Source organism: Dermacentor andersoni, chromosome 1 (genome assembly GCF_023375885.2).
Source record: "Dermacentor andersoni chromosome 1, qqDerAnde1_hic_scaffold, whole genome shotgun sequence".
NCBI lineage: Eukaryota > Metazoa > Arthropoda > Arachnida > Ixodida > Ixodidae > Dermacentor > Dermacentor andersoni.
In genome coordinates, this window is record NC_092814.1 from 2,256,556 (window position 1) to 3,409,988 (window position 1,153,433).

Sequence of the window (1,153,433 nt, forward strand, 5' to 3'; positions counted from 1 at the left end):
ATGACCGGCAGGTAGCACCTGAGGTGTTTTCCGACGCTGGCAAGGATCACAGGCAGCAACACAGCGTCGGATGGAGCGAGCGAGACGAGGCCAATAGAAGCGGCGGCGGACGCAGTTGTACGTGCGGGTTACTCCAAGATGTCCTGCAGTGGGTGCGTCATGCATCTCAAAGAGCACAGTCTGTCGTAGATGTTTTGGCACGACAAGAAGAAGAGCCGTCAGGGAGGAAGTTCCTTCGGTACAGAATGCCGCCCTCGAGGACATATCGGCGAATGGATGCGTCGGTAGGTGTAGAGCGCAGACGCTCGATGAGTGCTCGCAGCGATAGGTCTGTACTGCTCATCGGCGATGTTAGCGAAGGCTGACACAGAAAAAATGCCGTTGGCGGTACTACCATTGTAGGAGTTGGACGGACTTTGCGATGAAACACTTGGGAGGTTTATTTTACATTATTTACAGTGAGACGTCAATGAACAGTCGTACAGTCATTACGGGCCGGCAGCAACTCGGACGCTGCGGCCCGCGGCAAGAAGTTCGAGAGAGATGAAACAGGGAATGCTCTGGAATCCTCTTGCTGCTCCCGGTCTCTCTTTTAAGCCCTTCGATGTCTGGAAGACGCGTCATGTTTGGCCAATGGGAGAGCCCGCTCAGATGACGCCATTTTCAGCCAATGGAAGGCGCCCGTGCGATGGTGTCACACCCGGCGGCTCCCTGCGGTCTTGCTTTGCTGACTTGCAATGCTCTCTTCAAAGGCGGCCGGTGAGACGCTGCCAGGCCTTCCCGGTACATCAGAGCCGTCCGGTTGTCACGGCGCATTACAGCCGTCTTGGTTCGGGACCCACTTCCAGCAGTGCCGGGCTATCCCCTCGCTTTCTCAGGAATATGGCATCCGTGTTTCTTCGCTCCTCACTTAGCAGTGGCGCGATTCGATGTGGTCTGGGGAACTCGAAGTAGCCTCAGGAAACGGCCCCATATCTAACACCATAGAGTACTACCAGAGTCCTTCCATGTTTTTCTGATCACGAAACTCCGCCGTCACGCTATGGGAGAGGTTCATATGCTGCCCAAAGGTGCCGCGACGCGGCGCCACTGTGCCACAGAGGGCATCGTGGCATCGTTAGCGTACCGAAACGCGTGCGCAGCGAGAGGCGAGCCGAGTGATCGGGTGTGTTCTCTGCATGTGCTGCGCTATTTTTCGAGTACTCGGCTGTTTAGTTGAAGTGGCGGGGTAGGACAACGATGCCGAACACGTGTTGCAAGTAACAGCTGAAGAAGTATCTCTAACAAGCCATTAAAAAAAAATTGCTGTATTTGTGATTTGGCTACTTGTGTTTTGCCATGTGTTATGAAATGCTTATGCTTTACACTTTCTTGTTTATAGAAACAATCGATTATGCATTCTGTATTTAATGCCATTCGTTTGCTGGTGTTTGTTTCTTGCCTCCCCCCCCCCCCCCCCGATGCATATCTCTCACGTTTGATGTTATTTCTTTATGCTTATTATATCAGTGTCATGCTTTTAACAAATTCCTTGCATTGTGAATGGTGGACCATTCGCGACCGGACGCCTCTGTGCTGTCTGTATTTCGCTCCGCTTATTTTACATGATAAATAAATGATCGTGCTTGTTTGTTGTTTTTGCACCAACACGTTCTATTTCTTTTCTTGATCGAATTATAAAGTTTTTAACATATTGTAAATAGTTGCGCATTAAGAACCAAAATACCTAGCCTCATCGTTTCTGCGTCGAAACCACGAGCAGCGTGAATAAGTGCTTGGCTTACGTACTGACGCTTCTAAACGACTGCTTGCTAAGGCAATTGCCTAATTAAAATACAGCTAGTTTCAACTGTGCAGCTCCTAACACTTCACGTTCGCCTTAATCCGTTGCTAAAAGCTGCACCGAAGACATTTAGTAGCGAAGTTCGTCTTGCATTAATCCTACCTAAATCTCATTCAGAAATGGCATAGCTTTGCAGAGAAATCTTGAGCGCACGGAGCAGCTCAATTTTCTTTTCTTTGTCATTAAGTATTCTACGGTAGCAGCCCTTTGCAATAACAATTTCATTCTTTTGATCTCCTTATAAGATACTGCCCACAGTCAGAGTCCTTCTCTGCCACAGTTTAACAGAAATTTAGTGAACAGCTGTGCGCATGCTCGGCGAACAATCTGGCGCTATGCGCAACGGAGAGTTGGCGCTTACTTAAGGGTAAGCGGGGGTGCAACAGCCCATATGTTTGCATCTGGTAATAAGTGGGACCACTGGTGCTTTGTTGCGAATGCGCGGCGTTTAATTTCAGGCAAATATTAAAAAGCGGAGCCCACCGAAGTGTTGAGGCGAACAGCGATGGTGAAGAAATCTGGACCGAGACCGCCCGGCCGTGTACAGCGGACGCATTTCGACGGGGGCGAAATGCAAAAGACCCGTTTATTTAAATTTAGGTACATTTTAAAGACATTTAGTAGCGAATTTTGTCTTGCATTAATCCTACCTAAATCTAATTCAGAAATGGCATCGCTTTGCAGACCTTTAGGTGCATTTAAAGACATTTAGTAGCGAAGTTTGTCTTGCATTAATCCTACCTGAACCTCATTCAGACATTTATTTACGTTTATTTAAATTTAGGTGCATTTTAAAGGATCCCAGGTGGTCAAAATTAACCCCGAGTCCCCCACTACGGCGTGCCTCATAATCGTATCGCGGTTCTGGCTCTTCAAATCCCAGATTTCTAAAATGTTTATTGGTCTGAGACCGCCGCAAGCTCTATGTTATGAGCGGCTTTTCTTTCGTCCCGGGCGCTCATATCTTGGCAGAAGACGCGCTCAGGCAGTAATTTAGGCATATTCAATGTTAAAGATAATTACTTGAAGCTATAGCGATGGTTGAGGAAGTTGAGAAAGCTAGAATACCGAGGCTGCCCCACACACAACCACAGCGGTAGCGGCGTTCGCATGCCCTCTCATGCACGGTTGCGCCTCTAGCGGCGGGCGCTGGCTCTATATGAAACTGAGGCGGCAGTTTCGTGACCAGAAAAAAAATGGAAGGACTCTGGTACTACTGTCGGCGTCGTCAGGCTCGTCTACCGGGTAACAAGACAGGCAGTCAGCGTCCTTGTGTTGTCGGCCAGATTTGTAGGTTACAGTATACGAATATTCTTGGAGGTGTAAGGCCCAGCGACCAAGTCTTCCTGTAGGATCTTTCAGTGAGCATAACCAGCAAAGCGCGTGATGGTCTGTGACAACGGAAAAGGGTCGGCCATATAAGTATGGGGGGAACTTCGCAACCGCCCAAACTAGGGCCAGACGCTCACGCTCAGTGATGTCTGGTCACGCTCAGTGATGTCAGTGATGCTTATCGCTTACGCCAGCCTGCTGGCGTAAGCGATAACACGGTCGTGGCCGCGCTGGCGTTGTGCCAGTACTGCGCCAATTCCGTGACCGCTGGCATCAGTACGGTAGGCACAGAAGCATCAAAATGGGCCAGAACGGGAGGCGTTGTGAGAAGGTCGATTAGATGCGAGAATGCAGAGGCCTTGTTATCGCCCCACTGGAAAGGGGCGTCTTTATTCAAAAGCTCGGTTAGTGGTCGTGCTATGGCAGCAAAATTTTTCACGCTACGGCGGAAGTACAAACAAAGACCGATGAAGCCTCGCGCATCCTTGACACACTTCGGAACAGGGAAGTGCGTAACGGCATGGATCTTGCCTGGGTCCGGTTGCACTGCGTTCGCGTCAACGAGATGTCCAAGGGACGGTAATCTGGCGACGGCCGAATTGGCACTTCGATGCGTTGAGTTGCAGACCAGGACTGCTGAGAGGCGCTCGAGGTGCGTAGCGTACGTTGGGGAGAATACTATAACGTCGTCCAAATAGCACAGGCACGTGGACCATTTGAAACCGTGAAGAAGGGAGTCCATCATGCGTTCAAAAGTGGCAGGAGCGTTACATAAACCGAGCGGCATCACTTTGAATTGATAAAGACCGTCGGGTGTTACAAAAGCAATCTTCTTGCGGTCGAGATCGTCCACGGCAATCTGCCGGTAGCCGGAGCGAAGGCCAATAGAGGAGATGTAGCGAGCACTGAGGAGGCAGTCAAGGGCGTAATCAATCCGATGTAGGGGATACGCGTCCTTTTTGGTAACCCTGTTAAAGTGCCGATAATCCACGAAAAAGCTCCACGAGCCACCCTTCTTTTTTACCAGTACAACAGGTGACGTCCAACGACTACATGACGGTTCAATAATGTTCTTGGCAAGCTTTTTGCGAACTTCTGCGTGATTAACTTGACGCCCAACCGGTGACACTCGATACGGGCGGCGATGAATAGGAGGGGCATCGCCGCTTTTAATGCGATGTTTAACAGCTGTAGTTTGGGCCAAAGGACGATCGTTAAAATAAAAAAACTGTCGTGGTAGGAAAACAGAATGCGGTAGAGCTCACGAGCGTGCTTGGACGGCATGTCGGGCGCAATCATGTTCTGTAAGTCGGCGATGGTGCAAGTTGCCGACTGCGATGGTAGAGGAGGATCGGCTGAATTGTAGTCTACTACAATAGATGCTACTGATTGATCCTCGAAGGAGCAAAGCTGGCCAAGAGACATCCCGCGTGGCAGCACTTGTGTCGCGAAGCCAAAATTGACCACTGGCAGGCAGACGCAATTCGCCGTAATAGATAAAACGGTATGAGGTACGGTGATCCCGTGTGTAAGTAGGACGTCTTGCATAGGATCCGCGATGTAGTGACCGTCGGGCACTAGTGGGGATGACACTAATTCAACGTAAGTCAGTGCCGAAAGTGGCAAGCGAACGAAGTCGACGGAACTGAGGCGACTGGTGTGTGGTTCAGCAAGATCCATAACAGGCAGGTCAAGGTGGAGAGTGCAATACAGACGTTTCCACGTGTCTGACAATCCAGGAATCCACAGCGCATGTCCAGACGAACCAGGCGGACCAGGTCGGCTGAAGCTTGAAGGCGACGACAAAAGGGAAAGGACCTGCACAGTGATCTAGACATGGTGAAACATGTTGCTTTGATGAGTGCCACCGTGGCGTCATAGGCGATGTAAATAATCCGCGCTATTTTAGCATTTTCCGTAGACGTCACACACCTGTGGGGCCAAAGCGACGTTCCACTTTCGGTATTGATAACACAAACAAAAACTTGTGGCCAAAACAGACCTTACCACGTGCCCGAAAATCCAGGAATCCACAGCGCATGTCCAGGCGGACCAGGTCGGCTGAAGCTTGAAGGCGACGACAAAAGGGAAAATGACCTGCACAGTGATCCAGACATGGTGAAACATGTTGCTTCGATGAGTGCCGCCGTACCGCCTGAGGTGATGTAAATAATCCGCGCCTTTTATACCATTTTCCGTCGACGTTACACAGCTGTGGGGCGAATGCGACGTTCCATTTTCGGTAGTGATAATACCAACAGAACCTTGTGGCCAACGCAGACCTTTCCACGTCGCCGATAATCCAGGAATCCACATCGCATGTCCAGACGAACCAGCCGGACCAGGTCGGCTGAAGCTTGAAGGGGACGACAAAAGGGAAAGGATCTGCACAGTCATCTAGACACAGTGAAACATGTTGCTTCGATGAGTGCCGCCGTGCCGTCGGAGGTGATGTAAATAATCCGCGCCTTTTAGAGCATTTTCCGTCGACATCACACTGCTTTGGGGCCAATGCGACGTTCCATTTTCGGCAGTGATAACGGAAACAGAGTTGTGGCTGGAACAGACGCGTCCGCGTGCCCGAAGATCAAGGAAACCACTGCGCATGTCCAGACGAACCAGGGGGACCAGGTCGGCTGAAGCGTGAAGGGGACGACAAAAAAGAAAGGACATGCACAGTGATCTAGACATGATGAAGCATGTTTCTTTGATGATTGCCGCCGTGCCATCTGAGGTGATGTAAATAATGCGCGCCTTTTAGAGCATTTTCCTCCGACGTCACACAACGTTGGGGCCAATGCGACGTTCCATTTTCGGCAGTGATAACAGAAACAAAGACTTGTGGTCGAAAAGGACGTTTCCACGTGCCCGAAAATCCAGGAATCCAGAGTCCAGGTCTGCTGAGCCTTGAAGGGACGACAAAAGGGAAAGGATCTGCACAGTGATCTCGACATAGTGAAACATGTTGCTTCGATGAGTGCCGCCGTGCCTTCGTGGGTGATGTAAATAATCCGCGCCTTTTATAGCATTTTCCGTCGACATCACACAGCTGTGGGGTCAATGCGACGTTCCATTTTCGGCAGGGATTTCAATTTCAATTCAGTTTATTTTTCATTGATAATAATTTGTACAAATGAACTGTTGGGCCTGTAGCCAAAGGCTAGTGTAGGCCCATAGTCATATATGTAGTAGCAGCTACAATGTCATGCGCATATCTAGTTTTTAATGATACAACCTAATACAGTTAGGTGGATTCATACAATTAAAACTATTAAAAAAGAAAAACAGTGCATATCAATCACTGGTAATAAAACAGAACTGTCAGGAGAATACATGCACATGCACAAAAAAAGAAAACCGAAATAGCATATTATACGTAGAAGTAACATATTTGCAAGGGTCTGTGCTGAAGTGTTTAGGCTTTCTGAATAGATCCATGAGGAATAATCTTGCACAGTATGAAACAAGTGGAGAACCAGACCGACTTAAAATCACGTACTTTTTGATAGGTATAGTTTTTTAACAGCAGACACGAAATTGTTGGCCATTTTTACCTCAAGAAGTACAGTGTTCCAAATTTTAGCACCATGAAACTCAAGTAGTCGTTGGCCATACGTGTTACGAGTGATTGGTAGGTTGAAATTTATATTTGTGGCACGCCTTGTATTGCGATTAGGTGTAATAAACAGGCTTGGTGATAATGAGTGATTCCCACGTAAAATATTGTTAATCAAAATGGCAACTTTCATTTCGCATGCCAGAGATAATGGTAATATACCGAGACGACTGAACAGCATGTCAGTATAGTCATGTGGGCTTGTGTATGTCATAATGCGCAAGGCCCTTTTCTGTACCCGAAAGACGGGATCTATGCATGTTTTATATGTGCTAGACCATGATTTAGAACAGTATGTGATGTGACAGTGAAATATGGAAAAGTAAACAACTTTAAGTACGCTAAGGTCAAGATATTCCCTGCATTTTATTATTAAATAGCAAGCCGAAGCTAATTTCGCGCATATATTAGATATATGTGGTCTTCAGTTCAAGTTGCAGTCCAATAATACCGCTAAATATTTTATGTGGTCGAGCTGTTCTATTGTTCCACCTAGAAGGTGAATTTGCATACCTATTGGGTCACCCCTGGAATAACGGAAGTTGAATGCTATGTATTTTGTCTTATCTCTGTTTAGTGTTAATTTAGTACATGCAAACCAAGTTGATGTGTTGGGTAACTCGCTGTTTATAATGTTCTGCAATACGCCAGGAGATTTACCCGAAAATAATAGCGTGGTATCGTCAGCGTACATGATACATTTTGATGACTTTAGTATTGTTGGGAGGTCATTTACATATAGCGAGAACAGTATGGGCCCCAAAACTGATCCTTGCGGCACTCCTGTAACTATAGTAGTATACTGGGAAACAAAGGAGCCAAATTTTACATATTGTTTTCGACCATTTAGGTAGCTTGAAAAGAGGTCCATTGTAATTTCGCTAAAACCATAAGTTCGTAATTTTTTTAGAAATATGGAATGACAGACCGTGTCAAATGCTTTCTTTAAATCTAAAAATAATCCTACGGCAATCTCCTTTTTGTGTAGTGCTGTGTATATACTCTGGGTTAGTTCTAACACTGCTGATGACGTTGATCGATTGGCTGTAAATCCATGTTGGGAATCTGTTAGAAGCTTGTTTTCGTTTAGGTAGTGCTTCAGTTGAGCCGCGATGACCTTTTCAAATATAGTATTTATTATGCTAAGCAGAGAGATAGGCCGATAGCTTCCAGGGTCATTGACGTCGCCATATTTATATATAGGAGAAACTCTTGCGATCTTTAAGATGTCAGGGTATGTGCCTCGGCTTATACAGTTATTAATTATTTTAGTGAGTACTGCCACAAGAATATCCATATTGTATTTCAATGCTTTTACGGTAATGCCATCGTGGCCAGTAGCTTTGTAGCAAGGCATGCCTGATATTATTGAGGTTATGGTATGCTCGTCCACTTGATCCAAGGAAAAACATGCATGGATGATGGGGCAATCGACATGCTTTCAGTAACTGGAATACGCTCCGCTAGCTTTGGGCCAATGCTAGTAAAGTACGCATTAAAAGTGTCGGCGCACTTGGCATCGACATGTTCAGGAGTGATCGGCTTTTTATTTGTTTTATCAATTACTGCTTTTATAATTTCCCACATTTTTTTGGTATTGTCTTGTGCTTGTTTTATTAAGAATGCGTTGTATTCTTTTTTCCGCCTCCAGATAAGAGCTAATACGTGGTTACGAGATATTCGATAATTTTGCAAATAATAGGTGTTATCTCTCTGTTTTTTCCATTTTTGGTACCACCAGTCCTTTTCTTTTATTGCTGTAAGTATGGTGTTATTCATCCACGGGCACAAAGGTTCCTCGTATTTGTTTTGTTTATATGTGGTACACTGAGATATCATGTGGGCTAATGCATTTGCAAAGTTTGCGCATTCGATATGAGCGTCACTGCTAAATTCATCTTGAAATTCCCTTTCCTGAATTTTTTGCCGCAGTATTTTGTATTTAATCCTGCGATTTGCCAAGATGGTCTTTTTTGCAATGGTATTATTTGCGCTGTGTAATAACACAGATATAGGGCAGTGGTCAGTGAGACTCGTATCGTATACGCCAGAATGTATGTTATCACTGTTACACAATACATGGTCTGTAGTTGTAGATGCACTTGGTGACAATCTAGTAGGTTCTTGGATTGTATTCTTAAAGTTGTATGACTCCAGTAGGTGCGAGTATTCACAATTCGTGTCTTTGCTGATATCAATGTTAAAGTCGCCAACAACAGGATAGATTCCAACGATTGATAAAAAACGGGCAGACTCGAGTTTGGGGGCCGGTATATTGTACCAACAACTATGCGTGAATCTAAAAGAACAAAGAGAGATTCAACCGCACTGTTACTAATCTCAGTATCGGTGATTATCCTAAGGGGTACCGTCTACTTGATTAGTAGAGCCACTCCACCACCGCGCGATACTGCATTCCTGAGATTGCTTGCAAGACTGTATCCCGGAATGGAGATGTGCTCACCTTCTTTGATGTGCTCACATCGAAGCAACATGTTTCACTATGTCTAGATCACTGTGCAGATCCTTTCCTTTTTATCGTCCCCTTCAAGCTTCAGCAGACCTGGTCCGCCTGGACATGCGCTGTGGATTCCTGGATTTTCGGGCACGTGGAAACGTCTGTTACGGCCACAAGTGTTTGTTTCTGTTATCCCTGCCGAAAATGGAACGTCGCATTGACCCCACAGGTGTGTGATGTCGACGGAAAATACTATAAAAATCGCGGATTTTTTACATCACCTCAGACGGCGGTACTCGTCGAAGCAACATGTTTCACTATGTCTAGATCACAGTGCAAGCCCTTTCCCTTTTGTCGTCGCCTCCAAGCTTCAGCCGACCTGGTCCGCCTGGTTCGTCTAGACATGCGCAGTGGTTTCGCTGATCTTCGGGCACGCGGAAGCGTATGTTCCAGCCACAAGACTTTGTTTCTGTTATCACTGCCGAAAATGGAACGTCGCATTGGCCCCACAGCTGTGTGACATCGATGGAAAATGCTATAAAAGGCGCGGATTATTTACATCGCCTCAGACGGCACCGCGGCACTCATCGAAGCAACACGTTTCACCATGTCTATATGACTGTGCAGGTCCTTTCCCTTTTGTCGTCGCCTCCAAGCTTCAGCCGACCTGGTCCGCGTGGTTCGTCTAGACATGTGCAGTGGTTTCGTTGATCTTCGGGCTCGTGGAAACGTCTGTTTCGGCCACAAGCCTTTGTTTCTGTTATCACTGCCGAAAATGGAACCTCGCATTGGCCCCAACGCTGTGTGACGTCGACGTAAAATGTTCTAAAAGGCGCCCATTATTTACATCACCTCAGACGGCACGGCGGCACTCATCGAAGAAACATGTTTCATCATGTCTAGATCACTGTGCAGGTCCTTTCTTTTTTGTCGTCCCCTTCACGCTTCCGCCGACCTGGTCCGCCTGGTTCGTCTGGACATGCGCTGTAGATTCCTGGATTGTCGGGCACGTGGAAACGTGTTTTGGCCGCAAGTCTTTGTTTCTGTTATCACTGCCGAAAATGCAACGTCGCATTGGCCCCAACGCTGTGTGACGTCTACGGAAAATGCTATAAAAGGCGCGGATTATTTACATCGCCTCAGACGGCACGGCGGCACTCATCGAAGCAAGATTACAAAGACGGCGTCGAATAAAACAACACACGAAGAAGGGAGACACGACACAAGCACGTAGGCCCACTAACAACTGAGTGTTTTATTTCTGGACATAGTAATATATAGCTGCTGTCAAGGATCAAAACAACAAGAATAAACAGGGCAGTCATCTGCATCGCGCAAGGAAGCCAAGATACAGAATAACTTCTATGTGTCGCTCTCAAGATACGCCAGTTCCTTTGTCGAAAGAGAAACTGAGGATTCACTGATACAATCAACACCAAGATTCCTGATCTCAAGCGCTTGCAATATCTCCCTTGTCAGTTGATCATCAGCTCTGTTCAAAACACTGGTTCTATCAAAATCTGGGATGCACTTGTGAGCCTTTTGATAGAAGCAGTGTTTTGAACAGAGCTGATGATCAACTGACAAGGGAGATATTGGAAGCGCTTGAGATCAAGAAGCGTGCTGTTGATTGTATCAATGAAGCCTCAGTTTCTCTTTCGACAAAGGAACTGGCTTATCTTGAGAGCGACACTTAGAAGTTATTCTGTATCTTGGCTTCCTTGTGCGATGCAGATGACTGCCCTGTTTATTCTTGTTGTTTTGATCCTTGACAGCAGCTATATATTACTATGTCAAGAAATAAAACACTCAGTTGTTCGTGCGCCTACGTGCTTGTGTCGTGTCTCCCTTCTTCGTGTGTTGTTTTATTCGGCGCCGTCTTTGTAATCAAGCTTAACCAACTAGCCCACCAGCACATGCTCAGTGAAGGAAGATGTTTCACCATGTCTGGATCACTTTGCAGGGCAGGTCCTTTCCGTTTTGCCGTCGCCTTCAAGCTTCAGCCGACCTAGTGCGGCTGGTTCGTCTGGACATGCGCTGTGGATTCCTGGATTTTCGGGCACGTGGAAACGTCTGTTTCGGACACAAGTGTTTGTTTCTGTCATCCCTGCCGAAAATTCAACGTCGCATTGGCCCCACAGCTTTGTGATGTCGACGGAAAATGAGATAAAAGGCGCGGATTATTTACATCATCTCCAACGACACGGCAGCACTCATCGTAGCAACATGTTTCACCATGTCTAGATCACTGTGCAGGTCCTTTCCCTTTTGTTGTCGCCTTCAAGCTACAGCCGACCTGGTCCGCTTGGTTTGTCTGGACATGCGCTGTGGATTCCTGGATTGTCGGGCACGTGGAAATGTCTGTGGCGGCCACAAGTCTTTGTTTCTGTTATCACTGCCGAAAATGGAACGTCGCATTGACCCCAACGCTGTGTGACGTCGACGGAAAAAGCTCTCAAAGGCGCGGATTATTTACATCACCTCAGACGGCACGGCGGCACTCATCGAAGAAACATGCTTCATAATGTCTAGATCACTGTGCAGGTCCTTTCTTTTTTGTCGTTCCCTTCAAGCTTCAGCAGACCTTGTCCGCCTGGACATGCGCTGTGTTCGACGAGTGCCGCCGTGCCGTCTGAGGTGATGTAAATAATCCGCGCCTTTTAGAGCATCTTCAGTCGACGTCACACAGCGTTGGGGCCAATCCGACGTTCCATTTTTGTCAGGGATAACAGAAACAAACACTTTTGTCCGAAACAGCTGTTTCCATGTGCCCGAAAATCAAGGAATGCACAGCGCATGTCCAGACGAACCAGGAGGACCAGGTCGGCTGAAGCTTGAATGGGACGCCAAAAGAGAAAGGACCTGCGCAGTGATCTAGACATGGTGAAACATGTTGCTACGATGAGTGCCGCCGTGCCGTCATAGGCGATGTAAATAATCCGCGCCCTTTATAGCATTTTCCGTAGACGTGACACAGCGTTGGGGCCAATGCAACGTACCATTTTCAGCAGTGATAACAGAACCAAAGACTTGTGGTCGAAATGGACGTTCCACGTGCCCGAAAATCCAGACATCCACAGCGCATGTCCAGGCGGACCAGATCTGCTGAACCTTGAAGGGGACGACAAAAGGGAAAGGATCTGCACAGTGATCTAGACGTCGGAGGTGATGTAAATAATCCGCGACTTTTATAGCATTTTCCTTCGACATCACCCAGCTTTGGCGTCGATGCGACGTTCGGTTTTCGGCAGGGATAACAGAAACAAACACTTGTGGCCGAAACACACGTTTCCACGTCGCCGACAATCCAGGAATCCACATCGTAAATCCAGACGAACCAGTCGGACCAGGTCGGCTGAAGCTTGAAGGCTACGACAAAAGGGAAAGGACCTGCAAAGTGATCCAGACATTGTGAAACATGTTGCTTCGATGAGTGCCGTCGTGTCGTCTGAGGCGATCTAAATAATCCGAACCTTTTACAGTATTTTCCGTCGATGTCACACAACTGTGGGGCCAATGCGACAATCCATTTTCGGCAGTGATAGCAGAAACAAAGACTTGTAGCCGAAGCAGACGTTTCCACGTGCCCGAAAATAAAGGAATCCACAGCGCACGTCCAGGCGAACCAGCCGGACCAGGTCGGCTATGGGACGACAAAAGAGAAAGGACCTGCACAGTGATTTATACATGGTGAAACATGTTGGTTCGATAAGTGCCGCCGTTCCCTCTGAGGCGATGTAATTAAATAATCTGAACCTTCTCCAGCATTTTCGGTCGATCTCCCACAGCTGTGGGGCCAATGCGACGTTCCATTTTCGGCAGTGATAACAGAAACAAAGACTTGTGGCCAAAACAGATGTTTCCACGTCCCCGAAAATCCAGGAATCCACAGCCCATGTCCAGACAAACCATGCGGACCAGGCCGGCTGGATCTTAAGGGGGACGATAAAAGGGAAAAGGTCTACACAGTGATCTAGACATGGTGAAACATGTTGCTTCGATAAGTGCCGCCGTGCCGTCTGAGGTGATGTAAATAATCCGAACCTTTTTGCAGTATTTTCCGTCGATCTGACACAGCTGTGGGGCCAATGCAACGTTCCATTTTCGGCAGTAATAAATGAGACAAAAACTTGTGGCCGAAACAGACGTTTCCACTTGCCCGAAAACCAGGCATCCGCAGCGCATGTCCATACGAACCAGGCGGACCAGGTTTGCTGAAGCTTGAAGGAGACAAGAAAAAAGAAAGGACCCTCACAGTGATCTAGATGACTGCCGTTGTGCCGTCAGAGGCAGTGTAAATAATCCGCGCCTTTTATAGAATTTTCAGTCGATGTCAGACAGCTGTGGGGTCAATGCGACGTTCCATTCTCGGCAGTGTAACAGAAACAAGGACTTGTCGCGAAAGCAGATTTTTCCACGTTCCCGAAAATCTAGGAATCCACAGCGCATGTCCAGACAAACCAGTCGGACCAGGTCGGCTGAAGCTTGAAGGCGACGACAACAGGGAAAGGACCTGCACACTGATCTAGACATGGTGAAACATGTTGCTTCGATGAGTGCCGCCGTGCCGTCTTAGGTGATGTTAATAATCCGCGCCTTTTTTAGCATTTCCAGTCGACGTCACACAGCTTTAAAGCCAATAGAACGTTCCATTTTCGGCAGTGATTACAGAAACAAAGACTTGTGGCCGAAACAGACGTTTGCACGTGCCCGAAAATCTAGGATTCCACAGCGCATGTGCAGACGAACCAGGCGGACCTCGTCGGCTGAAGCTTGAAGGAGATAACAAAACGGAAAGGACCTGCACAGTGATCCAGACATGGTGAAACATGTTGCTTCGATGAGTGCCGCCGTGCCGTCTTAGGTGATGTAAATAATCCGCGCCTTTTATAACCTCTTGCGTCGACTTCACCCAGCTGCGGGGCCACTGCGACGTTCCATTTCGGCAGTGATAACAGAAACAGGCTAGTTGCCGAGACAGACGTTTCCATTTGCCGGAAAAGCCAGGAATCCACAGCGCGTGTCCAGACGAACCACGTGGACCAGGTCTGCTGAAGCTTCAAGGGAATGACAAAAGGGAAAGGACCTGCAAAGTTATCCAGACATGGTGAAACATGTTGCTTCGATAAGTGCCGCCGTGCCGCCTGAGGTGATGTTAATAATCCGTACCTTTTATAGCATTTTCCTTCGATGTCAGACAGCTGTGCGGCGAATGCGACGTTCCATTTTCGGCATTGATAACAGAAACAAAGACTCGTGGCTAGAACAGATGTTTCCACGTTCCCAAAAATCCAGGAATCCAAAGCGCATGTCCAGACGAACCACGTGGACCAGGTCGGCTAAAGCTTGAAGGGGACTCTAAAAGGGAAAAGATCTGCACAGTGATCTAGACATGGTAAAACATGTTGCTTCGATGAGGGCCGCCGTGCCGTCTGAGGCGATGTAAATAATCGGAAAATTTTACATTTTCCGTCGATGTCAGACAGCTGTGGGGCCAATGCGATTTACCATTTTCGGCAGTGATAACAGAAACACAGACTTGTGGCCAAAACAGATGTTTCCACGTTCACGAAAATCCAGGAATCCACAGCCCATGTCCAGACAAACCATGCGGACCAGGCGGGCTGAAGCTTGAATGGGACGGCAAAACGGAAACGACCACCACAGTGACCTAGACATGGTGAAACATGTTTCTTCGATGAGTGCCGTAGTGCCGTCTGAGGTGATGTAAATAATCCGCGCCTTTTATAGCATTTTCCCTCGATGTCAGACTGCTGTGGGGCAAATGCGACGTTCCATTTTCGGCAGTGATGACGAAAACAAAGACTTGTTGCCAAAAGAGATGTTTCCACGTTCCCAAAAATCCAAGAATCCACAGCGCATGTGCTGACGAACCACTTAGACCAGGTCGGTTGGATCTTGAAGGGGACGATAAAAGGGAAAAGGTCTACATAGTGATCTAGACATGGTGAAACATGTTTCTTCGATGAGTGCCGTGGTGCCGTCTTAGGTGATGTAAATAATCCGCGCCTTTTATAGCATTTTGTGTCGACGTCACAGAGTTGTGGGGCCAACGCGACGTTACATTTTCGGCTGTGATTAGAGAAGCAAAGAGTTGTGACCGAAACAGACGTTTCCACGTGCCCGAAAAGCCAGGAATCCACAGTGTATGTCCATACGAACCAGGCGAACGAGGTCTGGTGAAGCTGGAAGGGTACGACATACGAGAAAGGACCTGCACAGTGATCCAAACAAAGTGAAACATGTTGCTTCGATGAGCGTCACCCTGCCCTGAAGTTTTTCATTTACCTCTTGTTAAGCTCTGTTTTATAAAACTCTCGATCCAAGTGTTTCATTACACTCTGTTGCTAGTCCCAGCCTGTGTGGTTGTCTTTTCTCTCTTCTTGTGTACGTGTCTTCGAAGGCTGGGTTTGGTCGCTTATTAAGTTCTAGGTACGGTGACATATGATGACGCTCTCCTCCCTCATCGGACCGCCACTACCCCTCGCCTTGCTGTCACATTCAATCTTTGACTTTCATCCATGTCGCTCTTTCGGAACCCACCTCCTGAAACTTTTTGTTCCGTGGGAAAGGTGTGTGTGTGTATTAGGGGGGGGGGGGGGGGGGTTCGACCTACCAACGCCCCCTCCTGGCTACGCCAATGAACTGAACTGTGTCTAAGAACGTCGGTTGAAGCGGTTGTACATGCGCGTGCCGGGGGGTCGTGTTGCCTGGCGTTTCTCATTTCAACGATGCTGCACACGGGTTCACCAAGTGGTCTTTCGGGGCTCGCGACGTGACCTGAAAGGTGCTTGGCAATTTTATCGCGAAATATATTCCGTCATGACCGTTTGCTGCCCACCTCAGTGCAGTAGGTCAACAGAAAAACTACACCTATATCTTAAGTTATCCCGCGACCCAGAACGCAGCCGAAAGTCGACAAGAACCTTGTTCATCTAAACCGTGACGCTTAGAGTTGTGTCTTCGAGTGAAATGTCTTAATGAAATTCTCTGCTGCACTAGGCGTTTGCCGTTTAAATCATTTAATCGAGATGATGAGAAGCCTGCTCAAGCTCAATGTCTCATTTCCAACAATCCCATGCACTCCGCCTCTTAATGCTAGGAAAATGCTCTTGCCGAGTTTCGTCTTGTTGCAGCTCAGCATTTATACTTCCAGTGATTTTACCAGGCTTGTGTAACCAAGGAGTGCAATATGGAAGTAAAACCGCCACAGATGTAAAGTTGAACTCATCTGTTTTGACGTTTATAAGATGCTTGTACCTTGAAGCTTGCTTTGTCGATGCTGTTCTAGTTTTTGTGCATGCCATCCTGCGGCTTTCGGCAAGTGAAGGTGTTGTTGAGCTGCCTTGAGCTACATTTCGTTGACGGTTATATATTTTAGCAATAAACATTCCCTTTATTTTAGTGATATGTGTCACTATGCTTCTCTTTCTCACATTGCTGTGCTCCTCATGGGTCATTACATAACAGAACGTAAGGCAAATGTGTTTTTCAGCAAAATATTTGGGTACTGTACTTATACAGGCAGAAAATAATGTTGCCACCTGCAGTATGGGGGTAGTGCAAAAGAAGACGCAGGATGGGCAAGAAGGTAGAAGTGCGCGTGCTACGCCCGCCCACTCGATAGCCTGGTCCCACCGCCGTTGTTTTCCAGGAGCCAGCTGTCCTCATTAAACGTCGCCAGTCCTCTTTGAAGACACATTAAAAATTGGTGGAGGTTCTGGGTATTTCTCACTCGTGCCGCAGACCCCTCGTGGAGGCGGAACCACCAACCCAGTGCCAATCGGGACTGCCGTCCATCGGGCCAGCAGAAGGATCATTGCACTCCCTCCGGAAGACAACAGAGCGATTCAAACCACCTCAACTGGTATGGATAGCGCGAATGCGACCCGGTTCACAGCACGGCGTGTCGACGGCGCAGCCAGCGCACGTTGCATTGCAGGATGCGCGGCCGTCGTTTCGCTGTGCGAATAGCCATGGTGATTGGGTCGCTGTTGACATGCGACTGCCTGCAGGCAGATGGCCCGGAGCGGATGGTCAGCTGGCAGCATGGTGCTGACTGCTTGCATGCTGAACAGCAGGTTTTTTACGAGCTGATCCAGAGTAGTGTGGGCAGGTGGGGCAGCAGTATCATGTGTCTGCTGGCGTTAGGAGGCACGAGGGGCTGGTACCGGAGGCCTGGGTGCAGGGCTGTGGCCCTTCAGCGCGCTGGCATAGGACCGCGCTGGTGGCGAGGAGGACTGCTGCAGCTGCTTCTCCCGGACTGCTGCCCTGACAGCACGCCTCCACAATGCCGAGGTGGAGGAACTCTGTGCCCCACCCCCTCCGGCGAATACAAACTTTCTTACGCATCTTACGAGGTGCGTGGATACCGCTACAAAACCGTGCACGGTGCCTGCTGGAACGCCGGCTCCCGACATCAAGCTTCTCAATCTGCGCGCTGTCCGTCGTCGCGCCGAACGCCGTGCCATCAAGAGCGACAAGGTGGGGCATTGGACTTTGTATAACCGCCTTGACGCTGCGTGCCCCCGTCACGCCAGGCAGCGCCGCAACCAGAGCTGGCAAAGTCTCTGCGTATCGTTGGAGTACACTCGCGACAAGTCACGCCCTTGGTGCATTCTCGCTGCCCTCCTTCGTCCCAAGATCCCTCGCCGTCCTGCACTCTCTATCGCGGTGGCCACGGGCTTGAGCACAAAGCAACTGGCCGAACTCTTCGCCGATGCCTTCGCTCCGTCGTCACCGTCTGCGCACCCCGTCAGTGCAACCTGCGAAACTAACGCCTCACAACAAGGCTGAACTCCTCGCTCCCCCTGCGCTACTTTCCTACGAGTGCACTTTTGGAGCACGTTGAGGTGCTGCGCTCGGCCGAGTTTACCCTCAGTGAGTTGCGCATTGCTTTGAACACGCGTAAAGGACGCTCAGCGCCTGGTGCCGACGGACTAACACATCAGGTCCTCAGGAACATCCATTTAGCGCAGCTCCCTTCACTGCTCGAGGTCTTCAACGGTGTCTGGCGCAGTGGCATGATTCCTGCTGACTGGAAAGAGGCGATTGTCGTCCTTATTCCCAAGCGCGGCAAAGCTGCCACGGACATCAGCTCCTATCGCCCAGTGTCGCTTACTTCGGTAGCCGGCAAAACTCTGGAAGCTATGGCTTTGCACCACCTTGAGTGCATTGTCTCCGCCGTTGATGCTTTCGCCCCTGAACAGAGTGGTTTCCGGCGACTGCGCTCAGCAGCAGAGTCGCTCGCGGACATCGTGGCTACGCTCGAGCACGTAGCAAGTCGCCAGGAAGCCGCATATCTCGTGCTGTTCAATGTGCAACGCGCATTTGATGGTCTCCCTCACACCACCATCATTCAAGCCCTTCGTGAGCTACGGGTCACCGGCCGCCTCTTTGACTATGTCGCGGCCTTCCTCAGCGACTGCACGCTCAGAGTGCGAGTTGGCGACGCGCTCAGAGCCCCTCGCAGCGTGACCTCCGGGGTTCCTCAATGTTGCGTGATCAGCCCATTTCTTTGTAACTTGGCTCTGGCAAGACTACCTGACTACATCTCGAAGACCACAGCCCACGAAGTCCGTGTGGCGATCTACGCCGATGACATTGCTCTGTTTGCGTGCGGGCCCACGGACCTCGGCTTTCAAGTGCGAGAATCCTGCAGTCGGCGATCAACGCCGTCGATGAATACCTCGCCAGCATAGGGCTTCAGCTCTCGGCATCAAAAACTGAAGCGCTGTTAGTACACCCCCGGTGCTCGTGCGCGCTTCTAATCGCCTTGTCTCACGCTGCGCGGAAGCCCCCTCGCGTGGCAGGGAAAAGTGCGCTATCTCGGACTCGACATCGACTGCCAGGTCAGCTTTAACGCCGCCGTCTCCCAGCTCTGCAAGAATTCTGAGGTGGCTGGCGCCGCACGCTCCCTGCTCGCCCGTGGTCGTAGTTGTACACCGCAACTTGCACTTCGAGTTTACAACTCGGTCGCAACATCACGAGCACTCTATGCGCTTTCCCTCACCAACGCCAGAGCCGCCAACTGCAAAGACATCGATATGGAGCACCGCACCGTAATCCGCCAACTCTACGGGCTTCCTCTCCGTTCGCAAGGGGGAGCAACTCTCGCCGAAGCGGGAAATTGGCCGCCCTCACTACGCGCACGGAAGCCAGCGCTGCACCACATCGAGCGCCTCCAGCGGTCGCCACAGGGCCAGGGCCTCGTGTGCCGCCTCCACACCCTCGAGGGCTCGGGCATGGGCCAGCGTGCCACAGAGTTCAGCGTACTCATCGCATCACTGCCGCAACTTTTCCCTCTGCCGCTCTCGCCGCACGACTCCGCGCTACTCGACGTCACCACCACTGTGCCAGGTGTCAGGTCAAAGCGCGGAACAGCTGCATGTGCCATGCAGCAGGAGACGGCTGCACTTCTCTACGAGCGCCTAGGGGACCGGCTGCTCTTTTACGTCGACGGCTCTGTGTTCAGTGATGGCTCCGGTGCTGCTGCGTGCACGGCGCCGGACATTTCCGCTACGCGACAGTGCCGCCTTCGGTTTGCTTCGTCGTCGATGGTGCCGAGCTCGCTGCGATCGACCTTGCGGCTGAACTACTTCTACAGCAGCGCAATGTCGTTTCCGCTGCGATCTTATCTGACTCGCGCGCGGCACTGTGCATGCTTGCGAAGGACTATGTTGGTCTTCCGCTTGTGCAGCGGGTCGGTTCTAAACTCCGCCATCTCGTCAGGCGGGGCTGCGATTAGGCCTTGCAGTGGGTCCCGGCGCACATCGGCTTACCAGGCAACGAGGCTTCCCCATCGCCACCTCAGTCACCCCTTTCGACGTCGCCAAGACGATGATTCTGCGCACCCTCCGCGCGCAGCACCCGGACCCGCGCGCTGCGCCAGGTACGCTCCCTCGTCTCCTTTCCCGCGCCGGAGTCTCCCGTGAGGACCGCTCGTTCCTCTTTCGCCTTCGTGTCAGATGCTACGTGACGGCCGCCAGACTACACAGGCTGCAGGGAAGAGGCAGTCCCGTGTGCATCAACTGCGCCGATGTGTAGACGCTCGGGCACCTCCTAAATTTAAATTAAATTATGGGGTTTTATGTGCCAAAACCACTTTCTGATTATGAGGCACGCCGTAGTGGGGGACTCCGGAAATTTCGACCACCTGAGGTTCTTTAACGTGCACCTAAATCAAAGTACACGGGTGTTTCCGCATTTCGCCCCCATCGAAATGCGGCCGCCGTGGCCGGGATTCGATCCCGCGACCTCGTGCTCAGTAGCCCAACACCATAGCCACTGAGCAATCACGGCGGGTGGGCACCTCCTACTTCACTGTCCTGCTTTCAGTGGGGAGCGCACGGACTGGTGTTCCTCATATCGGCATTTGGGACTGCCTTGCGACACGACCAACGCGCTACTTTTTCATGTAGCCCGCTCGTCTATCGTCAAGAGTGCGCTTGCGGCACTACTTGAGTTTTGCAGTGTGACGCAACTAAGAGCGCGGCTCTGAGCCCCGCATTCGCTTATGTTTTTTTTTGCCGCCTTCTCCTTTTCTCTACCTTCATCTTTTTTTTTCCGACATCCGTTTCCCCGTGCAGTGCTGTCGAGGTGTCCGCCTGTGCGAGACAGTTACGGCACTGCACTTATCTTTTCCATTCTCTTTAAAAGTCACTTCACACACACACCCGGTTCACACTTCAGAACCCACGGGTTCCAAAGTCGTTCCATGGCGACATGTTCGAAGACGTCGAAGTCTGAATGGCCTACTTCGAGCGCGTGGCCGAGTACAACAAATGCGACGATGCCAGTAAACTTAGAGATGCCTATTTTTGCCTGGAGGACGGCGCGCGTATCTGGTTTCAAAATCGTGAGGAGCAACTGACCTCGTGGCCTGAGTTCCGCCATCAGGTACTAGACACCTACACAAGCGCTGATCGCCGCGAATGAGCAGAACGAGTGATACAGACCCGCGCCCAGCTTTCCAACGAAAGTGTCACCGCGTTTGTCGAAGACCTGACGCGCCTCTTCAGAGCAGAGCCTGGAATGACCGCAGAAAGGAAGTTGCGTCACCTGATGCGAGGAGTGAAGGAGCAGCTCTTTGCTGGCCTTGTGCAGAGCCCTCCGAAGACTGTCGCCGAATTTTCATTTGAGACTGTAAGTATGGAGAAGGTGCTTCAGCAGCGATCGAACTTCTAGGAGCGGCAAGTGAACGCAGCATCCACTTCTGATATTTTCACGGCGACCAGAAGCAACAATGACAACCTCCGATAACTCATCCGCACCGTTGTGCACGAAGAAATGATTTACGGCGCGTCACAAGCTATAGTGAGCTCCATTGCGAGTGTTGTAAAAGATGAAGTACACCAAGCGCTCCGGTCCACCTTTCCTCTTGCTGCGTACTGAACGCCGCCGGGCGACCTACACAGAAGCCCTGAGACTCCCTACTTCGTCACCCTCACTGTTTGTTTACGCCGCTGATCCGGTTGTACTTTCACCAGCACAACTGGTACAATACATCGCAGAACGACGCACGCCTCCAGCGTTTCCACCAGCCGCTCCTCCTGATGTGCTTCAGCCGGAGCAGCCAGTGCATTACGCCGACGATCGGCGCATGCCCCCTTGAAAGTCGGATGTATTGGCTAACGACCGGACCGCCGTCCTCTGTGCTTCCACTGTGGTGAGGCAGATCATTTGTTCCGCCAGTGCCCATACCGATGTCTCGGGTTGCGGGGCTTTTCCGCTTAGTCGCCGCCACCCCGACCTGGCCGGCGACCCTAGGATATTGAACATTATCTGGCTCAACAGAGCACGCCTCCGCCTACCGGAGGACAGTCACGCTCGCCGACGCCAAGGGGACTTTCGCCACCAACCCAGTGATATTCGAGTGCACGATCACCATGTCCCCGCCGGGAAAACTAACTACAGCGACCTTCGCGGGCGAGGCCACTGGCAGTCGACGCGGTGAAGACCTCCGATCGACGCGAGCAAGGGCGGGCACCGATTCGATGTCAACTGCAGCTGAACGGAATGACCGGCTTTCGCTTGACATACCGGTGGTGATCGACGGTTAGGCGGTTAGCGCTTTAGTGGATACCGGTGCGGACTTTTCAATCTTAAGCGGGAAGATGGCAATATTTCGGAAGAAAGTAATTTCTCCTTTGGATGACTCGCACATTAGGACGGCTGGTGGTCACGTCGTTACTCCACTGGGAATCTGCATGACTAGAGTTCGGATTCGAGGATAGACATTTATGGCCAGCTGCCTGGTCCTACGGGAATGTTCCCGTGCCGTCATTCTCGGGGTTGACGTTCTGCAAGAATACGGCGCTGTTATTGACCTACGGGGAAGTGTAGTCACCTTCTCGGCCGACCAAGCAATGGATGGGTGCGACGACAACCGAAGTGACGACGCGCTTCGTGTTTCCGCCCCAGTGTCTGACATCGAGCCAGTGTCCTCGTCGTAGTTATGGACGGTGGAATGCGCGAGGGCGAAGTGGTCGCAGAAAGTAACCTAGCACATCTACTGACGCAAGGTGCGGCTGGGAGTGTGCTATAGCTTAGTGATGGCCGTTCTCAGTTGTTTGTCGCCAACCTCACTAACGAGCATCGAAACCTTTTCCGCGGTACTTCGATTGCGTTTGCCGATGAAACAGAGAACGTGGCTGAATGTTTTTCCTCTGAAGCAATGGGGAAGGTTGACAAGTCAGTGGGTAACATCGACATTAATTCAGAGCTATCGAAAGACAACCAGGCAGTTCTGCGCGAGCTCTTTCTTGAATTCAGGGAATCTTTCGCAAGTTTGTCTAAGGTACGCCAGACTTCAATTGCAAGGCACAGGATCATCACATGCGACGACGCACGACATTCTTTTCGCTTGCCATGACGAGCCCACATCTGGCCACTTAGGCTCCTCAGGAACGCTTGCCAGAGTACGTGAGATGTATTAGTGGCCCAGGCTTTCGGCAAGCGTCAAACAGTACGTTAAAGGCTGCCGCGAATGTCAGCGTCGAAAGTCACCGCCCATGAAGCCCGCCGGTTTATTGCAATCCATCGATTCACCTAATAAGCCATTCGACCAAGTCGGCTTGGACATTCTTGGGCCTTTTCCTCTGTCAACCAACGGTGAGAAGTGGGTGATTGTCGCGACTGACTATTTAACCCGCTATGCCAAGGCAGAGGTACTCCCATGAAACACGGCTTCTGAGGTAGCGCAGTTCTTCATGCGCCACATTGTATTGCCCCACCCCCCCGTCATGGTGCCCCGTGCACTGTAATCACAGACAGAGGGACGGCGTTCACAGCACAGCTCATGGACGAAGTTTTTCAATTGAGCAACACCAGGCATCGAAAGACTACTGCTTACCATCCGCAGTCCAACGGTCTTACCAAGCACTTAAACAATACCATCACGGACATGATCTCTATGTACATCGACGTCCAGCACAAAACACGGGATCACATATTGCCTTACGTGACCTTCGCGTATAATACCGCTGTACAAGAAACGACACGCTTTACACGATTTCGTCTCCTTTACGGCCGCGAAGTTCATATGATGCTGGACGCTGTGCTGCCGGGTCAAGACGACGAGCATCTAGCAACTGACGCCGAAGAATTTGCTCAGCACAATGAGGAAGCGCGCCATTTTGCGCGGCTGCACATCGGTTTGTAGCAGCTCGCAGATGCACTGGAACATCCCTCACATACAAGTATGCTACAACCCCGGCGACCAAGTGCGGGTGTGGACTCCGGTTTGCCGCCGTGGCATAGTGAAAAGTTGCTCAGCCGTTATTTTGGCCTATAAAAAGGGCTGCGATGCGTTAGTGATGTGAACTACGAAGTCGTTCCGAATAGTGCGGCTCAAACACGGCGTAGACAACAACCTATAGCCCTGACATCGTTCATGTCGCACGTATGAAACCATATGTTGCGCGTTCGTGATTATGTTTTTTTTTTCTCTTCATTTTGCGCTCATATGTGCAGCTAATACGGTTCCCTCTCTGTTTCTTTAGACTCTGCACGTCACACTTCACCTTTGCTGTACTTGTGTCTTTACTGTAGCGGTCACTGTGTTCTTTGCGCGAGCATCTACCTTGACCGCGTTTTTGTTTCCTTTTTTTTTTCTTACACCGCTTTTTAACCATCGAGCCAATTCGCTTTTCGATCAAGGGGGGAAATGCCACCAACACTGCAAAAGAAGAGGCAAGAAGCACAAGAAGAAAGAACTGCGCGTGCTACTTCCGGCCGCTCGATAGCCTGGTCCCACCGCCGTTGTTTTTGAGGATTCAGCTGTCCTCAATAAACCTCGTGTTCTTGCAGAAAATGATCAAAACCTGTGTTTTGACGTTTTCTAGAAAACAGATTTCCTTCAAAATTATTTCTGTAAAAGAGACATCACAGTTAATGAGCTTGAAACCAATAACTAGCAGAAAAAAAATTGCTGACGATTACGTTCCTTCCTAATGCGAAATTTGAGCGCAGCTCTTCTATGTAAATCTTATTTTCGTAAATTTCAGAGCAGTCTACACTCTTCGAAGTGCAGAAGACGCCTCGAAAATCCACAATCGCTACTAATTCCAGGGATTGCGCTTGTCGAGGTGGCCAAATCGAAACGCGCCAAGCGTCTCAAGGCGTCTCATTCCCGCGATAAATTCATAAGGGCGTTTCACATCGCTTGTCGATACGTACGTGCGCGGCTTACTGGTTTCAATATCCGGTTTCTGTCCTAGTCCTGTGTTCAAATCCTGTGGTCGGACAATTTTAATAATGTTTAGTTAATTATCTATTACACAATATTTTGCTGAAAATGCCGAGTTTACAAATCACAAAGCCGTTTGAAGCCAGAAGGACGAAATTTAGGCGAATCCATGTACGTCCCATAATTCCCATGCTGGTACAACCGCTCCCGTAGACACTAGCGCCGTAGTTCTCTCTAGTAATTATGGTATGAAATTCTATAGTGCAAGATTTGCGCCCGCACGCGAAAGATGGCAGCAGGAGCGCGCGCAGCCAGAGCAGCGCGCGGAGGATGGCCTTGGTTACGGCGAGGCCGATGGCGCTGCGAAACGCGGGAACGGATGCCAAAGACCTGCGCTCTGAAGCACGTATTTTAGTTGAAATTGTGGTGAGCTCAGTTTGCATCAGAATCTGAAACAAACAAACATGTTTTTCTAGTTTCAGGGCGGAAGACAGAGGCCATAGCATGGACAGCTTTTGAACAAAAGAGTGGACTGTCCGTGAGTGGTTAGCCTCACTTAACATGAGCTTGTTAAACGAGCCATCAGGTTGATGTGAGTGGCAGTTGTGCTATGGAAATTTAATAACTGAGTGGTAATGCAATGTGGCTGTGTATCGTAGACAGAAATCTCTCTCACACCAACCCAATAGACATACATGCAGGTAGTCACTGCATAAAAGGGAATAGGAAATATCGAGGCTAGTACTACATATGTGTCGAATGAAGCAAAGAAAATATAATAGCAAAGAGTGCCAATATCTATATTCAATATGCAGTGCATAAGAAGCAGTACAACTAGAGGACTGTAGTGGTACCTAATTGCTTCAGTGTCATCGCATTATTTTGATGAAATCGCATATAAACTCTCCACCCTGTTATGCAGAGCAGGCTCATCGTGCACGTTGTTGGATACGGACCCTTTTCCTGGCATCACTCCAGTTCCTCGACCACATCCAATCGCCGTCGCATTCCAATTATGGTGTGCCGGGGTGCGTCTACGACGTTGCCGGACCCGTCAGACAGGTTGCCCACCCCCACCTCACGCGCCGCACGTCGAGTCAAGCAGGGGCGCGTAGCTACGCGCCCCTGCTTGACTCTTCCCGAAAGTGCAACGGTAGGCTCCAGGTAGTTGATTTTGGTCCCGAGCAAAGCTCTTTTGCGGCTCTGGAAGGTCGTTCGAGAACAATCCGTCTCCTCCAGCTGAGCGCTTCCAGGCGAGGAGAAGACGCCGGAGGCAAGTTAACCCTCGGACAATGGAGCCCTTGAAGCGTCCCCATTGGCCGAACGTGACGGCACTTGCACGGGCGCCTACCATTGGAGGAAAATGACGACGCCTGAGCTGGCTCGACGATTGACCGAAAATCACGTGACCCCGAGAGACCGAAGGGGTTAAAAGCGAGAGACAGGGAGAAGAGTTTTTTCGCCCTTAACACGGGCCGCAGCGTCCGATTAGCTGCCGGCCGTCGATGGCTTTATCACTTTTCATTACTTTGTTTTATTACTGTAAATAATGTAAATAAACCTTCAGTTCTCAAAATCCTCCTCAACGTCGGCCAACTCCCGCACTTAACGGCAAGATGTAATAACGTAAAGCAGCCGTGGCTATGCGCCAGCCCAAACGGCCTCTTCAGATCTGACAACGAGACAACACTACTGGAGACAAAGTGCGCATATTCAGGAAAAAATGACGTCATCATTGACCGACAAAATGTCAGTTTTGTGAAGTACATGGCGTACGAAGTGAGTCACTTAAAATTGAGGAAGCGCTACCCATATTACACACAGATTCAATTAGCCATATATGTACCAATCACACACGAGTGCTTCTCCTTTTTATACGCAACAAAGCACAGTGTAACAATAGTTGTTTCTAGAGACGACGAGTTCCTCTCAGATGCTGTTCCGACGATGGAGTGCTTTTGCTTTAACTACATCTAAAGCTTCTCGTAAAGTCATAGCTTGTGACGCACGGTAACAAAGCAACCACCACTTTTGTCTATATGTAAATACCGCCTACATAAATATCTACCGCCTACAAAATATCTACAGAGATTCCACAGCTACCTTAATTCTGCACAAGAAAAGTAGGAAGATACCTATATAGAAAGGGGTCAGACAGGAAGCACAATCTTTCCCATGCTACTCACTGCGGGCTTGGAAGAAGTATTGAAGCTCTTATACTGGGAAGGCTTAGGAGTAAAGATCGACGGCGAATATCTCAGCACGCTGTGGTTTGCCAATGATGTTGTTCTATTCAGCAACAATGCAAAGGAGTTACAACAAACGATTGAGGACCTTAACAGAGAGAGTGTAAGAGTGGGGTCGGAGATTAATATGCAGAAGACAAAGATTATAATGAACAACCGGGCCAGGGAACAAGAGTTCAGGATCGCCAGTCGGCCCCTAGAGTCTGTGAAGGAGTACGTTTATCTAGGTCAACTAATCACAGGGAACCCTGACCATCAGAAGGAAATTCACAGAAGAATAAAAATGGGTTGGATCGCATACGGCAGGCATCGTGAGCTCCTGACTGGAACATTGAAAAAGAATTAAGGTATACAATTAGTGCATTTCACTTGCAGGTGCTGACATATGGGGGCCGAGACTTGAAGACTGACAAAGAAGCTTACGAACAAGTTAAGGACAGGGCAAAGAGCGATAGAACGAATAATGATAGGCATAGCGTTAACAGACAAAAAGATAGCTGTTTGGATGAGAGAGCAAATGGGTGTAGCCGATATTATAATTGATATTAAGAGAAAAAGATGGAGCTGGGCAGGTCATGTGATAACCGTTGGATCGTTAGGGTGGCAGAATCGGCACCAAGAGAAGGGAAGCGCAGTCGAGGACGGCAGAAGACTGGGTAGGCCGATGAAATTAGGAAATTCGCGGGCGCTAGTTGGAATCGGTTGGCGCAGGACATGGGTAATTGGAGATCGCAGAGAGAGGCCTTCGTCCTGCAGTAGACATAAATGGGCTGATGATGATAAAATAAAATTTATTGTTTCCACAGATGTTGCTTTTTCTTTCAGCTCCAATATAGTTCACAGCACCAGTAAATATGGTGCATCTGAAAACTATGGTGGCGTAGCATGCAAAGGCAAAGAACTTCATGCAAAAATGGTAAACAAACATTTTCATTGTTCAAAGAGTGCTTGGCAGCTCATGCATACCTCCTGCTAATAAATTTAATGAAACCTTTATTGCTGCAGCAGAGAAGCTGAAAAAAAAATAACAGAGAGTGATCAACATTTAGAATACGAGCCGAAACGCACACGTGCGCACTCGGCTGATCTTCCAGCGATGACCGAAGTTGATCTTTGGACGATAATTCAAGGCATGGCAAAGTTCAAACCACGGGGGTTGGATAAAATCCGCCGTCGAGATTTGTACTTCAACTTTCACAGACTCAAACAAGTACTTTTAAAGATTCTAAACGGAATTTTCGAAACGGGCATAATACCCAAAGAACTAAAAATTTCAATCGTAAGACTTGTCTACAAAAAGGGAAAGAGAAGTGATTGCGCAAATTACAGACCGATAGCGATATTGTCCGCAATAGCGCATATAATGGAAAAATATGTGGTCTCTGTAATGCAGTTGTTGAGAATTGGTAGCGACCGTCGCGCGTTACCTGCAACCGTGGTTGGGGGCCCGGCGACGCACCAAGAGGGAGCCGGCGAACGGACGAGGGGGCGCCCCGCTGGACTGGTGTCCCGACCGGCGACCCGCAACCTGATCCGTGCCCCGTGTTTTCGGCGGACCGCCTGCTGGGCGCGAATGGCCGGCGCTTCCGAGAAGGACGAAGGCGTCGGTGCGGCCAACGGACAACTCGTGTTTTGTATTTTCTTTTCTCTTCATTTTCTAGTCACTGCGGTGTCTTTTGTAAAATAAACGTTCAGTCTTGAAGCGAACCCCGACGAGTGAGAATCGTTCCTTCGAGGCGTGCGCGGCCGCTGTACGCCGCCGCCCGAGTCTCACGCAGCAGCTTTTGTAGTCGCACTCGCGAAGTGACAGCGTTGGTCGTAGCCTTAATTATTCTACAGCAGTCATTCTGCGAAAAGTATTCTCTGAATAACATGGCGCAGTTTGGTTTCACAAAGAATAAAAACACCCTTAATCTGCTTGAAGAATTCTCTGACTATATTGGTACATCAATATAAAATAATAATGTAGTCTTAGCTCTATTTTTAGACCTATCAAAGGCTTTTGACGCAGTAGTACATAAGATATTACTCAACAAGCTAAATAATCTAGGATTCAGAGGTCACTTCTATAATTTTTTTCTAAATCATTTTACTGATCGACTACAGTGCGTTAAACTAGATGATGGCTACAGCAATTTCAAATTAATAAAGTGTGGTGTGCCCCGAGGAAGCACGCTAGGGCCAATACTCTTTAATATATATGTCTCTGATCTCGGCCTCCTACCACTGAAGTCAAAACTTTTTCAGTACGCTGGTGGCACTGCGATAGCGCTACAAATGAGTGACTAACTCGTAATGTCAAATCTTCCAAAGAGACATATCAGTAATCGTAGACTGCTTCGCACATAATGCAATTTTTATAAATCATCAAAAAACTACACTAATCTGCTTCAGGAATCCACATAAGGTGCTTTCATTTAACATAAATGTATATCTGCGCGCTCCACATTTCAACGCATGTATTTGTCAACCATTACAGTTTCAGCGTGTGGTCAAGTATTTAGGAATTTTTTTTGATCAGCATCTAACCTGGAATAACCATATACACGTTTGTGGAAAGCTAAGAGCTGTCGCGGCCATGATGTACAGTCTGCGCGGGAAAACGCCTATTAACTTAGAAGTTACTATATATAAGGCATTAGCAGAATAGGTAATTACATATGGTATAACGTTATATGGTACATGTTGTGACTATAAAAAGCAAGCGATTGATCGCGTAGTGAAAGGAATTGTCCATAGCATAACTTATGGAATCGGACTAGAACAATCAGACAGAAAAGAAAAGTATAACATTCTAGGAATACTTCCAGTACAGGAGCTATTTAAGTATGTAGTTGTAACACGCTATTATTATTCAAATTCTTGTAAAGTATTGGTAAAAAAAGATGTTGCGTTACGAAAGACAGAAAGGTATTTTAAGCCAAGGGTGTTAACATACTATGGAAAGAAAACAAGAAAGTATTATGTCCCTGATATTTTTAATGAACTTGATGCAACACTGTATGATACCAATTCAAAAGGTAAAATGATGAAAAATGTGAGGAAGTGGTATTCAACTGTTTATTGTATTATGTGATTTTTTTTATTGGGATTCTTACGTGGCTGGAAAACGTAGTATTTATCCTTTGTGTGTTAGAATATTTTACTTTGAAGTTGTATAATTTTGAACGGTAATAGTATGTTTCATATTTCTATTGAAAGCTGTACCACCTGCTGCTTGGTCTTCTAACAAGCACGATGTGCTAAGATTGACCAGCAAAGAAGATCTGTCAAAAAGTGTAGTTGAAATAAAGTCTGATTTGATTTGATTTGCTTCATATGTGAGCTTTTTTTTTCACTGCAAATTAGAGCTGTATAAATGACAGTTGAGCGGTGCTTACAACACTACGGTATCTAGCATTGCTATTAGAAGTGCTACGCCATTGTTTGGCTACTTTAATCACTGTGTAATCATGTTACGGGAAGGAAGAAGGGTACGGCTATTCACAGATAGCATTTAAAGGCGGAGCCAACAAGCATAGAGTAGCGCAAAAACCTAAATTCTTGTTCGTCATCTTCAAGGCCACCATCAGCGTCCTCTTCTTCCCACATTACAGACTGTGACATCACCTCCGTCGGAAAAAGCACCTTACTGGTGCGGCTGATCGGTCCGAGAAAGGTACGGTTTGAGACGGCTGGCATGGATGACGTCAGAGAAAGGCACGGTGCCATCCAGTGGAGGCACTTGATGTGTGAATGATGCGGTAAGGGCCGTAGTATCGCGAAAGGAGTTTCTCGGAAAGACCAGCACGCCGAGTTGGAGACCAAACTAGCACAAGAGCACTTGGTTCATACTCGACGTCGTGATGGCGCTGGTCGTAACCGTGCTTCTGGCGTGCCTGTGAAGCAGAAAGACGAATGCGGGCAATCTGGTGTGTTTGGATCGCTATGACATCCCGAGTGTATTCTGTCGGCGGGTCAAGTATGGTCGAACGGAGAGTCTCGAAAGGCAAAGTGGGCTCATGGCCGAAGAGGAGATAGAAGGGTGAGTAGCCAGCTATGTCGTGACGCGAGGAATTGTAAGCGAATGTGACAAATGGTAGAGCAATGTCTCAGTCGCGATGATCGGAGGAAACATACATTGCTAGCATGTCAGTTAATGTGCGGTTCAGGCGTTCGGTAAGACCGTTAGATTGAGGATGGTAAGCGGTAGTAAGCTTGTGTTTAGTGGCACATGATCCAAGTAAGTCGTCTATAACTTTGGCAAGAAAGTATCTGCCGCGATCGGTGAGAATTTGGCGAGGTGCACTGTGGTGCAAGATAACCTCGTGAAGCAAGAAGCGCTTCGTTTTTTCTGTAACATCATTGGTGGGGTTGCTGGGTAATCACTTGCGCGGAGCTCCGCAGACGACGTAACCTGGCCGTCATGTCATCCGAAGGAGAGTCTTGAGCCCAGTCGTACCCACCGATGGTCATCCTGGCCCAGCCTCGCAACCCTCGCATGATTTCCGGGACTGACAACGTTGACGTTGATGACTGGTTGCAGAATTACGAAAGGGTCAGCGCACACAACAGGTGGGTAACACGCTTTTGCTGGCTAATATTATGTTCTACCTAATAAAAACAGCACGGGTGTGGTTCGAGACCCATGAAGAAGAGATTACAAGTTGGGGGCAGTGAAGACAGAAGCTTAGATATTTGTTCGGCAAGCGCGTCGGCCGCCAACGTGATAAGAATCTTGGGACCCGTGCACCGATGTCCACTGAATCTTACGTGGCGCACATCGAGGACGTCCTCGCTTTTTGCCGCAAGGTGGACAATAATATGGCAGAGGCAGACAAGGTCAGCCACGTTTTCAAAGGCATTGCGGACGACGCGTTCAACTTGCCTGTTTACAAGAATATAACAACAGCCAATGAGATCATTAACGAATGTCCCCGCTTTGAAGACGCCAAGTTCAACAAGGTTCCCGCGTAGTTCAACAGTTTACGCGTCTACCCAATACGGCAGCTCCATCGACGCGCGAAGACATTTACCTACCGCGTGAGCCCACCTCATCCGAGAACGTCGTACCTATTGTCCGGCGAGAAATCGAAGCAGCGTCTCCTGCCAAGCGATTGACGCAGTGCTTTGAAGATTCGCGGCCGCTCGTGTCTCTCATGCAGTCGGTTATTCGCGAAGAACTAGTCAATGTGGGTCTTCCGTCCATCTGCTCCGCCAACCATCCTGAATATATTGTTGCGCCAAAAAAGGAAAATAAAGATTTGGGAGGTAGAGTACGAAACGGCAGATTGAGCGCTGAACTTCAACGGATTTTATTCTTACAGCAGGGCAGGGAGAATGAACAAATGCCCATGCGTACATCAGTGTTGCCTAGAGTGATTACAGCGACGTTTTTAACAGTGCCAACTCGTATCACAGAGGTATCACTAATACAACTCGTGCCTCTCTCTTTTATGTGATATGCCTAAAAAAGTTCTCTGGCTAACGTATCACCACACCTGCCAATTATCTTTATCTCCAGCAGTAGTGGCTGGCATCTGCCTTCCAGGCAAACGGTGCAATGTGCTCTGTTAGGGATTGCATTGACCACAACGGCCCAGTAGATTTTCAGAATCTAGTGTTCATGTCCATTGACATTTTTATGCTTTTATTGGAAGTTTACTTAAAGTCTACTTTTAATTCTTTTAACGACGACTTGTATGTTCGACGGCAAGGGATATGCATTGGGTCCTGCGTCGCTCCTGTGCTGTGTGACATTTTCTTGGCTTCAATTGACCGCGACCTGCACAGTTCCTTTGACGATAGGTTCTACCTTAAGGCTTTTAGATATGTCGATGATTTCTTAATTCTTTTAAAAAGTAACCATGATTTTACCGTTGATCACTGCATTAGCCAGGGGAAGGGCTTGCTATATACACATGAAATATCTTCCCATGGCACTCTTCAGTTTTTAGATCTGTCTTTAGTTTTTGACACAAATTACGTATGTTAGCAGTATAGTCCTCGTGCCCAGAAGGAATTGATATTGTACGATTCGGCACACTCAAAGTTAGTTAAAAGAGGAATAGCCACTCTTTGCCTTGAATCTGTTCTCATAAAGTACTGCCCCCACGCGATGCAGGCTAGCTTTGATAAGCAATTGGCGAGGTTATGAGTGATAAAGGCATATGCCTAGGCCCGACCAAAAACGAGGCAAAACCGCAGTGGTGCTATACGTCCACAAGCTTTCCCCCAACTTCAAGGAAGTCGCTACTAGGTTTGGTGCGCCACGCAAGTTGGATGGACTGCGTCCGCGCATAAGCCGCGTTGACAAAAAGTCAGGATGCCAGAAAAAGCACACTAAACAGTACGTGAAATGTGCGACGGGTGTTATATACGAGATACCGATGAAATGTGGGAAATCTTACGTAGGACAAACGGGGAGATGTGTCCATGACCGGGCCCGGGAGCATGAATTGTCTCTAATCAACAAAGGTAATGCGCATTTACCTGCACATTGCACGGTTTGCCTGGAAGGCAGATGCCAGCCACTACGGCTGGAGATAAAGATACTTGGCAGGAGTGGTGATACGTTAGCAAGAGAACTTTTGGAGGCATATCACATAAAAGAGAGAGGCACGAGTTGTATTAGGGACACGTCGGTTTTTCTGTTTGAAAACGAGTTGCAACTGTTAAAAACGTCACTGTAATCGCTCTAGGCAACACTGATGTACGCATGCGCATTTGTTCATTCTCCCTGCCCTACTGTAAGAATAAAGGCAGTTGAAGTTCAGCGCTCAATCTGTCCTTTCGTACTCTCCCTCCCAAGTCCTTATTTTCCTTTTTTTGGGGCAACAATGTATTCGTTAGATCCCAACCAACTCGCACAGCAACAAGTTCTACTCAACCATCCTGACCGCTTCGTCTGCTGTCTCTGCCCCTGTTCAACGGAGCCAATACGGTCCATATCCGAGCTATCGCAACCAGGCCAAATGGCGCACACATGATGACAGACCCATCTGTTTTCATTGTGGACGTGTGGGCCACATCTCTCACCACTAAAATGTTCCTGGCGAGCCCACTCTCGACCAAGCTTTCCCGCCTACCGCCGCTCGCCAGTGAATCCTCCCCCACCAACACTCTCCACCGAGGGTGAAAACACACCTGACAACGCTCAAGCCAATGCGACTAGCCGCTCGCCATCACCACACAGTCGCCGCTCCCGTTCGCCCCAGCGGCGTCAGTACCCGTCCCCAGCTTACCGTCGCCATTCTCCGACGGGAAACTAACTGGGGCAGCTCCTGGAGGTGACGCTGCTCCAGAACCCCTGCCTGAAATTCCTCTGCCTACCCTGCCTGTTGACCGGAACCTTCTGGGCGTGGACGTGGATGGTTTTCTAGTTGCAGCACTCATCGAGAGTGGAGCGCAAGGAGGAGGAGTAGATTTTAATGAAGAGAAAGGAGGAGAGGTTGGCTTGGACAGCATGTCTCTAGCCTGCTACTCCTCACTAGGGAACGAGGAAGTGGGAAATACAGGGAAAGGTAGGTGGCGGGTAATTATGTTATGATACAATGAGCTACTATAAACACGTTGTCCAACATGCGGATGCGCACTGCAGGCACAATACACGCAAGAGTAATCTTGTCCACACAAAAAGTTATTGCGCAAACACATTTCGCACTGACTGCACGTCTCACAGGATCTAGAGGCGATCGTCTAAACCAGTCTCACTTAGAATGTTCAAAAGGTATTTTATGGCTCGTTGGCCACAGTCACTGGAGCGCAAATTTCCATCATGAGTGCGGAGCTTCGAACGCGCTTGAGAAAAGTACTCACTTCTGCTCCGACTCGACTGCTCCAGGTCGCCAACGGTGGAACTCCGGCTGTTCTTGGAATGTGTACTGCGTCTGTGAGTGTCGCCGGCCGCCACACGTCTGTTTTGTTTAGTGTTCTCGAACGTTGCCCTCACGATCTCATCCTCGGACTCGACTTTCTGACAGCCGATTCTGCTCGGATTGAGTGTTCAGCCGGTGTTGTACAACTTGACCTACCCCTCCGCGTTGACCTTCCTGCCTAAGCTCCAACTCAGCTTTGTTCTGCGGATTTTATTCACCTCCCGTCTCTGGAAGCCACCTGCATCACTGTTTTACCCTGCCCACACGTACCTGAAGGAGACTATGTCCTTACTCCCGCGACTTCAGTCCTGCTTTCTCACAATGTTTCCTTCCCACACACCATCGATTCTGTAGCGGATATTCAGACATGTCTTGCCATCCTAAATTTCGGACAGTGCCCACAAGTACTTCCTGAGTTCTTCAGAGCATGTCCCGTGCCACGTTGTCACCGTCGCACGAGTGCCACATTTCCACTCTATCGGTTGTGCTATCTTCGACTAGTGCTCATTCTGCGCCTTCTGCACCTGCCCCGCCCGACGACTTTACAAAGATGATTGCACCGAACCTTTCAGCCCAACAAGCCGCAGAGCTCCGTGGCCTTCTCGAGTCGTACTCCGACATTTTCGACCTGAACGATCGCCCTTTGGGTCAAACTACGGTCGTGAAGCATCGTATAAATACAGGCGATGCAGCATCTGTTCGCCGACGCCTATACCGGGTGTCTCTCTCTGAGCGACACGTTATCCAGAGTGAGGTTGACAAAACAGCTGGCGATTATGCGTTGACTATCGTCGTCTAAACACGATCACCAAGAAAGATGTATACCCAGCACCTCCACCAATGATGTTACGGCAAGGAAGAAGCGTATGGCTCTTCACAGATGGCTTTTAATGGCGGAGCCAACAAGCGTAGGGCAGCGACAAAAACCTAAACTCTTATTGGCCATCTTCAAGGCCACCATCAGCGTGCTATTTTTCCCACATTACGGACTGTGGCAATGTCAAAGGACTGTGCTGGCCTCCACAATGTAAGGCATCCTCAGCACAGCACCCTTTTACTTGGTACAAAAATCACCTTTGAAAAACAGACTATATGTTGCATTTAGACTATAAGAACCCACCAGTTCTTTCAAAGTAGTCCAAAGTTCAATGTGTCAATCATAGCTTGCATAATTGCAGTTGCTTACAGTATTGATATGGCGCTACATTAAAAGAGACACTCTTTGTTGTCACATTCGGAAAACTAACAGTTTCCTGCATATGATTTGATGTACTATGTAAAATTTTGTAAGAATAATTTAAAGCGTACTACCACTGTTAGACAAAAGCTTGCGGAACATGAAGATTGAAGTTTCACTGAAAAGAATAAACAAGTGGACAAAATGCGCATGAATGTTACTGCTACACCTTCTCCCTTCCTAGCACTTTCGTGATTGTATGTTTTAATTGTGGTTGTGCATCAACTTGCCTTTCACGGCACCTTACTGAATGAACTTCCAGTTCTGAACAGCATGCGGGAACGTTTAACGGGCAACTTCAAATCAAAGAATAAGCGTACTCATCCATGTCTGTGTACATAATAAAGCAACCAATACTGGAGCACAAAATATGCCTCAAAATAATAAACAAAATGGCAAAAGCTAATACACGATATGAAATGACATGGGGGCTGACAATAGTTCATTGCCATTCAACGTGTTTTGTCCTAAATAGATAAGAATTAGAGGACTCCATAACAAAAATTTCTGAAGCATATTCTTGCAAAGCATTAGAAGTGTTATTGTGAGCAAGAAATTGTCATCTGTGCGTCGAGTTGTCCATCGTTCCTAGGAGATAGTGAGTAGATGTGTAGTAGATATCATCATCATCATCATAATCAGCCTGGTCACGCCCACTGCAGGGCAAAGGCCTCTCCCATACTTCTCCAACTACCCCGGTCATGTACTATCTGTGGCCATGTTGTCACTGCAAACTTCTTAATGTCATCCGCCCACCAAACTTTCTGCCGCCCCCTGCTACGATTCCCTTCCCTTGGAATCCAGTCCGTAGCCCTTAATGACCATCAGTTATCTTCCCTCCTCATTACATGTCCTGCCCATGCCCATTTCTTTTTCTTGATTTCAACTAAGATGTCATTAACCCGCGTTTGTTCCCTCACCCAATCTGCTCTTTTCTTATCCCTTAACGTTACACCCATCATTCTTCTTTCCATAGCTCGTTGCGTCGTCTTCAATTTAAGCAGAACCCTTTTCGTTAGCCTCCAGGTTTCTGTCCCATACGTGAGTACAGGTAAGACACAGCAGTTATATACTTTTCTCTTGAGTGATAGTGGCAACCTGCTGTTCATGATTTGAGAATGCCTGCCAAACGCACCCCAGCCCATTCTTATTGTTCTGACTATTTCAGTCTCATGATCCGGATCCGTGGTCACTACCTGCCCTAAGTAGATGTATTCCCTTACCACTTCCAGTGCCTCGCTACCTATCGTAAACTGCTGTTCTCTTCCGAGTCTGTTAAACATTACTTTAGTTTTCTGCCGATTAATTTTTAGACCCACCCTTCTGCTTTGCCTCTCCAGGTCAGTGAACATGCATTGCAATTGGTCCCCTGAGTTAATAAGCAAGGCAATATCATCAGCGAATCGCAAGTTACTAAGGTATTCTCCATTAACTTTTATCCCCAATTCTTCCCAATCCAGGTATCTGAATACCTCCTGTAAACACGCTGTGAATAGCATTGGAGAGATCGTATCTCCCTGCCTGACGCCTTTCTTTATTGGGATTTTGTTGCTTTCTTTATGGAGGACTACGGTGGCTGTGGAGCTGCTATAGATATCTTTCAGTATTTTTGCATACGGCTCGTCTACACCCTGATTCCGTAATGCCTCCATGACTGCTGAGGTTTCGACAGAATCAAACGCTTTCCCGTAATAAATGAAAGCTATATATAAGGGTTGGTTATATTCCGCACATTTCTCTATCACCGGATTGATAGTGTGAATATGGTCTATTGTTGAGTAGCCTTTACGGAATCCTGCCTGGTCCTTTGCTTGACAGAAGTCTAAGGTGTTCCTGATTCTATTTGCAATTATATTAGTGAATACTTTGTAGGCAACGGACAGTAAGCTGATCGGTCTATAATTTTTCAAGTCTTTGGCGTCCCCTTTCTTATGGATTAGGATTATTTTAGCGTTCTTCCAAGATTCCGGTACGCTCGAGGTCATGAGGCACTGTGTATATAGGGTGGCCAGTCTTTCTAGAATAATGTGCCCACCATCCTTCAACAAATCTGCTGTTACCTGATCCTCCCCAGCTGCCGTCCCGCTTTGCATAGCTCCCAAGGTGTTCTTTACTTCTTCCGGCGTTACTTGTGGGATTTCAAATTCCTCTAGACTATTCTCTCTCACATTATCGTCGTGGGTGCTACTGGTACTGTATAAATCTCTGTAGAACTCCTCAGCCACTTGGACTATCTCATCCATACTAGTAATCATATTGCCGGCTTTGTCTCTTAACGCATATATCTGATTCTTGCCTATTCCTAGTTTCTTCTTCACTGCTTTTAGGCTTCCTCCGGTCCTATGAGCATGTTCAATTCTATCCATAATATAGTTCCTTATGTCAGCTGTCTTACACTTGTTGATTAACTTAGAACGTTCTGCCAGTTCTATTCTAGCTGTGGGGTTAGAGGCTTTCATACATTGGCACTTCTTGATCAGATTTTTCGTCTCCTGCGATAGCTTACTGGTATCCTGTCTAACGGAGTTACCACCGACTTCTATTTCACACTCCACAATGATGCCCATAAGATTGTCGTTCATTGTTTCAACACTTAAGGCCCTCTTCCTGAGTTAAAGCCGAATACCTGTTCTGTAGCTTGATCCGGAATTCCTCTAGCTTCCCACTTACCGCTAAGTCATTGATTGGCTTCTTATGTACCAGTTTCTTCCGTTCCCTCCTCAAGTCTAGGCCAATTCAAGTTCTTACCATCCTATGGTCACTGCAGCGCACCTTGCCGAGCACGTCCACCTCTTTTATGATGCCACGGTTAGCGCAGAGTATGAAGTCTCATTTCTAGTCTCGCCATTCGGGCTCCTCTACGTCCACTTTCGGCTAACCCGCTTGCGGAAGAAGGTATTAATTATCCGCATATTATTCTGTTCTGCAAACTCTACTAATAACTCTCCCCTGCTATTCCTAGAGCCTATGCCATATTCCCCCACTGAATTGTCTCCAGCCTGCTTCTTGCCTACCCTGGCATTGAAAGGTATGCTATAGGCTGCATGTGCGAGTAAACGCGTGTGAGGGTGATCCGACGATGGTAGCTGAACCGCGCGCGGCAGGAAAGCGGGGAGGCTACTGGCCACCTTCCGTCATAAAAAATCGGGGAGCTTCGACTTCCTGGTCATCATGACTGGATGTAGGGGTGCAGACCTGTACGACCTTCAATTTGTACCTCTTATTAAGTTTCACAACAAGACCTGCCACCCTCTCGTTAATGCTATAGAATTCCTGTATGTTAGTAGCTATATCCTTATTAATCAGGAATCCGACTCCTAGTTCTCGTCTCTCCGCTAAGCGCCGGTAGCACAGGACGTGCCCGCTTTTTAGCACTGTATATGCTTCTTTTGTCCTCCCAACCTCACTAAGCCCTATTATATCCAATTTACGACCCTCTAATTCCTCCAATAACACTGCTAGACTTGCCTCACTAGATAACGTTCTAACGTTAAACATTGCCAGGTTCAGATACCAATGGCGGCCTGTCTATAAACAGTCTGTATACAGTCTTTAAATGTACATTATTATGATGGCAAAAGATAATAGCATACAACTAATTAGAAGTAGTAATGGTTAATTGGTAATTAATTAATTGTTAAGTAATGTTAATTGGTAATACTGGCATATAGAGAAATTAATGAAGATTTGTGAAAGGTGTCACGTGAAATAAATACGAGTTTTTTATTTAGCAATACTGTAAGCCATTTACAGGCTCATACAGGAGTGGGTCACAATCAAAACAACGAAACATTGTTGGTCAAAACAGAAGAAAGCAATGAAACACGCCAATTATTACAATTCAAAGATAACACGCTAACAAAACGACAGACCAAAGCAATTAGTACTAGGCATATAATACAGGGAAGTGGTAAGAGCTACGAACAATCCAGATGTGGGAAACGGCCAAAACACAGTTGCGCAACGCAACGTTGTAGCAAAGCAGTACATAATCAGAAACAGACCTAATCATAAAAAAGTGCACGTATCTTGGTTGCAAATACTTCGATGGAGTCAACATGTGCAATTGGTTCCGACAGGCGGTTCCAGGCTTCAATTGCAGATGGAAAAAATGAATATTTAAATGTGTTGCAACGCGCAGAAAACTGTCTGATGCACTTACGGTGATTTGTTCTTTCCGAATGTGGAAGGGTGGCCTAATGTACTTTGTTTTATCAATATTTATGTGCCCGTGATAAAGAAGGAAAAGAAACTTCAAGGCAGCGATACGCCGTCCTGATATTAGAGTCGGGATATGTGCTTGTTCACGTAAAGCAGTGACGCTGTCGTACGGAGAGTATCTGGAATAAATGAAACGGAGTGCCATGCGCTGTATTCTATCAAGTTTATCAATGAGGTAAGACTGCTGCGGGGACCGTACAATGCTGGCATACTCAAGTATTGGCTGAACGAGGGTTTTATACGCAGTTAATTTGACATCGGATGGTGCTGTTGCCAATTTCCGACGTAAGAAATTGAGCTGCTTAAATGCCTTTGCACATGTGATGTCAATATGAGTGTCCCATTTGAGCGAGCTCGAGAATGTCACACCCAAATATTTTACAGTATCTGATCTTATTATAGCCGTGCCTCTTATGTTGTAAGTGAACATGTTAGGTACCTTTTTATGTGTAAAAGTGATGCATGCTGTTTTACTGGTGTTGAACTTCATTCCCCACCTATCACACCAGTTGGCAATGCTGTTTAGTGAGGTGTTTAGCTTAATTTGATCATCCACAGACCGAACAGTTGTGTAGACAACACAATCGTCTGCAAAAAAGCGTACGGTTACGTTAGGCTCAACACATGATGGGATGTCGTTGACATACACAAGAAAGAGCAATGGCCCCAGCACGGACCCCTGTGGCACACCGGAAAAGACTTCAAGGCTCTCTGACTCATTATTGTTTACTGATACATATTGTGATCTGTGTGCGAGGTAAGATGCTATCCATGCAACAGTGTTAGATGCAATTCCAATAAGTTTAAGTTTTTCGATCAGTTCACAGTGAGGCACGCGATCGAAGGCTTTGGAGAAATCGACGAATATGGCGTCTCCTTGTAATCCGGAATTAATTATCTCTGCAAAGTCATGCGAAATTTCCAATAGCTGTGTCACTGTAGAAAGGCCCTTCCTGAAGCCATGCTGTTTAGGGTATATCAGGTTATTCTTTTCTAAGTAACTAATAATGGATTTGTTAATAATGTGCTCCATTAATTTGCAACAACAGCTTGTTAAAAAAATTATGGGGTTTTACGTGCCAAAACCACTTTCTAATTATGAGGCACGCCGTAGTGGAGGACTCCAGAAATTTCGACCACCTGGGGATCTTTAACGTGCACCTAAATCTAAGTACACGGGTGTTTTCGCATTTCGCCCCGAGTGTGCGCCGTGGTGCACACTCTTAATCGCAACGAAGGCAATCTGCCGCCCATGTATGCCAGATGCCTTAATCATGTTTTGAGACGCACATAAAAAGGGGCGCCAGCTCTGCCGCTTCTTTCATTGTGAACAAGGCTCCCGTGGGGGAGCCGAAACGTAAATAACTCTTTTAAACCTTTTTTGGTCGGTGTCCAGACCTCTTCCTTTTAAGTAGGCCTGAATTTCAGTAACCACTTTAAGAACTTCGTCAATCTTAGGCCCCGGATTTTCCTCCACATCTCCACTCAGTTGTAATAGCAAACGCACAACATGCAATGATTGACAGCAACAGCGGAAAAGACAGCCGGGGCTTGGCAGCACCACTAACCCAACAGAGCTAATTCTCAAGCATTTAGAAAAGGACCATTTATCACCAACCTGTATGAAGACGAACAAAGGTTTGAGCATTGCGTCTCGGATGGTGCCACCAAGCCCACTGAAGTCGGCGCGCCGTTGGCTCTCAGTTTTATACTGTCTCGACATTGTCGTCGCCGGTGCGCAGAAGGGACGGTCCACCTCCCATGATGCCTCGGGTGGTGGTGAGTCAGTCGACTCGACAACGTGCGGAATCAGCGCAGCGTAGGGCACGTGTAGGCATGGTACTGATGACGTTGTCGAAGGAAGATGTTCAATCAGTATCGGAAGGCCATCGCCGATGCGCACTTGCCCTTGCACGAACACCTGTATGAAGACGAACAAAGGTTTGAGCATTGCGTCTCGGATGGTGCCACCAAGCCCACAGTTGAGAATTATAGTAAATAATAATGATAGTTATACTTAATTTGCAAAATGAGTTAATAAATGTAGGATATGGTTTTAATGTATCAAATGAAAGCAAGGGTGAATGCACTAAGTCTTAGGTGCTAATTCGAAACTGTGCCGACTAATGTAAAAAATGAAAAAAGAAATAGAAGTAAAAAAGTAAGCAATAAAAATATGAAGCTTCCGCAGGATTCAAACACAGGACCTTTAGCACAGAAGGCATTGCGACATGGATGCGCATGTCGACAGTTTTCCAGTGTGCAAGCTAGTTGCCGAGATGCTTCACGGATTTTCATTTCCCAGCAAGTGCATGAGCCCCGCTGGTTCGACACCCCGTGTGTGCCTTGTACCGCAACACTTTGTGCAAATCTTCACATTACGTAGATGTCAAATAAAGTGAAGTCTGCCAATATTCTAAGCAAGCCAACACCTTATGAACTGGTTATAGGGGGCTGTAGGTTTGCCAAAACGCATCACATATGAAAAATGTCTTTCATTGATGGAATGAGGGAAATGGGTGCATGTTTCAGGATGCCATACACCTTAATTCTTAGAATTGTCCTTTCAATGTGGACACATTCAGATGCTATTTTGTGTGTTCCATTTCTTCAGGAGTGAATGGAATGTTGCCTCCAGCTGAGCAAGGAGGCATGATCATGACAACTCCTTTGCTGGCAAGGTGTGTTCGTATACCAGGCTCTACCTGCCAAAATCATGTCGCCTTCAACAATGTTTCGGAAACCAGACTCCAATGTGATGTGGGCGTCAGAACAGCGTCTACAGTATGGCTTTGATGCGAAGACAACCATCCCATTAGGTATAATACCTACTAAAAATTTAAGTGTGTAACACCCTTTGTAAGAAGAAAAAAAGCATGTGCTGCCGCCTGACCTCAGTAGGTGTCTGTTTTGATCTCGGTACAGTCAATTATCAATGTGCATTCAGGGTAATTCTTTCTGAAACAAGCTGGCTGTGCCATCTTTATGTTGGCAATGGGAGACTTACAAATTCAGTCCCTGGTCACTACAGCCAAAGTATTCAAAACAGAAAAAATACACGATTAGCAGTGCTCTTATGTGTACCAAACATAACGGATATAGCACTGAATGACACAGCAGGCTTCATTTTCATCAGAAACGTAAGCAACTTATTCTCACGTGTTACTTCTGTGGTTCTGTCCATAACTGCCGGAAGAAGGCTGAGTAACAAAGCAAACACATTTTCATCCACACCACACAAACTACGCATTGCACCAGAGCTGCCTACAATATTATTGTAGCCGCCAAAAAACATGTCCTCGAGGAAGGCCCAACTGTAATTGTCCACACAAGCTGCTCCACACAAGCTGCTCCTCAGTTTGTGTGGTTGCTTCTAGTATAGGAGTACCTGCAGAAATGACGTCTTCGATGGGTTCAGGACGAGGACTCAGACACTCTTGGTCATCTGTAAGCAAACTGCTTTCTTCTGCACCTAAGGGCTGCAGAGAAAATCAAGGTCACAAAACAAAATTCATTTGGAGAATGAGCATTTTCAATGTATAGAAAAATTTAAAGAGCTAACTGCAAAATATTGAGTAATATATCACAGTAAAAAAAAAAAAAAAAACTGGGACGTACATGTTCAGCTTGTGCGTCCACAATTTACCCAGATGTCAGAACGTCTTGTGCAGCAGTGTCAGCTGCAGGGCCACAACTTGAAGTCTCGCTACTTCATGTTGAAAGACAACAGTTTCAGATTCACTTTTACTTGTCTTGCTTACTGAGCTGTTCTAACTGACTAGCACCTGATGGTCACTTGCTTGGTCATCATTTTAATAAATCGTTTACATTACTTTTTTTCACATTACCTAAAGACTGCAACAACCTATCTACTTGTCTTGCTATTTGAGTCTGTCATAATAAACTATATTTCAGCATTTGTGAATGTCTTCCTCCCGAAAATATACATGTTGTCACGCATTACACTGTTACGTGTTGCTGACATATATCGTAGTAGATTAGCAGTGACCTAATGCGGCATACTTCGATAATTGCATATTTGCACTCGTTTATTTGCATTCACGGCTATTTTACGTGAAGGCAGGAATATCTTGAAAACATGCTTAAATTGTCCTGAAAATGACCTGCAATATTCTTTTAAGAACGTCCTCAATATGTGTTTTGGACGGAGAAATGAATCCGGGTAGGATGAGTTGAGGACGTTTCAGGATGACCCGAGAACGAAGAAACGTCCTGTACTTGGTGTGCGCTGGTCTACCGCAGGATGGCTTCGCGTTGTGTGGGTTGTTGCGTCAATCCACTAACCGTGCAGCCTTAGTCGGCAAGATAACAAGCAGAGGGTGGGTGGACGACGCGGCCTGAATGAACGCATCTTCAGGGGCATTCAATCTTCCTATTGGCTACTGCAAGGAGCTACTTAGAGTATAGTTCAAAGACGTTCGCTTGTAATAAGTCCCAATCATCGTACACAGTTCCCTGAAGATGTCCTGGTAGCAAAGTCGTACAAAAATGTACGCTGGTCGGAAGTGATGGCACCGAACTCAACCCGGTTGTAGCTGGTTGTATACTCAAAGCGATTCTGAATGCGATATAGCGAGCGTGAAGTGAAAAATGTCGCGATCGCTGAATCCGGAAATAAGAAGCATTGGTTACACAGTATAAGGTTACAAAGCTCACTTATCAGTCCACTTATCGCATTAGCTCTGTTAACGTCAGCACCACTTCATCTTACAAGTACCAGGGTCTTATTTTGACGTCATCACTCTCTTGGATAACACATATCGAAGCAATACGTCGCAAAGCTGCGCGCTCTCTCGGGTATCTAGAAAGAAATTTAAAAAGGCATCCCCAGAAGTAAAGAAGTTGGCCTACGTGACATTTGCCCGTCCACAATTCGAATTTGCTTCCGGTGTCTGGCATCCATCTCAAGATTACCTAGCCGCATCATTGGAATTCGTTCAAAACCGAGCCACCCACTTCATCACTTCACATTATTCACGCTACACAAGTGTCACTTCCTTGAAGCAAACAATAGGTCTGCCAACACTGAAGTCAGGCCGCATCATATCACGTCTTTGTTCACTGCACTCCTTTTTACAATCCACGCTTAAGGCACTACCTTCTTATACCACCATTGCGAACTTCCTCTCGCATAAGTCAAAGCTCTCCCATAGCACGTTTACCCGGCCGCTCATCTGCCATGACCACTTCCTTCTTTCCTGATGCAATCGTTTATTGGAATACGCTCCCTGACAACTTCGTCACCTGTACTGACTGCAAAAAATTTCCTGTATACCTAAAAATCACTTTGAATAACTTTCTGTTCCCAGTGAGTTCATGAACCCATCGTAAATCACTCGGGATAGTCTACCCTTGTCAACGCTAGCACCTAGCTTTTTTTTTTTGCGAATGTATGTCCATGTTGCTTCTTCAAATTCGTTTTTTTTATTGGTTAAAGCCATACCAAAACAGGGCTATTTCTTTTTTTGTTGTTTTGTACGTAAACACTCTTACACATGTTTGTATTGCCCCCCCCCCCCCCCCCCCCCTTGTGTAATGGTTTCGGGCCTTTAAGGGGGTAATAAATGACATAAAATGAAAGTTAAAACGAGGTTAAGAACGGATGACATGCTGCTGGAACAAGTGCTGACTGTCTGATATACAAAGAAAACTATAAGACTTAGATAACTCAGAATCAGTGACTAACATCGTAAACATTAAGCAAACGGCGACCGGAAGCATACGCCGAGCTTAAGCTAAAAAAAGCCTTCTGTTATAAGGCACCAAGCCATTTCTACATTTGTGTCAACTGGAATTAACAAACATTTAAGCAGTACACCGTCTTCGCTGCGCTGCTTCCTTTGCGAAATATGTTATACCTTTTAGTGCCACGAAAAGTTCATTTCCATATATATCTTCAGTCAAGTTACTGCTAACATGAGATAATCGGCATCGCTGTAATTTATTAGTGAACATCAATCTCTATTGAGCCGAAGGCTACGTGCGTTTGTAGATAACACAACCAGGTTATGTTGTTTAGTGTAGGAATATTTTCCCTTTAGCGTCCTCGTTCTTTCGCTAAGTGCGCTTGATGTAGCGGTAGGACTTCCAAATACGGTATTTCGCAAACGTGGTCAGAACACTTGCAATAGTCGCACCTTTAACCCTTAGGAATAAGGCACTTCGTACCGAAATTTGTATAAGCGATTCAAGGTTTTGGGAAAACACTTTCTCTCGCGTGGCACATTGCTTTAGCGCGAGTGCCTCGCTCACGGCGATATCGCCATCCTTTAGCATAAAGCGCGTGGACAGAAACGATTGTTTTGTTATGTGCGCCGATATTCCTGCGAAAACTAATTGCGTCCATGAGGCAGCAAATCAACTTATCGTGTGCATGTGCTATGTCCTTGTCACTGTTTAAACATGTTGTTAGTAGCTGCGATGCCTTTTCCCGGTGCGGTTGCAGACATGAGTAAGCTATAATAAAATATCTTGCCGGGAGCGAGCCTGAGCGTCCGGTGAAAAGTGATTGTATTCCAACATGCATCGCTACAGCTGGCAGCGTTCAAGAGTGCACATCTTTTTTTCGGCGATGCCATCTGCTGCGGTTGTTCAAGTTAAACTTGTCCCTCCAGAGTTGCAATAAGTATGACGTATGCAGAGAAATTGTTTCACAACGCCGAAAGTTGATCCCGCTGACGCCAACAGGGTGGCTTCGCGGCGGCCGCGGGACTCTCTGCGCAGGAGGCATCTTTCATGCGGCGCAGGCGAGAGCGCAGGTGCGCGGCTCTGAGGGGGCGCCACCGCGGCAGCGGCGAGAGCAGCGGCGAGAGCAGGCGGCGACGACGTGGCGGCATGACGGCGGGCGACGAAGGCATGGTCAGCGACGCTGACGAAGGTGAGGGCAGACTGTGCGCTTTTGGCTGCGGTTGCGTTAGATGCACAAACTTCCCAACCAAGATCCACTGTGGCTTCTGGGGAAACGCGCGTGATAAATGCTTCTACTTTGTGGCCGACCTTCCTGTCCATGCTCCCCGGCGGGAAATGGAGATAAGTTTGAAGACGGTAAATGACAAGCTGGATAGGAGATGAGTGTTTGGCTGAAATTAGTGGTTCTAATGTGCAAGATCACAGCTGGCACCGAGAATGTACTCACAAAGGAGCACTCGAATGAAACAGGCAGTGCGAGGGAAAGCGACGGGTTGTAGCCATCGCTCCTCTCTTGGCGGCGAAAAGAATGTATGCTATCACTAGAGGCGCCGGGCTCTTGTACAAGAGTTTCTGAAACTGCAATCTGTAAATATATGCTCAGGCCGGGGCTGGTAATTGAGTGCATGATCGGAGAAAGGACGATAACTGACGGCTATTCTATGTGGGCGCCATGAAAGTTGGATTGCACAAACCGTTCGGGCCGCCACAGTTCACATTGATGGCGCATCGCAAGGAAAGGGATTGTGGTGTCGCTTTATAGAAGTGGCCTTCGATGGACGTGCTTCAGCGGTTACACGGTCTGGAGATTCATGGGGAGCTCCTTCTTGTTTGTGGAATAGTTGTGTGTGTATTTCGAGTAAGTGAATCGCAGTTTTGCGTACCTTCTCGGGAATGGCTGCAAATGCTGCGCCCGCCAAATAAACTGGGCCTATTCCAGATTATTTGCGGTTTGTAACGCCAGCCGATCCCCGAGGCAATTAAAGGCGGAGATGCCTCGCCGAGGATGGCGCGCAGAGGGAAATCAGCTGTGACGTTAGCGTGTTTGGAAAGAAAGCATGAAGGTTTATTCTTCACAAATGGTGTTCGTATAGTTCAATGTGTATTCCTGGCTGCACTCTTATTTACAACAATGACTCGAATATTACTGTTGTGGAAGTTTTCCTGACGGCTTTGTTCATTATAAAAAAAATAGTTGGCATGACGCTTCAAACACAGCTTAAGATAGAGCCCGAACTGGTGGGACTATATCGAGACCAGATAAAGTGCCATTGTTGCGCGGCGCCCGACGCCTACAGCGATCAGCGGTGCAACTTCATGACGTCCGAGATAGCGCGCTTCAAAGGCCGGCATCCTCCTTCGACCGCAGGCCTTCTCCGATGCGCGTGTCGCAGAGAGACAAGTTTCGCTGAGCTGCTCTTCACTTGCCCTAGCAGCTCTGAAATAAAAAGCGATATTTCAATTCTGTAAACTGTACCTAATAAGAGAAAAATATTATATAGACCACTGCCAGAGCGACCACTAAATTCTAAGTAGAACGTTTCCAAAGCCCTCCTGATAGCGACCTCACATGAGCTTATGTATCACATTTGTCCGCTTTAGATGCTCCACCAGGTGCAGTTTACACAACTTGGATGTCTGTAGCGCAAAGTTATGGATTTGCTAACTTAATGCTTCTATTTTTCAAGCTTACCAAACGTCGGCAATTAAAAAATGTTTGTCCCAAATAAAAATTTTGCTTGCTGTAATTTCTATACCTGAACTTTGTCTCTTAAATTCAAGAAATGTCGTTCAAATCAGTTCAGTGGTTGTTCTATTAAAGCATTTCCGAGATTTACGTGTAATTGCATGGGGGTTGGGTTCCGCCGAGCTAAAACCATACAGCCGCAATGTTCTGAAATCTGTGCAAGAAGAGCATGCCTGCTACAGGCGTATAAGTACCGTACAGAAAACAGCTTCAAAAGCCAGGATATATCCCATAGAGCAGCACGGAAAGAGCCTTTGATCGAAGAGTCATGTGGCGACAGGGACCTTTATCTTGCAGCCGTGAAACCCGCCCGCTATCCTTGCCTAAAAGTAGTACGTTAGAGAGTGTCTTCAAACAACGTCTTAACATTGGTTACCAAATGGTACAGTGATTGTCAAATGACACTGACTATTAATAAATATATGTCCTTATCCATAACCAACAAGAAACACAGAGTGGTATTCCTGTAGACTATTTGTAACAACTTGGTTAAAGAGTACAATACCTTTGTTTGGGTAACAAACATTTACAGACCTACAAAAAAGAAAAGCAAACAGGTTACTCAGTACTTGGCAACAGAATAACTAGGTAAAGTACTATAATTGTATCTTCAGTCAGTAGCACACATTACAAGATAGAGCTTCATACACCGGTGTTTATTAAGAGACTAGCGAATACACAAGAAAAGCAACAGAAATGCAGCTGGTTTTTACAGCCGTAATAGCCTGACAAGTGACGTCATCTTGCATGCTTTAATAGCAATGACACAACATTCCGTCCCCTATACAGTGTGTCGTTTGTTGCTATAGCCGGGAGCGGTCTGGGGCGCTAGTTTTACGAGTGCTGTGCCGCAGCAGCGGTTGAGGATCAGTGCAGGCACAGTGCCCGACTGGGCAAGGCTGGGGGAAGGGATCTGGTTCGGTACCGAAGTGTTGCCTTCGGTTGCTGCGCCCGGGTCGTCCAACGTGCGTAGTCCGATATCAGCGGGTCGAGTGAAATGAAGTTCTCTGCTCGGATCATACCCGCCTGGGAAGGTATGGTGGTCAGGCGTCTCCATCAGCTGAAACGTTCGAAGGTCGTCAGAGTGAACGTACCGCTCTTCCTCCCTTGTACAAACCAAGTACGTGCCGGTGCTCACCGGCATGCAGATTGTCCCTACTATCCATTGTTCATCAAAAGGCTTCTTACCAAGGCGCGCGCACCTTCTTCGAATTTTTTCAAAGCAGTCGGCAAACCTAACCCACATCCGTGGGTCCGGTTTGCCGACTGCTTTGCGACCCAATCTGGTTCTCATTCTTTGCTCAAAGTCAGGGTGGAGCACGCTCAGTCGCGTTGGAAGCGTCCGCTACAGGAACCGCTGCGCTGATATTTCATCTGTGGTCCCCGTTGCAGTGTTACTGTACTTAAACAAGAACTGATGTATGCGGGGCTGCATGGATATTGTCTCCGCTTTCCGGTGCTTGCCGAGTGTCTGCTTAAACAGGTAAACAGGTCGTTTTTTACCGTCTGCACACAGCGCTTCGCACTACCATTCGAAGCAGGATGGTAAGGAGCAGATTTCGTGTGCCGAACACTATTCCTGCTAAATAAGATACCAAAATGTACAGAAGAGAGCTGCGGGCCCTTGTCAGTCGTAATCCGTACGTGGCAAACACAGCAAGCAATCTTTTCACAGACTTTTCACTTGTCGAGTTCATTACAAACACTTCCACCCACTTAGCATGCGCATCCACAAACACAAGAAACCATTGTTGATCACGGTACGCATAATTAAGATGCACTTGTTCCCACCTTTGCGTGTGCCAGTCACAGGATAACAAGGGAACACTCGATGCCGCGTTTTGCAACAATTGACATGTGGCACACTTTCACCGCTTCTTCTTTGTCTGGAGTTAATGTCGGCCACCACACATGGCTTCTCGACAATATTTTCATTTGGGTCCCCCCCCCCCCCCCCTCCATTCCTAGATGGCCCTCGTGTAACATTGGCAAACCTTTTGCACGCAGTGACACTGACACTGCTACGCGATTTCCTCATGTTACACAATCTTGGTCGACAGACAGTTCGTGGCGGCAAAGCAAATACAGTGTGAGCAGATCATCTGTGATCCTCGAAAGCCAATCAGTTTGTGTATGCAGTATAAAAGCACCATTAAGGAAACTTTGTCCTTGCGTGTTTTCAGTTTGATTTTCTTGGAAGGGAGAGGTACTTCATCAAGCACGGAAGAAAGGCAAGTAATCAGATTATTGAGCTTGGATTGTTAATGGCATGCAGGCGCGACATTGCGTCAGCATTTGCATTCTGGCTAGACTTCCGATAAACCCACCTGTAGTTGTAGGCTGCCAGCAACGATGTCCACCTCTGAGCACGGGCCGCTGACATCGCGGCCCGAATAATTACGTGTGAAATTTCTTCATTCCAAAAATAACGGCGAGTGCCTCTTTTTCGATGTGGGCGTAACCTTGCTCTGCGTTGGTGAGCGTTTTCGACGCGATATCAATTGGCTTTTCAACCGATCCTATTGTGAAACAGAACGGCCACTACGCCGCAAGCCGATCCGTCACATACTAGCCCTATCTGAGTTCCAGGATCATAGTACATTAGTACGAAGTCCTGCGTAAGTCAACTTTGTGTTTTATGAAAAGTCATTTGTGCTTGAGATGTCCATTTCCATCTCGAGTTGTTATTGAGTAGCTCATAACGTGGTTTCAGTTCTGCCGACAGGTTTGGAAGAAACTTCCCACAGAAATTTCTTAGCCCAATGCATGATAGGAGTCCCCATTTGTCCTTGGGGGTTTCTGCTTCGTTGATTGCCTGTACTTTCTCATTTGAAGGGCGTATTCATCATCATCATCATCATCATCATCATCATCATCATCATCATCATCATCGTCCTGGTTACGCCCACTGCAGGGCAAAGGCCTCTTCCATACTTCTCCAACAACCCCGGTCATGTGCTAATTGTGGCCATGTCGTCCCTGCAAACTTCTTAATCTCATCCGCCCACCTAACTTTCTGCCGCCCCCTGCTACGCTTCCCTTCCCTTGGAATCCACTCCGTAACCCTTAATGACCATCGGTTATCTTCCCTCCTCATCACATGTCTTGCCCATGCCCATTTATTTTTCTTGATTTCAACTAAGATGTCATTAACTCGCGTTTGTTCCCTCACCCAATCTGCTCTTTTCTTATCCCTTAACGTTACACCCATCATTCTTCTTTCCATAGCTCGTTGCGTCGTCCTCAATTTAAGCAGAACCCTTTTCGTAAGCCTCCAGGTTTCTGCCCTGTAGGTGAGTACTGGTAAGACGCAACTATTATACACTTTTCTCTTGAGGGATAATGGCAACCTGCTGTTCATGATCTGAGAATGCCTGCGAAACGCACCCCAGCCCATTCTTATTCTTCTGATTATTTCCGTCTCATGATCCGGATCCGCCGTCACTACCTGTCCTAATTAGATTTATTATTCCCTTACCACTTCCAGTGCCTCGCTACCTATTGTAGATTGCTGTTCTCTTCCGAGACTGTTAAACATTACTTTATTTTCTGCAGATTGACTTTTAGACCCACTCTTCTGCTTTGCCTCTCCTGGTCAGTGAGCATACATTGCAATTGGTCCCCTGAGTTAATAATCAAGGCAATATCATCAGCGAATCGCAAGTTATTAAGGTATTCTCCATTAACTTTTATCCCCAATTCTTCCCAGTCCAGGTATCTGAATACCTCTTGTAAACACGCTGTGAATAGCATTGGAGAGATCGTATCTCCCTGCCTGACGCCTTTCTTTATTGGGATTTTGTTGCTTTCTTTATGAAGGACTACGGTGGCTGTGGAGCTGCTATAGATATCTTTCAGTATTTTTACATACGGCTCTACACCCTGATTCCGTAATGCCTCCATGACTGCTGAGGTTTCGACAGAATCAAACGCTTTCTCGTAATCAATGAAAGCTATATATAAGGGTTGGTTATATTCCGCACATTTCTCTATCACCGGATTGATAGTGTGAATATGGTCTATTGTTGAGTAGCCTTTACGGAATCCTGCCTGGTCCTTTGCTTGACAGAAGTCTAAGGTGTTCCTGATTCTATTTGCGATTACCTTAGTAAATAGTTTGTAGGCAACTAACTGACAGTAAACTGATCGGTCTATAATTTTTCAAGACTTTGGGCTTTTTTGAAGGGCGTATTCACTTGCTATCAATCACATGACCCAGGTAAGTGACTGATGTCTGACAGAACTCGCATTTTTCTTCGTTCAATTTAATTCCTCTTTTTTAAAACCTAGTAAGAACCACTTCCCACTTTCTGATAGCACTCCTACAACGTTTTCGCGGCTATCAGAACATCATCAAGATAGCAAGAGACTCCCTGCAAGGCACTCAGCACATTATCCATTACTGCCTGAAAAATGGACGGGGCACTTGTTATCCCGTGCGAATGACGCGTGTATTCAAACAAGCTGACATGCGTCTTCACCGCGACGAGCGCCTGAAAGATCTATCACCATGAAGTACTTGCACCCATGTGATGGTGCAAATATCTCCTCCATTGCAGCAGCGGGTAATGGTTGGTTCTGAGACACGGATTTAGTCACTTTATAATCTCTGCGTATTCTTACTTTCCCGGCGGCTTCAGGAACGACTAGTAAAGGAGTTGCCCCCTCACTCCGTTGGACTAACTAGCACTGCTGTTGGACCAACGTCTGTAATTCGTTTACTACTGCCTCGCGTAGCGCGAAGGCCACAGGTCATCGCTTTCAGAAGACCGGTGTACTTGTGTCGTTCAACAGAAGGCTCACCGGAACGCTGTTTGTTAATCCTAACGAGGGCTCAAATACTTACGAGTATTTTTCTATTAGGGCTGCTACCTTGTCCACACTGATGCTGCACGCGCTCATCCCGTTTAATTTCAAAGCATCCAGCCAATCGCGACCCAACAATAGTCTCGCACATTTGTGAATTACGCACAACGATAAGAGAAAGAGTAACTGTTTGGTCATTACGCTCGATAGGGACATCGAACTTCCCTACAATCTTTAACGGAACGTACCCGTAAGTTTTCAATTTTAGTATACAACTGTATAGCCAGTGCGAGGGAAACTTGGCATAGCACAAACCAAGATGTATGCATTGAAAGTTAAGTCGGGTAATATCATCAGCAATCTCGAAGGTATCATAAAAGCAGCGGAAGAATTCTATACTGACCTGTACAGTACCCAGATGACTCAGGAGTAGTCTTCGAAACAATAATGAACAATATACAGAAACTCCTCCTATAACTGGAGATGAGGTCAGAAGGGCCTTTCAAGGCATGAAACGGGAAAAAGCGGCTGGAGAGGATGGAATAACAGTCAAATTATTCAAAGATGGAGGAGAAATAATGCTAGGAAAACTGGTGGCTCTATATACGTAGTGTCTATCGACTGCAAGGGTCCCAAAAAACTGGAGAAATGCAAACATTATACTAATCCACAAAAAGGGAGACGTTAAGGAATTGAAAAATTACATGCCATTAGGTTACTCCCAGTATTATATAAAATATTTACCAAAATAATCTCCAATAGAATAAGGGCAACACTGGACTTTAGTCAACCAAGGGAACAGGCTAGCTTCAGGAAGGGATACTCTTCGATGGATCACATCCACGTCATTAATCAGGTTATTGAGAAATCCGAAGAGCATAATAAGCCTCTCTATATGGCGTTCATAGATTACGAACAGGCATTTGATTCAGTACATATACCAACAGTCACAGCGGCATTACGTAATCAAGGAGTACAGAACGCTTACGTAAATACCTTGGAAAATATCTACAGAGGTTCTACAGCTACCTTTATTCTACACAAGAAAAGCAGGAAGATACCTACGAACAAAGGGGTCAGAGAGGGAGACACAATCTCTCCCATGCTATTCACTGCGTGCTTAGAAGAAGTATGCAAGCTATTAAACTTGTATCGTATGGACGGAATCCAAGAATGAAAAGAACGTTTATTCAGGAAGCACGCAGGGTATATATCGTCGTCGGCATTCACAGACACGTGTTGCCGTAATCTTCGTGCTGTCAGTCAGTTCAGGCCGATACGTGCGACGCATGCGTAGTCTGCCCGATACATCTTTCTCTGTTTAATAGTTGGATAAAGCCGAGATACACAATGCACTTGATTGAAATTGTAGTCGTACTGCAGCCGTCTTGGCTGACGAGTTATCCGCCTAGACCGTCTTGGGATCGGTGTTGCAAGCTGAGTCGGGTTTGCGGGCACTCTAGTTGGGGATGTTACCGGCTGGTCGTCCTCGCTTTCCGGCTCATCGCTGTCGAGGTCATCGTGTCGAAATGGCTCACGCGTTGTAATCAGGTGTCTCCGATTCCGACGAAGTACTTGGTCACTTTCAGTAACAATGCGATAGAACCTAGGAGCAGCCGTTCCCACGACCTGCGCTTTGCGGGTCCATGCTTTATCTCGGATCCTCACCACATCCCCTTTTCGGTATGCTGGTAGGTCCTTTCTGTGTGCGCCAAGTTGTTTATGCTTAGACACAATATATTTAGGTTGCGAGCTGAAGTGTGGAAGCCTGGTTCGTAGTATCCTGCCTTGCAACAGCTCACCCGGGGAACGACCGTGCTCCAGTAGTGTGGATCGGTAGCTGAGCAGGCCCAGCCAAAAGTCGTCGTGACTTTCTCGTGTTTTTTTTCATGATCTGTTTTACTATCTGGACGCCTTTCTCCGCTAGTTCATTGGACTGTGGAAAGCCACGACTAGATGTCACGTGCTTGAAATCGTACCTGGACGCAAAGGTGGTAAACTTGTGAGACGCGAACTGGGGGCCGTTGTCACTGCATACTTGGACTGGGATCCCATATCGCGCAAAAATGCAGCTCAATTTGGCAATGATCGTGCTCGACGTGGTGTCGCCCAGTTTTTACACTTCCGGGAAGTTTGACTGCGCATCGAACACGCACAAGTACGAGCTTCCCCCGTGCTGAAAGATATCAACGCAGACTCTGTACCAAGCGTGACCCGGCGTTGGCCTGAGCATGAAAGGCTCGCTTGGTTGCCTGTATGCTTACTTTCGGCAGACGGCGCAACTTTTCAACATCGTTTCAATATCTGCATTAATTCCGGGCCAAAACACCAATCGTCGGGCTCGTACTTTGCATTTGTTTATGCCCAAGTGCCCTTCGTGTATACGTTGAAGTATTTCGTCCCTCAAGGACTTTGGAACGCGTACTTTGGTTCCTTTTAGCACCACTCCCTCTATTAGTGACAGCTCAGTAGCAAAAGGTTTCATGCAGCCATCAAGATTGCCGCTGCCGCTGATGTAGCGCATCACTTTTTGTAACTCCGGGTCACTTGCAGTTGCGGCAATTAAGCGGTCAAGAGTTTTTCTGCTTACCAGGTCCGAGACTGCACCAACTGCGTGAACCTCTATTTCTTCTGTCGAGCCACTCGTGTCCGCTGGGTGGTTGATGGGCGTCGACCTTGAGAGCATGTCGGCCAGCAGCAGTTGCTTCCCTAGTACAAATTCAAGCACATAGTCGTAGTTCAGTAAGCGCATGAAGAAACGCTGAAGACGCGGCGGCATGTCACCGATTCCTTTAGATGAAATGGCTAGCAGTGGTCGGTCTCTATGATTATCTTACGCCCGTATGCGAAGTGGTGAAATTTTTCGCACCCGAACGTTATGCCCATTGCCTCTTTTTCGATTTGTGAATATCGTTGCTCAGTCTCATTCATCACGCGTGATGCATACTCAACCGGCTGCCAGCTGTCACCGTGAAGCTGTAGAAGTGCAGCGCCTAGTCCACTTTTAGAAGCGTCAGAAGAAATTTTCGTTTCCCTGGCAGCATCGAAAACAGTCAACACAGGTGCGCTGCTGAGCCATGTGCAGATGGCTGTCCATTCACTTGCGTGGTTGGCCGACCATTCAAACTTGGTGTCCTATTTGATGAGACTGCGCAAAAGTTGCGTCTTTTCTGCCAGATTCGGAATGTATTTCTCAAAGTAATTGGCAACGCCTGACATTCTGTGCACTGCAGCTTTGTCCGTTGGTTGCGAGATTTCTTTAACGGACATGCTCAGTGTGGCATTTGGCCTTATTCCGTCTCGGCTGATCACATCCTCCCAAAAATTCAACTTCCGTAAGCCCGAACTTGCACTTGCTTGCGTTAAAAGTTAAGCCAGCGTTTTTTGCCAGTTGCAATACATTTCGAAGGCGTGTGTCATGTTCTTCTTTAGTGACGCCCCAGACAAGAACGTCATCTACATATACACGCACCCCGGAGCCCTGTCAAAAATTTTGCTCAAGGTTTTTTGAAAGACTTCAGGACCCGAGGCGATACCGAAGGGCAGGCTCAGAAAACGGTAGCGACCAAAGGGCGTGCCGAATGTGCAGATTTTTGATGTGGCGTCATCCAAAGGAATTTGGTGGAAACCTGAATTCGCATCGAGGCGGGAAAAATATTGAGCGCCGGCGAGCTCAGCCTCAATGTCTTCACGCTTAGGCATCTGATAGTGCTCACGTTTCAGGCATTCATTGATATGCCTAGGATCAATGCATACACGCAGTGTGCCGTCCATTTTACGTACAATAACAAGCGGGCTCACCCAGTCCGTTGGTTCTGTCACTTTCGTGATGATGGCGGCCCGTTCCATGCGGTCCAGCTCCTCCCGCAGTGGTTCTTGCAGTGTCAAGGGTACGCGCCGCGCTGGCTGGACTACAGGTATCGAACCAGTGCGTAATGCCATCCGATACTGGCGGGCGACACAGCCTGTTCCTTGGAAGAGTTGAGGAAATTCCTGCAGTATTTCGTCGGCAGCGCTAGCGTTCACTGCATCCACCGACCTCGCGACCAATCCGAGCGCCTCACTTGCACATAGTCCGAGCATTGCCTGGTGGCCTTTTTTTACTATAAAGAAGTCGAAACTCCCAACCCGATTTTTTATGGTGACTGGTAACGACGCAACACCGAAGTGACTGATGGCGTCACCGCTATAGGACCGCAGAATGGAACTGCTCGGCTTCAAACTTTGCATCCCTTTGCACTTCCGATAGACCGAGTAAGGCAGCAAGTTAGCTTGGGAGCCTGTGTCTACTTTCAAGAAGGTATCCTGGCCGGCCACTTTAGCGTTTACGATCCAGTCCGTCGAGCTTCTCACACTGCAAGTTTTTACATCAAGGATGTCGAAAGTGTTCTGCACGTTGACCACTTCGCTTACTGTAGACCCTATCTTGCAACACGCAGCAATATGATTGGCGCCACCACATAGAAAACACGTCTTGCCGAACGCGGGTCACCTACTACGTTCGTGCGAGCGGTTGAATTTAAACGGACGCTTCTTTACCGACGCGACCTGTTTTTCCGCCTGAGTCCATGCCTCGTTCTGCTGGCTGGACAGTTCAGGAGCCTTGCAGATTTGTTCTGTCTTGGCTAGCGTCAGGTCATTTAATTTGAGGAGCTTCTCCCGCAACTTGGGGTTATGTACGCCGAATACAACCTGGTCGCGGATCATTGACTCCGTTAATTCAGCGAAGTTGCAGCTTCAGGACAGCTTTCGCAAGTCGCGCAGGAAATGCTCAAAGGGCTCCGCTTCGTCCTGGGTTCTTGACCGGGAAATGTACCTCTCATAGACTTCGTTTTGCTGTTCTTCACAGTACTCTTTAAACTTCCGCACAACCGTCGTGTAATCATCCTTCCGTTCCGCCTCCAGAAAGGTGAATTTGTTAAACACCTCAAGTGCGTCGTCGCCAGCAACACTCAGCAGCAGCGCAGCCTTGACAGCTTCTGACCTTGGTTCTTTTGTAAATGCTGTCGCTTGTAGGAACAGTTTGAACTTCTGGATGAACAGGTTCCAATTCTTCGCGATGTTGTCGGATGAGCCGAAAAGTTGCAGATGCTCCGGTGGCTTGACTAGCTCCATTGCTCTGAATGGTTACGTTCATCTAGCGGCACCACTTCTGACACCATGTATCGTATGGACGGAATCCAAGAATGAAAAGAACGTTTATTCAGGAAGCACGCAGGGTATATATCGTCGTCGGCATTCACAGACACGTGTTGCCGTAATCTTCGTGCTGTCAGTCAGTTCAGGCCGATACGTGCGACGCATGCGTAGTCTGCACGATACAAAACTGGGAAGGCTTAGGAGTAAAGATCGACGGTGAATATCTCAGCAGCCTTTGGTTTGCCGATGACATTGTTCTATTCAGCAACAATGCAGAAGAGTTACAACAAATGATTGAGGACCTTAACAGAGAGAGTGTAAGAGTGGGGTCGGAGATTAACATGCAGAAGACAAAGATTATGATGAACAACCGGGCAAGAGAACAAGAGTTCTCGATCGCAATTCAGTCTATAGACACTGTGAAGGAGTACATTTATCTAGGTCAACTAATCACAGGGAACTTTGACCATGAGAAGGAAATTCACAGACGAATAAAAAATGGGTTGGATCGCATACGGCAGACATCGTGAGCTCCTGACTGGGTGCTTACCGTGATCATTGAAAAGGAAAGTATACAATCAATGCATTTTACCAGTGCTGTCATATGGGGCAGAGACTTGGAGACTAACAAAGAAGCTTGAGAACAAGTTAAGGACCGCGCAAAGAGCGATGGAACGAAGAATGCTAGGCATAACTTTAAGAGACAGAAAGAGAGTGATTTGGATCACAGAGAAAACGCGTATAGACGATATTCTAATAGAGAAAAAGAATGGTGCTGGGCAGGTCATGTAATGCGCAGACTAGATAACCGTTGGACCACTAGGGTGACAGAATGGGTACCAAGAGAAGGGAAGCGCAGTAGAGGAAGGCAGAAGACTAGGTAGTGCGACGAAATTGGGAAATTTGCTGGTGGTAGTGGGAATAGGTTGGTGCAGGACAGCGGTAATTGGAGATCGTAGGGAGAGGCCTTCACCCTGCCGTGGACATAAAATAGGCTGCAGCTGCTGCTGATGGTGGTACAACTGCTTAGAGTTAGGGCTGGCCAGTACTTCTGATAACATTTTATGGAGCAACGGAAACAGACGCACCTGTATCACTTTGAATTGCAACATTTCTACCGGCCACATGAGCATTCACAGTGTAGCTACGGTAATTATTGTCATAAGAAAATACAATGTGGGGAAGTACAAGGCAGACCTCACCCTTCATCACCGTTTTTTGGTCTGCACTCTCATCCACGGCTCTCACGGATCGCTGCCGTGCTTGATAGACCCCTGCCAAGTGTCCCAGCCACTTGCAGATGCGGCAGCTGTACTTCTGGAACGGGCAGGTTGGTTCAGCGTGGGTGGATTCGGATCGGGGACAAGCACGAGCTTGGCTCCGATGCTGTGCTAGTTTCGCCAGTGCTGCCGCTTTTCGTCGTGCTCCAGGTCCGGGCTTCCATCTTATTGTGCCTCGACGCAGCCTGGTAAACTGGGGAAAGTGCCTTGGCTTCTGGCATGGAGATGGCCTTCCACCCCGGTGACTTTCGCCAACATCAAGTGGCTGACGACACCCGTTAAATACCTAGGCGTCCTGCTGGATTATTAGAAAAATAACGACGAGTATTGGCAAGATCAAACAAGAGAAACAAAGATAAAGCGAACAAGTGGAAAGGTGGACATCTGTCAATGTTTGCAAGAGCTAGAGCTTGCAATCTACTTTTTGTCGCAAAACTCAAGTATGTAATGCAGGTATTTCATTGCTCAAGGGTAAATATACGGAAGCTGCACCGAGCCTTCGCAGTATTTGTGTGGGCTTCGAATTGGGAACGATGCAGATGAGCGAATTTGTTCAGGCGAGAAAACTCTGCACAAAAATGTATGCGATGTAGCTCTCACTGTGCCAATGTACAGGGCCATATACAGTGGAGGCCAGGGGCAAGACGTGCTTAAGCGGCGGAAAAGAATGCAAATAATGCCAGGGACCAAGTCTTTCTTTTTTAAGCTTCACACGGCTACGTTGACTGTCAAAACCTTTTTAGAAGATCGTGTTTTTTTCTGTGCAGCGGTGGCGTAGAGGTAGAACACCCGCCTCGCGTGCAAGAGGTCCGTGGTTCGAATCCCGGTGCCGCGCAATTTTCCACCGGATTAAAAAAAAAAATCCGCGTGTTGATAAAATTGCATAAACAGGCCTGGAGTGTGGCCTGATCCCGGCGACCAGAACCGGTAACGCACTCCCTCACCAGAGCAGGATTGGCCACCCTGGTGCAGTACTTGGCCACAACCTCCTATATGAACACAACAATCAAACCCCGGCCCTCAGTCCCCAGCAGCTGCGAAGCAACTGACCACGGCGGCGGTCAGACCTGCGACGCTGCAGAGGGTGCTAAGAATCCCTGGCTCCGGACAGGCCGCCATTGGAATCTGAACCTGGCAACGTTTAACGCTCGAACGTTATCTAGTGAGGCGAGTCTAGCAGTGCTATTGGAAGAATTAGAGGGCAGTAAATGGGATATAATAGGGCTCAGTGAAGTTAGGAGGCCAAAAGAAGCATATACAGTGCTCAGAAGCGGGCACGTCCTGTGCTACCGGGGCTTAGCGAAGAGACGAGAACTAGGAGTCGGATTCCTGATTAATAAGAATATAGCTGGTAACATACAGGAATTCTATAGCATTAACGAGAGGGTGGCATGTCTTGTTCTGAAACTTAATAAGAGGTACAAAATGAAGATTGTACAGGTCTACGCTCCCACATCCAGTCATGATGACCAGGAAGTCGGAAGCTTCTATGAAGATGTGGAATCGGCGATGGGTAGAGTGAAAACAAAATACACTATACTGATGGGCGATTTCAATGCCAAGGTAGGCAAGAAGCAGGCTGGAGACAAGGCAGTGGGGGAATACGGCATAAGCACTAGGAATAGCAGGGGAGAGTTATTAGTAGAGTTTGCGGAACAGAATAATATGCGGATAATGAATACCTTCTTCCGCAAGCGAGATAGCCGAAAGTGGACGTGGAGGAGCCCGAACGGCGAGACTAGAAATGAAATAGACCTCATACTCTGCGCTAACCCTGGCATCATACAAGACGTGGACGTGCTCGGTAAGGTGCGCTGCAGTGACCACAGGATGGTAAGAACTCGAATTAGCCTAGACTTGAGGAGGGAACGGAAGAAACTGGTACATAAGAAGCCGATCAATGAGTTAGCGGTAAGAGGGAAAATAGAGGAATTCCAGATCAAGCTACAGAACAGGTATTCGGCTTTGACTCAGGAAGATGACCTTAGTGTTGAAGCAATGAACGATAATCTTGTGGGCATCATTAAGGAGTGTGCAATAGAAGTCGGCGGTAACTCTGTTAGACAGGATACCAGTAAGTTATCGCAGGAGACGAAAGATCTGATCAAGAAACGCCAATGTATGAAAGCCTCTAACCCTACAGCTAGAATAGAACTGGCAGAACTTTCGAAGTTAATCAACAAGCGTAAGACAGCTGACATAAGGAAGTATAATATGGATAGAATTGAACAAGCTCTCAGGAACGGAGGAAGCCTAAAAGCAGAGAAGAAGAAACTAGGAATTGGCAAGAATCAGATGTATGCGTTAAGAGACAAAGCCGGCAATATCATTACTAATATGGATGAGATAGTTCAAGTGGCTGAGGAGTTCTATAGAGATTTATACAGTACGAGTGAAACCCACGATGATAATGGAAGAGAGAATAGTCTAGAGGAACTCTAAATCCCACAAGTAACGCCGGAAGAAGTAAGGAAAGCCTTGGGAGCTATGCAAAGGGGGAAGGCAGCTGGGGAGGATCAGGTAACAGCAGATTTGTTGAAGGACGGTGGGCAGATTGTTCTAGAAAAACTGGCCACCCTGTATACACAATGCCTCATGACCTCGAGCGTACCGGAATCTTGGAAGAACGCTAACATAACCCTAATCCATAAGAAAGGGGACGCCAAAGACTTCAAAAATTATAGACCGATCAGCTTACTGTCCGTTGCCTACAAAGTATTTACTAAGGTAATTGCAAATAGAATCAGGAACACCTTAGACTTCTGTCAACCAAAGGACCAGGCAGGATTCCGTAAAGGCTACTCAACAATAGATCATATTCACACTATCAATCAGGTGATAGAGAAATGTGCGGAATATAACCAACCATTATATATAGCTTTCATCGATTATGAGAAAGCGTTTGATTCAGTCGAAACCTCAGCAGTCATGGAGGCATTGCGGAATCAGGGTGTAGACGAGCCGTACGTAAAAATACTGAAAGATATCTATAGCGGCTCCACAGCCACTGTAGTCCTCCATAAAGAAAGCAACAAAATCCCTATAAAGAAAGGCGTCAGGCAGGGAGATACGATCTCTCCAATGCTATTCACAGCATGTTTACAGGAGGTATTCAGAGACCTGGATTGGGAAGAATTGGGGATAAGAGTAAATGGAGAATACCTTAGTAACTTGCGCTTCGCTGATGATATTGCCTTGCTTAGTAACTCAGGGGACCAACTGCAATGCATGCTCACTGACTTGGAGAGGCAGAGCAGAAGGGTGGGACTAAAAATTAATCTGCAAAAAACTAAAGTAATGTTTAACAGTCTCGGAAGGGAACAGCAGTTTACGATAGGTAGCGAGGCACTGGAAATGGTAAGGGAATACATCTACTTAGGACAGGTAGTGACTGCTGATCCGGATCATGAGAGTGAAATAATCAGAAGAATAAGAATGGGCTGGGGTGCGTTTGGCAGGCATTCTGAGATCATGAACAGCAGGTTGCCATTATCCCTCAAGAGAAAAGTTTATAACAGCTGTGTCTTACCAGTACTCACGTACGGGGCAGAAACCTGGAGGCTTACGAAAAGGGTTCTACTTAAATTGAGGACGACGCAACGAGCTATGGAAAGAAGAATGATAGGTGTAACATTAAGGGATAAGAAAAGAGCAGATTGGGTGAGGGAACAAACGTGCGTTAATGACATCTTAGTTGAAATCAAGAAAAAGAAATGGGCATGGGCAGGACATGTAATGAGGAGGGAAGATAACCGATGGTCATTAAGGGTTACGGACTGGATTCCGAGGGAAGGGAAGCGCAGCAGGGGGCGACAGAAAGTTAGGTGGGCAGATGAGATTAGGAAGTTTGGAGGGTCAACATGGCCACAATTAGTACATGACCGGGGCAGTTGGAGAAGTATGGGAGAGGCCTTTGCCCTGCAGTGGGCGTAACCAGGCTGATGATGATGATGATGTTTTTTTCTTACTCTGGGGCTTGCATTGCTTGATCTGTAAGAAATCAGAAACTATAGATCACTTATTTCTAGATTGTTGGGCGGGTGTCTTTGGATGTACTTCAGATGACTATAAAAATACTTTACTTTAGATCCACAGGGTATTAGATATTTATCTATAGAAAATGGTGATGGACTGCCGTTCGACTTTATTATGCTAGTTGGCCTTCACTGTCTATGGCGCGTCCGTATGGCGGGGTATCACTGCGATCCGGATGCTCGGCCTGCACGAATGCTTTTTCGAGAATGCATGTAGAGATTTGTAGAAATTCAGAAAGCACGAGATTGTGTAGCTGCGTTGCTTTCAAGGGTGGAACCCTTGACCGCGCTCAAACAATTATAAAATAGTCAGCCCTGTAAGGTTGACACTTGGTGCTGAAAACTTACTAATTTATCTTGTTTTCTCAAATGTCATTTGTTGTTTGATATAGTAGTACAGAACAGGCAAAAAAAGAAAGCAGAATGTTCACTTCCCTCTGTTTGTTGGAAGTGGGTTTCAATTTTTTGTTTCTATGCAGGATAGTTCGGTCATTCTGGCAAAATTGTAGACACGTCAGCGTGCTTTACTTTAGGAGCTCAGCTTGAGCAACTGAGTCCCTCAGGCAACCTACAAAACGATCCCGCGATGCTTCATCCAGGAATTGCCCAAATTCGCAGGTCGCGGTCACCCTTTTTAGTTCACCAGCAAATGCTGCCACTGTCGTTTATGTGCTGATTTCGGCAGTTAACACAGAACCGCTGTGTTATTACCATCCGCTTTGGACAATAATGCTCCTTGAGAACCTCCACCAGATGATCGTAGTCTTTCTCTTCTGCTTTCAGCGGAGGAAGAAAGTTTTTGAGCGTCCGATAAGTATTGTTTCCCATGTAAGTCACAAAAATAGCTACCTTCAAGTCGTCGCTCACCTTGTTAGCTTGCAGGTAATGTTAAAAGCGCTCGACATAGAACTCGAAGTCGTTGTCCTTGTCCTCGATGAACTGGTCGAACTGGCCGAGCGTAGCCATGTCGCGGCCCTGCGGTACACAACAGTACTATTTCAGTCTCAAGGCGTATCCCATCTTTCTCGCCACTGTTGTATCTTCAGTCAGTAGCACACATGATAAGATAGTGAAGTCTAAGGTTTGAGGAAGACTTGTCTGGCGAGGAAAGAACATGGCTGAATAAACGTACACTCGCCAACTGAAAAAAATTCAAAACCACAGATAGATGTTTCGGCGCCCAATACGGGTGCCTTGTTCACAATGAACGAATGCATGGTGGTCTTTGTTATATATGTGTCGGAAGACGTAATGTGCTTACGTACAACTCAGGGAGGGGTCCCCGTGTCGGGTTTATCGTGTTAGTAGTAGATAGTATGCAGAATGATTCAATGAGCAATCGGGATGATAATTTTTTCTCTCTTTCGTTGATAGATTTTGTATCCCCATGCCGTGTGTTGGGCGTTAAAATCGCCTCCGATCACTACGGCTCGGTTGTCCGCTATGGCTATGTTTTTTAAAGAGGATTCGAAATTTATGGTGTCTGCATTTCGGACTGCTATAAAAAGGCAGGAACTTCTGGCTAGACGCGCAACAGGAAGGCCTGACCCTCGTGACCGACCCATCGGTTCCCACGAGAATAGGTACCAGCGTTCGCGCGGATACTACGCCAGATTTAACGTTCACCAAGAACATACGGGACACGCAGTGAACAAATACGCAACACGACTTTGGGAGTGATGACACTATACTAGAAATAGCAGTAAGGACAGGACCGCGCAAGACGAAGGGTAGACAACTTAAGATTGTCGACTGGGACAAATTCCGTAAAATAAGGGAGGAGGCCGACCACACGACACAAGGTATTGAGGAATGGACCGAAAATCTAAAGGGAGATGTGGCGGCAGCTACGAAAACGGTCCCGGTGGAGGCGCATTTACATAACGTAGACAATAAGCTTCTGCACATGTGGGAAGCTAAGGCAGCGTTGCAACGGAGATGGACATAACAAAGACACAACCGGACGCTTCGTAGAAAGATAGCCAAATTGAACAGGGACATAGAACAGTACGCCCAGCAGCTATGCAGCCAACAGTGGGAAGAAAAATGCAACGACATGGACAGTAAGATAGGAATGGCAAAAACGTGGAACATCCTTCGATATTTGTTAGACCCGGACGGGATCAAGTCGGCACATAGGCAAAATATAAATTGGCTAATACAAGCGTACCCAGGGACAGAGCAGGACTTCCTCAAGGAAATCGAGAAAAGATACATCTCGCAAGCGATGCCCGTCATACACCCTGACTACACAGGGCAGGTAAATGACGAATTAGACAGCAAAATCGGCGAGTCAGAAGTCAGGGCAGCCCTACAGAAACTCAATACCAAGTCGGCACCCGGATTAGACGGGGTAACGAATAAAACGCTAAGGAACTTGGACGATGAATCTTTAACTAAGTTAACAGAATATATTAACGAATGCTGGGAGGTCGGGCATATTCCGCAGCAATGGAAGATGGCACAAATCGTGTTAATACCTAAACCGGGCAAGTGACTGCAGATTGAGAATTTGAGACTCATATCTCTCACTTCTTGCGTGGGGAAACTCATGGAGCACGTGGTCCTAGCGAGGATAACCACCTACCTCGAGGACTGGGACGCGCTCCCACTTACGATGATAGGATTCAGCAGGAATCTCTCAGCCCAGGATGCTGTGTTACAACTAAAGCATCAGATCATAGAAGATTCGGGAAGATCGACAAAGGCAATTCTCGTGTTGGACCTAAAAAAGGCCTTCGATAACGTAACACATGCAACAATACTAGATAGAGTAGAAGAACTAGGACTGGAAAAACGGACGTACGATTATGTACGCAATTTCCTAATGGGCAGAAAGGCAAAGTCAAGATAGCGGACCTAGTTTCGGAGGAGATCGAGATAGGCAGCGCAGGTACGCCACAGGGGTCGGTCTTATCACCGATGCTATTCAATCTGACGCTAATCGGGCTGCCAGCCAAGCTACAAGAAATCGAGGGACTCAACCATACCTTATACGCTGACGATATCACCTTATGGGTGAGAAACGGAAGTGACGGGCAAATAGAACAGACACTTGAAGCAGCGGTCAAAACAATCGAATGATATCTAGAGGGAACAGGGCTAACCTGCTCGGCAGAGAAATCGGAGCTGCTACTGTACAGAACGACTCGCAGAGGTGGCAAACCAGGCAACTACAGGGAAGATCTCACCCATAGAAACCAGATACACTTAAAGACGGCGGATGGGAAACCCATGCCCAAGGTCGACAGGATCAGGGTATTGGGGCTCCTCATCGAAGCCAAGGGCAACAACGGAGAAACCCTCAGAAGACTGGAAGGAACTGTAGCGCAAATCATGATGCTAATCAGAAGGATAGTAAACAAACATAGCGGGATGAGAGAGGAAGACACGATCAGGTTAATACAGGCCTTCGTAATAAGTAGAATAGTATACGTAGCGCCGTACTTGATATCGCTGGTCGCGGAAAAGATCAAACTAGAATGCCTCATTGGGAAAATATACAAACTACCCATAAGGCTACCGATGAGTGCCAGCACGGACAAGTTGCTACAATTAGGCCTCCACAACGCGATAGACGAGCTCATTGAAGCGCAATGTACGGCATAATATGAACGCCTCTCAGACTAGAGCAGGCAGACACATCCTAGAGAGACTAGACATAGGTTACCACACACAGCACGGTGTCAAGGTGGACATACCGAGAGAGACGAAGGAAACAATGGTAATACCCTCAATACCAAAGAACATGCACCCAAACACAATAAGGACAGACGAGAGAACAGAGCGAAGCAGATACAAAAGAAATCAAGCAGTGACAAGGACACAGTCTTCGTAGACGCGGCTCGATGCAGTCGCAGACGAGGGTTTTCGGCAGCCGTAATCGACCGCGAGAAACAGTGTAAGACGTGCTCGACGATAGGCACCACAAGTAACGAGACAGCGGAAGAAGTAGCCATAGCGCTCGCAGTAGCTTAAACTAACGCAACTGTGATAATCGGCGACTCTCAGACGACAATAAGAAACTTTGCCAACGGACGGATCCCCCCGGAGGCACTACGCATTCTCCTTGGAGGAAGTGAAAATTTCAAATGAAAGGTGTACATCACATGGACACCCGCTCAAACCCTCGCGGAGGACGGGAACAACGAGGCGGCACACGACGCGGCTCGAGGGCTTACGGACCGAGCAGCAGTCGCAAGTGACGCCCCTACACCCTCCGGACGTGACGGTGCAGTAAATGAGTGGGAGTGGGAGGACGGAATGACAACATATAATGACATTACCAAAGACTATAGGTTACAGAGGGGCATATTCCCACGACCTCACCCAAAATTGACAAAAAAGCAGTCTGTCGCATGGCGGCAGTTACAAACTAGGACGTATCCGAATCCTGCGCTCTTGCACATCATATATCCGGATATATATCAAACGGACAAATGCAACACATGCGAATCCAGAGCCAATCTGGAGCATATATTGTGGGAATGCCGAGGGATACATAAAAATAACGAGAACGCGGCCTCTAGCAACAGCCTTTGCACGCGCTGGGAAGCCGCGCTGCTCAGCCCCGCCCTCGAGGATCAACTATGGAACGTCCAGTGGGCCAAGGATGCCGCCAGGACCCACGAACTCCTGGCCGTCACCTAGGCGGGGCATTCGGCCCTCCCCGCCAACTCGCAAGACACGCAATAAAGTTATTTCCTCATCCTTTCGATGATAGAAGCCGAATGCCAGTTAATAGTCTCCAGTCTTTTCGTGATGCTCTGCCAGGGCGCTGGAAACCGTGTGTCCTTTGGCTATATCATTGCGGTGCTGCGGTAGCCTTCTCTTAAAGTTCCCCGTCTCGCCTGCGTAGCACGCCTGACAGTCCTGGCAATAAATTTTGTAGATGACGACCGGAAATTTTTCTTTTTCGTAGTGATGTAGCCAAAGGGCACACGGTTTCCAGCGCCCTGGCAGAGCATCACGAAAGGACTGGACACAGTATTCACTGGCATTCGGCTTCCATCATCGAAAGAGAGAAAACATTATCATCCCATTTGCTCCTTGAATCATTCTGCGTGCAATTTACTACTAACACAATAAACCGGACACGGGGACCCCTCCCTGGGTTGTACGCAAGCGCATTACGTCTTCCGACACATATAATAACCACCATCATGCATTCGTTCATTGTGAACAAGGCACCCGTATTGGGCGCTGAAACGTCAGTCTGTGGTTTTGATTTTTTTCAGTTGGCGAATCTACGTTTATTCAGCCATGATAAGATAGGGTAGCGCCCACCGAGGGTTCTACGCGCAGACGCTATATGTCGGCGCTCTCGGTCAGCACTGCGAAGGATGAAAATAAAGTTGGGTGGTGCGTGCTCGCGGCGCTATCACGGCATGCGCTAGTCCGTTCTAAGAGCCCTCGACGTTGGTCCTCTTGTTCGGGTGCTGCGCTGCAACGCCTCGGTTCGTGACATTGTAGACTCTGGACTAAGAGATGACCGACCCCAGCAACCAACCGCCCTCAGGCAACCTTCCGCCTGACACTACCTCAGCCCACAGGACGTTGCAGCTCTACAGCTTCGCCTGCTCACCTTCTGACGCAAGGACTCACATTTCTGGTTCACCCAGTCGACGGCTCCTTCAATCTGCACCACATCACCTCGGGGACTTCTCCGTATAGCCACTTACTTGCCAAGCTGTCTCTTGAGGTTGCTCATGAGGAGCCAGACGTCATCGCTGCCCCTTTGTGGGATGCCCCGTACCAGCAGCTGAATCAGAGTATTTTGGAGCCCATCACGGCATCTGAGAGCGCGCACCTTCATCACCTGGTCACCTCCGAGGAGCTTGGTGATCGCCGCCCTTCACAGTTGCTCAGCAGTAGGCGACGGCTCCCGAGTTCAAGCATTGTCGACCCGACCGGTGCGCTGTGGAAGGAGCTCTTACTGCAGAATTTGCCGCAGTACACCCGCCTTGTCTTGGCCGCTACAGAAGACTTGACCCTCGACCGTCTCGCCCAGCTCGTTGATGGAGTGCATGACATGACTTCTCTTTCTGTCACCGCTCTAAGACCAGTCGTCCATCGTGGCCCGCTTAGAGTCCCGGATCGACCAGTTCGCCGTCTCCATCGATGCCCTTTGGACATCTCTCATAACCAGCGCGGCTCCTCCTCATGCCCCAGCCGCCGTCCCTCTTCCCCGAGCAGTCATCTCTTCCCCGAGCAGTCATTTGCTGGTACCATCGCATTTTTCAGAACCGCGCGCGCCAGGTCAAGTCCCCATGCCAGTGGTCAAAAAATGCACTGCGAGATCACTGACGGGGCATGTGACCTCGCCTTACAACCCGGTGGCCTTTTCATCTCTATGGCTCGCATTTCCGGCCAACGCTTTCTTGTAGACACCGGTGCCGGGGTAAGTGTAGTGCCGTCCTCCAAGCGTGACTGCGCTTCTAGGTTACCTGGACCTACGCTCCGCGCCGCGAACTTTACCTCCATCGCCAAATCTGTTCTGCGGTCCCTCTCTTGACCTTGGCCTGCGCCGCACGTTCCTGTGGATCTTTACCGTTGCTGACGTCAATCAGCCTGTCCTTGGTTATGACTTCCTGACCCGTTTCGACCTCGACGTCAGCATGCGCCGCCATTGCCGGATTCACAGCAAGACGAGACTCTCCATCCCTGAAGTTCTGTCGGCTGTCGCTCCCACTGGCATCTGCGCTGATTCCTGCCCTGTGATTCCTGACCACTGGTATCCGCGCCTGTCCGTGTATTTTATTCTGTTGTGCGTGTCTTATTTTTGCGCCTAAAACCATTTCTAAGAGCTGATCCCACAATGCCCGTATGCTCGCATCCTTGAAGACTTTCCTGAGGTGACGAGATTCTGCAGTTTAAATCAGCCACCCAAGCGCAGCGTAACCCACCACATTGTCAAGCGTGGTCCACCCCTCGCAGCTCGTTCGCGCCGCCTCTTCGGTGAGCGTCTGGCTATTGCTAGACGGGAATTCGAGCACGTGCTCCTGGCTGGTATTGTTTGCCCTTCGGTCAGCAGTTAGTTCCCACTTCATCTGGCGGTCAAGAAAGAATCGGGTGAGTGGCTTCCTTGCAGCGACTACCGGGCGCTCAAAACTCACACAGTCCACGGTAGCTATCCGCTTTCACACATTCAAGAATTCACAGGCCGCTTGGGAGGACGCGAAATCTTTAATAAAGTGGACCTTATCGAGGCTTATCACCAAATCCCCGTTGAGCCTGCCGATATCCCCAAGACTGTCATTACTACACCTTTCAGCCTGCTCGAGTATGTGCGCATGCCCTTTGCGCTACGCAACGCAGCTCAAACGCTGCAACGATGGCCACGGCGCATCGATCAAGAGCATGTTGCTTAACCGGCCATTCTTCTGCCTTTTACATGTTGTTTTGATCAATTTCCCCGGATCTTCAGGCATTTTCGAGCCGTCTGCTGCCGACACGTGGCTTTGGCAACCGTTGTGGGTGATGGTGCAGCGTCAACTGCACGACAATTTCACGTCAGGAACGCCGCCTTTGAAATACCAGCTGACCTCAACAGACCAAGCTATAAAAGACGTCCCACAACAATTGCGCATCAGTGGGCACGGCGCATTGACCAACAGCAGATTGCTTAACAGGCCGTTCTTCTGCCTTGTGCATGTTTGTGGCTATTATTCTACGATAAAGAGTGATTCTTTATGCCTGTTGGTTTTGCCATGCCCACGGAAGTGCTTGAAAATTGCCTCTGACGTACATTGCATGTTCCAATTGTTGCTCAGTGCCGATATTGAACTGAATCCTGGCCCTGACAGAAGCAATCGTGAATTGGTAGATCAGCTGGTCGAAGGTCTGAATAAATTAAGTCCAGTGATAACAGCTCTTAGGGAACAACAGGGTAGTTTCGAAAAGACAGAGGATTTGTGCTGCAGGTTTTCGGAATTGGAAAAACAAACTGTGCGATTAGACACCCTGGAGCAGACAGTTAGTTCCCTTCAGAATAAGATGGCTGACTTAGAAAATAGAAGTAGGCGATCAAATGTGCTTGTGTTCGGAGTAATGGAGGAAGCCAATTAAAGTGAGGGCATTCTTAAGGAAAAAGTTGTTGCCGATATCTTTTCAAAAAAGCTAGGTGTTCCCTGCTCCTCTGTAGGGAAATTTCACAGGCTTGAAAAGTCAAGAAAAACAAGACCAGTCATCTTTTTCCAAGATTATCATGAAAAACAGAGTCGTGGAAAATTCTCATGACCTTCTAGGCGAAGACATATCCCTTCTAAGTGATTACTCGCCCAACACACTCACAAAACGCAAGCTATGTGGGAAAGTGCTGGGCAGCTAAAAAAAGTAATTCCATTGAACGATAAACTACTTGTGGATGGAACACTATATGCATGGGATGATGCCCGACATGGGAGAAGACAACGTCGTCAGACTACTTCAGGCATTTGTGCTATGTCACTTTGCCTACGTAGCAGCTATGCATGAGTGGCAGATATCCGAAAGAGACAAACCCAATGCACTGTTGAGGAAGGTAATCAAGGTAGCTCTTGGGCGATCTATGTACACGGAAACTCAGACTCATTCAACTAGGGCTGCACAATCCTCATCATCATCATCATCATCATCATCAGCCTGTTTTATGTCCACTGCAGGACGAAGGCCTCTCGCTGCGATCTCCAATTACCCCTGTGCTGCGCCAACCGATTCCAACTAGCGCCCGCGAGTTTCCTAATTTCATCAGTCCACCTAGTCTGCTGTCGTCCTCGATTGCGTTTCCCTTCTCTTGGTACACAGTCTGTAATCTTAGTGGTCGAGCGGTTGTCTAACCTGCGCTTTACATGACCTGCCCAGCTCCATTTCTTCTCTTGATGCCAATTAGAATATCTTCTATACCCGTTTGCTCTCTGATACAAACCGCTCTCTTTCTGTCTCTTAATGTTATGCCTAGCAATCTTCGTTCCATCGCTCTTTGCGTGGTGCTTAACTTGTTCTCAAGCTTCTTTGTAAGACTCCAAGTCTCTACCCCATATATGAGCACTGGTGAAATGCACTGATTGTACATCTTCCTTTTCAATGATAATGGTAAGCTTCCAGTCAGGACCTGGAAATGTCTGCCGTATGCGATCCAACCAATTTTTATCCTTCTGTGAATTTCCTTCTTATGATCAGGGTTCCCTGTGATTTGACTTAGGTAAACGTACTGCTTATCCTTACAGACTCTAGAGGCCGACTGGCGATCCTGAACTCTTGTTCCTTTGCCCGGCTATTTATCATTATCTTCGTCTTCTGCATACTAATCTTCAAACCCACTCTTACTCTCTCTCTGTTAAGGTCCTCAATCGTTTGTTGTAACTCGTTTGCATTGTTGCTGAATAGAACAATATCATTGGCAAACCAAAGCGTGCTGAGATATTCGCCGTCGATCTTTACTCCTAAGCCTTCCCAGTATAAGAGCTTGAATACTTCTTCCAAGCAGGCACTGAATAGCATTGGAGAGATTGTGTCTCCCTGTCTGACCCCTTTCTTTATAGGTATCTTCCTGCTTTTCTTGTGTAGAATAAAGGTAGCTGTGGAATCTCTCTAGATATTTTCTAGGGTATTTACGTAAGTGGTTTGTACTCTTTGATTACGCAATGCCGCTATGACTATTCGTATCTGTACTGAATCAAATGCTTTTTCGTAATCTATGAAAGCCATATAGAGAGATTTATTGTACTCTGTGGATTTCTCGATAACCTGGTTAATGACATGGATGTGATCCATTGTAGAGTATCCCTTCCTGAAACGAGCCTGTTTCGTTGTTTGACTAAAGTCCAGTGTTGCCTGTATTCTATTGGAGATTATTTTGGTAAATATTTTATATAATACGGAGAGTAAGCTAATGGGCCTTTCATTTTTCAATTCTTTAACGTCTCCCTTTTTGTGGAATATTATAATGTTTGCAATCTTCCAGTTTTCTGGGACCCTTGCAGTCGTAGACACTTCGTATAAAGAGCCGCCAGTTTTCCAAGCAATATGTCTCCTCCATCTTTGATTAAATCGACTGTTATTCCATCATCTCCTGCCGCTTTTCCTTGTTTCATGTCTTGCAAGGCCCTTCTGACCTCATCGCTAGTTTTAGGAGGAGTTTCTGTATCCTGTTCAGTACTATTTCTAATTGAGGTATCCTGACTCCTCTGCGTACTGTACAGGTCAGTATAGAATTCTTCCACTGCTTTTACTATTTCTTCGAGATTGCTGACGATATTACCCTGGTTATCTTTTAGTGCATACATGTGGGTTTGTCCTATGCCAAGTTTCTTTCTCACTGATTTCAGGCTGCGTCCATTTTTTACGGGCTTCTCCACTCTTTGTCACGTTATAGTTTCGAATATAAATTATTTTCGCCTTGTTGACCAGATCTCTTGAGTTGGACAGTTTCATTTTTTGTCGTTTCTTCCTGCATAATACACTGGAGGAAATAGCCGATGCTCAAGGAAGAGCCCACTTCATTAGTCTCTCCATCACGCGATCAGGAAGGCATCCTCAAATGGATTGGTATACCAATTGCAGCACAACATAATAACCATATAGAAATTCCCAAAGATCTGCGGAAGAATATCACAGTCATGCATGTTCCAAGGAATGTTGACCCCATTCAAATGTGGGCAGAAGGCAAGCCAATGCCAAAGCCCTACTAGAGAAAGCTAAACATCAGGCTGAAGCAAGTTCGTTCGTCGACGCGGCTTTCATGTGAAATAGACGAGCCTTCACACTGGTTCTTCTGAACGGCAAAGGTGAACTCGGCTTCCACGTACACCATACAAGCAGAAATTGCAGAACAGGTAGCCATCGCATTGGCACTTTTAGACCCAAAGAGATCCATGATCCATAGCGATTCTAGGGCAGCCGTCCGAGCATTTGCCAAAGGTGTTATCTCTGGAGAAGCCCTGGCAATTCTCGACGGAAAGGTCGTCTAACCCCACGAGAACATCTGGTCTCCTGCTCATATGGGAGAAATCACCGGTGCTCCCGCGAACCTCAACGAATCTGCCCACAATGCTGCACGAGGACTTGCCAACCGTGCAGCCACAAGGCAAGAAGGTGCTGAGGTTCCAGATTGCAGGGACCACGTCCTCACTTGCAAAGAGCTAACCAAGCACTTCTACATAGGGCGCAGGGTCTTCCACCCTTTGCACAGTAAACTAAACAGAACTCAGGCCATTACGCTAAGTCTCTTGCAAACAAGAACCTATCCGAACCCGCTTCTAATCAACAAGATGTATCCGGAGTTCTTTACACCTACAGCATGCGATAAATGTAACGACAGCATAGATCTTAGTCATATGATCTGGCATTGCTCCGCATTACGCAGCGACAAGGACAACACTGAAGAGCGGTGGGACGCAGCCCTACGCAGTCTCACGTTCGAAGAACAGCTAACCCGCCGTTGTTGCTCAGTGGCTATGGTGTTGGGCTGCTGAGCACGAGGTCGCGGGATCAAATCCCGGCCACGGCGGCCGCATTTCGATGGGGGCGAAATGCGAAAACACCCGTGTACTTAAACTTAGGTGCACGTTAAAGAACCCCAGGTGGTCGAAATTTCCGGAGTCCCCCACTACGGCGTGCCTCATAATCAGAAAGTGATTTTGGCACGTTAAACCCCATAATTTAAAAAAAAAGAACAGCTATATGAAGTCCAACGGGCCTGCGAAGCGGCCGAAAGGCTTGGTCTTTCGGTCCCAAGGTGGGAGCGGCCCGCTTCGGGCTAGGAAACTAGCCCCACCTAATGGACCATAATAAAATTTTTCCACCCATCGTGCTTCGGTTACTCGTTCCTAATTTTTGCCGCTTATCGGCCTCCCGATTCACCAATACTATTCCTAAATGATCTCGCTGCTGATATTTACGAGCGATAAAATCATGCTGGCGGAATTCAACCTGCCAGGAATTGACTGGGATTTTCCGGCTTTGGAACACATACTGATAAATTATGCGATATAATGTTATGTCGGGACCTTCAACAGATTGTCAGAGAGCCAACTCGCGTGCACGGTGATTCCACTTCTGTGCTTGATCTTGTGTTTTTTAATCGTTGCATTGAGAATTTATCAGTATCGGTTGAATGGGCTTTTTCAGATCACAGCATGGTTTACGTTTCATTTCCTATGCGTTATATGAACAAAAAACAACCCACCAGAAAACAGTTACATTCGAATATTTTTCCCATGCAAACAATGAAAGTGTGCTAGATTACTTTGAATACTGCCTTGACTGTTCTGATGTTCAATTATAGGAAAGGTTCAAGGATATTTGCATCCTTGCATAGATAATTTCGTGCCAATAAAAATAAAGAAAACATGTAAAAGAAATCCTTGGATTCCTCAAGGAATCGTAGATCTCACGAGAAAAACAGTTAAAACGATGTTGAGCCAGTCGATGCATGATTCAAACCCACAAATCGAACCTTACTGAAGCAATATGACTGCAAAAAGATACTAGTTTGAGGACACACTGCCAAACTTTATTCAAGACTACAGTATGTTCTTCTCTCTTTCTCTGCTCGGTTCTTCTTTCTTGGTGTTTTAGTTCGTTCTCGGCTCTTGCTAAGCCGCTGCACTGTTCTCTGCTTCGGTATTCCCGGCACTAAAGATGCTGGATGGCAGCAATTTGAACTGTAGTTATTTACAGACAGGCAGACAAGGAAAACGAGTTCACATTAACGAATTAACGAAGAGTGGGCACGGAAAAGCGGCAACCATGCAGTCGCCGCTAAACCCTTTTTGGTTCTACATGCAGTTCATCGCGCTTCTTGGAGCATGGCTGTATCCCTCGACCTGCGCACATGCGGTTTCACCAGTGCTCATCTTTAATGACTCACCGACACCGCTGCCAGTCCTGCTATCTGACGCAAGTCAAGATCTTCGGGGCCAGCAAGTAATCCAGGGCGCCATCTTCATACCTTTGCACACCGGATTCACAGCCGCCAGGAGCGGCATCTCCCTTCTGGCTCTACTTAACCAGCTGCCTTCGTCCGGCCACTTTCAGTGGGCACGGAAAAGCGGCAACCATGCAGTCGCCGCTAAACCCTTTTTGCTTCTACATGCAGTTCATCGCGCTTCTTGGAGCATGGCTGTATCCCTCGACCTGCGCATGTGTGGTTTCACCAGTGCTCATCTTTAATGACTCACCGACACCGCTGCCAGTCCTGCTATCTGACGCAAGTCAAGATCTTCGGGGCCAGCAAGTAATCCAAGGCGCCATCTTCGTACCTTTGCACACGGATTCACAGCCGCCAGGAGCGGCATCTCCCTTCTGGCTCTACTTAACCAGCTGCCTTCGTCCGGCCACTTTCAGTGGGCACGGGAAAGCGGCAACCATGCAGTCGCCGCTAAACCCTTTTTGCTTCTACATGCAGTTCATCGCGCTTCTTGGAGCATGGCTGTATCCCTCGACCTGTGCATGTGTGGTTTCACCAGTGCTCATCTTTAATGACTCACCGACACCGCTGCCACTCCTGCTATCTGACGCAAGTCAAGATCTTCGGGGCCAGCAAGTAATCCAGGGCGCCATCTCCATACCTTTGCACACCGGATTCACAGCCGCCAGGAGCGGCATCTCCCTTCTGGCTCTACTTAACCAGCTGCCTTCGTCCGGCCACTTTCAGTGGGCACGGGAAAGCGGCAACCATGCAGTCGCCGCTAAACCCTTTTTGCTTCTACATGCAGTTCATCGCGCTTCTTGGAGCATGGCTGTATCCCTCGACCTGCGCATGTGTGGTTTCACCAGTGCTCATCTTTAATGACTCACCGACACCGCTGCCAGTCCTGCTATCTGACGCAAGTCAAGATCTTCGGGGCCAGCAAGTAATCCAAGGCGCCATCTTCGTACCTTTGCACACGGATTCACAGCCGCCAGGAGCGGCATCTCCCTTCTGGCTCTACTTAACCAGCTGCCTTCGTCCGGCCACTTTCAGTGGGCACGGGAAAGCGGCAACAATGCAGTCGCCGCTAAACCCTTTTTGCTTCTACATGCCGGTTTATGAAGCTCCGTCTCTTTACTCTAAACGTACGAGTAACGTCTGTCTGCTGCTTTTCCCGTGCCCAAGTGTATTTTTTGCCTCATTGTGTGAATGTGCGTTTGTTGCAAGGCTACTCATCCTGTGTGGTGACGTTGAACTTAATCCAGGACCCGCAACTGACACGCAGTACAAAGAACTTCTTGCAGCCATTTTTGCCCTTTCAGCAAAAATAGATTCACGACACACAGAGGTAATGAGTGGTTTTGCCGAATTAAAAGAAAAGCAAGCTCAATTAACTAATCAAGTGTCCGATTTACCCACTAGATTAAGGACAGTTGCGTCGCTTGTTGAATCACTGGAGCTTAACCCGTCGTCAGTTGACATACCTGCAGTTGTAGCTCACGCCGTTAAAACTGAAAATGCCTCTCTCCTGACACGTCACGATGATCTAGCAGATCGCTCCCGCCGTCATAACTTAATATTTTGTGGTATTTCTGACACTCCTTCAGAAACATGGTCGCAGTCCGAAAAATCGGTATGTGAATTTTCATCTCGTCATCTTAAGTTAGAGGTCCCCGAGAATATGGTATGTAGAGCCCACCGACTTGGCTCGTATACTGCTAATAAGACTCGCCCGATTATAATGAAATTTTCTTGCTCAAAATTAAAGGATAAAATTCTGACACTGAAATCTAATCTGAAATCCACTCTGAAATCCAATCTGTATCTTTGGGCGAAGATTTTTGCCGAACAACGCGCCTGTCTAGGAAAAAGCTACTTGATTTTGCCAAGGCATTGGGTCAGACATACTCAATACGGCTAAATAAGTTATTTTTGAACAAAAAGTGCTACGTTTACTGTTCTACCGCTGACAATGTATGCGAAGTCGACATGCCACGTGCAGGACGCTCTTCAGTTCGGTCGCGTCAAGCTATCGAAGGAAATGGTTCGACATAGCTAGCACATGCGCAATGTAATAACAACATATCAGTTTCTTTCACTAACGTGCACAGTCTACTAAATAAACGTGCTGCAGTGTCCTCACTGATAGATTCATGCGCTGCTGTCATCGTATGTCTCACCGAAACATGAATTTCTGCTCGGATAAAGAATAGCGAAATTTTTCATTGTGAGAAACTGTATTCATGTTATCGCTGCGATCGTGGTGTGCGATCAGGTGGAGGTGTCTTGATTGCAGTTACTGAAACGCTGACTTCGAACGTAGTTTCCATAGAAACATCACTTGTACTTGTTTGCTTGCGTGTTGTACTCGGTAACAGAGATGTCATTTTTTGCACATGCTATGCCCTCCAACTGCTTCGACATCATTTTACGATGACCTTCATGACGCGTTGAACAAATTAGTTGTCAGATACCCTAACGCGCCCCTTTTTCTTCTTGGTGACTTCAACTTTCCCGATATTGTTTGGCATAACGACACCCGGCAACGTCCCAGTCTTCTCAGAGTACCCAGTTTATAAACACTTGTTTGCACTTCCACTTCACCCAGCCGGTACTAAAAACCAACGCGCGTGTCTGCCTCTTCATCTAACATACTAGACCTGATTCTCACTACGAACCCTGACACAGTTTCCCCAATTCTTTACTTAAAAGGCTTAAGTGATCACCTTGCACTCACTTTTCATATCAACAGACGGGCTCCTGTTAAGAAAACTACGAAGGTGATTCGTGACTACAGCAAAGCCGACTTGGCTTCCATTACCGCTGAAATGGAAAATTTCGCAGCTTCTTACATTGCTAATTGCGATCAGCACTGTGTTGCAGAAAACTGGTGCATTTTCAAAAATAAATTGTTGTCACTAATCGAACGTTTCGTACCGCAAAGAACAGTAGCTTGCAAGCGACTGTCCCCTTGGTTCAACCCCTTTTTGAAGCGACTACGTAACAAAAAAAAAAAAAAAGAAAACACGGTTGTTTTGTCGCGCAAAAGCTTCACGCAGTGAGGTTACTTGGTCCGCTTACTACCGCACTGAAAGTGACTACATCGCAGCCGCCGCTAGTGCGAAACAGCATTTTTATTTTGTTACACTTCCGTCTATCTTGCAAACTAATTCTCGTAAATTCTGGACCATGGGTAACGGTACTCCAAGCAAAATAATCCAGTCAACATACCCCAATGATGGACCTGTTGCTCCTGAAGAATGCTGTAATGTATTTAATGATGTGTTTTCTTCCCACGTTACCGCAATGCCACATAGATTACCGCTTGTATCCAATTCTGGTTTTTCGCCCATGGATTCAATCTCTATTGACTGGGTTTGTGTTAGCTGCCTAATTACCAATCAAACAACGTCCTCCACTGCAGGCCCAGACTGCCTGAATTAAAAAATTTTGAAGTGCACTAATGTGTTTTCTGCTGTTATTTTGTCGCACATTTTCACGCAGTCATTACAGCAGTCTGTTCTTCCACGCGACTGGTGCGTGGGAAAGGTGATTCCAGTTCATAAATCTGGTCACACACACTTACCCAGCAATTACAGACATGTCTCACTAACAAGCATTTCATGTAAAATTCTCGAGCATATAATATATTCGCATTTGGCTGAGTTTTTAGAATCAAACTTCTTTTTCAACCTCTGTCAGCATGGTTTCCGTATGTTCTTTTCCTGTGAAACACAGCTCATCATTTACAAACGATGTCTTTGCAACTTCTGATCTAGGTACCGACATTGGCTGCGTATTTCTTGATTTTTCCAAAGCCTTTGACTCTGTGACCCATGATTTACTTCTGTTTAAGCTGACTGAACCTAACTTGGACGTAAATGTACTCGAGTGGATAAAAAAATTTCTTTCTAACGGGACGCAGTTTGTAAACGCTAATAACTGTAATTCTCGGTTTTCTAATGTACCAGGAGGTGTTCCTCAAGACTCAGTTCTGGGTCCACTTCTCTTTCTAATCTATATTAACCATCTTCCGAACTGCGTTCTTTGCTCTTCCATAAAGCTTTTCACGGATGACTGGGTTCTTTACCGTAAAATTACTAATCCTTCAGATTCCCGAGAGCTGCAGGACGACCATAACCGCGTAACTGAGTGGTGTTCTAATTGGTGCATGCAACTAAATTCAAATAAATGCAAGGCCATGCGTATATCTCGTAACACTACCACGCACACGTACTTTATTAATTATGCACCTGTGACGTCACTTACCTCTTACAAGTATGTCGGCCTTCACATATGAAAACACCTTTCCTGGCACTCGCATATTGACTATATTACTAAAAACGCTAACCGCATGCTTGGTTACTTGCGCCGTAATTTTAGCTCTGCCCCTTCTTCCCTGAAGCTAACTCTTTACAAAACTTTAGTTCGCTCCAAATTGGAGTATGCTTCAGCCATTTGGGATCCGACTCAGTCTTCCTTAGTTTCTACTCTTGAAAGTGTTCAAAACCGCGGTGCACGCTTTGTCTTATCCAATTATTCTCGCTATGCAAGTATCCATTCAATGAAAGGACCTCTTAACTTACCTGATCTTTCGTCACGCCGTGCATCTTCCGGTCTCTCCCTTCTTCACAAAGTTTTTCACTTGAACCCTCTTTTAAAAGAAACCCTTCTTGCCCTCCGTCTTATATTTCGGCCCGCACTCACCACAGCCTTAAAATCGGGGTGTCATTGTGCCGTACAAACCGGTACGGTGACTCATTCATCCCTAGGACAAGCACGGACTGGAATCGCCTTCCCGTATCATTCGCACTCATCACCGACTCTACCAACTTCAAGGCTGCTGTTCAGAATGCCTTTTGTTAATATTTCTTGTTCATACTTTTTGTTTGTATTTTTACTGCATTACTTCTTGTTTTGACTCCACTCGTTTCTGTAACGCCTTCGGGCCTTGAAAGTACGTGAAATAAATAATAAATAAATAAATAAATAAATAAATAAATAAATAAATAAATAAATAAATAAATAAGTAAATGCGGCGGAGCAAAGGCCTCGGGGCTCCGATTGTGCACTTGACGAGATCGGTCCGTTGTCCCTCAAGTCTCGGACCACACTGCCCGCTCAACCGCGCACATTCTCACTTCCAGCCGCGGGACCATGTGTCCGGGCTGCGTAACTCACACCGTCGGTGGCCACCGCTCGAACCAGCCGAGCTGCGCGCGCCCCGTCGGCCCGACCAAAACACTCCTCCAAGACTCCCTTCTCCATATGCAGCTATAGCGGCGCGCTGCGCGATTTATGGCGCTCGCCAGCACCAATGCGCGAGAACCCCTCATCATCATCATCATCATCAGCCTGGTTACGCCCACTGCAGGGCAAAGGCCTCTCCCATACTTTTCCAACTACCCCGGTCATGTACTAATTGTGACCATGTCGTCCCTGCAAACTTCTTAATCTCATCCGCCCACCTAACATCCTGCCGCCCCCTGCTACGCTTCCCTTCCCTTGGAATCCAGTGCGCAACCCTAATGACCATCGGTTATCTTCTCTCCTCATTATATGTCCTGCCCATGCCCATTTATTTTTCTTGATTTCAACTAAGATGTCATTAACTCGCGTTTGTTCCCTCACCCAATCTGCTCTTTTCTTATCCCTTAACGTTACACCCATCATTCTTCTTTCCATAGCTCGTTGCGTCGTCCTCAATTTGAGTAGAACCCTTTTCGTAAGCCTCCAGGTTTCTGCCCCGTACGGGAGTACTGGTAAGACACAGCTGTTATACACTTTTCTCTTGAGGGATAATGGCAACCTGCTGTTCATGATCTGAGGATGCCTGCCAAACGCACCCCAGCGGCAGGGGTTCCACGCACCCCAGCGAGAACCCCTGCCGCTCCCTTTTTCGCCGAACCGCGTCCGGCCACCGCCTTCCCAAAGCAGACGTTCTCCGGAAGCGGCCCGGGCGCGAGCCAGCAGCACATTGCAAGGCAACACAAACACAAAGTGCACCTCAGAGAAGACGAGCAAGCACGCGCTTCAACCAAGCAAATAGAATGCATGCATGAGTCAACCAAGGTGAACATTCACAACGACCTTACACCCCGCACCCAATATTGTTATTACAATCTTACTGGTTGAAATGCATGAGTAACTCAAGGTGTCGTCGTGAGTGATACATGCACACAAGTGGAAACAATATTACAAAAGGGAGTGATTAAATTAGAAGTGAGCAATTGGTTGCATGCAAACAGCCTTGGCAGCATGAAAAGTTTCAGTATGAAACACAAAACACGGCAATGAATATGGAGTATATGCGCAACGCTACATTAACAGAAACACACCGTAATGACATAATATGACATAATGACACTGCTAAGTACATTTCATGTCAAAGCACGCGCAATCTGTCCGGGTGACTCCCGGGCGAAGCTCCCAATGACCACGGGGGGAACTACTCTTGCATTTCGTCCCCTGCACACCTTTCCTCAGACGCCCAATCGGCTTTCGTGAGACGCAATAATGCGTCGACATTCGCGTGCTCCGTCCCTTTTCTGTGGCTGACGGTGACGTACCGTTGTAGTGCCAGCGCCCAGAGGACAAGCTTTGCGCCCGCGGCGTACGTCGTAGTTTCAGTTTCAGTTTATTATTCTTTAAATACAATGCATTGGTAAGATACAATATACAGACCAGGGTCCCGAAGTCAAAGACTGCAACGGGACCCTCGGTTAATAATAACAATGTAGAGATGTATTAAAGAAGAGCAAGCTAACTAAAACAAACGAACACAATCGCGAAAATACAACATAGAAAAATAATATAAATGAAAACAAATTGTATTTATATAAGCCTATAGTGCATAAAAAACTGTCAATACATGCAAATGAAAAATATAGTGTAATGAATGACGTAAACTTAGTTATACATATAAAACAGCTTAAGAGGATGACTGAGTGTATGAAAGGATGAAGATTTAATGCTAACGGGTAAACCATTCCACAGTTTTATAGCAGCGAATGATGATATCATTTTCCATAGTTAGAATAAACCATAGGTAGTAGAAAATTAGAGTTACGTGCAAACCTTGTATTATTGTTATTGATGAGGTGCCTCGAATCAATGAATTGGCATGAGAGCTGTTTAGAAAGTAATTTATAAAACATAATTATTAGACGATATTGGAACAAGTTCGTTACAACAAGGATGTTATTTTCACGAAGTAGAGGAGTAGCACTCGTGAAAAACCCACTGTTAGTGATAATGCCTATTGCTTGGTTTTGTAAGTGCTGAATAGATGAGATATGACAGTTATATGTGTTCCCCCAGGAAACAATCCCATAATTAGATGTGACTGTGAATGAAGGCAAAGTATAAGGCTAATAATGCGCCTTTAGAGAAGTATGGTCTTGATTTGATTAATGCTTTAATACCGAAGGTATACTTTTGCTTAATGAAGGCAATGTGTTGAGAAAGCTTAAGGTCAGAATCTAATTTGATGCCCAAAAATGATACACAGTCAAAGACGGGAATGTGGTTACTATCTAGGGTTATCTCAGGTAAGCCAGGTAGTATTCCTTGGCTAGATCGAAAAATCATGAATTGAGTTTTTGAAGGATTGATAATTAATTGATTGGATGGACACCAAGCAGCAATAGGGTCAAGCTCATTGTTTAATTTAGGGATTAAGGTTGTTAAAGAATTGTTACGCAACGAGATAGTGGTATCGTCTGCGTATAGTAGACAATTTGCCGACTTAAGACAAGTTGGTAAATCATTAATATAAATAGATAATAATAAGGGACCTACTATGGAGCCTTGTGGTACACCTTGGTTAATAACTTTAGTATCAGAATAAGCACCTCCAAAAAAAAAACTATTTCTTCTCTATCATGTAAGTAACTTTTTATGAGTTTTAGTACTGGACCGGTAATTCCCAGGGCTTCTAGCTTAGTAAAAAGTATGTTATGACTAATTGTATCAAAAGCTTTAGTGAAGTCCAAGAATACCGAACCAACAAAGTTGCCCGTATCAATCGAGTGACGAATGTAGTCGGTTAGAGATATTGTTACGTGAAGCTGAAGCCGAATACTATTTACAATTTATTTACAGGTAAGCTCACGGAGGCCAAAATGGCGACGCTATATCAAACCGGCACACACGTCGTCTTCGTCCTCCTCAGTGCAGCCACACTGTGGCGGCTGTTCCGTAGCATCACCCCCGGCTGTAGAAGCAAGTGCTTAATCTACACATCCGCGGTGAAAGGTGTGTGGTAGGGTTTTAGTCTTGCCACGTGAACGATGTCACTTGCAGCTGATGATGACGCTGAGAGATCGGCGGGGATGATTTCATACGTGACATCGGTCACTTGGCGTACCACACGGTAAGGGCCTGTGTAGCGCGACAGCAGCTTTTCGGAAAGGCCCGCACGGCGAACGGGTGACCAGAGAAGCACCAGAGAACCCGGAGAAAAGTGCACGTCACGATGGTGGCAATCATAGAGGCATCTCTGATGCTCCTGTGAGGCCTCGAGACGGGAGCGGGCGAGCTGGCGTCGGCGTGTGCGATCGCGTCGCGGGCGTATTCAGTGGCGGAACGTGTGGCCGAGGGCAGCAAAGTGTCCAAGGGCAACACGGGTTCTCGGCCATATAGGAGATAGAATGGTGAATAGCCGGCGGTGTCGTGGCGCGATGAATTATACGCCAACCTCACATATGGTAAGTGAAGATCCCAGTCGTGGTGGTTGGTCGCAACGTACTTGGAAAGCATGTCGGTGATGGTTCGATTGAGGCGCTCCGTGAGGCCGTTGGTCTGGGGGTGGTAGGACGTGCTGAACTTGTGCTTTGTCGAGCAGGAGCGGTGTATGTCCTCGACGACTGCCGACAGAAAGCTGCGGCCACGGTCAGTGAGTGATTGGCGCGGAGCACCGTGCACTAAAATGGTGTCATAGAGCAGAAAGTCAGCAACGTCAGTAGCGCAACTTGTCGGGAGGGCTCTGGTGATTGCGTACCGCGTAGCATAATCGGTAGCGACGGCGACCCATTTATTTCCGGAGCCCGAGAGAGGAAACGGTCCAAGCAGGTCTAGACCAACACGGAAAAAGGGTTCCGGTGGGATGTCGATCGGCTGGAGATATCCAGCTGGAGGTGTGGAGGGCTTCTTCCGGCGCTGACAGGGCTCACAAGCGGCAACGTAGCGCCGCACGGAGCGGGCGAGACCCGGCCAAAAGAATCGACGGCGTACACGGTCGTATGTGCGTGAGACGCCCAAGTATCCAGCTAAGGGAGCATCGTGAAGTTGCTGGAGGACAGTCTAACGCAGGTGCGATGGAATGACGAACAAAGTCAAGGCCGTGTGGATCGAGATTACGGCGGTGTAATGTCCCCTCCTTAAGGAGAAACATCCGGAGAGAGGCGTCGCCAGGAGTTGACTCCAGACGGTCGATGAGGGCGCGTAATGAAGGATCGCGCCGTTGCTCGTGGCCGATTTGAAGCAACTGGGACACAGAGAAAACGCAAGCGATGGCGTCCGCATAAGCCGGTTTGTCGACGGGGTAGCGGGACAAACAATCGGCATCCTGGTGCAAGCGTCCCGTTTTATATACCACGGAGAAGGTATATTCTTGCAGGCGTAACGCCCAGCGAGCGAGTCGTCCCGTGGGGTCCTTGAGCGAGGATAGCCAGCAGAGAGCGTGGTGATCAGTGATGACACAGAAGGGGCGTCCGTAGAAGTATGGACGAAATTTCGCAACAGCCCACACAAGAGCGAGGCACTAGCGCTCTGTGATTGAATAATTGCGCTCGGCGGGTGGTAGAATTCGGCTGGCGTAGGCTATAACGCGATCATGTCCACGCTGGCGCTGTGCTAACACTGCTCCTATGCCGTGACCACTGGCATCAGTTCGAACTTCCGTTGAGGCAGACGGGTCAAAGTGGGCCAAAATTGGAGGCGTGGTAAGGAGAGTAGTCAGCTGCGAGAAAGATGAGGCATGGTCAGGACCCCAAGAAAAAAAGGTGTCTTTCTTCAAGAGGTCGGTAAGGGGACGTGCGATGGTCGCGAAATCCTTCACAAAGCGTCGGAAATAAGAGCACAGCCCTACGAAACTACGAACGTCCTTGGTAGACTTCGGAACAGGAAAATTCGTAACGGCGCGAATTTTGTCCAGATCGGGTCGCACGCCTCTGGCGTCTACGAGCTGTCCAAGGACGGCGATTTGGCGGCGAGCGAAATGACATTTTGACGAGTTCAACTGGAGGCCGGCTCGGCGGAACACGTCAAGAATCGCTGAAAGACGGTCTAGATGCGTGTCGAATGTGGGCGAATAAACTATAACGTCGTCTAGATAGCACAAACAGGTGGACCACTTGAACCCATGAAGCAAAGAGTCCATCATTCGTTCGAAGGTGGCGGGCGCGTTACAGAGACCGAAAGGCATCACCTTGAACTGATAAAGGCCGTCAGGGGTAACAAATGCAGTCTTCTCTCGGTCCATGTCATCGACGGATATCTGCCAGTAGCCGGACCGTAAGTCGATAGAAGAAAAATAGGTGGCACCGTACAGGCAGTCGAGAGCGTCATCAATACGTGGCAAAGGGTACACGTCCTTTTTTGTGATTTTGTTCAGGTGGCGATAATCTACACAAAAGCGCCACGTTCCATTCTTCTTTTTGACAAGTACGACGGGAGATGCCCAGGGAGGACAGGAAGGCTCGATAAGGTCCTTTGCAAGCATCTTGTGACTTCCTGTTGGATAACAGCTCGTTCTGACGCAGAAACACGGTATGGACGTCGGTGAGTAGGGTTCGCATCGCCAGTATTTATGCGATGGGTCACGACGGACGTTTGACCTAAGAGTCTGTTGTCAAAGTAAAAAATGTCGCGATAGCCTTCAAGAACGCGGCAAAGAGCTTCAGCTTGAGCAGGTGTAAGGTCAGAGGAGACCATCTTCTTAATGTCGACATCAGTACCGTGCGATGACGTCACGGTATGGGCTGAGCTGTAACGATCTTCCACTGTGAATGGCTCGACCTCATCATCCTGCAAAGCGCGAATTATAGCCAAGGAGATCCCCTGAGGCAGAACTTACGCGGTTAGCGCGAAATTGACAAGTGGAAGGCAGGTGCGGTTGCCAGTAATTTTCAGCACAGTGTGCGGCACGGTAACACCATATGTAAGCATAACGGCCGGAATTGGTGTGGCCACGTAATTGCCGTCAGGTACAGCTGGAGAGGACAACAAGTCGACGTGGGTCACAGAGTGAGGTGGTAGGCGAATAAAATCTATGCAGCTCAGATGGCTTGAAGGCGGGTCCACAGTGTCGGCAAGGAGAGGCAAGTCAAGGCGAAGTGAGCCGGCGGAACAGTCAATGAGGGCAGAATGATGGGCAAGAAAATCCAGACCGAGAATGAGTTCGTGAGGGCAATGCTCGGTGACGCTGAAGAGAACGACGGTGTGTCTCTCAGCAATGGTGAGTCGGGCAGAACACATGCCAACAATAGCGACAGTCCCTCCGTCGGCGACTTGTACAATTCGGTTCGGGGCAGCCATCAGAACTTTCTTGAGCCGACGGCGAAGAGCAGCACTCATAATGGACACATGCGCCCCGGTGTCAATCAACGCGCACACAGGAACATTGTCGACGAGAACGTCCAAAAGATTCTTGTGCGTGGGTAAGGTGCAGCGAGGATTTTGTGCCAATGTCGTCAATGCAGCTTCACCTCCAGAAGCTGCACTGTCTAGTTTTCCGGTCGGGAGTGCGGCGAGTAGGTCGGAGGAGGAGCACGGCGTGACGGGGGCGAGCGAGATTGGCGGCGGGAGGGAGAAGGCGAGCGGGAGTAGCGGGATCGTGGCAAAGGTGTAGCAGGGTCAGATGATGGAGCGGGCATAGAAGGGGCGAAGGAAAAGGATGCGGTATAGGGGCGAGGGGGGTAATCAGGATAATAGCGCGTCGGAGAAGTCCAGCGGCTGCGGCAGTGGCGAGCGACATGTCCAATGCGTCGGCAGTTAAAAGAAATCGGCTTATCGTCCACGGTTCGCCATTCCGAGGGGTTGCGCTGTCCATAAGAGGAGTAAGAAGAGCGCGGTGGGGACGTGCGTGGAGACAAAGGTTCCGAGCGTACGGGACGAATGGATTGCACGCCGACGTTGGACAACTCTTGAAGGACGACGGTCTGGATCAAGGAGATTGTCACCAGAGAATGTTCAGGTAACGGGAATGAAGGGGCCGCCGGTTGTGCAGCTTCGACCTCACGACGAATTATACGGGTCAAGTTGTCACATCGCGACGGCTGGTGGAAGAGGTCGTCACAGGATGATGTAGCAGCTGTGTTGGGAAGTCGCGTGATGTGCTGTGATACCCGGCGGCTTTTAGCATGCTCGAGACGGCGGCACTCCTTGAGGATGGTATCGATGCTGGTGACGTTCGTAAACACCAGTAAATTGAAGGCGTCATCAGCAATGCCTTTGAGGACGTGATTAGCCTTATCCTCCTCAGTCATGTTCGGGTCAGCCTTGGCACAAAGGGCCAACACGTCGAGAATGTACGACAGGTAGGACTCGGTCGACGTCTGCACACGTGTGGCAAGGGCTTTCTTGGCGTTGACTTGTCGACCAAACGGATTGCCAAAAAGGTCGCGTAGCTTGCCTTTGAAGAGATCCCAGCTCGAGATCTCCTCTTCGTGAGTCTGGAACCACGCCAATGGAGCTCCGTCGAGGTAGAAAAGTACGTTGGCAAGCATAACAGTCGGATCCCACCTGTGACTGGTGCTGACACGTTCGTATAAGCGGAGCCAGTAGTCAACATCAGGACTGCCGACTCCGTTGAAAACACCAGGATCCCGAGGCGGGGAAACGGTGACGTAGGTCGGGGCTGCAGGCGGAGACGCTTGCGCAGATGAAGTGCCGCCAGCAGGAGCCGAAGTTGCATTGTCGCCGCTGCGACCGCTGCGAAGCTCCATGACGGGTACGGGGAACGTCCACCTCCACCAAATTAATGTTACGTGAAGCTGAAGCCGAATGCTATTTACAATTTATTTACAGGTAAGCTCACGGAGGCCAAAATGGCGACGCTATATCAAACTGGCACAAACGTCGTCTTCGTCCTCCTCAGTGCAGCCACACTGTGGCGGCTGATCCGTAGCAATATTAAAGCTGAGTTAGTCGAACTACCAGCGCGATAACCGAATTTAGTGGATTGCATGAAATTAACTATTTTAAGTAATTATTTTGGCTCTTACAAAATAACTTCTCAACCACTTTACTAATCGACGACAGAATGGAAATAGGACGACAGTTAAACACCTCCGTTTTATCACCTTTCTTGTGTACAGGAATAACCTTAGCCCTTTTAAGGGTGGAGGGAAAAATACAACATTTAAATATAATATTAATTATAATACAAAGTGTATCAGAAATAAGCGGTGCAACAAGTTTTAGATGAAATGCAGAAATATTATCTAAGCCAGGGCTAGAATTCTTTAGAGCTAATACCATGAAACATACCTCATCCGCAGTTGCTGGAAAGAGAAAAAAAGAATGATTGCAGCGATAAATCTGATAAGTAGTAGTCATAGGACGACTGCTGTATATATTGTGGAAGTAGTCACTGAACTATTTGCTATGCTAGGAGAATCAGTATGAGTTTTATTGTTGTAGTTTATTTAATCAGCAGTATTACCAGACTTAGGTACGTTCAAGAACGCATTAAGAAGTTGCCATTGTTTTTGGGGATTGTTCTTGTGTTCAGCAAATTCATTACCTTTCATTCATACCTTTTGGAGGCCACGTTGTTCCACAAGGTACGGCACTAGAGTTCGGGCCCATTACGTCCCCTCCTACTTCAATAAATTAACGCAGAGCACCTTCTGTGCAAAAACGAAATATAAGTTAAAGAGACTGCTAAGGCGTATCTGTTCGTAAAGGCGTACTTGTTCCGTTTTTTTACCGTTATTGCTTGTGTTCGTGCATGTGATTGCACAATACCTTTGCACCATGACGGTCAGTCTGGTATATGGTTATCTACTATCTCATGGTCATTTTGTTCACACGCGTTGCTGTACTTCTGTGTTTCATTATGCTCAATTAGAATTCTTTTCATAGACACTGTATAAAGTCTAATAACCTTTTTTGGTGTTCTATACTTGAGTTCGCTGCTTATAACTGGTCTATTAATGTACCGTGTAAGGTTTTGCTGCCTGCCAGGCGCTGCCGCTCAAGCCTTCAAAGGCTTTGGCAGGCCTGCATGAATGTACTGATTTGATTATTGCCAATAAAGGTATTATTATTATTATTTATTATTATTATTATTATCGTATTACTGTCGTTTAGACTTCTTTAGCAAGTTATTCAGAATGTTACAATAACTTTTATAGCGTGCCGCTAAGCGTACATTAAAAGGTTTCTTTTTAGTCTTTTTATATAGGTTTTCTATTTTTCTCATACTAGTCAGTAAACCTCTCGTTACCCAAGGGTTACCGGGAAACTTAAAATGTTTTTTGCATCGGACGGTAGTGGTGTTAGCGCGAACGGCCTGTAGAAAGATGGAAGAAAAATTTTCAAGAGATTGATCGAGATCGTGCAGGGAGTTAATTGCAGACCAATCAGTATTTGTTATAGTGTTAACAAAGCTGTCTCGGTCAAACTTGGAGGAAAAGTAGCAAGGCTTGGACTGAGGTATTTCGGCCTCAAAGGAGACGAATATTGGGAAATGGTCTGTGATCTGGGTATCTATGACACCAGGGTTTGGAGTTGGCGCGATGTTAGAGCATGGTCAAGAAGCGTGTTGGTTCCATGAATAGAACACCTAGTAGGAGAGATAATTAATTATTCCAGTTCGAAACCAGCAAGACGGTCTGTATAAGCTGTTACACTTCCGATGTCGACGTCAAGTAAGTTGATTTCAATATCACCGACAATTAGGACTTGCTTATGCTCAAGAAATTTTTTTTTTCAAAACTATGCAGAGTTCACCCAGAAAATCAGGAATAGATGAAGAAGGGGAGCGGTATACACAACCAAGAATAAAACTGTTACGATTATGACAATTCAGCTGTAAGTCAATTTCAATCCATACCGATTCACAGTGATTTACATTAATAAACAGATCAAGCCTACGCTTATATTTAATATGAGGTGAAACAAATATGGCGGAACCGCCGTATCGATCCGAAATACGATGGCGGTATTCTGCTTGGTGTGGACTAAAACCGTATAAATTCTATCAGCATTGTCAAGCCATGTTTCAGAAGCCCAAATAAATGAAAACGAATGATTAAGTGAGTCAGTAAATGCAGAAATGGTGTCATGGTTCTTGCGCAAGCTTCGCGCATCGATATAAAGAATAGAGATATTAGAAGATGTAAGCAATGGTTTGACTACGGCTGGTGATAGCAAAGACAGGATGAAAAGTATTCAGGGACGTGTGTGCAATCAGTTCGCAGGGCATAAAATGTAGCAATAAGCTACGCCTGCGCAAAGATGCGAAAATCAGAAAATTGCTTCCAGCAACTCATATAGTATAATGTTGCTCATGTGCTCGCAAATAAAATGCGCCAAAATTGGTGCAAACATTGTGACAACTGCCTTCAACTTTGTAATAAACAAGGAGAGAGAAAGTGTTGGTTAAGGGCCCGCTGACCGCGTTATAGGTTTCTAGCTGCCGCATAACAGTAAAAGTATCAGCCGTCCAGAGTATATACAGGGAAATGGTTTATAATAGCCGTAAGAGACCAGCACGCAGCGATGCCTCACATCTTGACTGTGCTCATGGACTGCGTTCATTGCCCTCAGCCTTATTGGAGTGATCTTGCTCATAACTGTACCAGCTCCTGCTAACCATGGAGCGCCGTAATGTGTCGCTGGCCATATCGCTTCCAGAAACTCATAAAGTGCCATGCTGCTCATGTGCATGCAAATAAAATGCACAAAAATAGGCGCAAACATTGTGACAACTGCCTTCTACTTTGTAATAAACAAGTAGAAAGAAAGTGTTTGTTCAAGGCAAAAAGGCCCGCTGACCGCATCATAACTGTGTAGCTCAAGTATAACAGCAACATCAGCCACCCATACTGGGTTCATTGCCTTCGGCATTATTTGAGAGATCCTGGTCATAACTGTAGGAGCTCCTGCTAACCGTGGAGCGCAATAATGTGTCGCTGGACATATCGTTTCCAGCAACTCATAAATTGTCATGCTACTCATGTTCTCCCATATAAAATGCACCAAAATAGGTGCAAACATTATGACAACTGCCTTCAACTTTGGAATAAACAAGGAGAGATAAACTGTTCATTGAAGGCAAGAAGGCCCACTGACTGCGTCATAGGTTTCTAGCTCAAGCACAGCAGTAAACACATTTCACACCCAGAGGAAAGGCAGGAAATTATTTATATTAGCCGCTAAAGACCACCACGCTGCGATACCTCACATCTTTTAGTAGAGTAGTTTGCTGGGCCAGTTGGTGCATGGTGAACATATAACGGTTTCCAGCAAGTAAGGACGCGAGCACAAGAAGTAGAAACGGACAGGACAACGCTGGACTTACAACTGAAGTTTATGGTGAATACATTCCACAAATATCCGCCACGCATGCGTATACACCCATGAATAAAAAGAAAATGCAAAAAAGAGGTGAGGCGTGCAGACAGGAGACAAGAGTAGAGAAGTGGACAACACGAACGCCGACTATAAACTGAAGGGAGCTCTGAGGCGAAAAAGAAAGAAGACACAAAACTCATCTGCGCAAGCTCAGGAATGGTATCACCGCGTGTCAGTCGGGTACATATGCCGGTGTACGCGAGAGACAACTGTTAAGGCAGTTAATCTCTTCCTTATTTAAAGTAATCGAAGGCTGACTCACGCATGCGCTTCCACCATTATAGATATGCCGTGCCTCTACCATAAGACGCGTATCTTCATTCTTATGCCTGTACAATATTGTGCATTCATCTAACTATGGCGTGCAGTTACAATCTTGGCAATGTAGGGAAAGATTAGAAGGCGATCCACCGGTTAACGACCTTTTACGTTCCATTAGCCTCTGATTGATACACCGTCCCGTTTGCCCTACGTAGAACTGGCCACAGCTAAGGGGAATATTATAAACCACACCCATGATGACACTGTGAGTTGCTGGAAGCAATATGGCAGACACATTACGGCGTTCCATGGTTAGCAGGCGCTCGTACAGTTATGAGCAAGATCGCTCCTATAAGGCTGAGGGCAATGAACGCAGTCAATCAGCACAATAAAGATGTGAGGTATCGCTGCGTGGTGGTTTTTAGTGGCTAAGTGAATAAGAGTCCTCACTTGCATCTCCCCCTCACCTTCCAGACTTGAAAATTAAGTACTGTTATGCGTGACATTCGAACGGAAACGGCTATTCGATTTCAATAATTTTTAATGGATAATTCTGAAGTCGAATACGATCAAAACAGCAAACACCATTCGATTGGACTATGTATGTTTCTACTTCATTTCGCCTGCTGGCACGTGCAAGGAGATAGCCAGACAAGCCACGGAGATTACAGTGATAAAGACTACCCGGTCTTCCCGATTGAGCTTGAGAAAATAGGCAATATATTTTCCATAACACTGTTGTTCATATTAACGTCCAATAATTGCCCTGATTCCTTTTCCGGAAAGTCGATTGGTTCACTTGGGGCTGGTGCAGCTTTTAAAAGAAACACGATCATTCCGGTCGGGAGTTCTCACTTTTTCAATCAGGGCATTTTGGAATATGTGATGACGTAACGTCAAGTGCATGTCGTGCCACTTCGTCATCACGTGCACTGATATCAGCAGCGGATAAGCAACCGCTGCCTATAAAAATGGTCACTTCAATAGCGCTGTCTAAGTCACTTCAGGACAGCTGTCTGCCCGCTGAATGGAAGGTAGCAAAAATTGTGCCCATTCACAAATCAGGCGACGTAACGTCCCCGTCCAATTACTGGCCTATATCCCTCACATGTACCTGATGTAAAATTCTTGAGCACATCTTATTAAAATTTCTTAAAGAACATACTGAGACTAAAAACATCATTCACCAAAACCAGCATGGCTTCAGAGCAGGGTTGTCCACTGTTACCCAACTGGCAGAAATCTTTCATGACCTCGCAGAGGGAATCAATCATCAAAGTCAAACTGATATAATTTTCCTTGATTACTCAAAGGCTTTTGATCGCGTGGCACATGCTAAACTGAATTTCAAACTAAACATAATACTTGGCGATGGTCCTGTCACGAGGTGGATAGCCAGCTACTTATCGGAACGCCGACAATATGTGCAACACAATGACCATGCTTCTGATATCGTTCCGGTCATTTCTGGCGTGCCGCAGGGCTCTGTGCTAGCGCCATTTTTGTTCATTTTATACATAAACTACATAACATACCACGTTGATGTGAAGGTGCGTCTTTTTGCGGATGACTGCGTGCTATACCAAAAAATAAACACTCATGCAGACCAAATAAGGTTAAACACAGCTTTGGGCAACGTCATAAAGTGGTGCAATACGTGGAAAATGGCAATCAATATAGAAAAAACTGTAGTGATGTCTGTCACAAATAAGAAAACAAAACTTAATTTCGCTTACGGTACTGGCAACGGCGCTCTCAGAACAGTAACTGAAAAGAAATACCTTGGTGTGATTATCTCTGATAATCTCAGCTCTAAAACCCAAGTACAATACATTACGAAAAAAGCAATGAACAGTTTATACTTCCTTAAGCGCTTGCGCTTTGCGACTTCAGATACCAAGTTACTCGCATATAAAGTCCTCATCCGTCCAATCTTAGAATATGCAAACGTCGTCTGGTTTTCATATATGCAAAAAGATATACACATGCTCGAATCAGTTCAACGAAAAACTGTTCGTTTTATCTACCATAGATACCGGCGCACTGATTCTCCCACAGAGCTGCTTTCCTACGCAAGCCTAGCCACCTTATCAAGCCGCGTCACGCTCCATAGACTCAAGTTTCTTTATCAATTAATTCATAACGCATTTAACATGGATCCGGCTACTTACATTAGTTTTAATCGTTCTAGAGAAACACGTCACAAGCATGACTTTACGATTAATGAATACTCTTGTGCTAACAACACATATTACTTTTCCTTCTTCCCTCGAGCCATAAGAGAATGGAACGGCCTAGATAAATCTATAACTGCGCAGGATTCCTTGAAAAAGTTCGCTGAGCTCGCAGCCTCGTCAGTCTTGTCTACAATCCAGACCTAATGATCATGTTCAGACTGTATTGATTTTGTGTTGTTGCCCACTCGGTGTGTAAGTGGCTTATTACTGTACTGTACTGTATACTGTTTGTATTGTTGCCCGCTTGATGTGTAACTGGCGTATTACTCTACTGTATACTGTATTCCTGTATCTTGCTGATAAACCCACTCCTGTAACAGTCGCAGTGGGACTAACAGTATGTTAAATAAAAAAAAAGTGTGTCAAAAAGAATAAGCGCTGATTCTGAACCGGCCACTGTCGTTTTCTGGAGTACGGCTGCCGCACGCTATACACTGTCGACGAGGATGGGATCAGGGCTGCTTGCCACTTGCTTCTTCGATTGCTGCTGAAGACGACTACCGCGGGGCCGGCGCTACAATGGCGAAGGTGGGAAAAATTGATAACTTTGACAAAGGTAGCGATAGCTTCGAGTCCTACTTGGAAGGATTTGAGCTTTACGTCTCGGCAAATGAGATAGCTGAAGGTAGGAAACTGGCTGTATTCTTGACAGTAGTGGGTCCTTGAGTGTATGAGGTATTGAAGAACCTGCTGATTCGACATTCCCCATCAAGCAAAACGTATAACGAGGTAACGGCGCTGCTGAAAAGTCACTACAGTACCAGAAAGGCCGTGATAGTGGAAAGGTGCCGATTTAACCGAAGAATGCAACTTGAGCAAGAGACTGTAGCCGAATTTGTGGTTCAGCTGAAGCACCTGGCCAGAAGTTGCGAGTTTGGCAAATTTCTAGACGAAGCACTTAGAGACAGGCTAGTTGCCGGACTACAATGCGCCGATACGCTACGTGAGCTGTTTACAGCTGAACAGCTGACGTTCGAAGAGGCGTGCAAAATTGCTTTAAACCGTGAACTAGCATCCACACAGATTCGGCAAATGGCATTAGGAGAGCCTCAAGGCAGTTCACAAAGGCACTCCAGATTAGAACTTGATGTTCTAAGGCAAGCCAGTCAAACTACGGACCGCTATCGAGTCAAGAATGAGTTCCTAGAGCGTTTCCGTTGGGGTAAACGTCACACGGCGGAAAGTTGCCGGTACCGCAAGTATAAGATACATAACTGCGGTGAGCAAGCTCACTTGAGAACAATGTGCAGATAGCGCACAGGCAGAACAAAGGCACTAAATGCAATCGATAGCCCGGCAAACCATTCGGACGAAGAGCAAGAAATACACAGCATGACAAATAATAATTCAGCCTACTATGTCACTGTTCGGATGGAAGGACAAACCCTAAAGATGCAGATAGACACAGGGGCTTCCGTCACCGTCATGCCTAAGTCGGTTTTTCAGCACAAATTTGCAGATCTAACCATCAAGAAAGCGACTTTTCCTTTAAAGACATATACGGGTGAGCTGGTGCCAGTCGTAGGATCAGTGAACGTGTGAGTCGAGCACAGTGATCAAACGGACATTTTACCTGTGCTGATAGTAGATGACGGGGGAAGAAGGCTGCCATGTCTGCTTGGTCGCAACTGGTAGACAAAGCTTATATTAAACTGGCAAGAACTTGGAGCTGTAGAGCAAGGCGGTGCCGTGGATGAACTAAAGAATAAATTTGGGGCAGTGTTTTCACCGCAGATGGGGTTCATAACGGGCTATAAAGCACAAGTTCATTTGAAGCCAAATAGCACGCCAGTGTTTTGCAAGGCCCGTCCTGTGCCTTTTGCATTGAAGCAAGCTGTGTCTGAAGAACTTGATACCTTAGAACAGACTGGGGTACTGAAAAAAAGTCACCAGAAGCGATGGGCGACTCCGTTGGTGGTAGTACCCAAGGATGGGGTGAGCAAACGTGCGGCTCTGGGGCGACTACAAGGTCACGGTGAACCCTGCGCTTCTGACTGAGCATTACCCTCTTCCGTTGCCAGAAGACTTGTTCGGAACGTTAGCAGGTTCAAGGGTATTCTGTGTGCCTGACTTTGCTACCGCTTACCACCAAGTAGAACTTAACGAAGCTGCGAAGGCGATTTTCACTGTGAACACACACCGAGGTCTTTACCAATACTGTCAGGATTGGGGGCTCAATCCCATCGCTCGTGATCCGTTGTCAAGATTAGAGTCCGGCATGAATTCGAAGGTAGCTGGCCCATGCCGTCGTCCAACTTATCCACACTGAGGACGTTGATGAAGGGAAGCACTGTTTCTCATCGAGAACGAGGAATATGGGTTTATTTACAGTATTTATATCAGTCTAACATGACTGTTTGAGAAAGCACATCAGCCTAACATGACTGCTTGAGAGAGAGTCTCAGTCCAACATGACTGCTTAGGAGAAGTGTGTCGAGCATCCGCACAACAGCAGTTTTTAAACACTCGGTCCTCCCGCGATACAAGGTGATGCGAACGTTCGTTTAGTCATCGCAAACTAGCCGCCTCTCCACAGGACGGTTTACACACACACATGCACACACACACACGTGTTTACGGTCCGAAACCGACACCACACGAATTTCATAGAACTCGGAGCCGTTCCGAGTAGCGCGTTGTCTTGTGTCTTGGTCGGTGCGTGGGAAGGAGCGCAAAACGGCGTTCCCGCGGCAACTCGCGCACCCGAAGCAGATCAGGTCCGCGTTGGGGAGTTTGGTAACAATAGTTGGCCCGCCGAACTCATTCCGTCACAACGGCGATGAGGCTAGAGGTTGGAGGCGGTTTCAGCACAAAGCCTGCTTCATCGAACGCATCCTAGCTGAAGCGACGGAGAGTGGAGGATGCGCGTATTGTTCCTCGACACAAAGTCGATTTAGTCACGCTGTGGCTAGAGGTTGGCGGCGACGCTCCCGGAATGTTGCCGCCATAGTCGTAACTGGGTGGCAAACTTGCACTGCAGCTGGCCGTTCTTAACAATAATAACGTCTCCCTTATGGCATCGCAAGTGCTTCTGCCATGTTCCAGTCGCTCATGGACATGATTCTCAAAGGTGTCCCTCAAGTGGAGTGTTACATTGATGATAACATAATTGGGGGTACGAGTGCTGATGACTGTCGGCAAAAGCTGGAAGAGGTGTTAACACGATTACAGCATCACAATGTGACGCTGCGCATGGAAAAATGCAAGCTCTTTTGCAGCAAAGTTCGCTACCTGGGCCACAGAATTTCAGCAGAGGGAATCAAGCCATTGGAATCGAACGTAAGGGCGATAAAGGATGCACCCGAGTCCATGAATGGTACAGAACTGAAGTCTTTTCTTGGAATGGTAACATTCTACGCTAAGTTCCTATCGGACTTGGGAACCGTAGCTGCGTCGCTCTACGAGCTTTTCAAGAAGGGCAAGCGTTGGAATTGGAGAAGTAAATGCGCTCTCGCGCTTCGAGAAACGAAGAACTAGCTCACGACCAGTCCGGTACTTGCTTACTATGATCCAAAGCAACCCTTGACGCTAAGCTCTGATGCGTCGCAGTATGGGCTCGGCGCAGTTATTTTTATATACTTCCAAATGGTATAGCAAAACCCATTGCTTTTGCGTCCAGGACCCTATCGCAAGCTGAGCGTAGCTATGCCCAGATCGAGCGAGAAGCGTTGGCGATCATCTTTGCCCTCATGAAGTTTCATCGCTATTTGTATGGGCGGACATTCACGTTGTTCACGGACCATCAACCGCTGATAGGCATCTTAGGGCCACGGAAGCAGGTTCCATCTTTGGCAGCCGCTCGCATGCAACGATGGCCTTTAATCTTGGCTTCTTATTGCTACAACTAGAGATATAGAAAGGGATGTCAAATGCAAGTTTCAGATGCACTGTCCAGACTGCCTGTTTTAAGTGGAACCAGTATAGAGGAGACAGGTACCCTCGCTGTTTTTGAAACTACGCCACTGACGGCTATGGATGTTTCTAAAGTATGACGGCACGCTAAGCAAGGTTTACCGATATACACTGGAAGGATGGCCAACACAAGTCAAAGACGCTGAACTGGTACCGTACTATAGCAGACGCGCGGAGCTATCATTAGACGCGGGATGCGTCACATGAGGAAGTCGTATTATTGTGCCAACAACGTTGTAAGACGCCGTGCTGGGACTGTTGCACGCAGAACACCCCAGGGCATCACGCATGAACATGCTCACTCGTAGCCTGCTATGGTGTCCAGGGCTAGATGCAGACATAGGAGTGGTAAAAAGGTGCAGCATCTGCCAAGCGATGAAAACAGTGCTCCTCGTTCACCGCTCGAGCCATGGCCATTTCCCGCCCGATGCTGGCAGCGAGTGCATTCGGAATTTTTTGAGTTTGAAAAAACGACATCCCTTTTGTGTGTTGACTCGTTTTCAAGATGGATTGGGGTGTTCCCTATGAGCTCAACTACAGCCGCGAAGACTATCGAGCGTTTGCGGAGTCTATTTGCTTCTTACGGATTCCCCGAACAAATAATTTCTGATAATGGTCCACAGTTTTCATCGCAGGAATTCCAGGACTTCCTCGATGCCTGTGGCATCCGGCGCACGTGCGGCCCGCCATACCATCCGGAATCCAATGGAGCCGCCGAGACGACGGTGAAAAACGTTAAGAGGAGCCTCCGCAAGCAGCTGTTGCACGACAACGAGGGAGGAAACAGCAGACCGCTGCGGGAGAGGCTGGACGAATTTTTGCTGGCATATCGGACAACACCTAGCACAGTAACAGGCAAGTGTCCAGCCGAATTGTTTCTGAGACGAGACTGTCCTTGCTAAGGCCCTCATTTCGAGACGACATGCAGACCAAGCAACAAGCGGTAAAGCGGCAACATGACCAACGAAGATCGATTTTCCGTTCATTTAGGGCAGAGGACTGCGTATACGTGAATACTGTCAGGCAAGAGCAGGTGTCATGGACAGAAGGGTGTGTGGCGCGGCCACTTAGCCCTGTGACCTATCTCGTAAAAACGCAGAACACAGACCGGCACGTTCATGTTGACCATTTACGCGCGCGCAGTTTCCAGCATGCAGGATCAAATGTTGCTGTGGAGGCCCCGAGAAGACATGGGACCGAGGACGTTGTGCGTCATCGGGAGGCCCCAACCATGCCCCAGCAGGCGTATCATGAAGCGGACACGGCAGCACCTCTCTCAGAGGATGAGGATGCAATAATGCCGGACCCGCCACCACTAGACGGGCAGGAATCGCCACTGCCTGCTACCCGCAATGACCATCCTCAGAGGCAAGCCGAAGAGCCTTCCGATCCTCCACCAGTGCTGCGCAGAAGTCAGCGCGCCAGGAAACCACCAGGCCGATATGGGTCTCACGATTTCCGCCACTGAAGATAGTTTATGAAGACGACGATCTTGGGGGGAAGGAATGTGATGACTTAACGTCAAGTGCATGCCGTGCCACTTCGTCATCACGGGCACTGATATCAGCAGCGGATAAGCAACCGCTGCCTATAAAAATCGTGTCAAAAAGAATAAACGCTGATTCCTTGTTCTCCACCGGCTACTGTCGTTTTCTGGTGTACGGCTTCTCGGTTGCCGCACACACAGAATATTTGATCATTTTTCTCTTACATGTATGTCTTTGATATATATGTCTAAGTACCCTTAGATTTACCTAGAAGTTCATTGGTCATCTGCATCTCTTGACGCCATGCATTCAATAAACCGGGTTTATTTCACTATTATATTGTTTATTTTGACCATTGTACCTGACTGATATTCCACCATCAAGTAGAGTGCGTAATATCACATATAAAAAAAAATTTCCTTCGCAGCTTCATGTTGCCGATAGACGGCTTCTGTGGCAGAAGTTGCGTCTTACTTTCAGAAAACACTGTTGCAAGTTGCAGTTCACCTGGATAAAACTACAATTGGTACCGGCCGACAGGAGTCGCAGGCGCACCAAAGCGACTAAAACTATAAAAAAGTTTACTGCACAGATTTTCTGCGAGAAAAACTGGGCCTCCACCTGTGTCCGCGCAACGAACGCGCGCTCGCTGGCAGGCGACGCACTTGACAACGACAGCAAAATTGAAGACGTCATGTTGTATAATCCATGCGTCATATGTGTATACGTATATATGTAAATTAATATAAATTTGCCGTTGAAATAAAGCACCATTATAAGAGCGTACGCGCGCAATCGGTCTCGGCGCTCGCAGCGAAATTACGTTGAATATGCCGCGAAGCGCGTCTCCACCGCAATCCAGGGGCCCTATAACGTAAAACTATTCCAATATGTTTTTATTCCAATCTCCTGACGTCAACTTTGCGTAACCGTCGACGCAAGCATCGGGCGGTCACCCGCAGGGTTGTCTGAACAGACCAATCAACGCTCTCCTCGTTCATAGGAGGTTACTTTTGTTGAGTTGAAAAACGAATAACATTGCCTGCACTGAGCGGCTTGTCTTATCTAATTGGCTGACAAGAGGGGAGGAGCACGCTCAAGTGGAGCGGGATTCGTTGGGCCGAGCCACTGCACTGAAAATCGATAACCGGATGAAGACGGTGGTGCCGGCGCCTGCGATTGGTCCGCTTTCCCTTACTTAGCTTGCGGTGGCTGGTCGAAAATCGCGGCGGCCTGCAACGGAAGCTTAAGAATGACGCTAAAACGGATGCTCAGCAAAGAAGAGTTGGCAGAACGAGGTCGCAAACGTGTCGAAAGTGCTCGAAAACGTGACACGGCCACGCAAAAGGTTTTATTATACACAAAGGAACCCATGCTATTCGGCAGGTGCGAGTAGTCAGTGCCTGAGTGATATGCGGCAGCCACCTTTTATTCCTTTCGGAACGGGGCAGCCTGTGGCTATTCAGAAGAAATGTCAGTTTTGTTCGGCATATTAATGCATCGTTAACGCGTACACGTCACTTTGAAGCAGTTAGTTTTTGCGGTTTTGTGACGTCGTGTGACAGGCACGTTAAGTGGGTGCAGCTCGAAAACTTGACCAATAGCCGAGGGCTAATGGCGAAATGGCGTCGAATCAGAAATAACTGTTTTCTATTGTTCAGTCAAATTATGCATAATCAATGTATACACGTCTTATCAGATGGGGAGCTATCGCGGTTTTCGTGACGTCGCGTGACAGACAGGTGAAGTAGGGGTGGTTTAAAAAAGTTTTCGACCAATCGCGTAGGGCTGATTGCAGAATTGGAATAGAAAAGTTTGGAATAGTTTTACGTTATAGCGCCCCAGTTCGCTCGCAGTGCCTGCGCAAAGTTTTTCTACACGCGGCGCCTCAGCGGGAGAGCGCCGTTCGTTCCACCCGACCATTGTCTAGTGCACTCTACTTTGGAAAAAGCCGGTCGACTCTCCGTTCTCAAGCTTTCAAAACGTGTAGTATTTGCCTCCGCCAAAACGAGCTCCCAGCAATATAGCGCTTCCAAATGCGCATGTTGGATCAATCAATCAATCAATCAATCAATCAATCAATCAATCAATCAATCAATCAATCAATCAATCAATCAATCAATCAATCAATCAATCAATCAATCAATCAATCAATCAATCAATCAATCAATCAATTTTATTTATCAGAAACAAAAGGAACTGGAACGACACCTGGGCAAAAAGCTGTTGCAGCAGCTTGACGGAGGCCCAGGGTCCCTTACATGGCAGTAGCACTCACATGATATGTACACTCAAGTCTTTATACACAACAAACATTACATATTGTACATATGCATAAAAATGACATTTTACACTTGAATGCAATATACTAAAGTGGTCACTATAAAGAAAGAAAGGAGTCACGCAAACTATTTTTATTTAGTGTAGCTGTGTGCTTATATTTGTTTAGTACAGTCGGTATATTATGTGTTAAGGACTGCAGGCTGTAATTGTTTCGAAACCATGGTACCTTCCACACCTCAGGGCTTCGTGTAGTATGTTTCGCGTATGTGTAGAGTTCTAGCTGAGCAAGGGATGTAAAATAATTGTTAATATATTTGGATGAGAAGTAAATCAGTTCTAGTAATCTGTGTTCGTATAACTTATCTACGCGGTTTAGTCTGTATTTGAGAAATACATTATCTGTTGGTGAAAGCCGATTAACGCTCTCTATATACCGAACGATTTTCTTTTGCAGTATTACCAGCTTTTGCAAGTTAGATTTAGATGTTTTAGCCCAGACAAGGTAAGAGTGATTTATATACGATAAGAAGAGACCATAGTATATTTGAAGTTTTGCTCTCGTAAGTAGAAATGAGCGGCAACGTGCCATATGACCGGTAACCGCAGAGAGCTTGCCGCAGAGATGTTTGATATGGGCATCCCAACGTAAATGAGAAGAAAAGTATACTCCGAGAATTTTAAATTCTTCAATTAGTTGAATGCGTTGGCTCTGAAAATAAATAGCATGATTAATGTTAAGTGGTTTATTTTTTGCGCGAAATATTAGAACTTTTGTTTTCTTTGAATTTACTTTAATCTTATTTGTCTGTGTCCGATCGGACAAACTTGCCATAATTTTATTACATTTTTGCACAAGTTCATTCGCATCAGGACCTGAGACACACAATGCGCAATCATCCGCGTACATAATGAATTGAACCTCACTGTTTATGGTTACGATATCATTTATAACAACGTTAAACAAAAGTGGTCCAAGAATACTTCCTTGAGGCACACCACATACAATAATTAAGAGGGACGAGTTATGTTTATTAATGGAAACGTACTGACGTCGATGTTTCAGATATGATTTGAGTAATTCTAGTGGTTTCCCACGAATTACATACAAACAAAGCTTCCGAGTATGGATCTCGTGATTGAGGCTGTCAAATGCTTTACTAAAGTCTACAAAAATGCTCTGTGAAACGTATTCTTTCAGCGTAAGAGCCATTTCTGTGGATCTGTTTTTCCGAAATCCATATTGTGAATCAGTAAGCACACTCTTTTTATTGAAAAATTCCGTCATTCGAGCAAAAATAAGCTTTTCCATTCCTTTTGAAAAAATTGGGAGCACCGATATCGGTCGATAGTTAGACGAAGTATTTCGATCACCACCTTTATAAATAACCGAAACTTTCGCGTGTTTCATTGCATCTGGAAAATCTGCAGTCTCTAAAATTAAGTTGTAAATGTGCACAAGCGGAAGTACAATAAATTGCAAAACATGTTTTATAGGTTTAATCCGCAAATAATTTACATCTAAAGCTTTACTGTATTTCAGCCCCATGTACACACTGTATACTTCACATTCATCAGTAGGCGCAAAGAATGCGCTTTCACGAACAGCATCGCTATGACAAGCCACCCCTATGCTACCATTGCCTTCAGCAATATCGTTTTGTGCAGTTACGAAGTGGTGGTTAAAGTAATCGGAAAGCGCTGTGCCTGTTATCTCACGTGAGCCCAGCTTCATCGATGTCAGGTGCGCATCGTCCTTGCGGCGACCTAGAACAAGATTAATCGTTTGCCACGCAATCTCTGGGCGTTGTTTAGAAACATTTGCAAGTAAGTCCTCATAGTACGCCGCCTTTGCCTTTCTTAGTTGAGCATTTAGCCTGTTTCTACATTTTTTGAATGTTTGTAATGCTAATTCACAGCGCGTGCGCAAGAAGGAATTATGGAGATTATTTTTTGCTTTGATCATTTTTGCAAGCTCATGAGTAACCCAAGGCTTTCTAATTTTTTTGGAATATTTAGCTGTCCTCATTGGAAAATTGCTGGCGTACATATGCGTAAAAGTCAGAATAAATTCGTTATATGCCTCATTTGCATCTGTTTTGTTCAAAACATGTAACGAATCGTGATTCATAGCGTCATTCTTGAACTGCCCTAAACCTGCTTGTGTTATACGCTGATAAGTGAATTGTTGACAAGCATCAGCTGTTTTCTTAGAGTCATCGGTGTAGATTAAAAATATAGGGCAGTGGTCGCTTATGTCAGGCACCAATGTGCCTGTGTTGCATACAGCAGCAGAAATATCAATGATGAGTAAGTCAAGTAAAGAAGATGTATGACTTGTAATGCGTGTTGGTGTGGTGATTGTATGTACAAAACCTGCAGACTGGAGGCACGTGTTCAGTTGGAAGGATGAGTTACTCTGTTTAAGTACACCTATGGCTGCCATCTATGGTACATCTGTGGCTGCCATATCCGTCCCTCAAGCTGGTGCAGGACAAAGCTGGTTCGCACCAAGCAGCACAGCGAGACTTTTGCACATGAGCGCGAGGGCACACTGAAGCCCTGATTGCAAAAAGCAAACGCGGGCTGCAGTTGCTAAGCTTTTATGCGCAGCGTAGACACCGCGTGGTGCCGCAACCAGTCCGCAGGCTGAACGCAGCGCAGCTCGCTGAGGACAGCCGCGTTTCTCACGTCGCAGGCGCCCAAATCAGAAGTGGTGGCACCTGCGTGAACATCCAAGAGAACATTTCAACCGCGCACTGCAGGGACCTTCAGCAGGTGGAGCGTTTTGTAGAGGCTCCGCCTGACCCTTCGTAGTACAAGTAATTGCGGGAGCACCGCCAAGAACCGCATTTGGTTGCCAATAACTCCGCTACTGCTGAACGCATTCAAGTAGTTTTTTCGCAGCAGAGTATTTCTTAATTATTCTGTTTATACTTCAAATTCATTTCTCTACTTCGATGACAAGTGGTACAGGGTTTTAGCTTGATTTAATGTTTATCATTACTGTTCCTTCAATGTGAGAAACGTGCAGCGTGACCAACAATAAAGCAAAGAAAGTACACTGAAACGGAAGGAACACTGCGTTTAGGCATTCTGAGGGTGGTAGCACAATAAGTATTTTTCTTTAGGTGATTATTATTGTCTTCTGTATCTATATACGACAAACCTATTAAGTAAAATACATATCACAGAAATGCTGGTGTAATGGTCACTCCCTTTTGTTGCTTCTACAGACTGCGCACTGCTGGCCTGCTCCACCAGCAAGGTGAGTGTGGCCATCAAGACCACCCAAATGAAGGCATCTGCCTGAAATACAGACCGGCTTACGCCGTTTCAGAGGTGTTTATGGAACAAGCGTTGTTCTTCCGTTGCAAAGAACATTATTGTTGCTACTGTGCAGCGCGCAGCGCTGCAGAATATACCGGCGGTTTGAGCGAGTGCTCTCAACAGAGCAAGCGAGTCTTTACTGCTTCACGATGTGACCAGGTGACAGCAGGTGAAATTAAACATTTCCTGAGATCGATATTGCACTACAACCAAACGAAAAGATAATCTTAAAAGAGCTAACCGTAAAAGCGATAATCTTACAAATGCTGGTAGTTTAAAGGAAAAGGCTATTCTAATTAGGGCAAATCTTCTTCCAAAGGTTCTTTAGGGTCTGTGGGGCTCAATCTCTTTATTTAGGTGATGTCCTTGCGTAGCAGGGAGCTTTCCTCGCCACCGTGACACTGCGCTCGACCTGATCAAACGAGAGGGCTTACTTGCGCAACCATTCTTCTGATGCCTATCCTTCGAGGTTTAGTGCATTGTCTTATTCAAAAGAAAAAAAAAGATAATATTAAAAGTGATGGTAATTTTTGTAAAAATGCTATTCTAATTGGGCGAAGTCTTCCTGCAGAGACGCTTTAGGCTTTGTGGCGCTCAATCGTTTTAATTGCGGGATGTCTCGGTGTAGCGGTGGCTTTTCTTGCCGCCGTGACACTACGCTCGTGCTCATGAAACGAGAGGGTTTACTTACGCAGCCATTCTTCTGATGCCTATCCTTCGAGGTGTAGTGCTTTGTCTTATTCAAAAAAAGAGATAATATTAAAAGTGATGGTAATTTTAGTAAAAATGCTATTCTAATTGGGCGAAATCTTCCTGCAGACACGCTTTAGGGTCCGTGGCGCTCAATCGTTTTAATTACGAGATGTCTCGGTGTAGCGGTGGCTTTTCTTGCCGCCGTGACTCTACGCTCGTGCTCATGAAACGAGAGGGTTTACTTACGCAGCCATTCTTCTGATGCCTATGCTCTGAGGTTTAGTGCTTTGTCTTATTCAAGGAAGAGATAATATTAAAAGTGATAGTAATTTTAGTAAAAATGCTATTCTAGTTGGGCGAAAGCTTCCTGCAGAGACGCTTTAGGGTCCGTGGCGCTCAATCGTTTTAATTACGAGATGTCTCGGTGTAGCGGTGGCTTTTCTTGCCGCCGTGACTCTACGCTCGTGCTCATGAAACGAGAGGGTTTACTTACGCAGCCATTCTTCTGATGCCTATGCTCTGAGGTTTAGTGCTTTGTCTTATTCAAGGAAGAGATAATATTAAAAGTGATAGTAATTTTAGTAAAAATGCTATTCTAGTTGGGCGAAAGCTTCCTGCAGAGACGCTTTAGGGTCCGTGGCGCTCAATCGTTTTAATTACGAGATGTCTCGGTGTAGCGGTGGCTTTTCTTGCCGCCGTGACTCTACGCTCGTGCTCATGAAACGAGAGGGTTTACTTACGCAGCCATTCTTCTGATGCCTATGCTCTGAGGTTTAGTGCTTTGTCTTATTCAAGGAAGAGATAATATTAAAAGTGATAGTAATTTTAGTAAAAATGCTATTCTAGTTGGGCGAAAGCTTCCTGCAGAGACGCTTTAGGGTCCGTGGCGCTCAATCGTTTTAATTGCGGGATGTCTCGGTGTAGCGGTGGCTTTTCTTGCCGCCGTGACACTACGCTCGTGCTCATGAAACGAGAGGGTTTACTTACGCAGCCATTCTTCTGATGCCTATCCTTCGAGGTGTAGTGCTTTGTCTTATTCAAAAAAAGAGATAATATTAAAAGTGATGGTAATTTTAGTAAAAATGCTATTCTAATTGGGCGAAATCTTCCTGCAGACACGCTTTAGGGTCCGTGGCGCTCAATCGTTTTAATTACGAGATGTCTCGGTGTAGCGGTGGCTTTTCTTGCCGCCGTGACTCTACGCTCGTGCTCATGAAACGAGAGGGTTTACTTACGCAGCCATTCTTCTGATGCCTATGCTCTGAGGTTTAGTGCTTTGTCTTATTCAAGGAAGAGATAATATTAAAAGTGATAGTAATTTTAGTAAAAATGCTATTCTAGTTGGGCGAAAGCTTCCTGCAGAGACGCTTTAGGGTCCGTGGCGCTCAATCGTTTTAATTACGAGATGTCTCGGTGTAGCGGTGGCTTTTCTTGCCGCCGTGACTCTACGCTCGTGCTCATGAAACGAGAGGGTTTACTTACGCAGCCATTCTTCTGATGCCTATGCTCTGAGGTTTAGTGCTTTGTCTTATTCAAGGAAGAGATAATATTAAAAGTGATAGTAATTTTAGTAAAAATGCTATTCTAGTTGGGCGAAAGCTTCCTGCAGACACGCTTTAGGGTCCGTGGCGCTCAATCGTTTTAATTACGAGATGTCTCGGTGTAGCGGTGGCTTTTCTTGCCGCCGTGACTCTACGCTCGTGCTCATGAAACGAGAGGGTTTACTTACGCAGCCATTCTTCTGATGCCTATGCTCTGAGGTTTAGTGCTTTGTCTTATTCAAGGAAGAGATAATATTAAAAGTGATAGTAATTTTAGTAAAAATGCTATTCTAGTTGGGCGAAAGCTTCCTGCAGACACGCTTTAGTGTCCATGGCGCTCAATCGTTTTAATTACGAGATGTCTCGGTGTAGCGGTGGCTTTTCTTGCCGCCGTGACTCTACGCTCGTGCTCATGAAACGAGAGGGTTTACTTACGCAGCCATTCTTCTGATGCCTATGCTCTGAGGTTTAGTGCTTTGTCTTATTCAAGGAAGAGATAATATTAAAAGTGATAGTAATTTTAGTAAAAATGCTATTCTAGTTGGGCGAAAGCTTCCTGCAGAGACTCTTTAGGGTCCGTGGCGCTCAATCGTTTTAATTACGGGATGTCTCGGTGTAGCGGTGGCTTTTCTTGCCGCCGTGACTCTACGCTCGTGCTCATGAAACGAGAGGGTTTACTTACGCAGCCATTCTTCTGATGCCTATGCTCTGAGGTTTAGTGCTTTGTCTAATTCAAAGAAGAGATAATATTAATAGTGATAGTAATTTTAGTAAAAATGTTATTCTAGTTGGGCGAAAGCTTCCTGCAGAGACGCTTTAAGGTCCGTGGCGCTCAATCGTTTTAATTAGGGGATGTCTCGGTGTAGCGGTGGCTTTTCTTGCCGCCGTGACTCTACGCTCGTGCTCATGAAACGAGAGGGTTTACTTACGCAGCCATTCTTCTGATGCCTATGCTCTGAGGTTTAGTGCTTTGTCTTATTCAAAGAAGAGATATTAAAAGTGATAGTAATTTTAGTAAAAATGCTATTCTAGTTGGGCGAAAGCTTCCTGCAGAGACGCTTTAGGGTCCGTGGCGCTCAATCGTTTTAATTACGGGATGTCTCGGTGTAGCGGTGGCTTTTCTTGCCGCCGTGACTCTACGCTCGTGCTCATGAAACGAGAGGGTTTACTTACGCAGCCATTCTTCTGATGCCTATCCTCTGAGGTTTAGTGCTTTGTGTTATTCAAAAAAGAGATAATATTAAAAGTGATAGTAATTTTAGTAAAAATGCTGTTCTAATTGGGCGAAAGCTTCCTGCAGAGACGCTTTAGGGTCCGTGGCGCTCAATCGTTTTAATTACGGGAACTCTCGGTGTAGCGGTGGCTTTTCTTGCCGCCGTGACTCTACGCTCGTGCTCATGAAACGAGAGGGTTTACTTACGCAGCCATTCTTCTGATGCCTATGCTCTGAGGTTTAGTGCTTTGTCTTATTCAAAGAAGAGATATTAAAAGTGATAGTAATTTTAAGTAAAAATGCTATTCTAATTGGGCGAAAGCTTCCTGCAGAGACGCTTTAGGGTCCGTGGCGCTCAATCGTTTTAATTACGGGATGTCTCGGTGTAGCGGTGGCTTTTCTTGCCGCCGTGACACTACGCTCGTGCTCATGAAACGAGAGGGTTTACTTACGCAGCCATTCTTCTCATGCCTATGCTCTGAGGTTTAGTCCTTTGTCTTATTCAAAGAAGAGATAATATTAAAAGTGATAGTAATTTTAGTAAAAATGCTATTCTAATTGGGCGAAAGCTTCCTGCAGAGACGCTTTAGGATCCGTGGCGCTTATCGTTTTAATTACGGGATGTCTCGGTGTAGCGGTGGCTTTTCTTGCCGCCGTGACTCTACGCTCGTGCTCATGAAACGAGAGGGTTTACTTACGCAGCTATTCTTCTGATGCCTATGCTCTGAGGTTTAGTGCTTTGTCTTATTCCAAAAAACAAGATAATAATAAAAGTGATGGTAATTTTAGTAAAAATGCTATTCTAATTGGGCGAAAGCTTCCTGCAGAGACGCTTTAGGGTCCGTGGCGCTCAATCGTTTTAATTACGGTATGTCTCGGTGTAGCGGTGGCTTTTGTTGCCGCCGTGACTCTACGCTCGTGCTCATGAAACGAGAGGGTTTACTTACGCAGCCATTCTTCTGATGCCTATGCTCTGAGATTTAGTGCTTTGTCTTATTCCAAAAAACAAGATAATAATAAAAGTGATGGTAATTTTAGTAAAAATGCTATTCTAATTGGGCGAAAGCTTCCTGCAGAGACGCTTTAGGGTCCGTGGCGCTCAATCGTTTTAATTACGGTATGTCTCGGTGTAGCGGTGGCTTTTCTTGCCGCCGTGACTCTACGCTCGTGCTCATGAAACGAGAGGGTTTACTTACGCAGCCATTCTTCTCATGCCTATGCTCTGAGATTTAGTGCTTTGTCTTATTCAAAGAAGAGATAATAATAAAAGTGATGGTAATTTTAGTAAAAATGGTATTCTAATTGGGCGAAAGCTTCCTGCAGAGACGCTTTAGGGTCCGTGGCGCTCAATCGTTTTAATTACGGTATCTCTCGGTGTAGCGGTGGCTTTTGTTGCCGCCGTGACTCTACGCTCGTGCTCATGAAACGAGAGGGTTTACTTACGCAGCCATTCTTCTGATGCCTATGCTCTGAGATTTAGTGCTTTGTCTTATTCCAAAAAACAAGATAATAATAAAAGTGATGGTAATTTTAGTAAAAATGCTATTCTAATTGGGCGAAAGCTTCCTGCAGAGACGCTTTAGGGTCCGTGGCGCTCAATCGTTTTAATTACGGTATGTCTCGATGTAGCGGTGGCTTTTGTTGCCGCCGTGACTCTACGCTCGTGCTCATGAAACGAGAGGGTTTACTTACGCAGCCATTCTTCTCATGCCTATGCTCTGAGATTTATTGCTTTGTCTTATTCAAAGAAGAGATAATAATAAAAGTGATGGTAATTTTAGTAAAAATGGTATTCTAGTTGGGCGAAAGCTTCCTGCAGAGACGCTATAGGGTCCGTGGCGCTCAATCGTTTTAATTACGGTATGTCTCGGTGTAGCGGTGGCTTTTGTTGCTGCCGTGACTCTACGCTCGTGCTCATGAAACGAGAGGGTTTACTTACGCAGCCATTCTTCTGATGCCTATGCTCTGAGATTTAGTGCTTTGTCTTATTCAAAGAAGAGATAATAATAAAAGTGATGGTAATTTTAGTAAAAATGCTATTCTAGTTGGGCGAAAGCTTCCTGCAGAGACGCTTTAGGGTCCGTGGCGCTCAATCGTTTTAATTACGGTATGTCTCGGTGTAGCGGTGGCTTTTGTTGCCGCCGTGACTCTACGCTCGTGCTCATGAAACGAGAGGGTTTACTTACGCAGCCATTCTTCTGATGCCTATGCTCTGAGACTTAGTGCTTTGTCTTATTCAAAGAAGAGATAATAATAAAAGTGATGGTAATTTTAGTAAAAATGCTATTCTAGTTGGGCGAAAGCTTCCTGCAGAGACGCTTTAGCGTCCGTGGCGCTCAATCGTTTTAATTACGGTATGTCTCGGTGTAGCGGTGGCTTTTGTTGCCGCCGTGACTCTACGCTCGTGCTCATGAAACGAGAGGGTTTACTTACGCAGCCATTCTTCTGATGCCTATGCTCTGAGATTTAGTGCTTTGTCATATTCAAAGAAGAGATAATAATAAAAGTGATGGCAATTTTAGTAAAAATGGTATTCTAATTGGGCGAAAGCTTCCTGCAGAGACGCTTTAGGGTCTGTGGCGCTCAATCGTTTTAATTACGGTATGTCTCGGTGTAGTTGTGGCTTTTTTTGCCGCCGTGACTCTACGCTCGTGCTCATGAAACGAGAGGGTTTACTTACGCAGCCATTCTTGTGATGCCTATCCTCTGAGGTTTAGTGCTTTGTCTTATTCCAAAAAACAAGATAATAATAAAAGTGATGGTAATTTTAGTAAAAGGGCTATTCTAATTGGGCGAAATCTTCCTGCAGAGACGCTTTAGGGTCCGTGGCGCTCAATCGTTTTAATTACGGGATGTCTCGGTGTAGCGGTGGTTTTTCTTGCCGCCGTGACACTACGCTCGTGCTCATGAAACGAGAGGGTTTACTTACGCAGCCATTCTTGTGATGCCTATCCTCTGAGGTTTAGTGCTTTGTCTTATTCCAATAAACAAGATAATAATAAAAGTGATGGTAATTTTAGTAAAAGTGCTATTCTAATTGGGCGAAATCTTCCTGCAGAGACGCTTTAGGGTCCGTGGCGCTCAATCGTTTTAATTACTGTATGTCTCGGTGTAGCGGTGGTTTTTCTTGCCGCCGTGACACTACGCTCGTGCTCATGAAACGAGAGGGTTTACTTACGCAGTCATTCTTCTGCTGCCTATCCTCTGAGGTTTAGTGCTTTGTCTTATTCAAAAATAAGATAATTTTATAAATGATGGTCATTTTAATAAAAAACTATTCTAATTGGGCGAAATCTTCTTGCAGAGATGGTTTAGGGTCTGTGGTGCTCAATCGTTTTAATTAGGGGATGTCTCGGTGTAGCGGTGGCTTTTCTTGCCGCCGTGACACTACGCTCGTGCTCATGAAACGAGAGGGTTTACTTACGCAGCCATTCTTCTGATGCCTATCCTCTGTGGTTTAGTGCTTTGTATTATTCAAGAAAGAGATAATCTTAAAAATGATGGTCAATTTAATAAAAAACTATTCTAATTGGGCGAAATCTTCTTGCAGAGATGGTTTATGGTCTGTGTTGCTCAATCGTTTTAATTAGGGGATGTCTCGGTGTAGCGGGGGCTTTTCTTGCCGCCGTGACACTACGCTCGTGCTCATGAAACGAGGGGGTTTACTTACGCAGTCATTCTTCTGATGCCTATCCTCTGTGCTTTAGTGCTTTGTATTATTCAAGAAAGAGATAATCTTAAAAATGATGGTCATTTTAATAAAAAACTATTCTAATTGGGCGAAATCTTCTTGCAGAGATGGTTTAGGGTCCGTGGCGCTCAATCGTTTTAATTACGGGATGTCTCGGTGTAGCGGTGGCTTTTCTTGCCGCCGTGACTCTACGCTCGTGCTCATGAAACGAGAGGGTGTACTTACGCAGCCATTCTTCTGATGCCTATGCTCTGAGGTTTAGTGCTTTGTCTTATTCAAAGAAGAGATAATATTAAAAGTGATAGTAAATTTAGTAAAAATGCTATTCTAGTTGGGCGAAAGCTTCCTGCAGAGACGCTTTAGGGTCCGTGGCGCTCAATCGTTTTAATTACGGGATGTCTCGGTGTAGCGGTGGCTTTTCTTGCCGCCGTGACTCTACGCTCGTGCTCATGAAACGAGAGGGTTTACTTACACAGCCATTCTTCTGATGCCTATGCTCTGAGGTTTAGTGCTTTGTCTTATTCAAAGAAGAGATAATATTAAAAGTGATAGTAATTTTAGTAAAAATGCTATTCTAATTGGGCGAAATCTTCCTGCAGACACGCTTTAGGGTCCGTGGCGCTCAATCGTTTTAATTACGGGATGTCTCGGTGTAGCGGTGGCTTTTCTTGCCGCCGTGACTCTACGCTCGTGCTCATGAAACGAGAGGGTTTACTTACGCAGCCATTCTTCTGATGCCTATGCTCTGAGGTTTAGTGCTTTGTCTTATTCAAAGAAGAGATAATATTAAAAGTGATAGTAAATTTAGTAAAAATGCTATTCTAGTTGGGCGAAAGCTTCCTGCAGAGACGCTTTAGGGTCCGTGGCGCTCAATCGTTTTAATTACGGGATGTCTCGGTGTAGCGGTGGCTTTTCTTGCCGCCGTGACTCTACGCTCGTGCTCATGAAACGAGAGGGTTTACTTACGCAGCCATTCTTCTGATGCCTATGCTCTGAGGTTTAGTGCTTTGTCTTATTCAAAGAAGAGATATTAAAAGTGATAGTAATTTTAGTAAAAATGCTATTCTAGTTGGGCGAAAGCTTCCTGCAGAGACGCTTTAGGGTCCGTGGCGCTCAATCGTTTTAATTACGGGATGTCTCGGTGTAGCGGTGGCTTTTCTTGCCGCCGTGACTCTACGCTCGTGCTCATGAAACGAGAGGGTTTACTTACGCAGCCATTCTTCTGATGCCTATCCTCTGAGGTTTAGTGCTTTGTGTTATTCAAAAAAGAGATAATATTAAAAGTGATAGTAATTTTAGTAAAAATGCTGTTCTAATTGGGCGAAAGCTTCCTGCAGAGACGCTTTAGGGTCCGTGGCGCTCAATCGTTTTAATTACGGGAACTCTCGGTGTAGCGGTGGCTTTTCTTGCCGCCGTGACTCTACGCTCATGCTCATGAAACGAGAGGGTTTACTTACGCAGCCATTCTTCTGATGCCTATGCTCTGAGGTTTAGTGCTTTGTCTTATTCAAAGAAGAGATATTAAAAGTGATAGTAATTTTAGTAAAAATGCTATTCTAATTGGGCGAAAGCTTCCTGCAGAGACGCTTTAGGGTCCGTGGCGCTCAATCGTTTTAATTACGGGATGTCTCGGTGTAGCGGTGGCTTTTCTTGCCGCCGTGACACTACGCTCGTGCTCATGAAACGAGAGGGTTTACTTACGCAGCCATTCTTCTCATGCCTATGCTCTGAGGTTTAGTCCTTTGTCTTATTCAAAGAAGAGATAATATTAAAAGTGATAGTAATTTTAGTAAAAATGCTATTCTATTTGGGCGAAAGCTTCCTGCAGAGACGCTTTAGGGTCCGTGGCGCTCAATCGTTTTAATTACGGTATGTCTCGGTGTAGCGGTGGCTTTTGTTGCCGCCGTGACTCTACGCTCGTGCTCATGAAACGAGAGGGTTTACTTACGCAGCCATTCTTCTGATGCCTATGCTCTGAGATTTAGTGCTTTGTCTTATTCAAAGAAGAGATAATAATAAAAGTGATGGTAATTTTAGTAAAAATGGTATTCTAATTGGGCGAAAGCTTCCTGCAGAGACGCTTTAGGGTCCGTGGCGCTCAATCGTTTTAATTACGGTATGTCTCGGTGTAGCGGTGGCTTTTGTTGCCGCCGTGACTCTACGCTCGTGCTCATGAAACGAGAGGGTTTACTTACGCAGCCATTCTTCTGATGCCTATGCTCTGAGATTTAGTGCTTTGTCTTATTCCAAAAAACAAGATAATAATAAAAGTGATGGTAATTTTAGTAAAAATGCTATTCTAATTGGGCGAAAGCTTCCTGCAGAGACGCTTTAGGGTCCGTGGCGCTCAATCGTTTTAATTACGGTATGTCTCGGTGTAGCGGTGGCTTTTGTTGCCGCCGTGACTCTACGCTCGTGCTCATGAAACGAGAGGGTTTACTTACGCAGCCATTCTTCTGATGCCTATGCTCTGAGATTTAGTGCTTTGTCTTATTCAAAGAAGAGATAATAATAAAAGTGATGGTAATTTTAGTAAAAATGGTATTCTAATTGGGCGAAAGCTTCCTGCAGAGACGCTTTAGGGTCCGTGGCGCTCAATCGTTTTAATTACGGTATGTCTCGATGTACCGGTGGCTTTTGTTGCCGCCGTGACTCTACGCTCGTGCTCATGAAACCAGAGGGTTTACTTACGCAGCCATTCTTCTCATGCCTATGCTCTGAGATTTAGTGCTTTGTCTTATTCAAAGAAGAGATAATAATAAAAGTGATGGTAATTTTAGTAAAAGTGGTATTCTAGTTGGGCGAAAGCTTCCTGCAGAGACGCTTTAGGGTCCGTGGCGCTCAATCGTTTTAATTACGGTATGTCTCGGTGTAGCGGTGGCTTTTGTTGCCGCCGTGACTCTACGCTCGTGCTCATGAAACGAGAGGGTTTACTTACGCAGCCATTCTTCTGATGCCTATGCTCTGAGATTTAGTGCTTTGTCTTATTCAAAGAAGAGATAATAATAAAAGTGATGGTAATTTTAGTAAAAATGCTATTCTAGTTGGGCGAAAGCTTCCTGCAGAGACGCTTTAGGGTCCGTGGCGCTCAATCGTTTTAATTACGGTATGTCTCGGTGTAGCGGTGGCTTTTCTTGCCGCCGTGACTCTACGCTCGTGCTCATGAAACGAGAGGGTTTACTTACGCAGCCATTCTTCTGATGCCTATGCTCTGAGATTTAGTGCTTTGTCTTATTCAAAGAAGAGATAATAATAAAAGTGATGGTAATTTTAGTAAAAATGGTATTCTAATTGGGCGAAAGCTTCCTGCAGAGACGCTTTAGGGTCCGTGGCGCTCAATCGTTTTAATTACGGTATGTCTCGGTGTAGCGGTGGCTTTTGTTGCCGCCGTGACTCTACGCTCGTGCTCATGAAACGAGAGGGTTTACTTACGCAGCCATTCTTCTGATGCCTATGCTCTGAGATTTAGTGCTTTGTCTTATTCCAAAAAACAAGATAATAATAAAAGTGATGGTAATTTTAGTAAAAATGCTATTCTAATTGGGCGAAAGCTTCCTGCAGAGATGCTTTAGGGTCCGTGGCGCTCAATCGTTTTAATTACGGTATGTCTCGGTGTAGCGGTGGCTTTTGTTGCCGCCGTGACTCTACGCTCGTGCTCATGAAACGAGAGGGTTTACTTACGCAGCCATTCTTCTGATGCCTATGCTCTGAGATTTAGTGCTTTGTCTTATTCAAAGAAGAGATAATAATAAAAGTGATATGTAATTTTAGTAAAAATGGTATTCTAATTGGGCGAAAGCTTGCTGCAGAGACGCTTTAGGGTCCGTGGCGCTCAATCGTTTTAATTACGGCATGTCTCGATGTACCGGTGGCTTTTGTTGCCGCCGTGACTCTACGCTCGTGCTCATGAAACGAGAGGGTTTACTTACGCAGCCATTCTTCTCATGCCTATGCTCTGAGATTTAGTGCTTTGTCTTATTCAAAGAAGAGATAATAATAAAAGTGATGGTAATTTTAGTAAAAATGGTATTCTAGTTGGGCGAAAGCTTCCTGCAGAGACGCTTTAGGGTCCGTGGCGCTCAATCGTTTTAATTACGGTATGTCTCGGTGTAGCGGTGGCTTTTGTTGCCGCCGTGACTCTACGCTCATGCTCATGAAACGAGAGGGTTTACTTACGCAGCCATTCTTCTGATGCCTATGCTCTGAGATTTAGTGCTTTGTCTTATTCAAAGAAGAGATAATAATAAAAGTGATGGTAATTTTAGTAAAAATGCTATTCTAGTTGGGCGAAAGCTTCCTGCAGAGACGCTTTAGGGTCCGTGGCGCTCAATCGTTTTAATTACGGTATGTCTCGGTGTAGCGGTGGCTTTTGTTGCCGCCGTGACTCTACGCTCGTGCTCATGAAACGAGAGGGTTTACTTACGCAGCCATTCTTCTGATGCCTATGCTCTGAGACTTAGTGCTTTGTCTTATTCAAAGAAGAGATAATAATAAAAGTGATGGTAATTTTAGTAAAAATGCTATTCTAGTTGGGCGAAAGCTTCCTGCAGAGACGCTTTAGGGTCCGTGGCGCTCAATCGTTTTAATTACGGTATGTCTCGGTTTAGCGGTGGCTTTTGTTGCCGCCGTGACTCTACTCTCGTGCTCATGAAACGAGAGGGTTTACTTACGCAGCCATTCCTCTGATGCCTATGCTCTGAGACTTAGTGCTTTGTCTTATTCAAAGAAGAGATAATAATAAAAGTGATGGTAATTTTAGTAAAAATGCTATTCTAGTTGGGCGAAAGCTTCCTGCAGAGACGCTTTAGCGTCCGTGGCGCTCAATCGTTTTAATTACGGTATGTCTCGGTGTAGCGGTGGCTTTTGTTGCCGCCGTGACTCTACGCTCGTGCTCATGAAACGAGAGGGTTTACTTACGCAGCCATTCTTCTGATGCCTATGCTCTGAGATTTAGTGCTTTGTCATATTCAAAGAAGAGATAATAATAAAAGTGATGGTAATTTTAGTAAAAATGGTATTCTAATTGGGCGAAAGCTTCCTGCAGAGACGCTTTAGGGTCCGTGGCGCTCAATCGTTTTAATTACGGTATGTCTCGGTGTAGTTGTGGCTTTTTTTGCCGCCGTGACTCTACGCTCGTGCTCATGAAACGAGAGGGTTTACTTACGCAGCCATTCTTGTGATGCCTATCCTCTGAGGTTTAGTGCTTTGTCTTATTCCAAAAAACAAGATAATAATAAAAGTGATGGTAATTTTAGTAAAAGGGCTATTCTAATTGGGCGAAATCTTCCTGCAGAGACGCTTTAGGGTCCGTGGCGCTCAATCGTTTTAATTACGGGATGTCTCGGTGTAGCGGTGGTTTTTCTTGCCGCCGTGACACTACGCTCGTGCTCATGAAACGAGAGGGTTTACTTACGCAGCCATTCTTGTGATGCCTATCCTCTGAGGTTTAGTGCTTTGTCTTATTCCAAAAAACAAGATAATAATAAAAGTGATGGTAATTTTAGTAAAAGTGCTATTCTAATTGGGCGAAATCTTCCTGCAGAGACGCTTTAGGGTCCGTGGCGCTCAATCGTTTTAATTACTGTATGTCTCGGTGTAGCGGTGGTTTTTCTTGCCGCCGTGACACTACGCTCGTGCTCATGAAACGAGAGGGTTTACTTACGCAGTCATTCTTCTGCTGCCTATCCTCTGAGGTTTAGTGCTTTGTCTTATTCAAAAATAGGATAATTTTAAAAATGATGGTCATTTTAATAAAAAACTATTCTAATTGGGCGAAATCTTCTTGCAAAGATGGTTTAGGGTCTGTGGTGCTCAATCGTTTTAATTACGGTATGTCTCGGTGTAGCGGTGGCTTTTCTTGCCGCCGTGACACTACGCTCGTGCTCATGAAACGAGAGGGTTTACTTACGCAGTCATTCTTCTGATGCCTATCCTCTGTGCTTTAGTGCTTTGTATTAATCAAGAAAGAGATAATCTTAAAAATGATGGTCATTTTAATATAAAACTATTCTAATTGGGCGAAATCTTCTTGCAGAGATGGTTTAGGGTCTGTGGTGCTCAATCGTTTTAATTAGGGGATGTCTCGGTGTAGCGGTGGCTTTTCTTGCCGCCGTGACACTACGCTCGTGCTCATGAAACGAGAGGGTTTACTTACGCAGCCATTTTTCTGATGCCTATCCTCTGTGGTTTAGTGCTTTGTATTATTCAAGAAAGAGATAATCTTAAAAATGATGGTCATTTTAATAAAAAACTATTCTAATTGGGCGAAATCTTCTTGCAGAGATGGTTATTGTCTGTGTTGCTCAATCGTTTTAATTAGGGGATGTCTCGGTGGAGTGGTGGTTTTTCTTGCCGCCGTGACACTACGCTCGTGCTCATGAAACGAGAGGGTTTACTTACGCAGTCATTCTTCTGATACCTATCCTCTGTGCTTTAGTGCTTTGTATTATTCAAGAAAGAGATAATCTTAAAAATGATGGTTATTTTAATAAAAAACTATTCTAATTGGGCGAAATCTTCTTGCAGAGATGGTTTAGGGTCTGTGGTGCTCAATCGTTTTAATTAGGGGATGTCTCGGTGTAGCGGGGGCTTTTCTTGCCGCCGTGACACTACGCTCGTGCTCATGAAACGAGGGGGTTTACTTACGCAGTCATTCTTCTGATGACTATCCTCTGTGCTTTAGTGCTTTGTATTATTCAAGAAAGAGATAATCTTAAAAATGATGGTCATTTTAATAAAAAACTATTCTAATTGGGCGAAATCTTCTTGCAGAGATGGTTTATGGTCTGTGTTGCTCAATCGTTTTAATTAGGGGATGTCTCGGTGTAGCGGGGGCTTTTCTTGCCGCCGTGACACTACGCTCGTGGTCATGAAACGAGGGGGTTTACTTACGCAGTCATTCTTCTGATGACTATCCTCTGTGCTTTAGTGCTTTGTATTATTCAAGAAAGAGATAATCTTAAAAATGATGGTCATTTTAATAAAAAACTATTCTAATTGGGCGAAATCTTCTTGCAGAGATGGTTTATGGTCTGTGTTGCTCAATCGTTTTAATTAGGGGATGTCTCGGTGTAGCGGGGGCTTTTCTTGCCGCCGTGACACTACGCTCGTGCTCATGAAACGAGGGGGTTTACTTACGCAGTCATTCTTCTGATGACTATCCTCTGTGCTTTAGTGCTTTGTATTATTCAAGAAAGAGATAATCTTAAAAATGATGGTCATTTTAATAAAAAACTATTCTAATTGGGCGAAATCTTCTTGCAGAGATGGTTTAGGGTCCGTGGCGCTCAATCGTTTTAATTACGGGATGTCTCGGTGTAGCGGTGGCTTTTCTTGCCGCCGTGACTCTACGCTCGTGCTCATGAAACGAGAGGGTTTACTTACGCAGCCATTCTTCTGATGCCTATGCTCTGAGGTTTAGTGCTTTGTCTTATTCAAAAAAAGAGATAATATTAAAAGTGATGGTAATTTTAGTAAAAATGCTATTCTAGTGGGGCGAAAGCTTCCTGCAGACACGCTTTAGGGTCCGTGGCGCTCAATCGTTTTAATTACGAGATGTCTCGGTGTAGCGGTGGCTTTTCTTGCCGCCGTGACTCTACGCTCGTGCTCATGAAACGAGAGGGTTTACTTACGCAGCCATTCTTCTGATGCCTATGCTCTGAGGTTTAGTGCTTTGTCTTATTCAAGGAAGAGATAATATTAAAAGTGATAGTAATTTTAGTAAAAATGCTATTCTAGTTGGGCGATAGCTTCCTGCAGAGACGCTTTAGGGTCGGTGGCGCTCAATCGTTTTAATTACGGGATGTCTCGGTGTAGCGGTGGCTTTTCTTGCCGCCGTGACTCTACGCTCGTGCTCATGAAACGAGAGGGTTTACTTACGCAGCCATTCTTCTGATGCCTATGCTCTGAGGTTTAGTGCTTTGTCTTATTCAAAGAAGAGATAATATTAAAAGTGATAGTAATTTTAGTAAAAATGCTATTCTTATTGGGCGAAATCTTCCTGCAGACACGCTTTAGGGTCCGTGGCGCTCAATCGTTTTAATTACGGGATGTCTCGGTGTAGCGGTGGCTTTTCTTGCCGCCGTGACTCTACGCTCGTGCTCATGAAACGAGAGGGTTTACTTACGCAGCCATTCTTCTGATGCCTATGCTCTGAGGTTTAGTGCTTTGTCTAATTCAAAGAAGAGATAATATTAATAGTGATAGTAATTTTAGTAAAAATGTTATTCTAGTTGGGCGAAAGCTTCCTGCAGAGACGCTTTAAGGTCCGTGGCGCTCAATCGTTTTTATTAGGGGATGTCTCGGTGTAGCGGTGGCTTTTCTTGCCGCCGTGACTCTACGCTCGTGCTCATGAAACGAGAGGGTTTACTTACGCAGCCATTCTTCTGATGCCTATGCTCTGAGGTTTAGTGCTTTGTCTTATTCAAAGAAGAGATATTAAAAGTGATAGTAATTTTAGTAAAAATGCTATTCTAGCTTCCTGCAGAGACGCTTTAGGGTCCGTGGCGCTCAATCGTTTTAATTACGGGATGTCTCGGTGTAGCGGTGGCTTTTCTTGCAGCCGTGACACTACGCTCGTGCTCATGAAACGAGAGGGTTTACTTACGCAGCCATTCTTCTCATGCCTATGCTCTGAGGTTTAGTGCTTTGTCTTATTCAAAGAAGAGATATTAAAAGTGATAGTAATTTTAGTAAAAATGCTATTCTAGTTGGGCGAAAGCTTCCTGCAGAGACGCTTTAGGGTCCGTGGCGCTCAATCGTTTTAATTAGGGGATGTCTCGGTGTAGCGGTGGCTTTTCTTGCCGCCGTGACTCTACGCTCGTGCTCATGAAACGAGAGGGTTTACTTACGCAGCCATTCTTCTGATGCCTATGCTCTGAGGTTTAGTGCTTTGTCTTATTCAAAGAAGAGATATTAAAAGTGATAGTAATTTTAGTAAAAATGTTATTCTAGTTGGGCGAAAGCTTCCTGCAGAGACGCTTTAAGGTCCGTGGCGCTCAATCGTTTTAATTAGGGGATGTCTCGGTGTAGCGGTGGCTTTTCTTGCCGCCGTGACTCTACGCTCGTGCTCATGAAACGAGAGGGTTTACTTACGCAGCCATTCTTCTGATGCCTATGCTCTGAGGTTTAGTGCTTTGTCTTATTCAAAGAAGAGATATTAAAAGTGATAGTAATTTTAGTAAAAATGCTATTCTAGCTTCCTGCAGAGACGCTTTAGGGTCCGTGGCGCTCAATCGTTTTAATTACGGGATGTCTCGGTGTAGCGGTGGCTTTTCTTGCAGCCGTGACACTACGCTCGTGCTCATGAAACGAGAGGGTTTACTTACGCAGCCATTCTTCTCATGCCTATGCTCTGAGGTTTAGTGCTTTGTCTTATTCAAAGAAGAGATATTAAAAGTGATAGTAATTTTAGTAAAAATGCTATTCTAGTTGGGCGAAAGCTTCCTGCAGAGACGCTTTAGGGTCCGTGGCGCTCAATCGTTTTAATTACGGGATGTCTCGGTGTAGCGGTGGCTTTTCTTGCCGCCGTGACTCTACGCTCGTGCTCATGAAACGAGAGGGTTTACTTACGCAGCCATTCTTCTCATGCCTATCCTCTGAGGTTTAGTGCTTTGTGTTATTCAAAAAAGAGATAATATTAAAAGTGATAGTAATTTTAGTAAAAATGCTGTTCTAATTGGGCGAAAGCTTTCTGCAGAGACGCTTTAGGGTCCGTGGCGCTCAATCGTTTTAATTAGGGGATGTCTCGGTGTAGCGGTGGCTTTTCTTGCCGCCGTGACTCTACGCTCGTGCTCATGAAACGAGAGGGTTTTCTTACTCAGCCATTCTTCTGATGCCTATGCTCTGAGGTTTAGTGCTTTGTCTTATTCAAAGAAGAGATATTAAAAGTGATAGTAATTTTAGTAAAAATGCTATTCTAATTGGGCGAAAGCTTCCTGCAGAGACGCTTTAGGGTCCGTGGCGCTCAATCGTTTTAATTACGGGATGTCTCGGTGTAGCGGTGGCTTTTCTTGCCGCCGTGACACTACGCTCGTGCTCATGAAACGAGAGGGTTTACTTACGCAGCCATTCTTCTCATGCCTATGCTCTGAGGTTTAGTCCTTTGTCTTATTCAAAGAAGAGATAATATTAAAAGTGATAGTAATTTTAGTAAAAATGCTATTCTAATTGGGCGAAAGCTTCCTGCAGAGACGCTTTAGGGTCCGTGGCGCTTATCGTTTTAATTACGGGATGTCTCGGTGTAGCGGTGGCTTTTCTTGCCGCCGTGACTCTACGCTCGTGCTCATGAAACGAGAGGGTTTACTTACGCAGCTGTTCTTCTGATGCCTATGCTCTGAGGTTTAGTGCTTTGTCTTATTCAAAAAAAGAGATAATATTAAAAGTGATGGTAATTTTAGTAAAAATGCTATTCTAATTGGGCGAAATCTTCCTGCAGACACGCTTTAGGGTCCGTGGCGCTCAATCGTTTTAATTACGAGATGTCTCGGTGTAGCGGTGGCTTTTCTTGCCGCCGTGACTCTACGCTCGTGCTCATGAAACGAGAGGGTTTACTTACGCAGCCATTCTTCTGATGCCTATGCTCTGAGGTTTAGTGCTTTGTCTTATTCAAGGCAGAGATAATATTAAAAGTGATAGTAATTTTAGTAAAAATGCTATTCTAGTTGGGCGAAAGCTTCCTGCAGACACGCTTTAGGGTCCGTGGCGCTCAATCGTTTTAATTACGAGATGTCTCGGTGTAGCGGTGGCTTTTGTTGCCGCCGTGACTCTATGCTCGTGCTCATGAAACGAGAGGGTTTACTTACGCAGCCATTCTTCTGATGCCTATGCTCTGAGATTTAGTGCTTTGTCTTATTCCAAAAAACAAGATAATAATAAAAGTGATGGTAATTTTAGTAAAAATGCTATTCTAATTGGGCGAAAGCTTCCTGCAGAGACGCTTTAGGGTCCGTGGCGCTCAATCGTATTAATTACGGTATGTCTCGGTGTAGCGGTGGCTTTTGTTGCCGCCGTGACTCTACGCTCGTGCTCATGAAACGAGAGGGTTTACTTACGCAGCCATTCTTCTGATGCCTATGCTCTGAGATTTAGTGCTTTGTCTTATACAAAGAAGAGATAATAATAAAAGTGATGGTAATTTTAGTAAAAATGGTATTCTAATTGGGCGAAAGCTTCCTGCAGAGACGCTTTAGGGTCCGTGGCGCTCAATCGTTTTAATTACGGTATGTCTCGATGTAGCGGTGGCCTTTGTTGCCGCCGTGTCTCTACGCTCGTGCTCATGAAACGAGAGGGTTTACTTACGCAGCCATTCTTCTGATGCCTATGCTCTGAGATTTAGTGCTTTGTCTTATTCAAAGAAGAGATAATAATAAAAGTGATGGTAATTTTAGTAAAAATGCTATTCTAGTTGGGCGAAAGCTTCCTGCAGAGACGCTTTAGGGTCCGTGGCGCTCAATCGTTTTAATTACGGTATGTCTCGGTGTAGCGGTGGCTTTTGTTGCCGCCGTGACTCTACGCTCGTGCTCATGAAACGAGAGGGTTTACTTACGCAGCCATTCTTCTGATGCCTATGCTCTGAGACTTAGTGCTTTGTCTTATTCAAAGAAGAGATAATAATAAAAGTGATGGTAATTTTAGTAAAAATGCTATTCTAGTTGGGCGAAAGCTTCCTGCAGAGACGCTTTAGGGTCCGTGGCGCTCAATCGTTTTAATTACGGTATGTCTCGGTGTAGCGGTGGCTTTTGTTGCCGCCGTGACTCTACGCTCGTGCTCATGAAACGAGAGGGTTTACTCACGCAGCCATTCTTCTGATGCCTATGCTCTGAGATTTAGTGCTTTGTTTTATTCAAAGAAGAGATAATAATAAAAGTGATGGTAATTTTAGTAAAAATGGTGTTCTAATTCGGCGAAAGCTTCCTGCAGAGACGCTTTAGGGTCCGTGGCGCTCAATCGTTTTAATTACGGTATGTCTCGGTGTAGCGGTGGCTTTTTTTGCCGCCGTGACTCTACGCTCGTGCTCATGAAACGAGAGGGTTTACTTACGTAGCCATTCTTGTGATGCCTATCCTCTGAGGTTTAGTGCATTGTCTTATTCCAAAAAACAAGATAATAATAAAAGTGATGGTAATTTTAGTAAAAGGGCTATTCTAATTGGGCGAAATCTTCCTGCAGAGACGCTTTAGGGTCCGTGGCGCTCAATCGTTTTAATTACGGGATGTCTCGGTGTAGCGGTGGTTTTTCTTGCCGCCGTGACACTACGCTCGTGCTCATGAAACGAGAGGGTTTACTTACGCAGCCATTCTTGTGATGCCTATCCTCTGAGGTTTAGTGCTTTGTCTTATTCCAAAAAACAAGATAATGATAAAAGTGATGGTAATTTTAGTAAAAGTGCTATTCTAATTGGGCGAAATCTTCCTGCAGAGACGCTTTAGGGTCCGTGGCGCTCAATCGTTTTAATTACTGTATGTCTCGGTGTAGCGGTGGTTTTTCTTGCCGCCGTGACACTACGCTCGTGCTCATGAAACGAGAGGGTTTACTTACGCAGTCATTCTTCTGCTGCCTATCCTCTGAGGTTTAGTGCTTTGTCTTATTCAAAAATAAGATAATTTTAAAAATGATGGTCATTTTAATAAAAAACTATTCTAATTGGGCAAAATCTTCTTGCAAAGATGGTTTAGGGTCTGTGGTGCTCAATCGTTTTAATTACGGTATGTCTCGGTGTAGCGGTGGCTTTTCTTGCCGCCGTGACACTACGCTCGTGCTCATGAAACGAGAGGGTTTACTTACGCAGTCATTCTTCTGATGCCTATCCTCTGTGCTTTAGTGCTTTGTATTAATCAAGAAAGAGATAATCTTAAAAATGATGGTCATTTTAATAAAAAACTATTCTAATTGGGCGAAATCTTCTTGCAGAGATGGTTTAGGGTCTGTGGTGCTCAATCGTTTTAATTAGGGGATGTCTCGGTGTAGCGGTGGCTTTTCTTGCCGCCGTGACACTACGCTCGTGCTCATGAAACGAGAGGGTTTACTTACGCAGCCATTCTTCTGATGCCTATCCTCTGTGGTTTAGTGCTTTGTATTATTCAAGAAAGAGATAATCTTAAAAATGATGGTCATTTTAATAAAAAACTATTCTAATTGGGCGAAATCTTCTTGCAGAGATGGTTTATGGTCTGTGGTGCTCAATCGTTTTAATTAGGGGATGTCTCGGTGTAGTGGTGGTTTTTCTTGCCGCCGTGACACTACGCTCGTGCTCATGAAACGAGAGGGTTTACTTACGCAGTCATTCTTCTGATGCCTATCCTCTGTGCTTTAGTGCTTCGTATTATTCAAGAAAAAGATGATCTTAAAAATGATGGTCATTTTAATAAAAAAATATTCTAATTGGGCGAAATCTTCTTGCAGAGATGGTTTAGGGTCTGTGGTGCTCAATCGTTTTAATTAGGGGATGTCTTGGTGTAGCGGTGGCTTTTCTTGCCGCCGTGACGCTACGCTCGTGGTCATGAAACGAGAGGGTTTACGTACGCATTCTTCTGATGCCTATCCTTCGAGGTTTAGTGCTTTGTCTTATTCAAGAAAGAGATAATCTTAAAAATGATGGTCATTTTAATAAAATACTATTCTATTTGGGCGAAATCTTCTTGCAGAGATGGTTTAGGGTCTGTGGTGCTCAATCGTTTTAATTAGGGGATGTCTCGGTGTAGCGGTGGCTTTTCTTGCCGCCGTGACACTACGCTCGTGCTCATGAAACGAGAGGGTTTACTTACGCAGCCGTTCTTCTGATGCCTATCCTCTGTGCTTTAGTGCTTTGTATTATTCAAGAAAGAGATAATCTTAAAAATGATGGTCATTTTAATAAAAAAATATTCTAATTGGGCGAAATCTTCTTGCAGAGATGGTTTATGGTCTGTGTTGCTCAATCGTTTTAATTAGGGGATGTCTCGGTGTAGCGGGGGCTTTTCTTGCCGCCGTGACACTACGCTCGTGCTCATGAAACGAGGGGGTTTACTTACGCAGTCATTCTTCTGATGCCTATCCTCTGTGCTTTAGTGCTTTGTATTATTCAAGAAAGAGATAATCTTAAAAATGATGGTCATTTTAATAAAAAACTATTCTAATTGGGCGAAATCTTCTTGCAGAGATGGTTTAGGGTCCGTGGCGCTCAATCGTTTTAATTACGGGATGTCTCGGTGTAGCGGTGGCTTTTCTTGCCGCCGTGACTCTACGCTCGTGCTCATGAAACGAGAGGGTTTACTTACGCAGCCATTCTTCTGATGCCTATGCTCTGAGGTTTAGTGCTTTGTCTTATTCAAAGAAGAGATAATATTAAAAGTGATAGTAAATTTAGTAAAAATGCTATTCTAGTTGGGCGAAAGCTTCCTGCAGAGACGCTTTAGGGTCCGTGGCGCTCAATCGTTTTAATTACGGGATGTCTCGGTGTAGCGGTGGCTTTTCTTGCCGCCGTGACTCTACGCTCGTGCTCATGAAACGAGAGGGTTTACTTACACAGCCATTCTTCTGATGCCTATGCTCTGAGGTTTAGTGCTTTGTCTTATTCAAAGAAGAGATAATATTAAAAGTGATAGTAATTTTAGTAAAAATGCTATTCTAATTGGGCGAAATCTTCCTGCAGACACGCTTTAGGGTCCGTGGCGCTCAATCGTTTTAATTACGGGATGTCTCGGTGTAGCGGTGGCTTTTCTTGCCGCCGTGACTCTACGCTCGTGCTCATGAAACGAGAGGGTTTACTTACGCAGCCATTCTTCTGATGCCTATGCTCTGAGGTTTAGTGCTTTGTCTTATTCAAAGAAGAGATAATATTAAAAGTGATAGTAAATTTAGTAAAAATGCTATTCTAGTTGGGCGAAAGCTTCCTGCAGAGACGCTTTAGGGTCCGTGGCGCTCAATCGTTTTAATTACGGGAACTCTCGGTGTAGCGGTGGCTTTTCTTGCCGCCGTGACTCTACGCTCATGCTCATGAAACGAGAGGGTTTACTTACGCAGCCATTCTTCTGATGCCTATGCTCTGAGGTTTAGTGCTTTGTCTTATTCAAAGAAGAGATATTAAAAGTGATAGTAATTTTAGTAAAAATGCTATTCTAATTGGGCGAAAGCTTCCTGCAGAGACGCTTTAGGGTCCGTGGCGCTCAATCGTTTTAATTACGGGATGTCTCGGTGTAGCGGTGGCTTTTCTTGCCGCCGTGACAGTACGCTCGTGCTCATGAAACGAGAGGGTTTACTTACGCAGCCATTCTTCTCATGCCTATGCTCTGAGGTTTAGTCCTTTGTCTTATTCAAAGAAGAGATAATATTAAAAGTGATAGTAATTTTAGTAAAAATGCTATTCTATTTGGGCGAAAGCTTCCTGCAGAGACGCTTTAGGGTCCGTGGCGCTCAATCGTTTTAATTACGGTATGTCTCGGTGTAGCGGTGGCTTTTGTTGCCGCCGTGACTCTACGCTCGTGCTCATGAAACGAGAGGGTTTACTTACGCAGCCATTCTTCTGATGCCTATGCTCTGAGATTTAGTGCTTTGTCTTATTCAAAGAAGAGATAATAATAAAAGTGATGGTAATTTTAGTAAAAATGGTATTCTAATTGGGCGAAAGCTTCCTGCAGAGACGCTTTAGGGTCCGTGGCGCTCAATCGTTTTAATTACGGTATGTCTCGGTGTAGCGGTGGCTTTTGTTGCCGCCGTGACTCTACGCTCGTGCTCATGAAACGAGAGGGTTTACTTACGCAGCCATTCTTCTGATGCCTATGCTCTGAGATTTAGTGCTTTGTCTTATTCCAAAAAACAAGATAATAATAAAAGTGATGGTAATTTTAGTAAAAATGCTATTCTAATTGGGCGAAAGCTTCCTGCAGAGACGCTTTAGGGTCCGTGGCGCTCAATCGTTTTAATTACGGTATGTCTCGGTGTAGCGGTGGCTTTTGTTGCCGCCGTGACTCTACGCTCGTGCTCATGAAACGAGAGGGTTTACTTACGCAGCCATTCTTCTCATGCCTATGCTCTGAGATTTAGTGCTTTGTCTTATTCAAAGAAGAGATAATAATAAAAGTGATGGTAATTTTAGTAAAAATGGTATTCTAATTGGGCGAAAGCTTCCTGCAGAGACGCTTTAGGGTCCGTGGCGCTCAATCGTTTTAATTACGGTATGTCTCGATGTACCGGTGGCTTTTGTTGCCGCCGTGACTCTACGCTCGTGCTCATGAAACCAGAGGGTTTACTTACGCAGCCATTCTTCTCATGCCTATGCTCTGAGATTTAGTGCTTTGTCTTATTCAAAGAAGAGATAATAATAAAAGTGATGGTAATTTTAGTAAAAGTGGTATTCTAGTTGGGCGAAAGCTTCCTGCAGAGACGCTTTAGGGTCCGTGGCGCTCAATCGTTTTAATTACGGTATGTCTCGGTGTAGCGGTGGCTTTTGTTGCCGCCGTGACTCTACGCTCGTGCTCATGAAACGAGAGGGTTTACTTACGCAGCCATTCTTCTGATGCCTATGCTCTGAGATTTAGTGCTTTGTCTTATTCAAAGAAGAGATAATAATAAAAGTGATGGTAATTTTAGTAAAAATGCTATTCTAGTTGGGCGAAAGCTTCCTGCAGAGACGCTTTAGGGTCCGTGGCGCTCAATCGTTTTAATTACGGTATGTCTCGGTGTAGCGGTGGCTTTTCTTGCCGCCGTGACTCTACGCTCGTGCTCATGAAACGAGAGGGTTTACTTACGCAGCCATTCTTCTGATGCCTATGCTCTGAGATTTAGTGCTTTGTCTTATTCAAAGAAGAGATAATAATAAAAGTGATGGTAATTTTAGTAAAAATGGTATTCTAATTGGGCGAAAGCTTCCTGCAGAGACGCTTTAGGGTCCGTGGCGCTCAATCGTTTTAATTACGGTATGTCTCGGTGTAGCGGTGGCTTTTGTTGCCGCCGTGACTCTACGCTCGTGCTCATGAAACGAGAGGGTTTACTTACGCAGCCATTCTTCTGATGCCTATGCTCTGAGATTTAGTGCTTTGTCTTATTCCAAAAAACAAGATAATAATAAAAGTGATGGTAATTTTAGTAAAAATGCTATTCTAATTGGGCGAAAGCTTCCTGCAGAGATGCTTTAGGGTCCGTGGCGCTCAATCGTTTTAATTACGGTATGTCTCGGTGTAGCGGTGGCTTTTGTTGCCGCCGTGACTCTACGCTCGTGCTCATGAAACGAGAGGGTTTACTTACGCAGCCATTCTTCTGATGCCTATGCTCTGAGATTTAGTGCTTTGTCTTATTCAAAGAAGAGATAATAATAAAAGTGATATGTAATTTTAGTAAAAATGGTATTCTAATTGGGCGAAAGCTTGCTGCAGAGACGCTTTAGGGTCCGTGGCGCTCAATCGTTTTAATTACGGCATGTCTCGATGTACCGGTGGCTTTTGTTGCCGCCGTGACTCTACGCTCGTGCTCATGAAACGAGAGGGTTTACTTACGCAGCCATTCTTCTCATGCCTATGCTCTGAGATTTAGTGCTTTGTCTTATTCAAAGAAGAGATAATAATAAAAGTGATGGTAATTTTAGTAAAAATGGTATTCTAGTTGGGCGAAAGCTTCCTGCAGAGACGCTTTAGGGTCCGTGGCGCTCAATCGTTTTAATTACGGTATGTCTCGGTGTAGCGGTGGCTTTTGTTGCCGCCGTGACTCTACGCTCATGCTCATGAAACGAGAGGGTTTACTTACGCAGCCATTCTTCTGATGCCTATGCTCTGAGATTTAGTGCTTTGTCTTATTCAAAGAAGAGATAATAATAAAAGTGATGGTAATTTTAGTAAAAATGCTATTCTAGTTGGGCGAAAGCTTCCTGCAGAGACGCTTTAGGGTCCGTGGCGCTCAATCGTTTTAATTACGGTATGTCTCGGTGTAGCGGTGGCTTTTGTTGCCGCCGTGACTCTACGCTCGTGCTCATGAAACGAGAGGGTTTACTTACGCAGCCATTCTTCTGATGCCTATGCTCTGAGACTTAGTGCTTTGTCTTATTCAAAGAAGAGATAATAATAAAAGTGATGGTAATTTTAGTAAAAATGCTATTCTAGTTGGGTGAAAGCTTCCTGCAGAGACGCTTTAGGGTCCGTGGCGCTCAATCGTTTTAATTACGGTATGTCTCGGTTTAGCGGTGGCTTTTGTTGCCGCCGTGACTCTACGCTCGTGCTCATGAAACGAGAGGGTTTACTTACGCAGCCATTCCTCTGATGCCTATGCTCTGAGACTTAGTGCTTTGTCTTATTCAAAGAAGAGATAATAATAAAAGTGATGGTAATTTTAGTAAAAATGCTATTCTAGTTGGGCGAAAGCTTCCTGCAGAGACGCTTTAGCGTCCGTGGCGCTCAATCGTTTTAATTACGGTATGTCTCGGTGTAGCGGTGGCTTTTGTTGCCGCCGTGACTCTACGCTCGTGCTCATGAAACGAGAGGGTTTACTTACGCAGCCATTCTTCTGATGCCTATGCTCTGAGATTTAGTGCTTTGTCATATTCAAAGAAGAGATAATAATAAAAGTGATGGTAATTTTAGTAAAAATGGTATTCTAATTGGGCGAAAGCTTCCTGCAGAGACGCTTTAGGGTCCGTGGCGCTCAATCGTTTTAATTACGGTATGTCTCGGTGTAGTTGTGGCTTTTTTTGCCGCCGTGACTCTACGCTCGTGCTCATGAAACGAGAGGGTTTACTTACGCAGCCATTCTTGTGATGCCTATCCTCTGAGGTTTAGTGCTTTGTCTTATTCCAAAAAACAAGATAATAATAAAAGTGATGGTAATTTTAGTAAAAGTGCTATTCTAATTGGGCGAAATCTTCCTGCAGAGACGCTTTAGGGTCCGTGGCGCTCAATCGTTTTAATTACTGTATGTCTCGGTGTAGCGGTGGTTTTTCTTGCCGCCGTGACACTACGCTCGTGCTCATGAAACGAGAGGGTTTACTTACGCAGTCATTCTTCTGCTGCCTATCCTCTGAGGTTTAGTGCTTTGTCTTATTCAAAAATAGGATAATTTTAAAAATGATGGTCATTTTAATAAAAAACTATTCTAATTGGGTGAAATCTTCTTGCAAAGATGGTTTAGGGTCTGTGGTGCTCAATCGTTTTAATTACGGTATGTCTCGGTGTAGCGGTGGCTTTTCTTGCCGCCGTGACACTACGCTCGTGCTCATGAAACGAGAGGGTTTACTTACGCAGTCATTCTTCTGATGCCTATCCTCTGTGCTTTAGTGCTTTGTATTAATCAAGAAAGAGATAATCTTAAAAATGATGGTCATTTTAATAAAAAACTATTCTAATTGGGCGAAATCTTCTTGCAGAGATGGTTTAGGGTCTGTGGTGCTCAATCGTTTTAATTAGGGGATGTCTCGGTGTAGCGGTGGCTTTTCTTGCCGCCGTGACACTACGCTCGTGCTCATGAAACGAGAGGGTTTACTTACGCAGCCATTCTTCTGATGCCTATCCTCTGTGGTTTAGTGCTTTGTATTATTCAAGAAAGAGATAATCTTAAAAATGATGGTCATTTTAATAAAAAACTATTCTAATTGGGCGAAATCTTCTTGCAGAGATGGTTATTGTCTGTGTTGCTCAATCGTTTTAATTAGGGGATGTCTCGGTGGAGTGGTGGTTTTTCTTGCCGCCGTGACACTACGCTCGTGCTCATGAAACGAGAGGGTTTACTTACGCAGTCATTCTTCTGATACCTATCCTCTGTGCTTTAGTGCTTTGTATTATTCAAGAAAGAGATAATCTTAAAAATGATGGTTATTTTAATAAAAAACTATTCTAATTGGGCGAAATCTTCTTGCAGAGATGGTTTAGGGTCTGTGGTGCTCAATCGTTTTAATTAGGGGATGTCTCGGTGTAGCGGGGGCTTTTCTTGCCGCCGTGACACTACGCTCGTGCTCATGAAACGAGGGGGTTTACTTACGCAGTCATTCTTCTGATGACTATCCTCTGTGCTTTAGTGCTTTGTATTATTCAAGAAAGAGATAATCTTAAAAATGATGGTCATTTTAATAAAAAACTATTCTAATTGGGCGAAATCTTCTTGCAGAGATGGTTTATGGTCTGTGTTGCTCAATCGTTTTAATTAGGGGATGTCTCGGTGTAGCGGGGGCTTTTCTTGCCGCCGTGACACTACGCTCGTGGTCATGAAACGAGGGGGTTTACTTACGCAGTCATTCTTCTGATGACTATCCTCTGTGCTTTAGTGCTTTGTATTATTCAAGAAAGAGATAATCTTAAAAATGATGGTCATTTTAATAAAAAACTATTCTAATTGGGCGAAATCTTCTTGCAGAGATGGTTTATGGTCTGTGTTGCTCAATCGTTTTAATTAGGGGATGTCTCGGTGTAGCGGGGGCTTTTCTTGCCGCCGTGACACTACGCTCGTGCTCATGAAACGAGGGGGTTTACTTACGCAGTCATTCTTCTGATGACTATCCTCTGTGCTTTAGTGCTTTGTATTATTCAAGAAAGAGATAATCTTAAAAATGATGGTCATTTTAATAAAAAACTATTCTAATTGGGCGAAATCTTCTTGCAGAGATGGTTTAGGGTCCGTGGCGCTCAATCGTTTTAATTACGGGATGTCTCGGTGTAGCGGTGGCTTTTCTTGCCGCCGTGACTCTACGCTCGTGCTCATGAAACGAGAGGGTTTACTTACGCAGCCATTCTTCTGATGCCTATGCTCTGAGGTTTAGTGCTTTGTCTTATTCAAAAAAAGAGATAATATTAAAAGTGATGGTAATTTTAGTAAAAATGCTATTCTAGTGGGGCGAAAGCTTCCTGCAGACACGCTTTAGGGTCCGTGGCGCTCAATCGTTTTAATTACGAGATGTCTCGGTGTAGCGGTGGCTTTTCTTGCCGCCGTGACTCTACGCTCGTGCTCATGAAACGAGAGGGTTTACTTACGCAGCCATTCTTCTGATGCCTATGCTCTGAGGTTTAGTGCTTTGTCTTATTCAAGGAAGAGATAATATTAAAAGTGATAGTAATTTTAGTAAAAATGCTATTCTAGTTGGGCGATAGCTTCCTGCAGAGACGCTTTAGGGTCGGTGGCGCTCAATCGTTTTAATTACGGGATGTCTCGGTGTAGCGGTGGCTTTTCTTGCCGCCGTGACTCTACGCTCGTGCTCATGAAACGAGAGGGTTTACTTACGCAGCCATTCTTCTGATGCCTATGCTCTGAGGTTTAGTGCTTTGTCTTATTCAAAGAAGAGATAATATTAAAAGTGATAGTAATTTTAGTAAAAATGCTATTCTTATTGGGCGAAATCTTCCTGCAGACACGCTTTAGGGTCCGTGGCGCTCAATCGTTTTAATTACGGGATGTCTCGGTGTAGCGGTGGCTTTTCTTGCCGCCGTGACTCTACGCTCGTGCTCATGAAACGAGAGGGTTTACTTACGCAGCCATTCTTCTGATGCCTATGCTCTGAGGTTTAGTGCTTTGTCTAATTCAAAGAAGAGATAATATTAATAGTGATAGTAATTTTAGTAAAAATGTTATTCTAGTTGGGCGAAAGCTTCCTGCAGAGACGCTTTAAGGTCCGTGGCGCTCAATCGTTTTTATTAGGGGATGTCTCGGTGTAGCGGTGGCTTTTCTTGCCGCCGTGACTCTACGCTCGTGCTCATGAAACGAGAGGGTTTACTTACGCAGCCATTCTTCTGATGCCTATGCTCTGAGGTTTAGTGCTTTGTCTTATTCAAAGAAGAGATATTAAAAGTGATAGTAATTTTAGTAAAAATGCTATTCTAGTTGGGCGAAAGCTTCCTGCAGAGACGCTTTAGGGTCCGTGGCGCTCAATCGTTTTAATTACGGGATGTCTCGGTGTAGCGGTGGCTTTTCTTGCAGCCGTGACACTACGCTCGTGCTCATGAAACGAGAGGGTTTACTTACGCAGCCATTCTTCTCATGCCTATGCTCTGAGGTTTAGTGCTTTGTCTTATTCAAAGAAGAGATATTAAAAGTGATAGTAATTTTAGTAAAAATGCTATTCTAGTTGGGCGAAAGCTTCCTGCAGAGACGCTTTAGGGTCCGTGGCGCTCAATCGTTTTAATTACGGGATGTCTCGGTGTAGCGGTGGCTTTTCTTGCCGCCGTGACTCTACGCTCGTGCTCATGAAACGAGAGGGTTTACTTACGCAGCCATTCTTCTCATGCCTATCCTCTGAGGTTTAGTGCTTTGTGTTATTCAAAAAAGAGATAATATTAAAAGTGATAGTAATTTTAGTAAAAATGCTGTTCTAATTGGGCGAAAGCTTTCTGCAGAGACGCTTTAGGGTCCGTGGCGCTCAATCGTTTTAATTAGGGGATGTCTCGGTGTAGCGGTGGCTTTTCTTGCCGCCGTGACTCTACGCTCGTGCTCATGAAACGAGAGGGTTTACTTACTCAGCCATTCTTCTGATGCCTATGCTCTGAGGTTTAGTGCTTTGTCTTATTCAAAGAAGAGATATTAAAAGTGATAGTAATTTTAGTAAAAATGCTATTCTAATTGGGCGAAAGCTTCCTGCAGAGACGCTTTAGGGTCCGTGGCGCTCAATCGTTTTAATTACGGGATGTCTCGGTGTAGCGGTGGCTTTTCTTGCCGCCGTGACACTACGCTCGTGCTCATGAAACGAGAGGGTTTACTTACGCAGCCATTCTTCTCATGCCTATGCTCTGAGGTTTAGTCCTTTGTCTTATTCAAAGAAGAGATAATATTAAAAGTGATAGTAATTTTAGTAAAAATGCTATTCTAATTGGGCGAAAGCTTCCTGCAGAGACGCTTTAGGGTCCGTGGCGCTTATCGTTTTAATTACGGTATGTCTCGGTGTAGCGGTGGCTTTTCTTGCCGCCGTGACTCTACGCTCGTGCTCATGAAACGAGAGGGTTTACTTACGCAGCTGTTCTTCTGATGCCTATGCTCTGAGGTTTAGTGCTTTGTCTTATTCAAAAAAAGAGATAATATTAAAAGTGATGGTAATTTTAGTAAAAATGCTATTCTAATTGGGCGAAATCTTCCTGCAGACACGCTTTAGGGTCCGTGGCGCTCAATCGTTTTAATTACGAGATGTCTCGGTGTAGCGGTGGCTTTTCTTGCCGCCGTGACTCTACGCTCGTGCTCATGAAACGAGAGGGTTTACTTACGCAGCCATTCTTCTGATGCCTATGCTCTGAGGTTTAGTGCTTTGTCTTATTCAAGGCAGAGATAATATTAAAAGTGATAGTAATTTTAGTAAAAATGCTATTCTAGTTGGGCGAAAGCTTCCTGCAGACACGCTTTAGGGTCCGTGGCGCTCAATCGTTTTAATTACGAGATGTCTCGGTGTAGCGGTGGCTTTTGTTGCCGCCGTGACTCTATGCTCGTGCTCATGAAACGAGAGGGTTTACTTACGCAGCCATTCTTCTGATGCCTATGCTCTGAGATTTAGTGCTTTGTCTTATTCCAAAAAACAAGATAATAATAAAAGTGATGGTAATTTTAGTAAAAATGCTATTCTAATTGGGCGAAAGCTTCCTGCAGAGACGCTTTAGGGTCCGTGGCGCTCAATCGTATTAATTACGGTATGTCTCGGTGTAGCGGTGGCTTTTGTTGCCGCCGTGACTCTACGCTCGTGCTCATGAAACGAGAGGGTTTACTTACGCAGCCATTCTTCTGATGCCTATGCTCTGAGATTTAGTGCTTTGTCTTATACAAAGAAGAGATAATAATAAAAGTGATGGTAATTTTAGTAAAAATGGTATTCTAATTGGGCGAAAGCTTCCTGCAGAGACGCTTTAGGGTCCGTGGCGCTCAATCGTTTTAATTACGGTATGTCTCGATGTAGCGGTGGCCTTTGTTGCCGCCGTGTCTCTACGCTCGTGCTCATGAAACGAGAGGGTTTACTTACGCAGCCATTCTTCTGATGCCTATGCTCTGAGATTTAGTGCTTTGTCTTATTCAAAGAAGAGATAATAATAAAAGTGATGGTAATTTTAGTAAAAATGGTATTCTAGTTGGGCGAAAGCTTCCTGCAGAGACGCTTTAGGGTCCGTGGCGCTCAATCGTTTTAATTACGGTATGTCTCGGTGTAGCGGTGGCTTTTGTTGCCGCCGTGACTCTACGCTCGTGCTCATGAAACGAGAGGGTTTACTTACGCAGCCATTCTTCTGATGCCTATGCTCTGAGATTTAGTGCTTTGTCTTATTCAAAGAAGAGATAATAATAAAAGTGATGGTAATTTTAGTAAAAATGCTATTCTAGTTGGGCGAAAGCTTCCTGCAGAGACGCTTTAGGGTCCGTGGCGCTCAATCGTTTTAATTACGGTATGTCTCGGTGTAGCGGTGGCTTTAGTTGCCGCCGTGACTCTACGCTCGTGCTCATGAAACGAGAGGGTTTACTTACGCAGCCATTCTTCTGATGGCTATGCTCTGAGACTTAGTGCTTTGTCTTATTCAAAGAAGAGATAATAATAAAAGTGATGGTAATTTTAGTAAAAATGCTATTCTAGTTGGGCGAAAGCTTCCTGCAGAGACGCTTTAGGGTCCGTGGCGCTCAATCGTTTTAATTACGGTATGTCTCGGTGTAGCGGTGGCTTTTGTTGCCGCCGTGACTCTACGCTCGTGCTCATGAAACGAGAGGGTTTACTTACGCAGCCATTCTTCTGATGCCTATGCTCTGAGACTTAGTGCTTTGTCTTATTCAAAGAAGAGATAATAATAAAAGTGATGGTAATTTTAGTAAAAATGCTATTCTAGTTGGGCGAAAGCTTCCTGCAGAGACGCTTTAGGGTCCGTGGCGCTCAATCGTTTTAATTACGGTATGTCTCGGTGTAGCGGTGGCTTTTGTTGCCGCCGTGACTCTACGCTCGTGCTCATGAAACGAGAGGGTTTACTCACGCAGCCATTCTTCTGATGCCTATGCTCTGAGATTTAGTGCTTTGTTTTATTCAAAGAAGAGATAATAATAAAAGTGATGGTAATTTTAGTAAAAATGGTGTTCTAATTCGGCGAAAGCTTCCTGCAGAGACGCTTTAGGGTCCGTGGCGCTCAATCGTTTTAATTACGGTATGTCTCGGTGTAGCGGTGGCTTTTTTTGCCGCCGTGACTCTACGCTCGTGCTCATGAAACGAGAGGGTTTACTTACGCAGCCATTCTTGTGATGCCTATCCTCTGAGGTTTAGTGCTTTGTCTTATTCCAAAAAACAAGATAATAATAAAAGTGATGGTAATTTTAGTAAAAGGGCTATTCTAATTGGGCGAAATCTTCCTGCAGAGACGCTTTAGGGTCCGTGGCGCTCAATCGTTTTAATTACGGGATGTCTCGGTGTAGCGGTGGTTTTTCTTGCCGCCGTGACACTACGCTCGTGCTCATGAAACGAGAGGGTTTACTTACGCAGCCATTCTTGTGATGCCTATCCTCTGAGGTTTAGTGCTTTGTCTTATTCCAAAAAACAAGATAATGATAAAAGTGATGGTAATTTTAGTAAAAGTGCTATTCTAATTGGGCGAAATCTTCCTGCAGAGACGCTTTAGGGTCCGTGGCGCTCAATCGTTTTAATTACTGTATGTCTCGGTGTAGCGGTGGTTTTTCTTGCCGCCGTGACACTACGCTCGTGCTCATGAAACGAGAGGGTTTACTTACGCAGTCATTCTTCTGCTGCCTATCCTCTGAGGTTTAGTGCTTTGTCTTATTCAAAAATAAGATAATTTTAAAAATGATGGTCATTTTAATAAAAAACTATTCTAATTGGGCAAAATCTTCTTGCAAAGATGGTTTAGGGTCTGTGGTGCTCAATCGTTTTAATTACGGTATGTCTCGGTGTAGCGGTGGCTTTTCTTGCCGCCGTGACACTACGCTCGTGCTCATGAAACGAGAGGGTTTACTTACGCAGTCATTCTTCTGATGCCTATCCTCTGTGCTTTAGTGCTTTGTATTAATCAAGAAAGAGATAATCTTAAAAATGATGGTCATTTTAATAAAAAACTATTCTAATTGGGCGAAATCTTCTTGCAGAGATGGTTTAGGGTCTGTGGTGCTCAATCGTTTTAATTAGGGGATGTCTCGGTGTAGCGGTGGCTTTTCTTGCCGCCGTGACACTACGCTCGTGCTCATGAAACGAGAGGGTTTACTTACGCAGCCATTCTTCTGATGCCTATCCTCTGTGGTTTAGTGCTTTGTATTATTCAAGAAAGAGATAATCTTAAAAATGATGGTCATTTTAATAAAAAACTATTCTAATTGGGCGAAATCTTCTTGCAGAGATGGTTTATGGTCTGTGGTGCTCAATCGTTTTAATTAGGGGATGTCTCGGTGTAGTGGTGGTTTTTCTTGCCGCCGTGACACTACGCTCGTGCTCATGAAACGAGAGGGTTTACTTACGCAGTCATTCTTCTGATGCCTATCCTCTGTGCTTTAGTGCTTCGTATTATTCAAGAAAAAGATGATCTTAAAAATGATGGTCATTTTAATAAAAAAATATTCTAATTGGGCGAAATCTTCTTGCAGAGATGGTTTAGGGTCTGTGGTGCTCAATCATTTTAATTAGGGGATGTCTTGGTGTAGCGTTGGCTTTTCTTGCCGCCGTGACGCTACGCTCGTGGTCATGAAACGAGAGGGTTTACGTACGCATTCTTCTGATGCCTATCCTTCGAGGTTTAGTGCTTTGTCTTATTCAAGAAAGAGATAATCTTAAAAATGATGGTCATTTTAATAAAATACTATTCTATTTGGGCGAAATCTTCTTGCAGAGATGGTTTAGGGTCTGTGGTGCTCAATCGTTTTAATTAGGGGATGTCTCGGTGTAGCGGTGGCTTTTCTTGCCGCCGTGACACTACGCTCGTGCTCATGAAACGAGAGGGTTTACTTACGCAGCCATTCTTCTGATGCCTATGCTCTGAGGTTTAGTGCTTTGTCTTATTCAAAAAAGAGATAATATTAAAAGTGATGGTAATTTTAGTAAAAATGCTATTCTAATTGGGCGAAACCTTCCTGCAGAGACGCTTTAGGGTCCGTGGCGCTCAATCGTTTTAATTAAGGGATGTCTCGGTGTAGCGGTGGCTTTTCTTGCCGCCGTGACACTACGCTCGTGCTCATGAAACGAGAGGGTTTACTTACGCAGCTATTCTTGTGATGCCTATCCTCTGAAGTTTAGTGCTTTGTCTTATTCCAAAAAACAAGATAATAATGAAAGTGATGGTAATTTTAGTAAAAGTGCTATTCTAATTGGGCGAAATCTTCCTGCAGAGACGCTTTAGGGTCCGTGGCGCTCAATCGTTTTAATTACGGGATGTCTCGGTGTAGCAGTGGCTTTTCTTGCCGCCGTGACTCTACGCTCGTGCTCATGAAACGAGAGGGTTTACTTGCGCAGCTATTCTTCTGATGCCTATGCTCTGAGGTTTAGTGCTTTGTCTTATTCCAAAAAACAAGATAATAATAAAAGTGATGGTAATTTTAGTAAAGTGCTATTCCAATTGGGCGAAATCTTCCTGCAGAGACGCTTTAGGGCCCGTTGCGCTCAATCGTTTTAATTAGGGGATGTCTCGGTGTAGCGGTGGCTTTTCTTGCCGCCGTGACTCTACGCTCGTGCTCATGAAACGAGAGGGTTTACTTGCGCAGCTATTCTTCTGATGCCTATGCTCTGAGGTTTAGTGCTTTGTCTTATTCCAAAAAACAAGATAATAATAAAAGTGATGGTAATTTTAGTAAAAGTGCTATTCCAATTGGGCGAAATCTTCCTGCAGAGACGCTTTAGGGCCCGTGGCGCTCAATCGTTTTAATTGCGGGATGTCTCCGTGTAGCGGTGGCTTTTCTTGCCGCCGTGACTCTACGCTCGTGCTCATGAAACGAGAGGGTTTACTTACGCAGCCATTCTTCTGATGGCTATCCTCTGAGGTTCAGTGCTTTGTCTTATTCCAAACACAAGAGAATAATAAATGTGATGGTAATTTTAGTAAAAATGCTATTCCAATTGGGCGAAATCTTCCTGCAGAGACGCTTTAGGGCCCGTGGCGCTCAATCGTTTTAATTGCGGGATGTCTCCGTGTAGCGGTGGCTTTTCTTGCCGCCGTGACTCTACGCTCGTGCTCATGAAACGAGAGGGTTTACTTACGCAGCCATTCTTCTGATGGCTATGCTCTGAGGTTTAGTGCTTTGTCTTATTCCAAAAAACAAGATAATAATAAAAGTGATGGTAATTTTAGTAAAAGTGCTATTATAATTGGGCGAAATCTTCCTGCAGAGACGCTTTAGGGTCCGTGGCGCTCAATCGTTTTAATTACGGGATGTCTCGGTGTAGCGGTGGTTTTTCTTGCCGCCGTGACACTACGCTAGTGCTCATGAAACGAGAGGGTTTACTTACGCAGCCATTCTTGTGATGCCTATCCTCTGAGGTTTAGTGCTTTGTCTTATTCCAAAAAACAAGATAATGATAAAAGTGATGGTAATTTTAGTAAAAGTGGTATTCTAATTGGGCGAAATCTTCCTGTAGAGACGCTTTATGGTCCGTGGCGCTCCATCGTTTTAATTACGGGATGTCTCGGTGTAGCGGTGGCTTTTCTTGCCGCCGTGACACTACGCTCGTGCTCATGAAACGAGAGGGTTTACTTACGCAGCCATTCTTCTGATGCCTATGCTCTGAGGTTTAGTGCTTTGTCTTATTCAAAAAAGAGATAATATTAAAAGTGATGGTAATTTTAGTAAAAATGCTATTCTAATTGGGCGAAACCTTCCTGCAGAGACGCTTTAGGGTCCGTGGCGCTCAATCGTTTTAATTACGGGATGTCTCGGTGTAGCGGTGGCTTTTCTTGCCGCCGTGACACTACGCTCGTGCTCATGAAACGAGAGTGTTTACTTACGCAGCCATTCTTCTGATGCCTATGCTCTGAGGTTTAGTGCTTTGTCTTATTCAAAAAAGAGATAATATTAAAAGTGATGGTAATTTTAGTAAAAATGCTATTCTAATTGGGCGAAACCTTCCTGCAGAGACGCTTTAGGGTCCGTGGCGCTCAATCGTTTTAATTAAGGGATGTCTCGGTGTAGCGGTGGCTTTTCTTGCCGCCGTGACACTACGCTCGTGCTCATGAAACGAGAGGGTTTACTTACGCAGCTATTCTTGTGATGCCTATCCTCTGAAGTTTAGTGCTTTGTCTTATTCCAAAAAACAAGATAATAATAAAAGTGATGGTAATTTTAGTAAAAGTGCTATTCTAATTGGGCGAAATCTTCCTGCAGAGACGCTTTAGGGTCCGTGGCGCTCAATCGTTTTAATTACGGGATGTCTCGGTGTAGCAGTGGCTTTTCTTGCCGCCGTGACTCTACGCTCGTGCTCATGAAACGAGAGGGTTTACTTACGCAGCTATTCTTGTGATGCCTATCCTCTGAGGTTTAGTGCTTCGTCTTATTCCAAAAAACAAGATAATAATAAAAGTGATGGTAATTTTAGTAAAGTGCTATTCCAATTGGGCGAAATCTTCCTGCAGAGACGCTTTAGGGCCCGTGGCGCTCAATCGTTTTAATTACGGGATGTCTCGGTGTAGCGGTGGCTTTTCTTGCCGCCGTGACACTACGCTCGTGCTCATGAAACGAGAGGGTTTACTTACGCAGCTATTCTTGTGATGCCTATCCTCTGAGGTTTAGTGCTTCGTCTTATTCCAAAAAACAAGATAATAATAAAAGTGATGGTAATTTTAGTAAAGTGCTATTCCAATTGGGCGAAATCTTCCTGCAGAGACGCTTTAGGGCCCGTGGCGCTCAATCGTTTTAATTAGGGGATGTCTCGGTGTAGCGGTGGCTTTTCTTGCCGCCGTGACTCTACGCTCGTGCTCATGAAACGAGAGGGTTTACTTGCGCAGCTATTCTTCTGATGCCTATGCTCTGAGGTTTAGTGCTTTGTCTTATTCCAAAAAACAAGATAATAATAAAAGTGATGGTAATTTTAGTAAAAGTGCTATTCCAATTGGGCGAAATCTTCCTGCAGAGACGCTTTAGGGCCCGTGGCGCTCAATCGTTTTAATTGCGGGATGTCTCCGTGTAGCGGTGGCTTTTCTTGCCGCCGTGACTCTACGCTCGTGCTCATGAAACGAGAGGGTTTTCTTACGCAGCCATTCTTCTGATGGCTATCCTCTGAGGTTCAGTGCTTTATCTTATTCCAAAAAACAAGAGAATAATAAATGTGATGGTAATTTTAGTAAAAATGCTATTCCAATTGGGCGAAATCTTCCTGCAGAGACGCTTTAGGGCCCGTGGCGCTCAATCGTTTTAATTGCGGGATGTCTCCGTGTAGCGGTGGCTTTTCTTGCCGCCGTGACTCTACGCTCGTGCTCATGAAACGAGAGGGTTTACTTACGCAGCCATTCTTCTGATGGCTATGCTCTGAGGTTTAGTGCTTTGTCTTATTCAAAAATAAGATAATTTTAAAAATGATGGTAATTTTAGTAAAAGTGCTATTCTAATTGGGTGAAATCTTCCTGCAGAGACGCTTTAGGGTCCGTGGCGCTCAATCGTTTTAATTAGGGGATGTCTCCGTGTAGAGTTGGTTTTTCTTGCCGCCGTGACACTACGCTCTGGCTCATGAAACGAGAGGGTTTACTTACGCAGCCATTCTTCTGATGCCTATCCTTCGAGGTTTAGTGCTTTGTCTTATTTAAAAAAGAGATAATCTTAAAAATGATGGTAATTTTAGTAAAAGTGCTATTCTAATTGGGCGAAATCTTCCTGCAGAGACGCTTTAGGGTCCGTGGCGCTCAATCGTTTTAATTAGGGGATGTTTCCGTGTAGAGTTGGTTTTTCTTGCCGCCGTGACACTACGCTCTGGCTCATGAAACGAGAGGGTTTACTTACGCAGCCATTCTTCTGGTGCCTATCCTCTGAGGTTTAATGCTTTGTCTTATTCAAAAATAAGATAATTTTAAAAATGATGGTCATTTCAATAAAAAACTATTCAATTGGGCGAAATCTTCTTGCAGAGATGGTTTAGGGTTTGTGGTGCTCAATCGTTTAAATTAGGGTATGTCTCCGTGTAGCGGTGGTTTTTCTTGCCGCCGTGACACTACGCTCGTGCTCATGAAACGAGAGGGTTTACTTACGCAGTCATTCTTCTGATGCCTATCCTCTGAGGTTTAGTGCTTTGTCTTAATAAAAAATAAGATAATTTAAAAAATGATGGTCATTTTAATAAAAAACTATTCTAATTGGGCGAAATCTTCTTGCAGACATGGTTTAGGGTCTGTGGTGCTCAATCGTTCTAATTAGGGGATGTCTCGGTGTAGCGGTGGTTTTTCTTGCCGCCTGACACTACGCTCGTGCTCATGAAACGAGAGGGTTTACTTACGCAGCCATTCTTCTGATGCCTATCCTCAGTGGTTTAATGTTTTGTGTTATTCAAGAAAGAGATGATCTTAAAAATGATGGTCATTTTAATAAAAAACTTTTCTAATTGGGCGAAATCTTCTTGCAGAGATGGTTTAGGGTCTGTCGTGCTCAATCTTTGGAATTAGGGGATGTCTCGGTGTAGCGGTGGCTTTTCTTGCCGCCGTGACTCTACGCTCGTGCTCATGAAACGAGAGGGTTTACTTACGCAGTCATTCTTCTGATGCCTATCCTCTGAGGTTTAGTATTTTGTCTTAATCAAAAATACGATAATTTTAAAAATGATGGTCATTTTAATAAAAAAACTATTCTAATTTGGCGAAATCTTCTTGCAGAGATGGTTTAGGGTCTGTGGTGCTCAATCGTTTTAATTAGGGGATGTCTCGGTGTAGCGGTGGTTTTTCTCGCCGCCGTGACACTACGCTCGTCCTCATGAAACGAGAGGGTTTACTTACGCAGCCATTCTGCTGATGCCTATCCTTCGAGGTTTAGTGCTTTGTCTTATTCAAAAAAGAGATAATCTTAAAAATCATGGTAATTTTAGTAAAAGTGCTATTCTAGTTGGGCGAAATCTTCCTGCAGAGGCGCTTTAGGGTCCGTGGCGCTCAATCGTTTTAATTAGGGGATGTCTCCGTGTAGCGTTGGTTTTTCTTGCCGCCGTGATACTACGCTCTGGCTCATGAAACGAGAGGGTTTACTTACACAGTCATTCTTCTGATGCCTATCTTCTGAGGGTTAGTGCTTTGTCCTAATAAAAAATAAGATAATTTTAAAAATGATGGTCATTTTAATAAAAAGCTATTCTAATTGGGCGAAATCTTCTTGCAGAGACGTTTAGGGTCTGTGGTGCTCAATCGTTTTAATTATGGGATGTCTCGGTGTAGCGGTGGCTTTTCTTGCCGCCGTGACACTACGCTCGTGCTCATGAAACGAGAGGGTTTACTTACGCAGCCATTTTTCTGATGCCTATCCTCTGTGGTTTAATGCTTTGTGTTATTCAAGAAAGAGATAATCTTAAAAATGATGGTCATTTTAATAAAAGCTGTTCTAATTTGGCGAAATCTTCTTGCAGAGATGGTTTAGGGTCTGTGGTGCTCAATCGTTTTAATTAGGGGATGTCTTGGTGTAGCGGTGGTTTTTCTTGCCGCCGTGACACTACGCTCGTGCTCATGAAACGAGAGGGTTTACTTACGCAGCCATTCTTCTGATGCCTATCCTTCGAGGTTTAGTGCTTTCTCTTATTCAAAAAGAGATAATATTAAAAGTGATGGTAATTTTAACAAAAAACTATTTTAATTAGGCGAAATCTTCCTGCAGAGACGCTTTAGGGTCCGTGGCGTTCGATCGATTTAATTTGGGGATGTCTCGGTGTAGCGGTGGCTTTTCTTGCCGCCGTGACACTACGCTCGGGCTCATGAATCGAGAGGGTTTACTTACGCAGCCATTCTGCTGATGCCTATCCTTCGAGGTGTAGTGCTTTGTCTTATTCAAAAAAGAGATAATCTTAAAAATGATGGTAATTTTAGTAAAAGTGCTATTCTAATTGGGCGAAATCTTCTTGCAGACATGGTTGAGGGTCTGTGGTGCTCAATCGTTTTAATTAGGGTATGTCTCGGTGTAGCGGTGGTTTTTCTTGCCGCCGTGACACTACGCTCGTGCTCATGAAACGAGAGGGTTTACTTACGCAGCCATTCTTCTGATGCCTATCCTCTGTGGTTTAATGTTTTGTGTTATTCAAGAAAGAGATAATCTTAAAAATGAGGGTCATTTTAATAAAAAACTATTCTAATTGGGCGAAATCTTCTTGCAGAGATGGTTTAGGGTCTGTGGTGGTCAATCGTTTTAATTAGGGGATGTCTCGGTGTAGCGGTGGTTTTTCTTGCCGCCGTGACACTACGCTCGTGCTCATGAAACAAGAGGGTTTACTTACGCAGTCATTCTTGAGATGCCTATCCTCTGAGGTTTAGTGCTTTGTCTTATTCAAAAATAAGATAATTTTAAAAATGATGGTAATTTTAGTAAAAGTGCTATTCTAATTGGGCGAAATCTTCCTGCAGAGACGCTTTAGGGTCCGTGGCGCTCAATCGTTTTAATTAGGGGATGTCTCCGTGTAGAGTTAGTTTTTCTTGCCGCCGTGACACTACGCTCTGGCTCATGAAACGAGAGGGTTTACTTACGCAGCCATTCTTCTGATGCCTATCCTTCGAGGTTTAGTGCTTTGTCTTATTCAAAAAAGAGATAATCTTAAAAATGATGGTAATTTTAGTAAAAGTGCTATTCTAATTGGGCGAAATCTTCCTGCAGAGACGCTTTAGGGTCCGTGGCGCTCAATCGTTTTAATTAGGGGATGTTTCCGTGTAGAGTTGGTTTTTCTTGCCGCCGTGACACTACGCTCTGGCTCATGAAACGAGAGGGTTTACTTACGCAGCCATTCTTCTGGTGCCTATCCTCTGAGGTTTAATGCTTTGTCTTATTCAAAAATAAGATAATTTTAAAAATGATGGTCATTTTAATAAAAAACTATTCAATTGGGCGAAATCTTCTTGCAGAGATGGTTTAGGGTTTGTGGTGCTCAATCGTTTAAATTAGGGTATGCCTCCGTGTAGCGGTGGTTTTTCTTGCCGCCGTGACACTACGCTCGTGCTCATGAAACGAGAGGGTTTACTTACGCAGTCATTCTTCTGATGCCTATCCTCTGAGGTTTAGTGCTTTGTCTTAATAAAAAATAAGATAATTTAAAAAATGATGGTCATTTTAATAAAAAACTATTCTAATTGGGCGAAATCTTCTTGCAGACATGGTTTAGGGTCTGTGGTGCTCAATCGTTCTAATTAGGGGATGTCTCGGTGTAGCGGTGGTTTTTCTTGCCGCCTGACACTACGCTCGTGCTCATGAAACTAGAGGGTTTACTTACGCAGCCATTCTTCTGATGCCTATCCTCAGTGGTTTAATGTTTTGTGTTATTCAAGAAAGAGATAATCTTAAAAATGATGGTCATTTTAATAAAAAACTTTTCTAATTGGGCGAAATCTTCTTGCAGAGATGGTTTAGGGTCTGTCGTGCTCAATCTTTGGAATTAGGGGATGTCTCGGTGTAGCGGTGGCTTTTCTTGCCGCCGTGACTCTACGCTCGTGCTCATGAAACGAGAGGGTTTACTTACGCAGTCATTCTTCTGATGCCTATCCTCTGAGGTTTAGTGCTTTGTCTTAATCAAAAATAAGATAATTTTAAAAATGATGGTCATTTTAATAAAAAAACTATTCTAATTTGGCGAAATCTTCTTGCAGAGATGGTTTAGGGTCTGTGGTGCTCAATCGTTTTAATTAGGGGATGTCTCGGTGTAGCGGTGGTTTTTCTCGCCGCCGTGACACTACGCTCGTCCTCATGAAACGAGAGGGTTTACTTACGCAGCCATTCTGCTGATGCCTATCCTTCGAGGTTTAGTGCTTTGTCTTATTCAAAAAAGAGATAATCTTAAAAATCATGGTAATTTTAGTAAAAGTGCTATTCTAGTTGGGCGAAATCTTCCTGCAGAGGCGCTTTAGGGTCCGTGGCGCTCAATCGTTTTAATTAGGGGATGTCTCCGTGTAGCGTTGGTTTTTCTTGCCGCCGTGATACTACGCTCTGGCTCATGAAACGAGAGGGTTTACTTACGCAGTCATTCTTCTGATGCCTATCTTCTGAGGGTTAGTGCTTTGTCCTAATAAAAAATAAGATAATTTTAAAAATGATGGTCATTTTAATAAAAAGCTATTCTAATTGGGCGAAATCTTCTTGCAGAGACGTTTAGGGTCTGTGGTGCTCAATCGTTTTAATTAGGGGATGTCTCGGTGTAGCGGTGGCTTTTCTTGCCGCCGTGACACTACGCTCGTGCTCATGAAACGAGAGGGTTTACTTACGCAGCCATTTTTCTGATGCCTATCCTCTGTGGTTTAATGCTTTGTGTTATTCAAGAAAGAGATAATATTAAAAATGATGGTCATTTTAATAAAATACTATTCTAATTGGGCGAAAACTTCTTGCAGAGATGGTTTAGGGTCTGTGGTGCTCAATGTTTGGAATTAGGGGATGTCTCGGTGTAGCGGTGGCTTTTCTTGCCGCCGTGACACTACGCTCGTGCTCATGAAACGAGAGGGTTTACTTACGCAGCCATTTTTCTGATGCCTATCCTCTGTGGTTTAATGCTTTGTGTTATTCAAGAAAGCGATAATCTTAAAAATGATGGTCATTTTAATAAAAGCTATTCTAATTTGGCGAAATCTTCTTGCAGAGATGGTTTAGGGTCTGTGGTGCTCAATCGTTTTAATTAGGGGATGTCTCGGTGTAGCGGTGGTTTTTCTTGCCGCCGTGACACTACGCTCGTGCTCATGAAACGAGAGGGTTTACTTACGCAGCCATTCTTCTGATGCCTATCCTTCGAGGTTTAGTGCTTTCTCTTATTCAAAAAGAGATAATATTAAAAGTGATGGTAATTTTAGTAAAAGTGCTATTCTAATTGGGCGAAATCTTCTTGCAGACATGGTTTAGGGTCTGTGGTGCTCAATCGTTTTAATTAGGGTATGTCTCGGTGTAGCGGTGGTTTTTCTTGCCGCCGTGACACTACGCTCGTGCTCATGAAACGAGAGGGTTTACTTACGCAGCCATTCTTCTGATGCCTATCCTCTGTGGTTTATTGTTTTGTGTTATTCAAGAAAGAGATAATCTTAAAAATGAGGGTCATTTTAATAAAAAACTATTCTAATTGGGCGAAATCTTCTTGCAGAGATGGTTTCGGGTCTGTCGTGCTCAATCGTTTTAATTAGGGGATGTCTCGGTGTAGCGGTGGTTTTTCTCGCCGCCGTGACACTACGCTCGTGCTCATGAAACGAGAGGGTTTACTTACGCAGTCATTCTTCTGATGTCTATCCTCTGAGGTTTAGTGCTTTGTCTTAATAAAAAATAAGATAATTTTAAAAATGATGGTCATTTTAATAAAAAACTATTCTAATTGGGCGAAATCTTCTTGCAGAGATGGTTTAGGGTCTGTGGTGCTCAATCGTTTACATAAGGGTATGTCTTGGTGTAGCGGTGGCTTTTCTTGCCGCCGTGACACTACGCTCGTGCTCATGAAACGAGAGGGTTTACTTACGCAGCCATTCTTCTGATGCCTACCCTGTGTGGTTTAATGCTTTGTGTTATTCTAGAAAGAGATAATCCTAAAAATGATGTTCATATTAATAAAAAACTATTCTAATTAGGCGAAATCTTCTTGCAGAGATGGTTTAGGGTCTGTGGTGCTTAATCTTTGGAATTAGGGGATGTCTCGGTGTAGCGGTGGCTTTTCTTGCCGCCGTGACTCTACGCTCGTGCTCATGAAACGAGAGGGTTTACTTACGCCGTCATTCTTCTGATGCCTATCCTCTGAGGTTTAGTGCTTTGTCTTATTTAAAAATGATGGTAATTTTAGTAAAAGTTTTATTCTAATTGGGCGAAATCTTCCTGCAGAGACGCTTTAGGGTCCGTGGCGCTCAATCGTTTTAATTAGGGGATGTCTCGGTGTAGCGGTGGCTTTTCTTGCCGCCGTTACTCTACGCTCGGGCTCATGAAACGAGAGGGTTTACTTACGCAGCCATTCTTCTGATGCCTATCCTTCGAGGTTTCGTGCTTTGTCTTATTCAAAAAGAGATAATTTTAAAAATGATGGTAATTTTAATAAAAAACTATTTTAATTGGGCGAAATCTTCTTGCAGAGACGCTTTAGGGTCCGTGGCTCTCAATCGTTTTAATTAGGGGATGTCTCGGTGTAGCGGAGGCTCTTCTTGCCGCCGTGACTCTACGCTCTGGCTCATGAAACGAGAGGGTTTACTTACGCAGCCATTCTTCTGATGCCTATCCTTCGAGGTTTAGTGCTTTGTCTTATTCAAAAAAGAGATAATCTTAAAAATGATGGTAATTTTAGTAAAAGTGCTATTCTAATTGGGCGAAATCTTCCTGCAGAGGCGCTTTAGGGTCCGTGGCGCTCAATCGTTTTAATTAGGGGATGTCTCCGTGTAGCGTTGGTTTTTCTTGCCGCCGTGACACTACGCTCTGGCTCATGAAACGAGAGGGTTTACTTACGCAGCCATTCTTCTGATGCCTATCCTCTGAGGTTTAGTGCTTTGTCTTATTCAAAAATAAGATAATTTTAAAAATGATGGTCATTTTAATAAAAAACTATTCTAATTGGGCGAAATCTTTTTGCAGAGATGGTTTAGGGTCTGTGGTGCTCAATCGTTTTAATTAGGGGATGTCTGGGTGTAGCGGTGGCTTTTCTTGCCGCCGTGACACTACGCTCGTGCTCATGAAACGAGAGGGTTTACTTACGCAGTCATTCTTCTGATGCCTATCCTCTGAGGTTTAGTGCTCTGTCTTATTCAAAAATAAGATAATTTTAAAAGCGATGGTCATTTTAATAAAAAACTATTCTAATTTGGCGAAACCTTCTTGCAGAGATGGTTTAGGGTCTGTGGTGCTCAATCGTTTTAATTAGGGGATGTCTCGGTGTAGTGGTGGTTTTTCTTGCCGCCGTGACACTACGCTCGTGCTCATGAAACGAGAGGGTTTACTTACGCAGTCGTTCTTCTGATGCCTATCTTCTGAGGGTTAGTGCTTTGTCCTAATAAAAAATAAGATAATTTTAAAAATGATGGTCATTTTAATAAAAAACTATTCTAATTGGGCGAAATCTTCTTGCAGAGATGGTTTAGGGTCTGTGGTGCTCAATCGTTTTAATTAGGGGATGTCTCGGTGTAGCGGTGGCTTTTCTTGCCGCCGTGACACTACGCTCGTGCTCATGAAACGAGAGGGTTTACTTACGCAGCCATTCTTCTGATGCCTATCCTTCGAGGTCTAGTGCTTTGTCTTATTCAAAAAAAAAAGATAATATTAAAAGTGATGGTAATTTTAATAAAAAACCATTCTAATTGGGCGAAACTTCCTGCAGAGATGGTGTAGGGTCTGTGGTGCTCAATGTTTCGGGTTAGGGGATGTCCCGGCGTAGCGGGGCCCTATTCTTGCCGCCGTGACACTACGCTCATGTTTATGAAACGAGAGGGTTTACTTACGCAGCCATTCCTCTGATGCCTATCCTCCTAGCTTTAGTGCTGCGTCTTATTCCACAAATGGTGGTAATTTTACTAAAAATGCTAGTCTAATTGGGCGAAATCATCTTGCAGAAACACTTTAGGGTCCGTGGTTCTTAATGTTTTTAATTAGGGGATGTCCCGGTCTTGCAAGGGGCTTTTCTTTCGCCGTGACACTACGCCCGATCTCAACAAACGAGAGGGTTTACTTCGCAGCCATTCTTCTGATCCCTATCCTCCGAGCGTTAGTGCTGCGTCTTATTCCAAAAGGAGATAATTTTAAAAATGATGGCAATTTTAATAAAAATGCTAGTCTAATTGGGCGAAATCATCTTGCGGAAACGCTTTAGAGCCCGTGGTTCTCAATTTTTTTAATTAGGGGATGTCCCGGTGTAGCAAGGGGCTTTTCTTTCGCCGTGACACTACGCCCGATCTCAACAAACTAGAGGGTTCACTCTCGCAGCCATTCATCTGATGCGTATCCTCCGAGCGTTATTGCTGCGTCTTACTGCAAAAGGAGATAATCTTACAAATGATGCTAATTTTAATAAAAATGCTAGTTTAATTGGGCGAAATCTTCTTGCAGAGACGCTTTAGGGTCCATGGTGCTCAATCTTTTCAATTAGGGGATGTCGCGGTGTAGCAAGGGGCTTTTCTTTCGCCGTGACACTACGTCGCAGCTGAGCAAACGAGAGGATGTATTTGCGCAGCCATTCTTCTGATCCCTATCCTCCGTGCGTTAGTTCTGCGTCTTATTCCAAAAGGAGATTATCTTACGAATGATGGTAATTTTAATAAAAATACTAGTCTAATTGGACGAAATGTTCTTGGAGAGACGCTTTAGGGTCCGTGGTGCTCAATGTGTTTATTTAAGGGATGTCCCGGCGTATCAGGGGGCTTTCCTTGGCGCGGTGACACTTCGCCCGAACTGAACAAACGAGAGGATTTGCTTGCGCAGCCATTCTTCTGATGCCTATCCTGCGCGCAGTAGGGCTGCCTCTTATTCCAAAAAGAGATAATATTACAAGTGATGGTAATTTTAATGAAAATGGCTGTCTAATTGGGGAAAAATTCTTGCAGGGACGTTTTAGCGTCTGTGGGGCTCAATCTTTTTAATTAGGGGATGCCCCGGCGTAGCGGCGTGCTAGAGAAGGACGTCGTGAAGTAGAAAATCGCTGACGTCAGTTGCGCAACTAGTCGGCAATGCTTTTGTTATCGCGCAGCGTGTCGCGTAATCAATAGCGACGGCGATCCACTTATTGCCTCTTGTCGTCCTTGGAAAAGGGCCAAAGAGGTCGAGGGCTACGTGAAAGTACGGTTCGGAGAGAACTTTAGTATGAGTGAGTCGTCCGACATGTGCCAGGGGAGGTTTCATCCGGCGTTGACACAATTCGCAAGTTGTGACATAACGACGCACAGAATGGTAGCGATCCGCCCAGAAGAACCGGCGTCGTACACGGTCGCATGTTACGAACGGCCTGCAAGGCGACCGGCCTACAAAATTTTCCCAGCCAGCCGCAGCTGCGAGCATGGCGAGCTTCCCAGAAGCGACCATGGAAGCTTTCGCCACCTGTCGCGTCGACACGATGGTGTGCAGCATCAAGACACCCTCGGCGCGGCTATGAGCAAACGGGGTCAGGGGACCAAGTATTGTTAGTGAAATCGCCAACACCTTCACGGTTCGATTGCAGCAGGGGGAATTGCTGGAACGAGATATTTTGCGGTGCCTTCTCACGGGCCTTTGAAGACGCCAGACAGTGGACAGCCATGGCGGCCAGTGTGCGAGGTCAGCTCGGGGATTAAGAGGCGCCTGCTCGGGTCAAGCACCGTGTTTCGAGAACCCACTCACCTCGGCGCGGTCAGTGAAACCTGTGCGGAAATGTCTGTGTAAACCCCCTCCCCCTAATGGCGGGTCGGCTACGATGACTTTGAACGCTCCTAACTGGTAGCAGGTTTTAACGGCCGTTTTCCCTCACCTAGGGATCTAGGGAGGACAGCGTTTTTATAAGCAGCTGCTGTTCGGCTGCTGAGTGCGCATTTCTCTTGCAGTCATGTTAGACTGATGATCTGTAACGTTGTCATGTAAATACTGTAAATAAACACATATTCCTCTTTCTTGATGAGAAGCAGTTCTTCCTTTCAACAACCTCCTCAGCGTGGATAAGTTGGACGACGGCATGGGTCAGCTACCATCTATTTCATGCCCGACTGTAAACATTAGAACTGGCTGACAGCGGTGAGCCGGAGGTAGCGACCTGGTGCTTTGTCTACGGTGAGTGCTTGGTTTTTGCTTTGACTCTCTAGGCTTCATTTTGTGGTTGTTCTGCTTTGAAGAGTAGGGAGGCTGGATTGTTGATTGTTAGCTAGATTATGTTTTTCTAGATAGGTTTAGCGAGCAGGATGAAGGCATTAAAGCAGCAATCATGGAGTTAAGGACACCGCTGAGAGACGAATTCTTGATTGTTAATGAGGAACTGGGCCTGGAGGTACACAAGGGAATGCTCAAATGGGAATTATTGAAGATGATTTCCGAACAGGCCAGTGAGCACGACATTGAAATTGGGTTGGAACTTCTTTAAAAAAGAGTGGAACGGGACAGAGAGAGCGAAGAGCGGGACAGAGAGGAATGCGAGAAAGATCGCGAGTTAACAAAAATGCAACTTGAAAGCAAACGTTTAGAGAGGTCTCAAGGGAGTGAAGGGGCTCTGGAACGATCAAGTGGGGCAGGATCATACCGCATGGACAGGCTGTTAAAGCCATTTGATGTCTGCAACGACATAGGCTTGTACCTCGGAAATTTTGAAGGGACTTGCGAGAAATTAACTTCGGTCCGAGTACATGGCCACAGCGGTTGCTGTCTATGTTCCCTTGTGAGGCTGCGGAAGTAATCGCCAGACTCAGTGCGCAGGATGCATATGATTATGTGAAAGTTAAGGCTAGTCTTTGGAAATGTACCGCTTTTCAGCCGAAGCTTTTCGGCAGAGGTTTAGAAGCACAGGCAAGAAGGATAGCGATTGATATGCGGAGTTTGCATATATCTTAAAGGCCAACTTTGTCGAATGGTTGAAAGGGCCGAAGGGTACTAGAGCAGGGAGATGATTATTGAATGCATGTGTCTAGAGCAGTTTTACAAAAGCATCCCACCATCTGTGAAGCTGTGGGTGCAAGACAGAGGAAATGTAAACACCGTGGAAAGGGCGGCTGAATTAGCCGAAGAGTATGCAACGCGTAGAAAGCTGACCGCCGAGGACGGCAATTGGGACGGTTTAAATGGACCGCGGAAACCATTTCCGTTCAAAAAGCGTTCGCTGACTAGACCACCAGAGCCTGTAGACGTGGAGGAAAAGCCCTCACAAAAGAGCGAGGAGACATCAAATGGGGAAACCGCACAAAAAGAGCAGAAAAGAAACTTCGAATCTGTTAGACCGACCCGCTGCTGTAAGCACCTCAAACTCGGACATATAGCTGTAAACTGCAGGACGCCCAGCGTAATCTTCTCCTACGTGGATGAAAAAGATGAGAATATGGAACTTTTAAGCCCATATCTTCACGACCTGCAAGTTAATGGCAAACCATGCAGGGTGCTGCGAGACAGTGCCGCCACGATGGACATTGTCCATCTGTCTTACGTGACTGTAGATGACTTCACTGGAGAAGTAGCATGGACTAAACAGGTTGTAGAAAAACACAGCGTGTGTCTGCCCATGGCCAAAGTCAAGATCAGTGGACCGTTCGGGGAGCTCGTCACCGAGGCTGCAGTTTCACATTTTTTTCGCTGAAGTACCCTTACATTTTTTCGAATCGGTCGGATCAGTTACTGCGTGACAAAGGGCTTAAACTGGGAGAGGGCGTAGTACAGGTGTTGACGCGAGACCAAGCTCTTAAACGCGCGTCGCTTTCGACTCAAAATGCAGAAGCTGCTCCAGAGAAAGTAGCAAAAGAAGTAAATTCAGAAACCGAATCTGAGCTAGGCTCGAAGGACGAAAAAACGGTTGAGGAAAGCATGCCAGCTGACCAGCTCAATGAGAGCGGATCACTAGGGTGTCAAAGTTCACGCCTGCAGGAAGAGCCCGCTGACGCACTCGCAAGCGAGACAGGGTCCTTACTGTCACCGGCCTCTCAGAACTTTGATCAGCTCTTACGTGTGGACAGGGAGTCACTGGCAGCCGAGCAAAAGAAGAATGATAGCTTAGCTAAACTACATCACACAGCTAAAGAAGGCATTGCGAGGCGCAACGGGAGGATACAAGAGAGAGGAGGATTGTTGTATCGGCACTACAGGGACCGAAAGGGCAGAATTCTAGATCAGTAAGTTGTACCTACTAGGTACAGGGAGGACCTTCTGAGTCTCTATCATGGAAATGGGTGGTCTGGCCGCCTAGGCATAAACAAATCAAAGGAAAGATTGCTTATGGAACACTGCGGGCCTGGCTGTTGCAAAAACGTAGAAAACTTTGTAAGATCATGCGAAGCCTGCCAGCGCTCGGGTAAACCAGTTCGCAGGAAGGAGGTGGGGATATACCACTGCAATTTGATGAAGCCGTAGGTAGAGCGGAGCGGAGTCGTTAACTGGTACTATCAAAGAGCAGGATCACATTACTACCAAGTTTAATGAGTATAAGGCGGTCTCCAACTCTGGAATCAGCCTAGAAGAAGTGGTAAAACATTCGGCAAGCTCGCACGCTCTTAGACCCGAGGGGCTAGATGAGCTAAAAGGAATGTTAGGGCAATATCTCGACAGATTCAGCGATCGGCCAGGCAGAACCTAACTAATAACGCATGAAATAGAGCTGACATCAACCGAACCCGTAACATCAAAGCCTCACAGGGTGTCTCCACGACAGAGAGAAATTATGGAGGCAGAGATACTGCGCATGCTAGAGTCGGGAGTTATTGAGCCCGCTGAGAGTGACTACACGTCACCGCTAATACTTGTAGAAACTCCTAATAACGACCCTCGTTCGTGTATTGATTACAGGACGTTAAATGCCATCACTAAGGATCAGCTGTACCCGATACGCAACATTCAGAAACGAATTGAAAGAGGTAGCGCTGCTAAATACATTTCAACTATAGATCTCGTGCGGGGATACTGGCAAGTTCACCTTTCAGAAAGTGCCAGCTGCTATGCCGCATCTATCTCATCAATAGGCACTTTTCGCCCTCTCGCACTCAGCTTCGGGCTGAAGAACGCGCCGTTTAGCTTCTCTAAGTTAATGGATATTGTCCTAAAAGACTTGCAGGAGTTTGCCTTGTTATATCTTGGTGATGTAGCAATTTTTTCGGACAGCTGGGAGCAGCACATATCGCACCTCAAACAGGTGTTCTCATGGTTTATGGAAGCCGGCTTAACGATGAAGGCGGAAAAGTATAGGTTTCGCTGCTCGCAGGTGACTTATCTGGGCCATGTTGTCGGTCAGGGCACGAGATGGCCGGCCGAGCTGAAAATAGCTTCGATTGGAGATTTTTCTCAGCCCCGCACGAAAACATACATTCGTTCATTTTTGGAACTTGTGGGGTACTATCTGCGGTACATTGCGAATTACTCGCTAATGGCAAATCCTTTAACGGGCGCCCTCCGAAAGGGAGCGCCGAGTAACGTGCACTGGGATAAGGACAAAGAGAACGCTTTTCAAGGTTTGAAAATGCTATTGGTTTCTCGTCCTGTGCTTCGCGCACCAGACTACGCTAAGGAATTCATATTTCAGTGTGACGCAAGCGACAGGGGTATGGGCGGTTGTACTTAGTCAGGTCAGCAACGATAATGAGGAACATCCAATCCTCTATGCCAGCCGTAAACTAACTGTAAGAGAGGAAGCCTACAGCGCTTCGGAGAAGGAATGTGCTTGTTTAGTTTGGGCAGCCCAGGAGTTCTTGTGTTACTTGTACGGAGCGAGGTTCATCTTCGAGACCTACCACTGTCCTCTGGCGTGGCTCAGTGAAATGTCACACAAAAATGGCCCCTTGCTCTGATGGAGCCTCACTCTCCAAGGGTACAACTTCTCCGTTAGATATAAGAAGGGAAACTTGCATAGCAATGCGCATGGTTTGAGCAGGCTAATTTGAATTCTGCGGTTAAGGGTCCCGCCTAAATTTTAGCGTTGTTATTGTTAATTTTGTTAAGCCAAGAAGATCCCCTCTCATTTAGCAGGACTCCATCCATGATTGCTCAATTTGTCAGCACAAAATTGCTTCAAAATTTGTAGTAGCGAAATTTTTCTGCACTTCTGTTTTTTTTAGGCCTAGTGGGTCTAAAGTGAGATCCAAGATTCGTCAGCTCGGTGAAGAGCTGTGTTGTGGGGTTCGTTTTGCAGTTGCCTGTCCTTGTTGGATGTTTTGGGGCGGTGTCATTATTTCACAGCTGGTCGCTGCAAGCCAAGGCATCCCCCCTTGAAACCAGCCATTCTCTTCCTGCCCAGCGGTTATCAGCACTGGCCAGTCGAGATTTTCCGGGTCATGGAGGAGCGGTTACGAACGGCCTGCAAGGTTACCGACCTACAAAATTTTCCCAGCCAGCCGCAGCTGCGAGCATGGCGAGCTTCCCAGAAGCGACCATGGAAGCTTTCGCCACCTGTCGCGGCGACACGATGGTGTGCAGCATCAAGACACCCTCGGCGCCGCTATGACTAAACCCGATCAGCGGACCAAGTATTGTTAGTGAAATCGCCAACGCCTTCACGGTTCGATTGAAGCAGGGGGAATTCCTGGAAGGAGATACCTTGCGGTGCCTTCTCACGGGTCCTTGAAAAAGTCAGACAGTGGACAGCCGCGGCGGCCACTGTGCGAGGTCAGCTCGGGGATTATTAAGAGCCGCCTGCTCGGGTCAAGCATCGTGTTTCGAGACCCCACTCACCTCGGCGCGGTCAGTGAAACCTGTGCGGAAGTGTGTGTGTAAACCTCCCCCCCCTCTAAAAGGCAGGTCGGCTACGATGACTTAGAACACTCCGAATTGGTAGCAGGTTTTAACGGCCGTTTTTCCCTCACCTAGGGATCTACGGAGGGCAGAGTGTTTATAAGCAGCTGATGTGCGGCTGCTGAGTGTGCATTCCTCTTGCAGTCATGTTAGACTGATGAACTGTAATGTTCTCATATATATACTGTAAATAAACCCATATTCCTCGTTCTCGATGAGAAGCAGTCATTCCCTTCAACAACGTCCTCAGCGTGGATTAGTTGGACGACGGCATGGGCGAGCTACGATCCCCGACGATGCCCGACTCCAAACTTTACAATGTGCGCAAAACGACAAGGTGGTGCGCCGTCGGTGCATCGTGAAGTTGTTCGAGAGCGACTGATCGTAGATGACGAGGAAGGACTAGGAGCAACTCAGGGCCCTCAGGATTGCTATTGCGGCATGTGCCGTCGGTGCTGCCAGATTGCACCACGGGGATGATGGACTGTAAGGATGCATCTAGTTGTTGTTCAGTGCGCATGTCGGTCATGTCAGTCAAAGCTATCACGCAGGTCACCGGATCATGCGCAACAGGATCGGGAGGATCCACGGTGGGACGCGAGAGGCAGTCAGCGTCTTTGTGGATGCGTCCTGTCTTGTAATGGACTCTAAACGAGAATTCCGGGAGGCGCAAAGCCCAGCGACCAAGCTGTCGAGTCGCATCCCGAAGGGAAGACAGCCAGCAGAGTGCGTGATGGTCTGTGACGACCGAAAATGTGCGGCCGTAGAAATATGGCCGGAACGTGGCGACAGCCGCAACTAAAGCCAAGCACTCCTGCTCGGTATGGTATGGTATGAAGAACTTTATTTAGGTCCTGAGGGATCAGTCTGGAACTGATGCGGGCCGCTCCCACGTCGGTACAGAGAGGCCGAGCACCTCTGCCGTCACACCGGCGCTCTGGACAGCCCTGAGTTGGTCCGCCAGCACTTCACTGTGCAGCATCCACCACTGTTCACCTCGAGAACCATCACCGGTCAACGCCAAGCAGCTCCAAAGCATGTGTTCTTAATCGAGCCAACCCCCACAATTACTACAATAGGCTGAACCCCGCAGTCCGGATCCCTAGGTCCGGAACTCGGTGATGGAGTAATTTCTCTCGGCAGGTAACAGCAGGCGGCTGGCGTAAGCTACCGCGCACTCGGTACCATTCTGTTGTTGGGCGAGAACGGCGCCTTAGCCATGGCCGCTTGCGTCAGTGTGGACTTCGGTCGGTGCAGATAGAACAAAGTGGGCAAGTATGGGAGGAGTGGTCAGAAATCCGATGAGAGCGGCGAATGCGTGAGCTTGCTCAGGGCCCCATGAGAACGGCATGTTCTTCTTTAGAAGATCTGTCAAAGGCCGAGCAACGTCGGCGAAGTTTTTGACCAAACGGTGAAACTAAGAACACAGGCCGGACGAAGCAGCGCACGTCGGAAGCAGAAAGTGGCACAGGGAAACTGCGCACGGCACGAACGTATTCTGGATCGGGTTGGACACCGGATGCGTCAACCAGGGGTCCCAGCACGTTAATCTGACGGCGCCCGAATTGACACTTCGTGGAGTTCATTTGGAGGCCGGCTTTTCAGAAGACCGCAATAATATGTCAGTGAGTCGGGTAAGGTGTCTGCCGAACGTGGGACAAAAAACAACGTCGTCAAGGTAACGGAGACAGGTGGTTCATTTGTAGCCTCGCAGAAGAGAGTCCATCATACGTTCAAATGTCGCAGGAGCATTGCATAGGCCAAAGAGCGTGACTTTGAACTGATATAAGCCATCCGGCGTGATGAAGGCCGTTTCTCGCGGTCTATTTCATCATTCTGCCAGCAGGAGGATCGAACAACGATGGACGAGAAGTATTTAGCTCCGTGCAAGCAGCCCAAGGAGTCATCGATGCCTGGTAGTGAGTAGACGTCTTTTCGGGTGATCTTTCTTAAATGGCGATAATCGACGCAGGAACGCCAGGTACCATCTTTTTTTTTCACAGTGACAACAGACGAAGCTCAAGGGCTGGCTGATGGTTCGATGATCGCCTTGCAGAGCATTTTGGCCACTTCTGAGTGGATGACTCTACGTTCAGCAGGCGATACACGATAGGGACGCCGACGAATAGGATTTGTGTCTCCAGTGTTGATACGGTGGTGAACAACATATATTTGTCCTAAAGGCCTGCCGCCGAAATCAAAGATGTCACGCTACGATTTGAGGAGGAGACGTGTGTCCGTGGCCTGTGCAGAGGTGAGGTCAGGTGCAATGACCTTGGCGAAGTCATCCGTTAGAGAACCAGAGCTGTGAGCCTGAATTGGTGCTAAGATACCACTCTCGGCATCCAGACTTTCAATTTCAAATTCCGAAGTATTAAGAACGCTGGCCAAGAACATGCCAGCTGGAGGCACTTGAAGGCACAGGCTGAAATTCAGAAGAGGAAGAACGACGTTTTCATTAGAAATCGTCACCAGCGTATGCGGAAGAGCAACGTTCCGGTTCAAAAGCACGTGGATGATGGGGTGAAGGACATATTCACCGTCGGGAATCTGTGGCCGTGCAGTCAAAGCGACGTAAGTGGCTGCCTCAGGTGACAGACGGACATATTGAAGCGAACACAAGTGCGGTGGAGCGGTGCTCGGCAGTTGAGGCAGTTCCAACTAAAGAACACCGGTTGCGCAGTCGATGATAGCGGAATGGTGGGATGAAAAGTGCCATCCAAGGATAACGGCGGGAGGGCAGTTGTCGATTACAGCAAAGAGCACAGAATTAAGGCGGCCGGCTATACTTAAACGCGCAGTACACATTTCAAGAACAACCAGCACGGCGCCGTCGGCCACACGAAGCACTCGGGCAGCTGCTGTGGTGAGGACCTTTTTTAAACGTCTACGTAGGCTAGCACTCATCACAGAAGCGTGGGGTCCAGTGTCGACGAGTGCTTGGACAGGTACGCCGTCTCTCGTCAATAACACTTCTGTTTGCGGGCACAGACAGATGATTTGCTGCAGTAGTAGGCAATGCAGCACCACCTCTGAGGGCTGCATTTCTTAGTTTTCTTAACGGGGACGGCCACAAGCCACAGGGGACGAAAGGCGACGTGGCTGCGGTGAACGGAAGATGGTCGACGCGTTTGCGGTGAAGGAGACTGGTGTCCGCGCGGCAATGGTGAGCGTCTGTACCACGTGTTCTTAGCAGAGTTGTCGGCGCTGTTACACCCGGCAGTGGGCGAAACATTGCCGGTATTTCCATTAAAACCGCTGAGGGTGGTCGGCGTGTGACGTGTTGAATGTCACGAGTTGCACCAGTATCGGGCGACATGACCAATGCGGCGACAGGTGAAACATATCCGCTGGTCGTCCGCAGTTCTGCCCTTAGTCGGGTTGCGATAACGCGGAGAGAATCGTCGGGGTGGAACGAAAATAATAGAAGGGCGTTCGTTAGGTGCGGGATGTAATGTAAAGACGGAATGTAAAGGCGAACGATGACTTGTACGAGGGGAACTGATATGTGGTAGCATCAGGGCTCCGCGAACAGAAAGCTGCGAGCGCCATGACATCCCATTCACGTCGAACGATTCCCACCACGTCCTCTGATGGCGACGCATGCATGGTTGATCTGCATACGTCGACGTTGTGGCAGTGTTTGGAAATCTGCCGAATGGTTGCAAGACGTGTCGGTGTTTCGCCTGCTAGAATTGTCGGCACTCTTTAATGATAGCATCAACTGTATAGTAGGTTTGGACATGAGCAGAATAAACGCGTCGTCAGCAATGCCCTTAAGCACGTGCCCGACCTTCTCAGCTTCTGTCATGTCGTGATCGACTTTACCACAAAGTGCCAGCACGTCCTGGATGTACGAGACATAGGACACCGTGGGGGATTGGGCACGGGAGCCCAATTCCTGCTTTGTGGCAATTTTACGGTCGGCTTGTTTGCCAAACAATTCTGTCAGCTTCTCTTTGCATTTGTCCCAGCTGCTTAGTTCCTCTTCGTGGTTCTCGTACCACACTTTTGCCGTGCCTCTTAGGTAGACTAGGTTAGCTAGCATAAGCGTAGGGTCCCATCTGTTGATTGCACTCACGCGTTGGTACATGGCCACCCACTCTTCAACGTCGGCGCTATCGGTCCCGCAGAAAGTTCCAGGATCCATGGGTTGCACAACGACAACCGAAGGGGACAGCGACGTAGCTGGCGACGATGACGTTGGAGGCGGCAACGACGTTGATCCCGCGTGCTCACCGTCATTCATGATGCGGACCAGGAACGTAGACGGGGGGGGGGGGCCCTCCCCCGAAATTAAGCGGCATACAGCCCCTGAAGCGCCGACAAATCAATATATTCGGTGGTCAACATTTTGCTGCCTTTTACAGCGAAAGATGTGTATGACTAACATCCGTAGTTTTTTCGGCGCCCGACAACAGAAAAAAATCATCATGTGAGCCTATCCTGGTGACAGTGCAGACAGGGTCCAAGCTCAATGTCACATACACCTGTGGGCTCGGGAACCTGTAACGCGTCCTTTGGTATGCGCCCACGTATGGGGAGTGTTTAACGCCTGCTTCACTTCCGCCGCCGGTGTGCCCGGTATTGCACTATCTTCGGGATTGGCCCACGTATGGGGAGTGCTCAATGCCTGCTTCACCTCCGGCGGCGGTCGGCCCGGTGGCGTTTTTTACAATTGCTAGTAGGTACAGCAGGTCGTGGCGTTTTTCATGGCGATCGACGTTTCTGCGCAGATGCGAGTAAGAGAGGGTGCGAGAGAAAATCTGGGGGCCTTTGCTCCTTGAATATGTGAGCCTGCCTATAGGTAAAACAGAAGACGTTTCTAACGCGTGTTGGATGTGTTTGTTCACTAGGCATGCCGGCATTGCGGAGTGCGGTCCAGTTTGTTTTACGCTCTGCCGCCGGCTGCCCGTGTGGTGAGGCAGTGGGCACGGATGCGCCATTTGGTGATCGCTGTGTCTGAAGGGGCAAAGTCCTGACTGGTGTTGTATAAGTCGTGGGTCGCTTCTTTTAGTCGCGACAATAGATTGCATTTTTTTCTGGCACTGCTCCAGGAGCGCACATGTAACCGGCCATTAGAGGCCTGTTGGAATCTCAGTGCTGACGCCCGTTATTGCAAATGGGTCGCAAGCCCCGAGGGTAGCGTTGGCCTGGCGGCCTGGGGCACAACTGGAAGCATCCGAAGGTCCCGGCAAAGCATGAGTCGACTGGTAACAGAACAACTTGTTTATTCTAACATGGCAAAAGAGCGGCCGGTCAGGTCGACCGAAGTGGAGAGACGGGAGTGCACGTTACTCAACAGAAGAAATCGGAGCCTCTCTCTTGGCGTCCGGGGGCAGCTGCTCTTATACTCTCGGAGTTGAGGGCAAGAGGAAGGCCTCGTGACGAGACCACGTGACGGCGGGCACGGACACGCTGAGAGACATGTTGAGACGAGTGCAATGACGCATCCGCCAACCCGGCGCCGGTCACACCTCCTCGCTTCACACTTGGGGAGCTCCTCTCCCCGGCTGCCGCGCTTTGACAAGCGTGGGCACACACACACACACGCACACACGAAGACACGTGGCACTGAAACACGCCTGGACGCGCTTGGCGGGGAGGCTTTGCGGCAGCTCCGAACGGGCCAAAATGTCCGCCGCTTTGAACGAAGCCCCGGCGACCGTTGCATCCGCGCCGGCTATACCGCGCGTCGTAGGCGAAACGTAACAGACCGCCCCGCCGGGGGAAGGAGATCCCGATGGTCAGGGGACTGCATCCGCTGTCCGGAGGGATGTCGCTTGATGATGCTCATAACCGAAGTCGGTCGTCCTTCGGCGTTTCTTGAGCGCAGCGCACAGAGAAGGCCTCGTTCTCTCGTTCAGATTCACACAGGACACTGCAAAGTGACTTCGGGAGAGTTGACATTTTTGTTCTCGTTCCCGGCAAGCGTTAGAACTACGCCGAAACTCAACCGCTCAGTCAGCAAGCACAGCACAACCCTCACTAAGCCCTGCCAGGCTCTTTCCCCTTTTATACTACTGCCTAGTTCCTTACAGTAGTTTAGCAGCACTCAGAACGCGTCCACGAATCGGAAAATTGCACTAGAAAGCACATCATCACTTTGAAACACTACACAAAAGCAATATGTTAAAAATCCTGCCTCAGGAAGAAAAACATCAGTAACAAACAATTTTGAGGCTGATTCTTACGTTAGGGGCTTCGACTTAAGCCATCGGCGTTACCGTTGAGACTCCCCTTTTTGTAACGCACCTCAAAGGAATATTGCTGCAAAGCGAGGCTCCAGCGCAGGAGGCGGCCATTTCTGGAAGAGATGGTCTGCAGCCTTTGGAGAGGGCAGTGATCCGTCTCGAAGCATGCGAAGCGGAGAACGCAGCGAGCGACCGTACACTAGCTCAGCTGGCGAAAACGCCGTAGCCGCATGCGGCGCGGTCTTTAATGCCAACGTCACCCCAGGCAGACACAGCTCCCAGTCAGTTTGTTGTTCAAACCACAATGCTCTCAACACGCGCTTCAGGACGGAGTGGAGCTTCTCAACGGAATTCGACTGTGGGTGGTACACTGAGCTGTCTAACAGCTTTACCCCACACCTTTCGAGAAAGGCTGTCGTCAAAGCGCTCGTAAACACCGTGCCCTGATCTGACTGGATTTCCGCAGGAAAACCAACTCGCGCAAATATGGACAGTAGTGCATTGACTATCTCAACTGAGCTGAGTTCTTTAAGCGGTACTGCTTCAGGGAACTTTGTCGCTGGGCAGATCACAGTCAAAATGTGTCTGTACCCCGTGGTTGTTACCGGCAGAGGTCCCACTGTATCAATAACGAGCCGTCTAAAAGGCTCCGTAATGATAGGTACCAACTTCAACGGCACCCTCGATTTGTCCCCTGGTTTGCCCACCCGCTGACAGGTGTCACATGCCTTCACAAAGTGGTCTGCGTCCCGAAAACACCCTGGCCAATAGTACCCTTGCAAGAGACGGTCCTTAGTTTTCTTAACTCCTAGGTGTCTGGACCACGAACCCCCATGCGACAAGCGCAACAGATCCTGACGATAGCATTGAGGCACGATCAGCTGATCGAACTCCACTCCCCTGCGGTCTAGATACTTCCAGTACAGGACCCCACCTCTTTCCACAAAGCGAGCATTTTTCTTGGCGATACCTTCCTTGACAATGCAGCGTATGTTTTCTAGGCTGCCATCCTTCTTTTGCTCGGCTATCAAAGCCGACCGGCTGACTTTTAGCAACCTATTAAGTCCGTCTGACGTAGGCGTGATGAGCAAATCTGCAGATAGCTCTTCTAACTTTCGCGCATCGGGAATTTCCTCTCCAGTATCTGGTGCCTTTAACGCTACAGGCTCAATTTTATTCAGTTCGGGCGTGCTCTGAATATCAGCTTGCTGCACCTCTGACCCTTTCTCATTGTTCGACAACGTCGGTCCCGCAACTACCGCCTTTGCAGCGAGCTCCCGAACCTTCGATCTGGTTAAGGCCTGAACGCTAGCCTCACCAAACAAAAGCCCCTTCTCGCGCAGGAGGTGATCGGACCTGTTCGAAAATAGGTACGGGTACTGGGGGGGGCAGCATAGATGACACTGCGGCCTCCGTCTCAAGCGCTCCGAAAGGTCCTTCAATAAGCACTTTTGCTACGGGCAGACACACGCTATGAGCTTCCACGGCTTGCTTGATCCATGCGCACTCGCCCGTGAACATATCGGGTTCTACGTAAGAGGGGTGAACTACATCCATCGTAGCTGCGGAATCGCGAAGCACTCGGCACTCTTTCCCGTTCACGAGGAGGTCTCGCATGTAAGGCTCGAGAAGCTTCATGTTCTCGTCAGTGCTGCATAATGACAAAAACACGACTTTTGTTTTTGTTTCTGGACACTGCGCCGTAAAGTGACCCGGCTTCTGACACGTATAACACACGCGCACTTGCCTCGTCTCGAACCGCTTTCTGCGTTCGGCTTCGGCTGCCGCCGTCTCCTTACGTTCGGTCGGACTGCTTTCACTCGCATCCGCACTACGTCTGTCCCCCTTTTCTCTCATGGGCGTGAACTTCGGCCTCTCAAACTTGGAGCCAAATTCACCCTTTTGACCGTCCTTAGCTCCACGAGCCCGACGCGTCACAAACTCTTCGGCTAGCTCAGCGGCTCTAGCCACCGTACTAACGTCTGGCCTATCCAAGACCCAGTACCGCACGTTCTCAGGTAACCGACTATAAAACTGTTCCAGCCCGAAACACTGCAGAACTTTCTCGTGGTCACCAAACGCTTTCTCTTCTTTGAGCCACTCCTGCATGTTTGACATAAGCCTGTAGGCAAACTCTGTATATTACTCACTTTTGCCTTTCTCATTTTCCCGAAACTTCCGACGGAACGCCTCCGCTGACAGCCTGTACTTTTTTAGCAGACTCGATTTCACTTTGTCGAAATCCTCTGCCTCTTCTCTATTCAAGCGAGCGACTACGTCGGCCGCCTCGCCGGGTAGCAAAGTTAGCAAGCGCTGTGGCCACGCTTCCCGAGAGAACCCCTGCTTCTCGCACGTTCGCTCAAAGTTAACCAGGAACAAACCAATGTCCTCTCCAAGCTTAAACGGCCGCATCAGGTCAGTCATTTTGAACAATACTCGTTCTCCTGCACCGTGTGCCTGACTTCCATTACGAGCGCGTTCCATCTCTACCTCGAGACGCTTCATTTCCAAAGCGTGTGACGGTCGCGCTCTTTTTCTTGTTGCTCTCGCTCTATCTGTTCTTTACGTTCACGCTCTTCTTTTTCTTTCTGTTCTTTTCGTTCGCGCTCATCTTTCTCTTTCTGTTCTTTAAGTTCGCGCTCCTGTCTTTTTGCCGTCTCCCTCTCCTCAATGGTCTCAAGGCATTCCGACAGCTCGTCATCCTCAGCTTCTAACTCAAGAATAGCCCTTAGCAGTTCTGGTTTTCTGAGTTTGTCTGAGACATCCAGACCCAACTCTCTTGCAAGCTCCAGCAATTTCGGTTTGCGCAACGACTTCAAATCCATGGCTGCTCTGAATGCTGCTCTCTCTACTGCCTACTATTGTCTTGCCGCAAACTAACCCGGCAGCAACGACAACCACAATTACCAGCTCTGTTTCTGACACTAACAAAAGCCTGGCAAAACTCAGAAGAAGAAAGTCCTGCACTCACCAAACCTCGCAGCCAAGAATTCAGCGCAGTCGTTCCGCTGCAGGCAACCAGTCATCACACAGGGCTCGTTGCACTGCTCCCGGATGGTCGTTGTGCTGCTCAGCATACAGTCAACCGCATATCTTCGCTGCTGGCCTCCGTTGTCGCGATCCCACCGCTGCCACCAGCTGTTGGAATCTCAGTGCTGACGCCCGTTATTGCAAATGGGTCGCAAGCCCCGAGGGTAGCGTTGGCCTGGCGGCCTGGGGCACAACTGGAAGCATCCGAAGGTCCCGGCAAAGCATGAGTCGACTGGTAACAGAACAACTTGTTTATTCTAACATCGCAAAAGAGCGGCCGGTCAGGTCGACCGAAGTGGAGAGACGGGAGTGCACGTTACTCAACAGAAGAAATCGGAGCCTCTCTCTTGGCGTCCGGGGGCAGCTGCTCTTATACTCTCGGAGTTGAGGGCAAGAGGAAGGCCTCGTGACGAGACCACGTGACGGCGGGCACGGACACGCTGAGAGACATGTTGAGACGAGTGTAGTGACGCATCCGCCAACCCGGCGCCGGTCAGACCTCCTCGCTTCACACTTGGGGAGCTCCTCTCCCCGGCTGCCGCGCTTTGACAAGCGTGGGCACACACACACGCACGCACACACGAAGACACGTGGCACTGAAACACGCCTGGACGCGCTTGGCGGGGAGGCTTTGCGGCAGCTCCGAACGGGCCAAAATGTCCGCCGCTTTGAACGAAGCCCCGGCGTCCGTTGCATCCGCGCCGGCTATACCGCGCGTAGTAGGCGAAACGTAACAGGCCTTAGCAGAGCACCTGAGGTTAAATTAAAGCAGGAGGCGCAGGATCTCCGGGGCACCCAACCGGTAGCGGGGAGATCAAAGCTGTAAGCAGGGCGGCTCGTGGGTTGGGGCCGCGGAGGCCGAAGCGTGCCAAGGGGTTTTCGCATAAAAAATTGGCTGTTCGCGATAGAGGACAGCCAATCTTATACTCCCCTGGCACGGACCAATCTGGGTTCTCGCTTTGGTGTACCCGTTGCCGCTTTGGTGTCCTGGAGGCGCCGCCAACAATGTGAAATAATGACACGCTGTTTTAATTAATAAACAACACGATTGAATAAATAAAATTGCGCCGAGCCGCCAACTTGCGATGCTAAGTTCAGCTCTACCGCTCCCCGCGACTGCCGGCACGCCTAGCGGCAAGCGCATACAACACGCGCTAAGAAACTCCTGTGTAGTGCCTAGGCGGAGTCGTATATTCACGGAGCAAAGGTCCCCACATTTCCTCTCTCGCACCCGCTCTTACTCGCGCATGCGCGCAAACGTCCGTCGTCTCTGCAAGTGCCACGCCCCGTTAAACCTACTAGCAATTGGAAATACGCAGCTGGGTGTTGCACTATCTTCGGGATCGGCACACGTATGGGGAGTGCTTAACGCCTGATTCACTTTTGCCGCGGGTCGGTCCGGCATCGCACTACCGTCGGGATCGGCCCAGGTATGAGGAGTGCTTAACACCTGCTTCATCTCCGCCGGAGGTCGGCCTGGTATTGCATCCTCGGGCCAACCTCCGGCGGAGGTGGAGCACTTTGCTTTTCACTTGAGAGCATTGACTGTCGTCAGTTTTTGCTGTCATTCTGTTTTCACTTGTCAAATGTTTCACTCCTTTTGGATAGCGGTAGTTATCGGCATCTCCTGGGGTGTGAAGGCCAGTTTTCTCGTCCATTCGGTGTTCGCGCGATTAACTCGAGATGAGTTGAGTTGTCACCATTTATTCAACGATCACGCGCATCGCTGTTGATTCGTTAGTTGAATCTTCTTTGTTTAGACTGATCCAGGGACCAAGAGCCTGGAAAGGGATTCGGTTCGTAGTCAGCCTGTGTGTATGCTCGTGGAACGAGTTGCGGCCGGAGAAAACGCCAGTTGTGTTTAGCTTTGCCTTTTGCTTCATTATTTCCTTGAGTGACGGCTCGCCGTGACGCTGGAACATCCTCGGAACCTTATACGTATGATATGGTTTAGATAAGATGGAAAATAAGATAATGCGAAACAGCGTCCGTGATCAGACGCTGCAATAACCGTTAAACCCATAAGCAATGTGACTGTCCCCCGTTACCTCGTCTGCACTCTAAAAACAAAGAGAGCCCCGGGCACTCTCTTCGAGGGAGTATCTACTTGTCCCATATTTCATTCTGTGTTCGAGAGTAGATCAACTCTCTTTTACAGTAGGTTAACTCCTCCCGACAGAGTTTTGTTACTCCACCGCAAGGGAGTGTTAGTACTCTTCCGCAGAGTGCGAATACTCTCTCCACAGGGGTAATACTACTCCCCCAGACAGAGTGCTTCTACTCCTTCAAACCGAGTACTTCTACTCCTCCAAGCCGAGTGTTTCTACTCCCTCAAAGAGAGTGCTTGTACTCCTTGAGAACAGAGTGATAGTACTCTACCAATAGTGTGAAAGCAAGATGTAAAACCATGATCACGTTAGAAGGGATGCGCAACACTTATATGTGGGGAATATTGGTTTCCTTCGTAAGCAGCTCCTGCACTTATGCTTGGAGAATGGGATGTAATCTGTAGTCGCCGAGTTACTCGAGTGAAACATTTTCTCTCTTAAAATGTCAAAACTTTATTGGTCGGTCACAACACAAACTGAATAATAATTAGAGGAACATACTGAGAAACAAACAAGATCAGATTACAATGATGCCGATGAATTTTAGAACACATATTGTAATAAAACATAAGTATATTCTCTAAAGTTACTGTGTAGAAATGTCCTTTATTTCCAATTGGCACCAGCTTCTCAAAAATAAAGTATACATGGAAAGTTAAACATAGAACAAACATGTACAAGCTCACAAAGTATTGACGCTACGATTGAAGAGAAATATGCGCCACATGGCCAGCAAACGAATTTCTGGCACAAAACGCATGTACTTATATGGCAGAGGTTACCAGATGAGCTGCTAAGCATGCGGCTGGTAATGTAGATAAATTGTGCAAGAAACTGTTTTGTGTGCCATATTCTACGACAGCAGCTCATTTGATAACGTCCTACAGAGCGTATGGATGTTCCTGACTGAGAGTACAGTGCATTTAGAATGTGCTGTACATTCTTATAGGAGACCGCAGGTCTAGCTGGCTTCGCTTATATTTCACATAAAGTTATTCATGTATTGACTGCACCCCATTATTTCTAAGTGTGTCTTGTCGTGGCTTTGCAGCAATATCCTGGCCAGGTCTCAAAGCGGTACAGAGGCGTATCATATTTCCTATTCGGTTGGCCTCCTCATATAAGTAGTTTCCTGGTGCTCTTAGGATTAATCCGTTACACTTTCTCACTAGTAAAATTAAATTTACAATATTATATAGTGTATAGCAAATGGGTATAAAAATGCAAGGAGCATTGGCATGAAAATCTTGCGCATCAGATGTATTGTCATCTATGGTAGCTTTTCATTCCCATTACGGTAAGAATGCTATACTTCTGAGGAGCAGCTTGTATAATTACATGATCAATTATTGTGACTCGATGAAAATGCAATCCAACTAAAATATAGCATGGCTTCAGATGTGAACCAAAAATCAGATGTGATGATTATGATGAATCAAAGGCGACATAAGCATAAGTACAGGCAGGGAAGTGGACGAAAAAGACAAACAACGAAGCAAATCAAAAATTGAGAAAGGTACCATCCTGTTTCACATGTCCCTTCCATGGACGTGGGTTTTGCATTCGACTATGCATATACTTGTACAATGAACCAACTACCTGAAACGAAAGTTTTTTTCCTACTGAAGTGGTTAAGGTGCGCTAAAGTAAGAAAAATTATCGCACTTCACAGAATCTTCGTCTCAAAACAAGTACATGTGTGTCTGGGAAGATAATACATCGCCTCACTGTGCACTCTATCTTAAGGCCAGAAATTTACCATGTGCAAAAATGCTTTAATTTTATTTTGCCTTATAAAAATTATATCTACAGAAGCCATGAAACTAAGGGGATCTTGCTTAACACTATATGTTCACACCGGCCAATTGATGAACGAGTGTTCTACTCAGAGGCTCTCGGTTCTTCGCATTGAATGCATCTCTACCTCCACTAGCATACTTGGTTGGCAAGTAGATTGGGTCAACCTAATCAAAATATCAAATACCTACAAGGAGCTATCATATGACTATTTCACAGAAGGAGAAACCACAATTTTACTTTTAAAATAATTTTCAATTTCAAGTGATTCTCCGGTTTCTAAGACGTAAGGTGTGCACCACGGTGTACACAGATAAAGGCCTTAATTGCTGCTTGCTTTCGCTTCAGGAGGCACGAGCGGTTCTAATGAACTGCTTTCGTGAGCATGCACGTAAATGATAATGACTGAAACATGGCATTCTCTTCCCCCAATGCTTCCACTTTCTGTAACCTAAAAGGAAGCAATAGTTCTAAAATTAGGTGTAAGAAATAGATACAGGTGAAGACATGAAAATCGGTCTGCTTCATGTCAGCATTTAAAATACAGAGTGACAGCGATATGTATTTGCACCCTTGCATTCACGTGCTGTTAAATGTAAGCTATTAAATGTATGTAAGCACCTAACCAAGCATGAGCTGTCGCTTTTTATAGTGAGCAGAGGCACCGTGCTCATTGCAAGTATGTATCATGTCACTAAGCAAATATGGTATTTCATTGTACCACTATTTTTTATCACATGGATATATCTGTTGAGAGGCAAGACAAAAAGCAGTCACTTCTCACAAAACTAATCAGCGTTTTTTAAAATACATTTCTAACTTTTCAATGGCACTTGCTCCTACGTGTTTGTCTCCAGAGAGCACACTTGATTTTCACTTTCCCATCAGAGACATTACATAAATATACCATGTTAAGATGACTGCCTAGAGCACGTGAGAATTTTCATCTTAGTGTGACATACTGTATTTTGAAAGCTTTGTTGACATTTAGTGAAATGGTACACCCAATATACTCACATTCTAGTTTTCTCGTCCAAATTGCATGGCAGTGTATTTTGATTCTTAGGCGTACGCTCCTCTGCACTACGTGGAGCCGCGCTGGGCTGGCTCTTTCACATCCTTGTTTCCTTGCAGCCGCCTTCTTGCGTTATGTAAAGAGGGTGGAAAAGATAACACCAGGACTGGTGTAAAACCATATCAAGACAGTCAAGAAGTAAGGTCACGGCACTAAAAGAAAGTCTTAGCCCTTAGTTTTCCTGCTGAAATGCATGCAAAACCCCTACATGACTGCAACAGTCAACTGCTAAACGAACTTCAATTTTTAGATTGAAAAAACAAAAACAAATAAATGACAGTTCATCCTCGTTCAGCACCAGCGTTAAAATACTCCTACTAATAAATAGAATGTTGGCCACTGTCAGATGTCATGTCTGTCATTAGTCTGGTGTGTCGCAAACACCACTTGTGACACATCTTAAGCACGTTCCCAGTGAGCCCCCCCCCCCCCCCCCCCACACCATCTCTGTTTGTCCTACTGCTCAAGCCATAATTTGAGGATTATATCGGCAAACATGATGTTCAGTAGGGATGAAAATATGGTTCTCCAGTTCAATGGATATGACTGGATGTGCCTATAAGAATGGGCAGCAAGGCTTGTTATGGCACGTTTACTGACATTTCAATATTAACAAGAAAGTTCACTGCGGCCTGCATCTAAGCTTACTAAAAGGCATGAACTTATTTTCATTTATGAGGTGCGCAATCGAGTTAATTTTTGACAGGCTCCACTATTGCTGCAGTTTGAAATTTGGCATTTTACATTCTTGAAAGAATGTAAAAGTTGCAGTCAGACCGCAGTTATTAGTTTATTAGACCAACTCTTTGTTTTGTCTACGACATACGACTGGTAAGACAGAATTAAAACTAGTTTTTATTTTGATACTTTATTCCCCACTAAACATATTAAAGCGATAAACACATTTCGATCGGCCATGCCGTAGCAAGATGCACACATTACGCTTCTAACCCCCAGAGGAAAGGTGATTTAGCTGTTCATATGACATAACTCTGAAACACCAACTCATATTAGCAAATTCACAGGCGTGTCCAAAACAATAAGCGTATACAAAGCGCCCCTGCTATTGTAATTCCACAAAGCAGCCGTCATATTCGCTGCCGATGCATAGCTCGTTGCTTGACAATTCACCGAGTTCGTAGACATAAGCACTCTTTCAGATTCGCACCGCGCTCGAAAACCGCAACAGAAGACATAAAATCAAACATATTGTGACACGCTGACGACGATGTTTTAATCCTGGTCGGAAGAAGACGACGCTGTGGACTTGGCGCGCTGTCTACCATGTTGTCAGCTGCTACAATTATTGTAAATATCTTGTAAATATACGTCTGACTGTTTTTAACCCAGTAACATTTTTGGTAGAGGTTGCGGAATCATTATCAAGACGGATTTACGCAGCGGACGCTCCTTGGCTGCATCTCCAATGCCAACTCAAGGCGAGGATGCTTCGGGCCCGTCGGCACCCATGCCTACCGTCATTCTAGCACTACCCCGCGACCCAGGAACCTTTTCTGGCACCGACGACACTGATGTTGAAGACTGGCTTCAACTATATGAGCGGGTGAGCGCCAGCAACCACTGGGACCTGACCATCATGCTCGCTAATGTGATATTTTACCTCGTGGGCGCGGCACGCGTCTGGTTTCATACCCACGAGGAGGAACTTACCAGCTGGGACATTTGTAAACAGAAGCTCAAATATTTGTTTGGCAAGCCTGTTGGACGTCAGCGCGCCGCCCAAAAAGACCTCGCTTCGCGTGTCCAGACGTGTACTGAATCCTACCTCACGTACATCCAGGACGTGCTCGCTCTGTGCCGCAAAGTGGATCCGAAGATGTCCGAATCTGAGAACGTTGCACATGTCATTAAGGGCATAGCAGATGATACCTTCCATCTCCTTGTGTTAAAGAATTTGTCCAGTGTGCAGCCAATATTACCGAATGCCGGCGGTTTGAAGCAGCCAAAGGTCGCCGCATTGCCCAGCCATTTCCCCGCCTTCCCAACACGGCTGCTACGTCCACCTGCGAAGACCTCCGCAGTCCGCCCACGCCCAGTCGCTCTGATGTCATCCTACATATCATCCAACGTGAAATAGAAGCCGCATCCCCCGTCACGACCCCAACCCACGGCCCCGACAATTGCCAGGCGACTGTTTCATTCATCCAGTCCGTCGTGAGCCCAGAATTGGCCAACGTTGGCTTGACGAACATGTGCTCAGTTAATCGGCCTCACTACACTCCGTCCAGCACTGTCATACGCACCCGCAGCCTGAATGCCCCAACGCGGTATCGCAACCCGGCCGAATGGCGTACTCCAGATGACAGGCCTATATGTTTCACTTGTGGCCGTATCAGCCATATTTCACGTCACTGCCGGTCTTCGTGGAATTCGACCCCCTGGTCCTACTACCCATGCCACGGCCCTCATACTGCTCCTCGGTTCTCCCCGTAAACGCAGCCAGTAAATTCTGGCGACACTTCTCTGCATACCCGCTCTAGCCGCTCTCCTTCGCCACGTCGCCGCTACTCCCGATCGCCCGCATCTCGCCGATCGCCGTCCCCTAGCTCCTTCCGGCGCACCCTTTCGGAAAACGAACTGGTGCAGCACCTGGAGGTGATGCTGCCAAACCGACCCGACGCAAAAATTCTCTTCTGACCTTGCCCACACATCGGAACCTCATTAAAGTGAACGTGGATGGTCCGGGCCGTAATTTAAGAGACGGGCCGTCTCTTAAACAGATCGTTCGGTTCTGGAAATCTATAATTCGTGGCTCGTCGCCCGGAAGTGCTTTGAGCGACTAGCCAATAACGCGAAGCCGGAACTGGATGTACGTCGCTCAGATACTGCCGATTGTCGCATGGAACGAGCAAACGATTGAATTTTTATACGTGCAAGGATCAGAACCTACTGCAAGACCTTCAGAAATATTTTATGGTACTTTTTAGAGTAAAATACGTCAACTTAAATTACTAAAGCACGCGTCACGCTGGTTTAGAGGCGTATTTTCAGCCCTCATACCGGCAACACCGGGGCGACGTCGCTCAAGATCGTCGCTCGCACGGTGTACGACTTGTAGGGGACGCGCGAACGCGACAGCCATCTCTATCGAATCGTTTGTAGCTGTCGCGCGCAAGATCGCTTATGTGGGTTTTATACTTTATTCAGCATAAAACTTGAATTCCTCATGCGTTTTCAGTGAGTTCAATATAACGCGCCCAACTGACCGCTTGCAGCATGCAGCTGAATCCGTGCGGCAAAGTTTCTAACTGGCACTGGCGCTGCACGTAACTTCAGTGGTCGCAGGTCACCTGTGGGTGAGACATCGTCATGCGCGCGGCTTATTCATTTTGCCGCCAGCAAAATGACGCCTTCTGTTATGCGACTCCTTATTTCAAAAGCGTTCCGTACAGAGTAGACTGCCAAAGTGAATAAATTCAAACACACAAAACGCACGCTAAGCACGCTCCGCGTAGGCTCGGAATCATGGGCTGGTGAACAAATTCGTTAAAACGGACGTTTGGGCGACTTGTTAAGCCATATTTGAAACAGAACAGCGCCGTTTCGACGGGGACAAGCAAGGAGAAATGACACGGACGAGCGCAAACCATATTAAGCGTCATCTCGCCTCACGTCTTATTGAACATACCATGGTACTGGCAGCGTTTGCGATTTTCAAATCTCTTACGGACAGCGGCAAGTGACAAAATCACATGCAGTTATCGCGACGACTGGCTTTTTCGATTCACATCGAGGAGACACAGCGCGCTTGCCTAGTCCGTTGCCAATCGCGTCTGCTAAGCGCCGCGACGACTTCCTGGCGATAGCATGTCACATACGCAGAATGTGCACCTGAGTTAGAATTCACTTACCATGGAGGATTTGTTGTTATATCCAACGAATGACGAACGACTGTCGTGTTTTCGCGGAGATGCGAGATGGCTGACACTCGATCTCCCTCGGATGGCCTTCGTTGCTGTTCGCTAGGTGGATCTCCTTTCTCCGGTGCTGTGCTGTTCCGCGATGTGAAGTGCGCGCGCGGTGGAGCAACTCCGAGCGAAAAAGTAGAGCACTCGCTCCGCGTTCCTTTGAACTGTGGCTGCCTGTTAGAAGAAAAACGGTGTGTTCTTTGCTCAGGAGATGAAATGCGAACGCCAGGTGGCGCCGAGGAGTACAGACGTGTTCGCATCGGCTCCGTCATTAATCTTGCCTAGTAGCGGTCAAAATAATGTGACCACCATGTAATTCGCAGGATTTGTGTAGGAAGACACCAGGAACACGCTGATACCCCCTTTTTTGACAAGTGGACCCGGCTTCCAAGAAGATAAGACCATCGCCCGAGCATGCCGGCCCGCGACGCTAAGCCTAACGGCGTAGCGGAGCGCGGACCACCGGCAGTCAGCTCCCGGCCCAAGCGTAGCGCCGCCACGGCCCAACTTCCAACGGACAATGACCCGGAACTAGCCCAGGACACCATGGACACGGATGACCAAGCCATCGAACACCAAGCGGGATCTGCGGCCGACGCTGAAGAGGACTTCCTCTCACCTGACGAGGTGACACAGGGGGAATCAACCAGCGACGCCGACGAGAACGAGGAGAAAGATTCAGCAAGGGAAGACGACGAAGCCAAGAATGGTCAGTGGCAACTTGCACTATCTTTGCGAGCACGAAAAGGTTTAAGAAAACAAGTGCGAGCAGCCTCTGATGACAGCGGAGCTCGAGGAGGCGGTGAGGGCAACCGCAGCTGCAACGCCAAGGCGCCTGCGGGAGAGCGAGCTAAACGCGGCGTAGCGTCTATAAGAGCCCAACGTCGAACGCGCGCGGCGCCGCTGCCCAGAAATGATATGAAAATTATCATGCGTCCCAAGCTAGGGCTAGTTGTAAAAGAACTTCAAATCTACGAAGTTGCGCGAGCGATAGAACGTGCAAGCGGCGACCCGGAGACCTGCAGGAGCGATAAATTTCTGCTTCGCCTCCGCAACGGGTCAAACATAATCATTGTAAGTACCCCATACGAACAAGTGGCGGAGAAGATCGTGAAGATCAAAACGCTGGAGCTCAATGGCACTAAACATCCGATGCACACCTACATAACCACCCCTGAAGGGTACCGTAAAGGAGTGGTACACGGTCTGGAACGCGAAACCCCAGATGAACTTTTAAATCATCTCCGAGTGCGCACTCAAGGAGTGACCATCGTCCAAGCCCGGATGCTCGGCAAGTCTGAAACCGCAATGATAATGTTTGATGGACCGATAGTGCCACGCTTCGTCTACTATTACGGTGGCGAAATGCCATGTGTGCCTTATCAGCCCACGAGACAATACTGCAAACTGTGCAAAAGCAAGGGACATAGAACGGACGTTTGTCCAACGCCCACGGCAAAGACGTGCAGCAATTTTTGGCTAAGGGACCCTCCTGAGGACCACACCTGTGATCCACAGTGTGCCCTGTGCGGGGGGGCTCATCCCCCGGCGGCATCGGAGTGCACCAAGAAACTCAAACGGGTCCCCCAAAGGGGCAGGCCACCACTGTCGCAACGTCTACGCCGACCACAAGCCAACGGAATCCTCAAGAGACGCTGGTTCAGCAACGGACCGTGAGGGCTCTGCATCACCAGACGGGGCCCGTTCCAGGTCCCGATCCAGTTCCCGATCCAGGTCCAGCCCCCGAGACCGCTCCAACTCCAGGGACAGTGGCCAAGAGAGGGGCCAAACAACAAAACAACAGCAGAAGAGCAAGAAGACGCTGAACAAGGAAGGCAAAACCCAGATGAGCTGGGCAGCAATCGCCTCCCAACCCCCACACCAAACAACACAACTCACACGCCTAGAACGCGAACTAGAGCTAATGCGAGTGCGAATAGGAGACATAGAAAGAGAAAATAGGCAATTGAAAAAGTAACAAATGCAGCAACCAGAACAAGAACCTAAACCAGTCCAGACAGGACAGAAAGGACAAAAACTACCGAATTTAGAAGGCGACACCGTAATTACCTTGTCGATATTGAAAGAAACCATAAAAGAAGTTATACCCACAATCATAGAGCAGGTGATGATTCAGGTAGATCGAAAACTATAAGCTATGGACAAGAAAATCCAGGCACAACAAATAGAATTTACGAAAGCATTGAGAGAACATGCCACAGGCAGCAGCATAAGAGAAAAAGCAGAGAAAGTATACAACAGGCCAGGCCTGTCGGCCATGACCCAGGCGACACACAGTGCCTAAACATCAAAAGCACGCTTCCGAGGAGTGCGAAATATGGCAGTGGAACTGCCGCGGGTTCCGGCGTAAAATGGGACAACTGTCGCAGCTGGTGACGACACAAAAAGATCACCAGCTATCATTGCATTGCAAGAAGCCGGAACAAATCCAAAATTACAGGGATACGAAACCTTCAATACCGAAGGTAAAAACTGGAAGGTCGCAACATTGGTGGACAAGAAAGTCACAGCTATATGTCACAAATCCATAGAAGAACGGACATTCCGCATATAATAACAGAAATCACATATAAAGGCACAAGAGGAAAGAGTGCCTTCATAATTAATGTCTACAGCCCGCCGAGTCAGAAAAGAGCAACGTTCGACAAACTATTTCAAAAGACAGCAAAAATGGCGAAGGGGAGACCTCTAGTGATAGTTGGGGATTTTAATGCCAGGCACTCAAGCTGGGAGTATCCAACCCAGAACAATAAAGGCAAAAATATTATGGGACAAAAAGAAGCACTCGGAACGACACTTCTAACAGACCCTGCAATGCCAACAAGAACAGGGAATAGTATCTCCGCAGACACAAGTCCGGACCTAACAATAACCAAAAATTGTCCAAATGCGGAGTGGTGCAACACCCTCGAAAATCTAGGAAGTGACCATTGCATTATAAGCACCACAATCCGCACAGCTCAAATCCGCAAACAAATAGGTACAGCTGAAATAACAGACTGGCGGGCGTACAGAGAATCGCTTGCAGAACAAACCACGGACATAAATGATTTAGATAATTGGTGCGAACGCATACGAAATATAAAGCAGAAACATACCAAAACCATCACCAGGACGGACAAAACACCTGAAGTGGATCCTCACCTATTGCATCTGTGGGATGCAAGACGAAGCCTGACCAAAAGATGGAAGCGACAGAAATGCAACCGCAAACTGAAAATGAAAATCAAAGAAATAACCCAGAAGGCCGAGGAATACGCTAATCAACTTACAACAGCCAACTGGGAACGCTTCTGCGGATCACTTAATGGATCCCTAGGGACGGCAAAAACGTGGAACATCCTCAGAGGAATGATTGACCCGCTCAAAACCAGACGCGAAGGACAAAAGAACTTGGACAGATTGCTACACTCGTACCAAGCCACAAAAGAAGAACTCCTTCAGGCAGTCCATAGAAAATGCTTCGGTAACAAAGCCCCGATACCCCCATACCAAGCTGATTACACCGGACACCCAAACCCAGAAATGGATGAACTCTTCACGGTGGCAGAAGTTAGAGCAGCAATCGCCAGTACAAAACAGAACACAGCAGCAGGGGTGGACCAAATATCAAATACCATGATTAGAAACATGAATGATGAAGCCATAACAGCCCTTACGAACTTTATAGATGAGCATTGGGTCAAAGGAACGGTACCACAGCAATGGAAACACGCTGTGATAATCATGATTCCAAAACCAGGGAAGAAATTTACTTGAGACAACCTTAGGCCCATCTCTCTTACATCATGTCTAGGAAAGGTGTTCGAAAGATTAGTAAACACTAGACTCCAACGTCATCTTGAAGAAAACAACTTAATGCCTGGCACCATGTTTGGCTTCAGACCACATCTGTCAACACAGGACATACTCCTGCTTTTAAAAGGGGAAGTATTGACGAACGTCCCCAAGGCAGGAGAACACATTGTCATGGCTGTCGACATAAAAGGGGCCTTCGACAACGTAAGTCACAAAGGGATACTGGATGGACTTGCAGAGACCAGCTGCGGTCAAAGGACGTACCAGTACATCCGAAGCTTCCTCAACCAGAGAACAGCAGTTATCAAAGTAGGAAACGGTGAATCTGAAGTCATCCATCCTCCTAACAAAGGAACGTCACAGGGTGCGGTGATTTCGCCCACACTCTTCAACATAGCCATGATTGGACTAGCTAAAAAACTCCAAGAAATCCCCGACGTCCGTCATTCCCTATACGCGGATGATATAACTATATGGATAACCAAGGGCAACTTGGGAGAGAAGGAGGAAAAGCTCCAACGGGCAGCCAATATAATAGAAAACTATAGGCAACAAAGAGGACTGCAGTGCTCTGCGGAGAAGTCAGAACTCATTCGCCTCACAAAAACCAAAAAAACAAAGAACTGACCCGAGACTCAAACTCGAGATCAGGCTGGAAGGGAAAATTATTTCTTAGAGGTTAATAGTAAGAGTGTTGGGGATGTGGCTGCAATCTAATGTCAGATGTTTACACATTTTAAACATGATCAGAAAAACAACGCAACAAATTAACCGGATGATAGCCCATGTGGCTCATAATCGGACAGGAATGGGAGAACAAGACACCCTCAGACTGGTGAAAAGCCTGGTCATTAGCAGACTAATGTACTCCCTACCTTACCATACCATGAACAGGGAGGAAGAAGAAAAGGCTGATAAAACAATAAGGATGGCATATAAGACAGCCCTGAGGTTGCCACGCAACACTTCAAATGAGAAGCTTCTAGCCCTCGGCCTCCACAATACATTTCATGAGCTGGCTGAAGCCCAACTCATAGCGCAGAGGACTCGATTGGCGCAAACGACAATCGGCAGAGCTCTTCTTCAAAGAATCGGCCTTGGAGAATGCAAACAAATATACCAAAACGCCAAAAGTCTGCCCTGCCAGATTAGAGCTTTGTATGGGGTATCACCAATACCACAAAACATGGATCCGACATTACACGCAGGAAGGAGAAAAGCTAGAGCAGAATACATAGACAAAACAACAAAATACTTGGACACTGCACGATTCACGGATGCTTCACCATATCGGGCCAACGCAAAAAACATGGTGGCAGTTGTCGTAAACCGTAAAGGGAAAATCACGGCCTGTGCTTCGGTTTCCCGAGCAACCATTTTAGAAGCCGAAGAGATAGCCATCGCCTTAGCTATAAGAGAAGGCATAGAGCGCAATGCTCCACTAACAATAGTCACAGATTCTCAGGCCGCATGTAGGAACTATCAGAGGGGACAAATCGGCGCGAGGGCACGCCGGATACTTACCGAAATCAACAGCGACCTTGACATCAGGTATACCCAAACGATAACATAGGCCCCGGGACACGAGGGTGTTACTGGGAACCTCCATGCAGATGAGGCGGCTCGAGGTTTCACTAATTGCCGAGCTGCCCATGGCAACATGGTGGAGGACCCGACACCCATCGATCCAAGTTATAAAGCGATCTTGCAACACTACAGGGAATTCAGAAGGCTCTACCCAGCCCCGCATAGGAACCTTTCAGCCGCGGACTCAGCGACGTTACGCAGGCTCCAAACGGACACATACATAAACCTACATAAATTGCACATATACTACCCAACAGCATACAAGGACATATGCCCGTGGTGTGGGAGCACACCAACGCTCTACCACATCACATGGGAGTGCACAGCTCACTCAGAAGAACAAGAAGATAATAACACGAGAGCGAGGTGGGAGGCATTGCTATCCAGCTCCGCCCTCGGGGATCAGCTCAGGCTCGTCCGGAGGGCAGAAAGGATGGCGAGGGCCAGCGGTGCCTTGGAATAGGGGCCCGACCACATGACGTTACCCCGTTTTAGGGGCAACGAAGTTCTTTCTACCAATACAGTTTTGTTCTTCTTCTTTGCTCAGCGTGCGTGAGTGATTCATCGCCATGTACGGGGCCAGCCTGCTACAGTGGAAGCAGAAACTTACGCTACGTTTTGTTCTCTACTGCCGCAAGAGTAAAACGGGCATTCTACTCTCCTTGCTTACGGAGTGAACATGCATTTCACTGCACTCGACGTTTTGCAAGAGCAAAACAACGCTTTGAAGAGTAAATCGGCCGCTTCACTCCTGCGACACCCTCCCTATTTCTTAGAGTGTGGCTGTCCCCTAATTGTAAAGCACTTTTTGTGCAAAATTGACAACTCCAAACTAGAGTCGCAAGGAGTTGAAAAATTAAGCGATCCGCTAATGGAGAGAGCCAAGGCAACAGCCAAACAGGAAGGAAAAGCGAAAATTAACAAACTTAACCATTGTTTGTGAAAATATTTACCGATCAACATCTTTTTATTTAAATAGGAAGTAGAGGAAACGTTGCCCGAATTCGAGAATAATTTCGCGTGTTTTGAATGACGTTTCTACAGTTATCAGTCGAGCCTCCTGATGTGGGCACTTCTCTGCTGTGCTAATGTGGGTGCTTATATAACCTTTCGCGGCCGGCGCAGTATGTCTAGAACCGCAGCGTCCTGCGCTCTACGTGGTTGTACAGGACTGCTGACCACGCATCATTACGTAACTTCCCAAATAATAACGCGAGTCAGTTTTGTCACTTGGTAGAGCAGTAAACGAGGGATCGAGACAAACTGCGATTCTTCCACAAATATACATTTTTGTATAATTCTTCTCAGGTAATTAAAAAAAGCGCTACTAGAAATCTTTATTTTACGCTTTCGCTTGTTTACATGTTCTTGGCAGTGTTCTTCCTGCGCTTCTTTCATGCAGGAGTCCATTTGATGTATTTCCTTGTTTACCAAGCAAAGGAGAGGGATAACTCACAGGCGTACCTGTGAGATACACCTCATTTCAATTCTCTTTTGCGGGTTAGGGGTCCTTATGGTGAATGGGTGGGCATTATTCACATTTGTGCTTGTAATAGTACCTCCTACCCCTCCTCCCGCGATCTCCTTCTTCCTCTCTCTTCTTTCATGCTTCGGTAACAATATTATTGGCCAAAAAAGATTTCAGTTTGTTGGCAATTGTCAGGGTGTATGGTGTTGCTGAATTATTGTCTGGCCTGTGTCTGTGGTTGTTTAGTTGTGTGCGAGTATCGCGCTTGTCTAAGGGCCAAACAACTATGCTTCGACCCTTATTTGCTTTCTTAATGTCCTCGAAGACCTAAAGATTCGAGATTATACGGCTCTTGTTTTAGGTTTCATAGTTGTCTTAAAATGCAATTGCATTACTGGTTGTTTTGAATAGAGGTCAAGTTAAATGGCTCGCTATTGTTCAGGAGGCCAAGTAGCTTGTGCTCTCAGAAGCTGTGTCTGGTGCCTCGCTGTCTGCGAGAGCATTTCTAGGCGCATTCGTCGTGAAAATCATACGAAATCATTGTGAAGCTCTAATTGAATCGTTGTTCGCGGCACCAAAAAGAGCCCTTGCTGAGCCCACTTTTTTCTTCGATGCTTGAAGTGCTTAATGCGAAAAGCGTGTTTGGATTAGTGGGATGAGTTTTCTTTCCGACTATCTCGTTATGGGGGGCGATCGCGTGCAGTCAACGAATGTGGGCTGCGTGGGTGCCATTTGGCAGGTGTCGCTGGGTGCGTGCCGATCTTCAGTGAGCCTCTTTGATGCCAACTTGAATCGCAGCACATGTGCCACTTGACGGCAGCGCCGCCAGAAGGCGCAGCATGTCCGAGCCTCGTACGCTGTTCGCATTCACCGGCACAGTCATCGTTAATCGGACCGATTTAAATGGCTACACCATTAGACAGGGTTAATTATGTGCGGATTTCAACTGTGTCTATTGTTTATGCATTAGCTATTGCTAGAGTGCCGTGGCGGCCGGCTTTGATCCGTTTGAGTATAATGGATTGCTTCGAATAAATATTTCTGACTCCGGGATACCTATTGTGTCAGGGCAAACCACAAAGCTTTAAGGGCCGACCATAAGCGCACAAGAAAGTTGCAGAGTTTGAGGAGGACTCATGTTCCGACTATCCGCCTATCGGCCACTGTTAAAGCCTGCTCATGTCAACACATTTCCTGTTTAACAGTGGCGCTGTATTAATGAAGTCTGCACTGGAATGAGGTTTCCTCTTTAGGAACAATTAAGGTGGCCTGAGCAGCATAAAAACAATGGAGATTGGCGTGCTTTTCATAATGGGGCCGTTGGGCGGCGCACCTAACGTCGGCATCCGCCTCAACGCTCAGAATACATTAGTCACGCTACGAACGTCAACCACATTCCCGGAAATGAGTGTCGGGCCCTTTTGATGGCAAAATTTGGCTCTCCACTCCTGCATGCAGGGGCCGCTTGGGTTGAGCGGTCTGGAAAGGGTTTACTGCGATTGGAGTGTTGCAGTTGTACTTTTGTTTTTTATTTTGGGGGGGAGGGGGGGATGTATTTTTGATGGCTGCGAGAAGCTGTAAAATCAAGGTATACCACGTTGAAGCTGGGAGCCACACGTGGGCATTACCCGTGCTCGCACTCACTGTGACGAACTGCGGTCATAATTGAGTATTGGTGACTAAAGGGCGGGAGTGTTTTTGCGGGAGCGAGTATTACGTGTAAATGGACTTGAGTGAGCATGAATGCAGTAACGTGTATGAGTGGACGTGAGGGCGAGTTGATGTTGCTATGGTTGAGGGTGAGTGTATATGCCGGTGAGAGTGATTTTACGCGAATTGGTTCCTGTCGCTTTGAGTAGGAGCGTGAGCATGAGTTGGCGAAAGTATGAATGTGAGTGGTTGACGGTGAATAAGCGCGATTATGAACGTGAGTGTGGGTGGATGTGTGTGGCTGTGAATGGGTGTGCCCGCGTGTATGAACGTAGGCTTCAGTCGAAGTGACGGATTATTAGGAAGATTGCCCATGAGCGCGAGCCAGTGGCTGTGTGGGCACGAGTTTATTCAAGTTAGGCGCTGAACGAACCCATAGAGCAACAGACGAACGATGATCGCGGTTGGCTTTTCTCGTACAGTCTGACGTCTACGCCTCCTTCGGAAGATTCCCTGCCCTTGGCTTACATAACAATGATCAATTTTATCTTAGACTATGCTATGTAATGACGCTTGTACAACAGCCAAACATCTGCAGTGGGGGAGAGCTTGGTGATCCAGAAAGGACGCTAATGTAAGTGGGTCGCGACGCATCCGCGCCCTGGCTTGCACACAGCGTCTGTTCGCGCCTGGTTATCGGGGGAGCAATATTCTACTGGTCAAGTTTAGTGAACTGTTATTGAGCCAGAAAGACGACGAAATACCCTCGCGTATACTTCGGCCAACAAGCTTGCATTTCTCAAGTTATCAATGCATGCGAGCTCCACGTCTGAAAGAAGCTTCGCGCAATAACCGCTTACGTTGAGTCTCACGGTTCTCTAGTTTAGGTGCTTAGAAAGAAAAGCACGATTACAATAAATACAAAGCGCGTAAAACTAGCATGGCAGCAGACAAGCAGTGTAGTAAAAAATATTTGCGCACCTAAACAGCATGCGGCTGAACAGTAGGAGGCAGCGTAGTAAAAAAAAAAAAAAGTCGCGGTTTTGCCCGAAAGGTGAAGCATCGGTTGCAATAATAAATTAGTACACAGCTATACGAAGTAATGATAGTAGTTTTATCGACCGTATAACCTCGTAAACATTCGCTTACTAACGAAATTTGCAAGCATGGTGCCGTGCGCAGAGGCAAACATAAGCACATCTCACTCGATGGGAGCGGGCACTTGATGCAAGAACGCTGGCGTTAGTAAAAGCGGCAGTGAGCCAGTATTACTCTCATAACTCACTCGATTAGCGCGGACATTCGCTGTCACAACACTGGCAAGAGCGGCAGCAACAGCGAGCGAATCGGTGAGAGCACAGCGCACGCATCAGCCCTCTTGGCGCACACCGCTCTCGAAACTGGTCAGCCTCGCGCCCGCGTAGTCGAGCCGACATCCTCACCCTCGCCAGTTTTCACTACCACGTACAGCATACGGCGTTATCGCACTTGGACTTTATACGGAACACCAAAGCGACGACGGCCGAAATGCGCCTGGAATGTCCAAATAATTGCTATCGTAATAAATATTAGAGCGCTGATGACCGGCCGTTACACGTATTAGCGTTCAAACTGCGTGCCTAGAACTGAAAGTGCAAGTTCGGTTCAGTTGCCTCTTCCGGCTGCTTGGTGTGCTAAGTCAATTGGGCTGCTCGACTCTAAATCAGTGAGTGTCCTCTCCTTAACTTTGTTTTTATTTCTCTATGTGAAAATCTTAGAGCGGTGAATCAGGAAACCTCGAGAAGCCGTTGTATGAGGCGCGAGGCTGACTGTGAATGAGGCAGATGGGAGAGTTTCGATACATCGAAGCCTTCACGAAGCATTGTTATAACGTTAGTTGCACTATAGAGACAGCGTGGTTACTAGTGCTTATAACCACTAGTAAGCACGAGTTGCGAAGCACAGTAGGCTCTGGATAGCCCGGCTAAGCTTGAATATTTAACAGCACATACCCAAGCTTGCTTACCGAAGGCTCGACAGATGCTTAGACTGGTACACAGACACACATGGGACAATTTACTAGCGATTATATTGACTTTCAGCATTGCCATTTGTTGGGCGTGTTGGCAAACTGAAAGCACATTCAGCGCCAGCAAACAAGGACGGAAGGGAGGTGTCGTCTCCCTTCCGTGCTTGTTGGCTGGCGCTAAATGTGCTTTCAGATTGTGTTGATACATGTCTGAGGAGCACCCGCGTCAGCTGCGACGATGATGATGATGATGATCATTTAGGGGTATTCTCTTTGGAACGGGGCGGGGGCAAATAGTCACCTAGCCTGCTTGATTTGATCAGGCATGCTATATATTTTTTTAAATTTTTATTTGAAGCTCAAGGCGAGAACACAGGCTTCGCATTACGCGTAATGCGAAGACGTGGGATCGTTCCACCTGCAGCAAGTTTTTTCATCCACTTTCATTTCCATTAATTTATCATTATTTACTTAGTAAGTACAAGTAATTTGCCCTATGTTGCCCGTGGTGTCAATGTTTGTTGGCTTCTTATGATATGCATAATAAAAATCGGGCCCCTCGGTTGACCCCCTTTCTTGAAGTGTTTCGTAAGTAATCTTAAGGAAGAAGGTGCCATGCGCAGGTTAAGGCGAAGGTACCAAATTGTTCGATTACATGAATTTGTTATGTGGTTAATGTGGTAAGACCATGATAAATCACTAGTGATGTAAATGCCAAGGTATTTCGCGGAGCTAGTGGAAATAATGGTGGCATCCTTGATTTTGTAAGTAGGTAGAGTATAATTTAGGCGACGCGAAAAGAAATTAGTACCGTCTTTGCAGTATTCAGGGGCATTAGCCAAGCAGCGCACCATTTCTGCATGTTATTCAGGTCATTTTGAAGGACAGAAGAATCGTGGGTGTTAGTTATAGGGCGGTAGATTACGCAGTCATCAGCGAAAAGGCGGATAGTTGATGAATTACTATGGAAGGCAGGTCGTCTATTAGAAAGGGCAAAGGGCCAAGAACTGTGCCTTGGGGTACTCCTGAAAGAACATGTGAGTAAGAAGACGAGAACCCATTAGCGGGAACAAATTGCATGTGGTCGGTTAAGAAGTTTCGAATCCAGTTAAGGACATGCGGATGAAGTTTTAAAAGAGTCAGTTTGAGTAACAGGCGGGAATGGGGTATTTTGTCGAATGATGTCTCGTAGTCTAGGAAGAGCTAGTGCATCGGTTGGGATATTGCGGTCAAGATTGTAATAAATGTCATGCAGGAACAACGCTAATTGGGTTTCACACGAGGAGCTTTTCGAGAATCCATGATGGTTGGGATGAAAGTAGTTGACGGGTGCTAGAAATGCCGCGTCATTGGAGTAAACGACATGTTCCATGATCTTAGAGCACACAATAGTTAGCGGAGTGGTTCGGTAGTTACTTGGGGATGATCGGTCACCTTTCTTGAAAACTGGGATGACCTTCCCAATTCGGCAGTCATTTGGAATGGAACCAGTATTGCTGAAGAAAGATGGAAAGAACCAGCAGTAGCAATTTAGGCGGCATGTAAGAGCACTCGTGAAAAATAGCCACGGAGCGCCGCGGGCTCGGTAGTACAAATAGACAGCTGGAGTTACAGTTACTGGAGCGATTGTCGGCTATGATTGTTCATTACCTGCGTGAAGCGAAGGCAGTTAGGGCGACCCATTCCTGTCGAACCGCCAAGCCCACTAAGCGCTGCGATGGTTTGGTCGGGCTTCATATAGTCGAATCTAGCGGAGGGCGTGGCGATTGTCCCAGATAGCGATGATGTCTGCCGCGGGCAAAGAATATACTGTGGCAGGGTGTCCACGGCCGTCGAAGCGTTACGTTGCAGCGGATGGTCCGCGTCGGTTGGAGCATGTGTAGTTTGCTGCCAATCAAGTGCACGCAGACAGCACCCTGAGAGCTGCGAGTAGCCGGGGCCAGGAAAGTGTGGTGAACTGCGTGACGAAGAAGCAAAGGCAGTGAGGGCGGCCCTTGCCTGTAGTACCGTCGAGTTCACTAAGCGCTGAGATGGTTTGGTCAGGCTTTTCATCCTAGCATGTTTGTATAGATATAGTCTCATTTCCGCCCCTCAACCTTCTGTGTCTACCTTGTACCGCTACCTATGCCGGTACATTATCCAATCGTATCAATTTCTTCCGTGTTAATTTCCCAGCAATAATGTAAACGTCTCTTACTCATCTCGACTGCTGACCGGTTGATGCTTCCGTCCACTTTATATCATAGCGCTTCTGGAAGGGTTGCGTTGCATACTGGTCTCGTTGGGTGAATCTTTTCGCATTCCATTAGGACGCGCTCAGTTGTCGCCGGATTTTTTCTTCAGCATACACATGTTTAATCTAATTGCGATTATTTACTGCCGTATGTTTATGTCCTTAGGCAACAAGCTCGAGTCTCAAATAACAAGGCCCTTCGTGTTATCGCTCAAATTTTCCTTTCTAATTTCTTTTTTCTCATTCTTGTAAATCTTCACCCTAATTAAAGAAATACGTTAACGAATCTCTAACCAAGGAACCCAAGCGTAAACGAAAAAGTAGTAAAATACGCTCTCACACAGATGACGGTAGCATGCTAACTTCCGACACAGACAGCACAATACCTTCTAAGTCCCATCATGGCCCGTAAACCTCAAATGGAAACCGAAAGCATCACGATCTGGTCTTGGAACTGTAGGTACATTAAAAGCAAGCACGCATCCCTCTCGCTATACGTACAGGCGGCGCTAGTACCCCCGGATATTGTCTGCCTGCAAGAGGCGGGAGAGCAACCGATGCCAATTATGGGGTATAATATACAGTACGACCCCAGCTACCGTAGGGTGGCCACGCTCTTCCGCAAAGATTTGGCAACAACCCTTACAGTGCTCCTCGGTGAGGAAATCCCACATCTCATCACCACGATATGGCCTGTCAAGAAGGGGAGACCTAAACAAGTCGTATGCAACGTATACAGTCCCCCCCGCGACAGGAACGCTTACTTCGCGTCATTGTTCCGGCACCTACAGGGAATGCTGGAACACCGCGATCGCCTAATTATAACCGGAGATTTCAATGCAAAGCACAACACGTGGGGCTACTCGAAAGCAGACACCAAGGGCACCAAGCTCCTAGAAGCCATGGAGCGCCACGAATACACAGTAATTACTGTACCAGGTACGCCTACTCGAATAGGAAACATCGCCAGCAGGGACACGACCCCTGATCTCACCATCACCAACGATACCGTGGGAACAAGCTGGAGGGTCCTTGACGACTCGCTGGGTAGTGATCACTACATTATCGAAATCAACAGCGCCTCGACCAAACTACGCCGACCCCTAGGGAAGGCCAAAATTACAAATTGGCCTAAGTTTAGGGAGAGGCAACAGCTCAATTTGTATACAAGTCCGCCCTTCCCGCAACATCAAGGTCACTTAACCACGATCAAGGAGTTGGCCCAACGCATCAAAGAACTATATGACGCCAACACTAAAGTGTACAATACCGATACCGACACGCCGGCAATCGACAACCATCTAATACACTTATGGGAAGCATGCAGAGGCCTCACAAAAAGACGGCGCAAACAGAAGCTAAATCGCAAACTTAGACTTAGGATATCAAACGTCACTAAACAGGCCAGCAATTATGCCCTGAAGGTTCACAGGGACAATTGGCGCACGTTCTGCGATTCGCTTAAAGGCACTCTATGCACCAAAAAGACGTGGAACATACTCCGCAGCATCATCGATCCTTCAAATACAAAAACAGAAACAAAGACAACGCTACAAAAACTCGTTGGCGAATATCCGGGAACCCAGGATGAACTCTTACAGGAACTACCGCAAACATACACGGGAATCCGGACCGGGCATCCGAAACCATACCCTCAATATCCGGCACCTCCGAACGAGATATTTGATGCACCCATCACGTCTGCGGAGGTATACGCGGCAGCACAGAGCTTCAAGAAAAACACGGCACCGGGTCCCGACGGGATCACCAACGCCATCTTGAGAAACCTAAGTGATGAAACCCTGCGAGCCTTTACAAAGCGGCTGAACGAAGAAATATGGACACCGGGCGGAACATTACCCGAGGAATGGACTGCAGCTCGCACAGTCCTTATACCCAAACCGGGAAAACCGCGCAGGCTCGATCAATTACGACCGATCTCGCTCACGTCTTGCCTGGGCAAGCTTCTTGAACGAATTGTACTCACTCGAATAGAACAACACATGGAAGAACATGGACTACACCCCAATTGCATGTACGGATTTCAGAAAGGCATGTCAGCACAGGATGTCTTCCTCCTGCTCAAGGAAGAGGTCCTCAACCCACAACCGGGCAGCAACAACAACATACTCCTAGCCCTCGACGTGGAAAAAGCATTTGATAATATAGCACACGAAACCATCCTAGATGGCCTCGCCGCCATAGGATGCGGAGAGCGAGTATACCATTATACCGTGGCTTTTCTCAGCCACCGCAAAGCCCGCATCAGCATAGCAGGCCTACAATCAGACATATATGATCTACCGCAGAAGGGTACTCCGCAAGGATCAATAATATCTCCTTTGCTCTTTAACATCGGACTTAGAAAGCTTGCTTTACAACTGAAAAACATCCCAAAACTCGGATATGCCTTCTATGCCGACGATATCACCCTATGGGCAACCAAGGGTTCATACGGCGACAGAGAAAACACGTTACTTACAGCTATCGGACACATCGAGTCATACCTAACCACAGCAGGAATGAGGTGTGCCCCACACAAGTCGGAGTACCTTCAAGTCCGGCCCAAGCAAACTAAGGCGCATCGAGCCCCGCCAATACATCTCGAGATTGCCGGGCAACCTATAAAGCGCGTCCCGACCGCACGCTTACTAGGTATGCACGTCCAGGAGAACAACGGCATAAAGGTAGCCTCAGAGAAATTAAATCACGTAATAAGAAGCAACGCATCACTCATCGCCGGAGTAGCGCGCAGCAAAGATGGTTTCACAGAGGACGATATCTTAAGACTGGTACAAGCCCTCGTCATCAGCCGTGTCACGTACGCACTCCCGTATCAAGTCGAGCGCAAAAGTGAGACAGAGCGCATGGACGCTCTCATAAGAATGGCGTACAAAACGGCTTTACAGCTACCGTCAAGCACAAGCACAAAGAAATTACTAGCACTAGGCGTATACAACACCTTGGAGGAGCTAGCAAGTGCCACGCTCATAGCGCAGAGCGAGCGTCTCAACAAGACTCAACAGGGAAGACACCTTCTTTAACGGCTAGGGTACCCGCTGACACCTGAGTACTGCAAAGAAGAAACACAACTCTTGCCTAACCACATTAGAGAGAACATTGTAGTAGACCCTATCCCCAAGAACATGCACCCCACCCACAATCAAGAGAGGAGAGCAGCGCGTGCCCGCATGTTGCACAAAGGCTGCTTCAGAGACCCAGATACGTACTACACGGACGCTAGCCCGTATCCCTCGTCGCCACGTTGCGGGCCCAAATACACACTCGCCGTTGTCAATCAGGGGAACCTGGTAGCCTCTGCCTCCATCCCCGCCACATGCAGCGCAGCAGCAGAAGCAGCAGCGATCGCTCTCGCACGTCGTGACGCCGAAAGCAGGGGAAGGTCCGCCCGCGTCCTTACGGACTCACAAGCGGCGTGTCGTTTATACATGAATGGAACAATCCCTATACAAGCCATTCGAATCCTGGGTCGCTCACTAGAATGGACCCACGGTATCATTTGGTGCCCCGTGCATGAAGGCCTGTGGGGCAACGAAGAGGCGGACTGCGCAGCTCGAGGTCTCCCTAGCCGAGCGGCAGACCAAACCGTTCTTCAGCCCCCGACAGACCGACGAGCGACCCACGAGTTGTTAACGACAGGTCAACAAATGCTACTGGACCAACGTCTCGAAAGAACGCAATACGCTCCCCCACACAAAGCTCTCAATAAACTCCAGGCAAGGGACTGGCGCCGCCTGTAAACTAGCACATACCCACACTTGTCTCGTCTACACGCAATCTCTCCAGACAGTTATACGTCCCGGACATGTCCCTGGTGTAGCAACCACACAGCGACACTCGCGCACATAACACACGAATGTACCGACCGTCCGGGCGACGAAATTTCGCCACGAGTCACAACATACACACTCACTACGTGGTCTTGGGAGGCGAGACTCTCCGAACTGGGCCTGAGAAGCCAACTGGCGACCCTCGACCAGGCCCGGCGAGCCGCGATCGCCAGTGGAGCCCTGTCAGAGGGAACCACCCAGGAATAAACCGCGCAACGGTTTCTGCAATAATAAAGTTCCTCCTCCTCCTCCTCATCCAATTCGCTGTTTCGGTTTCTCCCACTTTCTGATTCCACCTGGTTGTCTCGATACAATTTCAATTATCCTGTAGTTTGTTGCCAACTTTTTTGACCTGTTCATCCATTCTGTGTCCACGCTCTTTAGGTACAGGTAGTGTGAACTTTAGCCACCAATTTTTTTTATCCATGTTACCGAGTCTTTCTTCTGAGCATCTCCCTATATCCCTATATCTCCCTATATCTCCCTGAGCAGCTCCACGATATCGTTATCTATGCCTTCATGCTCGAGATTATCCCATAACCACTCCCTGTATACGTTGTCGTGGGCCCCCTCAATATCTAGAAGTACTATCCATAAAGGTCTACTCTGAGCTGCTGATATCTCTATGCACTGAGTTAGAACAAACGGCCACGGCGGCCGCATTTCGATAGGGGCGAAATGCGAAAACACCCGTGTACTTAGATTTAGGTGCACGTTAAAGAACCCCAGGTGGTCAAAATTTCCGGAGTCCCCCACTACGGCGTGCCTCATAATCAGGAAGTGGTTTTGGCACGTAAAACCCCATAGTTAAATTAGGACAAAAATATTACCTTCTAAACGTCTGCCTGGTCTCAACCGATTCTGTAGTTCCCCCAGTAAATCATTTGTTTCCGCCCGTTTCATACAGTTCTAATTTTATGGCGTGCACTGCCATTCTATATAGCCCCGACGTTACTATAACTGGCCTGTACGAGCTCGTCCTATCCTCATCAAATTTTCTTTGTAGATAAAGTTAATCTTGTTTTCACGGCATCTAACTGGAATTTTCTTTGCTTTAATCACTTGTTCGATGGCATTAGCTAGCGGAGCCTTGCTATCTTTATCGAGGTTCTTGATTAGCTGTATTGGGAGTTCATCGGATCTTGCGGCGGTATTATTAGAGACGTTTTCTTTTGCTTTTTTTTCCAGTAAACGTTTCCTATGGTAAATTTTGATCTGTCAGGTGTCTATCTCGATGCTGGATCTGTTTGAGTTTGAGCAAGGGTTTTTTTTATATCGAAGCCACCCAAACCGCGTCTTTGATGCACTACAGCGCATGCCTTCTTCGAAGATGTTACCGCCTTCATCCATTATAGCCCTCTGCAAATTTTTAGTTGAAGTTCCGAGGGATCTTACAAGGTTCGAGACCCTTTTTGGTTCGCCTTTGTCTATTTTGCGAATGTTATGCACTCAACGTTCACTTGTGCATTTAACTTTCCCTTGCACTTGCTTACTCGTCACCCTTTTCTTTTCTCTTGTTTGTTTGATCGAAGGAGCATCTGTTCTTCATGTAAGCCCAAATTCCTGGCTTCTCGGCAATCCATAGACGCCTGCTTACGCTCTTCTATAGCTTGCTTTATTTCCTTGCTGTACCACTTGCGTGGTTTCCACTTTCAAATCCAACCGTTCTTTCTCTTGTTTATCTGATCTCCTTCGACATAACGTCTACCCGTTACTTATGTCCCAAGGCAGTTGTAGAAAACAACTCCATTTTCTTCTCTACGGGATTTGTAATCTCTGTTATTTTCGTTTTTTTATTTTTAGAAATTCTGATGCTATTGGTTCGTGTTTTGCGTTTGTAACTCTCCCACATTTCAAAGTTAAAGGTTTGTGATTGCTACCCAGGCTGTCTTTCCGTGTTCTTCTATCATCATTTGGCCTAGTCGTTCGTAAACTGTTTCCGAAACTGAGGCTTAATCGATGAATGACTGTGTATTTCGGCATTGCCACGTTACCTATCCGTGACACTTAGTCTCCCTGTTAGCTGCTGTAAGGTCCTGTTCATTGCACAGATCCAACACTAGCGAAACGTTGTAATCAGTATATCCCTCTAAATCATCCATTTGCGCGTTCATGTATCCGACTAATATCACCTAACCCGATTACTTGAACTCATTAATGTCGCTTTTAATGCAATCAATCAATTCCTTATTTTTATCTCTGCTATCACTGCGTGTCCACAGGTAAGCTACTCTGAGCTACGTCTTTTTGTGTTGCCATGTGCTGCTAATCCATTAAAGCTCCTTACCCTTTTACCCTTTGCCACTTCAGACCTCGCCTAACTAGCACGCCTCCGCCTTTCCTCGACCCAGTCATTCTGTTGTACCCTTGCCATACAAAATTGTCAATAACAGGCGGCTGCTCCAAATCTCGTAGATGCGTTTCGGCCAAGGCCTACACATTAATTGCTTCGTCATTCTGCTACATTTGAATTTACACTCATTTTTCCTGCTTGCGACCACCCTGCATGTTTATGTAACAAATCGTACCTTTTATATTCTTATTCTTTGTGAATATTTTCCTAACTCCTTGTGAACCAAAAACTGCCCTTTGATGGTGTGACGCTACATTCAATACTTTATCTTGCTTCCTGATTGTCTCGGGCCCGCCTAAAAAAGCTGCAGCCTGCGCCTCGAATTGACGTCCAACCGGTGCTGCCGCATACCTTATAAAAAAGACCATGGAAATGTTGTTGGCCCATTGCTTATGAATTGTTGACTCAACAGCCTTTCAACAATACCTCAAGAATTATTAAAAGCACACATCAATACAACAATAATGTTGTTGGGTAGTTCACAAGAATAAAGTCATTGACTAAATGATGTTGCCATATAGTTGATTAGTGTTATTATTTAGCCAATTTTGAGTGTCAATTGACAACAATAAAGTCGTTTACCAAATGCTGTTAACTTATTGTTGAATAACATTGAGACTTGCTCAGCAATATTGAGTTTCAAAATATATGTGAAAACACGCACATGTGTATGTGTGCGTCTTTTTCACATATATATTTTTTATTGATCACTTATTGAGCATTGTATGTGCAGGGTGTTTCACGTTCCTTGAAGCATAGACGTATCTACCGAGTGGGCAGGAGGGGGACAGTGCCCACCATGTAGATGCGCCTATAGTTGAAGTTGGCCCCTCCCCCATTTCTGAGAGTGGGGGAGGGGATATGCTGGCTGTTTCTCGTCACTTGATCCCACACAGGCATCTACTGGGTGGACAGGGGACACCCAACCAGTAAAGTGAAGGGTGCACTATATGTCTTGGTGAAAGAGGCATCTGTGGCTTCTGCAAGGTTTTATTTGAAAAGTTGCTGCACTTCTTGAAACACCCTCTCAGTCACACACATTTTTTTCTTATGCCGGGTGTCCCGGCTAACTTCAGCCAGAGTTTACAGATATGCCACGCAGCTAGATAGAACCAAAGTAACGTTGTTTGACGTCGCTTGGTGATGCTCAAATTGTTTTGTTTTTCATGCCGCCTAATTGAATAATTAATCTCAATTAATTATTCGACTTCTCAAATATTATAATTGGCTGAAAAATGTCAATCAGAAAATTGTTGAGCGACATGAAAAACTCCCGATACAGCTTTCTGTTGACTAGGGTGGTTGCTTGGGCTAGCTGGTAATTCATGACAAAAAAATGACGTACAGCGTGAAGGACAAGGACTGCGAGAGACGACATACACTGCGCTGTGTATCACAGCGCAGTGTATATCGCCTCTCGCAGTCCTTGTCCTTCGCGCTGTACGTCGTCTTTATCATGAGCTTTCTGTTGCTCGATACGTGCTACATAAAATTGTTTTCCGATCGTGAAAGTACCTCGCAAATGCATGCAAAAGTGTCGCGCCACTGGCCGATCGAGGCACTTTAAAAAAATATTATGGGGTTTTGCGTGCCAAAACCACTTTCTGATTATGAGGCACGCCATAGGCGGGGGACTCCGGAAATACCAACCACCTGGGGTTCTTTAACGTGCACCTAAATCTAAGTACACGGGTGTTTTCGCATTTGGCCCACACGGAAATGCGGCCGCCGTGGTCGGGATTCGATCCCGTGACTTCGTGCTTAGCAGCCTAACAGCACAGCCACCAAGCAACCACGGCGGGTGATCGAGATACTTTGTGCGTATTTGCGGGCTTCTTTCACGCTCGGAAAAACACGTTTATGTAGCACATATTCAGCAACAGAAAGCTGTATCGAGAGTTTTTCATGTCGCTCTACAATTTTATCATTGACATGTTAAGTTACGTAAAACACCCTGTGCGCGCGCACGCACGCACACATATTTTCAATTCAATTTCTTTATTCAGCTTGACCCAGTCATTCTGTTGCACCCTTCCCATACAAAATATCCAATAACAGGCGGTTGCTCCAATGTCGGTCAAGGCGTACGCGCTAATCACTGAAGTCATATATATGTGCATGCTTCAGGATAGAGGCATGTATGGTTGCCACAATGTTCTATTTTAAAAGTTGATGCACTTCTTGAAAAAGAACTTTCTCTTTTACACACATTCTTTCTTATACAGGGTGTTTCAGCTAACTTTAGCCAGAGTTTAAAAATATGCCGATGCCCTCTAAGACGACGCGACGAAATGCATGTTGCTCAGTTTTCTATGTAGTGTGTCATGCTATATTTGCATTTTTTCTTAATTGGATAATTAGTTAACATTATTTAACCAACTTCTGAAGCAACAAAGTTAGGCAGAAAATTCCAATTAGAAAGTTGTAGAGCACTAACGTCCGATTAGGCAATTTCTAACTTTCTATCTATTAAGTGTTAGTGTTTTTCAGCTTACTGCGGATGTCTGCGAACTACAAAAAATACCACGTGACATGGCCACTTGCATGCCGTGATTGCAGCGCTCCCAACTATCCGCGTACAAACGAATATGGCCTCTAGTAGGGCGTGCTGCCACTTAAAAGGCGACAGGGCGGTGACGCAGGTGTTGGCTGTGCTATTTACGCCAGCGATGTGCTTCCCTCGCGGCGGTTCATGATAGCGATAAGCAGACGGGTGTCCACACCAGCTAAATGCTATGTTCGTTTGTGCGCGGAAGGCTTGGGAGCAGTGCCATCACGACTCGCAGGCGGGCATGTCACGTGGTGTTTTTTTTTGTATTTCGCGAGCAATCAAATTAAGCTGAAAAGCACTAATACTTAACAGGTAGATATACAGAAACTCTTTATTTGGACGGTTTGCAAACCGCTCTGCAACTTTCTAATTGGAATTTTTTCCGAGCTTCGTTGCTTGAGAAATTGGTTAATTAATCTTGACTAATTATTTAATTAGGCAAAATACAAAAATAGTGCGACACGTACATACAAAAGTGAGCAACATGCATTTGGTCCCGTCGTCTTAAGGGCATCGGCATACTTTTAAACTCTGCCTAAAGTTAGCGGGAACACCCTAAGTGGCCAGTGCCCTGGATGCGTGTTAGAAAACGGCATCGCCTCCATGTTAAATACGGGCAAAATGGCGGAGAAAGAAAACCACGCCTTGATTATAAGCCGTAGGCGTTGATTATGAGACGTAGTAAAGGACTCCAGATTTATTTTCACCACCTGAGATTCTTCACCTGCACCGAATGCACAGTACACTGGCGCTTTTGCATTTCACCCCCACCGAAATGCAGCCGCCGCGGCCGGCATTAGATTGCAAGCACTCGGGTTAGTAGCGCAACACCTCAGCCACTACGCCACCACGGCGGGTGCGGCGGGGAAAGTAGCGGACATCGTTTTTAAAGAGTCCGTTTCGCTTAGATGTCACCCCTTGGCGCAAAGTAGAACGAAACGAAATATTTGCCGATATCTACGACATGGTGATCATATTTTACATGGAGGCAAAAGTATTTTCCGTGACATAGACGGGGTGCTGGCCAATGTGCTGGGAATCTGCTTGGCCACTAAGCACAATCTGCGCTGCGATACTTTTCCTGTGGCAAATTGTATAGGGCAGAAGCATACGCACAAATGTTTAAAGAATGGGACGACAGACCCTCTGCGGTTTGCCATGATGTCGAGCTAACAAACACAAACAGCAACATTCGTGTACTTTTCTGGTCAATAGTTCAGTTCGCGTGGTTGCTGCACACATTAGTTGTTGTTTTTTAAAATCCACACGATGAAAACTGTGCGCGCACATATGGCGCGGCGTTCGCGATGTTTCAATTTTGCGCCATCTCCCGCGCACTGCATTAGATCCCGCCGGGGTGCATTCCGTCACGGCGATAAAGAAAGTAGTTCATTAAAAAAAAAGAAACAAGCAGAAAACTTTTATACACTTGCAAATCGCAGAAATTGTTAAGCAATGACATTATATTAGAAAATATTTTATTAAATATTAGAATTGATGATGTATAAGCGTGTATTTATATACGTGTACTTGTACGATTGCGCGTTTGCGCTGTTTATGCGTATTCCGGTAGTTTGTGCACGCGGTGTGCTTGAGAGCTTCCTGCGTTTTCTGCGTTGCTTTGTGTGCATCGCTGTGACTTCTTTGGAATATTCCTGCGTGTCGCTCGCTTTTTATGGGATTGTTGCCTCGAAGATCACCATGATCGCCTCCGACTCAGCGACATCGAAGGTGAGTAGGTGTTTCGAATTCCCTTTGTTCGTCCATTGCGACGCGGTGAATAAAAGCGCGTAAGTGCGTACAACGCCTGAGCGTGTCCTCCGCGTGCCTCTTTTCTGGTTTTCGTTCTTAGCGTTATCCTTCCGTTGCGATAATTGGTTGTACAGCACTAGATTTGTGGTATTGAACATGGACTTTTGTACTGCTTTAACTTGACAGTCCGCTTGTGGTGACTTAAGGCAGCTATGTGGTGCCAGCTAAAACAGGGCATGTTGTACGGCCGCGATTTCTGGTATGGTGTGTGAGCACCGATTAAGTTAGCCTTATTAATGAGCGTAAAACAATGCGACGTGAGACCATCCGAACTGTACTGTAATCGAAGACATTTGGTTTGCGCCATGCTGTGTCGTACATGACGTGTGAGCTGGCTGGTAGCAACGAGGGGCCGTGGGATCGGCGAAAATGCATTCTGCTGCGCTGTTCGCTTCAGGATCGAGTGACCCCGCATTGCTGCAAGGCCGCTGACACGCCGTGCGGCCGACGTCCGCGCGATCAGAAAACAGAGAGGAGGCTATGGCGCGTTAATAATACAGAATTTCGAGGGTGTTCATGCTATTCTATGTGATATGTTAGATAAAGAAGGGGTGGTGCCGCTGAGTGCTGCGAAATCATCGTGTTATGCGCCTTGCCAACCGCGTGTGTTTTGTTTCCGACCAGTTAACGCGCATTCAACTTTCTTTTTTTCATCTTCTCCGTTCGAAGCCATCGAGTGCTTCGCGCAAACGGCTTCGCGTAGGCGCTCTTTGCATTCACGGAAAAGGCAGATTCCATGACACTCTGGGTCCTACTTTTCTGGGATAGAACATTCAAAATGATGTAATAGCGTGAAATTTCAGCTTTTCGCACTTCAGTAAGTGATTGATTTGACGATGTTTTAAGAGAAGTAAAGGAAAGTGATGCCTGGGCATATCTGCCGTGTCGTCGCACTGTGTTTCCAGGCGGCATGTATACGTTATCGGCAACATAAACGTCAACAATTAGCAAAGTTTCTTGTCACCATAGAAGTAGTTAGTTATGCCAAAAAGCAATTTTTGGTTTGAATTCGAGCACTATAAAGAGAACAGATTGAAAGGGGAGCGCATCCTTGTGAACTAAATGACGCGTGGCCACAAGTTTGGAACAAAGTTTTGTCGTGCAGCAGTTCTGTGAAATACTTGCTTTGAGAGTAAGCAAAACTTCAGTAGCATCAGGTAGACGGGGAGCAAAAAAATGCAACACTGTGGTTTTATAAGAAGGAGCTGCCTTTAAGATGTGGCCATAACAGTTAAGTAGATGAGCGGAAATAATTTTTAAAATAAGGAGAGGAATTAGAAATAAATTATGTGACCAGCTCACGCTGCCATTGGCAAGAGCAGCCACACTTTAGTGTTTTCAATCAGTCATCCATATAGTCCATTTATGTCAGCCTAATGGTCCATGTAGCTATTTTGATCGTTGCTTTTGGTGCATCGTGGCTTCACGTCTGAATACCTACGTCTTTTTTAAGATTAAAAATGACCTGGAAGACACCCCAGGCAGAACGCGAAAGACGAATTCTATGGCCATTCATTCTCTAGCGTCACCATGACCAAATGCAGTGAAAATCTATTGCAGGGAGCAGAACAAACATTGCTGATGCAACTACAAGCATTTCCTCCAGTGATCAATTGGTGCACAGTGCCTTCAGTAGCAGACATGGTTCCTTTAAGCACTCAGCTGAAAGACTTTGCAACTACACCGGGACTAAGAGTGAATTCCAGTGTCACTTGTGAACGTATTAAATGCAGAATGTGCCTTTTTAGTGTATGTGCTCGATATGAGAGGGGCGTTCAGAAGCTTAGTGTGGACATTAGCGGTCTACATGAGTGCACATCTTTCTAGTTTTACCAGAATGAAGGTATTATGACCTATGTCATACAGCAGTGCACTGCTAGGGGCATGAAACCAAAACATGAGCAATCATAAAGAAAGTTCGTTGAGGAACGAGCAGTGATCCGAGCTTTCAGCATTTCAAGGGCCAAATTCCAAAAAAAAGGTTGATGCCGATCCGGACGGTGTGCAGTGCCGGTCGCCACATACTGTAGCCAGTGCGGCATGAATCTCCTTGGTATTGTGTCTCGTTAAGATGCAGAAATCACATCACTGCTCATAAAGCAATTGAAAATTGGGAGGTTGAGGGGAAGTGGCAGGGCTTCCCTCCGGAGCAGCCAGTGCATGCCCTCTGCTATACTGACAATCCTACCTTGATGAGAACCACTGATGTATGTTCTCCTATTACGCAGCCAAGTGCATTCCTTGTTTTGTGTTAAGGGGACACTAGTGACACGCTAAATCAATTTAAAGAAAGCATCGTTTTAAATATCTGCTTCTGTTAATTTCTTCGTAGTTGGTTGATTAGTAGAGAAAATAAAGCTCCAAGTTTAATTTTCTGAGTATCGCCACAAAATCTGCGTGCTGACACCTCATTGTGACATCATGAATTTTAAGTATGTTTACAAACTTGTCATTTTAGTTCAGTAAAAGTCCCTAACGCTTCTTAATTTGGGTTTTTGGCTTTTTTGGAATACAATAAAGAATACTTTTATTTGTAAAAAAATAGCTATACCTGAGCAGACACCATCAAAATCCATGACGTCGCAGCAAGCTGGTGTGGCAACTTCAAAGCAGCACTGCCACCTATCTTTCCTCTTGCTCCTTTTACAGTTTACTCAGCCCCTTGTCACGGTACGAGTGAATCTCTTGAATTGTAGGAAGGTCATTTACAGATACATCTAAAATAATTTTTCTCTTTAGTGCTTTCATGCCGTAGCAGCTTAGTGGCGTTGGCACAGCGCCGCTAAGCACAAGGTCACAGGATGAAACAACCGCATTTTGATGGAGGTGAAATGCAAAACTACACGTGTACCGTGCTACCCGATGTGGTCAAAATTAATCCGGAGTCCGCCACTATGGCATGCCTCAAAATAAGATTGTCGTTCTGGCACGTAAAACCACAGAATTGTATTAATTTCCTTTTTTTTAGGGCTCCTTTAAGCTGTAGCATTCATTATCTCTGCAAAAACTCATGCTCAAAGTATTCTCCATAAAGATTTAATGAACAGTAGATATGAGTGTCTACTTATATTTTAATTAGTGGTGATATGTGACGACTATAATTAGGACGGCAAAACTAACGAGACAGACAGAATTATACAGTGTGTGAGGGCACGATGACTCACGTCGATGAAATGACCGAGTCTCCCTCGAGCCGAGGTCCCTGACGTGGACATCACCTGGCTGTCCAGAAACTTCTGAGTGCACTCGGTGATCTTGTGCAGCCTGTGCTTTGCGAGTCGATTAATTTAATTGATGAGGCAGTGGTTGGCCTACACTGTCTTTGTGGCTTGGGTACATACAGCAGAGTAGAATGTCGCATACTACTTCTTGAGCAGAGCAACCGAACCTGATGTGTAGTGGTAATCTTAGTAACGATCGATCGTCGTGTCCCTCTTCGAGCTCCTAATGCTGCTTGCCAACACAAGCAGCAGCAGTTGCCCAAGATGGCGTGAAAGAGATTCATTGAAAAGTGGCATATGCCCCTGGTCACATACCCAGTCACCTAAGCTGTTCTGATGGTTGATTATGAACCCACTTCCCTCAACATAGCAGCCTAATCTCTTCACATTAGATCATGGACTATCCGTTGACACAAATGGTTGGGAAAATAGATGCAAACAACCGAAAATATAAAGTATCCTAAGAATGCTAATTTGATTAAATAATACTATATGGTTTGGATACCTTGGCTTACTTAATACTTTTCTTGTTTGGGCTGGAAAAATCCTTGTTTTTCGGAAACGCGTCGCGTCCAGAGAGCATAAGAAGCTAGTAAGAAGTCAAGTAAGTTTAGCAATGTAGATCTGCAACAGGCACTATTGTTATTTATTTGCAGTAGGGCTGTTGTGTAAGTGTGCTTGAAAGGTTTAAAACTACTTTGCTAACATTTGCTTAAACATGCAGGTTCACATATGTTGGAGGAGTGCGCATTGAAAAGGTTATCCTGACACAGCTTACCATGCCCTGCCATGGTGGACCAGGAAAGTCTGCAAAGGCCTTGCGTCATCGTATGTTCACAGAGGAGGAGCTCATGGGCCATTTCCTCTTTGGGAATAATACCAAGGGGCAAGAGAGGCTCTTGACCCCACCAGGGTCAACGCTGTTACAGGCAAGTACCATACATCCTTTCCTGTTGCATTTTTACATTCACATTTTGTATCTTAGCAACTTGCATTGGCATAACAAATGACTTTCAAGTAGCCCGTGTGCGCAGTTGTGTGCTACAATAGCCTACTATTTGGAATGATTGTTCATGTGATCTTAAGTACCTAATGCCACCATACTCAGCTGCTTCTAAAATTTAAATGCTGCCTTCACTGTCAGGAGCGTTTGGCGGCTCCCCCAGATGAAATTAGCTGCATTTGCGCATTATCAGCGCTACTTGGCTGTCATTGCAATGAATAGCCTGTTAAGCACGCTCCAAATCTAGTAACATGGAGGACATGCCTAAAGGGCCCCTCACCAGGTCTGGCCATATTGAGCTGACAAGTACAGAGCATCCATTGCGCGATAACGATCGTGTTTGCAAAGAATTACATCGCTACGCGTCGGAAATTTCAATCCGAACGCCGTTTTCCCTTTCCCTCGCGGTGACTGCGCTTCAAGCCGGACGGTGTGTGACGTCGCCCGTGGTGACACGTGACTTCATGAATTATTCAAGGCAACATCTGTTATTTGTGTGATCTGTTGCTTCAATTGACAAATTGAAGTTTAGAAAAATGAAAAACACAGAAACGGATGTCTGAGTGTTGTTTTTTTACTTCGCACCAAAGCAAGAGAGATGTACTTCCGCTTCGTCTGCTTGTTCCCACGGTTGTGCAATCACGTGCGCAGGTACCGAAACTATTCCATTTTTCTACCGTGTTCCAGCGTCTAATCATGCTCTGCGATCCGCTCGTTCTGCCTCAGTATTCGTCTGGCACTGAATTATACCGCTAGTCATGTTTCCTTGTGCACAGCGCGCAAAATCGTGCGCTGCGCGAAAGGGATCACAGCTGGCGCACGGCGCCGTCGTGCGTAACGCCGAAAAAAAAGTGAGGAGAAAAAAAAAATGAAGGCGGCGCCTGCGACGTGTGCGTCACGCGATCCTTGGGTTGTGCAACCCAAGGATCCCGGAGTTTTCTGCGGCACTGATGGCGCCTACGTTGAAGTGAGTTGTGAGTGGAATCAACAGATGGGACCCTACGATTATGCTAGCTAACTTGTGGTTCTACCTGAGAGGCACGGCAAAGGTGTGGTTCGAAAACCATAAACCACGATCTTCTCTTTGCATTGGTCCCAGGTAACCAGCTGGGACCAACGCGAAAAGAAGTCAACAGAGTTGTTTGGCAAACCAGCCGGCCGTAAAATTACCGCAAAGCAGGAACTGGCCTCTCGTGCCCAATCCCCTACAGAGTCCTATGTTTCGTATATCCAGGACGTGCTCGCGCTTTGTCGTAAAGCCGATCACGACATAACAGTAGCTGAGAAGGTAGGGCGTGTGCTCAAGGGAATTGCTGACGACACCTTTAATCTGCTCATGTGCAAAAGCTGCTCTACAGTTTATGGTATCATCAAAGAGTGGCGACAATTCGAGCAGGCCAAAAGCCGACTTGTCCTGCACCCATTCACCAGACTTCCCATAATTGCCGCAACGTCGACGTCTGAAGATCAGCCCGCACAGCAGCATGCGCCGCCATCAGAGGACGTGGTGCCAATCGTTCGACGTGAACTGGACGCGCCCGCAGCTTTCTCTTCGCGGAGCCCTGATGCTACCCATTTTTCAGTTCCCCTCGTGCAAGCCATCGTTCGAGAGGAACTTGAAAACTATGGCCTACATTCTGTCTGTGCTGTCACCAACCCCAGAGCCAACGAACGCCCTTCTACTATTTTCGCTCCGCCCCGACGCTTCTCTCCGCGTTATCGCAACCCGACTGAGTGGAGGACCGTGGACGACCAGCCGATATGTCGCACATGTCGCGCATTGGTCATGTCGCCAGATACTGTCACAACTCGTGGCCCTCAACACCTCGCACGCCGACCAACCTGAGCCGTTTTAATGGAAATGGCCGCAATGTTTCGTCCGCCGCCGACAACTCTGCTAGGAACACGTGGTACAATCGCTCACCATCATCGCGCGGACACCAGTCTCCTTCACCGCAAACACGTCGGCTATTTTCCCGTTCGGCGCAGCCACGTCGCCCTTCGTTCCCTGTGGCTTGTGGCGACCCTTTCGGAAAACTAAGAAATGCAGCCCTCGGAGGTGGTGCTGCATTACCCACTACTGCAGCAAATCCTCTTTCTGTGCCCACAAAGAGAAGTGTAATTGACGTTAAAATAGACGGCTTACCTGTCCAAGCCCTCGTCGACACTGGAGCCCACCTATCTGTGATGACTGCAAGCCTACGTAGACATTTAAAGAAAGTCCTCACCCCAGCAGCTGCCCGAGTGCTTCGTGTGGCCAACGGCGGCGTGCTGGTTGTACTTGGAATGTGTACTGCACGTACAAGTATAGCCGGCCGCCCTACTTCTGTTCTCTTTGCTGTGATCGACAACTGCCCTCACGACATTATCCTTGGATTGGACTTTTTATCCCACCATTCCGCTATCATCGACTGCGCCACCAGTGTTCTTCAGTTGGAACTACCTCAAGTCGCCGATGCTCCGAGCACCGCTCCACCGCACTTGTGTTCGCTTCAAGATGTGCGTCTGTCACCTGAGGCAGCCACTTACGTCGCTTTGACCGCACAGCCACAGATTCCCGACGGTGAATATGTCCTTCGCCCCATCATCGACGTGCTTTTGAATCGGAACGTTGCTCTTCCGCGTATGCTGGTGACGATTTCTAATAACAACGTCGTTCTTCCGCTTCTGAATTTCAGCCTGTGCCTTCAAGTGCTTCCAGCTGGCATGTTCTTGGCCAGCGTTTCTAATACTTCCGAATCTGACATTGAAAGTCTGAATGCCGAGAGCGGTTTCTTAGCGCCAATTGCAGCTCACAGCTTTGGTTCCTTAACGGATGACTTGGCGAAGATGATTGCACGTGACCTCACCTCTGTACTGGCCACGGACACACGTCTCCTCCTCAAATCGTAGCGTGACATCTTTGGTTTTGTTGACAAGGCTTTAAGACAAACATCGGTTGTTCACCACCGTATCACCACTACGGACACGAATCTTATTCGTCGGCGTCCCTATCGCGTATCGCATGCTGAACGTTAAGCTATCCAATCAGAAGTGGACAAAATGCTCCTCAAAGGGGTCATGGAACCATCAGCCAGCCCTTGGGCTTCGTCTGTCGGTCTTGTGAAAAACAATGGTACCTGGAGGTTTTGCGTCGATTATCACCATTTAAGCAAGATCACCCGAAAAGACGTCTACCCCCTACCACCCATCGATGACGCCTTGGACTGCTTGCACGGAGCTAAATACTTCTCGTCCATCGATCTTCTATCCGGCTACTGGAAGATTTCAGCTGATAAAATGGACCGCGAGAAAATGGCCTTCATCACGCCGGATGGCTTATATCAGCTCAAAGTCATGCCCTTTGGCCTATGCAATGCTCCTGCGACATTTGAACGTATGATGGACTCTCTTCTGCAAGGCTACAAATGGACCATCTGTGTCTGTACCTTGACGACGTTATTGTTTTTTCTCGCGCGTTAGGCAGCCACCTTACTTGTCTCGCTGTCATTCTTGCGGTCTTCTGAAAAGCCGGCATCCAAATAAAATCCTCGAAGTGTCAATTCGGGCGCCGTCAGATTAACGTGTTGCGGCACCTCGTTGACGCATCCGGTTTCCAACCAGAACCGGAAAAAGTTCGCGCCGTACGCAGTTTCCCTGTGCCACGTTCTGCTTCTGACGTGCGCTGCTTCGTCGGCCTGTCTTCTTACTTTCGCCGTTTCGTGTAAAACGTCGCCGCCGTTGCTCGGTCTTTAACAGATCTTCTAAAGAACACGCCGTTCTCATAGGGCCCTGAGCCAGCTCACGCGTTCTCCGCTCTCATCGGATTTCTCACTACCCCTTCCATAATTACCCAATTTGATCCATCTGCACCGACCGAAATCCACACCTGCGCAAGCAGCCACGGCATCGGCGCTGTTCTCTCCCAAAAGCAGAATGGTAGCGAGTGCGTGATACCTTACGCCAGCCGCCTGCTGTAACCTGCTGAGAGAAATTACTATATCACCTAGCGGGAGTGCTTGGCTTTAGTTTCGGCTGTCGACAAGTTCCGGCCATATTTGTACGGCCCCATATTTTTGGTCGTTACAGACCATCACGCCCTCTTCTGGCTGTCTTCCCTCCGGGATCCCACAGGATGGCTTGGTCGCTGGGCTTTGCGGCTCCAATAAGTTTCATTTGTTTTCAGCTATAAGTCTGGACATCTGCACAAGGACGCTGACAGCCTCTCGCGCAATATCGTGGATCCTCCCGATCCTGTTGCGCATGATCCGGTGATCTGCCTGATGGCTTTGACTGACATCACCTACATGTGCGCTGAACAACAACGCGACGCATCCTTACAGTCCATTATCGCTAAAATGCAATCTGGCAGCACCGACGGCACGTGCCGCATGTTCGTACAGCATGACGTCATCCTCTACCGCCGCAATATCAACCCTGACGGCCCTGAGTTGCTCCTTGTCCTTCCTCGGCATCTGCGATCCGTCGTTCTGGAACAACTTCACGATGCACCGACTGTGGGACACTTTTGCGTTTTGCGTACATACGACCGCGTATGACGCTGGTTCTTCAGGCCGGTTCTCTACCGCTCCGTGCGTCGTTATTTCGCAGCTTGCGAATTGTGTCAGCGCCGGAAGAAGCCTTTCCTGCCACCTGTACGATGACTCCATCCAATTGAAGTTCCCTCTGAACCGTTCCTTGGCTTAGGCCTTGACTTGCTTCGCCCTTTTCCGACGACGACTAGATTGAATAAGTGGATCGCTGTCGCTACTGATTACGCGACACGCTACGCGATAACAAAGGCGTTGCAGACTAGTTGCGTAACTCACGTCTGCGATTTTCACCTTCACGACGTCATTCTCCAGCACGTTGCACCTCGACAGTTACATACAGACCGCGGCCGCTCGTTCTTGTCTCTAGTGGGGGCGACCTCCTGCGGTCTTGTGCCACTGAGCAAAAGCTGTCCACCGGCTACCACCCGCAAACAAACGGTTTTATTGAACGTCTTAACCGAGCACTCACAGACATGTTGTAGGTGTTCATTTCCAATGATCACCGCAACTGGGACGCCACGCTGGCCTACGTGACATTCGGTTATAACTCGTCCCGACATGACACCGCAGGATATTCACTTTTTATGTTTTTTATCGTCGCGACCCCACTTTGCCGTTTGACACCATCCTACCTTATGGGCCCCGTATTGCCACTGAGTACGCTCGTGAAGTCATCGATCGCGCTCACATGGTGCGTCAAGTCGTCCGATCTCGCTTATTAGCCTCGCAGCATCTGCAAAAAGCGCGTTACGACCGGTGCCATCGCGATGTTCAGTTCGCCCCAGGTGCTTGGGTGCAGCTTTGGTCACCATGTCGTCGGGTCGGCCTCTCCCAGGAGCTTCTCTCTCGCTACACAGGGCCTTATGAAGTCCTACGTCAAGTTAACGACGTCAATTACGATATCGCGCCGTTACAGTTTCATCCACCCTCAAGTCCGCCGCCTGTTTACGTCTTGCACGTTTCGCGGCTGAAGCCATACTTCGCTCGCAGTTCTTCGCCTACCATGCGCCGAGACGGCGCTTCACCACCCGGGGTCCTGTTACGGAAGGATGAAAGTAGAGAGAGAGGAAGAAGATCGCGAGACGCTGGCTGCTGCGTGTGGCTACTAGTGAGCCATTTTAACCCAATTTACACTCCTTTTATATACGTACATTTTAAATACAGTTTTATACTATCAACATCCCCGTAACAATATGAAAAAATGTATGTTTATGGGGCTCTTCCCCATATGTTTAAATAAATTGAGCAGCACTGAATAGGCCCTTGGCGACTATTGTGTAAAACGTCTTACAGACCATTGGACATGTCCACTACACCATTTTGAAATTGTTGGAATTGTCTCCTGCTTCCTTACATCACTCGCCTGTTTAGAGGGTTATTATAAACCATTGCTATGTAGCCTACGGGCTTACATTTATCAAAAAGATGAATGGGCTTTCCCATCACTCTTGCTTAGCCCGTTGAGGATCAAATTTTTGGGAAAAATGTGTCTCCAGTTTAGGAGTAATATATATCATTAGTGGTGTGCAAATACTCGAAACATTCCAATAACAATTTAAATAGTGTCCTATTCGACTCGGTCTTTGAATGTCAGTATATGTAAATGTGAATATTATTTGAATATTTCAAAACATCAACGAAACATGAGCCAAAGTGCTGTAAATTTTCACCTCTAAAAACATAGTATAGACATAAAATATGAGAACTTGTACAAATATCAGACCAGGCTACGTTACTTAAGTAGCTGTACTTTAGAGGCTGTAGAGCAATCATTCATGCTTACTGAAGACTCCTGTGCATGTGAAGAAACTATTTAGCTGCTCCATTCATGTTTTTAATAAACAGCTCTTCATAACATTGTATGTAATGAAAGAAACTTGCTAACTTTTAAGAATACTAGGATGCGAACATCATTTTACATTGGTTGTGATGTCAGCTGTTCATTATTCAGAAGCTATCCAATATTGGATTCGCTTCTGACATTATTTGGTTCGGTCTCAAAAATCACTATTTGCACATCTCTAATATTTTTATGGCAGATTTCAGTTCTTCAGTGCATCTTCGCGAAAAAAAAAACAGTTAAATAATTCTTTAAGAGACAATAAAGTGACAAAACCTTTTTAGTATTTGCAGTTGTACGCATTTTATTTTTTTATGCAGGATAAGGCAGCACAATGTTTTGTGTAATGAAACTTACATAAACTTGTTTTATAGTAAACTACGTAAAGTGGCAACACTGCCAAACTACTGCAATGACAGACACCAAGGAGCCAAGTGAAAAATCAGTTTTGGAGAAACGCATGGGGCGAGAGCACAATACGAATATTTTCCTGAAGTCCCAGAAGGTTGCAGCACCTCCAGTGTGATGCTAGGCAACTTTATTCTCAAAAGGCGCATTCTTTGAAACTGTTCCGTCGCAGCCACAGATGTACGGCGGTGAATCTCAAAGGGTCAAGAAGTCAGTCCGCTGGCGTATGGCTCTTAGGAGACTGAGCATTTCTTCGTATCTGTCACATTCTGCATGTGTCATGGTAACGAGCTTGGTGCACAGCTACAGGTAATCCTCATTATAACAGTCGTTCAGTCGTTGAGGCAGAAAACACACTTCACTCTGAGCGGTATTTTCTTTAAAGTAGAGAGTCTTAAGCCATTGTAAGGCGAGAAGTGCACTCCAATTCCATGGGAACTGGTGAAGCCTAACTTCAAATAAACACACACTCAACTCTAGTGACATGAAACTATTGTATTTTGAGCATGGAAAAGCACAGTGAAGTGCTGCGCGCCGTAATTACGAAAGTTGCAGGAAATAAGTTTAGTTGTCAGTAGTTTAGGTTTCTTCGTGAATGACATGAAGTTTTTTGTCGTCATTTTGTTTCGAAGCATGCAAAGTTCACACCTTCGACATTGAGAGTATTCATTAAGTTATTTTGCTACAGTGTGTTGTACCTCTTTGCCCTTTTCGCATTTGACACTTAGTCGAGTCCTCTGCCATTTTGAATAAATTTAAATGGTCAAGCTGTGAAGCTGTACCCGTGGAAAGTTGAAGTGAAGCAAGACAAATACATAAATCAATTTCATTATAACGAGGGCGTATTGTATGCCACACCCTTTCATGGGGAATTTGATTTTCAAAACTTGTTCTGGTTTTTTGTTGTTTTTGCAGGCTTCACGTGTCGTTGATTTCCTGGCACCAGCATGCCCTATGTAAAGAACACTCTGGCCTCGCTTCTCGCATGGGACCAAAAGCCTCTGAAGAGCCCAAGTTGCACAGCTCAAACCAAAGCCCAAGTGTTGTGCTTTTGCAATTCTCGGGATTTTTATGTTCGTTTATGTTTATGTTAGTCTCCTGAAGAGCCCAATTGGACTTTCTCAAATGAGCCTACAAATGTGCCTTTGTATGCCTGGACATCTTTATGTTAATTTTATATGTGTTAATTATGCTAGTCTCCTGAAAAGCCCACATTCCCTGGCTCAATTGAGCATACAAGTGGTGTGTTTCGTTATATTTCACTACATATTTATGTTAGTTTTTGATACATTTGTAGCAAGTATAGTGTTTCCTTATTATGATGTTTTTAAGTATCTTCACTGATTTCCTGCCAAACCACCCAGTTTTAAAGGAACTGTTCCATTATGGAAAACCGTTTCAAGTTTGCTTGATATGCAAAAGTAGGTACTATGAGAAATTTTTTGAAAAAAATTGCTTTCATACATACACCTGACATTCTATGTCAATAAACTAGCGTTTTATTGACCATCACAGATATAGTTGAAAAAATTTCTATATGTTTGTTGAAGCTCCGAACTCTTTATCCCCATTTATATTTCTTCGCAACACTTTTCTAGACTTTTTCCAAAAATTGATTGTTCTTACCTAGCTCAGCTAGAAGGCACTTATTCACGTTTCTTTTCGAATGGAAATTGTATGATTAAGATATTCAGATGGTGTTCATGTCAAGTGAATGAAGTGGTGTGACTGCTAAAATTGCAAAGCGTGAATTTTTTTGTTCAAAGGTAGGGAAATACAGAAGGCGCAAAGTAAATATAGAATCACACCCTTATTGACTTGCGATCGCTGCAAAATATTTGCAGCCTTGCAGGTTATGTTGATCGCCTAAAAAACTGTAAAGTTCAAATGTTGTGACGAAGAAGCCGACTAGTGCGGATGTGATGATTTCGGCTTCTGTATTTTCAATGATTTCGGTTGGTTTCCTTCCTCGAAACCGAGTAAATTATGCGTTAATCGACGCAGCAAGTTGTGAGGACTTCACCGGTACCGGACGTTTCACGGTGGGTGACTTTTTTTGACGTTTCACGAGTGTGTGAAGTTCCGACTGCGCCACGGCACAGCCAACCCTAGCGCGGTAGCTAGGCCTAACCTCGGCGAGGCAGCGCGGGTAGGCCTGGGCCTAGCCCTGCGACCACGGGCCAAGATGGAGCGCAGGATGGAGATCGTGGAGGGAGAAGACATCTCTCAAGAAGAAGCAAGCAGCCCGGGCTGGATGACGGCATATAGCCGCAAGAACGGCAAGGGGATGAGAGCGGCGACTACTACCCGCGAAGGCAACTCAAGACGTGGCGAGCGAAAGGACGGAGGCCGCACTGCCGCCCCAGAGAGCGCGTACCAGCGCATCGTCGCCAACTCAAGGCTCCCTCGACGGCCGAGGGACACGTATCGCATCATCGCCAGGCCAAGGGACGGCCTGAACGTGACCAAGGTTAGCCAAATACGTTTCGAGCAAGCCCTAGCCATGGCAGCTGCCCTGGCTCCGGCCGAAATTGAAGAGGACACCATTTCCCCCAAGGGTACCCAAAGCATCTATGTGGTGTGTACGCCTTACGAGAAAAATGCGTGCGCCTGCGTAAAGGCAAAGCAAGTCCGGCTAGGCGAAAGCACGTACCGGATCTCTGTGTACCCGGCTCCCCCCGACGACACGTGTAAAGGAGTAATACGGGGTGTCGACGTGGATGTCATCGAGGCTCAACTCCGAGCAAAAATCGTGAACCGCCGCAACCGAGGATCCATCGAGGCCAAAAGAATCAAGAATACCACGGCTGTGGTAGTATTGTTCAAGGGTATGAAGGTGCCCAATTATGTGTCTTGCGGCGCGAGCATGTTTCGCTGCACGCTATACAGGAGACACACGGAGGTTTGTTACGGCTGCGGAGGTTTAGGACATCGTGCCGACGTTTGCCCTAATGCAAACAGCAAGTGGTCCCGCACGTGCGTACAGAAATCACTAGCGGACGAACATCAGTGCATTCCAAAGTGTTCGCTATGCGAAGGCCCACAACCCACTGTGGACAGGGTATGCAAACACAGATTTCAAGTCCCCTACATCGTCATACGGAGAAGACGCCGACGCCACCGGCGTGCTGAGAAGACGCAGGTGGCCCGAGGAATGCAGTCACGCGACTCCAGCGTATGTACTAGCGTCGCCAGCACCCTCGGAAGAGGTCGCTCCAGGATGCCATCTACGCGGTGGCGCGACGCCAAGCGGAGCCGCTCCCGTTCCAGAGGGCGCTCGGCGTCTCGAACAAGATTTCAGGAGGAGCTCACCTGGGCGGATCGAGTGGCGAAGACGCCCAAACCGAGAAAGGTAACGCGGCCGGTATTGCCAGAGCATAGTGCACAGCGTGAAATTCAACTACTACGTCAGGAGATTGCTAGTCTCAAAGAAGAGCTATGCAAGCAGAAAGTTGCGCAGGCCATTCAAAGCAGGGTCGAGGGTTCGAAAGCGGCGGAGCCGTGCAGAAAAGCACGCAGAAACCCAAAGTCGAGGTCAGCAAGGCCAAACGTAAGGCCCCCCCTCCACATGAGGACGACTCGGAGGTGAGCGAGTCGGAGATGGCCGGGGCGGAAAGCTCGCAGAACAAAATGCTCCAAGAGTTACTTAGGATTTCCAAAGAAAATCAGGCAAGCATTAACTAGCTCGCGCAGCGTATGGGAGCACTTGAGAGTAAAGTAGGAGCTATAGAGAATAAAGTACTAGCAGTTGAAAACAAGATGGCAATAAAGGCTAATTCAAAGGTTCGTAGGCAAGCTGCAGCTAATGACGGTACTGGGACGGCACCGAAGGGTCATCAAGATCTAAACTAGCAAAATGGCGGGCACTCAAAAGGATCTAGCAATTTGGCAGTGGAATTGTGCTAGCTTTCAAAGGCGCAAGACTTCGCTGCAACATTACATTACAGCTGAGGCCAAAAGGCCGCAAGTAATTTTGCTACAGGAGACACTGTGTGTTACACCCACCCTCGCAGGCTACAAATCGGTGGCGGCAAAAAGAAAGTCCAAGAGAGGTATAGCTACGCTTGTGAGCAAAAAGCTCGCATACGTTCAACATGACATTCGGCCAGGTCGCGGCAGAATGGAGGCGCTTCTGGTTGAGGTTATCCCCAACAGCCGGCTTAAACAAAGCGTGTTCATCCTCAATGTTTACAGCCCACCATCCGATCATTGACAGTCTTTCCACTCCCTGTTTACGAAGGCGGCTTCGCTCGCTAGAGAGTCACCGTTAGTAATCGCGGGAGACTTCAACGCCCCAAACAACGCATGGGGGGTACATCAGGCATACGGCTAAGGGCACAAATCTAACGCGGGCCGTCGATGACCTAGCGCTAACAGTCATCACCGATCCCCGTTTCCCCATCAGACTGGGCACGTCAGTGGCTAGAGACACAACCCCCGATCTCGCCCTTATCAGAAATGTAGAGCAAACAACATGGGATAACAAGCAAGAAAACCTGGGCAGCGATCACTTCATCATTAGTGTTACCCTTCAGGTCAGAGCCCCCCAGGCCAGGGAATTTAAAGTGACGGACTGGGATGCTTTTCGTAAGCTCAGAAAGGAGAATACGGGCGAATACACCAGCTTCAGCGAACTCGTCAAGACACTCAGAGCAGATGTTGAAAAGGCTACAAAAACTATTCAAACAGAGCTCGAGGATTCCAGGATGGACCCGCACCTCGCACATCTATTGGAAGCTAAAGCCTCTATTTTGAGGTGATGGAAATCACAAAGGCTCAACCGGAGGTTGCGCAAGAGGGTTGCCGCACTTAACAGGGAGATTGAATAGTACTGCACCGAGTTAGGTAGGCTACAATGGGATGAAATCTGTTCAGCAGTCGATGGGCGCATTCGCACAGGATGAAAATGGAATATCCTTAAACACATCCTAGATGACACGCAAACCAAAAGCAATCAAAGACAGACATTGTGCGGCCTCATTCACAGGCACAAACAAGAAGGAGGAACCGAACAAACGCTCTTAGACGAGGTAGCCAATAGATATCTCCCGTTAGGCGCAGCACACTCAGAGGAATATCCCAAAATCGAATGTGACACGGTAAAGGAGCTCGATGACCCCTTCAAGGAGTCCGAAATCAGAGCAGTACTTCACAACTTAAATAGCAGGTCGGCCTCAGGTCCGGACGGCATCTCAAACAGACTGCTAAGGAACCTGGATGATAGATCAGTTCAGCTGCTAACGAAAGAGGTCAACAAGACTTGGGAGAACGGGTGCGTCCCCGACGAGTGGAAAGCGGCCTCGGTTGTGCTTATCCCGAAACCGGGTAAGCCTCTAAACCTTGACAACCTAAGGCCGATATCGCTAACCTCTTGCGTAAGCAAGGTAGCGGAGCATGCGATCCTCCACAGCATATCGGATTACATAGAACGCAACGAACTGTTCCCGCACTACATGGTCGGCTTCAGGCCCGGCCTTTCCACACAGGATGTAATGCTACTCCTTAAGAAGCCCATTTTTGATAACAGCACTAGGGATGTTAGGGGCATCTTAGCCCTTGACCTGACCAAGGCCTTTGACACCGTATCTCATCGGCCAGCCTAGGTCTGGGAGCAAGGTTTCAGGCTTTTGTTAGATCATTCCTCGTGAACAGAACAGCCACCATCAGGATTGCGCAACTCAAGTCAGATGAGTTCGCACTAGGGGCCAGAGGCATTCCCCAAGGAGCTGTCATTTCCCCCTTACTGTTCAACATAGTCATGAAGGGCTTATCGGAAAGGATCAGATGCCTTCCTAATATAAGCCACTCGCTATACGCGGACGATATCACGATTTCGTGGCCGGGAGGATCACTCGCAGAGGCAGAGCACGCGCTACAATCAGCCCTAGACGCAACGGAGTCCTACCTGGAAGACAGAGGCCTCCAGCTATCCCCAAACATATCTGAATTGTTACTGTACAGGCCGACCAGACAAGGTGTTAAGGGGCTCACCCCCCTAAACCAACTTCCCATATCGCTCTTTGCAAGAAACGGGCAGCCCATTCCTCAAGTAGAATCTATCCGAATCCTAGGATTACTGATTGACGCGCGTGGATGTAATGCCAAAACGCTCACGCGCATCACGGCGAAAACCGAGGGCATGCTGAGACTAGTTGCTAGAGTATCCGGACGAAAGAAGGGACTAGGTGAAGACAACCTCCTCAGGATTCATCACGCTTTCCTACTGAGCCACATCAACTGTGTAGCCTCGGCCCTTAACTAGACAAAAACCGAAAAGAATAAGCTTAACATTCTCATGCGTAAGAGCATCAAAAAGGTACTGGGGTAACCAGTAACCACTTGCTCGGACAGGTTAAGCAAACTCGGAATGCACAACGACATTGATGAAGTGATCGAAGCGCAGGTCACCGCTCAGGTAGTCAGGCTCTCGTCAACCAGGGCAGGGAGACGCATCCTAGACGAGGCCTGCATGGCACCAAGAATACTCAATGAACGGAAAATCACCTTATCCAGGGAGGCATGGGCAACCTTTGTGGTCAGCCCATTACCTCGGAATATGCACCCGCTATACAATGTAGGGAGGCGAAAAGCCCGAGCACGGGCGATTTTGCAGAAGGCCAGCGAGAATCAAGATTCGACTGTCTTTGTCGACGCGACTCAGTACGGCAACTCTAGCACGTTCGCGTTGGCAATCATTGACGGCAAAGGGGAATTACACTCCTCGGCCTCGGTTAGCTTAGCTACGAGCGGAGTCGCGGAACAGGTCGCCATAGCTCTGGCCATGACCGACCCCTCGCGCACCAACGTTTTCACCGACTCACGAGCGGCCATCAAAGCTTTCGAATCGGGTAACCTAGCCCAAGAGGCTGCCTCCATTCTGGAAAAAAGAACAAACCCTGGCACTCACTTCATCTCTTGGTTTCCCGCCCATATGGGTGCGGACGTTCATCAGAACATACCTAACCTCAACGAGCTTGCCCATGACCGTGCGCGAGATCTAACGCGCTGCGGCGGCATGGAGGCCTTATGGGGGACAGGATGAAATCCAGCAGAACGATCCGCTTCTTACTTTTCACGAGATAGCATCTCAATATCGGCTTAGTAGAAGGGCCTATCCTCTTCCTCACCCACAGTTAGAAGGGTCTCAGTCAGTTTCACTTACAATGCTCCAGACGGGCTCATTCCTCTCGCTGGGCTTTCACAGCCGTATCTACACAGACGTCGATTCAAGCTGTCCGGACTGTAAGGAGATTTATTGTTCCTTAGCGCACATGCTCTGGCAATGCCCCGCGTTACCTAACGGCCCTCTATCCAGCGAAGCCGACTGGGAAGAGGCACTCCGGAGCCCATCGCTCCAGACAAAACTAGAGGCAATCCAGAGGGCCCGAGAAAGGGCGGAACATCATGGTATTCCTGCCCCGACTTGGACGTGGCCAGTGGCTTCCGCGGGTCCCCGATAGGGGCCCCCGCTGAAGCTCCTCAGGATCAAATAAAGTTCACTGTCTGTCTGTCTGTCTGTCTGTCTGTCTGTCTGTCTGTCTGTCTGTCTGTCTGTCTGTCTGTCTCTGTCTGTCTGTCTGTCTGTCTGTCTGTCTGTCTGTCTGTCTGTCTGTCTGTCTGTCTGTCTGTCTGTCTGTCTGTCTGTCTGTCTGTCAGTCAAATGTTTTGCAAAAAGCTTCGCGTTGCAGGCAATATTTAGCTTTGGGGGTCGGCGCAAAAGAATGTGACCCATCATTACATAGCCCTACATGTTTGCTATGCATGTGGCAAGTTACCAAAAAGTGTCATTCTTAAGGTGCGATAATTTTCCTTTGTGCTGTTCATCTGTGGATCACGCATACAGTATAAATATATGAAGCCTTGTCATCAAGCGAGGAGAGATTGTTAATATAATTAGCCACTAAAACTAGTCAACAAGCTGTGACTGCCTTCTTTTTATCAATACGAAGGCAGGTGGCGTCAGGCGCCGCAGTGTCGACTCATTTTTTTTTAACGTGAATGCGAAATCTGCTCGCCAGGGACATCTGACCACATCAAACTGAACACAGCACATATGGCTTTTATGGATGAGCACGTTCCGGCTCCGAAACAGTGGTAACACGCACCACTACAAGAATTACAACACTACAAAACACTACTCGCGTGGGTTTTCACTTTTAATTATGAAGGTGTTTTCTACTTGCATCGTCATTGGGTTGCCGGGAGCAGGGGACAAAGTGTCCGGCTCCCGGTATGTCGCATTGCATGTTTATATGTCGCATTGCGTTGCAGTGTGACATGTCCTTTAAAATGCTTTGTATGAACAGTATCAGTGCTCTTTCAAAATTTACTGGCTACATAACAGCAAATATTTCTTTTTGTAAACTGTATGAAACGTTTCTTTTAACATTGCAGGTCTCCCTCACGAATTTAACACGTATTGATATTTTATGTGCAATAGCTGTATGGTTCACCGGGCCCACACCAAGCACAAGCCTTGTAGCGTTAGAGCGTGCGTCTCTTGGTAATAAAATGCAGACCCCAACACGGCTTCTCTGTCATCTGTGTTGCAGACAAAGCCAGCTTTGTCGTCTGCAATGTCGGCTGGCAAGCTTGTGCGCACGTCGGAGAAAAGCCAGTGCTGACAAAAATGTTTAAAAAAGAATTTCTTGCCTTTAAATATAATGCCTCCTATTTTAATTTCACACATGCATAGTAGACATGTAGAGCTATCTAATAATGTGTCACATATATTTTTTGGCCAACCACCAAAGCTGTTTTTACCTTTAACATGAAGCTTCTTTAGTTTAGTTTAGTTTAGTTTAATTTTAGTTTCTTTACAGGCGATCGGCTGAACCTTCATAGCTTCAAAAGTTTTTCTGCTATACTATATGTCACCTGGGCTACCATTCTACATTTAATTTCTCTCTCCTGAATTTTTGTTGGAAAAGAAAATTAACGCATTGCAATTTTACTCACTTTTGCCGGTGCCAAAAGCACTCGAAGTATTCAAATGCTTGAAACATTTGCAAGTTTGGCAGTCGCATCACTTACCGTATTTCCATGCACACCACTTGAAGGCTTGAATCCATATAATGTGCGTTTCAACAAAAAGATTTTGATTGAAGTCATCTAGCTCGGCTGAGCAGGAAAAATAAACTGTCACCAAAATGCTATTTTGGGCAAAAATACATAAAAGTAGGGAAGGAGCTTTGGTAAATATGTAGCAATGTTGTCAGCTATATCTGTGGTGTCGAGAAAAGGCTGCTTGATTCGGCATAGAATGACACACCTGCAAGTGCATCTGTGCCACTCTCAGAGTGGTTCTGTTCAGTAAAAACTGCGTTTTACATAACTTCGCAAAAATGGTTTATTTTGCTATCTAAAATACATGAGTAAGAATAAGTTGGCTGAAATTGCAACAAAGTGCAACAAAAGCTATTCGAAAATGGCAATGATGTGCCTTTCATGGGGCGCTATAACGTAAAGCTATTCCAAGCTTTTCTATTCCAATTCTGCAATCAGCCCTACGTGATTGGTCGAAAACTTTTTGGACCACCCACACTTCGCCTGTCTGTCACGCGACGTCATGAAAACCGCGATACTTCTCCATCTGATATGGCGTGTACACACTGATTATGCCTGATTTGACCGAACAAAAGAAAAAATGTTATTTCTGATTCGACGCCTTTTCAACATTAGCCCTCGGCTATTGGTCAAGAGTTTTCGGGCTGCACCCACTTCATCTGCCTGTCACGCGACGTCACAAAACCGCGGAAACTCACCGCGTCAAAGTGACGTGTACGCATTAAAGATACATTAATATGCCGAACAAAACTGAATATTCTTCTGAATAACCGCAGGCTGCCCCGTTCTGAAAGGAATAAAAGATGGCTGCCGCCAATCACTCAGGCACTGGCTACTCGCACCTGCCGGAGAGCATGGGTTTATTTGCGTATAATAAAGCTTTCTGCGTGGTCGTGTAACGTTTTCGAGGACTTTCGGCACGTTTACGACCTCGTTCTACCAACGCTTCTTTGTTGGGGATCCGTTGTAGTGTCATTCTTAAACTTCCGTTGCATGCCTCCGCGATTTTCGACTAGCCACCACAAGCTAAGTGAGGGAAAGCGGACAAATCGCAGACGCCAGCACCGCCCTCTTCATCCGCTTATCGATTTTCAGTGCAGTGGCTCGGCCCCATCGAATCCCTCTCCACTTGAGTGTGCTGCTCGCCTCTTGTCAGCCAATAAGATACGACAAGCCGCTCTATGTAGGCAATGTTATTCGTTTTTCAAGCAAACAAAAGTGACCTCCTATGATCTAGGAGAGCGCTTGATTGGTGTGTTCAGACAACCTTGTGGGTCACCGCCCGATGCTTGCGTCGGCGGTTACGCAAATTTGACGTCAGAAGATTGGAATAAAAACATATTGCAATAGGTTTACGTTATAGGGCCCATGTTTGTATTAAACTAGATTTTTTGAACGAATTATTCCATTTTTTGTGGCACTGAACAAAATTGAAATAGAACTCACACGAGGAATAATTGTTTATGTCGTCCAGCACATCACTAATAGCTGTTTTTTTCATCTAAAAATCTGAAGTAGTCAATGTGAATAAGTCACTTGATCTGGAATGACCTGCGCAGGAACATATCATGGCAGAAAACACAACTGGATCATGCAAAAAGCAAGGCAGCATAATAAACTGCTCCCATGGCATCACTTATTGCAATTGCCGTTTTTCGAAAGCAGATAATGTTTACTGAAACTGACATGCACCATTCAACCAACAAATAAGGATTGTGCAGAGTGATCCTTTTTAAATTGCCTGTGCCATGTAGCATAATTCTTCTTCTTAAGCTGGATTATTCAGAGTTGGACATTACTAGCAGATGAAATGGAAACACATTCAACTGATTATTGACTAATTCACTTATAACATTACGGCACATATTGCAGTTTACAAACTGTAACCAGTGAGTTTGAAAGACGTATTCGCTTGAAATTAATTTCCAGGATGACACCAGTGTCGAGAGTTTTCCATAAATATGAGACGAAATACATGGGCGTTCCAGTTACTTTTGTTCATCCATGCATAACAGTGTGTTGTGTTAAAAAAAAGTAAGCGGAACAACAGTGCATTCTCACGGCCAGTTTGGTGGCATGTGTCTCGTCACTGGTGTCATTCTGGAAATTCATTCTAAGTGCATACACCTTGTAAAATTATCGGCTACAATTCGTAAAAAAATGAATTAGCTGAATATGTGCCTTGATTTCTCATGAAAGTAATGTCTGGCAATCTGTATCTAGAATTACGTTAGCTGCAACAGCTCGTCTTGAATAAATTACATAAAACTTACAGATAACCACCCTGTATATCAGTGTCTCAGTGACTGCTGTGGGCTCAAGCGAATTGTGCCATGGTTATAGTACCGCTGGCTACCTAATAAAGAAAGCAAGAACTATTTTGAGTGTTCTTATTTACTGCCATGTCAGTCTGCTTGTACAGTAACTTATTTAGGTATTTATTTTTTAAGGTTTATTTTTTAGGGTATGTGCTTTACTTGAGCGCCTCAAACTACATCTGTCAGTTCAATTTTGTTACAGTGTCAAGCTGCAGGAAGCTTGTACTTTGCAATAGTTTTTAAGAGGTTTGATGTTCTTAAACTACAAATGGTTGTACATTCACACAGATGTTTCGTTACAAAGAAGCACTTCACCTAGAAAAATGGTTTTTGTATGCATCAGTTCACTTTTGATTTCGTTAAGGACTATTCGCTTTGACAATTCAAAAGCTGGCATAAGAGTACTGCTAGCAGCTTTACAATATGGTTTATTACAGGCAATCTAGGAGCATGCATTTGAGCCCAGGGTGACCAAGGCCTGCAATACCAGAAGCGCCTGTATTTAAATTTGCCCTTATTCTTTCACAGCATACATCAACGTGACATCAAAGATAATTATATGCAACACAACATAGCTCAGCAAAATGTTAAGTGCAGTTTTAAACACTGCTAAATACACACTGGGGCACAAGGGCTTTCTACACAATTTGAGTGTTGACGTTCAACAAAGCTCCAACAATGCTTCAATGGATTTTTAATGGTGACGCTCAACACATCTGCTACAATGATTCAATGTGCTTTCAATTTTAAGACCCAACACATCAACAATGTTTCAATCGGCTTTTAACGTTGAAATACATCATTGTTTCTATAATACACCAATGATCTTTCAACTTGAAAGGCTCCAATAATATTTCAACAAAATGTCGCGGGCCAGTTATCAACACTTGTCAAGAACTTCCTCAATAATGTTGCAAGAATTCCCCAATGTGCTTCCAATGTTATTTGTTGACATTGAACAATGACATTTTAATAACCTTTCAACAATTTTTTGTAAGGGCACTTTCGCTAAAATGTATCCCGTCAAGCAACTTCGTGGCCTGCTTGATGCACTTTTTAGTTGAAGTCAATGACTGTAAAACGCATTGCCTTAGCAGCCAAAATTTTCTGTTTACAGGAAGCACTGCCCTTTCAATTGCGTACCCCTACCTTTCAACCTCTAGCACCGTGCACACTGCAGTTTGTACTTCCTTTGAAACAGTCCGCAGGTCGCTGACCCCTTGCTTCGCGATCGCTGCCCCTCGTCCTTGCAGTGCGTCAATCACTCCGCCCCTTATCACCACTAGGCGAATCTGCTCCATTGGGTCCCACATGCGTTCCTCGGTTTTCGCTGTCACCTCCCTAATCGGTTTTCCGTGAAGCGCACTAATCTGCACTCTTTCGCCTGCTCCTGCCCTCTTATCACCAGTTGTACTTTTTTCATGTTTGAATCGCCAAGAAAAACAAGTCAACGCTTTTCCTCCTCCTCGCCTCCGAAAGCTGGGGCCGCGATTGCCCTTCCCGCTTTCTCATCTTCACCCTTTGTTGTCTTCCGTGGCCGGCACGTCAGGTGTGGTGCCTTCGTGACCATCACTGACCTGTACGCCACTGGTTTCCGGCGGGGTGCTTTCGGCTTCCTTACCTGCGCTCGCTTCGTTGCCAGCCCCGTTGGCCGTGCTTGCATCAAAGCGTTCACCATTGCTTTGCGGGATGGCGCCTCGCAGTTTCATTCTGCATTGGCTAGCTTTTCTTCTATCTCCTTCCTCTGCTTCTGTACGCTCTTGAGTTGCTTTTCTAGCTTTCCAACCCTCGTAGCTAGCTAATCCTTCTCCTGCTCTAGACGGTGTAGCCGCGACGCTAGCACGCACACAGAAAAATGCTTCTCCCTTCACTTGGCGTAATGACTGAAACCGCGTTTCCTCCAACGCATAAGAGGGCTCGCACCCAGAGCAGCGCACGAGTGGGTTCTTCCTAGTACCAACCGTCACCTTGTTCTAACAAGGCACAGTACAAGGTACTCTACTTGTGGAAAAAGCTAAGCAAAAAATTTAGAAACTGAAAAGCATGAAAAATAATTCATAATGATTGCTCGGCTATCCGAACACTCCTAAAAACCAACGTCCGAAAAATCTCAAGCTTATCGCTTTGGCACGCTACTCCTACAGTGCTCAGAAGGCTTGACATAAGAATTGTAACAGCACAAACACATGCAACCACGAAGTATCAAGGGCGAGACACTGTCAGAAGGCTGTCAGAAGGCTGCTCCACTCGGCACGCCTGTTCCCGTCGACGTATTTCCAATTGCTAGTAGGTACAGTGGGGTGTGGCGTTTCTCGCGGCGCTCGACGTTTCTGCGCAGGTGCAAGTAAAAGCGGGTGCGAGAGAGGAAATCCGGGGGCCTTTGCTCCTTGAATATGTGACTGGCTAGGCACAACAAAAGAGGTATCTTAGCGCGTGTTGTATGCGTTTGTCCCCGAGACATGCTGGCATTGCGGAGTGCGGTCGAGTTTGTTTAGACTCCGCCGCTGGCTGCCCGCGCGGTGAGGTAGTGGACACGGACGCCCCCTTAGGTGATCGCTGTGTCTGAAGGTGCAAGGTTCTGACTGAAGTTGTATAAGTCGCGGGTCGCTTTTTTCGTCGCGGCGATATATTGCGTTTTGTTAAAAGCACTGCTCCAGAAGGGCACATGTAACTGGCAAATGGAGGCCTCAGGAGAGCACCTGAGGTTATAAGAAAGCAGGCGGCGCAGGATCTCCAGGGCACCCTAGGGGTAGCGGGGGGATGAAAGCAGGAAGCAGGGCGGCCCGTGGCTTGGGGCCGCGGAGGCCGAAGCGTGCCAGGGGAAGCGTGCCCCAACCCGCGGACCAGTCCGGGTTCCAGCTTTGATGTCCCCATCGCCGCTTTAGTGTCCTGCAGGCGCCACCGATAATGCGAATTAATGACACGTTCTTTGAACTAGTAAAAAACGTGATTGAATAAATATAATTACGCCCAGCCGCCAGCATGCGACGCTAAGTTCAGCACTACCGCGCCACGCGACTTTTGCCGGCACGCCTATGGACAAATGCATACAACACACGCTAACAAACTGCTCCGTAGTGCTTAGGCAAGGCTTTTTAGTATGGCGCGATTTTCAGCCAGCGACACAGGGAATTCCAGCGCTGAGCGACCGCCGCGACGTCGTGGGCTCTCCGCGACTGGATTCCAACAAGTTGGTCGCGCCGTCGCTCAGTCGCACCGATCGGTGCGATGTGGGAGGGGCAGTGTGTGACGAAACAAACCGCCGTCAAAATAGGCTCTTTCCTGTTTTACCGCGCGTTGGTAACTCTGTGGCGGAATATCGCGCGTCAGATTTAGCTATGTTTAGGGCGTACCCACCAGCGCTTGCCGCTTAGGAGCTTCATAAACATTTTTCTTCCGCTTACACAATTCGTTTGAAAAGAGAAGCTGCACGCTAGGTCGGGAGAAGGACGCCGCTTCAACATAAGGCACGTACCCACTTGATCGCCGCCGTCGTCAACCTCTTCATCGCTACGAATTGCGCCAGCTGCTTATACATGCACACTCAATAGTAGCTTGTTCTTCTGCAAAAGCAAATACTCATCCAGGAAAGAAAGTTGTGGCCACCATAGTAAGAACGAAACTAGAGTGTATTAAACGGAAGCACCTCACCGACGCCGCACAAGCCGCAAGCTCATACTCACCGTATCTGCAAGCTGTCGTAAAGTCTCGACGCTTTTAAACGTTAAAAATGGTGTACCTATTCTATTATCGACAAAAAATAGGAAAATTGGAATATTTGACTAGTTTCCATGCTGTTTCAACGATGCAGACACGGATACTTGGTGAGCAGCAGGCAACCTTGCGCATCGCTGCCGCAAACGCATGCGAAAGCTGTCAGCGAAAATCGCTCCGCTACGGGCGCGGCAGAAGTTTCGCCGCAATCGCGCCATGTGAAACAGCCTGCAAGGAGCGCAAATCCGCACATCTCTCGCTCCTGCTGGCGCATGCGCGCAAACGTCCGCCCTCAAGTGCTGCGCCCACTCGCAATGTGTATGTACGCCGGGCGGACACTCACGGCGGAGCGTCCTTTGCGAGGCGGGTATCTGCAGACGGCCTCTGTGCGTTATCTGTTTGCGTCGCAGCGATCGATAGCTGTTGCTGCCGCGCTTGCTCACAGCAGCGTTGTGGCAGCCATCGAGTGTCCATGTTTGCTTGTGCGCGCTGACGGCATGCTTTTTAATTCAGTTTGTAAGCGAATGTTTACACGTTTATACAGCCGATAAGGATACTCCGTATATCTTGTACTAATTTGCTATCGCAACCGATGCTTCGCATTGTGGGCCAAGACTATTTTTATGTTACCCTCAAGGCCAGAGGACATTATAGAGGGGAGTCGCAGAACGTCAAGCATAACATTTAAATACGAAAAATAAACACTGCAGCGTGTTAGCAATTCGCAATTGTAGAATGTTATGTAATGCCTTGTCTAATAGTTCGCAAGTATGGCAATGTAAACAAAAAAGCGTCTTAATTATTCCTGTTAATGCACTGTTTACTAGTGTCGTCCCTAATCGTTGGAAAATACGTCAAGCAGACTAAATAACATGTTAATAATTTCCCTATATACAGTGCTAGTTGACGCCTTACGAAAGAGTGTGTTATCAACAATGGAGACAATTTTACCGGGAACGTGGTTCCACTGCCGGGATGGTCTGGGGAAAAAAAATTTATTGAAAGTGTTAGTGCTCCCTGTTTGAGTTCCCACCTCATGGCGATGATCGATGCGGCTCGACAGGTAATGAGGCTGAAGAAATCAAGTTGCTTTGAACGGAGGAATGCTAATAAAATGTGCGAAACAGGGTCGAGCGTGCTATTGTTCTACGAGATGCAAATAATGGAAGGGATAGATTATCTTTCATTGGTGTTGTGCTAGTGGTACGGTCATCATTTCAAAATATAAATATCAAATATGACTGTATTATGGCGAACAAGCTCGAGCGAAGAAGTAAGGTTTTCATGGTACGGGCAAGTTCGATCCAACCAGGTCGCGAAGCTTCGGGCGACAAACGGTTCAGTACAAATTGTCACCGACATCAGCAAGTGTGGTTATGGGAGCAGCGATTGAAGCGCGACTATGTTTGGAGGGAACAAAAATTGGGAAAGAAAAAAGCGTTTTTTAATTGCAGCGAGACACAGTTTGATTCTTTCAACGAAAATAATATTCCTGGTAAATTTTATATATTCGTGACGAGTTAAGAAAATACAAGTTTATTTAAATTTATTATTACAATAAATACATTTCCGCGCACATCGTTACAGGGGACTATGGCGCCGCTATCACTCGCAATGCAATGTAGCTCATAAGATGTGCAAGAAAGTTCACGTGTTGAAATACGCCCTCCTCACAGGTTGTGCTTTTTTGCTTGTGGACTTTTGTCTGAATTTGGTGATGCGGGTAGCTTCATCGCTTCTTAACCTGTTCAGTGAAAAGTAGTGAGTTACGACCGCCAGTTAATTGTTTAGTTGTTTTCGTGCGGCTGCGCTGGCCGATGGGCTTGGCGTCCGACGATAGGACCTGCACTTTATACTTGAAGCTTTCGTTGACCTCCACAGAAAACACGTTCTGTGCGGGGGTGCGATTTCGACAACTGTACGGCTGGCGTTTTCCTCCATCGCCTTCGAGCTGAGAGCTCGAAACGCCAATCAAGTCGAATGGCGAGGCATTTGAATATATATCTCTAAAGGCAGGCCAACAAAATAAATTTGGCACCTTCGAAAACAAAATCGCGTCACTTCTGTTTTTAACGGATATGGCGTCACATTATTTTTTCTTCCGCCGGAAATGTTCCCTCCACATACAGATGGCGCTAAGCCCCATGAACCGCCGATGAACCGCCATGTTTTGAACCTATGGGCTCCTATGGAAGCTTCGCTACCAGGTATATTTACCTTGGTACGGGTCCCACACAGCTGCAACGTATTCTAAGTCGAGCGAAAACGAAACCTTTCGACCGCTGGCGTCGTTATCAAGGGTAATTTCAATTAGTTCTTTTTTTTTCTAAAAATGGAATAGAACTGAACAAGTAGCATTTTATTTAGCCTTATAATACAATACAAGGACTTTTTTTGCAACGAGTGGTGGAGTGCTAGTGACAGAATTTAACTGAGGAGCGCTTTCGTCATCGGGCAAGTACTTGGTGGAGTCACTAATCATATCCTGCATTTACCTCACTTTCTTCATTATTAAGGCTCTCTTCGCGATAATACTGACGCCTTAGAGATTCTGGAGCCACTAATCTATAACTTTAGCTTGACTTCATATTTGCCTTTAGTGTTCCTTTAAGGTGGCCTTACCGCATAAGGTTTATCTGACGGGGCTATCTCTTGGCTAGCTTTTCTCGGGAGATTCACGTGTTTCTCACGTTAAGGCCTGCCGCCGGGTGGTACTGCTGGTCCGGCCTCCTCAATAGGGAGAGCCCGACTGAAGCGCAGAAACATGGTGCTCAGCTGTCTCGGTTCCTGTAGCCAGAAGTTCAAATCCTCAGGTTTTTTTTAGAACATCGGGTTTCTGATCTGAAGGTTGTAAGCTTGGATCCTCCTTCAGTACACTACATCTACTGGCTTGGAGTGGTGCCTGACACCGGCAAAAAAAATGCCGAGAGCCAGTGGGGCTATGCTAGTCCATCTGCAACCAAATTAGGAAGGGCCATTAAGCTTCAACAAAACACACTCCCTCACCTGGACAGGAATCGGCTTCCCTGATGCAGTATGCGACCACTATCTCCCTCATAACCCCTACATTTAACCCATGGCCCTCAGTAACTAGCGTCTGCGGAACACCTGACCAAGGTGGCGGTCAAACCTGCAACGCGGGAGAGGGCGCTAAGAATCTCTGGATCCTGACAGGCCGCCACTGGAAACTTAACCTGACCATGTTCAACACAAACTCTCTCGAGCGAAGCTAGCTTAGTAGGACTCTTTGAGGAACTATCAGGCATGGTGTGGGATATCATTGGCTTTAGGGAGGCTAGAACTGGGGAGGGTTATACAATCAGTGCTGACTAGACTAAGGACCACCTCCTCTGTTACAGAGGACTTCCAGATAAGATACAAAACGGAGTATTATTTCTAATGCATAAGGACATAGCCGACAACAATTCATATGCAACAGTTATGAGACAAGACAACATCGACCCACATTATCATTGAGAAAACATTCGACTTGGTAATTTTGCTGCCCGTCGGAGGCTCAGAGCCCATGTAACGGAGAGTGAACGAACACAGCTCGACGTTTCTTCGCGGAGCGTTCCGCACTTATCGTCACGACGAGACAAGCGCGTCGGGTGCCGCAGCGCGAGCTTCCACGACAACAAAAAACATGCACTCACACCTTTTGCAAAAGAATTCCGCGCGCTAGGTCACGCAAAATTTCAAGTGAAGCGCACGCCACACTTTGAACAAACACGCAAGGAAATAAAAAAATGTCGGATGAAACCGCCGCGTTGAAGTGAGCAACTGCATTCCGCGCGCCTTGTTTGCACAGTTTTCTTGCGCTGGAATCACGTGTTAGTAGGGGTCACCAAGAACGAACTAATAAATTGTGAAACAAAAAATTAACATTTGTTGTATTAGTACAGCAAAAATCTTTGAAATGGAATATTTACTCGCATGACAGTTTTCTGATAAAAAATTTCCGAACATTTCTTTTCACGTAGGTTTTCTAGTTACAGTGTTTGTGCCCCGCCCACCTGGTGGCGCTTCAATCGTGCACCACCAACTGATATCTTTGGCGACAGGTTTTGCACGGTTTTCGTTCCAAGCTTCGCGATGTATTTAGATGGACCTCTCTACTTGTGCTTCCCTCTCGCCGTGTGCGGCGGCGGAGTGATTGATTTCTTGGCATCCCAAACGGGGCGGTGCTGGTGGTGAAACCAAGCTCTGGTTTTCATATTGCCTAATGTCCTGCCTATGTTAAAGAAGAAAATGAGGGAAGACAAATAAAAAATGGCAGGGGACCGTAATCTTTGATTCAGGTGTCTCTTACTGGCACTCGCACCTCGGCGTTGGTGTTCTTTAGCTAAACTTTAGGTGAATGCACTGCATGAACGCCTGTTAAATATCAGGCTACCTTGCGTGTGACATCATTGGAGACGTCATTGCTTCGGCTTTCTACTTCCTGGTTTTCAGGAATTTCGTCAAAGCTGTGCTCACGTGGCGGGTTCCGAAGTGTACGATTCTGTGCTTTGGTGTGTGGTAATAAGGGATTTCTAATTAATTATAATTATTGCAGACACTTCAGTAACTCAACTTGTATCTAAACTTATGCTCTGATATCATATCTATAATGAAACCAATAAATTTTGTACCGTACTGTTGCTTTTCTATTCTTTTCTGATTTATTTTGAATTTCGTCCCCGGTGGTCTCAGGAGGTGAACCGGAAGTGCTGTGCAAGAAACATGAGGGTCAGTCGATGCTCGTACAACTAAAAAAAAAAAAAACGTTCATCAGCCCTTCCACTCTGTAAAGAAAGACGAGCTGCAAAGCTGTGGCGTGTTTTATCTCAATCTACGCACCTATGTATATACAGGCATTATTAAGATTATTATTATTTATTTATTTATATACCTTCAAGCTCCATTCAGGCATTACATAGGGAGGCAGCCAGTTACAATTACAAACGTGTAAAAAAGAACATTGGTAAGGTACAGTGACATAAATATATACAGAAACAATAACATACGCAAGTAACCACTCAACACAGAAATAGTCGCAGATTTAGGAAAATCTTCAACTTGTTAACAAGATCATCATGGTTTATGGCAGACTCAATGTTCCTCGGTAGTTTATTCCGATGATATATTGCCAGAAGTAATGGTGTATGACGATACGGATTAGTCCGAGCAAAAAGGCTCGCACTTTAAATGGGTGAAGAAAATGGTGAAAAATACTGTGAGCTTAGAACGACAGAAATCTGAGCTAGTTGGTAACCTGAGCTAGCGGAAGGTAATTCCCTATAAGCTGCATTGATGTAAGATTCGCGGAACAGGGATTCAATTCAAAGTGATGCCGTTCGGTCTATGTAACGCCCCTGCCACTTTTGAACGCATGATGGACTCCCTTCTTCACGGTTTCAAATGGTCCACGTGCCTGTGCTACTTGGACGACGTTATCGTATTCTCCCCAACGTTCGCTACGCACCTCCAGCGCCTCTCAGCAGTCCTGCACGTTTTTCGGCGAGCCGGTCTGCAACTCAACGCATCGAAGTGCCAATTCGGCCGTCGCCAGATTACCGTCCTTGGACATCTCGTTGACGCGAACGGAGTGCAACCGGACCCAGGCAAGATCCATGCTGTTACGCACTTCCCTGTTCCGAAGTGTGTCAAGGATGTGCGCAGCTTCATCGGCCTTTGTTCGTACTTCCGCCGTTTCGTGAGAAATTTCGCCGCCATAGCACGACCACTAACCGACCTTTTGAAAAAAGACGCTCCTTTCCAGTGGGGCGATAACGAGGCCTCTGCATTCTCTCATCTAATCGACATTCTCACAACGCCTCCCGTTTTGGCCCATTTCGATCCTTCTGCGCCTACCGAAGTCCGTACTGATGCCAGCGGTCACGGAATTGGAGCAGTACTGGCACAACGCCATCGTGGCCACGACCGTGTTATCGCTTACGCCAGCAGGCTCCTCTCACCCGCGGAGCGCAACTATTCCATCACTGAGCGTGAGTGTCTGGCCCTAGTTTGGGCGGTTGCGAAATTCCGCCCATACTTATATGGCCGATCCTTTTCCGTTGTCACAGACCATCACGCGCTTTGCTGGTTATGCTCACTGAAAGATCCTACAGGAAGACTTGGTCGCTGGGCCTTACGCCTCCAAGAATATTCGTATACTGTCACCTATAAATCTGGCCGACTACACAAGGACGCTGACTGCCTGTCTCGCTACCCGGTCGACGAGCCTGACGACGCCGACAGTAGTAGCGCCAACGGCATTTTCTCTGTCTCTGCCTTCGGTAACATCGCCGATGAGCAGTACCGAGACCTATCGCTGCGAGCACTTATCGAGCGTCTGCGCTCTACACCTACCGACGCATCCGTTCGCCGATATGTCCTCCAGGGTGGCATTCTGTATCGAAGGAACTTCCTCCCTGACGGCTCTGACCTTCTTCTTGTCGTGCCAAAACAGCTACGACAGACTGTGCTCTTTGAGATGCATGACGCACCCACTTCAGGACATCTTGGGGTAACCCGCACGTACGACCGCGTCCGCCGCCGCTTCTATTGGCCTGGTCTCGCTCGCTCCGTTCGACGCTATGTTGCTGCCTGTGATCCCTGCCAGCGTCGGAAGACACCTCAGGTGCTACCTGCCGGTCATCTCCAGCCGATCACCGTCCCTGTGGAACCGTTCTTTCGTGTTGGATTAGACCTGCTCGGTCCCTTTCCCACGTCATCTTCTGGGAACAAATGGGTAGCCGTCGCGACTGATTACGCCACCCGATACGCTATCACTCGGGCTCTCCCTACCAGCTGCGCCACTGACGTCGCGGACTTTCTCTTGCGTGACATTATCTTGCTTCATGGCGCCCCGCGACAGCTGCTTACTGACCGTGGTCGAAACTTCCTCTCGAAAGTTATCGCTGACATTGTGCGTTCCTGCTCCATTCAACACAAACTGACTACTTCATACCATCCTCAAACCAATGGCCTGACAGAGCGGTTAAACCGTACTCTTACCGATATGCTGGCCAAGTACGTTTCCAAGGACCACCACGACTGGGACATTGCCCTTCCTTACGTAACATTTGCGTACAATTCTTCCCGGCACGACACCGCCGGATTTTCTCCCTTTTATCTACTGTACGGTCGCGAACCTACCTTGCCCCTAGACACGGCACTTCCTCCTGCTGCGGTCTCAACAAGCGAGTATGCGCGCGACGCCATCGCCCTCGCTGACCATGCACGCCAGCTTGCCCGTGCTCGACTGACGGCCTCACAGACCACTCAGCAGTGTCAGTACAACGCCCGCCATCGTGACGTACAGTTTTCACCTGGTGCGCTCGTGCTCCTGTGGTCGCCCTCTCGTCACGTCGGACTTTCAGAGAAGCTCCTCTCGCGATACACAGGGCCCTACCGCGTCCTGCGCCAGGTGACGCCTGTGACTTACGAAATTACTCCTGTGGCCTCAACCTCGTCCTCTCCTGTGGCATCTAGTGATGTCGTACACGTCAGTAGGCTCAAGGCCTACTACACTGCTTCCGAGTCCGATCTTTAGTCGCTCCGGGACGGCGCTTTTGCAGCCGGGGGTAGTGCTACGGCACAATATGCGCGATCACGAAAGGCCAGCAGTGTGAAGACGACGACGACGATTAGAAGCTAGCGCGGGCTGTTGCCTCTTGGCCAAGCGCAGCGTATTTTCCTTGTAAATATATTTGTACATAGCTTTTCGTCTGCGTCTTCCTACGTAACACTATGATAAAGTACGTGAAAGTGTGATAACAATGTTATAAATCAGCGGTTTTGAAGAGAGGGCAATGAAAGTGATTCCTTGATATCCGTAACACTGTGGTTTCGCGAGTATTTCCTTGTAATATATCTTGCTGCTTTATTTTGCATTTCGTCGGACCCACGCAAGCGAGAATCAAGACTCCGCCAGGCTACAAGAAGCATTACGGACCTGGCGGAGCAGCTCTGGGCCGTCGAGCGAGCCCACGATGCGGCCAGGGAGGTACAACTCCCGGTCCCAACGAGGGCCCTGCGCCCCGTAGCTCGCAGGAACTTTCATTAAAGTTATTCCATCCACCCATATTGTATTGCTTCGAGTTGATGGATCAGATAGGTTTGATGCGGATTCGAAATAATGGATGCGTACTCTACCTTTGAACGAACAAGCGTGATAATAACTTAGTAGCAGAGTTCGCCAACTATAAGTTACGTTTAATACAGCCGAGTGTTTTGCATGCCTTACTGGTTTTGGTAGTAATGTGCTCATTCCAAGATAAATCAGAGGATAAATGAACTGCGAGGTATTTAAATGTGGATACTTTCGCAACAGGGATTCCCTGAATCGTGTAGTAGCTCAGCTCCGGGTTATGTGCTCTCGTGAACGTCATGGCCTTAGTTTTAGAGATGTTAATTTCCATTTGCCACTGGCAACACCAAAATGCGAGTTTGGCGAGGTCTATCTGTAATAACTTCTCGTCTTCGGCGTTATTAATTCGTCTGTAGATGATACAGTCGTCTGCGAATAACCTGATAGTAGAAGATAAAGTGTTTCCTATGTCGTTAATATAGATCAGAAAGAATATTGGACCCCGGACCGAACCCTGTGGTACACCGGATTTTACATGCGAAAGTGAAGATGAGTACCCGTTCACGTCGACTGATTGACTTCAGTTGGTAAAAAAATGAGCTATCCAATTTATAATCCTACTGTTTAGGTTAAGATTCGTTAGCTTCATTACTAAGCGGATGTGCGGAACTTTGTGAAATGCTTTTAAAAAATCAATAATTATAGCATCTATTTTAGTCCACCATGAACGGCTTCGTGGAGGTCAGTTACCAATTCGAATAGTTTCACAGGAACGACCACGAAGGAAACCGTGCTGATTGCTAGAGAAGAAATTGTGATCTGTTAGAAATTTCATGACGGTGGATGATATGATGTGCTCTAGTAATTTACAACATATGCTTGCTAGTGAAATGGGCCTGTAGTTTGAGGCTAAGGAGGGGTCACCGGATTTAAGAATGGGAATCACGCGTGCACACCTCCAGACGTCAGGCACACATCCTGTACCAACTGACTGTTGAAAAATAGCGACCATGATACGTGATACAGATGGTTTGGTGAGCTTTAGCACTGTTGCGCAGATGTCAACTGGTCCGCGTGCCGAATTAACTGGTAGACGATCTATAGCGGCGTCTACACGTTCGCGAGTGACTATGAGGTCATTCAGTGAAGTATTTAGGCTGAAAAAAGTTCAGATATGGTGGCGCTGGTTCTTCTGATGTGAAAACCGAACAGAAAGAAAGTATTTAATTCTTCCGCAACATCGGAATGCAGAAGAGGCTCACCGTCTTTCGTTATGGACACGATGACGATGACGATGGTATCGGATTTACTACTTCCCCAAATTTTTACAGTTGTTTTTAACATTTGTGATAAGTCGTGGTTGTAAAACTTTCCCTTCGCTGCTTCAATTTCTGCTTTGCAAAGTCTTGCCTGTTCGAGATAGCATTCCCACTTGTCGGCAGAGGTCGAATGCTTTGCCTTTGAGTACATTCTTTTCTTCTTGTTAATGCACCGCTTAACATGTGTTCTAAACCACGTGTTTTTATTCGAAGATGTGATCGTAATTCTTGGAATATATCTTTCTGTTAGTTAAGTGAGCGTCCTTTGAAACATCTGCCAATTTAAGTTTGTATCACGCTCGGAAAAGGTCATTAAAAACTGTACAGATAATGTTAGTAGGTCATTATGTTGTGTTATGGTCATTATGGTTGTGTTATGGTCATTATGTTGTGTTGTGGTCATTATGTTGCTCTTGTGTTGTAGTCGTATATGCTTTCTTTTTGCATTACAAGGTTTTTCATATTTTGTGGTATGCTCGTAGTGGATAACATTGTCTTCACTCATGCAGTCAAGGACGCGTTATATACATACTTTGTGGATCTGTAGTCAGTACAAGATCTAGACCAGAAACACCGCGCGCGGGATGTGATACCATTTGGCTCAAACTAAAAAAGAATGAACATCAAGAAACTACCTACATTCATGCCTTCTTGCGCCCTCAGCGGTTTCGCATGTCGGCCAGTCAATTACGGGATAGTCGGCTGTTTCCGATGACGATGACGGATTATTTCCTACGACGGATAGCTGCGTTGAATATTGCTTAAACAATCACGAAGACACTTAACAAAGTCAACGGAAGGACTAGGTGGTCGATAGCAGACCTCTATAACGCAAGTTGCAGACGGCGATAAATGTAGTGCGATCCACAATATTTCCAGGATGGGAAATGTGTCAACAAGATGCGACTGAACTTCTTATTTACAGCAATTATGATGCCACCCCCTCGAGATGTGATTCTATGTTTTCTAAACAAGGAAAAACTATTCGAAAGCCATAGTTTTCGCTGTGAGCTACATCAGAGCACAGTCAAGTTTCGGTACCAAGGACTATGTCCGCGGAACAGCATTCAGTAAAGGCTTGCAGATGATCTTGTTTGTTTGATAGAATTCGGAAATTTGATACTATGATTGACAAGGTGTTATTCAGATGGGTTCTTTCAGGTTCATTCGTTTGTCCTACGTGTCTGGTGGTCTGAGAGAACTACCACCTTATTGACCGAGAAATCAAACGTGTAGTGCTTATTGGCAAGAATGAGTTTATCAAAGAGAGTGCAGCGGTAGCGTAGAGGTAGAGCATTCGCCTCGCATGCAAGGGGACCGTGGTTCGAATCCCGATGCCGTGCAATTTCCTACCGGATTAAAAATCCGCGTGTTGATAAAATCGCATAAACAGGCCTGGAATGCGGCCTGATCCAGGGGACCAGAACCGGTAACGCACTCTCTCACCAGAGCAGGATTGGCCACCCTGGTGCAGTACTTGGCCGCAACCTCCTATATGAATACAACATTCAAACCCCGGCCCTCAGTCCCCAGCAGCTGCGAAGCAAGTGACCACGGTGGCGGTCAGACCTGTGACGCAGCAGAGGGTGCTAAGAATCTCTGGGTCTGGACAGGTCGCCATTTGAATCTGAACCTGGTAACGTAACGTGTTCCGCTATAACGTTATCTAGTGAGGCGACTCTAGCAGTGCGATAGGGGGAATTAGCGGGCAACAAATGTTATATAATAGGGCTCAGTGAGGTTAGGAGGAGAAAAGAAGCGTATACAGTGCTAAACAGCGGGTATGTCCTGTGCCATTGAGGCTTAGCGGAGAGACGAGAGCTAGGAGTCGGATTCATGATTAATAAGGACATGGCTGGTACCATACAGGAACTCTATAGCATTAACGAGACGGTGGCAGGTCTTGTTGTGAAACTTAATAAAAGGTACAAATTGAAGGTTGTAGAGGCCTACGCCCTTACATCCAGTCATGATGACCAGGAAGTCGAAAGCTGCTATGAAGACGTGGAATCGGCGATGGGTAAAGTCAAAACAAAATGCACTACATTCGTGGGAGACCTCAATGCCAGGGTAGGCAAGAAGCAGGCTGGGGACAAATCAGTGGGGGAATATGGCATAGGCTCTAGGAATAGAAGGGGAAAGTTATTAGTAGAGTTTCCAGAAGGGAATAATATGCGAATCATGAATACCTTCTTCCGCAAGCGGGATAGCCGTAAGTGGACGTGGAGGAGCCCGAATGGCGAGACTAGAAATGAAATAGCCCTCATACTCTGCGCTAAACCTGGCATCACACAAGATATGGACTTGCTCAGCAAGGTTCGCTGCAGTGACCATAGGATGGTAAGAACTCGAATTAGCCTAGACCTGAGGAGGGAACGGAAGAAACTGGTACATAAGAAGCCCATCAATGAATTAGCGGTAAGAGGGAAAATAGAGGAATCCCGGATTAAGCTACATACCAGATATTCGGCTTTAACTCAGGAAGAGGACCTTAGTGTTGAAACAATAAACGGCAATCTTGTGGTCAACATTAAGGAGTGTACAATAGAAGTCGGCGGTAACTTCGTTGGGATACCAGTAAGCTATCGCAGGAGACGAAATATCTGATTAAGAAACGCCAATGTATGAAAGCCTCTAACCCTAGAATAGAACTGGCAGAACTTTCCAAGTTAATCAACAAGCGTAAGACAGCTGACATAAGGAAGTATATTATGGATACAATTGAACTTGCTCTCAGGAACGGAGGAACCGTAAAAGCAGTGACGAAGAAACAAGGAATATGCAAGAATCAGATGTATGCTTAAGAGACAAAGCCAGCAATATCATTACTAATATGGATGAGATAGTTCAAGTGGCTGAGGAGTTCTATAGATATTTAAACAGTACGAGTGGCACCCACGAGGATAATGGAAGAGTGCATAGTCTAGAGTAATTTGACATCCCACAAGTAACGCCGGAAGAAGTAAAGAAAGCCTTGGGAGCTATGCAAAGGGGGAAGGCAGCTGGGGAGGATCAGGTAACAGTAGATTTGTTGAACGATGGTGGTTAGATTGTTCTAGAAAAACTGGCCACCTTGTATACGCAATGCCTCATGACCTCGAGCGTACCGGAATCTTAGAAAAACGCGAACATAATCCTAATCCATAAGAAAGGGGACGCCAAAGACTTGAAAACTTATCGACCAATTAGCTTACTGTCCGTTGCTACAAAGTATTTACTAAGGTAATCGCAAATAGAATCAGGAACCCCTTAGACTTCTGTCAAGCAAAGGACCAGGCAGGATTTCGTAAAGGCTACTCAACAATAGACCACATTCACACTATCATTCAGGTGATAGAGAAATGTGCGGAATATAACCAAACCTTATATACAGCTTTCATTGATTACTAGAAAGCGTTTGATTCAGTGGAACCTCAGCAGTCATGGAGGCATTACGGAATCAGGGTATGGACGAGCCGTATATATATAGCGACTCCACAGTCACCGTAGTCCTGCATAAAGAAAGCATCAAAATCCCAATAAAGAAGGGCGTCAGGCAGGGAAATACGATCTCTCCAATGCTATTGACAGCCTGTTTACAGGAGGTATTCAGAGACCTGGATTGGGAAGAATTGGGGATAAGAGTAAATGGAGAATACCTTAGTAACTTGCGATTCGCTGATGATATTGCCTTGCTTAGTAACTCAGGGGACCAATTGCAATGCCTGCTCACTGACCTGGAGAGGCAAAGCAGAAAAGTGGGTCTAAAATTAATCTGCAGAAAACTGAAGTAATGTTTAACAGTCTCGAAAGAGAACAGCAGTTTACAATAGGTAGTGAGGCACTGGAAGTTGTAAGGGAATACATCTACTTAGGGCAGGTAGTGACTGCGGTTCCGGATCATGAGACTGAAATAAGCAGAAGAATAAGAATGGGCTGGGAGTGCGTTTGGCAGGCATTCTCAGATCATGAACAGCAGGTTGCCACTATCCCTCAAGAGAAAAGTGTATAACAGCTGTGTCTTACCAGTTCTCACCTACGGGGCAGAAACCTGGAGGCTTACGAAAAGGGTTCTACTTAAATTGAGGACGACGCAATGAGTTGATGATGGGTGTAACGTTAAGGGATAAGAAGAAAGCAGATTGGGTTAGGGAACAAACGCGAGTTAATGACGTCTTGGTTGAAATCAAGAAAAAGAAATGGGCATGGGCAGGACATGTAATCAGGAAGGAAGATAAACGATGGCCATTAAAGGTTACGGACTGGATTCCAAGGGAAGGGAAGCGTAGCAGGGGGCGGCAGAAAGTTTGGTGGGCGGATGAGATTAGGAAGTTTGCAGGGACAACATGGCCACAATTAGTACATGACCGGGTAGTTGGAGAATATCGGAGAGGCCTTTGCCCTGCAGTGGGCGTGACCAGGCTGACGATGATGATGATGATGGTGAGTTTATCAAAAACTAGCTTGAATTTTTCGTTGGGGTGGTGGTTAGTCCGAGCAAAATTGCTGAGTTTATTTCTGATCTGCCACGAGCGCGATGAAAAGTCTTCTTCTACCCATACCCGTGCAGATGCAACGTCTTTAAGCTTGAATGCATTCCTTCAGGATATTGTTTTTATCCTTAAAGTTCAAAAACTTCACTATTATAGGACGATTATATCCCGGCTTTCCTGTCCCAATCTGTGAGCCCTTTCAATACTACTAGGCTGAATGTCGAATGTTTTTGTTATAAACTCTGTAATTAGTTTTTCCCTGTCATTTCATTTCTCAGTTCTTTCCTCGAGAGTGCCCTTGAATATAAGGTTGTTCCGCCGCATTCGGTTGTTGATATCATCCACGACAAGATTGGCTTGTTCAATTTGTTTGAATTCAATGGTTCGAACCTGATCCCGAGTTTCCTGCACAAGCGTGCCCACTGTGAATACATCTTTGAGAACGCTTTTTACTAGTTCTAAGCGCTGCTCAATTTGTGGCAACCGTCTTTTGATATCTGTGATATTCGACTGGATGTCCTTGAGTTTGACGTACACGTCTTTCTGAGAGTTTCATTAGCCGCAGAAAGTTATTTGAAAAGATTCATAATTTGATCTACCTTGTCAGGACCTGGGTTTGTTTCGACGTCCCCTGCACAGATAATCAAGTGCGTGACACAGTGTAAAAGTACGAACAATCGTACCCCATCCTTCCATGTGCGGCACACCAATGCTGGCCGTAGCCACACGGGGCGCGGTAGGTACGTAGATCAATGCCCATCTCTGTTCAAAAATCTTTCACAGTTTCAATTGGGGTTCGCAGCCAAACAGTGATCGCGAAATGCGCCAAAGCGCCGCAGGCTCACTTTCAATGAGCGAAAGCAACAGTTTTAGCGCTGTGAAACTGGCCCCGAATCCCGCTTGACGTTTTCATAATCATCATCATAATCATTATTATTATTAGTAGTAGTATTATTATATTATTATTACAACACAAAACGCCCACTGGTGGTAACAGTCTGTATGGGATGCCGTTTACCGAGCCTCGAGCGGAGCGATGATATGCGTTGACGGGGGCTCAGTGCACGAAACACAAGGAGTGCACGAAACACAGCATGTTTGTTTGCAATTTGCTATTGGGCATACTTTCTAGTAATTAGCTGGATGAGACTTGGAAGGACTAGAGTTTTACTCTAGCGGACAAACATCGATCTATCCGTTTCCCTCCCAGAAGCCTATGTATTGACAGCAGACCGGAATTCCACAATATTTACAACTTCATTCTGAACTACGTAATTATAGAAGTAGGTGAAGCTCGGCGTATTGTTAGAGTCAGAGTCTAATTGTCTGATAATTTGTTCTGGGATAGTTTCGATAAAACAAGAGTTACAGCCGTTTTCTGTAACCATACTCTCCGTTGACGGCCATGTATTGACAGCAGGCGGGAATTCTGTAACGTTTACAACTCCACTGTGAACTAACTAAATGTGTCAAGTGAATGAAACTAGGCGTAATGAAAGTGCCGTCTTAGCAGCCGATTTCAGTATGATTTTTTCCAATACACCTACACTAGATTGAGAGCTACAGAGCAGTCGCGAGAAACTGGGGACGAAAATTTTTTCGTGTCAACACGACGCGTAGACAGACGGACATCGACCACCGCCGGAGTATAGCTGTACACAGCTTCGCTGTAGAAACCACGTAGAATTCCCATCACCAATGGGAACTTTGTTTTTTGTACCCCTCCGTTGTTTGTCGTTTTGCCTACTTTTCTTCCACCAATCTTCCAATCGCCTCTTACAGATCTCGTTCATTCGCGTTTGATTCAGCGTTTACTTCTAAGAAAATTAGTTGAAGATACATTTATTTGCATCACAATGGTGGGCGTAATCAGGCAAATATTGAGAGCACTTCATGAGAGGGTGCCTGACAACTCTGTGGAGATTACGTACGACAATGACAACAAAGAACACAGAAAGCTTCGTTTACATCAATTCGCACATACGTGAGATCCGCAAAATTTTTTAGACTATCAATTTATATGCTTAAGAACGGCGCTCATTAATGCAATATTTGCATTCACAGTGAGCAAAAGCGGCTGTCGTCTCCACGGTAGAATTGATTTAAACGGTTTTAATGCCATGGACATTATGTCGTTGCCAACTTCCGTGGGATTGTAGTCGTCAAAGTAGGATACAAGGGACAGGGAAACCCGGAGGTTGATGAACGGCAAGAAGGCAAAAGCTTGCACAAGACCTCAGGGAAATAAAATGACTTTTTGAGCAGCGTGGTCAGGGGGCCATGCAATGGTTTCAACGTCTCTTAAAGATCCTCCAAAATATGAACAGAGGCCGACAAAAATTCGGGCATTTTGGGAAAGGTGAAACGGCTGGAAATCTCAGGACAGCATTAGCCTAAATATAAAAGATGACCTAAAAATAAGAAACCGTTACGGTGACAGGGTGGCCAAATTTTGGCAAAAATAAATGGGCTGTTGAAGCAGTTCAGGTGAAACCCGACTGTGCAAAACAAGGAGAGAATGGTGGCAAGTGTTGAAAAGAGGTCCAGTAGGTGCTGAGGCCGACGCCAGTGCCCGACTACTGTCAGGCGACTGCACCTATAAGCGAGATGCCTGGTCGTCAGTGACAGGGTGATTCGGGTCTGAAATATTGGACTCCGTCACATTAAATACAGTGTATTCTACGGTGTCATTCTTTGACGGCTGGTACCGATTCTCGTGCAATGAGGATGGAAACAAATTGTCTCACGTGCCGACTGTCACCTTCCTCGAACTGCCAACATTGCTTCCCCTTCGTAGTTGCTTAGTTTTTATTGGTTTTGGCTGCTAATCGCGAGGTCTCGGGATCGAATCCCAGCCACGGCAGGCGCATTTCGATGGGTGTGAAATGCGAAAACACCCGTTTACTTAGGTTTAGGCGCAAGTTAAATAACCCCAAGTGGTCTAAATTATTCCCGGATTCCCCACTACGGCGTGGCTCATAATGAGATCGTAGTTTTGGCACGTAAAATCCCATAATGTGTTATGTAACATTCGTTAAGGACGTCCTTGGCAGTCGCACAACTCTTGAATACAAGTAATTGCCAGGAGCCGTGCGCGAGGTCTTTGAGTATGTCGGTAGCCTTGATGGCGTTTGATAAATGCTAGTCGACATTGCGGCAATATTGTAAAGGCGGAACGGCAACATGGTAGACAATATGGAGAGCATACAAATCTCGCATATATTGCTGCACAATAATTTAAATAGTGATCTTCCTTCACGCACGTGGATAACCGTCATAGGAGACTACCTTGGAAACTAACGGCAAGTACTGTATATGTCATACCCATGGGTGTACCTGGCCTGGTGGCCAGTAAATGTGACGCAATATTGCGAGCAGCTTCGGCCATTGTATGCTTACAGACGGCGACACAGGGACAGTTTGCTCAATTCTTGTGTCGTGACTTTTGCGTCAAGGTGCAAATCCAACATATCCATGTATATTTCTTAATACTTAAGCACATCTCGATTTGCAACTTTGGCGGTAGCCCGTGAGAGCAGACAGCAAAGTCGCTAGCGAAATAATTCGGGGCACCTTAACGAAATCGATAGGTCAAAATCAAAAGCCGTCCACGACGCCGTCTCAGGTTGACGTTAAAATACAGGTGCTTCCCGTATTCAGAAAACGGAACTCACTGTATGCTGAGTCAGTACTACGACCGTTCAAATACAGGTGCTTCCCGTATTCAGAAAACGAAAGACTCTGAATTCTGAATCTGTACTATATCCTTTAACACACAGATGCTTCTCGTATTCAGAAAACGGAAGTCACTGTATGCTGAGTCTGTACGACAACCGTTAAAATACAGGTGCTTCCGGTATTCAGAAAACGAAAGACTCTTTATGCTGATCTGTACTATATCTTTTAACATACAGGTGCTTCCCTTATTCAGAAAACGGAGTTCACTGTATTCTGAGTCTGTACTATAACCGTTTAAGTAGAGGTGCTTTGCGTATTCAGAAAACGAAAGACTGTATGCTGAATCTGTACTATATACTTTAACGTACAAGTGCTTCCCGTATTCAAAAAACCGAGCTCACTGTATGCTGAGTCTGGACTACAACCGTTAAAATACAGGTGCTTCCCGTATTCAGAAAACGGAACACACTGTATGCTGCGTCTGTACTGTAACCGTTAAAGTAGTGGTGCTTCCCATATTCACAAAACGAAAAACTATGTATGCTCAATCTGTACTATATCCTTTAACGTACAGGTGATTCCCGTATTTAGAAAACGGAACTCATTGTATGCTGAGTCTGCACTACAACCGTTAAAGTACAGGTGCTTTCCGTATTCAGAAAACGAAAGACTCTGTATGCTCAATCTGTACTATATCCTTTAACGTACAGGTGCTTCCCGTATTCAGAAAACGGAACTCATTGTATGCAGAATCTGTACTACAACCGTTAAAGTAAAGGTGCTTTCTGTATTCAGAAAACGAAAGACTCTGTATGCTGAATCTGTACTATATACTTTAACGTACAGGTGCTTCCTGTATTCAAAAAACCGAGCTCACTGTATGTTGAGTCTGTACTATAACCGTTAAAGTACAGGTGCTTCCCGTATTCAGAAAACGGAACTCACTGTACGCTGAGTCTGTACCAAAACCGTTAAAATACAGGTGCTACCCGTATTCAGAAAACTGAACTCACTGTATGCTGAGTCTGTACCAGAACCGTTAAAATACAGGTGCTTCCCATATTCAGAAAACGAAAGACTGTATGCTGAATCTACGAGAAGAGAGGGGATTAACCGAGGGTCCCGATTTTTTTATTAGTCATATCATGAGAAGCCAACAAACACTGACACCAAGGACAACATAGGGGAAATTACTTGTGTTTAATAAATGAAGTAAAGAAACGATAAATTAATGGAAATTAAAGTGCATGAAAAAAGAACTTGCCGCAGGTGGGAACCGAACCCACAACCTTCGCATTTCGCGTGCGATGCTCTACCAATTGAGCTACCGCGGCGCTGTTTCCCCATCCACTTTCTTGGGTATTTATGTGTCGTAGTAGAACCCTGGGAGTGTTAGCCAGCGCCATCACTCACATACCTTAGCGGCGGACGTGGAACGTCTTTCTTGCCGCAGGCGTCACGAGAACGTGATCTTTTTGGGTGAAGGCAACTGGTCAACAAACCCACACATGCTACCTGAAGGCATCAATGTTGCCGGATTCGAGACCCTCGTTATGTAATAAACGAGAAGAGAGGGGATTAACCGAGGGTCCCGATTTTTTTATTAGTCATATCATGAGAAGCCAACAAACACTGACACCAAGGACAACATAGGGGAAATTACTTGTGTTTAATAAATGAAATAAAGAAACGATAAATTAATGGAAATTAAAGTGCATGAAAAAACAACTTGCCGCAGGTGGGAACCGAACCCACAACCTTCGCATTTCGCGTGCGATGCTCTACCAATTGGGCTACCGCGGCGCTGTTTCCCCATCCACTTTCTTGGGCATTTATGTGTCGTAGTAGAACCCTGGGAGTGTTAGCCAGCGCCATCACTCACATACCTTAGCGGCGGACGTGGAACGTCTTTCTTGCCGCAGGCGTCACGAGAACGTGATCTTTTTGGGTGAAGGCAACTGGTCAACAAACCCACACATGCTACCTGAAGGCATCAATGTTGCCGGATTCGAGACCCTTTATTACATAACGAGGGTCTCGAATCCGGCAACATTGATGCCTTCAGGTAGCATGTGTGGGTTTGTTGACCAGTTGCCTTCACCCAAAAAGATCACGTTCTCGTGACGCCTGCGGCAAGAAAGACGTTCCACGTCCGCCGCTAAGGTATGTGAGTGATGGCGCTGGCTAACACTCCCAGGGTTCTACTACGACACATAAATACCCAAGAAAGTGGATGGGGAAACAGCGCCGCGGTAGCTCAATTGGTAGAGCATCGCACGCGAAATGCGAAGGTTGTGGGTTCGGTTCCCACCTGCGGCAAGTTGTTTTTTCATGCACTTTAATTTCCATTAATTTATCGTTTCTTTATTTAATTTATTAAACACAAGTAATTTCCCCTATGTTGTCCTTGGTGTCAGTGTTTGTTGGCTTCTCATGATATGACTAATAAAAAAATCGGGACCCTCGGTTAATCCCCTCTCTTCTCGTTTATTACATAACGAGGGTCTCGAATCCGGCAACATTGATGCCTTCAGGTAGCATGTGTGGGTTTGTTGACCAGTTGCCGTCACCCAAAAAGATCACGTTCTCGTGACGCCTGCGGCAAGAAAGACGTTCCACGTCCGCCGCTAAGGTATGTGAGTGATGGCGCTGGCTAACACTCCCAGGGTTCTACTACGACACATAAATACCCAAGAAAGTGGATGGGGAAACAGCGCCGCGGTAGCTCAATTGGTAGAGCATCGCACGCGAAATGCGAAGGTTGTGGGTTCGGTTCCCACCTGCGGCAAGTTGTTCTTTCATGCACTTTAATTTCCAGTAATTTATCGTTTCTTTATTTCATTTATTAAACACAAGTAATTTCCCCTATGTTGTCCTTGGTGTCAGTGTTTGTTGGCTTCTCATGATATTCATGGTTATATTGCGCTCAGTTTTACAAACACGATATTAAGGAACGTGGACGGATGTAGCGCAAACTACCAACTGTTTAATACTGGTAAAGAACGCGCTTATATACAAGGAGATATGGAGCGGGGGGGGGGGGAAGGGTTACATATAAGATATGACAAGGTGACGACGTGTGATCATAGTTCGGGTCAGGCATACATTGTTCACATGCACCCGTTCGCCCTGGCAAACTCGACCTCAGCTTTGATAAGCGCGATGGACGGAGTGCTTACGCACATCTCTTTTTCTTTAGCTATCGCAAGCGCCTCCCATATTTCTCGCTCCGTTTTTGTTTTTGATGTTCCAATGACTGTGGTGCTTTCTATTAGCGGGGAGCATTTGCATTGTTTGCAATGTGCAGCCAAGTTGCTAGGTGCTGTCAGAAGCTGACACGTGTATTTGTGCTCCCGTAACCTATCATTTAGACAACGTCCAGTTTGCCCAATGTATACTTTCCCGCAATCTAGTGGGATTTGGTAAACAACTGAAGTAGCGCATTCCACGTACTTTTTCGTGTGCTTAGTCTGACAGACCGTAGCACTAGGGTTGGCCTCTTTGGATCCTGCGTTCACCCTCTTGCACATGCCTTTTAGTTTTTTGCGGGGCGGAGAACAGAACTTGAACATCATGGCGTTGGGCTGTCTTTCTTATCCGATGTGACAAGCCATGGATGTAAGGCAACACCACGCGTTTTTTCAATTTTTGCTGTGTTTTCTACCTTTTCCTGTTGGCTCTCATTTCGGGCAACAAGTTTTCACAGATTTGCACCACCATGAAATCAGAGCCAACAGGAAAAGGCAGAAAACACAGCAAAAATTGAAAAAACGCGTGGTGTTGCCTTACATCCATGGCTTGTCACATCGGATAAGAAAGACAGCCCAACGCCATGATGTTCAAGTTCTGTTCTCCGCCCCTCAAAAACTAAAAGGCATGTGCAAGAGGGTGAACGCAGGATCCAAAGAGGCCAACCCTAGTGCTACGGTCTGTCAGACTAAGCACACGAAAAAGTACGTGGAATGCGCTACTTCAGTTGTTTACCAAATCCCACTAGATTGCGGGAAAGTATACATTGGGCAAACTGGACGTTGTCTAAATGATAGGTTACGGGAGCACAAATACACGTGTCAGCTTCTGACAGCACCTAGCAACTTGGCTGCACATTGCAAACAATGCAAATGCTCCCCGCTAATAGAAAGCACCACAGTCATTGGAACATCAAAAACAAAAACGGAGCGGGAAATATGGGAGGCGCTTGCGATAGCTAAAGAAAAAGAGATGTGCGTAAGCACTCCGTCCATCGCGCTTATCAAAGCTGAGGTCGAGTTTGCCAGGGCGAACGGGTGCATGTGAACAATGTATGCCTGACCCGAACTATGATCACACGTCGTCACCTTGTCATATCTTATATGTAACCCTTCCCCCCCCCGCTCCATATCTCCTTGTATATAAGCGCGTTCTTTACCAGTATTAAACAGTTGGTAGTTTGCGCTACATCCGTCCACGTCCTGTCCTTCCTTAATATCGTGTTTGTAAAACTGAGCGCAATATAACCATGAACGTTCACCAACTAGCCCCCTTCATTGCATTCTCATGATATGTATGCTGAATCTGTATTATATTCATTAAAGTGCAGATGCTTCTCGTATTGCGTCTTACAGAGCATATCCATTGCTTGGAGAATTTACCATCGGGGACAAAATTGCCCAGTACGCACGAGCGTCGACCGAACTTTATTGGTGCGCTATCTGCTGGGATCAGCCGCGCTAACATCTGCGTTTGGAATGTGCATACGTGACCCATTGTTTCCAGCGGTCTTGAACGCAGAGATGCAATTTGAAAAGGACTTCTTCTTGGGCAAGTTTGTGCTTAGATTTCCTAGGTATATTTTGTGGCGCAAAATACATTTCTTGAAAAGGGACAGAAGAAAGGAAGACAGTGAAGCGCCAAACTACCAACTGTTTAATGACAGCCTGAACAAACGTATAGAAGAAAAGGCAACTTCCGCTCATGCGCAGGGAGCCAAGGTGTGACAGAACAACATGGTAATGATAACATACTTTGATAAAGCACACTTCTGTGGAATATAATACGATAGATGTATCGCTGACACAATCAGACCCTTTCTTTTTAATATAAAACGCTTCCAACAACTCTCTTGCAGTTTGGGCCCTACTTTTGCCAAGAATCAATACTTGTTCAAAGCATTGCGTACAATGACAGGCTTTACAGTACGTAGCAAGATGCGCCTTGTCACATTTACCGATACTATTAGCGTGCTCCCTCAGTCTGTCATTAATACAACGTCCCGTTTGTCCGACGTATGACTTGCCGCAATCTAGGGGTATCTCGTAGACCACCCCTTCAACACAGTCCCTGAATTGTTTGGCGTGCTGCTTCTGGCAGCCCCGCGGCCCCTCGCGTGTGATCTGGGGGCACAATTGAGCTAACCTGTTGGAAGCCGAAAAGACAGCCGGAATACCATATCGGGTAGCTACCTTCTTGAGGTTATGGCTCACACGGTGCACATAAGGTACTACTTCTGGTTTTACTCGCTCCCTGTCCTTCGAGTGCGTTTTCCCGCTCGCAGTGCTAGTTTTTAGCATTTGTAGGAGGGATTCGACCATGGCATTTAAGACAGACTGAGGGTCGTCTGCTTTTAGAAGTCTCTCAAGTTGATGGCAAAAACTCGTCTGCATCACATGCACACATGACTTGCGCAGAGCCGATTCCAGGCAAAGTAGGACGATTCCACGCTTCACAGTCTTAGAGGGCGCTGAGTCATATTGTAGCAATTCTTTTTTACCTCGAGGGAGGTACGCACAGCAAACGTGATCACTCTTAAGTATTAGGTTAAGGTCTAAAAACTGCAACGAACTGTCCTTCGGAAGCTCGTTAGTAAAAGTAAGTCCTTTTGCGTTTGCTCTAAAAACATCTAAAAAGTGCTCAACCATTTCATGGCATGGCAAGGGGCATCTATTGTCAATAACAACTAAAAAATAATCAACGTATCTAAACACTTTAAGAACATTAGGATGAGATTAAGTAAAAACACATTGTAGTGCGTGGTCAAAGTAGGATACAAAGATGTCACATAAAATGGGTGCTACGCGTGAACCAATCCAGATGCCCTCTTTCTGCAAAAATATGCCACGTTCAAAAGTTACAAAGGTGCGGTTGAGATAAGCTTCCAAGAGGGAAACAAAATTTGAAACCGACATCTCCATTTTAGACACAAAATTAGCTTCGCCACTTTCATCAATGCACTGTTTAACGGCTTTTAGAAGCTCAGGTTACGGAACCGAGTAAAAAAGGTCATTTACATCAAAGAAGAACACATAGCCTATTTCTTGGCTGCCACGGAAAAGTTCGGGCAAGCGGGTCGTTATAATAATGACAAACTGAGGGAGCACGCGAATAGTATCGGTAAGTGTGACAAGGCGCATCTTCCTGCGCACTGTAAAGTCTGTCATTGTACGCCATGCTTTAAACAAGTATTGTTTCTTGGCAAAAGTAGGGACCAGACTGCAAGAGAGTTGTTGGAAGCGTTTTATATTAAAAAGAAAGGATCTGATTGCGTCAGTGATACATCTATCGTATTATATACCACAGAAGTGTGCTTTATGAAAGCATGTTATCATGACCATGTTGTTCTGTCACACCTTGGCTCCCTGCGCATGAGCGGAAGTTGTCTTTTCTTCTATGCATTTGTTCAGGCTGTCATTAAACAGTTGGTAGTTTGGCGCTTCAATGTCTTCCTTTCTTCTGTCCCTTTTCAAGAAATGTATTTTGCGTCACAAAATATACCTAGGAGATGCAATTTGGTCGACGCTCGCACTTCGAGGGTACTTTTGTCCACGGTAGTAGATACATTTTAATGTAAATGTCATCAAGGCAGCTCATAGCCAAAACAGCAGGTCACCATTTAGAAAATTGTCTTGCCAACATACTGACATAGGTGAAAAAATAAAATACTTTGCACTTTGTGACATGAATGCATTGTATAGCATATATACAAAAAGGTGCAAAATTTCAGTCCTCAAGTTCTTTAGATCAGAAAAGCAACTTTATTTTCTTCAATCACTCGTCTTGCACTTTTTCCTGGTGAAAGTTGTTCTTGACTCCAAATTCCTTGCAACGATAAGCTTGCTGCTGTTTGGAGAAACAAATAGTATTCGTGAATTTCCACCCTAAAGAAAGTCACAAAAAAGGATAATCATAGAACTCAACAAAGCAGTACCTTCTGTGTTAGAAAAACATGTACATAGGCCAACATTCTTGGAACAAGGGATGTTGCTGTAGCCGACATTTCAACAAAGGTGCTTGTCATCAGGGTAGCAAATGTGTTCCTTGGAAGTGTTTCTTCTGCATAGTTCACTGGCCCCTACCCCAATTGAGGGAGAAGCTGCTGCATATAATCGGTCAAGAGAAGCCAAAGTGTTAAAATAAAGGCAGGAAGGGTGTGCTTAGCAGTGGTGATCATGATGGAGCACGTAGGGGCACCGCTGTCAGTTCTTGCAAAGAGTAGAGGTCCAAAAGAGAAAACGATGTACACATATATTAATCCAGTAGACTTAGTCTTCTTAGAAGTAAAAATATAAATTAAGAAAAATGGTTTGCACGTTTGGCATATAGCAACGAATACTTAAGGAAAATAAGTTTTGTATCAATATGCATCGGGTTAAGATCAATGTAAATGGTAAATTAAGGCATATTATGAATACACTTTTTGTTGAAAGGTGACGAAGAAAAAATATAATGACCAAACATTAAAAAATGAGAAATATTAAACTGGGTATGACCATGAAACAGTAACGAACAGCCTGTGAAAAAAAAAATGGGATGGGCAATATGAAAACCAGGTGCGAGATTGCGAAATGTTGAGCGCTGTTTATATTCATGCCACTGTCGGCTTCAAGTTTCTGTCTTCCTGTAGAACCTTTGTCTTACTTGCACACGGAAATCAGCCATTTTTTAAACAAGTCTAAGTCCAAATGCTGCTCGAAGCTTGAGCCTTATTATAATGGAAGAAAATGTTATGGGCAGTTCTCCTGGGCGGGCATTCATTCAGCAGTAATAGCCACAGGTGTAAGCTCAATATTTAATGGTCTAAACGGACCTTAGCTCCTGGCAGCCCATTAGCTGGTCTTTCTTTAAACACAGGTGCATACAGATTATATATCTTGGCAGGACCGCTAGCAAACTACATTATACTTGTTGCCACAACAAAAGGGAAGTTTGGTAACAATAAGTGACAGAAACAAACAGCATTCCACAATACTGATTCAAGTCATCCGGAAAAGTTGCTAAAATCATTGACGTACGACATCAAGCTATCTCAAATACCGGCTGCTGGCATCAGTCCCATCTTTGTGCCCAGCACGTCAAGTCATCCTGCACTCGCCCATGAATTCTACTACAGCCTTCCTAGTGGCGCCACAGTCTCATCGACGGAACCGGCACGAGCATCAGCAACAGCGACACCAGCCAGTATAAAAAAGGCATGCGAAGAAGCACTCGGCAGTGGGCACGGCGCAATGCCAGGATGAGGCCTGCAAACCCATTCATTTTCTTCATACAGGTTATGCTCGGATTGCTGCCCTTACCGGTGGGACAGTCATTGACGTACAACATCAAGCTATCTCAAATACCGGCTGCTGGCATCAGTCCCATCTTTGCGCCCAGCACGTCAAGTCATCCTGCTCTCGCCCATGAATTCTACCACAGCCTTCCTAGTAGCGCCACAGTCTCATCGACGGATCCGGCACGAGCATCAGCAACAGCGACACCAGCCAGTATAAAAAAGGCATGCGAAGAAGCACTCGGCAGTGGGCACGGCGCAATGCCAGGATGAGGCCTGCAAACCCATTCATTTTCTTCATACAGGTTTTGCTCGGATTGCTGCCCTTACCGGTGGGACAGTCATTGACGTACAACATCAAGCTATCTCAAATACCGGCTGCTGGCATCAGTCCCATCTTTGCGCCCAGCACGTCAAGTCATCCTGCTCTCGCCCATGAATTCTACCACAGCCTTCCTAGTAGCGCCACAGTCTCGTCGACGGATCCGGCACGAGCATCAGCAACAGCGACACCAGCCAGTATAAAAAAGGCATGCGAAGAAGCACTCTGCAGTGGGCACGGCGCAATGCCAGGATGAGGCCTGCAAACCCATTCATTTTCTTCATACAGGTTTTGCTCGGATTGCTGCCCTTACCGGTGGGACAGTCATTGACGTACAACATCAAGCTATCTCAAATACCGGCTGCTGGCATCAGTCCCATCTTTGCGCCCAGCACGTCAAGTCATCCTGCACTCGCCCATGAATTCTACCACAGCCTTCCTAGTAGCGCCACAGTCTCATCGACGGATCCGGCACGAGCATCAGCAACAGCGACACCAGCCAGTATCAAAAAGGCATGCGAAGAAGCACTCGGCAGTGGGCACGGCGCAATGCCAGGATGAGGCCTACAAACCCATTCATTTTCTTCATACAGGTTTTGCTCGGATTGCTGCCTTTACCGGTGGGACAGTCATTGACGTACGACATCAAGCTATCTCAAATACCGGCTGCTGGCATCAGTCCCATCTTTGCGCCCAGCACGTCAAGTCATCCTGCACTCGCCCATGAATTCTACCACAGCCTTCCTAGTGGCGCCACAGTCTCATCGACGGAACCGGCACGAGCATCAGAACAGCGACACCAGCCAGTATAAAAAAGGCATGCGAAGAAGCACTCGGCAGTGGGCACGGCGCAATGCCAGGATGAGGCCTAGAAACCCATTCGTTTTCTTCATACAGGTTATCAAACGCTACGGCAAATGCCTGCGTAGTAACAATGTATTCCTCCTTGTGCTGCCGTGCCCACAGCCCGTGTTCGATATGTTGTGTACTCTGAGTGTTTCACTGCGGTTATTGTTGCTAATGGGAGGCGACCTCGAGCCAAATCCTGGACCAGATCCTTGTATTGCGTGTAAGGAAGAAGTGCGCCGTGCAGAGCGCCGCAGCCGTATCGCCAATGCTACTGAAGTGGGGCTCGGGCTAGACGCTGTTCCTGGTGTGACTGACTAAGCCTACGCTGTTGCGTCTTCTTGTCCGCGTCCATCGTGCCGTCCACAGCCGTGTCGCAGTTCTTTGCCATAATTGGTGGAGGTGCTGGGTCTCCTGGAATTGCGCAGCCGGACTCTCCCTGCCATCATGACCACCGCAAGCGCCACGAGCTTACCACCACCTGCTCCCCAGTCCTCCGTATGCCCCGGCACACTCCGTCAGCGGGACCCCCCCATCTTCAGCGGCACTGACGACCACGACGTTGATGACTGGCTCTCATCATACGAACGCGTCAGTCTGAACAACAAATGGGATGACATCACGAAACTGACCACCGTCCCTTTTTACCTCACCGGAATTGCCCACTTGTGGTTTCGGAACCACGAAAGCGAAGTCCCAAGCTGGATGGTGTTCAAAACAAAGTTCAGCGAGGTCTTCGGCCGCCCTGCTGTTCAAAAGCTTCGCGCCGAACAGCGCCTGCAGTCGCGCCCTCAGCAGCCTGGTGAGTCCTTTACTAGCTACATCGAAGATGTCATCGATCTCTGTAAACGCGTCGATGCATCCATGACTGAGGGCAATAAAATCAAGCATATAATGAAGGATATCGACGAGGACGCCTTTCAGATGCTCATTTCAAAGAGACCGTCTACTGTTGCACAAGTTATTGAACCGTGCCAAAGCTATGACGAGCTCCGCCGTCAACGCATCCGCACTCGCCGTCCTGTTCCCCATCACGAATCGTTGTCCGGCTTGACCTCCCCTATTCAAGATTCCACCCTCCTTTCGCAGATCAAGGCTTTCGTCCGGGAAGAAGTAGCTCGCCAGCTCTCCCTTATCTCCAACCCGCCGGATTCAAGTTCGTCCCTTAGTCCGACCCTACGACATGTTATAGAAGAGCAAGTGTCCGAGGTCCTTCCTCTGGAACGGGCGCCTCAACTCACCGCCCCATTGACTTACGCCGACGCCGTCGCACGACCACGACCGCCGACCTTCCGGGCTCCGCCTCCGATGCCTAGCCCTGTTTTTACCCCCACGCCGCCACGACCTCCAGCCCATCAAGTAATTAATCCCTGGCGCACACCGGACAATCGGCCCATCTGCTATTCTTGCGGTATTCCCGGACACGTTGCACGCCTGTGCCGCCGCCGTCCACTTCATCCACGTGACGACCCACGCACCGCCGCGTACGACCATCCTTTGTCTTACGCTCCAGACCGCGATTTACCCCTTCCCCGCCCATGCCTTCGCCCAGTTTCCGACCGCCGTTCTTCTCCTCGTCGTCGCTCGCTCTCCCCGATGCGTCGACGTCCCTCTACCGCTGACACGGAAAACTAAGTGGCGCAGTTCCCGAGGCAAGAACTGCGTCATCGTCACAACGCTCAAGCCATCTTCTTTCGCCGCCCAACGTTATTGATGTCGCTGTTGAAGGTGTCTCTGTGCTTGCCCTCATTGACACAGGTGCGGCCATATCTGTAATTGCCGAAAAACTATGCCGCTCAATACGAAAAGTCACGACGCCTTTCTTCGGTCCTTTACTCCGCACAGCCACAGCACAGCACGTCCAGCCGGTGGCTGCGTGCACCGCCAGACTTGAAATTCAAGGAGTGGTCTACACAGTCGAGTTCGTCGTTCTTCCCCACTGTTCCCACGATATTATTTTAGGTTGGAACTTTCTCTCCCGTCACCAAGCTGTTATTGACTGCTCCCGTGCAGAAGTCGCCTTCTCTTCGCTTGGCAATGCCATATCTGATGACGTTTCGCTTTCCTGCACCAAGTTGTCCCTCACTGACGACATCCATATACCTCCGCACGCATCCGTTCTGGCACCTGTATCCTGTTCCGTTGCCTCCGACTCTACCGTACTCTTCACGCCTTCGACTGCTTTCGTTCACCGCCACCTCCTACCACTCCCAACTGCGCTGCTTAGCCTTCAAGCTGGTGCTACTCACCTTCCTATACACAACCACTTCCCATTCTCGATTGCGTTGCTTCGCGGTGAATCTCTCGGCACTGTGGAGCCTTACGACACCATTACCACGTCGGAACTTCCTGTTAGATCGTCAGAGGTCAACACCCTCTACTGTAGTCCCGCACCTGCCGCATCGCCTGAAGACGTTTTCAGCCATGCCATCGACAACGGCTTAAGCCCCACGCAACGCCATGACCTTCTCCGTCTCCTCGAGAAATTTCGCCCTGCTTTTGACAGTCATAGCACTTCTCTGGGCCGAACGACGACTGTATGTCACCGTATTGACACCGGTTCTCACTCACCGCTACGGCAGCGACCCTACCGCGTCTCGTCGACAGAACGACGCGTCATTGATGAGCAAGTAGGTGACATGCTAAAGCGTGGTGTCATTGAACCGTCCGACAGCCCATGGGCATCGCCACTTGTTTTAGTTAAAAAGAAGGATGGCTCGATCCGCTTTTGCGTGGATTACCGCCGCCTAAACAAAATAACCCGAAAGGATGTTTATCCATTGCCGCGGATCGACGACGCCCTCGACAGCTTACAAGATGCAGAGTTCTTTTCCTCCCTCGATCTACGCTCTGGTTATTGGCAGGTGCCTATGGCTGCAGAAGATAAGCCTAAAACTGCTTTCATCACACCAGATGGCTTATACGAATTTCGTGTAATGCCATTCGGACTTTGCAACGCGCCCGCGACTTTTGAGCGGATGATGGACTCTATTCTTCGAGGCCTCAAATGGAACACGTGCTTGTGTTACTTGGATGATGTAGTAGTGTTCGCACCAGAATTCCCTACTCACCTTCATCACTTGGAGCAGGTTTTACGCTGTCTCAGTGACGCTGACCTCCAACTAAATCTGAAAAATGTCATTTTGGGGCACGCAAGCTGACAATTCTCGGACATGTCGTGTCGAAGGACGGCGTTCTCCCTGATGCCTCTAAGCTCCGTGCTGTTTAAGAATTCCCGAGGCCAACGTCTCTAAAAGACTTGCGCAGTTTCATTGGCCTCTGCTCGTACTTCCGCCGCTTTATTCGAAATTTCGCTTCGATTATGGCACCTCTGACAGAGCTTCTTCGGGGAGACCCCAATATTTCCGCGTGGTCCCCGACTTGCGATGATGCCTTCAACGCTACGTCGCCTGCTCACAACACCACCGATACTGCGCCATTTCGATCCAACTGCTCCCACGGAAATCCATACGGATGCTAGCGGTGTTGGTCTTGGCGCTGTGCTCGCCCAGCGAAAGCCCGGCTGCCAAGAATATGTTGTTGCTTACGCGAGCCGCACTCTGACGAAAGCTGAAGCGAACTATTCCGTCACGGAAAAAGAATGTCTCGCGATCATCTGGGCCATCACAAAATTTAGCCCATACCTGTACGGCCGGTCGTTCGATGTCGTTACCGATCACCACGCACTTTGCTGGTTGTCGTCTCTCAAGGATCCCTGCGGCCGCCTAGCCCGGTGGGCACTGAGGCTCCAAGAGTACGATATCCGGGTTGTCTACCGCTCAGGCAAGAAGCACGCCGATACGATGCTCTTTCGCGCTCGCCTGTCCACGCCGACATTGTCAGTGTGTCCGTCCTAGACGACCCACTTCCATTCACTTCTGTCGACATGGCTTTGGAGCAGCGCAAGGACTCCTGGATTTCATCTTTGATAGATTACATCTCCAATTCACTGACACGCCCACCATCCCGAGCGTTACGCCGACAAGCTTCGCACTTCGCCATCCGCGACGGAATTGTCTATCGCCGTAACTACAGTTCCGACGGCCGCAAATGGCTGCTTGTAATACCCCGGCAGCTCCGCACTGATGTATGCGCCGCTTTCCACGCCGACCCTCAGTGCGCACACGCTGGTTTCTTCAAGACCTACACCAGACTACGTCATAGGTTTTATTGGCGTGGTATGTACACATTTGTGCAAAAGTACATTCGCTCTTGCACAGAATGTCAACGCCGGAAGCCTGATCCTTGCCGCCCTTCTGGACCAATGCAACCTTTGCCGTGCCCTTCGCGACCCTTTGACCGGGTTGGGATAGACCTCTACGGGCCTCTGCCATACACAGCTGCTGGCAATCGCTGGGTCATTGTAGCTGTAGACCACCTCACGAGTTATGCAGAAACGGCCGCTCTGCCAGCCGCGACGGCTCGTGATGTTGCCTCCTTCCTCCTTCAACGCTTCGTTCTACGTCACGGCGCTCCCCGCGAACTCCTGAGCGACCGTGGCCGCGTCTTTCTCGCCGATGTCATTCAAGAACTTCTCGCTGAATGCCGCATTATTCATCGCTGTACCACCGCATATCACCCGCAAACAAACGGACTGACAGAAAGCTTTAGCCGAACTCTCGGTGACATGCTTTCGATATATGTCGCCTCCAACCACACCAACTGGGACCTCATCCTTCCCTATGTCACGTACGCCTACAAAACGGCACCCCAGTCAACGACGGGCTTTTCTCCCTTCTTCTATATAACCGCGAACCATCATTTCCCATTGACACTATTCTTCCTTACCGTCCCGACTTATCAGAAGGTACACCTGTTTCCGAAGCCGCCCGGTATGCAGAAGATTGTCGGCAACTAGCTCGCTCCCTTACAACGCAAGAACAAGCCCTACAGAAATTTTGTCATGACGACGGGCGCCCCCACCACCAGTTTTCGCCTGACGCTCTCGTTTGGTTGTGGGTGCCTCCTACTTCGACACCAGGTGTCTCCTCCAAGTTTGTATCCCGATACCATGGGCCCTACCGGGTTCTACAGCAAACTTCTCCGGTGAACTACGTCATCGAACCTCTAACGCCCCCTACGGACCTGCGTCGCCGAGGCCGTGAAACTGTGCACGTAGATCGGCTCAAGCCGTATCACGAGCCCTTCGTCTTGACGACGCCTTAGGCCTCCTGTGCGGCTCCGTCTTCAGCGAGGGGGGAAGTTGTAAGGAAGAAGAAGTGCGCCGTGCAGAGCTCCGCAGCCGGATCGCCAATGCTGCTGAAGTGGGGCTCGGGCTAGACGCTGTTCCTGGTGCGACTGGCTAAGCCTACGCAGTTGCGTCTTCTTGTCCGCGTCCATCGTGCCGTCCACAGCCGTGTCGTACTTCTTTGCCATATGCGGAACAATTAAAATTAATTGCGACAGAGATTCATGATTTCAAGAAAAACCGTAACAAATCAGAAGCTTAATAGTTTTGAAAAGAAGCTAGAAAAATTAGGACACCTTGAAAAACAAGTCTCCAATTATGTGAAAAAATAACTGCGTTAGAGCAACAGCTTTCGATAATGACGAAAAAAAGTCGATGATTTAGAGAACAGAAGCCGGCGATCCAACCTTATCGTTTTTGGCATAAAGGAACAAGAAAATGAGATCACCGAAACACTTCGCGCAGTAGTAACAAATGATATTCTGAAAGATAAACTAGATTTGAAGATATCGGGGATAGAGCGAATTCATCGACTCGGTCATCGAAAGGCAGATAACGAAGGCAAAGTTCGGCCAGTTATCTTCAAACTGCAAGACTACTGTGATAAAGCAAACGTTCTAAAGAACTGCTCTAAACTTAAAGGATCTGATTACTCAACCAGCGAAGATTTTTTACGATATGTCCGGGACGTGAGGAAAAAGTTATGGAATCGAACTAAAGAAAACCGAGACAGGAAAGAAAAAGTAAGGTTGACGTACGACAAGGTGCGAATAAATGGTCGCCTCTTCGCTTGGGACAATGATAGCGACGACATCATAGAACTGACACCAAAAAACGAAGAAACCAATGCAGAACCACGATCCACCCGGTCGCGACGACAGTTACTTTGATAAATCTGAATGCGCGCAGCATTAGCAACAAAGCTGAAGATCTTGAGGCCATCTTGCTAGCACTTAAACCCGATATCGTCACCTTAACTGAAACATGGTTGCACACAAATATTTCTGATCACGGAATTGTTCCACCCGGTTATGTGATTGAGCGGAAGGACAGATGGTCAAAGGGAGGGGGAGTTGCCATTCTCACCAAAAAAGGCATAACCTATGTTGTAATGCCCGCCGTTCCGGAAGTAGAAGCTGTATGGTATAAAATTTATCTCCGTGAAAGTTTTGTACACGTGGGCTCCGTCTATTGACCACCAAGCGCGGAAGCAACGTATCTTAATCCCCTGTATGACTTCATGCAGAAGCACATGCCTGGAGGCAAAATTATCTTGGCTGGCGACTTCAACCTTCCTGATGTAAAGGAGCTCTCTGGGTCCGAGAATGGCAGAAACTAATCGCATTCTAGATTTTATGTTCACATTTAGCCTTAAACAACTTGTTCTAACGCCTACTCGTATTCAGGGAAGCTCCAGCTCTGTCTTAGATTTGGTTTTTGTCACTGATAATTTCGTGACAACCGATACCCATCTAGAAGTGTTAGACGGCTGGTCGGACCGCAAACTTGTCCTGTGTACTCTGCCCATGGCATGTGTTATTCGGAAGAAGGGCCCTGTCAAATATATATTTGCCTTTAATAGGGCAAATGATGCTGTTATCATGACGTATCTTACCCATGAATACCATGACTTCTATAATTTTTGTACTGACGAGCAGTAGCATATTGACGCTGTCTGGCTGAAATTTCGGGCACATATTATGTACTGCATTAACTGTTTTGTTCCGAAAATACCAAAGGTGACTAGAAAACACAATCCGTGGATTACATGCGATATAATCCATTTAAAGCGTAGAATCAAGAGGCCAAGGAAAACTTAAAAGTTATACAAGTACTCTGATTACAGCTCGCGTTTACAATCTCCTACGACTTTATTAAAAGGCAGAATTCATGGTGCTAAAGAGCATTTCAGTAGCACCACTTTAAACCATTTCATCCAGGACTCGCCCCATGAATTTTGGCGTTACATCCACTCTCAAAACAGCAACCGCGAAGCATTCCCAGTGGAAAATAAAGACGGAGCAAATGCCTTTAATAGCTACTTTCAATCTGTGTTTACGTGTGACGCAGATGACTCAACGTACCCATACCCATTTACCTTTGGTTCTCAGCAGAGCACACTAGCTGGCTCTCCAACTATATCCGAAACTGGTATACTTTGTATGTTACTAAATATCGGCGTAAAAAAATGTAGCGGCCCTGATGGAATTCCGAACGAATTCTTAAAACGGAATGCAGAACCTATCAGCAAGTGCTTGCATCTGATATACTCAAAATCAATACGTGAAAGTAGCCTCCCAGCAGAGTGGAAAATTGCTAAAATTATTCGAGTGCATAAATCGGGAGCAGCTTCATCGTCAGCAAACTACAGGCCTATATCTTTGATTTGTACTTGTTGTAAAATGCTTGAGGATGTTATCTTGAAATTTATTACAGCATTTGTAGAAACTAATCAAATCCTTCATCCAAACCAGCACGGCTTCCGCAGTAGGTTATCCACTGTTACGCAGCTAATAGAAATATCCCATGACCTTGCACAAGCCCTTAACAACCAGTCTCAAATCGATATGCTCTTTCTGGACTTATCAAAAGCCTTTGACCGGGTCTCTCACGCGAAACTAATTTTCAAACTTCAGAACATACTCGGAGATGGGCCAGTGACTTGCTGGGTAAGTGATTATTTGTCCAATAGGATGCAGTTTGTGCATCTTGGAGATCATTAATCTGATTCTGTTCCAGTTGTTTCCGGTGTACCTCGGGGCACTGTTCTGGCTCCCCTCCTATTCTTACTCTACATAAATGATATCGCGAAAGAAGTTAATGTTAAAATCCGGCTTTTCGCAGATGACTGCGTGCTTTACCAAAAAGTCGTGAACATTGATGACCAAATTAAACTCAATAACGCATTAGGTCAAATTGGGCAATGGTGCAAGGATTGGCAGATGTCCATCAATTTAGAGAAAACGGTTTCAATGACGGTTACAAAGAAAAAACGAAAATTAGATTATCCTTATTTCATTAATAATGCCATCATCCCAAGTGTTTCCGAGCATCGTTACTTAGGACTCATTTCTTCTGACTTGACATGGACTGCGTATATCCAACAGGTAACCAAGAAAGCAATGCAGAAACTGTTCTTTCTCAAGGGAGTCTTGTGTCACTCTACATTTGAAACTAAATACCTTGCCTGGGTCACACTTATTCGGCCGATCTTAGAATATGCGAATTTAGTCTGCTTTCCGCACACGAAAAATAACATCCACACACTCGAAATGATTCAAAGGAAAGCCGTCCGTTTTCTTTATAACCGCTATAAGCGTACCGACTCACCAACTGAGCTATCACAATGCAATGGCCTTCACACTCTGGCAAGCGTAGCGAAGCTACAGCGTTTGAAATGTTTGTATATGTTACTCCACTACTCATTTAACCTAGACTACTCGGACTTTATAAACCTTAAATCCACTCGCCAAACTCGACAGATGCACCCACATAGACTAGAACAGTTCTCTTGTAATAATAACGCGTTTTTGTTTGCCTACTTCCCACAAGCTGTGTGAGAATGGAATGAACCCGTGTGTTAGCGCGCAAACAACGCTGTCTAAATTTGTTGAGCTTGCCGAGAAGGCAGTCCTTTCTTTTACTGGTTGGTATTGTTTGCGTCTCTATAGGTGTTCCCACCTATCCTGTATTTCTTAAGCCAGGATTGCAAATGTACATATGTGTCGAAATTGTTTACCCACTCCTGTAATAACCCCCATGGGGTTGACAGTATGTTGAAATAAAATAAATAAATAACACTAGGCATCAATGAGGAGAATTAGGGGACCAGAGGGTACAATTCTTTCTGTTAGAACATCAAATGTGCTTTTCTTTAATGCTACATTGCAAATAACAAAGGAGCAGCCGGTTTGTGAGAAGGTGACCGATGCATACGAAAGCTCATGATATTCTGTGCAGTAGAACGGTACCGATGAGGTGTTATGCGCACAAGTGAACATTTTCATGCAAAAGGACATCCTGCAGTTAAATCTTTTGGAGACCGTGCCAAACTTAAAAAAAACCTCAGTGGAGTTTTTAAAACAACACAGTGGAAGGCAGAGAGTGCTCAATTTGTTGAAAATGCCTAAAAATTATTAGATTATTCATTATGTTTACTGCTCGTTAAAGATTCAAAGACTGTTCTCTACGGGTGCTGTAAACAGGCACCATGCTTTTCCAGTCACAGCAACAATGATCTGTGGCGCAGACAGGGAGAAATGCTTATGAAGTTTATTCAAGAGTATGCCCTACAAATTACACCCCGCTTCACATTCCAATCACAGAGAGATTCAACAAGAGCGTACACTCCCATAGAGCCCAACGGCCGAATTCACTGTAGCGCAACAAGCGGATGGTATTAACACCTTCCGGTTTCGGGCGCGTGCGTTTTGAACGCCAGCTGGTATTGGCCTCGAGCTCCACCACTGGAAAAGCTGGCGCCACCGTCGGCGTGACGTGCTAGGAGGGATCACGTGGACATAGCGGCCGCGTCGGCTGCTTCGGGCGCGCCGAAGCGAGCTGAAAACGAGTTTAAATTCCCTCGTACGCTGCGGTCCTCATTTAGTGGCGAAATTTTCCCGCTTCGATTGTCTCCTTTACAACGCTTCAAAGCACTACAATAGGTAGTGGCTGCCTTTGAAGGCGCGCAACATGGTAGGCTACTGCTCAGTGCCGCAGGGCCAGACGCACGTAACGGAGGCCGGTGTCAGCCTTATTCACACGTAGCCGCAGGACAAGAAGCTGCGTGAAGCTCGGCTCGCGAAACATAAAACCGGCAAACAGTCATCGGCTACAACTAGGGTATGCAGCAAGCACAGACGCGAGGAAGATTTCTGCTACGACGCCGGGTCTGCGATGTTCGGAAAACGTGCGCTGAGACGCTCGCCCGAGTCCGCTGCCCGACTAATGTCATGACGGTTTCGGTCTATGAACTTGTCGATGCTATAGATACTGGCAAGTTCACTGGAGTGGAAAGGCAGCGGCAAGAAGCACATTTAAATAAAGCATGGCATATGGTCATGTTTGTGTTATGAATTAATGCACTGGATTACAAAAAGAGGAGCAGCGGGAAATTGCACGCTGAGAACAGCGATAAACATACAGTGCGACGCAACTCGAGAAATAATATTGAAAGGTTAAAGAATTTAGAAGAAAAAAAGATTGAATCGTCGCGACGGCACATTACAGTCCCCGTAGGCGTGGAAGTCTCTGCAATGAAATATTTTTGAACAGCTCTGATAGCGCCCACGCAACAATGGTTGCTTGTATACTGTCAAATGCTGATATTCTGCGGCCTAAAGCTCATGGCACGGTGAGAAAACGCGCGCGCGGAGAAAGCGAAACAGTGCGCGGACAAGCATGCAGACGCACAGTCGGTCGCTGCGAATCTGCGCGATCGCTGCATTAAGGCTTCGTTCTGTTACGCTCCATTTAGTTATACAAACACTAAGAACATATTTCACATAGTTTGCTCTCGGCGTTTACCTACCTTTCACGCAAGAAGCCGGTTCGGGAGACTCCATCGCGGCGACCGCGCGCAGTAGCGTTCACTGTACGCATTCGGTAAAGAGATAGCGTCTGTAAACGATTCTGTGCTTTCAGTTTGCCTAAGATTATTATTTAGACACTAAGAAACTTCTCTCGTTTCGAAAGTACGTACAGAAATGTCCGGGAGAGGTCGCGCGTGGTGTTTTCAGTGAGCGCTGACAGCAAAACCTATGAGGAGCGCGCCACGTGATCCCTCATACTACGCCAGCGAGGCGCTTCCGATAGATGGCGACTCCGTAACTCCTCGCCGCCAATACGCCAAGCCGGCTCCGCTGATCGGTGCGGCATTTATCTTGATTTTTTTTTTCGCTTCTACTGCTTAACCAAGCGCGGACTTCGCGCAGAATCGTTTGATTGTTTAGTTAAAATGATTGCGAACGATCTTTGCAAGCCTCCACCGAATCTGTGTCAGGTGCAATTTCATAAAGAAAACGCAAGACGTCTTCTGAAATGATGACATGTTCATTTTGCTCTATATAAATGCTCGTTCCGGCCTTCTTGTGCATTCATCCAAAGTTGCGGTACCAGGTAAGCAGCAGTCGTTGCCGTACGAAGCTCCACGGATGCCATCAGCTGAAAACAAAGTAAATTACAAGCATGTATCATTTTGGTATATTGACCTAACAGGAATATTGCGTGTAGAGGAGAAATGTGCGTAAGTGGTGAATGAGCGGCTACAGATAAATTCGCTTTTACATACATTTCGTAGCAAATAGACTCCTCCCAAACGATGCCATAAAATCTGAAAAAAAAAACATCCGATTTTCAAGTATCCCTCCCTTTCCGGGCATTATTTCCCGCACTTCAAGAGCACAAATACAAGGGTGACTGTGCGTTTCCAAAATAACTTGGCCTCAGTCGACGCCATGGTACGCCAAGTTCACACAGGTGGCTACAAGACATGCTCTCACCAGACCAGGGGCCCTATAACGTCAAACTATTCCAATATGTTTTTATTCCATTCTCCTGACGTCAAATTCGCGTAACCGCCGAAGCAAGCATCGGGCGGTCACCCCCAGGGTTGTCTGAACAGACCAATGAAACCTTCTCTTCGTTCATAGGAGGTCACATTTGTTTGCTTGAAAAACGAATAACGTTGCCTACACTGAGCGGCTTGTCTTATCTAATTGGCTGACAAAAGGCGAGGAGAACGCTCAAGTGGAGAGATTCGATGGGGCCGAGCCACTGCAGTGAAAATCAATAACCGGATCAGAGGGTGGTGCCGGCGTCTGGGATGGGTTCGCTTTCGCTTACTTAGCTTGTGGTGGCTGGTCGAAAATCGCGGCGGCATGCAACGGCAGCTTAAGAATGACGGTGAAACGAATCCTCAACAACAAAGAGTTGGCAGAACGAGGTCGTAAACGTCCCGAAAGTGCTCGAAAACGTTACACGGCCATGCACAAAATTTTATTCTAGGCGAATAAACCGATGCTCTCCGGCAGGTGCTACTCGCCACTGCTTGAGTGATCGGCGGCAGCCATCTTTCATTCGAACGGGGCAGCCTGCCGCTATTCAGAAGAAAATTCAGTTTTGTTCGGCATATTGATGCATCTTGAACGCGTACACGTCACTTTGACGCGGTGAGTTTTCGCAGTTTTGTGACGTCGCGTGACAGGCTGGTGAAGTGGGTGCAGTCCGAAAACTTGTGACCAATAGCCGAGGGTTAATGGCGAAAAGGGGTCGAATCAGAAATAACTTTTTGTTTTGGTCGGTAAAATAATGCATAATCAGTGTGTACACGTCATATCAGATGGGGAGCTGTCACGGTTTTGCTGACGTCGCGTGACAGACAGGTGAAGTGGGGGTGGTCCAAAAACGTTTTTGACCAATCGCGGTGGGCTGATTTCAGAAATTGAATAGAAAAGTTTGGAATAGTTTTATGTTGTAGCGCCCCCTGTTACACGCTCGCAGAATGCCTTCTAGTCGCAGTCATGATAAATTTGGGGTTGCAAAGCCTGTTTTCAGTCCCTCAGAAGACAGATATGTCATGTTCTTGAGCTTCTCGGCGTTATCTTTTACGCATCCTGCCGGCGCAAGCAATACACTCCCGTGTTATCACTCTTGGCAATAGCTCGTCGCGTTTTTGACAAGCGTGAGTACCGAAATAAGGTTGACGTTGTTGCAGGGCCATAAAAAGCATCACAAGCTTGTACCACTAAAATTCAGTACACGCAAAACTAACTCGCCACGATTGGCTTGCTTTTTTTGGCTAACAGCTTCACAACCCCAGGCGCGGCGAGCGTGCCTCAAAAGTATTAGAAAATGTTACGAGATCAATTACAATAATTTTCGGGGTCAGAAAATGCGTCACGAACTTCTCCCAGTAAGATTCAGTACAGGCGAAACTAACTGCGGCTCAGCCGAGCTGCTTTTCGCTAACTGCGCCACTATGCCGAGCGCGCCCACTGTGCTTGCAAAGTAACCCAAACTGTAACGAAATCAGTTACAGTAATGTCTATGGTCGGAGAAAGCGCCCAAACTTGTCCCGGTAAGACTCGGTACCCGCGAAACTGCGTCACCCGGCCGAGGTGCTTTTCGTCACAAAGCCAGGTGCTGTGAGCGTGCCCAAAACTACCGAAATAAGTTATAATAATGCTTGGGCTCATAGAAAGCGTCGCAAACATCCCCCAGTATGAGTAATTAACTCACGTTAACTAGGCTTGGACTGCGGGGCTGTTTTTCGATAACTGCGTCACTATATAGGTTCAGTTTTGTGCAGTAAGCCTAAATGTGCCTGAAGTGCGTCGCAGACTGTCAAACAAAATTCCTCACCTTGCTGTCGTCCAGTAGTGCAGTGGTGCCGTGTCGAAATGCGCACGGAACACAAGAGAACGCCAGGAGCCCGACAAACGAGCTACATCCAAAAGAGACGGGTCGCCGAGCTCGCGAGCTTCACATGCGCAGCTGGCCTCGCTCGCTTGGGTGGCATGCCTGGCGAATGACGCATGCATAGTCTGGCGTGCCGCTAGCTTGTTGCTGGGTGACGCAAGAAAAATAAGTCGCTAAGCATAAGTTCATTTACACGCAAAACGTTTTTAGGTTTAGCGGGCAAGAATAAAAAAAAAATAGAACGTTGTCTGCAAGTTAATTTCATTCTTTTTTTCCGATGCTCGCGTCAACTAATGGATGGGGTTGGCACTAGGCGTGACCTGTTTACCGTTGCCACTTTTGATCGGGTGTCCCCTCTTGTTGAATGTCTTTCTCCATGTTCCAATCTCGTAGAGGAGGAGGAGGAAGAAGCTTTATTTTCTGGAAGAGGATCCACACTCCACAGTAAACTAGTGTACCCTAAGCGTTGCTGTTGCCAATCCCTGTGTACTAGTAGTTACATATAATATGGCAGTTATAATTGTTTTTCCACAAGCTGTAGTTACTACAAGCTTAGAACGACAGAAAGCTGAGCTAGTTTGTAAGCGTTCATAATGCAAAAAAGGGGTAAGGTGTGGAGACACGTACGCAAGAGAAGTGGACAACACGAATGTCGACTATCAAATGAAGGAAGCACTGAGGCGAAAAAAGAAAGACGAAACAAAACTCATCTGCGCATGCTCTAGAATCCTAGCACCACGTGTCAATCAGGGTCACGTTCCGGTCTACGTGAGAGATAACTGTTAAGGCACTTGATCTCGTCCTTAAGTAAGATAATCGAAGGCTAACTCACGCACGCAGTTCCACCATTATTCATATACCATGCCTCGACCATAAGACGCGTATCTTCATTCCTATGCCTGTACAATATCGCGCATTCATCTAACTCAGGAGTGCAGTTACAATCTTGGCAATGTAAGGAAGGATTAGATGGCGATCCACCGGTTAACGACCTTTTATGTTCCAATAGCCTCGAGCGATACACCGCCCCGTTGGTCTTACGTAGAAATGGCCATAGGTAAAGGGAACTTTATATACCCCACCCATACGACAGTCAGTAAAATTGTTGTTCCTGATATGCTTCACTGGACAAATTATTCACCTGCTCCTTTTTCTCTGCATGACAGCGCATATCTTTCCTAGCTCATTGGGAGCATTAACACCATATTTACTGCAACTATTTTAAGCCTGTGCTATGCTGAATGAATGTAAGGAATAGCCACTACTCTTTTCTCGCTATTACTGCTTTCTGTAATCACGTCCATCCCCCTCGAAATCGACTTCTTTAGGCCTTGAGCCACAGTGGCCACTGTTATGCTAGGATAACCTGCTTCTAACAGGCGCCGGACCTGTGCATGGCGCCTTGTTTAGCATTTTCGCCTGCTAGACCACCATCCAGTGAGGTCAGTATAATAACATATTACCTAAGAGAACTTAATTTGGCTAATAATGAAGGGGTGCTTGTCCACCAGCACTCCAACGTCACTAACAGTGATCACCTACACAGCTAAGTAGATAGTCATGATTCAGGTAGCAACATGCTGAGAGAGAAAAAATCCACTCACTTTGAGAGCAACAATACTGCGATAACTCCAGAGGGATGGATCCATTTCAGACAGCAGACCTCAGCTCCAGCAGGACAACAGCAACAAGTCTTTCAGTAAAAGAAAATGATTCATTAGTAGTTACCTTCTTCCTGCTGAGTATCAATACCATGGGATTTTCACGCACATTGTTGCGTGTGGAAAGACAGACAGAAGTAGCTATTTACAGGCTATTTACACTGGAGCCAGGCAGCCAGGCCGACACTCGCTCGCGCCAAGCGCACCGACCAACTTCATCGTCGTTCTCGCGGTGGCTCGTCTCTTGAGCATCGCTCGATGATATCGTAATACTACCGCCCCTGGCGGCAAAAGCACCGTCATGGTGCTGTTAAATATCCAAGGTGTGTGGAGAGTTGTAGGGCTTGAGTCGGGTGACGTAGACAATGTCACTGGTTGTCACAGCGGATGACGTAGTGGGCGTAGCTAGAACGATTTCATAGGTGATATCGGTCACTTTGCGGAGCACGCGATATGGGCCTGTGTAACAAGAAAGCAGTTTTTCACAAAGGCCAACTTTACGCGATGGTGTCCAAAGCAACACGAGGCTGCCGGGCACAAAATGGACATCACGGTGACGGAGGTTGTAGCGTTGCTTCTGCTTGGCTTGATACACTTGTAGGCGAGCGCGCGCAAGTTAGCGAGCATGGTCAGCATGGGTGATTGCATCACGGGCATAATCACTAGTTGAAGATGTGGTGGATGGAAGCACAGTGTCCAGTGGTACCATTGGTTCGCGGCCATACAAGAGGTAAAACGGGGAAAAGCCAGCAGTTTCGAGACGGGAAGAGTTGTATGCAAAGGTAATGTAAGGTACAGCCAGGTCCCAGTCACGGTGGTCGTCGGCAACGTATTTGGATAGCATGTATGGAAGGGTGCGGTTCAAGCGCTCAGTGAGGCCGTTCGTTTGGGGGTGGTAGGAGGTGGTAAATTTATGCCGTATTGAGCAGGCACGCATGATGTCGTCGATGACTTTGGCCAAAAACGTACGGCCACGGTCTGTTGGCAATTGACGCGGAGCACCATGCATCAAAATGATGGAGGAAGTCTGCAACATCAGTTGCGCAAGTGGTCGGAAGAGCACGGGTTACTGCGTAGCGGGTCGCGTAGTCCGCCGCGACTGCAACCCACTTGTTTCCTGATGTAGATTCCGGAAATGGGCCGAGGTCTAAGCCGACACGATGAAAGGGCTCGGCAGGGATGTCGAGCGGCTGCAGGTAACCAGCGCGGAGCTGGGAAGGCTTCTTGCGTCGTTGTCAAAGTTCACAAGCGGCGACGTAACGTCGTACGGAACGGGCAAGGCCCGGCCAGAAAAAACGGCGACGTACACGGTCATAGGTTCGAGATACGCCGAGATGACCTGCCGTTGGTGCGTCGTGGAGCTCTTCTAGAACGGTGGAGCGGAGGTGTTTAGGTATTACAAGTAGGAACTCAGAGCCGTCTGGATGAAAGTTACGACGGTGACAGAGTACCGTCGCGGAGGACGAAGAGGCGTAGAGTGGCATCGGCCGGAGAGTGTTCAAAACGGTCGATGAGTGCTCTGATGTAGGCGTCACGACGTTGCTCGTCGGCGAAATGAAGCAGCTGTGATACAGAGAATACGCAAGCAGCACTGGTAATATCGGAGGAGTCAGGATCGTCAACAGGGTAACGCGACAAGCTGTCAGCATCTTGGTGCAGGCGGCCAGACTTGTAGACCACGGAATATGAAAATTCTTGTAGCCTCAAAGCCCATCGACCAAGCCGACCTGTAGGATCTTTTAGCAATGAGAGCCAACAGAGAGCGTGATGGTCAGTGACTACGGAAGAAGGGCGACCGTAAAGGTAAGGACGGAACTTCGCAACCGCCCAGACAACAGCAAGGCACTCTCGTTCCGTAATGGAATAGTTGCGCTCCGATGGTGTGAGGAGGCGGCTCGCATAAGCAACAACGCGATCCTGGCCACGCTGACATGACCACTGGCATCTGTACGCAATTCTGTAGGGGCATCAGGGTCGAAGTGGGCGAGAATGAGTGGTGAGGTTAGGAGAGTGACGAGACGGGAGAAGGCGGTGGCTTCTCCAGTGCCCCACGAGAATTGTACGCCTTTCTTCAGAAGATTAGTTAGGGGTTAGCAATTGTCGCAAAATCTGGAACAAAACGACGAAAGTACGAGCATAGCCCTGCAAAACTTCGAACGTCTGCGGCTGTCTTCGGAACCGGAAACTCTCTGACAGCGCGAGTTTTGTCGGGATAGGGCTGTACTCCGTAAGCGTCAACGAGATGGCCCAAAAGAGTAATTTGCCAGTGGCCAAAACGACATTTGGACGAGTTAAGTTGCAGCTTCGCCTTTCGAAATACATCAACTATAGTTGTGAGACGTTCAAGGTGAGGGTCGAACGTTGGCGAGAAGACGATGACGTCGTCGAGGTAGCAGAGGCATGTAGACCATTTGAAACCTTGGAGCAAGGAGTCCATCATACGCTCAAAGGTGGCAGGGGCGTTGCATAATCCAAACGGCATTACTTTAGATTGGTATAGGCCATCAGGTTTGATGAACGCGGTTTTTCTTTGTCCATATTGTCAACAGCAATCTGCCAGTAGCCGGAGCGAAGGTCAATAGAGGAGAAATAGCGAGCACCGTTGAGGCAGTCAAGGGTGTCATCAATCCGAGGTAGGGGATACACGTACTCTTTGGTAATGTTGTTCAGATGACGGTAGTCTACTCAGAAGCGCCACGTGCCGTCCTTCTTAACCAACACCACAGGTGACACCCAGGGACTCGGAGAAGGCTCAATGATGTTATTATCTAGCAGTTTGTTGACTTTGTCTTGAATTACTCGGCGTTCCGACGCAGAAACTCGATACGGTCGTCGGTGAATAGACGTAGCATCGCCAGTAAGAATCCGATGCTTGACCGCGAGCGTCTGGCCTGAAGGGCGATCGTCGAAGTCGAAAATATCTCGGTAAGACGATAACACTTGGCAAAGCTCTTCAGCCTGCGCAGAGGACAGGTCCGTCGCAACCATTTTCTTTATGTTGGGATCGGCACCCGAGGCTGGCGCGAGGGGCATGCTAAGCTCGCGAGAACCATCGGTCGATAACGCTGCCAAGTATTGGTCGCCGAGACAATCAACGGTGGCAAGGCAAATACCTGGCGGTAGAATTTGCTTTGCCAATCCAAAGTTACAGACAGGCATGCGAGTACGGTTCCCAGTAATATTAAGTATACTGTGAGGCACTGTAATGTCATACCTTATTCGAATGTCGGGCAGAGGAGTGACGAGGTACTCGCCATCAGGAATTGGTGAGAAAGACAACAGTTCAATGTAGGCTATTGACTTTGGCAGCAGGCGAAGAAAGCCGGTGGGACGTAAGCGGCAGTGGCGTGCGTCAGAAGGTTCTCCGAGCATCGGTAACTCAAGGCGAAGGGTACTGGAAGAGCAGTCAATAAGAGCAGAATGTGCGGAGAGAAAATCTAGGCCGAGAATGAGGTCGTGGGGACAATGAGCAATTACGGTGAAGAGGACAGGAGTGTGGCGGCCGGCGATGCTGACACGTGCCGTGCACATGCCGATGATAGACGCAGTACCGCCATCCGCAACGCGTACGACGCGTGCCGACGCTGGGGTGAGGAGCTTGTTCAGTCGTCGTCGGAAGGCAGCACTCATAATATAAAGATGTGCTCCTGTATCGATGAGTGCCGTGACAGGATAGCCGGCGTCAACGTCAACGTCAAGAAGGTTTCGATTCGTGGGTAACGTGAGCAGAGGATTTGAGGGCAGGGTTGACAACGCAGCTTCACCTCCAGAAGCTGCAGTGCCTAGTTTTCCGGCTGGATCCGGGAGGCGACAGGCCGCGAAGAAAAGCGGCGGGGTTGGGGCGAACGAGACTGATGACGTCTAGGTGAGGGCGAGCGGCTGTAGTGAAGGTTCGGAGCAGGAGCATCAGCGGCAGTGGATTCATGGCGGGTGGTAGAGGGAACGGAAGGTCCAAAGGTGCGGGAATAAGAGGCGGCGCATGTCCGAGGGGGTGGTGGCCATCGGTTGCGGCAGTGACGAGCTACGTGGCCGATGCGACAGCAGTGGAAACAGATCGGCCTGTCATCAGGGGAACGCCAATCGGACGGGTTGCGGCGAGGTGTGGCGGAAAAGGACTGCCGAAGACGAGGAGGGCCACTAGGGAACTGGGGAACGCTGGCTTGAGACGTGGAACACACGGAGTTCAGACCCATGTTCTCAAATTCCTGTCGGACGACGGCCTGAATGATCGCAATGGTGGTTGCTGGCAGATCGGGAGGCGTCGTGGGGGAAGCTGGCGAACAGCTTTCGCGAACAGAGCCCTTCGCGCGGCGGCCTTGCGCCCAATGCGGTCGCCGAAGTGTTCCCGTAGCTTCTCTTTCAAACTGTCCCAACTGGTTATCTCGTCGTCATGCGTTTGGTGCCACACGCGTGGGGTGCCGCCGAGATAAAAGATGACATTGGCGAGCATAATCGTTGGGTCCCTCCTGTTGTTAGCACTGGCGTGTTCATAGAACTTGATCCAGTCGACAACATCCTGTCCCTCCAGGCCAGAGAACACACCTGGGTCGCGATGTGGGGCAACCGTGACGATTGGAGCAGTGGGACAAGCCGAAGCCGTTGCAGAGGCGGGCGAGTCACCGGGAGGCATGGTGACAAGCTCGGTGTGTCGACCACTTCGGAGTTCCGTAGTGAGGACGGGGATCGCTGACCTCCACCAGAATGTTGCGTGTGGAAAGACACAGACAGAAGTAGCTATTTACACTGGAGTCAGGCAGCCAGGCGTGCACTCGCTCGCGCCAAGCGCATCGACCAACTTCACCGTCGTTCTCGCGGCCGCTCGTCTCTTGAGGATCGCTCGATGATATCGTGATACTATCTACTCTGCGATTTAGTAATACAACTGAATTGTTCGTAAAATAGAGTCTATGATGATTACATCCGCTTCTCTTGTAGGTCCAATTTTTTTTTTTTTTTTTTGCAGCGGATACAACATTTATAGCTTGTTCAGCCGCTGTGGTTGCTCAGTGGCTATAGTGTTGGGCTGCTGAGCACGAGGTCGCGGGATCGAATCCCGGCCACGGCGGCCGCATTTCGATGGGGGCGAAATGCGAAAACACCCGTATACTTAGATTTAGGTGCACGTCAAAGAACCCCAGGTGGTCCAAATTTCCGCAGTCCTCCACTACGGCGTGCCTCATAATCAGAAAGTGGTTTGGCACGTTAAACCCCATAATAAAAAAAAAAAAACATTACAGCTTGTTGACTAACGCCAATGCCTTGACTGCCCAGACATCACTGGAAGCAAAACGTCTTGCTGCACCGCAAGCAGTTGCACAAAGGAAACACACCGCAGAGCAGCCAGAGGGAAGAACTTTTCTTTTTTTGGTGACTACAATAAAAACGTGCATGCAAGCAAGAAAGTAACGATCACACAAAGTGAGCCACTGCTATTATCTCGAACGTTTAGTTACTTATTCTAACAGAAGTTCTTGCCGTATCGGATACAGTATGCTCTCAAGCCGGTACAAGCGTCAATACAACTGCGCAACTCAATGCAGTTTTATTCTATGCTTCTAACGGAAGTGAGGTGCTAAATGTGACACGAAAGATTGCGATCGAGCAGATCGTGCCACCATTAAAATCGATCTGAAAAGATAGGTGACCCTTTTCCCCATTCATGCGTCATTTGTGCCCTAAGACGCTGCTTAGTGGCCTTCTGAAACAATATTTCTGTTCACGACGCCGGCTTGCCACACATCTTTTTAACACCTACGTTATCCACACCAAATAAAATTAAAATGGGCTTACCTCATGAGGAAGTTACGTGCGCGCGTAGACTGTTGAACATCCGTTGAGAGCAGGGTATCGCCTGTCCAAGCGCATACACGGTACCCGAACGCACGACAACTTCTTCGGTGCGTGCATTTTCGTAGACGAAGTGAAACACATTCAGCGCAAATATGACGGCACATGACGAGCACGCAAGCGTGGACCACACAGCGACAAATCCGGAACTTTGCCAATTCTAACATGTGTAAAACAGTGTAGCCACTGTATTGTTACAGTGAAATGTCCGTAAAAATTAAGACGAGGAGGATTTCCGTATACTAACGGCAACTTTTGCCGTATTTTTGAAATACGATATATGAAACGTGTATCCGATATGGGCTACACGTTTCACCGCCTAACAAATGTTATGGCACAGCGTAGGACGCGCCTGCATGTATCGGAAGTTTCTGGAATGTTATCGATGCTTCCATTCGCTGTCTGTGACCGAACCTTGTCTAATCTGATTGCATGTGTGCGCGACGTGAATAATGTAGAACTTTGTCGAAGGCACGCCGGTCCCAGTGATTAGTCTGGAACATTCGACGATTGATTTATAAAAGCCGACGCGCTTGACCCGCTGATCAGATTTTCGACCATCGCCGACTGTGTTCGCCACTGTCGCCGTTCTTTGAGTGTAGCCTGTTTTTGAGGGCACAAGTTCGCCCAATAAAACGCTAGTTTCGTCTTTCCCAGTTTGGCTGCTTTCTTCACCGTCACTACCACGTGACAATATTTTCCATATTTTTACCAGCAATTTTTTTTTTAATTATAGGGTTTTACGTGCCGAAACCGCTTTCTGATTATGAGGCACGCCGTAGTGGAGGGCTCCGGAAATGTCGACCACCTGGGGTTCTTCAACGTGCACCTAAATCTAAGTACCCGGGTGTTGTCGCATTTCGCCCCCATCAAAATGCGGCCGCCGTGGCCGGGATTCGATCGCGCGACCTCGTGCTCAGCAGCCCAACACCATAGCGACTGAGCAACCACGGCGGGTACCTGCAATTCCTCTGTATAATGCTGTAAATCCTCCCGATAGTGACGGAAATCTTTTACAGTGTAGCCAACGCAGTGAAACGAGGAAATGCCGTTATATTGGTCCTATACATCAGAGTGAACCTATGCAAGCGTTCCTGCGCGAGATGTGATGGCTGTCGCCGACAAGTGGTGCCCCACGGGAACTGCGACTTTGAGCGACGTCTGCCCGGCGTTGCCGGTAGGAGGGCAGCAAACGCGTGCCGTAAGTGTTGCGGCGCGTCCTCTATTAAGTTGACGTGTTTCACAGTAAAATGCCGCATAAAATATTTCTGAAGGTCAGTATCCTTGCACGTATAAATATTCGTTTGCTCGTTCCGTCCGGCAATCGGTAGTACTTGAGTGAAGCACATCCAGTTCCGTCTTCGCGCTATTGGCTAGCCGCTCGTATACTGTAGCATTCCCGGGTGACGAGCGATGAATTCTAGATTTCCAGACCCGAGCGATCAAGCGACATGTAAGAACGAGCGATCTGTTCAAGCGACGGCCTTTTTCGTCGCTCGAAGCCGTCGCTCGTCGCCGTTGCGCTCAAAATCGCTCTCGTGTGGTTTAGCCTTAAATATTCAAAGATGGGGAGTGTTTAGGGTACATGACCTTTTAAAAACCCCCATGTGGGTTTATTTTCATTTACAGCGTAGAGGATGACCATTATACTCCCACCTATGAGTTTTTTCCGTTCCCATAAGCACAATAACCTTCCCATAAGCACAATAACGAGCTGCGCCACTGCACAAACAAGAGGGAGGACTGTGTGCCGTAGCAAATTTCAACGGCCACCTGTGCTAGCAAGGCGCAGAACTCGGCATTCTAACGAAAGAGGTGTTTATAAGGGGCTATGTAGGATACGAGTTTAGAACGCACGCAAATTACACGAGAATGGGCACCGTCCAGATGACAGAATCAACAGAAATAGTGCGGCAAACTCTCTTACCGATTTCGAGGCGGTATTTATTATAAAAACTGGAAAAGCCATCTGGCAAGCTTTAGCGGTGGCACTGAAGTAGCGTGTCTGCCTGTCACGCTGTAGTCTATATGCTTCGATTTCGCGTCGCAACCTACCTTTTTTTGTCTTGCCATGTGTGTTCCAATGTCATACCAGCTAGGCCACCCCTGCCTGTCTTTTTCATAACGCTTTCTCCATTTACACCTGAGAATCGCAAATGAAAGCAAGCAACGCGTCCTCACAGCCGCTCGACAGCCACACTTATAATGCACCGCCGGGTTATAGGCATAAGCACGTTTATGGTGCTGTTTCTGCGAGACATTTATTCCGCTGTTTTTGCATGTGCCCTGTAGCGCCATGTAAGAACGACGTAAGAAGCGTGCGTAAAAGCGCACGACACGACGATGCGTGCAGCGGGCCGGCAGCAGTGATGCACCGTAACCATGCCTTGTCAGATGTAAGTAGCAAAAAGGCTTTTCCCATGTCAGGCAAACAGGCAAAAGAAATGAACAAAACGTTAGAAAAATCTACTGAATTTGTATCCAAACTTGGTACCCAGTGCAGCAATCGAATATTTTACAGCAATGCTACCAAAACAACTACTGGCGAGAGTTTCTGTACTTGTATTATTAACAAGTGACTGCAAACTGTTCAGATTTCTGCCCCATAATTTATGTTCATTACGGCGTTTGTAAAGACTAATTTTTGTGCGATTTACGTACGTTATCTGTAACGTGTTAAACACAAAGAGCCACGTTTCGTTAGAAGAGCGAGCCCTCCGAGACGTTGACACCGATTACCGTCCAGAGAGAGAAGAGAGAAAATAATGCAGAGAAAGGCAGGGAGGTTAACCAGAGATAGTTCCGGTTGGCTACCCTGCGCAGGGGGAAGGGTTAAGGGGGATAGAAAGAGAAGCAGAGTGGAAGGGAGAGATAGAAAGAAAGGGAGACAAGCACGAACAAAGCGCGTACACTACAGAGCGGTAGGGGGCGTCATTCTTAGAGTCTGTCGTGAAGCCCCGTGGACCGCAAGAACCTTAGTAGCGCGAGTAATGCCTTCAACGCGGATGTTCTTTCGGAGCATTGGCCTAAAGCTTTCAGTTCTGAAAGTGGACGATTGTCCAACTGGTCCAGTACTCTGCACATCACTTCTCTCTCAGCACTGTACCGCGGGCAGACACAGATAATGTGTGCTAGCGTCTCGTCGATGTTACATGTGTCGCACGTGGGGCTGTTGGCCATTCCTATGAGGAAAGCATATGAGTTTGTAAAGGCAACGCCTAGCCACAGACGGTAGAGCACCGTCCAAGTTAGTTAACTGTACGTGTATTCTAGATCACGCTGGCTCCCTCCTCTCCGCAGAACTCCGTCTATACAACATTCACTATTTTAAGTAGACAAAGCAACATCAAAGCCTGTGTGTTCTAGTGACATGAGGGAAAATGATTTTAAATGTATGCAACCACGAAATCTTGTACGACGCCGTAACTATACTCGCGAACAATTTTCAATGGAAATGAAGTGAAAGCTACGGAGGCAGAACGTCCACAAGTGAGAGCGCTTCTGAAAAGGGTCCCGTGCTTTCATCCACGTTAGTTTAAGCTAGGGAAGAGATATACATCTTATTAGCAACAGTTAAATAAGATAAAACGCACCACTGAATGTAAAGCTTTACTTTTTTCACGGCTTTTTCCTTCCGCGTCTAGGCAAACGCGTCGCACGTGAAGGTGCGCCGACTAAGCGTCCGAGAAACCAAAAGCACTGTCGAAGGCTGGCCGACTGCTTGGCGCTGTAGCCCTTCATTGCCACAAAGTTGTCCGCGAGTATAGCGACAACATTTTTTTTATTAGTGGTCTGGTATGAATAAAGCGGCCTCCTGAATAGGTGTCTAGAAAGGAGTGCTGTCAGCGATAAAAGCAAACGATGAGCTTAACTCGCGTCTCTTCGCAAGAGCGGTGCGCGGAGCTAACGCACGGAGTTTGGCTCTGCTTTTGTTAGTTAACTACTTCGTTAATTTGTGGACTGCAGTTTGGAAATCTTCGTAATTGTGAAATGTTGCAACACGAACAATCACTTAGCGAATCGATAGCGAAGCGTAGCTGCAGCATTGCTCTACTTGGGATGAGCACACGTTGTCATATCATATTGCTTTGAGGGGCAGCGAATTGAATGCGTTTTATTGCGATTGTCTTGACACTCCAGGCGCATTTCGGCCGTGCTGTTCCGCAGTAAGTCTAAGTGCAATAACACCGGGGCCGCGCGCCGTGTGCTGCAGGTGCGAGTGGAAGCGTGCGCATTTGAGCCGAGGGTGGTGTCTGGCGCGTCAGGGAGGAAGGCGGGGAGCAAGCACGCCGTTTTCTACATGGGGGGGTTCTACTTTCGCGGCCGGGCGGAGCCTATCTTAAGAGCCACCTGCGACGAGTAGCGAATCTAAGTGCGCCGAGGGCTGATAGCTTCGTGTGCGCTGCGCTCTCGCCGCTCAGTTTGCGTTGAAGCAAGAGGCAGCACCAAGGTCGAGTCGATGTTGCAGCCGTTCTTCCTCATGCCAGCGTTTTGACAGCGAGTGTCCGCACTGATCGAGCGAGGCGTGTTTATGGTTGCCTCTGCGCGCGTGGCACCATGCTTTATTGCTAATGTTGCCCACTATTGCGCCTGTAGAAGCTTATGCATTTTCTGCTGAAATATAGGGAAAGCTTGCACTGCTGCACGACGTGCGGAAATATGAACAAAGCTTCAAGTATATGGCCTCGTTGTTCACCGAAACAAGTAATTTTTAGTGATCTTACCGACCTGCTCGCAGATAGTGGCTGAAAGCCAGTACCAAACGAGCATAACTAAATTACCATATTTACTTTGCAACACGGACCTTCGCGCACAAGAAATGAACATGGTTAGTACCACTGTTATACGGGCATCGCGTGATGATCAACAGAACGCTGCTTGGATACCTTAGCTCTTTCAGCGTGTATGTCGAGGTTGTCGATCTGAACACGTGTAAAGGACGCCGGTCTCATATAATGTCTCACTTAACGACGCCACTTGTGTCTCGTCATGTTTATGGTAACATCACCGATTGTTGCAACCCAATGAGGGCAATTTAGCCGAGCAAAGGAACAATACTTCAGGGTCGCCAGTCAACCTCTTTTTGAAGGAGTACGTCTACCTAGGTCAATTAATCACGGGGAATCCTGATCACGAGAAGGAAACTCATAGAAGAATAAAAATGGGTTGGATCACATACGGCAGGCATTGTCAGCTCGTGACTGGAAGCTTACCATTATCATTGAAAATAAAGGTGTACAATCAGTGAATTTTACCAGTGCTGACATATGGGGCAGAGACTTGGAGACTGACAAAGAAGCTTGAGAACAAGTTAAGAACCGCGCAAAGTGCGATGGAACGACCATTGGTAGGCATAACGTTAAGAGAGAGAAAGAGACTGGTTTAGATCAGAAAGCAAACGGGTATAGACAACATTCTAATTGACATCAAGAGAAAAAATGGCTGTGGCTTAGCTAAGGTTAAGCCCAGGATGCTAAGCATACTAGCCTTTATTTTAGTTGTTGAACCACTGTTTAGCCTGGTGAACTGCTGTTGCTTGGCTATATTTGGTTCCGCTAGTAGAAGAAACAACTCATGCGTTACTCTGCTTCGCCTTCAAGAGTGGAACGCGACAGCGTTCCCGTCGACCCGCCAAGGGGTGTAAGACAATGGGCTACGGCGCAGCGACTACGCGCCCCGCATTGGACGCGGTGAGCGTCGAGCAACGCAGCGTTCGGCGCGGCAACGAAATGTGCGCCTGAGCAAGCGACGCACGCCTGAGCCTTAGAAACAGCTCGTTTCTAAGGCAACACCGCATTCACTAGAGGCGCTTTTGTACCGCTTCGAAGCATCGTACTCGTGGCTCAGTGGTAGCGTCTCCGTCTCACACTCCGGAGACCCTGGTTCGATTCCCACCCAGCCCATCTTGCAAGAGTTGAGCCAAAGCAACCTAGAAAAAGCGCAGCTGCTTATATACCGCCGCGACGCCGCGAGCGACGGCGCGAGTTGGAGCCCCGTTTCCCCTCTGTCGTGACGTCACGGTGTCACGTGGTATTGAAGGCGACACCGCCGCGCCTGAGGAGCTGGGTTGAGCTCTAGTAATATGCTTCGCATAAAAAAATGGAGCCGGGCAGGTCATGTAATGCGCCAGTTAGATAACCGTTGGACCATTAGGGTTACAGAATGGGTACCAGGAGAAGGGAAACGCAGTTGAGGACGGCAGAAGACTAGGCGGAGCGATGAAATTAGGTAATTCACGGGCGCTAGTTGGAATCGGTTGGCGCAGGACAGAATTAATTGGAGATTGCAGGGCGAGGCCTTCGTCCTGTAGTGGACATAGAACAGGCTGATGATGATGATGACACTTCGTTGCGGAAATCGCTAGACCTTCCTGCTCTTCCTTCCTAAGGTGATACATTGCCTGTTTGAGTTCCTCACTGGGTTGGCCGTCGTTTTCGAGGCGGACGCTTGCTCATCAAGATGATTTACACGCAGTGCGCTAAATGATCCAGGGCAGACAACACCATCTGCATCCTTGTGGTACGCCACAGAAATGGACCACCCTTTTATAGCCTTAACAAATTACTGTAGCACGAAGGGCAATCGCAAAGAAGACACACAGACTCACGTCACAGGCGCTACTGTTACCATGGTTTGCCAGCGTGAACTCAGAGCCTTGATGCGCGCGAGTGAAAAAAAGGCCTCTAAAGGCACGGCCATTGCTTTGAGGCTTGAAAAAGTGGCGCTGAAAACCGGTTGGCTTTCTTCAACCAGCTTAGCTTGGCGACAGAAAGATTATGCAGGAAGTTCTTTGTTGCCGAATGATGCCGACTAAGTTTGAGAAAGTTTCGGCGGCATAGAGGCAGGTTTCAAGGGATGCAAGGCCCGCTGTGAAGCCGGGGAAAGAAGAGGCGGAACAGGAGGAGGAATCTTCCGCCGAGCGCAGCGCCAACCAACATATATTGAGGACAGCGGAAAGAGGAGGGCGCCGGCCTCCTTTCGCCCTATATAGGGCACGCCGGCACGCGCGACCTCGGCCAAGCAGCCATGGATACCCAGCGCCACATCGCAAAGGTTGGTTCACTTTGCACCTCGCGCCCTGTGCTCAGCCGACGCGTTGGCTGCTGTCGGAACCGTCACGGTAAACAGTTTCGTGTACGCTTTACCAGATGCTGTTGCGTCTTGCATGCACTGGGGGATACGAGAGGTGGCCTGAAAGCTTGCTGCTCATTTTGTGCTAAGCTTTAGCCTCATGCGGAATTGAAATGTCGTCGATTGTCCACTTGATCAATCTCTGCATGACTTCATGATTTGCTCAATCTCTGCGTTTTCTAATTAGAGGATGTAAAAGCGGCAGTAATATCTGATAGTTTGTGATTAGGAATGTTCTTACTGACTCAGCATGATGTGCTGGCATAGAACAAGGGGGCTTTGACTGGTAATTGGGCTGTAAGCACTTGGACAAGGAAATCTTATCAAGCTGTGGAACAATGAAGCAATGGGCGGCTTGTTTATTGCTGGGATATGAAGCGCAGTACTCAGAATGCGTGATTCCAGTATAGAAAATCGGTTTGTCGGGTCTTGCATACAGCAGGCAAGGCGCAAAAATTACCTTGTCTACTTGCGCTATCGTCAGCCTGCTTTGCGTCGAATGACTATGCCACCCACTTTCAATAAATTGTTGGCCTACCCCCGTTTTATTTCTAATTCACAGCGTCTCTATGGCGGAGAATCGGCCATCTTCAGGGCGAATAGAGACTAGAGTACACCACACGTTATCGACTGTCAAGTTTATTAGACGAACACGAGCGATGTGTTCACAAATACACAAATAATCTCAATCACGAAAACTCAAGCTAAAAAGTCAGAACTTTCAAGTTATCCATTGCCTTTAAGTCTGGAAAAAGCAAACGAGCCAGAAAACCTCCTAGTTCTTTTTTTTTTATTAAACATGTAAGAAACTGAAAACCCAACATACAAAAGCAATAAAGAACGAGCGCTGCATGGTCGCTTTGGCTGCCTTTTGTGTCTCTTCATTTGCTTTGTGTTACACGTTTACAATGAATCGTAATCCATCGCCATCTTTATTCAACTTGGAATCCCAAAGAAGAAAGTGCCGTGCAAGTAAAGAAGCCCGCCACATCTAGAGTTGGGCTTGTTGATGTATATAAGGAAAGGTTGACAGGACGCACACGACGCTGTGTCTTGGGCCATATCATGAGGCACGCCAACGGATATCTGGCAGTTAAGGCAAGTTGGCTTTCTTGCAGCGATATGGAAGGCTTACTAATGCAACTATAGCCACTATTGGTTATGTACGCGAGGTTTTTTCTTGTCTCGCAGCGCGAGCGTCAGCTGCGCCGCTTGTCTACTTTCCGGTGAGGGCTTCAGGAGCTGCGAGAGACTGCGGAGAAGGGCGACGCCTGCGTGTTTTCAGACAGCAGCTGGGGTGCGATCGGAGATGGTTGTTCGGCGAGTTCGTTCGGTTACCGGCGCGCGCGATTGGCCTACTCCGCGCCGACGTCGCCAGTCGCGGCCACGTTTTTGGTGACGTCAAAATGACGACACGCTCCTGTCAATCATCCTCCCACCGAGCATTTCGTCTACTAGGCGCCGAAACCGACGGGAGCTGGAAAGTTTGGAGCGATCATACGGCTTCGCATGGTGCGTCTGGTGGATTGGATCCAACCGGTGGCTGCGGCATGGCACGTTTGGATCGAATCCATAGTTTAATTCCAGAAAATGGCGCTTGCGTTGGGAACTTCGGTTGTTGCGCTGGCGTTTCTAGAGGAAGGAGGAGAGCGGGGGGCGGTGCGAAACGCGTTTGAAGAAATGCCAGAAAGTGAATTTCGGCGTCGTTTTCGTTTCTCGAAACAAATAATTCGTAGGTTGTACAGCGGAATCGACCCGATCATCGTTGCCAGCGAGCCACTGGAATGTTATCGCTGCCTCTTGAAAAGTGCTCCACTCTTCCCGTCGTTTCTTTTTCTTTTTTCTTCTCGCTGTGCGCGACACCACCTAGGGACGACGCAAAGAAAATAATAGTTATAAATTGCAGTAGTCACACGTACTACTATTTGAAAACGTGTTTGGGCTTGAGAAGAAAAAATACATTTTTTTAGATAAAGATTTCATTCATTTGGAAGACGAGAAACATTTCGTTTTGTAGTATACTGTCTGCAAGCACACGACAAACGACGGAAGCAAACTTCCGGGGAGGTCACCGCTTCCTGATTGGCTGCTCTCTCCGCCCCGTTCTCAGAAATTTTGCATACTGCCACATTGTGACGCTGTAGCAACCGAACAGAACGCGTATCGAATATCTCCGATCGCGCCCTTGCTGAACGGGATGCACACAGGCCGGCATTCATTGGCTGCACCAACAGCCTGCAAGAGCCCTGCGGCACAAGGAGTATGTTCTCCTGCGGCACCTGAATATTTATATACAAAAGGATATCGTGCCCAGCAAGCTTTCTCGGATGGGTATTCGTTGTCGTAAATTACGCCAACGAGTGCGTCTTGCCTTGCCTGCGATAACAAGACCTGTGGGCGTCTTTATTTTGGATCTGCTCGGATACGACAAGGCACGTAGAAATTGCTTCGGTGAGACTTGCGCAGTGATTGTTCCGTTTCGGGCAAATAGACACGACTGCGTGGACGGTTCTCGCTTCCGGTGATTGTTCATGCCGAGCCGTGACCGCGAAAGGAGCAAGCAGCACAGCGGCGACCAAAGCCGATTGTCACGCGCAATGCGTGCGCATTGCTACAGCTGAGCTGCTCGACAACGAAGCATCCTTCAGATAGGGTGCCTCCGTCAGCGATGTCGTGCATGGATACAGAGATTGTGGTGTGTGTTCTCTATTGACTGCGAGGGAGAAAATATTACAGGGCATGTAGTATGCGGGAAACGTTGTGCCAAGTACAATGGTCGTGCCCACTAATCGGCAATGCTCATACTTGCTTCGTGTCCATCTTGCGTAAAGACGTGTGAGCTTTCTCTGCGACTGCGTGCAGAACAGAAATAACATTGTTGTACGCATATCGATCGTCGTATGATAGGAGCACGCGACTATCGGCACGACAGAGCAAAAATGCACCTCGATGCATGGCGCGCGGGGCAAATATGACACTCGTCTTTAACAAAAAACAACACAAATGTGCTTGATGTCGTCCAGTAGCAGTACTGTAGTAGCGCTACTTAAGACCGGAAGAGATTCGCAGCCAAGACAATGCATGAGAAGTTGCGAATGCGCAAATCTCTTTAATGAACGCTTTCTTAGCCCGGTATCGTTGAGTCCGCCCCAGGCAAAATGAATCTGCATGCATTCACAAGCATCGGAGCTTCCATTGGAGGCCGGCCACGTTTGGGACTTGTGCGAGCAGCCTCCGTGCGACGCGATGCGCTTGACGCGAAGTGCTCCTCGTTCGGCGCGCTCGGTCGTCGGGCTACACGGTGTGCACGCATACTACGTGGCGCTCAACAGAACTCGCTCTGTCAGAACAGAAGCCGTTCATTTTGAATGCTTTTGAGAAGCGACACTTGGCTCTGCGGCTCTATGTAGATATTACCAAAGACTATCTTAATCATAACGTGTTATTTAAGTAACTAGAAAAGTACTGATTTCGCGGCAAAGTCGTGGCCCTTCTCCGCTCTTATTTAAGTTGTAGGCACCAGTTCGTAAATATAAATGCCCACTCATCGGATGTAAAGCCAATCTTATCTTGTGTTGCAAAAGGAAGTATCTTTGGTCCATTTCTCTTCGACTTGCATATAGGTGACACCTAAATACCGATAAATTCTCAATATTCGTAATTTACGTAATTTATCATTTGTAATATGTAATTGTGGCGCGATTGCCCGCTCGAGGCACTTTCCGTGTATTCGCGGGCTTCTTTCACGCTCGGGAAAACACTTTTATGTACCAGGTATTGAGCAACAGAAAGCTGTACCGGGAACTTTTCATGTTGCTTTACCATTTTCTCACTGGCACTTTCCATCTAACTATGACATTCGAAAAGTTGGTTAATTAATTAAGACATTAGGTAGTTAGGTCTAATGCAAAAGATAATCTGAGTATCTCGAAGCGGCGGTAAACATTACCTTGTCTCTGCCCAGCTGCGTGGCATTTGCATACTCTTAACTCTTGGTGCATCATACTTGGGACACCCTGCATAGCGTAGCTTTCGGTCATCCGTCAGCGCCACTTTTTCGTAAGCATGATATTCTACAAATACTTTACGTCTACTCGATGTAACAGTTCGGCGGAACCCCGCAAGGTGGAGAGAAGTAATTATTAAAGACAAAATCAGACATCCACCCGTTCGTAGCGATTGCTACAAAGGAAAGTCATACGGGCTGCTCGAAAGAAAAGCCTCACATTCGAAGAAAAATTCGTCATGGTCCAGGACCCTTTATTTTCCCTTTATTATTTTATTATATTTATTTTTAATATTTTCCCTTGATTATTTATTTTCCTTTTATTATTTACGTATATTCTTATCACCTTTCCACAGCGCACAAATTAGAAATTTAGAACAGTGGACGCTTTCTCGCTAAATTAGCCTGCTTGCATGATCAGGAGAGTTGACAAATATTCCGTTCGTCATGCAGACACTTGGAAAGTACAATTATGTAGAACCAATTACGGGATGAAAATCTTAAGACACAAATTTCTGCAGTTCTTAAAGTCATGTTAAACTCAAACAGCTATTCAATGTGGGTCTAAAACTTACATATAAAAACATAGTAATGTGTTGAATAACCTTCTAAAAACACCAAATGACTTTATTATGAAAAATAATTTCGTAAGACAAAAAATAACCCCAAGAAAAACTGGAAACTTTTCAATTATTTTTGAATAGAACACAGGTTAGTAAAATAATTGATAAAATAAATTATAAGCAACAAATCACCGCGGAGACATCCGGCATTGCTGACTAGTTTCGTGGTCGCTTCTATGCAGTCAGGGCCTGCAGCTTCATCGTATCCTCGTGCACTTTGTGACCATTCATTTCTTTCCTGGCACTCGTGATAACGTGTGTTCTACAATCCTAAATTTAAAGAACTGTAGCGTCGGGCGTGATAATATTTCTGCTTATCACTTAGAGGTGCTTCATACATTGCGGAAGTATTAGGCAATATAATTAATCTAATTTTTAAACATTCTACCTTTCCGAACTCACTTAAGAAGGCCAAGATGGTGCATAGAGAAGGTGGTATTACAGAGGTTCTAAACTATGGCCCCATCTCTATTCTGTCTTCAATTAGCAAAATTATCGAAAAATTCTTTCTGAAGCGTATTAACAAGTAACTTGACAAATTCAATTTGCTAAAGCCTTGTCAATTCGGTTTCCGTGCAAGTAGTTCAACCAATTTAACTTTACTATCATTAACCGATTTCTTAAAGACTTCCATCGACAACTGCGATTTCGTCGGTTATGTATCTCTTGATTTTACGAAAGCATTTGACACCGTTAATCATAATATTTTATTTACTAAACTAGAATTATTGGGTATCACTGGTCCACCGTTAACTTTCTTTAAAATAAAAATTACTTGATCGCGAAGAATCAGTCTGCATAGGTGGCGTTTATTCAAATGTTAAGGTCATTAATCAAGGGGTACCGCAGTTGGGGGTACCGCATACTTGGGCCTTTATTATTTTATATCTTTATTAATGATTTACCTGATTGCATTAATCTTCCTAAAGTTGTCTTTTACGCTTATGATACCAACATTTCCATCTCGCATCAATCGTTCACATTGCTAATCACCAAGCTGAAAAACGAATTGACCAAAGTTCTGTGGTTTTCTTTAAAGAACCTAATTTTTAACCCACTTAAAGCTTAATTCATGATTTTTAAAACATCTCAAAAAGTTATCTACCTCAACTATCCATATGCCAGCGTTTAATCCCAGCGGCTGATTGTGTAACTTTCCTTGGCAAAGAATAATAATCACATTGCTTACGTTAAACAAAACTGCTTTTGGTATAAGAGTGCTTATTAAATCTCGCCTTATTGTCTTTGCCTTCATACATATTCAAATCACATCGTGGGGAAATGTAACGGTCACCTTTCGTCCGCACATTCACATTATTACCAACAGTTTTTTTTTTACTCTAATGCTTCTCCGTGCCTTATGCGAGGTTCATTCTTCCTATATCTCGCTTGCTTAAATTTCATTTACTTATTTAAATTACTTAACAAACAGCTTGCATGTCAATTAGTAGACTCCGGGTTGCTCACAAATACCGATAGCACTGGGTTTGCCCGTAATTACAGATTTCTATCGCCTAAATGCAACACCAACTATGACAAAATGACTTCCTTTTTCTTAGCGATTAAATTGTGGAATGACTTACCCTTAAATCATCGACATCTTTGTACGCATTCAAATATGAACTTAAAAATTTCATTTTCTATAACTAGTTGTCCTGATTAATTTACTTTGTAGATAAAGTGTGTACTTCACTTGTTAAATAGGTTTATACAATTTAGATTGATAATGTGCGAATCTTTTTTATTCTACATGTATGACTCTATGCATAAGAATCGAATGTATTCTTTTTCACGAATGCGTTCGCTTTTTATTTACTTGTAGATTGCATAATTTTACACTGCTGTATCATTGAATCATTTTATATCAATTTTCTTGTTTGCACCGCGCAAAAGACGAGGACTGAAGGAAGAACATTTGGAGACGCGCAGTCTCCAAGCGCACGCCTCCCGCCTGACATATGCTGGCTACCCCGAGCTTCTCTTAGCTTCAGTCACAGAAAAGATATGAAAGAAAGTCAAGCTGGGAGACAAAGCACCAGCTCACAGCGTTGCCAGAGACAATAAGCCAATCGCGGTGCTCTGTTACTTGCACAAGATATCGCACAGCTTCAAGAAGATAGGCAGTAAAGTAGATGTTAAAATTTGTTTTTCTGCCCGGGAAGAATTATCAGTGCTCTGTAGGCGTGTGAATGCTCATGCCACAGGACGAAATATTTGCAATACTAACCGTAGGAAGCGGTTTGGAGCATGCTCTCGGTGCGGTTTACACAATTCCCTTGACTTGTGGAAAGAAATACGTTGGTCAAACAGGCAGATGTTTAAATGAGCGAGTGAAAGAGCTTTTTTACAATGTTTATATCGCCGTGCCAGGTCATCTTGGCATACACTGCAGAGACTGCCATTGTGACCCTGAATTTGGAAACTGCGTCGTAATTTCCAAACACCGAGAACGCGTGAAATCAAAGAGGCTGACAAGACACAGCGGCTGGGAAACCTTTGCATCAGCATGGCGTCTATTTCCCTCACAAAAAAAAAAAAAAAAAACGCGATCAAATATGCGGCTGTGATGCAATAGGGGTTCATGTGGGGCATAATGCAAAAGCTGTTTTTTCATTACTTTTGCTCATGTATATATTTCGCAAATAAAGATCACTTGAAGTAAGCGCCTGTGCTGTGTTCTTCCTTCAGTCCTCGTCTTTCGCGCTGTGCAAACACGTCGATATTGAATCACCAACTGACCCAAGCTTGTTCACCGAGGGTACCGCTGCTGTCGTTTGACTTTGGCACCCTCGCCTGTTTACTGCTAATAACCGACTTTAATGAACAATAACCTGGAACAGTCAAAAAACGCTCCAGCAGGGTCATCCAGAAAATAAGTTCTAGCTTTCTTTTCAAAATATCAAATGTCTTGTTTCATTCATTTCGCAAATTGGTCTCCAATCACGCGCTTTTTTTAAATTCTATTTTTATCAATGCTAAAATATATGAAGCAAATTAAAAATAATAGCTCGGTTTCTTCATAAATATGATACACGTTACTCTGTTTTAACTATCGAAATTAAACACTGCATTGAGTAGTTATGAGTGTTTTTTTTTGTTTCTTTCGTTTTTGTCATAATGTAAGTTGTTTCGGGGTGCTCTTTTTACTTATTCTTTCCAATGAAAATGGTTTGCGTTGCAGTTGATAATGCTGATTTTTGTGTTATTTTTTTGCAGTTTAATGCTGTTTGTCTTATTCGCTGTACATGCCACCTTTCGACCTTAATTGTGCCCACTTCAGTTTGCTGTACAATTGCCAAAGGGTATTTCCGGGATGCCGGAGCTAGTCAAGCTGCTTCTCAGCTTTCTTTCCCAGTCTCCCTCATCTTGATGCAGAAAAATAAACGAACTATCGTTACTATTATCATTAGAACCTCGGATAGCGCAAGAGGTAAGAAAGACCAAAAAATGCATAGCAAAAGTACTAATATCAGCCAAGGTTTATTGGGATGTGTGCAACGATTGTACAAGTGTTGGAGGAATACGGGAATAACGTAGTAGTAATGTAAGACGCACGAAATCGCCAGAGGTGCGTGGGAACGCAAATCGCATACGTAATTACATCGGTGGCCATGCACAGCCTAGAAAGCTCCTTACTTTCCAGCGAAATTTACCGCGCGCTTATTACAAGGTCATCGCTGTTCATCTCAGCGGCCAGTCGTAGTCACGAAGCTATTGGAGAGTTTCAGTTTAGGAAACGCAAGCGGCTTGCGTCCCCTAAACTAAAGCTCTCTATTATCCAAGTATGGTCGGCATCCGCACTTCTGGCAGCTGCCAAGTGACCGTTCGCACCTTCATGAACTTTGCGATCGCGTTCCCTTAGCCGGATATTAATGCATCGGCAGTCTGGTGCACATAAACTCGGCCAAAAGAAATCGAAATTTTATTCACCAGACCCTCTCAGCAGTCAACAAACTTGTTGCGGTGGTTAATGCTACATTCATTTTGTAGATATGGTTACGTTGCGACAAATAATCGGCGCAGTTTCTTTGATCCCACATGACACCGCCTGGTTCACCAATATGTTCCAGGCTTTCTGGGCGCATACGAGATGGCGCCCATTCTGTATTCATGTCCTACCAACATGCCGAAACAGTCACCTTAGTGCCCTGAGAGTAACGTCGGGTGAGCGGCAGCTTATGCTTGGTGCTAGTCGCTGCGGTGCAAGCGTTCACCTGACGCTCGTCTGTGGAAGGGAGTTTTTTACCATGTTTAACATCGCTCAGAAGGGACGTCGCTTGCTAAAGACTCATGTGAGGCAAACATATGTTGTAGCATTATGGCCTCTACCTTCGCAGCGCCGCTTACTTTCGTATCGTTGTGCAGCCGAGAGAAGCCATGTGTCGCCATTACGGTGCCATTGAGTGCAGCTCGGCAGTGCGTCTCTCCATGCAAGCAGGAATGATCGGGTTTCGGAGAGTTCACAGTGAGTGAAATCCATCAGGTGCAACTGCATAAGTGGACGCTTGCTCGGATAAGGCCTGTTCGCCAGGTAGTTTGCCAGAAATGGCGTTAACATACTCAGGCAGCAAAACAGAGGCATATCCAATCCTATTGACTACAGCGAAATGTGTCTCTCTCCATAGGGATTAGTTTTCCGATTTGGCAGCCTGCAATACTTAGGTGCAGCAGCCCGGGCGTAGTTTGTTGTTTTAATTAAATAATTTGATTTATAATGCCCAAGACAATTTTTATGTCTCTATAGGGAACACAATCACAGGGAGACAACACCAGGGGCTTCTCTCTAAGAGTAGTGGACTGTCCATTTCGGCCGCTGCTGATGGGCTAGGACCGCTCGTCTCCTCCTCGCTCGTACAGCTGCGTCTAATCAGCAGCGGCGGAAATGGACAGTCCACCAGGTGAACAGAATGCCCCAGGAACCAGTGTCGCAGGCTGGAGCAACGCAAGGCAGCCACCAGTAGGGCGCTCGTTTCTGTGCGATTGAGCCCAAGCACCTTCTGTGAAACAAGCGAGCCCGCTAGGAATAATGTGCGAGAGCAATTTCAAAATTGCACCGTAGAGCCCAAGTAGTGGCATGCCAGATGTGTAATGCTTGAGTGAACCAGCATGTGGCTGCATGCTGCGCAGCGGCGTCGCCTGCCCCGCTGCTGCTTCTTGCAACGCGTCGCACTTGTGTTGCGAGCTGCTAAAGAACAGGAATTGTTGGGCCTTCGTGGGTCTTTGACATGGGTGGCCATAGGCAGCCATCATGCGCTCACCTTGGCAGGCTGCTCTTCGCAACGGACTCGTTGACCCAGCAATTAATGGATGCTATAAATAGCGCGTTCAGAGCGCCTTCTTGAAATTTCACAAGATACATGTACTACGAGCACCACCTCGAGAGTATGTTATTTCGCGCTCTCATAAATACGCGACAACTAGCTAAAATATAAAATGCCCTAAGATGCAGACATGAGGTGCCTTGATTTTCGTTGGTGCTTTGACAGCTCAAACGCAAACAATGGAACGCTGGTATCGCGCTCAGTTGTCACCATGACAACATTCAGCGCCTGCCCGTTCAGAATTAACTGTTTGATATTGGTACAGTTGTTGGTACAGTTGGTACAGTTGTTGGCGGACCACATTTGCGCAAAGCTGATCGCAGTGCCGCTCATACTGGGATCACGGACGCTATTTTACCAGCAAATATGCACTAAAAAGACTGCACCATTGACGCTTTGTACTGTTGAAGCTTCTAACGCGATATGCGGCAGACCACGATGCAACGAAGTTGGCTTAAACAAAAGAGCTGTGCTTTCCCGCGCGTGTCCAAGGGCGAGCGTGAGCTGGTGCAGACGGTTCTTTTACGGTTCATAAAAAACAATTGCGCTCACCCGCTTTATAAACAGGACCGGCAGGACCAAGTGGCTCGTTCATTGTTTCTATTGTGATTCCGCGCCATAGCTAGTTAAATGAATTAGGTAGCAGTTCTCAGCGAAAGCTAGAGCTTTTCAACCGCAGTCAGCAGTAAAATATTCGAATATGTTTTTTTTTTATTCAGCTATTTACATTTCCTAAACGCAGTTATTCGGCGTGAAAAAAAAGTCATCTACTGAGCGTCCGAAAAGCATTTGCGCAGTAGAAAAAGTGCTTTTTAAAATTTCGGGTTTCACTTACAGCAGTGCCGGGCTCTAGATATGCGTGATGTCTCTACCACCGGCTGAAAGGGAAGCTCAAACGGTTTTCAATTTCCATGAATTGCTGGGATTGGGAAGAACAGACCTAATAATTTAAGGTTCCGAATTTTTTTTCTTCGTTTTGTTAATATAAGGGGCGGAAATCGCTTTCTAAATCACCCCTGCGAACACGCCCCCATCGCTTCCCGGAGCGCCGGGTGAGGTGGTTGCCAGAGGAGAGAACCGGCGAGAGTGACGTAATTCGCGTGGACCGAGCTGCCGGACCGGCGTGCTGGCATGTGCTGGCATGCCTCTTTCCGTCCTGCGCTTTACTGAACGACGCTACGAGAGATCTGCCGCCGGCGCTGCTCACGTTTGTTTTCTTTTGCGGTTTTCGTAAACTGTTCTTTCCTTCTGTGCTGCGTGAGTGCCTACAGCCAAGGGCGCCCAACGTGCCCTCGTTCTGTGCAGCATTCGGCTGCGCGAACACAGGCGGGCGAACCGATGTGGTGTTTCACAGGTTCCCGAAGGACAAGAAGCTTGCAGCGCAGTGGGTCCGTGCGGTGAGGAGAGATAAGTTCGTGCCGACGAAATCAACCGTGCTGTGCTCGGACCATTTCCGCGATAGCGGTATAGCCTTACGACAAATGCGGAAACGCGTTGTTGCTAGCGTTGCTATACTCCGTTTCATACATCAGGTGCAACGCTGTGGAGGCTTGAGATACTTCTTGCAGTGGCTGCGTTCGCACTTAGAAAAAGTTCGGTGTTTCTTGACCCGATTTTTGAGAAAATTTTCCATATATAAGCTCAGTTCTGAATGAAAAAAAAAAATACCCATAGAAACAATCCGTGTACTTATACGGCTGCTAAGACGTTCTTTTAAATCAATTTTCTTTCCGGCATTTTTTAATTGCAGCCCGTCGCGGCAGCTTTACGTGCATGCTCGCGCGAGCAAACGCCGCTGGCACGCTGCGAAGCATAGACGGAAACGCGCGCAGTAATAAATTTTGGTGACCGGACTTCGTGCGCAGCTTCCACAGCGTTGCACCTGAGGTATGAAATGGAGTATAGGCTTGCCTAGTGACGTTCGACGTACGGTTGCAGTTATCGTGTTTACCACAAGGCGGTGCTAAAACTGCCTAATATCTTTATGTCAACACTAGCATTGAGCACGCATACCGATTCTTGATCGAGCCACAATCGCAAAGTCGTCGAACCATAGTATGAATATTGCACATATAATACCTCTGGCCATCTCTGGATTTGTATGATAAGCAACTTCCATGACTGTACCCCGCAGCAATGCATGTGCGTGCTTTGAAACGCGGCACTTATGTTCGCGATCGTGTATCAACACTCAAAAAACCACGGGACTACTTTAGACAAGCAGCGGCAAGGTGCTTGTCATCGCGGAATTGCACCCGTGTTTACAATCTAATGAGAAGTTAGTGCTTCGGCATTCTTCCAGCAGCAAGTTCCCAGTGACAGTTTAGCGCATTTTTTTCCGGGCATTGGAACCTGCAGCTACATGAAAAAAAAAAATAAGTACCAGCTAAGATTTCCAACGCGCGAGAAGGTGCACGCATCGCTCTCGCTGTTGGTACACTCTACATCGTCGTTGCCGCCGCTGCCGCCGTTGCCGCCATCGTTTTCCGTATCGGCTGTCGGTTTGAACATGTAGTACGGCGAAAATACAAGCTGTCCGAGACAGCGAGAACGTTCCATAATGCTTACAACTCAGCTATGAAGCCAGAACAGAACAGCGTGCTACGCTCTGAAACGGCGGCGCCGACCGGAGACTGCCGCGAAAGACGTCACAGCGGCCCCGACCAATCACGTGCAACAGCGGCGTTCGCGCGATGCCCCGAGGCGCTGGTGCGCGTTTTCTTGGAAAAACAGCCGCTTGCCTTTGTTTCCACCCTTTTGAACCAGATATTCGTGTTCAGGGGACTCAAAACTGTAGAATGCCGCAGAGACCTCGTTTTTTTTCGAAAAGTGTTTCCCTTTAAAGAAACGTGAGCGCCCGACGCTGCATAATGTCAAAGGCTCGTTGTAAGGTTGCTGGAGTTACCTGTGCTGTAAGTGATGGCGGTCACCTGCAGTGTGTGAGGATTGTTCTTGTGCACCACAGACCGAACCAGACGAGGATTTGTGCATCGCAGGTGAAACTGCGATGCCGATTGTGTTTTGGTTCATTTTGTCGCTGCACAGCTGGGACACCGCGAGTATTAGCGGAGTGACGTTGATGTCGCCGCACAATGACGACGCGCCATCGGCATGCGCGCACGACGAGCGTGCAGGCGAGGGTTACTTGCGAGGATGTTTGTTTGTTGTAAATAAGTATCTCTTTACTGAAATGTATACCTTGAGGGCTTGTCAGCGCGGGGACAAATGGGGCTTCCAAATGTATGATAGGGATAGAACTGAAAGTAGCAACGCCATACAATAAGCCGAGAATTGGTATTTGTTCTTCAATTCATTACCAAACTATCGCGTCCCAGTTTCAGGCTTATTTTAGAGTGCACAATGGCCGTCACTGAAATTCAGTGCGAGAAGACCGCTCACAGCTGTTCGCACAAATCGGCTGCTGCAGCATTGTTCGATCAGTGCAGTCAGATGCATAACAACAAATGAAATATACAACATATAATAATGCATGTGCAGACGTCGCTAGTTCTACTATATCTAGTAATACATCCTCAAAGGCCGGTGTAAAGGGTACTTTCCTTCGACTATATAATTATTTTTAAATATCGCCTGTGGCAGACAGCAAAATTCTAACCACTGAACTGGATTACTATACTAGGCAGGCATGACTTCTTAAAATATCAAAAAAGCGTAATAGACCGATGAACAATATTTCACAATTGAAGTATTTAACTAAATAATTTACGGCACATAATATGATATACGAATTGTAGCCGGTGAGTTTGGAAGGGATATCAACTTGGAACGAATACTGATAATGACACTGGTGTTCAGATATGCGACGCCAAACCTGCCGTAAAAGTCAGAGTTATTTACTTACTTTTTGAAGGAAATATTGGTTCATGCATTCAAGCACAAAAGTAATTGGGACGCCAATATATATCGTTGCCAACTCCGGAAGTTAATATCGCGAAACTACTGTCATCCTGAGAATTAGTTCCAAGTAGATACGATGCGATCTCACCAGCAACAATTTGCAAATAGCAGCATGCGCCGTAAAGTAATTAGCTAGAAACCGAAGGAATGCAATTTTACTAATTTGTCAATTGCTCATTTTCATTTCTCATGCCACGTGCCTTTGACACAGCAGTACGCCGATATTTCTTCGTAATAGGCATGGCCGCACAAAGTATGCGCTCTTCACCTGCGGCATTTGCGACTAGCGCGTGCGCAACAAGTGATTGCGACGTCATCCTTGGTGACAACTGGCAGGGCTCACGAAGGAACGACATGAGTGGGCAACGTGCGCTTCATTTGCCAGCCGTACGGGAAGGAGGAGCAAACGAGCGAATTCCCTGCGGATGCCTTTGTGCGCATTTGCTGAAAGACGAGCGATATTTCCCAGCCACCGCGATAAACAAAACAAACCGCGAAATTTCCACTCATCTCCCGTTTTTTTTTTGGCTATGTTGGAGGCGAAAATTGCCACGGCCGCTGCGAGTGTTGTGTGTGATTTCTCTGGCATGCGATCAAGATCACACTTCCGGTCGCATCATGTGAAATGGCCTTTAGCCCGTGCATAAGTAGTGCGCGCAGCAAAAAGAAGAAAAAAAAGGTACGAAGAGATGCGCTACTTGGATTCCCTTAAAAGTGAGAAAAGCGGAAGAGATCGGCCACCGAGGTTCATCCCATCGGTCGACGACATTCTCCACATTTAACGACAGACAAGCCTAGATAGTCGCACGCGAGATCTGTCCCTGCTGCTGGCGGCGTTCGAACGGCGGGCGAGCATCTCGAAAAACAAGCGCGATGGCCTTGCGCCCGCGGGAAAGGTCGTTGATCGTGCTTCTCTGTCTTATTCACGTTTTAAGAGCAAGACAAGCAACACCCTGCGCATGTGTGAGGTGCTTCAAGGTATGTCGAAGGACAATTGTTACACGGTGGGGGGTTCAAATACCGGCGAAAACGTGCTGGCAATGCGGCTCTAATCCTTCCCCGCAAGGCCTCATCAGCGGTAGCAAGGGTTGCAATGGATCGCCGCCGTTCGGCGTGAAATTTCGTGCTCTCATCCTTTCCTTTGTTTCATATCATATTAGACGGGTAAGCGATCAAGTTCCGTCTGCAGTGCAGCATGCGGTTAAAGGCAAGTTCTGAATGCCGGTCGCCGCTTCTTTACCGCGTGGCGCTAGCTAGGCAGCTCGACCGCACGAGCGCATTGTGTTGTACGTCAAAGGTACTGAAGCTTGCAAGAACTTATATCCACCTTGTCTGGATACGAGGAGTTAGTTCGCGTGAGTGCCGTGGCGTACTGACCTTAAACATTTCAAACTTCCCGCGGTGACGCGTGATGACGTTAATAAAAGGAAAATAAAATAATTAGAAGCTATCCCTGCGCATTAAATTTTGCCACAATGCCTGTCCCGTCGGTATTATCAGTGTTCTTAATAAAGCGTAGCCGCTCGTCGCCTGGAAATGCATTATCATCCCAAGAGCGTTTAGTCGCGACGAGCGATGATGGATTCTGGGATTTTCATACGGTTCTTTTTTTTCTTCTTTTTGATGCTACGGAGTAAACAAGCTAGGCTAACCGTCAGAAGCACTCCGTGCCAGCCTTTCTTCAGTCGGCACGCATTGTTGACGTCCGAACATCGCACAGCGCCTACGAGAGACGCCGTCGTGGACGGCTGTTGATTTTGGCCTAATTATTGCCCCCAATTATTTCGCTAGCGACTTTGCTATCCGCACTCACGGGCTACCGTCACAGCTGCAAATCGAGATGTGCTTAAATATTAAGACATATGCATGGATATGTTGGTTTTGCACCTTGAAACAAAAGTCACGACACAAGAATTGAGCAAACTGTCCCTGTGTCGCCGTCTGTAAGCATACAATGGCCGAAGCTGCTCGCAATATTGCGTCACATTTACTGGCCACCAGGCCAGGTACACCCATGGGTATGACATATACAGTACTTGCCGTTAGTTTCCAAGGTAGTCTCCTATGACGGTTATCCACGTGCGTGAAGGAAGATCACTATTTAAATTATTGTGCAGCAATATATGCGAGATTTGTATGCTCTCCATATTGTCTACCATGTTGCCGTTCCGCCTTTACAATATTGCCGCAATGTCGACTAGCATTTATCAAACGCCATCAAGGCTACCGACATACTCAAAGACCTCGCGCACGGCTCCTGGCAATTACTTGTATTCAAGAGTTGTGCGACTGCCAAGGACGTCCTTAACGAATGTTACATAACACATTATGGGATTTTACGTGCCAAAACTACGATCTCATTATGAGCCACGCCGTAGTGGGGAATCCGGGAATAATTTAGACCACTTGGGGTTATTTAACTTGCGCCTAAACCTAAGTAAACGGGTGTTTTCGCATTTCACACCCATCGAAATGCGCCTGCCGTGGCTGGGATTCGATCCCGAGACCTCGCGATTAGCAGCCAAAACCAATAAAAACTAAGCAACTACGAAGGGGAAGCAATGTTGGCAGTTCGAGGAAGGTGACAGTCGGCACGTGAGACAATTTGTTTCCATCCTCATTGCACGAGAATCGGTACCAGCCGTCAAAGAATGACACCGTAGAATACACTGTATTTAATGTGACGGAGTCCAATATTTCAGACCCGAATCACCCTGTCACTGACGACCAGGCATCTCGCTTATAGGTGCAGTCGCCTGACAGTAGTCGGGCACTGGCGTCGGCCTCAGCACCTACTGGACCTCTTTTCAACACTTGCCACCATTCTCTCCTTGTTTTGCACAGTCGGGTTTCACCTGAACTGCTTCAACAGCCCATTTATTTTTGCCAAAATTTGGCCACCCTGTCACCGTAACGGTTTCTTATTTTTAGGTCATCTTTTATATTTAGGCTAATGCTGTCCTGAGATTTCCAGCCGTTTCACCTTTCCCAAAATGCCCGAATTTTTGTCGGCCTCTGTTCATATTTTGGAGGATCTTTAAGAGACGTTGAAACCATTGCATGGCCCCCTGACCACGCTGCTCAAAAAGTCATTTTATTTCCCTGAGGTCTTGTGCAAGCTTTTGCCTTCTTGCCGTTCATCAACCTCCGGGTTTCCCTGTCCCTTGTATCCTACTTTGACGACTACAATCCCACGGAAGTTGGCAACGACATAATGTCCATGGCATTAAAACCGTTTAAATCAATTCTACCGTGGAGACGACAGCCGCTTTTGCTCACTGTGGATGCAAATATTGCATTAATGAGCGCCGTTCTTAAGCATATAAATTGATAGTCTAAAAAATTTTGCGGATCTCACGTATGTGCGAATTGATGTAAACGAAGCTTTCTGTGTTCTTTGTTGTCATTGTCGTACGTAATCTCCACAGAGTTGTCAGGCACCCTCTCATGAAGTGCTCTCAATATTTGCCTGATTACGCCCACCATTGTGATGCAAATAAATGTATCTTCAACTAATTTTCTTAGAAGTAAACGCTGAATGAAACGCTGAATGAAACGCTGATTGTAAAGATTGCTTGTAAAGATTGTAAAGTAAAGATTGCTTGAGCCGCCAGCTGACACATGACCTTAACTGTGGCAGGTTACTCTCATTGGAGCGCATGTGCTTGCGGCTAAGTGCAGATCGTGGGTCGCCTCAGCTTAATCGTAAATTTGTTTTCACCGACTCTTTTCGGATAAAGCTCAAACGCCGGACAAAAATGAGACCTACCTTTGTATTTTTTTCTTGCTTTCGAAGTTTAAACCAAAATCACTCATTCGCACAAACAGGGATTTTTTTTAGAAATGGCATAAGGGTGATATATTTCGAAGCCATGTCGCTGCCAATACGGGCGAGCACCACGTATCGACGAAAGGGCATCACACTGCCCATGCATGCGGTAGGTTACTGAATGATGAAAACAGGAAACACGACTGTTTTTCAGTTCACGCAACATATTAGACACAGACGACCAGGCGCCCACCACCATGACATTTTTTTTGACAACAGCGACACACAACGGCGGGCTGATATACTCCTTAAAGGGGTTTAATTTTATTTTTGCTCGCAGAACCGCAAGCACAGGGAGCGCCGCCCCGTATACCGTGGCCACGTACTCTAGCCGCCCTCCTTTTCCTCTAACAATGTGGCCGCCGGCTGCTTCACGCGCTCCCGTAGGCGGCGAATTGGACTGTCACTTCAGAACTTTAAATATATAACCTCTTTGCATAGAAACGACACCATGATTGCTAATATATTATTGGCTTGCATATCTTTGGCACGAGGCCCAAGACAGCACCCTGCCTTCTAACGCGTTCTGATGATTGCGTTCGCGTCTGTGTCTTGAAGGGACGCGCACCGTAACAGGCTGCAATGGTGCTTGTGTTGAGCGTATGTAAGGCGAGAAACGCTGTTCTAAAATGTCTGTTCTCTAACTTGCAATCACATTTTTATAGTATTCCCGCAATAGCAAAAGTCTGGAGTGTAGCAACAGCAAGCGTCAAGTTAGAGTCGTAACTTGAAGCGACAGCGTAGTTGTAATCAACAGACCCTGCCAATAAGGAATGAACGGTGAGGCATGGCTGATGAATAAGTCATTGCCAAGATTGGTTTTCAGTAAACGTTTGTTACCAAGAACGGCGGGAGCTTATGCTACCGCAAAGGACGGATGCTGGGCGGTGACTCCAAGCATTTACCCGCCACATCACACATCTACACTGGAATTCAACTGGTTTCACAAAATTTCGCTTATATTCTCTCGACCCTAAACTCCGACTTCGCCTGCCACCCGAGCTCCAGCTTTTCCTCTCTTTGTGCCTCGCTTCTTTCCCAATGTGCCGAGACGTGCTTTTACTGATGCTTGCTGCTCCTTTTTCTCAATAAATGAAGGCATTCATTCATTCTTAAGTTGCTGCAGAAAATAGCGTGTCTTCATCTCCATAACTACCCTGTCTCTCACCTGGACTCTCCCATCGCAAAACAATGTCGCTGTGTTGCAAATGGCTGGGGGTCACATATACAATTTTCTAGGAATGGCGAACAGCGCGGCGTGCAATTTTCGGTGGGTGTCGAGACAGTATATAAAGCGCCTTCTCTGCCACATCCACACTTAGCACTCTGCTTCGTGAGCTACTATTAGCCGCTAGCAGGCCAGTACGAAATGAAAGAAACCTATCTGGGCTGGTCGGGGGCAGCTCATTTCGGATTCGTGATGCGTCGATTTAAAATATATATTTCTTATCTAAGCCTAAATGACAGCAATATAGGAAATCTGAGTTACGGTAGCTCGTTGGTTTGCACTAACGGCGCCCTTTGTGCAGCACTTTCGTCTTACGCCGGTTTTCGAACGGGAATGAAAGGCAGGAGGGTAACGCGATGGAGGAAATTCGATATGCCGATTTATATCTTACGTGAATTCTTTACGTTGTGTACAAGGGTTCTGCAAAAGCTGTATTTCCACATTACAAATTTTTTTTTTGAGATTCATATGTGCAATATATTAATTTTTTCCGCTTTAGATGTGCTGTAAGATGCAGTGCACAAAATTGTAATATCATTTTTCATTGCCGAAAGACAGAGTTGTAAACTTGATGGTTTCGTTTTCCGGAAATCAGCGATTTGTGCCAATTTTCAGTAAACAAATGATGACCTAAAACAAACGTTCGAAACCAACAGTCACTAGAATTTACATTTTTCTTTAAAGTGCAACAAACCTTGTCAAATTTGGTGCAGTGGTTGCCGAGAAAAACGAATTCCCCTTTTACATATATTTAGATAAAATCACCCGAGCTAAACCTTCCTCTTAAGGGCTACTTTCTCCACTATCGTGTCCGCGTGTAGAACAATATCCCGAAGATAGCGCAATACCGATCCGACCCGCGGCGGCGGTGAAGCAGTGGCTAAGCACTCCCCTTGCGTGGGCCGATCCTGAAGATAGTGCAAAACCGACCAGATTCGTGGCGGCAGTGAAGCAGGCGTTAAGCACTCGCCATACGTGGGCCGATCGCGAAGATAGTGCAATACCCACCCGACCCGCGGCGGTGTTGAAGCAGGGGTTAAGCACTCCCCATGCGTGGGCCGATACCAAAGATAGTGCGAAACCGACCAGATTCGTGGCGGCAGTGAAGCAGGCGTTAAGCAATCCCCGTGCGTGGGCCGATCCCGAAGATAGTGCAAACTCTACCCGACCCGCGGCGGCGGTGAAGCAGGGGCTAAGCACTCCCCTTGCGTGGGCCGATTCCAAAGATAGTGCAAAACCGACCCGACCCGCGGCGGCGGTGAAGCAGGCGGTAAGCACTCGCCATACGTGGGCCGATCCCGAAGATAGCGCAATGGCGGGCCGACCCGCGGCGGAGGTGCAGTTCGCCATTAAGGGGGCCACATAAACAGCTTTGCTGGTCATCCTTCTTCACAGAGTGGAAGGGCACTGACATTTTTTTCTTATCCGCCTTTGTCCTGCATGTGTCTGCGATGAAAAGAAAAAGCAGGTATACATAGAAAATCTAAGGTGGCGGCGGCAGGTGGTAGCGCAGAAGTTAGCATGCCCAGCCGCTGCACGTACTTATGTCTGGATTGACATGGGTTGGTGGTAGTGATAGGGGCCAAAGCTCTCCTTTTTCTGCGCGCTCTAGCGATCGTGAAACTATGGATGTGGTTAGCATGCCCAGCCGCTGAATGCAAATTGCAGCAGGTACGAGTGGTGGAATCCCGCTGGGGCTGATTGTAAAGAATGCTTCCTTTCTCTGTCCGCTCTCGCGATGGTGAAGCTAAAAATGAAGAGGAGGCCTGACGGACACAACGTTGATCGTCACCATAACATAATGGATGGACGGCCTGCCGAAAGGGCAAGGCACACCAAGTTTTTAGCACTTCACTTGTCCTACAGTAAAGCGCTACAATGGCTAGTATGCCCTCGTGGGTATGGTCGACCGAACTTCTTGTCACTGCTAACACAGGGCTGATACTAAGAAAATGCTCCGTTTGCAGACACCTCGCTACACTGAAATTAGCAAAACAATATCAGTTGATAAAAGCGCGTGTGCCAATTATCTGGTGTCCTTCTTGTGTGTGTGGAGGGAATAAAGGTCTTGGCAATGATACGGTAGTATCGACGTTTTTGCTGCAGTTGCACACAAACAAAATTCGTTCAAGTGATTGGACAGCAATCTTGCAGCCAAGAAGACCAACCCGCAAATTAAAAAAAATCGCTGGTTTCAGACCTTCCAATGTACTATGCGCTTAGCTACCAACTGTATTTTTCTCTCTGTGCTCTTCTGAAGAGGAAAACTCCACATTACTACAACATCAACAACAGTAGACGAAATAGACTGGCTTTGAAGCTGTGACCATGCACCGTACTTTTGTACATTTAGCATATGTAGTATTGGGGCAACACGTTTGAGCAAAATTCTTAGGTTTTCGATCAAAGCACTGTGACAGGCGGGAAGAAATTGTTGTCATGCCCGGTCGAAACAATAACATCTGAACTCTTATTTATTTATATATATTTTTTGAAAAGTCACTATAACCGTTGGTACATTTGCTTTGTATCAGATATGTACTAGCTTGCCTCGTCAGTCTCAAAAATGTATTCTCTTTGCGGGAGAAGGCCTTCGTGAAAAACGACGCAGCATAATAGTGAAACATCCAGCAAGGTTCCTGTCCAGATGATTGGCGAAATTGTGCACTGAGGGCGTGTCGACTAGCGTGGGATTGCAAGTTGAATTATGATCGTTGTAAGCTTGTGTTGCGTCTAGTACGAACGAGTTGTGTTAGCGATGACGTTGGTGTTAAAATGGTCAGCTCGGTCTGCGATAAGTTCTTGTGGATCTCCACATTGAACGTGGCAGTCGTCACCATGAGAGCACTCCTGAGACATTATTAGCCCAGTGGGCTGGGAAGGCTCGAGTGGTAGCTCACCTTGAGGGTTTATTGGCTAACAATTCATAATATAGGTATTTTGGGACGATGAACAGGATGCAGAAACACCACCGGTGTTGTCTAGCTATTCGTAAACAGGCCCCCAAATTTCACTTAGCCTATCCCCAAACATCAGTTAGGCCAACCGCCAAATTTCAAGTTGGCACACCCTCAAATTTAAATTAGCCCACCTCCAAATTTAAAGTCGGCCACGCCCGATTTTCATTTCACCCAGCCTTAAACTTCAAGTTGGCCCAATCCCAAATTTCAATTGGGCCACCCCTAATTTTGAAGTTGGTCCACCCACGAATTTCTATAAATAGCCCCCAAACTTCTAGTCGACGCACCCCACAATTCAGGTTGGCCCACCCCCATATCGCCCCCAAATTCAGATTGGCCCACCCCAAAATTGCCCCCCCCCCCATTTAGGTAGGACCTACCCCATATCACCCCCAAATGCAGATTGGCCCACTCCAATACCACCTCCAAATCTAGGTGGGCCCACCCCCATATCAGCACCAAACAAACGCTGGCCCACCCCTCGATAACCTCAAATTTTGGATGGCCCACCGCAAATCACCCCCAATTAAGGTTAGCCCATCCCCATATCACCCACGATTCAGCTTGGCCCAGCCCCATATCAACCCTATGGTTAGGGTGGCCCACCCCCATATCACCCACAAATTTAGATTCTCCCACCCCCATATCATCCCCAAATCCAGGCTGGCCTACCCTCCATAATCCCCGAAACTTAGGCTTGCCCACACCTATATCACCTTAAACTTCGGTTGGGCCACTGCCATATCAGCCTCAAATTCAGCTTCGCTCACTACCATTTGACGCCAAATTTAGGTTGTGTCACACCCATATCACTACCAAATTCAGCTTGGCCCATCACTGTGTCACGCCCAAATTTATGCTGATGCCACTACCAATTTCAAGTTGGCCACCCCAACCCTTTTTATGAAGACCTATGTATTTATATGGGAAATGCATCAAGTTTTTTATCGTTACAGACACGATTTGCACGATTTTGCTACCAAATTGCTGAGGTACTCGCCAAAAAATGCAGCGCATTAAAAGCAAATGCATCGAACGAGGGACACCATATGTTGATCCTAAATGCTGACGGCTAGCCAAGCTAGCTTCTATGTAGAGCGACCGGGGCAGACAAAGCACGGGACATTTATTGAAATGGTTTTTTTTACGGCCACACCTACGGATTCATACTACTTCGCTGTAGGGAACAGACTAACAGTAGCTATTAATCCAGACGCTGCACATCTTTTCCTAGTTGGTGCATTTCTTATTTGGACGAATCTTTAGAAATAATTAACGTTCGGGCAGCGACTCAGCCTAGCAGACCCTTTGTTCCGCGCAAATGTTGCATAGGAATGGCACTGGCCACCGGGTGGCATTGTGGCCCAGGTGGACCTGATTCGCTTGGAGTGTGTGCCATTAAGGACAGCCGAAAGTCGAAGAAAACGGACCTACCAGAGGAACGCAATAAGAAGAGCCATTTTGTTCTCCCAGGTTCCACGCTACGAAGCACAAAAGTTTTTTTTTGCATAACAAAAAGCCATGCACGAGCTTCTAGTCATGTTGTCTCATGAATAAAATCTGCATAAAAGCGATGACTTAACAAATGAACACGACACTGCTATGTTTTAGGAAGGAAAAATAGAAAATACAATATTTCAAGAGTACCTCTGGAAAACCAGAAGCGAAAGCAAATCTTGAGTTTTGTGTTTCTGCCATCTGGTAGGACACTATAAAACTAAGTGCTATGCGGCTTTAAAAAAAACAGCGCTGATGAAAAACCAGAAGCGAAAGCAAATCTTGGGTTTTGTGTTTCTGCCACGTAGTGAGAGACTACAAAACTAGGTCCTATGCGGCTTAAAAGAAAGTGCGAACCGCGGCCACCGTGACGCGGGACTACAGCTGCGCGGCCACTGCTTCCGAGGCTTCGCGACGCGGCAGGCTCGTGTTTTTATATATACCACGTGAATTTTCCCGACAGTGTTGCAAAAATCGCTTTTGGGAACAGTGTTACGCCATATGTGGAGAGTCAAGATAGGCATCGATCGAAAGCTGAGTCTCCGGACTACACACGCTGCACTGAGTATTACGATAGACGCCTCAGTTTTATCACTGGCACCGTTCTTGCCTCGAAAATTGAGTACAAATTATTGCCGTTTCCATAGGCTTCCATTGCTAAATCTTTAACCGCTGTGGGAACAAAATTCTTACGTGGCAAAACGTGATCACTGCATTTGGCTCGTGTGGATTGTCTTCCAGAACACGTCTGTCACCAGCCTTTTTCGATAATCGACCTGCAGCTTTTGTTATTCGTGAAGAACCCGCTCGTTCCATTGAAAACGCGCTAGCTTCGTGCCGGGCCCGCTTGGGGCGCTAGTTGGTACGTGTTCAGAAAAGCTGGATATGCTGAAATTGTTGGTTTTATGCGGCCCGATATGTGCTTGCATATATTTTATTCGTGGCTTCGCGCATGTTGAACTGTTGCTTGTTGCTTCGTGCATAACTGTTAGTGATTTTTTTGAGGCCCAAGGGTTTCACCCTGCCTCGTTTGTTAACGGTCTAAATCACGCTGTGTCTTATCGGAATGATACCAAGCAAGAGCTTCTTTAACAGCTTTGTCCTTTTCGCCCGAGGGCATCTTAAATAATGGGGGGTTTTGGGGAATGTGTTTAGAAAATAGGTAGTTAAGGGCGAGAACTGCTAGTTGTTGCTGCACATGGCATTTTCGTTTCATTTCCGCTAAAAAGTTCGCGTCCCGTTTGGGAAGTCATCACACCTCGATGCTGTCTGAGCAGACTTGCCGCGCCGAGTCATTTGTTTGTTTCACAGGGTAGTCGCTTTTTGCATGCGAATATTGTGCTGAACTGAATTCTTTCTTATTATGCTTACGCCGCAGAGGACTAAGCCCGGCCTTGCCTCCAGCGCTCGTCTACATTGACTGGCGCTGCTGTGCCTTTAAATATATTGTCGCATCGCTCTCTAGTAACATTAAAAAAAGTACTGAAACGTTGGTCAGACTTTAGCTTTGTACTTTTCCAAGCAGCTCGCTTGGGGAAGTTAAAATTGCTAAAACTGCAGCGGGAATGGGAGTTCATCGGCGTATGCAGCAGAATTGCATCGGCGGCACAGCGCTAGCACGCGCTCTTATTAACCCGTGCGTTTGGTGACTTCGTTGGCTGGTGTACGGGCTTCTATCAACAAATTCGCAATTACTCTTCTTGAGGTGACTTTGATAGAACTTATTCGGCGATGTCACTTGTATTAATCGGCAGAAAGATCACAACGGCATGTGCAGACATCGCACCGTGTGGGTTTCTTTGAGATATAAGTCTGCGTTAACGACGGGTGCTTATTATTGAGGTACAGAAGCAGCTTTCTGGCGAGGGCAGAATTGAAAAGAAAACGATCGATACATCGCATCACTCAACGAAATTTAGCGGCTAGTTAACATGATCTCCACTTCATGTAAATGGGGTTCATGGCGTTTGTGTGCGGGACGCACCTGGCACGTATGTGGACCGGGTTGCCCCACACACCTGTAACATGGGTGTTCATGCCCGCTCCCATAGAGGCCAGCGTCTTTCCAACAGCTGTCAACGCAGAAGAAGCAGTCTGGCACCCGAACAATGGAGAAATCGCAGCTGCGAACTTCAGCCATCCTTGATGCAGAGCGTTGTCTGCTACTGCTCCCGCGCGCACTGTTGGAAGCGCCCGCTAGGTGGCCATCAGTGGCACCTCTATAGGCGGTGCACTACGCGAATAGAGCGTGCATGTATTGTTGCTGGCATTTCGCATGACAAGCAAGTTAATGTGGCACCTGACGGCCTCACTGAGAGTATTGTCGCGTGGAGGACGCAGCACTATACTGGGCGTTTTATTTTAACGTTAACATAATTTTTAATATCCCTTTTGAACTTGCAACAAATATACTTATGCAGCAGGAACACTTGAAGAGTTGTACACAACTCACACTGGAAACCAATATGCATAACTTGCTGATTGTCACGATTTACTTAATTACCTTTTCATATAGTTACGTTAGTGAACATATTTCAATTCACGAACTGTACGCGGGGAGAGATAATGTCATATTGACATGGAACTGATTCGGACATTGATACCAATTTCGAGATAAGATCTGTCGAACTTGCTTGCGTAAAAATCAACTGTTGCTACACTTTTCTTACAAAAGCCATTTGTAAGCATTGAAACTCAAAAGTTACTGGAACACCAATGCATTTCATCGCACACTGTGGGAAGGCATATCTCAAAACTAGTATGAACTAGTATGAATTAGCTACAAGTGTATATGACTTTGAATGTGTCTGGCCACAATTCGTAAATTGCAATATCTGGCGTAAAGTAATTAGTTTAAAATCTAATTAGTAAAACTTTGTTGATTAGTCAATTTTTTTATTTTCTGTGCAAATAATGACTGCCTCTGAGTGTAATCTAGAAAATGAACTAGAAGGGAAACTTTGGCTAGTTGGTGGTAATTCATGCTTTCGAAAGTAACAGCACTAAACGGCAAAGAAGAACACGACACTTGTTTGCCTAAATCCGTTTAGCGCTATTACTTTCCTAGTTAGCGAAGTTGAACTTTGCTACATGCCAAGAGTGATTTTAAACAAATTCTCTAAACGATAAAAAAAGATCCCATAAATATATACCAGGAATATTGACAAAGCAATGTGTTGCGCAACATAGTCGGAGCACTGGACGGGCCCTCTAGAAAACCCGCACAAACAGCGAAATATTTTTTGCAGCAACTGGCATGGTTGGCAGGCATCCAGGTGTGCGCCCGTGTTCGCTCCACGGTAGAATTAGTGGCGATACGGCGAAACAGTGAAGCGTTCGACGCTGCAAGGTATGCCATGTATTTAACAAACGCGAAGCAAATCCGGTCAAGCAGCGGTAACCTCAAGTACTGTGTTAAAGCTGACATCGACCACCACCCAGTTGCTTGGCCTTGGTTACTTCGCTGGTGTAGTTCTCGCTGTGTACAACGAAAGATATGGGGGCACCTAAGCAATTCTCACGACGTGTAAATGCGAAAGCATTACTTGTTGCTGAGTTTAGTGCTGCTGCGTTATGTTTCCGAGTGTAACGTTGCTGTTTATGAGGTCGCAAGAACGCAAGACGACAAACGGACCGCATTGCGATTTCTCAGCTGAGTTTAGTTTGCGGAGTTCTCATCAGTGTTCCACGCACATTGCGTTGAGTGTTCTTGATAACACCACTTTTCACCATGATGACACCACTTTTCCGAGCAGCACCGTGGCGTCGACACCACACTTCTTCATCGGGTTCGTAGGTGAACTCCGTACTCCGGGGGCATCAACCCCAGCAATACCGGATATTTCCTTTAGTTCACAGCTGTTACACCACGTGGCGTACGGACCTTCAAGATTCAACATTCGCGCGATGACACACGCAATTTAGTGAACGAAAAAAAGAATGCGTGTAAAAAAAAAGAAAAGAAAGAACAGGACCACGCCAACAGCTTTCACCGCCGAGCCCAAATCGGGAAAGGCTGATCTGATAATCGCCGCGCCTTATACGAGCGGCCGGCTAGTCGACTGTGACTCGGCAGCTTTGTTGCAATTGAGAGGCTTGTAGAGGCTCTTGGAGAAAGCGGGCGCAGAATCTCGAAAAAGCCCCCTCCGTTTATCTGATGCCGCGTCCAACGCTTTTGTCTAATCGGATTATCGTTCGGCTTCACCGGTGTCTTATGAAGAATAGACAGAACAGCGTTTGTCGCCGTAGGTACTTTAAACGTGAGCACCTTTGCGGGTCGTTACTGTGCGCGTCCTTTCAAGTCTTTCAGTTTACCGTACGGAAACGGAAACGTAAAGACGTTATGAAACAGCGCGCCGCCTGGCGCCTTGTGCGAAACGTATCCAAACCCAGACGATCCATTAGCAACCATCCTGCTGTTGCTATGCGGACGCGTCTCGTCAGGCCTACGGGCGCCACAATCGCCGAACGATGGCAGAAAATGTACGTGCTATGCGCTCATAACTAACCTATCAGGTGAGTTAATAGAAAGCTCATTACAATAGTTACTGGCGATCAACCCGAGTGAGAGCGTAGCCATCACGAGAATTCACGCTGAAGCGGGAGCCATGGCTGCCGCCATGTTGGACAACGCTATTTCTTAGCCTCCGTAAACATTACGAACGTTAAACGCGCCGAATAACGTACATTATAATGGCGCACGTAAACCACAGGAACCCAATAACGTTCAGAGCATGCGCATTGATGACGACGCTATTTCTTTATGTACGTAATGCGTTTATGTTCGGTTGCAAACGCTATTCTAAAACTGTCTAGTGTTTGGAAGAGTTCTTTTGCTAGTGCAGTTCTCGTAACCTTAAAGCTTCTTTTCAAAAAACAATGCAAGCTTCCTAAATGGTGGCAATGAGACCATGTTTCAGGATATGCAGACGCAGGATTGACGTCCTTAACTCCGTTGGCCAGAGTTCACAAGTCTGTTGGTGCCTGGCCACGTTATGTTCATAGCCCCAGACATCGATGTTTCTTATAGCTCAGCTGTCCATGGCTAGGGGCTGAAAACAAATGTGCAATGTGTTCCGAAATGTTAAAAAGAAATCATCATGTGATAGCGCAGAAAGGGTCCAAGCTCAAGGGCACATACCCCTGTTGGCTCGGGGACCTGTAACGTGCCCTTGAAGTGAGTGGTGGCGCTGGCTAACACTCCCAGGGTTCTACTAGGACACATAAATACCCAAGAAAGTGGATGGGGAAAGAGCGCCGCGGTAGCTCAACTGGTAGAGCATCGCACGCGAAATGCGAAGGTTGTGGGTTCGGTTCCCACGTGCGGCAAGTTGTTTTTTCATCCACTTTAGCTTCCATTAATTTATCGTTTCATTATTTCGTTTATTAAGCACAAGTAATTTACCCTATGTTGTCCTTGGTGTCAGCATTTGTTGGCTTCTTATGATATGACTTGAACTACCCTTGTCACACGTGGGACCCAAAGAGGTCTCAGGCACAAAGGTAAGATGTTCTGTGAAGAGAAAAAAAAAAAGAAAAACATTTGTACAACTTTTTTCCAAAGCACTGTTAAAAAATGTTCGGCGCCAACCGCGCAAACGCGCTAGTGGCACTGCTCGAGCGTTTGTCGTCTTCATGAACAACTCGTTCCGTTGTGCAAAAAACTATCGTGATCAGCAATAGATCGAGCGTCGTCTTCCACAGATGGCTCCATGACCGCTCATCATTACAGCGTAGAATTTCCCTTCTCTCCTGCGGTACGGAATGGGGAGGCCGCGTTCAGCCATTCACTGTCTTACGGGGCGGACACATTTAATAGCGGAGGTGATAGGCGAATGTGTGTGCGTACCTGTATGGCCACTATGACAACAGATTAGGAGAATAAATGTGTTAGCACCTTCGTTCAATATTCTGGGTCACCTCTGTTGAAAGACGGAAAGAAAAAGACGAAACGAACAACGGAGTTATGCGTTTCTGCTGTTATTCAACGAATGTAGCTTAACTATCATCTAGAACTTAATATAGCTATTGAGCAACACAGCTTTGTTGGTCTTTCAACCTCACATAGGGGAGGGGCTCTGAATTTTTTTTTCTAAATTATTCTTCACAGGGGACGTGTACAAGCCGAGTAACTTTACTGAGGGCTTGGTAAGCAACGGGAATAAATGAAGAAAATTGTCTGTAACTGGTCAATGTTCAAAGACCTGCTTTACTGAAGGGCTTCTAGCAAGGTGCATCAGTTTGATGGTCTGCTGCTTTGCAGAAGGTCGTGGGTTGAAACCCGGCTATTATGGTCGGTTTAAAGACAATCTACAGGGACGTGTATCTTTACGTTGTAATGACGCTGAGAAATCCAAGATCAAAATTATTCCATACCCTCGAATACGGTATCCCCCATTGTCTCCTCTTTATATTCGGGTCGGTAAAATCAGTCAATGAAAAGTACTGATATTTTACGCCAAGCAATCCAAGCACAGCGATCGTTTTTCGTGCTGTTTTTTAAACCGCTTCACAGCCTGCGAAATCCCGCAGCATTATTGGGTGCGGTAAATGTCGGCAGCCATGTCGCGCCGCGGCTAGAATATTCAACCAGCTTGAATGGAAAGTTTTCGAGTTCTCTTTTTTTCAGTAAAATCTATACTAAATCATTAGAATACAAGCTGCATGCATTGGCAATTACACAATAAATTGTTCAAGTGGTGTGGCTAATTTGACCTGAGCTTATGGCCTGAGAGTCTAGGCTACGTGAAATAGAAATAAATAGAAATAAATAGAAATCTATTTCCAGGAGTTCAAGAGCCGCCTCTGTTAACGTCAGAAACAGCAAGGATGCAAAACGGCCTAGCTGAGCTAAAATTTTGAGATATAGAAGCAAGATGATTTTCTTCCTCATCGCCATTGTGCTTCGTTTGCTTTATTTTAAGTTATTCGACACATTCTTTTCTTTTGCCGGGAGCTACCTGTTGGAAATAGTAAATAATTTCTAAAGACACTAAACAGCGCCACACATCCGCAAACGTTTCACTGTGATTTTCAGTAGACTTACATATCTGTGGCATTTTTCGCCTTTGTCAAAATGTCTGTGGAAGCTCTATGAGCAAAGCAACAGCTCCTTGCGTTTTCGGGAGCCTGATGGATAAGAATGAATGAACTGATCGTCGAGTCACATGCGAATCTACTTTCCTAGTTTATAAGATGCATTTAATACTCTTAAAGTAATCAGTAAGTGGCATGCTTGTTACTTCTACAATCTGCACCGCCGCCCTCTAATTTCGTGTTCCATCCGCTGGAAACAGAGGAAGCATCAAAACTTGCAACGCCGCAGCGTTGCACTTCCAGAATGGATGGATACAACTTTCTTGTACGTCCGGCAAGGTTTAACGCGACCCGGGCTCAGGTCTCCCACGGAGGAACGTCAAGGCACTGCCTCAACGCCGCCTCACGGGCTTGCTGGACTGCCCACACTTGGATTCCGAGGTCTGAGCTGCGCAGAGCGGCGGCCCACCTCGACGACAGTGTCTCCGGAGTAACTGCCATCCCTCCTATAACTACATTGCACTCCCACAGCATGTGTTTGAGTGTTGCTGGTCCTTCCTGGCACAATTTGCACGTGTCGTCCTGATGCTTATCTGGGAAGATACGTTTGAGACGGAATGGATTAGGGAACGTGTTTGTCTGGAGTTGTCGCCAGGCGACAGCCTGCCTCCTGTTCAATTTGGGACCCGGCGGTGGGTATATCCTTCTGGCGTTCAAATATGCACTGGTGATGTCGTTGTATCTGGTGAGCCTGTCCCGTTCTGCTCGAGAAGCGTTCGCTATCGTGCGAGAGGCGTTGCCCTGTTCGGCGCGGCGGGTCATGCCTCGCGCCGTCCGGTGCGCCGTCTCGTTTAGGTTCGGGAACGCGTCGCCTTCCGTGGTGACGTGCGCAGGGAACCATATGATCCTCGAGCTCGCGGTTTTGGATCTGCCCGCTTTGGCCAGAATGGACTTCCTTGGAAATTCGACCTTTGGCATAATTCTTTACTGCCGTTTGCGAGTCACTCCCAGAACTGCATTACTTTTTTGCCAGTCATCTGTAAGAGAAGCCGCGGTGCCATGAGAGCCTCGAAATTTATAAGGAGCGAAGGTATAGTCATTGATTTAGGTGCTCCAGTGTCTCCTCCTCAAGTTGGCGTCCGCTTCGTTTCTTCTACTTCATCTATCTCAACTGTGGTCAATCATTTACCCTGAGCAACAACCACTGACTATTTCAGTGACCGTATAAAAGTGAAGATAACAAGGTGACAATCACTACTACTAACGACTAACTACTACTACTACTACTACTACTACTAATTATTATATAGGAAGAAGAAGAACAACAACAAGAATGAATACTTTACGTGAGACCGAACGCAGTGCTTGAGTATAAGTGATGCGAACGTTCCTTTGCGTTAGTAGAAAAGATTTCATGCGTTTAGTATGTGGCATGGCTGTCGATTTGATGCAAATTGACGGTGCAATCGACACCCTGTGGCTTAATTACAGTGATTTGTTTTTCATTTACAATAAACCAAATCTCCAATCTCAAGTTTCCTTGGTGAACTAGAGTGGACTGTGGGCTTGGGCTTCGCTACCCATCGCAACTTGGTCTTGCCTAGTATGCCCATTAATTATCGCAGATCCACTTTGTTTTATTTTCAGTAACGTTTTGGAATAGTTTACACACTCATATGAAATATGTATCTTCCTTGCAAACGTTTAAGAAAAACCCGAAACAATTTCTGTTCTTGAAGTATAAATGGCCACTCTACTGGTGAACGGTACTGATGTTGTAAATGAGAGAACAGAGACAACACCCGTTCGATGGCTGTTCTATTCTTCTCCTCGGTGTCCTCTCTGAACGCCTGCCGTCCGAGCACCCAATGGCGCAGTCTACAACAAACCTACCTTAATGGGCCTCTCACAAAGCCCCATAGCAAATTTCAGTTTTACGCTGGAAGTTGTTACGTGTCCTCTAGGGAGCGTTCTGCCGCAAAAAGTTTTCAAATCGGCTCATTAATAGCCGAGCAAGAAATATTGTGTGTTCCTTCTTTGTCCCTTGTTTTTGTGCGGTTACATGATGCAGTCCAAGAACCTACCGCGTTCTGGAGAAAACGACCGCCGTCAATTACCTTGCGGAGCCCCTCACGCCATCGGCTGACCTAGGCCATCGCGGCCGCGAACTCGTCCACGGCTCTCGCATTGAGCCGTACTATGACCCAATAGTAGTCGTTTCGCCTTAAAAGGCCCCTCGCCAGGTCTGGCCATTTTGAGCTGACAAGGGCCGCGCATACAATGCGCGCTAACGCACTGTTTGCAAAGAATTAGACTGATACGTGCCGCGGAATGGTCTGAAATTTCAATCCGAACGCCGTTTTTCCTTTCCCTCCCGGTGACCGTTCTCCAAGCCAGACTATGACGTACTCGTACCATTGTGCCTACGTACTAGTGTCCGGAGTGTGACGTCGCTTGCGGTGACACGCAACCTCGAGAACTCGCAAACGGAATGTCTGCGGAATGTCTACGCGGCGTAGGTCACGGGGATCTTTAGGAGAATTTCACTCAAAGGCAGGGGCCTCAAAGAGAACAGCCTCCTCAGACTCATGCAAGCCTTCATTACCAGCCGTATAGCGTATGCCACACCGTATCTTGTGTTTAAACGAGAAGAAAAGGAGAAAATAGATGCGATCATTAGGAAGAGCGTTAAGAGAGCCCTAGGGCTCCCAGACTCGACCTCGACAGACCTCCTCCTCAAAATGGGGGTTCACAACACGCTATGTTGAACTCACTGAGGCAGTACGAGTGTCTCAGTTGGAAAGATTAGGCCGGTCTAAAACAGGGAGAAAAATCATGGAATGGGTAGGAATCCAATGCGACAGGGGTGCCCCGACTGACAAGAAAGACATTCCGTTGGACGTGCGTAAACGCTTCCGAATCGCCCCCTACCTAAAAATATGCATCCTATCTACAACAAAGAGAGGAGAGCTCACAGGGCTAAGGCTCTAGTAAATAAACTTAAAAACACACCGGCGCATAACGTAGCGTACGTGGACGCCGCTTCCGGCAGAGACGGGGCTGCGGTATCGACGGTGGTTGATGGCGACGGGTGCGTTAAGATAGCGTGCTCCACGTGCACGAGGGACGCCTGTACAGCCGAGGAGGCTGCAGTAGCGCTCGCTTGTGCCGGTACAAAAGCGGGAGTAATATTATGCGATAACAAATTAGCTATCCGAAATTTTAACAAAGGGAGAATCTCGGAAGAAGCCCTCCACATTCTACTCAAAAACCCTCCCAGGAGGGACATAACATTTATTTGGGTTCCGGCCCATGAAGAATTCCCATGTAACGAAGCCGCTCACGAGCTCGCCCGAGCACTCTACCACCGGGCAACTCTAGAGCAGCCAGTTCTAGGGATAAAAGATAGCATGATCACTTACAGGGAAATTGTCGATCATTACAAAGCCGAAAGAAGAATCTTTCCGCCTCCGCATCGGTCTCTCTGTCTGGAGGACGCTCGCATTTCGCGACGCCTCCAGGGAAACAATTATACATCACCACATTGGATCTACTTAACACAGACGAGGGACTATAACGACGCCCTCTGCAAAATTTGTAAGCAAAAAGGTACGCTAGACCATATAATATAAGAGTGTGCTGGCTCCCCAGGGGCCAAGGAAAACATTGACAGTAGAGAAGCCTGGGAGGCCTTGGTCCAGAGCGAGGCTAAAGACGACCAGCGTCGAGCAATCCGCCTGGCCGTTGAGGCCGTGAAGGCTCACCGTACTCAACGCGCGGGGACTGCTTCCTCCTCCCCCCCTACCTACGTGTAGATTAAGAGGCAGGCACCCTAGCTCGGTGGAATAATAAAGTTTTCAATCAATCAATCAATGTATATATATGTCATCTTTCACCCAATAAAATTCAGTTATGAGTCTGCCCGCGTCCTGTCCTTTTCTACTTCTGTTGTCCGTCAGCCTTAGCGCAGTAACCCCACTTTTAGAAGATGAACTTCCACCAACTAGCCAAACTTGCCGCTGTATGCTACAGCCAGTTGCTGGTAATTCCAGCCACGTGAAAAGCACGGCAGCGCCACATGAGAATCGCTCCAACTGTGATCTCCAGTCATGCCGAACACCACCGTCCGTGGACAGCCTCTCCATGTCTTCCTTTGATAGTCCTTGAAAACCTGAGAAGACGCGGGGAAGACTGGTAACAGTCGCACTACCCACAGTGATCAACGATGTAACCTCTAAGGGAATCTCCTCAACTTCGGCGGAAATTGACAATGCTCAGCGGCGATTCTCTGACAACAGCAAGCGGTATCTTGCTGCAAGACCACCGCTTCCAGACAATCAAAGCCTCGGCTTGGACTCGAGATCTGAGGGCGGCTACGACCAGCCCGGGGACCTGCCAAACATCAAGCACAGCAATGGTGACTCGCCTCCACAAATCCCCGACCATAGGTCCCGGCCAGCAGTGCAGTCGCCCAGGCAGCACACTCCAGCAGTACCAGTGGATCATCGTCGGCTAGACGTGCGACCAGCGTGCAACAGCCAGCGACGGCCACAAGAGGAGCTGGTTGCGCGCTTGATGGTTCGCCAACGGCTTCACACCCTGGTAGCCTGCGTGCTTAGTGGCGTGTTTGCAAGCCCCACGCTACGGCTACAACTGCCATCTAGCCTTCCCCGCGGCGAAGCAACCTTGTTGTGTCGCTTGTGGCTGGGAGTGGCGTTCACGAACGCATACTCCTACCGTATGGGAATGGCCGAGAGCCCGATGTGCGACTCCTGTGGGTGCGAGGAGACCATCGAGCACCTATTGTGTACCTGTCCTCGCTACGATGTCCAACGCCTCTCTCTGCGGGCAACTTTACGGAGACTGGACTCGAGATCTTTCACCGAGTCAAAGATACTCGGACCGTGGCCACACCCGTCACTGGCTCGAAAAGCGATTCGTGCACTAGTGCGGTACTTGAAGTGCACGGGCTTAACAGACCGTTTATAGTGTCCTTGTGTATGGTGTCGCTGCCACACGTACTCAGTGCTTCTTCTCTCCCTTTCTTCCTCTTTCTATTCCCCTTTCCTCCACCCCCAGTGTAGGGTAGCAAACCGGATGCTGTTCTGGTTGACCTCCCTGCCTTTCCTACCCTTGTTTTCTCTCTCTCTCTTGCAAGCCTTGCCGGAAACTTGTGACCGAGTGTGAAGACGAAGAGATGCACTTGGGCGCTCGGACGGCGGGCGTAGAGACAGGATAGGATGGCAAGAAAGAGAACAGCCGGCCCAGTGAACGGCTGTTGTCTCTCTCCTTTACAATGCATTTATATACGTATTTTTTGCTAGATATATGCTCCCTTTTGCTTGCTTTGCTTTTTTATTTTGAAGTTTTACTCGTTTTGCTTCCACAGGAGGTCCCACTAATGGTGATTCAACTTTGGGACATCCTTATGTATATGCACAACTATGTATAATTCCTAATGTATGTAATAAACTTGAATATGCCTATCGCAGGGCCTTTCTTTTACTCGTGCCACCCGCACCGCCGTTGGCAGAGCGTTGTCGCGTCGTGACAAGTGATAACAGTCGTTCTACTCGATACGGAGAAGCCAACCTGGCGGAAACAACACCGCCACACCAATTACTTCAGTTCTTGTGCCATCGGTACCGGCAAAGGCTCCTTGCCTCCGTGGCATCAGTAGCGCATGCTTACTAAGCACGTTTGGCCGCTTCGTCCGGAGCGGCGGTCTACATCTTGTAACTGGGGCGCTATATACGCTCAGCCTCATCGCCGCGCATTCACTTATTTGCATCATCTCTGATCATGACTTGGTGTTGCACACAGGAGCTGCACGAATCGCACTGAAAGCGGGAAAGCTGCTTACTCCGTGGCGTGCGGACGGACCGTTGTTGTCTATAGCAGTTATTGCGTATGGACCGCGACAGGGCTATCAATTGAAAACCCTCTATCCGCCATATTAATATTTGGAGTGAACCTTCGCGTTCATAATTCAACGTTAAAACCTGCCGAATTCGGCTAAGTCGTAGTGCACAGCTCTCGTTTTACAATCAACCATCCTTTAAATCCAATAACCCTCGCATTGCAATGGAAGCCCCCATTGATTATGTGATAAACAAAGATTGTGGGATAAAGCAACACACAGCGCAGGCATAAAAACGATACGGCGTGCGTCCCCCGCCACGTCTTAGTTGCTCCCCCAGGACCCTTACTTCGGCTGGCTGCATGCTGAAGACCGCGCTGCGTAGAGCGCCTTGCTCCGTCACGGCGCAAGTTCTTTGCCCCCTCGCCAGGATCCGGCGTAGACGCTACGTGCGTTAGAAGTGCCTCTTTCCACTTAACCACTGCGATTAGCAACATGTAAGTGTTATTACTAGTAGTAGGAGTGCCTTCACGGCAACTCTTGAAATAGCAGACCCTTGCACAACTCCGCGAATCACATACAGTTGCACTACTGAGGGGGACATTGCAGCGGCACTTGGCTCCCGTATGCAAACTGCAGTGGATTCTGCAAGTGCCCACCTAGTGGACATGTCCATTTCGTCTGCTGCTAAAGTGCTGATTGGCTGGAAGCGTCTGCCTCCTTTTGACGTGTACCACAGCCTAGCCTATCAGAACTACATCAGCAGGCAAAATGGACATGTCCGCTAGGTGGACACTTACAGAATACCCCCCCCCCCCCACCCCCTCGTTTTCCTGATAAAATTAATCCGAACTCCACGGCCGCTATTTTGTAGCGATGCCTTATGCCTTATTCTATGCTATTCTTATCATCCACCACACACGGCCGCCTGATCGCGTTGATAATGTGGGCAGACCGTCGCTCTGACCACTGGCCAAGCGCGAAAAGTCTGAAAAAGCATAGAACCGGAAAAGGCATCGCTACAAAATACCGGCCCAGGTGATTCGTTCCCAGCGCTAGTGACATTAATCCAAGCAGAATGTTCGAATGCCAAAGCAAGGAAAATGTTCATGAAATGGGCGTTTGGAAAGATGGTGAGATCTCAGCCCTCCCAGGAGAAATGAAAACTTCCCACCTGTTTTCACTTAACTGCTTGTTTATCGACACTTTGATCCTACCCAACGGCGACGCGGAAAATGTAGGCAGTCATATTAAAAGTGATTCGTAATTACTAGTAACTCGGACTTCTCGGTTCCCAATTAGTTATTATTATTGATTTATTGATACCTGAAGGGTCGAAATGGGACATTACATGAGGGGTGGGCACGTACAAGGCGGGAACGATGATGATGAAATTAGAGGGATCAGTCGGAACGCTCGATGGCAGATCTAAAGCGCACTGTATCGCGGATTGGTGCACTTTGTCTGGGAAGACCTTTCCAGTGTCGGGCAGTTCGGACGAATAATGACTGCAGGAACGTAGTAGTGCGGGCTTGTGGCGGGATTACCGAGTTCGGATGGCCTGTTCGACGAACACGATGTACCAGCTGGCTGTCATGAGGTATGGAATAAAAACACCTGTGATAGACGCATAGGCGAGAGATGCGATGACGACAGACAAGATGCGATAGGTCTAGTTTAGATTTTAGTGATGAAATGCTAGTGTGATATTGTAGTGGCTGCACGTCGACCGATAACCGACACTGCGACACACCCCTTTGATAAGGACTTATATACCGCGGCGCCGAGCGTAGTCCGCGCACTTCTTCCCAGTTTATCACTGCCGGCGGCCCAGCTGTGCTGGCGCTCGCCAGTCACCTTGTCCATGGAATAAATTCCTTTTGCGTACTTTCCCAGCAACTGCCTGGTTCCTGCCTGCCTGGAAGAACACCACAGATATGAGTATTCTGAAAGAATAAATCTAGCAGCGCGGTTCTGAACAGATTCAAGGGCTTCAGTGAGATTAGTTTGGCAAGCGTCAAAGATAGCACATGTATATTCAAGTTTCGGTCGCACGAGCGTTTTATAGGCAACTGATTTCACGGGTGGTTGTGTCATGAAGAGATTACGGCGAAGATAATCAAGAATTTTAGCTGAATTAATTATGTGGCTTACATGATTTGTCCAAGTCAAATCTTTGGAGAGGTAAATTCCCAAGTACTTAAAGGAGTCGGTGGTAGATATAGTACAGTTGTTAATCTTGTAGGCAGGGGGATGTAGTTAGGTCGACGATGGACTGAAATGTGTACAGTCTTACTAATGTTCAGGGACATGAGCCATATAGCACACCAGTCTTAAATACGAAAGAGATCCTCCTAAAGGGAGGAGACGTCAGTGACGTTATTGATAATGCGCTATAGGACACAATCATCAGCGAAAAGACGTATTACAGTGGTTACAGTGAATGGCAGGTCATTAATGTAGATTAAAAATAAGAGTTGCCCAAGAACAGTACTCTGAGGTAAACCAAATAGAATGGAGGAAATGGAAGACGCAAGGTTTTTATCATATACAAACTGTTTTTAGTTAGTTAAAAAACTGGGTAATGTTTGGTGAATGTTTAGGCGTGGTAATTTTAGCAAAAGTCGAGAATGTGGAACCTTATCGAAAGCCTTTTCGAAATCTAAAAACAGGGCGTCAGTTGGAATGTTACAGCCGAGGTTTAAATCAGTGATCTTTCCTGAAGCCATGTTCATTAGGGTGAACGAACCTCACTGAAGTTAGGAAGTTAGCAACATGAGAGTAGATGATTTGTTCCATAATTTTGGAGCATACGCTGGTGAGTGAAATGGGATGGTAGTTACCTGGGCAAGACCGATCACCTTTCTTGAAGACTGGAATGACCTTCCCTGTTTTCCAGTCTCTTGGAACAGTGCCTGTGTCAAGTGACTGCTGAAAAATGATACAGAGGATCGAACTACAGACATACTTCGTATTTTTAACACTTTGACAGTAACACCGTCGATCTCTGAAGATGATGAGCACTTCAGGCCATCTATAACCTTAACGATGCCTTCTGGCCTAAAATGAATACTTTCCATTTGTGCAAAATCGAAAAATAGTAAATCTGGAAGTTCATTGGCAGGTTCTTTTGTAAACATTGAACAATATGCAAGGTTCAGGGCATGAGGAACATTTGAGTCAGAAATGGGTGAGCCAGAATTATTGCATGGAGAAATAGAGCTATTATTTTCAGGTTTTATAGCTTTCCAAAAACGCCGCGGGTTAGAGAGCAACATGTTTAGGACGGTAGTAGAAAAGAAATTACGTTTCGTGTGTGCATTTAATGAGTTTTCTTTAGTGGCTTCGTTATATTTTTCACATGCAGAAGGATAACCTGAATGTTTGGCTACACGAAATAATCGTTTTTTTCTGATTGTTTAGCGCTTAAGAGAGAGACAGAAGAAAAGGGAAAGGCAGGGAGGTAGATGGGTAGATCCGGTTTGCTACCTTACGCTGGGGAGAGAGGGGAGGTAAAGTGATAGCAAAGTAGAGATAAACACCATAGACATACAATCACAGTCAAATACTCTCACCGCATACCTTCACCACACAGCACAGTAGCATTTGCAGCACAGAAACATCTGTTCAGGCTACAGCCGCTTGTGCAATTATTGTGTGGCCGCTTCGGGCCAGGCGAGTTTCCGGGAAGAAATCTTCACTAATGCCGTATTCGGTGCCCCACAGCTTACCGCTTGAGAAAAGGATGCCTTCTTTATCTTGAGAGTGGGCGAATTTTACTATTATTTGCCTCCGTTTCCCCTCCTGAAAAGTTCCAAGTCTGTAGGCACGTTCTACATCACGACTTTGAATAGTTACGTCCAGGTTTTTGTGGCAGTGCTCAATTATCCATTCCTAAGAAACACGTCATGACTTATTTAGTGCATCGCTGAGCGCGTAAAAAAACCAGGTTACATCTTCGGGATCTGTTTTCCATCTCATTAATGCGGTCAGTCAGCACGCTTACCTGAGCAGCTCTGCTATTAGCGATACTTTTTATGTTATTTATTTGCGACTTTATATTTGAAAGTGACAGTAAGTCGGATTCAATCATCGTCAACCGTGTGCAGAGTTTGTTGAACGTTTCTTCATGATCAGCAAGGGTTGACCTAATTGAATTTAGCTGCTCAAGCATGGCTGACTGCCCGATTTGCGACGCCTTCAGAACACCAAGCATATCAGCAGGAAGTACAGTTGGATCATTTCTAGGTCCAGGATTAGTCTCAATATCTCCTGCAAACAAAAGTACTTTCAATAGCCTGCGAGCACAGTCAAATACTGTAAAAAGAGAGCGCCGTGGGATCGGCAGCACGAGCAATGTTCGGTAATCAGTGCGTTCAGCGAAAAGCCAACAGCAATTTGTTACCTGCGCAGCAAAGAAGTGAAGTCGGTTAGGATGGCTCATCACTGACATACCCACTAAGCGTGGTGATGGTTTGTCTAGGCTTTATATCGGCAATCCGAGGCAAGATGGCGCTGTCAGTCGAAGATAGCGTGCCAGGAAGCCGTCAGTGGATGGCACCGCAGCGACAGAAGTGGCGCAATCTGTGATGCGCACTCCGACAGGTCCGGCGCAGCTCGCCATGGCAATGCTGTGCGTCCTCGTCGGCTGGCAGGCAGTTCAAAGCTCGGTGTTAGCATCAGGGGCCGTATTCTGCAGCAGTTCGCTTTGGAACCGCTTTGGTCTGGCTGTTACGTCAAGGTGATGTCATGGGAGAAAGAGTGGAATGTCGCAGTGCGAGAGAGACCAATGAACGGGCGGCGTTCTGTCGCAAGGTCACTTCATCATTTTAGTTTGTACTTTGGGGACGATATAGTAATTCAAGGATGTTGCTAGTTCGGTAAAAAAGAATAGTGGTATCTGCACAACAATGGCACATGTCATTTACAGTAATAACCGAGCTTTCGACGCAGACAGCTAGTGATTTAATTTTATCTGCATTGGTTTATTTATTTATTTTTGTCGCTAGGTGGTGCGTCATACGTTAAGCAATCAGAGCGGTTCTCTGCGTGTAGGCCGCGGCTCTAATAAGATTTCGTTCGGCCGTGGCTTCTTGGGGTGGACGATTGCGAGGAGAGTTCCGTCCACGCATCCCACAACTTGGAGAATCTTGCCGCGGTCAAGGAAATGTTCTTGACTGCGGCTTTCTCCTGCAGCGTAGAAAGAAATCTGACACTCCTTTTTCTTTTCCCTCAACCGTAATGACCCTAGTGACGGCGGTAATGATGCCACTGACCACGACCTACTGTATAAGAGGCGCCCTGCGCGTGCGGCGCTGATTGGCTTGTGTGGTTTCTTTTTGGTTTTCCAAACCGCCGCCACGAACCGTGGCGCTAGTGCTCACCCCCACCTACCCCGTGGCCGGCCGCACGCACGGGCAGCAAGCATTTTCAGCGAGAGCACGGAAGGACGCACGTGCGCGAAACAGTCGATTAGCTGAGTGCTTGGTGACCTGTTGGTGTGGCTAGATCTTGATTACCAGATTCAGTGACACTGTGATGCTCAGCCCCGTGGGCGCCGGCTTTCGCGGCTTCTTCATGCACGATGGTTTACTGCTGCGTTGTGCAAATCAAGCGGCCGAGCATCAAGAGGAATTTCATGAGTTCCCCGTGACCGATATTAGGAAGCTGTACTACCTTAAATTGTTAAAAACGTATTGTTTATGTGCAACAAAAATCACTGGGAGGCCCATAAATGGAATCTGTGAGACTTGTAGTGAAAAAGTTCATGAGGCCCTTTTTTGCCGAATTTCGCTGGGCTGCTCAGTGAGGGCAAGGCAAAGAGAAAAATCCTGAACAAGAAGTAACTCCAGAAAAGTGCCTAAAGTGTAGTGGCTATCTGTGTGATGGCACAATAAAGCGCCCTTGGAATTTTTCAAGCTGAGACTTTCGTTATCATTTGGTAAAGCGGCGTAGATAAATAGGTCAATGACAGCACATTTTTACGATTGTGGCATGCACTGCAATTAAAACTACTCACGTTCGGCCGCGGTCTCAACGGCACGTCACTTCAGTGAACGTGCCGAATGCAGCAAAGGAACGCGTGGGCCCTGCAAAGAGGTACGTAGTGCGTTCATTGCGTCCGGCTCGGGACTTGCGAAACCTACGGGAGAATGAAGTGCGGGCGCGCTCAGGCCTCGGCTAGCGCGGAAAGTGCGCACCAGACCATATTGGCACCACAGCACTAACCAACATTTTAGCACGAAATGAGGGGAAAAAAGCTCTAAGGAATTACACTATTTCAATCCTAGCAGCCGCGCCTTCAAAGTAGTTTCAAATTTCATTGCACTGCACAGCGAAGATGCCAAATATCTGGGGATTAGTGCCGCTCGCATGTATCGCCGCGCATTTTCGTAGCCGTACCCTGTCTATAATGTGAAATGCCGAGTTTACTGCAGCTCCTGTGCGAATTTTTACCGTCATCGCCGTACTCCTGAAGGCAGGGCCGTTTCGGGCGTTGCTGTGAGGGGTAGCACTGGCGGCCTCTCCGGCACGCTTGGTCCCTACTCAATGATCACGTGGTACTTCTTCGGCCGCGAGCAACCCTAGGCGACCACGGGACGCTCCTTATGCAGTGGGTCGTGCCACTGACTGACGGTTGCGACAACCCAATAGCTTCTACATTCCCGACGCACTGCTGAAAACAACCCGTAGCCAAAAAAGAATAATTATAAAAACGTAGCGCGCACAGCATTTACGTCGCAGTGTCAACGCTATTAAATCTTGTGGTCGGCAATATTCTAGCTTATCGCATATTCTGTTTTTGGGGCGCCTAAACTGCCTTCGCAACTCGCCTTCGCTCATGTCGTACCCGTCGCACCGTTGCCTCTCGTCGCTGTCTTAGGCCAACGCTTGCCAGCTACACAACCAAAGAAGCCACTATGGACGTCAGACTCTGGAGTTTTGCAAGACGCGTAGCGCCACCTGCCGGTGCGAAGAGGCAGTAATTGAGTAGTGCGAAGCGCGGCTCCCTTGCTAAGTTGCCTATGCAGCTAGCGACTGCGAAACAACGATTTAACTAGATTTTGGTCCATATTGCGAGTGTTTTGCGCATTTAACACCCAGACAGAGAGCTATGAATTTCTAGGCTAGTCGGACGCGCCGCCGAACTGCCATAAAGCGCGTGCTGGCTCACTCGTCAGACTGATGGTAGAAGCGACGGCAACTGCGATAGCTCCACGCGCTACGAAGAAACGCCGCAATCGACGCTACTGTTGTGTTGTAAATTGCCATGAACGTGAAGGACGGAATAACAAAGTTCAGTTTTGCCGATTTCCATCGCGATCGTATGAAGGGGAAAGGCGAGAGCGCTGGATACGGGCCGCTCAACCTGTTGGGTAATCGGATTACTAGCATTCCCCACAAAACAGCGGCTCACATGAGAAAGTGCGCAATTTTGTTCTTCTGTAATTGTGTTCCGTAGCCCTGATGGAGGACCGTGGTGACCAAGCGAAAACTCAAGAAACTGGAGCCGCCACTTCGTTGGTAACAGAAAAAACAACGTTGCGAACCACCCTGCTTATGGTTGGTTCGCAACTTTATAATTTATTTCTGAAATCAAGTCTTGATATTTATCTAACTGATGTACGAGTTTTACGTGAACATTTTGTAGAGCGTTTTTCAGGTAATTTATGTTTTTGCGTAAATTTTTTGTGCATATTTGACATGTAGTCAATTGCTCTGTATATATATATCTCCTGTTCAATCGCTGTTTGCCTTGTAAAGGAGGCTGCGGGCTCTAGTCAAGTCGCTAACCTCTAAAGCGACTTTTACCCGCCGTCTCCTCCATCATTGATGGAAATAAAGAAGTTATTATTATTATTATTGTTATTATTATTATTATTATTATTATTATTATGTGCCATTGATATCTCCACCTTTTAACAGATGTCCGCCTCCGCTTGACTCAACAAGGGGAACGCAGAGATTTGGGAGGTCAGCTTAACGAAACATTTTGGTTCGTTTATGAATTCAAAATCCTGTTCTAGAGCATCGTTGTATCGCGAGCTCATTTCTACTTTCGGTATCTTGTATGTCGTGCGCTGATACAACAAGCACGCTTCGCAATGTGCTGAGCCTGCTCGACTGCGTTTTTCAAATGTGAGCAATAAGGTTGCTGTAGGAGCACTGGATGAGTAATTGCGAAGTAACGCACGTGTGTAAAGAAAAAAATGTCGGGTTTATTTACATTTATTTGTGCGCGCTTGTTACTCGAAGCGTCTGCGAAAAGTTAAAATTAAGGTACTGAGCGACGCTGTAGCTCCTGCGAGAAAGAAAGATGCAGCGCGTAGGCACTGTAGGAAGCTTACTTTCGTTAGGATCGCACGCTGTTTGCTGCCTTGGAAAACGTTTTCTGTTTGCTGCCCTTGAAAAGGCTATGAAAGGATTTACTCTCAGTAAATAATTGCGAGACAAAACATTACGATAAAATACACAAAGATATAGGAGATAGTTAAGTCTTGTGTTCAGAACATATTCAATATGACCCAATTTGAAATGCTTAGATTTTTATGCTGATATGCCTATAGACAAACCTGATGATCTCTGTACTTGCGAGTTGCAGCACGCCGAAATAACACTTGAGACTTTATTTTATATTGTACACGTACTTCGCCCTGCTGAGCTTCCTTCCCAAAGCGTGGATGGGCGGAAGAAGCTTTCCAGGTCCTTGATTTTTAGGGAACCGTGCCTCAACATCAACGAAAAAGAAGGGTCCATTGTGGCCTATGCACCTTCGCTTGCGTAGAGCTCTCCTTGCACTACTCAGTTCGCGCCAAGGCTCCGATGGGGGCGCTGGTGACGGGTTTTTCCGTAGCGCCGCCTGGGCAGAGTCTAAGGTCTATCAGCATCTCTCTCGTCGCGCCGGCGAGCGCGAGACTAGCAGACGGCCATGGTTGCCCTAGCAACCCTCAAGATCATGCTCGCTATCGCGCGCGACCCTCAAGCGAACCACTTCTACGCGCTTCCTCTCGTAGCAGATGACGGGTTCCTTTCCAGATGATTGACAACCTGTGTGACGACAACAAAATTTTGTTGTCACGTCCACCAGGGATGACGACATCGAAGCGCTGACCAATGGCGTTCGTGAGAACGAACCGGTTGCAAAGCGAACCGTTACAGCACCAAGAAGTGCGGAGCGAAGAAGTCGGTTAGGATGGTCCACCGCTGTCATGCAGCCAAGCCCACTAAGCGTGGCGATGGTTTGTCTAGGCTTTACGTCGGCAATTCGAGGGAAGACTCAGTCGAAGACAGCGTGCCAGGGCGTCAGTCGGTGACACCGCAGCGACAGAAGTGGCGCAATGTGTGATGCGCACTCCGACGTCGTCTAGAGACAGCTCCGGCGCAGCTCGCCATGACAATGCGGTGCGTCCTCGTCCAGGCAGGCTTTCAAAGCTCGGTGTTTGCGTCAGAATCCAGGACAGCACCAAGAGTAGCCAAGAGGTCGGCTAGGATGGCCCATCACTGGCATGCCGCCAAGCACGCTTTGAATTATCACATTTGAATCGCACTATAAGTGACCTTTTACTTGATATCTAGAAAGTTGAGATTTCTAAATAGTCGAGAACACTGAATTAATCCCTAGGGACGACCAGTATTTTTATCATGCCTGCTATATTAAAAAAGAAGTCGAATGAAACCTATTCATAGATATGACAATGAGTAAATGAAGACTAACACTGTCATACTAAACAAAGTTATTCATGATCACTAGTGACTCACGCCTACCATCTCCTGGTTATAATATTTGAATTGCCATTTTTGTAACTTCATTTGATATACATCGCGATATTCTCCTTAAATGTACGAGCACATAGAACGTGAAAACTCGCTAGTGATCACTATGGCCCCGGCATCATCAATTAATAATAATAAGGAAAAATATTCGCGAAATCACTTTTTGATTGATGCTAATGATGACGTGTATTAATAAAGGCTACCACTGTCATCTAAACAAAGTGATTTGTGACCCTTAGTGGCTCGGTTCTACCATCTGCAAGTTCTTATAATTGAATTAGTGTTTATATGACGTTTCATTTGATATCCATTAAGCTATGCTGTGTAAAATACGAAACGATCAAACTGAACGTATCAGAGGTAATCACCTATAACCTGGCGTAATCAGTCAGCAGCCATAAGCAAAGAACTACGCATTTAATGATTTTGGATTCATATCAGTGACGACGTACCTGAATAAAGGCTACCACGGTCATAATAAGCAACGTGATTTGTTATCTCCATTAACTCAGTCCTGCTACTCCTAGTTATCATAACTGAGTCACTATTTGAATGACTTTTTATTTGATGTCCATGACGCAACGCTGTATGAAAGGTACACTCGGTGTTACCAGTTAGCAATGTTAATCAAAATGCTTTTTTCAGTAAAGTACGAATGACCCCACTGACGACGTGCACGAGTAAAAAAAAAAAAAACTGTTGTACCAGTAAAATAAATTATTCATTGTTACTATTGATTTCATCATACGAATTTCCAGCAGGCCTCATTTTCAATTACTCGTTATATATTTCATTTCGTATCCATGACCTTACACGTGTGTAAAACCGAGAGCGCAGTATGTTAGTAACTAGTGATCCCTAGTGGCTATAGTCCTATTAATTAGCTGTGTTAAGTAATTGCTTAGTTAATTGATCAATAATTCACTGTAATTACTGATTGGCTTTCGCAAGTTAAGCAAGAACGTAATTTGTGTCTTTGTAAATACAAAATAGAACATTTTACCATGCGGCGACATTCGAGAAAGAATAGCGCGCCTGGCCAGGCTTAAAGGGGAGCTGAAGAGTCTGTCGAATTCAATAAGACGCTCATATACGGATGCGGGAACCTTATAAACCATGTAGGTAAAATTTGGGTTTTTTTTCAATTAGGAGCGACGTAATCGTCGGTTGAAATTGCGCTGTAGCTCCGCCTCCTGTCGAATGCCGCGCGCTGCTGCTGACGCTGACGATGCGAGCGGAGACCGGAAAGCGCGGTGTTGTGACGTCAACTCTAGTGTTTCGTTCCTTCGCAGCGTCCGCGATGGTGCCTGACAGCGCTTGTTTCTGCGTGCGTGCCATCGTAATCTGCTTCGATCGACCCTGCATTCCTTTGTTGGTGCGTCTGCGTGTATGTAGAGTGGTAGTCAACGTGAGTGGTAGTCAACGTGAGTGGTAGTCAACGTGAGTGGCAATCAACGTGAGTGGCAATCAACGTGAGTGGCAATCAACGTGAGTGGCAATCAACGTGAGTGGCAATCAACGTGAGTGGCAATCAACGTGAGTGGCAATCAACGTGAGTGGTAGTCAACCTGGTAGTCAACAGATGAAGGTCGCTACACGTACTGCATGAACCGGGACGCTTTTCACCCGTTTAAACCGTCTTTGTAGATTGCCGACAGCTTTGGACAGCGCTGTAAGATTCGTCGGATGATCCTACCGCTGTCAACCAGGTGTAGGAGTCGTCGGACTATCTCGCCGCTGCCACCATTTGAAGGAGATGAAGGTCGTAGACAGGAACTAGGTGAACAGGATTTATTTACATATTAACAGTTTAAGCAAGATACATTGGCAGTCTTGGGCGACTCCCATATGGAGCCCGCAAGACTAACATACAGCGAACAGCTTACGAGCACACAGCTCACTAGTACATTTCTAGTTTGACAGAGCAGTCAGCTCCCGACAACGAGCACGACACGAGCACCCTCTAGCAGCCGGCAAACGCTGCTTATAAGCTCTCCGCTTGACGTCATAGTTCGACGTCATCGTTCGGCGTGGACGGAGCACGAATGGTCGGGAATGTTCGTCCAATCATTGTAAACTTGCCGCCGCCCCGCAGTATGGCTCACACACACAAAGGCACACACGTTCGAGCCTCGTGGACGGAAATGGTCGTGTTGCACACACACACACACAGGTGAAAAGGCCGGACAGTTCTCGGTACCGCCCAGCTTTCAGTGCCGACGTCAGAGGGCTTCGTAGAACTCTGCTTTGTCCCGGATGGCTCGGCCAAGTACCAATTTCCTGAGTTGATCGCGCGCCACGTGGCTGCCGGCTCTTCGCAGTTCTCCGAAGGGCGCCCCGTCTGGTGGGCTTGGAACACGTGCAGCGGGCTGAAAGCTGGCACGTTGCCACCCCGTACGGCCATTCTTAACAGCTCCTCCATGGCCCGGAAAATCTCGCCTGGCCAGTGCTGGCAACCGCTGGGCAGGAAGAGAATGGCTGGCGAGCAAGATGAGGGCTTTGCTCTCTGCAACCCCTGCGTACTTGGAATGCCTTCAACCATCTTACAACAACTGGCACAGAAGAGCCGACCCGGCAACACAATACCGCTCAGCGTTCAAATGCCCGGAATCAGCTGCTAACCCACCAGGCCTCCTATCACAATTCCAATGCAAGTCACTCAACTGGGACTCCCAAATTTTGCCCCAAAATTTCGTGCCGCCAAAGCGAGCGTTCACGTTCCCCTCTCAGTTCGACCAAACCTGACTGTCGTGCTGCACAAGAGTAAAGGTTTACGCAGAATTAAACCGAAGGCTCTCAAACACCAATACCCAAACATAACATAAGCAGCCTAACTTCACGAACAGCCTGTTCTTACCCTATCGCAGTGGCGTACTTATCTCACGTACTGTTGCCACTGAACAGTCTGGCCAACTCCAAAGGTACGCAATCACAATCGCGCTAGCTTTGTGGTCCCTATTCCGAACACATGCTTGCATCCTACAAAGTTTTCATCACGCTGACTCACATTTGTTCCTTTAGTCCACACAGGACACGTTCCTTAAACAAACAACCACACTTGCGTAACTTACGCAACACAGAGGAACCTTTGAACAAATGTGTCTTTTACTAACTAGCTCTTCGCACGCGCACCAGAGAAGTCAGAATACGGCTGCCCTCGACACACACGAGCAATCCAGTCATCAACGTTCTGCTTCCTTCCGTCCATACAGGCCACGTGCTAATGGACCTAAGAGCTCTTCTCAGTGCAAATCACACACTTACTGAAAATATACGCGGTTAACCTTAGAAAATAAAGAAACGCTTATAAAAAAAAAGGTTAACTAAAACACACGCGCGTTACGATAGGCCTCTCAATGATAACCTTGACCTTCAGGTTACTCACACAAAAAAAAGCAAGCCTATATACTTATTAATGAACACCTCGCGAAACTACAGGTTTACTTAAAACGCGTCTTTCAAATCTCGAGCTTTTCAAACAAATCATGAACAGAGCTCATACCTTACATATTGAAAGAAATCCTAGTCTCAAATCGCGAAAATTTGCAAATGTTCAAAAATAAAACAAAACAACACGTTTTCCTACTACGGAAGCTCTCCTGGCCTCCCGTTCCCGATTGCTTACGACTGACTCATACTTTCAGCCGAACCCGAGGTGGTCGCGGTTTAAAAGCTACTCTGGCTACGGAGGAACTACAAAAGGGCTGACTCACTATCAGCTCCCCCAAGACGTTACGGTCTCCTCCCAATTTGCGTCCTCGCGCCCCGCTTTCAACATGACCTCGACTGACCGCGTCGCTACTCCCCACCTGGTCTCGTCTTGCCACCTTGCGCTTCTTTGTACTGCACGCTGAGCTTCGAAGAGAACGATGGAACGACGATGAATTTGACTGCCCCGTGCCCTTTGTCCGCGTCCGTGCAGAACAAGCTTCTCGGTCCCCCTTTGACCGGTGGCTCGAACGTGTTTGATGCGTCAACATCGTCCGTGACGACCGCACCTGTCTTTTCTCCGCGCCCTGCCCTTCTGGGTCTCTCGCAGTCTTTGGCGGCGCTACATTAGTCACCGCATTCCGATTTTTTCGGCGCTTCTTTCTGCGGCGCTTTCTCCTCGAACTCTCTTTCATGCCGTCATCTCGCGCCTCGTGCTGGCCGTTACACATCTCGTCGGCCCGGATCGGTCTCTTACCCGCACAGTCTGATTGATTTTCATTTAAATCAACATTCTCGCTGCCTCGACTGGCGGACAGCTCAACCGACTCTGGCACAATGCAGCAGGCTTTACTCGAGTTATGCAACTCGCACTCTTGCGAACTGCCCTCTACTGCATTGCCCAGCTCACGCTGTGCATCTGCACACAGCCCGTCGGTATCGATCGCTGTCTCACACGCACAGTCCGAATGATTAACAACTGAATCATCCCTATCTAGGCTATTTAGACTGGCGGAGAGCCGCACCGATCCCTGAACAATGCAGTTGTTCTCTCGTGAGCTACGGAGCTCGCCACCCCGAGAACTACTCTCAACTGCATCGTCCAGCTGGCACATTACTTCTGCACGCAGATCTGACTTGACATGGGTGCTCGCGTCTGTCAAGTCCGTAGTATTCTATACCTCGCTAACGACCTCGCTACCATGAGATGCGACGCACACGCGCGGTAACTGTGCCAATTTGTTCGCAGCTGGCCTAGCTGTCTCTACAGCTGGCACAGCACCTCGTCGCTCTCACTCTGGCCTTTAACGGCCTCTGCTGCCACTAAGGCTTCGTTAGCTGCTAGCACTTCGAGTTCACTTGTGAACGTGCTGCTACTCTCACAGGTACTACTACTTTCCTCGGCTTTTGAACAAAATCTGCTATTTACTTCCTGCCACTTTCGCTGCGTCCAGCCTACAGATTTCTCCAGCCGCTGTTGACTTCGCTCAATTGACTGCTCAAAACCTTGAATCTCATTGTTCAATGCATCAATGTACCGCCTCGTTACTTCTGTTGGGCCTTCTTCCTGCGAAACCCCTTTCAGTTTCTGCCTAGCTTCTTCCTGTTCTTGCTCAAATTCTTTCTGTTCTTGCCTAATTGCTTCCTGTTCTCGTTTCTTACTTAGAATTCGTTTGCCTATTTGCTCTATGAATTTCAAATCATTCTCACTTTCGAGAATTGTCTTACGAATATCTGATTCCTTCAAGTTCTCATCTATGTTTACCCCGATCTCCTCACACAACCACAACAGGTCAGCTCTCGTCAAACAGATTAGGACCATGGTCGCTACTTTAAGCTTTGGCCCTGCTGTCACACAATACTTGTTGCGATACCCAAGCAAATCAAAATACAAGTAAAAGATCCCAGCGAATCAAATCCAAAAACACAGAGAAATTGAAGCCTGGTAAATCTTACAGCCAAAACCAAACGCTTACCCACTGAAGCAGCACCATATCACCAGTCCTTCCCTGCCGTATCCAGTCAGTTGCAAGAGGTGGTCAATCTCAAGTCGCCTCCAACTTGATCAGGATGCCGGTCGGTCACCATGTGCCAACGTCCGTCAGCTGCCGTTGCTGTCTCCGAGTCGTAGGCCGATCTAGGAGCCGTAGTCGGATCTCACCGCTGCCATTCAGTTATTAGATTTGGCGGTCGTAGCTGTAGAGATGAACTTGGGACGACAGGGCTAGGCGCGCAGGATTTAATTGCAGGATTTACATTTAAAACAAGACATACATTGGCAGCCTAGCGTGACTCCCATATGGAGCCCGCAAAACTAACATACAGCAAACAGTTTACGAGCACACAGCTCACTACTACATTTCGAGCATGACAGAGCACTCAGCTCCCGACAACGAGCACGACACGAGCACCCTCTAGCAGCCGGCAAACGCTGCTTATAAGCTCTCCGCTTGACGTCATAGTTCGACGTCATCGTTCGGCGTGGACGGAGCACGAATGGTCGGGAATGTTCGTCCAATCATTGTAAACTTGCCGCCGCCCCGCAGTATGGCTCACACACACAAAGGCACACACGTTCGAGCCTCGTGGACGGAAATGGTCGTGTTGCACACACACACACAGGTGAAAAGGCCGGACAGTTCTCGGTACCGCCCAGCTTTCAGTGCCGACGTCAGAGGGCTTCGTAGAACTCTGCTTTGTCCCGGATGGCTCGGCCAAGTACCAATTTCCTGAGTTGATCGCGCGCCACGTGGCTGCCGGCTCTTCGCAGTTCTCCGAAGGGCGCCCCGTCTGGTGGGCTTGGAACACGTGCAGCGGGCTGAAAGCTGGCACGTTGCCACCCCGTACGGCCATTCTTAACAGCGCACAAATGCCGACAATCGCATCCCCGCTTACGTTCCACGAGGAGGCATGCAGGAACACAACCAGGCACGTACGCAGGATTTTTTTTCGGGGGGGGGGCCCAACCCAAGGTAACTTTCCTGTGCAAATGACGGGGGGGGGGGGGGGGGGGCTTTACTAGTACAAATATGAATAGTGCCCAGCATTCGCCATAAAAACGCGCAAACCCACAAAAGAGAAATGAAATAATGTGTATTTTACAGGTACGCCTGTGCGATACGCCTCTCCCTTACTTGGCAAACAAAGAACCACGTCAAATGGACTCGCGCAGGAAAGAAGCGCAGGAATAACACTGCGAAGAAGAAGTACAGAAGCGAACGTGTAACATAAATACTCCTTTAGTAGAATAGAACTTTAACAAACAGCAGCTGACAACAAAGGCACACGGACTGCGCGGAGTTGTGTTACTCCGCCAGCCAATCACAGAAGCAAGCAATATCGTCGTCATGCGGCCTTTTCAAAATGGCGTCGTACTTGATACCTCCGGAGCGTCTGCTGTTCTTCAAGAGTCTTTTCATCGGCGGAAGGAATGAGGTGTGCAACAGACATGTACAAAATGTATGGAATCTGAACATTTCACTCTTCAAAATCTGCTGTGCTGTTCATTTCACTGCTGAACCCGTTTTACTCATGAAACTTCACTGCCAACTGAAGTGAAACTTCACTGCGAATAGTTGTAGCGAAGCGAGCATGTTATTGCAGTTCAATAATGAATTAGGCATTCGCCATTCCACCATAATAGGCGAGGGGAAACGTATAAAATTACGCGCTAATAATTTTATTTTTATAGTTACCGCCTTATTTGGTTAACAGAAAAAGTTTGAAGTACGAATTATTTGCAGCCTCGCGGAGGAGCAGTGGCTGGCGGCTATGAGGGCGTGGGCGGGGCTTCATTGCAGACTTAAGTGGAAGCTTTAGCTCGGGTGCTCCTATCTAAATATATGTAATGTAAAAGGAGAATTCGTTTTTCTCAGCAACCACTGCACCAAATTTGACAAGCTTTGTTGCACTTAAAATAAAAACTTAAACTCCAGTGACCGTAGGCTTCGAATTTTTCCTTTAGATTGTCAATGTTTTATTAAAAATTGGCAGAAATCGAAAATTGTCAGAAAACGAGACTATCAAGTTTGCAACTCTGTCTTTCGGCAACGAGAAATGATATCACAACTCTGTAAATTGCACCTAATAGTAGATCTAAAGCGTACAAAATTGATATTTTACACATGAATGTAAAAAAAAATTTAGTAATATGGAAATACAGCTTTTGCAGAACCCTTGTAAATACTGTAACAAATTCACATAAAATATAATATGACAAAATTTTCCCGCTTTGAATGGTCTAATGGATTCCGTTTACGGAACTGCGATATCTGTTCTTGATGCAGAGCTATGGATTTGTACACTTCTTGCTTCTATTTTTTTCAGACTGTCGAGTATTTGAAAATCTTTTTAACAAAATTCAGGCCCTAAATCGAAATTCCGCTTCCAACAGTCACTATAGTTCAGCTGTCTCTCAAATCCAACAAACTTTATTAAAATCGGTCCAGGGGCTATCTCAGAAAAACGTTTTTGCGTTTTACATGTATTTGAATAGGCCGCGTCGGAGTTGGGCCCGAGCTAAAGCTTCCGACTATAGTAGCGCTTTTTGAATTAGCTCTGGAAGAAATATACAGAAATATATATTTGCGGAACAATCACAGTTGTTTTGGTTCCCTTGTTTACTGCTCTAACAAGTGCCACAACCGACTCGTATTGTTTTGCCCACGAGCCGCGTACAACCGCGTATGGCGCAGGAAGCTGCGATTCTACACGGACTGCGCCCACCGCGGAAGGTTAGAAAAACATCTACATAAGCACAGCAGAGAAATGGCAACGTTAAGCGGCTCGAATGATAACTGTAGAAGCGTCATTCAGAACACACGGAATTGTCCTCCACTTCCGGCGGCGTTTTCTCTACTTTCTTTTTAAATAAAAAGATGTTGATCCATAAATATTTTCATAAAGAACGGTTACAATTGTTAATTTTCGCTTTTCCTTCCTGTTTGGCTGTTGCCTTGGCTCTCTCCCTTAGGAGATCACTTAATTTCTCAAATCCTTGCGACTATTGTTTCCAGTTGGCAATTTTGCCCGAAAAGAGCTGTAGAATTAGGGAAAAACCAGACGAATTAACGGGTGACTGTCATATTGCCCATGAGTTTTTAAGAGTTATTGCAGGGATTGATGATGGATGCTGTCTCGCATCATTTTATTTTCCACCTTATCTAATCCATATCACGGTTATGTTGTTCCGAGGATCTGTCAGCGTCGCGGCGAGCCGTCACTCGAGGAAATAATGGCACAAAAAGAAAAGTTAAAGGCAATTGGTATTTTCTCTGGCCGCAACTCGCTCCACGTGCACACAGACCAGCTGAACACGAACTGAATCCCTTTCCTGGCCTCTGCGTCAGTCTAAACGAGGAAGGTTGAATATACGAAGAACAACGATGGGCGTGACATTTGAATAGACGGTGTGGCAACTAAATACATCTCGACTTAATCGCGCGGGCACCGAATTGATGAGGAAACTGGCCATAACATCCCAGGAGACGCCGATAACTGCCGCCATCCAAAAGGAGTGAGAAAGGCAGCAAAATGTTGACCGCCGAATAGCTGTCAAGCCTCAACATTAATTTGGCGGCGCTTTAAGAATGTGTGTGAGAAATGGTGGCGTGGGCAGGGAGGGGGGGGGGTTGCGTCTTAATTTTGGGGGGGGGGCCCGGGCCCCCCCGGGGCCCCCCCTTGGGTACGTGCCTGAACACAACACTACAGTTGTTTGACCGGAAACGAGCTCAATAGATCGGCGAAAGATCGGCGAGATCACTAGATCGCTTTGTAAAAAAGCACTCACCAAAGAGCATTTCCAACACGAGGAGATCCCAAGACTTTGCTTTCGTTCGCGTCGAAAGCACTGCTCGCACTAGCATCGTTTGCTTCTTCGAGAGGCCGGCTCTTCGCAATCGGCTCGTACATGTAGGGAGTAATGCCGAACTCCTCAGAAAAACGCAGTCTCTTTAAATTTTCCATTACCGTCTCAGAAAAACAGCACCAAACTACCTGGCACCGCGCTTCACGTGTAGCTGCAGCGGTCGGTTACTAGTGTTGACGTCACGAGGCGCCCGACCAATCACAGGCGGAAACGAGACGCGCGAGCTGGGCGTGTCCGCTGCTGCACTTTTCGTCGAAATAAAATATATTTGCGCTTTCTTTCGCTCAATTTCGATACGATATTCGAATTCGGAGGGTTGAAAACCATTGTGTACAGATGTTCACTCATTTTTTTCTGGAAAACCTTTCAGCTTCCCTTTAATGCTTGGATGTCTATCCGTGAAGCTGCAGGACCAGCCAGTGCTTGGCCAAGGGGGTGGACGACTTGCGCGAGCTATCCCCTCAGGTGCAGATCGTGGTGCCGGAGGTGTCAGTAAGTGACAGTCACGTACAAAGAGCCGTAGTGGCTGCTAATGAGGCAATATGGAAAATGAGCCGAGAGAAAGGCTTCGAGGTTGTCGAAGTGAACAGGGAAGTGAGAAGGTGTGGTGGTTTTAAACGAGACGGGATCCAGTTCACTTACAGGCTGGCACGAGAAGTGGGCTGGCACGAGAAGTGGGCTGGCACGAGAAGTGGGCTGGCACGAGAAGTGGGCTGGCACGAGAAGTGGGCTGGCGACTTGGTGGTCGCGCTGTTGCTTTTTTAGGGGGCCCGCGGGCGCTCAGGAGACCAGAGCAGATATTAATAAAGAAGGTCCCCTTAGGGGAACCTCAGAAGAGCATCGCTGTCGATAACAGAAAAAGGAAGAAAGCTAGAAAGACAGCTCGCCATGCAATAGGCTACATAAACATGCAGGGCGGCAGAAGAAAGGAAAAGTGGGCAGAGATTGAGGAGCACTTAAATAGAGAACAAATAAGGGTGTATGCGGTTACAGAAACGCACCTTAGAGAATCAGAAGAGCTTTCCAATGCTATTCACTGTGTGTCGTTCAAGATAGCATGTGACGCAGACAACCGCAGAGCTCTAGGTGCAGAGTAACAGAGCGTTTATTGGGCGCTGGCGCTCTTAATCAGCAACCAGGTTGCCAGGCTTGCACAGCATGGTTGCAAATCTTGAGGACCCTGGTTGCCAGGTCCGAAATGTCTTTCTCCTTCTGAAAAGAAAAAAACAAATGAGCAGAGTGAAACACCACTCGTCGATTTAAGCAATCTGCTTAAAGGCCTTTTGGTGTGCTAGGCGAATAGGCAGCACGCGTCGGAGCACCCGGGTTAGAACCCGGGTGCTCTGACGAGGACCAAGCCCGTCCGGCTACCAGAGGACTTTGTTGCCCTGGCGCAGGGGACCTTTGATGTGTTTGGAGAGCTGGAGCCTTCGACGCCTGTGGTGCTACGCTGACTGGAAGAGAAGCACAGTCGTTAGCAACGTCTTCCGTACAGTCAGGAATGGTTTGCAGTGGCGGGTCGAACTATTCTTTTGTTCAGAGCAGATGTTGCCGGTGGCGAAGAAGCTGACCCCCGTCTTCCGTACGGACCGAGCGAGGGACGTACTTCATAGAGAGCAGAATCCAGAAGGTCACGCGCAGTGAACACCATGTGCAGGAACCACCACAACATCCGATCACCAGAGCACACTCATGCCACAAAATCAAAAAAAACCATATTCAGCGCTGTATAAGGTTAAAGAAGGCACACTAATGCATTGAGAACGCAGTGACTGTATCAAAAAAGCTTTCGATAGTCCCCGGACGATGATAGAGCCGTGATAGCACCGCCCGAGAATTATCGGAAGCTTGTTTGATGCTCACTGGGTAGCAATGCATTAGTGTGCTTTCTTTAACCTTGTACAGAGCTGAATATGGTTTTATGGATTCTGAACATGAGTGCGCTCTGGTGATCGGATGTTGTGGTGGTTCCTGCACGTGGTGCTAACTGCGCGTGCTCTTCTGGATTCTGCTCTCTATGAAGGAGTGACGCAATAAAATGATATCAGTTGAGAGTTGCGCGTTGTCCAGTCTTCTTTCTTGTGTCCGTTGCTTTGCGCTAAACAAAGTAGTTATGGATTTGCACCAACTAGCCCACCAACGCATTCTGCTAAACATCTAGCTTGCTGTATACGTTTGCATTTGACTTCATTTCTTCTTTGGACGGTAGCTGATAGTGATCACGCTTCACGCACTGGTTTACGCGCCTAGGGTCCATACAAATGCGCTAGTGGCTATTTTTCTGTCGGACAGTGACAAGGAGGACTCACCCACTCAGCAGCCTCTTGCACGTTTTTTTTATGATACCTTGACGTTCCATGCGGGCTAGTTCATGGCGGAGTGGCTCACGAAGCGCATGCGCAATTCGGCGCGAGGGCACTGGGCTTGCTCCTGCATTCAGCGCGAGGTTTCCTACAAGCAACCTAGACCTTCGAAAAGCTGCAGAAAATCGTAGAAAACTTGAGTCTTCAAATCATCAGGCTTTGAATTGCTTGGATTCTTGAAACTAGACATAAAGATTCACAAGCCAGAAGGCCTAGTAGCGCTTGCTTTCCTTTCTTGACCACAAAGAAATTGGGTTGGTTCTTCAATTTCGCCGATCCGCAGGGGTAGCGTCACAGTTACAAAGTGCTTTATCACTCCGCCGTCGTAGCTCGTCAGGACCGTTGAAGATGGTGTAAGGTATCTTCCCTCGCTCACTTCCTGAAAAAGGGCGTGAGGAAGCAAGTTGGCTTGTGCCTCCGTGTGAACTTTAATGGACATGGCGCGATTAAACAGCGTTGCCATGATTATCCAGTCTTGGTCCGTCGATACATCGCTTATGCTCCCGTCCAAAATTTGGAATTTGTCGTCAGATTCCGCTTCAGTCTGCGCTGGACAGAAACAGCATGAATGCTTTTTTTGTTCTGCAGCACACCGCAAAGTGGTATATTTTCCGACATATGTCGCACGTTTTGCGCCACACTGGGCATTTTCACGGTTCACGACTTCGGTTGCAGTAGGGGCATTGGCAAATATATTTTTATGGCGTCTTCCTGCTCGGCTTGCTATTACCGCACGGCATTTAGCTTTAGTTCGTCCTTCTCCCAAGCTTTATTTTGGCTGGCAGTTAGCTCTGCAGCTTTGCAGCATTCTATGCCCATTCCAGGGTGAGGTCCTTCTCCCCTAGAAGCCGCGTCCGGAGCTTCTTGTCTGCCGTACGAAACACCATCTGGTCTCGAACCATTGATTCTTTGAGGTATCCGAAGCTACAGCTCTGAGCTTTCAGCTGAATATCGCGTAAGAACTGATAGAACGGCTCATCATCTCGCTGTTGCCGAGTTCTGAAGATGTTGCGCTCGTAGGTCTCCTTACGCTTTGCTGTGCAATACTCTTCAAACTTCTTCACAATAGCGTTGTAATCCTCACGATCTCCGGATGGCAGTTTAAAAGTACTGAATATATTAATTGCTTCCTGACCTGTCACATGGAGGAAGACTGCAGGCTTCTGTGCACTCGTGCACTTTGTCGCAGATGAAGTTGCCTTGAAGTATAGGTCCATCCTCTCCCTGAATTTCTTCCAGTTTTCTCCCAGCGCTTCGGAGAGCACTAGAGGATCAGAAGGATGCAGTTCTACCATGGCGCTAGCTCAGTCGAAGCGGGAATCGGCGTGATAAAAACTTTTGACACCATGTGCCGTTCAAGATAGCATGCGACGCAGACAACCGCCGAGCTCTAGGTGCAGAATAACAGTGCGTTTATTGGGCGTTGGCGCTCTTATATCAGAAACCCGGCTGCCAGGTTTGCACAGAATAGTTGACAATCTTGAGGACCCTGGTTGCCAGGTCCGATACACACTGCATGCTTGTAAGAAGTATTCAAGCTATTAAACAGGGAAGACTTAGGAGTAAGGATTAACGGCGAATATCTTAGGAACCTTCTGTTGCAGGTGATATTGTTCTGTTCAGCAACACTGAGTACGAGTCAACAAATGATTGAGGACCTCAACAGAGAGAACGTAAGAGTTGGGTTGAAGATTAATATGCACTAAACAAAGATAATGGTCAATAGCCTGGCAAGGGAACAAGAGTTCGGGATCGCCAGTCAGCCTCTTGAGTATGCGAAGGAATACGTTGACCAAACTTATAGTGGTCGCGAGATACGACGCTCATAGACAGCCGCGTATATACGAGCGGTGGAACGCACGTCAGCACGCAACGAACGGTAGAATGTCTTTATTTTGCGCGTCTTGCGCAGCGTGGTGCTGGCGTTGAAATCGGGAGCGCGCTTAGGGCGCGCCGCTACATGGCTCCCCCCGTGGTGGCGCGTTTCGGGCCGGTTCAGCCGTTTAACTTTCGGGATGCGGAACCGAAACAGATGAGTCCGGCATTTATGCAGGTTTTACGCGGTAGATCGCTACAACGTCCGTGCGGCCGTTTACTCTCACAGTGAAGGTCTTGTCGGTACGCCTAAGCACCTTGAAAGGACCTTCGTAAGTAAGATGCCGTAAGAGATGGCCGGATGTCTTCGCGTCGCACCAAGACGTGACTTGATCAAGTCTCTGCTTACGTAGACATCGTAGTTGGACGGTTGTCGTGTGGGCGTTGGTCGCAATTGTTGACACAGGTGTCGAATCTGCTCGATGTAGTCAGGCGGTGACAGGTCGGGGGCAGGAGCTGGGGGGAGTATTCGCCGGGCAGGCGAAGGGCGGTGCCATACACCATTTCAGCTGCAGTGCCCCCGAGGTAGTCTTTAATCGCCGAGCGAATTCCCAGCATCACGAGGGGAAACTCGTCAACCCATGAAGTTTGGGCGTTGCGAGCGATGAGTGCAGCCTTCAACTGTCGGCCCGGTCGTTCGACTATGCCATTTGCGAAGGGGTGATATGCCGTTGATATGCGTCCTGTGCTACTGTGGCTTAGCGGGGATACAAGAACTAGGCGTCGGATTCCTGATTAACAAGGATACAGCTGGTAACACAGAGGAATTCTATAGCATTAACGAGAGGGTGGCAGGTCTTGTCGTTCAACTTAATAAGAGGTACAAATTGAAGGTCGTACAGGTCTACGCCCCTACATCCAGTCATGATGGCCAGGAAGTCGAAAACTTCTATGAAGACGTGGAATCGGCAGTGGGTAAAGTTAAAACAAAATACACTATACTGATGGGCGACTTCAATGCCAGGGTAGGCAAGAAGCAGGCTGGAGACAAGTCATTGGGGGAATATGCATAGGCTCTAGGAATAGCAGGGGAGAGTTATTAGTAGAGTTTGCAGAACCGAATAATATGCGGATAATGAATATCTTCTTCCGCTAGCGGGATAGCCGAAAGTGGACGTGGAGGAGCCCGAATGGCGAGACTAGAAATTAAATAGAGTTCATACTCTGCGCTAATCCTGGCATCATACAAGATGTGGACGTGCTCAGCAAGGTAAGCTGCAATGACCATAGGATGGTAAGAACTCGAATTAGCATAGACTTGAGGAGGGAACGGAAGAAACTGGTACATAAGAAGCCGATCAATAAGTTAGCGGTCAGAGGGAAAATAGAGGAATTCCAGATCGAGCTACAGAACAGGTAATGAGCTTTAATTCAGGAAGATGACCGTAGTGTTGAAGCAATAAACGACAATATTATGGGCATCATTAGGGAATGTGCAATAGTAGTCGGTGGTATCTCCGTTAGACAGGATACAAGTAAGCTATCGCAGGAGACAAAAGATCTGATCAAGAAACGCCAATGTATGCAAGCCTCGAACCCTACAACTAGAATAGAACTGGCAGAACTCCCCAAGTTAAACAACAAGCGTAAGACAGCTGACATAAGGAAGTATAATATGGATAGAATTGAACATGCTCTCAGGAACGGAGGAAGCTTAAAAGAAGTGAAGAAGAAACTACGAATAGGCAAGAATCAGATCTGTGCGTTGAGAGACAAAGCCGGCAATATCATTACTAATATGGATGAGATAGTTCAAGTGGCTGAGGAGTTCTATAGAGATTGATACAGTACCAGTGGCACCCACGACGATAACGGAAGAGAGAATAGTCTAGAGAAATTTGAAATCCCAGAAGTAACGCCGGACGAAGTGAAGAAAGCCTTGGGAGCTATGCAAATGGAGAAGGCAGCTGGGGAGGATCAACAGCAGATTTGTTGAAGGATGGTGGGCAGATTGTTCTAGAAAAACTGGCCACCCTGTATACGCAATGACGCTTGACGTCGAGCGTACCGGAATCTTGGAAGAACGCTAACATAATCCTAATCCATAAGAAGGGGGACGCCAACGACTTGTAAAAGTATAGACCGATCAGTTTACTGTCCGTTGCCTACAAAGTATTTACTAAGGTAATCGCAAATAGAATCAGGAACACCTTAGACTTCTGTCAACCAAAGCACCAGGCAGGATTCCGTAAAGGCTACTCAACAATAGACCATATTCACACTATCAATCAGGTGATAGAGAAATGTGCGGTATATAACTAACCCTTATATATAGCTTTCATTGATTACGAGAAAGCATTTGATTCAGTCGAAACCTCAGCAGTCATGGAGGCATTACGAAATCAGGGTGTAGACGAGCCATATGTAAAGGTACTGAAACATATCTATAGCGGCTCCACAGCCACCGTAGTCTTCCATAAAGAAAGCAACAAAATTCCAATAAAGAAAGGAGTCAGTCAGGGAGATACGATCTCTCCAATGCTATTCACAGCGTGTTTACAGGAAATATTCAGAGACCTGGATTGAGAAGAATTTGGGATAAGAGTTAATGGAGAATACCTTAATAACCTGCGATTCGCTGATGATATTGCCTTGCTTAGTAACTCAGGGGACCAATTGCAATGCATGCTCACTGACCTGGAGAGGCAAAGCAGAAGGGTAGGTTTAAAAATTAATCTGCAGACAACTGAAGTAATGTTTAACAGCCTCGGAAGTCAACAGCAGTTTACGATAGATAGCGAGGCACTGGAAATGGTAAGGGAATACATCTACTTAGGGCAGGTAGTGACCGCGGATCCGGATCATGAGACGGAAATAATCAGAAGAATAAGAATGGGCTAGGGTGCGTTTGGCAGGCATTCTCAGATCATGAACAGCAAGTTGCCATTATCCCTTAAGAGAAAAGTATATAACAGCTGTGTCTTACCTGTACTTACGTACGGGGCAGAAACCTGGAGGCTTACGAAAAGGGTTCTACTTAAATTGAGGATGACGCAACGAGCTATGGAATGAACAATGATAGGTGTAACATTATGGGATAAGAAAAGGGCAGATTGGGTGAGGGTACAAACGCGAGTTAATGACATCTTAGTTGAAATCAAGAAAAAGGAATAGACATGGGCAGGACATGTAATGAGGAGGGAAGATAACCGATGGTCATGAAGGGTTACTGACTGGATTCCAAGTGAAGGGAAGCGTAGCAGAGGGCGGCAGAAAGATAGGTGGGCAGATGAGATTAAGAAGTTTGCAAGGATAACATGGACACAATTAGTACATGACCGGGGTAGTTGGAGAAGTATGGGAGAAGCCTTTGCCATGCAGTGGGCTTAACCAGGATGGTGATGGTGATGATGATGATGACGATGATATGCCGTTGTGTGGACGTGCTGTACACCGAGGTTACGTGTCAGTGTTCTGAATATTTGGGACTCAAACTGACGGCCACGGCCCGTAGCAAAAATACTGGGGCAGTCGAAGCGAGAGATCCATCCGGCAACGAAACATGAGGCTACGGTGGATGCCGTGATATCGTGAGGCGGGAATGCCTCGGGCCAGCGTGTATAGCGATCCACAGAAGTATGTAGCGCTTTCCGCGCGATGACGGGAGTGGAACGACGATGTCAATGTGCCCGTGGTCAAAGCGACAGTCTGGCGAGCGGAAGGTTTGAAGGGGAGCCTGGTGTGTCGCGTCGTCTTCGCACGTTGGCACTGCAAGCACTCACGAGCCCAGTGGCGGACGTCTTTGTTGACGCCGGGCCACACAAAACGAGACATGATGAGGCGTTGAGCGGCGCGGATGGCAGGGTGGCTTGCTTCGTGCAGCTTAGTGAAGATTTGACGACAATATTCGGACGGCACAAAAGGGGCGCTTATGGCCAGAAGACACATCACACACTATTGTACCAGAGGAGAAGGGCAGCGGCACATCAGACAATGAGAAATAATTAGAGCTTGAGCGTAAGTCGCGAAGCTCGCTGTCACAACGCTGTGCCTCTGCAATTGCCTCGAAGTCCACAGCATCAAATGTTACGACATTTACGCGCGAAAGGGCGTCGGCAGCAGCGTTGACGGGGCGTTCAGTGTGCCTTACGTATGCGGTGAACTCCGAAATGAAACTTAGATGTCGAATTTGCCGGGATGTATACGCACTGTGGTTCCCACGGAAAGCGAATGTCAGTGGCTTATGGTTGGTCAGCACGTGGAATACGCTACCTTCATGTTGATAGTGAGAATGCCGAGGTAGACGGCGAGAAGTTCGCCGTCAAACGTGCTGTACCGAATTTCGGCAGGCTTTAGTTTCCAGAAGAAAAAGGCTAGCGGGCACTACGAGTCTTGCTGGAACTGCAGAAGGACGGCACCAACGGCGTTGGAGGAAGCATCGGTGATCAGCGGCATTGGTGCGTTGGGTAAGGGATGCACAAGGATTGCTGAGTTGGCCAGAGCATTCTTGGCTTCCTCAAATGCTGTGTCCACTTGTCCACTCGAGAGGGGCTGACGGTGCTTTACTTGGCTTGAGCATGTCGGTCATGGGTAGGAGAATGCGATCCACATTAGGTATAAAGCGACGGTGAAAGTTCAGCAGTCCTAGGAACTCGCGCAGCTTTCCAAGTGAAGTTGGATGAGGAAAATCGCGCAGTGCTTGAACTTCGCCGTACAGAGGCTGGACTCCTTCAGGTGGGACGAGGTAGCCAAGAAATTCGATATTTTTGATGCCGAAAACACACTTTGCTGTGTTAATGGTCAAGCCGTGTTCCTGGAGTCGTGTAAAGCAATCGTAGATGATCGGCATGCTGTTCAGGTGAAGAGCTAGTCACAAGTAAGTCATCGAGGTAGGCGACGACGAAGTGTAGACTGCGGGTCACCTCATTGATGAATCTTTGGAATGTTTCGGTGAAGCTCCTCAACCCTAAATGCATGCGGACGTACTCAGAGAGGTCAAAAGGTGTCGCAGTTGCAGTCTTTCGTATGTCCTATGGCTCAACAGGAAAGTGGTGGTAAGCTCTGACCAAGTCGTTCTTGCTGAATATGGTCGTACCAGCTAGTGTGGCGGCGAAGTCGTAAATAGGGGGAGTGGATACCGATAAGGGAGAGCGCGCGCGTTCAGTGCACGATATTCACTACCGGGGCGCCAATCACCTGGGTCACGCTTCGGAACCATGTGCAGGGCGGATCACCAGCTGCTTGACGATGGGTGAATGAAGCGAAGTTGCAGCATATGTTCAAATTCCCTGCGTGCCGTGGCAAGGCGGTGACCCGCAAGGCGTCGTGGTTTGCTGAACGCGGGAGGCCCGGTTGTGACGATGTGGTGCGCGACTGTGTGTCGCACCGGTAGTTCTAAGTGTTTTCGCCGCTTCGCGTTGAAGAGAGACGCGCGGGCCCACATCTTGAAAGCGATATGTGAAAGGGGTAGGGTACGACGTGCGTCGAGAGTTTCGTGAGCTCTATGCTCTGGCTGGTTCGACCGCGTTGAAGCGACAAGCAGCACCAAGGTAAAGTTGCTCAGTGCCGCGGGCTCAATTACTCAGAGGGGACTCTGATCATCAGAAGGAAATTTACTGTAGAATAAAAATAGATTCGAGCGCATACGGCAGACATTATCAAGACCTGACTGGAAGCTTACCATTATCACTAAAAAGAAAGGTGTACAGTCAGTGTATTATACTGTTGCTAACACATGGGGCAGAAACTTGGAGACTGACAAAGAAGCTCGAAAACAAGTTCAGAACCGCGAAAGAAGCGATGTAACGAAGATGGTGGGCGTAACGTTAGAAGGCAGGAAGAGAGCAGTATTGATCGGAGAGCAAGCGGGGATAGCAGATATTCTGATTGACATTAAGAGAAAAAAATGGGGCTGGGCAGGTCATGTAATGCGTAGGTTAGATAACAGGTGGACCATTAGGGTCACAGAATGGGTACCAAGAGAAGGGAAACGCAGTCGAGGATTGCAGAAGACATGGGGGGGTGATGAAATTAAGAAATTGGTAGGCACAAGTTGGAATCGGTTGCCGCAGGACGGGGGTAATTGGAAATCGCAGGGAGAGGCCTTCGTCCTGCAGTGGACCTAAAATAGACTGATGATGATCGCTCTTTAGTGTCTTAGCCGTCCGTGTCTAGCCATTATGAACCGTGATCAAACGTGGTGCGACAGCGGCTGCCACAGCCGCGCGGAGCGTATCTCAAAAGCTATCTGCGATGCGGACAGAGTACCAACTGCTGATAGCTCCGCGCGTTGTTTTCGCCGCTTCGCGTTGAAGAGAGATGCGCGGGCCCACATCTTGCAGGCGAGATGTGAAAGGGGCAGGGTGTGCCGAGAGCTTCGTGAGCTCTGTGTTCTAGCTGCTTCGTCCGCGTTGAAGCGAAAGGCAGCACAAAGGTAAAGTTGCTCATTGCCGCGGGCTCTATCTTGAAAGCGATCGTCGACGGACGGAAGGTTCTACTCGTTGATTAAGCACAGAAATGCTTACACATTCAAGAAGCGGTTCGAATCGAACCTGGGCATGGCTTCTGCGCTCATGTGGCTACAGCTTGAAGCACGAAAGTCACCCGTGAAACACAGTGACAGCTTCGGTTGCCGAGGGAAAACCCTGCGCACACGTAAGAATGGCGACGGATTTGGCAGGAATCATCTGGTTACTCTGGTTACTATCATGAGGAATGAGGAATCATCTGGTTACTCTGGTTACTATCATGAGGAATGAGGAATCATCTGGTTACTAATCATCTGGAAGCACGAAAACCCACGGCCTCTGAGACCGAGCCCGGAAGCCGTGTAAATGCACTCGCTTTGCGGCACCTTGCTTAAGCAAGAATCGAACGCGCATGAAATAGGCTGTGGAGCTGGACGGCTTCTGCACCGCCTGGCTCGCGTCACCTGCGTGGTTGCGTTAATGAGGCCTAAGACGTAGCTTACGATGCCCGTGTTAAGTGAAGCTTGCTTTGTGGCCTCCGAAAGCTTAGGTCGGCGATGTGTGGGGATCTTGCTTGGCCCGCCGCTGCGTATCAGCACGCTGTTCCTTCGTCGCCAAGATCAGCTCTGTTTATCGTGATTTGCCGTTTCGTGAAGTAACCGCTCGCAGCTTACACGAATGCGCAAAGTGCGTGGAATCTGGATGATTTTAAATGAGTCAGAATTTCTATGCCTACCCAACGACGAAACCCGTCCGTCCGTCACCTAAGACGTTAGCAGTGTGCTCAATGGGGCTGGTTGGTTCATCTTTAGAATAAAAGCACGAACAGCGCAACACGTACAGGACGAGCGAGTAAACAGAACAGAGCGCTGACTTGGAACCAAATGCTTTATTTGTAGAAGCAGGATATAAATACAGCATGAAGGTGACATAAAGAATAGAAAAAAAAGGGTAAGAAGGATAAGTGTCAGCCACAAAGTTAATCAATTTCTTTTATTGAGAGCGAGAGGAACGCAGAGCTGACGCACGCGCCGCCACTTCAGGATATACAAAATGCTTCAAAGATTTCCCGCGCACGCTTTTCACTATATCTGCCGATTATTTCGCACTTGTTAAAGATCGGGGTGCAACCACATGTCTTACACAATTTTGCTCAACTCGCTCAGTTTATTAGGGGCAAAATAGGGAGGATACTGCCGCGCGCAAACGCTGCTATAGGAATCACGTTCAGGGCTTTAATTACTGTACAACTCAGGTCGTCTATAAAATCCCGCTTGATTGTAAACGTTGCTATATTGGGCAAACGGGGAGGTGCATTAATGATCGCCTGCGCGAGCATGCCGCTTCACTAAAATTCAATAATCGGCAGATATAGTGAAAAGCGGGCGCGGGAAATCTTTGAAGCATTTTGTATATCCAGAAGTGGCGACGCCTGCGTCAGCTCTGCGTCCCTCTCAACAAAAGAAATTGATTAACTTCGTGGCTGACACTTATCCTTCTTACCCTTCTTTTTCTATTCTTTATGTCACCTTCATGCTGTATGTATATGCTGCTTCTGCAAATAAAGCATTTGGTTCCTAGTCGGTGCTCTGTCCTGTTTACTCGCTCGTCCTGTGTTGCGCTGTTCCTGTTTTTATTCTAAACCTAAGACGAATTGCTATAAATCAAATAATGCCTAAAATGAAATAGATTCGAAATGAAAAATGTTCGTGGGGAGCTTCGAACCACCGACTCCACACCAGGAGCCCGAGTGTCTTGGCCACTAGTGTAAGCAACCACGCTTAGAGAAAGTGAATATATGTGAACCCTAGGAATGTGTTCTACCGGCGGTGCAAAACAAGCGTCAAAGGAAAACAGTTGCTATGAAGGCTTGGTTGAAAGATTTGGTGATGGTAGAATGACAACCATTTCCAGGACCACATGTCGTGCCGACTTGAAGCATTGTAGACATCCAGAAAATTCTGATTCCGAAGTTGAATACCAGACACGCGACGCCCCCTATGTGTTTCGGCGGTCGCGGGATACGCCTTCTGTTGGGACATTATTTTACCGACCGAAATGCCACCGATCTGTCGGCTCATGCGCTTCTCGTCGCACAACAATGACAGATAAAAAGTCGATAAGGATGATAAAAGGTGATAGGGGTTATATAGGTTTCATCATGGTTGGTGATGGTTCGACGCGGGCTGATAAGGTGCTAATAGCGATAATTATCAGAGAAATTATGATAAGATTCTTAAAGGCCGAAGGGGTTGATAAAAGTGAGATCGAGTCCGATGGTTGATGAGGATCTGATCTAGATCGACAAGGTTGATAACAGCCCTTAAGTTCACGTAAGTCTTTATACTGGTTGGATCAAGTTTGATAAGACTCATAATGACACCGGGTCGCGTGGAGATGAGCAAGTGGCACCCTGCTTACGCATACTTAGACAACTACAGTATAGTTTCTTTGTAATTTCTTCTCTTAATCTGAATAGCATTCTTTGCCTACTTCAGCGGCTTTGAGCTTGTCTGTCTATTTAGCCTTCTACCCTGACCCAGTGGCCCAAGTTTCGTACTAGCTTGGGTCACCAGGTATGTGCTCCAAGTTGTGACACCGTATTGGCCATTCAATCGTTGCCATTTTAGCTTCGTTATTTTACTTTCGCCATGCCGTCGTCGCCACGCCTTCTACCCTGACCCAGTGGCCCAAGTTTCGTACTAGCTTGGCTCACTAGGTATGTGCTCCAAGTTGTGATACCGTATTGGCCATTCAATCGTTGCCATTTTAGCTTCGTTATTTTACTTTCGCCATGCCGTCGTCGCCACGCCTTCTACCATGACCCAGTGGCCCAAGTTTCGTACTAGCTTGGGTCACTAGGTATGTGCTCCAAGTTGTGATACCGTATTGGCCATTCAATCGTTGCCATTTTAGCTTCGTTATTTTACTTTCGCCATGCCGTCGTCGCCACGCCTTCTACCCTGACCCAGTGGCCCAAGTTTCGTACTAGCTTGGGTCACTAGGTATGTGCTCCAAGTTGTGATACCGTATTGGCCATTCAATCGTTGCCATTTTAGCTTCGTTATTTTACTTTCGCCATGCCGTCGTTGCCACGCCTTCTACCCTGACCCAGTGGCCCAAGTTTCGTACTAGCTTGGGTCACTAGGTATGTGCTCCAAGTTGTGATACCGTATTGGCCATTCAATCGTTGCCATTTTAGCTTCGTTATTTTACTTTCGCCATGCCGTCGTTGCCACGCCTTCTACCCTGACCCAGTGGCCCAAGTTTCGTACTAGCTTGGGTCACTAGGTATGTGCTCCAAGTTGTGATACCGTATTGGCCATTCAATCGTTGCCATTTTAGCTTCGTTATTTTACTTTCGCCATGCCGTCGTTGCCACGCCTTCTACCCTGACCCAGTGGCCCAAGTTTCGTACTAGCTTGGGTCACTAGGTATGTGCTCCAAGTTGTGATAACGTATTGGCCATACAATCGTTGTCATTTTAGCTTCGTTATTTTACTTTCGCCATGCCATCGTCGTCACGCCTTCTACCCTGACCCAGTGGCCCAAGTTGTATAATAGCTTGGGCCACTTGGTATGGGCTCTTCATCATGATGCCGTCGTGGTCATTGCATCGCCATAATTCCAGTTTGTCAGTAGATTCTCTTCATGCAGTCGTCGTCACGCTTTCGTCGTTATACACTCGTCGTGCGTTTCTTTTCACACCGCCGTCGTGCTGCCATCATGGTGATGCAATGGTCGTCATCCAAGCTTCATGATCTGACTATCGTCATGCTGTCATCCTCAAATCATCTGCGCTGACTCAGTGGCCTAAGTTTTCCAAGTTTCGGCCACTAAGTTTTTGCTCGTGGCCGTGACGTCGTTGTGACGGTCGTTACATCATCGGTTTAACAGCATTCTCATCCTACTCTCGTCATTCATTCCGTCGTAACGACATCGTCGTCATGCAGTCGTCTTGCATTCAGTGCCACATCACCGTCGTGGTCATTTCATAGTGGTCACTCTAGCTTCTTCATCCAACTCTCGTCATGCCGTGCTCACGCCATCGCCGTCGCACAGGCTTCGTGATACAGTCGTCATTAAGCCATTGTCGCCATAAAATCGGCCTCACCTCATTATCCCTTTGCTGTTGTCACGCCACGTCGTTATTGTGTCGTCGCCTTACAGTAGTCGTCATGAATTCGTTATACCGTCGTCGTAATGCCGTCGGCGTCGTTACATAGTTGTCATTGTAACTTCGCCATCCGGTTATCATCTCATCGTCGTTAGCCATGGTCGCCACACAGTCGCCGTCATATCGTTGTCCTCATGCCATTGTGTTTCAGGCTGTTGTTAAGCCATAGTCATCACTTCGGTAATGTTATCTCATTGTCGTCGTCAATTCCTTGTCATACCGCATTCGTTGATCCATCGACGTCATTCCTTGTTCGTCATACTATTTAAATCATGCTGTCGTCATTCAGTCGTGATTATGCCGCTGTTTTCATGCCATCATCTTGCCATCGTCCTTATGGTCGTGCGTTGTCGTCATTTCAGCCTTGTCATCTGGTTGCCCTTATACCTCGTCGTCCCTCATGTCATCGTCGTCACACTGTTGTCGCTACAACGTTGCATAATTTGAGAATGGGCACCTAATTGTCGTCGTGCCGCCATCGTGTACAGCCTCGGGCATTATATCGATATCATTCCTTGGTCGTCGTTCCATCGTCACAGCGTCACACTGTCGTCGTCTTGCTACCATAATCGTGGCGAAAAAGCGAGTGCCATAGCAAAGTGGCATCCTATTGGTGTATGTGGCATATAGCTGTAACAACGAAACTGCCATAATTCGCACTAAACATAAACCTGCTGGAATATTATTCGCATGACTATCGACAGTCATCGTGAGATGAGCTCTGCCGTAATATTATTGCGATAGCAATTATATGGACATTCAGTCACATTTCTGCCGTCGACGTCACCGGGATGTGCCGTATAAAGTCCAACGACGATAACATCGTGGCGGCGCACCGTAGGCTGTCAGCAGCATCAGCCTGGTTACGCCCACTGCAGGGCAAAGGCCTCTCCCATACTTCTCCAACTACCCCGGTCATGTACTAATTGTGGCCATTTTGTCCTTGCAAATTTCTTAATTTCATCCGCCCACCTAACATTCTGCCCCCCCCCCCCCCCCCTACTACGCTTCCCTTCCCTTGGAATCCAGTCCGTAACCCTTAATGACCATCGGTTATCTTCCTTCCCCATTACATGTCCTGCCCATGCCCATTTATTTTTCTTGATTTCAATTAAGATGCCATTAACTCGCGTTTGTTCCCTCACCCTATCTGCTCTTTCCTTATCCCTTAATGTTACACCTATCATTCTTTCCATAGCTCGTTGCGTCGTCCTCAACTTAAGTAGAACCCTTTTCGTAAGCCTCCAGGTTTCTGCCCCGTACGTGAGTACTGGTAAGTCACAGCTGTTATACACGTTTCTCTTGACGGATAGTGGCAACCCGCTGTTCATGACCTGAGTATGCCTGCCAAACGGAACCCAGCTCATTCTTATTCTTCCGATTATTTCAGTCTCATGATCCGGATCCGCAGTCATTACCTGTCTTAAGTAGAAGTACTCCCTTACCACTTCCAGTACCTCGCTACCTAGCGTAAACTGCTGTTCTCTTCCGGAGACTGTTAAACATTACTTTAGTTATCTCCAGATTAATCTTGAAACCCACCCTTCTGCTTTGCCTCTCCAGGTCAGTGAGCATGCATTGCAGTTGGTCGCAAGTTACTAAGGTATTCTCCATTAACTCTTATCCCCAATTCTTCCCAATCATAGTCTTTGAATACCTCCTCTAAACACACTGAATAGCATTGAGATATCGTATCTCCCTGCCTGACGCCTTTCTTTATTGGGATTTTGTTGCTTTCTTTATGGAGGACTACGGTGACTGTGGAGCCGATATAGATATCTTTCAGTATTTTTACATACGTCTCGTCTACACCCTGATTCCGTAATGCCTCCATGACTGCTGATATTTCGACTGAATCAAACGCTTTCTCGTAATTAATGAAAGCTATATATAAGGGTCGGTTACATTCCGCACATCTCTATCACCTGATTGATAGTGTGAATATGGTCTATTGTTTAGTAGCTTTTACGGAATCCTGCCTGGTCCTTTGGTCTAAGGTGTTCCTGATTCTATTTGCAATTACCTTAATACTTTGTTGGCAACGGACAGTCAGCTAATCGGTCTATAATTTTTCAAGTCTTTGGCGTCCCCTTTCTTATGCATTAGCATTATGTTAGAGTTCTTCCAAGACTCCGGTACGCTCGAAGTCATGAGGCATTGCGTATACAGGGTGGCCAGTTTTTCTAGAACAATCTGCCCACCATCCTTCAACAAATTTGCTGTTACCTGATCCTCCCCAGCTGCCTTCCCGCTTTGCATAGCTCGCAATGCTTTCTTTGCTTCATCCGGCGTTGCTTGTGGGATTTCAAATTCCTCTAGACTATTCTCTCTTCCATTATCGTCGTGGGTGCCACTGGTACTGTACAAATCTCTATAGAACTCCTCAGCCATTTAAAGTATCTCATCCATATTAGTAATGATATTGTCGGCTTTGTCTCTTAACGCATGCATCTGATTCTTGCCTATTCCTAGTTTCTTCTTCACTGCTTTTAGGCTTCCTCCGTTCCTGAGAGCATGTTCAATTCTATCAATATAATACTGCCTTATGCCAGATGTCTTACGCTTATTGATTAACTTGGAAAGTTCTGCCAGTTCTATTCTGGGTGCAGGGTTAGAGGCTTTCATACATTGGCGTTTCTTGATCAGATGTTTCGTCTCCTGCGATAGCTTACTGGCATCGTGTCTAATGGAGTTACCACCGACTTCTATTGCACATTCCTTAATGATGCCCATAATATTGTCGTTCATATCTTCAACACTAAGGTCCTCTTCCTTAGTTGAGGCCGAATACTTGTTCTTTAGCTTGATACGGAATTCTTCTATTTTCCCTCTTAAAGCTAACTCATTGATCGGGTTCTTATGTACCAGTGTCTTCCGTTCCCTCCTCAAGTCTAGGCTAATTCGAGTTCTTACCGTCCTATGGTCATTGCAGCGCACCTTGCCGAGCACGTCCGCATCTTGTATGATGCCAGGGTTAGCGCAGAGTATGAGATCTATTTCATTTGTAATCTCGCCATTCGGGCTCCTCCACGTCCACTTTCGGCTATCCCGCTTGCGGAAGAACGTATTCATTATCCGCATATTATTCTGTTGTGCAAACGCTACTAATAACTCTTTCTGCTATTCCTAGAGCCTATGCCATGTTCCCCCACTGAGTTGTCTCCAGCCTGCTTCTTGCCTACCCTGGCATTGAAGGGTATGCTGTAGGCTGTATGTGCGAGTAAACGCGTGTGAGGGTGAGCTTACGATGGTGGCTCAATATGGCGCGGCAGGAAAGCGGGGAGGCAGCTGGCCACCTTCCTTCAAGCGCAATAAAAAATCGGGGAGAGGGGTTTACAAGCCCGGCGGCGGCCCCTGTCTTGAAGGCGATCTCAGTGAGCGCAGAGTCTCGCTGCACTGAAAGCTACTAGCCTCGTGGGCGCTGTGTTTTCGCCGCTTGGTTGGCGTTGAAGCGGCAGGCAGCACGAAGGTCACTTCGCTCGCTGTGGCTGCCGCCCTTCTTCACTCGAGCATTTTGAATTTCTGGGGTCACCAAGGGAACTGTGCTCATGTTTTCTTGTGCACGCTTGACACTATGCTTGTTAATTTAGTTAGTACGCGAATGTTTATAAGTCTATACGGCCGATAAGACTACTATCCTTACTTCCTATATAGCTGTCTACTAATTTACTATCGCAATCGGTACTGCTGTGATGATCAATCAACTAACTTATTTGTTATGTTTATCGTACCTGTTTCAATCCTATAGGCCAAGGAGAACATGAGAAAAAACCGTCAATTTCACTTGTTTCCGGCGCCGTGTTGTTTTGCGCAGCTCTTTTGTCGACCGGCTTGCCGCATGTGCACACACTGCAGAATAATTCACACCCTCAGAAGAGCCGAAATTATTTTGCAGTGCGGGAGTAGGAAGAAACGCGTTTCATAGTTGCATTGCTTTGGAAGAAGCACATTGGTCTTGATAAGGCCACGAAATTACTGCCGGCGACGAGCCTCGCGACCGTTTGTGACAGCGGCTCGGCCGTCTTATCACAATCGTCGCGCCCACAATGCCGCGTGAGGCCAATGACCCAGACAAGGGGCAGTTTCCTCGGGGCATATCGTCGACCAACGTAAGCTCAAGATTCGCTTTTGAAACCAGACGCAATCTTGATGTCAGAGAGTGCAATGTAAGCAGCGAACCTTATGCGGAAAGCTCAAAGCGCAGCATTTGTTCGTCGTCTTTCGGGCCAGCGTTGTGCGCTGCAAGTGGGGTCTGCTGCACGAGGCCGAACGCGATGCTTTGAAAAAGGGAACGCAGTGCGACCGCAAGATGGCGAGCATATTGTGCGCCTCGCATACGTTGTGACGAAAGTATGCGCCTATCCACCGCTCGTCTCCTGCGCTGTTTAGTCGCCTGAAAGACGCTGCCGGGCGTATGTCTATTGGTGTTCTACCTGCTCAAGGCACGATATGACTCCAGATTAATTTTGACGATCGGGGGTTACTTAACGCGCCCCTCAGCATGAGTACACGAGCGTTTTTCGCATTTCGCTCATCTTAAAATGCGGCCGCGATCGAAGCCGCGGGCTCCGCCGTACAAAGCCGTAGCTTCCGGAATACACTTGGGCAGGCTAGCGTGCATTTCTATAATAAATCGGAACACCGCCGTTGTCATAACTTGTATTGATGTGAAATGTAATTTATCCTAATTACAATACAAAGGCAGTAATCAAAACTGTTTGATGTAACAAGCTTCAGGCGATAGGCCAGTAGTATTCCAGGGAAATGCTTGTGAAAAAAACAAATGATTCCTATATACCACGTATGCCAGCATCTCCTGATAGCTATGCAGACGCTATGAGCATGAATCATCAGCATAAAAAATTCATGCCGCGAAATGCGGCGATACACAGTCCGCTCGGCCGCCATTACACATGGCCGCTAATTAGCATATTCTGCGCGCTCCCAAATTATTGCACCATGGCAGCTCTGCGCAACGACAAATGTCCGTGCCCGCGCCGTATACCCAGGGGCTATTTCTTGAGCCAATCAACAAAGCAGCATCACGGAATGTGTGTTTGCAAAGTGCGCGCCACCGTTCATTACCCCTTTACGCGCAACATCGCTCACGATGAGGACCAGAGAAAAGATTCCCTGGAGGAATGCTTTGCATCATGTGTCGTCTAGTCGATTGGCCCCAATTTAAAAAAGAATAGACGTCGAGTCACGACAGCCAATGAGAGAGCCATAATGGCTGTCCAGAATGGAAAGCGTCACACGCCGAGAAGTGGTGAATCATCACCGATGGAGATGCGCGCGCCACATTGCCAACGCGCCATCTCCGGTGGCTTCTGAGACGCACCACGTGATGTGAATCACATGCGTTTGTTTCTCTGAAGTGGGAAACGCGCCTTTGTTTTCGATAATTTTGATGCCAAAACGTAGGCGTCGTTCACAATGAGAGCAGCAAGGAGGTGCGACGATTCGCGTTGAGGCCTGCCCGTCCGTAGTTTGCAAGGAGCGCTCGACGCACGCTGTGTCGCGGAGAGAAACGTGCCTTTCGAAATGCGACTTGACCACGGGTCGTCTGCTTGGTAATCTCAAGTTATTCGACTCAACGATCGTTTTAAAAAGATCCCAGAGCACGCTTAACAATGGTTGCACCTATGGATGCAACAATGTGCATGAAATGTAGCGCGATATGCAACGCCATGTAAAAACGCGTGCGATAAATACATAAATGCCAACGTCTTCATGCTCGTTCATTGAAGCCTATACCGGTATGCGTGTAATATACCCCGAGTATAAAGTAACTAACACCAGACCTTAAAAATAGATCCGTACACTTTTTCCGAATGAGACAAACGGCGTACTGTTCGTAGTAGTCTTGCGTTTCTCAATTTCTTGCCGTGAAGTTATTTAGCTGGTTCGGGGCATTGTTATGCAAGATTTCAATGTCTGTTTCAAGTGATAAATATTATTGGAAAAGTTGTGCAGCCTCCTCATAAGAACCTAATGTCATTTCCGTAGCGTTATTTCTTACGTACCTTTTTTTCACGGGTTCTGGAGAAAAAAATCGTGCTGGCTGCTTTAGAGACACAGCAGCAGTGGAATACGCGAAAAGCCTTGTGCGTGCTGTGTATGGGCACTAGGTGACAGAAATCACGTACCCAAATGCACAACTTGCGTTTATTCACGCATAGAAAGCCTACATGCTTCACTTACAGGTATAGTCTGCGTATTACGGCCTAGTTTCGCAATCGCTCCCTAATCGTAGTTGGCCTGTTTGTGTTGCAAAGGCCCTTTGCTGGTGGCGCCCGAGCATGTCGCAGACGTGGATGGTTGGGGCTCGGCTCCGACGCTTGTGCTACCTATGGACTGAAGGCAGAAAGCTGGGCTAGTTGGTGGTTATCCGTATAAGGGAACATTGCACTATCGCGTAAAAAAGGGCAGGAACACGGAAAAGGCACACCGAATGCTAGACATCAACTCGCTTTATTGTTAGGTGGACACAAATAGATAGGCAAAACGACGCGTGCTACATGATCAATCCCTGAAGCGCATACATATTTATTTATGCGCCTGAAGCCCATAAATAAATAAATAAAATACGCAATGGCACTCTTATGCAAGAATTTTATTTCTTTTGCCGTAAAAGATAAGTTTGGTTTGCTGACGCAGGCCTGTTTCTCCCGATAAACAAGGAAGGCCTCGAGTATTTCACGCTTTTCCTGATCTGTGCTAGAAGTAATCACTCGAGTCTCATCAATGAGCGGCATGCAATCATTGTCACAGCGCTTGCAATGTGCGGCCAAGTGCCCAGATCCCGATGGTGCCTCGACAAGCAGCGTGTGCTCCTATAGCCGAACGTTGATACACCGGCCAGTTTGGCCGGTGTAACAACTTGCGCATGACAGCGAAATTCTGTAAACCCTGTTTGTCCTGCACTCCACATAAGGCAGTTCATTCCTAATTGGGCAGGGTGTTTTTCTGCGAATGGCGCCACTGACAACTTTGCAAAGTTTCCCGAGTTTATCCAGTGCCGTGAGCACAACTCGGGCATTGCATTTCTCCGCCGCCTTTTTGATGCGGTGTGTCAGCCGGTGAATACAGAGTAGTGCCACGTACCTAGCCCGCTCATGAGTTTGTCGCGCAATCGTCAACGCCTGCTCACCAGCTTTAACCACTTTTGTTAGACCTTCAGCCAGAGACGCCACAAGTTCCCTAGGGAACCCTGCCTTTGTCAGAGGAACTGCCTGTCTATGTACAGGCAGTTCGCTTGTACGTATACACGTACCGGCCTGCATGCACAGGCAGGTACGGTAATGACTTTGTGGTTGTCGCGCACATTGGTCAAGAGGCTGGGAACGAGGCGGTAGTCCAAAGGACGTTAGCTGATTTGAGTGATGCGCTCAACGTCTGACCTTCGTCCATGAGCTTAGCAACGAGGGTAGCCGACAGTTCTTGGATGTTCGGTTTCTCTGCAGCGACACGCGCGTTTATTATATATACCAACCCAGGTCGAAAAAAGAAAATGAAGTATAGTGAATGTTCAATTCACTTTATTTCAACACGAAAATGTTTAGGACAGCGAACAAGAAGCCTTTGTATGGCTGGACGAGGTCCGCAGCCCTTTTTAACAGGCAGTGACAGAGCATAAGGTGAGGTGTTACATATTCAGCTAGAATCACCTAAGTCCCAGTAACATGAGTGACAGACATAATGCACACACACACACACACACATATATATATATATATATATATATATATATATATATATATATATATATATATATATAATGTATGTCAAATGAATTCGAGTGAAAAAATGTATATATTGACACGTGTACTTGTCTTCATCGGGCGACCCGTTTCACCGCCTAACAAATGTTATCGCACAGCGCAGGACGCTTTTGCATGTGTCGAAAGTTTCTGGAATGTTATCGATGGTTGCATCCACTGTCTGTGACCGAACCTTGTGTAATCTGATTGCTTGTTTAGAACGACAAAAAGCTGAGCTAGTTGGTAAGGATTCATTATGCAAAAAAGAAGTGAGGCGTGCAGACAGGACACAAGAGTAGAGAAGTGGACAACACGAACGCCGACTATCAACTGAAGGGAGCACTGAGGCGAAAAAAGAAAGCCAAAACTCATCTGCGCATGCTCAGGAATGGTAACACCACGTGTCAGTCGGGTACACGTGCCGGTCTACATGAGAGATAACTGTTAAGGCACGTAATCTCTTATGTAAAGTAATCGAAGGCTGACTCACGCACGCACTTCTACCATTATAGATATGCCATGCCTCTACCATGAGACGCGTATCTTCTTTCTTATGCCTGTACAATATCGCGTATTCATCTAACTCTGGCGTGCAGTTGCAATCTCGGCAATGTAGCGAAAGATTAGAAGGCGATCCACCGGTTAACGACCTTTTATGTTCCATTAGCCTCTGATTGATACACCGTCCCGTTTGCCCTACGTAGAACTGGCCACAGCTAAGGGGAATTTTATAAACCACACACATACGACAGTCAGTAAAACTGTTGTTCTTATTGTGCTTCACTGGACAAATATCTGTTTGTTTTTTGCCTTTTACCCGCTCCTTTTTATTCTGTACGGCAGCGCATATCTTACCTAGCTTATTGGGAGCAGTGAAAGCAACATTAACATCATATGTACTAGCAACTTTTTTAAGCCTGTGTGACACTGAATAAATATACGGAATAGCCAGTACTCTTTTTTTGCTATTACTGCTTTCTGTAATCACGTCCGTCCCTCTCGAGACAGACTTCTTTAGGCGCTCAGCCACAGTGGCCACCGCTACAATAGGATAACCTGCTTGTAATAGGCGCCGGACCTGCGCATTAAAACTGGCGCTCATTTTGTGCATGCAGGATCTGGTGAGGGAAGACTTAAGGCACGACACGGCAATTCCGTTTTTTATTAATTTAGAATGCTTGGATGGAAAGTTTAGCAACGGCTTCGAAGATCTTGGGGAGTACTGCCAACAAACATGATTTTGTTCGAAGATCAACGAAATGTCAAGAAACTGAATTACGCGTCGCTGAGGAAATTCCTTGGTAAACTTTAATCCTTCGCCATAAAGTTTAAATTGCTCACTTACTGAGGTAGCAGCGTAATCGAATTCTTCCCTATTGCAGAAAATCAGGTAATCGTCAACGTAACGAAATATTTCGATAACGCTATCACCTAAGGCTTTCTCTAAGCAGCTGTCAACCTTACTCAGGTAAATATTGCTAAGAATAGGGGCAACCTTTGAGCCAATACAAATGCCTGATTTCTGCAGAAAAACGCCATCTCTCCACCTAATCAGCGTCGACTTCAAGTACATTGAAAGAATTTTTAGAAAAGCTCCCGTGGAAACACCGCATCTGTCAATAAAAGCCGACTCTTGCACTTGTTCTTTAATGCACTCGTTTACAGAATTTAGCAACCCGTCATGCGGCAAGGAATAATACAGGTCTTCGATATCCATACTAAAAGCTGTACAATCACCAGAATTTTCCTCTCCCAAATACTGAACTAGTGTGAGAATTACGTAAGTAAAAGGGGTCTGAAAAAACTAGTGAAGCTAAGCAGTTCCGAGGTAACTAGCGACACAGACCAGCCACGTCCCTTTCTCTGACACTATAGCACGAAAACGAATTTCTTGTTTATGGGTCTTGGACGAGAAAAACAGTTCTAAGCTGAGGGATTTAGCTTTCTTGACATTACAGACAAGCCTATCAAGATTATGCCTTGACAAGAGGTCAACCGCACGTCGCTTAACTACCGAAGGCTTGAGTTTTACTGGCTGTAAATTCTTTTCTATGGCTGAAATCGCTTTTTCTGAAAACATATCATCTGGCATAATTAGGAAATAACCTTCCTTGTCAGATATTACTGGTCGAAGTTTATGCTTCACAAGGTAACCAACTAACGGTTCGACAGGGTCAAGCGTCTTAAAATGAGAATTTTATTGTTTAATGCTAGCAATGCAATCCGAAATACAGAGCGAGCGTTCTTCTTCCGGGACGAACCTGGTTATGCAGCGCGGTATGCTTAAAACGTCAACGGGTTTTATGTTAGGCTTAAAACAGTGCTTAGGACCTAAAGCAAGGGTTCTTCTATGGTTATCACTTACGATGGCGTCTCCAAGAACCAGTGCGTTATTTGACGGTGAATTATTACAAAGGTGTTTCCTCTTACTTTGTTGAAGCTCCGGAAGTTTCATCCTGCATAGGAAGTCCGCGTGTTGCACGGCTAACTTATTCCACTCGGCGTAGGGGCGGTTCCAATGGCGACCGTCTCCCAGGGCCGCGCAACGAACCCTTAGACAGTCCTGGTAGAACCTAACTTGGCGCCATGATTCAGCGGAAAGAATAGCTCCAATCCTCCTGGCATGCCCAGTTGATGGTTGAAGGAAGCCGCACATCTGCACGCCTCACTTCTTTTTTGCATAATGATTGCATGTGTGTAGCAATGTAGAACTTTGCTGAAGGCACGCCGGTCCCAACGATTACTCGGAACATTCGACGACTGATGTATAAAAGCCGACACGCTTGACCCGTTGATCAAATTTTCGACGATCGCAGACTGTGTTCGTCGCTGTCGCCGTTCTTTTAGTGCAGCCTGTTTTATTGGGTGAACTTGGGCCCTCAAAACAGGCTGCACTCAAAAAACGGCGACAGCGGCGAACACAGTCGGTGATCGTCGAAAATCTGATCAACGGGTCAAGCGCGTCGGCTTTTATACATCAATCGTCGAATGTTCCAGACTAATCGCTGGGACCCGCGCGTCTTCCACAAAGTTCTACATTATTCGCGTTGCGCACACGTGCAATCAGATTACACAAGGTTCGGTCACAGACAGTGGATGGAACCATCGATAACATTCCAGAAACTTCCGACACATGCAAGTGCGTCCTGCCTGTGCGATAACATTTGTTAGGCGGTGAAACGGGTCGCCCGATGAAGACAAGTACACGTGTCAATACCCCCCTCTTAAAAATGCATCTACCCGATGCTGCAAACAAACGCAAGTAATAAAGAAAAGCACTCGTAGCAAAGAGAACAAAATAAGGAAGTTCGTCAGCGTCCGTAAAATGGTTTAAGACGCACCACGTGGACGACTTCAGATCGTGCGCGGCGCCGCTGTGAATGCGAAATGACGTCTGGGACGACCTCATAGTCCAGTGCGCCAATACGTCGGATGGCCTTGTAGGGTCCGAAATATCGTCGCAATAGTTTCTCACTCAGTCCTCGTCGGCGTATCGGGGTCCATACCCAAACATGGTCGCCGGGCTGGTACTCGACGAAGCGTCGTCGGAGGTTGTAGTGTCGGCTGTCGGTATGCTGCTGGTTCTTGATCCGTAGGCGGGCGAGCTGTCGGGCTTTTTTGGCGCGCTGGAGATAGGTAGCGACGTCAAGATTCTCCTCGTCAGTGATGTGCGGCAGCATGGCGTCGAGCGTCGTCGTCGGGTTCCTACCGTAAACAGCTTAAACAGCGTGATCTGTGTTGCTTCTTGCACCGCCGTGTTGTAAGCGAATGGTACGTACGGCAGGACGGCATCCCAGGTCTTGTGTTCGACGTCCACGTACATTGCTAGCATGTCGGCGAGGGTCTTACTCAGGTGCTCCGTAAGACCGTTCGTCTGTGGGTGGCAGGCTGTTGTCCTCCTGTGCCTTGTCTGACCGTATTGCAGAGTGGCTTGGGTGAGCTCCGCTGTAAAGGCCGTTCCTCTGTCGGTGATGAGGACTTCTGAGGCGCCATGTCGCAGCAGGGCGTTTTCGACAAAGAATTTCGCCACTTCGGCTGCGCTACTTTTCGCCACTGCTTTAGTTTCAGCGAAGCGGGTGAGGTAGTCCGTCGCCTCGACGATCCACTTATTTCCGGCTGTTGACGTCGGAAAGTGTCCCAGCAAGCCCATCCCGATCTGCTGGAATGGTCGGCAAGGAGGCTCGATTGGCTGTAGTAATCCGGCTGGCCTTGTCGGTGGTGTCTTGCGTCGCTGACAGTCTCGGTATGTTCTGACATAATGGGCGACGTCGGCGGTCAGGTGCGGCCAATAATAACTTTCTTGTATCCTCGACAGTGTCCGGGAAAATCGGAGTTGTCCAGCGGTCGGATCGTCATGTAGGCGTGCAATACTTCTGGACGCAGTCAGACGGGACAACTAGAAGGTAGTTGGCGCGCACTGGTGAGAAGTTCTTCTTTACGAGTGGGTTGTTTTGAAGCGAGAACGAAGACAATCCTCGCTTAAATGCCCTAGAGACAACGTCGGTGTGCCCTTCCAAATACTCGACGAGGTTTTTCAACTCCGGGTCTGCTCGCTGCTGTTCAGCGAAGTCTTAGGGAAATCGTAGCGACATTACGATATCTCGGTCTGAACTGAACAGCTATTGTTTTCGTAGTACTTATACTAAGTGAATTTGCGGTGGACCACGAGGACAGTTTTGTTAGTGCCTCATTTGCGATACCGAAAGCATCTGTGGAATTCGGTGCGGTAGCCAGTATAGCTGTGACGTCCGCGTACATAATAAGTTTCACATTATTATCAATAGTAACTTTCTTTCTTTCTTTATTGATTTATTTAAGACAATGAACAGATTGCCTTAGGGGACACGGCTAAAGGCAAACATTTGCCTGACTAGGCCGTGCCAACCGTACATTGGCAGCAAAATGGCAGTGGCAGGCTTTAAGGAGGTCACACATGAAATTAAAATGGTACACATTTTCCAACACTTGACTACACAATTCGCGTAAGAAGAAAGAAAAAAAGGTTAAAGTTTACAGTTTTCTTATCAATTGAAGCCCAAGAACAAGAAAAAAAAAACATGTACGAAATTTTCTGTACCTGTACTTGAAAGGTTAAAGTTAACACAGTTTTCTAAGAACAACAACAACAAGAAAAAAACATGTACGAAATTTTATATACCTGTAGTTGAACATTTCTATTAGTCTTCAGATAATAACAATTCTTTTACCGTTTTCTTAAAGATTTGCTTTGAAATTCCAGAATTTAGCAGGTGCAATACCAAGGGGTAGTCGTTTAGAAGGTTAGGAAGTTGAACTGCTACTTTTTGATCTCCGTATTTTGTTCTGCAAGGGGTTTTTTCTATCAGAGCTTTGCTGAGGTTATAGCTTGTCATTCTGCTATGATATTTGCTTTGGAAGGAACATTTTCCTTCCCAGAATTGCCGTGAAATTTCGAGGAATAATTTGTAAGTGTGAAGTTTTGATGCTGTTAATATTTCATATTTGTTCTAGTATGGTTTAGTGGTATCAGTACGTTCTAAGTTATCTATCGCGCGCAGTGCGTGGTTTTGGAGTGTTTGAATTGATCTTAAGTTAGTTTGTGTAGTAGTTGACCAAACTAGAAAACAATAAGGTAATCGAGAATGTATAAGCGCGTTGTAAATATTGCGCTTCACATTTATCGGTAGCGAATATCGCAACCTGTTTAGCACACCGACAGCACGAGCAATATTTTTTCTAAGAACATCTACGTGTGGTGACCAGGACATTTTTTCATGGAATAAATTTCTAAAAATCTGGCTGTTGGTGCCTGTTCGAGGTTGACCTTTTGGAATTGGAGTGTTAGCTGAGGGTGGATTATTGTTCCTTTTGATTTAAACACTAGATACTTAGTTTTAGTTATGTTTAATTGGAGTTTATTGGCATTTAGTCACAAGCTTAGTTGCTGTAACCAGATGTTAGCTTGCTCAAAAAGATTTTCTATTTCCCTTCCTGAGAAGAGCACGTTAGTATCATCCGCGTATAATATAATATTGGAACAGCCTTGAATATTGACAATATCATTAATATAGAGTAAAAATAAAACAGGCCCCAAGACGGATCCTTGCGGCACGCCCTACTTAATGTGCTGAAATTCGGAACTAACTCCATTTATTGTTTTGTACTGCGTTCTAGAGATGGAGATAGCTTTGTATTAAGGATAATGCGACACCACGAATTCCATAAAGAGGTAGCTTTTTCAAAAGGACATCATGTTGCACGCAATCGAAGGCTTTCCTAAAATTCAGAAAGATACCTAGAGTTAGCATTCGGTTTTCTATGTTGTCAAGGATTTGTTCTTTTATTTCAAGTAAAGCGGTTTCTGAAGATTTAGTCTTACAGAAACCATATTGTTCCTGAGCTATTGTTTTATACATGTTTAGAAACTCACAAAGTCTTCTATTAATTACATGCTCAGCAATTTTCGCGAAGATGGAAAGAACGGATATTGGCCTGTAGTTATTCATGTCGTTAACTGGGCCACTTTTATGAATGACAGTCACCCGGGCTAGCTTCATCTTATCTGGAAACACACCGTTAGAAAGAATTAAGTTGCAGATATGTGCAAGAGGCATGCTTACAATTTCACTGACGGCTTTCAACGGCTTCACTTTTATGTCATCTTCACCTGAAGCACAACTGTCTTTCAACGATAAGATTATGGTCTGTATCTCGTTCTGCTCAGTAGGCACCAAGAACACCAGAGAAGAACATCGAGTTAATATATATTCCGTGCAAGAGACCGGTGTATCATTTTGTCACGACGCGCCAGCATCAATAAAATGAGAATTGAAAATATGTGAAACCTCAATATCTGACAATTCACTATGCTGAGTCATTAACTAAGTCATTAATATAAATACAAAAAAGCAGGGACCCCAGGATACTTCCTTTTGACGCTCCCGCGTCAACTGGCTTTAAATTCGACACATATCGTTCTATGATTACTTGTTGCGTACAGTGTTGAAGATACGACTCCATTAATTCAAGAAATATGCCACGAAAACCATAATGTTCTAGTTCGTTGAGTAGTGTAGCATGATTTATACAATCGAACGCCTTCAAATAATGAACAAAGATACCCAGAGCATATAATTGCTGTTCAAACGACTGCAATATAATTTCCTTTTGAGTAACTAAGGCAGTTTCTGTCAACTGCCCTTTCACAAAGCCATATTGCATACTTGTGTTAAAGTCGTGCTTCATTAAAAACGATGTCATGCGGTCATGTACTAGTTTTTCTATACCTTTAGAAAAACGGGGCAAGACCGATATTGGTCGGTAGTTCGTTAACTCGCCTATATCACCACCTTTGTACAAAACTACTACCTTCGCAACCTGAAGTCTTTTCGGGAACGAGCCCCTGGAAAATATCAAGTTGAATATAAGTACTAATGCACGTAGAATCAAGTCCAGGACATGCTTAATTGGCATGACCTCGAATCCGTCGACGTCACAACATCTGCTGTTTTTGATAGACATAAAAGTAGCAAATACCTCATTTTGCATAGTAGGCGCTAAATATTCAGATTGTCTAGTCCTGCAGCCAAGATAATTCACAGAATTAGGATCATGAGTATTCTTTACTAAGGTTATCAACTAGCTATTAAATATATTGGCGAGCGTCTCATTTGATAAAGCTTTATCATTTAATGTGATTTCTGTTATATTCGTGTTCATATCTTCTCGCCCAAGAAAACCATTATTACGCTTCCAGACCCCCCCCTCCCCCAAACATCAGATTTCTTTATTACGTCATTATTGATCAAATTATCCAAATACTGTCTCTTGGCTGTACGCAAAAAACAATTTGCTTTGTTCCTTTGTACCTTAAATTCATGCAAACCTTTTTCAGTCCCGGTGTCAACAAATGTTTTGTAGAGGCGGTTTTTGGCACGAATTTCACGGATGCAGTTTTTGTTTATCCATGGTTTTTCGCATTTACGTGCCGGTTTAACTACTTTCTATTTGAAGCATTTATCATAGGTATCCTTAAAACTAGCGCAACAGTATTCATAAGCAGTTTCTGGATCACTGGTACCCATCAGTTCTGACCAATCTATTAGCGATATTGCTTCGCGAAAAGACTTCAGGCTTTGCATATTGACATCACGAACCATTTCTGGGAAACGGTGTTAGCGTGTTGAAGATGAACACTGGGTCATGAAAAGAAATATTGGAAGGTGATCACTTATATGAGCACTCACAACACCACTTAAATGTTAGAATGGTGTATGTTGGTTATGAAGACGTCAATCAATGTCGATGTTTCTGTTGAAGCACGAGTCGGACTATTTATAACATTTTCAAAACCATTTGATTCGATTGCCTTGCTAAGTTCTTCTCGAAGAGTAGAAGTCTTTAAAAAATCAATGTTTAGGTTGCCTTCCAGAATTAACTTGTAACCGTTATCAGACAGCCAGCGCAAGCATTTTTCCACAAAAGAGAGAAAGTTCTGCGTGTTCGATCCTGGTGGTCGATAGAGGACGCAGAAAACATTATCATTGCACTGAACAGTAAGTGCTTCATAATCTAACGTAACAAGGGAAAAGGATGCAACAATGTTGCGACAGAGTGTGCTTTTTGCCATTAACATAACGCCACCTCCTCTTCGACAAGACCGATTCATAAACAATGTTGCGTAGCCGGGGAACTTAAAAACTTCTTATTCACATTGAAACCATGTTTGTGTCACCATCAGTATGTCAGGAGAAAAGCCAAACGTAGCGATGAGCGCAAGAATCTGTTCCTCTTTATTTCGGCCCACTGATTCGGCCGACTCCAAATTAGTAAAGACCGGAATTGCTAAGACATGCTTACGTGCTGGCCTGGACAAGTCCTTTTCGCACAAGGTTCATGAAAGTGTACATATTATTAAGATATTATCGGGAGATACTCAAAAGACGAGCACCTGCGAGAACGACGATGAAGTCGGTCTGTGCCTTGGCGCGGGCGAGTGTCGGCCTGGCTGTCTGGCACCAGTGTAGATAGCCTGTGCCTCTGTAAATAGCCTGCTTGTAGATACAGGCATTTCCCCTGAAAAAGGCAGGGTTCTCTAGCGAAGTTGTTGCGTCCGTGGCTGAAGGCCTGGCAAAAGTGGTTAAAGCTGGTGATCAGGCGTTGACGATTGAGCGACAAGCTCATGAGCGGGCTAGGTGCGTGGCATTACCCTGTATTCACCAGCTGACACACCGCCTTAAAAAAGTGGCGGAGAGAGGCAGTGTCCGAGTCGGGCTCACGGCACCCAATAAACTCGGGAAACTTTGCAAAGTTCTCAGTGGCGCCACTCGCAGAAAACAACCCTGCCCAATTAAGCATGAACTGCCTTATGTAGAGTGCAGTACAAATGGGGTCTACAGAATTCCGCTGACATGCGGAAGTTGCTACATCGGTCAAACTGGCCGAACGTTCGTCTATTGGAGCACACGCTGCTTGTCAAGGCACCATCGGGATCTGGGCACTTGGTGGCACATTGCAAGCACTGTGAAAATGGTTGCGTGCCGCTCCTTGAAAAGACTAAAGTGATTACTTCTAGCACAGATCAGAAAGAGCGTGAAATACTCGAGGCCTTCCTTATTAATCGGGAAAAACAGGCCTGCGTCAGCAAACCAAGCTCATCTTTGACGGCAAAGGAAATACAATTCTTGCACAATAGGGTGCCAATGTGCATGCGCTGCAGGGATTGATCATGTAGCACGCGTCTTTTTGACTATATTTGTGTCCACCTACGTATAAAGCCAGTTGCTGTCTAGCGTTCGGTGTGTCTTTTTCGTGTCCTTTTTTACCCGCTAGTGCAATGTCCCCTTATATTTCCTATGAAGACGAGCCGCCGAGGTTGCCGATTATCGCGACAGAGGAGTGTCCATCTTCAAGACTACTCTTAGAATCTTGACGTATCGAAACGACTAAAAACGCGATTAAACGGACACGGGGTAACCTCCCCGAGGTATACTCTGCGCCACCTAACACATAAATAATCGCCCCTTCTTGCGCTAAGATCAAGGGACGCGTAGCCGTCTCGAAATGTCGCTCAGTATGTTTGATTTCCTTTTGAACATTGGGCGAGTGCCGGTTTGTTTGACAATGTATCATGCTCACCTGACGAATTTTCGGCGAACTTTACACTATCGGGGTATGTTGTAACAACTTCTAGAAAAACACCCCGATGTGCCTCCAAGGCATCGTGGCGAATCGCAGAAGGCATCGAAATGTGGGCCTCAGCGAGACGTGAGAATTAGTTGCAGAAATGGGCAAACATGAACGACACTGCCTTGATTAGCGCAGACCTTGACGAAAATTAAACACATTGCACCGCAGACTCCAGAATTTGTGGTATCAGTTCACCTCGCATCTTGCCAAAACTAAAAAAAATCATGGCTCAACCAAGTGTAGGCGCTACAGAATACGAGATCGACGTAAACGCGCGTCAAATGCGGTTCGAATAAGGCACGAAATCAGTGAATAATGCACACGAAGAAGATATGAGAAGAGACAGAATGCAGATATAAGCAACATTTAGCCATGGAATTCCATGAACCATCGTGTACGTCGGCTTTGTCTTCTTTAACGTCAGCACTTGGTTGGCTCTTTCTTTCTTCGCTACACAACGATACCAAATCAAGGCCCGTGGTTTGTGCAGTGGCAAATAAATCAGAAATATTTGTGTTACGTGTATTTCTTCAATGCGCTTTTAGCAAGCGACGCTGTATGCTGACCAAAGTGAAAAACTTGTCACGTCAAAATGACGTCAGTGCACGCTTGCGCGTCTAGATTGCAGCGCTGTTTAAAATCCCGCATTCCTCCGACGAGTGGGTTTGCATCCAGCTGTGCCTATCATTCCGTGGATCTCGACCTTCAGCGCGGTGTTGGCAATCGCTTGCTTTCTTGCGCTCTTTCGAAAGGCGATCGAAAGCACTGCAATTCAGATGCGCAAGTACGCAGTGACTTCATGTTCTCACATTTTGCTGCTTTCTGCAAGCCCGGAAAAATGGCTTCTTGGAAGAAACTTTACTTCGTGTTCCTCAGCACGCGTTATACTTTTTTCTTTTTGATCCGACTTGCGCTCTAAACGAAATATTGGAAATTTTGCTTAAATAAATGTAAATTGTTAGCCAACTAATCTCACTTGAAAAAATACCATACCTCAAGAAGACTAAGAAAAACGCACAGTTGATCTCATTTCTCCAGAGGTTTCTAATCTTAAAGTTAGGTTCTAGTTACGTGGTACACCCATAGGAGCCCTGCCTGGAGAAACTTTTTTTTCTCTTGTTGCTGTCGTCCAGACTGAAAGACTTGATGGATAGGAACGTAGCCTCTCCTGGCTGCAACACTTGCTGCGAACTGTAAAAAACTAAGCATTTCTGGCCCCACTGACACCCTTCGCAGCCGTCTTGCAGGTAGCCTCGTGACGCGTGGTTGTCGCTGCTGATCCAGTTAGGTGCCATCCATGCAGTGTGCGGCCCCCTAGTGGCAGTGTCGAGTGTACAAAACTGCTGGCACGTGCCCTTGAAAAGGCTGAAAGCGGCGGCGTGCTCATCACCGGAAGCCCGCGTTGGGCAACCTTGGCTTCCCCAAGGCAGCGTAAACACAGTCGCGTCGGCACACCTGTCGCTGGCGCCGTACGAGCCGGACCGAGCGAGAGCGACGATGCAGGTCGGTGAACCGGTTTTCCTCCTCGTTCGCTAGCGGAAATGTGAGTCTGGGCACCAGCAGCTGAACGCGCATTGTGGCAGCCGAGCGTGTCGTGCACTGCTCGCGCTGTGATTGCCGGTGTGTAATATGGGATCGTCACGACCGGTTTGTTTTATAACTCGCTCAGCGGCATTGAAATTCAAGTGGAAATACCGCGATGCTTATGTAGACAAAGCCACCGGTAAACACAATCGCCTGTCGGCATAGCTGCTAGCAGCCGTGTCCTACTGCTGCTGAACGGATGGTTCTTGGGAAACGTGTCCCTGATACAGGCCAATTACGACAACAGCTCCGCGCTGTTATTAGACGAAAGAGGCAGGCATAACTTCTCAACACGGTAAATATTTTACCCTCGACACGTACGAAGCCAAATGGGACTGGTCTGCACCCTATCGCTGAAGGTTGCTTGCACACTGTTCCGTCAGTGTTTGTTCATGCGCAAATAATGGTGATGCAATCTCTGTGGTTTCAAGCAAATTCGTCATGCTACTTGAGGGCAACAATAAAATAAGTGTAGTGGCAAAAACAATATCCAGGTGGTGGCAAGGAACAGCCAACGAGGGAGACGAGATGTCGTTCCGATGGCGGTGATTACATGATCAAGGAGACCAATGAGTAGCAAAGCGACGCACTGCACGGCATAATCGATCTCCTCGTTGAGTTCCGTGAACCCATGAAACCGCTAACGAACGGCTTTTCCTCTAGCCTCCTTTCACTTTGTAATGTGATAAACAGAAATATAGAAAATCATGATTTCACTGTGAGGCCCGCCGGGAGACTCCCGATTAATTTCGAACACTCGGGGGACGCCTCTGTTGGAGGGCATTTGTGGCAGCGCCGCCACGCTCGGGCTGTGCAGTCGACGCTCGGTGGCCGGAGTGAGCGCTCATTGCCGGCAATTTGACCCCTGTAAGCTAACGGACAGCTGGGCTCTAGTGAACGCAGTTCTGCGCAGCAATAAAAGAAGTCTTGCTTAAAATCCCAACGTGTAATGTTTGCCCACAAGAATGCCAAAAGCGCACCGACTTTATCACGCAATATCACATTATATTAAACGCATTATTTAATTTATTTGAGGCGTCTACGCACCGATGTCACGAGGAATACCCAGCCGCACTCGCCATTGGGCCATGCTTTGCCAATCCTCCAAAAGGGCCGATGTGACAGAGTCCTTAAATGTAGCGTCGTGCTGCCTCGACGTTCTCGTATTCCCAATCCGCATGATCGAGTATTTTTTATTTGGGAATGCATTGTGACTGGTGTAGTGCATAAACATATAAACTGCATGAAATTAAAGTTGTGACCATTGTGGCGGATAAACGTAAATATCTCATGACGTTGCACGCTGCATAAACATAAAAGCAAACACAGTCGTACGCATCGCCTTTGGTGGTACATTACAGCGAAGCTGTATATGGCTAGCCGATTCGCCCGTCCATCTGTCGGTTCCCTCCCCCCCCCCCCCCCCGGTGCAACTCCATGCGCACGGCCGAAAAAGGAGAGGCGCGCGATTAGCCAACACCCCCTAAATAGCACAAGGCCTGGTTACTCCTATCCATGACGTCACGCTACCTGGCCAGAAATTTCCATTGACAAGGCTACCGTGATGAAATCGGTGATGTCCAAACCACTGTTGCCTACTCGGGAGCATCCCCATTAGATTCTATGCCAGTGGGGCCAGGTAACATGACATCATGGATCGGAGGGCTATCTAGGTGGTGCTGGGTTAGCTGCGCCTGCAGTGACGCCGTTGCTCTCCGTCGCAGCCGAACGCGCGCGCAGCAGTGTCTCTCCGGCTCCGAAGTGGCTAGGCCACGCGTCATATGTACTCCTGCGGAGCCGGCAGCTTTCGACCAGCAACGCCGCGAGCAAAACGGGGAACGAGCTCCTCTACGCCGTCCCGATGCTGCAGCCCGGGCACAAGAACAGGCTCGTGCAGCCGAGCGCAAGCAGGAACGGGATACCGAGGATCCGGCAGCCTATCAAGCCGTCGTTTAATGAACCGTCGTGATTAACTCACTGATAAACACCGGGGCCGCACGGTTCAGCTTCGCTGGGTCACCATCTGTACGGAGTGCTTGGGTGGTAATATTTGAGTTATTGCACATTGCTTTACTAAAACTTGGCGTCACAGAGGTTCGAGCGTGTGCGTTAGAACTGCATATATTTCTTTCTTGGTTTTAGCTCAAACCCACTGGCACGCAATAGCACAATCAGATATTCGGTGCTAGAGGTGGTATTCCAGCCCGACCGCGCATTTACAAATAGCATTTTATTTATTGGAGGAGAAAGGGTAAGTGTGGTTGAGTGGAGACGAGAAAAGGCTTGCGGCGCGCACAGAAATGAAGAAAAATAAGCTGCAGGGAACCTGTAATTATGCTAATTACGTAAAGAAAATAAAAGGTCTAGACATCTGTACAACGTAAGGAAGCTTAGTACGTTGAAAATTCTTGGCAGTTTCACCCGAACATTGAAAACGATAGCAAATCTGTCAGTTGTGGTGGATTTCCTCCGACGTTGTTCTATCAATACGAGGTGGCGACATGTTGGAACGATGACGCGCAAGACGAGGTCTTGCGGAGCAGCTCCTCGTGATCCTGGCGTGATTAGAGCGGCTCCGAGTTTGCTGTCACTCAGATGCATGGGCATTAAACTTGGCACAGCAGTGCCAGAGCAATATAGTGAAAGTTGCACATGGCGCTATTTTGCGTTGATCCCGAGGCGCACAGCTTCTGAGCTGAGGCCACTGGAGCGGGCGACCGTTGTGGATGTCATTCGGTGTATCGTAGTTGTACGCTCCTCAAGCCCCGTGTCATGCGGTGTAGCTGTCGTGCGAGCAGAGCACTTTCGTTTCGCCCACACGATGGCCGCGCGTGCGCCGTGGTACGGCTCTGCAATTGCTTTCGCAATAGTACTGCAATAACACTTGGGGACACATGTACGAAACAAGCTGACTAAAAGTTTACAATCATGCGCTCGCCGCGCCATTCAGTCTCGAAATTGATCAATATTCTCTCTCCTTCTTTTCAGTGTTGTTTTCTGAATACGGGCTATTATCAAGCAGCCAGCTGTTTTCGTCTAGCTTTTACACTGGACGCCTGGTCATCGCCAGAAGCGATCAAGAACGTTTTATAAAAAAATAAATCAGCGTTTGAGTTTGCAAATGCCCAGCAGGGCCATAAGAAAAATATTAGCAAGCGGCTTATCATTGCCGTGATGGTGTACGTTCTAGCTTACGCAAAACCCGAGAATCACAATGTGTCATAGCGCACGTGACTCCAGTGTGGCGCTACAATTGTACTACGGTCGATCTGTATACCCGGAAAGCGGGCCTCGTCTTCACTGCCAGTGCTCCCAACCACGGCGTGCTGTCGAACCCCGTTCGTGTCCCGTGATTCCATATGTGTTCCGCAGTCGTCCCCGCAAGCAATATCCGCAAGAAACCGTAGGGCGTGCGACCTTTGTCTAAGTAAACACACCACAAACTCGCCGCCCTCGGTGAGCGTTATCTTGATGTCGGCCAAGCTTTTGTGTCCTAACATAATGTAGGTACTAATGTGTGTATACACCTTCACTGCGGTGTCACTAAAACAACCGGGGCCCACTGTTAGCACGGCATCTTGATTGGTATGTGCCATGGCTCTTCATTTTTGCTGACAATCAACTTTGCTGACAAAGAAACGCTTTGTTCACAGTAGATTGAGCGTGAGGTGCGTCAAATCCTCCAAGCGAATACTTGGTTAAAACATGTTGGTGGGCTAGTTGGTTAGAATTCATGATAGTGTATAAGCGTGACTGAGCTGCTTGTTCTCCGCAAGACCTCGTCTTGCGCGTGATCGTGCCAACGTGTCGCCACCTAGAGCTCGTATTGATTGAACAACGTCGGAGGAAATCCGCCACAACTGAAAGCTTTGCTATCATTTGCAATCTTCCGGTGAAACTGCCAATAATTTTCAACGTACTAAGGTTCCTTATGTTGTACCGGTGTCTAGGTATTTTTATTTTCTTTACTTAATTAGCATAATTACAGGTTCCCAGGCGCTTATTTTTGTTCACTTGTGTACTCGCCGCAAGCTTTTTCTAGTTTCCACTCAACGAAACTCATCCTTCCTCCTCCTGTGGATAAATTGCTAGAAAGCACTGTCTCTGTGTATCTCTTTGTTTCTACGTCCTCGTTCAGCCGCACTTAAACACTCTATCATGGAAGCGAATACTTGATTGAATTAGGGTCACAATGTGTCGAGAATCGAAATCTACTAACTTGCTTTCAGTGTTTTGCAAAATATTCACTGAGGTAATTTCAAATAGTTTTCAAATATTGAACAGTATAAACAATCATTTCTTTAATGAGTCAATTGGGAAGTCTGCAGAATGTAAACGACCTTTTGATATGTGATTCGCAGATTATCCAAGGAGCCGAGAAAGCAAGCATACGTAACAATATTAGGCTATATAATGTGCGTAGACTCTGCACCTCAAATGATTCAAAAGTGGAGAAATACTGATTCAGAGAGGGGTCAACAAACAAACAAGCCCTTTATTGTTGCTAATTTCATGTGTCCTCCTATAAGTATCCCAGACGCTAGATGGGGAATGATACTGTTACCCTGCTAATAACAGCGCAAAATGTAGACAAGGGACGAGACAAGAAGACACCACAAGCGCTTGTGGTGTCTTCTTGTCTCGTCCCTTGTCTACATTTTGCGCTGTTATTAGCAGGATGGAAAACCAACAAGCCCAAGCTGCTATTCTAGCATGATACTGTTACGATGGGCTGCGTTTATTTGAAGATGATGATGATGGGGAGAAGGCTTGGCGCGACGACTCGAAGCCGCTCCTAAGACGAGCGCAGTTCGTCCAGCTCTTCTTCCGTCCTTTCTGTCTTTGTAGAGTAGCTCTCCTTTCACAGAAGAAGCCTGCTGGATGAGTAACTGTTGCGTGCACAGAGCCACGGGGGTGACGCAGCTGGCGACGTGAACAAGCTGCGGTTTCTACGGTAACCATGAGACATCACACGAGTAGTCGCATAAGTCACATCACTTAGCCGATCGGTGATGACGAAAGGTGTAACGAGCCAGCAACTTGTGGCACAGGCCGCGCTTGCGAAGTGGTGTCAAAAGCCATACCATGTCCCCTTTGTCGCTCGACACATTCTTAATTGGCGAGTCGCGGCTGTTCTTGGAGCGGCCTTGGGACGCCATCGTACGTAGCTGAACTGTGCGATGGGCTTCCTCAGCTCGGCGTAGTGTCTGTACCATAGAAGAGTCTGCAAAATGAGTAAAATGTTAGGATGCGTAGCTGGGCGTGTTGGTTGAGCATCATCTGACGTTAAAGGCGCGATACACAAGCGCCGTTTGTTTGTTTCTCTCTTTGTCCGTCGTCGTCTTCGCGCTTTCACATCCGAGGAGTAAAATGCAGAATGGCGTCACGGAAACTGCGGGGTGGTCTAAGATAAGAAAGATAGAAGGGAGTGTAGCCGGTGGTTTCATGCTTTGCACTTTTGTATATGTGATAAGAGGCAAGATGTCATCCCAATTTTTGGGCCTAGAGTTGACGAACATCGAAATCATGTTGGTCATAGTTCTGCTGGTGCGCTCGACCATACCATTTGTCTGATACGGGATCGAGTAGCGAAACTGGCAAGCACAGCTCTTTAACTACGTCGGGACTGGCCACCCCGATCGCTTACACGAGGGGCTCCATGACGCAGTGTAACGGAGGAAGCTCGAAACATTCATAGCCATGGCCGTTGGCATTGCGGCGGTTTCGGCATAACGCGTCAGAGAGTCGGCGCGAACTGTAATCGACAGGCTGTTGAACTCGGGAATGGGCCCGGAAGATCCGCTCCAACCATTTCGAAATGAGATGATGGTGGTGCCACAAGGTGAAGGGAATCCGACCGGAGTAGCATTAAGGTGCTTGAGTTGTTGCCATCGTTAAAACTGGCCAGATATTTTTGTATATTCCGTCACATACTAGGCCAGTAGAATCGGCCCTGAATGCGGTGGTATGCTCTGGTGAAAACCATGCGCCAAGCGGTCGTGTGGTTGTGCATAGCACAGAGCAGGTGTGTTCGCAAACTCTTAGATACCACTAAGAGGAGACTGGCATCATGAGCCGCGTAATTCTTTTTGTACAGCAGGTCATCTTGGATAACAAAGCCATTGGTAGCTGTAGCTGAGCAGCTGAGGCTACGAGAACATTCAGAATGTGGTCAGTGCACTGCTCTTCACGGAAGGTCGGGGAAAAGAACGTCGTTGATGGTAGCCAGAAACTCATCGAACTTTTTGGCGTCATGTGCTGTTGTTGGCGATGGAGCCTCGAAAGGCAGTGGGCGTCAAAATGATGGCGGCCACTCTTGTAAGGAACTGCAAAGTTAAATTCCTGGAAATGTAGCACCCATCGAGCAAGACGGCCAGACGGGTTGCGGAGACTAACCAACCAATACAGTGAATCACCACCACCTTCATCATCGTCATAGCCTATTTTATGCCCACTGCGGGACGAAGGTATCTCCCTGTTATCTCCAATTACCCCTGTCCTGCGCCAACCGATTCCAACGAGCGCCCGCGAATTCCTAATTTCATCGTTCCACCTAGTCTTCTGCCGTCCTCGACTGCGCTTCCCTTGGCAGCCATTCTGTAACCCTAATGGTCCCACCGGTTATCGCATTACCACCTGCTCAGCTCCATTTTCCGCTCTTAATGTCAATTTGAATATCGGCGATACGGGTTTGCTCTCTGATGCAAACCGCTCTCTTTCAGTCTTTTAACGTTATGCCTAGCATTCTTCGTTCCGTCGATCTTTGTGGGGTCCTTAACTTTTTCTCAAGCTTCTTTCTCGGTCTCCAAGTTTCTGCCCAATATTTCAGCATCGGAAAATGCACTGATTGTGCGCCTTCCTTTTCAATGAAAATGGTATGTTTCCAGTCAGGAGTTAACAATGTCTGCCGTATGCGCCTCAACCCAATTTTATTCTGCTGTAAATTTCCTTCATGATTAGGGTTCCCTGTGGTTAATCCTTCACAAACTCTAGAAGCTGACTGGCGATCCTGAACTCTTGTTCCCTTGCCCGGCTATTGATAATTATTTTTGTCTTTTGCGCGTCAATCTTCAACCCCATTCTTACTGTGTCTATTAAGGCCATCAATCATTTGTTGTACCTCGTCTCCAGTGTAGCTGAGCAGGACAATGTCACCTGAAAATCGAAGGTTGCTGAGCTACTCGCCGTTTATCCTTACTGCTAAGTCTTCGCAGTTTAAGAGCTTGAATACTTCTTCCAAGCACGCAGTGAATAGCATTGGAGAGATTGTGTCTCCTTGTCTGACCCCTCTCTTTATAGGTATCTTCCTACTTGTGTAGAATTAAGGCAGCTGTGGAACCTCTGTAGATATTTTCCAAGATATCTACGTAAGCGATCTGTACTCCTTGATTACGTAATGCATCTGACTGCGGGTATCTCTACTGAATCAAATGCCTTTTCGTAATCTTTGAAAGCCATATAGAGAGGCTGGTTGTACTCTGCGAATTTCTTGATTACTTGATTAATGAGGTGGGTGTGGTCCATTGTAATGTATCTCTTCCTGAAGCCAGCCTGTTCCCTTTGTTGACTAAGGTCCAGTGTTGCCCTGGTTGTGTTGCGAATTATCTTGGTGAATATGTTATATAATATTTGAATTAAGCTAATGGGCCTATAATTTTTCAATTCTTTAACGTCTCACTTTTTGTTTATTACGACACCATGTACCCGAGCACACGAGGGTTGGATCCTCCCGCGTGCAGCGGTGCGCGGCTTAGCTGTGTCCGGGGAAAGGGGGATCCTGGGGGTTGAGCCGATGCCGCGTTTTCTTAAGGCTCCCCGGCAAAGGCAACACACCTCTTTGGCCTCTGCTTTACATAGACGGCATCCCCGGTCTGACCCAACCGGGGCAAATCGGCCGTTGCCTTTGTTAACTTTCTCCCTCCAACCTTCGTCTTTTGCTCACTTTACAGTTTTCCTGTCTTCTCCTGGCTTCCCCTGGCTTCCCTTCCAATTTTTCCGCGGAGCAAGAGTTAAACTTGTGTGAATAGCCAACCTACGGCGTCTGTTCTGAAAGTAGTAGGACTCATTTAAAAAAAAATTATTCATGAGAATAGTACAAACGATCAGAATTTTTCAAAGTAGCACCCTTCCGTATTTACACACTGCTGCCAACGAGTTTTCCAGTTTTCGTACGCCTCCAGGAACGCCTAGACCGGTATGCTGTTTAGCTCCTTCGTCATCGCCTATTGATCCGTGATGCTTCCCCTTGGGCGTCGATTTTATTCTCGGGAATAGAAAAGTGTCTGGTGGGGCCAAGTCGGGGTTGCAGGGGGGCTGAGGCAGCGTCGCCACCTTGTGCTGGGCAAGATCCTCCACTACGCGGAACGCCGTGTGTCTCGGCGCGTTGTCATGGTGCAGCCGCCAATTGACAGCGATGGCTGGGGGACATGAGCAATGCATTTTCGCAGTCTTTTGAGCACTTCCATGTAAAAACTGCATTAACTGATTGTCAGGGTGGTACGAACTCTTTGTGGATGACTCCACGTCGATCAAAAAAGCAAATGAGCATGGACGTTTGCTTGGATTTGCGCATTCGGGCTTTTTTGGGGCTTGGGGAATAAGGTGTGGGTCATTCTGAGCTCTGCCGCTTGCTCTCCGGGTCGCTATCCAACACCCACGTCTCGTCACCGCTCACTACATTGTCCAACAAGTCGGGGTTCTCATTGACATGATGAAGATCCTGGCAGATCGCTTTCCGGTTGGCTTTTTGCTCCTCTGACAACCACTCGCAGCACGAACTTCGCGCACACTTTACTGAGGGATAAGTTTTCTTTCACGATCTCAAAAACTTGGGTTTGAGGAATGCTCAAGTCATCAGCAATCATTCTCATACTCATTCTACGATCACTGTTCAGTAAATTTTTCACTTGCGACACATTTTTGTTGGTCTTGCTGGTCGAAGGGCGTCAGGAGCGGTTGTCGCCTTCCACTCTTTCACTACCTTCTCGCAACAGCTTGTGCCACTCAAAAACACCTGATCTACCCATGGCAACATCACCGTAGGCCTCCTGAATCATGTCGTCAGTCTCATTGCCCGTTTTACCAAGCGTTACAAAACGTTTTATCGCGCATCGCTGATCCAGTAAGCGATCCATGATTCTCCGTGATGAGGCCTTTCGACAGGGGTTCACAGTTCAAATGACCTGCTCTCTTCAATGGCCGAGAGACGACTGGCGATCTTTCCCAGCGTTCCCAACATCCATCTTCACCGATCCTGCGCGCGCAAACTGTCTCTCGTCCGCACGTTCGCCCAGCAAAAAACCAGCCCTACTATTTTCAGAACAGACCCTGTATTATTTCATATTTGGTTATAGAGACAACATAGAGCTGGTGTTTGCAGGACCTGTTTTTCAGTCCTTGCAGCGTCCCCTTGTAAGGCTCCATGGTGGGTGGCTGGCGTTACTGCCGAAAACTACACATTCACCTATGGCGAGTTCCTTCCCCCTACTTCTTGATCGCGAACATTGTTTAACTGCGCGAACAAACGGACCACAGAGACAGCATGGGATAAGGACGGGTGCAGATTACTACAGTGACACAAATACTACAGTGGAATGTCAGAGGGCTTCTTCATAACCTTGACGATATTAGACAACTCCTACACAAACATAATCCAGAGCTGCTGTGTGGTCAAGAGACACATATGAAACACACAAACACGTTCTTTTTAACTGCACCATCTTCCGAAAAGACCGCGACGAGGCTAATGCCTCCGGCGGTGTAGCAATAGTTGGTGACATGTCTGTAGCTTGTCAACACGTCGCCATTGAGAAGCCCCTTGAAGCAGTGTCAGTTCGGGCAATTCATTTTATTAAACTGATGACTGTGTGTTCTGAATACATACCCCATACTATCTCAGAAAAAGTGATTTCTATAACCTCATTGATCAGCTTCCGGACCCTTATATACTCGTGGGTGATTTTAATGCCTACAACACGATGTGGGGATTCTGGCGATGCAACGCGAGAGGTAGATTCATTAAAAATTTTCTTCTCACCTCTAGTGGCTGCCTGTTTAATAAGGTGGAGCCGACCTATTACAGCGTCCAACACAACAGTTATTCATCGATAGATATAGCAATTGGCTCTTTTTCTCTTCTGCCTCACTTGGAATGGAACGTCGTCAATAAACTTTATGGAAGTGACCACTTTGCTGTAACTTTAAATTTGATGACTCTGCATGAACTCCCTCCCCATATTCCTCAATGGAAATTAGCATCGGCGGACTGCGCGCATTTTAAAGAATCAGCCTGTCTACCACGAGATTTTATCAATGATTTCAATGTAAGTTGTGCTGTTGTACATTTAACCGCTTTTGTTATTGATGCAGCCGAAAAGTTTATCCCGCAAACGAATCGTGAACGAACGAAGACTGTAGAGAGACGTGAAAGAGGCGGAATAAGGCATGGGACGTATTACGCAGATTACCAAATCTAGAAAATGTAATTCAATTTAAAATAAGTACGTCATGCGGAAGGTGGACACGGCGTCCGGCAAGAGAGAAAGCTGGATGAGGTTCCTCTCGGGTATTAATTCAGACCCGCAGGAGGCGAAAGTGTGGAATGACTTGAGAAAGCTAAAATGGCGACAAATCCATTCGTTGCCTCAAGACCAGGCAAACTCTGTTGGGGAGCACTTTGAGCGTGTGCCGAGCTCAATAGATTATGCTCAATCTTTCCTTAAATACAAACAAATAGAAGAACGCAAGCCAGTCGCACGTAAATGCAGACAGAACGAACTGTATAACCGGCCTTTCAATATGCCGAGTTGAGAGCTACTTTGATTGCATCTAAGAGCTCTGCACCAGGACCTGACAGAATCATGTATGATATGATCAAAAACTTCTACACTGACACACAAGTTACACTACTCGCACTTTTCAACACTAGTTGGGCTGCCGGATACTTTCCATCCCCATGGAAAAAAGCGATTGTGGTCCCTGTTTTGAAGCCAGGTAAAGACCCTTCCTTGGGGGCAAGTTATTGCCCACGAGCTCTTAGAAGTTGCCTGTGTAAGCTTTTTCAATAAATGATTAATCGTAGACTCAGATTTCCTTGAACTTAACAATATGCTTGATCGCTATCATTGTGGCTTCAGAGAAAGGCGGTCCACAATTGATCATCTTGTGCGCATTGAAGAAAATATCCGCGATGCATTTGTACATAAACAGTTTTTCTTATCGATATTCCTCGATATGGAGAAGACGTATGACACAACATGGTGTTACGGGATCTTGCGAGACTTGTCGGAAATGGGCATCCGTGTAAATATGCTAGACATAATAGAAAGCTATTAGTCGTATCGTACCTTCCGCGTGAAAATTGGCAACGTATTATCGCGACCTTATATAGAAGAAACTGATGTACCCTAGGGAGGCGTGCCCGCTCTTTATCGTGAACATGAGTACGCCTCATTACCACCGGCCATTTCTTATTCCGTCTACGCGGACAACATTCAAATAGGCTTCAAATCCTGTAACCTGTAACCTGAGTGCGAGAGACAGCTACAGCAGAGCGTGAACAAGGGGTCCAAGTCGGCAGACAAAAAGGGATTTAAAATCAACCGCCACGAAAGTTCTTGTGTTGTTTTCACAAGAAAAGCCTGGTTTCAGATCCTTTTCTAGAACTGTGTGGACAACAAATACTTCTCAACAGATAGTACAAATATCTAGGTATTATCATGACTGGAGGCTTACTTTCAATCCGCACATTCAATATTATAAAGCAAAATGTCTAAAAACAATGAACTTACTGAAAATCCTATCCCACACAACCTGTGGTAGCGACAGGAAGTGTTTGATGAATCTTTATAAGAGCCTAATTCGATCACGATTGGACTATGGTGTTGTCGTATATCTCTGCCGCCCCTAACGTGCTAAAGCTCCTAGATCCCGTGCACCATCTAGGTATCCTCTTAGCCACTGGCGCTTTCAGAACAAGCCCTATTAAAAGCTGATACGTCGAATGAAATGAGCGGTCACTCCTTCTGCAGAGAACATGCATCAGCCTCACATATTTTCTCAAAATACACTCTAATTATGACCATCCATGCTCTAATACCGTTAACAATATGACGTGTGCTACACGTTTCCGTGATCGTCCCTCTCGTAGACAGCCTTTCTCGCTGCGTGTGAGGGAGCTTAGCGATAAAATGCATGTCCCACTCCTCGAATATCGCTTGATGCATCCAGCCAAGCTGCGACCTCTTTGGGAGTGGTAGGTGGTAGAATGTGACATATCCATTCTAGAAGTTACAAAGCATGCTCCAGAGCTCCAAATCCGAATGCATTTTCTAGAACTACAGTACAAGCACTCTTCCACAGAGTTCTACCCAGACGCAACGAAGTCACATGCCAGGGTGTCCTATGCAGCCGTTGGCCCACCCTTATCAGAATCCGATGTACTGCACCCGGAAACAAGTATCTTTACGGCTGAGGCCTCTGCACTATTGTCGGCTTTGAAGCAAATAAGGAAATCAAAACTCCAAAAACTAATTATATATACAGATTCCCCAAGCGTCGTGAAGGCCTTGATGCCACTCTGTAAGCAGAAAAATCCTGTTCTTAATGAGCTTTATTCCGTCTTGTGTAAAGCGTGCATATCTAATCAGCATGCCATTATATGCTGGGTGCCTGGCTATAGGGGCATATAAGGTAATATTCTGGCGGATCAGATGGCCGCGTCAATTGCATCGGAAGCTGTTAATCCTACCGCTGCTGTCCCTGTCACAGATCTCAAGCCTTTCTTACGAAAGAAACTGCGAAACCACTGGCAACGCATGTGTGACGCAGAAACAAATAATAACCTGCACGTGATAAAGCCACAATTAGGCTTTGGGCCTTCCGCAACAAAATCACGACGAACAGATGCCCTATTCTGTAGTCTCACAATAAGACACACATTTGGCACCCATAATTTTATACTTACTGGAAATGAACCTCCAACCTGTGGAAGATGTGGTGAGAGGCTGACAGTCTACCACATTCTCCTGATGTGTCCGAAAGCCGAAGCTGGGAGAAAGGAACATTTTCCTCTTTAATACCGATATTGTCCCTCTTCACCTGGCTCTGTTTCTTAGTAAAGAACCGCTTTTTAATGCCAAAGCGGTCCTCGGTTTCTTGAACGATGTTGTCCTACATGTTATAAATATATTAAAGTCATAGCGCATTCCAGAGGACGCCGTGTTAGTTGTTTTGTATAGCACATGCCTTCAGGCCCTTGTGTTTCAAGGGCTCTAATGAGGCAGCAGTGCTCTAGCAATTTTAGCATCTGACATATTTTGTACACCGTATAATTCTTTCGCAATGACATAATAGTTCTGCGGTAGCCCGGAAGGTGGAGAGAAGTAATTAAGGGGAAATGAGACGTCCACCCAAGCGTAGCAATTGCTACAAAGGCCTTTGTAGCAATTGCTACGCTTAGGTGGATGTCTCATCTCCCTTAATTACTTTTCTCCACCTTGCCGGCTTCCGCAGAACTATTACGTCAAACACTTACCTTTGCTTCGAGTTATTGAGAAAGTCCACTTCGCCCTGCCATCTACTAGCCACCTGGTTAGCACAGATGGTAGAGCGGCTGCCCCGGAAAGGCGGCGGTACCGGCTTTGAGTCCCGGACCAGGACGAAATTTCCTTCACTTGCGAGGCTTTTCTTTCGAGCAACCCGTATGGGTTTCCTTTGTAGCAATTGCTAGGCTTTGGTGGATGTCTCATTTTCTCTTAATTCTTTCACAACGCATTTTAATGCTCATAGTACACGTCATTAGTCATTGCCCTAACGACACATTTGCACAGCGCAAAAGACGAGGACTGAAGGAAGAACACAACACAGCCGCTGACTTCAACTGATGTTTATTTGCGAAATTGCCAGAACTATATAGATGAGATATAGTAAATGTTGTTTTTTCTGCCCCGGAAAAATTATCAGTGCTATGTAGGCGTGTGAATGCTCATGCCACACGACGAAATATTTGCACTAACAACTATGGGAAGCGGTTTAGAGCATGCACCCTGGGTGGTTTACATTATGCACTTGACTTGCGGAAAGAAATATGTTGGTCAAACAGGCAGATGTTTAAATGAGCGATGGAAAGAGCATTTTTACAATGTTTATACCGCCGTGCAAGGTCATCTTGGCATTCACTGCAGAGACTGCCATTTTAACGCGAGAGCGTTAAGGAGCTCGTGTCGCAGAAAATCTGGTACGTCGGTGCCGGCGTCAGCCGTGAGTGATAAATCCCAGAAAGCACTTCATAAATAAAAATATCTTGCAGGATCGGCTGGTGGGAATCGACCCAGGGTCTCCGGAGTGTGAGACGGAGACGCTACCACTCAGCTACGAGTTCCATCGTTCAAAACTGGACAAAATCGCCTCTAGTGAATGCGGTGCTGCCTTAGAAACGTGCTGTAGAAAGTTATACTGCGGTGTATATCGGTAATTATGACCATGTAAATTACAGAAGTCGCAGTTTCACGAGTAGCGAAGTACGTTTCCGCTACATTTCGTCTGCGCTCTGCGCACACGCAGAGCCATCTTGCGGCAAACACAGAAGACCCCCTCCACGCAATGTACGGCGATGCCCCGACACGTGGCGCGCCACTCGCCCCATGATCGCGTCCGCCATCATGGCTCGTCGCGGCCGGCCCGTCGCGTGCCGATCTCGACGTTTGGCTTGCGTAGATCGTTTGACTGGGCGGTGCGAACGGGGTGCGATAACGCTATCGCGTTCCACTCTTGAAAGTGAAGCTTAAGCGTCCTCCAATTTTCGACCCTGAATTTGAAAACTGCGTCGTAATTTCCAAACACCGAGAACAGTTTACGCGTGAAATCATAAAGGCTGACATGATACAGCAGCTTGGCGACCTTTGCAACAGCATGCCGTCTATTTCCGTCACAAACAAACGAGATCAAGTATCTGGCTGTGATGCAATAGGGGCTCATTTGTGACATAATGCAAAAGTTGTTTTTTTCATTACTTTTGCTCATGTATATATTATGGCGCTGTGCAAATACGTCGATATTGAATCAACAACTCGCCCAAGTTTACAACTTATACTTGCCAAAAGCCTATTACACGTAGATTTGACGCATTTTACAGCGAATATTTTTAGGCCTCTTTACAGCCACGTCGTATCAACTTCCAGAACTCATCACTCCACTACGCACTCTTTAGCACTGGCGTGACCCTCTTTGACCATACCTGGCCCTTGCGACTCTAATCACCACACATTCCTTCTTTTTGTGGATCGGTATAGTGTTTGCATTGTTCCAGTTTTCTGGGACCCTTGAACTTGATACACACTTCGTATAAAGAGCCGCCAGTTTTTCAAGCATTATGTCTGCTCCATTGTTGATTCAATTGACTGTTACTACATCTTCGATCTCCTGCGCCGCTTTTCCCCGTTTTCATGTCTTGCAAGGTCCTTCTGACCTCATCGCTTGTTATAGGAGGAGTCTCTGCAACTTGTTCATTATTGCTTCGAATGGAGGTATCGTGGCTCCTCTGGGTTCTGTACAGGTCAGCATAGAGTTCTTGCGCTGCTTTTGTTATACCTTCGAGATTGCTGATGATATTACCCTGCTAATCTTTCAGTGCATACATCTTGGTTTGTCCTATGCCAAGTTTCCTTCTCAAGGCTTTCAAGCTGCGTTCATTTTTTATAGGTTCAGTCTTTCTCACGTTATATTTTCGAATATCCTTTGTTTTTGCCTTTATCAGTTTGACAGCTCCGCGAATGCTATCTTATCTCTTGAGTTGGACACTTTCATTCTTTGTCGTTTATTTATTAGGTCCTTTGTTATTTGGGAGAGCTTGCCCACTGGTTGCCTTGGTGCCTGCCCTTTCACTTCAACTGCTGCCTCTGAAGCCAACCTAGTTACAGTTTCATTCATTAGCTCTACGTCATCGTCATCTCTCTGTTCTAAGGCTGCATATTTGTTTGCAAGTACCAGCCTGAATTTGTCTACTCTTACCCATACTGCATATATAGGTTGGCCTGTTTCTTCTTGCTCAATTTTACTCTTTCTCTCTTCAAATTGATGTGAATGCTAGCCCTCACTAACCTGTGACGACTGCACTTTACCCTACTTAACACTTTTACATCCTCCACTATGCTGGGGTCGGCAGAAAATATTACACCAATTTCATTTCTTGTTTCACAATTAAGGCGTTTCCAGGTCCACTTTCTGTTGCTACGCTTCTGAAGGTGTTCATTATTCGCAGCTTATTCCTTTCTGCGAATTCTACCAGTATCTATCCTCTAGCGTCCATAGAATCGACACCGTAGTTGTCAATTGCTCGGTCACCAGCCTGCTTTTCCCCACGTTTTGCATTAAAGTCTCCCATTACTACAGTATACTGAGATTTCACTTTTCTCATCACTAATTCAACATCTTCATAAAGCTGATCTACTTCATCATCATCGTGACTGGAAGTTGGAGTCTAGGCTTGTACTACATTTTATCTATATCTCTTATTAAGTTACGACTACTGCTACCCTCTCATTAATGCTGTAGAACTCGTCAATGTTGCCGGCTATGTCCTTATGGATTAGGAATCCTACCCGGTCTTCCTTCTTATCTGGGAGACCTCTATAGCAGAGGACATGGTCGTTAGTCAGCACTGTATAAGCCTCACCAGTTCTTCTAATCTCACTAAGGCCCATGATGTCCCATACAATGAGCAATGGTTCCTCAGAGTCCTGCTAAGCTAGCCCACTCGACAGAGTTCGGGCGTTACAGGTCGAAAGGGTTAATTTCCATTGGCGGCCTGTCCGGATCCTGAGATTCTTAGAACCCTTTGGTGCGTTACAGCTCTGACCGCCGCCTTGGCCGGGTGCTACGCAGCTGCTGTGGACTGACAGCCATGGGTTAATTGTAGGGATCATGAGGGAGGTAGTGGCTGAATGCTGCAGCAGGGAGACCAATTCCTGTTGTGGTGAGGGAGTGTCTTTCTTGAAGCTTGGTGGGCCTTCCTAATTTGGTTGTACCGGGATTAGTATAGCCGGCGCCACTCGAAGCCTCTGGATGTAGTGCACTTGAGAGGTGAAATTCGAGCTCACGGTCCTCAGAGAAAGAACATTTTTCACACCAAGATTCGCATAGTGAATATGGTGAATGCTGATCAGTAAAGATCGTAGGCTCCCGTAGGGATATGGGCGTGACCTATGGTCAGCGAAAACGGCAGCGAGGCACTCTTGCGGAATTGCTGTGTAATTCTGTTTGGCCTTGCTCAATAAAGGGCTGGTGTCACTAAAAGGCTCGCCCAAGACTGCGCGGACGTCGATTTTATTTAATAAAACGAGGAATCGCAATACGCTGTCCAGGTGAAAGGCCTATCCTTGCGCAGCATCAAGTCAGAGGGTAGGTAGTATCCGCAATGTTGGGCACGAAACGTCGGAAGTACGAGCAAGCACCCAAGGAACTTCTCAGCTCTCGTTGTGACGGCAGTTGTTTAAAGTCGCTAACTGCAATTTTTTGTGTGTCTGGTCCCTTTCCGTGCTTATCCACTACATATCCCGAGTACTAGCGCCACCCGTTGGCCACAGTGGCATTTCTTTGAGTTGAGGGTAAGGGCGTCAATTCGATGATCGTGCTGTCCAAAAGTGTGGCCCAAATTGCAGCAGCCCAATTGCAGCAGCCCAAACAAATGTCCCATTTCAGGCCGTGCCCTAGCGTTTCCACAAACCTTTGAAATGTCGCAGGCGCGTTGCACAAACCAAACGGCATGACGTTGAATTCAAGCAAGTCGTCTGAGGTCCCAAAAGCGGTTTTCTCTTTGTCAGCTGAATGCATGAGTATCTGCCAGTAGCCCGATTGGAGGCCCACAAATGTAAATAGGATGCGGAATGAAGGCAGCCGATAGTGTCATCGATGCGTGGAAGTTGATAAACGTTCTCTTTCGTCACTGAATTGAAACGACGGTAGTCGAAGCATTATGACCAGGACCCGTCTTTCTTTTTCACGAGGATGACCAGCACAGCCCAAGTGCTAGAGGAATCTTAGATGACGACGCCCTCGGCTAGCATGTCGTTGACCTATTGAGCGATGATCTTGTCCGACACGGACACGCGGTAAGGCCTTATGGGATGCGCGGACCCTGTGTCAATCCTGTAGCGAGCCTGCATACATCGAACGCGAACTTTGTTAGCATTCTGGGTGAAATAAAAAAAATGAAGTATGCTTGCACGCTGACCAGGGCTTGACGATTCCCTGCAGACATTCACTTTTTGTTCATTTTTGGAAACGAGTTTCAGGGACACCGGGGCCTGCCCCGTGCGCTCGGGCCACGTGCGACATGTCATCAGTTAAAGCGCCTATGTTGAGACAACTACCCGCTTCAACCCCCGGCTCATCATCATCATACATACTTTATACTAAGACTGAGGAGTTTGGGGCACGCAGGCTCCCGGGCCCCCGCACGACCCCACTGCACTCAAGCGTTTATGTTGCTTCGCTCCATAACGCAGGCAGCCCGATCAGTAGCCATGGCCTGCACGACCGGGTCTCCAGAGTGCAGCAGGGTCACCCAGTCCTCCCAGGTCTTCAGGTGCTCGAGACCCCGCGGGGGAGGATCCGCCGGGCAATGACAAAGGAGGTAGAGAGCAGAAGCACGAGGTCCGGGACAGAGATTACAGGCTGATGTGAGGAAAAGTGGGTGATAGGGAGAAAGAGTCAGAGGAGATGGGAGAGTGTGTGTTTGTAATCGGCGCCAAAGGGTTGCTTGGCGATTGCTAAGGGATTTGTACGGTGCAGGGTACAGCTGACGCGCCACCTTGGAGGCATTCGTCAGCTCGTTGAAAGTGTGCGCACGCTCCTTTGTGAATCTCGGATCGGAGGCCGCAAGAGCCCGGTTTAAAGAACCTCGGGCTAAGAGGTTGGCGGCCCCGTTTCCAGGATTCCCGCAGTGCGCGGGCACCCAAGTCAGCTCCACATGACGGGGCGGGGGTGCAACGGGCGAGTCCAGTATGCAAAAAGCAGGGACGTGGACTCGGCCTCGTGCGAAATTTAGGATTGCAGTTTTGGAGTCTTATAAAACATACCGTGCTTCTGTGTTGATGATAGCTAGGGCAATGGCGGCTTCCTCTGCAGCTTCGGGAGAGGTGTCTGGGGGGAGTGTGGGCGTTCCTATCGGAGAGAGAGTGTGATCCATCACGGCAGCGACCGCTTCATCACCCTTGCAGGCTGCGTCTAGCCATACGACGTCCGGTTCCGAGCCGTATTAACGGTGGAGTGCTGTAGCTCGAGCTCTGCGGCGCTTATCGTGGTGGTCGGGGTGCATGTTACGGGGGAGTGGCTTAATGAGCAGTTCGCGGTGTAAGGGTTTTGATATAGGGCGGAATGTCGGATAGCTGGCTGGTATCCGGATTCCAAGGGAGCGCAGTATGTACCGGCCAGTGTTGGTGTGTTTGAGACGAAGGTATTCTGCTTGGCGGTGCGCGTCTACAGGTTCCCCGATTGTGTTGTGGAGGCCTAATTGTAAGAGTCGGTCGGTAGCTGTATTTATGGGAAGGTGGAGGGCGACTTTGTATGCCCGGCGAATAAGAGTGTCCGTCGCGTTAGTTAGAGAGCTTGAGATAGGGGGTGGAGTAGAGTACACGGCTGAGTAGGAAGGCGTGAACCAGTCGGCATATATCACGCTGTAGTGTAGTCGCGTGCCTCCCATCACTCTGGATATGCATACCAAGTATCCTGAGGGTTTCGACCCCTGGTATCTGTCTACCGTCCAGCTCGATGAGGATGGGGGAGCAGGGCGAGTTGCGGTTCTTGGGAGGAACGTACAGTAGCTCGGACTTCTCTGGGGAAAGTCCTACGCTAACTGCATAGTTTTGGGCCAGATTGGTGGCTCTTGGATGGTGCCCTGTATGGCGCCATCACTGCCATGGGTAGTCTATAGCGTAATGTCGTCAGCGTAGAGAGTATGTTTCAGGTGAGGATCGGTTGCCAATTATCGTGCTAGGGGGATGAGAGTGATATTAAATAAGAAAGGTGAGAGGACGGAGCCTTGCGGGGTGCCTACACTTTTTAGTGAGTATGTGGGGCAGGTGAGCGGGCCGAAGTGAAGCTCAGCCGTGCGTGCTGTGAGGAATGCCTGAATGTACGTACGTGCGCCCACATTCAGCGGGGAGAGTTCGCATCTCCAGTCGCACCGGTCACCCGCAACAAGTCGCGCGCCCGCGTCACTTTTTCATCTTCATTCTTTTTTCGTGCACGACAGACTGAAACGGCCTTTCTAACGAAATCAGTCATAACATGTCCTAGCACATTTTAAACACCGTAACAAATTACCTTACTTTGTAATAAAAATATGGCCTTCAATTTTTTCTGTATGTACCCACCCCTTATGTAATACCCATTTAGTGGGGTCTATGTAATCGCGGCGCATTCGGGTGCACAGAGCGCGATGTCACGTGGTACTTTTTAAACTCCGCGGGCTTTCGTTCTTCCCAAACAAAAACGGCCACGCTAAGTCTATCTCGTTTGAAGTGCCTGGGTTGGGCAATATTTGTGGAGCTCCCCAACTTTCCTATTGACGCCTGAACGTTTCAAGCTTTATTTAAAAAGTTAAGTAATTTATCTTGGCTAATTACTCAAAAAAAGAGGAGCAGAAATGGTACTGTAAGTTTAGATAAACGCTAACAACACGCACGCGATTTCTGTTCTGAAGAACGCATAGGTTTTTTTCAAAATCTTGGTCCAAGTTAGCGGGGACACCCTGTATATTTCTTGCACTTTAAGAAACTTGTTGTGACATTGAAGAATTGTTCATTGAAGTGACGGCCTTATATGAGAATTTACAAGACCTCATAGTAGGAGACAGTTCAATTTCACAGCCTGAGTCCTCTGCCAACACCAAGAATCTGGCGTTTCTCGGTGGTGTAATCTACCTTATAACTGTTGTATACTTCGCCAGCAACAATACTCCATAGAATTTGCGGCGAAACTGCAGCCTCGCTCTGTCTTTTTTTTTTCTTTTTCTCTGAGTCCGAGTAGAAGCGCTCCTGCGCATGACTGCTGTTGATTCTGATTTCGAGTGAATCAGGCTTGGCCTAATTTCAGTTACTGAGTGAATTGTGTAGGGTGCCCCAACTATCATTCACCAAGACTTAAATTAAGTGCAGTTCCGTTAGTCGAAGAAAACCTAGTGCATAAGTGCACATTGTTCCCAGTGCAGTGGAGTAGCCGCCGGTAGATATTTCGTTCCTGAAATTTAATTCCACGATTGCAAATAATTATCTAATTCGAGAAGTACTGTCCTAATGATCAATGTGTCAATGGGCCATTTGTAGGTGCCTCCAGGCACCCCTGAATAATATCTAACTGCTGTGTTTCTGGCGACGTACTAATTGCGTGTAATTTTTTCCGACTGGCAAACAAACTCCCATGAAATATGAAAAGTACCACGTGACTGCTCTCCCACTCGCAACATAAAGCAGCGCCATCAAATAAGCTTATTGAAAGCACCTTACTAATGGTACGGAAGGAGTACCAACAGCAAGTTTCGCGGCTTTGCAGCTATTCCTTCCTCTCTACGTTACACTTATTATCCGTCTCTCAAGGCCGACATTGATAACAAAATCCCCTTGATAACGCGGCCGAAGCGGCACTGTGACAAAGCACGAAACGTGAAAACCAATGTAATAGGCATGGCATGTTTCAAAATGCCGGCTTTGCTCGCACCGCGTCGACAGAGTGCGCACGCAGCTATATTTCGAGCCACAGATTTGCCTCAGACCAAATTATAGTGACGGTTTTATTTTTCATGAGTGTATACGGGCTGCAAAAACAGGGTCGTGTGAAAAAATAAAAGCGAAATAAACAGACTGGGAAGCGACCGACGTGTAGAGAAAAGGCAAAACCGATGCGTTCAAGAAAGTAAATATAGGACTTCTAAATGAGCCGAATTGGCAATCGAGTCGCCTGCGCAAAAAACTCACTAAAAACTACATTAGATTTCAGTGTGCCCTTATTATCTATGATTACGTAAGCGCCGTTGAACACCAGCTGCTGCCTAGAGGACACGTTAGAATAGGCATCCTTCTGCAGCTACGCAGTACTGAGTTCGCCTTATGACATTTTCACTGGCCTTGATGAATGACGCGGGAATTCGACGGCAGACATCCGTCATCCTTGCCTTGAACTAATCTGACGTCCGTCTCGATCACGTAGGCACAATCTTTCAAATAACCTCAAAGAAATCGAGTGGAGGGAGGTGACCTGGCCGGCCAATTGACAGGCCTTCCAATCTGTTGCGCATGAAAAGTCGCATCCAGCCAGTTTAGTGTTCGGCTGCTGCTGTGTGCGGGTGCCCCAACTTGCTGGTACCACAGAAGTGGAAGATGTGAAGGCGGGACTTGGATGAGATGCACCACTACTTGAAGGATTTCGTCCGCCTAATACTGGCCGGTGAGCGTGTGATCGAAGCAGATGAGCACCGGCGGGAATTTAGAGAAAGACATGGGGACGAAACAAAGCGCACCTTTAAACATTTATATTGACTTTGTCAATTCGCTTTTGCGGGGATATTCTTGTGGAAGAAAAGGAGCTATTGCATTTTATACACGCTAAGACAACAGCTATCACAACTTGTTTCTAACACCAAACGTGACATGTTACTTCGGCTGAGGTGCGCCAGATAAGGCTCGATCACCATGTTTTACAGCCAAGGTGTATATGGCTAGCCGATTCGCCTGTCTCTCCGTCTGTCGCCTATACGCCGGAAACTCCTCCGGCGCAGCCCCATGCAAATGCGCGAAAAAGAAAAATTCGAAAGAGAGGCACGCAATTGGCTGCGCTAGTAGTGACGTCGTTGCTCTCTGTGGAAACCGAGAGTTTCTCTCCAGCGCCGACACGGGTAGGCGACGCGCAATACGCACTCTTGCGGAGCCAGCAGCTTTCGATCAGCAACTCCGCGAGCAGAACCGGGAACGAGCTCGTCTACTCAGCCCCGATGCTGCAGCCCGGACACAAGAACAGGCTCGTGCAGCCGAGCGCAAGCAGCAACTGCGTACCGAGGTTCCTGCCGCCTACCAAGCCGTCATTTAATGAATCGGTGGGAATAACCCACTGACAAACGCCAGGGCTGCACGTTTCAGCTTGACTGGTTAACCATCTGTACGGAGTGCTTGGGCGGTGATTTTTTTTCGTTATTTCCTTCATTTCGGTCTGCCTAACTCTGATAGAGCCTTTTGCTGCTTTTCATGCGGGTGGGAGCGCGGTCACGTGATATTCGCCATATTTCACAGGGTTTATTTATCATTCGGACAAAAAAAAATAGTACGCAATCAGTATGTTGCTGAAAATACCGTAGTTAGAGGTCCCTTGGCTGTGCCTACAAATGCCTCATTGACACTTTGATAATTGCGATAGTACGTCGAGCTAGTTAATTAATTACACTTACTTAATTAAATCGGTGACGAAGAAAATACCGGCAACAACTCCACTGTACTGAAAACAATGTGCACTAGGTTTTCTTCGAGTAACGCATTGCTTTTTTAAATCATTGTGAATGATAGGTAATTGGAACATCCTGCATATATTTATGACCTCTGCATGCAAGTGACGTTGTTTTCATCAAAGTCAAAGTCGAGTTTATATACATCGGCAAAAAATTACTGATGCGGGTAGGCCCGGGCAAAAAGTGAGCGCAATCACTTGTGGGACGCCCGAGCCCCCCTGTACAAGGCATACAGCGAAAACGCAAAGTGTAACAGACATAGTAATGCTCTGGCTATTTAACAAGGACAAAAACATCTCGTATATACATGAGTTTGTGAACAAAGCATAAGAACAGAAAAACACAGAATAACAGTAAAAAAAAAAGAAACACAGAAAATCATCGCAGCAAAATAAAATTATACAGGATACATCGCTGCAAGATAAGAAAAAAAGTACATAAACGCGGCTTTCAAAAAGAAGCTATTAGTGAATTAATGCACTTCTCATGTCAAGTAGTGAACGTGTTTCCGGAATTATACCCCTTGACAATAATTTATTCAAAACAGTGGGCAGGCTGTGTCGGAGCATCTCTTGCCCGTACATTGTACGGGAGAAGGGAATGTGCCAGATTTATTTCTTGCGAAAGGAGTACTCTGAAAGATTGTGTCTGAGGCCGGGTAATTCAAGAAAACTAAGCTGGTTATTTGGGATACGTCGCTTATATTTTAATGCTAAGTAATATTCGTGCACGGTATTAATCGGCAAAATTTGGTAACGAGCAAACAGTTCCTGAGTGTGAGCAAGGTAGTCTACGTTTGCAATGTAGCGTATAGCTTTCTTTTGAAGCATATATATTTTATTAATGTTTGTTTTAGTGGTAGTACCCCAAACCAAGAAACAATAATTTAGGTGGGATACAAAAAGCGCATTGTAAATAATTAATTTTATATGCTCGGGCCGAAAATGCCGAAATTTTGCAAGAATTCCGGTGCACTTTGCCAGTTTACTCAGAATTAACGGAACTTCAGTGTCCCAGCTCATGTTCTTGCTAAAAATTACTCCTAAAACCTTGACAGTGTCTACAAACTGTACATGTGAATTGCCTATGTATATACGTATATCGGGTTGAGTGGGAAACTGTCTTGTACTGAATAGAACCGCTTTAGTTTTTTTTGTGTTTATGAGTAATTAGTTTGCTTCAGACCAATTCTTAAATATATCAAGCGCATTGTTAATAACAGAAACCAGAGATTGTATGGAACTACCTGTGAAAAATAAACGTGCATCGTCAGCATAAATTACAAATTTCGGCTGGCTAACAGCCAAAGCAAGGACATTTATATATAAAATGAAAAGTAGAGGTCCTAAAATACTACCCTGTGGGACACCAGCAGTAATAGTTTGAAATGAAGATATATGTGGCCCTATTTTAACGCATTGTACACGATGACGTAGGTACGATTTCAGTAGTTAAAGTGGAGTGCCTCGTATGCCATAAAGGTATAATTTTTTCACTAAGGTATTATGATTAAGGTGATCGAAAGCCTTCGAGAAATGTATGAAGATGCCGATGCACAATTCTTTATTTTCAAAAACGTTAAGAATAATTTCTTTTTGAGACAATAAAGCTGATTCGGTAGATTTACCTCGCAAAAAGCCATGTTGTGCTGTTGATAACAATTTAAACCTTTTGCAAAATTTCATTAACCGTTTTTCAATAACTTTCTCCAACCCTTTCGAAAAAAATGGTAAAATGGAAATAGGTCAGTAACTTGACATGCTATTTTTATCGCCGCTTTTATATAATACTATTACCTTAGATTTCTGCATCTGCTTTGGAAAGGACCCGCTTAATAAGGTAAGGTTATAAATATAAGTTAATACTGGTGCTATTAGAATGAGGACAAATTTTACAGGTCAGATTTGAACGCCATCTATATCACAAGACCTGTTGTTCTTAAAGGAAGTGAAAATACTGCACACTTCAGTGTCGTCCGCAGGTTCCAAAAATATACTATTGCTATTCCGTCGTATAGGGTTGCAAGCAAAATCTGAACTCAGACCGGTATTTATAATATCTTTGAAAAACATATTAAATTTCTCTGCAAGTGCGACACGCTCAATACGTTCACCTTCAAACCAAAGCTCTGTAACTCCTGACGTAGACTGTGCTTGGTTTAATAATTTATTAACTTTTTTCCAAACTTGTGCGCTACCATCACAGAACTTTCTGTCAAACTCATTGTGCAGGAAGTTTCTTTGTTCGTTTTTGAGATAAGACGTTACTTTATTGCGGTATTGTTTAAACTTGCCTAGATCAGCAAGGGACTTGGTCCTCATAAACTTCTTGTAAAACTTGTTTTTCTTTTTATTAATTCTAAGGCAGTCTCGATTTATCCATGGCTTACGACTTCTAGTGGACTTTTTTACAGTTTTCTCAGGGAAATTATCATGGTATACGCGTTTAAAACAGGTGATGAATGCCTCATACGCCGCATCTACAGTCTTACAAGAAAAGACGTCATCCCAGTTTTGATTTCAAAGAACAGAAAAGGACGCGAGGGTGTCCGGAGTAATATTTTGGACAGTATTCTGCGCTGATAAGTCGTTGTTTATTTGTGGCACATTTCAGGAGCAAATAAATGGGATAATGGTCACTGATAGAACTGTGTAATACGCCTGAAAGCAGGCTACTAGTATTTACGTTAGAGATAAATACATCAATAAGTGTGGCTGTCTGCATCGTAGCGCGTGTAGCCGTCTGAGTCAGTATGCAATTACCACTCGAAGCTCGTAAAAGCGCTTCCTGCGCAGGAGATCGTTTCAGGAACTCAATGTTAAAATCGCCCCCAAGATATAAATTGAACTTGTTGTCGCTTACGTAGCTGAAGAGGCGGTCTAGAAATTCAATAAAGGTATTTATGTCAGCATTAGGGGGTCGGTACACTACGGAATAAATATAATTGTGTGATAACAAAGTTAAACGTTCAACTTCGTTGCATATAAACGAAAATTTCGAAAGAACTTCACAGTCGAACATATTTTTGACCAACATAGCAAGCCCACCCCCCATCCTACGGGATCGATTTACAAAGAAGCTCCGATATCCGTCCGGCTTGTAAATTTCTTCGCCACATGTATACCATGTTTCAGTCAACATGATAGCGTCGAACTGGAAACTAAATTCGTCTAGAAATACTGATAACTCATCTTCCTTGTGTCTAGCTGAACGAATGTTAAGGTGTAGGCAAGAAAAGCATGCAATTATGTTGCTGACATCTCGCGGTGACTCGTTCATCATTCAAGATAGACTGCTCACGCTCGCGAAAACCGGAGCAGTTTGTACAATCTTTTCTACGTCATGCGCACTACGGATGTGCAAGACAGGAGATTTTTCCTCTTTTCGCGCATAGACCTTGCCACCACGTGTCCAAGCAAAGCGCCAGTTTTTCGCCTTTTTTTGCGCGATTGCCATTCCGAGCAACTGTTTCATAGCAGGGCAAAGGTGCTCGTTGATGTACACAGGTTCGCTAGACTTGTGGCCAAAGTCGAAAGTTTCAGCTTTCTTGCCTTCTCGAGCACAGTGTCACGCTTAGAACGACATTTGAACTGCACAACAATGTTAGGAGCAACATTCGAGTTTTTCGCTGGAACACGGTGGCAGACGTCAATATCTGACTCCGAAATTGGCATAGATCCCTAATCTATGTTTTAAATTATTTGAAGTGTTTCTTCAAGTGGTCGTTAGTGTTGCTTACTGGAAAGAGAAGCGAGACTGAGACATATATTATTCACGTGCATTTCACGCGCGTTGATAAAAGGGTCACTAAAGGGGTCACTAAAGGCTACAGGTTTTTTTTTCAGTGTCAAAAAATCACGCAAAGCATTTTGAAGCGAGGTGAACATACAGAAACATATTCATTCTCTAGGCATAAGCTATCAATTCCTTCAGAAATAATTAATTCGCTACTTCCTTTTCTTTAAAAATTAATAAACTTCGTCCTGTGTGTATATTTAAATATATTGTGTATGTGCATGGTGTTTAGAGTGGAAATTTAAAACAATGTTGAAGAGAAAAAATACGCACGACGCAGCCGCTACTGGAAGTTGTGATGCGCGTGTTCTCCTGTTGTCAGCATTAGCAGAAATAAAGCGAAGCATGAATTAAAATCAGCGCCCGTTCGGGCCAACAATGGTGCATTAAGCAATTGGGCACAATAAAACTCTAAGTGAAAACGTCGAGGCAAGTGAAAAGAAACCTGAATTGAGGTGGTTGACAAAACTCTGGCAATGACACGTTAGACGGGGGTTGGCTACGGCATAGCCGGGGGGGGGGGGGGGGGGGGGGTTAGCCTCCTCCGGAAAAGTCCGCAGGGAGCTCGAGCCCTGGAAGGCCCCCCCCCCCCCGTAGTCTCGGCGCCTATGTATAATCTTCCTCTATTTATTCCACTGGTGAGGGGAGTAACACGATAGTTGCAAGTAATGTTTTGTGGTGTGGTGTGGTGTGTGCTTCTCTTCTGCATGTCTCGTCAAATTGTTGCGCAATCCAACCTCCAATATGCTATATCAACACGCCCAGTCTTGAACCTTGGGAAGTTTAGGATCTATTCGGTATGTTAAATTTCAAGGTATAGGCAACAACACTTAGTTTGCTTGCTTAGTGCTTTTTTTTTCTTCCCTTTCTTTCTTTTCTCTTCTTTTATATATATTTCAGCATTGCCATTTCTTGGGCGTGTTGGTAAACTGACTTGGAAAGCATATCTAGCGCGAGCGAACAAGGACAGAAGGGAGACGGCACCACAATGCGCTAAATATATGTATATATATATATATATATATATATATATATATATATATATATATATATATATATATATATTTTTATTTATTCCATTTGAGTATTTTTAATTTTTTTCACGAGCACCGTTTTGTAATAGGTGCTAGAGGGCACGCCTTTAACACGGCCGCTGACGCGTGATGGACAGACGGCCACTGGTCTTGTGCACTCCTTTGTTCTCAATTGGACACCGCTAACACACCTTCGCTCGTCGCCGCAACCACTTACCTTATTCCCTCTCCCCTTCAGTAGAACCCCACCTATATATATATATATATATATATATATATATATGTATACTGTGGCGAGGAAAGCATACGTCGCCTTGAAGAAGACAGGTCCTCTTGTCGAAACGTTGGCTACTGCTTTCACCGTGTTCTCATTTTGCTCATGGTCTTCCATCTCCCGCCTTTCCTCTGTTTTCCAACAATTGCTTTTGTCGCATATCCTTTCATTCGAAGCTTGTTTGCGGAGACACGGAACCATGGCAAAATCGTGCTTGGAATGCTGACTGCAGATAAGCTCGAGAAACGCCCGCGGGAAAGTCACGAGACCGGTCTGGGCGAGTTGTGCAATCGGTTGACTCAGCACATGCCTGCCCTGCGTAGACAGCAAGAAAACGCTCGTGTAGGCGCGCTCCATCGCACACTCCTTAATTTGCTCTGAGGCTAAAACCGTAAACAGGTGACCACAGAATCAGCGAGAGCTTATATGAGAACCGATTCGCATGGACGGTGCACTTAATTCATGATATTTGACAAACTTTTTAGCGCGCATCATTTTCCTGAAAGAATGCGCCTCATCGTTGACTTGTTCAGAACGTTGAGAAAGTCCATGCCATACAGCCGACCAAATCTTTCACTAGAGTGCGCGAGCAGCGATTTTCTTGTGCGTCAGAGGACGGAGCCAAGTTGCAAACAGGGCGAGAATCAATGAATGCCCTCAACGAGCGCTGGGCCCACCTTGGCTATTCCTTCGACGCCGCGCCATATTAGCGCGCTTCAGTTCAGCGCCGTACGATGTGCTGATGTGTGTTATGTATATTCTAGTCTCACTATGTGTTATTCCCAGCAATGACCCACCACTATCATTGATCTCGAGGCTATATGAATGCAGATTTCATTTTCTCTATCTGAGTACCACATAATATGCTGCCGTAACCAAACGCCCCAATGTGGCGCTTGCACAAGATTTGCGGCCCGAAGGACCACGGCCGGCAAACATCGTCACTGGCCCTTTGTCTTTTGCCTGCGACCACCGCGAAGAGCCTTGCAGCAAATCTGACGAATAATTTTAAAGCATGGCTTTTGTATTGTCGCAAGTTGGTGCATTTTGGCAATTTTGTCCCTATACCGGCACCAGTAATGGTGAACACCTGTAAAAAAGTTTGCCGTATTCGAGCCAAAAAGACAGATGGCTGCTAATATTTCCGAAAGATAGGTATAGCTGCCCAAATCTTTAACTAGCCTGCGCGAGCGGCTAATATTCTGTGCGTCACTGCCAAAGGACGGAGCCATGTTGCAAAGAGGGCGAGAGTGAGCGCAAGTCCCCAAAGCGCGCTCAGTGGGGCCCATCGTCTGTTAGGCTATTCCTTCATCAGGACGTCACCCTTTCTTAGCGCACTTCAGATGAACAGGCAGCGTGAGTAGGCAAATGGTTCTGCTCGTGTTTTATGTTTGGAAAATCAGAAAGCAATCTAGGAGATAAAATTTATAGATACGTCACGCGCCCCCAGTCATGAGCTAAGCCTAAGAATATGGAGCGTTCATTCGTTACTTGCTGACGCAAACGCCTTCTTTTTCATCTGTAGAAAGGGCCGTTACGGGAACCGTGCGTGCTTTATAGCTTCAGACATACTGAAATATTATCGCTAAGGTAAGCTGCTAAAAGATTCCGTCGGGCTCACGCATCAATTGTCAGGATCATAAGGAATAATCTTCATTACCGTCATACATATTACAGCACTGTGGCTGCATCTGAACAAAACAAAAGAAAACATGTTTGTAAAGCATAAAAATTGTAAAGAAATGAGGGTGTGCACGGTGAGCGCTGGCCGTTGAGTAGTGTGAGGGGGGTGATATCACCGCAAAGCTCGGCAGACATGCGATGTGGAAGGGAGTCGGTGCAAGGTTTGGCGTCCTCTCACGACTCCTCGGCAGTTGCTGTACGGAGGCCCATTTTTGAGAAATTTCGAAGTGCCCCAGACGTCTTCTGTGGTGGCCATGTCCGCGCCCTTGCGCGGCCAATCTGGCGTCATCACGCCTAGGTTTTCAAGACGCCGTGTGGATTGAGGAAAGATCACGCTGCAGCAGAAACTGCCCATCGCTGTACAGTGCATCCAGCACGTGAAGAAGGAGCTGATGATCAACCATTTTTAGGTAGTCTTCGGAGCACACCCAACCAACAATGTGGTGGAGACGACCGAGGCCATCTTTCGTGATAACCCCACACGCTCACAGATTTTCTGTCCTTTGACATCCTGGGCGTTGGAAAAGGACACAGCGCAAAAAAGACAAACCACCCGAAAATAGCTGTTTAAGGTATTTGGACGTCAGGCTGTGCATGTCGAGTAGACATTTGTGCTGGTCATTCGAACCAAGGAGCGGGAAACCGTTTCTCTCTTTCCAGTCAGCACATTCGAAATTAGCCAAAAGAGGAATCGTTAATGTGTGCCTTGCCAGTGCCCTCAGAAGGTCATGTGCGCGTTCTTTGCAAAAAAGTTTTGATCCTCAGGTTGGCCACTTCTTGTCTGCCATATACATAAGGGCTGTAGCTGTCGCGCAAAATCTTTTTAAGCAAATCTAGCATGGCGAACCTGATCGAGCGCCACGTCCGCCAGTGGAAAAGAAAAAGAACTTGCAGTACTTCCGTATATACATTGTGTCCCACAAACTCAAGAGGGTAGGGCAATGCGCTGGTGTTGCGGTGGTTCTTTCCGCTCGAGAAAAACTAGCAAAGCTTTGCAAATTTGCTTCACAAGCCAGGCGTGGCCATCGTACTGTGAAACACAGGAAGGGTTTAGTGCCCCGGATCACTGGCGTGGTGTAGGTGATTCCTCTCTCTTGTGGAAAACAGTACGTGGGACGGACAGGAAAGGGCTTAAATGATCGTCTCAGGAAGCACCATGACAATGTGTACAACAGGGTACAGGGCCATCTGGGCATTCATCACAATGCGTTGGCGGGTTAGTTGGTGCGAATCCATAACGACTTTGTTTAGCGCAAAACAACGGACACAAGAAAGACGACGCCTTGTGTCCGTTGTTTTGCGCTAAACAAAGTAATTATGGGTATTCATTGCTGTGACCACGGGTGTAAGCCCTACTTTGAAAAAATAAAAAACGAAGTAGGCAGATTTCATAAGGAAGTTTGATAGCTCGTGCGTCAGTTCTCCGAACGTGTATGGTGCCCCAAGAGACAGGGTGCAGAGATTCAAGCTGCTTCTGCAGAAGGCTTCTAAGCTTGCCGGGGACGGTCCGCTGATCATGGCTGGGGACTTTAATGCTCCGTATCACGTGTGCAGTTACAAACGTGACACAGTAAAAGGGAGAGACCTTTGGCAGAAGGCTGCGGAGTTTGACCTTACGCTGGTCACTGACCCTGCCTTTCCGACACGTATAGGGGCGTCGACGTGTAGGGATACTACCCCTGACCTCTGCTTTGTAAAGAACGCAGCCAAGCCTAGTTGGTGCAATCTTGCCGAAGACCTAGGTAGTGATCATTATGTTAACCAAGTCGTTTTTGAGGTTGAGGGTAGGCGCCCTAGGGCGTTAACGTTTATAGACTGGGATAAGTTTCGGATGATCCGGGAGGAGAGAGGATAAAGGGGGAAGGGATTCGAAGACCTGTACCGGCCGTCCCTGGAGGATTGGGTCACCCAGGTGAGGGACGATGTAAAGGAGGCTACGAAGGAGATCGATACGGATTTGGAGGTGGATAGTGTTGATAGCAGGCTGGCCCATCTGATTGAAGCCAAGCGGTCTATGCTGTCTAGGTGGAAGGGGCAGAGGCTTAATCGCAGGCTGCGTAAAAAGATTTCCGAGCTGAATAAGCTGATTGAGGAGCACTGTAAGCTTTTGTCTAAGCAACAGTGGGTTGAGGTATTCAACTCGGTGGACGAGCAGGTGCGCAACAGGAGGTCGTGGGGCTTGCTTAAGCATTTGCTGAACGACTCCAACACGAGGGTTAGTCAGGGGCACGTCCTTGCTAGAGCTGTACACGAAGCAGTGGGGTCGGAGGAAGAGCTCGTTGAAAGGCTGGCCAACAAATACCTTACTGTTGCGGACCCGGATGCTTTTCTGACGGAGCAGGCCTACACGGGAGAGGACAACTTTTCCCTAGATGAGGACTTTTCTGTGGAAGAGGTACGCACGGTTTTGCATAACCTTAATAGCAAGTTGGCTCCCGGACCGGACGGGATTTCGAACAAGCTTTTGAAGAATCTGGACGATAGGTCAATCAAGTGCCTTACCGGGGAGGTTAACGCTATGTGGAGAGACGGGGTGGTTCCGGAGCAGTGGAAGACAGCTTTCACGGTGCTGATTACCAAGGCTGGCAAAGTCCCGAGCATTGATAACTTAAAGCCTATTTCGCTCACTTCGTATGTGAGCAAAGTAGCCGAGCATGCGGTGCTTAATCGGCTTACAAGGTACCTTGAGGAGAACCAGGTCTGCCCCCACACTATGATTGGTTTTCGGGCCGGGCTGTCGGCTCAAGACGCAATGAAGCTCATCAAGCATCAGGTCATTGATGGAGATGGAAGGGGCGTTAAGGCCATTCTAGGGCTTGACCTGGAGAAGGCTTTTGACAACGTTCGGCGCTCTTATATTCTTAAGTCCATTTCGGATCTTGGCCTCGGCGCGCGCTTTCATGACTATGTCAGGTCCTTCCTGTCAGGCAGGAAGGCTACCTTGAAGGTTGCAGAGCTGGAGTCAAAGGCGTTAAATCTTGGAGACAGGGGCACTCCTCAAGGGCCCGTCATCTCGCCCACATGGTTCAATGAGGCCATGGTCGGATTGACCAAGAAGCTCTTGGAGATTGAGGGGATTAGGCGCACCATGTATGCAGATGACGTGACCATATGGTGTCCCGGTGGTAGTGAGGGCTATATCGAAAGTGTTCTGCAGGAGGCTGTAGATGTAATTGAGAATTATTTGGACCCGACGGGGTTAAGGTGCTCCCCCTCTAAGTCGGGGCTGTTGCTGTACAGTCCCACTAGAAGGGGACGCAAGCCAAGGGGATGGATCCCCGTGGACCAGCTGAGCATTCAGCTTCGTACAAGAAATGGCGATCTCATACCTAGGGTTGATAAGATCAGGGTTATGGGGATGATTATTGAGTCGAACGGCGCCAACCCGCTGACGATCCAGAAGATCATTGCCAAGACAGAAAATGCGGTACGCCTAGTGAAGAGGGTGGCCAACAGGCAGACGGGGTTCAAGGAGGATAGTCTGATTAGACTTATGCACACATTTGTATTGTGTCACTTTACTTATATGGCGGCCATGCACAAGTGGAAACCATCGGAGAAGGAGAAGCTTGACACGCAGATTTGGAAGATTACAAAGAAAGTGTTGGGAGTGCCAATGTGCACCAGCACCGACCGACTTCTCCAGCTGGGAATTCATAATACCTTGGATAAGATAGCTGAGGCTCAGGAGAGGACGCAGATTGTGCGTCTCTCTACGACTAGCACGGGTCGGCAGATTCTGAAAGAGTTAGGTGTTCCTCAGGAGAAGATTTTGCAGCTTGATGTCGGTATTCCCCTTGAAGGTCCGTAATCGGTATCACGTCAAGCCTGTTCCCAGGAACATGCATCCGGAGCGAAATATTGGTAGAAGAAAGGCCAGGGGAGCTTGCCTGCTGAGACTCATTCGTGATGAGAATCAGAAGGTTAGCTTCGTCGATGCTTCTTTTAACGAGGAGAGAAAGGTGTTTACCATAGTTGTCGTGGACAATGAGGGCAGTGTCGTTAACGCTGCTGCCGTTCGGACTGATAGGCCAGAGGTCGCGGAGAAAGCGGCTATTGCGCTCGCCCTGGTTGACAGGCGCAGGCCTTTTGTATATAGCGATTCAAAGTCGGCCGTTAGGGCCTTTGAGAAGGGCTCGGTGGCTAAGGTTGCTTTTAAAATTATGCAGACATGTGAGATCGCTCAACACTACTTATATTGGTTCCCTGCTCACCTTGGGATGATCGAGGGAGCCCCTCCGAATCTCAATGAGTCCGCTCATGAGGCAGCGCGAGATCTTTCCCTCCGCTCTGCCCCGCGCAACGGCGTGGCGGTACTCCCCGAGAACAGAGTCTCCCCTTCCACACACAATGAAATCACGAAGTATTACCTTCTTAATCGCAGGGCTTACAGTTTGCCGCATCCTAAACTAAACAGGGCTCAGGCACTTACATTGCGCTTACTACAGACTGGTACTTACCCTTGCCCACGGAGACTGAACAAGTTTTATCCGGAGACGTACACAGAGCCTTATTGCCAAGATTGTGGTGCTTTAGCCACGCTCGAACACATGCTCTGGTCTTGCGAAAGAATTGAAGACTCGGCGATCAAGGATGCGTCCAGGTAGGAGGCTGCACTTCGCAGCCCGGACCTGGATGAACAATTCTGGGCTGTCCAGCAGGCTCAAGACGTGGCCGTGAGGCTTGGCCTTCCGGTCCCGACGTGGGAGCGGCCCGCTTAGTGGTTAAATACCACTACTTGCAGGACCAAATAAAGTTGTCCTTCCTTCCTTCCTTCAGTTCTCCTTCGATTGCACTTTCACCTCGGCAAATGGGGTATCTCGACTGGGCTTGAGTGGCAAACATTTTGTGTGCTCTGTAGGTACGTGGCTATCATTATCAGTATTGCAAATTATATTCCAAGGTTTTCGCCGATCATTCACATATTGCGCACGGGAGCACCCTATATACTTATTCCTTCATTGCTTCGTGAATAAGCTGTTGTAAGTTAGCGTTGTGCGCGTGTTGCTCCCTCGTGGCCTTGCATTTTTTGCGCTGTGTCCTTTTCCAATGAATCACCAATATGCTCATGCTTCCACGCTAAGTCCTGGACGTAGCGGGGATCATACATTAAAACTAATATTTAATGCCAATTAATCACAGTCGCTAACCAAACTAATAGTATGGTATATAAGAAAGCAAGCAACTTGGTCAAAAGTCAAAAGTAAGACGATTTACCTTTTGCCGACTGGCAGGCGTACTTCTTGTTTCTGGTCCCACCGAGTGCAGAAGCTACTTTCATCTGTAAACACGATTAGCCAATCATCGGCTGTCCATTGAAGATGCTCTTGAGCGAAGTCGAGCCTATTTGCTCCTGCACTGTCGGAGAGCAGGGGCTTCTGTGCAGCCGTCCTGTTTCTGATCCCTGCCTCCCTTAGCCGTTGCTTAATAAGACACATTAAGGCCGAGGGCAGCCCTCACCCACTGTTATGAACGGGTTGTCACTAACACAGGCTTCTTCATCGGTTGTTTTTCTAGTGACACAGCGAGCAGCATCTTTGATTCGGTCTGCGTCCCTGTAGGCACGTGTCACTCTGTCCACTGAAACCTCAGCCATTCTTGTTGCTTGAGCGATTTCCTTCTGCGATGAGCCGCTCAATTACATTCCTATAATTCCGAGTGTTTTCGCTTGTGGTATATGGGGTGGAAGTTTGAGAACTGTTGTAAACTGCCATGAGCCCGGCCTGTAGAGCAGGTTCACTCAGTCCAAGTTTCACAGTGGCCTTAACTCTTTCGTAACAGGGAGAATACGGTTGTTTTTTATAGGCCTCGGCAAAGCATTATTTACCTTCACAAATAATATTTCAGCACACATTGCAGCAGGCATATTTTGCATAATGAAATCCTCTTTCCAAAAAAACGTACGTTGCGAAAAAAATTAAGTAAAACATCAAAATTCTAGAAAGCGCCATATTTTGCGGCCAATTGGTAAAGCACAACAATAAAAAAACATGATCTCTGCAACAAACATTATTACCAAAGGAAAATTAGAACATACATTTCAAATATAAATAACCCAGGAATAATGTCTGAAAAAATAAATGCTGAGTACACCGCCGTTCATCGGATACAAAAAGAAATTAAGACCAGTTCATCGCTCGTGCTATGCGGTGAAGCAGTTTCCGGATTTTGTGAAGCATACGTGCACTCCGCACTTTTCCTACAAAGCGTCTGTTTTTTGTTCAACTTGGCGGTCCTCGTAACACATTTGGCAGTTCAGCCTTTTCGGCATCTTCTGAGGATGGTCTCATGAGAAGTCCAAGGAACGTACTTGACCAGTTTGTCTAGAGTCATGCACCTCTTTCAGGGCCGATCGCTGTCAGCGTAGCTGGGCAGCTAAAAGATCATGCATCCAAGCATATCTGTTTGGATTTTTGCAGGTTGTCTTTATCACCTCTGCAGAGAAGAGTAGAAAGAAATCCCACACCGTTGTAAACTGTCTTGCGCTAATCTGTAGTGCTAGGCGGAAATGTGCTACGGGAGGCCTTCTTGGCGTGAGCGGAAGTTTCTTTGCAGCCGATGGCAGCACAACATAACCCAGCGACTATGCGCCCTGAAGTTAATGAATAGAGCTCTCAGGTCGTGCAAAAAGATCGGCAGGGACCGCTCAAGGCCGGAAACTCGCCGGTGAATGGTTGCGGATGTCCCATGCTGACTCAAAACATAGTCGCCGTCAGAGCTTGAATATGCTTTGCTGTTCTCTTCGGAACCTCGTGACCTTATCACTAAGTGCGGGTGCAGCACAGTTTCGAGGCTTTTCTCGCGACGCAGCCGCGCGGGACGACGCCACGGGAGCAACTTTCGATAACTACGCAGTGACACCGGCAGCGCCCCTTGCTCTTGGAAACTGGTTGGAGACGCCAGGTCCACATGTTGGACATGCGTCGGACCTTCATAAATGCACTTTGGCTGTATAAAACGACTCGGACTCCAAACCAAAGCTCACTAGAGAACAGCTGGCGTCATTTTCGGTTAATTATCAGCGCTCCGCCAGGTCGGACGGCAAAGCCGCCGATATAATTAAATTCTTGACTTGCTGGGAGTCATTTGATTACAAAATTTTGATGCTAGTGCAGCGTAATCGTGAGTGGCATGCTTTTTTCTCGAGCGCGGCAGAAGGTGACAGCCACGGCTCTTTATGCGCTACAATATACTGACATTAGTTCGCAAAAAAGGTCCGTCAGAAATCAGAAGCTCGCCGGAGCGCGAAAATCTAAACTGATTCTTAAAGCGTAATGCCTGTATTAACTATTGGATGGCCTTACGTGAATAAGAAACGACTCCAACATGTCGAAATCGGTGATCTAGAGCATCGATCATCGGCGATCGATGTGAATACGCGGGGCAACGAACGAGTCAAAGCTTCGCGGCCACACTGAAGCTTTATAAAGCACGCGAGGTGCAGATAACGGCCCTTTCAACATATAAAAAAAAGCGATTGCGTCAGCAAGCAACAACTGAATGGTCCATATTCTTTGGCTTTGCTCATGACTGGGGGCGCGTGACGTATGCTTAAATTTTATTTCCTAGATTGCTTTCTGATCTTCGAAACATAAAACACGTGCAGAACCATTTGCATACTCACGTTGCCTGTTCGTCTGAAGTGTGCTAAGAAGGGGTGACGTCCTGATGAAGGAATAGCCTAACAGACGATGGGCCCCGCTGAGCGCGCTTTGGGGACATGCGCTCACTCTCGCCCTCTTTGCAACATGGCTCCGTCCTTTGGCACTGACGCACAGGAAATTAGCCGCGCGCGCACGCTAGTTAAAGATTTGGGCAACTATACCTATCTTTCGGAAATATTAACAGCCGTCTGTCTTTTTGGCTTGAATACGGCAAACTTTTTTACAGGTGTTCACCGTTGGTGGTACCGGTATACGGACAAAATTTCCAAAATGCTCCACCTTGCGACAATACAAAAGCCATGCTTTAAAATTAAAGGCTCTTCGCGCTGGTCACAGGCAAAAGACAAAGACGGCAGGGCCAGTGACGATGTTTGCCGGCCGTGGTCCTACGGCAAGTTGCCGCAAATCCTGTGCAAGCGCCACATTGGGGCGTTTGGTTATGGAAGCATAATATGTATATGGGTGTTCACATAGAAAAAATGAAATCTGCATTCAAATAGCCTCGAGATCAATGGTAGTGGTGGGTCATTGCTGGGAATAACACATAGTGAGACTAGAATATACATAACACTTCAGCACATCCTACGGCGCTGAAGTCATTTACTGCGACAGCAGTACTGTGAAGAAGACCAGCCTGCTCTTGCTCGCTTAGATGTTCTTCAAATCATTCAGACCGAGGTTACAGCTTGTTGGTTATGGGTAGCGATTGGAAGCACTGTACTAAATAAATAAGAATAAATAGTTGAATTATATGAATGGTAGTTCACTGATAATTATTGATTATTTCTGATTAACGAAAAATGTTGTATAGACCTTGTCACGGTTTCTTGAAACAGATACGGCGGCCTCTGTGCTCGTATTTCGGTGGCTACAACACAGTAGCGGACGAGGTGGACATTACGTGCATCGCATAGTTGTTCTCATCAAGATGGGAATGCTTTGGCATGAGCTTACTCGTTGTAATGCTCGTTATATAATGTTGTAGGCGACACAAAAGAGGTGCAAGCGAGCTTATTTAAACACTAATCCAACCTAAGGTCAAGTATGCTTCCGCTTTTTGAGATACTGACAGCGTACGTTTGGCCAACTATACTACTGGCTAGATGGCATGAAATATCCATAAACATCATCTTGTCCAAATGTCCAAATAATGATGTCCACTGTACGTTGTGGCCTAATGTTTGTATTTCGGCCATTATATTCAGCCTTGATCTTCTTCGTCTGTATACATTCACCATCATGTTCAGCGCGCGGCCTCCTCAATAAAGCGTCGAGGTATTACAGCTGCCTCGGAATCAGTGGAAATTTTTCTTGATTCCTTGGACGTCAACGTTTTGAAGTTCCCCTGGAGCTTCGTTCAGGTCGCTGCTTGCTTTCGGACGCCATGTCGCGAGAGGAACCTCCGGAGTCACCATCTCAGCCCAACCGGCCGCTCCTTCAGAACCGTCAGCACTTGACAGTGTGACGCAGCCTTGTTCGCTGGCCTTCGTGGTGACGCGGCGTTGAAGACTGGCTGGACCATTACGACCGAGTGGGTGAGTTTAACCGGTGGGATGATTTGCACAAGCTTCGAAACGTTGCCTTCTACCTCACTGACGTTGCCAATACTAGGTTTCTGAACCATGAGAGGAGCTTGCCTGACTGCGTGGCGCTGAAACAGCAGCTTAGGCAGATTTTCGGCACCCAGAACGTCCGCTCTCAGGTCGTCAGGAAAAGCTTGATGGATGCATGCAACTTCCCGGGAAACATACACCTCTTATATCGAAGACCTCATCGCCCTTTGTCGCCGTGTTGACGCCACCATGAGGGGATCCGATCGCGTTCGTCACATCTTAAAGGGCATTGGTACGTCGCGCTCAAGGAACTGGCGATCAATAATCTGAGTACTGTTGACGATATAATCGCGACTTGCCAACACCTGGATCCACTGCACGCCATCCGTTTACAGCTAGTGACGTGCTTCCTCCCTGGGATACGGACGTGCTTATGCTAATTCGGGCTTTTATACGCGAACAGCACCAAGCGCATGGCCTGTTCAGTCCTCGTTCATTCAGCCTCAATCTTCGGTTCCTGGCCTGCGCGGCACCATCAAAGAGCCTCCATCGCCTGTGTTGCGAGCTGTACCCCTCCAACACCGCCGCCCTCGTATGCCCAGGTTAATGGTATGCATCTTGGCTTCGTTCAGACAGCGGCTCCTGTTACTGCTCACACGTATCTGGCGTATCCAGCACCCGGTGCACCTGCCCCTTCATTTTACAGTACCTGTCGTTCGCCCCCCCCCCTCCCCCAATTTTTTGTTATTGCGGTATTCGCGGGTATTTATCGCGGTTTTGTGGAAAACGCCAACAGGACGAACGCCGGGGCTATGATGTTTATGAAAGAGACTCGCTGCTCCCATCGAGCCAGAGCCGGCCTGCGCCACGCTCATTTTCTTTGCCTCCCAATCCCGAAGAGCCTCGCGAGCACCATGCAGGGTGCCGCCGCTCGTCCTTTCTTTTCTCGACGTCGCGCCTGCAACCGGCCACCCGCACTGTTTACTAACTGCACTTAGGTAGAAAGGTGGGCCACTTGTAAAGGATGCATATTTATTAGTCAGCACGAAAACAATGGAAGACAGAGGTAGAACACAGGACGAGCGCTGTCTAACTGAAATTTATTGAACGAAACGCCTGAAAAAAAAAAAACACGGATAAACCAATGGCCTGCGCGTGCAGGAAATCTAAGTCACGTGGAAACAGTTACTGAGCAAGTGCGTTTCACATTCTAGCAGAACGACAGATGGCTCAGATACACAATCATAGCGCAACCTTTCTATATGGAAGGCTTCAGCAAGTTTACGAGCCTTTCTGTCTTTATTCTTCATGATGATGTCAGTTTTTCGCAAGAAAGGTTTACACCTACATGATCTGCAATACGCTTAAAGATGACAGGTTGCCGTTCCTCTTAAGGTATACTTATGCTGGCGCAGGCGCTCATCGATGCAGTTCTCCTCTGCCCAATGTTGGCTTTTCCGCAAGGGAAAGGAATTGATAAACTACGCCTACGTCGCAGGAAACGAGGGGTTTGCGATGATTCACAGGGCAACCAACAGTTGGACCACCTGTCTTTCCCTTAATCGCAGCACAAGCCTTACCTACTTTACGGTTGGTCGGATGAACAACATCCCCATCAAAATCTTTTGCGATCTTCTTAAAACGATGGGACACTCTATGAACATATTGTCGCGTGGTGGTGACGTTGAATAACACAGTAGCAATACTGTGAACGACAAAACAAACTTTTATTGGGTGAACCTTGTGGGGACCCCTTTTGGGACCCCTGTCTCCTGTGCACGCGCGACTTGGGCCATTCGGCCGCGCGATCGCTGGGGACACGCAGTTCCAAGCCTCATTTTGGATAGCGTACATTCCCCGCGGCCGCGGGCGCCGGCGCGACGCGGAGCCTGCTGCTTGCGCGCGCGGCTCACGTTACGCCGTGCGCCGCGCGTAAGAACAGTGCCTGAGGAGCGGGCCCCTCTCGCCCTCTCTTCGGTTTCCCTCTCCTTCAGCATCGGAGGTGCGCGGGCGCTTTCGCCCGGACAGATTGACTTTCGGTGCTCATGGCTGTCGGACGTGCGGACCCCCTTGGTCCCGCGTCCCTCTGAGCAAGGCGGCCCCCTTTTGTGTGGCGAACCTGCTCGGAAGAGCCAGCGTGGCGGAGCAGACTTCCCGGGAGCTTTCACCCGTAGTCTGCGACTGCCACCCCAGTGCCGTATTCCTGTATTGTACTCGCATTTTGTACATAGCAGGAAATAAACCCCCATTCGTTGGTGCCACGGCTGGAGTCGTCTCTACGCCTTGCCGGTGAGTCAGCGAACCCGCCGCGGCGCCCCTTTGCGTGCGCTGCGGAGTGGGGACGAGCTATGTGTCTCCTTAGACCTTAGCTAGCCGGGTCCGAGCACGTTAGCCCGAAGCCCCACATATCTGGCGCCCAACGTGGGGCCCGAACCCACGACCCTGAGATTAAAAGTCTCATGCTCTACCGACTGAGCTAGCCGGGCCCGGGCACGTTAGCCCGAAGCACCACATATCTGGCGCCCAACTAGGTTTCGGCATGGCGTCGGAGCAGACCCCTTTGCGGCCCCCGTCGCAGCCTGAGTCCTTGGTTGCGGACCTTCTGTCGTTTGAGGTAGCGGACAATGCTGTAAGCTTCAGGGATGCTCTTCGTGGCAACCCCATGCTATCAGATGCCAAGTGCGACCCCCTAGGGACGCCCATTGGTCAGTCCGTTCGCCCAGCGGCACCCTACGGTCCAAGCAGCGTGAGCCCTTTAACTGCTCAGCTGCTTCGGCGTTCTGCCGAGCAGGAGCCATTCCGCTCCGCCGGCTACTGCGATCCGCTATCCGGCCTCAGTTGGCCTGGAGGGCAACCTTTTCGCAGCACCGTCGGCCGGCCTCCCATAGGCCCGCACGACATTTCTCCGCCGTTCGCCGGTCCCTTAGGGCCACGAGCGGGCACATCCCGGCAGGCACCCTGTGAGCCTCGCCCGGACCAATTGCCGCTGCACAACGCAGCCGCGCAGTTGCTATCATCGCTGATGGAAATGGCGCAATCTCAGGCTAGCGTCAGGCCTCCCGTGGTGGACCCTAGTCCCCCTAGGCCTGCCCTGCCGAGCAACGTCAAGGTACATATTCCGACATACAGCGGTTACTCAGACCGCATGAGCGCTACGGAATACCTGGAGTCTCTATGCCAATACCAGAAAGCGATGAGGCTGGAAGACAGCGTGATTATAGGCACCATACTGCCTGTCTCGCTGACCGCCCAAGCTGCGCGGTGGTACCGCCTAGTCGGACAGCGCGCTCGTAGCATGGAGGAGTTTAGGACGCTGTTCAGCCATGAATTCCTCCCTCCTGACTATGAGCGACGCATGCGGCGCGAGTTGGAGCTTCGAACCCAACACACGGACGAATCTCTGCTCGAGTACGTGAGAGCCATGCAGGAGCTTTATCTCCTAGCAGAGCACTCGGCGTCGAACTCTGAGAAGGTGGAGCGGGTGATTCGGCAAGCCCATCCAACCTTCGCCGCTTACCCCTCTCGCCCTCTCTTCGGTTTCCCTCTCCTTCAGCATCGGAGGTGCGCGGGCGCTTTCGCCCGGACAGATTGACTTTCGGTGCTCATGGCTGTCGGACGTGCGGACCCCCTTGGTCCCGCGCCCCTCTGAGCAAGGCGGCCCCCTTTTGTGTGGCGAACCTGCTCGGAAGAGCCAGCGTGGCGGAGCAGACTTCCCGGGAGCTTTCACCCGTAGTCTGCGACTGCCACCTTAGTGCCGTATTCCTGTATTGTACTCGCATTTTGTACATAGCAGGAAATAAACCCCCATTCATTGGTGCCACGGCTGGAGTCGTCTCTACGCCTTGCCGGTGACTCAGCGAACCCGCCGCGGCGCCCCTTTGCGTGCGCTGCGGAGTGGGGACGAGCTACGTGTCTCCTTAGACCTTAGCTAGCCGGGTCCGGGCACGTTAGCCCGAAGCCCCACATATCTGGCTCGCAGCCGGGGACGGAGCCAGCTGCCGAGGAGCCCGGGACGGATCCAGCCCCACAGGTGCTGCAGAACACGGACCCGGACGTCAACCCGGCCCTGCGGCGTTCCGTTGTCGGCGCTCTCGCTTCGGACCCTGTGTTCGCGGCGACCATCGCGGCAGCTGTGCAGCAGGCGACGGCGCTGGCGCCCCTCCACAACTCCGTCCTTTCTCCGGAAGCCGGAGGCACCGACCCCGCGACCGAGAGTCTCGACTTCGACATTTTCGCTTGAGAAAATAAAACAGGTCAGACGTCAGCTTTGCCTTTGATTCCGGTCGGCTCCCTCATGGGCCGGCCCGAGTCTTCAGGAGGGGGGGGATGTGGGGACCCCTTTTGGGACCCCTGTCTCCTGTGCACGCGCGACTTGGGCCATTCGGCCGCGCGATCGCTGGGGACACGCAGTTCCAAGCCTCATTTTGGATAGCGTACATTCCCCGCGGGCGCCGGCGCGACGCGGAGCCTGCTGCTTGCGCGCGCGGCTCACGTTACGCCGTGCGCCGCGCGTAAGAACAGTGCCTGAGGAGCGGGCCCCTCTCGCCCTCTCTTCGGTTTCCCTCTCCTTCAGCATCGGAGGTGCGCGGGCGCTTTCGCCCGGACAGATTGACTTTCGGTGCTCATGGCTGTCGGACGTGCGGACCCCCTTGGTCCCGCGCCCCTCTGAGCAAGGCGGCCCCCTTTTGTGTGGCGAACCTGCTCGGAAGAGCCAGCGTGGCGGAGCAGACCTCCCGGGAGCTTTCACCCGTAGTCTGCGACTGCCACCTTAGTGCCGTATTCCTGAATTGTACTCGCATTTTGTACATAGCAGGAAATAAACCCCCATTCGTTGGTGCCACGGCTGGAGTCGTCTCTACGCCTTGCCGGTGAGTCAGCGAACCCGCCGCGGCGCCCCTTTGCGTGCGCTGCGGAGTGGGGACGAGCTACGTGTCTCCTTAGACCTTAGCTAGCCGGGTCCGGGCACGTTAGCCCGAAGCCCCACAACCTGTGCCCACAAAACAGGCTACACTTATAGCACAACGATAGCGGCGAACACGCTCGGCGATCGTCGAAAATCTCATCAGCGGGTCAAGCGCGTCGGCTTTTATACAGCAGTCGTCGAATGTTCCAGACTAATCGTTGGGACCCGCGTGCCTTCCACAAAGTTCTACACCATTCGCGTCAGGCGATGAATTCAGATAACACAAGGTTGGGCGAGAACAAACAGCGGATAGAAGCATCGATAACTTTCCGGAAACTTCGGATACATGCAGACGCGTCCCGCGCTGTGCGATAACATGTGTTAGGCGGCGAAACGTGGTCGCCCGTTAAATATAAGTACACGTGTCAATACCCACCTCTTAAAAAGCATCGACCCGATGCTGCAAACAAACGAAAGTAATAAAAGAAAAGCACTCCTATATCAAAGAAAACAACAACATAAGGAAGTTCGTCAGCGTCCGTAAAAGGGTTTAAGACGCACCACGTGGACCACTTCAGATCGTGCGCGGCGTCGCTGTGAATGCGAAATGCCGTCTGGCACGACCTCATAGTCCAGTGCGCCAATACGTCGGATGACCTTGTAGGGACCGAAATATCGTCGCAGCAGTTTTTCACTGAGTCCTCGTCGGCGTATCGGGGTCCACACCCAAACACGGTCGCCGGGCTGGTACTCGACGAAGCGTCGTCGGAGGTTGTAGTGTCGGCTGTCGGTCCTCTGCTGGTTCTTGATCCGCAGGCGGGCGAGCTGTCGGGCTTCTTCGGCGCGCTGGAGATAGCTAGCGACGTCAACATTCTCTTCGTCAGTTACGTGCGGCAGCATGGCGTCAAGCGTCGTCGTCGGGTTCCTGTCGTAAACCAGCTTAAGCGGCGTGATCTGTGTTGTTTCTTGCACCGCCGTGTTGTACGCAAAGGTTACGTACGGCAGGATCGCGTCCCACGTCTTGTGTTCGACGTCGACGTACATTGCTAGCATGTCGGCGAGGGTCTTGTTCAGGCGCTTCGTGAGACCATTCGTCTGCGGATGGTAGGCAGTTGTCCTCCTATGGCTTGTCTGGCTGTACTGCAGAATGGCTTGGGTGAGCTCTGCTGTAAAAGCCGTTCCTCTGTCGGTGATGAGGACTTCCGGGGCACCATGTCGCAGCAGGATGTTCTCGACGAAAAATTTCACCACTTCGGCTGCGCTGCCTTTTGGTAGAGCTTTAGTTTCAGCAAAGCGGGTGAGATAGTCCGTCGCCACGACGATCCACTTAATCCCGGATGTTGATATTGGAAACGGCCCCAACAAATCCATCCCAATCTGCTGGAATGGTCGGCGAGGAGGTTCGATCGGCTGTAGTAATCCTGCTGGCCTTGTTGGTGGTGTCTTGCGTCGCTGACAGTCTCGACATGTCTTGACGTAACGGGCAACGTCGGCGGTCAGACGCGGCCAGTAATACCTTTCCTGTATTCTCGACAGCGTCCGGGAGAATCCGAGGTGCCCAGCGGTTGGATCGTCGTGTAGGGCGTGCAGTATTTCTGGACGCAGCGCTGACGGTACAACAAGAAGGTAGCTGGCGCGTACTGGTGAGAAGTTCTTCTTCACGAGCAGGTTGTTTTGTAGCGTGAACGACGACAACCCGCGCTTAAATGCCCTAGGGACAACGTCGGTGTTTCCTTCCAAATACTCGACGAGGCCTTTTAGCTCCGGGTCTGCTCGTTGCTGTTTAGTGAAGTCTTCCGCGCTTATTATCCCAAGGAAGGCGTCGTCGTCCTCGTCGTCTTGCGGCGGGGGATCGATGGGGGCGCGCGATAAGCAGTCGGCGTCGGAGTGTTTTCTTCCGGACTTGTACATTACCGTCACGTCATATTCTTGTAGTCTGAGGCTCCACCGCGCCAGCCGTCCTGAAGGGTCCTTTAAGTTAGCTAGCCAACACAATGCATGATGGTCACTGACGACTTTGAATGGCCTGCCATAGAGGTAAGGGCGGAATTTAGCTATAGCCCAAATGATGGCGAGGCATTCCTTTTCAGTCGTAGAATAGTTGCTTTCCGCTTTTGACAGCGACCGGCTAGCATACGATATCACCCTTTCAAGTCCTTCTTTCCTCAGGACTAGGACGGCACCGAGGCCTAGGCTACTGGCGTCAGTGTGGATTTCGGTATCGGCGTCCTCGTCGAAGTGTGCAAGTACCGGCGGCGACTGCATGCGTCGTTTGAGTTCTTGAAATGCTTTGGCCTGCGACGTTTCCCACTTGAACGCGACATCACATTTGGTTAGATGTGTTAGCGGCTCCGCGATGCGTGAGAAGTCCTTGACAAAGCGCCTATAGTAGGCACACATGCCAAGAAATCTGCGCACTGCCTTCTTGTCGGTTGGCTGCGGGAACTTTGCGATGGCAGCTGTCTTCTGTGGGTCGGGGCGTACTCCTGATTTTCTGATCACGTGGCCTAGGAACAAAAGCTCATCGTAAGCGAAGCGGCACTTTTCTGGTTTCAGAGTGAGCCCTGATGACTTGATGGCCTCTAGTACTGTGGCAAGCCGCCTAAGGTGATCGTCGAAATTTCCGGCGAATACAACGACATCATCCAAGTAAACGAGACAGGTCTGCCACTTCAATCCTGCTAAAACCGTGTCCATCACGCGCTGGAACGTTGCAGGCGCCGAGCACAGTCCAAATGGCATGACCTTGAACTCGTAGAGGCCGTCTGGGGTGATGAAGGCAGTCTTTTCGCGATCTCTTTCGTCGACTTCTATTTGCCAATAGCCAGACTTGAGGTCCATCGAAGAAAAGTATTTAGCGTTGCAGAGCCGATCCAATGCGTCGTCTATCCGTGGAAGGGGGTACGCATCCTTCTTCGTGATCTTGTTCAGTCGACGATAATCGACGCAGAAGCGTAGGGTTCCGTCCTTTTTCTTTACCAGGACTACAGGAGAGGCCCACGGGATTTTCGACGGCTGGATGATGTCGTCGCGCAGCATTTCGTCGACTTGTTGCCTAATAGCTTCACGTTCTCGCGTCGAAACTCGGTAAGGGCTCTGGCGGAGTGGTCGAGCGCTCTCTTCGGTTATTATGCGATGCTTTGCAACTGGTGTTTGTCGAATCCTCGATGACGTCGAAAAGCAGTCTTTGTATCGTCGGAGAAGACTTCTGATCTGTTGCTGCTTACTCATAGGAAGACGTGGATTCACGTCGAAGTCTGGTTCGGGGACAATGCTCATCGGGGTAGATGCGGCTGAATCCGAGAGGACAAAGGCATTGCTGGTTTCCACAATTTCCTCGATGTATGCGATTGTCGTGCCCTTGTTGATGTGCTTGAACTCTTGGCTGAAGTTGGTTAGCATAACTTCCACTTGCCCTCCGTGGAGTCGAGCGATCCCTCTTGCGACGCAAATTTCACGGTCGAGCAGTAGATGTTGGTCGCCCTCGATGACGCCTTCTACGTCAGCGGGTGTTTCAGTGCCGACGGAAATAATAATGCTGGCGCGCGGCGGGATGCTCACTTGATCTTCGAGCACACTCAAGGCGTGGTGACTATGACAGCTCTCCGGCGGTATCGCTTGATCTTGTGACAGCGTTATCGATTTCGACTTCAGGTCGATGACTGCGCCATGTTGATTCAGGAAGTCCATGCCGAGAATGACGTCTCGTGAACACTGTTGGAGGACAACGAAGGTGGCAGGCTAAGTCCGGTCATGAACGGTAATTCTTGCCGTGCAGATCCCAGTCGGCGTAATCAGGTGTCCTCCAGCGGTGCAAATTTCAGGGCCTTCCCATGCAGTCTTAACTTTCCTCAACTGGGCGGCGATGGGTCCACTCATGACGGAGTAATCGGCTCCTGTGTCCACTAAGGCGGTGACTGCGTGGCCGTCGAGAAGCACGTCGAGGTCGGTGGTTCTTTGTCTTGCGTTACAGTTAGGTCTCGGCGTCGGATCACGGCTGCGTCGTGTTGAACTGAAGCTGGAACGTCGCGTCGTCAAGTCGTCTTTCGTCGGTGTAGTCTTGGCTTCCTGACTTCGTCGGGACGGCGGCGTGTCGTCATTAGGTCGTCGAGATGGTTTCTTCGTCGGCGGCGGAGGATCTTCGTCAGTTCGACGAACAGCAACCGCACCTCCATCGGTTGCTGCTTTTAGTTTTCCGGATACGGGCTCGCTGACCGGCCCCGGGCTGGGCCAGTGTATGGTCAGCGCTGCGGCGACAGGTAGCGGCCTGGTGATGGCGAACGCGACGGTCGTCGAGAGCTCCACTGAGTAGCGGCGAGGTAGTCGGCGATATCGCGGGGGCGTTCACCTCGCTGCGGGCGCGGAGCATTGACGGCGAAACCTCGCAGTCCCATCTCCCGGTATGGGCATCGGCGATACACATGGCCGGCTTCTCCGCAGTGATAGCAGAGCGGGCGGTGGTCGGGGGCTCGCCAGATGTCCGTCTTCCTCGCGTAGGTGTGCTGGGCGACGGGTGGGCGTGCTGGCGGCGGCGGCGGCGGACGACGAAATTGCGTCGTTGCAGGGCCCTGGCGTGGTCGCGGAGGGGGACCTTGACGGCGTGCGACGGCGGCGTAGGTCATCGCTTCTGGCTGGGGCTGCGGTAATTGAGGTTGCACCTCAGGAACCCCAAGCGATCGCTGAACCTCATCTTTCACGATGTCAGCGATCGAAGCTACGTGAGGCTGCGACGAAGGTTCTTCGCGCACAATGGCCCTGATGGTCTCTTGAAGGTCGTCCGAACCCAGTCCTTGGATGGCATACTGCGGCGTGTGCCCCTGGCGGTTATATTGCCGGGTGCGCATCTCCAGAGTTTTCTCGATCGTCGATACCTCTGCAGAAAACTCAGCCAAAGTCTCCGGTGGGTTACGAATAAGTCCGGCGAAAAGGTCTTGCTTGACGCCGCGCATCAGGAAGCGAACTTTTTTCTCCTCCGACATTTCCGGGTCGGCGTGCCGGAAAAGACGGGCCATCTCCTCCGTGAAGATCGCGATCGTCTCGTCTGGCAGCTGCACTCTGGGGCGCGAACGGAGATATTTTGTTCGATACGCGTTCTGTTCAGTTGCTGCAACGTCACAAAGTTGCAGTATGCAAAATTTGTGACAGTGGGGCGGAGAGAGCAGCCAATCAGGAAGCGGTGACCTCCCCGGAAGTTTACTTCCGTCGTTTGTCGTCTGCTTGCAAACAGTATACTACAAAACCAAATGTTTCTCGTCTTCCAAATGAATTAAATCTTTATCTAAAAAAATGTATTTTTTCTTCTCAAGCCCAAACACGTTTTCAAATAGTAGTACGTGTGACTACTGCAATTTATATCTATTAGGTTCTTTGCGTCGTCCCTAGGTGGTGTCGCGCACAGCGAGAAGGAAAAAGAAAAAAAAAACGACGGGAAGAGTGGCGCACTTTTCAAGAGGCAGCGACATCCCAGTGGCTCGCTGGCACCGATGATGTTGTCGATTTCTCTGTACAACCAACGAATTATTTCTTTCGAGGAACAAAAACGACGCCGGAGTTCACTTTCTGCCATTTCTTCAAACGCGTTTCGCACCGCCACCCGCTCGCCTCCTTCCTCTAGAAACGCCAGCGCAACAACCTAAGTTTCCAACGGAAGCGCCATTTTCTAGAAATAAACTATGGATTGGATTCAAACCTGCCATTCCGCAGCCGAAAAGGCCGCCTGTTGGATCCAATCCAATCCACCAGACGCGCCATGCGAAGCCGTATGATCGCTCCAAACTTCTCAACTCCCGTCGCGTTCGGACGAAATGCTCGGTGGGCGGATGATTGGCAGGAGCGTATCGTCATTTTGACGTCACCAAAACGGGGCGGCGCCCCGCGGCTGGCGACGTCGGCGCGGAGTAGGCCAATCGCGCGCGCCGGTAACCGAACGAACGCGCCGAACAACCATCTCCGATCGCACCCCTGGTTTCTAGTAGAGCTTGGGCTCGCTCTTTTCGCACGACGCTTGTAAACGTGTGCAAGAAGCCGCTTCGGAAAAGGTCCCACGTCGTTAAGGTGGCTTCCCGATTCTCGAACCACGTCCTGGCGGCGTCTTCCAATGCGAAATAGACATGCCGCAGCTTGTCGTCGCTGTCCCAACTGTTAAACTTAGCGACCCTCTCATATGTTTCGAGCCAGGTTTCCGGGTCCTCGAATGTTGGTCCGCGGAACGTCGGAGGTTCCCTGGGCTGCTGCAGCACGATGGGGGACGCTGGGGCTGCCATTGGGGTTGCCTTGTCCACAATCTTCTTGGTCTTCTCAGGTAGAAGTCCGTGCTCCGGGGGCAGCTGTTGAAGACGGCGGCTTGCTCGATGCTCCGGGTCTACGTTGGTGTTCTCTTTGCGTTCCGGGCTTGGATCACGGCTTGTCGGGGGCGTCCGGTACATGAACGAAAAGCACCTCCACCAGATGTCACGTGGTGGTGACGTTGAATAACACAGTAGCAATACTGTGAACGACAAAACAAACTTTTATTGGGTGAACCTGTGCCCACAAAACAGGCTACACTTATAGCACAACGATAGCGGCGAACACGCTCGGCGATCGTCGAAAATCTCATCAGCGGGTCAAGCGCGTCGGCTTTTATACAGCAGTCGTCGAATGTTCCAGACTAATCGTTGGGACCCGCGTGCCTTCCACAAAGTTCTACACCATTCGCGTCAGGCGATGAATTCAGATAACACAAGGTTGGGCGAGAACAAACAGCGGATAGAAGCATCGATAACTTTCCGGAAACTTCGGATACATGCAGACGCGTCCCGCGCTGTGCGATAACATGTGTTAGGCGGCGAAACGTGGTCGGCCGTTAAATATAAGTACACGTGTCAATATGGCCTGAGAGCAAATTTACTGCTCCTTTTAATGCCCATGTCCCCAGTTTTGATAGGAAGAGATTAACACTTATCGATGAGTCTCTCGGACGCCGACAAAAGCACTAGATGTTGAAACGCACTTGGTCAGAAACTATTTCCACGTGACTTAGATTTCCTTCGCCAGCAGGAAGTTAGTTTCTTCATGTTTTCTTTTTCTAGCGTTTTGTTTCAGTTCTTAGCGCTCGTCACGTGGCCTATCTTTGTGCCTTCAGCTGTTTTCGCGCTGATGAATAAGTATACATCCTTTAGAACTCGCCCATGTTTCTACCTTACTGCAATTTCTTTCTCGTTTAACGGACTGCGTGTTGTGTCAGCCACTCGACGCTGTCCTGCTTTCATCTGCCATCGCAATTTGTGTCTGCCGGGAACGTACCGCTTCGTAGTGCGCAAAAGCTTCGGTGTGCCCTCTTGACCTTGAGAGAATGCTTGGTTTCTTGCAACCTTCACCAGGTCACGAGCGGCGTTTTTGTCACCTGTTCCAGTTCTAATGGTGGCGTCAAGCCAGGCGCTTTAGCGGCTGTCTACGGGAAGAGTGTTTGACAAACGCCCCAGCGCTTACGCTGAGTGGCACTTGACAACTTATCGTGTCACGGGTACCGTTGGAACTGTGTTTGCCTCAATTTGCCGACCAGAAAGAAGCAGAACCCCCAAAAGGTGGATGTGCAGATCCTCAATGACGTGGCCGTTCCTGACAAACTACGTAGTGTCCTGAAACTCGGCTGAAAATTTTGTTTTTCGCCCAAGTTTTCTGTGCTTGACCGTAACCTTGGCCGTGACTCGCTCCATCTCGCACTGCCTCCCTGAAGCTGAGCAAAGTTTGTACTAAAGGTCACCCGTCTCCGCCGCTTCTCAACTAAAAGGTGTGCCTAGACCTTCTGGAAGTTTGAGTCCGCTTGTGAACTTTTTTGTCGACAACCAATTAAGACTGATGGTGTTGGACAAAGAGGGACGTTTTGTTGTTCTTCAGGAGAATGCCTTTTCAGCGAACGCTATGCGCTGTATTTCGAAGAACTTCAAGATCGTTTACTCAAAGTCTAGCCGTATGAAGGAGCAAGCTATGACGTTTTTGCTTGAGTGTGGCCTTCAACACATCGCCTCAGCTGGTAATAGGGCTCAAGAGGACACCTTCCAGGTTTTCTTTGCATCCAAAACACACGAAGTGTATGTCCCGTTTCGGTCTATTGTCTCTGAACGGCACACGTGGTAATGCAAAGTATTTTGCTACCTGGGGAACCACCCATCTGCCCTAGATGTAAAAGACCCTTTTAGGGTTTCTGAATGATGTGATATTTATTTCTCGCTGAAAGATAACCCATATTCTTGTAACGCCGTTAGTCTAGACATAAAACATTTATTCTTTTCTCTAGCACGAGGTCGCGGGATCGAATCCCGGCCTCGGCGGCCGCATTTCGATGGGGGCGAAATGCGAAAACACCCGTGTACTTAGATTTAGGTGCACGTTAAAGAACCCCAGGTGGTCGAAATTTCCGGAGTCCTCCACTACGGCGTGCCTCATAATCAGAAAATGGTTTTGGCACGTAAAACCCCATAATTTTAATTTTAATTCTTTTCTCTCCCATGTGACCAACTGATGAAGTCTGTCAAAGATTGTATAATCGCACACGATGAAATCACACTTTTTAAGAGCAGCTTGGTAACTGTCGAAGCATTTCTAGAGCTCCTGACCTTCTATTTGAAGTACACGTTTGTAACATGGCAAGGCGATCGTACTGTGCATTGGCTCGAGGGTGGCACCGATGTTAAGCGACATCTTTTTGAGTCTCGTATATCGGCTGGTAGAATGTGATGTACGTAATCTAGTAGTGAAGATCGTTCGCTACGTCGATGATTTTATCATTCTTCTTAGGAGGAATTGTTCCCCTTCTCAGCATATCAACCTGTTGAAGATTTTCAAGGAAAGAGCTTTTGGGTTAAATTTCACTTGCAAATTGCCAGAAGATAACTCATTGCAGTTTCTCGTCCTACGCTTGTTTTTGAACAAAACCACCTCGGCTGGTCTTCCGCCCCACGTTCCAAAAAGCACTTAATCATTCGTAGGGTCATACAAAGAATATGACGAACTCTATTGCTCGAAATTCTCTGCAGCTCGTCCTTAGAAAGTCTTGCCTATGAAAATGTTGCGATAGTTTTCAGCAACAGGTTGTCTGTTTATCAAATGCAGGGTACCTTGTGCATGTGCTTGTTGTGTCGGCGTCCGAGACAAATCAAAAATTAATTCTTGTCCTGTCCAAACTAAGGACATGGGTATTAAAAGGAGTAGTAAGTGTGCTACCATGTCATATGTTCATAGATTGCCCCATTGTTGAAAGAAGATAGCAAAATGTTTTGACGTGAATGTTTTTTCAGCCAACCGTAAAATATATGAGGCTTGTGCTGCGATTGAGAGAAAGGCACGTGGTTGAAATGTTGTTTGCCGTGTGAATCATCGCAAACCCCTAGTTTCCTGAGCCGTAGGCGCAGTTTATCGAATTCATCTCCCTTGGAGAAAAGTCTACATTGGGCAGACGGGCAACTGCATCAACGAGCGCCTAAGCTACCATAAGAATACCTTAAAAGGGACGCAGACTTCTCATCTTTCAGCGCATTGCAGATCATGTAGATCATCAAGCACAAAAACAGAATGACTCGTGAACTTGCTGAAGCCTTCCACATAAAAAGGTTGGGCGGCGATTATGTATCTGAGCCATCCGTCGTTTTAGAGCGCAGCTCTTTGGCGTCCGTTCCTGGGCTTCGCGTCGTCGTCGGCGTTGTCGTTGGCCTCGTAACCAGCTCCGCCCCCCTTTCATCCCCCCAGCGCTAGCAGCGACCGACTGATACCGCTGGATGCCGCTGACGCCGCTAGAGAGTCAAGATAACGTGACTGCATAGAACACCGTCGCCGCCATGCAGAAAGAGGAGGAAAGGGTCCCCCCCCCCCTGTTCTTGTGTGGCGGATAGGGTGCTCTTCAGTTGCCGACGCGCCGGTTATTTCACGTAGGCCCCGGCACGTCGACGAATACGTGACCACCTTCCCACGGCTAGACCTGGTTCTTAGCGCTGCGGAAGCGAGGGTATCATATTGTTTGTGTCGGCATCGGCGGCGTTGTCCCTGAAACCAACTCCGCAGCTGGGGTTGACTCACTATCGGCGTCAGCGGCATCAGTCAGTCGCTGCTATCTCTTCCCTCCTCCCTTTATCGTGTTGTCCGCTTGCTGCGCGCGCTTCTGCCCCCATCGTTTGCCGCTGGGTGTACACGCCGCCCCCCTCCCCCCTCTTCCTGCGAGTCTCCGGTTGTCAAAGCGCCGGCTCGAACTTAATTCCTTTCTTCGCTCCTCCTCCAATGCAACCCCTGTGCGGTGGCAATCAGAGAGCCAGATCGGTGGCGGCGGATCTGTATATGTGCACCGCCCGAGCCGAAATTGCCGCTGCCGTTCGCCCTGTGCGGTGGCAATCAGAGAGCCAGATCGGTGGCGGCGGATCTGTATATGTGCACCGCCCGAGCCGAAATTGCCGCTGCCGTTCGCCACTGCGAAATTATCTGCCAGTTCTTTCTGAGCCATGAGCGAGACGACCGATGGAAGTCCTCCGTCTGCTGCTGCTGCTGCTGCTGCTAAACGAGCTGCCAGAGCAGAGGCCCAGCGCCGTCGCCGTCAGAATCCAGAGGTGCGTGCCGCCGAAGCAGAAGCTTACCGTCGCCGCCGTCGAGATGATCCAGGAGTACGCGTCGCCGAAGCAGAGGCTAAGCGCCGCCGCCGAGAAGACCCTGCCGTTCGCGCCGCCGAAGCGGAGGCTCATCGCCGCCGTCGAGAGCAACCAGCAGTAAGCGAGGCTGAAGCAGAAGCTACAGCCTCGCTACAACCTCGCGAGGCACTTGTATAGATCTCGTCTTTGAGAATCAAGCATTGGTGTACCAAGTCGAACATATATCAGTCTATTTCTCCGACCACAAAGCTTCCTTCATGACTGTCAAGAACTGTTAGTGGAGTCTTTGTTAAAGGAATACGTGTGAAAAATAAAAAAAAAATTCTGTGATAGCGCATACATGTGTTGCTCGATTTCTTTGCCTCAATCTATCGAAAAGGTGAAACAGCTTATTTGCTGCACTCAAATTTCGCATTAGGAAGTAACGTAATCGTCGGTAATTTTTTTCTAGATTGTGATGCGCACTTGCTGAGTAACTATTTCCACGTGACTGAGATTTCCTGCGCACACAGGCAGTTGGTTTATTCGTCTTTTGTTTTTCAAGCGTTTTGTTCTATAAAGTTCAGTTGTTAGACAGCGCCCGTCCTGTGTCCTTCTACCTCTTTGTATACCGTTGTTTTCGTGCTGATTAATAAGTATGGATCCTGATTACTGGTCGGAAAACTAGATGGTGCAGTTTTTGATGATGGCTCGCACAGACTACAATTCATCCAGAGTGTCCGGGCAATACTTTAATAGTGTGTGGCGAAGGCGTGCCAGTTACAGCGTTGATTGATAGGGGAGCTGCTATTTCCATTATTCATTCTGACTTGTGCTATCGTCTACGCAAGGTTACTGTCTTTACAACGGAGCTCTTATACGTGGGGCAAATAATGTTGTGGTTCGGCCATCGGCGCAGTGCACCGTTCGAGTTTTGATTGACGGAATGTGACATCATATTGAGTTCGTCGTGCTGACTTGCTGTCCTCACATGCTTATTCTTGGGTGGGAATCTCTCTTCCGCGTCAGCTTTTATTTCGTGCTGACAACTTCCGTTAACTTGGCAGAGACCGACAACTTAGACGACGTGTACCAACCGCGTCTTCGCGTACTGGGTGCTGACGATTGTATGGTGCCTCCTGGCAGCGAGAAACTTCTTGTGGTTAACTCTGACATCACCGTGTGCGACGTTCTAGTTGTACCGATAGCCTATTGCCTATCCAAAGGGATTGCACAAGCACCCAGCCTTGTTCGCTTCACCAATGGCACGGGCACTTTGGCTGTACTCAACGTTTACCACTGAACCACTACTGCTTCCTAAAGGCGCTCTTGTCATTTACGCCGTGGTCACTCAGCCGGTCTGTATGATTAGCTTGAATACTGCTGGTGCACAACCACCCACAGCTCTAGATGCCGTCCCTACTTCCGTTCTCGCTAGTGCAATCAGCACCGATCTAACCCGACAGCAAGCGAAGGAGTTAAAGTGGTTGTTATCGAAGCATAAAGCCTCCTTCGACATGCATTCTCATCTTCTGGGACAGACATCTTCGGCGGTCATCGCATATACACAACACAGGTGAAACTTCCATCGTGCCCCGTCGGCCATATCGCATTTCTTCCGGCGAAAGCCAGATCATAGATACCTACGTTGCTGACGTGCTGAAACGGAGCATAAACTCGCTATCATTCATCCCACCGTGTCGTTTCCTTCCACCCTGGAGACGAAGTGCCTTCCACCCTGGAGACGAAGTGTTGCTGTGGAACCCAATTCGAGCTAATAGGTTATGCGAAAAGTTTGTCCTGTTTTATCTGGCCCTACACTGTGCGGGAACAAACTTCGCCAGTGAACTGTCGCGTCACTCCTGTTTTCGCACCTTTCGACGGCCGCTGCCGTGCCGCAGAGATTGTTTCGCGTGTAAAGCGTTTCGTACGGTGTTCTTCGCCACCTCCGGCCAGGTTGGCCGCGTGCGGGGGAAATAGTGGGGGCATCGTATTCACCCTTCGTATTCTTCATCTGCATATATTCAGCGCGTGGCCGGCTGAATAAAGCGTCGAGCTATAGCAGCTACCTCGCAGTATCTATAATTGCGACTGCTTACGGCTTGCCACAAATGTTCAGCACCTTGGTGGACAGGTAGTGCAGTCTGACTGTAGATTGCATACCGTGCGTTCTGAACTTCTAACGGGAAAAGTAATATTGTATCCAAGAAATGCTTATGCCGCGGCTAAGGTTTATTGCACTTGTACAAGATGGAGTGCACGATAACACAACCATAAGTACCGTCGACTGTAAAGGCGTGTTTCGCACTTTGCCCCGGTGTGCGGCTGAAGCCCGCCGGAGCAGTTCTTTTCTGTGTTCTATTTACTTCGTCATGTATTTCCCAATGAAAGCTATGTTTATTGATGCTGTAGACACCTTTGAAGACGACTCTGTTGGAGATTTCCTCACTGCAAGAGTGTCGTCGTGACTGCAAAAGTTGCATTGTTCCACTAAGTGCTATTTTATAACCAGAAAGATGAAAATGTAGCATCGGTCTTAAAAAGCTTGCAAACACACCATAATCCGAAATTGTGCATGTGGCCAGTTAAAGGATGTCGGCTTCTTTCGTGTAAGCGAAGAATGAATAAGGCTAGGTAAAGAGCTTGACACAAGCATAAGTTTAGTGGTTTAGCAGAACATCCTGCACTTAATGTATGTACAGAGTCTGTTAGGTGATATGTACCAAACTTTATGTATGAAATGGTACACCTTGGATAAACTAGTCTATTAGCATATTCTTCGTAGTCTTTCTTTTAAGCTTTAAATATTTTGGGGATGGTTGAGTGTTGGTAATAAGAAGCGGGGACATGGAAAGATCTTTTTCCCTGGTGATCTTGCGCGGAATAAGAAACATCGTATGAACTTGAATTGGGTATATATCAGAATACCCAAACATGAACTTGTCGGAACGTCGGCTCCGGCTTTCAGCTTGTTCTCGTTTTGCTCATCGTCTTGGATTTACATCTGCAGCTTTGCCCGTATTTTCTGTATTGATATTCAGTAGCATAATTACCAGCGTTTGTGATTGATCCTACACCAGTCTGTGTCCCCAGACAAACGAATCGCCTTCACAACGACACATTCTCTCGTGAAATGAAGAATGCGAGGAGGCACGTAGGAAGCAAACCAAGGCGTGGTGTCTTCTTCGTGACTCTCTAACGGCAGATAACCTGATATACATCAAACATATAAAGTCACAAGCCAGACAAACAGCACGTTTGCTAGCAGAGAAAGCTGGTAAAAGTACATGTCGGATATAAATTGAAATCAAAACGAAAGAATCAGAAGTGTGGAATGGTTCAGCAAAGTTATTCGTTCGGCAGTCTTTCCTTTTCACTGTTCTTTGTTATCGGCCTTGGAGACTAGGCCGTGCCCTTGGAGAACATTTCGGGCGTGGGTGGGGCTCAATACCTTAATATGAAGCTTTCCTGAAGCACAAGAATAGACTAAGGGTAACTTTCAGGTGATATGAGACCATTGTTTAAAGCAGTTTGTACCGCACATTACTGAACTTGTCGAGAACGATGATGCCCTTAAAGGGGAACAATTGTGCCCGCGCCTCTGCTGTGCCGACTCCAGCCGTGCGCACGGCCGAGCAGCATTGCCCTCAACATATGCTTTCCTTCATACCGCACTTAATAAGTTTTGGAATCTCTCATCTGAAACAAAAAGAAATATATTAACGAAGTGGCACACGACGTCGTAGGGCTCGCTGACAAGCAAGATATTGCTAATCATTTCAAGAGCTACTTTCAGTGTTTTTGTTAACGTTGAACGCGCCACACGTTATTATAGCTTGACATCTTCTATTGACTTTGTGTCAGCACCTGGTGTACTTTCAATGTTGCTGAATCTGAAAACTTCACCCGATGACATCACAAATGTTTTCCTTCGTCATTACTCAGAGAATATGTCTCAGAATTGCTAGTCATCATTTTTCGCACATCTCTGCGATTTCCAAACTACCATCTGACTCATGAATGGTTTTAAAAAAAGGGATTATTTCTCACTTTTATTTACAGACCCATTTCACTTACTTCACCCGGTTGCAATATGCTCGAGCCCATCATTGCATGCTTTTATAAATTTTTTATCCATAAATGCATACTTTACCGTATGCACCATGCCTTAAAGAAAGGCTTTCCGCAGTCACAATTAGCAATGATTGTTCATTCTTTTTGCTTATCCTGGATAAAGTAGTGCAGGTTGAATAACCCCATTAGGCCCAATAAAAATCTACCAGCCAGATTTTATTGATTTTTGGTGCGCAATGTTTATTTCCAGCTGTAACTGCACTGTGAATGGTTTATGTTTTGCGCTCGATTGTTTCAAACAGTACAATGGGGCACTTCATATAGTATGGTCGACCTTTATAGGGGCAAAACAGGATGCAAGTCGTCAAAGGCATGCTGTGTTTTTAACTTCCTGAAGCGAATAGGCTTCATTTGAATGGTCAAATTCAACTTTGTACAGAATTTTTCAGCCTTCTCCTGGCAAAATTGGCATCTTAGTGACCATTATTTTTATGTGGAATGGGTTTTGCAATTCAAGTGTGTGATAGTGATTTAGGCCGATAACAGGGATGCGTTTTGGCATTACTTTCCCAGAAGCACGAGGTGCTAATTTAATAATTGATACAGGTCATCACGTGATATCTTACGATGGATGCAGGCATACAAGAGTAGAGCCTTCAGCACATGATTCAGTGGAGGTTGAAACAGTCAACATAGCGATGACCTCCCTTGCAATAATAGTCGATTTTTTTGCATTTTAATGGTGCTGCATGATATGCGCAGGGATAGGTTTGTTACCAGCTTCTGTCCTATCATGATATAGGGCCTCCCTCTGCTTCCCGAATGCGACTTGCCCCATATTTATTGCGGAGCTCATCTCGTATGTCAGTGGAATATACGATATACAAAATCTTGGTCGTTTTCTGTTTGCTCCCACTTTCCAATTTGCAATGAACTCGCGCGATAAACAATCTGGATTTATATAGCTCTTGATAAAATATCTAACTAGTTTTTCATTTACCTGCATTTACCGTAAGACTGTTCGATATTCATTTAATGTTATGACAGCATCCTTGTCATTTTTGTCGGTGGCAAGGAAGGCAACGGGAGAGAAAATATTAACGTTGATTGAATTGTTAGTTTTTATACCGTCAACCGTGTGCGACACGTTTTAGTAAAGATTGAAATGTTCTGTCGAAGTAAGGTAGAAAAAAGTTGGCAGTCACTTTAGCATACGCTAACGAGGATCAAGGCGAAAGCCTGCGCGCTCACGAAACATTCATCAAATGACTAGCATTGTCGTTCGAATGTGTTGCTTGCTATTACGTGTATTATCCCACAAAAGGTCATAGGTTCGAGTGCCCATTTAACTCTTTCGTAATTAACTGTGCCTTAATTAACTTCGCCTTATTTAACAGCAAAGGTGGGTTCGACTCCCACATGGTCGTGCGTTCGACAATCAGCAGTGGCACCATAAATTTTGGCCCCAGCAAATGTAGAAGGTTCCACTCCCACCAAAGCTCGGGGTTTGGAGTGCCCATTTAACTCTATCGTAATTAAATGTGCCTTAAGTAGCACCAAAGCTCATGCATTCAACTCTCACCAACAGCCGTGGTTTCGACCATCAATGGTGGCACCATAAATATTAGTCCCACCAAATGAAGAGGGTTTGACTCCAACCAGAGCTCGTGGGTTCGAGGGCCCCTTTAACTCTTTCGTAATTAACTGTGCCTTACTTAACTTCGCCTTGATCAACACCAAATGTGGATTTGACCATCAATGATGGCACCTAAATTTTGGTCCAACGAAATGTCGAGGGTTCAACTCCCGGCAAAGCTCATGGGTTCTAGTGCGCATTTAACTCCATCGTAATTAAGTGTACCTTCATTAACTTCCCCTTAATTAACCCCGAAGGTCTTGCGTTCGACTCCCACCAATGGGGGTGGGTTCGACGATCAGTTGTGGCACCATAAATTTTGGCCCCAGCAAATGTCGAGTGTTCAACTCTCACCAAAGCTCGTGGGTTCGAGTGTCCATTTAACTGTGCCTTACTTAACTTCGCCATAATTAACACCAAAGGTCGTGGGTTCGACTCCCACCAAAGGTCGTGAATTCGAGTCCCACAAGTGGTCAGGTGGCTCGATTTTGGTACTATTGAATTTTGGTGCCATAGCACCGGACGGTCAATTTTGCGATAGCGCCGGGCAGCGGATTTTCGACCCATGAGCCACGTAATGCTTTAGCCCTTAAATGATCATAGGTGCTCTAAGAACAAGTATTTCTTACCAGCACACTCATACGTATAGGGTATTTTGAAAAGTACAGCTGCATTCATCTTCGTAAGTTGCTAGAAAGATGCATTGTGTCTACAATGTTATGCATTACTAATTTACGGCATTGTTTTTCCGAAACTTACGTACAATAATCAAATTCGGCTAGCAAACACAAACATAATAAAATTAAGTAAGCTGCGCGCAGCAGTTCTTGCAATGTCCAGCGTTCCTCCAATACTGGTAATGAATGGATCAAAAACATCATGCTGCTGAAGAAAAAAACTCAAATGTGTTCGACTTCTCAACCCGCTTTTTAGCAAAATGCCATACCAAGAAGGATGGTATATTTTTTCTTTAATCAATTACGAATGAAATGGTGCTGTACTTTTATTAGTAAAGGGATGGCGCTTGGTTAATATTCTTGAATTTTGGCAAAGTGCTAGCCTTGTTTCACATACTGTAGACCGTGGTTGTATCAAGCCCCCTTTGTGCGATAGGCAATTATTCTTGACGGCCCAACTTCCTACTCCTCGTCGGCAGGGTTTCGGCGGTACAAGGACAAGCAGAAACATGAAAACGCGCTGTTGAATAACAAGTACAACAAAGTTTATTGCTACTAGAGGGTTTGGTGGGAAGCAGGCTAGTTACGACTGTTTGCTGGGTCATGACCCGGAATTAGGTTGATGATAGTGATAATCTTTTGGCATCCCCTTTGAAAGGAGGAGACAAATCGTACCTTGGGTTACTCAGGTAGACGAATGCTTTTCCTTATAGCATTCTTGTATACCACTATCTACCTTGTACCGCTGCCTGTGCCTGTACTGCATTCCGCCGTAGGTTTCTTCTGTTTTTTTCCACCATAAACTCTAAACGTGTCTTGCTTATCTCTACTGCTTAGCGGTTGATACTTTCGTCTATATAAATCCAAGTGCTTCTGGTACCTTACGTGCTGGTCTCGGCGGTTGAATTCCTTCGCATTCCATCAGGGCGTGCTCAAAGCATGCACAGATGCCTCATCTATTTGCGAATATTTTCTGCGGTATGTTTTTGCCCTTAGGCAACCAGCTCGAGCCTCAAATAGCAAGGCACTGCCCTTTGTCTTAGCGTAGAGATTTTCTCTTCTCACTTATTTTTTCTCGTGATGGTAAATCTCCGTGATCCTTTTTGTTTCCATTCTTTGCATCCAATCAACTGTCTCTGCTTCTCTCACTTTTTTCCTGATGACACCTGGTTGTCTATTTGCAGTTTCAACTACCCTGTACTTGGTGGCCAGATTTCTTCATCTTCCTTCATTCTGTGTCCACGCTTTTCAAGTACAGATAATTGCTTACTCTACCTCCCTGTTAATTTTCATCCATGTTCCTGAGTCTTTGGTCAAAACTAATTTTGCTCAATGTTTCTCTCATTTCAAAAGAGGCCCAACCCAACCCTACACTACCTCATTCGTGATTTTACTGTGAGATCCCAAAGCCAACCGGTGTACCAATCTTAGATTAACATCCAACCCAGACGAGATATGCGATTTTATGCGTAGAATGTCACTTGCGAACGTTAGTGCCATATTTCACGCACCACCTTATACTTCTTGTGGCCTCACAGTGCTCTGCGTTTCATCATTGCAGCATTCCGCTTCCCCCTTATTTTCAGCTTCTCTTGATGGGTGCTTCTTTGCTTCGTTTAAGCAACCGTTGAGGTACTTATATTGCTTGACAATAAGTATCACTTGCTGTTGTATTAAAACCACGGAATTACTCGTCTCTTCATTAAAGATAATAATTACCGATTTCTCGGTGCGAAACATGAGGCCTATATTTGTCGCTGCGTTGCCACAGACATTCGCAAGCGTCTGTAAATCTCTCTCCCTTCCCGCTATGTCGTCCGCATACATCAGTCCAGGGAGCTTCTGTTGCACCATTTGTCAATTACGCATGTAGGATCAATCAAACCCTAATTCGCTTTTTCCAGTCGTCTTTTTCTGCCCTTAACATAAAGCGTGAACAACAGTGGAGAGAGAGGACATCCTTGCATCAGTCCTTCGTGAATTCCCACCAATTATATACCTCTTCGACCTTCCCATGCAACTTCCACTCGGATGTCTCTATATGTCTTCGACAGCTCCATGAAATCGTCTTCTACGGTTTCGTCCTTAAGAATATCCCATAACATTTCCCTCTTTACGTTGTCATAGGCTGTTAATATGTAGAAATTCTATGCATAGATGCATATTTTGAGTTACTGAAATCTCTATGCATGGAGTTTGTACAAACATATTATCCTCCCTGATGATATCTACAATTCACCCACGGCCCTCAGTCCCCAGCAGCTGCGGAGCACCTGATCAAGGCGGTGGTCAGACCTGTAACGCAGAAGAGGGGGCTAAGAATCTTTTGGTCCGGAGGGGCCGCCAATGGAAACTGACCCTGTGAACCTTTAACAGCCGAACTCTGTCGAGTCAGACTAGCTTAGCAGGACTCTTTGAGGAACTATCAGGGGTTGTTTCGGACATTATCGGCCTTAGTGAGATTAGAACTGGTGTAGCTTATATATTGCTAAATAACTGCTATGTCCTCTGGTATAGAGGTCTCCCTGATAAGAAGCAATACGGGGTAGGATTCCTAATCCATAAGGACATAGCGGGCAACATTGACGAATTCTACGGCATTAATGAGAGGGTAGCAGTAGTCGCAATCAAACTCAATAAAAGGTATAGATTAAAGATAGTACAAACCTACGCTCCAACATCCCGTCACGACGATGAGGAAGTAGATCAGTTTCATGAAGTTGTTGAATTAGCGATGAGAAAAGTGTAAACTCGGCATACAGTAGTAATGGGTGACTTCAATGCAAAAGTGGGGAGAAGGCAGGCGGGTGAACAGGCAGTTGGCAACGACGTCATCCATTCTAGAAACGCTAGAGGAGGGATGCTGGTAGAATTCGCAGAAAGGAATAAACCGAGAATAATGAACACCTTTTTTAGGAAACGTAGCGACAGAAAGTGGACCTGGAAAAGCTCTAATGGTGAAACAAGAATCAAAATTGATTTCATACTTTCTGCCGATCCCAGCATAGTACAGGATGTAGAAGTGATAGGTAGGGTGAAGTGCAGGTATCATAGGTTACTGAGGGCTAGAATTCACCTCAATTTGAACAGCGAAAGAGTAAAATTAGTCAAGAAGAAACAGGTCAACTTAGAGACAGTAAGGGTAAAAGCAGACAAATTTAGGCTGGTACTTCCAAACAAATATGCAGCCTTAGAAGGGAGGGACGATGATGATGATGACATACAGGTAATGAATGAAACCGTAACGAGGCTGGCTTCAGAGGAAGCAGTTGAAATCGGAGGCAAGGCAACAAGGCAACCAGTGGGCAAGCTCTCCCAAATAACAAAGGACCTAATAAATAAACGACAAAGAATGAAAGTGTCCAACTCAAGAGATAAGATCCAATTCGCGGAACTGTCAAAAGTGATCAACAAAGCGAAAATAAGCGACATTAAAAATTATGACGTGAGAAGGACTGAAGAAGCCGTAAAATATAGACGCAGCATGAAAGCAGTGAGAAGGAACCTTGGCATAGGACAAAGCAAGATGTATGCACTGAAAGATAAGCAGGGTAATATCATCAGCAATCTCGAAGATATAATAAAAGCAGAGGAAGAATTCTATACTGACCTGTAATGACCCGGACAGTACCTAGGTGACTCGGGAGTACTCCATTCGAAACAGTTATGAACAACATACGGAAACTCCTCCTATAACTAGAAATAAAGTCAGAAGGGCCTTGCAAGACATGAAACGGAGAAAAGCCGCAGGAGAAGATGGCATAACAGTCGATTTAATCAAAGATGGAGGAGACATAATGGTAGAAAAACTGGCGGCTTTCAATACGAAGTGTCTATCGACTGCAAGGGTCCCAGAAAACAGGAAGAATGCAAACTTCATACTAATCCACAAAAAGGGAGACGTTAAAGAACTGAAAAATTATAGGCCCATTAGCGTACTTGCAGTATTATACTCTATGCTACTATACTCTATGCCAGTATAGAAACTCTATGCCCCCAGGCATAGAGTTTCTAACTAAGTACTCTAGAGGGAAATGGAGCGCTAGTCTCTACGGGGGCTCACCTGAGCGTTGCCTCAACCTACATGGGAATGATGGGAAGTACAGGCTTCGGATTGACTTCGATCTTTAGATTAGCGGCGTTTGCTTGCGACGGTGTGAACGAAGCTATGCTCAAGTATTACCGCGTAAAATTTAATTTTATTTCTGAAGTATCTTATATAATGTACAACACGTTACATAAACTCTATGTGACTTTGAGATTGCAGCACGGTTTACTATGGTTTATCACCAGGGCCCGCCAGGGTATGCATTCTTGTGCGATTCTGTTCCTGATTTAACACCACAGAATAATAATTTATGTATTTCTACAAGAGCAATAACAGCCGTGCATGTACGTATATAAAAATACTCAAGTATTTATGAAAATAAAATTTGTATTGTGAGAAAGTGTTGTACCCTTGAGAGGAATGCTACAGCTGTCGTCTGCTACCGCGCCTGCTCTCTGCGAACGCAACACTTTTCTCGCAGACGACAGGCACTTGCGAACTCTCTCGCTCTTTCGAAAGGTTGCGTGAGCTGTTACGATAGCTGAACGTGTTCAGGTACTTTTAAGCACATCTGCGGCAGTGCTAGCTAGGACGCTTGTGGCTTCCTACGAGTATGCTTCATCGTATTGTATATTGACATGCCGCTTGCGAAGCGTTACGGCGTGGCTTTGCACTTGCTCATTTTACGACACTAGACTACAGCCAGGAAGGAGCAACCTTTCCTACCACAAGTGAGTTTGTGTTCTCAAAGTATTAAAACTCGCATTTCAATGAGCACATAAACGAGCAATGCATATTGAAGCCCTCAATAAAATTTGATTGTCAAGCCACTAGAAGTACAACTGTCTATGTCTTGTATCACTAGTGCGTTCTTTTTCCTATTCTGAAGTTTCATAAAGCACGTAACGCTACAGTGCCAACCTAACACACTTGACAAACCAAGATCCAAACGGTCAAAGCATGTTCTTTTTACGTTTACGATGCCGTCGCTTTCTCGTCTGGGCTTCGACACAACACCGCGACACGAACGTCGTCCCAGCCGCTAGACCAGTGCGCTATCTCCACTTCGAGCGACGAACCAAGGCAGAGAGCTTTGCGTTGCACTGTCCCACTGCAGGCTATAGCAATTGCGCTTCGAGCGAAACCAAAACTGCGAAAGAGTACTTGCAGACTAGTCAGCAGAATGCCAATCCGTAGCCTGTACTTCCCATGATGGATCGCAGCGCCAGATTTCCCTCCAGTTATGCCAATATCTGTGCATTCCAGCTAAACGGAAATTGCGTGACGAGCGCCGATTTCTCCCCTGGGGCTTGGTAGGCCAAAGTCCGGGAGGAACAACGCGAAGAAAAAAATACGCATGCATTTATAATAAAGCAATGAAGAAACTAGGCTTTTTAAGGCGATCAGTAGGAAACGCTTCACCTGGAATAAAACTTTTGGCATGTAAAACATTTATCCAACCCATTCTAGAATACGCTGCGATTGTTTGGGATCCGTACACACAAACCAACATCACTAAAATCGAAGAAGTCCAAAGAAAATTAGCCAGGTTTATTTTCAATTCCTACAGCTGGCGCACATCCCCATCATCTCTTCTAGAAGCTGTAGAACTGGAAAACCTTGCAATAAGGCGTTACCGGGACAAAATGAAAATTTTCTTTTTACTCTATAGCAGTCAATTAGAAATAGATAAAACATTACATATTCTACCGGCTAGCCACCGCTGCACGCGCTCTTATCACAACAAAAAGGTTAGAGATTTTTCCTGCAGGACCAACGCATTTGAAAACGCCTTTTTCCCGCGCACGATTTCCGAAAGGAACGCATTACGTACCCCAAACGTTGACTGTCCAACCGTTTCATCATTTCTTTCTGCACTTTGCGAATAAGCCATAGCGTTGATCCCTCGTTTTTACCCGTCAAATCATGATTGTGAAAAGGTTTCTCTTATGCTGTTTGTTATGCACATTCTTGTTCTGTCTCTGCTATCTTGTTTAAACTCATTTCATACTTGCGTTTTGTTCCAAATGCCCACTCCTGCCTAAGGCTTGGTAACAAGGCTGGCAGTACGTGAAAAATAAGTAAATAAAGCCTGCTGCTATGGCAATGCTTTTGCTTTGATGCGCGAAGGGGAAGCGCCATCTCGTCTGCTACAGCGCTCGACGAGCAGACGACTTTCTCTGCAGGCGCCAACAGAAAACAAGACTACTTGCATGTATTTTTTCAGAGTGATTTCCTCTTTCAGATCCTGTTTTCGACACCCCTCGGCGCCTAATTTTCTTGTAATAACATGTGTGCAACGCACCTCTGTGACAACTTATTTTTCTGTTCGAGATGCGCGAACCAGCACGGCATGGCGCGCAGCTATTTTGTTGCTGCGAAACATAAGTAGGCAGAACAATGTGGTTTTGTCACTGTTTTTATTAGCAACCTATCGCGCAGCAAGGCATTCAATACACAACACAATAATGTAGAGCTGAGTATAGTACAAATGGAAGCATTCTGTACTACGATCATACATGCATAAGACAGCTTGCTACACTTCCTCATATACAGAATATTGGTACAGAGCCAGTGTTTGTTTGCTGTGCACAACACAACTCTACGAAATCAGTTTGTGTCGAAACAGTTATTTGTAAATAATAAAAAGAATAACAAGAGCACGAGATTCACATTTTTTGCATTCCAGTAAAACAACTGCCTTTTTTTATTCCAGACAACACGTATACTTGCTAGTTCAAAAAACATGATATACCTACTAAATTTTCTGCATAGCTCTACTTTAGCGAATGGGCCGATAAATATTTAGCAAATTATATTTAAAACGTCTAAGAGCTTTCTGCATATTTAGTTTTGTTTCGCGCTACAACATGTAAGACTACTAGAGCTTCATTCCGATCTGTAACATTGCGAACAAGGTATCATTGCGAAATTCCTCACGAGCATATTGCAGATGTTTCTGAAAATTTGTAACGCACTTGGTTTGTTTTGTCGTCACCTAGGCATCAATGGCACATTTCTAAGGAAATAACAAATAGCACCAAGGTTGTTTCGTTTTTGTTTTTTGTCGAGAAACAGTAAACGCAAGAGGAGCATTTGTCAAACGGTGGTTGATCGTCAGTTGAGGTATCGCAAGGACGGAGTGATGCACAAATGTATCATTGAATGCGTTGCTTTGGGACATGGATAAATATTTTTAAAAGCAACGCAAGTCGGCTGCATTCAACGCATCAGAGGAACCTGCTCAGAACATTTATTTTTTAATGGTTTTCAAGACGTTCCTGTAATCGGCTGAACGTACATTATGCACTGTTTTTAACAGAGCTCAGAGGCTTTGCCTCATACGGCCTGTTTAAAGCAGAGGACAGGTGTCAGAGCTTATTTTACGAGTTTAATCATTCGCTGGAGGTCATCCGTCATGAGAATTTTGATGTCAACTCACTAAGAAGACGAAAGCATTCCAACTTTTCGAGAACACTGGCTTCTGGCACAGCATGCTTTCTTTGCTTGTTAAAATTATTCATGGCTTTGCCGGAAGGAACCCAGCCGGAAGGAGTGCACTCCTGTTTCAGCGTCTATATCAGTGCAGTGGTCACTCCGCACAAGTGCGCGACCAGGTCAGCGTGCTGCAGGAAACATTTCTTCGTGCCCTTCCTATGGCGGTAATGGAGTGCCAACTGACTCCGCAAGAGTTGGTACAATTCTAGGCTCACATGATACATCAACTTTTCTAGTGTTTGCCCGTGGTAATTTAATTTAGCTCTTTAATTTCGCTGAGCTGCGATACCTTTGTGTATCATTCCTCAGTCGGATGATGACGTCCGCGGTCTCTGGTGAGTATATTTCCCCCTTTTGGCTTGGCTGCGCCGGTGTATCTTGTTGTACTAGTTACACGCAGACACACAGGTGTTCTGTCTATACTTGAGTGTCATGTTCCATTGTAAAGCGAATTCCATTGGTGGCAAATGCGTGCCATATCACATCGCATTTATGGAAACACGACTTGAGCAGCCAGTTCATTATCATATTTCTAGCAAATGTGACAAAAAGCACAACTGTTAAGTAGTACTTTCAATTCACACAGGTCCTTTCTGATTATAGTTTGTTGCGGGATTTCAAGTAGAAAGATGCCTGCAAATTTGAATAAGCAATGTTCCAAGTTTTAATGCTTCTTTATATTGAAGTAACATGTTCAGCATTGCTCGTTTCTCAGTAGCTAGCTGGGAATACCTGGCATCATTCTTTTAGAGCAAGTTTTCTTGATCGATGAAGGTTCTTGATTCATCTTGTATGGATTAGCTAATTGAGCATATTATTTACTTGGGCTTCATTTTTCTGTCAAATACCCATAAGAGGAGAACTAACTACCAATAGTTTAAAACTGCTGGGTAGCTGAGCGTTGCAATTTCTGCTCCGGAAAAATTTCTGTCAAAGTGGCAAACCACACTTGGGGAGGGCAGCGCGCGGAAGGACGTGGTCTTGCCGTGTCGTCTGCTGGAGCGCCGAGCGCGGCGCGTCTTTTTACGAAAGTGAATTCGCTCATGGTCGGCGAAAGCTGTTCCTACTTTCTGGCAGACGACGGGGAAGAGATGGCGCACTCCGTGCTCGTGGCATTTGCGCCGTGCCCTGTCAGTTGGTTTCGGTACGAAAATAATCAACTACAGAAGATTGGCAACCACTGACTTGTTTTCCTTACCTTCATCGGTCAGGGACCGCTCTTCTACTCCAACAGTCGGCGCAGCCGACCACAACAGCGAGGGCCGGCGTAGTTTCTTTCTGGGAAGTGGCTCGAGGAGAAGCTGCAGCCGTTGTGCATCTGCTGCCTTCTCAGCCCTGCCAGGACTCCCAATTTAGCGTCATTTCACCGTATGCTGCATCTGAAAAATGGTCAAAACACCGCGTGGCGATGATTAAAGGACACCTAAAGCAAAGTTCAAAGTTCAAAGAAGCGACCAAAAAATTTTCCTTTAGGCACAGGTTGAAAAGTGAAGCGCACCTCGGTCGTCACGCAAGTAACTACAACTTCTTGTAATTCAAAGCGCGAACGGTGACTGCTACGTAATTGGTTTTTCTTTTTTGGCGCGGGGGAGGGGCGACTTCTGGCGTGTTCATGAACATTAAAAGGCGGTAATTTCGCAGCAAAAAACTGGTCACCGAAATGGTCTCCAGCGTAACCAGTTTGTGCAGTCAGCGTTCAAATGCCTTCGCCAACTAAATGTCGCAAGGCTTTTACTCGTGGAAAAAAAAAAAAAAAGAAGCGCAGCCGCTAGCATATGCCGAAGCGAAATTTCTGTCGGCGCGCCAGCTAGCACCAATTGGCCCTTGTGAAACTTTCAACAAGTAACTTGAGTTTCTTACAATACATCATCGAAATGCGCCGCGGCAAACGGAACATTCACTTGAAAACAGGCGCGGAAGATCTTTCGTGCTGCAGCTGTTTTGATCAGGATAGCCGTTGTGTCTTTCTAACGACTGCACAAGAAGCCACGCCTCGTGCTCCGGAACAATCGCGCCGCTGCTCCTCGAGAGCAGCAGGCCTTTGCCGGGTCATTCGCACATAAACTCTTCACTGCACAGCGTGCGGGAAAACAGGCGCGTGCACAGAAGGCGCCAGCAGAATGGCAGCCGAAGCGATTAGAGCGCCGCCCGTAACAAAATGAAATTTCCACACAAAACTGGATCACCTGATTGCTGTGTAGAGCGACATGTGCGCAAATCCTCTGGGCGACGCTCTGTTGCCGAAACGGGCCTCGTCGCTCTTCAGGCACGGCCTCGAGAGCTCGCGAGATTGAGCCGCTTTCGTTCGCGCATACAACATGCGGCGACGATCTCATTGCCCTTGTACACTACGGAACCTCACGGCCGAAATGCGCCTGGAGTGTCTGTATATTTGCTATCCCAATAGAATGGTCTGTAGTGCGCGCCGTCCAGTGACAGCCGTGCAGATCTAGTTTGACATCGCTGCGCACTGATGCTCCCCTTGTATACTGCGATATTTTCGTTTGGTTTATTTGAAAGCGAGAAAAATCCAGGAAAACAGAAATATCGCAACATTCTCGCGCACATGATGTGGTCGTGCGCGTACAGTTTGCGTCGCCATCGCTTCCGATTAACGGCAACCTGCCAATGTCAATGTCAGCTTGAAGGAAGTTTCGAAATGTGCATCACGTCCAGTGTGCAATTATGCGGTGCTTGCTCCATATCCACCATGCTCTGGTCGCATGGAAGCTTCGCGCTACTGCGTATTCAGAAACGTTTCGTAGGCTGCGCAGCGAGTGAAGGCGCCATATTGCGTTTAGTGCAATTATATTGCTTTAACAGATGTAGTAACCTTCGGACCCTTCTGCATGGCTTGTTTTCCCGGCGGCAAGCCATGGTGACAAATGTCATTTGAAGAATTCGGACCAAAAAATGCTATATTCTAGCGAAATTTGAGCGCCACGAAATCAGCGGCACGAGGGAAATATATTTTTGTTGTCAAAAAATGAAATGACAGGCCACTGTTCGCGTGCCCAGAACGGTTGTGCAGTCAGTGTCGTTGGCGGAGTTGGGAACCCTGCGGCCGAAAGCCTTTGTAAATGCGATCTTTCCAGCATGCCGACTGGAGCGATATTTTTCCCGCATAGAGTGGCCACATGAAAACAATGGCCAATCATTCATAAATTGGTTTTTTTTTGTTATAAAGCACGTGAAGGTGGTCTGTTAATTATGGGACTCCCTCGTGTAAGCATTTCTTTTGTCTTATTGAGGTGCATGCACTTTCGTTTCGCAGGAGTCGGAGTCGAGGCCGTACCCCAAGGCTGTCTTCTTCATCATCGGCAACGAGTTCTGCGAGCGATTTTCCTACTATGGCATGCGAAGTGAGTTCTTCTAGGAAAGCGTGCTTACTACGCGATTTGTGACTGGGATCAGAGCTTCGGACTTTTTTTGTAGTGGAGCACGAGATGGGACCGAGGCTCACATCAGCAGCCCCAAACAAAAAATACTAAAGAAGAGGTAAACCGAGTGTCCAGAGAACACAATGCCGCTGTACATTATGGTTGGAATGGATAGGCGAACTGATTATGCGGCCACCCATTTGGGCGACACAGATTCTACCGACGCAAGCTGGTCGGGCTCAGGCGAATGGACTGGACCGTGCTTGCGCCCACTCGTTTCGGATGGACGAGCCGCACTTGCCGTCTGCTCTGCACATTTCGTGGCTTCTCGCGACGAGGTTGCACAGCTTCTGTGGCGCCATTCCTGCCGCCAGTCGCGACGATTCTGCTGGCCATGACACGAGTAGGAAATATCAACGGCCATAAACGAGACCCTTTTATCGACCTTTTGAACTACGCACCTAGTGTTGGCGGCTGTTTAGCGAACGAAGTAACCTAATTATTCAAGGTCAAGTGTCACTGGAAAGCTCAAAGACACAATCAACGTTACACGTTGCGGATTAAAAAAGGACCCGCGTGTTCTACTGCGCCTGGCATTGCCTGATGCTTGCCGCAGTTTCAAGATTGGATGCAGCGAGAAACTGTGCACAAAGCGAATTGTATGTAATTATTTACTCGTTTATTAGTATATTAGAGTTGCCGCCCAAGCAGACATTGTCATAAATATGAAGAGTGTGATTAAAATGTTAACTATACCGTCCACAAAAATATTTGTCGCCTCCGCTTGCCTCCTTGCGGCATGTATATTTTATTTATTGTAAGAAAATGTATTTATTGATGAATACCTTGCAGTCCTTCAGGATGGGTAAGTGGGAAAACTACGGTTACATCAACGTAAAGCTAGTGTTATTCAACATGCAAAAAAAAAAATGGCTGTGTCTTAGCTAAGGTTAAGCCCAGGATGTGAAGCATACTAGCCTTTATTTTAGTTGTTGAACAACTGTTTAGCCTGGTGAACTGCTGTTGCTGGGCTATATTTGGTTCGGCTAGACGAAGAAACAACTCATGCGTTACTCTGCTTCGCCTTCAAGAGTGGAACGCGACAGCGTTCCCGTCGACCCGCCAAGGGGTGTAAGACAATGGGCTACGGCGCAGCGACTACGCGCCCCGCATTGGACGCGGTGAGCGTCGAGCAACGCAGCGTTCGGCGCGGCAACGAAATGTGCGCCTGAGCAAGCGACGCACGCCTGAGCCTTAGAAACAGCTCGTTTCTAAGGCAACACCGCATTCACTAGAGGCGCTTTTGTACCGCTTTGAAGCATCGTACTCGTGGCTCAGTGGTAGCGTCTCCGTCTCACACTCCGGAGACCCTGGTTCGATTCCCACCGAGCCCATCTTGCAAGAGTTGAGCCAAAGCCACCTAGAAAATCAGTCTCTGTAGCACGCCGCAACCTTCGCTTCTCATTCCAACAAGCAGCTCTGTCTCCAGGAGGCATCTCACCTCGTGAGTGTCTAGCAGAGGCAAGCGCAGCTGCTTATATACCGCCACGACGCCGCGAGCGACGGCGCGAGTTGGAGCCCTGTTTCTCCTCTGTCGTGACGTCATGGTGTCACGTGGTATTGAAGGCGACACCGCCGCGCCTGAGGAGCTGGGGTGAGCTCTCGTAATATGCTTCGCATAAAAACCATCAACGTAGCAAAAGCACCATTCGCACAACGTAATGGCGTGCAAGATTAATACAGTCAATGCAAAAAGTACAATTGAACTGAAAACTAAACGCAGCAAAAGGTGTATGTGGTAAGTGTACTCACAAACATTACACGATGATAATCTTGTAGACAGCGTACAGCGCGGCAATTGCCCCATCAATTGCTCAATCATCATCATCATCGTCAGGCTGGTTACGCCCACTGCAGGGCAAAGGCCTCTCCCATACTTCTCCAACTACCCCGGCCATGTACTAATTGTGGCGATGGTGTCCCTGTAAACTTCTTAATCTCATCTGCCCACCGAACTTTCTGCCGCCCCCTGCTACGCCTCCCTTCCCCTGGAATCCAGTCCGTGACCCTTAATGACCATCGGTTATCTTCCCTCCTCATTACATGTCCTGCCCATGCCCATTTCTGTTTCTTGATTTCAGCTAAGATGTCATTAACTGGTGTTTGTTCCCTCACCCAATCTGCTTTTTACTTATACCGTAACGTTATACCCATCATTCTTTCCAAAGCTCGTTGCGTCGTCCTCAATTGAAGCAGAACCCTTTTCGTAAGCCTCCAGGTTTCTGCCCCATACGTGAGTACTGGTAAGACACAGCTGTTATACACTTTTCTCTTGAGGGATAACGGTAACCTGCTGTTCATGATTTGAGAATGCCTGCCAAACACAACCCAGCCCATACTTATTCTTCTGATTATTTCAGTCTCATGATCCGTATCCGTGGTCACTACCTGCCCTAAGCAGATGTATTCCCTTACCACTTCCAGTGCCTCGCTACTTATCGTAAACTGCTGTTCTCTTCCGAGACTGTTAAACATTACTTTAGTTTTCTGCAGATTAATTTTTAGACCCACCCTTCTACTTTGCCTCTCTAGGTCAGTGAGCATGCATTGCAGTTGGTCCCCTGAGTTACTAAGTAAGGCAATATCATGAGCGAATCGCAAGTTACTAAGGTATTCTCCATGAATGCTATCCCCAATTCTTCCCACTCCGGATCTCTGATTACCTCCTGTAAACACGCTGTGAATAGCATTGGGGAGACCGTATCTCCCTGCCTGACGCCTTTCTTTATCGGGATTTTGTTGCTGTCTTTATGGAGGGCTACGGTGGCTGTGGAGCAGCTATAGATATCTTTCAGTATATTTACATATGGCTCATCTACACCCTGATTCCGTAATGCCTCCATGACTGCTGAGGTTACGACTGAATCAAACGCTTTTTCGTAATCAATGAAAGCTATGTATAAGGGTTGGTTATATTCCACACATTTCTCTATCACCGGATTGATAGTGTGAATATGGTCTATTGTTGAGTAGCCTTTACAGAATCCTGCCTGCTCCTTTGGTTGACAGAAGTCTAAGGTGTTCCTGATTCTATTTGCGATTACCTTAGTAAATACTTTGTAAGCAACGGACGGTAAGCTGATCAGTCTATGCTTTTACAAGTCGTTGGCGTCCCCCTTCTTATGGATTAGGATTATGTTAGCGTTCTTCCAAGATTCCGGTACGCTCGAGGTCATGAGGCATTGTGTATATAGGGTGCCCAGTTTTTCTAGAACAATGTGCCCACCATCCTTCAAGAAATCTGCTGTTACCTGATCCTCCCCAGCTGCCTTCTCCCTTTGCATAGACCCCAAGGCGTTCTTTACTTCTTCCGGCGTTACTTGTGGGATTTCTAATTCCTATAGACTATTCTCTCTCAAATTATCGTCGTGGCTGCTACTGGTACTGTATCAATCTCTATAGAACTCCTCAGCTACTTGAACTATCTCATCCATATTAGTCATGATATTGCCGGCTTTGTCTCTTAACGCATACATCTGATTCTTGCCTATTCCTAGTTTCTTCTTCACTGCTTTTAGGCTTCCTCCGTTCCTGAGAGCATGTTCAATTCTATCCATATTATAGTTCCTTATGTCAGCTGTCTTACGCTTGTTGATTAACTTAGAACCTTCTGCCAGTTCTATTCTAGCTGTAGGGTGAGAGGCTTTCATACATTGGCACTTCTTGATCAGATTTTTCGTCTCCTGCGATACCTTACTGGTTGCCTGTCTAACCGTGTTACCACCGACTTCTATTGCACACTCCACAATGATGCCCATAAGATTGTCGTTCATTGTTTCAACACTAAGGCCCTCTTCCTGAGTTAAAGCCGAATACCTGTTCTGTAGCTTGATCCGGAATTCCTCTTACGGCTAACTCATTGATTGGCTTCTTATGTACCAGTTCCTTCCGTTCCCTCCTCAAGTCTAGGCTAATTCGAGTTCTTACCATCATATGGTCACTGCAGCGCACCTTGCCGAGTACGTCCATATCTTGTATGATGCCACGGTTAGCGCAGAGTATGAAGTCTCATTTCTAGTCTCGCCATTCGGGCTCCTCCACGTCCACTTTCGGCTAACCCGCTTGCGGAAGAGGGTATTCATTATCCGCATATTATTCTGTTCTGCAAACTCTACTAATAACTCTCCCCTGCTATTCGTAGAGCCTATGCTATATTCTCCCACTGACTTGTCTCCAGCCTGCTTCTGTCACCCATCAGTATAGTGTATTTTGTTTTGACTGTTCCTTTAGCCGATTCCAAGCCTTCATAAAAGCTTTCGACTTGCTGTTCATCATGACTGGATGTAGGGGCGTAGACCTCTTCGACCTTCAATTTGTACCTCTTATTAAGTTTCACAAGACCTGCCACGCTCTCGTTAATGCTATAGACTTCCTGTATGTTATCAGCTATATCCTTATTAATCAGGAATCCGACTCATAGTTCTGGTCTCTCCGCTAAGCCCCGGTAGCACAGGACGTGCCCGCTTTTTAGCACTGTATATGCTTCTTTTGTCCTCCTAACCTCACTGAGCCCTATTATATCCCATTTACTACCCTCCAATTCCTCCAATAACACTGCTAGACTCTGCCTCACTAGATAACGCTCTAACGTTAAAAGTTGCCAGGTTCAAATGCCAACGGCGGCCTGTCCCGTACTTGGCCACAGCCTCCTATAGGAATCCGGACAGGCCGCCATTGCTCAATCAGCTCAATGCAAAGAGCAAAAAATGAAGGAAAGAAGTATGAAAAGGCAACAAGTAAGCTCTGCCCTCTACGATAAGCTACATGTTCAGAGACAACGAATAGTGTGTGAGCCACAAATGATTTGCTTAGAAAAAATAAATTATTGGTCGTAACATGAAAACTACAAGATCATTCGATATAAGAATGGTGGAAAAGATCTCGAGAACTAGATGGTTGGCAGAATGTTCGAGGCAGAGCATTGACAACGCAATCGGCGTTGTCGAGGCTGATGAAAGAGCTGGCTTTCTGGGCCATTCGGGGCCGCAGCCTCGGCGCGACTGGTGGGTGCGCGCGTGCAGCTCGGAGGCGACTTTCCCAGCAGCGTGGCCGGTGCTGCGGGCCGACTATGTTCCGGTTAATGTTGAGGTCACTGAGCATGAGAAGAGTTGCGCATTCGCAAAAGGCTCCATTCGTAATAGTACAATTGCACGTGGCTGCTACTTTCGGTGCTCCTCAAGCGCACAGTGTGAGCACCGTCGAAATAGAAGCCAAATAAAGCAGCTGATCCTCCAGTCAGGACATACTGTACCGCAAAGTGACATTGGCCCGTACAGAGGTTGTTGTAGCACCCGCAAAGCTGAGACGCTAAGGTTCTCAGCCGGCGGTGCAAGACGACGAAAATAAAGTGTGGCGGCACGTACTAAATTGCAACAGGAAGTGTTCACTTATCTACTGCTTGTAAATGTATGTAGGCGCCTCAGGGAACACGTCAGTGCGCCTGAAAACCAAAATTGCAAGTGAGACCGAAAGGTGGCCGCCCACCTTGACGCGCGACTGCTGTTCAAATAGCTCACATCAAACACTGTCGCGTGCAGTCCTGACGGTACTGTGGAGCTGTGTGCGTACCAGCAGTGGGTCCTTTTCACTGTGCGAGAACGGCGTGCCTTGCATGCGCAGCGTGTGTGTCGGCAAGAGGGCTTTGCCATGACAAGAGTATTTCTTTCTTTCCAGCCATACTTACCTTATTCCTAATAAATGTGCTCATGTTTGAGGAGCACACGGCCAAGTCGGTGTACCACGGCTTCGTCATGGCGTGCTATTTTACCCCGGTGCTCGGGGCAATGCTTGCCGATTCTTATCTCGGAAAGTTTAGGTAAGTCAGTGCGTTGTCATCGCTTGCTGACGTCTCACCTTGTCAACGTGTCCTTGCAGAACGATCTTCTACATATCCATCGTGTACGCCGTCGGGAACATCACCCTTGCCGTGTCTGCTGTGCCCGCTCTCGTTGGCCACACGTGAGAACTTTTGCGCTTTCTTAGGCATCATTTGGACGCGACCAGGGTGTTGTTGCTCGTTTGTATATTCGCCGCTTCAATTTCCAATGAAAACGACCAGCAGAACCGTGTGGCTAACCCATTTGTTCGCATTAAGCAGCACCTTCCTTGCATTGAAAGATGCTGAAGCGGCGTGCGTCAGGGCACCAGCTGCGTCGCTACATCCACGGCAGTCAAGTGGATCGCTTGGCGAAAGAGCGCACACTGCGGCCGGAAGTGTCTAGCGACCGAATTTTTTTTTCTTCGGAGTCATACAGACACTATATAGGTCAGAGGTCACAAAAGGAACAACCCTATGTATAAGTGACTCGACTGGCCGGCACGGACAACGTGAACAAAAAAAAAAAGAACAACTAATCAAGACGCAGGGCGTACTCAACAACGAAGATAACAGGTGCAAAACTTTAAACAGAAGTACAGCTTAATAAATGCAGTAGACTACTACACAAATGAACACCAAATATTTGTAAAAATGCAAGATGATGAAACTAATAGAATATGCATAAACATGCCAACAAAGGTGCGCCTAATCAAACTTGTAAGAGGAGATACCTAATGTCCTTGTCGATAAAAGCGGAAGATGGTGCTGACGCACGGTAGAGATTGAGGAGCAGTTCAATAGAGAACAAATAGGGGTGTATGTGGTTTCAGAAACACACCTTAGAGACTCAGAAGAGCCGCCATGATTTAGAAATATGTTCGGAACGGTGCAACAGAACTAAATTGGAAAGAAAAGGAGTCGGAATGCTCATTCATCAGGGAGCCAAATGGAAAGGAATAAATTTAAAATGTGATGAGCATCTTTGGTTATCGGGCACAATAAGTGGAAAGAAAACTCGGCTGGGCGTAAAGTATTTGTGGACCGGAAATGATTACGCAGAAAAGAATCAAGAGTTAGTGGAATGCCTAAAGCCTGACAGTAAGGGTTTCGGTAATGACGCCGAAATTATCCTTTTAGGTGACGTGATTGCCCACATGCAGGATCTAGATGGCTACAACGAGAAGTCACTGCTAGATACTTGGGAGCAACATGACCTCGTTATCGTGAGTAGAGGACCTAAGTGTGAAGGGCAGACCACTTGGGAAGAGGGAAACCGGTAATCGACCATTGACTGTCTGATCACAGAAGGAATTCATGATAAGTTGAGAGAAATGGTCATTGATGAGGAAGGGTATACCAGCATAGAGAGTGACCATAAACGCATCATTTCAAAATGGGATATGTACTTAAGAGGAGAGCACGGAGTGCAATATGGCCAGTCCAAATTTGAACCCTGAGCAAATAACAAATATAGTCAGAGTCGAGGAAGAACTTGGCAAATGGCCAAGTAACGAGTGGGAATATAGTGAGCTTATAAGTGTAATAACAACAGAAATACGCAAAGAGAAACATGTTCGAAGGAAAGGAAAAAAGAAACCGGAAAGCTGGTGGAACAGGGACATACGATAAGCGACTGCCGAAAAACAGAAAGCATCACAAGAGCACAGGCAGGGCAAAAAAAAAAAAAAAAAACGCTGTTGGCGCAGGAAGAAGTAATGAGAAAATTGGAAATGTACAGGGAGAAAAAATCTATGGCTCAAATACTGGTTCAAGCAAATATAAAAGGTGAAATTGAACGCTGGTTGTTAGAAATACGGGAGAAAAAGAAGGCCGCACCTAGAATATTTTGGAACCACATAAAATTATTGGGCAGGAAGTCAACAACAATACAACATATCCTAGACGAAGATGCAAACAAACTGGAAGGGGAAGCGGCATTAACTTACATCCAAAAAATAACAGCCGAATCTTTCCAAGGCAGTGAGGAGGTTATACGTGAAGAAAAAACGAGCATGAAAGAGAACCAGATGGAAAAGGATCTGGTGCTGACAAATTTAAACTGGAAGAAAGCGGAAGAGGAAATTCCTAAGCGCACAGCCACAAGGCTAGACGAGGTTCCCGTTAGGCTGAATAATGAACTAGGATCAAAAGGTAAGGAAGCTCTGGTGAAAACAGTGGAAAAAACTTTAAAAGATAGACGAATACCAGACAGTTGGCGATGATGTAGAATGAATTTAATTTATAAAGGTAAGGGGGAGGGGTGGGATATAGAATTCACTCGTATAGACCTTTGACAATTACATTGGTGTTATACAGGTTAGCAATGCAGGCAATCAAATGAAAGCTGAAAGTATGGGTAGAGATTAGTGGCATTTTGGGGAGAACATCACAATGGCTTTAGTGTGGGTAGGCGTTTGGATGATAATTTATCTGTCCTTACTCAGTGTATTGAAATATTAAGAGCAGAAAGTATATGTGGCCTTTTCAGATATTACAGAAGCGCCTGATAACGTAGACTTCAACATTTAGTGGTATATTCTGGAAGGGCAAGGCTAAGGCGTCGATTGCATGCAGCTTTTGTGAGAGATTTACCTACAAAATACCGTTTGCTTTGAATGGGAAGGGATGGGGAGCGAGGCGAAAGTTTATATCAACAAGGGCCGTAGGCAGGGGTGCCCCTTAACGCCCCGTGGCAAGGATCAAAAAGGCGCTAGAGCGAAGTAATATCGGGCTTAATTTGTCACACAAACAGGCGGGTACAGTAGTAGAGCAGCATCTTCCAGCTTTATTTTATGCGAACGACATTGTGTTGCTTGCTAACAAGCTAAGTGATATGCAACGCCTGGATAATATCTGTGGACAGGAAGGTAATAGTTAAGTTCTGAAATTTAGCGGTAAAAAAAATCTGATGTGATAGTATTCAATGAAAACAGTAAAAAGACAGTGTCAATGCAGGGCCAGGAAATAACTCGGGTAAAAGAATATATATACCTTGGTATATGGATAAACGAAGGCATTAGATATATCAAACACAGGAAAAAACAATAACAGCAAGGGGGAAGAGAAATGCGGCCATGCAGTAGGTACGAGGTGTCCCGGGGTATACGGAAAGGCGTAATGGTTCCAGGAGTTAAATTTGTAAATCGTGTTCGCTTGACGTCAGGGGTACAATCAGAACTCGATGGCAACCACTGGTCAATGCGCCTTGCATTGGGCGCTCACAAGAAGTCTAGAAATGAAGCTGTACATGGTGGGCTGGACAAGCTTCGAAGTGAGGGAACCTCACAGTAAATTGATTATGAAGAACGCCTGAGGAATATGGCAGAAAATATACGGGCTGGGAGAGTGTTGAGATATTTTCAAAGGAAATGCATTGATTCGCAGAGGAAAAACTAGGAAGCTTACCAGCAAGTGTGCGACTGATATGGCGAGCAACACGGCAACAAAGAAGCGGAAAGTCACAGAGGCTGAAATAATCTCATGGGTGGCGGCAATGGAAACGAAACCTGCTATGAGTAACTACTTAAGATGAAAAAAACGAAATCAGGAAAGAAACAATTTCTGATAAATCAAAGGCAAGTTCATTACTTTTCGAGGCGAGATGAGCATTCCTTAGAACACTCACTTATAAAGCGGTTTATAAGAATGAAGAAGAAGCATATGCTTGCTGCCATAAAGCTTGCGAAACGATGGAGCACGTTTTGTTAGTATGTGAAGATATCTGCCCAGCGGTCCATTTTGGAATCACTGGCCTCCAGAAGCCCTTGGGTTCACTGAGTGCATGTGAAAAGCAGGCATGTCCGCAATAGAGAGAGGGAAGATTGGTGGCAGTAGGGAAACGCCGAGCAACGGAGGTGCGCTAATGCAAAATTCACAAAAGGGCGTTCAGAGGCTTTGCTTATGGGATCGTTTTTTTCTTCTTTAACTCAAGTTGCACTGCAGGCAGTGAAGAGCAAGCCACTCCAAAGCTCGCGACGTGCGTGCCTTCTTGTGGCCTGCGTCACGCGCGCCCTTGCAGTGTTGTGACCGCCGTGTAGAGCGTTCCTGAATCGAACATTCGAGGTCGCGTGCCGTCAGTGCGACAGAGCACGGTCGACACTCGCGGGAGAACACTGGATAAATTGCGAGGCTGCACATTATCGAACACCGCCGAACACGGGCTGCAATGACTAGCCAGGGGGTTCCTTTTAATAAATTGGCATTGTCGCACAATCTGTCCTCCATACATATTCTGGATTGTCCAATGTAAATTTTTCGCATGCTATGTTTTTAACGAGCGTACTACGTTGGGCTGGTTGGTGCATTCGAATTGCAAGTAGGCGCTCTCTTGTTCTTCTAACGCGTTAGAAGTGGAAAAACTGTCGTGACGGTCGTCTGCCCCGGACCACAGGTGCTTGGGGAAGGGCTGCGGAACAACACTTTCCGATGTGCTTCAATAATGGATCTGGCATCGTGAAGGGGTGTGGCGCAATGCTAACGCATTTACCCGCACGGAATTTGCCCCACGGGTGTTTGTGCGCACTGCGAACACGTTGCCGAAGAAGCCGCTCGCGTGCCTGCACTGCAGCCGCTGGGAGTAGACAGCTCGCGCCTCTTCTGCCTGCCGTCGGTTTGAGCGTACGTGGCAATGGCGGCCGTTTTAATACGAAGGAATTATGTGCCCCACTACGCGAAAATAATTGCCTTGTAGTTGGCGGCCTCACCGAATCATGGTACCAAAAAAGGCCGACGGTGTCAAGCCACATAAAAAAACGCTCCAAGTGACGTTTCTGAGGGAGGTAAACAAAGTAAACCGTCGAACGCAAGTTTTGCTCCGGGCCTGCGTGCACGTTTCTCCGACGCCACGGCCCTGGTTGACCGAATGTGCGCCTACGTCATGGGCGGTGCCTCGTGCCGAGTGAAAAGCAATAATGTCCAATTGAATGCCGCGATTGTTCGAGTTATCAACTCCTCACAGCGAATTAATTTGGCTTTACCGAGGCGCAGTTAAAACGCAGGCGAGACGCCGACAAGGAACGCGCAGAAAAAAATGCGGTCGGCGACTTCGCCCTGCCGTCTGCTGGCCGCCTGGTCAGCTCTGATGGTAGAGCGACTGCCCCGGAAAGCCGGTGCTCCTCGGTTTTCTTCAACGCTTTTCTTTCGAGGAATCCGTATGGGTTTTCTTTGTAGCAATTTCTGCGACAGTGTGGATGTCTCATTTTTCGCCTAATTAATTACTTCTCTCCACCTTGCGGGTTTCCGCACAACTATTACGTCACAAGTAACCTTTGTTAGCTCTTCGAAAACGAGTCAATCCATTACATTACATTTAGCCCAAGAAGATGCGTGACCTATATGAGTACGCTTCTAACGAAGGCCGCCTTCGCTCGGGACGTATATTGGACTTAAGCAAAACAGTCTTTATGAAAATTAAAAAAAAATAAAACATAAGCTATCCTTTCGCCAGAGCCTTGCATCTCCACCACTTACCGAGGTTAGCGAATACCTAGGCGTTACATTAACCAATAAACGTAACTCCCACATTTATGCGCCTCTCAGAAACAAATTAATTGACGCACCCGCTGAAGCTCGATTAATTGCTCCGGGCCCTGGTCCGTCGTAAACTGGAATACCCAGCTACAACATAGGATCGTTGTACTAAAACTACGATTCGTAACATTGATGCCCTTGAAATGATTCAGCGTAAAGCAGTAATGTTCATCTATCTAATTATCGCTTAACTGTTTCCCTAAGCAAACTAATGATTGAACATAATATTCAGACGTTGCAATACGGAAGAAAAATTCGCAATCTTAAATTTCTATTCGCACTTAGTAAATGCTAATTTCCTCTTTCTCCCCAGCCACATACGGCACGTAGAACAAGACATCGTCACTGACACCTTGCAGCGCCAGTGTGGCTTCGTTGGAACAAAAAGAACTTGCTTATCTTAACGGCGCCCAATTTTGCGAAAGCGATAATGTGTACACCGTTGAGATGCGTTCTTGGGTGTGGTACTTGGTATTTAACGGGCTAACCTGCAATTGAACATGTACCTTTTGTTGAGGGCACATGCATATTTGATGATGCCTTTCATGTTACGTCCTTATGTATAAAACCACTCGACTTCTGACCATTAAAAGCAGCTGAAAGTTTGCGCTTGTGTCTGTCGTTTCCGAGTGCTTGTTTCGAGTGGTGCGCAAATCACATTTATCATGAATTGTTGCCAGCTAGCCCAAACCTTCTAACACAATAATGGTTGACGGCATTTCACTTAAATGCGTGTTACAAGCCGCGCTGCGAGCACCGCATTTCTGAAAGCGCTCAGAAACAATGCGGAATACGCAGGCCATGGCCGCGATGTAGGTGCGCCGCTTTTTGCGGGGCGCGATCGAGGCAGCCATCTTGCCGAGCTGTTCTTGCGCTTGGATTAGTGAGCTATGCGATCGTAATGAGATACTCCAACAATAATACGGAATCTAACGAACAAGCGCGCCAAGTAAGCGGGAACTTGCCTTCCGTGATGACAGTATTACCCACCACCCACACCGTTGCAACTGCTCGTCTCCTGCGTGGAGCAATCTCGTACCATTTCCTTGCGTTGAGGTGGGGCACGGTTAACGCACAACGCACGCATCACATATTTGTTTACACCGCGCATAAAACCAATCGCACGTTTAAAATTACTTCGCACAGAGTGAGACGCAAACAAAGACCAAAAAGCATCTGTTGAAGCAAGAGAAGCGAATAAGGCGGCGTTGCCACGACACCTGAAAAAATTGTTGCAGATTTTCTCGCGAGAAATCTCTAGAAATCATTATATTAGTTCAACTTTTGCACTCTGTTTTTGAACCCGCAGATTCAACGCTTATATCCTATTAGTGCTGAATTGGAGTGTCATTATGCCTTCTAAGGAATTGCACAAAAACGAGCTCGACATTCTTGGCGATGCTGCTTTTGGGAAACCCGGGGTTTTCGAAACCCACAATCAAGCACGGATTTAAAACCTCTAAAGACCTGGCCTATTCAAAGGCATGGTAGTTAGTATCTTTTAGCGTTGGTGAGCTCTAAAGGAAGCGCCCACGCCGGTCCGTTTGAGGCTCTCGGTGACCGTCACATGGGGCATGTGCAGCAACTGACTGCACTATTCAGACCCAGAAAGTAAGTGCGGCTGCCGCCACAGGACATTGGTTGTGGTTTCGTGCTTGTGGCAAGAGGCCCTCGCTTCCACCCGTCTCACGCTTTGCCCATCTTTGCTCGTGAAGCGCCAGGTTTGAGAAAGGCCAAAATGTGCTCATCTCTGAGCCGCCTTTTTATTTTTGTTCGCCTGGTGGCACCGTATTAGACTCGGCATTGGAAAAGCAGCAGCTGTTGCCTTCATTTCCGCAGAAGAGACCCAAAAATTTGTACATTCAAACGCCTTACCACTGAATCGGCGCAAAAGTAGCGGTACTGACGAAGCCACTGGAATGAGGCGTCGCACTCTCTAGGCAAGCGTCACTTCCGGTTCATCGAGAAAGGAGCGGCCTCGCGCTGCAATGATCTGCCGCCACCCGTTCATTATGGGGTGCTATTCTCGACACGCATGGCGGCTGCACGGCCGCCATTATCCACCATGTTTACTCTCTGATTGGCTGTGGAGAGCTCACGTGCCTTGAAATTTGTGCCGGGAAACGGAAGTTTTGCGAAATGTCATTTTGCGTTTTCATCAAGATGACGAAACGTGACGTGGAGCTGCAAATTTTATGGGCTAATACATTTATTTGGTCCTTGGGAGATACATTGTAATGTTAGCGCTTCAAAAAGAATGTGAGCGGTAGCGAGCAGAAGCCAGTGCAATGCATCTGTAATTGCGCGAATATGTGGTGGCGATCCAAGATATGCGCCATGCCAGCTTGCTGATCGGCTGAAGGAATATCTCATGAGGAGCGTCACAGGAAGGGCTGTTTCGTAAACGTCATTTTGACGATGCGTGACGTTGCGCTTGGCCGCCATTGCTGAGATTTTCCGCCAGAATTTTTGCTGCGACGAGCCGCACGAATTATGCTAATCTGACTGACTGACTTTGTCTGACTTTGTCGGTTGAAAAGTAAATTAGCCAAATATTTATGCTTGCGTGTGTATAATTACTACCTCAAATCGTTTAAAAAGATATCCCACCATTACGCAATCTCTAGACAGTTGCCTGATCAGGGTATCTTTCAAAATGTTAAAGGTTTTTTCGAAGTCAACGCCACGTACCCTATGTAGGTTTACTGCAGGACGACGGCCTGACCTACCGATCGCTATTTGTGCGAGCCGACGCCATCTCTTGCCTCCACATTTCGCACAGCGCACCCACTTCTCACCGCGTTGTGGAAACAGGCTGCGTTTGTAAGAGCGTAAGCTATGTACCAGCAGTTTTGACAACGCCAACCCTAATATACAGTGTGTATCAGCTAACTATAGCCAGAGTTAAAAAATATGCTGATGCGCTCTAAGACTAGGGTGGTTGCTTGGCTAGTTGGTAATTCATGATAAAAAATGACGTACCGCGCGAACCACAAGGACTGCGAGGGACGACGTACACAGCGCTGCGTACGTCGTCTCTCGCAGTCCTTCGCGCGGTACGTCATTTTTTATCAGACGACGTGACCATGTTGTTCGCTTTTGTGTGTAGTGTGTCGCGCTTTTTCTATTTTGCTTAACTAGATAATTAGTCAAGGCTAATTTACCAACTTCTGAAGCAAAGAAAGCAGGAAGAAACTTCCGATTAGAAAGTTGCAGAGCGGTTTGCAAAAGGTTCGAATAAACATTTTCTGCCTTTCTATTTATTAAGTGCTAGTGTTTTTCAGCTTATTGCGGCTGCCCGCGAGATAAGACACCACATGACATTGTGAAGTTTTTTACATCCACCCGCTTCGCCTTGACCACCGCGGTACTAAAGCCTCTCTTTACGCCGAATCATGACCCCCCTCCTACCTCGCGAAGGTTTACTGATGCGTAGACATTCGTCGCCTCTCGGTGACAGCTGTGTGCACCCCTTTCTGGGAACTGAGGGAGAAATGTACCTCATGGCCGAGCTTGAAAAAGAACCTGACCGCCGGCTAAATTTTGTTGTGCATTTAGGGGCTGTATAGCTTTATCTTTCGAGGCAATTATTGTTCAGAAAACCGACTTTTTTGTCAAAATGTAGTAAAACTAGAAAAATGAAATCATTTAACGTACATTATGTGGTTATACTATTTTGCGCAAAAACATCCTTTGGCACTTGCCGCTTTCAAAGACAAAAATTTGCTTCGTGGCGCCCAGCGCAAAATAAGGCGTCAGTGGAAGTATTTTTATAGTTGATGTCCTGGTGGCTGTGACGTTACCGGTTACGCCCGAAGCACGGCAAAAGCGTGGCTTTTCATGTCCTGGCTATTGGTATCCGGAATGCCGTAATTACGGATGTCGTAAGGGCACCGCAACACCTTGTCGGAGCTCAGAGTTTTGTCGCCGTGTTGTGAAGTGAAAGCACTGAATATTAAGAATGCATGATTATCCCATTTTGATATATTTCCTCACACAGCAAGGTACCATCGTCGTAAAGCAGATCAATTGGCATAGTTACTTTGCCTTCACTTTGATGCAAAATCCTATTAGTTTCCTTGAGTGTACAGAAGCCGTCGGTAGGAGGCAGGGACGAGAACGTGCGAACACGGGCGCGCACAAAGCAACGTTTTCCTATACAATTTCATTCTTTTTTTCACCGAAAGGTGTCGCTTGACTTTTCTTTCTATTCCACCTGTGCGCTTTCTCAGGTCGACACTTGCTCTCACCCAGCAGCAGCTGTATTTTGCAGCCTTCTGGATATTTGAGCGACAACGTTCCAGCGCCGTGTTACCACGAGTTTCGGCTCTTCTTTTTAACAAATATCGTGACGCTACTGTGCTGTCCCAGTTTAGGGCGAACTATTTATATCGCGGAGTGTACTGACCTGATTATCTCGTTGCAATGTTAATTGGTGGCCTTGCAATAGCAGTGCGTGGGCCGATTTACGCTCGAGCCCCACGCCACACCACCCGGCTGCCCGCACGTATGTGGTCGGGTGAAAATTGGCACATTTCGCAGACTGGTACACACATTTCGGTTTACACTGCATGTGCGAGCCCAGTGTATACCAACATTCGTGAACCAGTGTGCGAAGTTTGCACTTTTCCGGCCGCGTGCGGCAAGCGGGCGGTGTCACGGCTCCAGCGCAAATCGGCCCTTAATTGACCAAGGCCGCGATAAAGCTGTGTAACTGGTGCACAGTACTCCACGCCGGTCAGCTGGCTTAGCGCAAGCAAATTTTCTCGGAGTGTGCTGACGTCACCGCACGCTCACGTAGTCCAGTAAAACCTTTAAAAAGGTTAGTTCTAACAGTTAGCGAACATATTTCTTTAAAGATTTTAGTGGCACTCTGTCAACAATCCGCCACCGACTTGGATTGAAACTGTGATTTAAAACAAAGTGCTTGATTACTGAGTATGTCATATGTCATCATTAATGGGTGTTGGAAAAATTTATCGAAAACTCTCATGTTACTTCCCATTCTAAATATTTTTCGGCAAGCAGTACGAGCTGTGGATGTACTGAGGATAAATGTCCTTGAGGACAAAAATATTTTGATGATGCATAGTAAAACATTCTTTACACAAAAGCAATGAGCCTTCTGACGGAGTACTCAAGTTGTTATTTAGACAAAGCTAAGAAGATATGTTAACGGGGCCCTTAAAATATTCTATCTACAAAAGTAAGAAGGAAGTCTTTTAACGGTGTATTTAAAATATTCTTTTTACAAAAGTGAGAAGGAAGTCTTTTAACGGTGCATTTAAAATATTCTTTATACAAAAGTAAAAAGGAAGTCTTTTAAGTGTATTTAAAACATTCTTTACACAAAAGCAAGAAGAAAATCTGTTAACGGTGTATTGAAAATATTCTTTATACAAAAGTAAGAAGGAAGTATTTTGACCGTGTATAAACAAATGTTACTAGAATGTAAACGTAAATAGGCTGTCAGTAAAGTAAGTAGAAAGTTAGGTAGGAGTTGTAAAGAATGTTAATGGGCATTTTTATAAGGGAGGAGCGCTGCAATCACGGCACGCAAGCGGGTTTGTAAGGTGGTATTTTTTTTTTTTTTTTTGCACTGCGCGGTCATTCGTAGTAGGCTGAAAAACACTAATACTTAATAGATAGAAAGACAGAAGCTGTTTATTCGGACGTTTTGCAAACTGCTCTGCAACTTTCTAATTGGAATTTTTTGCCGAACTTAGTTGCTTCAGAAGTTGGTTAACTAATCTTGAGTAGTTATGCAATTGAGCAGCTTACAAAAGCAGTGCGACTTGCTCAATACAATAGTCGGCAACATGCACTTGGAGCACATTTTCAAACTCTCGCTAAAGTCAGTCCGGCCAACGGTATCTGATGAAACGTGCTCGGAAAGCGCCCTACGTGGGCGGGACTTCCGGCGTCACCGCGATACTATCATTGTCTTCCCTATGGCTTCGCGAAGCAAGGTTCATGCAATGGTACATCACGTCCCTGTTTGTTCAGCTATGTATCCAGGGAGGATGTCCACTTTTTGTTGGGCTGGTAAGGGCACCAGAAATTTTCTCGATGATACATCTTGGAGTGGCCGTCATAACAGTATAACATCAGAATCTTAGAAAAAGTGCAGCACACAGACACATTGCTGAATGCGTGGACGTATGCGCCTTCATATACCCAGATTTGGCGTCAATCTGTTCAACACCCTCCAGTCGTCGATTTCACATCCCTTCTTGGAGCAAATTCACACCTTATGTGTGGTATACACCTTTATGATAGCGTTTGTTGAGTAAAATGAGTGTTAAAATGTGTAAACGGGGTATAAATACACCGCCAGGGTGTTAAAATGTTTAGTGTGTAGAACTCCGTCCATGCTGCCTAAAATTATTTGAGCACGTCTCGCAGCAACGTTTCCAATGTTGAAGACGTCGTACTAAATAGACAGCGTGAGCGCCAGAACAACCACGAGAAACTACCGCCGACAGAAACAGAAAACATCTTTACTGATCATCAGGATGGCTTTGGAGGAGTGGTTCCCTCTTGACGGTAATCGGTCTTGGCTACGGCCGCCCTCGCAATCAACACGATCTGGTCCGTAAGGGTGGATGTCTGCTACTGGGGGTGCGGAAAAGCAAGTCTGGATTTTATTGCGCAATTAATGGACACTCCAAGCGTATTTCCGCCGTCGTTATGATGTTATACATAAAGACCAAGTTCTATAACACCGTGGCCGCGCCAGCGTTCGAGGGCGTGCCGATGGTCTCGCGCCGCCTGGCGGCTGCACGTGACGCGGCTGATCCCGGCCGCGCGAGTGCTAAGCGTTCTGCGATGAGCGTGCGCTGAGGGCTCATAGCTTCGCGTGTGCTGCGGTCTCATCGCTCAGTTGGCGTTAAAACGAGGTTGTTTCGAGGCGGTGTTTGGGCCAAGAATCCACCGAGCCCATCGACGAGTGCATCTGAGGAATGAAGGAAAAAAAAGTTTATTTTACATCCAGATACGGAAGCCCACTCCATGCAGGAGCATATTAATTGTCTGTATTCACATCAGGACACGCCAGCCCCCACTGCACCAAAGCTCCGCTTTTAATCCCATCGTCTGCCCTAGGTCACTCGACTAGGGAATCTGATGACTGTATCGCGGTCAATCACAATCGTCAAATTGGTTGCAATATCCCGCCCATGATATCGCACCGTACCGCCTCCGATGTTGCACTTTCGCCCCCGCATATTTACTGAGCACGTGCTGGTGGGCGACTTGGTTATGCATGATTAGAAAGAAGGCGTCAAATAAAACAACAGACGAAGGAAGGAGACACGAGACAACCACGTAGGCGCACTAACAACTGAGTGTTTTATTTCTTGACATAGGAATATATAGCTGCTGTCAAGGATCAAAACAACAAGAAGAAAACAGGGCCGTCATCTGCATCGCACAAGGAAGCCACAAGGAAGCCACGATACAGTATAACTTTAGTAGGAGTGCAAGTTTAGTAGAAGGTATTCTGTATCGTGCCTTCCTTGTGCGATGCAGATGACGGCCCTGTTTTCTTCTTGTTGTTTTGGTCCCTGACAGCAGCTATATATTCCTATGTCAAAAAATAAAACACTCAGTTGTTAGTGCGCCTACGTGGTTGTCTCGTGTCTCCTTCCTTGGTCTGTTGTTTTATTTGGTGCCTTCTTTCTAAACCCACATTTTTAGCAACCGCGTAGCAATCTGGGAATCCGAGGTCGAAGCCGTTCCCACTGTATCATTCCGCGTTAGCACTTTTCATACTTAGCTCAGACTACTAGGTACAGGTAGAGGGCTCTTTTGTTGATCCGTCAGCGGTCAGCCTCAAAGCTGCGTCGACTTCTGATTAAGCGCTGATAAATGAAGGGGGGAAGGGTTTGCCTCGTAGTAAACGTCCAAGTCCCTTGGCCGTGTTGAGACGTAACAGGCCCCTCCGCCGCCAGTAAAGTCGACCTGAGGGTTGCCCGAAGCGTTGATGTGCGGTCGCGACCTCGAGGTTCTAGAAGTGATGGCTGAGGTCACACTGCAGTTCAGGGCTCAGCCCTCGCTTCGTTGTGGCCCTGTGAATAGACAGCACGAACACACTTTGGTAGGCGGCGTGCCCGAGCGACACAGACGCTGTGCTCGCTGCATCGTTTTACAAAGCCTCTCTCTCTTTTTTTGTCGTGGTCAGCTCTCGGAAAGACAGAAATAAGTTGCCTATCTCAATAACATCGCTAGCGATACCTACAAAACACGTTCTCAAAAAATACCCCGAGTTTCTTGCTTAAAAACCCCGGCTGAGAGCGTCTGCATTCTGGCTCCGCTTTCTATACACGACTTCGACGATGTATTCTTGTAACGAGACTCCATCCCAGCACTCTCCCATTATTTTCCCCCGACATTTGTTTCAGCCAGGCAAGAGGACAGTGGTCACTCTCGACCTTGAATTTAGTGCTTTGAATCTAGCATCCTAGCTTTTGAATGACCCATACTATGTACAGACACTCCGAGGTGCCTCTTCTCGCGGTGCCAGTTTTCGAGTGAGGTACAGCACAAGGTATTCTTCATCGCTTTCGTTAATTTAGTAAGGGTGACACCTGGACCGTGGTTGCCGGCGTCATACTGGAGAATGAAATCTCTGTAAGAGCGAGCAAGAGAAAACATTTATTTGTCGTGAGATTGAGCGACTTCCTCGCAGGGTGGAGCCCTTAGTCCAGGGCCCCATTGGCTCGCGCCACTCCGCGTGCCCGCCGGATCAGCAGTCGCTGCTCTTGCGGGTGAGACAAGCACAGGCCGTAAAGACAAGACTGTCCTCTCAATACAATTCACATATTCCGAATATGCTCCGCAAATCTACCGCTTTCGGGCGACTTACGCACTAACATTTTCTTGCTCTTCTCCACAGAGGACCCGCACTAAAGAAATAACTAAGAAATTTTGCCTAAAATACACGCTGCAAACAATACCAGGATTTGACCTCATCTCTAAATACATACCACCGCGCACGCTCCAATAGATAATCAAAACGCTGTAGTCTTATGAATGCGAGACGGGCACCGATGCTTTGCTTCTTTGTGTGCGAGCAAGACGGCTTAAAGAAATGGTACAAACACTTTATAATATTGTGCCAGTAAACAACGGCTGCTCCAAATAGCGCGTCTTACTTTCAAAGAAAAAATCTCGCGAGCACTTCCGAAAAGTGAACTGAAAATCAACAGCACCACTACAGGCTTCTAAGAAATAACCCAGACTTGACTGTACAAGCGCATCTCGCAAAAAAAAAAAAAAAAAAAAATTATCTGTCTAAAAGAAACAACGACGTATCGAAATAACAATGTTTCAAAATATTTTGAGCGCGCAAACCATATCTTTCAGAATATGGATGAGCTTTTAAAACAAACTATCTAAACAAAGATCAAAACGTGCTTATCGATACGAGTTCTAGCCTCGGAGATCTCAAAACGTTCAACGAAATTCTAAAGATAAAGAAACAAAGAAACAGTTTCCACAAAAAAATGTCTAGTGCTTTTCATTCTGAATAGCCTATGGTTGCGCCACATCTTTAAGGCGTACTCGAGGCGGTCGCTGTCTGGAAGCCCTTGCGAAGCAGGGAATACAAAGGGCACGTCGGCCATTCCCCTTGCCCCCGACAATTTACGTACTTCCTTCTAGGCGTTGCACTCACTGCCCAGTATGAGCACTTCGCGTCGCCTTAGCGCCACGCTCACCCGTATCATACAGGTTACACCTCGAAAATTACCCAACGTTGGCGAACACAATTGCCCCCTGGCTTTTGTCCTCCTCCGCGCCAAACGTTTCCTTCTTTTGAATCGCCTCTGCCGTCTCGGACGCGCTCTCGCTGCAAGCGTTCCCAACGACAAACGCGCCTTTCTAACTCTTTGATTAGGCTGTCCAAAGTTTTTAGTAGCTTTCGCTGTATTCTGCCGCTTTGCCTTCTCTGGCGTATTCCTTACTCTACGGCCGTCTCTTAGCACACTTGCGGGAGCTAGTTTCCGAGTGCCTTTTCTCTGTTCCCGTTGGCAGCTCTTGAGCCTGACGAACTTCCTAGTTTCTGTCGGGGGAATCACAAAGATTTCCGCGTCCGGCTTAACTACGTCTCTGAAGCTAGCTGTTTCGTCCTATTTCTTTGCACTGTGTTCATCGTCGTGACTTATCTGCTGAGCTAGTTCGCGTGCTTTGGACCTCGTCAAAGCCATGACGGGGGCCTCAACAAATGTTCACCCACTTTTATTCAATAGCGACTCTGAGCTGTTCGAAAAGGAGGTAAGCGTATCCCTCCGGTATCCCGTTGGAGACTACTGCTACTGTCTCGATATATCCGAAAGGTACCTCAATCTGTACCTTTGCCATTCGAGTCTTCGCTGACGGCCTGCCTAACCCACGCGCATGCGGGCACGTTGTCTTCGCTTTTCACATACTTCAGATGGACAACGTCCATGTTGGCCACGGAGTCCCAGAGTGCCCGATAGTCTTTGCCATTTACCATTACATCCATCTTGTATGGCTTTAGAAGATGAAGGCAAATCGGATATTGCTTATGCAAGCGAATACTGGCATTTTATTTGGCCAGTTTCGGGAGAAGTGACCTTACAGTTATAGCATGCCAGCTGAACTCTCGATTCGAACTCTTGCGATTCATTTCCTGGTTTTTTCTATCGCTTTCCGACGATTTCGCTTTACCTTCGCTTCGCGCCGTACTGCGACTAGTGTCTCGTTCTTTTGTTGTGCTTTGCTGCCCTCGAAGGTAATATTTTGACCATGGGGAAGCCTTTGAATGGTATTGTGCAGCCTGAAGCCACGGCTTGCCTCGTACTCATCGGCCATCTGTGCTGCACTCTTTACAGGCACAGCTGCCCCAAAGGCGCACGTTATCCATCAGGGTCTCGTAGAACATCACTGAGCAGATCTGACAGATTACTGACCCTATCCGCCCCTGCTTTCACCCACTCTGAAAATTATTCTTCAGGCTGCATGCAAATTCCCAAAGCTTCCAGTGGGATCCCTTCTTTCCTGCCGAAATCTCCCCCGAAATTTCCCTGTTGAAAGCTTGTGTTCTGCGAGCAACTTCACTGAACGCGCCGGCCTCGGCTGCGCTCAGTCGGGCGACGCCTTCTCCCGGCAGTAACCGCTCCGGTCTTGGTGAAATGATAGCTTTTCGCAAATCTGTTCAAAATTAATCAGATGTTATCGCTTGTTTTGTACGGCTGAAATGAACTCGTCATTTCCATGCTTTGCGTTTTTGCCGGCGCCGCATCCACCACGCGCACTCATCTCCCTTCCTCTAGTTTTATTTTCCCAAGATCAATTTCTGTCTGTCTTTGTTCCCTTTTTTCCTGCCTCTCCTTCCACTCTTTCTTTCCTCTCGCGCTCCTTCTATTCCTCCCAGTCTTTTCTATCGTGCTGCTTCTCTTCCTTCCTTTCTTTGGTCTCGTGACATACCTTTTCCTAGGCATGCGTGAGCTCGTCTTCATCGAAACCCGCTTCGTAAATCCCAGTACGAATTTCGGGCTTCCTCACCTTACGGTTAATATCCATACCGAGCTCTGCTGCCAAGAGCAACAGCTCCTCTTCCTTTAACACTGTGATATCCATGTTTATCGGAGAGGTGACTACAACTTGCCTTGTATTAACCGCACACCCTGTGGCGATCAATCACAGCCTGATGGAATCCTGTCCTTATTGCCCGGCAAAACGTAGTCGCTCTAGCGCCCAGCCGAGCTTGAGCTTGCGAAGGTCGTGTTTCCCAGAGCCACGTTCCCAGCTCCGCCGGTCCCAGATTGTGGAACTGCCTTCTCTTCCTTTAGATTTCCCTGAGTCGTCGAAGATTGCACGCAGTTACTGTGGCGGTTGTGTCTCCCTGAGCCACGAAGAGGAGATCCACTGATCCTGGATCCACAGAAGTTGCTCTTCCGTCCGTAGTTTACCTCGAGCTTGCTAAGGTTCCCAGGTCCGCCAATCCCAGATCGTGAGGACTGCCTTCTTGACCTCGCTGCTGTCAACCAGTTTGTTCCTGCTCGATGCGGCGTTCGGGCCAGGAATCCACCATCGGCGAGTACGCCTGGTAGTAATAATAATAATAATAATAATAATAATAATAATAATAATATAATAATACCTTTATTTCCAACAATGAAATCAGTACATTCATACAGGCCTGCCAAAGCCTTTGAAGGCTTGAGCGGCAGAGCTTGGCAGGCAGCAAAACCACACACGGTACATAATAGATTATAAGCAGCAAACTGGAGTATAGCATACCAGAAAAAAGTTATTAAATTTTATACAGTGTCTAATAGAAGAATTTTCATGTGGAATAATAAAACAGAAATGCAGCAATGCGGGCGAACGAAATGACCATGAGATATTATAATCATACACCAATCTAACCGTCATGGTGCAAAGGAATTGCACAATCACATGCATGAACACAAGAAATAGGGGTAAACAAAAGCAAGCAATACGCCTTTACACACAGATACGCCTTAGCAGTCTCTTTAACTTGTATTTCGTTTTTGCACAGAGGACGCTGGGGGGTAATTTATTCAAGTAGTTTGGAACCTAATGGGCGCGAGCTCTAGTACCGTACAGTCGCCATCAATTTGAAGGAGATCGCTCGAGCTGCGACCGGTGGGCCTTCCAAGTAGCATAGCGGCCGATTTCGGAACTGCGAAGATAAAAATTGCGCTGCCTTCTTCCCCTTTTATGCTCGTCCAGGCTGCAACCGTCACCCCCAAGACTAACTCGCCACAATTTTTGTGCTTGTTACCCTTTCATGGCAATGATGTGTGTGCGTCCCTGCCTGATGCATGCATTGGTTACCAATGACGCTTCTGGGCAATAGCTGATAAGGCAGTCGAAATGAATTCGCAGGTTATCTCATGAAGGGCGACGAACAGCTGCGAGTTGCCAGACAGGAGTGACAGCTGCTCAGCGAACAGCAAAAGAGAGAGGGCAGCTATCTGATGTTTCCCTCTTGACTAACGGTGATGACGTAACGTGGCGCTGCTCTTATGGTATCTTCGACTGGTCGCCTGTGTGCCCCGAAGCAGAGTCGGGTAGATCGGTCGTTTCCCGAGCTCAAAGGAAGGCGACAAGCGCGCAAGCCGGACGTGCGACTCGCTCTCGGAGGAGGAAATTGCTGATGCGAAACCACGTGACTACTGCCAACGTCCGATGCCTATCCAAAGCTCCCGGCGCTGCCCAAAAAGCCGGCGGGACGAACGTTCGTCGAGACGCCAGCATGCAGTGGCCTAGGTTGCCAAGGTTACGGTGGGCCGTCGCCAACAGCAGCGACGACGTTTCAATCTCGATGACTGCTCCGACGACAGGGCTCGGAGCGCCTCAGAGCGCTCCAAGATAGAGGAGAGCAATCGAGAAGAACCAGCCGAACGCAGGGCGCGCACCCTCTTTCAACCAGTTGAAGACAACGCCGCTCGCGAGAGTGCTCAGAAACGACCAGCCAAAGATAGCATTAGTTTCGGTCGCCGCTCGAGCGATCACCTTCAAATTGATCGCGACTGTACCTTGTAGAACAACGTGGCCTCCAAAAAGGGTCCCTGGGCCTTAAGCAACGGGAAGAGGTGTACGGAACTAGGAATTCACTGGACCAGAAGTGTTTTAAAAAATTAAATCATGGGGTTTTACGTGCCAAAACCACTTTCTGATTATGAGGCACGCCGTAGTGGGGGACTCCGGAAATTTCGACCACCTGGGGTTCTTCAACGTGCACCTATGTACACGGGTGTTTTCGCATTTCGCCCCCATCGAAATGCGGCCGCCGTGGCCGGGATTCGATCCCGCGACCTCGTGCTCAGCAGCCTAACACCATAGCCACTGAGCAACCACGGCGGGTACCAGAAGTGTTTTAAAACAACCGTTCGCATTAAAAGATCGTCGAAATTCGGCATCGAAAGTATTTTGAAGCGGTCTGCGTCAGCATTCAGGCTCAGATCATAAGATATGTTTTTAAGAGGGAGTGCAGTATTGCATTTATTCTGTTGTGCCAGCGAACAGCACAGTGCCCGTAAATTGTTATGCCATACCATAGCAGACTGTAGCCTAAAGCGTGTGTTATTGTTTTCTTTACCGATAAGGGCATGTAATATTGACACGTGTACTTATTTGTCTTTATCGGGCGACATGTTTCACCGCCTAACAAACGTTATCGTACAGCGCAGGACGCGCCTGCATGTATCGGAAGCGTCTGGAATGTTATCGATGCTTCCATCCGCTGTCTGTAACCGAACCTTATGTAACCTTATCGGATGTGTGCGCGACGCGAATAATGTAGAACTTTGTAGAAGGCACGCGGGCCCAAGCGATTACTCTGGAACACTCGACGATTGATGTCGAATATAAGATATTGTCACCACCACGTGACAATATCTTATATTGTACAGTAGACATGACACGGCGCGAAGTTTTTTGCAAACGTAAGCAAGGTGGCTGTCCCAAGAAAGGTCACTGTCAATATATAGACCAAGGTACTTTACAACAGATGAGTAATGTAAAGGTCTACAAGGAACAAGATGAACAATCTGAACAATGCAAAAGAAGAGGATAATCAAGGGCTACCTTCCTCAAAGGATTATGGAAGCAGATTAATTCAGTCTTAGATACATTTATATTAATTAGGTTATCTCGAAACCAGTCCATAGCTTTTGCGGCAGCAGACTGTAAAGAAGCAATCGCATCGTAATAGCTGTGGGCAGAAGTTACGATCATCATGTCATCAGCGTATTGATAAAGAGAAACGGGTATCACGCTATAGAGGTCATTTACAAAAATATTAAATAATAACGGGCTGAGTATAGATCCCTGCGGAACTCCAGCATGAATAATGGAGAATGCGCTATGAACTTGTCCAACTGAGACGACCTGACGCCTACCCTGAAGGAAATTTGCTAACAACGACCAGAAAGCACCCCGAAATCCTAACAAGTAAAGCTTCTTTAACAACAGACCATACTGTCAAAAGCCTTGCTACAATCAAGAAGGAGAGCACAAGCTACTTTATGATTATCGAAAGCTATATTTAACTGATCGGAGAAATCTTTCAGAAGGGTTTGAGTGCTTTTGCCGGGCCGGAAGGCATACAGACTAGGTGATAAAATGCTGTGAGCGTCCAGAAAGCTTGTCATCGTTAACAATAAGTGTTTTTCTAGTATTTGAGCAATAGAAGGTAGAATTGAAATTGGGCGATAATTTTAAATTTTATTACGCGCACCAATTTTGTAAAGTGGTATAACTATTGCCCTTTTCAGCTTTACAGGTATTTCACCACTTGAAATCATGCGATTGAGTAGTGCTAGCAAAACCTCTTGGATATATTCATATGTTCTGCGCAAACCATTAATGGAAATACCGTCCATTCCAGGAGATTTATTACATATTAAATTCAAAATAATCGATCTTAGATCTTCCTGAAAAATTGAAGGCAGATACGCCGATTCACTAATGCTGTGACGCAAAGTGCACAAATCTACCTGTAAGTTTGTGTTTCTAATTACACGAGAGAAGTGGCTGTTAAACTTATCAGAAATATTCTGTGCGTCGGTGGATAAACTGGAAGGAAAATAATTCATTATATTAGCTCGCGTATTAGCGCCTCTAAAGCTGTTAATTAACGACCATGTTTTCTTCTCGTGTAGAAGGAATGAAGGAAAAATGGCTTATTTTACGTTATTTATACTGGCTCCCGATACAGAATCCCACACCGGGCATGATCATATTAAACATCTGAGTTCACGCAAAGACACGTCAGCCCTCACTGCACCAAAGGTCTCCGCTTTTAATCCCACCTTTTTCGATAGTCGTCTCGACGTGGAAATTTGATGACTGTATCGCGGCCAATCACAATCGTCGAATCGTCGTCATCATGATGGCTTTGTCTCTTCTGCCCCGGTATGCGGCTGCATCTGTATATACTACCTCCTGGAGGAACCCACAAGCCTTGCACAGGCTTTTGCGTCGCGCCGCCCTTGGTCATGGGCAGGGTGCATATTTTTCAGTAACAGGTGGAGCGTAATGTCGCGTAGCGACTCTTCTGGGAGTTGTCTGGGTGGTTTAGCATCTGTAGGGGATTTCCACTTGATTTGCTTAAGAACTTTCTGGCCTGTTTTGGTCATGACCAGGCACATTTTCTGATTGGAGAGGTGGTCCTCTATTAGTTCTCCAGCCGTGTTATCGGGACGCTTACGGATAGCTCTGTCTGTAGATGTGCTCATAAGGAGACAAAGAGCTTGCTTTGTGGCTTTTCGAATGAGGGTGTTTAGTTTGACCTTGTCGGTTTTCGTCAATACCGCATACAACACAGCATACGTGAGGATGACTTCTTTACGAGTGGGTGTTTACTTAACATGATACTTTTTAGCGCAAAAACTCGAAAAAGAGAAAACTGAACGAGGCAACAGGAAAGGAAAGACGAGCGCTACACTTACAACTGTTTAGTCTGAAAACAGAGCATCCTACATATGCACGAACATGCACATGCGCAAACGCATAAAACACGCAAACAACGCCAGTCAACCGGAGGCATTGTTATCACTTTTATAATGTTAGCAATCTGAATTCCAAAAACATTAAGCATAACAGTTGTTTGACTCACGCAGTCTAGACCAGTGGTTTGGATATGGTAGGCCTGTAACAGTTCACGTGCAGTTTTGTTCTTGCTTCTGCCTAGGATCCTGACTACAAAAAACAGTGGTTCACAGTCGGAACAAGGCCTGCAATGCACAGACAAGTGCGCAGTCGTATCTTTCTTTAAAATATTTGCGTGCTCTCTCATTGGGTCGTTGACGCAGAGCCCAGTTTGTCCAATGTAGCACTTGCCATAGCTGAAACAAATCAGATACTGATACTGCATACGTCACCATAGAAAGGATGAAGGCCTAAACGAACCGGATTGTGTCGTTATTTTTCATGCCTTGGAGTCAGTTTGCTATTGTTCGAAATGTGTGTAAGTCCTGCTCCGTAGTCCTGGAGAGGTGTCGGAGCATCGGGTCGCATTTTGCATCAGATTTTAATAGGAGTCCCAGGATTCTGAGGGTTTGGCAGTGTATTATAACCTGTCCCTCCAGTGTGACCAACATGCTATCTTGATCCTTCTTGGCGCGGCGCCGCCGGACCACAAGAAGCTCTGAATGTTGAGGTGAGCGAACACCTCCGCTCGGGTTTGCATATTGGTTTACCCCGTCCGCTGCCAATTGCAGGGTGTCTTGCAGGCGCTCGAGCGACTCGGTACTGATCCAGAGGGTCAGATGATCTGCGTATAGTGCAGAACGCTGTTTGGGCAAACTCTGCAGCTGCTCCGAGAGACCCACGAGCGCACTGTTAAAGCGGGGAGAAGACCCAATCTTGGGGAGTGCCTGTGCGTCCCAGTGTGATGTGATAAGGGCCTATATTCCCGATATTGAGTATGGCTGTGCGGTAACAAGGAAATCAATGGTGTAATTGTAAGTTACCCCCCCGAATCCTGTGTTGTTGCTATTTTGAAGGATCTCCTCCTATGCCACCTTGTCAAATTCCCCCTTCAGGTTGAGCACGAGGACGGCTTGTGGTGAGTGGCGTGTGGCAGGGTTCTCCTCCTTCAATTCAATTAGCACGTCCTGGGTCTCGAGATGTCCTTTATAACCAAGCCTATCGTCCCGCATTTGCTGGTGTTTTTTTGTCCACGTGTTGTTGGAGACGTTTGAGTAATACACTTTCGATGGAGTGTGCTGAGTTGGATTGGTTGTTTCATGAAGAGGGGAATAAAACATCCAGAAGGACATGACCTGTCCACTGCGTACGCCGTCTCCGCTTTGGTGCTGTCCTTCACGCTGTTTTTATACCCTACCCTTTCCATCACCTCGCCTATGCATGATGAGAGGAATATCGGCCGCAGGTTCTCAACGTGCGGGGACTTTCCCGGTTAGGAGAGAAAGCGTATTTCGACTCTTTTTCATTGTTGTAGTAGCTTGCTTGATGTCCAAAAGTCATTGGTCTACGAGCGTTTCTCTGGCCCGATCTTCCAGGTTTGCCAATATTTTGTAATTAACCTGGTCGGGCCCGGCAGCACAGCTCCGTCTGCTTTCATCAATGACTGCATGGAGTTCGCATATCTATATCGCCCTGTCGAGTACGGTACGGTTTTCGTGTGTAGGGTGGTGGGAGGAAGTTTTGTTCATTATTATTTATTTTATTATGGGGTTTTACGTGCCAAAACCACTTTCTGATTATGAGGCACGCCGTAGTGGAGGACTCCGGAAATTTTGACCACCTGGGGTTCTTTAACGTGCACCTAAATCTTAGTACACGGCTGTTTTCGCATTTCGCCCCCATCGAAATGCGGCCGCCGTGGCCGGGATTGTATCCCGCGACCTCGTGCTCAGCAGCCCAACACCATAGCCACTGAGCAACCATGGCGGGTGTTTTGTTCATTGTCTAGGTATTTGTTTCCAAGCTTGTGAAGCAGCTGGTCTGGAGATCCTTGATAGCCGTTTAGGGTGCGTACCATATTGCGGTTGCAGTCGCCGCTACTGCTCAACGGGTCATTTAGGTGCCGTAGGAGGAGCCACGCCTTCTGACTGGATAGGGTTCCCTGGAGCCTGTCACATAATTTGAGCCAATTCTCCTTGCAGACTGATGCGGCATAGTCGGCTGCCTGTTTGCTTTGTAGGAACAGAAGGCCCACAAATAATTACCATTTATTAAACAGATGACTACGTTTATGTCGAGGCTACCATCGTCGGTCCTATATGCCTGATGGCACTAGTCCAGCCTCTTCTTCCACCGCGGGGCTTCATGAGTACTGTCCACTACATGCCCCCCCCCCCCCCCCCAGCGATGACGGCACTGCCGTTGAACGGTTTAAATTGTGGAGATGGCACTGCAACACTACAGATGAGCTAGCTTCAAGCGTTCGATGGAAGTTATCTCTTCGTATCCGTTGACAAGAAGTGTGACAAACTTGGCGTCACGCTTGATGACTTTGAAGGGACCGTCGTAAGGAGCTTGTAAAGGAGTGCGAGTAGCGTCGTGACGGATAAATACGTGACTGCTATGAAGTAAAGATGGGCTCATGTAATCATTTCTGCGATCATTACGAAGTGGCGGTGGTACAACAATGGCCATTGTAATGCGATGGCGGTTGGCGTAGTATTGTAGGTCAGCAGATGACGGTTCCGAGGCGATGAACTCGCTGGGTACGCGATGTGCTGAAAACGAATTCCGCTGAGGAACACTGTGCATATGTTTCAGAGGTATGCGAAGACCGAGTAGAACCAAAGGCAGGTGCTCTGTATGTGCAATCATAGAGTCATGGGCACGGAGTGCTGGTTTTAGTTAACGATGGCAGCGTTATACCATGCCATTGGAACTTGGGTGATAAGCTGCCGGTCGTTGTGGCGTGTGGTACGCCGTAACGAAAAATTTAAGATGGCCTCGGCTACGGACTCGTCGGACTAATAATGTGAGAGAGTGGCATTGCTTCAGGCCAGCGGGTAAAGTGGTCGATATAGGTGAGTATGTATCGTTGGTTCGAGGACGGTGGTAACGGACCGACGATATCGATAACGTGGACGAAACAAACGTCTGGTGGTGGAAAATGACCAGACGCGCTCATAGTGTGTCGAGTGACCTTGGCGCGTCGGCACTGTGTGCATTCCTGAGCCCAGTAACGGACATCAGAGTTCATACGCGGCCATAGATAGTGGGAACTGACCAGACGTTGTGTGGCACGTACTCCATGGTGTGATAAAGAGTGTAATGCGTCAAAAACTTGCTGCCGAAGTTGTTGTGGAACGTACAGTCGAGGATGACCCGTAGACATCTCGCATATCACTGTCACGTTGCAGCCAGGCAGTAAGATATATTCAAAGCGCAGTAGCGACTGGGGGTCCGAGGATGTGGAATTCACTTTCATCGTGGGCCCGATGTTCAGGCCGTTTTACAAACATTTTATATTTACATATTTCCAAGAAAAGTCAAAGTAATACAGAAAAAGTTCATGATGAAGTTGTAGCAACCGATCACTCCCGCCGTCCGTTGCTCCTGTTATGCACTGCGTGGTCATTGTTCTGTCACTTCCCCGAATCCGGGGTCAGGATACCGATGACATCAAGTCCCGCCAACCTGAAGGTTGGTTGCCCTTTCCCTCCGAAGGGAGCTTTGTCGCAAACGCACGCACATCACTGGGCACAAACAGGGAAAGGGGGAGGATACGCGGACTCCGATGCTACACTGACTCTGTCCCCGGCGTGGTCATGCAAATTTGGGAGGCTGACAGGTGGTGGCCGTACCATTGAACTGACCGCGTCCCTGGCGTGGACATGCGAATTTGTGTGGCTGACAAGTTTGAAGTTTGAAGTTTATTATAATTTTGACAATACAAGATTGTCATGGCCGTATCCATTCTAATTGCTCAAACCTCCGCTGAACGAGGTACTCCCGCACTAATCATAAATCAACCGTTTTGAGCACCATTTTGACGTGGCCGTCGGCCCGTCAGCCCGTTCCCCATAATCGCGCGAGCCTTGACCGGAGGGTGTTGTGGGATGAACGGCCGATCACAACAGCCCGTCCACTGCCAGGGAGAGGGATCGCAAGGGGGCAGCTCATCGGTGCCCCTTGAAGAGTCCTTGGATGCTCAGCAAACTCAGCTCCGGCTCGAAGTCCCATGCTCGCCGGGAGGATCGAACGGCCGATCACAACAGCCGGTCCACTGCCAGGAAGAGGGCTCGCAAGGGGGCAGATCATTGGTGCCCCTTGAAGAGTCCTTGGACGCTCAGCACACTATGCTCCGGCTTAAAGTCCCAGGCTCGCCGGGAGGATCGAACGGCCGATCACAACAGCCCGTCCACTGCCAGGAAGAGGGCTTGCAATGGGGCAGCTCCTCAGTGCCCCTTGAAGATGCCTTGGGGGCTAGCAAGCTTAGCTTCGGTTCGAAGTCCCGGGCTCGCCGGGAGGATCACCTCCAATGGCCATCCTGGAGGGGATGGTTAGCGGCATGTCGTAAGTTGGGAACTGGCATTTAGTGATCAAATCCGCACAGCGCCCCAGCAGCGTCAAGGCAAGCACAGAAACCCCCTCCGAGATATGCCAGGTAATCATACCTTCTCCCATAATTCATCCCGAGGTTAGAACCACTGACCACCAGAAAGGCAGCCATAGAGGAGCGCCGTGCAAACGACCCTAAACAAATTCAAATGGTAGTGTGACTAACGTTTTGATCAATTTCGTTTCAATCGTGTCTCAAAGAAGGCGCAACTCACGCAGCTCTGAGGCAGACGACAAACAAATGAAGATCGTTTAGAGCATACAACCACAACAAAAAAACTCTTTATGTTCCCCATCGACAGCATATGTCGCCTTGAAGAAGACAAGCCCACTTGTCGAAACGTTGGCTCCTGCTTTCACCTTGTTCTCGTTTTGCTCGTCGTCTTGAATTTCCATCTCCCGCCTTCCCCGTGTTTTCCCTATCAAAGCATACACGTTTACCAAAAGGCATAGCTCATGAAAATGACAAAAAAAGGAAAAGAAAGAATAAATCGAAGGCCTGAATCAAGTGAGTCCTTCCAAACTGAAACGCCTCAGCTCAGGACAACCGCGTTTTGGTTAAGTCATTGCCCTGCTGTGCAGTAAAACTCGAAAATATGCTCGACCGAGTCACCCTATTGCAGTAGGCGACCATCTAGGAGGCATACCTATAACAAAGGGCAATTATTTGAAACGCGTCCAGCCAACGAGCGGGCAAGCGAATAAGTAAGCTACTTTCAGCCACCTTCGTCCCTCCCTCTCGAGACAGCCCCAAGACCGCTGTGAATCGGGTCACGGTACGGTTAGGACGAAATTCGAAGAATTGGGATCCTCGCCCGGCAACGTGTCCCGCGTGTTCAAATCCGCCTTTCCGAACTAAAAACTCCACGTAGCGCGTGATTCACAAGCCACCAAAGCGAAAGAAAAGGCCAACTGGTTGAAGCACGGTATTCTTCACTGCGATTGAAATAGTCAAAGGGATCAGGGCCGCCTGCTGAGTTGCTCGTTCGGTCAGTACCGCCTGCCAGTACCTGCGCCTCTAATGCGAAAGATACTGGGCTCGGCTGACCCCTTTTCTTTAATCTAAATTACTTTAGATTTTAAATGCCACTCCTAAAGTGGCATTTAAAACTTAAAAGCTACACTCTATCTGCGCGTACAAACCAATGTAAAAAATTGCTTCCCTAACGCTGAACTATTTATATGAAAAGTAATCCGTTCCTAATAACTAACAAATAATGCATCTCGTACTAATTACAAAGAGAGAGAGAGAGAGAATCAACTTTTGTACTGAGCCCTCAGTGACGGTTGGTGCGCGCTGGCACCAGATGGAGTGGAACCTTCTCAGGTCCCATATGCGTCCAGCAGTTCCTGGCCCCTAGCCGCCAGCGCGAGCTGGGTCGGTAGGTCGGGGCTGGACAAGGTCTCCCATCGCTCGGGGGGGTTGGGGCTGGGCAGGGTGGGGGTAGGCATGGTGGGGGGTTCTTGAGCTTAGTGCACTCTGCAAGGATGTGTGCTAGAGTGCCTTTTGACCATCTGCAAAAAGGGCATGAAGTGTCATGCTCTGTTAGCAACATCTTGTGCAAGAGCACGGGATGCGCTAGCGACCCCGCTTGCGTGCGTCGCACAATCGTTTGCTGCATTCGGCTGAGTTGCGGATGCGGACGGGGAAGCTTACATCTGCCGCTTCTGTACATTTGCGTGATTTCTTTGCAACTTGTCACGGGGTGCGGTAGCTCTGGCTCGTCCTCAGCCCGGATTGACAGTTCTCGGGCATAGTGGTCGGCGAGTGCGTTGCCTTCCACTTGCGAGTGAGCCGGGACCCACACGAGCTCAACGGCCCGTCCCGGTGATTTGCATTTGGTGAGGATCGCTAGAGCCACGGGAGAGATGTTTCCCTTGCGGTAGCTTGCGCAGGCGGTCTGGGAGTCTGTGACCACGGTCCTCACTCCCGGTTGTGCGAGTGCGAGAGCCACGGCCACTTTGCTTCGGCTGTATTCGTCGTCCGTATCGACGCGCCTGTGGCCAGTTTATCGATGGTGGTGACGACCGCCGTTGCTCTGGTTCCGTGCTTGGGAAGCGAGGCGTCCGCGTAGAGAACCTCGGGGTCCTCTTGCAGCTGTCGAGCCAGTGTCTTGGCCCGCGCAGAGCGTCTCTCGTCGTTCCTCCCCGGCTGCATGTACCGGGGGAGGGGCTTGGTCTTAATAATATCTCTCCAGGTTGTGGGGAGCGGCTCCGTTGTCAGTTGCTGTTCAATTTGCCATCCTATCTTGCGTAGGACCGTGCTCTGTCCGGCTAAGCCTTACTCTCTGGTGGGATAGAAACAACAAGGAAACGTGTGGATGAGCTCAATTCTACAATTACTCTTTCTTAATGCGCCCTCGATTGGACGACACTGATTGGGAGACGACTGACAGCCTTTGCGCCACGCGGAGCACAAGGGGTGCAAGACCTATACTGCCCTCTGCCGTCACCTGCCAGTGCGTGTGCTCGCGGCTTGCTGTTTCGTTCCTGCGGGGGAGGCCGTAAACGCGGGAAGAACACTTATTCTCCCTTCGTCGTCGCTCTCGCAGCGCATTCCACCTCAGTGACTGTTCGACTGACCCGGTTCCGAATCGCATGTCTCAGAGAGAGAGAAGTGGTTCTTGAAGGGGATAAGGAAAGGTTGACGCTATTTTCTGCAGCCCTTGGGGGAGCACAGCTCGGCGTCAACAGGAGTGGGGGGGATAGTGGGAGCAAAGGAGATAGGAGAGTAGGGGGTTAAAGTGTCGCCATGGCAGCGGTTGAGCAGTCCGGCAGGAAGGGCCCAGTGGAATGGTAATCTGGTGAAAGGCCAGGGGCCGGGGGTCCAGCAGGTGCCAGATGATTGGGGCAACTCGAGTACCCTAGAGTGGTTTGGATAGCCGTGAGGCTATCCGTCTTTGCAGAAAATCCTAGAGTCTCGTCGAGAGCCCCGACGAGTCGAGGTACTCGACGACACTTAGGAGGGCTGGTAGCTCGTTGCGACCAGGGAAGAGGATGTCTTCCTGCCGTGCAGAAGGAAGCCCAAGGCGTCGGAACTCCTGCAGGAGGCTGTCACGCTGCTGCAGGTAAGCAGGGTAAGCCAGCAGGAGGTGCTCCAGGGTCTCGGGCTCCCCACAAGAGGCGCAGGCTGGAGAGGCGATGATGCCGTGCCGGTGGCGGCGAGCACCCGTCCAACAGCTGCCAATCCTCAGTCGCAGGAGGGAGGTCTCCCTGCATTCGAGGCCTCACTGTGGAAGTGGTCCCGGAGGGCGGCCCAAGGACATCCGCTTGTCCGGATGGCAGGCCAGCATGTGGCGTCGAAGCCTGTGGCGTGTGAAATCATTGGCTGTCACTGCGAGGCAGGGCGGGACCACGCAGTGGTGGGCACGCTTTGCCAGTGCATCAGCTTCCTCGTTGCCCAGTATCCCTACGTGGGCTGGAAGCCAGTGCAGGGACACTGAGCAGCCGGCCTCCTGGAGCGCCATCAGCCTTGTCGAGAGCAGGGTGACCCCAAGGCTGGCCCTTTCTGGCCTCTGCAGGCTGAGAAGTGCCGCCTTGGAGTCGCAGTAGATGGTCACTGGGGTCGCTGGCAGCTCCTCTGCGAGTATGTCCACAGCCAGGTGGAGGCCTGCTACATCTGCCGCTGTTGACGTCGCATGGTCTGGAGGTGACACTGCCTGCTCTTCCGCAAGGCGGGCACGACGTAGGCCGCAGTTGACGAGTCTGTGTCCGGCATCACAGAGCCGTCAACGTAGTCTGCAGGTTTTCTCCGTGGTCCTCATCCAGGAGGGAGGCAACCGTCTGTTGAAGGGCACAAGTCGGGGAGCGCCGTTTCGAAACGCCGGGCAGCTCTGTGGTGATGGGTATGGGTGGTCTCTGGGAAGGAGGCAGCTGGGCGTTGTTCGCTGGAGGCTTCCAAATCACCTCTTCGTACAGCCCACAGGGTCTGCCCATCTGTGAATGGGGCCGCGAGCGCAGTCGGGAGAGCAGGGCACTTCCGTCTGATCCATGCTGGAGGCGGTCAACATGGCGTAGCCCCTGCTGCAGGAGGAGGAGTGACAGGGGCCATGCTCCCGCCTCGGCCAAGGTTGCAGCGACTTGGGAGCTGCGGGGAGCGCCGAAGCAGAGCCTAATCGCGGCCCGATGCTGCAGCTGCAGCTTCTTGAGACGGGCAGGTGGTAGTGCCACGAGTGGGAGGGCGTACCGCAGGCGTGAGGTGGCTGCTGCATCGTACAGCCGCAGTGCCCATCCAGTGGTACAGCCCTGTCCTCGGGCAAGAAGCTTGGAGACTGCCTTGCGGACCCGGAGGACCTGGACATGCAGGGTCTTGACAGCAGGCACCCAGGACAGCCGGTGATCAATGCGCAGCCCCAGGTACGTCACTGCCGTGCTCTAGGGTAACTGGACGCCTTCCAGGTGCAGCCGGGCAGCTGTGCGGCGGGCGGCTGCTTTTGGGTGAGGCAGCATGACCTCCGTATTCCTTGCCGAGATGGCAAGGCCAATGCTGCTCAGGTAAGCAGCGGCGCTGTCGAGGGCTTTTTGCAGGGTCAAGCGCGCTGCGGTGGCTGTGTGGTGGGCTTCGCACCCACAGGGCGATGTCGTATACGTAGATGGAGGCACTCACCGGGTAGTCGGGGTCGATCGGCAGGGCAACAGGAAGCCGGGCCAGGGCCAGGTTGAACAGGAAAGAGTCAAAGAGTCAAAGAGTCAAAGAGTCAAAGAGTTTATTCAGACAACGTGGTACAGTTGCCTAGGGCGCAGACCAAAAGGCAAGTGGTTGCCTGACAAGGAGTCTGTGCCCTTGCTCCCATTCGAGAGCACAAGACATTCAGCGCATAAAATCAACACTAAACAAGATGGAAATACAGAGTGGTTGGTAACATTGAGACGAGAGTTATTTCATATTGAATATTTATGTACAATTGGGAAAATTGATGTAAGAGATAACAGAAAAAAACAAAACGAAAGGAGGGGTTATGCCTGCAGTGACAATAGATACATAGTGATGTTATTTTTTAAAGCTTTGAATGATTTACTTTCTTGGATAATGTTTACAGCAGGATGGTGATCGTTTAAAAAACTGGAAATTCTGTAGCTAAGTTTCTGGGTGCCGTAGTTTGTACGTATTTTTTCCTTATTGTAACATATGTGCCGGGTGTTGTAGGTGTGTGTTTTCGTTAGATATTGTTGAAAAAAAGCCGTAGGATCGGAATGCATTTGTAGGTAACTAGCTAACGCTATCTTTTTGTTTATAACATTCCACACCACTGACGCTTGAGGGACGCCCGCTGCCACCTGCCGACGGGAGCTCCTCGATCGGCCCACTCGTACCCTGAGGGTGCGTTCCTCCAGGAACGACGATATGAACCGCCGCAGGTTCCCGTTGATGCCAAGTAGGTCCAGGGCCTGCTGAACGACTGGATGGGGCAGGCCGTCGAAGGCCCCTTTGATGTCGATAAGCACCAGGAGCACGGCGTCACCGCAGGCCTTGGCCTCTTCCAGCGTGGAGATCACGTCCGCGATGGAGTCCGCGGTGCATCGGCGCCGCCGGAACCCCGTCTGCTCGTCGGCCAGGAAGCCATGGGCACGGGCCACCCAGTCCATTCGGACCAAAGCAATGGCCTCCATCACCTTGCAAGCGGCGGAAGTGAGGGAGACCTGGCCGGTAGGAGCTCACGTTTCCAGCCGGCTTTGCGGCCTTCAGGATAGGGGCCACGATGGCTGTGCGCCATGACTCCGGCACCTGCCCTGAACGCCAGATGTCGCTGTAGCAGTCGAGCAGGAACTGCTGCTCGCTGGCGGCCAGGTTGCGCAGCATTTGGATCGTCACTCCGTCGGCTCCTGGTGCGCTGCGGCACTTCCCCCTCTTCAGGGCCACTTGGAGCTCGTGCAGCGTCAGCGGGTCCTGGCAAATAGCAGTAACCTGGCTCGATGTCCACCCCGGGTGGTTGTTGTGCAGGCAGCTAGGCAGGCTGAAGGAAGGCTGGCCTACCGGGGTTGGCGGCAGTGCGTGGTACAGCCGGCGCGAACTGGTTGGCGAGGAGCACCGCAAGGGCTTCTTCGCGGACGCCCAGCGTGATGGCAGCGGCAAGGACAGGTTGTAGGATTGTTCTCCTGCCGGTGAGAGATTTGATCAGTCCCCAATCGTGGGGTCCTCTGGACTTGTCCTCGATGGCAGAGCAGAGGCTCCTCCAGCTCTGGCTCCTCCTGCACCGGGTCTCGCGTCTGCAGCGGGCATCCGCGCGTCTGTACTCGGTCCAATGCTCTGCCTTGCCCGTCCAGATTGCTCTGCGCTCCATACGGCGCCTGGCGGCGCGGAGGTTGAGCAGGTGGAGGTCCGGAGCGGGGGTATCTGGCTGGGCAGAGCACTGAACGGTGGCAGCCTGAGCACAATCCGCGATGGCGCAGAGGAAGTCACGGCCATCGCCCAACTTGCTGCAGTGCTTCCGGAACAGGGACCAGTCTGTGACGTGGTAAGTTCTTGACCTAGGCCTTTTCCCAGACCCGGGGCTGATCACGATAGGGAAGTGGTCAGACCCCCATGTGTCCGGAGTTGTGGCCCAGGAGTAGGAGCACTGCTCGGTGGTGAGGGAGAGGTCGATGGCCTGCGAGCTCTGCGGCGGACATAGGTAGGCTCCCCGGTGTTCAAGATCCGCAGGCCAGCTCGGCTGATGGCGTCTGTGAGGCCCTTACCTCGGCGGGGTATGCAGCTGCGGCTTCCCCAATCTGTGTTGTGTGCGTTGAAGTCACCGCACAGCACTGCATGCCCACCGAGGCGAACTGCCAGTTGGACGAGCCTGAAGAGATCCCACGGCTTTCCTGGACGAATGTAGATGCTCGCCACAGCCGTGTCCTGGCTGCCAAGGCGTACCGTGACGGCGCATGACTCCAAGGGGCCACCCGCGATGTCAGCAACTGGTAGAACAGCATGCGCCAGGATGCTGCGGACGTACATTGCCGTGCGTGGCTTCCCTGGCTTATGGGCTCCATGTAGGCAGGGTGCCGCAGTGCAACTGCGTGTGGCACAGCTGGTGGCGCCCGAGTAGCCCGTGTAGCCGGGAGCGGTATGTTCTCGGTCACGGCGTATACCTCTTGCAGTGCGATAACTTCGAAGTCGCACTGCAGGAGGTACTCGCACAGCTCGCCGTGCCGTCGCCGCAGCGAGTTTACATTCCACTGGAGCACCCTCGGGCGGTGGCGGCGGCGGCAGCGGGACCTCGATGGTTTGCTAGCCATGCTGGTGTTGGGTGGATGGCACGCCTCCCTCCTGGACGCAGAGGGCACGGAGTGGGCTATCAGCAGGCAGCATCTCTCCGATGGCCTTCAGTGTCAGCTGCAGGTTCGCGATCAGCTGGTCGCGGGGGTCTGGACAGGCATGCGATGGAGGTGTGGCTGGTGCCTCTGTGGTTGTGGTGGCGGCTTCAGATGGTCCGGCTTGGAGGGTCCGTGGGGTTGCTTTGGGTGGCTGGCCAAGAGGGAGCATCGCCGACTGGTACTTTCGTGAGCAGCCGGTTAGGGCCTGTGCATACGAGACTTGCGTAGAGATCTTCGCCTGCTGTGTCTCATCCCGCACAGAGGCCCGGATGGCACGACGAGAGAGGGGAGTAGGGGCGGTCGCCATGATGGTTGCCACCCTGCGTTCTTCCTGCCACCTGGGGCAGGCAGGAGTATTAGCAGGGTGATTGCCACCACAATTATTGCAGTGGGCGGCACTTGGGCAGCTTTCTCTTCGCTCGTGCGACCTCCCACAGTGCAGGCAGCTGGTAGGTCTGTCGCAGGTTGCAGCCACGTGCCCATAGCGGCCACATTGCTGGCACTGCAGTGGACGCGGTCTTCCAGGCCTCACTCGGAACTGGAACTTTTATATGTACACATGCTCGGGAGCGACCGGGCTGCTAAAGCGGAGCATCGCCTTGTTGCCTGAGCGGGTCGCAGACAGGATAGGGACACTGGACTCGTTCGCCCCAGCCAGCTCTGCGTCGGTAGACTCGCCGTCAATGCGGTGTATAAAGCCCGTGCTGTTTCCACGGACGAGCAGCAACGGGAATGCCTCGGAGTTCGGTGGTGGCGAGCAGCTCCTCCAAGCAGGCCTGCGAGGTCGCGCCGCGGCCACGATGTTTCTTTTTGTGTTAACACGGACCGCGGACACACCTGGTAGCGCAGAGAGCACAGCGACAATAGCAAGGCGGGATCCTCGCTCGACGGCCCCTCCCGGGACAGAAGGGCGGAACAGGGCCGTCCCGACCACTGCTGGGTTAACTGGTATGGTGGCGGCTTGTTGTAGAGCCCTGGCGCGACGCTGGGCGTTCCTAGAGAGGACCGTGGTGAACGTGTCCTCTGCTGGTTCGCCGCGCTCGGGTGCCGGGGAGAGTGCGATTCGGGGACTAGGTGGGAGTGTCATCCAGTGGCGCCTGTTGCTGTGGAGAAACCGCTGGGCCCGATGTGGTAGCAGTCGCTGGAGGCTGCAGGCTACCTGGAGTTGTCCGTCGCTTCCCCTTGCCCTTCTTTTTCGAGGCAAGGCGCTTTGTCGGAGGAGCTGGCGGATCCTTCAGGAAGGCAACTGCGCTCTGTGGCTTGCCGCTTGTCGCCTTCGCAGCTGGTGTCTTTCCGAGACCAGCTAGTAGTGGAGGCTTCTGGGGAACCTCCGAGATTGCCTTGGCCCCTGTGGTAGACTTGGCAGGAGTGTCTACAAGTGATTCCGTTGCCTAGACACTCACAGCATCTCCGGGGGTGCAGTCTCTGTCAGGAATGGCAGGATCGGGCACCACGGTACTGGTTGCAGATGCGGTCGAAGTGCGAGCCCGGTCCTCAGCTGTGGGGCAAGTAGGGACAGGCGCTGACTTCTTGCTCTCTGGGAGGCCAGGGAAACCCATCAACTGCTCTGGGGCGTCACCCTCGTCATCGCTGTCGCGGCCGCGTTTGCGAGAGGTAGACAAATCCATATCTTCCTCATCGGAGCTCACGAAGAGTTCCACGGAAGTTGGTTCGGGAGAACCAGCAGGCCAAGCCGACTGGGGAAGTGAGGAGGGTGAATCTTGCAAGAAGGCCGGGTTGGGCGGCTCCGGCTGGCTAATAGCACCACTGGGAGTGATAGGGGTGTTGCAGGGTGGGGCGACAGCCGCTGCCGCAGCAGCGGCGCGCTTGGCGAGCCATTTGTTCACGATTTCTGCGGACCTCGCCTCTGCGGCTTCGCGTTGCCGAAGACCAAGGCAGTACGTGGACCAGGTTAGCTGTACGTCGATGCTTGCAGCACTCGACGTTCGTCGGTGGCAAGCGCGAGGAGCGCGCTTGTTTGGTTCGGCAAAGTCCGCCATAGTACGGTATAATTCGTGTGCACACGCACACGCACAAAAGAAAGCACGCGGGACCAACACACGCGAGTCGCAGGGTTCACTCGCACCAGTGCGGCGCGCGTGGTAGCGCAGTACACACAAATGTCACGCACGTGGTGAGCGTCACCTCACACACGCAAATACTGCACACACCGCATGTCTCAGCCAAGTGAAACATTTCAGACGCACCCTTACTCGCAGAGACGCGCCCTTTCCTGTCGTTATCAGCCTTTCGGGACGCCTCCGTTTCCTGCATCGCCACAATGAACCCTTTTCGACTCTGCGCGACGGCCTCTTCCTCTGTCTCCCGCGCGGCGATGTGGCGTTTTTTGCATGTCTTCGATGCGCTGAGTACTTCGCTCTTCTGATCCTGCGGCGCCTGCACCAATATATTTCGCTGCCAGGTGGTCACCGAATATGTCACTAGAACCGTCTAGCGTCGGGTTCCTGCCCTGCCTGACCGCCATGGAATATTCTCCACTTGGCGATTCCGGAACGTCGCTCAAGTGCGGTGGTACGAGGAATGTTTTCAGCGCCTCCTTTACACTGTTAGGGCTGCTGAAACAAGCCTCGTCCCCGCAAGGAACGCCTTTCGGAACCGCCACTGTCTCTTTTTCGCTCTCTGTCCTCGGCAATGCCATAGAGTCACTCAAGTGCTGAGGCACGAGGAAGGTATCCAGCCCTACACTGACCCTCATAGGGTCGCTGGAACAAGCCTCGTCTCGGCAAGGAGGGCCCTCTGGAATGGCCGCTGACTTGGTTTCGGCGTACGACTGCATTGCGCAGTCACCAGTGCTGTAACCCTGAGCGATCTCCACTCCGTTCTGCTGCGTCGAGTCCTTTCTTGGCTCGGCCGCCACCGCATCTGGGTCTATCCTAGACGATTCCGGAAAGTCGCCCAAGTGTTCGGGTACGAGGGAGGTCTCCGGCGCCTCTTTAACGTTCCCATGGCTACTGGAACAAGCCTCGTCTTCGCAAGGGACGCCCTCCGCAACGGCCTCTCTTTTTAGACCGGCGACGACCTCGCTTTGCTCACGCACCGTCTCTGAGGGCCTCGCCAACTCGCACGTTCCATGCTGTTCATTCACTGGCGCGCCCTCAGTTTCTTCCAAAGCACAAACTTTGCATTGGTCACTGTGATCTTGTCTCTTGAGCTCAGCAGGCATTCCGAAATGCCGGAGTAAAGCACTCTGGGCCTTATCGTAATTCCTGAAGTTGACATCAGAAAGGCGGCCTAAGCAACAGGACACGCTACACGGAAGTACCCCCAACAACCCTACAGACCAAAAGTCACGGTCCAGCTGTACCTCCACGCAAACATCCTCGAAACAATCAAGAAAACCTTGTATGTGTTCGCCGTCCTCCAATACGTGCAGCCTAGACCATGCCTGCAGCGCCCTGAGTTGCTAGATTTCCCTGTCAATTTCCTCTATTTCCCTTTCGCGTTCTTTTTCCCACCGTATGTCGGCTTCTCTCTCGCGTTCGTGTTCATCCTGCTCTCGCTTTCTCTGGTCCTGAATATCCTCCCAAGCCTCCATGATCTCCTACTCATCTCTGCCGCTTGCCTCTATCGCATTGATAACCTACGCTCTCTTTAGCTGCTTCCCCCAATCAATCCCGAATTCCCCGCATATCCCGTTTAGGTCTGTTCTGCGCAACTTCCTCCAATACATGGCTACCTCTCTTTGGCCAACAAGTTTCTCAAGTAATTAAGTGTAGAAGCTAGGTATCTTTCAACAAGCCTTCCTACAACCATGTTACCAGGAAGAAGCACGTTAAGCCTGGCAATTCAAGGAGAATAGGTCGTGCACTCACCATGCCGAAGCGCTGTTCAGACTATCTCGCCACGGCCATTCAATGTTGCGACTGGCGGTCCAAAGATGTGGAATTCACTTTCATCGTGGAGGAGTAAGGGAACGTGAGGCAGGGCCCGATATTCAGGACGTTTAAATTTGCATATTTAAATTGCATATTATTTGCATATTAAATTTGCATATTTACAAAAGTCAAAGTAATACGGAAAAAGTTCATGATGTTGTTGCAGCCAATCACTCCCGCCGTCCGTTACTCCTTTTATCCCCTGCGTGGTCATTGTTCTGTCATTTCCCCGAATCCGGCGTCAGGATACCGATGACATCAGGTCCCTCTAATCCGGAGGTGGGTTGCCCTTTCCCTCCGGAGGGAGCTTTGTCGCAAACGCACGCACGTCATTGGGCACAAACAGGGAAAGGGGAGCATACGCTGACTCCGATCGGACGCTTACTCCGTCCCCGGTGTAGTCATGCCAATTTGGGTGGCTGACAGGTGATGGCCTCATCCATGCTAATTGCTCAAACCTCTTATGAACGAGGTACTCCCGCGCTGGTCACAAATCATCCGTATCTAGAACCATTTTGACGAGGCCGTCGGCCCGTTCCCCATAATTGCGCGAGCCGTGACCCGAGGGTGTCGCGATGTGAACTCCCGATCACAAGAGCGCAGAGAATCGTTGGCAGTCCGGCGTGTTTGACGTTCACGTTATCTGCGTTGAGCGGTAGCGAGGCAAACGAAGTCAATGCCGGAACGATTTACTTGGCTTGCATTTATAGGAATCCGTGACAGAGCGTCAGGGACGGAATCATCGGTACCACTGATATGCCGAATATCAGTCGTGAATTCATAGATGCAAGCTGGCGAATTTCGCGGGGAGTGTGTGAGGAACTGTAGGAGGTAATAGCATAAATGAGCGGTTTGTGGTCGGTGCGAATAAACAACTGACGCACTTCGAGATTGTGACGGAAGTGGCGGACTGCGAGGTATAGTCCTAGCAATTCACGACCGAAAGTGCTGTAACGGGTTTCTTGCGGTGTTAGGTTCCTTAAAAAGAAAGATATAGGCTGTCTTGTCCTGCCAACCAGTTGTTGAGACACGGCGCCAACAGCTATGTCAGAGGCGTTTACCGTAACGGTCATTGCAGCGTGTGGTTGCGGGTGTGCCAGTAGAGGCCGTAGAGGTAGCAAGGGCGTTCTTGGCAGAGATAAAAGCAGATTCAGCAGGATTAATCCACGATATAGGCGTGCTAGCTCGTGGTGTGCCAGAGAGTAGAATTTGCAGAGACCGTAAAATTGAATCGCAACGAGGAATGAAACAGCGATAGCCCAGAAATGCCCGTAATTACTTTGTGAAAGGCCGACGTGGCAAATCTTTAATAGCTTGGACACGGGACGGAGTGGGTTGGCTGCCATGCTCGTCTACTCATTGGCCCAAGAAATTGAGAGACGACACGCCAAACTCTCTCTTCGAGATGCTTGCAAAGAGATCATATTGACGGAGGCGTTCAAACGTATTAAGACGCGGTAATCGCCACACGGTCGCCAATCACCCGTCTTCTTCGGCACCATGTGTAAAGCAGATGACCGAGGGCTAGCGGAAGGACGAACGAAGCCCAACTCGAACACGTGTTCGAATTGTTGCTTTGCAATCTTGAGACGGTCTGGTGCTAAGCGTCGAGGTTGGGCGTATACGGGTGGTCCTTTAGTCACAATACAGTGCGTGACGTTGTGCACTATTGGACGATTTGGCGAGGGGGTGAGGGCGAGGGCAAAGGGGTGGAGATGTGGTGATACCTTGTACGGACGGGTTTGTCGAGGAGTCAAGAAAGCAGCAGTTGCGAAGGTCGACGAGAAGGTTAAACTTCCACAGAAAATCAGCGCCGATGATCGACCCGCGGACGTCAGCGACGGTGAATAGCCATCGAAAAGGGCGTCGCAGACGAAGGTCAAGAGTGACAGATTTCTGGCCGTACGTTTTAATGTTGGAACCGTTGACGGCAGTGAGAAAAGACGTGTCATGGCGATGTCTTCTTCGGTCTTGAAAAGTAGGGGGAATGACACAAATTTCCGCACCAGTGTCTACAAGATAGCGAGCTTTCGTGAAAAGGTTGGTGACAGAGAAGAGACGGCTTGATGTAAGGCCAGTAGCACTAGCCGTTATCAGTGACTGGCCCGACCGTTTCCCGGAAAGTTGCAAGGCTGGTGGCACTGCCGTGCGCGAGTGCCACATCTGGCATACCAACAAATAAAGGGAGATGGAGAGCGTGACACGTTTTCGTCATGCGACGAATGCCGCTGCTGATGGTTATTCGCCCGAAAGCGTAAGGCAGCCAACTGGTTAGTTAGCTCCTCTACTTGCGTAGCAAGGTACGTGCTTTAACTGTCGGGTTCCTCAAAGTGTAAATGGGGTTGCGTCGCAACGGGTGCTAACAACGGTCAACAGTGGATATCACAGGATGGAAAGAATCCATAATCTGGTCTGCCATCGTCGCTAAGGCCTCGACAGATGTCGTATAAGGTGAGGCACATAAAGTTATGCCTACCTGGTTCGGTAGATGTTGTAGGAAGAGCTCCCGAAAAATTTTCGAGTCTGTTGATGATGGACTGGTTCCCAGGAGTTGTGTCATGCGGCGAAGCAGCTCAGTCGGTTTTCTGTGATCAAGTTCCTCCGATGAGAGAAGCTGTTGAATCCGTCTCGACTCAAAGTCGGTGGTGCGCAGTAGTAACGCCCGCTTAAGGCTATCATCGGACGGAGGAGCTAGCAAAATGTCTCGCACAAAAGCTGCAGTGGTCGGGTTGAGCGCACCCACGACGTTGTCGTACTTGACCGCGTGAGATGTGACTCGGTAACGCCGAAACTGCGTCTCGATGTGGACGAACACCCGACGTGGTTGCTTAGTGGCTATGGTGTTGTGCTGCTAAGCACGAGGTCGCGGAATCGAATCACAGCCGCGGCGGCCGCATTTAGAGGGGGGCGAAATGCGAAAACGGTCGTGTACTTAGATTTAGGTGCACGTTAAAGAACCCCAGGTGATCCAACTTTCCGGAGTCCTCCACTACGGCGTGCCTCATAATGAGATCGTGGTTCTGGCACGTAAAAACCCATAATTTAATTTAATTTTAATGTGGATGAACCAGAGTTCACATTCCGAGGGCCAGAAATCGGGACAGTGCGGCGACGGAAGACGTTCCGTTTTCTTCAAGACATCGTTATTCGGCGGCCGGTTCCATGGCGTTGAGAAGAAACTTGGTAGACGTATACAGTTGCGATGTGGTATCACGTCCGTGCTCACCAAGTGGTAGGAACAGAAGGCCCAGAAACAATTGCCATTTATTATACAGATGACTGCATTGATGTCGTGGCTACCATCTTCGAGCCTATAATCCTGATTATTATTCTTATTATAATGATGATGATGATGGCCTCATATTATTGCTCGTACCCACACTGGGGGATTGGCCAAGAATTGCGAGCTGAAGCGATTGCCTATTCTTTTGAATTGTTGTTCATTCGACGGAAAAAAATAACAAAGAAAGATAAGGAAACATACAAGAACTAATAAATTTCAAGAGAACAATCAAAAAGTTATTCGTTTTGGTGATTGCATGTAACCGCAAACGGTATCAAACACGTCCCTGTGGCTGATCCCTCTAATGGATGCACCGAAAGATAGTATCATTTATAATGATAACATTAACCTTAATTTAGCAAGCGGAAGCTCTAGTTGTCTTTTTCTTAACAATTTGTGTCGCCGACAAACCAAAAAGTAGTGATCTAATGATTCTATTTCTTGGCAGTATGGACACAGAGGCGATAGCGTCAGACCAGTCCGTGTAAATATAGGTTTGATCACTACTTCTGATTGTCTTGATGGGCACCACTGGATTTTGCACGGAAATTTTAGGTGCTGATATTCTGTCCATGTCGCTATTAATTCATTGACATCTCTGTAATTAGCATATTTTCTCTATCTATTTGCTGTTATGTGTGCCGTTACTGGAATAACCGGGATTATAGGTCCACTCAGGGATGTTCGCTCTAATGAGTCTGCCATTTCAGTTGAATGTAAGCCACAGTGGCCAGGTACCCGTAACGGCTTCAGAGAATTCATCTGTGGAGGAACTAATGCTAGAAACACCTTTAGAGTTGCCGAATCGGATGAAGCTGTAAGCGAAGTACAGACCGAAAGGTGATCAGTTGTAATAACCCCACTTAAAGAGTTTGAAGGCAGTTGCCGAAGCGCTAAAATCACTGCTAAATGTTCGGCTTCAAAAACGGGTCTGAAATCTGGCAGTCTCAAGGAGAATGACCAGCCAAGCCGAAACGGACAATGCCTACGCCCGCCCTTTCGTTGTTCACTGAAGCGTCTGTAGCTATTATGCTATTTGTTTGTACGTGTGCTAGGTAATCTTGCAACAGGTTACTTAAAAAAGTGGCTGATTGAAACTTGGATTTTGGGGGGAAAATGTCATCAAAATCTATCCTAATATTCTGATTTCATTCGGTTGATGAAATTACGTCTCGAATGTTCACATTCAGGTTATCTAATTGTTTTTGTACAAATATAATCTGTGGAGTGTGAAAGCGAGGCTAATGAGCAAGGACGAAGGAATTTGGATCATTAATAAAGGCGTATTCAGATCGTCTAAGCGGCAAGCTGTAAAATTTTAGAAATGCTTGAATTGTTAAGATGCGGAATCTGCAGGGCAATGTTGGCAGGCGCGCTTCTTGATAGATAACATTAATAGCCACAAATCTGGGGAGTCCCAGACACAGGCGTAGGGCCTCACGCTCCAAAAGAACCAGAAGCTTTATTTTATAAGCAGGGCCGCTTGAGAACAAGACACACCCAAATTCCAATATGGGGCGCATATACATTTTATAAATCATCAAGAGTGAATCCCTACGTAGTTCATATTGTCGGTTACTCATTCTGCGCAGAATGCCAAAGCACGTTGTGGCTTACCCGCTACACTTTCTATGTGTGGACTCCAGTTGAGTTTTCTATTATATGTGATTCCCAAATATTTTAGAGACTCCACCTGTGGAATGGGTTCTTGCTTATAATATATAGAAATTGAAACGGGATCCATGACCGGGAACACTAAAATTGCGCTTTTGCTTACATATAATGACATAAAGTCTGAAGCCATACCTCTAGCATACTCATGTATCTTTCTAATTTTTGGTATAAAGTGTTAATGTCAGTGTCGGCCGCAAAGAATGCAATGCCATCTGCATACACGTAAACGTGCACGTCCTCACAAGTGGGGATAGAGCTCATTAATATACTAAATAATATTAGGGATAGGACTGCTCCTTGGCGAACACCGCGAGTCTGTCTGAATTTAGAAAAGGAACATCCGTCCTTGAAGCAATAAAATTCTCTTGATCGCAAAACTTCTGCCAACCACGCGGTAATATAATTTGGAAAATTACGACGCTGCAGAATGTCCAGTAAAATTGAATGTTCAACGCTGTCATAAGCTTTAGCTGTGCCTAATTTCACCAAAGCAGAATATTCTCTTCTTTTCCGGGCAAGTTGGATGCAGCTCTCTAAATCAGCATGGGCACACCATATTGAACAGTTAGCTCTGAAGCCTATTTGATTTGGACTTAATATTAAATTATCCGTCATCCAGATAGCAATTCTGCAGTGTAATACCCTCTCTATGTGCTTGACCATATTAGAAGTAAGAGAAATAGGTCTGATGTTTTCTATGTTATAACCTACTCCTTGTTTTGTAGGTATCGGGATTACTTTAGCTACTTACCAATTGTAAGGTATCCAGGTTTTGTGTAAGGAATAGTTTATAACGTTTAGAAGGTCTCTAGGAGATAGATCGAATAAAATGTTTGTCATGTGAATGGTAATTCCATCAGGACCAGGGGCTGACAAGGGTAAGCTTCGAATCACTTTAGCTAATTCGGGCAATATGTAACTTCAGTAAACACTGATGATGGGGCTAATTTTTGCAAATTATAGGATATCGATGACGTCAATCTACTCTCCAAGCCTTTAGCAAGGAGTTCAAGACATTTTCCCAGTTCGTCGGGAGACACATTGACATAATCAATATTAGTTGGCGATGGCAGAATTTTCCGATATCTCATATATTTAAACAACGATTTTTTGTTTTTAGATTTAGAAAGGAAACCACAGTGTTTCCTATCATAATTATCTTTAGCTTTAGGAACTGTACTTTTAAAGACAGCAGCGGGAAACTTGTAATCAGATCGATTTTTGGGGCGCTGGTTGTAGAAGAGCTGCTTCCAAGCTGCCTGTCGGCGTCGGTGCTCTCGCGTGCAGTGTGTATTCCACCAAGGGTTATAAGATGTTTTCTTTGCAGATGTAACACTAAATTCAGCCTTTATGTATGTTCTTATAATTACCGCACAAAGTTTCATAGCCCTGGTGTCTTCATGCTGTTCAGGATAAAAAGCCAAATGTACCTTAAGGGCGGATTTAAATTTATTATAATATAGAAATACGCGTACCTGGGAGCATGATGGTATAATCGCGCGAGCAATTTCAACCATTATTTCAAAGTGGTCACTGTTGGTGGCACAGTCCAAAGCTGTCCAGGATGAGCTAGTGAAGGACGAACTTACGAAACTTAAATGGAATGCGGAGCGGGACTGTTTACAAATATATGTAGGAATTCTAGAGTTCAGACAAGGCAGATTATTATCTAATGTCCAATCCCACAAACGTTTACCACATTGGTCAGTTCGAAAGCCCCAGCACGTGTGATGGGAGTTGAAATCTCCAACAGGAATTTTGCCCTTACACCATGAACTCACTGCTGAATCCAAACATCGAGTGTTCTGCACACCTGCCGCAAAGTATAAATTTACTAACGAGAAAGGTAGACACCCTGGTATGGTTATATCTAATGCAAAAATTTCACTTTCAGGAGACATATGTTTATGTGAAATCTTCGCTTTAAGGCTAATTCTGTTATTGATAAAGAAAGCTAAACCTCCGCCCTTCGATGGACGGTCCAGTCGGAAAGATCGATAGTTATTCAATTGAAAAGATTGATGTACTGAAAGCCATGTTTCTTGCAAAGCAATAATACCCGGGGAGAATTTCGATGATAAATACAGTAATTATGTAGCTGCAGAGTGAATTGATCGGCAATTCCAATGAATAATTTTGAGGAGACCTATGGTTGCGAAAGTATGGACTAAGTACCTGCTTTACTTAAAATGCTTTCCTTTAAGAAATCTTCTTTTGTTAGGCTGTCTTTCAGATATTTTTTGTCTGTGACTGAGTTAGAGTCGTAGCTTTTTATAGAGAAAGGGGATCTACAACTTTTTAACGATCGAGGATCCATGTCCATTTCATCTGCGCCCTGTGTGTTGTCATCGAAGCCTGCGCGTTGGCTCTGGTTGACATCGACGGATGGGCCTACAATTTGGGCATCTTGGGACGTGCAATTGGCGGTTACTTCTTCATTTGAAGGACGCGGACAGTTAGTTTGAGAAGTTATACCAACTGCTGTTGTTGTTCCGAATATCTGCGCCATCTGGCTAGTTAGAATTTGTGTCAATGACTCGCAAAGGTTTCCAGCTAGGCGCTCCATAGCTTTTTCCATTGTCCTTTCGATGGCGTCAGCAATAGAAAGTGAAAGAGACGCATTCGTTGCTGTCGCCTGGCGGGCTGTGACACCGGCGTATCCCTGTGTGCTAGCATGAATTTCAGTTGCGGCTTCTCTACGGGAACAACGTCTTTGTTCAACGATTTACAGAATTTGAATTTCCCGTGCGTTTGCTGAGCAATTAGAATAATCAGCAGAGTGTGCGTCATTGCAGAAGCAGCATCTTTCTTCCTTGCTATTGCACTCGCTAGAATTGTGCTCTTCACCACAAACTCGGCTCCTGGGAGCTGATCTACATTCTTTTAATTTGTGTCCGTAGCGCCAGCATTTCAAACATTGGCGGGGACGAGGGGACAGAGGTTCTACTCTGTAGATTAGAGGCCATGCCTTTATCTCTGATGGCCGAATTGTCCCTGCAAATGTGGCTATGTCCGACTCAGTAGGGATCCTGTTTTTCTCGACCACGCGTCCACACCGATAAACGGAAATTACACCTGCCGGTGAAAGCATCTCTAATACTTCTGCCGGTGTCATGTTCACGTTGACGCCGCGGACAAGCCCTTTCACACATGCCAAATGGGGAGGAATAAATGCGCTCACCGGATTGGCGGCAAACAGCGAACACCTTAAAAGTCTTGTACACATGACTAGTCATCAGAAAAGCAGAGGATACCACCTCTGCCAAACTGGCGGACCTCAGTGACGTTCTGGAAATGGGCCGTCGCCAATCGCAATTCCACCTGAATCGCTTTCGGATTCTTCATCCATATGGCTCCGTCATTGTAGAAACAGATCCGCAGGTAACTCCTGCGGAGAAATAGAAGCGGCTCAGGGGAAGGTCCCTGGCCCTGGTGAAGAAAAGGGCATCTGCGTGGTCTGATTAGCTAAATAATAATGAGACTAGCAAAACAGTTCACAATCGATAAAAGAAAAGAACAGCTACTCAATCCTTGGCCAAAACCCTGGGAGGCACTAGGGTGGTTGCTTGGGCTAGTTGGTAATTCATGATCAAAAATAACGTACAGCGCGAAGGACAAGGACAGCGATAGACGACATACACAGCGCTGTATATACCAGAAGAGGCATGCGCAGAAAATGTACGACAGTCACATGGGGTGTTCTAACAGCAAGTCATTGAACTACGAACTACGAACATCGTAATGCTTAATTTTTTATTTTTATTTTTTCAGATGACCATGTTCGTAGTTCAATGACTTGCTGTTAGAACACCCCATGTGACTGTCTGACTGTCTTACATTTTCTGCGCATGCCTCTTCTGGTATATATACAGCGCTGTGTATGTCGTCTATCGCTGTCCTTGTCCTTCGCGCTGTACGTTATTTTTGACCTGGGATGCAAGAACAGCTCCACTGGAAGCGGTCACGGAACCACCGATTGTAAAAAACGATCGGGCAAAGCTCCTTGGCTCTTCGTTTTCGCCTGATGGCGCTAGTCCAGCCCCTTCTTCCACCGCGGGGCTCTATGAGTACTGTCCACTACGGCTTATTTTAACGCAATAGCGTTAAGGAGCTCGTGTCACAGGAAACCCAGTGTCGTCGGCGTTGGCGGCGTTGGCCGTGAGCGAAAAATTGCGGAAGGCAATTAATAAATAAAGACAACTTGCAGGTGGGCTGGGTGGGAATCGAACCAGGCTCTCCGGAGTGTGAGACGGAGACGCTACAACTCAGCCATGAGTTCGATGCTTCAAAGCGGGACAAAAGCGCCTCTAGTGAATGCGGTGTAGCCTTAGAAATGAGCCGTAGAAAGTTATACTGCGGTTTATATCGGTAATTATGAGCATGTAAATTACAGAAGTCGCAGTTAAACGCGTAGCGAAGTACGTTTCCACTACATTTATTCTGCGCTTGTCGCGCACGCAGAGCCATCTTGCGGCAAACACAGAAGACCCCTTCCTCGCAACGTACGGCGCTGCCCCGACAGCTGGCGCGCCACTCGCCCGCTTATAGAGGACGATCCCATCGAGGCGTCAGCCCCATGATCGCGTCCGCCTTCATGGCGCGTCGCGGCCCGGCTGTTCGTGCCGATAACGACGTTTGGCTCGCGTAGATCGTTTCTCCCTACGAGACACCGAGTTCTTTGGTTCGTTCCGCTTGCTCAGGCGCACGTTTCGTCTGTTTGACTCAAGAGCATGCCGAGCCAATGAATGGGCGGTGTGAACGGGGTGCGATAACGCTATCGCGTTCCACTCTTGAAGGCGAAGCTTAAGCGTCCTCCAATTTTGTCAATCTTTTTGCATCGTTTTCGATTACGACTTTGCTTCTTACACCTTCGAGTGAGTTAGTGGAGGGCCTCCTATGGGTGTAGGAGCCTCGGTTCCAGGTGAGAGGTGTCATATATTGTGGCGATGATCTGATTGTGCGTTTTTAGGTCTTGCATAATTTATTTTGGTCCACTCGTCGTATGAAGTGTCAGGATTCCTCCCGCGGGACTTTCGGGCTTTCCGAAAATGAACCCAGTTGATGACGTGCTTTTAAATGGAACAGCGCGTATTTTGACAGGGACTAGGAGGGAGGCACGACACGTCCTTGGCCTGTCAAAATACGCGCTGTTCTGTTTAAAATGGCTTACCAACTCACCCAAACGTCCGTTTTAATGATGACGTGGGCCGACCCAGCATGTCAGAAGCTGCAATGCTTCTGGCATGGATACTGAGTTGGATGAGGTCGTGGTCGGAGCCGACGTTAGGTGGACGCAAAAGGATAGAAAGTTGGGCGAGTTGCTACGGTAACATGGTCGTGAATTGTAGCCCGAAGTGACATAGACAGAGACTAGAAGCAGACAGGACGAGCGCTGAAAGGACGGATGTTTGTCGACGATGCGTCGAGTGGTCCTGCGATCAGCGAAAGGTCTGGGCAGGTGTCTCGCCACGTGCTAATGCCAAACTTGGTTGACACATACGGTTCGTTGACGATGCTGGTTTTGGTTGATGGCGATAACCATTTCTTTGCTTCTTTGTGTACCGTGCTTCTAGCTTCACATCTGTTGGCGGGAAATACCCGAGGCCGAGTTTGGGAACGTTCCTGGCGAGGACTCTCCAATTGTTGCCTCTATTTTACGCTGCTTGCATGATAGACAGCAGTTAGTCGCGCCGCTGCGGCTAGGCGCGCGCGTCCTATCTTGCAGGTTTTCTGCGGTGAGTAGCCGAGCCGAGATAGGTGGTGGCTTCTTGCGCGCTGTGCTCTCGCACGCCTTGTTCGCGTTGAAGCGAGAGCCATGAGGAAGGGGAATTCACTCGCCACCCCTCGTGCTCACGCCAGCGTTCTGACAGCGAGTGTCGGCAGTAACCGAGTGAGACGTATTCATGTTTGCCTGTGCGCGCGTTAAACCGTGCTTGTTATTTAGTATGTATGCGAAAGTTTACAGCATCTGCTACAGCTAATAAAACCCTGGCTGCGTATAGATGTTTAATAATTGCTTATCGCAATCAATCATTCGCAGCTGAAAATGCGGCAGCTTTTTCTACGACGGAATGTTTTGTCCCAACCTCTGCAATATTCCACCCTGTGAAATGTCGGAAATATACGACAACGGTGGATTTGGCTAGTTCGTTGATTGCAGAGCGAAGGAGGAAAGAAAATTGAAAGTGTTCTTGCCTTTCCTTTTCGTTGTAAGGATATGAAAATGTAAAATGCATTTTTTTTGGTATGATTAGCTAAAAGTGCGAAATGAATTTGAAATACCAGTAGGTATATTTGATAGAGTAAGCTTTAAAAAGCAAGACGTTTTATTAAGCGTGCCATATTTGTTTCAACTGAAATTTTTGAAATTTTTGAAATTTTACTCGGATGTGGAAGCAGGTTTTATTCTCTAGAAAACTACTTACGAGCGAGTATTGACCCGACTTATAGCGAGTATAGACCCGACGATGCGGTGTAGTGACTATGTCCGCATTGTTTCCGATCTAACTAGGTTTTTTGAAGATAATGGAGTATCCAGTGTTTTTCCAGGGAAACTGGAGCTCAGAAATTTCCCCAAGGGAAAGTATTTCCGCGTGAGAGATGTTGGAATATTCGTAAGTGGCATTCTTTTCTGATGATGAGTAAAACGAGAACAAGGTAAAAGTGGGAGCCAACGCTTCGACACATGAATTTGTCTTTTCCTAGGTAAAAGCGGGAGCCAACGTTTCGACAAGGGGGCCTGTCTTTTTCAAGGCCTTGAAAAAGACAAGTCCCCTTGTCGGAACGTTGGCTCCCGCTTTTACCTTCTCGTTTTGCACATCATCTTGAATTTCCCGCCTTCCCCGTGTTTTCCCATTGTTTCCTGACGTATGTTCGAATGTGATTGCAACGTGGCCATTTTTCAGCTGGATTCCCATGATTGGCCTAGCGGTCATCGCTTTTGGAACCGGCGGCATCAAGCCGTGCGTGTCCGCGTTCGGAGGCGACCAGTTTATGCCAGGGCAGGTGAGTCTCTCCTTGTTGTCGCCGGGCAAAACCAACAGGCTGCTGACGAGTATGGTAGTTTGCCGAAAAGACATACCTTCATGAAACACTGGCGATAACGGCCGCTCACGTGAGTCTCCCACTGGTCACCAAGAAAACCAGGAAAAAGAACTGCTGTAGACCTGTGAACGTGTTTCTGTCTGGCTGTTTATTGACACAGCCAATGTACGCGATGTCATGGGGAGCATCTTTGTCTATATCTAAAAAGCTAAAAAGAAGCGGCTTGTCCCGCTCTAGGTACCTAGAGAAAGAAACCTCAAAACTCATTATGGAGCATCACAGAGCGGTGTGCAGACACCAACACCAGTAAGCACATAATTCAGCAACAAGAATCGCCGCGAGTCGTATTGCGCGCCTCGTGGGAGCCGAATGGACTTTTCTGAACACGCGTGCATGTAGTGCATGTTGTTCTCTGTGTACATACATGAAGCGACCAGCGAATGCGCCAATGCAACTCGTGCTAGAGATTCAGTAATGCGGAAAGTTGGGCGAGTCGGTGACTGATCATCATGCCGTGTGGGTGAAACACTGATCAGGACAAAGCGAGTGTAGTGTAGTGTATTGTGTCTCTTCGCTTTGTCCTGGTCAGTGCGCTACTTCACCCACACGGTATGATGATCGTGCTAGAAAAGACGGTGTTTTTTCTTACACAGCACGCTGCTGAATCCACGCTGCGTTCTTCATTTGCACCCTTTGGTGGCATCTGCTCAGGCAGCTGAGTACACAGCATGCGCATATACATACTAACCGATAAAAGCCCGTAGTCAAAGGCGGCCATGGGCCGAGTTTCTCACAGCCTGTACACTTGAGGGATGTCCTTGCGAATCGTCGTGGGCCTAATTTTTACAACGAAGCTGTATACAGCTGCCATCTGGCAGTGGTCGATGTTTGCCGGTCTACGCGTCGCGTGGACAAGAAAAAATTTTAGTCTCCTGTTTCTCGCAAATGCTCTGTAGCTCTCGATCTAATAAAGGTATGTTGCATAAAATTATACCTAAATTCGCCGCTAGGGCAATTCTATCATTACGCGGAGTTTCATTTGCTTGTCAGGATTAGTTAGTTCACAGGGGAGTTGTAAACGCTGCAGAATTCCCGTGGCTGTCAAAACACGGCCGTCTACGGAGGTAGTACGGTTACGGAACACGGCTGTAACTTTCATGTTCTCGAAACTATCCCGAAACAAATTATATCACAATTAGCCGCTAAGACGACTGTAACATTACGCCGAGTTTTATCTACTTTTCTTAATTACGTAGTTCACAGTGAAGTTGTAAATATTGTGGAATTCCTGTCTGCCATGCGGCAAAAGTTGAACAGGTCACTACTCCATAAAAAAAGAATAGATCACTCCACAGTCAAAATATATATTCGTTACCTGTGTCCTTCAATAATAATAATAATAATAATAATAATAATAATAATAATAATTATCAAATCTGCGAGTATAAGTACAGAAATCGGGTTCGCCTAAGCCATCACAGTGGCTTGTCACGCGAAACCCGGCAGTCAATAACAAGACTCAGCCAGAAACTGGCTTTTCTTTCTTTTGCAAGAAATAAAAACAAAAAGACATTGAAAACTAAGGTAGTGAGTGATACAGTACAAGGCAAAAGAAAGAGAATCACGAAAAAACAACAAAGAAAACAAAAAGCGAAGAAACGACCGCAGAGCGATGACATGTTTCAACAATGACAGAAAAAATAAAAATATGACGCCTATAATCATTCTGTGTACAATGCCCTTAAAGTTTTGTGAATGTCGCGTACAGACTTACAGGAAGAAATTTCGGAAGGAAGGGCATTGAATATGTCTGGAACATAAAAGGCTCGAGTATATCTGCCAAATCTGGTACGTGTGTGAGGAACTGAAAAAGCAGGTGCACGCCGTAAAGGACGGCAAGGCACAGTGGGAAGGTATCCGTCCAGAAGTGCTTCAGCACCACTGTTTGCACAAACAGTGAGCGCATGTTCGGCATTTTTAGCATCTGAAAAAGGTTCATCCCTTGTGGTCTGTATACGTCATAAGTAACACTTTTTAACATACACTTTAGCAACCTATTTACACGGTGATGCCAGGTACTAGAACAATGTACAAATGTTGTAGTACCATATCTGAGCACACTGTAGGCTAACGAGTGGACCAAAAGTTTCCTAACAGACAAGGGTAAAAACACTTTGATGCGGTACAGTAAACAGACGATTTTACGAAGTTTGGCACATATGTAAGATAAGTGAGTAGAAAAAAGAAGACTAGAATCAAACCATATGCCTAAATACTTCACAGTGTCCGAAAATTTTATTGGAGGGCAGGAATAATTATTACATCGAGAGCGGTGCAGATAAAGTGAGGAAGAAAGTGAAACACGCTTGAGTGGGCTATGGAAGCAAACCAACTTTGATTTAGAATGATTGATGTCAATTACATTTGCACCAAGATAATCCATCAATTTCCCGACGTCGTTTCGAAGGATTGAGAATGCGTCTGGAAAATTCACATGTGTGGCTAAAATTGCAGTATCGTCCGCATATTGAAATAACTTGCAGACAGATAGCACGTTGCACATGTCCTAAACGTATATATTAAAAAGTAAGGGAGACAGTATGTAACCTTGTGGCACACCGGCCTTCAGAAAAACACGGGAACTGCAAATTTCTGAAATGGAAACAATCTGGGAGCGATCTGTAAGGAAATTGCGTAGCAATCGGAAGAAAGGTCCTCGAAAACCTAAATTGTAGGCTTTCTGTAGCATAATCGAATGGCATACCGTGTTAAAGGCTTTTGCCACATCTAAAAAAAGTGTGCAACATACAAGATTTTTTCAAGTGTAGAAAATAAATGGCCACTCAATTCTTCTAATAAAGCCTGAGTGCCCCTTTTTTCAATAAAACCGTATTGACAGTCGGGGAACCCCCCCGCTTTGTTAATAAAGCTGTTCATTACTAAGTAGACATGTTTTCTAGAACTTTTGCTATACTAGGCAGGATAGAAATGGGGCGATAATTATGCACACACTTAGCATCACCACCTTTTAGAAGTGGTCGAACTACGGCCGTTTTTAACCGCGTAGGAATACTTCCGCTTGTAATTATCCCATTTAGGATTTCTAGCAAGACATCTTTCAGAACGCCGAAGTTCCTGTATAGATCAATCATGCGAATTTTATCGATACCTGATGATTGATGTCTGCCAAAGCTGCCCAATAACGAGTAAAGCTCTTCTTCCGTCATAGTGGGTAGGAAAGGGGATTCAATTACAGGAGTTGCAGTGCTACCAGTGTAGCATGATTGCTTAGACACCCCAGAAAACTGAGAGAAAAATTGGTTAAAATTGTCAACGACTGTTGATAAATCTGAATCAAGATGATTCTGAATATCTTTAGCCAAATTTGAAGGTAGTCCTCTCACCTCGTTTATCAGAGACCACGTTTTCTTAGGATTTCTACGAGATTCATAAAAGTGGTTTCTGTTGTACGAACGCTTGGCTGCACGAATAAGAGCATTTACTTTATTTCGAGAAGTTTTAAATTGTGTACGCAGAATGCAATTACTAGGTGAACGTCTGCACCGTTGCCAAAGCAGGTCTTTTTCTTTGATAGCGGATAATATCGTGCTGTTCAACCAGGGCTGGTTCGGGCGGCGTTGGCGAACGTAAATAGTCCTTTCACTGGATTTATATGTAATGTCCATCGAACGTGAACATTCGTTATATAGCTCGAGCCTGTCGGTATTTTCAGGCAGGCCTGGCCAGTCGAACAAGGTGACCAGTTTATCAAAAGTAGCCGTATCGGTAACAGCGTGGCAAGTGTTGGGGCTAGAACATGATAACGACGGAGAAGGAAAGCGTAACTGACAAGCTATGAAGTAATGGTCGGCAATTTTCTGTTGTAACACTGCACCATGAACTGAAGCAGACTCCGTGCGGATGTTAAAGTGATCAATGCAAGACTTTACTAAATTATTAAGAAGCAATTCTTCCCTAGTTGGAATATCAATAATACTTTCAAGGCCATGTTTTGCAATGATATCTAGGCAATCGCATACAGAGGTTGCAATGGGATTAAGAATATCTATATTGAAATCACCTACTAGGCATATGTTAGGAACTAACGTCGTTCTTTGTAAATGTGCCTCCAGCTCATTGAGAAACAAAGACAGGTTACTTGAGGGTGGTCTATATATTGCCAAGAGTGAAATATGACTAAGTTGGTTTGAAATGTTCTGTGCCAAAGATTCCGCACTAGAAAAATTAGCCGCTACCTGTTCCACACTCCAAGTATCCTGTACGAAAATTGCTATCCCTCCGCCTCTTTGGGTGTCTCGAGTGAACCAAAAGGAAACGAATCCTGGAAGAGTGAAAAGGTTAGTCTCGGCCGAGCATATATTTATTTCAGTAAGAACAAAAACGTCCACTTTATGTAAAATGCTATCAACGTCCCAATGCTTTCGCAAACTGCGGATATTAACGTGAACAGTGGTAACTGTTGATGGAAAGGAAAACTGACGAACAAGTGCTTGAAAGTCAACCAAACTCTCGCACAGAGCCATGAGGTTGTTTTGAAAAAGATCGCTGTAGTGAATGGTAGACCGCTTTGAACCAATTACGTTAGGCGCAACAGATCATTCACGTCGATCACAGGGATTAAAGAGGCACCCTCCTCCTTCTTAGCAAACACGTTTCCGTCCTTTGTCCAAACATACTTATATTTCTTTACCTTTCCCTTTTTCCTGGCAAGCCAGAACAGTTCCCGGTTTGCTGGTGTAAGGCTCTCATTAAAATAAAGATTGTGGTCAATATCACTTTTGCATAAGCTCTGCAGTTTGTGGCGACAAGCCATCCAAGTTTCCTTTCCAGATACCGAAGCAAATTTAATCAGAACGACTGGACTTTTATCTTTCTTTTTGCTCGGCAAACGATGGATGGCAAGAATGCCAGAGCTGTCGAAGTCTATGATGGTCAATTTTTTTGCTAGATTCGCCGCAACAGCGCGCAGGTCCTCATTAGGTGCAGCAGGAAGGCCGTGGATTTCGAGGTTTGAACGGCGACTGTACTGTTCCTGTTTCTTCATTTCGGTTTTCAAAGACTGGATCTCGATCTCTTGCTCCTGCACTTTGAGCGTGAGTGATGAAACCTCCGAGTTGGCTTGCTTGATTTCTTTTTCACTTGCTTCTATTCTAACCAGAAAATCGTCGTATTTTGTTGACCTCAATGCAACTGCACTTTGAATCTGATTTACGGAAGACTGTAGCGTATCGACAGTCGACGTCAGCACCAAAAGCTGATCGATTTTAGCTGGAAGTGATAACAATGAATTGATATCTGGTCTAAGGGAAGAGAGACTGTCCAGTTTTTGATTTATAGGTTCTATTTGGCTTTGCAGAGCATCAAGTTCCTCTGTAACAGATGCATCTGTAGCCGAGGGTCGGTTTTTTCCCTGTCGACAATGACGACATTTCCATGTGTCACGTTTGGACGCACCCATCGAAATGAACGTTGCTTCTGCGATTCCTGAACAAGATGAGCGCAAATGAAAGGTTTTTTTACACTCTTTGCAACACACGAAACGGCCATCATCAGGAAGAGGATCAGAGCAATCTGCACAGGACGACATTGGCATGGCGCTGTCACAGGAGGATACACCAACCCTAATGCACAAAATATCAGGCCCTCTAGAGCAGTCGGCGGCACGCAGAAACTAAACAATTCAATTAGGAGCGTTAGCTCACCTGGGCAAAGACAAACGTCAGTTTGTGGCAAAGAATTGCCGCCGACTGCAGAAGGCTACGGATCAGTCCGTGCTTTTATAGGTGACGGTGAGACGATTAGCGGCCCTCTGGTGCCCTGGCTTGTCGGGGGGGGGGAGGCAATCTTGCTGCGCAGACTTGATACCACGATTATCGCACTTGGGTTCTGGCGGAAGATGGCTGCGTGAACCGGGCTGGACGATGCATGGTCCTTCGGATTTCCTGGGCAAAGACAAACGTCGGTTTGTGGCAAAGAATTGCCGCCGACTGCAGAAGGCTGTGGATCAGTCCGTGCTTTTATATGTGACGGTGAGACGATTAGCGGCCCTCTGGTGCCCTGGCTTGTCGGGGGGGGGGGAGGCAATCTTGCTGCGCAGACTTGATACCACGATTATCGCACTTGGGTTCTGGCGGAAGATGGCTGCGTGAACCGGGCTGGACGACGCATGGTCCTTCGGATTTCCTGGGCAAAGACAAACGTCGGTTTGTGGCAAAGAATTGCCGCCGACTGCAGAAGGCTGTGGATCAGTCCGTGCTTTTATAGGTGACGGTGAGACGATTAGCGGCCCTCTGGTGCCCTGGCTTGTCGGGGAGGAGGCGATCTTCCTGCGCAGACTTGATACCGCGATTATCGCACTTGGGTTCTGTCGGAAGATGGCTGCGTGAACCGGGCTGGACGACGCATGGTCCTTCGGATTTCCTGGGCAAAGACAAACATCGGTTTGTGGCAAAGAATTGCCGCCGACTGCAGAAGCCTGTGGATCAGTCCGTGCTTTTATAGGTGACGGTGAGACGATTAGCGGCCCTCTGGTGCCCTGGCTTGTCGGGGAGGAGGCGATCTTGCTGCGCAGACTTGATACCACGGTTATCGCACTTGGGTTCTGGCGGAAGATGGCTGCGTGAACCGGGCTGGACGACGCATGGTCCTTCGGATTTCCTGGGCAAAGACAAACGTCAGTTTGTGGCAAAGGATTGCCGCCGACTGCAGAAGGCTGTGGATCAGTCCGTGCTTTTATATGTGACGGTGAGACGATTAGCGGCCCTCTGGTGCCCTGGCTTGTCGGGGGGGAGGCAATCTTGCTGCGCAGGCTTGATACCACGATTATCGCACTGGGGTTCTGGCGGAAGATGGCTGCGTGAACCGGGCTGGACGACGCATGGTCCTTCGGATTTCCTGGGCAAAGACAAACGTCAGTTTGTGGCAAAGGATTGCCGCCGACTGCAGAAGGCTGTGGATCAGTCCGTGCTTTTATATGTGACGGTGAGACGATTAGCGGCCCTCTGGTGCCCTGGCTTGTCGGGGGGGGGGGGGGGGGGGGGGCAATCTTGCTGCGCAGGCTTGATACCACGATTATCGCACTTGAGTTCTGGCGGAAGATGGCTGCGTGAACCGGGCTGGACGAGGCATGGTCCTTCGGATTTCCTGGGCAAAGACAAACGTCAGTTTGTGGCAAAGAATTGCCGCCGACTGCAGAAGGCTGTGGATCAGTCCGTGCTTTTATAGGTGACGATGAGACGATTAGCGGCCCTCTGGTGCCCTGGCTTGTCGGGGGGGAGGCAATCTTGCTGCGCAGGCTTGATACCACGATTATCGCACTTGGGTTCTGGCGGAAGATGGCTGCGTGAACCGGGCTGGACGACGCATGGTCCTTCGGATTTCCTGGGCAAAGACAAACGTCGGTTTGTGGCAAAGAATTGCCGCCGACTACAGAAGGCTGTGGATCAGTCCGTGCTTTTATAGGTGACGGTGAGACGATTAGCGGCCTTCTGGTGCCCTGGCTTGTCGGGGGGGGGGGGGGGGAGGCAATCTTGCTGCGCAGACTTGATACCGCGATTATCGCACTTGGGTTCTGGCGGAAGATGGCTGCGTGAACCGGGCTGGACGACGCATGGTCCTTCGGATTTCCTGGGCAAAGACAAACGTCGGTTTGTGGCAAAGAATTGCCGCCGACTGCAGAAGCCTGTGGATCAGTCCGTGCTTTTATAGGTGACGGTGAGACGATTAGCGGCCCTCTGGTGCCCTGGCTTGTCGGGGAGGAGGCGATCTTGCTGCGCAGACTTGATACCACGGTTATCGCACTTGGGTTCTGGCGGAAGATGGCTGCGTGAACCGGGCTGGACGACGCATGGTCCTTCGGATTTCCTGGGCAAAGACAAACGTCAGTTTGTGGCAAAGGATTGCCGCCGACTGCAGAAGGCTGTGGATCAGTCCGTGCTTTTATATGTGACGGTGAGACGATTAGCGGCCCTCTGGTGCCCTGGCTTGTCGGGGGGGAGGCAATCTTGCTGCGCAGGCTTGATACCACGATTATCGCACTGGGGTTCTGGCGGAAGATGGCTGCGTGAACCGGGCTGGACGAGGCATGGTCCTTCGGATTTCCTGGGCAAAGACAAACGTCAGTTTGTGGCAAAGAATTGCCGCCGACTGCAGAAGGCTGTGGATCAGTCCGTACTTTTATATGTGACGGTGAGACGATTAGCGGCCCTCTGGTGCCCTGGCTTGTCGGGGAGGAGGCAATCTTGCTGCGCAGACTTGATACCACGGTTATCGCACTTGGGTTCTGGCGGAAGATGGCTGCGTGAACCGGGCTGGACGACGCATGGTCCTTCGGATTTCCTGGGCAAAGACAAACGTCAGTTTGTGGCAAAGGATTGCCGCCGACTGCAGAAGGCTGTGGATCAGTCCGTGCTTTTATATGTGACGGTGAGACGATTAGCGGCCCTCTGGTGCCCTGGCTTGTCGGGGGGGGGGGGGGGGGGGGGGGCAATCTTGCTGCGCAGGCTTGATACCACGATTATCGCACTTGAGTTCTGGTGGAAGATGGCTGCGTGAACCGGGCTGGACGAGGCATGGTCCTTCGGATTTCCTGGGCAAAGACAAACGTCACTTTGTGGCAAAGAATGGCCGCCGACTGCAGAAGGCTGTGGATCAGTCCGTGCTTTTATAGGTGACGATGAGACGATTAGCGGCCCTCTGGTGCCCTGGCTTGTCGGGGGGGAGGCAATCTTGCTGCGCAGGCTTGATACCACGATTATCGCACTGGGGTTCTGGCGGAAGATGGCTGCGTGAACCGGGCTGGACGAGGCATGGTCCTTCGGATTTCCTGGGCAAAGACAAACGTCAGTTTGTGGCAAAGAATTGCCGCCGACTGCAGAAGGCTGTGGATCAGTCCGTGCTTTTATAGGTGACGATGAGACGATTAGCGGCCCTCTGGTGCCCTGGCTTGTCGGGGGGGAGGCAATCTTGCTGCGCAGGCTTGATACCACGATTATCGCACTGGGGTTCTGGCGGAAGATGGCTGCGTGAACCGGGCTGGACGAGGCATGGTCCTTCGGATTTCCTGGGCAAAGACAAACGTCACTTTGTGGCAAAGAATTGCCGCCGACTGCAGAAGGCTGTGGATCAGTCCGTGCTTTTATATGTGACGGCGAGACGATTAGCGGCCCTCTGGTGCCCTGGCTTGTCGGGGGGGAGGCAATCTTGCTGCACATGTTTGATACCACAATTATCGCACTTGGGTTCTGGCGGAAGATGGCTGCGTGAACCGGGCTGGACGACGCATGGTCCTTCGGATTTCCTGGGCAAAGACAAACGTCAGTTTGTGGCAAAGGATTGCCGCCGACTGCAGAAGGCTGTGGATCAGTCCGTGCTTTTATATGTGACGGTGAGACGATTAGCGGCCCTCTGGTGCCCTGGCTTGTCGGGGGGGGGGGGGGGGGGGGCAATCTTGCTGCGCAGGCTTGATACCACGATTATCGCACTTGAGTTCTGGTGGAAGATGGCTGCGTGAACCGGGCTGGACGAGGCATGGTCCTTCGGATTTCCTGGGCAAAGACAAACGTCACTTTGTGGCAAAGGATTGCCGCCGACTGCAGAAGGCTGTGGATCAGTCCGTGCTTTTATATGTGACGGTGAGACGATTAGCGGCCCTCTGGTGCCCTGGCTTGTCGGGGGGGGGGGGGGGGCAATCTTGCTGCGCAGGCTTGATACCACGATTATCGCACTTGAGTTCTGGTGGAAGATGGCTGCGTGAACCGGGCTGGACGAGGCATGGTCCTTCGGATTTCCTGGGCAAAGACAAACGTCAGTTTGTGGCAAAGAATTGCCGCCGACTGCAGAAGGCTGTGGATCAGTCCGTGCTTTTATAGGTGACGATGAGACGATTAGCGGCCCTCTGGTGCCCTGGCTTGTCGGGGGGGAGGCAATCTTGCTGCGCAGGCTTGATACCACGATTATCGCACTGGGGTTCTGGCGGAAGATGGCTGCGTGAACCGGGCTGGACGAGGCATGGTCCTTCGGATTTCCTGGGCAAAGACAAACGTCACTTTGTGGCAAAGAATTGCCGCCGACTGCAGAAGGCTGTGGATCAGTCCGTGCTTTTATATGTGACGGCGAGACGATTAGCGGCCCTCTGGTGCCCTGGCTTGTCGGGGGGGAGGCAATCTTGCTGCACATGTTTGATACCACAATTATCGCACTTGGGTTCTGGCGGAAGATGGCTGCGTGAACCGGGCTGGACGAGGCATGGTCCTTCGGATTTCCTGGGCAAAGACAAACGTCAGTTTGTGGCAAAGAATTGCCGCCGACTGCAGAAGGCTGTGGATCAGTCCGTGCTTTTATAGGTGACGATGAGACGATTAGCGGCCCTCTGCTGCCCTGGCTTGTCGGGGGGGAGGCAATCTTGCTGCGCAGGCTTGATACCACGATTATCGCACTTGGGTTCTGGCGGAAGATGGCTGCGTGAACCTGGCTGGACGAGGCATGGTCCTTCGTATTTCCTGGGCAAAGACAAACGTCAGTTTGTGGCAAAGAATTGCCGCCGACTGCAGAAGGCTGTGGATCAGTCCGTGCTTTTATAGGTGACGATGAGACGATTAGCGGCCCTCTGGTGCCCTGGCTTGTCGGGGGGGGGGGGGGGGGCAATCTTGCTGCGCAGGCTTGATACCACGATTATCGCACTTGGGTTCTGGCGGAAGATGGCTGCGTGAACCGGGCTGGACGACGCATGGTCCTTCGGATTTCCTGGGCAAAGACAAACGTCAGTTTGTGGCAAAGAATTGCCGCCGACTGCAGAAGGCTGTGGATCAGTCCGTGCTTTTATAGGTGACGATGAGACGATTAGCGGCCCTCTGGTGCCCTGGCTTGTCGGGGGGGGGGGGGGGCAATCTTGCTGCGCAGGCTTGATACCACGATTATCGCACTTGAGTTCTGGTGGAAGATGGCTGCGTGAACCGGGCTGGACGAGGCATGGTCCTTCGGATTTCCTGGGCAAAGACAAACGTCACTTTGTGGCAAGGAATTGCCGCCGACTGCACTAATAATAATAATAATAATAATAATAATAATAATAATAATATTAATAATAATAATAATAATAATAATTATTATTATTATTCTTATTATTATTATTATTATTAAGACCTATTAGAACGACAGAAAGCTGAGCTAGTTCGTTAGGATTCATTATGCAAGAAAAGGTGAGGCGTGCAGACAAGACGCAAGAGAAGTGGAAGAGACAACACGGCGTTCGTGTTGTCCACTTCTCTTGTGTCCTGTCTGCACGCCTCACCTTTTCATGCATAATCAGACCTATATATAAATAGATGCGTCGAATGAGATAAAACACAGCGCAGCTTCGCTGTTTGTCCTTCTTCACAGAGTGGAAGAACTGATGAAATCCAGCCTGCAAGTAAAACTTATGCGAGGCAATCTCAATACTTATTAGGGTCGCGAAGGTGCCCAACGTTGCAGCATTTCAGAAAGAGAGGTGCGCGAGGAGGCCGCCACCCTGATATATTGTATGAGTGCACGGTGCACACAGGAACACGAATAAACGAGACGCATAGAGCTTGCGTTCTTCTCGTAAAAGCTCCCGCGTGCGAAGCACCATACATTCATCGCATTGTGTCCCCGTTCACGCAGTTCTCTCGATGTTCTTTCGAGGGCGCAGCACATGGGGGAAAGGTGATACAGCACCCTACGTAATTATAAGAGAATACATAAAGCGAAGGCACCTACGTACAGTAGTAAAGGGTACAATGAAAACTGGGGTGGTATCACTTTCAGAAACGTGAACCGTTGATCACATTAAAGGCAAACTAAGAACAAACACATAGTTTTACTTCCGACAAGTATTTTGAGTTCAGATCCGTTTTTTTATTGAAAAATCAAGCGTATCTTCTTACGTGCATGTCATTTGATAGCGCAAGGACAACGGCAGGGAGAAAAGAGAGCGCTCACCTTAAAACAAATTAAGCTGTTGCCCATTCAGTGCTCTGTTCTCGCTTATTTTCTCACCGGTGTCCTTGCGCTCTTAGTCAGAACTTTAAAACACGCTTTACCAACAAGTCCAATGTTATACTGTTCTTCATTTGGTAAGCTCCAGGCGTAGTATAAGGTTGATTCACGAAATGCATCAGTTAAATTCGCAAACTTAATATGCAAGGAGTATTTGCTATGCTAACGCATACAGAAACGGCTACGAACTAGAACCACCATTGCATGCCGGGTGCATGCAGCCCCTTTGTTTCTCCCGAGTGACGCCGAGAGGAACCGACGTGCCTTCTCAGCGCAGCAGGAGCAGCGCGCCAGAGGGACACGTTATTTGAATGTTCGCTCATTCGGGTGCTAGAAGTGTTCGGTTAACCGAGCAATCTATATATCTCGGTCTGTTTGGTTAGATATAAGTAGTTGGATAATAATTGTATTTTCTTTTGTCTTCAACTAGAGCTATTTTCGTACTATGCCTTGTTAGTACAAGACGATGGTCTGCGCTAGGAGGAACCCATGCGTGCGTTGTCCTGAGTGTGAGCATTACTACGCCTTTGAAGAAACACGGTGAGTACGCGTAACAAGCGGAGTAGTCTTACAGCGAAGCCTGTTTATGGCTATACTCGCGGACAACTTTATTTGGCAATGAAGGGAACGCTGCTGGGTCCGAGCTTCTGCACATGTTTTACGGTGCCAAGTAGTCCGCCAGCGTTTGACAGCGCTTTTGGTTGCTCGGAACAGACGCTGAATCGACGCACTTTCCACGTGCAAGGGTATCGCGTTTGCCCAGACGTCGAAGGGAAAAGCCGCACAATAAGTTAACGTTTTCATTCAGTAGTCTGTTTTATCTTATTTAATTGTTGCTCGTAGGGTCTTTATGTTTTCTTGTCTCCAGCGTAAACTAAGGCGGATGGAAACACGGCACTATTTTCAGAAGCGCTGTCACTTGTGCGCGCTTTGCCTCCGTAGCTTTCCCTTCATTGCCACAGAAAGTGGTCCGCGAGTATAGGGTCCTGTTCATTTTTGTTCTGCGTGTGCAAACCGATCCCGGAGATAAACCAGGGTGTAAGCACTCCCCGAAATTGCAAACAGTAAGTTTAATACCTTGGGCCAAAACAGAACCCGTATCAGATATTACGGTGATAACAACAGATAGTACACTTTGACCCGCGTCGGCCATGTCTACGTTTGCAACGCCCTCTCTTTGTCGGCGTTCCAAGCGCTTTCGCATCTCCTTCCGCTCTCCCGGGGTGGCCGTCCAGAGGAACGTCACGCGTGTCTGGTTTCCTCCGGCTCCTCGTTGCGGTGCTTCTGTCGCCCACGCGAATAGATATAGGTATAAAAAGCACGATAAAGGAGCTTGCACCTTTCTACAAAATTCTGTGTAACCTCTATGTCGTGTGTTAAACAGCTTCGCTGGTCATCCGTCTTCACATAGTGGAATGGCTCATGATTGTTATCTGTAGGATTTGTGTGCTATGGTCACTAGACCGCCTAGAGCAGAAGAAGGATAAGATAGCCAAGAAGGCTGGAAAGCTAGAAAAGGAACTCAAGAGCGAACAGAAGCAGAAGGAGGAGGTAGAAGAATAGCTATCCAGCGTAGAAATGAAGCTGAGGGGCGGCTTTCCGCAAGGCAATGGTGAACGCTTTGATGCAAGCACGGCCGACGGGGCCAGCAACGAAGAGAGCGCAGGTAAGGAAGCCAAAACCACCATGCCGGAAACCAGTGGCGGACACGTTAGGGATGGTCATGTAGGGCCTACCACTGATGTGCCGGCCACGTAAGACAACAAAGCAAAGGGTGACGATGAGACTGGCAGGAGGGAAATCGCGGCCCAGGTGAAGCTTTCGGCTACAAGGAGGAGGAAAAGCGTCGATACATTTTGGTGCTATTGGAATGACGATTAGACGCTGGCAGCTTTCATGGCAGTAACAAAATTTTGTTACCACCATCAAAGCTGCCAGTGTCTAATCTTCATTTGAAGAGCACCACAATGCATTGCACCAAAGGAGCAGCAACAGTGCAGCATTCCAAGGAAAACCGAGGTTTGGCGCACCCCCGATCACCGCCCGCTCTGCTCCCGTTGCGAAGAAGCTGGCCATGTGTACCGCCGTTGCCCATACCGCGACTTGGGACTGCGAGGTTTCGTCGTCAACGCGCCGCGCCTACAACTAGGGAACCGCCCTCGTGACATCGCTGACTACGTTGCCCCCACTGAGTGGAGTTCCCCACGACAGTCCCATTCGCCGTCATCAGGCCGCTACCTGTCACGGCAGCGCCAACCATACACTGGCTCATCCCGGGGCGGGTCCGCAAGTCCATATCCGGAAAACTAAAAGCAGCAATTGATGGAGGTGCGGTTGGTGTACATCGAAATGACGAATATCCTCCGCCACCGACAATGACGCTTCCTGATCCATTTCGACGATGCAGCAGGGACACGCCGCCATCCCGACGAAGCCTGAGAGCCAAGAACACGCAGACGAAAGAGGACCTGACGATGCCCCGTGCGAGCCACAGGCCAGCGCGACGCAGCCGTGATCTGACGCCTAGACCTAACTGCAACGCAAGGCAGAGAACCACGGAACTCGACGTGCTTCTTGACAGCCACGAAGTCTCCGCGCTTCTAGACACTAGAGGGGACTACTCCATCATCAGTGGATTTATTCACCGCCAAGTTGAAGAAACTCCAGACTGCCCTCAGGACGGCCCTCAGCACGGTCCTGAGCACGTCCTGAGGGCCGTCCAGTCAGGACGGCTCTAGAATTTGAACAGCTGGAGGACACCTCCTAACGCCGACTGAAATTTGCACTGCAAGAATTACAGTTCATGACCGGGCCTACCCTGCCACGTACGTTGTCTTCCAACAGTGCTCGCGAGGTCTAATTCTCGACATGGACTTCCTGAATCAACACGCCTCAATCATCGACCTGAGGTCGAAGTCGTTAACGCTGTCCACAGACCAATTGATACCAAGGAGAGGCCTTCCAGTCAGCGTGCTTTGAGGGTACTTGAGGACCCAGTCAGCACCCTGCCTCGCTCCAGCATTGTCGTTTCCGTCGGCAGCGAAAGAGCCGCGGACATAGAAGGCGTCATCGAGGGCGTCTACTGCTCGAGCGTGAAATTTGCGTCGCAAGAGGGATTGCTCGACGGCACGCAGGAAAAGCGAAAGTGATGCTCCCAAACTTCGTCCAGGAGTTCAAGCACTTCAACAAGCGCATACGATCGCGCACATCAAGGAAATTTTGGAAGCTTGAAATGTGTTTGTCCTCTCGGATTCTGCCGCAACTACCCCGAGGACCATAGTTCCAGAACCAGACTTCGACACATATCCAAGTCTCCCCATGAGTAAGCAGCAACAGCTCAGAAGTCTTCCCCGACGATAGAAAGAATGCTTTTCGACGTCATCAAGGATTCGGCAAACACCAGTTGCAAAGCATCGCACAATAGCCAAAGAGTGCGCTCGACCACTCCTCCAGAGCCCTTACCGAGTTTCGACGCGACAACGTGAAGCAATAAGGCAACCAGTCGAAAAAATTCTGCGTGACGACATCATCTAGCCGTCCAAAAGCCGGTGGGCATCTCCTGTTGTTTTGGTGATAAAGAAGGACGGAACCCTGCATGTCTGCGTCGATTATTGTCGATTGAACAAGGTCACGAAGAAGGGTGTATACCCCCTCCCACGGATAGACAATGCATTAGCTCGACTCTGCAACTCTAAATAGTTCTCATCGATGCCTCTGAAGTCTGCCTACTGGCAAATAGACGTCGATGAGATCGCAAAAACACCGCCTTCATCATGCCAGACGGCCTCTATGAGTTCAAGGTCATGTCATTAGAACTGTGCTCGGCGCCTGTAACGTTCCAGTGCGTGATGGACACGCTGTTAGCAGGATTTAAGTGGCAAACCTGTCTTGTTTACTTGGATGATGTTGTCGCCTTCTCCTCAAATTTGGACCTTAGGCGGCTTGCGACAGTACTAGAGGCCCTCAAGTCGTCAGGGCTCATTCTGAAGCCGACGAAGTGCCGCTTCCCTTACGATGAGCTTCGGTTGCTGGGCTACGTCATCAGCAAATCTGGAGTCTGCCTCGACCCGCAGAAGACAGCTGCCATCGCAAAGTTCCAGCAGCCAATCGACAAGAAGGCAGTACGTAGATTCCTTGGTTTGTGTGCGTGCTACAGACGATTTGTCAAGGACTTTTCGCGCATCGCTGAGCCGCTGAGACATATTATGAAATGTGATGTCGAGTTAAAGTGAGAAACGCCGCAGGTCGACCAATGTCAAGGACTCAAACGATGCATGCAGTCGCCGCCGGTACGTGCGCACTTCGACGAGGACGCCGATAAAGAAATCCACACAGACAGCAGTAGCTTAGGCTTCGGGGCTGTCCTAGTCAAGAGGAAAGACGGACATTAACGGGTGATAGTTTACGCTAGCTTGTCGCTGCCAGTAGCGGAACGCAATTATTCTACGACCGAAAAGGAATGATTTGCCATCATTTGGGCTACAGTGAAATTCCGCCCTTACGTATATGGCAGGCCGTTCCAAATCCTCGGCGACCGTCACGCGGTATGTTGGCTGCGGAACTTAAAGGACCCTTCAGGACGGCTGGCGCGGTGGAGCCTCTGATTGCAAGAATATGACATCACTGTAATTTACAAGTCCGGACCGCCTATGGCGCGCTCCCATTGACGCGCCGCCGCCAGATAATGATGATGACGCCTTCCCTGAAATATTGAACGCGGAAGACTTCACTGAACAGCAATGAACAGAGCCGGAGCTAAAAGCCTCGTCGAGTATTTGGAAGGGAACATCGCCGTTATCCCGAGGGCATTTAAGGGAGGATTGTCTTCGTTTTCGCTTCAAAACAGCCTACTCGTAAAGAATTTCTCACCACTCCGCGCCAACTACCTCCTTTTTGTTCCAGAAGCACTGCGTTCAGAAGTACTGCACGCCCTACATGAAGAACCGACGGCTTGGCACCTCGGATTCTTGCGGACGCTATGGAGGATACAGGATAGGTATTACTGACCGCTCCTGACCGCAGACGTTGCCCGTGATGTCAAGGCGTGCCGGGACTGTCAGCGACGCGAGATGCCACCGATAAGGCCAGCGGGATTACTACAGTCGATCGAGCCTCTTTGCTGACGATTTAAGCAGATCGCGATGGATTCGCTGCCAGCCATTCCGACGTCGATATCCGGAAATAATTGGACCGTCGCGACGGACTACCTCACCCGCTTCGCTGAAAAAAAGAAAAACTCTGCCGAAGGGTAACGCAGCCGAAGGGGCGAAATCTTTCGTCGTGAGCATCCTGCTGCAATATGGTGCCCCAGAAGTACATAGTTAAAATCATTAAAATTTGCGCACAGCATAATTAACAAGTCCTGTCATACTTCAAAGACAGCTTGCATATCTTTTATCAAACCTTCTTGCATGCGTAACTTACACGAGCTTAATCTTAACACTTTCTATGCCCGTGCAAATAGTTTCAAGTACAGCTTCTTTCCCCGCGCAATATAAGTCTGGAATTTTTTACCTGGCTGCCTTCGTTCACTCCCAATAAGCGAATTCAAAAGTGCTCTCGATGAGAACCAGAATGTGTAACTACTTAAATCAGCTTTAGTTTATACTTTATGTGTCTGCATTTCGCTGTTTTGCTGCTTTTAAGAATCGGTGAAAACGATTTTCCAGTTCTTTGGCTGTCGTACAAATATTCTAAAAGTCATTGTATATTTCAGTTTATTTTTTTTCACCACTATTTTAGTCACTGCTGCAATAGCCCTCCTATGGGGCTATTGTATGTACAAATAAATCATCAATAAAATAAGTGCTCATCACCGACAGAGGAACGGTCTTTACAGTGGAGCTCACCCAAGCATTCTGCAATACAGCCAGACAAGCCACAGGAGGACAACTGCCTGCCACCTGTGCACGAATGGTCTTAAGGAGCGCCTGAACAAAAACCTCGCTGACATGCTAGCAATGTACGTTGACATCAAACATAAGACGTGGGATGCGGTCCTGCCGAATGTCGACGTGATCTTCAGCACGCCGAAAAAGCCCGACAGCTCGCCCGCCTGTGCATCAAGAATCAGCAGGGGACCGATAGCCGGATCTACAATCTTCGACAACGATACGTGGAATAAGAGCCTGAATATGAGAAGTTTTTACGCCGCTATTTTGGACCCTACAAGACCATCCGACGCATTGGCGTACTCGACTATGAGGTCGTGTGACACGGCATTTCGCTATCACAGTGACAGAGGAGCGCCGCTCACCACCTGAAATAGTCCATGTTGTGCGACTTAAGCCGTTCTACCAGCGCTAACGAACTTTTGGACTTTGCATAGCTGAACTTTGCACTATCTTTTTTCGGACTGTGTTACTTTTTTTTTTGTTTTGTTGATTTTGTTTATAAGTGTCCTTTTGTTTTTTTCGCTCTCCTGTTTGTAGTAACGGGACGACCCATCGTGGTTGCTCAGTGGCTATGGTGTTGGGATGCTAAGCACGAGGTTGCGGGATCGAACCCCGGCCACGGCAGCCGCATTTCAATGGGGTCGAAATGTGAAAACACCCGTGTACTTAGATTTAGGTGTAGGTTAAAGAACCTCAGGTGGTCGAAATTTGCCGAGTCCTCCACTGCGGCGTGCCTCGTAGTCAGAATGTGGTTTTGGTACGTAAAACCCTATGATTTCATTTTTTTTTTAGCATCGGGACGATGATTTTCGACCGGGGGAGCATCGACACATGTATTTGTTTATATTTTTTGGGGTGACCGCTCCTCACTGTCTAACAAACAATACATGGGGGTGAATTCGCTCAGCGCGGGACCCACCCCCATGCACTCGAATGTTGTTGATGGTTTTATCTGCTGTCTGTTGTCTCGTGTAATCTGACTGCATGTGTGACTCGCATTGTGCGGTGGAAGACACGCTGGCACCAGCGATTACACTAGAACCTTCGATAACTCATGTATAAAAGCCGACGCGCTTGACCGGACGATCAGATTTTCTACAATCGCTGACTGTGTTCGCCGATACCGCTGTTCTTTGTTTGTAGCCTCTTCTTAAGCGCACAGGTTCATCCAATAAAACACTACTTTCGTTATTCGCAGTTTGTTGCTTTCTTCACCGTTACAACTACACGACAATATGAATGAAAATAAAATAACAGAGATCGCAAAAAACATACAGAAGAAAATGGAGGCTTCTCCTACAGTAGTCTGGGGTTATAAGGATCTGGTAGACATTATGCAGCAGTAGATAAGACAGACACAGCAAAAAATTGTTGGATTGGAAAGAAGAAAGAACGTAAGTGATGGAACAAGGAAATGAAGGAAGCTATAGAAGAGCGTAAGCAAGCGTTGAGGGATCATCGGGACGCCCGAAATTTGAGATTCCACGAAGAAGAGGTGCTAGTTAGATGGAACAAATACCTAGAAAAGAAAAGGGTGAAGAGGGAGCTCGTGCAAGAGAAAATTAAAGGCGCATGTGAACGTTGAGCGCATAAAATTCGCAAACGAGACAAAGGCAACCCAAGAAGATTCTGGAACCATATAAGAGCACTCGGAGCTCCAACTAAAAATTTGAAAGGGGCTATAAGGGATGAAGAGGGTAACACCTATGAAGGAGGCGATGCACTGCGGTACGTCACAGACGTTATTACGGATAAATTCGGCATAAAAGAAAGCATAGTTCGTGCCCAAACCTATCCAGCAACAACAAAAAAGCCCAAGAGGTCAAAATTTGGCACACAGGTCTTTTACAGAAAGAAAAACAGAAGAGAATGTCTCTACTAACACCGCCGCAGGGTCCGACGAAATTCCAATACAGGTAACCCAAAATCTTGGTCCAAAAAGCAAGGCACTACTTACTAATGCATTAGGCAATTGATTGAAACAAAAACAAAATTCGCTTGGGTGGCCTGAAAGCAAGGTGAGCCTCATCTACAAAGGTAAATGGGGTAAGGCTAGGAGGAGCTCGTACAAGCCAGTTACAGCAGCGTCGATGCTATATAGAATGGAAATGCAAGCCATAAAATGAGAACTCTCGAAGTCGGTGGAAAAAAAAATGATGTACAGGGAGAACTACACAATTGGTCCAGTCTAGGCAGACGCTTGGAGAGTAATATGTTTGTACTAAGTGCATAGAAATTTCAGTAGTTCAGAATAGACCTTTATCGATAGCATTTTTGGACATTACACGAGCCTACAACAACGTATGTAGGAAATTGTCATGGATATTCTCAAGCGCGAAGGCACAGATGCTGATTTAGTGGAGCTGCTTATAGAGACTACTGAGTACAAATTGTACGGGAAAATAAAAAAAAATGTAATAAAGTGGTGAAAATTTTCAAAGAATTGAAGCAAGGATCTCCTCTGTCACCATTCTTGTTCACGCTTTATGTTAAGGGCATAGAAAATCGACGGGAGCACAGTGAATTAGGGCTCAATTTATGATACATGCGTAATGGACAAATGGTGCAACAGAAGTTCCCCGCACTGATGTATGCGGACGACACAGTGCTACTAGCGGACAATGCAAGAGATCTACAGACACCAGCGAGTATGTGTGGCAACTCGCTGACAGATCTAGCCCTTAAGTATAGCACGTAGACGTCACGAATTATGATCTTCAAGGAAGAGACGGGTAATTACATGGTGTCAATTCAACTAAAGCCATACCTATAGTGAAAACGATGAGCAAAATGAGAACAAGGTAAAAGCAGGAGCCAACGTCTCGACAAGCGGACTTGTCTTCTTCAAGAGGCCTTGAAGAAGACGAGTCCACTAGTGAAAACGTTGGCTCCTGCTTTCACCATGTTGTCGTTTTGTTTATGGTCTTGAATTTCCAACTGCCGCCTTCCCCTTGTTATACCTATAATCAAACAATAGAAATACCTTCGGTTTATATGTAAACGAAGGAAAGACGTAAGAACCCACCAAGATAACCTGAATATAAAGGGGAATGCAGCAACAATGAAACATAGAGCACTGTGTGGCCACAATAAGTATCAGCTGGTGCGCGCAATCTGGAAAGGAGTAGTGGTGCCAGCGCTGGCGTTCGAAAATCTCTGCCTGAAATCTTGTCGCGGTTGGAAGCTAACCAAAGATCGGTAGGTCGATTGGCTTTGGGAGTCCACGGTAAAACCGCAAATGAGGCAGCGAAGGATGAAATGGGTTGGGCCTCTTTTCAAGTCAGAGAAGCGCAGATCAAAGTTAGCTTCGAATAAAGGCTCAGGAACATGGATCAAAATAAATGGGCGGCTAAAGTGCACAAGTATCTGTACCTTAAAAGCGTGGGCACAGAGTTGAGGAAGAGGTCTAGAAAGCTGGCAACGACTACAGCGCAATTGAATCAGGAGTCACTAGATAGAAAGTGGGAGAAACAGAGAGAGTGAATTAGATGCAATGAATGGAAACAAAACAGACAATAGAGATTTACAAAAATATGAAACAGAAATTTGAAGGGAAAATCTGTTCGATAATACGAAGGGAAGTGCCTTGCTAGTCGAGGCTCGAGCTGGTTGCTTAAGGACAAAAACATACTGGGAGAATATATTCACTACTACATGATGCATGTTAATGCTGCAGAGAAAATCCGGAGACCACTCAGTACATCCTAATAGAAGGCGAAGGTATTCACGCAGCAATACCTATACCTTATGTGTACCTTCCAGAAGCGCTGGGTTTCAAATGGATCGAAACACGAACCGGTAAGCAGAAAAGACAAGCGAGTGACGTTGAGTGTATTGGGGAAAAAATAAGCAGGGTAGATATTGACGGGGCAGGATCAGTTACTGGCCCAGGTTGCGGCAAAAAGCGTATGTACAGTTTTAAGGCAGTGAAAGAAGAATAAATTTATTTATACAAAATGCTACAATAAAAAAAGCATGTTCAGCGCAACTGAATAACTCCAGCAGGCTTGGGAGTATTTGTCATCGCCCCGTTTCAAATTAGATGTCAATAAATCGTCATCATCATCATCACCAGGGTCGCTTGGCTTTCGCTATAACTTCTCCGACCGTTTCCTTCGAAGCGCGCGTTTACTCTATCTCTTATCATGCTTTGGAAATTGTTTGAATCCCCGACAAAGACAACTAGACGCTGATCCTCCTCATTGCCGCTTTATGTTGTACCTAAGGCCTTTTCCCCGTCTCATCCTCACATTTCAGTTTGTGGTATCGGCTGCCGGTACTTCAATGGTAGCCCCTTTGTGACCGTCACTCCGGCACTGCTTGTCGGTGTGGCGCTCCAGCGCTCGTCATCATAGGCGCTGGTTTGAGGCCGAAGTTCCAACCTGTAACGTCCGTGAAAAACATATTTTGCTGCCGTTCAACTGTCAGCTCGGCAGCGGCTGCCGAGTGCGTGTGCGACAGTCCAAATGGGCGATGTCCTTTTATAGGCCGCCACGGTAGTTGTAACATACGTGATGGTCCACATGGTCGCCAGTTGATCTAATCATTCTCCTGTCCGCCCGAGCATTCGTCGTCATAGGCGCTGGTTTGAGGCCACAGTTCCAACCTGTAACACCCGTGAAAAACATATTTTGCTGCCGTTCAACTGTCAGCGCCGCTGCGGCTGCCGAGTGCATGTGTGACAGTCCAAAATGAGCGATGTCCTTTTCTTAGCCGGCACGGTAGGTGCACCACACGTGATGGTCCACGTGGTCTCCGGTTGATGTACTTGTTCTCCTGTCCGCTCGAGCATTCGTCGTGACAGGCGCTGGTTTGAGGCCACAGTTCCAAATTGTAACGTCCGTGAAAAACATAGTTTGCTGCCGTTCAACTGTCAGCTCGGCAGCGGCTGCCGAGTGCGTGTGCGACAGTCCAAATGGACGATGTCCTTTTATAGGCCGCCACGGTAGGTGCACCACATGTGATGGTCCACATGGTCGCCAGTTGATCTAATCATTCTCCTGTCCGCCCGAGCATTCGTCGTCATAGGCGCTGGTTTGAGGCCACAGTTCCAACCTGTAACACCCGTGAAAAACATATTTTGCTGCCGTTCAACTGTCAACGCCGCTGCGGCTGCCGAGTGCATGTGTGACAGTCCAAAATGAGCGATGTCCTTTTCTTAGCCGGCACGGTAGGTGCACCACACGTGATGGTCCACGTGGTCTCCGGTTGATGTACTTGTTCTCCTGTCCGCTCGAGCATTCGTCGTGACAGGCGCTGGTTTGAGGCCACAGTTCCAAATTGTAACGTCCGTGAAAAACATAGTTTGCTGCCGTTCAACTGTCAGCTCCGCTGCGGCTGCCGAGTTCGAGTTCAACAGTCCAAAGGGGGCGATGTCCTTTTCTAGGCCGCCACGATAGGTATACCACACGTGATGGTCCACGTCGTCGCCGGTTTATCTTATCGTGGTCCTGTCCGCTCCAGCGTTCGTCGTCATAGGCGCTGGTTTGAGGCCGAAGTTCCAACCTGTAACGTCCGTGAAAAACATATTTTGCTGCCGTTCAACTGTCAGCTCGGCAGCGGCTGCCGAGTGCGTGTGCGACAGTCCAAATGGGCGATGTCCTTTTATAGGCCGCCACGGTAGGTGCACCACATGTGATGGTCCACATGGTCGCCAGTTGATCTAATCATTCTCCTGTCCGCCCGAGCATTCGTCGTCATAGGCGCTGGTTTGAGGCCACAGTTCCAACCTGTAACACCCGTGAAAAACATATTTTGCTGCAGTTCAACTGTCAGCGCCGCTGCGGCTGCCGAGTGCATGTGTGACAGTCCAAAATGAGCGATGTCCTTTTCTTAGCCGGCACGGTAGGTGCACCACACGTGATGGTCCACGTGGTCTCCGGTTGATGTACTTGTTCTCCTGTCCGCTCGAGCATTCGTCGTGACAGTCGCTGGTTTGAGGCCACAGTTCCAAATTGTAACGTCCGTGAAAAACATAGTTTGCTGCCGTTCAACTGTCAGCTCCGCTGCGGCTGCCGAGTTCGAGTTCAACAGTCCAAAGGGGGCGATGTCCTTTTCTAGGCCGCCACGATAGGTGTACCACACGTGATGGTCCACGTGGTCGCCGGTTTATCTTATCTTTGTCCTGTCCGCTCCAGCGTTCGTCGTCATAGGCGCTGGTTTGAGGCACAGTTCCTACCTGTAACATCCGTGAAAAACATAGTTTGCTGCCGTTCATCTGTCAGCTCGGCAGCGGCTGCCGAGTGCTTGTGCGACAGTCGAAATGGGCGATGTCCTTTTATAGGCCGCCACGGAAGGTGCACCACATGTGATGGTCCACATGGTCGCCAGTTGATCTAATCATTCTCCTGTCCGCCCGAGCATTCGTCGTCATAGGCGCTGGTTTGAGGCCACAGTTCCAACCTGTAACACCCGTGAAAAACATATTTTGCTGCCGTTCAACTGTCAGCGCCGCTGCGGCTGCCGAGTGCATGTGTGACAGTCCAAAATGAGCGATGTCCTTTTCTTAGCCGGCACGGTAGGTGCACCACACGTGATGGTCCGCGTGGTCTCCGGTTGATGTAATTGTTCTCCTGTCCGCTCGAGCATTCGTCGCGACAGGCGCTGGTTTGAGGCCACAGTTCCAAATTGCAACGTCCGTGAAAAACATATTTTGCTGCCGTTCAACTGTCAGCTCCGCTGCGGCTGCCGAGTTCGAGTTCAACAGTCTAAAGGGGGTGATGTCCTTTTCTAGGCCGGCACGGTAGTTGTAACACACGTGATGGTCCACTTGGTCGCCGGTTGACCTAATCGTTCTCCTGTCCGCTGGAGCGTTCGTCGTCATAGGCGCTGGTTTCAGGCCACAGTTCCTACCTGTAGCGTCCGTGAAAAACATTTTGCTGCCGTTCAACTGTCAGCTCCGCTGCAGCAGCCGAGTTCGAGTTCAACAGTCCAAGGGGGGCGATGTCCTTTTCTAGGCCGCCACGATAGGTGTACCAACGTGATGGTCCACGTGGTCGCCCGTTTATCTAATCGTTGTCCGTTCCGCTCCAGCGTTCGTCGTCATAGGCGCTGGTTTGAGGCACAGTTCCTACCTGTAACATCCGTGAAAAACATATCTTGCTGCCATTCAACTGTCAGCTCCTCTGCGGCTGCCGAGTGCATGTGCGACAGTCCAAAATGGGCTATGTCCCTTTCTTGGCCGCCATGGTAGGTGTACCACACGTGATGGTCCACGTGGTCGCCGGTTGACTTAATCGTTCTCGTGTCCATTCGAGCGTTCGTCGTCATAGGCGCTGGTTTGAGGCTACAGTTCCAAACTGTAACGTCCGTGAAAAACATATTTTGCTGCCGTTCAACTGTCAGCTCCGCTGCGGCTGCCGAGTTCGAGTTCAACAGTCTAAAGGGGGTGATGTCCTTTTCTAGGCCGCCACGGTAGTTGTAACACACGTGATGGTCCACTTGGTCGCCGGTTGACTTAATCGTTCTCCTGTCCGCTCGAGCGTTCGTCGTCATAGGCGCTGGTTTCAGGCCACAGTTCCTACCTGTAGCGTCCGTGAAAAACATATTTTGCTGCCGTTCAACTGTCAGCTCCGCTGCAGCAGCCGAGTTCGGGTTCAACAGTCCAAGGGGGGCGATGTCCTTTTCTAGGCCGCCACGATAGGTGTACCAACGTGATGGTCCACGTGGTCGCCCGTTTATCTAATCGTTGTCGTGTCCGCTCCAGCGTTCGTCGTCATAGGCGCTGGTTTGAGGCACAGTTCCTACCTGTAACATCCGTGAAAAACATATCTTGCTGCCGTTCAACTGTCAGCTCCTCTGCGGCTGCCGAGTGCATGTGCGACAGTCCAAAGGGGGGACGATGTCTGTAAGGTCGCTCTGATTGTTCGTGTTCTTAAGTGTCACGAATCGGCCACGTGCTGTGTGTATAGAGAGGGGGTGCACTCCCCCCCCCCCCCCATGTCAGCGGGGCAACCGTTTCTGTATTATGTGGGGTCACGGACCGCGCGGTGTTGGTTGACGCGTCGTGGCAGGCGCCAGGAGGGCGAGTGCCGATTCTGGGAAGTCAGTATTGTGCGCAGGGTGTTGGCAGTCCACCGACGCTCACACGAGTCCACACAGACCAGCCTTGAAAGGGACCGCTGTATACGGTATTGTGGGTCTGGCGCCCGAGTGAGTACCTGACTAATTGGAGGCGCCGCCGAGGTTAAGAAGGGCTTAGCAACCTAAACCCCGTGCCGCGCGTCAGGAACGCAATCGCCAGCCTTGTTGTTGGGTGCGACTGCCTGTGTGGTGTCGAAGGCCAGCTTACAGTGCACGCTGTAGGGATGCGGTGCACACGTGAAGAGTGCATTCGGCGGCGGCGTCTTGTAAACACGCACTCGGAGAACTTTGTCTTGTAGACAGTAAGTTTGAAGGACAAGGAGAGCCATCCGTCTCCCACACGGCCAAACTTTGAGTACAGCGGCACTGCGTGGTGTCGATGCCCCTGCTTCCGAGACATTTGCGGCCTAGACGCCGTTGGGATTTGAGGCGGTCTAGCGATAACTTGTTCGGGCCTGGCGTGTTTTGCTGAGCCCGTCACTAACTACGTAGAAACGAGAGGGCAACGGAGTTTTGAGGAAGAAGGAAAAAAGCTTTGTTTTCCAATACGTTTATTTTTAAGAGTAAGCCCATCCCTGTGGGATGTGGCTTAACAAACGGTTGACTCTGATTGGCAGCTGAACCTGTGGGACGGGCCAACGGCCCTACCGCCTTTTTTTCTTTGTATATTTGGGCTATAAAAATCGGGACGACATGCTGTCCCTCAGACTTGGCTGAAATCAGGATTGCTGATAGATCAGTGAGGCTCCGTACTATGTACGTTAAAACGAGTCTGGGCTCTAACAGTCATTGAGACAGTCGAAGAGTGAGACATTGTTTCTCAATTGTTCAAGTTTGTAATGTATTTGTTTTACCTGCCATGTATATAGAAAAGTTCAACTATAAATATTTCTTGTACGTCTGACCTCATCGCTTCCTGGCTGCGTCTGATCAACTGCCGATCATCGTCCGAGAAGCTTCAAGTTCCAACGGTGAAGCGAGGACAACAGAGAACGAACGAAACTTTACTGGCGCAGCACGACAGGATCGGCAAGCCCCACAACGAGCAACGAGCAGCGAGCCAGGCGCAAGGCATCAGAGGGCCACCAGCCAATTCCGCAAGGGTTGCACTTCAGCTGGACGAGGACGTCAGGCGGCGCCCCCAGCAGCAACGGGTGAGCGGGATTCCTTGCGTTTTGTCTAGGTTGGCATGGCTGTTGTTTAGTGAGGTTAATGGTGTTCACGCGCAGAACAGCAAATGCGATTGAGGCTGACGTAAACATTGATACGGCATCTGAACAAAGAGAGGGTCAGAGACGGCAGGAACTACAACGCGTCGGAGAGACCGAGTCTGAGACGTCGGATACTGGAATGGATAGTGAGACGCAAGGCGCTTCGCAGGCTCTGAGCACGACAGATCCAGAGGCCATGGCGGTGAGACACCTGGAGCTGGAGCTGGAAAAGGTGCGCCTACAGCTAGAGTGCGAGCGCATTGCTCTACGGAGAGTGGATATTGAGCAGTCGGGCAAGCCGCCTTCAGTGTCGGAAGGAAGCGATCTCCGCCGGGCCAGCACGGATGGAATATCACAATGTGCTAAAGTGCTTAAGGCATACCGGTTGCCGTGTGACGCTGACGTTCCGATATGGTTTGATGAGGTTGAAAAGCTGTTTTCATCTTTTCAAGTACCAGAACACAGCCGTGTACATTTGATCATGCCTGCGCTGGCCGAGCGGGTCCGTTATCTGTTGCGTGGCCTCAATGACGGGGAATGTACAGATTATTAAACTAAAGAAGGCGGTATTAGATGAACTTAAGCTCACGCCAGCTAAATACTTGGAGAGGTTTGAAAAGGCATCTAAACGAAAGGATGAAACTTGGGCGCAGTTCGCGTCCCGCACTAGAACCTACTTGGCCTATTACCTGCAATCTCGAAATGCAAACGCAAAAGAAGCTATGACGGAGCTTATGGTCGCTGACCGTATGAAAGCCAGTATAGGCTCAGAAGCCCTTGAATATGTTCTTTTGCGGGAGGGCGAAGATTGGTTTAGGCCAGTGGAGGTGGCGAAAGTGCTCGAGACTTTCGAGCAAGCTAAAGGAAAAGGACGAGCAACTAAGCCAGCCGCAACAGCCTTATTGCTGCAGCACGCAAAACTAGCTAGCCCGCAGAGGACAAATTTAAAATGCCACGTGTGTCAGGTACAGGGTCACCTAGCCAGAGACTGCCCAAAAGCTTCAAATAAAGAACAGCAGGGGAAGGCGCCGACTGTGCAAAAACAAAGGGTACAGAAGGTTGCTGTTGTAAGTTAAGAACCTCCACCAGAGCAAGAAAGGGTGCTAAGTGCTAGAGTACAAGTCTTAGCTCAAAATGCTAGTTCAGGGAGATCAAAGCTGGACATTATCCCTATCATGTGCGGGGATATAGCAACGGAAGCTGTGTTGGACACAGGTAGTGAGATAACGGTCGTCCGTAAAAGTATGTTGCCCGTCGTTTTACAGGAGTCATCAGGAACAGTAAGACTCGAGTCGGCATTCGGAAACAGCGTTCGAGCTAACCTAGCTACGCTGCCCGTAGGCATGCATCGCCTGGGGGCTTCGATACAACCGCAGAGGATCGATCTGGTGTGCGCGGTTACAGACGAACTTGCAAAGGGGGTTGACTGCCTGCTGTCAAAGGAAGATTGGGGAACTACTACAGGCGCAGGAAAAAGAGGAGTTTGGACGAGAAATTATTCCGCGGGTAGCAAATTCCGTTGGGGTCCGATCAGTCGAAATTGTCGATAACACTGAGCCAGACTGCGGTCTAAGTTGCGAAGAAACGACAGATGAAATCCCTAAATTGCAAGAGAATAGTTTCATACAAGATGTCACTGGGGTGCCCAGTCAGCGGGAGGAATTTCGAGCTGCTCAGCTTGCCGATGAAAGCCTAAAAAGGGCCTGGAATGATGCGACAAACGACAAAGCTGGCATGTTCGTGTCAGACAGACTTTTGTACCATTGGGATTCTCCATCGGGAGTCAAAGTCAGACAACTGGTCCTACCAGAAGAAAGACGCAGTCAGGTAGTCCCGTTCCGATCCCTGACAGCGAGGGACACATGCGAGGTTTTACTGGAAATTTTGAGTCGTACTGGAGTGCCGGAAACGATCTGTTCAGACCAAGGTACTAACTTTAAATCTCAACTGACACGGTTAATGTTAGAAAAACTGGGCTGTTCACCCAGGTTTTCCACTGCCGAACACCCTGAGAGCAACGGAGTGGTTGAGAGATTGAACAGAGCCCTCAAAATTATGTTGTATCATGTAATGGAGCGGGACCGAAGAAACTGGGACAAGATCATCCCATTTGTTCTGTGGGCTTATCGCGAAGTGCCGCATGATACCACCGGGGTGGCGCCGTTTAGGCTAGTGTACGGTAGAAACCCAAATGGGCCCCTATCAATAGTGCAACAAACTTGGACGGGTGAAATCGCGGTGCCCTCAACTCTGAGAGAGAAACCTGCCAAGTATTTGCAGCAGCGGCGGGAGCAACTAGAACTAGCCGCGAGTGTAGCTGAGTTGACAGGCACCGAGTGCCAGAGCAAATATGCTGAAGTTTACAATAGGAGGGCACGGACTAAAGAATTTAATGTCGGGGACCAAGTACTCCTCTTTGACACAGATCGGGCAACCAAGATAGCTGCCATAGAAGGCCTTGTGCCACCTCACACAAAGAAAGAGTTGCGAAGTCTGTTGGGGCTTCGTGGGTATTATCGGGACTATGTCTCAAACTACGCCGACGTGGTTAGCCCGCTTACAGCTTTGACAAGGCGAGGGGTTCCTAATTCAATTCCATGGTTGGAAGATGCGCAGTGCGCGCTCGAAAGTCAAAAATTAGCTCTCTGTCAGGCTGTCGTCATGAACACTCCTGAGCCTCATCAGCCGTACTGGCTATTCACTGATGCGTCGGCGACGGCGGCCGGTGCCTGTTTAGCTCAAATGTCAGCGGACGGAAAAGAAAAGCCGATCGCTTTTGCTAGCCATCGCTTTAACCCGACACAGGCGCGCTGGTCGACTATAGAGAGAGAAGCCTTTGCTATTATTTGGGCACTCAAAAAATTTGACTACTGGCTTTTCGGAGCAGTGGTGAATGTTGTCTCTGATCATAACCCATTGTCATATTTGACAACCAGCACCCCACAGGGGGCCAAGTTAGCAAGATGGGCGCTTTCGCTACAGCGCTACAATTTAACGGTGCGTCACCGGAAAGGAACATGTAACGCCAATGCTGATGCATTGTCAAGGCTCTCGAATCGTTCATGGGAGCCAATCGAGCAAAGAGCAGGAAAGAAAGGATAGACAGAAACAGCCATGCCAGCTGGGACAGGCGTGAATGTTCCCGTTCACCCGAAGGATGTGTGCGTGGGACAGTTCAGCCTTGATGGAACTTTCGGTGGTTGCTGTCGTCCATGTGTGCGAGGGTTATAAGACTGTGTACATACTATGTATATACCCTGCATATCTCACTTTTCTGCTGTTGTGCAGTGCAGTGCGTTGGAAAGTGTTCCTGTACATACATGTATTTCTTTTGCATGCTCACTGCCATGAATGTGTTGAGCTTTCGCCCTTTTTCTTTATCGCTGTGAGAAAATTGTTTTTTTTTTCGTGGTCCTTTCAGTTCATTTTCCTGTTCATTACGGGCTCCGCAGCACCCGTGTTGGGCAGCGTATGTCAGTTTTCTTTGACGGAACCTTCAGAGCCTAAATTCTAGGATACAGCGCCCTTTGGCTCTTGTAGCATAGCTGGGCATATTGTCAGCCCAGTATACTCTTTAGGAGGGACGTGTAAGGTCGCTCTGATTGTTCGTGTTCTTAAGTGTCACGAATCGGCCACGTGCTGTGTGTATAGAGAGGGGGAGCACTTCCCCCCCCCCCCCCCCCATGTCAGCGGGGCAACCGTTTCTGTGTTATGTGGGGTCACGGACCGCGCGGTGTTGGGTGACGCGTCGTGGCAGGCGCCAGGAGGGCGAGTCCCGATTCCGGGAAGTCAGTATTGTGCGCAGGGTGTTGGCAGTCCACCGACGCTCACACGAGTCCACACAGACCAGCCTTGAAAGGGACCGCTGTATACGGTATTGTGGGTCTGGCGCCCGAGTACCTGACTAATTCGAGGCGCCGCCGAGGTTAAGAAGGGCTTAGCAATCTTGACCCCGTGCCGCGCGTCCGGAACGCAATCGCCAGCCTTGTTGTTGGGTGCGACTGCCTGTGTGGTGTCGAAGGCCAGCTTACAGTGCACGCTGTAGGGATGCGGTGCACACGTGAAGAGTGCATTCGGACGGCGGCGTCTTGTAAACACGCACTCGGAGAACTTTGTCTTGTAGACAATAAGTTTGAAGGACAAGGAGGGCCATCCGTCTCCCACACGGCCAAACTTTGAGTACAGCGGCACTACGTGGTGTCGATGTCCCTGCTTCCGAGACATTTGCGGCCTAGACGTCGTTGGGATTTGAGGCGGTCTAGCGATAACTTGTTCGGGCCTGGCGTGTTTTGCTGAGCCCGTCACTAACTACGTAGAAACGAGAGGGCAACGGAGTTTTGGGGAGGAAGGAAAAGAGCTTTGTTTTCCAATATGTTTATTTTTAAGAGTAAGCCCATCCCTGTGGGTTGTGGCTTAACAAACGGTTGACTTTGATTGGCAACTGAACCTGTGGGACAGGCCAACGGCCCTACCGCCTTTTTTTCTTTGTATATTTGGGCTATAAAAATCGGGACGACATGCTGTCCCTCAGACTTGGCTGAAATCAGGATTGCTGATAGATCAGTGAGGCTCCGTACTATGTACGTTAAAACGAGTCTGGGCTCTAACAGTCATTGAGAAGGTCGAAGACTGAGACTTTGTTCCTCAATTGTTCAAGTTTGTAATGTATTTGTTTTACCTGCCATGCATATAGAAAAGTTCAACTATAAATATTTCTTGTACATCTGACCTCATCGCTTCCTGCCTGCGTTTGCTCAACTGCCGATCATCGTCCGACTTTACTATGTCCTTTTCTAGGCCGCCACGGTAGATGTAACACACTTGATGGTCCACGCGGTCGCCCGTTGATGTAATCGTTCTCCTGTCCGCTCGAGCGTTCGTTGCCATAGGGGCTGGGTTGAGGCCACAATTCCTACCTGTAACGTCCGTGAAAAACATATTTTGCAGCCGATCAACTGTCGGCTCCGCTGCGGCCGCCGAGTGCGTGTGCGACCGTCCAAAGGGTGCGATGTCCGTTTCTTGTTCGCCACAGTACGTGTACCACACGTGATGCTCCTCGTGGTCGCTGGTTGATCTAATCGTTCTTCTGTCCGCTTAGGCGTTCGTCATCATAGGCGCTGATTTGAGGCCACAATTCTTACCTGTAACGAGCGTGAAAAACATATTTTGCTGCAGATCAACTGTCAGCTCCGTTGCGGCTGCCGAGTGCGTGTGCGACTGTCCAAAGGGGCGATGTCCTTGTGTAGGCCGCCACGGTAGGTGTACCACACGTGATCGTCCTCGTGGTCGCCGATTGATCTAATCAATGTCCTGTCCGCTCGAGCGTGCATCGTCACAGGCGCTGGTTTGAGGCCACAGTTCCAACTTGTAACGTCCGTGAAAAACATATTTTGCTGCCGTCAAACTGTCAGCTCCACTGCGGCTGCCGAGTGTGTGTGCGACAGTCCAAAGGGGGCAATGTCCTTTTCTAGGCCGCCACTGTAGGTGTACCATACGTGATTTTCCAGGTGTCGCCGATTGATCTAATGAATGTCCGGTCCGCTCGAGCGTTCGTCGTCATAGGCGCTGGTTTGAGGCCACAGTTCCAACTTGTAACGTCCGTGAAAAACATATTTTGCTGCCGTTCAACTGTCAGCTCCACTGCGGCTGTCGAGTGCATGTGCGACAGTCCAAAGGGGGGACGATGTCCTTTTCTAGGCCGGCACGGTAGGTTTAACACACGTGATGGTCCGCGTGGTCGCCGGTTGACCTAATCGTTCTCTTGTCCGCTCGAGCGTTCGTCGTCATAGGCGCTGGTTTGAGGCCCCAGTTCCTACCTGTAACGTCCGTGAAAAACATATTTTGCTGCCGTTCAATTGTCAGCTCCACTGCGGCTGCCGAGTGCGTGTGCGACAGTCCAAATGGGGCGATGTCCTTTTCTAGGCCGCCACGGTAGGTGTACCACACGTGACACGACATCGCTTCAAGTATGCCTTCCTCACCAATACCATTGTTGCAGATTGCCACGACATGGGCCTATTGCTACATCATCTTCGGAGCCAACCAACAAGGCGAAACTGGACCGCTCCCAACCTGTGATCTGCCTGCGCACGCAAGGCCTAATATGGATCGTGCTCGACTACTCGTCTGGCAACCTGGAACTGATACTACAGTCGTCACAGCCAACGGGGGATTTAAAAGCCAGCCAGCCACTGTCCGCTTCGGGCACGACATCGCTTCAAGTATGCCTTCCTCACCAATGCCATTGTTGCAGATTGCCACGACATGGGCCTATTGCTACATCATCTTCGGAGCCAACCAACAAGGCGAAACTGGACCGCTCCCAACCTGTGATCTGCCTGCGCACGCAAGGCCTAATATGGATCGTGCTCGACTACTCGTCTGGCAACCTGGAACTGATACTACAGTCGTCACAGCCAACGGGGGATTTAAAAGCCAGCCAGCCACTGTCCGCTTCGGGCACGACATCGCTTCAAGTATGCCTTCCTCACCAATGCCATTGTTGCAGATTGCCACGACATGGGCCTATTGCTACATCATCTTCGGAGCCAACCAACAAGGCGAAACTGGACCGCTCCCAACCTGTGATCTGCCTGCGCACGCAAGGCCTAATATGGATCGTGCTCGACTACTCGTCTGGCAACCTGGAACTGATACTACAGTCGTCACAGCCAACGGGGGATTTAAAAGCCAGCCAGCCACCGTCCGCTTCGGGCACGACATCGCTTCAAGTATGCCTTCCTCACCAATGCCATTGTTGCAGTTTAGTTACCTGGCGGGTGCTGCGTCGGTTAAATCTAGCGATTATTGTATCATAGCGATGTCATGCTCGACAGAGTGGAGTGACGTTTAAGCGGTTGGTTACTTTGTTTGCAAAAATGTACTTTACTTTGTTTGAGCTGTTACTTGTCCTCGCGGGTGACGTCGAGCTGCATCCCGGCCCAATGTCGAAGGTTGAGGCAGACGCCTTCGCTGCTGCCTTGGAACGAATAAATAAGCTTGAAGACGCCGTGGCTGCTATGCAAGCCGATTGTAAAAATTTCCAAAAGGGACAGGCAGCTGCTTTGGAAACTGCACGCAAACATGCAGAAAATGAGAAGGCTTTGCGCAGTGACTTGATACGAGCGAACGAGGAACGCGCTGCCGCCGTAAACGAAATCAAAGTGCTAAATACGAAGCTAGTAGCGTTGGAATCATCTGTGCCATCTCAGCCAGCTGGGGATTCTGGAACGTGTTTGGAAACATTGCGTGACGTTTCCAATCAGCTGTATAAAATATCTTCTAGATGTGAAAATGCGGAAAACCGTATGCGACGATCCAACCTGCTCTTCTTTGGAATAGCAGATGAGGCTAAGGAAAACTGGGCAGCTTCCAAAAAAAAAGTGATACAATTTTGCTCCGAAAAATTGGGTACGGAATTCACGACTGCGCAGTTTGAGAGGGTGCACCGATTAGGGAAGTTTGCGGAAGGCAGGGTGAGGCCTATTATTGCGAAAATGACGTTTTTCAAAGACAAAGGCCGTATCTTGTCTTCTGCACGCAAACTGAAAGGGTCTGTTTTTTCAATACGCGAGGATTTTTCGCCAGCTACCCGGCAGGCAAGAAAGCAGCTAATTGCTTTTGCGAAAACTGAAGCAAAGCCATTTACGTTGTCAACCGATCGACTACGAATTGGGGACGCCATTTATATGTTTGATAGCACTCGGAATACAGTTGTTCCTTGTGTTAAATAGCAGCAAACCACACTGCATGATGTGAAGTGCAGGAAGTCAAAGCCACCTGTCATCGCCCCATCATTATCAATATGTTTCACAAATATCCGTAGTCTGTTGCCTAAACGCGACGATATTGCCTCATTTCTTGATGACTGCAGTTCAGATATTCTTGTTCTTACTGAAACATGGCTACACTCTGAAATAACAGATAATGAAATATTTCCACATGATAGCACATATAACATTTTAAGGTGTGATCGGACCGAAAAGAGAGGTGGTGGCGTACTCCTTGGTATCAAAAGAACAGTTACCTCACAAGGTATTAATGTAGATTCCAGTATTGAGATAGTATCGGCTGAATGTCAAACCTACAGAAACAAGCTACTGATAGGATGTTGTTATCGTCCTCCCGATGCAAACCAGTACTTTCTTGTCGAACTGCGCAATAGTATTTCTAAAGCCCTTGAGCTCTGTCAGGCTGATATCGTCTATGTTTTTGGCGACTTTAATTTTCCATTGATCGACTGGAATAACCTATCATCCTCTTGTCATACATCAATGGAGTTCATTTCTTTAATGTTAGATTTCAATTTATTCCAAATAATTACCCAGCCCACCCGTGGCACTAACATTCTAGATTTAGTTTTCACTAACACCCCTGAAACAATTGGTGAAGTTGTTTGCTTAGACGGTTTCAGTGATCACAAGCTACTACAACTTACCTTTAACATTCCCTTGAAATATACAGGCGTCTCAAACAAAACCATCCGTGATTACAACAGGGGAGACTATGGCAATATTAAGAAAGAACTTGATACTTTTCTTTCTGGCACCTTTTTAGCTTCGTTTTCTGCTCGGTCAGTCAACGAAAACTGGCTTCTGTTTAAAGAAAAGCTGTGTGCTTTAGTGGAAACGTATATCCCCCAAATAAGAATAACAGGTGATAGACAGAACCCTTGGTTCACCAAGCACCTTCGACGGCTAAGAAACACGAAGAAAAGGCTATACGCAACTGCAAAGCGTACAAACTCACCCGTGGTATGGGATAAATATAGCTCATTTTTGAAAGTTTACTGTTCATCTTTAAAAGAGGCTAAAGAAAAATACTTCTCTCAAGATCTACCTTCACTACTTAAAAACAACCCCCGAAAATTCTGGCAGGTGATTTCACCCAATAGTGGCTCACATCACATTTCACTAAGTGATGGGAATCAAGCTCCAATCAGTGACAAGGAATGCCCAGTCGTCTTTAATGAATTTTTTTCATCCATATTTACAGTAGAAGACCATTCTAATCTGCCGGAAGTCACTGATCTAGATTACCAGTACATGCAATCCATCGGTATAACAGAGGATGGTATCACAGGTCTCATAAATAACCTTAAGTTGACTACTTCTTCGGGTGTCGATAATATTAACTCAAAAATTTTAAAGAATACAGTCACGTTATCTAGCAAATTTTTATGCAATATTTTCCGCCAGTCGTTGTCATCAGGCCAGCTTCCCTTAGACTGGAAAATTGCAAAAGTGATACCAGTCCACAAAAATGGTAGCAAGAATTCCCCAGAAAACTATCGGCCGATATCATTGACAAGTATTTGCTGCAAAATGCTTGAACATATCATTGCATCTCACATATATCATCATTTGGAATCAAATAATTTTTTCTTTATTAACCAACATGGGTTTAGGAAAGGTTTGTCATGTGAGACACAGTTACTAGAATTCACTACAGACTTGCATTTTAACATGGACCATAATCTTCAAACAGATTGCTTTTTTCTCGACTTCTCCAAAGCCTTCGACCGTGTGGCTCACTGCCGTTTAATTTCCAAGTTATCCGTTCTCAAATTAGACTGCTTAACGCTCTCCTGGATTCGTAACTTCCTAACAAATCGTCAGCAATTTACAGTCGTTAATAATTTTACGTCACCCCTTGCATATGTCAGTTCCGGTGTACCGCAGGGTAGCGTACTAGGACCCTTGCTTTTTCTTATTTACATCAATGATCTGCCCAATAACATCTCATCCTGCATGCATGTTTTCGCCGATGATTGTATATTATATCGACCAATTCGCAGCCTTGATGACCATCACATTCTTCAAGAGGACCTTCATCTCGTTACCAAATGGTGTGAAGACTGGCAAATGAAACTTAACTCATCTAAATGCCAACTAATGACATTCACGCGAAAAACATCAACTCATAGGTTTTCCTATTATATGAACTCAAATATAATATCTCAGGCATCAGCATATAAATATCTAGGCGTAAATCTTACACCGAGCCTTTCCTGGGCCTTTCACATTGCAACCATATGCGCAAACGCTTCCAAATCTCTTTGGTATATTCGCCGCAACTTGCGTAATAGCCCGTCTAACATCCGTAAATTAGCATTCGTATCATTTGTACGCCCTCAGCTCGAGTTCGCGTCCCCTATATGGTCTCCCTACCATGAATACCTAATCCACATGATAGAAGCCATCCAAAACCGAGCTAGTCGATTTATTTCCCGAAATTACAGCTACCAGTCAAGCATAACTCAAATAAAACTCGACCTTTCCCTTCAATCACTGAGTAGCCGACGTGACATAGCACACCTGTCCTTGCTCCATAGATATGTTCACCAAATCAAGCCACCAAACTTGCCACTGGAACGCGCGTCTTGCACATCACGACGACTTTATAATGATTTAAGTCTCACTCGCATTTATGGCAACACTAACGCATTTAACTTCTCGGCTTTACCACGAGCGATTCGGTTATGGAATTCGCTTCCTAATAGCACTGTCGCTCAAATGAGCAATGATAAATTTAGACAACTACTGAACCTACAGTCTTCATCATAACAAATATCTTCATCTGTACATATGTCATGTCATATAATACGTGACTTTCTTTTTCTTGTTATTGTGGTTTCAATTTTGTTTGCTTTATGTACTCGCGCTATGTACGTTATTTTTCGCAAGTGTTACATCGCCTTTTATGTTAGGGTGAAATGTACTTTTCATTCCTTTCCCGATAACTCTTTGTATTGATTTAGCGTTTTTTTAACACTCTTTTGGAAGCATGTGATCATTACAAACATTTTTAGCTCTCACATTTTTTTGCGCTCATATATCTGTTTTCTCTTGTCATTTGTTCAATTACGCCCCCCTTACTCAATGCTCCCCTTGGGGCCTGTAAGGTACTTTGAAATGAAATGAAAATGAATGAATGATGGTCCACGTGGTCGCCGGTTGTCCTAATCGTTCTCCTGGCTGGTCGAGCGTTCGTCGTCATAGGCGCTGGTTTCAGGCCACAGTTCCTACCTGTAGCGTCCGTGAAAAACATATTTTGCTGCCGTTCGACTGTCAGCTCCACTGCGGCTGCCGAGTGCATGTGCGACAGTACAAAGCGGGTGATGTCTTTTTCTAGGCCGCCACTGTAGGTGTACCACACGTGATGGTGCACGTGGTCGCCGGTTGACCTAATTGTTCTCCTATCCGCTTGGCGTTCGTCATCATAGGCGCTGATTTGAGGCCACAATTCTTATCTGTAACGAGCGTGAAAAACATATTTTGCTGCAGATCAACTGTCAGCTCCACTGCGGCTGCCGAGTGCGTGTGCGACAGTCCAAAGGGGGGGACGATGTCCTTTTCTAGGCCGGCACGGTAGGTTTAACACACGTGATGGTCCACGTGGTCGCCGGTTGACCTAATCGTTCTCTTGTCCGCTCGAGCGTTCGTCGTTATAGGCGCTGGTTTGAGGCCACAGTTCCTACCTGTAACTTCCGTGAAAAACATTTTGCTGCCGATCAACTCTCAGCTACGCTGCGGCTGCCGATTGCATGGGCGACAGTCCAAAGGTGGCGATGTCCTTTTCTAGGCCGCCACTCTAGGTGTAACACACGTGATGGTCCACGTGGTCGCCGGTTGACCTAATCGTTCTCCTGTCCGGTCGAGCGTTCGTCGTCATAGCCGCTGGTTTCAGGCCACAGTTCCTACCTGTAACGTCCGTGAAAAACATATTTTGCTGCCGATCAGCTCTCAGCTCCGCTGCGGCTGCCGAGTGCATGTGCGACAGTCCAAAGGGGGCGATGTCCTTTTCTAGGCCGCCACGGTAGGTGTACCACACGTGATGGTCCTCGTGGTCGCCGGTTCATCGAATCGTTCTCCTGTCCGCTTCAGCTTTCGTCATCATAGGCGCTAATTTGAGGCCATGTTTTCTACCTGTAACGTCCGTGAAAAACATATTTTGCTGCCGACCAACTGTCAGCTCCGCTGCGGCTTCCGAGTGCGTGTGCGACTGTCCAATGGGGGCGATGTCCTTTTCAAGGCCGCTACGGTAGGTGTAACAGACGTGATGGTCCAAGTGGTCGCCGCTTGATCTTATCGTTCTCCTGTCCGCGTGAGCGTACGTCGTCATGGGCGCTGATATGAGGCCACAGTTCCTGCCTGTAGCGTCTGCGAAAAACATATTTTGCTGCCGTTCAACTGCCAGCTCCACTGCGGCTGCCGAGTGCGTGTGCGACCATCCAAAGGGTGCGATGTCCGTTTGTTTTTCGCCACGGTAGGTGTACCACACGTGATGATCCACGTGGTCGCTGGTTGGTCTTATAGTTCTCCTGTCCGCTGGAGCGTTCGTCATCGTAGGCGCTGATTTGAGGCCACATTTCCTACCTGTAACGTCCGTGAAAAACATATTTTGCAGCCGATCAACTGTCAGCGCCGCTGCGGCTGCCGAGTGCATGTGCGCCAGTCGAAAGGGGGCGATGTCCTTTTCTAGGCCGCCACGATAGGTGTACCACACGTCACGTGAGGGTCCACGTGGTCGCCAGTTGACCTAATTGTTCTCCTGTCCGCTCGAGCGTTTGTCGTCATAGGCGCTGGTTTGAGGTCGTAGTTCCTACCTTTAACGTCCGCGAAAAACGTATTTTGCTGCCGTTCAACTGTCAGCTCCGCTGCGGGTGCCGAATGCATGTGCGACAGTCCAAAGGGGGTGATGTCGTTTTCTTGGCTGCCACGGTAGGTGTACCACACGTCACGTGTGGTCCACGTGGTCGCCGGTTGATCTAACCTTTAGTTTCTTTAGTTCCTCACAGCACGGTTTTCGCAAAGGTTTATCCTGTGAAACTCAGCTAGCTAACTTTCTTCATGACTTGCATTTCAATTTGGACCATAATCAAAAACTGATGCCATCTTCATAGATTTCTCAAAGGCTTTCGATAAAGTGTCTCATGAACTTCTACTAATTAAACTTTCTGGTCTACGTATCCACCCTCATGTTCTTAACTGGATTGAAGCTTTTCTGATCAATTGTTCCCAATCCGTCTTTGTTAATGAACACATTTCTAACCATCTCCCAGCAACGTCTGGTGTTCTCCAAGGGTCGATACTTGAGCGCCTGTTGTTCCTAATATACCTAAATGACTTGCCTTTACGCGTGACAGGTCAGATTCGTATGTTTGCCGATGGCTGCGGCATTTATCATTCCATCACTAACCCTTCTGAGCAGCAAGCTCTTCAAAATGATTGTAACTGTATTAAGTATGGTGTGACCAGTGGCTCATCACACTTAACCCCACTAAATGTAAATCAGTATCTTTCTCACGTCGTCGTAATTCCTTATCTTTTCCTTACGCAGTCGGTAACGTTACAGTGTAAAGTGTCGAAACATATAATCACTTAGGAGTAAAATTGCCATATGATCTAACATGGTGCCCGCATATTACTAACATAGCGTCTGCTAACAGAACAGTTGGCTTTCTAAAACGTCATTTACACGAGTCACGCGCCTGAGCACTGAAAGTTGCTGACTTACAAATCCATTATCAGGCTTGAGTACGCCGCAGCCAACTGGGGTCTGCATCAGGTGTGCCTGCACTTGAGGCAGTGCAGAATCGAGCAGCCTGATTCATTCATTCGTCCTATTGCTATCATACCAGTGTATCATCCTTAAAAGCAGAATCATTTTTGTTGTCTCCCGCACTTGGTCGCCGCATCGAATCTCTGGCCCTGTTCCATAAGTTTTATCACAGCACCCGTGACCGTCCAAGCTTTATCATTCCACCAGCCCGCACATCTTATCGTACCGGCCTTCAAGACGTCCGGCCACGGAGCTGGACTACTCCTTCATTCCACGCACAGCATCCGATTGGAATGACCTTTCCCGCAGCGTTGCCGCTATCACCTGCCTGACAATATTGCTTCAAAATGTAACAGACTACCTGTCGAGAAATTACTATGTGGTTATCTTTGTAAAAAAAAGTTTATTTTTCTGCATATCCAACCCTTATGTAACACCCCCTAGAGGGGTGTACGGTAGCGCGATTAAAAGACGGGACACACACAGGTGTGTGTCCCTGTGTGTCTTCTTTTGCCCGTCTATTAATCGCCCTACGGTACAAACCTTGAAGGTGCATTACCAACAAGCCCACATTGCAACCCTCGTGACCCCCTAGAGGGGTCACCTCTTAAAGGGACCATAAAGTGAAAAATGATTTCTTCTGGATCAGTAAATTACTGTTCTACAGCACTAAAAATGCCACTGTTACAACGATAAGACGTTTGGTAAGCCAGAAAAAGCGCAAGAACGAAATACGGGTGGTAACGCCTACTTCAGTTCCCGCACCTGGGGGCTGTGACGTCTTGGATTTTGATGGCATCTTCTAGGGCCTACAAATTATATATAGCTGTACAGATTGACTACATTGTGTTCTAAGGGAACCAAATATTAAACGTAGCAAGTTTCGGGAACCTTTATTCAGCCAACACGGCCAAATACGAAAACATACTTTGGAATCCCTGACGCCACGCTGACGTACCGGCTCTGGGGTTACGGCGCGAAGTTCAAGTACTGATACTTGGACCTTCATTTTCTCATCTAATAATCAAACTAGTTGTTTGAAATGACTGCCTGCAGGCTTCTCAAACAATGCTGCGTTAGTCTTAACTGATTTGTTGAGTCGCTTTAGTGTCCCTTTAAGGTAATAGAATAAAATGAAACCATCTGTTCACTAGTCGGACAGAGAAATAGGGTGCCCTCTGGCGTAGATGTTAGCTGTGAAAACTACAAATCAATGTGCGATTTTTTCTTCAGAAATTACGTGCAGATCAAAGCAGTGACATTCCCTGCTCGAATGTTTGCGCCCGTTCAGACCAAGCGATCCCCGGCGCTAGCATGTTTCGTAAGCCCTTGGCAACATCCGTACGTTTCAGGGTAATTTTCGTGAAACTTTTTTTCTAAATCTGCACTACGATATGAACAACGAATGTCAAGAAAACACTTTTATTATTTTTGTCGCTGCACTAATCACCCTGTGCTACGCATAACACGAACCATACGAATGCGCCAAGCGCCCGACTACCCTTTCGAGGCGTACTGGGCAAACGCTCCTTCATAAATTTGACTTCTGCGCGTACATAGACAAAAGAACAGAAAGAACGACGACGACAAGGGCTGATTTCCAACCGAAGTTTTATTTTAAATAAGCGGCCTATATAACCAAGAAACCAAGGCCCCCCTCCAAAACACGAAGCCGGCATGAGTACGTGTACAAAATTCAAACGAACCATAATCGTCTACTTTAGGAGCGCACGTGCAATCTCAAGTAAAGCAAGCTAACTGTTAAAGTAATTGGTGGCTTACTAAAGCCTAGTTAACCTCAGCGATCGCTTCAAGGATAGGCCTAGTGTTTTCATTAGGATGCCTGGTCTTTTCAAAGAACGGAATAGAGCCGCATTCTGCACAGTGGACGTCTAGAAACCCCTGTGCGCACCTTATTGCTATCTTCTTGCAGTCTAACATTTCTGCCTGTCTGCCCTATACAAGACAGACCGTTGGAAGTCAGCGCTTGTCATCGTTGTTCTTTCGGTCCTTTGTCTATTTACACGCCGTAGTCAAATTTGCAATAGAGTACGAACTAGCCCTTACCCAAACCGTGCTCCGTTGTGTAAGGTCCCGCGACTGCGCCAACGGTCCTTCCTGCGTAAGCGCTGTTTAATTGCGGATGAACAAGAGGCCGCAATTTTCAACACATTCTTCCGTGCACTGGGATACGATACGAGAGTACCAGAGGCCGGGAACAAAGGAAGCACGAATGGTTGACCAACAGTGGCGCACCGCACGGCAGCGGCCGACTGGCGTTGCGCAGGAGTTAAGTGACTCAACTATCACATCGGCCATCCGCAATGCAGCGCTCAAGGACTGACAAAATGACGTCAACTCCTCATGATACAGGCACCAAAAACGGTTTCAAGAGCGGGATGAACGTCATGGCTGCCGCTTTGTTTGCATCGCTGCCTTTGGCTCCATTAAGCGTGATCGCATGGATGGTGGCGGCGTAGTATTTTCATGTTATGCGAGTTATGCGGCGTGTTTCAACAACGTTGCTTTCAGCAGTGAGGACAGTAACCTGCGGAGCAGCCGTATCAACCGGTAAGGGCCGTGAAATCGGTTTGAAATTCGCAGCACATGGTCGTTTGGTTTGTGAATATTACAAGGTGTTGGGGTTTTTCAGCAGCGCAATCGACGACGCATTTGGTGTCGAGTGGTGCCGTCGACGCAATTTGTTCTGGCTTGTGTGCCGTTCATGAGCGTCTCTCAATCGGCTGCCACGCCGGCTCTCTTGCGTCAGGCCGCTGTCGCGAGATCTTGCGGAAACTGCTCGCGTTCGGTCGGTGCGCTTTGCAAAAGTGTTTCTCATTTGTTGGCCGCGTGCGCCAGGATGTGCTGCGTGATGTCATTTGAACAGCCCGCTTCAATGTAGGGACATTTTGGTTCGGCGCAAAACGTTGCCTCGCGGGCACACCAATTACTTTGCTATTTCTCCTTTAATTAGAAATTCAGTTTAGACAATGGTCACTAAGTTGTGACGCTAATTAGATTTTTTTGCCACTGTTGCGCAAATATGAGAACATGAAGCTCTCAGCATCCAGTGCACAAGTTGTGAAAGACTTGGGGCAAATAATTTTTCATAGCACCAATTGGGCATTGATCGTATGACAGTTTTAGTGATCGATGGTTATGTAATTTAATTATATTGTATTTATTTATTACAAGTTGCGAAAGGTTTTCACTGCTATTTCGGCTATTTATTCACCGATTTATTTGCACTGTGTTTTGTGCTGCTGCTTTGTTTTTTTTTTTTGCAATTAGCATGCGTAGCCAATTTCACGCCTACCTGCTACGGTTTGACAAAAACAGTCACAACATCCTCTTAACATGGCTAATAAAAAGCGACTAGCATATTAAATGAAAGACTAGCACATCGCATTGATCTAGTGCGCTTCGTAAAAGTCTGCATAGCACATCATACAGTACTTATTTGGGCGAGTTGGTTCATGTTGAAAGACATGGGTAACAGTGCAAACAGACCAACACAAGAAGGGAGAGACGTACACACAAACGCTGACTAACAATCACTTTTATTGGCAAGGATAGCACACCTTATACATGCCAGAGTGAAGCAAGGGAAATGAAGGGGAAAACACGCGAAGGGTGATACCGTGTCAACGACGCAAGAGCAATACAGCCAAGCAAGTGCAACAAAGCGCAAACAATTATTTTCCTTTTTCTTTTTCTTTTCAATCCGAACCCCCCGATAGCCGCATCCAGAATATGAAATTCAGCAGCAAAGAGAGCAAGGGAAAGAGTGCTAAAGCACTTACTACCTAATTTTCTAATGTGGTAGGCTTCTAGACTGATGCGCGCGGTCTTGTCACTCCTCTTTCCTAGAATCGACGTCTCTTTCAATCGGGCCACACAATCCGTGCACTTGCTAACGTGCGCAACTAAGTGTGCGCATTTATCATCTAGTTTTCCCGTTTTTGAGCGTGTTTCCCTAAACCGTCATTGATACCAGTTTTGCCGACGTAAAACAACACACATGACATGGGAATGCAATACATCACTCCAGTGGAACATTTAAAAAACGGCGGTTAGTGGTTCTTCTGGCACCGACGTTTTCTGGCGTTACAGATACGTGAACACAACTTTCCCAGCTTTTCGGGCGGAGCAACAAACTGGCCTGCGCTTGCCTACTTGCCACATTCTTAAGATTGTGGGGAAGTCTATGGATGTAAGGGACCACCTTAGGCTTAGGTGCCTTCCGTTGATCTCCAGCCGGTGTACTTCCCGATTCACGCTAGAATTTCTCGATCCCGACACCATGACTGGGCTACACACTGACGCTAGCGGTGTGGGCGTCGGCGCCGTCCGCGTTCAACTTCATTATGGGCGCCAGCACGTCGTTGCATACGCAAGTGGGACACTGACGAGAGCGGAGCGAAATTACACTGTCACCGAATTGGGATGCCTGGCAGTAGTCTTGGCCATCCAGAAGTTCCGGCCATATCTGTACGGTCGCCATTTCAAGATAATGACGGATCATCATTCCCTTTGATGGCTTGTTGGACTGCGGGATCCTTCTGGACGGCTGGCACTTTGGGGGTTGCGCCTTAAAGAATATGCCTTTTCTGTTGGCTGCAAGAGCGGTCGATGTCATACCGATGCCGACTGCTTTTCTTGTCTCCCGTCGCACACTCCACCGCTAACGATGATGACTTCGACGACTATCTTTCCAGCATTACCGAGTTTCCTGACCTCAGTACCTTTAAATGTGAGCAACGTCGTGATCCTACACCCATACCCCTATTAGAGGTGGCCCGCACGTCAGGTCAGACAACGCCCTTCACGCTGTGTGACGGCCTGCTTTACAAAAACAATTACTCTGCCGAAGGCGCTTTCTTGCTCCTGGTCGTTCCCAAATGCCTGCGTACTGCTATTCTTCGCGTCATGCATGATGACATCACATCGGGTCACCTTGGTTTTTGCTCGCACGCTTCATCGATGACGCCAGCGCTTCTATTGGCCGAAGCTATAGAAAAGCACAAGACCGTACATTGCAAGTTGCCCAGGTTGACAATGTCATAAGGAGCCGGCGACGCCTCCTGTATGCTTTTTGCAACCAGTGAATTCCCCTATCTTACCATTTGAAAAAGTTGGTATTGATTTGCTCGGCCCCCTTCTTAAGAGCTCTACCGGCCGTCGCTGGATTATTGTGTGCGTCGACTACTTGATGCACTATACTGAGACTGGCGCTTACCTCTGGTATCGCCGCCGATGTGTCGTGCTTTCTGCTTCATTTTGTCATCCTGCGTCACGGCACTCCACATGTTCTTATAAGTGACCGTGGACGGCAATTCACCGCCGACGTTGTTGAGGAACTGCTGCGCTTTGGCGGTTCTACGTATCGGCATTCACGGCCGTACCTCACCCACAAACAAATGGCCACACCGAACGCACGAATCGTATAATGGTGGATCCACACTATGGACGGCTCCGCGAAAATCTGTTCCGCGGACGCTTATTCCGCCGCCAGTCCGGCTGCTAAGCGCATCCACACGACGGATGGAGTGAGCAGACGACCGCACCGGATAAATAAAGATGGTGGCACCGCCCGAAGCGACTGCCGTCCGCCTCGATCCTGTCAAGTCGTCGTCGTCGTCCGCTGTGTGACCCGTAACTTTCAAACTGAGGCTTGCATTTGGTTTACATTTGTGTCCAGAAGCTTCGACAGCAAAGTATTCGTGATGAGTGGGCACCGTTTCCGAAATCCATACTCAGATTTTCGGCGTGTAGGCTTAGAGTGGCTGTATTGGCTTAACATGGCCTCGAAGATGTTGAGGTGGCCCGGGCAGATCTCAGTGGTCGTAAGTTCCAAATGTTTGCTTGTTTCTACCCGCTCTAGATGACGCCATTGGTGTAATAAAGACTTTGTCATACGTGTTTTTCACTCTGAATGGAGATCGAAAGGAAACGACGGTTGGCCGCGATGGCTGTTTTGTCCAAATTGGATCATGACGAGTACTTGGTTCATCGAAAGAGGTCTTGTTGGCAAAAGGACTATATCGCCAAAAAGCATCTCGGTATGTAAAACCACTTGTACCCAGAGCTGTTGGTCAGTGACATTGAGGAATACCGGAGGCTGCTTCGAGTGACAAGAGAGCAGATTCTTTAGTTGCTGCCAAATCGTCTCTTTCGCTCTCGTGTCCGCGTAATCAGTGAGAGTCATGTCCCACAACGCGGGAAACTGCTCCACGAGATGCAAGAAAAAGAAAGTTGCCTCGTCGATCAAGTTCAACGCAGTCGCTCTTGTGCGAGTCGCGCGCGCAAACAGGCACGAATGGTGTCAACAGCGATAAAGCTGTTTCAGAAAGATCCCAAAGCCGCGCTTGTTGCGAGACTGTAGAGCGCGCTAGGCTAAGTCGGCAGCATTCGACCCCCACAATCCGGATGCGAAAAATAGCTCGGCATTTTGCGTCCGTGAGGGTCGCAGACGGCACGAATCCGTGACGTGTAGTCACGTGATGCACCGTACGTCGCGGAAAAGACGGATTTAGTCCGTCGTGTGGATCCACCATAAACCAACATGTTCTCACTGTACGTCTCAGCTGATCACAGGAATTGGCATGCCGTGCTGCCCTTTGTCACGTACACATGCAATACAGCGAAGCACGAAGTAACCGGGTATGCGCATTTCTATCTGTTGTACGCTCGCAGTCCCCAAACGTCCTTGGACACGATTTTGCCATTGACACTGAACGAAGGCGCATCCATTCCGCACACACTGTGTCGTACCGAAAAAGCGCGTCAGCTAGCTCGCTTAAGAACGCTCTCTTGGCAAGTTTCAACCAGGGCACGCTATGACGCCCGGCATATACATGTCACTTTCGCTCCTGGCGATCGCGTGTTACTGTGGACACTTCTACAGAAGAAAGGCTTCTATCGCAAGTTGATCTCAACGCACAGCGGTCCATTCGTGATACACAGGCGATTAAGCGACGTCAACTAACGTCATCGCAAAACTGACCTTGAAAATTATAACGGCGCTAACACAAAGGAACAAGGATGAGAGACAAGTGCTGAGTCTGCGCTTGTGTCTCGTCCTTGTTCCTTTGTGGTTGCATGTGTTAGCGCTGTTATAATTTTCGAATCAAGCATGCACCAGTTCGCCCAGAAAATAGTTTTAACGAAACTTACCGCCAATAATTTTTTATGGGGTTTTACGTGCCAAAACCACTTTCTGATTATGAGGCACGCCGTAGTGGAGGACTCCAGAAATTTTGACCACCTGGGGTTCTTTAACGTGCACCTAAGTCTAAGCACACGTGTGTTTTCGTATTTCTCCCCCATCGAAATGCGGCCGCCGTGGCCGGGATTCGATCCCGCGAGCTCGTTTACCGCCAATAATCGCCGGTCGTGGAAGACTCAAGTGGTTCATGTGACCCGCCTGCAACTCTACCACCATAAGGTTCTCGAACCAAGAACTGCCAATTATGTGGTTCGCTAACTCGCTCGACGAGCTTCGTCTGTGGTGGAGGAAAATGTTGCGCTGCGCGGCGGTGCCGAAGAAGAGCAGATTGAAGAACTCCGCGCGGGGAGCGAAAAATGCCCGACTGCCTGCGATCTCGTCTCTACGGCCCTCGATTATCTTGTAAATAAATCCGTCTCATCCGTAACAATATCTTGAAGTTTTTTATCAGTGCCGTAGGGGCAGTTGTTTTAGTGTCAAATTTAAAGGCAGCCATAGTTTCATACATTTTCTGATATTTTGAAAGTGTCACCGAATTCGAGATACTTACCATCAACGGTGAATTCGTGCAATGTCGGCACCGAGCACCGCTATCAGATGAGACGACCACCAAGTTTCAAACAGCGCCTCACCCAGTCGCGGCACTATTTACCTGAAATGGTTCAGCACATGCCATCATCATTCAAACTTTGCCCGGCAGCGGGACGCCCTTGATGCCTCGAGTGGCTTTTGTAATTCGATTACCAGTATTTTCAAGGTTTTGAAAAATCGGATGTGCCTTGAGATGTGACTGCCTCCAAATTAGCCATTTATAAAGTGCCCCTAAAGCACTCGTAAAAAAGTAAATGGATGAATGTTAGGTAATTATAGTCTTCGCAAGGGCACGCTATTAGCGATAAAGTATGTTCGCCTAGCCCAGGAACTCGTCTGCAAAAATGCCACGCTCGCTGCGCTTACCACTTGTTTATGAAAAATCTACATGGTGTAAACGTCAGGTCCATGCGTGAATATGTGCTATATTACTAAAATAAAGGGGGTCACAGAATGCGTTGCTCAGAATGCGGTTACAGCCCTTCAGGAAATGTGACGACGTCCGTCTGCTTTTTCGTCTACATGAGCTCCGGATTTTCCTTTCTCAACTGTCCCAATATTTTTTTTTGACTATGATCGAGCCAGCTTTCCGTACCGTGGCGATTCTTCTTAATTGCGTATGCTTCCTGTGTTATGCAGAGAGTGAGACAAAATTGATAGAAACATTGGGTTATTGCAGGTGGGCCCTTATCGGCCAGGATTCGATCCTCGCAGGATTAGCAGCAGAACGTCGAAGGCACTATGCCACCACCGCGTGACAAATGTGCACTTGTGGAACGTGCATCTGTGCGCTTCGCACGACGTCACCTCTTTGAAAATGCTCGGCCGGCCCTGTTAAACTGCGGGGAAATTTACTACTGCATTGATGCGTATGATTCATACAGCCAAGGCGCATCAAGTGGTCTTTGACGGATTATTTCGTGCAACCACTCTGCATATTGGTACGTTATACTGACGGTGAAGAACGCAGTAGTAAATCTGTGAGTCACGACTGACTTTTTATTGGGCGAACTTGTGCCCAGAAAAAATCCAGTGACACTCTGCGCACAATGATAGCCGCGAGCGCTGTCGGCAATCGTCGCTAACTGATGTGCGGCTCAGACGCCTCGGCACTCGACTCATGGAAGGCTCCAGCCTAAGCTCACGCACGAGTTGTAGAAAGCACGATTCGCATCACGCATGCAATCTGATTACAAAAGGTTCTGCGACAGCACAGATAACAGATCGAATCGGCTACAGGATTGTTGTGATACATGCAGGTGCGTCCTGCGTGCACCTAGCAATAACGATTAACATTTTTAACCGGTAAAAAGCGGCCACCGGAAAAATGACCAACACATGTCAATGTGATCTACTCCCCAGGAAAGGCAACTGGAGCAGTTCTTCTCGCTCTTCTACCTGTCAATCAACGCCGGCAGCCTGCTGTCAACATTCATCACACCAATTCTGCGAGGTATGTGCCAGCGTTCGCAATATTGAAATGTGCTTGCGCCGTGCTCTGATTGAGCAGCACACGATAAAACAGTTTTCCTTACCGTTCGTGCTGATCTGAAAGGTCTCTCACCAGGTTTGGTTATGTTTAACAAGCAAACGTAGCCTACACATGTAACACACTAACGATCGCACCTGCAATGTATGCACCGATGTGCACCCGCAACATTTCAGACGGTGCACTCCTTCCCTTTCAAGGCTCCTACCACTCAAGAGAGAGCCCCGGTTCAATATTGAACGAATGCGAAGGCTCCGCTAGGTGGGACACGGACTTTTGTAGCGGCACAGGGATGGCCATAAGAGTGACGCGTGGCCAGAGTGAGGCGTGGCCATTTTGCTTTCGATCATGAACGAATTGGAAAAATTATTGAGTGAAACCCCTCTTTGACGGCGTTTTACAACTTCCTGTGTACAACAAACATTCCCAATTGGCCCTGGGGAGCTCGATGCATTCATTTAATCTGTTATTTTATCATCATTAATAGCGCCGTCTATAGCAGAAAAGACTTCAGAGTCCACACCGAGATAATTAGGTGATTAGCAGCAGACTCAAGTTTTCCTCTATTGAGGACTGTCCAAGCTGGCCCTAGCGACGCTTGGTTCGAATGTTTGATCTTCGTCCCACTGGATGACCTGTAGTGGGCGGAGTACACCGATAACTGAACACACGAGCCAAGTGGTACTGACAATGGAACTCATGTTCAGCAGCACAACTTCATAGGCACTTTTTCGGCGGTTCAAAAGACGTACGTCACGCTTCATCTTCAATGTGTTTGCATGGTTCAGTGGGACCGTCAATGGGCAAGTGAACATCTCCTATTCATGCTAACGGTTCTACTTGGTCAATTTTGCATGGTAAGAAAAGAACGCTCAGAGAGTGCCTGCTTACGTAGTGCTCGTCTTTCGCTTGGTTGCAACGCTTTCTACATATCTTAGTACCAAGTAAGCATTCATCCTTCAATGTGCATAAACCATAGTGAATGCTCCTAGGCAACATTACGAAAAACATACGAAACATTTGACGCACACAACCTCGGAAACAGGAAAATTCAAGAGGCCTAGCTGAAATTTATTTCTCACTCGCCAAGTAACAATGGTTGATTCATTCGTACCCATTAAAAAAACCTTGGACAGAGCTTTAATGCTCCAAATATGCGATGCCATATGCAGATGTCTCGGAAGATGCGACGCGTGTCACCTTGTACACGCTCGTAAATGAGCCTGATAAATGTGTTAAACTAGCGTCATTTTGATACATTCGTCAAAGTGCAATTTTTGGGGCACAATGTGTGAAGGCGCACGAAGCACAGCTCGAGTTTTCCATGAAGCGGGTCAAGTGCGAGAACAATGCTATAATTGCGCCACTGACGGTGGGTCCAGCACAGCATCTCAATGCTCTAACCGTGAGGACACGATTGGACACATGTTTCCAAGTCACTCTTTGAAACGTCTGAAGCGTGCGTGACATCTCGGGCTTGGGAGACGCCGTGTTAGCCGTAATCGCACAGCCGTCGAACGCACCTTCCCGTCTCGCCACCGTCGTAGGTTTCCTCGGCGCTTTCTTGCTCAAAAACGGTGTCGATGTTAATTGGTGCCGTAACGGGATGGACGACCGGCCTGTGGGATTATTGCTACCACCGAGTAAGCGGCGCAACGAACCTCACAACTCGCCCAGCTCCCTATTGCTGCAGGGTGGAAACGTTCACCGCAGCTTTTCAATTCGGCACTCATACGCCGGCTCATCTGTGGACCATGGCTTTGTCCTTGCACGGTGCGGATTATGCATTTGCCTCTCTGTTTTATGTCGCGCTCTATGTGACCGTGCAAGTGTAGGCCAGGTTAATAATTATGCTGCATAACGTGTCTGAAGTACATTGTAGCGGTGCATTGCCAAGTGTGTATCTCATTGTGATTTGATCATTTTGTAATTGCCACAACTCCCTGTCACTGCCTACGGCGAATTTCATGAAGGGTCCCGGCACTTTTATTCGCGCCACTTCCGTGAATAGTGCATACTCCCATCGATGGGAAATAAATATCACTGATACTAAATTTCACATTTAGTTATCAAATTATGGCATTGCAGAAAATTGCGGTATCTTGATTGTATTGCATTGACCATATCTTCACGGTCAATGACGTAGCACATGAGACTTGCACAAAGGGCTTTGCAGAAAACCCAATCCCGCCTCGCGCAGTACAACGCTGCTTGGGACAGATGTTCTGCTTCCCGCTGGCCTTTGGTGTGCCGGCGGCGCTGATGGTGCTGGCGCTCGGTGAGTAGGAGTGTGTGACAATGCGCAGTGGCGCGCCGGCACTATCTCGTCCTCCCTTTGCGCAGTGCTCTTCATGGTCGGAAAGCCTCTGTACCGCATTGTGCCTCCGGCTGGAAACGTCGTCGTCCGTGTGCTGCAGTGCATATGGGTGAGGAGTCATGCTACATTCCTTGCTGCGTAAGCTAGCATCCCGTCATATGAAACTTTAAACGACTGATTGAAAGGCCATCTGGCACCGCATAACAAAGCGAGGCTTTTGATGCCTCTCATCAACTTTCTAAGCAACATTCTTGCAGAATTTAGCAATAACGCTAATTGGAAAAGTATGCAATAGCGTGATTCTGAGTTGGAGAGGTAAACTTGAGATAGGTGCAATCAAGTCAGATTCAACGCAAATGCTGGAATCTATGTGAAGCAAACCTTTCATGAAGCGCTTATTTCAATGCTATGAAACAGTTCATCTTATACACCACATTTTGTACCATAGCGATGACCAGGCCCATCGTAGTGCGGGAGCAGCGCAGTTTATTAATACACTTTCTACAGGATCGGCCCACTTCTTCCAACGTGTGGTAGACGTTTCTAAGGCGGTGCGTACTTTGCTCATGGCCGACCGTGAACACACTCGTATATCACAGTGACGTTTCTGCACTTGCACACTTGCAATTTCGCGCACACTGTGACACTTAGCACATGTCGAGCGTTCTTAGATAGCTCCTCCTCCTCCTCCTCCTCCTCCTCATCATCATCATCATCAGCCTATTTACGGCCACTGCAGGGCAAAAGCCTCTCCCATACTTCTCTAAATACCCCGGTCATGCACTAATTGTGATGGCCATGTTGTCCCTGCAAACTTCTTAATCTCATCCGCCCACCTAACTTTCTGCCGCCCCCTGCTACGCTTCCCTTCCCTTGGGATCCAGTCCGTAACCCTTAATGACCATCGGTTATCTTCCCTTCTCATTACATGTCCTGCCCATGCCCATTTCTTTTTCTTGATTTCAACTAAGATGTCATTTACTCGCGTTTGTTCCCTCACCCAATCTGCTCTTTTCTTATCCCTTAACGTTACACCTATCATTCTTCTTTCCATAGCTCGTTGCGTCGTCCTCAATTTGAGTAGAACCCTTTTCGTAAGCCTCCAGGTTTCTGCCCCGTAGGTGAGTACTGGTAAGACACAGCTATTATGCACTTTTCTCTTGAGGGATAATGGCAACCTGCTGTTCATGATCTGAGAATGCCTACCAAACGCACCCCAGCCCATACTTATTCTTCTGATTATTTCCATCTCATGATCCGGATCCGCCGTCACTACCTGCCCTAAGTAGATGTATTCCCTTACGACTTCCAGTGCCTCGCTTCCTATTGTAAATGGCTGTTCTCTTCCGAGACTGTTAAACATTACTTTAGTTTTCTGCAGATTAATTTTTAGACCCACCCTTCTACTTTCCCTCTCCAGGTCAGTGAGCATGCATTGCAATCGGTCTCCTGAGTTACTAAGCAAGGCAATATCGTCAGCGAATCGCAAGTTACTAAGGTATTCTCCATTAACTTTTATCCCCAATTCTTCCCACTCCAGGTCTCTGAATACCTCCTGTAAACACGCTGTGAATAGCATTGGAGAAATCGTATCTCCCTGTCTGACGCCTTTCTTTATTGGGATTTTGTTGCTTTCTTTGTGGAGGACTACGGTGGCTGCGGAGCCGCTATAGATATCTTTCAGTATTTTTACATATGGCTTGTCTACATCCTGATTCCGTAATGCCTCCATGAGAGCTGAGGTTTCCACTGAATCAAACGCTTTTTCGTAATCAATGAAAGCTATACATAAGGGTTGGTTATATTCCGCACATTTCTCTATCACCTGATCGATAGTGTGAATATGGTCTATTGTTGAGTAGCCTTTACGGAATCCTGCCTGGTCCTTTGGTTGACAGAAGTCTAAGGTGTTCCTGATTCTATTTGCAATTACCTTAGCAAACACTTTGTAGGCAACGGACAGTAAGCTGATCGGTCTTTAATTTTTCAGGTCTTTGGCGTCCCCTTTGTTATGCATTAGGATTATCTCAGCGTTCTTCCAAGATTCCGGTACGCTCGAAGTCATGAGGCATTGTGTATACAGGGTGGCCAGTTTTTCTAGAACAATCTGCCCACCGTCCTTCAACAAATCTGCTGTTACCTGATCCTCCCCAGCTGCCTTCCCCCTTTGCGTAGCTTCCAAGGCTTTCCTTACTTCTTCCGGCGTTACTTGTGGGATTTCGGATTCCTCTAGACTATTCTCTCTTCCATTATCATCGTGGGTTCCACTCGTACTGCATAAATCTCTATAGAACTCCTCAGCCACTTGAACTATCTCATCCATATTAGTAATGATATAACCAGCTTTGTCTCTTAACGCATACATCTGATCCTTGCCTATTCCTAGTTTCTTCTTCACTGCTTTTAGGCTTCCTCCGTTCCTGAGAGCATGTTCAATTCTATCCATATTATAGTTCCTTATGTCAGCAACCTGCCGCGGTTGCTCAGTAGCTATGGTGTTAGGCTGCTGAGCACGAGGTCGCGGGATCGAATCCCGGTCACGGCGGCCGCATTTCGATGGGCGCGAAATGCGAAAACACCTGCGTACTTAAAATTAGGTGCACGTTAAAGAACTACGGGTGGTCGAAATTTCCGGAGTCCTCCACTACGGCTGCCTCATAATCAGAAAGTGGTTTTGGCACGTAAAACGCCATAAATTAATTTTTTTTATGTCAGCTGTCTTACGCTTGTTGATCAACTTCGAAAGTTCTGCCAGTTCTATTCTTTCGTCTCCTGCGATAGCTTACTGGTATCCTGTCTAACGGAGTTACCACCGACTTCTATTGCACACTCCTTAATGATGCCCACTAGATTGTCGTTCATTGCTTCAACACTAAGGTCCTCTTCCTGAGTTGAAGCCGAGTACCTGTATTGTAGCTTGATCCGGAATTCCTCTAGTTTCCCTCTTACCGCTGACTCATTGATTGGCTTCTTATGTACCAGTTTCTTGCGTGCCCTCCTCAAGTCTAGGCTAATCCGAGTTCTTGCCATCCTAAGGTCACTGCAGCGCACCTTGCCGAGCACGTCCACATCTTGTATGATGCGAGGGTTAGCGCCAAGTATGAAGTCTATTTCATTTCTAGTCTCGCCATTTGGGCTCCTCCACGTGCACATTCGGCTAACCCGCTTGCGGACGAAGGTATTCATTATCCGCATATTATTCTGTTCTGCGAACTCTACTAATAACTCTCCCCTGCTATTCTTAGAGCTTATGCCATATTCCCCCACTGACTTGTCTCAAGCCTGCTTCTTGCCTACCCTGGCATTGAAATCGCCCATCAGTATAGTGTATTTTGTTTTGACTTTACCCATCGCCGATTCCACGTCTTCATAAAAGCTTTCGTCTTCCTGGTCATCATGACTGGATGTAGGGGCGTAGACCTTTTCTACCTTCAATTTGTACCTCTATATTAAGTTTCACAACACCTGCGACCCTCTTGTTAATGCTATAGAATTCCTGTATGTTACCAGCTATATCCTTATTAATCAGGAATCCAACTCCTAGTTCTCGTCTCTCAGCTAAGCCCCGGTAGCGCCGGACGTGCCCGCTTTCTAGCGCTGTATATGCTTCTTTTGTCCTCCTAACTTCACTGAACCCTAGTATATCCCATTTACTACCCTCTAATTCCTCCAATAACACTGCTATACTCGCCTCACTAGATAACGTTCTAACGTTAAGCGTTGCCAGGTTCAGATTCCAATGCGGCCTGTCCGGAACCCGGCATTCTTAGCACCCTCTGCTGCGTCGCAGATCTGGTCGCCGCCATGGTCAATTGCTTCCCGGCTGCTGGGGACTGAGAGCGGGGGTTTCATTGTATTCATATACGAGGTTGTGGCCAAGTACTGCACCAGGGTGGTTAATCCTGCTCTGTTGAGAGAGTGCGTCACCGGTTCTGGTCACCGGGATCAGGCCGCACTCCAGGCGTGCTCCTCCGCCTACAGTGCCATAAAGAAATGCGGGACCGATGGCAAGACGAAAGGCCTGTCTTCCAGCACAGCAGCCCATTGCTCTCAACACTAGGTCGCGTTGGCACTCACGTTTCTCTCGTGCCAAAGCTGCTCTTCGAAACGTCTGTCGCCTGATTCACGTGCCAGCTTCTAGCAGTCTTTACTCGTGGCTGCTAGCGCTTTGAGACGCTGACCGAAGTTGGCGTCGTGCGTCTGTAAAGCTGTCGCAATAAATTTATAAGTGGCGTAAGTAATCATGCGGAGCAGTTCCAGGTGATTGCTCCCACATGTAATTTAGAGGAAAGTATTTATAAAAAAATCACCTACGATTACAATACTCCATAATTCAAAATTTGAGCGCAGCTCTATGCGTGTTTTATTTCGTGATATACTGAGAGAGATTTGAGAGAGACATGTAGCAGAGTCGGCAATCGGTCGAAAATCTGATGCGCGGTTCAAGCTCGTCGGCTTTTATACATGACTCGTCGAAGGTTCTAGTGTAATCGCTGGTGCCCGCGTGGCTTCCAGAAAGTACTGCACAATTCGCGCCGCGCATAAAATCAAATGACAAAACAATCGGAAACCATGACAATCGAAACAAGCGCGAATCAGAACAAGCTAAGCTAACCAAACAAGCGCGAGCAAGAGACGATGCGAGCAGACGATATAGTGCGAAACGAGCTGTCAGGCTGCAACCAGGTACGAGTACGCATCGGCCGGTCGGGCGGGTCCGCACGACACCAGTTTCGCGCGGGCGCGTCACTGAACAGGCCGTCGTCTTTGGTCTCCGCCGCGGGTCGTGTCTCTCCGCGTTTGCTCTTTCGCTGTAGTTGTTCGCTCGGTTACGCTGCCGCCGCAGGAATGGACGTCTAAGACCTGCATAGAAGTCATCGTCGGCGATACGCAAATCCTGTCTTTGCATATGCACCGACTCCATCTCTGAGTGAGTGCAGTGTGCTAAGGGCGCAATGGCCGCTCGCATTCTTAAGAAATCAAAAAGAAGTGGAACGGAAGATACTTTTTTCACACCCCTGTGGGAACCAACGAATGTACAGCCTCCGTTTGCTCTCGAATAAAGGTGCTATGACCTTATCACTACCGGCGTAGCACATCGTTGCACTAATGCACCGTACTCTATCGTCGTCAGGAGAAATGTTGGTATTCGAATAAATAAGAGCCTTAATTAGGGCGCGTACCAAACGGCCTTCTTTAACGTCACTGTGCGTTTTCTGCTATTTGCTTATCGTAAAGGGCCCCTCACCAAGTCTGAGTATCGAGAACTGAATAATTACGCTGTGGCATCTTGCAAGTTGAAACGACATTCCTCGCTGTAATGTAATCGCCAGCAGCGTCTTGCAGTCGACCAACAGTCAAGAAAGCCTCTGTAAATGGCGTCACTGGAGCTCTTGGTGTAGGCTTTGTCTCTCTGCGGCACTTTATTCCTTCTCCGCATAATTACGGCTTGTCATTGTTTTTTAACATGCTGTATGCAACAGCTATAAAGAATGCGCTATCGCAACACTGGTCGCATCCTCCATGCTGTCTACAGCGCATATTTATGGCTGTCTAGTGGTGTGGCAGTGAATTTGTACTGCCTTTGAAGAGCAGTAATACCCCAGTCACACGGGCACTTTCAAAGTCCTTTGAACCAAAAATCCATTACTTCAAGGGAGAATGCGCACTGTCACACAGGCACAGCAAAGGAGCCCTACTGGAAGAGAGCTTTGAGTCAAAGTAGTGCGCGCTCGTCCTTTGAAACCTCAAGGCAATACTCTCGAGCCTAGAGGGCGTCCGACAGCAGAAAAAATAATCTCTAAAAATATGGAAGTTCAATTTTTACCTCTTCAGAACGAGCTTATAAGTACTGAATACTATTACTAAAGTACTAAACACTTTCGGGACACCCGCAATCTCCATCATGAAAGCGCCGGTACAGCAACACCGGCACGGCCTGTCGTCAGCAGCAACATTGACACAACACTTGTGCCATGTGCGATTTGGTTCTTTGGTTAGCGGCTTCTAGGCATCCCAGTGTCCTCGGTTTTTTTTCTGCGCGTCTTCTTCCCTCGTCACTTTTGTTTTGTAGTTCTTTATTTTACCGCGTTTACGCGTACCTACCGCTGCCTAACCACAACGAATGAAACAAAGCAGCTGAAGCTAAGGCAACAACGAAAAATCGACTCCTACGTGCGGTGTACGAAGCGGTACACATGGTGGCCATCATTACTATAAGTACATCTGTATGTGGTAAAGTAATGTGTTTACTACGTGTGCATTTTGTTTTGATGTTTCTATGTATTAGGAAAAATAAATGTTGCTAAAAAAATGTGACACATTTATTATAAGACGCATTTCGGCCATATTTATTACTTTCGAGGCGATGGCAGCGTTAAGGATACGTTGCGGTTTCTGTTAAGAGCTCCAACGGAGACTACATAGAGACCGTGTAGCACCGACATATATCCCTTGAACTAATGTGCCTTTGAAAGCTCAATGCTCCTTAACTTCAAATGACCTTTCACATGTTCGTGTGACTGGGGAATAAGCTGATTGGTGGACCGTGGTGGCGTGAAGCAGAGGCCGAACACCGGGCTCTGAAGGTCGCAGGTTGGAATTGTTGTCTAGTTCGCTAAATTTTAACGCGAGAGCGTTAAGGAGCTCGTGTCGCAGAAAAGCCGGTGTCGTCGGCGTTGGCCGTGAGCGAAAAATGGCGGAAGGCAATTCATAAATAAAAACAATTTGCCAGTGGGCTTGGTGGGAATCGAACCAGGGTCTCCGGAGTGTGAGACGGAGACGCTACCACTCAGCCACGAGTTCGATGGTTCAAAGCTGGCAAAAGCGCCTCTAGTTAATGGAGTGTTGCCTTAGAAACGTTCCGTAGAAAGTTATACTGCAGTGTATATAGGTAATTATAAGCATGTAAATTACAGAAGCAGCAGTTAAACGCGTAGCGAAGTACGTTTGCGCTACATTTCTTCTGCGCTTGGCGCACACGCAGAGCCACTTTGCGGCAAACACCGAAGACCCCCTCCTCGCAATGTATGGCACTGCCCCGACAGCTGGCGCAGCACTCGCCCGCTCCTCCCCTTCGTCTCGTTTGTGCGCATTGGGCCCGTCCGGGGATCGGTGCGAGGATGTCCCAATACCCTTGCGTTTAATAAGTTTTCTCGCTCTCTGCCCTTCCAACTTCCAGCATGCGTCACTCGAAGCCTCGTGTTTAGGCGACGCGGCTCCTCTTTCCGCTCACAGCGCGATTCTAAGGTGCAGCGTCCGATGCGGGACGCCTCTCACGGGATCACGGCGCCGTAGCGCGTCTGGTGGGTAAGCGCCCCCTGCGATGTGTGCCGTGCTGCTGGCGAGGAGTCAGGCGTCTGCGTGGTGCTCCCAAGCGAGATAGAGGACGATCCCATCGAGGCGTCAGCCCCATGATCGCGTCCGCCTTCATGGCGCGTCGCGGCCTGGCTGCCCGTGCCGATCACGACGTTTGGCTCGCGTAGATCGTTTCTCCCTCCGAGACACCGAGTTCTTTTGTTCGTTCCGCTTGCTCAGGCGCACGTTTCATCTTTGTGTGACTCAAGAGCATGCCGAGCGAATGAGTGGGTGGTGCGAACGCTATCGCGTTCCACTCTTGAAGGCGAAGCTTAAGCGTCCTCCAAGTTTTTCATGCTTAGAGTGGCGCCTGACACCGGCAAAAAATTGTCGAGAGCCAGTGGGGCTATAGTAATCTAAGCCAACTAAATGACGAATGCCTCGTAAGCTTCATCAAAGACCTTCCTTCACCAGAACAGGATTTGGCCTTCCTTGCGCAGTCATCATCATCATCATTAGCCTATTTCATGCGCACTGCAGGACAAAGGCCTCTCCCTGCGATCTTCAATCACCGCTGTCCAGCACCAACCGATTCCAGCTAGCGCCTGCGAATTTCTTTATTTCATCACCCCACCTGGTCTTCTGCCGGGAGAACCGGAAGTCAGTACGCACCGTTTCGCTGAGCTTCTCCCCGCGTTGCCGCTCCTCGGTCGGCTTGCACCGCCAGGTGAAAGGGAACGCGGGGTCCCACCCCAATAGACCAATCGGGTGAGCCGTTCGGGGGCGGACGGTCTCGCTTCTGTTCGGCGCCCTCGGAGGATCGAGAGAGAGGGACCGCGTGCGCAAAGTTCGAAAGCGACCTCGTCGCGAGGCGGCTCCTACGCCGCCTGGCGCTGCAACGAAATGGAGTTCCCACAACATACTTGTTCAAGTGATCAATCGCTTCTCCTTCCTGAAACAATGCCTCTTCATCGCGGGTGTCGCTAGGTGAAGACAGGATTAATTTGAGGCGTTAAAGCAGTGCTGGCAGACCTCGTCGGTGTCGCGAATATCCTCAGCCTCTTGCAGTAGCTTCCGCAGGGGCGCAACATCCAAAACGTTTAAGCAACGAAATATGTTTTTCTTAGCAATCTTCTTGTGAACGCGTAAATAATCGGCACGGAATACTCGAACCGAGCTATGAGCTGCATGCATCGCGTGTATACTGAACAGCTAGACCAAATCGAAATGTTTGCACTAAACAGCACCGCACTCTTTCTGTCACTTTTTCTGCGCCGCTGTCGTGACTGAGCCACCAGAATGTCTCACGGTTTTATGTTTTACGAACAAGGCCGTCTAAAGCTTTCCACTATGAAAACGTGAGGGCCCTGCTAGTTATCAAAGGACAGTATCCGTCTGACGCCACCAGTGACCTCTGCTGTTGTGTGCGTGGAAAAACACGTCAGCAAGGTGCTGACAAATTATCATAAATTAGGCAACTTCGGCAGCCTTTGGCTCAGTCATGCCGCACTGCACTTTTTCGTATAGCTGGAACGCACAAGTGAAGGTCGAGGTAAGACATGAAGGCGGTATCCGTGAGCGACGCGTAAAACATGTGATAACGGAAACGGAATAAAGGGCTCGGGAAATGACTCGGGTAAGTATTTTCAAATCGTTACCTGAGTAGAGACACAGGATACAGCTTACGTCGCATTTCAATACTAATATTGATACCAAGGACGAAATATGGCACGCAAGCGATCGAATATAAAATTATGTCTTTATGTAATACGGTACCATAACATTGTTGACGAAGTTATAAATTCTAGAACAATTCGGAATTTTAAACATGCAATACAAAGCATACTATTTTCTGATCACAGCATGTTTAACGAATGTTAATGGAGTTTTAAATTGCTTGATGTCAATAGTGATGTTATAAATGTTATATTCTGAATGTACAACTTTATTAGTAACAGAATGTTCTTATTTTTTGGAGTGCTGCATTAATTTAGTTACTTGCTATTTTGCTAACAATTGATGCTTTTCAATGTGTTTAAAATTTTGTGTAAATAGTGTTGATGTTTTCTGTCTTATTAGTTGTATTTCGTTTTATAAGTAAACTGCTGCTTCTGCTGCTCCAGTGAGGTAAATGCCTTAGTCAGGAGGATTACGCCCTCCTTATGCCTTTCCTTGCGGGCAAACATTGTTTTTGTTTTGCCCAAGTAAATAAATAAATAATATACATAATACAGACCATAGAAAAGTTTTTAGAAAGGCACAGTGTCAGTCGCACGCAGTAGTGCCGAAGAAGGTTTCAGTATCCATTGAATGCTCTGGATCGGGTGCAGGCAGTGAAGTAGCACCTCCATAAAGGCGCATCTGATGGTTATGGAAGCGCACAGTCGCTTATGGATTAGCCTGCCTTGGCGCTGCTTACAGGTGAGTTACTGAGTGCACCAGGCGGGTTTTGGCGAAGTCTGCCACAACATACACTCGCGCTGTCTCGCATGCTGTTGACAAGCGAATAATAGAGGCGTAAGGTGCGATGCCACAGAGGTTGTAAGCTGCAAACTCAGTACGCGTTAGCACTTTCGAGTGCTAACGCGTCCCCCCTCCTCTAATCCTCGCATACATGCTAGACACAAATAAAGTCTGCCAATACATTTTGTTACGTAACTTTTTGCCTTCGCGTAAGCAATTTCCAGTGGTCAACAGCATTTAGTCTAACCTTTGCGACGTCCCGTCTGGTGTGCCCCAAGTCAGTTTGCTAAGTGCATTACTGTTCTTAATATACATCAACGACTTGTCCGCTAACCTTTCATCCTCAGTTAGGTTTTTCGCTGACGACTGCGTCATCTGCCGCAATAATAAATGTTTCGATGATCATTTGACTCTCGAAAATGACCTTGAACCTATATGACTATCTATGACTATCAGCATCTATAAGTGACCTATAGATGGTGCGTATCTTGGCAGATGTCCCTTGAAGCCTCCAAATGCAAGTTAATCTTGTTTAGTCGAAAGCGCACTAACTCAGGGTTTCACTATTGCATTGGTAATACCATAGTTTCGACTGTCCGATCGTACTAATAGCTCGGCGTTTACCTTTCATCGGAGTTATCCTGGACAACGCATGTAGCAGCTGTCTCATCCAAAGCTTCTCAATCTCTCGGCTACCTCCGTAGACACTTGCGCAACGCGCCTTCTAATGTACGAAAATTAGCATATCTTACTTATGTACGCCCACATCTAGAATACGCTTCACGCACATGGTCACTATATCAAGATTATGTAATCCGTATGTTGGAAGCCGTTCAGAACAGGGCAGCCAGATTCAATGAGGATAGCTATAGGGGCTTGTTGGTGCGGCATATGTTGTTTTGTTGTAGTGCAAGCTGAGCAAGGACAACAGGGAGGCACATCTTACACGCACAGCGCTAAAGAGCCCGTTGAACGAGATGTCAAGTCGATGAGGATAGCTATAGGGGCTTGTTGGTACGGCATATCGTATTTTTTTGTAGCGCAAGCTGAACAAGGACAACAGAAAGGCATCTGACACACACAGTGCTAAAGAGCCTTCAACGAGCTCGTAGTTTCATGCGCATTCATGGTCAAACGCAGGCATTTAACTCATCACCACTACCTAGAATTATTGCACATTGGAACGGTCTCGCGGTCCCGCCAAAACATTCGTGGGACCGAGTGGTTGATAATCAGCACCATTACGTAATTAAGCGCACCAGCCCAAGTGCCCTCCAGCAAGTGCGTCTCAGAGACATAGTGGCCATACGAACTAATATTTGAACGAACGAGCGTGCGAACGATAAACGAACGAGCAAACGAACGACGGCTAGGCCAGCTGGCCACAGCACGTTTTCTTTGCGAGTGCTCCACCGTCGCATCCTTCACGCACTTTAAAGCTCACCCGAAGTACCACGTATGTCTCAAAGACCGGCGATGCTGTTGTTCGGCGACGAGCGCGCCCCGTTTCGGAAGAGCGCGCACGCTTTTCATCGGTGCCTTTGTATCGCAAATCCACCGGGCGACCGCCAACGACGACCACGAAAAGAATAGGCAGATAAAGCTACTCTCTCTAAAGAAGGCTAATAACTAACCACAAAAGGCAGAGAGTTGCTTTCCTAAGATGAGTTTTCACGCTCGAACGCTTCTTAAGAGGGCTGTGCTGAATATTGAAAGTTTCGTAATCACGTTTCCGCATGCAGCCTCGCATTCCCGCGAATTCAAGCCTACTGCTCATATAAACAAAGTACACGTTACGTTGGAATCGTGCGGAGAAATAGCAACATTCTTAATGAATGAATTGTAGAAGATCTATTACGCTAGGGTCCGCAACAACTTACGCAAGCTTGACACATACTATACCATCAGAGACTCGCAACTTACCTCGCATAGTCGTGTGGACGATGTTGGTCTCAAGTTGTCTATCCCGATTCGATGAATCCATCTTTTTCTTCTCAGCCCGTAGCGCTTACCAGACGGTATCGAGAAGAGCTTCTAGTATTTGAAACGGTTTAGGCATCCGAATGCGCGAAGGTCAAGGTGATGGAACGTGCTGTGAAGCGACGCCGCACTTGCCACAACCTAATTGAAGGCGTTCGCAAACCAAAACTACACGGAACAGCAACGACAACCGCATGCGTTCCAAGCCATGTAGACGCTTCTCAAGCGAAAATGGCAGTGGAGAGCGATAGTAAAAAAATGAAGCGGGCGCAAAAGCCCACCTGATGCTATTAAGCCAATAGCGACGCGGCGTCGGCCAGGGCGAGCGAGGAGGAGGCGGCACTCTTCAAATTGTGTCCCGAGTTTACGATGTTTGAGGGGTTTGAGACGGGTTTACGATGTTTGAGACGGCCTTCATATGCGCTGAGTTGCCGGCTTCCACGGCACCCGCAGCCAACGTCCATCTAAATAGGTCGCAAAGCTAGGAACGAAGGGCATATCAAAACCTATAGCCAGAAATATCAGTTATTGGTGCGCGAATGAAGCGCGACTAGGTGAGGGGGGAAAACACTGAAATTAGAAAACCTATCTGAAAAAAAAAACAATGCTCGAAAATGGTTTAATTGCAATGCTGTCATACGAGTAAACATTCCGTTTAAAATATTTTTTCCTATACTAAAACAAAAAATTTTCATTTTTTTCTAGTTCACAATTAATTAGTTCGTTCTTGGTGACCCCTGCCAGTCAGTGATTCTGACACAAGACTTCGCAGGACCGTGCAAACCAGCTGTTATGTGGATGCGGAATACGGATGCTCACTTGAACGCAGTGGTTTCGTCCGAGTTTTCTTTTTTTTTTTCGTTATGTTTGCTTAAAGTGGGGCGTGCGCTTCGTTTCAAATTCTGCGTGACCTAGCCCACGGCATTCATTGGCGAAAGGTATAAGTGCAGGTCTTTTTCAAGCGAAGCTTATATTGCCTGACTCGTGTCGGCGACGGCGTTGGTTTTGCCGTACGAAAAAATCCAAGCAACGTCAGAATAAAAATGACTTGTCCGGCGGCGGATTCTAACCACGGACCTCTGGGTTGCGAAACCACAACGATAACCAATTCAGCCATTGTCGGTTCATCATACGCGACCTTTAAAGTGGGGTTTTATATGCATGAAGAAGCCGACGAAGCGAGAGGCACGAGGCAATCACAGGCGTCGCTTCCCCCCGGAGAAATGAAAGGGTGTGATCGCGTGTTCGGTCGCCTCGTATCCGCCGTTTCACAGCGAAGATGTATACCTCTACCATTCAAGGAATTTTTCGTGTCGTTGGAGTGGTAAGCAAAAAACTCCCCGCACATGGGCCGATTCCGGAGATAGTGCTGTGCCGGGCACACCCACGGCGGAGGTGAAGCAGGCGTTAAGCCCTCTCCATATCTGGGCCGATTCCGAAGATAGTGCGATAAAGGGCCAGACCCACGGCTCAGGTGAAGCTGGCATTAAGCACTCTCCATGCGTAATCCGATTCCGAAGATAGAGCAATGCCGGGCCGACCAGAAGCGAAGGTGAACCATGTGTTAAGCACTTCCCCCCGGTGGGCCGAACCCGAAGACAGGGCAATGCCGGGCCGACCAGCAGCGAAGGTGAACCATGTGTTAAGCACTTCCCCCACGTGGGCCGAACCCGAAGATAGCGCAATGCCGGGCCGTCCAGTGGCGGAGGTGAAGCAGGCGCTAAGAACTCCCCATACGTGGGCCGATCCCGAAGGTAGTGCTATGTGAGCCGACCCGCAGTGGAGGTGATGCAGGCGTTAAGCACTTCCCGTAGGGGGGCCGATCCCGAAGATGGGGCAATGGCGGGCTGACCCGTGGCGGAGGTGAAGCAGGCGTTAAGCACTTCCCATACGTCGGCCGAACCCGAAGATGGTGCAATACCGGCCCGACCCGCGGCGGAGGTGAAGCAGGCGTTAAGCTCTCCCCATACGTGGGCCGGACCCGAAGTTGTGCAGTGACGGGCAGACCCACGGTGGAGGTGATGGAAGCATTAAGCACTTCCCGTACATGGGCCGATCCCAAAGATAGGGCGATGCAAGGCCGACGCGCGGCAGAGGTGATGTAGGCATTAAGTACTTCCCGTACGTGGGCTGATCCCAAAAAAGTGCAATAAGGGCCTGACCCGTGGTGGAGGTGATGCAATCATTAAGCCCTTCCCGTACGTGGGCCGATCCAGAAGGTAGTGGAATGGAGGGACGACCCGCGGTGGAGGTGATGCAGGCAATAAGCACTTCCCGCACGTGAGCCGAACCCGAAGATAGTGCAATACGGGCCCGAGGCGCAGGTAATGCAGGCATTAAGCACTTCCCGTAGGTGGGCCGATTCCGAAGATAGGGCAATGCAGGGCCGACCCGCTGCTGAGGTGAACCAGATGTTAAGCACTTGCCATAGGTGGGCCGATTCCGAAGATATTGCAAAAAAGGCCCGTCCCACGGCGGAGGTGAAGCATGCGTTAAGCACTCCCCATAGGTGGGCGGATCCTGAAGGTAGTGCTACGCAAGCCGACTTGCGACGGAGGTGATGCAGGCGTTATGCACTTCCCGCACGTGGGCCGAACCCGAAGATATTCTAATGCCGGGCCGACCTGCGGCGGAGATGAGCAGGCGTTAAGCACTCCCCATCCGTCGGGCCGATCCAAAAGGTAGTGCATACCGGCCCGACCCGCGGCGGAGGTGCAGCAGGTGTTAAGCACTCCCCATACGTGGGCCGAACCCGAAGATAGTGCAATGCCGGGCTGACCCGCGGCGAAGCTGAAGCAGGCGTTATGCACTCTCCTACGTAGGCCGATCCCGAAGCTAGGGCAATGCCGGGCCAACCCGCGGCAGATGTGAAGCAGGCGTTAAGCCCTCTTCATACGTGGGCCGATCCCGAAGGTAGTGCAATACGGGCCCGACCCACGGCGCTGGTGAATCAGGCGTTAAAGCACACTCCATACGTAATCCGATCTCGAAGATTGTGCAATACCGGCACGACCCACGGCGGAGGTGAAGCAGGCGTTAAGCGCTGCCCATACGTGGGCCGATACCGAAGATAGTGCAGTGCCGAGCCGACCCGCGGCGGAGGTGAAGCAGGCGTTAAGGACTCCCCATACGTGAGCCGATCCCGAAGATAGTGCAATGCCGGGTTGACCCGCGGCGGAGGTGCAGTTCGTCATTAAGGGGCCCACATACACAGCTTCGCTGGTCATCCTTCTTCACAGATTGGTAGGGCATTGAGATTTTTTTCGCCAGTTCAGGCCCGGCAGTCAGACGGGGAGGCCGCGTTTGGTTCGTTCTGCCGAAGAGCAGGCTGTGTTGAAGAAACGGCAGCTGGAACGGGCCGTGCGCCACGCGTTCGGCAGAATGCGTTGTTGGGCAAGTTGGTTCATTGTCATGCGTTCGGCCGAAGAACAGGCAGCGTTTTATATACGCCGCTGGGAACTCGCTCGAGAAAGGGCTCGTCGTCGATGTGCCGACTTCCCGCTGAAGGAGCGCGAAGCCGAGGCGTTGCAATGAAGCGGATACCGAGCTTCGCTGCCACCCCGGTTCACAGTAGTGGAAGGGCGGTAAATGTTTTGTCATCGAGCAAGTTCGCGCAGCCGCATCCGACGCGCTGTCTCCTCGTGACGATAAATACAGAACGATCCGCTAATGAACATCGCGCTATGTTCTTTCAGTCCCCATAGCACAAACTCTGAGTGTCCGACGGGCAGCAAAATTAGTAAGTCGAATGTTTTCTAAATTATCATGTGCGGCAATATTGTGCTGTCTGATAACTGTTGGATATGAATACATGGTGTCGCAGGGAATTGCGGATGATTGCGGGAAAAGTTCCGCCTATGTTGCAATATATTACCACTGTTCGCTTGTCGTAGTGCCGTTCATCCATTGAAGCATGTTTCATTTGGTGGATTACATTGGTTGCATTATTCTACATGAATGAAAGTCAGGTTTTTCTTTAGTTGAATATACTGCAGGCCCTTCACGGCCCGTGCAGGAGTGGTACAGAAACGTAATGGCAAATGCGACTACATAGTAAAAAAAATTGATTGTGAGAAGTCAATACACTGAAGGAGGTCCATAAGAATGTCGATGTCATTGTAACATACAATATCATTTGTTAACGTGTTCCACTGGGAAATGGCCGACGGAAAAGGGGAGTGTTCGTGAACGTCAAAACTAATTGGGGGTAGATGGATGGTTTTAGAATGTTTTAGCCTGTTGGAACGTCAAGGAGGGCCATGCAGGCAATGAGAATGTGTAATCTGGAATTGACTATAGCATAACTGATGAATGAATTTCAGTTAAGAAATTATTATTCTCTGCGAGAGGGATTTTAGGTCTGCCCTTGCGATCAGACCTGAGACACTAAATTGCATTTTGTAATCTGACTATACAAACCGGAATGCGAATTTTTGAATGCGCTCTATTTTATTGATAAGGTATTTTTGATGAGGACTCCTGATTATATCGGCGTATTCTAGGTATGGCCTTATCAGTGTTTTGCACGCGTTTTGTTCGCGTTTAGTTCGAGGTGGTGGTGGTGCAGTTCGCAGTTTCCTTTTTAAAAAGGATAGTTTGCCCTCGGCTTCTTGACACATGGCCGAGATATGTGGTTCCCAGTTAAGGTTACGCGTGAGTTTAATGCCTCCGTATTTTACCTGGTCGCTTTTTTTTATTATTGAGCTTCTGATCACACATGTAAAGTTAAGCGGGAGTTTCTTATTTGTGAAAGAAACGTGCTTTTGTAGTGTTGAGTTTCTTGGTTTTGAAACCTCTGAGGATCTGTCGTTTATTTACATCTGTAAAGGGGGCTTATTCGGGTCGCAGAGCAGCAGCGACAAACGCAGCACGAGCAGGTAGGGCGCAGCCGGCGAGCGAACTGGGTACGAGCCGCGCGAGTGGCGACGGGGCTTTTTAAGCGTGCCGATGCTCTCAATGAACCCCCGAATGAAAGAGTAGCAATCCTGGCGGAGAGGTGAGCGAATTGCAATGCGGTTAATGTGCACAGTCTATCGCCCGCGACGACGGCGATCGGAAGATTGCGATACGTAATTAACTGGTGATGGCTGCGCTACCACGCAATAGGGCCAGCGGTTCTTCGAGAGGAGCTTGCGCGAAAGGAGCAGCAATAGGCGTGACCTAAAGAATGAGTCGATGGGGAAGCGGTGAGGGGGTGGGTTGAGGTCATGACGCTCTTTTTGGCGACGCTGTGGAGCAGAGGTCAAAGAACGGGCCAGTTGTCGCCATTTCTCGGCGTGCTGAGCGACCGTAGAAACAGGTGAGCCGTCAGCAGAGTCTGGCCACTACGGGAGTACCGTGTCAATCGTGCTGGAGGTATAGCCGCCGTAAAGCAGAAAGAATGACGAGAATCCGGTAGTGGGGGGCTTGAGAGGCGGTGCTGTATGCGTATGTGACGAAGGCAAGTACAAGATCCTAGTTGGAGTGGTCAGATGCAACGTGCATTGAGAGCATGTCACCAAGTGTTCTGTTGAATGGTTCTGTTAAGCTGGTCAGTGGATGATAAGCAGTAGTGCTGCGGTGAATAATTTGACAATCAGATAAGAGTGACTGCAGGACTTTCCAGAGGAATACGCGACCCCGATCGCTCAGCTGTTCACGAGGTGTGCCATGGCGGAGAACAAACTTGTTTAGAATGAACGAGGCAACGTCTTTTGCTGATGCGGCAGGCAAGGCGGTGGTTTCAGCATATCGTGTCAAATGATCTACGGCGACGACAATCTATTGGTTGCCAGCGCCAGCAGATGTAAGAGGCCGGTATAAATCAATGCCTACACGGTCACATGGGTGAGCTGGGCAGAGTAGCTGGAGAGGTGCGGTGAAGAGATGCGGGACACATTTGCGTCGTTGGCAGGCAGTGCAGGAACGTAGATGTTTGTGGACGAAGTTGTACATCCCGCGCCAATGATATGGTAGGCGATGCCGTGTTTAGGTCTTCGACACTCCGCCGTGATCACACTGCGGGTCAGAGTGAAGAGGGGAGCATAAATCTTTTAAAAGTTGGTGGAACACTGCTAAGAGCGATGTGTGGGCGCCGTTGTGGTAGTTTCGGCGGTAGAAGAGTCAGTCGCGGACGGTGAAATGCTGCGCTTGTCGACACAACGCTCGAGATGCCGAATCTGCCGGAGGATTTGACAAAAGATTGAATATCATGACGATCCATCGGTAATTTCGTTGCTCTGATGCCATGTGCGGGTTGTCAAGTGGTGAGATATTATGACTGTAGGTAGAAGCACTGGCGTGCGAAGTAAATGGGAAGCGTGAGAGGGCATCGGCGACAGTGTGTCTGCGTCCAGAACAATAAACGACACGGATAGCATATTCCTCGATTCGGAGGGCCCACCGAGCGAGGCGGCCCGACGGGTCTTTGGGGTTAGACAACCAGCTAAGAGCATAATTATCCGTCAACACGTCAAAGGGTCAACCGTAGGGATATGGGCGAAATTTCTGAGGGGCCCATGGGATGGCCAAGCACTCTTTTTCGGTTACTGCGTAATCGGCCTCATGTTTTGTGAGGGCACTGCTGGCATAAGCGACCACGTATTCGGCGTTAGTGTTCTTACGTTGTGCGAGCACGGCAACAAGGCCGACACCACTGGCGTTGGTGTGAAGTTCTGTACGTGTGCTCGGATCAAAATGGCGTAAGATTGGCAGGACGGAAATAGGCGGCGAAGAGTCGTAAAGACATCATCAGAGGCTTTCGACAAAGTAGAAAGTTCATTGTCGCCTTGGAGAAGCTGGTTTAGGGGTGCGATCACGCTAGCGAAATTGCGAACGAATCGTCGAAAATAAGAGCATAGGCCAATGAGGCAACATCGTGCTTTGAAGTTAGTGGGCTTCGGGAATCGGGATACGGCGCAAAGTTTAGCAGGATCAGGAAGAATGCCTTCTTTGGAGACAACATGGCCTAATATTGTCAGTTTTCGAGCTTCCAATGGGGACTTTTTCAAGTTAAGCTGGAGACCAGCATTCCGGAGGCAGGTCAAAACTTGATCTAAACGGCGAAGCTGGGTCGTATAATTTGGGTAAAAGACGACATCATCGAGGTAGCAGAGACGAGTATGCCACTTCAGGCCGCGCAGCATGCCGTCCATGATGCGTTCAAACCTGGCGGGCGCGTTGCACAGACCGAACTGAATTTCAGCGAATTATACAAGCCGTCTGGTGTTACAAACGCGGTTTTGGAACTGTCAGCGTTTACCATGGGCACCTGCCAGTAGCCAGAGCGGAGATTTAAGGAGGAAAGAAGAAATTCCGTTCCTTGCAAACAGTCAAGTGCATCGTCGGTACGTGGCAGCGGGCATACATCCTTTCGGGTAATGTTCTTAAGCCTTGAATAATCAACGCAAATTCATATGGTGTCATCTTTTTTTGTTTAACTAGGACAAATGATGATGCCCGAGGGACTACTAGAAGGCCGGATGACACCGAGTTTGAGCATATCGTTCACCTGGTCAGCGATAACGTGTCTTTCGGTCGCCGATACTCGGTATGGACGCTGTCGAAGGGATGCATGGCTCCCACTGTCCATAGTGTGCGAAACAGTCGTTGTGCGATGGAGTGATGTTGCTTGGCAGTCAAAAGAGGAGGAGAAGCCTTGGAGCAAGTGAAGCAGTTCGTTGCGCTGCTTCGTCGTAATGTCACTGGCAATAGCTGGCATAAAACAACGCGGCAGTGACTGAGGAGGTGATGGCTCGAAAGCGGCAAGATTAGTGGAGTCGTTCATCGTGTAAAATATATAAGGTGAGGCCAGTGGCTCTGCTCTGCCAAGGCTTTCATGGCGGTGTAAAGTAATTGATTCGGCCGATGGGTTTCACACGCACATGAGAACGGCGCCAGTTTTGAACTCGAGGACGGCGTGCGGCAATGGTACTGATCGGCGGCGAACTAATACTTCAGACGGTACGAAGAGTACTGTGCTGTCATCTGCAGAGTCACAAGAGATACTGACAAGAGTAAAAGACCAGGCAGGTGTAACGGTGTCTTCTGAAACGATGATTTTGCGACAAGGGTACTTGATGCCAGTGATAGTATCCGTCGAAAAACGGAAACAGCCTGATTTCGGCGTGGCCGCAATCAATGACCGCTTGACGTGTGGAGAGAAAGTCCCAACCTAATATGACGCCGTGATAACATGATGACAACACGATGAATTCGATGACATAAAGAAATAACGAAACAAGCGATGCAGGCGCTGGTTGGCTAGACATATACTGCGTGTTGGCATACCGAAGGGATAGCCTCTAAAGCGGCGTCGTCACTTCTCCAATTTTGCCGCAAATACGAACATATTGCTACGGTGAAGGGAAGGAAGAAGTTGGATTGGACGAGAGGAAGACGAAGTCTGGCAGTTGCCTGAGCGCCATTAACCTCAGTTGTAAATATACATTATTTTACACTCGTGGGCCTGCTTTCTTCCTGCAACATTTTGGTGGAACGTGCGCAGCGGACGTCATCTACCTGCCGCCACAATGGCAAATCAACCGACACAAGCGACAACGCCTAAAGCAGCCCGTGACAACGGTCATCCGCGAGACCCAGGGACATTTTGTGGCACGGACAACGCCGACGTCGAGGACTGGCTTACGATGTACGAGCGAGTGTGCGACAACAACAGGTGGGATCCAACAATGATGCTAGAAAACGTGATATTTTATCTAAGAGGAACTGCGAAGCAATGGTACGACACACACGAAGCTGACCTAACGAGCTGGGATGTCTGCAAAGAAAAAATGCGGGACCTGTTTGGCAGACCTGTCGGTCGTCAGCTGGCAGCAAAAAAAGAACTTGCGTGCCGCGCTCAGACGTCCACAGAATCCTATGTCATGTACATACAGGATGTGCTGGCCCTCTGTCGCAAGGCTCATGACAACATGACCGAGGCAGACAAGATTGGTCACATACTGAAAGGTATTGCAGACGATGCCTTCAGTCTCCTGATGTGTAAGCATTGTGCCACTGTAGATGCAATTGTAAAGGAGTGCCGGCACTCAAACTTTCGACCGATTGCCCAATACCGCCGCGACATCTTGCGAAGACCCGCCGCGGTTCGTTCAACGCGCAGGACCGGAAGGTATCACGCGCATCGTTCGCCGTGAACTTGAGGCCATGGCTCCGGCTCCAGTTCGTCCCGACTGTCGGGAAAGCGTGCCCGCTATCTCCCTTATACAAGCGGTCGTTCGGGAGGAAATAGCAAGTTTGGGCATTCTATCTCTCTGCTCGGTCCGCCATACAAACACCTACCAGATTTCTCCGGCCGCTCGCTCCCAGATGCAAAGCTTTCCACCACCCCGTCGCAACCAAGCTGACTGGCGCACAGCGGATGATAAACCCATCTCCTTTAATTGTTCCGGTATTAGACACATCGCCCGTCATTGCCGCAACCACTGGTCGTCGCCTCCTCGGTGGTCTTCTCCGAGTCACTACCGCCAAGTACCAGACAATCGCACTTTCTGGCCCTATACGCCGACTAGGAACATCAACGCCGACAGTGCTTCATCAAGATCTAGCCGCTCCCCGTCTCCGCAAAGTCGTAGGTCCCGCTCGCCTCTCGTTCACCGCTCTTCGTCCCCTTCTGCAACCGGTCGCTTCGTTTCGGGAAACTAGGCGGTGCAGCTCCCGGAGGTGAAGCTGCAACTACGACCCGGCCCACAAATCCTCTGATGACCCTGCCTACATGTGGAAACCTACTGGACGTTGAAGTTGATGGCGTTCCTGTTAGATCTCTCGTTGATACAGGAGCGCAGCTTTCAGTTATGAGCGCAGCTTTCAGTTATGAGCGCTGCTCTCCGCCGAAGGCTCAAGAAGGTTCTGACACCCGCCGTACTGGGCACTGTGCGAGTCGCCGATGGGAGTAGTTCACCTGTCCTTGGAATGTGCACAGCACGTGTAACAATTGGGCCCCATTATACCGTTGTTCTATTTATCGTCCTTGAACACTGTCCGCACGACCTAATTCTCGGCCTCGACTTCTTTTCGAAACACTCTGCCCAAATTGACTGCTCAGCAGGTGTTGTACAGTTGGTTCTGCCGCTTCCTACCGACACAACAACTTGTGCTTCACACCACTTACGTTGTGCTGAGTTTGCAAGGCTGTCTCCACAAGCGGCTACAAATGTCCTCCTAATGCCCTGTCCTCCCGTACCTGATGGCGAGTACGTCGTGTCACCGCTTACTGACCTGGGTTTGTCGCGCAATATTGCCCTGCCGAGCACCTTAGTCCGGATCCGCGAAAACTACACTCGCATGCCCATCCTCAATTTTGGATTTCCGTCGCATGTGCTGCCACACGGTATCGCCATAGCGCATATCACTCCTTTGGAAGAATTTGAGGTTTCTTCCTCGACCTCTGAATCCTTCCTCAGTACCAACGGACCTTTGTCACCCACTCCTCCGTACTCGACGCCTACGGACGATGTTTCTAAGATGATCGCCCCTGACCTTCCTTCCGAGCAAACAGCACCTCTTCGTCACCTCCTGTCATCTTATCGGGACATCTTTGATTTGGACGACCGTCCACTTGGCCAGACATCTATTGTCACGCATCGCATCAACACCGGTGACGCCAGCCCCATTCATAGGCGGCCATATCGTGTCTCCGCAACAGAAAGGGTCATCATACAAAAAGAGGTAGACAGTATGATGGACAAGCACATCATTGAACCTTCGAGTAGCCCGTGGGCATCACCAGTTGTCTTAGTAAAGAAGAAAGACAACTCGAGGCGCTTCTGCGTTGACTACCGTCACCTCAACAGGATAACAAGAAGGATGTTTATCCCCTGCCTCGCATTGATGACGCTCTTGACTGCCTTCACGGATCCCACTACTTTTCATCAATTGACCTCCGCTCCGGCTATTGGCAGATTAGCGTCGATGAGATGGACCGCGAAAAAACCGCCTTGGTCACACCGGACGGTCTGTACCAATTTAAAGTCATGCCTGTGGATTATGCAATGCGCCAGCTACATTCGAGCGCATGATGGACTCTCTCTTGCGCGGTTTGAAGTGGTCTACATGTCTCTGTTACCTCGACGATGTGATTGTGTTTTCGCCCAACTTTGAGAGCCATCTGCGGCGCCTCACAACCATACTCTCCGTGTTTCCCAGGGCTGGCTTTCAGCTAAACTCCTCCAAGTGCCATTTCGGTCGCCGTGAAATTAACATGCTCGGCCATCTCGTAAACGCCGCCGGAATCCAACCTGATCCACAGAAAGTTGACGCCGTGCGAAATTTTCCTGTACCTTGTTCAACAAACGATGTCTGTAGTTTTCTGGGCTTATGCTCTTATTTCCGGTGATTTGTGAAAAATTTTGACGACATAGCTCACCCTCTCACTGACCTTCTTAAGAAAGACGTCTCTTTCTCTTGGGGACCAATGCTGGAGAAAGCGTTCTCTACCCTGATTGAGCGGCTTACAACTTCCCCAATTTTGTCACGCTTTGACCTTCTGCGCCCACTGAAGTACGAACTGACGCGAGTGGTCATGGCATCGGCGCTGTCCTCGCTCAGCCTCAACAGGGCCAAGACCGTGTCATCGCTTACGCTAGCCGCCTTCTTTCCACGCCCGAGCGAAATTACTCCATTACTGAGAGAGAATGTCTCGCGCTCGTATGGGCGGTCGCGAAATTTCGGGCGTACCTTTTCGGTCGGAGCTTCTGCGTCGTAACCGATCACCACGCCGTCTGCTGGCTCTCCTCTTTGAAGGACCCAACTGGACGACTTGCACGTTGGGCCTTGCATCTACAAGAATATACATTTTCTATTATGTATAAATCAGGGCGCCTGCATAAAGACGCTGACTGCCTGTCCCGCAATCCTGTGGATCAACCGGACGATACCGATGCCGACTCGGACATCAGTGTTCTATCCCTCTCCGGCTTCCTCCATATTGGCGACGAGCAGCGCAAGGATCCTGTTCTTCGAACACTTATGGAACGCCTAAGCTCCTCGCCCAATGACCCGTCCCTCCGGATGTTAACCTTGCGCGATGGAACTTTATACCGTCGTAGCATTCGTCCTGACGGCCCGGAGCTCCTCCTAGTCGTTCCCAAGCACCTTCGACTAGCCGTGCTCCAGCAACTTCACGACGCTCCTACTGCTGGACATCTGGGCATCACTCGTACATACGACCGCCTGCGGCGACGCTTCTTCTGGCCCGGCATTTATCGCTCTGTGCGCCGTTATGTCGCTTCTTGCGAGCTGTGTCAGCGCCGGAAGACGCTTGCTATGCCTCCCGCTGGTTTGCTGCAACTAATTGATATCCCAACAGAGCGCTTCTTCCGGGTGGGCCTAGACCTCCTTGGCCCCTTTCCAATTTCCATCAAAGGAAACAAATGTATTGCTGTAGCAAATGATTATGCCCTGAGATATGCCATCGCACGAGCGCTACTAACCAGCTGCGCTACAGATGTCGCCGACTTCTTACTATACGACGTGATCCTGCACCACGGCGCCCCTCACCAGTTGCTGACGGATCGCGGCCGCTACTTTCTATCGAAGGTCGTCGACGATCTGCTCCGCTCCTGTTCTACAGAACACCAGATTGCTACCGCGTGCCACCCTCAAACGAACGGCCTCACCGAGCGACTCAACCGCACGCTAACTGAAATGCTGGCCATGTACGTTTCCGACGATCACCGCGACTGGGACGTCGCTTAACCATACATCACTTTCGCATACAACTCGTCCCGTCACGACACTGCCGGATTTTCACCATTTTACCTGTTGTATGGCCGCGACCCCACCTTGCCCTTTGACACGTTGCTACCTTCCGCAGTACAATCACCCAGCACTGGTTACGCTCGCGATGCTATTGACTTAGGCGCCCAGGCCCGAGAAGTCGCCCGTCATTGCCTCACAGTCTCGCAAGCTTCTCAGAAGCGACGCTACGACCTTCGGCACCGAGACTCCCATTTTTCACCTGGTTCCCTTGTCCTTCTCTAGACGCCTTCACGTCGCGTCGGCTTGTCGGAAAAACTACTTTGCCGTTATTCTGGTCCGTACCAGATCTTACGCCAACTGTCCGACGTGACATACGAGATCGCCCCAGTCGGTCAGCCTTCAGTGCCTCCCAACGTCACCAGCGATGTTGTTCACGTCGCCAGGCTGAAGCCCTATGTCCCCCCATTAAGTGAGGCTCTATAACTTGCACCGGGACGGAGCTACTCCGCCGGGAGGGTGATGTTACGGTGAAGGGAAGGAAGAAGTTGAATTGGACGAGAGGAAGACGAAGTCTGTCAGTTGCCTGAACGCCAATAACCCCAGTTGTAGATATACATTATTTTACACTCGTGGGCCTGCTTTCTTCCTGCAACAACATATAGCTGAAAGTTCAGCGTCAGCGCAGGTGTTGACGAGTGCTAGCGTCAATAGTTCTTCCATAGCGACCTGAATAACGTTTTTTGTGGAACTGTAAGGCCTCATACATTTCGCTAACACCGCACCTTCTGCCTCCTGAACTGTGATTTTTAGTTTTTCTGGTGCTGAAGATTCCGGCCAATGGTGCGTTGGGGAAAAGGAGCTGCGGCAAGGAGAAAGAATGGCGAGCGGAGAATACGGTCTCGACGGCAGGTGGAGATTCAAAGCTGTCCGAATAGTTGCGGCGTTGCTGGAAACGTGGCGCATATGGACGCACATTGCTGGAGACGTTCGGTGTAAGTAGGCGACAGTGACGCGCCACCTGTCTAGTACAGCCACAATAAAACAAATCGGACGGTTGTCTTCCGTGCGCCAATCGTTCTGAGGTCGTGCATAGTGCACCACTGGGCGGGAGGGAGGGGATAGTGGCGGGCGCAAAGCTGGCGAAGGGAACGTCTGCGGTGTAGGCCTCATAGCGACTTCGGCGTACGTCAGCGGAGGGGCAGTCGGAGCCTGCTGGAGAGAAGGCGAAATGTGGTCGGCTACCTGCTCCTTGATGACATAGTGGAAAGTGGGCGCCAATGTAGAACTCAACTGGCCGTGAATTGTAAGCGGTATCAGAGAGAGCTGATGAGTCACAGACGAACTCCCTGATCTGTAGCAGCAGCGAAGCTCGACATTGTAGTGGCTTGAGGAAGAGATTGGCGGGTGGCTATGCGCTGTTTGCATGTATCATGGAAGTTTTCACAGCGACTGACGAGTTCAGACACTGTTGCCGGATTTTTCGCCAGCAGCACCTGGAAGGCGTCGTCTTTAATGCCTTTTAATACCCCTGTCAAGCGGGCAAGTTAAGTGCACTTACGGGGAGTGCACTTCGGGACCTTGAGTCACACTTTAGGCAACGCGCTTCTTAACGGGAAAACAGAGTTCACTCGCAGTAAAAAAAAAATGGCGACAGACTAAGAGCGCGTTCTTAAAGATGTAAATTAACAAGAGAAAGCTGCTAAAAAGCGATTGTTTTAAGTAGAATTATATATAAAAACAAACTTCATCTATTTGTCTCAACAAAAAACGAAGATGTTTTTATTATAAGTGTGTTGCAAGTCAATGCTGGCCAAGACGAATGCCTAGCCAATCCAAAACAACACGGCGGCGTGCGGCAGTTGATCCTGCTAGAACAGAATATGAGCGGGTATATATGAAGCAAAGACGGCGAGTTCGATATTTAGCTGCACTGCAAAATGCCACGCACACGGCTCAAAGCACGACTAGCGTGGTCAGCACGCTTTCACACCAAAATAAACACGAACTGAGTGAACATGGCGGCGCCGCAGTGCCGCATCGTTCTGGCGCCGTTAGTTGCGTACATGATAAATTCGTTTCTTTATTCTGCTGCTTCGCTTCTCGCTAAACACAAATTATATTGTTAAAAGCTGTTCAATAACTGAAATGAATTTTTGTGTCCTTTTTCTATGCATTACATTTTGCGTCGTTGAAAGCGTTGGTGGCGAGGCTAGGCACTCCTTCAAACAGTTGGCGGCGAGGCTACGCACTCGGCCAGCAAAGTGCGTTCCGTGAACGTATTTCGACTTGAGTGCACTCATCTGAGAGTACACTCCGCTGCGACGTTAAGATTTGGGAAAGTGCACTTAAAAACCGAGTCCACTCGCCGTAAGTGCACTTAACTTGCCCGCTTGACAGGGGTATAAGATATGCGTGATCTTCTCAGCATCAGTCATTGTGACCTCAACGCGGTTACAGAGGTCAACAACATCTTCTATATAACTGGTAAATGTCCACCTGCTCTGTTGCACACGACCGGGCAAACGTTGCTCGGCGCGAATGGCGGGGCGCACGAATACCTCCGTGAGGTTAGTTTTGAAGGCCGCCCACGTCCTGAGATCACGGTCGTGGCTGCGGTGCCGCACGCTGGCGACACACCTCAAATAAAACGACACGTAATTCAGTTTTTTTTGGTGTCGTTCCAGTGGTTGTGGATGATCACCAGGCGTACTCAGTGAACTAGTGTTCTACGTCATGGTCTTCTGTACTGCTGAAGATGGGTGGGCCGCGTTGACGCAACGGGCTAGTGCAAACCAACGGTAGCCACCGGGGCAGTGGGTTGTGGTAGTTTTTCTTCCGGCCTAATGAAGCTGGGATGTAGTGTCCGTTTGCCAAGTTCCAGATTTCCTGTTGTGCGCAGCAGCTCCATCAATTGTAAATTCGGGTCGTGGAGCAGCAGCGACAAACGCAGCACCAGCACGTAGGGTGCAGCCAGCGAGCAAACTGAGCACAAGACACGTGGTCGCAACGGGGCTTTTTAGCGTAATGATCTTCTTCCTCACACATCCTGTTCGCTCAGCTTCCTAAGGAACGTAGAGGTGCGATTTCCGTCAATAACAGCCTAATTATGTTCACATTAAGACATACGCCACTCCTAAAGTTTAATGACACGCTGGCGCTTCAGCTGAGGCGAATCGCGAGCTCGCGCTCTGCCTCAAAAGATAAATAACTGATGGCGCGCAGTAAAAAAAAAAAAAATCCATCATTTTATGGCAAATCTTCTGGTAATGAGTGACCGAACGCTTTTCCAAAAATAAGGAACGACCATTTCCACAGAACGGACAGCCGTAAAAGAGAGACTGTAATAGGCAATACGAGTGCTTTAATATCTAGAAAACGGAAGACTGTATGCTGAATCTGTACTATAAATGTTAAAGTACAGGTGCTTCTCGTATTCCGAAAACTGAACACACTGTATGCTGAGTCTGTACTATAACCGTTAAAATACAGGTGCTTCCCGTATTCAGAAAACGAAAGTCTCTGTATGCTGAATCTGCGCCATATCCGTTAAAGCAAAGTGTAGCAGTTGGAGTCGGGCATGTAGAAATGTAGTAGCCGGCCCATGCCGTCGTCCAACTCATCCACGCTTGGGACGTTGTTGAAGGGAGGAACTTGCTTTCATCGAGAACTAGGAGTACGGTATTTATTTACAATATCTACATGAAGAAAGGAGAACGGTACATTTCACCAGCCTAGCATGACTGAAAACGAAGCACCAAGCACACCGAGCAGCCGAAAAGGACTGCTTGAAAACCCCCTGTCCTCCCTATATCTCTAGGTGCGGGAAAACTACCGTCCAAACTTCGTCCAGTCGGACCGTCCAAAGTCGTTGTAGTTGTAGTCGACCCGCTTTGAGCGCGAGAGGTCACATGCTCCTTCTCGTGCTTTTGTTTCACTGAACACACCGAGCGGAGGGGGTCCTCGTAGAAAGGGGTTCTCAGGCTTGACTCAAGCTGCCGCCTCTTGATTCCAGAGCTGACTCCGCAGTTTGCCGCCGCGTTTGTCAAGCGACTGTGACGATTACTGGGCCCCATGAGAAAGCACCGCAAAACACCCTTTTCCAGGAGTTCTCTTGCTCCAAGTAGACCGTGAAGGCGGCAGCGAAACAACTAAGAATACCCGGTCCGCCAAACGTGGCTAGCCGTGCTGGCGCCGCTGGGCTGTCCGAAGGAGGAGCATTGTTGGCTTTACAAAGCGACTCGTCGCAGCGGGCTGGGAGGGATTCGAAAGTGACTACCCCTGCAGACAGATCGTAACAGCTCCTCCATGGCCCGCAATATCTCGACTGGCCAGTGCTGATAACCGCTGGGCAGAATGAGAATGGCTGGCGAGCAAGAATACGGCTTTCCTGTCTGCAACAACTGCACACCTGGAATGCCTTAAACCATCTCACAACAGCCAGCAGAGAAGAGTGCAGTTCAAATCACCCGCCCTCCGATCTAGGAGTGGTGACGTCATGGTCTCATATTGACGTTGCGCCGTCGGTGAGTAAAACGGCGCCGGCAGACGACGCTACGGCTTTTCTGCGCAAAACCCAAACGCGCGGCCAGAAACAGAGCCAAGGCAGAGCCGACAGCAGCGCGAAAGCGGAACTATGGTGGCTAGCGGAAGGGAAAGCGCGCGACGATAAGCTGGTTCTTTATTTTATGACGCCAACTTTGACGTTCGTTGCAATGGACGACCCTGACAACGACACATTGGCTCGCGATGCTGGGCTCGACTTCATCGATTTAAGCACTGATGAACGTGACCTGGGCCGGTATTTTGTAGCGATGCCTTTTCCGATTCTATGCTTTTTCAGGCTTTTCGCGCTTGGCCACTGGTCAGAGCGATGGTCTACCCACATTATCAACGCGATCAGGTGGCCGTGTGTGGTGGATGATAACAATAGCATAGTATAAGGCATAAGGCATCGCTACAAAATAGCGACCCTGCTGCTGAGGGCTCGCTCTGCCGGTGTCGTTGCGTGCTACAACGACGGCAACTGTATGTCATGGCTGTACATATTCGCACATTTGTAGTTTTTCCTTCGTGAAAACTAAGTGCCGCACTTCGACCTCCAGTTGTTCTTGTGCTTCCGAGAATGCAGGCAAGACCGACGGAACAGCGCTACGGGAAAGCATTGCTTTGAAAGGCACTCCACACAACTTCATTAAGTCGGCGTTAAGCTCGTAATCATCTGGATGAAAGTGCAGCGAGCACACTATGCGATTTTTCGGCTCTTTGCCAACGCGCTGTGGCAGAGGTACGGCACTTAACCACTTCGAACGGAGAGGTTCACTCGTTGGCACACAGTGATAAGTAACGCTGTATTCGCCGCTGCAACTGCCCTTGGGCAATTTCCGCGGACCGTTTTCGCATCCCATGACATCACATGGACGTGGCATTCTCGCTGCTTGAGCCAAATGCAAGTTTCGCGAGCCAGCAGAACCAGCGCAGCATGACACGATAACGAAACAACTGAAACACCAAAGCGCGCGTGGCGCAGAATCGAGCGCGCTGAGTGGAGCGAAAAAGGAAACCTTTCGACCACCCATACTACTAAAGGCTAACGTAAAAATGTTATTTTTTTTTTATAGAATCGAACAGAAGTAGACAAGTAGCATTTTCTTCTGTCTTATAACCTAATGAAATGATCCTTTTAATACCAGTAGCTCAGTACTAGTGACAAATTATGATTAGGATTGCCTTCGTCATCGGGCTAGTGCCGGAATGTCGCTGGGGGGTCTGAAATCGTGTATTGCATTTACCTCAATTTCTCGGTTACTAAAACTGTATTCGTGATTATGTTGACGCCTTAGACGTTCTTGAGCATTGCTTTATCACTTTAACTTGACTTCATAGTAAACTTTAGTGTCCCTTTAACTATCTCTACAGAGTGCTTAGGTGGTTATTTGTTTCGTTGTTTCCTATATTTCGTACTGGCTAACTCATAAGGAGCCTGTTCGAGGGCGCTGCTTTATGATGCTGTTGGAAGCGCAGTCACGTGGTATTCGCCATATTTCGCAGGGTTTATTTATCTGTCGGAAAAAATTAGTACTCAATTAGTACGTCGCTAAAGATACCGCAGTTAGATGTGCCTTGGCTGTGCCTACATATGCCTCATTGACACTGACAATTGACTGATAATTATGATAGTACCTCTTGACTTAGATAAGTAATTACAATTAGCTAATTAAATATCAGTAATGAAGAAATACTGGCAGCTATTCAAGTGTACTGGAAACAATATGCACTAGGTTTTCGTCGAATAACGCATTGCTTTTTTTACATCTTGGTGCATCATGATTAATTGGGACACCCTGTGTATGTTTATGGCCTCTGCATGCAAGTGACGATGATTCCATCGCTAATGAATGTTGTAAATCATTAGGAGCTTTTTTTTTAAATTAATCGTCAGCTTTGCTTACTGGAAAGAGAAGCGTCACTGAGATACATATCATTCATATCATCGACAAAAGACTGGGTCCCTAAAGTCTACAGGTTTTGTTTTTCAGGATTAAAAAGCGCTCAAAGCACATACCGCAACATATTCATTCTCTAGGCATAAGCTATCGATACCTCTAGGCATAAGCTATCCATACGTTTAGAAACAGTGTCTAAGGAGCCCTCGGGCGAAAAGAATAAAGCTGTTAAGCACTTGCCGGGTATCATTCCGATAAGGCACATCGTGATTTAGATGCGTTACAAACGAGGTAGGTTGTAAGCTTGGCACTTCAAAAAAAAAAAAAAAAATCAACAGTCATGCATGAAGCAAGTAGCCATAAAACATATATATATATATGCAAACTACATGCAAAAACATGAAGTGTGTGACAGCTGGTGCGAGGATTTAGCATAGAACACAATGCGCTCGTGCAGTCCTGCTACCTATAGCTAGCGCAACGCGGTAAAGAAGCGGCAAACAGTATAAGCGGCAAACGGCATTCAGAACTTTAGGGAAATGCATTAAATCGCATGCTGCACTGCAGACGAACTTGGTCGCTTACCAGTCTAACTATGATTGAGTCTAAAAAACAATGAAATAACAAAGGAAAGGAGGAGAACAAGAAATTTCCGGCCGAACGGCGCCCATCCATTGCTACCGTTGCTTCCGCTGATTGCGCTTTGCGGGGAAGGATTAGAAACGTATGGCCGGCACGTTTTTGCAGGTATTTGAGCCCACAACCGTGCAACAATGCTTCGACATTTCTTGAACCCCACACATGCTCTGACAACCTGAATAAGACAGATAAGCACGCTCAAGGACGCAACAAACTACAGCTGGCTCCTTTCCCGAGTGCGCAAGGCCGCCTCCAGTGGCGCGTCAATCGGCGCCCACTACGCGCGTGAGTTCGATGCTCCCTTGCGTGTTGTCGCCGCTAACGCTGGTGATTTTGCCGCTCACATAGGGCCGCTTTCGTCGCGGCCACGATGGCTGCGACATGGCGTCCGAGTAGCGCGTGTGTGGAAGCGAAGCTCGGCTGCTGTGAATGGCGCCCGCGCGCTGCCTCCCGCGACGTTCCGATGGGCGAGGCAGTCGCGCCACACTCCCTTTGCAATGTGGCGCAGGAGAATGATTGTCTACGCCATCTACGCTACTCACAGCATTCTCCTCCTAATATAAACGGTTTACTTATACAATCATAATAGGAAATGTTTACACGCGAATTGGAAACATCCATAGAGCTGTGCTCATATTTCTTATTAGGAAGTATGGTAATCGTCAGTGACTTTTTAATCTAACTTTATTACTATTGGTTGATATTTCGCCCATTTTATGCTCATTTCGCAACGTCCCTTTTATTACATGCTAGAATATTCTTTTCATTAAATAAATATGGTGTGGTGTTAGCCGACGAACGAAGGCGGCAAGCGACAAATAAATCACTTCTATTGAGAACCAGAAATGTAAAACGCTTACCAGTGCGTACTGCTTCGCAAGAGGGGAACTCAGCCACAATGGCGCCACGTCCTCCCCGGCATGCGCCGACAAGCGAACGCGTCCGTTGGAGCAACCACTGGACGCACGCCGACGCTCGCTCCTAGGTTGCGGCGCACTGTTGCTGGACTATTTTCTCTTCAACCGTCCAAGTCCGGCTTCAGACAGCCTGCTGTAAACTAAGCTTCACACAATAAGTTACGGATCTGCATGCTCTTTTGGATATGAAAAACACGTTTGATTAATGAATGTACGCCTGCCGCAATAGTTTCGTTTTACCTTGAGAGTAACAATTGTGCACGAAATATCTATGCCAGCGCTCGCGCGTCGTCTATCGACAAGATCGCTTTGCAAACACCTGCACGAGCATGCCATATCAGAAGCTGTCGTATAAAAGCTGTTGTATGGTTTCATTTTTGGAAGCTCATTTCACAACCAACTATGCAAGAATTAGGCGAGCAAAGTATCATTAAAAAATCTGTGTTAGAAATATTGCCACCTAGCAGTGACGGTGAAAAATGATCCCGAGTCAGAGCTGGGAATTACAAATGTAACTCTTTACTGGGCGAACATGTGGCCAGCAAAACAAGTAACACTCAGTCGCAACGATAGCGGCGAGTAAAGTCGGCGACTGTCCAAAATCTCATTTGCGGGTCAAGCACGTCGGCTTTCATATATCAGTCGTCCAGCGCATTCGATGGTGCCCGCGTGGCTTCTAGAAACGACTACACAATGCGTGTCGCATATGCAATCAGAATATACAAGGTTCGTCAACAACAAACAACCGACAGAACCACCGATAACATCCGCGAAACTTCCGATAGGTGCAGGCGCGTCCCGCGCCGAGCGAGAACGTTTAACATTTGTTAGCCGGTGAAATACGGTCACCGGATACAGATAAAAAGTATGCGTGTCAATATAGTTATGCCGGTTGGTGAATCAAAGAAACGTGAAAAAGTACGTTTTGTGAAAATCAGCAAAAAGGAATTGAAGCATCTGTAGCACTCACAAGAAACATCTACAATAGCGACAATTTACGTAATTTATAGCTTGTCTCCACCCGATTCTTGATTATGTGAAATCTTGCGAATGGAGCGCCTCATTTATTATTCTAGGCTATTTTGAAGCATCAGCACCGCATCGGGAGGCCTTCACATTGAGCGTATTGCTAGAAAAATTTTCACCGTGTGATAATGGTGTGTGGTGTTTATTGGCGCAAGGGCCAATTGTGGCCAAAGAGCGCCAGAACAACGTTATTAATGCTGTGAGATGGTGATACATGTTAGATGCTTTAGCAGCATGGCTGTAAATGCGCCTAAAATGACCGTCATTACTTTCATCAGTGCTTTTATTCTTGATGCAATATCTTGCTGTACACAATTGTGTAGACAGCGTCTGAAAGTGTTAAGCTGCCGAAGGAATACCAACAGCACCACAAGAGAGGGAAGGTTCGAGGCGCTTCATACACTTGAAAACAAGGTCTTCATTGACTGATAGTGTACACACCATGCCAGACTGAGAAGGAAGCTTACTTGAAGTATCTTTTACACCATATAAAGAACAGAAATGTGCGAAGCAGTCAACAGTGTTCGAGACATCACCATACTAAACAGGAAGACATACATCTTTGGCGCTCTCTTTAGCAGAGCGAGAGCTCGCAAAGCTCCAGAAATATATTGAATTAGGTGTCACGCTGGCTTCCACACATTCAGTGTAGTCGTCGTGATGATTCTAATAATAATAATAATAATAATAATAATAATAATAATAATAATCCTAGTGGTAAGATGTCACTCTCGACAGCTCGCAATACTAACAACAAAGGCCTGTACGCTAGAGCGCCTAATAGCCAGCCATCTAGAGCAGGAATTTTCAGGGTGGAGAAGGCACCCTCCCCTCCACATGCACATACACACACAGTCGAGGGGTGCACAACACGCAGGAATGCCAATTCAGTCCCGTTGCCAGGAAGGGGAGTCCGAATGGCCAGGGGGGCGGAGAGAAAGCTCTGTATGCCAGATACAAGCATTCAGTTTCGGTGTCGGGCCTTACAGGCATGATGGGGCTCAGGCTGTGCTGACCGCTTGTTCAGATGGACTGAATAAAGATGAATGCTGTCTAGAAAGCCGTAAAGCACACTGCAGAATAGACAGACTAGTGCAATGTTGCGCTGGTATTGCAGGGTGTGCCACTTGAGGATTTTGAGGCAATCCTGGCAGGCTGGCATGAGCTTGCGACTACCGAAAAGACGCGTGTTGCCCAGCGCTGAACAAGCTCAAGTTTGTCAGCGACGTGAGTTTGGTACAGGGACTGTACTGATGAGCAGTACTCAAGCCGTGGCAAAGTGATATAAGTGTAGACTGCTCAGAAAACCTCAGGTCCACATGGAAGAGAGGCATGGGACACAAACCCGAGAATGCGATGATACGTAGGTATAGCGCTGGTGACATATGCGAAAAAGTCGGGAGAAGGGCTGAATGTTACACCAAGAATGGGAAGGACCCGAACAGTCTTCATAGAGGTGCCTCCGAGGAAATAGGTTGAACACGCAGCAGTTTTGTTGTGGCTGATACGGATGGCAGCACTATTTGCAGTGCTACTACAAAGTTTGTTATTGTAGGTCCAGTCGTTCACCTTTACGGAATATATTTATTTGAAGGGCATATGTGTTACATCGGCATAATGTTGCGGTGGAAGTCTTGTGAATGGAACACATTCTGTGGATATGCACTAGGAACTTGGTTTTGAGCTGATCTTTTTCCTGATTACAGGTTGTAGTATCGCAGCGGCAAACATTTCAGTGGAACAGAAGCGTTACGTTTTCGGCGAGTTGATTGTACATGATACTTTAGAGACTTATGGGCGCAGGAAGACAGGACGTCGAACGAAGGGACACACAACATGCGCAAATGAGAGGCTAGCAGAACATTACCGCAAGGTAAAACAAGGCATCGAGGGCCACATGGTAGAACACTGCAAGTCATGCAGTGTTTGCTATCCTATCTTTAACAGATGCATGATACTATTTTCTCACACAAATCTATTAAACAGGAAGATAGTCTAGGCCAGAGGAATTCTTCGGCATGATCAGAGATGCGTGAGTGCACCGTCTGTAGCATTAAGTGATAAGAAAGTGGGCTTTCTGGATGGTTAAACGGTATGATAGTGACAATTTTTGGCTTCTCTGGCACATGTGGCTATGCAGTTTCCGCACGTTTTTTTTTGTTTTTGGTTATTTTCTTGCCTCCCTGTTTTTTCCTGATTGTGGAAACGTATATATATGTCGCCGTCACAATAAAAGCCAGTTGAAGTTTGCGCATGTTGTGTGTCTCTTCTTCGTTTGACGTCCTGTTTGTGCGCGCATAAGTCTTTAAAGAATTTTAGTGGAACCTGAAAAGATTTGGGCAGTTTAAGCATACCGACCGAACGAAGCACTGACGACACCTTTTCACCTTCCTCGCAATGCACTCACACCATCTGCTCTTTCATTTGTTTGTTACCTACTGCCGGCCATCTTCGGAGGCCTTAGGCAGGAGTGGGCCGCGCCCTGGATCCCTACTCGTATGCGTGGCAGACCGCGTAAGCAAGGCAGTCGAGAAGCTTGTCCAGCACGCCCGATCAGACGATCGTAGACCACAGACGCAGTTAAACAGACCTGCTCGAAGCGCGTTCACGGATGTCCGACAACGCAGATCACGGACGTTTTTGTCTTTGGTCAAGCATAGAAACGCTTACACATTTATAATTCATCTTTCTCGGGTCTTTCATCGGGTTGACAGCCGCCGGCCGCTGGCTGGTCGGAAGGTCTTAGTTTGGCGACCTCTGCCCCTCTAAAGACCCTGCGTGCAACGCATTGCACATTCATATTTTGGCCTTCTGAAGATAAAACTTGGCTGAAAGCGAAACTGCGTTTACAGGAGAACCGGGTGGTGCCATCTGCTGGTGTTTCATTCATCTTTTGGCGGCAGGTGGCGTACCTGCTTACAAACAAAAATGAGTATGAGCAACGACTGAGGAATATGGAAGAAAGTAAATTGGCTGGGAGAATGTTGAGGTATCTGTACAGGAAAAACATTGATTCACAGTGGAGGAAAGGAAGTAGGAAGCTTACCAGCAAGTATGCGGCCTGTAGGGTGGGCAACACAGCAACAAAGAACATCAATTGGAATGTCAGAGAGGCTGAAATAATCTCATGGGTGGCGGCAATGGAAAAGAAACCTGCCATGAGTAACTACGTGATAGAATGAGGAAAGAAACAATTTATGATAACTCAAAGGGAAACTCATTACTTATCGAAGTGAGATCGGGATGCCTTAGAACGCGCACCTATAAAGCGAGATATAAGAAGGAAGAAGAAGCATGTTCTTGCTATGGTAAAGCTAGGAAAACTATGGAGCATGTTTTATTAGACTGTGAAGACGCCTACCCAGCGGTCGATTTAGGCACCACTGGCCTCCTTGAAGCCCTTGGGTTCAGCGAGAGCAGTGGAAAAGTAAACATGGGCGCAATAGGGATTAGTAAGAGGTGGCTGGAGGATTGGTGAAAGAAAAGTAGGGAAACGACAAAAAAAAATGGAGACGTACAAAAACACAGTTCGCTATAGGGGTTCAGAATATTTGGTTGTGGGAGTTCATAGGGTTTCTTTTCTTTTTTATTGTTTAACCTCGGTAGGACATTAGGCAGTATAATAGCAAGAGCTTGGTGGCGCAACCCACCGCCCCGTTCCAAAGGCGACGCACATAACATCCATCCATCCATCCATCCATCCATCCATCCATCCATCCCATCCCATCCCATCCCATCCCATCCCATCCCATCCCATCCCATCCCATCCCATCCCATCCCATCCCATCCCATCCCATCCCATCCCATCCCATCCCATCCCATCCCATCCCATCCCATCCCATCCAAAAATGATGTCTTTCACGCCCGAGGATTTCCAAGGGCGCCGCAAATATAAGTAATCTCTTTTTATTCAAAAATGCTATTATGCTGTTGACTATGGTTTTACAAGCTTATGAAAGGCAGGACAATCATTTAACATCGCCGTCTCTGCCTTCATTATTGTTTGTTCTCCATCGCGCTCCTAAATTCGATTTGCAACAGGTTGCACATCAAGACAATGTTGACTCCTTATGACTGCGTTTGGCAGAACTGATATCTTGATCTGCTGATATTTTCCATTGCGTTTAGAAGTTGTTTTATTGTACGTATATCATAAAAACTCTCTTTAGATGCCGCCGACGCCTCGGCCCTCGCAATTCTTGAGGGGATTAATGGGGACGATTCCAATTTGGACAGACTCGCAGGATCCCCGCGTGCTGAAGCGAATGAGCAATGGGACGATGCTCCAGGTGAAATTTCGTGTCGGTAGTTGCATTTGTTAATTTTACTTCACCCTACTTCAGTTCTCTGAGATCGAATGTTGTATTTACGACTGATGAAGAGGACAAGAATTTCCACTATGATTCGGACACCGATTCGGCGGCGGCGTTTCAAATCAAGTGACGCCTCCTCGCGAAAGGCCGCCTCGGAAGCCAGTCTACTCCTTGGTCCTGCCCGACTTGCCTGATTTAGCATCGTCTACAGCCGACGAAAGAGACAGCTGGTATGTAAATGAATACTACATCAGGCACATGGATGAGCAGGCCTTTCACCTTCTCCATGAAATGACACAAGTTTCATACCTCCAGCGCACTGGACGGTCCCTGAACTCGTCTCCTGCGGAAATGGTGGTCTTCCTAGAAGCCACACTACTCATGGGCGGCCTCGGTTATCCTCGAGGGAGCCTGTACTGGAGTAAAGGAACGCACGCCGCTGCCGTCGCTGACAAGATAACCAGGGATAGTCTTTTTCTTCTCCGATCGAACCTGAAGGTCATCAACGACCTCGCAGTTTCTGGCGCAGATAAGGAAAGTGATCGGCTGTGGAAAGTTCGCGCACTTGTTGATGTCACAGAAACGCTTGCCTCACTCTGCTGCATTCATGCAATGATGAGCAAATCAGCCCCTTCGTCGGTAGATGCCCAGTCAAGCAGTTTGTTCGCGGGAAGCCAAATCCAACAGGCCTGAAGAACTTCATTTTGGCAACTCCACATCGCCTTGTTTAAGACTTGGAAGTCTTTCAAGGGAAAGGAAGCCTCGGATTAAACAAACATCATGGAATTGGGGCTGCAGTTGTGCTGAAGCTCCCTGGAAGTTTACCACACGGAAGCTTATTGTATTTCAACCGATATTTCAGAGGCATACGTCTTCTCGAATCATTGACTGAAAGAAATCTGAGGGGGAGAGGCACCATTAGGAAATCGCGGCTTCTAAAAGGCCTGAAACTTAAGAACGACCGAGAAATGCGTGCGGAAGGGCGCGGGTCAATGTCTCAATGTGTCGGCAGTTTGTGGAACGTAGGCACCACAAACTGGTAGGACAACAAACCTATCGTGTTGGCGTGCACTCACGTGGGAATGGTGCCAGTTGATGAGTGCACACGCTTCTCGAAGCAAGAGAGAAAAAAAGTATTAGTCAAGAGACCTGCAGCTGTCGCTCAGTATAACACTTACATGGCGGTGTTGACCTCTGTGACAGAATTCTCAGCCATTACCCTACGACAAAGCGCACAAAGGAATGGACCTTACGAATCATCATCTTGATGATGGATGTAGAAGTTGTCAGCCCTTGGCAGCTCTACAAGGAATACCATAGGGAACTGGGTACACAGGGAACTGGGAACTGAGAGCTTCAACCGGCACCCTTATTTCTTTTGTTTACATTTTGCCATTTTTGTGAAACTGCTTAATTCTTTTCCCCACCCTGCTATAATCCCGATACCGGGATTGCAGTATCAATAAATAAAAGAAGCTGCATAACGTTAAGCTGCAGCTCACCCATTTCCGGTTGCCTCTGACAAGGGGTTCGCCGCATCTGAGAGTGACTACGAAGTTTTGCCATCGCGGAAACCAGCAGTTTTGCCGCTTCCATCACCATACGTACGCACACTGGGTGCCCGTCACATGGCGTAGCTGGTGGTTGTCGGGGTTGCTCGGCAAGGACGAGGTTCCGATGCGCCTTGTGTCAAGCATTCTTATGCCCGACAGCTGGCCGTATTTGCCTTAGGCAGTTTCATCACAAATGAAACCAGAATGGTCAATAAGATGTTGTTCCCGCGACATCATCGGCTATTGTTTTTTGGACAAGTTGGTCCTGGTGTGCAATACATTGCACATTTCACAACTTTTCAACGAAGCATAGAAAATAAAAAATGGCATCGCAACTGTCTGTGTATTCTGATATATTCAATTATTAAAAAAATGAGTGGTTTTTACTATGCCATCTTTCGGGTGTCGGGAGGATAAAGGCTATAGATTCAAACTTTGGGAAATCAAGTTTTAACTTACAACAAAGCCCAACTGATGACTCTCTTGTGTAAGTTCGGATAGAAAGGTTAGAAGGGCGGCTTCTGTCCTTTTTGTCGTAGAACACTCCAGACAGAGGGGAATTGCGTCTTGTCTGCGCGATCGCAGACTGCAGACGGCGAAATGGTGCGTAATAAATATTGAACCCTTCGATAATCCTTCTGCTGGCTGATGAGCCAGAGTTGTTTCCAAACTTTTGTGGCAATATCATTACAAGCGGACTGGATCCACTTGGTATCTCTGATGAAAAATGTTGGTCGAACCGGTGCTTTTAAACGAGCGAACAATGCGAGAAAGCGGCACGTGACACCAGGCGTTTCAAAGGTTGCACGCATGCATGGTCCTGAGAGGCTGCGGCATTTGCCTCACGATACCTGAGTCATTCCAGAAGGTGTGAACGACGGCGCAGCTAGCGCGAAACAAATGCACTTTCGGATCATAAAGCGATAGTGCCAAACGGAACGATTGCAACACCTTTTTACTCACGGCTTTCGCAGCTACAAATTGCATTGCTAAAAATCTCTACTTGCGTTTAGCAGCGACTGAGCTTCCCTCATAAGCTGCCTTCAATTTGCTGCAGCTAAATATATCGATGTTCAAATGGTATATTTTTGTGCTTTGGAAAATGCAGTGTGTCAAATATATTTTCAATTCGCATTTCTTCAAACTAAGCATATGCACAAGGATTCTGGCAGAAGGTGGACTACTGCCTAACTTGAATTCGTCAGTGCCTTCTAAACAAAATAAAAATTTCTAATCGTATTGCCCTTGCTATTCCAATACGTAATGATGCTCCTTTGACGAGTTATGACGATCGCTTTTAATTTTGGAGGACCCCTGATCTTGTTCTTGAAACACACGCTACTTTCTCAAGAAAATTGCTTCGTGCATTGCTCATGTTCCTGGTCGGGTCACGAAATTATGAGTTTGCATACATTTTATTTGCGCCACTTACTAGCCTTCAGTGAACCTGGCTGCCTTCGGAGATTTTCTGATTAGAGTACCTTGTATCTCAAGATATACGATACTTCAACTCATGTATCGCAAATAAAGACTTTCATAGACGTCTTGTCGAAGGTATCATGGTATAGATACAAGATACCTACAGAGATGCGCAGAGCATATAAGATACGTTAATATTCGATACTGCCCAACCCTGTTGTGTATACAGGTGAAATCGGGGACCATGGCATCGTCCCGGGAATTCCGCCGTGTCCATTAAAATGTAAGCGCGGTGAAAATAACACCTTTGCTAATAGCAGGCTGTCTAAGATAACTAGCATCTCTGCCCTGCTGTAAATGGACGACTGGCTTGATGTTAATAAAAATGCTTGCTTCATGGTTAATGACTATAGTGTTTTATAGTGATCTCTGCTGCTCGCCCCATATAACGTTCCTGTAGCGACGCGTCCGTTTTCTCGAATTCTGCACCACAGTGGTTGAGGCCATTTTCTGTGAGGTGCCCACCCAGGCAATAAAACCTTTTCAAACTTGCACCAACAATCGAGATACATAAGCAGAAGCAACGCTAACCGATCTCTGCTCTGGGTCGCAGCACGCGCTCTCACGCAAGGTGCGGACCAAGGAATCCAGGGAGCACTGGCTCGACCATGCGGACGACGTGTACGAGGCAAGTCTCTTCGCCCCATAATTGTCGGGCACATACTATATTATCGATTCTATTTACCCATTTGTCTGCTCTCCCCTCTTTTCGCTTATTGTACCACTTTTTATCTGGTGCATTTGTCTTGCTCTTCCAACGAGTGTTCTCTTATTATTGAGTTCCATCGTTTCCTCCTGTCTCATTTTTTCCTTTCAAATTATATAAAACTGGACTCAAGTCCTGCATAAAATCAGTTAGAGGGCACCCTCGATCCGATAGGGTAATATGGTCGACAACTCGTTAGGTTAGCCTTCCTCCGTTAAGTATCTGTCATTCGATATGCACCGGTCGCTTTTTCTTTTTATCAGGTTTGCCATAGCGTAAATCGTTGGGGTAGTGCCACTGTCCACATGTCTGTACTTCTATGGTGCGACAAAATACATTGGTGTTACAAGGAAAGCGTTACTTTGATGGCATCGTCCTGAGAATTGCTTCGTACAGGTTGAAATGCCGGGAAAACACGGGGAATGCGGGAGATGGAAATTCAAGACGATTAGCAAAACGTGAACAAGGTGAATGCAAGAGCCAACGTTTCGACAAGTGGACTTGTCTTCTTCAAGGCGACGTATGCTTTCCTCGCCACAGTATATATAGGTGAGGTTTTTCTAAAGGGGAGAGGGTATAAGGCGCGAGGGTGCGGCAATGAGAGAAGGTGTATTGGCGTGTCGAATTGAGAGTAAAGGAAGGCTGTGCACAAGGCTAGCCCCCCACCCCGGTCTGTCAACGCACGCGTATGCTAGCACGCGTGCTAACAGCCGGCGTGTCAAGGGTGTCTGACACGCCGGCTGAAAAACAAAAAGAGGAATGGAAAGGGGAAGAAAAAAAAAGGGGGGGATACGCCAAAAGATCAAACTAAGTGTTGTTGCCTATAGCTTGAAATTTAGCATAGCGAATAGATTCTAAAGCTCCCTTGGAAACGTTTATGCCTATTGGTTGCAATTTCTTGAACTTATGGATAAGGTATGATTCTCTGTATTTTCTTTCTCGTTCAGAACGGAAATTTGACTGTGAGATGTAGAGTTTAAGTTCACCAAAGTTATGACCTGGTTGGTTGAAATGCTCGGCGATGGCTTTGGGAAGCTTTTTAGCTGTGTCCGCGCGATTTCCGTTTAATCTGACGTTCATTGATTGCCCTGTTTCACCGATATATTGTTTCTTACAGAAGGAACATTGAAGCATATAAATCACATCCGAACTTGTACAAGTGAAGCTAGATTTCACTTCATGTGTATAGCTATTTGCGGTGCTTTTAATTTTAATGTCACTTTGATAGTGCCTGCAGGTTTTGCACCTAGGGCGACAACATGCTTTTATTATAGGGGAATGCTGTTGGCTAACTTTTGCGTGCACTAAGATGTCTTTAAAGTTCCTGTTTCGGCGATAGGTCCCCCTAGGTACATCCGGGAACGCTTTTCGCAGACGCTCGTTACTTGATAATATTGGGTGGCATTTTCCTAGGATGTTGTTTATGTTTGGGAGTGCATTAGAATATTTTGTTATAAAGTTCCGCGGTCTGTCAGATTCTAGTGTGGGCTGTCTCTTCGCCAATGCCGACTGTCTCTCCAATCTTGACGCGGCATCATAAGCTCTATCGAGAGCAACTTGGGGATAGTTCCTTTCTGCTAGCGTTGTTTTAAAGTCATTTAGGTGGCGGATATGATCGTGGTCTTCGCTGCAGATTCTTTTTATACGTTTCGCTTGTCCGAAAAAAAATCCTTGCTTGCAATGTCGCGGGTGATGACTGTTGTCTAAATATTGCTGGCTATCTGTAGGCTTCGGGTAAAGTGTCGTTCTCAGTTTTCCGTTTTCTATGTAGACTGTCGTGTCCAGGAAGTTGATCTGACTAGGAGAGTGGTGAGCAGTAAATTTAATACTCGGGTGAAAGCGATTGAAATGGCTAATTAAGTCGGTTAAGGCGCTTGAGCGGTGTTCCCATATTATAAATATGTCGTCAATGTAACGAAGATAGGTGTGGGGTTTTAAAGGGTAGGATTTCAGCAGATCTGCTTCAAACTGTCCTATGAAAATCTTCGCATACGTGGGAGCGAATGGCGTACCCATGCTAGTGCCGAAAGTTTGCAGGTAGTGAATAAAATCGAACTCGAAATAGTTGAGCGTGAGAACTAACCTAAGGAGCGATAAGTAAACTTCACGAGCGTGCGCTTGGGGATTGATTACGAGGGATCTAGAAACGGCTTCAATACCTTCACTCTTGGGAATGTTGGTGTAAAGGGCAGAAACATCCAAAGTGACTAGAATAGCGCGGTCGGAAAGGATTTGGTTGGCGTTGATGCCGCCGATAATTCGAAGGAAGTGCGGCGTGTCTTGAACGAAAGATGGGAGGGTGGTGGGTATGTTTGACAGGCGGTGACTTAAGAATTTAGATAGTGACTCAGTAGGTGTGTTGTTATTAGACACAATAGGCCGACCTTGGATTGCTGATGTAAATATTTCTTCGACCGGAACTTTATGTATTTTAGGAAGAATATCAAAGCGGCCTGCTTTTTTGTTCTTGGGCATCATGAAGCGATATTCAGATTGCGTGATTAGTTCCCTGGGCAGGAGCTCCCCTTTTGTGTTTATCACAATATTGCTGTAATCTGAAGTTGGGTTAGAGTCGAGTTTTCTGTAATGGGTGTGGTTGCTCAGTTGTTTAGAGACCTTATTCTTGTACTTTTCTATAGGCCAGATTACGATACTGCCGCCTCTGTCTGCGGGTTTTATTACGATATCATTCCTTTTCGCAAGTTCTTTAAGGATTTGCTGTTGAGCGGGGGTCAAATTTTTGCGTTTCCGGCAATGCCGCGCTGACTCTAGAATTTCCTTTGATATCAGTTTTATGCATAAATCGAGGCCTGCACACTGTTCGGTTTCCGGTGTGCACGTGCTAGGTGGTCTAAGAGTGTCTCTATCTTCTTTTCCTAGACCCGCTCTATCGAAAAAGAACACCTTGATGCGCATGCGTCGTGAAATCTGTTATATTTTTGTGGAGTTTGTATACGTTTACTGCGTTGTTCGTCGGACAAAACGTTAGAGCCTATGATGGCGCGTCAAGATTGGAGAGACAGTCGGAATTGACGAAGAGACAGCCCACACTAGAATCTGACAGACCGCGGGCCTTTTTAACAAAATATTCTAATGCACTCCCAAACATAAACATCCTAAGAAAATACCACCCAATATTATCAAGTAACGAGCGTCTGCGAAAAGCGTTCCCGGATGTACGTAGGATTACCTATCGGCGAAACAGGAACTTTAAAGACATGTTAGTGCACGCAAAAGTCAGCCAACAGCATTCCCCCCTAATAAAAGCATGTTGTCGCCCTAGGTGCAAAACTTGCAGGCACCTTCAAAGTGACATTAAAATTAAAAGCACCAGAAATAGTTATACATATGAAGTCAAATCTAGCTTCACTTGTACAAGTTCGCATGTGATTTATATGCTTCAATGTTCCTTCTGTAAGAAACAATATATCGGTGAAACAGGACAATCAATGAACGTCAGGTTAAACGGACATCGCGCGGACACAGCTTAAAAGCTTCCCAAAGCCGTCGCCGAGCATTTCAACCAACCAGGTTGAAACTCGGCGACGGCTCTACATCTCCACATCTTACAACTCTAAATCTTACAGTCGAATTTCCGTTCTGAACGAGAAAGAAAATACAAAAAATCATACCGTATCCATAAGTTCAAGACATTGCAACCAATAGGCATAAACGTTTCAAAGGGAGCTTTAGAATCTATTCGCTATGCTAAATTTAAAGCTATAGGCGACAACACTTGGTTTGATTTCTTGGCGTATCCCCCCCGCCTTTTTCTCTTCCCCTTTCCGTGCCTCCTTTTTTTTTCAGCCGGCGCGTCAAACGCCCTTGACACGCCGGCTAATGCCCCAACCACTGGCACGCGCCGAAAGCTTCGGCGCGCGCTGGCAAGCGAACGCGTCACTTCGCTTCGGCTGGAGGGAAAGGGCGCGCAACCACTGGAGACAAGCTCCGACGCGCGCCGAAGCTCGCTCCTCGGCTGCGGCGCACTGTTGCTGGACTATTCCGTCTTCATCCGTCAAAGTCCGGCCTAAAACAGCCTGCTGTAAACTAAGCTTGAAAGAATAAATTAGTGATCTGTACGCGCTTTTAGATATAAAAAACACGTTTGAATAATGAATATACACCTGCTGCAACAGTTTTTTTTATTTTTGAAGTAACAATAGTGTACAAAATATCGACATCAGCGCTCGCGCGTCGTCTGTCTGCTAGATCGCTTTGCAAACACCTGCACGACGATGCCATATATCAAAAACTGTTGCACCATTTCATTTTTTGGTAGCTTATTGCACAGCCAACTATGTAAGAATTAGGCGTGCAATGTATAACTGAAAAAAATCTGTGTTGGAAATATTGCCACGTAGTAGCGACGGTAAATAAATAGTGCCGGCTCAATCGCAACGATAGCGGCGTGCAATGTCGGCAATCGTAGAAAATCTCATCTGCGGGTCAAGCGCGTCGGTTTGCATACGTCAGTCGTCGAAAGTTACAGCCTATTCGCTGGTGCCCGCGCGCCTTCCAGAAACTACAACACAATTCGTGTCGCGTATGCAGTCAGATTAGCAAGGTTCGTCGACAACAGACAGAACCATCGATAACATTCGCGAAACTTCCGATACGTTCAAGCGCATCCTGCACCGAGCGATAACGTTTAACATTTTTTAGCCGGTGAAATACGGTAACCGGATACAGATAAAGCATCCGTGTCAATATAATTATGCTTGTTGGTGCATGAGAGAAACGTGAACAAGTGGGTTCTGAGAAAATCAGCAAAACAGAATTGAAACACCTGTAGCACTCAAAAAAAAAAAAAAGAAAAGAAAAACTAGAATAGCTAGAATGTATGCAATTCGTATCTTGTCTCCCCCCAATTCTTGATTCTGCCAAATCTAGCCCATGGAGCACCTCTATTATTCTAGGTCGTTTTGATGCATCAACACCGCATCTGGAGGCCTTCACATTGAGTGTATTGCTACAAAACATTTTCACAGTGTAAGGGCCATGTTCTATTGTAACTGGTTTCCACATATCAAGTTTGCCTTTCTTTACATTAATCAATTGGCATACCTTCAGATAATACAAGCTTGAGAATTAGAGGGTTTTAATAGGAGTCTTTCGTTGCCCTTTGCGAAGTCGTACTATTGAAGCACTTATTAGAATGTATGGGAGCAGCTCATTTCCATAGTATAAGAAATATATAAACAGGTTATTTTCACAATTTATACACTTCGTCACCACAAAAAGAAAAATTGCAGTTTATTGTTTTCAGCCTGCTATGATGTTTTGACTGAGAAAGATATATTCAATTTGTTCTGCGAGGCACGCAATAATTGCTGTGGCATATTATTTTATTGCACAACACTGCATACAGTAGCCAGCCATTAATAAAACTCAGAAGAAATGAATAGCACAATGCATATGATCAGGCACATAGCATATTATTGCACTTTCTTAATTCATGCCAGAACGACGACCACAGGCGTCCTTCTCCAACAAGGTCAGCATCCATCGTGCCTCCTTACCATCGGGCTTCACACCCTCAGCACGTTCAACCTCAGCTTTGTGGTGTTTAAAACAACCTCAAGTGCGTCTTACGGTTCCAGGGATAAGAAAGAAGACCGTCCTGCCTACCTTGGCCTTGAAGCAAGCAGCTCTGGATTGTTTGCACACTTTCTACTTTGATCGAGTCCACATATATACGGATGGTTCTTCCACTCAGACCAGCTCCACCAGCGCAGTGGTTATACCATCACGATCACTAAGCATCCAATACAAGATTTCTCACTTGACAACATCGACCGGTTCGGAGCTTGTTGTCCTCCGAGGTGCCGTTGATTATATTAATAACCAACCGGCTAATCGGTGGGCAATATCCTGCTATTCAAAGGCGGCCTTGCAATGTCTTCTGTCATCTCTCCGTCGCGGGTCATGTGAACAACTCGTGTCGGAGATTCGAGAAATGCACCATCACATGATCATGAAAGGACACGTCGTCGTGTTTCAGTGGCTGCCTGGTCATTGCGGTATCTCCGGCAACGACCTCACTGACGAAGCTGCTAGGAAAGCCCACGAAGGAGCAAACCTTATTTCTGTACCTTTATCGCGGACCGACACAGCCCAACACTTAGGCAAGCTAGCACACTCTTTTGACATTGGAACACTGGCACACACCTGAATTCACTCAACATCGATTGCATTCCCTCGATCCCTCTATGCAACTGCGGCTGTTACCTCTCATTTATCATTTTCTCTCTCTCTTTTTAATTCATGCCCTTTTTTTAATTGCACGAAAGCTACTGCACTAAAATAGTATACTAGTACATACTTAAAAAGCAAAATTTTATACTACGATAATAGTCAATCATTCAAATTTTTATTGTAGTGCCCAGGAACAGCTAGAGAGCCTTTGTACTGGTGCACTTAACGAGCACTATGTGAGACAAAATGTAGAGAAAACATGAATGCAGTAGACAAAAAAATTGAAGATAGAGAAACAAATAGGGAAAAAAGGAAACGCGGAAAAGTAAAAGGGAGTTAATCCTACGTGATTATTTACAGATACACAAAACACAGGAAATGAACTCTGAAGTATGTTTTGGAGTCGAGTCTTATTAGCACAATCTTGTAACAAGCCCAGGCAACGAATGTGGAAAGCTACCTGGTATACTGTTGCGGCACAAACAAATGCATATGATCAAGAAGCTTTAAGGAATGTATAATGTCATGGACCACCTTATACAGGAACAAAAGGTGCAGGAACAAAGGCTCAACTGTGGTCGCCAGAATGGCAAAAGTGGTGCTTGAAGATAGACATCAATTTATTCTGGATGGGTTCAATGAGGTCAGAATTAGATTTGCTCACTGCACCCCCCTCCTACAGAGGCATACTCTAGTAGTTGGAGGCACACAGCAGAATTTCAGAAACACAACAGGAGAGTGGAAATCATGCAATATACGTCATGCAATTCCAAGAGCGTGAAGGGCATCTTGTGTAATTATCTATGTGAAGAGAAGCTTAGCATTTTGTCGAAGTACACACCAAAATCTTTCATTTCATCGATCCTAAGGAGTGGAGCATCACGTAGGGTGTATCAAAATTTCACATGGTGCGTTTTGTGCATATAACTTAATGCCATAGTGTTGGAAGCATTTAAGAGTACTTATTGTTTCTGCACCAGTTCGAGAGTGAAAAAATGTCTTTTTGGAAGTCGATGCAGTAGTGAACACTGTTGACAGTCTGAAATAGTCTGAAAGTCTGAAATGTCGGCACACAAAGTCATGCTGTTCATTTATTAAAATGCTCTTAGCACTAACAGAAAGCGAGGAATCCCATATTGATTCAAACACCTGACGCACTGAAGAGGATAGATATAGGTCGGCAGTTAGTAACTGCACATCTAGCACCTGATTTGTGCATGGGCAATGTTCATGCTACCTTCCGAGTGCTAGAAAAGGTACTAGACTTTAGGGAACTATTGAAGATGCTTGTGAGAACGAGGAACAAGTATGCTTCCATACATCTTAACCCTTTCAGACACCACTTTATCCCGTTGATTGAAAAGTTGCTTTCACCACATCTCTTGCATCCTCAGAATCGTAGAAAGTGTACAGCCGCAGCAAATATTAAGAATTTTCAATAATTTAGCGAGTTTTGTCAAGTTTACAAAATTTCGACTCCACGCGAAAACTCACTACAGGAACACAAAATATGAAAACGTACTATTTCGTGTTTTGAAAAGCTTGAAAAGCACTTATCCAGCCACTTGACAATTATGCCTAGTGCACGACATTGTAAAAAACAATGAAAGAAGTGAACCCGCTACATACAACATACTGACACAGAGTAACAACACCCAGCCGTCTACCTTCCCACTCATTTTGTTAAAACATTCTGCACATTATTCAAAATTGCAGCACAGTTCCAATAATAAGTGTTTCAAGATGTATGAAACACATTTTAAATACCATTACTTTCATCAGTGCTTTTGCTATTGATGCACGCTCCTGCTGTGCCCAATTGTGTAGACAGCGTCTCAAAGGGTTAAGCTCTGTGGAGGAAATACCATCAACACCACAAGAAAGGGAAAGTTTAAGGCACTTCATATACTTGGAAACGAGGTTTTCATTGACTGTTAGCATACACTGCGCCAGACTGAGAAGGAAGGTTACTTGAAGCATATTTCACACCACATAGCAAACAGAAATGTTCTGCAAAGGCATCAGCAGTGTTCGAGACAACACCACTATTTTCATGAAGAAGCCGTACATCTTTGGCACTCCTTTTAGAAGAGAGAGCCCACAAAGCTCCAGAAATATCTTGAATTATGTGTCACGCTGGCTTCGACACAAGCAATGTGGTCAAAGTAATGATTCTAATAATAATAATAATAATAATAATAATAATAATCTTAGTGGTAACTTGGCACACTAGACTAAAAAGAAGGCTGATGCCTGTATGTTAGAGAATCTGATAACCAGCCATCTAAAGCAGGAATTTGCAGGATGCAGAAGACACTTACTTCCCCTCCACGTGCACACACACTTGCTCAATAACACACCACAGCACACACGCACACACTCGACAGGTGCACAACACACAGGAGTGCCAATGAAGTCTGGTTCCAAGGAAGGAGAATCCAAATCGCCAGGGGGGTGGAGAGAAAGCTCTGCATGCCAGATATAATCATGGAGTTGTGGTGTCGGGCCATACAGGCATGGTGAGGGCTCAGGCTGTGCTGACCACTTGTTCAGACGAAGTGAAAAAAGATTAGTGCTGTTTAGAGAGACGTCAAACACCCTGCAGTATAGACTAGTGCAATGTTGCGTTGGTATTGCAGGGTGTGCTACTTGAGGGGTTTGAGGCATTCCTCGAAGGCTGGCATGAGCTTGTGACAACCGAAAAGACGGGAGTAAAGGGTGCGTATTGTCCGGCGCAGAACAAGCTTAAGTTTGTTAGCGTCGCGAGTTTGGTACGGGAACTATACTGATGAGCAGTACTCAAGTCGTGACAGAATGATAGAAGTGTAGAGTGCTCGGAAAACCTTAGGTCATCAGGGAAGGGAGACACGGGACACAAACCCAAGAAAGGGCCGGTGCTTACATACAGTGCTGGTGACATATGTGGAAAAGTTGAGAGAACAGCTAAATGCTACACTCAGAATGAGAAGGGCCCGAACAGAAGTGCCCGAACAGAAGTGCCTCCAAGGAAGAAGATTGGACATGCAGTAGTTTCGTTGTGGCTGATACGCATGGCAGCACTTTTTACGGTGCTACTACAAAGTTTTATATTGTAAGCCCAGTCGTTCGCCTTTACGGAATGTATTTATTGTAAGCACATATGCTGTTCATCGGCATATTGTTGTTGTGGAAGCGTTAACTTGTTAATCAAACACATTCTGGGCAGATGCATTAGTAACTTGGTTTTGAGTACATCTTTGTCCTGACTACAATTTATAGTATCGCAGCAAGAAACATTTTAGTAGAGGCTGAAGGGATTCCAGCAGTTTAAGCATACTGACTGCACAAAACACTGATGACACCTTTTCACCTTCCCCACAATGCACTCACACCATCTACACTTTCCATAAGCAAAAAGTGAGATAAAAATTCAATTACAGTTTCATTGACTCAGTACTTGCTGCTTCTGAAGCGGGCATCGAAGCAATCGTGGTATACGCTGCTACATGCATAGGTCTTGCATGATGCAGGTCCTGCTATGCACTGCACACAGGGCACACATTGCAAACAGATAATTTCTTTTTGCAGTGCTCAACTATAACGACACACTGACTCAAATATGACTGCGTTGCCACGTATGCTTCAGTGCGTCAGTGTTCTTGATTGCTACACGAGCGATTTATCCCCAACTAGCCCAAAAGACGGTCGCACTTGAAAGAAGTGAGTGAATGAGTACAGTGAACTTGTACTAAACTGGATTCACATGCCGAATAAAAGAGCGCAGTGTCATCTGAAACAGGCGACACGGCTGATTATGTAAGTACTTCCAATAGTTCGGCTACTAGTGTAGTTCGCTTTCGGGAGTTATCTTTACCACTGGAAACAGCGCAGAGCTTGCCCGTTAAACTTGAGTCAACCGACACCACACGAAACACGCCGCGGTTGACCAACCCAACTTCCACACGGTTCATTCACCACATCACAGGTCACACGAAGTCAAGAGTGCCATATTTTAAATCACTGCAGCACCAAACGGACCTGAAAATTCATTTCCTTCGACAGATTTCTCAGGTGAGTTCGTTCACTCGCCAGTTACGAACTCGATGGACGCGCTAGGCCTACGCGTAACGTAAACAACATTGGCGATAGGCGAGTGTTGATCATCCAGACTTCAGAGCTCGTAAACGTGTTTCCATTCGTTTTGAGCACAACAAAATGCACATACAACAAGCACAGACGTTGCGGCAATCGTGATTCGGTTGGCTGTTTTAGCAGACGATCGTACCGAGCCCGGCGGAACCCAGTGGGCAGGTTGGATTAGTCGGCGTCGTTCGAAGTCGCTTCGGATCCACGTCGCACTGCCACAACCCACGGTAGTCGGTCGGTCGGTCGTGTCGTTGTCGGCTTACTATTACAACACTGTCTTTCAGGAACACTGTCGCGCGCGTCGTGCGTCCAAAAAACTCGGACGATCGTTGGTGCCGGGCGCCTTCGTACGGTCGGCCATTACAGGCTCCGCAGCCTTCGATTGGTTGACGCCTGCGAGGCGTCGCAGCCTCTCATTGGTGCACGCCGGCGCAGCTTCGCCGCGCGCCGGCAAACTTCTAGCATCGGCAGTAGACATAATCGCTGCGCGACGTTCCGCTTCAGCGAGTTCCCGACCGACGCTTTGACGCATTTGACCCTTCGGCGCGCGCCGAAGCTTTCCAGCGCGTGCCAGTAGTTGGGGCATAACACACGTGCGTTGAAAGACCGGGGGGGGGGGGGGGCGGAGTGGCCCTGGCCTTGGCCTTGTGCACAGCGTTCCTTTACTCTCAATTCGACACGCTAATACACCTTCCCTCGTTGCCGCACCCTCCCGCCTTACACCCTCTCTCCTTTAGAAGAACCCCACCTTTATATACTGTGGCGAGGAAAGCATACGTCGCCTTGAAGAAGACAAGTTTACTTGTCGAAACGTTGGCTCCTGCATTCACGTTGTTCACGTTTTGCTCTTCGTACAGGTTGATAACAAGTAGCCATTTTTTTGCCTTCGCTAGAAGCAACTATGTTTGTCTGATTGCCCTTTGTGCGTAGTGGTATGTTGTTTGCAGTCGTTTCCCGCTTTGCGCTTGCAATTTAGTAATGGCGCAGAACGAAATCCTGGCCCCAATTAACTGAATGAAATATTACAGGCTGTAAATGAAATCCGATCCAGATCATAGAATCTCCGTATGCCTCCTATTGAGCATCGCGTCGCAACTTCCTCGCCTACAATCAGCGCCAATTATTCCCCTGGCTTTGGACACAATCAGAACGCAATCGTAAACAGAACAAAAGCGCGTCTCTTTTCGTTCCTCTGATGGCTCGCCTGCCTCAGTTGTTCCTGGTCACCTGCAAATTCAGATGGCTCCTAAGTGATCCAGGGTTTGCCACCCAGTTGAAGCGTAAATTGTAGCCTTGATGCGAGAATTTGGATTTTGTCAAGCTTTGCCAAATTTGTTTCAGTACACATGTCCCAGCGGTTTTCGCATATTTGATGAACGATGTGATTGTGAATATATAAAGAAGTTATCTATTTGTAAACGTCGCATTACTTAAGTGGCACACGGTGTTTTGCTGGCTTGAGAGCATACGTTATTGATGAGACCATTCGAGCGAGGATAATTCGTGAGTGGAAGACCTAGGTAATTAATGTTCATGAGCCCTGGACAGACAGGAGCCATCAATACAGTATGGACGATTAGTATTTTTCCTACAGACTGACATCAACACTGATTTCTTCGGACTTAATAAATTGGGCAGTCTTTGGGCCAACCCACATTTATCTGCAGATTTGAGTTAAATTTTTCTTGATCGGCGGAAGAAATCACATTTATTGTCAAGTGTACAATCATCTGTTAAAACAATACTAAAGAAGAGAGGTGTATAGGCAAGTCATTTGCGGAAATTAAAAATAAAAGGGGATCTTCTCCGCTTGCTTGTGCTGCTCTGGATCCCACAGAAGACAGGCTAGATTTCTGATCGCCTACGGGTACGTCTGGCTCTTTAGCATTAAGGTATGGGCTAAACTACTGCGTGATTGGCGGATTTCTAAAGTCGCATCAGCTTTAAGGAGTAACTTGGTGTGAGGTACCTTATCGAAGGCTTTTGCAGACTGTTGGAATGAAGTAGCTATTTGGCGACAGACTTTGGAGCTAGGTCAGAGACAACATTCACTAGCGGGGTTACGGTGGCGAATCTTTTGCGGAAACCATGCTAATGGAAACGTATTAAATTGTTGTTGTCGAGGTGTTCTGTCAAGCGCTCAGAAGCTCAAGTAGCTTAGCACAAGTACCAGTGTGTGAGATGGTATTCCCCATCATCCACTTTTGTGTACAGGAGTAATCTCTGCGCACTTCCACGGCAAGCAGCCACTGTCAACAGATGATTTATAAAGGAAAGTCAAGCATCTGGATACCCACAGAACATAACTGTACAACAACCTATATGAAATTTAATACAGCCTAGGGATTTTATATATCTGTATGAAGTAGTACGCTTCCAAAATATTGCTCACTTACATTGTATTTCAAGCGTCAGGAATCTGTCAGGTGAATCAGTGAAAGCCGGCGAGGAGCCATCATCGTAAGTGAAACTGAAGCAAAGAAGGAACTAAATCTCTCATCGCGTCTACCACTACTCCCTTAAGTACCAAGTGGACGAGCTTTGGTTTGCAGGTTTACTTAGGACGAGAATTTATCACTAGCGCCTTTGAAAATGTGCTCTAGCGTAACCTTAAACATTCAAATGCAGATTCCTTGAGAAGATGCCTTAAAAATTAGGCTAAATAAGGAACGTGGCCTTTTTTTTTGGCAATGGGATGTTTATCTTTCTTTCCGGTGGTCATTTTTTACCAGCTAACAACTGTTACAGTCATCGCTCGGCGCAATACGCGATTGCATGTATCGGTCCCTAATGTTGTCAATTCTAATGCGAGAAAAAAAATCCATAATGAGATTTCATGCGTGATGCGGATATTAATTTACATTCTATAGCGCACGCGAGCGCCAGCAATTACGCGGTAATGGCGGTGAGGGATATGTAAATAGCCAACGCGCTGGACCCATGGATCAGATGTTTGACCACCGACGACTGTGCTATCATTGTGCTTGAATGTTTGTCCTCTTCTCGGCACAAATTCGCCTAATAAGAAGTTCAAGTTTAACCTAGTGCATTGGCAGGTCCATTATTCACCCTCATGACAACGTGACGTCTGGTAGGAGTGCTTGACGTTCATGTTCCCGGCACGCTCGTAAAGCCCACAATGTATCCCGAAGCATGAGAACAACGTCAGGCTTCAAGGATTCCCCCGGAGCAGAAGTCCCGACCCGGCAAGTTCAGCAAGACGAATACAAACACAGCAGCCACGATGACAACTCCGGCGTCTTTTGCGTCCACTATGGTGGAACAGTCCAGGGAGCCACCTATTTTTCATAGAGCTGCTTCAGACAACCCTGAAACCTTGCTCCAGACGTTCTAAAAGGTCCCTTCAGGAACTGCAGCTAGTTGTGCCGCGTACACTTCTCTTTCGATGGTTCGAGAATCGGGAGTCCACTCCAACAACGTGGGACTGCATTCGGAGCAGCTTCTCAAAGACGTTCACAATCGTCGCCCGAAGAGAACAGACCGAACTTCTACTCGAAGCTCGACTTGAGCTTCCTAACGGGAACACCGCCATCTTTAATGACGATATTACCCTTCTTTTCCGACACACCGTACCGGATATCTCTGAGGACAAGAAACTTCGTTCCTACAAGCGGCAAGTTGAGGTACTGTGCCGTGGCCCGAAGTTCACCTTTGAACCGAAAGGCAGAGAAAGTTGCTTTGTCAAGGTGTGTCTCCCGCTTTGTTCCCGATGGTGAGCAAGCTAGATGCGTGTCTGAATGCCTTGACGTTTGCGTTTATTCTACTTCGACCCGGAATAACAATGTGTCTGTCAATTCCGTTCTTCAATTCTTGGAGAGGAACAAGCTCAGAATGTGTTTGTCGGATAAAGAAGGAACGTTTGTACTGATGCTGGAATGTGTGCTTGCGGAAAAATCTGAAAAGGCTGTTTTGATGAATTTTTACCGGATTGATGTTAAAGCATCTAAGGTTAAGCAGCAGGCCCTTGCGATGCTATACGCCTTGTGCACCGCCTATAGAGGCGCCACTGAAAGCCACCTAGCGGACGCTTCCAACAGTACACGCGTGAGCAGTAGCAGACGACAACCCTTTGCAGCAAGGGTGGCTGAAGTTCGCGGCTGCGATTTCTCCTTTGTTCGGGTGCCAAGCTGCTTCTTCTGTGGTGACAGCTGTAGGGAAGATGCTGACCTCTGTGCGAGCGGGTATGAACGCGATGTTACCGGTGTTTGAGACAACATGGTCCACATACGTGCAAGGTGTGTCCCGCAGACAAACGCCATGAAGCCCATTTACATGACGTGGAGCTCATGTTCACTAGCCGATAAATGTTGTTGAGTGATGCGATCTCTCGATGGTATTTTTTATTCTACCCTTGCCGCAATGCTGCTTCTGTACCTGAATAATAAGCACCCGTCGTTAGTGCAGCCTTATATCAAACAAATCCGCACGGTGCAATGTCTGCATATGCCGCTGTGATTTTTCTGCCGATGAATACATGTAACATCACCGAATAAGTGCAGTCGAAGTCGCCTCAAGAAGAGTAATTGCCAATTTATTGATGGAAACGCGTACACTAGCCAACAAAGTCACCAAACACACGGGTTAATAAAAGCGCGTGTTAGTGCTGTACCGCCGATGCAATTCTGCAGCATACGCCGACAAACTACCGTTCCCGCTGCAGTTTGTGCAGTTTTAAATTCCCCAAGGGAGCTGCTTGGAAACGTACAAAGATAAAGACTGACTAACTTTTCAGTACTTTTTTATATTGCTAGAGAGAGGTGCCGCATGATATATTTAAAGGCAGAGCAGCGCCAGTCAAAGTAGATGAGCGCTGGTGGCAAGGCCCGGTTTAGTCGTCTGCAGCGTAAGTATAAGAAACAATTCAGTTGAGTACAAAACTCACATGCAAGAAGGGACTACTTTGTGAAACAACCAAATCACCCGGCGTGTTAAGTTTGCTCAGGCAGCATCGAGGTGTGATGATTTCCCAAACGAGACGCGAACTTTTCAGCGAGAAATGGAACAAAAATACCATATGCTGCAGCTATTAGGCATTCTCGCCCTGATCTACCTATTTTCTAAACACATTTCCAAAAACGCAAACAATATCTAAGATCCCCTCGGGCGAAAAGAATAAAGCTGTTAAAGACGCACTTCCTTGGTGTCATTCCGATAAGGCACAGCGTAATTCATACCCTTTACAAACAAGGCAGGGTGAAAACTTCGCGGCTCAAAAGAATCGACAAGAGTTATGCACGGAGCAACTAGCGACAGAGCAACAGTTAAACATGTGCAAAGCCGCGCATAAAATAGATGTAAAAACACGAAGTGCGCGACAGCTGGTGCAAGAATTTACCGCGCCACATGAAACCAACAATTTCAGTTCTTGCAAACTTCAGTAGCTTTAACATACAACGCAATGCGCTCGTGCAGTCGTGCCGCCTAGCTAGCGCAACCCGGTAACGAAGCGGAAAACAATATAAGCGGCAAACAGCATTCCGAACTTTAGCGAAATGCCTTTCAACCTCATGCTGCACTGTAGACGAACTTCGTTGCTCACGCGTCTAACTATGATCGAGTGGAAAAAAACACCGACGAGACAAAGGGAAGGATGAGAACAAGAAATTTCCCTTCGAAGCGACGATCCATTTTTGCTACCGTTGATCCTGCTGATGAGGCTTTGCCGGGAATGATTAGAACCGTATTGCCGGCACGTTTTCACCGGTATTTGAGCCCCCCCACCCTGCAACAATTCTTCTTCGACATTCCCTGAAGCTTTGGCCACCCCACACGTGCGAATGGTGTTGCCTATCTTGCACTGAAAACGTGAATAAGACAGAGAAGCACGATCAACGACACAACAAACTACGGCGCGCGCCAGGCTCCTTTCCCGCGTGTTCTGCGCAACGCCGCCACCAGTGGCGCGTCCGTCGGCGTGCACGGCGCCTATAGGATAAGAATACGGAAGGCCTGATGTCTCGAGTCAAGAAGACTAAAGGTTTAAAACTGCAGGTATTTTTTTTCAGTTAAAACCCATAAACCAGATTTCCCATTCAGGGACATACTTTCGGAAAGGGGACTTGGCAATTTGTAATTTCGTGGTATTTGCAGAAACAGCTTGAGGCCCTTTCTATGTTAATAGCTCATAATCAGAATCAGTTTTATTCATGACAAAATGAGGATAATTACAACATATGTATATACAGAAGGAGGTCCCGTAGTCAGAAACTGAAATGGGACCTCCTGTGCATGATGACTAGAATTAATAATACATACAACAATGGCAACATGAAAAATTTAGGAATAAAGGTTTAAGGAGACAGGGCATAAATGAACAGAAAAGCAGCATATCTACGTATTAAACAAAAACAAGGCTTCGACTTAGTCAACGAAAGGTGAAACTACAAAAATACCTAAGAAGAAAGAAAGTAAAATATATATGCACATATATATACACACATTATATATATATATATATATATATATATCACATACATACATACACACACACACACATGTATATGCGGGAAGGAAATCAAGAGACAAAGAGAAAGTTCAAAATACAACTTATACAATACTCAAATGGGAAAGTCGGAGGAAGCTAAAAGAAAATGCTTAAGTTCAGTACGAAATCTGTGAGCTTTGAACAATTTTAAAGGGAATGGTAATGTATTCCACCGAGATAAAGCTGAAAAGTGTAGTGACTGCTTACCATAGTTGGTGTGAACTAAGGGTAAAATGAAGTTAATATCTTCAGCAAATCTAGTATTATTTGTATTAGTAAGGGATGTCTTCGGTATGATGGTTACTGGAATATCATTGTTTAATGCCCTAAAAATAAATATGGCCAGGTTATATTTCACGAGGCCAGTCACATTCAAAATATTATGTGCATGTAACAGCTGAGTTGCGCTAATACTACGAGGTGAAAATGTTATTAGCCGAATAGCTCGATTCTAAATGACTTGCAACGAAGTTAGGTGACTGATATAAGTGTTTCCCCATGATTCAATGTTATAGTTAATATGAGAATGAACAAAAGCATAATAAAGCGACATGAGAGTAGAAAATGATAAATATGGTCGTGCTTTGATTAAAACGCGTATCCCGTATGCCCTTTTCTTATTAACATTAGCAATGTCAAGGTGAAATTTGAGATGGCGGTCGAATTCCACACCTAAATAGGTGCAATGATCAACTGCATTGATTAGGTGATTGTTGATTGAAATAGACTGAAGGAGCTTAGGGGATCGCTGATGTGAGGTAAAAACGACAAAATTGGTCTTATTATGGTTAATCTGTAGCTTGTTAAGTTCACACCATGTGGAAATTTTCACGAGATCTTCATTGAGCTCGCGTGTTAGCGTTGATATACAATTGTTAGAGCTAAATATAGTAGTATCATCTGCGTACAGAATACACTTCGATGAGGAAAGACAACTGGGCAGATCATTAATATAAATTAGGAAAACTAGAGGACCTAATATGGACCCCTGTGGTACACCAATGTTAGTAGTAGCTTCTTTAGAGTAGTACCCAGAAATATTAACGACTTGTTTTCTATCTTGTAAGTAACTGCGGATTAGAAGTAGAGGCGGACCAGTTATTCCGATGGCGACAGCGTTGTTAGGTTTTTCAAGACACAGAGTCCTGGATCATGTTCAGCTTTTGGTACTGACGTTAAAGATATGTTTTACTCGCTACCGCATAATGAACCTATGAAGAGTGTTAGGTCTTGTGTGTTTAATGATAATGACAAAGCCAAGTCTGTTGGGAATTGCGGGACATCTGTGGGAAGTTTTTTAGTATTGTTGTCGTTTTATTTGCGCTACATATATGTTGACTGGAACGGGAGCACGTTCTTACAGAAGTCGGGAATTTGTATAGGGTAGAGAGTGGCCCCAGCCTTAAACCATATTTTTCTTAGTCGAGTAGATCATTGCTTTGCCAGTAATTTAGGACGTTTGGCCCTTAATGTAGGTACGTTGATGATTTATTCATCACAGAAAGAGAGAGCGTAAATAGTAAATTAGCTGGTATTTTAAAGATTTTTCAGGAATGCGGTAAAGGTTTAAAATTTACTTTTGAGTTGACTGCCAAAGATGAGATTCAATTCCTGGATATTAGAAAGAGGTTTCGGGAGGACCATTTGTATTGGGTTTATAAGCCTCGTTCGGCAAACGCGTTATTAAATGTTTCCCTCAGGACACTCAATAATAGAAAAAACCGGTATTTATTACGCGATGCTCGCGGTGTTACAGAAGACCTGGGAGCATTCGTTCAGGGAGGGCTTGCTTGCTCAGATTCAGAGATTACAGAACGCTGGTTACCTAGAAAGTTAAATCTTGTGGACCTATCATAATCTTATTAGGTCAGTAAAGGGTACTAATAAGGTAAAGGGTAAATCAAGGGGTTCAATGTGCAACGATAAAAGATGCAATATACAATACAATATGCCTTTATTTCCATAAACATAATATTTATGGGGATTTAAGGAAAACGTTGATCGCAGCAACTTGACACAGGCACAGATTCAGGACCGAAAAGAACAATACATCAGCAAGAAATTGAAAAGTTGGCTTAGATATTATGCCAGCAAACAGAAATGCAATGTAAAAAAGAACTGCGGAATCCGCAGTGTACACTAGAGCAACAAAAGCAGTGATAGAATAATTAACCAAGTAATCATTGTAAGGAAGGAATAAGACATGATTGAGCCGTTGACAGAGGCTAATATCAAACGAAGATGTGTAACGACTGTCTACCTCAGAAACAGTCACAAACAACAAATTAATTCGTGTTCAAAAATCACTGAAATGCTCATATAAATGCTATGTAGGACCAAGAAGTTACATCTATATTATTACATTTAAGCGTGTTTAACAGGCGTGGTATGCGATGGTGCAACAGTTGAAGAGCATAGTTAGTGCGAGGATGCGGCACATACCAGTTTTCACAGTGACCGTGTACGGTATTCTGTTCTGTTTCTAATTAATTGCGCTAAGAACGTGATGTATGACTGGCTTTGTTTTATTCTTTACGATAGGCTAGTAACAGGCTGAACTCTAACAGAGAATGCAGTGTGAGTAATTTCAACTGTTTGAATAGAGGTGCAGTGTGAGCGTCTACTGGAGCATTACAGATGCTACGTATTACCTTTTTTTTAAAGCAAGAATAACCGCTTTATGTTTGCAGCAGACGTCGTACTCCACACAAGACAGCAGCAGTGCACATGACTCAGGAAGAGAGCGTTGTACAAAATAAGTTTTACCTTGCGCGGCAGCGGTGTTAAACTGAAAAGCGCCCCAGCGACTTGCGCAAGTTTGCCTCCAAGGAAGTCGATGTGATCAGTCCATAACATATGGCTATCAAAAAAGACACCTAGCGTCTTCGCAGACTGAACAAGCTCAATTCTTGAAGAACATATTATAATGTCGGTCTCTAAGCTCACACTTTTATTTTTTGGTTGAAATAATATAGCCTTTGTTTCGTCAGTGTTAATTTTTAAGCCATTATCCTGTGACCATCTCTGTATTTTTTCAAGAACAGAGTTTGCAGTTGAAACCAGCCTTGCAATGTTGTTCGATGAAAAAAGCACCGTAGTATCATCTGCATTGATGATGTATTTAGGTTCACTATCGGTAAGAACAAGGTCATTTAGGTATATATTGAAAAGAACAGGGCCCAATATGCTCCCTTGGGGAACACCAACTGTTACTTGCTTGAACTGGGCGCAGACGCCATTAATTTCAACAAGTTGATTCCGCTGATTTAAATAAGATTTCACTATATTTAAAGCAATACCACGAATACCGTAGTACTCTAGCTTTTTTAACAAAAGTTCATGGTTAATAGAGTCAAACGCATCACTGAAGTCGATAAGAACTCCGAGCGTGAGCAGCTTGTTTTTAAAATTTCGCAGTATTATTTCCTTTTGTGCTAGTAACGCGAGCTGGGTTGACCGTCCCTTTGGGAAAGCATATTGACAGTCAGTGAACAGGTTATGTTTTTCAAGGAAATCTGAAATACGCCGAAATATTATTTTTCAAGTCCTTTTGAAAATACCGGAAGTATAGAAATGGGTCTGTAATTAGATATCACAGTTTTATTGCCCCTTTTAAACAGTGGAAGTACTTAGCTGTCTGCATTTTGGCAGGAAATACCCCAGATGTCAGGCATAGGTTGTAAATGTATGCTAAAACAGGCGATATAATGTCCAAGACGTGCTTTACAGGTGTAATCTGTATGCCATCAACGTCACACGACGTGGTATTACGTAACTCAGAAAATAAATGGAGTAGCTCAGCTTCACTAGTCGTATATAAGAATATACTCTCGGGGCACCAGACCTGAACATAGCGGACGGCATTTCTATGGACACATAAACCAGCTGCATTACCAACAAGATTATTAAAACAATCAGGAAGCACTTCAACCGGGAGGATAATGCCATCTTTAAAAATCTAAATATTTGCATGTGACGACGACGCTCGATTTAGCATAACATTCAGTTTTTTCCAAGTTTTGCGACTATCATTTTGACAAGACATGAAGTATTCATATTCATAAGAGCTCTCGGCTTTCGGAAACTCATATGTTAGCTTATTGCGGTAGCCTTTAAATATGTGTAGATCGGTTATATTACGCGACTTAACATACTTGTCACAGAGCATGTTTTTAAACTTTATTTTGCGAAAGGGGTCGTCCGTGATCCACGGTTTGCGAATGTACGATGATCGCTTGCGCCTAGTTCGCGGAGGAACGTTTTCCTGGTAACAGTTGCTGAAAATACGCAGAATTTCCTCATATGCTGATTGGGCACATTGTGTGGCATATACATCGCTCCAGTCAAGTAACTGAATCTGTCTGCGAAACGTTTCGAGACGGTTTGATGTAATTACTTGGCTGGGGAAAAGGTGCTGTCCGTTCTTTTCGGTGCATCGTTTGAGACAGAAGAAAAGGGGCGTATGGTCGCTCAGATTACACGAAAGAACGCCGGCTTTCATGATAGCCGTTGAAGCATTGTGATAAACAAATCGAGGCAAGTTGACGCGGCATCGATTACTCGTATTGGGACGGAGATAACGCTTGAGCAATTATGCGTCTGAAGGAAGATATGAAATTCCAGAGTTAAGCACGCGTTAACTAGGAGATCAATGTTAGTCACCACCCCAAAGGACGTCATACTTATACATACAGACATATGCGAAGAAATTTTCGAGAAAACTAAAGAAACGTGGAATATTGCCTCCAGGTGGACGATAAAACACCGAGTAAACGCTTCTCCCGCTGAGAATGGATAGAACTTCGTAGTCATCTGTGACACATGACAATTCTTCGATGTAGTCGACATTAATATTGTCACGAACAAGTAAGCTAACACCACCACTACGAGAGGCAGTCCTAAATTGGTTGAAGCATTGATAGCCAGGTAGATGCCAAACAAGAGAACTGTGGTTGTACCATGTCTCAGATAACATACCGAAATCGAATTTCAAATTAAGACTACCAAAAAACACACCTAGCTCATTAGGTTTGTTTCGAGCAGACTGGCAGTTTAAATGAAAACATTTAGTGGATAGCCAGTGTTCCGAACCGATGAAGTAGAGTAATTCTGTAGGCAATACCCAATCTCCAGTTGACATGGTGAACTGACGATATGCAGATTGACTCGTCATTTCAGACTGTTTAGATCACCTACATTCTTTACCACATGGGCGCTATCTTCTTCTTGCTTTCTAATAAAGATCTTGCCACCAGGGTACCAGGCAAAGCGGAAGTCATTCGCTTTCGCCCATTCCTTAGCCTTCTTAAGTAGAGCCCTGTTATACGTTGTCAAGTTTTCCATCACATGTTGGCCAGATTGAAGAGCCGGGAACGATTTTCTTTTCTCTAAGCACTTATCTCTAACCGACTCATTCGCAAAACGTATCAAGACAGATGGAATTTTATCAGCTCTAGCTGGCAGCCTGTGGATTGCCGAAACAAACTGATCATTCAGCATGGCTAACTTGAATTTGGATGCGATAGCGTTTATTTCTCTAAACAGGCATTCGTCTCGAGCGTGCTTAAGACCATGAACTTCGAGGTTCAGCTTTCTGCTCTGATACTCAATGTCATTTACAGAAGAAGCAACGCGCTGCAGTTCGGCGCTAGAGCCGTCTGTATTTTCGGGCTTTGAAACACTAGCGGTAAGACATTTAATCTCGCATTCATGCCTGGTTACGTCACCAAGAATGGCATCGTATTTGTCAGACATAAGCTTCACCGATGCCTGTAGATCATGAACCATCTTCTTCAAGGGCAGTAGCTCGTCAAGCTTTCTGTTCATCTCAAGAAGCAGGCCACCAACAGAAGTATCTTCAGCATCTTTGGGACCGGAGACATTTGGCTCAGACTTTCGGCACTGTGTACATTTCCACGATTTTTTTTAGTCCTGGCCTTTCGACTTCAAAGATTTCTCTGAAACTCCGGAGCAAGAACCCAAATGAAAAAGGCCGAAGCACTCAGAGCACACCATATGCCGAGTATCAGATGACATATCTCCCATGCAGTTCACACAGGTTGTATCGCTGAGATCGCTCATTGTAATTTAAGAGCACGGCTATCTGGTACAGAGGAAAAACTTCTCGGAAGGCAACTGATAAGAGCCAGGAGCACTTCGAACATAAAAAATGCAGAAGAGCCAGCATGGCAGCAACAGTGCCAGAGTACTTTAACATGAGTGTTTTAAACATATGTCAGCAAGTGTAAACAACCAACATGCAAAAGGTTTTCAGCAGATTTAGACATCGTGCCAGGCCTCTACACTGCCACTGCCATAATGACGGCAGGCTTGTGGGGACGCCTTTTTAGGCCTTAGCCTTGGTTCCCCTGGCACTTCCGTCGCAGCGGCAATGATGTGGCTGTTGACGTCGACGTAAGATCACTTGCGTGTCTTCGGAGACTGCGCAGTAGTTCGGGCTCCAAAACAGTTGATCGACGGATCTGCAAAAAGTTTTCAGCAGATTTAGACATCGTGCCAGGCCTCTCCGCTGCCACGGCCAGAACGACGAAAGGCTTGTGGTGACGCCTTTTTATGCCTTGGCCTCGGTTCCCCTGGCACTTATGTCGCAGCGGCAATGATGTGGCTGTTGACGTCGACGTAAGATCACTTGCGTGTCTTCGGAGACTGCGCAGTAGTTGGGGCTCCAAAACAGCTGATCGACGGATCTGCAAAAAGTTTTCAGCAGATTTAGACATCGTGCCAGGCCTCTCCGCTGCCACGGCCAGAACGACGAAAGGCTTGTGGTGACGCCTTTTTATGCCTTGGCCTCGGTTCCCCTGGCACTTCTGTCGCAGCGGCAATGATGTGGCTGTTGACGTCGACGTAAGATCACTTGCGTGTCTTCGGAGACTGCGCAGTAGTTGGGGCTCCAAAACAGTTGATCGGCGGATCTGCAAAAAGTTTTCAGCAGATTTAGACATCGTGCCAGGCCTCTCCGCTGCCACGGCCAGAACGACGAAAGGCTTGTGGTGACGCCTTTTTATGCCTTGGCCTCGGTTCCCCTGGCACTTCTGTCGCAGCGGCAATGATGTGGCTGTTGACGTCGACGTAAGATCACTTGCGTGTCTTCGGAGACTGCGCAGTAGTTGGGGCTCCAAAACAGTTGATCGACGGATCTGCAAAAAGTTTTCAGCAGATTTAGACATCGTGCCAGGCCTCTCCGCTGCCACGGCCAGAACGACGAAAGGCTTGTGGTGACGCCTTTTTAGGCCTTAGCCTTGGTTCCCCTGGCACTTCCGTCGCAGCGGCAATGATGTGGCTGTTGACGTCGACGTAAGATCACTTGCGTGTCTTCGGAGACTGCGCAGTAGTTCGGGCTCCAAAACAGTTGATCGACGGATCTGCAAAAAGTTTTCAGCAGATTTAGACATCGTGCCAGGCCTCTCCGCTGCCACGGCCAGAACGACGAAAGGATTTTGGTGACGCCTTTTTATGCCTTGGCCTCGGTTCCCCTGGCACTTCTGTCGCAGCGGCAATGATGTGGCTGTTGACGTCGACGTAAGATCACTTGCGTGTCTTCGGAGACTGCGCAGTAGTTGGGGCTCCAAAACAGTTGATCGACGTATCTGCAAAAAGTTTTCAGCAGATTTAGACATCGTGCCAGGCCTCTCCGCTGCCACGGCCAGAACGACGAAAGGCTTGTGGTGACGCCTTTTTATGCCTTGGCTTCGGTTCCCCTGGCACTTCTGTCGCAGCGGCAATGATGTGGCTGTTGACGTCGACGTAAGATCACTTGCGTGTCTTCGGAGACTGCGCAGTAGTTGGGGCTCCAAAACACTTGATCGGCGGATCTGCAAAAAGTTTTCAGCAGACTTAGACATCGTGCCAGGCCTCTCCGCTGCCACGGCCAGAACGACGAAAGGCTTGTGGTGACGCCTTTTTATGCCTTGGCCTTGGTTCCCCTGGTACTTCTGTCGCAGCGGCAATGATGTGGCTGTTGACGTCGACGTAAGATCACTTGCGTGTCTTCGGAGACTGCGCAGTAGTTGGGGCTCCAAAACAGTTGATCGGCGGATCTGCAAAAAGTTTTCAGCAGATTTAGACTTCGTGCCAGGCCTCTCCGCTGCCACGGCCAGAACGACGAAAGGCTTGTGGTGACGCCTTTTTATGCCTTGGCCTCGGTTCCCCTGGCACTTCTGTCGCAGCGGCAATGATGTGGCTGTTGACGTCGACGTAAGATCACTTGCGTGTCTTCGGAGACTGCGCAGTAGTTGGGGCTCCAAAACAGTTGATCGACGGATCTGCAAAAAGTTTTCAGCAGATTTAGACATCGTGCCAGGCCTCTCCGCTGCCACGGCCAGAACGACGAAAGGCTTGTGGTGACGCCTTTTTATGCCTTGGCCTCGGTTCCCCTGGCACTTCTGTCGCAGCGGCAATGATGTGGCTGTTGACGTCGACGTAAGATCATTTGCGTGTCTTCGGAGACTGCGCAGTAATTGGCGCTCCAAAACAGTTGATCGGCGGATCTGCAAAAAGTTTTCAGCAGATTTAGACTTCGTGCCAGGCCTCTCCGCTGCCACGGCCAGAACGACGAAAGGCTTGTGGTGACGCCTTTTTATGCCTTGGCCTCGGTTCCCCTGGCACTTCTGTCGCAGCGGCAATGATGTGGCTGTTGACGCCGACGTAAGATCACTTGCGTGTCTTCGGAGACTGCGCAGTAGTTGGGGCTCCAAAACAGTTGATCGACGGATCTGCAAAAAGTTTTCAGCCGATTTAGACATCGTGCCAGGCCTCTCCGCTGCCACGGCCAGAACGACGAAAGGCTTTTGGTGACGCCTTTTTATGCCTTGGCCTCGGTTCCCCTGGCACTTCTGTCGCAGCGGCAATGGTGTGGCTGTTGACGTCGACGTAAGATCACTTGCGTGTCTTCGGAGACTGCGCAGTAGTTGGGGCTCCAAAACAGTTGATCGACGGATCTGCAAAAAGTTTTCAGCCGATTTAGACATCGTGCCAGGCCTCTCCGCTGCCACGGCCAGAACGACGAAAGGCTTTTGGTGACGCCTTTTTATGCCTTGGCCTCGGTTCCCCTGGCACTTCTGTCGCAGCGGCAATGATGTGGCTGTTGACGTCGACGTAAGATCACTTGCGTGTCTTCGGAGACTGCGCAGTAGTTGGGGCTCCAAAACAGTTGATCGACGGATCTGCAAAAAGTTTTCAGCAGATTTAGACATCATGCCAGGGCTCTCCGCTGCCACGGCCAGAACGACGAAAGGCTTGTGGTGACGCCTTTTTAGGCCTTAGCCTTGGTTCCCCTGGCACTTCCGTCGCAGCGGCAATGATGTGGCTGTTGACGTCGACGTAAGATCACTTGCGTGTCTTCGGAGACTGCGCAGTAGTTCGGGCTCCAAAACAGTTGATCGACGGATCTGCAAAAAGTTTTCAGCAGATTTAGACATCGTGCCAGGCCTCTCCGCTGCCACGGCCAGAACGACGAAAGGATTGTGGTGACGCCTTTTTATGCCTTGGCCTCGGTTCCCCTGGCACTTCTGTCGCAGCGGCAATGATGTGGCTGTTGACGTCGACGTAAGATCACTTGCGTGTCTTCGGAGACTGCGCAGTAGTTGGGGCTCCAAAACAGTTGATCGACGTATCTGCAAAAAGTTTTCAGCAGATTTAGACATCGTGCCAGGCCTCTCCGCTGCCACGGCCAGAACGACGAAAGGCTTGTGGTGACGCCTTTTTATGCCTTGGCCTCGGTTCCCCTGGCACTTCTGTCGCAGCGGCAATGATGTGGCTGTTGACGTCGACGTAAGATCACTTGCGTGTCTTCGGAGACTGCGCAGTAGTTGGGGCTCCAAAACACTTGATCGGCGGATCTGCAAAAAGTTTTCAGCAGACTTAGACTTCGTGCCAGGCCTCTCCGCTGCCACGGCCAGAACGACGAAAGGCTTGTGGTGACGCCTTTTTATGCCTTGGCCTCGGTTCCCCTGGCACTTCTGTCGCAGCGGCAATGATGTGGCTGTTGACGTCGACGTAAGATCACTTGCGTGTCTTCGGAGACTGCGCAGTAGTTGGGGCTCCAAAACAGTTGATCGACGGATCTGCAAAAAGTTTTCAGCAGATTTAGACATCGTGCCAGGCCTCTCCGCTGCCACGGCCAGAACGACGAAATGCTTGTGGTGACGCCTTTTTATGCCTTGGCCTCGGTTCCCCTGGCACTTCTGTCGCAACGGCAATGATGTGGCTGTTGACGCCGACGTAAGATCACTTGCGTGTCTTCGGAGACTGCGCAGTAGTTGGGGCTCCAAAACAGTTGATCGACGGATCTGCAAAAAGTTTTCAGCAGATTTAGACATCGTGCCAGGCCTCTCCGCTGCCACGGCCAGAACGACGAAAGGCTTTTGGTGACGCCTTTTTATGCCTTGGCCTCGGTTCCCCTGGCACTTCTGTCGCAGCGGCAATGGTGTGGCTGTTGACGTCGACGTAAGATCACTTGCGTGTCTTCGGAGACTGCGCAGTAGTTGGGGCTCCAAAACAGTTGATCGACGGATCTGCAAAAAGTTTTCAGCCGATTTAGACATCGTGCCAGGCCTCTCCGCTGCCACGGCCAGAACGACGAAAGGCTTTTGGTGACGCCTTTTTATGCCTTGGCCTCGGTTCCCCTGGCACTTCTGTCGCAGCGGCAATGATGTGGCTGTTGACGTCGACGTAAGATCACTTGCGTGTCTTCGGAGACTGCGCAGTAGTTGGGGCTCCAAAACAGTTGATCGACGGATCTGCAAAAAGTTTTCAGCAGATTTAGACATCGTGCCAGGGCTCTCCGCTGCCACGGCCAGAACGACGAAAGGCTTGTGGTGACGCCTTTTTATGCCTTGGCCTCGGTTCCCCTGGCACTTCTGTCGCAGCGGCAATGATGTGGCTGTTGACGTCGACGTAAGCTCACTTGCGTGTCTTCGGAGACTGCGCAGTAGTTGGGGCTCCAAAACAGTTGATCGGCGGATCTGCAAAAAGTTTTCAGCAGATTTAGACTTCGTGCCAGGCCTCTCCGCTGCCGCGGCCAGAACGACGAAAGGCTTGTGGTGACGCCTTTTTATGCCTTGGCCTCGGTTCCCCTGGCACTTCTGTCGCAGCGGCAATGATGTGGCTGTTGACGTCGACGTAAGATCACTTGCGTGTCTTCGGAGACTCCGCAGTAGTTGGGGCTCCAAAACAGTTGATCGACGGATCTGCAAAAAGTTTTCAGCAGATTTAGACATCGTGCCAGGCCTCTCCGCTGCCACGGCCAGAACGACGAAAGGCTTGTGGTGACGCCTTTTTATGCCTTGGCCTCGGTTCCCCTGGCACTTCTGTCGCAGCGGCAATGATGTGGCTGTTGACGTCGACGTAAGATCACTTGCGTGTCTTCGGAGACCGCGCAGTAGTTGGGGCTCCAAAACAGTTGATCGGCGGATCTGCAAAAAGTTTTCAGCAGACTTAGACATCGTGCCAGGCCTCTCCGCTGCCACGGCCAGAACGACGAAAGGCTTGTGGTGACGCCTTTTTATGCCTTGGCCTTGGTTCCCCTGGTACTTCTGTCGCAGCGGCAATGATGTGGCTGTTGACGTCGACGTAAGATCACTTGCGTGTCTTCGGAGACTGCGCAGTAGTTGGGGCTCCAAAACAGTTGATCGGCGGATCTGCAAAAAGTTTTCAGCAGATTTAGACTTCGTGCCAGGCCTCTCCGCTGCCACGGCCAGAACGACGAAAGGCTTGTGGTGACGCCTTTTTATGCCTTGGCCTCGGTTCCCCTGGCACTTCTGTCGCAGCGGCAATGATGTGGCTGTTGACGTCGACGTAAGATCACTTGCGTGTCTTCGGAGACTGCGCAGTAGTTGGGGCTCCAAAACAGTTGATCGACGGATCTGCAAAAAGTTTTCAGCAGATTTAGACATCGTGCCAGGCCTCTCCGCTGCCACGGCCAGAACGACGAAAGGCTTGTGGTGACGCCTTTTTATGCCTTGGCCTCGGTTCCCCTGGCACTTCTGTCGCAGCGGCAATGATGTGGCTGTTGACGTCGACGTAAGATCACTTGCGTGTCTTCGGAGACTGCGCAGTAGTTGGGGCTCCAAAACAGTTGATCGGCGGATCTGCAAAAAGTTTTCAGCAGATTTAGACTTCGTGCCAGGCCTCTCCGCTGCCACGGCCAGAACGACGAAAGGCTTGTGGTGACGCCTTTTTATGCCTTGGCCTCGGTTCCCCTGGCACTTCTGTCGCAGCGGCAATGATGTGGCTGTTGACGCCGACGTAAGATCACTTGCGTGTCTTCGGAGACTGCGCAGAAGTTGGGGCTCCAAAACAGTTGATCGACGGATCTGCAAAAAGTTTTCAGCAGATTTAGACATCCTGCCAGGCCTCTCCGCTGCCACGGCCAGAACGACGAAAGGCTTTTGGTGACGCCTTTTTATGCCTTGGCCTCGGTTCCCCTGGCACTTCTGTCGCAGCGGCAATGGTGTGGCTGTTGACGTCGACGTAAGATCACTTGCGTGTCTTCGGAGACTGCGCAGTAGTTGGGGCTCCAAAACAGTTGATCGACGGATCTGCAAAAAGTTTTCAGCAGATTTAGACATCGTGCCAGGCCTCTCCGCTGCCACGGCCAGAACGACGAAAGGCTTTTGGTGACGCCTTTTTATGCCTTGGCCTCGGTTCCCCTGGCACTTCTGTCGCAGCGGCAATGATGTGGCTGTTGACGTCGACGTAAGATCACTTGCGTGTCTTCGGAGACTGCGCAGTAGTTGGGGCTCCAGAACAGTTGATGGACGGATCTGCAAAGAGTTTTCAGCAGATTTAGACATCGTGCCAGGCCTCTCCGCTGCCACGGCCAGAACGACGAAAGGCTTGTGGTGACGCCTTTTTATGCCTTGGCCTCGGTTCCCCTGGCACTTCTGTCGCAGCGGCAATGATGTGGCTGTTGACGTCGACGTAAGATCACTTGCGTGTCTTCGGAGACTGCGCAGTAGTTGGGGCTCCAAAACAGTTGATCGACGGATCTGCAAAAAGTTTTCAGCAGATTTAGACAGCGTGCCAGCCCTCTGCACTGCCACTGCCAGAATGTGGGCAGGCTTTTGGGGACGCCTTTTTATGCCTCGGCCTCGGTTGCTTTGGCGCTTCCGTCACAGCGGCAATGATGTCGCTGTTGACGTCGACGAAAGATCACTTGCGTGTCTTCGGAGACTGCGCAGTAGTTGGGGCTCCAGAACAGTTGATGGACGGATCTGCAAAAAGTTTTCAGCAGATTTAGACATCGTGCCAGGCCTCTCCGCTGCCACGGCCAGAACGACGAAAGGCTTGTGGTGACGCCTTTTTATGCCTTGGCCTCGGTTCCCCTGGCACTTCTGTCGCAGCGGCAATGATGTGGCTGTTGACGTCGACGTAAGATCACTTGCGTGTCTTCGGAGACTGCGCAGTAGTTCGGGCTCCAAAACAGTTGATCGACGGATCTGCAAAAAGTTTTCAGCAGATTTAGACATCCTGCCAGGCCTCTCCGCTGCCACGGCCAGAACGACGAAAGGCTTTTGGTGACGCCTTTTTATGCCTTGGCCTCGGTTCCCCTGGCACTTCTGTCGCAGCGGCAATGGTGTGGCTGTTGACGTCGACGTAAGATCACTTGCGTGTCTTCGGAGACTGCGCAGTAGTTGGGGCTCCAAAACAGTTGATCGACGGATCTGCAAAAAGTTTTCAGCAGATTTAGACATCGTGCCAAGCCTCTCCGCTGCCACGGCCAGAACGACGAAAGGCTTTTGGTGACGCCTTTTTATGCCTTGGCCTCGGTTCCCCTGGCACTTCTGTCGCAGCGGCAATCATGTGGCTGTTGACGTCGACGTAAGATCACTTGCGTGTCTTCGGAGACTGCGCAGTAGTTGGGGCTCCAAAACAGTTGATCGACGGATGTGCAAAAAGTTTTCAGCAGATTTAGACATCGTGCCAGGGCTCTCCGCTGCCACGGCCAGAACGACGAAAGGCTTGTGGTGACGGCTTTTTGTGCCTTGGCCTCGGTTCCCCTGGCACTTCTGTCGCAGCGGCAATGATGTGGCTGTTGACGTCGACGAAAGATCACTTGCGTGTCTTCGGAGACTGCGCAGTAGTTGGGGCTCCAGAACAGTTGATGGACGGATCTGCAAAGAGTTTTCAGCAGATTTAGACATCGTGCCAGGCCTCTCCGCTGCCACGGCCAGAACGACGAAAGGCTTGTGGTGACGCCTTTTTATGCCTTGGCCTCGGTTCCCCTGGCACTTCTGTCGCAGCGGCAATGATGTGGCTGTTGACGTCGACGTAAGATCACTTGCGTGTCTTCGGAGACTGCGCAGTAGTTGGGGCTCCAAAACAGTTGATCGACGGATCTGCAAAAAGTTTTCAGCAGATTTAGACAGCGTGCCAGCCCTCTGCGCTGCCACTGCCAGAATGTGGGCAGGCTTTTGGGGACGCCTTTTTATGCCTCGGCCTCGGTTGCTTTGGCGCTTCCGTCACAGCGGCAATGATGTCGCTGTTGACGTCGACGAAAGATCACTTGCGTGTCTTCGGAGACTGCGCAGTAGTTGGGGATCCAGAACAGTTGATGGACGGATCTGCAAAAAGTTTTCAGCAGATTTAGACATCGTGCCAGGCCTCTCCGCTGCCACGGCCAGAACGACGAAAGGCTTGTGGTGACGCCTTTTTATGCCTTGGCCTCGGTTCCCCTGGCACTTCTGTCGCAGCGGCAATGATGTGGCTGTTGACGTCGACGTAAGATCACTTGCGTGTCTTCGGAGACTGCGCAGTAGTTGGGGCTCCAGAACAGTTGATGGACGGATCTGCAAAGAGTTTTCAGCAGATTTAGACAGCGTGCCAGCCCTCTGCGCTGCCACTGCCAGAATGTGGGCAGGCTTTTGGGGACGCCTTTTTATGCCTCGGCCTCGGTTGCCCTGGCGCTTCCGTCACAGCGGCAATGATGTCGCTGTTGACGTCGACGAAAGATCACTTGCGTGTCTTCGGAGACTGCGCAGTAGTTGGGGCTCCAGAACAGTTGATCGGCGCATCTGCAAAAAGTTTTCAGCAGATTTAGACTTCGTGCCAGGCCTCTCCGCTGCCACGGCCAGAATGACGAAAGGCTTGTGGGGACAAGTTTTTATGCCTTGGCCTCGGTTCCCCTAGCACTTCTGTCGCAGCGGCAATGTTGTGGCTGTTGACGTCGACGAAAGATCACTTGCGTGTCTTCGGAGACTGCGCAGTAGTTGGGGCTCCAGAACAGTTGATGGACGGATCTGCAAAGAGTTTTCAGCAGATTTAGACAGCGTGCCAGCCCTCTGCGCTGCCACTGCCAGAATGTAGGCAGGCTTTTGGGGATGCCTTTTTATGCCTCGGCCTCGGTTCCCCTGGCGCTTCCGTCGCAGCGGCAATGATGTGGCTGTTGACGTCGACGAAAGATCACTTGCGTGTCTTCGGAGACTGCGCAGTAGTTGGGGCTCCAGAACAGTTGATGGACGGATCTGCAAAGAGTTTTCAGCAGATTTAGACAGCGTTCCAGCCCTCTGCGCTGCCACTGCCAGAATGTGGGCAGGCTTTTGGGGACGCCTTTTTATGCCTCGGCCTCGGTTGCCCTGGCGCTTCCGTCACAGCGGCAATGATGTTGCTGTTGACGTCGACGAAAGATCACTTGCGTGTCTTCGGAGACTGCGCAGTAGTTGGGGCTCCAAAACAGTTGATCGACGGATCTGCAAAAAGTTTTCAGCAGATTTAGACATCGTGCCAGGGCTCTCCGCTGCCACAGCCAGAACGACGAAAGGCTTGTGGTGACGCCTTTTTATGCCTTGGCCTCGGTTCCCCTGGCACTTCTGTCGCAGCGGCAATGATGTGGCTGTTGACGTCGACGTAAGCTCACTTGCGTGTCTTCGGAGACTGCGCAGTAGTTGGGGCTCCAAAACAGTTGATCGGCGGATCTGCAAAAAGTTTTCAGCAGATTTAGACTTCGTGCCAGGCCTCACCGCTGCCGCGGCCAGAACGACGAAAGGCTTGTGGTGACGCCTTTTTATGCCTTGGCCTCGGTTCCCCTGGCACTTCTGTCGCAGCGGCAATGATGTGGCTGTTGACGTCGACGTAAGATCACTTGCGTGTCTTCGGAGACTGCGCAGTAGTTGGGGCTCCAAAACAGTTGATCGACGGATCTGCAAAAAGTTTTCAGCAGATTTAGACATCGTGCCAGGCCTCTCCGCTGCCACGGCCAGAACGACGAAAGGCTTGTGGTGACGCCTTTTTATGCCTTGGCCTCGGTTCCCCTGGCACTTCTGTCGCAGCGGCAATGATGTGGCTGTTGACGTCGACGTAAGATCACTTGCGTGTCTTCGGAGACCGCGCAGTAGTTGGGGCTCCAAAACAGTTGATCGGCGGATCTGCAAAAAGTTTTCAGCAGACTTAGACATCGTGCCAGGCCTCTCCGCTGCCACGGCCAGAACGACGAAAGGCTTGTGGTGACGCCTTTTTATGCCTTGGCCTTGGTTCCCCTGGTACTTCTGTCGCAGCGGCAATGATGTGGCTGTTGACGTCGACGTAAGATCACTTGCGTGTCTTCGGAGACTGCGCAGTAGTTGGGGCTCCAAAACAGTTGATCAGCGGATCTGCAAAAAGTTTTCAGCAGATTTAGACTTCGTGCCAGGCCTCTCCGCTGCCACGGCCAGAACGACGAAAGGCTTGTGGTGACGCCTTTTTATGCCTTGGCCTCGGTTCCCCTGGCACTTCTGTCGCAGCGGCAATGATGTGGCTGTTGACGTCGACGTAAGATCACTTGCGTGTCTTCGGAGACTGCGCAGTAGTTGGGGCTCCAAAACAGTTGATCGACGGATCTGCAAAAAGTTTTCAGCAGATTTAGACATCGTGCCAGGTCTCTCCGCTGCCACGGCCAGAACGACGAAAGGCTTGTGGTGAGGCCTTTTTATGCCTTGGCCTCGGTTCCCCTGGCACTTCTGTCGCAGCGGCAATGATGTGGCTGTTGACGTCGACGTAAGATCACTTGCGTGTCTTCGGAGACTGCGCAGTAGTTGGGGCTCCAAAACAGTTGATCGGCGGATCTGCAAAAAGTTTTCAGCAGATTTAGACTTCGTGCCAGGCCTCTCCGCTGCCACGGCCAGAACGACGAAAGGCTTGTGGTGACGCCTTTTTATGCCTTGGCCTCGGTTCCCCTGGCACTTCTGTCGCAGCGGCAATGATGTGGCTGTTGACGCCGACGTAAGATCACTTGCGTGTCTTCGGAGACTGCGCAGTAGTTGGGGCTCCAAAACAGTTGATCGACGGATCTGCAAAAAGTTTTCAGCAGATTTAGACATCCTGCCAGGCCTCTCCGCTGCCACGGCCAGAACGACGAAAGGCTTTTGGTGACGCCTTTTTATGCCTTGGCCTCGGTTCCCCTGGCACTTCTGTCGCAGCGGCAATGGTGTGGCTGTTGACGTCGACGTAAGATCACTTGCGTGTCTTCGGAGACTGCGCAGTAGTTGGGGCTCCAAAACAGTTGATCGACGGATCTGCAAAAAGTTTTCAGCAGATTTAGACATCGTGCCAGGCCTCTCCGCTGCCACGGCCAGAACGACGAAAGGCTTTTGGTGACGCCTTTTTATGCCTTGGCCTCGGTTCCCCTGGCACTTCTGTCGCAGCGGCAATGATGTGGCTGTTGACGTCGACGTAAGATCACTTGCGTGTCTTCGGAGACTGCGCAGTAGTTGGGGCTCCAAAACAGTTGATCGACGGATCTGCAAAAAGTTTTCAGCAGATTTAGACATCGTGCCAGGGCTCTCCGCTGCCACGGCCAGAACGACGAAAGGCTTGTGGTGACGGCTTTTTGTGCCTTGGCCTCGGTTCCCCTGGCACTTCTGTCGCAGCGGCAATGATGTGGCTGTTGACGTCGACGAAAGATCACTTGCGTGTCTTCGGAGACTGCGCAGTAGTTGGGGCTCCAGAACAGTTGATGGACGGATCTGCAAAGAGTTTTCAGCAGATTTAGACATCGTGCCAGGCCTCTCCGCTGCCACGGCCAGAACGACGAAAGGCTTGTGGTGACGCCTTTTTATGCCTTGGCCTCGGTTCCCCTGGCACTTCTGTCGCAGCGGCAATGATGTGGCTGTTGACGTCGACGTAAGATCACTTGCGTGTCTTCGGAGACTGCGCAGTAGTTGGGGCTCCAAAACAGTTGATCGACGGATCTGGAAAAAGTTTTCAGCAGATTTAGACAGCGTGCCAGCCCTCTGCGCTGCCACTGCCAGAATGTGGGCAGGCTTTTGGGGACGCCTTTTTATGCCTCGGCCTCGGTTGCCCTGGCGCTTCCGTCACAGCGGCAATGATGTCGCTGTTGACGTCGACGAAAGATCACTTGCGTGTCTTCGGAGACTGCGCAGTAGTTGGGGCTCCAGAACAGTTGATGGACGGATCTGCAAAAAGTTTTCAGCAGATTTAGACATCGTGCCAGGCCTCTCCGCTGCCACGGCCAGAACGACGAAAGGCTTGTGGTGACGCCTTTTTATGCCTTGGCCTCGGTTCCCCTGGCACTTCTGTCGCAGCGGCAATGATGTGGCTGTTGACGTCGACGTAAGATCACTTGCGTGTCTTCGGAGACTGCGCAGTAGTTGGGGCTCCAGAACAGTTGATGGACGGATCTGCAAAGAGTTTTCAGCAGATTTAGACAGCGTGCCAGCCCTCTGCGCTGCCACTGCCAGAATGTGGGCAGGCTTTTGGGGACGCCTTTTTATGCCTCGGCCTCGGTTGCCCTGGCGCTTCCGTCACAGCGGCAATGATGTCGCTGTTGACGTCGACGAAAGATCACTTGCGTGTCTTCGGAGACTGCGCAGTAGTTGGGGCTCCAGAACAGTTGATCGGCGCATCTGCAAAAAGTTTTCAGCAGATTTAGACTTCGTGCCAGGCCTCTCCGCTGCCACGGCCAGAATGACGAAAGGCTTGTGGGGACAAGTTTTTATGCCTTGGCCTCGGTTCCCCTAGCACTTCTGTCGCAGCGGCAATGTTGTGGCTGTTGACGTCGACGAAAGATCACTTGCGTGTCTTCGGAGACTGCGCAGTAGTTGGGGCTCCAGAACAGTTGATGGACGGATCTGCAAAGAGTTTTCAGCAGATTTAGACAGCGTGCCAGCCCTCTGCGCTGCCACTGCCAGAATGTAGGCAGGCTTTTGGGGATGCCTTTTTATGCCTCGGCCTCGGTTCCCCTGGCGCTTCCGTCGCAGCGGCAATGATGTGGCTGTTGACGTCGACGAAAGATCACTTGCGTGTCTTCGGAGACTGCGCAGTAGTTGGGGCTCCAGAACAGTTGATGGACGGATCTGCAAAGAGTTTTCAGCAGATTTAGACAGCGTGCCAGCCCTCTGCGCTGCCACTGCCAGAATGTGGGCAGGCTTTTGGGGACGCCTTTTTATGCCTCGGCCTCGGTTGCCCTGGCGCTTCCGTCACAGCGGCAATGATGTTGCTGTTGACGTCGACGAAAGATCACTTGCGTGTCTTCGGAGACTGCGCAGTAGTTGGGGCTCCAGAACAGTTGATGGACGGATCTGCAAAATTTTTCAGCATGTTTAGACAGCGTGCCAGCCCTCTGCGCTGCCACTGCCAGAATGTGGGCAGGCTTTTGGGGACGCCTTTTTATGCCTCGGCCTCGGTTGCCCTGGCGCTTCCGTCACAGCGGCAATGATGTCGCTGTTGGCGTCGACGAAAGATCACTTGCGTGTCTTCGGAGACTGCGCAGTAGTTGGGGCTCCAGAACAGTTGATGGACGGATCTGCAAAGAGTTTTCAGCGGATTTAGACAGCGTGCCAGCCCTCTGCGCTGCCACTGCCAGAATGTAGCAGGCTTGTGGGGACGCCTTTTTATGCCTCGGCCTCGGTTGCCCTGGCGCTTCCGTCGCAGCGGCAATGATGTCGCTGTTGACGTCGACGAAAGATCACTTGCGTGTCTTCGGAGACTGCGCAGTAGTTGGGGCTCCAGAACAGTTGATGGACGGATCTGCAAAATTTTTCAGCATGTTTAGACAGCGTGCCAGCCCTCTGCGCTGCCACTGCCAGAATGTGGGCAGGCTTTTGGGGACGCCTTTTTATGCCTCGGCCTCGGTTGCCCTGGCGCTTCCGTCACAGCGGCAATGATGTCGCTGTTGGCGTCGACGAAAGATCACTTGCGTGTCTTCGGAGACTGCGCAGTAGTTGGGGCTCCAGAACAGTTGATGGACGGATCTGCAAAGAGTTTTCAGCAGATTTAGACAGCGTGCCAGCCCTCTGCGCTGCCACTGCCAGAATGTAGGCAGGCTTTTGGGGACGCCTTTTTATGCCTTGACCTCGGTTGCCCTGGCGCTTCCGTCGCAGCGCCTATGATGTGGCTGTTGGCGTCGACGAAAGATCACTTGCGTGTCTTCGGAGACTGCGCAGTAGTTGGGGCTCCAAAACAGTTGATGGATGGATCTGCAAAAAGTGTTCAGCAGATTTAGACATCGTGCAAGGCCTCTCCGCTGCCACTGCCAGAATGTAGGCAGGCTTGTGGGGACGCCTTTTTATGCCTCGGCCTCGGTTGCCCTGGCGCTTCCGTCGCAGCGCCTATGATGTGGCTGTTGGCGTCGACGAAAGATCACTTGCGTGTCTTCGGAGACTGCGCAGTAGTTGGGGCTCCAGAACAGTTGATGGACGGATCTGCAAAAAGTGTTCAGCAGATTTAGACATCGCGCAAGGCCTCTCCGCTGCCACTGCCAGAATGTAGGCAGGCTTGTGGGGACGCCTTTTTATGCCTCGGCCTCGGTTGCCCTGGCGCTTCCGTCGCAGCGGCAATGATGTGGCTGTTGGCGTCGACGAAAGATCACTTGCGTGTCTTCGGAGACTGCGCAGTAGTTGGGGCTCCAGAACAGTTGATGGACGGATCTGCAAAAAGTTTTCAGCAGATTTAGACATCGTGCCAGGCCTCTCCGCTGCCACGGCCAGAACGACGAAAGGCTTGTGGTGACGCCTTTTTATGCCTTGGCCTCGGTTCCCCTGGCACTTCTGTCGCAGCGGCAATGATGTGGCTGTTGACGTCGACGTAAGATCACTTGCGTGTCTTCGGAGACTGCGCAGTAGTTGGGGCTCCAAAACAGTTGATCGACGGATCTGCAAAAAGTTTTCAGCAGATTTAGACATCGTGCCAGGGCTCTCCGCTGCCACGGCCAGAACGACGAAAGGCTTGTGGTGACGCCTTTTTATGCCTTGGCCTCGGTTCCCCTGGCACTTCTGTCGCAGCGGCAATGATGTGGCTGTTGACGTCGACGTAAGATCACTTGCGTGTCTTCGGAGACCGCGCAGTAGTTGGGGCTCCAAAACAGTTGATCGGCGGATCTGCAAAAAGTTTTCAGCAGACTTAGACATCGTGCCAGGCCTCTCCGCTGCCACGGCCAGAACGACGAAAGGCTTTTGGTGACGCCTTTTTATGCCTTGGCCTCGGTTCCCCTGGCACTTCTGTCGCAGCGGCAATGATGTGGCTGTTGACGTCGACGTAAGATCACTTGCGTGTCTTCGGAGACTGCGCAGTAGTTGGGGCTCCAAAACAGTTGATCGACGGATCTGCAAAAAGTTTTCAGCAGATTTAGACATCGTGCCAGGCCTCTCCGCTGCCACGGCCAGAACGACGAAAGGCTTGTAGTGACGCCTTTTTATGCCTTGGCCTCGGTTCCCCTGGCACTTCTGTCGCAGCGGCAATGATGTGGGTGTTGACGTCGACGTAAGATCACTTGCGTGTCTTCGGAGACTGCGCAGTAGTTGGGGCTCCAAAAGAGTTGATCGGCGGATCTGCAAAAAGTTTTCAGCAGATTTAGACTTCGTGCCAGGCCTCTCCGCTGCCACGGCCAGAATGACGAAAGGCTTGTGGGGACGCCTTCTTATGCCTTGGCCTCGGTTCCCCTAGCACTTCTGTCGCAGCGGCAATGTTGTGGCTGTTGACGTCGACGAAAGATCACTTGCGTGTCTTCGGAGACTGCGCAGTAGTTGGGGCTCCAAAACAGTTGATCGGCGCATCTGCAAAAAGTTTTCAGCAGATTTAGACTTCGTGCCAGGCCTCTCCGCTGCCACGGCCAGAATGACGAAAGGCTTGTGGGGACGCGTTTTTATGCCTTGGCCTCGGTTCCCCTAGCACTTCTGTCGCAGCGGCAATGTTGTGGCTGTTGACGTCGACGAAAGATCACTTGCGTGTCTTCGGAGACTGCGCAGTAGTTGGGGCTCCAGAACAGTTGATGGACGGATCTGCAAAATTTTTCAGCATGTTTAGACAGCGTGCCAGCCCTCTGCGCTGCCACTGCCAGAATGTGGGCAGGCTTTTGTGGACGCCTTTTTATGCCTCGGCCTCGGTTGCCCTGGCGCTTCCGTCACAGCGGCAATGATGTCGCTGTTGGCGTCGACGAAAGATCACTTGCGTGTCTTCGGAGACTGCGCAGTGGTTGGGGCTCCAGAACAGTTGATGGACGGATCTGCAAAGAGTTTTCAGCAGATTTAGACAGCGTGCCAGCCCTCTGCGCTGCCACTGCCAGAATGTAGCAGGCTTGTTGGGACGCCTTTTTATGCCTCGGCCTCGGTTGCCCTGGCGCTTCCGTCGCAGCGGCAATGATGTCGCTGTTGACGTCGACGAAAGATCACTTGCGTGTCTTCGGAGACTGCGCAGTAGTTGGGGCTCCAGAACAGTTGATGGACGGATCTGCAAAATTTTTCAGCATGTTTAGACAGCGTGCCAGCCCTCTGCGCTGCCACTGCCAGAATGTGGGCAGGCTTTTGGGGACGCCTTTTTATGCCTCGGCCTCGGTTGCCCTGGCGCTTCCGTCACAGCGGCAATGATGTCGCTGTTGGCGTCGACGAAAGATCACTTGCGTGTCTTCGGAGACTGCGCAGTAGTTGGGGCTCCAGAACAGTTGATGGACGGATCTGCAAAGAGTTTTCAGCAGATTTAGACAGCGTGCCAGCCCTCTGCGCTGCCACTGCCAGAATGTAGGCAGGCTTTTGGGGACGCCTTTTTATGCCTTGACCTCGGTTGCCCTGGCGCTTCCGTCGCAGCGCCTATGATGTGGCTGTTGGCGTCGACGAAAGATCACTTGCGTGTCTTCGGAGACTGCGCAGTAGTTGGGGCTCCAGAACAGTTAATGGACGGATCTGCGAAATTTTTCAGCAGATTTAGACAGCGTGCCAGCCCTCTGCGCTGCCACTGCCAGAATGACGGCAGGCTTGTGGGGACGCCTTTTTATGCCTCGGCCTCGGTTGGCCTGGCGCTTCCGTCGCAGCGCCTATGATGTCGCTGTTGGCGTCGACGAAAGATCACTTGCGTGTCTTCGGAGACTGCGCAGTAGTTGGGGCTCCAGAACAGTTGATGGACGGATCTGCAAAAAGTGTTCAGCAGATTTAGACATCGTGCAAGGCCTCTCCGCTGCCACTGCCAGAATGTAGGCAGGCTTGTGGGGACGCCTTTTTATGCCTCGGCCTCGGTTGCCCTGGCGCTTCCGTCGCAGCGCCTATGATGTGGCTGTTGGCGTCGACGAAAGATCACTTGCGTGTCTTCGGAGACTGCGCAGTAGTTGGGGCTCCAGAACAGTTGATGGACGGATCTGCAAAAAGTGTTCAGCAGATTTAGACATCGCGCAAGGCCTCTCCGCTGCCACTGCCAGAATGTAGGCAGGCTTGTGGGGACGCCTTTTTATGCCTCGGCCTCGGTTGCCCTGGCGCTTCCGTCGCAGCGGCAATGATGTGGCTGTTGGCGTCGACGAAAGATCACTTGCGTGTCTTCGGAGACTGCGCAGTAGTTGGGGCTCCAAAACAGTTGATCGGCGGATCTGCAAAAAGTTTTCAGCAGATTTAGACTTCGTGCCAGGCCTCTCCGCTGCCACGGCCAGAATGACGAAAGGCTTGTGGGGACGCCTTCTTATGCCTTGGCCTCGGTTCCCCTAGCACTTCTGTCGCAGCGGCAATGTTGTGGCTGTTGACGTCGACGAAAGATCACTTGCGTGTCTTCGGAGACTGCGCAGTAGTTGGGGCTCCAAAACAGTTGATCGGCGCATCTGCAAAAAGTTTTCAGCAGATTTAGACTTCGTGCCAGGCCTCTCCGCTGCCACGGCCAGAATGACGAAAGGCTTGTGGGGACGCGTTTTTATGCCTTGGCCTCGGTTCCCCTACCACTTCTGTCGCAGCGGCAATGTTGTGGCTGTTGACGTCGACGAAAGATCACTTGCGTGTCTTCGGAGACTGTGCAGTAGTTGGGGCTCCAGAACAGTTGATGGACGGATCTGCAAAATTTTTCAGCATGTTTAGACAGCGTGCCAGCCCTCTGCGCTGCCACTGCCAGAATGTGGGCAGGCTTTTGTGGACGCCTTTTTATGCCTCGGCCTCGGTTGCCCTGGCGCTTCCGTCACAGCGGCAATGATGTCGCTGTTGGCGTCGACGAAAGATCACTTGCGTGTCTTCGGAGACTGCGCAGTAGTTGGGGCTCCAGAACAGTTGATGGACGGATCTGCAAAGAGTTTTCAGCAGATTTAGACAGCGTGCCAGCCCTCTGCGCTGCCACTGCCAGAATGTAGCAGGCTTGTGGGGACGCCTTTTTATGCCTCGGCCTCGGTTGCCCTGGCGCTTCCGTCGCAGCGGCAATGATGTCGCTGTTGACGTCGACGAAAGATCACTTGCGTGTCTTCGGAGACTGCGCAGTAGTTGGGGCTCCAGAACAGTTGATGGACGGATCTGCAAAATTTTTCAGCATGTTTAGACAGCGTGCCAGCCCTCTGCGCTGCCACTGCCAGAATGTGGGCAGGCTTTTGGGGACGCCTTTTTATGCCTCGGCCTCGGTTGCCCTGGCGCTTCCGTCACAGCGGCAATGATGTCGCTGTTGGCGTCGACGAAAGATCACTTGCGTGTCTTCGGAGACTGCGCAGTAGTTGGGGCTCCAGAACAGTTGATGGACGGATCTGCAAAGAGTTTTCAGCAGATTTAGACAGCGTGCCAGCCCTCTGCGCTGCCACTGCCAGAATGTAGGCAGGCTTTTGGGGACGCCTTTTTATGCCTTGACCTCGGTTGCCCTGGCGCTTCCGTCGCAGCGCCTATGATGTGGCTGTTGGCGTCGACGAAAGATCACTTGCGTGTCTTCGGAGACTGCGCAGTAGTTGGGGCTCCAGAACAGTTAATGGACGGATCTGCGAAATTTTTCAGCAGATTTAGACAGCGTGCCAGCCCTCTGCGCTGCCACTGCCAGAATGACGGCAGGCTTGTGGGGACGCCTTTTTATGCCTCGGCCTCGGTTGGCCTGGCGCTTCCGTCGCAGCGCCTATGATGTCGCTGTTGGCGTCGACGAAAGATCACTTGCGTGTCTTCGGAGACTGCGCAGTAGTTGGGGCTCCAGAACAGTTGATGGACGGATCTGCAAAAAGTGTTCAGCAGATTTAGACATCGTGCAAGGCCTCTCCGCTGCCACTGCCAGAATGTAGGCAGGCTTGTGGGGACGCCTTTTTATGCCTCGGCCTCGGTTGCCCTGGCGCTTCCGTCGCAGCGCCTATGATGTGGCTGTTGGCGTCGACGAAAGATCACTTGCGTGTCTTCGGAGACTGCGCAGTAGTTGGGGCTCCAGAACAGTTGATGGACGGATCTGCAAAAAGTGTTCAGCAGATTTAGACATCGCGCAAGGCCTCTCCGCTGCCACTGCCAGAATGTAGGCAGGCTTGTGGGGACGCCTTTTTATGCCTCGGCCTCGGTTGCCCTGGCGCTTCCGTCGCAGCGGCAATGATGTGGCTGTTGGCGTCGACGAAAGATCACTTGCGTGTCTTCGGAGACTGCGCAGTAGTTGGGGCTCCAGAACAGTTGATGGACGGATCTGCAAAAAGTGTTCAGTAGATTTAGACATCGTGCAAGGCCTCTCCGCTGCCACTGCCAGAATGTAGGCAGGCTTGTGGGGACGCCTTTTTATGCCTCGGCCTCGGTTGGCCTGGCGCTTCCGTCGCAGCGGCAATGATGTGGCTGTTGGCGTCGACGAAAGATCACTTGCGTGTCTTCGGAGACTGCGCAGTAATTGGGGCTCCAGAACAGTTGATGGACGGATCTGCAAAAAGTGTTCAGCAGATTTAGACATCGTGCAAGGCCTCTCCGCTGCCACTGCCAGAATGTAGGCAGGCTTGTGGGGACGCCTTTTTATGCCTCGGCCTCGGTTGCCCTGGCGCTTCCGTCGCAGCGGCAATGATGTGGCTGTTGGCGTCGACGAAAGATCACTTGCGTGTCTTCGGAGACTGCGCAGTAGTTGGGGCTCCAGAACAGTTGATGGACGGATCTGCAAAAAGTTTTCAGCAGACTTAGACATCGTGCCAGGCCTCTCCGCTGCCACGGCCAGAACGACGAAAGGCTTTTGGTGACGCCTTTTTATGCCTTGGCCTCGGTTCCCCTGGCACTTCTGTCGCAGCGGCAATGATGTGGCTGTTGACGTCGACGTAAGATCACTTGCGTGTCTTCGGAGACTGCGCAGTAGTTGGGGCTCCGAAACAGTTGATCGACGGATCTGCAAAAAGTTTTCAGCAGATTTAGACATCGTGCCAGGCCTCTCCGCTGCCACGGCCAGAACGACGAAAGGCTTGTAGTGACGCCTTTTTATGCCTTGGCCTCGGTTCCCCTGGCACTTCTGTCGCAGCGGCAATGATGTGGCTGTTGACGTCGACGTAAGATCACTTGCGTGTCTTCGGAGACTGCGCAGTAGTTGGGGCTCCAAAACAGTTGATCGGCGGATCTGCAAAAAGTTTTCAGCAGATTTAGACTTCGTGCCAGGCCTCTCCGCTGCCACGGCCAGAATGACGAAAGGCTTGTGGGGACGCCTTCTTATGCCTTGGCCTCGGTTCCCCTAGCACTTCTGTCGCAGCGGCAATGTTGTGGCTGTTGACGTCGACGAAAGATCACTTGCGTGTCTTCGGAGACTGCGCAGTAGTTGGGGCTCCAAAACAGTTGATCGGCGCATCTGCAAAAAGTTTTCAGCAGATTTAGACTTCGTGCCAGGCCTCTCCGCTACCACGGCCAGAATGACGAAAGGCTTGTGGGGACGCGTTTTTATGCCTTGGCCTCGGTTCCCCTAGCACTTCTGTCGCAGCGGCAATGTTGTGGCTGTTGACGTCGACGAAAGATCACTTGCGTGTCTTCGGAGACTGCGCAGTAGTTGGGGCTCCAGAACAGTTGATGGACGGATCTGCAAAATTTTTCAGCATGTTTAGACAGCGTGCCAGCCCTCTGCGCTGCCACTGCCAGAATGTGGGCAGGCTTTTGGGGACGCCTTTTTATGCCTCGGCCTCGGTTGCCCTGGCGCTTCCGTCACAGCGGCAATGATGTCGCTGTTGGCGTCGACGAAAGATCACTTGCGTGTCTTCGGAGACTGCGCAGTAGTTGGGGCTCCAGAACAGTTGATGGACGGATCTGCAAAGAGTTTTCAGCAGATTTAGACAGCGTGCCAGCCCTCTGCGCTGCCACTGCCAGAATGTAGCAGGCTTGTGGGGACGCCTTTTTATTCCTCGGCCTCGGTTGCCCTGGCGCTTCCGTCGCTGCGGCAATGATGTCGCTGTTGACGTCGACGAAAGATCACTTGCGTGTCTTCGGAGACTGCGCAGTAGTTGGGGCTCCAGAACAGTTGATCGACGGATCTGCAAAATTTTTCAGCATGTTTAGACAGCGTGCCAGCCCTCTGCGCTGCCACTGCCAGAATGTGGGCAGGCTTTTGGGGACGCCTTTTTATGCCTCGGCCTCGGTTGCCCTGGCGCTTCCGTCACAGCGGCAATGATGTCGCTGTTGGCGTCGACGAAAGATCACTTGCGTGTCTTCGGAGACTGCGCAGTAGTTGGGGCTCCAGAACAGTTGATGGACGGATCTGCAAAGAGTTTTCAGCAGATTTAGACAGCGTGCCAGCCCTCTGCGCTGCCACTGCCAGAATGTAGGCAGGCTTTTGGGGACGCCTTTTTATGCCTTGACCTCGGTTGCCCTGGCGCTTCCGTCGCAGCGCCTATGATGTGGCTGTTGGCGTCGACGAAAGATCACTTGCGTGTCTTCGGAGACTGCGCAGTAGTTGGGGCTCCAGAACGGTTGATGGACGGATCTGCAAAATTTTTCAGCAGATTTAGACAGCGTGCCAGCCCTCTGCGCTGCCACTGCCAGAATGACGGCAGGCTTGTGGGGACGCCTTTTTATGCCTCGGCCTCGGTTGCCCTGGCGCTTCCGTCGCAGCGCCTATGATGTGGCTGTTGGCGTCGACGAAAGATCACTTGCGTGTCTTCGGAGACTGCGCAGTAGTTGGGGCTCCAGAACAGTTGATGGACGGATCTGCAAAAAGTGTTCAGCAGATTTAGACATCGCGCAAGGCCTCTCCGCTGCCACTGCCAGAATGTAGGCAGGCTTGTGGGGACGCCTTTTTATGCCTCGGCCTCGGTTGCCCTGGCGCTTCCGTCGCAGCGGCAATGATGTGGCTGTTGGCGTCGACGAAAGATCACTTGCGTGTCTTCGGAGACTGCGCAGTAGTTGGGGCTCCAGAACAGTTGATGGACGGATCTGCAAAAAGTGTTCAGTAGATTTAGACATCGTGCAAGGCCTCTCCGCTGCCACTGCCAGAATGTAGGCAGGCTTGTGGGGACGCCTTTTTATGCCTCGGCCTCGGTTGGCCTGGCGCTTCCGTCGCAGCGGCAATGATGTGGCTGTTGGCGTCGACGAAAGATCACTTGCGTGTCTTCGGAGACTGCGCAGTAGTTGGGGCTCCAGAACAGTTGATGGACGGATCTGCAAAAAGTGTTCAGCAGATTTAGACATCGTGCAAGGCTTCTCCGCTGCCACTGCCAGAATGTAGGCAGGCTTGTGGGGACGCCTTTTTATGCCTCGGCCTCGGTTGCCCTGGCGCTTCCGTCGCAGCGGCAATGATGTGGCTGTTGGCGTCGACGAAAGATCACTTGCGTGTCTTCGGAGACTGCGCAGTAGTTGGGGCTCCAGAACAGTTAATGGACGGATCTGCAAAAAGTGTTCAGCAGATTTAGACATCGTGCAAGGCCTCTCCGCTGCCACTGCCAGAATGTAGGCAGGCTTGTGGGGACGCCTTTTTATGCTTTGGCCTCGGTTCCCCTGGTGCTTCCGCCGCAGCGCCAATGGTGTGGCTGTTGACGTCGACGAAAGATCACTTGCGTGTCTTCAGAGACTGCGCAGTAGTTGGGGCTCCAAAACAGTTGATCGGTGGATCTGCAAAAATGTTTCAGTAGATTTAGACAGCGTGCCAGGCCTCTCTGCGGCCACTGCCAGATCGGTGGTTGTGCCATATTTGCACAAGTTTTTGCATTGCTTGAAGGACGTGGGTAGTAGGTATGGGGTGCGTGTGTTCATGTCCGCGCCCAACAAGCTTGGTACGATCTGTTCTCATTTGCATAAAAATTGTTGGGCCATGGTAAGGAATGCAGGTAATGTTCCGAAAAATGAAAAATAGATACGTGAAATGTAGATCTTCAGTTGTGTACAGGCTGCCCTTATCTTGCGGGAAGGATTATGTGGGCGAGCCTGGTCGTTGCGTGATCATTAGATTGAAGGAGCACTTGTCATCATTAAAAGGTACGTGAGCATTGTATATATAGTACGTGACCGGGGTAGTTGGAGAAGTATGGGAGAGCCCTTTGCCCTGCAGTGGGCATAACCAGGCTGATGATGATGATGATGAGTGTGCGTGCCGACTGTTAGCGGAAAAATTGGTTTGCTTGTTTTGGCATCAATATCAAACCAGAAGGGAGATTATGGATGCTTTTCATATTGATAGGGAAGGGGAAAGATGCGTCAGTTGACCGTCTGTCACTCTTAGTAAAAATGAATTGAGATATCTGGAAGAAAGTGTGTCACGGTAGATTATTATTAGTTTGACAGGGGAATTTTATTGGGGGGTTTATATTTTTGTTATGTTTTGACGGATTGGTTTTATGCACGTTATGACGCACTGAGGGCTTCCACGTGTGTTTCGACAAGTCAGCAGCATGGCTCCTAATGCGCATGCACATCGCTTAGTTGGTGACATGTTGGCCTGTGTTGGCCGGGGTAATTAAATGTGATTTCCCCAAAAATAAATCTTCAGTTTTGAGTCAGCGCCAGTGTCGTATTCTTCTTTCTCTTCGTCCTCGTCTGTTCTGCGCGGTTAATTTCCGTTACGGTTACTCACCTTTTGAATGGTACGACGGGGTGGATAATCGCCCTCCAAGTTGCCGGTGCTCCCAGGTTACTCCCAGCATATATGCCGTTGAGTAGTGGACGAGCTGTGGCACGCCAGTAGTACGCATTATTTCTTTGCGACGTTCACCCAGCTTTCCACAACAACCAGAGACAAAGGGAACGCACTGCACGGCATGCACATCGAAGGTCCATATTTGGCTGGCGTTTCACGTATACGGGGAGTTTGCAGCGAGATACGCCTTTTCCACTCATTCGCACGGGACTGAAATCACTTTTCTTTACAGCAAACAAAAAAACACGTTCGGACAAGCACATCGTTGCAGCTCACACATGAGACCGACTCGTCAACAGCAAAAACATGCTGTATGGATGGATGCTATGAGCGCCGCCTTTGAAACCGGGCGGTGGGTGGCGCCACCAACAGGTCGCATGAGGCCAGCGTCATCTGTGGCCTAAAATATTAACCACTACACCTATTTTTTGTGCCGTGCTGCGCCCGACTGCGTTTAGATGTTGCCAGACAAAAAGTACTACATATAATTTTATATTGAAAGCTATAGTTTAGCGTAGAAAGAAATTCTATGACGCATTTTCAATTCTCAATCGCTTCTGCTGCCTGCAGCCAGCAAAACATGACCTTCGAGATCGAAAAATGTTATCCTTATAGAAAGCCGTCGTTGTGGCGTTATTCGAACGATTTGCGTATCGGTCACCTCTCTTAAAGCCCGTGAATTGCGTCTCCCGCTCCTCCCCGTGCTACCTGCGCCGTCACTTCATTTTAAACAAGTTGCTGCTGTTCAGAATCAGTTCAGACTAATGAAGCATTGTTTGAGAACCTTGCAGGCAGTCATTTAAAAAAATAGTTTGATTATTAGTTGAGAAAATGAAGGTCCAGGTATCAGTTTGAATTTCGCGCCGAAACCCCAGCGGCGGTACGTCAGCGGGACGTCAGGGATTCCAAAGTATGTTTTCGCATTTGGGCCGCGTTGGCTGAATAAAGGTTCCCGAAACTTGCCATGTTTAATATTTGGTTCCTTTAGGACACAATGTAGTCAATCTGTACCGCTATATGTAATTAGCAGGCCCTAGAAGATGCCATTAAAATCCAAGACGTGACAGCCCCCAGGTGCGGGAACTTAAGTAGGCGTCGCCACCCGTATTTCTTTCTTGCGCTTTTTCTGGCTTACCAAACGTCTTATCGTTGTAAGAGTGGTGTTTTTGGTGTTGTAGAACGGTAATTTACTGATGCAGAAGAAATCATTTTTCACTTGAGTGTCCCTTTAACATCAACTGTACATCCTCAGGCATTCTTGACGCGATCTCCGATGCACACAAAGCAGTGTGCGATGTTTCAGTTCGCGTTGCAACAGTGTCAGTCGGAAAGCATCAAATCTGCTGGTGTGGCGTAGGTTACAACCATGTCGTCCGTATCTTGATTTCATGTTAGTGTGTTTAATGCGCGCGGGTTGCACTCCTGTCGTCCGTGTCTTGTGTGATTATCGTGCGACCCATGAAGATTCTACGAAAAACCCACATGTCTGTGCAGCGTGCATGTGTCCTATGTGGTATGTGCCAGAAATGTGCACCGGCGTACGATGTGCTTGCAACGAAGTACTACAGTGCATTCCAGCAAATAGACGCTGCGGCTTACGCGAAGCTTTCTTTGTCATGATCGTGTCAATCTGCACAATTGTCGGTTGCCACTTAAAGACGAGCAACACAGCCAAGAAACCAAACTACGCATAACCAGGAATATGCTGTAGGTTCGTATTGTTTAGCAAAAGTGATAACGGGGCAGCACGAACTCACAGTGCTCTTAAAAAAAATACGTCGGTGTTTTGTGCCTAGCCCGGATAAATCGGTATCATTTCCAGAGCATGCATCACCTCCTTTATTTATTTAAGCAATAGATTCATGGTTGGTGACTGCGAAAGGGACTAAAAACAGTCCTCGGTGCCCACGCTGTGTTACATCGTTTTCTTCATTTTTGTCTCTTGGACTGACTGTCCCCAACCATGAGTCTAAACCACTGCCACGAAAGGCCAAGAGTTCGATTACCACCCAAGGTCATGGGTCCGAGCACCTTAATTAGCTATATCATAATTAACGGTAGCCTAATTAGCATCGCATTTATTAACACCAAAGGTCGTGCGTTCGACTCCCACCAATAATAGTGGGTTCGAGTGCCTTAATTAATTTCATATTAATTAACGGCGCCCTAATTATTATTACCTTCATTAACATCAAACGTCTAGGGTTGGACTCCCGCCAAAGGTCGTGGCTTCGAGTGCATTAATAAACTATATCTTAATTACCTGTGTCTTAATTAGATGTATCTTAAGTAGCATCCATTTCATAAACATCAAGGGTCGTGATCTCGACTCCCACCAAAGGTCGTCGCTTCCCTTTATTAACTCTATCTTAATTAACTATATCCTAATTAACACCATAGGTAGTGGGCTCGACTCCTATGAAAGGTCGAGGGTTTGTAACTTTTTTGGTCCATCGTGTTCTCACGCCGACAATGCAGAATTTTCCGCCTCATGAGCCATTTAATGCTATCGCATTAGCAAGGTTTCTTCGCGACTTCGCATCGTACACGTTATTATACGTTGTGCTTTGACCTTATCAGTAACACAAAAAAGCTGTCTACTCCTCTCATCAAAAATCTTAAGGTGCATTTACATTTGAGTCTATCATGTACTTGTGATGCCAAACAACATTAGACGATGCATCTCATGAATGTCTGATGTCACATTAATGGTAACTTCTTATGATATGATGTCACATTAGGGATACATTATATTTTGCACAGAAACTCATTGTTCATTTTCATAAGTGATCAGCAGCAGCGAGTTATAAGCTGGCCTTTTGATAAGCGATGTGTATAATCTTAGAGGCCACGTTTAGCGAAAGTACAGATGGGCTGATATGTTATCAACAACCATAATTGTATTGATATTTGAGATTACGGGCGCCGGTGTACTTACTTTATTTGAATAGATTTGATTTTGTAATCTGTCACCAGCTGTGTTAATTGTTAATACAGTTTCTTCAGTTATTCCAGGCGAAGGCTAATGGCAGTCGATACTAACGAGATCAAATGAACTACTATTTGGGATCCTCACGAGCGTTTGAATATATGGAGTGTCTCAACTTTTCTAGCGTTTCGGATCTAAGATTTGTCACCTCTATAACCCAACCATGAAAAGGTTCGGCTCCCCTATTTTCTCTTTAACCATGCTATTTTCATGCCACTATCTCTGGGGAACGTGGAAAAAGTGTGTTGTCTTTGATCATGAACATGACTCTTTCCCTTGCCGATCTTTTTTTATCCCATAATTGCAACCTCTACGTATCGTGCACCCTTATGTAGCCATGTCACGGTGTCGCTGTGATGTCTGGATCACGTTCGAGACTTATCCTCTCAATTTTGACATTTATAACCCATCTAGCATTATACTATTGATGTGAAATTTTCATACATCCCTTTCCGCATGAAATTCTGTGACTTCGCCTGCAGATTCCTGACAACAGTACGCACCCTTGGTGACCTCGTTCCAAGCGTAAATTGTACTGCTAATCTTATTCTGTCATCTGTTAGCCTTATTTTAATCTCTTTTTGCCTTTCTAGAATTAATAATAGCATAAAGTGTTCCTGGATTTCTTCAAATCATTTTTAATTGTCCGCACTAATACGGCAACGTTCGCTTAGATTTATGACAGCTACGGAGAACCTTTGTCTTATTTACTTATTTTTACATACTACTGCCTAGTCAGGGCTATTGCACGAGTGGGAGAGGTCACACATGAACAAATAAGTGAAAAGTTGATGCCTAGGAAACCAAACGAGCAAAATACAACAAAAATAAATCACTTAAGAAAGTCGGCGTTTCGCACAAAAGGCGGAGCGTCGATTTTGATAGTACATTAGCAGACAACCACAATAAGTAAGCATAGTGGTTTTATCGGCCGTATAAACTCGTAAACACTCGCTTGCTAACTAAATTAACAAGCAGGTAAACATACACACTCAATGAAAGTGGACACTCGGTTTGAAAACGCGGCAGTGAGGCGGCAGCAGCAACGAGTGATCTTCGTGCTCGCTTCAACGCAAGCTGAGAGCACAGCACACGCACAGCCTCCGTGGCCCGCCGAGACTCGGCTGCGAGATCGCATTTCACGCCCGGCGCTACATGCGCTACATGCGCACGTGCTGCCGGAGTGCAATGCCTTCCCTCCGCCCGGAAGCTGGTATCTTTGTTAAACAACTGTAAAATTACTAGTATGGACCACCTTGGCTTCAACAATTAAACACTTAAGAGTACATCACAATGTATTTCTTCGGTCCTGTCTGTTTTCACAATCATTATTAAACGGGCAAATTCCCAATCACTGGCGCGTAGCCAAGGTAACACCTATGTCACGTGACCGTTCTTCACAACTTAACTATCGACCCGGCTCACTAACCAGCACCATTTTCAAACTTCTTGAGCATGTCATTCATAGCCAAGTAATTAGCTACCTGGAAAATCTATCAGCATGCCTTCCGCAAGGGTTTCTCATGTCACACTCAACTGGCCGGCTTTTTTAACGGCTTACATTTATCACTTTACGCGGGCTTTCAGGTCTACGCATTGTTTCTGGATTTTCCATACGCTTTTGATCGGGCCCTTCACCACAGATTTCTACTGAAATTAGCACAGCTTAAAATCCAACCTAATCTGCTCGCCTGGATTAAAGACTTTCTATCGTCAACTCATCGTCTGCTCATGAGACATCTGGTGTACCCCAATGAAGCGTGCTCGGTCCTCTACTGTTTCTAATCCACATTAATGATTTGCCTGAGTGTGTAGGGTCTAGAGTTCGGCACTTTGCTGATGATTGCGTAATTTACCGTAAGATTACCAGTCACACTGACCGCCAATCCCTACAAACTGACCTCAATGCAGTAAGCACATGGTGCTCATTCTGGTTAATGGCCTTGAAGGTTTCTAAAACAAAATATATGTCTTTCACTCGTCGTACATCTCGTATTCCAACCACTTACTACTTTAATAGCAGCACTGTAGAACTAACAACAACTTATAAGTACTTTGGGGCGCACCTTCAGTGTGACTTAACATGGCTTCACCATATCGACCTCACCCTTGCGTCTGCTAACCGCTCACTTGGTCTTATTGAACGTAACCTCAAACATGCTCCTATCCAAGTTAAAAAGCTTGCTGATGCTACTCTGATACGCCCTAAAATTGAATATGCTTCGTCAATTTGGGACCCCGATCAGGCCTACGTTATCACTAGCATCGAATCCTTGCAGAGCCATGGTGTTCGCTTTATTTTCTCAGACTACTCATCCTATACAAGCGTCTCAGAACTAAAAAAGCGTGCCGAACTGGGAGACCTATCGTATCGCCATAAACTTTCTCGTTTACCACTTTTCTATGAGCTTTATCACCATCCATCTCTTCACAACGATTTCTTTCAGTCGCCCCATGCCGTCTTTCAACGATGTGATCACTCTTCCAAAGTTAAACGCGTAAAGTGTCATTCATCCTCTCATGCCAACTCATTCATTCCTCTTACGATCATTCAATGGAACAATTTGCCATTACACATCGCCACAAAAAGACACAAAAAAATTCCAAGATTTACTTCGCTGTTATCGAAATGTGTAATAATATCTTGTTCATTGTTCTTTAGTTCATCCTTTTCTTTCGTTTTATGCTTTACATTTTATTGCTTTTTTATCAATGCTCTATGTATTATTTTTGCTTTTTGCAAGAAGTCATATTTTTATGACACTGCAACCGATGCTGTCCTAGAATGCGCAAACCCCCCTGCATTAGTGCCTTCCGCACATCAGTCGCGTGACAAGGCTGATACGTACACCGAATGACACTGACTAAACAACAAAGGTCGTTCAAGCAACCGTTCATCTTTGTCAGTAAATGTAAACATTGGTTTCACGAACATCAGAAGTGTAATTCCGAAACGTGAGCAGCTACACGGTTTTATCACAGACATCGACGCTGACCTAATTCTTCTCACCGAGACATGGCTGACTGACAACATCAAAGATTGTGAAGTTTTTCCCTTGAATCAGAATTTCACGCTATACCGTCATGACCGCAAAGAAAGGAGAGGAGGCGGCGTCCTTATAGCAGTGAACAACAACCTATCGTCCTCACTCATCTGCCTAGATTCCAATTTAGAACTAACGTGGGTATGTGTACATAATTCCTCCGTTAAATCAGTATACGGCATTTGCTATAGACCACCAGACAGTCATCCGCTTTTTTGTGATCACCTCCGCAGTTCCCTTACAAACATAAAAGATAAATTCCCCGATGCGCCTATTTTTCTTTTCGGTGATTTTAACTACCCTCACATCAATTGGGCCCTCCTTTCAGTAACTAATCAGTCGCCACTGAATGAATCTGAACAATTCCTCTAGACTTGTCGCTAGACTTCAACCTCCATCAAATAATAACCAGCCCCACTAGAGGCGATAACACAATTGATCTTTTACTCACCAGGTGCCCTGATGAAATATCAAGTGTGACAATACTGCCCGGAATTAGCGACCACAACCTTCTTCATGTATCCCTTTCTATACCACTAAAAAGCTGCGGCTTTTTGCAGACGATTGCGTTCTTTATAACCCCCTTCATACATCTAACAATACAATCGCCATACAACACGACCTTGACACTCTCACTTCTTGGTTCGAAAAATGGCACATGCCTCTTAACCTCACTAAATGCAAGGTAATATCCTTCACACGCAAACACACCACCGTACACCATACTTATCGCATCAACTCTGTTCCTATTGACCACACGTGTACTTACAAATATCTAGGAGTTCATATGACGCCATCACTTTCATGGGTGAAACATATTCAAACAATTCGCTACGAAGCTTCACGCACACTAGGGTATTTACGACGTAACTTAAAATCCGCATCGTCTGAAATAAAAAAAACTAGCATATTTAACGTATGTGCGACCCAAACTTGAGTACGCATCATCCATCTGGCATCCCTCACAAGCTTATCTCGCCGATGACTTAGAAGCCATACAAAACCGCGCTGCTCGCTTGATTACGTCACAATATTCACGACATATCAGCGTAACCACCTTAAAACAAACTTTGTCTCTTCCATTGCTTGCTTCACGGCGCGTAACTTCTCGTTTTTGCCTTCTTCACACTTTCTTTTACTTCACCCAATCAGGACACGTCCTCTTAAAACGCCGTTCAGAACATCATCCCGTTTATCTCATACTCGCCCCTTGGCGGCGATAAAGTGCCGGACGACGGCGATGAGCAGCTCATTCTTCCCCCATGCCGTAACGCTTTGGAACGCACTCCCGGATGATATTGTTTCGTGCAGCGACCGCAAAACATCTCGCGAAAAATTAAACGATTTTGATAAAGCCAACATAACCACATGAATATCACATCTATTTATTTATCGCCGTGTTGGTACTGTGTATATGTTCCGTTTTCTTCTTTTTGAAATTTTCTTTCTTTCTTTCTTTCTTTCTTTCTTTCTTTCTTCTTTCTTTTCTTTTTTGTACCTATTACAACCAATGTGCACTTTATTATGCAACTTTCTTATGAAGCTGTTCGACTTTGCTGCATGCCCCCCCCTTATGTAATGCCTTCGGGCCCTTAAGGTTGAATAAATGAAATGAAATGAAATGTACCGCGTTATTAATGATTGCATCGCCCCCCCCCCCCCCCCTATGTAATACCGTCCCCGTGGGGGCCTTTCGGGGTAACATGAATGAAAATTACACTAACTCTATATAGGAGAAGAAAGGGGGTTAACGGAGGAGCCCGACTTCTACTAATCATATCAGAAGAAGCCAAGAAACAAAGACACCAAGGACAACACAGGGGAAATTACTTGTACTTACGTATTGAAATACAGATACTATAAATTAACGGATCTGAAACTGTGTGAAAAAAGAACGGGCCGCAGGTGGCGAACGATCCCACGTCTTCGGACTAGTGTGCGATGCTCTACGAATTCAGCTACCGCGGTGCCGTGTTCCCATCTACTTTCTGGTGTATTTAAGTGTTACTACTAAACTAGCCGTGGGAGTGTTAGCCAGCGCCACCACTTACAAACTTTGGCGGCTGATGCGGAACATCCTTTCGGGCGCAGGCGTCACAAATGCGGGATCTTCTTGCGTGAAAGCAACTGGTCATTAAAATCGCACGTCCTACCTGAAGGTATTAGTGTTGCCGGATATGAGACCCTCGTTATGTAAGGAACGAGAACAAAGGGGGTTAACCGAGTGGCCCGATTCTTATTAATCATATCATAAGATGCTAACAAACAATGACACCAAGGATGACACAGCGGAAAGTACTTATACATACTAATTGAAATGAAGAAATTACAAATAATCGAATTGAAAATGGGTAAAAATACAACTTGCCGGAGGTGGGAACCGATCGCAACGTATTAGTAGTACGCGCGCCATGCTCTACCATCTGAACTACCGCGGAGCCGTCTTCCCATCTACTTTCCGGGGTGTTTGTGGGTAACTACTAAACTAACCCTGGGAGTGTTCTAACCAACTAACCCTCGGATGCTCTACCAATTGCTAGAGCATCGCACGCGTAATGCGAGGACATGAGATCGTTCCTCACCTGTGGCAAGTTGTTTTTTCATACACTATCAGTTGCATTTATTTCATTATCATCATCATCTTTTATGTCCACTGTAGGACGAAGACCTGCCCCTGCTATCTCCAATCACGCCTGCCTTGCGCCAACCGATTCCAACTAGCGCCCGCGAATGTCCTCATTTCGTCGCCTCACCCAGCCTTCTGCCGTCCTCGACGGCGCTTCCCTTCTCTTGGTACCCATTCAGTAACCCTAACAGTCCAATGGTTATCCAACCTGCGCATTACATGACCTGCCCAGCTCCATTTTTTTCTTTTGATGTCAATTAGAATATCGGCTATACCCGTTTGCTCGCTGATCTAAACCGCTCTCCTTATGTCCCCTAATGTTATATATAGCAGTCTTCGTTCCATCGCGTTTTGCGTCGTCCTTAACTTGTTCTCAAGCTTCTTTGTCAGCCTCCGATTCTCTGCCCCAAATGTCAGCACCGGCAAAATGCACTGTTTGTACACCTGCCTTTTCAATGATAATGAGAAGCTTCCAGTCAGGAGCTGACCATGTCTGGCGTATCCGATCCTAGCCATTTATATTCTTCTATTAATTTTCTTCTCGTGATCAGGGTTCCCTGTGATTAATTGACCTACGTAAGCGGACTCCTTCACAGACTTTAGAGACTGAGTGGCGATCCTGAACTCTTGTTCCCTTGCCCGGCTATTCATCATTATCTCTGTATTTTGCATAATAATCTTCAACCTCAATCTTGCATTCTCTCTGTTAAGGTCCACAATCATTTGTTGTAACCCGTCTGCAGTATTGCTGAATATAACAATGTGATCGGCAAACCGACGGTTTCTGAGATATTCGCCCTCGATCCCTACTCCTAAGCCTTCCCAGTTTAATAGCATCAATATTTCTTCCGTGCACGTAGTGAATAGGATTGGGGAGATTGTGTCTCCTTGTCTGACCCCTTGTTTACGGATATTTTCTTACTTTTCTTCTGCAGAATTAAGGTAGCTCTAGAATCTTTGTAGATATTTTCCACCATATTTTCGTAAACGGTCTGTACTCCTTGATTACGTAATGCATCTATGACTGCTGGTATCTCTACTGAATGAAATGCCTTTTCGTAATTTATGAAAGCCATATAGAGAGTCTGATTGTACTCGGATGATTTATCGATTAACTGATTAATACATTCTATTCCATTGATTGATCCATTGTAAAGTATCTCTACCTGAAGCCAGCCTGTTGCCTTGGTTGGCTAAGGTCGAGTGTCGCCCTTATTCTATTTCGAATTATGTTGGTGAATATTTTATATAATACAGGTAGTAAGCTAATGGGCCTATAATTTTTCAATTCCTTAACGTCTGCCTCTTTGTGGATTGGTATAACGTTTGCATTCTTCCAGTTTGCGCGGTCCCTTGCAGTTGATAGACACTTCGTGTAAAGAGCCGCCAGTTTTCCAAGCATTATGTCTCATCCATCTTTGATTAAATCCACTGTTATTCCATCTTCTCCAGCCGCACTTCCTCGTTTCATGTCTTGCGAGGCCCTTCTGACCTCATCACTAGATATAGGAGGAGTTCCTGTAGCCTGTGCATTACTGTTTGTAATTGAGGTATCCTGACTCCTCTGTATTGTACAGGTCAGTCTAGAATTCTTCCGCTGCTTTTACTATACCTTCGAGATTGTTGATGGTAATACCCTGCTTATCTTTAAGTGCACACATCTTGGTTAGTCCTTGCCAAGCTTCGCCCTCACTGATTTCAGGCTGCGTTCATTTTTTAGAGATTCATCAGTGTTTCTCACGTTATAGTTTCGAACATTCCTTATTTTCGCCTTGTTGATCAGTTTTGACAGTTTCGAGAATCTTACCTCTCTTATCTGTTCAGTGGGACACTTACATTGTTGCTAGTTTCTTTATTAGGTCCTTTGTTACTTGGGAGAGCTTGCCTACTGGCTCCCTTGGTGTCTTGCCTCCCACCTGAATTGCTGCCTCTGAAGCCAGCCTAGTTAGGGTTCCATTCATTAGCTTCTATGTCATCATCATCTCTCTGTTCTAAGGCTGTATATTTGTTTGCAAGTACCAGCCTGAATTTGTCTGCTTCTACCCCTACTGCCTCTAGGTTTGCCTGTTTCTTGACCAATTTGGCTCTTTCACTCTTCAAATTGAGGTGAATCCTAGCCCTCACTAACCTATGATCACTGCACTTTACCCAACCTACCGTTTCTACATCCTGCACTACGCTGAGATCGGAAGAAAGTATGAAATCAATTTCATTTCTTGTTTCACCGTTAGGGCTTATCCAGGTCCACTTTCTGTTGCTACGCTTCCTGATAACGGTGTTCATTATTCGCAGCTTATTCCTGTCTGCTAATTCTACCGTCATCACTCCTCTAGCGTTCTAGAATTGACGCCGTAGTTGCCAATTGCCTGTTCACCCGCCTGCTTTTCTCCCACTTTTGCACTGAAGTCGCCCATTACTACAGTACACTGAATTTCCGCTTCTCTCATCGCTAATTGAACATCTTCATAAAGTGATCTACTTTATGATCATCGTCACTGGATGTTGGAGCGTAGGCTTCTACTACCTTTAATCTATACCTCTTATTAAGTGCGGCTGCGACTACTGCTACCCTCTCATTATTCCTGTCGAATTCGTCAATGTTGCCCGCTATGTCCTTATGGATTAGGAAACCTACCCTGTATTGCTTCTTATCTGGAAGACCTCTATAGCAGAGAACATGGCCGTTAGTCAGCACTGCATAAGCCTCACCAGTTCTTCTAATCTCACTAAGGTCAATTATATCCCAAACTATGCCTGATAGTCCCTCAAAGAGTCCTGCTAAGCTAGCCTCATTCGACAGAGTTCGGGTATTAAAAGTTTCCAGCGTCAGTTTCCTTTGGCGGCCTGTCCGGGTCCAGATTCTTAGCACCCTGCGCTGCGTTACACCTCTGACCGCCGCCTTGGTCAGGTGCTCCGCAGCTGCTGGGGACTGAGAGGCATGGGTGAATTGTACGCATCATGAGGGAGGCAGTGGCGGAATACGGCACCAGGGAGGCCAATTCCTGTTCTGGTGAAGGAGTGACTTCGTTTAAGCTTAGTGGGCTTTCCTAATTTGGTTGTACCTGGAATAGTATGGCCCCACTCGCTCTCGCCATCTTTTGCCGGTGTCAGGCGTCACTCCAAGCTTGCAATTAATTTATAATTTCTTTATTTCACTTAGTAGGTAGAAGTAATTTCTCTTGTGTTATCCTTGGTGTCTTTGTTTGTTGGCTTTTTACGATATGATGAATAAAAATCGGGCGCCTTGGTTAACCCCCTTTCTTCTAGTTCATTACATAACGAGGGTATCGAATCCGACAACATTGATGCCTTCATGTAGTACGTGTGGGTTTATTGACCAGTTGCCTTCACCCAATAAGATCACGTACTCGGATGTTCGATATCCGCTGCCAAGGTTTGGGAGTGGTGGCGCTGGCTAACACTCCCAGGGTTAGTTTAGTAGTAACACATAAGTACCCCAGAAAGTGGATGACGGCGCCGCAGTAGCTCAATTGGTAGAGCATCGCACGCGTCATGCGAAGACGCAAGATCGTTCCCCACCTGCGGCATGTTGTTTTTTCATACACCTTCAATTCAAGCATTTTTTTCTTTATTTCAATTAGTAAGTACAACTAATTTTCCTTGTGTCGTCCTTATGTCTTTGTTTGTTGGCTTTTTATGATATACACTCAATATAAAGATAGAAAAATAAATTACCAATTACAAATAAATTAGAAATTGTCAATATGTAATCCAGGGTGAAATAAATACTAAGTGACATTGTACGAATTTCAAGTCCTTAAACAGCGTGAAGCAGTGATATAAAATATTTATTTTATTTTATTTTTTATTTATTACATACTGCCAGCCTGAACGTCAGGCTTTAGGCAGGAGTGGGGTACATAACAATACAGCATGTAGGAATACAATGTACATTTGGTCTTATAAATATCAACGAACAGTGATTTACAATCTAGTAATTAAGCACACTTTCAATATATAATGGTAAGTGAAAGCAGTCAGTTATATTTGATTTCATTTTTAATTACCAAGAACTGGCAAGATTTTCTAGCAAACATATTGCATTCCATTGTTCCTAGACGATTCAACAATACCGACATTGGATGAGTTGCATGTTGTCTGCCTTAATTGGTTCTTGTTGGGGTAACTCGAATAGCTTTCCTACGTAGTGGATACTGATTTCGTGATTGTGACCCGTATTCATCAAAAAGTTCATTAGGTTTTATGGATTGTAATAATTTATAATTAATTTGGAGGGGGGGGGGGGGCTTTAGCAGTTCATGCTTCATAAACAAAGGCTCTGTGCTCAAGTTTTGCGGCCTTCCGCGATAACTTTTGAAACCTCTCAACACACTATATTGTAATACAATACGTTTCTGTAATGCAATAATTCTGCGTATATGTCGTGCCCCATAATAATATACAATACGAAAGGCTAGATTAAAATAATGAATAAAATAGGGCGCTTTTTAAACAAACTGGTAAAATGTCGCGTAGTTTAAAGAAACAATCTGTAATTTCGCAAAGCTCAGCTGTAAGGATAATAACATGGTTATACCATGATAGGCCCTCTATGAACCACACACGAAGAAACTTGTGAGCTTGTACCTGTTCCAGTTCAGCCCCCAGGAATTGAACTGTAATTCTATAATGACGCGGTTTGCTAATTGACGCAAATAATATGTACTTAATTAGTTTTGTTAACATTTAGCTGTACCTTATTGATGTGTAACCAATTCGATAGCGTATCCAAATATGTATTAATTGAACTTTGCAACTCTGTCATCGATCTGTCTGCAAAAACTCATTAATACCATTAGCGTACATCATTAATCTTTGAGAAAATGGAATTTGAGCAAGATCATTTTGTAAAGGTTAAACAATAGTAGACCTAATATAGACCCTTCGGGGACACCAATTTGAATGTTTAGTTTCAGTGACGTTACCTTATTGATTGGAACATGTTGGTATCTACTTGCAAGGCAGTTTTGTAAAAATTTGAGTGCAGCACTGCGCATACCGTGCTCGTGTGGCTTATCTCAAGGCATGTCTCGAATCGCAGAATCAGAAGCTTTCCCTAAATCTACGAATAGCCCAATAGCTTGCAGCCATTGTTCAAAGTTTTTCACTGATTGCATTCTATGATTTAGCATTCACTACTGCCTGCTCACAAGATCTTCCTTTCCGAAAGCCGCACTGCGCATCACACAATATATTGTATTTTGCCATGAAGGCTTCAATGCAGATATTTATGACTGCTTCAAATACTTTCGATAACAAAGGAACTACCTAGATTGGTCAAAAATGATTCGCACTGTGATCTGTTCCCTCTTTATGAATTGAGCATACTCTAGCTGTTTTATGCGCATCAGCAAGTATACCATATTCAAACATTAAGTTAGCGATGTGAGCTACAGGCATAGAAATCTAAAAAAAAGTTATGGGGTTTTACGTGCCAAAACCACTTTCTGATTATGAGGCACGCCGTAGTGGAGGACTGCGGAAATTTCGACCACCTGGGGTTGTTTAACGTGCACCTAAATCTAAGTACACGGGTGTTTTCGCATTTCGCCCCCATCGAAATGCGGCCGCCGTTGCCGGAATTCGATCCCGCGACCTCGTGCTCAGCAGCCTAACACCATAGTCACTGAGCAACCACGGCGGGTGGAATAGAAATTATGTCTGCTACATGTTTGACTGGAACTGAGAGGATATCATCAATACGAGAAGCAGTATCATTTTTTAGATTTGCGATTATTTTGACCACTTCATGCATTGTTGCAGACCAGAAAACAAGTGAACTCATAAGTCTCTTTTTTCTGTCTTCGTACTGCTTGATAGATTAACAGGTAGTATATATTTCCACTACGCATAAATTGAGCTTGTAGTACTGTAGAAGCAACGTCATCACTTAGAGTACCCTGCGCTGTCGTTACATTTATGGTGTTAATTGTTCTTTCCTATTAATTGTATCATTTACAGCCAGTCAGACCTTCCTAGAATGATCTGAAATCCGAGTAAATAAATTTTAATAATGCTGTAGCTTTGTACGTTTTTAACCGGTATTAAGCTTATTGCGACAGTCTTTAAACTCAGTAAGTGCAATCAGATCTCTACTCTCAACGAAGGTGTGGTATAACTTGTTTTTCGTCTTGATTCTGCTCGAGAGAACAGAAGCAGCCCGTGGTTTTGTATTTTTGTTTTTACGACTCCTACTGTACATAAAAGGAAACGCCAGGTCGTAGCAATGGTTAAAGCTCTCATAAAAATAATTGTATTATTTGTAATTCTAATTGTAATGTTACCGGAATGGAATCTGTGCACATTGCCCAATCTGTAGACAGCAAGTAAGCGCTTGCGCTTCGGTTGTTTTTCGCGGCGAAAACCCACAAACCGGACGCGCCTTTTCGTGTGGTGAAGGCATTTTGGGAAAAGGCACGTGAATCCCTTTCCTGCTGGCTCCAGTTTCACCTTAAGAAGATAGAACTTAATGATCCGTTGCTGGGCAAAGGATCTTCCGTCATTACACACCACCTTTCTCGACATTCTAATGTTTCATTTAAGGCTATGTCCATAGATAATAAAGACTTATTCTATCCCGCATCAGGTACTCTTTGTTGCTATTGAAGAAGCAATTTTCAGCTTGGGGCTGTGACGTTCCAAAATGAGTGAGGTGTGCCTGTTTATTTATTTATTTATTTATTTATTTATTTATTTATTTATTTATTTATTTATTTATTTCAGTACTCTCAAGGCCAGAGGCATTACAGAGAGGAGGGGCATACAAGATCGGCGGCAGTTTTCGTAAATTTGTTGACGTCGGTGATGGCAGCAATGAAGGCAGGGAGGTGGTTTCAGTAATTTCAAGCTCGAGGAATAAATGAATTTATAGAAAGGCTAGTTCGGCATTGCGCTATTCCTACCTTGAAGTTGTGGTCAGTGCGTGAAGATATATAAGATGGAGAGAGGAGCAACTTATCCTTGAGAATAGGGTTGGTATAATAAATTATGTGAAAAAGACATAAGGGAAAATATTTACGGCGCAGAGAAAGAACGCGAAGACCAAGTGCTGATTTCATTGCAGATACGCTTGCTGTTCGGGAATACTTTGAAACAATAAAACGGGCTGCGCGGTTTTGAACAGACTCTAAAGCGTTAATTAAGGTTATCTGATTAGGATCCGAAATTGAGGAAGCATATTCTAGTTTAGGTCTGATTAACGTCCTATATAGATGAAGCTTAACGGTGCTGTTAGAAGCTATCAAATGGCGTCGTAAGAATCCGAGCGTGCGGTTAGCCTGGTTAGATATGTAGTTGACGTGCGTTTTCCAGGACAGATTGTGTGTTAAGTGAATACCCAGATACTTGTACGATGATACATATAACGGAGTGTTATTAAGAAGATAGCGAGGGGTGTATTCAGGAGGACGGCTGGAGATATGCAGGTGTTTGCACTTAGTGGTGATAAGTGTCATGAGCCATTCGCTGCACCATGAAGAATTATGGGGTTTTACGTGCCAAAACCACTTTCTGATTATGAGGCACGCCGTAGTGGAGGACTCCGGAAATTTCGACCACCTGGGGATCTTTAACGTGCACCTAAATCTAAGTACACGGGTGTTTTCGCATTTCGCCTCCATCAAAATTCGGCCGCCATGGCCGGGGTGCACCATGAAGAAATTGCGTTCAAGCCCGATTGCAAACATGCTTCATCAGAGGGATGAGTAATTGAACGATAAAGCACACAGTCATCTGCAAAAAGATTTATATGGGAGATAACATTATCAGGAAGATCATTAATGTAAATTAAAAACAGGACAGGACCTAACACAGAACCTTGAGGTACTCCAGAAGTTACGGAAACAAGAGACGTCATAATCATTAAGTGAGACATATTGACTACGGTTGGAAAGAAAACATTTAATCCAGCCTAATACCTGATTGTTAATATTAGGAGCACCGAGCTTAAATGGTAATAGATCGTAACAGTGTCAAACGCCTAAAAAAACGCAATCCACAATAACGTTAGCATCCAAAGCGCGAACTAAATCATTAGTGAAAGATATAAAAGGATTAGAATTTTAGAAAATTGCTTCAGCTTTCGTCGACCTCCACCGAATGAAATGGAAATTTCTTCGTTCAAGAAAGCGGGCTATGCGTAGGGTCTTGCATCGCCCTTTTGTTGAGCGATTTATTGTGGCCTAGGCATGCAGGAACGTCCAGTCACGGTTGGGCGATACAAAACCTGGAAAAACCTTTCGTTTTGTGGATAAGTTTTTTATTCTGTTTAACTGTGAGGACGCCTGTGTTGCGCCCTCCGTCCGTCAGACGTTGGTTCTGTTTGAGGAATGCCTAGCTCCGCTCACTCACGCATCAACTTCGGGACAATAGATCGCTTATGTTTTTCTATCTGAAACTATCCTGTACCCGGCAACATGTATGCTGGATGTATGAGCCGCGTGCCAATGAGCTTCTGTTATACTATGCATCCGCCCATTCAAAACTGATTAAGAGAGGCATCGTTCATGCTTGCTTGCATAATGCACTAACAAAATCGTGCCATCATTGGATAGAACCTAGTTTCAGTTCGCAGATCGCTTGGTTGAGGGCGGCTAGGTACCCTAGCAAACTTCTTGTCTCAGTCTCGGAGAAAGTGCGTAGTAGGTCAAGCATTGAGCCTCAGAGCATTGAGTCCTAGGTACATGATCCAAGAAACAAACAGCTGTTCTACCGTACATTCATGGGATCTCTCACAAACTTAAAAAAAATATGACGAAGAGCAGGTGTCGATATTGCTTTCTCTGCGCCTAGAAAACTTGCACAGTTTTGCGATAGAAGTAATCCTGTTGCTAAGAAACATAGTTCTTGCAGTATCAACCGCAGGAAAAACTATACAGATTGTTCGAAAGGTGTAGTTTACAAAAGGACAGAAAGTTGGGCGAATTGGTACGGTAACATGATCTTGGGTTGCAGCGCGAAGGGAAACGGACACCGACTAGAAGCAGACAGGACGAGCGCTAACTCTCAACTAAAATTTTATTGAAACGAAGAATATATATATATAGGTGATTGCAGAAAAACCGCAGCATAAGAACAGGACAAGCTATAAAGACATCAGCTAAACATATAAGGAGGTAGGGAAGCCAAAAAAGGAAACAACAAAAAGAGACTACTTCAGATTAACACACGCGCTGTGAAGATACTGAAATTCGTATTCTAACAGAGACAAAGATGCATGGCTAACGCAAGTCTTTCCTAATCTTTTAATGTGGAATGTCTCTATTATTTCCCGTGTGGTTTGGCATTTGTGTCTTGAAAGAATGTTTGTGTCTTCAAACAAAGGTTTACAAGCGCAATTGAAACAATGTGACGCTAGATGTGAAACATTAGGATGGTTAAGTGAATGTTTGTGCTCTTTTAGTCTAATGCACCAATTAATGCACCAGCCGCTCTGTCCAATGTAAGTCTACCCGCACATGAGTGGAATATGATAAACTATACCAGTGTTACAAGGCACAAAAGGGGACACATGTCGAACGCCGCAATCATCTTTTCTTTTTTTGCCACCCTGTTCAAGTTTGCTATTTATCATAGGACACATGATAGAAAACTTGCGGGGGGCCGAGAAACCTGTATTGACGTCATATCTATTGGCCACGTTCCGTAAACCATGGGATAATATATGTACTATCGGCCAAAAAAGTAAACGGACCACGGCTTGGGGAGCGGCTGCGGGGCCACACCGGGGCGCTGCTGTCTCGCTCCGCGCGCTGACGGCGAGAGTGCCCCGCGGGACTCTCGCGCGGTGCCGCTTGATAAATTTCTAGTGCGCCGTTCGGTTGCTCTACTGCTGGCAGTCGCGACGAAGGAAACCGTGCATCGCCGGTAGTCCAGCACATGGCGCTGTCGCGCAGGGGCGGACGGCAGCCGGACAACGAACCGCGCCACTGAGAAGGAACGCAGACCTGTCCCGATTCCTGCTAGTAACAGCGCAAAATGTAGACAAGGGACGAGACAAGAAGACACCACAAGCGCTGCGGTGCAGCGCTTGTGGTGTCTTCTTGTCTCGTCCCTTGTCTACATTTTGCGCTGTTACTAGCAGGATGGAAAACCAACAAGCCCAAGCTGCTATTCTACCGTCCTGATTGTTGTTTTGTTTATATTCACCGTATCTATTATATTAGTGCATGTCGCCGGCGTCCACCGCTGCTCGATCTTAGGCAACATTGCGCAAGTAGCCGCAACGGCGGCTACCGTGACGCGGTCGACGGCAACTTTTCATCGCACTGAGGACCCCTTCAAGCCACGGAATGTTTCCATGAATAAACTTTCATGAATGACTATAGTTATTCCTATTCGTCGTCCCAATTATCTCTTCCTGGTCGTGCTTTTGTAAAGTTTCATTACGGCCTACGCATTGTAGTTTCTAATTAAAGCAGTTTTCAGAGGCGTCGCTGATGTACATATTAAACGTACTACTGGAGACAATGACGGAAAAGTGATCTCGACATATAAGCCGTGCCCGCAGTAAACCTTGCCGCCTGCGACTATCGCGCCGGCGTGAAAGAGCGCGCGTCACCGTAGCCGCCGTTGCTGCTACTTGCGCGACGTTGCCTAAAATCGAGCAGCGGTGGACGCCGGCGACATGCACTAATGTAAAAGATACGGTCAGTATAAACAAAACAACAATCAGGACGGGTCTGCGTTCCTTCTCAGTGTCGCGGTTTGTTGTCCGGCTGCCGTCCGCCCCTGCGCGACAGCGCCATGTGCTGGACTACCGGCGATGCACGGTTTCCTTCGTCGCGACTGCCAGCAGTAGAGCAACCGAACGGTGCACTAGAAATTTATCAACCGTGACAAGGCACCGCGTGAGAGCGAGGGCGAAGTCTGGCATCACCGTGGGCACTCTCGCCGTCAGCGCACGGAGCGAGATAGCAGCGCCCCGGTGTGGCCCCGCAGCCGCTCCGGCCACCTAAGCCGTGGTCCGTTTACTTTTTTGGCCGATAGTACATAGGGCACCACAGCAAACCTTTTTTTCCTTTTTCAGTTTTTTCTTGTTTCTTAGCTGGGCTTTTTACCCATTTTAAAAGCTTTTCGCTGGTTAGTGATATAAATACACAGGATAACTAGCCTTCTCGAGCCTATTTATTTGTTGTGAAAAACTTTGTTGCATATTGTGTGGACATGACTTAGTAATGGCAGACCTAAGAGCTGAGTGAGCCATCCTGTGTTTAACAAGTTTGGAATGACAAGAAGAAAATTCAAGCAGTGGCGTCTTTGCCCTAAGCGAATATTGCCAACAGACGTGCTCCTCCTGGAACGTTCAGCACAGATCTAAAAAGTGTAATTTGTTGTTTTGGATAAGCTCAAGCGTGAAACCTAGACCCCCACCACATTCCCTAAAATCTTTAAAATATCCGTAGCTTGCTTGGTGTAGTTGTCGCGAGAACAAAACACCAGGTAGTCATCTACGTATCTAAAGGCATGCACAGCCAATTCCTTGAGATTGTTTTGTAGCTTTCTATTAACGCGACTTAGATAAATATCACTCAGAACTGGCGCAACTTTTGAACCAATGCAAGCTCCCAATTTTTGTACATACATAGAACTACCCCATTTTACAAAGGTATTCTCTAGATAAAACAACAAAAGTTATAAAAATGATTCCACAGGCATCCCACAGTCCTGAGCAAACCAGAACTCGTCATTGTAGAGTATCGTTGCTTCTTTAACACTACACATAAATAATATAAAGAATAAGTGGGGAGTCAGCGTTTGTCGTTCTTTCGGTACGCACTGTAAGTGATGTTTGCAATACCGAGCAGCCCGTACCCAAACCCTGCTTCGGAAAAGTACACGCTCAACTACGGCTACACTCTTAAACAAATGTACACCTTTTGGGTCGTATCTTGCCACACAACAACAATCGTCATCTGTCTTGCTTGAGTTTCCTTTCGTGAAAACGTTCTCAACTTTCCTGTCGAGAATGCTCTGTCATGCTGATAACGCGCATGCCGTTCGTGGGAGGTATCGGCCTTGCAGCGTTAAAGGAAAGAAATGCGGACAAGACAGATGACGATTATTGTTGTGTGACAAGACACGACCCAAAGGGTTATATTTTGTTTACAATTGTAGATACTTTCCTCACTCCCTGATCGGCCTCACAAAAGAGGACGCATCGGAGTAGCCTTCTAGTTTTTTGGTCGTCAGAAACAAATCTTTCCCCGATTCCATGTCATTCATTATTAAAAACAAGAAAAACAATTACCAACTATCTCCCTTTGTTTCCACACTTCTAACTGGGGCTCTTGGACCAGTTTATAAGGCATCGAAGATGGCTTGCGACAATCCGCTTCCGGAAATTCGAGATAAGAAGGAACACAAAAACTTATGCGTGGCTCCGCTATCGCAAGCACCAGAGACCAGTGGAGCTGGGGGAAGGCCAGTAAAGTAGTGCCAAACCGCACACTTAGTCTAACTTTTGCCCCAGGTCCGCTGGTGTCTGGTGCTTTCGATAGCAGAGCGACGCATAATTTTTTTTCCACTGAGAGAAATAGGACAGTCGAAGCGAGCGCGCGAGTTTTTATCGGAGAGCAATGACGTCACACCACCTGTGTTAAGAAATCAGGACCGTCCTTCAAAACCTGAAAGGCACATCGGCCCCAGGTCCGGACGGTATTAGTAACAAGTCCCTTCGTAACATGGACGAAGACTCCATCCGGTTCCTAGCGGATCGAATCAATCAGGCCTGGGCTTCCGGCAGGGTCCCGCCGGGATGGAAGAACACCACCACGGTTCTCATCCCAAAGCCCAACAAGCCCTCGGGCGTCGAGAACCTCAGACACATATCGCTCACGTCGGGCATGGGTAAGGCGGCGGAACACGCCGTTCAGAACAGAATCTCCAGATTCCTCGAAAACAAGGGACTGTTACCACACACCCTCATCGGATTTAGACCCGGTCTATCAACTAAAGACACCATGATTTTAATCAAGCACCAAATCATTGATGACCCCATTAGAAACGCGAAGGCCATTCTCGGGTTGGATCTCGAGAATGCGTTCGATAATCTCTCTCACCAATACTTTGTGGACACCATTTCGGAACTCAACCTCGGAGCTAGATTCCACGCGTACGTCGAGTCCTTGTTGGATAACTGGACGGCTACGCTCCTGTTTACCGACCTCTGCACGGAGACACTCTCGCTGGGGAGCAGGGGCACCCCCCAAAGCTCGGTTATCTACCTTATGCTTTTCAACCTCGCCATGACGGGACTTGCTGAGGAACTCGGACAGATCAATGTGCTCGAGCACATCATATACGCAGATTACATCACCATGTGGGTCTCCAAAGGAACCCCGGGCATGGTGCAGGACATCTTGCAAGAAGCAGTGAAAACCGTAGAAGAATTTCTAATTCCCACAGGACTCGGATGCTCGCCTACCAAGTCGGAGCTGCTCGTACGCAGACCCACGCAGAAGGGCCGCAGGCCATACTCGTCAGACTTTGATTATAGTCAGGAAATTACCGTACAAACCAATTCGGGACACGCCATCCCGTGCATCGACAAAATCAGTCCTGGGTATGATCTAGACACTAAAGACGTCAATGCCTCTATGGTTCAGAAGCTCATCAAGACCAAGAACGCTATCGGGCTCATCAGAAGAATTGCCAATAGACACAGGGGCCTCAAGGAATAATCTCATCAAACTCATACACGCGTTCGTCACCTGTCACTTCGCATACGTTGCGGCTATGCTGAATTTGTCAAGATCCGATAGAGACAGACTCAATGCGCAAATCAGAAAGGTCACCAAGCAAGCCCTCGGCATACAGACCAGCACCAGCAACAAGAAGCTGTGGCACCTGGGCATGCGCAACAACCTGGAAGAAATTGCCGAAGCCCAGCAGCGCGCCCATCTTGCTAGGCTTTCGATGACGCCTCCTGGGCACACGTTCCAAGGGAAGCTAGGCTTTGCTCAAGGAAACATAGAAAAAGACTTTGCGGACCTCCAACGTGACATCCGCGCCAAGATCACGGTCCGACCTACACCCAGAAACGTACACCCCGAAAACAACAGCGGCAGACGAGAAGCGAGAGGACAATTCCTCCTTAACCAAGCCTTGGCGAACCGCCAACGCTTAGCTTTTGTGGATGCGGCGGCATACGCGGGAAAGAAAGCTTTCGCAGCGGCGGTTGTGGGCGGCCGCGGATCCACAAGACATGTAGCCACGGTAATTTCAAGGAAGCCTGAGCAGGCCGAACAGGTTGCGATCGCCGTTGCGCTCACCGACGGCAATCTTTCTCACATCTACAGCGACTTCATAGGCGCTATCAGAGCTTTTCAAAAAAGCACGGTCTGCGCACAGGCTCTCAGAATTGTCACAAAGTAGGAGGTGAAGAACCACGTCATGTACTGGTGCCCGGCACACTTAAGACCAAAGAACGGCGACGTCCCCAATCTTAACGAGGTGGTACACGAGGCTGAACGCGCGCTTAAAGACCGCGCGGCTTCGCCCGACCACTCGGAGAACAAGGATGCCCCCATTACATACAATGAAATCACTAAACACTACTACCTACAACGTAGAGAGTATAGCACGCCACACCGCACGCTCACCCGAACACAAGCGGTTACACTGAGAATACTACAGACACATACCCCACGCAAAACAGACTACACTACTACATGCCTGAGCTCTACAAGTCTGATTGCACCAATTGCAATACATCCCTTAACGTCTATCATTTACTCTGGCCGAGCTCGCAATCTCACATTAACTCCGAACCCGACAAGCGCAAGTTTGAAGGAGCAATCTGGAGCGAAGACCTCGCTCCACAACTTTGGGCCTTCCAGTAGGTCCACGACGCCGCCAGGAAACTCAACCTCCCGCTTCCGTCGTGGGACACGCCCACTCCATGAGAGCCCCAAAGCTCTCGTGGCCTGCAGGACCTTGAATAAAGTTCATTTCCTTCCTTCCTTCCTTCCCGCCGCGCCGCTCCTTCTCCCCGGCTAGGCTCCATCCACCCTCGTCGTGTTGGTATGTTGCGCAATGCTGTATTTATACTATGCTTTCACTCTCTCTTACCTCTCTCTCCCCCAGCTCGGCGAAGCTGCGAACGTCAAGAGAAACCCAATGAGCTAACAGCTGCCCAGTAAAAACTGTCTAATGTAATGTCATTTGGGGATGTCTCAGCGACAGTGACGCAACACCGTACTACAAACACCACCCGTGGCGTTGTTTCCGATGCTGATCTTGCACGAGCTATCCCCTCAGGTGCAGATCGTGGTGTGCACGGCGCCGGAGGTGCCTGTACGTGACAGTCATGTACAAAGAGCCCTAGTGGCTACTAATGAGGCGATATGGAAAATCAGCCGATAGAAAGGTTTCGAGGTTGTCGAACTAAATAGGGAAGTGAGAAGGTGTGGTGGTTTTGAACGAGACGGGATCCACATCAATTACAGGCTTGGAAGAGAAGTGGGCTGGCGACTTGCTGGTCGCGCTGTTGAATTTTGTTTATTTATTTATTTATTTATATATATATTTATTTATTTATTTACACGCACTGCTGCCTCGGCGAGGCTACTGCAGGAGTGGGCAGGGGGCCCACGGCGCTCAGTAGGCCAGAGTAATTAGTTATGAAGAAGGTCCCGTAGGGGAACCTCATAACAGCATCGCCGTCAATAACAGAAAAAGTAAGAAAACTAGAAAGAGAGCCCGCCATGCAATAGGCTACATCAACATGCAGGGTGGCAGAAGAAAGGAAAAGGGGGCAGAGATTAAGGAGCAGTTAAATAGTGAACAAATAGGGGTGTATGCGGTTACAGAAACGCACCTAAAGAGAGTCGGAAGAGCCGCCAGTGATTGAGAATTATGTTTGGGAAGGGTGCAACAAAACTAAGTGGGAAAGAAAGGGAAGGGGGTCGCGATGCTCGTCCATCAGCAATGGAAAATAGTAAATTCAATATGTCAAGAGCCTCTTTGGTTATTGTTCTGTCGTTGCCAAGGAAAGACGACGACGAAGGAAATCAGGGAAGGAACGAATGCGTTTTCTTCGAGAGCGCCTCTGCTTTTATAGCATTGACGGTTCTACGTCATAGGCATGTGCTGAACTGATAACTGGTACCACATTCTTGCCTTCTTAGTGAACAAAAAGTCATTGTAATTACAACTAGCTCTTCTTCCTGAAGTCTTCTGTAGTGTATCTCCCAGGTGGGTTTCGCACACGGGTGCTTCGTCGCAAGACAACTGGTGATGTCGGGTTGCCTGTAAGGGTAGGTTCCTCCTCTGTTGTGCAGTTAGACGCGGTCTCGCTGCGCTGTGGACACCCTCTCTCTGCAACTGCTGGTGGATCTTGTGGTGGTCTCGGTAACAGGGCCCGGGGGGTCTTCTCGTGGGTGAAGTCCCTTGGCTCTGATGAGATCACCCGAGTAGGATCTCTCCTTGGAGAAAGTTGACTCTGCACAGCGCTTCCACGCTGTGGGGATCTGGAAAAGACCTCTTAAGAAGACAAATCTTGAGAAGAACCACTTGGCTCTTCTAACCATCCTAGACCAATCCTTCCATCATTCTCCTGACCGGTTAGTGCTGTCGCATTATTTGTGGCTTCAGTCAATACACGGGTTTGATTTGGCCGCAGTTGATCAACGTCAGTGAACTGTAGTCGGCCTTGAACCGTAATCGTATACATGACTGGGCTGATAACTTGTTCAACAGTACCTGCTTGCCACGATACAGGCTCACCACGTCTGGTTTTCACGTAGACTTCATCACCCACGGAGAAGGACTCTGTGGATCCTCTTTGATCGTTCCGACGTTCCGTGTCTCGTCTCAAGCGCTCCGCCACGTCGCCTGCAAAACTTGGTTTGAGAAGAGACAGTGCGATTCGCGGCAGGCGCTTGAGAAAAACTTCAGCTGGCGCCCGCAAAGTCATCGAGCGCGGGGTGTTCCTATAGAATAAACGAAATTTGTTCAGGCGGTCTTGTACTGTACTCTTCCCTCCAGCATTTTCATCGCTGAGAACCTGTTTTAGGAGAGCTTCTTTTGTCGTTCGTACGAGTCTTTCTGCGGCTCCATTCGAAGCTGCATGATACGGAGGTGTCTTCTTGTGTTTGATAACCCGGTGCCTGATGAAATCTCCAAATTGGTCCGAAGTGAATTGCGGGCCGCTGTCGGTAACAATTTTTTCGGGGTAGCCGTAGGATGCGAACACTGTGTCCAGTTTTTCCAAGGTTCTAGTGGTTGTCGGCGATGACATGACGAACACTTCAATCCATTTAGAATACGCGTCTACCAGAACAGATTTACACCGTCTTTTACAGCGTAATAAGCGTGAATCCTTTCCCATACTTTTGTTGGATACCTCCATGGTTGCAGAGGCCCTGCCGACTTTGCTGGACGAGTGCTTTGACAAAATTGACACTTGTGAACGGTTTCTTCTACGTCTTTGTCGAGGGAAGGCCACCACACGTATGCGCGTGCGAGCATCTTCATACGCGTCATCCCTGGGTGAGCTTCGTGCAACAACGAGAGCACATGTCGGGTTTTCGGGGTTGTCGAGAGCACATGCAGGGTTTTTGGCACGATCACCCGATTGTTCCAAGTCATGCATCCTTGCTCTGCAGACAGTTCATCTCTGAGTATGAAAAATGGTCGCAGCTCTTCAGTGTATTGCTCTGGCCACCCCAAAAGAACGTAGCTTAAAACGCATTTTAAAACTGGGTCTCGCTTAGGTTCTCGAACAACTTCCTTAGCGGTTAGCGGGGTTGCGTCAAAAACAGCCAAACACTCCGGCTCGTTGTTGTCTGAATCTGTCGAGAGTGGCAGCCGTGACAGTGCATCAGCGACTTCCATCTTCTTGCCGTTCCTGAACTTGAGATCGTGCGGATACGCTGTTAGCGCCAGTGCCCATCTCTGCCTTCGTGCAGCTGCTAAAAATGGCAGCGGTTTATCACGCCCAAGGAGCCCGATAAGCGGCTGGTGGTCGGTGTATAGGCGGAACTTGCGCCCATACAAGTAACGATGAAACCGTCGCAAACCAAACATGAGCGCGAGTGCCTCTTTTTCCCCTCGAGCACAGTTCCGCTTGGTGCTTGTTAAAGTGCGAGACGCGAATGCGATAGGCCGCTCCGTTCCGTCTGGCATTTCGTGGAAAATCACAGCTCCCAAGCTGTAAGCGGAAGAATCGCAGCTAAGTTCGAGTGGCTTTGTGACGTCGTAGAAGGCTAATACTTCACTATTAAAAATCATTTCCTCAGTTGTTTCGAAAGCCTTCTTGCACTGCTGCTTCCATTTCCACTTGTGATCTTTTTGAAGCTCATAAAGAGGGGCCACCACAGTTGCCAAATTCTGCAGAAACTTGCCATAGAAGTTTAGAAGGCCCAAGTAAGCCCTCAGTTCTGTGATGTTGCTGGGCTCTGGGGCATCTCGCACTGCTTTTATCTTTTCAGCGGTGGGATAGATGCCCTCTTTCGAAACCTTGTGGCCTAGGTAGACCACTGAATCACAAAAAAAACTAGCATTTTTCCTCTTTCAGCGTTATGTTGTGATCGCTAAGTCTCTGGAGAACTCTCGTGGTAGTTGTGTAGCAATCTTGTGAACTGTTGCCCGTGATGATGACGTCGTCAATATAGCACCCGACGGTGGGAATTCCTTGTAGAACATTATCCATCATGACCTGAAATATAGCTGGTGCGCTGGCAATTCCAAATGGAAGCCTTTGAAATTCGTACAAGCCTTGATGTGTATTTATCGTGAGCAGTGGCTTAGAATCTTCACTGAGAGGCACTTGCTGGTACGCAGAGGACAAGTCCAGCACACAAAATACCTCACCACCAGCTAGCATCGAGTACAAATCCTCAGGAAGCGGGAGCGGGTAACAATCGGTATTTAGCACTTGATTGATTGTTACTTTGTAGTCACCGCAAATTAGTATTCCGCCACCACGCTTTGGAACCGGTACGATGAGAGTCGCCCACTTGCTGGTGGTAACTGTTCTTAAGATGCCCCGACTTTCCAGTTTCCGAAGTTCTTCGCCGACTGCTTCTTTAGTAGCGAAAGGCATAGACCTGGCTTTGCAAAACACAGGCGTGCGATTTTCTTCCATGGCTATTTTGGCTTCGAAATGACAAACCACTCCCGGTGTTGTGCGGAAAACTTCCGGAAATATTTCGCGCAGAGACTTGACATCAGTGCTTTTTGTGACAGCACTGACGGTTTTCCAGTCAAGTTGCAACCTTTCTAGCCAATCCCGGCCTAGAAGTGCAGGCACAGCCTTACCCTGGTCCTCTACTATATGCAATGGAACTTCGGCCAATGGACAATGGAACGACGGCCTAGCTGTCGTTTCCACTTTCCCTCGAACCACATTTACGTCGGGCGAGCGTTCAGCCTGGCAATGTAGCTCCTTTGTTTGCCTTTCAGCAAGTTCTTTTTCGAGTGCAATCTTGCACGCCTTTTCAAAGGTTAAGTCTTCCGTTGCGAACAAAATCCTTTGAGTCGCTTGGTCACGTAATCCTGCCACTAGTCGATCCCTCCAGGCATCATTCAGAAACTCCTTGAGCTCGCAATTACGCGCCAGATGTTTAAGCTCTGTCATGAAGTCTTTGACGCATTCTCCTTCCAGTTGCGTGCGCTTCTTGAACTTGCAACGCTCGGTTATTACGGAATACTTGGGGCTGAAGTGTTGTTGTAGTAGCCTCTTTATTTCTGAAGTATTGTCAGTAGGACTGTCAGGAACTAAAATTTTGTTCAGCTCCCCGTACACTGTGCTGCCTACTACGTTCAAGAACAACCTCAACTTTGTCTCCGGAACCGCGTTAAGTGCCACAAAGTTTTCAAACCTCTCGAAATACGACTTGATATCTCGCTTCTTGGGTTAAACTCTGGCACGCTTCCTAAACGTTGCGAAGCTATAGGGATTGCCATATTGAAACGCTTGCCTTCTGACGGTGGCCCGGCCGTTCGCCCCGCTGCAACAGCTGCCCCGGTGCTTGGTTCAGAATCGTAGCATAGAGAAAGAAATTTCAACAAGAGCGGACACTCCCATAGAGCCCAACGGCCGAATTGACTGCAGCACACCAAGCGGATGTTATTGACTCCTTCTGGTTTCGGTTCTGGGAGCGCGCGTTTTGAACACCAGTTGGTACACGCCGCGCCGGCTGCGCTGCTCGGCGCGGCATTCATTTTTTTTTCGCTTCTGCTGAACCTCGCGTGGCCTTGGCGTGGAATCGTTTCATTATTAAGTAGAAATGATTGCGATTGACCTTTACAAGACTGCGCCGAATCTGTCATGTGCAATTTCATAAAGAAAACGAAAAACGTCTTCTGAAATGATGAAATGTTTATTTTGCTCTATATAAATGCTCGTTCCGGGCTTCTTCTGCATTCATCCAAAGTTGTGGCACCAGGTAAGCAGCAGTCGTTGCCGTACGATGCTCCACCGGATGCCATCAGCTGAAAGAAAGTAAATTACAAGCATGTATCATTTCGGTACATTGACCTAACAGGAGTATTGCGTGTAGAGGCGAAACGTGCGTAAGTGGTGAATGAGAGGCATTACAGATAAATTCACTTTTACGTACATTTCGCAGCAAAGACTCCTCCCAAACAATGCCATAAAATCTGAACATCAGATTTTCAAGCACCCCTCCTTTCCCGGGCATTATTTCCTGCACTTTAAGTGCACAAATACACGGGTGACTGCTCGTTTCCAAAACAACTTGGGATCAGTCGACACGATGGTACGCCAAGTAAACCAAGGTGGCTACAATACAGGCTCAGCCAGACCATGTTACACGCTCGCAGAATGCCATCTAATCGCACTCAAGTCAGACTGGTGGGTGCAAAGCCTGTTTTCAGTCGCTCAGAATACATAAATGTCATGTTCTTGAGCTCCTCCGTGTTATCTTTTACGCGTCCTGCCGGCGCATGCAACGCTCCCGTGTTATCACTCTCAGCAATCGCTCGTCGCGTTTTCGAGAAGCGTGAGTACCGAAATAAGGTATATGTTGTTGCAGGGCTATAAAATACGTCACAAACTTGTCCCACTAAAATTCAGTACACGCAAAACTAACTCACTATGCCCGGCTTGCTTTTTTGCTAACAGCTTCACAACCCTAGGCGCGGCGAACAAGCCTCAAGATATCCCAAAAAGTTACCAAATAAATTACAATACTTTTTCGGGTCAGAGAATGCGTCACGAACTTCTACCAGTAAGATTCAGTACACGCGAAGCTAACTGCGGCACACAGCCGAGCTGCTTTTCGCTAACTGGGCCACTACGCCGAGCGCGGCCACTGTGCTTAAAAAGTACCCCAAAAAGTAGTAAATTTAGTTACAATAATGTATTGGGTCAGAGAAAGCGCCAAAACTTGTCTCGGTAACATTCAGTACACGCGAAACTGCGTCACACGGCCAAGGTGCTTTTCGTCAGAAAGCCAGGTACGGCGAGCGTGCCCAAAAACTACCGAAATAGGTTATAATTATGCTTGGGCTCATAGAAAGCGTCGCAAACATCTCCCAGTAGGAGTAATTAACTCATATTAACTAGGCTTGGACTGCGGGGCTGTTTTTCGATAACTGCGTCACTATATAGGTTCAGTTTTGTGCAGTAAGCCTAAATGTGCCTGAAGTGCGTCGCAGACTGTCAAACAAAATTCCTCACCTTGCTGTAGTCCAGTAGTGCAGCGGTGCCGTGTCGAAATGCAGATGGAACACAACGGAACGCCGGGAGCCGCAAAAACGGGCTACATCCAAAAGAGACGGGTCGCCGAGCTCGCGAGCTTCACATGCGCAGCCGGCCTCGCTCACTCCTGCGGCTTGTCTGGCGCATGACGTATGCTCGCGCGTCTGGCGTGCCGCTAGCTTGTTGCTAGGCAACGCAACAAAAAGTTGCAAAGTATAAGTTCATTTACACGCAAAACTTTTTCACTTTTAGTGGGAAGGAATAAAATAAATAAAACGTTGTCTGGAAGTTTATTTCACATTCTTCTTTTCTGATGCTCGCGTCAACTAACGGATGGTGTTGGAACTAGGCGTGACGTGTTTCCTGTTGCCAGTTTTTGAAGAGTGTCCCCTCTTGTTGAATTTCTTTCTCTATGATCGTAGCGTCATCCGTCCTCGTTGCCAGTTGTTCTGTCGTGGCCAAGGAAAGACGACGACGCAGGAAACCAGGACAGGAACGAATGTGTTATATTCGAGAGCGCCTCTGCTTTTATAGCATTGACGGTTCTGCGTAATAGGCATATGCTGAACTGATAACTGATACCACAGCTATCAGGTACAATGAGTGGGGAAAAAAATTTGGCTGCGCGTAACGCATTTCTGCACCGGAAATAATTGCACAGAGAAGAACCAAGAGTTAGTGGAATGCATAAATGCTGATCTTAAGGGTTTCGGGAATGATGCCGAAATTATTCTTTTAGGTGACATCAATGCCCACATAAAGGATCTAGATGGCGATACGGACAACAACGGGAAGTCAATGCTAGATGTCAGTGAGCAACATAACCTCGTTATCGCGAATACAGGCCTAAGTGTGAAGAGTAGATCACGTGGGAAGTGGGAAGCCGGCAATCGACCATTGATTACTGCCTGATGACAGAAGGAATTCATTATGAGTTGAGAGAAATGGTCATTTACGAGGAAGGGTATTGCAGCATAGCGAGTGACCGTGAACGCATCATCTTAAAAATGGGATATGTACTCGGGAAAGAGAGCAAGGCGTGCAAAATGGTCAGTCCAAGTTTGAACGCTGAACAAATAACAAATATTATCACAACAGTAGAGGAAGAACTTGGCAAATGGCCAAATAAAGAGTGGGAATATAGTGAGCTTCTAAGTGTAATAACGGCAGAAATACGCAAAAAGAAATAACATGTTCGTTGGAAAGGAAAAAAAAAGAAACGAAAGGCTGGTGGAACAGGGAGATACGAGAAGTGATCGCCGAACGACATTGGATTGGATGGGAGGCAACTTTATTTATGCCTGCAGTTGGGCGCTCGCGCGCCCCGACGAGGGCCTACGTCATCCTCGAAGTCGCTGTTACTCGGCGCGGGTCTCCGTTCGCCGTTGCCGGATCGCTGGGTCCGTGCCTTTCGAGCGCCTCGAGGACCTGCTGGACGGCCCAGAGCTGATCGTCTCGGTCGTAGCTCTTCGCGGCTGCCTCGAGCCGCGGTGGGAGCATTCTTGATTTTGCTTCTTCAGGATATTTAACGCAGTCCCACAAGATGTGCGTGCAGTCTGCGGTCTCCATCCTGCACACTCTGCACATATCTGTCGGATATGTCTCGGGGTACATGCGATTCATCAGTCTCGGGCTCGGTAGCGATCCGGTCTGTAGCTGTCTCAGTACTACCACCTCCGCTCGACTCAGTCTCGGGTGCGGGGCTGGGAGAGTTCTGCGAGCCAGGCGGTAGGCCTTCGTGATTTCATTGTAATCCGTCATGCGGTCCTTGGTTCCGAACCACGTCGGGCGGTCTGTGGCCGGGGCGCGGTTGGTTAGCGCTCGCGCCGCTGCGTGTGTCTCATTATGGTTCTCATTGCGTTCCGACGCGTCGCCCGCGTGCGCCGGGAACCACTTGAGTCGTACTTTTCGTTCTTCTAGTTTGACCGCTCGCAGTACGCGCTCAGCCTCCCTGCAGATATGGGCTTTGGCGAAGTTTCGCACCGCCTGTCTTGAGTCACTCAGCACCGTGTGGCAGTCTGCGTCGGCGATGGCCAGGGCGATGGCTACCTCCTCCGCTTGTTCCGCTCCGGCGCTTCTCACGCTCGCTGCCGTCCTCGTGGCGCCGGTTGACACCTCTATGACGACCGCTGCGAAGGCGTTCCGTTGGTATTCGGCCGCGTCCACGTACCGCGCGTGTTCGTCGTTGGCATGCTGGTCGATGAGAGCCTTGGCCCTCGCCGCTCTTCTTCCCTTGTTGAACTCGGGATTCATGTTCTTCGGTATGGGGTCGATTCTGGTCTGGCGTCGGACCTCTTCGGGGACGGGGAGCTTCATCTCCAGCTCGTTCGAGCGTCTAATTCCCAGATCGTCCAGTATCTTCCTCCCGGCTTTGGTCAAGGACAGCCGCTCCAGTTGAGAGGTCCGTTGCGCTTCGGCTATTTCTTCGAGCGTATTGTGTATCCCGAGTTGTAACAAGCGGGTCGTGCTCGTGGACTCGAACAGACTCAGCGCCGTCTTGTACGCTCTTCTGATGAGCACGTTGATTTTGTTTCGTTCGTGTTGCAGCCATCTGTGGTAGGCTGCAACGTACGCGATGTGGCTGATGACGAAAGATCGGACGAGCCTAATTAGGCTCTCCTCTCTCATGTCAGCCTTTCGGGAAGTGACTCGTTTGAGGAGTCGAATTGCGTTGGCTGCTTTTGCCTTGAGACGGGTGATGGTTTCGCCGTTCCTTCCGTGCTTTTCGATGACCATGCCTAGGATCCTAATTTTGCCGACCTCGGGGATCACGTTGCTGGATTTGGTGACGAATCTTATTTTTTCGTTTTCGCTTTGTCTGGTCTTGCCTCCGCTGTTTTTGGTAGGTGGGAGTATGAGAAGCTCCGATTTGCTCGGCGAACATCTCAGTCTGGTGCCTTCCAGCTGATCTTCTATTGCGTCGACGGCGGCTTGCAGCGCGCCCTCGATGTGGGCGTCGTTGCCACCGGTCACCCATAGCGTGATATCATCCGCGTAGATGGTGTGCCTGACGTCTTCGATGTGCCCGAGCTTTTTGGCCACCCCGCTCATTAGCAGGTTGAACAGCATCGGCGAAATGACCGATCCCTGCGGTGTGCCGGTGCTCCCGAGCTTCTTCTCTTGCGTCTGCAGGTCGCCTGCTCGTAGCTCGACGGTCCTGTCCGCGAGGAAGTCCTCACGACAGAAAGCATCCGGAGAGCACAGGCAGGCAAGCAAGGCGCAGGTGCCGCACGACGAAGCGGCCAGTAAAAGGGAAATATAGCGGGATAAAAAGTCTATGGTTCAAATACTGGTGCAAGCAAAGATAAAAGATGTTAGTGAGCGTTGGTTGTCAGAAACGCGTTAGAAAAACAAGGCCGCCCCTTGAATATTTTGGAACCACATAAAATTATTATGCAAGAAGTCAACAACAATACAACAACATATACTAGATGAAGATGGAAACAAAGTGGAAGGGGAAGCGGCATGAAATTTCATCCGAAAAATAACAACCGAATCTTTCCAAGGCAACGACGAGGTTGTACTTGAAGATAAAAGGAGGTATAAAAAGAACCAGATGGAAAAGGAGCTGCTGATGACAAATTTCAAGTGGAAGAAAGCCAAAGAGAAAATTTCTAACCGCACAGCCACAGGGTTAGACGAGGTTCCCGTTAAGCTGTGTAATGAACTAGGACGAAAAAGTAAGGAAGCTCTGGGGAATGGAGTGGAAAAAACTTTAAAAGATAGAATACTGGACAGAACGTAGAATGAAATTAATTCGTAAAGGTAAAGGGAGAAAGATGGAATTCACTCGTATAGACCGTCGACCATTACATAGGTAATATACAGGTTAGCAGTGCAGGCAATCAAATTAAAGCTGCAAGCAGGGCAGAGAATAGCGGCATTTTGGGAGAAATTCAGAATTGCTTCAGAATATTTGAAGTAGTAGCTTAGCGCGAATAAAACCACGGAAACAAGAAAGACGGACAAGGACAAGTGCTACTCAACTGTTTAATGGAAGGAAGGATAGTACGTATATATATCCTCTTGTCACACATGCGCCTACCAAGCAGAAGAGAAGGCGGTACATGCGCATCAAAGGTGGTTGCGCAAGAAGTTCAATTCGGCATCTAGTGATGTGATAGAAGGCTCACTTACACATCGATCTGAAGAGCGAGCCTGAAGAGCTTACACAGGCCTGAAGAGCGAGCCTCGAAAAGACGTTGCCACTCCTGCCAAGAGTAGTAGTCGCAGAAAATCGAGCGTCACACGCGCTAACATGAGCCACCAAATGTGCGCCCTTATCCTCTTTTTTCTTTAGTTTTTGCGCATGCCGAATTACTAGATACTAGATGCTGAATTTAACTTCTTACGCAACCGCCTTTGATGTGCATGTACCGGCTTCTCTTCTGCTTGGTACGCACATGCAGGACAAGAGTGTATATATATATATATATATATATATATATATATATATATATATATATATATATATATATATATACGTACTATCCTTCCTTCCATTAAACAGTTGTGAGTAGCGCTTGTCCTTGTACGTCTTTCTTGTTTCCGTGGTTTTATTCGCGCTAAGCTACTGCTTCAAATATGGACGACCAACTAGCCCAGCAGTCAACTCTTCTAGGCTTCAAAATAGGTAGGCGTTTGGTTGATAACTTATTTGTTCTTACTCAGGGTATTGAAATATCAAGAGTAGAAAGCAGACCGTTATATGTGTGATGTTATTGGGGCCGGATCACTCCAGAAAAAGGGAGAAGCAGCACGCGAAAGCAAAAACACACATCAGACTTGTATTGACGAACACGACACAGATAACGGCACACACACGTGACAATGTCCCAAAATGCCTCATAGGCGACATGCACGATATCTATGGATCGGTGGATTATGATTAGCCTACAGTTCCGGCGGAAGCGTGTGTCGCCGTGTCCGAGACCTCGTTGAACCGATGCCGGCCAGTGGGGTCGGACAACAGTGTCGGCCGGCGGGTCGGACAGCTGGGTCGCACGGCCGGGACGGTCGGCTGGGTCGGACAGCCGGGTTGGACGGCCCGGTCGGACCGCCTCGCGGGGCTCAGGTAGCCGGCCGCAGTCACCAGGTCGCGTCCACAGCTGGCGGGGTAGCCCTGTGGCCGCTCACCAGAACGCTCGAGCGCCCCGGTTCCGGACCGCCAGCTCTCCTGGACCAGTGCCCAGCGGAAGAGCGGGGCGAGGTAACCTCCCAGCGGGCGACAGTGTTGCTTCAGGTGTGGCGTATTGGCACGGTCGGCGATAGCTCCTATGGGCCAGACGCCCAGCGAGGAAGCTGTTTTTCGTCGACCGCCGAACCTCGCGCACTGCTCACGCCACGGGCCACGGGCCACACTCTCGCGCCACGCTTTTTTTTTTTTTCGAGGCGCCACTGCCGACGCTCCCAAGTCGGCGTCGATGATGATGATGACTCTCTTGCGGGTATTTGCCAAGATTCGTCCTCTTCGCCTCCGCACGGCGCACTCTCTTTGTATGTTTATGTTTCGCACTCCCGCATACCACATATTATAACAATATGTAACCTTTATAGACATTTCAGGAGCGTATGTCAACGTAAATCGCAGAATTTTGTGGGATATTTTGGAAGGGGAAGGCTTAGCTGATCATTGTCTACACCTTTTGAGAGAGATTTACCTAGACAATACCGTTTGCATTGAATGAGAAGGGATGAGGAGCGTTGATATCAACAAGCGACTGAGGCAGGGGTGCCCTTTATCCCCACTGCTGTTCATGATTTACATGGTGAGGATACAGAGGGCGCTAAAGGAAGCAATATCGTGTTTAATCTCACATGCAAACAGGCGGGTACAGTAGAAGACCAGCAGCTTGCAGGTTTATTTTATGCGGACGCCATTGTGCTGCTAGCTAACAACCAAAGCGTTTTGCAGCGTCTGGCTAATATCGGTGGACAGGAAGGCGAGAATTTAGGTTTGAAATGTAGCGTTAGAAAATCAGGTGTTATGGTATTCAATGAAAACAGTGAACAGACAGTGGCAATACAGGGCCAGGAAATACCTCGGGTAAAAGAATATAAATCTTCGTATATGGATAAACGAAGACAATAGATATATGGAAACGCAGGAAGAACAAGAACAGTAAAAGGGAAGACAAATGCTGCCATAATGAAGCACAGAGCTTTATGGGGGTACAATAGGTACGAGGTGCTCCGGGGTATGTGGAAGTTGCAATGGTTCCAGGACTTACTTTTCGAAATGCGGTTGTTTGCTTGAAATCAGGGGTACAATCAGGACTCGATGGCACCCAAAGGTCAGTGGGACGCCTTGCATAGGGCGCTCACAGGAAGACTACAAATGAAGCTGTGTAGCGTGCTATGGGCTGGACAAGCTTCGAAGTGAGGGAACCTCACAGTAAAATTGATTATGAAGAGCGACTGAGGAATATGGCAGAAAGTAAAAGGGCTGGGAGAGTGTTCAGATATTTTCAAAGGAAAGACATTGATTCGCATAGGAAGAGAAGAACTAGGAAGCTTACCAGCAAGTCTGTGGCCTGTAGGATGGGCAGCGCAGCAACAAAGAACGTCAAGCGGAAAGTCACAGAGGCTGAAGTAATCTTATGGATGGCGGCAATGTAAAAGAAACCTGCCATGAGTAACTACTTAAAAGGAAAAACAAAAACAAATCAGGAAACAAATAAATTATGATAACTCAAAGCGAACCTCATTAATTTTCGAAGCCAGATCAGGATGCCTTAGAACACGCACCTATAAAGGGAGATATAAGGAGGAAGAAGAAGCATGTGTTTGCTACGGTAAAGCTAGGTAAACGATGGAGCATCTTTTATTAGATTGCGAAGATATCTGCCCACCGGTCGATTTACGCACCACGGGACTCCTTAAAGCCCTTGTGTTCAGCGAAAGCGGGGTGAAAGCAAACATGTCCACAGTAGAGATTAGTAACAGACGATTGGAAGATTGGTAGAAAAGTAAGGAAACAACAAAAAACGGAGACATACAAAAACAAAGTTCACAATAGGGGGTCAGAAAATTTTGTTATGGGAATTCATCGTGTGTTTTTTTTTTCTTTTTTTTTTCTTTTGTAACCTAGATAGGACATTTGGCCGTATAGTAGCAAGAGCTTGGTGGCGCTACCCATCACCGGTTACAAAGGGGACGCTCGTAACATCCATCCATCCATCCATCCATCCATCCATCCGTCCGTCCGTCCATCCATCCGTCTATCCATCCGTCCGTCTGTCCGTCCGTCCGTCCGTCCGTCCGTCCGTCCGTCCGTCCGTCCGTCCGTCCGCCAGCCCGCCCGCCCGTCCGTCCGTCCGTCCGCCCGTCCGTCCGTCCGTCCGTCCGTCCGTCCGTCCGTCCGTCCGCCAGCCCGCCCGCCCGCCCGCCCGCCCGCCCGCCCGCCCGCCCGCCCGTCCGTCCGTCCGTCCGTCCGTCCGTCCGTCCGTCCGTCCGTCCGTCCGTCCGTCCGTCCGTCCGTCCGTCCGTCCGTCCGTCCGTCCGTCCGTCCGTCCGTCCGTTCGTTCGTTCGTTCGTTCGTTCGTTCGTTCGTTCGTTCGTTCGTTCGTTCGTTCGTTCGTTCGTTCGTTCGTTCGTTCGTTCGTTCGTTCGTTCGTTCGTTCGTTCGTTCGTTCGTTCGTTCGTTCGTTCGTTCGTTCGTTCGTTCGTTCGTTCGTTCGTTCGTTCGTTCGTTCGTTCGTTCGTTCGTTCGTTCGTTCGTTCGTTCGTTCGTTCGTTCGTTCGTTCGTTCGTTCGTTCGTTCGTTCGTTCGTTCGTTCGTTCGTTCGTTCGTTCGTTCGTTCGTTCGTTCGTTCGTTCGTTCGTTCGTTCGTTCGTTCGTTCGTTCGTTCGTTCGTTCGTTCGTTCGTTCGTTCGTTCGTTCGTTCGTTCGTTCGTTCGTTCGTTCGTTCGTTCGTTCGTTCGTTCGTTCGTTCGTTCGTTCGTTCGTTCGTTCGTTCGTTCGTTCGTTCGTTCGTTCGTTCGTTCGTTCGTTCGTTCGTTCGTTCGTTCGTTCGTTCGTTCGTTCGTTCGTTCGTTCGTTCGTTCGTTCGTTCGTTCGTTCGTTCGTTCGTTCGTTCGTTCGTTCGTTCGTTCGTTCGTTCGTTCGTTCGTTCGTTCGTTCGTTCGTTCGTTCGTTCGTTCGTTCGTTCGTTCGTTCGTTCGTTCGTTCGTTCGTTCGTTCGTTCGTTCGTTCGTTCGTTCGTTCGTTCGTTCGTTCGTTCGTTCGTTCGTTCGTTCGTTCGTTCGTTCGTTCGTTCGTTCGTTCGTTCGTTCGTTCGTTCGTTCGTTCGTTCGTTCGTTCGTTCGTTCGTTCGTTCGTTCGTTCGTTCGTTCGTTCGTTCGTTCGTTCGTTCGTTCGTTCGTTCGTTCGTTCGTTCGTTCGTTCGTTCGTTCGTTCGTTCGTTCGTTCGTTCGTTCGTTCGTTCGTTCGTTCGTTCGTTCGTTCGTTCGTTCGTTCGTTCGTTCGTTCGTTCGTTCGTTCGTTCGTTCGTTCGTTCGTTCGTTCGTTCGTTCGTTCGTTCGTTCGTTCGTTCGTTCGTTCGTTCGTTCGTTCGTTCGTTCGTTCGTTCGTTCGTTCGTTCGTTCGTTCGTTCGTTCGTTCGTTCGTTCGTTCGTTCGTTCGTTCGTTCGTTCGTTCGTTCGTTCGTTCGTTCGTTCGTTCGTTCGTTCGTTCGTTCGTTCGTTCGTTCGTTCGTTCGTTCGTTCGTTCGTTCGTTCGTTCGTTCGTTCGTTCGTTCGTTCGTTCGTTCGTTCGTTCGTTCGTTCGTTCGTTCGTTCGTTCGTTCGTTCGTTCGTTCGTTCGTTCGTTCGTTCGTTCGTTCGTTCGTTCGTTCGTTCGTTCGTTCGTTCGTTCGTTCGTTCGTTCGTTCGTTCGTTCGTTCGTTCGTTCGTTCGTTCGTTCGTTCGTTCGTTCGTTCGTTCGTTCGTTCGTTCGTTCGTTCGTTCGTTCGTTCGTTCGTTCGTTCGTTCGTTCGTTCGTTCGTTCGTTCGTTCGTTCGTTCGTTCGTTCGTTCGTTCGTTCGTTCGTTCGTTCGTTCGTTCGTTCGTTCGTTCGTTCGTTCGTTCGTTCGTTCGTTCGTTCGTTCGTTCGTTCGTTCGTTCGTTCGTTCGTTCGTTCGTTCGTTCGTTCGTTCGTTCGTTCGTTCGTTCGTTCGTTCGTTCGTTCGTTCGTTCGTTCGTTCGTTCGTTCGTTCGTTCGTTCGTTCGTTCGTTCGTTCGTTCGTTCGTTCGTTCGTTCGTTCGTTCGTTCGTTCGTTCGTTCGTTCGTTCGTTCGTTCGTTCGTTCGTTCGTTCGTTCGTTCGTTCGTTCGTTCGTTCGTTCGTTCGTTCGTTCGTTCGTTCGTTCGTTCGTTCGTTCGTTCGTTCGTTCGTTCGTTCGTTCGTTCGTTCGTTCGTTCGTTCGTTCGTTCGTTCGTTCGTTCGTTCGTTCGTTCGTTCGTTCGTTCGTTCGTTCGTTCGTTCGTTCGTTCGTTCGTTCGTTCGTTCGTTCGTTCGTTCGTTCGTTCGTTCGTTCGTTCGTTCGTTCGTTCGTTCGTTCGTTCGTTCGTTCGTTCGTTCGTTCGTTCGTTCGTTCGTTCGTTCGTTCGTTCGTTCGTTCGTTCGTTCGTTCGTTCGTTCGTTCGTTCGTTCGTTCGTTCGTTCGTTCGTTCGTTCGTTCGTTCGTTCGTTCGTTCGTTCGTTCGTTCGTTCGTTCGTTCGTTCGTTCGTTCGTTCGTTCGTTCGTTCGTTCGTTCGTTCGTTCGTTCGTTCGTTCGTTCGTTCGTTCGTTCGTTCGTTCGTTCGTTCGTTCGTTCGTTCGTTCGTTCGTTCGTTCGTTCGTTCGTTCGTTCGTTCGTTCGTTCGTTCGTTCGTTCGTTCGTTCGTTCGTTCGTTCGTTCGTTCGTTCGTTCGTTCGTTCGTTCGTTCGTTCGTTCGTTCGTTCGTTCGTTCGTTCGTTCGTTCGTTCGTTCGTTCGTTCGTTCGTTCGTTCGTTCGTTCGTTCGTTCGTTCGTTCGTTCGTTCGTTCGTTCGTTCGTTCGCTCGCTCGCTCGCTCGCTCGCTCGCTCGCTCGCTCGCTCGTTCGCTCGTTCGCTCGTTCGTTCGTTCGTCTTCTGCAATATGGACACACAGACACTACACTTGAACGTCAGAGGGCTTCGTAACCTCAACGACATCACACAACTCATGCATAAATTTAATTCGAAGGTGCTGTGTTTCCGAGAAGCACGCCTAAAGTCTACACTGTCCAACTCTTTGTATGATATGCCATTTTCCGCAAAGACCGCGACAACGCTTTCACCTCATCCGGCGGTGTAGCTATAGCTGTAAATAAGTCTGTTATTTACTGAAATAACTGTGCATACTACAAAAAAATTAATGAAAAGTGTCAACACAATTAGAGACTATTTGAGAGGTGACTACGCATCAATTAACACCGAACGTGCACTCTTCATTGAAAACTGCATGCCTGCCTTCTTCGAGAGAACACTTGATCGAAATTAGACTTCATTTAAGAATACAGCCGCGTGGGCCTAGTTGATAAGTACGTTCCATTAGGCCTAATTGTGAAAAACTCCCGATCACCGTGAAACGACTTTCGAATAAAAACAAACGCTTCTTTCGCCTTGCAGAACGTGTTAACACTTCGGTACGTTGGTGCGCATACAGCGATGTTCTCCGAACTTATTGATTAGCTATCAAAGAAGCCAAACATGTCTTTCCGAATAACATTGCCCTCACTTCCTTCCACAAATCCATCTAAATTCTGGATAAATGTCAAACCCAAAGAACGATATATCATTCAGCTTTCTGATAGCGCTGGGAATACTAGGACAAGTGATCAATGCTGGACTGCCTAAAACGTCACTTTTGCGAAATCACTTTCTGATTGTTCTTTTGATGTGGCCCCAGAAGTGCTTAAGTGTGACGTTTTCCCCATGAACCCCATTGTCATCGATTTCACGGGTATTGTGAAGCTAATGCAGAGCCTGAAGTTATCGTCTAGTTGCGGTGTTGACAAGGTTAATTCCAAGTTTTTGAAGAATACTGCTGTTTGTTCCAGCTTATACTGAGCGCACCTTTTGACCCAGTCTGTTGAACACTCCGCAATGAAATGCCGAGTGATTAGAAGGTAGTGAGGGGTTTCCACTCTTCAAACAAGGTAATCCGAATTCTCCTTTTAATTACAGGCTGTCAGGATTGGGGGCTCAATCCCGTCGCTCGTAATCAGTTGTCAAGATTGGAGTCCGGCATAAATTCAAAGGTAGCTGGCCCATGCCGTCTTCCAACTTATCCACGCTGAGGACGTTGATGAAGGGAAGGACTGCTTCTCATCGAGAACGAGGAATAAGGGTTTATTTACAGTATTTACATGCAGTTCATCAGTCTCGCATGACTGCGAGAGAAAGTACGTCAGTCTAACACGACTGCTTGAGAGAGTACATCAGTCTAAGATGACTGCTTGAGAGAGAGTGTCTCAGTCTAACATGACTGCTTAAGAAAGTGTATCGAGCATCCGCACAACAGCCGTTTATAAACACTCAGTCATCCCCCGATTCCAAGGTGGCGGAAACGTTCGTCCAGTCATCGTAAACACGCCGCCTCTCCGCGGGACGGTTTACACACACACACGCACACAAACACACAGGTTCACGGTCCGAAACCGACATAACACGGATTTCGTAGAACACGGAGTGGACCCTCGCAGTGCGCCCCGGTAGCCATTGTCTTGCGTCTTGGTCGGCGCGTGGGAAGGGTCCTCCGACGGCGTTCCCGCGGCAACTCCCCCACTCATAGCAGATCAGGTCCGCGTTGGTGGGTTCGGTAACAACAGTTGGCCCGCCGAACTCATTCAGTCACAATGGCGATTTAGTGACGCCGTGGCTAGAGGTTTGCGGCGGCAATCTAGGGAACGTTGACGCCCGTTGTCGCAACTGGCTGGCAACACTTGCACTTCAGCTGGGCCGTTCTTGACAAGGCCTATTTCATTACCAAGCATTCCCTGCAAATTTCCAGAGCACATTATATACTCTAATCTCGTTTATTTTCTTGAAGGCAACTCGTTTTTGAGTTCTTGTCAGCACGGTTTTCGAAAGAATTTTTCTTGTGCGACTCAACGCTTGTCTTTCTCTAATATCTTAGCGTCGTCTTTAGATAGTGGGTTGCTAACCGACTGTATTTTCTAGACTTTGCTAAGGCTTTCCATAAGGTGTCACATCAATTACTCTTCCTTAAAGTTAGTTGCATGAATATTGACCCTAATCTTTTCCAATGGATTGAATGTTTCTTGACTAACCGCTCTCGGTTTGTATCGGCTAACGAGTCATTGTCATCACCATGTGCCGTAACATCTGGTGTTCCCCAAGGTTCTGTTTGGGTCCTTTACTTTTTCTAATGAATGACCTTCCGATTGGATTTAACTCCTCCCTTAAGCTTTTTGCTGGTGACTGTGGTCTTTTTCATGCAATAAATGTCCCTAACGATAGTTGCGCCCTTCAGTGTGATCTTGACAACGTATTTAGTTGGTGCGAGCGATGGTGTGTAGTTCTTAACCCGTCTAAATGTAAAGCTATGTCCTTCTCATGCCAATCTAATCCGTCCAAAACGTTCGATTACAAGATTAACAGAGTTTGACTACAGAGTGTCCTAGAATATAAATATCTTGGTGTTCACCGCAAGATCGTCAAACCATGCAACCCGCTCACTCTGGCGGCAAAGAGAATCAAGGAAACTGGCACGGTCATCATTGCCTTCGACGGCTTTCGAGTCCCGAACTATGTCAGACACGACAATGCCCTGATCAAGTGTTCTCTTTACCGCAAGCAGATCGCCATGTGCCATGTGTGCGGCAGACTCGGCCATCGTGCGGACGTATGCCCCTCGCCCGACGACGCAATTTACAAAGGCTGTGGAATAGCTAACCCTAACGCAGATCATGTGTGCACCTCAATCAAGTGTGCGCTCTGCGAGGGAAATCACGCCACGGCAAGCAAGGAATGCACGAACCGCTTCCAACGTCGTCCGAAGAAGACGAGTGGAAAGAAAATCGCAGCAAACGCAAGCAAAAGCACCACGAGATCAGGACCAGTCGCCCTGAGTCAGCACGACTTCCCGCCGCTCAAGAACGCCGAGTGTTGCGCCAGCAACGACAACGTGGCCGCCAACGCAGATGCTCGCTTGTCCGGCGAGCCGGGCTGCTCGCGATCGAGGAACCACGGTCGCCTGTCGCCACGATCGCGAGGATGCTCCAGGAACCCGAGCCAGAGATCCTCGTCAAGGATACGATTCGCCCCCAGCCCACGAGTTGGCGGTGATGACCGGTTGACGTGGGCCCAACGAGTTCAGCAGCAGCACCAGCAGGCCGCCAGCCAGGTGAGTCCGATGGCACGGCCAGAGCAGGCAGAAATAGCAAATACGATTAAAAGACTAGAACACGAAAACAAAGAGTTAAGGCAAACAAACAATCACACAACTCGTCGAGGAAATCAGACAACTCAAAACGCCACCACCCTCCGACTCTAATCAAACCGAAGCCACATCAGAACCCATGGTAGTAGAAGTACCGGTCGCGGAATCCAGGCGCAATCCGCATAAGAGAAAAGCCGTGACAAACACACATCCATCGAGCACGGACAGCGACATTAAGGAAATCAAGGAACTACTCGGCGGGCTTGCAACTACCGTCGCGTCACTGAAGGAAGGGCAAGACGAACTTGCGACGACTGTAGGGACACTCAAGGAAGGTTACGACAGGATAACGCTACGAATCAACCACATGATGGAGACGATCAACATCCATGGGGCAAGGCTCAACGCGCTAGAAATGGCAGACCACCCGTCTGTGACGCCAAAGTCTACTATCACCAAGCTATCTCGGGCGTTGTCGCTCGATAGACAAAGCAACAACGTGGCCTCACAAAGGCCACCCGGCGCCAACAACAAAGATGGCTGTGCAAACTGAAACGTTTCGCCTTTGGCAATGGAATTGTAGGGGCTACGTCCGCAAAAAGGCGCCCCTGCAACAATACATTGGAGCCAAAAAAGACAAACCCCAAGTCATTCTCCTACAAGAGACAAATACCGCTACACCCTCGCTATCCGGCTATGACGTGACCGCAACGACACCGCAACACAAATGTAGAGGTATCGCCACGTTGGTCAGCAACAAGCTAGCCCACACGACACACAAAATTAATCACGACCGCAGCAATTGCGAATTCATTCTCACGGAAGTCTTCCCTAGAGCCAAGAACGCCAAGAGCATATTCATCCGAAACGTTTACAGCAGCCCCAAGCACAGAGCACAAAAATTTAGGCAAATACTCCAGCTCGCCCGCAACCGCGCCAGCGACAACCCCATGATCGTGGCCGGGGACTTCAACGCCCCTAACACGGCCTGGGGATACGTCGCCAGCAGAGCCAAGGGCAAGGACTTATTAAACGACGCCGATGAACTTGACCTACCGCTCATTACGAACGCCGAATACCCCACAAGAACGGGTAACTCGGTCAACCGCGACACAACGCCATATCTCACTTTCGTCCGCAACGTTCCAAACTATCAGTGGAACAACCTCTTCGAGGATCTGGGCAGCGATCATCACATTGTTGAGACAACGATTGACACCCCATCCAGAGAACCCAGAAAAATGACTTACGTCGACTGTGACAAGTTCCGCGAGTTCAGACACGAACGCCGAACAGGTAAAGAATCAAAAGATCAATGGACGTCGCAACTAAAGGCCGACATTAAGGCAGCCACGAAGGAAATAGAGACAGACCTCCCTGTTGAAAGTATGAACAGCCGACTGGCTCACATGCTAGAAGCCAAACAATCGCCCACCAGGAGATGGAAAGAACAAAGACACAATCGACGGCTGAGGAAAAGAATTTCTTCCCTCAACCGGCTGATTGCAGAATATTGCACGCAACTATCTAACCAGCAATGGAACGAGGTGTGCGACGCCGCGGATGGCCGCATCAACAGCGGGACGACGTGGCACCTGCTCAAACACCTTTTAGACAGAACCAGAACCAAAGCGGACCAGGGTCGCACGCTGAACAGGGTCATGCACGAGGAATTCAAGATTACCACGGAAAATGAGCTCATTGGCCGTCTCGTCGACAAGCACCTCCCGCTGGCCAAAAATGCTGGAGGCACGACCGCCGAAGCATATCGCGGCAAAGACAATCCAGAGCTAGATCGGGACTTCTCAACCGAAGAGATACACACGGCACTTCATAACGTAAACAGCAAGTCAGCGCCGGGGTAGGACGGCGTAACTAACAAGGCACTTAGAAACCTCGACGAAACCTCAATCGAAACCCTCACAGAGGAAATTAACAAAATCTGGAGGAACGGAGCACTACCCGAAGACTGGAAAACGGCCCTCATCGTGCTCATCCCAAAGCCTGGCAAGGCGCCCAACATCAATAATCTCAGACCTATCTCGCTGACGTCTTGCGTCGGCAAGGTAGCCGAGAACGCGGTCCTAAACAGGCTCTCTAAACATTTGAAGAAAAAGATATCTACCCCGCAGCAATGATCGGCTTTAGACCCGGGCTATCCACCCAAGACGCCATGAAGCTCCTCAAGCATGAGATCATTGACGCAGACACAAGAGACGCTATAGTAATCCTAGGGCTAGACCTCGAAAAGGCATTCGATAATTTATCACATGACTACATACTCGACACGATATCCAACCTCGACCTCGGCACGAGGCTCCACCCTTATACAATATCGTTCCTGAGCGACAGAACGGCCACCCTCCGTCTAGGGGAAATCAAGTCCCAGAAATACAAACTCGGCGGCAAGTGCACCCCGCAAGGTTCTGTCATCTCTCCGACGCTTTTTAACCTTGCGCTTGCCGGCCTAGGCAAGAAACTGGATCAAATCGAGAACGTCAAATACACGATATACGCAGATAACGTAACGCTCGGGGTCCCCGGAGGTAGCCTGGGATCAATTGAAAGCGCTCTGCAGCAAGCGATCGACGCAATCGAGGAATACCTCGCTCCCACCGACCTGCGATGTTCGCCTGCGAAGTCGGAGCTCCTCGTCTAAAAACCATCGAGAAGTGGTCCCAAGCCAAAGAACGAAATCAAACACACACACTCCATTACTCCCAGAACAAAAGATGGAGGAACCATTCCACACGTAAGCAAAATCAGAGTCTTTGGAATGCTCATTGAGAGCAACGGCTCAAACGCCGCGACAGTGGAGAAGATCGTGACAAAGTCGAATATTGCCTTGAATCTCATACGACGCGTAGCAAACAGACAACATGGCCTTAAGGAAGAAAATCTCCTCAATCTAACACACGTCTTTGCGCTATGCCACTTCACCTACGAGGCGGCCATGCACAGATGGAGGTAGCGGAGAAGGACAAACTCAATGTACAACTGAGAAAGCTAGTCAAACTAGCGCTGGGAATCCACAAGAACACCGAGACAGAGCTCCTGCTGCAACTGGGGGTACGCTTGAAGGAATCGCCAAAGATCAAGAACGGGCTCAATGGACAAGACTCTCTGGAACCAAACCGGGTAGAGAAATCCTAGCCGAACTAGGTCATGACACCACAGTAATGGAGAATCCATATCAAAGCGTTCCGACGGACACACGCAACTCCAAGACGGTTCGCCCACTCCCGCGAAACATGAACCCCGCGCACCATCAACCCAGAAGGCTGGCACGCGGATCGTTCATCCTGCGCGAAACTACGTGATAAGAAGATCCTAGCCTGTTTCGTAGACGCGGCACAGTACCCGACCAGGAAGGCCTTCGTTGCCACCACGATCAATAAGCAAGGTCAAGTCACAAACGCTCTCACAGTCAAGACCCACAAGTCCGAGATAGCAGAGCAGGTCGCCATCGCACTCGCGCTCACAGACCCGACTAGCACCCACGTCTACAGCGATTCACGCTCGGCCGTCAAAGCCTTTCAGAAAGGAGCAGTTGCAAGCCCAGCACTACAAATAATCAATAGACCCGCACCGCTGTAGTATCACACCATCTGCTGGTTCCCGGCACACCTCGGAGAGATTGAGGACGCCCCTCGCAATCTCAATGAGATGGCTCACAGGAGCGCGCGAGACCTAACCCTCCGCGACGTGACCTACTTTGGTTGTGACCATGCCAGCGAGAATCGGGACCCTCCCTCCACATACAACGAGATCACAAAGCACTTCTATCTAGACCGCAGAATATACAGCACACCTCACAATAAGCTCACCAGGCCTCAAGCCCTCACGTTCAGAATGCTTCGAACAAACACGTACCCCACGCTGAACAGACTACATCACTACATGCCTGGCCGATACAAAACATCATATTGCGAAAATTGCCATAGCACACTAGACGTACATCACTTGGTCTGGCCCTGTGGTCGGACCCACGCAAACAAGGATCAAGACTCCGCCAGGCTACAAGAAGCATTGCGCAGCACGGGCCAGGCGGAGCATCTGTGGGCTGTCCAGTGAGCCCACGATGCGGCCAGGGAGTTACAACTCCCGGTCCCAACGTGGGAGTAGCCCGCTCTATGGGTCCTTGCGCACCGTAGCTCGCAGGACCTTTCATTAAAATTATTCCATCCATCCATCCACATTACTAACAATCTATCCTGGTGTATGCACATCGAATATGTCACTAACAATGCGAACCGCGCCCTTGGCTACATGCGCAGAAACTTCTCTCAGGATCCATCCCATTTGAAGTTACTTTTGTATCAAAGACTAATATGAGCTAAGCTAGAATATGCGTCATCCATATAGGACCCCGCACAACTCACTTCAATTGAGGCAGTAGAATATGTCCAGAATCGCTCATCTCGCTTCATCCATTCGAATTATTCTCGCACAGCTAGTGTTCCTTTAATGAAATCAAAACTTGGTCTAAGTAATCCTGCATTTCTTAGAAAAATTGCATGCCTTAGTCTTTTCCACAGCATTTCCTTTCATAACCAGACACCAAACCAGCAATATTTTTTCTTCAATCCCATGATATATATCACGGATGGTCATGGCGTGTTGACCATCCGCATAAAGTTGCCACCCCTAGCTGCAAAACAAATGTGCTTTTTCATTTTTTCTTACCTAAGACTAGCGCAGGGTGGAACCATCTTTCGCCTTTTATCGCCTTCATTTAACGCACGCCATCCTTCAAGACAGCCATCACCAAGCTTATCATTGAACATGCAACTGCGTTATGATTTTGCTTTTTGCTTGTACTTTTTTGTTTGTTTTCTTTTTCCACCCACCCTCTCTGTAACGCCCCTGTTGGCCCTGAAGGTATTGGAATAAATAAATAAATAAATAAATAGTTTGCCAAGATACAGCCTACCTCTGTAGGCTGTATCTGTGCGAGCACTTTTGCCTAACAAGCTAATAACCGTTTGCTCCATTTACATACCGCCCAATGATCAGCTCAGCAAAACGGAATTTTACAGCCGCAGCTTCTTACACTATCACGGGTTAACGCCTAAAACAACCTCTCGAGAGGTCACGAGAGGCAACGAGAGGCCGAATAATTGAACATTTCTTCATGCCTTTTTAAAAAGAAAGTGCCCACTTATTACAACGTCTATCATAATTCATATTCTATAGATTTAGAGATTGGCTTTGCGGTCCTTCTATCTTATTTAGAATGGAGAGTAATAAGGAATCCTTTTAGAAATGACCCGGTAACGATAATCGCAAACGAGCATCACGAATGTTCTCCACGTGGTGCAAACTAGCCTCCGCCGATTGGGACCATTTTAAAGAATCAACTTATCACGAAATTTTCTAAGCGATTGAACTATAGTTGGCGCAATAGCCTAGATTGCAGGTTTCATCATTTACGCAACTTCATCCCTCAAACAAAAGTTGGAGACCCGGTGGAACGACGATTGCGGACAAGGTCGGAAAGAAGAAAACAAAGCATGGGGGCTGTTTGTGCCGGTGCAGAAAATCTTGTTAAATTTAAACAGACTGAACCGCAGGCAACGCGTACACGACGGCACGCTAGGAGAGCAAGCTGGGAGGGGCTTCTGGCGGGAATGAATTCGTATACCCAGGAAACAAAAACATAGATAGCACTCAGAAGGCTAAAGGGGCGAAAACCGCATCCGCTGCCCTTGATAAATAGTCAAGGAAACAGGTTGGGAGACCAGGCAGACGCTCTGGCTAAACATTTTAAGTATGCGTCTAGCTCCGCCCACTATTCACAGACATTCCTTAAATACAAAGAAATAGAACAACATGCTAAAAAGATTTTGCGCCAAAACAACACACACAAGAAAGGCGACGACACCACCACACCTTGTGTGTGTTGTTTTGGCGCAAACTCTTTTTAGTATGCAAGACCACCAACTAGCCCAGCAGTTAACTCTTCTAAAATAAAACAACGCAAAGCACTGGACTGCAGATGCAAAGGAAACGATCCATATAGCCGTTATTTCAACATTGCTCAGCTTAGAGCAGCTTTGAACGGGTGCAAAAGCCCTGCGCTTGGAGCAGACATCATCATGTGGGACATGATGAACATCACGGACGCGGACACACGATTTACATTGTTCGCACTTTTCAACAATACTTGACCAGGCGGACACGTTCCAGCTACATGGAAAGTATCTGTCGTTGTCCCAGTTTTGAAACAGGGTGAAGGCCCATCCTTGGTGACAAGCTACCGTCTGATAGCGCTCACAAGCTATGCAAGCTTTTCGAGAGAATGATGAGTCACCATCTTTTGCATTACCTAGAATCAAACAAAATGCTTCATTCCTGCTAAGATGGCTTTCGCGAATGTCGGTCCGCAAGCGACCATCTTCTGCGTATTGAGGCTAACTTTCGCGACGCCATAAGTAATACTTGCTGCCAGTTTTTCTGGATACGGAAGCCGCCTATGGAACCACTTGGCGCTGCGGTATAATCAGAGATATATCAGGAACACGTATTCGTCACAACATCCTTAGCATAATTGAACGCTATCTCTCACTCTGTACTTTTCGTGTTAGAATTGGTAATGATCTGTCTAGGTAATGGGCAAATTAGGGTACCGCAGAGTGGCGTGCTGAGCTGTACCCTTTTTATTGTTAAAATGTACCCTATAGGTTCCTGTATTCCACAAAGTATGTTTTATTGAGCATATTCAGCCGACTGGATTTAAATCATTGCCGTCTGCGAGGATCACGTTGTTCTGGCTGAACAGTCTCAGCATGGGAAAATGAGAACGACTTTAAACTGAATCCCCAGAAAAGCTCTCGCGTCCTCTTTGCAAGGAAGAGGGGCCTTGTCCTAGGAAGGAGCATCCAGCTTGAAAAGAATTGTGCAGGTGACACCATTTACGAGGTATGTGACGTCAAACTGGCGGTAAAAAATCCATTTTCCTTCCACTTATTTTCTTAACAAAACCTCATTTTATGCATTGACGCACACAAGTAACATGAACGCCAATGCTTTTCCCGCAAAATTTGGGAAATAATATCCTGCAACTGATGTCATCCTAAGAATTCCTTCCAATTGGATCCGCCTTATTAACTACCCTGCTACAATTAGCACATTGCAATATGTACCGTAAGGTAATTAATTAAAACCTAGATTAGTGAAGTTAGGTTGATTATACGATTATGCATATCAGTTTTTTGTGCAACAAATGTTCGCCTCTTCGAGTAGACCAGCTCATGTACTAGAACTGTGCTATCTTCCACAGGCAGTTAAAAAAAATTAATGTGTTCGCTAAAACACCAGGTATCTAGCTGTCAGGGCACAGAGGCAATGTGCTCACAGACAAACTTGCTACATCCACAAGAACCGGAGCCTGTACCATAGCTCTCCTTGCAGCACGCTTGAAGCCTTTCTTGCGCAGAGAGCCGAGAAGGTTTCGCCTATCCATCTAGGATGCGTAAACCTCGCATAAACTTCATTTGGTTAAGCCGCACCTATGAAATTGGCCTTCGGAAACGCAAGCCGGACAAACTGATTTCTTGTTTTCTCGACTCAGAATAGTACACGCACACCGTGCCCATTCTTAGCTGCTCACTGATGGTGAACCTCACCTTTGTGTGTAGATGTGATGAGAGGCTAACCGTCCTCCACGTCTTGGTGCATTGTCGCTAAGCAGAAGCTGAACGAAAAGAAGCACTTTTCTATAGCAGACCGATACAACATTCCCCTTCATGTAGTATTGTTTGTTGAAGTAGAACCATTTTTTTACTACAAATCAGGTTTAAACTTTTTCACAAGATGTTGATTTATTGCGCGTTATACGCCAATGACATTTTTAGCACATCCTCCTATGAAAGGCGGCTGCTGTGATAGTAGCGACGGCGGCATATGCCTCCAGGCTCTTAACGGTGAGGCAGTACGTGCCGCCATGTATTCTATTATACCACCTATTCGTAATACATCCTACCTTCATAGCACATGTCATGTATCATTGTCTGCTTTTATACTTTTATATTTACCCACTTTTCAAATAATGTTCTTAGGCCTCTATGCAGCCGTGTTTCATCCACCTCTCAATATTAAAAATCCATATACCTATGACAAGCTATTATTGCCTTGGCCCTATTTGGCCACATGTGGCCCTTGCGAGAATAAACTCCAATAATCATCATCTTCATTTGATAAAAAACGCTTCAGTACCCCTTTAAGAAGCCTGGCTCATAAGTAAAAAGCGAAAAGGTTCTGAGGGAATCCGTCTTTTTGTGTGTTATTAGCATTTGTGTTTGTGAAAGATAAATGGGATTTATTATATGTCAGTACAATTAGAGAAAGGCTGCAATACTCATGGATTTTCCTACCTGCGCGAGCAGCACAAACGCGTTATGCGTGCGCTGCCAGTGCGGGCCATGAAACTGGCCACTGGGATTCATCAGCTGGTTCCATTAATTGCTATGATTGTCGTCGTTCTACTTACTCGGGTCTGTCTTTAAAAGCCTAATCACGCGTACCTTTCTTTTGCGTAGATATCGATTATGCGGGAGTTTCGTTTCCGCTAGTAGGTTCAAATCCACAGAAAAGAATAATGAGAGTGAAAGGAAGAGAGGTTTTATAAACATGTATTGTCTGCATGCTTGTAAAATCTGTCTTTAGCGCCTGTGCGTGTCTGTTTTCTCGCCTACATCCTTGTGCTATTCGCGCTACAAGAAAAAAACTGTCTTTAGTTCATGTTTCTTAATTTTATTGCGATAGCGATTATATGGACACTCCAGGCACATTTTTGCCGTCGCCGTCATGTTTCGTATAAAGTCTCCAGGCACCGTCGACGTGCCGCGTGTTCTATGTGCGAGTGAAAGAAAGCACGCGAGAGGAGCTGACGATCGCGGCTGAATCTGGCGCGCGTGTAGGAGTGTCACCATTTGCGAACAACGTGCGCGGACGAAACGCTCAGGGGCACTGTATTTTATCAGGGTTTCATTCGTTGTCATGCTTTGCATCTTTCTAATTACTCGAGTGTGTCAATAAATGCCTAATTACACATAACTTTTACCTGCAAGCGTAATTGACCAACTCTGCAATTCAGCGGTGTCTTTCTGAGGCCGCGAAGCAGGCAGACGAGGAAGGCGCCTGGAGGTGAAGAGGATCGTGAGCCGGAGCAAGTACGAAGGAGCGCGCTCATGGATGGATGCATGATTGGATGGATGTTATGAGCGTCCCCTTTGGAACGGGGTGGTGCGTTGCGGCACCAAGCTCTTACTATTATACTGCCTAATGTCCTAGCTAGGTTAAACAATAAAAAAGACGAAAAAAACACTATGAACTACCACACCCAAATTTTCTGATTCCCTATTTCGAACCGTGCTTTTTTACGTACCCGTTTTTTGTCGTTTCCCTACTTTTCTTCCACCAATCCTCCAATCGCCTCCTACTAATGCCTATTGCGGACATGTTTACTTTTCCACTGCTCTCGCTGAACCCAAGGGCTTCAAGGAGGCCAGTGGTGCCTAAATCGACTGCTGCGTAGATGTCTTCACATTCTAATAAAACATGCTCTATAGTTTCCCTAGCTTTACCGCAGGAAGCACATGCATGCTTCGTCTTCCGTCTTATATCTCGCTTTATAGGTGCGTGTTCTAAGGCATCCCGATCTCGCTCCGAAAAGTAATCAGCTTCCCTTTGAGTTATCATAAATTGTTTCTTTCCTGATTTCGTTTTGTCCTCTTAAGTAGTTACTCATGGCAGGTTTCTTTTCCATTGCCGCCAACCGTGAGATTATTTCAGCCTCTCTGACTTTCTGCTTGACCTTCTTTGTTTCTCTGTTGCCAACCCTACAGGCCGCATACTTGCTGGTTAGCTTCCTAGTTCTTTTCCTCCACTGTGAATCAATGTTTTTCCTGTACAGATACCTGAACACAGCATTTGGCAGCCATTGGCAGCGACATGGCCTCAAGATATATTATCCTTATGCTATTTCTTTAAAAAATCACTGTTTGTGCGAATGAGTGTTTTTGGTTTAAACTTCGAAAACAAGAAAAAAATACAATGGCAGGTCTAATTTTTGTCCGGCGTTTCAGTTTTATCCGAAAAGAGTCGGTGAAAGCAAATTTACAATATAGCTAAGGCGACCCACGATCTGCACTTAGCCGCAAGCACATGCGCTCCAATGAGAGTAACCTGCCAAAGTTAAGGCCATGTGTCAGCTGGCGGCTCAAGCAATCTTTACTTTTTTTTCGTTTCTGCGTCCGTTCTGCTTGCGTCTGCGACGAAAACGAGAAGTGGGAAGGTAGATAAACAGAAAATTGTTGAGGGAGGTAGTAGCGTAATGCTTAGCGCGCCCAGCTCCCAAAAGGAGGATGCTGCGAATACATGAGCTCGAATCTCGGTGGTTTGTTTGTGAAAACTACTTTCTGTGCTCTCTGGTGAGGGCAAAGCTCATAATGAGACGGCAGCCTTAAGACAACGGTCGCCGTCAACGTAACAGAATAAGCGGGCATGCAAGGTCACACCTGAAGCCGAAAGTATATTCAGAGGAAAGACAGTATGCTGCTGTCGACAAAAAAAAGTGATGAGTAACGAGCAGTGTTGTTGAGCGAGGCTGTAAACCGATAATGTTCTCATAGACAGGACCACGCTCCAATCCCGGTGCTCAGCAGAAATGTACATCGACAGCATGTCAGCTAGCGTGTAATTGATACTTCGTTGAGGTCGTTGCGTGTTTGTGTTGTGTCTAGCAGGAGGGAGCAGTGTAAGAGATGACACTGGAGAGAAGGCGGTGAGCGAAGTCCGCGAAAAGTACTTGGCGATAGCCATATTGAACGTCGACGCCGGTTGAAGAAAGCCTGCGACTTCAGTTGCCCAGGTCGCCGAAAGGCTTGAGTAATAACATACCGCTGGGCGCATTTGGTAACCACAGCGATAGATGCACACTTTGCGGAAGTAAGCATAGGAAAGAGACCTAGTGAGCTGGCCGGCCTTTTCGAGCTCTGGCATAGTTTGAAAATGAATGTGGCGAAGTATGACGCATAAAATAGTATATGCCAACCAGATGAACCAGCGTGGCCACACGTCATGGTGGCCTGCCACCAGGACATCTTGAATTGCAGCGATGGCTGTTTTCATTTTGCGCTTGAGAATAAAAACGACCACATTAGCTACGTTCGAGGGACGTTTCTACGGGACAAGAGCACATCGCCCCCCCCCCCCAAAAAAAAAAACACAAGAAAATAACCTTGCCAATAGGGCCGTCATAAGATCGAGCATTGCGGCGCTTGATGATCTTGTTCAGGATGACGTCAGCGTTTCATTCAGCATTTATTTCTAAATAAATGAGTTGAAGTTACATTTATTTGCATCAAAATGGCGGGCGTAATCAGGCAAACATTGACAGCAGTTCATTAGAGGGCGCCTGACTACTCAGTGGAGATTACGTACGACAATGACAACAAAGAACAGAGAAAGCTTCGTTTACATCAATTCGCACATATGTGAGATCCGCATGATTTTTTAGACTATCAATTTATATGCTTAAGAATGGCGCTAATTAATGCAATATTTGCATTCACAGTGAGCAAAAGCGGCGGTCGTCTCCACGGTAGAATTGATTTAAACAGCTTTAATGCCATGGACATTACATCGTTGCCAACTTCCGTGGGATTGTAGTCGTCAAAATGGGATACAAGTGACAGGGAAATCCGGAGGTTCATGAAAGGCAAGAAGGCAGAAGCTTGCACAAGACCTCAGGGAGGAAGAGAGAACTAAACTTTTATTTTCCGAGACGGTAAACCGAGTCAGAACCGGTTCACTCTAGGTGGGAGAATTCCTTATTCCAAGAACCCTCTGGCTTGGGCTGCCTCCTTGGCCCGGGCGACGAGGCTGCGTTCGTCGTCCAGGTCATCAGAGGAAAGCTTGGCCTCCCACGTTTCAGTTGTATACATCTGCGGTGAGTTGGGGGGCTCTTCTTGCGCTTCTATGGGGCGGCTTTCTTTGGAGTCGTCTTGTGGAGCTTGTGAGGTAGGGTCTGCGGATGTGTCACGCAGTGGGCAATCCCGGACCATGTGTTGCAGGGTGCCTGCAACGTCACAATAGGGGCATGTGTACGAGTACTGCGTAGGATACAGTCTGTGCATGATTATTCCGTGTACGTAGGTGTTGGTCTCTAGGCGGCGCAGGATGACTTCTTCCTCTTTGCTATGTTTCTTGTGCGGTGAAGCGTACTTTCTTCTGCAGATTCGGCTGGTATGCTCGCGACCAGCGGCGTGTGCCGCCTCATTTCCTGTCATGCCCTGATGGCCTGGAACCCAGTTGATGTGGGTGTCGGGGAGCGGGACGCGTGCGATGTGATTTCTAAGTATTTCGAGTGCGGTTTCTGATATGCGTCCTTTTTGATAGTTGCGACCTGCTGCCTGGGAGTCTTAATATTACTGCTACTTCAGGGCAAGTTGTTATTGCCAGAGCGATTGCCGTTTCCTCTGCAGTCTCGGGGGCGCTTGCTCGGATGATGACAGCTGCAAGTATTTACCTTGGTGATCAGTGACACCTAGGGCAAAGGCGTTTCGTTTAATGTACCGGGCAGCATCGGTGTACCTCGTATCAGGGTCTCTCCCGTATTTCTTGCTGAGTGCGCGGATTCTGCTTTGCCGACCCTGCTTATGGTAAGTTGGATGCATATTGCGCGGTATACTTGCAACGCTGATACAGTCCCGGACTGCAGGTGGGATTCTTGCTTTTTGGTCTGTGTCTGCAATGAAGCTTTCACTGTAGTTGAGGTAGCGCAAAACTGCACGTCCGGTGGGTGTGAGCTTGAGCCGCTCTGGTTGGCTGATCTTATGAGCCTCGACGAGCTCTTCCTAAGTATTGTGGACACCGAGCTTGAGGAGTTTCTCCGTTGATGCCATGGTTGGGAGGGTCAAGGCTACTTTGATTGCCTTTCTAATGACAACATTGAGTTTCTTGATTTCTGCCGGCTTGAGCGTCAAGTAGGGAGTTCCGTAGGTGATACGGCTACTTAGCAGAGCTTGAATTATGCTTAGTGTGCCGTGCTCCTTGAGTCCGCTTCTTTAGTTTGTGATCCTCTTGACGAGGTGCGTGACTTGTGAAAGTGTGCGCTGGAGACGCGGGAGAGTGGCCGCCCCTGATCCGTCCTTGTGGATTTGAAGTGCGAGCGCGCGAAGAGAGTCGACTGCAGGGATGTTGGTTCCGTTGAGCGAAACAGTAGGATCGGGTCGATATAGTTAGGTGGTTTTCCTCGCGTCCGTGCTCTCAGGACGAGAAGCTCCGACTTTTCGGGTGCGCATTGGAGACCGCAGTCTCGGAGGTATCTTTCGATAGTATCGACGGCTTCTTGTAGATTGCGTTCTTTTTGTCCAGTAGTAGGTACTTTGGTCCAGAGCGTGACGTCGTCGGCGTGAAGGCCATGGCATAGGTTTGGGATGGCGTTCAGTTGTTTCGGTAGCTTGATCATTGCGATATTGAAAAGGAGGGGTGAAATAACTGATCCTTGTGGGGTTCCTTTGTCGGGTAGACGAAAAGTATCGCTACGGAGGTTGCAGACGCCTACTGTTGCTGTTCGGTGTGTCAAAAAGCTGCTGATGTAGTTATAGATCCGGGCTCCGCAGCCTGTATCTTCGAGGTTGCGGAGAATGGCTTCGTGGCTCACGTTGTCGAATGCGCCCTTTACGTCGATTGCCAAGATTGATGATTTGCGTCTGTGATCGAGGTAGTCGAGCAAGTCTTCTTTGAGGAGCAGGAGTACGTCCTGCGTGGACAGATGCTGTGGGAGTCCGAACATTGTGTGCGGCAAGTGTCCGTTGTCCTCGAAGTATGTTGTTAACCGGTCGTGCACCATGTGCTCGAGGAGTTTGCCCACGCACGATGTAAGGGGAACGGGACGGAGGTTTTCGATGCGAAGGGGTTTGTTGGGCTTGATGATCATGGTGACCTCCGAATTCTTCCAGGCTGCTGGTAGGTCCCCCTTTTCCCAGCAGTCGTTGTAGAACTATAGCAGTGCTATGGTGGCAGATTACGGGAGGTTGCGTAGGAGCTTATTAGTTATTCTGTCCTTGCCGGGACTGGTGTTTCTAGTGAGTTTGGCTAAGGCTGCGTGGAGCTCTGCCTGGGTGAGTGGTCGATCGAGGTCTGGGTTTGGTGCACCGTCGTACGTCTTTCCGCTTGCTGATGAAATGGGCTTGTCGCTGCTAAGTTTTTGCTGAAGCTCACGAAGGAGGTCATGCTTCGATGCAGCGTGATTGTGGATCAGTCTGCGCAGATCTTGCCTCTGTTGCGTTTTGGTACGATCGGTAGCTAAGAGAGCGCGTAGGAGATGCCAGGTTTTCTTGGTACTGAGTGTCCCTTGTATGCTGTCACAAAAGGTGTGCCAATTTTGCCTGCTAAGTTGCTCCGCGCAATCTTGGGCCTGTATGGTGAGAAGGGCGATTCGTTGCTTAAGTTTTCCATTGAGCTTTTGTCTCTTCCACATTTCCGGAGGCTTCTTTTGGCCTCCCAGAGATAAAGGAGATGCGGGTCGACTGCGGAGATGTTGGTGCTTAGCTGGATGCTCTTTGTGTGGTTTTCTGCGGTGATAAGAAGGCCCTTGAGCTAATGTTCGATGTCGTCGATTGTTCTGTTGCCGCTGAGGTTGTCTCTGAAGGACTTCCAGTCTGTTAGTCGAGCAACACAAGTCTTGGTTAGTTTCCGGTTGTGCGCGATGTCAAGTTGGAAAATGTGGTGATCGCTTCCGAGCGTCTCCGAGAGTCGACTCCACTCGGCCCAGTGAACGTTCGCTGTGCACGTAAGGTCCGGGTTTGTGCCCCTAGAGACACTGTTCCCGACTCTCGTGGCCTGCAATGGGTCGTTTCAGAGGGACAGCCTGTGTTGTTGAGCAGCGTCGTGAACTCGCGCTCCCTTCGTGGTGGTGTTTGGATAAGCCCATGCTGTATGTGGGGCGTCGAAATCTCCCATTATGACAACTTGATGGCATTTCATGCGTTTCGAGAGTTCACGGACAAAGTGGTCGAATTCCGGAAGTTGATCACGAGGAGGGCTGTATATGCTGGCGATAAAGAGGCTTTGCTGCGCTTTTCTGTCTGGTATGATCTCCAGTAGGGTGTGCTCGATGGGGATGTCTTCTATTTCGTGTTCCTGCGTTGTGAGAGTTTTGTTGGTAAGGACGGCTGTGCGTTGAGTTTGTGTATGAGCGGTGTATTTTTGAAGTCGGACGTTGTGGGTATTGGTTTCCTGTAGGGCAGTTACATCAGGGTGGTCCAGTTTGACGAGTTCTTGTAGGTTTGCATACCGGGGACGGAAGGATCGACCGTTCCATTGCCAGATGCGCAGAGTATTTTGCGAGCTCTTTGTTGGGGTTTTAGGTGTCGCCATCATGAGGCTCACCAGCTTCACAGGCAGCTTCATGAATGAATGAGGTTGGAGGTTTTATTATTAACAGACAAGATATAGTACAATGCAGTATTATACAGGAGGAGGTCCCGAGGTCAAAGACTGTAATGGGACCTCCAAAAAAGTATAATAATTATTATTACATGAGACTAATTACAGAACTATAACATCATCTTGAAAGTAAATGGAGAATGAGACCTAACCAAATGAACTTTAAATTGTGTTGCGTAGCCAAATGGACATTTGGAGGGGAAAATATACGTATCTAAGTGGTTGCAGATGATAAAATGTGGTCTTTTAGTTGTCGTTTAAATTGAAATGATTTGCATGACTTGATAGTAGGAGGTAGTGTGTTCCAGAAGGAAACGGACGAAAAATGGACGCTCTGCTTACCATAGTTTGTGCGAACCATGGGAAGAATAAAGTTATTGTTTAGTGCAAATCGCGTAAGATTAGTATTCATTAGACAAGACTGAGGTATCAGACTGTTGCGGTAAGCGTTATTTAGTTGTCGATATAAAAACGTACCAAGACTAAAGTTAATAAGCTCGTCCACAGTAAGAATATTATAGTTGTGTAATAAGTATTTGGAATTGAAATGGTTAGGACTAAATGTAATTATTCTAACAGCCTGGTTTTGTAGTACTTGTAATGATTGATAGTGGGTACGATACGTATTACCCCAGCATGCAATGCAATATTTTATATGTGAATGGATAAAGGGTGAGATCCAGCGGGAGCCATTGGTACTGTTCATGCGAGCCTTCTTTCTACCCTGCTCGGTCGTGTTGAGAAGGCTGTCGGGGTAGGACTTGGTGACATAATTGTTCTTTGCGTGTGCTATGAAATTGTTTACTTGGGCTGTTAGGCAGGTAACCTGGCTTGTGACAGTGGCGACTTGATTTGCGAGGGTGGGTGCTTGGGTGTTAAGGGTCCCAATCTTCTCGACGATAGGCTTGGTGTTGTGTTCAATAAGGGCAAGGATGTTCTTTGTGAAGACGTTCTCGAAAGCCTGGAGGTGCTTTTGAACTCTAGCTTCGATCGCGGAATCAACTGCCTCCGTGGTTAGCGCTGTAAATGGTTGCTTGCCTCCATGCTCGTATTCCTTGCATCTTAGGAATAGTCTGCCTATGAGATTTTGTTGATGTTGTAGCTTGCTCTCGAGGGCTCTTACGCCTACCGCTTCTGCCCATCCGACTCTGGGACTGCCTGAGCTGCTGGCCACTTCAGCGTAATTCATGCGTTTTCAGGTAGGCAATCGCGATTTTGATCGTGATCTTGACGTAGGTCTGCTAGTTCTTGCGGTGCTACTGGAGGCGTCACTTGAGTTGCGGCGCATCCATTGGCAGCGCCTAGTTCACGGAACTCATCGCGGTTGGAGCTCCATCGACTGTGTCGCTCTTGGATCCTGTTTTGTCATTGCTGTCTCACTTGGTAAGGCGGTGGGTTAGGCTTGAGCTTCTTCTTGCATTCTTTCCCAGCCATTTCGTGTCCTTCTCCGGAAACCTTGCACGTGGGATGGCAGTCATGGTTCGGGGGTTGGTTTGTTTTGCCACATTTGTAGCAGAAATTTGGGGTTGGTTTTGCGCAAACGTCTTGACGATGTCCGAGGCTGCCACATGTTCGGCAATACTGAACTGATTTGCGGTAGGGCTTGCATCGGTAGTCGCCGCTTTGATAAATGATATTGTAGGGGACGTGTGGGCCCTCAAAATAGATTACCGCCGCCGTGGACTGTCCGAGCATGCGAGCGTTGAGGACTGTATAGCGTGCTGGCCCTCGAATTCCATCCATTAGCTCCGCACTGCAAGTCCCAGGCGTGATACCGTAGATAACACCTTCGCTGACATCTTCGGGTAGACGTGAGTTGGCTTTTACGTTGTAAATGTTGCCTCCAAGCTGTATGTTAGTGACCTTGGCTAAGTTTTGAGCGTAGTTCTTGCTTGCTGTACTTGCAATGATGAGATTTTCTTCTTTATGCATTTGTACTTGCTTGTTGTCGTGGAATTCTTTTTGCAATATTCGGCTGGATCTTCCGATTGCGTGAGTGACTGCGACGAGTGACCATTTGGCGAGTTCAAGGCCAGCTTGTGGGCGGTAGACAATCTTGACGTCGTCCAAAGGTAGCCGTGGCATTCTGGAATTGCGCGGCGGCATGACTGGCTGTTGTATGGGTTGGGTCACTGCAGGGGCTTTGATGCGCGTGATTTCCTTCTTGCCTTTCCTTTGCCATGTCAGCCATTGGTCCTTGAGGTCTATAGTTCTGCCGCTGTTTTTATCGTAGGTCCAAGATTGCGCGACGTCGGCTTCTTCCGCTGAGTCTGTATGCATTGCGCTTGTTTCTTCGTGTCGTTCGCTTGAGGTCGCGTCCGTCGCGGGTGTTTCTTGGCTCATCTCAGTCTGCTCGTCAGCCGCAGCGCCTGCAAGCGCCGAGCCTCCTCTTCGGCTCGCAGTGCACGCGCAACGCACGTGCGGCAGCGAGCGTTGTCGGCCTCCTCTCACGCGCACCGTGTGCCTGTTGCACGTGCGACGGCGGTTTTCCCCGGCGGGCCGGAGGTGTTTCGCGCTGCGGTAGGCTTAGCAAGCCACGGGATGGTCGGTGAAGATGATGCTCGAAATCTTGACCAAAACGCACTTACTTTTAAAGTAGGAGGTATCCGCTGGTTCCTTGGAGCTTGGCGATTCTGTCGGTGCAAAATGAAAGGGGTGAGTGGCCTTTCTGTAGAAATGAGCGTAAGACGCAGGAGCCCATGCGAGGTACGTCAGTACTACGTCAGTAATACCGGTTTTCCTTCACGCACGTGGATAACCGTCACAGGAGACTACCTTGGAAACTAAGTGCAAGTACTGCATATGTCATACCCAAGGGTGTACCTGGCCTGGTTGCCCGTAAATGTGACGTTATATTACGAGCAGCTTCGGCCATTGCATGCTTACAGACGACGACACAGAGACAATTTGCTCAATTCTTGTGTCGTGACATTTGCGTCAAGGTGCAAAACCAACATATCCATGTATATGTCTTAATACTTAGACACATCTCGATTTCCAGCTGTGGCGGTAGTCCGTGAGTGCGGACAGCAAAGTCGCTAGCGAGATAATTGGGGGCACCTTAACGAAATCGATAGGCCAAAATCAAAAGCCGTCCACGACGGCGTCTCTCGTAGACGCTGTGCGATGTTCGGACGTTAACAATGTGTGCCGACTGAAGAAAGGCTGCGACGGAATGCTTCTGACAGTTAGCCTAGCTTGTTTATTCCGTAGCATCGAAAAGAAAAAAAGGAAAAGAAGAAAAAGAAAAAGAACCGTATCAAAAGCCCAGAATCCGTCATCGCTCGTCGCGACTAAACGCTCTTAGGATGATAAGTCATTTCCAGGCGACGAGCGGCTACGCTTTAGACGGAATACTGATAACGCCGGCGGGGCAAGCATTGTGGCAAAGTTCAATGTGCAGGGATAGCTTTCAATTATTTTATTTTCCATTTGGTGACGTCATCACGCATCACCGCGGGAAGTTTGAAATGTTTAAGTTCAGTACGCCACGTGGTGGCACTCACACGAACTAACCCCTCGTGTCGAGAAAAGCGGGATATGTATTTCCTTCGTTTATCCATATATCAAGGTATTTATATTCTGTTACCCGAGGTATTTCCTGGCCCTGTATCTCCGCTGTCTGTTCACTGTTTTCATTCAATGCCATAACACCTGAGTTTCTAACACTAAATTTCAAACCTAAATTGTTGCCTTCCTGCCCACAGATATTAGCCAGACGTTGCAAATAACTTTGCTTGTTAGCTAGCAACGCAATGTTGTCCGCATAAAATAAGCCTGGGAGCTGCTGCTCTATTACTGTACCCGCCTGTTTGCATGCGAGTTTAAACCCGATATTACTTCCTTCTAGCGCCCTCTCCATCCTCACCATGTACATCATAAACAGCAGCGGGGATAAAGGGCACCCCTGCCTCAGTCGCTTGTTGATATGAACATTCTCCTCGCTCCTCGTCCCTTCTCATTCAACGCAAACGGTATTTTCTAGGTAAATCTTTCTCAGAAGCTGTAGACAATCGTCACCTTAGCCTTCCCCGTCCAGAATATCCCACAAAATGTTGCCGTCTACGTTGTCATAGGCTCCTGTAATGTCTAAAAAGGCCAGGTATAACGGTCTGATTTCTATTTTTGATATTTCAATACACTGAATAAAAACAAATAAGGTATCATCTAAAGGCCGACCTATTCTGAAGCCATTCTGGAGTTCTCCCTAAGTGCCATTGTTCTCTGCCCATGCTTGAAGCTTTAATTTGATTGCCTGCATTGCTACCCTGTATATCAGCGATGTAATGGTCAACGGTCTATACGAGTGCATTCTATCTTTCTCCCCCTTACCTTTATAAATTAAATGCAGTCTTCTTTATCGCCAACTGTCTGGTATTCGTCTATCTTTTAAAGTTTTTTCTACTGCTTACACCAGAGCTTCCTTACTTTTTGGTCCTAGTTCATTAATCAGCCTAACGGGAACCTCGTCTAGCCCCGTGGCTGTGCCCTTAGGAATTTTCTTTTCCGCTTTCTTCCACTTGAAATCTCTCAGCACCAGCTCCTTTTCCACTTGGGTCTCTGTCATGCTCTTTTTTTCTGCAAATACAACCTCGTCATTGGCTTGGAAAGATTGTGATGTTATTTTTCGGATGTAATTTATTGCCGCTTCTCTTTCCAGTCTGTTTTCATTTTCGTCTAGGATATGTTGTATTGTTGTTGACTGTCTGCCTAATAGTTTTATGTGGTTCCAAAATAATCTAGGTGCGGTCTTCTTTTTCTTACGTATTTCTGACAACCAACGTTCACTTTCACCTTTTCATTTTGCTTGCACCAGTATTTGAACCATGGACTTTTTCTCCCGGTATATTTCCCATTTCCTGGTTACTTCATCCTGCGGCAACTGCGCCTGCTTTGCCTGCCTGTGCTCTCGAGATGCTTTCTCTCAATCGGCGATCGCTTCTCGTATCTCCCTGTTCCACCAGCTTTCGGTTTCTTTCTTCGTTTCCAACGAACATGTTGTTTCTCTTTCCATATTTCTGTCGTTATAACACTGAGAAGCTCACCATATTCCCACTCTTTACTTGGCCATTTGCCAAATTCTTCCTCCACTCTAGTGACTATATTTGCTATTTGTTCAGCGTTCAAATTTGGACTGGCCATTTTGCGCTCCTTGCTCTCTTTCCCAACTACATATCCCATTTTCAAAATGATGCGTTTATGGTCACTCCCTATGTCGCTATGCCCTTCCTCATCAATGACCATTTCTCTCAACTTATCATGAATTCCTTCTGTCACCAGACACTAATCAATGGTCGATTGCCGGTTTCCCACTTCCCACGTGGTCTGCCCTTCACACCTAGGCCCTGTGTAAACGATAACGAGGTTATGTTGCTCACAAAGGTCTAGCATTGACTTCGCGTTGTTGTCGGTATAGCCATCTAAATCCTGTACGCGGGTATTCATGTCACCTAATAGGACGATTTCAGCACCTTTCCGAAACCCTGAATATCAGCGCTTATGCATTCCACTAACTCTTTATTCGTCTCTGTGCAATTATTTTCGGTCCACAAATACGTACCGCCCAGCCAAGTTTCTTTTTCCCACTCATTTTACCTGATAACCAAAGATGCTCTTGACATTTTGAATTTACTCTTTTCCATTTGGCTCCTGATGGATCAGCATTCCGACTCCCCCTCCCTTTCTTCCCGACTTAGTTCTGTTGCACCCTTCCCAAACATAATTCTCAATAACTGGCGGCTCTTGTGAGTCTCTAAGGTGCGTTCCTGTTACCGCATACACCCCTATTTGTTCTCTATTTAACTGCTTCTCAATCTCTGCCCACTTTTCCTTTCTTCTGCCACCCTGCATGTTTATGTAGCCTATTGCATGCGAGCTCTCTTTCTTGCTTTCCTCCTTTTTCTGTTATCGACGGCGATGCTCGTCTGAGGTTCCCCTAGGGGACCTTCTTCATTACTATCTACTCTGGCCTCCTGAGCGCGCGTGGGCCCCCTAAAAAGGCCACAGTGCGACCACCAAGTCGCCAGCCCACTTCTCGTGCCAGCCTTTAATCGAAGTGCATCCTGTCTCGTTTAAAACCGCCACACCTTCTCACTTTCCTGTTCACTTCGACAACCTCGAAGCCTTTCTCTCGGCTCATTTCCCATATTGCCTCATTAGCAGCCACTACGACTCTTCGTACGTGACTATCATGTACAGGCAGTTCCGGCACCGTGCACACCACGATCTGCACCTGAGGGGATAGCTCGCGCAAGTCGTCCACCCCCTTCGCCAAGCGCTGGGCTAGTCCAGTCCCTTTTCTGTTTAGGACGTCATTTAGCTCACCTGCTACTATGACAAGGTTGCGCACGTGGGCATTTTCCGCGAGCTTTGCTTTTGCTCGCTCCATGACAGAACCCAGCATCCACCCTGGAAATGTCTATACCGCCACTCTTTTAGTGCCTTTCACCCTCACCACAATTGCTTTTGAGCACCCAGCCAGGTTTGAGTCGCCGGCGATAATAACCCTTTCACTCTCCCCTACCTCTCCCTGTTCCCCTTTGTCCTTTTCCGCGTGATTCGGACTCGACGAGGGGCATGTCCCCTGTACTCCTTTTTCCGCGTGTCGGTCTCAAGATAGGTGCCGCTCTTTCCAGCTAACCCGTCATCACGCTGGGTGCATTCCGCGTACTTTGTTGACACTCCCTCGCCTGTCGCATCGGGGATCTGCGTTCCATTGTCACGCACATTCTCGTTCACAATGACGGCCCTGTTCAGCTTTTCCTCGGCTGCTTCTAGTCTCTTTTCAACTACCTTCCGTGCATCACGCTTCATGTTTAGCTCATTTTTGAGCTCTTGCACCTGTTTGAGAAGCTCTTCCTGGAAAGCCTCCATTTTCTGCAGCCTAGTATCGACATCACATTGTGTGCCGGTTGATTCGATGCCCTCTCCATTCTCATCGTTGCGCATTGTTCCATGCTGCTTCATCTGTTCGAAGGTTACTACTGCTTTGTGGCGACTTCGAAACTAACCCCGGCCCTGACCTCGCACAAATAGCAAAACAACTTAGTGAGATTGCAATCGACATTAGGGAAATTAAAGAAAAACGCCTTACCGATATTGAAAAAAAATTAGATTCCTTGGCCAGTCTTGAAATTATGGTTACGTCGTGCCAGGAGCAAATTACCCACCTTGAAGCAAGAATTGATGACCTGGAGAACCGAAGCAGAAGGTCTAATATCATTGTTTGCGGACTACCTGAAGCTGAAGAAGAGAAAACCGAATCGCTAGAGGGTGCTCTGAACAATGAGATAATAAAATGTATTCTTGAGCTAGAACTAGTGGCTATAGAACGTATTCATAGGTTGGGAGGGCCGTGGCCTAGGAAGGTCAGGCCTGTTATTCTCAAGCTCCTAGATTCAAGAGACAAAATTACAATTCTAAAGCAGGGAAGCAAACTGAAAGGCACGAATTACTCTATTGGCGAGGATTTTTCGGTAAGAGTGCGGGAAATCAGAAGAAAACTATAGCAAAGCTGCAATATGAATCGAGAAAACGGCGACAAAGCCTCGCTGGTATACGATAAGCTATATATCAATAAAAAGGCATACGTTTGGGATGAAAACAAGAATGATAATATAGCTGTTCAAAAAAAACGGAACCAAAAAGCGAAGCACTGCGGCAAGCGAAACCCGACGGCCAAACACTCGAAGCCAAGCGCCATCGCCACAGACATAACTGAGCAATGCGATCAGATCCCTCGTCTACAAACCACACCCAAAGTAAAAATCGCTAGGTCCTCCGAAAAAACCAGAGATGTGACCAAACGGAAAGAACTGAAGCTACTTAACATAAACGCGCGCAGTGTCACTAATAAAATAGATAAGTTAGAAACCATACTTATGCAGCATGATCCTCACATCGCGGTGATAACAGAGACGTGGCTGAGAAAGGAAATTAGTGACGATGAAATCTTTCCCTTATGTTACAACGTATATTGAAAAGATAGAACTACTAGAGGTGGGGGAGTAGCTTTCTTGTTAAGCCCGAAGTAGAAGCTACGATTACAACTGATGTTGGCATTCTTGAATGCTTGTGCGTACAGTTGTCCTGTTGGGGACATAGCTTCATCTTATACGCATGTTACAGGCCTCCGGGCGCGTGCCCGGAGTATTTAACTGTGCTCAAAGAACATATGTCACTGTATCATAATAAGAAAATTTTCGTGGTTGGAGACTTTAATTTGCCAAGTGTGGACTGGGACGGACTGGCCTGTTCTCAGGCCAGTAAAAACGCTAACATTATTTTTGATATCATGCTCGCTCAAAGTACTCAAAGTAATCAAAGTACCCACGCGCGTACAAGGACGTGCAAGCTCGGTTCTAGATGTGGTATTTTTAAAGAGGGCTTTTTCGGAACATACCATTCTAGTGGAACAAGGGTTGTCCGATCGTGAACTTGTAAGCGTGTCAATTCCTCTTCTTAAATGCAGTAGCTACCAAAAATCTCCCATTCGGTATTTTAAGGACTATTCCCGAGCTGACGATGCTCGTGTGCTTGAATACATGAAAACCGTACTTGCAGATTTTGATGACGGCGTCCCAAACACGGGCACTCTTTGGGAGAAATTTGTTGAGACGTGTCATTACTGTATGAACAACTTTATACCCAGCAAACGCAAACAAACGCACAGGCGTACACCATGGATGGCTCGAGAAATCATTAAATTGAAGAGAAAAGTTAAACGGCTAAGAAAGCAGCATGCGCAGTGCAGAGTTATTAGGGATCACTAAAGAATCCTTGCACGAGCGATGCATCACGCAAAGGATTACTACTTTAAAACTGTAATGCCCAATTTTATAAAGGATGATCCTTCCAAGCTCTAGAATCATCTTAGTGAAAGCAAGAAAGCAGTTTCGAAGCTATCAGTTGACGGTAGCATGGTTACGAATTATGAAGATATAACAAATCATTTTAACGCCTATTTTCATGGCGTGTTTTCAGTATCCGCACCATGTACGCCTACTGCAATCTCATTTCAACCATACGAAGTCAGTTTTATTTCATATCCTGGTTTGGTTTCTATACTTTTAAATTTAAACTAGGAAAAATGTAGCGGTCCTGACGATCTTCCAAGTGTGTTTCCTCGACGATATGCCGAATGCGTTGCCAAGTTCCTTTTTATTATTTTTAATAGTTCCTTATCAATAGCAACCTTGCCGTGTGACTGCAAGACGGCCCGAGTACTCCCTGTCTTCAAAAAAGGCGACAGATTATTACTATCTAATTACAGACCGATAGCTTTAACTTCCTCATGTTGTAAACTTATAGAACATATTATAGCCACTCAGATTGCAGAATTCCTTGACAAACAGTCCATATTAACAAGTTTTCAGCATGGCTTTAGAAAGAAGCATCCGACAGTGACGCAACTCGTCACGGTTACGCATGAGTTTGCCAAAGGTCTTGATAATAATATTCAGATAGACACATTTTTTTAAGATTTCTGTAAGGCCTTTGATAAAGTTCCTTATGACAAACTAACCTATAAACTAAACAACATTGTTCTTCCGAAGGTGTTGCTCGCTTGGGTGGCTGATTATTTGAGAAATCAGGTGCAGTTTGTCACAGTCGAGGATCTAAATTCGCGCCTTCTACCAGTCACGTCGGGTGTGCCCCAAGGCAGTGTGCTAGGCCGCTTGCTATTTTTGGGCTATATAAATGATATATTAGATATTATCGATCCAACTGTTCAAATTTGATTGTTCGCAGACGACTGTATATTATTCCGTGAAGGTTTCAGCATACATGATCAACAAGAACTAAACAAAAATCTAGATTACATATACCAATGGTGCAACCAGTGGGGCATGGTCGTAAATGCACAAAAAAACAGTTTCCATCTCTATAACTAAAAAAAAAATCCCCCTTTCAGTATGCTTACTCTCTAGGTTCATCTACAGATAATCGTGTGGATAGCTACAAATATTTAGGTGTAACGTTCACTGCTACCCTCTCCTGGAATTCACACGTTGATAACATTTGTTCTGCTTTCAGAAAGTTGTGTTTCCTAAGACACAAGCTTCGTAATTCACCACCAAATCTAAAACTTCTATGCTATCAATCATACATCAGACCAAAGCTAGAATATGCAAGCATAGTATGGGACCCTTACACAAAACGTAACATTGATAAACTCGAAAGAATTCAAAGAAAGGCTGTTCGCTTTATGTTTTCTAAATTTCGTCGTGTGGACTCTCCGTCGGAACTAATGACAGCCAATAACATACCCCCACTTCAGTACAGAAGAAGGCAATATCGCTTGGGCTTCCTGAATTCTCTCCTTAACCAGCAATTCGGTATTGACCCTTCATTGTCCCCTATCAACAAGACATACACGACATCAACAACCAAGATCTTTAACGCCATATTTCGCAAAAACAGATGCTTATAAATTTTCCTTTTTCCCGCACACAGTGTCTCAGTGCAATTCTATACCAGAGCGCGATCGCCTTGCCATCGTGTAGCATTGTGTACATTTAGCCATTCTGTTCATTTTTGCTATTTATTTGTATCTGGATGTAAAACACAATGTATGTGCACCCATATACTCAATGTGATTTGTTAAAAGATGCCCGCCCTGCTTGGGCCACGTTATGTGGTCTGCAGTATGTATAAATAACAATAATAATCCGTCTTGTCATCTGTATGCGCATTGACGCCATGCTAGGTTATTTAGATAGGAAGCGAATGTTTGCAACCGGACGTTCTACTTCGGCAGCTGCTGCGTACGGCGCGGCGGCGCGAGCCCTGCCTTGAATGCGATCCGCGATGCAGATACGGTAGGCCTCAAGGCGCACCGAGGGCCGATAGCGTCGTGTGCGCTGTAGCACCCATACGCTTGCGCGTCACCAGCGTTCACGAAGTGAAGCGTCATTGTAACTTTTCTTTCGTAGATTTGCGTGAGTTTCACTGCTCTCAACTTTGCTGATGGGTTCACATCCACAGAAAAGAATGCTTCGAGCGAAAGGAAGACGCAGAGAGGTTTTATAATCACGAATTCTCTGCCTGTTTTTAAAACTTGTCTTTATTTTTTGTTTAAGAAGTTTTTTTGTGATTATCAACTGTCACCGTTTGCGAACGCGATGCACAGAGGAAACTCTTGAGGGCAACGTGATTCATGAGTGTGTTCAGTTAATTGCCCTTGTTGTGACGCGAAGCGCCAACTGATAAGACAAGACTATGCATTGACGGGGAACCACGGAACTCCTTTATTCTGATGGCAATCGCTTATATACACTTGATATAATTGACAGCGCCCCCTATACACAACACATTCCCCCTCATTAACAAAAAAAAAGAAAGGAAATAAAGTCAATCCACTTTCGCGCACTCACTTCACATCACATGACACGAGCGATGTTCTTACTGTCAGGTAAGCTCGTAGTCTTGATATCGCGCTGGCACTCTTCTTGTTCGTTCCGGCCTGGTGCGAGATGGTGCTGTGGTTGTGGCCAATTGCGATCGAGAATTGTCTTGCTGATCGGGAACCTCTAGAATAGACTCCGTTACTGTGGGCTGTGCACCGTCAGAATGGCTGGCGCTTCTCTGGATGTCTTCTGATGGCACCATTTCAGATTGATTCTCGACGGTAGTAGGGGTATTTTGCTCCGCCATCTTCCCTATGTGAAGATCCAGGTCACAGGAAAACCCCGAGGCCGCACTGCGTTGCGCTGTGACCGCGTCCGCTAGTGCCTGTCCTGTCCCAACTTTACCAATTACTGTTAGTTTTGATGCGTTCCATTTCGTACCGTTTGCCAGCAAAAACGAATTCGTGCCCACTCGTCTCTTCACCTGGATCGGCAAAGAAAACTTGTGTTTCGTCTTTGGTCCGCCTTGCTTTATTTTTACGAAATCTCCTGGCTCAATGGTAGACGCTCTGGCACCTCGTTTTTCATCGGTGTACTTTTTTGTTCGTTGTTGCTGCTCCTTAATGCGCTGTTTCAACTTTTCCATGGCGGCACGCGGCTCCTCGAAAAATTCCCTTTCTGGGAGGCCAACAACATCTAATCTTGTTCTGGGTCTTCTTCCATGCAGTAGGTAAGCCGGTGACGCTCCTGTAGTTGCATGTGGGGTGGCCCTGTAAACACCCAGGTAGTCCCAGATTGCCTCCTTCAGTGGTCTTCGTTCCAATGCCGCAACCTGAATATATTCCTTGAGAACGCGGTTGAACCTCTCAATCTGACCATTGCATTGCGGGTAATACAATGTTGTAACACAATGCTGGATTCCCCGATCTCGTAAAAACTGCTCAAAACATGTCGACATAAACTGACGCCCATTGTCAGTCACAATGCTTTTCGGGTACCCTTCTCTCGCAAAAAGTTCCAAAAGCACTTTCACTACTGCCTGTGCAGTGATTGTGGACACAAATGCCACCTCGGGCCACTTGCTGTGGTAATCAATAATTGTGATTGCAAACCTGCACTCCGGAGGGGCTCGCTCCATCGGCCCAACGATGTCGATTCCCAGCTTTTCCCACGGCTTCTCGGGCCACTTTACTGGCTCCAATGGGGCCATTACGGCTTTTGCCGATTTATCTGATGCTTTGCAGATAGCACAATTGCTAACCAGCGATTCCACATCCCTGTCCATTCCGGGCCACCAGTACTGTTCCCTTAACCGTTGTTTGGTCCTTACAATGCCTGGATGTGATTCATGTGCCATAATGACCAGCCTGGAAGTGAGTGTCGATGGGGGAACGACCCGTTCCGCGCGAAACAGTAGCCCGTCTATCACCGACAGCTCTTCTTTTATACGAAAAAACAACCTTAACTTTCCAGCTAAACAGCCCTTTTCCGGCCATCTGAACGTAACATGCTGCGCCACCTCATTTAATAATGAATCCTCAGCTGTTTCTGCTTGCAACTCACTCTTAGTGATCATGCTGGAAACCACAGCAACTACTTCCTCCACCGGTTCGTCCTCTGCAGAGGTCAAAGGTAACCTAGAAAGTGCATCCGCAACGACATTGGTGTTCCCCTTTGTGTACTGCACAGTGAAGTTGTATCTCAAAAGTCTAGCACACCAGCGTTCAATACGCAGTGGGCGTCTTCCAACCCCATTTGTGGACAGCAGTGTCACCAAAGCCTGATGATCAGTTCGTAAGACAAACCTGCGGCCCCACAGATAAACGTGCCAATGTTCGCAAGCCCATAAACATGCCAGCGCCTCTCGTTCCCCGGTAGAGTACTTGCGCTCTGTAGGAGTTAGTGTCCTCGAAGCGAATGCCACTGTACGTACTTCTCCGTCGACTACCTGCTGGAGCACAGCTCCCAGTCCATATGCCGAGGCGTCAGTGGTCACTTGTACAGGCAAAGACTCGTTGAACATAGCCACCACCCCGCATGATGACAGCATCTCCTTGATCCTGCAAAAGCTCTCCTCGGTGCTCTGATCCCACACGAACTTCTGTCCTTTACGAAGAAGTCGTCGCAGCGGCTCCACCACCTCTGCATAATTGGGAAGAAAATGGGAGTAATAGCCTACGAGCCCAAGGAAAGACCGCAGCGAGACTACATCGGCAGGCGTTTGTGCTTTAATCACAGCATCCACCTTTGACTTGAGTGGGGCAAGACCACTTGCACTCACACGATGACCCAAAAAGGAGAGTTCCTTGACAGCGAACACGCATTTCTGATTTAGCTGCAGCCCCGCCTCAGCGATCCGATGCAATACCTCGCGAAGGTTACGGTTGTGCTCGTTCTTAGTCTTTCCAAAGACTATGATGTCGTCGATATAAAACAACACGCCCTTGCAGCCCTTCAAGATTTCTTGCATCATTCGCTGAAACGCGGCTGGTGCCGATGCGAGGCCAAAACACACTCTGCGGAACCTAAATAAGCCTTCGTGCGTAATAAACGTCGTTAATTCGCGACTATCTTCGGCTAATTCCACTTGATGGTAGGCTGCAGCAAGATCCAGTTTCGAGAACCATGCTGCTCCGCTCAGCGCATGCAAGAGTTCCTCAGTGTGCGGCAAAGGGAATCCATCAATGACTACTGCTTTGTTCGGCTCGCGTAAATCGACGCATAGACGAATAGTTCCATCCTTCTTCTGCACAACCACTATAGGAGACACCCATTCCGCAGCACTGACCTTTTCTATAATGCCTGCATCCAATAATCTTGCCAGTTCAGCCGCTACCTTCTCTCGCAGCGTCAGGGGCAACCGTCGAACCTTCGCTGCTACTGGTTTTACATCTGTACGCCGCTTCACAGAATGTACGAAGTTTTTCGCTAATCCCAACTTATCAGCGAAAAGAAAGGAAAACTCACATAATTCAGGAGGAAGCGACTGGGGGCTGACCGTGATTTGCAAACACTCCAGTGTAGAACCGATGATGTGCAATTGTAGCTGGTGGACCCCATCCAGTCCTAGTAATGCCATGCCTTGGGGAACAACGTAAAATCGAAGGCAAGCCGAGTTGTTCCCGCGTACAACTCTGGCTGTGAACCATCCCAAGACCGGAATTTTCTTCTGTGAAAAATCCCGCAGCGTCGCTGAAGCCGCAGTCAAAGGAAAGCTGTTGGCGAACTTGGCTCGATAAACGTGGTCTGGCAAAATAGACACCGACGACCCAGTATCTACCAGCAACTGAAGTGGCTCGTTCTCAATAACGACGTCAACGACCAAAGTCCTTCGTTCCACTTGTCTGACCGCCAGTACAGTGAGCACGTCCTCCTCGCTAGCGCCGTCGTTTCGGACCGTCCGCACGTCCCGCTCTGCCGACCTGCCACAGACCGCTCGAAAATGTCCCATTCTGTGGCACTGGGAACAACGTTTCCCCCGTGCTTTGCATTCCTGTGAATTAGCTAGGTGCCTTGTAGAGCCGCACCGGTAACACTTGCGCACCGGCGTCATTGCCGCGTCGCTGTCTGGGCTTTTGCCTTGAGATACATGCTGCACGATGTCCGTTTGTGACGACCCTTGGTCATAGATCGCAGCCCCCTCCGCTGCCTGCTCGTACGTCTGTAGCATTTCCACTGCCTCTGCGAGCGTAAGTTGTGACCCCTTCACGAGCAATTTCTGTCGCAACTCAGTGCTCCGTACTCCGTCAACAACCCTGTCTCGTAGAGCCGCTTCCAAGAATTGCCCGAAGTCGCACGTCTTTGCTAACTGTCGGAGAGCACTGACGTACTCTCGTATCGGCTCGTTCGGCAGTTGCCGACGTAACGTGAATCGACGTCGCTCGACCAGTACGTTGACGGTGCTTGAGAACTGCCGCTCCAATAGGCTCAACGCCTCCGTGTAACTATCCGCTTCACTTGCCTCCGTCCTGTCTTTTCCTGCTGGTTTGCTTGTCTCCTGCCCGGCTTTTGTCGTGTCTGACGTTCGTGCCGGCTCTGGGCCCAATGTGCGAAAAACACGGCGTCCCTCGACCCCAAGACATTGCAGCAGAATGGCCTTTTTCCGTAGTGGCGGTTGCGCGTCCATCCCCGTCGCTTCAAGAAAATTTGTGAAATCGTCGCGCCACTGCTCCCATGGAATTGTCGCATCTCCAGGAGTCTCCAGGAAAGGCGGTAATGACGGTAGTCCGTACGCTGCCATTTCGTAGGTGACGCCCCTTGGAACAGCACGGAGCCAGGTAAGGGAAAACAGTTCGTCGCTAGCTCGCTAGCTTCGCCGACTGCGCCAGATTGTTGTGACGCGAAGCGCCAACTGATAAGACAAGACTATGCATTGACGGGGAACCACGGAACTCCTTTATTCTGATGGCAATCGCTTATATACACTTGATATAATTGACAGCGCCCCCTATACACAACAGCCCTGATTGCCATCTTTGCAATTACCCGAGTGTCCCATTAAAGGCATAATCATGCGCACATTGTCTTTTTTATCGCAGAAATCGCTTATCGCCGACATCAAAGACGTGCTGCACGTGCTTGTCCTATATGCGCCTTTGCCGGTCTTCTGGGCGCTCTTCGACCAACAGGTGAGGCCTCCACAGTATCAGTGATAGGCATGGTAGTTACGTAGGTTCCTATCACACCAAGCCAGAGAGATCCCAACGTCCTTAGGTGGCATGAAGCACTGTATGAGAATGAATATGAATTTTCGGTCTGTCATCCATACATATTTTAAGTGTACGCAAAGTAGTGTGCGCACTATTTGTGTACGTGCAGTCTCAATGAAATATGTTAGTTTGGCACGTTTAGCCCTCTGTCGCCTTTGCGGATTCTCGCACTACTTCCCTCATAGTGCTGCTCAGCAGAGTGGTCGTGGAAAAAGTGTGCTCAAGAAAACGCGCATTAACTCTACGTCGGTGTGCTCTATTCTTTTCACAAATGCGTTACTCTGAACAGCCCACTGCCACGTGTGCTAAGGCAACCAAGTCACTGAACATATGCACCGTTGGGCTGGTGCCCAACCTGTGTGTTTACCTGTGTGTGTTTACCTGGTTACCTGTGTGACAAAGCATAAATTAATTACAGCGCAATGGCAAGAAGGCAATGTATTGCCGATGTATCACAACGTCGCCGGTTGTCACAAGCCTCGGCAACGCGTTCATTTGGTGCCGTGAAGATGGGTACGCAATCAAGCCTGAGTACACCTCCGCTAGCGAGAAGACTGCGCAGAGAGATCGGTGTGTTTGCCCGAAACGAAGGTCCGCGCTGTATAGGTCCTTTGAGTTCCACACGGCGGGATGCCACAGTCATGGTCACTAAGAGTTTTGCAATCGGCAGGCGGACAGAAAGAAACTTGTTGAAATAGTGGTACTCTCGTTTTCGTTGTTTGATCTAAAGGGCAGGAATGAGGCGCCTGAGGGCTTAAACACACACAAAAGCGGTGACTCCGTGCTCTGTGTGAACAGTGGACAATCTGTTAGGTTTGCAGTGTGTAGTTTTTGATCGCTAAGTGTACACATTGCTGTCGTATTATTTCCATACCACATAACTAAATCTGTTGGATGTGGGTACGGTCGCCGCTTGGGTCTGGAACGAGCCCGGACCAGAAAACCGTACGTGGAGCGGAATTTTGGCTAGAACTGAACGCAAACCTGATCCAGAACCAAACCTATACCAAAAAGTAGCAATTTCGCCCAAAGGGCGATACCTGCAGGGTTTGTCCGAAAAGTATCGTCAGTGATTATATTGTGAAGCGCCTATATGTCCTAGCGCGCTAGGAGCGGTTGCGATTCGTGGAGGGGGAAGTTAGGACAAGGAAAGACGTGCACCGACCAAGTAACACTTATTAAAAGACAAGACGTTTCGGCTTCCATACGGTCGCCTTGTTCACAAACGCCTTGTGTTTTAATGAGTTTTACTTGGTTGGTGTACGTCTTTTTTTGTCTTGTCTCATCTCGACTAGACGAGTTTCCGCCGAACTCTCAATTAAAGCGGGAAGTTAGCTTACGCACACGCGGTCAATCAGTCGTCTGCTACCATGTGGACAGCAAGAGCGGGCTTTTCCCCCAAACTTATTTTCATTTCCCGTGCGAGCCGTAGTGCAGATTTTCTCTAATGCAAATTTCTCTATTAGCGCTTGTCCAATCTCATTGTTGTCTCCGTGTTGCCTTTCGGTTCTTCACCTTCAGTATGCATTACCATCTAGCGCAGTCACCTAGAAATGTTACATTTCTGGATCACTGCTCGTGGAATCTGGTTGTTGTCTCAGCGTTGCCCTTGCGTTCTTCACGTTCAGTATGGATTACCGGGTAGCCCGGTAACCTAGATATGTTACATCTCTGTATCAGCGCTCCTAGTATCTCGTTGTTGTCTCCATGTTGCGCTTGCGTTCGTCTCTTTCAGTATGGATTACCACGCCACCCAATCACCTAGATATGCTACATTTCTGAATCAGCGCTTGTCGAATCTCGTTGTGGTCTCCGTCTTGCCTTTGCCTTCTTCACGTTTGTTATGGATTACCATGTAGCCCAGCCACCTAAGTACGTTACATTCCTGCATCAGCGCTCATAAACTCTCGTTGTGGTCTCCATTTTGCCTTTGCGTTCATCACGTTTAGTATGGTTACTACCTAGCCCAGTGACCTAGATATATGAAACTTCTATATTCCGTTATTTCCTCCGTGTTGCCTTTGGATTCTTCACGTTCAGTATGGATTACCATCTAGCCCAGTCAGCTAGATAGGTTACATTTTTGGATCAGCGCTCGTTGAATCTGGTTGTTGTCTGAGTGTTGCCTTTGCGTTCTTCACGTTTAGTATGGATTACCTTGCAGCCGAATCACTTATATCATGTTACATTTCTGGATCAGCCCTCGTCGAATCTCGTTGTTGTCTCCGTGTTTCCTGTGCGTTCTTGACGTTCAGTCTGTAGTACCATCTTGCCCAGTCGCCTAGAAATGTTAGATTTCTGTATCAGTGCTCGTCGGATCTGGTTGTTGTCTCAGTGTTGCCTTTGGGTTCTTCATGCTCAGTATGGATTACCATGTAGCCCAGTCACCTAGATATCTTACTTTTCTGTATCAGCGCTCGTAGAATCTCGTTGTCTCCATGTTGCCTTTGCGTTCGTCACGTTCAGTATGGATTACCACCTCGACCAGTGACCTAGATAAGTTACATTTCTGTATTAGCACTCGTCCAATCTCATTGTTGTGACTGTGTTGCCTTTGAGTTCTTCACATTAAATATGCATTACAATCTAGCCGAGTCACCTAGAAATGTTACATTTCTGGATCAGTGCTCGTCGGATCTGGTTGTTGTCTCAGTGTTGCCTTTGGTTTTTTCACGTTCAGTGTGGATCACCATGCATCCGAGTCACTTGGATATGTTACATATTGCGAGCATTATATTACCCCTTCATCTTCTTCATCTGTATATATTCATCATCATGGCCAGCGTCATCTTCTTCAGCGCGCGAGCTTCGAAATAAACCGTTGAGGCTAAACAGCTGTTTCGCAAGTGGTGGAGGCTGCTTTCGATCCCTTGGTCCTCTACGCCTTCGAGTTTCCCTGGAGCTTTGTTCAGGCAGCCGCTTGCTCCGCCTTTCCGCCAGCATGCCCCAAGAAGATCCTGCAGGAGCCCCCAGCGTCACCGTCTCTGCCCCACCGGCCGTTCCTTCATCGACCGTCAGCACGCGGCAGCGCGATGCTACCATGTTTGCTGGCCTTCGTAGTGACGACGTTCATGACTGGCTGGACAATTATGACCACGTGAGTGAGTCTAACCGGTGGGATGACATGCACACGCTTCGCAACGTCGCATTCTACCTCACTGACGTTGCGAGAACTTGGTTTCTCAACCACGAGAGCACCTTGCCTGACTGGGCGGCATTCAAATACCAGCTTCAGCAGATTTTCGCGCTCCCAACGTTCGCTCTGAGGTAGCCAAGAAAAAGCTTGATGGACCCACGCAACTGCCCGGGGAAACATAATACACCTCTTATATCGAGGACGTCCTCGCCCTTTGTCGCCGCGTTGACGCCGCAATGACGGAATCTGATCGTGTTCGTCACATCCTAAAGGGCATTGCCCACGTCGCGTTCAACGCACTGGCGATCAAGAATCCAAATACCGTCAGCGATGTGATCGCGACTTGCCAACACCTGGACACACCGCAGGCCATCCGTTTACAACCTGTCACCGGTGACGCGCCTTACGGACTCTCATACGGACTCTCATTGTACGGACTCTCATACGCGAAGAGCTGCAAGCGTGTGGCCTGCTCTGTCCTCCCGTTCTACAGCCTCAGCCTTCGGTTCCTGGCCTGCGCGACATCATCAAAGAGGAGCTGTTCTCCATGACCTGCGCTGCGAGCTGTGGCCGTCTTCGCCATCCACCTCGTATGCTCAGGTTGCGGCTATGCAACCAGCGTTCGTTCGGTCAGCGCCTCCTGCTCCTGCTACTGACCCTAACCATCTCGCGACTGTACCACCCCGTCCGCCTGCCACAGGATTTTACGCTACCCGGCCTATGCTTCGCCCCATTTGTTATTATTGCGGTATTCGGGGGCAGATATCGCGTTTTTGCCGAAGACGACAACAGAACGAACGCCGTGGCTACGATATTTATGAGAGAGACCCGTTGCTTCTTCCGAGTCCTTACCAGCGCCGGCTCTCCCCACGCTCACTTTCTCCACCTCCCGAGGCGCCTTGCAACTACCGTCCAGGTCGCCACCGCTCGCCCTCCCCTCTCCGACGCTCGACTTCACCCCTGCAATCGGCCACCCGCACTCCTGACTACCGTTCGGAAAACTATATGGTGCAGTTTTTGGAGGGAAAGCTGCGTGGCTCGCACAGACTACAATTCCTCTAGCGTGCCCGGCCAATACTTTATTCGTCTGTGTAGAAGGTGTACCAGTCCTAGCATTGCTTGATACGGGAGCAGCTATTTCCATTATTCACGCTGGCTTGTGCGCTCGTCTACGCAAAGTTACTACACCTTACAGTGGAGCTCTTCTTCGTGGTGCAAATAATGTTGAGATTCGGCCATCGGCGCAATGCACCATTAGAGTTTCGATCGACGGGATACGCCTCCATATCCAGTTCGCAGTGTTGAATTCCTGTGCTCACGTGCTTATACTAGGGTGGGACTTTCTCTCTTCGGGGTCTGCTTCCATGTCGTGCCGTGAACGCCTCGTTAACTTGACAGAGACCAACCATTCCGATGACGTGCATGAACCACGCCTTCGCTTACGATCTGCTGACGATTGTATGGTGCCCCCTGGTCGCGAGCAACTCCTTGTAGTTAACTCTGACATCGCCGATGGTGACGTTTTAGTTGTACCGTCAGCCCGTTGCTTATCCAGAGGGATTGCTCTGGCACACAGCCTTGTTCGCTTTACCAACGGCACGGCCACTTTGGCTGTACTCAACACAACCCATGAGCCAGTTCTGCTTTCTAAAGGCGCCGCTCTCATGTGCGTCTGAGACACACAGCCTGTCTCTGTGCTTACCTCGACTACTGCTGTTTCACAACTACCCACAGCTATGGATCCGGTCCCTGCTTCTGTTCTCGCTAGTACCATCAGCTCCGATTTAACGCCACAGCAGACGGGGGAGTTACTGGCGTTGTTATCCAAGCATAAAGACTCCTTCGACGTACACTCTGCTCTTCTGGGACAGACTTCTGCGACGGTTCATCGCATACACACAGATGGAACTTCCATCTTGCGCCGGCGGCCATATCGCGTTTCTTCCGCTGAACGCCAGATCATCGATACCCACGGTGCCGACATGCTGAAACGTAGCATAATCCGCCCATCCTCAAGCCCTTGGTCGTCACCTGTCGTGTTGGTGCTTAAGAAAGACGGCTCAGTGCGATTTTGCGTAGGCTACCGTGCCTTAAACAAAATAACCCGCAAAGATCTCTATCCACTGCCCCGAATCGATGATGCGTTAGATTCATTACAAGACGCGGAGTTTTTGTCCAGCCTTGATCTACGCTACGGATACTGGCAGATACCCATGCACGAATCAGACAAGGAGAAAACCGCGTTTGCCACACCCGATGGACTTTATGAATTTAATGTAATGCCCTTCGGCCTGTGTAATGCTCCTGCCACATTTGAGCGGATGATTGACACCGTACTGTGGGGCCCAATGTGGAAGACTTGCTTATGCTACCTTGACGACATCATCATATTTTCGTCGACCTTCCATCAGCACTTGCAGCGCCTCGACGAAGTCCTGACATGCCTCTCAGCTGATGGCCTTCAGCTGAATACAAAAAAGTGCCACTTTGCCAGCAAAACCATTAAAGTGCTCGGACACCTTGTCAGCAAGTAGGGCCTTCGACCCGACCCCGACAAGATTACCGCTGCCCTCCGCTTCTCCAGGCCTCAACGCGCCAAAGACTTGCGTAGCTTCCTTGGCCTAGCCTTCATACGTAACTTTGCCACCATTGCGGCGCCGCTCCACCAACTCCTTCCTTCTGGAGCTCCCTACGTATCGTCGGACGAATGCCAAACTGCTTTTGACGCCTTCCAGCGTGCCCTCACGTCCGAACCTGTGCTTTGTCATTTCGACAACACCGCACCCACTCTTCTACATACTGACGCCAGCGGACACGGTATCGGCGCTGTTCTTCTGCAACGTCAACAAAATTCTGAAGAACGTGTGGTTGCATACGCAAGTCGCACGCTAACAGCTGCAGAGAAAAATTATAACTTTACGGAGCAAAAAAGTCTCGCCGTTGTTTGGTCCGTCCGAAAATTTCGGCCTTATCTGCACGGCCGCCACATTACGGTCGTTACTTACCACCACGCCTTGTGCTGGTTGGCGACGCTAAAGAATTTAACGGGACGTATCGGCCGTTGGATACTTCGCTTACAAGAATACGACTTCGACGTCACCTACAAGTCTGGAAAGGAACACCAGGATGCCGATGTTCTCTCTCGTTCTCCCCTACCACCGTCTTCAAACCCTGCTTGCTTACCACCTTTCGTGAGCAAACCGCAGGGCGCGTCGCCTGCATTCCCTTCGCTCGCTGCTCTCCACCGGCTCCCATCCAGCCATTCTCACACGTTTGCCTCTAGCCAACGTAATGACTCTTACTGCCACTCCGTTATGGAACGTATTCGCGGATCATCTCGCACACCTAACGCTCGGCTCCGTCGGCAGTTGAAGAACAAGATCGAAAATTCGATATTATACCGGCACGTGTTTCATCCCGAAGGACACCGTTGGGTTCCTGTCGTTCTCCGATTACTTCGGGCCCAGATATTGGAGACCTTTCACGACGATCCCACTGCCGGTCACTTTGGTTTCCATAAAACCTATGAGCGAATTCGCAGCCGCTTCTCTTGGCCTGGACTTTGAACCAGCGTAGCGAAATATGTGGCTTCGTGTCCGGTCTGCCAATACCGCAAACGACTGACCTCACCTCCGGCTGGACTGCTCCAACCTGTCCCGTGTCCTGAAGCTCCTTTCGCAGTCGTTGGTATCGACCTCTATGGACCGCTACCCTTAACCACCGGTGGTAAACGATGGATCGTCACAGCTGTAGACCACTTGACACGGCACGCTAAAACAACCGCACTATCTTCGGGATCCACCGAGGAGGTTGCAGCCTTTTTCTTGGAAGCCATATTTTTACCGCACGGAGCCCAACGTGTCTTTTTGAGTGACCGCGGCAGGACCTTTCTCTCTAAACTTCTCGACGATGTTCTCCGTGCGTCCAATACCATCCATAAAACGACTTCCAGCTACCACCCTCAAACTAATGGTCTCACAGAGCGCTTTCATCGCACGCTGTCCGACAAGATATCTATGTACATCAACCCTGACCACACCAATTTGGATGTCATTCTACCATTCGACACTTTCGCATACAACACGGCCGTCCAACGCACTACGGGGTACTCGCCCTTTTTCCTTGTGTATGGTCGCCAACCGCTCACTATCCTCGACGTTTCTTTCTTCGGTGTCCCCGTGCCTTCGTCCACATCAGTGTGTGAGCAGTTCGTTTCGCGCATTGCCTGGTGCCGCGAACGTGCCCGCCTCAACACCGACGCCAGTCAAGAAGACGGAAAAATTCGCTGTTATGCATCTCACCGTGTCGTTTCCTTCCACCCTGCAGACAAAGTGTTACTGTGGACCTCAATTCGCGCTCCTAGATTGTGCGAGAAATTTCCGTCCCGTTTTATCGGGCCCTACATTGTTCAGGAACAGACTTCGCCAGTGAACTATCGTGTCGCTCCAGTTGTTCCGCCTTTGGACGGCCGCTGCCGCGCCACAGCGATTGTGCATGTTTCGCGCTTAAAGCCTTTCATAGGGCGTTTCCCGCCATAACCAGCGGCCAGGTTGGCCGCTTCCGCGCGCGGGGATAATTGTGTGAGCATTATATTACCCCTTCATCTTCTTCATCGGTATATATTCATCATCATGGCCAGCGTCATCTTCTTCAGCGCGCGAGCTGCGAAATAAACCGTTGAGGCTTCACAGCTGTCTCGCAATATATGGATCAGCGCACGTCGAATCTCGTTGCCTCCGCGTTGCCTTTGCGTTCTTCACGTTCAGTATGGATTACCGCGTAGGCCAGTTACCTAGACATGTTACATTTCTGTACCAGCGCTCGTCCAACCTCATTGTTGTCTCCGTGTCGCCTTTTGGTTCTTCACATTCAGTATGCATTGCCATCTAGCCGAGTCACCTAGAAATGTTAAATTTCTGGATCGGTGCTTGTCGAATCTGGTTGTTGTCCAAGTGTTGACTTTGCGTTCTTCACGTTCAGTATGGATCACCATGCAGCCGAGTCACTTAGATATGTTAAATGTATGGATCAACGCTCGTGGAATCTCGTTGCTGTTTCCGTGTTGCCTTTGCGTTGTTCACGTTCCGTATGGATTACCGTGTAGCCCGGTCACCTAAATATGTTATATTTCTGTATCAGCGCTCCTAGAATCTCATTGTTGTCTCCATGTTGCGCTTGCATTCGTCTCATTCAGTATGGATTACCACGCAGCCCAGTCACCTAGATATGTTACATTTTTGGATCAGCGCTCGTCGACTCTCGTTGTTGTCTCCGTCTTGCCTTTGCCTTCTACACGTTCGTTATGGATTACAATGTAGCCCAGTAACCTAGGTACGTTATATTCCAGTATCAGCGCTCGTAAAATCTCACAATTTCTTTTCCGTACATAAATGCACGTGCGAGCTACACAAAGAATGAAAGAGAAACGATATTCAACAGAATACAAAAGATAACTTAAATACGGTATGCAATAGAACACTAAACAACGCAGAATAAAATGAACAACAACCGGGCACATGATAGACAAAGCAGAAACGTGAAATATTTGTGAACAAACAAGCGTATACAATTTTTTTTTCTAAGCACTGTCAGTTTAACATAAGGAAAATAGGTAACAAGCAATTAAAAGTCGTTAATAATCTCTTGTGATTAACTCCAGCTGTGAAACGAACAGGGATAAAGAGTTTGTCGCTGTTAATGACGAGTTATGTTCATTCCATTCTCTGATTACTCGAGGAAAAAAAAAGTAACTGAGAGCGTCATTAGAAATGGAGTAGTCGGTTAGCGTATGCTCGTGTTGATGCCGTGTTATTCTATATTGAGAATATGAAATGCACTGGGTGATTTCAATTTTATACTGACAGTTCAGAATTCGAAACAGGAATTTTAGTCGACCTTGTTTTGCTCTCGTCGATAATGTGTTGCGGCCTGAGGAAGCTAAGAGACGTGAAGGTGAACCCGTAGAACGATATTTGCTATGAATGAACCTTGCGGCTTTTCTTTGTACGGCTTCAAGTTTAGCTATGTTAGGTGCTGTGTAAGGAAACCAAATTGTGTTAGCGTATTCTAAAATTCTCACTGACCTGGAGAGGCAAAGCGGAAGAGTGGGTCTAAAATTAATCTGCAGAAAACTAAAGTAATGTTTAACAGTCTTGGAAGAGAACAGCAATTTACAATAGGTAGCGAGGCACTGGAAGTGGTAAGGGAATACATTTACTTAGGGCAGGTAGTGACAGCGGATCCGGATCATGAGACGGAAATATTCAGAAGAATAAGAATGGACTGGGGTGCGTTTGGCAGGCATTCTCAGATCATGAACAGCAGGTTGCCATTATCCCTCAAGAGAAAAGTGTATAATAGCTGTGTCTTACCAGTACTCACCTACGGGGCAGAAACCTGGAGGCTTACGAAAAGGGTTCTACTCAAATTGAGGACGACGCAACGAGCTATGGAAATAAGAATGATGGGTGTTATGTTAAGGGATAAGAAAAGAGCAGATTGGGTGAGGGAACAAACGCGAGTATTCTAAAATAGGTCTCACAAATGTTTTGTAGCCCAGAAGCTTAATGTTCGTTGGAGCGATCTTTAGGCGTCTTTTCAGATAAAATAGCTTTCACAGTGCAGTAGCTGTAACATTAGTTATGCGTGTTTCCCAATTGAGGTTTGACCTCACCGTTATCCCTAAATATTTCTGTTGCTCAACCATCGAAAGAGCGTGCCATTAACGATATAGGGTAAATGAGATGGTTGCTTTTTTCTTGTTATTGTCATTGCCACTGATTTATTGACGTTAATACACATTTGCCACTCAGAGCACCAATCGGCTAGCGTGTTAAGGGAATCAGAAATATCGAGATGGTCGTTATGGCTGTGAAGTTCTTTATATATCACGCAATCATCCGCGAAGTGTTTGATGTTGCGCGCTGTATTATTGGTGATATCGTTAATAAAGATCAGATACAACAGCGGCCCGAGTACCGAGCCTTGTAATACTCCGGATGTGACAGGAACGGCATCAGATGGCATATGGTCAAACATAAATTGTGAGCGGTGTGTTAGAAAACCTGTTATCCAAGCAGACACTTCTCCCTTCGCGATGGCTTGCTCCACTTTGCAATTAGCTTAGTGTGACTTACGCAATCAAAAGCTTTAGATAAGTCAAGTAAAATCATGTAAATTTGAGAACGATTAATAATACTAAGAGCAAAGTCATGAACTAACTCTGTTAGTTGAGTGATGGTTGATAAGCCAGATCGAAAACCGTGCTGGTGAGGCGATAGGATGTTTTCGCATTCTAGAAACACTGTCATGTGTTTTAGAATGATGTGTTCTAGTATTTTGCATGAAGTGCTGTGGAGAAATATGGGTTTGAAATTGGCAACATTATTTTTGTCTCCTTTCTTGTGGATCGGTATTATTTTAGCCTTTTTCCAGTCGTGTGGTAGATTAGCAGTTGCTAGTGACGTATGAAAAATCTGTCCCAGATATCTACTGCACCACGCAGCATATTTTTTTAGGAATCCGTTTGGAATTTCGTCAGGGCCGTTTGCTTTTTTAGGGTCAATGTTGAGGAGAAGATTGTGGATTCCGGCGTCCGTTATTGTTAAGGGATCAAGCACTGAGGTACAGGATGGTGGAGGAGGGGGAAGTGTACCATTGTCTTCCGTGAAGACTGATTTGAAGAAATTGTTATATTTATTTGCCGCTGCACTTTTTTCTTCGTCTGTTAGTTTGGTTGTTATCTACTCGGTACTGCGCAGATGTTTCCAGAATCTTTGTGGGTTATTTTGTAGGAAGCTAGGAAGAGTGAAACTGTAGTAGTATTGTCTCGAATCTTTTAGTTTCTGCTTAAAATGCATAACTGGAGATTTTAACTTCAAGGTTGTAGATGGTTTTGAGTTATTCTTGTTTGCCTTACGAAGCCGATTTGCGCGCCGTTTAGCATGGATGACTTCGCGGGTGATCCATGGATTATTAAAGAGCGGTTTGTTTTTTGCATTGGAATATAATTAGTTTTACAGTGCAGGACAATGCTCTTAAAATGTAGCCACAATGCATCTACATCAGTAGATTCCCGAGATGCTTTTTCCAAAAAGGAATCGAATTCACGCGACAGATAAGTTAGTATGCTGGAGTCATCTGCTTTATGAAAGTTAAAAAAACGTTTTACTGTAGACAGGGTAGTAATACAATGATCAAGCTGGAATGTGCACATAGGTATACTGTGATCAGATATCCCTTCAATAAGGTCCATTTGTACTTGACTTGTGGAAAAATGGTTGCTAAGAAATATGAGGTCGAGGATATTTTTCGTTGAGCCATGAACGCGAGTAGGACGAGTGACAAGTTGATGTAGGTTAAAATTTAGCATTAAATTTATTAGCACTTCTGAGGCTTCTGTTGTGTGATGCATTGTGGGCCAGTCTATGTCAGCAAGGTTAAAGTCGCCCGCAAGAATAATCCTGGATTGGGGGACATGACGCTGCATATATTCTTGAATTGCTGAAAGGCATGCATTTCCAGAGGAAGCGCTCCGATAAACGCCACCGGTTGACGTCCCGTCTCAGAACAGTTTTTTATCAGTAAGGCCACTCCTCTACCCCGTGAAGGTCGGTCTTTTCGGATGATTCTGTAGTTTGGCGGAGCAATCTCGTGGTCGAATATAGCGGGTGATAGCCATGTTTCCGTGATTGCCACAATATCAGGATCGTAGTCGACTAGAAGGCTTTCCAAGGCTTCTGTTTTATTTAGGATACTGCGGGCGTTTACATTTATCAATGTTAATCTTTTGATTGCGCCGCTTGTGTCGCTTGTGCGGCTCGGCGGGTTATTCGGCGTTTTGTTTCTGTGTCGTTTTTTTGCATCGGTGCTTTGTCCTTCTCTTCGTCCCAAATATATGCGCGTTTGTTAACGTAAAGCTTGTCAAAAGAAAGTGATACTTCCTCCTTTTTTTCAAGGTTTCATTTTGCACAATCCCAAAGTTTCTTCCGTATGTCTCTTATTGTTTATGAGAAGTCTTCACCATTTGAGCAGTCAGTTGTTTTTAGTTTGAAACCTCGGCTTAAGATTGCTACATTTTCTCTGTAGTCAAGCAACTTCATTATTACTGGTCCAGTTTGATCTGTGGCGCGTTTCCCCAACCTATGTATACGCTCGATGGAAACTTTTTCTAGTCCCAGGGTGTCTTCGATAATATCTTTGTTCACAGTTTGCTCTAACGCCTCGCTAGTTTCATCGTTTTTTTCACCTTTAGACCATAGATAATTAGGTTAGATCGCCTACTGCGGTTTTCTAGGTCGTCAATTTTTTGTTAGAGTGTGTCTATAACTTCGCTCATACAGCCCATTTCTTGTTGACAAGATTCAACTCTATCTTCAAGGACTGCAAGGTGGTCAAGCTTGTTTTCTGACTACTAAACGTTTTTCTTCAATATCTTTGATGTTGGATGCAATATCCTTCAGCTGTTTTGAAATTTGCGTTAGATCGGGGCCAGGGTTAGCTTCAATATCACCACCTAATAGCAGCAATTTTCTCAAGGCGAAAGCGACATCTAGAACCATGATACAAAACGGCGGGCACGGCAGCACTAGCAAGAAAGGGTCACTTGAGCGGATGCAATATCCAAAATCCTTTCTCACCTGTACAATGAACGGAAAACGGGTTGTTAGCGTGCCGCATGCTGGCAGTACCACCGCGCCCAGTGGCCGAGCTCATCCCAGGCAGGATATTTAAAGCGGCTGAGAGCAGTGGCGCTGAACGCAGATCGCGTGCCAAGATCTCCGAGCATGCTACCTTCCGGTGTTGACGGTGCAATTCCCACGAAGAGTATGGCGGTGAATCCAGCACGTGGCAATGGTTGCGTAGAGCCCCTGCGCAGCCCTGGTCGCCCCAGCTTGCGCAGTCCCTCCATCCTCGGCATGAAGAAGCAGGCCGAAGGACAGCTGTACAATGAATGCAAACGGGCTCTTATCGTGCCGCATGCTGGCAGTCCCACCGTGCCCAGGTTATGTTACATTTCTCTATCAGCGCTCGTAGAATCTCGTTGTCTCCATGTTGGCTTTGCGTTCGTCACGTTCAGTATGGATTATCACCTAGCCCAGTGACATAGATATGTTAAATTTCTTCTTTAGTGGTCGTCCAATCTCATTGTTGTCTCCGTGTTGCCTTTGCCTTCTTCACGTTCACTATGGATTACCATTTACCCAGGCACATAGGTGGGTTACATTTCTATATCAGCGGTCGTATAATCTCGTTGTTGTCTCCATTTTGTGTTTGCGTTCGTCACGTTCAGTATGGATTACCATGCAGCCGTGTCACCTAGGTATGTTACATTTATGGATATGCGCTCGTCGAATCTGGTTGTTGTCTCCGTGTTGCCTTTGCATTCTTCAGATTCAGTATGGACTACAATTTAGCCAGGCACTTAGGTACGTTACATTTCTGTATCAGTGGTCGTAGAATCTCGTAGAACCGTTTGCTTTCGTCCCGTTCAGTATGGTTTTCCACGAAGCCGAGTCACCTAGATATGTTACATTTCTGGATCAGCACTTGTAGAATCTCGTTGTCACCATGTTGCCTTTGTGTTCGTCACGTTTTTTTATGGATTACCACCTAGCCCAGTGACCTAGATATTATGACCGCATCAAAGAGGGCGCTTCTACTGGCCAGGATTGTCCGCCAGTGTAGCCAGGTATGTCGCTTCCTGCGCTCTATGTCAGCGTCGAAAGCTCCCTACATCAGCTCCGAGCGGACAACTGCAACCGGTTCCTTGTGCGTCGCAACCACTTGACGTCGTTGGCGTTGACCTGTATGGCCCTCTTCCTGTGACTCTCACCGGTAAACGATGGATTGTGACAGCCGTTGATCACTTGACACGGTACGCCAAAACAACTTGTGTGAGTTCTGCCTCAGCCTCTGAAGTTGCTGCATTCATACTTCAATCCTTAATACTGCGTCACGGTGCTCCTTGCGTCCTCCTGAGCGACCGTGGAAAAGCATTCCTCTCGCAACTACTAGACGAAGTACTCAGAGCCTCCGGAACCACCCACAAGACTACCTCCAGTTACCATCCGCAAACCAACGGCCTCAAGAGCGATTTCATCGCACGCTGTCAGACATGTTAGCCATGTACATCGACCCGGATCACAGAAACTGGGACGCAATTTTACCATTAGTGACCTTTGCATATAATACCGCCGTTCAACGCACGACCGGTTACTCGCCATTCTACCTTGTCTATGGTCGTTCGCCCTCTTGCTGTCTTGACGGCTCTTTCTTCGCGCCAACTGTCCATCAATGTCCTTCCTCCTGCGAAGAATATGTGTCCCGCTTTCTGCGTTGGCGCCAGCTCGCCGCATCAACACCGAAGCACGGCAACAGGACCGCAAGCAGCATTACGACGCCTCTCCTCGCGTCGTGTGCTTCCGCCCTGGCGAGGAAGTGCTACTCCGGACACCAGTTCGTACTCCTGGCTTGTGTGACAAGTTTCAGCTTCGGTTCATCGGCCCCTACAAAGTCTTGGAGCAGACTTCTCCAGTGAACTATAGCGTGGAACCAGTTATTGTTCCAAATGACCGCCGCTGCCGCGCCGCTGAGATTGTCCACGTTTCCCGTATGAAGCCTTTCACGAGACGTTCACCGCCCCTTTGAATTGCGGCCAGGATGGCCGCTCTCGCGCGAGGGGACATTAGTGTGGGAATTTATAAGCTATTCTTTGTCATCTGTACATGATCATCATCATATGGGGTTCATATGGGGTTCCTCTTCATCATCGCTTGTGGGGCTGGCTCTCGTGTGTACTCCGTGCTGTGGGCGTGGTCGGTTCCCCTAATCTTTCGGACGCGGAATAAACGCCGTGATAACTGCTGCGTCACAATATGTTATATTTCTGTATTAGCGCTTGTCCAATCTCATTGTTGTCTCGGTATTGCCTTTGGGTTCTTCACATTCAGCATGGATTACGAACTAGCCCAGTCAACTGGAGATGGTACATTTCTGGATCAACGCTCGTCGAATCTCATTGTTGTCTCCGTCTTGCCTTTGCATTCTTCACGTTCACTTTGGAACACCATGTAGCCCAGTTGCCTAGGTACATTACATTTCTGTATAAGCACTCGTAGAATCCGTTGATGTCTCCGTGTTGCCTTTAGATTCTTCACGTTCAGTATGGATTACCATCTAGCCCAGTCAACTAGATATCTTACATTTATGGATCAGCGCTCGTCGAATCTCGTTGTTGTCTCCGTGTTGCTTTTGCGTTCGTCACGTTCAATATGGATTACCACCTAGCCCAGTAACCTAGATATGTTAAATCTCTGTATTAGCGCTCATCCGATCTAGTTGTCTCCGTGTTGCCTTTCCGTTCTTCACGCTCACTATAGATTATCATGCAGCCGAGTCACTTAGATATTTTACATTTCTGTTTCAGCGCTCGTAGAATCTCGTTATATCCATGTTGCCTTTGCCTTCTTAACGTTCAGTATGGATTAAGATGTAGCCCAGTCACCTAGATATCTTAAATTAATGGATGAGTGCTCGTCGAATCTCATTGTTGTCTCCGTGTTGCTTTTGCGTTTTTCACGTTCAGTATGGATCACTACTTAGCCCTGTGACCTAGATATGTTAAATTTCTGTGTCAGCGCTCGTCTAATCTGCTTGTTTTTTCCGTGTTGCCGTTGTGTTCTTCACGTTCAGTATGGATCACTATCTAGCCCAGTCACCTAGATATGTTACATTTCTGGATCAGCGCTCATCTAATCTGGTTTGTATCTCAGTTTTGCCTGTGCGTTCTTCACGTTCAGTATGAATTACCGTGCAGCCGAGTCACCTAGATATGTTACATTTCTGTATCAGCACTCGTAGAATGTAGTTGTCTCCATGTAGCTTTTTGTTTCTTCACGTTCAGTGTGGATTATCATGCAGCCCAGTCACCTCGATATGTAACATTTCTGTATCAGCGCTCGTAGAATATCGTTGTTGTATCCATGTTGCCTTGGCGTCCTTCATGTTCAGTATGGATTACCATGCATTCCAGTCGCCTAGATATGCTACATTGCTGTATCAGCACTCGTAGAATGTAGTGGTCTCCATGTTGCCTTTCGTTTCTTCATGTTCAGCATCGAGAACCATCCCGCCCAGTCACCTAGATATGTAAGATTTCTGTATCATTCCTCGTAGAATCTTGTTGTTATCTCAATGTTGCCTTTGCGTTTTCATCTTCAGTATATATTTACCATGCATCCCAATCAGCTAAACATCATCGCCATCAACATCATCATCTGCCTGTTTTATGTCCACTGCAGGACGAAGGCCTCTCCCTGCGATCTCCAATTACCCCTTTCTGGCGCCAACCTAGTCCAACTAGTGCCCTCGAATTTCCTAATGTCATCGCTCCACCTACTCTTTTGTCGTCCTCCATTGCGTTTTCCTTGTCTTGGTGCCCATTCTGTCACCCTAATGGCCAATGGTTATGTGACCGGCGCATTACATGACCTGCCCAGCTCCATTTTTTCATGTTGATGTCAATTAGGATATCGTCTATACCAGTTTGCCCTCTGATCCAAACTGCTCTCTTTCTGTCTCTTAAAGTTATGCCTAGCAATCTTCTTTCCATCGCTCTTTGCGCAGTCCTGGACTTGTTCTCAAGCTTCTTTGTCAGTCTTCAAGTCTCTGCGACATATGTCAGCACTGGTAAAAGTCTTTGATCGTACACCTTCCTTTTCAAATATACTGTTACGCTTCCTCTCAGAAGCTGGCAATGTCGGCCGTATGCAATCGAAGCCATTTTTATTCTTCTGTGAATTTTCTTCTCGTGAACCGGGTTCCCCGTGATTAGTAGACGTAGATAAATGTATTCCTTCACAGACTCTAGAGGCCGACTGGGGATCTTGAACTCTTGTTGCCTTGCCCGGCTATTTATCATTATCTTTGTCTTCTGCATATTAATCTTCAACCCCACTCTTACACTCTCTGTTTAGGTCCTCGATCAATTGTTGTAACTCGTCTGCATTGTTGCTGAATAGAAAAATGTCATCGGCAAACTGAAGGTTGCTGAGATATTCACCGTCGATCTTTACTCCTAAGGCTTCCCACTTTAATAGCTTGAATACTTCTAAGCACGCAGTGAATAGCATTGGATAGATTGTGTCTCCCTGTCTGGCCCCTTTCTTGATAGCTATCTTCCTGCTTTTCTTATGCAGAATTAATCTAGCTGTAGAACCTCTGTAGATATTTCCGAAGGTATTTACGTAAGCGTTCTGTATTCCTTGGTTATGTAATGACTCTATGACTGCTGGTATCTCTACTGAATCAAATGCCTGTTCGTAATCTATGAACGCCATATAGAGAGGCTTATTATGCTCTTCGGATTTCTCAATAACCTGATTAATGACGTGGATGTGATCCATCGAAGAGTACCCCTTCCTGAAGCCAGCCTGTTCCCTTGGTTGACTGAAGTCCAGTGTTGCCCTTATTCTATTAGAGATTATTTTGGTAAATATGTTATATAACACTGCGATTAAGCTAGTGCGCCTATTTTTTAAATTCTTTAACGTTTCCCTTTTGTGGATTAGTATAATGATTGCATTGTTCCAGTTTTCTTGGACCCTTTCAGTCGATAGACACTTCGTATCAAGAGCCGCCTGTTTTCCAAGCATTATGTCTCCTCCATCTTGGATTAAATCGACTCTAATTCCATCTTCTCCTGCAGGTCTTCCTCGTTTCATGTCTTGCAGGGCCCTTCTAACCTCATCGCTAGTTATAGGAGGAGTTTCTGTATCATGTTCATTACTGTTTTTAATTGAGGTACTGACTCCTCTGGGTACTGTACAGGTCAGTATAAAATTCTTCCGCTGCTTTTACTATATCTTCGAGATTTCTTATGATATTACCCTGCTTGCCTTTTAGTTCATGGATCTTGGTTTGTCCTATGCCAAGTTTCTTTCTCACTTATTTCAGGTTTCGTCATATTTTACGGCTTCTTCAGTGTTTCTCATGTTATAATTTCGAATATCACTTATTTTCGCTTTGTTGATCAGTTTTGACAGTTCCGCAAATTCAATTTTATCTCTTGCGTTGGACACTTTCATTTTTTGTCGTTTCATTATTAGGTCCTTTATTACATGGGAGAGCTTGCCTACTGGCTACCTTGGTGCCTGGCCTCCCACTTCAATTGCGGCCTCTGAAGCCATCTTAGTTCATTAGCTCTATGTCATCATCATCTCTCTGTTCTAAGGCTGCATATTTATTTGCAAGTACCAGTTTGAATTTGTCTGCTTTTACTCTTACTGCCTCAAGATTGATCTGAATCTTCTTTACCAATTTTGCTCTTTCTCTTTTCAAGTTAAAGTGACTTGTAGCCCTCACTAACCTATGATCACTGCACTTTGCCCTACCTATCACTTGTACATCCTGTACTCTGCTGGAATCAGCAGAAAGTATGAAGTCAATTTCATTCCTTGTTTCATTCACCATTAGGACTTCTCCAGGGCCACTTTCTCTTGCTACGATTCTTAAAAAAGGTGTTCATTATTCGAAGCTTATTTCTGTCTGCGAATTCTACCAGCATCTCTCTAGCGTTCGTAGAATCGACGCCGTAGTTGCCAATTGCTTGTTCCCCAGCCTGCCTTTTCCCCACTTTTGCATTGAAGTCGCCCATTACTACAGTATATTGAGTTTGCACTTTTCTCATCGCTAATTCAACATCTTCATAAAACTGATCTACTTTCTTATCGTCGTGACTGGATGCTGGAGCGTAGGCTCGTGCTACTTGTAATCTATACCTCTTTGTAAGCTTAATTACGACTACAGCTACCCTCTCATTAATGGTGCAGAGTTTGTCAATGTTGCGACTATGTCCTTAGGGATTAGGAATTCTACCCCGCATTGCTTCTGATCTACGAGACCTCTACAGCATAGGGCATGTCCGTTATTCAGCAATGCATAAACCTCACCAGTTCTTCTAATCTCACTAAGGCGGATGATATCGCAAACAATGTCTGATAGTTCCTCAAAGAGTCCTGCTAAGCTAGCCTCACTCGAGATGGTTCGGGTGTTAAACGTTTCAAGGGTCACTTTCCATTGGCGGCCGGTCCGGATCTAGAGATTCTTAGCACACTCTGCTGCGTTACAAGTCTGACCACCGGCTTGGTCAGGTTCTGCGCAGCTTCTGGGGACTGAGGGACATTGGTTCATTGAAGATATCATTAGGGAGGTTGTGGCCGAATACTGCCCCAGGGAGGACAATTCCTGTTCTGGTGAGGGAGTGTCTTTGTTCAAGCTTAGTGGGCCTTCCTAATTTGGTTGTACCTGGATTAGTATAGCCCCACTCGCTCTCGGCATCTTTTGCCGGTGACAGGCGTCACTCCAAGCTTGCACATGTTGTGCACTGGAGGTGAATTTCAAGCACACCACCATAAAAAACCCTCTTCTAGTGGGATTCGAACTTCCGACAATGGCAACCGAGTATTCGACATAGCTCAGTCACCTAATCCCACAAGCAGGGCGAGGCTACCTTATGGCCGAAAAATACAGCCCCGAGGACCCAACGCGCCTAAAATGTTACATTTCTGAATAAGCGTTCGTAGAATCTCGTTGTTGTCTCCATCTTGCGTTTGCGTTCGTCTCGTTCAGTAGGGAGAACCATCTAGCCAAGTCACCTAGATATGTTACATTTCTGAATCAGCTCTCATCGAATCTCGTTGTTGTCTCCGTGTTGCGTTTGGGTTCATTACGTTCAGTATGGATTACCATCTAGCACAGTCACCTAGATATCTGACATTTCTGTATCAACGCTCGTAGAATCTCGTTGTTGTCTCCATGTTGGCTTTGCGTTCTTCACGTTCAGTATTGATTACCACCTAGCGCAGTCACCTATCTATGTTACATTTCTGTGTCATTGCTTGATGAATCTAGTTGTTTCCTCCCTGTTGCCTTTGCGTTCTTCACGTTCACTATGGATTACCACCTGGCCCAGTCACCTAGGTATATTAAATTTCTGGATGAGCGCTTGTCGCTTGTAGTTGTTGTCTTCATGTTGCCTTTGTGTTCTGCACGTTCACTATGAGTTACCACCTAGCGCAGTCACCCACCTAAGTTACATTTCTAAAACAGCGCGTGGAATCTACTTGTCTCCGTGTTGCTTTGCGTTCTTCAGGTTCACTATCGATTACCACCTATAGCGCACTCACAAGCCTAAGTTATGTATCTAGAACAGCCCTTGTTGGATCTAGTTGTTGTCTCGATGTTGCCTTTGCGCTGTTCACGTTCAGTATGGATAACCCCCTGGTGCAGTCATCTAGGTATGTTACATTTCTGGATCAGCACTTGTCGAATATAGTTGTTCTCAAAAAAGTAGCGGACTTAGCACACGGCCCTTCGGCTCACCAGAAGAAACGTGAGAAAGGAAGTAGGGAAAGGTATTGACAACGGTGAACTGCTGCCAATCCGTAAGGAAGTTTCTTGCCTATGATAGGGATAGCGAATCTATGTATAAGGAAGATAGTTTAGCATTTAGTCGACAATAAGGAACGCGATCAAAGCTTTTCAAAAATCCCAAGAAAATGCAGTCAATTTGCAGCTTTTGATCTAAGTTATAATATAAGTCTTTTGTGAACTGGAACAGTTGTGTTTCGCATAATAAGCCCTTCCGAAGTGCATGATGGCTTGAAAAAAAGTTATTTTGCTAGAAATTATCATAACTATCGGAGGCGATGATATGCTCAAGCATCTTACCGCAGACGGATGTTAGGGAGATGGGTTTGAAGTATGATATGAATTATGGTTGCCACTTTAAAACACGGGAATCACCTTCGCAACTTTCCAGTCATGTGGAAGTTGTCCTGTGGATAGCGAATGCCCAAAGATATGATATAATATTTTACTGGAGGCTGTTATCGTATATCATGATATTTTTGTGTTAATCTTGTCAACGCATGTTAATGTGGACAGTTCCAGATTAGTTATTATAGATGCGATGCCATTGACAGTGATGTCAATAGGCTGCATAAATGTATAGTCAAGATCAGCTATTTCAGGCACGTCTCAATGGTCTTTTATGAGGCAAATTTATAAAAAATTGCATTGAAGCTGTTAGGACAGTCATGTTTTTAGAATGGGAACGTAATCGTTATCTTGCAAAGTGATGGTCTTATGGTGTTCACTTCTTCCAAAAACTGTTTTGTATTAGCTGTGAACGGTGACGGTAGATCGTCAGAAAAATATGTCGCGAAGCGCGTTTTGCAGAGCACTAGCTTTCTAAAAATATCTGTATTTTCTCCAAGACGTGGTAGTGCGCGCGCGTTCTGTGGCAGCGTACAATCTCTTCTGTTTTGTTTCCCAGTCGGTTTAGTGACTTAGAGAACCACGGATGGCGTTTATCATTTTTTATTTTGATTAATGGAATGTATGAATTTACTAGTGAACCTAAGTTGTTTTTGAATAAGGCCCAGTTATTGTCTACAAACAGATTATGGAAAGAAGGTATTAACACTGTGTCAAGGAATGTACCTAGGTCGTCATTTATAACATTGTAATGTAGTCTATTATAATCAGGAATTGGTTTTGTTCTTGTACCAGCAAGACGAGCTGGGACTTTAAGGATCACTTGCGTTAACCTGTGCTCATTGAAGCCATCTAAATATGTTATAGTTTCTATGTAATTTGGGCCCTTATTGGCACCAGTTCCAGTACATTATAGTCACGAGTGGGCTGGGTGAGCATCTGGAACAGGTTAAAATCCAACAATAAAGCAGTGAATTCAGATGAGAAGTGGCAAGTCGGTGACAACTACGTCCAGTTTAATCAAGGAAAATTAAGGTCACCGAATAAATAAACTATTTTAGTTGGACAAGTTTTGACGGCGTGAGTTATGCTGCTTCGGAAGTCGTTAACAAATGGTGGATTCGAATCTGGAGGACGATAGCATTAACCTAACAATAATTTCTCAAAACGAGTCAAGCACACAACCCATAAAATCTCAAGATTAGTGTAAAACTCAGTTAACTAAGAGGTTATTGTCTTTTTTATTGCCTGTCAGTACGCCTCAGCCTCTCTTGTTAGAACGATCAAATCGGTATATGTTATAGATGTTATGCGTGGGACTAATTTCATTGCCTGATTGAACATCTTGAAGGGGCAGCGCGAGACGATGAAAACAAAAGGCAGTAAATACGCAGGACAGCACTGTCCTGTGTTTTACCTGCCTTTTGTCTTGGTCGTCTACCGTTGCCCGTTCAAGAAGTTCAACCAGTACCAACTCGCCCAAATGTCGATTCTTCTGTATTGTCTATTTGATGACAGGTTCCTCGTGTGTGAGTTGTTAATCTGAGGCAGAGCCTCAGTTCAGGAAAAACGAAGCCATTTCTTCTCAAGAAACAACCTTAATAGTCATTGCAATAAAAAAAAACAAGAGAACACTAAAAAAACACACAGGAAGTACATGAAAAACAAGAGTAAAACTAGCCACGCTAGTCCACACGAGAAGTTCAAATGACTGTCGGTCTAGAACAAATAGAGAAAACTCAATCATCGAAAGGCTTATTTACTGGGGCAGTGCGTTGCGATCATGCACTGGTACTTGCTTTGACGGTGGTAGTGATGTGGCGGGCACACGAGGGACGCGGGAGCATGGTAGAGCTAACTGTGGGTGTCAGAGTCCAAGGCTGTCGGAGTCGAAAGTCGTCCAAGTGCGACCGCTACAGCTGAGCGGCGCACGTATTGGTTCTTTGGCTCGCGGTTCCGCCGTGGCGCCTCTCACCAGCGTTGCTCCGGGCCTCTGGTCACCCCCAGGTGACCTCTGTTCTCCGCACGGCGGCTCAAGATCAGCTCCAGGAGCTCGGGATTAGCACCAGGAGCAGGGACGCCGACAGCAGCAGCTGCGGCAGAAATATCCGAGCCCTACACCCCGCGGATCTCTTCAGGGACAGCCGGGGTCGTCCTTGTTCTGTTGAGGGTCTCGTGTTCGGGTCTGGACCGCGACGACCCCGACATTGGCGACCTTCGAACCCCTGTCTCCGAGTGATCGCTTCCCGAGCGTTCCAGTCTGTCCCCTCGTCTCTGCGCCTTCCTCGTACCCGTTGTTTCGTGCCCACCACTGATTGGCTGATCCTCTGTCTTCCTCGTGCGACCGCTCGTGTTACTGCCCGCCAACATCCCTTGTCAGCCACTCGATGGTGTTTGGAGCTGCTGCTGCTCCGTAGTGTTTTGTCTCTCTCCACTCACTAATGACAGTCTGAGATGACAGGATGAAGCCTCAGTTAAGATGATATTAGCTGAACCTGTATCGTCAAGTAAGGAACAGACCTGACGGAGTTTGCGCATAAGGCTTCGAATATTATGAAATCATATGGATAGTGACTGCGTAATTCGAGGTTCTGGTGCCTGTTTGAATTCACGGGTGCACGTGCTATGCTTCAGCTATTTGCTCAGTTGCACTACCGTGATTGTGACGCGGTCGTACATGTAGGCTGCGTCATCTATGCGTTTTTTATCGACGCTGAGCTGAAAAACGTTTTTCTCGCCTTAGCAAATTCAACGAAGTTTCGTCTAGCCTCTCATGGTGCCTGAAGAGAAGTCTTTTCGTATAGAAAACTGGGGCCCTTTAAGTTTTCCTGCTGCTGATACTATCGATACGCTCTTTATCCTTATAGAAAGTCAATTTGGCAATGATGGGCCTATGTTTGTTATCAGCGTGTTTGCCTAATCTGGGTGCTCTTTCGGAATGCTTGCCTGTTAAGTTTATGTCATGCTTTTCAGAACAGAATTGGACAATTTTCTCCTCTGAAATTGACCAGTTCTCTCTTTTTGTCCTCCGCTATGTTAAAGAGCAGGTGTCAGCATTCTCAATGTCGTCACAGCGTGAAGCAATGGCGGCCAATTGTGTCTTATTCGCGCCGGGATCGACATCAGCTGCAGCACCGCCCGAGCTTCCGGGTCACCTGGCCAGCGCAGCCATCTTTGCGTTCAGTAAATTAATTCCACCTTCAGTGGCGTCCTATTTTTATTTTATCGCGAAATGCTTAGTTTTGCGAGTTTTGTAACCTGCTATTCTTGTAGCTTTTCAATCTTACTCAGAACAGCCATATGACCAGCTTTGACTGCGAAAATGATGGCATAGCGCTAAGGCGATTATTTAACATGATCGCAGGAACTCCACGGGTGTTGTTAAGTATGTGCAAGCATACCCTCTAATTTGAGCTTGACACCGCTAAAATTAAGTTGGCGCACCCCCAAATTTCAGTTGCTCCATCTCCAAATTTCAATTTGGCCGAACCCAAGATTTGAAGTTGACCCATCCCCAAATTTAAGTTGGCCCACCCGCACTTTAAGCTCCCCCATGCATTTTCTAAGGAGCGCTATGTGTCCCTATGGGTATTCTATTTTTAGTATTTCTTTTTTTAAATTGTTCCTTACCGATTATGAAACTACCTATCATATACATTTACACTATTACAGCGATTAACTGTCTTAACTAAACAAATAACCCATTTTTGTTGATACAAGGCATTACATATTTCGAGTGACGGGGCTAAGGTACTCGCCAAAGAATGCTTGCGCATTGAAACATAAACACTAAAAATATACATAAAAAGACACCATACGACACCATAACTGAATCAGGAAATACATATGCGCTAAGATTTAGAATACCAACTTATGTATATTCTGAAGAAAGTTTGGAGGGTCAATCCTGCGTACTATGATCCATACAAAAATATGGATGTAGCCGAGTAGACAGACAGAAAGGAAGAAGCGCTGCTGAGAAAGGGTTCGTTTTAACGGTGTGGAAAAAGAAAGAGAGAACCTTTGCCGCCTTCCTGCAAATGGAAGGCGTATTTCAAGAAGTGATCACATTATTTAGTTAGTCATCCTTAGTTGAGTAAGCTTGCGCATGAGAGAGCAGGCGCACATTATGAGGCTGACGGTACACGATTGGCGATGCATTTTAATGGCGGTATGTTTTAACCACAATTTATGCACGTTTTGCGATTGTTAAAAAAACAACAAAAATCTGGTTTGTTGTCTGCTGCTTGCCGAAGTTCCAGACTGATCGCTGTGTGATAAATATGTAATCTGGACTCATCACTTGGCAGGGCTCACAGTGGACTCTGCAGGCAAATAAGATGGACGGTGAAATTGTGAGTATTTTTCTGCCATATTTTGTTTGGTGTCAATCGTTTGATATCAGAGCGTAGGTTGCACGCAGTGTAGAAAAGTGCTTTGCTCGTCAACGCGATCTTGCACCTGCCGCTTCTTGCAGCATGCGCGCTTTGCAGGTGAACACGGCCAAAGCCCACTTCTCGTTTCAACGTCCCACGTGTTGGAGAAGCTGGATGATCTGCATATAATTACATGACCGTTTTACTCTCAGCCTCTGTAGGAAGCCCGAAAGCAATGCCTGTACCGAGAACAAAGCCTGCTGTCAAGCGCTCATTTGGTCCCACCCTGAGAGCTTAGCATCGTTATTACCGCTAAAACCCTGTGCATAGAGAAAGACATTCTTCAAGAGCGGACACTACCACAGAGCCCAGCAGCCGCATTCGCTGTAGCGCATCAGGCGGCTTGCAGTAAGACCTGAACCACACTGCTGGTACCGGTTCAGGCGTTTTGAACGCCAGTTGGTACGCGTAACGCCGGCTGCGCCGTTCGGCGCGGCATTTGTTTTTGCTTCGACTGCCCAACCGCGGGAGTTCTTTGTGTGGGACCGTTTTATCATTAGTAAAGCCTCCATCGAATCTGTCATCTGTGCAACGTGCAATTTCATAAAACAGACGCAATACGCCTTGTGAAATGAGGAAATGTTTATATTGCGCTACATAAATGCTCTTTCCGAGATTTTGCTGCGTTCATCCAATGTTTTCGCATCAGGTAAGCAACGGTAGTTCTTGTACGAAGCTCCACCGACCGCATCAGCTGAAGTAGTAAATTACAAACATGTCATTTCGGTATTTAGACCTCACAGAAAAACTGCGTGTAGACGCAGTTTTCTGCAGCAAGCACAAACCACGCCAACAAATACTTCTGTTGAGAGATATGTGTAAAAAAAAAAAAAAAAAAACGTCAATAAGCGATATTACAAACAAAAGCAGTTGGCTTTTACAAACATGGCCTATAAAATACTCAACTCATCCCAAACGATACCACACATAAAATATGAGGACAACATGTGGTTTCCAAGCATTCCCCCATTACTAATAAAGGGAAAATCAGATATCCACCCGTTCGTAGCAATTGCTACAAAGGAAACCCATACAGGTTCCTCGAAATAAAAGCCTCGCAATTGCAGAAAAATTCGCCCTGGTCGGGACTTTAACCTGGGACCACCGCCTCCCCGGGCAGCCGCTCTACCATCTGAGCTAACCAGGCCGCTAGCAGATGGCAGGGCGAAGTAGAATTTGTCAAGAACTCGAAGCAAGGGCAAGAGTTTGACGTAATAGTTCTGTGGAAACCCGCAAGGTGGAGAGAAGTAATTAATAAAGGGAAAATCAGACATCCATCCGTTCGTAGCAATTGCTACAAAGGAAACCCATACGTGTTCCTCGTATGGGTTTTAAGATATCCACCCGTTCCAGCAATTTCTACGAACGGGTAGATGTCTGGTTTTCCCTTTATTAATTACTTCTCTCCTCCACCTTGCAGGTTTCCGCAGAACTATTACGTCAAACTCTTGCCTTTGTTTCGAGTTGTTGACAAATTCGACTTCGCCCTACCTTCTGCTAGCCGCCTGGTTATCTCACATGGTAGAGCGGCTGCCCCGGAAAGGCGTTTGCCACGGCTTCGAGTCCCGGACCAGGACGAAATTTTCTGCGACTGCGAGGCTTTTCTTTCGAGAAACCCGTATGGGTTTCCTTTGTAGCAATGCTACGAACGGGTGGATGTCTGATTTTCCCGTTAATAATTACTTCTCTCCAGCTTGCGGGTTTTCATAGAAATATTACGTCCCCCATTACTGGTTCTTATTGTGCACTTTAAGAACACAAATACATAGGTGACAGCACGTTTTTGACACAACTTGCCCTCAGCCGACACGTTGGTAGACCATGTAGAGAGGTGGCCACAACACAGGCTTGCAACCAGAACATGCTAGACGCTCACTGAATGTCTTCTACTCGCACTCAAGACAAAAGCCTGTTTGCACTCGTTCAGAAGATAGAATTTTCCAGTTACATGTTCCGGGTGTTTGAGCTCCTCAGCGTTACCTTTTGCGCATTCTGCGGGCGCAAGCAGCATACTGTCGTTCTGTCACTCTCGGAAATCGCTCGTAGCGTTTTCAACAAGGCGTGAGGATCGACAGAACGTACATGTCAGAGTAAGGGGAGTGACATAAAAAGAATCGCAAACTTTACCCCGTAAGCTCCACTCAAGGCGAAACTAACTGCGTCACAGCGGCCGAGCTGCTTTTCGTTAATTGCGTCATAATGCTGGGTGCGGCCAACGTGCCCCAAACGCAGCTCGAAAAGTACCCAAGTAAGTTGCAACAATGCCGGGGGTCAAAGAAAGCGTCACAAGCATGCCCCAGAAAGATTCAGTACACGCCCAACTAACTGCGCCACAGCGGGCGAGCTGTTTTTCGCTAACTGCGTCACAATGCTCGGTGCTGTGCCGTACGCCTAAATTGCTTGAATAGCAGCGCAGACTCTCAAACTAAATTTATCACTTTGCCGTACAGCAATAGCGCAGTGGTTCCGTGTGAAAGTGCAGAAGGAACGCAAGAATACGGCGAAAGCCCAAGAAACCAGAGCTACAATAAAAAAAGAAAAGACAAGCGGGTCGCCTAAAGCTGGATCCACGCGCGAGGGCAAGATCAGGGTTAATCCATAGAGAAAGAAATTTCAACAAGAGCGGACACTCCCATAGAGCCCAGCGGCCGAATTGACTGTAGGACACCAAGCGGATGTTGTTGACTCTTTCCGGTTTCGGTTTTGGGCGCGCGCGTTTTGAACACCAGTTTGTACACGCCGCGCCGTATTAGATTCGTCGGACGGTCCTACCGCTGTCGACCAGATGTAGGAGTCGTCGGACTATCTCGCCGCTGCCACCATTTGAAGGAGATGAAGTTCGTAGACAGGAACTCGGTGAACAGGATTTATTTACATATTAACAGTTTTAGCAGGATGCATTGGCAGTCTTGGGTGACTCCCATATGGAGCCCGCAAAACTAACATACAGCAAACAGTTTACGAGCACACAGCTCACTAGTTCATTTCTAGTATGACAGAGCACTCAGCTCCCGACAACGATCACAACACGAGCACGCCCTAGCAGCCGGCAAACGCTGCTTATAAGCTCTCCGCTTGACGTCATAGTTCGACGTCATCGTTCGGACGAGGACGGAGCAGGAATGGAGGGTGAGGTGTGCCGGCTTGGAGGATGAGGTGTGCCGACTTGGAGGATGGGGTGTGTCGGAGCAGGAATGGTCGGGAAGGTTCGTCCAAGCATTGTAAACTCGCCGCCGCCCCGCACTATGGCTCATACACACAAAGGCACACACATTCGAACCCATACACACAAAGGCTCCGGAGTCGACGACCGAGGGCTTCGTAGAACTGTGCTCCGTCTCGGGTGGCGCGGCCAAGTACCAATTTCCGGAGTTGATCGCGCGCCACGTGGCTGCCCGCCGTCCGCAGTTCTCGGAAGGCGCCCCGACTGGTGGGCTTGGAACACGTGCAGCGGGCTGAAAGCTGGCACGTTGCCACCCCGTATGGCCATTCTTAACAGCCGGCACCGCTGCTCGGCGCGGCATTCATTTTTTTTTTTCGCTTCTGCTGAACCTCGCGTGGCCTTGGCGTGGAATCGTTCCATTATTAAGTAGAAATGATTGCGATTGGCCTTTACAAGACTGCACCGAATCTGTCAGGTGCAATTTCATAAAGAAAACGAAAGACGTCTTCTGAAATGATGAAATGTTTATTTTGCTCTATATAAATGCTCGTTCCGGGCTTCTTCTGCATTCATCCAAAGTTGTGGCACCAGGTAAGCAGAAGTCGTTGCCGTACGATGCTCCACCGGATGCCATCAGCTTAAAGAAAGTAAATTACAAGCATGTATCATTTTGGTATATTGACCTAACAGGAGTATTTCGTGTAGAGGCGAAACGTGCGTAAGTGGTGAATGAGCGGCATTACAGATAAATTCACTTTTACGTACATTTCGCAGCAAAGACTCCTCCCGAACAATGCAATAAAATCTGAACATCCGATTTTCAAGCACCCTTCCTTTCCCGGGCATTATTTCCTGCACTTTAAGTGCACAAATACACGGGTGACTGCGCGTTTCCAAAACAACTTGGGATCAGTCGACACGATGGTACGCCAAGTACACCAAGGTGACTACAATACAGGCTCAGCCAGACCATGTTACACGCTCGCAGAATGCCTTCTAATCGCACTCAAGTCAGACTCGTGGGTGCAAAGCCTGTTTTCAGTCGCTCAGAATACATAAATGTCATGTTCTTGAGCTCCTCCGTGTTATCTTTTACGCGTCCTGCCGGCGCATGCAACACACCCGTGTTATCAATCTCGGCAATCGCTCGTCGCGTTTTCGAGAAGCATGAGTACCGAAATAAGGTATATGTTGTTGCAGGGCTATAAAATGCGTCACAAACTTGTCCTACTAAAATTCAGTACACGCAAAACTAACTCACTATGGCCGGCTTGCTTTTTTGCTAACACCTTCACAACCCCAGGCGCGGCGAGCAAGCCTCAAGATATCCCAAAAAGTTACCAAATTAATTACAATACTTTTTCGGGTCAGAGAATGCGTCACGAACTTCTACCATAAGATTCAGTACACGCGAAACTAACTGCGGCACAGCCGAGCTGCTTTTCGCTAACTGCGTCAATAAGCCGGGCGCGGCAACCGTGCTTCTAAACTACCTCAAATATAACGACACTAGTTACAATAATGTTGGGGGCCACAGAATGCGCGAACACTTGTCTGTCTTAGGCGCTACAACGTAGTACACGCATGCACACGCGCAAATGCGTCACACGGCCGAGCCGGTTTTCGCTTACTGCGTCAATAAGCCGGGCGCGGCAAGCGTGCCCAAAAACTACCGAAATAAGTTACAGTAATGTTGGGGCTCATAGAAAGCGTCGCAAACATCTCCCAGGACGAGGCATTAACTCAAATTAACTGCGCCAAGACGGCGGAGCTGTTTTTCGCTAACTGCGCCACTCGAACTAAGCCTAAATGTGCTTAAAATGCGCCGCACACTGTCAAATACAATTTCTCACTTTGCCGTAGTCCAGTAGTGCAGTGGTGCCGTGTCGAAATGCAGACGATACGCAAGAGAAGCATGGAGAAGGCCGGGAGCCCAAAAAATGGGCTATATCCAAAACAGACGGGTCGCCGAGCACGCGAGCTTCGCACGTACGACCGGCCTCGCTCACTCCTGCGGCTTGTCTGGCGCATGACGCAAGGTAAATATACCTGGTAGCGAAGCTTCCATAGGAGCCCATACGTTCAAAACATGGCGGTCCATCGGCGGTTCATGGGGCTTAGCGCCATCTGTATGTGGTGGGAACACTTCCGGCGGAAGAAAAAATAATGTGACGCCATGTCCGTTATAAGCAAAAGTGACGTCATCTTGTTTTCGAAGGCGCGAAATTTGTTTTGTTGTCCTTCCTTTGGAGCTATATATTCAAATGCCCCGCCATTCGACTTGATGGGCGTTTCGAGCTTTCAACGTGAAAAGCGATGCAGGAAAAGCCCAGCCGTACGGTTGTCGAAATAGCATCCCTGCAAAGAACATACTTTCTTTGGAGGCCGACGAAAGCTTTAGGTGCAGAGTGCTGATCCTATTGTCGGATGCCAAGCCCGTCGGCCAGCGCAGTCGCGCGAAAACAACTACACATTTATCTGGTGGTCGTAACTCACTATTTTTGACTGAACAGATTAAGAAGCGATGAAGCTACCCGCGTCACCAAATTCAGACAAACTTCGACAAGCAAGAAAGCACAAACTGTGAGGGGGGCGTATTTCAACAGGTGAACTTTACAAGCGCCTTTCTGCCCATTTCAAGACGTGCACTGCATTGCGAGTAATAGTGGCGTCAACGCCCCCTGTAGCGGTGGGCGTGAAAAGAAATTCATTTATTACTAGTAATAAAATTAAACTTGTATTTTCTTAACTCGTCACGAGTATATAAAATTGACTAGGAATATTATTTTCGTTGAATGAATCTAACTGTGTCTCGTTTCAATTAAAAAAACGCTTTTTTCTTTCCCAATGTTTGTTCCCTCCAAACATATTCGCGCTTCAATCGCTGCTCCCATAACCCCCCATGCTGATGTCGGTGACAATCTGTACGGAACCGCTTTTCGCCCGAAGCTTCGCGACCTATTTGAATCGACCTTGCATGACGTATGCATGCGCGTCTGGCGTGCCGCTAGCTTGTTGCTAGGCAACGCATCAAAAAGTGGCAAAGTATAAGTTCATTTACCCGCAAAACTTTTTCACCTTTAGTGGGAAGGAATAAAAAAAATAAAACGTTGTCTGGAAGTTTATTTCACATTCTTTTTTTTCTGATGCTCGCGTCAACTAACGGATGTTGTTGAAACTAGGCGTGACGTGTTTCCTGTTGCCAGTTTTTGAAGAGTGTCCCCTCTTGTTGAATTTCTTTCTCTATGGTTAATCTGTGGGCCAAACAGTCACGTGGTCATTTGACACTGGCCACCACCAGGCAAGGCCGCATTCACACGGTGGGCGCGCGCTCGCGGGATCCACACCTATCCGCATGTTCACTCAGCTTTCGCGCAGCACTGGAGGCGAGGGCGTTCTTCGCTCCAATTATTCCGCTTCTGTTTATTGCCAACAAAATGACAAAGCAAAATTTCGCCTTTTCGGGTTAGAAACGCGATTCCAGAGCCTATATTGACGGCCTTGACGGTGACTAGGCTAGATAGAGGACGAATACTGGGAGTACGCTAATGGGCCCGTAGTTTTTCAATTCTTTAACGTCGTCCTTTTTGTGCATTAGTATAATTTTGGCATTCTTCCAGTTCTCTGGAGCACTTCAAGTCGTGAGACATTGCATATACAGGGCCGCAAGCTGTTCAAGCCTGGTATGTCCTGCATCTTTGATTAAATCGATTGTTATTCCATCTTCTCCTGCCGCTTGTTCCCGGGTAATGTATTGCAAGGCCCTTCTCACTTCATCGTTAGTTATAGAAGGAGCCTCTGTATCCTGTTGATTACTACCTTGAATGAAGGTAGCCTGGCTCCTCTGTGTACTGTACAGGTCGGTATAGAAGTCTTCCGCTGTTTTTACTTTGTCTTCTCAATTGCTAATATTACCCTGCGTTTCTTTCAATGCAAACGTCTTGGATTGTCCTATGCCATGTTTTCTTCTCACTGATTTCATGCTGCGTCCGTTTTTTTACTGCATCCTGAGTCTTTCTTACGTTGTAATTTCGGATATTCCTTACTTTCCTCCTTGTTTATCAGTTATGATAGTTCAGCGAATTCTCTCTGATCTCCTGAGTTGGACACTTTCATGCTTTATCGTTTGTTTAAGTTCTTTGTTACTTGGGAGACCTTACCTACTGGTTACCTTGGTGGCTTACCTCCAGCTTCAAATGCTACTTCTCTAGCCAGCCTAGTTAGGGTTTCATTCATTGCCTCTAGGTCATCTTCATCCTTCTGTTCTAAAGCTGCATATTTATTCGCAAGCACCAGCCTCAATTTCTCTGCTATCACCCTTGCTGCTTGTAGGTTGGCCTGTATCTTCTTGACTAATTTTACTCTTTCTCTCTTCATATTGAGAGAAATCCTAGACCTCATTAACCTATAATCACTGCAATTTACCCTACCTAACTCTTCCACATCCTGCACTATGCTGGGATAGGCAGAACGTATTAAATCTAGTTCATTTCTTGTTTCTACATTAGGGCTGTTCCAGGTTCACTTCCGGTTGCTACGCTTCCTGAATAAAGCATTCATTATTCGGAGCTTATTCCTTTGCGCGAATTGTAGAAACATCTCTCCTCTACTGTTTATAGAAGGATGCTGTTGTTGCCAATTGCTTGTTCACCAGCGTCCTTTTTCCCCCCTTTTGCATCGAAGTGGCCCATCAGTACAGTATACTGAGTTTCCACTTTTGTCGTCGCTAATTCAACATCTTCATAAAACTGTTCTCTATCTTCATCATCGTGAGTGGAGGTTCGAGCGTAGGCTTGTACTACCTTTATTCTATACCGCCTATTCAGATTCATTACCACTACTACGACCCTCTCATTAATGCTTTAGAATTCGTGAATGTTGCCCTCTATGTCCTTGTGGATTAGGACTCCTACCCCGTACTTTCGCTTATCCTGAAGTCCTCTGTAGCAGAGGACGTGGCCCTTAGTCAACACAGTATAAGCCTCACCCGTTTTTCTAGCCTTACCAAGGCCAATAATATCCCAAACTGTTAGTTCCTCAGAGTCCTGCTAAGTTAGCCTCACTCGACAAAGGTCGGGCGTGAAAGGTTGGCAGGGTCAGTTTCCATTGGCGGCCTTTCCGGGTCCAGAGGTTCTCAGCACCCTCTGCTGCGTTACAGGTCTGACCACCGCCTTGGTCACTTGCTCCGCAGCTGCTGGCAACTGAAGGCCATGGGTTGATTGTGGATACATGAAGGCGATAGTGGCCTAATACTGCACGGCGGAGGCTAATTTCTGTTCTGGTGAGGGATATTCTATGCCTTTGTCATGACCATGTCGTCGTTGGGTCGATGTCATCAGTCGTCGTTATGCATGCGTTTCATACCGTCGTCATAATGCCGTCATTGTTTCCATGCCTTCGTCGCGATGCTGTCATCGTCGTCACATCTTCGGTATTCTAGCTTCGTCAGTTGATACTCCTCATAACGCCGGCATCCTTTACTCGTCGTGATTCCAATGTGGTCATGCCCAGGTCATCTTACCGCCTTCGGACACAGTAGTGTATGCTTGGACGGCCGATGAGCACTCGAGTATTCTGCGGGAATGTCGTAGTTTAAACATGATCGATGTAAAACATATTTTACTTTGAACTGTCACGGAGAAGATGGACCTTCAGGCCCCAGAGCGATTCGGCGAATTGGAGATTGGGAGCGAAAACACCTAGCCCGCACGACCGTTACACTTTAACGTTCGTGTTACGCACTTGTAACTGTGCTGTGACGTTTCTAGAACGCAGCTCTTAGGCGCCGGTTCTTACGGCAGCGTCGGTGGCGGCGTAACCGAGCGAACGAGCACAGCGATAAATGACAGCGAACGCGGAGAGCAGCGGGAGATGAAAAACGCGAGAAAGAAAGCGTACAGGAGGGTGCAGCGGAACCATGGGGTGGAAAGCGGAGGAGGACGATGGGGCGAAGAGGAGCGCAGTGCGGCGACAATGGCCACGAGATGGCGCCAGAGTAGCGCGCATTCGTCGGCGGCGGCGATTCCCGCCCGCGTGGCTCTATTTGCAACGTGCTGCACGAGACAGATTGCCCGCGGCCAGCCAATATACCGCGAAAGGAAAATACGTATATAGCTGCGTTCCAATTACAAAATAGGCAGCATCGTAATCGTGGGCGAATTTTTTTTTTCAATTTGAAAATGTAATCAGGACTACAGGTTTATGAAGGGTAGGTTAGAGAATTAGCCTTAGATGCGTACGCGAAGCTACGGCTCTTGCTGTACAGAAAGACGTCGTCGAGCTTCCTAAGGCTCAGCTGCTTTGAAGAAAGGGGCCCATTGGTTCGAAGGGCGAAGCACTGACAGCGATTGTAAGGTTTCCCTCATTTGCTTGGGACCTAGGTACCCTGTGATGCAGTCACGAGCATCGTTTGCCCCGCACTCGAATAGTTCAGTATGGACTCCAACGGAATAGATTGTTGAGTTTGCATATTTTTGTTCTTTTTTGTGCTTTTCAGTTAATGATTATCGATTTGTCCTGACATTATTCCTTCCACTGTAAGATTTAAGTCCACCTTTCAACATCACTTAGTCTATAGCAGTCTGTAGTTATAACTTGGAATAATCCGCTAATTTCTTGGCCACTCCCTCAGTGGCCACGACAACAACAACAACGACTCCTGGATTGTTGCTGAAACTATACGTGACATATTGGCACGACGCACCACGTAACGCAGTTCCTACTCTTTAAAAAGAAAAAGCGCCCTGGAAGCCACAAAAACGCATGCAGGAAATTCTTAAGATTGCTTTGTTATACTTGCCGTGGCCTAACGGTTAGAGTCTCGGGCTTATGTGCTAGAGTTCCTTTGTTCGAATTGAGCCGTCGGACAGCTTTTTTATGCATAGTTATTTATACATCAGGAACCTCACGGCATAGGTGAACAGTTGCTTGGCGTGTTCAGATAATTGCTCTCGCAATAAAATTGGCAAATGTCAAGAACACACGCTGGGTGGGTTAGGTTCCATGTGGTAGACTCCAAGTGAAGCAAGAGAAGCAGGGGATTAGCTGTCGCATTGAAATCCCATAGAAGTATTCGGCTTAAGCGCGTTTAAGGGAAAAATCAAAATGCAGAAGTATTGTCTAGGGACAGTAAACTGTTTAGAACAACGGATAGTTAGTATCGAAAGTGAATAACAAGCCAATCAGGGCCTCTTAGGAGAACGGAAATAGTAAAAATTTACCTATTTTGACAATTCTTGCGCAGTGCGCGAAACGTTGAGTGGCAGAGTCAAGTTTAGTTGTGGTTGTCAAGCGTCCCGAATTTGGAGGGAAAGTATAGACTCTAGCGTAAAAGTCCCCGTTGCCGACTTGACCCAGTGGGAACCGCGAAAATGTACCGCCATTTTTTTCTACTGAGTAACAGTCAATCAAACCATATTTCCTTTTGATAATGCATGAGAACTTGCTCAATTACAAATTATTTTTTTATCCTCTGCTGCATTGCTATAAACATACAGATGGTCTCGTTCTTACCGCCATTATAATTCTGCGGTAGACCGTAAACGTTCACAGTAGCTCTATTTATATCGCTATAGTCGTATTAGCGAAGACACTACGGCACCTTTTCTTGGCAAATTCAGGCATGCTAGTACTAGACATTTAGTTACCGTGTATATATATAACCGCGCGTTTTAAAATGTTAGCGCCGGTCCATCTGTGCATTTTTCCTTTAAGTAATAAGACCGTTCTCCGGCCAGGCTCAGTAATAGTACAAACATGAACCTGTTGTATGGTGCTATATTACCTGTGTTATGATTTCGAATTTTTTTTTTATTGAAATGCCCCCTCATCATTTAATGCCTATGGGAGGAGCTCTATTGACTCAGCCCGCAGGATGGGCCAGTCAGCTTCTTCCTGCTGTGCAATGCTTCGTGCAGTTTTCCTGTGTGCATTAATTGACGACCGCGTTCCTGGCGGCCCAGCAAAACACGCCTTATGGTGGCGACATTGCTTCGTGTGTGTACGCAGCTTGGTTACCAGGTGCTCCCGGACCAAATGCAGCTGGTGAACCCGCTGCTCATACTTGTGCTGGTGCCTGTTTTCAGCTACGGTGTATACCCCATGTTCAACCGTTGCAACCTACTCAACAGGTTCGTATCTCACACATGCGCGTGTCTGTCGCTGCCAATCCCTTGTGCCAATGCAGGCCCCTGCAGAAGATGACTGTAGGGGGTGTGGCGGCCGCTGCGGCGTTCGCCGTTGCCGGTTGCCTCGACATGGCGCTCGAGGTGAGTAGAGCCTGTCGTAGGCGCTGCTTGGCGCTCACCGCTGCGCGCGCAGAGTGGTGCGGAGGCCCCCTCACCGGCCGGCTTCACGAGGCTAGCGTTCGTCAACGCCCTGCCCTGCCCGGTGCAAGTGAGCGGTCCCCAGCTTCAACTGCGACTTGAGCCCGGAATGGTGAGCACTGTCACAGCGAGTGACACAGCGGGGCATGGTTCATTCATTAGCCTGTCTCAAAACAGTATGACATTGCAGTCTCATGGATTTTCACCAAAGTTCAAGGGACGGCAGCGCCGTGCAATGTTTTAGCTCTTAAGCCGGCTCATATGGGTACCCTGCGGGTCACTGCGAGGTCGTATGTAGCACTTGTTGTTTGGAACAGCTCTAATAAAGAAACCGTTGAATAGCGTGCGGTATGATATTAATAGGTCTGCATGCTTTGGAGGTGACAGCCAACTATGTTTATACCGGTATTGCGTCGACCACTTTTGCTTCATTACGAAGAACAGACAGCTGATTGGTCACGCTTCTGAGTGAGTCAATAAGCCGAGCTAGATAAGCCCGTTTTCCAAAGCTAGCACGCGTATGGATGTGGTTGTGCGAGGAGGGCCGGTGACGCGGTACGGAAGCAAGATGACTGTGTGTACTGTTAAAACACAAAACAAACGCGCTTGAATTGGTGTGGCATTGTTTTCTGTCATCCTCTTCTACCAAAGTCTCCTGTGTCAGATAACAAAGATGGTACTTAAGTGGACGCCGTAGATCTCTTACTCTTCAGTAACGGTTCACGTGGCATCGACATCTCCACCAAAACAATTGGGTCGCCAGCTTTGATGAAAAAGGCTGAGTAATATCATTTGTTTAGCTGTCTTGAATCAGTAGCTGCAGATATAAGGAATTATTCATCATGGCGACGTCACAGTCAGAGACTGTTGCAATTAAAATATTTTGTAAGCCGTTCTTTTTTGTGGCTGCTCGTGCATGGAAAGATATGAAAAATAGTACGCGAGGAATTGATAAAGTCTTAGTGCCCCGAAAGTACTCGGGGCTGAAGATTTTCAGCCCCTCTGTTCCAGCAAAGAATAATAATCTTGAAGCTCGCTAAAATGGCGCCGCATTCTGCAGCATGAAATAATTAGCGACAGAATAGGAAAGGTCTCTTCACTTGTACACCCAAGCAGCTTAGACAAGATGTACTTGCATGCACTGTTCTTGCTCGGACTGCTTCGCATTATGGACAAGTGGGCAGAGCCTGCACTGACTGTGCGTTCAGTGGCAGCAGTCAAGCACTGTGGAAGTTGATATGGCAAAAAGCATTGTTTGACATCTTATTTATTTTTAATTAACCATACTGCAGGCCAATCTTTTGGCCCTAGCATGAGGGGCATTTTCGGAATGACAAACAATAAATAACAGCAATAAACTTGAAAACAGCAAAAGGGGCAAAAGTAACCACGCTAATACACTGGAGAAGCAATTTTCAACAAAACAGAAAGAACCAAAACAGACAGAGCAGAACTAAACCAGCAGAAAATACGTACATTTATACAAGTGCAAGTATCTATAGCTCACAAAAGAAACGTGCCTGTTCTGCCGAAAGGTCTTCGGCCTTGATAACACTTGGCGGCAACTCATTCCATTCAATCACTGTTCTAGGGAAAAAAAGCTATTTGTAGAAATTAGTTTTCGCAAAAATAGGCCTCAGTGAATGTTCCGTTGTGTGCCTTGTTTTCCTAGTAGCCGCAGGTTGAGCATAACTTGGTTCAGATAGGGTAATATTTGCGGACATAAAATTGTAAAGTAACAAAAGTCGGTTCATTTTTCTACGTATCTCCAAAGTTGTAATCTTATTACGGTTCATCAGTGATGACGGTGAATCCGTCCTTCTATATGTTCCGTACAGCCTTTCTTTGAACACCCTCAAGTTGTAACATATCTTTCTTAACATATGGGTCCCACAGCGCAGACGCGTACTCTAACTTCGACCTAACACATGCGTTATAAGCTAGAAGCCGAACACTTACAGGAGCGTTTCTAAGTTTCCTCATAAGAAAACATAGCTTTTGAAAAGCTGACGCTCAAATATCTGAAATGTGCACACCCCATGAATGATTACTGCTAAGAGTTGCCCCTAGGTAGGTATATTTATCAGTCTCCTTTATAGTGCTGCCGTTAATGTGGTAAGTGAAGGTACTCGGATATTTTTTGCTTGTTACACGTAGAAGAACAGCTTTTTCCCTATTCAGTTTCATGCTCCAGTTCTCGCACCAGTCGTGAATTTCCATAGCAGTTGTTTGTAAAAAGGCGTGGTAATTTGCATTCGAGATTGTTTTGAAAACCGTACAATCATCAGCAAGTAATCTGATCGAGACATCTTTTGGTATTAGCTCCGTTAAATCATTTATATAAATTGAAAACGACAATGGCCCCAACACACTCCCCTGTGGAACCCCCGAGGTAACTGGGAGCACACTGGAAGAAAAATTCTGCACTTGTACAAACTGTTCCCTATGATTAAGGTACGCGCAAATCCACCTAACAACACTGAGTGGAAGTCCAATGTTCTCCAACTTATATAGTAATTTAACATGCGGTACCTTGTCAAATGCCTTGCAAAACTCCATAAACAGCGCATCTACTTGGCCAGTCATGTCAAGAACACTTTTCTCGTTGTCCAAATCCGTGCTGATGAACCGATTACACTTTATGTTCGGAGAGGAAGTCTTGTATGCGCTTAGCAATCACATGCTCTTACATCTTACAGCATTGAGGGGTCATTGAAATAAGACGGCAGTTAGAAGGCAGAAGACGGCTGCCCTTTTTTATATGGTACTACACGCCCCAGACGTCAATCATCAGGTATTTAGCCCATTTCCAGTGAAAAGTTAAAGAGCTCTGTTAGGTACCAAGAAATTTGTTCGGCATATCTCCACAAAATTAGGTTCGGGAGGCCGCCCGGCTCAGTAGCTTTACGCGTATCAACATTTAAAATCAGCGCCAAAACCCCTTCACCCGTTACCCGAATGTCTGCGGGAGGTCCGATGCGCTGGTTCGTGGCTCATATTCTTCATACTCAGAAAATACACTTTGAAAGTACTCGTTAAAGGTCTCCGCTATGCTAGAAGGATCTGTCTGAATGACACCATCGACATTCAATTTGGACACTTCGACTTTTGTGTTACCTAAGTAGCGCCAGAACTTAGACATGATCGTTTTTAAAGAGCTCCGCAAGGCTCTTGTTGAAAAAAAAATATTTTTAGCTTGCCTAACTTTCGATAAGAAATCGTCTTTAAGGAGTCTGAACTGCTCGGATGCAATTTTACGTTTCTTCCTCCGTCGGTTTATTTTTCTTTTACTCTGAATTATTTCTATGGTGATCCATGGGTTTAATCTACACTGACGGAACGTTTTTAGTCGCACAAAATTTTCGATACAGTGGCGGATAACATTGCGAAATTGCTTCCATGCTCCCTCTATATTACTTATAGGATTGCATAGATGAGTATCCAAATAGTTTATTATGGCCACATCATTCGCCCGAGCAAAGTCCTTGATAACTGTTATCACAGAAGCATTTTTTGCCTATCAGAGTCTTTAATCCATAAGTAGAAAATTAATTTGTGATCTGAAATACCCTCCTCCACTAACACAGTACCTGCACCGAAAATGTCACTGATAAACAAAAGATCTATGACTGCATTTCCTCTTGTGTTTACTTTCATGACTTTGTCGAGGTTAAGGGAAAGCATAATGTCCAATATGGTGTCTCCGGCCGTAGAGCAACCATAATGAAACGCTTGCGAATTAAGAAAGGGAAAATTAAAATCACCAGTTATTATTAGACATTTTCCCTGAAATTGTAGCGCGTGATGGCACAATTGGTTCAACTACCAGTGATCAGTATCGGGAGGGCGATAAACAGCGAGAACAAACCTAATATAAAGAAAACGCCACTCTCAAAAACAGGCTTTCGTGGTTATCAATCTGATCAAGCACTTGTACGTCGACCCACTTTCGAGCAACGCCACCACGTGAGCCTCTATCCCGTCTGTACAACCGATAGGTCGGCGAAACAACTTCATCGTCTCGAATAAACTCATTTAGCCAAGTTTCTGTTATGACGCGTACATGTGAATCATGCAGCAGCAGCAATTCTTCAAGTTTATTCAATTTATTTACAACACTTGGAGAATTCAGAGAAAGCAAGCGTAGCTGGCAAGGCTGTAGTCGCTAGCTAGGTGCAACCGCTGGAAGGTTTCGGCAAACACTTCTCGGTTTTGGTTCTGCTTTGCGTCAATGGGAGCCATCGTCCCACGTGAAAGGGCAGTCGTCAACCCAAAGCCTATCGTGTACTAGAGACACTTTCTTTCCGGCTTCGTTATCAGTCTTGGCACTGGCCCAAAGTAGCTTACGCCTTCTGAGTGTGTCCCCACAGTAGTAATTCTGAATAGAAATTTCCGTTCCTTTTGGTTTTTTTTTTACGTTGTTCCAGACCGCTTGCTTTTCCCTCTAATTTTGGAAATAAAGAATAATCGAATGATTCGGCTTTGGCCGGCCAAGCCTGTGAATACGGGCGACCGACTATCATGTGACGTCCATCTTGAAATAGTTCTTTTATAATGGTAGTTCGCAGGGTTGCCTCCGATTCTGCAAGTGTATCAGGAACGCCGAATACAATCAGGCTTTACCGGCGGCTTCTATCCTCTACTAATTATTCCTGCTGCATGTGAAGCGTCTTTTCTATTCCCGCTACGCCTTCATTCAGGGAAGTCTTGTTCTTTAGTTCTTTTACTTCGTCTTCTAGTCTTGTCAAACGGGCACCAAAGCTATGTATCAGTTTTTCCATAGTCTCCAGGTGGTCTTTCAAGTGGGATATATCAGCTTTAAGCAACTTCTGACCTTCCACAAGCATTGCTAACATCTCCTCTACCGTAGGTCCAGGATTTTCCTGTACATTGCCACAAACTAAGAGTTTGCAAACACAAGAACAGTCGTACGCAATGCATACGCAAGTGTGTGGGCACGGTACAACAACCAGGAATCTGTTATCACTTCTCAAGGAACTGCAACTAACCTGTAAGACGACAACGAAACGCATGATGAGTGACCTGCGCCCAGCGCTTTCGCCGTGCCCACTCAAGTTCATCAGGAACGGTGCAGTCTTTATAGGGTAGCTTGCTGGCAGAGTTGCCAGATGCTGCCGAGCAAATAAGCAAACAACCACCCCAAAACAAGCCCAAAAAAAGCGGCGCGACTTTTGCTAAGAAGCCCAAAAGAAGCGGACGATAACAAATTTTCTGATTCTCGCAAATCGTTTAATTACAGTATCAAAAAATCGCACAAATAACAAGGGAAGGCGAACAAATCACTTTAATTATTTTGAACAGCAACAACATCCGCAAGAATGAGCGAAAACACTCATTTAGTTTTTTAACATTGTCCCCAGGGTAGTCTGCACCCTGGTCATTGCGCGTTGGCCTGTACATGAATGAAGTTACTTGTTGACTCATCCAACCTATGGTTCATTTCACGGCTCAACTACACACAGTCATCGTCGGATGTGTTCGACTCATCAGGAAAATCCTCCGCGGCTACTTCGGAACCATACATATTTTTAGAGTTGAATAGCTGCAACATTTTTAATGTCGGTTGAAAGTCCCGGCAGCAAACACCTCGAAACTTTAGGCCATAACGTACGTGCAGGATGCCGCTCAACATTGGATTCTTCATTCTGTTTCGGTGGCGCGACTTCACCAGGTTCATGTGCGAGAACACGCGCTCGCCATCGGCATTGCTAAGGGGCATGGCCAACAATGACAGAGCGAACTCTGCTATTTCCTTGAAACAACTTTCGCCGCTTGCATCCTTGAAATCTAGCACTTCTACCCAGAAAGAAGCGCCGTCCTTGTCGTTTACATTTTTCCAAGGAAGGAGGCACAGCCGTCTATATTGAGTATCGAGCAGTCCTACATCTCCCTTGAACAGTTTGAGGAGAGGCACGTCCTGAAGGGGCAGTTTTACCTGGCTCAATACGTTCTCGGGCGAGAATGATTTCATGGAATGCCATAGCTGAATGTTGGGAGGAAGCCTAAGCTGCACTTGCTTTGCAGCCTCAAAAATGAAATCCCGGCATCTCAATTTAACGTCTTCTTCTTGCTCAGCGTTAAGTTTCAATGCTGCCACTTCGATGTTGAACAGCACTCCAAAGTCCACAGCAGAAAGTGGAAGGTGGGTCGCACTGTCCTCCAGGTTGACTTCCAGAAGTCTTTCTCCTGCAGCTGGGATGTACAACGGGTTGAGCACTCTGCAAATCAATGATCGGAAAAGGTTCTGAAGGCAATCAACCAGTTTCAGTGAATTTCGAGTTTCAAGTTGGAACAGCTTATTGATTCTTGAGAATTCTTGCAGCAACGGGTTCAGGAACACTAGGTACAGCTTGTTGACAGGATCCCGATACATTTCGGACAGAATCTCAGCGTCATAACAATGGTACTTGTCCTTGCAGATGGTAAAGTGAAGCTTGAGTTCCTCCCGTTGTTCCAGTATACGTTTACAGCAGCCGGAGATTGACAGCCACCGCGTTCCCGACAGCTGAACCAACTTTAATGGTTCTTTGCCGTTGTTCATCAGTCTGTAAATTTTGCCGTACTCCTGAAGCCGCAGCGAACTGTGCGAAAACCAACTGTACGAACGGCCAACCAGGAATTCCAGGCTGCGGGGCAGCACTTCTACTGCCTTGCTTGCACATAGTTGAATCGAGTGACACACGCACTTGACTAGCATGAGGTTCTCATTTTTTCGACGCAAGTGTGTGTACACAGAATTGTTCCTCCCAACCATAACATTGCATCCGTCGGTTCCAATTCCGATACACCTTATGAAATCCAGACCAACACTGGTCAAGAAGTCCAAGAGGCCTTGTGCAATCTGTTGGGCACTTGAACCCTCGAGCGTGAACAGTCCCAGGAACGTGGACACTACTTTTTTTAGTGAGGTGCTGAAATAGCGAACCACGACAGCGACCTGCTTTTCATTTGCTACGTCAGTACTTTCGTCAATCAATAATGAGTACTGCGAGGCACATATATCCTTCACGAGATCCTCAAGCAGGCAACGGGCAAGAACTTTTGTTATTAGTGCCGCACATTTTGTTCGGTGCAGCTTTACCTCGCACGCCGTGGACGACTGTAACAGCTCGCCGAGATGATTCACAGAGTTGATAGTGGCATGACACGCCGAGCAACATGCCAGGTTGAGCTCCAATTCTGGTGTTGTCATTGGAGGCGATGATTTGGTGAAACCCATGGTTGTCAAACGTGCGCTGGAAAGTGGCCGGGAGTACTTCGCGTGTTTTTCTGTTGCCATGTGCTGAACGAGGTCGGCATGATGAGCGCGGATTTCACACTTGCAATACTTGCATGCAGCTTTTTTATCGTCTCCGGTGACTGGACGTAACCAGTCCTTAAGCTGCGCTTCCTTTTCCCACTCTTTACAATATCGTTTGCCATATTTCGATCACTTCGAAGCCATTTCGCACAAAGAACACCGCCAACACACTACGACACAGACGACCACGAGTGCTGGCAGGGCGTCAAAACATTGATTAATGGATAGGGACAGTTTCGTACTTTGTGACTCCTGCTACTATCACGTATATTTAACGACAAACGCGCGTGATGGGCATTAAAATAACAATATTTGCAGGAAAAGCGCGAGTAAGCCCAAAAAAACGCGACAAGCGACTGTAAAAATTTATAAGCGACTCGGTGAAAAAAGAAGCCCACATTCGCTTATAGTAAGCGGAACTGGCAACCCTGCTTGCTGGTGACGTTACAAAGCCACGGATTGAAGTAAAGGGCGGGGCATCCTCGAAGACACCTCAGAGTTCATTGCCCAGCGCGTCGGCGTCTTTAGCTGCACACACGGGTACCGACGAAGCAGAGGCAGGGCGCTGTCTATCGACAGCAAAAACGCCTGTAAGAGGACAACGAAACGCACGAGTGACCTGCGCCCAGCGCTATCGCCGTGCCCGCTCGTGAAACATAGACATCGAAGTTCTCACAGCTAGCTCACACGTCCAGGCTGCGCTCACCAATCAATGGCATCGTTGCCACATTGAGTCTGCGGAGCTACGAGGCAGGAAACAAGCGGCGTTTTGCTTATGTGGCGCCACGCCTGCAGCGACGCAGGCGCCATCTGCCCAACGCGTCAGTCACAAAGAATAGCCACTGCGGAAGAAATCATGGTGAGGAATAAGCTAGGGGTAAATGTACGCATCCTTCACTGCTTCTACGCGTCATGACGGTATGCAGTGGCGCTGTGGTCAGAGGCCTGTCGCAAAGCGGGCGTCGTCTACTTAGCCTGTTGTTCTTTCACGCATGTAATATACCAAATAATTTTTTCGCGCGAAAACATTTTTTATTCTTTATTGGAAGAATTCCCCGTGGGGCCTTAGGCGTTACAGCAGCGGGGATATAGTATCGAATAAAATACATCATAAATTACACAATGCACTTGCTTTTCAGTCAGTCTGTTTCACTGGTTTAGTGTTCAGACAAAAGAAAATTAGCATACATGTTCGTCTTGGCTTTGCATTCAAGGATATTTTTTGTCCTGCGCCTAGAGATAGAGTGAGGTTCCTTTGTGCAAGTTTATTTGTTTATTGCGGTTTCACTATGGTCAAATAAATATAGAAGTTTTCATCTCACTTTTCTGCGACGGGTGCACCGGGATTCGAAACCAAGCTCATCTTTCCTTGCCATGCAACTGTCACCCTTTCGATACCGAAGGAAATTGAAAGGAAATTGTTATCCTATCGCGACAGACTTTATGAAAGCGTAATGGTTGTTTTTTGTTTTTTTATGAGTCATGCTCGACAGCGGTCACTTCTTATATCGTCTGCTAAGGCTTGCAGCCGTTAGATTCCTGTACTGAGACATTTCAGGAGCGAAATGAATAGCGTCAAGCTGGGGGCCGGACCTGCGGCTCCGGCACAGAGTGAAATTGTTCCTGCAACGACGATATTTTATGCGTAACTGGGCAAATGTTGGCTTCACGATGCTCCCACGTTTTCAGGTTGACCTGAACCGCAATTTTTCCTGTACTTTGGGGTCACCTAGGGCTGCGACAGTTAGGAATTCTATGAGCGAGGTCAACAATGTTGATCTCAACCAATATTTTTCGCAGCTGCTTACCTGCTTGTCTGCTCCTCCTGAACAATTAGGCCCATGGTATTGGATTTTCTCCAGCTGCAAATTTTCCCATATTTAGGAGTATGTTTACACAGTAGCGCTGGAATTAGTTCGTTCATACCTTACCGACCGATCTCAATATACTGAAATAGGCAGATACAACTCCTACTATAAAGAGCTGCTGTCAAGGGTGCCACAGGAAGAATTTCGAGGCTTATCTTTCTCCTCTTTTAAAGCGAAAGTGTTAAGAAACTCGTGTCGCAGAAAACACGGCGTCGGCGTCCCGCGTAGTTGTCCAGCGTCAGACATGACATCGGCAAAAGGTTTGCTGACCACGCATACTCAGGCCTTCCATATGACGCAAGCAATCGACTGTACTAATTGAACTTCTCAAGCTAAAATACGTAGAAAAAATTGTAAACTACAACTTGCGCACAACCTACATAAATGGTAGCTCTCGGATTCTAATTTCATTATACGAGAAAACATAATTCTGTTTCGCGGAAACTCAAAGAAACACCTTCACACATACAAATCGGCCTTGGCGTTCACAGTCCGGCCGCGGCGCCCGCGATGGGCGCCTTAAGGCCGATCCACACGACGGACCAAGTCCGCGGGCCGCTCGGTCATGTGATGCGACGTAACGGCCCGGCGCGGTCCGGTCCGGCGCAGAGCACATCCACACGGCGGACCGCCATAGCAGACGGCAGAGCAGACCAACCAGCTACACTCTCGGCCAGAGTGTTATCATTGTTATCATTCCGGCTCGAGCCCCACAAAGCCGGGAACTGCTCAACGAGGTATACAAAATGAAAAAAAAAAAAAAAAAAACTCCTCGTCACTCCAAGCGGACACGGTGTTTAAGAAATATATCTGCTGCACGCACGTGTAGGCGGAACGGCGGACATGAAACGACTGGCTTGACTGGCTTTTGCTGAGCCGAAAACTAGGTTGGATTTGGCTGAAGACAGTCTGTTGCCGACCCGCCGTGGTTGCTCAGCGGCTATGGTGTTAGGCTGCTGAGCACTAGGTCGCGGGATCGAATCCCAGCCATGGCGGCCGCATTTCGATGGTGGCGAAATGCGAAAACACCCGTGTACTTAGATTTAGGTGCACGTTAAAGATCCCCAGGTGGTCGAAATTTCCGGAGTCCTCCACTACGGCGTGCCTCATAATCAGAAAGTGGTTTTGGCACGTTAAACCCCATAATTTAATTTTAAATTAACTCTGTTGCCGGATAACACTCGCTGGCTAAGCCAAAATCGCTGCGGTTTGCATGCGGTCCGCCGCCAAAACGGAAGCGGGAAAAGCCTCGGCGATTTTTTGGACCACGAGGGCCGCGGTCTTGCGCGGGTCAACGGCGGTACGCACGAACTGGTGACGTCCTATCACGTGATGCGCGGACCGCGGTCCAAAAGAGCAATTTGGTCCTTCGTGTGGATCGGCCGTTAGGGGCCACGCAGCGGCGCGGCCGGTGCCTTGCTCGCCTTCGCCGCATCGCGGCGCACGCAAGATGCCGTAGTTCAACCACAAAGCTCGCTTTGGTGCGTTCGCGGCAAGCGTTTCCACGTAAACATTACGGTTAACTGGGGTGGTTGCTTGGGCTAGTTGGTAATTCATGAGAAAAAATGACATACAGCGCGAAGGACAAGGACTGCAAGAGACGACATACACTGCGCTGACTTCCAACAATATTTTATCGCGTTTCCACATCGTGTGTGTATATACAAGAGGGAGCATGCGCAGAAAATGAAAGGCAGTCAGAAAGGGTGTTTTAACAGCAATTCATAGTACTAAGAACGTGGTCACTTGAAAAAAACGAACATTACGATTTCTATCTGTTGAGATACAAGACTTCACTAGGGGTCAGCGTGATAGAGGGGGCACTAACGCACACACTACCCATGTTTCAGATGAAATCAGCTTCTATAATTTCCCGGGTGAGCTGTGAGCTGTGTCTCGCTGAAACTTCCGTATCTTCAAAGAGGGGCATGCAGCCGCAGTCCCGGCATTGAAGGCATTGAACAGCGTTATGGACTTTGTTATAGTGCTCGCTTAAGCGATCGTTTAAGCACGAAGCAAGAAGTTGGTAAACCACATTCGTTGCGCATGTCACAAAACGTTTTCTGTGCCCGACAGAGCAACAACTCTGACGTGATTTAGGAGCGTTTACACGCTTACAGAGCCTTGCCAGCTTTTGCGGGTCCGAGAAAACGACTGTGATTCCTGCATGCTACCGAATCTTTTTTAGCCTATGGGAGACATCATGCACATACGTTAGCACTGCAAACCTGCGTCTTTCAACTGGCGGGCTCCTTGACTGAGCGGGCTCATCACGTTTTGTGCGCCTCAGAAGCTGTTCCGCTATGGCTGAAATTAAGGGCAGAGGGTAGCAAGCCCAAGAAAGGTGGTCAACCTGTGCAGCAAGACTATGTTGCATCTTGTGTAGACAAGATTTATTGAGGCTGTTAACGAGGCATAACATTATAATACCTCGTTTGACAAGCTTTGAGTGTGTCGAGTTAAAGGGCAAGAGTGGATTCTTCTCGGTTGGAAGCACCAGCACGCATGTTTGTTAACAAGGTACAGCCTGAGATCTAGAAAGCGCAAAGAATCATCAATGGGGACCTCATGCGTAAATCCTAGAGGCTGCAGCTCTTTCCTAAAGATTTCCAAGCCTCCAGAAGCAGCAGGCTGGAAAGGGTGATCAGTACAATCAATAAATACCAGGTAGTCGACCACAAACCTGCACACTTTGACAACAGGGGATGCATCTAGGTGACCTTGAATGTTGCGATCATGATGAGCTAGATAAATATCACTTAGTGCCGGCGCCAGGCATCATCCTATACAAACACAATTCCTTTGTATGTAATTTCGTTAATTCTACGAGGTGAATGTTCATTTCAAATAGAAGGTCAGCAATTCAAGAAAGCCGCTAAAGAAAAACCGGCAGCATTGTGCGAGCCAATTGTTGCAATTCATCAATGCATTCTTCAACACACAGTAGCAAATTGTCATGCGGAAGTGAATAGTACAGATGTTTAACGTCGATCGAGAACATCTTGAGTCCCTTTTCATTCTCTCTTAAAAAACTAATAACTTCACCAGAATCTCTAGCAAGGAAAGGATCGTCAATCATTTGAAGATTTAGTTTGTCTCGCAAAAACAAGCCAAGAGCTTTCTGCCAAGTCTCTGCTTCTGTTAAGATAACCCGCAGAGGGCAGTCAATCTTGTGCGTCTTCGCTGAACAGAAAATATCTATGTTTAGCTTTTTATTTTTTTCTATCACTTTTGCTAGTTTGTGAAGGCTAAGGGATTTGCGTAGTTTTTTGGCTTTGAATTTCCCGTTTGCAAGGGAAACGCTGTCATCACGTTTAAAAACTGAATACATGGCAAGGGTGGTCTTCCAATTGAAGTCACCCAACGATAGGACAACGAAACTACCTTCTTTGTCAGAGGGTAAAAGTGATAACGAGTTGGCTTTCAAAACGATCTCGTTATCACTTAAACAATCGTTTAAGAGAGCACTATAACAACGTCCATAACACTGTTCAAAGCCACTTGGGCATCCATTGCCGGCACTGCGGCTGCGTGCCCCTCTCTGAAGATACGGAAGTCTTAGCGAGACACGGCTCACCCGAGAAATTATAGAAGCTGATTTCATCTGAAAACTCGGTAGTATGTGCGTAAGTGCCCCCCTCTATCACGCTGACCCCTAGTGAAGTCTTGTATATCAACAGATAGAAATCGTGATATTCCTTTTATTCGAGGAGCCATGTTCTTAGTACTATGACGCTGTTAGAACACCCCTTGTGACTGCCTTTCATTTTGTATGCATGCCCCCTCTTGTATATATACACATGATGTGGCAACGCAATAAAATATTGTCGGAAGTCAGCGCAGTGTATGTCGTCTCTCGTAGGCCTTGTCCTCTGCGATGTACGTCATTTTTATTACGGTTGAATACGCTCCAGTTGCCGGGAAGCGTGGGAAGCACTCAGGGATCTTTGAATGCTATAGCGTTCCATTCTTAAAGGCGAAGCTCAAGCGTCCTCCAAATTTTTACATGAATGATATAGTACAAATAAATAAAACTTGAAAATTCCTTATCTACACAGATGATTGCTGTGTGTTTTTCGCCGGAAAAGATCTAGTGCACGTTACTATCGAGGCACATGCGTTTTGTGCTAGAGTGAACGAATGGTGCAAGATGCATTGTTTGACACTGAACGAATCGAAAAGAAGGTGTGTGTTGTTGCGGGCGTTAGGAACATTGGCTAAGGTAACCGAATCCATTATGCATGGCCCGTACAGTTTTTCGATTCAAAAAGGCGTAAAAACACTTGGCATTATATTTAATGAACATATGACCTGGAACCAGCTCATTTAGTCATTATTCGTAAAATTAAACAAAGAAGCAGGCGTAATGAATACGTATAGACAAGATCTCGCGGTGGCAATTACAAGATTGCTTTATGATGCCCTGTTCAGCTCTTATTTGTGTTGCTATCTGCTAATTTGTGGTCACACTACAGCTGAGACACAATCCTCTTTAGCACAAAAAAGGATAGTCCGCGCGGTTTTACGTGCTTTTACACCGCGCCTGTTTTTGAAAATCATAAAATCCTTAATGTTTAAGATTTTTGCATTTATAAACTCTACCGTGCTCTTATAAGAAAGCAGTTCAGGGCAAATTAGAGTCGTTAGAGTTAGAGAGAATTAGAGTTGTTATATAACTAGAGTGGTTAGTACGCCTACGTGGTTGCCTCGTGTCTCCTTCCTACGTCCGTTGTTTTATTTGGCGCCTTCGTTGTAATCATGCATAACCAACTCTACCACCAGCACGTGCTCAGCGGCAAATTAGGAGCTATTCTCGATATTGCACGCCTTGAGAAACGCCGACAACATGTCCTTTTCGGTGTCACCCACTATTGGCGAGTTCGTTTGTCGCGCACACAGCACGGCCGACATAGAATTCAGCATACGGTGCCAACGAGATTGAATCACTATGACGCACTGATCATTGACATCACAACGTTAACAAAGACATAAGTTTATTCACGTAATAAAAATAAAGAAAAATTGTATGTCTATCCGGAGCCCCCCCCACGTCGTGCCTCATATTCAGATCGTGGTTTTCGCACGTAGAACCTCATATTTTTTTGCGAGGGGAAGGCTCCTTGGCGTGATTGGTTGACCTGTCCTACTCGAATTTGCAAAACTGTATTGGTATTCGCTGAGATTGAGCGGTGGCCACTTGTCTCGGTGAAGATAAATTTACCGCTGCGAGTTCTCAGACTTGTAGGCAAGGACCAAGTTCGGACAAAACAATGACGCGTAAGCTAATAGTCGCACACACACTTTTAAGTCTTGACACTGCACCTTAACAACATAGGAATTCGAAACGCACTAAATATTAAGTCATAATTTAGTCTGGAAAATACGTAAGGAAACCACCGTAGCTCTCATATCACCATACGGCTTGGTGTGGAGCGTTGGAGGATGGCCGGAATGGTGCAGGCATCAAGTGTACCATGGACAGACGGGGCGGGAACTTGCACCATAGACGAGAGCATGGGACTAAAGAAAACGGAGTCTTTGGAGTGTGAGAGGGAAATAGAAATCGCTCGCCGTAGGGGCTTCAAGCTGAGCGAGCTCGTCATGAAAAGGAGCTGCGTGTCCTCCAAGTGCAAATTGCGGCTCTTGAAGTTCTTACTAGCGACTTTCATCAGCAGGACTTTTTACGGCGTTGACGCTGTAGAGGGGCCTTGTATGAGCCGGCTCCCGCAACCAAGGCTTTGTTTTCTGACACGGGCCATGAGAGAGTTGCTTGATTCGTGAGCAAATATCGCATGTTTTCAATGATCTCGAATCAGGCGACGTTGAAAAATCTAATGCAAGAACCGCCATAAGCCACAAACATAAATCACAAAAGGGATTTTTTACTCATTATCAAAGCAACCCTTAGGTTCTGGCTGTTTGTCTAAATTTTGCACGTCAATCGAAGATGCTGCTGCGCAATCGAGAGTTCATGTCCAGTCCTGTTCTTCATGAAACTAAACAAGACACAGTTTCGTGCTCTGGTATAACCAGCAATAACGACGGCCAGAAAACTTATGCAGGCAATCTTTCTCAATCTAAGAAAGTGGACTCATCCCTGGTTTCTAAGGCAATGTCTAGAATTCAGCCACTGACTCCTGTGGCATATGATTTAGGCGTCAGCAGCCTATCTCGAGAGCTTATGCTAAATTCAAGATGTCAGGTCAACGAGCCGCCTGTAAGACATAATGAAGTGCGTGCTCAGCCACCTTGAAATGTAAGCGAAGACGAACACGCAAATGTCCCGAATCTTCCACTGAATCACGAACAACTGAATTCAGGGGACTCGACAGCTCGTTTCCATTCGAAGAGCCAGAGCCCAGAAGGAGACCGGGTAATCGTTTCGTTCAAGGTGTCATCAGGCACATAGGAGTGACTGATCTTACACGAGGCTGCACCTCTTCTTTGGCGTGAGGGGTTTGTCGCGAGGCTATGTGACCTCGTGCTCAGGTTACTTAGATAAATAAATGACACGATGATAAAAGTAAACGGAAATAGCCAAGTCGCCTGTAAGCCACACAAAAAACAAGAGTATGTTGTGACGGCTCACTTAAGACAAGAGCGGAGAGCGGTATTTAATCGAGAAAATTAGAACAATCGCTTAGTTCAGGCTTCTCTTTCGCTTGCACACCTCGCTTGCACACTCGAGGTCGTCGTCTTCGTCGTCAGCGTGGTTGGGCACAGATGGCGTCGCGGCATTTGCCCCCTTCAAAAAGAAGCATCGTCCCGATGCTCGGCTGGCAGCACCCGGTGTCCAGCGAACCAGAGAGTGTCCATGTCAGTCAGAAAAATATGGTTTCATGCGCACCACGTGCACAGTCTCAGGCAGGTCCTGACGGCGCCTCGAGCAGGTTGGACTGTCAGGAACGACTTCATAGTTGTCGTCGCTAAGGCATCGTAGAACCTTGTGTGGTCCGAAGTATCGGCGCAGAAGTTTCTCCGCGAGGCCTCGGCGGCGTACTGGAGACCACACCCAGACTCTTTGGTCCGGCTGGTAGACAAGGCATCGATGTTCGTTGTAACGTCGGGCATCACGGTCTTGCTGGCTAGTTATGCGAAAGCGCGGGAGCCGTCTTGCTTCTTCGGCGCGCTCTGTAAATCTGCGGCGTCATTCTCGGAATCGCTGGAATCATGAGTGGGGAAGCATAGTATCCAGCATTGTACTCACTTCTGGACCGTGGAGGAGGGCGAATGGCGTCATTCTTGTTGTTTCTTGCCGAGCCGTATTAAAACCAAACGTTACGTATGGAAATATTTAGTCCCAGTTCTTGTGTTCCACATCGACATACATGGACAGCATGTCTGCGAGAGTCTTGTTGAGGCACTAAGTCCATTTGCTTTGCGGGTGATAGGCTGCTATCCTTCTGTGTGCCGTGCCACTGAGCGTGAGTACAGTTCGCAAACGTTCAGCCGTGAATGCGGTTCCCCTGTCGGTTACGATGACCGCTGGAGCACCGTGCCTCAGGACAGGTTTTCGATGAAGAACTGTGTGGCCTCGGCTGCAGTGCTGCTCGGAAGTGTCTTGGTTTCTGCATATCGCGTGAGGTAATCTGTCGCAACTATGATCTACTTATTTCCGGTCGCAGATATTGACACGTGTATTTATATTTATCGGGCGACCACGTTTTGTCGCCTAACAAATCTTATCGCACAGCGCGGGACGCGCCTGCATGTATCTGAAGTTTCTGGAAAGTTATCGACGCTTCTATCCGCTGTCTGTTGTCGCCGAAGCTTGTGTTATCTGATTTCATCGCCTGACGCGAATGGTGTAGAACTTTGTGGAAGGCACGCGGGTCCCAACGATTAATCTGGAACATTCGACGATTGATGTATAAAAGGCGACGCGCTTGACCCGCTGATCAGATTTTCGACGATCGCCGACAGTGTTCGCCGCTATCGTTGTGCTATAAGTGTAGCCTGTTTTTGTGGGCACAGGTTCGCCCAATAAAAGTTAGGTTTGTTCTTCACAGTATTGCCACTGTGTTCTTGAACGTCACCACCACGTGACATCTGGTGGAGGTGCTTTTCGTTAATGTACCGGACGCCCCCGACAAGCCGTGATCCAAGCCCGGACCGCAAAGAGAACACCAACGTAGTCCCGGAGCATTGAGCAAGCCGCCGTCTTCAACAGCTGCCCCTGGAGCACGGACTTCTACCTGAGAAGACCAAGAAGATTGTGGACAAGGCAACCCCAATGGCAGCCCCAGCGTCCCCCATCGTGCTGCAGCAGCCCAGGGAACCTCCGACGTTCCGCGGATCAACATTTGAGGACGCGGAAACCTGGCTCGAGACGTATGAGAGGGTCGCTACGTTTAACAGTTGGGACAGCGACGACAAGCTGCGGCATGTCTATTTCGCACTGGGAGACGCCGCCAGGACCTGGTTCGAGTATCGAGAAGCCACCTTAACGACGTGGGACCTGTTCCGAAGCGGCTTCTTGCAAACGTTTACAAGCGTCGTGCGAAAAGACCGAGCCCAAGCACTACTAGAAACCAGAGTGCAGCTGCCAAACGAGACGATCGCGATCTTCACGGAAGAGATGGCCCGTCTTTTCCGGCACGCCGACCCGGAAATGTCAGAAGAGAAAAAAGTCCGCTTCTTGATGCGGGGCTTCAAGCAAGAACTTTTCGCAGGACTTATTCGTAACCCGCCGAAGACCGTAGCTGAGTTTTCGGCAGAGGCATCGACGATCGAGAAAACTCTGGAGATGCGCACCCGGCAATATAACCGCCAGGGGCTCACGCCGCAGTACGCCATCCAAGGACTGGATTCCGGCGACCTTCAGGAGACCATCAGGGCCATTGTGCGCGAAGAACTGCGCAAGGTCCTGCCTTCGTCGCAGCCCCAAGTGGCTTCGATCGCCGACATCGTCAAAGAAGAGGTGCACCGATCGCTTGGAGTTCCCGAGCTGCAACCATAATTACCGCAGCCCCAGCCAGAAGCGATGACATACGCAGCCGTCGCACGCCGTCAAGGTCCCCCTCCGCGACCACGCCAGGGTCCTGCAACGACGCAATTCCGTCGTCCGCCGCCGCCAGCACACCCACCCGTCGCCCAGCGTGCCTACGCGAGGAATACGGACATTTGGCGAGCCCCCGACCACCGCCCGCTCTGCTATCACTGCGGAGAAGCCGGCCATGTGTATCGCCGATGCCCATACCGGGAGATGGGGCTGCGAGGCTTCGCCATCAACGCACAGCGCCCGAGGGAAAGTGAACGCCCTCGTGACATCGCCGACTACCTCGCCGCTACTAAGTGGAGCCCTCGACGACCGTCCCGTTCGCCGTCACCAGGCCGCTACCTGTCGCCGCAGCGCCGACCATACACTGGCCCAGCCCGAGGCCGGTCCGTCAGCCCATATCCGGAAAACTAAAAGCAGCAACCGATGGAGGTGCGGTTGCTGTTCGTCGAATTGACGAAGATCCTCCGCCGCCGACGAAGACGCCGAAAAGACTATCTCCACGACATAACAACGACGACACACCGCCGTCCCGACAAATTCTGGCAGGAAAGAACACGCTGACGAAAGAACACCTGACGACGCCACGTACCAACCACAGGTCAACGCGACACAGCCGTGATCCGACGCCAAGGCCTAACTGTAACGCAAGACAAAGAACCACCGACCTCGACGTGCTTCTCGACGGCCACGCAGTCACCGCGTTAGTAGACACAGGAGCCGATTACTCCGTCATGAGTGGACCCATCGCAGCCCAATTGAAGAAAGTTAAGACTGCATGGGAAGGCCCGTTAATTGGGACCGCTGGAGGACACCTCATCACGCCGAGTGGAATCTGCACGGCAAGAATTGCCATTCATGACCGGACTTACCCTGCCATCTTCGTTATCCTGCAACAGTGTTCACGAGACGTCATTCTCGGCATGGACTTCCTGAACCAACACGGCGCAATCATCGACCTGAAGTCGAAGTCAATAACGCTGTCGGAAGATCAAGCGATACCGCCGGAGAGCCCTCGTAGTCACCACGCCTTGAGTGTGCTCGAAGATCAAGTGAGCATCCCGCCTCGCTCCAGCATTGTTATTTCGGTCGGCACCGAAACACCCGCTGACGTAGAAGGCGTCATCGAAGGCGACCAACGTCTACTGCTCGACCGTGAAATTTGCGTCGCAAGAGGGATCGCTCGACTGCACGGAGGAAGCACGAAAGTGTTGCTGACAAACTTCAGCCAGGAGTTCAAGCACATCAGCAAGGGCACGACGATCGCGTACATCGAGGAAATTCTGGAAACCAGCAAGGCGTTTGTCCTCAGATTCCGCCGCACCTACCCCGACGACCATGGTTCCCGAACCAGACTACGACATTAACCGAGGTCTCCCCGTGATTAAGCAACAGCAGCTCAGAAGTCTGCTCCGACAATACAAAGGCTGCTTTTCGACGTCATCGAGGATTCGACAAACACCAGTCGCCAAGCATCGCATAATCACCGAGGAGTGCGCTCGACCACTCCGCCAGAGGCCTTACCGAGTTTCGCCACGAGAACGTGAAGCTATAAGAGAACAAGTCGAAGAAATGCTGCGCGACGACATCATCCAGCCGTCGAAAAGCGCGTGGGCATCCCCTGTTGTCCTGGTGAATAAAAAGGACGGCACCCTACGTTTCTGCGTCGATTATCGTCGTCTGAACAAGATCACGAAGAAGGACGTATACCCCCTTCCACGCATAGACGACGCATTGGATCGGCTCTGCAACGCTAAATACTTCTCGTCGATGGACCTCAAGTCAGGCTATTGGCAAATAGAAGTCGACGAAAGAGATCGCGAAAAGACCGCCTTCATCACCCCAGACGGCCTCTACGAGTTCAAGGTTATGCCATTTGGACTGTGCTCGGCGCCTGCAACGTTCCAACGCGTGATGGACACGGTTTTAGCAGGATTGAAGTGGCAGACCTGTCTCGTATACTTGGATGACGTCGTTGTCTTCGCCGGGAATTTCGACGTTCACCTTAGGGGGCTTGCAACAGTACTAGAGGCCATCAGGTCATCAGGACTTACTTTGAAGCCGGAAAAGTGTCGCTTCGCTTATGATGAGCTTCTATTCCTAGGCCACGTCATCAGCAAATCTGGAGTACGCCCCGACCCGCAGAAGACAGCTGCCATCGCAAAGTTCCCGCAGCCAATCGACAAGAAGGCAGTGCGCAGATTCCTTGGCATGTGTGCCTACTATAGGCGCTTTGTCAAGGATTTTTCACGCATCGCGGAGCCGCTAACACATCTAACGAAATGTGATGTCGAGTTCAAGTGGGAAACGCCGCAGGCCGACGCATTTCAAGAACTGAAACGACGCATGCAGTCGCCGCCGGTACTTGCACACTTCGACGAAGACGCCGATACTGAAATCCACACTGACGCCAGTAGCCTAGGCCTCGGTGCCGTCCTAGTCCAGAGGAAAGACGGACTTGAACAGGTGATATCTTATGCTAGCCGGTCGCTGTCAAAAGCGGAAGGCAATTATTCTACGACTGAAAAGGAATGCCTCGCCATCATTTGGGTTACAGCAAAATTCCGCCCTTACCTCTATGGCAGGCCATTCAAAGTCGTCAGCGACCATCACGCGTTGTGTTGGCTAGCTAACTTAAAGGACCCTTCAGGACGGCTGGCGCGGTGGAGCCTCAGACTGCAAGAATATGACGTCACCGTAATATACAAGTCCGGAAGAAAACACTCTGACGCCGACTGCTTATCACGCGCCCCCATCGATCCCCCGCCGCAAGACGACGAGGACGACGACGCCTTCCTTGGAATAATAAGCGCGGAAGACTTCACTAAACAGCAGCGAGCAGACCCGGAGTTAAAAGGCCTCGTCGAGTACTTGGAAGGTAACACCGACGTTGTCCCTAGGGCATTTAAGCGCGGGTTGTCTTCGTTCACGTTACAAAACAACCTGCTCGTGAAGAAGAACTTCTCACCAGTCCGCGCCAGCTACCTTCTTGTTGTACCGTCAGCGCTGCGTCCAGAAGTACTGCACGCCCTACACGACGATCCAACCGCTGGGCACCTTGGATTCTCCCTCACGCTGTCGAGGATACAGGAAAGGTATTACTGGCCGCGTCTGACCGCCGACGTCGCTCGTTACGTCAAGACATGCCGAGACTGTCAGCGACGCAAGACACCACCGACAAGGCCAGCAGGATTACTACAGCCGATCGAACCTCCTCGCCGACCATTCCAGCAGATTGGGATGGATTTGTTGGGGCCGTTTCCGACGTCAACATCCGGGAATAAGTGGATCGTCGTGGCGACGGACTATCTCACCCGCTTCGCTGAAACGAAAGCTCTACCAAAAGGCAGCGCAGCCGAAGTGGCGAAATTTTCCGTCGAGAACATCCTGCTGCGACATGGTGCCCCAAAAGTCCTCATCACCGACAGAGGAACGGCTTTTACAGCAGAGCTCACCCAAGCCATTCTGCAATACTGCCAGACAAGGCACAGGAGGACAACTGCCTACCACCCGCAGACGAATGGTCTCACGGAGCGCCTGAACAAGACCCTCGCCGACATGCTAGCAATGTGCGTCGACGTCGAACACAAGACCTGGGATGCCGTCCTGCCGTACGTAACATTCGCTTACAACACGGCGGTGCAAGAAACAACACAGATCACGCCGTTTAAGCTGGTTTACGGCAGGAAACCGACGACGACGCTCGACGCCATGCTGCCGCACGTCACTGACGAGGAGAATCTAGACGTCGCTACCTATCTCCAGCGCGCCGAAGAAGCCCGACAGCTCGCCCGCCTGCGGATCAAGAACCAGCAGCGTACCGACAGCCGACACTACAACCTCCGACGACGCTTCGTCGAGTACCAACCCGGCGACCGTGTTTGGGTATGGACCCCGATACGCCGACGAGGACTGAGTGAGAAACTATTGCGACGCTATTTCGGACCCTACAAGGTCATCCGACGTATTGGCGCACTGGACTATGAGGTCGTGCCAGACGGCATTTCGCATTCACAGCGGCGCCGCGCACGATCTGAAGTGGTCCACGTGGTGCGCCTTAAACCCTTTTACGGACGCTGACGAAGTTCCTTATTTTGATGTTTTCGTTGCTACGAGTGCTTTTCTTTATTTCGTTTGTTTGCAGCATCGGGTCGATGCTTTTTAAGAGGGGGGTATTGACCCGTGTATCTATATTTATCGGGCGACCACGTTTTGTCGCCTAACAAATCTTATCGCACAGCGCGGGACGCGCCTGCATGTATCTGAAGTTTCTGGAAAGTTATCGACGCTTCTATCCGCTGTCTGTTGTCGCCGAAGCTTGTGTTATCTGATTTCATCGCCTGACGCGAATGGTGTAGAACTTTGTGGAAGGCACGCGGGTCCCAACGATTAATCTGGAACATTCGACGATTGATGTATAAAAGGCGACGCGCTTGACCCGCTGATCAGATTTTCGACGATCGCCGACAGTGTTCGCCGCTATCGTTGTGCTATAAGTGTAGCCTGTTTTTGTGGGCATAGGTTCGCCCAATAAAAGTTAGGTTTGTTCTTCACAGTATTGGTACTGTGTTCTTGAACGTCACCACCACGTGTCAATATTGGGAATGGGGCCCAAAGGTCCATCTCAATTTGTGCAAACGGCGTTTCTGGCACTGGAACGGGATGTAATAGTCCGGCAGGTTTCGTAGGTGGCACTGTTCGTCGCTCACAGTCAAGGCACGTTCGAACGTAGTGCTTCACCTGTGCTGCGAGCCGTGGTCAGTAGTACTTCTCTTTGATCCATGCTAATGTTCTTGTATAGCCTCGGTGGCCCGAGGTAGCTTCATCGTGACAGGCCTACAAGATTTCATTGCGGAGAGTCTTAGGGGCTAGTAGATATCTCTTCCCTGTTGAAGAGAAGTTCCCCCTAAAAAGAACACTGTTGCCTATGCAGAACGATGACACGTCCCTTGAGAACAATCCGGGCTTGTTTGTAGTGCGGCCTTCTAAGTAATAAATTAGTGAAGTGAGCTCTTGGTCCTCTTGCTGTTGTTGTGAGATGGTGGCCGCATCAACAACTTCTAAAAAGCCGGCGGATTCGTCATTATCTCCGCCTGACGACTCGATCGGCCATCTGGACAGGAAGTCAGCGTCTAAGTGCTGCCTTCCGGATTTAGAGGCCATTGTCATGTAGTACTCTTGAAGCCGACGCTCCAGCGTCCCAAACGTGCAGATGGATCTTTCATGTTAATCAAACAACAGAGAGAATGGTGGTCCCTTATGACTTGAAATGGGTGGCCGTATATGTACGGGCGGAACTTGCCAACTGCCCATACTACAGCCAAGCATTCCTCCTCTGTGGTGGAGCATTTCGACTCGGCACGTGACAGTGCTGTACCCGCGTAAGCGATGACTCGCTCAGCGCCGTCTTGCCGCTGAACAAGGACGGCGCCTAGACCCACGTTTCTGGCTGCGGTGTGGATCGTTGTCGGCGCATCCACGTCAAATTGGGCAAGAACAGGCGGAGTTTGTAGCCGGTGCTGCAACTCGTTAAAAGCCGCCTCCTGCTCCTCGCCCCACACAAACGTGACATCTCTGGTTAGGCAGCTGAGCGGTGAGGTGGTGCGTGCAAAACGCGCTATAAATCGAAGGTAATATGCGCATAGGCCCAGGAAGCATCTAACTGCCTTTTTGTCCGTTGGCCTTGAACACTTTGCGACGGCTGCGATTTTCTCAGGATCAGGTCTGACGCCTGCGCGACTTACAACGTGGCCCAAAAATTGTAGTTCTTCATAGGCAAAGTGGCACTTTTCAGGTATTAAGGTAAGCCCAGCGGACCGTATGGCTTGAAGAAATGACCGTATACGTCTTAGATGTTCATCAAATGTGGTAGAATCAACAATCACATCGTCTAGGTACACTAAGCAAGTCTTTCAGTTAAGGTCCAAGCGATTAGTATCCGTTAGCCCTGGGAACGTGGCTGGGGCGGAGCACAACACAAGAGGGAGAATTCATAGATCCCATCAGTCGCCAAAAAAGCAGTTTTTTTTCGCGATACTGCTCATGGACCTCTATTTTCTAGTATCCACTTTTTAAGTCAATCGATGAGAAGTAACGTGCGTGCCGTAGCCTGTCGAGGGAATGGCTGATGCGTGGTAAGGGATACACATCTTTTTTTTTGTCACCCGATGGAGCTTGCGATAATCGATAAAAATTGGAGGACGCTTAAGCTTCGCCTTCAAGAGTGGAACGCGATAGCGCTATCGCACCCCGTTCGCAGCGCCCACTCACTCACTCGGCATGCTCTTGAGTCACACAGAGACGAAACGTGCGCCTGAGCAAGCGGAACGAACCAAAGAACTCGCTGTCTCGGAGGCAGAAACGATCTACGCGAGCCAAACGTCGTGATCGGCACGGACAGCCGGGCCGCGACGCTCCATGAAGGCGGACGCGATCATGGGGCTGACGCCTCGATGGAATCGTCCTCTATCTCGCTTGCGGATGGTTCTTGCTCGGAATGCACGGCCCCATCGAAATGCGGCTGGCATTAGTGCAGCCGCGCGACGCCACCGCGGCTAGTACAAGCCGAAGAAAATGATTAATTCCAGCACAGCCATAGGCGCCGTGCACGAAGGACCCCACTCATCCCCCGCATGTTTGTCTGATCGGCGTCCGTGTGAGAAACAAGGAATACAATTGATTTCATTTTGAGTTTCACGTTTTTTCTTTTCCCCTATATTAGGCAGCGGTCGTAGTTGCCGGGCTGTGCTAACGATACAAGCTATACCGTAATGAAATATGGCGATAACCTCGGCTGAATAGGTACCTAAAATATATGTTTTCACAGCAGTGTCACATTTATTTTGATACAATGAAACTCAGAAGGGTTTTGCGACCAACTAATTTGTCACTCAAGACACTCAACTGAATACAGGCAAATAATGTACGCACCACGGCGTTTCGATCCGTGAAATATTTTTATTCATGCAATACCAGAAGGTGACGTTTGCCGATAGACTGCATGTTTTGTAAGAGTTCATTTGAAAGAAATAGTTACATCATATTCATGCAACCACATTGCATTATTGCTTTGAAAACTGGTAATGGGATTGATTTGCCTCAAGATCTAATGCACGCTTGACGATTGCAAGCATGATATAATTGTACGAAAGTAAACATTCCCACTGAAATTATGAGATTTTTCTCGTCAACATCTTTTATTGTCAAGCTTTGAATGAGTTGATTTATTAGCGAAATGTAAAATTTGAGTTCAGCTGCGGCCTATTCGATGTGCCATTTTGCGATTGAGCCTTACCAGGAACTTTGTCTCAGAGCAAGCTCCGATTTCCCTGTTCAAATACATATAAGCGCTAAAATGCTTTTATGAAAGAGCCATTCAACAGATTTCAGCGTGACAAATTGTAGTCACGATAGTAAGCGAAATTTTTATTTAGGGTATGTGGCTTTTTAAAAAATTGTCGAGTGTAGATAACTTAAAGAAGTATAGCAGCACAGTGTTAACAGATTCGTAACTCTCCACGAAGAGTGTGACAGTTCGGCAATGTGCATTTATTAGACCACGGCTTTTTAAACATACCTACCTTGGGGAGTCTGCCTTGCCATAGTGGCCTACTTCGTTTTTTTTTTTATTTAGCGATAAGCCTGTCCACGGCCTGGCGGTGACTGTAGCGATGAACGGATGTTTCTCTCAAAGAGTATCCGGTTGTGAAAGGGGTGGTTTTAATTTTGAAATTCAAACTATAATGTAAACATCCATCCAGGAGGGTATGAAGTATAATTAAATTTGGCGGCTCGCAGAGTCCTAAAATACCATTTGCACAACCCAGTTTGGGCATTTCTGCGTTAGATCATTTAACGTGGACAAATTTGATATATGTATATACAAGCTATGTAAAATTGTTGTAATGCTTCCAAACGTTTTGCAAAGGTCCTACTGAAAATTAGTGATATATTACAGAGGGGTGCATAATATATCAATTTCCTGTTTTATATTTATTATTAGGTGCAGTTTGTTGTAAATGTGATATCGTGTTTCGCTTCTTATTTACACAGCTAGAAGTTCAGCAGTTGTTTTTGTCCAATTTCTACAATATTTCAACAGCTTCCTGCAGTCAATAGATTGTCCCCCCCCCCCCCATCATATTTATATACAAGCCCAACAAACCTCTTGATACCTGGTGTGGTGGTTGCCGAGCAAAAGAATTCCTCCGTCGCCATGTATTTAGATAACAGCCCCCGAGCTCCTTCTGGAAGGTGTTCTGAACCACCCCTCGAGCTTGGTGAAACACACACACATTTCGCGGATCGAGCGCTCTCTGTTCCAGCTGTGCCGCGGTCAGCCTTCTTGCGTCGCCACTCTACGGGCGCCCCTCCGGAAGGCGTATAGCGCTCAAAGTGTCCACTCTCGCCTTGAATAAGTGTTTCAGCAGTTTATTTCCTGGAGGTACACGCTTTCTCGCGAGGCTTGTACGCACGGCGTTCTAGCGACACGAGGCAGCATTCAAATGGGCATGCGCACGTGCTATCGACGCCACAAGGTCGCCGCGCTGTCGACGCTCGCGCGATGCTATGAAAAAAAAAAAACTGCAAGGGCGTACCGTAGGCGTTCGGAGGCGTTATTGAGGCTCCAGAGAAGTGTGGTTCAGGGCCCCTTTAAGATAGCACTAGTTTCAATGCTGCGTTGACCGTGGTTCGCGACTGAGTCGCCTGTCCGTTGCCACGACGGCTGTGTTTTATGGCAGTGGTTGGAGAGCACCATGCTACGCACAATGAGAGCGGGAGCACTTCGTTCTCCTCTTGAGAGCAACCACACACAGATATTCCAACTGGATGGACCACAAAGGCCATCTGAGCCTTGGCACTCATAATTCGGTGTGATAAAGGCGCTCTTCTCTCGATCCCTCTCGCCGACGTCGATTAGTCAGTAGCCAGTCTTGAGGTGCAGCGACGAAAAGTACCTAGCGTTGGTAAGCCGGCCCAGCGCATTCTTTAACCGTGGAAGGAGGTTACGTAGATCCATATTCATGATTTTGTTCATGCGACCATAATCCGCGGAATACCGTAGTGCTACAGCCTTCTTCCGCACTAAGACTACAGGAGGTGCCCACGGACAAATGAACGTCTGGATGATTTCGTCGCGCAGCATTTCAGCGACTTGTTACTTTATGGCTTCTCGGCCGGGTATGAAAACATGGTACGGGCTCTTACGCAGTCGTCGAGCGCATTGTTTCGTTATTATGCGATGCTTAGGAACTCGCTTTTGTTAAATCTTTGATGACGGGGAAAAACAGTTTTTGTGTCATAGGAGCTAGAAGACCATTGGGCTGTTCCTGTTCTAAGTGCAGCATCGGAGCGATACTTTTTAAGACGGGATCATTGACACTTATAGATTGTTAATGTTTTCGAGCGCAGCTCTTGGCTGACCGTTCCTGCGGCGAGCATCGGCGAGCGAACGAGCACAGCGAAATGTAAAAGCGAACGCATAGCGCAGTGGGGGATGAACGACGCAAGGAGGAAAGCAAAGCGGATGGCGCGAGAGCAGCGTGCGGCGGCTGCCGCGCATCCAGATGAGCGAGGCAGTCGCGCCACACTTCGCTTTGTTTACAACGTGCCGCACAACACAGACGCGCCAGGCAATATATCGTGAAATATTGCAATTGTCGTGAATTTTTCTTCCGTTGATTTTTTCACCGACTGATCACTGTTACAGAGTTATAGCTTGGCGATCTGCTCTCCGTCTTGCTGCGTCAGGTCCCTTCTTGACTCGGCCGCCACCGTGTCCTGGTCTACCCTAGATAATTCCGGAAAGCTGTCCATGTGCTCCGATACGAGGAAGTTCTCCAGCGCCTCCTTAACCCCCTCATAGCTACTGGAACAAGCCTCGTATTCGCAAGGGACGCCTTCCGTAATGGCGCCTGTTTTTACAGCGGCGTCGGCCTCGCATTTCTCACGCTCTATCTTCGAGGGTTTCGCGACCTCGCACTTTTCGTGCTCTCCCTTCACTGGCACAATTTCAGTATGTTTAAAAGGACCAACGTCGCACTCGTCATTCGGGCTTACCCTTTCGCGTTCAATAGCAATACCGCAATGGCGGAGTAAGGCATTCTTAGCTTTATCGTAATTCCTGAATTCTTCATCGGAAAGGCGGGGCAAACAACAGGGCACGCTGCAGGGAAATGCCCCAAGAAACTGAGACGGCAAAAGTCATGGTCGTGCTTTGTCTCTGTGCACATCTGCTCGAACAGAGGACATAAAACATTGGATGCTTTAAACGTCCCTAAAATCGCGCTCACTAAACCGTTCCCGTGGAACCCTGAGGTGCTACTATTGTCTTCGCATTTCTTTCGTTTCCCTTTCGCACTCTTTGCACCGTCTTATGCGTTCATCCTGCTCTTGCTTTCTCTGGTACACTTTGTCCCGCCCTATTTCAGCTTCATTTACGCTTACGCGTTCCCTCTGGCCGTGGATATACTCCCAAGCTTCCACGATCTCCCTGTAATCTCTGCCACTTGCCTCTATCGCATTGATGGCCTCCGCCTTCTTCAGCTGCTTCCCACAAGTTTCTCAGGGGATTAATTGTAGAAGAAAGGAATCTTTCAACGAGGCTTCTAATACTCTTATTACCAGAAGAACGGCGTTAATCCTGGCAACTCGCAAGGAGAAAAGGTCGTGCACTCACAATGCTGAGGTCGAAGCGCTGCGCTGACTATCGCACCGCTGCCGTCCAGTGTTGCTACCGGGGATCCGAAGATGTGTGGTATCCATTCAACCTGGAGGAGTACGTTAATGTGGGGCTGGGCTCGATGCCCAAGACATCTGAACGCACATGTTTGTATTACATTATGTACAAGAGTTTTTGCAAGTACAGAAAAATAAGATCTTCATGATCAAGTTCTAGCCGCCGATGTCTCGTAGCGTCCGTCTCTCTTTTTAACCCCTTCGTTGTGATTGTCCACGCTCCTTCCTCCAATCTGGCGTTAGGAGACAGGTGACGTCATGTTCCACCAATCGGGAGGGTAGTGGCCCTTTCCCTCTGAAGGGAGCTACGCACATCACTGTGCACGAACAGACAAGGAAGGCCACACACTGACCCCGTCTCAGGCGGGGACGCAGCAGTTCGGGCGGAGTACAGGCGATGTCGAGGATGTCCCCTCCTGACAGAGGTACTCCTGGTTGAACCCGTCTTGGCAGATCCGCCCGTCTTCGCAGAAGCTCTCATCGCAGGACCCCACTAGTGGCCATTGATCATCCCACTTGAGGATGGCTTCGATGAGGTCGTCAGCCCGTTCCCCATTATCGCGTTGTCCGTGACCGACGGTTGTCCCGGGGTAAACGGCCGATACCAACGCTATGCCATATAGCGGACGGTATTTTTCTTCAAGCCCGAGCATTGGTTGAGAACCCCTTTAATGGCACCATAAAGAAAACTAACCTAAGAACTGAACCTTTCAGTCTCATTTTCTCACCTAACAAAAATCTGTTACTGTGAAATTGACGAAAATAGGGTTTTTGCGAGAACGTTTTTGATTAGTGAAAGCTGCATTCACTTTAAATATGCTCAATGTAGGCACTGAGCGAGCCGCATGTGCCACAAGCAGCTGGACTGCACGTGTTGGCGTTGGCGCCCTGCGACCTTGCCCCAGCGCAGCTCCAAGCGGTCACCTCAGGACAGGTCATCGTGGTCGAAGATAAGCAGTCTGTGCAGCCGACCCTGGTGAGCTCGATGACGCTCTTTGTTGTTTGTTTGGTGACAGGAAATGCGCCTCTCTGAAGGTACCCACCACAAAGGCTTCCAAAAGTCACAACGGCCATCTTCTGGTTGCGTACACGCTCGAGGAGCCGGTTGAGGCCGTGATGTTCGCGGGCGACTCCGCAGGGAAGACGTACTCGGCGGCGCCTGTGCACAACCATTCCGCATCGTCATTCACTAACCCTACTGGCCTCACCCCGGGCAGGTACGCAAAATAATCATTTTGAGCGTCTCTGTAATGTTAGATGCAGCCGCTCACCGATTCAACACACATTGGTCGTTTAGCTGTCTGCAAGGTGCCTTATACTATCTATAATCAGCTTAAGTCTACAAGATGTCTTGACGTTTTCACAAGGTTTTTAAAACAGCTTGTAGCCGTGTTGAAGAAACTTTGTCGTATGTATAAGACGTCTTGTAGTCGTCATGATCATCTAATGCATCTTTAAGTTAGATATAAGATGTCTTGTGGCCGTTTTTGAAGTGGTTAAAAGAAAAACTATGTGGACCCGCGCACTGCGGGAATCAATCTACGCGAAGCTTTCTCTGCTGTTTGCGTCGTTTGTCGATAACTAGCATGGACGGTTACGGCTAATGTTTCAGCTCTGAGCGTTTAGTGCAATGCGAGAGTGGGGAGTTAATGTTAAAGGTTACTTTGCTTGCACTACTTGCGTTCATATGCGCAGCATACTTAACAAACCGGGAGAAGTGTTCGTTTGAGGTGGTGTCTTGGGCCATTCTTCATGTATTATAACAGATTGATACACACACACAACACACACACACACACACACATATATATATATATATATATATATATATATATATATATATATATATATAGAGAGAGAGAGAGAGAGAAACAGAGACGTAAGATCGAAAAAACGAAGAGAAGAAAATTATGGCACATCTTACTAACGTTTCGGCCGGATGGCCGGCCTTCCTTGGAGTCGACATTCATGGCGCGCGTCCTAGTGGATCACGCCGACGCGCGCCATAATCGTCAACTCCGATGAAGGCCGGTCCTCCGGCCGCAACGTTCGTCTTCTTGTTCTTTTTTTGGGCCTCATATCTTCGGGTCGGGCATCAAACCCTTCGTGTTATATGCACACACACACACACACACACACACACACACACACACACACACACACACACACACACACACACACACACACACACACACACACATATATATACACATATATATATATATATATATATATATATATATATATATATATAGATAGATAGATATATATATATATATACATGTATAACGGGGTTTATTTTTTAAAGTTCGGCACGCAGGACCCGAGGTAACATGTGCAGGAATAAGAAGATGAGCTTTTTGGAAGTAAGACGTGTGTAGTTAACGCTTGCGGCTGGTGGACCAGCCTTCGTCAGAGTACAGCCTTCACTGTACTTTGACGAAGCCTGGTCCAGCAGCCGAAAACGTTAAGTAAACACGTCTTACTCCGAAAAAGTTCATCGTCTATTTCCTCTATTTATTTATTTATTTATTTATTTATTTATTTATTTATCTATTTATTTATTTATTTATTTGTGGCTTTGTCGACTGGTGTTTCTTCTCTCCATTCTCTGCCTCCTCTTCTTACATCCTCTCTACCGTTCAATCTACCTTCCCTCTGGTTTGTTCCGCGTTAGTTCAAAGGTAAGTGCTGTAGTTTCTGCAATACTTTTTCTAGGGCTCCCAATTAATTAGAGCCGTGAAGAGAGTATTGTGGCGACGCTCGGGGAGCTCCAGAGGTCCTTGTGCACATTCTAGGCGGCGCAAAGGTCCAAACGAGTTTATCGCGTCACCTTTCCTCTCCGCCGCGTTCCTGCCGTGTATACACTCACTCTGAGCCACCCGCGACGCTGCGTGCCAGTCAGCAACAACAACAGTAGCAGCAGTGGAAAGCCGAAGGAAGAGGCAAAACAAACTTTGCTTTAAAAAATTTGCCTAACGTCTTGTAGTTTTCTTGTTAAGCACTTTTTATTATTCTATTTTTAATAGAATTTATTGATAGGAAAAACAGAGAGGTCGACTTGAGCTACTGCGCTCTAGTCTGCTACTCTGCACTGGGGAATGACAGTGAAAGTAGTGTGATGGATGATGATGATAAGAGAAGATGTGAGTTCTTATGTATATGAGACAGTTGCCTTCCTAGAACCGCTCGTCGAGCTTGGTGTCATGCAGAAACTTCAACAACACTTTAGTTGCAGGCATTGAAGTTTCAGTGTCAGGCCATGGGCCGAGGATAGCTTCCTCCGGCAGTGGTTGCCTGCCAACGCTGACTAGGAAACTTTCTAACGTCATTCGCTCCAGCATATATGCTGCGCAGTCGCACAGCATGTGTTCCAGTGTTTCAGGCATCTGACAGTGTTCACAATCAGGGCTGTCCGATCGGCCGATGATGTGCGCGTAGCGATGGGTGAAAGCAGCGCCCAGTCGAATCCTGTGTAGCAAAGACGTTTTGCTCCGCGTAACCTTCGGGGGCAAACAGAATTTTGCCTCTGGGTCGATCATATGTAGGCGTATGTGAATGTTGTCGCCGTGGGCTCTGTAAGCCTTTGTAAGGTCCTGCATGAGTGCCTTGATCATGGAGTTGGTGTCAGGTCGCGAGTAGGCAATCCGTACGTCATCAGAAGAAAAGAAGGCCGATCTTGCCTCGCTGTCAAAAACGTTATCGAAGAGCAGGGTATGACAAGTTCTAGTCAGTATTTACGTAACCTAGGGCCCTATAACGTAAAACTGTTCCAATATGTTTTTATTCCAATCTCCTGACGTCAAATTTGCGTAGCCGCTGACGCAAGCATCGGGCGGTCACCTGCAGGGTTATCTGAACAGACCAATCAAACGCTCTCCTCGTTCATAGGAGGTCACTTTTGTTTGCTCGAAAAATGAATAACATCGCCTACACTGAGCGGCTTGTCTTATCTAATCGGCTCACAAGAGGCGAGGCGCACGCTCAAGTGGAGAGGGATTCAATGGGGCCGAGCCACTGCACTGAAAATCGATAACCGAACGAAGAGGGGTGTACCGGCGTCTGCGATTGGTCCGCTTTCTCTTACTTAGCTTGCGGTGGCTCGTCGACAATTGCGGCGGCATGCAACGGAAGCTTAAGAATGACGCTAAAACGGATCCTCAGCAAAGCAGAGTTAGTAGAACGAGGTCTTAACCGTGCCGAAAGTGCTCGAAAACGTTACACGGCCACGCAAAGAGCTTTATTACACGCAAATAAACACATGCCCTCCGACATGTGCGAGTAGCCAGTGACTGAGCGATCGGCGGCAGCCATCTTTTATTCCTGTCAGAACGGGGCAACCTGCGGCTATTCAGAAAAAAATTCTGTTTTTTTTGGCATATTAATGCATCTTTATCGCGTACACGTCACTTTCACGCAGTGAGTTTTTGCGGTTTTTTGACGTCGCGTGAGAGGCAGGTGAGGTGGGCGCAGTCCGAAAACTTTTGACCAATAGCCGAGGGCTAATGGCGAAGAGGCGTCGAATCAGAAATAATTATTTTTCTTTCGTTCTGTCAAATCATACATAATCCGTGTGTACACGTTATATCAGTTGGGGAGCCAGCGCGGTTTTCGTGACGTCGCGTGACAGACAGGTGAAATCGGGGTGGTCCAAAAAAGTTTTTGACCAATCGCGGAGGGCTGATTGCAGAATTTGAATAGAAAAGTTTGGAATAGCTTTACATTATAGCGCCTCTAGTCCTACATTCTGTCAAATGACAAGCCCTTTAGGAGCCCATTGAGACATAAAAGCCATTTGAAAGCTCTGAAGCAAGTCGCAGTTTAGCTCGAAGGCGAAGCATCGATTGCGATAGCAAATTAGTAGACAGTTATGCGATTTATGGATAGTAGTATTATCGGCCATATAAACTTGGAAACATTCTCTTACCGACTGCATTAACAAGCATGGTGTCAGCGCGCATGGGCAAACATACAACACATCACACTCGATGACCGCGGTCACTCGCTGTCAAATCGCTGGCGTGACCAAGCTTGAACGCTGCAGCGAGTGAAGTGACCTTCGTGTTGGCGTTGGCTTCAACGCAATCAATATTTATTTCGAATGTTTGCCTAGCGGCATTGCCTATTAAATATTGACGCGTGTAGTTATCTTTATCGGGCGATCACGTTTCGCCGCCTAACAAATGTAATCGCACAGCGCGGGATGCGCCTGCATGTATCCAAAGTTTCTGGAAAGTTATCGATGCTTCTATCCGGCTGTCTGTTGTCGCCGAACCCTGTGTTATCTGATTTCATCGCGTGATGCGAATGGTGTAGAACTTTGTGGAAGGCACGCGGGTCCGAACGATTAGTCTGGAACATTCGACGACTGCAGTATAAAAGCCGACGCGCTTGACCCGCTGATCAGATTTTCGACGATCGCCGACTGCGTTCGCCGCTATCGTTGCGCTTTAAGTGTAGCCTGTTTTGTGGGCACAGGTTCGCCCAATAAAAGCTAGTTTTGTCTTTCACAGTACTGCTACTGTGTTCTTTAACGTCACTACCACGTGACATCTGGTGGAGGTGCCTTTGGTCCATGTACCGGACGCCCCCGACAAGCCGTGATCCAAGCCCGGACCGTAAACAGAGCACCAACGTAGTCACGGACCATCGAGTAAGCCGTCGTCTACAACAGCTGCCCCCGGAGCACAGACTTCTACCTGAGAAGGCCAAGAAGATTGTGGCCAAGACAACCACAATGGCTGCCCCAGTCTCACCCATCGTACTTCAACAACCCAGAGAGCCCCCTACCTTCCGTGGAGCTACGTCGGAGGATCCCGAAACCTGGCTCGAAACCTTCGAAAGGATCTCGACCTTCAATAACTGGACCTCTGAAGATAAGCTACGACACGTGTACTTCTCCTTGGAAGATGCCGCGAGGACTTGGTTCGAGAACCGGAAGTCCACCCTAGCAACATGGGACCGTTTCCGCAGTAACTTCCTGGGGACGTTCACGAGCGTTGTCCGAAAAGATAAGGCCGAAGTTCTGCTGGAAACCCGAGGCCAACTACCCAATGAGACCATCGCTATCTTCACAGAAGCGACGATCCGTCTTTTCCGGCAGGCCGACCCCGAAATGTCCGAAGAGAAAAAAGTGCGTTTCTTGATGCGAGGCGTAAAGCAAGAACTTTTCGCAGGACTAATCCGAAACCCACCGAAGACCGTAGCTGAGTTCCTGACAGAGGCTACGACGATTGAGAAAACGTTAGAAATGCGCACTAGGCAATATAACCGCCAAGTGCTCACGCCTCAGTGCGCCATCCAAGCGCTCGGCTCCGTTGATCTCCAAGAGACCATAAGGGCCATTGTGCGCGAAGAACTCCGCAAGGTCTTGAATTCATCGCAACCTCAAGTAGCCTCAATTGCAGACATCGTGAAAGATGAGGTTCAGCGATCGCTGGGAGCTCCTGAGGTGCAAGCTCAATTACCGCAGCCCCAGCCAGAAGCGATGACCTACGCCGCCGTCGCACGCCGTCAAGGTCCCCCGCCGCGACCGCGCGAGGGCCCTGTCACGCCGTAGTTCCGTCGTCCGCCACCGCCGCCGCCGCCAGCACGACCACCCGTCGCCCAGCGCACCTACGCGAGGAAGACGAACATTTGGCGCACCCCCGACCACCGCCCGCTCTGCTACCACTGCGGCGAAGCCGGCCACGTCTACCGACGATGCCCATACCGGGAGATGGGACTGCGAGGTTTCGCCGTCAACGCTCTGCGCCCGCAGCAAGGTGAACGCCCTCGCGATATCGCCGACTACCTCGCCGCTACTCAGTGGAGCTCTCGACGACCGTCGCGTTCACCATCACCAGGCCGCTACCTGTCGCCGCAGCGCCGAGGATACACTGGCCCAGCCCGGGGCCGATCCGTGAGTCCATATCCGGAAAACTAAAAGCAGCAACCGATGGAGGTGCGGTTGCTGTTCGTCGAACTGACGAAGATCCTCCGCCGCCGACGAAGACGCCGAAGACGCCGAAGAAACTACCTCGACGACATACCGACACGCCGCCGTCCCGACGAAGTGTGAAAGCAAAGAATACGACGACGAAAGACGACCTGACGACGTCCCATACCAGCCACAGGTCAACGTGACACAGCCGTGATCCGACGCCACGATCTAACTGTAACGCAAGACAAAGAACCACCGACCTCGACGTGCTTCTCAACGGCTACGCAGTTACCGCCTTAGTGGACACAGGGGCTGATTACTCCGTCATGAGTGGACACATCGCCGCCCAGTTGAAGAAGGTTAAGACTGCATGGGAAGGCTCTCAAATTCGGACCGCTGGAGGACACCTGATTACGCCGACTGGAATCTGCACGGCAAGAATTACCGTTCATGACCGGACTTACCCTGCCACCTTCGTTATCCTGCAACAGTGTTCACGCGACGTCATTCTCGGCATGGACTTCCTAAACCAACATGGCGCAGTCATCGACCTGAAGTCGAAGTCTATAACCCTGTCTGAAGACCAAGCGATACCGCCGGAGAGCTCTCGTAGTCATCATGCCTTAAGCGTGCTCGAAAGTCAAGTCAGCATCCCGCTTTGCTCCAGTATTGTCATTTCCGTCGGCACAAAAACACCTGCCGACATAGAAGGCGTCATCGAGGGCGACCAACGTCTACTGCTAGACCGTGAAATTTGCGTCGCAAAAGGGATCGCTCGACTCCACGGAGGGAAAACGGAAGTGATGCTAACCAACTTCAGCCAAGAGTTCAGCACATCAGGAAGGGCACGACAATCGCGTACATCGAGGAAATTGTGGAAACGAGCAATGCCTTATTCCTCTCAGATTCTGCCGCATCTACCCCGCCGACCATAGTCGCCGAACCAGACTTCGACGTAAATCCAAGTCTCCCCATAAGCAAGCAGCAAGAGCTCAGAAGTCTTCTCCGACGATACAAGGACTGCTTTTCGACTTCATCGAAGATTCGACAAACACCAGTTGCAAAGCATCGCATAATAACCGAAGAGTGCGCTCAACCACTCCGCCAGAGCCCTTACCGAGTTTCGACGCGAGAACGTGAAGCTATTATGCAACAAGTCGACGAAATGCTCCGCGACGACATCATCCAGCCGTCGAAAAGCCCGTGGACATCTCCTGTTGTCCTGGTGAAGAAAAAGGACGGAGCCTGACGTTTCTGCGTCGATTATCGTCGTCTGAACAGGATCACGAAGAAGGACGTATACCCCCTCCCACGAATAGACGACGCATTGGATCGGCTCTGGAACGCTAAATACTTCTCGTCGATGGACCTCAAGTCTGGCTACTGGCAAATAGAAGTCGACGAAAGAGATCGCGAAAAGACCGCCTTCATCACCCCAGACGGCCTCTACGAGTTCAAGGTTATGCCATTCGGACTGTGCTCGGCGCCTGCAACGTTCCAGCGCGTCATGGACACGGTTTTAGCAGGATTGAAGTGGCAGACCTGTCTCGTTTACTTGGATGACGTCGTCGTCTTCGCCGGAAATTTCGACGATCACCTTAGGCGGCTTGCAACAGTACTAGAGGCCATCAAATCATCAGGGCTCACTCTGAAGCCAGAAAAGCGCCGCGCCGCTTACGACGAGCTTCTGTTCCTAGGCCACGTCATCAGCGAATCCGGAGTACGCCCTGACCCGCAGAAAACAGCTGCCATCGCAAAGTTCCCGCGGCCCATCGACAAGAAGGCAGTGCGTAGATTCCTCGGCATGTGTGCCTACTACAGGCGCTTTGTCAAGGACTTTTCACGCATCGCTGAGCCGCTAACGCATCTAACCAAATCTGATGTCGAGTTCAAATGGCAAACGCCGCAGGCCGACGCATTTCAAGAACTAAAACGACGCATGCAGTCGCAGCCGGTACTCGCACATTTCGACGAAGACGCCGATACCGAAATCCACACGGACGCCAGTAGCCTAGGCCTCGGTGCTGTCCTAGTCCAGAAGAAAGACGGACATGAACGGGTGATATCTTATGCTAGCCGGTCGCTGTCAAAAGCGGAAGGCAATTATTCTACGACTGAAAAGGAATGCTTTGCCATCATTTGGGCTACAGCAAAATTCCGCCCTTACCTATATGGCAAGCCATTCAATGTCGTCAGCGACCATCACGCGTTGTGTTGGCTAGCTAACTTAAAGGACCCTTCAGGACGGCTGGCGAGGTGGAGCTTCAGACTGCAAGAATATGACGTCACGGTGATCTACAAGTCCGGACGAAAACACTCAGACGCCGACCGCCTATCACGCGCCCCCATCGATCCCCCGCCGGAAGACAACGAGGATGACGACGCCTTCCTCGGAATAATAAGCGCAGAAGACTTCACTAAACATCATAGCGCCGACCCGGAGCTAAAAGGCCTCGTCGAGTATTTGGAAGGGAACAGCGATGTAGTACCTAGGGCATTTAAGCGCGGATTGTCTTCGTTCACATTACAAAACAACCTGCTCGTAAAGAAGAACTTCGCACCAGTCGGCGCCAGCTACCTTCTTGTTGTTCCGTCAGCGCTGCGTCCAGAAGTACTGTACGTTCTACATGATGATCCAACTGCTGGGCACCTCGGATTCTCCCGAACGCTGTCGAGGATACAGGAAAGGTATTACTGGCCGCGTCTGACCGCCGACGTCGCTCGTTACGTCAAGACATGTCGAGACTCAGCGACGCAAGACAGCACCGACAAGGTCAGCAGGATTACTACAGCCGATCAAACCTCCTTACCGACCATTTCAGCAGATCGGGATGGATTTGTTGGGACCGTTTCCGGCGTCAACATCCGGAAATAAGTGGATCGTCGTGGCGACGGACTAACTCACCCGCTTTGCTGAAACTAAAGCTCTACCGAAGGGCAGCGCAGCCGAAGTGGCGAAATATTTCGTCGAGAACATTCTGCTGCGACATGGTGCCCCAGAAGTCCTCATCACCGACAGAGGAACAGCGTTTACAGCAGAGCTCACCCAATCGATTCTGCAGTACAGCCATTCAAGCCACAGGAGGACAACTGCCTATCACCCGCAGACGAATGGTCTCACGGAGCGCCTGAACAAGACCCTAGCCGACATGCTGGCAATGTACGTCGACGTCGAGCACAAGACGTGGGACGCGGTCCTGCCGTACGTAACCTTTGCTTACAACACGGCGGTGCAAGAAAGAACACAGATCACGCCGTTTAAGCTGGTTTACGGCAGGAAACCTACGACGACGCTCGACGCCATGCTGCCGCACGTCACCGACGAAGAGAATCTTGACGTCGCGACCTTTCTCCAGCGCGCCGAAGAAGCCCGACAACTCGCCCGCCTACGGATCAAGAACCAGCAGCGTACCGACAGCCGACACTACAACCTACGACGACGCTTCGTCGAGTACCGGCCCGGTGACCGTGTTTGGGTTTGGACCCCTATACGCCGACGAGGACTGAGCGAGAAGCTTTTGCGTCGCTATTTCGGACCGTACAAGATCATCCGACGTTTTGGGGCACTGGACTATGAGGTCGTGCCAGACGGCATTTCGCTATCACAGCGGCGCCGCTCACGACCTGAAATAGTCCACGTTGTGCGACTCAAGCCGTACTACCAGCGATAATGAACTTTAGGACTTCGCGTAACTGACCTTTGGACTTTGTTTCTTTTCGTTGTTTTGTTACTTATGTTTTAATAATGTCCTTTTGTGTTTCGCTCTCTTATATTTGTATCATCGGGACGATGCTTTTTAGGAGGGGGGTATTGACGCGTGTAGTTATCTTTATCGGGCGACCACGTTTCGCCGCCTAACAAATGTAATCGCACAGCGCGGGATGCGCCTGCAAGTATCCGAAGTTTCTGGAAAGTTATCGGTGCTTCTATCCGGCTGTCTGTTGTCGCCGAACCCTGTGTTATCTGATTTCATCGCGTGATGCGAATGGTGTCGAACTTTGTGGAAGGCACGCGGGTCCGAAAGATTAGTCTGGAACATTCGACGACTGCAGTATAAAAGCCGACGCGCTTGACCCGCTGATCAGATTTTCGACGATCGCCGACTGTGTTCGCCGCTATCGTTTTGCTTTAAGTGTAGCCTGTTTTGTGGGCACAGGTTCGCCCAATAAAAGCTAGTTTTGTCTTTCACAGTAGTGCTACTGTGTTCTTTAACGTCACTACCACGTGAGAATATACAGATGTAGCGGTGAGAAAACAACACCCACAATGGTACGAGCAGTCTGCAGATCGCTTTCATGATACGGTAAAAAGTACGCAGTTCTTGGTGGACTAGAATCCCGCGCTCCCTACACGCGCTGCTTCCCAACTTTGCTCCGTTTCGCGTGCGAGATTGAGCCGCGATCACCAGTTCCCCTTGCACCCGGTCGCGAAACACGCCGGAGCACCACGCCGCCTCCTCCCACGGCCTCTCCGCCACGCGTGCCAGATCGTCGGCTCCCCTCGCGTGCTTTCTTTCGCGCATACGGCGACGGTGTTATCGCCCTTGGACTTTAGACGGGACATCACGACGACGCTGATGGCGACGGCAAAAGTGCGCCTGGAGTGTCGATATAATTGATATAGCAATAAACACACTCTCCGCCCTGCTGATTGGCACCGATATTAACCGCGATGGCGCGGTTATAACACATAGTCGTAATAAAGTAATAATTCTCCTGAAGTCCATTCACCACATTATTCACGGCAGTTTCACATCATGAGAAAATTTGAAACAAGGCTTTATCAAAGATATTATATAAAAAAACTACGTGTATATATATACACATATATATATATATATATATATATATATATATATATATATATATGATCTGTTTATACCTCAGTAAACGTTTTAGAATGTACAGGGGTGGTCAAAAGTTCCCAGGTTGCCCAGCTGCAGCTCACAGCTCGCGCGGCGCTGCCATCGCAATCCCGCCATGGCGCGCTCTGGCTTCGAGCGTATGAGTGGAGAGGGATGCATTCCTCTTCCTTTCTTGCTTGCTCTCCTTGATAACAAACCAAGGGGGAAAAACGTGCGCAGCCTGCGCTAGCGGTTCAAGGCTGGAGTCAATAGCGGAGCTTGTGATCACCTAGCTTGGTGATGACGTGGCTTGCATAAGTTGTTTGTAGGTCTCGCCAGGTTATGGTAGGCTTGGCTAAGTTATTTCTAGCTTTTGCGAGGTTATGCTAAGTTGTTGTATCGGCGGGCTTGACGTTGGAAATTTTCGAGCATTCGGAGGCTGGGATCGTTCTCTCGGCGACTTGGAGCGTTCAGGCGCCGACTCTCGCGTTCCCTGGGCTGAAACTCGGGATCCTCGACTCAGCGTCGCCTCTTCTCAGCCGCAGCTTCGGCGCGGTGTTCTTGATCAGCCCGGCGGCATCGCATCGCTTGTCGCTTAGCAGTACGGCGCTCTTCCTGGGATGCCGCTTCTTTTTGGGCGTCCGGAGTTTCCATGGCAGCTGCACGTACGCACGGAGTAGAGGAGGCGAGAGGTGTGTCGCCGCGCCGGCTATTCCGACATTTTACTCGCCTGTGACGCCACGACTCCACCCTACGTACGCGGGGTGCGTGGTGGTTACCTGACTCAGCGCTTTCGCAAGCGGTAGCATGGCAGCGCGAGGCGGTGCACAGCTGGGTTGTGTTTTCTGGTAACGCTCCACGGCGGAACTGAAGCTTAAACAGCTCCGCTGTTAAAAGATACTGCGGCATGTGCCCTCAGTGTTACGACGCTGTGCCGTTCTCCAAAATGGGCTGCAGGATCAAGCATCCTTTCTCCTCACCTGAAACACCACCACCCTCACTGTTCGCTCCTTGAATTCCACTGCTGTGTAGCGCGTGTCGTAGGAGGCGGCAGTGTTCCTGAAAGTAAGGCGCCATTCTTGCGGCCATATTTAATTAGACACCACATACTCATCCGTGGTTTTCGTCTTCCTGGAAAGCAATATCGTGCGTTTTAACTTTCCATAGGTACTGCTGTGGTTCTCTCAGTCATCTGCGCAAGAAGATTCGTTGCATATGAACATAATCTGAGCCCGAAATGTCTGCTTGTGGGGCCAGAGTCCTCGTTCTCTTCGATGTTGCCAGCACGCTGCCCCCAGCCGGGTGCTACTGAGCGGGTTTACAGGCTCCTCCAATGCAACGCTAATGAACATGCTCGTAGGCTAGAACAAGCACCTAACGCGTGTTACGGTATGTTTGATAGAGTTGTGCGGTGCTATCCTACGCAGTACCTTCCATATATCAATGCTACGTCTTCGACGCTGACGCTCGTCCCTGTGTGCTCAAGAAACGGAGAGCTCATGTGCTATTAGTTCCGAGAGCGAACTACAGGGGCGCTGCGAGCGCAGCTCGCGTGACGTCAGGGCACTGACTCGCGCCTGTCTGCTGCAGTTCGGGCGGTGTCCGGGCGCCTTCTGCACTGTTCCCGTTCCTTTACACTCGTTCCCTCAGCTTGTATACTTATCGCGGTCCTCTCAAATATATTTTTGGGACGTCTTCGTTCGCAAAAACTGATTCAACGAGCTTATTTCTTAGACAACAATACGGTTCTCAAAGGCAACGCTACAGTGCCAGCGAAAGGAGCGCGGACAAGCCAATCGCGGATTTTTCAAGCGGGAATCCACACCCGCGAAAGCACAGCATACAAAAATCCAGTTATGATACCGTACTTGCCGTGGTGCAACAAATGTCACGAACGCTGGCTATATATGGCTTCCACGACAGTTGCCTTGATTTTAATCCGCTAAAACAGGTTTGCTCACGACGAGTACTTCATGGTATAATATCGATTTTTTGCGTTTCTTCACAGAAACGCTCGGCAGTAACACGAGGACTTAATTACCACTACCAGCACGATTTGCTTCTTTAACTGCTTCGCAAAATTAGGCGGTTGTTCACGTATTTGCTTTAAGTGGCGGTAATTTGAAGGAAAGCTAATTGAGGCTTACAACTGTCTGCAGAATACGAAAAGGAATGTACCAATATATATTTGCTTTCCCGTGCTACACGTTCAACTCGCTTGAGCAATTTACTGGCGTTTGTTGCTTGAGGAATATACATGACGAATCTGGTTGTCAAACTGACACAGGCTGCTCGGCTCAAATTTTTTAGTGAAATATACCTTTTGGACCGTATGGCAGGAGCCAGAAAGAAGCCGAAGCATCATTCATTAGTAGTATCAGACATATTGAAGAGATCATATTTCCCCAGCGGAGGGTCGACAATCACGTGAAATATGTAAAGCTTGTGGTGTCTTCCTTAAGAAAGTATGCGAGGTTTCCTTTAATGAACTGATGAAACGAATAGTTATCCGTTTGTATAATTAGACAAGGCTGGATCAAGACATGTTGAGGCAGGAGGGGCTTGAATTTTCATTTTCTAGGCAGCCTAAGCTGCTCTGTAGAACCTCGAGTATACTTTAGGCATTGCAATTGGCGCTGTAAAAAACTGCTTAATGGTTTCAATTCGAGGCTGTAGTGAACTGATGGCTTTCGCGAACAATGCGTGCCTCGCCGTAACGACACTCGGTTGCTACCCTTGCGTGAGGGATGTGCCATATTGCCGATAAAGGCTACCGAGGGCTACCATGAAACATTTCATCACTTCCAATTAAGTGGCTCTCCATCTTAAGCAATAAAATTTTCTTTCAGGTGATTGCTACTATGGTATTTGTGAATTAACTATGTAAATACTCTGCATGATGCGCCGTCTGTTAGCAGCCATCAGGAATTCATTTTCTGGAGTGTTGTTTCAGAGAGCGGTGAAAGTAGCAGGAAACGTTATATACGAAATGCGCGCCTCTTTCTTTTATGCATTAATAAAGCGGTCATATTTGACAAGAACAACTGACCAGAGTAATAAGAATCGTGGTGACAGCTTCGTTGGGCAGTGTCTCTCTAACACTGATAACGTGTTGACACCAAGTACCAACATTTTTCTTCCATGTAAAATGTAATGTCTCTCATAGCTAAGTATAAGTGTTTAGCAAAGCATCGCACACAACGTCTCGTGTTGAATTTGCAGACATTCTTTTTAAGCAAAATTTATGGACAGACACGGCGCATATATGCATTGCAAAATTAGTAGACCCCCTCAACGTTACATAGCTTGCGATATCCAAACCGCAAATTTTCTCGACTGACGCGCTTTTGAAGAAGCAACTGTGGTTCAGGCATGTCAGCAGAACAAAGCCGACATATCCTTCAAAAAGTTCGGCTCGAGCCACCCACGCATATGAGCGCGCTCGGCAGCCGGACGTCACACGCGAGAGGGCGCCACCGTTAATGTCAGAAAACGAACGCCTTACGTATATGAGTTTCACGAAGCGCCGTCATATGTCCAATTAATGCGCTAAGGCCATGCACGATGCTATTGAAACTTCATGTTACCTCGATTTGATTTTATCCGTTGGCCGTGTGAGACACACATAAATTCCTCATCGGAGGGGAGAGAAATAGTTGTTGCGCTGTGGCTACCTTCCTCTTCCTTGCTGTGTTTACGGTTGGTGTTGCTCTCGCTGTATTGAACTCTCGGCGATGAAGCATGTGGCTCTTCGTTGGGGAGAAGGCGCAAATCATTTTGCCTCCCTGCTGCCATTCTTGCGCACATGTAGTATGCGGACAAAAGGCGGTAAACAAACAGGCTGTTTCACAGCAAGAGACTTGCTTTCATTTCGGTGTTGACAAAAGAAAAAAAATGAAAGCTGCGAAATTAAAGCGTCTATAATATTTTACAAACTAAATATGAGGCCGTCCACAGGTGGTGGTGCTCCGCTTCGTGCGTCATAATTACCTTATTCCACATATCTGATTTGTATCCTCATCCTGCCTTACAATTAGAAATGACCCGCCGTGGTTGCTCAGTGGCTATGGTGTTGGGCTGCTGAGCACGAACGAGGTCGCGGGATCGAATCCCGGCCACGGCGGCCGCATTTCGATGGGGGCGTAATGCGAAAACACCCGTGTACTTAGATTTAGGTGCACGTTAAAGAACCCCAGGTGGTCGAAATTTCCGGAGTCCTCCACTACGGCGTGCCTCATAATCAGAAAGTGCTTTTGGCACGTTAAACCCCATAATTTTTTTTTAATTAGAAATGCTTGCGGATTTGCTAAAGCTTTATTTTTTTGCTCGCAACCTACAGACCTTTCTACGTATAGCGGGTTGTAATTCTAGCTCATCCGAAGAATCTATACAACATAAATGCTGCAACCAGTTATGATGCAACCAAAAATTAATTGTCGCATGGAACAACTCGCCTTGCGAGGGGGTGATGCGGCGGCCGAGTGGAGCCGACGCACTCCGCAACGGCTACGTCGGTGATCTTCTTAATCGTCGGAGATTCAACCTGGGCCCCTGAAATTTTCACTATATCGTGTTCAGTATTTCGAACCAGTATTTCAGATTACACAAGGAATCGTGGATGCCATTCATTTCAAGGTGCGCCCATTTTCCGTGCCGTAATCTCGAATTGAAGTAATCGCCGCTCGACGCAGAGCTAAACCTAAACCCAGCTAGACTTACTCCCGACGAGGCCTCCGTCGACTTCGGTCGGCGCCAATTTTCTAACCCCGGCAATGGCGGCTCCGAAAATGGTCACTGGTTACGACCCGGGTTCCTTGCGATTCATCAATATGGAGACCCTGCAACCAAGGGATTTCTCCTCCATGCCAACGGAGGACTACTTAGACGGCATGGTTCGCGTAGGGTGCAGCCGCGAGAACACGACGTCCTCCAAGGTCACAGCTACCGCCCAGAAACAAGGAGTAGACGGAACAATGCTCGTTACCAATGGTTGCGATGCGGGTATGACCTTGAAAAAGGATATGCAGAAACCAAGATGGCATCCCCTCCAAACGCTACGTGTAGCAAAGGATGACTTGATCGTCGTTCTCAAGCTACGTGTAACTCTGGACATCCAACGCATGTTCTCCCCAGGCCAGGCTCGCGCAACTGTGCGGTGACTTGTTGAGGACATTGAGAACAATAGTCTCGCTGTGTAGCCAGTGAGCGAACAAAACGTGCTCCTGTGTACTCTAAAATCTATGCCAGCTGCGGAACGACTACTGCGGGACGTCACACTGACGGTAGGAGATCGTCACTTCCCCTTCCGTGGCCATCCCGAAATTTCTGGAGAATTCCGTAAGGGGTCATTACCATCTTCCCCGAGGAAACTTCCAAAAGCATCCAGCGCAAGCTAAGCGAGGAGCCGAATATTATTTCGGCCAGAAAATTGGGCAACTACCATGTCGCGGTGCTCACCTTTGCCAGACAGAGAGTAGTTAGAACAATTATCGGCAACTCGGTGCGGGTCTTTGTTCGACAAGAAGACATCACCTACCTGTTTCCGCTGTATCACTGTGGGGCATAGGGCGGGCACGCCCCCATAATGACTACTGCGAATGATGCGGTTTCCAAATGGACCCAAGAACATCAATGCCGCCCCAGGTGGTAGCGCCCACCTCACGGGGCCAGCGGGCTGCACTGGCAAGTTCAGACGAGCCCTGGAGCCGGGATTCTCTCCTGCCAACAACGCCAATGGCAAGAACAACACCAACAAGAAGCACAAGTCTCAAAAAAGAAAGGATCAAGCTCAACCCAAAAAATCAAGAACCACGTACCAACACGAACGTCCCGGGCCCCAGGACTAAGCCGCCGCACTTCACGAAAGGTGATTTCGAGCCCTTCGCACCCGCCCAAAATCAGGTGAGTAGTCGGAGGGACGCAGTCTCAGTGCGTTATCTCACCCTCTTCCCTCCAAAGCCTCCCAGCAGGGCAGACGGGTCGGGAGGTCAAACTCTAAATCTAGCTCTAAATCTAGGACAGGCCAGAAAGGTAGATCTTACGCAATGATCCGAGTCCGGGGACGAACCGTTAGGGATCTCCTTCAATACTCCTCCAAGCCAGACCCGAAGCAGCTCGGGCCCAGGACGTCTTGTCTCGACTCACGGCCATAGAATCCCGTGTAGGTCAGCTTACGATTGAATGCGGAAGAATTGAGGAGAAACTCACGGCGCACGTGTCAGTGGCCGTCAAAGAAATAATTCAACACGAAATTGTCAAAATCATTTCCTCCATAGCGGAGAGAATGATGGACCTTGTCCTATCTCTGATGAGGCAGTGAACGGAGAACGAACAATAGCTGCCAGGCTTTCTGCTATCAGACTAACGCAGGCGAAAAGTGGCACCTCAGCCACCGATGGATGAAATAGAAGGCGGACTATCCGGACGTGAACAGTCCCATTCCGGCATTCCCTCCATGCCCGGACCAGGGATGGCGGCAAAACGAAATCGTGCCCCTTAATTTAAATCAAAAACAATCAACAGTCTATCAAATAGGAAAGGCAACTCACCCAAATATTCCAGATCATCCAAAGGAACTTTAGAGGCTTTAGAGCCTGGATAAAACGACCACATCTCCAGCTCTACCTAAAATCTCTAGGATAATTACCGGCAGTTCTTGCACTTCAGGAATCGGGGGCGGAAGCCAAATTATCGAGATGCTGCTCGTACCAGCGGGGCCCAATGGCCAGCATCCTGGTGAATAAGGCGTGCTCCACCACCGAAATAGATCTGGACGTAGACGAACACCACTACACCATGATCCAGCTTCTTCCGCTTATGAAAGACCTTTCCATACATATTCTCAATATCTATAGGCCACCCAGGAGACCGAACGTTACTTTTAACGAGGTCTTCTCCTGGGCCATTAAAACAGCCGCCAGACACCCTCTCGTGATCGTGGGTGATTTCAATGCCTCTAGTGTACACTGGGGATATCCGACAGACAACACTAAAGGCCCAAAATTAGCCGAACTTATCTCCAGTCTTAGACTAACTCTCTCATTATGGAACCGGCTCACTCCACCAGGGTGGGAAGCATGCCTGGATTTAATGCTAGCGAGAAAGATAGGGCACACCATTTGGGAAAATTTGTAGGAAACCTTAGGCATTGACCACTGTATACTGAGAACCACCATCAGAACTCGAGCCATCCACAAACTGTGGGCACAAGCCAAGCTCACGGATTGGCCCCTTTTCAAAAATCAAGAACTCCCAACCATAACTTCTGCTGGGGCTATGCTATGCCAACTGGGCCGAACTACTGAATCAAATCCAGCGACAATACACAAAACGAGTTACCAACACAGAGGAGAACCGCCCCTAGGCCCCCATTTATTATATCTATGTATTACTTATTCATTTATTTATTACATTTCAAAGGTCCCTAAGCGGGACATTACATGAGGGGTTGGCGCATATTGAAAAAAATGGCGTGTCAGGTTAAGTAGTGGGACTTGAAAGATGGTCTTCGATGGCAGCATTAAAACGAGAAATGCCAGTGATGAAGGCGATGGCAGAAGGAAGGGTATTTCATTCACGGGCTGTGTGTAAAAAAAATAACTTTGATACTTAGTGGAATGGGCGCGTGGTAGATACACAGCATTAGGATGCGTGTAGCGTGAGAAGCGACGAGCTGGAATGGTGATTTGGTTACCCTTGGGCTGTGAATGAAAGAACCTAAAAAATTAAAGCAGACGAGCACTTTCGTGGTGGAAGTTGAGAGAGGGAAGACACAACCTGAATTTTAAGGCTGAAACACTTGTATTATAGGAGTAGTCAAAAAGAATGAACCTGGCAGCTCGTGTATGAACAAATTCAATGGTGTTATTCATATTAACCTGATGATTGTCGTAAATAGCAGAAGCATATTGTAGTTTAGTTGGGATTAAGGTTTTATATGCAAGTAGTTGGACTGAGCGAGATGCTCAAGACAAATTACGGCGTAGATAACTTAGTAATCAGTTGCAGGAATTAGCTAACTGGTTGATGTAATTGGGCCAGGATAAGTCACTCGATATATGCATTCCTAGGTATTTAAATGTTTCACACTGTGTTAAAGTACAGTTGTTAAAGGAGTAGGAAGGTGCTACATAATTACGACGTCGATGAAAGCACACGTGAGAACACTTACTGACATTGAGGGACATGCACAATTTAGTGCACCATGCCTGGGTTTGAAGGAGGTCTTCCTGAAGAGTGGAGCAGTCTAAAGCATTTGATATTTGTCGATATAAAACGCAATCATCCGCGAAAAGGCGTATGTTGGATGATATGTTAAGTGGAAGGTCATTAAAAGAGGAGAGGCCCAAGGACACGGCCTTGCGGCACACTAGATAGTACAGAAGATAGGATCGAGTTAGCGGAAACAAACTGAAGGCGATCGGTTAGAAATTTACGGATCCAAATAAAGATGTCTGGTTGAAGATTAAGGTGCGAGAGTTTATGCAGGAGAAGAATATGTTACTCTTTATCGCAGCGTTTTCGAAATCCAGAAAGGAGAGCGTCCGTGGGCACGTTGCGACCGAGATGAAAATGCAAATCGTGTAGGAACAGAGGAAGTTGAGCGTCGCAAGAATGAGTTTTGCGAAATCTGTGCTGGTTAGGATGCAAGAAATGGACATATGACGGGAAAGTGGCAATGTGCAAAAGTATAACGTGCTCCATCAGTTTCGAGCAAACACTGCTGGTGGAAACTGGACGGTAGGTGCAAGGATTTCTACGGTGGCCTTTTTTAAAGATGGGAGTTATTTTGCCAATTTTCCAGTCAGTGGGGACTCATCCAATTGTGCGAGACTGTTGAAGTCTTCGCGTTCTAAAAAGACTGCTGATGTGCCTAGGGCTTTTTAACACCTCGGAGTTAATGCCGTCAGTACCACACGAGGAAGAATTTTTAAGGAATCGATGATTTCAATAATTCCGTTCACATTAAAAGTAATATTTGCGATATAGGGATAACTAGAAAGTGGTAGTGAGGGAAGAATTTCAGGATAGTCATTAGTAAAAGCAGAACAGAATGCAGTGTTTAAAGCGTCAGTGATCTTGGTTTCGGGGACTGGGGAGCCAGAACTGTCACGTAGAAAAACAATGTTGGGCCAATGGGGAATTATACATTGTCTGAAACGTTTTGCGTTATTGTCCAACATAGATGGCAACAGAAGAACTTCACTTTGGCCCACTTCTTATCTTATCTTCAATCTTCTAACTATCTTATCGGCTTGCTGGTCGAAAATGTAGGTATTGTTGCCGGAAACAAGTTTGTAGAAACGCAATTTGAACGAGATATTGTTCGTCTTTCCAAATTTAATGAGGCGCTTACGAGCTAGGCGAAACGTGATGGATAAATCTTCGCAAATGCCGGAAGTTGTTTTTCGGAATTTGGTTACCTAGTGAAAGGATGTCGTCTTTGTCTTTGAAGTGAGTGAATTTAACAATTACTGGTCTCGACCTGCCATGGTGATAAGTTCGGCCCCTATGAGCGCGTTCAATTTCATGTGGTTCGCTGAAAGCGGGGTGGCGCTGTGGAGGCAATATATGTTATCTTGACTGAAAGGATGACGTTGTAGCAAAAGCGTAACATGAACTCGTGTTAACATACCACGACGGAAGGAAGGTCACCGAGGGGAGATGACAGGGCTTGATTGATACCATTGCGCACACGGTAGGCGCAGTGGCGTGAACCAGAGAAAGAAGGCTGTTGCTCAAAGAAAGAGATGAGTCCAGGAGAGCAAGTGAAGTCACCGCTGTTCGCCAGCAAAGTAATCGAATCAGCAGGGCTTCCGAGGGCGAAATCCAGGAGACTGATCGACGCCAGACCAAGGAACTGCATAGCAAAAAGCTGCGGTTGGTAAGCATGAACAATCGTTGACGTGCCGCCAAGGTTTCCACATATATCGGAGGCTCACATCGAGCTCACATCTATGGGAGGCTCGCCGGAGCCTCACAAAACGATGGAAAAAGCGCGAAACCAATAGGCAACTCAAAATTCGTGTCATGAAGCTTACTCAACAAGCGGCCACCTATGCCGCTGAGCGAGCATAATCGAACTGGTTTGCCCAATGCAACTCGGCGGCACAAAATATGAGTTCGGAGGGGATATGGAAACTCTTTTTCAGCCTCACAGAGCAAGCTCGAACCAGGAGGAAACCCAGAGACAACTACAGAGGGCCTATTAATGGCTTTCAATGTACCCCGTAACAACTGGCAGAGTCGTTATATGACAAGTACCTCTGCCTCATAGAGGACCCGGCTTAACAAGGGTGTACATCCGCAGGTACACCTACTGAAACACTAGATGCACCCTTTCAGCTTTACTACATTAAAACTGCGTTAGCAAAAATGAAAAGGAGCACTGCTACAGGTAGTGACCACATAACGGTGAAACTGTTAGCCAACCTATCGGACCAAACCCATATTGGATTCTGCCGCATCTACCCAACGACCGTAGTTTCCGAATCAGACTTCGACATAAATCCAAGTCTACCCGTTAGTAAGCAACAGCAGCTCAAAAGTCATCTCCGACGATACAAAGACTGGTTTTCGACGTCATTGAGGATTCGACAAACACCAGTTGCAAAGCATCGCATAATAACGGAAGAGTGTCCTTGACCACTCTGTCAGAGCCCTTACCGAGTTTCGACGCGAGAACGTGAAGCTATAAGGCAACAAGTCGACGAAATGCTGCGCGACGACATCATCCAGTCGTCGAAATCCCGTGGGCATCTTCTGTTTTCTTGGGGAAGAGAAAAGACGGAACGCTACGTTACTGCGTCGATTATTTTCGACTGAACAAGGTCACTAGAAAGGACGTATACCCCCTGCATTGGATAGACGATGCACTGGATCGGCTCTGCACCGGTAAATACTTCTCGTCGGTGGATCTCAAGTCTAGCTACTGGCAAACAGAGGTCGACGACAGAGATCGCGAAAAGACCGCCTTCAACACGCCAGACGGACTCTACGAGTTCAAGGTGACGTCATTCGGACTGTTCTCGGCAACGTTCCAGCGCGTGATGGACATGGTGTTAGCAGGATTGAAGTTGCAGACCTCTCTTGTTTACTTGGATGGCGTCGTCGTCTTCGCGGGAAACTTCGAGGATCAGCTTAGGCGGCTTGCCACAATAGTAGAGGCCATCAAGTCATCAGTGCTCACTCTGAAGCCAGAGAAGTGCGTTTCACTTAGGATGAGCTTCTTTTCCTGGGCCACGTCATCAGCAAATCTGGAGTCCGCCTCGACCGGCAGAAGATCGCTGCCACCGCATAGTTCTAGCAGCCTATCGACAAGAAGGCAGTGCGTAGATTCCTTATTACAGACGCTTTGTCAAGGACTTTTCACGCAACGCTGAGCCTCTGACACATCTAACTAAATGGGTTGTCCAGTTCAAGTGGGAAACTTGAGGATATACTGGTAGAATACATCAACCAGGTTTGGATGCGCCAGCCACTCCCACATGATGTGGAAAACTTCGTTGGTCACTTTTATCCAAAAGCTGGAAATCCGTTGAATACACTAAATATACGGCCCATCTTACTGACGTCCTCCTGCTTGGGCAAATTGATGGAGACTAAGGTCAGGGATAGATTGTCACCCTTTCGAGAACAGCACGGGGTTTTCGCTGATACCATGTTTGCCTTTCGAGCTCACATGTCTGTCAAAGACATTATACTTAAAATTCACAGAAACATTTTTGAAGTTTGAAGTTTTTTTTATTCTCGGACAGTCCGTCCCTACTAAAATGAGAATAGGTAGGTATGCAGAGCTCTTTTCAATGTGTGGAGAGATGTGCTTTTTTTCGATAATTGACAATGCATTGGGGTGTTTATGTAAGAAATCTGGTGTTAAGTAATCAAGCTTTTGGGTGCCGTAGTTTGTGCGCAGCTTTTGCTTTCTATAAAGCGTATGTCGCAAGTCGTGGCAGTGTTCTCTCCGAAGGTATTTATTTACGAAAAGATGGATCAGATACTCTTTGGTTAGCGTAGCTATTATTGTAGCTATTTTATTATTCAGTATATTACCAATAGTCAGGATTTGTTGCTTTTTGAGCATTGGAGCTGTGTGAGAATGGTATGGTTCACCTTCGATAACACACGTAATACTCTTTTTTCGAGCACAAGTATACTTTCCATGTTAGTCATCGTCGTGGTACCCTACATAAGTAGACAGTAATGCATATGTGAGTTGTACCAAAGTGTAGTACCGCTGTTTCTTTAACCACACTGGAATCAAGCTTCGCAATTCACATATAATACGAATACTTCGCGACACATTTGCACGGACAATATTCGTATGCATAGACCCCCAATCTAGGTATTCGTTAAAAACTATACCAAGAAATATGTATGATATAACTCGGTCGATTACTTGATTACGAACATCAATAAAGTTCTAGTCAGGAGCTGGCTTATTACGCTGTCTAAATATAACGTACTTTGTTTTTTGATGTTTCGTTCTAAACTGTTAATCTTTAGCCATTTTGTTCCTGCAGCGAATCATTAGCCTGCTTATGTAATGGTTTTGATTCCGTGCCGGATAGGAAAGCGCCGGTGTCGTCTGCACACAATGTTAAATGTGGCGTGTGTTGTATATTTATGATATCAATGATATAAATAAGAAAAAGAAGCGTCCCAAGAATTGACCCCTGAGGAACACCACATGTTATATGCCCCATCCTAGATTTCAAGTCATTTGTCGCAATGTATTGAACGCGATTTTTAAAACAGCTTTTAACCAGATCTAAAGCTACTCCTTCAATTCCGTGTTTATACAGTTTGTCTAATAATATGTCATGCATTACCGAGTCAAATGCTTTACGGAAATCAAGGAACATGCTTAAAGTTAACATTTTATGCTCGAAGTTGTCAATAATTTTATCTTTGGTTTCCAATACGTGCGTTTCAGTAGATTTTTGTTTTTGAAAGCCATACTGCTGCTTCGTTAATATGTTGGTTTCTTGAAAAACTTAGAAAACCTGGAATAAATTACCTGTTCAAAAACTTTTGAGAATATCGGCAAGACCGAGAATGGCGGGTAATTGCCAAGGTCGCCTTTGTCGCCTTCTTTGAAAATTGCTGTCACCCTTGAAATCTTTAGTTTATCAGGAAACGTTCCGGTGCAAAGAATTAAGAGTAAAATGCGAGAGACCGGCCGAACAATATGAGAAATCACTGTTATAGGCTGAGGCTTCAATTCGTCTATGCCACATGCACTATTATTATTTATTTTCTGCAGGTGGTCATTAATCTCTAATTCAGTAGCGGGATTGAGGAATACCGACGAAACAGCACAATGCGTAATGTATGACGTGCAATCAGTGTTGCTTGTGTCGGCGTTATCAGATATCCCGGCCTTTAAAAAATGTTCATTAATTTTGTCGACAAGTGCTGTGCCTGAGTAATTAATAGCGTGAGTTCTGAAATATCAGTGGTTGTTCCTGCCGGCATGAGGCTTTTTGTACATCTCGAGATTTTTCTAGAATTATTGCAGACTATTTAAAACTTTTTTCATTATTGATGGCGCGAGCTGGCTTTAGATCTGAAGTTAGGTTATTCCTGAGCTTCTTATATTCCAGTAAATAAGGAATGTTCTTTGTTTGTATGAACAAGGCAAACAGCTTATCACGTTCTTTTATACGCTACAGAAGGGAGGTGTGAATCCACGGTTTTCGGAAATTATGCTTCTTAAATTCAACAAGAAGAAATGCTAAGTCATAAAATCCCTTGACATTTTTTTTATGCTCTACAGAAGGGAGGAGTGAATCCATGGTTTTCAGAACCTATGCTTCTTAAATTCAACAAGAGGAAATGCTAAGTCATAAAATCCTTTGACATTTTCTATAAAGATATCCTATGGCATGACAGGGTCAGTCTTTTGTAGTGCAGTGCTCCAGTTCGCTTCCTCAACAAGCTGCCGAAAAAAATGCAATTTTGCCTCCTGATAGTTTTCTATACAAGATAGGGTAATGGTCTTTGAAGGGGTTATGATGGGAACAGTACGGCAGAAGAAACATAAGAATAGGAAAATGATCACTTATTCCTGTTGTTAATGCACTAACATCTTGTTGAGAGACAGGATAATTTGTAAAGCACAGGTCAAGCAATGTTTCAGATTTGTTGGTCACCCTAGTAGGTATATCAGTGATACTTTAGCAGCTAAAATAATAATATGTGTCAATAAGAGGTTGTTTATTGCTGTCTTCTGAGAGTAACTGTTGATGGTAAAGTCGCCGGTAACAATAACGGGGAGGCAAATACATAGCAGGTGATGCAAAATCTGTTCAAGGTAGGCAAGGAACGTTTTTTAACATTAGATTAACATTACCATTAACATTACCAGAAGCAGGTCTGTAAAGTACAAGTAAGATTGAAGTGGTGCATTTTATTAGTAAGCTTTCATAGTGACGATTGAGAAAGAAGAATTCGACTATAACTTCAAACTGAAGATTATTTTGCACATATATTGCACTGTACCCTCCTCGCTTGCCACTTCGTGACACAGAAGCACACGTATACTCATGAAAATGCGCATTAGCAGATTTATTAGGTGTGCCAACATGGCCCAAAATTATAGAGATTTTGGCTCTTGACCTTAAAGGAGCCTTTAATAATGTCAAACATTCTGACCTGCTTAGGTACCACCAACTGTGGAACAAGACCTTTGCCTTGATGTTCTCACATCAATGCATTCCTGACATATCGTGCAGCCCCCCTTCGGGTGGAGGACGAAGAATATGGACCCTCCCAGATGGTCACTGAGGCACCCCTCAAATACCGGTATTATCCCCGCTCTTTTTTAAAATCGCAATGATGTACCTCCCAAGGAGGCTGGCAGAGGTAGAAGGCGTTTCCCATAGCCTATATGCGGGCATTACAATTTAAAACACAACAGGTAGCATTTGAGAAATCGAAGAACAATTCCAAAAGGCCGCCTCTATAGTCGAGACATATGCCTCGGACTGTGGTATCCAATGTTCTTCAACGAAATCAGAACTCTTACACATTAGGGCCAAAGCAACCTACCCAAGCAACATCAGAACCTTTCTTGGACAAGATCAAATCAGGAAAGTGAGAGAACTCCGAATGTTGGGGCTGCTCATACACCACAAACTCAGTTCTTCTTTCGCCAAAGACAAACTCAAGAAGGGAGCCGAACAAGTGGACCGCATGATATAGCGAATCGCAAACAAACGCGGAGAGTTGCGGGGCAGGTACGCACTTCGTCGATGCCTTCGTGTCGGGTCCTATATGCCGCATTCTACCTCCATACCACAAAGAGAAGGTTGATGTAATTATCAAGAAGGCAACAAAACAGGCTTTAGAGCTTCCCATCACCACCTCCAGCTCTAGACTCCGGCCTCTGGGAGTTTACAACTCCTTTACAGAACATCGCGAGGCACACCTTCCAAACCAATACACCCGACTTGGCTGAACCGAACATGGTGCTCGTCTGTTGGAACGTCTGGCTATCATACAAAAGACGCATGTAGGCACCACAGATTCGGCACCGGAAGCGTGGAGGCGAAAATCTCCGGCCACCACCACGTGACGTGGACGCTCACTCCCACGGAGGCCAACGAAGCGCTCGAGTGAAAGACTTGGCGCATGTCTCAACGAGACGTCTTCTACGTCGACGTGGCTGGACCGTCATGAGAAGCGTGTTACACGGCGGCTGTTATTCAGAAGGATGCACAACACGAGCAGAAGAGGTACCAATATCCCTAGCAGCCTCCGATTCCAGATCCAATACGGTTATCATAGACTCCCGTAAGGCCTGTTCTCAACACATGGTCAATGAGGGGACACCACGGTTTTCGGGGTAATGAGAGCGCAGACGGCATGGCCCGAGCTCTTACCTACCGGGCGTCTCGTTATACCACCCCTCAGGACTTGGAGAATAGGAAACCACTCCTCAACTTTAGAGAAATTCTACTCGATTTTCAAGAGCGGAGTCCACCCTACCCGAACCCTGCCATAGGTCTGAGTGGATCACATGAGCGAACCCTCCGAAGGCTTCAGACCAATACTCTGCTCTTCCCCGCAATAATTTGTTTCTGTGACTCCAAGCCAGATGGGAAGTGCCCGCACTGTGGGGAAACCGTGTTTCACATGCTGTGGGAATGTCCCCAAAACTACTCTCTCTCTCCTTCCCCATACCGCATCCAAGAGGCTCGGGAGACCGCTCTTCGCGACTGCTCTGGGCTGGAAGCCCCAAGGGTCCTAGTTCAAAGCTCGAGACGGGCGGCTGTCCTGCGGTGCCCCGGACTCAGGACACCGACCATCAGGGGCCACCAACACCGGCCCCAAAACAGCTCTTTATTTTAAATTAAATTTATTCGTCCTCCTCCAGTCCGATGTGCGATGACTCGTCAAGATAGAATATTTCACAGCCTTTCACTACACTGATTCCATGTGCTACACTATCTTCAGCTAGATTCGAAGCCACCTGCTGTAGACACACTCGGAGACATTTATCTCAGACAGAAGACGATGTGAAACAGTACATGGTTTACCTTACGAAACAGCGCCCTACGCGCCATGGCACTTCCATTGGGCATGTTCAATTTTCCATGCTGAAGCTATCCACTGACAGGCCGTGGCTGACAGCGACATCCTCATGAGCACGTAGCCTAAATATGAACCTGCTTGCGGGTAAACCCTTGCAACATGGGCCCTCGGGCTGCCACCGCCGTCGTAAAGTTTTCTTTCTGTGCAACACAAAAGGTGCTAACATCGAAGTGCCAGCAATTATGCTGCAGCGACATCGTGTGTATGTTTACAACCTGTTGTCCAGTGCTAGAGATGAGCAAGAATGTCAAAAGGAGGGAGAAATCATTCACTGCTTGCACAGAGCGAAGCATGACATGCTTGATCGCCGAGAGGTCTATAGACTGTTCTTACACCGTGAGTGAGAGCAACACCAACAGCAAATACAGCAACAGAGAGGAAGGTAGCCTCAGCGGAGCAGATATTTTTCTCCCCTCCGAAGACGAATGTATCTGTGCGTCACACGACCAGCAGACAAAATAAAATTAGGGTAATATGCAGTTTCAAGAACATCGTGCGTGGCCTCAACACATTAATTGGACATATGACCACTTCGTGAAACTCATATACGTTAGGCGTTCATTTTCTTACATTAAAGAACATGAGTCCGCTTCTCCGTTTCCTGAGCACAGGGACGAGCGTCAGCGCCGAAAATGTAGCATTGACAGATGGAAGGTACGGTATAGGAGCACACCGAACACTCCTGTAAAACATACCATAACACGTGCTAGCTGCTCAAGTCTGCGAGCGTCTTCATTAGCGTTGCATTCGAGGGGGCTGCAGACCCACTCGGTAGTACACGGCTCAGGGCAGCGTGCTAGCAACATGGAAGCGAACTAGAGCTCTTCGGCCACACAAAGCGATATTTCGGGCTCCGACAACGTTTGTATGCAGCGAATTTCTTTGCGCAGACAGCTGAGTCAGCCACAGTATTGCCCATGGGAAGTTAAACGCATGATATCATTTACTTTAATTAATTCTAACGTCGCAACCAAGTGGCTGACAGCGACATCAGCTGTGCACTGAAGCGCGCACTAGGCACGCCTTCAGTCTGCCAGGGCCGTCCAAACGCTGGGGCAATGGAGAAGCGTGCTCGTCTCGCACCCCGGAGGCGCGGGCTCTGCTCCGACACAGACCCAATCGTACCAATTTTTTCAAAGCCCATAATTTACTTTATTTTACTCTATCGCCGGAACCACGTGGATGGCTGCGACAAGATGTGTGCAATGGAGTGCTCACTAGGCACACCTTGAGTATGTCTGAGGCATGGAGCCGCGGCACGTCGGGAGCGTGCTCCTCTCGCAGCCCGGAGGCCCGGGCTCTACTACCACAGACACAAACGTACCAAACTTTATTTTCAAAGCCTACAATTTACTTTTCTTCACGCTAACGTCGGAACCACATGGCTGGTTCATACATAAGGTGTGCATTGAAGCGCGCAGTAGGCGCGCCTTCAGCCTGCCAGGGCCGTCCAGCCGCTGGGGCAACGGAGAAGCGTTCTCCTCTCGCACCCCAAAGGCCCGGGCTCTACTACCACAGACACAAACGTACCAAACTTTATTTTCAAAGCCTACAATTTACTTTTCTTCACGCTAACGTCGGAACCACATGGCTGGTTCATACATAAGGTGTGCATTGAAGCGCGCAGTAGGCGCGCCTTCAGCCTGCCAGGGCCGTCCAGCCGCTGGGGCAACGGAGAAGCGTGCTCCTCTCGCACCCCAAAGGCCCGGGCTCTACTACCACGGACACAAACGTACCAAACTTTATTTTCGAAGCCTACAATTTACTTTTCTTCACGCTAACGTCGGAACCACATGGCTGGTTCATACATAAGGTGTGCATTGAAGCGCGCAGTAGGCGCGCCTTCAGCCTGCCAGGGCCGTCCAGCCGCTGGGGCAACGGAGAAGCGTGCTCCTCTCGCACCCCAAAGGCCCGGGCTCTACTACCACGGACACAAACGTACCAAACTTTAGTATCAAAGCCTACAATTTACTTTTCTTCACGCTAACGTCGGAACCACATGGCTGGTTCATACATAAGGTGTGCATTGAAGCGCGCAGTAGGCGCGCCTTCAGCCTGCCAGGGCCGTCCAGCCGCTGGGGCAACGGAGAAGCGTGCTCCTCTCGCACCCCAAAGGCCCGGGCTCTACTACCACGGACACAAACGTACCAAACTTTAGTTTCAAAGCCTACAATTTACTTTTCTTCACGCTAACGTCGGAACCACATGGCTGGTGCATACATAAGGTGTGCATTGAAGCGCGCAGTAGGCGCGCCTTCAGCCTGCCAGGGCCGTCCAGCCGCTGGGGCAACGGAGAAGTAAGTAAGTAAGTTTATTTCGACCATCACGTCATACATGATGATGCAGGGGGACCGAAGTAAAAGCAGTCTTTCAACAGCTTGACAGAGCAACGGCCCCCCTTATTTGGCAGTAGCATACAAAGTCAGAAAAAAGAAGATACACAAAAAGAAGCACTGCCCACGGCGTTCACATTACACTACAGAGCAATATATAAACGTATTACATAAAGGCTGCATCTGGTACACAACTTAAAAAAAAAAAGAAGGCTTTTAATGGTTTACACAATGCGATGACATGGCAAAGGCACTTTAACAGAAAAAACAGAAATAACACCGAGTAACACCATACTTCTGTAAAACGATTTGGCTTTAGTTGCATAAAGAAATAACAAGAAAAGGTTTAGGAAAGAAAGTAAGCCAAGAGTGTCTGAAATGTGGCATATTGAAGTGTTATATCCTGTCTCAATAGGTCATTAAGAAGTTGTGGAAGCCGGTGTTCTAACGTTTGTAGCCCATATGTTGTTCGAAATGTTTTAATTTCCCACATATCCTTATTTCTTGTGTTGTAGCTTTGTTCTCGCCTTCTCAGGCCTGAAAGAGCTTGAATAAAAGATGTTTTGTTTAAATGTTCTTGTTTAAGTGTTCGGCTGAGGCGATAGTCGTAGATTTTTGTTACTGGAACTATTTTGTGTTCTAAAAATATTTCTCTTGTATGATGCAACCTCGGTAATCTCTTAACAATCCGCATTGCTTTTTTTTGTAATACAAGTAATTTGTTCAGGTTTGCCTGTGTTGTAGTTCCCCAGATAAGGCTACAATAGTTAAGGCGAGAATTAAATAAAGAGTAATAAACTAACATCATAACACAAGAGGGTAAAATTTCACGGTTGCGATAGAGCAGACCAATTATTTGTGATAATTTGGAAGTAATGTGGGCCACATGATCGTCCCAGGACATCTGCTGGTTAAACACAACGCCCAGAGTTTTAAACTGGGGTACTATTTCTAGCGGACAAGATTTAAAGTATATTTCTTTTGTCAGAGTAACTTGTTTATTCTTGGCCCGAAAAACAACTGCTTTTGTTTTGCTCACATTAATTTGCAATGCATTTTTTTGTGTCCATTTGTCTAGGTGTTTGAGCATGCAGTTTGCTGAATCTATTAGATCATTGGCATTTTCGCCGGATAAGAATATGCTCGTATCATCTGCGTATATGATAAATTTTGCGAGGGGAAATACGTTGACGATGTCATTGATATAAAGATTGAAGAGAAATGGACCGAGTATACTTCCTTGCGGAACACCGCAGCGGACAGTGAGAGTTTGTGAGGTGAAGCCATTTACACTTACAGCTTGTCGGCGATATTCCAGATACGATTTGACTATGGATGCTGCGTGCCCGCGATAACCGTATCGTTCAAGCTTCCGGAGAATTAATTCATGATTTATAAGGTCAAACGCTTTTGTAAAATCAATGAAAATACCCAAGACTATACTGTTATGTTCAAATTGTTTTAGTATGTATTCCTTCTGTTCTAAGAGTGCGAATTCTGTTGAAAGGTGCTTTCTAAACCCATATTGTGATTTGATGAGTATATGATGTTTGGATTCAAATTCTGTAAACTGTTTGTGAAGAGCTTTTTCTAATACCTTTGAGAATATTGGAAGTATGGATATTGGGCGGTAATTGCCTAACTGGTTCCTATCTCCCTTCTTGAAAAGTACAGAACAGCGCGCAACTTGCATTCCATGAGGAAATACAGCATTTGCAATACAGAGATTAATAATGTGAGTAATGTAGGGCAAAATAATATCCAGAATTGATTTTATGGGCCGTATTTGTAGTCCATCTATATCACGTGAGGTACTATTTTTGAGCTCTGTGAAAATTGTCATTACTTCAACTTCAGTCACAGGTTTAAGATATATCGTTTTGTCCAACAGTGGGACGTCATTTAAGTCGTTATCCACGTCTCTGTCACAAGAAAGACCAAGGAAATATTTATTAAACTCGTCCGCTAGATTTTGGTCGGACACATGTGTCCCATTTAATTTCAGTGATGTAATTGCTCTAGGATTTGTATCATTAGTTATGAGGCTGTTTAGTTTTTTCCAAACAAGATCACTACGCCATTTAGTTGATTCGAAATCATTTATAAAATATTCATTCCTAACTTTCTTAAGTATCTTGTTCAGGCGGTTACGATAGGTTTTAAAGATATGCAAGTCGCTCATTTCCTTCGTTCTAATAAACTTACGGTAGAGTTTATTCTTTTTTCCTATCTTAAGCAGAAGATCAGGTGTGAGCCATGGTTTGCGGGTTTTTTTATTTCGCTTAAATGTCTTTATGGGAAAGCAAGCAGCGTAAATTGATTTCAGAATAGCAAGGAAGTCCTGATAAGCCAGGTTTGCGTCACGTTCCGAAAGAACAGTATCCCAGTGAGCTTCAGATGCACGCTGTCTAAAAGCGAGAAGGCTTTCCTCCGTGATCGCTTGATAAGAGAATGATTGTTTGTCTCTATTTTTGAGCTTTCCTTTCAAACACAAGAATATCGACAGATGATCACTGATGTCTGAGATAATTACACCACATTTAGATAACTTATTTCCAACATTTGTTATGAACAGATCTATAAGGGACGATGATCTAGCTGTTATGCGCGTTGGTAGCTGAATCATGTTAGAAAGCCCGCTAGCCTTTAGAAATAAGTCAAAACTTTTCTTCGAACTGTCATGAGCACACATATTTATGTTCATATCTCCACCACAGACCAGTGTAAGGTTTTTGTTGGAGACAAAAGAAAACAACGATTCAAGATAAGCGTGCTCCTCTCCCACCCCAAAGGCCCGGGCTCTACTACCACGGACACAAACGTACCAAACTTTATTTTCAAAGCCTACAATTTACTTTTCTTCACGCTAACGTCGGAACCACATGGCTGGTTCATACATAAGGTGTGCATTGAAGCGCGCAGTAGGCGCGCCTTCAGCCTGCCAGGGCCGTCCAGCCGCTGGGGCAACGGAGAAGCGTGCTCCTCTCGCACCCCAAAGGCCCGGGCTCTACTACCACAGACACAAACGTACCAAACTTTATTTTCAAAGCCTACAATTTACTTTTCTTCACGCTAACGTCGGAACCACATGGCTGGTTCATACATAAGGTGTGCATTGAAGCGCGCAGTAGGCGCGCCTTCAGCCTGCCAGGGCCGTCCAGCCGCTGGGGCAACGGAGAAGCGTGCTCCTCTCGCACCCCAAAGGCCCGGGCTCTACTACCACGGACACAAACGTACCAAACTTTAGTTTCAAAGCCTACAATTTACTTTTCTTCACGCTAACGTCGGAACCACATGGCTGGTTGATACATAAGGTGTGCATTGAAGTTTGCCAAGGTTGACGACTTCGCGTGTTGGTATAGCATATTAGAGGTTGGATTGATCAACATTATTACGAGACACACAGAAGAGACACACACCACAGAGCGCTACTTGCAACTATCGTTTTATTCCCTTATCAGTAGAATAAATACAGGAAGATACTCAGGTGGGAGGGCGGTGGGGACAAAAAATTAAACAAGAAACAAAAATTGTTTTGACGAACATTGCCATCTACCAATGCCAAGCCGGCTTTGTCACGTGATCGTTTTTGATGCACTCGACATCACACAAGAAAAGACCAGGATACGAAATTTAAGATTAGCGCGTGAGGAAATCTAATTCCTTTGCACTAAGGAATACTGAAGGCGTGCTCACGCACAAACTTCCCAAACGCGCAATCTCAGCGGCTTCGATTATCTCCCTTGTGATCTGGCTGACATCTTTGCTCACAATCTTACAACTCTGAAAGAGTGGCCGACATCCGCAATCTCTACAATGTATCCCAAGGTGTCCGGCGACTGTCCTTGAAACGTTATAATCATGTTCCTTTAATCTTTCGTTTAAACATCGTCCAGTCTGTCCGATGTACTTTCTGCCGCACTGTAGTGGAATGGAATATACCACTTCTCAGTGCAGTCGACGAACTTCTTTCTGTGTTGTGTTTCGCAGCCTCGTTTCTGTGTGGCACCTGGGTTAACCTTTTCACAAATGCTCAGCAATTTATCTGGTGCGGAAAACACCACTTTTACCTCGCATCTTTTACCAATTTTCTTTACTGACGTGCATCACGGCTCAGAGTGCATCAAAAACGATCACGTGACAAAGCCGGCTTGGCATTGGTAGATGGCAATGTTCGTCAAAATTATTTTTGTTTCTTGTTTAATTTTTTGTCCCCACCGCCCTCCCGCCTGAGTATCTTCCTGTATTTATTCCACTGACAAGGGAATAAAACGATAGTTGCAAGTAGCGCTCTGTGGTGTGTGTCTCTTCTGTGTGTCTCGTAAAAATGTTGCGCAATCCAACCTCTAATGTGCATTGAAGCGCGCAGTAGGCGCGCCTTCAGCCTACCAGGGCCGTCCAACCGCTGGGGCATCGGAGAAGCGTGCTCCTCTCGCACCCCAAAGGCCCGGGCTCTACTACCACAGACACAAACGTACCAAACTTTATTTTCAAAGCCTACAATTTACTTTTCTTCACGCTAACATCGGAACCACATGGCTGGTTCATACTCAAGGTGTGCATTGAAGCGCGCAGTAGGCGCGCCTTCAGCCTGCCAGGGCCGTCCAGCCGCTGGGGCAACGGAGAAGCGTGCTCCTCTCGCACCCCAAAGGCCCGGGCTCTACTACCACGGACACAAACGTACCAAACTTTATTTTCAAAGCCTACAATTTACTTTTCTTCACGCTAACGTCGGAACCACATGGCTGGTTCATACATAAGGTGTGCATTGAAGCGCGCAGTAGGCGCGCCTTCAGCCTGCCAGGGCCGTCCAGCCGCTGGGGCAACGGAGAAGCGTGCTCCTCTCGCAGCCCAAAGGCCCGGGCTCTACTACCACGGACACAAACGTACCAAACTTTAGTTTCAAAGCCTACAATTTACTTTTCTTCACGCTAACGTCGAAACCACATGGCTGGTTCATACATAAGGTGTGCATTGAAGCGCGCAGTAGGCGGGCCTTTAGCCTGCCAGGGCCGTCCAGCCGCTGGGGCAACGGAGAAGCGTGCTCCTCTCGCACCCCAAAGGCCCGGGCTCTACTACCACAGACACAAACGTACCAAACTTTATTTTCAAAGCCTACAATTTACTTTTCTTCACGCTAACGTAGGAACCACATGGCTGGTTGATACATAAGGTGTGCATTGAAGTTTGCCAAGGTTGACGACTTGGCGTGTTGGTATAGCATATTAGAGGTTGGAATGAGCAACATTAGTACGAGACACACAGAAGAGACACACACCACAGAGCGCTACTTGCAACTATCGTTTTATTCCCTTATCAGTAGAATAAATACTGGAAGATACTCAGGTGGGAGGGCGGTGGGGACAAAAAATTAAACAAGAAACAAAAATTGTTTTGACGAACATTGCCATCTACCAATGCCAAGCCGGCTTTGTCACGTGATCGTTTTTGATGCACTCGACATCACACAAGAAAAGACCAGGACACGAAATTTAAGATTAGCGCGTGAGGAAATCTAATTCCTTTGTACTAAGGGATACTGAAGGCGTGCTCACGCACAAACTTCCCAAACGCGCAATCTCAGCGGCTTCGATTATCTCCCTTGTGATCTGGCTGACATCTTTGCTCACAATCTTACAACTCTGAAAGAGTGGCCGACATCCGCAATCTCTACAATGTATCCCAAGGTGTCCGGCGACTGTCCTTGAAACGTTATAATCATGTTCCTTTAATCTTTCGTTTAAACATCGTCCAGTCTGTCCGATGTACTTTCTGCCGCACTGAAGTCGAATGGAATATGCCACTTCTCAGTGCAGTCGACGAACTTCTTTCTGTGTTGTGTTTCGCAGCCTCATTTCTGTGTGGCACCTGGGTTAACCTTTGCACAAATGCTCAGCAATTTATCTGGTGCGGAAAACACCACTTTTACCTCGCTTCTTTTACCAATTTTCTTTACTCACGTGCATCACGGCTCAGAGTGCATCAAAAACGATCACGTGACAAAGCCGGCTTGGCATTGGTAGATGGCAATGTTCGTCAAAATTATTTTTGTTTCTTGTTTAATTTTTTGTCCCCACCGCCCTCCCCCCTGAGTATCTTCCTGTATTTATTCCACTGAAAAGGGAATAAAACGATAGTTGCAAGTAGCGCTCTGTGGTGTGTGTCTCTTCTGTGTGTCTCGTAAAAATGTTGCGCAATCCAACCTCTAATGTGCATTGAAGCGCGCAGTAGGCGCGCCTTCAGCCTACCAGGGCCGTCCAGCCGCTGGGGCAACGGAGAAGCGTGCTCCTCTCGCACCCCAAAGGTCTGGGCTCTACTACCACAGACACAAACGTACCAAACTTTATTTTCAAAGCCTACAATTTACTTTTCTTCACGCTAACGTCGGAACCACATGGCTGGTTCATACAGAAGGTGTGCATTGAAGCGCGCAGTAGGCGCGCCTTCAGCCTACCAGGGCCGTCCAGCCGCTGGGGCAACGGAGAAGCGTGCTCCTCTCGCACCCCAAAGGCCCGGGCTCTACTACCACAGACACAAACGTACCAAACTTTATTTTCAAAGCCTACAATTTACTTTTCTTCACGCTAACGTCGGAACCACATGGCTGGCTCCGACATAAGGTGTCCATTCACGCGGGTACTAGGCGCACCTGCAGTCTCCCAGGAGCGTGGAGCCTCTGGGACATCGGGGAAGCGTGCATGTCTCGCACGCCCGATGCCCGGGCTCTACTACCACACAGATAAACGTACCAAATTTTATTTTCGAAGCCTATAATTTACTTTTCTTCACGCTAACGTCACAACCACTTGGCTGGCTCCGACATAAGCTCTGCATTCACGCGGGCACTAGGCGCACCTGCCGTCTCCCAGGGCCGTGGAGCCTCTGGGACGTCGGGGAAGCTCGCTCGTCTCGCACCCCGGAGGCCCAGGCTCTACAACCACACAGATAAACGTACCAAATTTTATTTTCGAAGGCTATAGTTTACTTTTCTTCACGGTAACGTCACAACCACTTGGCTGGCTCGGACATAAGCTCTGCATTGACGCAGGCACTAGGCGCACCTGCAGTCTCCCAAGGCCGTGGAGCCTCTGGGGCGTCGGGGAAGCTTCCTTTCCTCGCAAGCCGGAGACCCGGGCTCTGCTACCACACAGACATAAACGTACCAAATTTTATTTTCAAAGCCTATAATTTACTTTTCTTCACGCTAACGTCACAACCACTTGGCTGGCTCAGACATAAGGTGTGCATTGACGCGTGAACTAGGCGCACCTGTAGTCTCCCAGGGCCGTGGAGCCTCTGGGACCTTGGGGAAGCTCGCTCGTCTCGCATCCCGGAGGCCCAGGCTCTACAACCACACATAAACGTACCAAATTTTATTTTCGAAGCTTATAATTTTCTTTTCTTCACGCTAACGTCACAACCATTTGGCTGGCTCCGACATAAGCTGTGCATTGACGCGGGCACTAGGCGCACCTGCACTCTCCCATGCCGTACAGCCTCTGGGGCGTTGGGGAAGCTTGCTCGTCTCGCAGCCCGGAGACCCGGGCTCTACTGCCCGACAGACACAGACGTACCATACTTTATTTTCAAAGCGTATAATTTACTTTATTTCACACTAACGTCCCAACCAGGTGGCTCGCTGCTACATTAGGTGCTACATTAGTCGGCCACGGCCGTGGAGCCGCTTGGATGTCCTGGAGGCGTGCTCGTCTCGCACCCCGGAAGCGTAGGCTCTACTCCAAGAGAGCCGCAAACGTGCCAAATTTGATACTTAAAGCAAATAATCTCCTTCGTTTCACACTAGTATCCCAACCAGATGGCTGGCTGCGACATTAGGTGTGCACAGACTCGCGCACTAGGCGCACCTTCAGTCTGCCAGGGCCGTGGAGCCGCGGGGAGATCGGAGAGGTGTGCACGTCGGGAACCCCGGAAGCGTAGGCTCTACTCCAAGGTAAACCGAAACGTACCAAATTTTATATTTAAAGCAAATCATCTGCTTTATTTCACACTAACGTCCCAACCAGATGGTTGGCTCCGACATTAGGTGTGCACTGACGCGCGCACAAGGCGCACCTTCAGTCTGCCAGGGCCGTGGAGCCGCTGGGATGTCCGGGAGGCGTGCTCGTCTCGCACCCCGGAAGCGTAGGCTCTACTCCAAGAAAGACCCAAACGTACCAAATGTTATATTTAAAGCAAATAATCTGCTTTATTTCACACTAACGTCCCAACTAGATGGCTGGCTGCGACATTAGGTTTCACTGACGCGCGCACAAGGCGCACCTTCAGTCGGCCAGGGCCGTGGAGCCGCTGGGCCGTCGGGGAGGTGTACTCATCTCGCACCCCGGAAGCGTAGGTTCTACTCCAAGAGAGACCCAAACGTACGAAATGTTATATTTAAAGCAAATAATCTGCTTTATTTCACACTAACGTCACAACCAGATGGCTGGCTGGGACATTAGGTGTGCACTGACGCGCGTACTAAGTGCACAATCAGTGTGCCAGGGCCGTGGAGCCGCTGGGATGTCAGGGAGGCGTGCTCGTCTCGCACCCTTGAAGCGCAAGCTCTACTCCAAGAGAGACCCAAATGTACCAAATTTTATTTTCAAAGCCAATAATTTAATTTCTTTAATATAGCCAGGGGGCTGGCATCGTACTTCAGAAGCTGCGCGTGGTCGCGTGGGCTAAATCTTGAAAGGGATCATCTGCTTTGGGGGCATGTGGAGTCTTGGTGTGCGGCGGCTCCTTGCCTGCGCTGTGTTCTCTTTCCGCTCAGTTTGTGTTGAAGCAATCGAAAGCACCAAGGTCACCTCTCTAGCCGCTGCTTCCGCGCTTCATGACGCCAGCGTTTTGACAGCGGTCCGCGGTGATGGAGTGTGATTTGTGCATGTTTGCCTGCGCGGGCAGAAGCCATGCTTGTTGATATATTTATTAAGCGAGCATTTACATGTTTATATGACCGATAAAACTGCTGTGCTCACTTATTATGGCTGTCTACTAATTACTATCGAAATCGATGCTTGAAATTTAGTCGAAACGTTTTTTACCAATTTTTGCTCCTCACCCCCACCTTTTGCCGTCCGCCATATTTTCCTACCATCATATGGTCACGCCGGATTTTCTGCCTCATACGACATATGATTCCTCTGCATTAAGAAAATTCAGTGCCATGCCACTCTGTGAATGTCCATGACCAAAAATGTTGTGTATCTGGGCCTCTGTGCCGAACTGTCCATTGCCGTGCGTGAAACACCGCATGCACATAAGTCCACGGACGACTAGTCGCTCCTGCATAACGCTTAGCCTGGGAACATGACGAGGCACCGGGGGGTATACAGACCCATGTATTGTTGCTAAACGCGGCACTACACCTTTTACTAACGAATTCGGGAACGTACTACAGAGGCGCGCCTCACCGCACTCCGAGAGGACACACTGCTGCACCGTAGCCAAGACGATCGTGCATTGGTTGACGTCCCGCAGTGCAGTAATGGTTGGGAGGTCACTTGAAAACCTCAAGCGGTCACACACAACACCGGCCACAGCAACTTCTTTCCTTACAAACAATTTGTGAGCCCTTTGGTGATATTTACATATGCATTTGGTTATATTTATACATACATTCATGTAGATGAGGGCACCGCCACCCCGAGGAGCCGGTGGAATCTAGACACGTGTGACGTTTCGACGGGGCCGCCTAGAAGCGAGAGCGGAAAGAATGGAAAGGAGATAGGCAAGCGCTTGTAACTCCAACAAAGAGAGGGCCGTGCGAACGTAGACATGGCCGACGCGGGTGAAACTGTAGTATCTGCGCTTATTAACTTCATATCTGATACACGTTGTATATGGACCCAAAGTATTAAACTTATTTTTGCATGTTGGCAGATTGCTTGAAGCCTGCTTCACCTCCGGTGCGGGACGGCCCGGTATGGCACTATCTTCGGGGTCGACCCACGTTTTTGGTCTATGGACATTGGTCCGCTGGAAACTATCCATGCACAGCATTGCCGTAAAACGCACCGACATGATCAGAGCGGCGGGCAACTTGCTCGCCAGCCCCGCACCGGCCTGTCTGCTACGTGACCATGACGTACACGATAGTGGCGCTGTCATTGGCTGCTAGGCGTCGGAACGTGTTGAGAATTTAATAAGTACGGCTGTTGATTAGAATGCTTGTACGATGGATAGCACGCAAAATCGTAGATGTATCTCGCGCTTTAAACCTTCCTCTCAGGTACACAGCTCGGATGCTGGGCTCCGGTGACCGGGAGCTGGCTGCGTGCAATGTGGTCGTGAAAAATGGCGGTCACTACACTCTGGTTGTCACATCTGGGGCGAGCGCGGTAAGTGCCTGCTGGCGTGCAACAATAAATGTCTCAGATCTGCATTTCTAACCGCAGGAGCCCAACTGCAGTCTACACGAGATTGTGCGTCCCAACAGCCTCTCCATGTTCTATCAGATTCCTCAGTACGTGCTCATCACGGCGGGTGAGGTCATGTTCTCGGTGACCGGACTCGAGTTTTCCTACTCTCAGGCAAGTGGCGCCGCAGCGCGTGTGCGATGCGACTCTGCCATACACTACGCGTGGTCAACGGCAAAACATTTCCCACTTCTCCGGACAATGCGACGCGGCAACAAAGAGAATCCGTCAACCTCGTTTTGTGAATGGAGATTCAGCGGGCGACTCGCTGTGACAGCGCATTCGTCAGCAAGGAATCAGGCTCAAGCAAAGCACATTATGACTTGGAGCCTGCTGAGCTGTCATGTGCCCTAATGTCAGTGGTGTATTCCCGCGCACTTCAACTATATTAAGTTCCCCTGATATGTCACTTTGTATCGTCACGATATCTGTGTGGTTCTTACGATATGTGTCTGCCTGCCGCATTACGATGGGGGTGAAATAAGAGAACGCCCGTGTAAGGCGCATTGGGTGAATATCAGAGAACACCAGGTGGCCAGAATTACCCTTAGCATGCCGCAGAGGAAGAAAAATGTGTAGAAAGCTGGGCCTGTTGGTCATACATAAGTTCGGGCAGAGCAGCAAGTAGACAGGGCAGATAGACACACACGGTTCTGTGTGTGTAGGGGGGGGGGGCAAACTGACGGATTTCTTTCTTGACAAACCAGGCAACTGACTGTAATATATGCCTTACACTGAACCATCCGGACTACAAAATGCGACCTTACTGCAAACCTTGACCAATCCTGTTCTTTTTTCCAAACATCTGTGGAGGGGCATTGTTTTGTCGCTTGAAGTCATAGAAAAAGGATTCGTCAACTTTCGCAGCAAAGTGCCGTTACTACAGTTACTCGCCTGGTTTGTCAACTCTGAAACTGTGAATTTCCGTTCTTCTGTGCCCTCTGTAGTGAGTAATAATAATAATAATAATAATAATAGACAAGTAACAACGCCAGGTGTTGTGTTAAATGATCCGGTCCGTAGAATTGAATCTTTCCGAACAATTTGAGCAAGAACGATAAGCGCGAAATCTGTGTTCCACAATTTCGATCAATATAAATTCTGTAGTCCTACGTGCCACAACCGGGATATGATTATAGGGCACGTTGTAACTTGTGTTAAAGCGTGCCTTACAACGTAAGGCACGTTGTCAATTTTGACCACCTGGGCTTATTCCACGCAATGCATTTGGCTGAGCTAGAAAAAAAATCTGATCCTGCGACCTCGTGCTGAACAGCACAACGCGCCTGAGCAGAAATATTGTTTACACATCGTGTACCGCAAGACACTGCAATTCACTCCTTATCCACCAAGTAAGTGGTTGCAATCCGTTGTAGTGTTTTACTATTACGAGGACGTCCAAGTCGAAGCTGCATTGTACAAATTAGCAGAATCGGTGACTAACGAATGCAGAAAAGCGCTTATCCGTAGAGTTAGCTCCGCTGGCCACTCTTGATATGTTGCCCACGGTTTTCTTTCCCGAAGAGGCGCGAGTGACACTTTTCCTGCCATTTGCTTTGTCGCGCAAAGCAGTTATTCCTTGACGCTTCTTCGGGACACTACGTTAGTCGTACTTTTAGGCAAACCAATAACAAAACTTAGAATTGCTAATGCTAGTTGCGGCGAAGTGTATGATGTCGTCGTTCTGCATACGTTTAAAAGCATTTTCGTCTTGTCAGCAGAGTTTATGCACGCTTCTACGTCATCGCTGCTTAATCTATTTAACCCTTAATGAAGACACATATAGATACCTGGAGAAATCTTCATTTGCTATCTGAATGTGCAAAACACATTGAGAATAAGCATAATCAATGAAGAGAAAGACAATTTCGCCACAAATGTTTTAGCAATAGGGGGGAACGCCAGGCAGAAAGCTGGAAGTGAGCTTCGCCCCAAGCCACCTGCTGCTTCGTTTGGAATTTGTACGTAGAGCTCTCGTCGTATCTGAACCATGGGCGTGCATTGCTTTTGATCACGTGTGTTACACCACTGCAGCCGCAGATCGGTTTTCTTGCTTTACCCGCTACGGGCCGAGAAGCCGGCGGCTAGAGAGAAAAGCCCATACGGAAAAGTACATCAGGCTGAAGTCATGAGAATTAGGAAACAGATTTACTTGGCAGATACAGAAAATATTTGTAATTATATGTAAAGAGCAAATTTATTTTGTGCTTTTTTGTATTATAATAATTTCCAATATGCAATCAGCCGTTTAATGAGCTATCCAATTATTGGTTCCGAAAATTAATGAGGTAGCCTTCTTGTGTCGCAGGGGTAGTCGCAAATGGCCACGCAAAGGTTTCTGCGCCTAGAGCCCTATGCCCCGAAAGAAGATATTTTAGGTAGTTAAAGAATACCCAATTTTCGGAATGAAAATTCTAATTTTTTCCTCTGATTATAAACCGACGGCTTGCTAGTAGAAATTGCTCAATGTTTTCGGGTTCCTGGCAGGCAGGACACAGAAGCGATGGTGCCAGACCGGACCTGTATAGGCAAAAAGTTAATGATGGGATTCTGCATTGTAATCTTGTTATGGAGATTTCTAATTTACGTGTGGGACACCATTTATTGTCCGATGAAAAAGTCGAATGATTACTTGGATTCTAGGTTTTGTAGAATCTTGGAAAAAATAAAAGTTTCTAAACCTAGTCGCCGTGACATAAGCCCAAGTAGGCATAACGGACATAGCTGGTTCATCAAGAGATATCCGCACAAGTCTGTCTGCCATTTCATTTAAGAATATCCCGCGATCGCGTCGAACCCATACCAACGGCACCGGGCTTAAGCTTGGAGGGATTGACGATTTAAACGTATTGGCTACAGTAGTGTCTTAAAATGAAGTGAGTGATCTGCATACTGACATTGAATCAGTCACTATAAAAGCTGTTCAATCATTGCAAGGAAATTTTCCAAGAACTATGATAACGGCTGATTGTCCAGGCAGAAACATGAAATCGGGACGGCGTAATGCATATGACCAGCACAGTGACTCGGAGAAAATACCCACACCCGCTTTCTCTTCACTCATTGAGGCATTAGCCGCGATCACATGATCTATTCCCAATTGTATTATATGATCTTGCAGCATGCCATCAAAATATGTACTACCCGCCGTGGTTGCTCAGTGGCTATGGTGTTGAGCTGCTGAACACGAGGTTGCGGGATCGAATCCCGGCCACGGCGGCCGCATTTGGATGGCGGCGAAATGGGAAAACACCCGTGTACTTAGATTTAGGTGCACGTTAAAGAACCCCAGGTGGTCGAAATTTCCGGTGCGCTCCACTACGGCGTGCCTCATAATCAGAAAGTGGTTTTGGCACGTAAAACCCCATAATTTCATTTTTTTTAATATGTAGTGGGCATGAGTTTGGCATTTGATCGAAATATACCACCAAATTCATCTTTATATTAGGCAAAAGCTTGCATGGGCAAATAATCTCGCGCACATTACCTTTTAGTGGATCTAGCACAGCTCGCACCAACAAAACCTGTCGTCTATGTAGCGGAATCAGTGCTCATCTAAACATATTCTAGTTTCACTAATAATTAGAAAGTGTGATCGTCTAAAAGAAGATTCATATATTTTTTCATATGTTTTTTTACCGTTAGAATGCGGAATTGGCAGGGAAGAGTAGGCGGTCGTGCTTCTTGATATAAAACTTCGCTAACACCATATTTTGGTAAACCAATGCAATTCTGAAGAGCCTCCCACTTCAGAACAACCAAGGGGTTAATATTGTATGCTGGCCCACAGGAGAATTGTGCGCACCCAAATTCCAGTATCAGTCGAACGTACATGCGATAAATCATTATTAGAGTTCGCCTGCGTGGCCCAGAGTGGTGTCAGCCAAGTTTGCTTATCATGCCAACAGCGCGCGCTGCCCTACATTTAACATGATCAATGTTGTTTCGCCCGCTCAGTATTGCGTCGTATATTACACCTAGATATTTGACAAAGTCAACTTGCGGAATTATTTGGTGACGGTATTGTAGAGAGATATTAACCGGTACCTTCAAGGGAAATACAATCCAGGAACTTTTGTTAACATTAAGCGACATTCGAATATCTGCAAACCAAGCTTGAAGCGTTCCTAAGTATGACTGCAGTGTTCTTTGTAATGAGTGAATATCACTCGCAGAGGCAAAGAATGCTATATCGTCTGCGCAGACATACTTGTACGCTATCGCACCATGGAATCGAGCTTAATAAAGCGTTAAACAAAGTATTCCATGGGAAACTCCTCTTGCTATTAAAATGCTTAGGAGTACGTCTACACTGTCTAAATCAAGAGTCACTAAAGCTGTATACTGGCGCCTGTGTCGAGCAAGGTAATTAATGCGTCTAAATATAAATCGACATTTGCGTCCGATGTCGAGCATCCGGCTCTACATCCAATCAAACATGGGCTCAATAATGTATTATCCGTTTAAAATTTCGTGATACGTTTGTGTAGTTCCCTTTGTATTAATTTCATAACATTTAAAGTTAGTGCAATTGGCCTTATGTTATCCATATTCATTCCCGCTCCTAGCTTTTTAAACAGGGAAATTTACGAGTTTCCAGCCTGGAGGCATCCATGCATTGATGAGCGACCAATTAACGTTATTGGAGAGGTATTGCAGGGAGAGGTCAGACAATATTTGCAACGTGCCTGATGTCAGGCCATCTGGACCCGGAGCTGTGCCAGGAAGCAGGAGAACAACGTGCTGAAGCCCTTCCACTGTTACCTCTGTGAACTCACCTAACAGAGCTCCTACGACCTGCAGCTGACTTGCAAAGCGCTGCTCTGAACGTTAGCAATTTTATCTAATGATCCTAACAATTATTTTGATGACAGAACAACTGAGTCAATATTTATGGGCACTGGAACGGGCTTGCGAGAGCGAAGAAACCTAAACAGTGTTTTTTATTACCACTTTGGATAAAAACTATAGCGTTTTTGATCATAATTATCCTTCGCTAATGAAAGTGTTCTTTTAAACATAGCAGCAGCATAGTTATAATTACTCTGATTAGTAGTGCACTGATTAAACATAACTTTCTTCCATGCAGCTTTTCGGCACCTATAATTGCGTGCACAATCCCTATTCTACCATGGACAATCGCACTCCCTTTTGTTGATGATACGACAAACTCAGTTTTTATAATGGTACCTTTCAGTATTGCACAAAGGTTAATCGCTTTAACATCTCTTTCCATACCTGAAATAGAATAAAAAGTTGAGTGTAAATAATTTTTGAATAGCCCGCTAAAGTCTGCGCATGCTTATTTCAAGAGATCAAGGGGTTGTTAGCACCAATGATAATCTGGCGGTAGTCACTACTAGTGGTGGCATCGACCACAGCTCAAGAAAGGATGGAAACGCCTGAAGTAGTAAATCTCAAATCTAGGACAGATGGCGACTGCTAACGCACGAAAGGGGCAGCTTTTGCATTTTAACGTGTAAAATTGGTAACATTAGTCCAATCTCATACATGTTTTATAGATCAGTCAGTGTGGAAGCCCCATGACACATGATGGGAGTCAAGTCACCCGCAAGCAATATGTTCTGTTTGCAATAAGACACTGCGACACCGAGTGAGCGTATGTCTTGCAACCCAGTGGGAAAGTAGGAGTTAACTATATAGAGCGGGGCGCAACGCTGAATAGTTATTTATAATATTAACACTTAATATTCGAATGATAGGCTATGATGTGAAATGCTTGCTCTATGAGAAAATTTAGACGAAATGAAAAAAAGCTAAGCTGTCACCTAGCGAAGGTCTCTCCAATCGAAAACACTTGTAGTTGTTTAAACGAAAGTCTGGATCAGTGGCCAAACGAGATTCTTGTAATAGTGTAACGTCTGCATATTTTTGCGAGATTGAATATAATAATTGTGTAGCTGCAGAAAGTATTGATCAGCTGTTCCACTGGAGTATCCTTAGGCACCCTATGTTGACGGTAGACAAGCAGCCGCAACGGCTTTGTCCAGTATACCGTCTTTCAGAAAGTCAGTCCTCGTATGTGATTCTTCCGCTCACTTTTTGTTTTAGAGTTATAAGAATTAGGCAGTTTGTTGTTAGGTGATCGTGTGCGTTTAAGACCTCGAGTGTCCATATCCACATCTCGTTGCCTAGAGAGTCTGAATTAGAATGGCATTCATGATCAACCTGATGTGGAGTCGAAGGTTGTGATAAATCCATACTGTAAGAGGCGAGATCTGTCTTACGCTCAGATGACTTTGTAAATTAGGCAGCCGAATTCTGTACGCTGTTTGTTATTGTCTGATACGTACCAGACGATTGCATGGATATTACTCTATCCAAAGAGTCAGATAGGTTTAGTAGAAGCTTTTAGGATGATTTTTCGATCGCTTTTTCTATCACTCGTGCACTTGTCTGGGAAATTCATAAGCTCGTGGCGAGTGACTGACAGGCTGTTACACCAGCATGACGCTGGGTCCTGCTCTGAACTTCGGCAAGAGATTCTCGACGAGAGCACCGCCTTCTCTCAATTATTTCGATTACCAGGATCTCTTTCGATCCTGCAAGGCACTTGGAGTAGTCGGCAGCATGATGTTCAATGCACAAACTCACTGAAGCTGACAGACTGAGCCTCAGACGGGCCATCAATATGGCCTTTCTCGAATAAACGGCATCGATCACTTGATCGGCAGCCATTAGTGTTGCGTCCGTACCGCCAGCACTCGATGCATTCTAGTGGTCGTGGAGCTAAGGGTTCAACTCTGTAGATAAATGGACATGCCCTATTTTTTGATGGGCGAACCGGCCCTGCAAGTGCTGTTATGATTGTTTCTGTAAGGGCTCTCTTATTGTCTACAAGCCTTATACAGCGATGCACAGAAACTACACCTGCTGCAGAAAATATATCTAGGATTTCTGATGGACTTAAGCTTATGTGCACACTGACGACTAGATCTTTGCAGCCAGCTAGGTGAGGAGGGATGAAGGAGCTCACCGGCTGCATGGCAAAGTTAGTGCTTTTCAGCAGATGCTCTGTACAGGCCTGGTCTGGTGAACAACAGAGGATCCCCCCGCGTCCAAATTGACGGACGTCGGTTATTTGCTGGAAGTGCGACGAGATTGTACGAAGTCCTGACTGTATAGCCTTGGGGTTCTTCATACAAATAACTCCTCCATTGGTACGTACCAACAAGAACGCCACTGGTTCCACTGCGAAGAAACAATTGAAGCAGAGCAGAGGTAATCCAGAAGTACATTTTGATGGGCCAGTCTGTGCATATTGCTGAGTATACCATAAATAGGATTGCTTTTGCGCAAACAAAGAAGGGCGGAAGGAAACAAGGGGAGCGCCAACTTTTGACTGTTTATTGTCTATTGTACAACATGCAACATATACACGCAGGCGAATGCGCAACATACAAAACAGCTTCAATCACGCAACACCTGAATCACGCCCAGCTTGTTTGCGCCAAAGCGGTCATATTTATGGTCTACTCAGCAGATGAGAGGGTAGCCCGCTCGCCTGGAGACGAGTCAGACATCACCTTATCAATAACCATCCCTTTCAATCAAAGGGATCAGAAAAACACTAGAAAGTTAAGAAAAGTAAGCGCCGGCTTCTTGTCAACAAACGCGGATGAGGTCCGGGACCAGAGCGCACGAGAGCTTCTTCCTTGACGCCCAAGCTCGAGTCCCGAACAGCAGCGCAGTGAACGGCGGAGCGTTGTTGCCGACACATGTGTGGCTCCTACCCACGATGGCCCAGACATGGCTGAATTATTCCAAATTGATAGGGAGCATAAATTTCCGGATATCTATGAAACGCTTGCTTCGACCACTGTGCTTCTTCTTCTTCCTTCAAAGTTATGGCACATACCCACGAAGCGGGGATTGGCCATGGTTCTCAATGCAAGCATAATATGAATTTCTTGCTTCCTGTTAACTTATTCATCTGTACTATCTATATTGAATTACCAGTTTTCATAAATTATTTTTCCGTTGTTTCCTTTTCTTGAATAGTGGCCATGCCAATTATGACGAAGATGCTATATAGCGAAAATAACGCCATTCAGTGTTATTAAAGAGGAAAAGGTGTTCAACGTGAGAGCATCCCAGTAGCAATGACGTACTCATGCACAATCTGACACACTTCCTTTTGGGCTCGACCAAAGGTACTTGCCCCAAAAGATAAAGTGTTAATAACCGAGAGAGGAAGGCCCATGCGCAATTCAAAAGAAAGCGAGTCACGTGCCAAATTTCTTCCTCATCCTGTGTTCCTGCTCCAAAAAAAACAAATGACGTTGCCTGCCACTCAGTGCTGGCCGAAGAAGACGTTTGGCCAGAAACATCGTGCTCATTGCTGACACTCGACCAGAAGATTTTTTGTGGTATGTTGCCTGTCGCCAGCACTCATTAAAACCTCAAAGGTAGTGAGTGGTATATAGGTTGGGTTCTACGTAAACGTGATCGAGAATGAACGTTGCTCACTTCGGGGGCGTTCAGCGCCAAGGTGGCTGACGGTTCGCTTTTCCAATCAACCAAGCAGTGGTTCTTCGCGTTCCGTGATTAAATGGAGTATAGCACAAGTGCAAAATAATTTCTTTTTTTTTTTTTGGAACGACGAAATCAATGAAAATCATGCGGAAAAGGCTGAACAGTTCGTAGTCCGTGTTTAACATTACAAGTACGAAAACGGTCAAGTCGGGTATTTTGTTAGCGAAAATATCCGATTGCTTCGCGGAATGCATGGTTTTGATATCAATTTCGCGAGTTCCTCTTGTTCTTTTTTTTTCTCTGTGGCAGTGTGCCTGACGTGGCGAAACCTTTTCGCCACGTACGTTTTGCAAGGTAAGACCTCATGGTGGATGGATGGAAGTTATGAGCTTCTCCGTTGGAACGGGGCGATGAGTGCCGCCACCAAGCTCTTGCAGTTATACTGCCTAATGTCTTACCTAGGTTAAAGAAAAAAAAACACTATGAACTCCCACCAGCAAATTTTCTGATTACCTATTCCGAACTTTGCTTTTGCACGTCCCCGTATTTTGTCGTTTCCCTAATTTTCTTCCACCAATCCTCCATTCGCCTCTTACTAATCTCTATTGCGGACCTGTTTGCTTTACCACTGCTCCCGCTGAACCCAAGGGCTTCGAGGAGACCAGTGGTGCCTAAATCGACCGCTGGGTAGACGTGCTCGCATTCTAATAAAACATGCTTCATAGTTTCCCTAGCTTTCCCACAGCAAGCACATGCTTCTTCTTCTCTCTTATATCTCGCTTTATAGGTCCGTGTTCTAAGGCATCCAGATCTCGCTTCGAAAAAGCTTCCCTTTAAGTTATTGCATGCAAATTGTTTCTCTCCTGATTTCGTTTTTTCCTCTGAAGTAGTTACTCATGGCCGGTTTCTTTTCCATTGCCGCCACCCATGAGATTGTTTCAGCCTCTTTGACTTTGCGCTTGGCGTTCTTTGTTGCTGTGTTGCTCATCCTACAGGCCGCATACTTGCTGGTAAGCGTCCTACTTCGTTTCCTCCACTGTGAATCAATGTTTTTCCTGTACAGATACCTGAACACTCTCCCAGTCCATTTACTTTCTTCCATATTCCTCAGTCGTTCTTCATATTCAATTTTACTGCGAGCTTCCCTCACTTCAAAACTAGTCCAGCGCATATCACCCTGCAGAGCTTCATTTCTAGTCTTCCCGTGAGCGCCCAATACGAGGCGTCCCACTGACCTTTGGTTCCCATCGAGTCCTGATTGTGCCCCTGATTTAAAGCAAACAGCCGGATTTCCAAAAGTAAGTCCTGGAACCATTACACCTTTCCGAATACCTCGGAGCACCTCGTACCTACTGTATCCCCATAGCGCGTTGCTTCATTGTGGCTGAATTTCTCTTTCCCTTCACTGCTACTGTTTTTTCCTGTGTTTCGATATATCTATTGCCTTCATTTATCCATATACCAAGGTATTTATATTCTGTTACCCGAGGTATTTCCTGACCCTGTATTGCCACTCTGTGTTCACTGTTCTTATTGAATACCATAACACCTGATTTTCTAAGACTAAATTTCAAACGTAAATTGTTGCCTTCCTGTTCACAGATATTAGCCAGACGTTGCAAATCACTTTGCTTGTTAGCTAGCAACACAATGTCGTCCGCATGAAGTAAACCTAGAAGCTGCTGCTCTACTACTATACCCGCCTGTTTGTATGGGAGATTAAACCCGATATTACTTCCCTCATGTGCCCTCTCCATCCTGATCATGTACACCATAAACAGCAGTCGAGATAAAGGGCACCCTTACCTCAGTCCCTTGTTGATATCAACTTTCTGCTCGCTCCTCATCCCTTCCCATTCAACGCAAAGGGTATTTTCTAGGTAAATCTCTCTCAAAAGCTGTAGAAAATCGTCACCTAAGCCTTCCCCTTCCAGAATGCCCCGGAAAATGTTGCGGTCTACGTTGTCATAGGCTCCTGTAATGTCTAAAAAGGCCACATAAATGGTCTGATTTTTACTTTTCATATTTCAATACACTGAGTAACAACAAATAAGTTGTCATCCAAACGCCTATCTATTCTGAAGCCATTCTGAAGTTCTCCCAAAATGCCATTCTTCTCTTCTTATGCTTGCAGATTTAATTTGATTGCCTGCATTGCTAGCCTGTATATTACCGATGTAACGGTGAACGGTGTATACGAGTGAATTCTATCTTTCTCCCACTAATCTTTATAAATTAAATTAATTCCACTTTGTCGCCAACTGTCTGGTGTTCATCTATCTTTTAAAGTTTTTTCCACTGCTTTCAACAGTGCTTCCTTGCTTTTTGGTCCTAGTTTATTAATCAGCCTAACGGGAACTTCGTCTAGCCCTGTGGCTGTGCGCTTAGGAAATTTCTTTTCGACTTTTCGCCTGTTGAAATTTGTCAGCACCAGCTACTTTTCCACCTGAATCTCTTGCATGCTCTTTTTCTTTCTTCAAATACAACCTCCTCATTGCCTTGAAAGATTCGGCTGTTATTTTTCGGATGTAATTTATTGCCGCTTCCCCTTCCAGTTTCTTTCCATCTTCGTCTAGGATATGCTGTTTTATTGTTGTTCACTTCCTGCCTAATAATTTTACGTGGTTCCAAAATATTCTAGGTGCGGCCTTCTTTTTCTCACGTATTTCTGACAACCAACGTTCCCTTTCAACTTTTATCTTTGCTTGCACCGGTATTTGAGCCATAGACGTTTTCTCCCGGTTTATTTCGCATTTGCTGGCTTCTTCCTCCTACCTCAACTGCGCCTTCTTTGCCGGCCTATGCTCTCGAGATGCTTTCTGTCGTTCGGTGATCGCTTATCGTATCTCCATGTTCCACCATCTTTTCGGTTTCTTTCTTCCTTTCCAACGAACATGTTTGTTTCTCTTTCCGTATTTCTGTCGTTATTACACTCAGAAGATCACTATATTCCCAATGTTTACTTGGCCATTCGCCAAGTTCTTCCTCGACTGTATGGCTATATTTGTTGATAGTGAATAAAAAATTTGTCGCCGAGATTTCTGTCTCCAGTGATAGCTGTTGCACCGAGAGCGACCAAAACAACACTCTTCCTGAGGAGAAGTGAGCGAAAAGTAATTATTTTAGTGAATATTTCTCAAATCACAGCACCTACCGGCCTCCTCCGAAAGCTCTGGCAAAACCGGATATCACGTCACGCTTACCCACCTCGAGGCCCATTGCGAGCGATCGTCCACACTGAGCGCGCGAAGGGGCGAGTTGACGTTTGCAGCAACGCGCTTTCTTTGTTCGACCGTCCTACTCGTACCGCTTCCTCGTGTGAGCTGTTCGAAAACCTCCTCTTTCATCTCGTGGATTTGTGGTTTGATGTGTGGAGCAGCCGTGTCAACGCCGCAAAATGCCGTGGGTCTGCTGTGCGCATGTGAAAACGGCAGGCAGCGGTAGTCTTTTTCTCGCGTACTCGTTCACGCTGTAGTTTTGCGCACAGGTGCCGTTTGACCGTAATTTGTCGTTTGTACGACGTTCTGAGCCAGATGTTTGGCCAATTCTGCCAGAATGAATCGAAATCCGCATCGTCTGAAGATAGTCTGAAGCGACGGCTGACAAAAAAAATTTACATGAGACTGGTGGCGCCATCTCGTGCGCACCAAGGGAAGGAGTGCTCGGCTGCGATGAAACAACGGGACGCTGAAACCGCTGCGCGTGTACTCGTTCACTCCGTCAGTAACAAGACGTTTCCTGCTTACAGAGGCGCATTTCAGTCACTGCACATGCCTGGCTTCAATCCTCACCCGTTGCTTCATCGCATCTATTATCAAAACAGCTACTTGCGCGCATCAAGCACCTGCCGCGCGAGAGTCGGCAGCCGACTGTTATGCTCACGCCGCCGGCCACACCTGCTCCGAGGGCGTAGGCATAGAATAAAGAACAAACTTAGAGAAGGGAAACTGTACCTTCCGCCGTGGTTCGAAAATAAGCAGCGGCAGCGCATGGAACTTACTTTGGGGGACGCCAGATGACGTTGCTCAAACCGGAAGCGGAAGTGCACATTTTTTTTTTTAGAGCAAAATCCAATATGGCCGTTTTTTGCCGGTCGCGTACGCTGGTACGCGCCGTGCTTGCCCTGCAGGCTATGCGGCATGCCTCAATGCCTTCGCTGCCGCGTAGGTGGTGCGTTCTAATTGTCAAGAGCCTCTACTGACGCCCATACAAACAAGCCACAAGTGAGTGAACAGAACGCGCGACTTTATTGGCAGAAGACAAGCAGTGTACATTCTCGTGCAATAGCAGAAATAAAGTTTGCATGTCGAGATACGCTGGAATCATTGACGCGAGCTCGTAAACGGCTCACCGTCATCGTCGCACGTGGTGGTCAGGTTAACGAGCAACAACCAGCAGCGGAAACATATTGGACAGAGTGTGCCACTTGTTTGCAGCGACAGTCGCCGTTAAAAATGCCCAAATTGCATTGCGAAGCAATCGGGAGACGCAGGCATCTGCTACCGCAGCCTACACAGCGACATGGGCTACCCCAGATTTTAGCCATTCACTCCTTTCCAACCTGCACGTTTCTTTTCTTTCGGGGGCCGCTAATGTGTGGCTCACACTTGCTGTCTCACATTGTCTCACTATGGACAAGTCGCTTTCGTGGGCATCGCCTCCATCAGCTACTTTTGCGGGCCTTTCCAACCATCTGGCTATCAACTTCATACGCATCGGACTATGTAAGCACGTATGCTGGTCTCCGTTCATGCCTAATCGCGGCCGAGAAAGGCCAGAGGCACAATATGCCCATTGCTGCAGCAGGAAAGCGCGAACGGGGAGCACGAATCACGGTGCATGAAAATTGGGAGTCTATGTCGCTGTGCAGGCTGCAGGAGCGAATGCTTACTTCGAGAGACTGCTTCCCAGTGCAACCGACCAGGCCGCAATATTCTAAAAACATAACACTGCGACCATAACCAAGTGACATAACAGCAAAATTAAACAGCAATCAGTCACCGCATGAGGTTCAGACAATACATTATACATTGGCGACGAACCATATGGCAACAGTGAGCATTCACATACACGGGTCTCTTAGGGTACATTGAGCTGTCTACCTACAGGCGTAGTGCCTGCCTTCGTCGCACGTGGTGGTCTACTAACGAGCAACAACCAGCAGCAGAAACAGATTGGACAGAGTGTCCCACCTGTTTGCGGCGACAGTCGCTGTTAAAGATGAGCAACTTGCAGTGCAAAGCAATCAAGTGACGCAGGCATCTGCTGCCGCAGCCTACACAGCGACATGGACTACCCGTCATTTTAGCATTGACTCCTTTCCAGCCTGCATGTTTCTTTTCTTTTGGAGGCCGCTAATGTGTGGCTCACACTTGGTGTCCCACATTGTCTCAATATGGACAAGTCGCTTTCGTGGGCATCACCTTCATCAGCCACTTTTACGGGCCTTTCCACCCAACTTCATACACGTCCGACCATGTAAGCACTTATGCTGGTCTCCGTTCATGCCTAATCGCGGCCGAGAAAGGCCAGAGGCACAATTTGCCCATGGCTGCAGCAGGAAAGGGTGAACGGGGAGCACGAATCACGGTGTGCGTAAATTGGGAGTCTATGTCGCTGTGCAGACTGCAGGATCAAATGCTTACTACGAGGGGCTGCTTCCCAGTGCAACCGACCAGGCCGCAATATTCGAAAAACATAAAACTGCGACCGTAACCAAGTGGCATAACAGCAAGATTAAACAGCAATCAGTCACCGCATGAGGTTCAGACAATACATTATACATTGGCTACAAACCATCTTACGGCATAATGCTTGCCTTTGTCACATGTGGTGGTCTGGTAATGAGCGACAACCTGCGGTACAAACAGATTGGACAGAGTCTCGCACCTGTTTGAACCAACAGTTGCCGTTGAAGATGAGCAACTTCCATTGCGAAGCAATCAGGTGACGCAGGCATCTGCTGCCGCAACCAACACAGCGACATGGACTACCCGGCATTTTAGCGTTAACTCCTTTCCAACGTGCACATTTATTTTTTTTCGGGGGCTGCTATGTGTGGCTCACACTTTGTCGCAATGTGGACAAGTCGCTTTTGTGGGCATCACCTTCGGCAGCCATTCTTGCGGGCCTTTCCACCCATACGGCTATCAACTTCATACACTTCGAACCATGTGAGCACATATGCTGGTCTCCGTTTTGAGCAAATCATGGCCGAGGTAAGCCACAAGCACAATTTGCCCATTACTGCAGCAGGCCAGAACGAACAGGGCGCACCAGTTACGGTGTGTGTATACTGGGAGTCTATGTCGCTTTGCGGACTGCAGGAGCAAATGCTTACCTCGAGGGACTGCTTACCAATGCAACTGACCAGGCCCCCACATCTGAGAAACGTAACACAGTTACCACAGCCAAGTGTGGCAGCAAAACCAGATTCTGCAATCAATCACTTCACTGTAGCTTGCACAAAGACCCAGGCTATCAAGGAAGAGGAGCAATCATCAACGAGACTAGGAATATGGAAAATGAGAAAGCTTGCATTCAAGAGAGAAGCCACTCTGCTCTGCAAGCATTGAAGGCTAAAAACATCAAGAAAAGTAAAATGGTGCATAGCACATGTGCATAGGTTAATGCAAGACGCATGCCGATGCTGCATCAGCTATTTCAGGAGAGGAATTGCGCATGACAACATACACTAGAAGATACTGCTACAGATATGTTAGGCTGCTAGACAGTGACTGGTATTAAGTATCAGCGAAGAATCGGGTGACCTTTATATTTGGATGAGGATGAATGACCTCTAACAAAAATGGGCAATGAGAAAGCTTGCATTTATAGAAGAAAAATTACACTTGGCACAAACGGAATTAACATGGCTAGGAAGCTGATTAAGGGCAAACTGATGGAACTCAATCTTTTGGCCAGCGTCGTCCGTGCTTGGTCAGATGTTGCAGGTGCACCTGAAGACGAAGAATTTCTAGAAAGTCCTTTTTGAGTTACCTGGATGACTCAACCAAATGTCCGTGCTGGTGGAATGGTGGCTGAAGCTCTTTTCAGTCTTGACACAGTCCTCTGCAGACTTGATATCTCATTCATATTCTTCTGCATGTGCTTCTTTGTTCTTGGTGTAAAAGCCTTGCAAATTCGGCTCCAGCCCCTTCCTGTTGGCGCAGATAGGAGCTCCTGTGATGACCAAGATGTGCTTGGCATAGACTCTGTTGAGGCAAAACGGTGACACATGAGATACAGCACAGATTAGCCAAATTTATGTGTGTTTTATATGTTCGAACCAATTATACTGAACCATAAATATGAACAAACATTCATATCTGCTGCAAACAGCAAGCCAATACAGCATATATCAAACATATTTATTTCTGAACCATGTGTTGTTTACCTTGTAGTAGTAGCCAATGTCCACACAATGACCTTGTTGTAGCAGGCAGCAGCTTCTGTTTAGTGCGTGGAGTGTGTTGCTTTATACTGGTGCCGTCTTCATTACTGCATGTCTGGAACAGAAATTTTGACTGAATCAGAAATTGAAAAAGCAAAGTTTTAAAATGCAAAAAGGTGTGACATATATGTTGTAATGATTTGCGACTACAGAACACATGCAAATGTACACTGTCTGTTCTAGGGTGCTTAAGCAGCATGTTAAATAAATATTGCTATTGTCCATAAAATTGATGTCTGCCTAACTACAATGCATGTCAACAGCGCAAGTACTATTAAGATCACAAATGAGAACATTTGTGGGTTCATTTATACACTAGAAGTGATCACACTGCTAGTTCCACAAGCAAATGCATGAAAGTCATGAAGCTATTAGAACTGATGCATTATTTTTCTGCACGAACGTGATGCACCGCTTCACTACTGCAAAAATGAATGCCCTACGGTAAACCAATCTGAACAGCAAGAACATTTGGAACCAACAAGTACGAAATATGGGTGAATTATCATGCTTGCAACTGTTTAATACATTAAATTCTGTACTTTCACTTTATTTTACCAAAGGATTATTCGGTTTTGTGGACGAAAGACGTTGCCGGCCGACTCGAAAAAAATGTTTAATATGTATATTGATAAGGCTACTCAGTCACCTACAACCACGGCTACAATAACATGAAAAATGAGACGCGCGTTCCGATATCGCTCTTTCTTTCCTGGTTGTGTGTGTAAACCAAACGACAGCCTCGCAAGTAAAGGTTTATTTAAGAAACAGCAACTGAGATCCTCACTGCCCATATGTAATGCAGGATCTAGTTCGTTAACTTGTGCCCGCCTGGAAGGTAATGACACGGATATTATATAACGATTCAAGCAGCGATGTTAAACGACTCACCGGTATTGCCGTTGTCAGCCGCAGCAAAATCCAGCTCCCGTTTCGATGCAGACCTGTTCCGAATGGCTCACGACCGAAACCCAACTGCCGGGCTTACATGTCCGCTTGCAAACACGTAACTTCACCCCAAGTTAAATAACGCGAGACATCGAAGCGCAAGAAACTAGTTTTAGAAACAAAGCAGTCTTGAGTGTACGAACGAATGAATCCGTGCCGCCATGCACTCGGAAATACCGGTAAAAATTTTAAATCCAGGCCAGAGGTCACGTGAAAGATCGATGATGCTGAACGCTATTTGCGTTTATAATGGCGAAGAAACAATAAACTTACTAACAAAGAGCACAATATCTAATTAGCAATGATAATTTTGCCCTGTTTTTATGTAAAATAAAATGCTTCGGTAATTGTAAGAGAAAGTTTGTAAGATAAAATTGCGCTTATTACGATGCCTCTACCGGGAAATGTTGGAACTAACGAACGAATCCCGAAAGTGATGCTACTACGTCGGCTTTGTTAGCAGCGGTGCGCGGTCGATTTTTTCGCCCTCTGTGGCCATTTGTTGAACTTGAGAGTGTGCTACCCCTGGCGTAGGTACAGGGAGGTCTACACGCGTCAATATCTTCAACGATTTCTACGTTTTTCTTTTTTTTCATGCGAAGCATTTTACGAGAGCTCAACCCAGCTCCTCAGGCGCGGCGGTGTCGCCTTCAATACCACGTGACACCGTGACGTCACGACAGAGGAGAAACGGGGCTCCAACTCGCGCCGTCGCTCGCGGCGTCGCGGCGGTAAATAAGCAGCTGCGCTTGCCTCTGCTAGACACTCACGAGGTGAGATGCCTCCTGGAGACAGAGCTGCTCGTTGGAATGAGAAGCGAAGGTTGCGGCGTGCTACAGAGACTGATTTTCTAGGTGGCTTTGGCTCAACTCTTGCAAGATGGGCTGGGTGGGAATCGAACCAGGGTCTCTGGAGTGTGAGACGGAGACGCTACCACTGAGCCACGAGTACGATGCTTCAAAGCGGTACAAAAGCGCCTCTAGTGAATGCGGTGTTGCCTTAGAAGCGAGCTGTTTCTAAGGCTCAGGCGTGCGTCGCTTGCTCAGGCGCACATTTCGTTGCCGCGCCGAACGCTGCGTTGCTCGACGCTCACCGCGTCCAATGCGGGGCGCGTAGTCGCTGCGCCGTAGCCCATTGTCTTACACCCCTTGGCGGGTCGACGGGAACGCTGTCGCGTTCCACTCTTGAAGGCGAAGCAGAGTAACGCATGAGTTGTTTCTTCGTCTAGCCGAACCAAATATAGCCAAGCAACAGCAGTTCACCAGGCTAAACAGTGGTTCAACAACTAAAATAAAGGCTAGTATGCTTCGCATCCTGGGCTTAACCTTAGCTAAGCCACAGCCATTTTTTTGTACAGTGTGTAATCACGACACCTGTATTGTGCATTGGTGGCTTTCATGTTTTACGCGCTAGCAGCTATCCATCCAAGCGGGCGGAGCAAGCCGCTTTGCGCGGAATGCAGAGTAAAATCCTTACGTCGCCTGACATTGCATAGCCTGAGGCATAAGCGTCCTCGCTCTGTTGAAGCCAAGCATGGCAAAGCATTTGCGTGAGTGAATCACGCTGGGCGCACCGCCACACATGCAAAACTGTCAATGAGGCGTGCGCCTCTGGTCTAGCTAACTCATTCATGACAGGTGCGAGCTTGCGATCCGAGCCGCCGGAACCGCGTTTATATCTGGTTTCCACCTATGATGCCGCCCCTGATCTCTCGAGGCGAACGCGTGTACATGGAATGCACAGTGTAAACACCACTTTGCTGGTCCAGGCTCTCTCGGCACCGCGGAGGGGGACTGCTGCGGCTGGTCGTCGTGAAATTCGCTTGACGACGCGGATGGATCGTAGGCATACGCCTTTATCGTTCGTGGTCGTTCAGTAGGCCACTCATCCAAGTCGGAGTCATAAGTTCCGCTCATGCTATCGCTCTCACTAGAACTTTGCATTTTGCACTGCGCAGCGCGAGGAAAACAAAACTGCGCAGCCGGCCAGCTCGCTCCGCGGCTGCGGGGGGTAGGTGTGACGTCAGATCCGCCGGCTTGTTGTCGGGAGCGCTTTGCGTGTGACGCGGTGGCCGCTCATAGAGAGTCAAAAATAAAGCCATCCGCTCAAAAGTAACCCAAATAATGACTATATAATATAGCAATCGTGTCTTAGGAATGCAATTGTGGGGCTTTCTCTATATTCTTCGATTTTTATTCTGTATCCGTTTAAATTTGGACTGGCCATTTTGCACTCCTTGCTCTCTTTCCAACTACATATTCCATTTTCAAAATGAAGCGTTTTTGATCACTCCCTATGCTGATATAGCCTTCCTCATTAATTACCATTTCTCTCAACTGATCACGAATTCCTGACAGAAGGAATTCCTGACAGAATTCCTGTCTGATGACAGAAGGAATTCTGTCATCAGACAGTAACCAATGGTTGATTGCCGCTTTCCCACTTCGCGCGTGATCTGCCCCTCACACTTAGGCCCTGTATTCACGATAACGAGGTTATTTTGATCACAAAGGTTGACTCAAAGGCATTGATCACTTGATCACAAAGGCATTGACTTCCCGTTGTTGTCGATATAGCCAGCTAAATCCTGTATGTGGGCATTCATGTCATTTAATAGAATAATTTAAGCATCATTCCTGAAACCCTTAATATCAGCGCTTGTGCATTCCACTAACTCCTTATTCTTCTCTGTGCAATTATTCCCGGTCCACAAATACGTAGCGAGCAGCCAAGTTTTTTCCCCACACGTTGTACCTGATAACCGAAGACGCTTTTGACATTTTGAATTTACTCTTTTCCATTTGGCTTCCTGATCGATGAGCACTCTGCCTCCTCCTCCTTTCTCAGTGACTTAGTTCTGTGGCGTCCTTCCCAAACAAAATTCTCCATCACTGGTAGCCCTTCCGAGTGTCTTAAGGTGCGTTTCTGTAACCGCATACATCCATATTTGTTCTGTATCTATTTCACAGCTCCTCAAGCTCTGCCCACTTCTTCTTTCTTCTGCCACCCTGTATGTTTATGTAGCTTATTGCATGGCGAGCTCTCTTTCTTGGTTTCCTTGTTTTTCTATTACTGACGGCGATGCTATACTGAGGTTCCCTTAGGGGACATTTTTCCTTAATACCTACTCTGGCCTCCTGAGCTCCCCTGAGCCCCCTAAAAAGCAACAGCGCGACCAGCAAATCGCCAGTCCACTTCTCGTGCAAGCATGTCATTGAACTAGATCCCGTCTCGTTGAAAACCACCACGCTTTCTGAGTTCCCTGTTTACTTCGACAACCTCGAAGCCTTTCTTTAGGCTCGTTTTCCACATTGCCTAATTAGCAGCCAAAACGGCTCTTTGTACGTGACTGTCACGCGCAGGCACCTCCGGCACCTTGCATACCACGGTCTGCACCTCAGGGGACAGCTTGCGCAAGTCGTCCAGCCCCTTCGCCAAGCGCTGGGCTAGTCCTGTCCCTTTCTTTCCTGTTTAGCACGTCATTTAGCCCATCTGCTACTATGACAAGGTGGCGCACGTGGGCATTTTCCGCGAGCTTTGCTTTTGCTCGCTCCATGACAGAACCCAGCATCCACCCAGGAAATGTCTATACCGCCACTCTTTTAGCGCCTTTCAGCCTCTCCACAATTGCTTCTGAGTACCTATCCTGGTTTGAGTATCCGTCGATAATCACCATTTCACTCTCTCCTACCTCTCCCTGCTTGCCATTGTCCTTTTTCGCGTGATTCGAATTTGACAAGGGACATTGAACCATGGGTTCTTGCTTTTTCCGCGTGGCATCCTCTAAATAGGTGGCGCTCTTTCCAGCTAACTCCACACCACGTTGCACGCATTCTAGATACTTTGCTGGCATTCCCTCTCCTGTCAGGTCGGGGGACTGCGTTCCAGTATTGCGACCACGGTCGTTCACAATGGCGGCCCTGTGCAGCTTTTCCTCGGCTGCTTCGTCTTTTTTCCACTACCTTCCGTGCATCACGCTCTCTATTTAGCTTATTTTTGAGCTCTTCAACCTGTTTGACAAGCTCTTCCTGGAAATCTTCCATTTTCTTCAGCCTTGCATCGACATCACAGTGTATGCCAATTGACTCGGTTCCCTCTCCATTCTCTTGCGTCCCCTCATCTGGCTTGAGGGACCCCTCGCACACTGCCCGCTTTCTCGGCTTTCTTGCGATTTATTGCACGGCTTTTTTAATGCAAATGCTATAACATTATAATAATGCAGAGCATGTGCCTTCTGGCAAAAACCGATACGCACGGGATCTAAATCCTTAAAATGTAGCAAGGCAATTCCCACCAAATTTTTAAAAGCAATCAATGCCGCAGAGACTTAAGGTATGACACGTTCCCGCACGTGTTCAACCACTCGGCCACGCTCTCTTTCCTACCAACACACAGACAGTAAAACCACTACTAGCTATTTGTCTTGCCATTTCCAAGCTACTATTTAAAGGCTATAAAAACTCAACGTCCCACCCTGTGGCACGTGCTGAAGCACGTGGCGCGAAAGGACGCTCAAACCACCCTGCAAAACCAAATGTACACGAAACACACCCGCACACACGAAAAAAGAGAGAGACCGAAAAAGAAAACTACCCAAAACTACCCAAAACACCCAAAACTACCCAAAACATAGCAACCAAAAACAGAAGCAATCTCAAAGCATGCACGAAAACTTATGATTTTGTCGCCGCCACGGAGCCCTAAAAAGCACGTCCATCTGCCACAAAATCTCGAACCACTCTTCATCACCTCATCATTGCTGTCGAACTGCCACACGCATTTAGTCGTCGGGTCGCGCGCTGAAGTATCTTGCGGTGCTCTTACATGTGCTACAGAGCAGCTGTAGACACAACAAAATAAATGTATCGTAGAAATAGCACAATGAGCCCACTTATCCGTGTGACCCGTCCGCGCATTACATCTGCTTGTCCAGCGGCCATAAGGACTGGTTGCTTGCTGTTGTTTGCCATTATCAGATCTGAGTGACGAAAATCTTTTCGCCCTCTCAGAGACACTGCCGGAATGAAAATAAAGTGCGAGAAAAATAAAAGAAAAATTTACAGCGAATAGAAAGCAAGTTTTGACGAGGAATCGAACCTTCGTCCGCAGCGTGGCAAGCAAAAGCATTACTCGAACGCCACCAGGAAAGCTTTTCGAATTTTTATTCGAGTAGCAATATTAACCATGGCCTTCAAACTTTAGGCTCTTGATGTGGATGTTTCGAAGGCCGATTGTTGTGCACTTTACGCACATTCTACTGTCGCGACTATCACAGATTGCCGCAGAGAGCTATCCTCGTGCAAATTACTAGCAGGCATCCTTCCAAGCGCCTATTGGCATCGCTAGTAAAGAGCACCAGCATGTCTCTCGTGCACGCGCGCGAGTCGAGCGAGACGTCACGGAATCGCCAGGGAAGTCAGTTCGGGCTGCCTGTTGCAAGTAGCTCCAATTAATGTTCCTTGTGCCTTACTTTCCAAGCAAAAATTCGTCGATAATAATCTAGTTTATTTAGTTGGCTTCGTTGAAAAGGTCTTCAATATATAACGCCAAGAGCCACTTCTCATTGCCTCTTTCGTTAGACTAGGGAGGCGGCTTTGCTACACCACGCATAGGTATTTGTGTAGGTTGCTAGCTCGCGCATGACAAGACAGGATGGTATGCGTGTATGATAAGCAGTTATGTACGCATTTTAGCCACTGTACTCCGGAAGATAGTTCTTATGGGTCCGCTATAGCGCCGCATCTCTGTGGCGATAAATTGGATTTTCGCGCGTACGTCGGATGTAGCTTAAAACACTCCGTTCCGTATTCCCTCAACCCCCCACCAACACTGAAATACAGCCCGGGATTTGAACCCATACCCTTGGCAGTGCAACACCAAAGACTATGCCACCATGGTAGGCAATTTCGGGGGACCACGCAGATCTCTGTAGAAGGGCCCTCCCCGATAGTGCTCTCAAGGCGCAAACCAAGTAAAACTACTGGCTCGCATAATTTTGCAAGCCTTAAAATAAGCACCATGAACGAATATCCGTACTTGTGGGAAACGCTCAGGAAGCTTGCACAGCACTTGCTGACCTAAAACAGCAAGAAACTTCACGTTGCTCGCGCTGGTCCGCGGTAGCAGACGATAGGTGGCCGCGGTAGCCGACGATAGCGGAGCCGGCACGCTTTCTTCCGGGCTTCTCGTCGGGCTAGGGCGCGCGCGTAACGTTTTACGAAGGCGTTTTTTTTTTAACTTTAACGCTACACTATGTCCAGAGGAATCTTTTAAGTTCGTCAGCCAGCAAAGGGACTCACAAGAACGAACGACCGTAGGAATGTGCGCTAAACACTCTTTTTATGTGGTGGAACAATTCCGCACGTGAGAAGGTTGTATAAGCTCGTACAGCGCCGTCTTGCCACTGCACCACCTACGCTTACGTTGCTGGCGTCGGTGTGAATCACTGTGCGTGTGAGGACCCCACCAACGTGTGCGATGACTTTGGAGTCGCTGCCACAGCAGCGCCTATTGCTGTTCTTCACCCACTACCAATGTGAGCGTTCTTTAGTTGGGCTTTTCAGTGGCGACGCAATGGCTGAAAACTTTCCAATAAATCGCCGATAGTAGGCGCGCAGTCCTAAAAATCGTCTGACTCCCCTTTTGTCAGATGACTTGCGAAAATTTGCGACGGCGTTTACTTTGCAGGGTCTGACCATACGCTTTCTTTGCTATATACGTGGCCCCAAAAAGTTATTGGAAGCCAAAGTGGCATTTGCTTGGCTTAAGTGTGATATCGGTGGATCTGTATGGCTTCAAAACCACAAGTACGATCTCAGGTGTTCCTCAACTGTCGAAGAAAATACAATTACATCACCTAGGTATACTAAGCACGTTTCCCATTTGATGCCTGAAACTACGGTGTCCATCAGTCGCTGAAATGTTGCTGGTGCAGAGCACTTACCGAAAGGAAATATTTTCTATCATAAAGGCCATTGGGTGTCACGAATGCTGCTTTCTATCGGTCTCGCTCGTTGACTTGTATTTGCCACCGTCGGCTTCCGAAATCCATTGAAGAGAAGTAACGTGCACGCCACAGTCTATTTAAGGAATCGTCTATTCGAGCTAGTCGGTAGGGAGAGTGAGTGATGGGAGAGAGGTTAACCGGATTCTCCTTTGCTACCCTGCACTGGGAGAAGGGCAAATGAAAGACAGAAAAAACAGTGGAGAGAAAAAGCATAGGAAAAAAAATGCAGGGAAGGTCGTGAACGTCCATCAGGGTTACAGTCTCTCCGATAGGCCACTCGAACGTAAAAATTTGAAGAGTTCCTTCACTGTATGGGTCGGCGGTCCAGGACTGTCAGCTCCGGCCGTCAAGACGTGCCAGTGCCATCGCGAGTGTCGCCGAACTGGTCACGCGGAGCCCTATCCTCCCATCTCATGAGGAAAGCAAGCTGGCGAGTAAACTTATTTATTAGTGACCTGCTTTAATTGGTGGTAGTCAACCCAGAAACTTAGGCTGCCATCGTTTTTATGTTTAATGGCACCAGAAACGACCAGGGAGCCTTCGATGGCTGAATAACGTCATGCATTCTTTTGCCTGACCGTGTATCGGGCTTCCCTCGGAGCGGCTATGGCTGAGCTCTCGTTCAGGCGTCGGCACTCTTGGCGTCCAGAAGAGGCAATCCTTATTAGTGAGACTGAGGAGGCATCAGAAATGGTGGAACCACGTCGTAAAGCATTGCTGAATGTGGGACCATTGCTCTAGCAAGATGCCGGCGCTCACGGATAAAATATGTTAGGGGAACTTGTGGTCGCCCGCGATTTATGTGAACGATATACATCTTGCAATGGCTCAATAGCAGTGGTGGAATGTGTTCTGCGATGCCATCGGAGTTCTTTGGTATGTCACACACCACATACACAAGATTTTGAACACAATTGCGGTAGTATGGTCACGTTGTCATCGTCGACAAATGTTTACATTGTTGCTCTGTACTAGAGGCGATCGAACCTTCTCCCATCGAACAAGTTGCCACCAACCTGTCCGGAATGTTTATAACGGCACCGTAGTGGCACAGAAAATCTACTCGTGACGAAAGCACCTGCAGAAGCTGGGTCACCAATAACCCAATCAAACCAAGTTTTATTTCTCCATAAGAAATATGGGAGTGGCGAAAATAAAAGCTGCAAATTGCTGCAAACTATGCGCCAGCCCCCCTGGACTGGTCAGCCACAGTACACTTAAGTCAGCCACAGCACATTTGTAAATGGGCAGGAAGTAACAAAACATATATTCTGCACATACCGAATAAAAATATAAAAGAATATCCAATTGAAATGCATCACCGCGAAAAAGCTTGCACAGCACTGCAAACCAAGAACATGCCGCAAATATATAAATAATACGCGCAATAAAGACAATAAACAGGAAAAGAAAGGAATCCCTAGGATAGCATACACCTAAGAATACACCATTCATAGCATATATTGGGAAACATTCGTTAAATCAGTTAAATAAAAAAAGAACACTTGAATAATGTCCAGTGTAGCACGTAAAAGCAACCGCAGACTGGGAAAGAGGAAAAAGAAGAAAAGCCAAGATCTTTGCCTGTAGGCGTCATCAGCTGAGCGTCAGCAACTCCGGGAGCCGGTCCACAGAGTTTGGAATTCCTTAAGGCAGTCGGCGAGTTCTCCTTTCAATATAGACAAGTGAGCGCCGACATCTACCAGCCCTGCCACGTGCGGTCGTCTATGTAAGGTTGACGATTTCTTGTGTGGTCATCGATGTCGTATCGCCCGGTCGCAGTGATGGCGTTGGGGCTGTAGTAGCATCTCGATGGACGGAGTCAAGAAGACCCTCCTCAGGTGGCGTAACTGCGAAGGTGCGGCGAAAAGCTCGGCGCAGGTAGCAGGGGATCGACGATTTGGAACAAGACGTGCGTTGCACCACGTACGTGGACGTCTTCTTGCTTTAGATCTTCGTCCATTAGTTCTTCCGTCAGTGCAACACTAAGCGCAATACAATCATGAACGATTTGGTGTAGCGAATGCCTGACATAGAAACGTCGCGTCGGTGTTTGAAATGAGCGCCGATAAAGGCAGGTGGAATTCTTGGTTCACGATACCGACGGTAAACGCTTCTTCTGCACACAGTGCGGTCAAGTGCATTTTACCAACCAGTGATCGGCTGGTACAACCTCGGGTGGGTATTACTACGGGGTTTGCAACGTATTGGGTGGGGTCACGACGGGTAGTATGGTGAGATCCACTATGGGGAGTTGTACGTCGCTGGCATCAGACTATGTACACCTGACGCGTAGTCTACAAAATCAGGTAGGACAAAAAGAAATGTTTTCCTGCTTTCATACCGCGCAACTGCCATCACATGTTCTTGCAGACCCACAAGAAAATTGCGAATCTCCTAACGAAGCAACTCAAGGATGAGCTCACCCAGATATCCCTCACTGCTTGCGGTCACAGAAAAAACAATGATCGAGGCATTGTATTCACAGTCGTACTGGTGGCACCTTTGCTGCTGCGCGTGCTCAGTCACATAACATCTTGGATAAAATTTACGACAGTGTGTGGTGCATCGCTCTTAAGACCGGTTGATTGACACCTCGCATCAGATGGTGGGATTTCATCCCGGGGTCGGCTAAACAGGCGAAACATGTGCTGCGCGAACCTGAGGACAATCACATTGGGATTCTGTATACGCGACTGAATGACTTGCTCTGCAGAATTGCGCCGATCACTGCTATCGAAAGTACTACAAGTTGCTGAAGAAAATAATTCCAGGAAGGCAATTTGGCCTTGCGATTTTCCTAGTATTTACGAGCGGCAAGAGCGAAGTACGCATTTGAGAGATTTAGGTCTTATGTCCAATAATTGGCTGCGCGCTTGTATTGTTCGAGCCAATCATCGACGTCCTCGAACCCATCACCGTGTCCGTGGTGACCAATGCGAAAGACCGGCTGTTGGCCCGGAAGAAGGGCTCCTATTGGCTAGGGGCCGTCCAGGGAGATTACCTCAGAGCGGAGACTGTAGCGGTGTACAAGAGTATCAACAGGAGGAGGTAGTCGGGACTGCAAGTACCGCTCCGCAGCGGAGTCCCGAGCATCAGGCAGTGAATCCCAACACCTCCACCAGTGCCGTAATGCCATAAAACAGGAGACCGGGTCACGGTGCTACAACGACCAACTTTATATTTTTTGAGCTGACGTGCCAACTTCGTCTTGTTCGGAATAACGGTGGGTGCTGCCTATGTTCCTTGCTTCGTTATCCGCGACAGTCTAGCTTCAGGATGGAAAAATATGAGGATCCTTGGAGTAGACGGTGTTCTTCAAATAACGCAGTTTTATCTCACGACAAACTCTAAACGTGTGTTATATATTTGACGCGTTTTTCCAGGCAGTACCAGTACAAGAATTCACAACCAAAACAAAAATCAATTACTACCGACAGTGAATAAGTTTTTCAATGAAAGCAGTCGCATTATTACTTGTTCAACGTAAAAAGCATGCAGTGAAACTGTGTCTTCGCACCTCGCAGGCGCCGAGCTCGATGAAGTCCGTGCTGCAGGCTGCCTGGCTGCTTACCGTGGCCGTGGGTAATCTCATAGTGGTCATCATCGCAGAGGCGAGATTCTTCAGTGTGGCGGTACGTACACCGATTGTGTACTTTGAGAATTAATTGCCATGATTTATTCATTTATTTATTTATTGAGTACCTGCATCGCCTCGGAAGGCATTACAGCAGGGGGGTAGATACATATTGACACGTGCACTTGTCTTTATCGGGCGACGCGTTTCACCACCTAACAAATGTTATCACACAGCGCAGGACACGCTTGCATGTGTCGGAAGTTTCTGCAATGTTATCGATGGTTCGATGCGCTGTCTGTTGTCGCCGAACCTTGCGTTATCTGATTTCATCGCGTAACGCGAATAGTGTAGAACTTTGTGGAAGGCACGCGGGTCCCAACGATTAGTCTGGAACGTTCGACGACTGCTGTATAAAAGCCGACGCGCTTGATCCGTTCATCAGATTTTCGACGATCGCCGAGTGTGTTCACCGCTACCGTTGTTCTTTGAGTGTAGCCTGTTTTTGAGGGCACAAGTTCGCCCAATAAAACGCTCGTTTCGTTAATCACAGTTTTGCTACCTTCTTAACCGTCACCACCACGTCACAATATCTACATCAATTGGCACTCATTTCAACACACAAAGCGCGGTAAAACTTTTCATTACATTGTATACCTATGCAATATTTGACGGGAGAGCATTCCACTCGTGGACTACAAAAAAATTCATAACGCAGGGTGTTACCTTTAAAAGGAAATTCATCAAGTTTCAAGGCATGGTCTCTTCTACGCGAGATATACGATGGTAATGTAATATATTTTTTCGTGTCAATGCCTGTTTTAGCATAGTAAACACTGTGAAAAAATTTGAGTCTGAGGCCTTTTCTTCTGTCCTTTAGATCCTGTCAATGAAGTCTGCGCTTGCCTTAGGTGATAATTCGTAATTCGGTAATTTGTAATTCCCCAGAGCGAATCGAACCGCCCTATTATGAATTTTTTTCAAGTAAATCGAGTAACTGACGCGTATAAGGATCCCAGCAGATACAAGCGTACTCACGTACCGAGCGTACGTGGCTGTATTTACTCACGAGCTATACGAGCTATATTTTACTCACGTACCGAGCGTACGTGAGTAAAATATAGCCGTTCTTTCAATTTACCAGGTAATTGGCCAAAATTTCGACAGAGGAAGCGCAGCTTTCGTGCCGCCTTCCTTATTACCTCCTGTTCCACCTTAAATCCGAGGTAAACCAAACTCCCAAGTATTTGCATTCCGTAACCCTGCTTAGAGTAACGCTATTTAATTTGTACTCTACTCATATGTCTTGTATGAATGTTTTCTTGTAAAGGTGATGTTTAAACATTGTAAAACGTTAAGCGACATTTGCCATTTCGCACACCAAGTTGAAAGTTTACCTAAATCACTCTGAAGTGCGCAAGATCACAATCACTATCAATAACCCTATATACTACGCTGTCGTCTGCAAAAATTCTGAAAGATGACGTAATACAACTAGTTATATCATTTATATATAATAAAGATAAGAGGGGACCCAAGACAGAGCATTGGGGTACTCCAGAGGTCACTACAGCAAGATCAGAGGAGATCCCATTGAGAACCACGGACTGTTGTCTATGTGAAAGATATTCAGATATCCATGCAATTACCTTTTTGTGCAACTTGTAGGCGGGTAATTCGCTAATAAGTAGGTCATGAGCCACGTCATATGCTTTACGAAAATCTAGAAAGATGCAATCAATTATCTGCCTTTTGTCTACTGCTAGGGCGAAATCGTGAGTGAACTGTACAAGCTGCGTCGTACAAGAAAAACCCTGCCGAAATCCGTGTTGGCTTGCATTTAATAGATTGTGTTTAACTAGATGTGACATAACACAACTATATATAACGTGTTCCATTATTTTACATCTATTAGTAGTCAAAGACACTGGCCTGTAACCCGCCGTGGTTGCTCAGTGGATATGGTGTTGGGCTGCTGTGCACGAGGTCGCGGGATCAAATCCTGGCTACGGCGACCGCATTTCGACGGGGGCGAAATGCGGAAACACTTATGTACTTAGATTTAGGTGCACGCTAAAAAACCCCAGGTGGTCGAAATTTCCGGAGTCCCCCACTACGGCGTGTCTCATAATTAGAAAGTGGTTTTGGCACGTAAAACCCCATAATTAGATTTTTTTGAACTGGCCTGTAGTTCTCAACGCAGTTTTTAGGCCCACTTTTGTATACAGGCACAACATTTGCCAATTTCCAGTCGGTAGGTACGGCACCCATGTGTAAACATTTTTAAAAAGACGGCATAAATGCAGGCATAACGATTCACAACAACTACTAAACGTTGCTGCTGCTATATCGTCTGGTCCATTTGCCTTTCTGGGAGAAACGGTTGCTAATAGACACCTTTGAAAGCAAACTCAACTTCAGACATTTCTTCATTACGTAGCGAAAAATCGAAGCTTACAACCCCAAACTGGCAATTACTAAATGCGGAAAAAAATGACAACTAAATGCTTCAACTTTGCGCTTGTCATAATCGAATGCCAAGTATTCAAGAGGAGGGACAGAATTGTCGTTCTGTCCATTACGCCGAATATACTTCCAAAATTCTTTGGCACCAACCGTTCTCCAAGACGCGCAACATAATATTCCTTAGCCGATTTGGCTGAATTCTCAAAATCAAACTTTAGCCTCTTTGGATCCAGGGACGTGCGATTTTTATAATTCCAGTATATACCCTCCGCACCCTGCGCAGAAAGATGCGCTGTTCCTGACGAAACCACGGTTTATCTTTATCACGTTTAGATGAAATCATCCGAGTCGGCACGAGTTTATCTCGAAAATAGAAGAGCTTTTCTTTAAAGCTCAGCTGTTCAACGTTCAAATCATCCGCTAATGGGTCAAACGTTGGGAAGTACCAATCTAACGACTGATTTATAGAACAGTAAGCAGCCTTACTATACAAGAACACTTTTCTAGGCGGTGCGTCTGCTTTCTAAAAAAATGTTTACCTTCCGTTAACACTGAAACAAGACCCTTAATTGCCGTTCTCAACAGGTAATCGGTTGCTCATGTGAGCATCTTTTGGGTCGCCTACAATTCAGTGTTTCCTACAGGCGCTGTCTTTGTCTTTATTGCCATAGTCAAGCACACACGTTGTGGCCAGGAATGCCTACACAGGTGTTGTGACGGCATGTCTTAAAAATGCAATGCATTTTTGACATCCCGAAAGAGACGACGAATCCCACAAAGCTACTCGCACTGCGGCCTGTGTCAAGAGCAGTGCATGACTGCGTGTGCATGCTCAAAGGCACATTTCAACGCACGCTAACTGCAAATGAGAAATTACCTCCTTACGCAAGTTAACAAAAGAACATAACATGTAATGTCAAGAAATACAATAATATATCCAAGCAAATTTACTATTCTTACGGGGTTTTTTGGTTACGTGATGGAACGTAAATTGGTAGACACTGTTTCACTGTCAAGCAACGCTACATGCCATTTTGGCGGCACTTTCATAGCCAAATCGAAAGAAATTGCTGTTTATTCGATAGAAACATGCTCGTTTCCTTTAATGCGACACACGATCTTCTCATTCCCACCAAAGTACAAAGGCACGTTCTGAGCGAAAGTAAATGTTCCAGTGACTGTCAGACGTAGATTTTTTGTGTAGGTCGTGAATTCACTTTGTGAAACTTCTGAAAAATTTGGACTTTGAAATAAACGCAAGTATTAAGCTTTCAACCTTGCAAATCAGTAAGAAATAACGATATCACAGTTTTGTCAATTGCACCTATCACATATAAATTGAACAAAACAGGTTTGTTAGGCACCAGTCCTAAGCCAAACAGACTTGCGAGTAGGTTTTTTACTAGAGCGCCGTAAGAATTGTAACAATTTAACTCCATAAAGCCCAACGTAACATTCCTCATACGCTGAGAGTGATGCCTAAAGACTGATCTAAAGGGACACTAAAGGGAAATATTAAGTCGACGTGGACTATTTAAATACCGTTCCCGAAACCTCGCAATACTTTTTTCGTGCCAAGAAAAGGCTTAGTGTAGGGCAAAATTGCATCTAAAGGGTCCGAATACCTTTCTCCTAATTCAAATCTCCCGCCACCCGACCGGGAGAGCGGTGACGTTGCATACGCCGTCGCCACCTTTTGCTGCTGTCGGTGAGCAAAACGGCACACGATAGGCGGCGGTACAGAGCTAAATGGATTCGCTGCTGCAGCTGCAATTCGGTCAAGTGGCGTAGACCGTTCGGGCATCCCGCGACATCACATGGAAAGTGAATACGCTGCTACTGAGTTTTTGCGAGTTCCGCAAGCCAGCAAAACCAGCGCACCACTACGCTATAACGAAACTACTGAAACCTCAAAGCGTAGGCGGCGCTGAGTCGAGCGAAAACGAAACCTTTGGACCGCCTGCGTCGCTGTCAAGGGTAATTTCAATGAGTTATTTTTTCTAAAAACGAAATAAAACTGGACAAGTAGCGTTTTATTTCGTCTTATATTACAATACAAGGATGATTTCTTCAACGAGTGGTTGAGTACTAGTCACAGAATTTAACTGAGGAGTGCTTTCGTCATCAGGCAAGTGCTTGAATATCCGAGGAGAGTCGCTAATCACCTCCTGCATTTACCTCAATTTCTCTGTTATTAAGGCTCTGTTCGCGACAATATTAACACCTTAGGGATTCTTGAGCACTAATCTATCACTTTAGCTTGACTTAATATTTGCTTTAGTGCCTTTTAAATGACTGGAAACAAAATGTAGAACTAATACGAGCGTTTTTTTTTTTGTATTCTAGTGGAAGTCTTCAGTGGCAATTCGTTCACCGAGTCTAAATAATTGCTAAACAATAGTAAATAATAATATTAAACGAATTACTAAATGATAGTAACGTACTAATTAATTTCTCGTCAGTTATGTCATGGTTTTCTTCGTACCACTGTACTCTCCATATCCAGAAACAAATAAGAACAAATAATTTTTATTTTCTTTCATGTGAAATGGTATTGAGGCTTTGGTGAGTTAAGCTGTACATTCATATACAAATTTGTTCACTTTAGATGCTGTAAGGAATTCAGTTTACAGAAGGGCGATAATTGTTTCTGCTGTACAGTTGTGGATTTGAAAAGCTGGTCTTTCAGTGTTGTTGAACTTACTGATTTTCGGAAATTTCTGTAAAAAACATAAAATCGAAAATAAAATGTTGCTTGCTACAATTTCTAGAATTTAAACTACTCTCTAAATCGCAAAAAAAATGTCATTCCAATGTATCCAGCGCTTGGCTCATGATAGCATTTGCGCGCTTTTCATATATTCAAAAACAGAACTGGGGTTGACTCTGTGCGCATAGTTACTCTTTCAATGCCAGAGTCTTCCTCGTGCTTACAACGTACCATCAATTTAATGCGCGTAATTTATGCTTGTGTGTGGCTGATGAAACAGCAGGTATCGTTGCACTGACTAAGATAACTCGAATATGAAAACCGCCGGTGGCTAATAAACAAATGCGCCTTTTGCAGTCGTCGGAATCATTCATGTACAGTGGGCTGATGACCTTGGACATGGTGGTGTTCGGCGTGATGGCCTGCTTCTACAAGTACATCAAGCCGGGTGCCCGGGATGAGTACGAGAAGCCTCCGCCGATTTCGGAAGGCGACACCAAGATGTAATTGTGTGAATGATGTGAATAAATTGCTCACTCGTTGCAAGGCCTTTTAGCATGACGGCTTCGGTCGGCCATCTGGCTTCGACCAGTAAGATTTAGACGACAGTGCAGCAGAAAAGTCAAATTCTGGTAAGAGCAAACATCTTGCCACTGAAATGGACGCCCCGTCGCTTTCCAGGCCATGTGCGAGGATATTGTTTGTGCATTCCGTACGCCTTCTTCGCTCGGGAAAGCAGTGGACGAGATTTTGCAGGCGCATTCAGAGTGAGCAATGCAGTTTTGAGCGCATTCAACTTCGTTACAGTAAACCAACTACGCACGGCGATGGTTACTCGGAGTGGGCTTCGAATGAGGTGAAACAGACTTCTTGTTGAAACCTCAAGTTATAGACAATATCTTTTGCAAGAAGCTTGAAGCGATAGACAAATAATGAAAGAGGAAATCCTTAGATGATTGCATGGAAATGCTCGCAAACTAGTCAGGACCACAGTATTTGTGCAATATAATTACTTGCGCGTCACTTTTATGGAACGTAAAGTTCCGTGGCATAGTGAAAAAGCTGAAAAGGAGATCGGAAACGCAGTTTGTTGGATACATGATGAACGGCACAGGCAAGATGCACTGCTTAATTCCACTGACGTCCTTAACGTGAGAATTCGTGACTGTGAAAATACTTTAAAAAATTTACTTGGTCCAAAATGTTACTAGGTCCGAAAATCCGGAAATGCCCATATAAACAACTACGAATCCGCTGTAAAAACGCTTTCATTGTCGTGAGCAAAAACGAATGGTTCCAGACGATTAATTTACGCACAAACCACACACATTTGTGATAATCGAAACTTTTTTAATGACGGCATTAAAGATTGCGACGTTTTTGATCAGTGAAAGGAGGCCGAGTCTTCACAAAAGAACGTGTAACAGTGGTCCTCTTGCGTCAGACAGAAACTTCAGAATCTGTTACTTCATAGCTTAGCTAGATCGATAAATGTTTGCTGTTGTTTAGTGTTTATAGTTCAAATATCTCGTTGTCTGCAGTTCTTGCGTTATTTGCACGGATACATTGCACACACACATAGTCCTGCGACTGCGTGTGTGTGTGCTTCCTTCAGGTTCTTCCTCTCGCTTTTCGCTGGTTCCTTTTTGGGTTAAAAGATGACCCAACTAGCCCAAACATTCACGTTTCTAAAGTACATGACATCATTTGCTCATAAATTTCTTTCAGGGGTTATTAAGAGGTGACGCGGGGCATAAACGCGAACTTTTGAACCGATGTTTAACACTTAGCGGGATGCTTTGCTTTGTCTTCATTAGTACGTGTAGTAAATTTGGTTACCCCAGCGTAAATTCGTAATAGTTGATGCATATGAGTTTATGCAATAGTTTATGCAGATGAGTGTGGCACCTTAGGAAATCTTTTATATTAAAAGTGACAAAGGGAGATCAGCATTAATTTAATAAATAGTTTCTGAACGTTCTATTTTACTGAATAGCGGCAGCCACTTCGAATGTCTTTAGAAACCACGTTACTTGAAAACTAAGTTTGTTTTTGTTGTCACTGATCCTGAAGTCCATACATTTATTTTATGAAATCGACTTAAAAATTCAAGACGTCCAGTCTTGCTCCTCACAAATTTTCAGCCTGAAAGCAAATTTGCAAACAGTTTCCGTCATCGCAGTGTCGAAACGACAAGTTTTCGAAAAGTTCAAATTGGCCAAACAGCACAAGTTTAGAAAAATTGTTGATAGTGATGTATGGCGTTTAATGGCGCAAAAGTCAATTGTGGCCGAAGAGCGCCATGCGATAGAGCAATGAATTATTGAAGTAATATGCGTGAAATTATCAAATTGAGTTGCAAATGTAGATCTGGTGTGGCTGTAAGGAGGCATCAAAACATGTCGCTCTGAACTGCGTAAAATATATCATCATCAAAACAATACAATGACTCATGATAAAAAAGGGCATAATAGTTTCGGTATGAAGAACTGATATAACAGGATGCATACAAGCACTGCTGCCTCCAGAGGACTCTTGTCGTAAAGCAAGAGCTGAGAGGCACATGCTGCAAAAGCTTATGTCACTGCAGCCACTGCTTCAAAGGCGAGGCTGTGCTAGACATGGCCCGGCCAAATGATTTCTAAGATGTTAACTTCATCTAAAAAGCTAAAAACTGTTTCCAGGTTAAAAATTGGTTCGTTACTAAGAAAAAATGCTGGGTGAAGTGGAATACGCTGACTATACGCAGAATTAAAGTACTTTTCACGCTCAATTTATATTTCCCTGCACTGGACGAAGACATGGAGAACTACAAGCTTGTAGCCACACCTTGGACATGAAGCAGGGTCACTTCCAGCCAGTGGGTAAGAATAGGCGCCGAAGGTATGACCTGTTCTTCTTAATCTTAAGTCAGTCATTGTAGAGCTGCAGAAGCGAGTTGTTCAGGGTGAGCAGTACTCTCGCAGGTCGAATGTGGAAATAAAAGGGCTCGTTGAGAAGAAGAATGAAAACATCATTGATCTTGTAGGCCAGATTGGTGGTGTCGTTGGCGAACCCATTTCTGCTGATGATATAGAAGTTTGCCACCGAGTAGCGACTCGTGAGCAGGGCAAAACGAACGTTATTGTTCAGTTCAAAAGCAAGCAGAAGCGGGACCACGTGGTCGAGAAAGCCCGCAAGAGCCGCATTCGGAATCGTGACGTAGGAATCTCCAGCGAAGCCCAAATCTTCGTGAATGAGCATTTCTGTCCGACACTGAAGCGGCTGCTTGCACAGGCAATTGCAAGAAAACGGGAGAATCAGTGGCAGTTTGTGTGGACTAAGAATGGGAAGATTTTCGCGCGCAAGACACAATCCAGTCAGGTGGTGCGCATTGAAACAGATTCTGACTTCGTCAAGATTGCGTAGGGTACTTATGCTTATAATCTGTGTTACGTTTTCTTGTACACGCGATGCTGAATCAAGAGTTTTGTCTGCCATGTGAACTTAAACTTCCGGCGCAGTCGCAGGGCATTTTCACTGCCATTCACCTCAATGTACGTTCCGCCGCCACCAAGCTCGATGAATTAAGCACATTCTTTAATGAATTCAACTTCATGTTCGATGTGATAATGTTGACTGAAACGTGGTATCACGAAGGAAGCGACATGTTAAATATGATTGAATACAACCATTATTTTATCAATCGAAGTGGTCGCCGTGGTGGCGGAGTGGCAATGCACGTAAAAAAACACATGCTCTGCGACATAATCCCGGAATTTACGTGCATTACTGCCGACTATGAAGTGCTTTGCATAAAGAGCAATATTAACATGTACGTGGCGTTTTACCGCCCACCGTCTGGTGATATGAGTGTATTCCTGGACTTTATTGAGGAGATGTTAGAATACTCAACAATTCACCAGTATAACGCTCTAATAGGTGGCGACTTTAACATAAACCTTCTCAAGGATAATTTGACCTCCCGGGAATTCCTTAATAAACTTTACGCTTGTGGCTACAATAACGTCATTACCACGTCAACACGCGTAACGACAACTTGCCAGTCCATACTAGACTTGTTTATCGTCAGCATAGACACTGATGTAAGGGCAGCTGGCACGGTATGCGCCGGCGTAAGTGACCACTGTCCTGTCTTTATTGCTTTTCCTAAAACTACTGAAAATGAAATAACTTGCCAGGATATCGTTAAACATAGATGTATGTCTAGCAGAAATATGACTTCATTCCGCATGCGTGTGCTGAGGGAAGATTGGTCTTCTGTTTACGATAAGCTAGACCCAAATGAGAGCTATCGTGAATTTTTATCTATATTCACTAGTCTTTACAACACATCTTTTCCTTACGTAAGCACCAAAGCTAACAGAAAAAGAAGAAAACCTTGGGTAGGGCGTGAGCATATCAAAATGATCAAGAAAAAAGGTCGCCTTTTTAAGAAGTTTTTGCGCACACGCGATATTAAGGAATTTGAAGCCTTTAAAACTTACAGAAACAAACTAACTGCCGCGTTGAAAAAGGCAAAGGCCTCCTACTATAACCACATCTGTCGACGGCGCCCAAACCAAGTTTGGAAAGCCACCAATCAGGCACTGAACCGCAAAGCGGGTCAGAATACATTAACGGAAATAACCATTAACGGGAACAAACTTTCCGGTGTGCATCTAGCCGAGCACTTCAGTGAGCACTTTGCTAATGCGATGCAACCACTGGGAAGCATTGCTCATACTAACATTAATTACCATAATACTGACACAATTTTTCTCGCACCTACAGATGAAGCAGAAATAGTATGCACATTTCTTTCTCTAAAAAACAGTAAAGCTGTCGATGTCGATGGATTTCAGGTAGAGGCGATTAAGCACGTAATTGACCTCCTTGCTCCTTGTCTAACCTACGTGTTTAATCTAGTCTTTCAGTCTGGCTGTTTCCCAAATCTCATGAAAATCTCAAAAGTTTCTGTTATAATTAAAGGTGGAGATATTAATGATGCTAATAATTACCGACCAATTTCTATAATTCCTGTATTCTCCAAGGGATTAGAAAAGATAATATTCTGCCGCATAAATAGCTTCTTCAACAAACACAATATACTTTCGGAGTATCAGCACGGTTTTCAACGTGGTAAGTCTACACAGACTGCACTGTTAGCTCAAAAAGAACTGATAATTAATAACATCGAAGAAAGAAAGCTTACGCTGGGCGTTTTCATTGACTATAGCAAAGCCTTCGATACCCTAAACCATTACATTTTACTCGGGAAATTAAGTGCTTATGGGGTACGTGGTGTAGCTAATTCACCATTTAGTTCGTATCTGTCTGAGAGAAAACAATGCGTCTCCATTGCTAACTGTTTTTCATCTTCTAAAACCATTTCTTGTGGCGTACCTCAAGGAAGCATTTTAGGACCAACGCTCTTCAATATCTACATAAATGATATTGCTAAGATAAACAATGACGCCTCATTCCTGCTCTATGCGGATGACACTAGTATTTTTGTTTCTGGACAAGATCCAACTGAAATTGTTGTGAGAACTCAAAGTGGACTTTCAGATGTGCTGCAATGGTCTAGAGCTAATGGCCTACGAATAAATGCGACAAAAACAAAAGCTGTCTTTTTCAGATCCCGAGGCACTGAAGTCAACGTCAACCAATCATTAACACTTGAGGGAATACCCGTCGAAATAGTGGAAAAACATAAAATTCTGGGCGTGACTTTTTCTGCTCATATGACATGGACGTGTCATATTGAATCACTGACTAAATCGTTATCACGTGCTGCTGGTGTTCTGTCACTATGTAGGCACTTTCTTCCAGAAAATGCTAAACTTCAGATTTATCATGCTCTGTTTTCTTCCCATATAAATTACTGCCTGTTAGTCTGGGGCACCACAACCCTTAGTAACATAAATACAATTCACCTATTGCAGAAAAGAGCACTTCGGTATATTGCAAACGTCCCGCGCAATAGTTCTACAGTTACATTGTTTACCCGCTATAAAATATTCAGTGTGAAACGTATGTTCGACTTTCGTTTAATGTATGCTTATTTCTTTTCAAACGAACAATTCAAAGTGTTTATTAAAGATTTATCTAATATAAGCATGCATTACACTGATTCACGCACCCGCAGCACCGACAAGTGGCTTGTTCCTCGTTCCCGCACGACCTATTTTTGCAGTCTCTTAGATTCACACTGCCGTCCCTACTTAATAAATATGAAGAGAAAGACGCCAACTTTTCTACGTTTACAAAAAAAGAAATGCGTGAATTTTTTCTAACTCTTCTCTAATGTCTTTTGTACTGCCCGAACATGATCAAGTATGTTTCATTATTCCTTGTAACACGTTTATTTTCGTCATTTTATGATGTGTGTTCACGTGAACATTGAATATTTCAACTATAATGTACAACTGTTCTGGAGTGTACTTATATATTGACATTATTTGTTCTATTGTTCCGTTGTTGTATTTTCACAACCTCTTCTTATTTTTTTTTTAACTGCATTTTTTACTTGATTACTGTAAATTTGTTTTTTGAACTGTGGGGCTTCGGGCTAACGTGCCCGGACCCGGCTAGCTAAGGTCTAAGGAGACACGTAGCTCGTCCCCACTCCACAGCGCACGCAAAGGGGCGCCGCGGCGGGTTCGCTGACTCACCGGCAAGGCGTAGAGACGACTCCAGCCGTGGCACCAACGAATGGGGGTTTATTTCCTGCTATGTACAAAATGCGAGTACAATACAGGAATACGGCACTGGGGTGGCAGTCGCAGACTACGGGTGAAAGCTCCCGGGAAGTCTGCTCCGCCACGCTGGCTCTTCCGAGCAGGTTCGCCACACAAAAGGGGGCCGCCTTGCTCAGAGGGGCGCGGGACCAAGGGGGTCCGCACGTCCGACAGCCATGACCACCGAAAGTCAATCTGTCCGGGCGAAAGCGCCCGCGCACCTCCGATGCTGAAGGAGAGGGAAACCGAAGAGAGGGCGAGAGGGGCCCGCTCCTCAGGCACTGTTCTTACGCGCGGCGCACGGCGTAACGTGAGCCGCGCGCGCAAGCAGCAGGCTCCGCGTCGCGCCGGCGCCCGCGGAGAATGTACGCTATCCAAAGTGAGGCTTGGAACTGCGTGTCCCCAGCGATCGCGCGGCCGAATGGCCCAAGTCGCGCGTGCACAGGAGACAGGGGTCCCAAAAGGGGTCCCCACATCCCCCCCCTCCTGAAGACTCGGGCCGGCCCATGAGGGAGCCGACCGGAATCAAAGGCAAAGCTGACGTCTGACCTGTTTTATTTTCTCAAGCGAAAATGTCGAAGTCGAGACTCGCTCGCGGGGTCGGTGCCTCCGGCTTCCGGAGAAAGGACGGAGTTGTGGAGGGGCGCCAGCGCCGTCGCCTGCTGCACAGCTGCCGCAATGGTCGCCGCGAAGACAGGGTCCGAAGCGAGAGCGCCGACAACGGAACGCCGCAGGGCCGGGTTGACGTGCGGGTCCGTGTTCTGCAGCACCTGTGGGGCTGGATCCGTCCCGGGCTCCTCGGCAGCTGGCTCCGTCCCCTTCACGTGAAGCTTGTGCACCGCGCTGGAGTCATGGGCAGCACACAGCCGCAGCACACCGCACACGCCGCAGTACACTGCCGAAGGGTCCGAGGCCATGACGGCTCCACCCGAGGCCTCGACCATGGCTGATAGCGTGCGGCCGCGGAAAATGCGGGGTATCTCTCGCCCGCTCATGTGGTTCTCCACCTTTCTTTGCTCCTTCCACCGTTTCATCGACACGAAGCAAAGTGGTGCTTCGGAACCGGATTGGAAGGCCCAGGTAGCGACATGGCGGCGCGGAGGCAAACGGGCAGCTGGCTGTGGAGACACCGGCAACGACCGCACCTGGAAGGATGCGGAGGTGGTAACAGCGCCAGCTTGCACCACGGGTCGTGCTGTGGTCTCATGAGCGAGTGCGACCGCAGTGGCTTCTCGAACGGCTTGCGACTGGAGGCGCCCGCGGCGGCGGCGACGGCTCCCGCGAGACCTGGGCGAGTCGGTCGTCGTCCTCGAGGCGTGTTGCGACGGCTTCATTGTTGGCGTCCGTCTGGCACCACACTGACAATCAACACTTCACACAACTAATCGCACTCCGATTATAATAACAACACTACAAGCAAATCTCTCCTTCCGCTGTCAATGTTCACACACAGAACACGCAGAACACGAAGCTCACACTGCATCCGTCAGCTTGCCAATCACGCATCGTTCTGGCGCATTGACCTTTGCAGGCGGCTGCCAGAGGGAAGGAGGAGGCTCACGGAAAGGGGCATATTGGGCTTATGGTAGCCTCATGCATCCCTCCGGCCAGCGCTGAAACGCTAACCGTGCCTTTCATGGCACTCGAGCGCCACTGGAGGATAAAGTTCACCGGGCGCGAGCAGTAAGGCAACGGCTAGGTCGGCTTTCACAGCTCACGCCGGCGGGCTCGCGGATCTCTTGGGTTCACCACGGCCCTCAGCAGAAGCTGCGCACTACGAAAAAGCGTCTTATTCGGCTAATGAGTGCCTTTTTTCCGCTTTAACGCGTGCATTCACGCTATAGTCACACCTCTCCGCTTGCCAGCTCGGCGGGGAATAAGGTCCCTCTGCCTACCAGCGAGAAGCGGCGACTAAGAGCGTTTTCGCAAGTTATACCGGCGAGTGCGCGGATTGAGATCCGCCGTCTTGCTCGGTTGCGCTTGCTGTGTCTCTTCCTCTTCCCAGTTGCTGCTTCTGGCAACGAAAGGTTTGAGGTCAGAAACGTTCACTGGACCGCCGGATGGTCTACCGTTTGAGTCCACTAGCTTATACACAAGAGGCGACATTTTGGTCTCCACTCGGTATGGGCCCGACCACTTGGCCGACAGAGAGGCTGAGATGCCCTTTGTTGCGTCACTCAGCACATGATTGCGCCTGAGGACTAGGTCACCTACTTGATAATGTACCTCTCTATGCGACCGGTCGTATTGTGCTTTTTGTCCAGCGCGTGCTTTCGCCAGGTTGGTGCGGGCATGAGAAAGGGCCTCGCTCATCCTAGCGCCCACTTGCACCGCGTAGTCGGAGAGACCCGACGCAACGGCGCTCGCCCCGCTGCCGGTTCGCAGAACGCGATCCATAGGGTTTGGCAGCTCTCTCCCGAAATTGAGGAAAGCGGGCGTGTACCCAGTCGAACGGTTCACCGATGTGCGCAAAGAGAAACCTATCTCGCGGAGACAGGCGTCCCAGTCCCTGTGTTGCCGGGCAAAGGCCGCGAGCAAGGGCTTCACATTTCGGTTCATCCGCTCGGTGGGATTGGCCTGAGGGTGATAAGTCGTTGTTTTACGGTGCTTTATGCCAAAGGCTGCACAGACATCGACGAACACCTTGGCCGTGAAATAGGACGCGTTGTCAGTGATCAACTCCGCCGGAAAGCCAAAGCGGGTGAATACCTCGAGCAACTTGTCCCATATGACGCGTGCCGTTAGCTTCCGAAGGGGAAATAGTTCCACCCACTTCGTGAAATGATCTGTGACGGCCAGCAGGAATGTGTGACCTTGCCGGCTTCTTGGGAAAGGTCCCATAACGTCACAGGCCGCGATTTGCCAGGGTAGCTGGCTGTCGATCGGCTGCATGAGGCCGGGGGGTTTGCCACCACGGGGCTTCACAGTCTGACACACGCGGCAGGAGCGAGAATAATGAAGTACATCACGCTTCATGCCTGGCCAGGTTGCGGAGCGGCTCAACTTAAGATAAGTCTTACGGCCACTCGCGTGTCCGGCCAACCGCGAGTCATGGAAGTAGCTCAACGTGGCCCTCCGTAGACTGCGGGGGATCACCACCTTAAAGGACTCATTAGGAGCCTCTTCAGATGGGATATAGCGCAGGAGCACTCCATCAGCATCCAGCAGATACGAATCCAACATGCCTGCAGCAATACCAGCTGCGTCGCACCCGGCGCCAACAGCAATACCAGCTGTCAATTTGCGCCCATCGGCGTTGCCGCCTCGCTCCCTTTCGGAGCTGTGCTCTTTTTCGAGCTCGTCAGCGATTTGCTGACAAAATGGGTCTTTCCGCTGAGCTTCCAGCAGCTCCCGTCTGCTGAATGTGATACCCATGGACGTTACAGGGTCCAGCAGGTACGCCCTTTCGCCCGGCGACGGCGGCTTATAGGCCGCACAGCCGCCTGAACTCGCTCCCTCCGTGCCATTGGAGACAAGGGCTCCGGCTTCGTTCAGAAGCGTTGTCGCGGAGGGGTGCCGGTCAAAGGTGTCCGGGTCTGAAACGGGGGCGCGCGACAAGGCGTCGGCCACCACGTTTGTGCTCCCCTTCCGATAGCGAACAACAAAGTTGTAGCGCTGTAACGTCAATGCCCAGCGCTCGAGGCGGCCTGAGGGCTCGCGCAAGCGCTTCAGCCAGGTGAGCGCCATGTGATCCGTTTCAACAACAAAAGGCACTCCGTCGACGTAGTGATCGAACTTACGCAGAGCGAACACTATCGCTAGACACTCACGTTCGGTCACGGAATAGTTACGCTCTACGGGCGTCAACGACCGGCTGGCAAAGGCCACTGGCCGAAGAACGTCCTCATGTTCTTGGAGCAGCACCGCACCTATACCCAGGTCGCTCGCGTCAGCTTGGACTACGAACTCCCTGTTCAGGTCGGGCAGCTTCAGCTCGGCTGTGTCCACAAGAGCTTTAGAGAGAGCCCTGAAGGCATCATCTTGCTCCGGACCCCAGCTCCAGCTTGTAGACTTCCTCAACAACGAGGTCAAGGGAGCCTGTAGAGCGGCGCAGTTGGGCACAAATTGGCGGTAGTAATTCACCATGCCCAAAAAGCGTCTGAGGGCCTGTATGTTAGCCGGCGTTGGGTACTCGAGGATAGCTCGGACCTTGTCCTCGCTCGGCAAAGCACGGCCTCGCTCTATTGTAAAGCCCAGCAGTGAGACACGGGTCTCTGCGATCTGAGCTTTCTTCGGGTTCAGAGTGATCCCGGCAGCGTGCAGCCTTCCGAGGATGTCCTCCAAGTGGCGGAGGTGTTCCTCAAAGGTGCGAGAGAAGAGGACAATATCGTCTAGGTAGGCTAGGGCGTATTGCCATTTTGCCCTTCCGAGAACTCTGTCCATCAATCTCTGGAAAGTCGCTGCAGCGCCCGAGCAGCCAAAGGGCATGCGAGTGAACTCGTACAAGCCTCTATGTGAGGTGAAAGCGGTTTTCTCCGCGTCCCTTGGCTCCATCTGCACTTGCAGGTAACCGCGGCTAGCATCTAGAGTGGTAAAATAATGTGCACCACCTAGGCTCGCCACGATTGAGTCAAAGCTCGGCATAGGGTAAGCATCCTTCCGAGTGACTTCATTGAGTCGGCGGTAGTCCACGCAAAGACGAGAGGAGCCGTCTTTTTTCGGGACCAGCACTACCGGAGAACCCCACGGACTATTAGATCGGCGGATTACGCCAGTCTCGATCATTTCGTCCATTGCGAGGTCGATAGCTTTCCTTTTGGCCACACTCACGGGCCTGGGATTGCATTTCCACGGTAGCGCGTCGCCTGTGTCGATCCGGTGTCGCACAAGAGTGGTGCGTCCCGGCCGATCTGTAAACATCGCGTGAAATTGGTTCAGCAGCGATGACAGGCGCGCCTTCTCACGTTCCGACAAACTGCCAGGCAAAAGGCTGTTTCACATGGCGCGATTGGGGCGAAAAAAATCGTTCTGCCGCGCACGTCGCAGAGCGATTTTCGCTCACAGCTTTCACATGCGATTATGGCAGCGCGATATCCGTCGCAGCGATGCGCAGGGCTGCCTCCTGCTCACAAAGTATCCATACCTACATCGTTAAACAAAAACAACATGGAAACTAGTCAAATGTTCGAATTTTCCCAGTTTTATTCGATAATAGAATAGGTACACCATTTTTAACGTTTAAAGGCGTTGAGACACGACAGCTTGCAGATACGGTGAGTGAGGCGCTGCTCTACACCGCAAGTATGACCGTGCGGCTTGCGCGGCGTCGGTGGGATGGTTCTGTGTGGTACACTCTAGTTTCGTTGTTACTATGGGAGCCGCAACTTTTTTTCCTGGATGAGTATTTGCGTTTGCAGAAGAACAAACTACTGTTGAGTGTGCATGTATATAAGCAGCTGGCGCGGTTTGTAGGGATGAAGCGGTTGACGACGGCGGCGATCAAGTGGGTACGTGCCTTATGTTGAAGCGGCGTCCTCCCGATCTGGATAGTGCAGCTTCTCCTTTCAAACGAATTGTGTAAGCGAAAGAAAAAGAAATGTATGAAGCTCCTAAGCCGCAAACGCTGGTGGGTACACCGTAAACATAGCTAGAACTGACGCGCGACATTGCTCCACAGAGCTACGAACGCGCGGTGAAACACACATTGCCCCTCCCACATCGCGCCGATCGCTGCGACTGAGCGACGGCGCGACCAACTTGTTGGAATCTCGTCGCGGAGAGCCCACGACGTCGCGGCGGTCGCTGAGCGACGGAATTCGCTGTGTCGCTGACTGAAAATCGCGCCATGTGAAACAGCCTAAAGGCGGCAGCGAGCGGTTCGTTTCGCCGCGCGCGCTTGCGATCGTAGGATTACATGAAATCCGATCCGCTAGCGCTGCGCTCGGCTCGGGAGAATGAGTCTCGCAACGAGCTCTGCCCGCTCCGCTGGCCGACGAGGGGCCGCGTACAGCGGGTTTTGTGACAGCCAGAGTCTGGGGGGTCAATGGGACTCGCCCCTCCTCCTGCCGTGGTGCCGCGCCTGGGGCTCTAGGTGCCACCGAAGCGACAGGGAAATGCGCAAAAGGTTTCAGGGGCGCACCAGGGCCCTCCCTGTATCCTTTGTTCGCAATGTCTATCACGATCCCAGTGCGGGCCAGAAAGTCTCGGCCTACTATCACGGGTACGGACAGACCAGGGAGGTACACGAACCGGTGACGGCGTACACGCTCCTCCCAGCGCACAACCAATCTCGCCGAGCCACACGAGGTAGCCGCACCGCTTGCGAGATGGAAGGCGGTGTTGCAGGCTCGCAGCCGGACTGAGTGCCGGCGTAAGTGAGCCAAAACTTCCTCCCCGAACAGCGAGGCTGTGGCGCCACTGTCCAGTAGCGCTGCAAACGTTGGACCAGCGATCGTGAGCGCAAGGAAGGGGGCTGGCGACGGGTCATCAATTCCGACCCTACACGCCATCGGGGCTAAGGAACCCCTTGTTTCAGGCACCGCCGGCGAAGGCAGAGTCACCGGCGGCGCACGCCGTTTCCCGTCGGGCGATTGTGCCCTTCGGTAGCGCGGCGGTTTGTGCACTCCCGGGCAATGTGGCCCGTCTCATTGCACTTGTAGCAGACGACGCTGCGTGCAGGCGGAGCTGCTCGCGGCGCGCTGCGCGCCGGCGGTGGTTTCTGTTGCGCCGCGTGGGCATTGGTATCAGTTTCCACCGCCGGGCCGCTTCGGCGGTCCCAGTTTCGTGCTCGGCCGGGCTGGGCGACTGTGTGCGCCCGCCTGGCATACGAGTACGGGTCAAGAGCGCAGTCAGAGAGCTCCCACGCGCCTCGCTCCGTTTCTCCAACGAGGGCTGCCGTTGCGTCGGTTAGCCGGAAAGGGGCGGGCGTAAGCACGTTGCCTCCGTTCCAAGCGCACCGGGGTTCAAGGGACAACGACGCCGGCGGCGGCGGGCGGTAGGCCCGCGCGGCCAGAATGTCAGCCTGAATACGCTTCGCTTCAGCGGCCAAATCGTCCAGGTCGTGGAACCGGCCGTTTCGAAGGTAAGCGGCGAAGGTTAGATGGGCTTGCCGAATCACCCGCTCCACCTTCTCAGAGTTCGACGCCGAGTGCTCTGCTAGGAGATAAAGCTCCTGCATGGCTCTCACGTACTCGAGCAGAGATTCGTCCCTGTGTTGGGTTCGAAGCTCCAACTCGCGCCGCATGCGTCGCTCATAGTCAGGAGGGAGGAATTCATGGCTGAACAGCGTCCTAAACTCCTCCATGCTACGAGCGCGCTGTCCGACTAGGCGGTACCACCGCGCAGCTTGGGCGGTCAGCGAGACAGGCAGTATGGTGCCTATAATCACGCTGTCTTCCAGCCTCATCGCTTTCTCGTATTGGCATAGAGACTCCAGGTATTCCGTAGCGCTCATGCGGTCTGAGTAACCGCTGTACGTCGGAATATGTACCTTGAAGTTGCTCGGCAGGGCAGGCCTAGGGGGACTAGGGTCCACCACGGGAGGCCTGACGCTAGCCTGAGATTGCGCCATTTCCATCAGCGATGATAGCAACTGCGCGGCTGCGTTGTGCAGCGGCAATTGGTCCGGGCGAGGCTCACAGGGTGCCTGCCGGGATGTGCCCGCTCGTGGCCCTAAGGGACCGGCGAACGGCGGAGAAATGTCGTGCGGGCCTATGGGAGGCCGGCCGACGGTGCTGCGAAAAGGTTGCCCTCCAGGCCAACTGAGGCCGGATAGCGGATCGCAGTAGCCGGCGGAGCGGAATGGCTCCTGCTCGGCAGAACGCCGAAGCAGCTGAGCAGTTAAAGGGCTCACGCTGCTTGGACCGTAGGGTGCCGCTGGGCGAACGGACTGACCAATGGGCGTCCCTAGGGGGTCGCACTTGGCATCTGATAGCATGGGGTTGCCACGAAGAGCATCCCTGAAGCTTACAGCATTGTCCGCTACCTCAAACGACAGAAGGTCCGCAACCAAGGACTCAGGCTGCGACGGGGGCCGCAAAGGGGCCTGCTCCGACGCCATGCCGAAACCTAGTTGGGCGCCAGATATGTGGGGCTTCGGGCTAACGTGCCCGGACCCGGCTAGCTAAGGTCTAAGGAGACACGTAGCTCGTCCCCACTCCGCAGCGCACGCAAAGGGGCGCCGCGGCGGGTTCGCTGACTCACCGGCAAGGCGTAGAGACGACTCCAGCCGTGGCACCAACGAATGGGGGTTTATTTCCTGCTATGTACAAAATGCGAGTACAATACAGGAATACGGCACTGGGGTGGCAGTCGCAGACTACGGGTGAAAGCTCCCGGGAAGTCTGCTCCGCCACGCTGGCTCTTCCGAGCAGGTTCGCCACACAAAAGGGGGCCGCCTTGCTCAGAGGGGCGCGGGACCAAGGGGGTCCGCACGTCCGACAGCCATGAGCACCGAAAGTCAATCTGTCCGGGCGAAAGCGCCCGCGCACCTCCGATGCTGAAGGAGAGGGAAACCGAAGAGAGGGCGAGAGGGGCCCGCTCCTCAGGCACTGTTCTTACGCGCGGCGCACGGCGTAACGTGAGCCGCGCGCGCAAGCAGCAGGCTCCGCGTCGCGCCGGCGCCCGCGGGGAATGTACGCTAGCCAAAGTGAGGCTTGGAACTGCGTGTCCCCAGCGATCGCGCGGCCGAATGGCCCAAGTCGCGCGTGCACAGGAGACAGGGGTCCCAAAAGGGGTCCCCACAGAACGTATGAATCGTAATACCGCTGTCATGTACGTGGGCCTTTAGGTATTTTCAAGTGGTGTTATTACCGCTTTTCGCCTAAGGGACCCCCAACTGTCGTTGGAAATAAAGATTTGATTGATTGATTGATTGATTTCTACATATGTTGTGCGTGATGTTATAGCGCAGTAACCCCCGAATTACAAGATGGGGATTCACTGTACTCCTCATTCCTCCATGGCATACGTCTTTTCGAAGGTGACCCATTTGTTTGGGGAATACGTACTGATCCAGCATCAATACAAATTTATTTATTTATTTATTTATTCATTTATTTATTTATTTATTTATTTATTTATACTGCAATCCCGGTATCGGCATTATAGCAGAGTGGGAAAAAGAATTAAGCAGTTTAACAAAAATGGCGAAATGTAAACAAAACAAATAAGGGTGCAGGTTGAAGATCTCCAGCCAGCATCAGGAATACATTTGAACAAGATATCGAACAGTAAAAGAATAAAATACACAATAGAACAGTAAAGTGATGAAATGCAGTGACACAGACTAGGTAATATGTTAAGCGAATAGCGTCAGTGACGGCTGCAACACTTCATTGTTAGTGAGGTTATTCGAATCGGTTATAGTTCGTGGAAGAAATGAGTATTTAAAACAGTTATTACGGATGCGAAAAGGAGTTAAAGTTAGCTGATGTCGTTGTCGGGTCGCATACCCAGACGAAAAATGAACTAAATGGGTGAGTTAAGATCTGTAGTGTCCTTTAATTAATTGGTACATGAATATAAGTCTTGCAGAACGATTTCGCTCTTTTATTGTCGGCAGACCAGCTTTGATTAAAAGATTTGTTATCGATGTACGTCGGTAATTATTATATATGTATCCAGCAGCCCTCCTATGAACCCTTTCTACTTTGTTTATGTTAGTCTTAGTGAAAGGGTCCCAAATGATAGCAGCATAATCTAACGTAGGCAACACAATACATTTGTAAGCAAGGAGGCGGACAGATGGAGTGGATAACCGCAATGCCGGTCTTAAGAAAAACAATTTACGAAAAGCGTTACACGTTATGAAATCAATATGTTTGTTGAAGCTGAGATTGTTAGTGACCCAGAGCCCTAGATATTTATTTTCTGTTACTTCTGCAAGTGTCACTTCATTAATACTGTAATCAAATCGTAAGGCATTCTTTTTGTGAGTAATCCTCATTAATACAGTTTTTTTTGAATATTAATGGACATTTGCCATGATTCTCACCATGCAGAAACTTTTTGCAACGCGCTATTTAGTATTATTTGATCTGAGACACTTTTTACTTCTGTATAAATGACACAATCATCACCGTAAAGCCTAATTTTCACAGGAATGTTAGATGCATTATCATTAATATATATTAAAAACAAAAGAGGCCCAAGAACAGAGCCCTGAGGGACGCCAGAGTGAACTGTCAGCTTGTCAGAACAATGATTGGTAAAAACAACGAATTGTTCTCTGTTTAAAAGGTAGGATGAAATCCACTTTACTAATTGTTTGTTATGAAGCATTGTGTCTAACTTATAAATTAACTTTTCGTGAGTGACCCTGTCAAAAGCTTTCGAGAAATCCACAAATACGGCGTCAATCTGTGTTCCATTGTTAATTGAAGAGGAAAAATCATGTATAGTTTCTGCTAGCTGTGTACAAGTTGAGTAACCACTCCTGATTCCATGCTGATATTTAGTAAACAAATTGTTAGCTTCGCGGAAGTTTGATATGTCATTGTGAATTATGTGCTGAAGTAGTTTACAAGCAGTCAATGTTAGCGAAATTGGAGGTAGTTCTTGATCAATCGCTTGTCTCCACTTTTGTGAAGCGGTTTCACTCTGGTCTCTCGGGATTTGACTTTCACACAAGGAGCTTGTAAATAGAACAAACAAATATTTGGGTGTCCATTGTGCATATCTTTTCAAAAAGGCATTAGGTATGTTGTCCGGTCCAGGTGATTTCTTTACCTCGAGGTTAAGCAGCACACTTAAGATAGCATGCTCACTAATGACAAGATCCTCCAAAGGCGGCAGTGAGGCTTTAAATTTTGGAAAGGTGTTATTGTCATTAGTAAATACGGACTTAAAATATTCATTGAAGACATCAGATAGTTCTTGTTTATCACTGACCAGAACACCTTTGATTTCAAACTGATCATGGGTCTTTGAGGTTGGGGAAGCCGAACGCCAGAATTTCTCAGGAGACTCTGATATAAATTTGGGCAAAAATTTTTCAAAATAATGCTGTTTGTCAATGACCGTTTGCTTTTTGAGCAGAGAACTAAGAAAAGTTATTTTTTGTTCCAATTCCGAAGAAAGAATGTTTCCTTTTCCTTTCTCTTTCATGCGCTTCAGTTTTCTTTTTAGCTGCAGTATCGCCCGAGAAATCCATGGGGTTTTTGTTTTCTTTTTAACAATAACCGGCACGTGGCATTCAATGCATTCATGTACCGTGGCCTTGAACTGGTCCCAAAGTTCTTGAACACTTGCAGTGTTATTACAAAGTGCATCAAAATTAAAGGAAAGAACATCAATAATGGAAACATCGTCAGCACGGGAGAAGTTTCTAAAATGGATTTGAGGGCAAACCTTATCAAGAGTCATGCCGTAAAGAGCCAGGAGAACAGCCTGGTAATCGGAGATACCAGGTATCACTACACACTTAGTTGCATCGAAGATTGTTCCAGAAACGAAGAAGATGTCTAAAATAGATTTTGAATTCCCTTGTATACGGGTGGGGTGCTCTACAGTTTGCGTCAAGTCAAATGAGAACGCTATATCAAGCATTGCCTCACTTGATTCATCACCATGCGTTTTGAGTGCGAACGTTGACCGGTCAATATCCGGCAAATTGAAGTCGCCTGTTAAAATAATGCGATCATTTATCTTAATAAAGGTTGTCATATAATCTTTAAGGTTATCCTGTACTATGACAGGTGATCCAGGCGGCCTATACAGTTATCCTACAATATACCGGACATTATTATAGTATGCCGTATAGAAAATGCATTCAATATTAGGCACTTCAGGCATGCTCAATATAATTAAATATTCTTTAAGGGGACAGGGTAGGTCCTATTCTTGCCATGCATTTTAGGCTATGTTCGTGACCCTTTTTCTCGTGATCCGCTGGGGTTACAATATTAATCTTGGTGGCATTGTAATCAGCAATGTTAGGTAGTGTTACTGAATCAGGATTATTTCTTTTTAAAGATTAGATTCTTTGTTTTCATTTTTTTACTGGACCCACCAAATTTTAGAGCCAAAATCTGCAGTAAATAGCCTGTTAACAAAAATGCCCTACAAGAATATTTATAATCCTGGTTCAGTAGACTTTCCGCAATGTTTGCTCAATATTTGGAAAATATTATCGCCCTAGCGCTTGTAGTTTCTGAAAAAAAGGGTCAGATGCAGGAAAATTTTGTGTTTTTAGATAATTGGCATTGAAAAGGAAGAAAGAGCTTTATTGCAATATAGGACTATAGAAACAAATTCTGGCGCATTTTTTCAATAGCCACCAGCCTGGTAGTCCCCTCCATCGTCAACACTTCTTTTCTGTGATAGCTGCCTTGTTTTCCGGGCCTCCTTAGTTACCAGTCGTGTAGCCCTCTCTGCAAAGTACAGTCGCCGCCGGTCAACTTCGCGCAACCACTGTACTGTGAACCGTCCTGGAGAAACTCCGAATGACCTCAAAATGTCGGCTCGAGCAATGCTGCGGTCATTAAAAGTTAGCACAGCATCCATTGTCGCTATTTTCTGCGTCTTGAGGCCAAGAAAGACATTCTTCGGAGCGCGCTCCCATTTAACGTTGTTGAACGCCTCATTCGCGTTCTGAGTTTTTCCATAGAGACATTTCTGGAGAAGCTCAGGCTTTGAGAGCTGCTGAAACACCGGCGTTCTGCTTCGAGCGTTCCGCCGAGCGCGAAAGCTTCGATGCAGACGCTCACGTGGTGGCCGTGGCGCCCACTCCTGGACTGTGTTGCGGATAATTGGCGTCATTGGAGGTCGACTCATGCCGGTTTCCATGGAAGAGACGTTATTTTAAAGCACTTCTTTGGCTTCGTCATTGCATTACCGCTAAATAAGCAGCACCAAAGTATAAATAAATTCGATTGTCCGCGAAAACACGCCAAAGCACGAGCAAAACGCCGCGCGTTGCGAGTAATCCAGCTGCGTCTTAGGATTCGTTTGGCTAAGTGAAATATGCTAGCTAGGTTTTCATTGTTGCCAGATGAGTGACAGCCATTCCGCTAAACGTGACAAAAAATAGGAGGTGAAAAAAATTTTCTTTTTTTCAGTTTAGGAGAAGCAAAGATCCCGAGCATGTGTCAAAGGGGGCGTGGCTGGATGCAGCCTAGGTTTCGAAAAATGTTGATATTGAGGTAAATATTTCGCGAGCGCGCAAATGAAACACTGGGCCATGTTAAGGAAAGAATAGAGATCTTAAATTGCACAAAAACAAAAAATCGTTTTTTTTCGGAAAATTTGCCTACACTGTTCCGTTAAAGAGTATGACAACTCCTCCACCTTTACCACCACGCTCTTTCCGAAGTACACTGTAGGAAGCCGGCACAAATTCACTGTCGTAAATGGTATCATTTAACCATGTCTCTGTTATGACCGTGATGTCAGGATCTTCGCAAAGTAAAATTCCTTCCAAATCACTAATTTTGTTTAATATGCTTCTACAATTTACATTTAGTATTTTTAGTGAATTAGGAATGGGCTTGTGCTGTCAGTTATTTTTATTGCTCAGCTTATAACGGGCACCTTTAACTTCATCCCAGCCGTACATTACATTGTCAACGGACAATGTATTCACCTTGGTTCCATTAGCCTTTTCTTGCGCGGCACTCTTCCACAGGTGCTTTCGTATTTCTCGCGTTCTGGTGGAAAAGTCTTCAGAGATTGATATTTCGGAACCCTTTAGTTTGTGCGCGGATTGAAATGCTGACGTCTTTTCTCGGTAGTCTAAAAATTTGAGTATTACGGGGCGTTTCTTATCTTTAAGTTTGCGACCAATTCTATGACACCTCTCAACGCCAGAGACAGTTAATCTTAATTTGTCCTGAAATACCTCAGTCACTACCTTACTTTAAAGCCCAACCGCTGTCTCTTCGTCATCGTCAGTTAGGCCGTATATAACTAAATTGTTTCTGAGACTCCTATATTCTAAGTCGTCGACATTAGAAATGAGAGCAGATAACTGTTTATCAATCTTCGCAACAGTGTCATCCATTGTCTTCACACGTTTCTTCAGTGCGTTCAAACCAGCCAGCTGTTTTTTAAAACCTTCTATGCGTTTGGTCAGTGGTGAAATGTTCGTCTCAATATCGATTTGAGAACTCTGCAAGGCTTCCACAAATGTGGTCAACTTTCCCTGGGCGATCAGTAATTCGGAAATCATTTCTTTTTCTGTAGGAACCGGATTTGGCTCTATATATCGCCACATACCAGCAAGCAACTTTGCATAGAAATGACATAACTGAAAACATAAAAAAGACAGTGGGCAAGGCAGCAGCACTAAGATGCGATCATCGCTTCGATAGTATTTAGTAGGTAAGTACTGATTAACCTGCAGTACCAAACAGAAGGGATTCCTTAGCATGTTGCCGCTGAGGCTGCTGCCATACCCACTGGTGAAGCTCGGTGTGGTCTGGCCTTTTATAGCAGGGAAGCGGTTCATGTGGTCCGACGTAAACGCAATTCGCATAGATGCGGTGATGATAGTTGGCGGCGACGAATCTCCCACGAGGCAAACGTCATCGGCACGTGTCGATGACATCGGATACGCCCCCAGGATTTCACTGCTGCGTGGTGCAGCGGGAAAACAATCGCATGATGATGGCTCGGTTTGCAGCAGAACTGCCAAAACCTGCAGTACGAAACAGAAGGGATTCCTTAGCATGTTGCCGCTGAGGCTGCTGCCATGCCCACTGAAGCGCACTGAAATGCTATCATGTATGCTACTGTATCGTCTAGGCTAAGTACACGGACATCATTCCAGGGCAGGTGTGTTAGCTGGCGAAACGTCGTCCAGTATGCTGAATCGACTTTCCATCGAGGAACGTGTTTGGAGCATTCATTTCGTTATTTGTAGGGTTTATAACTATAGGGAATTGATCACTTCCATAAGGGTTATCAACCAGGTCCCACTCCAGATATTGCACAATTGTACTGGACGCTATGATTAGCTGAAAGCATGCTTAGCGCCAGCAAACAAAGACGGAAGGGAGACGACACCACAATGTGCTAACTTCAGCTACTTGATTTTCAGGAAATACACCTATATAACCCATGCACAGTGGCACTACCTCATCCAAATCTTAACCATCCAAAAAAACCGTCTCCTTATCGAACAAGTCGACCGAAGGGGCACTAACACACGTATCACTATTCCGCCAGATAGCCTGAGCCTCAATAATCTCTCGCACATCTTTACCTTTGTGCTTCGCAAGAACCAGGCAGGATTCATACATCGGCGCACAGCCACGATTCTGACAGTGAGTTGACAGAAGACCGTATTGCTTATTTTTGACGTTTAGGCCATGTTCCCGTAATCGGCCATTAAGACATCTCCCTGCCTGTCCGATGTATTTTTTCCCACAGGACAGCGGAAGCTCATATACAACAGCTTCTACGCAACCCACTGGTGCTTTTCGATGATTCGTAGAGCATCCGGCAGCTGGCTTACGGTACGGGTCCATTAATCGACATATTTTTGCCAGCTTTTCTGGTGCTGAAAATGTCACTTTTGTGTCCACCCGCCTAGCCATTTTCTTAAGACTATGTGCCGTTCTATGCAGGTAGGGTACTACCGCTACCTTCCCTCTGCGTTCCGTCCGTTGATTTGCCGCGTCCCGAATTGTGCTATCTGATCCGCACCTTTTTAGCAGCCCCTCTACGACCGACACTTGCACTGATTCCGCACTGCTTGGACTGCTACATTCACTCTACATATGCAGCATGGAATGACGACATATTCATTCAAAAGTAGGAGGTTTGCATCGGTTCATTTTTGGCGCCTATACTAAGCGATATTTTTCTGGCTCACCATAACAAAAACCTGTCCCGTACCTTGTCGCAGCACAGGGTGGTTAAAGTCGTCAGGTACGTTGATGACTACCCCGTCCTTTTTGAACCAAATGCACGTTTACAGTAGGCAAGCTTTACGAAGTTTTTTCTGCAGGCCTTAGCCAACTTACTCTCACGATTGAAGAGCCCACCGATAACGTGCTGTGTTTCCTAGATATTCAGCTCGAGTTCATGGAACGGCACACGTGTTGGGAGTATAAAGCTAGGGCTAATAATTCCGTGTTACCGTATTGGTCAGCCCACTCGAAGCTCGTCAAGAGGAGCATTGCCAACTTATGCTTTGGAAATGCATTAAAGGAACCTTGCCACCATAAGATCTCTACGAGTCTTATGGATCAGTCGGGAAGGTTATCAGCAGCAGGGTTTCCGGAATCAGTGCAAGTTTCGGTCGTAGAGGGGCTGCTAAAAAGGTGCGGGTCAGATAGCCCAATTTGCGACGCGGAAAATCAACGGACGGAACGCAGAGGGAAGGTAGCGGTAGTGCCCGACCTGCATAGAACGGTACATAGACTTAACGAAATGGCTAGCTGGGTCGACACAAAAGTGATCTTTTCAGCACTAGAAAAGCTGGAAAAAATATGTTGATTAACGGACCCGTACCGTAAGCCAGCTGCGGGATGATCTACGAATCATGGAATAGCACCAGTGGGTTGCGTAGAAGCTGTTGTATATGAGCTTCCGCTGTCCTGTGGGAAAAATACATCGGACAAACAGGGAGGTGTCTTAATCACCGATTACGGGAACATGGCCTAAACGAGAAAAATAAGCAATACGATCATCTGTCAACTCATTGTCAGGAATGCGGCTGTGCGCCGCTGTATGGATCCTGCCGGGTTCTTGCGAAGCCGAAAGATAAAGATGTGCGAGAGATTATTGAGGCTCAGGCTATCTGGCGGAATAGTGATACGTGTGTTAGTGCCCCTTCGGTCGACTTGTTAGATAAGGAGACGGCTTTTTTGGATGGTTAAGATTTGGATAAGGTGGCGCCACTGTGCATGGGTTATATAGGTGTATTTCCTGAAAATCAAGTTTTTGAAGTTAGCGCATTGTGGTGTCGTCTTTAGCTGGCGCTAAATGTGCTTTCAGTTTACCAACAAGCCCAACAAGTGGCAATGCTATGGTTAGGTCTATGGAAGAAAATGGTTTGTGTGTAGGGCTGCAGAATCTTGCTTTTACAGCGAAACTGTTTATGCGGACACTGTGCCGTCGTTGTCGGATTTCGCTAAAAAGGGGCCACATGACCTAGAGGGATGAGAAAAGAAGAGCGCAACACGGGAAAAGGGGCTGGAGTGACTCACTCCTTGCCCCCTGTGAGAGTGTTATCTTATACGCAAATCTTACACGGTAGTCACACGGTGCATTTTCGGTGATCGAGCAAGATCGGCAACGAATTTATCGACGATTGATTCCACCCTGCCGCGGAAGAAATAAATGTTATGCTGGCTGTCTGCGGCCAACAAAGAGTGCCCAGTAAATGAAACGCGATACTTGGAACGCGTGGTTGCCGCCACTTCTTGCTTCAGCAAGAAGTGCCGGCAGCCACGTCAATCCTGAAACCAATCTAACCAATCCGCCAAACATTGCTCTCATTACTGGCGGGCAAAAAAAGGGGCGAAGCACCTTGCACGCGAAAAGTAAGCACGGCAAAACAACAGAAACCTGATGCGCAAAAAAAAAAAAAAAAACGCTGGGAGAACCGCAGTAAAAGGCACCCCTAAAGCATGGTCCCCACGCATAGCACGAAAAAGCGAAAATGAGCTGAAAGAATGCAGAACCAAAAGATTTACAATATAAATTGCTAGCAAAGTTTGACTTACATGGCGTAACACTCGGTGTAACTAACACAGCTTTGCCGTTTGGCCATCTTCACGGACAGGAAGGGGCGCAGATTTTTGGGCTAGTTGTTTGATTGCATCAATTGAACTCATAGCGCTGAATTTACACTGGACAAGAAAGCCGATAGGACGTGGGCTGCCGTAAGGGGCGGTTATTTTTTTCTTGTTAAGCATGCAGGCACGTGAAGACAACGGGATATTTTGTATTAGCCGTCCTCTGGCATCACAGCGAGAGTCGCTCCACAGTGTACTATGCACGTTTAGATCATCGATGACTATGTAAGGGCAATGGAGCTCATCAATAAATCTTTGAAATGTTGTTCTTGAATGTTGATAACTTGGGGCGATGTATACAGAGGTGAGGGTGACTAGTTTATTGAATAGCAGTGCTTCGAAAGCAACTGCCTCAAGAGGAGTTCGAAGTTGCAGCAGCCGACAGGCAACGCCTCTGTCTACTACTATAGCTACACCGCCGGACGATGCAATAGCGTCGTCTCGGTCTTTCCGGAAAATAGCCTATTGCCGGAGAGAGTTTCCGTAGGTTTAAGATATGTGTCCTGAACACAGAGCACCTTTGGATTGCATTTGTATAAAAGTTATTCACTGTCATCGAGGCTGTTGATAAGACCTCTCATGTTCGAGTATACTATTTGTGTATATATTTGTGTTCTTGTGTTGTGTGTCAAGAGGAGTCAAGTTGGCTTATGGAGCCTTTCCAGGTCCCGTGATCCGGTGTTTGTCTTTCTTGGAGTGGTCGCGAGAATCGCACCGCTCGTGAGGTCATTAATGCGCCCCCTGGCTTGGGGTTGTGGCCATCGACTCCTGAGGGCCGCTGGACTTCCGACCACAAGAGCTTTGTGTTTTTAACGTAGGCCTTGCCTCAAAAGGCAAGATCTTGGCGGACACCAGCCCAGGAGTGTATGGGCCTTTCGTCGGAGACGGCGCAGCAGCGCACGCCTGGGGGCACTGCCGCGGTCACACTCTTTGTGGGCCGGAGTCTGCCGCGGCGTCGCCCGCCTACTCGCCGCACCAGCGTACCGTGCAGTATGGAGGAAAGATATGCACTTTCGCGCTTCCTGAAGAAAATGTTCTTTTTGATCTTTAGCGTAATTGTTTCCTTTTCGCTCTTCCAGGAAGGACATGACGGGGAGTATGCAGGACGAGCACATCATAATTGGATTTCTCCGTTCTTTCTGCGCATGCGCGAGGAGCAGTAGTTCCAAGAAAAAGATGTGGGGAATTTCGGTCCTTGAGATTTCTCTTGGCCTAGGTACTACGGGGAAGAAAGTTGTTAGCTCCGTTCGTCTCTAGCCGAGCTGGCAGTACAATCGACAGAATGCGTGGCTGGCAAAGTGAAGAAGCCGTGTCCAAGGTGAGTTTGTTGCTATATTGTTGCGATGATAGCATATAAAAATTTTATAGTCGCAGGGGGATACGTTTGGAAGTGAGGTGTCTTCTCGGATGACTTTAGTGGCAAAGCATTACATCGTGCCGATGCATTGTTCATTAGTGTCGTTGAGCATACCACACACTTCAGGGGAATCGCGGGAACGGAAACAGTTTATGAATTCAACTGCCCTGCCGATGCATTAGTTCTTAATGTAACTGATCATACAACACACTTGAACATTCGTGGGAATGGAACATTTTGTACTCTGTATGTGAAAGTTCTAAAACTTGTGTTGCCATGCAATCTGAGCTGTAGATCGTTGTGAGAGCTGTACAGCCACAATGGCAAAACACTACGCCCTGCGGATGAATACGGAACAAATGTCTCCTACAGAAAAATGGTCGTCATGCAATTTCATAGCAGTAGAACCTTGTGAAAGCTGTACAGTAACACTGATATTGGCTGCGTGGTGCAGATTCGTAGTGATTCTGAGGTGCTTGTGCGCAAGGGTAATTAATGAAGGAGCGCGTATTACTAATCCCGGCTGCTACGATGTCTAGCTCATATATGGGGCGCTCTATGTGGGCGAAACATAGGCTCAGATCGCTACAACCGCGCGCGAAATAGCTCTGAAGGCCTGCCAGTACACTTGTTCGGCGTCTCCGTGCTTGTACTGCTACAGGAGACTTGACGGCAGCTGCGCACGTATATCACACTATATCCTCCGACAGAGGCCGCATTCCACTCTTGGTATACTTCGCCGCAGTACACTGCGTATGCTTGTTTGCGCGACACAAGTGACTTGCGGCGAAGCTGACCTTAGGCAAACGGCATTATGCAACGTCCGAGCCATCTTGTCCGTCACTGCGGATAGAAAACACATACACGTACAAGCTATTTGAGCTGCATCATTTTGTTGACATTTACCCCTCTTTACTAAATGAAGAGGATAACGTACGCCTGTGTGCGTGATTGAAAAGATTGATAAAAAGCCTGGTAACCTATGTGCAGTCAGTCAAAAAACACTATTTATGCAGGTGCCCACGCTCCTGTAAAAAAGTGCAATTAAGTGATGACCCACTGGAGGTGAATCCGCACTTATGTAAGCACAGCCGGCGCATGTTGCTGATGCCACACATTCCCTTCGCAGTGGTTTACTAGACCACATACATAAATTATAATTGTTGTATTATTAATTGCTGAACCTCCAGCACTTCCACAAAATTTATGCAGAAGTGGAAACAAAGAACACACATCATTCCTCAGCACAGCTTACTATGTCTGTATCAAAGCTTGATATTACCAACACATCTGCAGTGTCGTTGCCCGTGCTTCCTGAACAGAAAAGCCAGTTGCTCCAGTTCACACGGCTAGAACAACTGCGAAGTGATTGAGCTATCTGCTTGTGCTGCATTTTGTTGCCACAGGCTGTACAAGGTCATGACTTGTGTTAACGGTACAGAAAGCGCATAGTTTTGCCTGCTGCATTCCTTTGTCATGCAGTGAACGTGTCTGCTTCCGTTTCCTCTGCTATTTTTACAGCGAAGCTGTATATGGCTAGGTTCTGAGCAAAAGTGCATACATCGACAGGGTGTGTGGAAAAAAGTTGCGTCGACAACATTGAATCCACAGTAGCCTGCTGTGCGCCGGCGGTGCTCAGTGGCTCCGGAGTGGATGGCGGAATAATAAAACGTCATTGTGTACCCACCCATGTCTGTGCCTCGTTTCCCTGTGACGTCGACATCGCTCTAGCGACGTTATCAGCAGTTTTACTTTGGTCCTTCCATGGCCAGCACGCGCGTAGTCCGTACTGAAGAAGAACTATGTGCATGTAAAGAGCACCGGTGTGAGCAACAGCGTGAATGGGCGTGAAGGCGACGGGCAGCTGCTATAGCCGGACGCGTCTTGTCCGCAGATAGGTAATGTCGGATAGCAGCTCTGTGACCGATGAAGAACGGCGTGCCCGTAAGGATCACCGTTGAGGACACAAGCGGGAGTGGGCGCGAAAGCATCGGCGTCCAATTGCAGTATATCGCAGTGACCACAAAGCAATGGTCACCATGGTGACAAAGTAAATAGAACATAAAAGATAACGAAGTTATGTGTACGTGTCTTTATTCAATCAATAAAGCAATTAACCATATATAACTCAATATACTTATCAGCAAGTACAAATTCAGCTGGTCTTCCATCTTCACATAGTGGAAGTGCTCTGAATTGTAGTTTTTTATCATTTGTCATCAAATTTGTACATTTTCTTTTGTAATGCTACAGCCTGTTTCGTGCCATTACTGTTTTCTCTTATTTCGCCTATTCTGCAAGAGTTGCTGGCATTGTCTGTTGCCTAGGTGTTGGTCCGCCTGACATGCTAGAGATGCTTTAGACAGTTTAATCACAGGGTGTTCATGTAAGAGCACGTCAAAATTACTGGTGTTTTTCATTTTTAGGCAGGCTTTTTTGAACTCTTGTCTGATAAAACCTCGCTTGGTTGATAAGCAACGGATTATCGTTGGCAAGTTGTTTCCAATGACAACATTTTTTCGACGTCGAAAGTTCACACATTTGCCAACAAGGTGCACACACGACTCAAAGAATTTTGAAATTTTATAGGCCATGCTTCATAGTTTGTCACTTGGCTTGGCATTTTATTCCCATTTTTGATCTCATCAACCTGGCGGGTGTGCGGGAATACCGAACTTGCTACTTAGTACTCAGCACGAAACAATGCTTTAAAACCACTGTATTGTCCGCTCACCTCACCATGCCACTGTGTGGTCTTGATCAGAATTTTCTATCATAAGTACAATGTTACAAACTTACATATGACAAGTACATTACCCTATATCAAAGCAATGCACTGTTGAAAGCCGAGTGAAATACTTCACCGAAAGAACTGCTTTCACCTCCAGTCCATTCTGTTTAGTTTGTTGTCTAAACATCCTGCCAAATACTGTCATTGCTATCGTGTCCTGCGGCAGATGGACTTGGAAGCACCGAACGAGCACGGATGCTGATCAGATTTTTTCTGATCGCACAGATCGTGCTGTCGAGGACCGGATTCGTCGACGCAGGGTCTGAGCATGCGCTGCATCAGGCCTATCTACTGCTACCTCCGGCTGTCTGCCCTGCTGGCTTCATCGGACGAAACAAGTCGAAAGAAGCTGTACCACGTGCACTGCACTGGGACCACCTGAACAGCACGGTGACGTCGACGGAGACATCGTGGCACCCGGATAAAAGCAGCAGCCTTTTCGACGTCCCCTTCAATGGACTTAGAAGTACCGAACGAGCACGGATGCTGATCAGATTTTTTCTGATCGCACAGATCGTGCTGTCGAGGACCGGATTCGTCGACGCAGGGTCTGAGCATGCGCTGCATCAGGCCTATCTACTGCTACGTCCGGCTGTCTGCCCTGCTGGCTTCATCGGACGAAATAAGTCGCAAGAAGCTGTACCACGTACACTGCACTGGGACCACCTGACCAGCACGGTGACGTCGACGGAGACATCGTGGCACCCGGATAAAAGCAGCAGCCTTTTCGACGTCCCCTTCAATGGACTTAGAAGTACCGAACGAGCACGGATGCTGATCAGATTTTTTCTGATCGCACAGATCGTGCTGTCGAGGACCGGATTCGTCGACGCAGGGTCTGAGTATGCGCTGCATCAGGCCTATCTACTGCTACCTCCGGCTGTCTGCCCTGCTGGCTTCATCGGACGAAACAAGTCGAAAGAAGCTGTACCACGTGCACTGCACTGGGACCACCTGAACAGCACGGTGACGTCGACGGAGACATCGTGGCACCCGGATAAAACCAGCAGCCTTTTCGACGTCCCCTTCAATGGACTTAGAAGTACCGAACGAGCACGGATGCTGATCAGATTTTTTCTGATCGCACAGATCGTGCTGTCGAGGACCGGATTCGTCGACGCAGGGTCTGAGCATGCGCTGCATCAGGCCTATCTACTGCTACGTCCGGCTGTCTGCCCTGCTGGCTTCATCGGACGAAATAAGTCGCAAGAAGCTGTACCACGTACACTGCACTGGGACCACCTGACCAGCACGGTGACGTCGACGGAGACATCGTGGCACCCGGATAAAAGCAGCAGCCTTTTCGACGTCCCCTTCAATGGACTTAGAAGTACCGAACGAGCACGGATGCTGATCAGATTTTTTCTGATCGCACAGATCGTGCTGTTGAGGACCGGATTCGTCGACGCAGGGTCTGAGCATGCGCTGCATCAGGCCTATCTACTGCTACCTCCGGCTGTCTGCCCTGCTGGCTTCATCGGACGAAACAAGTCGAAAGAAGCTGTACCACGTGCACTGCACTGGGACCACCTGAACAGCACGGTGACGTCGACGGAGACATCGTGGCACCCGGATAAAAGCAGCAGCCTTTTCGACGTCCCCTTCAATGGACTTAGAAGTACCGAACGAGCACGGATGCTGATCAGATTTTTTCTGATCGCACAGATCGTGCTGTCGAGGACCGGATTCGTCGACGCAGGGTCTGAGCATGCGCTGCATCAGGCCTATCTACTGCTACGTCCGGCTGTCTGCCCTGCTGGCTTCATCGGACGAAATAAGTCGCAAGAAGCTGTACCACGTACACTGCACTGGGACCACCTGACCAGCACGGTGACGTCGACGGAGACATCGTGGCACCCGGATAAAAGCAGCAGCCTTTTCGACGTCCCCTTCAATGGACTTAGAAGTACCGAACGAGCACGGATGCTGATCAGATTTTTTCTGATCGCACAGATCGTGCTGTCGAGGACCGGATTCGTCGACGCAGGGTCTGAGCATGCGCTGCATCAGGCCTATCTACTGCTACCTCCGGCTGTCTGCCCTGCTGGCTTCATCGGACGAAACAAGTCGAAAGAAGCTGTACCACGTGCACTGCACTGGGACCACCTGAACAGCACGGTGACGTCGACGGAGACATCGTGGCACCCGGATAAACGCAGCAGCCTTTTCGACGTTCCCTTCAGTTTACTTGGAAGCACCGAACGAGCACGGATGCTGATCAGATTTTTTCTGATCGCACAGATCGTGCTGTCGAGGACCGGATTCGTCGACGCAGGGTCTGAGCATGCGCTGCATCAGGCCTATCTACTGCTACCTCCGGCTGTCTGCCCTGCTGGCTTCATCGGACGAAACAAGTCGAAAGAAGCTGTACCACGTGCACTGCACTGGGACCACCTGAACAGCACGGTGACGTCGACGGAGACATCGTGGCACCCGGATAAAAGCAGCAGCCTTTTCGACGTCCCCTTCAATGGACTTAGAAGTACCGAACGAGCACGGATGCTGATCAGATTTTTTCTGATCGCACAGATCGTGCTGTCGAGGACCGGATTCGTCGACGCAGGGTCTGAGCATGCGCTGCATCAGGCCTATCTACTGCTACCTCCGGCTGTCTGCCCTGCTGGCTTCATCGGACGAAACAAGTCGAAAGAAGCTGTACCACGTGCACTGCACTGGGACCACCTGAACAGCACGGTGACGTCGACGGAGACATCGTGGCACCCGGATAAACGCAGCAGCCTTTTCGACGTTCCCTTCAGTTTACTTGGAAGCACCGAACGAGCACGGATGCTGATCAGATTTTTTCTGATCGCACAGATCGTGCTGTCGAGGACCGGATTCGTCGACGCAGGGTCTGAGCATGCGCTGCATCAGGCCTATCTACTGCTACGTCCGGCTGTCTGCCCTGCTGGCTTCATCGGACGAAATAAGTCGCAAGAAGCTGTACCACGTGCACTGCACTGGGACCACCTGAACAGCACGGTGACGTCGACGGAGACATCGTGGCACCCGGATAAACGCAGCAGCCTTTTCGACGTCCCCTTCAATGTACTTAGAAGTACCGAACGAGCACGGATGCTGATCAGATTTTTTCTGATCGCACAGATCGTGCTGTCGAGGACCGGATTCGTCGACGCAGGGTCTGAGCATGCGCTGCATCAGGCCTATCTACTGCTACCTCCGGCTGTCTGCCCTGCTGGCTTCATCGGACGAAACAAGTCGAAAGAAGCTGTACCACGTGCACTGCACTGGGACCACCTGAACAGCACGGTGACGTCGACGGAGACATCGTGGCACCCGGATAAACGCAGCAGCCTTTTCGACGTTCCCTTCAGTTTACTTGGAAGCATCGAACGAGCACGGATGCTGATCAGATTTTTTCTGATCGCACAGATCGTGCTGTCGAGGACCGGATTCATCGACGCAGGGTCTGAGCATGCGCTGCATCAGGCCTATCTACTGCTACCTCCGGCTGTCTGCCCTGCTGGCTTCATCGGACGAAACAAGTCGAAAGAAGCTGTACCACGTGCACTGCACTGGCACCACCTGAACAGCACGGTGACGTCGACGGAGACATCGTGGCACCCGGATAAACGCAGCAGCCTTTTCGACGTTCCCTTCAGTTTACTTGGAAGCATCGAACGAGCACGGATGCTGATCAGATTTTTTCTGATCGCACAGATCGTGCTGTCGAGGACCGGATTCATCGACGCAGGGTCTGAGCATGCGCTGCATCAGGCCTATCTACTGCTACCTCCGGCTGTCTGCCCTGCTGGCTTCATCGGACGAAACAAGTCGAAAGAAGCTGTACCACGTGCACTGCACTGGGACCACCTGAACAGCACGGTGACGTCGACGGAGACATCGTGGCACCCGGATAAACGCAGCAGCCTTTTCGACGTTCCCTTCAGTTTACTTGGAAGCATCGAACGAGCACGGATGCTGATCAAATTTTTTCTGATCGTACAGGTTAGCGACAAGCATTTAGTCTCTTCAGTTAGAGGCAACGACGTAACGTTAATGGTGCTCCCAAGTCCACAATGCTGTATTGCTATTTTGCGGGATTGTTGTAATGTTGTCCGCTTAATGTTACTAACATCCGGAGACGTTGAACAAAATCCAAGCCCTGAGTCTGATCCAGATGAATGTTCGCAGCGTGAACTAATGAAACGCATTCTAAGAGAACAAAAGGAGACGAACAAAGCACTTAAACAACTGTCTTCAAATATCAAGCACCTTGAGACAATAGTTGCAGATTTGCAAGAAAGAATGGCAGTTATTGAAAATGAAAGAGGATTACGGAAAGAATGCGAAGACAAGATAGTACACTGCGAGGAATCTTGTAAATCTACAATGACGCAAGTGGAGTTTCTGGCATCGAAGGTCGATGATTTAGAAAGTAGAAGTAGGCGGAATAACCTAATCATTTATGGATTAAGAGAGAGCTCTGATGCAGATGTTAAAACACTTGAAGAAGAAGTGCGAGACGATATATTTAAGAAGATCCTAGGAATAGAAATTAACTCAATAGAACGAGTTCAGAGAATCGGTACAAAGCAAAGCCAAAGGACACGCCCCGTTATTATCAGGCTATTGAACTTCGCCGAGAAAACCAAAATATTATCAACCTCCTTCAAGCTGAAAAACACCCACATTTCAATATCCGAAGATTTCTCAAAGAAAGTACGTGACACACGGGCTAAATTATGGCGTTCTGCAGTAAGTGACAAGGCGAAAGGGGCAAAGGTATCTCTGGCATTCGATAAACTAAAAATAAATGGCAAAACCTTTATATGGAATGAGTGTGAGGACCGAAGAATCTAAACCGATAACTTCTGCACACGCTGGCCCAGCAGCTCGCGATGGCACGTAACCACAACGTACGAAATGTATCAGAGTGTTATCACTGAATGCGCGCAGCGTAGTCAATAAGTTCAGCCTACTTGAAATCATAGTTGCAGCCTATCAGCCGCACATTATAGTCATCACGGAAACCTGGCTTCACGAAAGCGTCCAGGATTCCGAAGTGTTTCCACCTTCTTATCGGCTCATACGGAAAGACAGAGAATCGCGGGGGGGGGGGGGGGGGGGAGCTGTCGCAATTAAATCTAACATAAAATTCACAGTTTTAAACAGCATACCTGACCATGAAAGCGGATGGTCTAAACTTACATTTAATGGTAAAAGCATATTTGTGGGTGGTGTATACCGACCTCCGAATGCGCCCCCTGTATACCTAGACGTTATGCACAATTACATTGCACAACACACTAATTCACGTTCCAATATTATCATCACAGGTGATTTCAATTTACCAGGAATCAATAGGTCTAATCCTTCGCATAACAGCTCCGACGCAAAAACTGCTGAATCACTATTGTTTGTCATTTACCTTCTCTCTAGACCAGCTCATTTCCGAACCGACTAGAATAGCTGGTCCGTCATGTTCTGTGCTTGATCTGATGTTAGTAAGCAGTCTATTTCAAAATAACACATTAAACGTTGAAAATGGCATTTCGTACCATAAAATGATTGTATTCTCCTGCCCAATTTTAGGAAACCGTGAACGCGTTAAGCCATCGATTGCTGTTATCAGGGATTACTCAAGAGCGGATGACAATGCTATCTCAGAATATTTAAACTCCTGCTTTCTGCAGTCTTCATTACTTCATGACGTAAATGAATTATGGTTACGTTTTAAGCATGTTGTACACTTTTGTGAAGAAAACTACATACCCCCCCAGAAAGAAACGAGTGAACAGAGAACATCCTTGGGTATCGCGCGAAATAATACATTTAAAACGAAAGATTAAAAGGCAGCGCAGAAAGAAAACCACACGTGACCTTCAAAATCTCGTACGCTTACTACAAGATAAGATCCACATGGCCAAGGAGCGTTTTTTCACTGCTACTCTGCCTTCTTACATGACGCATAAAGCACAAAAATTCTGGCGCTACCTATCGAGGGAGCGGCACACCGTATCGCAGATTACTGTTCCGAACGAGATGGTTGTTCAGCCTGACGTCATAGCAAGCAAATTTAATGAATTTTTTCAATCTGTATTTAACAGAACTACTTTTAACGGCCCCTCTCCACGGTATCAGTTGGAGAATACAATGCCTGAAATAGATATTGACCAACAAGGAATTTTTCGACTCTTACAAAAACTGGATGTAAGAAAACCCTGCGGCCCTGATCTTAAATCAAATGCATTTTTGCAAAAACGTGCAGTTTGGATGTCAAAATACTGATACGTAATTTACAGGCGATCTTTGGAAACTTCAGTGATACCTGACGACTGGCGAAGGGCCAAAGTAATACCTGTGCACAAATCTGGCTCTAAACTCGACGTAAGTAACTATAGACCTGTTTCATTAACATGTGCATCCATTAAATTTTTCGAACATATTATTTATAAGGCCATAATATTGCACTTAGAAAATAATAACCTACTATACAGCCGGCAACATGGATTCCGTTCAGGTCTAAGTACTATTACTCAGTTAGCTGAGTTAACTCATGATGTCATGATGTAGCTACCGCAATAAATAACAGAAGCCAAATAGATGCCATTTTCTTTGATTTTTCAACGGCCTTTGATGTTGTTCCTCATCCAGATCTCATTACTAAACTAATTGCCATTGGTGTACACGAGAAAAGAGTATCATGGATTAAGAACTATCTCTAAAACAGAAAGCAATGCGTAGCTGTGAACGATGTTATGTCTGATTACATCAACGTTTTTTCTAGGGTTCCACAAGGATCGGGTCTTGCGCCCCTCCTATTTCTGATCTACATCAATGATATTCATTCATGCGTTCAGCTGCCTATTCAAATGCGCCTATTCGCCGATGATTGCGTAGTGTACACAACAGTGAATACCAGAGAGGATCAGGTAAAACTAAATGATTTGTTGGCTGCTATACAAAATTGGTGCAACATTTGGGGGATGAAACTGAATGCATCAAAAACTACCAGTATCTCCTTCACACAAAAGAAAAATGCGCTTCAGTTTACATTCACAATAAACGATATACCACTAAGAAAATACGAGTAGGTCACATATCTCGGGGTCACTCGTACAACGAAATTAAATAGGGAAACTCATATAAATAACATATATGACAAGGCCGTAGATAAACTACATTACTTGAGAAGAAAACTTAGAAACACACCTCCTAGTGTTAAATTAAATGCATACAGAACCCTCATTAGACCAGCTTTAGAGTATGCTGACATTATTTGGGCCCCGCACAAGAAGTATTTAACCAAGAAATTAGAACGCATACAGAACTTAGCATTGAGATTTATATATTCACAATATTCACGTCAAACGAGCATTAAAAACCTGCGCATCAAGGCTAACGTTCAATCACTGGCTTAACGTAGAATAATTTCCAGATTAAAATTTCTATGCTTGCTTTATCACGGCTCCTACTGAATACCACAAGCAACATACATTCAAGCGCCATTCAGACTTTCTGCCAGAACCAACCATAACAAATCAATACGACACCATCCCAGCCATAATAACACTCACAAGTACTCTTTATTCCCGCACGCCATTTCCCATTGGAACATAGTACCCTCTAGAGCCATAAATTGCCCATCTGCCAACGCATTTATTGAAAGTATTGAGAATCTGGAATTCGAATGGTGATATCTGTATTTCGTATGCAGCCTCTGTAGATGTCTTCTTATGGTAAACGCTGTTTCTCCTGCTTCCCGGACCGCTCATTTAAACAGAGTGTATATATTTATTGAGTATCTTCATTTTTGTGTGTGCTAATGCTCTCTGTTTTGGATACACTAGTTTCACTTTCTACTTTTTTTTGTACTGTATTCCATGTTGTAACCACTCCTGCATGGGCCCGACGAGGGCCTGCAGTATTGTAAAATAAATAAAATAAATGTTCATTATGAGTAGACCTGAATTGTTATGTCTGCCAGCGCAAGTAATATGCCTGAAAATGTACTAAGGTGGTGTCCTGTCCTCTAAAGGATGACCAATTTTCCTCGAAACCATAGTAGCCAGAAGAATGACATTTAAAATGTACATCACCAAGGTCCTGCAGAAGAGCAGAGCTCAGTGTTTGAGCCTTGACATCACTCCATAGAATACCTGCATATCATTTGGGCTCAATTAACCTTGCTGCAAGAGTTTTTTCAATGGCAAGACCTACAAGGTTTGTCAATTTTTGATACTCTGACCTAGTTTGATGTGCTTTTCTGTGACATTTTTCTCTACTGCTGTTTCTTGATTATTTTGGATAGTGGCCTTCTTAGGAGATATTGCTTCATTTGATATTTTCTAGGAAGGAAAATTTTGGGCACCTTTATACCACACTAGTGCGTATCATCTGTATGGAAACAAAACGCTGCCTGAGCGGAGGTCTGTCTGCGGCAGCTGCTGTGAATTGCGCCCACGCATCACCAATGGGCTGCTCTCGTGTTCTTCCAATTAGCAAGGCAGTCGCGCCACACTTCGCTTCGTTTGCGAAGTGCCACACTAGACAGATTGTCCGCGCCAGTCAATATATTGTGAAATGAAAACATGTAAAGAGCTGCAATCAAATTTCCCATTAGGCAGAAGGCGAAATAGTAAAAATAACAATTATATAAATACCATGCAATGAAAGCAATCAATGTGTACTGGACCAAACTTGTCACCTAATCGAACTGCAGGGAACCCCTGATCATTCTAAGTTACACAAAATGCGTGTGTCATATTCAAATAGTCGCTTGTGCACGCAGTGCATGAATGGGATATCATTGAAAAATATGTGAATGCCTATGGGAGTGTAATCAGGACTGGCACTTTTTTCACTATAACTGTCAGTTCCATATATGTTGCTTCACTATAGGGAGATTATGCTCTAATAGAAGCAGTTGGAAGACGGTTCTGTCCACGTTGTCACTTCCATCTACCTTTTGTTTTGCATTGTGCATTCAGGTTAAGACCCATCAACTAGCCCAAAATAATTTACATATAACTCATGAAAGAAGGAGCACAGCAGTTGGTGATTTGTAAATAGGCCTGTGTTTAAAACAGATTCGAGTGGTCGACACATTAAGTGGGTTTGTTTATGTGAGTATCCATGTTAGTGCTGTATTGTCTTTGAAGATGATTGATTGATTGTTCCTTCTTTGGTTAAAGTCTAGTGATCTAGAGAGCATATTTTAAAAGTCTGATGAAGAGGGTAACACTTTTGGACTTTGCGTGCCAACTACTATCTTGTGAGCTGCTACAGTTTTTGTAAATATTCAGTAAATATATTCCGTGCGTCTCTTTTCTCTGTAACACTTTTATGGAGGTTGAGGACGCTTCCAGATTCAAGACGGATTTATGCAGCAGGCGCTCCTTAGCTGCATCTGCAATGCCAGCTCAAGGCAAGAATTCTTCGGGCACATTGCCATCTGCGACCACAGTCATACTGGCACAACCGCCATGGTATGTTGGCCACAGAAACGTCACGTGGGTTGACAATATGTGTAAGCTGCTGCGAACACAGTAGGCAGGTGGGCTTTGCTTGCCTTGCGTAGCTAAGATTTCAGCTTATGATCTTGAAGATCTCACCCTGTGGTTCTACTGAAGCATTACAAGCAATGGTGTCTGTCCTTTGGCACCGTTATCTAAAGCTTTTCACTTGTGTTGCCATCTGGTTACAGCAATGTTTCTCTAACTCATCTTATGTTCAAGCGCCATTGTAAGTTAATTCTGGTTCACACACATTTGACCCATCCAGTCACGTCTCGGCACCAAATGTTACGGAGCCTGTATCTGAGAAATTAAAGGGTTTTTACGCCAGTTTCTTTTTTAACATAGGACACTGATGTTGTTTAAAGCGTCAGCAAATGTCGATAGCGTCTTGTTTCTGCGGAGAAATCGGCAAGGAAATGCTCTGTCCTGAGAGACGCGGGTACCATGATGGGGCCGATTACACCTGTGTGAATCAGGACTTCGCGAGGAACATAGTTGTCAATTTGCCTTTAGACCAGTCTGGCTATGTCAAGAATTGCTGGATAACGCACACTTCTCTCTTTCAGAAAGAGATAATTGAAGTGTTTTGGAGCTGGCTGTCCCAATTTCCTTCCTCTGACTTGAGCAGGTATGCAAGATGCAGGCATTAGGTCCACAGAATTGACTGCACCATTTGAAGGTGCACCACTCTAAATGTTCGATTTGCCTGCAAGACTGTGACACATGCTTTGTTCAGAGTCTTATGGCTTAGGTAAATATTACCACTCAATGTGCAGAAATACCTCTCAAGAGATCGAACTTTAAAGGGGTGCAGGACCTCGAGAAAAAATTGTGACAAGCTTCAGAGCGCAGTTAGTAATTTTCTAACTTTTCTACAGTCAGTTTCACTGTCGTTTCTTTTTATTCAGTGGATCCTCGATACGATTCTGCCTAATACAGTTTGCGGGATTTAACTTTCTTTTTCTTTTCCCGAAAATCCGATTTGGTTGGATAATATGTTGGATGGTATGATTTTTGTGTGATACACTTTATTTTCCGGTCCTTGTGAAGATCGTATCAACGAGCTTTTACTGTATTTCAGTTTTAATTTATTGCTCATTAAGCCTATATTGACGATTGTTGCCTACACGCAACATACCAGAAAAAAAAAATTTGTCTTGCCTAGTTTCATTATTGAGTACCGAGATTCTGGCTAGATATATTTGGCCAACACTAAATGAGAGGCAACAACTGTCATTAGTTGGTTTAGAGCAGGAATACTCGACGAGGAAGAAGTTTGGTATGTGACTCACTGTCTTTTGAAAGCAAGGACAGAGGATACAGGCCGATGCAAGATATCCAACTGCGTTGGTGTCACGGATGTGATGTAAAGCAAAAGAAATGTACACCTATGGTTCACATATGATGAGAGCTGTCTATACAAATTGAAAACGAAGCCTCAGGTGGCTTGGGGTGAAGCCCACTTCCAGATTCCAGCCTGGAGCTATTGTAGTAAAAAATTACCCCTTCAAATCAGTAAAATTATAAAACTTTTCACATATTTATTCATGAGGAGGAAATCTGCACATCAGTAGCTGTGAAATATCATAACCTCACCGAGCATTCGACCTCACTCAACGTCAAATTCGTCCATGAGGTTGCCATTGCCATAGCTAAAACTTTTTAACAGCCAACCAACGTCGCATCACTTTGGGAGGTTCAGATCAGCTTAGGTCGACTTCATTACGTCAGCCTTGTGAACCTTGTGAGGTTGGCCATCTCTGCATGGAAGTCTACATTCTATAGCCCCCTGTAGAGTCCTGGGGCGCTATAACGTAAAATAATTCCAAACTTTTCTATTCCAATTCTGCAATCAGCCCACCACGATTGGTCAATACTTTTTCGGGCCACACCCAACTTCACCTGTTTGTCACGCGACGTCACGAAAACCACGATGGCTCCTCGTCTGATATAACGTGTACAAACTGATTATACATAATTAAACCACACAAAAGGCAAATATATATTCCTGATTCGACGCCTTTTCACCATTAGCCCTCTGCTATTGGTTCTATGTTTTCGAGCTACACCCACTTCACCTGTCTGTCACCTCACAACACCGCGAAAACCCACTGCGTCAAAGTGACGTGTATGCGAAAAAAATGCATCAATATGCCGAACAAAACTGCAAATTTTTCTGAATAGCCAGAGACTGCCCCGTTCCGAAAGGAATAGAAATGGCTGCCCGCCGATCGCTCAGGCCCTCGCTACTCGCACCTGCAGGTGAGCATGTATTTATTTGCACATGGTAAACCTTTTTGCGAGGCAGTAAAACGTTATCGAGCCCTTTCGGTCCGTATGCAGCATCGCTTTGCCAACTCTTCCTTGCTGAAGATCCGTTTTAGCGGTATTCTTATCCTTCCGTTGCACGCCGCCGCAATTTTTAACCGGCCACCGCAAGCTAAGTAAGGCAAAGCGGGCTGATCGGAGAAGCTGGCACCACCGTCTTCATGCAGTTATCTATCTTGACTGTGCTGGCTCGGCCCACTCGAAACCCTCTCCACTAGACCGCGCTCCTCGCCTCTTGTCAGTCAATTAGATAAGAAAAACCGCTGAGTGTAGGCAATGTTATTGGTTTTAAAAGCGAATAAAGGTGACCTCTTATAAACGAGGAGAATGTTTGATTGGGTTGTTCAGACCACGCTGCAGGCCACCGCCCGATGCTTGTGCCGGTGGTTACGTAAATTTGAGGTCAGGAGATTGGAATCGGAACAGTTTGGAATCATTTTACGTTATAGCGCCCCTGTAGGTGCTTTACGGTAGGGGCGTTCGATTCCCCTACACCACCTGAACCAGTTCACGAGATGCTGCATCCTGCCAGCGGTGCAGCAATGGCGCCCGCTGAACCACCCCGTTCGTTTCAAAAGGTGCAGGGCTGGTTCATGATTTTGCGGCGCCTACTCCGCTGTCGGTGCCCACTTGGTGCAGGCGTACAGGTGCGAAGCAGCAGTGCAGCAGACACCCCAGCACACGGGCGCGAGCGCCATTAAAAGCCCGCTTACGCACGTCTGATGTGTCTACAAGTGTGGTTTGTAGTTACGGCCCACAAGCCGATCATACTTGTAGTTCAGGATGTTTCAAACTTACTCACTCTGTGCACAATAAATCGGGCATATAACGCCTGCACCACATCTGCATCTTGGCATTCGTTTCCAGTGTTGCGCTGTGCCTGCACCTCAGAAATGGAGCTGCACAATTTCTGAACGTCTCGTGAACCGCTGTTAACTGGTTCACAGTGGTTCAGGCGAATCGAACGTACCAAAGTTTTTAGATACGTCGATGACTTTTTAGTTCTACTTGACTGCAGCTCTAACTGTTTTGATTTCTTAACCACTAATGCACTTTCTTTTATACGCGAGGGTTTATCGCCTCTAAAAATAACGCATGAACTGCCAATTGACGGAAGTATCCGCTTTCTTGACAGTAAGTTTTTATTTTTCAACGACCATATACGCTGGAAGTACGAGCCTCGCGCGAACAAGCCGCTGCTCCCATAGCAGTCGGCGCACTATAAGTTGGTTAAGAGGGGAATCACAAAGACATGCTTGTCAAACGCATTATATAAGTCATGCCCGGAGCTGATGACCGAAAGCATCAAGGATCAGATCATCCGCCTACGATTGGCAGGTTACCCTACACATGTACTTATTAGCGTTGCTCAGGGTCTGCTTAAGTCGAAGCTATCAAAAAATTCCGCCAGCGTGCCTTGTGTAGATAAGAGGAGCGTTGCTGTCATCCCATATATCCACGGCCTATCGCACTGTTTGAAGAAAATAGGTCAACGTGCGAATGTTAGGGTTGTATTTTCAGCTTCTACAAAATTGCAATGTCTGTGCAGACTAACCAGACCAGGCCTCTCTGATAAGCGCACGTGCAAAAAGAAACACCAGGAACCGTTTGTTGAATGTGTGGAAGCAGTTGTTTACAACCTTCCTTTAAAGTGTGGGAAGAACTACGTGGGGCAAAGCGGAAGGTGCCTCAACGAGCGTTTAAAGGAACACCGGTACACTCTAAAAACTAGGAAGGGTATCGCAGGAGTGAAGCTGCCGATTCACTCTTCAAAGCGTCGTTTTACTCTCGCAAAATGTCGAGGAGAGTGAAATGCATTGTTCACTCTGTCACCAAGAAGAGAGTGAAATGTGCTTTTCACTCTCCCCTTCAGAGAGAGAGAGTGAAAAGACTCTTGCGACAATAGAAAAGAGAGACTCTTGCGGCAATAGAAAACAAAACGTAGCGTAATCTTCTGCTTCAACTATAGGTGGCTGGCCCCGAACATGGCAATGTATCACTCATGCACGCTGAGCAAAGAACACATCGTTTTGCTTCTAAGAGAACAGGCCGCCGCAGTTCAAAGGAACGCGTAGCGAGCGCTCTACTTTTTCACTCGGAGTGGCTCCACCACGCGCGCGCGCGCTCACGATCGCGTAACAACACAGCACCGGAGAAAGTAGATCCGTCCGCCGAGCAGCGCAGCAGCAGCAAAGGCCAGCCAAGGGAGATCGTATGTCAGCCATCTCGCGTCGCCACGAAAACACGACAGTCGTTCGTCATGCCTTGGATATAACAACAAATCCTCCACGGTAAGTGAATTCTAACTTAGGTGCACATTCTCCGTATATGTCATGCTATCGCCAGGAAGTCGTCGCTGCCCTTAGCCGACGCGATTGACAAAGGACTAGGCGTACGCGCTGTCTCTCGATGTCAATCGAAAAAGCCAGTCGTCGCGGTAACTGCATGTGATTTTATCACTTTGCCGTTGTCCGTAAGAGCTTTAAGAATCGCAAACGCTGCCAGAACTATGGTATGTTCAATAAGACGCCAGGCGAGAGGACGCTTAAAATGGTTAGTTCACCAGCCCGTGATTCCGAGCCTATGCGGAGCGTGATTAGCGTGCGTTTTGTGTGTTTGAATTTATTCAGTTTGGCAGTCTACTGTGTACGGAACGCTGTTGAACTAAGGAATCACATAACAGAAGGCGTCATTTTGCTGGCAGCATGCTTTTTTTTTTTATAAGTAAGCCGCGCGCTTGACGGTGTCTCGCGCAGGGGGAATCTGCGACCACTGAAGTTACGTGCAGCACCAATGCTAGTTAGAAACTTTGCCGCAGGCATTCAGCTGCATGCTGCAAGAGGTCAGTTGGGCGCGTTATCTTGAACTTACTGAAAACGCATGAGGAATCCATGTTTTATGCTGAAAAAAGTATAAACCCCATATAAGCGATCTTGCGCGCGGCAGCTACAAGCGACGCGACGGAGATGGCTGTCGCGTTCGCTCGTCGCCTGCAAGTCGTACTCCGTGCGAGCGACGATTTTGAGCGACGCCTCCCCGGTGTTGCCAGCATGAGGGCTGCAGTCACGCGTGACGCGTGCTTTAGTAATTTACGTTGATGTATTTTACTATAAAAAGTAGCATAAAATATTTCCGGGGTCTTGCAGTACGTTCTTATCCTTGCACGTATAAAAATTGAATCATTTGCTCGTTCCGCGCCACAATCGGTAGTATTTGAGCGATGTATGTACATCCAGTTCCGGCTTCGCGCTATTGGCTAGTCGCTCATAGCACTTCTGGGTGACGAGCGACGATTTCTAGATTTCCAGAACCGAGCCATCTGTTCAAGCGACGGCCCATCTGTTCAAGCCACTGGGCACGTGCTTAGGATGTGTCACAAGTGGTGTTTGCGATACACCAGACTCATGACAGACCTATGACGTCTGAAAATGACCAATATTTTATTCATTAGCAGGAGTATTCTAAATTCATGAAAAACAAGGATGAACTGTGGTTTATTTGTTTTTTTTTTTGCTTAAATCTAAAAATTGAAGTTAGTTTAGCAGTTGACTGTTGCAGTCATTTGGATGTTTTGCATGCATTTCACTAGGAAGACTAAGAGCTAAGACTTTTTTATTGTCATGGCCTTGACTGTCTTGATGTTGTTTTGCACCATGCCCTTGTGTTGACTTTTGCATACGATATTTTTCAGGCACCCGCTTTATATAACGCAAGAAGGCAGCTGCAAGGACACGAGGATGTGAAAGAGCCAGTGCAGCGCGACTTCACGTAGTGCAGAGGAGCCAATGCCAAAAAATCAAAATACATTGGCATGTTATTTGGACAAGAAAACTAGTATGTGGGTATATTGGGTGTACCATTTGACCAAATGTCAACAAAATCAAGATACAGTATGTTACACGAAGGTGAAAATTCTCACGTGCTCCAGGCAGTCATCTTAACATGGTATATTTATGTAATGTCTCTGATTGGAAAGTCAAATCAAGTATGCTCTCTGGAGACAAACACATAGCAGCAAGTGTCATTGAAAAGTTAAAAATGTGTTTTAAGAAAGCTGATTAGTTCTGAGAAGTGACTGCTTTTTGTCTTGCCTCTCAACAGATATATCCATGTGATAAAAAAATAGTGGTACAATGAAATTGCATATTTGCTTAGCGACATGATACATACTCGCAATGAGCACGGTGCCTGTGTTTACTATAAAAAGCAACAGCCCATGCTTGGTTAGGTTAGGCCCACTACAACATGCAGGCATGGGTGATTGGCGCTTTTTTTATTTCTGTGTCGTGAGGTTTATTGACGTCCGTATAGGTGCAGTGGCACGCAGTATGGCTAGTACAAAAAAGGGGGGGGCAGACATATGTAGCTCACTGTACACGACACAGGGCAAAGGAAATCCGTGTTCAGCAACTATGTTAAATGCCATGTACGTAAATTTTACAACGCTACTCGTTCGAAGCGCGCACAGGTGCATATTGAAGAAAAGTTTCCAGGGTAGATAATTTAGTTCGTAATTTACACTAATTTTGCTCTAACCACGAGACATAATAATTTGAATATACTGCACGGAAAAACCTAGAGCGAATTAAATTGTGTGTCAGCTTCGTGTGTATACATATAGTCTTTCCTATGCATTAGGTTTTTTGCGTAATGCATTAACAGTTGACAGCCTATCTTATGATGTGTACTCTGTTTACATTACAGTTGTTTATTAGTTTACTCGTTTGTTTTGCGACAGATGAAATGCCGGCATATATATGTATTTTCAACATTTGACATAACCCTGTATGTTTTGCAGGGACAACCCAGGACGTGCATTTCTCAGCATCCAGTCAACTGCCAAAAGTGACTCAAACACAGGCCACCAGTAAGTGGACATCAGTGGCAATTTCACATTATGCAGTTGGCGGCTGCCTTGTACGGAGGCTTTTTTTTTAATGAGATGGTGATGTCGTTCTAATGTACATTTTGACCACAAAGGTGCGATCATGTCTCACAGAGGCCTATATGGTTGCTATTCTCTGCGAGGGACGTGTTCTCGTGTTCATGAAGCATTTGTGTTTGGCAGTATTGTCGCCCAATGAGTCGGATATAAACACTAACTCGCCACTGCCGGCAAGTAGTTGCGAGAAACGCATTATGACGCTGTGAAGTTATTTCATTAATTCGAAGGAAAGTTTTGCAGCAGGAAACAAGGTTGCTATTCCAGGTGAACATGTCTTTTTCTCACAGGTTATTTAGCCAAACTGTGGATGCATGAAATTCGTGACTTATGAATAGATATTAATTTATTCTTTAGTAATGCTTCTAAAAGAGACTAGAAGTAGCATGTGACTACCTCTGCAATCAGCAGACCATACATTTACAGTCATAAGTGGCAGTTCCGTGCAGTCTCGCACTTTATATAACCTTTCCTTTCAGCAACATTGGAACTGGTGGCTGCGTTTTCAGAAGGAGAAGTGCACTTGACACTGTATATGTATGTGTGAATTCGGTTTTCTTTGTATGTGTCGGCTCACTGACAAACAGTGCAAAAATCTGTTGTACCATGAGCCTGACGACGCCTTCTGCTGCTAGAAATACGGCACTTCGCATTTTATAGTACTGCATGACATTTAAATCAAAGCTACCACATAAAATGATCAAGAAAACTAACCGCTGTTATAGCTGTTTTCCTCAAAGAACGCTTGTCCTTTATGGGCTGTGTTAATCTGAGCTCTCCACCGATGTTTCAGTAGTATTATCCCTTAGTGAGTGAGAGATTGGGGGCAATTAATCGCATTAGTGTTTAAGTGGTGTCCTAATTATGTGCATTTGTTCCAACGAAGTTGTCTAGATTACTTTATTGTGTAGTGTAAAGCTTATGAAACCATCAGCAACTACTGAGTTGCTAACACGCATATGGATTTGTCACTATACAGGTAGAACTCGGCTGTACCACTGCAGTGCTGCGGAAATTGCCTTCACCAGCGGCTTTGCAACAGCTGTTTCGCAGCATGTCGGTATGTGTTAATTTATAATTATGTTGGGATGGGCTAGTATTATGGACCACTGCTACTCTGTATTGTGACAGATCCATATGATAAGGAATGTAATGGGCACAGCGAAAACCTTTGAATTTTTTACTATGGTACATAAACAGGCTCTCCTTTTCGTCACTGGAGCAGGAGAGAAGGGCATGCAGGCACTCCTGAATGTACATATATTTCAAAACATGAGAGAGACATATACACACACACACACATACACACACACACACACACAATTAAACTAAAGGCAGGGACGTTCCATCTTTCATCTTGAATTGAATTGTGCAGCGCAAAAATACAACACAGACCACAGAGAAGCACACATGTTAACAGGTTTGATACACACGTGAGTTCAACAGATTTGATACTTCAAGTGTGCTATTTTACACAAGGGGGAAGGGAAAGGGGAGAAAATCTGAAAAAAAAGTGGAGTGGAAAAAAAGGAGTCGTGCCAAAAAGCATGAGAAGCATCGCGCAGCCAGGATCACCAGCAGGACATCTAAAAAGCACTCTGATAAAATTACATACAGGACAACCTTACGTATAGTTTGTTTCAATCAACTCAGATCACATGCAGCCATTACTGCAATCAAGTTGTTTCCTTATGTCATATGAGGGAATGATGTGGGCCCAAAAAACTGTTTAGAGCTGAAGGATTATGTTCCATTCTAGCCTCATTGCCTGCTTTTTTATCATATTGTTATCAGCTGCTTACGTTAGGGACAAAAAGTAAGAGTACGAACTGTTTCCCGATTCGCCATTCCACACAACATGTCTTTGTGACTATATGTACATGCAGATGATCCATAGTTGAAAAATATTCAGTACAGTAGAATCAAGTAGAATCAAGAACCAAGATGCACTTGGTTGTAAGAGACATCTGAAAATGGTTTGGTTGGTTTGCCGATGTTTGCCACGTTAACAATACTGTGTACAAGAGACACCTTTGTTACTAAGGATGACTTTTTAAGTATTCACTACTTCGAAGGGACACAACCCAGACACATTCACTTTGTGCACCTTGTGTGCTCCGAAGGGTGTAAAGATCGCGCAATCCTTACACAAGTCAATCGCGCATGTCTCTTTTAGCATGATCCAGAAAAGGAGGGCAACGAGGACAGTGCAGGGCAGAAAGTGTCGGCAGTTGAAGCTGACGAGCGTCTAAGAGCACCTCAAAGGTGCTGCGAGCAACAAGGCTTGCAAAGTGAAGTGTTTAAATTCCAGAAGATGGGAAGGAAGCTAACATAATCTACAGTCACTAAAAAGCTGTGAATGTCTTCTTTAAAGGGCCCCTAAACCACCGAGGTTGAAATTTAGTTGCGGTGTTGCAGTTCTACACAATAAGGCAATGAACAGGTAGCCACGAGAATTTTTCGAAACGGTGCAGTAATAGTGGAGCTACGTGTGTTTGATTATCGAAAAGTAGTCCCCACTCATTTTACTCTTTCATCTGGTACACGCCATAGGGACAGTATCGTCTTTTCCTTGCCTAGTACACCTCCAAATGTTACGGGACAGGCCAACACCAACGAGCTCTGTTGCTGCCGCGCTGGCCCGTCGTCCTGTGAGGGGTGGCGCTAATACAACGGAACTGTATGGTGACTCGTGTTGAAGAGCCTCATAGGGAGACCCTTCTGTTGGCGTTTCTGTTCTTTGCCCCCATCGGCTGCCCACAATGGCATCGCGCGCAACGCGACGAGGAAGAAGGAGTGTGTGTATTTGCTTGCAGGCCTTGCCAGCAGTCGTTCACTTTCGTTCGACCAATCGACAGCACCGGAAACTGGTGACATCATCAGAGACAGCCTGGTAACGTCAGGACAAACTGGGGGATGCAGGATAGGTCCAGAGAGGCGCACGGGGTCATTTTCTTCATATTGTGGTGCTCCGGCAGTGCTACGCACTCTGGCATTTGGCTTCGTCGATCGTGACGGCATTCTGATTTCGATACGCGTGTTTACTTGAAATGTTCAAAAAATGTCGAGAAGTGGTTTAGGGGCCCTTCAAGCCACCCTGAGCATTTATTCCTTCAGATATATCAAAACATACTTTAGTGATGATGCATAATAAAGTGATCTAGTCTGGCTCCTAAGTGTCTCAAAATTTTTGGTTTCGAGAGACATGTTTCCCGTGCCTCTTGAATATCATCTGATGAGGCTTTACTGTAATATACACAAACAATTGTGTAACTCCTCTTGCAAGTATTATTCATTAAGCCCGGTCACTTATGTGCAAAGCTTGTGGTTAAGTCTTGATGTCCGTACTTTTTAGAGCTATGTTTATTAATTCATGCTGTTCTTATTGGTTCTTCGATGCAGGAGACAATGCGTACGAAATTATTGGCCCTGATCATGAGAGCCCTCAAGGGGCAAACAACATCTCTGTTGCAGAAGTGAGCCCGATACCACTTGGAAGTTACCATGACAGATGACACGGCAGCAATAGATACAGAGACTGCCATGTCTACTGCAGCTGCAACAGTGTACGAGGCAAGCAGCAGCGGGTCAGCATCAGCAGCAGTGTCAAAAGGAACCACACCAGGCCTGGTAGAGCAACATGTGTGCTATCACTGACTTTTTTTGTAGTGGATACAACTCATTTGCTCAACATACAAAAGTTTTTCACCACGACTGTGAGCCAGTGTTATTGTGCAGCAAGTGCAAGACTAAGTTAGGTGTTCTAACACAGTAGAAGCATCACTTTAATATATGCAAATGCAAACATATTACAGTTGTTGCCTCCCCAGCCAGCCCACATAGTGACAACAATGTGGAACACATGGTGGGACACACCTCTCCCCCATTACAAGATAGTAGAGACTGTCAGTGTTGTTGCTAGATTGACTGGTCTTCGTAGGCAACTAGAAGGACAACACAGGTGTCATAAGATTGTTGTTGATGTTGTTGTTGAAGAGGTAAAAAAGAAGTTTGATGCAGCTGAAGTGCCAACTGATATTGAGCAAATCAAAAGCAACCACCTGAGAAAGCAACACTATCGAAATTTGGGTATCTATGTGCCGCCAACTCTGGTGAGAATGGCATAGGACAGAAGTGTGATGAAAATCACACAGACACTGCTGTTGCATCACTGGCCACAGTGAGCAGCGACTTGTAGGGCAAGAGAGTCAACTGAAACTAACATCATGATATAGTGTCATGCTCCCATGTGACCACTTTTCAAGTTATTTTGCAAGATACAGCTCAACCTCCAGAAACGAGACTGCAACTTGTCTGTAAAAAAGATTTCACAAAAAATTATTCATAACACTATTAACATAGCAGTATCTTTTTTTTGGTGTCGGTTCGAGGTTCCCGGCTGTCCATTAATGCAAAAATTCAGGAAAAAGAGAACATGTGTCGTACTTACACCTTTTCAACAAGTACGAGGGGGACAGAACTTTTCTAGTCATGCATCTTCATCATACTATCAAGTTTTTAAATGCCTTTTATAATTATTATTACCAGTTATATCTGAGTGCATTGTATGCATGTAGCAGGTGTAAAATCGGGTCAGTTGGATCAGATGCCTTATCTGCAAGCGAGCCCTATATTCAAGAAATTTGAATTAAAATAGTTACGTTAGAGACGCAGACTTTCAGCACTTTATTGCCTGTGGTTTAAGCATTGCTCAATACTTTTGTGGGTGGCAATTTCAACCGGCACAGCACTCCGCTTTGCCACAGGTACATTTGTCTTCAAAGCGGTGTTTACCATTTGTGTTGATCTGTTTGTGTATGCAAAGAGCAAGCTTTTAATTTATATTTTTCTGCATTCTTGTGCTTGCACTAAGCTTGTATAAGGCAGTTACAAGATGTGCGTCACTATAACAAACTGTTCTGTTGAGCTTACACTTGCAAATAATCGTGTTCAGATGGCCGCACTTCTATGCGGGTGCACCGCTAGCTTTGTGTATGTTCTCATGTTTGTATAAAGCTTATATAAGCTAGTTAGAAAATGTATGTCACTAAGCATTGTGATATTCTTTAAAGAACTGCTTGGTTGGTTTTACACTTGTGAATTAGTATTGAGGCGGTGGTATTCCCATGTATGCCCACTGCTAGCTTTCTGTGTCCTCACGTGTTTGTATTAAGTTTCTACAAGGGAGTTACAGCATGTACGTCACTAAGCGCTGTGATATTTTTTAAAGAACTGCTTTGTTGGTCTTACACCTGTGAGTAAAAGTACTCGGGTGGCACTAGTCATGTGTAGGTACACAGGGACCATTTGTATACATTATGCTCATGTGAAGCAGTTACAAAGTGTATGTCACTAATTACTGTGATATTTGTTAAAGAATTGCTGTGATGGTTTTACACATGTGAATAATAGTGGTCAGGACACAGTACTTGCGGTGTATAGTTGAATTTATACACTGCCAAGACATGGGCTGTATACATACCAAAAGAAATGTATGTCATTATATTGTTGTGATTATTAATGTTTGGATTTTATTAAACTGTAATAAAATTGTTTCTTGTATCTATTGAGGTATGGCAATTTGTCATGCAACCAAACTGAGGACTTGAACTTGTGCATACAAATAAACAGCTAATTTAAGAGTATACTGCTCATATTCTGCTAAACCAGTTTAACAAATCTTGTACTACAATGCTGGAAAAATGACAGAGCTCACTCGGATGTACAGAAAAAGTTCTGCACTGGCTGAAGGACTGCTCCACACTGGAGTTCGTAATGTTGCGTTTATTGGAGTAGAACAGAAAGTGCACTTCTATTAAAAATGCGACAGTCGGTGCAGAAACATAAGGCAGACGAGCGGATGTGGCACATTTTTTTCAGGGCCCTCCATGCCTACTACTGCATTTCTAGTCTTCCTGTGCTCTGCGTATAAGCCCCTGTTCAGCCAAGGTTTTTACTCCATGACAGTTGTTCTACTGGGTTCGTAGCAATATTGAAGAAAAAAATTCAATGGTTTTCAAGGACTTTCGAGGCCCCGACACAGTAACTTCAAGGACCTCGTGCAATGTGTGTAGTAGTTTGAACAGGCAATAACTTGTTCAAGAACACCGTTAACTTTAATGCAAACAAAAGAAAACAAAACAAATCGCATTTCAGTGATTTCAAACATTTGAAAGACTGCTGATTTGCCTTTCACCACCCAGCACTAAACGCACACAAGGAAGCATTTCAAGAAAGCGCTCAAAGTTTTTCTGCAATAGCACAATTAACTACTTGGACCTGCAACACTTGCAGTTTTTCAATACTGTTTGGTTTGACAGTGTATGTGATGTCATCTGTTGCCTCAGCTTTTTTCACCATCAAATAAGCAATAGTCATTTCTAATTTCTTTTTATTGTGTCTGTCGCTCTCAATTTACTCTTCGCGGCTTCTCTTCGAATGCTTCAACTGTTGAGCTTCCTGCTTCTGCTCCTCCAAGCACATTTGTCGTCGGTTCCATGTGCATAAAACTGGTATCTGCAGCTCCTTTGTAATTTCAACTTTAAGGATGTCGCTTTCCTTCTATTACCTCCAGAGACAATTTTCTGTGACATGCGAAAGAGTGTCACAGAAGGGAAAAAAAGCGCTTGGCAATGTCTGCTAAGTCTAGCCAAGTGTACAAGTTTAAGGACTTTTGAGTACTTCTAAAAATTCAAGGGTTTTCAATGCCTTGAAAATGGCATTTTAGAAATGAAGTATTTTCAAGGATCGCTACAAACCCTGGATTCTTGCACCTAAATAATTTTACAAGCTTATTTTGGCATGGAGTTAGGAAATTGATGCTTTCTAGCTAACGCTGCACTATCTCTGTACAGTGAAGCCACGAGAGCGCAACTATTTTGGAGTAAAGAAAAATACTGAATACCACTCTTCTTTTTTTCTATGGAGCTTCGTATTGCCTAGTTAAGTTTACGAATGTGCCTGGTTTTGGCGGGCGTTTCTTCGACATTTTCTGGAAGAAGCAGATGTCTAGCCCCCGTATTCAGAAATGTATCTTAATACAAAGCTCATGCTTGACTTGATATAAACGACGCCTGGTGCGAACGTCCCCCAAGACGCTCACTGCCTTTCTTTTGGTGCGTTCACGACTTGCGTCGTTTAGATCAAGTCAAGCATGGGCTTCAAGTTATGATGCATTTCTGCATATGGGGGTAAGCGTGCACAATTCCGGGCAACGCACTGTGCCATTGACACTGAGAGAAAACGGGGAAAACAGAGTTAACCACTTATGCTCCTAAATTTTCGCGTACCTGTGGTGTGCGTGTATCGTGGAAGAAGAAACAGCGCAAACACAAGGACGAAAAAATGCATCAACCACACCAGCGCTTCGTGGTGTGGCATGTTTTTGCGTCGTCCTTGTGTTGCGCTGTTTCTTCTAAAATGCTCAACCAACTAGCCGGCAAGACCATCTTGTGCATATATAAATTGAACACACGCATGAGTGTAGATGGTCTCCGAAGCTTTTAGAACGAGCACTGCCACAGGATACGAGCAGTGCACGCGTAACAAGTGGACACATTAGTCATTTAAACATGCGTGCCAATGCATTTGACGCGGCTATCTGCATAAGCAGTCTCCAAATGCTGGAATGCATGCGCTTCAAAACGCTAACGATCCGCTGCTAATGCAGGACAACAGCTCACAGCGGACTGAACCAAACTCTAAACTAATGCACTTGAAAAGAACGCCTACACGGCAGCGTGAGGCACGTCGAAATGCCTGGTACTGGCGTCGCAGTTGCTCACCAGTATACGCGCGAATTAAATTCACATACGTGGATGGTTGGCGCAATACTTTGTATCCGCGTATTTTGGAGAACATGGACTGGAGAAGCACTCCATCATGAGCTGAACGGCACATTTGTTATTTTCCTGCGGTGACGACAAGCCGTGAATAGTTCTCACGTTGTCGTCTACGTTGTCTTCCTTCGTTAATCGTAGCAAGGAATGGAAATGATGCAAACGCACACGTATTCCAGTACACAACAGCACAGCACAGTGCAGAGAAACCCCACCCACCACAGCCGATTCATCAAATACGTTTGGTATATATATAACCTCTAAAAGAACACGACTGGGCGTGGCGGCGCTGTGGTGTAATGGTTATGATGTGTGTTTTGAATTGTAGAATTACGAGTGTACGCGGGTTCGAATTCACATGATGTGTAGAGCATTGTGATTCGTGATAAGTATGTGATTGCCTTGACAATTGTTTTCTAATTAGATTGTGTGACTCCCGATTGTGAAATTTGCGAAGATATTTGCAGATTAAGTGTTAATTCGCTTTTTTTTCTCCTAAGTGGCGTTCGTGACGCATACGCATAGGCCGCTTCAGAGCAGTCACGCCTCACGGTAGGCAGCAAATAGCCAGGAAAAAATTACTTTAAAATCCTGCATAACTTTGCTCACGCCTATTCTGAAGGCCGCTTGGAATCGGGCCAGTGTCTCTGAGGAGCCACCTAGGGAACAGTATATCAGCGGCCCTAATTTGATCTGATTTCCTGCCTGCATGCGTGACCAGGACTTGGCTAAGAGGGTATTGGGAAGAGTACTAGCACTCTGTTCTGAAGGAGTACAAGCACTCTGTTTGGGGGAGTAGAAGTACTCGGTCTGGCGGTGTACTATCAACCCTGCGGGGAGAGTATTAGCACTCTGCGGAAGAGTACTAGCAATCCCTTGCGGTGGAGTAACAAATCTCTGTCAGGAGGAGTTGACCTACTCTCTCTCATAGAGGGTCGATCTACTCTCGAAAAGAGAGTGAAATATGGGACAAGCAGCTACTCCCTCCAAGAGAGTGCCCGGCACTCCCTTAGTTTTTAGAGTGTATAATGTAGCAGAAAAGCGGGGTGGGTTCCTTGACGCCCATTGCAGGCATTGCAGGTGCACTGTTGCCGGGGTGGATGATGGTGACCACTCGACGTGTGCTCCAGCATACAGAGACTGCTCCAGTGTGGGAAGAGCCCGAGGTAGGATAACTCGCGAAATTATAGAAGCAGAAATGATTGATAGGCTTGGGGATAACTGTGTCTAAACCATCGATTGCCCTTTCCCGCAAAGAGTTATCGTACCTGCGTAATGGTGTGTAAAGTTTTTTTTTGTAAACAGCGCATGTGGGATGTACGCGAAAAGTTGTATATATGTATGGGTCCCTTGCTCGAAGTAAAGACTGTTGCAAGTTAGTGCCTGTGTGTGTCACGTCTCACTTTCGTCCTTGTCTTTTTCACGCGCTATAAGCCTGACAATCTCATTGATACGATCTTCATGGGAACTCGGAAAGAAACTGTATCATTCAAAAGTCCTGTTATCGAATCGAAGCTCCAAAACGTATGAAGATAAGCGTACTTGGCGACAAACTCAATAGCCAAGGTTCGTGTGGCATTGAGTGATACTGCTCCTCATAACGTGTTATGCGGAGCAGTATCACTCCTCAACACTACTCAATGCCACACTACTTGATGCCACACGAATCACAGTCAATCCACTTTTATTCGGCAACACTGAATTAGTCAGTTTGTGCTGAATTTTCTTCTACTTAATGTCCGTAAAAAGGTTCTGGAAGTTAAAAAATAGAAGCCTCCATTTTGCCGCCGCTGCGGCCGTACTGCCGCAGCCGCGTTTTACCGCCGGCAGCGCGCCACATGCGTTTTTCCTGCAGTGTGGCTGGGGCTTAACACGTTGTTCATGGGTCGCTGAAATGTTATTTAAGATAGTACACTAGAATATGAAGCAATGAGTAAGCATCAGTAAAAGCCCACTTCTGCAGCTGTATTATCCAATTTTAAGTAGAAACGCCATCGCAATAACCGTATGAAAATACACTGCTCCTATTGAACGTTGGCCGGGAAAAGAAAGAGAAACATAATATCCCAACAAATGTATTATGATGGTGTGAGGATGAACTCGGAAGGTTTAGATGCCCTGTTACGATGTAAACCCCGACCTTCTATGTTACCTGTAAAACGTGTAGTCTCACATGAAGAGTAATTCATTGTGTGTCATACCAGCTGACAAAGAGGGTGGTTTAGCGGCTTTTTCCTATAAATGTTTCTTGGAAAAAGCCAGTCAAGCATTTTCTGCAGTGTTCAATGAGCGCAAGGATGTATCACTTATGAAAGTAGCAGCTAGACCAAGTGAAATTTGCAGGAAGTGGAATCTCAATAAACTAAGAAAAAGTTCAGAGATGTAATTTTTAGTAAGACGCACAAGGAGGATGTTCCTTTTCGGGTCATAATTTCCTAAAGGGGCACCTGGCAGAAGCAAGCTGCCCTGTACCTGGTTTCAAAGCTGAACTTTGAAGAGATTGATGACCAGTTTTCTTGTAAAATGTTCTGACGAATCCTTGATTTTGTTAGGTTTCACGGCGAAAAGGGCTTCAAGGCCCTCTTAGCTGATGTCAAAGAATTATATTATTCTACGCCGCTCAATGACCTAGTTCAATGTGTCGAGGATTGTACTGACAAATATGGTGCCGTAAGGTTCTCACAGGAAGCAGGTTGTTTCAGTAGAAGGGTTTTTAGAATTACGGTGTTTTTACACGTCGTCAACCTTTGAACAGTGGAACAATAGGCCGCATCTGCAGAAGAAAGGCATATGCATAGGGTCGTGTCTGGCTCCTGTCCTTAGCAACCTATATTTAGCACTTTAGATAGGCACATATATTACCGCCTCACGGGACTATCAGTTTTTCAGCGAGCTTTTAGATTTGTCAACAATTTTTTAGCGCTTCTGGATTTCCTTAGTAATAGTTTCCTAGAAAAATGTCCTGTGTTTGAGACCTCTTGACGTGACTTTTGAAGTGCAATACGCTTCGTTTTCTTGACTTTCAGTTCATCTCTATTGATAGTAGGACTTGCTGGGCTTACAGTCCATGAACTAAGAAACCCCTTCTCCAATTTCATTCAGCCCATTCGAAGTTGGTGAAGAGGGCATAACTAACAGGGATGGCTTTCTCACCACTGCAGCGCATGTGGATGCAGGCCAAAATTAAAGACAAATTTTGTATCGTCGCGGAACACCGACACCATGTTACACGTGAGATAATCGAAGCGGGAGAAATTCTACGTTTAAAGGATGGTTGCGTCAGCACCCCATCTATCGCTCTCACTGACAAGATCAGATACCTCGGGCTACACCACGTTGAATTTTGTGTGGCTTTGTTTTGGCGTTCTGCGCATGGTTAATGCGCTATTGTGTGACTATAAATAGCGATTCATTCTGAAAGGAAAATAAACAGTTGGAAGTTCAGCGCTCCGTTCTCTCTTCTGTCCCCTCTGGTGGCCTTGCGCTGTTAACCTGATTTTGAAGCATGTTTTACCGACAGACTCAATCTTACACCCTTCATAACTAACATGTGTTTCAAAAACGTCCTCGTGAAAACCAGTTTCCAGCAACAGTCTGCGCGTCTTAAGGAATCTATTTATCCTAATCACGTGTTGGTGTCGGTGGCATAAAGGCTGCTCAAACAGGAACGTTCGAGACGATGCCTCCGTGCAAATGCAAGAGCTAGCTCCCGTGACCAGGTGAAAACCGCTGTGATTCTGTATATACACCAGATATCGCATAGCCTGCAAAAGCCGAGGTAACGTGCGGGGTGTTTTTTCAGCTCCAAATAAGCTAAGCACCTTGTGTAAAACCACTAAACCAATAAGGACAAAAAAAGCCGTTTTGTGATCAGATTCACAAAGATGAGTTCGTCGGATGCACCGTAGGAGTGGTCTATCATATTCCACTGTCATGCGGTAGATGCTACATAGGTCAAACAGGAAGATGCATTAATGAGCACCTAAGATAGCACAGAAATAAAGTGTATCAGGTGACGGTTTTCTTGCTTTGCATTAGAATACGTGTCCATGTCGCCCTCTTTTAATGACACCGCCATTATATACAGGCATAAGCGCAAATGTGCAAGATTAATAGTCGAAACTGACCAAATCGTCTCGGCCGCTGACCAATGTATCAGCAAACTATCACTATCATTGTCTGCGAGAATGTTAGATTATTTGTGCATGCCATGAAAGTTGACCGCATTTGCAATGCATCATTTAGGTTTCTTGGTGTTTTCTTATTGTACCGGTTTTAGATAGTTTTCATGCTGTCATGTACGTATCTTCAAGGTTCATATCGCTGTGCACACTCTAAAAACAAAGAGAGTTCCGGGCACTCTCTTTGAGGGAGTAGCTGCTTGTCCCATATTTCACTCTCTTTTCGAGAGTAGATCGGCCCTCTTTGAGAGAGAGTAGGTCAACTCCTCCTGACAGAGTTTTGTTACTCCACCGCAAGGGATTGCTAGTACTCTTCCGCAGAGTGCTAATACTCTCCCCGCAGGGGTAATAGCACTCCGCCAAACCGAGTACTTCTACTCCCCCGAGCAGAGTGCTTCTACTCCTTCAGAACAGACTCCTAGCACTCTTCCCAATACCCTTTTAGCCAAGTCCTGGCCACGCATGCAGGCAGGAAATCAGATCAAATTAGGACCGCTGATATACTGTTCCCTAGGCGGCTCCTCAGAGACACTGGCCCAATTCGAAGCGGCCTTCAAAATAGGCGTGAGCAAAGTTATGCAGGATTTTAAGGTCATTTTTTCCTGGCTATTTGCTGCCTACTACCATGAGGCGTGACTGCTCTGAAGCGACCTATGCGTATGCGTCCCGAACGCCACTGCGGGGAAAAGAAAAGCGAATCAAGACTTAATCCGCAATTATCTTCTCAAATTTCACAATCAGGAGTCACATATTCTAATTAGAATACAATTGTCAAGGGAATCACATACTTATGAAGAATCACAATGCTCTATACATCATGTGGATTCGAACCCGCGTACACTAGCATTTATACAATTCAAAGCACACATTCTAACCATTACACCACATCGCCGCCACGCCCAATCGTGTTCTTTTAGAGGCAGTATATATGCCAAATGTATTTGAGGAATCGGGGGCTGCGGTGGGTGGGGTTTCTCTGCAGTGTGCTGTGCTGTTGTGTACTGGAATACGTTTGCGTTTGCATCATTTCCATTCCTTGCTACGACTAACGAAGGAAGACAACGTAGACGACCACGTGAGAACTATTCACGGCTTGTCGTCACCGCAGGAAAATAACAAATATGCCGTACAGCTCACGATCGAGTGCTTCTCCAGTCCATGTTCTCCGAAAATACGCGGATACAAAGTAATGCGCCAACCATCCAAGTATGTGAATTTAATTCGCGCGTATAGTGGTGAGCATTTCCGTTTATTTTTTTTCCGCCAGTTCCATTCGTATATGGTCAACTGCGACGCCAATACTAGGCATTTCGACGTGCCTCACGCTGCCGTGTAGGCGTTCTTTTCAAGTGCATTAGTTTAGAGTTTGGTTCAGTCCACTGTGAGCTGTTGTCCTGCATTAGCAGCGGATCGTTAGCGTTTTGAAGCGCATGCATTCCAGCATTTGGAGACTGCTTATGCAGATAGCCGCGTCAAATGCATTGGCACGCATGTTTAAATGACTAATGTGTCCACTGAAAAGACGGGGAATCCGGGAGATGGCAATTCAAGGCGATGAGCAAAACGTGAACAAGGTGAATGCAGGAGCCAACGTTTCGACAAGTGGACTTGTCTTCTTCAAGGCGACATATGCTTTCCTCGCCACAGTATATATAGGTGGGGTTCTTCTAAAGGGGAGGGGGTGTGAGGCGGGAGGGCGCGGAAATGAGGGAAAGTGTGTTAGCGTGTCGAATTAGTAAAGGAACGCTGTGTACAATGTGTCCACTTGTTACGCGTGCACTGCTCGTATCCTGTGGCCGTGCTCGTTTTAAAAGCTTCGAAGACCATCTACGCTCATGCGTGTGTTCAATATATATATGCACAGGATGGACTTGCCGGCTAGTTGGTTGAGCATTTTAGAAGAAACAGCGCAACGCAAGGACGACGCAAAAACATAGACCACACCACGAAGCGCTGGTGTGGTTGATGCTTTTTTTCGTCCTTGTGTTTGCGCTGTTTCTTGTTCCACGATACACGCACACCACAGGTACGCGAAAGTTTAGGAGCATAAGTGGTTAACTCTGTTTTCCCCGTTTCCTCTTAGTGTCAATGGCACAGTGCGTTGCCCGGAATTGTGCACGCTTACCCCCATATGCAGAAATGCATCATAACTTGAAGCCCATGCTTGACTTGATATAAACGACGCAAGTCGTGAACGCACCAAAAGAAAGGCAGTGAGCGTCTTGGGGGACGTTCGCACCAGGCGTCTAAGCATAAGCTTTGTATTAAGATACATTTCTGAATACGGGGATTAGTCGTCTGCTTCTCACAGAAAATGTCGAAGAAATGCCCACCAAAACCAGGCACATTCGTAAACTTAACTAGGCAATACGAAGCTCCATAGAAAAAAAGAAGAGCGGTATTAAAATGTTTCAGTTTATTTCTTTACTCCAAAATGTTTGCGCTCTCGTGCCTTCAATGTACAGAGATAGTGCAGCGTTACCTAAAAAGCATGAATTTCCAAACTCCATGCCAAAATAAGCTTGTAAAATTATTTAGGTGCTAGAATCCAGGGTTTGTAGCGATCCTTGAAAATTCTTTATTTCTAAAATGCCATTTTCAAGGCATTGAAAACCCTTGAATTTTTAGAAGTACTGGAAAGTCCTTAAACTTGTACACTTGGCTAGACTAAGCAGACATTGCCAAGCGCTTTTTTTCCCTTCTGTGACACTCTCTCGCATGTCACAGAAAAGTGTCACTAGAGGTAATAGAAGGAAAGCGACATCCTTAAAGTTGAAATTACAAAGGAGCTGCAGATACCAGTTTTATGCACATGGAACCGGCGACAAGTGTACTTGGAGGAGCAGAAGCAGGAAGCTCAACAGTTGAGGCATTCGAAGAGAAGCCGTGAAGAGTAAATCGAGAGCTACAGACACAATAAAAAGAAATTAGAAATGACTATTGCTTATTTGATGGTGAAAAGCTGAGGTAACAGATGACATCACATACACTGTCAAACCAAACAGTATTCAAAAACTGCAAATGTTGCAGGTCCAAGTAGTTAATTGTGCTATTGCAGAAAAACTTTGAGCACTTTCTTGAAATGCTTCCTTGTGTGCGTTTAGTGGTGGGCGGTGAAAGGCAAATTAGCAGTCTTTCAAATGTTTGAAATCAGTGAAATCCGATTTGTTTTTTCTTTTGTTTGCATTAAAGTTAACGATGTTGTTGAACAAGTTATTGCTTGTCCAAACTACTGCACACATCGCACGATGTCCTTGAAGTTACTCTGTCGGGGCCTCGAAAGTCCTTGAAAACCATTTAATTTCTTTCTTCAATATTGCTACAGACCCAGTAGAACAACTGTCATGGAGTAAAAACCTTGGCAGAACAGGGGCTTATACGCAGAGCACAGGAAGACTAGAAATGCAGTAGTACTCATGGAGGGCCCTGAAAAAAATGTGCCACATCTGCTCGTCTGCCGTATGTTTCTGCACCGACTGTCGCATTTTTAATAGAAGTGCACTTTCTGTTCTACTCCAATAAACGCAACATTACCAACTCCAGTGTGGGGCAGTCCTTCAGCCAGTGCAGAACTCTTTCTGTACATCCCAATCAGTTCTGTCATTTTTCCAGCATTGTAGTACAAGATTTGTTAAACTGGTTTAGCAGAATATGAGCAGTATACTCTTAAATTAGCTGTTTATTTGTATGCACAAGTCCTCAGTTTGTATCCTCAGTTTGGTTGCATGACAAATTGCCATGCCTCAATAGATACAAGAAACAATTTTATTACAGTTGAATAAAATCCAAACAGTAATAATCACAACAATATAATGACATACATTTCTTTTGGTACGCATACAGCCCATGTCTTGGCACTGTATAAATTCAACTATACATCGCAAGTACTGTGTCCTGACCACTATTATTCACATGTGTAAAACCATCACAGCAATTCTTCAACAAATATCACAGTGATTAGTGACATACACTTTGTAACTGCTTTACATGACCATAATGTATACAAATGGTCCATGTGTACCTACACATGACTAGTGCCACCCGAGTACTATTACTCACACGTGTAAAACCAACAAAGCAGTTCTTCAAAAAATATCACAGCGCTTAGTGACGTACATGCTGTAACTCCCTTGTAGAAACTTAAAACAAACACGTGGGGATACAGAAAGCTAGCAGTGGGCCTACATGGGAATACCACCCCATCAATACTAATTCACAAGTGTAAAACCAACCAAGCAGTTCTTTAAAGAATATCCAAATGCTTAGTGACATACATTTTCTAACTAGCTTATATAAGCTTTATACAAACATGAGAACATACACAAAGCTAGCGGTGCACCAACATAGAAGTGCGGCCATCTGAACACGATTATTGGCAAGTGTAAGCTCAACAGAACAGTTCGTTATAGTGACGCACATTTTGTAACTGCCTTATACAAGCTTAGTGCAAGCACAAGAATGCGGAAAAATATAAATTAAAAACTTGCTCTATGCATACACAAACAGATCAACACAAATGGTAAACACCGCTTTGAAGACACATGTGACTGTGGCAAAGCGCAGTGCTGTGCCGGATGAAACTGCCATCCACAAAAGTATTGAGCAATGCTTGAATCACAGGCAATAAAGTGCTGAAAGACTGCGTCTCTAACGTAACTATTTTAATTCAAATTTCTTGAATATAGGGCTCTCTTGCAGATAAGGCATCTGATCCAACTGATTTGATTTTACACCTGCTACATGCGTACAATGCACTCAGATATAACTGGTAATAATAATTATAAAAAGCATTTAAAAACTTGATAGTATGATGAAGATGCATGACTAGAAAAGTTCTGTCCCCCTCGTACTTGTTAAAAAGGCGTAAGTACGACACATGTTCTCTTTTTCCTCAATTTTTGCATTAATGGACACCCGGGAACGTCGAACCGACAAAAAAAAAGATACTGCTATGTTAATAGTGTTATGAATATTTTTTTGTGAAAGCTTTTTTTACAGACAAGTTGTAGACTCGTTTCTGGAGGTTGAGCTGTATCTTGCAAAATAACTTGAAAAGTGGTCACATGGGAGCATGACACTATGTCATAATGTTAGTTTCAGTTGACTCTCTTGCCCTACAAATCGCTGCTCACTGTGGCCAGTGATGCAACAGTAGTGTCTGTGTGATTTTCATCACACTTTTGTCCTATGCCATCCTTACCAGAGTTGACGGCACATAGATACCCAAATTTCGTAAGTGTTGCTTTCTCAGGTGGTTGCTTTTGATTTGCTCAATATCAGTTGGCACTTCAGCTGCATCAAACTTCTTTTTTACCCCTTCAACAACAACATCAACAACAATCTTATGACACCTGTGTTGTCCTTCTAGTTGCCTACAAAGACCAGTCAATCTAGCAACACTGACCGTCTCTACTATGTTCTAATGGGGGAGAGGTGTGTCCCACCATGTGTTCCACATTGTTGTCGCTATGGGGGCTGGCTGGGGAGGCAACAACTGTAATATGTTTGCATTTGCATATCTTAAAGTGATGCTTGTACTTTGTTATAACACCTAACTTAGTCTTGCACTTGCTGCACAAGAACACTGGCTCACAATCGTGGTGAAAAGCTTTTGTATGTTGAGCAAATGAGTTGTATGCACTACAAAAAAAGTCACAGTGATAGCACACATGTTGCTCTACCAGGCCTGGTGTGGTTCCTTCTGACACTGCTGCTTATGCTGACGCGCTGCTGCTTGCCTCGTACACTGTTGCAGCTGGAGTAGACAGGCAGTCTCTGTATCTATTGCTGCCGTGTCATCTGTCATGGCAACTTCAAGTGGTATCGGGCTCACTACTGCAACAGAGATGTAGTTTGCCCCTTGAGGGATCTCGTCATCAGAGCCAATAATTTCGCAGGCATTGTCTCCTGCATCGAAGAACCAATAAGAACAGCCTGAATTAATAAACATAGCTCTAAAAAGTACGGACATCAAGACTCAACCACAAGCTTTGCACATCAGTGACCGGGCTTAATGAATAATACTTGCAGGAGGAGTTACACAATAGTGTGTGTATATTACAGTAAAGCCTCATTAGAAGAGATACTCAAGAGGCACGGGAAACATGTCTCTCGAAACCAAAAATTTTAAAACACTGAGGAGCCAGACTAGATCACTTTATTATGCATCATCACTAAAGTATGTTTAGATATATCTGAAGTAATAATTGCTCAGCGTGGCTTGAATGGCCCCTAAACCACTTCTCGACATTTTTTGAACATTTCAAGTAAACATGCGTATTTAAATCAGAATGCCGTCACAATCGACGAAGCCAAACGACCCCGCGCGCCTTTCTGGACCTATCCTGCACCCCCGAGTTTGTCCTGACGTCACCACGCTGTGTCTGATGATGTGACCAGTTTCCGGTGCTGTCGATTGGTCGAACGAAAGTGTACGACTGCCGGCAAGGCCTGCAAGCAAATACACACACTCCTTCTTCCTCGTCGCGTTGCTCGCGATGCCATTGTGGGCAGCCAATGGGGGCAAAGAACAGATATGCCAACAGAAGGGTCTCCCTATGAGGCTCTTCAACACGAGTCACCATACAGTTCCATTGTATTGGCTAGGTCATCAGCGCCACCCCTCGCAGGACGACGGGCCAGCGCGGCAACAATAGAGCTCGTTGGTGATGGCCTGTCCCGTAACATTTGGAGGTGTACTAGGCGAATAAAGACGATACTGTTGATTGATTAGTAGAGTTTATTGGCGCAAGGGCCAGATGTGGCCAAAGAGCGCCAAGTCGGTGATCCGTGCTTCTCAATGACATATGGGTGTTAATTGCGGGGATTAATGAAACACGGCTGTATAGTGGCCTAAAATATTCATTAAAAAGTGCAAGATGGGCATGTGGTGCAATGTGGCTGTAAAAGGACCAAAAATTTATTTGCTCTGAAGTGCGTAAAATACAAGTGTAAAAAATGACAGTGATTGATCGTGTCTGCGATGACAATAGATGTTTCACGAGATGAGGGATGATCAGGAAAACAAGTAACGTCTCTAGCACTAGTGCCTCAGCAAGGCCTTGAAAGCAAGGGCTGGGAGACACGTGCTCAAGAAAATGGCTTCGTTGCAGCTACGACCTCCAGGTGGAGGCTGTGCTACAAGTAGCCTGGCCAAATCACATGTAAGGTGTCCGTTTCAGTTAGAAATTTTAATACTGATTGAAAAGTAAAAAGGGGCTCATTGCTCAGAAAAAATGCTGGGTGTAACGGTATGTGTTGGAGATAAGCAGACGGAAAGTACTTTTTTCTTTCTGACTCTATTTCAGTGTATTGGATAAGAACATGGATAACTGTAAGCCCCCTTGCCACATTTGGTACATGGCGGAGGTTCGCTTCCCGTCAAAAGGCAGAAGTGAGTGGCATAAGTATGTCCTATTCTTAACCTACAAAGAAGCACTTCCTTATGTCTTGCTGTTCTTTCAGATATCCAGTTGCATAATTTTGGTTTGATAACGTGTAGCTTATTCTCTACTGCATTATCCCATTGGTCCTGCCAGTGTTTCCTCAGTTTGTGGCGTAAGAAGGGCTTAAGTTCTGTGGCTGGTATGGGTATATTCACATCCGTTTGTTTAAAGGCGACTGACGTTGCACTTTCGTCAGCAGCTACATTACCTTTTATGCCCTATGGCCAGGTACCCAACACAGGACTATATTTTGGTTGTATGTTAAGGCTAAGCATAGTTCTGTGTATAGTTTATCAAAAAGAGGGTTTTTATGTTTTCGAAAACACTATAAGGCCCTTACTACGCTTAATGAATCTGTGAAGATGATCGCCTTATTCAGATTTGTATGTCTGATGTGCTTTACAGCTGAAAGTATTGCGTACGCTTCATCCGTAAAAATACTTGTGTTGGGATTTAGAGTACCGGAGGTGGAAAAAAATGGCCCAAGAGCTGCATACGCGCCACCTGCAGATGACTTGGAAGCATCTGTATAAAACTCGGCACAGCAGTACTTCACTTGCAGTTCGAAGAAGTGTGACCGTAAGTGTGCCTCTGGTGCATGTTTTGTTATTTCGACGAAAGAGATATCGCACTGCATGGTCTGCCATTCCCAAGGAAGTGGAAGGCAAGTGGGAGGCATAAGGATATTTTCTGGGATATGGATGTCTGTTTCTTCTGCCATTGCTTCCAAGCGTAGGCTCAAAGGAGTTCTAATACGTGGGCGGTTAGTGTAAAGTCTGGAAGCGGACAGGTCGCTAACTGATATGGATGACATGGATGCTCGGTGTCTGATTTTACCTTAGTGTAGTATGAAAAACTTAGGAATGTTCTGCGTTGGTGTAAGGACCATTCGTTGGCCTCAACTTACAGACTTTCAACACGGCTAGTTCTAAAGGCGCCTGTTGCCAGTCGTATACCGAGGTTGTGGACTGGGTCGAGAATCTTTAGCGCACTCTCAGTTGCCGAATGGTACACCACGGCTCCGTAGTCGAGGCGTGATTGTACGAGACTCTTATACAGGCTAAGCAGACACTTCCTGTCACTGCCCCAGGTTGTTCGAGAGAGCAGCTTGAGGAGGTTCATGGTCTTCAGGCACTTTTCTTTAAGATATTTTAGGTGGGGAATGAAGTTAAGTTTTGTGTCCAGGATAACACCTAAGAATTTGTGTTCAGGGCTGAAAGTTAGTCTTTCTCCAATAAGGTTAATATCGGGTTGTCGTAGTACACCTCTCTTGTTTGGAAACAGGACACATGTGCTCTTTTGGGGGTTCAATTTGAAACCATTCTTGTCCGCCCACCTTGAGAATCTATTCAAGCCAAGTTGTAGCTGCCTCTCGCAAATGCTAAGATTGCATGACCTGAACCCTATCTGTACATCGTCCACATACACGGAATAGAAGAGTGTGCGAGGTAATACGGTGTGGAGGGAATTCATTTTAACAAGAAATAACGTACAGCTCAGTACTCCACCCTGCGGTACACCTGTCTCCTGTATGAATGGTCGAGATTGCACGTTGCCAACTCTAACACGAAATGTCCTGTCAGAGAGATAACTTTCAACTATTCTCAGCAAGTTGCCGCGAATGCCCATTGTAGAAAGATCCCGAAGGATCCCGAAGCGCCACGTAGTATCATACGCCTTCTCCATGTCAAGAAATACTGATAATACAAGCTGTTTGTGGATAAAGGGATCCCTGATATACATTTCCATGCGAACAAGCTGATCTGTCGTCGATCTGCCTTCTCTGAGACCACATTGATATGGGTCTAATTTCTTGTTTATTTCTAGGTAGTGAACCAGGCGACTGTTTACCATCTTTTCAAAAACTTTGCATAAGCAGCTCGTCAATGCTATAGGCCTATAACTATTTGGCAAAGAAGGGTCCTTACCCTGTTATGATGGCCTCTTTCCAAGCAGAGGGAATGTGGCCGGAAGACCATATAGAATTGTAGAGACAAAGAAGGTTTTTTTGTGATTCAGACGGCAGCTGTTTTAGCATTTTATATAGGATGCGGTCAGAACCTGGGGCAGATTTGTTGCAGCTGTTTAGGGCTGCCTGAAGCTCTGTCATGCAAAAAGGCCTATTGTATGCCTCGCATTTTGTACTTTTCCGTTCTAATGGTTGTCCTTCTATTTGCCTTTTGTACCTTTGGAATGTTTCAGAGTAGTGCGACGAGCTGGATATCTGTTCGAAATGTGCGCCAAGAAAGTTCGCCTGATTTTCCATGCTGTCGCCTTGAGTATTCACTAAAGGCAGAGAGTAAGACTGTCGACCCTTTATTCTATTCATTCTGTTCCAAACCTTTCTTTCGTCAGTGTAAGAGTTAATGCCTGATATATACTTTCTCCAACTCTCTCTTCTAGCTTGTCGCCGCGTTCTTCGACCCTGGGATTTGACCTGCTTGAAATTGACAATATTTTCTGCAGATGAGAATCCCGAAGTAAACTCCATGCCTTGTTCTGCTTTTTACGCGCCATTCGACACTCATCATTCCACCACGGAAGACGGCGTTTTGTGGACAATCCACTTGTTACAGCGATACATTTGGTGGAGGTGTCCAGGAGAAAAACCGTAAAATATTTAACCGCAGCATCTATGCTTAAAGCACTCATGTCTTCCCAGGATAGAGAAGCAAGCTTTTTTGAACTTTTCCCAGTCAGCTGAGTCAGTTTTCCAGCAAGGTAATTGTGGGGGCATTCATTAGACATTGGTGTGCATAGAGCTACAGGGAAATGGTCACTCCCATAAGGGTTTTTAATACCTTTCCAGTTAAGGTAAGGTACAAGAGTAGGAGACGCAATGCTAAGATCTATTGAGGAGTATGTTTTGTTTGCCATGTTATAATACGTGGGCTCCTTCCCATTCAAAAGACATGCAGCTGAAGAAAAAAGGAACTGTTCAATCAAGCGTCCTCTCGCGTCGCAGCGCGAGTCGCCCCATAGGTTGCTGTGCGCATTTAAATCTCCAAGCACAAGATATGGTTCGGGTAACTGATCTATTAATGTTTGGAATTCTTGTTTCTGAAGCTGAAAATGCGGTGGTATATATAAAGAGCACACGGTTATCAGTTTATTTAAAAGTACACCACGAATGGTGACTGCCTCAAGGGGTGTTTGTAGCTGTAAGTGTTGACAGGCTATAGATTTGTCAGCTATGATGGCTACACCGCCTGATGATGCGAGGGCATCATCGTGATCCTTCCGAAAGATGACATAGTGACGAAGGAAGTGTTTATGTTTAGATTTCAAATGAGTCTCTTGGACACACAGCACTTTTGGAGTTAGTTCATTAAGGAGTTCTTGGACATCATCGAGGTTGCAAAGCAGGCCTCTGGCATTCCACTGAATAATCAGTGTATCCATATTAAAATAAATGTTGTGCTAAGTGTCAAAGAGAATGAACTTGGTTTAGCTTACAGTGCCCTTTTGGGGCCCTGTAATTGGAGTTTTGTCTTTTCTGGAGCGGTCGACAAAATCGCGCCGCTCCTTAGGCGTAAACTGCGCCGTTTGACTGGGTGTGGTGTCCATGGCCTCTTGAGAGGCATTGGACACGCGCTCTGGGGAGCGCTGTGTTTTAAGCGAAGGCCTTGTCTCTGAAGACAAGGCCTTGGAGCCCATCGTCCTGGTGGTTGGTGGGCTAGTCTTGACCTCAGAGCTGGGCTGACTGGTGCCAGCACCAGCAGAGGCCTCCACTGTGGACAAATTCGGGAGAGGTAGGGCAGCCTTCGCTGCTCCCACCATGGGGGCGGGTGGCGTTGGCGCACGCTCGCTACGCGTGGTGCGCCAAGTGCCGTTGTGGTAATGACCCCCGACGTACCACTTCGGCGAAAGATGCGGTCTGTACAAAGGTTTGTGAGATGCGTTGCCTTGCTTCTCTGAAAGTTATGTTTTCTTTTACCTTTATTGTAATTATTTCTTTTTCTTTCTTACAGACTGCGCATGATCGGGAATATGCTGGGTGACCACCATTACGATTGCTACGACGGGGCTCAGCCTTACAGTCATCTGCAGAGTGGTCATTGATGCCACATTTCGCGCATGTTAGCCGCCCTCGGCAGCTCTGCGAAGCATGACCGAACCTCTGGCATTTAAAACAACGTCGAGGCTTTGGGATTCAAATTCAAATTCAAATTTATTTGCCACCATGGTACAGATGATGGCGGGGACCCGTAGTAAAAGCTGCCGTTGGACAGCTTGACAAGGCCACGGGCCCCCACTTTGACAGCAGTACAGTGGTTGTTTTTCTTTCCCTTTTTTTCTTTTCTTTTTTTTTTTTTTTTTTCACACACACGAAAAAGAAAAGAAAATACAGGAAATACAGATAACAAAGGAAAAAAAAAAAAATACATATAGCAGAGTTGTTATCCGGTTACAGTAGTCAGCATAAAATCAACAGCATTGTCCTGGCTGGAAAAAAAACTTACAATGATGGTGAAAGAAAAAAAAAAAAGGTTAGGTGTAGTGTAAAAAATACTCGAACAGTTTGTGGCGTGTTGTGTTTTGGAGATCAATATCGTTTTGTGCGAGTTTGTTAAGAAGTCGTGGTAGTTTATTTTCTAATGTTTGATTACCATAGAAAGTTCTGTATGTTTTTACGTTCCATTGTGCTATGTTTCTTGTGCTGTACATTGCATCTCGTTTTTCTAAACCAGCTAATTTTGATAGAAAAGATATGTTCTTCAACACCTCGTTTTTCACACACTTGCTCAGACGATAGTCATAAAGTTTAGTAATTGGTAGTAAGTTATACTTTAAGAAAAGTGCGGCCGTATGGTAGGTATGCGGAACATTTTCAACAATTCTTAGAAATTTTTTCTGTAACAAGTGTAGTTTCTGAAGATTGCCTGCTGTTGTTGCACCCCAGGTTAAATGGCAATAGCTGAAATGCGATTGTATCAATGAATTATATAGCATTAGCATTACATTTCGCGGTAGTATCTCACGGTTCTTGTAAAGAAGACCAATAATACGTGAACATTTATTTGTTACAAAGCTGACATGATCATCCCATGACATTCTTTCATTAAATAATATACCTAATGTTTTAAATGAAGGCACAACTTCTAAGGGTACGGACTGAAGGAATATATTCTTAGTGAGACGGACCTTCTTGTTTCTACCTCTGAAAACAACGACTTTAGTCTTTGCTGTGTTAATCCGCAACGCATTTCTGCTACTCCAGTTTTCTATTTGCCTCAGTGCATTGTTTGCAGTATCTGTGAGTTCGGCTGCATTATCTCCGGCAAGAAAAATACTGGTGTCGTCAGCATAGATGATAAATTTAACGAATGGAGTTGCATGTACAATGTCATTGATGTAAAGATTAAACAGAAATGGACCCAAAATGCTACCTTGTGGAACGCCACAGCCTACAGATTGCATATCTGAGAGGAGACCATTTATTGCTACTGCCTGTTTGCGATCCATGAGGTATGACTGCACAAGCGATAGTGCATGGCCGCGGAAGCCACAACGCTCAAGTTTACGAAGAAGTATTGTATGGTTTAATAAGTCGAATGCCTTCGAAAAATCAAGAAAAATACCAATGACTATCCTATTATGTTCGAGTTCGTTCAATATATATTCTCGTTGATCTAATAGTGCAAGTTCAGTAGAGTGGTGCTTACGGAAGCCATACTGAGCTGCTGTTATAATTTTGTGTTTTTCTTCAAACTGCAAAAAGTTTCTAAGTATTACTTTTTCTAGTAGCTTAGAAAACACGGGTAAGATAGATATTGGCCTGTAATTCCCGAGCTGGTTTTTATCACCCTTTTTAAAGATAACTGTTACACGTGCAATCTGCATTTTACGAGGAAATACAGCGGTACTGACACAAAGGTTTAAGATATGCGTGATGTATGGTAAAATAAGGTCAAAAATATACCGTATAGGCTTTATCTGGAGGCCATCAATATCAATGGATGTGCTATTGTTTAGTTCGTGGAAGGCTGTCATTACATCTGCTTCTTCAACCGGTTTGAGAAATATAGTGTCGCTTATATGAACGACATCACTGAGATTGTTATGTGGGACTTGATTTCTAGAAGCGCAAATAAAGTGCGTATTAAACGTATCTGCTAATTCTTTTCCAGTTATACTTACACCATCGATATTTAGCATATTTAATTCACCTGATTTGCTATTTCTCCCCAAAATTGCGTTTAGCCTCTTCCACATAATGTCGACACGACCACAAGTTGACGTGAATTGATTTGTGTAATAGGCGTTTCTGGCTTTCTTGAGCTCAGTATTCAAGCGGTTTCGATATTTTTTAAACGCTGTCAGATCACATTCAGCTCTCGATTTAATAAACTTATGATATAGGATGTTCTTTGTGTTTATCTTTGCCACCAACTCCGGTGTGACCCATGGTTTGCGACTGTGACGCCTTTGTTTTTTTGTTAATATTGGGAAACAGGCCTCGTAAATCGGCTTCAGAATACCTAAGAATGCCTCGTAAGCATTATTGGCGTCATTTTCTAAAAGGACAGGCCTCCAGTTGTTCTTTTCTACCGAGTTTCTAAATGTCGACAGTGTTTTTTCAGATATAAGTTGGAAAGAATATGTTGAACTACGTTTCTTTTTAGACATGTTTTTAACACACATAAATATTGGCAAGTGATCGCTGATGTCAGAAATTATTACTCCAGATGTGATCATACTAGGGTCATGGTTAGTGATAAACAAATCGATCAGCGATGAAGACGTGATCGTAACACGCGTTGGCATTTTGATTGCATTCAGAAGTCCATGTGTTCTAAGCAATAAGTCTAAACTCATTTGGGATGCATCAACCGATAACATATTAATGTTTAGGTCACCACCAAGGACAATGTTTAAATGCTGACTGGTTGCAAATGAAATCAGGCTTTCAAGAAAATTCAAGAATATGGCTACGCAACCCTTTGGTGGACGATAGCACACTGCAAAAATAGTGTTGTTCAAACACATTGTTAAGATTTCATATTCTTTCACAGAAACTGTGAATCGCTCTAATATTTCAGGCCGCCACTTCTTCTTAAATGATATGGATACGCCACCACCAATACCAGCGTAACGATTCAGAAAAAATGTCTCATAACCAGGAATTCGAAAGACATCATAATCACTTGTAGACCAGGTTTCGCTGATCATGATAGCGTCAATGGGAACATTTAGTTGTTGAAAGAAAGTGTCGAAATATGCTTCTTTACGTCTGACAGATCGAGCATTGATATGAAGACATTTGAATGACGTCTGGAAAACCGGGCCAAGGTAATCTTTGAAGTTCTCTGGGAGTAGATAATTCTTTTCTGTTACAGTCTGCATTTTTGGCAGGAAACAAAAATAAAAAATCAATTTTCCCTTCTTATTGCAGCTTGCCAAGGTCGCAAGAGTGCTGCACTAGCATTGCTGACGCGCCATCAGTCTTTCTTATCAGAATCTTGCCGTTGCTGTGCCAGACATACTTGTACTGATTTGTTTTTGCCCATTCTTTCACTTCCCTCAGCAGTTCTCGATTTCGCCTGGTCAGGTTTTCCAACATGTGAACATTGGCATCCGCAGTGGTCAACTCCCGCCTGCTAGCCCACCATTTGTCCCTCATGCTCTGTCTCGCGAAACGGCAGATGATGCCAGGCACTTTGTCACGCTTTGCCGGCAATCGATGAATTGCCGTGATGTCGTGTTCTGATAGCTGGGGCAATCCACTTTCACCGGCCAAAGCATTAAGTTTGGACAAAAGATTTTCGCCTTCCGTTTGTGGTACACCATGAATTTCTAAGTTCAGTTTCCGGTTGCGCCACTCGAGGTCATCGAGTTGGACACTGAGCGATTCAAGCTGCTCTTTGTTCATTTCTGTTTTTGCGAGCCTAGTCTGGATTGCTTTAATATCTCGCTCATTTTGTTCTGTGCGCGTCAACAGGTCTGTCATCTGTTCGGACATAAACTGCACCGATTGCTCAATTCCATCGACAGTTTCTTTCAGTGGCAACAAAACATTAAGTTTTCGGTTAATCTCCTGAAGTACGACCAACATATCTTCTACGGTCAACGGTGCTTTTTCTTTCTCATCCTGGTTAACATGTGAGGTTGGTAGCCTACATTTCGGGCATTTCCATTTCTGGTAGGTTGATTTCTTAGATTTTATTGTTGCCTCCGACACTCCTGCGCAGCTTCCTACATGGTACGAAAGCTTACAAGTCATGCAAGATATACTCTCTTTGGGATCCAAGATTTCTTGTTCACACTCAACACACTCCATACTGACATAAACAAGGTTCGCTCCTTTGGCAGCAGCAGTGGCAGCAACACAATAACACCCCCCTCAAAAAAAGCCACTAACCTGTAACAGTATGCAGGAGTATTTAGGCAAACGCTCTTCCGAACACTGCTGCTGCCAAAGTGCCGTCTTGGATGCGATGCCGTAGCTTTATAGCAGATGCGTCGATGCAAGCGCCACGCCAGGTGATGCCAGCCGGTGACGTCCGTCCTTGATAACTCTTAGTTGATAACCGGAGTCGAAATGCAGCCTCAGAAAACGTGCGCTTCTCGGCTTATAGTGGTGTCGTCCTAGGATCCAGGGTTATCTGTAACAGTATGCAGGAGTATTTAGGCAAACGCTCTTCCGAACACTGCTGCTGCCAAAGTGCCGTCTTGGATGCGATGCCGTAGCTTTATAGCAGATGCGTCGATGCAAGCGCCACGCCAGGTGATGCCAGCCGGTGACGTCCGTCCTTGATAACTCTTAGTTGATAACCGGAGTCGAAATGCAGCCTCAGAAAACGTGCGCTTCTCGGCTTATAGTGGTGTCGTCCTAGGATCCAGGGTTATCTGTAACAGTATGCAGGAGTATTTAGGCAAACGCTCTTCCGAACACTGCTGCTGCCAAAGTGCCGTCTTGGATGCGATGCCGTAGCTTTATAGCAGATGCGTCGATGCAAGCGCCACGCCAGGTGATGCCAGCCGGTGACGTCCGTCCTTGATAACTCTTAGTTGATAACCGGAGTCGAAATGCAGCCTCAGAAAACGTGCGCTTCTCGGCTTATAGTGGTGTCGTCCTAGGATCCAGGGTTATCTGTAACAGTATGCAGGAGTATTTAGGCAAACGCTCTTCCGAACACTGCTGCTGCCAAAGTGCCGTCTTGGATGCGATGCCGTAGCTTTATAGCAGATGCGTCGATGCAAGCGCCACGCCAGGTGATGCCAGCCGGTGACGTCCGTCCTTGATAACTCTTAGTTGATAACCGGAGTCGAAATGCAGCCTCAGAAAACGTGCGCTTCTCGGCTTATAGTGGTGTCGTCCTAGGATCCAGGGTTATCTGTAACAGTATGCAGGAGTATTTAGGCAAACGCTCTTCCGAACACTGCTGCTGCCAATGTACGGTCGTACTCTGATTTTGGTATATCCAGTCTCTAATGTCTCTGGTAACGTGCTAGAGCCAAAGGTAATAATCAGGTGCTTAGTTGGCAGTTCCTTGTTGTCACGTCTAATCTTTATTTTTTGTACACTTATTACGTTTTCATCCTTGCATCCTTCCAGGAGTTCTTCGGTCAAGTCCATCAAGTCTATGTCAGAGATTACGCCTTTGGCCGTATTCATGGTTCGGTGTGCTGTCACACTGACAGGGATGTCTCCAAGTTGTACAAGGTTTGTTAGCTTGTCGTGTTGTGCTTTGTCTTTTAGTTCTAGTAATAGGTCCCCACTGGCCAGCTTGGTGATCTTATAGCCGCCTCCAATGATCTCTGCGAGATGCTTCGCGACAACGAATGGTGAAATTGTTCTTGCTTTCTTGTCAGGCTTCTCACTGTGGACCACATGAAATTTCTGGAAAGTCTGAGTGCCTTTAAAAAAAAAAACTGAAACGTAGGATCGGTGCGCCCCCTTTTAGAGGGACGATCGGTACAGAAGGGGTTGGAAGTGCCCATGAAGTGTGTTGAGTATTCAGCGACGATGCCAGTCACCCACCACCGAGCCCAACAAGGGGACACGGCAGGGTATGCGGTGAACCAAACCCTACCATGCCAACTGTACATCGTCGCTATAACCACATATGTTATAACCAAGGTAGGTCATAGCACACCAGGTTAACCCTCGCCGCCAGGAATGTTGGAAGTTATCAGAAGAAAAAGAAGACAGGAAAGACTAAAAGTGAGAGGGAAAGACGAAGATGTGCGAAGAGAGAGACAGGAAAAGGCGACTGCCGATTTCCCCCGGGTGGGTCAGCCCGGGGGTGCCGTCTACGCGAAGCCGAGGCCAGAGAGGTGTGTTGCCTCTGCCGGGGGGCCTTTAAGGTCCAAACACCCGGCATCGGCTCAACCCCCAGGATCCCCTTTTCCCCGGACACGGCTAAGCCGCGCACGGCTACACGCGGGAGGGTCCAACCCCCATGTGCTCGGGTACGTGGTGTCGCAACTCACCAAACGCCTGCTTACGCAGACGCCCCTGCGGGGGACGATACTGTCCAGATGGCGTGTACCAGATGAAAGAGTAAAATGAGTGGGGACTACTTTTCGATAATAAAACACACGTACCTCCACTATTACTGCACCGTTTCAAAAAATTCTCGCGGCTACCTGTTCATTGCCTTATCGTGTACAACTACAACACCGCAACTAAATTTCAACCTCTGTGGTTTAGGGGCCCTTTAAAGAACATTCACAGCTTTTTGGTGACTGTAGATTGTGTTAGCTTCCTTCCCAACTTCTGGAATTTAAACACTTCACTTTGCAAGCCTTGTTGCTCGCAGTACCTTTGAGGTGCTCTTAGACACTCGTCAGCTTCAACTGCCGACACTTTCTGCCCTGCACTGTCCTCATTGCTCTCCTTTTCTAGTTCATGCTAAAAGAGACATGTGCAATTGACTTGTGTGAGGATTGCGTGACCTTTACGCCCTTTGGAGCACACAAGGTGCACAAAGTGAATGTGTCTGGGTTGTGTCCCTTCGAAGTAGTGCATACTTAAAAAGTCATCCTTAGTAACAAAGGTGTCTTTTGTATACATTATTGTTAACGTGGCAAACATCGTGCCGTCAGATGTGCCGTCAGATGTCTCTTACAACCAAGTGTATCTTGTAATGACATTCTACTGTACTGAATATTTTTCATCTATGGATCATGTGCATGTACATATAGTCCCAAAGACATGTTGTGTGTAATGGCGAATCAGGAAACAGCTCGTACTCTTACTTTTTGTCCCTAACATAAGCAGCTGATAACAATATGATAAAAAAGCAGGCAATGAGGCTAGCATGGAACATAATCCTTCAGCTCTAAACAGTTTTTTGGGCCCACATCATTCCCACATAAGGAAACATAAGGCCCACATAAGGAAACAACTTGATTGCAGTAATGGCTGCATGTGATCTGAGTTGATTGAAACAAACTATACGTAAGGGTGTCCTGTATGTAATTTTATCAGAGTGCTTTTTAGATGTCCTGCTGGCGATCCTGGCTGCACGATGCTTCTCATGCTTTTTGGCATGATTCCTTTCTTTTCTACTCCACTCTTTTTTCTGGTTTTCTCCCCTTTCCCTTCTCCCTTGTGTAAAATAGCACACCTGAAGCATCAAATCTGTTGAACTAACGTGTGTAGCAAACCTGTTAACATGTGTGCTTCTCTGTGGTCTGTGATGAATTTTTGTGCTGTACAAGTCAATTCAAGATGAAAGATGGAACGTCCCTGTCTTTAGTTTAATTGTGTGTGTGTGTACATATATATATATATATATATTGTAAGGAAGATGACGAACGTGCGCACTGGGTCAGCAGCATCGGCAACATCAAGCGCGCAGCAGAAGCTCGAGCTCGGGAACTGCTCGGTGCATCGTAGAACCGGCGGTCGCTACGAACCTAAATAAATCTCATTTACAAGTGGTGGAGCCGTGCTGGGTAACGTTCCACTCTACCATCCTGGAACTCCGTTCTCGGACGCTACCCTCTGCCATGCCGGACGCCGACCAGCAGACTCTTCCACCGCCACCCGTCCCTTGCCCTGGTACCGTTCGCCAACGGGAGCCTCCCATCTTCAGCGGAACCGACGACAACGACGTTGAAGAGTCGCTGTCGTCCTACGAGCGGGTGAGCGTTCATAACAAATGGAATGACTCAGATAAACTGGGTTACGTATCATTCTATCTCGTGGGCGTGGCCAGTCTCCGGTTCAGAAATCATGAGAGGGATATCCGAACGTGGTCGGTGTTCGAGCTTCGATTACCGAAGTATTTGACCGACCCGCCGTCAGGAAGCTCCGAGCCGAGCAGCGTTTGCGTACACGCGCACAGGACACGGGTGAGACATTCACCAGCTATATAGAAGACGTTCTAGATTTGTGCAGGCGCGTGAACGCTGCCATGACGGAAGCGGAAAGGAGGGAATCATGAAGGGAATCATGCAGCGCACGGTAAGGTGCGCTGCAGTGACCACAGGATGGTAAGAACTCGAATTAGCCTAGACTTGAGGAGGGAAGGGAAGAAACTGGCACATAAGAAGCCGATCAATGAGTTAGCGGTAAGAGGGAAAATAGAGGAATTCCAGATCAAGCTACAGAACAGGTATTCGGCTTTAACTCAGGAAGAGGACCTTAGTGTTGAAGCAATGAACGACAATCTTGTGGGCATCATTAAGGAGTGTGCAATAGAAGTCGGCGGTAACTCAGTTACACAGGATACCAGTAAGCTATCGCAGGAGACGAAAGATCTGATCAAGAAACGCCAATGTATGAAAGCCTCTAACCCTACAGCTAGAATAGAACTGGCAGAACTTTCGAAGTCAATCAACAAGCGTAAGACAGCTGACATATGGAAGTATAATATGGATAGAATTGAACAAGCTCTCAGGAACGGAGGAAGCCTAAAATCAGAGAAGAAGAAACTAGGAATTGGCAAGAATCAGCTGTATGCGTTAAGAGACAAAGCCGGCAATATCATTACTAATATGGATGAGATAGTTCAAGTGGCTGAGGAGTTCTATAGAGATTTATACAGTACGAGTGGAACCCACGATGATAATGGAAGAGAGAATAGTCTAGAGGAATTCGAAATCCCACAAGTAACGCCGGAAGAAGTAAGGAAAGCCTTGGGAGCTACGCAAAGGGGGAAGGCAGCTGGGGAGGATCAGGTAACAGCAGATTTGTTGAAGGACGGTGGGCAGATTGTTCTAGAAAAACTGGCCACCCTGTATACACAATGCCTCATGACTTCGAGCGTACCGGAATCTTGGAAGAGCGCTAACATAATACTAATCCATAAGAAAGGGGACGCCAAAGATTTGAAAAACTATAGACCGATCAGCTTACTGTCCGTTGCCTACAAAGTATTTACTAAGGTAATTGCAAATAGAATCAGGAACAGCTTAGACTTCCGTCAACCAAAGGACCAGGCAGGATTCCGTAAAGGCTACTCAACAATAGATCATATTCACACTATCAATCAGGTGATAGAAAAATGTGCGGAATATAACCAACCATTATATATAGTTTTCATTGATTATGAGAAAGCGTTTGATTCAACGAAACCTCAGCAGTCATGGAGGCATTGCGGAATCAGGGTGTAGACGAGCCGTACGTAAAAGTACTGGAAGATATCTATAGCGGCTCCACAGCCACTGTAGTCCTCCATAAAGGAAGCAACAAAATCCCTATAAAGAAAGGCGTCAGGCAGGGAGATACGATCTCTCCAATGCTATTCACAGCATGTTTACAGGAGGTATTCAGAGACCTGGATTGGGAAGAATTGGGGATAAGAGTAAATGGAGAATACCTTAGTAACTTGCGCTTCGCTGATGATATTGCCTTGCTTAGTAACTCAGGGGACCAACTGCAATGCATGCTCCCTGACCTGGAGAGGCAGAGCAGAAGGGTGGGACTAAAAATTAATCTGCAGAAAACTAAAGTAATGTTTAACAGTCTCGGAAGGGAACAGCAGTTTACGATGGGTAGCGAGGCACTGGAAGTGGTAAGGGAATACATTTACTTAGGACAGGTAGTGACTGCTGATCCGGATCATGAGAGTGAAATAATCAGAAGAATAAGAATGGGCTGGGGTGCGTTTGGCAGGCATTCTGAGATCATGAACAGCAGGTTGCCATTATCCCTCAAGAGAAAAGTTTACAACAGCTGTGTCTTACCAGTACTCACGTACGGGACAGAAACCTGGAAGCTTACGAAAAGGGTTCTACTTAAATTGAGGACGACGCAACGAGCTATGGAAAGAAGAATGGTAGGTGTAACATTAAGGGATAAGAAAAGAGCAGATTGGGTGAGGGAACAAACGCGCGTTAATGACATCTTAGTTGAAATCAAGAAAAAGAAATGGGCATGGGCAGGACATGTAATGAGGAGGGAAGATAACCGATGGTCATTAAGGGTTACAGACTGGATTCCGAGGGAAGGGAAGCGTAGCAGGGGGCGACAGAAAGTTAGGTGGGCAGATGAGATTAGGAAGTTTGGAGGGTCAACATGGCCACAATTAGTACATGACCGGGGCAGTTGGAGAAGTATGGGAGAGGCCTTTGCCCTGCAGTGGGCGTAACCAGGCTGATGATGATGATGATGATGAAGGGAATCGATGATGACGCGTTCCAGATGCTTCTGGCCAAGGACCCACGCACTGTTGACGACGTCATCAGCTTGTGCCAGAGCTATGATGAGTTGCGTAAGCAGCGAGCTCTGACAAGGCGACATCCCACACCAAATGCGACGTCACTCTGCAGCCTGACCACCGGCCCAGAACAAGCCTCCCTGATAACCAAAATCAAGGATTTCGTCCGCGAAGAAGTTGGACGACAGCTATCTCTGGTGTCCGTTACTCAGGAGTCTGCCAGCACTTTGCCGTCTCATCTCCGTAACGTGATCCATGAAGAGGTCGCGGAAGCGCTGCCGGCTGTTCACCAGCAAGATATCGTGACTACACCACTCACTTATGCTACGGTTGCTGCAATGGCCCCTAGCACTGTGCCCGTGCGTCACTTCCAGCAGCCGGTGCACCGCCCTCCCCCTCCCGTCCCCTGGACCACCACTGCCGTCACTAACCCGTGGCGTACGCCGGACAATCGCCCTATATGCTTCCCATGTAGGTGTCCCGGTCATGTCGCAAGGTTCTGCCACCGCCGATCGCAGGCGTTCGATGGCGATCCCGCGCGCCCTAGGTGCCGCCTGATCCACCTGCGCCTTACGGATCCTTCGACCCATCACCAGCTCGCTCCCAGGCTGATCGCCGTCCTCGCTTCGAACGCCTCCGGTCACCCTCCCCACGTCGCCGATCGCTTTCCCCTATGCGTCGACGGCCCGTCTCTAACGAAGAGGGAAACTAGACGACGCAGTTCCTGAGGCAAGAACTGCGCAAGTGTCGACATGCCGAAGTCCTCCTCCTTTACCTGCTAATGTCATTGATGTGTTTATCGAAGATGTCGCTACAGTCGCCCTCGTCGATACCGGCGCCGCTATTTCCGTTATGGATGCAAGATTTTGCCGTTCGCTTCGTAAAGTGACGACGTCTCTGTCTGGATTGTCGCTCCGAACGGCGAGTGCTCAACCCATTCGCCCTACCGCCGCTTGTACTGCCCGTGTGACCATACAGGACGTTTTGTACACGATTGAATTCATAGTTCTTTCATCGTGCTCCCACGCCGTTATTCTAGGATGGGATATTCTCTCACGCCACAACGCCATCATCAATGGTGCTCGGGCTGAGATTGAACTTTTCCACCTTGGTGACCTGGCCTCCGTCGATGCTCATCCTGTCGCTAAAATTGTCGTGAAAGAAGACACCTGTATTCCTCCGCGCTCTTCAGCATTCGTACCAGTCTTCTGTAGTATCATATCCGACGGGACCGTCTTCTTCATGCTCTCTCATCACTTTGTTACCCGAAAAGCGCTTCCTTTGCCCTTTGCAGCTCTTGACCTTGCCGCCGGTGTGAGCACGATGCCCATTTACAATCATCTTTCATCGCCGCTATCACTGCTCCACCGCGAATGCCTTGGTTAGGTCGAGTCGGTTGATTCAACACGAATTGTCTCCGTCCTCGACGAAGTGTCTCCTACTGCCGCCCATGAACTGAGTGCCCTCTCCGTACCAGACTCAACATCGACTGGTGTGTTCAGCCCATTCATCGCTGAAGATCTTACGCCTTCGCAGCGATCTCAACTTGTCGCAATCCTTCAGCACTTCCGCCTTTCTTTCGACGTTGCGCAAACCTCTCTTGGCCGTGCATCGACAGTCAAGCATTACATCGACGCTGGCACTCACTCACCCCTGCGACAAAGACCATATCGCGTGTCCTCTACGGAACGTCGCGTCATTGGAGACCAGGTCGATGACATGCTCCGTCGAGGCGTCATTCAACCTTCCCAAAGCCCATGGGCGTCTCCCGTGGTCCTCGTCACAAAGAAAGACGGTTCCATCCGCTTCTGTGTTGACTTTCGGCGGTTGAACAAGATCACGCTGAAGGACGTCTACCCATTACCACGCATCGATGATGCTCTGGACTGTTTGCAGGGAGCCGAGTTTTTTTCTTCGCTGGATTTGCGGTCAGGCTACTGGCAGGTTCCGATGGCAGAGGCCGATCGCCCGAAAACTGCCTTTGTTACACCAGACGGTTTGTATGAATTCACCGCCATGCCTTTCGGACTTTGCAACGCACCTGCTACGTTCGAAAGAATGATGGATAATGTTCTGCGTGGCCTCAAATGGAAAATATGTCTTTGCTATCTTGACGGCATTGTGGTGTTCGCCCCTGATTTCCCAACCCACCTGCTCCGCCTCCAGCACGTACTCACTTGCTTGACCAACGCCGGGTCGCAACTTAACTTGAAGAAGTGTAGATTTGCTGTTCGTCAGCTAACAATTTTAGGCCATGTCGTGTCAACGGAGGGCATTCGCCCGGATCCCGAGAAGCTACGTGCTGTTATTGCGATCCCAAAACCTACTACTATGAAAGAGCTACGCAGTTTTATCGGCCTCTGCTCTTACTTCCGGCGATTCGTTCGAAACTTTGCGTCAATTATATCGCCTCTCACGCAGCTCCTTCGCGGCGCTAGAGATCTCTCATCATGGTCTCCAGAGTGTGACGACGCCTTCACAACCTTGCGCCGTCTTCTCACGACGCCACCCATTCTTCGCCATTTTGACCCACAAGCGCCAACCGAAATCTATACCGATGCAAGCGGTGTAGGCCTTGGCGCTGTGTTGGCACAGCGTCAACCTGGCCACCCAGACGCGAGTCGCACGTTAACCAAGGCGGAGACCAATTACAGCGTTACAGAAAAGGAGTGTTTGGCCATTGTGTGGGCGCTTGGCAAGTTTCGCCCGTATTTATACGGCCGATCTTTTGACGTAGTGACCAACCACCACGCACTATGTTGGCTGTCGACGCTCAAAGATCCATCGGGCCGCCTTGCCCGCTGGGCATTGCGAATCCAAGAATACGACATCCGCGTGGTGTACCGTTCCGGGCGAAAGCACTCCGACGCAGACGCGCTATCCCGATCACCGCTTCCCCCGAAGGCCAGTGACGACTCCCCCTGCGAGTGCACATTATCCTCTCTGGACGTTGAAACTATCGCTGCTGCACAGCGTAATGATCCCTGGACTGCATCTCTGCTCGACCTTCTCTCGGATACGTCGAAAGTTCCAGCGTCACGTACGCTTCGGCGCCAAGTGCCTCATTTTGCGATTCGCGACCAGCTACTGTATCGACGCAACTATGCCCCAGAGGGACGCACCTGGTTACTCGTCATTCCGAGAATCTTGCGAGCAGACCTCTGCTCCTCGTTCCACGTCGACCCTCAGTGTGGCCATGCGGGAGTCTTCAAGACCTACGAAAGACTTCGCCACCGCTATTACTGGCGGGGAATGTATAATTTCGTTCGAAAGTTCGTCCGCTCTTGTCATGAGTGCCAACGCCGGAAAGCGCCACCGCACAATACCGCCGGTGAACTCCAGCCTTTACAATGCCCATCCCGACCCTTTGATCGCGTGGGCATAGATCTCTACGGGCCGCATCCGTTGACTCCTGCCGGCAACAGGTGGATAATCGTTGCGGTAGACCACTTAACCCGTTATTCGGAGACCGCTGCTCTACCAAATGCTACAGCGCAGGAGGTCGCCAATTTCCTACTTCGTCATTTTCTCCTTCGTCATGGAGGTCCACGTGAACTTTTAAGCGATCGAGGCCGCGCCTTCTTATCTGAAGTCATCGAACAACTGCTTGCTGAATGCGCTATTGTTCATCGTAAATGCACTGCTTATCATCCACAGACTAACGGTACCACGGAACGCTTTAATCGAACTCTTGGTGACATGCTCGCCATGTATGTCTCACCTGATCACTCTAATTGGGACCTAGTTCATCCGTTTGTCACCTACGCCTACAACACCGCGACTCAGGCAACTACCGGATTCTCACCCTTTTACCTTCTTTACGGCCGTCATCCTTCGCACACCATCGACACCATTCTGCCCTACCGGCCAGACCCATCCGAATGCCTGCCGAACTCGGAAGCCGCCAGACACGCCGAGGAATGTCGCCAGCTGGCCCGCCGATCCACCTCGGACGACCAGAACCGTCAAAAAGCCGTTCACGATGCCCAGAACCCGACTCCCACTTTTCTACCGGGCGCTCTCGTCTGGTTGTTAGTGTCACACCGCACGCCTGGGCTCGCTTCAAAACTCCTTCCGAAGTACGACGGGCCATATCGCGTTCTCGAGAGAACATCACCTGTGAATTGCCTGATTGAGCCGCTAACGCCTCTGTCCGACATGCGACGTCGTAACCGCGAAGTCGTTCACGTTCAGCATCTCAAGCCGTATCACGATTCTACCGTCCTTCCAGAAACCTAAGTCGCCAGGATGGCTCCTTTATTTCCGCGGGGCCATTGTAAGGAAGATAACGAACGTGCGCACTGGGTCAGCAGCATCGGCAGCATCAAGCGCGCAGCAGAAGCTCGAGCTCGGGAACTGCTCGGTGCATCGTAGAACCGGCGGTCGCTACGAACCTTAATAAATCTCCTTTACAATATATATATATATATATATATATATATGTATATATATATATATATATATATATATATATATATATATATATATGTCTCTTATGTTTTTAAACATATGTACATTCAGGAGTGCCTGCATGCTCTTCTCCCCTGTTCCAGTGACGAAAATGCGAGCCTGTTTATGTACCATAGTAAAACATTCAAAGGTTTTCGCTGTGCCCATTACATCCCTTATCATATGGATCTGTCACAATACAGAGTAGCAATGGTCCATAATACTAGCCTATCCCAACATAACTATAAATTAGCACATACCGACATGCTGCGAAACAGCTGTTGTAAAGCCGCTGGTGCTGGCAATTTCCGCAGCACTGCAGTGGTACAGCCGAGTTTCACCTGTATAGTGACAAATGCATATGCATGTTAGCAACTCAGTAGTTGCTGATGGTTTCATAAGCTTTACACTACACAATAAAGTAATCTAGACAACTTTGTTGGAACAAATGCACATAATTAGGACACCATTTAAACACTAACACGATTAACTGCCCCCAATCTCTCACTCACTAAGGGAGAATACTACTGAAACATCGGTGGAGAGCTCAGATTAACACAGCCCATAAAGGACAAGCTTTCTTTGAGGGAAACAGCTAAAACAGCCGTTAGTTTTCTTGATCATTTTATGTGGTAGCTTTAATTTAAATGTCATGCAGTACTATAAAATATGAAGTGCCGCATTTCTAGCAGCAGAAGGCGTCGTCAGCCTCATGGTACAACTGATTTTTGCACTGTTTGTGTCAGTGAGCCGACACATACAAAGAAAACCGAATTCACACATACATATACAGTGCCAAGTGCACTTCTGAAAACGCAGCCACCAGTTCCAATGCTGCTGAAAAGAAAGGTTATATAGAGTGCGAGACTGCATGGAACTACCACTTATGACTGTAAGTGTATGATCTGCTGATTGGAGAGGTAGTCGCACGCTATTTCTAGTCTGTTTTAGAAGCATTACTAAAGGATAAATTAAAACCTATTCATAAGTCACGAATTTCACGCATCCACAGTTTGGCTCAATAACTTGTGAGAAAAAGACATGTTTACCTAGAATAGTAACCTTTTTTCCTGCTGCAAAACGTTCGTTCGAATTAATGAAATAACTTTACAGCGTCATAATATATTGTGTTTCTCGCAACTACTTGGCGGCAGTGGCGAGTTAGTGTTTATATCCGACTCATGGGGCGACAATACTGCCAAACACAAATGCTTCACGAACACGAGAACACGTCCCACGCAGAGAATAGCAACCATATATGCCTCTGTGAGACATGATCGCACCTTTGTGGTTAAAATGTACATTAAAACGGCATCACCATCACATTAAAAAAAAGCCTCAGTACAAGGCAGCAGCCAACTGTGTAATGTGAAATTGCAACTGATGTCCACTTACTGGTGGCCTGTGTTTGAGTCACTTCTGGTAGTTGACTGGGTGCTGAGAAATGCACGTCCTGGGTTGTCCCAGGACATACAGGGTAATGTCACATGTTGAAAATATATATACGCCGGCATTTCATGAGTCGCAAAACAAACGAGTAAACTAATAAACAACTGTACTGTAAACAGAGTACACATCATAAGATAGGCTGTCGACTGGTAATGCATTATGCGAAAAACCTAATACATAGGAAAGGCTATATGTATACACACGAAGCTGACACAATTTAATTCGCTCTAGGTTTTCCCGTTCAATATAATATATTCAAATTACTATGTATCGTGGTTAGAGCGAAATTAGTGTAAATTACGCACTAAATTATGTACCCTGGAAAACTTTTCTTCAAGATGCACCTGTGCGCGCTTCGAACGAGTAGCGTTGTAAAATTTACGTACATGGCATTTAACATAGTTGCTGAACACGGATTTCCTTTGCCCTGTGTCGTGTACAGTGAGCTACATATGTCTGCCCCCCCCCTTTTTTGTACTAGCCATACTGCGTGCCACTGCACCTATACGGACGTCAATAAACCTCACGACACAGAAATAAAAAAAGCGCCAATCACCCATGCCTGCATGTTGTAGTGGGCCTAACCTAACCAAGCATGGGCTGTTGCTTTTTATAGTAAACACAGGCACCGTGCTCATTGCAAGTATGTATCATGTCGCTAAGCAAATATGCAATTTCATTGTACCACTATTTTTTTATCACAGGGATGTACCTGTTGAGAGGTAAGACAAAACGCAGTCACTTCTCAGAACTAATCAGCTTTTTTTCAACAGATTTCTAACTTTTCAATGACACTTGCTGGTATGTGTTTGTCTCCAGAGAGCATACTTGATTTGACTTTCCAATCAGAGACATTACATAAATATACCATGTTAAGATGACTGCCTAGAGCACGTGAGAATTTTCATCTTGGTGTAACATACTGTATCTTGATTTTGTTGACATTTGGTCAAATGGTACACCCAATATACTCACATACTAATTTTTGTGTCCAAATTGCATGCCAATGTATTTTGATTTCTTGGCATTCGCTCCTCTGCACTACGTGAAGTCGCGCTGTACTGGCTCTTTCACATCCTCGTGTTCTTGCAGCTGCCTTCTTGCGTTATATAAAGCGGGTGCCTGAAAAATATCGTGTGCAAAAGTCAACACAAGGGCATGGTGCAAAACAACATCAAGACAGTCAAGGCCATGGCAATAAAAGAAAGTCTTAGCTCTTTGTCTTCCTAGTGAAATGCATGCAAAACATCCAAATGACTGCAACAGTCAACTGCTAAGCTAACTTCAATTTTTAGATTGAAACAAAAAACAAATAACCAACAGTTCATCCTTGTTTGTCACCAATGTTAGAATACTCCTGATGATAAATAGAATATTGGTCATTTTCAGACGTCATAGGTCTGTCATAAGTCTGGTGTATCGCAAACACCACTTGTGACACATCCTAAGCACGTGCCCAGTGTGTCCCCCCGCACCATCCCTGGTTGGGCCACTGCTGAACCCATATTTGAGAATCATAGCTGCAAACGTGATGCTCAGTAGGCATGAAAGTGTTGTCCTTCAGTTCAATGGATATATGGATGTGCCTATAAAAAAGGGCAACAAGGCTTGTTATGGCAAGCTTATCCACATTTCAATACTAACAAGTAAGTTCACTGAGGCCTGCATCTAAGCTTACTAAAAGGCATGAACTTATTTTCATTTATGAGGTGCGCAATGGAGTTCATTTTTGACAGACTCGACTACTGCTGCAGTTTGAAATCTAGCATTTTAGATTCTTGAAGGCATGTAAAAGTTGCAGTTAAACCGCAGTTATTAGTTTATTAGACCAACTTATTGTTCTGTGTACGACAGATGACTGGTAACACGGAATTAAAGCAACATTTTATTTTGATATTTTATTTCTCTACTAAAAATATTCAAGCGATAAACACATTTTGATCTGCCATGCAGTAGCAAAATGCACACATGACCCTTGTAACCCCCAGAGGAAGGCTGATTTAGCTGTTCATATGACATAACTCTGACACGCCAACTCATATTAGCAAATGCACAGGCATGTTCAAAAGAATAAGCGTATGCAAAGCGCCCCTGCAATTGTAATTCCACACAGCAGCCGTTATATTCGATGCCGATGCATAACTAGCTGCTCGACAATTCACCGAGTTCGTACACATAAGCACCCTTTCAGTTTCGCACCGTGCTCGAAAACCACAACAGGAGACAAAACCAGACCTATAATCACACCATTTCAATACATGAGCAAAAACAGTTCAGTCTTAGGGATAAACACTGTGAGAGCAATTTAGTGCGCGACGGCGACGAGCGACGGCTTCGAGCGACAAAACGGGCCGTCGCTTGAACAGATGGCTCGGTTCTGGAAATCTAGAAATCGTCGCTCGTCGCCCGGAAGTGCTATGAGCGACTAGCCAATAGCGCGAAGCCGGAACTGGATGTACATCGCTCAAATACTACCGATTGTCGCGCGGAACGAGCAAATGATTCAATTTTTGTACGTGCAAGGATAAGAACCTACTCCAATACCTCCGGAAATATTTTATGCTACTTTTTATAGTAAAATACATCAACGTAAATTACTAAAGCACGCGTCACGCGTGATTGCAGCCCTCATACCGGCAACACCGGGGAGGCGTCGCTCAAGATCGTCGCTCGCACGGAGTACGACTTGTAGGCGACGAGCGAACGCGACAGCCATCTGCCGCGCACAAGATCGCTTATATGGGGTTCATACTTTTTTCAGCATAAAACATGGATTCCTCATGCGTTTTCAGTAAGTTCAAGATAACGCGCCCAATTGACCTCTTGCAGCATGCAGCGGAATGCCTGCGTCAAAGTTTCTAACTAGCACTGGTGCTGCACGTAACTTTAGTGGTCGCAGATTCGCCCTGGGCGAGACACCGTCAAGCGCGCGGCTTATTTATAACAAAAGTATGCTGCCAGAAAAATGACGCCTTGTGTTATGTGATTCCTTATTTCAACAGCGTTCCGTACACAGCAGACTGCCAAACTGAATAAATTCAAACACACAACACGCACGCTAATCACGCTCCGCATAAGCTCGGAATCACGGGCTGGTGAACAAACCATTTTACGCGTCCTCTCGCCTGGCGTCTTATTGTACATACCATAGTTGTGGCAGCGTTTGCGATTTTCAAAGCTCTTACCGGTAACGGCAAAGTGATAAAATCACATGCAGTTATCGCGACGACTGGCTTTTTAGATTGACATCGAAAGACACAGCGCGTATGCCTAGTCCGTTGTCAATCGCGTCGGCTAAGCGCAGTGACGACTTCCTGGCGATAGCATGTCATATACGGAGAATGTGCACCTAAGTTAGAATTCGCTTACCGTGGAGGTTTTCTTGTTATATCCAAGGCATGACGAACGACTGTCGTGCTTTCGCGGCGACGCGAGATGGCTGACACACGATCGCCCTTGGATGGCCTTCGTTGTTGCTCGCTGGACGGATCACCTTTCTCCAGTGCTGTGTTGTTCCGCGATCTTGAGCGCGCGCGCGCGGTGGAGCAATTCCGAGTGAAAAAGTAGAGCGCTCGCTACGCGTTCCTTTGAACTGCGGCGGCCTGTTCTCTCAGAAGCAAAACAATGTGTTCTTTGCTCAGCGTGCGTGAGTGATACATTGCCATGTTCGGGGCCAACCACCTACAGTTGAAGCAGAAGATTGCGCTAAGTTTTGTTCTCTATTGCCGCAAGAGTAGAACGGGCATTCTACTCTCTCTCTGAAGGGGAGAGTGAAAAGCGCATTTCACTCTCTCCTTGGTGACAGAGTGAACAATGAATTTCACTCTACTCGACATTTTGCGAGAGTAAAACAACTCTTTGAAGAGTAAATCAGCAGCTTCACTCCTGCGATACCCTTCCTAGTTTTTAGAGTGGCACATGGTTTTCTTTTGGTGTACAAGTACGACCGATCCCGGAAACAAATTTCGTTGTTGATAGTTAGCGCTTGTCTTCGTCTTTGTTTCTTCTTGTGTCCGTGTTTTACTGCACTATCCATATGCCATTCCATGATTTGTTTTCCTTTTCTGTTGACTGGTATATTCCAGGTGCATAATTTTATGCGAAATTCTTAAAAAAACGATATTTGGATGATAACACTCCGTGGGAAAGCAGATATTAGCAGCAAGAAAATTTTCAACAATAGTTTGGCTAAATAACTAAAATATGCTTAATCACTTTTTCAATAATAACTTTAGGGAAGATTTTGTAGGAGTGAATTTGAAGCCGTGGATTAGTGAAATCAGGTTTGCTTAGCAGAAATTCTAAGACTGGCGCCACTTTCAATATGCATGATTATCAAAGGACCACTGAAGAGAAAATTAATTGCGGCTGTGTCACGAAATGACACTGCCGACCCATGACCATAGCACGAACAAAGCCTGGGAGCCTCACGTTTTCGGCCGCTGCCGCCGAAGTCTTCGACGAGGGCGGTCACTTATTCGTTGGCGCACGCTGTCGCCTTCGCTATCTCGTTCTGTTCGCCGTGTGCCGGGGTCTAAGAGCGTGTTTGGGCGCGCGTCTTTCTCCTCTCTGTGGATACCGTCCCCATGGAGAAAGGAACAAGAGCGGACAGTCCGCGAAAATTATAAACAAGAAACACGTCACACTATAGTATTAACGCGGACCGTTTGCGCGGCGAGCATGGAAAAAAAAAGAATGTGAAATGAGATTAACAGATTTTTCTTTATTTTTTTTATTCTTTCCCGGCAAAAATAAAAATATCTGCGTTCAAATTAAACTTTGCGGCTTACTTCCGTTGCCTAGCGACAGGTGAACCGGCGAATGACGACCCAGATGCTTGCGTCATTCGTCTGACACACCGCCGAAGCGAGCGAGACCGGCCGCGCATCTGGGCGTTGGCCTGTTTGGTCACCCATCTGCCTGTTTTAGAGCGCAGCTCTTTGGCGTCCGTTCCTGGGTTTCGCGTCGTCGTCGGCGTTGTCGTCGGCCTCGTAACCAGCTCCGCCCCCCTTTCATCCCCCCAGCGCTAGCAGCGACCGACTGATACCGCTGGATGCCGCTGACGCCGCTAGAGAGTCAAGATAACGTGACTGCATAGAACACCGTCGCCGCCATGCAGAAAGAGGAGGAAAGGGTCCCCCCCCCCCTGTTCTTGTGTGGCGGATAGGGTGCTCTTCAGTTGCCGACGCGCCGGTTATTTCACGTAGGCCCCGGCACGTCGACGAATACGTGACCACCTTCCCACGGCTAGACCTGGTTCTTAGCGCTGCGGAAGCGAGGGTATCATATTGTTTGTGTCGGCATCGGCGGCGTTGTCCCTGAAACCAACTCCGCAGCTGGGGTTGACTCACTATCGGCGTCAGCGGCATCAGTCAGTCGCTGCTATCTCTTCCCTCCTCCCTTTATCGTGTTGTCCGCTTGCTGCGCGCGCTTCTGCCCCCATCGTTTGCCGCTGGGTGTACACGCCGCCCCCCTCCCCCCTCTTCCTGCGAGTCTCCGGTTGTCAAAGCGCCGGCTCGAACTTAATTCCTTTCTTCGCTCCTCCTCCAATGCAACCCCTGTGCGGTGGCAATCAGAGAGCCAGATCGGTGGCGGCGTATCTGTATATGTGCACCGCCCGAGCCGAAATTGCCGCTGCCGTTCGCCCTGTGCGGTGGCAATCAGAGAGCCACATCGGTGGCGGCGGATCTGTATATGTGCACCGCCCGAGCCGAAATTGCCGCTGGTGTACCAAGTCGAACATATATCAGTCTATTTCTCCGACCACAAAGCTTCCTTCATGACTGTCAAGAACTGTTAGTGGAGTCTTTGTTAAAGGAATACGTGTGAAAAATAAAAAAAAAATTCTGTGATACCGCATACATGTGTTGCTCGATTTCTTTGCCTCAATCTATCGAAAAGGTGAAACAGCTTATTTGCTGCGCTCAAATTTCGCATTAGGAAGTAACGTAATCGTCGGTAATTTTTTTCTATTTTGGAATTTAGCCTGGTTTGGTGGGCTCCCGGCAAATTCTTGCGTTCCTTCAGAACTTCGACACGGCACCACTGAACTACGGCAAGGTGAAAAACTTGGACAGTCTGCGACGTACATACTTCAACCAATTAGGCTTACTGCCCGGCACCTAGGCTAGACTTGTGACGCAGTTAAAGAAAAACAGCGTGGACATCGTGGCGCAATTAATTTGAATTGAATTAATGAATCGTACTGAGAGATGTTTGCGACGCTTTCTTTGAGCCCCAATATTATTTTAACTCCTTTCGGTAGTTTTTGGGCAAGCTAGTCGCACAGGGGGCTGTGACGCAGTTTCGCGTGTACAGAATTTTACTGCGGCAAGTTTTCGCACTTTCTCAGACCGCCAACATTACTGCAACTAATTTAATTACTTTTTGGGTATCTTTCGAGCGTAGTGGGCGCGCCTGGCGCTCTTGCGCGGTGAGCGAAAAGCAGCTCGGCAGTGGTTAATGCAAGTTCATGGCGTTCTCTGACGCCCAACATTGTTGAAAATTATTTCCGGTACTTTCTTTTTTTTGTTCTGACGCACGCTCGCCGCGCCTGTCGTGACGCAGCGCAGCTCGGCCGTGGTGACAAAGTTAGTTTGGCGCGTACTGAATCGACAAGTTTGTGGCAAGCGTTATGTCCCCGCAACAATTTGAGCCTTTTTCGGTACTCACGCTTGTCGAAAACGTGACGAGCAATTTTCAAGAGTGATAACACGGGAGTGTGTGGCTTGCACTGGCAGAACGCGCAAGAGATAACGCCAAGGAGCTCAAACGCCAGGAACTAGTAACTCGAAAATTTTGTCTTCTGAACGGCACCCACACATTTGTCTTGAGTGCGAGTAGAAGGAATTCTGCGAGCGCCCAGCATGGCCTGGTTCAGAGCCTGTGTTGTGGCCACCTCTGTGTATTCGTAGCGTACTATTGCGTCGGTTGTAGCCAAGTTTAGGAAACGCGCCGTAGCCCGTGCATTCGTGCTATTAAGTGCAGGAAATAAGGCCCGGGAAGAGGGGAATGCTTGGAATTAGAATGTTTTTGTGGTATGCACAGTATTGTTTCGGATAAGTCGGGTATTTTCTACGCCGTGTGTGTAAATACCAACTGCTTTTGTTTGTAATTCCGCCCATTCACCACTTCCACACGCTTCGCCTCTACACGCATTATTCTTACATGTTAATACCAAAATAACACTTGCTTGTAATTTAAATTTTTTTTCAGTTCACGTCATCTGGTGGAGCTTCCTACGGAAACTACTGCTCCTTACCTGTTTCCACAACGTTAGATGAATACAAAAAGCCCGCAACGAGCGTTTAGAAAGAATAAAACAAACATTTCCTCATTTCACAAAGCGTCTTGCGTCTTTATGAATTTGCACGTGGCACATATTCAATAGTGGCTTGTGAAGATCGTTCGCAATTTTACTTATTAATAAAATGATTTCATGCGAAGACCGCGCCCGGTTGACCTGTAGAAGAATAACAAAAACGGCGCTGGTGTGACGCGTACCAGCTAGTGTTCAAAACGCGCGCGCACGAAATCGAAACCGGAAGTGTGGTTCAGGTGTTAACGCCGACGGCTTGGTGCGCTGCAGTCAATTGGGCCGCTGGGCTCTGTGGAAGTGTCCCCTCTTGTTGTATTCCTTTCTCTGTGCCGTCCCCTTCGCATAACTTGTCGACGCGTCGGCTGTTTGACGCGCATGCGCTCTGCATTTCTGTCGAAGCTGCCGCGAGGCCGTCTTGTTTCCTTGCTGGCTTGAGTGATGCGTGGCGGGCGCGTAGATTAGGCGCTCTTTTGTGACAGCAAGCAAAATTAAGATAGTAATATTCAAGGAGAATACTGCTGTCGTAGTAAATGAGTTTAGAAACGAGGGAAGTGCTGATTCCAAATGCTTTGTTTTTTGTCTCGCATTTGCTGGCATACTAGTGAGCATCATTTTCCAGCACACCTCTCTGACTGCCTGTAATCTTGCACTCCGGATACTCAGCAGTGTGTTGGAAAACACAGCACGCTTTTCAAATCATTGTAAATTTGCGCAAGGTGCAACTGTTTGCAACGTGGCTTTCTATGGCCTGCCTCCATTTGTCTTAGCTCTTGCTAAATCAAATAATTTTTGACAACTTAAATCCTGAACTAAACGTTCAGAAGTCGACTAAAAGTAAGGAGTTAAATAACATAGCTCCTTACATAAAAGCTGGAGTTAGTTGTAACCAAGAGTTTCTATCTTAAAATGCACTCCGTTGTAAGAAAGAAAGGCCTCTGGGTCATCAGGAGTGTACAATGTGTAGGATACTGCACTGTTTATAATTACCGCAGCAGAGGTGGTCACGTATAGGTGGAAACTGAAAGTGTGGTATTGAGTAAAAAGCGGCAAATGTAGAACATTGGCCGTCTAGTATAGTCTAATTGACCGATCCTACCGACCGCTCTGCGCATGCGCCGGTTTTCCGGAAGTAGCCCTGCCACCATGTTGGCTGTAGTCAACTGGTCAACCAAACCACCGCAGTCCGCGCTCATTGGGTACTGCGCGCGAGCTTCCCAGAGATCTCTGCGACTACACCACCGAGAAAAATTGGTCATGTATTTCAAGAAATTACATCGGCCGTTCATTGCAGCATGCGAGGCGAACGTTGAAATGTGCCAGCCGCTGTTTCGGTTGTTGCCCGCTAATTACGCGTTGAGTATCGTATTTGTTGTATGTAGTACATGCTGATCTACGCGGCCGTTTTGCGTTACTGTTTTTGCACACGTGCATCTCGGTGACTGTAACGTTATGTTTGCATAGCGACGGACACAATAGGATTTGTATACCTGTTGGAGACAGGTTTGAAATGCGACGCCGAAACTTTCGTGCCCTAATGATGCTTAGCTACATGGGTTTCGCGCACGTCTTGCAGACTTCGGTGACAGCGGCATCTAGAAGCTCTTAGGTAAGCTAGGCGGCGATTTTAACAGCAGTGTTAAAAACGCCGATAGCCAATAATCGCTAGTCTTCGATAGCCAATCAATAGCTGATCAGTAATCGATCAATAAATTCCGGAAAATGCTGGGGTTGACTTGGTAGTGCTTAGCCTAGCACAAATGCGTGGTCGATACCTTGCGATAGTCAATCGATAGCCAATCAATAGCAAATCGATAAGCGACAGGTAATAAATTCCAGGAAACGCTGGGGATGACTTGGTAGTGATTAGCCTAGCCCAAATACGTGGCGAATTCCTTGCGATAGCCAATCACTATCTAATCGATAAACGACAAATAATCAATAAATTCCGGGAAATACTGAGAATGACGTGGTAGTGCTTAGCCCAACCGAAAAGCTAGGGCTAGTAGATGCCCATCAGCTCCGCTGTCTGTTTCACATTGTGCCCCAGTGCAAGCTACGCTAATGTTTTATTTGCATTCGAGCGAATGGTACGCCTGTTGCTTCGAAAACTCCGACTGTGTGGCGTGAGGCGAGCGTCCCATCGTTTGCGCACGTGAATACGCGCCGCTCTCCAGCAGCCGCGATATACATTCATCAGTGATTCGTACTGGTCGATTTAGCCGTTTAAGTCAGTATCATCACTTTAGCTGCTAGCGATGGCAGAGACCTCTTGCTTATGTTCCGGTGGCACAGTTAAGCTCTCGGGAACTTCAGGCTGGCAGGTGAAAATGAAAAAAATAAAGCCATGTGTTTCAGTCTTATTGACACCGTGTACTTGCCTATCTTTATCAGGCGACCATGGTTCACCGCCTAACAAATGTTCTCGCACAGCGCAGGACGCGCCTGCATGTATCGGAAGTTTCTGGAATGTTATCGATGGTTCCGTCCGCTGCCTATGACCGAACGTTGCCTAGTCTAATTGCATGTGTGCGCGACGCGAATAATGTAGAACTTTGTGCAAGGAACGCGGGTCCCAGCGATTACTCTGGAACGTTCGACGACTGATGTATAAAAGCCGACGCGCTTGACCCGCTGAGCAGGTTTTGACGACCGCCGACTGTGTTCGCCGCTGTCGCCGTTCTTTAAGTGTAGCCTGTTTTTGTGGGCCCATGTTCGCCCCATAAAAGTTAGTTTCGTCTTTCACAGTATTGCGACTTGTTCTTCATACGTCACTCCACGTGACATATAGGGGGGGTTTGTTTCGTTCATGTACCGGACGCCCCGACAAGCCGTGATCCATGCCCGGACCGCAAGCAGAACACCAACGTAGTCCAGGACCATCGAGCAAGCCGCCGTCTTCAACAACTGCCCCCGGAGCACGGACTTTTCTACCTGAGAAGACCAAGAAGATTGTGGCCAAGGCAACCACAATGGCAGCCCATGTCACACATCGTATTTCAACAGCCCAGAGAGCCCCCTACCTTCCGTGGAGCTACGTCGGAGGGTACGGAAACCTGGCTCAAAACCTTCGAAAGGATCTCGACCTTCAACAACTGGACCTCTGAGGATAAGCTACGATATGTGTACTTCTCAATGGAAGATGCCGTGAGGACTTGGGTCGAGAACAGGGAGGCCACCCTCGCAGTACCTTCCTGAGGACGTTCACGAGCGTTGTCCGTAAAGAAAGAACCGACGTTCTGCTGGAAACCGGAGGCCAGCTACCCAATCAGACCATCGCCATCTTCACGGAAGAGAGGACTCGTCTTTTCCGGCGCGCTGACCCGGAAATGTCCGAAGAGAAAAAAGTGCGCTTCTTGATGCGAGGCGTAAAGCAAAAACTTTTCGCCGCTCTGATCCGAAACCCTCCGAAGACCGTAGCCGAGTTCTTGACAGAGGCAACGACGATTGAGAAAACTTTAGAAATGCGCACTAGGCAATTTAACTGCCAAGTGCTCACACCTCATTGCGCCATCCAAGCACTGGGCTCCGGTGATCTCCAAGAGACAATCAGGGCCATTGTGCGCGAAGAACTCCGCAAGGTCTTGCCTTCGTCGCTGCCTCAAGTGGATTCGATCGCTGACATCGTGAAAGATGAGGTTCAGCGATCGCTTGGAGTTTCTGAGGTGCAACCTCAATTACCGCAGCCCCAGCCAGAAGCGATGACCTACGCGACCGCGCCAGGGCCTTGTAACGGCGCAATTCCGTCGTCCACCGCCGCCGCCGCCAGCACACCCGCCCGTCGCCCATCCCACCTACGCGAGGAAGACGGACATTTGGCGAGCCCCCGACCACCGCCCGCTCTGCTACCACTGCGGCGAAGCCGGCCATGTGTACCGCCGATGCCCATACTGCGAGCTGGGATTGCGAGGCTTCGTCGTCAACGCAGTGCGCCCGAGGAAAGTGAACGCCCTCGTGACATCGCCGACTACCTGGAGTGAGTTCGCCGTCACCAGGCCGCCACCGGTCGCCGCAGCGCCGTCCATACACTGGCCCAGCCCGGGGCCGCTCCGTGAGCCCATATCCGGAAAACTAAAAGCAGCAACCGATGTAGGTGCGGTTGCTGTTCGTCGCACTGACGAACATCCTCCGCCGCCTACGAAGACTACGAAGAGACTACCTCGACGACATAAGGACACGCCGCCGTCCCGACAAAGTCTGGAAGCAAAGAATACGCAGACGAAAGACCACCTGACGACGCCACGTATCAACGACAGGTCAAGGCGACGCAGCCGTGATCCAACGCCAAGGCCTAACTGTAACGTAAGACAAAGAACCACCGACCTCGACGTGCTTCTCGACGGCCACGCAGTCACCGCCTTAGTAAACGCAGGAGCCGATTACTCCGTCATGAGTGGACCCATCGCCGCCCAGTTGAAGAAACTTAAGACTGCATGGGATGGCCGTCAATTCGGACCGCTGGAGGACACCTCATAACGCCGAGTGGAATCTTCACGGCAAGAAGTACCATTCATGACCGGACTTACCTTGCCACCTTCGTTATCCTCCAACAGTGTTCGCGAGACGTCATTCTCGGCATGGACGTCCTGAACCAACACGGCGCAATCATCGACCAGAAGTCGAAGTCAATAATGCTGTCGGAAGATCAAGCTATCCTGCCGGAGAGCCCTCGTAGTCACCACGCCTTGAGTTTGCTCGAAGATCAAGTGAGCATCCCGCCTCGCTCCAGCGTTGTTATTACGGTGGGCACCGAAACACCCACTGACGTAAAAGGCGTCATTGAAGGCGACCAACGTCTACTGCTTGACCGTGAAATTTGCGTCGCAAGAGGTATCGCTCGACTGTGCGGAGGAAACACGAAAGTGTTGCTGACAAACTTCAGCCTGGAGTTCAAGCACATCAACAAGGGCAAGAAGATCGCATACATTGAGGAAATTCTGGAGACCAGCAATGCGTTTGTCCTCTCGGATTCTGCCGCATCTACCCTGGCGACCGTAGTTCCCGAGCCAGACTTCGACATAAATCCAAGTCTCCCCGTGATTAAGCAGCAACAGCTCAGAAGTCTGCTTCGACGACACAAAGACTGCTTTTTGACGTCATCAAGAATTCGACAAACACCAGTCGGAAAGCATCGCATAATAACCGAAGAGTGCGCCGGACCACTCCACTCCACCAGAGCCATTACCGAGTTTCGACGCGAGAACGGGAAGCTATAAGACAATAGACAGTTTTAGTTACACGTACGTAGAGGCTTCACGTACGCAAACGTGAAAAGCCTACGTGCCTTACGCGCACGCCATCGGAAACGCTTTTAGCTACACGTACGCTACGCACGCCAAGAGGGACCCCGTAGCTACATCTATCGGGAAATGTGAACACGGCGGTAGCCAATTCAATCCTGTCGCCGCGTTTCGATGCAAGCCGACTGCGCGCGCGCGGCCCGCTATCGCTTGTTCGTGATCTCGCGGAACTCCCGCGCGAAGCTGTCTACGTGCGCAAGAAACGCACGCAAAGAATTGAATCTCACGTACGTCCGTGAGACGCGCGCGCACCCGCTACGTTGTACGCATGCGCACTGCTGACACGTAGAAGCTCTACGTACGCAAAGCCTCTACGTACGTGTAACTAAAACTGTCTAATAAGTCGACGAAATGCTGCGCGACGACATTATCCAGCCGTCAAAAAGCCCGTGGGCGTCTCCTGTTGTCTTAGTGAAGAAAAAGGACGGAACCCTACGTTTGCGCGTCGATTATCGTCGACTGAACAAGATCAGGAAGAAGGATGTATACCCCCTCCCACGGATAGACGACGCACTGGATCGTCTCTGCAACGCTAATTACTTCTCGTCGATTGACCTCAAGTCTGGCTACTGGCAAATAGAAGTTGATGACAGGGATCACGAAAAGATCGCCTTCATCACGCCAGACGGCCTCTATGAGTTCAAGGTTATGTCATCTGGACTGTAATCGGCGCCTTCAACGTTCCAGCGCGTGATGGACACGATGTTAGCGGGTTTGAAGGGGCATACCTGTCTTGTTTACTTGAATGACGTCGTCGTCTTCGCCAGAAATTTCGACGATCACCTTAGGCGGCTTGCGACAGTACTAGAGGCCATGAAGTCATCAGGGCTTATTCTGAAGGCAGAAAAGTGCCGCTTTGCTTACAATGAGCTTCTGTTTCTAGGCCACGTCATCAGCAAATCTGGAGTCTTCCCCGACCCGCAGATGACAGATGCCATCGCAAAGTTCCCGGCAGCCCATCGACAAGAAGGCAGTGCGTAGATTCCTTGGCATGTGTGCCTACTATAGGCACTTTGTCAAGGACTTTTCACGCATCGCGGAGCCGTTAACACATCTAACCAAACGTGATGTCGAGTTCGAGTGGGAACTCGACGCATACAGTCGCCGCCGGTACTTGCACACTTCGACGAAGGCGCCGATACCGAAATCCACAATGACGCCAGTAGCCTAGGCCTCGGTGCCGTCCTAGTCCACAGGAAAGACGGACTTGAACGCGTGATAGCTTACGCTAGCTGGTCGTTGTCAAAAGCGGAAGGCAATTATTCTACGACTGAAAAGGAATGCCTCGCCATCATTTGGGCTACAGCGAAATTCCGCCCTTACCTATATGGCAGGCCATTCAATGTGGTCAGCGAGCATCGCGCGTTGTGTTGGCTAGCTAACTTAAAGCACCGTTCAGGACGGCTGGCACGGTGGAGCCTCAGACTGCAAGAATATGACGTCATGGTAATCTACAAGTCCGCACGAAAACACTCTGACGCCGACTGCCTATCACGCGCCGCCATCGATCCCCCGTCGCAAAACGACGAGGGCGACGACGCCTTCCTTGGAATCATAAGCGCGGAAGATTTCACTAAACAGCAACGAGCAGACCCGGAGCTGAAAAGTCTCGTCAAGTATTTGGAAGGGAACACCGACGTCGTCCCTAGGGCATTTAAGCGTGGATTGTCTTCGTTCACGCTACAAAACAACCTGCTCGTGAAGAACTTCTCACCAGTCCGCGCCGACTACCTTCTTGTTGTTCCGTTAGCGCTGCGTCCAGAAGTACTGCACGCCCTACATGACGATCCGACCGCTGGACACCTCTGATTTTCCCGGACACTATCGAGGATAGAGGAAAGGTATTATTGGCCGCGCCTGACCGCCGACGTCGCCCGTTATGTCAGAACATGCCGAGACTGTCCGCGACGCAAGACACCGCCGACAAGGCCGGCCACATTACTACAGCCAATTGATCCTCCTTGCCGACCATTCCAGCAGATTGGAATGGATTTGTTGGGACCCTTTCCGACGTCAACAACCGGAAATAAGTGCATCGTCGTGGCGACGGACTACCTCACTCGCTTCGCTGAAACTAAAGCACTGCCGAAAGGTAGCGCAGCTGAAGTGGCGAAATTCTTTGTCGAAAACATCGAGCTGCAACATGGCACCCCAGAAGTCCTCATCACCGACAGAGGAACGGCCTTTACAGCGGAGCTCACCCGAGCCATTCTGCAATACAGCCAGACAAGCCACAGGAGGACAACGGCCTACCACCCGCAGACGAATGGTTTCACGGAGCTCCTGAACAAAACCTCGCCCACATGCTAGCAATGTATGTCGACGTCGACCTAGGATGCCGTTCTTTCGTACGTACCCTTCGCTTACAACACGGCGGTCCAAGAAACAACACATATCACGCTTTCAGGTGCTCCCCTTCGGCTTGTGTTCTGCGCCAGCAACGTTTCAACGACTAATGGACACGATAATTTCAGGCCTCAAATGGCAAACCTGTCTGGTGTTGTAAAGCAGTGATTTGGGCTTGTTGGTAAGACATCGTGAGGCTTATAGCGCGTGAAAAAGACAAGGACGAAAGTGAGACGTGACACACACAGGCGCTAACTTGCAACAAAGATTGTTGCAACTTAGCGCCTGTGTGTGCCACGTCTCACTTTCGTCCTTGTTTTTTTCACGCACTATTAAGCCTCATGCTGTCTGGTGTACCTCGACGACGTGATTGTTTTCTCCGTCACATTCGAGGAACACTTACGGAGACTAAAGACGGTCTTTGAAGCAATACGCTCAGCTGGTCTAACTTTAAAACCTGAAAAGTGCCATTTTGGCTTTGAAGAACTTCAATTTCTCGGTCACGTTGTTAGTCGTGAAGGTGTCCGACCTGACCCTGATAAAATCTCTGCCGTTGCTAATTTCCCAACGCCATCAGATAAAAAGGCCTTGCGACGTTTTCTGGGCCTTTGAGCCGCTTTATTGCGGAATTTTTGCGCATTGCATGGCCATTAACGCATCTCACCAGAGAAGATGTTCCCTTCATGTGGGGTGAAGACCAGGAACGGGCATTTCAGGACCTACGCCAGCGGCTGCAGACGCCTCCCGTGCTCGCACACTTTGATGACGACGCTCCTACGATTCTTCATACCGACGCTTGTAATGTCGGCCTTGGTGAGTGCTTGTACAGCGACAAGACGGCACCGAAAGAGTGATTGCTTACGCCAGCAGGACGCTATCAAGGACGGAGGCTAACTATTCCACTACAGAAAAAGAATGCCTCGCACTGGTGTGGGCCGTGCTGAAATTTCGGCCATATTTGTATGGTCGGTGTTTCACCGTTGTCAGTGATCATCATGCACTTTGCAGGCTGGCTAATTTAACAGATCCAACTGGTCGGCTTGCGCGCTGCAGTATTCGGCTTCAAGAGTTCGACTTCACCGTTGTCTACAAGTCAGGGAAATGACACACCGACGCCGACTGACTTTCTTAATTTCCTGTTTAGACTGCAGTGCACGACGATGATGACGCGGCTTTTCTAGGCGTGGTAGATACTGTCGCCGTTTCACGCCACCAACGCGAGGACGCAGAACTGGTTCCTCTTTTCGATTACTTGGAGGGAAAAACAAGCAGCGTACCGAGGTTGTTCGCGAGAGGGCTGCCTTCGTTTTGCTTGCGCCACAACGTTCTCTATAAAAAGAACTTTTCACCTAGTGGCAGCAGCTACTTACTCGTCATTCCCGCAGTTCTTCGCGACGAAGTCCTACATGCCTGTCACAACGAGCCGACCGCTGGTCACTTGGGTTACACCCGCACATCGGCAAGAATTAGGCTAAAATACTATTGGCCAAGACTTGCGTCGATCGTGAAACGTTGCATACAGACATGCCTGGATCGCCAGCCCCGCAAAGCCCTACCCGGCTGACTGGACTGCTGCATCCTGTGCAGATACTTCAAGCGCCGTTCGAACAAATTGGCATGGACCTTTTAGGTGCGTTTCCACTGTCTACTGCCGGAAATAGATAGATAATCGTCGTCACAGATTACCTTACTCGATACGCCGAAACAGGTGCTATCCAACGTGGAACAGCAGCCGAAGCAGCGCGATTTTTCACCGAAGCCGTCGTCCTAAGGCATGGCGCTCCCGCAGTGGTCATAACAGACAGAGGATCTGCGTTCACGGCTGCGCTTCTGGACACCGTTTTGCGTCTAAGTGGTACCACTCACCGAAAGGCCAACGGCTTATCATCCCTAAACCAATGGGTAGACAGAACGTTTTAATAAGACTCTGGCAGACATGATGAGTATGTACATCGAAGTCGACCACAATAACTGGAACGAGATTTTACCATACGTTACATTTGCGTATAATACGGCGCACCAAGAGACAACACGTGTCACGCCTTTCAACCTCGTTTACAGCCGGGAAGTGACTGCCATATTGGACGCAATGCTGCCACACGAGTGCGGTGACGACGAGACTGGTGCCGAGGAGTTTACGCAACGCGCAGAGGAAGCCAGGCAGCTTGCGCGTTTCCAAATCCATGAACAACAGGAATACGATGCCCGACACGACAATCTTTGGCACAGACCCGTCACATACAACGTCGGTGACCAGTTGTGGGTCTGGACTCCGATTCGTCGGCGGGGGCTGTCTGAGAAGCTCCTGCGAAGATACTTTGGCCCGTATACAGTTCTGCGCCGCATCAGCGATGTGAATTATGAAGTGGTCCCCCACAGCCATAACAGCTCCAAACACCGGCGGCATCGGCCCGAGGTTGTGCACGTGCTACGTATGAAGCCATACTTTTCCTCATTACCTCAACTTTGCACCGTCTGTGCACAGCCTTCGGACGTTGGTGCATCGGGACGATGCCTCCTTTGCAAAGGAGGGGCAAATGCCACATCCTCTATGGTCGCCGCGGGTATGTGCCAGGCGATGAAAACGACGCTGAAGTAGCGCACGAGTAGAAAAACAGAGACGACAACGAGGCTCGTTCGACGCTCCTGCTGCTGCGTTCGATCTCCGCCCCGGTGTGCCCAAGCTGGAACTTACTTGGTGGTTTGGCTGAGTTTTGGGTGGATTTGACCTAGTTATCTTACTTATCTTATTTTTGTAGGACGTATCCGTGATTGAAACATCGCTGATGTCTAAAAACTCTCCTGGGCAAGGGCCCAGCCCTTGGTCAGCCTCCCTTTCCCCTGATGATTTGCCTTTGCAATCTTTCTTCCGCAGCGGTGTTAGCAGCATCCCTGTCGCGCTGGTACCCTCGAACAGTGGATTCATCCGGCTGAACAACCCACAAGCTGTTCAGGCCGAGCTCCAGGCCATGACGCGTCATTTCCAGATGATAAGCGATGTCCGACAATTTGGAAGAGGTGGGATAGTCTGTAGGTCATCAGATTCGACCTGTGTGGCAGACCTCCTAAAGTGTAAGACTTTCGCATCTGTCCCGGTGAGTGCGTTTATTCCTCCTCATCTAGCATGCACTAAAGGCATTGTCCGGGGCGTAGATTCTCGATTGAGCCCAACTGAGACTCTGGAGAAACTGTCTGATGCTGGCGTCATAGCTGTATACCGGTGTAACCGACTGGTAAATGGAGAAAAAGTTGCCACAGAATCAGTTATTGCTACGTTTGCTGGCATGTCCTGCCCTTCTGAACTGAAAGTGTGGCCACTTATTTTTAGAGTGGAACCTCTCGCTTCCCGTCCACTTCAGTGTCGGAACTGTTGGCGTTTTGGCCATAGTGCTGGAGGCTGCAAATCAAATGGACGCTGTCGCGCCTGTGGTGCCGATCATTCTCCCAATGAGTGCACAGCTGAAGCCGAAACTTGCTGCCTATGTGGAGGAAACCATGCGGCTGACTATGCAAACTGCTCGGCTAGAGCTAACGAAATACAGGTACTCGAAGTAATTGACAGGCGACGATGTTCGCGGCGAGAAGCTATTGCAGTCGTCAAGGAAAGAGCCTTTGGATACGCTGGCGTCACTGCGAGGCAGTCTACTTTACAGGAAGACAACTTGTCGAAACTCATTGAATCGGCCGTAGAAAAAGCAATGACAAAGGCTATGCAACATATTGTCACAAGTGTTACCGACTGTCTTTCCCAAGTGTTTACTGCGCAGATGACACAGCTATTGCAAACAGCTGCAACACCAATCACCAAATCGATTGCTTGTGCTGCAGAACAGGTAGCCAGTTCAGTCCTAGCGCCGAGTACCACATCGGACTCAACATTTGTAGGCTCCGATCCTTGTTCTTCGCGTCAGTCAGACTCGCAGGTCGACATGGAAACAGGTCATGATACCAGACCGCAAAAACGAACTGGGTCTCCAGTAACTGCTGCTTGTCCATATACCAAAAACAAAAAGGGTAATCCAATTTCTCATTCTGGCGTCCAAGAAAGTTCATTGCGACGGTAGTCGCTGAAGAAACTATATCAATTAGATCATCACCATAGCTTCTTTAAAAGTGCTACAGTGGAACTGTCGTTCCCTGTTTTCTGCTTCAACAGACTTACATTGCTTAACAACTCAGCTTAATCCTGACGTCATAATCTTACAAGAAACCTGGCTTACTCCTGAGAAAACTTTTCTATTTAAAGATTTTCGATCTTTTCGATTAGATCGCCTTTCACAAGGAGGTGGCTTAATGATTTTGTTGTCATCTAAATTCTGTCATAAGGCGAAAATAGCTTTCAAGTTAATGTCTCCGGAATGTGAAATTTTGGCAGTGCATCTTAGCATCCCAGGCTACCGTACATTTTCAATTATAAATGCTTATTTCCCTACGGGCGTACACAGTACATACCAATTGGATAGTGCGCTTGCCAGCTGCAAAAATGAAGTCATTCTTACTGGTGACTTCAACTCGCATCACGTGTCTTGGGGTTACAAAACAGATTCAGGCGGGACACGTCTGTGGAACTGGACCATAGATAAAAACCTTACATGCCTTAATACCAGTGGACCTACATTTGTCCGCGGACAATCTCGCTCAGTGTTAGATTTGACGTTTTCTAGCACAAGTGTCACTGTGACATCTTGGACAACGATTGATTTCTGTAGAAACAGTGATCATCTCCCGGTATACTTTGAAATTGCATGCCCTTTAACATCAGTTGAACGACAAGGCAGAATATTTGTGAATTGTAAAAAATTTAAAGACTGCTTGCGGTCCACCATTGCGTCACTAAGTAATAGTAATGACGAAGACATTGGCTTGAATATTTGTTCAGCATTACAGACGTCCCGACAAAAGTCTGAATTTGTAATTCAGACAGCTAAGCGTTTCTCATCTAGTCCCTGGTGGAACAGCGAGTGCACACGAGCTTATAGAAGAAGGAAAGCTGCTTGGAAAAAACTTCTACATAATCAGAGCCCACAAAATTGGAAAGATTATCAATTTATTTCGGCAACCTTCAAACGTACTATTAAACATGCGAAAGATGAGTACGATAAAAACCATTTTGATTATCTATCTAAATCCAAAAACAAACGTGCTTTATTTAATTACCTTCGTTTTAGACACAAACTCTCAATGAGCATTAATGTAGACTCAATCGTCTATACCTCACAGGAAATGCAGGAGTCCTTAGAACTACTGGCTAAAGGACTGGAGAGTCGGTTCGCAACGCGCCTCCAAACTCCTGCTTTTTCTCCTGCATTCTCGGGCTACAAGGAGATATCCTATTCGGAAGTAGCAAAGGTGATGTTACAGTTGCCAACTACAGCGCCTGGCCCAGACGGCATAACAAATGCAATGTTAAAGATTTTCTTTCAAGAAGCTCCACGTGAGCTTCTGAAGTTGCTAAACTACTCTGTTGGTAACGCATGGATTCCACAAGATTGGAAGATCGCCAAAATTATTCCGTTACTTAAAAAACAAGGGGCAGGCTATACTATCGACAACATCAGACCAATTGCTTTGACATCAAACATAGTGAAACTTATTGAAAGAGTGCTTCTCGGACATATATTAGAGTTTATTGACGACAATCGATTGTTGAGTCCGTGTCAAATTGGATTTCGATCTGGCTATTCAATATGGCACGCGCATGTAGACCTTGAAAGTCGCATTAACATCGCCAGACAGAAAAAACAATATGCGGCTCTAGTTACCTTAGATATATATAAAGCCTATGACAGCATTGAACATACAATTTTAACGAATCGGTTACAGAGCCATTGCTTTCCAGGCTATATTGTAGCATGGGTGCATGAATTTTTAAAAGACAGGGAGTTCTATTGTTTTCGAAGCGGCTATTCTTCCAGTAAATATAAGCAAACAAGAGGTGTGCCTCAGGGATCGGTACTTTCACCAGTATTATTTAATATTTTACTGAGCAGAATCCCCGTTCACCCAGCTGTCAGTACATACGTTTATGCTGATGACATTGCCTTTTTTGGTATGGCTAGCGACATATACTCTCTTTACGAAATACTGCAGTCGTATCTCAGGGAACTGGAAAGCTGGCTGGATAGCTTACACTTAAACCTGAATGCTAATAAGTGTGCTATCCTTGTGTTTCCCGTTAAAGACCCAGTATACATATCGCTTAACTATCATCTCGAAGATATCCCACAAGTAGAGTCACCAAAATACCTTGGACGGAATTCTTAACTGGCGGCCGCATATTGAATATATTGCGACAAAAGGAGCTCGTTCAATGGGCATTTTGCGCAAGTTGAGCAACCAGAGAACAGGTATGCGAAGAAAATCCCTCTTGATGGTATATAAGATGTATGTTCGTCTGGTGTTAGAATTTGGATGCGTTTTATTCTCCGGTGATCCAGCATACAAGCTTCGGCCGCTAGTTTTGTTGGAACGAGAGGCGCTACGTCTGTGCTTAGGCCTCCCAAAATACGTTTCTAATGCCGTATTATACCTGGAGGCAAGAATCCCACCCATAATGTGCCGATTTCGCCTTCTGACAGTTCAGACTTTCCTAAGGCTATATGAATCCCCAATAAACCGCCTTCAAATTATTTTCCTCTCTGATCCAGAATTATTTTTCCTATTCATTGGCCCAGGTTTCATAGACCACAGATTATATTTGTGCAAACATTACTTGAACCACTAAATGTGCAAATTCGCGAGGTGCTTCATGATAATACGCATTCAAATTACCCAGAGATCAGGTTCGATGACATTTTCCCAAACCACGCGAAACTACTCCCTTACGGCATCTTAAACGCCATGTTGCAAGACCACCTAAGCAGCCTAGAAACAAACGTTATCATTGCAACAGATGCCTCACAGTGCGAGGAAAAAGCTGGCATTGGAATATTTTGTCCTGCACTCGACTGGTCTTTTTCTTTAAGGTTGCCTGATTTTGTGCCTATTTTTCTGGCCGAGTTGTTAGCAGTAATCCTAGCTTTACGCAAATTAGACCCAATTATTACAACGGCTGCCATTCTGACTGATTCCCTTTCAGTATGCTCTTGCCTTACCGCTACTAATGAGTCACCCATGCTAAAACTATTCCACTTACTAGTTCCAGCCCATGTGCAATGTGTTCATTTGATTTGGGTGCCAGGGCATAAAGGTTTGTTTTTTAATGAAACTGCTGATTCACTGGCAAATGCATCACTATCCGGCCCTGTTCTTCCTATTCTACCAGTGACAGCACAGATCACGGCGGCAAGATTTCGGATGCGATCAATAAGATTAGCTTTATCAAACCCACATTTGACTGCTTCTCCAGAGTATAAGCACCTGGCATTTCCCTGGCATAGCGAATCCTGTGACACAAAGATGCTTGAGGTCTGCCTCACCAAATTACGCTGCCGCATACCCTCGCTGAATTTCTATTTACACAGGTCGGGTTTGGTTCCCTCCCCCCTCTGCTCTTTTTGTAATGAGGAAGAGTCGATACACCACTTTCTTCTATCTTGTCGCCGCTTTACTGCGGTTAGAAAAAGATGGTTGGAAATACCTTTTCGAAGAATTGGCCTGGACTTGACAGAACCTTCAATTCTTTCGTTCGGAGCGTCCACTTTGGGATTCAGCCACAGGGATGCATGCTTCGCTGTCCGATCATTTCTTACGGAATCTAAACGACTGCCCTGCTAAATTCCTTTCTTTTTGTTTTTACTTTTAAATTAATTATTACCAATTCAATATGACCTTCCTGATTTTATTTAGCAGGTAATTAAGCGCTATTCAATGCTATTTCAATAGCTATTAGGAAATTTATGCTCCATAATAATTTCGAATAATCCACCCATTTCTTGGCCAATCCCCCAACGTGGGTAGGAGCCACACGCATCGCAGGCTACAACAACAGCGAGGTCGCGTTGACTGCGCTGATAAAGTGCTTTTACACGTCCTCGACACCGGCTTTCCCATCTCCTACTAGGCTGTGACAATATTCATATTTAATTCTATCCAGAAATATCAGGTTATGATGATGTGATGATGTGTGGTGTTTTGTGGCGCAAGGGCCAGGTTTGGCCAAAGAGCGCCATGACAAGTGGTAATGTTCAAGATGTTTTATGGAAGATGTGACTTGGCTGTAAAGTGGCCTAAAAATAGTCGCTGTAAAGAGCGTAAAATCTACGTGCTATAAAATTATGGCGATGATTAATGACGAATACTATGAACATTAAAATCCATCGTAGGAGAATGATGCAAAATAGAAAATATATAAGATAGTAAAATTACTTGGAGCACTGCTGCCTCGCCTGAGCCCTTGAAACACAAGGGTCTAGAGGCATGTGCTATACGAAAGAGCTATCACAGCGGCATCCTCTGAAGAGAGAACCCGCTACAAACATGTGGGGCTAAAAACATGCAAGACAACATCTTTCAGAAAACTTAGAACTGCGTTGGTGTCAAATAAAGGTTCTAGGCCGAGTAGCATTACGGGATGTAGGGGGATGTGCTGCCAGTATGCTAGAGAAAAATGTTTCCTTCTCGCAGATTCGGCTGCCCGACACTCCAGGAGGACGTGGAGGACGGTCGGCCTCTCCCCGCATCTACCGCAGGTTGGAGGATCATTTTCAGTGAGTAAAAAGTTATGCGCGCCAAATGTGTGTCCTATTCTGAGGCGACAGAATAGGACATCTGTTCGCCGTGATTTTGTTACGGAGGGCCAAGAACCTAACTGTGGCTTTATCAAGTGCAGTTTGTTATTTACTTCTGCGTCCCATATACGTTGCCAGTGGTTTCGCAGTTTCCTTCTTAAGAAAGGCTTCAGGTCTGTGACAGGGACCGAAGCAGTAGGATTAACTGCATGCAATGAAATTGATGTGGCCATCCGGTCCACTAGAACGTTACCCTGGATGCCCCAATGGCCAGGCACCCAGCAATAATCACATGCTGGTTAGATACATATGCTTTACATAATACGGAATAGAGTTCAATTATAACAGGATTTTTGTGCTTACAGAACGATATCAAAGACTTCACAACACTTAAGGAGTCCGTATATATAACTGATTTTTTGAGTTTGGATTTCCTTATATGCTTCACGGTCGACAATATTGCGTAGGCCTCAGCCGTAAAGATACTATTTTCCGGATGCAGTACGTCGGATTCTGAGAAGGATGGACCGACGGCTGCATAGCACAACCCGTCGTGTGACTTCGATGCGTCTGTGTAGAACTCCGTGCAGGAGTGTTTGTGCTGGAGTTCCCGGAAATGCATTTGGATTTCAATGTCTGAAGCGTGCTTTGTAACTTGTGTGAAAGATGTGTCGCATTGTATCAGCTGCCACTCCCAAGGAGGTAGCAGCTTGGCTGGATGCATTAGGCGGAGCTCTAGGAGCGGAACATGCATTTCTTCACTAAGCTCCCTCACACGCAGTGAGAAAGGCTGTCTTACGGAGGGACGATTGCGAAAGAGTGTAGCATATGTCATGTCATTAACGGTATTAAACACAGATGTTGAGGATTTGAGTGGACTTTCAGAAAATATGTTTGGCTGATGCATGTTCTGATGTATGTTCTGACTCATTTGATTCTACATATAGACTTTGCATGGGACTCGTTCTGAAAGCGCCAGTGACCAGTCGGATTCCTAGATGGTGGACTGGGTCTAGCATCTTTAGTGCGCTCGCGGCGGCAGAGTGATAAATCACGCCCCCATAGTCTAGTCGTGATCGAATGAGGCTTTTATAGATATTCATTAAACACGTCCTGTCACTACCCCATGTAGTCTGGGATAGAAGTTTCATTATGTTCACTGTTTTTAGAGATTTTTCTTTAAGATGTTTAATGTGGGGGACGAAAGTGAATCTGTAGTCAAGTATGACTCCTAGAAATTTGTGTTCTTTGTTTACAGGTATCTGTTGTCCACGCATTTCTATGCAAGAATCTGGGATAAGTCCTCTCTTTCTTGTAAAATGAACACAAGAGCTTTTGTTAGGATTGATCTTAAATCCGTTCCTGTCTGCCTACATTGACACTTTGTTCATGCCATGCTGTACCTGTCTCTCGCAGGCTGCGAGGTTACAAGATTTGAAAGCTACTTGAATGTCGTCCACGTAGACAGAGTAAAAGATGGCCGGTGGTAATGAAGCACGAAGCGTGTTCATCTTCACGATAAAGAGCGTGCAGCTGAGCACGCCTCCTTGGGGTACACCCGTTTCTTGCGTAAAAGAACGTGAAAGTGCAGTGCCCACTTTTACCCACAAGGTACGATTTGACAGATATCTTTCTATTATGTTAAGCATATTAGCGTTAATTCCCATTTCTGACAGGTCTCTTAAGATTCAGTAACGCCACGTTGTGTCATACGCCTTTTCCATATCGAGAAATATCGATAGGAAGAACTGTTTATGTATAACTGCGTCCCGGATATTCCCTTCAACACGTACGAGATGATCGGTTGTGGAGCGCCCTTCTCGGAAGCCGCACTGATAAGGATCAAGCATTTTGCTCTGTTCAAGGAAATGAATGAGTCGCCGATTTATCATTTTTTCAAACACCTTACAAATGCAACTTGTGAGGGCTATCGGGCGGTAACTTGCCACTGAGGAAGGGTCTTTGCCTTGCTTCAAAACAGGGACCACGATGGCTTCCTTCCATGCGGTTGGAAGGTACCCTGCATCCCAGATGGAGTTGAAAAGTGTGAGTAGGGAAACTTGCGTGTCATTGTGTAAGTTTTTGAGCGTTTCATACATGATTCTATCAGATCCTGGTGCGGAGCTCTTGCATGCGCTCAAGGCAGCTTTCAACTCCGCAATACTGAAAGGGCAATTGTACGATTCATTCTGTAGACATTTTCTTTTGAGTGGCTTACATTCTTCTATTTGTTTATATTTCAGAAAGGATTTCGAATAATGTTTTGAACTTGACACACTCTCAAAGTGATCCCCAAGTGAGTCTGCCTGATGTTGCAGCGTATCACCCTGTGTGTTTACCAGAGGGAGTGAATATGTTTGTCGCCCTCTAATTCTATTTACGCGCTTCCAGACTTTCGCCTCATCTGTAAACGAGTTGATGTTCGATAAAAACTTTTGCCAACTCTCTCTTCTGGCCTGTCGGCGGGTTCTCTTGCCTTGAGACTTAACTTTCTTAAAGTTAACAAGATTCTCTGCAGTGGGCGAAGTGCGTAGCGACCCCCCGCTTTGTTTTGATTCATACGGGTGATTCTACATTCATCGTTGCACCACGGGACATGCCGTTTGCATGCCGAGCCGCTTACTCCACGTATGGATTTAGATACGGCATCTATAATGAAGGCTGTAAAGTAATCCACAGCAGCATCAATTCCTAACGAGGACATGTGATCGCATGGTATGCTAGTTAAGGTTCGGAATTTCTCCCAGTCTTCTGTGTCAATCTTCCACCTACGAGCCTGTGGTGGATAGTCGTTTTGTTTAAGTGTTCTTAATAATATGGGGAAGTGGTCGCTTCCGTAAGGATTGTTCGTAACTTCTCATTCGAGTTCAGGCAGTATGGACGGGGAAACTATGCTCAGATCAATTGAAGAAAAGGTGTTGTTCGCAAGACAGTAATATGTGGGTTTCTTCTTATTCAGAAGGCACGCACCAGAGGAAAAAAGGAACTGTTCAACAAGACGACCTCGCGCATCTATACGAGAGTCGCCCCACAGGGAGCTGTGCGCATTGAAATCGCCAAGAACAACATAAGGTTATGGCAATTGATCTATAAAGGATTGGAATTCATGGTTCGTTAATTTGTAATGGGGGGGTATGTAAAGAGAGCTAATTGTGATGAGTTTGTTTAGAAGAACAGCTCGAACCGCCACTGCTTCAAGGGGCGTTTGTAGCTGTAAAGGTTGACAGGCTATACTTTTATGAGTGACAATCGCAACACTACCCGATGATGCGACGGCATCATCGCGATCTTTGCGAAACGTAACATACGTTCGGAGAAGGTTTGTGTGTTTGGATTTTAAGTGTGTTTCCTCTAAACACAGCAATTTCGGATTATGTTTGTGGATGAGTTATTGTACATCATCAAGGTTTCTAAGAAGACTTCTGACGTTCACTGAATTATTTGTGTATCCATTTTTAAAGTAAATTGGTGCTGTGTCTACAGAAAAGGAAGTGATACCTTAGGTGACAGAGCTTTTTCGAGGCCCTGTAACGGGGGTTCTGCCCTTTCTGGAGCGTTCGAGTGAGCCTCGCCACTTCTTAGGCGCTTGGTGCGCCTTGAGGATAGGTGTAGTGTCCATTGCCTCTTGTGAGGCGCCGGACACGTGCTCTTGCGAGCGAGAATTTACCAGCGAGGGTCCTGCCTTGGAGGCAAAGACCCCTGCGCCCACCAGCCGGAGGTCGATGGCGCTCCCTAGGGGATTTGGCTGCGCCGGCTGTTGCCAGCGCTGGGAGTGGTCTGGGAGGTTGGGGCAGCCTCGGCTGCGCCAACCTTCGGGGTCGATGATCGCTCATTCTGGGTTGACGGAGCAGCGCTAGCTGCAACCGCCGCGGGGGCAGATGGCGTAGCTGCCGACTCACTGCTTGTGGGTGGGACAGCCGCTGCCCCCTGACGCGCCACTTCGGCAAAGCTTTTCTTTGGCAGGTATGCTACTCGCCTGCGTGCCTCCTTGTATGGGATATTTTCTTTCACTTTGATCGTTACGATTTCTTTTTCTTTCTTCCAGGATGGGCACGACCGCGAGTACGCGGCGTGCTCCCCATCACAGTTTATACAGTGGAGAGCGTTCTCACAAGTTTCTGTGGTGTGTTCTTTGGCACTGCATTTAGCACAAATTTCGCGGCCTCGGCAGCTCTGCGAGCTGTGGCCGAAGCGCTGGCATTTGAAACAACGGATTGGGTTTGGCACGTACGGCCTAACACGGAGCTTGATGTACCCGGCCTGGATTGACTCGGGCAGGACACTTGAACCAAAGGTTATTATTAGGTGCTTGGTTTGGATCTCTTTACCATCTCGCCTCATTTTAAATCTTCTGACATTCATAACATTTTGCTCACTGAAACCCTCCAGGAGTTCCGCCTCAGTAAGGTCAAGCAAATCATTAAAAAAAAATTATGGTGTTTTACGTGCCAAAACCACTTTCTGATTATGAGGCACGCCGTAGTGGAGGACTCCGGAAATTTCGACCAGCTGGGGTTCTTTAACGTGCACCTAAATCTAAGTACACGGGTGTTTTCGCATTTCGCCCCCATCGATATGCGGCCGCCCTGGCCGGGGTTCGATCCCGCGACCTCGTGCTCAGCAGCCTAACAAGCAAATCATCATCCGACACAACACCACGGGTGGTGTTCATTGTACGGTGCGGGGTTACTGTTATGTGGGTCTCCCCAAATGACATTAACTTCGGTAGTTTGTCATATTGCTTCCGGTCGCGGAGCTCCAAGAGGAGGTCACCGCTTGCCATTCTCGACGCCTTGTAACCTGGACCAAAAACATCAGTCAAGGACTTTGACACAAGGAACGGTGAAATGGTTCGCACTGGTTTGTCTGTCTTTTCAGAGTGAATAACGTGAAAGCGGGGGAAGATTTGGATTTGGCGTCCGAAAAACTGGAATAAATCTTCGGTGCGCCCTCGTTTCTGAGGGCGATCAGGTAGTTTGGGGAAAGAAGTTTGATGATGATGATGATTATGTATGGGGTTTTATGGCGCAAGGGCCAGGAATGGCCAAAGAGCGCCATGTCTGTGGTAGTGGGTGTGCAGTGTAACTATGATTACTATGAAATTGGTGTCACGTGGCTGTAAAGGGGCCTTAAAATATACGCTCTAAAGTGCGTAAAATCTGTGTAATAAAATTATGGCGATGACATATGACTTGTACTATGAACATTGCGATGCATTTAAAAATAATGATACGATAGGTAAAATGTATCAGATTATAAGAAATGCTAGAGCACTACTGCCTCCTTAGAGCCCTTGAAAACACAAGGGCCTGGAGGCATGTGCTATGCAAAACAATTATCGCAGTGGCATCCTCTGGAGAGAGGAGGCGCTACGAATGCATGGGACTAATAACATGTAAGACCACATCTCTGAGAAAACCTAGGACTGTGTCTGTATTAAAAAGCGGTTCTGGACCAAGAAACATCGCACGATGAAGGGGAATGTGCTGTCGGTATGCTAAGGAAAAATGTCTTTCTCTCAGATTCGGCTTCCCGACACTCCAGGAGGACGTGGAGTACGGTCAGCCTCTCCCCGCATCTACCACAGGTTGGAGGCTCACTTCCAGTGAGTAGAAAGTTATGGGTGCCAAATGTGTGTCCTATTTTTGACGACAGAATAGGACATCTGTTCGGCGCGATTTTGTAGTAGAGGGCCAGAATCCTAACTGTGGCTTTATCAGGTGGAGCTTATTATCCGTTTCCGCGTCCCACATGTGTTGCCAGAGGGCTCGCAGCTTCCTTCGCAAGAAAGGCCTCAGATCTGTGACAGGCACCTCAGCGGTAGGGTTAGCGGCTCGCGATGCGATCGACGTGGCCATCTTGTCCGCCAGAACGTTGCCTTCAATTACCCTATGGCCAGGTACCCAGCATATTATGATATGCTGCTTAGATGAGTACGCTTTACACAAGACGGACTAGAGTTCATTGAATAAGGGATTTTTATGTTCGCTGAATGTGATTAAGGCCTTCACAACGCTTAGGGAGTCTGTATAGATCGCTGCTTTTGGAAGTTTCGATTTTCTTATATGCTTCACAGCAGAGAGTAATGCGTAGGCCTCGGCCGTAAATATGCTTGTTTTCGGATGCAGTACGTCGGATTCCGAGAAGGATGGGCCGACGGCTGCATAGGATACCCCGGCATTTGACTTCGAAGCGTCTGTGTAGAACTCTGCACAGGGATGCTTGTGCTGGAGTACTAGGAAATGCATTCTGATTTCGGCCTAGGTCTAGCATCTTTAGCGCGCTCGGGGCGGCAGAGTTATATACTACAGCACCATAATCCAATAGAGACCGAATTAGGCTCTTGTATAGGTTCATTAAACACTTCCTGTCACTACCCCATGTAGTCGGGGATAGAAGTTTCATTAAGTTCATTGTTTTTAGACATTTTTCTTTCAGATATTTAATGTGTGGAATGAAAGTGAGTCTGTAGTCAAGTATGATACCTAGGAATTTGTGCTCTTTGCTGATAGGTATTCGTTTGTCCACACAGTTCTAAGGAAGGATCCGGAACTAGGCATCTCTTTCTTGTAAAAAGAACATAAGAGCTTTTGTTAGGATTGATCTTAAATCCATTCTTGTCTGCCCACATTGAGACTTTTTTCAGGCCATACTGTACCTGTCCCACGCATACTGCGAGGTTACAGGATTTGAAAGCTACTTGTATGTCGTCCACGTAGACAGAATAAAAGATTGCCGGTGGTAATGAAGCGCGAAGCGTGTTCATCTTCACGATGAAGAGTGTGCAGCTCAGCACGCCTCCTTGGGGTACACCTGTTTCTTGCGTAAAAGGACGCGAAAGTACATTACCGACTTTTACCCGGAAGGTACGACTGGACAGATAGCTTTCTATTAGGTTTAGCATATTACCATGGATGCCCATTTCTGACAAGTCTCTTAAGATTCCATAACGCCGCGTCGTATCGTACGCCTTCTCCATATCGAGGAACATGGATAAGAATTGTTTGTGTACAAATGCGTCCCGGATATTTGCTTCTACACGTACAAGATGGTCAGTTGTGTCGCGCCCTTCTCGGAAGCCGCACTGATAGGGATCAAGGATTTTGCTCAGTTCAAGGAAGTGAATTAGTCGGCGATTAATCTTTTTTTTCAAACACCTTACAAATGCAACTTGTGAGGCCTTTGGGGCGGTAACTTGCCACTGAGGAAGGGTGCTTGCCTTGTTTCAAAACAGGGACCAGAATGGTTTCCTTCCATGCGGTTGGAAGGTACCCTGCATCCCAAATGGTGTTGAAAAGTGTGAGTAGTGTAACCTGCGTGTCATTGTGTAAGTTTTTGAGCATTTCATACATGATTTTATCAGATCCTGGTGTGGAGCTGTTGCATGCGCTCAAGGAAGCTCTCAATTCGGCAATGCAAAAAGGACGGTTGTAAGGCTCATTCTCTCGACCTTTTCTTGTTAATGGCTTACGTTCTTTTGTTTGTTTGTATTTGAGAAAGGATTGTGTATAATTTGATGGACTTGACACGCTCTCAAAATATTCCCCAAGTGAGTCTGCCTGGTCTTGCAGTGTATCGCCCTGTGTGTTTACCAGGGGGAGTGAATATGTTTGCCGCCCTCTAATCCTATTAACTCTGTTCCAGGCTTTGGCCTCATCCCTAAACGAGTTAATACTCGATAAAAAATTCTGCCAGCTTTCTTTTCTAGCCTGTCGGCGGGTTCGCCTGCCTTGGGACTTTACTTTTTTAAAGTTCATAAGATTCTCTGCAGTGGGAGAAGCGCGTAGCAACCCCCACGCCTTGTTCTGATTCTTACGGGCGATCCTACATTCGCTGTTCCACCACGGTACACGTCGTTTGCATACCAGACCACTCACTTCGGATATGCATTTTGATGTGGCATCTATTATGAATGATGCAAGATACTCCACAGCAGCATCAATTTCTAAAGAAGACATGTCGGCCCATGAGATGTTGGTGAGAGTTCGAAATTTCTCCCAGTCGGCTGTGTCTATCTTCCGCCTAGGAGCTTGCGGAGGATATTCGTTTTCTTTAGATGTTCTTATCAGTATAGGGAAGTGGTCGCTTCCGTAAGGATTGTTCGTAACTTCCCATTCGAGTTTGGGCAGTATGGACGGGGAGACTATTGAAGAAAATCTATTGAAGAAAAGGTTCTGTTTGCTAGGGAGTAATATGTGGGTTCCTTCTTATTCAGCAAGCACGCACCTGAAGAAAAAAGGAACTGTTCAACAAGACGACCTCGCGCGTCTGTACGAGAGTCGCCGCACAGGGAGCTGTGCGCATTGAAATCGCCCAGAACAACATAACGTTCTGGCAGTTGATCTATATAGGATTGAAACTCATGTTTCGTTCATTTGTAATGTGGGGGTATGTAAAGAGAGCTAATGGTGATGAGTTTGTTTAGGAGAACAGCTCGAACCACCACTGCTTCGAGAGGCGTTTGTAGCGGTAAAAGTTGACACGCAATGGTCTTATTGATAACAATGGCGACACCACCCGATGATGCGACAGCATCATCGCGATCTTCGCGAAAAGATATGTACCATCGGAGAAAGTTTGTGTGCTTGGATTTTAAGTGTGTTTCCTGTAAACACAGCACTTTTGGATTGTGTTGGTGAATGATTTCCTGCACATCATCAAGGTTTCTAAGGAGACCTCTGGCGTTCCATTGTATGATTTGTGTATCCATATTTAAAGCAAGTTGGTGCTGTGTGTACAGAAACGGAAAGATGCCTAAGATTACAGAGCTCTTTCGAGGCCCTGTAATCGGGGTTTTGCTCTTTCTGAAGCGTTCGAGGGAGCCTCGCCGCTCCTTAGGCGCTTGGTGCGCCTTGAGGGTAGGTGTAGTGTCCACTGCCTCGTGTGAAACGCCGGACACGTGCTCTTGCGAGCGAGAAGTTACTAGAGAGGGTCCCGCCTTGGAGGGCAAGACCCCTGCGCCCACCAGCCCGGAGGTCGATGGAGCTCCCTGAGGGATTTGGCTGCGCCGGCTGTAGCCAGCGCAGGAAGGGACCGGGGAGGCCGGGGCAGCCTCGCCTGCGCCAACCTTCAGGGTCGATGATCCCTCATTCAGGGTTGACGGAGCAGCGCTAGCTGCAACCACCGCGGGGGCAGATGGCGTAGCTGCCGACTCACTGCCTGTGGGTCGGACAGCCGCCAGAGGCTGTTGTGACGCTGCCCCCTGACGCGCCACTTCGGCAAAGCTTTTCTTTGGCAGGTATGCTAGCCGCCTGCGTGCCTCTTTGAACAATCTGTTTTCCTTAACTTGGATTGTGACTATGTCTTTCTCTTTTTTCCAGGAAGGGCACGACCGCGAGTATGCGGCGTGCTCGCCTTCACAGTTTACACAAGGGAGAGTGTTCTTGCAAGCTTCAGAATTATGTTCGTGGGCACTGCACTTCGCACAGGTTTGACGGCCTCGGCAGCTCTGGGAACTGTGGCCGAAGCGTTGGGATTTGAAACATCTAAGGGGATTTGGCACATATGGCCTAACACGGAGCTTGATGTACCCGGCCTCTACAGACTCGGGCAGAATACTTGAGCCGAAAGTCAATATAAGGTGTTTGGTCTTGATTTCTTTGCTGTCACGCCTGTTCTTAATTCTTTTAACATTGATAACATTCTGATCACTGAAGACCTCCAAGAGTTCATCCTCAGTGAGCTCCAGCAAGTCATCGTCCGAGACAGCACCACGGCTTGTGTTCATGGTACGGTGCGGGGTTACTGTTACTTGGGTCTCTCCAAATGACACAAGTTTCGGCAGCTTCTCATACTGCTTCTAATCTTGGAGCTCCAAAAGGAGATCACCACTTGACATTCTCGACACCTTATATCCTGTACCGAAAACTTCGGTCAAATACTTGGAAACAAGGAACGGTGAAATGGATCGCACTAGTTTGTCTGGCTTTTCTGAGTGAATCACGTGGAATCGAGGAAAGTTGTGGACTTGTCGTACTAAAAATTCGGTGCGCCCTCGTTTCTGAGGGCGATGAGGAAGTTTGGGGAAAGAAGTTTCCACGAAATATGTAAAAATTCGGCAACAGCGCCGACCGCCCACCACGGTGCCCAACGAGGGGACGCGGCAGAGCTTGCAAGCAAGTCTGCACGACGCCAGCCGTACGCCGCCACTATAACCAAATATGGTGTACCGAAGGTTGGATAGCCACACAGGGTTAACCCTTGCCGCCAAGAAGAAGGAACTAAAGAGAAGAGAGAAGGAGACAGGAAAGGTGAAAATTAAGAGAAAGACGAAGGTTGTATGAAGAGAGACAGGAAAAGGCGACTGCCGATTTCCTCCGGGTGGGTCAGCCTGGAGGTGCCGCCTATGTGAAGCCGAGGCCGAAGAGGTGTGTTGCCTCCGCCGGGGGGCCTTAAAGGTCCAAACACCCAGCATCGGCTCAACCCCCAGGATCCCCTTTTCCCCAGACATGGCTAAACCGCGCACGGCTACACGCGGGAGGGTCCAACCCTCGTGTGCTCGGGTGCGTGGTGTCGCAACACACCAAACGCCTGCTGACGCAGACGCCCCTGCGGGGGGGGGGGAAGAAGTTTCCATGAAACAAAAAAAAATGTATACATTCGGCAACAGCGCCGACCGCCCACAACGGAGCCCAACGAGGGGACGCGGCAGAGCTTGTATACAAGTCTGCACGACGCCAGTCGTACGCCGCCACTATAACCTAATGTGGTGTACCCAAGGTTGGATAGCCACACAGGGTTAACCCTTGCCGCCAGGAGAAAGGAAGTACATAGAATAGAGAAGGGGACAGGAAAGGTCAAAAAGTGAGAGATAAAGATGAAGATTCGAGGAGGGAGAGACGGGAAAAGGCGACTGCCGATGTCCTCCAGGTGGTTCAGTCTGGAGGTGCCGCCTATGTGAAGCCGAGGCCGAAGAGGTGTGTTGCCTCCGCCGGGGGGCCTTAAAGGTCCAAACACCCAGGATCGGCTCAACCCCCCGGATCCCCTTTTCCCCAGATACGGCTAAGCCGCGCGTTACTTGTGGTCGCATTGCCCGCGTCGCTGCTCTTCTTTCCAGCAGGGGATCGTAGCACCGTAGCGGTGTCTCCGCCGCTCCCTTGCGAGTGACTTCGCGTGGCGTTGGCCGCGTCGCTGCTTTTCTTTCCAGCACGGGATCGTAGCACGGTAGCGGTGTCTCCACTGGTCTTTTGCGAGATACTTGGCGTCGCGTTGGCCGCATCGCTGCTTTTCTTTCCAGCACGGGATCTTAGCGCCGTAGCGGTGATGATGTGTGGTGTTTTATGGCGTAAGGGCCAGGTTTGGCCAAAGAGCGCCATGACAAGTGGTGGTGTGGACGATGTATTGTGGATGACGTGCACAATGAACCTATCATGGTAGATGTGATATGGCTGTAAAAGGGTCTATATCTTCCCCTGTAAGGGTCTCAGAATATATAGGTGCTAAAATAATGGCGGTGACTAGGATGTGATGTGGGCTATGACAATGGTCTTTCGTTAAAACATGATGCAATAAAACATAACACTGAGGCCAGCGTTTCAAGAGAGCAATTGAATGCAGGGTTGTTAGTCGTGTGCTACAAGTTGCTTGGCCAAATGATTTTCAGGGTGTCCGTTTCAGCTAAAAACTCTAAGACTGTTTTCAGATTAAAAAGCGGTTCATCGCTAATAAAAAATGGAGGGTGAAGGGGTATATTCTCGCGATATGCAACACGGAAATACTTTTTCCTCTCTGTTCCTATTGCAGGGCACTGAATAAGAACATGGAGGACTGTGAGACTATTGCCGCATTTAACACAAGTTGGAGGATCGCCCCCAGTCAAGAGGTGATAGTGGGTACCGTACGTGTGGCCTATCCTTAATCGGCAAAGAATTACTTCCTTGTATCTTGCTATTTTTCCATTTATCCAGTTCCCGAGTTTTGGTTTTATTATGTGAAGCTTATTCATATCTTGTGTATCCCACTCGCCTTGCCAATGGTTCCTCAATTTACTGCGTAGAAAAGGCTTTAGGTCTGTGGCAGGGATTAGGATATTTGAATCTGCATCGCTAAAAATTACTGATATAGCGCTTTGGTCAGCAGCCTTGTTGCCTTTTATACCTTTGTCACCAGGTACCCAGCAGTTGACAATCACTTGATTGCACATATAGAGGGAGCACAACAGACTGAACAGCTCACTAAAAACTGAGTTCTTATATTTTGTTGGACTAAGTAGGGCTCGGACTACACTTAATGAACCTGTAAATACAATAGCCCTAGCAAGTTTTGTGAGCCTTATGTTTTGAACTGCCTATAGTATAGCATAGGCTTCAGCTGTAAATATACTTGTGTGTGGATTTAGTGCTCCGGATACTGAAAATGAAGGTCCCAGAGCTGCGTAGGAAACTCCTTTAGAGGACTTGGGAGCATCTGTATAATATTCTGTACAATAGTACTTCTCCTGAAGTTCACGAAAATGGAATTGTATGTGTGCTTCTTGTGCCCTCTTAGATATTTCTACAAAAGAGACGTCGCATTCAATGGTCTGCCATTCCCATGGTGCGAGCAGGCGAGTGGGTGCCATTAGGACATTCTCTGGGACTAAGACACCTGTTTCTTCTGCCAGTGTTATCAAACGAAGGTTCAACGGAGCTCTAATAGTTGGACGGTTACGAAATAACCTGGCTGTAGACACTTCACGAATAGATGAGTGACATGGATGTTACACGTATGATTTAACCTTGAGAGCATAGGAAAAAGTTAAATATGTCCTTTGGTGATGTAATGACCATTCATTACACTCCACATACAAGCTTTCTACGGGACTTGTCCTAAAAGCGCCTGTAGCCAGGCGTATACGCAAGTGGTGAATGGGATCTAGCATCTTTAAAGCACTAGGCGCAGCAGAGCTGTATACTATTGCTCCATAGTCGAGGCGGGACCGTATAAGGCTTTTGTAGAGTCTCAAAAGGCATCTCCTGTCACTTCCCCAAGATGTGCGGGACAAGAGCTTTAGTAAATTTATTGTCTTTAGACATCTCGCTCTCAGATACCTAAGGTGACAGACTAATGTTCGTTTCGAGTCTACAATTATTCCTAAACATTTATGTTCGTTCCTAACAGATAGCGGCTGTCGATTAAGATGGACAACAGGGTCAGGTAATATACGTCTCTTTTTAGAGAATAGAACGCACGTGCTTTTTTGCGGGTTTAACTTAAATCCATTCTCGTCAGCCCACTTAGATATTTTGTTTAGGCCAAGCTATACATGTCGCTCACAGATAGAAATATTGCATGATTTAAATCCTATCTGTACGTCATCCACATACACTGAATAAAACATTGTTCGTGGTATGACCCTATGTAGGGAATTCATTTTTACCATGAATAGCGTGCAGCTCAGCACACCACCTTGGGGCACACCTGTTTCCTGCGTAAACTGACGAGACAAGACTTGGCCAACCCTCACACGGAACGTACGGTTAGAGAGGTAGCTTTGGATCAGGTTCAACAGATTGCCTCTGACACCCATACCAGCCAGATCACGGATAATTTCAAAACGCCAGGCTGTGTCGTATGCCTTTTCCATGTCTAAAAATACCGCTAATAAAAACTGCTTGAGCACGAAGGCATCTCGGATATTCGCCTCCATGCGGACAAGGTGATCTGTCGTGCATCTACCCTCCCTAAAACCACACTGCAAGAGTCTAGTATTTTGTTGCTCTCAAGATAATGAATTAGGCGTCTGTTTACCATTTTCTCAAAGAGTTTGCATAGGCAGCTTGTGAGGGCTACAGGCCTGTAGCTGCAGACCGAAGTTGGATCCTTGCCCTCTTTGAGAATAGAAATTACGACTGCTTGCTTCCAGGCAGATGGAATGCAACTGGCAGAGAATATGGAATTAAAGAGTAATAGCAGTGTTTTAATAATAATATGTGGTGTTTAATGGCGCAAGGGCCAGGTGTGGCCAAAGAGCGCCATGACAAGTGGTGATGTTGACGATGTATTATGGAGATGTGACTTGGCTGTAAACTGGCCTAAAAATTGTCGCTGTAAAGTGCGTAAAATCTACGTGCTATAAAATTATGGCGATGACTCATGACGAATACTTTGAACATTAAAATCCATCGTAAAAGAATGATGCAGAACAAAAGATATATGAGATAGTAAAATTACCTGGAGCACTGCTGCCTCACCGGAGCCCTTGAAACACAAGGGCCTAGAGGCGCGTGCTATACGAAAGAGCTATCACAGCGGCATCCTCTGAAGAGAGGACCCGCTACGAACACGTGGGGCTAAAAACATGCAAGACATCTTTCAGAAAACTTAGGACTGTGTTGGTGTCAAATAAAGGTTCTGGACCGAGTAGCATTACGGGATGTAGGGGGATGTGCAGCCGGTATGCTAGGGAAAAATGTTTTCTTCTTTCAGATTCGGCTGCCCGACACTCCAGGAGGACGTGGAGGACGGTCAGCCTCTCCCCGCATCTACCGCAGGTTGGAGGATCATTTTCAGTGAGTAGAAAGTTATGCGTGCCAAATGTGTGTCCTATTCTCAGGCGACAGAATAGGACATCTGTTCGCCGTGATTTTGTTACGGGGGGCCAAGAACCTAACTGTGGTTTTATCACGTGCAGTTTGTTATTTACTTCTGCGTCCCACATACGTTGCCAGTGGTTTCGCAGTTTTCTTCTTAAGAAAGGTTTCAGATCTGTGACAGGGACCGAAGCAGTAGGACTAACTGCATGCAATGAAATGGATGTGGCCATCTGGTCCGCTAGAACGTTACCCTCAATGCCCCTATGTCCGGGCACCCAGCATATAATGACATGCTGGTTAGACATATACGCTCTACAGAGAATGGAATAGAGCTCAGTTATTACGGGGTTTCTGTGTTTACAGTGTGACTTCAAGGCTTTTACGACACTTAGGGAGTCTGTAAATAAAATTGTCTTTTGAATATTTGATTTTCTGATATGTTTCACAGCCAACAATAGTGCATGCGCCTCAGCCGTAAATATACTTGTTTCAGGGTGCAGTACACCGGATTCCGAGAAGGATGGACCAATGGCTGCGTAGGACACCCCGGCATGCGACTTAGAAGCGTCTGTGTAAAACTCTGCGCACGAGTACTTGTGCTGGAGCTCCAAGAAATGCATTTTGATATGTGGCTCTGGCGCATGTTTAGTAACCTCTATAAAGGATGTGTCACACTCTATCAGCTGCCACTCCCAGGGTGGTACTAGCTTAGCTGGAGGCATTAAGCGTTGCTCGAGAACTGGGACATCCATTTCCGTGCAAAGTTCTCTTGCATGCAGTGAGAAAGGAAGTCTCATAGAGGGTCTGTTATGAAAAAGTGTTTCACACGTCAAGTCGTTAGCGGTTGTGAAACACGGATGTTCCTTATTAGAGCGAACCTTGAGAAAATATGTTAAGCTGATGTTTGTTCTTTGAAGATGGAGTGGCCACTCATCTGACTCTACATATAGGCTTTCAACAGGGCTTGTCCTAAATGCGCCAGTGGCCAAACAGATACCCAGATGGTGAACGGGGTCTAACATCTTAAGTGCGCTCGGTGCGGCAGAGTGATATGCTACGGCACCATAATCTAACCGTGATCGAACAAGGCTCTTGTAAATATTCAACAAACACTGTCTGTCGCTACCCCACGTTGTGTGGGATAGGATTTTAAGTAAGTTCATTGTTCTAAGACATTTTTCTTTAAGATGTTTTATGTGAGGTATGAAAGTGAGCCTGGAGTCAAGAACAACACCAAGGAATTTGTGATCTTTGTTTACAGGAATTTGTTGTCCGCCCAGTTCTACACAAGGATCTGGGACCAGGCCTCTCTTTCTTGTGAAGAGAACACAAGAACTTTTGTGGGGGTTGACTTTGAATCCGTTTTGGTCTGCCCACTTAGAAACCTTGTTCAAGCCTTGCTGTACCTGTCTTTCGCATACTGTGAGGTTGCAGGATTTGAAGCCTATTTGTATATCGTCTACGTATACGGAATAAAAAATGGCAGGTGGTAGTGAAGCACGTAGGGTGTTCATCTTAACGATAAAGAGAGTGCAGCTGAGCACGCCTCCCTGGGGTACACCAGTTTCCTGGGTAAAGGGACGTGACAGTGCATTGCCAACTTTTACACGGAAGGTACGATTGGACAAATAGCTTTCAATTATTTTCAACATATTTCCACAGATGCCCATTCCCGACAAATCTCGCAGGATCCCGTAACGCCATGTTGTATCATATGCCTTCTCCATATCAAGGAATATGGAGAGGAAGTACTGTTTGTGTACAAAGGCATCGCGAATATATCCTTCAATGCGCACAAGATGATCTGTTGTTGACCGCCCTTCTCGGAATCCACACTGATAAGGATCGAGCATTTTGTTGAGCTCAAGGAAATGTGTAAGTCTGCGATTTATCATTTTTTCAAAAAGCTTACACAGACAATTAGTTAGAGCTATCGGACGGTAACTTGCCGCCAAGGAGGGGTCTTTCCCGTGCTTCAGAACAGGAACCACAATCGCTTCCTTCCATGTCGATGGGAGGTATCCGGAAGCCCAAATGGTGTTGAATAGTGTAAGTAGTGTAACTTGTGTGTCAGTATGTAGGTTTCTAATCATGTCATACATGACTCTGTCAGGTCCCGGTGCAGTGCTTTTGCATGTGTTCAAGGCAGCGTTCAACTCGGCAGTACTGAAAGGCCAGTTATACGGTTCATTCTGCCTGGATTTTCGAATGATTGGCTTACGTTCTATTATTTCTTTATGTTTAAGAAAGGACTGGGAATAATTGATTGAGCTTGACACACGTTCAAAGTGCTCCCCAAGTGAATCTGCCTGGTCTTGCAGGGTTTCGCCTTGCGTGTTTACCAAAGGGAGGGAGTATGTTTGTCGCCCTCTTATCCTACTAACCCTGTTCCAGACTTTGGCCTCATCTGTATACGAGTTGATACCTGATAAAAATTTCTGCCAGCTCTCTCTTCTGGCCTGTCGATGGGTTCGCCTGCCTTGGGATTTTACTTTTTTAAAGTTTATGAGATTCTCCGCAGTGGGGGAGGCGCGTAGCAACCCCCACGCTTTGTTTTGTTTCTTACGAGCGATCCTACAATCCTCGTTCCACCACGGCACGCGCCGTTTACACCCCAAGCCATTTACTTGTGATATGCATTTAGATGCGGCATCTATTATGAAGGCTGTAAAATATTCCACAGCAGCATCAATTCCTAACGAGGACATGTCATCCCATGAAATACTGCTGAGAGTTCGGAATTTCTCCCAGTCAGCTGTATCAATCTTCCACTTAGGAGCCTGTGGTGTATATTCGTTCTTTTTAGGTGTTCGTAGCAGTATGGGGAAGTGGTCGCTTCCGTAAGGATTGTTTGTAACTTCCCATTCGAGTTCAGGCAGTAGTGACGGGGAGACTAGGCTAAGATCTATTGAAGAAAAGGATTTGTTGGCAAGACAGTAATATGTGGGTTCTTTCTTATTCAGAATGCACGCACCAGAAGAGAAAAGGAATTGTTCAACAAGTCGTCCTCGCGCATCTATACGAGGGTCGCCCCACAGGTAATTGTGTGCATTAAAATCGCCAAGAACAACATAAGGCTCTGGCAATTCATCCACGAAGGACTGAAATTCGTGTTTAGTTAATTTGTAATGTGGGGGTATATAAAGCGAGCAGATAGTGATGAGTTTGTTTAGCAGAACAACTCGCACCGCCACTGCTTCAAGGGGCGTTTGTAGCTGTAAGGGCTGACAGGCTATACTTTTATGAGTGACAATCGCAACACCACCCGATGATGCGACGGCATCATCGCGATCTTTGCGAAATGTAACATACGTTCGGAGAAATTTTGTGTTTTTAGATTTTAAGTGTGTTTCCTGTAAACACAGCACTTTTGGATTATATTTGTGGATTAGTTCTTGCAAATCATCAAGGTTCCTAAGAAGTCCTCTGATGTTCCATTGTATGATTTGTGTATCCATATTTAATGTAAATTAGTGCTGTGTGTACGGAAACGGAAAGATGCCTTAGATTACAGAGCCCTTTCGAGGCCCTGTAATAGGTGTTTTGTTCTTTTTGGAGCGTTCGAGCGATTCTCGACGCTCCTTAGGCGCCTGGTGCGCCTTGAGGATAGGTGTGGTGTCCATTGCCTCTTGTGAGGCGCCGGACACGTGCTCTTGCGAGCGGGAAGTTTTCAGAGGGAGTCCCGCCTTGGAGGGCAAGACCCCTGCGCCCACCAGCCCGGAGGTCGATGGGGCTCCCAGAGGGATTTGGCTACGCTGGCCGTTGCCAGCGCTGGAAGGAACCTCGGAGGCTGGGGCAGCCTCGGCTGCGTCCACCTTCGGGGTCGTTGGCCCCGTCTGCTGGGTAGACGGAGCAGCGCTAGCTGCAACCGCTGCGGGGGCAGATGGCGTAACTGCCGACTCACTGCCTGTGGGTCGGACAGCCGCTGGAGGCCGTTGTGACGCTGCCCCCTTACGCGCCACATCGGCAAAGCTACTCTTAGACAGGTATGACACCCGCCTGCGTGCCTCCTTGAAAGATATGTTTTCTTTGACTTTGATTGTCACAATCTCTTTTTCTCTTTTCCAGGACGGGCAGGCGCGCGAGTATGCGGCGTGCTCGCCATCACAGTTGACACAGTGTGGAGTCTTCTGGCATGTTTCGGAGGAATGTTCGGTGTCACTACACTTGGCACATGTCAGCCGGCCTCGACAGTTCTGTGAACTGTGGCCGAACCTTTGGCACTTGAAGCATCTGAGAGGATTGGGCACGTATGGCCTAACACGAAGTTTGATGTAACCGGCCTCGATGGACTCGGGGAGGACACTTGAGCTGAAAGTGAGTATCAGGTGTTTTGTTTGGATTTCTTTTCCGTCTCGCCTAATCTTGATTCTTTTGACATTTATGACATTTTGTTCACTGAAGCCCTCCAAGAGTTCAGCCTCAGTGAGCTCCAGCAAATCATCGTCCGAGACAACGCCGCGTGAGGTATTCATCGTGCGGTGCGGGGTTACTACTACTTGGGTCTCTCCAAATGATACTAGTTTAGGCAGTTTCTCAAATTGTTTCTGATCGCGGAGCTCCAAGAGGAGGTCACCGCTGGCCATCCTCGACGCCTTATAACCTGGGCCAAAAACTTCGGTAAGGGTCTTAGATACCAGGAACGGGGAGATTGTGCGGACTTGTTTCGCTGGTTTTTCTGTGTGGATCACATGAAAACGAGGAAAATTGTGGACTTGGCGTCCGAAAAACTGAAATACTTCTTCGGTGCGCCCTCGTTTCTGAGGGCGATCAGGTAGTTTAGGGAAAGCATGTTCCATAAGTAATGTTGGGTTTTCGGCCGCGATGCCGACCACCCACCATGGAGCCCAACAGGGGGACGTGACAGAAGTTCCTGCTGGAGAAACTCTGCCAACGCCAGCCGTACATCGCTGCTATAACCAAATACAGCATAACCAAGGCTGGCTAGCTACACAAGGTTAACCCTTGCCGCCAGGAAACTAGGAAGTGAGGAGAAGTGATGAGAAGACAGGAAAGATGTAAAAGGCGAGAGAGAAAGACGAAGATTGGAGAGGAAGACAGGAAAAGGCGACTGCCGATTTCCCCCGGGTGGGTCAGTCCGAGGGTGCCGTCTACGTGAAGCCGAGGCCAAAGGGGTGTGTTGCCGCCGCCGAGGGGCCGTAAAGGTCCGAACACCCGGCATTGGCTCAACCCCCAGGATCCCCCTTTCCCCGGACACGGCTAAGCCGCGCACGGCTACACGCGGGACGGTCCGACCCTCATGTGCTCGGGTCCGTGGTGTCGCAACACACCAAACGCCTGCTTACGCAGACGCCCCTGCGGGGTAGCAGTGTTTTGTGTGTTTCGGCGTGTAGGTGTTCAATCATCTCATAAACTATTCGATCGCCTCCAGGAGCTGATTTATTGCAACAGTTCAGTGCAGCCTGAAATTCCACCATGTTAAATGGCCGGTTGTAAGGTTCATTTTTATTTCCTTTCCGGTTCAGAGGCTGTCGTTCCGCTTGTCGCTGATATCTTAGAAATGTATCTGAGTAATGGGATGAACTCGAGATGTACTGGAAATGTGCCCCTAGCGAATCAGCTTGGTCCTCAATAGTGTCTCCTGGTGTGTTTACTAAAGGTAGAGGGTGAGTTTCGCGGCCTTTTATTTTGTTGACCCTATTCCAGGCTTTCCGTTCGTCTGTATATGAGTTGATGCTACTGATATATTTTTGCCAACTTTCCCGCTTAGCCCTGCGGCGTGTTCTTCTGCCTAGTGACTTTATTTTCTTGAAATTGATCAGATTCTCGGCAGTTGGAGATTCGCGAAGGAGACTCCACGCCTTATTTTGATTTTTACAAGCTTCTTTGCACTCCACATTCCACCAGGGAACACGTCGCCTAGTGGGTGATCCATTTGATTCAGGGATACATAGTGACGCCGCATCAACAATAAATGCTGTCAGATATGCCACGGCGTCATCAATAGAAAGTGCAGAGATGTCTTCCCAAGTCATGCGGGTGAGTTCTTTATAGCGTTCCCAATCGGCTGACTCGACTTTCCAGTGGGGGACGCATTGAGAGCATTCATCACGCTTTGTTGATTTTATGTCAATGGGAAAATGGTCGCTGCCATATGGATTTTTGAGCACGTTCCACTCAATATACGGTACGAGTGTACCAGATGCAATACTTAAATCAATCGATGAAAATGTTTTGTTTGCCACGCTATAGAATGAAGGCTCTTTATAATTTAGTAAGCAGGCACCTGTAGTGAAGAGGAAGCTTTCTACTAAGGGTCCCCTGGCATCACAACGACAGCCTCCCCAAAGAGTGTTGTGTGCATTTAAATCTCCGACGACAATATAAGGTTCGGGCAGTTCATTAAAAAAGCTTTGGAATTCTGTTTTTGAAAGATGGCAGTTCGGGGGGATGTATAGTGAGGAAATTGCTGTAAGCTGTAATTGCCGGCAAGCAACACCCTTATCTACAATTATTGCCACACCGCCAGACGAGGCAAGGGCGTCGTTGCGGTCTTTTCGGTATATGGCATAATGCTGGAGAAAGTTCGTGTGTGAAGGATTAAGATGTGTTTCTTGGACACACAGCACCTTTGGACTGTACTTATGTAAGAGTTCCTTAATGTTGTCTAGTTTGTGGAGTAAACCCCTGACATTCCATTGTATTATCTGTGTATCCATAATGTATGTATTTTGCGCTGTGTGTCTAAGAATAATAGATTAGATTATCTCACGAGACCTTTCCAGGCCCCGTGAAACGAGATCTCTCTATCTTGCGGACGCGCTCGAGGGAGCTGCGCCGCTCCTTGGGCGTCTGAGACGCCAGGTTTGTGTTCGTATCCATCACCTCTTCTGAGGCGGTGGATACTGCCCGCGGAGCGGGCACTTTCGCGGGAGTGGTGGGCTGATCTGCACCGGCAGTGGCCCTGGGTTCAACAGGCCCGGAGGTCTGCTGGCCCTCATTTGCGGAAGACGGAACAGCGTTGGCTGTTCCAGCCAGGGGGGCGGATGGCGTGACCGCCGTCACTCTCCGAGTCACTTGCGCGGCCGCCGAACGATGTGGCGCTGCCCCCCGGCGCGCTACATCGGTGAAAGAAGGACTGGTCTTATTGTTGGAATGGAAACGCTTGCGTGCCTCTGGGAAAGTCAGATTTAGTTTCACCTTGAGTTCTATTATTTGTTTTTCATTTTTCCGCGAAGGGCAGGATCGCGAGTAAGCAGGATGGTCTCCTTCACAGTTGGCACAGTGGGTTGCTGAACTCCAAACGTCAGAAGAGTGTTCGATGGAGCTACACTTGGCACAAGTAGCACGCCCTCTGCAGGTTTGGGACCCGTGCCCAAAACGTTGACACTTAAAACATCGACGTGGGTTTGGAATTTATGGCCTGACACGTAGCTTGCAGTAACCGGTCTCGATTGATTCAGGAAGAATGCTGGTTCCAAAAGTTATGATAAGGTGCCTAGTTGGTATTTCTTTGTCATCTCGTCTTATTTTAATCCTTTGCACCTTGACAACGTTCTGTTCTTGCCATCCTTCTAGTAATTCACTTTCCCTAAGTTCCAGAAGGTCATCTTCCGAGATGACCCCACGCACTGTATTCATCGTCCTGTGTGGGCCTACTGAGACGGGAATGTCCCCGAACGCTACAAGTTTTGAGAGTCTGTCGTACTGTGGCTTGTCGCGAACTTCGAGAAGATCACCGCTTCCCATTTTTGTTACTTTATACCCTGGCCCTATTGCTTCAGTGAGGGATTTCGCTACAAGAAAAGGTGATATCATTCGGACTGTCTTAGTTTCGTGTTGACTGTGAACAACGTGGTATTTCGGAAATGACTCTTTTGGTTGCATAAAAAAGTTGAAAGGTTCATCGGTGCGCCCCCTCTTCAGGGAGCGATCAGGTAATTGGGGAAAAGCTTCAGCCATAAAAAATTGGAAAATTCGGCGGCGATGGTGGCCACCCACCACCGAGCCCAACAAGGGGGCGCTACAAGGTCGGGAAAATACCTCCAGACGCCAGCCATGCATCGCCGCTATAACCTATTATACGATACCCAAGGTTACATAACTACACCAGGTAAACCCTCGCCACCTGGAAGCCTGGAAGTAAGAAGAAGCGAAGAGAAGACTGGAAAGATTGAAAGTGAGAGAGAAAGACGAAGATTGAAGAGAAGGACAGGAGAAGGTGACAGCCGATTTCCTCCAGGTGGGTTAGCCTGGAGGTGCCGTCTGCGTAAAGCCGAGGCCGAAGAGGTGTCTTGCCTCCACCGGGGGGCCTTAAAGGTCCAAACACCCAGCATCGGCTCAACCCCCAGGATCCCGCGCACGGCTACACACGGGATGGTCCAACCCTCGTGTGCTACACACCAAACGCCTGCTGACGCAAACGCCCCTGCGCGGAGCGCCGTCGCGTTGGCAGCGTCGCGGCTTTTCTTTTCAGCACGGGATCGTAGCATGGTAGCGGTGTCTCCACCGGTCGCTTGCGAGTGACTTGTGGTCGCGTTGCCCGCGTCGCTACTCTTCTTTCCAGCACGAGGTCGTAGCACGGTGGCGGTGTCTCCGCTGGTCGCTTGCGAGATACTTGGTGTCGCGTTGGCGGCGTCGCTGCTCTTCTTTCCAGCACGAGATCGTAGCACGCTAGCGGTGTCTCCGCGAGTCGCTTGCGAGTTACTTGGTGTCGCGTTGGCGGCGTCGCTGCTTTTCATTCCAACACGGGATCGTAGCAGGGTAGCGGCGTCACTGCCGGAAGCTTCCGAGCTACTTGGCGTCGCGTTGACCGCGTCGCTGCTCTTCTTTCCGGCACGGCATCGTTCCACGGTAGTGGTGTCTCCGCTAGTCGCTTGCGAGTTACTTCGCGTCGCGTTGGCCGCGTCGCTGCTTTTCTTTCCAGCAGGGGATCGTTCTGCGGTAGCGGTGTCTCCACCGGTCGCTTGCGAGTTACTTGGTGTCGCGTTGGCCGCGTCACTGCTTTTCTATCCAGCACGGGAGCGTAGCACTGTAGCGGTGTCTCCACCGGTCGCTTGCGAGTTACTTCGCGTCGCGATGGCCGCGTCGCTGCTTTTCTTTCCAGCACGGGATCGTAGCGTGGTAGCGGTGTCTCCACCGGTCGCTTGCGAGTGACTTAGCGTTGCGTTGGCCGCGTCGCTGCTTTTATTTCCAGCACGGGATCGTAGCACCGTAGCGGTGTCTCCGCTGGTGGCTTGCGAGTTACTTCGCGTCGCGTGGCCGCGTCGCTGCTTTTCTTTCCAGCACGGGATCGTAGCACGGTAGCGGTGTCTCCGTTGGTCTTTTGCGAGTTACTTGGCGTCACTTTGCCTGCGTCGCTGCTTTTTTTCCAGCATGGGATCGTAGCACCGTAGCGGTGTCTCCACAGGTCGCTCGCGAGTTACTTGGTGTCGCGTTGGCGGCATCGCTGCTCTTCTTTCCAGGACGGGATCGTAGCACGGTAGCGGTGTCTCCGCTGGTTTTTTGCGAGATACTTGGCGTCGCGTTGGTCGCGTCGCTTCTTTTCTTTCCAGCAGCTCTTCGGAGCACCGTAGCGGTGTCTCCGCTGTTCTCTTGCGAGTGACTTCGCGTCGCGTTGACCGCGTCGCTGCTTTTCTTTCCAGCACGTGATCGTAGCACGGTAACGGTGTCTCTGCTGGTCTCTTCCTTGTTACTTGTGGGAGCGTTGCCCGCGTCGCTGCTCTTCTTTCCAGCACGAGGTCGTAGCACGGTGGCGATGTCTCCGCTGGTCGCTTGCAAGACACTTGGTGTCGCGTTGACGGCGTCACTGCTCTTCTTTCCAGCACGGGATCGTAGCATGGTAGCGGTGTCTCCACCGGTCTCTCTCTTGTTACTTGGCGTCGCGTTGGCCGCGTCGCTGCTCTTCTTTCCAGCACGGCATCGTTGCACGGTAGCGGTGTCTCCACCAGTATCTTACGAGTTACTTGGCATCGCGTTGGCCGCGTCGGTGCCGTTCTTTCCCGCACGGGATCGTTGCACGGTAGCAGTGTCTCCACCGGTCTCTTACGAGTTACTTGGTGTCGCGTAGGCCACGTCGCTGCTCTTCTTTCCAGAAAGCATATTTTGCGCAAGCAAACAAGGACGAAAGGGAGACGACACCACAATGCGCTAACTTCAACAACTTGATTTTACTAGAAATAAATTTCAGCGCATTGTGGTGTCGTCTCCCTTCCATCCTTGTTTGCTGGCGCTAAATATGCTTTCAGTTTACCAACACGCCCAACAAATGGCACTGCTGAAATCTTCTTTCCAGCACGGCATCTTTGCACGGTAGCGGTGTCTCAACCAGTCTCTTGCGAGTCACTTGGCGTCGCGTTGGCCGCGTCGCTGCTCTTCTTTCCAGCACGGCACCGTTGCTCGGCAGCTGTGTCTTCACCGGTCTGTTACGAGTTACTTGGCGTCGCGTTGGCCGCGTCGCTGCGCTTCTTTCCAGCACGGCATCGTTGCACAGTAGCGGTGTTTCCACCGGTCTCTTGTGAGTTACTTGGCGTCGCGTTGGCCGCGTCGCTGTTCTTCTTCCCAGCACGGGATTGTAGCATGGTAGCGGAGTCTCTGCTGGAAGCTTGCGAGTTATTTCTGGTCGCGTTGCCAGCGTCGCTGCTCTTCTTTCCAGCACGGGATCGTAGCACGGTGGCGGTGTCTCCGCTGGTCGCTTGCGAGTTACTTGGTGTCGCATTGGCGGCGGCGCTGCTCTTCTTTACAGTACGGGATCATTGCGCGGTAGCGCTGTCTCCACCGGTCTCTTGCGATTTACTTGGCGTCGCGTTGGCCGGGTCGCTGCTCTTCTTTCCAGCACGGCATCGTTGCACGGTAGCGGTGTCTCCACCGGTCTCTTACGAGTTACTTGGCGTCGCGTTGGCCGCGTCGCTGCTCTTCTTTCCAGAATGCCATCGTTGCACGGTAGCAGTGTTTCCACCGGTCTCTTGTGAGTTACTTGGCGTCGCGTTGGCCGCGTCGCTGTTCTTCTTCCCAGCACGGGATTGTAGCACGGTAGCGGAGTCTCTGCTGGAAGCTTGCGAGTTATTTCTGGTCGCGTTGCCAGCGTCGCTGCTCTTCTTTCCAGCACGGGATCGTAGCACGGTAGCAGTGTCTCCGCCGGTCGCTTCCGAGTTACTTGGTGTCGCGTTGGCGGCGGCGCTGCTCTTCTTTCCAGCACGGTATCGTAGCATGGTAGCGGTGTCTCCATCGGTCTCTCGCGATTTAGTTGGCGTCGCGTTGGCCGCGTCGCTGCTCTTCTTTCCAGCACGGCATTGTTGCAAGGCAGCGGTGTCTCCACCGGTCTCTTACGAGTTACTTGGCGTCGCGTTGGCCGCGTCGTTGCTCTTCTTTCCAGGACGGCACCGTTGCACGGTAGCAGTGTTTCCACCGGTCTCTTGCGTGTTATTTGGCGTCGCGTTGGACGCGTCGCTGCTCTTCTTTCCAGCATGGGATCGTTGCACGGTAGCGGTATCTCAACCTGTCTCTTTGGAGTTACTTGGCGTCTCGTTGGCCGCGTCGCTGCTCTTCTCTCCAGCACGGCATAGTTGCACGGTAGCGGTGTCTCCACCGGGCTCTTGCGAATTATTTGGCGTCGCGTTGGCCACGTCGCTGCTATTCTTTCCAGCACAGCATTGTTGCACGGTAGCGGGGTCTCCGCTGGTCGCTTGCGAGTTACTTGGTGTCGCGTTGGCGGCGGCGCTGCTCTTCTTTCCAGCACGGGATCGTTGCACGGTAGCGGTATTTCCACCTGTCTCTTGGGAGTTACGTGGCGTCGCGTTGGCGGCGGCGCTGCTCTTCTTTCCATCACGGCATCGTTGCACGGTAGCGGTGTCTCCACCTGCCTCTTGCGAGTTACTTGGCGTCGCGTTGGCCACGTCGCTGCTCTTCTTTCCAGCACGGGATCGTTGCACGGTAGCAGTGTCTCCACCTGTCTCTTGGGAGTTACTTGGCGTCGCGTTGGCCGCGTCGCTGCTCTTCTCTCCAGCACGGCATCGTTGCACGGTAGCGGTGTCTCCACCGGTCTCGTGCGAGTTACTTGGCGTCGCGTTGGCCACGTCGCTGCTCTTCTTTCCAGCACGGGATCGTTGCACGGTAGCAGTGTCTCCACCGGTCTCTTGGGAGTTACTTTGCGTCGCGTTGGCCGCGTCGCTGCTCTTCTCTCCAACACGGCATCGCTGCGCGGTAGCGGTGTCTCCACCGGTCTCTTACGAGTTACTTGGCGTCGCGTTGGCCACGTCGCTGCTATTCTTTCCAGCACAGCATTGTTGCACGGTAGTGGTGTCTCCGCTGGTCGCTTGCGAGTTACTTAGTGTCGCGTTGGCGGCGGCGCTGCTCTTCTTTCCAGCACGGGATCGTAGCATGGTAGCGGTGTCTCCACCGGTCTCTTGCGAGTTATTTGGCGTCGCGTTGGCCGCGTCGCTGCTCTTCTTTCCAGCACGGCATCGTTGCACGGTGGCGGTGTCTGCACCGGTCTCTTGCGAGTTACTTGGCGTCGCGTTGGCGGCGGCGCTGCTCTTCTTTCCAGCACGGGTTCGCATCATGGTAGCGGTGCCTCCACCGGTCTTTTGCGAGTTACTTGGCGTCGCGTTGGCCGCGTCGCTGCTATTCTTTCCAGCACAGCATTGTTGCACGGTAGCGGTGTCTCCGCTGGTCGCTTGCGAGTTACTTAGTGTCGCGTTGGCGGCGGCGCTGCTCTTCTTTCCAGCACGGGATCGTAGCATGGTAGCGGTGTCTCCACCGGTCTCTTGCGTGTTACTTGGCGTCGCGTTGGCCGCTTCGCTGCTCTTCGTTCCAGCACGGCATAGTTCCACGGTAGCGGTGTCTGCACCGGTCTCTTGCGAGTTACTTGGCGTCGCGTTGGCGGCGGCGCTGCTCTTCTTTCCAGCACGGGTTCGCATCATGGTAGCGGTGCCTCCACCGGTCTTTTGCGAGTTACTTGGCGTCGCGTTGGCCGCGTCGCTGCTCTTCTTTCCAGAACGGCATCGTTGCACGGTAGCAGTGTCTCTGCCGGTCGCTTCCGAGTTACTTGGTGTCGCGTTGGCGGCGGCGCTGCTCTTCTTTCCAGCACGGTATCGTAGCATGGTAGCGGTGTCTCCATCGGTCTCTCGCGATTTACTTGGCGTCGCGTTGGCCGCGTCGCTGCTCTTCTTTCCAGCACGGCATTGTTGCAAGGCAGCGGTGTCTCCACCGGTCTCTTACGAGTTACTTGGCGTCGCGTTGGCCGCGTCGTTGCTCTTCTTTCCAGCACGGCATCGTTGCACGGTAGCGGTGTCTCCGCCGGTTTCTTACCAGTTACTTGGCGTCGCGTTGGCCGCGTCGCTGCTCTTCTCTCCAGCACGGCATCGTTGCACGGCAGCGGTGTCTCCACCGGTCTCTTACGAGTTTCTTGGCGTCGCGTTGGCCATGTCGCTGCTATTCTTTCCAGCACAGCATTGTTGCACGGTAGCGGTGTCTGCACCGGTCCCTTGCGAGTTATTTGGCGTCGCGTTGGCCGCGTCGCTGCTCTTCTTTCCAGCACAGCTTTGTTGCACGGTAGCGGTGTCTCCGCCGGTCGCTTGAGAGTAACTTGGTGTCGCGTTGGCCGCGTCGCTGCCCTTCTTTCCAGCACGGCATCGTTGCACGGTAGCGGTGTTTCGACCGGTCTCTTGTGAGTTACTTGGCGTCGCGTTGCCCGCGTCGCTGCTTTTCCTTACAGCACGGGATCGCTGCACGGTAGCGGTGACTCCACCGGTCTCTTACGAGTTCCTTGGCGCCGCGTTGGCCACGTCGCTGCTATTCTTCCCAGCACAGCATTGTTGCACGGTAGCGGTGTCTCCGCTGGTCGCTTGCGAGTTACTTGGTATCGCGTTGGCGGCTGCGCTGCTCTTCTTTACAGCACGGCATCTTCGCACGGTAGCAGTGGTTCCACCGGCCTCTTGCGAGTTACTTGGTTTCGCGTTGGCGGCGGCGCTGCTCTTCTTTCCAGCACGGCATCGTTGCTCGGTAGTGGTGTCTCCACAGGTCGCTTGCGAGTTACTGCGCGTCGCGTTGGCCGCGTCGCTGCTCTCCTTTCCAGCACGGCATCGTGGCACGGTAGCGGTGTCTCCACCGGTTTCTTACTAGTTACTTGTCGTCGCGTTGGCCGCGTCGCTGCTCTTCTTTCCAGCAACGGATCATTGCACGGTAGCGGTGTCTCCACCGGTCTCTTGGGAGTTACTTGGCGTCCCGTTGGCCGCGTCGCTGCTGTTCTTTCCAGCATGGCATCGTTGCACGGTAGCGGTGTCTACACCGGTCTCTTGCGAGTTACTTGGCGTCGCGTTGGCCGCGTCGCTGCCGTTCTTTCCCGCACGAGATCGTTGCACGCTAGCGGTGTCTCCACCGGTCTCTTACGAGTTATTTGGTGTCGCGTTGGCCACGTCGCATCTCTTCTTTCCAGCACGGGATCGTTGCACAGTAGCGGTGTCTCCACTGATCTCTTACGAGTTACTTGGCGTCGCGTTGGCCGCGTCGCTGCCCTTCTTTCCAGCACGGCATCGTTGCTCGGTAGTGGTGTATCCACGGGTCGCTTGCGAGTTACATGGCGTCGCGTTGGCCGCGTCGCTGCTCTTCTTTCCAGCACGGCATCGTGGCACGGTAGCGGTGTCTCCACGGAGTACTTACGATTTACTTGGCGTCGCGTTGGCCACGTTGCTGCTATTCTTTCCAGCACAGCATTGTTGCACGGTAGCGGTGTCTCCGCTGGTCGCTTGCGAGTTACTTGGTGTCTCGTTGGCGGCGGCGCTGCTCTTCTTTCCAGCACGGGATCGTAGCATGTTAGCGGTGTCTCCACCGGTCTCTTGCGAGTTACTTGGCGTCGCGTTGCCCGCGTCGCTGCTTTTCCTTACAGCACAGGATCGCTGCACGGTAGCGGTGACTCCACCGGTCTCTTGCGAGTTACTTGGCGTCGCGTTGGCCGCGTCGCTGCTTTTCCTTACAGCACGGGATCGTTGCACGGTAGCGGTGACTCCACCGGTCTCTTGCGAGTTACTTGGCATCGCGTTGGCCGCGTCGCTGCTCTTCTTTCCAACACAGCTTTGTTGCACGGTAGCGGCGTCTCCACCGGTTTCTTACGAGTTACTTGGCGTCGCGTTGGCCGCGTCGCTGCCCTTCTTTCCAGCACGGCATCGTTGCACGGTAGCGGTGTTTCGACCGGTCTCTTGCGAGTTACTTGGCGTCGCATGCCCGCGTCGGTGCTTTTCCTTACAGCACGGGATCGTTGCACGGTAGCGGTGACTCCACCGGCCTCTTACGAGTTACTTGGCGCCGCGTTGGCCACGTCGCTGCTATTCTTCCCAGCACAGCATTGTTGTACGGTAGCGGTGTCTCCGCTGGTCGCTTGCGAGTTACTTGGTATCGCGTTGGCGGCTGCGCTGCTCTTCTTTACAGCACGGCATCTTTGCACGGTAGCAGTGGTTCCACCGGCCTCTTGTGAGTTACTTGGTTTCGCGTTGGCGGCGGCGCTGCTCTTCTTTCCAGCACGGCATCGTTGCTCGGCGGCATCGTTGCTCGGTAGCGGTGTCTCCACCGGTTTCTTACGTGTTACTTGGCGTCGCGTTGGCCGCGTCGCTGCTCTTCTTTCCAGCCAGGGATCGTTGCACGGTAACGGTGTCTCCACCGGTCTCTTGGGAGTTACTTGGCGTCCCGTCGGCCGCGTCGCTGCTCTTCTTTCCAGCACGGCATCGTTGCACGGTAGCGGTGTCTCCGCCGGTTTCTTACCAGTTACTTGGCGTCGCGTTGGCCCCGTCGCTGCTCTTCTTTCCAGCAAGCGATCGTTGCACGGTAACGGTGTCTCCACCGGTCTCTTGGGAGTTACTTGTCGTCCCGTTGGCCGCGTCACAGCTCTTCTTTCCAGCACGGCATCGTTGCACGGCAGCGGTGTATCCGCTTGTCGCTTGCGATACTTGGTGTCGCGTTGGCGGCGGCGCTGCTCTTCTTTACAGCACGGCATCTTTGCACGGTAGCGGTGGTTCCACCGGCCTCTTGCGAGTTACTTGGTTTCGCGTTGGCGGCGGCGCTGCTGTTCTTTCGAGCACGGCATCGTTGCTCGGTAGTGGTGTCTCCACAGGTCGCTTGCGAGTTACTTGGCGTCGCGTTGGCCGCGTCGCTGCTCTCCTTTCCAGCACGGCATCGTGGCACGGTAGCGGTGTCTCCACCGGTTTCTTACTAGTTACTTGTCGTCGCGTTGGCCGCGTTGCTGCTCTTCTTTCCAGCAAGGGATCATTGCACGGTAGCGGTGTCTCCACCGGTCTCTTGGGAGTTACTTGGCGTCCCGTTGGCCCCGTCGCTGCTTTTCTTTCCAGCACGGTATCGTTGCAAGGTGGCGGTGTCTCCACAGTTCTCTTGCGTGTTACTTGGCGTCGCGTTGGCCGCTTCGCTGCTCTTCTTTCCAGCACGGTATAGTTGCACGGTAGCGGTGTCTGCACCGGTCCCTTGCGAGTTATTTGGCGTCGCGTTGGCCGCGTCGCTGCTCTTCTTTCCAGCACAGCTTTGTTGCACGGTAGCGGTGTCTCCGCCGGTCGCTTGAGAGTTACTTGGTGTCGCGTTGGCCGCGTCGCTGCCCTTCTTTCCAGCACGGCATCGTTGCACGGTAGCGGTGTTTCGACCGGTCTCTTGTGAGTTACTTGGCGTCGCGTTGCCCGCGTCGCTGCTTTTCCTTACAGCACGGGATCGTTGCACGGTAGCGGTGACTCCACCGGTCTCTTGCGAGTTACTTGGCGTCGCGTTGGCCGCGTCGCTGCTTTTCCTTACAGCACGGGATCGTTGCACGGTAGCGGTGACTCCACCGGTCTCTTGCGAGTTACTTGGCGCCGCGTTGGCCACGTCGCTGCTATTCTTCCCAGCACAGCATTGTTGTACGGTAGCGGTGTCTCCGCTGGTCGCTTGCGAGTTACTTGGTATCGCGTTGGCGGCTGCGCTGCTCTTCTTTACAGCACGGCATCTTTGCACGGTAGCAGTGGTTCCACCGGCCTCTTGTGAGTTACTTGGTTTCGCGTTGGCGGCGGCGCTGCTCTTCTTTCCAGCACGGCATCGTTGCTCGGCGGCATCGTTGCTCGGTAGCGGTGTCTCCACCGGTTTCTTACGTGTTACTTGGCGTCGCGTTGGCCGCGTCGCTGCTCTTCTTTCCAGCCAGGGATCGTTGCACGGTAGCGGTGTCTCCACCGGTCTCTTGGGAGTTACTTGGCGTCCCGTCGGCCGCGTCGCTGCTCTTCTTTCCAGCACGGCATCGTTGCACGGTAGCGGTGTCTCCGCCGGTTTCTTACCAGTTACTTGGCGTCGCGTTGGCCCCGTCGCTGCTCTTCTTTCCAGCAAGCGATCGTTGCACGGTAACGGTGTCTCCACCGGTCTCTTGGGAGTTACTTGTCGTCCCGTTGGCCGCGTCACAGCTCTTCTTTCCAGCACGGCATCGTTGCACGGCAGCGGTGTATCCGCTTGTCGCTTGCGATACTTGGTGTCGCGTTGGCGGCGGCGCTGCTCTTCTTTACAGCACGGCATCTTTGCACGGTAGCGGTGGTTCCACCGGCCTCTTGCGAGTTACTTGGTTTCGCGTTGGCGGCGGCGCTGCTGTTCTTTCGAGCACGGCATCGTTGCTCGGTAGTGGTGTCTCCACAGGTCGCTTGCGAGTTACTTGGCGTCGCGTTGGCCGCGTCGCTGCTCTCCTTTCCAGCACGGCATCGTGGCACGGTAGCGGTGTCTCCACCGGTTTCTTACTAGTTACTTGTCGTCGTGTTGGCCGCGTTGCTGCTCTTCTTTCCAGCAAGGGATCATTGCACGGTAGCGGTGTCTCCACCGGTCTCTTGGGAGTTACTTGGCGTCCCGTTGGCCGCGTCGCTGCTCTTCTTTCCAGCACGGCATCGTTGCACGGTAGCGGTGTCTCCACGGGGTACTTACGAGTTACTTGGCGTCGCGTTGGCCGCGTTGCTGCTATTCTTTCCAGCACAGCATTGTTGCACGGCAGCGGTGTCTCCACCGGTCTCTTACGAGTTTCTTGGCGTCGCGTTGGCCATGTCGCTGCTATTCTTTCCAGCACAGCATTGTTGCACGGTAGCGGTGTCTCCGCTGGTCGCTTGCGAGTTACTTGGCGTCGCGTTGGCGGCGGCGCTGCTCTTCTTTCCAGCACGGGGTCGTAGCATGGTAGCGGTGTCTCCACCGGTCACTTGCGAGTTACTTGGCGTCGCGTTGGCCCCGTCGCTGCTTTTCTTTCCAGCACGGTATCGTTGCAAGGTGGCGGTGTCTCCACAGTTCTCTTGCGTGTTACTTGGCGTCGCGTTGGCCGCTTCGCTGCTCTTCTTTCCAGCACGGTATAGTTGCACGGTAGCGGTGTCTGCACCGGTCCCTTGCGAGTTATTTGGCGTCGCGTTGGCCGCGTCGCTGCTCTTCTTTCCAGCACAGCTTTGTTGCACGGTAGCGGTGTCTCCGCCGGTCGCTTGAGAGTTACTTGGTGTCGCGTTGGCCGCGTCGCTGCCCTTCTTTCCAGCACGGCATCGTTGCACGGTAGCGGTGTTTCGACCGGTCTCTTGTGAGTTACTTGGCGTCGCGTTGCCCGCGTCGCTGCTTTTCCTTACAGCACGGGATCGTTGCACGGTAGCGGTGACTCCACCGGTCTCTTGCGAGTTACTTGGCGTCGCGTTGGCCGCGTCGCTGCTTTTCCTTACAGCACGGGATCGTTGCACGGTAGCGGTGACTCCACCGGTCTCTTGCGAGTTACTTGGCGTCGCGTTGGCCGCGTCGCTGCTCTTCTTTCCAGCACAGCTTTGTTGCACGGTAGCGGCGTCTCCACCGGTTTCTTACGAGTTACTTGGCGTCGCGTTGGCCGCGTCGCTGCCCTTCTTTCCAGCACGGCATCATTGCACGGTAGCGGTGTTTCGACCGGTCTCTTGCGAGTTACTTGGCGTCGCGTTGCCCGCGTCGGTGCTTTTCCTTACAGCACGGGATCGTTGCACGGTAGCGGTGACTCCACCGGCCTCTTACGAGTTACTTGGCGCCGCGTTGGCCACGTCGCTGCTATTCTTCCCAGCACAGCATTGTTGCACGGTAGTAGTGTCTCCGCTGGTCGCTTGCGAGTTACTTGGTATCGCGTTGGCGGCTGCGCTGCTCTTCTTTACAGCACGGCATCTTTGCACGGTAGCAGTGGTTCCACCGGCCTCTTGCGAGTTACTTGGTTTCGCGTTGGCGGCGGCGCTGCTCTTCTTTCCAGCACGGCATCGTTGCTCGGTAGTGGTGTCTCCACAGGTCGCTTGCGAGTTACTTGGCGTCGCGTTGCCCGCGTCGTTGCTTTTCCTTACAACACGGGTCAGTTGCACTGTAGCGGTGACTCCACCGGTCACTTACGAGTTACTTGGCGTCGCGTTGGCCACGTCGCTGCTATTCTTTCCAGCACAGCATTGTTACACGGTAGCGGTGTCTCCGCTTGTCGCTTGCGATACTTGGTGTCGCGTTGGCGGCGGCGCTGCTCTTCTTGACAGCACGGCATCGTTGCACGGTAGCAGTGGTTCCACCGGCCTCTTGCGAGTTACTTGGTTTCGCGTTGTCAGCGGCGCTGCTCTTCTTTCCATCACGGCATCGTTGCTCGGTAGCGGTGTCTCCACCGGTTTCTTACGAGTTACTTGGCGTCGCGTTGGCCGCGTCGCTGCTATTCTTTCCAGCACGGCATCGTTGCACGGTAGCGGTGTCTCCGCCGGTTTCTTACCAGTTACTTGGCGTCGCGTTGGCCCAGTCGCTGCTCTTCTTTCCAGCAAGCGATCGTTGCACGGTAACGGTGTCTCCACCGGTCTCTTGGGAGTTACTTGTCGTCCCGTTGGCCGCGTCACAGCTCTTCTTTCCAGCACGGCATCGTTGCACGGCAGCGGTGTATCCGCTTGTCGCTTGCGATACTTGGTGTCGCGTTGGCGGCGGCGCTGCTCTTCTTTACAGCACGGCATCTTTGCACGGTAGCAGTGGTTCCACCGGCCTCTTGCGAGATACTTGGTTTCGCGTTGGCGGCGGCGCTGCTCTTCTTTCCAGCACGGCATCGTTGCTCGGTAGTGGTGTCTCCACAGGTCGCTTGCGAGTTACTTGGCGTCGCGTTGGCCGCGTCGCTGCTCTCCTTTCCAGCACGGCATCGTGGCACGGTAGCGGTGTCTCCACCGGTTTCTTACTAGTTACTTGTCGTCGCGTTGGCCGCGTTGCTGCTCTTCTTTCCAGCAAGGGATCATTGCACGGTAGCGGTGTCTCCACCGGTCTCTTCGGAGTTACTTGGCGTCCCGTTGGCCGCGTCGCTGCTCTTCTTTCCAGCACGGCATCGTTGCACGGTAGCGGTGTCTCCACGGGGTACTTACGAGTTACTTGGCGTCGCGTTGGCCACGTTGCTGCTATTCTTTCCAGCACAGCATTGTTGCACGGTAGCGGTGTCTCCGCTGGTCGCTTGCGAGTTACTTGGTGTCGCGTTGGCGGCGGCGCTGCTCTTCTTTCCAACACGGCATCGTAGCATGTTAGCGGTGTCTCGACCGGTCTCTTACGAGTTACTTGGCGTCGCGTTGGCCGCGTCGCTGCTCTTGTTTCCAGGACGGCATCGTTGTACGGTAGCGGTGTTTCCACCGGTCTCTTGCGTGTTACTTGGCGTCGCGTTGGCCGCGTCGCTGCTCTTCTTTCCAGCACGGCATCGTTGCACGGTAGCGGTGTCTCCACCGGTCTCTTACGAGTTAATTGGTGTCGCGTTGGCCACGTCGCATCTTTTCTTTCCAGCACGGGATCGTTGCACAGTAGCGGTGTCTCCACCAGTCTCTTACGAGTTACTTGGCTTCGCGTTGGCCGCGTCGCTGCTCTTCTTTCGAGCACAGCTTTGTTGCACGGTAGCGGTGTCTCCGCCGGTCGCTTGAGAGTTACTTGGTGTCGCGTTGGCGGCGGCGCTGCTCTTCTTTCCAGCACGGGTTCCTAGCATGGTAGTGGTGTCTCCACCGATCTTTTGCGAGTTACTTGGCGTCGCGTTGGCCGCCGCGTCGCTGCTCTTCTTTCCAGAACGGCATCGTTGCCCGGTAGCGGTGTTTCCACCGGTCTCTTGCAAGTTACTTGGCGTCGCGTTGCCCGCGTCGCTGCTTTTCCTTACAGCACGGGGTCGTTGCACGGTAGTGGTGACTCCACCGGTCTCTTACGAGTTACTTGGCGCCGCGTTGGCCACGTCTGCCGCTATTCTTCCCAGCACAGCATTGTTGCACGGTAGCGGTGTCTCCGCTGATCGCTTGCGAGTTACTTGGTATCGCGTTAGCGGCGGCGCTGCTCTTCTTTACAGCATGGCATCGTTGCACGGTAGCAGTGGTTCCAACGGCCTCTTGCGAGTTACTTGGTGTCGCGTTGGCGGCGGCGCTGCTCTTCTTTCCAGCAGGGCATCGTTGCACGGTAGTGGTGTCTCCACCGGTCTCTGGCGCGTTACTTGGCATCGCGTTGGCCGCGTCGCTGGTTTCCTTCCAGCACGGGATCGTAGCACCGTAGCGGTGTCTCCGCTGGTCGCTTGCGAATTACTTGGCTTCGTGTTGGACGCGTCGCTGCTTTTCTTTCCAGCACGGGATCGTAGCACGGCAGCGGTGTCTCCACCGGTCTCTTGCGAGTTACTTGGCATCGCGTTGGCCGGGTCGCAGCTTTCCTTCCAGCACGGGATCGTAGCACCGTAGCGGCGTCTCCACCGGTCGCTTGCGAGTGACTGCGCGTTGCGTTGGCCGCGTCGCTGCTTTTCTTTCCAGCACGGGATCGTAGCACCGTAGCGGTGTCTCCGCTGGTCGCTTGCGAGTTACTTCGCGTCGTGTTTGCCGAGTCGCATGCTTTTCTTTTCAGCACGGGATCGTAGCACGGTGGCAGTGTCTCCACCGGTCTCTTGCGAGTAACTTGGCATCGCGTTGGCCGCGTCGCTGGTTTCCTTCCAGCACGGGATCGTAGCACCGTAGCGGTGTCTCCGCTGGTCGCTTGCGAATTACTTGGCTTCGCGTTGGACGCGTCACTGATTTTCTTTCCAGCACGGGATCGTAGCTCGGTAGCGGTCTCTCCACCGGTCGCTTGCGAGTGACTCCGCGTTGCGTTGGCCGCGTCGCTGCTTTGCTTTCCAGCACGGGATCGTAGCACCGTAGCGGTGTCTCCACCGGTCTCTTGCGACTTACTTGGCATCGCGTTGGCCGCGTCGCTGGTTTCCTTCCAGCACGGGATCGTAGCACCGTAGCGGTGTCTCCGCTGGTCGCTTGCGAATTACTTGGCTTCGCGTTGGACGCGTCACTGATTTTCTTTGCAGCACGGGATCGTAGCTCGGTAGCGGTCTCTCCACCGGTCGCTTGCGAGTGACTCCGCGTTGCGTTGGCCGCGTCGCTGCTTTTCTTTCCACCACGGGATCGTAGCACGGTAGCGGTGTCTCCACCGGTCTCTTGCGAATTACTTGGCATCGCGTTGGCCGCGTCGCTGGTTTCCTTCCAGCACGGGATCGTAGCACCGTAGCGGTGTCTCCGCTGGTCGCTTGCGAATTACTTGGCTTCGCGTTGGACGCGTCACTGATTTTCTTTCCAGCACGGGATCGTAGCTCGGTAGCGGTCTCTCCACCGGTCGCTTGCGAGTGACTCCGCGTTGCGTTGGCCGCGTCGCTGCTTTTCTTTCCAGCACGGGATCGTAGCACCGTAGCGGTGTCTCCGCTGGTGGCTTGCGAGTTACTTCGCGTCGCGTCGGCCGCGTCGCTGCTTTTCTTTCCACCACGGGATCGTAGCACGGTAGCGGTGTCTCCACCGGTCTCTTGCGACTTACTTGGCATCGCGTTGGCCGCGTCGCTGGTTTCCTTCCAGCACGGGATCGTAGCACCGTAGCGGTGTCTCCGCTGGTCGCTTGCGAATTACTTGGCTTCGCGTTGGACGCGTCACTGCTTTTCTTTCCAGCACGGGATCGTAGCACGGTAGCGGTGTCTCCACCGGTCTCTTGCGAGTTACTTGGCATCGCGTTGGCCGCGTCGCTGGTTTCCTTCCAGCACGGGATCGTAGCACCGTAGCGGTGTCTCCGCTGGTCGCTTGTGAATTACTTGGCTTCGCGTTGGACGCGTTGCAGCTTTTCTTTCCAGCACGGGATCGTAGCACCGTAGCGGTGTCTCTGCTGGTCGCTTGCGAGTTACTTCGCGTCGCGTTTGCCGAGTCGCATGCTTTTCTTTTCAGCACGGGATCGTAGCACGGTGGCAGTGTCTCCACCGGTCTCTAGCGAGTTACTTGGCATCGCGTTGGCCGCGTCGCTGGTTTCCTTGCAGCACGGGATCGTAGCACCGTAGCGGTGTCTCCGCTGGTCGCTTCCGAATTACTTGGGCGCGCGTTGGCCGCGTCGCTGGTTTCCTTCCAGCACGGGATCGTAGCACCGTAGCGGTGTCTCCGCTGGTCGCTGGCGAATTAGTTGGCTTCGCGTTGGACGCATTGCTGCTTTTCTTTCCAGTACGGGATGGTAGCGCCGTAGCGGTGTCTCCGCCGGATGCTTGCGAGGTACTTGCCGTCGCATTCGCCGCGTCGGTGCTTTTTTTTCCAGCTTGGGATCGTAGCACCGTAGCGGTGTCTCCGCTGGTCGCTTGCGAGTTACTTGGCTTCGTGTTGGCCGCGTTGCTGCTTTTCTTTCCAGCACGGGATCGTAGCACCGTAGCGATGTCTCCGCTGGTCGCTTTCGAATTACTTGGGTTCGCGTTGGCCGCGTCGCTTGTTTCTTTCCAGCACGGGATCGTAGCATGGTAGCGGTGACTCCACCGGTCCCTTGCGAGTTACTTGGCATCGCGTTGGCGGCGTCGCTGCTTTTCTTTCCAGCACGGGATCGTAACACCGTAGCGGTGTCTCCGCTGGTCGCTTTCGAGTTATTTCGCGTCACGTTGGCCGCGTCACTGATTTTCTTTCCTGCACGGGATCGTAGCACGGTAGCGGTGTCTCCACCGGTCTCTTGCGAGTTACTTGGCATCGCGTTGGCCGCGTCGCTGGTTTCCTTCCAGCACGGGATCGTAGCACCGTAGCGGTGTCTCCGCTGGTCGCTTGCGAATTACTTGGCTTCGCGTTGGACGCGTCGCTGCTTTTCTTTCCAGCACGGGATCGTAGCACCGTAGCGGTGTCTCCGCTGGTGGCTTGCGAGTTACTTCGCGTCGCGTCGGCCGCGTCGCTGCTTTTCTTTCCACCACGGGATCGTAGCACGGTAGCGGTATCTCCACCGGACGCTTGCGAGTTACTTCGCGGCGCGTTGACACCGTCGCTGCTCTTCTTTCCAGCGCGGGATCGTAGCACGGTGGCGGTGTCTCTTCTTGGCGCTTGCGAGTTACTTGGACTCGCGGTGGTCGCGTCGCTGCTCTTCATTCCAGCACGGGATCGTCGCACGGTAGCGGTGTCTCCACCGGTCTCTTGCGAGTTACTCTGCATCGTGTTGGCCGCGTCGCTGGTTTCCTTCCAGCACGGGATCGTAGCACCGTAGCGGTGTCTCCGCTGGTCGCTTGCGAATTACTTGGCTTCGCATTGGACGCATTGCTGCTTTTCTTTCCAGTACGGGATGGTAGCACCGTAGCGGTGTCTCCGCCGGATGCTTGCGAGGTACTTGCCGTCGCATTCGCCGCGTCGGTGCTTTTCTTTCCAGCTTGGGATCGTAGCACCGTAGCGGTGTCTCCGCTGGTCGCTTGCGAGTTACTTGGCTTCGCGTTGGCCGCGTTGCTGCTTTTCTTTCCAGCACGGGATCGTAACACCGTAGCGGTGTCTCCGCTGGTCGCTTTCGAATTACTTGGGTTCGCGTTGGCCGCGTCGCTTGTTTCTTTCCAGCACGGGATCGTAGCACCGTAGCGGTGTCTCCGCTGGTCGCTTGCGAATTACTTGGCTTCGCGTTGGACGCATTGCTGCTTTTCTTTCCCGTACGGGATGGTAGCGCAGTAGCGGTGTCTCCGCCGGATGCTTGCGAGGTACTTGCCGTCGCATTCGCCGCGTCGGTGCTTTTCTTTCCAGCTTGGGATCATAGCACCGTAGCGGTGTCTCCGCTGGTCGCTTTCGAGTTATTTCGCGTCGCGTTGGCCGCGTCGCTGCTTTTCTTTTCAGCACGGGATCGTAGCATGGTAGCGGTGACTCCACCGGTCCCTTGCGAGTTACTTGGCATCGCGTTGGCGGCGTCGCTGCTTTTCTTTCCAGCACGGGATCGTAGCACCGTAGCGGTGTCTCCGCTGGTCGCTTTCGAGTTATTTCGCGTCACGTTGGCCGCGTCACTGATTTTCTTTCCTGCACGGGATCGTAGCACGGTAGCGGTGTCTCCACCGGTCTCTTGCGAGTTACTTGGCATCGCGTTGGCCGCGTCGCTGGTTTCCTTCCAGCACGGGATCGTAGCACCGTAGCGGTGTCTCCGCTGTTCGCTTGCGAATTACTTGGCTTCGCGTTGGACGCTTCGCTGCTTTTCTTTCCAGCACGGGATCGTAGCACCGTAGCGGTGTCTCCGCTGGTGGCTTGCGAGTTACTTCGCGTCGCGTCGGCCGCGTCGCTGCTTTTCTTTCCACCACGGGATCGTAGCACGGTAGCGGTATCTCCACCGGACGCTTGCGAGTTACTTCGCGGCGCGTTGACACCGTCGCTGCTCTTCTTTCCAGCACGGGATCGTAGCACGGTGGCGGTGTCTCTTCTTGGCGCTTGCGAGTTACTTGGACTCGCGGTGGCCGCGTCGCTGCTCTTCATTCCAGCACGGGATCGTAGCACAGTAGCGGTGTCTCCACCGGTCTCTTGCGAGTTACTCTGCATCGCGTTGGCCGCGTCGCTGGTTTCCTTCCAGCACGGGATCGTAGCACCGTAGCGGTGTCTCCGCTGGTCGCTTGCGAGTTACTTGGCTTCGCGTTGGCCGCGTTGCTGCTTTTCTTTCCAGCACGGGATCGTAGCACCGAAGCGGTGTCTCCGCTGGTCGCTTGCGAGCTACTTCGCGTCGCGTTGGCCGCGTCGCTGCTGTTCTTTCCAGCACGGAATCGTAGCACCGTAGCGGTGTCTCCGCTGGTCGCTTGCGAGAGACATGGCTTCGCGTTGGCCGCATTGCTGCTTTTCTTTCCAGCACAGGTTCGTAGCACCGTAGCGGTGTCTCCGCTGGTCGCTTGCGTGTTACTTCGCGTCCCGTTTGCCGCGTCGCTGCTTTTCTTTCCAGCACGGGATCGTAGCACCGTAGCGGTGTCTCCGCTGGTAGCTTGCGAGTGACTTCGCCTCGCGTTGGCCGCGTCTCTGCTTTTCTTTCCAGGACGGGATCGTAGCGTGGTAGCGGTGTCTCCGCTGGTCGCTTGCGAGTTACTTCGCGTCGCGTTGGCCGCGTCGCTGCTTTCCTTCCAGCACGGGATCGTAGCACCGTAGCGGCGTCTCCACCGGTCGCTTGCGAATTACTTGGCTTCGCGTTGGCCGCGTTGCTGCTTTTCTTTCCAGCACGGGATCGTAGCACCGTAGCGGTGTCTCCGCTGGTCGCTTGCGAGCTAATTCGCGTCACGTTGGCCGCGTCGCGGCTTTTCTTTCCAGCACGGGATCTTAGCATGGTAGCGCTGTCTCCGCTGGTCGCTTGCGAGTTACTTCGCGTCGCGTTTGCCGCGTCGCTGCTTTTCTTTTCAGCACGGGGTCGTAGCACGGCAGCGCTGTCTCCGCTGGTCGCTTGCGAGTTACTTGGCTTCGCGTTGGCCGCGTCGCTGCTTTTCTTTCCAGCATGGGATCGTAGCGCGGTAGCGGTGTCTCCGCGGGTCGCTTGCGAGTTACTTCGCGTCGCGTTGGCCGCGTCACTGATTTTCTTTCCAGCACGGGATCGTAGCACCGTAGCGCTGTCTCCGCTGGTCTCTTGCGAGTTACTTAGCGTCGCTGCTTTTCTTTCCAGCATGGGATCGTAGCATGGTATCGGTGTCTCCACCGGTCTCTTGCGAGTTACTTGGCATCGCGTTGGCCGCGTCGCTGGTTTCCTTCCAGCACGGGATCGTAGTACCGTAGCGGTGTCTCCGCTGGTCGCTTGCGAATTACTTGGCTTCGCGTTGGACTGTCGCTGCTTTTCTTTCCAGCACGGGATCGTAGCACCGTAGCGGTGTCTCCGCTGGTGGCTTGCGAGTTACTTCGCGTCGCGTCGGCCTCGTCGCTGCTTTTCTTTCCACCACGAGATCGTAGCACGGTAGCGGTGTCTCCACCGGTCTCTTGCGAGTTACTTGGCTTCGCGTTGGCCGCATTGCTGCTTTTCTTTCCACCACGGGATCGTAGCACGGTAGCGGTGTCTCCACCGGACGCTTGCGAGTTACTTCGCGTCGCGCTGACACCGTCGCTGCTCTTCTCTCCAGCACGCGATCGTAGCACGTTGGCGGTGTCTCTTCTGGTCGCTTGCGAATTACTTGGCTTCGCGTTGGACTGTCGCTGCTTTTCTTTCCAGCACGGGATCGTAGCACCGTAGCGTTGTCTCCGCTGGTGGCTTGCGAGTTACTTCGCGTCGCGTCGGCCTCGTCGCTGCTTTTCTTTCCACCACGGGATCGTAGCACGGTAGCGCTGTCTCCGCTGGTCGCTTGCGAGTTACTTCGCATCGCGTTGGCCGCGTCACTGATTTTCTTTCCAGCATGGGATCGTAGCACGGTAGCGGTCTCTCCACCGGTCTCTTGCGAGTTACTTCGCATCGCGTTGGCCGCGTCGCTGCTTTCCTTCGAGCACGGGATCGTAGCACCGTAGCGGTGTCTCCACCGGACGCTTGCGAGTTACTTCGCGTCGCGCTGACACCGTCGCTGCTCTTCTCTCCAGCACGCGATCGTAGCACGTTGGCGGTGTCTCTTCTGGTCGCTTGCGAGTTACTTGGACTTGCGTTGGCCGCGTCGCTGCTCCTCGTTCCAGCACGGGATCGTAGCACGGTAGCGGTGTCTCCACCGGTCTCTTGCGAGTTACTTGGCATCGCGTTGGCCGCGTCGCTGGTTTCCTTCCAGCACGGGATCGTAGCACCGTAGCGGTGTCTCCGCTGGTCGCTTGCGAATTACTTGGCTTCGCGTTGGACGCGTCGCTGCTTTTCTTTCCAGCACGGGATCGTAGCACCGTAGCGTTGTCTCCGCTGGTGGCTTGCGAGTTACTTCGCGTCGCGTCGGCCGCGTCGCTGCTTTTCTTTCCACCACGGGATCGTAGCACGGTAGCGGTGTCTCCGCTGGTCGCTTGCGAATTACTTGGCTTCGCGTTGGACGCGTCGCTGCTTTTCTTTCCAGCACGGGATCGTAGCACCGTAGCGTTGTCTCCGCTGGTGGCTTGCGAGTTACTTCGCGTCGCGTCGGCCGCGTCGCTGCTTTTCTTTCCACCACGGGATCGTAGCACGGTAGCGCTGTCTCCGCTGGTCGCTTGCGAGTTACTTGGCTTCGCGTTGGACGCGTCGCTGCTTTTCTTTCCAGCACGGGATCGTAGCACCGTAGCGTTGTCTCCGCTGGTGGCTTGCGAGTTACTTCGCGTCGCGTCGGCCGCGTCGCTGCTTTTCTTTCCACCACGGGATCGTAGCATGGTAGCGCTGTCTCCACTGGTCGCTTGCGAGTTACTTCGCATCGCGTTGGCCGCGTCACTGATTTTCTTTCCAGCATGCGATCGTAGCACGGTAGTGGTCTCTCCACCGGTCTCTTGCGAGTTACTTCGCATCGCGTTGGCCGCGTCGCTGCTTTCCTTCGAGCACGGGATCGTAGCACCGTAGCGGTGTCTCCACCGGACGCTTGCGAGTTACTTCGCGTCGCGCTGACACCGTCGCTGCTCTTCTCTCCAGCACGCGATCGTAGCACGTTGGCGGTGTCTCTTCTGGTCGCTTGCGAGTTACTTGGACTTGCGTTGACCGCATCGATGCTCCTCGTTCCAGCACGGGATCGTAGCACGGTAGCGGTGTCTCCACCGGTCTCTTGCGAGTTACTTGGCATCGCGTTGGCCGCGTCGCTGGTTTCCTTCCAGCACGGTATCGTAGCACCGTAGCGGTGTCTCCGCTGGTCGCTTGCGAGTTACTTGGCTTCGCGTTGGCCGCATTGCTGCTTTTCTTTCCAGCACGGGTTCGTAGCACCGTAGCGGTGTCTCCACTGGTAGCTTGCGAGTTACTTCGCGTCGCGTTTGCCGCGTCGCTGCTTTTCTTTCCAGGACGGCATCGTAGCGCGGTAGCGGTGTCTCCGCCGGTCGCTTGCGAGTTACTTCGCGTCGCGTTGGCCGCGTCACTGATTTTCTTTCCAGCATGGGATCGTAGCACGGTAGCGGTCTCTGCACCGGTCTCTTGCGAGTTACTTGGCATCGCCTTGGCCGCGTCGCTGCTTTCCTTCCAGCACGGGATCGTAGCACCGTAGCGGCGTCTCCACCAATCGCTTGCGAGTTACTTCGCGTCGCGTTGGCCGCGTCGCTGCTTTTCTTTCCAGCACGGGATCTTAGCACGGTAGCGCTGTCTCCGCTGGTCGCTTGCGTGTTACTTCGCGTCGTGTTTGCCGCGTCGCTGCTTTTCTTTCCAGCTTGGGATCGTAGCACCGTAGCGGTGTCTCCGCTGGTAGCTTGCGAGTGACTTCGTCTCGCGTTGGCCGCGTCTCTGCTTTTCTTTCCAGGACGGGATCGTAGCGTAGTAGCGGTGTCTCCACCGGTCGCTTGCGAGTGACTCCGCGTTGCGTTGGCCGCGTCGCTGCTTTTCTTTCCAGAACGGCATCCTTGCACGGCAGCGGTGTCTCCACCGGTCTCTTGCGAGTTACTTGGCATCGCGTTAGCCGCGTCGCTGGTTTCCTTCCAGCACGGGATCGTAGCACCGTAGCGGTGTCTCCGCTGGTCGCTTGCGAATTACTTGGCTTCGCGTTGGACGCGTTGCTGCTTTTCTTTCCAGTACGGGATGGTAGCACCGTAGCGGGGTCTCCGCTGGTCGCTTGCGAGTTACTTCTCGTCGCGTTTGCCGCGTCGCATGCTTTTCTTTTCAGCACGGGATCGTAGCACGGTAGCGTTGTCTCCACCGGTCTCTTGCGAGTTACTGGGCATCGCGTTGGCCGCGTCGCTGGTTTCTTTCCAGCACGGGATCGTAGCACCGTAGCGGTGTGTCCGCTGGTCGCTTGCGAGTTACTTGGGTTCGCGTTGGCCGCGTTGCTGCTTTTCTTTCCAGCACGGGATCGTAGCACCGTAGCGGTGTCTCCGCAGGTCGCTTGCGAGCTACTTCGCGTCACGTTTGCCGCGTCGCTGCTTTTCTTTCCAGCACGGGTTCGTAGCATGGTAGCGGTCTCTCCACCGGTCTCTTGCGAGTTACTTCGCATCGCGTTGGCCGCGTCGCTGCTTTCCTTCGCGCACGGGATCGTAGCACCGTAGCGGTGTCTCCACCGGACGCTTGCGAGTTACTTCGCGTCGCGCTGACACCGTCGCTGCTCTTCTCTCCGCACGCGATCGTAGCACGTTGGCGGTGTCTCTTCTGGTCGCTTGCGAGTTACTTGGACTTGCGTTGGCCGCGTCGCTGCTCCTCGTTCCAGCACGGGATCGTAGCACGGTTGCGGTGTCTCCACCGGTCTCTTGCGAGTTACTTGGCATCGCGTTGGCCGCGTCGCTGGTTTCCTTCCAGCACGGGATCGTAGCACCGTAGCGGTGTCTCCGCTGGTCGCTTGCGAATTACTTGGCTTCGCGTTGGACGCGTCGCTGCTTTTCTTTCCAGCACGGGATCGTAGCACCGTAGCGTTGTCTCCGCTGGTGGCTTGCGAGTTACTTCGCGTCGCGTCGGCCGCGTCGCTGCTTTTCTTTCCACCACGGGATCGTAGCACGGTAGCGGTGTCTCCACCGGACGCTTGCGAGTTACTTCGCGTCGCGCTGACACCGTCGCTGCTCTTCTCTCCAGCACGCGATCGTAGCACGTTGGCGGTGTCTCTTCTGGTCGCTTGCGAGTTACTTGGACTTGCGTTGGCCGCGTCGCTGCTCCTCGTTCCAGCACGGGATCGTAGCACGGTAGCGGTGTCTCCAACGGTCTCTTGCGAGTTACTTGGCATCGCGTTGGCCGCGTCGCTGGTTTCCTTCCAGCACGGTATCGTAGCACCGTAGCGGTGTCTCCGCTGGTCGCTTGCGAGTTACTTGGCTTCCCGTTGGCCGCATTGCTGCTTTTCTTTCCAGCACGGGTTCGTAGCACCGTAGCGGTGTCTCCACTGGTAGCTTGCGAGTTACTTCGCGTCGCGTTTGCCGCGTCGCTGCTTTTCTTTTCAGCACGGGATCGTAGCACGGTAGCGCTGTCTCCGCTGGTCGCTTGCGAGTTACTTCGCATCGCGTTGGCCGCGTCACTGATTTTCTTTCCAGCATGGGATCGTAGCACGGTAGCGGTCTCTGCACCGGTCTCTTGCGAGTTACTTGGCATCGCGTTGGCCGCGTCGCTGCTTTCCTTCCAGCACGGGATCGTAGCACCGTAGCGGCGTCTCCACCAATCGCTTGCGAGTTACTTGGCGTCGCGTTTGCCGCGTCGCTGCTTTTCTTTTCAGCACGGGATCGTAGCACGGTAGCGGTGTCTCCGCTGGTCGCTTGCGTGTTACTTCGCGTCGCGTTGGCCGCGTCGCTGCTTTTCTTTCCAGCACGGGATCGTAGCACGGTAGCGGTGTCTCCGCTGGTCGCTTGCGTGTTACTTCGCGTCGCGTTTGCCGCGTCGCTGCTTTTCTTTCCAGCACGGGATCGTAGCACCGTAGCGGTGTCTCCGCTGGTCGCTTGCGAGCTACTTCGCGTCACGTTTGCCGCGTCGCTGCTTTTCTTTCCAGCACGGGATCGTAGCACGGTAGCGCTGTCTCCGCTGGTCGCTTGCGAGTTACTTCGCGTCGCGTTGGCCGCGTCGCTGCTGTTCTTTCCAGCACGGGATCGTAGCACCGTAGCGGTGTCTCCGCTGGTAGCTTGCGAGTGACTTCGTCTCGCGGTGGCCGCGTCTCTGCTTTTCTTTCCAGGACGGGATCGTAGCGTGGTAGCGGTGTCTCCGCCGGTCGCTTGCGAGTTACTTCGCGTCGCGTTGGCCGCGTCACTGATTTTCTTTCCAGCATGGGATCGTAGCACGGTAGCGGTCTCTCCACCGGTCTCTTGCGAGTTACTTGGCATCGCGTTGGCCGGGTCGCAGCTTTCCTTCCAGCACGGGATCGTAGCACCGTAGCGGCGTCTCCACCGGTCGCTTGCGAGTGACTGCGCGTTGCGTTGGCCGCGTCGCTGCTTTTCTTTCCAGAACGGCATCCTTGCACGGCAGCGGTGTCTCCACCGGTCTCTTGCGAGTTACATGGCATCGCGTTGGCCGCGTCGCTGGTTTCCTTCCAGCACGGGATCGTAGCACCGTAGCGGTGTCTCCGCTGGTCGCTTGCGAATTACTTGGCTTCGTGTTGGACGCGTTGCTGCTTTTCTTTCCAGTACGGGATGGTAGCACCGTAGCGGGGTCTCCGCTGGTCGCTTGCGAGCTACTTCGCGTCACGTTTGCCGCGTCGCTGCTTTTCTTTCCAGCACGGGATCTTAGCACGGTAGCGCTGTCTCCGCTGGTCGCTTGCGAGTTACTTCGCGTCGCGTTGGCCGCGTCGCTGCTTTTCTTTCCAGGACGGGATCGTAGCGCGGTAGCGGTGTCTCCGCAGGTCGCTTGCGAGCTACTTCGCGTCACGTTTGCCGCGTCGCTGCTTTTCTTTCCAGCACGGGATCTTAGCACGGTAGCGCTGTCTCCGCTGGTCGCTTGCGAGTTACTTCGCGTCGCGTTGGCCGCGTCGCTGCTTTTCTTTCCAGGACGGGATCGTAGCGCGGTAGCGGTGTCTCCGCAGGTCGCTTGCCAGCTACTTCGCGTCACGTTTGCCGCGCGCTGCTTTTCTTTCCAGCACGGGATCTTAGCACGGTAGCGCTGTCTCCGCCGGTCGCTTGCGAGTTACTTCGCGTCGCGTTGGCCGCGTCACTGATTTTCTTTCCAGCACGGGATCGTAGCACCGTAGCGGTGTCTCCGCAGTTCGCTTGCGAGCTACATCGCGTCACGTTTGCCGCGTCGCTGCTTTTCTTTCCAGCACGGGATCTTAGCACGGTAGCGCTGTCTCCGCTGGTCGCTTGCGAGTTACTTCGCGTCGCGTTGGCCGCGTCGCTGCTGTTCTTTCCTGCACGGGATCGTAGCACCGTAGCGGTGTCTCCGCCGGTCGCTTGCGAGTTACTTCGCGTCGCGTTGGCCACGTCACTGATTTTCTTTCCAGCATGGGATCGTAGCACGGTAGCGGTCTCTCCACCGGTCTCTTGCGAGTTACTTGGCATCGCGTTGGCCGCGTCACTGCTTTCCTTCCAGCACGGGATCCTAGCACCGTAGCGGTGTCTCCGCTGGTAGCTTGCGAGTGACTTCGCCTCGCGTTGGCCGCGTCGCTGCTTTTCTTTCCAGGACGGGATCGTAGCGCGGTAGCGGTGTCTCCGCCGGTCGCTTGCGAGTTACTTCGCGTCGCGTTGGCCGCGTCACTGATTTTCTTTCCAGCATGGGATCGTAGCACGGTAGCGGTCTCTCCACCGGTCTCTTGCGAGTTACTTGGCATCGCGTTGGCCGCGTCGCTGCTTTCCTTCTAGCACGGGATCGTAGCACCGTAGCGGTGTCTCCGCTGGTAGCTTGCGAGTGACTTCACCTCGCGTTGGCCGCGTCGCTGCTTTTCTTTCCAGGACGGGATCGTAGCGCGGTAGCGGTGTCTCCGCCGGTCGCTTGCGAGTTACTTCGCGTCGCGTTGGCCGCGTCACTGATTTTCTTTCCAGCACGGGATCGTAGCATGGAAGCGGTATCTCCACCGGTCTCTTGCGAGTTACTTGGCGTCGCGTTGGCCGCGTCGCTGCTGTTCTTTCCAGCACAGGATCGTAGCACCGTAGCGGTGTCTCGGCTGGTCACTTGCGAGTTACTTGGCTTCGCTTTAGCCACATTGCTGCTTTTCTTTCCAGCACGGGATCGTAGCACCGTAGCGGTGTCTCCGCCGGTCACTTGCGAGCTACTTCGCGTCACGTTTGCCGCGTCGCTGCTTTTCTTTCCAGCACGGGATCTTAGCACGGTAGCGGTGTCTCCACCGGTCTCTTGCGAGTTACTTGGCATCGCGTTGGCCGCGTCAATGCTTTCCTTCCAGCACGGGATCGTAGCACCGTAGCGGTGTCTCCGCTGGTAGCTTGCGAGTGACTTCGCCTCGCGTTGGCCGCGTCGCTGCTTTTCTTTCCAGGACGGGATCGTAGCGCGGTAGCGGTGTCTCCGCCGGTCGCTTGCGAGTTACTTCGCGTCGCGTTGGCCGCGTCACTGATTTTCTTTCCAGCATGGGATCGTAGCACGGTAGCGGTCTCTCCACCGGTCTCTTGCGAGTTACTTGGCATCGCGTTGGCCGCGTCGCTGCTTTCCTTCTAGCACGGGATCGTAGCACCGTAGCGGCGTCTCCACCAATCGCTTGCGAGTGACTCCGCGTGGCGTTGGCCGCGTCGCTGCTTTTCTTTCCAGCACGGGATCGTAGCACCGTAGCGGTGTCTCGGCTGGTCGCTTGCGAGTTACTTGGCTTCGCTTTAGCCACATTGCTGCTTTTCTTTCCAGCACGGGATCGTAGCATGGAAGCGGTGTCTCCGCCGGTCGCTTGCGTGTTACTTGGCATCGCGTTGGCCGCGTCACTGCTTTCCTTCCAGCACGGGATCGTAGCACCGTAGCGGTGTCTCCGCTGGTAGCTTGCGAGTGACTTCGCCTCGCGTTGGCCGCGTCGCTGCTTTTCTTTTCAGCACGGGATCGTAGCACCGTAGCGCTGTCTCCGCTGGTCGCTTGCGTGTTACTTCGCGTCGCGTTGGCCGCGTCGCTGCTTTTCTTTCCAGCACGGGATCTTATCACGGTAGCGGTGTCTCCGCTGGTAGCTTGCGAGTGACTTGGCATCGCGTTGGCCGCGTCACTGCTTTCCTTCCAGCACGGGATAGTAGCACCGTAGCGGTGTCTCCGCTGGTAGCTTGCGAGTGACTTCGCCTCGCGTTGGCCGCGTCACTGCTTTCCTTCCAGCACGGGATAGTAGCACCGTAGCGGTGTCTCCGCTGGTAGCTTGCGAGTGACTTCGCCTCGCGTTGGCGGCGTCACTGATTTTCTTTCCAGCACGGGATCGTAGCACGGTAGCGGTGTCTCCGCTGGTCGCTTGCGTGTTACTTCGCGTCGCGTTGGCCGCGTCGCTGCTTTTGTTTCCAGCACGGGATCTTATCACGGTAGCGGTGTCTCCGCTGGTAGCTTGCGAGTGACTTGGCATCGCGTTGGCCGCGTCACTGCTTTCCTTCCAGCACGGGATAGTAGCACCGTAGCGGTGTCTCCGCTGGTAGCTTGCGAGTGACTTCGCCTCGCGTTGGCCTCGTCGCTGCTTTTCTTTCCAGGACGGGATCTTAGCACGGTAGCGGTGTCTCCGCTGGTCGCTTGCGTGTTACTTCGCGTCGCGTTGGCCGCGTCGCTGCTTTTCTTTCCAGCACGGGATCTTATCACGGTAGCGGTGTCTCCGCTGGTAGCTTGCGAGTGACTTCGCCTCGCGTTGGCGGCGTCACTGATTTTCTTTCCAGCACGGGATCGTAGCGCCGTAGCGGTGTCTCCGCTGGTCGCTTTCGAGTTATTTCGCGTCGCGTTGGCCGCGTCACTGATTTTCTTTCCAGCACGGGATCGTAGCACGGTAGCGGTGTCTCCACCGGTCTCTTGCGAGTTACTTCGCGTCGCGTTTGCCGCATCGCTGCTCTACTTTCCAGCACAGTATCGTAGTACGGTAGTGGCATCTCCGTCGGTCGGTTGCGAGTTACTTGGCGTCGCGTTGGCCGCGTCGCTGCTCTACTTTCCAGCAAAGGATCGTAGTACGGTAGCGGCGTCTCGACCGGACGCTTGCGATCGTTACTTGGCGTCGCGTTGGCCGCGTCGCTGCTCTACTTTCCAGCACAGTATCGTAGTACGGTAGCGGCGTCTCGACCGGACGCTTGCGAGTTACTTGGCGTCGCGTTGGCCGCGTCGCTGCTCTACTTTCCAGCACAGTATCGTAGTACGGTAGCGGCATCTCCGTCGGTCGGTTGCGAGTTACTTGGCGTCGCGTTGGCCGCGTCGCTGCTCTACTTTCCAGCAAAGGATCGTAGTACGGTAGCGGCGTCTCGACCGGACGCTTGCGAGTTACTTGGCGTCGCGTTGGCCGCGTCGCTGCTCTACTTTCCAGCACAGTATCGTAGTACGGTAGCGGCATCTCCGTCGGTCGGTTGCGAGTTTCTTGGCGTCCCGTTGGCCGCGTCGCTGCTCTACTTTCCAGCAAAGGATCGTAGTACGGTAGCGGCGTTTCCACCGGACGCTTGCGAGTTACTTGGCGTCGCGTTGGCCGCGTCGCTGCTCTTTCCAGCATGGGATCGTCGTCCGGTAGTCACTTGCCAACCCAAATCCTCGTCGTTTTTCTCCTCTTCCATACGGGAGTCCGCCATCTCCGCCTTGCACGTAGGCCGACAAGGCCTAATGGGCCCGACTCCTCGCTAGGGTTAGCTCCGCATGTAGTGGTATGAACAGAGAAAGGTCAATAAAATTGTCAAAAATAGGTTTCCACCTCAAAGCTTGGTATCAGTCGAGTCTGGGCAACTTCATGAATCTCATGATGTGCTTGAAATCGTCATAGGGGGAAAAATTGGCCAGCGGTACATCGAAAAAATGAAGTCGATGTGAGAGACGGGTCGGCTCCTAAGTTACTTAAATAAATTTGGGAAACAAAATGTTATCATAAACATGAAGGTAGCGTGTGTCTTAGCGACTGCATGAGGTTATTTGTACGCCTGTATGGTACTAACCATCTGTGTTTGCTGCGGGTACACGCATCACTACTTTCATATTCAAGTCGTGACATATGCTTTAAAAATGCTTTAGAATTTTCGGATCCGAAGGGAAAAGAATACAATAGCCGGTATTCATAAAGGTTAGTTACTCGTATTAGGTTACGAGTATCAAGAAGTTGCGCAGTAGAACGGAAATAGGGTACATTCGCTACATGTCGAAGTGCTCGTTTTTAAGTTTAAGAAGTGCATGAAGATTACGTTTTGTGGTGGTAGCCTATACAAGCGCACAATAATTCAGATGTGATTCAAATAAGGCATAACCTACCTGCAATTTTACTTCCTCTGGAAGAAAATGACGGCAACGGGCAATGCACCTGCTGCAGATGACAATGATTTCATAACTAGTTCAATGTGATATGTCGAGTTAATATCTTCTGAAAGGGTAACGCGCAATACTTCGGTTAGAATCTCAATGGACGCGCTGTCGAACGACTCTTCTTGATTTAAATAAGAATGCCGGCCTCTTGCCTTGAATAATATGGCCTTTGATTTGGAGCTAATAATTGTTAGAGCGTTATCGCGTGACCAACTCGACAAATTGGAAGGGATATTGCGAGATCTCTGTAACAGATCATCGAGATCCTTGCCAGAGTCAAACAGGCTCGTATCGTCAGCTTATAGTACAATGGATTTGTCACTTACTATTTTAGCAATCTCGTTTACATAAATATTAAACAAGATCGGGCCCAAAATGCTACCCTGGGGCACACCTGATTTAATTTCCCGTTAGGAAGAACTGTATTTTTCGATAGGAATGCACTGCGCCCGCGCAGACAGATAAGATTGAAACAACTGATTTGCCACGCCACGGATACCATATCCTTCTAGTTCACTTATTAAAATTTGATGACTTAAACGATAAAATGCCTTGCTATCATCATCATTTATTAACTCTTCAGGACCCTTACCGGGCATTATAAGAGGGGGGAACAGTATAAAAATAACATACAATGAAGCGAATGCTATTCAACAATGAACCAACTACGTTACAAGTACAGAGCGCAGACACAAAAGAAGGATACAGTAAGGAACAGTGGGAAATACGAGGCAAAAAAGGTAAAACATAAGGATGGGATGGAGTAAGTAATTAGGAATAAGCTAACAAACGAAGATATAATTTGTAATAAGAGGTTAACACCCAACCGGACATTGAAATACAAGTCAAAGTATACAAAGCATAACGTAACTCAATATCTTCTATTGGATAACGTCAGTAACGTAAAAATGGTGCGAGAAAACAAAAAAATGCGTAGTTCAAGTTATTTAATGAAGAGCCCAGTTAAGGAATGCCTGAATTTTTCTGGATTTCTCTCAAGAGCAAGTGCTTCGGGAAGGCAACTCCAGTCTTCGATGGCTGCGGGAAGAAACGATTTGTTGAATGAAAGAGTCGAAGCATGGAGGCGTTCTACGCTGTTGAACAGGCGGCGAGAAGTTCGAGCGGGTGGCAGTAACAGTGTATCATGCAGGTTAGAAAAGTTGTGATATAGCTCATGGAACAGGCTGAGACGTGAGATTCTGCGTTTTACTGCTAAAGGGGTAGTTCAAGAGTTGATTTAATGTGGGTTACGCTGACGTGTGTACTATAGTTTGATGAAATAAATTGTGCAGGACGATTTTGAACCGAATCGAGAGAGGTAATTAAATAATCTTGGTAACTGTTCCAAATGGGAGAACCATATTCGAGTTTGCTCCTAACGAAGGTTTCGTTGGCTATTTTTCTGATTTCCGCGGGGGACAGGCGTAGCGTTCTTTTTAAGTAACCTAGTGACTTTGAGGTATCGGTTACAACATTCAATATGTGCTCCGACCATGTCAGTTTGCTGTTAATGAGGACGCCTAGGTATCGGTAAGAGCTAGCCTGTGATAAAGCTGTCGAATTAAGGGAATACTGAAAGATCAGATTAGTTTTTTTGCGTGAAACAACCATGCATTTGCACTGAGATATTAGGCTCCATCAACCAGCGCGAGCACCAAGTTTGAATTAGGTTCAGGTCACGTTATAGTAATGAGTAATCACTACTGTTTGAGATTCGACGATATACAACGCAATCATTAGCAAAGAAGCGAATAGATGACGTTATTCCACATGGCGTCATTTATGAAGATAAGAAAGAGAAGCAGGCCAAGAACTGATCCCTGAGGGATGCCGGATACTACTTGTGCCGCTGTTGAAAGCTTACCGCCAATGACTGTGAACTGATATCGTGCTGTTAGAAAGCTTTTGATCCATAACAAGGTAAGCGGGTCAAGATTAACACAACTGAGTTTGGCCATGAGACGACGATGAGCTACACGATCAAATGGCTTTGAAAAATCGATGTATATGACATCGGTTTGAAAAGACGAATCCAAGTTCAAGTTACGGTCTGTAATGAATTCGAATAATTGTGTTTCGCATGATAACTCGGGGTGAAAGCCGTGCTGCTTGCGGAAAAAGAAAGAATTATTATCGAGATGACTGCCGACGTGGGAACATATGATGTGTTCCATTAGTTTGAATGCAACGCATGTAAGATATATAAGCCGATAATTTGACGTTTCTCAGCGGTTGCCCTTTTTGAAAACCGGGGTTACTTTCGCAGTCTTCCAGTCGTGCGGAATTTCACCTTCCAAAAGGGACAGCACAGAAACTATTTGCAAGATGCGACTCGACACGTCCTTAGTACTTTTAAGGAACTTTGCATGAATATTGTCAGGTCCCGGAGCACTCGAAATTTTAACTTTGTTAATGAGGCACAAAATGCCTTCAACTGTGATGACTACAGGCGGCATTGCACCCAAATTTGGTCTAGGCAGCGCCGGTACATCATGAACAGGTTCGGAGGTGAAAACAGACGAGAAATAGGAATTTATGACATTAGCCCGCTGGTCAAGTGAAGCGTCAGAGCCGTCTGAGCAAACAAGCGCAATGTTATGGCACTGATTCTTGGGTTTTAAAATGCTCCACAATTTTTTGGTGTTAACACTAATGATGTTTTTTTAGATTCTCATGATGAAATTTGCGCTTCGAGTGCCTCAAAAGACAGGCATATTCGGGCAGGCAATCCGAGTATTTCTTCCATTTAGATGCTGAGGACAATTTACGAGCGACACGATACAATCTTTTTTCTTTTTTTTCTTGCGCGATAGTCTCTTTAGCGAGTTGGACTACCAGGGCGTGCTTGCATTACCTCGAATGCGAATCAGGGGGACGTGGCTGTCAATTAGATTTTGAATTTGCAGTTTGAACAGCAAACCGGTATTGTTAACTGATCGTGAAGAGGCAGACTGACGAAAACATTCATAGAAAAATTCTAGTTCGGAGTTAATCGCAGAAACGTTGGCCTTGTAGCTCCTGATATATTGTTTTGGCTGGTTTTTTTAATGGGAAAAGATAGGTGGAATGTTACGGCTTTGTGATCACTTAGTTCCATGACAAGGGACACTGATGAAACTAAGTCAGGGTTTGAGAACAAAACAATATCGAGTATGTTAAAGCCCCCAGTGGGCGAGTGGACAGTCTGAGTCAGGTTGAACAATAGGGTTAACTGAAGGAAGCCTTTGGATAATCGTGAGGATGCGGTTAAGTTCTTCCAGTCAATATGAGGGAAGTTGAAATCGCCACAAAGGATGTAATTGGCCTTGTGGAACCGGGTAATCAAATTAGCTATAACCGAGTGCAAGTCATTAGTGAAAGTGTGGCCACAGTCCGGAGGGCGATAACATGCTATAAGTATGTTCGTACATGTTTTGAGGGACAGTTTAACGCAAATAATCTTTAGGCTGCAGTTAATCGCAACGGAACATGAGGCTATATTGGATCGAACAAAGACCAATACACCACCGCCCCTACGTGAAGTCCTATCCTATCCATAAGTAATGAATGAGGTGGCATCCTGCAATAGTTCGTCGCTTTCGATGTCCGGAGTTAGCCATGATTCGGTAAAGATGGCAAAGTCGGTTTCACTATCCTGAAGAAGAGCTACCACGATATCGTTTTTTGGTAAGTAACTACGGACGTTCGAAAGCACACCCTGCATAAGGTGATAGGTTGCTTCAAAAAGAGGAATGGGAGAGTGAAATGCGAAGGATGAAAACGGGTGTGTGCAAGCACGTGTTGGTGGCTAGGATTCCAATTTGATAACAGAGTCACTCTGAGCATTGTAAACAAAACGCTCATTGCCTGTGATAGGTTTATCGAACCTAATCTTGGAAGGAAGGCTTCTCTCCTGCGTGTAAGGATACAGTTTTTTCCTAACCAGGCGCACACGTGCGGAATAATCTTCGCGTAGAGCAAATTATGTGCCTTTTAACTTAACGCCAAAGGAGAGAATTGGGGATTTCTTTTTAAACCGCGCAAGCTTCACGCTAATATGGCGGTTCTTCTTTTCTTGGAATCGACCTAGTCTATGAGCCCGTTCAATGTTATCAGTATCATCATCATCATCATCTATTGGTCCTTAAAGACCCCTGGAAGGGGCATTACATAAAGGGGGGTGGAGCATTGAACACAAAAACGTAGGTCCCTGTCAAGCAAAGTCACAATCAGTGATCAGAAGGATATATACAGAAAAAAAGTGCAATAACCCTTTAAATAAGCATTAACAAGTATAAAAATAGCAACAGAAATGTAAACAGAGGCAAACGAAGCAGGCAAATTTTTCACATCATGTTTTCAAATAGGATGTCAGCAACTGCCAGAACTTATATGGACCGCGTTCTATTACAATATAGTCTGGTAATGAATTCCATTCTTCAATTGCAAGAGGCAGGAATGACTTGTTAAATGCATTAGACTAGCTGTGCAGACGTAGGATGCTCATGGAGTTGAAAAGACGGCGTGATGTTCGGAGAGGTGGAAGCAGAATAGAGTCCCGAAGCGAAGGAAAACAGAAGTATAGCTTATGAAATAATGACAAACGGGCGATTTTTCGTCTGTGCGTCAGATGCTTGATGTCAAGTGATAATTTTATATTGGTAACACTAGAGTGGGTAGCGTAGTTGGATGAAATATATCGGTTTTGAATGGCTTCTAGGCTATCGATTAGGTAAGCCTGATGTGGATTCCAAATTGGGGAGCAAATTCTAGTTTGGTTCGGACAAAAGTTTTGTATGCTAGACGGCGAATAGAGGGAGGGGAGAAGCTGAGGTGCCGTCTGATGAACCCAAGTGATTTCGATGCATCAGCTGCAATTTTCGTGATGTGCTCGGACCAGGTGAGTTAGTTAGCGATGTGAATGCCAAGATAACGGTAAGATTCAACTTGGGAAAGGGTGGTTGAGTACAACGAATATGCATAGCTGAGGTTAGTGCGCTTGCGTGTTACTCGCATGTATTTTAACTTTGATACATTCAGCTTCATTAGCCATGTCGAACACCAGTCTTCAATTCTGTCTAAGTCATTTCGGAGCAATAACTGATCATTGGACGTGGTTATGCGGTGGTACAAGACGCATTCATCTGCGAAAAGACAGATGCACGATGAAATGCTGGAAGGAAGATCGTTTATGAAGATTAAAAACAAAAGTGGGCCGAGCACCGAGCCCTGCGGGACACCAGAAAGAACTTGAGTTGTGGGCGAATGATCATTATCTATAAGAGTCAATTGACAACGACCGGGCAGAAAACAACGAATCAATGTTAATACCAGCGGATCAAGACACAAGCATGAATGTTTGGCTAAAAGGCGCTGATGGGGTACACGATTGACGAGAAGTCGAGATATATGACGTCCGTCTGAAATGAGGAATCTAAATTTAGGTGAAGATCGGTTGTGAAATGGAAAAGTTGGGTTTCGCATGAGTAGCCGGGTCTGAAGCCGTGCTGGTTGGCAAAAAAGAAGCTGTTGGAATCAAGATGAGATACAACTTGTGAATATATTGTATGCTCCAGTAGTTTGCAAGCAATGCATGTTAGTGAAATCGGTCGGTAATTTGAAGGATCAGAACGGTTAGCTGCTTTAAAAACCGGTACTACCTTGCTCAGCTTCCAGTCGTCTGGAAATGAGCCGGTAGCAATCGATTGCACGAATATTATTTGCAGAACTGGCTTGATATATCCTTGGTGCATTTCAGTATCTTAGACGATATATTATCTGGTCCAGGGGCGCTTGAAACTTTAAGTCTTTCAATAAGTTTTATGATACCATGTGTAGTGATGACAACGGGCGGCGTCTGTGAAACCGGAAACTTAGATAGGGGAAGGTTATCTAAGGTCGGCTCATTAGTAAAAACTGAGGAAAAGTAAGAATTCATCACATCACTGCTTTTGTCTGGTGGAACATCAGAAGCGTTACTGTTAACCAATGAGATATTATGTGATGACTTAATGGTGGGAGTTAAGAGTTTCCAGAATTTTTTTTGGATTGGAACGAATAATGTCCTGTAAATCCAGATGATAAAATTTTCTTTCTGAGCATCACAAAAGTTTTGTGTAATCGCGAAGGCAAGAGAAATACATTTCCCAACGCAAATCGCTAGCGAAATGTTTTGCTACCCGGAAGAGTCGTTTCTTTTTATTTGAGAGTTTTCTGAGGACGTTAGAAAACCTGGGTCTGCTGGCATCGCCTCGAATGCAAACAAGGGGTACATATCGGTCAAAGAGTGATAACAATTTTTGTTTGAAAAGCAGCCAATTTTCATTTACTGTTCTGGAAGTGGAGGACATGCGGAAGTAATGAAAATACTTGTCCAGCTCGATGATAATATTCTGAATGTCAGCCTTCTGATAGTCTCGGATATATTTGACAGATGGTTGACGAGTAGGGATGGGTACAGACAGTTTTAACAATAAGGAGCAATGATCGCTGAAACCGGGAATCCATGATAATGACTGAATGGATTCAGGGTTCGAAACAAGAACAAGGTCAAGAGTATTGTTTTGGTGGGTTGGCATGTCAACTATTTGTGTAATATTGAAGGTAAGAACTAAATTAATAAACTCTTTCGATTGGCCACTGTGCGCTGATAAGTCAAGCCAGTTAATGTCAGGGAAGTTGAAATCGCCGCAAAGTAAGCACCTCGTGCGGGGATAGCGGGCCTGAAGATCCAGTAGTATTGAATACAGTTGGTTAAGAAATGAAATGTCGGCGTCCGGGGCACGATAGCATGCAATTAAAATGATTGCACTGGAAGGCAGTGTTAATTTCAGAGCAACAATCTCATGATTACTGATTGGTAAAACACATAAAGAGGACACACTCGACCTCACGAAAACAAGCACACCGCCACCCCTCCGCCCCACTCTGTCGCGCCTGTACACGTGAAAGATCGCACATCGTGTAGCAACTCATCATTCGAGATATCAGAAGTTAGCCAGGTCTCAATAAATATTGCTATATCTGTACTGCTATCTTTTAGGAAGGCTTCAACAGCGTCTTTCTTCGGCAGATAGCTGCAAATATTGGCCAGAAGAACCGCCAAAGTATGATAAGTCGCAGGGTGACTGCGGCAGGAGGCGTGGCGGCGACCCGCAAGCGGATGGCGATTGCTATAGAACGGCAGCGGATTGGGTGAGTTGGTGTTCCATGGTAACAATAAAATTCAAACAGCGCTAGACGACAGGACCAGAAAGAGGAGGAGACAAACACGGCGCTGAACTTACAACTGGTTTATTTGAAGTAACAAGTCAACTTATACGTACAAAACTGGGCACGCATGCGCCCGGTCATACATCGATGATCAGATACAAACTCCGGACAGCCAACATACGGACGCGATGTACCTGCCTTGCAATCTACCCTTTATGCAGCAATGCCGTTTCTTTCTCTGACAAGATTAAAGATGTTTCGCTCACGCAACTATTAGATTTTCTGATGATATGGAATGCTTCAGCGACTTCTCTGGTAGTCTTGTCACTATGAAAAAATAACAATTGTGTATTGTCAAAGAAAGGTACGCATTTACAAATACTGCAATGCTTTGCCAGGTTAGTGTCTTTTTTGTCCAATTAATTGGCATGGTTCATTAGTCTAATATTGGTGCAACGGCCTGTCTGGCCTATGTAAGTTTGACCACAAGATAAAGGAATTTGGTAGACAGCGCCCTTCTTGCAACTGATGTACTTATTGACATGATTTACCTTGCATGTAGCATTCCGTTTAAAGCCTTCCTGCTTCCTCTGAACTGCTGCCCCTAAATTACCCAGCTTCATCGGAGCAGAAGAAACGACCCTCACACCATACTTGGCCCCTACCCTCTTAACACGATGTGACAATGCGTGCTCATGAGGCATGACAACTTTTTCACCCGCAACACTTTCTTTGGGCTGTTCCGAACATTTCAGCGCTTTTAAAATCTTATTAGCACCAGCCACAATTACAGAATCTGGAAAACCGGCCTCTCTGCACCTCTGGGCTTGGACCATCAGGCTACTGGACATTTCATGAGTACACGATTTTTTGACAGCCATACCAATACATCCTGTTACAATTCCGAATTTAACAAGCTTAGAGTGACAAGATGCGTAGTTTACAAGAGGTTTTTCACTCCTGGGAGCGTATCGCCAGCATACATGGTTAGACAAAAAGGTCGAATTCAGATCTAAGAACTGCAGGACGTTCCTCTGTGGGATCTCATGTGTGAAGCTCAGTCCAGACCCATACTTCGAAAAAACATCGAGCAAGTCAGGCACACATTCAGCACCCTTAGGCCTAACTAAAATTAGGAAATCATCCACGTGTCGAAAAATTCGAATATACGTTCCATTTAAATCCTTCTCTACTTTCCTCTCAACATAACTTGGAAAAATGTTACTAAGTATTGGGGCAATTTCGGCACCAATACACACCCCCGACTTTTGCTTGAAAGCTTTATCTTCCCACATTACATAGGTATTCTCTAAATAAAAGGATAAAAGTTCCATGAAAGACCCATTCGAAATGCCTCAATTATTTTTGAATGCGCACTCATCGTTTTGGTCAGAGATGCGATTCTGAACACATTGCAGAAGTTGATTATGGGGAACAGAATAGAATAAATCGACCACATATATGCTAAAACCAAAGCATGAAGCCGGGTTCTCCGTCAAGCGAAACTTTACAACTGCCTCCGAGTTAGGCACAACAAACGGGTCAGCCACGGAAAGTGCTGACAAATGCTTATTGAAGTAAGATGATACCACTAATTGCCAAGTTTGGCATTCAGAGACTATTGCTCGGAAAGGAACGCTGGGCTTATGTGTTTTTGCCGAGAAGAAAATTTCAAGCAAAGAGCGCTCTGCATCCTTAACTTTATTTGCCAAGCTTAGAAGCCCCATGCCTTTCAATAATGAAACGGCTTCCTTCTTATTCTTTACGGGTTCCTTACTAGTCACTTTAAAATGTTTGCCTATTGCCTCAAGCGCCTTGTTTGAAAACAAAGTAACCTTCTTGTCGGATTGCATGACGCGCAAACGGCTATCACACAAGTAATCCACCAGCAATCGAAATCTATTGCTGCCCACTTTAGGGCTGTTGCTACTGGCCACAGCGTCAGCACACTCTGATACACACCTAGTTCTGTCCTCGGGATAATTGAACTTCCTCGACAGAATTTGTTTCGGAATTGTATATGAATTGTCTGCCATTCATGGTGAGCTTGTCGAATCGGATCTTAAAGTTAGTGCTCCTTGCTTGGGCGTAAGTGAAAAGCATTTTTCGGGCTGTTCGCACACGTGTTGAATAATCATCACGAATTGCTTAAGGCGTATCTTTAAGCTTGTGTCCCGCTGATAGAATGTTTGATTTAGCTTTGAAACGCCCGAATTTTACAACTATAGGGCGCTTTTTGTGTGCCTGGAATCGCCCCAGCCGGAGCGCTCGCTCAATGCCGTCAGGATTTACGGTAATGCCAAGTTTCTCTGAGCAAAAGGAAATAATCTGTGCCTCGGACTCTGCCCAGGTTCCGCCTTTATTATCCTTTATTCCGGAAAAAATCAGATTTGGCTGGCGAAGGCGATTCACGGCGTCATCACATTTGTTTGTAAGAGCTTTGATTTCCGTGGAGAATTTCTCGATGCTTGTTTTCAAGGCGCAAGAAGACGAGTCGTTCGGTTGATTATTCTCGACAACTTTTTCCCGTGCGTCGATACGCGAAGACAGGCGGCCGACCAGACCCTCTATATTAGTTTGGGCAGCGCGGATTAGCGAAAGTTCTGCGAGAATAGTAGTTTGGGACTGTTCCAGGCGAGACAGTGTGTGTGAAATAGATACAAGCGATACACGTTCGTCACCGCTCGAAGGCCCGGGATTCAGTTCCACATCCCCCGACCTGCCAAGCAACAGAGATACCAAATGGACATTGAGGCAAAAATAACATGAAAAACACAACAATCTGTGGTAACAATCAAGCAGGTCAGAGGGGCACGACACTGCGACCAGAAAAGGACTACTGGTTCGGAGGCAACTAGCGAGAGGGAGGTAACTAACCTGCGCCAAAAGGAGCGGTTGCATGACCACGTTCGTCGCAGCGGCGTGCCCCGAATGGCCCCAGAACGGAAGCGGTATTTGTAGGCAAGGCAAAGCTGCTGAGGTGGCAGTACTGCGTGGCTGCCAGGCGAAGAACTCGACTGTAGCTGGATGCGGAAGATTCAGCCTGTCTTCTGCTGCTCGGTCGCCATCCACATGTGTAGCAGCGTCAGCGGGTTGACGAGTGGTGGCGGGATCGATGAGGCCAAAACCGGAATGTAGGGAGCAAGGGTGCATAGCAGGAAAGCCTGCGCCAAAAGGAGCGGTTGCATGACCACGTTCGTCGCAGCGGCGTGCCCCGAATGGCCCCAGAACGGAAGCGGCATTTGTAGGCAAGGCAAAGCTGCTGAGGTGGCAGTACTGCGTGGCTGCCAGGCGAAGAATTCGACTGTAGCTGGATGCGGAAGATTCAGCCTGTCTTCTGCTGCTCGGTCGCCATCCACATGTGTAGCAGCGTCAGCGGGTTGACGAGTGGTGGCGGGATCGATGAGGCCAAAACCGGAATGTAGGGAGCAAGGGTGCATAGCAGGAAAGCCTGCGCCAAAAGGAGCGGTTGCATGACCACGTTCGTCGCAGCGGCGTGCCCCGAATGGCCCCAGAACGGAAGCGGTATTTGTAGGCAAGGCAAAGCTGCTGAGGTGGCAGTACTGCGTGGCTGCCAGGCGAAGAATTCGACTGTAGCTGGATGCGGAAGATTCAGCCTGTCTTCTGCTGCTCGGTCGCCATCCACATGTGTAGCAGCGTCAGCGGGTTGACGAGTGGTGGCGGGATCGATGAGGCCAAAACCGGAATGTAGGGAACAAGGGTGCATAGCAGGAAAGCCTGCGCCAAAAGGAGCGGTTGCATGACCACGTTCGTCGCAGCGGCGTGCCCCGAATGGCCCCAGAACGGAAGCGGTATTTGTAGGCAAGGCAAAGCTGCTGAGGTGGCAGTACTGCGTGGCTGCCAGGCGAAGAATTCGACTGTAGCTGGATGCGGAAGATTCAGCCTGTCTTCTGCTGCTCGGTCGCCATCCACATGTGTAGCAGCGTCAGCGGGTTGAGTGGTGGCGGGATCGATGAGGCCAAAACCGGAATGTAGGGAGCAAGGGTGCATAGCAGGAAAGCCTGCGCCAAAAGGAGCGGTTGCATGACCACGTTCGTCGCAGCGGCGTGCCCCGAATGGCCCCAGAACGGAAGCGGTATTTGTAGGCAAGGCAAAGCTGCTGAGGTGGCAGTACTGCGTGGCTGCCAGGCGAAGAACTCGACTGTAGCTGGATGCGGAAGATTCAGCTTGTCTTCTGGTCTTCTGCTGCTCGGTCGCCATCCACATGTGTAGCAGCGTCAGCGGGTTGACGAGTGGTGGCGGGATCGATGAGGCCAAAACCGGAATGTAGGGAGCAAGGGTGCATAGCAGGAAAGCCTGCGCCAAAAGGAGCGGTTGCATGACCACGTTCGTCGCAGCGGCGTGCCCCGAATGGCCCCAGAACGGAAGCGGTATTTGTAGGCAAGGCAAAGCTGCTGAGGTGGCAGTACTGCGTGGCTGCCAGGCGAAGAATTCGACTGTAGCTGGATGCGGAAGATTCAGCCTGTCTTCTGCTGCTCGGTCGCCATCCACATGTGTAGCAGCGTCTGCGGGTTGAGTGGCGGCGGGATCGATGAGGCCAAAACCGGAATGTAGGGAGCAAGGGTGCATAGCAGGAAAGCCTGCGCCAAAAGGAGCGGTTGCATGACCACGTTCGTCGCAGCGGCGTGCCCCGAATGGCCCCAGAACGGAAGCGGTATTTGTAGGCAAGGCAAAGCTGCTGAGGTGGCAGTACTGCGTGGCTGCCAGGCGAAGAACTCGACTGTAGCTGGATGCGGAAGATTCAGCCTGTCTTCTGCTGCTCGGTCGCCATCCACATGTGTAGCAGCGTCAGCGGGTTGACGAGTGGTGGCGGGATCGATGAGGCCAAAACCGGAATGTAGGGAGCAAGGGTGCATAGCAGGAAAGCCTGCGCCAAAAGGAGCGGTTGCATGACCACGTTCGTCGCAGCGGCGTGCCCCGAATGGCCCCAGAACGGAAGCGGTATTTGTAGGCAAGGCAAAGCTGCTGAGGTGGCAGTACTGCGTGGCTGCCAGGCGAAGAATTCGACTGTAGCTGGATGCGGAAGATTCAGCCTGTCTTCTGCTGCTCGGTCGCCATCCACATGTGTAGCAGCGTCAGCGGGTTGAGTGGTGGCGGGATCGATGAGGCCAAAACCGGAATGTAGGGAGCAAGGGTGCATAGCAGGAAAGCCTGCGCCAAAAGGAGCGGTTGCATGACCACGTTCGTCGCAGCGGCGTACCCCACTGATACTGCGTGCCCACTGATGGTGCCCCCACTGATCGACTGATACGTCCAGCTTGTCACGGCAGAATGAAATAATCTGGTCCTCGGACTGCTCCCAACACTCACCAACCACCTCACGGAGACTAAAAAAGACCAAGTTGCAACGCCGAAATCTATTCTCCGAGTCGTCGCATTTTTCAGTTAACGCTTGCACTTCCGACGAATGATTGGAAATAACACAACCAAGCTCAGTGCCATGGGTAGGATGGCAAGCTTTATTTGCTTCAACGGTTTGTTCTAACTTGATGCGGGCGGCAAGGGGTCCAGCTAAGCTATCTGCATTTGACGGTGCAGCACGTATTAACGCGAGTTCACTCAGGATGGAATTCTGGGTCATTTCGAGGCGAGAAACAGCGTTATAGATTGTTTCGAGGGTGGGAGCAGGGTTAGTGTCACTGTAATTAGGACCGGGGTTTACCTTAATGTATCCAGATAACATAAGTAATTAGCACACAACATGAGCATTAATAGCAATTGAACACAATAGCTCACCAAGTGCAATACGCCAACGGTCAAGCATGTCAGTGGGGCACGACACCGCAAACAAGAAGCGATCGCTAGAACAACAGCCAGATGCGTGTGGCAGGTAACTAACCTGCACGAGAAAGGCATTTGCGTGACCGAGTTCCTTGCGGTGAGGTACCCCAAACTGGCGTCCAGCGAGGGCGGTAATTGTAGATAGGGGTTTGCTCCCGCGCTGATTGTTCCTTGTGGCCAGGCGAGAGAGTGGTTGACGGCTGTCGTTCGTGGTAGCAGGAAACTGCGCAGTGAAGACTTTCGCCAACTTCTTGTTGCAGCTCGTAGATGCCGTCCTCGATGAAGACACCGGCATCGTCAGCAAGGGCTGAAGCCGCAGTGGCCCAAAGAAGGGCAGCCTGCACGAAAAGGGGCATTTGCGTGACCGAGTTCCTTGCGGTGAGGTGCCCCCAATGAGGTACCCCCTATAATTAATAAAATACCCCACGCTAGTTTTCCCGCATCAATTTTATTAATCAATAGAGCAGCCGTTATCTAATGCATTTGCTCTCTGTTTAGTTAGTTCTGTTAGCTGTGTAACGAAGGAAAAATCCGTACGAAATCTGTGTTTCCGAGGACTTAGCAGTGAGTATCTGTTTAAGTGGTTTATAATGATAGTAAAAAGTATATGTTCGAAAACTTTGCAAACAATACATATCTAAGAAATGGGTCGATAATTGAATACACTGTTACGGGGTCCCGACTTGTGCACAGGGGCAACATTTGCAGTTTTCCAATCATCAGGTAAGGCACTTTCTTGTAATGACTTATGAAAAATAACGCGAATATATTTCGAGACTGAGTGAGCACACGCTGATAGTAATGCAACAGGTAAGCCATCAGGTCCACAAGCCTTACCAACATCCAGCCGCTTTAGTATCAGTTCAATTGCTCTCTGATCAATTACAATGCTTTGCATAGCTTCACCACCCATTTTGCCAAAATTCGTATTCATTTTTCTGATGTTTCCATGTGCAGAAAACACCGAAGCAAAGAATGAGTCAAAGCATTTTGCTTTGACCAGATTTTTATGAGCAACGGTGTCAGCATTCTCTAAGGGGGGAATTGATAAGTCGTCATTTCTATTCATTTTGATAACCTTCCATAATACTTTAGGCTGGTTTTTAATACGCGAGAGGAAAGAGCCGGAAATTTTTTCCTTAGCCTGTTTCACTGCAGTTTTCATTTCTTTTGTAAGTTGATGCAATTTATCTTTTCTTGTGGCCGACCGGTTCATTTTGTAACTCGCGTAAGCATACTGCCTTCATTTGCGATTTTGCGTACTTCCTTCGTATACCATAGCTTACTTTGGCCATGCCGTGACTTCATCAATCACAATGGAACGTATCGTTCCCGCAATTCAAAGATTTTGCTTTTAAATAGGCACCACAGTTCGTGCACCTCATTGGATTCTGATAAGGTTTCAAAAACATCGTAATATGCATCTAGTGCTCGGCATATGTCAAGTGTACATACTTTTTTGTAAGCATATATGCGTCGCTGGCCGCAATTAACAATGTTAGCGTGTCTGAGGTTCATGTTATAAACAACAGCGTTGTGATCCCCTATTACAGGTACTATCATTGTAGAGTGTACTGCCATGGGAAGGTTAGTTAACAGCAAATCTAATATATTATTTCCTCCAGTGGATTCTAGCACCAGTTCAGATAATGCGAAAGAGTGGCATATTCTTATCCTTTCTTTACATGACGCAATTCCTAAGTTATCTGTAATGTTTGGTCGAGACGAATAGATTTCAGGTAAGTTAAAGTGAGCATCTGCGAATAAGATATCGGCGTCTATTCTCTCCATGGTATCAGACAGGTCCCCCAGCACTTTAACCGGGCTTCCAGGTGGGCGATAAAACGAACACATTGCAAGAGATTTCCCATTCTGTAACCAAAGTTGAACCCATACTAACTCACTTTGGCCAACATCAACTTCAAGCTTCCGGGAGTCAACTATTTCATGAATTAAAATAAAAACGTCTACTCCCCGATGACCGCGATTATAACAGACGTAGCCCTCGGGAAGTACTTCGCTGTCGCCTATATCGCCGTCCAGCCACGACTCAGTTCCAAGTACTGCAGTCGGCTTCGCAATTCCCAGAAGACTGAAAAAGTCATCGGTTTTGTGGCGAATACTTCTGCTGTTTACTGCGAGTATTCTGACAGCGGAGTACTGTGGCCGTGCCTGTCAAGCAGACCGTACAACCTGTTTGAGTGACACATCATATACATACTTGGTCTTGTTTAAGTATAGTGTGTCGTATTTAAGGTTTACTTTATCGCCTTCTGCTCGGTGCTCCTTCGCGTGCCCCCATAGCTGTTTCCTTTTTTTGCGCAAACCTTCCGTAAAGTCTTCCGATATGTTAATTTTTGTTCCTTCCAACTTTTTTTCATTTGCCAGTACAGCCTGCTTGTCTTTCATCGCGGTAAATTTGACGATTATTGGTCGGTTTTTTCGCGACTGGAACCTTCCAAGGCGGTGGGCTCTTTCAATGTTTACAGCGTCACATTCCAATGTGGACCGACAGATTTCCAAAACATGTTTTTCAGGTACTGATGCTTTTCATGCTCGTCGTTATCTTGGGCCCCATAAAAAATAAAGTTGCTCCTTCGGCTCCGGTTCTCGAGATCGTCTACCTTGTTAAGCAGGGATTCCAGCTTAGCTTCTTGCGATTCACTAATTTCTTTGCAATCCCCGACAGTATTCTGCAGTTCACCTAGCTTAGTAACTTGTGATTCGAGTTTCGTCTTACGTGCGGTAAGGTCACACATTGCCCTTTTATCATCAGCTTGATACTGCTCTAGAGCGCTTAGCTTACTCTTTATCTCTTTCTGTCCATTCAAAAGCTGGCTTAGTATGTAGTCCCCGGGACCCGGGTTTCTTTCAACGTCGCCGAACAATAGCAATAGCAAAAGATAAAATGCGCACCGCCGTAAAAGAAAGAAACAGTAACGCCTGCGGCTAAATTTGCTTTGCACACTTGAGTTTGAACTGACACTTGCGAAAAGTACAGGAGTGAAACCAGCCGCGCAATAACGGGATGAATGACACATACATCATCGTAACTCACGTGTACGAATAACAAGAAGTTCGTGAGCGACGCAGTCATGCGGTTTCACGCCCCGAAGGCGAACTGAAGATCCGCTGCTTATATAGGCAGTAGTCGTCCTCGATGTTAGACCATGGTTTGCTAACTGGCAGCGGGCTACGACCGAAAGAGGCGCCGGTGCAGAATTCCTCGCCGGTAAACTCTCCGCTGCTCTCGTCGATCCCTTCACAGCCCCAAGAACGGCACCATGAATCGATATCCGGTGACGCAAATTCCTTTATGCCGGCTAGTTGTGTCTCGATAGGGCATTGCCACAAAAATTGTCCGAGAAGTACCTGCACGAAGAACAAGAAGTTCATGAGCGACGCAGTCGTGGCCGCGCTGGTTTCATGTGATGGGACGCAATCTGGGGAAGGAGTTGAGAGAAGTCAAAGGAAGTCTTGAGTTCCTAAGTCTGAAATTTGAAGAAAGCAAAGTGAAAGCGGAATGTAGCAAAAAAAAACGAAGTTCTCAACAAGGACAACCTAACGCTGAAAGAAGAATGTGATAAGACTGTGAAAAAGCTTACAGATCATGAATCAAGAATCACAAATAGCGAGCAATACTTTAGGAACCGCAATGTGGAAATCAAGGGGATAGAGGAGGATAGGAATGAAAATCTGCATGAACTACTGGATCAAATGGGTACAGCTCTGAATGAGCCAGTAACCGTAAGCGACATTGATGTTTGCCACAGAGTGAAAACCAGGAATAATTATTCTTCTTCAAACATAATAGTGCAATTTAAGTGCCACTCAAAGCGTGACGCCTTTGTGCTCAGAGCAAGGAAAACTAGGCTCTCGACAAATGACATCGGTCGCTCAAGTAATGAGCCAGTATTTGTTAACGAGCATCTCTGCCCTACTCTCAAGAAGTTGCTTGGAATGGCAATTAGTAAGAAAAAGGCATGCAACGGAAATTCGTATGGACAACGGATGGAAAGAACTTGGCTCGAAAGGATGAACAGTCTACAGTACTTCGCGTAAGCATTGAAAGTGAGCTTGCAAAAATAGTTTGAGTGAATGGCGTCACGCCTTTGAACGCCTCTTATGCATCATGGCATTGCAACGCTAAGACGTTAAGTCTTGCAGCTTCCGAAAGCGATATTGGACTAACGTGCTTCCACCTAAATATCAGATCTGCCTACCATAAACAGGACTTCCTAAACCTCTTCCTGGACCAATTTTGCTTTAAATTAGACATAATAAAGCTGACCGAAACGTGGTTTAATTCGGACTGCGATGGCATAAAGATTTATAATTACCAGACTTTTCGTCTAAACCGCCAAGATAAACGTGGTGAAAGAGTGTTACTGAATATCAAAAAGTGCGTTACTTGTGACCTACTTCCTGAATTTTCATTTACAACACATCGTGCAAAGTGCGTTGCTATTGTATCACAGAAATATACTGTAGCTGTATGTACCGCCCTCCAGATGGAATTGTGGATACATTCATTGTGTATTCGGAAGTTTTATTGAACTATGCAAGGGAAAACGACCTGGTACCATTAATGGAAGGTGATTTTAACATCGACATGCTGAATTACTCAAATGCTCAACACAATTAAGTTACAGGCAATGCTATCTTCATACTGTTCGACTAATGAGATTAGAGATTTTGCACGAGTGACAAAGACAACGAATGCATCAATTGACATATTTATAACAAACCTACCAGAGCACAAATTATTGGTGGTGTATTGGCATCAAGCATTAGTGGTCACTTACCTATTTTTGGTTGGCAAAAATACTCAATCAACACGTTACGACACTTCCACAAACCAAAAGAATGCATGATATTTGCGAAAAAACATTGCAGAACTTTCGCAATCACCTTATAAAAATAAAATGGGATGCCGCATATATGTCTTACACCTCTGATGATGCATATGACGAATTGTTGCGCCTATTTATTGATGCATGCTGGAAGTAATTTCCAGATATCATACACAAAAAAAGTAAAAAAGCGTGCAAGCCTTGGATAAATAAGGAATGCCTTAAAATGATTAAAAATAAAGAAAAGCTTTTTAACAGGTTCCTCCAAACGCGTATCACTAATGACTGGGACATATTTCGGACACACAGAAACAAGACTAATGCCTTATTACAGAATACAAAGCGAAAGTATATCTACAGTTACTTCGATATCGGGAGAAAACAGAAATTGGACCTAATGCGGAGGAAACTTAATGAGCTATTAAATCAGGTACCAAAAACTGCAGAGGTTGGTGAAATAACGCTGAACAATCAACTTAAATAAGGAGCTGAATTAGCGGCAGAATTTAATCACTACTTCATAGATCTAGCCACTAGCTCTCATTCTCCGGAAGTAGTAAATGGGATCTCGAGAAATTCTATGAGCATATATATATATATATATATATATATATATATATATATATATATATATTTATATATATATATATATATATATATATATATATATATATATATATATATATATAGGCAGGGAGATACGATCTCTCCGATGCTATTCATGGCGCGTTTACAAGAGGTATTCAGAGACCTGGATTGGGAAGAATTGGGGATAAAAGTTAATGCAGAATACCCTAGTAACTTGCGATTCCCAGATGATATTGCCTTGCTTAGTAACTCAGGGGACCAACTGCAGTGCATGCTCACTGACCTGGAGAGGCAACGCCGCAGGGTGGGTCAAAAAATTAATCTGCAGAAAACTAAAGTAATGTTTAACAGTCTCGGAAGGGAACAGCAGTTTACAATAGGTAGTGAGGCACTGGAAGTGGTAAGGGAATACATCTACTTAGGACAGGTAGTGACTGCGGATCCGGATCATGAGACTGAAATAATCAGAAGAATAAGAATGGGCTGGGGTGCGTTTGGCAGGCATTCTCAGATCATGAACAGCAGGTTGCCATTATCTCTCAAGGGAAAAGTTTATAACAGCTGTGTCTTACCAGTACTCACGTACGGGGCAGAAACCTGGAGGCTTACGAAAAGGGCTCTACTTAAATTGAGGACGACGCAACGAGCTATGGAAAGAAAAATGATAGGTGTAAGGTTAAGGGATAAGAAAAGAGCAGATTGGGTGAGGGAACAAACGCGAGTTAATGATATCTTAGTTGAAATCAAGAAAAAGAAATGGGCATGGGCAGGACACGTAATGAGGAGGGAAGATAACCAATGGTCATTAAGAGTTACGGAATGGAGAAAACTGCGCACACAAAACCTTTACTTATAAAGTACAATCTTGTAACTGTGCGCAAATTGTACCCTTTAAATCTGGCCAGAAAATATAAATACGATTCAGACGGACTTCTACGTACACTTTCAGAGTTGACACTATTCACAAGATCTTATAATTCACGCAGTGATGACATCTGGAAAATACCCTTTACACGCCTTATGTTACCAAAACAAATGCTTCGTTACACGCTTTCAAAGCTGTTAAACGAACTTCATCAATACGGAATAAAATTAGAAACTAGGAATCGTACAATCAAGGCATTTTTTGTTGCGAAAAATTGATGAATTCATGCTGTGTGAAAGCTACACATTGTGTATACTTTTATTGCAGATTTCCGAATTAGTTTTTTGCTGTGCTAAAATTGTATAAAGCATCGATGCATTCATTGTCAATAATGCCTTAGGGAATTATTATTGTACAATGCGTACACACATTTTGTATTTCCACGATCTCACTGTAGGCGATATAAACGGGGGCTTGAAGCTTCTCAAGTGGATAGATCCACTTCTTTTCGAGCCCTCGTCTTCCACAAAAGAACAGATTTCTAGATTTCTGTATGGAATAAAGTTTTTTATTGATTCATTGAGTGCTTGATTTTGTGAAAACCCAGTCAATGGAATTGGCCCTAATAATGCAAAAAGAGTTTATCACTACGGCTCCTGATGCAAAATAGGTAGTCTTAGGCATATATCTGGATCGTGTAAAAGCAATCGCTAGCGTTCATCATATTACACTTCTAGTTTAGCTAGAGCAACAGCGAATCCGTGGTCATGCAAAATGTTTTGTCCTCCTATCTCCAGCATCGGTCTCAGTGCGTTAGCCATGACTGTTTAAAGTCGAAACTAAAACCTATGCCACACGGTGTGCCACAAAGGAGCATTCTCGGGCCATTTTATTGTTTATATGAATGATATTTTTTCCACAGCTCAAAATATCAAATGGATTGCATATGCAAACGACATCATCCTTTTTTTCTGGGGCACGAGTCGGCCCACTCTCGTTAAATTTGCAAGCACTTTGCTCCAAGATATCTTAAACTGGTGCGATAGAAATTGCCTAACAATCAATACTAAGAAAACACAAGCGATCACCTTTTGCGTAATGCATAACACCCTAAACCTTAAAAATATGTATCTAAAGAATGAGGGAAATACAATATTATGTGACATAAAAACACTTAGTTATATTTTCCGAAAACTTAGTTTGGAACAAGCCTTGAGTTTCTCTGGGATAAGATGAACAAAATAACGGGTCTGTAACACAGACACCAACATGTCTTACCCACTATTGTGAAACAAAGTGCACATAATTCTTTATTTCTATCTGCATACAAAAATTCTCATCTGGTCTGGGTAAGAACGTCAAAGCCTTACATCACTAAATTAAAATTAAATCAAAAACGCGCAATGCCTCTGATAAATACTTGTGAATATTTTTTTGGAATACAAATTGATGTTGGTTGAATTTATTTACAAATTTCGTCTGGTATGTATGTACAACTCCGCATTGGAAAAATGAAATGTTGGTCACATGAACTTGTCATCGTCCTCTTCGATGGACTGCGAGTGCCAAACTTTGTGAGCTACGGGCCGACTTTGTTGAGATGTTATCTCTACGGGAAACAATTTGATCTGTGCTTCACTTGTGGTAGGGTAGCACACCGCTCGGACGTGTACCCCATGCCGGACTCTGTTCAGTGTAGAGTGTGTGGAGCCCTCAACCCACGAGCGGCCCACGTTTGCACACCCAAGTTCAAGTTCTCTGGAGGGGACCACTCCAACGGAGACAAGGCGTACAAGCAGAGATTTCAAACACCCTATGTGGCACGGGCTCGACGAAGGGAACGCGGCCGGTCGCGATCGGCCACGAGGGAGCCGCTCCAAGTCGGGAGGAGCGCGGGTGCGCTTAGGCGATGGAACCCCTGGTGCCAAGCCTGGTGCCACCTGGTGCCAAGTTGGGACCTCCAGGGCGGATAAAGCCGAAGGTACGGTGAGAATCGTCGGTGGCGCCACCACCCCGGCGGAGACTGAAAGCAATGATACCAGAAGAGAACAGTTGATTATGGAGGTAAACTCTTTGCGGAAAGCTGACGAAGAGCTGACCAAACAGGTAGTATAACTCAAAAAGAAGGCACAGCCAAACCTTGCCAGCGTAGCAGTAGCCAGACCAGTAGGTCAAAGCACCGAACCAAGCGAGGGAGACAACTCCCCGCCTCGAAAAAAAGAAGAGTAAGCACCGAAACTGACTCTGTTCTTTTAGTCCTCATCGAGCTGAAAGAGGTGATTAAAGAAATTAGAGATACGACGGAAATGACTTACTTTAAAGTGGCTAACCTATGGAAATGAAAGTTAACGGCCCTACAGCGATTCATGAAACTCGAAACGAGATGCGATGAGGATGAATTCATGCCGTCAGAATCAGAAAGCGTGAAATCGCTTTCCGCAACGTCAGGAGGCGCTCCAAATGGATCGATCGCGGGTAATAGCAAAATTAACCCATCTAATAACCATGGATAGCGCTCATAGTTTTAGTGTGCGGCAGTGGAATTGTCGCGGATTCCTCAACAAAAATGCATCGCTGCGCCAATTAATTAGATTGATGGGGGTCAAACCAAAAGTAATTATCCTGCAGGAAACTTTAGTGGACGAAGTCAAGCCAACCAGGTACAATATCGGTATGTAGAGAAAAAGATTGCAGGAATGGGTTGGCAACCCTCGTTGACCAAAAGCTACCCTTTATCGAAGACGATATATCCATTTCGCATTGAATAAAATCTAGTATACCCTAGTAGAAGTCGTACTCAAAAAGTACAAGGGCAGGGCGCAGAGTATCTTCTGCCTAAACACTTATAGCAATCCCACCGACAAGAAACAAAGCTTTAGGGAACTTTTCAACAAGGCACTCGCAGTCGCAAGGAGCTCGCCGCTCATCAAAAGAGGCGACTTTAATGGCCCCTACCACGCGTGCGGATACGCTTGGAATACAAAGAAAGGTTAGGGGTTATGGTGCCTTCCCACGGACCTGCGACTGTGCCTGATCACCGATCCGGCTTTCTCTAACCGCTGCGGCACGCCCACGTGCAGGGACTCTACACCCGACCCCACGTTTGTCAACAAGTCGAAACAAGCCAGCTGGGAAAACTCGGGCACCGATCTAGCCAGCGACCACTATACCATACACATAGGTATAGGCATGCCGAAACAAGAGACTAGAACCTTTCGGTGCACAGACTGGGACATTTTTAGGAAAGTTAGAGCGAAGAGACTAGACTCGGGACCGATAGAAGCGGGCAGACAGTCCTTCCAGACCTGGGTCAACCAGCTCGAAGAGGACCTCAAGGCGGCCACTAAAGAAATTAAGACCGAAGAAAACAGAGAGAGCATAGACAGTAGGCTCGGCATCTGATCGAGGTCAAACAATCCATCCTGCAAGAATGGAAAACGCAAAGACTGTACCGAAAGCTCAGGAAAAAGATAGCTTTGCTAAACAGACAGATCGAGGAGCATTCGATAACACTCGTGAAGCTGCAGTGGGGCGACGTTTGCCACTTGGTACACGGCAGAATCAAACATGGGGGCAGTTGGAACATCCTCGCACGGCTATTGAACGAGAGCGAACCTAAGTCAAACAAGAGAACGGCAATTACAGAACTAGTACATCAAGTGAGTCAGTACAGGATTCAGGAGGTAGTCATGAGACAGCTCGCGGACAAATATCTCCCGCTCAAACAACCGGGCGATATCGAGGAACGCGTAGAGTACATGGGAGGACCATGCGACGAAATGGAGCTCGATTTCCCCGAGGGTGAGGTACGGGCCGCCCTCCACGGTCTCTCTAGTAGATCGGCAGCCGGAACCGACGGTATTACTAATAAACTCTTAATGAATCTATACCATGACTCGATCACTTTCTTGAAGGATCATTTCACCGAGTTGTGGAGGAAGGGAGACTATCCGGAGGAATGAAAGATGGCCAACACCATCCTCATACCCAAACCGGGTGAACCGCTCTATCTGGATAAGCTGCGTCCAATATCGCTTACATCGTGCATTGATAAAGCTATGGAACACGTTATTCTCAACAGACTCTCTAGATGCATCGAGCAAAACGACATACTCCCGTATAATGTGATCGGTTTCCGCCCCGGGCTATTGACTCAGGACGCCATGCTCCTGATCAAACACCAGCTCATACAAGTTAGCCCGGTGCATGCGAGAGCGATCCTGGGATTAGACTTCGAAAAAGCTTTCGATCCCATAGAGCACAAGGCCCGGGGCCATCCTCGAGGTCCTGTCCGAGCTGGGGTTGGGCGAGAGACTATTCAACGTAGTCAAGGCGTTTCTGGGCGGTAGGCAAGCGATCCTCACGCTAGGAGAACTAAAATCGAAGATGATGAACCTGGGAAACAGGGGCACCCCGCTCGGGGCCGTGCTTTCGCCAATGTTATTCAATCTCGTAATGACCAGAGTCGCGAGGAAACTGGAGAGTATAGAAAGTGTACACTTTGCAATATACGCGGATGACATAACCATATGGAGCGCCAACAGTAGCGTAGGCCAAACGGAGACCAGACTGCAGGAGAGCATACACGCCGTGGAAAGCACACTAGGCGAGATGAGACTAAACTGTTCGGTGGCAAAGTCGGAGCTTTTGGTGCTACAAGACCTAGGCAGGGGTCGAAGACCCAGGGCCTACCCCCGGGAGTAACCCAAGATTATCTTATGCTGTCACGACAGATCCCTGATCAAGCAGGTCGAAAAGATTAGAATTTTAAGCTTCCACATAGCAGCGGAAGGTACCAACCTGAATGCCATTTAACACATTTCAAACAAGACGGACCAAGTCATCAGGTTACTAAGGAGAATCAGCAACAGACACAGGGGCCTGGGTGAGGACAGCGCTCTAAGTCTGGTGCATGCCTTCGCTCTCTGTTACTTCACCTACCTGGCAGGTCTATTTAAATGGTCGAAGGCCGAGCTGAACAAGCTCAACATTATGATCAGAAAGTTAGTCAAGGCTACCCTAGGTCACGGAGTAAGACATATAGGAGGTGAAACTCCCGTCAGCGCGAGCGTGCGCGGGCGACCAGATAAAGTCACAATTGTTGCATGCGCCGACGCTACCCTATGCAGTGGCGGCACCATGCGGCGCGTCGTAGAAGTCGCAGCGGAAAAAAAAAGCAGCGCCCGGCAGGCGGCTCGGCGGCTCCGGCAGCTCCGGCGCTCACTCCGACGGCGCCCGCTCAAAGCAGACGACAAGCAGACGACACGGGTGTTTGCTTCAGCGGGCACGCCGTAATCGAACTGCGTAGGTGCGCGCACTCAAGAAAACTGTTTTGTTGTGTGCCCATCAAAAAAAGCAACACGTGTGGCGAACTTCCGCTAATCTTCCTCTTATCTCCAAGCAGTTAGGGCAACTAGTTTTCGCGAGTCTTAAAAAAAAGAAAAGGAAAGGAAACACATGCACGGCGGCATCCTTCCTATGCGCACCCCTGTGAGCACTAGAGCGAGAAACAAGCGGTCGCCCTTTGAGCGATTAGGAACGAGATAGCCATCAGTTTCGCAAGCGCAAAAAGCCGAAAACCGCCCGCCACGGAGCAAGATAGCGCTGGCTACAACCAGAAGCTACGTATCATTTTATAGCTGTCATGGAAAACGCGTTTTATTTTTTACTGTGCTCAAATGGCTGAGGCGTAGCAGCAGTTGCTCTTCGGGCTACAAGCGGTAAAGAAACGCGCGAGAGTGCCCTCAGTAGAAGTCAGGCGCGCGCGGCCGAACGGGAGCAACATGCTCGACCGGTTGCCCTGGCAACCGAAACGGCGGTAATTTCTTCCCATGCCGCCAGGTGCCGCCAGCATGAAAATATATCCGCGGGCTTGTGACCTTTTCTGGTCGCCGGAAACAGCGGAGTTTCCACTCCTAAATATTTCTTGCTCCGTGCCCTAGGTATACCCATCAGCACCTTGAACGTGAAGCTCATGAACCTAGGCGTACGCAATACGATAGAAGAAATGGTGGAAGCGCAACAGATGGCGTCGCAGGAAACAATGACGAAAACGCGAGCGGGCAGGCTTATAGTCAAAGCCATAGGGACAGACCCCAATAGATGGAGGAACCAGAAAGAGGCCGAGGTAGAGTTGAGCGCGGACCTTTGAGGCCTGATCAGAACCACCTCCCTCCCGAGAAACATGCACCCGGAACAGAATGTTAGCAGTAGAGAAGCGAGAGCGAAAGCTTTGTTGAGAGAAATTGAACAGCCAGGACAACGAACGGCCCTCGTAGACGTTGCCTCGGTCAAAAGGAAAGAGGCCTACACGGCCTTGGTGGTCGACAGCCAGAGCGAGATACGGGACGCCGTCACCATCTTCAGTAAGGATTCCACACTGGTGGTGCAAGCCGCTATTGCGTTAGCCAGCAGGAACCGTAAATGGTCTTTCATTTATATCGATTCCAATGCAGGAATTAAGAGCTTTGACAAAGGCTATGTCGCTGGGACTGGGGCTAAAATTAGCGACAAGGTCAGAACTATCAAAACTGAAATGCCATGGTTTCCTGAACATATGGGACATGTGGACGAGACTTGGCTCAGAAGCACAGAGCTCATCGCTCAGCTCAAGGCTGTCCAGAGGGTCCGGGCCGTCGCCGAAGGACTCTGTCTACCGGCCCCGATCTGGGTGGAGCCGCCGGATTCATTTCCCCTCAGGACAAAAATAAAGTGCTAACTCACTAACTCACTCACTGGCTCAACCTAAATGAGGTGACAAACGACCTGCCACGATGACTTGCTTACCGTGCCGGTCAGAACCGAACTGACGCCCACTACCATTCCGGGGAGCATAAAGATCATTTACTAATTTGCAACATCACTAAATACTACTACATGGGACGTAGGCACTTCCCACTGCCACACGTAAAATTGAACAGGGCCCAGGCAATTACGCTAGGTTTACTGCAAACCGGGACGTACCCCACTCCGTATTTCGTAAATAAAATTCACCCCTAAAGAGAAATTAGGAAGAAATGTAACGTGTGCGATGGCATCATTGGCATCAGACACATCCTGGCGGGCTGTCCCGCGACTCTCGCCGTCCCCGTAGAAAAATGGCTTTACTGGCACAAGATGATATCAAGCTCTTCCTATCAAGATCAACTACGGGCTGGCCAAAGGGTCGACGATGGCGCCATAAGGCTCGGCCTGACGGTGCCGACGTGGACGCGGCCCGCCTCGGTCTGAAAAGACCGGGCTTCAAAACTCTAATATAGCTTTGTGAATGAATGAATGAATGAATGAATGAATGAATGAATGAATGAATGAACGAATGGAGGAATGAATGAATAAATGAATGAACTTGTTTAACCTTAACTGTCGCGCAATTCCATATGATACGAGACATCGACCTTTGCTTGGGACGCTTTGCTCGTACAAATTATGGGCGGCAATCGGTTACATACCACATTTTCATTCATGTCTTATGACAAGAGACCCCTGGATGAGCGTTGATTGCTCTTGTGATATATTTATTCAGACTGACTGATCTTGATGTGCTTATTTCTTTTTCCCATTTTGCCATCTCTTTCTGTATTTTATTTCTCTAATTTCCTCGACACCCCGGTTTATTGCTGTTGCATTTTTTTATATGTCGACCATTCTGCTTTGTCAACTGAGCATATTGCCTGCCTGTACATTTTATTTACTCAATTACAATTTTTCTTCGCACTTTTTGTGTCTCTGGTGCAGTCCATCGATTTATGTCAAGCTACCTTGTACATATGCCAATCTCCGCTCACTCTGCTCACTGCCGAATTGTAACATATGGGACCGGGCTCAGTCTAGCTGCAGTTAAGCTGCTTTTCCCCCGCCACCTGTATTATTCTCTTCAACAGAATAATAGTTTCATTGATTAATTGATTGATTGATTGATTGATTAATTGACTGATTTATTTTACGAAGCCCCACAAGGTAACAAGCGTGATGCACTGCAAGCCACGCTTCGCAGTGCTGCATCCGTAATCAAGTAATTTGAATGAATAATTACGTGGGAGTTGTTTTGGTTTAGCTGGAGGTTTTGAAATGTAAAAACACGACACTAGATTTATGTGATTCCTAATTAGCTTTCCAATAAAAATATGTGACTTAAACACTGTAACTAAGAAGTTATTTCGTTTTATTTGTTTAGCGAATGAATTGCTTTAGTTTTGTTACAAATCATGTCTGCGTGGGCAGATAATCATTCTGTAGCGATGTGATTCAACTAAATCACGTGGGTGTTTCTTTAAGTATCCGAAATAAAAAAATAAGAAACTGTACTTCAAGGAGTAAACGCCCCATGATATTTCATAATCATATCATAAGATGGACGCTTACATACAAGCTAAGTAATATTGATTCGGCAGTATTACGCGCCAATGATGCAATCACGAGGCACACCATAGTAAGTCATTACCATAAGCCTAACGCGTGAGTGCTTGCATCATCCCAGCGAGATGCGGCCAGAAATTGAACCTGCCATCTCGTGCCTAATGCCTCGGCTTTCTGATTGGTAAATTAGATTTCAACAGTGCGTTCAACAGTGGTGTTCTTACTTTTTGTCAAAAGATAAACCATTCCTGGAGTCGTGCTTTGCATCGGCATGCAGAGACATATGTGCTTTGATACAAGCACCGAGTATACAGTTGTCGCACTAGGCGCGCGATCCACATTATGCAGTCATTCAAACAGTCTATCTGACATAAGTCTTGGCACACGGCAAGACCAGTTGAACATTTGGCATGTAGTGCGTCATCTGGCAGACTTTCTTGGCGTGATTTCACTGCCCAATTTTTAGAGTTGTTAGGTAGCTAAAATATCATCGAATGAACGACATGTATGCTAGTTAGGTCGATGTTGTTCAAAATGCAAATAAGGCACCATCTCAGGACCCATGTTCCGACTTTTGGCTTCACGCTTTACTCGGCAGACTTTTACACGAGGTTTTCCGTGGAAGAGTAGACTTTTTGGCCTGTTTGCGATGGCATATTTGACTACGGTCAAGCGCGACAGACGGGACAAAGGCAGTCGAGACAGACAGGACAAGCGCTTGTTACAAGGTTTTGCGCTTTTGGAGTCAGCATCAGCATGTGACAAATACCTCTGTCACGTGGCGAGAATTTTGTTGCACAAACCGAGATATGGGTGAATGATGGCACTCGGAAGCATAAGCTTAGCGGTAAAATAGTTTATTTAGGTTTATATTTTTCGGCTTTGGGAAATAGTGGATTTCAGAAAAATAAGAATAGTGCTTAACGTGACGAAGCCTATTTTAACAAACAAACTGGTTATGACGTTTCTGTTGCAATGAATAATAGGGAAATCTTGGAGCACCTGACCCGGTTGCCCAGTGCTACTGAGCTTCCGGCCTCATTTCTATGCTGGCTAAATGGAAAACCGCTCGTATTTTTTTTTGAGGTGCGCGCTAAATAACCCCAGGTGGTCAAAATTAATCCGGAGTCCCCCACTATAGCGTGCCTCATAATTATATGGTAGTTTTGGCCCAAAGAACTCCATAATGTCATTTTTCATTTCTTGGTGCATTGTTGCGTGGCTATGTGCGTGAATAAAGCGAAAAGTACCGAGAACTGAAGGGAAGTTGTCATCGACACGTGCCAGTCGATCAGTTAGTCATCCTTATGCAAAGGCATTGCGTTCTTTTGAGCATCGATTTTGCAATGACTTAGTAGAACGCGTCTGCTTTGGATTTTGTTCCATCGTGAGAATCTCTTTGTATGTAAAAGAACTGGCTCATGTAAACTACTGGAACATATCATAGCATCGCATATCTACCGCCATTTAGAATCAAATGACTTTTTTATTTAACCAGCATGGATTCAGAAAAGGCTTATCTTGTGAAACTCAGTTGCTCGAATTTACAACAGAATTACATTCCAGCATGAATAACAAACAACAGACTGACTCTGTATTCTCAGATTTTTCCAAAGCATTTGATCGTGTCGCTCATTGTCGCCTCATCTCAAAAATATCCGCGCTCCGGCTGGATTCATTACCTTTATCTTGGCTCCGAAACTTTCTCTCCTTGCGGCAACAGTTTACTGTTGTTAATAGCCACTCATCGCTTACTTCTGACGTTACTTCTGGCGTACCGCAAGGCAGTGTCCTTGGTCCTCTTCTTTTCTTAGTTTTCATTAATGACCTTCCACGGAACATATCATCGCAGATAAGGCTTTTCGCCGACAATCGCATTTTACACCGCACAATAAAAACATCTGATGACCATTTAGTATTGCAGAACGACCTTAACCTTGTCAGTTTCTGGTGCAGTACGTGGCAGATGACCCTGAACTCAGACAAATGTAAAGTTATGTCCTTCTCGCGAAAACATTCAAACTCTCACTTTTCTTACGTCCTAAATAACGCCGCCGTACCTCCGACATTGTCCTACAAGTACCTTGGCATTGAACTTACAAGTCATCTTTCCTGGAGTACACACATAACAGCTATCTGCGCAAGAGCTTCGAAAACTCTGGGTTATCTTCGACGGAACTTGCGTAAATCCCCCGCTACAGTTCGTAAATTAGCATATCAGACTTTTGTTCGCCCACAGTTAGAATTAGCGTCATCAGTATGGTCACCACATCAAAATTATTTAGTTGATATGCTAGAAAAAATTCAGAACAGGGCATCGCGCTTCATCACAAGTAACTACGACAGAACTTGCAGCGTAGCTAAGATTAAAGCAGGTATTTCGCTCCAGCAACTTGAAACTCGTCGCACGATAAGTCTTCTTTTCCATAGATACGTCCATGGTAATCGACCTCATGTGTTGCCGCTTGAAGTACCAGCGCGCACGTCACGTCGCCTTAACAATAGCCATAGTTTCATGCGCATATTCGGCAATACACTGTGTTAAGAATGGCCGTACGGGGTGGCAACGTGCCAGCTTTCAGCCCACTGCACGTGTTCCAAGCCCACCAGACGGGGCGCCCTTCGGAGAACTTAGAAGGGCCGGCAGCCACGTGGCGCGCGATCAACTCAGGAAATTGGTACTTGGCCGAGCCATCCGGTACGGAGCAGAGTTCCACGAAGCCCTCTGACGTCAACACCGAGAGCTGTGCGGCACTGAAACCTGTGTGTGTGTGCAACACGAACATTTCCGTCCACGGGGCCCTCGAACGTGTCAGCCTTTGTGTGTGTAGGCTCGAACGTGTGTGCCTTTGTGTGTGTGGGCCGTACTGCGGGGCGGCGGCAAGTTTACAATGACTGGATGAGCGTTTCCGCCCACGGGGACCTCGAAGAGTGACGTCGAACGATGACGTCGAACTATGACGTCAAGCGGAGAGCTTATAAGCAGCGTTTGCCGGCTGCTAGGGCGTGCTCGTGTCGTGCTCGTTGTCGGGAGCCGAGTGCTCTGTCATGCTCGAAATGTAGTAGTGAGCTGTGTGCTCGTAAACTGTTTGCTGTATGTTAGTTTTGCGGGCTCCATACGGGAGTCGCGCTAGACTGCCAATGTATCCTGCTTAAACTGTTAATATGTAAATAAATCCTGTTCACCGAGTTCCTCTCTACGACCTTCAACTCCTTCAAATGGTGGCAGCGGCCAGTTAGTCCGACGACTCCTACATCTGGTCGACAGCGGTAGGATCGTCCGACGAATGTATTAGCTGGTGGCAGCGGTGGGATCAGCCTACGGCACCTAGACCAGCCTACGGCTTCTAGATCGGCCTTTCGACTCGGAGACAGCAACGGCAGCTGACGGACGTTGGCACATGGTGACCGACCGGCATCCTGATCAAGTTGGAGGCGACTTGAGATTGACCACCTCTTGCAACTGACTAGATACGGCGGGGAAGGACTGGTGATACGGTGCTGCTTCAGTGGGTAAGCGTTTGGTTTTGGCTGTAAGATTTGCCAGGCTTCAATTTCTCTGCGTTTTTGAATTTGATTCGCTGTGATCTGTTACTTGTATTTTGATTTGCGTGGGTATCGCAACAAGTATTGTATGACAGCAGAGCCAAAGCTTAAAGTAGCGACCATGGTCCTAATGTGTTTGACGAGAGCTGACCTGTTGTGGTTGTGTGAGGACATCGAGGTAAACGTAGATGAGGACTTGAAGGAATCAGAAATTCGTAAGACAATTCTAGAAAGTAACAATGATTCGATATTCATAGAACAAATGAGCAAACGAATTCTAAGAAAAAACGGGAACAGGAAGCAATTAGGCAAGAACAGGATGAATTTAGGCAAAAACAGGAAGAAGCTAGGCAGAAACTGAAAGGGGTTTCGCAGGAAGAAGGCCTAACAGAAGTAACGAGGCAGTACATTGATGCATGGAACAATGAGATTCAAGGTTTTGAGCAGTTAATCGAGCGAAGTCAACAGCGGCTGGAGAAATCTGTAGGCTGGACGCAGCGAAAGTGGCAGGAAGTAGATAGCAGATTTCAGTCGAAAGCCGAGAGAAGTAGCAGTACCTGCGAGACTAGCAGCACGTTCACAGGTGACCTCGAAGTGCTAGCAGCTAACGATGCCTTAGTGGCAACAGAGGCCGTTAAAGGCCAGAGTGAGAGCGACGAGGTGCTGTGCCAACAGATGACTGTAGAGACAGCTAGGCCAGCTGCGAACAAATTGGCACAGTTGCCGCGCGTGTGCGTCGCATCTCATGGTAGCGAGGTCGTTAGCGAGGTAGAGAATACTGCGGATTTGACAGACGCGAGCACCCATGTCGAGTCAGATCTGCATGCAGAAGTGAAGTGCGAACTGGACGATGCAGTTGAGAATAGTTCTCGGGGTGGCGAGCTCCGTAGCTCACGAGAGAACGACTGCATTGTTCAGCGATCGGTGCGGCTCTCCGCCAGTCTAGATAGCCTAGATAGGGATGATTCAGTTGTTAATCATTCGGACTGTGCGCGTGAGACAGCGACCGATACCGACGGGCTGTGTGCAGATGCACAGCGTGAGCTGGGCAATGCAGTAGAGGGCAGTTCGCAAGAGTGCGAGTTGCATAACTCGAGTAAAGCCTGCTGCATTGTGGCAGCGGATTGGGCGAGTTGGTGTTGCATGGTAACTAAAAAATTCAAACAGCGCTAAACGACAGGACCGGAATGAGGAGGAGACAAACACGGCGCTGAACTTACAACTGATTTATTTGAAGTAAAAAGTCAACATTTATACGTACAAAACTGGGCACGCATGCGCCCGGTCATACATCGATGATCAGATACAAACATCGGACTGCCAACATTCGCACGCGTTGTACCTGCCTAGCAATCTATCCTTTATGCAGCAATGCCATTTCTTTCGCTGACAAGATTAAAGATGTTTTGCTAACGCAACTATTAGATTTTCTGATGATATGAAATGCTTCAGCGACTTCTCTGGTAGTCTTGTCACTATGAAAAAATAACAATTTTGTATCGTCAAAGAAAGGTACGCTTTTACAAATACTGCAATGCTTTGCCAGGTTAGTGTCTTTTTTGTCTAATGAATTGGCATGCTACATTAGTCTAATATTGATGCAACGGCCTGTCTGGCCTATGTAAGTTTGGCCACAAGATAAAGGAATTTGGTAGACAGCGCCCTTCTTGCAACTGATGTACTTATTGACATGATTGACCTTGCAAGCAGCATTCCGTTTAACGCCTTCCTGCTTACGGAATGCTGCTTGCAAGGTCAATCATGTCAATAAGTACATCAGTTGCAAGAAGGGCGCTGTCTACCAAATTCCTTTATCTTGTGGCCAAACTTACATAGGCCAGACAGGCCGTTGCATCAATATTAGACTAATGGAGCATGCCAATTCATTAGACAAAAAAGACACTAACCTGGCAAAGCATTGCAGTATTTGTAAATGCGTACCTTTCTTTGACGATACAAAATTGTTATTTTTTCATAGTGACAAGACTACCAGAGAAGTCGCTGAAGCATTTCATATCATCAGAAAATCTAATAGTTGCGTTAGCAAAACATCTTTAATCTTGTCAGCGAAAGAAATGGCATTGCTGCATAAAGGGTAGATTGCTTGGCAGGTACAACGCGTGCGAATGTTGGCAGTCCGATGTTTGTATCTGATCATCGATGTATGACCGGGCGCATGCGTGCCCAGTTTTGTACGTATAAATGTTGACTTTTTATTCAAATAAATCAGTTGTAAGTTCAGCGCCGTGTTTGTCTCCTCCTCATTCTGGTCCTGTCGTTTAGCGCTGTTTGAATTTTTTAGTTACCATGCTGCATTGTGCCAGAGTCGGTTGAGCTGTCCGCCAGTCGAGGCAAAGTGAGAGTAAATTTTAATGTAAATCACTCAGACCGTGCGGGTAAGAGACCGATCCGGGCCGACGAGATGTGTAACGGCCAGCACGAGGCGCGAGATGACGGCATGAAAGAGAGTTCCAGGAGAAAGCGCCGCAGAAAGAAGCGCCGAAAGGATCGGAATGCGGTGGCTAATGTAGCGAAGCCAAAGACGGCGACAGGCGCGAAAAGGCAGGGCGCGAAGAAAAGACAGGTGCGGTCGTCACGGACGATGTTGACGCATCAAACACGTTCGAGCCACCGGTCAAAAGGGGACCGAGAAGCATGTTCTGCACGGACGCGGACAAAGGGCACGGGGCAGTTAAATTCCTCGTCGTTCCGTCGTTCTCTTCGAAGCTCAGCGTGCAGTACAAAGAAGCGCAAGGTGGCAAGACGAGACCAGGTGGGGAGTAGCGACGCGGTCAGTCGAGGACATGCTGAAAGCGAGGCGCGAGGACGCAAATTGGCAGGGGACTCTAACGTCTTGGGGGAGCTGATAGTGAGTCAGCCCTTTTGTTCTTCCCCCGTAGCCAGAGTAGCTTTCGGACCGCGACCAGCTCGAGTACGGTTTAAAAGTATGAGTCAGTTGTAAATGCTTGGAACGGGAGGACAAGGGAGCTTCCGTGGAAGTAAAGCATGTTGTTTTGTTTTATTTTTGAGCACTCGGATAATTTTCGCGATTTAAGTTTCTTTCAATATGTAAGGCATGAGCTCTGTTTATGTTTTGTTTGAGAAGCTCGAGATTTGAAAGACGCGTTTTAAGTAAACATGTAGTTTCGCGAGGTGTTCATTAATAAGTATATAGGCTTGCTTTTTTGTGTGTGTGAGTAACCTGAAGGTCAAGGTTATCGTTGAGAGGCCTATCGTAACGCGCGTGTGTGTTATTTAACCTTCTTTTTTTTAAGTGTTTTTTGAATTTTCTAAGGTTAAGCGCGTAGATTTTCAGTAAGTGCACGATTTGCACTGAGAAGAGCTCTTAAGTCCATTAGCGCGTGTCCTGTGTGGACGGAAAGAAGCAGATTTATGTCTGGGTTGCTCGTGTGTGTTGAGGGCAGCCGTATTCTGACTTCTCTAGTACGCGTGCGTAGAGCTAGTTATTAGAAGACACATTTGTTCGAAGGTTCCTCTGTGATGCGTAAGTTACGCAAATTTGGTTGTTTGTTTAAGGAACGTGTCCTGTGTGGACTAAAGGAACAAATGTGAGTCAGCGTGATGAAAACTTTGTTGGATGCAAGCACGTGTTCGGAATAGGGACCAGAAAGCTAGCGCGATTGTGATTGCGTACCTGTGGAGTTGGCCAGACTGTTCAGTGGCAACAGTACGTGAGATAAGTACGCCACTGCGATAGGGTAAGAACAGGCTGTTCGTGAAGTTAGGCTGCTTATGTTATGTTTGGGTATTGGTGTTTGAGAGCCTTCGGTTTAATTCTGCGTAAACCTTTACTCTTGTGCAGCACGACAGTCAGGTTTGGTCGAACTGAAAGGGGAACGTGAACGCTCGCTTTGGCGGCACGAAATTTTGGGGCAAAATTTGGGATTCCCAGTTGAGTGACTTGCATTGGAATTGTGATAGGAGGCCTGGTGGGTTAGCAGCTGATTCCGGGCGTTTGAACGCTGAGCGGTATTGTGTTGCCGGGTCGGCTCTTCTGGGCCAGTTGTTGTAAGATGGTTGAAGGCATTCCAAGTACGCAGGGGTTGCAGAGAGCAAAGCCATCGTCTTGCTCGCCAACCATTCTCTTCCTACCCAGCGGTTGCCAGCACTGGCCAGGCGAGATTTTCCGGGCCATGGAGGAGCTGTTAAGAATGGCCGTACGGGGTGGCAACGTGCCAGCTTTCAGCCCGCTGCACGTGTTCCAAGCCCACCAGACGGGGCGCCCTTCGGAGAACTGCGAAGGGCCGGCAGCCACGTGGCGCGCGATCAACTCAGGAAATTGGTACTTGGCCGAGCCATCCGGTACGGAGCAGAGTTACACGAAGCCCTCTGACGTCAACACGGAGAGCTGTGCGGCACTGAAACCTGTGTGTGTGTGCAACACGAACATTTCCGTCCACGGGGCCCTCGAACGTGTCAGCCTTTGTGTGTGTAGGCTCGAACGTGTGTGCCTTTGTGTGTGTGGGCCGTACTGCGGGGCAGCGGCAAGTTTACAATGACTGGACGAGCGTTTCCGCCCACGGGGACCTCGAAGAGTGACGTCGAACGATGACGTCGAACTATGACGTCAAGCGGAGAGCTTATAAGCAGCGTTTGCCGGCTGCTAGGGAGTGCTCGTGTCGTGCTCGTTGTCGGGAGCTGAGTGCTCTGTCATGCTCGAAATGTAGTAGTGAGCTGTGTGCTCGTAAACTGTTTGCTGTATGTTAGTTTTGCGGGCTCCATATGGGAGTCGCGCTAGACTGCCAATGTATCCTGCTTAAACTGTTAATATGTAAATAAATCGTGTTCACCGAGTTCCTCTCTACGACATTCAACTCCTTCAAATGGTGGCAGCGGCGAGTTAGTCCGACGACTCCTACATCTGGTCGACAGCGGTAGGATCGTCCGACGAATCTAATAACTGCCATTTAACGCATCAGCACTGCCACGTGTCATAACCGTATGGAACAGTTTTCCTGATAATATTGCGAGCATAACAAATCATGACGCTTTTCGCGAAGAATTGCAAAGTTTCCTGTAGAAACATTGTATAAGGATGTTATTGACCTGCTTTCCTTCCATGTTTCTCACACTTGTATTTTTGTATTTTTGTGTGCATGAGTATATTACTGTGCTTACGCTCTCTAAAGCTTAGCCTAGACAAACATTTATTGAACTTCGCTTTACTTATTTTGTGAATGCCTGTATTGATATTTATATTGTCTACTCCTGTTGAAACACTTACTTTGTGTCCCCCCTTACCCAATGCCCTCAAATGGGCCTGTAAGGTATTTTAAATAAATAAATAAATAAATTTCAAATTGGCATCGCTAGGTTAGACAAGCGAACCTCGTTAAATAGAAAGCATTTGGTACCTTATTACCCAGATTTTTTCGTACCTGATGTATTTCTCGACTCGTCTGTCTAGAAAGCCGAAGGAGTCTTTTTCTTGAATTTGCGCTCTGGGAAAGAATAGGAAGGTAAACGAGCCGTGATTGATATTGAGCTAATTGTGGTACCTTTAATGGTAAAAATGGCAACAGTAAATACTATCATTTAGTTTTTAGTTTACCCAACCTAGTTTCCTTTAAATTGGCTTTCTTCGTGGGCACAAATAAGGCTATAAATTTATCAGTGGCGGCCCGTGGATTAAAAGATCCTTAAATAGCAAAGGAGAGTTAGCGTAACGCAATTAAACAGTCCTCCTTTGTAGCCAAAAAAGGAGCGGCGAAATGCGGGGGCCCCGTTCCGGAATCCGGGGCATTCCGCCGTGGGGGCGGTCGCGTGTAATTTGGTGGCCGCCGGAACAGGTTTGGCGCCTAATGGGCGCCGCTCCTGTTGCGCGGGAGCCGCTGGAACCCGTTCTCAGCCTCTGGGAGCCGCAGGCTGAAGAAAGAAAAAGAGCGTGTCAAACGACAGCTGCTGCCACGAGACCCTACCAAGTGAGGGCAACCTAGAGAAACGCTTCTGTGTGCACTTTGCGACTCGCCCAACAGTTCACTTTTTTGTTTCCTCCCGATTACAGCGTATTCTGGCATTTCTATTGTGGTGCTGTCGCGGACTTAGCAAATTAGAAAACTATGGTGTGCATGGAACAGCGCATGCGCTTTTAGAATGCTATCTTTCAAACTGGACACAATTCGTAGATAGAAACAGTGAAACATCTGCAAGGAAGCCTGTTGTTGTTGGTGTGCCACAGGGAGGCATTCTAGGGCCACTCTTATTTTTGATTTACATAAATTATATTGTACACTGCACAGACAACGCAGCATTTGTCTCGTATGCTGATGACACGACAGTTTTCATTACAGAGAACTTGGAAACAGAGAAGCGATGGCTAACAAAACGCTGTCTAAACTTGATGCCTGGGCCACGGTGATTTTTAAAAAAAATAAAGCCTTCAAAAGCACAAGTTATCTTATACACGCCTAAATGAAAAACACTGACAAAGAAGTTGAATTTATTTTTGGGCTCTCAGCAGTTAGAGTTGGTGGATTCTCTTAAAACCCTTGTAATACATTTTTCAAAGCACCTTGCATGGAATGTACATGCTGAAAACCTCCATTCAAAGATTTCGTCTGCCATTGGTGTCCTTGCACGTACGCGATGTATTCGTCCTACAAAGGTGAAGATTATGATCTACAATGCGTTAGTGTCCTCTATGTTGCAGTACAGCAGCATAGTGTGTTTTACTACTGGCGTAACAAATTTGCGCAAGCTGTATTTGCTGCAGAAAAGAGCCATACAACATATTGCTGCTGTACATTTTGATTCTTCTACAAGACTTCTTTTTACAAAGTACGAAATTGTTCCACCGTTCTGTTTATATAATTATAGGCTGATGCTGTGTTATAAAGCTTTTGTTAAGTATGGTACCAATACCATAATTCATCTTGCTAAGTTAAAAGCAAACGCAAGTGTTCGTTCAACCAGGCACAAAGAAATGTTGACTGTATACCCACCCCTAGAACTTCTTATTGATTGACTTCCTTTGCAACGGGAAAAAATGTACATGAGCTATATGATTACGGAAAAAAATTATTTGGATAGTTGTCAGCTGTCAGTAGGTTCTACAAATTCTCCATTGAATATATCGCCTTTAAAGCATTACTTCACAAGTTGATTTATTATATATCTTGAAATTAGTACCAAAGCTCGTGCTAATGAATGCTATGAGTTCCACAAGAAGCCGCAGTCTTGTAACGCACACGTAGGTATTTAAAAGCTTGGCACGAATTGACTGAAACACCCCAAATGTGGGGTGGAGTCGTTTGAGCGACGCCGTCGTCTCCACCAAAGTCGATAGCAAGCCGACGGCAGACTTTGGCCGTGTCTTCCCAGAGTGCTGTTCGGCCTAGGGCCACCGCGAGCGGAGTGCGATGCCAATGTCTAAAGAGTTCGACCTCAATCACAATGTCACCTCAACCTCACGAAGTGAACTGTGGTTGGCCACTGGTAGAAATTCTGTATGTGCGGTCAACATTTGTTGCCTCATGCGTGAGATTGAGTAAGGCTCGGTGATGTAGAGTTTTCAGGTCAATAGCTGGTCACGTGCATGTCTGCCCCTCCTGAACAAATGAGTCCGCGCCATTATTTCGACTTTCTCCTGATGTAAATGTTCACATCTTTACAAGTACCTTTACATATAAGTACTTATAAGTATATATAAGCCCCGAGAAGCTTTATTGGCGTTTTCTCATGTGTCAGGACACGTGGGGAGCACCCGCGTACGTGCTCGCTACTTGAAGGTTGCTTAACGCGCTTGGTCAAATTCCCTGCTCGAGTTTTTTTTTTAAAACCTCGTGATATTTCAAGTTTGCACAAGAATGTATTCTAATACGCGATCCACCACAAGATCCGGACCTGGCACGCTGTCGGAAATGTCGGAATTCACGCCTGAACCGCGTGAATATCTTGCAAAGATTTTGCTTAGTTCTTATTGCGCGATAGCTTCACTGCATTATTTCTTGATGAACTGCAGCATGCCGGAAGCCTGACGTCTCTAAGCTATAATAAATTTAATGCTTGTGTCCATCGTCGCCCAGCGTTTTCAGAACATTACTAAAGGCGCTTGGTGCCATTCCTAAGTAATTAGTCACTGCGGCGCAATGTTCTAGCTGCAGTGTAGAAAGAGCGAAATTTGCCTGTATGCTACATTAGCGGTAAAATGCGCCGTTAGATTAGTGAGTGGCAGATCAGCAGTGTTCAATGAACAAGCGTGGTGCAAGTCCAACGGGATGTGATAGCTAAAATATGCGTCGTCACATTTGGCTGAGTTTGGGGCCCATGTTTACTGGGCGTTATTTCGCGACTGTAGGAATAATATCTCTTTTCGTCTAAAAAGCAACCTTCTAAGTGAGCATATTATTAATTTACTGTAGCCAGACGGTTTCTGTAGTAGAACAGCAACTAAACCACCGCGGAATGCCAGAGTTTATATTTCAAGGCAACCGCCGACCGCTCGTGGCAAGTTTTCGGTGGTCATTAGGTGCATAGAACCTCTAGTACAAGGGCGGCCAGAAATATTCACAAAGTTACATTACAAAGTTACATAGAAAAGTGGACAAAGTCACGTAGTAATGTGTCACTGCGCTGACACGCCTAAGGAAATGAGACTTGATTAATTCTACTGTGCAACTAGTCATCAGAATGACACGTCAGAAAGGACTCGCGCTCGGCCCCTGCACATTAGTCGATCCAGCGTCTCCGTCGGAAACAACGAATACACTCGAGGCCCGGCTTTTGATGCACAGCTCTGGCTTTGCTCCGGCCTTGAGTAGCGCACACTGTTCACGGGCGAGATTAGTGCAACAATGCACACACGCGCTATCATGTAAGCAAAACAGGTGATAACCTCGGCCAAGTTCTTCCTGTCTTAAATACATATTTCCTTGGACGTGTTGTATGACTTGGAAACTAAAACAATGAAACTAAGAAGGTAATTTTTGGTTTGCTAGTGGATTATTAAATTTAATATGCTCGCACATATACAAAAATTGGAGGACACCTAAGCACTTCTTATGAATTGTGAATGCGGAAGCAGTAACGTCCAACTCAACGCCGCTGTGCGGTCCGTCGAGTTTTGTTCCATAAGTGCTGCCCGACAAGCCGCTGCCTCGACGACAACCCGTCTCGCCCCGCGGCTCGCCGTATCTCTCAAGGCGCGCTGGTGACGTGGTGCTGCGGCGATGCCCTTCATCCAACACCTGGCGCGCGAATGCCCCAAAACGCTCGACTCCGTTGAGGCGCGCTCTGACGTGCCGTAACAGCCAGTGGGAGTTTAGCTGTTGTTTCGCTGCCGGCCTTTTGATACTCAATGGGCTTTTGATACTTTCGCATCAAAAGAAGAAACCGTCATATCGCCATTTATAACTTCATTATTTTTCTTCCACCTACCCGCTTCCTCCGAATTCTCTTTAGGCACGCTTGACTCCCCTCACCTTTTTCTCATTCCTCCTAGGACGATATATTAATAAATTCGCTGTAGAAGTCAATTCTTCATTTCGGTTCGCACCAATACACCAGACAATTTTGAAGTTGCCTTGCTGACTTGAGGTTTTCACGACACGATATAGTCCTCTGTATACACAGCCAGTTTTTCATAGTGCCTTCCTCATGAGAACCAAGCCTCCTAGCTTTAGCGCTGGTGACGTTGTGTTTTACTTCTTATCAAAGTTTCTTCTAATTCTTTCACTGTAGTTCGTGTGGCTGTCTTCTGCCTTTGCTTCTGTAAGGCCCACAAGGATACATCAGCGAGAATATAATTTTGGGATAAAGTATCACTGCACTTATGCCTAGTCAAACAACAGTCCTAAGTGACCTTCAATGTAGACATGCAGGTCCGAGGCTCTTTTTCTGTCACTGGCCTTGAGCGCTTACGTTTATACCGAAGCTGTCTGAAAATACTGAGTAGGAAGCACGCAGTAAAGTATCAGCCCTCCATAAAAGAGAGCTGTCGTGTCTGAAAAAAGGAATGACAGAAAAAATAATTCAAAGCTAAAAGCACTAACCTACACAATGTGGCTACATTAAGCCAGCAATGAAAGCCCCAAACAAGGTAAGGCAGAGCAGCAAATGACACTGGGGGAGAATGCATAGCAGAAAATTATTGCAGCAATATGTACGCATAAAAACTGCCATATGTAAACAGCCATAGTATAAGCAAGTTATACCTGAACCTAGTGTGTAAACAACTCAAAAATATGAACCCACAATATGCCAATAAATAAATGAAGTCAGGTTAACATGCATATCACATTATTGTAACTCGTGCCAGGTGTAACTTTTTGTTACACCTGGCACGAGTTACAAAAATTTGCTCATATCGTAAATTCAGAAAGCTTTTGCTTGCGAGGTAACATCAAAAAGCAGCATCAGCGCTCAGAATGGATTGTAATGTGGTCGCATTTTCCTAGTTCCTGTTCTTGTAATCGGCCGTGGTCATTCCACCAGTTTCGTTGGGAGCCTTTCATCTTGATGTCCTATAGTCTTCCGATTTCTTTAATTAGTACGCAAATATATCACCGCACTTTAAAAAGCCAGACAGAAGTCATGAACATTTTGACAGCTTGGACAGCAGCTAATAACATGCCGCAGGACGCACCTTCAGCATGCATAACCAAAGTGCTATACAGCTGTGCACGTTCGATCCTGGTGATTCCAGCTCTTGCAAACAAGCCTCATTATTGATGCAACCTGGCTCAAGGCTATGTCACTGTGGTTCGTATTCTTCCTTGGAACGCTTGCCTCAATGCACCGGCAGCACTGATCCGCAGGAGCGCTTGTATTGGGCAAGATGTCATACTTTTGCTGTTCTATGGACATGGGTATCACACAAACTGTCTCAAACTGTATTATATACAAAGGGTAACAACGGCGTTCACACGAAATTGCATGTTGTTGTTATGCGCCACGTTAATTGTTGTTCTCCTTCACAAGATGAACGTACCGGACACCGTGAATGCACGTGCTTGCGTCTCGATGCGATTAGTCGGTGGGACGCAGATATATTATTCGCATCGTGATGCAGTTTTCCGTCTGTCAGCGAAGTACTATATGTCAATAAATTGTATAGCTCGCGTTTATATAATTACAACACGAGCTTAAAACGTAGGCAATATTCGACCATGAGGAAACTAAGCGCGGACTCAGCGAGAATCGGTTCCCGATGTAACAAGTTTACAACGGAGAATCAATACTAACGGCATTGAGTGACCCACCACAATCAAATACAATCTCAACTAGACGAGTTTATGAAGTTGTGTCTGTGGCATTGGACATGCCGCAAGGAAATTTGAAGCAATAACCGACATGCACTAATTGATGTGAAACAATTAACCAAGTTGGTCATGGTGCTAAAATCGTGCAAGAGAGCTTTCAAAACAGGTATAAACTTTTTTCACTTACCCAAAGGAAGCTGCGCCTTCAACGCGGACTGCACGGTAGTCAGGCGGAAGCAATGCGCGCGGGAGCCAGCGCTGGCGGCGGCCAAGCCAAAGTAGCGCACCTACTGTTGTGCCACGCAATGTTATATGGCTTGTGAAACTCTATTCAAATATTTTTATTTAAGCTTTTACAAACTAAGTGATTCCGTCGCAACTATTCATTGGAAGTTTTTGTTGTATGTGATCAAGGCCACACGAAACTATAGCCCGGCATTTAGTTTTGGATGTCACGGTAGATTTGCATAGGCAGATATTGATACGCACGCTGTCACAGACAGCCGTCTTTGTGAAATCGTCTCACGCGTAAGCCTTGCAGTACACTGGTTGATTATTGTATTTTGCGGTGCGCTGTTATATGACGGTAACATATCGATGTAATCAATCTACTCATTGTGTTGTCGAACTAATCGTTGCAAGCCGGAGGGGAAAGAAACTCACGCAAAATTTTCTTCTAAGGCTTGGACATACACTTTCAAAACGTAGTAGAGTCTTTACGTATCCATCAGACCTTACAGCAGAAGTCCTGAAGACATTTAATATAAGCTGTACAGAAGTGCAGCGGTGGCGTAGAAATAGAGCATCTGCCTCGCGTGCAAGAGGACCGTGGTTCGAATCCCGGTGCCGCGCGATTTTCCACAGGATAAAATATATTCCGCGTGTTGATATATTTGCGTAAACAGGCATACAGTGCGGCGTGATCCCAATGACCAGAACCGGTAACGCACTCCCTCACCAGAGCAGAATGGGCCACACTGGTGCAGTACTTGGCCACAACCTCCTATATGAATACAACAATAGAACTCCGGCCCTCAGTCCGCAGCGGTTGCGAAGCAACTGACCACGGTGGCGGTCAGATTGTGACGCCACAGAGGGTGCTAAGAATCCCTGGTTCCGGAAAGCCGCCATTGGAATCCGAACCTGTCAACGTTTAACACTAGAAAGTTATCTATTGAGGCGAGTCTAGTACTGCTATTGGAGGAATTAAAGGGCAGTAAATGGGATGTAATAGGGCTCAGTGAACTTAGGAGGACAAACGAAGCATATACAGTGCTAAAAGCGGGCACGCCCTGTGCTACCCGGGATTAGCGGAAAGAGAACTAGGAGTCGGATTTTTGATTATTAAAAATATAGCTGGTAACATACAGGAATTCTGTAGCATTAACGGGAGGGTGGCAGGTCTTCTGAAACTCAATGAGAGGTACAAATTGAAGGTCGTACAGATCTACGCCCCTACATCTAGTCATGATGACCAAGAAGTCGAAAGCTTCTATGAAGACGTGGAATTGGCGATAGGTAAAGTCAAAACAAATTACACTATACTGATGGGCGACTTCAATGCCAAGGCAGGCAAGAAGCAGCCTCGAGACAAGTCAGTGGGCGAATATGGCATAGGCTCTAGGAATAGCAGGGGAGAGTTGTTAGTAGAGTTTGCAGAACGGAATAATATGCGGCTAATGAATGCCTTCTTCCGCAAGCGGGATAGCCGAATGTGGACGTGGAGGAGCCCGAATGGCGAGACTAGAAATGAAATAGACTTTATACTCTGTGCTAACCCTGTCATCATACACGATGTGGACATGCTCGGCAAGGTGCGCTGCAGTGACCATATGATGGTAAGAACTCGAATTAGCCTAGACATGAGGTGCGAGCGGGGGAACCTAGTACATAAGAAGCCGATCAATGAGTTAGCGGCAAGAGGGAAAATAGAGGAATCCCGGATCAAGTTACAGAGCAAGTATTCGACTTCAACTCAGGAAGAGGACCTTAGTGTTGAATCAATGAACGACAATCTTACGGGCACTATTAAGGAGTGTGCAATAGAAGTCGGTGGTAACTCCGTGAGACAGGATACCAGTAGGCTATCGCAGGAGACGAAAGGTCTGATCAAGAAACACCAATGTATTATAACCCTACAGCAAGAATAGAACTGGCAGAATTTTCCAAGTTAATCAACAAGCTTGAGACAGCTGGCATAAGGAAGTATAATGTGGATAGAATTGACCATGCTGTCAGGAACAAAGGAGGCCTAGAAGCAGTGAAGAAGAAACTAGGAATAGGCAAGAATCAGACGTATGCGTTAAGAGACAAAGCCGGCAATATCATTAATAATATGGATGAGATAGTTTAAGTGGCTGAGGAGATCTATAGAAATTTATACAGTACCAGTGGCGCCCACGACGACAATGGAAGAAAGAATAGTCTAGAGAAATTTGAAATCCAACAAGTAACGCCGGAAGAAGTAAGGAAAGCCTTGGGAGCTATGCAAAGGGGGAAGGCAGCTGGGGAGGATCACATAACAGCAGATTTGTTGAAGGATGGTGGGCAGATTGTTCTCGAAAAACTGGCCACCCTGTATGAGCAATGCCTCATGACCTCGAGCGTACCGGAATCTTGGAAGAACGCTAACATAGTCCTAATCCATGAGAAAGGGGACGCCAAAGACTCGAAAAATTATAGACCGATCAGCTTACTGTACGTTGTCTACAAAGTATTTACTAAGGTAATCGCGAATAGAATCAGGAACACCTTAGACTGCTGTCAACCAAAGGACCAGGCAGGATTCCGTAAAGGCTACTCAACAATAGACCATATTCACACTATCAATCTGGTGATAGAGAAACGTGCGGAATATAACCACTCATTATATAAAGCTTTCATTGATTGCGAGAAAGCCTTTGATTCAGTCGAAACCTCAGCAGTCATGGAGGCATTACGGAATCAGGGTGTAGACGAGCCGTATCTCAAAATGCTGAAAGATATCTATAGCGGCTCCACAGCCACCGTAGTCCTCCCTAAAGAAAGCAACAAAATCCAAATAAAGAAAGGCGTCACGCAGGGAGATACGATATCTCCAATGCTGTTCACAACGTGTTTACAGGAGGTATTGAGAGAGCTGGATTGGGAAGAATGGGGAATAAGAGTTAATGGAGAATACCTTAGTAACTTGCCGTTCGCTGATGATATTGCCTTGCTTAGTAACTCAGGGGGCCAATTGCAATGCATGCTCACTTATCTGGAGAGGCAAAGCAGAAGGGTGGGTCTAAAAATCAATCTGCAGAAAACTAAAGTAACGTTTAACAGTCTCGGAAGAGAACAGCAGTTTACGATAGGTAGCGAGGCACTGGAAGTGGTAAGGGAATACATCTACTTAGGACAGGTAGTGACCGCGGATCCGGATTATGAGATTGAAATAATCAAAAGAATAAGAATGTGCTGGGGTGCGTTTGGCAGGCATCAGATCATGAACAGTAGGTTGCCATTATCTCTCAAAAGAAAAGTGCATAAGAGCTGTGTCTTATCAGTACTGACGTGCGGGGCAGAAACCTAGCAGCGTACGAAAATTGTTCTACTTAAATTGTGGACGACGCAACGAGCCATGGAAAGAAGAATGATGGGTGTAACGTTAAGGGGGGATAAGAAAAGAGGAGACTGGGTGAGGGAACAAAGGCGAGTTGATGACATCTTAGTTGAAATCAAGAAAGAAAATAGGCATGGGCAGGACTTGTAATTTGGAGGGAAGATAGCCGATGGTCACTGAGGGTTACGTACTAGATTCCAAGGGGAGAAGCGTAGCAGAGGGCGGGAGAACGTTAGGTGGGCGGATGAGATTAAGAAGTTTGCAGGGACAACATGGCCACAATTAGTACATGACCGGGGTAGTGGAGAAGTATGGGAGAAGCCTTTGCCGTTCAGTGGGCGTAACCAGGCTGATGATGATGATGATGATGTACAGAAGAAGTCTAATTTGGAGCTTAATTTAGCACTATCCAGGTAACACACAAAGTCTTGAAAACGTTGTATTAATGGATTCAACAGCTCAAACGGATTTTTGACCACACTCGACGCATTAAAAACGTCGCAAAAAGGACAGCTTAAAAACGATGCGTGACTGCATTTCGAAAAATTTTTTATGAGACTGGCCGTACCTGTTCTATTAGCGTACTGGCTTTTCAACGGCACCGTCATTGGCGGGAGAATTCTCCGTTTACCAAGCGGCACTCATCGTGTCAATTGCGCCTGTATTTGCCCTGCATTAGCTAGAGTTCGGCTAGGAAAAAGAAGCTTTTTTGGTGTTAACCTCACGTCAAAATAGACGAAGGATTGCAAATGATGTCGGCACCGCAACAGTCCACGAAGAAATGGTGCGCGAGTGAAGCAGCTCTTTGTGCTCCGGGTCGACTTTGCAGGAGCATTTCCAGTCAATGCTAATGCTGACAGCGCATCTTCCACTTGAATGGCTTTTCTATAATCTTTCTCGTCATCGAATTCTTTCTGACGATGTCTTTCGGTCCCCTGCAGTGATTGCTTTTGCCGTGACCACCAGTGCAAATGTGAACAAATAGATAGGTCACTCTCATCGTTTTGCAAATTCATTCATACCACACACTATCGTTGAATTTAACCACTTGCCATTCCACGTAGCTACTGAAGGATGCGCTGCAATATGCAAACAACTGCTACATCCTGAACACACTGCCTGACCTAATCGATTTGTATTTACTTTTCACAGTCTCTTACACACTGAGATGTATTTTACGGGTGGCATGTGAATACTTATCCTATTTCATTTTGTAAGCATTGTTTGCGCTGCATTTAATTGGCTTTTCTATATTACGCATAAATAAAGGTATTGAGTTAAAGAGCGAACATTTTCGATGGCGTCGAAGGAATACATCAGTACAGCCGTTACTAGGAGCGGTGCTCTGCAGAAAGCGTTCTGGTGAATTCTACCGTGAGCACTACTATAGAATAGAATTTATTGACAGGAAAGACATAGAGGTCGACCTGAGCTAGTGCGCTCTAGTCTGCTACTCCGCGCTGGGGAAGAGGGAAGGGGAGTGAAAGTACTGGGATGGATGATGATGATAAGAGAAATGGTCAATGCTTAATTATATGAGACAGTTGCCTTGCTGGAGCCCCTCGTCAAGCTTGGTGTCCTGCAGAAACTTCAACAACAGTTTATTTGTACTCACTGAAGTTGCAGTGTCAGGCCGTGGGCCGAGGATAGCTTCCTCCGACAGTGGCTGCCTGCCAACGCTGGCTAGGAAACTCTCTAATGTCCTTCGCTCCAGCATATATGCTGCACAATCGCACAGTATGTGTTCCAGTGTTTCAGGCACTTGGCAGTGTTCACAATCAGGGCTGTTCGATTGGCTGATGAGGTGCGCGTAGCGACGGGTTAAAGCAACGCGAAGACGAATCCTGCGCAGCAATGACGTTTTGCTCCACGTAACCTTCGGGGGCAAACATAATTCTCCGTATTGGTCGATCATATGTAGGCGTCTGTGAATGTTGTCGTCGTGGGCTCTGTATGCCTTTATCAGGTAACGTAAGAGTGCCTTGATCATGGAGTTGGTGTCAGGGCGCGAGTAGGCAATCCGTACTTCATCAGAGGAGGAGAAGGACGATCTTGCCTCACTCTCAGTGAGTTCACAATGTATACAAGAGCAATGTGGAGAAACCATCGTCGGTGAATGCCAGTACAAGCTAATAACCCGAACGAGGTAGCGATCGAAAGCACGAGCGAGAGCGAGCGAAATATAGTCGGTGAGAGAGAGGACGAAAGGACGTGTTCCTTGCAGATCAACACGATGAGCAAAACGTGAACAAGCGGGAAGCAGGAGCCAACGTTTCGACCAGTGGACTTGTCTTCTTCAAGGCCTTGAAGAAGACAAGTCCACTTGTCGAAACGTTGGCTCCTGCTTTCACCTTGTTCATGTTTTGCTCATCGTATTGAATTTCCATCTACCGCATTCCCCGTGTTTTCCCTGGATTGCAGATCAACAGTACGACGACCGACCACCGACCTCTGATCAACACACAATAACAGCCGGAGACAGAAAGCTATTCACTTTAGTTTTCCTGGAAATCAACGGTATGGGCACGCCACGCTTTGGCGTATAGCTTGGCGGGATCGTGCCTACTCAGACGCGCTGATCGTCTCTTAACACGCTGTAGCCACAATGATGCGGCACTGACGGTGTTCGAAATCAAAGGGGGAAATCAAAGGCATGCGAAATCCGCAGAGATAACTCCAAGCTCATCGCTCTAGCTTCAGACGGAGCGGCATATCGAGCAAGCGAGCCCGCGCGCGACAGAACGGAAGAGAGTTTGGCATCTGGCTAGTATCAGGAATATGCTAGTATCATCGGCGTAAATTATATAGTTTGCCTTGATACTGATACTAATGATATTATTAATATATAAATTAAAGAGGAAAGGGTCCGAAATACTGCCTTGTGGCACGCCACGAGAAACGGGCAATGGACTAGAGAGTTTATCATTAATACCGACCCTTTGCTTGTGGTGTTCTAGGTAACATTTGATGAGGGATGCAGATTTCCCGCGGTAGCCATAACGTAGGAGTTTACTAATAAAAATTGAATGATTTACACAACCAAATGCTTTTGTAAAATCTACAAACAGCCCCAGAACCAGCTGTCCCTCATCAAATAATTGCTCTTGAAATGAACTCTTTCAGAGAAAGTAAGGCACACTCCGTGCTGAGGCCTTCGCGAAAGCGAAATTGGTATTCATTTAGAAGTTTATGTTATTGCTCAAAATACATAAACCAATTTAAAATCGTTTTTTCAAGTACCTTCGAGAACATAGGGAGGATTGATATTGAACGGTAGTGCTCATGTCATTCTTGTCACCATTTTTATATTGGAGTCTGATTCGAGCTTCTATTTTACTGGGAAAAATGGCCTGACTGAGACAAATGTTGAAAATATGTGCAATGCATGGAGCCAGAATATCAACAACGTATTTTAAAGGTTTTATCTCAAACATTTCTTATCATTAACAAACCAAAAAAATTCATCTAAAAATTGAAAGAAAATTGCTAATGCTGCGTCAGGAGGTCTATACACAACCCTAAATAGAGAGTTTTCAAATTTTAATCACAGAGCTTCAACACTGTCACAGCTTCAATACCATTCATCGATATATTGATAGCTGGTACATATTTCCACATATATGCATATGCCACCACCTCTAGCTTCTCTGTTTATGTAGGCCACATTATACCTATCAATATGCACAATATCAGTGTCCTTGCGGTACCAAGTTTCAGTTAGCATAATGACAGAAAATTTAAAAGTAAATTCATCCAGCAAATTCCACAATTCGTTTTCTTTAGAATGGGCTGGCTTTATTCTCAAATGCAGGAAACTCAGAGTCGATAGGCGCTGATCCGCAACAATCGTGCTTAATTCACAGGGAGTAGTACACTTCAGAGCCATTTTGAAGCTTAATTCTTAGCAAAAAGAAAAGACAGCCATTGCGATGTAGAAACACTGCCGTTAGCATAGAGCCAAATAAAATGCTATACGTCCAAGGCCAACTGCTGAAGAGAATATTAAGGGGAATTTTAATGTGTATGAGGGTGACGCCCTCGACAACAACACTATAGCAGGCGTGGACGAACGAGTGCAACAGTGATTTACTATAGGCTGTAAAGTATACAATACTGGTCAAAAGGGTAACGTTCATAAATAGAACTTCTGTTTCCGGCAGTAGTTTAGGGCTCACGTACATAAAGACACTATCAGGTGCATTTGCTAGGTACGAAACCACAGCGGTTCCGGAAATGTGCGTGGTTATCTGAAGAAACACGCCTTTAACTCTCTTCGGAAATATCGAGAAAAGCAAGAAGAACCATAGGTTCCTCGATTCTTTATTAGCCATTCTATCTGTTGGCACCATGACATAAATGGCATTGAGTATGGAATAGCGGGTAACCTAACGCACCTTGTCTAGGTCAGAGTCACAGGTAACATGTAGGACAGGCGATCTTCCAGACTTCCGCATCAGGATCTTTCCCTGCGAGACCCACACAAGCTTCCATTCTTTTCCTCGCCTCAGTTGTCGAGCTTTACCCAACAGACACTTGTTTTCAACGCACAGATGCTCATCGATATATACAGGACTACTCTCTTCAAAGCCCAGGGTTCCAGTGCTTAGCTTAGCGGTTCGCGCAGCAGTGAGTACTCTGTCTCGTGCAAAACTTTATGATCCCATTTGGTTTGTTCTTATCTTTAGAAGGAACATGGTGCACTACATCAACGTCTTTGTTCGTGACACTTGTGTCTATACATGCGGCAATTTGTCGAGCACTTTTTCTCAGAACTTCTTTTGCAACTAATGGTAGTCCTTTAACCTCGAGGTTCATGTTCCTGCTGTATTGTTTCAACTCAACGATTTCTCTCTTTGCTTCCTTCAGCTCGTTATTCAGTTGCTCATTTTATCTTTTACATCGCTGATTTTCAGCCGCCACTGCAGTAAACTCGCGACGGAATGCGTCAACATCTTTCTTGAATTGTTCTAAACCATCATTCAGAAAGCCAATCGAGTCGCGAATGGCTCCAAGTTTACTGGAAATCTCTGTATTGGAGTTAGGAACACCACCAACGATATTTCTCATGTCCTTCGCCAACGCCTTAAGCTTTAAGGCGTTGGTGACGTACTACCAACACTTTTGTGACTTCCTTAATAGTACCTGGCTGCTTATCAGCAAGAGACTTTGCGACATCGCGCAGGCTTCCAGAGCCAGAATCTTCCATAGCTTAAAAGCGGCACTGATATGGCATATAAGACACTCTTATTAACAGTCATAACAAGGTGAAAGCACTACAACACTCGTGGCAGCAACAGCAACGACAGGAGAGGAGCTATGCTACAGCACAAAATAAGAAATGCCACCAACCTCCAAAAATCCAGACAAGCTGATTAAATGAAGTGCTTACGTCATCGCTGCCGCTGTCAGAGTGAAACCAGCGCTACAGTGAAACACCGCGCCCAAGACAGAAGCGATGGAATGCCGTGAGAACAGTACACTGAGGAAGGTGGCGGGACACGTAGAACAGTTCTGGTAAGGTATGAGATGAAGCGCCGGCCTCTGCAAACATCCAGACAAGTTGAATAAATAACGTGCGTACGTCGCCGCTGATCCCGAAGATAGTGCAATGCCGGCCGACAAACGTGGGAGGTGAAGCAGACATTAAGCACTCCCCATACGTGGGCAGACCCCGAAGATAGTGAACTGCCGAGCCGACCCGCGCCGGAGGTGCAGTTCGCCATTAAGGGGCCGAGATACAGAGAGAGAGAGAGAAACAACTTTATTTGCCACTGCAGGTTAGGGCAGGCAGGCCTAGTGTGGCTCCCAGGTGGGGTCTTGGGCCCACGAGACGAGTACGAGTTGCGTTTTCTTGTCTGCCATTGTAAGCAGCTGGTTCCAACCCTCCTCAGAGGGAGCTGGCAGTAATGATCGTGGGGCAGGGTTACCCTCGCATCCCCAGAGAATGTGTGCCGGAGTGGCGAAAACTCCATGGTCGCACTTAGTGCAGACGGGGTCGTAATCCCCTCCAGTGATTAAATAAAGTCTAGAATGACTGAGTATTGAATCGGTCTGCAGTCTGCGAAGCATGGTGGCTTGCGCTCGTTCGAGGTCGGGGTGGGGAGGCGGGTACGCGCGTCTCGTCTCCTTGTAAAAGCTTGTATTTTCAGCATAGGATTTGGGGGCCTCTGCGAGCGCATCTGGGTTCGAGGGGCCGGCCTCCCGGTTAGTTAGGCCTTGGGATAAACGGTCGACCCCTTCGTTCCTAGAGTTCCCCGCGTGAGCAGGTACCCACACTAAGCTTATTGTTCTGTCGAGAGCGCAACTGCGGAGGATGTGTGCGGCGGGAAGACAGAGTGAGTTTTTTGAGAAATTTTGGATGGCTTGTTTAGAGTCACTGAGAACCGTGCTTGTGCGGCGATTCGCGATGGCTAGCGCGATCGCAACCTCTTCGGCAGCGGTGGAGGAGTGTGTGCGCACTGTAGCGGCACTGATGGGAGTGGTGGTTGGCGTCGCTACGCAGGCTACGTATGTGTGACAGTCGCATTTCGCCGCGCCCACGCATTTGGCATGTTCGTCGGCGGAGTAGGTGACGTCTAAGGCTTGTGCCTTCAGTTGGCGGCGCGTATCGTGACGGCCGGGTAGCATATTCTTGGCCATGGGTTTGATGACCAGCCGACTGAAGACTCCAGTCGGGAGAGCAGTGGGGTGGATGTCACCTGTAGGGTTGATGTTAAGACGGTCAAGAATGTAACGACCCTGTTCGGTGCGAGAAAGACGGTGTATCTGTGCAGTCTTGTGTGCCTCTATCAGCTCTGTGAGGGTGCTGTATACTCCAAGCTGGAGGAGACGCTTTGTGCTGGCGGACTGGGGCAGTCCCATTGCCGCCTTGTACGCCGAGCGGATGATGCTATTTACCACCTCTTCGTCCTTGCGGCGGAGGCGGTAATAAGGGTATGTGTAGACAATCCTACTAATGAGGCAGGCTTGTGTGAGGCGGCAGAGGTCGGTCTCCCGCATTCCCCTGCGGCGCAACCAATCGGTGGCGCCGAGATACACAGCTTCGCTCGTCATCCTTCTTCACAGAGTGGAAGGGCACTGAGATTTTGTTCTTGGGCGAACTTGTGCCCACAAAAGCAAGTTACACTCGAAAGTGCAGCAATAGCGGCGAACACGGTCAGCGATTGTCGAAAATCTGATCTGCCGGTCAAGCGCGTCGGCTTTCATACATCAGCCCTCGAAGGTTCCAGATTAATCGCTAGCGCCCGCGTGTCTTCCAGACAGTTATGCACAATTCGCGTCGCACAAGCTTACACAAGCTTCGGTGACAACAGACAGCAGAAAGAACCATCGATAACATTCGAGAAACTTCCGATACACGCGGGCGCGTCCAGCGCTGAGCGATAACATTTGTTAGATGGTGAAAAGCGGTCACCCGAAAACGCTAAACAAGTACACGTGTCAATATTCTATTTACATAGTTGCTGCATGATTTTCAGGACGGATGTTTTCATGAGACCTTACCTGACTTTATGATCGTAGTACCCTCGGTTTGTGCCTTATACTTGTCGGTTGTACCTGATACATTTACGAATTGTATAGCATTGATGAGAGGCTAGCAGTATTCGTAATAAAACTTAATAATAGGTATGCATTAAAAAGTGGTACAAGCCTACGCGCTAAGCTCCTGTCATGATGATGACGAAGTAGATCAGTTTTATGACCCATTATGAGCCATAAGTAGATCTGGTTGCGAGCCAATTGTCCAATGAGAAAAGTACAAACTCAGTATACTGTAGTAATGGGCGTCTTCAATGCAAAAGTGGGGAAAAAGCAGGCTGGTGAACAAGCAATTGGCAACTACGACGTCTGGTCTACAAACACTACAGGAGAGATGTTGCTGGAATTCGCGGAAAGGAATGAGCTACGAATAATGAACACCTTCTTCACAAAACATAGCAACACAAAGTGGACCTGAAAAGCCCTAAAGGTCAAACAAGAAATGAAATCCATTTCATACTTTTTGCCGATCCCTGCAAAGTGCAGATTGTAGAAGTGTTAGGTAGGGTAAAGTACAGCGATCATATGTTTTGAGGTCTAGCATTCACCTGAAAATGAAGAGAGAAAGCTTAAAATTGGTCAACAAGAAACAGGCCAACCTAGAGGCAGTAAGGATAAAAGCGGACCAATTCATGTTGGTACTTGCAAATAAATATGCGCCCTTAGAACAGCGAGATGTAGATGACATAGAGGTAATGACTGAAAGCGTATCTAGGCCGACTTCAGAAGCAGCCCTTGAAGGCAATGCATCAAGGCAACCAGTAGGTAAGCTCTTCCAAGCAACGAAGGACCTAATAAAGAAACGACTAAAAATGAAACAGTCCAAGTCGAGAGATCAGATACAGTAGAATTCGCGGAATTGTCACAGCTGATCTACAAGGAGAAAATAAAGGATATTCGAATTCATAACGTAAGAAAGACTGAGGAAGCAGTAAAAAATGGACGCAGAATGAAATCAGTGAGAAGAAAACTTGGCATAGGTCAAGTCAACATGTATGCACTGAAGGATAAGCAGGGCAATATCATCAGCACGTTCGAAAATATTGTAAAAGCAGCGGAAGAATTTTATATTGACCTGTTCAATACCCAGAGAAGGCAGGACATCTCTTTTGAAAGTAGTAATGAACAGGTTACAGAGGCTCATTGTGTAACTTGCGATGAAGTTAGAAGGGGCTTAGAAGGCATGAAACAAGGAAACACGGCATGTGAAGATGGAATAACAGTCAATTTAGCCAAAGATGGAGGAGACATCCTGCCTGAGAAGCCTACGCCCCTTTATACGTAATTTCTCCCGAAGTCAAGGGTTCCACAGAACTGGAAGAATGCCAACATTATACTAATCCACAAAAAGGGAGATGTTAAAGTATTGAACAATTATACACCCATTAGGTTACTTTCAGCACTGTATAAAAAATTCACCAAGATAATTTCCAATAGAATAAGGATAACACTTCACTTCAGTCAACCAACGGAACAGGCTGGCTTCAGGAAGGAATCCACCTCTCTACATGGCTTTCATATATGACGAAAAGGCATTTGATGCTGTAGAGATACCAGCAGTCATAGAAGCACTGCGTAATCAAAGAGTAGAGGCGGCTTACGTAAATATCTTAGAAAATATCTACAAAGATTTAAAAAGCTACCCTAATTATCCACAAGAAAAGTAGGAAGATACCTATAAAGAAAGACGTCAGACAAGGAGACACAATCTCTCCAGTGTTATTCACTGCGTGCTTCAAAGAAGTAGGACGGCTTAGGGGTAAGGATCAGCGGCGAATATGTCAATAACCTTCGGTTTGCAGATGACATTGTCCTGTTCAGCAACACTTGGGACGAGCTATAACAAAGGATTGACGATTTAATAGATAGAGTGTAAGAGTGGGATTGAAGATTTTTATGCAGAAAACAAAGTTAATGATCAATATCATTGCAAGGAAGCAAGAGTTCGGGATCGCCAGTCAGCCTCTAGACTACGCGAAGGAATACGTTTACCTAGGACAATCACTCACAGGGGACCCTTATTATGAGTAGGAAATTTACAGAAGAATAAAATTGGGTTGGAGAGCATACGGCAGAAATGCTTAGATCTTTACGGAACGCTTACCTTTATCACCAAAAAGAAAGGTGCACAATCAATGCATTCTACCGGTGCTAACATATGGGGCATACACATGACAAATAAGCTCGAAAACGAGTTATGGACCATGGAAAGCAATGGGCCGAAGAATGATAAGCGTAACGTTAAGAGACGGGAAGAGAGCGGTGTGGATCAGAGAGCAAACGCGTATAGCTGATATTCTAATCAAAATTAATAGAAAGAAATGCAGCTGCGCAGGTCATCTAATGCGTAGGTTAGATAACCGGTGGACCACTGGGGTTACAGAATGGGCGCTAAGAGAAGAGAAACGCAGTCGATGACGGCAAAAGACTAGGTGGGGTGATGAAATTAAGAAATTCGCAGGCGCGAGTTGGAATCGGTTTGTGCCCCACAGGGATGATTGGAGACCGGAGGCCTTCGTCCTGCAGTGGACTTAAATAGGCTGATGATGATGACTTGTGTTAGATATGTAGCAGCTGCCACTGCTCGTGACACCTGGAATTGGTATAAGGTGCCTGCCAAGCAAGCGCGAATGTTGACTTTTTCACTCGCTTTCACCATTCCTCTTGCGATGGAAAATAAAGTTGATGTCTTCAGAGCATCTTTCTCTTTAAAAAAAACGGTTGAAATGCGTTAAAACACTTTGAGCGTCGTAAAGTCATCCTTAGGTGCTCACATCATCTTCAGACGCATAAGTATTTTAGGCACACGTTAGACAATATTTCTCCCGCTAGCAACCATTTCCTGCAAAACCAATGCCAATACTATCTTGTAGACCGCACTGAAATTTCAAGTGTTGCTCGTTAGTGTTAGTTTATATTCATTTCGTTACCACCTCAATACTTCACACGTTCATTGTATACTTGTAAGGGGAGATAAAGCAACAGTGACCACACTGTTCCTCTTCAGTGAGAGCAGTGTTACATAACGCTACTTTGCGGTAACTTTGCTCTGGTCAAGGCAGAGTGGTGGTGCACCTGATGGAATGTTGTAGCCGTCATCTACACCTATTCAGTTCCCATTAAACATTTTAGCTGTGCATTCGGCCTTTTGTGCAAAAAAAAAAGCTGTATGCATATTTTGTACATATGTTCATTTACAATTATTATTGGTACTCGTAGGTAACTTTATTTGAAACATTAGCTTTTTACAGCTAGCTGAAGTGCTGGAGAGACGGAGCTGCGTCTTGATTATTATGCCAACTACAGGGTCCTGAGTATTTCGCTGCGCGTGTTCGAAAAAAAACGGCTTCGTGCTGCACTGTTCTTGCTCAAATTTTTGCAGAACGATCGTATTTTGGCGTTGACTTCGTTTAGTATAACATCGGGCTTAGAAAATTTGCGCAGGCTGATGATGTGCGGATAGCAGATATCTGGATTCTTGTCTTTCTGAATTTTGCCAGAACGACGTTCTGCAGCTTTGGGAAAAGTTTAAAGCAATGTGTTTATTCTGCATTGATCAATTTATACCTAACAAACTTAAAAAGCCAGCTAAACATACACCATGGATAAATAGACTCACTATTCCATTAAAACGTAAAGCCAAACGCCTAAGAAAGAAAGGCCCAGCTACTGACAATTTAACCAGTGTTCGTGTCGCCCTTTCAGAGGCCATTGCAGAAGCAAAAATTTTTATTTCAGCAACACTTTACCAAATTTTATTAAGGACAATACCCAGAAGTTCTGGAACATTATGAAGGAAGGGAATAAATCCATAACGAACATTATCCACGATAGCATTCCAATAACTGATCCCAAGGCTGTTGCTAACCTTTTAAATGACCACTTCCACAGTGTCTTCTCACCACCAACTGAACCCTCTTTCCAAACTTCACCGTCCTGCTTAACATTTCTCATGAAGGTGTACTTAACATGCTCCTCCGGTTACAAGTAAAATTATCTGTTGGTCCAGACGGCATTCCCAACACCTTCCTTCGGCTTTATGCGGAACATTTAAGCAAATTCCTTGTAGTAATCTTTCAAGCCTCTCTACATTCCGCGGTACTTCCGCTCGATTGGAAAGTAGCACGTGTTGTCCCTATATTAAAAAAAGGTGACCCCAGCTAAGTCCTAAATTACCGTCCGATTTCCATATTATCCTCTTCTTGTGAATTAATTGAACACATTGTTGCTGACTACATTACTGATTTCTTAAACAAGCGTAACATTTTATCTCCTTTCCAACATGGCTTCAGGAAGGGGCTCTCGACAGTCACCCAATTAAGCACAGTCATTCACTCGTTTGCTTCTGTCCTTGACTAGGCTGGCCAAGTGGATGTGATATTTTTGGATTTTCAAAAAGCATTTGATGTAGTTCCTCATGAGAAATTAATTTGTAAACTAGAATTCCTTGGTCTTCCTGCATTTATCCTGTCCTGGGTTTCAGCTTACTTGACGCGTCGAAAACAGTACGTAGTGATTGATGGGCAGCAGTCCGATTCTCTTTCAGTAACCTCTGGCGTGCTTCAAGGCAGCGTCCTTGGCCCACTACTGTTTCTTATTTATTCTAACGACATAGTTGATGTAATAGAGGCCGCTGTCAACATTCGTCTGTTCGCAGACGACTGTATCATTTTTAACAATATTAATACAGTTCATGATCAACTATCTCTTCATTTAGCCTTAAACAACATTCTTGAGTGGAGCAACAAGTGGGGAATGAAACTTAACTCAGATAAATCTGTGCTTCTACGTATAACAAACAAAAAACTGCCCCTGAAATTTTCTTATTCTATTGGCCAAGATCCCTTGGCCGAAGTGAGCCAGTACAAGTATCATGGAATTACAATTACTAACAACCTAAATTGGAATAACTATATTGCTGCTACCGCCTCTGCTGCTTTCAGAAAGCTATGTCTACTTCGCCATAAGCTCAAACATGCATCCCATGAAGTAAAATTCTTAGCCTATACCACATTTATTCGACCCAAATTGGAATACTCGTGCGTTATTTGGGACGCATTTACCACAAACAACATTAACGCTCTTGAAAGGATACAGAGAAGAGCCATGCGTTTTATTTTTTCCAAATACGGCCGAGAAGAGTCTGTAACTGAATTACTGCGGACAAATGGTTTTCACACCCTTCAAACGAGGCGAAAAATAATACGCCTGCAGTTCCTTTACTCCTTGATCAACCGTAAATTTTCTTTAGATCCGCTCTCTCCTCTTACGTTGCCAGGACAAACCTCTTTAAATTTTCATTCTTTCCTCGAACTATAGAAGAATGGAACCTCATCCCTTTCCATCAACTTAACTCACCTGAATCAATTCAAACTCATATTATTAGTATTTCCTAACTAACATTGCTGTTTCGTGCTATATTGTCTCATTCCTTGAATGTCATATTTTTGCAATTCTGCCTAGTATACGTCTACTTTTATTTGTTACCATGCCCCTCCTGCTTGGGCCACTCGGCCTGCAGTATGATGTAAATAAAAAAATAAAAAAAATGAAGGCTGTTGAACTTGGCTGTTAGTAAGCCGGTTCCATTCAGTTATTGTCCGGGAAAAGAAAGAGTATTTCAAGGAGTTGTTACGTATGCAAAACGGAGCAATTATTAATAGGTGTCTTTGTGTAGTGGCATACCCGGATGAAAAAGGTTATTATGTCTGAAGTGTCTAATTTATAGTGCCCCTTTGCAATTTGATACATAAAGTTTAGCCTAGATGACCAGTTTCTTTGGGTTATTTGTGGCAGGTTGGCTATGGTTAAAAGGCCAGAAACAGAAGAACGTCCAAAGATGTTATATATGAATCGCACACCCCTTTTTGTACGCTTTGAATATTTTTAATATTGGTCCCAGTGAAGGGGTCCCAGATTATCGATGCATAATCTAATGATGGGAGAATAAGCACTTTATATCCGGTCATGCGGACATCAAGAGTAATAAATTTTAAAGCTCTTCGTAAAACGAACAACTTACAGTTTGCATTTCTTACGACATAATCAATGTGTTTAGTCCAGTCAAAGTTATTTGTAATCCAGAGGCCCAGGTATTTGTAATGAGATACTTCGTGAAGAACGCTGCTGTTGATAGAATAGATAAAGGTTAAGGGACTTTTTTTCTTAGTAACTCACATGAACACTGTTTTTTCATAGTTAATACACATTTGCCACATATCCCGCCACTGAACAATTTTGTTGAGTGTATCATTTATAGGAATTTTGTCAGCTTTACCGTTCACTTCCGTGTACATCACGCAGTCATCAGCACACAATCGTATTTTGACTGGAATGTTGCAGACGATATCATTAATAAACAAATGAATATGAAGGGGTCCAAGCACCGACCCCTTGGGTACGCCTGAGTCCACACCAACACCAAAAACTTCCGAAGTTGTTCCATTAAACGCAACAAACTGTATTCCATGGCTTATGTATGTGGCAATTCATTTTAAAAGTTGGTGGTTATTTAATATTTTCCCTAATTTCTGCAATAACTTCTTGTGAGAGACTTTAGCAAACGCTTTTTTAAAGTCCGTAAAAGTTACATCGGTTTGTTTTCCGTTATTAATTGAAAGTGCAAAGTCATGTATAGTTTCTGCTAGCTGAGTACACGTAGAATAATCTTGTCGAAATTCATGTCGATACTGTGTTAAAATATTACGTTTGTCAAGAAACTGCGTTATGGGGTAACATGTTCTAAAAATTTGCATGCAGTACAGGTTAAAGGAATCGGACGTTAGTTCTTTATAGAGTCTTTCCTCCAATTCTTAAGGATAGGTTTTACTTTGGCGATTCCCCAGTTGTCCGAAACTTGCCCCTCAGATAGTGATCTAGAGAAGAGAACACACAAGTATTTTGAGACCCATCCTGCGTATCTCTTAAGAAATGCGTGTGGTATGTCATCTGGCCCTTGGGACTTCTTTACATTGAGTTTTAAGACCACATTCAAAATTCTAGCTTCACTAATTAGAACATCTGGTATTAATGGGAAACTTGCGTCGAAGAGTGGTAATATGTTTATTTTATTCAAAATACTCACAGGCTCCAAATAGAAGTATTGTGTAAGGGGGGCATGTACAGAAGTTGAAGGACACAAAAGAAACAGCTCATGCATCATTATACAATGGGTAACAGTTTCGCAGGAGGCAGAGAAGTAATGACAAGTATAAAGCTAAAAATATAAGGCCAGAAAAATATTGCACAGTATATGCAATCTCTGAAAGAACATTGAAAATGGGGGCTAAAAGGGTGACAACAAAGTACAAGGCCGTGAATAAAACAGCTAAGAAAACCTGAGCAGTACTTGGTTTTTGAAGACTGCAGAGTCATGAATGGCAACAATGCGATCAAGAAGTTTATTCCAGTAGCTTATGGCACGCGAAAGCGCTGATGAATTAAAAGCCGTGGTTAGGCCAAATATGCGCCTAAAGCTGTGGCTATTACAAAGACGACGGGATGTGCGATGTGGTTCGGTAAGGGGAAGGGTAGTAGGATGCTGACCATGAAATATTTTGTGGAAAAGACAGAGCAAAGCGACCTTCCATCGCAGCTCTATGTCGGGAGTGATAGCGAGAACTTCAGGTTAGTAACGCTAGTCTGTCGGTCATATTTCCTGGTTATAAAATCAACCGCACGGTTCTGAATTCGTTCTAGTGATTGTATTAGATAAGCCTGATGCGGTGACTATACGGGCAAAGCGAATTCAAGTTGAGGACGAACAAAAGTCTGATAGGCTAGTTTTCGAGGGGTTATTGGGGTATCTCGAAGATTAACGTTTCAGATAACCAAGAGTACGCGATACTTTCGCGGTCATGTTATTAATGTGAGTCTTCCAGCAAAGAGTGACAGTGAGATATACGCCAACGTACTTGTCTGACGTCGCATGCGCACAAGGGTTAGAATTTAGTGAACATGGGAAAGCTGAAGGCATCTTTTTGCGTGTAAAAGTCACAGTTCAGCATTTGTCAGGATTCAGCGTCATTTGCCATGATGTGCACCAGTTAGCGATTTGATCTAAGTCGTTCTGAAGTTCAAGATGTTCAGAGGGTGAGCTAATTTTCCGATATGTTATGCAGTCGTCTGCGAAAAGTCTAATGGTTGAAGTAATGTTAGACGGCAGGTCATTGATGTACATTAAAAACAGCAATGAGCCCAAGACGCTGCCCTGGAGAACACCGGAGGAGACGTCAGTTAAATCGGATGAATATCCGTCAACGACGGTGAACTGCTTATAAAATGACAGGAAATTACGCAACCATGAGATTGTTAAAGAATATAAGTGCAACGATGGTAGTTTAGCTATTAGGCGGGAGTGTGGAACGCGAACAAATGCCTTGAAGTAGTCAAGAAAAAGGCCATCAGTCTGGAAACCTTCATCCATGTTAGAAAACAGTTCGCTGGTGAAGTATATAAACTGCGTGTCACACGAATATCCCTTCCTAAATCCATGCTGGTTTGGGAAAAATAAGTTATGGCGTTCAAGGTAATACGCGATGCCTGATGCGACAATACAGATACAGATATAGGGCGATAGTTACTGAGGTGATTTCTATCACCAACTTTAAAAATTGGAATAACTTCTTTACAATCCGGGGAACATATTTAGTAATGCATTATTTTACAATTATTTTGAATTGAGGCCAAAGACTGTTTATATCTCCAGAATAGGATGAGAAAATATCGAAATTAAAGGAAAGCATGTCAATGATAGAGACATCATCTGGTCGTGAAAAGTTAGGGAAACTAGACGTTGGGTTGTTACGTTTGAGTGCTACACCATTCAATTCTAGCAATACTGCAGAATGGTCCGAGATACCATGTATTACCTCATAGGAAGTTTCGGCTGTAATTGAACCACTTCCAAAAATCAAGTCAAGTATGCACTTGGAGTTACCCTGAATCCTGGTGTAATTCTGAACTACTTGCAGTAAGTCGAACGCGAAGGCCATATCCATCAGTATTTCACAGTGATTATCATTTCGGTTTGGGGCACTGAATGCTGACTAATCCACCTCGGGCACATTGAAATTGCCTGATAGGATTATTTTGTCCCCAAGCTTGACTTGTGTGTCTAGATACTTTCTTATGTTTTCGAGGATGCCAACATCAGAACCAGGAGGCCTGTAAATAGCGCATATAACATACCTGGTGTTACCCCAATACACTTTGCAAAAATAGCCTCGACACCAGGCCCATCAGGCATTATTTTCATGCCTATAGATTTGATAAAAAGTATAGCTACCCTACCACCCTTACTCTCGCGGTCTTTTCTAAGCTCGCTGTGTCCAGCGGGCACTAATTCATTCTCATAAATGGACATCTTTAACCACGCTTCAGTGAGGATGGCTATATCAATGCTATGCGACAACAACAATGCCTCTAGCTCAGTAACCATGTTAACGACACTTCTTCAGTTTACATTAAGTGCTTTCAGTGACAGTGCGTCATGCTTTTGGCGTCCATTAGCCTTTTTGTTTAATTAAAAGCGTGATCCGGTAGTTTCGCTCCACCCGAACATGACGTCATCCACGCTTATTTATCAAAAAAGTTTCACTTTCGATCGGTTTTTCCTTTCATCAGCTGAAGTGCCGCACAATTTTTTTCTTATTTCTCTTATCCTTTAGGAAAAGTCTTCCGAAATCGACACCATACTTCCCTTGTTTATTACAGTTCTTTAATATAGCTATGCTCTCTCGGTAGTCCAGAAACTTTTGAATAACAGGACGGCATTTATTTTCGGCCTTCTGCCCGATCCGATGACACCATTCGATTCCCGTGACCGTAACATGTAGTGTGTCTTTGAAAATTTGATCTTTTACTTTTTTTATTAAGCCACCTGCAGTTTCGCCACGTGGCACTTCAATGCCATATATAACCAGGTTGTTTCGGCGGCTTCTATTTTCTAGCTCATCTACCTTGCTCATAAAGGATACATTCCCTTTGTTTAATCCTGCAACTACATGTTGCTTCTAATTCTTGAACATTGGCGGTCAGCGCCGTGAGGTTTTCTAGTTGTTTATCAACTTTGTTTATGCGCTCCGTTAGAGCAGAAATCTGCTTTTCTATTGTATCTTGAGCTGTCTGCATTTTTTCAAGGCAGGAATGTGTTTTTGCTAGGCCTTCAAAGATTTTAGCCAACATTTCGCTATCACTGGGACGAGGCTTCGCCTCAACGTCTCCGCACACAAGCAAATCAACCGGCATTGAATAAATACATGTTAGCAAAGATTTTACACACAGTGGCCAGAGCAGCAGCAGCAAATAACGATTATCGCTTCTATAACAATATCCAGGTGGGTAACTACTAACCTGTATCATGAAGAAAGAATCTCTAGGCATGTTGCCATTGCTGCTGCCGCAGCTAGTGCTCACTGAAGATCCAGGTTTCTGGCGATGCTTTTGTAGCCTTCGGAGGGGTCACGGGATGAGTCGTTGCTCCTGTAAATGACCACGCAGTCTCAGTGTGTGACTCGATGAACGGTGCACTTTCGGAGACCCGGCAGCTGTCGATGATCGTTGATGCAGGGTGCCTCACGATAACCCAATCGACACGTGCGGCGTCTTGCGTTCTATTGTGGACAGTCAGATGCTCCCGAGTAGAACAGCCGTGACCTGTATCATAAAGAAGAAAGAATTTCTATGCATGTTGCCCTTGCTGCTGTCGCAGTGCCCACTGATGATCCAGGTTTCTGGCGATGCTTTTGTAGCCTTCGGAGGGGTCACGGGATGAGTCGTTGCTCCTGTGAATCGCCACGCAGTCTCAGTGTGCGACTCGATGAACCATGCTCTTTCGGAGACCCGGCTGCTGTCGGTGATCGTTGATGCAGGGTGTCTCATGATAACCCAATCGACACGTGCGGCGTCTTGCGTTCCATTGTGGACAGTCAGATGCTCCCGAGTAGAACAGCCGTGACCTGTATCATAAAGAAGAAAGAATTTCTATGCATGTTGCCCTTGCTGCTGTCGCAGTGCCCACTGATGATCCAGGTTTCTGGCGATGCTTTTGTAGCCTTCGGAGGGGTCACGAGATGAGTTGTTGCTCCTGTGAACCGCCACGCAGTCTCAGTGTGTGACTCGATGAACCATGCACTTTCGGAGACCCGGCTGCTGTCGGTGATCGTTGATGCAGGGTGTCTCACGATAACGCAATCGACATGCGCCGCGTCTTGCGTTCTGTTGTGGACAGTCAGATGCTCCCGAGTAGAACAGCCGTGACCTGTATCATAAAAAAGAAAGAATTTCTATGCATGTTGCCCTTGCTGCTGTCGCAGTGCTCACTGATGATCCAGGTTTCTGGCAATGCTTTTGTAGCCTTCGGAGGGGTCACGGCATGAGTCGTTGCTCCTGTGAATCGCCACGCAGTCTCAATGTGTGACGATGAACCATGCACTTTCGGAGACCCGGCTGCTCTCGGTGATCGTTGATGCAGGGTGTCTCACGATAACCCAATCGACACGTGCGGCGTCTTGCGTTCCATTGTGGACAGTCAGATGCTCCCGAGTAGAACAGCCGTGACCTGTATCATAAAGAAGAGAGAATTTCTATGCATGTTGCCCTTGCTGCTGTCGCAGTGCCCACTGATGATCCAGGTTTCTGGCGATGCTTTTGTAGCCTTCGGAGGGGTCACGGGATGAGTCGTTGCTCCTGTGAATCGCCACGCAGTCTCAATGTGTGACGATGAACCATGCACTTTCGGAGACCCGGCTGCTGTCGGTGATCGTTGATGCAGGGTGTCTCACGATAACGCAATCGACATGCGCCGCGTCTTGCGTTCTGTTGTGGACAGTCAGATGCTCCCGAGTAGAACAGCCGTGACCTGTATCATAAAAAAGAAAGAATTTCTATGCATGTTGCCCTTGCTGCTGTCGCAGTGCTCACTGATGATCCAGGTTTCTGGCGATGCTTTTGTAGCCTTCGGAGGGGTCACGGGATGAGTCGTTGCTCCTGCGAATCGCCACGCAGTCTCAGTGTGTGACTCGATGAACCATGCACTTTCGGAGACCCGGCTGCTGTCGGTGATCGTTGATGCAGGGTGTCTCACGATAACGCAATCGACATGTGCCGCGTCTTGCGTTCTGTTGTGGACAGTCAGATGCTCCCGAGTAGAACAGCCGTGACCTGTATCATAAAAAAGAAAGAATTTCTATGCATGTTGCCCTTGCTGCTGTCGCAGTGCTCACTGATGATCCAGGTTTCTGGCAATGCTTTTGTAGCCTTCGGAGGGGTCACGGCATGAGTCGTTGCTCCTGTGAATCGCCACGCAGTCTCAATGTGTGACGATGAACCATGCACTTTCGGAGACCCGGCTGCTCTCGGTGATCGTTGATGCAGGGTGTCTCACGATAACCCAATCGACACGTGCGGCGTCTTGCGTTCCATTGTGGACAGTCAGATGCTCCCGAGTAGAACAGCCGTGACCTGTATCATAAAGAAGAGAGAATTTCTATGCATGTTGCCCTTGCTGCTGTCGCAGTGCCCACTGATGATCCAGGTTTCTGGCGATGCTTTTGTAGCCTTCGGAGGGGTCACGGGATGAGTTGTTGCTCCTGTGAACCGCCACGCAGTCTCAGTGTGTGACTCGATGAACCATGCACTTTCGGAGACCCGGCTGCTGTCGGTGATCGTTGATGCAGGGTGTCTCACGATAACGCAATCGACATGCGCCGCGTCTTGCGTTCTGTTGTGGACAGTCAGATGCTCCGGAGTAGAACAGCCGTGACCTGTATCATAAAGAAGAAAGAATTTCTATGCATGTTGCCCTTGCTGCTGTCGCAGTGCTCACTGATGATCCAGGTTTCTGGCAATGCTTTTGTAGCCTTCCGAGGAGTCACGGGATGAGTCGTTGCTCCTGTGAATTGCCGCGCAGTCTCAGTCTGTGACTCGATGAACGATGCACTTTCGGAGACCCGGCAGGTGTCGATGATCGTTGATGCAGGGTGCCTGACGATAACCCAATCGACTCGTGCGGCGTCTTGCGTTCCATTGTGGACAGTCAGATGCTCCCGAGTAGAACAGCCATGACCTGTATCATGAAGAAGAAAGAATTTCTAGGCATGTTGCCTTTGCTGATGCCGCAGTGCCCACTCAAAATGTATCCCTATGTCACAAAAATTGTGCCAGAAATAACTTATATAAATGTTTACATGTTTTTTGTTTATTTAATAAGTACAGACGATATCACATGAACTTTAGGACTATATCAGTCCGAAACCAGCAAAGGAGTGCATGCAGCTGATATGAAAAACGTCAAGGCCATGAAATGAACAAGCTGAGGACAAATATTTTAATGAAACGTTGTCATTCAAGTGCCTTGTTTGCATTTTAGTACATATGCAACGGCCAGGTAAAAATCTCATTAACGCTGTCCTTCGCTCCAACGCATTGCACGGGAACAGCTGTCACCGGCCGTGTATTGTGCGTAATTGCATAGAAATTACAGTCTGAATAGAAAGCACATATAGAAAGCAGATTTCCTGCAAAATATACATTAGAAACGTGAAGATACATTGGAATATACAAATGCGAAGATACAGCTAGATAACAGGACAAAGTTTCACTGGGAACAAAGTTCTTTGCATATATACACAAAACCTCGCAAATAGATAGTGAAATATCCGTATAAGTCTCCAATAAATCTACGTGTCTAAGTAGACGTCACTGTATATAATGCACCAAACAAGGCAAATAAACACGTTGCGCAATCACAGATCACAGAATCCTAAGACCCCCCCCCTCCCCCGTCCCTCCACTCCTCCCGAGGCATCGGACGGGACAGAAGACGGCGCGCTTCCTCCCCGCTCTTCTCCATTTCGCATGCAAGACTGAGCCACCATCGTCGGCTCCCCCTTTCCCCCTCCCCTACGCTTTCACTCGCACATGCAGCAGGCGGCGCGCGGTGACGACCTTATCACCCTGGGACTTTATACGGGACATCACGGAAAAGGCGACGGCAAAAATGCGCCTGGAGTGTCCATTTCATTGCTCCGGCACTTGAAAAGTCCCATGGCCCATTACTTTCCGCAAAAGAAGTAACAAAATCGAACTTTCACCATGTGACAATTCGTTGCGGCGGAACAATGCCTTTTCTTTTCTTTTGTGGGGTGGGGGCACCAAAATGAAAACACGCAAAGAAAGCATGTTGGCTACGATCCAATGCCTACTTGGGGCACCTAATGTGGCTACCTAAGGAATATCAAAGAAAACGTGAGACGCTTGGTCCACAGGGAACCATACGCATGCTGCTCGTTATCCTACACTGGCGAGGTAAGACTTTCCGTAGGCGTTGCGATAACATCGAAACAATGGTGATGCCCTCAAGCGAACACGTTGCAATCTATCTGTCGAGTCCCCACAATTGTGAGGGCGAGCGACCATTGCTTCTTTTTCTCGTCTGCTCGCCAGAAAGCGTGCAAAATTAGACCAGGCCAAAATCTACTCTTCCAGAGAAAAACGAACCCACACCGAAGTGCGCCGAGTGGTGGTCCGGGCAACACGAGAAAAACGCATGCGCGCTGGCTGGCTCTGGTAGCCCGCGGGTATCGAGAACAAGGAAACTGATGAAGCTCAATCTGTCCTCGCGAATAAAAGCCACAGTAGAAAAAATTAATAAGAACGTAGTTACATTTGCTGGCTTTAGTGTCTTGACATGGATGCTTTGGCGCAGGTGAAAAAATGTTGATATCCTTTTCTGTGACACGATGGCACAAATGAACCACGACAAGGCTTCGTCTCATTGGACTTGGCTGCGTGATTTGTCAACTTGTTTGATAGTGTGCTGATATGGTTTGTGTCAGAAGAACTTCCCATTAGACTAGTTGGTGTTTACTGCATATCATATTGACCGCAAATAAAGACGGGGACAGAGGGAGAGAACACATAAACAGCACGGGCGGTAACTTTCAACCCGTACGATATATAACCCGTAACCCGTAAGATATAGCAAAAATAGAAAACGCGCAAAGACGGGCTGTGTGCTTCATTTACAATAAATTCAAGAGAACACATTGCCCATCTGCTTTAATGGCCTTGAACGAAATTAAACCTCTTCATATAAGATGGAAAATTGCTCGATTAACGTTTCTTCATTCACTCATCCAGGGAAAGTTTGTAATTTCTTCATCACCTTATGTTACACCTTCAACTACACGAAAAACCCGTCACCAGCATACCCATGCCCTAACACCATATTTTGCGAAAACAAAAACTTGTTTAAATACTCATACTTTCCGCGCACAACAAACGATTGGAATGCACTGCCTGAACAGATTGCCTCAAGTGACAGTTTTGAAAGAAATCTTAGCAATTGTAACGGGGGGTTTATTCGGCTAGAAGTATATCAGTCCGCCGTTGTGTGTCGCTGTCGTAAAAAAAATGTCATGGTGGCGGGTGCCTGGTGTTCTCTGTCTAATAAGTTGCGTGAACTGAAAAAACAGTCGTATTTCCTGTTTTCATCATTCAGTAACCTGCCGCATGCATCGGCAGTGTGATGCGCTTTCGTCGATACGTGGTGCTGGCCCGTATTGGCAGCAACATGGCCTCGAAATATATCATCCTTATGCCATTTCTTCAAAAAATCACTGTTTGTGCGAATGAGTGATTTTGGTTTAAACTTCGAAAACAAGAAAAAAATACAACGGCAGGTCTCATTTTTGTCCGGCGTTTCAGTTTTATCCGAAAAGAGTCGGTGAAAGCAAATTTACAATAAAGCTAAGGCGACCCACGATCTGCACTTAGCCGCAAGCACATGCGCTCCAATGAGAGTAACCTGCCACAGTTAAGCTCATGTGTCAGCTGGCGGCTCAAGCAATCTTTACTTTTTTTCTTTTCTGCGTCCGTTCTGCCTGCGTTCTGCCATCATGTCACAGCTAGTAGCGTAATGGTTATTTATTTATTTATTTATGTATTTATTTATTTATTTATTTATTTATTTATTTATTTATTTATTCAGTATACCTACATCGCCTGCACGGCATTATTGTAGGGGGTCAAAATACAGGTGGTCACATTGGAAACATATTCAGCAACATCAAAAGAATACATCAATAAATACAACATTGTTTAAGCACTCAAATTCGCAAAAGCGGAAGACAAATCAACAAAGTACCAAACAAAGTAACAAAAAGTAACTAAAAAAAGTTGCTTATGTGCAGAGATGAATAACAGAACAATCAAAGAATATGGCTCTCAATAGCATTTTCAATATTAAACGCTGCCATCACTTCATTAGGGCGCTCATTCCAATCGTTAATCGTGTTAGGAAAAAATGAATGCTTAAACACATTGGTACGGCACTGATAAGCTCTAATTTTTTTAGCGTGGTCTCTCCTAAATGAAACGTAATGCGGCTCCTTAATCAACAGTGTTTTGTCGATACCAGTTTTGCTTTTATATATATTGTAAAAGAATTTCAATCTTAGGATTTTTTTGCGTGAAGAAAGAGTTTTCCAACCCAACCCTTCCCGTATTCCGGATCCTCTGATAGTGAAATTATAATTTCCTGTTACGAAGCGTGCTGCTTACTTCTGGACGCGTTCTATATTGTCTGTGACATTTTTAGTGTATGGATCTCAGGTAAGGCATGCACCCCAGCTGCCAAATGCGCGCCTAGCTACCAAACGGAGGATGCTGCGAATCATCATCATCATCATCATCATCAGCCTGGTTACGCCCACTGCAGGGCAAAGGCCTCTCCCATACTTCTCCAACTGCCCCGGTCATGTACTAATTGTGGCCATGTTGACCCTCCAAACTTCCTAATCTCATCGGCCCACCTAACTTTCTGTCACCCCCTGCTACGCTTCCCTTCCCTCGGAATCCACTCCGTAACCCTTAATGACCATCGGTTATCTTCCCTCCTCATTACATGTCCTGCCCATGCCCATTTCTTTTTCTTGATTTCAACTAAGATGTCATTAACGCGCGTTTGTTCCCTCACCCAATCTGCTCTTTTCTTATCCCTTAATGTTACACCTATCATTCTTCTTTCCATAGCTCGTTGCGTCGTCCTCAATTTAAGTAGAACCCTTTTCGTAAGCCTCCAGGTTTCTGCCCCGTACGTGAGTACTGGTAAGACACAGCTGTTATAAACTTTTCTCTTGAGGGATAATGGCAACCTGCTGTTCATGATCTCAGAATGCCTGCCAAACGCACCCCAGCCCATTCTTATTCTTCTGATTATTTCACTCTCATGATCCGGATCAGCAGTCACTACCTGTCCTAAGTAGATGTATTCCCTTACCACTTCCAGTGCCTCGCTACCTATCGTAAACTGCTGTTCCCTTCCGAGACTGTCAACATTACATTAGTTTTCTGCAGATTAATTTTTAGTCCCACCCTTCTGCTCTGCCTCTCCAGGTCAGTGAGCATGCATTGCAGTTGGTCCCCTGAGTTACTAAGCAAGGCAATACCATCAGCGAAGCGCAAGTTACTAAGGTATTCTCCATTTACTCTTATCCCCAATTCTTCCCAATCCAGGTCTCTGAATACCTCCTGTAAACATGCTGTGAATAGCATTGGAGAGATCGTATCTCCCTGCCTGACGCCTTTCTTTATAGGGATTTTGTTGCTTTCTTTATGGAGGACTACAGTGGCTGTGGAGCCGCTGTAGTCCTCCGCTGCGAATACATGGGCTGGAATTCTGGTGGTTTGTTTGTGAAAACAACTTTCTGTGCTCTCTGGTGAGGGCGAAGCTCAGAATGAGGCGGCAGCCTGACGACAATGGTCGCCGTCAACGTAACAGAATAAGCGGGCGTGGAAGGTCACACCTAACGCCGAAAGTATATTCAGAGGAAAGGCAGTATGCTGCTCTCGACAAAAAAAGTGATGAGTAACGAGCAGTGTTGTTGAGCGAGGCTGTAGACCGATAATGTCCCCATAGACAGGACCACGCTCCAATCCCGGTGCTCAGCGGAAAGGTACATCGACAGCATGTCAGCTAGCGTATAATTGATACTTCGTTGAGGTCGTTGCGTGTTTGTGTTGTGTCTAGCAGGAGGGAGCAGTGTAGCAGATGACACTGGAGAGAAGGCGGTGAGCGAAGTCCGCGAAAAGTACTTGGCGATAGCCATATTGAACGTCAACGCCGGTTGAAGAAAGCCTGCGACTTCAGTTGCTCAGGTCGCCAGAAAGGCTTAACCACAGCGATAGACACACACTTTGCGGAACAGAGCAAAGGGACCTAGTGAGTTCGCCGGGCTTTTCGAGCTCTAGCATACTTTTAAAAATGAATGTGGCGAAGTATGGCGCACAAAATAGTATATGCCAACCCAAATGAATCAGCGTGGTCATACTTGCGCGACGCGCCATGGTGGCCTGCCACCAGGACATCATGAAGTTGCAGCGATGAGAGATTTCAGTGGGTGCTTGAGAATAAAGACGAGCACATCAGAGACGTCCGAGGTACGTTTCTATGGAGCAAGGGCACATGGCCCCTCCCCCCCCCCCAAAAAAAAAATAAGAAAACGCGAAAATAAGCTTGCGAATAGGGGAGGGGCATCATCAGATCGAGCACTACGGCGCTTGTTGATCTTGCTCAGGATGACGCCAGCGTTTCATTCAGCGTTTATTTCTACTAAAATTAGTTGAGGTTACGTTTATTTGCATCACAATGGCGGACGTAATCAGGCAAACATTGACAGACCTTCATTAGAGGTATACCTGACTACTCTGTGGAGATTACGTACGACAATGACAACAAAGAACACAGAAAGCTTCGTTTACATCAATTCGCACATACGTGAGATCCGCATAATTTTTTTGATTATCAATTTATATGCTTAGGAATGGCGCTCAATATTGCAATATTTGCATTCACAGTGAGCAAAAGCGGCTGTTGTCTCCACGGTAGAATTGATTTAAACGGCTTTAATGCCATGGAAATTATATCGTTGCCAACTACCGTGGGATTGTAGTCGTCAAAATGGGATACAGTGTGACAGGGAAACCCGGAGGTTGAAGAACGGCAAAAAGGCAGAAGCTTGCACAAGACCTCAGGGAAGTAGAATAACTTTTCGAGCAGCGTGGTTAGGGGGCCATGCAATGGTTTCAACGTCTATTAAAAATCCTCCAAAATATGAACAGGTGCCGAAAATAATGCGCGCACTGTAAATGTGACGTAATATTGCGAGAAGCTTCGGCCATTGCATGCTAACAGACGACGACACAGAGACTGCTCAATTTTTGTGTCGTGACTTTTGCGTCAAGGTGCAAAACCAACATATCCATGTATACATCTTAATACTTAAGGAAATTTCGATTCGCAGCTGTGACGGTAGCACGTGAGAGTGGATAGCAAAGTCGCTAGCGAAATAATTGGGGGCGCCTTAACGAAATCGATAGGTCAAAATCAAAAGCCGTCCACGATGGCGCCTCTCGTAGATGCTGTGTGATGTTCGAACGTTAACAATATGTGCCGACGGAAGAAAGGCTGCCACGGAGTGCTTCTGACGGTCAGCCCAGCTTGTTTACTTCGTAGCATGAAAAAGAAAGAAAGAAAAAGAAAAAAAAAGAACCGTATCAAAAGCCCAGAACCCATCATGGCTCGTCGCGAGTAAACGCTCTTAAGATGATAAGTCATTTCCAGGCAACGAGCGCCTACACTTTATCAAGAACATTGATAACGCCAGCGGGACAAGCATTGTGGCAAAGTTCAATGCCCAGGGATACCTTCTAATTATTTTATGTTCCTTTTGGTTGACATCGTCACGCGTCACCGCGGGAAGTTTGAAATGTTTATGATCAGTACGTCCCGTGGTGGCACTCACGCGAACTAACCCCTCGTGTTCAGAAAAGCTGGATACGTTTGCTCGCGGACACTGCCAATATCCGTCCTGGAAATGTACCCTCTGCAGCTTTCTGTCACCTTTCACCCTCTCCACAATTGCCTCTGAACACCTTGCGAGGTTTGAGTCGCCAGAAATAATCACCTTTTCACTCTCTCTTACTGTCGAGGCCTCTCTTCCCTTCCCTTCGTCATCCTTTTTTGTGTGATTTGCACTTTACAAGGGGCAATAACCCCTGCGTTCCTGCTTTTCTTTTGTAGCCGGATCAAGGTAGGTTTTTGAAGGCGGAATATGCTGGGCTAGTTGTTGGTTATACGAATAAGGGGACATTGCACTAGCGCGTAAATAAAGGACACGGACAGGAACATGAAAGAGACACACTGAACGCGAGTGTGTCTTTTAATAAAAAAGACACACTAGCGTTCAGTGGGTCTTTTTCATGTTCCTGTCCGTGTCCTTTTTTACGCGCTAGTCCAACGTCCCCTTCAAGGTTAGTGCAGCTCTTTCCCGCTACCCCCTCCCCATGTTCCGCGCATTCCATGTTTTTTGTTGACACTTCCTCCCTTGTTATGTCGGGAGACTGCGTTCCATTGTCATGATCATTGTCGTTCACGATGGCGGCCCTGTTCAGCCTTCCTTCAGCTGCTTGGAGTCTTTTTTTCTACCGCCATCCGTACATGACGCTGCATATTCAGCTGTTTTTGAACTCTTCGACCCATTTGACAAGCTTATGCTGAAAAACCTCCATTTTATTCAGCCTAGCATCGACGTCACAATGTCTGCCGATTGACTTGATTTCCTCTCCATTCTCATCCGTCCGCTTGTCTACCATGGAGGACCCCCGCAGACTGCATGCTTTACGCTCTTTCTTGCGATGTGTTGCACTTGGCTTTTTCTGATACAAACACTGAAGCTTTCATAGCACGTGCCTTCTAGCAAAGGCCGATACGCACAGAATCAAAATCCTTAATATGCTGCAAAATACTTATCGCTGTCTCGATTCGCCCGGGTTCGTGAATGAGGGGGAGGGGGGAGGGCCCTAGGTACCCACCGTTAGAGAGCCGCTCCGCAGCGTGGCGGTGGTGAACGATGAGTGACCGTGACCTCCTCTTGAGCTTGTCCTTGATGGTCTGGACCACCCGCTTGGCTGCACCATTTGAAACAGGGCGGTACGGCCGAACCATCATCTGGCGCATTCCGTTCTTCGTGCCAGGTCAGGAACTCTGTGCTAGCCAAAGCGGGACCATTGTCGGACACGACGACGTCCGGAAACCCCTGGGCAGCGAATACCTGCCGCAGCGCCGCAATGGTCGCAACTGCTGACGGAGTGGTGAGAGGCAGGACCTCATCTCACTTCGAAAATGCATCACCACTAACAGGAAGTAATGGTCCTTGAAAAGCCCCCCAAAATCTCCATGCCGGCGGGACCAGAGTCTCCCTGGGAATAGCCAGGGGGTGATCTCCACATGACGTGAGGCCAGTTGATGCTTCTGGCAGACCTGGCAGCTCTGCACCATACGAACAATGTCCTGGTCCTGGCCAGGCCACCAAACGTGGGATCGGGCCACCATTTTGATCTTTTCGATTCCAGGGTGACCCGCATGCAGCAACTGCAAGACCCTGGACCAGAGACTACGTGGGATCACCACCCTGGAACCCCACGGTAGGCAGCCCTGCTGCAGGCTCAGCTCGGGGACCTTGTGGTTATCAACTCGGTGAACCAACTCCTCCCCTCGGGACACTGCCTTGACCACCTGAGACAGACTGGGTCCCGGCTGGTCGCCTGCGACACCACAGATCTGGAGAGTACATCCGGGTACGCGCGCTCCAGCATGAACACTTTAGCAGCTTCTGGAACAGCAGCAACGACCACTGGCAGGCGCCGGCGGGTCAATGCATCAGCAGGTCCCAGGTTTTCTCCCGGCCGGTAGACCAGCTGGGAGCTCTTGGCCGCCAGCCTCAAGGCCCAGTGTACCATACGAAGTGAATCCTTCACGGGAACCACATTGCAGGCCCCAGCAGGCCCAACAGCGGCTGTGGTCCGTGACCACCTCGAACTTCCGGCACCACAGGTACTGGTGAAAGCGCTCGACCCCGAACATGAGGGCCAGGCCTTCCTTGTCCAGCTGGCTGTACGTGTCTCTGCAGCACGAAGACGGCGTGAAGCAAACGACACAGGGCGTTCCTGGCCATCCATGTCTCGGTGTGCCAGGAGGGCTCCCACGCCGTGCGGCGACGCATGTACAATCAGGACGACACGCTTGGCCAGATAGAAGTGTACCAGCACTGGAGCCTTGGCAATTAGCTGCTTGCGGCGCTCGAAGGCTACGTCCTGCTCGCTCTTTCAGAGCCACTGCTGACCATCTCGAAGCAGAAGACATAGCGGCAGTAGATACACCGATAGGTTCCGCAGGAAATTCTTGTAGAAGTTGATGGGGCAGAGGTAGCTCTGAAGCTCCTTCTTGTCCTGGGGCTTAGGCACTTTGAGCCCAGCGTGAACTTAGCGGCGGGCCGGGGCTAGACTGGCCTGGGAAATAACATTTCCCAAGTTCTCAACACTTGGGGCCAGGAAAACGCACTTTTCCAGCTTGAGCTTGAGATCGGCGTCCTCCAGTAGTGCCAGGACGTTGTGGAGGCGTTACAGGTGGTCTCCGTCATCGGTGCCGGTAACCAGGATGTCGTCCGAGCACACCGCCACGTGCATCATGCCCATGAAGGGGTTGTCCATCTCCCTCTGAAAAATGGCTGGGGCTGAGGTCATGCCAAACGGTAAGCGCGTGTACTGTAAGAGCCCGAAAGTTGTCGATATTGTGACATCATTTCGGGGAGGGATCCTCAAGCACCAGCTGCTGGTAAGCGTCTCTGAGGTCGAGCTTGGTGAACTTCTGTCCCCCGGACAAAGCTAGCCAGAAATAACCAGAGATGTCGTAGATGTCTTCGCTGTCTGCTTCTTATGATATTGTTACGCGAAGGACGAGTCAGTAAGACGAGCAACTATTTACAGGTTATAGTTACAACAGCGGTTGCAGCGCTGACAGGTTAGATTCACAGCGCAAGCCCAGTTCGTTCTTCCTCCTCTTTTCTCGAGTGATGGCGCCCACGCACCTCGTTCAAACAATTAAATACCACACGCATGTAGCATAATCCCGGAGCGTCTAAATGTCATCACTGGGAGGGTGATACTACTTCAGTCGTGTAACGTGCACGATATCACTGGACTGGTAAGCAGATGTGGCGTTTGGGGCGATGTCGTAGGTGACGGGAGTCACGGCACGAAGCACAAGGTATGGGCCTGTGTAACGAGACAGCAGTTTTTCTGACAGGCCGCCCTTACGTGACGGAGACCATAGAAGAACCAAAGAACCAGGCGCGTAGTGCACGTCTTGGCGTCGTCGGTCGTAAAAACGCCTTTGACTCTCTTGGGATTTCAGAAGGCGGTCACGGACAATTTCGCTTGCGTGGGAACAGTGGGCGATGGCGTCAAGTGCATATTCAATGGTGGGTGTCGCGTGAACAGGGAGGGTTGTGTCGAGGAGCAGTGCTTGTTCTTGGCCGAACAGACGGAAAAATGGGGAATAACCGGCTGTGTCGTGGCGTGAGCAATTATAAGCAAATGTGACAAACGGTAGAGCGAGGTGCCAGTCAGTATGGTCTGAGGAGACATATTTCGCTAACATGTCTGTGAGAGTGCGATTGAGACGCTCCGTGAGGCCATTTGTTTGCGGATGGTATGACATGGATAGCTTGTGCCTCGTGGCACAGGACTGCAGGATGTCCGCGATAACTTTTGATAGGAATGTCCGGCCACGGTCTGTGAGAAGTTGTCGCGGAGCTCCATCTTATGAAATCACGTCGCCTAGAAGAAAATCGGCGACATTTGTAGCGCAGCTTGTAGGAAGAGCTCGGGTGATGTTGTAGAGTGTGGCGTAATCCGTGGCCGCAGCTATCCACCCGTTCCCAGAGGTAGAAAGAGGAAAAGGGCCAAGTAAGTCCAAACCAACCCGAAAGAATGGTTCCGCGGGAATGTCGAGTGGTTGAAGCTACCCAGCAGGGAGCGTCGATGGTGTCTTGCGTCGCTGGCATTTCTCACACGCAGCTACGTATCTTCGAACGGAGAGAGCAAGCCCTGGTCAAAAGAAGCATCGGCGGATCCGGTCATAAGTACGTGACACACCCAGGTGACCGGCAGTGCGGAGGTCGTGAAGTTTGCGGAGAACAGCTGAGCGAAGGTGTTTAGGGATCACAACATACCAATGAATTCCGGACATGGGTTTAGTTTCTTATTTCGCCACCATGTGGCGTATCGACCATAAAAATTTGAAATTTGCGCCGGGACGTATCGATGACTCACAACTAAAGAAAACATAATAAAAAGAAGCACACGCTGAGACTGTTGCTTCACCTCGGTACTCGGAAACGAGCGCGCTTATGTATCAGCCTTATCTTGAAGACAACCTGCTACTTGCTCGACTGGCAATGAATCGACGATTTTGCTAGACAGCTCTCCAGACAGCTTGTCGGCATTCCGGGTGAGATGTCTGGCCGAAATAACGGCTCCCGCAACGCTTCCGTTGGGTTTCCTTCCTTCATTGATTTTATTACTTGTGCACGACTGCAGCCGCGGGCTTCCGTATAGTCAGCGTTATGTTTCGTGTGTTTTCTAACAACTTGTGTGATTCAATAAGAGGAAGCTTTATCTCGGGCCCTACTTCTATGCGGGCTGCTCAAATACATGTAAAACGCATAAATGATTTTATGAGAAAGTCGCTCAACTGCTCAACCTATCTGAATGAGTATTTTTGCATTCAAGAGAGAACGTTAGATCACAGTGATCGCTGCAATAATAATTTTCGTTTGTGCCATGGCATTATTCACAAGAATTATCGGAAATCGGCAAATCTGAACAAAAAGAATAGAAGTACGAAGTTTATAAATCCGTTAGTTCGGATAAAAACTGATATCGCATCCCTCTAAACTGCATTCCTTGGAGCATCTCAATCGGACAAATTAGATGTATAAATTTATAACTTATGTGAAGTTGTTACAATGCCTGTAAATATTTTGCGAATGCCATATTCAGGAGCTAGTGGTGTATTTCAGGGTGGCATATTATATATCATTTCTGTCCGCATTAAATGAAATATAAGGTGCAGCTTACAGAATTCTGATATCGTTTAAGTTGTCGAGGTACAGAGTCGTATACTTCGAGCATTGTTTCTTGAAATTTCGAATTTCCTTAGAATTTAAAAAAGTGAAAAAAACGCTCGTCCTTGTGTTGCTCCTCTTCTTTGTCCTTCTTTGTTTGCGCACAAAAAGTTTTTTAAAAAATGAATCTGCTCCAACAAGGCCGACTCGCAGTTATGCTAAGTAAAAATTCGCTTTCTGAAATCTCATTTCAACAGTTTCTTTTAAGTTCGACATAACTCTTAAATTGCGGCGCAGTGGTTGTAGAAAGAAAGGATTGCTGATTTCCCTTGTAGGAACTAAAACTTCCAGTTAAGTTAGGTTTAGAATAATGTTTTTGCTGAGAGAAGAAGCAAGACGGGTAGCGCATATACATTATTGGCGGCCGCAGTTCGATGGGGGCGAAATGCGAAGACACACGTGTACTTAGATTTAGGTGTACGTTAAAGATGCCCAGGTGGTCGAAATTTTCCATATTCCCCCACTACGCCGTGCCTCATAATCAGATCGTGGTCTTGGGTTGTAATAGTCCATAATTTATTTTTCTTATCTACAGAATGTACAGTAATTTACAGTAATTGACAAAGTCAAGCCTACAGCAGGCTCGTCATTGAAGCGTTCACTTCTTCAGACCTAGGCTCGTGCTCATCTTTCTCAGCTTTGTGCAGAGCTGCGCAACATATTTCCACTTGGACTGGAAGCGCCGTCCCGCTGCTTTTTAGGCAGAAAAGAACTGGTAGCGTTTTAGGCGGCTGACCTGAAAGACGTGATGGGAAGTCTGGATGGAGCGAGTAGTAGGTGCGACCGGAGATATCTCGTAGGTTACGTTGGTTGCCTGACCGAGGGCTCGGTAAGGGCCTTCGGTCACGTAACGTAACGTAACGTAGCGGGACATCAGTTTTTCCGAGAGGCCGAAACGGCGGGTGGGAGATCACAGAGGGACAAGATACCCGGGAATATAATCCTCGTTCCGCTGACTACTGTCACAAATGCTTTTCCCCTTATTCTGAGAAACACAAAGGCAACGGCGACCAACTTGGCGTTTCTTGGGCTCGAGCAATGACATCGCTTGTATACTGAGACACGGACTCTTGAGCGGTAGGCAGTATTGTATTAAAAAGCAATACTGGATCTCGACCAGTCAACAAATAAAATGTCGAGCAACGTGCAGTGTCATGGCGGGATGAATTCTACGCGAATATGACAAAATGTAAAGCGGTATCGCAGTCACGATGGTCATCAGAAACATACATGAAGAGCGTGTCTGTTATTGTTCTATTAGGCCGCTCTGTAAGACCGTTCTTCTACGGATGGCATACATTAGTAAGTCTGTACTTGGTAGAATAAGAACAGAGGAAGTCGTCCACAAATGTAAAGAGGAAGGAGCGACCCCTGTCGGTAAGAGTTCATGAGGACCGCCGTTGTGAAGATTGACGTTCTGCAACAGGAAGTAGACTACGTCTGTTGGAAAGGCTCTGGTGAGCGCGAACCAAGTTGTATAATCTGTTACGACGGCAATCCACTTGTTGGATTAGTCAGATGCGGTGAAAGGTGCCAAGAGGTCTACACGAACGCGACATAAGGGTTCAGTAGGGACGCCAAGAGTTAGGAGTAAACCAGCAGTGAGCACAGATGGCTTCTTCTAGCATCGACATAACTCACAAGAAGCGGCGGACAGATCAGTACAGACCAGGCCGAAAGAATCATCGCCGGCCACGGTCGTACGTACTGATTTCCCGAGGTGAAGAAAAGTTGGTAGATCGTGCAGCTTGGACAGGACAGTGGTGCGAACATGCCATGGAATGACCAGCACCTTCTCAGATCCACTGCGATACATGCTACGCCGATATAAATAAAGTGCCGTTCTTGACTAGGAACATGCCAAGAGAGGGATCACATGACCTGGATGATAACTTTTCAATGATACCACGTATGCTTGGATCTGGGCGCTGTTCGGTAGCGAGGTCAGCTAAGCAGATAGCGAAAATACAAAGCAGAAGCATAGGTCGCAGGAACGTCGTCTGGGTGGCGGTACAAGCAGTCGGCATTTTGGTATAAACGGTCGGCCTTATAAGCAACTGTGTACGAGTATTTCTGTAGGCGTAGCGCCCAGTGATCTAGGCGATCGGTGGGGTCTTTGAGGGACGAAACCAGCAGAGCGAATGGTGGTTTGTGTTGAATGTAAAGCGCCGACCACACAGGTAAGGGCGAGATTTCACCACTGCCTAGAAAAGTCCCAGGCACTCACGTTCAGTAATAAAATAATTCCGCTCAGCTCGAGAAAGCAGACGGCTGGCATAGGCAATGACGAGGTCGGGCGTCATCGACGTTGGCAAAAAATGGCACCGATTCCATCACCACTAGCATCAGTGCGGACTTCGCTCGGAGCAGTCTGGTCGAAGTGCGCAAGAAGGAATGGAAGTGTAAGGAGAGAGATAAGCTTCGAGAAGGCAGTTGCTTGTTCAGGTTCCCATGAAAACGAAGCATCTGCCTTCAGAGGAGCAGAAAGCAGGTGACCTCCGCAAAATTGTGCGCGAAGCGGCGGAAGTACGAGAACAGGCCCACGGAGCTCCGGACATCTTTAGCACATGTTGGCACGGGAAACTTCTGCATTGCAAGAACCACTTGAGGTTATGAACGAGTGTGTCCATCATGCATTCAAAAGTTGATGGAGTATTACATAAGTCGAATGGTATAAATTTGAAATGGTATAGGCCATCGGGTGTTACAAAGGCAGTTTTCTGTCCGTCCATGTCGTCGACGCAGTCCGCCAGTAACCGCAACCAAGGTCGATGGAAGAAAAGTACTTCGCACCATGGAGGCAGTCGAGGGCGTCATCAACGCGTGGTAGAGGATAAACGTCTTTATTGGTGATCTTGTTGGGGTGCCGGTAATCCACGCAGAAGCACCACACCCAAGGACTGGATGATGGTTGAACGATTCATAGAGAGAGAATCTTCTCGACCTCCGTTTGAATTATTTGTCGTTCGTGCAAGGAAAGAGGGTATGGTGGCCTTTGAATAGGGGTGCGTCACCGATGTCAATATGGGGTGTCGTGAGAGAGGTCTGGCCTAAAGGGCGACCCAGGTCAAAAATGTCGCTGAACGCGGAGAGCAGCTGGCATAACTAGTTGGTGTGGTAAGGCGGAAGTTCGGGAGCAATTATGTTTGTGAGCTCAGGAAGGACAGCCGGCAAAGAAGAAGAGTCAACGGGAGAGGACGCATTATAAGCAGCCGAGGCTGGTAGGACGTGGTGACTGACTCCAAAGTTCACGAGCTGAAGGCTGGTAGAGTTGTCGGTGATACTGACGACAGTTTGCGGAAGAGCAACGTGATGCGCAAGGAGGACTTCCGCGAGAGGAGACACAATACAGTCACCATCAGGCACAAGTGGAGCTGTATAAAGCAGCGCTGGTCACGGTCTGTGGGGCGAGTCGAATGTGCTCAGCGAAGCAGAGCCTGCTGGGAACTTCCTCAGGAGGGTCAGGACAAAGTAAATCAAGGGGAAGAAGTCTAGCGGAGCTGTAGATAAGGGCGGAGTGAGCGGATATGAAATCAAGGCCTAGAATAACGTCATGGGGACACTCTTAAAGAACAGCAAACAAACAGATGTTTAGCGGATAGAGACACCAACGCGAGCGGCACGCATTCCAATTGTGGCCAGTGTTCTTCCGCTAGCGACTCGCGCGCGGCAGGACGCCGCAGGTGTCGGGAGTTAAACGAGCCGTCTACGAAGCTGGTCGCTCCTCACATAGATGTACGCGCCCGTAACAAGCAGAGCAGCGACACCAGCTACGTCACATCAAGTAAATTCCGTCGGTAAGGTCAGTAGAGCAATTGCAATCCCGGTCGTTCTAGCAGCGTCACCTCTCGAAGTTTCATCCGTCAGTTTCCCATAGAGTGCAGGTACATGGGGGATGCAGAACGGCAGAGTTGGTGAGCGAGACAGGGGTCGTCGTGGTTAGGGTGAACGACTCTGCCGTGTAGATGAGGACGCCTGCGTAGAGTTGTATGGCTCTGTGGAATCTAGCGGTGGTAGACAAGTACCTGGCGTGTGGCGGTAAGGTTGGAGCGCAGACTTATATCGGTATGACGTCCAGGCATTGCGGCAGTGGTGGTAAATGGGACCAACTCGCCGGCACTTGATACATATCGGCCGGTCATCGAATGTTCGCCATTCCGCTGGGTTGCAAAAAGGCCAACAGAGGTACTGGCCTCGCGAAGAAGAGATTGTAGGAAAACGTAGGTGTACGCTCGGTTAACGGAATTGAGAAACTGAATTCTAAGGTTCGCCAACTCGTCACGCACAGCAGACTGCACAAGGGAAATCATCAGTTCAGAATAGTTCGAAGAGGTCTGGAGGTCAACCGGTGCCGCGGCTCTCACCTTCCGGCGAACGATACGGTTGAGGCTTTCAGGTGTTTACGTGTGATTCACAGAACGAATGTCCTCGCACGAAGACGTAACAGCCGTATTCCGAAGACGGATCAACTGGCGCGCGATGCGATGACTTTTTGCTTGTTCGATGCGTCGGCATTTTTTAATGACGTCGGCTATGGTGGAAAAAATTTTATGCAGGAAATGATGACAAGCGTCGTCGGCTATGCCCTTCCGTACGTGGTTCACTTTGTCTTCTTCTGACATGCTCTCATCAACCTTGCGGCAAATGGCGAGAACTTCCTGGATGAATGTCACATGATTCGGTGGACGCCTATACGCGGGACCCATGTTCCTTTTGCGCAGTTCGCTGACGGCCAACAGGTTTCCCGAACTCGTGGAGCTTTTGCTTACATTGCTCCTAGCTCGTCAGTTCTTCCTTGTGGTTTCGAAGCCAGAATGATGCCATTTCTTTCAGGTAGCAAAATATGTTGGCCAGCATAGCAGTTTGGTAACACCTGTTGTGGGCGCTGATGCTCTTGTACATTTGGAGCCGCTCATCCACATCAAGATTGTCGGTCCCGGAACACGTTCCTGGGTCGCGGGACTGCGACGAGATGGCTTTCGGCGTTGCAACCCCTTCTAGCAATATATACGCTTATGGCACTTAGTAGGAACATCGGTGGTGCGTTAAACAGTGTTTTTGTCAGTGATCGGCGGTGAAGTCACATTTCTCTTCAGGAGTAAATTGTTTTGCACCCTCCGGGCAGAGGGGAAATTAGGGCTATTTTTTTAACCTTCATTTCGTGCAGGCTCGTGTAGACGAGGGTAGCGCTAGGCAGAGGTTATGACGTCGTGTGCTGCACTTGGCTCGCTGAGCTGTAGCCAATCACAGCAGACTGGGCGTCGTCTTCTGCATCACCAGATGAAAGCACCTGACTTCGCACTTACCGTCTGCATATTTCTGTCTTAGCGGCGACAACACCCAAGGGAGCGTGGCATCGAGCTTTACTCGTAGCCGCTTGCCATTGCCCCTTGCAAGAGCAGGGATAGCCGTCACACACGCTGGTATTGGGGACTCACGGCGACGCGGACGACCGTAGCATTACCCGCATCACGCTACCCTGAAACTCACTTCCAGTGCATAATTTTTTCTATCGTAAACAAATCTAGACAAACTGCAGCTAAATACATGGCAAATGCGCAGTGCACGAAGTCAGCGCGCAGTCTGAAACAGCCTGCACCGTTTATGAGTAAGATAATTTTACCTTCTTGGAAGATTAGCTCACCTCCCTCTGTGTCACATAGTCACGCAAGCACTTCGCTACCGTCTTTCGAGCGAGTATTTACTATCGTCACTATATCACTAATATTGTTTGACGCCCGCTGCTTGCCTTCATCGAAAGCGCAGTGTAGAAAGTACTTTTCATGCTACACTACAGCTTTAAAAAATGACTTCGTGTAGGAAGGCGGAGCTAAGCTATTCTGGGCCGAATAATAAATTGCAACTTCCTACACTACCTACACTCTTGTAGCCAGTGTAGATAAAGATATAGCCCTATTGGCTTCAAGAAGCACGAAATTTAAGCCGTAAGGCGATTTATTAGAGCTGGCGTTTTAACTGTAATTGCAGAGCAAGCGTAATTCACTCTTTACGCGGTCTTGAGAGGCAGCAGGGAGAGCATATGCACGTCTTGAGCGCGCATGCGCGTGAGTTTGTGTGTTCGCCCGTATTTAAATTGTGGGGTTTTACGTGCCAAAACCACTTTCTGATTATGAGGCGCGGCGTAGTGGAGGACTCCGGAGATTTCGACCACCTGGGGTTCTTTAACGCACACCTAAATCTAAGTACACGGGTGTTTTCGCATTTCGCCCTCATCGAAATGCGGCCGCCATGGCCGGGATTCGATCCCGCGACCTCGTATTCAGCAGCCCAACACCATAGCCACTGAGCAACCACGGCGTCCCGTGCTTGTGTCTCCGTATTGCAATCTGCGTGCGCAAGGGCGCGTTTATGCGTCTGCGAGCATACGCGCATTTGTGTGTGCGTGCATTTCCGTGTGCGTGCGTGCGCACATTTTTCTTCGTGTGTGCATGCGTGGGCGCATGTAAATGTGCATGGAGGCAAGCGTGCCTGGTATGCTTGAGAGCGAGAGAAATAGAGCAACTGGTGAGTATCTGGTTGTGTGTACAGGTGTGTGTGAGAAGCTAGCGTTTCCTTACTTGCACCTACTCTCGGATGCAAATGCAATATGGACACTAGAATTATGACGTTTTTGCGTGTCAAAATCACAATCGAATTAAGAGGCACACCGTAATGGGAGACTCCGCAATAATTTCGACCACCTGGGCTCTTTAATTTCCACCTAAATCTAAGTACACATGTGTTTTCGCATTCGGCCCCCATCGAAATGCGACCGCCGTGACCGGGATTTGATCCCGCGACCTCGTCCTTACCAGCCCAACACCACATACACTAAGTCAGCATGGCGCGGATATAAAGTTTACTTGAATCTTAGTTATACCCACTGAGACAAGAACGAATGGCACAGCATTTATACCATTATCACTCTCTGAAAGCGAAACCGACGCAGGAAGAAAAAATATTAGGAGCCAATCCACTTTGTGCAGATGGATGACCAGCTAAGCTGTAGCACATCACACAGGATTAGACAAGGGGTCTTGTATTTATTTTCACCATTTGGTAATGGTAGTGACGATAGCCTTGTGATTACTGCGACATATACGGGTTGGTCCGGTTACAACCTCAGACAGAATATTCGCCAACGTAGAATCTATGCACGACCGTTGTTACTTGATTGAGTTACTTCGATTGGTGTAGGACTTCAAACCAAATTCTTCTTGCACAAACTCAGTCAACCATTTCTTTTCTGGTTTTGAAATGCCCACATCTAAGTCTCCAATTCTGGTCACAAGGATAGTGTCATCGCTGCTAACCAATGCAAAGTGCATGGTCATAAACTTCTCAATGCCACATTTGAGTGTGCCTGAATATATATAGACAGTGGATATCATAATTCCGTCTTTCGTTTGTACGGCACAGACAACACCCCAGTCGGTGCCCCTCTCCTCTTACGAGTCAATGTTGTATGGTAGTATACGTACCTTTCCTCCTCTGCATATATTGAAATGCCTTCTGCTCGTGAGTCCATGTGCAGTTCACAAGCGATTCCAGCATACCCATCGACTTGAAGCAATGCATATGTATTATTATTATTATTATTATTATTATTATTATTATTATTATTATTAGGGGAAGAGCACTTGAAGCCTGCTTTACCTCCGCCACATGACAGCCCGATACAAATGCATTTCGGGGCAGAGGTTCACAGCTTCGATGTGAAAGCGCCTGTGCAGTCAGTATTGTCGCCCGGTATTTTGTCTCGATGGCACCACCACCATCGGCACGGTTCCGCGAGGAGCTGTTCGCGTTCGTTATCTTCTTTGCCTCTTGACGGCGATGAGGCCCTAAATCTGCACCATCATTGCGTCGTGCATCCGTCATTTGACCGAAGAAGCTTTCCGCGGCACACGTTCGCTCTTGTACGGACATTCTTTATTTATTTTATTTATTAAAGCTTTAAACTGCTTGATTTCGAAAAAACAGATGTACACGGCCGTCCACTTCCAATTTGAACACGGCCTCGGGCGGCCGGCGTAAAGTCCCTTGATAATTTGAAAGTAGCGACACTCTTTGAACTTTGCCGCCACCGTGCGACCTCCTCGCCTCCTCCTCGCCCCTCGCGCGTTCCCCCGCGGCAACCAGTTTTGCCCCCGTTTTTCTGCACGACGATTGGTCTCCCTGCCGTTGCCCTTGGAAACGCGCGGATCTTGAGTTTTGCTTGTGTTTTTTTCTTTTTCGTTCGCGCCATTTTCCTCCTAAGCACGGCTGGCTCTGCGCTTTAGCTCGGCGTAGCGAACGTTGTACGCGGTGTTTCCTGCTCTATGTGCTAGCGCTATGCCGGGCTGTTGCGCATATAACTGCAGCAACTGCCTGAAGATGGTTATGCCGTTTTTATGATACCACAAGGAAAGCGCGACGGCTTGCGCAGGAAGCAGTGGCTGCATGACATTGGCCGAAAGAACTTTGTTTCGACAAAGAACCGCATTGTTTGCGAGCTGAGGCGTCTTTCTTATAGCTCGTAACAAAGCATCCCGTAATGCTGCATTTTTTTTTCATTCTTTCGGCCTGCTCACCAGCGTTTTTGTTGCGGTTGTCCTCAGTATGCTTAATATCCTCGGGCGGCTCGATCACCTCGCCAACTGTTGTTATTCAGTCGGAAGTGCAGCATTATAGATTCTGCTTCGCGCCCTGAAAAAATTTAGTGGCAAGTACACCCGTGGTATTGCAGGTGATGAGCGTTAGGTAGTCAACATGGAGTTTTTTTTTTTTTTTAAGGCGAAAGCCTTTAGATCTCTATGTTTCAAGGCTACGTTGTAAACTGGAAGTATCACGTGATTAAGCGCCTGTGTTGTCTTTATGTGTCTTCTTTTTGTGAGTGTTCATTTGCGCCACAAAACATGTCTTTTATCACGTGACCCAAGGAAGGCCAGAGGTGATCCAAAGCATGTCCCCCCCTGTATAAGCGAATGATTACACAAGTTAGTTAATGAATCATTAGTGATTGACATAAGGTGGATTAGGGAGAATTAAGGTTAATAAGAGGATATTAAGGACGATTAAGGTGGATTAGAGTGCATTAAGAATGATTAAGATGCATGAATAAAGATTAAGGTGGGTGGAGGAGGATTAAGGCGGATTATGGTGAAGGGTTGGTGAAAGCGAATTATGACCGATTAGGGTGAGTGAGGGTGCATGAACAAGGATTAGGGAGGATTAAGGTGCATAAAGGAAGATTAAGGTCGATTAATGTGGATCAAGGTGAATTAGGGTTGACAAAGGAGGACTAAGGCCGATTAACATGGATTAGGGTAGATTAAGATGGATTTGGACTATTAAGCAGGATTAAGTTAGATTAATGTGCATGAATATGGATTAAGGTGGATGAAGGGGGATTAAGGCGGATTATGATGTATTAGGGTTGATAAAGGAGGATTAAGACCGTATAGGGTAGGCTAAGGTGCATTAGGGGCGATGTAGGTTGATTAGGTTGTATTAAGGTGGATTGGAAGTATTAAGCTGGATTAAAGTGGATGATGGAGCATTAAGGTGGATTAGGGCGGACTAAGGTTAATTAGGGTTTACTGAGAATTAAGACCGGTTAGTCTACCATAATCCTCTTAATGCACAATAATCCACTGAATCCACATTCATCGACCTTAATCTACCTTCATTCACTTTATTCCACCATAATCCACGAAAGTCCTGCTTAATGCACCCTAATCCACCTTCATCGACCTTAATCTACACTAACCCTCCTTAATGCACTTTAATCCTCCTTAATCAACCCCAATGCTGCCTAGCTCACTTTAATCTACCCTAATCCACTATAATCGCCTTTAATTCACCTTAATCCACCCGAATGCACATTCATCTACCTTAGTCCACCCTAATCCTCCTTCATTCACTTTAATTCACCCTAGCCGACCATAATCCTCCTTAATGCACCTTATTCCGTCTTAATCCACCCTTATCCATCTTCATGCAATTTAATCCACCCTAATCCTCTATAATCGTCCTTAATGAACCTCAACGCACCTTCATCGACCGTAATCCAACCTAGTCCTCCTTTATGCACCTTAATCCACCTTCATTCACCCTAATGCACCTTCATATACTTTAATCCACCTTAATCCTCCTTAATACACCTGAATTCATCTTAATCCAATCACTAATCAATCATTACTTTGCTAATCATTAAGCATCTCTTATACGCGGCTCCAAATGCTTTGGTTCGCTTCCCGCCTTCGGTGACGTGATATTTTCTGTAGCTCACAACGGGACCTTGAAACAGAGGTCAAAGGCTTTCGCTTAATAAGCCACACACAAAGGGATGTGTCACAAGCAATACTAGATCAGACGCACGCAGTAAAGCATCTGATCATGAGGCAGAAAAATTGTCTGGAGTATAGAACTCGCCTCAAAGCTCCCTTTACATCGGTATACCCCGTTCATACGGCTTTAAGAAAAAAACAACCTCCTCATAAACGTTGCCTCCAGCATTATCGATGCTGTTATTAGCATTTCTCAAAATTTTCAACCCCACTGGGGCGCACAACCAACACCCTCTAGAGAACTTAAGGCCTTCTGGCTGACCCTCTCCCCTTGAGCTACGTCACGCATAAGAGGCCAACATAGAAGTTCCGTGCAGCGCGCTGCGAAGCTACTAGGGGCGCACACGTGTTGAAAATGAAGCGCGGAAGATATACAATAGTTAAGCCCGGTTATTCGGAGAAGAACGAGGCGACGACGGTGGCGACAACAATTCGATTAGTTCCAGGAACCCTGCTGCTCGCTGAATAGCTTCAAGGTTAAACAAGTCCCGGCATGCTCAGCCATGCTGCCGCATGCTTCCGAACGCACATTTTTTTTCTAGACGTGACCAGTGCATGCAGTCTCAACACTTGTGCTGTGCTTGTGATTGTGTGTACCGCAAGTCTTAATTGCCCCGGAATGCGGAGTGCCATGCCTAGATATGCCTAATAAGTGCTGCGTGCCCAATTGCCGGAGCAATTACAAATCGGGGCAAAAAAATCACGTCTTCAAGTTTCCACAACATGAAGAAGCCCAGAGTGCCTGGATTAGGGCGATACCACGTGCAGACTTCATTGTATTACCGCACTCCAGGGTAAGATGTTCAGAGTTTCTTCAGAGGCTGCAAAGCACGCTACCAGCCATCAGTAAGGATGAGCGATGGGATGAATTTCAGACACACACAGACCACCCACGCCCTAGCCTAAATGTGGTAGTAACGAAGGATGCACTGTCTGAAATTAAAGACATCGTCCCGGTACTGGTCTACGTGGCGGGCTATGCCATGTACGCTTCATTGAAAAAGCTCAACTGTTCGAAATGCAGGGACGCACTGACAGAGAAAAGGTTGACATTGGTCTCAGACTCGGATGGACGGTACGACCCCGTGAAACAACTTGACAGGGGAGGACTTGTCTATCCAGCTATATTTGCCGTCAACGCTGTCGCACACAACTACGTGGTTGTTAAGCAACTTTCAATCTGCCAAACCAACGTCGTTTAGTGACTGACCTCACGCTTGAACTGCTCGTCAGTGATGATTCCTCAGAGTTCGACGCTTGCAAGGATGGACATAAATGTGAATTTGTGTTAAGGCACCTTTTGTGGTGTAGCACGAATATTTTATTGTGGAATTACTGCTGCAAGATGAACGACAAAATATTGGATGCCAATGCAAAGGCAAGGAAGAGAAAAGCTGAAACTCTGCGCAATAAGGCAGCTGTTTCCTTGTAAATAGCTGCACGAATGTTTTATATTCCGTTTCTTTACTCATGTGAGTTGTAAATTAGTGCACTGCTGTAATTAGTGCGTCGAAAGCGAAATTATTCGTTTAGGCATAATCCAGATTGCAAGAAATACATGTGTCTCCAATAAAATTGTTCAAACGCAATTGTGAAGCTGATAGAGTGCGTTACATTCACCATTGCCGCGCCATAAAAACCATAAGTACAAAAATATGGAAGAAAAAGCTTTTATGGATTCAATTTATTTGAAGTAATAGGTATGAAGTGTGGGGTATAATAAATCACTATTAATATTATAATGCACAAAAAAAACGTACATTACAAAGACGACAAAGCGTGGCGCTATAAAAAGCTGCTGGCATCAATACATGCACAAGCTTTACAAAGCTGTTTTGTATCTGTGCCTCTAAATAAATGCTTTGTAAGGTGCCTGCTGCTCATTCCGCAGTTTCGACTGAAGAAAACGTGTGGAGTGGTCAATAAAGGCATACGGCTGCTAGGTGAACCAAGCCACGTTCCCTTCACTGAACCCGTATCCCGGAGCGTGCCGATGGCCTCTTGCCCGTGACGTCACTCGCCGAGCACTCCGGCCTTCTTGTCTAGGAGGTGTTGGCACAACTGGCCCAAAATAACACTGCTCCATAGAATCCTGCGGCCCGGCCGCGGGAGCCCAGGAGGAAAAGCGCGCCCTGCGCAGCCGGCGGGCGCGGAGAATTGAGGAGGAAAGCGCCGTGAGGAGGAGAGTGTCGCTACTTTCAAATTATCAAGGGGTTTTAGGCCGGCGTAGGGTGCCTCGATGCCTGCCCGCCGCGCCGCCGTTCAGGGTGGTGACAGCCCCGCGGCGCCGCCATTTTGGTTTGAAGAAGCGCCTCGCGCGCCCGCCGAGCTATCGTTGCAGAGGGCAAGATTCTCACCAATCGCATCGGAAGCTGAAAATTTCTGGCATGTGTGGAATTGTGCTTTCGTGCTGAAATGCAGAGCTCATATTCTGTTGTAAAAAAGCACAGTAGTCATGTTGGCAGAGCGCTGCGGTGTTACGAGGAGAGGCGATTGGCGAGTCGGAATGCTAATTGAGTTTTCACTGTCGCAATATTATTTCGTTTGGACGGTGGAAAAATTTTTTGACAAAACCGTTTGTGAAATTACACAACGCTTTTCTGTTCACGTGTTGGTAGGCTCCCTCGAAACTTTGAAGCACATGTTTCGTTTGCTGCGTTTAACAGCAGTTCACGGCCTTATATCACATAGTCCCGGCCGTATTTTTATTTCACAGTGATCCTGTACACGATGAGTCTAGATTACACATGAGCTACAATTTTGAGCTTCCAATTAGTGTATTGGTGGCATAATAGCACTCTGCATAATCATATCTCTAAAGCAAATGCGGAGGTTTAAATGTGTTTTTAATAACAGCGGTCGTTTCATGCACTCAGTGAGGTTTACAGAAAACAGGTAGCTTGCGAAAATGTATATAGACTTTGCAAAATAAATTTTATTCAAGGTTAGCACCAGCGACTGTCTTGCTGCCATATCCGTCACATGAATCATCAGGCTGCATCAGCCAACGCAAATAGATGCGTAGCCTCAGTGTTACAAAGCGCTCAAGTAGTCTTTTGTTCAGAGTGGGGTGGTCACTGCAGTGCACCGAAAAAGGAGGTACACATTCTTCCAGGATGCGCCTCAAAGTTTTCATGGGGCTTTTCAATCGGCATATGTCACTTTCCTCAGAAAACTTTTTGAAGGCACTCTCCCAGCTTTCAACGAGGCTCAGTACTCCACGACTAACGTAAGTAAGGTTCCTTCCACCTGTCTGAAATGACTGAAATGATTCGGTAGCTGAAGTTGCAGAATCAGCTAAACTTCGTCGCCTCACAGGAGGTTTCCTGCATTTCGGTTGCGCTGCATGGAGAAATAAAGGCATTCATATTCAATACGCATAACGCTTGTAATTGGAAGCAACACAGTGGCTCACAAGAAATCATTACTTACGTCTAAAATCAAAGACAGTCGGAACTGCAGTAGACTTCAGCAGCCGCCGCCCGTCTTGTCTGGCATTTTCGTACTGGTCAGGCTCAAAGTGACGCTAGAAAATGTTAACACGGAAGCAATCTTAGAGACAAGCAGACCACACATGCAAGCACACAGAGTAAGCGGGACAGGCTCTTCTGAACTATCATGCAGAGGCACTTATATTCACGAAAGTGTCATATTGACACCACCGAGCTGATCACTGCTAACATTTTGGTTATTTACTGGGATGCTGAAACAAATTCGCATCATCGAACTTTCGGCTTATACCACCGCGATTATTCACGTACCGCTATCAGGATCGCAGTGAAGGTGCACTGAGTCGTGACACGTTGCGCGCACTAAGTAGAGCGACATAAGCATGCGCACCTGCAGCTGCAAACAAACAAGACAGAACAGTAAAGGGAAAACTACCGAAGGCACCTAAGTCTCCCTACATAGGCTTTCCAAAAATATATGACTAAATAATGCAGCGTAAACAGCAATTTAATTACAATTAACTAGCAGTAATTAATTGAAACCTCTAATGAGCGCAGCGTAGTTATACTGGACATAAGCTATCCGACGATATAACACTTGCGGCTGTATACTAAACATAGGCTGCACAGCCACCGCGGACACATTCTGTACACGTCACGTATGAAGAAGAAATGCTACGCGTTAAACGACGGCCGACCAACTTAGACAACTTCCCTATCAAACTCCGAGGCACAAGCAAGCTTCGATCACATACCTCGCATCTCTTAGATGTGTCAGTCGCTTTCCACTTCTCCCGCTTCACTTGAGCCTCCCACTTCTTTCTTCTCTCAGGGTCTCGGGGAAACCGAAAAGTCCGCAGGCCTTTTTTCCATGAGCCGGTGCACAGCGGAACGCAGCAGCCCGTCATTCTCTTATCTTGTTCACCCACCCACGGGTGAACGATAAGAATACTGTTACACTGCAAGAGCGTGTGCGAAAATGTTTTCAATGTCGGTTGCTCACGAGAGCACGAAAATGCCGCCTCACCAACTCGTCGACCGCACGGGAGACACCTGCAGCGGGCAGCAATGTCGAACCAAAATGGCGGCGCGTCTGCCGAACGGCGTCGCGGAGCGTACAAAGGCTGTCACCACCCTGGAACGGCGGGGCGGCGGGCAGGCATCGAGGCACCCTAGGCCGGCGTAGGGTTACTGTATATGCTACCACAGGTAGCAGAGTTGCGCGTAGGTCCGCCATCTTGCCTGGGAAGCAACCAAATCTATGCGGCGAAGCCGCACTCCGTTTTTGCAGGCGGCATGCCTACCGTATCGTCGATCGACAGTTGGTGGTTTTGCATCGCTTTTGGACTGCTTGTCCGCCTAATCGCAAACAAAGCGCATCGAAACAGCTGACTGCATAAGATCGTCAAGAAAAAGGCGCCGAGATCTGTCCCCACCGAAGCTTAGGCCTAGCGTATCCGCCGAGTCCGTCTGCACGCTCTCGGCGCGCCTAGGCTCAGGAATCAAGAAGTCTAACACGGATAAATCACTCTATATTTCAGCTTTCGCATCGGTGTTCTTAAATAAACCATTTTTTCATGTTTACAGTGCCAGCACAAGTAGCGATGAGCGCCGATGTGACGCGTCATAAACACAGGTATATATGTGCTGTCGCGGAAGGCTCCCGGCACTAGCCTGCGCTTCTCTGACGAAGATATATGACTAGACAGACGTGTCGACTGAAAGGAATCACTGAACTAAGAAAACGTTGCATATTCGTCGCGTGAAGAACAAGAAACAGCTATCCAAATCAGTAGTAACAGCCCATATAGCGTCCCGGGTCGGCGGTTCATTTAGGACTTTTTTCAAAGTTAAAATGCCAGTCCCAAGTGAAAATCGATGTTGTGGCACTTCCGAGCATGCTACTGAATACGGACAGCAAAATTTTCTTTGTGGTACAGGCGTGAGTTTTATATGCCGGGCGATAGCGCATCTACCATGACTGAGCGAGACATCTCTGTGAAACTAAAACTGCTTCTCGACCCTTGACATGCCATATTATCCACTCATGTTCTCCTCCTGGCGTGGCGCAGTGGTAAAGTACCGGGCTTGGGATCTGTACGTCCGACGATCGAATCCTGGTAGCAGCTTTTTTTTTATTGCACCAAATCGCTCTCTGTTGCTTTTTGTATTCCAACAAAATATATACGGTGTCCAGGCACCGCGCATTTAACGCGCTACAGTTATTTTTCGCACCAGTACCCAGTGCCTCCGAGTACGCCGCGCCTGCCCAGCATCCAGCGCGCGGCACTGGGCCCATAATCCGGCGCGGCACTGAACACTGGATAATGGGCACTCGGTTTTGCATTAGGGATACCTGCTTATGTGCCAAAGCTCTCAACGTGTAGGCAGTCTAAAACATTACTGGTGAATCAATGACCAACCATTAGTATTTCGACACTGGTACCCCATTAGACTTGCTGTAGAAGCGTACCCACCTGCTAGCAGGCACTGGATATCAGCGACACTAGATATCAGCCGCACCTGCAAGTACAACTTCATTATGTGCCTTTTCACTGCAGGGATACCAAAAGTAAGCTTCTGTGGGAGTGTAGTGAAAGTTTTTCTCTCACAGGATTGACATAGCTACATTGACATAGCTATATAGCTAGCTCTCCGCAGCTAGCCCGCACGCGAAAAGCGAACGCCAAGGTCGGCCGGATTCGCTTTGAATTTGACTGGCGATAACTTGTGTCAATCCAGTTCGCTGCAGCGGCGGCGTCGGGATATACAAAAATTGGCCCGAGCATCTGCTTCTCCGCAATGCGCGGTTGCTTGACTACCACGTGATGACGCTCTGCCAATAGAGGCGCTAGCGGCGTGATAAAACAGACGCGCAACTCTGCTATCTGTGGTAGCATATACAGTAACTCTAGGCCGGCGCTCCGCGGAGCGCCGCTCGTGGGCGCCGGGGTAACTAACACGCCGGCGCACTGGCAGCCACAGGCGTGGCCTCAGCCGCGTCGTCTGCTACAGCGCGCCAGAACTAGTCTGTGCTGGCGCGCTGTAGCAGACGACGCGGCTGAGGCCTGTGGCTGCCAGTGCGCCGGCGCGTTAGTTACCCCGGCGCCCACGAGCGGCGCTCCGCGCAGCGCCGGCCACCCGGGGCCGTGTTCAAATTGGAAGTGGACGACCGTGTACATACATCGAAAGCGGACTGGACGCAAGGAACGTACTCACGGAGCGATGCCATTCATCATCATCATCATCATCATCATCAGCCTGGTTACGCCCACTGCAGGGCTAAGGCCTCTCCCATACTTCTCCAACTGCCCCGGTCATGTACTAATTGTGGCCATGTTGTACCTGCAAACTTCTTCATCTCATCCGCCCACCTAACTTTCTGCCGCCCCCTGCTACGCTTTCCTTCCCTTGGAATCCAGTCCGTAACCCTTAATGACCATCGGTTATCTTCCCTCCTCATTACATGTCCTGCCCATGCCCATTTCTTTTTCTTGATTTCAACTAAGATGTGATTAACTCGCGTTTGTTCCCTCACCCAATCTGCTCTTTTCTTTCCCTTAACGTTACACCCATCATTCTTCTTTCCATAGCTCGTTGCGTCGTCCTCAATTTGAGTAGAACCCTTTTCGTAAGCTTCCAGGTTTCTGCCCCGTAGGTGAGTACTGGTAAGACACAGCTATTATACACTTTTCTCTTGAGGGATAATGGCAACCTGCTGGTCATGATCTGAGAATACCTGCCAAACGCACCCCAGCCCATTCTTAATCTTCCGATTATTTCTGTCTCATGATCCGGATCCGCCGTCACTACCTGCCCTAAGTAGACGTATTCCCTTACCACTTCCAGTGCCTCGCTACCTATTGTAAGTTGCTGTTCTCTTTCAAGACTGTTAAACATGACTTTAGTTTTCTGCAGATTAATTTTTAGACCCACTCTTCTGCTTTGCCTCTCCAGGTCAGTGAGCATGCATTGCAATTGGTCCCCTGAGTTACTAAGCAAGGCAATATCATCAGCAAATCGCAAGTTACTAAGGTATTCTCCATTAACTTTTATCCCCAATTCTTCCCAATCCAGGTCTCTGAATACCTCCTGTAAACACGCTGTGAATAGCATTGGAGAGATTGTATCTCCCTGCCTGACGCCTTTCTTTATTGGGATTTTATTGCTTTTTTTATGGAGGACTACGGTGGCTGTGGAGCCGCTATAGATATCTTTCAGTATCTTTACATATGGCTCGTCTACACCCTGATTCCGTAATGCCTCCATGACTGCTGAGGTTTCGACAGAATCAAACGCTTTCTCGTAATCAATGAAAGCTATATATAAGGGTTGGTTACATTCTGCACATTTTTCTATCACCTGATTGATAGTGTGAATATGGTCTATTGTTGAGGAGCCTTTACGGAATCCTGCCTGGTCCTTTGCTTGACAGAAGTCTAAGGTTTTCCTGATTCTATTTGCGATTACCTTAGTAAATAGTTTGAAGGCAATTGACAGTAAGCTGATCGGTCTATAGTTTTTCAAGTCTTTGGCGTCCCCTTTCTTATGGATTAGGATTATGTTAGCGTTCTTCCAAGATTCCGGTACGCTCGAGGTCATGAGGCATTGCGTATACAGGGTGGGCAGTTTCTCTAGAACAATCTGCCCACCATCCCTCAACAAATCTGCTGTTACCTGATCCTCCCCAGTTGCCTTCCCCCTTTGCATATCTCCCAAGGCTTTCTTTACTTCTTCCGGCGTTACCTGTGGAATTTCGAATTCCTCTAGACTATTTTCTCTTCCATTATCGTCGTGGGTGCCACTGGTGTTGTATAAATGTCTATAGAACTCCTCAGCCACTTGAACTATCTCATCCATATTAGTAATGATATTGCCGGCTTTGTCTCTTAACGCATACATCTGATTTTTGCTAATTACTAGTTTCTTCTTCACTGCCTTTAGGCATCCTCCGTTCCTGAGAGCATGTTCAATTCTATCCATATTATACTTCCTTATGTCAGCTGTCTTACGCTTGTTGATTAACTTCAAAAGTTCTGCCAGTTCTATTCTAGCTGCAGGGTTAGAGGCTTTCATACATTGGCGTTTCTTGATCAGATCTTTCGTCTCCTGCGATAGTTTACTGGTATCCTGCCTAACAGAGTTACCACCGACTTCCATTGCACACTCCTTAATGATGCTCACAAGATTGTCATTCAATGCTTCAACACTAAGGTCCTCTTCCTGAGTTAAAGCCGAATAACTGTTCTGTAGCTTGATCTGGAATTCCTCTATTTTCCCTCTTACTGCTAACTCATTGATCGGCTTCTTATGTACCAGTTTCTTCTGTTCCCTCCTCAGGTCTAGGCTAATTCGAGTTCTTACCACCCTATGGTCACTGCAGCGCACCTTGCTGAGCACGTCCACATCTTGTATGATACCAGGGTTAGCGCAGAGTATAAAGTATATTTCATTTCTAGTCTCGCCGTTCGGGCTCCTCCACGTCCACATTCGGCTATCCTGCTTGCGGAAGAAGGTATTCATTATCCGCATGTTATTCTGTTCTGCAAACTCTATTAATAACTCTCTCCTGCTATTCCTAGTGCCTATGCCATATTCCCCCACTGCTTTGTCTCCAGCCTGTTTCTTGCCTACCTTGGTATTAAAGTCGCCCATTAGTATAGTGTATTTTGTTTTCACTCTACCCATCGCAGATTCCACGTCTTCGTAGAAGCTTTCGACTTCCTGGTCATCATGACTGGATGTAGGGGCGTAGACCTGTACAACCTTCATTTTGTACCTCTTATTAGGTTTCACAACAAGACCTGCCACCCTCTCGTTAATGCTATAGAATTCCTGTATGTTACCAGCTATATTCCTATTAATCAGGAATCCGACTCCTAGTTCTCGTCTCTCCGCTAAGCCCCGGTAGCACAGGACGTGCCCACTTTTTAGCACTGTATACGCTTCTTTTGGCCTCCTAACTTCACTGAGCCCTATTATATCCCATTTACTGCCCTCTAATTCCTCCAATAGCACTGCTAGACTCGCCTCACTAAATAACGTTCTAGCGTTAAACGTTGCCAGGTTCATATTCCAATGGCGGCCTGTCCGGAGCCAGTGATTCTTAGCACCCTGTGCAGCGTCGCAGGTCTGACCGCCGCCGTGGTCAGTTGCTTCGCAGCTGCTGGGGACTGAGGGCCGGGGTTTGATTGTCGTGTTCACATAGGAGGTTGTGGCTAAGTGCTGCACCAGGGTGGCCAATCATGCTCTGGTGAGGGAGTGCGTTACCGGTTCTGGTCACCGGGATCAGGCCACACTCCAGGCCTGTTTATGCAATTTTATCAACACGCGGATTTTTTTTTCTTTATTTTTAAGCCGGTGGAAAATTGCGCGGCACCGGGATTCGAACCACGGACCTCTTGCACGCGAGGCGGGTGTTCTACCTCTACGCCACCGCTGCCATTCATCACATTATCACAAAAGACTGGGCCCGGTCAGGTCGCCCTTAAAGACGTTCTTTTTCAGCGTCAGTTACGCTTTCAGAGTTTATCTGCAAAACATTTGTGCAAAACAGAAGCATGTTTAATAATTATTCGCTCAGCTAAATAATCTAGAGGACTGGCTCCAAGCTACTTATGTCCGTTAGCCGCCTGAGATCAATTATTGACAATTTAGTTATCGGAACTTCGTTTATTACGCCAACAACTGCTCAACTTACTCCGTATCTAGAGGCTACCAATTTCAACACTCGAATGATAACAATAATGTCAGCAAGATTTACATTGCTCTATTAAAATTTGGGGCCGTTAAAATATTACTGCCTGTATATTAATGGTGCAGTACGCTTCTAATAAAGCAGGTGCGAATGATTCGACGGGTTTTCTTGGAGCAATTCAAGTTCATCAACTTAAGCACATGTGCCCAACAGTACACTTTGTAAGTATGCGCACTGTCATGTTAACACGTGCCCTTACGGTACGAAGTGCGCATGCTCATATTTGTATCTGTCCCTATATATGCAGCCCCTTGTCTGATAATAAACACACTTTGTTCCCTGCCTCCCGACCGTTCACACACTTCTGCTTTTACGACGGGCTCTTCTACGTTATACAAGAATCACTTCAGCGCTACGGTATATCTCACGAGGTGTGCGAGAACATTGTGCACGCTCCCGATTACATATATGAGCGTTGATGGCATGAGGCTCGGTTTCCTGGCGTCATTAAGAATAAAAAACAGCTGCCTGGCGGAAAGCCATGGAAATTTTTTTTTTTAGCAGGTTGTATGAAATTGAGTAGCGCGCACGCGTGTGTAAGAACAAAAAGTACTGAAGTATTGGGATGAGTGCTTTGTGGAATATGTTTTAACTGTCTATTGTTAAGACATAACGTAGCAGCTTACAAATCCCTCGAGAGGCCCACTCTAGAATATGCATCTGTTGTCTGGTCACCTCACTGCGTGTCTGACGTATCAAAGCTTGAGGCTGTGCATAAGAAAGCTATTAGATTTATTTATAATGGATACGATCGCAATTTCTCCCCTTCTGGGGAGATGCTGGCCTGCTATCGCTTGAGCCGTTGGCACATAGGCGCACGTGTGAAAGGATGATAATGTTGCACAAAATTGTACATGCTTCTGTCATTGTCGACGTACCCGTGAAATTTGTTGGCTCCTCGGCACGTGTAATGCGAAGAGCCGATCCCTTGAATATTGTTCCCTTTCGAGCTCACTTAGATGGCTTCAAATTTTCTTTCTTGCCATTTACCATTGAATTATGGAACACGCTACATACTAATCTCCGAGAATTGCCACATGAGCGTTTTGCAGACGAAGTTCGTTTACATGTGACATGTTGATTGTATGTTATCTCAATGTACTTACTCACTCCTGCTATGTCTCAAATTTGAGACAGTATTTGTAAATAAATAAATATAGCCGATATTTCGATATTTTCCGTCCGAACCCAGATCTAATCGGGTCCACACTGCCCCATCTGTTACGAATTAAGGAAAAAAAATTGTTTACTTTTATTTTTATTTATTTACAAGATACTGCAGGCCCAAGCTAGGGCCCGTGCAGGAGAGGTAAAAAAAATATTTACACAAGCACTGGCAAAACATCAACCAGAAATCATCATAAATCATGAAGAGAGAGAAAAAAATATTATATACATAAAGATGACACATAAATGAGCACCTTATGGGCGTGAAAACAATTATGAACATTTAAACGTTAGGAAAAACAGTCCTTTGCAAGAAAAAACAAGAAAGGCGCTTCACATTATGACGTCAATGCCTCGAATGAGTCACTGTTTTGAAGCATACATAGCGGCAAAGCGTTCCACTCTGTAATCGTTCGTGGAAAAAATGAAAACTTGAATGTGTTAGTAAGTGTTCTAAATGGTGTTATCGATTCAGCATGACGATTTCGAGTCAGTCGTGAAATCAGAGGTTGGACGTACGGAGCAGGGTCTAATGCGAGATGGTTGTTTTTCAAGTGAAAAAGAAATTTTAATCTCAGAATTTTTCGACGTAGCTTAAGTTCCTGGATATCATTTTATTGAATCACAAAGGTTGGGGAGTCTGTCATGCGGTATCGAGAAAAGATAAACCGAATGGATTTACGTTGAATAATTTCTAGAGCATCAATGTTTTTCTTAGTGTGTGGGTGCCAAATAATACATGCGTATTCGAGGGCCGGTCTAATGATTGAATTATAGGCCAACAGCTTGACGGATGGAGGGGCTTGTCGAAGTTTATATTTGAGGAAGCATAGCTTACGGAAGGCGGATGCGCATATGTTAGATACGTGGTTATTCTAACTGAGATTCTTTGTTACTGTTACGCCAAGGTACTTATATTCGCTGACTTCTTTGAGTGGGTGAGATGATAGCGTGTATGGAAAAGAGAAGTAATTTTTCTTTCTGGTTACATTCATGTACACTGTTTTTTCGGAGTTTAGCTTCATACCCCATTGGTTGCACCACTGAAAAACATTATTCATGCAATTATTTAGAAGCACCTGATTGTCTACGCTATCAATTTCCTTAAACATACCGCAATCGTCAGCGAATAGGCTTATTTCGACAGGTTCAGGGATAACATCAACAATGTCATTAATATATATTAAAAAAAGCAAAGGTCCTAAAACACTTCCCTGAGGAACACCTGACGTAACCGGAAGTTTGGATGAGCAGTAATCGTTTATATTAACGAACTGTGTGCGATTACACAAGTAAACGGCAACCCAATCTACAATAAAGTTTCGAAGGCCAATAGTCTTAAGCTTGAAAATGAGTTTAGAGTGAGGAACTAAATCAAAGGCTTTCTTGAAGTCCAAAAAAATAACATCAATTTGTCCGGATTTATCTAAAATAGATGCGAAAGTATGTACGACTGAGACCAATTGAGTAACAGTGGAAAAACCCTTCCTGAAGCCATGTTGAAAAGGGGTTAATATATTCCTATTGTTTAGAAAATCAGTGATATAGTTGGCTATGATATGCTCAAGAATTTTGCAACAGGAAGAAGTGAGAGATATGGGACGATAATTTGAGACCAATGATTTATCCCCTGTTTTGAATACTGGCACGATTCGCGCTGTTTTCCAATCGCCGGGAATGCTAGATGAACGCAGGGAAGCACTGAAGATGATTACAAGATAGTTAGCAACCATCTCGGCATATCGACGCAGAAACGCATTTTGGATATTATCAGGGCCTGGTGAAGTTTTAGTGCTTAACTTGAGGAGCATAGACACCACGCCTGATAATGATACGATGTCGGAATCAAGATGACATGACGGGGTATCGACGCATGCGCTATCGCAAGCCTTTGGGAAAACGCTCTGAAAGTAAACGTTAAAATGCGAAGCGATTCCCTGTTTATCTGTAACAAGGGTGTCGTTATGCATTATTTGTTTAACACCCTCTTTTTTTCGGCACAAGTGGGACCAGAATTTTTCAGGGGCGGTCTGGATAAAGTTTGGCAGCGTATGTTGAAAATAGTTCTGCTTTGCATGGCTTACCGCTTGGTTGAATAGTGTCTGATTCGTTTGGATAACGCTGTGGAAGGCACCGCGTCGTCTTAACCGTTGTAGTTTTCTTTTCTTGTGCAAGATGTCGCGCGTTATCCATGGGTTCCTTTTCTTCATCTTTTTCGTTTTATTTGGCACAAACTTATCTTCATTAAAACTTCTTTCTGGGCGAGTTGGTGCATACTTGACATAAAAATTGTTACAGCGCAATCACATGCAACCACAAGTAAGAAGGACGGGACACAGCGCTTGTGTCCCGTCCTTCTTACTTGTGGTTGCATGTGATTGCGCTGTAACAATTTTTATGTCAACAAACTTATCTATGCAGTACAAACATAAGTGTTTAAATTTATCCAATAGCTCTGAAACATCAGACCCACCAAAACTGCTGAGGTTAAGATCAAGGTAGTCTAAGATACTTTTATCTTCAGCACGAAAAAAGTTTTTAATCGTCACTGTTTCTATAGGAGAACTATTTCGTGCTTTTAGAGGGCATGAGAACTTCACCATGTAGTGATCTGAAAGACCTTGTTCGACTGACACAGAAAAAGTTTCCATACATCGGCTTACAAAAACAAGATCCAATATTGAGGACGAACTGCCTTGAATACGAGTAGGTTGCCTAACCACTTGCTGCAGGTTCCTACACAACATTAAGCCTAGTACACTCTGAACATGCACGCTATGCTCATGAGAAGCAAAAGGATTGTTCCAATCGACAACAGGAAGGTTGAAATCGCCACCAATAATTAGTTTCTCCTGTGGGAAATTCAACATGTGTTCGTATAGATCATGTAAAAACTGCGGGGGTGCATCGGGAGGACGGTACACTGCGAATAGTAATAAAGAAAAGCCCCAGCATGACAACTTTAATGAAATACTTTCATGATTTTCGATTTGTCTTAGCAGAGTTGCGGGAATGTTAGGTTTAACCAAGACGGCGACGCCGCCCCCTCTTGTATTCCTATCCCGCCTAAACATTTGGTAGGAAGGTGGAAAGATGCTGTTGTCATGAATGTCATCACGGAGCCAAGTTTCCGTGATCACACCGACATGAGGGCTGTATCCCAGAATGATGGCTTCAAGCTGATCACTTTTATTCACTACACTGCGCGCGTTTATATTTAACAGACGCAGCTCTTCAGTACATGAAGTTTCCTGTCAATTTTTGCTGGAGGTTCTTTAACGGCTAACCAATTCTACCCTAGAATTTGCGTCATCGTCCCATGCGTATAGGTCATTGTCTATGCGCAGTTTATCATGCAGAAGAGTCACTTTCTTGCCCTGTTGCTTTTCTATTTTGGCGCTTTGCCACAACAGCTTGCGTTTCCTTAGCGTGTCCGCCGAATAATCATTCTGAATGGAAATTTTTGTTCTGTTGAGCTTTCGCGCGTTTTTTAGGACTTCCTGTTTTTCGTTGTAATTTTGAAAGAATACAATCACTGGTCTATTCTTTCCCGCCTTTCCAATGCGATGTATTCTTGCGATAGAGCAACATGTTACATTGAGTCTCTTACAAAAAAGATCTTCAATCACTTTTCCGTGAAGAGCTGTCTCATTTTCACCCCTGTCTTCTTGTATGCCAAAGATAACCAGATTCGAGCGTCTGCTCCTGTCTTCAAGGTCTACTACTTTAACTTGAAGCAAGTTTACTGTCTGTTCCAGGCTGTCAACTCGCGAAACGCGCCTTTCCAAATCGCTGAATCGCTCATTAAGTTCAGAAATAATTTTTCCTATGTCACTCTGCTGATTCCTCAGGGTGGCAATCTCTGTGACTAGCTTGTTCTGCACGTCTAATAGTTGGGTCAATAAAGCTTCCGTGTTAGGACCAGGGTTCACCTCAATGTCCCCACTCAATAAAAGTTCACATGCACAAAGAACTTCGCATGCAATCTCAACACACTGGCGTGGGCACGGCAGGACCAGGAGGCCACGGTAGTCACTTTTGATTGTGCTATAGTGAACACTAACCTGCACAAAGCAGAAGAACGGCTTGTAAGGCCACATTGCGGGGCACCGTCCGCCGCACCCACTAAAGTCATAGCGATGCAGCATGACCCTTATGAAGGCATCCAAAGAAGTCACATGGGAGGGAGGCGTAGCTGTGATGTCGACATCATGCAGCCAAGAGCACAGCTGATACGGTGCATGATGCGTCGCTGAATCCATCGGCCACGCGCTGCGTTGAATCTGCTCGGGCTGGAAGGTTGGAAGTTGGGTCAATAAAACCTGCACAAAGCAGAAGAACGGCTTGTAAGGCCATATTGCGAGGCTCGGTCCGCCGCACCCACTAAAGTCATAGCGATGCAGCATGTCCCTTATGAAGGCATCCAAAGAAGTCACATGCGAGGGAGGCGTAGCTGTGATGTCGACATCATGCAGCCAAGAGCACAGCTGATACGGTGCATGAAGCGTCGCTGAATCCATCGGCCACGCGCTGCGTTGAATCTGCTCGGGCTGGAAGGCTGGAAGTTGGGTCAATAGAGCCTGCACAAAGCAGCAGAACGGCTTGTAAGGCCACATTGCGAGGCTCGGTCCGACGCACCCACTAAAGTCATAGCGATGCAGCATGTCCCTTATGAAGGCATCCAAAGAAGTCACATGGGAGGGAGGCGTAGCTGTGATGTCGACATCATGCAGCCAAGAGCACAGCAGATACGGTGCCTGATGCATCGCTGAATCCATCGGCCACGCGCTGCGTTGAATCCGCTCGGGCTGGAAGGTTGGAAGTTAGGTCAATAAAACCTGCACAAAGCAGAAGAACGGCTTGTAAGGCCACATTGCGAGGCTGGGTCCGCCGCACCCACTAAAGTCATAGCGATGCAGCATGTCCCTTATGAAGGCATCCAAAGAAGTCACATGGGAGGGAGGCGTAGCTGTGATGTCGACATCATGCAGCCAAGAGCACAGCTGATACGGTGCATGATGCGTCGCTGAATCCATCGGCCACGCGCTGCGTTGAATCCGCTCGGGCTGGAAGGTTGGAATTTCGGTCAATAAAACCTGCACAAAGCAGAAGAACTGCTTGTAAGGCCACATTGCGAGGCTCGGTCCGCCGCGCCCACTAAAGTCATAGCGATGCAGCATGTCCCTTATGAAGGCATCCAAAGAAGCCACATGGGAGGGAGGCGTAGCTGTGATGTCGACATCATGCAGCCAAGAGCACAGCTGATACGGTGCATGATGCGTCGCTGAATCCATCTGCCACGCGCTGCGTTGAATCTGTTCGGGCTGGAAGGCTGGAAGTTGGGTCAATAGAGCCTGCACAAAGCAGCAGAACGGCTTGTAAGGCCACATTGCGAGGCTCGGTCCGACGCACCCACTAAAGTCATAGCGATGCAGCATGTCCCTTATGAAGGCATCCAAAGAAGTCACATGGGAGGGAGGCGTAGCTGTGATGTCGACATCATGCAGCCAAGAGCACAGCTGATACGGTGCATGATGCGTCGCTGAATCCATCGGCCACGCGCTGCGTTGAATCTGCTCGGGCTGGAAGGTTGGAAGTTGGGTCAATAAAACCTGCACAAAGCAGAAGAACGGCTTGTAAGGCCACATTGCGAGGCACCGTCCGCCGCACCCACTAAAGTCATAGCGATGCAGCATGTCCCTTATGAAGGCATCCAAAGAAGTCACATGGGAGGGAGGCGTAGCTGTGATGTCGACATCATGCAGCCAAGAGCACAGCTGATACGGTGCATGATGCGTCGCTGAATCCATCGGCCACGCGCTGCGTTGAATCTGCTCGGGCTGGAAGGTTGGAAGTTGGGTCAATAAAACCTGCACAAAGCAGAAGAACGGCTTGTAAGGCCAAGTTGCGAGGCTCGGTCCGCCGCACCCACTAAAGTCATAGCGATGCAGCATGTCCCTTATGAAGGCATCCAAAGAAGTCACATGGGAGGGAGGCGTAGCTGTGATGTCGACATCATGCAGCCAAGAGCACAGCTGATACGGTGCATGAAGCGTCGCTGAATCCATCGGCCACGCGCTGCGTTGAATCTGCTCGGGCTGGAAGGCTGGAAGTTGGGTCAATAAAACCTGCACAAAGCAGAAGAACGGCTTGTAAGGCCACATTGCGAGGCTCGGTCCGCCGCACCCACTAAAGTCATAACGATGCAGCATGTCCCTTATGAAGGCATCCAAAGAAGTCACATGGGCGGGAGGCGTAGCTGTGATGTCGACATCATGCAGCCAAGAGCACAGCTGATACGGTGCCTGGTGCATCGCTGAATCCATCGGCCACGCGCTGCGTTGAATCCGCTCGGGCTGGAAGGTTGGAAGTTAGGTCAATAAAACCTGCACAAAGCAGAAGAACGGCTTGTAAGGCCACATTGCGAGGCTCGGTCCGCCGCACCCACTAAAGTCATAGCGATGCAGCATGTCCCTTATGAAGGCATCCAAAGAAGTCACATGGGAGGGAGGCGTAGCTGTGATGTCGACATCATGCAGCCAAGAGCACAGCTGATACGGTGCATGATGCGTCGCTGAATCCATCGGCCACGCGCTGCGTTGAATCCGCTCGGGCTGGAAGGTTGGAATTTGGGTCAATGAAACCTGCACAAAGCAGAAGAACTGCTTGTAAGGTCACATTGCGAGGCTCAGTCCGCCGCGCCCACTAAAGTCATAGCGATGCAGCATGTCCCTTATGAAGGCATCCAAAGAAGTCACATGGGAGGGAGGCGTAGCTGTGATGTCGACATCATGCAGCCAAGAGCACAGCTGATACGGTGCATGATGCGTCGCTGAATCCATCGGCCACGCGCTGCGTTGAATCTGTTCGGGCTGGAAGGCTGGAAGTTGGGTCAATAGAGCCTGCACAAAGCAGCAGAACGGCTTGTAAGGCCACATTGCGAGGCTCGGTCCGACGCACCCACTAAAGTCATAGCGATGCAGCATGTCTATTATGAAGGCATCCAAAGAAGTCACATGGGAGGGAGGCGTAGCTGTGATGTCGACATCATGCAGCCAAGAGCACCGCTGATACGGTGCCTGATGCATCGCTGAATCCATCGGCCACGCGCTGCGTTGAATCCGTTCGGGCTGGAAGGTTGGAAGTTGGGTCAATAAAACCTGCACAAAGCAGAAGAACGGCTTGTAAGGCCACCTTGCGAGGCTCGGTCCGCCGCACCCACTAAAGTCATAGCGATGCAGTATGTCCCTTATGAAGGCATCCAAAGAAGTCACATGGGAGGGAGGCGTAGCTGTGATGTCGACATCATGCAGCCAAGAGCACAGCTGATACGGTGCATGATGCGTCGCTGAATCCATCGGCCACGCGCTGCGTTGAATCCGCTCGGGCTGGAAGGTTGGAAGTTGGGTCAATAAAACCTGCACAAAGCAGAAGAACGGCTTGTAAGGCCATATTGCGAGGCTCGGTCCGCCGCACCCACTAAAGTCATAGCGATGCAGCATGTCCCTTATGAAGGCATCCAAAGAAGTCACATGGGAGGGAGGCGTAGCTGTGATGTCGACATCATGCAGCCAAGAGCACAGCTGATACGGTGCATGAAGCGTCGCTGAATCCATCGGCCACGCGCTGCGTTGAATCTGCTCGGGCTGGAAGGCTGGAAGTTGGGTCAATAAAACCTGCACAAAGCAGAAGAACTGCTTGTAAGGCCACATTGCGAGGCTCGGTCCGCCGCGCCCACTAAAGTCATAGCGATGCAGCATGTCCCTTATGAAGGCATCCAAAGAAGTCACATGGGGGGAGGCGTAGCTGTGATGTCGACATCATGCAGCCAAGAGCACAGCTGATACGGTGACGGATGCGTCGCTGAATCCATCGGCCACGCGCTGCGTTGAATCTGCTCGGGCTGGAAGGCTGGAAGTTGGGTCAATAAAACCTGCACAAAGCAGAAGCACGGCTTGTAAGGCCACATTGCGAGGCTCGGTCCGCCGCACCCACTAAAGTCATAACGATGCAGCATGTCCCTTATGAAGGCATCCAAAGAATTCACATGGGAGGGAGGCGTAGCTGTGATGTCGACATCATGCAGCCAAGAGCACAGCTGATACGGTGCATGATGCGTCGCTGAATCCATCGGCCACGCGCTGCGTTGAATCCGCTCGGGCTGGAAGGTTGGAAGTTGGGTCAATAAAACCTGCACAAAGCAGAAGAACGGCTTGTAAGGCCATATTGCGAGGCTCGGTCCGCCGCACCCACTAAAGTCATAGCGATGCAGCATGTCCCTTATGAAGGCATCCAAAGAAGTCACATGGGAGGGAGGCGTAGCTGTGATGTCGACATCATGCAGCCAAGAGCACAGCTGATACGGTGCATGATGCGTCGCTGAATCCATCGGCCACGCGCTGCGTTGAATCTGCTCGGGCTGGAAGGTTGGAAGTTGGGTCAATAAAACCTGCACAAAGCAGAAGAACGGCTTGTAAGGCCACATTGCGAGGCACCGTCCGCCGCACCCACTAAAGTCATAGCGATGCAGCATGTCCCTTATGAAGGCATCCAAAGAAGTCACATGGGAGGGAGGCGTAGCTGTGATGTCGACATCATGCAGCCAAGAGCACAGCTGATACGGTGCATGATGCGTCGCTGAATCCATCGGCCACGCGCTGCGTTGAATCTGCTCGGGCTGGAAGGTTCGAAGTTGGGTCAATAAAACCTGCACAAAGCAGAAGAACGGCTTGTAAGGCCAAGTTGCGAGGCTCGGTCCGCCGCACCCACTAAAGTCATAGCGATGCAGCATGTCCCTTATGAAGGCATCCAAAGAAGTCACATGGGAGGGAGGCGTAGCTGTGATGTCGACATCATGCAGCCAAGAGCACAGCTGATACGGTGCATGAAGCGTCGCTGAATCCATCGGCCACGCGCTGCGTTGAATCTGCTCGGGCTGGAAGGCTGGAAGTTGGGTCAATAAAACCTGCACAAAGCAGAAGAACGGCTTGTAAGGCCACATTGCGAGGCTCGGTCCGCCGCACCCACTAAAGTCATAACGATGCAGCATGTCCCTTATGAAGGCATCCAAAGAAGTCACATGGGCGGGAGGCGTAGCTGTGATGTCGACATCATGCAGCCAAGAGCACAGCTGATACGGTGCCTGGTGCATCGCTGAATCCATCGGCCACGCGCTGCGTTGAATCCGCTCGGGCTGGAAGGTTGGAAGTTAGGTCAATAAAACCTGCACAAAGCAGAAGAACGGCTTGTAAGGCCACATTGCGAGGCTCGGTCCGCCGCACCCACTAAAGTCATAGCGATGCAGCATGTCCCTTATGAAGGCATCCAAAGAAGTCACATGGGAGGGAGGCGTAGCTGTGATGTCGACATCATGCAGCCAAGAGCACAGCTGATACGGTGCATGATGCGTCGCTGAATCCATCGGCCACGCGCTGCGTTGAATCCGCTCGGGCTGGAAGGTTGGAATTTGGGTCAATGAAACCTGCACAAAGCAGAAGAACTGCTTGTAAGGTCACATTGCGAGGCTCAGTCCGCCGCGCCCACTAAAGTCATAGCGATGCAGCATGTCCCTTATGAAGGCATCCAAAGAAGTCACATGGGAGGGAGGCGTAGCTGTGATGTCGACATCATGCAGCCAAGAGCACAGCTGATACGGTGCATGATGCGTCGCTGAATCCATCGGCCACGCGCTGCGTTGAATCTGTTCGGGCTGGAAGGCTGGAAGTTGGGTCAATAGAGCCTGCACAAAGCAGCAGAACGGCTTGTAAGGCCACATTGCGAGGCTCGGTCCGACGCACCCACTAAAGTCATAGCGATGCAGCATGTCCCTTATGAAGGCATCCAAAGAAGTCACATGGGAGGGAGGCGTAGCTGTGATGTCGACATCATGCAGCCAAGAGCACCGCTGATACGGTGCCTGATGCATCGCTGAATCCATCGGCCACGCGCTGCGTTGAATCCGTTCGGGCTGGAAGGTTGGAAGTTGGGTCAATAAAACCTGCACAAAGCAGAAGAACGGCTTGTAAGGCCACCTTGCGAGGCTCGGTCCGCCGCACCCACTAAAGTCATAGCGATGCAGTATGTCCCTTATGAAGGCATCCAAAGAAGTCACATGGGAGGGAGGCGTAGCTGTGATGTCGACATCATGCAGCCAAGAGCACAGCTGATACGGTGCATGATGCGTCGCTGAATCCATCGGCCACGCGCTGCGTTGAATCCGCTCGGGCTGGAAGGTTGGAAGTTGGGTCAATAAAACCTGCACAAAGCAGAAGAACGGCTTGTAAGGCCATATTGCGAGGCTCGGTCCGCCGCACCCACTAAAGTCATAGCGATGCAGCATGTCCCTTATGAAGGCATCCAAAGAAGTCACATGGGAGGGAGGCGTAGCTGTGATGTCGACATCATGCAGCCAAGAGCACAGCTGATACGGTGCATGAAGCGTCGCTGAATCCATCGGCCACGCGCTGCGTTGAATCTGCTCGGGCTGGAAGGCTGGAAGTTGGGTCAATAAAACCTGCACAAAGCAGAAGAACTGCTTGTAAGGCCACATTGCGAGGCTCGGTCCGCCGCGCCCACTAAAGTCATAGCGATGCAGCATGTCCCTTATGAAGGCATCCAAAGAAGTCACATGGGGGGAGGCGTAGCTGTGATGTCGACATCATGCAGCCAAGAGCACAGCTGATACGGTGACGGATGCGTCGCTGAATCCATCGGCCACGCGCTGCGTTGAATCTGCTCGGGCTGGAAGGCTGGAAGTTGGGTCAATAAAACCTGCACAAAGCAGAAGCACGGCTTGTAAGGCCCCATTGCGAGGCTCGGTCCGCCGCACCCACTAAAGTCATAACGATGCAGCATGTCCCTTATGAAGGCATCCAAAGAATTCACATGGGAGGGAGGCGTAGCTGTGATGTCGACATCATGCAGCCAAGAGCACAGCAGATACGGTGCATGAAGCGTCGCTGAATCCATCGGCCACGCGCTGCGTTGAATCTGCTCGGGCTGGAAGGCTGGAAGTTGGGTCAATAAAACCTGCACAAAGCAGAAGAACGGCTTGTAAGGCCACATTGAGAGGCTCGGTCCGCCGCACCCACTAAAGTCATAACGATGCAGCATGTCCCTTATGAAGGCATCCAAAGAAGTCACATGGGAGGGAGGCGTAGCTGTGATGTCGACATCATGCAGCCAAGAGCACAGCTGATACGGTGCATGATGCGTCGCTGAATCCATCGGCCACGCGCTGCGTTGAATCCGCTCGGGCTGGAAGGTTGGAATTTGCGTCAATGAAACCTGCACAAAGCAGAAGAACTGCTTGTAAGGTCACATTGCGAGGCTCGGTCCGCCGCGCCCACTAAAGTCATAGCGATGCAGCATGTCCCTTATGAAGGCATCCAAAGAAGTCACATGGGAGGGAGGCGTAGCTGTGATGTCGACATCATGCAGCCAAGAGCACAGCTGATACGGTGCATGATGCGTCGCTGAATCCATCGGCCACGCGCTGCGTTGAATCTGTTCGGGCTGGAAGGCTGGAAGTTGGGTCAATAGAGCCTGCACAAAGCAGCAGAACGGCTTGTAAGGCCACATTGCGAGGCTCGGTCCGACGCACCCACTAAAGTCATAGCGATGCAGCATGTCCCTTATGAAGGCATCCAAAGAAGTCACATGGGAGGGAGGCGTAGCTGTGATGTCGACATCATGCAGCCAGGAGCACCGCTGATACGGTGCCTGATGCATCGCTGAATCCATCGGCCACGCGCTGCGTTGAATCCGCTCGGGCTGGAAGGTTGGAAGTTGGGTCAATAAAACCTGCACAAAGCAGAAGAACGGCTTGTAAGGCCACCTCGCGAGGCTCGGTCCGCCGCACCCACTAAAGTCATAGCGATGCAGTATGTCCCTTATGAAGGCATCCAAAGAAGTCACATGGGAGGGAGGCGTAGCTGTGATGTCGACATCATGCAGCCAAGAGCACAGCTGATACGGTGCATGATGCGTCGCTGAATCCATCGGCCACGCGCTGCGTTGAATCCGCTCGGGCTGGAAGGTTGGAAGTTGGGTCAATAAAACCTGCACAAAGCAGAAGAACGGCTTGTAAGGCCATATTGCGAGGCTCGGTCCGCCGCACCCACTAAAGTCATAGCGATGCAGCATGTCCCTTATGAAGGCATCCAAAGAAGTCACATGGGAGGGAGGCGTAGCTGTGATGTCGACATCATGCAGCCAAGAGCACAGCTGATACGGTGCATGAAGTGTCGCTGAATCCATCGGCCACGCGCTGCGTTGAATCTACTCGGGCTGGAAGGCTGGAAGTTGGGTCAATAAAACCTGCACAAAGCAGAAGAACTGCTTGTAAGGCCACATTGCGAGGCTCGGTCCGCCGCGCCCACTAAAGTCATAGCGATGCAGCATGTCCCTTATGAAGGCATCCAAAGAAGTCACATGGGGGGAGGCGTAGCTGTGATGTCGACATCATGCAGCCAAGAGCACAGCTGATACGGTGACGGATGCGTCGCTGAATCCATCGGCCACGCGCTGCGTTGAATCCGCTCGGGCTGGAAGGTTGGAAGTTGGGTCAATAAAACCTGCACAAAGCAGAAGAACGGCTTGTAAGGCCATATTGCGAGGCTCGGTCCGCCGCACCCACTAAAGTCATTCATAGCGATGCAGCATATCCCTTATGAAGGCATCCAAAGAAGTCACATGGGAGGGAGGCGTAGCTGTGATGTCGACATCATGCAGCCAAGAGCACAGCTGATACGGGGCATGAAGCGTCGCTGAATCCATCGGCCACGCGCTGCGTTGAATCTGCTCGGGCTGGAAGGCTGGAAGTTGGGTCAATAAAACCTGCACAAAGCAGAAGAACTGCTTGTAAGGCCACATTGCGAGGCTCGGTCCGCCGCGCCCACTAAAGTCATAGCGATGCAGCATGTCCCTTATGAAGGCATCCAAAGAAGTCACATGGGGGGAGGCGTAGCTGTGATGTCGACATCATGCAGCCAAGAGCACAGCTGATACGGTGACGGATGCGTCGCTGAATCCATCGGCCACGCGCTGCGTTGAATCTGCTCGGGCTGGAAGGCTGGAAGTTGGGTCAATAAAACCTGCACAAAGCAGAAGCACGGCTTGTAAGGCCACATTGCGAGGCTCGGTCCGCCGCACCCACTAAAGTCATAACGATGCAGCATGTCCCTTATGAAGGCATCCAAAGAATTCACATGGGAGGGAGGCGTAGCTGTGATGTCGACATCATGCAGCCAAGAGCACAGCAGATACGGTGCATGAAGCGTCGCTGAATCCATCGGCCACGCGCTGCGTTGAATCTGCTCGGGCTGGAAGGCTGGAAGTTGGGTCAATAAAACCTGCACAAAGCAGAAGAACGGCTTGTAAGGCCACATTGAGAGGCTCGGTCCGCCGCACCCACTAAAGTCATAACGATGCAGCATGTCCCTTATGAAGGCATCCAAAGAAGTCACATGGGAGGGAGGCGTAGCTGTGATGTCGACATCATGCAGCCAAGAGCACAGCTGATACGGTGCATGATGCGTCGCTGAATCCATCGGCCACGCGCTGCGTTGAATCTGCTCGGGCTGGAAGGCTGGAAGTTGGGTCAATAAAACCTGCACAAAGCAGAAGAACGGCTTGTGAGGCCACATTGCGAGGCTCGGTCCGCCGCACCCACTAAAGTCATAGCGATGCAGCATGTCCCTTATGAAGGCATCCATAGAAGTCACATGGGGGGGAGGCGTAGCTGTGATGTCGACATCATGCAGCCAAGAGCACAGCTGATACGGTGCATGATGCCTCGCTGAATCCATCGGCCACGCGCTGCGTTGAATCTGCTCGGGCTGGAAGGCTGGAAGTTGGGTCAATAAAACCTGCACAAAGCAGAAGAACTGCTTGTAAGGCCACATTGCGAGGCTCGGTCCGCCGCGCCCACTAAAGTCATAGCGATGCAGCATGTCCCTTATGAAGGCATCCAAAGAAGTCACATGGGGGGAGGCGTAGCTGTGATGTCGACATCATGCAGCCAAGAGCACAGCTGATACGGTGACGGATGCGTCGCTGAATCCATCGGCCACGCGCTGCGTTGAATCTGCTCGGGCTGGAAGGCTGGAAGTTGGGTCAATAAAACCTGCACAAAGCAGAAGCACGGCTTGTAAGGCCACATTGCGAGGCTCGGTCCGCCGCACCCACTAAAGTCATAACGATGCAGCATGTCCCTTATGAAGGCATCCAAAGAATTCACATGGGAGGGAGGCGTAGCTGTGATGTCGACATCATGCAGCCAAGAGCACAGCAGATACGGTGCATGAAGCGTCGCTGAATCCATCGGCCAGGCGCTGCGTTGAATCTGCTCGGGCTGGAAGGCTGGAAGTTGGGTCAATAAAACCTGCACAAAGCAGAAGAACGGCTTGTAAGGCCACATTGAGAGGCTCGGTCCGCCGCACCCACTAAAGTCATAACGATGCAGCATGTCCCTTATGAAGGCATCCAAAGAAGTCACATGGGAGGGAGGCGTAGCTGTGATGTCGACATCATGCAGCCAAGAGCACAGCTGATACGGTGCATGATGCGCCGCTGAATCCATCGGCCACGCGCTGCGTTGAATCTGCTCGGGCTGGAAGGCTGGAAGTTGGGTCAATAAAACCTGCACAAAGCAGAAGAACCGCTTGTGAGGCCACATTGCGAGGCTCGGTCCGCCGCACCCACTAAAGTCATAGCGATGCAGCATGTCCCTTATGAAGGCATCCAAAGAAGTCACATGGGGGGGAGGCGTAGCTGTGATGTCGACATCATGCAGCCAAGAGCACAGCTGATACGGTGCATGATGCCTCGCTGAATCCATCGGCCACGCGCTGCGTTGAATCTGCTCGGGCTGGAAGGCTGGAAGTTGGGTCAATAAAACCTGCACAAAGCAGAAGAACGGCTTGTAAGGCCACATTGCGAGGCTCGGTCCGCCGCACCCACTAAAGTCATAGTGATGCAGCATGTCCCTTATGAAGGCATCCAAAGAAGTCACATGGGAGGGAGGCGTAGCTGTGATGTCGACATCATGCAGCCAAGAGCACAGCTGATACGGTGCATGAAGCGTCGCTGAATCCATCGGCCACGCGCTGCGTTGAATCTGCTCGGGCTGGAAGGCTGGAAGTTGGGTCAATAAAACCTGCACAAAGCAGAAGAACGGCTTGTAAGGCCACATTGCGAGGCTCGGTCCGCCGCACCCACTAAAGTCATAACGATGCAGCATGTCCCTTATGAAGGCATCCAAAGAAGTCACATGGGAGGGAGGCGTAGCTGTGATGTCGACATCATGCAGCCAAGAGCACAGCTGATACGGTGCCTGAGGCATCGCTGAATCCATCGGCCACGCGCTGCGTTGAATCCGCTCGGGCTGGAAGGTTGGAAGTTGGGTCAATAAAACCTGCACAAAGCAGAAGAACGGCTTGTAAGGCCACATTGCGAGGCTCGGTCCGCCGCACCCACTAAAGTCATAGCGATGCAGCATGTCCCTTATGAAGGCATCCAAAGAAGTCACATGGGAGGGAGGCGTAGCTGTGATGTCGACATCATGCAGCCAAGAGCACAGCTGATACGGTACATGATGCGTCGCTGAATCCATCGGCCACGCGCTGCGTTGAATCCGCTCGGGCTGGAAGGTTGGAATTTGGGTCAATAAAACCTGCACAAAGCAGAAGAACTGCTTGTAAGGCCACATTGCGAGGCTCGGTCCGCCGCGCCCACTAAAGTCTTAGCGATGCAGCATGTCCCTTATGAAGGCATCCAAAGAAGTCACATGGGGGGGAGGCGTAGCTGTGATGTCGACATCATGCAGCCAAGAGCACAGCTGATACGGTGCATGATGCGTCGCTGAATCCATCGGCCACGCGCTGCGTTGAATCTGCTCGGGCTGGAAGGCTGGAAGTTGGGTCAATAAAACCTGCACAAAGCAGAAGCACGGCTTGTAAGGCCACATTGCGAGGCTCGGTCCGCCGCACCCACTAAAGTCATAACGATGCAGCATGTCCCTTATGAAGGCATCCAAAGAAGTCACATGGGGGGGAGGCGTAGCTGTGATGTCGACATCATGCAGCCAAGAGCACAGCTGATACGGTGCATGATGCGTCGCTGAATCCATCGGCCACGCACTGCGTTGAATCTGCTCGGGCTGGAAGGCTGGAAGTTGGGTCAATAAAACCTGCACAAAGCAGAAGCACGGCTTGTAAGGCCACATTGCGAGGCTCGGTCCGCCGCACCCACTAAAGTCATAACGATGCAGCATGTCCCTTATGAAGGCATCCAAAGAATTCACATGGGAGGGAGGCGTAGCTGTGATGTCGACATCATGCAGCCAAGAGCACAGCAGATACGGTGCATGAAGCGTCGCTGAATCCATCGGCCACGCGCTGCGTTGAATCTGCTCGGGCTGGAAGGCTGGAAGTTGGGTCAATAAAACCTGCAGAAAGCAGAAGAACGGCTTGTGAGGCCACATTGCGAGGCTCGGTCCGCCGCACCCACTAAAGTCATAGCGATGCAGCATGTCCCTTATGAAGGCATCCAAAGAAGTCACATGGGGGGGAGGCGTAGCTGTGATGTCGACATCATGCAGCCAAGAGCACAGCTGATACGGTGCATGATGCATCGCTGAATCCATCGGCCACGCGCTGCGTTGAATCTGCTCGGGCTGGAAGGCTGGAAGTTGGGTCAATAAAACCTGCACAAAGCAGAAGAACGGCTTGTAAGGCCACATTTAGAGGCACGGTCCGCCGCACCCACTAAAGTCATAACGATGCAGCATGTCCCTTATGAAGGCATCCAAAGAAGTCACATGGGAGGGAGGCGTAGCTGTGATGTCGACATCATGCAGCCAAGAGCACAGCTGATGCGGTGCATGATGCGTCGCTGAATCCATCGGCCACGCGCTGCGTTGAATCCGCTCGGGCTGGAAGGTTGGAATTTGGGTCAATAAAACCTGCACAAAGCAGAAGAACTGCTTGTAAGGCCACATTGCGAGGCTCGGTCCGCCGCGCCCACTAAAGTCATAGCGATGCAGCATGTCCCTTATGAAGGCATCCAAAGAAGTCACATGGGGGGGAGGCGTAGCTGTGATGTCGACATCATGCAGCCAAGAGCACCGCTGATACGGTGCATGATGCCTCGCTGAATCCATCGGCCACGCGCTGCGTTGAATCTGCTCGGGCTGGAAGGCTGGAAGTTGGGTCAATAAAACCTGCACAAAGCAGAAGAACGGCTTGTAAGGCCACATTGCGAGGCTCGGTCCGCCGCACCCACTAAAGTCATAGTGATGCAGCATGTCCCTTATGAAGGCATCCAAAGAAGTCACATGGGAGGGAGGCGTAGCTGTGATGTCGACATCATGCAGCCAAGAGCACAGCTGATACGGTGCATGAAGCGTCGCTGAATCCATCGGCCACGCGCTGCGTTGAATCTGCTCGGGCTGGAAGGCTGGAAGTTGGGTCAATAAAACCTGCACAAAGCAGAAGAACGGCTTGTAAGGCCACATTGCGAGGCTCGGTCCGCCGCACCCACTAAAGTCATAACGATGCAGCATGTCCCTTATGAAGGCATCCAAAGAAGTCACATGGGAGGGAGGCGTAGCTGTGATGTCGACATCATGCAGCCAAGAGCACAGCTGATACGGTGCCTGATGCATCGCTGAATCCATCGGCCACGCGCTGCGTTGAATCCGCTCGGGCTGGAAGGTTGGAAGTTGGGTCAATAAAACCGGCACAAAGCAGAAGAACGGCTTGTAAGGCCACATTGCGAGGCTCGGTCCGCCGCACCCACTAAAGTCATAGCGATGCAGCATGTCCCTTATGAAGGCATCCAAAGAAGTCACATGGGAGGGAGGCGTAGCTGTGATGTCGACATCATGCAGCCAAGAGCACAGCTGATAAGGTGCATGATGCGTCGCTGAATCCATCGGCCACGCGCTGCGTTGAATCTGCTCGGGCTGGAAGGCTGGAAGTTGGGTCAATAAAACCTGCACAAAGCAGAAGCACGGCTTGTAAGGCCACATTGCGAGGCTCGGTCCGCCGCACCCACTAAAGTCATAACGATGCAGCATGTCCCTTATGAAGGCATCCAAAGAATTCACATGGGAGGGAGGCGTAGCTGTGATGTCGACATCATGCAGCCAAGAGCACAGCAGATACGGTGCATGAAGCGTCGCTGAATCCATCGGGCACGCGCTGCGTTGAATCTGCTCGGGCTGGAAGGCTGGAAGTTGGGTCAATAAAACCTGCACAAAGCAGAAGAACGGCTTATAAGGCCACATTGAGAGGCTCGGTCCGCCGCACCCACTAAAGTCATAACGATGCAGCATGTCCCTTATGAAGGCATCCAAAGAAGTCACATGGGAGGGAGGCGTAGCTGTGATGTCGACATCATGCAGCCAAGAGCACAGCTGATACGGTGCGTGATGCGTCGCTGAATCCATCGGCCACGCGCTGCGTTGAATCTGCTCGGGCTGGAAGGCTGGAAGTTGGGTCAATAAAACCTGCACAAAGCAGAAGAACGGCTTGTGAGGCCACATTGCGAGGCTCGGTCCGCCGCACCCACTAAAGTCATAGCGATGCAGCATGTCCCTTATGAAGGCATCCAAAGAAGTCACATGGGGGGGAGGCGTAGCTGTGATGTCGACATCATGCAGCCAAGAGCACAGCTGATACGGTGCATGATGCCTCGCTGAATCCATCGGCCACGCGCTGCGTTGAATCTGCTCGGGCTGGAAGGCTGGAAGTTGGGTCAATAAAACCTGCTCAAAGCAGAAGAACGGCTTGTAAGGCCACATTAAGAGGCACGGTCCGCCGCACCCACTAAAGTCATAACGATGCAGCATGTCCCTTATGAAGGCATCCAAAGAAGTAACATGGGAGGGAGGCGTAGCTGTGATGTCGACATCATGCAGCCAAGAGCACAGCTGATGCGGTGCATGATGCGTCGCTGAATCCATCGGCCACGCGCTGCGTTGAATCCGCTCGGGCTGGAAGGTTGGAATTTGGGTCAATAAAACCTGCACAAAGCAGAAGAACTGCTTGTAAGGCCACATTGCGAGGCTCGGTCCGCCGCGCCCACTAAAGTCATAGCGATGCAGCATGTCCCTTATGAAGGCATCCAAAGAAGTCACATGGGGGGGGGAGGCGTAGCTGTGATGTCGACATCATGCAGCCAAGAGCACAGCTGATACGGTGCATGATGCCTCGCTGAATCCATCGGCCACGCGCTGCGTTGAATCTGCTCGGGCTGGAAGGCTGGAAGTTGGGTCAATAAAACCTGCACAAAGCAGAAGAACGGCTTGTAAGGCCACATTGCGAGGCTCGGTCCGCCGCACCCACTAAAGTCATAGTGATGCAGCATGTCCCTTATGAAGGCATCCAAAGAAGTCACATGGGAGGGAGGCGTAGCTGTGATGTCGACATCATGCAGCCAAGAGCACAGCTGATACGGTGCATGAAGCGTCGCTGAATCCATCGGCCACGCGCTGCGTTGAATCTGCTCGGGCTGGAAGGCTGGAAGTTGGGTCAATAAAACCTGCACAAAGCAGAAGAACGGCTTGTAAGGCCACATTGCGAGGCTCGGTCCGCCGCGCCCACTAAAGTCATAGCGATGCAGCATGTCCCTTATGAAGGCATCCAAAGAAGTCACATGGGGGGAGGCGTAGCTGTGATGTCGACATCATGCAGCCAAGAGCACAGCTGATACGGTGACGGATGCGTCGCTAAATCCATCGGCCACGCGCTGCGTTGAATCTGCTCGGGCTGGAAGGCTGGAAGTTGGGTCAATAAAACCTGCACAAAGCAGAAGCACGGCTTGTAAGGCCACATTGCGAGGCTCGGTCCGCCGCACCCACTAAAGTCATAACGATGCAGCATGTCCCTTATGAAGGCATCCAAAGAATTCACATGGGAGGGAGGCGTAGCTGTGATGTCGACATCATGCAGCCAAGTGCACAGCAGATACGGTGCATGAAGCGTCGCTGAATCCATCGGCCACGCGCTGCGTTGAATCTGCTCGGGCTGGAAGGCTGGAAGTTGGGTCAATAAAACCTGCACAAAGCAGAAGAACGGCTTGTAAGGCCACATTGAGAGGCTCGGTCCGCCGCACCCACTAAAGTCATAACGATGCAGCATGTCCCTTATGAAGGCATCCAAAGAAGTCACATGGGAGGGAGGCGTAGCTGTGATGTCGACATCATGCAGCCAAGAGCACAGCTGATACGGTGCATGATGCGTCGCTGAATCCATCGGCCACGCGCTGCGTTGAATCCGCTCGGGCTGGAAGGTTGGAATTTGCGTCAATGAAACCTGCACAAAGCAGAAGAACTGCTTGTAAGGTCACATTGCGAGGCTCGGTCCGCCGCGCCCACTAAAGTCATAGCGATACAGCATGTCCCTTATGAAGGCATCCAAAGAAGTCACATGGGAGGGAGGCGTAGCTGTGATGTCGACATCATGCAGCCAAGAGCACAGCTGATACGGTGCATGATGCGTCGCTGAATCCATCGGCCACGCGCTGCGTTGAATCTGTTCGGGCTGGAAGGCTGGAAGTTTGGTCAATAGAGCCTGCACAAAGCAGCAGAACGGCTTGTAAGGCCACATTGCGAGGCTCGGTCCGACGCACCCACTAAAGTCATAGCGATGCAGCATGTCCCTTATGAAGGCATCCAAAGAAGTCACATGGGAGGGAGGCGTAGCTGTGATGTCGACATCATGCAGCCAAGAGCACCGCTGATACGGTGCCTGATGCATCGCTGAATCCATCGGCCACGCGCTGCGTTGAATCCGCTCGGGCTGGAAGGTTGGAAGTTGGGTCAATAAAACCTGCACAAAGCAGAAGAACGGCTTGTAAGGCCACCTTGCGAGGCTCGGTCCGCCGCACCCACTAAAGTCATAGCGATGCAGTATGTCCCTTATGAAGGCATCCAAAGAAGTCACATGGGAGGGAGGCGTAGCTGTGATGTCGACATCATGCAGCCAAGAGCACAGCTGATACGGTGCATGATGCGTCGCTGAATCCATCGGCCACGCGCTGCGTTGAATCCGCTCGGGCTGGAAGGTTGGAAGTTGGGTCAATAAAACCTGCACAAAGGAGAAGAACGGCTTGTAAGGCCATATTGCGAGGCTCGGTCCGCCGCACCCACTAAAGTCATAGCGATGCAGCATGTCCCTTATGAAGGCATCCAAAGAAGTCACATGGGAGGGAGGCGTAGCTGTGATGTCGACATCATGCAGCCAAGAGCACAGCTGATACGGTGCATGAAGTGTCGCTGAATCCATCGGCCACGCGCTGCGTTGAATCTGCTCGGGCTGGAAGGCTGGAAGTTGGGTCAATAAAACCTGCACAAAGCAGAAGAACTGCTTGTAAGGCCACATTGCGAGGCTCGGTCCGCCGCGCCCACTAAAGTCATAGCGATGCAGCATGTCCCTTATGAAGGCATCCAAAGTCACATGGGGGGAGGCGTAGCTGTGATGTCGACATCATGCAGCCAAGAGCACAGCTGATACGGTGACGGATGCGTCGCTGAATCCATCGGCCACGCGCTGCGTTGAATCCGCTCGGGCTGGAAGGTTGGAAGTTGGGTCAATAAAACCTGCACAAAGCAGAAGAACGGCTTGTAAGGCCATATTGCGAGGCTCGGTCCGCCGCACCCACTAAAGTCATAGCGATGCAGCATGTCCCTTATGAAGGCATCCAAAGAAGTCACATGGGAGGGAGGCGTAGCTGTGATGTCGACATCATGCAGCCAAGAGCACAGCTGATACGGGGCATGAAGCGTCGCTGAATCCATCGGCCACGCGCTGCGTTGAATCTGCTCGGGCTGGAAGGCTGGAAGTTGGGTCAATAAAACCTGCACAAAGCAGAAGAACGGCTTGTGAGGCCACATTGCGAGGCTCGGTCCGCCGCACCCACTAAAGTCATAGCGATGCAGCATGTCCCTTATGAAGGCATCCATAGAAGTCACATGGGGGGGAGGCGTAGCTGTGATGTCGACATCATGCAGCCAAGAGCACAGCTGATACGGTGCATGATGCCTCGCTGAATCCATCGGCCACGCGCTGCGTTGAATCTGCTCGGGCTGGAAGGCTGGAAGTTGGGTCAATAAAACCTGCACAAAGCAGAAGAACTGCTTGTAAGGCCACATTGCGAGGCTCGGTCCGCCGCGCCCACTAAAGTCATAGCGATGCAGCATGTCCCTTATGAAGGCATCCAAAGAAGTCACATGGGGGGAGGCGTAGCTGTGATGTCGACATCATGCAGCCAAGAGCACAGCTGATACGGTGACGGATGCGTCGCTGAATCCATCGGCCACGCGCTGCGTTGAATCTGCTCGGGCTGGAAGGCTGGAAGTTGGGTCAATAAAACCTGCACAAAGCAGAAGCACGGCTTGTAAGGCCACATTGCGAGGCTCGGTCCGCCGCACCCACTAAAGTCATAACGATGCAGCATGTCCCTTATGAAGGCATCCAAAGAATTCACATGGGAGGGAGGCGTAGCTGTGATGTCGACATCATGCAGCCAAGAGCACAGCAGATACGGTGCATGAAGCGTCGCTGAATCCATCGGCCAGGCGCTGCGTTGAATCTGCTCGGGCTGGAAGGCTGGAAGTTGGGTCAATAAAACCTGCACAAAGCAGAAGAACGGTTTGTAAGGCCACATTGAGAGGCTCGGTCCGCCGCACCCACTAAAGTCATAACGATGCAGCATGTCCCTTATGAAGGCATCCAAAGAAGTCACATGGGAGGGAGGCGTAGCTGTGATGTCGACATCATGCAGCCAAGAGCACAGCTGATACGGTGCATGATGCGCCGCTGAATCCATCGGCCACGCGCTGCGTTGAATCTGCTCGGGCTGGAAGGCTGGAAGTTGGGTCAATAAAACCTGCACAAAGCAGAAGAACCGCTTGTGAGGCCACATTGCGAGGCTCGGTCCGCCGCACCCACTAAAGTCATAGCGATGCAGCATGTCCCTTATGAAGGCATCCAAAGAAGTCACATGGGGGGGAGGCGTAGCTGTGATGTCGACATCATGCAGCCAAGAGCACAGCTGATACGGTGCATGATGCCTCGCTGAATCCATCGGCCACGCGCTGCGTTGAATCTGCTCGGGCTGGAAGGCTGGAAGTTGGGTCAATAAAACCTGCACAAAGCAGAAGAACGGCTTGTAAGGCCACATTGCGAGGCTCGGTCCGCCGCACCCACTAAAGTCATAGTGATGCAGCATGTCCCTTATGAAGGCATCCAAAGAAGTCACATGGGAGGGAGGCGTAGCTGTGATGTCGACATCATGCAGCCAAGAGCACAGCTGATACGGTGCATGAAGCGTCGCTGAATCCATCGGCCACGCGCTGCGTTGAATCTGCTCGGGCTGGAAGGCTGGAAGTTGGGTCAATAAAACCTGCACAAAGCAGAAGAACGGCTTGTAAGGCCACATTGCGAGGCTCGGTCCGCCGCACCCACTAAAGTCATAACGATGCAGCATGTCCCTTATGAAGGCATCCAAAGAAGTCACATGGGAGGGAGGCGTAGCTGTGATGTCGACATCATGCAGCCAAGAGCACAGCTGATACGGTGCCTGAGGCATCGCTGAATCCATCGGCCACGCGCTGCGTTGAATCCGCTCGGGCTGGAAGGTTGGAAGTTGGGTCAATAAAACCTGCACAAAGCAGAAGAACGGCTTGTAAGGCCACATTGCGAGGCTCGGTCCGCCGCACCCACTAAAGTCATAGCGATGCAGCATGTCCCTTATGAAGGCATCCAAAGAAGTCACATGGGAGGGAGGCGTAGCTGTGATGTCGACATCATGCAGCCAAGAGCACAGCTGATACGGTACATGATGCGTCGCTGAATCCATCGGCCACGCGCTGCGTTGAATCCGCTCGGGCTGGAAGGTTGGAATTTGGGTCAATAAAACCTGCACAAAGCAGAAGAACTGCTTGTAAGGCCACATTGCGAGGCTCGGTCCGCCGCGCCCACTAAAGTCTTAGCGATGCAGCATGTCCCTTATGAAGGCATCCAAAGAAGTCACATGGGGGGGAGGCGTAGCTGTGATGTCGACATCATGCAGCCAAGAGCACAGCTGATACGGTGCATGATGCGTCGCTGAATCCATCGGCCACGCGCTGCGTTGAATCTGCTCGGGCTGGAAGGCTGGAAGTTGGGTCAATAAAACCTGCACAAAGCAGAAGCACGGCTTGTAAGGCCACATTGCGAGGCTCGGTCCGCCGCACCCACTAAAGTCATAACGATGCAGCATGTCCCTTATGAAGGCATCCAAAGAAGTCACATGGGGGGGAGGCGTAGCTGTGATGTCGACATCATGCAGCCAAGAGCACAGCTGATACGGTGCATGATGCGTCGCTGAATCCATCGGCCACGCACTGCGTTGAATCTGCTCGGGCTGGAAGGCTGGAAGTTGGGTCAATAAAACCTGCACAAAGCAGAAGCACGGCTTGTAAGGCCACATTGCGAGGCTCGGTCCGCCGCACCCACTAAAGTCATAACGATGCAGCATGTCCCTTATGAAGGCATCCAAAGAATTCACATGGGAGGGAGGCGTAGCTGTGATGTCGACATCATGCAGCCAAGAGCACAGCAGATACGGTGCATGAAGCGTCGCTGAATCCATCGGCCACGCGCTGCGTTGAATCTGCTCGGGCTGGAAGGCTGGAAGTTGGGTCAATAAAACCTGCAGAAAGCAGAAGAACGGCTTGTGAGGCCAAATTGCGAGGCTCGGTCCGCCGCACCCACTAAAGTCATAGCGATGCAGCATGTCCCTTATGAAGGCATCCAAAGAAGTCACATGGGGGGGAGGCGTAGCTGTGATGTCGACATCATGCAGCCAAGAGCACAGCTGATACGGTGCATGATGCATCGCTGAATCCATCGGCCACGCGCTGCGTTGAATCTGCTCGGGCTGGAAGGCTGGAAGTTGGGTCAATAAAACCTGCACAAAGCAGAAGAACGGCTTGTAAGGCCACATTTAGAGGCACGGTCCGCCGCACCCACTAAAGTCATAACGATGCAGCATGTCCCTTATGAAGGCATCCAAAGAAGTCACATGGGAGGGAGGCGTAGCTGTGATGTCGACATCATGCAGCCAAGAGCACAGCTGATGCGGTGCATGATGCGTCGCTGAATCCATCGGCCACGCGCTGCGTTGAATCCGCTCGGGCTGGAAGGTTGGAATTTGGGTCAATAAAACCTGCACAAAGCAGAAGAACTGCTTGTAAGGCCACATTGCGAGGCTCGGTCCGCCGCGCCCACTAAAGTCATAGCGATGCAGCATGTCCCTTATGAAGGCATCCAAAGAAGTCACATGGGGGGGAGGCGTAGCTGTGATGTCGACATCATGCAGCCAAGAGCACCGCTGATACGGTGCATGATGCCTCGCTGAATCCATCGGCCACGCGCTGCGTTGAATCTGCTCGGGCTGGAAGGCTGGAAGTTGGGTCAATAAAACCTGCACAAAGCAGAAGAACGGCTTGTAAGGCCACATTGCGAGGCTCGGTCCGCCGCACCCACTAAAGTCATAGTGATGCAGCATGTCCCTTATGAAGGCATCCAAAGAAGTCACATGGGAGGGAGGCGTAGCTGTGATGTCGACATCATGCAGCCAAGAGCACAGCTGATACGGTGCATGAAGCGTCGCTGAATCCATCGGCCACGCGCTGCGTTGAATCTGCTCGGGCTGGAAGGCTGGAAGTTGGGTCAATAAAACCTGCACAAAGCAGAAGAACGGCTTGTAAGGCCACATTGCGAGGCTCGGTCCGCCGCACCCACTAAAGTCATAACGATGCAGCATGTCCCTTATGAAGGCATCCAAAGAAGTCACATGGGAGGGACGCGTAGCTGTGATGTCGACATCATGCAGCCAAGAGCACAGCTGATACGGTGCCTGATGCATCGCTGAATCCATCGGCCACGCGCTGCGTTGAATCCGCTCGGGCTGGAAGGTTGGAAGTTGGGTCAATAAAACCGGCACAAAGCAGAAGAACGGCTTGTAAGGCCACATTGCGAGGCTCGGTCCGCCGCACCCACTAAAGTCATAGCGATGCAGCATGTCCCTTATGAAGGCATCCAAAGAAGTCACATGGGAGGGAGGCGTAGCTGTGATGTCGACATCATGCAGCCAAGAGCACAGCTGATAAGGTGCATGATGCGTCGCTGAATCCATCGGCCACGCGCTGCGTTGAATCTGCTCGGGCTGGAAGGCTGGAAGTTGGGTCAATAAAACCTGCACAAAGCAGAAGCACGGCTTGTAAGGCCACATTGCGAGGCTCGGTCCGCCGCACCCACTAAAGTCATAACGATGCAGCATGTCCCTTATGAAGGCATCCAAAGAATTCACATGGGAGGGAGGCGTAGCTGTGATGTCGACATCATGCAGCCAAGAGCACAGCAGATACGGTGCATGAAGCGTCGCTGAATCCATCGGGCACGCGCTGCGTTGAATCTGCTCGGGCTGGAAGGCTGGAAGTTGGGTCAATAAAACCTGCACAAAGCAGAAGAACGGCTTATAAGGCCACATTGAGAGGCTCGGTCCGCCGCACCCACTAAAGTCATAGCGATGCAGCATGTCCCTTATGAAGGCATCCAAAGAAGTCACATGGGGAGGGAGGCGTAGCTGTGATGTCGACATCATGCAGCCAAGAGCACAGCTGATACGGTGCATGATGCCTCGCTGAATCCATCGGCCACGCGCTGCGTTGAATCTGCTCGGGCTGGAAGGCTGGAATTTGGGTCAATAAAACCTGCACAAAGCAGAAGAACGGCTTGTAAGGCCACATTGCGAGGCTCGGTCCGCCGCACCCACTAAAGTCATAGTGATGCAGCATGTCCCTTATGAAGGCATCCAAAGAAGTCACATGGGAGGGAGGCGTAGCTGTGATGTCGACATCATGCAGCCAAGAGCACAGCTGATACGGTGCATGAAGCGTCGCTGAATCCATCGGCCACGCGCTGCGTTGAATCTGCTCGGGCTGGAAGGCTGGAAGTTGGGTCAATAAAACCTGCACAAAGCAGAAGAACGGCTTGTAAGGCCACATTGCGAGGCTCGGTCCGCCGCGCCCACTAAAGTCATAGCGATGCAGCATGTCCCTTATGAAGGCATCCAAAGAAGTCACATGGGGGGAGGCGTAGCTGTGATGTCGACATCATGCAGCCAAGAGCACAGCTGATACGGTGACGGATGCGTCGCTAAATCCATCGGCCACGCGCTGCGTTGAATCTGCTCGGGCTGGAAGGCTGGAAGTTGGGTCAATAAAACCTGCACAAAGCAGAAGCACGGCTTGTAAGGCCACATTGCGAGGCTCGGTCCGCCGCACCCACTAAAGTCATAACGATGCAGCATGTCCCTTATGAAGGCATCCAAAGAATTCACATGGGAGGGAGGCGTAGCTGTGATGTCGACATCATGCAGCCAAGTGCACAGCAGATACGGTGCATGATGCGTCGCTGAATCCATCGGCCACGCGCTGCGTTGAATCCGCTCGGGCTGGAAGGTTGGAATTTGCGTCAATGAAACCTGCACAAAGCAGAAGAACTGCTTGTAAGGTCACATTGCGAGGCTCGGTCCGCCGCGCCCACTAAAGTCATAGCGATACAGCATGTCCCTTATGAAGGCATCCAAAGAAGTCACATGGGAGGGAGGCGTAGCTGTGATGTCGACATCATGCAGCCAAGAGCACAGCTGATACGGTGCATGATGCGTCGCTGAATCCATCGGCCACGCGCTGCGTTGAATCTGTTCGGGCTGGAAGGCTGGAAGTTTGGTCAATAGAGCCTGCACAAAGCAGCAGAACGGCTTGTAAGGCCACATTGCGAGGCTCGGTCCGACGCACCCACTAAAGTCATAGCGATGCAGCATGTCCCTTATGAAGGCATCCAAAGAAGTCACATGGGAGGGAGGCGTAGCTGTGATGTCGACATCATGCAGCCAAGAGCACCGCTGATACGGTGCCTGATGCATCGCTGAATCCATCGGCCACGCGCTGCGTTGAATCCGCTCGGGCTGGAAGGTTGGAAGTTGGGTCAATAAAACCTGCACAAAGCAGAAGAACGGCTTGTAAGGCCACCTTGCGAGGCTCGGTCCGCCGCACCCACTAAAGTCATAGCGATGCAGTATGTCCCTTATGAAGGCATCCAAAGAAGTCACATGGGAGGGAGGCGTAGCTGTGATGTCGACATCATGCAGCCAAGAGCACAGCTGATACGGTGCATGATGCGTCGCTGAATCCATCGGCCACGCGCTGCGTTGAATCCGCTCGGGCTGGAAGGTTGGAAGTTGGGTCAATAAAACCTGCACAAAGCAGAAGAACGGCTTGTAAGGCCATATTGCGAGGCTCGGTCCGCCGCACCCACTAAAGTCATAGCGATGCAGCATGTCCCTTATGAAGGCATCCAAAGAAGTCACATGGGAGGGAGGCGTAGCTGTGATGTCGACATCATGCAGCCAAGAGCACAGCTGATACGGTGCATGAAGTGTCGCTGAATCCATCGGCCACGCGCTGCGTTGAATCTGCTCGGGCTGGAAGGCTGGAAGTTGGGTCAATAAAACCTGCACAAAGCAGAAGAACTGCTTGTAAGGCCACATTGCGAGGCTCGGTCCGCCGCGCCCACTAAAGTCATAGCGATGCAGCATGTCCCTTATGAAGGCATCCAAAGTCACATGGGGGGAGGCGTAGCTGTGATGTCGACATCATGCAGCCAAGAGCACAGCTGATACGGTGACGGATGCGTCGCTGAATCCATCGGCCACGCGCTGCGTTGAATCCGCTCGGGCTGGAAGGTTGGAAGTTGGGTCAATAAAACCTGCACAAAGCAGAAGAACGGCTTGTAAGGCCATATTGCGAGGCTCGGTCCGCCGCACCCACTAAAGTCATAGCGATGCAGCATGTCCCTTATGAAGGCATCCAAAGAAGTCACATGGGAGGGAGGCGTAGCTGTGATGTCGACATCATGCAGCCAAGAGCACAGCTGATACGGGGCATGAAGCGTCGCTGAATCCATCGGCCACGCGCTGCGTTGAATCTGCTCGGGCTGGAAGGCTGGAAGTTGGGTCAATAAAACCTGCACAAAGCAGAAGAACTGCTTGTAAGGCCACATTGCGAGGCTCGGTCCGCCGCGCCCACTAAAGTCATAGCGATGCAGCATGTCCCTTATGAAGGCATCCAAAGAAGACACATGGGGGGAGGCGTAGCTGTGATGTCGACATCATGCAGCCAAGAGCACAGCTGATACGGTGACGGATGCGTCGCTGAATCCATCGGCCACGCGCTGCGTTGAATCTGCTCGGGCTGGAAGGCTGGAAGTTGGGTCAATAAAACCTGCACAAAGCAGAAGCACGGCTTGTAAGGCCACATTGCGAGGCTCGGTCCGCCGCACCCACTAAAGTCATAACGATGCAGCATGTCCCTTATGAAGGCATCCAAAGAATTCACATGGGAGGGAGGCGTAGCTGTGATGTCGACATCATGCAGCCAAGAGCACAGCAGATACGGTGCATGAAGCGTCGCTGAATCCATCGGCCACGCGCTGCGTTGAATCTGCTCGGGCTGGAAGGCTGGAAGTTGGGTCAATAAAACCTGCACAAAGCAGAAGAACGGCTTGTAAGGCCACATTGAGAGGCTCGGTCCGCCGCACCCACTAAAGTCATAACGATGCAGCATGTCCCTTATGAAGGCATCCAAAGAAGTCACATGGGAGGGAGGCGTAGCTGTGATGTCGACATCATGCAGCCAAGAGCACAGCTGATACGGTGCATGATGCGTCGCTGAATCCATCGGCCACGCGCTGCGTTGAATCTGCTCGGGCTGGAAGGCTGGAAGTTGGGTCAATAAAACCTGCACAAAGCAGAAGAACGGCTTGTGAGGCCACATTGCGAGGCTCGGTCCGCCGCACCCACTAAAGTCATAGCGATGCAGCATGTCCCTTATGAAGGCATCCAAAGAAGTCACATGGGGGGGAGGCGTAGCTGTGATGTCGACATCATGCAGCCAAGAGCACAGCTGATACGGTGCATGATGCCTCGCTGAATCCATCGGCCACGCGCTGCGTTGAATCTGCTCGGGCTGGAAGGCTGGAAGTTGGGTCAATAAAACCTGCACAAAGCAGAAGAACTGCTTGTAAGGCCACATTGCGAGGCTCGGTCCGCCGCGCCCACTAAAGTCATAGCGATGCAGCATGTCCCTTATGAAGGCATCCAAAGAAGTCACATGGGGGGGAGGCGTAGCTGTGATGTCGACATCATGCAGCCAAGAGCACAGCTGATACGGTGCATGATGCCTCGCTGAATCCATCGGCCACGCGCTGCGTTGAATCTGCTCGGGCTGGAAGGCTGGAAGTTGGGTCAATAAAACCTGCACAAAGCAGAAGAACGGCTTGTAAGGCCACATTGCGAGGCTCGGTCCGCCGCACCCACTAAAGTCATAGTGATGCAGCATGTCCCTTATGAAGGCATCCAAAGAAGTCACATGGGAGGGAGGCGTAGCTGTGATGTCGACATCATGCAGCCAAGAGCACAGCTGATACGGTGCATGAAGCGTCGCTGAATCCATCGGCCACGCGCTGCGTTGAATCTGCTCGGGCTGGAAGGCTGGAAGTTGGGTCAATAAAACCTGCACAAAGCAGAAGAACGGCTTGTAAGGCCACATTGCGAGGCTCGGTCCGCCGCACCCACTAAAGTCATAACGATGCAGCATGTCCCTTATGAAGGCATCCAAAGAAGTCACATGGGAGGGAGGCGTAGCTGTGATGTCGACATCATGCAGCCAAGAGCACAGCTGATACGGTGCCTGATGCATCGCTGAATCCATCGGCCACGCGCTGCGTTGAATCCGCTCGGGCTGGAAGGTTGGAAGTTGGGTCAATAAAACCTGCACAAAGCAGAAGAACGGCTTGTAAGGCCACATTGCGAGGCTCGGTCCGCCGCACCCACTAAAGTCATAGCGATGCAGCATGTCCCTTATGAAGGCATCCAAAGAAGTCACATGGGAGGGAGGCGTAGCTGTGATGTCGACATCATGCAGCCAAGAGCACAGCTGATACGGTACATGATGCGTCGCTGAATCCATCGGCCACGCGCTGCGTTGAATCCGCTCGGGCTGGAAGGTTGGAATTTGGGTCAATAAAACCTGCACAAAGCAGAAGAACTGCTTGTAAGGCCACATTGCGAGGCTCGGTCCACCGCGCCCACTAAAGTCTTAGCGATGCAGCATGTCCCTTATGAAGGCATCCAAAGAAGTCACATGGGGGGGAGGCGTAGCTGTGATGTCGACATCATGCAGCCAAGAGCACAGCTGATACGGTGCATGATGCGTCGCTGAATCCATCGGCCACGCGCTGCGTTGAATCTGCTCGGGCTGGAAGGCTGGAAGTTGGGTCAATAAAACCTGCACAAAGCAGAAGCACGGCTTGTAAGGCCACATTGCGAGGCTCGGTCCGCCGCACCCACTAAAGTCATAACGATGCAGCATGTCCCTTATGAAGGCATCCAAAGAAGTCACATGGGGGGGAGGCGTAGCTGTGATGTCGACATCATGCAGCCAAGAGCACAGCTGATACGGTGCATGATGCGTCGCTGAATCCATCGGCCACGCACTGCGTTGAATCTGCTCGGGCTGGAAGGCTGGAAGTTGGGTCAATAAAACCTGCACAAAGCAGAAGCACGGCTTGTAAGGCCACATTGCGAGGCTCGGTCCGCCGCACCCACTAAAGTCATAACGATGCAGCATGTCCCTTATGAAGGCATCCAAAGAATTCACATGGGAGGGAGGCGTAGCTGTGATGTCGACATCATGCAGCCAAGAGCACAGCAGATACGGTGCATGAAGCGTCGCTGAATCCATCGGCCACGCGCTGCGTTGAATCTGCTCGGGCTGGAAGGCTGGAAGTTGGGTCAATAAAACCTGCACAAAGCAGAAGAACGGCTTGTAAGGCCACATTTAGAGGCACGGTCCGCCGCACCCACTAAAGTCATAACGATGCAGCATGTCCCTTATGAAGGCATCCAAAGAAGTCACATGGGAGGGAGGCGTAGCTGTGATGTCGACATCATGCAGCCAAGAGCACAGCTGATGCGGTGCATGATGCGTCGCTGAATCCATCGGCCACGCGCTGCGTTGAATCCGCTCGGGCTGGAAGGTTGGAATTTGGGTCAATAAAACCTGCACAAAGCAGAAGAACTGCTTGTAAGGCCACATTGCGAGGCTCGGTCCGCCGCGCCCACTAAAGTCATAGCGATGCAGCATGTCCCTTATGAAGGCATCCAAAGAAGTCACATGGGGGGGAGGCGTAGCTGTGATGTCGACATCATGCAGCCAAGAGCACAGCTGATACGGTGCATGATGCCTCGCTGAATCCATCGGCCACGCGCTGCGTTGAATCTGCTCGGGCTGGAAGGCTGGAAGTTGGGTCAATAAAACCTGCACAAAGCAGAAGAACGGCTTGTAAGGCCACATTGCGAGGCTCGGTCCGCCGCACCCACTAAAGTCATAGTGATGCAGCATGTCCCTTATGAAGGCATCCAAAGAAGTCACATGGGAGGGAGGCGTAGCTGTGATGTCGACATCATGCAGCCAAGAGCACAGCTGATACGGTGCATGAAGCGTCGCTGAATCCATCGGCCACGCGCTGCGTTGAATCTGGTCGGGCTGGAAGGCTGGAAGTTGGGTCAATAAAACCTGCACAAAGCAGAAGAACGGCTTGTAAGGCCACATTGCGAGGCTCGGTCCGCCGCACCCACTAAAGTCATAACGATGCAGCATGTCCCTTATGAAGGCATCCAAAGAAGTCACATGGGAGGGAGGCGTAGCTGTGATGTCGACATCATGCAGCCAAGAGCACAGCTGATACGGTGCCTGATGCATCGCTGAATCCATCGGCCACGCGCTGCGTTGAATCCGCTCGGGCTGGAAGGTTGGAAGTTGGGTCAATAAAACCGGCACAAAGCAGAAGAACGGCTTGTAAGGCCACATTGCGAGGCTCGGTCCGCCGCACCCACTAAAGTCATAGCGATGCAGCATGTCCCTTATGAAGGCATCCAAAGAAGTCACATGGGAGGGAGGCGTAGCTGTGATGTCGACATCATGCAGCCAAGAGCACAGCTGATAAGGTGCATGATGCGTCGCTGAATCCATCGGCCACGCGCTGCGTTGAATCTGCTCGGGCTGGAAGGCTGGAAGTTGGGTCAATAAAACCTGCACAAAGCAGAAGCACGGCTTGTAAGGCCACATTGCGAGGCTCGGTCCGCCGCACCCACTAAAGTCATAACGATGCAGCATGTCCCTTATGAAGGCATCCAAAGAATTCACATGGGAGGGAGGCGTAGCTGTGATGTCGACATCATGCAGCCAAGAGCACAGCAGATACGGTGCATGAAGCGTCGCTGAATCCATCGGGCACGCGCTGCGTTGAATCTGCTCGGGCTGGAAGGCTGGAAGTTGGGTCAATAAAACCTGCACAAAGCAGAAGAACGGCTTGTAAGGCCACATTGAGAGGCTCGGTCCGCCGCACCCACTAAAGTCATAACGATGCAGCATGTCCCTTATGAAGGCATCCAAAGAAGTCACATGGGAGGGAGGCGTAGCTGTGATGTCGACATCATGCAGCCAAGAGCACAGCTGATACGGTGCATGATGCGTCGCTGAATCCATCGGCCACGCGCTGCGTTGAATCTGCTCGGGCTGGAAGGCTGGAAGTTGGGTCAATAAAACCTGCACAAAGCAGAAGAACGGCTTGTGAGGCCACATTGCGAGGCTCGGTCCGCCGCACCCACTAAAGTCATAGCGATGCAGCATGTCCCTTATGAAGGCATCCAAAGAAGTCACATGGGGGGGAGGCGTAGCTGTGATGTCGACATCATGCAGCCAAGAGCACAGCTGATACGGTGCATGATGCCTCGCTGAATCCATCGGCCACGCGCTGCGTTGAATCTGCTCGGGCTGGAAGGCTGGAAGTTGGGTCAATAAAACCTGCACAAAGCAGAACAACGGCTTGTAAGGCCACATTTAGAGGCACGGTCCGCCGCACCCACTAAAGTCATAACGATGCAGCATGTCCCTTATGAAGGCATCCAAAGAAGTAACATGGGAGGGAGGCGTAGCTGTGATGTCGACATCATGCAGCCAAGAGCACAGCTGATGCGGTGCATGATGCGTCGCTGAATCCATCGGCCACGCGCTGCGTTGAATCCGCTCGGGCTGGAAGGTTGGAATTTGGGTCAATAAAACCTGCACAAAGCAGAAGAACTGCTTGTAAGGCCACATTGCGAGGCTCGGTCCGCCGCGCCCACTAAAGTCATAGCGATGCAGCATGTCCCTTATGAAGGCATCCAAAGAAGTCACATGGGGGGGGAGGCGTAGCTGTGATGTCGACATCATGCAGCCAAGAGCACAGCTGATACGGTGCATGATGCCTCGCTGAATCCATCGGCCACGCGCTGCGTTGAATCTGCTCAGGCTGGAAGGCTGGAAGTTGGGTCAATAAAACCTGCACAAAGCAGAAGAACGGCTTGTAAGGCCACATTGCGAGGCTCGGTCCGCCGCACCCACTAAAGTCATAGTGATGCAGCATGTCCCTTATGAAGGCATCCAAAGAAGTCACATGGGAGGGAGGCGTAGCTGTGATGTCGACATCATGCAGCCAAGAGCACAGCTGATGCGGTGCATGATGCGTCGCTGAATCCATCGGCCACGCGCTGCGTTGAATCCGCTCGGGCTGGAAGGTTGGAAGTTGGGTCAATAAAACCGGCACAAAGCAGAAGAACGGCTTGTAAGGCCACATTGCGAGGCTCGGTCCGCCGCACCCACTAAAGTCATAGCGATGCAGCATGTCCCTTATGAAGGCATCCAAAGAAGTCACATGGGAGGGAGGCGTAGCTGTGATGTCGACATCATGCAGCCAAGAGCACAGCTGATAAGGTGCATGATGCGTCGCTGAATCCATCGGCCACGCGCTGCGTTGAATCTGCTCGGGCTGGAAGGCTGGAAGTTGGGTCAATAAAACCTGCACAAAGCAGAAGCACGGCTTGTAAGGCCACATTGCGAGGCTCGGTCCGCCGCACCCACTAAAGTCATAACGATGCAGCATGTCCCTTATGAAGGCATCCAAAGAATTCACATGGGAGGGAGGCGTAGCTGTGATGTCGACATCATGCAGCCAAGAGCACAGCAGATACGGTGCATGAAGCGTCGCTGAATCCATCGGGCACGCGCTGCGTTGAATCTGCTCGGGCTGGAAGGCTGGAAGTTGGGTCAATAAAACCTGCACAAAGCAGAAGAACGGCTTGTAAGGCCACATTGAGAGGCTCGGTCCGCCGCACCCACTAAAGTCATAACGATGCAGCATGTCCCTTATGAAGGCATCCAAAGAAGTCACATGGGAGGGAGGCGTAGCTGTGATGTCGACATCATGCAGCCAAGAGCACAGCTGATACGGTGCATGATGCGTCGCTGAATCCATCGGCCACGCGCTGCGTTGAATCTGCTCGGGCTGGAAGGCTGGAAGTTGGGTCAATAAAACCTGCACAAAGCAGAAGAACGGCTTGTGAGGCCACATTGCGAGGCTCGGTCCGCCGCACCCACTAAAGTCATAGCGATGCAGCATGTCCCTTATGAAGGCATCCAAAGAAGTCACATGGGGGGGAGGCGTAGCTGTGATGTCGACATCATGCAGCCAAGAGCACAGCTGATACGGTGCATGATGCCTCGCTGAATCCATCGGCCACGCGCTGCGTTGAATCTGCTCGGGCTGGAAGGCTGGAAGTTGGGTCAATAAAACCTGCACAAAGCAGAACAACGGCTTGTAAGGCCACATTTAGAGGCACGGTCCGCCGCACCCACTAAAGTCATAACGATGCAGCATGTCCCTTATGAAGGCATCCAAAGAAGTAACATGGGAGGGAGGCGTAGCTGTGATGTCGACATCATGCAGCCAAGAGCACAGCTGATGCGGTGCATGATGCGTCGCTGAATCCATCGGCCACGCGCTGCGTTGAATCCGCTCGGGCTGGAAGGTTGGAATTTGGGTCAATAAAACCTGCACAAAGCAGAAGAACTGCTTGTAAGGCCACATTGCGAGGCTCGGTCCGCCGCGCCCACTAAAGTCATAGCGATGCAGCATGTCCCTTATGAAGGCATCCAAAGAAGTCACATGGGGGGGGAGGCGTAGCTGTGATGTCGACATCATGCAGCCAAGAGCACAGCTGATACGGTGCATGATGCCTCGCTGAATCCATCGGCCACGCGCTGCGTTGAATCTGCTCAGGCTGGAAGGCTGGAAGTTGGGTCAATAAAACCTGCACAAAGCAGAAGAACGGCTTGTAAGGCCACATTGCGAGGCTCGGTCCGCCGCACCCACTAAAGTCATAGTGATGCAGCATGTCCCTTATGAAGGCATCCAAAGAAGTCACATGGGAGGGAGGCGTAGCTGTGATGTCGACATCATGCAGCCAAGAGCACAGCTGATACGGTGCATGAAGCGTCGCTGAATCCATCGGCCACGCGCTGCGTTGAATCTGCTCGGGCTGGAAGGCTGGAAGTTGGGTCAATAAAACCTGCACAAAGCAG

The 1,153,433-nt window shown here is 47.8% G+C and overlaps 1 protein-coding gene, 5 long non-coding RNA genes, 1 other non-coding gene and 1 pseudogene across 7 annotated transcripts; 3 read left to right on the forward strand and 5 right to left on the reverse strand.

Moving 5' to 3' along the window:
- Positions 1 to 47,299: 47,299 nt before the first annotated feature.
- Positions 47,300 to 856,664, forward strand: LOC126545625 (solute carrier family 15 member 1). Its single transcript, XM_072286047.1, has 21 exons — positions 47,300 to 47,416; positions 107,122 to 107,153; positions 444,630 to 444,717; positions 450,469 to 450,610; positions 450,670 to 450,753; positions 500,242 to 500,341; positions 550,351 to 550,441; positions 552,678 to 552,755; positions 552,821 to 552,903; positions 594,156 to 594,230; positions 716,422 to 716,511; positions 741,817 to 741,861; positions 753,113 to 753,234; positions 753,291 to 753,372; positions 753,425 to 753,541; positions 783,183 to 783,329; positions 783,389 to 783,570; positions 823,280 to 823,388; positions 823,446 to 823,580; positions 850,897 to 851,004; positions 856,480 to 856,664. The coding sequence occupies exons 1-21, from the start codon at positions 47,374 to 47,376 to the stop codon at positions 856,627 to 856,629; spliced, it is 2,103 nt and encodes a 700-aa protein (XP_072142148.1). The 5' UTR covers positions 47,300 to 47,373; the 3' UTR covers positions 856,630 to 856,664.
- LOC129380361 (uncharacterized) lies at positions 265,608 to 268,190 on the reverse strand. The gene is made up of 3 exons (XR_008608354.2): positions 268,056 to 268,190; positions 265,984 to 266,025; positions 265,608 to 265,856 (listed from the first exon to the last, which is right to left on the reverse strand). It is a non-coding gene; the product is annotated as an uncharacterized lncRNA (long non-coding RNA).
- TRNAK-UUU (transfer RNA lysine (anticodon CUU)) lies at positions 414,341 to 414,413 on the reverse strand. Its single transcript has one exon. It is a non-coding gene; the product is annotated as a tRNA-Lys (tRNA).
- Positions 670,332 to 673,043, reverse strand: LOC126546090 (uncharacterized). Its single transcript, XR_007602511.3, has 2 exons — positions 671,673 to 673,043; positions 670,332 to 670,462 (listed from the first exon to the last, which is right to left on the reverse strand). It is a non-coding gene; the product is annotated as an uncharacterized lncRNA (long non-coding RNA).
- Positions 744,795 to 747,543, reverse strand: LOC126546092 (uncharacterized). Its single transcript, XR_007602512.3, has 2 exons — positions 746,959 to 747,543; positions 744,795 to 745,742 (listed from the first exon to the last, which is right to left on the reverse strand). It is a non-coding gene; the product is annotated as an uncharacterized lncRNA (long non-coding RNA).
- On the forward strand, positions 822,826 to 823,005 carry LOC126546428 (U2 spliceosomal RNA; annotated as a pseudogene).
- LOC140215534 (uncharacterized) lies at positions 836,191 to 840,297 on the reverse strand. Its single transcript, XR_011892386.1, has 2 exons — positions 839,359 to 840,297; positions 836,191 to 839,176 (listed from the first exon to the last, which is right to left on the reverse strand). It is a non-coding gene; the product is annotated as an uncharacterized lncRNA (long non-coding RNA).
- Positions 856,665 to 923,106: 66,442 nt separating the features above from the next.
- LOC129380362 (uncharacterized) lies at positions 923,107 to 948,732 on the forward strand. Its single transcript, XR_008608355.1, has 3 exons — positions 923,107 to 923,191; positions 923,296 to 923,613; positions 948,621 to 948,732. It is a non-coding gene; the product is annotated as an uncharacterized lncRNA (long non-coding RNA).
- The last annotated feature ends 204,701 nt before the right edge of the window (positions 948,733 to 1,153,433 follow it).

What these genes read in the sequence shown, in the direction of transcription:
- LOC126545625 (XM_072286047.1), top strand. Translation starts at nt 47,374, where the DNA reads ATGACGGCGGGCGACGAAGGCATGGTCAGCGACGCTGACGAAG. An exon ending in ATAAGATGGACGGTGAAATT is followed by an intron (nt 741,862 to 753,112) that starts GTGAGTATTTTT and finishes GTGTGTACGCAG; the next exon opens with CTTGGTTACCAGGTGCTCCC. An exon ending in CGTTGCAACCTACTCAACAG is followed by an intron (nt 753,235 to 753,290) that starts GTTCGTATCTCA and finishes GTGCCAATGCAG; the next exon opens with GCCCCTGCAGAAGATGACTG.